Source organism: Ictidomys tridecemlineatus, chromosome 3 (genome assembly GCF_052094955.1).
Source record: "Ictidomys tridecemlineatus isolate mIctTri1 chromosome 3, mIctTri1.hap1, whole genome shotgun sequence".
Lineage (NCBI taxonomy): Eukaryota > Metazoa > Chordata > Mammalia > Rodentia > Sciuridae > Ictidomys > Ictidomys tridecemlineatus.
The window spans coordinates 165,947,608-167,101,040 of NC_135479.1; the positions used below are offsets into that span (position 1 = coordinate 165,947,608).

The 1,153,433-nt window shown below is 36.9% G+C and overlaps 12 protein-coding genes, 2 long non-coding RNA genes and 2 other non-coding genes across 44 annotated transcripts; 6 read left to right on the forward strand and 10 right to left on the reverse strand.

The window, feature by feature from the left end:
• Positions 1–291: 291 nt before the first annotated feature.
• Positions 292–65,624, reverse strand: Tmem45a (transmembrane protein 45A). Of its 2 annotated transcripts, XR_013436926.1 has the most exons (7): positions 65,088–65,624; positions 16,394–16,586; positions 14,952–15,158; positions 13,495–13,679; positions 6,979–7,124; positions 5,054–5,622; positions 292–788 (listed from the first exon to the last, which is right to left on the reverse strand). XR_013436926.1 is itself a non-coding variant. In XM_005335057.4 (6 exons), exons 2-6 carry the CDS (start codon positions 16,581–16,583, stop codon positions 695–697), a joined length of 822 nt encoding a protein of 273 aa, XP_005335114.1. In that variant the 5' UTR covers positions 16,584–16,586; positions 65,088–65,608; the 3' UTR covers positions 292–694. The 2 variants fall into 2 exon arrangements, 1 of the variants encoding a protein (XP_005335114.1); XM_005335057.4 differs by lacking the exon at positions 5,054–5,622 and having other exon boundaries at positions 65,088–65,608.
• Positions 65,625–86,857: 21,233 nt separating this feature from the next.
• On the forward strand, positions 86,858–86,958 carry LOC120884675 (small nucleolar RNA U13). The gene has a single exon (XR_005727097.2). It is a non-coding gene; the product is annotated as a small nucleolar RNA U13 (small nucleolar RNA).
• A 6,029-nt stretch (positions 86,959–92,987) lies between these two features.
• Lnp1 (leukemia NUP98 fusion partner 1) lies at positions 92,988–102,367 on the reverse strand. Its single transcript, XM_078044373.1, has 4 exons — positions 102,229–102,367; positions 101,897–102,097; positions 95,743–95,973; positions 92,988–93,373 (listed from the first exon to the last, which is right to left on the reverse strand). The coding sequence occupies exons 2-4, from the start codon at positions 102,056–102,058 to the stop codon at positions 93,224–93,226; spliced, it is 543 nt and encodes a 180-aa protein (XP_077900499.1). The 5' UTR covers positions 102,059–102,097; positions 102,229–102,367; the 3' UTR covers positions 92,988–93,223.
• Positions 102,368–116,736: 14,369 nt separating this feature from the next.
• LOC110599095 (uncharacterized) lies at positions 116,737–120,475 on the forward strand. The gene is made up of 2 exons (XR_002485024.3): positions 116,737–117,693; positions 117,847–120,475. It is a non-coding gene; the product is annotated as an uncharacterized LOC110599095 (long non-coding RNA).
• A 9,805-nt stretch (positions 120,476–130,280) lies between these two features.
• Positions 130,281–266,038, reverse strand: LOC101955320 (transmembrane protein 45A). Of its 17 annotated transcripts, none has more exons than XM_078044379.1 (11): positions 265,803–266,038; positions 263,573–263,686; positions 241,899–242,004; positions 240,669–240,754; positions 208,852–208,968; positions 171,216–171,361; positions 143,970–144,162; positions 142,440–142,646; positions 140,946–141,130; positions 135,332–135,477; positions 130,281–130,765 (listed from the first exon to the last, which is right to left on the reverse strand). In XM_078044379.1, exons 6-11 carry the CDS (start codon positions 171,255–171,257, stop codon positions 130,672–130,674), a joined length of 867 nt encoding a protein of 288 aa, XP_077900505.1. In that variant the 5' UTR covers positions 171,258–171,361; positions 208,852–208,968; positions 240,669–240,754; positions 241,899–242,004; positions 263,573–263,686; positions 265,803–266,038; the 3' UTR covers positions 130,281–130,671. The 17 variants fall into 17 exon arrangements, with proteins under 17 accessions (XP_077900505.1, XP_077900504.1, XP_077900513.1 ...); XM_078044378.1 differs by lacking the exon at positions 208,852–208,968 and adding an exon at positions 171,502–171,734 and having other exon boundaries at positions 265,803–266,037; XM_078044387.1 differs by lacking the exon at positions 241,899–242,004 and having other exon boundaries at positions 263,593–263,686.
• Positions 174,642–176,693, forward strand: LOC101973277 (cytochrome c, somatic). The gene has a single exon (XM_078044391.1). The coding sequence runs from the start codon at positions 176,231–176,233 to the stop codon at positions 176,546–176,548; it is 318 nt and encodes a 105-aa protein (XP_077900517.1). The 5' UTR covers positions 174,642–176,230; the 3' UTR covers positions 176,549–176,693.
• LOC120884495 (uncharacterized) lies at positions 189,212–204,187 on the reverse strand. The gene is made up of 2 exons (XM_040270474.2): positions 202,411–204,187; positions 189,212–192,768 (listed from the first exon to the last, which is right to left on the reverse strand). The coding sequence occupies exons 1-2, from the start codon at positions 202,985–202,987 to the stop codon at positions 192,584–192,586; spliced, it is 762 nt and encodes a 253-aa protein (XP_040126408.2). The 5' UTR covers positions 202,988–204,187; the 3' UTR covers positions 189,212–192,583.
• An 84-nt stretch (positions 266,039–266,122) lies between the features above and the next one.
• Positions 266,123–299,729, forward strand: Tomm70 (translocase of outer mitochondrial membrane 70). 2 transcript variants are annotated; one of them, XM_005335060.5, is made up of 12 exons: positions 266,126–266,596; positions 277,575–277,748; positions 279,406–279,532; positions 280,696–280,805; positions 283,227–283,375; positions 285,721–285,928; positions 289,063–289,197; positions 289,510–289,617; positions 290,510–290,626; positions 293,566–293,663; positions 294,718–294,840; positions 297,631–299,729. In XM_005335060.5, exons 1-12 carry the CDS (start codon positions 266,270–266,272, stop codon positions 297,782–297,784), a joined length of 1,830 nt encoding a protein of 609 aa, XP_005335117.1. In that variant the 5' UTR covers positions 266,126–266,269; the 3' UTR covers positions 297,785–299,729. The 2 variants fall into 2 exon arrangements, with proteins under 2 accessions (XP_077900503.1, XP_005335117.1); XM_078044377.1 differs by lacking the exon at positions 277,575–277,748 and having other exon boundaries at positions 266,123–266,596.
• A 3,958-nt stretch (positions 299,730–303,687) lies between these two features.
• On the reverse strand, positions 303,688–322,648 carry Nit2 (nitrilase family member 2). The gene is made up of 10 exons (XM_005335061.4): positions 322,491–322,648; positions 321,198–321,316; positions 318,734–318,854; positions 317,444–317,532; positions 313,522–313,615; positions 312,973–313,047; positions 311,782–311,860; positions 308,129–308,227; positions 306,100–306,155; positions 303,688–305,796 (listed from the first exon to the last, which is right to left on the reverse strand). Exons 1-10 carry the CDS (start codon positions 322,516–322,518, stop codon positions 305,705–305,707), a joined length of 852 nt encoding a protein of 283 aa, XP_005335118.1. The 5' UTR covers positions 322,519–322,648; the 3' UTR covers positions 303,688–305,704.
• Positions 322,649–336,051: 13,403 nt separating this feature from the next.
• On the reverse strand, positions 336,052–395,862 carry Tbc1d23 (TBC1 domain family member 23). Of its 4 annotated transcripts, XM_078044374.1 has the most exons (19): positions 395,656–395,862; positions 378,461–378,572; positions 374,944–375,049; positions 373,251–373,455; positions 367,190–367,313; positions 363,558–363,682; positions 363,419–363,465; positions 362,584–362,687; positions 360,210–360,332; positions 357,592–357,684; positions 355,172–355,342; positions 354,085–354,127; positions 352,269–352,378; positions 349,278–349,417; positions 347,981–348,025; positions 345,103–345,191; positions 342,940–343,075; positions 340,232–340,426; positions 336,052–337,706 (listed from the first exon to the last, which is right to left on the reverse strand). In XM_078044374.1, the coding sequence occupies exons 1-19, from the start codon at positions 395,706–395,708 to the stop codon at positions 337,625–337,627; spliced, it is 2,103 nt and encodes a 700-aa protein (XP_077900500.1). In that variant the 5' UTR covers positions 395,709–395,862; the 3' UTR covers positions 336,052–337,624. The 4 variants fall into 4 exon arrangements, with proteins under 4 accessions (XP_077900500.1, XP_077900501.1, XP_040126411.1 ...); XM_078044375.1 differs by lacking the exon at positions 347,981–348,025 and having other exon boundaries at positions 395,656–395,860; XM_040270477.2 differs by lacking the exons at positions 373,251–373,455; positions 378,461–378,572; positions 395,656–395,862.
• Positions 395,863–430,892: 35,030 nt separating this feature from the next.
• Positions 430,893–430,999, reverse strand: LOC120884709 (U6 spliceosomal RNA). Its single transcript, XR_005727120.2, has one exon. It is a non-coding gene; the product is annotated as a U6 spliceosomal RNA (small nuclear RNA).
• A 9,113-nt stretch (positions 431,000–440,112) lies between these two features.
• On the reverse strand, positions 440,113–467,765 carry LOC101955907 (cell cycle control protein 50C). The gene is made up of 7 exons (XM_078044398.1): positions 463,203–467,765; positions 461,355–461,465; positions 458,632–458,733; positions 457,827–457,914; positions 457,245–457,385; positions 444,537–444,746; positions 440,113–440,688 (listed from the first exon to the last, which is right to left on the reverse strand). The coding sequence occupies exons 1-7, from the start codon at positions 463,449–463,451 to the stop codon at positions 440,501–440,503; spliced, it is 1,089 nt and encodes a 362-aa protein (XP_077900524.1). The 5' UTR covers positions 463,452–467,765; the 3' UTR covers positions 440,113–440,500.
• A 144-nt stretch (positions 467,766–467,909) lies between these two features.
• On the reverse strand, positions 467,910–789,503 carry Cmss1 (cms1 ribosomal small subunit homolog). 5 transcript variants are annotated; one of them, XM_078044393.1, is made up of 11 exons: positions 789,286–789,481; positions 614,463–614,512; positions 494,611–494,696; positions 484,769–484,840; positions 482,807–482,936; positions 478,404–478,463; positions 477,278–477,380; positions 474,481–474,541; positions 473,966–474,053; positions 469,612–469,700; positions 467,910–468,195 (listed from the first exon to the last, which is right to left on the reverse strand). In XM_078044393.1, the coding sequence occupies exons 3-11, from the start codon at positions 494,662–494,664 to the stop codon at positions 468,112–468,114; spliced, it is 741 nt and encodes a 246-aa protein (XP_077900519.1). In that variant the 5' UTR covers positions 494,665–494,696; positions 614,463–614,512; positions 789,286–789,481; the 3' UTR covers positions 467,910–468,111. The 5 variants fall into 5 exon arrangements, with proteins under 5 accessions (XP_077900519.1, XP_005335122.2, XP_077900521.1 ...); XM_005335065.5 differs by lacking the exon at positions 614,463–614,512 and having other exon boundaries at positions 789,286–789,503; XM_078044395.1 differs by lacking the exons at positions 614,463–614,512; positions 789,286–789,481 and adding an exon at positions 774,728–774,874.
• On the forward strand, positions 489,846–491,804 carry LOC144376439 (uncharacterized). The gene is made up of 2 exons (XR_013436927.1): positions 489,846–489,978; positions 491,562–491,804. It is a non-coding gene; the product is annotated as an uncharacterized LOC144376439 (long non-coding RNA).
• Positions 682,569–785,834, forward strand: Filip1l (filamin A interacting protein 1 like). 3 transcript variants are annotated; one of them, XM_005335062.5, is made up of 5 exons: positions 682,569–682,821; positions 683,572–683,745; positions 691,107–691,285; positions 762,662–765,428; positions 781,590–785,834. In XM_005335062.5, exons 1-5 carry the CDS (start codon positions 682,579–682,581, stop codon positions 781,779–781,781), a joined length of 3,555 nt encoding a protein of 1,184 aa, XP_005335119.3. In that variant the 5' UTR covers positions 682,569–682,578; the 3' UTR covers positions 781,782–785,834. The 3 variants fall into 3 exon arrangements, with proteins under 3 accessions (XP_005335119.3, XP_077900518.1, XP_005335121.3); XM_078044392.1 differs by lacking the exon at positions 781,590–785,834 and having other exon boundaries at positions 762,662–766,544; XM_005335064.5 differs by lacking the exons at positions 682,569–682,821; positions 683,572–683,745; positions 691,107–691,285; positions 781,590–785,834 and adding an exon at positions 735,809–736,089 and having other exon boundaries at positions 762,662–766,544.
• Positions 789,504–802,764: 13,261 nt separating the features above from the next.
• Col8a1 (collagen type VIII alpha 1 chain) lies at positions 802,765–949,995 on the reverse strand. 2 transcript variants are annotated; one of them, XM_005335066.5, is made up of 4 exons: positions 949,804–949,995; positions 857,688–857,804; positions 811,412–811,742; positions 802,765–807,436 (listed from the first exon to the last, which is right to left on the reverse strand). In XM_005335066.5, exons 3-4 carry the CDS (start codon positions 811,737–811,739, stop codon positions 805,527–805,529), a joined length of 2,238 nt encoding a protein of 745 aa, XP_005335123.1. In that variant the 5' UTR covers positions 811,740–811,742; positions 857,688–857,804; positions 949,804–949,995; the 3' UTR covers positions 802,765–805,526. The 2 variants fall into 2 exon arrangements, with proteins under 2 accessions (XP_005335123.1, XP_013218231.1); XM_013362777.4 differs by having other exon boundaries at positions 802,765–807,433; positions 949,804–949,992.
• Positions 949,996–1,153,433: the final 203,438 nt, after the last annotated feature.

A 1,153,433-nucleotide genomic window follows, 5' to 3' on the forward strand; every position in this document is an offset into this window, starting at 1 on the left:
AACCCAGGGGGTGCAGGGTGGCCTTTCTATGGTGGAATGACTTTTTACTCTTACAGCCAACACCACAACTCTCCTTTCCCAGTCTCTGGTGGTCTTGCAACCACATGTACTGGGGACCATAGCTTTCATCTTGGGAAGATCACACAAGTCAACAGGACATCTGATCTACATTTCCCAGGGGAAGACTCAGGTACTCCAGAGAGAGCTGTGTCACCAAAAGGAATTTCTGTGTCATTCAGCTTCTTGTGCATCACCTAAGGGTGAGGTGTAGCTCAATAACAAAAACAAGGATTTGAGGTACATGCATTTATTTATCTCTCATTGCAGCAACAAGATAAACATTTATAATTCTGTGTTCAACAAGTTAGAAATGGTAGCAAGGCCAGGAACCTTGAGCCTGTCTATAAGGCACATAAAACAAATATGTTTCATAATATGGGCATCAAACGATACATGATGCGAGAAAATTCACTCTAGCCCCTGAATATCATTCTGTGCAAAATGAACTTATCACCCAAAGTATTCTCAAAGCTAAAATAAAACATTTAAACTCAAATACTTTAACTAAATTAGAAATACAAACAACAGTCATCCTCTGTTGATCTCCAACAAAAGGTCAAAAAAAACAAAACCATGAGCAAAGACAATGCAAAGGTGAATAGGTTTATCTAGATAGACTAGATGCCCATCAAAATCACATCTCCTCTTCTGATTCTTGTTCTCGTTCAACATTTTTCAGGAGTCCAACTTCTGAGGGGCAGAGCCTCCTAAGTCTAGATTTCACCAACCTGAGGAAACAGAAAATCCTCTCTGTTAGATGATGTTTAAAATGAAAACTGAGAGCAGTATTTACCTATAAACCTCCAGATTGTTTGTGTGAATAGGGGAAGCATCCCAAAAAGGAAAATTGTTTTCATTTGGCTTGGAGTTACATGAGCATGATTGTAGATTAAATCAGGTTATAAGTAAAAAGATAAAATGTGACTTTCAAATGTAGTATGCTATTATTTAATTGGGCATCAGAAGATAACTTTGATCATTTCTAAAACAAAAGAGAATCTGAAACAGAACAGTGGAGCTTCTCTATCAAAGCCACACCTATCAGTGAATGCAAAAAAAGATGTCCTCCCCTGTAAAGGAAAAGCAGGAAGTCACCTCCCTCCCTAGGGCTGGCACCCAAGGCAAGCCCCATGCCAAGTCTGGCTAGAATTCAGCCCTTACTTGTCCCTTCAGAGACTTGCTTGTATGTAGGGCACAGGCCACACTTAACTGCCTGAGATGGCCCTGTCCATGATGAATTAAGTTCAGAGAAGTTCTCTTTACCTTGTGACCCTGTTCATAGGTTAAGAGAATCTAAAATGTGGGTTTGTGGAGAGTAGCAGTTTCAATGCTTGACACTTGAAGATCTAAAGCTTCTTAGCGGCAAAAGCCCCCACAGGCTCTTCACTTCTCTAATGTAATCAAAAGACTATTAATAAGAACTGTGCAAAGCTTTTCCTGTGCATGATTATCATAAGAACATTGCACTGTGGCCACATCAATAAAACATAACTTCCAAAAATGCATAGCAATGTGCAAACAAATTTGATAAACCAAATCACCAAAATTATTCTATTGTGAAAAACTCCAACAGCCTATTTTTATCTTGAAACATTTTCTGCCTTCTTCTGATGAAGTTCTGGCCTATCTTATCAATATGTCATGCCTTTCCCTGTGCTCTGGATCCGAGTAAAGCTTCAGTTTACTTGTTTGCTCCCCTAATGCTAGCCAGAGTCTGAACCAATGTCTGTTATGTAATAGTGGCCCCATACACATTTGATAAATCAATGACCCTCATCTGTTTATAGAGGCTAATTATTCTGTCATTTCCAACTCATCAGACAACAATAACTAGGCAGTATTTGTAACATCTGTTGACTCAAGAATCAAGAGAACTGCTGCAAATCATTACCCTTGATTACTGACTATTGATATTGCTCCCACTCTCCTCAATCCTTCTCTTTCTTTTTTTTTTTAAAGAGAGAGAGAGAGAAGAGAGAGAATTTTTAATTTTTTTTTTTTTTTTTAGTTCTCGGCGGACACATCTTTGTTGGTATGTGGCGCTGAGGATCAAACCCGGGCCGCACGCATGCCAGGCAAGCGCACTACCGCTTGAGCCACATCCCCAGCCCCAATCCTTCTCTTTCAATTGGCCTTCTCATGAAAGACCAATTCCCTTTGACAAGTCAAAGGCTGAAGAAGATTTCTGTCATTTATTTTTTATTTTTTGAAAACTACATCTTATTTCCAGATGTACACTCCAGGCACATCTTCAATACATGGGAAATGAAATGGATTATTTGAGTAGTTTCATTCCTGAAGACTCTTGTGGAAAGTAAAACAATTCATGGCTTCTTCTTACACATTAATTGCATCATAATTTGACTCTTCTCTGGTTCTATCTGCAGTTACTCCATCACCAAGCTGAGACATAGTGAGACACCTTTATCAGGCTCTTTCTGCCAGCTGTAGTTCTAGATTTTGCACATGCAAAAATGCACCAGGGACACATTGAGAGGGTAATAAAAAAGAAGTATAAAAAATTGCTAGTTACTCAAATGGTGCAAAGCCCAGGAACTAAGATCAAGATACATATGCCATTTTCCTTTCATATATTTTCTTCAATTTATATATGAAACTGCCAAGCTGAGACAATGGGTGCATTTCCAGGAAGCTATCATAAGCATAATTCGGGTATCTCTATTTTGTTCATTCAAAATGGTTCACACGAATCATTGCTTGGAATACCAATCTGTAAATAGGAAATAGTCTCCTACTTATAGAAAGGGTCTCCTGAAACAGTTCTGTGCAACAGTAGTGTTTAAATGTGAGAAACAGTAATACCTGGAATAAGAATTCCAGATAGTTCCCACCTATAAACTATCATAATCAAGAGTGAAGGCACAGGATTGGATGAGGCAATATTTAAACTGTTGTTCTAAAGAGCTGGGAAGTATAGGTTCATCTTCCAGAGATTTGGGGATTCATAACCTAGTTGTGCTTTTGTAATGATCTCTGTGCAATATCAAACAAATTCTGATGTGTGTTCTAACACTTGATCATTTGTGGATAACTTTCGAATCACTCAGGCCCTGACCAGTGGATTTTCAAGGATCCTTACCTTGAAATTCAGGGGTAAATTAACCATTCATGTGACCTCACTGAAAGGTACTCATGAATCTTAATAATATATTTTTAGTTGTTGCTAAAGTTTAAATCCAAATAGTTCAGAAAAAAAAGAACTCTTGTTTTTATCTTACCAATAGAAATGAGAGCAAACTAAATAGCATATGAAACATGATTTACAAATATAGACTCCACTTAAGAAGTTCTGAATAAGAGATCACAGCAAATAAGTGTTTATTGAGTACCTACTATATATATATATATAATTTGTCAGTGTAAAAGAGGTATGGGAATATGAAAAGGGTCTTTGCCACAATACAATACAATATAGCTAGCAGATAAAACAAACACACGTGAATTATTATGGTTTGGATCTTTAAAATCCCCCAAGAACTCATATGGTAAAGACCTGGTCCCTAGCCATTCATGTTACGTTTTGGCAAAGGACTTGTCTACATTTCTCTGAGTTTCAAAGTGATGAACAAGTGTGTATAGCAGAGGAAATTTTAAGGCATCACAGACTTCAGACTGTGGTATAGGTACTGATGGAGGCTCTGAGCCAGATTTCTAGTGACAATTGGGAGCATATAAAGCTGAACAGAAAGTTTTGAAAAATTTGCAATTTGCCAGAAAAGTAGTGTATGTAAAGTTGTGGTCAAGGAGGGTGTAGTTGCTAAAGAGATTTGCACCATCAAAAAGAAGCCAAAAACTTTGCATTGAGACAATAGGAAAGGTGCCTTGAAAGCGCCTCAGGAATCAATGAGACTCTACCATTTGCAGGTTCAAAGGTTTAAAAGTGTAAGCCTTTCATTGGATGAGAGCATCTGGGTCCCATGAGTACACAGGGCCAAACAGCAGGTTGTTTCCTCGGGATTTGTTTTACTGTGCTCAGCCATCTGGGCATTTCGAGGACACTGCAGCTATGGTCCAAGTGGACCTAGCTACTGCTTGAGCTAGCAGAAGACTTTGGCATCATCCATGTGATGGTGGTTTTGTAGTCATGCAGAAGGAGCTGTGGGGTTCCACCAAAATTTCAAAGAAGACCTGGGAGTATAGATAGTGTGAGTCAGAATCCATACAGGCATCCCCTGAGAAGTATAAGCATGAAGCTGAAGCTGCATTGGAGACCCCAGGAAGTTAGAGATGCCAGGAATGTGAAGCACCTGCCAAGGGTGGCTGCAGGCAATAAGCAAAGCTACCCCCACAATAGTGTCATGTTGGCTGCAGCCACTAAAGCCATAGGGGTGCAACTATCCAAGTCTTTTAAAGCTCACGTCATGGTACCATTTGCTCCAGTTACTGGATATGGAACTACAGAATTTGATATTTGCCCTCTTGGGTTTCAGTCTTGATTTTGTCTCATCCCTTTGTTCTAGTCTCTATCTCTCCTATTTGGAATGGAAATGTTTACTTTGTACCATGATATATTGGATATATTTAACTTTATTTTGACATTTACAGGGACTCACAGCTAAGAGTTTGCCTGGCTTCTCAGAGGAGACTTTGGATTTAGACCTTTGAGCAATACTGGAACTGTTAAGACTCTGAAGACTCTTGCAATGGATGGATATTGCAATGTTGTGACTGTATATTGCATTGTGAGATGGACATGAACCTTAGGGGCCCAGGAGAAAAATGTTTTAATTTGGATCTTAAATGTCTCCCAAAAGCTCATATTAAAAGTTTTTCCCCAGCTGATAGTACTCTATTGGGAATTGGTAGAACATTTAGGAGGCAGGTCTAGTTGGAGGAAGTAGGTTTATTGGGGATGTGCCCTTTAAGGGTATATTGGGACTATTGACCCTTCCTCTCTCTTTGCTTCCTAGCTGCCCTGAGATTAGCAACTTTGCTCCCTCATCATGCTCCCCATCACGATGTGCTGTCTCACCTCAGGCCTAAAAGCAATAAAGCCAGCTGCCCGTGAACTGAAATCTCTGAAACCTTGAGCAGAAATAAATCTTTCTTCTGTTAAGTTGTTTGTTTCCGGTATTCTGTCACGGTGATGGAGAGCTGACTGATCAGCATCATGGTAGTCAACTTCACCAGATAGATCACAACTTTTAAAATGTCTGGTGGAGAATAAATTGATTAAAAAAAAAAAAAACCTTAGGAAAGGGAGACAAGCAAGGGCTAGAGGAATCACAGAGGCATCCATAGAAGAGATATGCATTTAATGTGGATATGCCAGGTGGAGGGAACTGTCTGTTTAAAAAGATTAGAACAGCATGTGGTGAGGGAAGGGAGAGGTTGAAAAATAAGAACGTAGTTTCTGGTTTATAGAAAATAGCAAGGGAATAAGAAGTTCATTAGGCGTCTGAAGATTTTTGAAACAGGAAGAGACAGTAGTCTTCTTTTGGCTCTGGAGAGGAGCTGACATGAGGTAGAGAATTTCCTTGAACTCTGGCACTGTTCCAGGAGGCTGCACAGCCCCTAAGGAGATGAGGCCCAGATGTCAGCCTAGAACAATAGAGGAAGAAGTCAAGTTTCACTCGGTGGCAGAGCCCGCCTTAACAAAGAGCTCATCGCATATTTAGGTGATTGAGAAAGCAGAATTACACAGTACCCAGGAAAGTACAGATCAAAGTGGTCTGACCCAAACCCTATGGGACATCTGGGAGCTAGGCAAGGGGATAGTTTCTTCAGAGCCACAGTGCCAGAGTGGCTTCAGCAGTAAAGCACAAAGAAGCACAGAGCAGGAGGGGTTACCTAGGATTCATGTCTAGATAGAGTGGAAAACTGGTTCCAGCACAGGCTGAGACACCACTGAGCCTATAAGCAGCCACTAGGCTAAATCTGATAGTAGGAATCTAGAGAAACTGATAGATGTGTTAGCCACTATCCACATAGATAATTGAATTAATTTTAAAAAGTTAAGATTTTTTTAGTTACACACGCACACAATATCTTTATGTTTATGTATTTATATGTGGTGCTGAGGATCAAACCCAGTGCCTCACACATGCAAGGCAAACACTCTGCCACTGAGCCACAACCCCAGGCAGAATTAACTAAAATTAATGTGGCACTAATCCCATTTTCATGTGACCAGTAGCTAGTGGCTACCATACCGAATACTAGATTTAGAACACTGCAGGCAGAGAACATTTTAATCAGTGCTCAAGTCCAAAGGATTAGGTGCTGAAGCTTTCATGCCTGGTAATTGGCATCCGCCAAGTCAATTGTGGCTTGGCACCAGCTGCCTTGGAGAGAAGAGCCATGACAACTACTTTTAATTCCTGCTCATCTTCCAGCTTCAGCTTAAGTTTTGATGGTGAGTAGCCTGCTCCAAGCTCTAACAGCACTTTATTCTTCTATTTCCGCTCATTGCACTGCATTTTCAATTTAGTGCTGTCCACAGGACTAAAATTCCTCAAAGACCAGGTCTAGAGCCATAAAAAAAAAATCTTTCCTCCTTTAAGTTGTTGGTATCAGCTATTTTGGTCACAGAGATGAAAAACTAACAAAAGGTGCTATAGTTAAAGTGTGTGAGCATGGTTAAATGGAGGATTCACTGCAGATGAGGTTACACCATTCAGAAGAGGGAACAGCATATGCAAAGATATGTAAGCACAGAAGAGTGCTGTCAGTGGCACAGCAGAGACACCACTGAGCTATTCCAACTTTAAAACAGCACATATGTATTCTTTAAGTGGCAATTTCTGTGTTTGATGATTTTTTGCTATGCTACCCTGTCTTATGGGATGGCACGGAGTAAAATCTTCTTTTGAATTTTAAGTTGAACACCGTGAAGTGTTGACCATCAGATAATACACCAAGAAAGGAAACATCCATGAACAAAATTCACTAACTTACCAGGTGACAAAAGCATAATTCACTCCAATGATGATATAGGCCAATGCATAATGCCAACAAAAGCATATGGTGAGAAACATACTGTTGTTATGATCCACCAGATCCCATGCAGGACCTCCACTGGGGGGATACAGGACAAAACCAATCTGCAATTTAAAACAAAATTGCCCATATTAAAATAACCAACCATATTCTCAAAAATGTACATTTCCAAATGCTTAACTAAGATAACTCACTGAGTTGTCACAGAAAAAAAAAACATCAAGCTCAGCTGCCTGTTTAGTAACAGTATCCACCAAGTCATATTTTTGGAAATAAAAATTAAAAGGACATTTACTAATTAATTTTCAAAATAAGAATAATAATTCTCTCGGGGGATGGGTGATCTTTCCAAATGTCTTAGGTTTGTACATTGTACAGTTCACTCTGTTATTTCAGAATTAGAGTCCAAAAAGGTTTTAAAAGAAATAAATTCCCATGGATAACATTATACTTAAGGGTGAAAGAAAGTTTTCCCTTTAAGACCAGGAACAACACACAGATGTCAGCTTTCATCACTTCTATTCAACATTGTACTAGAAATTCTAGCCAGAACAATATGCAAAGAAAATTAAAAATACTCATTAGAAAGGAAGAAGTAAAACTATATATATTTACAAATGATATGATCTTATATATAGAAAAATCCTTAAGAATCTGCTCCAAAAAGTTATTAAAGATAAGTGAGTTTAAAATGTTTGCCAATACAAAATCATTACATACTCTTTTAAATACAAAAATCACTCACTGCACATTTTTTAAGATTTTTTTGTAGTTGTAGACAGAATCATGCCTTTATTTTTAAACTAATTTTTTATTTATATATGACAGTGGAATGCATTACAATTCTTATTCACATATAGAGCACAATTTTTCATATCTCTGGTTGTATACAAAACATATTTACACCAATTCGTGTCTTTATACATGTACTTTGGATAATAATGTCCATCACATTCCACCATCATTTCTAACCCCATGTCCCCTCTCTCTTCCCCTCCCACCCCTCTGCCCTATCTAGAGTTCCTCTATTCCTCCCATGCTCCCCCCCCCCCGCCACTCCACTATGAATCAGCCTTCTTATATTGATTTTGGGGATTAGCTAACTTCATTATCTTTAGCATTATCTTTTCTAACACCATCCATTTACCTGCAAATACCATGATTTTATTCTCTTTTATTGCTGAGTAATATTCCATTGTGTATATGTGCCCCATTTTCTTAATTCATTAGTCTACTGAAGGGCATCTAGGTTGGTTCCACAATTTAGCTATTGTGGATTGTGCTGCTATAAACATTGATGTGGCTGTGTCCATGAAATATGCTTTTTTTAAAGTCCTTTGGGCATAGACTGAGGAAAGGGATAGCTTGGTCAAATGATGGGTCTATTCCCAGTTTTCCAAGAAATCTTCATACTGCTTTCCATATTGGCTGCACCAATTTGCAGTCCCACCAGCAGTGTATGAATGTACCTTTTTCCCCACATCCTCACCAACACTTATCGTTGTTTGTCTTCATAATAGCTGCCATTCCGACTGGAGTGACTCAAAATGGATCAAGGACTTAGGAATAAAACCAGAGACTCTGCATCTAATAGAAGAAAAACTAGGTCCTAATCTCCATCATGTGGGATTATGCCCCAACTTCCTTAATAAGACTCCTTTGGCACAAGAATTAAAATCAAGAATCAATAAATGGGATGGACTCAAACTAAAAAGTTTCTTCTCAGTGAAAGATGTGGCTCAAGCGGTAGCGGGCTCGCCTGGCATGCGTGCGGCCCGGGTTCGAGCCTCAGCACCACATACCAACAAAGATGTTGTGTCCGCCGAGAACTAAATAAAATAAATATTAAAAATTCAAAAAAAAAAAAAAAGAAAAGAAAAGAAACAGTCTGCGAGGTGAATAGAGAGCCTACCGAGAAAGGGAGCAAATACCCCTCACACATAAGATAAACCACTAATCTCTAGGGTATATAAAGAACTCAAGGGCTGGGTTTGTGGCTCAGTGGTAGAGCTCTCACCTAGCATGTGCGGGGCACTGGGTTCAATCCTCAGCACCACATAAATGTAAAATAAAGATATTGTGCCCACCTAAAACTAAAAAAGAAATAAATATTTTTTAAAAAAGAACTCAAAAAGCTAAGCACACCAAAAAAACAAATAACCCAATCAATAAATGGGCCAAGAACCTGAACAGACACTTCTCAGAAGATGATATATAATCAATCAAGAAATTTATGAAAAAATGTTCATCATCACTAGCAATTAGAGAAATGCAAAGCAAAACCACTCTGAGATTTCATCTCATGCCTTTATTTTTATTATTTATTTTTGTATCCGGTGCTGAGGATCAACCCCAGAGCCTCACACATGCTAGGCGAGCGCTCTGCCACTGAGTTACAGCCCCAGCCTCAACTCACTACACTTTTATCTGCTGCCCTAATTTGCTTTCTAACCTGAAATTCTAAGAAAAAAAAATGCCTGCAACTTTTTTTTGCTATATCTTATATGCCACTCCTGAACATCTGTTTTTGATTAGTTTAAGCTCATTAGTATCATATTTCAACCATAAATAACTATCTTCTCTACTAAGCAATAAGTCAGGGGCCAACATTCTATAGTTGAGTGTAAATTTCCTATTTTTTAAAAAATATTTTTAACCAATCATTTATTTCAACACTATAAGCCTATACAAGTGTTTGATCTGAAGTATCAGACCTCAGACAGCTACTGCTTAGTTGGGTCTTTTTGACATTATAGAATGAGTTTTCGTCTTAAAGACAAAACAAGGCTGGTTTTAGTTAGGGGAGAGGGTGGTATTGGAGCTGGAAGACATGGAGGGAACAACTATCCAAACTAACAAGAAGTGACAACAACAGGGACAGTTTCCACATCCTCTGCATGTACCTTGGCTTAAGGAGGATGAGAAGGAGATTGGGAGGGGCAAAGCACAAGGTGAGCTATTGAAATATTCTCCCATACAGAGCCATGAGGAAAACATGACTCATGGAATGCAGGGACTTGAAGAATTTTATTTTTGAAATTGCATAATGTGGTTAAGTTATTGAGAAAACATTTTGAATGTAAACTGGTTCAGGAAGAAAACCAGTTTTCACAGATTGGGAAGGAAATTCCCACTCATTTGCATATTATGCAATCACTTGATTGCATACTAGTTTATTCTTAGTATTAGCCACACATGGAGAAGTGGTAAGAAGAAATACATGATGAAAAGAAAATCACAACATAAAATTGTTAGTTTAAGACAGAGTCTTGGCCATAAACATCCTGGAAATTTTTTGTTTCAGAGGAATCTAAGAGTGGGAGAGTTACTATGGCTAAACCGACATTTTTATTGGTGTGTGTGTATTTACACTGGAATCTCATTTTTCTCTTTTCACAGTGTGTTTTCACTTTTCTCTAAGGCTCCAGAATTATTCAGATTGGCCACCAGGCCTAACAGGAAACTGGTGTAGACATATTGGTAGGTGAAAACACTTCCAAATAATCATAGATTTTTTTCCAGTCTTTTTAATCTCAAAGCTCTTCCTTAGAAAAGCTTTTGAAGAAATATGAAAACATTTCTCTGTCAAAAGGGGGAGATTAAGCCAACTTATTTTCAGTTGAGATATAGTACATCTTTCTCCATCAGACTTAATTAATCATTAATTATTAACTGAAATTGCATGATATGGTTAACTTATAAAGATAAGAGCAAAACTAAGTTCTATGCTCCTCATGAATCACTTATTAGTTCTACTCTTATTTTTATAATTCATTCCTTCAACTCTCTTTGGAGTTCCCTTTTGTTCTTACTATATTTATGTGAACATTAAGCTCTTTAACAAAATTGATCTAGTAAATATATGTGTACATTTGGATCCTAAATGTCCCTCAAAGGTCTGAGTGGTAATTATTTGCTCCCAGGGTGTGAAGCCTTTAGGATGTGAACTGTGGTGTGAGGTCCTTATACCACTGGAGGCATATATTCAATGTAGATTATGGGACTCTGGTCTCTTCTTCTTTTTCTCTTTCATTTCCAAATCATGAAGTGAGTAGCTTTGCTCCCCCACATGATATGCTGCCTTCCCACATGGACAAACCTGATCATGGACTTCAACTTCTGAAACTATGGGTCAAAATAAACCTTTTCTCTTTTTAGGTTTTCAGCTCAGTTTGTTACAGTAAAGGAAAGCTGATTAATTCAATGTAGAATCCGAACTCAACAAAGAAATGATATACTTTCTTTTCAAATACAGTGAGTTTTTTTTTTTTTTACAACCACTGACATCAGGCTATATCCCAAAGAAAGTCTCAACATGACTCAAAGAAAACATGTTATCTGACCACAGAGGAATTATATTAGAAATGAATAATATTAAGAAAAAGAATACATTTGGAAACTTTAAAGTATACTCCTCAGACTAAAGGTATAATTCAGTGGTCAGCATGTGTTTACTATGCATGAATGTCCTGGATTCAATCCCCAGCACCACACACACAAATGTACACATAAGGAACATAATAGGGAAGTAAATGGAAATGGCAACATTCAAAATAATCCAAAAGGGCAGCTATAGTAGTATCAAGAGGGAAATTTATAGCCTTAAATATATTTATCTTAAAACAAGAAAGATTGAGAATGAATGAGGATTTCATCATTCAACTGAAAAAAAGAGAAGCAAAAAATAGCCTGACAAGGAAGCAAACCTGAAAATGAGAAATTGACAAGATCGTAATTATCATATATATCTTTAATGGACTTCTAAGACAGTGAGAGATCAATCAGATGAAAAAAATAGGAAAATAAAATATACAAATGACAAAATTTAGGAGTTCCAAGAATCTGGTTCCATCCCACAACAACAATGCATAACTGTCTGCTCTGGACCTAGAACCAACATGCCGGTAGCTCAGCTCTATTTCTGCTGTGCATTTCTGTTGTGCATCTGGCCCCCAAGATTCTTTTCCTGTGTTTGTTTTGCTTAAGTGTAGTCTAATGTTTTTTTACTTTCTTATTTATTTTTCTTTCTTTTTAAAATTTTCTTTTCTTTTTTATTTTTTAGGATTTCAAAATATTTTATCTGTCATTGTTATATGTCTGGAGCAGATAAGATAAACTGGGTCATAAACTCATTGTGTCTTCTTAAGCAGAAGTTATTAAAAAATGTTTTACATAACATTCTATTTATTCAATGAGTGTTCCCACTAGAAAAATAATACACAGCTTATATTTAACAGCCTTAGTTCTTAAATAATCTAACACATAACTTCTGTATAAAGCTGGTTAAATTACCAGTTATCACCTTCATCACATTACAGGGTATTTGTCTTTTTTTTTGTAATACTTTTTCAAAATGACCCTTTAATATATCCCTTCCTTGATCCAATAACAGCCTTTCTACTCCCTGACATATTTATTTATTTTTAATTTTTTTTAGTTGTAAATGCACTCAATACCTTTATTTTATTTTTTTATTTATTTTAATATGGTGCTGAGGCTTGAATCTAGTGCCTCACATATGTTAGGTAGGCACTTTACCACTGAGCTACAGCCCCAGCCCCTCCCTGACATATTGAAATGCCACATCTTTCCTACCCTATTTTGACCATCATAATTCTCCTTTCCTCATCTCCCAATGCTGTCTTATTATTTGTCATATGACATACAAATCTCTGAAATAACTTCATCATGCCAAGTCTTCTGCTCTCTGGTAACTAAACATCTCTTCTAAGAAGGTTTCCCTACTTAAACCACATTCTTTTTCCATCCCAGACTTTCTTTACATCTACATTTGTGTATTAGATAATGATTTATGAGACTTTACAAAATATATATCCGCTGACCTGAATTTATACTTTCGACAACACACCATGATTATGGAGTTGATATCATAAAGTGGAAAAAGCCTGGTATTTGTTGTTGTCAGACAAATCCAGATTCAAATCCTCACTCCTTTATAGTGTGAGCTTGAGAAAGTAACTTAGTCTCTCTGAATCTTCCTGTCAGTAAATTAGAAATGATAATACCTAACTTCCAGATTATTGTAAAGACAGAATAAAATCACGTGTGCATAAAAATCCAGCACCATGGCCAACATATAGTTGTTTCTCAATAAATAAATATTAGTTTCCTCTTTCCTGCCTCCCATGTATTTCTCAAGCTTACTACCCATTAGGCTTTAAGTAGTTTTAGCATCATGATCTGCTTCTGACTAACAGCATCAGCGCAGAGTTTTCACACGTTCAGATGTGTGAGGAAGAATTACACACCTAGATTCCTGCTCAGTTGCTCTGACAATGACCCCAACAGAGACACTGAGTATTTGAAGAACATCACTTCTCAGAGGCCCACATTCTCCCTACAGACAACACACTGGAGGGAAATTTCTGGAGCCTAGAGCAAATTGCCCTATCAAATAAGAACAGAAACTACAGGTAGAGATGATGGGAAGATTAGCTGGAGACCCCTACTCACCTGCCAGAACCAGCTCCCCTGTAGCAGGATGAGGCTTGACCGCAGGAGCTCCAGAAGTACATTGTTCCGTATGAGGAACTCCATGAAGGCCACCAGGGCTGTCAAAAAGATGGCCAAGAACAGCAGCTGGTGCACAAAGATGTCCAGCATTTCCCGGCCATGAGTGTGGTTGTAGAAGATGAAAGCTAATTGAGGGAGGGGAACAGTTTGTCTTTGTCAGTGAAACCAAATGCTGCCCACTGCTTGTCTCACTCCCTCTCTCTGCCCACAGAAGTTTCTATACACATACAATTGTCCAAAAATCATGTCCCCACTGCTGCTCACCAGAATGCATTTTTGCATTTTTGGAGTCATCGCTGCTTCCTCAGAATCTAATATTTTCCCTTCTCCAACCTTTACTCTGTCTTCTAACACACCATGACATTCTCCAGTAACTATATTTTAAATCACCATCTATACAAGATGATGAATAATAAATATGACAGGGCAGAGAGCTGTAATTAAGGTGACTACAGAGAAGAGCAGGCTGAAGCTGACGCCTTGCTCTGAGCAACCAGTTCAGGGAAGAAAGAAACACATCCATAAGTCACAAGGGTGGACCTTCCAAGTATGACAAGTTTCCCTAACTGCATTTTCTTTTTATTCCATGGACAGATTCCAGCTCCATCCTAATCACTTTACTTTAGATAAAATGGAAAAGATGTTCCTTCAAAACATAGTAACACCTGGAGAGAACAAGAACCACGCTGCTTCTGGTTGTTGGCACCCATCTTTCATTCAGCTCTATTCTCAGAGGATTAGGCAGAAGTTCTTATCTTCAGATGTGGGAGGAAAGGGAAGCATTTGGGGCTTTTGTAGTTCCATAATCAATCTATTTCTTTTATATGTAATAAATGAAAATAAATCAGTAACCACTTGCTTTTACTCCCCACCCCCTCTCACACAAACAGGAAAACAATTGAACAAAGCCTATTATTTTTCATGAACCTCTCAAAATTAGGACCTCAAATTTTTATGTTACTGAATTTTTTCAACTCTACTTATCATATTAGAGCAGAGGTTTACTTTACCAGTATTTTAAAAGCTGATTAGTAGACAGTGGAAGCCTTTCTGCTTTGAGTGATTGACCTATTTTGGGATATTCATATACCATGACTCTGAATTCAGTTTTCAGAATTCAGTGGAAATAAAGATCTACAGGACAACCTGTAAGGAATCATTACAGGTGATTCTTTTAAGACAGATGTGAAATGTGAATAAAGCACACTTGAACGACTGTGCTTGCCCAATTCTACTAAACAGGTCAGGAGGGAAGGTCTTTGGCACCCTACCTAGGACACATCAAATATCCCATTACAGCTCCCCCAATCACAGGTGCAACAAGACAGCAAAGATACATCGTTATAAAGGGTCACACAAACACCCACTAACAGAGAAAAGGACAGGAAAATACTTACCCTCCACAAATAAGGCATTTGACAACATTAACTTGGTTAAGGAGACTGGAAGTGAACCGATGGTGAAACATAGGATGTTAGCCACACCAAGCATCCCAAAAAAGAAATACATAGTGAAGTGATGCCAGCTGAGGAGTTGGTTCCACTGGCCTTCTTTATATAAGGTCAGGTAGGGCCCTCCAGGAATAAATTGTTCTCCAGCCATGCCTGCAGAGAAATATAGCAGTTTTAGCAACCCTCTTCATAATTTCCCCCAGCAGGCATGAAGAGGCAAGAGGACATGTGCAATGACTATTCCAATCTACTGACTTCCTTACATCATTAATTCTTCTCTTGGAGCTATTTCCTAACAGCCTAGCACTGATGCTTTACCCTTATTTTACAGGTTCAAATGCTGATTTGGACCACTTTTCAATAAGAAAGCCATATGAATCAAACAGCTATTTCATATATTCAATGCTGATGATTTTAGTTCAACTACCTATTCCAATCTAATGACTAAAGTAAATTCTGAATGATTTGGGAGTTTATATTTTCAAGGCCAATATTATAAAGGCTAATTACTTCCTTCCTGGATACTGAATCTTTGAGTAGTTGCCACAAAGTAGGGAGTTGTCCTTGATTCCCAGTAAAAATGCTAAAGAATTCAGCTTTTCTCCTAATTAAGGATAACTGAGAAGGCCCAGACAGAGAGTATGATCTAAGTCAGTTATGTGTAAGTTAACTTTCTCAGTGATGCTGCTTTATTTGTTAATCTCTTTGGAAATAGTTACACTTCAATTTGATGGCCATAGCAAATACCTGGTGTCATGAATAAATCATGAAAAAAATCTAATGGGAAAATGGGAGGCTTTACCTTTTACAGAGGAGAGACTGCAGTGGAACTCTAGAAACATAGAATGCTTCACAGAATCCTCAAAGGCAATGGGAGGTCCTTAAGAAGCTACCTGCCTTAACCTTCTCCAATTCAGAAAAATAGAAAAAAGAATGAATGTGTGAAGCAAGGTCTTCCTCAACCCTGACCCCTTTCTACAGCCTATTGGCAACAATTTATTACTGAAAATTTCCCATGATCACTTGATTATTTTGGTATCATTTGTTAGGGTTTGGTATTATTTGGTATCATTCCTGTTAGGGTTTTTTTTTTTCAAGAATCTGAACGATTCATAACAATTATTTCAGAGGCTCCAATCCATTCTATAAGGGCAATTCACCTTGACCGGGTAAGAAAATTAACTACTAAGGCTAATTCATTAAGGACTAGGGCTTTGTGTGAACATGAAGTATTACCTATCTAACAAATTATATAAGATAGACACTATAATCAGAATATGTATTGAGATTTTTTAATACAAATTCATTTTAGCGATTTCATAATTTTGCTTCTCTTTGCATATGAAAATACTCAGGAGGAGAAAATAAAACAGAAATGGTCCACTCACCAGTAAAAGCCATGGCAACTATTACAACTCCCTCCAAAATTTCTACTCGATGGAATAATGCTTTGGAACTAAGGTAGCAGGTCCGCTTGTGCTTTTTGCAGACATACTTCAGAAGAGTCTTTGTACTCCACCAAAGGCCCATGACAAAGAAGAAGGTTCCAGGGAGGGCATGACCTCTGAAACTCCCCATGACCTACAAAGATAAGAACATCCAGAAGACAGACATTTCATTTCTGGAACCTGGCCAAAACATCTTTTGTCCCCAAAGAGTATACTGACTTCTGATGATCATGGGTGCATAGTAGAGCCACTACAATGACAGTAATACCAATAAAAGAAAACCAATGTCTGCATTCACGGAACAGTTATCATGCATCTTAGACACCATGTTAAGTATTTTACATGCCATCTCAAACTTACTTTTTGAGACATACTCACGAATGAGGAATTATACCATTTTCAGTTGAGATACAGGTTTAGAGAAGTTAAATGACTTATCTCACAACTATTAAGCAAATGTTTTGTTGTTTTTAACATAGAGTTCAAAAGGATTTCTTAAAACGTTAGTATGAACTTCATCATACAGTCGCCCTTTAAGCTTATTTAAAGGAAAGTAATATGAAACTATGATCTTTTTGTTTAAAATTTGAAATGATATGAAACTACCAACAAATTTTTTTGAAGATTCAAGGTTTCAAAATATCAAGAATCCAGTGTGTGAAGGAGACCACCAATGTCTATTAGAGATTGCTCCTCCCCACACTTTCTCAGCCTCTCCACCAGTTGGATTGGAACCATCATTTTAGTTCTGGCTTCTGAGGGTGGAATTGGTGCACATCACTTACAGGCTGTGTCAGTAAAGTGCATGTGATTTCTCTTTCTCTACTCTTGCCTTTGCACCTGGGCATGGCATTTGTACAACAGAGAGGACTGACAACCAACCTCCTCCAGATTTTGCAAAAAGCAATGTTCTATCTGTGCATAAGCTATTGAAATTTTGAGGTTTATTTTTAAAACAGCTTAGCTCTGCCTGGCCAGATGTATACTGAATTTTGTTTATAGTATTTTCACATCGTAATCACCTCTGACTGATAAACAGAAGTAGTCTCTGTATTTGATTAGTACTACAGAAAACCAGTCTTGAATTTTGTGCATTTTTAATTATGAAAGCAGTCCTTTGTTTAAAAAACATATTATACTATCAACAGAATCATGAAGAGACAACCCCTTGGGTCATTTCCATAATCCTCGAACATAACAGGAAGCTTTGAGGGAAACCATGAATCTGATCCTTATACTACAAATCTCAAATCTCCAACCAAGACTCCAGTTGGTCATTGCAGTGCACTCTTGAAACATCTAAGCCATCTAAGAGTCAGACTCTATACACCACACAGTGGTAAGAACAGATTTTTGTTCTGATACTTTTGTTGTGGTTTGAGGCATGTTACTTAACTTCCCTGAGCCTTAGTTCTTAATAAACGAAGGAGGAAGACCATAACGATATTTGGAGTTCCTGCTCTAACAGTATCTGATTCATTATCCTAACTACCATTTTATCATAGTATTACTGAATGCACCCGTTTGTTTTAGTCTAGGCAACCAAAAGAGGCTGAAAACTATTTCCCTGCAAATTGAAAAATGTCCTTTAACTTTTCTGGAATAGAATTTTAAATGATTGAAGAGCTTTAAACATTTTCCTTAGTACAGGAAACACTTGTAGGAATTTAGCCTGCAGATACATTTGGAACTACAACAACCAAATTAGAACAACATAAATGTCAAAAATTAGCATAAAAATTAAATAACTATTCAGTTCTTAAAATACCATTTTCAAATAACTTAAATGATGGGTGATAAAAAGGATAGTATAAAAAGAATAGTATAAAAAAATGAGGGGCAGAGGTTTTAGATTCAGACTGAGTAAATTCAAATATGAACTATCATTTATGAGATACATAGTTTTTTTTTATCAAATTACTTAACCTTTTTAGTGCCTCAGTTTCTTTTTCTGTTAAATGGGACAAATAGCTGAACCCAGCTCATAAAATTAAAATGAGCTACTCCAAAGCAAATTAAATACAAAACTAACAAATAAGCTTGTGCTATCCTCAGCCCACCTCAAACTACTAGAGTAAAACAAAGGAAATACAAAACGAACAAATCTACTTGGACACTAATACAGAAAAAGCAAGAGGCTTCCCAACATTTCTCTGACAATGATTCATGTGCTGCCTATAACATTTCATCTGCTATTGCCTTAGAGAGTTACTTGGCTATTCTATAGTGATCTTCTTTACTGTAATTAGAGAATAAACTCATTGAAAGCAGGGACTATAAATCTATTCTTTCTAGTTCCCATTGGACCTGGATAGTGTTGGATACTATAAAGTTCTAAATGAACAAGAGTAACTCTGTTTTTATAATACAAGATCAATTATTTACACGACATCTCTACTCTGATGTCCCAAAGGCCATCTCATACTCAGCATACTCTAGATTGAACTAATCGTCTTATCTACCCACCCATGCAAGAAAGCAACTTTTGGCCAGTTACTCCGGAAACAGTGTTTCCGGAGCTGAGGTTGTGGCTCAGTGGAAGAGCACTCGTCTACCATGTGCGAGGCCCTGGGTTTGATCCTCAGCACCACATATAAATAAATAAATGTCCAACTACAACTAAAAAAACACTGCTTCCATGCAGTTACCCAAAACCAAAATATGAAAGTCTTCCCAGAGTCAGTCTATTTCTCTAAAAACTAATTAATCATGAGACGTATTACCTTGGCCTAACTTTAATTCTTCCTTGCCCCAAACTCAGCCGACTTCTCATATGTTCAAGGAAATCCTCTCCAATGGCCCAAACAGAGTGGGCCCTGTTACACCTTCTCAGGAAACCAGTTCTGACTTTAATGGATTCTTTGTGTGATTAGTTATAGAAGATCAGTCCCCCCTCATTAGCCTCTTTGACTGTATTATGAGAGTCTGTATAACCAATAATTGGGGACCCTGTGAAGTTAGATGACTGAATCACATTTTTTCCCCTGAGGATCCCCAGTATATTAAAAAATGAAAGAAAATGCCAAACAGGGTTATAAAAATTGTTGCCTTTAAATGTTTAGAATTGCTTGGTAAATATTTTGAACATACAAGTAAAACATGCCACCTATGTCATAGAAAGCAGGAAACCAGGACTCTTGATGAATGTGCAGCTCTATGCCAAATAGACCTCCATACCCAACTCCATGACCATCTAAGATGTCTGCTGCCCTACAGACTGAAAGGACCAACATCTGTCAGCACACCCACTGGAATGTGACAAGGACGCCATGGGAAGTGGCTGACAGTTTTTAAAGAAAGCTGTGAAGTGATTCAGATGGGGCAAAAAAATGAGTCCTTCCTACTTCAGTTATAGAATTTTGTATCTTAGGCCTTTTAAACTAAAACAATATGGTGGTCCCAATCTTCCTATGTTTAAAAGACTGAAAGTCAAAAGTCCCAACAGGTTTGCTATATTCACCTGGCTAAGGGATCCAACACAGATCAAGTTATTCCTGGCAATGAAAATGGCATTCATTTTACTTCACATGCATTGTAGAAAGAAAAAAATGCCCACATCCTCAAACATCACTTCACTCCTATCTTTTAGAAACCACTGCCCATCAATCTTGTCCCTTGTTTACTATCAACTACAAGTCCATCTTAGTCCTTGTAAAAATTAAGTACAGTAGGAGAGTTTGACAAGATCTAAATCCACTGTAGGCACATTCTCTTTGGGGAAAAAAAAAAACAACACAATTTATTTACCCAAACCTGCCAAGCAGCCAGCAGAAACCCTGGGGAAAACAGTAAGGGTAGGAAACAGAAAGGAGTTTATTCAGGATCCTTCCTGTCTGATTCCACCTGAAAGATTCATTCAGTCACTACTGTGACTGAAGCAAAGTGTAAAATGAAGTTCAAGTTTGTTTATCATGACAATGTGTCTTAAAATATGAGTCACTGATTAAGGCTTAGATGTACTTTTTTGGGGACAGTATGATGAGCCTCTAGATGTGGCTCATCCTAAGAATCATACTCCTCCCCCATCAAAAGAAACCTGTCCCTCCTATAATACCAAACATCATCCTCTGGAATGAAGACAAGAAAAAAATTCCTAATATCCTCATTGGCCCCTTTGCTGACCACCCATGTCCCACTTCATTCCTCCCTCTCTCTCTCTCTCTCTCTCCCTCCCTTTTCTCTCTCTCTCTCTCTCTCTCTCTCTCTCTCTCTCTCTCACACACACACACACACACACACACACACACACACACACACACTCCCTACTTAAAAGAGAAAGATTTTAAACTCTAGCACTTAGAGATATAATATTGGGCAAATTCCAAGATCTAAATCAAGTGTTAGGTGTTAATTCCCAGGTGTTATAGCCACACAAATCACAGACCAGGCCTATATACAAAAAGAGGAGATAACTCAAAACAGTCCAGAGAAAGACATCAACAATTTTTTGGTAGACTCTTGATCAAATAGATACTTCAATATAAGATAAACACTATAATAAGAAAAAACTTAAATTAGAATTTCATATTAAGCCACTATCCCCCCAAAATATACCTAACTCTTAATCGGTGATTCATATTTTAAGATCCATTGTCATGATAAACAATCTTGAACTTCATTTTACACTTTGCTTCAGTCACAGTAAAGTGTATATAGGCACATGCAGCTTTAAAATTACTTGATTCTCCATTTTTCCACACCAGCACTTTCCCTAATTTGAACTGTCTTGAAGGAATTTTCTTAATTAAATCGTTCTTACCTTCATACTCTCCTCAATATCAAGTCCAACTCAATTCTCTTCTTTCAAGAATTTACAATGGTTTCGGACTCCAAAAGGAAAAACAGATGCTGACTGGCCCTAAATATGAAACTGTCACCTCCTCCTACTTTGAGGCTGAATCTTCAAACTATGTCACAATGCATTTAAATGCAGGGAACACGCCCTTTTGAACATGCTGCTTCCCTGTCCAATCATTGTGCCATAGACTAGTTGTAGATAAGACTCACCTTGCTATCCTACCTCCCAGGCCACAAGCCTCAGTCAGCTCTGAGAACCAAAGCCAATGGAACACACTGCCCCTCTTTCAGGCCATCAAGATAGACAGAACGCTGATGGAATGTTTATAGGAGCAGTAACAATTGATTGTGTTCCATGAGTCCTAAGAAGATAAACCAATTCCCAACATGCAGCACCTCAGGAAAGAAGTTGCCACAGGTGTCAAGGTCGAGTCATAATCAAAGCTGAAGTTATAGAAATAAGAAAACTCAAGGGAACAAAACTGCTGTAACTCTACAATATAGCTCAAAGTACTTGGAAACCATCCAATCAGTGCCTGCATTGCACAGTTAGCAACTCAGGGATCAAGTCAGCATTAGAGAATAAACATGATCCCTACTTATACACAAAGCTTGTAATATACTGAGGAAACCAGAAATAAATAAATAGATAATAAATAAAACTTTTAAAAAGGGAAATATGTCTCTTACTAACAAGTTAGTTACAAGTTTTATGAGAGTTGTGAAGGTGACTGGCACATCTAACATGGGGGAAAGTCTTCATCTGAGAAGGGCATTTGATAGATGAGGTAGTTCTAATACAGTATAGGGAATGAGGAACCCACAGTGACCAGGGGACAGTAGACAGGCAGTGCCATAACAGTGGAGAACGGCCTGAGTGAAGTAAGAAAGCAGGAGTGAGAGCTTTGCTCTTTGAGAGTTTCTCAATTACTCTCTGCTCGGCCCCACCCAGTACTCCAAAGGTAAAAGGATGGTGTCTCTTCAGTGTGATGCTGCCAAGATGCAGAAATCTTATTTGAATAATAACAGGTTTTGATTTGCATTTCCCTAATTAGTAGTGAAACTTGAGCAATATATATCTATATATCTATATATATACATATATATAACTGTTGGCTATTTCTATGTCTTCTATTGAGAAATGTCTATTGTCTAATTTTTAATCAGATTACTTAGCATTTTCTTCTATTGATCTGTTTGGGTTCCTTACATAATATGGATGTTAACCCCTTTTCAGATACATCACTTGCAAATATTTTCTCCCATTCTATAAGTTTTCTCTTCACTCTGTTATTTCCTTTGCTGTGTAGAAGTTTTTTTTTTTAACCTGTTATAATCCTATTTGTCTACTTTTTGTCCTCTAACTCCCTCTACTATTGTGTTCTTATGCAAAATATTGCTTTGCCCTAATTAGAATGTTTATTATCTAAAAAATGTTTAACAATAATAAATTCAAGCATGGATGTAGAGAAAGGGGATCTCCCATACACTGTTGGTGGGGATGTAAATGAATGTAGTAAGTAAGAAAAACCACATGGGGGGGTCCTCAAAAAAATTAAAAATAGAAATACCATATGACCCAGTAATCCCACTGCTTTTTAAAAAAATTTTAATTTGTTCTAATTAGTTACACATGACAGCAGAATGCCAGCAATCCCACTTCTAAGTATATATCCAAAGGAAGTGAAATCAGCATATCAAAAAGATATATGCACTTTCATTTTAATGGCAGCACTTTTCACAATAGTAAATACATGGAATCAACCGAAGTACCCATCAACAGATGACGGATAGAGAAAAATATATATATATTTGTATATATATATATATATCCATCCACAGTGAAATACTATTCCACTTGTAAATTGGAAGATCCTGACATTAGCAGCATGGATAAACTTGGAGAATATTATGATAAGTAAAATAAGCTAGACATAGAAAGAAAAATACCATATGATTTCACACATATGCAGAATCCAAAGAAGTTGATCTTATAGTATAAGTAGAGAGTACAATAGTGGTTACCAGTAGTGAGGAAGGGAAGGAAGAAGAGGGATAGGCACAAATTGATAATGAGTACAAAGTTGCAGTTAGGAAGAATAAATTCTGGTGTTCTACATAGTAGGGAGATTAAATTTCACAATATTGTATATTTCAAAATAGCTAGAAGAGAGGATTTTGGATGTTCTCATCATAAAGAATGACAAACGTATGAGGTGATGAATATATGCTACACCAGAATTTAATTATTACACAATGTATACCTATATCAGAACATCACACTGTACCCCATTAATGTGTCCAATTATTTGTCAATTAAAAACATTTTTAAAATAAACAAATATTATGGAATAAATTTTTAAAAGAGAATAGGAAGAATCAAACAGTAAGTTCTAACAGCAACCTTATTCCATCCTGGAATCAAATCCTGAGCTTTCCAAATGTTATTGAGCAATTATGTTTAGTCTGCTTAATCTTGCTATGACTCTTTGAGGGGAAACAAAGATAATATATACGTCTCTGAAGTATACACATATTAAATAACTTACTTTAAAATTTATCTTACTTTAAAATATTTAGTAGCTGAAAGGTTGGTGGGAAATTTCATGGCGCTAGACATAGTCTCGAAGGCTCAGTTCCTGATACTCTCAGTAAAATCTACTTCCCTGCTCCACCCTACTTTTTCCGTCTCAGAACTCTTACATGACTTTGAACCATTCACTCTTGTACATACACTAATTCAACATGTAATGAATACCAACTGTCTTGCAGGCACATACATGAAGAAATAAAAATAACTGACTTCAAGAAATATACAATAGAGAGAGGTATGAATATAATTTATTCTAGACTAATGTGAAACTTGTGCAGAGAGAAATGAGAATAAGGAAAAAGCAAGAACCTGACCCTAATCTGGAGAGCCAGAAACTGCTATTCTGTCTGCATAGCAAGCAAGGGCTATATTACCCACAATGCTTTGCACCTACTTACTACTCAGTAAATGGCTGACAAATGAGAAGCTGTTGCCTGAGCCTCCATGTCCCCAGAACACTGGCCTAGGGCACAACCAACATCAAAAATAGTTGGAGAGGTTAATAAAATGCACATTCTTGGGCCCCACCCCATCCTCAGCAATTTAGTATCAGTAGGGAAAAAACTACGAGTCTGTATTTTTACTAAGCACTTTCCAGTTAACTATTTTTAATACTTATTTTTTAGTTGTAGTTGGATACAATATCTTTATTCCATTCATTAATTTTTATGTGGTGCTGAGGAGCAAACCTAGAGCTGTATATGTGCTAGGCGAGTGCTCTACCACTGAGCCACAACCCTAGCCCCAACAATTGACTATTATTTTCTTGAGTTTTTAGGCTTATGGTATGTAGAGACAAGCAGAGTAGCACCAAGACATAGATTTAAATATGATTTCCCATCACCATACCCCAAACACCATTTGTCTCCTGTAAATTTCATGTTTACCAGAATGATAAACTAGCTCTGTTAGAAGAATAGCCATTGGAAGTGCTGCAGCTTTATTTTATTGTATCTATTTGTATCTCTTTTGTAGCTCTGCTTCTTGTTCCCATCACCAGCCTGTCTGTCTTTCAATAACCAAAACCATTCATGGCACAGTCTACTTTTAACCAAACATATAAAATGACAAACAGAACTCTAAACTTGAACATATAAAACAGGGTAAGACAATCTAAAGACTGTGTCTTAAGAAATAAAACCAACAAATAAAAAATGAGAACAAATGTCAAGTTGCATCACCTGCCTGTAACCAACTCTTCAAAGTAAATAGAAGCCTGAACTATTTCTGTTAGTAGCAATGCACCTGCAACATGAAGGAAGTTCGCATTCAATGAACGCCCACTTCCTACTAATAACTTCTCATTCATCTGTTTGCTTTATCTTTGAGATAACTCAAGAAAGCATTATTGGTCCCACAGACAAGTGCAGAGTGTGCCCTTGTGAGGAAACCCAAAAGGATCAAGGGATTTTGTGATTGCTATGGTTTAATGCCTCCTCCAAAACTCATGTTGAAATTTAATTATCACTGTAATGGTTAAGAGGCGATTAGGTCACGAGGACTCCACCCCCATGGTGGATTTAGGCTACAATCACAGGATTGGGTCACTTATAGAGAGAGGAGGTTGTTATAAAAGAAATTTTGGCTTGGTTGGATTCCTATTTCTCCTACTCTTCGGCCACAGAATGTTTTCATCATGTTGGCTTTTAAGAAGGCCCTCGCCAGATGCTGGCACATTTATGTTGGACTTGCCAACCTCCAGAACTGTGAGAAATAAATTTCTTTTTTTTTTTTTTGCATATAAATTACCAAGCTCTTGGTATTCTTGTATAGTAGCAGAGATATTAAGACAATAACTTGCTCTTGGCACAAAGACTGTAGAGATCAGGATCGGGATTTCAAAGTCCTCAGATATCTGATTTCAGAATCCCACTCTCTTCTCTCTCCCTCTACCAGAAGGCTGGAAAAGGTGTTCCAATAACCCGATCAAACAATCTCAATCAATTACCTTTGAATAGGTTACATACCATAGGAAAAAGATACCTCCTGGGCCTTTTACCATTGTGCTGTCTATACATGTAAAGTAGGTGAAGCTTTGCACATTAAGCTGTCAGCATTTGTAAAGGAGATGATACTTTGCATATAGCCAGTATTTATTTACCACCACTGTAGGAAAAGGCAGAGAGCACAAGGCTAACAACAAGGATTGCTGGGCTAAGTAGTCTACAATGACTTAATTTGCTATAGTTGACAAAGGTCTGCATACTAGCAATCTAACAATGAGCACCAGGCTAAACATTAGTAATGTGAAAAGAACCTAAAGAATTCATTCTGTATTTCCCAACTTCATGCTACTTTATAACTCAATTCAAGTCCATGAAAAATCACTGAGTACTTCGTATGTATTTGAAGATCTGCTTCAAGTAATAGGGGACTCTCTGATAACCAAATACACTAGTTTTCTATTGTTATTATAACTAATTACTACACATTTAGCAGATTAAAACAATACAGATTTATTATCTGACAGTTCCAGTAGGTCAGAAATTTGGCACCTCTCACTAGGCTATCAATATGATCACAAAAGCTGTTTGAAATTCCTGTCACTAAAATCAAGGTGTTGGCCCATCAAAGCTGCAACTATATTACTTTCAAGAGGCCTTAGAGGAGAATCCATTTCCTTCCCTTTGCCAGCTTCTAGAGGCCTTCTCCTTTCCTTGACTCATAGCCCCCCTTCCTCCATATCCAGTCAATAAAGTTCCATGTCTCTGACTATTCCTCTTTAGTCACATATTCCCCTGACTCTGAACTCAGTTGCTGAATGTTCTTTCCACTTTTTAAGGACCCCTGTGATCATACTGAGCCTGCTCAGATAATCCAGAATAATCCATCCATCTCAAACCCTTTAACTTAATCACACTGGGAAATTATTTTTGCCAGTTATTTGCCAGTTAAAGTAATATATTCATGAATTCCTGAAATGGAGACACGGGGAAAGGTGTAGAATCATTACTTTACATACCAAAGAAATATCTGAGGTTTATAATCTGGTAAGATAAAGAAGAAATTCACAGTAGGGACTAGGATACCAAAGAGATAAGCTAATATTTTTAGGAAGGGAATCAAATGTTATAGGTGTGCTAAGCCCCTTCATTTAATTCAAGGGAAGAAGACAGGCATATGACAGGAGGCTGAAAGACTTTATAGGCCTTTTGAGGCGAACCTTGAGTAGCAAATAGGATTTTGAAAGGCGGAGCTAAAAAGGGAACATTCCAGTTGTAAATAGCAGCATGAATAAACTCAAGTGACACTGCATTGACAAAAGCAAAGGACAGTAGAAAATACAATTAGAACCCATATACATAGAAGTTGGTAAGTTACATACAATACAAATCACTACTCAGTGATAATTGGGTTTCTACTCATGGATAAAAATTAAACTAGATCCATACTGACACCACTCTAAAAATTAAATTCCAGGCATATAAAAGTCCTAATGGTAAAAATCAAATTTTTTAAATATTATTATGACTTTGGGATAAGATTTTAAAACAAGATACAAAAAGCAAAGGAAAATAAAAGAGTGAGAAATTTGACCACATCAAAATTCAAAAATTTTATATACAAATGGCAAATAAGCACATGAAAAGATACTCAACATCATTGGTCATTTGGGAGACTCTAATTAAAATAATATTTACCAATACACACTCACTAGAATGACTAGATTTAAAAAGATGACTATACCAAGCATTGACAAGGATGTGGACCAACAAGAACTCTTGTACACTACAGTTGAGGACAGAAACAATTCAGCCTCATTGGAAAGCAGTTTCCTAATTATTAAAACCTTGTATTAGTATGGTATATTTGTTATGATTGATAAACCAAAACTGATACATAATTATTAATAACAATTATTTCAGGACATCCATAATTTACATTAGGGTTCATTCTTTGTGTTTTATAATTCTGTGAGTTTGGCAAATATGTAATGCCTTGTAAACATACTTATAGTATATCATGCATTAGAATCAGTGTTCCATCTATTTACCCCTCCCTCCCTTTGGACTCCTACTAACCACTGATTTTTAAAAAATATTCCTACAGTTTTGTCTTTTCCATATGTCATATTCAGAATCATACAGTGTAGTATTTTCAGACTAGCTCCTTTAACTTAGAAATATGCCTTTATCTCCTCCATGTTTTCTACTGACCTGAGATCTTATTTCCTTTTATTACTGAATAATATTTCTTTGCATGGATGTACCATAGTTTCTTTAACCACTCACCTACCAAAGTGAGTCTTTTCCAAATTTTGGCAATTGTGATAAAGCTGCTGTTAACATTAATGTGCAGGTTTTTGTACAAATGTAAGTTCTTGAATCATTTGATTAGGTATCTAGGAGCACAAACTTGGATCATATAGCAGGATTCTGCTTAGCTTTGTTAAGAAGTTGCCAAACTGTCTTCCAAACTAGCCATACCCTTTTGCATTCCCACTAGCAATGAATGAGAGTTCTTGTTGCTTCACATCTTCACTATCATTTCATATTGTTGGTATTTTTTGGATTGTAGCACTTTTAATAGGTATCTCATTGTTAACTAGTATCTCATTGTTGTTTTAATTTATAATTCCCTGATGACTTATAATGGTCAAACATCTTTTGATATATCATCTGTATATCCAATTTGGTGAAGTGTATTTTCAGGTCTTTTTCTCAATTTTTAATTGGAGTGTCTTCGTACTGTTGCATTTCAAGAGTTCTTAATATATTTTATATATAAGTCCTCTATTAGATTTATGTTTTACCAATACTCCTCCTTGTTCTTTTCACAAAGGTTTTTTTCTTTCTAAATGAAGATTTAATAAATATTATTTCTTTCATGAATGTTCTCTTTATATTTTAAAACTTACTGTCACACCCAAGGTCACCTAATTTTCTTTTGTTATCTTCTAGAAGTTTTATAGTTTTGCATTTTACATTTAGGTCTATGGTTAATTTTTTGTTAATTTTTATGAAATATGTAAGGTTTATGTCTAGATTTTTGCTCTTCACAGGAGGGTGATGGTTAATTTTATGTTTCAACATGACTGGGCTAAAGGATGTCCAGATAGCTGGTAAAACATATTTTGGTGGCTATCTATAAGAATATTTCCATAAAAGATTAGTATTTGAATTAATAACTAAGAAGATGGGATTATAGATATCATTCAATCCCTTCAGGGCCCAAATAGAACAAAAAGATGGAGACATCCAATTTCCATGCATGCTTTTGGACTGCTTCTCAAGCTTTTGGACTCTGAGGCTCACGCTAGCAGGTCCCTAGTTCTTAGGCTTTTTAGCTCAGACTGAATTATATCACCAACTTTCCTGATTCTCTAACTTGCAGACAGCATATCAGGGTACTCCTTGACCTCCATAATTACATACTAATTCCTATATTAAATCTTCTTCTGTATACCTACAAATATCCTATGGTTCCATTGCTCTGGAGAACCCTAACCAATGCACACAATGGTGTGCATCTATTCTAGTTCATCTCTTGAAACAAGTGTTCTTTGGCTACTGATTCACTTTTTTACAAATTTAAACTGTCTATGTTTGCATGGAACTATTTCTAGGCTCTCTATTCTATTCCATTAATATTCTTCACCTATACATTATGGACCATGGCAACTTTAAACTAATTTTTAAAGTTTGGTAGTGTCAATACCCTAATTCAGTTATTCTCCTTCAAAATTGAGCTGGCTATTCTGTGGTTTTTGCCTTTCAATATAAACTTTAGGATCAATTTCTCAACATTCACAGGGTAATTTGCTGGGACTTTGGTATTACATTGAATTCATACATCAAGTTGGGATGAACTGACATCTTAACAATATTGACTCTCTCTATCCATAAATATGCAATATTTCTCCACTTTAAATCTAATGTAAATGGCAAGTTTTTAATTTCAAGATATATTTGTTCATTGCTGTTACAGGGAAAACATTTGAGTTTTATATGTTAATATTCTGTCCAAAAACCTTGTGATAATCACTTATTAATTCTAAGGTTTTTTTGTTGTTGTTGATACTTTGGGATTTTCTAAATAGACAATATGTCATATATAATCAAAGTGAGTTTTATTTCTTCCTTTCTAGTTAGTATACTTTCTATTCCCTTTTCTTGTTTTGTTGCATAAATTAGTATTTTCAGTAAGATGTTCAATTGGAATGATGATCAGGGACATCTTTGCCTTGTTCCCAATCTTAAATGGGGAGTGTCTAGTTTCTGACCACTAAGTATGATATTATCTTTAGGTTTTGTGCAGCTGTCCTGCATCTAGTTGTGGAAGTTCCCTTCTATACCTAGTTCACATTTCATTTGTTTTGTTTTAAATTTCTCTGAAACAAACAAACCTGAAAAGGTAGTTTAGAGCCAGATAACAAAGGACTTTAAATGCCAGGTTAATAAGCTTTATTTTATGAACAATAAGAAGCAAATGAAGGTTTCTGAGCAAAAAAGGGATGTAACAAAACCCTTAAACCATTTTATAATATATATATATATATATATATATATACACACATATACATATATATATTTAAATATATATTATATGTTATATCCACTTTAGATCTAATGTAAATGGCAAGTATATATATACATATATTATATACATAATCACATATATTTATATATATATAATTAGAGACACAGAACATTCATCAGTCTTGATGAATTTCTTCTATAAAGACTTGACTCCCAAATGCAGTATTATGCCACTCACTCTCAACCCAGAAAAGAAAAAGTTCACTGTGATTCAGGGCACAGTCATAAGCACCCAGTGGCCCAATGTAGCTTACTTACACGTATCCAAAATGGAGTCATCACACCTGAATCAACAGTGTTGGCACATTCACTTGCATCACTCCTCACAGGAAGTTGCTGCTCTAACATCTCTGTTAACAATTAGACAGGGATAAACCTCTGACTATCCTTGCCCTATCTGTAGAGAATGTCCTATAGCCCTATTCTCATGGCTCGACTGCCTTGACTCTTCTTTACCCACCTCCCTGCCATCCTCCTTTTCTCTCCCCTTTCTCTTCTACCTGACACAATAAATTTCCAGAAGGGCAGCAGAGAGGTTAAGGGTTCTAAGCAAATTTCCTTCAAGAGCAACGGACCACCTAGGGAAGAAATAGCACTCCTAGATCAGATTTCAAAACTTGGCTTGGTTTGGATTTCTGTTGTGTGGAGAAGGGTGAATGACAGAGGGCAATCAAAGGAGCCTAGAAAGCCAAAAGTGAGACTGTAAATGATACTGCTGGCTGGATCAGATCAACCTTTGAGTTCCTGAACTTATAGGCATAAAAGCCACCCAAGCATCCGGTTCTCCCCTCCTCCTGCTTCCTGTTGCTTTCATTTTAATCTCATTTGTGATTTCTGGATCACAAGATCCCATGATCTGAAAAAGGCTTTTGGTAAATTTCTTGCCTTTGTTGAAAGGAAATTCCATTTCTCTTAGAAGTTCCTTTAAGGTTCTTCAGAGGTAAGTGTGGGAAATGTGCTCTTGTCTGGCCACTTTTCCATTTATTTCCCCATTCCTCTTATCTATCCATCTATGCTTTCAACAAATACTAATTAAACAACTACAATGGGCCAGTTACCATTCTAGCTATAAGACTTTAGATATCCCTGCTCTCACAGACCTTATCTTTTTGAATAAGAAGATAGACAACAAACAAGAATTCTAGAACATTGATACTCAAAGTGCACTCCTAGTTCTAGCAGATGGAACTTGTTGAAAATGCAGAATCTCATGCCCCACCCCAGACCTACCAAATCAATATCCTCCTATTGAAAGATTCCCAGATGATTCATAGACACATTAAACTTTGAAAAACACTGATCTAAGACAGAATTTCTCAAAAGCAGCACTATTGACATTTCAAACCAGATAATTCCTGGGGGCACTGTTCTGTGCATTATAGGACGTTTAGCAGTATCCCTGGCCTCTGCCTACTAGATGCTGTCAGCATCAACCCCCACTGACCCCCACCAGTTATGACAACCAAAAACATCAACAGCCATTAATAAAACTCTGGAAGGGGACAAAAATCACACTTCCTTCCCCAGTGAAAAAAATCACAGATCAGAATGTTTCTCTGAGAGCTCTTTGGTCAAATCTTTTTTTTCCCCCCCTTTGGTCAAATCTTAACATCAAAAGATTTTTTTTTCTTTTCTCCAAGGAAAAAGAAAAATGTAACAAATTTGTTTGTTAATTATTTTTTCAAATTAAGTCCAACCAAGATTATGTGCACTTTTTTCAGAAAGATGCTCACACAATTCTCATGAAAAACTTTTACACAAAAATCACTCAAGTTTTGGTTTAATGTTACTACTATAGATAAAAAGGACCTAGAATTTACTATAGCATCCAAGAGGCCAAGGATTTCGGACTGGATTTCATCACTGCCAATGATATTTGCCCTGGGGTTGAGAACACCTCCTGTTTTTAAACCAGCTGGAAGATAGGGCATCAAGCTCTGTGTCTACTCTCAAATAGTAGAAGTGTATTTACCTTCAAGTACAGCTTTTTAAAAATTAATAAGATAGATAGAATTGGAAGCTTGGGCCATTTTTTTTTTTTTGTACCAAGAATTGAACTCAGGGGTACCTGACCACTAAGCCACATCTCTAGTCCTATTTTATATTTATTTAGACACAGGGTCTCACTGAGTTGTTTAGCGCCTTGCTGCTGCTGAGGCTAGCTTTGAACTCACAATCCTCCTGTCTCAGGCCTCTGGAGCCATTGGGATTACAGGCATGGCTACCATGCCCAGCTATTTGGGTAATTTTGATTGAAGAACAGAGAAAAAAAAATCAACAGAATATCTCTAGACTCTCAGTCTCTTGGTGTCAGGAAATTTATGTTTCCTTGTTTGCTTTTTGTGTGTATTTTGTATTATTTTCTTTCTTTCTTTTTTTAATTTGCTTCTTATCTTTCTGAAGAGTTGTTCTCATAATGTGTAGGTATGATCTAAGATTCTCCATTTACCATTCCTCACAAGGCACTAGGAAAAATACACAAGAAGGTGGCTTCTCACATCCTGTGGTCTGATATGATGTCAGGGCTGGCAAGAGGCCCCTGAATACAGTGCTTTTTCTTTGAGTGTTCTGCATGGTGTTTCTAGGCACACACCATTAGACTCCAAATACCATGAGCAGGAAGCCGCTCCTTAACAAGACAAATTATTCTGAATGGGGCTGAGAGCCTACGACAGCAGGAATGGGATGAAGCAGCATTTCTTAAACTTGAGTCATGGGCAGAACTTTTTAAAAGGAGAAATAAATTCACAGCAGTATATTCACTTAAGTTGCCTTTGTTATATAAACTTCTTTAAGTAGTATAAATACTTATTTGGACAACATGAAAAAGTATACAAATTTACAGACTAAATATAAACAAAACTGCAAAACCAACACAAATCAAGTAAACTAACGCAAATCAACTGTAACAGAAGACAGATTTTGCTAAAATAAATTCCCTTTCACAGCATGATACTAACTTATCCATTTTGTGCTATTATAAGCGAATATGTAAGATTGGGTGGATTATAAGCATCAGAAGTTTGCTGGACTCATGGTTCTGGGCCACATAGTCCTAGAACAGGGGTGACATCTTGTGAGGACATAATGCTCTGTCATATGTGGCAGAAGGACAAACAGACGTTCACAAGAAGCCAGGGGGACTTATAACAAACCCACCCTCACAGTCCTAACCCCCTCACAATAACAGCATTAATCATTCATGAGAGAAAAGCCCAATTGCCTCTTAAAGGTTTGACCTCTCTGTACTGTTACAAAGGCAATTAAATTACAGTGTTTGGGAGCAGATATTTAAACCATATAAGGCACTGACCACTATAGTCTATGTTCTTTTTAGTCCAGAATATGTATATTATTGTGTGCCCCAAATTAACTCAAATTTTCTCTGTTCAAATTAAAACCTACTGAAAGATTATCTGGCATCTGAAGTTCATCTTCTTTATTCAAAAACTTGAAAATTAGATCACTGCGTCTTACCACCACCATGACCCCAACATGAATGCAAATTCCAGGATTGAGATAATTAGTTGAACTCCAAGAATACAAAAGGTCATCTAGATGATGTAGACATGCTTATAACGTTGCTTAATCATCATTGAGATGAAAATGTAGAGGTAGGTTATTACAATAGGAAGTTTTCAGACATCTCTCCTCACAACAGAACATATCAGCAGACTTCCAGGGGTTTGGGAAACTCTGGGGTAAATAATTAGGAAGAACTACTTTGAACTGTACCCAAATGACTGATGAGAAACTTCTCTTTCTAGGATTATTTCAACTAACAAATACAAGAAGAAATGATAGAATATGAGATTTTATAAACATAATCAAATAATAAATTCAGGCAATGTTAATTTAAAAAAACATACAAAAGAGAGACAATTCAAAAGAAGTAACTCAAGTGTTGTTATAGAGAAAATTGAATTGGTGTGTGACTTAACCTATTTATATAATTACCAATTTTCAGGAAATATAAGGGCAGAGAAACATATTAAATGACCTAATGGGAATGCAACCAGTAAACTCCAGATGATGATGAAAAGCTCTACAAGAGAAAATGATTTCTGCAACAGATAAATTTTAAGAAATACACAAAGAAAAAAGGAAGAAACTATAAACCAAAAGACGTCTTTTAGTTATATCTATGATTGCAAAGTGTGGGCTTTATTTGGATCTAAATTGAAACAAAAATAATTCAGGATTTTAAAATTTCTTACACATGATAATAGTATAAATCATGTTGAAGATTGTTTAAAGAATCTGTATTTTGAAGAGAAATATGTATTACTGAAATTACATAGTGGAAAATATGTGACGACTTAGAGTAACTTCAGAACTCTTCACAGTATCAATTTAATTTTAAAGTATCAATTTGGTTAAATCATGACTCAGTTTTTAGTCAAAAACAAGTCTATGAAATACTTTTTAGATGTGATTACCATAAAGCAGATCACCCTCCATATTGGTGGGGATAGTGGTATTAGCAGAAAGAATCATGAAGTCAGTTGGTGGTCTTAAAAGAAAAACCTGAGATCCCTAGAGAGAATGAACTTTCCCTCTAGACAGTCTTTAGACTTGAGACTACAACACTAACACTTTCCTGCATTCCAATCTGTAGGATATTTTAGCCTCCACAGCTGCATGAGAGAATTCTTTAAAATAAATATTTATATATTTATGTAGATAGATAGAGAGATAGACCAACAAATAGGCAGAAAAAAATATACATGTATATGTCAATAGATAGGCAGAAACATTTATACATATCTGTATACCTCTGTACACACACACACACACACACACACACACACACACACACATGTATGCACACCTACATTGCTTGAATCATAATAGGGTTATATTCCCACCCCAAAACCATCAGAATTTGAAAATACTGTTAAGTCAAAATGCAAGTTACTCACCTATATTAATCTGTTTCCCATTGCTATAGCAAAATAACTTAAGCCTGGATAATGTATAAGGAAAAATAGTTATTTATCACATAGATCTGGCAGCTGAAAATTCAAGATCTGGTAGACCTATTTGTTCACCCTCAGCTAAAGGCTGCATAAAAGATGGCATCATGATGGGAGTGCATACATACAATAGAAAGAGACCACATGAAGAGAAAGGAAGCCAGAGAGAGGAGAAGGGCCAGTCTCACTCTTTATAACAACCCTCTCTTGGGAACTGATCTAGGTCCTGTGAAAACGATGTTAATCTATTTCAAGGGCAGCTTCCTCAGTGACCTAAGGACCTTGTACCAGGTTTTTCCTCTTAAAAGTTCCACCAACCTTCCAATATATGAATAGTGGTACAGAAACCACATCCAAGTCACAAAATTCTTCTCCTACCCCTCAAGGTCAGTGTCATTCTCAAATGCAAAATACAATTATTCTATTCCCAGTACTTCCAAAATCTCAATTCATTCCAGCATCACTAAAAATCCAGAAACTCCACCCAACTGTGAACCCATAAAATCAAAACACAAGTTATCTACTTGCAAGATACAGTGATGGGATAAACATTCCTATTCCAAAAAGAAAAAAATACCAAAGTAGAAGGGAATAACCAGCTCCCAAAGACTTCAACCTGGCAGTGCAGACATTAAATCTCAAAGCTCCAAGTCCACCACCCTGTACATACTGCACACAAGGTGAGCCTGCAAGGCCTCAGGAAGCCCCTTCCACAGCTCTTCTGATCACAGCCCATTTGGTGGCTGTCTCAAGTAAATGCTAATGACTACCTCTTTCCAAGGCTGGCACTGCACACTGCTGGTGGCTCTACTTTCACAGGTCTCAGCTGCGGCTTCATTCCTGTGGCTCCACTAGGCTTTGCCACACTTGGGGCTCTGTCCCTTTACCAAATTTCTGCCTGGCACTCAAGTTCTCCTTTAAAATTTCAGTGGAAGCTGCCATGATCTCATAGCTCTTGCATTCTATACCTTTGCAAAATAAACACCACATGGATGCCACCAAGGTCTGCCCCAGCTTGAACTATGAATGCAGCCATAGAGTGTCTCACCACTGGAAAGCAGGGAACAGAATCTTGGATAAGACAGTCCATCATAATTAAATTCAGCCTTCCATAAAGCTCTAGGGCATCACAGTACAGCCAAGTTTTTTGATATGGTGCAGCAAACAAATTCAGAGTACCCAGGGCTCCAACTCCTGGGTCCATGAAACAAATATGTGACTCTGGCCTGTGAGGGAAGGGGTGGACTTGAATAGTTCTGAGATGCCCTCAAGTCCTCTTTCTTATTGTCCTGACAATGAGCATCTGTGTTCATATCTTTAGTAAGAAATTACTAAAACAAATAACTCAACAAATAAATGGGTGAAGCAACTGAACAGGCACTTCATAGAAGAAGAAAAAAGAATGGCCAACAAATACATGAAAAAAATGTTCAACATCTCGAGCAACTAAAGAAACGCAAACTAAAACTACAGTGAGATTCCATTTCATTCCAGGAATAATACAAGTAATGATGAATGTTAACAAGTATGTGGGGGAAAAGGTTCACTCATACCTTGCTGATGTGACTGCAAATTGGCACAACTGCTGTGTAAAGCAGTATGAGATTGCTTAGAAAATTTGGAATGAAACCACCATTTAACCCTTGACATACGCCCAAAGGACTTAAAATCAACATACTACAGTGACACAGCTACATAGGTGTTTATAGCAGTTCAATTCACAATAACTAAGCTATGGAATCAACTTTGGTGCACTTTAACAGATGAATAGATAAAGAATAAGTGGTATGTATGCCCGATGGAATATTACTCAACCATAAAGAATGACTTTATGACATTTGCTGGAAAATCAATGGATTTGGAGACTATTGTACTAATTGAAATAAGCCAGTTTCAAAAAAACCAAAGGTCAACTGTTTTCTCAGATATTCGGATGCTGACACAAAACAAGTGGGATGGGGACAGAGAACAGAAGTTCATTGGATTAGACAAAGGGGAATGAAGGGAAGAGAGAGGGGATAGCAATAGGAAAGACAGTGAAATGAATCTGACTTAACTTTCCGATGTACATATATAAATACACCACAGTGAAACTCCACATCTGATACAACCACAAGACTGGATCCTAATTAGAATAAGATATACTCCATATTTGTATAAATATGTCAAAATATACTCTACTGTCATGTATAACTAAAAAGAACACATAGAAAAAACAAAAAAACTACAAATTTAAATTAATTTTATAAAGTACTGAAAACAAGCTAAAATTGCATGCATAGGCATTTAATCAATAGTAAGAGGAATAGCAATGGAACTTAAATATGATAGAATTTATCAATAATAAATAAACACTTCTAGTGCAGATAGTGCAGAAAACTTTCTCAAAGCAAAGATATAGCAATCATTTTAATTTACACAAAATCAGTCTCAGTAGTGTATACAATCTATATATCTGTGAATTCAGACACTGTGGATGAAATGCCAATTGGCAAACCACAAATATAAAACAATATGGGGAAAAAAGAAATTACTTGGTCACACCTTTACATGATTTTTCTTTGTTTTTTTTTTTCCTTGTCAGTCTACAAATTTCCCCAAACTTTCCCCTCTAAGTCGTCTGGTAATTTTCACTAAAAGCAGCCAGTAATACACATCACAGTCTGAATGCTTGGCTGTTCATAAATTTCTTACACTGGATAAGCCAGTTCATCATACTTAAATTTAGCCTTCCATAAAGCTCTAGGGCATCACAGTACAGCCAAGTTTTTTGATATGGTGCAACAAGTGTGGCCTATATTCTAATTTCTAACAGAAACCATCTTGGGAGTCCTCACCAGGATTGCCTTTAATATTCCACTTACAGAATAGGCTTATTTCTAGGCTGCTCCTTCAAAGTCTTCTAACTTCTACCCATTACCTAGTTCCAAAGCTGCTTTCACATTTTTAGATATAGGTATAGCAACAATCCCACTCCTCAGTATGGTTTCTCTGTATAAGTCAGTTTTCAATTGCTATGGAAAGATACCTGAGACGGGTTAATATATGTTTTTTTAAAAAGATGGTTTTTAGCACACAATTTTGGAGGCTGAAAGTTCAAGATCTGGTATCCCTATTTGTTCATCCTCAGCTAAACACCGCATAAGAAATAGCATCATGGTGGGAGTGTGTGCAATAGGGAGAAATAACATGAGGAGAAAGGAAGCTGGAGAGTGGGGAGGGGCAGTCTCATGACAACCCTCTGAGAAACTAATTGGGATCCTATGAAAACTATGTCAATCTATCTCAAGGGCAGCATCCCTAGTGATCTAAGGACCTTGCACCAGGCTTCAATTCTCAAAGCTCCACTGTCTTCCAGTATTTCCACTCAGAAGACCAAGCTTCTAACACATAAATGCCTAGGAACAAACTACATCCAAATCATAGCAACCCCTAACCTACAGCACATCACAGGTTAGTAACCTAATACTCTACAGAGGATCAGCTGTTCACCTTTTGATCTCCTGGCAAATTGGGCACTGTGGCTCACTGTTACTGTCTAGCATGGTGAGAAAATATCATGCTACATATTGCTAAAACTGTGGAAAACATAAAAATTCAAAGTCTGAAATGCAGTTTCCACTGATTGCATATCACGTCAACAACACAATAAAGTAAAAAAATCACAAGTCATATTGTCCCATGTTGAGGAGTGTGTATGCAGGTCCCGCTCCCCTGCTTTTCTCAGGAAAGACTTGACTGTTTCAAAAACTACCTGGGGAAAAGAGAAGTGGATAGGAAGAGAGACAAAACAATATTGGTGGTGAGCTGGTAATTGTTGCTGAAATTGGATAACAGACACATCATTATTTCTCTATTTTTATCTCTATTTAAAATTGTCCTTGGAAAAGCTGAGAAGGATAAAAAGAGATGGAAGAGTCAAGAAGCAGAGATTTGGTGTTTCTGCATGGGGTCTGATGACAGAAAATCACTTCAGACTAAGGCTGGCCTGAGAAATCAAAGGCTATGACCCCAACACTCACACGGGAGTGGCTACAGCTGAAAGGCCTGGTCTTGGAGGTGACTCATCCCTTGGCCTTGAACTCTCAGTCTGCTTTAGATGGTACTCCCTCTGCCTCCACAGCACCTGCATATCCCTTTGCTGAAGTATTTCCTCACATTCCATGTTGAGATGACCTCTTTAACTCCCAGTCTCTTACCACTAGCCAGGAGCTCCTTACTCATCCAGCACCAAGCCTGCAGTCCAAAATGTTTGATGAATGAACTGAACAAAGCTGAGCTGTACTAGCTAACGCCTTGTATGCAGAAGCAAGAATGGGATTAACCAGTATCTCTGAAACTTATATGAAAATGTTTTCTAGCCCTTATTTTCTTCTCTTAATTGTTAAAGCCTGCAGCTAATTGCTCTGTTTTTAATTTCCCCTTCCTTATCCTCTGAGTCCAAATATCCACCACCATATTCAAACACCTGAGGTCATAAAGTGAGAAATGGGGCAACACTGGCAATCACTACCACAGAGTTTTATAAAATGAATCTTCAAAATCTCTACTCTGGGTGGAAGAGAAAATGCCATATAAAAATAGGAGCTTAATTTTCAGTGCTTTCATTTCAATCTCCTGTGAAGAAAATCTCTGACCCTTAGGACCTGTTATGACAGTCATTCTTTTAACATGGGTAACATAGAACTTTAATGTGAACATTCATTCAAATGAATGAGGTGGAATAGTCAAATTGGAGCTTTCTTTGGATTAAAGTAGAGACTCTCAGGGTCTAATTAGGGGGAAAAGTAGAAAGCAAGGAAACTTTAATTTACCAGATCCCTTGTTTTCTAGTACTGTAATCAGAGAATTTTCCATGGAGCATGGCAGGTTATAATATTCTCTACTTTTTGTTTGTTTGTTTGAACTTTAAGGTGATTGGTATTTAGATATCTCCCAAAGTGAATATTCATTCAAATAGGACATTTCTTTGAATTTCTTGTAGTACTCTGCCTGATTTGGAGGGGAAAACTTATTTATTTTAAATCAGAATACCATTTGGCCCAGCTATCCTACTCCTCAGTTTATACCCAAAGGACTTAAAAATAGCATACTATGGTGACACAGCCACATCAATGTTTATAGCAATTCAATTCACAGTAGCTAAACTATGGAACCAATCTAGATGCTTTTCAATAGATGAATGGATAAAGAAACTGTGGTATATATGCATAATGGAATATTACTCAGCAACAAAGGAGAATAAAATCATGGCATTTGCAGATAAATGGACAGAGCTAGAGAATATCATGCTAAGTGAAGTAAGCCAAGCCCAAAAAACCAAAGGCTGAATGTTTTCTCTGATATGTGGATGCTGGTCCATAATGGGGGGGGGGGAGCATGGGAGGAATGGAGGAACTTTGGATAGGGCAAAGGGGAGGGAGATGAAGGGAGGGGGCATGGTGGTAGGAAAGATGGTGGAATGAGATGGACATCAATACCTAAGTACATGTATGAAGAAACAAATAGTGTGACTCTACTCTGCGTACTACCAGAGAAATGAAAAATTGTACTCTATATGTGTACTATGAATTGAAACGCATTCTGCTGTCATGTATAACAAATTAGAATAAATAAATAATTTTTTAAAAAAACCCAAATCCTAGCATATTCTATTTATGAATTCAATAAATAAAAAAAATTAGTTCAATGCCAGCTTTGCATATGAAACTAACCTACAGAGGTAGAGAGAAACTGGAAAGGGAGAAAAACACCTAAACTTCAATCACCTTAAAGTTCAAGTTCAGACAAGAAAAAGTGGAATTCCATGTTCCATGGAAAATTCTCTGACTACAGGACTAGAAGACAAGGGTTCTGGTAAATTAAAGTTTCCTTGCCTTTCCTTCTACTTCCTCTTCTGATTGGACCCTCAAAGTGACTACTTCAGCCCAAAGAAATCTCCACCTTTGACTTCTGCCCCTACCTCAAAATCAGGTATATAAGTTTGTGGCTAAACTTCAAAGTTGATGAAAATGAACACAGGAAATAAAGGACATCAGTAATTGCCTCCTGGGTGGTCACTGTCCAAGTTGAGTTGTACATCCATGAAGAAGAACAAGATAACCAAACACAGAGCCTTAGAGCCTTTGACAGACAACTGAAAAATCCCCAGGAAATATGTCAATGCTCTATATTCACAAATGTACAGGAATGTCATCCATGTTTTCATTCCCTGCCCTGCAGCACTGTGGATATCTGAAAGTAGGGTGGTCACTTTAACAACAATAATAAATGCATAGGACACCTAGTGAAATTTAAGTTTCACATAAGCAACAAGTCATTTTTTTTTAGCACAAGTTTCTACCATATATTTCATGAGCTGTTTATTTCACATTTGAATTTCACTAAGCATTCTGTATTTTACCTGGCAACACATGAAAGGATTTCCATGGGGTAATGAATATTGCAATATCTCAGGTTACAGATTTCTCAAACAATACCCAGTATTCCTTATTCAGTGTCCTCAGTTGACTTGATTGTGACTTCTGGATATTTCCATATCTCTATTTGAACATCCTATGCTTTTGTGATTTCTAACCAAGCTACTTCTCAACTAATTAGGAATTTGGTCCAAAATGTGGTTGTTCCATTAGGTAAGCTGAGGATCCCTGGGCCACTGTTCCATTGCAACAAGTCATGTGAGTTGGCCCGTGAATGTGTTCCTAGTCCCTTTGTGATTGATGATTACTCAGCTACTTTGTCGCCGGGGAGGGGGAGTGGGGGTGGGGGGGGGAGACGTGGAATCAACACACACAGACTCCAGGAGCTGGTAGCTCAGTTTGTTTTTGGAATTCACACACCGGTTATAGGGTTTGAGTGGGGCGTGCCTGTCAATCATACATAAGCAAGACAATATCCATAAGCCAATCATCTTCTACCTAATGTAACCGCACCATGAGGAAACTCTAAATATTGCTGTCGTGGCAGAAAGCAATCTGGAAGGGTCTTTAGCCCTTACTGAGTCAGGGGTTTCATGCCCTGAAGCCCCTGACTCTCAGTTTCTTGGCTGGGCAGTTTGGCAATGCTAACCACAAGTGCTGAGGATGTGGTTTCACTCCATCCTGCAGGCGCTCCTGTCAGGCCTGAAGGAAGGTGGATATTTCAGGCACTTCCAAGCTGCTAGTAGCTGCTAGCTGAGACTGAAAGTTATTCCAACAGACCTGGATATGTCTGTTTTGCTCAATAAATAGATAATAAAAGTAGAGCCACAATCAAAGTTCAGAAGGGGATGAGAGGTGTCTAGAAATCTGATGTTAAAATGGGTCCATCTCACATTAATAATGTTGGTAACACTGGTCCAAGTTGATTTCCGATGCTTCTTCTAATATGTTCATGATTCCCAGCATATTAACTGAATCATTGATTCATTACTGGTTTAGAACTAAGAGTAAGAGACCAAGTCTTGGTGTTAGAGGATGGTCAAGGGGCTGGGGTTGTAGCTCAGCAGTAGAGCGCTTACTAGCATGTGCGAGGCCCTGGGTTCCATCCTCAGCATCACATAAAAATAAGTAAAATAAAGATATTGTGTCCAACAAAAATAAATAAATATTTTTTTAAAAAAAGGACGGTCAAGTGTGATGGGCACTGCATTTACCTTATTGCTCTTTACAACATATTTTTAAAATACACATTGAGGACTGAGTAGGCAAGACATCTGAATTTCTGTTGGTGTTTTGTTTCTTTTCCAGGCACCAAACACTACAGGATTCATTTGATTTCAATCTCCATAGAGGAGCTATTGAAACTTTAATTTTTATTGAGGTTAATTTGTTCTATTTTATAAATATTTAATATTCACTAACTTTCAACTAGGTATTCTATTCTACTTTTGTCAATTACATGCTACACACTACATCTTCCAAAGAGATAAGAACAAGAAGACAAAAGCCCTTACTCAGTGATTCCTGGAGTGAAATGTTGCCCCCCTCCCAAGCATATATAGCATAGTTTTAAATTGTCTTTTTTTAATATTGTCTTTATGTATTTAAAATGACTATTTTAAGATACTTCACATAAACAGATGATGTGAAGGTTTTATTTAATGGTCTAAAAAGTTGAGAAATACTATTCTATACACAACAACATGCTTTCTGCCTGTGACTGCATAGATAAAATTCAACCTTGAAATAAAGTTTTCCTTCCACCCAACTCTTCACAGTTTGAAAAAGACTGCATAATCACTTAGGGAACTCTGAAACAGTCTGATCTTTGTAGTTTAATCTGTAACCAGTCTGTTGCAATCAAAACTAAAAGAGTTTAAAAAATATTGATTTTTGGACAGGTTATGTTTTAATATTTTTACCATTTAAAATAACAGAGTTCTTTATACCTAAATTGTCTTAAGTTGACCTGCAGTACTGTACTATCTAAAAGAATATTCCCTAGGAGAAGAGCTCAAGTTGCCTCCTCCTTGTGAAAATGACCTGATACCACGTCCCAGCATAAAAGCTGAGTGAGGAAGAACACAGCTAATAATGCCATGGTATGCCTGTGTGAGACTTTTAACACTGCCAAGTCTAACACATTTAACTCTTTGATAAACCCTAGAGAAAAGATCTGAGGTGTGACCAGACTCCCAGTCTTTTGTATCTGCAGATTTAAGCTTCTTACTGTTCCTCATTGATAGAAGTAAAGCAAAAAAAAAAAAAAAAAAAATTCAATTAAGAGGGACCAAAGGTAAGTAAAAAACCAACAACTGCAGTACTTTGTGATGGACAGGAGAACCAACTAGAGACTGCTGTGCGAGAAAAGTAACAGATCCCACATGGAACAAGAGAAACATTTCAACTAACTCCTTTGGACCTGTTTGGACATCCTGAGGCACCTCAGGGATTCTACACAGGATGGTCTCTGGAGGTTCCAGCCAGGTCCAAGATAACACCATTCAGTGTCCCTATCCAGTGTTTATGGCCACCACCACCGCTGCACAAAAGCTGCACAACAGCCCATTTTCAGTTATAAGAAAACTGCTAACTGGTATTAGAGATACAAAAAGAAAGTAGGGCCAAAGTCCCCAGAGGCAACTCTTAATCATGGCTTACCATTGATTGAAACAAGGGATATAGATTAAGGACTCACTATGGACTCGGCACTTATGATTTACCTACAACATTTCACCTTATCCACCCAACTTCAAGGGTACAAATCATGATTAGCCTCGTGCTATTAACAAATAAGGAAATTAAACTCAAAAAAGATAACGTACTGAAAGAGTTTCCACAGCTAGTGTTCAAATCTGTTTTCACAACTCTAGAAACAGCTCTTGCCAATGTGCTCTTGCCCTTCCTTGGGAGACAGTGCTCAGTGTTCACAGGACAGCGGAAATTGCAGCATGCCTGGCCCAAGAGGCAATGCAGGGCAGGAGCAGAAATATGGCAAGATGGTTACTGGTAAAGCTTGAAAGACTCCTCAAATCACAGCTTACAGACCATGCTTCTCTGCAAAATGTAGTAAGAAAATGTGAAGGATGAAAAGTGACAGAGATCCAGCATCTCCCAGAAAACTGCTCTTCTGCCAGCAAAGCACTGTTAAATCTCAGGAGAAAGGAAGTCACATGATCTAAATGGTGTTCAATTACCATTAACTTGGCAGCCAGGCACAGATATATGACAGGGAGAAAGAGGCTGCAGGCAAGGAAACCAGTTAGAAGACAATCACAGACGCTCATTACCTAGATGATGAGCCTGAGTCAGAGCAGGCGGTGAGAACAGGGAATAGAGGGACAACAGTGCATCTTACTGGAAGGAAGAACAGACACGCCCTAGGGACCTGCTTGGTCAAGACTATGGTTGATGATGACTCTAAGATAGAAACAAGACAGGGCAAAGGGCACTCCAGGGCCAAGTACCAGCCACATCCCTGCACCCTCAGGTGCCTGTCTTCTCACCAGAGCACAAGCCCTGAGCAGTCAGGGGCGCTCCTTGGCTCTGTCACTCCACAGGTTTTTACTGCTGCTGACCACAGGCCTGATGTGAGATGGACTCAATGAGTATTCCCAGCAGGCTCTTTCCTCTGCCTGAAATGTCCTGTCCCCACTGTCACCTAGAAAGTCCACATAGAAAGAGCTCCGTCAAGGTTCAGCATCAGTCCCTTCCTCAGAGAGGACTTCCACGACCACATGGTCTAAATTACATATTCCTATTTTTTCTCCATAGAAACTTAATTTCACAGTATGTATTATAATGTGTAATTTTCTAATTACAATTTGTATTTTTTATTTATTTTTAAATTTTCTTCTGATTTTGTTTTTCTACCTACCCCTACTAGGCCATAAGCTCCAAAAGTCTGTGAATTCCTAGCAGCCAGCACTATGCTGTTCAATAGAAGTAAAATTCAAATTATACAAGAAATCTTAAATTTTCAGTAGCCACTTCTATAAAAGTGAGAAGAAACTGGTGAAATCTAGTTTTGTAATGTATTCTATTTCATCAAATATTGTCAATTGAGCATGCAATGAATAGAAAAAAAATTACTAAGAAAAATTTCATTCCTGTTCACAGCCCAGTATTAACTCAGTATTTCCAAACTGCTGAGGAAAATAAGAACACAGACTAGAAATTTAAAATCAAAGCTTTGTCATTCATAAGAATATCACTGCAGGAAGAAGAGCTCATCTGAAGACCACCTCAGAAAACAATCAAAGGTTGGCTTTCTATAGGAAAAACCTCCACAAACTCAAGAAGTCTCTGGCCTCCTGCCCTTGGAAGGCAAGCCCTGGAAACAATGGTGGTTTGGGGACAAGACAAAGTGTTAAATACATGACTTCTGTGTGTGTTTCACACTGATAGCGCATCTCAGTTGGGACCTGCCACACTTCAAGTGTTCCATGGCCACATATGGCTGGTGTCCACCACACTGGACAATGTAGATCTTGTGGGATGCCTGACATATATTACTTAGCTAATAAAGAGTTGGATGAAAAATGGAGAATAGGAAAAGAAGGCGACAAAGAATGAGAAAAGAAAGACAACAGAAAGCAAAAGAAGATAACATCTGTCGACTAGATACTGTGTTAGATTATTTCATGTATCAATAAGTTATATCATTTAATCTTCACATCACCTCTGATGAGGTAGGTATTATTAGAAAATTTTTGTCAATAGACACTGGTTTGTTATATAATTTGCCCAAAATCTCACTGTAGTCTGGGTGAAGAAGCAGGATTCAGAACACAATCTCCTCCTACTTCCTGTGCTCACAGAAGCCTCCGCTGCAAGTCTAGTCAAAACAACTGCAAATCTAGGTCTCTCTCTCCTCCAGATGACACATTCCAGGGCTCCTATAAGATACTGTTATGCATCCCACAGATGTACTTCTTCAAAAAGGATTGTCTGATCACAGCAGGATAATGGGGGGGAGGGGCAGTACCCTTGACCTCCTGGAGGGACCCTACTCTCATTTCTGTTGCCCCATTGATAGAACCAAATTAAATAGTGGCATTGAACATTACCCAAACATGCCAAGCTCTCTAGCATGCCTCCCTGGCTCTGTTCTGTTCCACACGGCCTGCAGCCCTTCCTTCCTTCACCCAATTAACACACATCCAACATAACTCAGTTACAAAGGAGGAGGAGGAGGAGGAGGCAGAAGAAGAGGAAGAGGAAGAAGAAGAAGAGAAGGAGGAAAAAGAGGGGTTAGAGGAAAAAAAATCTCAGTAAAGGGGTCATTTCCATCTCAGAGAACCTCCTCAAACCTACACTTCAAGTATGAGAGTTTCCCTTTTTCTGCGATCCCAAGGAACTGTTATGGAATTGCTCATGAATTCTGTCATTGTTTACATTTAGGGTCTGTCTCACTGCACTTTGAGTTCCTGGAAAGAAGGGACTAAGCCTTTTATCTTTACATTCCCAGTACCAGCATTTCTTAAATGGAGTTTCACAAACAAGGAAATGAATGAATGAACAGACTGATGAGCAACTCACATCCCTAAATAAATTCAGGAAAACCAAGTACCATGCTGTCCACTAAAAGCACTGAAAGAAAGTCAAAGTGTACTTTTGTAATATAGGCATCCCCCTCGGGCCACTTGTCCAGATGGGGGTCACAACATCAGAAAGCATCATCAGAATACCCCATGATACCTCCAACTATTTTATTTTAAAAAATACATGTTCTAAGCTATGAAATGAGTGTAGCAAATTTGGGAGGTTTGGAATATGTGGAAATAATGCGAAACACATCAGAAGTTTGTAGGGTAGAAAAAAGTAATGACAAATATTACAATGTGGCCCTAGAGTCAAGAGGGCTGGTTATACTGGAGTAAAGAGGACAGAAGATATGAAGTGCTAGTATCATTTTTCTCCTGGTCCCCAGGGTAGTTGGTAACTGTACCAAGAAGTAGGCACAACCACAAAAACTTAGTTTACCCTTGCTCACAGCATGATGGACATGTTGAGAGATGTTTAGGAACAGAACTATTAGTTCACTAAGACTAGTTCACTGAGCAAGCCTTCAGACAGGTTTTTGTTTGTGGATACTCATGTATCCAAAAGCCCTGGCAATAGCTAGACAAGGGTCAGGGGGTACCACCACCCCCAACATTAAGTTCCTGCTACTATTTGATTTTGTCTTCTCAAGCATAGATCTGAAATTGGTGTTGGACAAAGCTGGGTAGGTGCATCGCTGCAGAACCATATACTGCCTGAGCATGGCTTAGGAAAGAGTGACTTGAACAGACATCCTCTTCAACCCCAAACAACAAACAAACATGTACACACAAACACCTCTCATCACATTACTGAGTGGATCTGAAATATAATTTGTAATCACAGTAAATGGGTTCACAACTGTACCAGGTACAAGAAAAGTGTGAGAGTGGAATACAGCAAGGAGGCTCTGGCCACCTCAAACAGGCACCAGGCCAGCCCCACATGTCACAGCAGCTCTGGATGGCATTGTTCTCTTCCATTGCCTGAATGGACAGGAGGAGGCTAGACCCAGCTGGCACAGAGAAACATGGGGTGGGCAGCTGTGGGAACTGTGTACGTGCTGAAGCTGACTTGACACTTCCACTGTCCCAGCCCCAAGAGGCTGCCTCTGAGATCCAGATAAGACCTGCCCAGGCAGGGGCAGACACAGAAATTGAGTAACTAAAGCTCATCCGCAGCACATCCTGCCTCAATCAGAGTTGCAGACTTCACCTGGACTCCTTGCAATCACATTGCCAGGGGGGAGCGCACACATGGCAGAAAGAATTTAAACTCCACTAAATCTCAAATTAGAAAGCAGCCGTGGCAGAGCCAAACTTTGCCCTCAGTTACTAAAGTGGTTCTTTAAGGTATTAAAAAGGACTAGAAACCAGGTCTCTCCCTTCATGAAGCTAATGAAACGTTTACCCACTCGCATTCTACATGAGACCAAGGAAAACTAGGGTGTCACCTTGATGTAGCCTCCCTAGTACTGCAGAGGTTGCTTTCTCCTAGCCAGGCAGGGACTCCATGATGTCTGACTTCCTCGTGTCCCCTATCTTCCCACTACCTGTATTGAAACAGGGAAAGTGAGACACATTTGAGTGATAACACTCTGTGGGACGTGTGGGGTGGGTGAGGCAGTTATGTGAAAGTTGGCACTGCAGGTAGATAGACACCCAGTGCACAATGCTACATAGATAACAAAGTAGAAGGTTTGCTTTTCATAACCTGGTATGGGCAGCAAAGAAGGGATCCTACCAACTTATCCTTCCTCTAGCATCTCCTACCACCTTAACACAGCCCTAAAGGAATACCTACAGTCGGTATTTGGAGCTTCTAAACAATAATTGTTTTCACTGGCCAAAAATGGTGAGGCCTGATTAAACAAGAGGGACGAGAAGGAAGCAACAGGCCTGCTGGATGGCAATAACAAGATGGCACCGTCTGCAAATATTTCCAGACCACTGCAGGGGAGCTCTCCTGTTGCCCCAACAAAAGCCAGCTGTGTCTAAGCCAGCTGAGTCACCCATGGGCCTCAGCCCTGGGAACAGCCTTCCTAAAATACATGCCAAATTCCACAATCACTTTAAAAATGTAGGTCAGCCCTTGCATTCCTATCAGGATAAACACAGCCCAGAAGGACAGGGTTAAGCTGAGGAAACTTCCTCATTTGTCTTGATTTCTTTCTTCTTTTCCCCATGATTGCATTCACTCTCTTGTTTTCCTCTCAAAGCCTTCTAATTTTTCTTAATTTCAAGACTTCTATTTGTCATACTCTGGGCCTGCCTGTACCAAGACAAATGCTAAAACACAATTATTCTTGGGGCCTCATCAGGAGATGAGAACAAGCTCCACCTGTTACCATAATCACACCTGAGGGCCCTTCCTTGCAAGGTCTGTTGTTATTCCAGTTCTAAGGTTATATTCAGAGATTTGCTCGTAGCACCTCTCTCAGGACCAGGGTTTGGCTACGTCTCTGTCGCCAGACAGAATGCCAAATTGTCACAGTCCCTGAACCCAACAGACACTGGAGAAGAATTCATCTGTGAGAGCACCCCATCTGTCATACTCAAAAAGAATTTAAAAGTGCTTGCAAAGTTAAATTGAGGCGGCAACATAAAATAAAGATGAATGAGAAACTAAGGATCCTGGGTCTCCCAGAATGAGGACAGAGGAAAATTGGCAGCAATTTCACCTTGCCCCACCTCATTCTGTCCCTTCTTTACTGGTCATACATGATCCTCTCTCTGTCTCTCTTGAAAAAAAACCACCAAAGACTGCCCCCGCCCCATTGCTAGATTCAGTGGCCAATTCTGCCCTCATCTTACTTGAGCCACTGGCAGAATTCCACAGTGCTCCCCACAGCCTCCTCTCTGAAAAATATTCTTCCTTTTTTTTTTTCCCATTCATTGCACCCTCCTTTGTTTCCAGTGTCTCCTAAATTCCAAGCTCTTATGATTGGGAGTCCTGGGGACCTGTTTTTAAAACTCTTTTCTATCTACCCTCAGCTCTGGGGGATCTCATCCTGTTCACAGCTGGAATGCTGTGCCACATGCCTGTGTTTCCCAAATATTTATTTTTAGTACCAGATACTCCCCAAACTATAGAGTCCTGCAATCAACTGTATATTCAACTTCTCCACCCAGATGTCTAATACACCTCTCAAACTGTCCAAAACAGACTGTCCAAAACAGAGCTCCCAGCTAATATTAGCCTTTGTTTCTTAGTTAATGCTGAAAATATTCTGTAATATAGAAACTATAGTTTGAAAGTTGACACCATACGTTCAGTTTTATAAACACACACACGCCCACACATGCACAAACATCTGTGTGCGTGCAAAAAGCAACTAGTAAGAAAACACAGTGTCATACTAAAACTTACCTTATTTTGACCTTTGCCTAAGTCCCCCATGATTCCTGAGTGGATGTGTTGCTCAGAGGCTCCCAGTCCTACCAGGTGCAGCTCAGTGTTCAAGAAAAGACTATTTCACCAGCACCAGTCTTGCAACAACAGAAGAAAGAAATTGCTTTTCTTCCTCCTACTCACACGTTTCTCCTTGGGTGTTGTACTCACTGCCAATGACCTCCATCTCCACCCAACCTACAGAAACCTGGCCCATAGCACCCTGCAATTAATGTCGTCAGACACACAAGTATGACTGTCAACCTATCAGTCAAGCTCCCAGCTCACCAGAAGACACTAAAGAATCTCCATTAGTGGGGTTTCTCCCATAACTGTAACCATTCTCATTTACTTCCACTCTCACTATGTCTACTTCCTGATTAATCAATTCCATAAAACCATTCAGCCATCCAACTTCAGTGGTCAGGAAGTAAATATAAGTCTCCCACAAGGAATAACTCCTCCCTCCCCCATGACTTTGCTTCTCTTATCTGGACAAGCCTACCAAGCCAACCAGCTTACATTCATTCTAACACATGGGGAGCAGATAATACCCCAGATGGTACCCCTGACCTGGGCTGCACATGTGAAGACTGAGAAATCTCAGGAATAAATAGTTATAGAATTGCTGATCCTTTCAGCATTTGGACATACCAGCAAATAAGAAATGAGACCATAAGAAATTAAGGTGAGTGTGGACTGCAACTAATAAATGTGAAGTTGTGAGGTTATGCTGTCATGTTACCAAATAACAAACAAACAAACAAAAACCCCTGAAGATATTTAGAAAATGAAAACCCAAATGGGAAGCCAGTGGAGAAACTCATTTAAACCAGAGACTTTCCTATAAGGACGCCAAATAAGAATTGCTTTCTCCAAACACCAGGGTCATTCATGGTCTGTTTTATAACAGTAAGATACTCAACTAATGTAAGTTAACCTGCTTATCAATTTTCCACTTGGACATAGATCACCAGAAAAAAATATCCATTCATCCTTATTCTTGTTTTTAGTCACCCTAGTTTAGAATTGCCCTTTGTGAATTGCTTCTCAAGTCTCACTCCCCAAAATAAAAAAATATTAGTTTATACGTTCAAAAATAACCTGAACCATGGAGGAAAAATACAAAAGGCTGAACCTCAGTTTGGGGACAATAGAGGGAAGAATATTTGCAGGTGTCATTTGTTAACCTAGAGTCATAAAAGTAAGTGATGATGTTCCAAATAGCAAGGAAAGATAACACACTTCAAGTCCATGACTTTTCCTGAAAATGTACTCTTTCAGACCTAACCAAGTTCTTCATTAGTGAGTGATATTCCATCCCAAAATCTGGCAGTATACCTCATGATTCAGCACCATCTGTGATTGATAAAGCACTAAAAAATAATCAGAGACTTAACTAGTCTCAGTGTGAGTCAATGCTTGTTCTCTGAGAGCAATAGGTACCTCAACCTTTTGTTTTCCAAAGGATTAATATCATGCCCAGGTCAGGACACCTCAAAATCAAAATATCCCTTCAGTTGACCTCTTTCTATTTCTATTAACTTTTCATAAACTGCCTCTTCCTAAACTTTATGGGAAAAAAAATGGGGATTCTCTTAATTTCAGGAAAACCGAAGAATTCCCTAGGGTGGTATATAAATTCTATTTCCAAGGCAAATATAAGATCTACAGTAATGAGGAAAAGAAATAATCCATCAATATCTCTTCAGAATCTTGTGTAATTTCTATGTTATTAAGGACCTGTTGACAGAAGAGTGATCACAGGTTGGGGGGAGATGGTACAGAAAAGAAACAAAAGTGGGCAAGGGGAAAACGAAACTAGGACTGAGGTAAAGCAAAATGCTCTTGATTTTGCCTTCACTCACTGATTTCACATTGTCAGTCTCTCTCCTAAATAAATAAATAAATAAATAAATAAACACAACAACTCCCATCCTCCCACCTGAGAACCTGTTAGAATGCAGTACCAGTTAGAATTTTTCAGAACAGAGAAGCAATTTTATTTACTCACCCCACCCTCTTACTCATTACCATCACAAAACATGAATAAATATAAACTTAAAACCAGCAATACTCACCACAATTAACATAAAGTAGATTATATCAAGTTAGCACATTTCTTTCCACAAAGCATGAGCTATCCTCTCTTGAATCTTCTTTACAGAGTTAATGTCTGCAGACATTAACTAATTTTATCAGATAGACACAGAGAGCCTTTACCTTCTAGTCCTAATTTTATCAGATAGACACAGAGAGCCTGTACCTTCTAGTCTCTCCTATATCTATGTCTTTCCCATTGGGAAACATAGAGAATAGAATCTTTTTTGATCTTTGCTGACTTGAAAAAAAAATAAAGTAATAAACTTACTCTGTCTACTGTCTAGTGTTGGTGTTGTCATTATTAAATTCTGTAAGGGAATCATTCTGACCATGAAGACCATCATGGTGACCAGGAGAATACTGACTACCATCCAGCATACATCCCTACATCCCAGTTCAAGTTATCCATTCCATAGTAGTTATCATTTGCAATGGAAGTAATGTGTTCCAAGATTACCAATGGAAACACCCTCTTCTAGATGAAAAAGTGATTTTTAAGATATCCCTCCTTTAAAAGACAAATGGAATTCCAATTTTCTCAGAGACTATTCCTTTTAGTCCCAACCCCATCTCCCAAAGAAAATAAAATTTTAATTACATAATGATAGTGATATCTTGTCATCATCTTCAAGAAGAAACTCCTTGAGTTAAACATTTTTGAAAACTAATTATTTTTGCTTTGTCAAAAGATTGATAAATTGTATGAAGAAAAGCCACATTGTCTGTACAAGTCAAGTGGGAAAGAATGTTGTACTTAGCACCAGCCAATCTGAAGAAAACTTGTTTGTTCTGTGTATAAAGGTTCTAACTAAAAGTATTCAGAAGACACAGTGTCAGACTGGATCTCAGAATTGTAGAAGAGTGAATCAAAGAAATAGTCTTGTCAATCAAATTAAAAATTGCCCAAATCTCAGAGGGATAATAGATAGCAAGGTCCAAAGTATGGACATCAGCTATGGACCTCCAAAGCAGTCAGTTCGTAGGTGATCCTGGCACATTCTTCTGACCCAGTCACCAGCTTCTGATAATGAACAAGCCCTGATTATTCACCCTGGACACAGTCTTCCTGAGACTTTGCTTATTTCACTTTCTGTATGTTCTCTATTGGTTCTCAAAGTCTTCTGGTTCTGGATCTTGGCCTAACCAGTCCTATTAATACTATCAGAGACCTTGCCTCCCTGGCTTGGCCCTTACTGCCCTCTAAGACTCTTAATTTTGAGTCATCCACTTAATTGGCCTCAGTAAATCAATCACACTTCACCCACTACTTTCACTACCCCTTACCCTGAACTTCATTGAGATCCATGATGGACTTAGGCAATATCTTAGCTTGGGTTCACCTTGTTCTAATCCAATGGGAATGTATCAAACATGGAAAAACATATTTTTATGATAATAATAGATATAAAAGGGGAACTGGTGTCTCAGAAGCCAAGGTAAATATCAACACAGACCATGGTTTGGCCTTCTTGGACTTGTTATGTACAAGATGTTAAAACTGAAGGCACAAACTTTTTGACTTGTTAATGGTACAAAAATGTGCATGGAAGAACACCACCAGGACAGTCAGGGACAGTGTATTTCCAATTTAAACACAAACACTTGACTATTTTGAGGTGCCAGACATTGTGGAATTTACCTTGTTGGGTACTGAATCTTTTTTATTTCTATAAATATTATAGAGCTCTGTTCTGAAATGAGGTTAATGAGTTGGAAACAGTTTGATCCTCTGAGTTTCTTTTTATGATTTGTTAGGCACATTTGGAGCAGTGCTCAGTCTAGAGATGTTTCCCATTACTGAGGCAAGAACTTTCTGACTGTTCTACCCAACATCCCATGAATTATGGCTTTCCCAGTCTGGCTAGAAGGAAAAAGCAATATTCCCAGTCCTGTGAACACTGGGCTTTGTACTCTTCTCCCAATATCTCTATCCATTTTATATTGTTATAACTGAATATTTGAGACTAGGTAATTTATAAAGAAAAGAAATATATTTCTCACAGTTTAGAGGCTGAGAAGTCCAAGAGCAAAGCTCCAGCATCTGCTCAAGAAGCCAAGGGCCTTCTTGCTGCATCATTAACAGCAGAGGGCATCACATGGAAAGACAGTGCTGGCAGGCTAGCTCAGATCTCTCTTACTCTAATGCTTTTATGGAGGCCCTACCCTCGGGACCTCATCTAATCCTAGTTAATTCCCAAATGTTTTACCTCCAAATGTCATTAACATATAAAATTGGGATTAAGTTTCTACACATGAACTTTGGGGAGACATACTCAAATCACAACAGCACACACATAACACCACCCCACCCCACCCTGACGCCAGTCTCTCAGCTTCCAGTAGTTTCCTCATATGCATGTGCTGATCAGTACAATGCTGAATCCTCAAGGGACCACTCTGCAGGCCCCTTTAGGCAGAGTTTGTCAGAGAAGCAATAGGTTCCACTACAGAGTTGAACGACTCTTTTCTGAGACTTGGTTTTAGGCATCTTGCTCCTTCTGAAACTAGTGAGAAAGTTCTCACTGTTGGAAAGACAATGATGGAAGCACCTGTCCATGCTTGACCTAGTAGAAGAAAGGACATATTGTGTTTTCTGTGTGAACCTAATTTTATCAAAAGCCTAATTCCACTTTATTAGCACCAAGGAAGGCTAGTGGGAAAAGGAAATTGGTGGGTATATGGACAGGTCCAGCTGACTGAGGGCCTTTGGGGCCATGGTAAATGTCTGGTTTTATTTTAACTTCCAGGGGAAGCCATTGGACAGGCTGAGTCCAGGAATGGTGTGATTTTTATTTGTATTTTTAAAAGAATTCCTGTCACTGCTTTGTGGTCTTTGGTTTAGAGGAGGCAAGAGTGAAAGAAGGAAGATGCACAAGACAGTACCATTTATACCACAGTGTGTGGGCCAGGGCTATTCTGTAAACTGTTTACTACCATCTACGATGAGTGCCAAAATTGAGAGGAAATGTTCAGAAAATTTTGAACATTTTAAAGTAATTTGGCATCGAGGAAAAATCTAAGCAGGATTTTTTTTTAAGGCTAAAATAGACTGGAAGGGAAAACCCAAATTGTTCCTTCACCCTTTACTACAGATGGTTTGAGATACAACTGCAGTCATTCAGGCGAAGAGGGTGATGAATGCTAAATGAGAGTGAATCAGGCACAGAAATGACTGGGATCACAAAGGGCAGTAAGAAGAAACTAGAACTTCAGGATAAGGACGCTGGTACACCATGATACCTCTGCCTCTGTTTGTCTATCCTAGACTTGAGTACTTACCAACACTCCAAAGTAGCAACTATCAACACTGTTTCATTCCTAAGGAAAATACTACAGATGTCATAAATGTTGAGGTCAGACACTGTAGTGATGCTACCCTGTGTTTAAATTCTGATTTCAGTCTTGCATGACCTCGGATGAGTTGCTTAACCTCCTGGTCTTTGGTATATCTCATCCACAAAATGGGAAGACTAGTAGCCATTACCCTATAATGAATATGTAAGGGCAAAATGAGAACTCAGAGAAGAGGCCAACACCTAATAAAGTCACTCAGCCATTTTTTGTTCACACATCTTTCTGTAAAGAAAGGGCTTCGCAGTAAACATGCTCACATCGTGGCTGACCTCTGGGGACTACACTGCAGTTGGCAAAGCCCCATTGCATACATCACCTCATTAATCCTCCCAAAGTGATACTCAGAAGTAAGGAGAGACAGGCCCAACATCCTGAGAAGGAAAATGAGGCTTAATGTTTCCAGGGAGTTTCCTAAACTCACCTCAGTTGGATGAGGTATTGGTGCATTCCTCTGCTCCCCTATTGGAGACAGCCCTTCCCCAAAGTCATGGAGGCAGGAAGGAGAAAACAAAGTCATCCTGCTCTTTAGTGGTTCGTCCTCATGCCAAGTAGACACAGAGTAGCAGGACAATAACACTGGGGATGGACACACAGGGGTCCCTTCTCCCTGAGAGCTGCTTCCAAGTAAGATACCTCCATAACCTCTAACCCCAACTCCCCTCATTCTTCCTCCATATCATTTACCCTCATCACCCTGTTTGAACTCTGGCCTTTGTTGCCAAGGGTTAGCTATAATATGATTTTGGTGTTTTCTAAGTTTTTTTTTAACCACTTTTAATGTTTAAGTTTTCATTATTGATTAAAAACACAGGATCTTCAAACATGCCTTAAATGTACTTTGCACTACCAAGTAGCTCTCTATTTTGACTTTTGTTATCTGCCTTTAACAGTTTTTCATAATTGTTAGTCTAAACATACACCTGACATATAAGAAAAGGGGGAGGCGGAAAGCAAGTAATTGGCGAAAGACTCCTTGAACTGAAAAAAAAGGCTTAGGTCTTCATATTAAAAGAACACATCAGGAAAAGAACAAGATATTTAAAAACAAAACACTAGATCCATACTTAGACATATCAAAGTGATACCTGGAACTTTATTCTTATTTTATGTACAGTGTAAGGGTAGTAACTTAAAATGTAGGTCTATTAGGATATGAGGAACATCTTCTATATTACATAAGAGTAGTTAATATAGGTTAAGGATCCCTTATCTGAAATGCTTGGGATTAGAAATATTTCAGTTTTCTGAGTTTTTTCAGGTTTGGGAATATTTTCATAGACTTTGCAGGTTGAGCATCCCTAATCTGAAAGCCAAAAATCCCAAATGCCCTGAAATCTGAAACATTTTGAGTATTGTTTAAGCACTCAAAAAGTTTAAGATTTTGGATTTTCAAATTAGGGATGCTCAACCTATAATATCAATATTCTGATATTTTTAATATATTGTTTTAATTTTAAAAGAATCTTGTGGAACTAATATATCCTGTCTTAAAGAGATGTTCATCTGAAGTTGAAAAAAAAATCCTTATATGTCACTTTAGCTCCTGCTTTTTCCTACTAAATTGAATATAAATTAAGCATAATACTTTTTACTGAAATGTAAATTGGTGGTAGACTATGGTCTAGAGATAGACACAATCTCTGTACACACGGAATAAGGTCAATTTGGCAACTCATTGTTGACTCAAATCAGAAAATGGACTCATGATAGTTTTAAGTCATTAAAAGGCAATTCAGATGCCTCCTAAATGCCTAAGTTTTCTATCTAGAAATAACGATAGCACTGAGAGAAGCTTGGTTCTGAAAACAGTGAAGTCAATAGGAGCACCATATAAATTAGGGCTTAAACAAGTGAGTATTCATGGGGATGAGGCTGCAGGATGAAAAAATCATCTCTGTGAACATTCCAAGAGAAGAGGTTCCCATCCAATTTATTTGTTTCTTAATTAGAACCTTGGGTAGAGCTTTCCTTCAATAAGGACTACTTGAGGTCAGTTCTAAGCGCTGGGAATGAAGGCCACCAGCATACTCACAAGGGTAATCACCCTTGGCTGGGAAATTCCTCCCACTAGGCCAGTGACTCTCAGCCCAGGCTTCCCATCAAATTACCAGGGAGCTTTCCACAGATGTCTTGGCTTTACATCATACCTCTTGTGAGAGAATCTCTAGCGGCAGGGCAAGTGTGAGTGTGTTTTAAAAAGTGTGGGTGAGACCCTGCCTCTAAATAAAATGCAAAATATGGCTGGGGATGCAGCTCAGTGGTTGAGTGCCCCCGAGTTCAATCCCCAGTACCCCCCCCAAAAAAAAAGAGCTAAAATCAGAGACATTTTCATATTCCTTCTAATTAAATAAATAAGTAGCACAATTTACCTCCTGAGCATCAGCTTTCTTGGGCAATCACATATGACTTTTCTAAATATCCATTTTCTCTTTATTAAAAGGAATTAAATAAAATTATGTGTATCTGTTTTAGAACCTTATGAAATTTCAGGTACAATGGGGAATGTAAAGACATGCTCCTTACTTCTTCACCATGGAAAGAGCCACCTAGTTCTTGATGTTATTTTCATTTTTTTCTCTTGAGAGAGAAATAAAAGAAGGCATAGAGGACAGCAACCTCCGCTCATTTAAGCAAGGAAGAAAAGAAATATTTGCCTCCAGGCCTTTTTCACTTCAGGATTATTGATGGCACCAGAGGGACATAGTTTGCTCAGAAGTGGTGGTGGGTAGATGAAAGAAAGGACCTCTGTCTTCCAATGTTTTACTGAGACAGTGTTGGACTCCTTTATAGGAGCATTGAGAGCCAGAGGGGACTGGGAAGAGCCAATGGCTCACAGAGAAGAGCGGTGCTAGGGTTTGTGACTTGGTGATAGAGCACCTGTCTAGCATGTCCAAGGCCCTGGGTTGGATCCCAGAACAATAACAACAACAACAAAAATTAAAGAAAGGCAAAGTCAGAACAGTGTATGTAATGTGGTGTCATTTTCATTTTTAAATTATATTGACGTTTAGATGTTTCCCTGAGTGTAAACTTTTGGAGAGAGTCTGGAAAGACACACAACACAAAGGCTATGTGTTGATCAGCTTTCTATTACTGTCACAAATACCTGAGATAAATTAACTCAAGAAGAGGAAGATTTACTTTGGCTCACAGATTTAAAAGTTTCAGTCCATGATGGCTTGACCCTGTTTTATGGGGCCTGTTGTGGCACAATACAACATGGCAGGAGCATGTGGAGGACGAGACACATTCACCTCATGGTTGAGTGAGAGAAACAGAAGAGTGGCCAGGGTATTAATATCCCCTTCAAGGGCACGCCCCCAATGACCTAAGATCTTAAGCTCACCTGTTAAAGTCCCTACCACCTCCCAATAGTACCAAGCTGAGGACAAAGCCTTTAACACATGGGACTTATGGAAAATTCCAGATCCAAAGTATAGCAGGCTACCTCCAGGAAAGGCAGAAAAACAGGAAGGAGACAGATGTATAAAAGAGAAATTATTACTTTGACTCTGTACACTATTTTCATTATATATATATATATATTTTTTTTTTCAACTCTAGATGTCACCAAAAGGCAAGGATATTTTAAAAAAGAAAAGAGAGCTACCAGGAACCAATGCCCTTTCACTATAGGAATATTTTTTCTTCCTTGGAAATAGCTACAGAGAGTAGAAATTACAAGCAATTTTATGGGGGAAGAAAATCAATATTTTAGACATAATCAGAAAACATTAATCAAGAACAAATCAATGTTTTATACTATCATTATATACTATGGTACTGATTTCTATATAGAGATAAACATAATAATTCATAAAAATTATTAATGAATTGCTGAAATATCTACATGCAAAAACTAACTTAAAATGTATCAAAGACTGAAGCCAATTAGCTAAAACTATAAAATCCTTAAAAGAAAACACATGAGCTAGGGTTGTGGCTCAGCGGTAGAGCACTCGCCTAGCACGTGCAAGGCGATGAGTTCAATCCTCAGCACAACATAAAAATAAATAAATAAAATAAAGGTATTGTGTCCAATTACAACTAAAAAAAAATTTTTTTAAGAAAGAAAACACATGTGAAAAGTTTCATGACATTGAGTTTGGCGATAATACGTCATATATGGGACCAAACTCACAGGCAACAAAGGAAAAAAATTGGACCACATCAAAATGTGAAACTTTCATACATCAAAAGATTCTATGAAAAGAGTAAAAAGACAGTCCAAATAATGAGAAATAAAATAGTTGTCATCATATACTTGACAAGGTAATAGCAAGATATATAAAGAACTTCTACAATGCAACAACAGAAGAGCAACCTGATTCTAAATGGGCAAATATTTGAATACATAGTCATATGTCCAAAGAACACATATGAGTAGCCAATAAGCACAGGATAAGTTATTCAACATAACTTATTATTAGACAAATGTAAACAAAACCCATGGGATCCTACTTTAGACTCATTAGGACAGCTATTATAAAAAAATTAAAAATAAATCAGAAAATAACAAGGGTTGACAAGGGTGTGTATAAAATGGATCTCTGTGTATTTATGGTGGAATATAAAGTAAATTGTGTAGCCACTGTGTAAAACAGTGAAGAAGTTTGTTAAAAAAAATTAAAAGTAGAATTTTCATATGATCTGACAATTTTACTCTGAGTATGTATTCTATTGCATATATATAACATATATATACACAATATACACACATACATACATACATATAGAGTATTAGAGAGAGACTGATTTTAGGAATTCACTTGTGAAATTCTGGGGTAGGCCAGCAGCCCAGAGGTCCAGGACAGAGTTGATGTTGTATTCCCAAGTCCAAAGGCAGTCTGGAGGAAGAAGTATCTCATCTTCAATGGAGTCATTATTTTTCTTTTGATACCTTCAATTGATTGAATAAGTCTCACTCACATTATGGAGAGCATATTCCATACATTTGGAGTCCACTGATTTAAATCTTAATATCATCTAAAAATATACCTTCACAGAAGCACTTAGCATAATGTTCGGCCAAGTATGTGCATGCTGTGCCCTAGTCAAGTTGACACAGAAAATTAACCATCACAGGTGCAAACCACCCAAATCCATTCAGCAATAGATAAATAGAAAAACAAAAGGTGATAAGTATATGCAAAGGAATATTAATCAGCCCTAAAAGAAAAAAAAACTGAAAAAAAAAAGTGTGTCACATTAGATTGGATAGAGAGAAAGGATGGGAGAAGAGAGAAGGAGTAGGGAGGATAGGAAGGGCAGCAGAATAGAATAGACAATATGATTGATGTATGTACATTCCATGTATGTATTATATGTCAAAATACATCCTGCTGTCATGTATGACTAAAAAAATAAAAATAAATCATATGGTTATTAAATAAAGAAAGAAAAATCTGGCACGTGCTACTTAATGAATAAACCCTGAAGACATTATGCTAAATGTATTAAGTCAGACACAAAAGGACAAATCTATTGTATGATTCCACAAATATGAGGTACTAGAGTAGTCAAATGGATGGACAAAAAAGTAGAATGGAGGTTACGAGAAGATGACAGAGTAGGAGATATAGGGAATTACTGTTAATGGGTGTGGTCTTTCCAGTTTGAGAAGAAAAAAAAAGTTCAGGAGATGGATGGTGGCGATAGTTGCACAAGAATGTGCAAAATGCCATTCACCTGTCCTCTTAAAAATGGATAAAATAGTAAATTTCATGTTATCTATGTATATTTTAGCATAATAAAAAACGAATTGCTTACATGTATAGACTTTACTATGAGCCAGACACAATGTCAAATGCTCTACATGGACTTTCTTACTTAATGTCTTTTTGGTATTTACATTTTACAGATAATGAAGCCTTCTAGAGAAAGGACTTGCTCAAGGTCACTCTGGTAAGACTATGTGCTTGGTTAGACCCCATGCTATGATGAAAAGGAAATTAAGGAAATGAGATAACCAGCAAGTCAAAATATTTTTAAAATAATACATTTGAATCAATATATAAGTAATTTAAGGAGTGAATTCCCAAAATGATGTCATATCTAGATTATGACTAATAACTCCACACTTAAAATAGCCCTACATTGACCTTCACCATGAGAAATTCGTATCCCCAAACCACAGCATCTCAAGAAATAAGATGAGAAATGAGGGTGCCCAAGATAGAAGCACAATATCATATCTGCCCCATTTTCTACAAGTCTTAGGATACTTCATAGTTTCTCTGTTTGTTTGTTTTTTTTAATAAATTACTGTGGCCGCACTTCCTTTTTCAAATGAGGATAACCATTTAACTGATACTTATTTTATTAAGTGTCTACCATAATTCCAGGTACTTTTGTGGGTTCTCTTCAAACAAGATGAAAAGACAATGCACACGTTTGCAGTGAGATCCATCTAATAAAAAAATTAAATGTCTCTTAAGTGAAATGTCTGTTGCCTCAAATGGAACATACCTCAAAGATGAGACTCCTTTCGGTATTCTAGCTTCTTCAGGTAGTTGTCAGCTACATCCCTCCAAATGTATCCCTGCCTCCAGTGATCTACCTTCCATGAACTTCTTGACAATCATCACCAAAAATAAGAAGAGCAGTCATAGCTGCTCATACACCTAAGGCAGTATAGTCTAATGGTTAAGGCTTGGACTCTGGTGCTACACTGAATCTATACTTGCCATTGTTGACTGTATAATCTTGGGCAAGTATCTTAATCTGCCTGTGATTATGTCTCCTCAAATAGGCACTAACCCTCACAGGGTTGTTGTGAGGATGCCATGAGCTCAGAACAATGTCTACCGTGTATTAAGGGGTCAGAAAATATTAGTCATAGACAGATCAAATAGCCACTCATAAGCAACAGACTATTCCTGGGGTGGGGGGAGAAGAAGAGATGGTCATCCAAGAGAAAAGGGACCTTAGTGAACATTTCATGGATGGTGGCACAAAGGGCCATATGGCTTAATGTCTTGCCTGAGGTCAGGCAGGTGGTCAGCAGCAGCACGAGGGCATATCTTCCTGACACCGCCCATGCCTTCAAGGAAGAAAAGACAAGAGCCCTCCAAACCTACCATTTAGGTGTACATTATAAGTCTTATCTATTTCAGTAACTTTAAATTATAAAGTTATAGGTATGAATGTGAATACTTATAATGATTGCATCAGCAAGATGGGCAAGAGCAAGAATTTAGGGAATGGCCTGTTAAAAAGCAGCCTGAGTAATGGCCCAGAGCATCCTACCCCCTTAAGCAGGGCTTAAGGCAGCCACCAGAGAATAAATCCAAAACATGGGACCCTGACTCACTTCCCAGCCCTGCTGCCCATACTGCAGGTCCTAAATAGAGGTCACAGAAGCCACGCAGTAGATAAGGAGGGAATGCTGGGCAAACAGTAGAGACTGGACCTCAGAGATAAGTTGTTCAGAAATACCTATAACTGCCAATCCTTCCATGAAGCCATCCTTCCATAAGACAGTTTTTTTAATTCCCCACACTCCCAGATCCTTCTAGATCTAAAACACTTAATCAATTCTACCCCACTTCTCAATCAAGACCCTCCTTTACAGCCTCACTCAGTACCTGGCTTGCAAGTGGTGGGCACTAGGTAAATACTAATTTCTAATGCAGAGGTCAGAAATGGCAGCTGGGGGAACTGGGAAGGAAGGCAATGAAGAAAGAGCACGCTAGCAAATCCTTGCTAGGTGACAGTCTAATCTACGTGTCAACATACGTTAACTCACTCAGGCTCTAGACAACACTCTGCCATAGGTATTATTATTAGCATATTACAGAAAAAAACTGAGGTATAGATGGGCTGAATAATTTGTCCAAGATCACATTATAGAATTGTGAATTAACCAGACCAGTTTCCTCTGCAACAATGTATCTTCTTCTAACCCCAGTATCTGAATACCACTTCAACTGTTATACCCTCTGGTAAATGTTACCTTTCTGAATAAAAATACTCTGTAACTTAAAAAAAACTTATACCAAATCCCCATCTACTTCTATCTGAGCTGGAAATCAAAGCCAGTTCTGGCTGGAACACCCATGAGAGTAAACAGCATGTGACAAAAGTCTCAAATTCAAAACATTTCCGCAAACAGAGAAAATTTCAGAGGTTTCAGATGGAATGGGCCTTGGGTGGCTCACCTAGCTCAACATTTTCCATCACACAATATCTAAATCCTAAAATTAAGCCAGAACTATCTGTAAGTATGCAACTATAATAATCATTCTGAATATTTTAAGGTAGAATTAGAGTTTGATCACACAATTATAAGGTTATAGACACCACACAAAGTCACTTGTCACATATTTGGGTTTTGTTTGTTTTTAACAATCATAAAGGAATCTGGGTGTTGCAACATGGGTAGCCGATCATAGAAAAGACACATTTGAATTACAACTACATTTAAATTTCAATGAAAGATTAAGCAATTGCCTATATGATTCAGGTTCCAAACAATATTACATATATTAACGGAAACAAAAGCTACATTAATTCCAAATGAGCCAGATAATTTTCTTAATCTTCCATCAAAACAGGGAGTGTAGGATAGATTTTAAAATTTCGTCTTTACCAATGTACACAGAAATAAAATAGAAAAATTAATATATCAGTGCATTCAAAAACTTTGGAAAGGCTTACAACAAAAATGCCTAATATTTGCTCCCAGGAAATTTTATAATAGCATACCCCAAAAATCACAAAGAGCAAAGCAAAAAAACTTTAATGTTTGCAAAAATAAAAAAGAAGAAGAAGAGAAGTAAGGTGAACGGCTGTGCAGTTTGTGCCAGCAAGCGATATTTTTCTCTCCTTAATGAAGAGAGGGCTGGTGAAAACAGCATAAAGACAGGACAGAGATCACAGGAGGAGAAATACGATAACCAGCACATATTCAAAACTTACCCAGCTTGGTCTGTTTACTCAACACTTATTTTTTCCACTTTGCCAGTTTAAAATCAGATAGCGGCTGGGCTTTTGATGTTGCTGTTTCTGTTCTTTTGATCCCAGAGCCCCATGAAAATTAAACTATGTGTTGGATGGGATCTGGCCTGGTCTCGCATTAGTGGGGGAGAAAAAGTTTTAAGCTCAGGGTCCTGGCTGCTTCTTAAGGGAAATGAATAAATAATAAGTGGCTAGCAGGAGAGGACGTGGGGGACGTGCCTAGCTGACGTCCGGCCCGCACTGGGGCCACACAGCCTCTCAGCACAGCTGTACAGATGTGCTTCATCTGGTTCCCCGAAGGGACACCAGCCTGGGCTGCCGCGGCTGGCAAAGCCTCCGCTCATTGGTGGCCGCGGCTCCTCACTTGCCGCCGATTGGCGGAGAGGCCCGCCACTCCCGCTGGCCTGGGGCCGCCCCAGCCCGCCGCCCCAGCTCGCTGCATCCTTCAGAGGAACCTGGGAATGCCTCGCGGTCGCTGATGTGGCACTGGGCGGCAGCAGCGGCGGCAGCATTGGCGACTCGGGAGAGGCCGAGACAAGATCGCTAGACACCCAGAGCTTGCCCCTGCCCTAACCCCTCTCATACTCATCCTTTCAGGCAGTTAGGCTGGTTTGTTTAAACTCTGGGTCTGGAAGATGAAAAAGGCCCGCCCGGTGCTGGCCAAGGCCCCGGTTACTGGACGCGGATCCGGACTGCCCAAAACTCTACCAGACACTGAGGCCACGCCTCGGGGCTTCACTCTCCCTACTTTCTCTAAACAGCGAATGGGAGGGTTTGAGAAGTTACTCTTTGAGGATAGTATTCTTTTGATGAGGATCAAGGAATCCTTCATTGAAATGCTTATTAAATAGAAATTTAGTTGTTTCTTTAGTGAAGCCCAGGGGTGGGTGCAGGAGTGGTTTAAGAGATTTGGTTGGGTTTCTTTACTTTTCTCTTTTCTTTTCCTTCCTTTCTTCCTTCCTTTCTTTCTGTCTTTCTTTCTCGATTTTGTCTCTCTCTCTCCCTCCCCCCCCCCTCTCTCTTGTTGAGTTATAGTAGATGGGGGAAAATGAGAAATCTTGCTTTGTTCAGTGACAGTTTTGAAAGGACTACACCAGAGAATGAATGCTTCAATTTTAGGGAAATGGTTGAAGGAATACTGGGGGTAAGGGGAGAGAAGATAATGGCAAATCCCTTTCCTTAGTAGTTTGTGGAAGTTAACAGAAAGTGACCTCATTGATGTAGTAAAGCAAGAGCCACCTTGCTGGTCTACACACTTTTGTAGGTGCTGGGCCGTGTGTTGAATAGCTTTTACTTGCATGCCCTATTTAATTCTTACATCCCTCTTATTAAGTAATTATTATCTTCTCATTTTCGGATGAAGAAATCAAAACCCAGAGCCTATACCAGCATGCCTCAGATGTCTTTAAGTTGTTTACATTACTTTATTCTGGGAACATAATAAACTCATCTGCCACTTATCATCAGGGTGGGGTTCAGAATTTGTTGACAACATCTCTACCTTCTGATGTCAAAAACTTTCACTACAAAGATAATGTCTTGTTGTTGGTGTATTAATCATCTATTGCTATATAAGAGATCACCACAAACAGTACCTTGAAACACACACACACACACACACACACACACACACACACACACATATATATATATATATATATTATTGCACAGTTTCTAAAGGTCAGAAGTCCAGGCATGGCTTAACTGGATCCTCTGTTCAGGATCTCACAAAGCTGTAATCAAAGTGTCAGCTGAAAGGAAATCTCATCTGCAGGATTTTCTGGGGAAGAATCTGCTTCTAAGTTCAATCTGGTTGTGGACAAATTTATTTCTTTACAGATGTAGAGCTAAATACCTACCTTCTTTCTGGATGTCAGCTGCCCTGGTTCCCAGAGTCTGCTCTCAGGCTCTTCCTAAAAACCAGGAGGTAGAGATCATGGGAAGGCCACCTTAAGTCTTCCATGATTAAGTACTCAGACACTTCAGCTTCAATGAAACTGATTAAAATGTTATCATAACTCTACAAGCTACCACTCCCCCACCTCCTCAAAATCGGAGGGTGGGTGGGCTCAAACTGTGGAAGTGGATTCCAAGCATTTAATTCCTGTGACAATCAGGCAAACCCACAAAGGACCAACCTTTGACCAAAGTCCTTCCTTAGAAGTAATTTCTGTCCTATGCTCAGCTTTGTGAATCATTTATTATCTGACAATGGTGCACCTTTTTATCATAGAAGCTACTCAACAATAGCCTGATAGTCCAGTTATTGATCAAGCTTCCATACTTATTATCATCAATAGGCATCTGATATTATTGAGTATTAGAATATCCCCCTCAAATATCTGCTATATACAGATTCATTCAGCTTGCAGGAAGATGAGTAAATATAGTTACTCCATTTCTCCTGTTATGCACAACTAAAAATCTTGGAGATACACACACACACACATACACACACACACACACACACACACACACACACACACACCAATGTAAGAAGACTCTGAGAAGTTGTGGAAGAAGGTAGACCAGTTGGAAAACTTTGAATCCAAGAAACAGCATAATGACAAGTTCTTGGATTTATTTATATTTCATCATCCCAAACTTGAATGTAAAAATGCCAGCACTGTAGTTTTGTTTTGAAATGGACCCCAAAGTCCCATTGATGTTGATGGTTTGTTCCCCAGCCTCTTGCACTAATGAGATGTGGTGGAACCTTTAAGAGGTGGTACCTAGTGGAAGGAAGTTAGGTAATTAGGAGTATGGGCTTAAAAGAGATATTGGGAGAATCACAACCTCTGAGGCAGAAGTCCCCTGTATTTCTCCTTTATTAGCAAAGCAAAATCTTTTTATACTTTTTTTCTCAAAATTGTGTCCTTGTTATTGGATTGGCATCAGGGACAAGGACCAAGTTTTTAATATCAAATTTGTAACTAAGATGAGATCTGAGAGCAGTCCCAGCTCTGGTTTTCTTGGGCAAGTCTGACATGCCAGACCATCCCACTTCAATGCTGAGGATGCAAATGGCTGGCAAACTTGTGAGAGCCAACTGCTGGAGAATTAGGAGATGGGTGAGTTTACCTTGTGTCAAACTGGAAGAGCTATTCCTGTGAATAAAGGGAGGAGCCAAGGAACTTTCCCAGCAGATGTTGAAGCTCTTTTTGCTCTGGGGAATTCCCACCTTCTCTCCCGAAAAGGTACCAGCTGCTTCATCCTGGTTCACTTTGAGAAGAAGGAAACTGACTGCTGTAAAGTTGCAACACCCTTGCTGTCTGGTAAGTTCTCTGTTGTGCACACCAAAACCCTTTATTCCACATATCTGGTTCTTCTTTGTGGGAACATCTGGTCCTTTTTTGTGGGGACATCTGTGCTGCTAAACAGAGGTATGGTTAAGCAGGATTTGACAACCTAGGGATCTTTACTCCCTTATAGTCTGTTCTAGGTTCCTATTTGTTGGCCTTTAGTTCAGGAATTTCCTTTGGTTTTCTTGTCTCTGCTTCTTTTTTGTTTCTGTAATTGGCCCTATAAGACATGGGCAATGCTGTGTTAGGCTCTTAGGAAAGATCTTGGCTTAAAGGGCTTCCTATAGACAGGGTTATATAGCTATAACCCTGTCTAAAGAAAGATGATGTTTTACTATAATGATCTGGCCTTTGTATGGCCTTCCGAATTATTATACAATCTTGCAGTTGGAGTTGGTCTGTCGAGGTAAAGTGGAAGAAATTCTGTATGTGCAGTTCTGCCTGTTGAAAGGTTTCCATCTGTCAGCCACGGTTTTGTGGATCTTCTTTGGTTATCTATCTCTTGTTTGTATTTCTTACTGACCATTTAAGATGTGAGTCATGCTGCATTGATCCTGTAGGTAGTCCCTTTGGAAAGATCTTGGCAGAATAGACCACCTATAAGTATAAGCCTAAGAAAAAGATGTTTTACTGTAACACAATCTGGTCTTTGCAGTTAGAGTTGGTCTGTCAGAAGTAAAGTATATGGAAGAGATTCTGTATGTACAGGCATTTATGCAAATGCATGATAAGAGTCTGAAAAGTCAGAAACTAAGTTGAGGATTCAAAAAGGCACTGTCTTTGGTATGCAAGGATAGCAGAATAGAAGAAAGGGTTTTTAAAATGTTTAAATACTTTCAACCCAGTGTTGGCAGTCCCAACACTGTTTCTCATCCTGGCCTCAAGCAGCTACAGATCATCTCACTGTGGGTCAGAAACACTAGCCCTGGCCTGGGGAAAGAAAATCCCAGGAAAATTGTCTGAGCTATAGAAAAATGGACAAAGAAGACCTAGCCTCTCTTCTTCCCTCCAGCCCCTTTTACTCATGGAGGTGGAGGCTTCTGGCCACAGAAGTAGATTCCAGAACTGTTAGTTCATCACCTGGTGACAAGAATCGTCTCACCTTTTAAGATCTGATAGAATATCCTGTTTGACTAGGAGATATCCATTACTGGGACACATAAATTCTTTCTATTCCATCAAACCAAATACACGGAGATACTGACAGGATAAACAACTGCACCCAAAAATGGAGAAACCAGAAACTAAAGCCAATCTGTGTTTTTTGGCAAACCTTGCAAAAGGATCTTCAAGAATACCTAAAGTAAAGGATGGATAGCCCCCCCCCAATTGAATATCAATGCCTAGTGTAAGGAAATACCCCAAAGGAGACTCTGGATAAAATTGATATTGGGGAACTCACTTAAAATTGATAGTATTATGATAATGATAAAGAAGATAGATTAGGCCAAAAAATATCCTGTGCTCCAAATCCTTGAATGGAACCTGGGGAAAAAAAAGATTAAAGCACAGTTTTTTTATATGCCTGATTGCCTGGAATAAAATTTGTTGGGTAAATTAAATGCACAGATAACATTCAAGGATTGTTTCAGAATATGAATCTAAAAAAGAGGTTAGCCAGGTGCCGTGGTACATGTCTATAATCCCAGTGGCTCTGGAGGCTAAGGCACAGGATCACAAGTTCAAAGCCAGCCTCAGCAACAGTGAGGCACTTAGCAACTCAACTGTCTCTAAATAAAATACAAAATAGGACTGGGGATGTGGCTCTGTGGTTGAGTGCCCCTGAGTTCAATCCCTGATCCCCCTACACACACACACACACACACACACACACTCACACACACACACACACACACACACACACACAAAAGAATCTGAAGCCAGAAAAGAGAAATAAGAAAGTTATGTTTTAGTACAGAAAATTAGCATGTAAAAGAAATGTTTCTGTATGAGAAAGTGTTTTGTATAATAAAGTAATATTCCTGGCTAAAATCCAAAATGAAAGAAAGGACAAAACTAAGGATTTAAACAAGTTGCAAAATGTCTAAGTAAGTTGCAGAAGATTTGTGGAAGGTAAGTCTCAAAAAGTTTGTGTATATGATTAAATTGGTTATAATTAGCACAAAGTTATTCAAATTTTAATGTACCAATTATGAAGCAAAGTCTAAAACATCGATCTGCTCTTATCTATCAAGATCATTTTCTTTTTTCTGTTAGGTTTTATTACTTAGGGCAACGAAGTCTAAAAAGAATTAAGGTTTGTAACTGTTTTAAAGTCTGTTAAATAATTACTTCATAACTGGTTAAATAAATAACTGTTATTTTAAGTTATTACAATATAATTGACACCCTAAATACATGTGACTAAAGAGATGTATACATCTGAGAACTATGTTTGTCTGAGTCTTATCTGTTATGTAAAAGTTTGTAAAATGAGAGTTTATGTAGGCTTACCAGCAAAGTAACCAGTAAGTGTTCTCTTTTATACATTGTATCTGACATAGAAGGGTGACCCTGTTATTTGAAGAACTGTTCTTATATCCCTTTACTCTAATCAAATCTATTTTTGGTCATTAACGCTGTTTCCTAAATGTATAAGAGATTCAAGGCTACCTTTTGATTTTTTTTAGTACTACTAATCCATACAGACCTGTGATTATTGTTACCATACACTATGGATTCTATATTTTACTTTAAAGTTAAATTTCATTAACATAAGGACATATGTATAATTGTGACACAGATGTCTTAGATGTATTGGTGTACTAATGTTCTTTAAACATACAGACTTTTTAAAATGTAAAGCTTAAGAGAGCACTTTACCAAGTTGGTGTTCTCCAAACAAAAATTGTAGCAATAGTCTTCTTCAAATTTATATAGAAATAACAAATTTGACTTGGTGTTTATTTATGTCATTTAATGTTCTGTAACTGAATAAAGGTAACCTGCTGTCAATAAGTTATACATAAAATTTTGTGTTACTCTTTTTACTGTGATGGGAAATTAAATGAATTTTTAGAAGGTAATAAGGAGAGCCTGATTTGTTCAAAGGTTGACAGTGTGGAACATAAAAGCAGTTTGCCACTTTTTCCACATAAAGGAAGTTAAAAACTCTCTTAGTCTTTATATTTGATTCAAGTTTTAGATGTAATATTGTATTATGTTAACTGATATTCAGATACACTCAGGAAAAATCATATGACATTTTGTGAAATTATACATTTTTTTAAAAAGAGACAAAGATCAGATTCAGATATAAAACACTTTAAGATTTGTCATGAGGCCAGCCTCACCTTAAGGCTCTGCCTCTCATCCTTTTCCATGTTAGGATGGCTCCAAAATAGACTAGAACTAAGCTTATATAAAGTAGCATTCAAAAGACAGATTTTTGTTGTTGTTGTAAAAATTACTATGATCTCAAAATGGGACAAATACAAAACTTAAGTAAAGGTTTGGGTAAATTGTGAACAGTACTTATGTTTGTAAGAGTCTTTTTTTAAGTAAAACTTGTATGTAATTGAGCTGATAAATACACAGGTCTTTGTAGAGGCAAAATAGATACAAAAGATACGTTAGTGTTCATTTTTTTATTCCTTGTAAAACTTTTATAACTATTGCCTATTAGTGTTTTGCAGAAGTACTATTTCTAACAAAACAACCTGAACTGATTTAAGAAAAAAAATCATCACCTACGGGACAGACAGGCTATAATGCAGACTTCCAGTACTATTATTGACCCCAATTAAATGGAATGGGTAACTGTAAAATTATAGACATTGATGTTAAAACCCATTTCTCCCACTTTAAGACTGATGAAACTGATGCTGAATGTTTAAAATCAAAACTTAAAAACCAAAGTCAAGGAAGTAAAAAAAAAGGCCAAAGAAAAAGCAGCCAATATTTTTGACCCAGGTAGCACCCAGGGAACAATGGGACCTCTCTAAGAACCCTACAACTCTGGTGAGTCTCATGACCTCCTGATCAGGGGGATCCAGAGGACCCTAGAGGACAGGAAGCCAACCACTGCACATTTTGCAAAGAAGAGAGTCATTGGAGACAGAAATGTCTCTTTATGAGTTGTTTAATATCTTCAGTATTTTATCATAGTGACAAAAAGCTGACTACCACAACCAGTAAGTAACTCAGAAATGCCAAGGACACACATACACACACACATACACACACACACACACAGCTCTAACATAACCTGCTCTTTCTATAGCCAGGGACCACATAAAGGGCAGCCTAGTAAGACCAAATAAATAAATAAATATTTTTTTGTATACAATAACCACTCCAACCAAACTCCATAGTCAAAATCATGGCTTCACTCACTCCCACACCCCCCCCAAAAAAGCCAAGTGGAATTGTATCTTTAACTCTTTCCAGTCTATAACAAGGTAAAGATGCAAAGTCCTGGGTCCGAGGCTGTGGCTCAGCAATGGAGCGCTCGCCTTGCACAGCTAAGGCTCTGGGTTCGATCCTCCGCACCACATAAAAACATTAATGAATTAATTAACTATATTGTATCCAACTACAACTAAAAATAAATATTAAGAAGAGATGCAAAGTCCTTAACAAAACAATAACAAAGAGAATTCAGCAATATATAAAATTATCCATGATAACTAAATGGCATTGTCTCCAGAGATGCAAGGATTATTCCTATTCAGAACATAATCAATGCAATACATGATAGTAACAGCCTAAAGAGAAAAATCACTGGAATGCTTCAATTAATGTAAAATAAGCAGCTGACAAAATAAATCACCATAAAAAATGCTCAGAAAAATGAGAATAGAGAACTTCCAAACTTTGATAAACAGCACCCACAAAAGATCTACAGCTAATATTATATTTAACTTAAAAGTAAGGATGCTTTCCATACATACTTCACCATTTTCTTTATGTAATATCATAGAATGACAACATTATGAGTCGGAGAACAGATTATAAGTGTCTGCCAGGGGCTAGGAGGAGTTGGGTGGGAAGGAATTATGTGGGTCCACAAAAGGGAAACATCAAGAAATTTTGTGGTGATAGAAATGTTCTATGGTTTGGCTATATCCAAGGGATGTTGTTGGGATACTGTACTATAATGTTAACATTAGGGAAAACTGGGTAATTGATTCATGATATGTCTTTGTTTTATTTCTACAACTACATATGCATCTAACATGACCTCAAAATAATTAAATTAATTAATTGTTCTGACTCTGTCTCCCTCACCATCTCCCAGTCCACACAACTTAGTAAACTTTCATTACTGAGAAGAGCCCTCCCTAGGGAGAGATCATCTCTCCGCTGCTACCTGGATAGTTTTCTGGATGAAGGAGGTAAAGTATTATCCAGAAGTATTTTCAAAATCCGTGATTCTGTCCTGAGCATTCTTAGACGTGAGATCTCACTCATTTCCTTAAATGACATCACTGGCCAGCTAGGGTGGCACACCCTCTGGGTGGCAGCTTAACCTGATAGACTGACATGGTCCTAGATCACAAGGATAATTAATGAACACTTGGCTGAGTACTCTGCTCACTGAGTTCACCCACAGTAACCTGTGCCAGCTCAAGTGAAGGACACAAGGGATCTCTGTGGGCTTTATTAAGATGTGCTGTTCCTCTTGCACCTGACCTTCTGGACAAAAGGAATTAGTGTGAAGTGGGGATGACTGGAAAGAGGTGAAGTTATGGACACAGTGTTTTTCTAGACATGGAAGGACAGCAGCAATCTGGCACCTGAAGAGGGAAAAATCTTAGACACTGAGATAACAGAAAAGGGAGGAACGTTAATGATACGTTGTTCTTCATAGTCACCTGGAAACTTCCTCTAAAAGGAAAATGCCTCCATGCCACTTTCCCAAATTGTTTCAATCATCTTAACTGTAACTGACTATAGACATCCCCCTTAACCTTACCAAGAAGTCTACTGAAAGCAGAAAGGATGGCCCTGCTCCTGTCCTTCCAACAGAAAACTCCTGCTGTCACCTTTAGATGTCTTCTTCACTTTCTCAGTCACCACTTCACAAATACTATTTAGCTAGAAGAATGGACAAACAGAATGTGTTGGACTGTGCTGCAACACACAACTAAATCATTCAGGATCACTCTAGGTGAATTTGGGTTGTCACGACATAATTACACACAGACACAGGAAGTACCTTCTTCTGAGGGCCCAGTGATGGCTCTCAACCTTAGAGGTCCATTGGAAAGAGAGCGCTTGCACCTGGATTCTTTATTTTTATAGAGCGGGACACAGAGGAAGGTTCAATGGAATGTTCTTTTCAAATAAGGCAAAGAGTCAGGTTTCAGACAGTTGAGTCTAGCTTCATGATGCCTTGTGGTCAGTAGATTGATTCGTATCTTAGAAAGCCACACCCATCCCAGGTGCTGTGTGGGAATGCAGGCAGAGCAAGAGGAAAGTGCACATGTGTGTTGCACAGCCCAAAGAGCCCACAACATCAGACCAGTCCTCTCATGTGCTCAAATGCTCATAGTTCACACACACAGCCCATGGCTGGCCCGCAACAGGACTGGACACAACACAGGAAGTCTTTCCAAAACCAAGGATAAACTTCAATTATTCAAACTTAACTAGGAATCAGCAAACTAGCCAGAAGGCCAAATTAAAAATACTGTCATTTGCTTCCATATCCCCCACTGATGTAGGGGCCCCAACACTTATCAACAACCCTGGTCTTTCTTGGGGCGCCTGGTGCATCCCCAAGGCCTCACCTGTTGAATAGAAACAGGGCATTAACGTCCTTCTCTCCTAGAAACATGGTGAGTTGTCTCCTAGGAGTGGTCACGAGAGACCTGCAACTGTTTAAATAAACACAACCACAGATCATGTGTGAGATCTGTTTTAAAAAGGAGACTATCCTTGGTTACTTGGAGAAGCTTCCCAGAGGCATTAGTGTTTCAGTACTTAGATACACCCTGCTGGCAATTTTCCCTGCTGGCAGTTTTCCCTGCACTTACTCTATAAGAAAAGATGTTACAAGATTTACCCCTATTTTAAATTAAGTCATTAATGACACACCTGGGTTTTCAAAGGCATTCAGCTCTGATTCAGCTCACTGGCCAGAATTGTTATGGATGACAAACTTTCTCTTTTCAGACCATAGTAGAGTCTATGCAATCACTAATACCAAATCTAGGTTAACATCATGTGCCAAGTGGAAAGATGAACACAGAAACCTAAAAAGAGCATCATTTGACCTTTTGAGGTAAATCCTGATGGTTTGTGGTATTTGTGCAACTACTTTGAGCCAGGAACCTGGATAAGGAGGGAGATGGTTTTGAGGTCAGAAGTGCAAGATTCCTGTCGCTTGGAGTCCTGTTGGCGGTAGCCTAAATTCAGTGCTATGTGAGACTAATTAAACAGACCTGGTTCCAGCCCCTTTGGTCAGGTTAATCAGATTGGCTGATGGAATGGCATATTGGTGGGAAATTTTGCAAGGCATGGATTTGGTTAGGAAACAATTCTCCTCAGGTGTCACCATTATGCATGTATTGTAAGTAGAGACACCAACAGCCTTCACTCCATACTATCTTCTCAGGCACTTTTGTATAGCAAACAATTTTGCAAAATAGAGATAATATCTCCTTCCAGAGGAGAGGATCTTTCTGTTTAATAATAAAAATTAATCCTCCTTCCTGGGAAGAGATTGAAGCATTTTCTTGCAACCATTTTAAAATATTGGGGTTTTCTAAGCTCAGGAACACACAACATGTTCAGGCATCACTTGGCCCTATTGTGTCAACCTGTAGGATTTGGGCAAATTCTAATACTCTAGCTGCTGCTATTACTGTGGATAAAAAATTATGCTTCACCTATTCCTTAAGAGACTCGAATTCTTTGTTATTATCCATGACAAAGTGGCAGACTAACATTAATTTATATATATAAATGATATATATACAGACTAACATTAATTATATATATAATTAATTATATATAATATATGTGTGTGTGTGTGTGTATATATATATATATATATATATACATATATATATAAAATAAAATCTCAGGAACTTCACCTTGGTCTGTTGGCCATCCCCACACATCCTGTCCAGTCAGGGTACTGTGATACCTGCTCTGACCTTGTTTTCCACTATTTCTTCCCTGACTTTCATGACCTAGATTTTTTTTTTAAGGGCCCAGGCCAGATACTTTGTAGAATGTCTCTCAATTGAGGTTTTCCTGATGTTTCCTCATGATTTATGCTTTTGGGGCAGCAGTACCAGATAAGGGATGTTGTCCTTTGCTCAGTGCATCAGATCAGAACATGCACGACATTAACTGTTCCATTATTAACTGTTCCATTACTGGGAACGTCATCCTTTATCCCTCAGTAAGATGATGTCTGCCAGGTTTTCTACGGTGAAATAAATGACTCAGATTTCTTTAATTATACTTATATATATTTCTACTCAAGTAATTAATAAAAACTTTGTTAAAAAAGATTTTGAATCTATGTCTACATTTGTTAACAGGCATTCTACTGAAAGATTAGCTTTTCCTTCTCCCACAATTATTTGCTTATTTATTTATTTAATCTGTATGGATTCCTCCTACTTTATTATGGGTACCACTGTAAAATTGTATATGTTGATTCTCAAATTGTCCTAGATTTGGTGAGAGTCCTTTCAACATGCCTCATGTGTCCTTTCAATATGTACCTATCATTCTTTGTACACTGTCTTACTTGCTGGCACAAGAAGGTATTCCAGGCTCAACTGGCATTTCCCTTTCCCAGCCCTGGAGTCAGAAATTTCTACAAATATCCCTTGTTCCTTTTGGTGGAAAATAGTATTAAGAAACTGAGATCTGGGAGCACCATGAGCTCAATAATATTGAGATTTCATTGCTTCTAGTCCCTCTCCATGGATAAAGTGTGCATATGTGTATGGATAACATATTTCAACAATGTAAATTTATTGATCTTGATAGTTATATAATGTCTCTTCACAAAAGTATCATAATTTTTTTCACCATACAACAAAGTATCAAGGTATAATCAGGCATCTTGTCAGCAACTTACTCTTAAAACTACTAAAAAAGGCAATATATTAATTATATATAGATTAAAAGAAAATTTTAAAGATATATGCCATAATTAGTCTCATAGAGATATATATGTAAGTGCATTTGTATTCATTATTAATTTGCATATGTATTTATTTGTATATATTTAAAATGTCTTGTTTCACTTGGAATGAAACCATCATTTGACCCAGTTATCCCACAAATCCGTATGTACCCAAAACACTTAAAATCAGCATACTACAGTGATGAAGCCATATCAATGTTTAAGCTCAATTCACAACAGCTAAGCTATGGAACCAACCTATGCCCTTCAACATATGAATGGATAAAGAAAATGTGGCAAATATACAAAATGAAAGATTACTCGGCTATAAAGAAGAATGGCTTTATGATTCTGCTGGTAAATGAATGGAATTGGAGACTATCAAAGAAGCCAATCCTAAAAGACCAAAGGTCTGATACATGGTTGCTAACACACAATAAGGAGGAGCTCAGAGAATAGATGTTCATTGGACTAAACAAAAGATAATGAAGGGAAGTGAGGAGAGATGGAATTAGGAAGGCAGTAGAATGAATCAGACATAACTTTCCTATGTTCATATATGAATACACAACCAGTGTAACTCCACATCATGTTGAACCACAAGAACGGGAAGTTATACTTCTTCTGTGATGATATGTCAAAATACATTCTACTGTCATGCATATCTAAAAAGAACACGTAAATTGTTTTTTTTTAAAGAGAGAGTGAGAGAGGGGAGAGAGAGAGAGAGAGAGAGAGAGAGAGAGAGAGAGAGAGAGAGAGAATTTTTTTTATATATTTATTTTTTAGTTCTCGGCGGACACAACATCTTTGTTGGTATGTGGTGCTGAGGATCGAACCCGGGCCGCACGCATGCCAGGTGAGCACGCTACCGCTTGAGCCACATCCCCAGCCCACGTAAATTTTTTTTAAAACATCCTATTTCAATTCAACACTAAGGGGCAAATTCAAAGTCCATTCATATACACTCACAACTGGCCACTTTCCATTTATATAGCTCCTTTCTCTAACAGTAAGAAATCTGGCTCAAATTAACTTGGAGAGATTTTTGTATTGGTATTTTATATATATATATATATATATATATATATATATATATATATACATACGTATATGTGTATATCTTATACATATATTTATATATATTTTTATATTAGATATATTATGCATACAATACATTATATATGTGTATATATACATATATACTATATATATACACAAACACAATAGACCATATATACACATACACAAACATACATGCATAATCCATTAAATTCACAGATTTCCATAAAATATATATATCTACTATACTTTATATAATTTGATATGTGTTTACCAATATTTCCAAATTTAACCTATCTTCCAGCTGCATTAATCCCTAAGACATACAGACCAGTACACACACATTCTCTGTATCTATCTCACACATTCACACACACACACACACACACACACACACACTCTCTCTCTCTCTCTCTCTCTCACACACACTTTCATGGACACAAACCACCTACCATCTAACATGAAGAAGTGTCAAAAAGGGAGAGTAAGAAGATAGAAGGAGAAAGGAGAGAAGAGGAAAAATTGGTTACATAATGGACTTTTTACTAAAATATAAACCCACTATGATAGTCAGTTTTTGGTCACTGTGACCACAACACCTGACAAGTACAACATACAGGTGGAAAAGTTCACTTTGGCTTACAGTTTCAGCAGTTCAGTTCACGGTCTCCTGACATGGCTGCTCTGGGCTCTAGGCACAGCATCACAATGGAAGAAGGGCTTCTCCACTCATGGTGGCCCAAGAAGCACTGACCAGAAAGGGGAAGGGGAAGCAGGAAGAATGAATCCTTCCAGGGCACAACCCCAATGACCTATCTCCTCCAGCCACACCTCTCCTGCCCAGTTATCATCCAGTCAGTCTGTTCAAACTAGGATGGACTGATTAGGTCACAGTTCTCATAATCTAATCTCTGAAATTTCTGCATTAACAGGAAGTTGGGGGGGAGACACCTCATATCTAAACCATAATGCCGTGATAGACAGGAGGAAGGAAGGAAGGAAGTGAAGAAGAGAGCAAAGAAGAAAAGATGGTAGATTAGTACAGATAATTTCTCAAGGGATTTAAGACTACTTCTGAAAACAAAGATAAAAAAACACTTAGAAAAAGAAATAATGGAAAAATATTGAAAAAATATTAACCACATTTATGTATAAGTAGTTGTGTTTTGGGTGGTTTTGGGATGCCTTTCAAATTTTTCAATTACTGTATTATATTTTTTAGAAAACATTATATTTTAAAATAAAATAATGGAATAGATCAATAGAACACAATAGAAGGTCAAGAAATATTCACATGCAAGTTCCATGATCTTTAAGAAAGGTACAAAAAATGCAACAAAGAAAGGATAGTTTTAAATAAATTGTTGGTAGAATTAGGTATCCATGTACAAGAGAAAAAAAATTTTTAACCTCACCTCTATCCATAATATGAAATATATACAAAAAACAAACTCAAAATTGATCATAAACCTAAATATAAAACCTAAAACTACAAAAGTCATAGAATACAAAGAGAAAATCTTTTGTGACCTTAGGTTAGGGAAAGATTTCTTAAATATACCAAAAACACATCCACGAAATAACCAGAATAGAAAGAAGGATCAAATTGGACATTTAAAATATGTGTAGTATGGGCTGGGGTTGTGGCTCAGCAGTAGAGCGCTTGCCTAGCACGTGCGAGGCCCTTGGTTTGATCCTCAGCACCCATAAAAATAAATAAATAAAATAAAGGTATTGTGTCCAACTACAACTAAAAAACATTTTTTTAAATTAAAAGATATATGTGCAGTATATTGTATGCCATTTATACCTTAATAAGCTGTTTACAATAGGGGTTTTAAATTAAATAATTCTGTAAAAACATTGTTATGTGAAAATCTTTGATCTCATGGTTATTACTTCTTAGATCAATTTCTTTAAGAAACATCCTAATGATAATAATATTTTTAATGCTCATGAGACAAATGTTACTTTCAAAAATTATTGAGAAGAAATGTACTTTTAATATTTTACCTTACTCTCCCAAGTTCTAAGATTTAATTTTTTCAAAACATTTGCCAATATACTTATTTAAATTTCTCTCTTGTTTTTATTTGCTTTATTTATTTATTTGCTAAGGATGCCATACATTAAAGAGAAAACCCATAAAAGATTCAGATGAGGTTGAGGAACTCAGGCTTTGTGAGGAATGGTGGATGATATGGGGATATTAACCTGAGGAGATCCATAGGACCAGCAAGATAAAGGCATGAACAGACTCCTCCAGAAACTATAGTGACATCATTAGGAGAGGAGCTAGACATCTGCTCCAGGGCACCTGAGGCAAAGAAAATGAGTGCATGAAACACTGGAGATGCACATTTCAACTCAAGCTGAGAAAGAACCTTTTTTTTATGAGGGAAGAGGAGTGTAGCAGGATAGCAACAATGTCAACCACTAGAACCTGACCTCAGACAAGGGAGAAAAAGCTGGAACACACCAGGCAGACACACTGCAGAGGAGTTCCTGAAAGAGCCTTCACACTGAGCAGTCTTAAATCAAATGATCTTTAAAAGTTCTCTGATTTTTTTTTTTCTCTCATGCCCCTTCCTTCTCATGAATTTTTCTATTTGCTCCCGTACTTCTCTGGGAATCATGACTTACCATATTACTGTGTTTCTGAGGCAAGGGATAAAAAGAAAAGCCACTTGTTTATGAGAACACAGTGAGCAGTAAACACACATTAACTAATCACAGATGACAGAAGTGCTTCAGAGATGAAAGAGATTCCTGAAGAGTCCTGGTTGGCTCCTTCATCATGTAAAAGGGGCTCATCCACGTACACAGCATTATTATTACCCTGTAATGAGTGACTAGCCAGTGCCCATCCCAACTGGAGAGCCTAAACAAACAGACACAATAGTAATTTTGAAGTTTTCATTTGTTGTAGCTATCTGTCCACCAAAACACTTGAAGGCAATTTACACAAAAGTGATAAACATGCTGTGAAGGAAGGTAGACATCTCAAGAAGGAAGAAGGGTGGAAAGAAAGTAAGGAGTCTAGAGCAATGTCTTCCCCCTGAAGGGCTGAAAATCAGTTAGGGTATTCTATGCCATGCTAGAAGGAGTATTTAATTCTGTAACCAATAAGGAGCCCACCAAGGTCTTCACACTTGACAGATACACAATCTTTTTTTGTGGTGAGTTATCTCTGAGGATGTAATGTGTGGAGTGCAATGAGGTAGGAAACAACTAATGACAAAAAGCAGAGCTGACAGGTTTTGAAGTAGTTGAGACAGACAATAATATTAACTAGTGGCACTTGTGACAATCGCCAGAATGCTTTGAAACTGCAAGCTGGGATCATTTCATAATAGTTTATGTACTACCCTGGAGTCCCAAATCTCCCCTTAATACCTTTCCCACCTTGGTCCATGCTCTTCTCATTTAAAGTTATGTAAAATAAATTGCATCTACCAGACATACCCTTGGGGGATAAAATATATGAATCTGAAGGAAATATTTTAATAAACCACTCGATACAGAGAGTAATATCCCAAAGATTGTAAAAGTAGAAATTTACCAAAGTTCTTCTGTTCATTCATTCCATAAAATGTTGACTGATTTCTGGGTGTCAGATATTGGGGGTACAAAGATGAATAAGAAATATAAAATTCCCAATTCACATTCTTAATTTATATTAACATAAATTAATAGAGCCTTATGGAAAACATTATGGAGCTTCCTACAAAATTAAAATAGGACTACCATATGATCCAACAACCCCACTACGAGGTATATATTCAAAGGAAATTAAATCAGTATGTCAAAGAGATACCTGCATCCCTATGTTCATTGCAGCACTATTCACAATAACCAAGAAAAGGAAACAATCTCCGTTAATGGAAGACTGAGTAAAGAAAATGTGATACAGTTATATGCAGAATGGTGTAGTATTCGGTTATAATAAAGAATGAAGTCTTGTTATTTGGACAACATGGATAGAATTACAGATTTTCATACTAAGTGTAATAAGTGTAATAAGCCAAATACAAAAAAGACAAGTTCTGCATTATCTCACTTACATATGGAAGCTTAAAAAGGTGAATTAATAGAAGTTGAGATTAGAAGGGTGGTTACCATGGACTAGGTATGGGATGGGGAGATGTTGATCCAAGGATACAAAATTGCAGTTAGATTGAAAGAGTAAGTTCAAGAGATCTATTCTGTGGTGACTATAGTTAATGGCAATGTATCATATTCTTGAAAATTTCTAAGAGTAGGTTTTAAGCGTCCTCACCACAAAAACAGAGATATGTGAAGTCATACATATGTTAATTAGTTTAATTTAGCCATTCTAAAATTGACACATATTTCTAAGCATCATGTAAGCATGATAAATTCATAAAATTTTTGTTTATCAACTGAAACAATAAATTAATTTTAGAAGAAATACAAAGTTCCCGTTGAGATGGAACATACCTTACAATTAATTTTAGGACTTTTTATTTTGCTGACCACCAAGATAAATGGAGAGGACAAGCATAAGAATACAGAGAAATTGTTTTAAACAATATTGGAAAAGAAAATAGAGGTGGTAGGTTGAGTATAGACAAAGGCTTTAATAGAAGGAATGTTGTGGCAGAAATGTGGGAACCTAGTAACCTAGATGGGGAAAATGAACTTGGAAAGGAAAGTACTCCAAATGGGATTTTTAAAAAAATGTAATTTCCTTAAAGGTATGTGATCTAAACTATCTTTTATGTCTTCTCCAAAAAATTCTTAAGTAAAACTCATTGATGATCAATGCTTTGGTACACAAGTGAAATAGAAGAGCTGTCGAATTCTGCAGCTAGGTTAGCAATGAGGAGAGCAAGATGCTCCATGCACAGATGCAAAGATGGCACTGTTGGTAGAGGATTTGGTGACAGCTTTCCTGGGGATTTCATGTCCATAATAGTGGTGATCTGCATCTTTTATTTGACACTTACATATGATCATTGTTTTAGTCCATTTCTCATTGCTGTAATGAAATACCCGAGGTAGACTACTTTGTAAAGCTCACAGTTTGGGGAGTTGAAAGTCAAAAAAGGAGGGCACTGACTCTAACGAAAGCTGCATGGCAAGTGATAGGAGCACATGTGGGAAGAAACATCACATAGTCAATCTGGAAGACAAAGAGGAATTCAGTGGGTGGGCTCACTCATAACAGGAGAGAGAGCTTAAGGATCACATGAGAACTAAATGAATCCTGTCGGAGGGCAGTTTTTCTAATGACTTAAAGACATGCACCCTTAGGTCACCACACTTGGGATCAAGCTTCCAACCCATGAATCTTTGTGGGACTCACACATATCACATCCAAAACATAGCAACCATGTAGTAGGTCTTCCTAGGATCTTTCTTCCCCCTCCACATATCCCTTTACTATCAATTTAATTTAATTCATTAAATCTGCATCTTTTAAGGAAATCTTGAGTTTTGTTTCTTAATGAAAAAATAAACATTTTATCAATTTTTTTTTGCTCTGTTTCTTTCCTTTTCCTCCCTCCCTAGTTTTATGTGTCAGGGTAAGTTTCCTTCATAGAAAACTGCCTTCCTGTCTTCCATACTGAAACTCCTAATTTCTTAAAATAAATGTATTGTGTGTATTCAAGGTACACATTACGGTGTTATAAAACACAGATAGATAGCAAAGTGATTGTTACAGTGAAGCAAATCAGCATATCCATTATCTCACAGTTACTCATGATTTTTTGTTTGCTTTGTGGCAAAAGCAGCTAAAATTTAGCATTTAGAAAAAAAATCCCAAGCACAGCATGATTTTACTACCTGTAGTATTCAAGTTGTACATTACCTGTCTAAACTTAGTCATCCTACAAAATCTACCTTGTATCCTTGGACCTACCCCTCTCCATTTCCTCCACCACTCCCAACCCCTGGCGGCAAACATTTTATTCTCTATGTTACAGTTTGGATCTTAAATGTCCCCCAGGGTCCATGTATTAAAGTCTTCAGTCATCAGCTTGTGGAATTATCGGGAGGGCTAGAAACATTAAGAGGTAGGCCTGATAAAAGGAAATGATGTCATTGGGAGTGTGAACTTAAAGCAGCTCTTGGGTGGCCCCATCCTCTCTGTTTTGTTTCCTGGCCACCAGGAGGTGAACAGCCTTCTCCACCACAGCACTCCATTTGCCTCATCACAGGCCCAAAGCCACAGAGCCAAGTGACCACAGACTGAAAGAAAGCTCTGAAACAATGAGCCATAATAAATTTCTTCTCCTTTTAAGTTGTTTAGCTCAGGTGTTTTGTCACAGAGATGAAAATCTAACATACTCTGTATGTTATACTTTTCCTTTTTTAGATTCCACATATGCATGAGATCCTGCAAAAGTTTTTCCTTACTATGTCTCTGTTTTAGTCAGTTCTTTTTGCCACTATGGCTGAAAGACTTGATGAGAACAATTTTAGAGGAAGAAGTTTATTTGTGGGATCACAGATTCAGAGGTCTCATAGCCATTCCTCGGACTCAAGGTGAGGCTGAACACCATGGTGGAAGAGTATGGAAGAGGGAAGTGGCTCACATGATGATCATAAAGCAGAGAGGGTCCACTGGCCAGATACAAAACATATACCCCTCCATGCCTACCTCTTCCAGTCATACCCTACTTGCCTTCAGTTACCACTCAGTTAATCTCATCAGGGGACCAATTCACTAATTGAGTTGTCTCATATCCCAATCATTTCACCTCTCAATGTTCTTGCACTGTCTCACACATGAGCTTTTGGGGGATACCTCATATCTAACCCATTAACAGTCTTCTTTATTTCACTTAGCATAGTGTCTTCCAGTTTCATTCATATTGTGGTAAGCAGTAAAATCTTTTTTAAGTCCAAATAATATTCTATTGTATGTATTCCCCACAGTTTTCTGATCCATTTATCTGCCAGCAGATTATTTCTACACCTTGGCAATTGTGAATCATGTTTCAGTGAACATGGGAATGAATGTACATGTCTTTACAAGATGCTGATTTCATTTTCTTTGGATATGTACCCAGAGTAGGGATTTATGGGTCATAAATGGAAGCTTCATTTTTAATTTCCTTGGAAACCTTCATGTTTTCCATAGTGAGTACACCAATCTACATTCTCACCAATAATACCTAGGAAATGGCTTTACTGATCATCAGTCCCTAGGGGTGAGGGCACATGGGCTTCAGGTAGAGACAAAGCATCTGATTTTCTATTTCCCAACTCTTGATTCATGTATCCATTTTCACATTCATTCTATAACCTTATTCATGCACCATGCTGTTGAAAAGATGATATTCTCAACCTGGAAACAGTGCACTTGCATTTTCTTCCAACTTCAAGAAACTCTTCTTACCACCAGCCACAGCGCTAACATAATGGTGGCACATTAATGTGTCTGAAGTGGCATGGCAATGTTTCTTTCCATGAAATTGAGTGCATCTTTCCATGAAATTAAGTCAGACAATGTGACTTACCTGCTCAAAGCCTCCTTATACCTCCCATGGCACTTTACACCAACAGCCAACTACACCACAGATGATCTGGCCTTGGTACTTTTCAACCTCATTTCCCACCATACCACCATTGTTCACTCCAGCATAATCTTGTTACTTATAAATGGAGGCCATCTAGCTCTCACCACAGAGTCTTTGCCCTGCCCTCTGCCTGGCACTCTGTCCCACCATTTCATTCATACCTCAGCTCAAATGTCTTCTCATTAATTAGTGTTTTTTTTTAAAACCCATATATAAGACTATTCTCATCATCTCTATCCTCCTAAATGGTTTTTATTCTTCATGGCATTATGCAGTATGTTTCTGTAATTTGTATTTACTATTCTCTTGAAGACAGGGGTTTTTGACTATTTGCTCATTGCTGTATCCCTATCACATTGCAGGCAATCAAAACACATCCATCTTTGTTGAGAATAAATACATAAATCCTGGCAATTAGTGGTTAGGGGAGAAACTAAAAAATCATGAGACCAGGCAGATTCTATTCCAGCTAGGTGTGACTGGAACTGGAATCTAAGTCACCCAAGAGCTGCTGGACACACGTGTATGCACAATCTGTGGAAAATAGAGGGGGTTTTGCAGTTCACTCTTGGTTTTCTCTTTTAGTCTTTATACCTGAAGGTGGGGTAAAATTGTGTTCAGGCAATTATATGATCACTGGCTCCAAAGCTACAGCAGGAATTCAGCCAAAACAGAGTTATACAATCCAAAGTTATAACAGGATCTAGAAAAGTCCAAAGACAGATCCTTTTTGGTCATTAGCATGATGATTGGGTGTTCACACCATTGTGTGATATGTGCCTCCCTCTAAACTGTTATGATGTCAGCACATAACCCGTCTGAGTAAAAAGGAAAAAAAAAACCCCAAAACACAAACTGGGATCTTACAGTCCTTCCTTTTGCCAGTCTAAAATTACCCATATTCATAAAATGTCAACTATCTGCGCAGTATTTTAATCTTGTCTTTTTGTTCCCAATAGAGATAACCAGCTTGACATCTTCCTTCATGCATACCTTTAAATGCATTGATAAGTCATAAAAATTATCAAACTTTCATTTGCTTAATCTACCTCTAAAGATTTTGATATGAATTGCTACTTTCAATTTGAAAACAATGATAATGATTTTGTCTTTGGCAAGCCCTGAGGTTAGACCTGCATTACCTGTCCAAACAACAGCTCAAGACTGCCATCTAGGGTAACCAGACTGCTATGACAGTAATGCTGAACTGAATGAAGTTCATAATTCCCACGCTTGACTTTTCTGGGGGACTGTCATTTTTAATTTTTGCATGCTTCTCCACTATTTGAATATGGATTGAATACTTCTTTTATAAATAAGAACGGTTTGCATTTTAAGAAAAAATATTAACTAGATCCTAAGTAATATATGACAGTGTCTTGCCTAAAATAAAATGAATTCAAATTTTAGGGCTCTAGTTCTTTACAGTCACACCCTCAAACTATTGAGCTAGTACTATGCAATAACACCTTTTGAGTTGAGGGAACACAAACATAATTAATGTTTGGTCTCTGCCACTTAAGAATTCACAGCCTAGATGGGAAGACAGACATGTTAGAAAACTGTTGCATTATATGATGAAAACTGCATGAGTTAAACTGCATCACAGGAGAGAATATGAGCATGTGAACATTTGTGTGTGTGTGTGTGTGTGTGTGTGTGTGTGTGGTGCTGGGGACTGTGCAAGCCTTGTGCATGCTAGGCAAGCACTCTACCAACCAAGAACATTTTTATTTGGAGAAGGGTGGGAGGGAGGGCAAGAGAAGGACAAATTCAGGTATAATAAACTTTACTTAAAATTTGTAACCCCAAATAACACCTTGAATTAATTAAATTACAATACATTTTAAGGTAAATAAAACTTAAAAAGTAAAATTCAAGAGACCTAAAAAAAGAGGCTTAAGAGTTACCTAGCGTATAGATTACTGCTGCCTGGTTGAAATGAGATACATATGCAATTAATAATTTTATAATGGTCTCCTTCATCAAAGAAAAAAGATGAAATTAATTTTAATAATATATTTGAGTTATATAAAAATATTGTTTATTTTATCAAAACCAAAGTGAGATGTCAAGGACCTAAAATCACCTGGTAGCTATGAGAATGGATGGAACTGGGTAAATCTGAGTGACATTTAGATGCAAAGTAGGCAGGAGTGATGATTAATTGGATGTAAAATCAGAGGAGTGAGAGTGATTTTAAACCCAAATAGGTGCATATTTGAGATATCATTAAGTGATGCATTCATGAAAATAGGGAACATAGATAGAGAACAGGCCTGAGGCAAGTGTGAGACTTTGAATCTGGACTCATGAATTGAAGGTTTGATCCATAACTGTAGGCCCTATTGGAGGTGGTAGAAACTTTAAGAAGTGGGGTCAGTTGGAGTTAGTAGGTCACTGGAAACATGTGCATGAGGGTATATTAGGACACCCCACCCACCCACTCTGCTCCTTTCTCTCTCTACTCCACAGCTGCCATAGAGTGAGAAGTTTATTCTGCCATATGCTCCCCACTATAATGTCCTACCTCCCACAGGCCCAAAGTGACAGGGCCAAGCAACCATGGCCTGAAACCTCTGAAATGGTGAGTTTAAAATAATAGTTTCCTCCCTCTGTTGCAGACATTTTGTCACAGTGATAGAAATCTGACCAATACAGCAAGGAATAAAAGCTTGCTTTTAAAAAATGAGTTTGAAATTCCATGAAATCTGCAACTGATAATATGTTCAAGGGACAGTGAATTTATGAGCCTCATGCTCATGAGAGATTCTACATCAGAGGGGTAGATGGGAGTCATCAATTCATATGTAGCTTATCCCACGGGAAAATTTGAGATTGATGAGAGAAAATGAAGAGAGTAAGACAAGTGCTGAGGCAGAGACCAGAAGAAAATTACTACTTAAGGTATAAGGATCCTAACCAAAGACCAAGAGGGAACAGAGAGGCACAAGGAAACCAGAAGAATATAATTGTCAACAACCAAAGAAAGAACTTCAAGAAGAGGTCAACTAAGTCTGATGCTTCCAGAAAATCAAGCAAAAAAAAAAATACAGTGATGTTTTCATAAAATTTGACAGTAAGGAGGTCATGACTAGCTTTGAAAAGAACAATCTCTGCAGAGGGTAAGGACAGAAATCGTATTGCAGCAGACTTAAAATTGACAGGATGGGCTAGGTTGTACTTCAGTAATAGAATGTCTGCCGAGATAGAAATTTTCAATTCCCAGCACCAAAATGTAAAAAAAAAAAAAAAAAAAAAAAACAAAGAAAAGATGGGTTAATGTAGATAAACCCTTAAGAAGTTGTTTTTTGTTTTGTTTTTGTTTTTGTTTTGCTTTGTTGTGTTTTTTTTTCCCTGAGGGAAGATAGCTAAGGTGGTATCTAGCATGAAAAGGATAATATCTACTGGTATGAGGAAAGGTTTTTATGATGTCAGAAGCTATTGAAAAGGAGATATAGAAATTCTTCAATAAACAATTTCATTGATCTGAAAAGATGTTAATCGTGTATTAACTAAAAGGAGACATGATTGAAAAAAAAGAGACATGATTGAAAAAAGTGTTTTATGTAGAAGTATGTACATGTGAACACATAGATAACATTCAGGAAGAACATACACTAATATATTAACCACATTTATCTCTGAGTAGGTAGACTAACAGAAATTCTTTTTGTTTCTTATTATTTTTATTACTCTGTATTTTTTATTGCAAGAGGCTGTGTTTTATGATACAAAAATGAAAAAAAAACTAGAAATTTCATTTTCAGGGAGTCCATCACTTCCACATACTATGGTCTTGAACATGTGTTGAAAATGACTTCATTCCAGTTTGATGAAACATTTGTAAAATTCCTAATCATGATTTTTTCATGAGTCTACAAATGGGAAGAATCCAGGCATCCAGATACCCAGGCTGGAGTAGGAGGCAGCTACTGACTCAGGCAGCCATCCAATGGGCCAAAATGATTCATCTAGGCTTCTAACTTTCCCAATGTGTGGGTCATCTCTCCCCACATCTCTTCAGAAACAAAAGTAGATGAGCAAACTGTCCCCAGAATTGAAACTTGTTTGACAAGACTTCAAAGTACTCAAAGCCAGGGAAACTACTCTCCTATGCATGACTTATGCACAGAGAGGAACCCTCCTATCCTCCCAGTCAGTAGTGGCAATGGATAGGCAAAAGTCACTATATCATAGCCTTCACTCATCTTTCATTATATGTATGAAAAAGCATAATACTGTGTTAAGAAGGTCACATGGACATATCAGTCCAGAAAGGATGCAGGTATAGGCTATATAGAAATCAAAATTATTCCAATCAAGGTAGTTGCTATTTTAGTTTTATTGCACTATTTTCCCCTTAAGACTTTCCCTTTTCTCTCTTCCTTCTATTGTCTATATAAAGATATCTTACAGCAGTCAATTACAATACTAGTTTAAGTAGTATATGTGGGAGATTTTCTTCTTCACAAAATGGAAAACCTAGTTGCACATGGGCATTTGAAGATCCAAGATAGAGACAAAGAATAAACAGGCTAAGTATTAGAGTTCCAGTCCATTTTTTGTGAGGGGTGGGGAGAATGGTGATAGAATATTGGTGAAGGCGATCCCCCACTCACTGTCTTGACAGGGTGACAGTGAGGATGAATGCTGGCAAAGCCACGCTGGTTGGTGGGTAACCGAAACCATGAGACCCTTTTTTATGTAATTGGGACTTTGCATTTTCATGCTTATGTTTCTCACAGGAGGCATGAGTATGTTAAATGCCAAACAAATTAAATTTCAGATGGCTAGAACAGAACAGGCGGTTCATGCCTTGGAGGCCGTTCTACCATCCCTCAGCATATCAAGGACAAAGTAAAAGGCTATTCTTCTATCTTAGTACATTGTGGACAAACCTAATAACGGACAACAATCATCCTCTGAAAGGACATGAGAGCTAGTGCACCTTGACTGAAAAACAAACTCTTTGAGAACTAGTGTACCTTGACTGAGAAACAAAGAAACTCTTTGAGAAAGCAGCTCAACCAGTTTTATGAGAATAAATTTAGGAATCAATTAAAATAGCTTTATAAGACACAGTTTTAAAATAATGTTAGAAATATTATTAAATTTAGAAATTTAGAAATTCTTAAGTCTTTAGTTGTATAGGTTTCTGATATGTTTTAAGGATGATTCATAAACTTTAGGACATTTTAAATATAAGATTTAAAAGGACTTTTTTAGATGGGAATTTTAGATTAAAAATAAAGTACAAGTGTACTTTAAGTTAATGATTAGTTAGGAGACTTAGAGTCTGGTTACGTAGTTTGGCATTAGTTAATAAGAAAATAACATATCTTGGGAAAAATAGTAAATCTTGGGAAAATCTGAAGGGTGTAAATTGGTGACATGTTTTATTGATGATTCTGTACTTTGAAGATTGTATGGCTGGGGGTCATATCCTGGAAGGATGTAGATTGGTGTGCCCTCAATCATGGTTAAGGAAATGTCATGTCTTGGCAAAGTTTTAAATTATATAATTAATGACGTATTGTGAATTTATAATGATGAGAAAAATTATAATAAAAGGGGGACCCAGAGAAAGCAGCTTGATCTCTCTCTCTGAAGATTTCTCAAATGGAACGACTCCTGTCTCATCTTTTCGCCGACGTCACTCATCCTTCAGGACTCCCTGGACCCTGCCGGGGCAGGACCCTGGCAGAATATAGTCTTAAAAAGTTAAAATCTAGAGTATAAAGCTGACCTCAAGTACTCAGTCTTCACCCATGTATTCAAAATTGTAACATACTCACTAAGATCTCATCATTCACAGGCACATTACACACTAAGTCAGACCCACTTCTAAAGAGAAATGGAGGTCCTGTGTGAGGAGCATGAGTTCTGCCATCAAAGTAAATGAATCACTCAGGCCCTCACCTTGCCAACATAACTGGAAGCTACAGAACTTTTCTATACTGCAATTTCCTCAAGCAGAAAGTAAAGAGAAAATGTATCTGTGATAGTTAATATTTAGTGTCAAATTGACTGAATTGAAGAATACTCAAATCTGAGCAAAGCAGATACTTCTGGGAGTATCCATGCAGGTGTTTCTGAAAGACATTGGCATTTGAGCCACTGAAAGTGGGGAGGATCTACCCTCACTCAATCTGAGTGGACACCATCCAATTGTTTGAGGCTCAGATGAACAAAAAGGCAAATATCCTCTTCTCCCTCCCTCCCCCTATCTCACTGGGACAGTTCTCTTCTCAAGCCCTTGGACATCAAAACTCCATGTTCACCAGTCTTTGAACTCAAAGACCTACACCTGCACTGTCTTCAGCAGCCACAGATTCTCATGCCTTTTGGTCTTGGAGTAAGAAGTTAGACCAGCAGCTTCTTTAGTTCTGAGGCCTTTGGACTTGGCCTGAGCCACACTACTGACTTCCTTAGTTCTCTGGCTTACAGACAGTCCATCATGACATTTCTCAGCCTCTATAATCATGTGAGCCAATTCCCCAAATATATCTGTCTCACATAGTTCACTCTGTGTATCCTTTGGGTCTTGCCTCTCTGCAGAACCCTGAATAAAACAAGGTTCTACTTCAGGGTAGAAAGGATTATTATAGGTAATATATTAAAGCATTCAGGATAATACTTTGCATGGTAATTACCAGTTCTGTTAAATGATGGCCATTAGACATGCTTACATAATTACTTCTAAAAGGAAGTAAATCTAAAGAGTCACACCAATGACTTTTATTTAAGATGAATTGCAAGGTTGTCATGGAAGAAGAGTTGGTGAAGATGCGTGGGTAGCTCTTTAAAAATCTTCGTTTGCATTTTCAGAAATTACTTTACTCTATTAAAATACCTTTTATTCTTTTATTCCCATGAAAAGGCAAAAAAGCAGATTACACTCCAGCAAGATGCCAGAAGCAGTTGGAGGGTGACGCAAGTCATCTTGAAGAGCCCCATTCCAACCGCCCACCTCTGTCACTCAGCATCTGGGATGCCCTTTTGCAGCTGCCATCCTGCCCTCCTGGAATGGTGAACTGGGCCCAAAACGACCAGTGGTGCCTGTCATCACAACATAAAAATAAAGAACTATTCCGGCCCTTTTTCAACCAGGGAGGCCATGGATACCTCTCGGGGTTCTTCCTTGGCTGAGCTCCTTCTTTCTTCCACCTTCTTGCGGGATCTTACCTCCATCCTCAGACATTCTCTCTCATTTCTTTCCTTTCTGCTCTCAGGTCCCTGAAAGAGAAGGGTCAGGAAAGGGGAGAGATGCACCAGAAGCTCTGTGCCTCCCATTGCTCCCAACCACCAGACATGAGGAAAGCCCTGCCCTGTAGCCAATGTCCAGTTCTTAGTTTCTAGTAACAAATCAGCATAACCCCAAATCATCATATTGCCAAAGGTTTTAGTCATAAAGAGAAGGAATACAGGGTCCTGGGCATCACTGCTGGTCTGAGAAGAATGCCAACCTGCACATGACCATGACTCTTGTGCTCTCACATACCAAAGCTAAAGTATGTACAGTACAGTGAAATTAAGTCTCCTGGCGTTTTTTGATAAGGAAAACAAGATCACATATGGAATGATTCTAACTTCATTACCTTATATTATGTTAATATTAGAGTTTGCACTAAATTTTAATGTGAGAACTGTGTGAAAAAATGAAGTGTTGAGAAATAACTTCCAACCATGTTAGCATTCCCCAGTAAGTTGCCCAAGTGGGATAGTTGGAGGCCGGGGGTGGGTGGTCCACATTTATTCACTGATTTATTGAACACACAGTGTTGTTGTAAGATTAGGAGATGAAGTACTAAATGAAGAGATTTTACCTTCTAGATATTCCACCTGGGGGAGTGGGGGGAGATAGACCATCAGTAAATAAGGCTAAAAGGAAGTAAACAATGATGATAAATAAAATTGTAACTACAACAGGTGGCGGTGATATATAGTAGGGAACTATGAAGAAGGGGAGATTCTTTTTTTAAAAAGTTTTAGTTGTAGATAGACACAATACATTTTCTTCATTATTTTTATGTGGTGCTGAGGATTGAACCCAGTGCCCAACATGTGCTAGACAAGTGCTTTACCACTGAGCTACAACCCCAGCCCCAAGAAGGGGAGATTCTTCAGTGTTGATGGTCAGGGAGTTTCTTTGAAAGGAATTACTGTGCAAAAATAACATGCATAAACATGGTAATGGTAACTATGTATGCTTCTATTTTTAAAAAAATAAACAGAAAAAATCCCTTCTCTTCCCCCTTATTTGAACTGTAAACATTAGGGATCCAGTGATGAGTGGTGGTCATGTGGCAGAACTCAGCCCTACAAGCTGAACATTGTGGAGGTGTCTTATTACCACAATATTGTCTGCTACTCCATGGTGTAAACTGTTTCTTATACCTAGATTGTCTCATTCCATCCATAAACATTCATTGATTGAAGTCAGAAAGCAAAACAAAGATGCTTAGATAGAAGTTAAAAGAAACTTTAAATAAAAACTGTACTAGTTCTGTACATGTGGTGCCAGATGATTTTCATAGACCCATCACTTGTATTTATCTGATCAAAATTCATGTTTAGCAATTATAAATGTTTCTAATGCTGGTTAGAACAGCACAAAAACAGTATAGTGAATATTGTTTCAAATTTGGTCTTTACCTTATTAAGAATAAACACTATGCAAGATATACTTATTAATAATGATTTGAAATTTACTTCCTCATTTCATCACTTAGAAAATCAGAAAAGTAAGAAAAATAAGTCAATTGAATTTCTAAATACTGAGGTGAAAGTATTAATATTGTTTGTCATGATTAGGCCACAAAAGCAGTTTCTGGCTCTTTCAATGTTCAAATATGTGAAATTTAAACCAACACATTAGTATTCATTTGGTCCCCAAACAAAAAATGATATAGCCAATCTTCCCTACCTGTGGGGCTAATATCTGTGGATTCAACCAACTGAGGATGAAAAATAACCAGGAAACAAAACGGTGTCTGTACTGAATATATAATATACACCTTCTTTTTCTTGTCATTGTTCCCTAATCAATATACTATAATAACTATTTATCTATTGTTTACATTGTATAAAGTATTATAAGAAAATTAGAGATAATTTAAAAGTAAATGGGAAAATGTAAAATATATGAATGTAAAGAATACAGAGATTATTTGCAAATAATACTCCATGTTGCATAAGGAACTTTAACATTCATAAATTTTGGTATCCTTTATGTGGGATGCTAGAGAGAATACCTTAGGGAATACTTTATATACATTTTAAAATTTGCTGACAAACTCCACTGTTTATTGTAGCTAGCTTTAGAAAAGTGTGTAGATTGTTACAGTGGAAAATTTTTAAAAGAATTTATGTTTTGAATTTTTAATTTTACATTACAAAAATTTTATAATATGCTCCTTAAAATTGTCATAAAATAAAATATTTAATTTTAGATTAGTTGTAATAAACTCAGTGTTGTTTTCATTGATCTTATTACCAAGCTGTAAATGGAGAAGTTAAATTTGTGCTCCTCAAACTTGAGGATGACAAAACCTCTCGGTTTTCTTTCCCAAGGGGTTTAAATGTGTACTAGCTCAGTTACATACCAGAGAGACAGAGTGTTTGGTTTTAAAGCACAGTTGCTGTTCAAAGGACTCTGAAAACTCCTGAATTTTGGAATGAGAGCTTCCTTTTGATTCCAGTGACTCCTTGAGTGATCCATCCACTGAGGATTTCCTGTAATATCGCATGTGAGCACAGTTTCGGAATTCCTGATCTTCATGAGAATGCCTTCGAGGTTGGTGGTCACATGATGTCATTCTAGGAAGCATAGGAAACTGGGGATATAAAATTAAAATTTTTGTAACATAAAGAGAATGTACAATATTAGCACAGACACAAGATGCCCATAAACTACTAATAAACATTTCTAATACTTAACTGAAATTTTATCTTCTTGATCGCATTAGATGGCATTAGAGCAGATTATGCTAAGTGAAACTAGCCAATCCCTAAAAAACAAATGCCAAATGTCTTCTTTGATATAAGGAGGGCAACTAAGAACAGAGCAGGGAGGAAGAGCATGAGAAGAAGATTACCATTAAACAGGGATGAGAAGTGGGAGGGAAAGGGAGAGAGAAGGAAAATTGCATGGAAATAGAAGGAGACCCTCACTGTTATACAAAATTACATATAAGAGGAAGTGAGGGGAAAGGGAAAAAAACAAGAGAGAGAAATGAATTACAGTAGATGGGGTAGAGAGAGAAGAGGGAGGGAAGTGGGGTAGAGAGGATAGGAAAGGCAGCAGAATACAACAGACACTAGTATGGCAGTATGTAAAAACGTAGATATGTAACTGATGTGATTCTGCAATCTGTATACGGGGTATAAATGGGAGTTCATAACCCACTTGAATCAAATGTATATGATATGTCAAGAGCTTTGTAATGTTTTGAACAACTAATAATAAAAAAAGAGTTTCAGAAAAAAAGATTTTTCTCTACAATGAAGGAGCAGAATCCATTCATTAAAATATTAAATAGAACATCCAAGGACCAGTTTAATTGCTTGCTACTCTACCAATGATTTTTAAACATTTCTAGTTAAACCATAAACATTTGAGAAATAGCTTAAAGATTAATATTTATGTAATTTCTAAGTAAAAGTATAATGAGATAGTCATAAAAAATATAATTTATATTAAAAAGCTAATGTGCACCAAAAACAATATAAAATTAAGCTTTAGACAGAAACTAAAAAACAATGGCTACATATTATTGTTTAATAAATATCTTGCACGTAAGTACATCTCATTTACATACAGACATAGAGATAAAATAACACAATAACAACAATGTTAAAATCACAATTGGAAAAGCAGCAGAGCATTGAAAGTTCCTATGTAACTTTTGCACCAAGATATTGGTCTTCAAATTGCCAAATGCTGTGCACATTTTGGTCTTTATCTTAATTATTGACTGGTGTTCAACTTAGTTGCCTGCAGGGGTCGCTAGAAACACTTTTTCCTTGCTTTCTATCACTGCACCCTCTGGTTTTCCCTTTGATCTTTTTGCTACAGTGATTTAAACATTGTTGTTTACTCCTTCCTTCTCCAAGTATAAAAAAGTTATACATTCAGGAATGAGTAAAAGGCTTTTAATCTGGAATGCACAGCATGGCAAGCCAAACGTGTAACCAAAGAGGAAAAGGTAAGAAAATATTTTGCTGGCAAAAAGGGAAAAAATCATATAAGCTGCTCAGATACAAAGTCTATTGGTCTTCTTTCTAGACCAGTGGCAGGAGCTGAAGTCTTATTGGTAGAGGTGCCATTGCGGGGAAAGTATCTTGTCTGAATTGTTGTCTTAGAGAATGTTAAAGATAAACTCTGTTATAGAAATATGTGTCTGTGTGTGAGCTATGTCAAGCATGTTGTGTATGGAGGTTTTCTGGTTTTTTTTTTTTTTTTTCTGAAGAAGTCCTTGAAATAGTTAACAGTTCTTATCTCAGACAGGCTGATCGAGCATGAGCTCCCAGCTTTCCCAGCTCTGAATTTTGTCCAGGTGTGACAGAGGAACTTTGTCTTGGATCCACAATTTTCATAGAGATTAGAAAGGTGAGGGGGTGATGGTACATAAAGCTGCAGCAGGGAGGACTGCCCATGTTAGTGCCTGTGCTGTGCAGTAGGGTGGACGCACTGACTAAAGACCAGGGAGGCAATGCCATTGAAAGGGTGAGGTGGTGCAAAATGAGGTACAAAATGAAAAAGTGACCAGGTATGAGTCTGGGAGGATGGCAAGCCATGGGTGCATTGAGACAAAAATAAGGAGGAAGTAAACAAGCCATCCAGCCAGCTCTCTGGTCCTAGCTCTCTGGTGCTTCTTCTTACAAGACCACCAATCCCATCAGATCAGGACCCAACCCTCATAATTTCATTTAACCTTAATTATCTCCCAAAGGCCCCATCTCTAATACCATCCATTGAGGATTAAGCTTCAACATGTACCAAATGGCAGCCTTCAGTAGAAAATCACCAATTATCTTCCCATTGTAATATGAGAAACATTAAAGACAGTTAAGGCCATGAGGTTGGATAGGAGGAGTAACTTAAGAGTGTTTCAGTAGCACAGTAGGGTAACTATTTTTGACAACATTTAATTGTATATTTCAAAATAGCTGGTAGAGAGGATCTTTAATGTTCCTAACACAATGAAATTATAAATGTTTGAGGGACTGTGTATGCCAATTAATCTTATATGTTCATCATACATTGTATACATGTATTAAAATATCACACTCTACTCCATAAATTCATACAAATTTTTCTTCATGGTGCTACAAATTGAACCCAGGACCTCATACATGTTGATATACTCTACCACTGAACTATACTCCCAAATGGTACAATTATTAGGTCAATTAAAATTAAAAAAAATATTATAAAAACAATAATAAGGGAAAGGTGAAATTAAAAACTCTAGAACTTTTGGCAGTAATTAACTAAAAGCATCTAGAAAAAAAAACTTTCCAAATTTAAACATCACTGACTAATAATAATAATAGGTACCTTCTAGGTAGCAGGCACTGACCTAAGCACTGAACATACATTACTCATTGGATCTTCACAACAATCTAAGGAGGTGCTTGCTATTATCATCAATTCCACTTAAATATGGTATATTTGAGGCAGAGAGAAGTTAAGCAATTTGTTCAGAGTCAGGGTACTAATACATGAAAAATGCAGGAGGAAGCTCCAGAGTCCTGCTCTTAACTCCTTCATTGTTCTATGATAGCTCCTCCACATTAGCACCTTGTAAAAAAAAAAAAAAAAAAAAAAAAAGTACACAGAACATTAAGCTAAAAGTTCCCCCAGAGAAATATCACTGAAATCCTATTGTTAATTAAGGATTCCGGTAGTGCTTTGTTAAAATTAAACACAAATATCCAAGTGCAGTGGTGCATGCCTGTAGTCCCAGATACTCAGGAGGCTGAGGTGAGAAGAATACTTGAGCCAAGGAGTTCAAGGTTAGCCTAGGCAACATAGGAAGACTCTGTCTTTTAAAAGCAAAAAGTTAAATACAAGTCTAATCTGGAATACAAGAAGCCATTTACTATCAATTATAAAATGCTATAGTATACCTTTTCTCTCCAGGTTTGTGAGAAAACCTTTAAAGGAGCCAAGCCCCAATTCATCCCTATAGCAAACAACTGCAAGAGAACCACCCCTATGGTGACATACTGCTGTAGAAATGATAGTGTGTAGCTGGCTTAGGTCAATCAGGGATAAACATTAAAATTATCTTTCACAGCTTTAAATTTAAATAAATGATATGAAAATTTTTACTTCAGTTTTGTATTTCTGTGATAATGGACAGGGAAGGCAGACATATTCAATAGCCAAGAGAGATTTCACTTTTTTTTCCACCAAAGACAACAGGACAGAAAAAGCAAGATTTCTTTATTTGCTTTAAACGAACAATCACAGGTTATAATGGGTTTGGACAAAAAGCAATGTTCTATGAGAAGAACTAAACTTTAATTCCTTGTTATACTTCATCCTGCCAATCTGTATATTATACTAGACCAAAAATTTACACAGGCATGGGGATCATGTATCTTCTTTTACCCTGTCATCCGATTGTGTCTGGCACATAGTGAGGGCTCAATAAATATGTTATATGAATTAATACTAATCATAAGACTGATAAGATGCATTAGAAAGCACATGCAAAACAGGAAAGAAAGGAGAAGCTCTTTGTTTCCTATAAATGTGATATTAATAGGTAAATATCAATAGATTAATATTTAGAAAGGAAATGGCCTTAGATTGGAGTAATTGAGAGAGAAGAAAAATAAGGGTAAAAGTAACTCTTTTAAAGTTATTTTCATTGAGCTCAAAGTAAAATTCAAAAAATTGAAAAACTGATTTTTTTCAGATCTCCAAAATAAGAAAAATTTGAGTACATTTAGAGGTATGAAAAGTTAGTATCCAATACAGATTCAATTTACAAATGTATAGCATTATGTAGATAGGGAAAGAAGAATCAGATTCCCTGTTTTCCAGGACTTGGTGTATAACTCCTCCGCATCCTTTTATTTATGTTTATGCTTCTATGTTCTCTTTTCTATTTAGTCAGATTATAATTTTTATTCCATATTTTGTCTCCATAAGTAAATGCATGTGTGTTAGACTGATCATTATAAAATTCATTGTTGACTCAGATGCTCTAAACCTATTAATTCAGGTACTCTTAACCTATTGATTCAGATAAATAATATTTAATGGATGCTTCAGAAACATTATACAAATAAAATCTGCTATTTCCCAAGCAAATAATACTGCAAACTAAAAGTGAATTCTCTAAATAGGGTGTATTATCTAAGTTAAAATTTGAGAGGTGCTAAAGTTTATTCAAAAAACTATATTTTGTAAACCATATTTTTTCCTTTGTTTTCATTTTTCCTGTGGCTATAGGCACTGTTGTGATAGAGTAAATCATAATATTTCCCTTTACTTATGCCTGTTCTCACATCTAGAAACTGGAGTGTCTCCATACTCCTGTTATCATACATTATGGACACCTTGCTAGGTGTGGAACATTAATTATATTTAGATTAAATGAGAGCATGATAAGCAGGTCTATCTTTTTTTTTAATATTTGTTTAGTTGTAGATGAAGGTCTATTGTTTAAAACAGAATGAGGGAAAGTTAAAGCTGAAAGGTTTCTCTGAGCGCACCCTGTTAAATAAATCTTCACTTAAGGAAACAGAAGCACCAAGAAGAGCTGACAGCCCTTTGTCCTTTAATATGCATTTGGTAAGAGGCCTATTGTGAAATATTTGGTTTTAAAAAGGTCTCATTTTCCAAGTTGCTGACCAATGGCATTTAACAGAGGTTCCCATGCACCTATTAATATAATTCACAGTCATTATGCATCTTGGAACCCTAAAACTAAAAATTAAATCAAGTAAATTTACCCCTAAGCTTTCTGGTTTTGGACTTGGCAGAAACAGGGGTTAGAGAGCAGTGTCTGGAGCTGAAATTCTAAGTGACTTGGAAAGAGAGAAGCCATTTTACTGCTGTGTGACAGTGAAGTAGAGGACATGCATGTCTACTGTGGAGTCTTCCAGCACCACAGTAGGCAGACAGAAACACTCTGATACCTGTTTTGAGCCCACACCTGGCAAGGCCACCCACTTTCCTCACCACAGCTTTCTGCTAACCCTTCATTCACCAGACACCTGGTGCTCTGCCTAGCCCTGGGAAAACAGGGCTGAGGACTGTGGAGTTTGGGTTCCTGTTCTTGTCAGAAAACCAAATGGAAACCACTAGAAAAAAATATATCACATATATCAATGGTAGCGATTTGTTACATGGAATCCCTAACTCCTCAGAGGTCTTGGCACCAAATAGAGGAATTATTTTCAGTATTTCAAAGTGACTAGTAGAAATCACACATTGATTGACAGTGTTACACAGACTAATTATAACATCAAGTTTCTTTTTTTTTTTTTTTTTTTGCCTTGAATTCTGTCTTGCTGTGGGATTATGCCAGGCTTATAGGAGCTCTGAAGAGCAGTGAAAGATATTTTAGATTACTAAGATTAAGGAAATCATTACCAATAGATAAAAATCAGGTCACTTAAAGAACAAGATGAAATGATAAAAGGGAATTTTGTGGTATGAATAAAGATTCAAAAAATTCTCTAAGAGAAATCCCCTCCCCACTCCACCTCTCCCTTGGTTCTATGATAACAACTCACTGGGCAGGGCAGGGAGGTTTTCCTGTAACTGGCGTCTTGTGGTCGGTGGTATTCCCGGGGTCCTCTCTCATCCTCCTCTCTCCAGCTGTGACCCCAGAAGCTGCTCATCCATTTGGCAAAAGATACATCGTCATCATCATCATCATCATCTTTGTGCTCCATTTAAAGGTGATTCAAAACATTGAAGTCCTGTTCCTAAGACTAACAGAGAGAAATATCACCTAACAGGGCTGACTTGAAACCCAGGATTCTCCCCCAAAAAGACAAAACGAAGCTGGTATTTTTAAATGGTCTCTGATAATGGCATCTTTAAAGGAGAAAGGTTTACTAACAACCACTTCATCATCAGGCGGCCTTGGGCAATGTCTATTTATAAATTGTGCAGCCCACACTACCCTCCCCCTTTTTTTAATTGAGAGGTTTTTAATCCTCCCATTGCTGGGGCTTGTGTCTCACAGCCTAAGGGTAGAAAGCACAGTCCACTGCCTGGTTTTCCCTGTGCTTTGCTGCCAATGGCATGTGATGGCATCTCCAGCTGTCAATGATGATGAAGCATGACTCTCATAATATGTCAGGCCAGCACTGAAATAAGGCCACATTTAAAGGACAGACTGACAGCAGCTTGCAAGATAGCCAGCTGTTGGCAACCCATTTCTAGATCTGGATACTCTCCTAATAAATCAAATACATATTAACAGGAAATCTAGCTCTTGTGTCAAAGCAAGCAGTTTGTACTGAAGTATTATATACATGTGTGTACCAATATAAATAATATCCATGTAAAATGTACAAATCTGAAGTACACCACTTGGGTGAATTTTTACTATGAATACCCTGTATTACCAACAATGACACAGGTTAAGACAGAACATTCCCAGTTCTCCATCAGGCTCCCTTTGTCCCATTTCCAATGCACATTCCCTTTAAAAGGTTACTACTCCTGACTTCCACTCCCTTAGATTAATCTGCCTATACTTGAACTTTCTTTCAGTGGTACTGTACATTATTGTTTTTTATGTGTCATCCAACATTATATCTGTGAGATTTGTCCACATTTTTTCAGTAACAGTACTTCATGTGGCATAGTAATGAATTGCATGAATATCCCACAATTTTTTAAACTCAATAATGTATGGTCATTTAGGGCTGTAACATGGGTCATTTCCAGTAGGGGCTATTATTTTTAAAAAGCTTCTGTGAACTTTTCATCCCTGTTTTCAGTCATTTTTTTCAAGGTAAGGAGGATATTAAATTTATGGAGCCTCTACTGTGTTGCATATGGAGTAGATATCTTACAAATGCTGTGTTCTTTATAACAGCATTGGGAGATATTGAGGAGTAAACTGATTAAATTATGTTCTATGCATGTACAAATATGCCACAATGAAACCCACCATTCTATACAAGTATTTTGCACCAAAATAAAATTAAAAACCTGTCACTGGGAGATTTATGTCACATTTTATAGATGAAGAATTTGAGATTTAAGTAGTTTATCCCTTGCCTAAGGTGAAATTTTTGCTAAGCAGCACAGTCAGGTTTGAAGCAAGTCTCTCTACCATTCTGCCAGTATTCCACAGACTTTGGAGAAATCTTGAATTTTCATAAGGAGATTCTTGGTGATTTGTCAAATAAAAATACTTTCTGGAGCTGAAAAAAAAAGATAAGCTTGATAACTATGTACTAGTCCTAGAGCATGGTACCATAATTTATACTTACATAAAAAGTAAAATAATCAAAGCCTAAAATGGCTTGCAAAATTTTTACTTCTTGATTTTTTTTGTTCTTTTTTAATTGATTGTTCAAAACATTACAGAGCTCATGATATAACATCTTTCATACATTTGACTCAATTGGGTTTTGAACTCCCATTTTTACCCCAAATACAGATTGCAGAATCACATCTGTTACATACTCACATTTTTACATAATGGCATATTAGTGACTGTTGTATTCTGCTACCTTTCCTATCCCCTACTATCCCCCCTCTTACTTCTTGATTTAAAAGTGATTCATGCTTGCTGTTTTGTAATATTTTTATAATAATTGGAGGAAGGCTGCTTCTCAATGACCCAGGAAAAATTATAACTGTATGTCATCGCTGTTGGCTGTCTTTGTTACTAAAAAAAGACATAAGATAATTCCCCCTTGGATTTTATTCCCCAGTTCTTCCCCTCTCCCTCCTGCCCTCCTTCCCATTTTCTCCCCTACCTCTCCTCTACTGACCTTCAAAGGCATACTGTATTAGTCAAAGTCTTTCAGAAAAACAGACTCAATAGGAGTCAGGGTTCTCCAGAGAAACTGAATCAATATATTGATTCCCTTTGGGCATTCCTTCTAAAAGCAAGGATTCAAGTGAATTATTTGAACTGAAAAGTAAATTCTCTGGTCAGAGAGTTCCAACACACATACACATACACATACACATATGAGGGACAGGGAATGAGTAAGAGGAATTGATTCATGCAATTATGGAATTTGAGAAATCCCAAGATCTGCCACTTGCAACCTGAGGGACCAAAACAGGTGTTGGTATAGCTCAATCTGAATCCAAAGCTATGCCAACCAGGGGAGCCAATGGTGTAAATCCAAATCAAATAGCAGGAGAAAATGAGATTAAATGTCCCAACTCAAGCAATGAAGCAAATAATTTGTTCAATTCAAGTTCTCAGAGTAGGATGATGCTTACTCACACTGGGGACAGCAACCCATGTTACTGAGTTCACCAGTTCAACTGATGACCTCATCATCATCTTCCCAGACACACCCAGAAATGATGTTTAATTTAATCTGGACATCCCATGGCCACACTAACACATAACATTAACATCACAGCTACTAATCCATTCTTGAGAATTCTATCTCAATTTGTGTTTATCTCAAGTTGGAGGAGAGCACATCCCAAGGATGTGAGGTCACTCCAATCACTTCTGATAGATGAGTCTCTTGACTCCTTCTCAGGGTTGTCTCATGAGTTTTAATTTGTGTTCAGTTTTCCAGATTATTTGAAATTTTCAACATTAGATTGAAAGCCTGACCAATTTGCTCACTCTCTTTAGTTAGGCAGTCGATTATTAAATGCAGCTGTCCCCAGACAGAGATTAATCTTTTCCAGGCAGTTTTCTGGATAAAATGACCAGAAAAAAAAGATGTGGAGGTTTTCTAAGCACATTCTGAACATTTTTGAAAATTCAGAATTTGTTCTAACAAACTCCTGAACATGATGTGTATGTATGTATGTATGTATGTATGTGTGTGTGTATTATATATATTTATATATATATATGATATATACATGATATATATGTGTGTGTGTGTGTAAATTGCTTTGTTCCCCTTGTACCCAACCCATCCTAATAAAAGATCAAGATGAGAATAAAAAAATGATTAAGAAAAAAATGTAAAAGATTGATTTCAAAATGAAACACACTGATTTTATAATAATAGGAAAAACTAAACAAACAAACAAACAAAAAACAGTGCCTGGGGACATGCAGTGGAAGGAAGGCATTCATGATGTGCTTTTCTTTTTTAATATTTTTTTAGATGTATGGACCTTTATTTTATATATATGTGGTTCTAAGAATCGAACCCAGTGCCTCACACATGCTAGGCAAGTGCTCTACCACTGACCCACAGCCTCAGCCCATCATGATGTGCTTTTCATGACTATTCTTGAACACCAAGATGCTGTGAAGTCTGGTCTCTAAACTGATGGTTGTGTCTAAGATCATACCTAACAGAGCTGACTATGAGACAGCAGGGGTAGCCCTACACTTGCCCAGAATACTCCCAGATTTTGTTCACAGTCATGAGGCAAATAAAATGATGTCGTAGACAAGCAAAATTTATAATAACTGACAGCCTTTGGATAGTCCTTCTAAAACCAAGGACTCAACTGGACTGCATGAACCATACAGGAAGCCCTCAGACAAAACGCCCCACAGTGGGAAGCCACACTGGGACCCTATTAACTTGCATTGTTAGACTAACATAGGTCCTCACAGATGACATAACTGCAAAACTGTTTCTAAGTAAACTGGCTGGGATTGTATCCTTCAGTGTGCACTTAGATTATCATGGACTGCCATGGACCTAAAAGGCATGCAGGTCAGCTTTAACTCACTAAACACAGTTATGATAGGTTTGAATTGCTACCTTGTCAGGTTAAAAAAGGTTAATACAAAAACTTCAGGAGAAACCCAGATGACATTCTAAGATTGACCTTTACAGTTAATGGGACTTATTCTAATTGGCTAAATCCAGGACTCATAGATTTCAAATGAAGTTAATACTGCAGATAGTTTTCACCCTGTTAACATGGGGTCCTACTGATAATAATTTTGCTATAAAATGTCCTGGCCAAGAGAATAGACTATATAAAAAAAAAGTGGGGGGGATCTAAATCTTTTTTTTTTTCATTTAAAAAAATTAACTCAAAATAAACCAAAGGAAACTGTAAAACTATTTTAAAAAGTTAGGAAAAAAACATACAGAAAATCTTTGAGATCAAAAATTAAGGAAGAGGTCTAAAGCTTGAAATCAAAGTATAATCCATAAAAGGAAAAGTCAACAAATTGTGTCTCATTGAATTTAAAACTTTCTCTGTGAAATATCCTGATAAGGGGATGAAAAGACAAGATAAAGACTTGGAAAATATCTACAAACCATGTATACAACAGTTGACTAGAGTTTAGAATATATAAAAAAAACTCTCAAAGTTCAATATTAAAAGAACAAAAACAAACAATTCATTTAGAAAATGAGCAAAAGACCTGAAAGACATTTCTCTAAGAAAACTATACAAATGGAAGATAAGTACATGAACAGATTTTCAAAGTCATTAGTCATAAGGTAAAGGAAAGTTAAAACCATAGTATGATAACATTTCCAAAACTATCAAAATGATGTTTTTTAAAAAGTGTTAACACCAAGTGCTGAACAGGAAATAAGAATCTAGAGCACTCATATATTGTTAGTGGAAATGAAAAATTTTATAACCACTTTGGAAAATAGTTTTCCAATTTCTTCTAAAATTAAAAATACATCTACCATATGACCCAGAAACTGAACTTGGGCATTTATACTAGAGAAATGAAAACATACATTCATTAATAAAAACCTCCTTATAAATGTAGAGGCTTGCTGGTCACAGTGACACATGCCTGTAATCCCAGAAATTTGGGAGGCTGAAACAGGAGGATCACTAGCCAGGCTTGGCAATTTAGTAAGGCCCTAAGCAACTTAGCGAATCCCTTTCTAAAAATAAAAAAATAAGGGGATAGAGATGTGGCTAGTCCCTGGGTTCAATCCCTAGTACCAAATAATAGAGAGAGAGAGAGAGAGAGAGAGAGAGAGAGAGAGAGAGAGAGAATTATGCTAATGAAAGTTCATATCTCAAAAGAAATTTAATAATTATATAAATAAAAATATAATTTTATAACTATATAAATGAAAATTTTATAAAGCATCCCTTAAGTAACATAATTATAGAGATTTAGACGACTTTTGTGATTCCTCTAGGTTAGGGATTAGGGAAGAAGGACTCTGGCAATTAAAAATTTAGCTTTAAGAAATTTTATGTTATGAATCATCTTCATATTTTGATTGAGGCAGTAGTAAATTTAACCAATAAAAGACCTCTGTGATAAAAAATTTCTGTTATGTATAATTAAAATGCCCTAATTTTTTAAAAAGTCCAAGAACTTCACACCCAGAAAAATAGACAGTGACAGACATGAATCTGGACATGTCAAGATGCACCCATGAGATATTATTTATAACCTTACTCTTATTGATAGAAAATGACTAGAAACAATGATGAGCCAAAAGTCAATGAGCATCTCAATTGACCCAAATTGTAGTCTTGAAGTGCTATTTATCATTTAACAACAAAAGAACAAAAAAAAGTAGTAGTAAAAAAACAAAATGACTTATTGAAGAAAGGGATTAATCTCTTGTGGATCAAGAACAATCTTGGAAATTCTTGACTCAACAGAGCAAGAAAACTATAATGACTACTAAAGATAAGCCAGTTATAATTTCAATTTTCCATTATAAAAGTATTCCAACTAATAAATGAAAATGAGATGTTAAAAATAGAGTATCAGCATTTTGTGCCTCCATTACAGAGTCAATTCCATTGAAACAGTGGGCTGGTTGTCACAAAGAGACAACCACATGTCATCTACATTCTGTAATCTTGCAAAGGAATCAAACCTGAATCTAGTTGACTCTAGATCCAGCCACCAATGCAGATTAAGAGAGACTTAGAAAACACCATTTTTAAATAAATAACATAGATTTATTTCTTACAGTTCTGTAGGCTGAGAAGTACAAAATCAATGCATTGTAGATTTGGTGTCTGATAAGGATCCTCTTCCTGATTCATAGATGTGCTTTTTTACTGTGACCTCCCATGGTAGAAGGAACAAGCCAGCTCTCTGTAGACTCTTTTATATAGACACTAACTCATTCTTTTGGGGGGTTTTTTTTTGGTTCTTTTTAATTTAAAAATGTATATCATTTTTTAATGGGCAAGACTAAATCACAATATAGGGTTTCACATTTTTTTAATGTAAATAAACCATTACTGTGTAAGTGAAGATAATGGTTACTTATGAGAGGTTGAAGGTACATTATGAGTTGGATTGGAAACATGGAAGAAGCTTCTGGGACAGCAGCAAACTTTTTTTTTTTTTTTTGTCGGGGTGGATACCGGGGTGGATTGAATTCAGGGGGATGCAAACACTGAGTCACTTCCCCAGCCCTATTATGAATTTTATTTAGAGACAGGGTCTCACTGAATTGCTTTTGCTGAGGCTGGCTTTGAACTTGCAATCCTTCTGCTTAAGCAAAAGACCTGAAAGACATTAAGCCTCTTGAACCATAGGGTACGTACCACCACGCCCAGCTAGCAGCAAACTTTTATATCTTGCTGTGGATGATGGATTTAGCGTGTTATAATTAATTCTTATAATAATTAATCCATTCTTCTATTGGCAGATTTCTAATTTCCAATTTCTGCCAATAAAAGCAGCTGTGCTCTAAACCTTGTTTCTTTGGGCAGTGTTTTTCTAGAGCTTCCATTTACAGGTGAAATTTCTGGACTGGTGATAACTAATTTTTATCTTTTATTAAACACTGAGAGTTGGTCCCAAGAGGGCAGAAACCACCACACACACATACACAAATCATACTATTTACTCTCTAAAGTAGCTCAACCAATTTATAATTCCATTTCCTGACATCTGGCAAAACACGAGTTTTGCCACATTTAAAATTTATCACATTATAGGTGCAAAATAAAATCTCTTGTTTTTTTCATTTGTATTTCCCTAATTATTAATGAAGGTAAGGATATTTTATATGTTTATTGGCCATTTTCATTTCATTTCTTCTATGGATATCCTTTACTCATTTTTCTTCAGATCTTTTTAAAATTGATCTTTATTATTTTCCATATATTGTATATTAACCTTCTGTAAGATTTTTTTAGGGTAACTTTTTTTATTAGTTGCTCAAGACATATTCATCACAAATATCTTTTCCCAGTATAGGTCTCCTCTCAAATTATAGTATCACATGTTTTATGTAAGTTGAAATCTTTTAATATAGACAAACACATTCTTTATAAGCTTATGCTTTATCCTATCACAAAGTCATCAAGATATTCACTTACATTTTCTTCTGAAAGCTTTTCGTTTTCTACATATAGGTCTTCAAACTATGTGTAATTTTATTTGTGGTATCAGGTAGAATTCTCCTTTAATTTTTGTTATTTGGTAACTTTACTGGCTTTCTATTACTATGAATCAAATTATCACAGATTTATGATATAAGCTAGGATTATCCACTAGATGATCACAAATGTTAGCAGCTAAACAATACAAATTTATTATCTTACAGTTCTCATAACTTAGAAGTCTAAATACATGTTAGCTGGGTCCTCTGTTAACGGTCTAATCAGATGTAAACCAAAGTATTTGATGCTCATAGTCTTCTTCCAAGTTTACTAAAATAATTCAGTTTCTTGTAGGGTAGGACATTTTTCTTGCTGGTTGCTGGCTAGGGACCACTCTCAGCTCCGAGAGTTCCTTTCTATGTGGCCGGCCCTTCCAAAGCTTATTGCTTTTTCACTCCCATAAGATTGGGAGTGCTTTTTTCACTCCCAATAGCTTTAACCTCCCTTAAGGGCTCACTTGAATAGGTCAGATACACTAGGGTTGTTCTCCTTTTTGAGTAACCTTGATTAAGCCATTTTGAACCTTCCACACAAACTTGCCCACCAACTGAATATCATTGAGTAATCTCTGTTGATAGCAGCAGTCTATCAAGCTTTGTCAAAATTCAAAAGCAACAAAATTATGAAAGCTAATAAAATAATTGTTTAATCCATCCAGTTTTGGTGAAGTTCATGAAGCAGCAATATATATCTGGAACATATATACAGAAACTATTTTTTGTGGCTTTAAGTTTATTTTCATAATTTAATAAAATTGAGTCTCTATCTCATTGTTGGAGTTGAGGTTATTTTCTACTGGCTATGAAAAATAACAAAAGGTAAATCTAGGAAAGCACAGCCTAGAGGCTTTCAGGTTCCAGCCTAGACCAATGCAAAGGTCATGACTTCATAATCAGGGGTAACAGTCTAACAGGAGTGAATTTTAAAAGTGTCATTTTGTATGGATGCATCACTCTAGGCCCTTCATTTAGCAATGGACTAGTGTCTTCATGCAAATCATAAAACAGAGCACTGTTCTCCAGGAAGACTCAGTTAGACTTGGGTAAGCAAAGTTCAGACCTCAGGTCAGACCTCATGTCCCAGCATCATGCAGAGCACAATGAGCATAATCCATATGTGATATCTTTATAAATTAAAGTGCAAGAAAACATTTCTACATTGGAAAATGACACAAATTCTTGTGGATGGCAATGAATTAAACTGATGAGGATGGGAAGATTTTATAAATCTATGAGAGTGGGCAAAAAGACGGCATATGAGTAAGATAGATGATAGATTGATCAATCTCACAGAGAAAAAGAGGAAACTAGAATTACCATAGATTCCCTAAAGATAAATGCAGAGACATATTCTGACAGCAAAAAGAGCATCCACTTGATTGAAACATAACATGACATTTTCCCTGAGCAGAAAAGCAATACCTCCCACTCAGCTGATGCTATGACAGAACAACTTCTATAATAAGGCAGAAATAATCAGAATCAGGAAAAAAAACTAACAGTATGAGGAAAAAACATCCAGGATAACAGAGGATTCTATATAACATAAGTGTACAAAGTACAAACCAATCAAGTCCCTTTGGAAGCAGCTGCAATGGTGGAGATAGGAGCAGTGTCACAGCATGCTGTCGACTACAACTAGCAGCTATGATGGTGGGTGTAATGAAAGCAGGCTATTTCTGGTGCAGCAGTAGCAAATGAGTTTGTTTCCTAGCTGACACCAGTGGTTTTGGTCACATTGGTGGCAAGAGTAATGGAAATGCAGCAACAATTAGGAACTCATTCAATGAGTTCTTCATGCTGCATTGACCGTATTTCAGGTTTTGTGTTGGGTGGGAAAACAAGTTAACAAGCACCAACTATATGTCCAATCCTGTAACAGATGCAGGAGTACAAAGATGACTAGAACATGGACTCCACCCTTCACGGACTATGAATTAAGCATGGTAGTACACACAACAAAATGTAATTATGGCAATGTGTTGGTTGTCAGGAAGAAATATAAGCTGATGTCTGGTATCATAGTCTGAAAGTGTAGTTCCAACCTAAAAGCTAGCAGGCTTGAGAACCAAGAAAAGCCAATGTTTCCATTCAAGTCCAAAGCAGAAAAGATCAAATGTTATATCTCAAGACAGCCAGACTCAGGGAAAGGTCAGGCTTTGTCTTATTCAGGTCTTCAACTGATTGGATGAGAGCCAACTGCATTTGGGATGGTGATCTCCTTTACTCAAACCATCAACTGAAATATTAATTTCATCCAAAATACCCTGACAAGTACAATCAAAAGTATGTTTTACCAAATATCTAGGCACCCCATGACTCAGTAAAATGACACATAAAATTAGCCATCACACCAAATATTTGCTAGACTCTGGTAGGACAAGATGAACAAGTTTCTGACCTCATGGAGCTTATATTTTAACATAAGGAGTAACATAAGTACTTTTAAGCACATCTTACTATTAATAATATGAATCAAAAAGATTAAGGACATGGGTGAGGGGAGATATGGGAGAACAGAGACATTTAACATTATAGTGGAAATGCAAAGGTTATAAAAGTCTTTGAGCTTCAGAATGAAATTGTAGTTATGCTGTACGAAGAGTAATCTGGTATCTAAGTGCATGGGTGACACATAGAAGAGAGATGCTAGGGATAGGGAAGGCATCTGAGAAGCAAATATGTGGTTCAGAAAAGACAAGGGAACTAGATAAAAGAGAAAAAAGGAGGTGTTATTGATTAAATGTTTGTGCCCCTAACCCCAATTAATATGTTGAAATAATTATCCCATTGTGATGGTATTAAGATGTAGGGACCTTAGGAGGTGGTTAGATCTTCTAAAAGACACTGCATATAGCTCTCTTGCTTGTACCTACCATGTGACTGTACTATAAAAACTCAAGAGTCTGTACCTGGAAAAGGACCCTCACCAGAATGTGATCATACTGGCATTTTGATTGTAAATCCACACACTCCAGAAATGTGAAAAACAAATTTCTACTGCTTATAACCCAACAAATCTGTTTTGTTATAGCCACCTGAACTAAGACAATAAGAAATGTGTCGTGTTTCTAAGCATATGTTATGTGTTATAGACAATTAAGTATTTCATATTTCAACTAGGAAAGAAAAGGAAGAAAAACATAAAAATGTTATAATAAAGTTGATCTTGTTGAAGACTTCACAGATGATTTCCTGTTTCCATGTGAATATATGGGTATAATCACTTTTGCTTGGGTGGGTAGGATTATAAAAGTCCTAAAAAGGTTTAAGGCTTCAAGTGGGGTCACTAGCAATGTAATAAAGGTAATATAAGAACAAAAGGATTACACAAAATGAAATAATGGCGAGGGCAAATGATTTATCTATTGATGCTTCTTGTTGTTGACAAATGAAGCATCCAAGCAAAGCTTCTCTGTAAGTAGTAGAAAATATAAAGCTAGAAATCAGGGCAAGAAACATTTAGATAATTTGTATAGAAATGGCACCTGAAGCAATGAGATGTGCTTTGCTTACACATTGAAGAGATTACAAAACAAAAGAAGATAAATTCTTATGAATTCCTGTATTTCAGGAAGCTCTAGAGCTGTTTTGTCCAGTATAGTAGCCATTAGTCACATGCAACTATTTACATTGATTCTAGAGAATGGTTAGAGAATAGAATCAGGAAAATCTAGTCTGAATATCTTCTGTGAAACACAGAGAGAAAACATTTTAAGGACAATGGTATCATATAATACTGCATGATGTTCCAAACAAAAACAATTTTTTTAAATTTCCAAAGCAGATTCACAAAAATTATAAAATTAAAATAGGTTACAACAGATTGGAAATGGATGATAAATAAATAGAACTAACAGGTGGAGATAATTCTTTCTGGTAATTTTTCAGTAAAGAGAAATGGAGAGAATGAAAACCTAGGACGGAACTGAAAGAGAAGAGCCATGTATAGGTATGTGCTTAAAATAAGCACATTTATGAACCCATCAGAAGGTCTGGATACCCTTTGTAGTGGCACCCGCTTCTCCACAGAACATCATAACTTAGCTTCTCCAGAAATCTTCACCATAATTGATTTTAGGACTATCAGCATTAAGAGTCTCTACAAAAGAGTTTAATGTAGGTAAACTTCCTATTTTCCTGTTGCTCTATTTTATTTGGCCATTGGCCTATGAAAAGTCAGCACTCTAGGTGCTTAATGACCCTTTACTAGTTTTTCACAGACATTTATCCAGTATAGTAGTTTGTAAAAGTGTGTTTGCAAATGCAAAATGTGATAATAAAAAGACAAATCCTCTAACAAGGCCTTTGGCCTTGAGCTGGAGCTTCACAGAGATGTCTACATTTCTAAGATAAATTACCAATTGGGCTCCTTGGTAACGCTTGCAGGGAGAGGAAAGAAAGGGGCGGAAGAAGCTCTCCCCTTCTCATGTGTTGTTCTTGAAGGGTTTACTTGTCCAAAACAGTGAAAGAAAAAGCTGCTTTTAGGTGAACTTCTGCAGACTGTGAACTTCTGAGCCCCTCCCCTTATAAGCTGGGAATAAAGTTCTGAAACCAGCTGAACCTGGGGTGTTGGGGAGCAGCAGAATAATTGATTACAGCAAAATCTGAACCTGGCTGCAACCAAATAAAACTATTTCCTGCTATCTTTTGTGCCTTGCTTCATATGTCCCCTTCAACACCTTCAGTCAACCAGGCAAAACCATACCTTTTTTTTGGGGCGGGGGGGAATACCAGGGATTGAACTCAGGGGCGCTTGACCACTGAGCCATATGCCCAGACCTATTTTGTATTTTATTGAGAGACAAGGTCTCACTGAGTTGTTAAGCACCTCGCTTTTGCTGAGACTGGTTTTGAACTTGTAATCCTTCTGCCTCAGTCTCCTGAGCTACTGGGTTTACAGATATGTGCCACTGCACCCACCAAGAATCATACATTTTAAAAACAATTTAAGGAGACTTATAAATCGATCATCTAAGTCACTATTCACATTACATAGAAAGCAAAGTTTCTTAACAGTGACACAGTTCAGTGACATTGACATCTAGAATAAGAACTCAAGGCTTCCAAATGCCAATCGGTTATAGACTTTTCTGCCTCATTCAATTGCCTCCAAAGATACAGATCAAAGAGAGAGAAAACAGCTTCTTTTGAGTTCTGTTTATCTATCAAGAAAATGTTCACATATACAAAATTTCCATTTCTTTTCGAATCATGGGTTTGTTTTTGACTTTTATTCTTTAATATTTAGAAAAACAGAGAGCTAAGCATTGAATACTGGTATGGAACAAATCAAAAGGACTAAATATTATCTAATTAAATCCTTACCATAAGCTGAAAGGAGTGTGTTTTCACCATTTCGCAGCTTAGAAAAGCATGCATTCAGTCAGTAAGGTCAAAAAGCCTGTAATTGTGAATTCAGCTCTACACTACATGAAATAGGAAATGGAGAAAAAAAAGGGGGAAAAAAGAGATGAATAAGAAAGGAATGGAATTAAAATGTTTTATAAAAGTATAAAAGCAACAAGAATCAATTCATTTGCAAAAATGCCAATTCTAAAAATCAAGCCAATCCTTTAGATGAATATTAGTTGATTAAAAAATGGTTCAAGAAATTCTAACATTCATTCCCTTTTAAGAGGGGAATTGTGTGGCTGGGGGAAGGGAATGAGGCAGACTTTTTTCTTTTAATACTCTTTCTTAGTTGTTGATGCATCTTTATTTTCTTCATTTATTTATATATGGTGCCGAGAATTGAACCCAGTGCCTCACATGAGAGGCAAGCGCTCTACCACTTCATAACCCCAACCCCAAAGGAGATTTTTTTTATTCTAATTTGTTATATAGGACAACAGAATGTATTATAATTCATATTACACATATAGAGCACATTTTTTCATATCTCTGGTTGTACACAAAGTAGAGTAACACCATTAGTGTCTTCATACACGTACTTGGGGTAATGATGTCCATCTCATTCCACTGTCTTGTCTTTCCTACCCCCATGACCCCTCTCTTCCCCTTTCTCCCCTTCGTGCTATCTGGAGTTCATCTGATTCACCCATACTCCCCACCCAACCCCATTATGAATCAGCATTCTTATGTCAGTAAAAACATTCAGCATTTGATTTTTGAGGATTGGCGAACTTCACTTAGCATTATATTCTCCAACTCCATCCACTTACCTGCAAATGCCATGATTTTATTCTTTTTTAATGATGAATAGTACTCCATTGTGTGTGTGTGTGTGTATATATATATATATATACACATATATATCACATTTTCTTTATCCCTTCATTAACTGATGGGCATCTAGGTTGGTTCCACAGTTTAGCTACTGTGAATCATGTTGTTATAAACATTGATGTGGCTGTGTCCCTTTAGTCCCAAGGCAGATTTTTAACACTAAACCTTTATAACTTTTGGATCTTAACCATAACAATATATTATTGACTATTCCAATAAATAAGCAACCCTTTTTGAAATTTTTGAATTTCAATGTTTTAGTTCCAACCAACAGTTTATAAATACTAGCATTACACAATGCTCCAAGATGCCACAGAAAAAATGAAATTTCAGGAATATTTTCTTAAAAGAGACAAGAGATCTACCTTTTGGGTGATGAATCAGGAAGGGAGAAAGCAGATCACCTCTAACAATCACTATCTGATCAAATTGATTCCACTGCAATATGTTTAGCCCATTTTCTTAGTTTGTAGCTAAGAAAACCTATTGCTTAAAAGCAATGTCCTGGTAGAAATCTACATGAAGCAAGAGAAAAGCAAGGATCCTGAAACTCTTTCAGTTTAGGTCATTCTATTTTAAGTCAGTAAGGGTGCCACTTAATAATTTTCTTTCTCTTTCCTTTAGCACTTCTGTGATGTTGAAAATCCTCCTGTACTCAAAAGTCAAATGATCATTTATAAAGTTTCAATGTAACGGTCGGCAAACCAGTATACCTGAAATGGGGAGCCAGTTATGCATTCTCATTCTCTGTTCTACTTGTCTTTTTTTTTCCCCCTTGAAAATAGTGTTAACTCTAAATACCTTTCAACAGTTTCATATTTAAGTGATCACGTACACAGCAAAGGAAAAACACTTGACAAAGCTTTTGGAGATATAAAAGCTATGAATTGAAATCACATTTTGGGAATGAAGGGATAGCTGAAGACATTGCAAAACAAGCACGAGGGTGGGTGGATCAGAGCACTGGGGCAGGCCCATGACTTCAGGGAGCCTGGAGTGGGCTGGGTTGTCAGATGGGATCCAGCTCAAGATACCACTACACAAGGAAGACCGAAAGCAGGTGGGAAGCCTGGGGCCTCCCATTTCTACCTAGTCACTTGGAGACTCTCTTAACGATGTACGCATAATTGCTTTCCTAACTGGTTCAGACTAAGAGTCGCAGGAACCTCGATCAACCCCTTTGGACTGGAATCACCCTGCCTTTGTCAGTTTCAACCTAGTTTTTTTTTTTTTTTCCCCCTGCTATTGCCCCCATAACCTCAAATTAGTCTAAACTAAAATCTGGCTATGGGAGAGATTACAAGATGGGCGATACACTAAGCCATCTTCACCTCTTCTCTTGCTCACTTTTAAAGCCCTTCCAATCAGTTGGTTTCCTCTACACGTGGGCAGCTGGGCAGCTGAGTTAAAGGTTGCCCACGTTCAAGAAAAGCCAAGGACTGAAAGGGGAAAACGGGATCCAAAACCTACCAATCAGCTGAGCAGCTCAGCCTACGCCCCGCCCACCATCCCTGCCAGCCTATAATTTCCACACTTCTTCCGTCTGTCCCGCCCAATCAGAGTGCCTCCGCGGAGCGTCCTGGCGATCTAATTGCCCGCACACCCTTGTGAGCTGTGCGCCCTCCTCCGCCCCATTAGGCAGGAGGACCACTTGTCCTTCCATCCTAAAGGTGAACTGGAGGATATCTGCTACCACGGAAGGCCCAGGGCCCCAGAAGTGGTACTCCCAAACAGCAGCGAGGCGAAAGGAAAGAGAAAGGGCTTGTCCAGGAACGCCCACCGCACACGGTTTCCTCCAACCCCCGGTAGTGACCTCCCCTACTGCTGAGAGAGGAGGAAATCCAAGGCTGGGTCTTCGCGGCATGCCCTGGGCTTCCGCTGACCCTGGCCCTTTTCTGCCATCTGCTTTGGCTTCCTAACGTGCGCTATTGCTCGTTGCTTTTCTTTTCTTTTCTCAGTGGGGACTTCCTTTTCACAGTACCTAGCGTCTCTGAGGCGGTGACACAAGACACTCAACATGGCCGCTTCCAAAGTGGTAAAGGCAGCAATGGTCGCAGCTGCTGCTCCAGCCTCCGGGAGTGGAATGGGCCTTGGCAGTGGGACTCGGCTCAGGCACTAGGTTCTGGCGCGGCTAGTAGAGGCGTTCTTGCTTCTGGGCGCGCGTGCCCTGTACCTGTGAACTGGCAGCGGTGGGCTCAGTGGCGAACGGAAGACCCCGGAGGTCAGTCCTCCCCGGGGCATCAGAAGCCCCGAAGGTTCCGGTGCCCACTTGCAAATAGTGAGAAGCTGCCCCCGGCCGTAGAGGTAGAACCGAATGAATTCATCTTTACCTTCAAGGGCCCTCCGGGTGAGGGAGAAACAGCAAGGGGCTGCTCCTGAATTTAAAAACTCATTTCTGGCTGCCTCTGTATGGAATGGATTTACTCCAGGGTGCAGGTTACCGACCTTCTTTGACATTTTCCTTTGGCTTTCCAAAACAATCTCGCTTTCCCCAATGACTCCGCATTTATTCCTACTGTTATACAAAAGGGAAATATTTGCAATGTCATGATTGCGTTTAGCTAAGAATCTAAGGAAGCCAAATTTCACTAATGATTGGTACGTTATGATATGAATTGCTTTTGTGATTTCCAAAGTCTAGAACTTAATCGATAAGAACATTTTAATGAGAAAAAGCTAAATAACTTTATATATGTGTATACAATATAACTTTATATATGTTTAAAGAGTAAAATAGTAATAGCATTTTAAAATATTTTTTATATGTTGGAAGAATCTTAAATATTTGTTTCACTGGAAATATATATACCCTTATACACAAAGGAGCCATTGGCACTCTGTTCAAGGTTAAGATGCATTTTTAGTAAGTAGTTATATTAGCCTAACTACTATATATTACTGCCTACAACGTGTGAGGTATGATACTAACCCATGAAAGACCATTAAGATCTTGTGAGAGTAAAACATATATTTTGTTGTTGTTGTTGTTATTGTTGTTTGGTACCAGTGATAGCCGAGGCGGTTAGCCACTGAGCCACATACATCCCCTGCCTTTTTTTATATTTTATTTAGAAACTAGGTCTCGCTGAATTGCTTGGGCCCTCGCTAAGTTTCTGAGGCTGGCTTTGAACTCTGAGATCCTTCTGCCTCAGCCTCCAGGATTATAGGCTTATGCCACAGCTCCTAGTTATGGCTTATTTTTAATCAAAGAAAATGCATTACAATATGGAAGAGAACCCATGGACTGTGAGAACTAGAGAAATGTCACTTAATATTGAACACTCCACCACTGTTAGTTTGGGAAAGTCATTTTATCTCCCTGATGTAACTACTATCATCCCTGTAGAATAGGAGGATTAAAATATTGGATCTCTCAACATCCAGCACTAAAAATTGATGATCCATAGGGCTGCCAGTGGGAGGTGTTATCAAGAAGATTCTCTGAATTAGCTGTCACATGTTAGTTTCATATGTATGAAATTCCCTGCTTTGTTAATATAATTTAAGTCATAGAATAATAGATAAAAGAAATGTACATTAAAGTTTTCAGATTTATAATCATTAAAAATAAAGATATTTCTGTAAATAAAATTGTGTTTTTAACATTTTGTTGTAGCTTCAGCCACCACACTTTATCCTGGGGATTCCGTGCCATTGGTATTTGATAGAGTTTAGCAAATTCCCTTTTGGTGTTTAGATTTAAGTCTCCTTTTCCGTTTTTCATCACTGTGAATTAACCTTGATGATTTTTGAATTTTATGTTCTGTAGTTCTTTAAGTTTTACAAAGAATTTTTCCCCGACTGCTGTTAAAAATTAGACTTTTAAGATCAAATTCTTCATGTAACCTGTGCTACTTTAAAATGATTTATTATCTTTGATCCCCCCAAAAATGGAGCAAAACACTTAAATACCATTGTTCATCTTGTGGATCTATGTGAGCTCCTGCATGAAATCTTGCTTTGAATTTACTGAAGGAAGCAATACCCTCCATGGCAGATGTCTGTCAAATAAATTTATAAGTGTAGTCAGGAACTTATCCAAAAGAGGAAAACTTATGACTACTACAGTAAAGTCAAGTATTTAAAAGGAAGTGATTTGATAATGCCTATATACAATACTTGAACTAATTAATTTTTATTTTGCCTTTTAAAAAGAAGCCTATTGTGTTGGATTCGAATTGAATTCAACATAAACTCATAAGATTTGCTGAGGGCCATTGCCAAGTAGGAATGACGCATGGAAATTTCCTTGCCAGCGTACCCCATGTTAAATGGACTTGCCTTGGAATTTCGCTGTTGACATTGCATGTAAGGTGACCTTGCTCAAGGACCAGGGTGGATCCGGGTTTAGAGCGGATCAGGTTTGAGGAAGTATCCTGCTCCTTGAGTTTAAGGGGTTCCCGGTTTAAGACAATAGGGGTTTTAGGGAAGTTGGAGGTTGAAGATTATTGCTACTGGGTGTAGGGCGTTGCTGCTGCCTGAGTTCCCGCTGAGTTTGTGCAGGCAGATTTTGGATTTTCCCCAGAATGTGTTTGTACAGGGCTGGTGTGAGTTCGGGAATAAAGAATTGCTGTTTGAATCTACAAAGCTGTGAGTGGCTCGTGATTCAGTGCCAAGCCGAGACATTGGCAAAGATTCATATATATATTGAAATATATTTAAATTAAAGATTCAAGTGTATATAAATTTGTGTATGTTTATAATATATACCACACGTTCACACACATATTCCCTAGTTCTAGCTACTAAGCACATCTATTGATTTATAAACAGTTTTCCACTAAAAGGACCATGGATCCTTAGTCTAATTCCAGACTGCAGCAGAGAATGTCAAAGGTTGACCAGGAATATCTTACTCAGAAAGCAAAAGTTGGGTGGATAATAAAGGGACACAGAATCTAGGTCAGAGAGATTCCTTGTGACTAAATATATATATATATAAAAGCATCAAAATATTTGTAATAAAATTTTATTGAGTAACTGCAAAATAAGTATTACAAATGATACGAGAGATTTTAATTTACATAATCAGGAAACTACTGAATCTGCAATTCTAGGGCTGAGGACCACAGTCTGATCTAACAACTCTTCCAAGTGATTAAACTGCTGTTTTGGAGTAGTTAATCCAGAGGTAATCCAATCTGTAGCATATGGCAAGAGATTAACTGGGTTTTTTTTTTGTTAATAGGGCATTCCTATTTGATTATAGACATTTTCATTTCCTTAAAAATTACCAGTTGTAGGGCTGGAGTTGTACCTCAGCGGTAGCATGTGTTAGGCACTGAATTCCATTCTCAGCACCACATATAAATAAGTAAATAAAGATTTATCAACAACTAAAAAATATTTTTTAAAAAATCAGTTATTCAGATAAACCCGCTAAAATTTAGCAGAAGCCTGTTTTCTGTCATTTTTAAATCATTCATTCATTTAACAAAGTTTGTAATGATTGTATACTCATTAGAAATGTCAAGAATCTGTGAAATCACCTTTATTTCTCTACCACATGTGCTGTAACCTCAGTGGAGAATTAAGAACACACAAAACTACTCTCTGTGCTTCCTATAGCATTGACGAGACCAAGCTCAACTTCCCCACCTGTAACACCTTAGTCAAAAGTCTCTGAATTTCTCCATTAGAAATTGCCCAGAGACATTTGCAACCCTTTCACTGATAAAACTGAGCTGCTATTAACCATTAAAGTCACCTATTTGAATATCTAAACAACCCTACTACCCTGTGTTCCTATCTAATGGTCAAGGGAGGCAGAGGAGTAGGATTCAAAAAAACTTTTCTAGGCCAAAAAGTAGACCGGGTCACTGACTCCTCTTTTTTTTTTTTTTTTTTGTTTCAAGTTAACCTCCTAAGTTACCGTCTTTATTATTAATCTTTCCATTTTCACTTTTCTGTTTCTTCCCTTTTACGTTTCCAAAGTGTGAGCCGACTGGCACAGATGTACAGTCAAGATTTTTTTTTTTTTTTTTAGAAAGAGAGAATTTTTAATACTTATTTTTTTAGTTTTCGGCGGACACAATATCTTTGTATGTGGTGCTGAGGATCAAACCCAGGCTGCATGCATGCAAGGCAAGCACGATACCGCCTGAGCCACATCCCCAGCCCTACAGTCAAGATTTAAAAGTCAAGGAAATAAATAGCCATAGTTAGGTTGAGAAGAATAGTATAGGAAATAGTTGATTTTCTTCTTTTCCTTCTAGATGAAAAGCAAACCCGGAATTTATACTGAAACAAGATCTTTAGTAGTGAAGTTGTCCTATTTAAATACTAGTCCTTCTGAAAATAGTAGTAGCAAGTCCTAATCTAACCTAAAAAAAGATAAGTTGATATTTTCAATGTCCTGTGTAAACTAGCACTATTATTTGTACTTTGATGAGATGATATTCTGGATCCTAAACCTTTTTTTTGTAAAATATTTTAATGAAATCTCTGGCATAAATATCACTTAACTATTTCTGCATGACACATACCCCCAAAACTTAATGACTTAAAGACACCAGTGTTGATTTGTGACTAATTTGAGCAGGACTCCAGAGAGGGCCTCTCACCAATTTTTTTTAGCTGAGTCATCTGGAGTCCTCAGGAACTGGAGGATCTAAGCTGGTTTGTGTCTCAGCTAAGATGACTGAGAAAGCCAAAATGTCTGGATCTCTCTCTACTTCAGGGTTTTCTCCTTTCTGAAGTCTCTTCCTCTTTGAAGGAACAAAACTTGCTTCTTCAGATGGAAGCTGGTGTCCAAGACAGCAATAGTAGAAATTAAGACCTCCTAAGGTCTTAAGAGGTCTTATTTGTTCAGGTAACTTCTACCACATTCTGCTGCTCAAAGAAAGTTACAAGGCCACCCTGATTCAATGTTGGAGGAGGATGCAAAAAGGCATAAATTCAGGGAGGCAGAATTCATTTGGGACTGTGATGGCTACTCTTATGTGTCAGTTTGGTTAGGTTGTGGTACCCAGATATTTGGTCAAATATCTCTATGAAGTTATTTTTCAGATGAGAATACCATTACATATTTAAATCTGTATCCTTTCAGAAAGCAAATGACTGAAAATGAATGGACCTCTTTTGAGACTAGAAAGTCTCAAAAGAAAAAGAATGATTGCTCTCAAAAATGGGGAAATTTGGCCAGCAGACTACATTAGACTTTTATCATCAATTCTACCCAGCCTGCCAAACTACCTACCCTGCAGGTTTGTACTCGCCAGTCTCCAAAATTGTGTGAACAAAAATTGCTTAAAATCTCTCACTTGCTCTCCATAGATAAATAAAATAAATATGTATTTGTGTGTGTATATATATATATATATCTATTTTTAGCTCTGTTACTAAACTACCGTTGGGGCCATTTCACAAAAAACAGCATGCATTTTCCAAAACTGGAAAGCCCATAATCCCCAGAAATCTTAATAATTAGTGTATGACACTCAATAATACTTAAGGAAATGTTCTCTAGCTAGAGAACAAGTGTGCAAAACTTTAGAGGATGCAAAAAATAACAAGGCAGAAGTAACTCATTGACAAATTATTTATGCTAGGAGTGTGAGCCCTGCCTACCTCAGGAATGCAGGAGTGACAAAAAGACTTATTGAGAAAACTTGCCAATCTGATTAAACAGCATAAATGTATGACCAAGCCAAAGTTTCCAACCGGCTTTGCAACAAAGATAAAACAGTTTATGGTCAGTAATAAAATGTGGAAGGATAATCATTTCCTCCCTAACTTGCCAAAGTGCCTTAAGCAAACCATTTCCTAACTCAAGTAGATGCCTTATTTTGAAGTCTAAAACATTAAGCTCAAAATTAATATTAAAGTAATGGCATTGTATTAGTTTAATACAGCTGCTATAACAAAGTACCACAAATTTTGTGGCTTAACAGAATTATTTATCTTCTCACAGTTTTGAAGGTTAGGAATTCAAGACCGTATGTAGAGCTATATTCTCTCTGAAGGTTCTAGAGAAAAATCTGTGCCTGGTCTTCCAGTTTCTGGTGGTTTTCTGCCAAGGTTTGGTGTTTTTAGACTTGTAGACTCATCACATTGATTTTGGCCCTGATGTTGATATAGTGTATTCTGTATGTGTATGCATACAAACGTATGCCTGTGTGTCTCAATTTAAATTTCCCCTTTTAATAAAGACACATGAGGGGCTGGGGTTGTGGCTCAGTGGTAGAGTGCTGCCCTAGCACGTGACAGGCCCTAGGTTCGATCCTCAGACCTACATAAAAATAAATAAATAAAATCAAGGTATTGTGTCCAAGTCCAACTAAAAAATATTTTTTAAAAAAAATTTAATAAGGACACATGATATTGAATTGAGGTCTACCCCCTTCCAGTATGGCCTCAACCTTAACAGATTACACTGGTATGACCCTATTTCCAAATAAGCTCACATTCTGAGTTGCTGGGAGTCAGAAATGAATTTGGAGAGTGGGGGACACAATTGGACACATAAAAATGGACTATATTTCTAATAAAATATACTATTTTCTTTCAATAATCCAAACTCTATGCTTATTTGGGGGATCTGATTTGTCATTTGGGTTGAAAAAGCTTTTTTAGGAAAATGAGGGATTGCTTGTTTCTGAGTTGGGTTTTCACACTCTGCCACTAGAGGATAACATTGCTATTATCTTTCCTTTCATTAAGCTAATTTTATCCACCACGCGGCCTGTGCAATGGTTTCATTAATGAGGTTCTAGGCATAAAGTTAGTTAGAAGAGATCGAAATAAAACACACAGACTCAGTTACCTTATTTCTATTGCTAGGTCCGAGACGGCTCCCCTCTCTGGTTCCCACCTCTAACCGCCCGGCCGGGCAGCAAGGATTACTCAGGGCTAGCAGGAGAGAGAGAGAGTGAACACGCCAGGGAGTAGCCTTTTATTGGGGAACAAGAGATTCAGGGGAGAATTCCATCCAATGAAGGTTGAGGAGGGGCTGCACTCCAAAGTCAGGGTCAGTGATTGGGCCCCCGGGGTCAGTGGTCAGGCACATCCCCACACGGATGGGCTCTCTCATCAGGAAAGGGCCAGGAAAGCTCCGAAACAGCCAAAGCGCCTCAGACCCTTAATGGGAGCCACCCAATCATGTGTCAGAAATGGCTTCCCACAATTTTACATTGTTTTTAGTTAGTCAATTCATCCATATGTAGGCATATCCAATCTGGAATAAATTTAAGGCACATTTCTTGAGTGGTGGGAAGTGGAGAAGATGGCGTTTACTAAGACACACTCGTGTGTCCCAGATATTCCTCTCCTGGATTTCTGACCAGAATCAAATCACCAGAGAACTTTGCTCAAAACTGTTGTCTCTTTCTCCAAGCAAAACACTTTGTGTCAGGGGTTGAGTAGAGAATATTTAAAATACGGCAGGTCTATTTAGAAGAAACTGAGCCATTCACTATGCAGTAATAATCTCTGAAGTGGAAAGAGCCCTCACATCTGGCATCCTCAGCTTCATGGGCTTGACCCATTGCAGGATCTTGGACAAGCAGTAACTCTGGTCTCAGGTTCCTTTGCTGCAGACAACCTCTTAGGACTAATTTTATAAAAATAAACTCTTCCTTTGATTTCCCTGACTTCTTTCTATACCTACAGCTCACTCTTCAATACTGCGTTGAAAGAGATTCTTAAGTGTCACAACTGACGAAAGCAGTACAGTCCCCTAGGGGATTATATTGTATTTAGAAGGAAGAATTACTGTCTAAATATAATTAGAGGACTGAGAAGCATATGATCCATGCTGTCTTAGGCTCCCTATTATAGGAATGTATTGACAGAAGAGGGCTGTATGAAATGCTTGAAAAGAAATTTTCAACTGATCTCTAAAGGCTTCAGAGTTAAGCTGACAGGTCAGTGAGAAGGAGAATGGTTAATACAACATAGATATGTCAAAAAAATGTTCTGAGAAATAGAACAAGTCAAGGATTGTGTTAGAAGCATAATATGAAAGTATAACCACACTCTGAATTACAAATAGGAATTGTTTTGTTTAACAGTCAGAGTACTGGGTATAATATTAGTTAACTTGGACTTGATCTCAGAAGCAAAGGGAACCTGGATGTGCTCCTGAGCAGAAGATAAGTTATTCCATTCGAAATCGCTAAGACCCTCAATTACTCGGGTGAGCTCATTCCTGTGCATGTATTTTGGCTTCAGTCACTTATCTGCAAATGGGGGGTTATTTGGGCTCCACCTCCAGCTTCTTTCTTAAAACCTCTACCCACCCCCAACTCCCTTTAGGACATCTGACACCAGGCAAAAAAGCCCAAGTTTATGAGGACCCAGCCAGACAAGAGGTACTTTGTTACTTCCATTGTTAACAATACCCTAGTCACAGAATTACTTCCTCCCACAACTGAAACACACTTGACAAGCCTATGTGGTTCCTGCTTCAGGACAGTACAGATTGACAACTACTGTTGGGCAGTCTCAGAGCTCCTGGATGAATTACCTGTACAAGAGAGAGCCCTGAAATTCATTAGGATATCACCTTAATAGCTTAAAAATTAAATAATCCTGCAAGTTAGGAAATAAATGTGAAGAACGGCATGATTACTTCAGGTTCAGGCTTTTCACTTCAAAGGAGATATACTTAAATTTCTTAGGCACTGAATAAAACCATCAAGCAACACAATGTCCTGGTGTGAATTGCAGATTATCATGTGTAGGCAGAAAAGACAGGTAATTACAGGTAATTATAAGTATGACTCCATCTCCAGAAGGTGCAAGGAAGGCTGGGATGCAACCTATGTGGAGGAGGTAATGCATAACTGTCAATAGGATCTAGAAGTGTCCTTACTTAGGTCGGCCTTTCAGAATCCTGTCCTGTTCTTGTCTCTGAGTCTAAATCCCACAAGCACTATCAGCTTTGTGAACATATTTTAACATGAAAAGAATTTGAATTAAACACAGAAATGTTTAAGAGAATCAAAAACATAACATCAATATTTCATGGTAAGGAATGGTGTATGAATAGCATTTTAGAAATGTATAATTTTAACATGCTGTCTATTCAGATTAGTTTTAAAAGGTCTGTTTATAAATGTGTAATTGACCAATTTAGGGTGACTTTATGAAATCTCACTAAGTTGATGCAGTATTGGAATATTTAAGAGAATTTTAATTTCTGCAAATTTATGTTAAGTTTAATAATTAGGTTCATAAGACTAAATTAAGAATTTATGGAAACTTGGCCAGTTTGTTAAAATATTTAAGAAAAATCTTAAAAACATTAAACTCAAACACAATTGGAAATGTTTAAAGGGAAATCTAAATTTAAAATTGTGTTCCCAGAATTAAAGTCCCCTTAAAACTAAGCATTAATCATTTGACCCATTTTTCCCACTTCTCCGTATGTACCCAAAAGACTTAAAATCAGTATACTACAGTGACACAGCCACATCAGTCTTTATAGCTGCTCAATTCACAATAGCTAAGCTATGGAACCAAACTAAAGGCCCTTCAACAGATAAATAATAAAGAAAACGTGGTATATATACAGCCATAAAAAAAAAAGAAATGACTTTATGACTTTTGCAGATAAATGGATGATCTGGAGACTATCATGCTAAGTGAATTAAGCCAGTTCCATAACACCAAACTTCTGGATCTATTCTCTGTGTGTATTCCCTTTTCTTTCATTCTATTTATCAATCATTTCCTTATATTTGGGATGATTTTCTGACTTTTTGTCCTTGTCTGCATTGTTCCCATATCATCTGGCAATTCTTTCTTCACCTTATTAATCTACATTCAAGATAAAATCAGTACATCATCCTATAGTGATGAAATGACAAGGAAATGCCACTATGGTCACCTCCCATCGTCCCATCGTCCCATCATCCCATCATCCCATTTTAACAATGAGCTGCAATCAGAGCTGCCAAGCAAAGGAGATCAGAGACTAGAGAAAGCCCTGGGGAGTTATTATCATGACAACAGCCAAGGCTGATATTGCTGTATATCACCTCCACCCCTCATTGTCATGTGTCATGTCATCACAGTGACTTTCCATCTGCAGGGTTTCATCTGTCTTGTAAAATGTCCCCAGCTTGGCTGCACTGACAAAAGCACTAAAAATCATGCCCTTACTTGCAAGGCTTTATTCCTCTGGTTATGGCAATGAAGCATGAGAGTCCCCTGAAGGAAGTGTGGCAAAACCTCAGGAATGAGGCCCCTAGGAGATTGGAAGAGTTGAGACAAAATGCAAAGTACAGGAGGAAACCCCCACCTGCTCTCTGATGAGGGCTTCCCAGGCAAAGCCAAAGGCTCTGAAAATAGAATTTCATATAATGATGGGAAGTAGGCTAGGATGCTACTTTCCCCAGGGTAGTCAGAGAAATGCCTCTGAGAAAGGACCAGCCAAGGAAAAGTGTCATTACCCCACTCAATCATTCTTATTCCTCCTTCTCAACTTTATTGATCTAAAATTATTGCCTCAAATTATAGATTTTCTGACTTTATATTTTGTATTCCTCCAGTAGGAATATAAGTCTGATGAGGACAGTGATTCTGGCCTGAGTATCACTATGTCCCTAGCTTCTTGCACCCTGCTGGGCACATGGAAATGGCTTTGAATGATCCCATCATATATACGAGTTGATAAGCATTACCTGAAGATGATTTTCCTCATCCCATGATCTAAAGCTGAAGACCTCTTATATTTTTGTTATAAGATATTTGTCATGATTTCTGAAAATATGCTGAAATATAATTCTTTATAGATTAGAACCTTTACAGATTGTCTTTTTTGACCCATGACTTTATGGAATGATGTAAAGAAAATGCAGACTTTCCTATTTGGGCTCAATCACATTATTTGCTAATTTGTGTCATTCCATAAAAATGGTAGTTTTAAAATACAAAGTTGATAATACAATGATAAAGATATGATAGATTTTCCAATTTGTTGATCATTTCAAGGGCTAGAGACAGTGCCAGACTGTGACCTTTGAATTAAATCATAGAACTCACTGCATTACATCTTTCTTATATTCTCTGTGTGCAGAGACTTGAGAAATGGACAATTCTGCTCTATCATAAAGGCTCTAGAATATTTACACGTATCAATGATGAGATCCCAGGTGCTCACGCTCTCTCTCTCTCTCTCTCTCTCTCTCTCTCTCTCTCTCTCTCTCTCTCTCTCTCTCCCCCAGGGATTGAACCCAGGTGCTCTTAACCACTAAGCCACGTCCCAGACCTTTTTATTTTGAGACAGGATCTCTCTAAGTTGCTCAGGGCATCTCTAAATGGGTGAGGTTGGTTTTGAATTAGGGATCCTCCTGCCTCAGCCTCCCAAGCCATTGTGATTACAGGTGTGAACTACCATACCCACTTCATCTTAATCATTGTAGTTATTCCTAGAGTCTCTGCTCAGGCCTAGATACCAGTGATGCCAATTTTAAGTAACTGTGGCTGACTGCTCATTCATTCTTTTGCTGGACTAGAAGAGCACCCTGAGATCTAGGACACACGTGGGTCAGAACAGATGATCCCCAGAGAACTATGGCTTGTGGGCATTTTCAAATGCCAGAGTGAACTAAGAAAACCTTTAGGCACCTGTTCTTTTCGAACTTTGTGTAACAAATGAATGTGTCTAGCTCTTGGGCCTGAGGAATCTGCTCACTTCTGTCTTCAGCGCCACTGTGATATGTACCAGACAGGGCAGCTTCTGCACTTGCCATGCTCTGGAATGCCAGGGGAGGCCTCAAGATTCAGTTGCCCACGTTTAGCTCCAGCTGCCCACAAGGCTGCCTCCTTTCCTCCACATTTGGGTCAGTCCTCTCCTGGGGACTCCTGCAGTCCTCCTCTCTTCTCTCATGGCAGAGACTGGGCTTTCTGACTGACTCTGTGTTAAGTTAGCTGTCCACATGCTTCCACTTTGAGATTCACGCAATGTGACAGCCAGAAAAAGGCCCTTGATACAGTCAATTCCATTTCCTCACTTCAGAGAGGATATGGCGATTACTAGATACCTGGAAGCAGGTTAATGATTGAGAGGTATGAAGCCCACAACTGGGAAAGGACCCTGACTTCTGACCCAGGTATTCTATGAAACCTTTTCCTTGCTTTAGATCCTCATCTACTTTAACCCAGGGGGTGCAGGGTGGCCTTTCTATGGTGTAATGACTTTTTACTTTTACAGTCAACACCACAACTCTCCTTTCCCAGTCTCTGGTGGTCTTGCAACCACATGTAGTGGGGACCATAGCTTTCATCTTGGGAAGATCACACAAGTCAACAGGAATCTTATCTACATTTCCCAGGGGAAGACTCAGGTACTTCAGAGAAAGCTGTGTCACCAAAAGGAATTTCTGTGTCATTCAGCTTCTTGTGCATCACCTAAGAGTGAGGTGTAGCTCAATAACTAAAACAAGGATTTGAGGTACATGCATTTATTTATTTCTCATTGCAGAAACAAGATAAACATTTATAGTTCTTTGTTCAATGAGTTAGAAATGGTAGCAAGAAAGGAACCCTGAACATATCCACAAGCAAATAAAGCCAGTATGTTTCATATTATGGACATCAAATGATACATGATGTGAGAAAAGTCACTCTAGTCCCTGAATACCATCATGTGCATGATGTACAAATGAACTTACCACCCAAAGTATTTTCAAAGTTAAAGTATTAAAACTCCCAAACTTTAACTAAATTAAAATCCTCTGCCTGTTGATCTCCAATAAAAGGTCAAGAAACAAAACCATGAGCAAAGACAATGCAAAAGTGAATAGGTTTATCTAGATAGACTAAATTACCATCAAAAATCACATCTCCTCTTCTGATTCTTGTTCTTGTTCAACATTTTTTAGGAGTCCAACTTCTGAAGGGCACTGTTTTTTAAGTCTAGATTTCACCAACCTGAGGAAACAGAAAACCATCTCTGTTAGATAATGTTTAAAATAAAAACTGAGGGTAGCATATATCTGTAATGCAACAACCACCAGATTTTTTGTGTGTGTAAATAGGGGAAGCAACTCAAAAAGGAAGATTGTTTTTATTTGGCTTTAGAGTTACATGAACATGTTTGTAGATTAAATCAGCTTATAAGTAAAAAGGTAAAATGTGACTTTAAAATGTGGTATGTGATTGTTTAATTGGGCATCAGAAGATAACTTTGATCATTTCTAAAACAAACAAGAGAATCCCTGGCTTGCAGCAAACCCAGATGAAACTGAGATCAGTGGCACTTCTCCATCAGTGATTGTAAAAGCTATCAGTGATTGCAAACGAGATGTCCACTCCTGTAAAGGAAAAGCAGGAAGCCACTTCCTTCCCTAGGGCTGGCACCCAAGGCAAGCCCCATGCCACGTCTAGCCTAGATTTCAGCCCCCATGTCCCTCTTCAGAGACATATTTCTCTGTAGGGCACAGGCCACTCAACTGTGATGTGATGGCTCTGTCCATAATGAATTAAGTTCAGAGAAGTTCTCTTCACCCCGTGACCATGTTCATAGGTTAAGAGAATCTAAACTGGGTTTGGGGGAAGTATCGATGACAATGTTTGACACTTGAAGATCTGAAGCTTCTTAGTGGCAAAAGCCCCACAGGCTCTTCAGTATTCTGATGTTAAAGCAAAAGACTACTAATAAGAACTATGCGGAGCTTTTCAGGTGCATCAATAAAAGATAGCTTCCAAACACACACAGAATTATGCAAACAAATTTAACAAATCAAATCATCAAAATCATTTTCCTTTTATGAAAAACTTCACTAGCTTACTCACATCTTTATCCTTATTTTCTGCCTTTCTTCTTCTGATGAAATTCTGGTCTTTCCTGTCAATATGACATGGTTTTACCTGTGCTCTGGATCCCACTAAAGCTTTATAATAGAAGAAATGTTATCGTGTTTGCTCCCTAACTCCAGGCAGAGTCTGGACCACTGTCTGGTACATAAAAGTGCCTTGATACACATCTGGCAAGGTAATGCCCTTTGGGGTAATCTGCCAGGAGTTCACACTCCCACATATTCACAGTGGTTGATTTTTCAGTCACTTCCAACTTTGTAGTGACTCCTCCAGCAAATAACAATAACTGAGCAGTATCATAGCGTCTGTTTGTTGAATTGAGAGCTAAGAAGAAACCCTGCTCAAAATCACTTGCCTTGGTGGACTATTGATGTTGCTCCCACTGTCCTCAACCCTTTTAAGTCATGGCACTCATGAAAGGTTAATTGCTGTAACAAGTCAAAGGCATTATTTCCACATTGTACAACTTCAATACATGTGAAATGAAATGGATTAATCCAATAGTTTAGTTTCTGAAGACTCTCATAGAAAATAAAATAATTCATGGCTGCTTTTTACAAATTATGTCAAGGTACAGAGACTAATGGCTCCTCCTATTACCTATTCCTCCTCTTTGAGTTGTATAGGCTGTTGCTAAAAGCCAACTAGCTGAGGCTGTTAGACACCTTTATCAGGCTCTGTTGGTGCCTGTAGCTGTAGGTTTTACACATATATAAATAGCCACCTGGGGCAGATTGAGAGATATAGAATAAGGCTACTATAATGATGCAAATCCCAGGAACTCAGGTCAGTATATGTCTACATTTTTCCTCCCATATATTCTCTTTATTTAATATGAGAAAGATTAGAGCTGAGACAATGGGTGCATTTCCAGGAAACTCTCATATGAATACAATTCCAGCATCTCTATTTTCTTCTTCAAAAAGGCTCATGTGAATCACTGCTTTAAAACCTGTCTATAAATGCCAATACTTCCTTAGCCATAGAGAGGGACTCTTAATTGAGAGATGTTTAAATGTGAGATGCAGTTAAAGTACATAATAGGATTCCCAAACAGATAGGTGTCATCTCTGAGCTATGATAAAACTACAGGCATGGGATTGGGTCAGGCAACCTTTGAACTATTGCTCTGGAAAACTGGGAAGTACAAGTTCATCTTTCAGAAATTTTGAGGATCAGTTCCAAAACCTAGTCATGATTCTATGGCAATCTTGGTGCTGTGTCAAATAGATTTTGATAAAATGTTCTGACACTTCATCACTTGTGCACAAGTTCTAAATCACTCCATAGTCAATTCCACACCAGTAGACTTGCAAGACTCCTTAGCCTGAAATTTAGGACTGGATTATCCAACTACACTAAAAGGAAGCACTAAATATTCATGATATTTTAAGCAATTGTTTATTTTATATCAAAATAGTTTAGAAAACCTGAACTCCTGGTCTTATTTTTCCAGGAGCAATAAGAGAACAAAAACTGAAAAACATATAAAACATGATTTCTGAGAAAATGAAGCTTATATTTAAGTAGTTCTGAAACAGATCTATTAAAACAGTAACAAGTATTTATTGAGCACCTACTCTATGTTTGACAGTATGTCAAGAAGTGTGGGAATATGAAAATATTCTTTGTCACAAGGAGATACAATCTAGCTAGCTAATAAGACTAACACATTAGCTAGTAGTCAACATCACCAGATAGGTCACAACTGTTAAAATATCTGGTGGAGATTAAAGTGATATAAAAATTCAGGAAAGGGAGATGAACAAGGGCTAGAGGGATCCCAGAAGCATCCATAAAAGAGATGTGTGTTTAACGCGGATATGCCAGGTAGAGAGAACTGCCTGATCAAAAGGATTGGAATAGCATGCAGCAGGGAAAGGGAGAGGTGGAAAAGAATGGAGTTTATGGTTTCCTGAGAACATTAAGTGGATAAGAAGTTCATTAGACATCTGAAGGATTCTGAAAGAGACAATGGTCTTGCTCTGAAGGGGAACTGAATGAAGTAGAGAATTTCCTTGAATTCTGGCACAATTCCAGAAAAACTGCCCTGCCCCTAAGGAAATGAGATGCAGGTGTCAGCCTAGAATAACAATAATGGAAGAAGTCAAGTTTCACTCAGTGGCAGAGCCCACCTTAACAAAGAGCTCATCATATCTGGGGTAGTAAAATAGTAGCAGTAGAAAGCGGACAATGAGAAAGCAGAATCTCTGGGCACCCAAAGCATCTCAGATCTCTCATTGTAGGTGTCTTCTCCTGGAAGCCCATCAGAGACATCTTGGAGTTAGGCAAAGGAAGTTTCATGAATCAGAGCCCTAGTACTAGAGCCACTTCAGCAATAAAGCACAAAGAATCACAGAGCAGGAGGGGTGGCCTGGGATCCATGTCTAAAGAAAGTGAAAATCTGGTTCCAGCAGAGGCTGAGACCCCACCAAGCCTATAGGCAGCGACTGCATTCTAGAAATCTGGAGAAACTGCTAGATGTGTAGTATCCCATAAGGTAGCACTATCCACGTATGGATAATTGGATTAACTAAAATTAAATGTGGACCTAGCCCCAATTCACATGCTCAATAAGTAGTGGCTACCATATTGAACACTGTATATATAGAGCTCTGCAGGGATAGAACATTTCAATCAGCACTGAAGTCTGAAGGATGAGGTGCTGGAGCCTTCATAGCTGGTAACTGGGATAAACCAAGTCAACTGTGACTTGGCTCTAACTACCTTATAAAGAGGAACCTTAAACACCCCATCCTTATTCCTACCTATTTTCAAGCTGCAACTTAACTTTCAATGGTGAGGAGCCTTCCCTGAGCTCCAGCGGTGTTTTCTTCTTCCACTATTTCCATTTGTTGAATTGCATTTCAATTGTCTCTCTCTCATTAATTTAGTCCTAACTAGCACCTAAAAATTTCTCATAGGCATCATCTGTAATGATGATCTCATTTAGGTATTATCATTATCCCAATTTTGCAAACAAGATGACAGACATATTGTGATTAAATAATTGATCTGAAAGTTATATGGTTATATTGTATGCACATACAAATATGTAATAACAAATCCCACCATTATGTACAACTATAGAGCACCAATGAAAAAATATGGAAAAATAATTGGCCTGACTAATGAACTAATAGGCAGCAGAAATAGGAATATATATTCTGTTATATTGCTCCTTACCTGTTCATGGAGTGTTGTATCAGGATTCTTGTAAAATAAGTGTATCATTCATTGTTTAGAAATATTACAGTCAATGCCAAGTTAACCAGGCATTCAGATTTAATGGGACTCATATGAGTTGGTCAAAAAATGGCTCCAAGCTTAAGAAATTCTATAATTTAAGGGTGTATGCATAGGTAAATGGAGGAATCACTGCAGGTGGGAAAGAGGAAAGAGCATACACAAAGACATGGAGACTCAGAACAGTGGACATGACACTGGTGCATGGGTCAAAGGCACAGCATAGATACTCTTGAGCTATTCCAACTGTTAAACCAACACATATTCTTTCTATTGGCAATTTATGCTTACAGACAAATTTCTGCAATGCTACCCTGTCTTATGGGATTGTAAGGAATATAATACCTTTTGAATTTTAAGTTCAACACTATCAAGTCTTGATGTTCATATATCAAGGAATGGAACTTTCATAAACAAAATTCATTAACTTACCAGGTGATAAAAGCATAATTCGCTCCAATGACAATGAAGGCCAATGCGTAAAGCCAACAAATGCCTACGGCAAGAAGCATGATGTTGTTATGATCTAGCAGATCCCATGCAGTACGTCCACCAGGGGGAAACAGGACAAAACCAATCTGTAATTTAAAATAAAAAGCACACATTAAAATAATGAACCATATTCCCAAAGATTGTGCACTTCACAATGCCTGACAACTAAGATAACTCCCATTATCTCCTATGTCACAGAGAAACATTAGATGTTTCTGCCTGTCTTAATAATACTGACAATATCTACCAAGTCACAGTTTTGAAAAAAATTAAAAGGACATTTAATGATCAATTTTCAGAATATGAACAGAGATCATCTTTGAGGATGGGTGGTCTTTCAGAATGTCCTAGGCTTCTATATTGTACAGTTTCATAATGCTATTTCAAGATTAGAGTGCAAAAAGGCTTTAAAATAAATAAATGCCCACAGATTATACTCAATGGTGAAAAACCAAATACTTTCCACCTAAGATCAGGAATAATACAAAGTTGTCTGCTTTCATCACTTCTAGTCATCATTTTACTAAAAAATTCCAATCTGAGCAATTAGATAAGAAAAATAAACAGAAGATATTTTTTGGAAAGGAAGAAGTAAAACTATCCATATTTACAAATGACATACTATCATGTATAGGAAATCCCAAAGAACCTACCCCCCAAAAAAACTATTAAAGCTAATAAATGAGTTTTGCAAATACAAAATCAACATACAAAAATAGTTGTATTTTTACACACAATGAACAACCCCAAAATGAAATTAAGAAAACTATTACCCTTACAATAGCATTGAAAAAGAGTAGGATGCTTAGGAATAACTTTAATCAAGGAGTCACATGCCTGGGGAAGTAATTCGGTGGTAGAGCACTTGCCTAGCATGCAAGAGGCCTTGGGATCAATCCCATTACCTCAAAAAAAAAAAAAATCAAAGAGGTTTAGGACTTGAAGATCAAAAACTATACAACATCATTGAAAGAAATCAAAGATCTAAAGTAATGAAAGTTATCTCATATTCATGAACTGGAAGCTTCATATTATTGAGATTGAAATGCCACCTAAAGCAATCTACAGATTCAATGCAACCCCTATTAAAATTCCAATGGCCCTTTTTTGCATAAATAAAAAAAGTTGATCTGAAAATTCATAGGGAATTGCAAGGAATCCAGGATAACTGAAAACAAAAAGAAAAACCAATCAAAACAAAAACATTGAAAAAAAGAAAACCAAAGGGGGAAGACTCACCATTTTGATTTCAAAACTTCCTATAAAGCTATAGTAATCAAAACTCTGGTATTGCCATAATGATAGACTTAAAAATCAACGAAACTGAACTGAAAGTCCACAATGAAATCCATGTATGAATTGATTTTTTAAAAATATTTATCTTCTAGTTTTAGGTGGACACAATATATAGTTTTTTTAATGTGGTGCTGAGGATCGAACCCAGTGCCTCACACATGCCAGGCGAGCGCGCTATCACTTGAGCCACATCCCGAGCCCCTCAATTGGTTTTTGACAAGGTGTCAAAGCCATTCAACTTTTGTCTTTCTTAGAGGCAAGGCAAGTCTGAGTTTTAGTTTGGACTCGGAATCTGGGCAGTCATGGGAATAATCTCTGAGGGGAAGGGGGGTTAGTAGAGCTAAGAGAAGCAAAGGAAACCATTGTCCCAAGTAGAGAGAAGAGAGAAGTGAGAACAAGAGATGCAGCTTCCTCATCCCCTGATTGTCCCTCATGCTGTCAGGAGGATGAGAAGCTTGGAAGTGACAAAGTACTAAATGAGCTATTGATATATCCTCCCACACAGACACTGGGAAAATGTGATTCATGGAATTAAGGGTCATGAAAGATTTTCTTTTCAGTTTTGAAATTGCATGATATGACCAAGTTATTGAGAAAGCATTTTAAATGTAATGTGTGGTATGCGAAGGAAACCATTTTTTGTAGGCTGGGAAGAATATTCCCCTGTTTGCAGATTATGCAATCGTTTAAATATGAGTTATTAAAAAAACTAGCCACTCTGAACACTGGTCTCATGCAGTTCACATCTACTTATATAGGGTTCCAAGATTCCAGGTGGGCACTTTCTCTGATCTGTCTATATATAGTTTATGTTTTAGTATTGACCATACTTAGAGAAAAAATATGGTGAAAAGCAAATCACAACATAATATTGTTAGCTTAAGTCTTGCCCATAAATATATACCACACATACGAACAAGACATGAAAGCATAATAAATTCACCTACATTTATAGATATTTTTGTTTCAGAGGAATCCAAGAATGGGAGAGTTACATTACTTCTTATCATTGTGTGTGTTTGTGTTGTATTAAGTATTCACTCTTCTTTAAAGCTGCAAAATCATTTGGCTGGTCACCAAACAGGAAACTTGTCTAGACCTATTGGCAGGTGGGAAAACCTCCAAATAATCTAAAATTCATACCCAAAGACTTTAACATTGTAGCTCTTCCTTGGAAAAGCATTGGGGAAAATATGAAAATATTATTTCTCTATCAAAAGAGCCAAGATTAAGCTGACTTATTCTCAGTTGAGATATAACACAGCTTATTCCTTCAGATCCTAAACATAATTAATCATTAATTGTTAACTGAATATTAGTTACTTTTATTAATTCTACTATTATCTTTATAATTCTATTCTTCAAATCTCTGAGTTTTCTCTCTTGCTTTTACTATTTTTCTTATTTGAATATAAATATCTTTAAAGAAATTGATCTAGTAAATATATGTACCCTATAATTTGGATCTTAAATGCCCCCCAAAGGTCCCTGTGGTAAAGGCTTGCTTCCAGGGTGGGGCTATTGGGAGATGGTGGAAGCTTTAGGATGTAGAACCTAGTAGGAGGTCTCTAGGTCACCAAGGGGCTTACCCTCAAGGGGGGTTGTTGAACCCTAATCCCTTCATTTGTCTCTCTTCCACTTCCCAACCATGAGATAACTGATCTTGCTCCATTACATGCCTCCATCATGATGTACTGCCTCACCACAGCCCTAGAAGCAGCAGGGCCAAAACAAGTTGTAGACTTCAACTTCGGAAATCCCAGGTCAAAATAAACCTTTATCTTTACAGGTTGATCATCTCAGTCATTTGTTATAGCAATGTAAAATTGATTCATACAATATAGAATTCTGAACCCAACAAAGAATAGGTATATTTTCTTTTCAAATACATAGAGTATCTACTACCACTGACATCAGACTATGTCCCAAAGGAAGTCTTAATGAGACTCAAAATATAATTTCTGGTCCCGGAGAAATTAAATTAGAAATGAATAAAAAGAATGTGTTTGGAAACTTAAAAGTGCACTCCTCGGGCTGGGGGTATATCTTAGTGGTAAGGTGCATACCTAACAAACACAAAGCCCTGAGTTTGCTACACCACACACACACACACACACACACACACACACACGGCAATCCTGAATAACTCATAAGTTGTGAGGGAAAGTACGTGGAAATGGCGATATTCAAAATTGCCCAAACAGGAAGTTATAGTACTATACAGAGGGAAATTCATAGCTGTAATTGTGTTTTTTTTAATAGAAAAGATTAAAAATAAATGAGATGAGAAACATACTAAAAAAAACTAGGAAAAGAAAAGTAAAAGCTTAAAACAAAGCAAAAACTGAAAATAAGAAATTGACAAATTCACAATTATAATATAAAACTTTAACAGCCACATCAATGTTTATAGCAGCATAATTCACATTAACTGAACTATGGAGCCAACCTAGATGCCCTTCAGTAGATGAATGTATAAAAAAAAATATGGCATATATACACAATGGAATTTTACTCAGCAATAAGAGAGAATAAAATCATGGAATTTGCAGGTAAATGGATGGCATTGGAGAAGATAATGCTAAGTGAAGTAAGCCAATCCCCCCCCAAAAAATGCCAAATGTTTTCTCTGATATAAGGAGACTGATTCAGAGATAAATCCGAAGGAAAACAATTAAGAATATAGACTCTACAAACAACACAACTTAAAGAGTTCCAAGAGCCTGACTTCATCCCAGAACAACCACTCACAACTGTTTGCTCTGAACCTGAACCCGGCAGACCTGGAGCTCATCGCCGTTCCTGATGTGCGTTCCTATTCTAGGTCTGATCCACAAGGATTCTTGCCCTGTTTTTGTTCATTTGACTCACCCGTAGTTAGATTTTTTTGTTTTTGTTTTTGTTTTTTTAAATTTTCTTCTTCATTCATTATTTTTCTTTTTTTTATTTTCTAGAAGTTTTTTAAAAAATATTTTATCTGTCATTGTTGTTTCTGTGCAGCAGATCATATATTCTGAGTCATGAACTCACTGTGTCTTCTCAGGTTCAAGTTATCTCTTTCTAAAACATTTCTTTTTAATTTATTTTTGAAACTATTATGCATGTACATAATAAAACATTCCAATCAAGAGGTGTAGAGTACATAACAGTGTTTTATGTGCAATTCTATTCACTCAGTTTACGTTCCCAGTAAATGATAAGTAAACAAGACAATTTCTGTATGTTAGCTGGTTAAAGTTATCAGTTATCAATTTTATCACATTATAGGGCATTTGTCATTTTTTTGATAAAATTTTTCTTCAAAAAAACGCATGAATCTAGGCTCCTCCCTACCAGCCTCTGCTCTAATAACCCTTCTACTCCCTCAAATATTTAAATACCACAGCTGTCAGATCCTGTTTTGACCTTTTTTCTTCCCCTCACCTACCAATGCTTCTTTACTGTGAAGTGCAAATCCCTGAAACAACTTCATCATGTCATGTCCCTGCTCTCTGGCAACTTAACATCTCTTCTGAGAGGGCTTCCCTAATTAAAACACATTTTGCATCCATTCAAGACTTTCTTTACATATACATATGTATATTGGATTATGGTTTATTAGTCTCTACAAAATATATATGCACTAATTGGAAATGATAAATTTCAACAATGCACTGAGATTAAGGAGTGAACATCATAAAATAGAAAGAGCCTGGGATTTGGGGTCAGACAAAACCAGATTTATATCTTAGCTCCAATATTGTGTGAACCTGAGAAAGTAACCAGGTCTCTCTGAATCTTCCTATTGGTAAATTTGACACGATATCAGCTAACTTACAGATTGTTGTGCAAACAGAGTAAAATATAGTGTGTAAAAATTCAGTACAGTGGCCAATAGATAGTTGTTTCTCAATAAATAATAGTTTCCTGTTTCCTGCCTTCCATATGTTCCTAAGCTCACTAACCATTAGGCTGTAATTTGCTTTAGCATGGGGATCTGCTTTTGACTAACAGCATTTGCTCAGAGTTCCTACATAAAAGATATTTATGTATGTGAGGAAGCGGTGCATACCCTACTTTCTGCCCAGCTGCTCTGACAATAACTCTACCAGAGCTGCTGTGCCAACCAAATAACTTGCCTTCTCAGAGACCCACATTTTCACTAGAGACAGCAAAGTAGAGGGAAGTGTCTGGAGGTCTAGGAGAAAATGCCCCATTAAATGAGGACAGAAGTTATAGGCAGAGATGTCTGGTAGATTAGCTGGAGACCCTTACTTACCTGCCAGAACCAGCATCCCTGTAGCAGGACGAAGCTTGACCGCAGGAGCTCCAGAAGTATATTTTTCTGTGTGAGGAACTCGATAAAGGCCATCAGGCCTGTCAAAAAGCTGACGAGGACCAGCAGCTGGTGCACAAAGATGTCCAGCATTTCCCGGCCATGAGTGTGGTTGTAGAAGATAAAAGCTAATAGAGGGAGGGGAACAGTTTGTCTTTGTCAATGAAACCAAATGCTGCCCACTGCTTGTCTCACTCCCTCTCTCTGCCCATAGAAGTTTCTACACACACACAATTGTTCAAAATGGCATGTCCCCACTGCTTCCCACAGGAATGCATTCTTGCATTTTCAGAGTCATTGTTGCCTTCTCAGAATGGAATATTTGAAATCTAATACTTTCCCTTCCCCAACCTTTACTCTGTCCTCTAACATACCATGACATTCTCCACTAACTGTATTTCAAAGCACCATCTACACAAGATGATGATTAATAAATATGATAGGTGACTACAGAGAAGAGCAGGCTGAAGCTGAAGCCTTGCTCTGAGGAACCAGCTCAGGGAAGAAAGAAACACATCCATAAGTCACAATGGTGGACCTTCCAGGTATGACAAGTTCCCAAGACATAGTAACTAACTGCATTTTTCATTCCATGGACAAAGTCCAGCTTCATCTTAGTCATTTTCATCAGATGTTTGTTCCAAACATAGCAACACCTGGAAAGAACAAGAACCACGCTTCTGGGTGTTGGCACCTATCTTTCATCCAGTCCTGTTCTTACAGAAGATTAAGCAGAAGTCCTCATCTTCAGATGTGGGAGGCAAGGGCAGCAGTTAGGGTGTAACCAACTTCTAATCATTTGGGACTTTTGTTGTTCTGTAATCAATCTATTTCTTACATGTACAATAAAAAAATCTCTGAACATTTGCTTTCTCCTTTTTCCACATAGTCAACTGGGAAAACAACTGAATAAAACATATTGTTTTTCAATAACCACTCAAAATTAGGACTTCATGTTTTTATGTGACTGAATTTTTGGACCTACTTATCACATAATTGCAGAGTTTTATTTCATTAATATTTTTAAAGGTAGTTAGTAGACAGTGAAAGCTGTTCTGTGGTGAGTTGCTGCCCCATCTCAGGATATCTATGCTCCTCTATGCTGAGTTCAGTTTTCATTCATAAAAGTAGAAATAATAATTTCCAGGACAACCAAGAGATAATGAAACACTGTAGGTGGTTCTTTAAGACAGATGTGAAATATGAATAAAGCACATTTGAATGACTATGCTTGCCCAGTTCTAAGTGAGTCAGTAAGGAAGGTCTTTGGCAACCTATGTAGGACACCAAAATACATTACGAACAATCACATCAAGATACCCATCAATCACAGTTGCACCAAGACAGCAAAGATGTATTATTATAAAAAGTTACACTAATTATTACCATAAATGCCTAGTAATAGAGAAAGATTTAGAAAAAAATACTCATTCTTACACTCCACAAAGAAGGCATTTGACATCATTAACTTGATTAAGGAGACTGGAATTGAACTGACGGTGGAACATAAGATGCAGGCCACACCCAGCAGTCCAAAGAAGGAATATAGGGTCAAGTGTTGCAAACGCAGCACTCGTTTCCATGGGATTTCGTTGTGTATGATCAGGTGGGGCCCTTCAGCAAAAAACTGTAGACTAATTATACCTGTAGAGAAATATATTACAGTTTTAGAAACCCTCTCTGTAGCTTTGTCTAGCATGCATGAAGATACAGAAGGATTTTCCCATTGACTATTGCAATCTGATGTCCTGTTATGACAGTGATTCCTCTCTCTAGACTGTTGCCTAAAAGCTTAGCACTGGAGCTTTACCCTTGTTTTAAAACTTCAAATGCTGGTTTGGATCAATTTTAGTCACAGACAATTATAGGAATCAAACAACTATTTCAGTTCTACAATGCTGATGATTTGAGTTCAACTATCTATTCTTGTCTAACAACTAAAGTAAATCCTGAATGATTTAGGGTTTCGGATCTACCAGATCAGTCTTATAAAGGCTGATTACTTTCTTCCTAGATACTACATCTTTGGGTAGCTGCCACAAAGTAGGGAGTTATACTTGGTTTCCAATAAAAATGCTCAAGAGTTCAGCTTTTCTCCAACTAAGGATAACTGAGAAGGCCCAGACAGAGCATATAGTTAGTTCAGTTATTAAAACATTTACATTAGAGATGATACCTTATTTGTTAATCTATAGAATTTGACAAGGGAATCTCTCTATTTGGAAATAGTTACTCTGTAATTTGATAGTCATAGTAAAGCCTTGTATCATGAATAAACTGTGTAAATATTCTCTTGCACATGAAAATATCCAGAAGGAGAAACAGAACACAGAAATGATCCACTCACCAATCAATGTCATTTTCCCATTAGAAAATGGGAGGTTTTATCTTTTTATGGAGGAGAGACTGCAGTGAACTCCAGAAACACAGAACACTTCATGGAATCCTCATGGGCAATGGGAAGTTCTTAGAAGCTATCTGCCCTAACCTCCTCCAATTCAGGAAAAAAAAAAAAAAAAAAAGGACGAATGCATGAAGCAAGGTCTTCCTCAGCCTTGAACTCTCTCTACAGCTGATCAGCAACAATTTATCATTGAAACTTTCCCATGAATGCTTGATTATTTTGGTGTCGCATCCAAAATGGTTTCTGATTGGGCTTGTTCTTTCAAGGCTTATAACAATTGATTTAAAAGTATTTCAGAGGCTCCAATCCATTCTATAAAGGAGATTCACTTTGACTGAGTAGGCAAATGAACTACCATGATGAATTCATTAAGAAATACACTTTTGTATTAACACGAAATATCACCTAACAAATTATATCAGATAGAATACATTTAGAATATATATTGAGAGATGTTTTGAATACAAAATCCATTTTAGCAATTTCTTAACTTTTTATTGAATATTCTCTTGCACATGAAAATATCCAGAAGAAGAAACAGAACACAGAAATGATCCACTCACCAATCAATGTCACGGTAACTATTGCAATTCCCTCCAAAAATTCTAATCGCTGGAATAATGCTTTGGATCCAAGGTAGCAGGTCTGCTTATGCTTTTTGCAGACATACTTCAAAATACTCTTTGTACTCCACCAAAGACCGAAGACAAAGAAGAAGACTCCAGGGAGGGCATGACCTGGGAAATCCCCGAAGACCTATAAAGTGAAGAACAAACAGAAGAAGACATTTCATTTTGGAAACTTGGACCAAACATTTCCTTTTCCTGTAGAATATACTGACTTCTGATGATCATGGGTACATAGCAGATCCCACTGGAATATCCACAATACCAATAAAAGATAATAAAAATTTGCATTAACACACCATGTATTAGGCATTAGGTCAAGTATTTTTACATGCCATTTCTAATTTAATTTTTGAAACACTCTGACTGAGGAATTATTATTCCATTTTCAATTGAGATACAAGTTTAGAGAAGTTAAATGACTTGCCCAGATCTCACAACTATTAAGTAAATGCTTTGCTGTTTTTAACATAGAGTTCAAGAGGGTTTCTTAAAAAGTTAGTACAAACTTCACTATACAGTTGCCTTTGCGCATATTTAAAGAAAAGTAATATAAAACTATGCCCTTTTGTTTAAAATTTGAAATGTGAAATTGCCTACAAACTTTTTAAAGAATCCAGTGTGTGAAAGAGACCACCAATGTTCATCAGATATGTGTGTGCTTCTCCCTACACTTTCCCAGCCTCTTCTCCAATTGGATTAAAACTTTAGTTTTAGTTCTGGCTACAGCATTAAATGTGAAATTGGTGCACGTCACTTGGAGGCTGTGTCGATAAAGTCTATGTGATTCCTCCCCCCATCCCCCTCCCCTGTCCCTCACTCATCCCTTACCCTGGCAGCCTTGGGTACATAGCAGATCATACTAAAATATGCACCACAATACTAATAAAAGAAACAACCAGTCTATTTCCAGTTTTCCAAGAAACAATCCTTTATTACCATAAGTCATTGAAACGTTGAGGTTTATTTTTTAAGTAGCTTAGCTCCACTTAGCCAGATATATACCAACCCAAATCATATTGTAAATATTTGTTTACACTATTGTCACATGATAAAGTTATCTCTGACTAATAACCAGAAATATGCTCCATTTTTATCAGTGCTACAGAAAATCCAATCTTGATTTCTAAGCATTTTTAATTATGGAAATAGTAATTGATTCAAACAAACAAATGTATTATACCATCAACAAAATAATGAAGTGACAGGCCAGAACCATCCTTGTGGATCTAACACTAGGCTAGGCACAAGAAAACTCATGAAAGGAGGTGTTTAGGATTCCGCCTGGTCCAGTAGACTTCCTTATCTCCTTGAGTGAGAACTGAGCCTCTCAGTTCAGGGCATACCCCTGTAAGCTATTTCCATACCAGTTGATATAAAGGGAACCTTCTAGGGATACTGTGAAATTGACCCTAACACTACAAGTCTCAAATTTCCAACCGAGACCCCAGATACTCATTGCAGTGCACCCTTGAATCATCCAAGCCATCCAAGAGAGTCAGACTCTATACAACATGGTGCTAGGGACAGGTTCTTTTCCTAACTCTGACTCATGGTGTGGTTTGAAGCATGTTCCTTAACCTCTTATTAACCTTTCTTTTTATTGATTAAGAACCAAGTCTCAACCTCTCTGAGACTTGGTTCTTAATCAATAAAAAGAAAAAGAGCACTCATACACTATTAAGAGAAATGCAAATTTGCTTTGGCAAGCAATTTGACCGTAAGTAAGACTGTGGAGAGTACATATACCCAGCAACTCAGCAATCCAACTTGTAGTACATACCCCAGAAAACTCTTACAGGTGTTCTTTTGTATATGCCAAAAACTTTTTAAATTGCTGCATTAATTGTAGTAACACAAAATTGAAAATAATTTAAACATTAATTTATAGAGAAATTGATAAATAATGTGTTATACATTAGAATGTGGTACAACAGCTGAAACATTTTAAAATTTAAAGATTAGTTCTATGTTTAACAACATGAAGAGATATTTAAAGCATTAAACTGGGTGGATAATGCTTAATGTTAAATACTGCTGTATTTTGGTACAATCATATACTGTTGTTAAACACTTGAATGTGATTCATTGTTCATATACATATATAAATGTAAAAGTATAAAAGAGAAACTGAAATGACGCACACAAATAATAATGGTTTCCTTTGAGGAGAGAGTAGAGAAATAGAAATGGGAGGGGCAAGGGACACGTAACTGTAATATTTTATTTCTTTTACTTAAAAAAGTTATTCTTGCTCCACATTCTCTCCAGTATTTTATGTTGTATAATTGTTGTATAATTTTTAATATAATTTAGTATTTTATGTTGTATAATTGTTGTATAATTTTTAATATAATTTTTAATAGGTGTATGCTGATATCCCTTATAATTTTAACTTGTAATTCCCTTATGACATAAGATGTTCTTCCTATATGCTGATTTACCATAAGTACACCTGGAAGAAAATTATACAAAACACCATGTCTACATAGTTAAAATGAGTGTATGTCATATTTTTATTCAGTTTTCATAGTTCTTTGCACTATATTTTTAAAGCAATGGGCTTTATTTTTTCAGAGTAGTTTTATATTTGCAGAAAATTGAACAGATATTACACACTATTCCCACCCCTCAGTTTCCCATTTATTAATTCTTGCTAATAGTACAGTATATTTGTTATAATTGATGAACCAATATCGATACATTATTATTAACTGATGTTCATGATTTTTGTTATAATCACTCTGTGTTTAATATTTCTATGAGTTGGGTACACTGGTAATATCATATATCCAGAATGATAGTATTTCATAAATAATATCCTTTAAAATCTGTGCTTCACCTATTTATTCCTTCCTCCCTCATCCTGAGCTCCTGACAACCACTGATCTTTCTACTATCTGTATAGTTTTGCCTTTTCCAAAATGTCACATAATTAAAACCATATAGTATGTAACATTTTCAGACTGGCTCCTTTCACTTAGCCATATATATTTGTTTCCTGCATATCTTCTTGTGACTTGAGAGTGCTTTTCTTTTTAATCACTGAATAATATCCCATTATGTCAATGCACCAGTTTTTATTTTTAATCCATTTCTCTTTCAAAGGCCACACTTCCAAATTTTAGCAATCATGAATAAAACTATTAATAACATTCATGTGCAGGGTTCTGAATACATATAAGTTCTTAACTCATTTGAATACATATCAAGGAGTACAAATTTGTAAGAAACTGCCAAAATGTCTTCCAAACTAGCCATATCAGATTCCCCCAGCAATGAATGAGAGTTCTTGTTGCTCCACATTCTCACCACTATTTTATGTTGTATTTTGAGTCGTATCATTTTTAATAGGCATATGCTGGTATCCCTTATAATTTTAATTTGTAATTCCCTAATGACATAAAATGTTAAACCATGACGCAAAGAAAAGACCACCGACTCCAATTTAAATCAAATTAAAATCAGATTAAAGCAAGCTTGTTATTCCGACCAGTTGGGACTGTCCCTCTCCCAAAATCTATAGGAATAGAAGATAATACCCCAGCTCTCTAGGAGCACAGTTTTATAGAACAAAAAGTTGCAAAAGGGGGTTGTCTTGAGAATTTACAAATAACAAGATTTTGACAAGCATAATACAAAGGCAGGTAGTAGGTTAATGGTCTAAATGGTTCAGCACTTAGGGAGTAAATTTGGATTTCAACATCAGAATTTATGAGGTGCCACTAAGGTTTCAGAGAGAGTTGTTATCTGGTCAGGAAAAACCAGGCCTGAGTGAGTTCAAGGCATGGGCAGGCGTTCCAAGCAAGTTTAGAAATCGCAGAAATTTATAGTAAAGCATAAATTAACTTTTCATGCCTTTGTGACGAGATGGTTCCCGATCTGAAGAGGGAATTAGGCTGGGTTTGTCAAAGATGTTCTTCCTATATGCTGATTTAACATCAGCACACCTTGTTTGGAGAGGTGTCTTATCAGATCTTTTGCTCAATTTTTATCGGGTTGTTTTTCTTATTGGTGAGTTTTAGGAGTTGTACTTAATGTTCTAAATGTATATTTTTTTATTATATATATGTTTTGCAAATACTTTCCTCATCTTTTTGCTTTCTTTTTACTTGGCATGTCTTTTTGCTTTCTTGACACTGTCCTCCACAGAGAAAAAGGTTTTAATTTTGACAATGTTTAACGTATACATTTTTCTTCTATATTTTGTGCTCTTAATATTATATTTTAAAAACTCATTGCCATGCCCAAGATCACCTGGAACAGAAGACTCTGTTGTCTTATAGAAGTTTTATAGTTTTTCATTTAATATTCCGTTCAATAATAAATTTTGAGTTAATTTTATGAAATATATAAGGTCTGTGTAGATTTCTTTCTTTCTTTCTTTCTTTTTTTTTTTTACATGTGGGAGTGATTGTTAATTTTATCTGTCAGCTTGACTAAGCTAATAGATGCCCAGATTGCTGGTAAAACACTATTTGGGTCTTTATCAATGAGGGTTTTTCAATATAGATTAGCATTTGAAACAATAGACTAAAGAAGATAGGATTGATGGGCATCATTCTGTGATGAGACAGAAGTCTTGACTATAGTGACTCCATTTTGTGAAACAGCCATGTCAACTAGAAAGGTCATGACTGGGGCAAGTTGTTTCTCCTTTTGTTATGGAAACCCTTGAGAACACAGAACTGTCTACCTGGGCTCTGTTTCTGTACCTGGGGTAACTGGGCTTATAATTGGCTAAGCCTCCCGCCACCTGACTGCAATCTCCAGCTTCTGTAACTTGGCTTGCTTGCATTGACTAAACCCCCAAATGTCCCTTTTGTGGTTTTTTGGCTTAAATATGAGGCCAAACTGAAGGAGGTGCACCACTCTGACCATCTCGCTTTTAGAGAGTAGAGTGTCCGCCCTGCCAGCAATAAAGCCTTGGAATGGCAATGTGTGGGCTGAGAGTTATTTGAGGGTCTCAGTTTCGGTATAACAATTCAATCCCTTCTTTAAGGCCAAAATGGAACAGAAAGTTAAAGGAAGGATGAATTTGCTCTCTCTTTCTGAGATGGAACATCTATCTTCCCATGCCTTCAAAGACCAGAAGTCCTGCTTCTCAGGAGTTAGACTCTGAGGCTCACATCAGCAGGCCCCTAGTTCTCAGTCTTTCAGACTCAGGCTGAACTGAATCACCAGGTTTCCTGATTCTCTAGCTTGCAGACACCATATCAGGGAACTTCTTCCACTTCATAATTACATACAAGTTACCACATTAAATCTGCTCCTGTTGGTTTTGTTTCTCTAGAGAACATTAACTAATAGAGTGGGTGTACAATGTTCAAACTTCATCTGTTGAAAAGACTGTCTTTTCACTCAGGATTTGCTTTTGTACCTTTGTCAAAGATCAACTGACTGTATTCATGTGTGTCCATCTCTGGGCTCTCTATTCTGCTCCACTAATCTTTCATTACTTTTTCACCAATACCACATTGATCATGACAACTTTAAACTAAGCTTTAAACCTTGGTAATGTTAATGCTCTGACTCTGTTCTTTTTCAATCGATCAGGCTATTCTGTGTCTTTTGCCTTTCCATATAAGCTTACAATATCCACAGAGTAATTTGCTGGGATTTTGGGATTACATTAAATTCATAGATTGAGTTGTGAAGAATACATATCTTAATAATATAGATTCTTTCTATCCAAAAATATGGACTATCTCTTCATTTATTTAGATCTTTGATTTCTTGAAAAAGAGGTTTATAGTTTTGCTCATATTTATATATGTGTATTGTTTGTCTAAGTATTTCTTTTCTTTTTTGGTGTTAATGTAAATGGTGTGTGCTTTTAATTTCAAACTCTAATTTTTTATTCTATATTAGAAAACATTTGACTAATATATATTAATCTTGTATTCTGAAGCTTTGCTATAATAATTTATTAATTCCAGTTTTGTCGTTGTGGGTTCTTTGGGATTTTCCACACAGATAATTTTGTCACCTATAATCAAAGACAGTTTTAGCTTGTCCTTTCTAGTCTGTTTATTTTCTATTTCCTTGCCTTGTCTTTTTGCATAAACTAAGAATTCCAGTAAGGTGTTGAATTGGAATGATGATAGGGGGCATCCTTAAGTCTCTATCTTAAGGGAAAAGCATCTATTTTCTGACCATTAAGTACAATGTTATCCCAGGCTTTTGTGTGGATACCCTGCATTGAGAATGCTCCCCTCAGTACCTAGTCTGGTTTTCGTTAGTCTTGAATTGTTTTTTGATTTCTCTTTTTAAAAGTGGTGTACAGCCAGATAATGGAGGACCTCAAATGGCGTGTGCTTTTAATTTCAAACTCTAATTTTTTATTCTATATTAGAAAACATTTGACTAATATATATTAATCTTGTATTCTGAAGCTTTGCTATAATAATTTATTAATTCCAGTTTTGTCGTTGTGGGTTCTTTGGGATTTTCCACACAGATAATTTTGTCACCTATAATCAAAGACAGTTTTAGCTTGTCCTTTCTAGTCTGTTTATTTTCTATTTCCTTGCCTTGTCTTTTTGCATAAACTAAGAATTCCAGTAAGGTGTTGAATTGGAATGATGATAGGGGGCATCCTTAAGTCTCTATCTTAAGGGAAAAGCATCTATTTTCTGACCATTAAGTACAATGTTATCCCAGGCTTTTGTGTGGATACCCTGCATTGAGAATGCTCCCCTCAGTACCTAGTCTGGTTTTCGTTAGTCTTGAATTGTTTTTTGATTTCTCTTTTTAAAAGTGGTGTACAGCCAGATAATGGAGGACCTCAAATGGCATGTTAAGAAGTTTCAACTTAATTATATGAACAACAAGAAGTAACTGAATGTTTTTGAGCAAAGAATAGATATAAGAGAGATGTATGGGAGCCCTTAAACCATCCAAAAATTAAAAATAAAAAACAATCTATTAAAAAATATTTAAAGATATCCAGAAAGGAGTACTGCTCCAAGTGCTTCAGCAACCCATTCTAGGGACATACAAATCTCACTCTCAGTTAATATCATCTTATAGCCAACCTGAATCGGTTTTAGGTCCCAGTAAAAACACAAAACATTCATTAATCTTGATGAAATGTGGAGACATGATTCCTATATGCATTGTTAATCTACCCACTCCCAATCCAGTGAAGAAAGCTACTGCCTTCAGATTCAGGGCAGTCATAGGCACTCAGGAGTGTCAACTAGCTTATTTAAAAAATGTACCCAAAAACAACCACACCTGAATCAACAGTGTTGTCACATTCATTTGCACCACTTCTAACAAGGGAGTTGCTGCTCTCAACAGCTCTCTTAACAAGGACACCTGAATCAACATTTGGCTATCCTTGTCCTCCATCTGGTAGCCCGTTCTCAGGGCCTTACCTGCCTTGACACTTCTTTACCCACCTCCCCGTCATCCTGCTCTTCTCTCCCCTTTCTCTTCTGCCTGCCACAATGAATTTCCAGAAGGGCAGCAGAGAGGTTAAGGGTTCTAAGCAAATTCCCTTCAAGAGCAAGGGGCCACCTAAGGGAAGGAAAGGCACCCCTTGGTCAGATTTTAAAACTTGGCCTGGTTTGGATTTCTGTTGGTCTGTTGGATGGGGAATGACAGAGGGTAATCAATGGAGCCCAGAAAGCCAAAAGTGAGAAGTAAATGGTTCTGCCGGATAGGGCAGATCAAACTCTGAGTTCCTGAACTCACAGACTTAAAAGCCACCCAAGTGTCCAGTCCTCCTCTCCCCCTGCTTCCTGTTGGTTTCATTAAATTTCATTCATGACACTCAGCTTTGCAAACTCCCATGCTCTTGAAAAGCCTCTTGGCACATTTCTGGCTTTGTTGAAAGAATTCTGATTTCTTTAGAAGTGCCTTTAAGGTTTTTCAGAGGAATGTGTGGGAGTATTAGTGATCTTGCCTGTCTGCTTATGCATTCATTCATTCCTCATTCCTCCATCTACTCATCCAATAAAACGAATATTTATTAAACAACTATGATGTGCCAGGTTCAGTTCTAGCCACTGGGGCCATGAAACAATATTCCTGCTCTTATGCTATTTCTCTTGTAGAGTTAGAAGATAAACAAATAAGAATTCTAGAACACTGAAAATGTGGTCCTACCTCCACATCAAGTGAGGGCTTGTTGAAAATACGGCATCTCAGGCCCCACCTTAGACTTACTAAATTAGTATTCTTATTTTAACTGGCTCTCGAATGTGTGGTAGGATGTTTAGCAGCTTCTCAGGCATCTGCCTACTATATGCTAGCACCTCCACCTGGAGGGAAAAATCACATTCTCTTTCCCATTGAAGAAATCCTGGCCTAGGAGTTTTTTGGTTAAATCCCCTTAACATCAAAACACTATTTTTTTCTTCTTTCTGAGGAAAAAGAAAAATGCAACAAATTTGGTTATTAACTGTTACATTAAAGTCCAACCAAGATTATGTGCACTTTTTCAGAAAGTTTTTGCAACTAACAGAACAACCCAAAACTTGAAAAAGAAAAGTTTGTACAATTCTCATGCAAAAACTTTCACACAAAAAAATTACTCAAGTTTGTGATTTAATGTTACTACTAAGAATAAAGAGGGACCTGAAATTTACTATAGCTTCCATGAGACCAAGGATTTAGGACTGGATGTCATCACTACCAATGATACTTGCCATCATGTAAAGGTTTAGAACAACTCTTGTTTTGAAATAGCTGGCAAATAGGGCATCAAGCTCTGTATCTACCCTCAAATAGTGAAAGTGCATTTACCTTCAAATACTGACTTTAAAAAAAGTCATAAATAACATAAGCATAATCTGAAGCCAGTATGGTGATATCCGAGCATTGTGCAATTTTGATCAGAGAAAAGGAGAAAAAAAAATAGACGACATAATTCTGGTCTCTCAGTCTCTTTGTGTCAGGAAATTTATATTCCATTGTTTGTTTTTAGTTAATTAAAAAAAATAGACTCAGTCTAGGCATTAGGATTCCTGATTTTGGCAGACGTCTATGGCAAGTACACTTAAAAAAAGTATTCCAGTTAGTGACAAAATAATGTAATAGCTCAGGTTCAGCTGGACGGAGTAGAAACCACAGCACTGCTCTCTCAGTGCTGAGCTGAGTGGAAGAATGGAAGCCAGGCAGAGAGTGCAATTGTCAGGTGGAGGTCGCCTCCCATTCCTACTTTCAAGTGCTATGTATACACTTTTGCAGGCTCTATTTCCCAGAAGAGGCAGCTGAGCTTGAGACTTTTGATGATTTGCCTGAGAATGCACAGACCATAAATGGTAGAGGGAAAGAAATCTAACTTTCGAGGGTACTGGAGGACAGTGAACTTTCTACAGCACCAAAGATCCCTGGTTTCATTTCATGTTGCTGGCCTAACAAATTACAGCTCACATATTGCAGTTCTGGAAATCAGGAGTCTGAATGGGCCCCAGAGGCAGAATTCAGGATTGAAAAGATCAGCCTCCTCTAATGGATCTCAGGGAGAATTGTCTTTTCTCTGCTTCCAGAGGCCTCCTGCGTTCCTTGATTCCTGGGCCTTCCTACGTCTTTAAGAAAGTGACATAGCATCTTCAAACCTCTCTAATTCCCACTTTTCTGTGGCTACATCTTCTGATTGCAATCCTCTCACCTCTGCCTTATAAAGATCTTGTAATGATTGAGCCTACCTACATAATTCAAGTAGTCTCCTCATACCAAAATCCTTAATCACAAATGCAAATCTTTTTCTTACATAAAGTAACATATTTCTCATTTCCAAAAATTAGGACATGACATCTTTGTGACCTATTATTCAGCTCACCACAACTCCCTTAGGAATGTCACTCAAAGGGAGGAACTTTAACAATCATAATTTTTTAAAAAAATTTAAATAGTCAAAAGATAGGGGAGAACAGAACAGAAATAAAGGGAATTCTTCTTTTTTTTTTTTTAAAGAGAGAGTGAGAGAGGAGAGAAAGAGAGAAATTTTTAATATTTATTTTTCAGTTCTCGGTGGACACAACATCTTTGTTGGTATGTGGTGCTGAAGATCGAACCCGGGTCGCACGCATGCCAGGCGAGCGCGCTACCACTTGAGCCACATCCCCAGCCCATAAAGGGAATTCTTTAAAGGAGATTTGCGCTTAGAATCAGTGTGGCAGGAAGAGGCACAATGTTACCTGGTTCTTAAGACTAATACTCCTTGAGGATCCCTTGAGGAGCTCACTAAAAACTGCAGAAGAGCAGCATTAGGAGCAGAGTTGCAGGACTCCTCTTGATGGAATAAACAGATTAGTATGAAGAAACAAGAAAGGCTGGGGCTGTAAGCAGAAAAGATGTGATTTGCTAGGTGATCTGATAGCTATCAAGGCTTAGGTTTCTGCTAGAGCAGTGATTCTCGGCCTGTCGCCTATGTAAACATCTGGGTAGCCATAAAAAAATTATATGTGGTGTCTGATCTCCACCCTAGACCTATTCAATCAGAATCTCTGGGAAACATTTTCTTTTTTTAATTTTGAAAGTCTTCTAATTCTAACCAACTAGAACTGAAACTATCAGGCCTTTCTCTTATGCTTGGTACTTAAGCTTTGTTAGTTTAGTCGTGTAGCCAACTACACCATTCAGTGATGCAGGGAAGGGAATGGAATGAAGGGTGGATAATCACTGGGTTCTGGGACACTTCACATGCACCAATTGATTTAATCTTCATAATTATTATCTCCAAATGAAATATAATGATAAAGAGCTGTCTTTACAGGGATTACATACAAAGCAACTTGCAATAGTATTGTCACAGAACCAAGATTCAACCCCCAAGTCTATGTTCATAAGGAACAAGGAAGAAAAATGACATTTATTGAACACGCTTCTCTGCAGGAACAATACAGAAATCCTCTGGATTCCATGAGATGATGTTTTCCACATTTTACATCTGACGGTATAAATTTGACTTAAGCTAAATAACTAGCTCAAATCAAAGAGCTTGTAAATGACAAAGCTGGGATTCTAATTCAGAGCTGCCTATCTCTAAACCCTCAACTTTACCACCATTTCTACCCTTCTCCATGCCGCAAAAACAAATAGCAACAACCATAACAAAAACAATGAATAATGAGCAAATGCTGATTCTGCATCATTTTAGTCAGAACTTTCTATGTGTTACCTGAAGGGAAATCAAGTAAAATGATTGTGGCATAAAGACAAAGCAATGGGTTGTTTGGACTCAGGTCACTCAGTGTTATGTTGTGTGAGCCTGCAGTGTCACCTGAGAGAAACACAGATCCTCAAGAGACTCAAAAGCACAATAATGTTGAGGAAATCTACTGTACATGATTTTGTTTTATATATTTTTGTGGGAGGGAGTTGTTCATTAGTTTGGGGAAGGGGGTGGTTGTGCTTTTAGTTTTTATCTTTCCAAAGAGTTGGTTTGTTCATGTGTAGGATTCTCCATTTACCATACTCACAAGGCACTAGGGAGAAATACCAGAGGCAGCTCCTCACATTCTGTGGTCTGACAAGGTGAACTCAGGACAGGAGGCCCCTGAATACAACACTTTTTGAGTACTGTGGGAAGTGTCTCTAGGCACACACCATTAGACACAAAATGCCCTGAGCAGGAGGCCACTCCTCAACAAGACAAATGATGCTGAATGAGGCTGAGAGCCTATAACAGCAGGAACGGGATGAAGCAGCATTTCTCAAACTTAAGTCATGGGCAGACCTTTTAAAAAGGAGAAATAAATTCACACCAGTATATTCACTTAAGTTGCCTTTGTTATAAACTTCTTTAAATACAAAAACACTTATTTGGACAAATTTACAAGTTAAACAAAACTGCAAAACCAACATAAATCAATAAACTAATGTGAATCAAATTAACTAATATAAATCAATTATAACAATCTCACTCCAGTCAGAATGGCAGCTAATATGAAGACAAACAACAATAAGTGTTGGAGAGGATGTGGGGGAAAAGGCACACTCATATACTGCTGGTGAGACTGCAAATTGGTGCAGCCAATATGGAAAGCAGTATGGAGATTCCTTGGAAAACTGGGAATGGAATCATCATTTGACTCAGCCATCCCTCTGCTTGGTCTATACCCAAAGGACTTAAGAACAGCATACTACATGGACACAGCCACATCAATGTTTATAGCAGCACAATTCATAATAGCTAAACTGTGGAGCTAACCTAGATGTCCTTCAGTGGATGAATGGATAAAAAAAATGTGGCATATATACACAATGGAATTTTATTCAGCAATAAAAGAAAATAAAATCATGGCATTTGCAGGTAAATGAATGGCATTGGAGAAGATGGTGCTAAATGAAGTTAACCAATCCCCAAAAAACAAATGCTGAATGTTTTCTCTGATATAAGGAGGCTGACTCGTGGTAGGGTAGGGAGAGGAAGCATGGGAGGACTAGATGAACTCTAGAAAGGGAAGAGGGGTGGGAGGGAAAAGGAGAGGGCAGGGGATTGGCAAAGACAGTGGAATGCATAGGCATCATTATCCAAAGACACGTATGAGGACACGAATTGGTGACAACATACTTTACATACAACCAGAGATATGAAAAATTGTGCTGTATACGTGAAATAAGAATTGTAATACATTCCACTGTCATTTGCTTTTTTAATCAATAAAAAATAAATAATAAATCAATTATAACAAGATTTATAGAATTTGCTAAAATAAATCCCCTTTCATAACATGACTATGACATTAACTTAGTCCATTTTGTGTTTTTAAAACAAACTAGCTAATATTGAGTGAATCATAAGCAACAGAAGTTTATCGGACTCATGGTTCTGAGCTACACAGTCCTAAAACAGGGGTGGATTCTTGTGAGGGCATCATGCTGTGTCATATGTGGCAGAAGGGCAAATAGGCACTCACAAGAGGCCAGGGGGACTTATAACATATGGTGGGTATAACATACCCACCTTCACAGTTCTTAACCCTCTCCCACAATAACAACATTAATCATTCATGAAGGTATAGCCTAATTACCTATTAAAGGTTCAACCTCTCCATGCTGTTACACAGGCAATTAAATTTCAGTGTTTTGGAGCAGACATTCAAACCATAGCAGGCACTGACCTCTATGTCTATTTTCTTTCTGGTCCAGAATATGTATATTATGTGTGCCCCACTTGAGTTTTCTCTATTCAAACTAAAACCCACTGAAAGATTATCAGGCATCTGAAGTTCATCTTCTTTATTAAATAACCTTGAAAATTAAAGCACTGCCTCTTGCCACCATCATGATCCCAATAGGAACGCAAATTCCAGGATTGAGATAATTGGTTGAACTCCAAGAATATAAGAGGTCATCTAGATAATGTAGATGTGCTTATAATGTTGCTTAATCACCATTGAGATGAAAATACAGAGGTGGGTTATTATAAGTTTCCACTTGCAGACATCACTCCTCACAACAGAACATATCAGCAGACTCTCAGAGGTTTGGGAAACTGTGGGGTAAATAATTAGGAAGAACTACTTTGAAAAACTGTACCCAAATGACCAGTGAAGGGAAATTTCTTTTTAAAGAAATATTTAAACTTGGGGCTGAGATTTTGGCTCAGTGGTAAAGCACTTGCCTAGCATGTCTAAGGAACTGGGTTCAATTCTCAATACCACATAAAAATAAATAAATGAAGTAAAAGTATTATGTCTATTTATAACTAAAAATAAATTTTGAAAAAGAAATATGTAAACCAATAAATGCAAGAAGAAATGATAGAATTTATAATTTTACAAAATCATATGAATGAATAAATTCAGGCAATGTTAGTCAAAAACTGTTAACATATCAAAGAGAGACAGTCCAGAAAGATGTGCCTAAAGTATTCTTGCAAAAATAAAATGGAACCTGGGTTCCATCTAACCAACTTATATAATTACCAATTTATAGGAAATACAGAGGCAGAGAAACATGAAAAAAAATAATATCATGGGAATGCAACCAGTAAAATCCCAGTGATGTGAAAATTCTACAAGACATACTGAGTTCTGCAGCAGATAAATTACAATAAATACCAAAAAAAGAGATAAAGGGGTAAACTATAGACCCAAAGAGATGTCTAAGTTACATCTACAGTTGCAATGCCTGTGCTTTATTTGGATCCTAACTCAAAAATTTTAAATTTCATAGGATTTAAAATTTCATAGGAATTTTAATAATATGAACTTTGTTTAAGTTTTCTTAAGAATATCTATTTCATAGTGTTATATACATTACTGAAATATTGTAGAGGAAAAGATGAGATGACATGGATTAACTTCAAAATTGTGATGGTAAATTCAGTGTGTCAACTTGACTAAATCATGATCCAGTTCTTAGGTAAAGACCAGTCTAGGCATTGCTCTGAACGTATTTTTTAGATGTAATTAAATTTAAATCAGTAGATCTTAAGTAAAACAGATCACTCTCCATACTGGTAGGGAGAGTGGTGGTAGCAGGAGGAATCATCCAATCAGCTCAAGACCTTAGAAGAAAAAACTGAGGTCCCCTTGAGGATGATAAACTCTCCCTGTAGACTGCCTTTGTTCAAGCCTGCCACATCAACTTTTCCCTGGGTCCTGCCCTGCAGATTTCAGGCTTTCCAGCCTCCATAAAATAAATTAAAATAAATATCCCTATATAGATATTGATAGGTAATAGATAGATCCATACCTTCCCGCCTTGTGTGTGTGTGTGTATGTAAATAGATATTCTTTAACTCATTACTCCCCCAAAACATTGTAAGTTAAAACTATCAGAAGTCAAAAATGCATGTAACACATTTGTTTTAATCTGTTATCCATTGCTATGACAAACTACATGGAGCTAAGCAAAGTTAAAAAAAAAAAGTTAATTAGCTCACAGTTTTGGAAGCTAAAAGTCCAAGCTGGGGTAGTCCCCCCATTTGATCAGTCTCTGGTGAGTGCCACGTGGCAAATGGCATCATGGTGAGAGTGAATGAAATAGGGAAAGATCACATGGAGAAATAGGAAACCGGAGAGTGAGAGGAGTCAGTATTACTCTTTTATAATAACCCTGTCTCAGGAACTAACTGGAACCTCATGAGAATTATGTTAATCCCTTCCAAGGGACAGCATTCCCAGTGACCTGAGGACCTTGCACCGGGCTCCACTTCATGAAGGTCCCAACTTCACCATAAAGGACCAAGCTTCCAACATGCAGGATCCAAACTACATTCAAACCATGGAATTCTGCTTCTATCTCCCACTGTTCATGTCCTTGTCCCAGTGCACAATAAAATCATTCCATGCCCAATAGTTCCAAAGTTTTAGCTCATTGCAACTTCACCCAAAAGTCCAAGTTCAAAGTCTCAGACTTAAGAAAAATTCCATGCAAGTGTGAGCTTTTAAATATTTTTTAAAAAGTTATCTACTTATAAAATATATTGGTAGCACAGGGATGTGATAAACATTTATATTCCAAAAGAAAGAAATAAGGAAGTAGAAAGGAGTAAACCCCCCCATCCCTTCCCCAAAAAAAGCCAGCAATGCAGACATTAAATCTCAAAGCTCCAAGTCCAACACCCTGAACTTACTGCACTCTGAGCCCCCCCGAGCTTCAGGAAGCCCCCCCACACACACACCTCTGATGATCACAGCTCCTGTGGTGGCTGTCTCAGGCCAAGTGCTGATGTCTGTACCTTTCAGAAACTGGCACTGCACACTGCTGATGGCTCTACTTTCTGAGGTCCCAGCTGCAGCTCCACTCCCATGGTTCCCCTATGCTTTGCCACTTTGGGGCTCTCTCTGTCCGCTCTGCCCCTGCAGCAAACCTCTGCCTGGCCTCAGGCTTTCCTTTGAAATTTCAGTGAAAGTTGCCATGACCCCGTAACTCATTTCACACTCCTGCAACATCTGCACCACACAGATGCCACCAAGATCTGTCACCCATATAAGCCATACCTGGACGCACTTGAAGCATGGCAGCAGACACAGAGTGCTACTCCTCCTGAAATCAGGAAACAGAATCCTAAGGTGACCCTGAGCTGCAAACACATTCAGAATGCCCTAGGATTGGGCTTGCTCCCTGAAAAAATTTGCTATTCTGGGCCTTTGGGCCTGTGATGGGAGGGGTGGGTGACCTTGAAGATCTCTGAGGTGCCCTCAAGGCCTCTTACTGCCTTAACAAGTAGCATCTGCATTCTTCTCTGCAGTAAGAAACCAATACACTGAGAAATTGATGTGATTCTATTTTTGAAAACCCAGCTTCTACCTCAAGTCCTGTCCAAAGGGAGGGGGGGCGTGACCCTTGTCCTTGGAAAAACCCACAAAGCACTCCTAGGCACATAGCCACCCTGCTGAGTTGTTTGTCTGTAAATAACAGGAGAGATCTGAGGAGCCAGGTGTCCCTGACTCAGTTAAGCTAGGTGAGGACCCATAGCAGCCCCCTAGCAACCACCAATCAGCATGAGACAGGGAAAATACCTGGGATGCCAGATGACCCCCCAGTAGTCTCGATGATTGATAATATGTGAGGAAACCATGTAGTTTAGCACATACACCCATCACAGATTAAACCAATCAGTTCAAACGAATCCCCCTCTTGTACTAAGCAATCACCCTTAACCCAATTTGTTCCTGCCAGTGAATGTGCTAACCATGTTAAGAGTTGTTGTTTGATTTTCCCATGGTATGAAATGATTTGCTGTGTGGTGTTGTGACACATAGAGTATCCCAAAAACCTATAAAATCTCACAGAACAAAGGACCGGGGCTCACTCCCTGGGACCGCTACATCGGAAATGGTTGTGAGTCCAGGCTCAAGCTTGTAATAAAGACTCTTGTGTGATTGAATCAGATTCGGCTCCTGGATTTCTATTGGGGTCCCACAAATCTGGCATTACATCACCACACCAGCATTTGCTTTTTCTTTGTTCCTTCCCCAATCAGGCTATGCATTTTCTAAGTCTTTCCAGTTCCTTTCTTTGCAGTCTCATTGCAAATTTCACTAAAGATAGCCAGTAATAATCATGTCACAGCCTGAAAGCATTGCTGTTCAGAAATTTCTTTTACTAGATAAAATAGTCCATCATTTCTAAACTAAGCCTTCCCTAAAGCTCTAAGATGTGCACACTCTATAGACAAGTTCTTTGCTATGATGTAATTAATGCCACTTTTTTTCAAGTTTCCAATAGAATCTTCATTTCCATCTGAGACTACTTTCCTAGGCTCTTCATCCTCTGAGTGCTCCCCAGAATCACCCACAATGATCCACTTTCAGCATTCTAGGCTTTTTCTGGCCTGTTCCTCCAAATTCTTCCAACCTCTGCCTGCAATCCAGTTCCCAAGCTCCTTTTACATATTCAGGTATGTTTGTAGCAACAATCTCATTCCCCACTCCCAGTTTTCTGAATTAGTTTTCTATTGCTATGAGAAGCTACATGAGGCTATTAAAAAAGAGGTTTCTCCACTGTTGTGAAGGCTGAATATTCAAGATAATGCAGCCCCATTTATTTAGGCTCTGATGGGGAGTTTCATAACAGATGGCTTCATGGTAGGAATGCATGCAATAGAGAGAGATCTGATGGGGTGTGGTGGCCCACATCTGTAATCCCAGCAATTCTGGAGGCTGAGGCAGGAGGATGCAAATTTAAAGTCAGACCCAGCAACTCAGGTAGATCCTGTCTCAAAATAAAGAACATAAAAGGCTGGAGATGTAGCTCAGTGGCAAAGCACCCCTGGGTTCAACCCCTAGTACCAAGCAACCAACCAACAAATAATACAAGAATTAACTCTAAACCAGACACCAAGGAGAATGCTTGTAATCCCAGCAACACAGGAGGCTGAGGAAGGAGGATTGCAAGTTGGAGACTGGCCTCAGCAATTTAGCAATAGGAAGAGATCACATGGAGAGACAGGAAGCCCGTGAGAGGAGAGGCTAGTCTTATTCTTATTCACCCTCCCTCAAGAAATAATAGGATCCCTTGAGAACCATATTGATTTCTTTCAAAGGTGCATTCTCAATGAGCTAACATCTTCACACCAGGTTTCTCTTTTAAAACTTCCCACTCACTCCCAAGATTATGGCACTGAGCAAAAGACTTTCGACACATGAAGGCTTGGGAAACAAATCACATCCAAACCATAGTAATACCTAAATCACAGAACTACACCGATTAGCAACATAGTATTCAATAGAGTATCAATTGTTTACCCTTGCGATCTCCTGGCAGCCAGGGAAGTTGGCTCACTGTTGCTGGCCACCATAAAGAGAGATCATACTGCATGTTGCTAACCCGGGGGGTGGGGGGTGGGGGGAGGAGTCAAAATTCAAAGTATGGTTTTTACTGAATGCCTATCACTTTTGGAACCAGAATTAGACAGGCAGATAGACAAGGATCAGATCCAGAGAACGAACGAATTTGAAATGTTCATGCCTTCAGAGCCTTTCCTCTACCCTTATCAAGACATCCTGCCCCTGCTCCAACTTGTTGCTAAGGTAACCTGTCTCAGGGATTGTCCCTCCCTTCAGGGAGTTGTTAATTATGCCCCCTTCCTGTCCAGATCACTCCAACTTGGCCACTCCAGCCCATCTGCTTCTCATCTTTTGGTCATCCCACCTGAGCATCTCCTGGGCCTAGTCATGTAGACAGGAAGGAGAGAGATGAGGGGGAGAGAGCAGGAGAACAAAAGAAGCCTAGGACATAGAAAAAGGCAAAAACACCTTTGCTTCTTGGGATACCAGCTATCGCTCTGTTCTCCCTCCTGGGAGTGGTCTATGTGACCCCTTTTTAATAAACCCTGTTTTATATGCCTTGCCTCAGTGTGCTTCTCTAATGTTCAGACTTCAACTTGTGAGGGAGCAGAACTCAGCACCAATAACTGGCAGTATCACCGTCACACCATCAAAAAACCAAAAAATCATGGCAAACAATCATAAATTGAGGACCATCTGTATACATATTCTCTCTCTCTCTCTCTCTCTCTCTCTCTCCTCTCTCTATCTCTCTCTCTCTCTCTCACACACACACACACACACACACATACACACACACACACACACACACACAATTACTCTTGGTTATGTCTCTCATAAGAATCCTGACTTAAATAAAAATTATCTGGGGAGGAGAAATGAATGGGACAACAGATAAAACAAAATTGGTGGTGAGTTGGTGATTCTGCCTAAAACTGGACAATGGACACACTATAGCGTTCTATTTTTATAATCTGCTTGAAATAGTCCTTTGGAAAAGTGGGAAGGAGAAAACAGAGATGGAAGAACTAATAAACTGAGATTTTGTTTCTGCACAAAATCCCAGTTATTTGTATTTATTTTCATAACGGTGCCGAAACCAGATTGGTTATTTTTGCTTACACCAGTGACATCTGAATTTCACATAAGCAACAAGCAAGTTTTTAGCCTATATGTGTGTCATATATTGCATGTGTTGTTTGACATTCAAATTTCACTAAGTATTCTGTATTTTGTCTGGAAACTCAAGAAAGGATTTTCATGGAGTAATGAACATTGCAATAGCTCAGGGTGGAGACTGCTCAAACAGTACCCAGTGTCTCTTACTCAAGGTCCTGAGTGACTTGATTGTGACTTTTCCATATTTCCAAATCTCTTTTTGAAATCCTGTGCTTTGATGATTCATACCCAGGATATTTCTTAACCAAAGTATTGCTGTGCCTCATTTATGCAATTAGAAATTTAGTGTAAAACGCCATTGTCCCATCAAGTGAGTTGAGGATCCCTGGACCACTGTTTCATAACAATAGGCGTAGTGAATTGGTATGAATGTGTCTTTTTTGCTCAATCAATGCATACTAAAAGGATAGTCAGAATCAAATTTCAGGAGGGGATGGAAGGAATCTGGAGATCAGATGTTAAAATGGATCTATCTCATTTTTTAAAAAATGTTTATTTTTTAGTTTTAGGTGAACAAAATATCTTTATTTTATTTTTATGTGACGCTGAGGATCGAACCCAGTGACTCCCGCATGCCAGGCCAGCGTGCCATCACTTGAGCCACATCCCGAGCCCCTATCTCATATTTGATAAGGCTGGTACCATGATTTCCAATGCCTCTTCTAACATTCAGAGAGGCCTTCCTCAGCACCATGACAAACTTATTAGTTCATCACTGGTTAGAACAAATACAATAGACACCAAACTTTTGATGTGAGGAGTTAGGAGAACTGTCAAGAGAGTGATCAAGAGTGATGGGCACTGTATTTGCCTTGTTCTTTCCAGCAGATTTAAAAAATATAGATTGAGGACTGAGTATGCAAGATATCTTCTGAATTTCTGTTGATGTTTTATTTCTTTTCTAGGCACCAAAACTAGAGGAATTCAGACATGTCAGTTGTCACAAAGTAGTTTTTGGAATTAATTTTTATCAATCTTAATTTATTCTTACCTTACAAAAATATAGTTATTGTTCACTAACTATAGACCAGGGGTTATATTCTTATCTTGCCAAATAAGTGCTACATACTACCTCCTTCAAGAAGATACACGGAAAAGAAGATGAAGGCCCTTGTTCAGTTGTTTCTGATATAGATGATGCTTCCCAAGTGGAGTGTAGTTTTAAAGTATGTTTATGTACCTTAAGTATTTATTTTAAGATACTGACTTGAATAGATAATATACTATTCTATGTATTATCCTAAAGAAGTTGAGAACAGTTATTCTGACCACATTAACACACTTCCTGAATATAACTAAAGATATAAGTCAACCTTGAATTAAAGCTTTCCTTCCTCTAATGCTTCACAGTTTGAAAAAGACTCTGCACAATTACTTATGGGCTCAAGTAATTATGTAATTAATTAATTAAGTAAGTAAGTAATTTGTTGTGACACCTCTGTTGCCATCTAAAGCTAATGGATTTTTTTTAATTCTAGATTTTTTTTGGCAAATTATGTTTTTATATTTTTCCTGTTTAAAATAACAGAGTTCTTCATACCTCACTTGCCTTAAGTCTACCTGCAGTACTGTACTATCTAAAAGAATATTCCTTAGGAGAAGAGCAACAAAATAATCATAATAAGTCAGGAAAGACTGACTAATAATAGCATCTGAAATTGGTGTGAGCCTTTTAACATTTTCAAGTCTGTGCACATTTAATCCTATGATGGACTGTACAATGGAAAAGAAGCTGAGGTGTGACCAGACTCCCAGTCTCTTATATCTCCAGTTTCAAGCGTTTTACTGTTCCTCATTGATAGAAGTAAAGCAAAAGTGATATTTAATTAAGAGGGACCAAAGGCAAGTGAAAAACCAACTACAGGACTTTGCAAAGGACAGGCGAACCAACTAGAGATTGTTGTGTACATGAAATAACATGAAATAACAGAAGCTCTTCAACTAACTCCCTTAGACCTGTTTGGACATCCTGAGGGATTCTACACCAAACCTCAGGGATTCTACACAGGATGGTCTCTGGAAGTTCCAGCCTGATCCAAGACAATACCATTCAGTGTCCCTATCCAGTGTTTGCGGCTACCATCACAAAAACTACACAACAGCCCATTTCCTATTATAAGAAGATTGCTAACTGGTGGTAGAGATGCAAAAAGAAAGTAGGGTCAAAGTACCAGAGGCAGGGGTGCTAGGGTTGTGGCTCAGTGGTAGAGTGCTCCCCTAGCATGCACGAGGCACTGGGTTCGATCCTCAACACCACATAAATATAAAATAAAGATATTGTGTCCACCTAAAACTTAAAAATAAATATTAAAAAAATTCCCCAGAGGCAACTTTTTTAAATTGATTTTTTAAAAATAAATAATAAATAAATGACAGCAGAATGCGTTACAATTCTCATTATACATATATACCACAATTTTTCATATCTCTGTTTGCATTTAAAGTATGTTGACACCCAATTCGTGTTCATTCATGTACTTTAGATAATGATGTCTATCACATTCCACCATCTTTACTAATTCCCTGTCCCCTCCCTTTCCCTCCCACTTCACTTCCCTATCTAGACTTCATCTATTCCCCAGAGGCAACTCTTATTCATTGCTTGCCATTGATTTAAACAAGGGATATGGATTAAGAATTCACTATGGACTTGGCACTTATGAAATATTTACATACAGTGTCTCATCACTTTAAGGGTACAAATTATGATTAGCCTTCTGATATTAACAGATAGGAAAATTAAGAATCAGAAAAGATAAATAACTTACTGAAAAAGTTCCCACAGCTAATTTAATGGCAGAGCTGGGATTCAAATTTGATCTCTCAACACCAGAAACAGCTCTTGCCAATGTGATCTTGCCCTTCCCTGGGAGACAGCGCCCCTCGGTGTTGACAGGAGGTTGGGGGGCGGGGGATCGCAGCATGCCTGGCCCAAGAGGCAATGCAGAGCAGGAGCAGAAATATAGCAAGATGGTTACTGGTAAAGCTTGAAAGGCTCATCAATCTCAGCTAAAGAGGTTGACTGCCGGCCATGCTTCTATGAAAACTGTAGAAAGAAAATGTAAAGGATGAAAAGTGACATAGATCCAACATCTCCCAAAAAACTGATCTTCTGCCAGCACTGCACTAGTTAAATCTCAGGAGAACAAGGAAGTCACATGATCTAAATGGTGTTCAATTACCATTAACTTGGCAGCCAGGCACAGATTTATGACAGGGAGAAAGAGGCTGCAGGCAAGGAAACCAGTTAGAAGACAATCACAGACGCTCATTACCTAGATGATGAGCCTGAGTCAGAGCAGGCGGTGAGAACAGGGAATAGAGGGACAACAGTGCATCTTACTGGAAGGAAAAACAGACACGCCCTAGGGACCTGCTTGGTCAAGACTATGGTTGATGATGACTCTGAGATGGAAAAAAGACAGGGCAAAAGGCACTCCAGGGCCAAGTACCAGCCACATCCCTGCACCCTCAGGTGCCTGTCTTCTCACCAGAGCACAAGCCCTGAGCAGTCAGGGGCGCTCCTTGGCTCTGTCACTCCACAGGTTTTTACTGCTGCTGACCACAGGCCTGATGTGAGATGGACTCAATGAGTATTCCCAGCAGGCTCTTTCCTCTGCCTGAAATGTCCTGTCCCCACTGTCACCTAGAAATTCTACATAGAAAGAGCCCTGTCAAGGCTCAGCACCAATGTCTCTTCCTCAGAGAGAACTTCCTTGACCGACCAGATGGCCTAAATTACATATTCCTGTTTTCTCTCCATAGAAACTTATCTTCACAGTATGTATTTTAATGTGTAATTTTCTAATTACAATTTGTATTTTTTATTTATTTTTAAATTTTCTTATGTTTTTGTTTTTCTACCTACCCTCACTAGACTGACTACAAGCTCCAAAAGTCTGTTTTCCTTTTCATCAGTGAATTCCCGGCAACCAGCACTGTGCTGCCCAACAGAAATAAAATGTAAATTACATAAGTCATCTTAAATTTTCAGTAGTCACTTTTGTAAAACTGAGAAGAAATTGGTGAAATATGGCTTAATAATATATTCTATTTTACCAAATATATACAAATGCTATCATTGAAACGTAAACAATAGAAAAAGATATTTAAACATGTGATCAATTGAAAAATTATTAATAAGAAGGCTTCTGATTTTTTTGTTTGTTTGTATCAAGTCAAAATTTGCAAAATACTGGAAAAATAAGAACACAGGCTAGGAATTTAAAAGCAAGGCTTAGTCCTTCATAAGAATGTCACTGCAGGAAAGAGAGCTCACTTGAAGACCACCTCAGAAACTCATCAAAAGTTGGTATGTTGGGCTGGGGTTGTGGCTCAGAGGTAGAGCGCTCGTCTAGCATGCATGAGGCACTGGGTTCAATCCTCAGCACCACATAAAGTAAAATAAAGACATTGTCAAAAAAAAAAAAAAAAAAAGTAGGTGTGCACCGGGCATGGTGGCTCAAACCTGTAATCCCAAGAGTTTAAAGCCAGTCTCGGCAAAAATAAGGTACTAAACAACTCAGTGAGAACCTGTCTCTAAATAAAATACAAAATAGGGCTGGGGAATGTGGCTCAGTTGTTGAGTGCCCCTGAGTTCAATCCCTGGTGAACCTCCCCCCAAGAAAAAATTGCTGGTGTTCTACTGGGAAAACCTCCACAGGCTCCAAAGTCTCTGGCTTCCTGATCTCAGAAAGCAAGCCCTGGGAACAGTGGTTTGGGGACAAGGAATAGTGTTAACTACACAACTTCTGTGTGTGTTTCATGTAGATAGCACAACTCAGTTGAGACTTGCACACTTCAAGTGTTCCATAACCACATGTGGCTGGTGTCCAACATACAGGACAATGTAGATCTTGTGGGATGCCTGACATATATTACTTAGTTAATAAAGAGTTGGATAAAAAAGGGAGATGGGAAGAGAAGAAAGAATGAGAAAAGAAAGACAACAGAAAGGAAGCAAAACTTACATTTGTTGACTAGATACTATGTTAGATTGTTTCATATCAATAAATTATGTTAAAAAATATTGAAAGAACTGGGGAAGTAGCTAAGTGGTAAAGCACACCTGGACTCAATCTCTAGTACAAAAATAAATAAATAAATTCATTTAATGCTCACATCAACTCTTATGAAGTAGGTATTAGAACCACCTCAATCAATAGACACCCATTTGGAGATGTTATTGAACTTGCCTTAGATCATATTGTCTTTTGAACTAAAGAAAGAGGATTCAGAACATAATCTCCTCCTCCTTTCTCTTGCACTCCATTGCAAGTCTAGCCAAAACAACTGCAAATCTAGGCCTCTGTCTCCTCCAGATGACCCATTCCAGGGTTCCTTTAAGATACTGTTTTGAATGCCACAGATGCACTCCTTCAAAAAGTACAGTCTGATCACTGCAGGATAATGGGGGCAGGGGGATCTCTCCCCCCTTCTGGAGGGATCCTACTCTCATTTTCTGCTAACCCCTTGCAAAGACCAAATTAAATAGTGGCACTGGACATTACCCAAATATGCCAAGCTTAGCAGAATCATGGTCACACCAAAAGACAACCTCCTAGCAGGGTCTGTGCCTCTAAGGCCATAAACACAGATGTGCTGGGAGCATCTCCCTCAGGACAAGGGTTTGGTCACATTTCTATCATCAGACAGAAAGTCAAGTAGTCACCCTGGACCTGAGAGAAACTGAGGATAAACACATCTGTGAGAGCACCCCATATTGATTACTTGTTAGGCCATTCCAAGAAAATTTAAATTTGCTAACAAAGACAAATAGAGTTAGCAACATAAAATAAGGTAAATGAGAAGAATGGGAAACAAAGGCACATGAGTATTCTGGAGTAGGGACAGAAAAAAATCGGCAGAAAGTTAATGATCTCTGCCTTTACCTTGCCCCACCTCATTCTTTATTGGTCATACATGATCCTATCTCTCTTGGAAAAGCCACCAAAGTCCACCTTCATCCCATTGCTAGTTTCAGTGGCCAATTCTGCTCTCATCTTACTTGAGCCACTGGCAGAATTCCACAGTGCTCCCCACGCCTCCTCTCTGAAATATATTCTTCCCTTGTTTTTTTCCTATTCATGGCACTCTCCTTTGTTTCCGGTATATCCTAAACTCCAGGCTCTTATAATTGGGAGTCCTGGGGACCTGTTTTTAAAACTCTTTTCTATCTACCCTCAGCTCTGGGGGATCTTATCCTGTTCACAGCTTGGAATGCTGTGCCACGTGCCTGTGTTTCCCAAATATTTATCTTTAGTTTCAGCTACTCCCCAAATTATAGAGTTCTGCAATTAACTGTACATTTAGCTTGTCCATTCAGATGTCTACTACACTCTTCAGACTACAGACTGTCCAAAACAAAGCTCCCAACATCTCCAACTAGATACGCTCTACCATAGTCCTCCCCAACTGTGACAACTCCATCTTCCCTGTTACACCAAAAATTTGAATCATCCTTGACTCACACATCCAACCCATTAGAAAACTCCATTGGCACACCTCCAAACAATGTCACAAATATGCCACTTTACCACTTCTCCTGCTACCACTCTGAGCCAGACCTGAACTATTGTGACCATCCCCCAAGGGGACTCTGCCTCTGCCCTTGCCCCTTTCAGACTTTCTCAACACGGGAGCCAGGTTGTCCTGTTGAGGTGAGTTGGGCCCAAGTCCTCACAGGGCCCACATGGTCTGCAGGAGTTAGCCCCATCACTTCTCCCACCTCCCCTCTCAGATTCTCCTCTCTATTGGCTATCCTGGCCTTCCTGCTTCTTCTTCAACACACCAGCCTCACTCCCATCTGAGGGCCTCGGTACTTGCTGCTGCTTCTGCTTGAACACAGCCTTTCCTCTAAGGATATGTCTAATGATACTTTGTCAATGACGTCTTCTCACACCATCTTATTTTAAACTCCCTCAATGCCCCATTCCCTTTTCCTGCTTTATCTTCCCAATAGTACACCCCCTTTAATACCCGACATAACTCACTGACTGCTGTGTTCATTGCATCCTCCCACCCATGGCTAGTATGAATGTTCTATGATTTGTTTCTGTTTTTCCTTATCATTTAATTCCTAGCTTTTAGAACTACGTCTGGCATATAGTAAGTTTCCAGTACAAAAATATTGGATAAATAAATGAATGGATAGATGAGTAGATAGACAGATAGATGGGTGGTTGGATAAAATTCAGAATAAAGAGCAGGCCTTATGAATAAACTGCCAGATTCTTAATGGCCCCAGAAGAGGAAAATGTCACAGAAATCAATTGAAATAGATTCATCATTAAAGAAACATATTTGGAACATCTACTTTGCCTTTCCAACCACAATGCTGGGTTCCAGCATAAAATGAAGTGAAATGTGCAAAGAACAATTAGAATTGGGCTAGTCTTAAATGTGCCTCAACCAGTCACAACACCCAGTAAGCAGACTCGGGAGACACTGGTGGCGTGCATGAGTCAAGACTTGTAAGCCATGGCTCCAACACTGGGGAAGCAGGGTGGAAGAAGAGTTGACAACTTAAAGGAATAAACTTTTATAGTGTTCAGCCATGAGCCAATCACTGCACCAGACTCCTTGCTAACATTACCTCATAAAAAAAAAATTCTTACCACCCTGGCAAGCTGATATTACATCCATTTTACAAGAAAAGATACTGGAGATCAGAGAGATTAAGTTACTTGCACAATGTTACAAATATATAGGAGAGTTCAGATTCAAATTAGTTTTATGTGAATGGAAAGTTTTTTCTCTTTCTGTATTATTATACTGAAAGTTACTCCCCAAATGGCAAACTAACCTGTAAGTGTTTCCGTCCAATTTTACCTTCTGAGCCATTCATCCTGGTTGGTGTCAGTAGATCAAGCACTTTAGGATTGAGGTAGCAGGGATAACACAGAAGCAGCTAATGTTAGCCTTTGTTTCTTAGTTAATGCCGAAAATATTCTGTAATAAAAAAACAATAGTTTGAAAGTTGACAGCCTATGTTCAGTTTTACAAACACACAGGCACACACACATGCACAAATGTCTGTGTGTGTGCCAAAAGCAACTAGTAAGGAAACATAGTACTGCACTAAAACTTACCACACATTTATCTTTTTGCCCAAGTCCTCCACAGATCAAGAGTAGATGTGCAGCTCAGAGGCTCCCAATCCTGGCAAGTGCTGCTTAATGCTCAACAAAAGCCTATTTCACCAGCATCAGCATTGCCGCAGCCCAGGGAAAACCCTTTTCTTCCTCCAACTCACATGTTTTTCTTTGGGTGTTGTATTCAGTGCCAGTGGCCTGCACCTCCACCCAACCTACAGAAACCTGGCCTGTAGAACACTGCAATTAATATTTCAAGACACACAAGTCTATCAACCCACCAGTCAAGCTTCCAGCTCACTAGAAGACACTAAGAATTCTTTATGAGCAGGGTTTCTCACATAACTGTAGTAATTACACTCATTTATATCCACTCTCACCATGACTGTCTCCTAATTAATCATTTTTATAAAATTGTTCAATTATTCACCTTAAGTGTCCAGGGTGCAAACAGGAAGTAGAAGGCTCCCACATGGAATGGCGACCCCGCCCTCATGACTTTGCTTCTCTTACCTGCAACAATCTACCAAGCCAACCAGCTCACATTCATTTCAACACACAGGAGAGCACATAATACCCTGGACTGCAACCATTACCTGAGCTGCACGTATGAAGATCGAGAAATCTCAGGAATGAATATTCATAGAATTACTATTCCTTTCAGTGTTTGGATCTACCAGCCAATAAATTTCTTAACTAAGAAATGAGACCAATTAAGGTGAGTGTAGACTGCACCTATGAAACGTGAGGTTGTAACGTGTCTGTCACCTTACCAAAAAAAAAAAAAAAAAAAAAGTTAACCCAAAATATTTCAAAAACTTCTTTTATTCAAAGGACAGAAGTAATACATGTTTTCAAAACTGAGTCACACCTTCTTTTAAATTTTTTTTAGTTGTTGATTGACCTTTATTTATTTGCTTATATGTGGTGCTGAGAATCAAACCCAGTGCCTCACACATGCTAGGCAAACACTCTACCAACTGAGCCACAACCCCAGCTCCTGAATCACTTTTTTAACTCTAGGTTCTAAATCAGTATATAAATTATTTTGGGTAAGGAAGAAATCTCAAGAAAATATGCTATTAAAGGAAATTAAACATTAAATCAATTAAGATTTTTTTAAAGGGCATCAGTTTCATTAGAGGCTCATCTGGATACATAAACTTGGTGGAAAGTGATAAAATAGACCCTTAACCATATTTTCTCACTTAGGTTATACTTTAGAGACCTGAATGCCTAGGTGCAGAACCCACAACATAATTTTTGGGCCCAGAGCAAAATGAATCTTCTAGTATATTTCTAACAAGGTTTTCAAGAAGATTGGCATGATTGTTTCTTTCCTCTTCTGTTTCTTAACCTGCATTCATTCCCTTTCAAGTGGCTTATGCACTCAATGGATCCAACTAGCAGAACTGACCATCACCACTACCTATGTCAGTCAGTCAAAATCCACTTCTCTGGGGGGCATTCTTTTTTTTTTTTAAAATTTGTTTTACTTAGTTACACATGACAGTACAATGATCTTGACATATCATACATTTGAATCAGATGGGATATAATTTCTCATTTTTCTGATTATACAGGTTGCAGAATCTGGGCATTCTTAAGATGATGAAATAGACTTAAACAGCATTAATTTGCTCCTCCATGGAATGGAAACAAAGCCATTGGTATTTGACTGCTCCTGGATGGGAGGGGTTATGGATTAGAACTGGAAATTGACAATAAAGAAAATAAAACCTGGTGGATTCCAGAGTCTAGGGAGAAAAACAAGAGAAGTGGAGTATCCCAGTTTCAGGCACCCAGCACCTTAGCTGCAGGAAAGGGACTCTCCCCTCAGAGCAGGTAAAGGTGAAAGAGAAAGGGTCACAGCTTTGTGCAGAAGGCTACCAGGAACATCCAAATGCCTTAAATAAATAAGTGACATGGAGTCTACATTACAACCTAGCTTTAGAGAAGACCCACATTGCACCTGCTAACCAACCCTCAGAGTGCCATGGCCAGGAGCCATCTTCAGAAGGGTCCTCTTATTAGGACTAAACTGTTCTGGGGATAAAAAAAAAAAACCTAGCATAATCACATTTCAGAATCCCTTTAGACACCCTGCCACACTGAATGGGAAGGCAGCAGCCACACGATATAGCTGTGGTTTGGAAGAGTGTCTCTGTCACAAATTCCCACAGAAAGGTACATTCTGTGGGAAGCACAGGCTGCAATGGTGTGGGAAGTAGAGGGCCAGAAGTTCAGTGATCCTGCCTTCTGTGACATAAAGCAACATCAATTCTGTATTGTCTAGTTCGGGAGCAAGGTATGAAACGACTGCTAATTCTTCCCACAAGCCTCGTCCAGAATGGAATTTGATGATTCAACTGCTCCCCCAACCCTTGGAAGAATTTTGGTATCTACCACAGCTTGGATATGGGCCACATCCCTGGAGGCACAGTCTAAATCCTTCCAGAGAGAACACACCTCCAATATAGCCAAAAGTCCCTTAACATGTTTAGTGACAAAGACAGGAAACAGCCTGCTTTCGCCACAACTTTTTTGGCAAGACTTGAGAGGAATTTCAACATACTGCTGCTAGTAACAACTACCCCAACCCCATACCGGGCAGATTGTAATCATATCCAGAGAGGAGTATTTCCAAGCAACTTGGTTAGGAGAAATTTTTGACTCATAATTTTTAAAAATTTTGTTCTATTATTCTGTCATTTCCTTTTATTTCTCATTTTTTTCCTATTGTTATTCTATATTTTAATTCTTTAAATGGGTTTTTTCACTCTCTTTTCTTCTCTCTCAATCTCCCCCCCCCCCAATTTTTATTTCTGGGTTTCGGAGTGAGTCCTAAGAATTGAACACAGGGCCTCAAGCATGCTAGGCAAGTGCTCTTCCTCAGAATCACACCCCAGCCCTCCATTTTTATTTATATTTATACTGTTTGTTCCTTCTTCATTATGCTTTTTATTTTTTATTTGACTACTTTAATTCATTACTGTTGTTGTTGTTGTTGTTTCTATTATTATTCTCTCTCCCTCTTTTTTTGTAAGAGAGAGTGAGAGAGGGGAGAGAGAAAGAAAGAGAGAGAGAGAGAGAGAAGAGAGAGAGAGAGAATTTTAATTTTTTTTTTTTTTTTTTTTTTTAGTTTTTCTGCGGACACAACATCTTTGTTTGTATGTGGTGCTGAGGATCGAACCCGGCCACACAGGAGGCGAATGCCAGGCGAGCGTGCTACCGCTTGAGCCACATCCCCAGCCCCTCTCCCTCTCTCTTTTCTTGGTGCTTGGAATCAAATACAGGACCACACACACATTGGGCAGGTGCTGTGCCTCTGAGCTATACTCCCAGCACAGCTGAGAAGAATTCAGACCTACTTGACTCTGACAGATGCTTCTAAGACATTTGCATAAAGAAAACAAGGGACATAAACTCCTAGCTGTTTCAGACCATTCACTATGATTGAAACAGTCAATATCAGATCCCTTTCAAGTAACAGAATCAATTCTAATAGTGCCCGTGGAAATCCCCTTCACCTGATAGGGGCATCTACTCCTGTTGTTGGGATGACCTAGAGGGTGCACCCTATATACCCTTCAGTCTATACCACATCAAACTAAATTACCAGAGGGACACCATTCTGTCAAGACCTACATAGAAAGCAGATTGCTCACACTCTAATAAAGTACACATTGTGTCAAACCCTGCAAATCACAGTGAAAGAATAATCTCCACAGGGAGATTATATGACAAAGATCAATTGAAATTAAACTCAACACTACAGGAAACACTGATATCTCAAGAAACATTATAAGAGAAGGCTGCTTTTTTTCCCCTTAGTTGTAGATGGACACAAAATTTTTATTTTATTTATTTATTTTTATGTGGTTCTGAGGATCGAACCCAGTGCCTCACACATGCTGGGCAAGCTCTCTACCACTGAGCTACAACCCCAGCCTGAAGGCTGCTTATTAAGAGGCTCTCACATAAAAGTGGAAGAGTGCTAAGAGCCATAGCCAAGTAGTATAATGCATAGCATTTTTGGTTGAGGGGTGGCACCAGCAAGCCATTGAGATGATATGATTATGTTAAGATCTGTATTCATATGGATATTGGACTCCAGCTGTCCACCTTGGCCTGCTACGGGACTCCTGGAGAGTTCCCATTAGTTGGGGAGGTGCGGTAGGAGGGAATTCTGGAGGAGGGACTTCCTGTCGGGTCCGGGAGAACGGCACGTGTGTTGGTTGGCAATTTTCCTGGGAGCTTACGGGGCATTGGTGGCAGTTTCAAAAATAAAGTTTGTTCCTGCTTGAGTGGCTCGTGATTTTGTGCCCAGCCAACTGTGGCAGAAGAGATATCTGCTCCAACAGAGGCTCAAATTAGCATAGAAACACAGAAATATTTTTTAAAAGATGCTATCACACTTCCTAAACTTCATAATTCCATTGTAACAAATCTCAAATATATTGAAGTGGTTGAAATGACAGATACAGAATTCTAAATAATTATTTCTGAAATGATCAATGCCAAGACAACACAGAAAACAATTGGATGTATTAAGGAAGTTAATGCAGGATGTGAATAAGAAATTCAGTAAAGAGAGATTTTGAAAAAGAATCAAACAGAAACCTTGGAAATAAAAGCTTAATGAAACAGGTTTTTAAAAGTTTTTAAAAAAGAAATCCGGGATCGGGAACCTTCTTTGCACTAGCGATGAAAGAACAAATTAAAAATGGGTGATGTTGAGAAAGGCAAGAAGCTTTTTGTTCAGAAGTGTGCCCAGTGCCACACTGTGGAAAAGGGAGGCAAGCACAAGACTGGGCCAAATCTCCATGGACTGTTTGGGCGGACAACAGGTCAGGCTGCTAGATTCTCTTATACAGATGCCAACAAGAACAAAGGCATCACTGGGGGAGAGGATACACTGATACAATATTTGGGGAATCCCCAAAAGTACATCCCTGGAACAAAAATGATCTTCGCTGGCATTAAGAAGAAGCGAGAAAGGGCAGACCTAATAGCTTATCTCAAAAAAGCCACTAATGAGTAATAGCTATTGCCTTATTTATTACCAAACAGAAATGTCTCTTGGCTTTTCTATGTGCACCATAATTTAATTATGTGATACACCAGAAATCAGATCATGAATTACTGACAAAATTATTTTTGTTGGACAATCCTGATTTAGGTAAAACTGACTTGTAGTTAAATTAATATGTTTGTTATATTCCCACTTCAGTAAATTCTCTCACTGTTTCCCCTTTTTAAAGTTATGGTTGGACTTATTAGTAATGTTCAGTATTTCACAAAAATGGGTAATGACATTTGAAAACTGATTTTAGATTTAGTTTTACAGAACTGATTATGTGAATATGTTTAAATATGGGAGAAATCCCTTTAGTCTCTCAGAACCAAGCATGATTCACATTTATTTCAATTTGTGTTCATTAGCCTATTAAAGGCAGTGGTTGAAGATAAGGAAGCATTGTCTGTATTTTTGTTGACCATGCCAATTTAATTAGAATTCCCTGTATCTAAAATGCTGTTCTTTCCTTATGGAAAGGCATTTTAATGTGGTTTATGTATGATATTAAATAAATAATATTTAATACTTCTAAAAAAAAGAAATCCAGTTGAAAGCTTCACTGATAGACCAGATTAGGTAGAGAAAATTATAATGAGGCTGATGAATTATCACTGACAGTGATAAAGAAAATTAGAAAGAATGAAGCAGAACACAAAAGATACATGGAATACCATTAAAAGACCATACTTACAAATAATCAGACTATACTTACTAAAAGTATAGAAAAATCTATTCAGTGAAACAATAGCATCAAATTTTGCAAATCTTGAAAGACAAGAACCTTCAGGCATTTAGAGCCCCAAATAGATATGACAAGAAAAGAACCTCTTCACAAATATTATAGTTAAACTGCCCAAAGTACATAACAAAGAAAGAATATTAAAAAGTTGCAAAAAGGGCCAAATCATATTTAAAGGCAATTCCATCAGAATAATAGCAGATTTCTCAACAGAAACTCTAAAGGCCAGGAAAGCATGCAATGATGAATTTCAAGCTCTGAAAGAAAATAATTGTCAATCTAGTTTACTATACCAACTAAAGTTATTCTTCAAGATCAGAATTAAATAAAGACCTTCCATGATAAGCATAAAATAAGGAAATACATGATCACTAGACAAACATTACAGAAGATATTTAAGGGAATCCTAATCCTGGAAGAGGAAGTATAAGCACAATAATGAGAGCATGGAAGAGAATAAAATTCACTAGAGCAACAAATAAGAAAATGAGAATTGGGAAAAACAATCAAGCATAACAGAAAACCATCTAATTTCTAATATGAATAAGAATGGGGAAAAATGAACTTAAGATGATCAAAATAACCCAAGGAAAACTTGGAAAATGACAGGAATAAGAACATGCCTGTCAGTAATAACCCTGAATGAAAATGATTTTAATTCTCCAATTAAAATATGTAGAAAGATTAGTTGGATTAGAAAACCAGATACAGCAATCTGATGCCTGCAAGAAACTCATCTCAACAGCCAAGACATACACCACTGAAAGAGAAAGGATGGAGAATGATATGCCAAGCAAATAGAATACAAAAGCAATCCTGAGTATTTATGTTCATATCTGACAACAGAGTTTAAATCAGTTAAAAGAGACAAAGAAAATCACTACATACTAATAAAGAAAAAAAATATCAAGAAGTATAATGATTATAAATATATATGTACTCAAAATCAGGGAAACACTACTGAAAATAAAGGGAGAGAGGGTCCCCAATACAATAATAGTGGGAGATTTCAATATCACACATCTCAATAGATCACCCAGATCAAAAAAAATTTTTTTTAATTGGAGTTAAATTACATTATAGATCAAATGGACTTAATAAACATCTACAGAATACTATTCAAGAGTTGAAGAATACATATTCTTTTCTTCGGCAGATAAAATTTTTTTCAAAGTATTTTTCATTTATTAGGCCACATAGCAAGTCTTAACAAATTCCCCAAAATGAAATAATTTCTTGCATCTTATCAGAGCATAATGGAATAAAACTAGAAATCAACAACATGCAAAATTACAGAAATTCATACAAATACATGGAGATTGAACAATACATTTTTAAACAAATGGTGGGTCATTGGGGAAGTCATAAGACAAATTTTAAAATCCCTAGACTCAAAGGAAAATGAAGACACATTATGTGAGAACCTATGGGATACAGAAAAAGAATTATAAGAGGTAAGCTTAAACTGATAAATGCCAAAATTAAAAGAACAGAGATATCACAAATAAATAATCTAATAATACATCTCTAGGTATTAGAAAAACAAGAATTAACAAAACTCAACATCAGGGGAAGGAAAGAAATAACTAAGGGCAGGGCAAAAATAAATAAAATAAATACTAAAAGAACAGTACAAAGGATCGATGAGACCAAGACTTGATTCTTTTAAAAGATAAATAAAATTGAAAAGCTCTGTTACAGATTGGACCTGGAACATCCCCAAGAGGCTCTTTGTTGAAGGTTTGGTCCCCATCTACTGGCACTATTTGGAGGCAATAGAAACTTTAGGAGATGGGACCTAGCTGGAGGAAGGAGATCACTGAGGGTGTGTCCTTAAAGAGTGCCTCTCTTTCTCTCTCTCTCTCTCTCTCTCTCTCTCTTTCTCCTTCCCTTTTTCCCTCCCTCCCTCTCTATCTCTGCTTCCAGTTGCCATAAGGTGAGTAGTTTTTCTCCCCAGGCTCTCTCTACCATGATATTCTGCCTTACTGCAGGCCCAGAAACAACAGCGCCAAGTGACCATGAACTGAAATCTTTAAAAACTGTGAGTCAAAATAAACCTTTCTTCCTTTGAAATTGTTTTTCTCAGATATATTTCAATCTTAGTAAGATTGAAAGCTTACTAACATATAAAATTGGTATCAGAAGTGGAATTGTTGCTATGACTATACCTGACCATGTGGATCAGAATTCTTTGCTACTAGTCTGCAGAAGGAGCTTAGAATTATTTGCAAAATCAGGCTGGAAAAAAATCTGGAAATGCAGTAAGCAGAACTTACTGGGATGATTCTGGTGGGAGCTCAGAAACTCAGAATGCTGATATGAATGTGAATAGTAAAAGCTGTGCTCATAATGTTTCCTATGAAAATGAAGACTCTATTGGAAATTGGACCAGAAGCTATTCATTTTATATTCTTGCAAAGAACTTGTCCACATTTTTTCCATGCCTTGAGACTTTACATGAGGGCTAATTTTAAAGGTGATGGACCAAATAATCTGATGGAGGAAATGCAAGGTAGCACAGCATCTAGGTTATGGCACGGGTGTTGTTGGCTGCTTTTAACCAGATTTACAGATTTGCAGATTTGAAAAATTCACAATTTTGCCAGAAAAGGAGCATGTTTAAAGTTGCTGCCAAGGAGAGTATGGTTATTAAAGAGATTAAGATTAGTGCTACTAAAAAGAAGCCAACTACTTTGCACTAGGACAATAAGAAAGAAGCCTTGAGGACATCTCAGGAATCAGTGAGATCTACCCTCTTCCAAACTTAAAATTATAAAAGTATAAACCTTTCACTTGAGAAGAAAGCCCCTGACACCCTGTTGCACTGGATGACATAAAATGTCATTTCTCCAGGATTTGTTTCATATGTTCCATCATTGATATCCTCAGATGCTGTTGCAGCTGTGATCCAAATGGGCCTACCCACTGATGAATAGCATCATCCATAGGATGCTGGTTTCACAGGCATGCAAAATGTAATAATTGTGAGATCATGAAGGCTTCCACTTAAATTTTAAAAGAATGCTTGGGAGGCCTAGGAATGTGTGGCAAGGTCAAAATCCATACAGGAAGCCCCCAAAGGATAATGCATGAAGCTGAGAGTGAAGTCACAGCTACAATGGAGACCCCAGTAACTTAGACATGCCAGGAATATAGTCTATCTCCAAGGAAAATCACAAGAATTGATTGAAGCCAGCCCGAGAGAGTGTCCTTGTGCACTGCAGACAATAACAAGACTACAGCATCAGGGCTGCCCAATCCCTTTGGGGCCCTCATCCTGCCATCACATGCCTCAAATGCTGGACACGAGGCTCTTGGATTTAATGTTTTCTCTACTGGGTTTTGGTCTTGCTTTAGTTCAATTCTTCCTTAGTATTCACCTATTCCTTCCTTTTTGAATTGTAATATATCCCCTGTGCCATGGAATTTAAATATAACTTGCAAGTATATAACTTGCTTTTTATTTTTACAGGGACTTGTAGCTCAGAGTACACCTTGCTACTCAGAGGAGATTTGTATTTTGACTTTTGAGCTACGCTGAAACTGTTAAGGCTATGGAGACTCTTGGAGATAGACTGAAAGCATTTTGCATTATGAGATGGTCATAACTTTGAGGGGTCAGGAGCATAATATTATACTTTGTATCTGGAATGACCCCCAAAGGCTCATGTGTTGAAGCTTGATTTCCACTGGGAGGTGGTGGTGGTGGAAATTTTAGGAGGTAGGGCCTAGCAGGAGGAAGTAGGTCACTGAAGACATGTCTTTGAAAGGTATTTCTTATTCTCTTTCGCTCTCTCCCCCACCCTCCATTTCCAGCTGCCATGAGATGAGCAGCTTTCTTCCCCCATGCCCTTTCCTCTACACCATGATGCTTTGCCTCACTGCAAACCCAGAAAAAAAGGAGGCAAATGATCAGGGACTGAAACCTCTGAAAATGTTAGGCAAAGTAAATCTTTCCTCTTTTAAAATTGTTTTTTCAGGTATTTACTCTCTCTGCTCCCAGCTGCCATGAGGTGAGCAGCTTTCCTTCCCCATGCCCTCTCTACTGTGATGTTCTGTCTCATTGAAGGCTCAGAAACACTGAATCCACATGATCTTGGACTGATAATTCTGAAATTGTGAGCCAAAATAAATCTTTCCTTCTTTTAAATTTATGTCTCAGGTATATCATGGCAATGGCAGAAAGCTGACTAACACAAACCCTTAGTTAAAATAACTGAAGAAAGAGAGTAAAGGCCCATATAAATAAAACTAGAAATTTAAAAAGGGATATTACAATCAAGGCCCCTGAAATTCATAGGGTCATTAGGGAACATTTTGAAAAACTTTATTCCAATTAATTAGAAAATTTGGAAGAAATGGACAAATTTCTGGACGGATATGGCCTTCAAAAAATTGAACCAAGAGTATGTAAAAAACATAAGTAAATCAATAACAAGGAAACAAACAATTATAAAAAGTGTCCCCAAAATAATTCAGATCATCTCACTGCTGAATTTTATCATTTTTAAAGAACTGATATCAATACTTCTCAAATTATACCATAAATAAGAAGGGAGGAATTTCTTCCAAATCCTTTCTGTAAAGCCAGTATTGCTCTGCTACCAAAACCTAGTAAGGACACACACACACACTATCCTTGATGAACATAGATGTAAAAATCCTCAATAAAATACTAGCAAACCAAATTCAACACAATATTTAAAAGTCATACACCATTAACAAGTTGGTATAATTCCAGGGATGCAAGGATGGTTCAACATACACAAATCAATAAATATAATATGCCATGTAAGTAGAATCAAATATAAAAAATACATGATCATCTCAATAAATTTAGAAAAAAACTTCAACAAAATTCATCATTCCTTAATGATAAAAAGCCTTGAATAAATTAGGTACAAAATAATCAGACCTCAACATCCTATACTGTATTTGACAATCCATAAATATACTAAATGGAGGCGGAAGCAGCAAAAGCATTTCCTCTAAAATCAGAAATAAGACAAGGATGTCCTCTCTCACCACTTTTATTCAGTATTGTACTTGAAATTTTAGCCAAAGCAATTAGGCAAGAGAAGAAAAAAGTGATATAAATAGAAAAGGGGAAACTCAAATTATCCCTGTTTACAGATGATATTATTCTCTACTTAGAAAAATCTAATGACTCCACCAAAAGATTCTTAGAACTAATAAATTCAACAAACTAGTGGCATAAAATTGCATATGAAAATCACTAGTTTTTCTACATTCCAATAATGAACTTACAGAGAAGGAATTCAGGAAAGAAATACCATTCACAATATTCACTCAAAAAATTATCTAGGAATAAGCCTAACTAAAGATCTGACAGATCTCAATGATAAAAATTACAAAACACAGAGAAAATAAATTGAAAAAGACACTGTAAGGTGGGAAGATCCCCTCATTCTTAGATTAGGAAAATTAACATGGTTAAAATGTCCATACTGTCCAAAGAAATCTATGAACCCAAGGCAATTCCCATCAAAATACCAATGAAATTCTTCACAAAACTAGAAAAAATAATCCTAAAATTGAGAAAACTTCATGTGGAACCACAAAAGACCCTGAGCAGCTAAAGCAATCCTGAACTAAAAGAACAGTAGTACAGGAATTATAACAACTGATTTGAAAACATACTACACCACTATAGTAACAAAAACAGAATGGAATTGATATAAAAACACACAGAGAAACCAATGGAACAGAACAGACAACCCAGAAATAAACCCATGCTGCTAAGCCAACTGATTCTTGCCAAAGGTGCCCAAAAATATACATGAAAGAAAAGACATCTTATCAAAAAAAATCATCCCAAGAAAACTGGATATCCACATGAAGAATATGGAAAATAAACACCTATTTACATTCTGAACAAAAATAACTCAAAATGGACTGAATAGCATAATATAAGACTTGAACCTTGGCAATTACTTAAAGAAAACATAGGGGAATTGTTGAGAGTCACAGCCAAGTCAGAATGACGCCTGGCATATTGTCAGAGGGAATAGTTGAAAGGTGATGCCAGCGAACCATTGAGATGATGATTTGAGTTAAGCTGTATATAATTGCTGTGATGCTGGATTGATTGAGTTGTATATGGACCCTGCTCTGGGAATAGGGCAGCTCCGGGAATCTGCCTCGGGCACCCGATACTTTGGAGTTCCCGTGTAGTTCTCATGGGGGGTTTGGGAAAATTAGGCGCACAGAGCACGGTGGAAGGTGTGTGTTCCTGTGTAGTGTGTGTGCAGTGCCAGTGAGAGTTGGGGAATAAAGAGTTGCTGTTTGAAGCTACAAGCTTTGTGGCAGCTCGGTTATTTGTGCCCAGCCAGACTGCAGCATTTGGTGGCCCATGCGGGGAACGCCTGAAGCTTGGAGATAAGTGAAATTGCTTGTCCCTGAAGAAAAGCAAGAGAATGGGTGACCACTTCAAAAAACAATGCGTTCTTGTTTTGATTTATTTTGTTTTAAATTTCAAGTTGCCTGTCCCTAGAACTTTCTCAGGCAAACTGGGGAAAATGGTTGGCTCAAGGTTTGAAGTTGTTCGCCCCTGAGATAGAGATAGAAATAGACCACAAATATACATTTCAAGAAAATAGGAAATCTGATACAATGCATTTTTGTTCCGTTTTGGTTTCATTCTGTTTCGGTTGTTTTGTTTTGTGTTATCTTTATAGTAGAAATATGGGATCAGAAATTAGTAAAAAACAAACCGAAAGAGTGTTAAGTAAATTGTTAGAGATTCAGATTATGATAGAAAACATGTTAGATCAAGCAAAAGAGAAGGTCTCTTGAGCTATTCAGACAGAGGAAGAAAATTTAAAGGAAGAAAGCTTAGAGGAGAAACAGCTATCAGGGGGGAAGCTACAACAGGAGGCTGCTACTAACACCGTTCAATCACCAGAGGGAGTAATTCAACCAACAGCTCCATCTATGGAGATAGCCGAGTGGCCCTCAACCCCTGTAGTTGATAGATGGGATCCTGAGACAGGACCTCAAAGATTAGCATGCCCTTTACTTGAGCAGGCAGGAGGGCAGCGAATTCACCATGCTCTAGATTTCAAAACAGTGAAGAGTTAAAGGAAGCTGTAACAATCTATGGTCCCCAAGCACCCTTCACTGTAAGCATGGTCGAATCCATTACCAACTTGGACATGGCGCCAGCAGATTGGGCTAGTATGTGTAAAGCTGTGCTAAATGGAGGACAATATTTGTTATGGAAGGTTGCCAATGAGGAATTTTACATGGAGACGTCTAGGCGAAATGCAGCAGCCGGTTATCCTCAGAGAAATGTAGATCTGTTGTTAGGAAAAGGACCTTAAGAGAGTCAGATGCAACAAATAAATATGATCCTGCCATATATTCACAAATTGCTGCAGATGCAGTTAGGGCATGAAAGACTTTACAAGGACATGGAGATTTACAAGGTCAATTATCTAAAGTAATCCAAGGACCTAATGAACCTTACGCTGAATTTGTAGATAGGCTTATTCAAACAGCTACCAGAGTTTTTGGGGATACAGAACAAGCAATGCCATTAATAAAATAACTGGCTTATGAGCGAGCAAATCGTTTCTGCAAGCAGGCCATTAGACCATGGAAACATGAAGATTTAAACACATATATTAAATTATGTAGAGACATTAATGAACAAGGGCAAGTCTTGGCAGCTGCAGTACAACAGGCTTTAGATGCCAGGCCGAAAACATGCTACAATTGTGAACAAACAGGACATTTTAAAAGGAGTTGCCCCATAGGAGGAGGGTTTAACAAAACTAGGTATCAAAGGAGAAGAATACCGGGTATTTGCCCACGATGTCGTAGAAGGAGACATTAGGCTAATGAATGCCATTCTCAAACCACCATAGGGGGTAATCCGTTATCAAAAAACGGACAAGTACCAGGTGTTTACCCACGATATCGTGGAGAAAAGCATTGGGCTCCATTGTGAAAAAACGGACAGGGGGGCCCAATGCTCCAGGGCCCATGACCACAAATATACAGGGCACTAGAGGAACCCAGCAACACCATCAGGGTAGTGCCCAAGACACATTGTTCATTAGATCTCTCATCAGACAAACCAGAGGGAGCGCAGTGTTGGACATCTGCACCTCTGCCAGAGCAGTACTAACTCCAGAGATGGGAGTTCAAATCATTCCCACAGGGGTAAAAGGACCTCTTCCCAAAAAAACAGTAGGTTTATTATTGGGACATAGTTCTTCTACTCTAAAAAGACTTATGATAAGTCCTGGGGTAATTGATCCCGATTATGAAGGTGAAATAAAAATTATAGCTAGTACTCCAAGAGGTATATCAGTAATTTCACCAGGAGGTAGAGTAGCACAGTTATTAATAATACCCAGCCTTCATGATAAATTTTCCAGTAGTACTATAGAAAGAGGTTCCAGGGGATTAGGCTCCACAGGTGTAGATTGGGCTATGCTGTCTTTAAATTTAGATTCTTGCCCAATGTTAAAACTAAATATTCAAAGATATGAATTTAATGGGCTACTGGATACAGGTGCAGACCTTAGCATCATATCTCGTCAAGAATGGCCAAAACATTGGCCATTACAATAGGCCACTCAAACACTTTGAGGCCTAAGAGTGGCAAATAATCCCCATAGAAGTGCAATGGTGTTAGATTGGAGGGATCCTGAAGGATGTGAAGGAACTATATATCCATATGTATTGGATCATCTTCCTATAAATTTATGGGGATGAGATATCCTAGATCAATTAGGTTTGACATTAACAATTAACATCAATCCAAATGCATCCACTATTAGGGCTAGACAAGGTTTTAGGAAAGAAAAAAGATTAGGAAAACAAGAACAAGGTATAGCAGCACCAATTCAAATAGATCAAGGAATAAATAGACATGGATTGGGTTTGCAAAAGGGGTAACTGAGACAATAAAAATTACTTGGAAATCAGAAAGACCAGTATGAGTTCCTCAGTGGCCCCCGACTAAAGAAAAGATACAAGCAGCCCATGACCTGGTCAAACAACAATTAGCGGAGGGACATATACAAACTTCCGTATCTCCCCATAATACTCCCATTTTTGTCATTAAAAAGAAATCTAGTAAATAGAGATTATTGCAAGATTTAAGAGCCATTAATAATGAGATGGTTTTTATGGGACCTGCTCAATTGGGGATTCCCCAATTGTTTGTTTTGCCAAAAACCTGGTATGTTTTAGCTATAGATATTAAAGATTGTTTTTTTTTTTTTCAATTCCAATTCATCCTGAGGATAGTCCACGTTTTGCATTTACTATCCCTGCACTGAATCATGAAGGTCCCAATCAGAGATATGAATGGAAAGTACTCCCTCAAGGGATGGCTAACAGTCCAACTAAGTGTCAAATTTATGTTAACAAAGCAATCCAGCCACTTAGAAATCAAAATCCTGGGCTGGGGATGTGGCTCAGTGGTAGCGCACTTGCCTGGCATGCGTGCGGCCCGGGTTCGATCCTCAGCACCACATACCAACAAAAATGTTGTGTCCGCCGAGAACTAAAAAATAAATATTAAAAATTCTCTCTCTCTTCTCTCTCACTCTCTCTTAAAAAAAAAATCAAAATCCTGAACTACAAATATTTCACTATATGGATGATGAATTATTAGCACACAAAGCTAAAAACACATTGCTAGAATGTTATGCCACACTTACAAACTTATTAAAAAATTATAATCTAGAGATAGCAATAGATAAAGTACAATTAAATCTTCCAATTAATTATTTAGGAGTTCTATTATCCTCAACCATGGTCTGTCCACCAAAAATTCAAATACGAGTAGATCAACTCAAATCACTTAACGACTTTCAAAAGTTATTAGGAGACATAAATTGGATAAGGCCTTCTCTAGGCATACCAACAGGAGAGTTGGGACCTTTATTTGATATCCTAAAAGGTCCATCAGATCCAAATTCACCCCGAATGTTAACGCCTGAAGCAAGAAAGGCATTAAAAATTATTGAAACATATATGGAAAATATGCATTTGGATAGAATTTATATAAGTTTGCCTTTATTATTTATTGTACTACCAACAAAAAATATTCCTACAGGAGTATTTTGGCAAGAAGGTCCATTATTGTGGATACATTTATCTTATTCTCCTAACACTATTCTTACTAGGTATCGTGAGGCTGTAGGACAATTCATACTCAAAGGAATAAAAGCAGCAAAGGGAGTGTTTGGAATTTCTCCCAATAAAATTATTACTCCATATATTATGGATCAAATTGATGAGTTAGCTAATGAGTTAAATACTTGGGCAATAATCATGTGTAAATCTAATGTTTCATTTGATAATCACTTACCATCTAATCCTTTGCTGTCTTTTTGGTCTTCGCATCCTGTAATTTTTCCAAAAATGACAAGAAAAACACCTATCATGAATGCTCCAAATATATTCACTGATGGGTCAAATAATGGTACAGCAGCAGTAGTTACCCCTTATCAAACATTTACATTTTTAGTACCCAAAGAATCAGCTCAAAAGGTAGAGCTTAATGCAGTATTACAAGCTTTTTTGATGTTTAAAGATTCTGTATTTAATTTATTTTCTGATAGTCAGTATATAGTTAATGCTATAGTATCCCTTGAAGATGCTGGTAGGATTTCCCCTTCCTCTACTGTTTATCTTTGTTTTCCACTATACAAAGTCTAATCTGGGACAGAAAAGATCCATTCTTTATAGGACATATCAGAGCACATACAAAATTGCCTGGAGCCCTTAGTTTGGGCAATGATTTAGCAGATAAAACTACACATGACATACATATTTTTCTTCACTAGAAGAAGCTACAAATTTTCATAAAAGGTTCCATGTCAATGCTAATACTTTACAAAAGAACTTTAAAATAACTAAGGAACAATCTAGACAATAATAAAACAATGTCAAAATTGTGTGACCTTTTTACCACAAGTTAATCTTGGAGTCAATCCTAGAGGACTGATACCTAACCAAATTTGGCAGATGGACATCACACACTTGCCAGAATTTGGAAAATTAAAATATTTGCATGTTACAGTTGATACTTCTTCCGGATTTTTGATGGGCTCCCTTCATGCCAGAGAAAAAACTAAAGATATTATAGCTCATTGCTTACAAAATTTTGCCACTGTGGGCATTTCAAAACAGTTAAATCAGATAATGCCCCTGGCTATACCTCTATGTCTTTTAAACAATTTTGCTCATCATTTGGCATTACTCACATAACAGGAATTCTATACAATCCACAGGGACAAGGCATAGTTGAAAGAGCTCATCAAACTATTAAAATGTACTTATTAAAGCAAAAAGAGGGAATTGGAAAGGGGTATCTATCCCCCAAAGATAAACTTAAAATAACCCTTTTTACTCTAAACTTTTTAAATTTGATTCATCAGGGCTTAGTGCTGGGGAAAGGCATATGTATCAAAAAAAATGTACATAAGCCTAAGGTACTTTGGAAGGATATTCTAACAGGACAATGGAAAGGTTCTGACCCAGTGATTGTCTGGATTCGGGGTTCTGTTTGTGTGTTTCCACAGGGAGAACAGCAGCAGATTTGGATTCCAGAGACACTAACCAAAGCGATTTCTACAGACCAAAAAGAAGATGATTTGACTCAAATCCATAACAGCTGATATCCAGAACTCCAGCTTGGCTATTCTTACATCTGCAACAGTGATTCTCCCACACCTGGAGGCTAATGAATAATGAACACCATTAAGGCCTATTTCAAATGTAAAAGACCTTGGGGCTTGTTTGTGGGATTACCTTGAGACCCATATGCAAGTTACAGGAAGAAGGATGGGATAGCAAAAAAAAAAAAAAAAAAAAAAAAAGTCAAACCCAGGTGGTAACCAGGATGTTTTTTTCAATATCTATTTTATTATTGCCTTTTCCTACATCATAAAGTTCTATTTTATTTTTTGAGCTCATACAGACCTAGGTTAATGTTTACTGATCAGTTCTATTTTTTGACTGTGGAGTTTTAAACACTGTAATGGAGATTTCATCTGTAAAAAGCTACAAGGCCTTTATTATGTTATGTGTTGTATGTATTGTATCATGTGTGCACACTAGTGTTTTGTGTTGTATGTATGTGCGTATGTCCATATATCATATATGATGAGTGCTCATGAAAAAATGGATCCAATATTTTTTTATTCACGTCATTTAAATGGTTTAATTTAAATTAGGTAAATAGCTGTTGAGGATTGTTTTTAAAGGTGTTTAACAGATCTGTTTGTTTACTTTCACTTTTCCTTTTCATTATATTTAATAATTCTGTTCAGGATGATGTAAATTGTTCAGAAAATTGTTTTCTTAGTGCCTGCTGGAATGTTACATAATTTCTTTTTAGCCATCATTGCCAGAATTCCTATCTTCATCCCAGTGCCACTGAAGACAAAGATAAAACCAAACTATAGCTTCTTCGATAGCTATCACAGTAAACTGTATAAACTGATGCATCAATGAATAATAACTCAACAAGTGATGCTCAATCAAGGAGTCGATTTACTTTGGGAGGAAATGGACATATTGATGGATTCCTCTGCTTTTAACTGCTTGCAGAACTTGCCTAGACTATGTATCACTTGTATGCATTGTGAACTATCTGTTGGTGCACCAAATTGTGGTAGTGCTGGGGCATCTTTGCTGATGGTGTCATCGATGGTATAATTTTTCCAAAAAGAGCCATCATTTGGCTTGGTGTTGTGGCATTTTACATCCTCCTCCCTTCTGCTTGTGATGGTTTAAAATTAGGGGCCAACAGAGGTGAGGCAAAGAACCTCACCTCCCCACTGGCACCAAGGCCAAATTTTGGGGCCAACAGAGGTGAGGCAAAGAACCTCACCCTCCCATTGGTGCAAAGGCCAAATTTGGGGGCCAACAGAGGTGAGGCCACTGGTACAAAGGCCTATCCACAATTATGGCTATATGCTGGACCGGTAGTCAATGATGGGTAAGATCCAATTGCAATGGTACCAACCTAAGTCAGGAGGCTGACACCTTAAGGTCAGCTCATCCGATGATGGGTAAGGACCATATGTAGTATTGGACAACCTAAGACAGGCATGGTCCCTAAGCCACATGCTGTTGTTTAATTAAACATAAGGGGGGGGAGATGTTGAGAGCCACAGCCGAGTCAGAATGATGCCTGGCATATTGCCAGAGGGAATGGTTGAAAGGTGATGCCAGTGAACCATTGAGATGATGATTTGAGTTAAGCTATATATAATTGCTGTGATGCTGGATTGATTGAGTTGTATATGGAAATCCGGGAATGTGCCTCGGGCGCCTGATACTTTGGTGTTCTCATGCAGTGCAGTTCTCGTGGGGGGTTGGGGAAGATTAGGTGCGCGGAGCACACTGGAAGGTGTGTGGAGCACAGTGGAAGGTATGTATTCCCGTGTAGTGTGTGTGCAGTGCCAGTGAGAGTTGGGGAATAAAGAGTTGCTGTTTGAACCTACAAGGCTTTGTGGCAGCTCGGTTATTTGTGCCCAGCCAGACTGCGGCAGGAAATGCATTGAGATATTGGCACAGGCAACAACTTCCTGCATAGAACTCCAATAGCTCAGGAAACGAAAGCAAGAACTGACAAATGGAATCACGTCACATTAAAAATCTTCTTCACAGAAAAGGAAACAATCAACAGAGTGGAGAAACAACCTATATAATGAGAGAAAATCTTTGTCAGCTATTCATTTAACAGAGGATTAATATACAGAATATAAAAGGAACACAATAATCTTGATAAAAATACAAATAATTCAATTTAAAAATGGATCAATTATCTGAATACACCTTTCTCAAAAGAAGAAATACAAATAATAGGTACATAAAAAGGCTGAATATCATTGCAAATCAATACTACAATGAAAAGCTTTTACACTCCAATCAGAATGGCTATCAGCACCCCCTCCCCAAAAGCTGACAAGAATGTCAAGTAAAAGGAACTCTTCCTTGTATGCTGTTAGTGGAAATGTAAATTAGTATAGCCACTGTAATAAACAATATGAAGATTCCTCAAAAAATGGAAACTAGAATTACCATATGATATAGCTATTCTACTCCTGGGTATATATATACCCAGAGGAAATACAGTCTGCACACGAAAATGATACCTGTGGCCATGTTTATTGTGGCACTATTTGCAATAGCAATATTCTATTGTATATATATGCCCATCAACAGGTGACTGGATGAAGAAAATATGGCATATATACACAATAGAAATATTCTCAGCTGCAAAGAAGAATGAAATAAGCCAGAGACAAAAATAGAAGTATTGCATGTTCTCCCTCCTATGTGGAAACTAAAAAAAGATGACCTGAAAGTAGCAAAGGGATTACTAGGGACTTGGAACAGTGCCAAGAGGGAAGGGTGGAGGAGAGGAGGGAAAGAGTAGGAGGAAGAATAGATTGATGATTGATATATGAATGTATAAAAACATTACAGTGAATCCCCTTAACTTACACAATTAATATGTTTATAATAATAATAGCAATAACAACAACAACAATAATAATTAAAAAATAAATTCAGATTTCCCGACTATATAACTTAGGATAAGTTACTTAACCTTCTGGGCTTCAGTATACCTTATTTACAAAATGGGAAAAAACTAGTATCCATTACCCTATAAGGTGTCTGTGAGACAAAATGAGAAGAACCCAGAGAATAGGCTGACAGCTAATAAAGTCACTCAGTCATTTGTTGTTCATGCATTATCCTGCCAAGGAAGAACTTGGTAACAAGCTGGGCTCCAGCACATGCCCAGTCGGCTATTTCCTGTAGAATTTTTGCGTATCAGGCTAGTCATGGTGATCTGAGTTCATCTGTACTCAGTTATCAGGGGTTAAGGGAAGTCCTCATCCCCACCAACCCAGGAAGCTAGAAGGGAGTCACCTACTGGGTGCCACAGAGGCCTCTGGAGTGATTGGAGCTGAAGCCTCTGGAGCAGCAGTGACTGAAGCAGTGGTTGCCATGGCAACTAAAACAGGATGGTGTTTGCTGTGGCAGCAGATGTAATCACAGAGAAAGCAGAGTGTCCTGACAAGATTTTTTTTTGGGGGGGGGGTATTCTAGAGCATCTGTAGCTAAAGTGGTAATTGCCATGACAATTTATGAAGCTTCATCTCCTGGAGTGGTGGCTGGTGGCTGGAGTGGGCTTCTTGTGCAGGAATACTGAAGAGGAAGCCTCTAGCCAGAGTAGATGATGTGATAGTTGCCAATCACGACAGCCCTTCCAGTGCAGGGACAGCAACAGTGTACTGGATCACTTCTACACCTTGTTCCATGGCCCAGCATAGCCTCCTGGGGCAGTGGCTGTGGCTGATTGTCAGCCAAGGGAAGTGGCTGGGTACGATGGTGCCTGGTCCCACAGCTCCAGGCAGCTTCAGCCATCTGAAATAGCAACCTATGTACAAACACATACACAAAGCACATTTTTTTTAAAGGCAGAAAAACACATTTTGAGGAGGGTTGCTCCTTTCTAGTGTGTTTCATTCTCCTTGCTTACTTCCTCCAAAAGTTTCAAGTTTCTGTTCTAAATATCCTCCCAGTTGTTATCTGTCTCTAAGTATTTTCCTATCCTCCCAAAATTTCTAGAATGAATGATCTAAAATCATTAGCCACATGTCTTTTCTATCTTCTCATCACTCAATTTCATTAAATCTGGTTTTCATTACAATTTCATCTAAATACCACCTACCAAATTTAGTTGGAAGTCTCTGAAGGTTTTAACACCTTAATACTAATTTTCATACTGAAAAGTCTCCTCCTTACCTTTTAAACTGTGTCAATTTCTCAGTGCCCATGTTACTTTGATCACCTTTCATGCCTATTGGCTGTATATCCACTCTCTGCCCCCTTAAAAATAGATAATTTCTTAAGGTTTATCTCTAACATATTTTAATTCCTAAATTTTCCTTAGTGATCTAAACTCTGGATATCCTGTCATGTGGATAAATCATCTGTAACCTTTCTTAAATTTTAGACATTTTTTGTAACAATATGCTGGCAACTTGTACTTTAAGTGTTCATCCCAATAGAACTCATAGGTTTTTATGTCCCACATACTCAAAACTAACTTCACTCATTTCTTTAAACAGAACTATCACTCTCATTTACTCTTAATCCTAAAACCTTCATATTATTTTTAATTACTTCAATTCTTTCCTTCATCTCAAACCCACAAGTAAATAACTGCAAAGTCCTACAGATTTCCCAGCTGTAAAACTTCTTGCATTCATCCCTTCTTTTCATTTCTACAAACCCACATGCTATTTGAGGACCTTAATACCTCTAGCTTTCTTCTAAATTGGCTTACTTACCTTAATTTAAGCTATTTTTATCTCTTACAATTTCCCTACACATGCCTATAATCTCTAACTCAGAGGCTCTTGCCTGGTTGGGCTTTAAAAAGCATCAGGGACATTTCTGAAATGAAAAGGCTGGGACTTCTCCCAGAGATTCCAAACTAGCTGACTGGGGAAGTGGGGTCTAGGTACAAGCCTCTGTTCATTGTTGTTGGTGACACAACATACGGTGTAATTTAGGCTGATAAACACAGTTAAACTAGAACTGAGTTTTCTCAGACATACACCAAGGTTTCTTACATCATATTTCCTCAGCTCTTTTTGTCTGCTATATATGGGTCCACTGTGGACTACTATTAAGCCATTATGCTCCAGCAAATGTGTTCAATCTCTGCACTCTCCAGTTCTCACCCTTCTTCCTTCTAGCAATTTCCCACCTGTAATATCAAGTAATTACTTATAAGGTTTACTTTATTTTGGTGACTAAATCATGACTATAAATAAGTAACTTCTCTGAACCTGGATTTCTTTTTCTTTTTCTTTTCTTTTTTTTTTTTTTTGGCCATAAAATATAAAGAGTAGGTTACATAGCCTCTTGATTCATGGTTATTTTATCAAAATTAATTCTCAGACTACTGGTGAATGATGCTTCAATTATACTTTGCCTAGTTTAAAACAGTTCTAAACTGAGCACCATGGTGTATGCCTGTAATCCCAGCAACTTCGAAGGTTGAGGCAGGAGGATTGTAAATTCAAGACCAGCCTCAGCAACTTAGCAAGGCCATAAACAACTTAGCAAGACCCTGTCTCAAAAAAGGGCTGAGGATGTAGCTCAGTTGTAAAGTGCTCCTGGGTTCAATCCCCATTACCAAAAAACAAACAAACAATAAAAAACCGGTCTAAGTTCTTTGATAGTTTTTGAAACTAGAATTATTACCACATCTAGTGTATTACAACTCAACTGTGAAGGTATCCACATTCGCCAAAAGATAAGATCAGTATCTTTCTGCCTTATTATGCATGTATGGCTTCTATTTGATTTTTCCTCCACCTTCATCATAGCACATTTGTTTTGGTTATACTTCCCAGCCAGGTGTTCAATACTGAGAAAATGGCCCCTATTTTAGCCCCAAATCAACCTTTTTCCTTTCTATTCCAGTCAGGGCTCCTCCAGGGTTACTTTTTAGGGTCTTGAAAAGAGCCTGTGATTTCTTCAATCTCTAGGGTCCCCATAATCCCACTGCTCAGGAGGTTGAGTGACTCACCAGAGCCATTTTGTCTCCTAAGCATTGACTGACTTTAGAGGTGAAGGCCAACATATTTGCTGTCTTCTTAGTCTTTGTGTTCTCCCTGGCTTTGGCCTCCAAGTCTCTGTTGCTGAACACCAGGAAGACCAGTTCCACCAGTCTGAAGTCATTGTCAACTCAGTCCTATCTGTCCTATAGGTGATGGTTAGCATCTAATCCTTTGCAGTAACACCAGTTTCTAATTTTTACCAAAGATGTTCAAAGAAAACCAAATTTGTCTGTAAAATTAGTCTAGCTTTATCAAAAATCTGCATCTAAGAGTACTTGTTAGAATCCTTTCCAGGAAAAGAAAGATGGTGGTGGAGAGTAATCACATGAAAAGCAAAAGGAGATCAGTAGAATAAAGGAATGGAGCAGGGGGTAGGAGTGGAAGAGGGAGGGGGAAACACTGGGGAAGGATACTGGCCAAATTGTATTTTTATATTGGTGCATGTACTAATATATAACATTCTACCATTGTGTACTGCTATAATGCACCAATAAAAACAGGAAAAAAAAACTAAAAAAAAATAATTATTTTCAGGAATCTGATTACAAATGGAAAAAAAACAGGACTGTGGGTAACAAAAGACTTAGAAGAGACATAACTGAAATTATGATGGTAGTTTAGCAATTGACAAAACAATTTAGTTGTTTCAGTGTTTTAGGATAACAATTATCACTGAGAGCATCAAACCAGACCACCAGACTTTCAGTGGGTTAAATTTTTTGATTTTAGAATACCCTGTAGATGTTTTCTTAGTTATAGCCATCACACATATAAATTACACATATAAATTAATCACCCATATAAACTTCCTTTCATAAGACTTATTCTTCACAAACCTTCTGCAACTTGCTTAGACCCTCTAAATAACATTCTATTAATGGAGGCAAAAGTTATGTTAATTCTGAAAAGCCAGGTAATTTTCTAAAACTTTCATCAAAACAGAAAGTGGAGGATGGATAAAGATTTCAGGCTTTGCAAAGGAACATTATAATGTTCTCACAGAAAGAAACTGATATATCAATACATTCCAACTTCAGAGTTAAAAAAGGCCTACAACAAAATACCAGTCAATTTTTTGTTCCCAGGAAATTCTACAATAGCATACCCCAAAAACTACTTCAAAGAGCAAACCAAAAAAATTAAATATTAAGGGAAAAGAAGTGAATGACTGTGCAGTTTGTGCCAGCAAGCGATATTTTTTGTCTCCTTAATTAAGAGAGGGCTGGTGAGAATATAGCATAAAGACAGGACAGAGATGACAGGAGGAGAAATTTGATAACCAGCACATAGTCAAAACTTACCCAGCTTGGTCTGTTTACTCAACACTTTATTTTAACCACTTTGCCAGTTTAAAATCAAATAGCGGCTGGGCTTTTGATGTTGCTGTTTCTGTTCCTTTGATCCCAGAGCCCCATGAGAATTAAACTATGTGGATGGGATCTGGCCTGGTCTGGGGAGAGAAAGTTCTAATCTCAGGGCCCTGGTTGCTTCTTGAGGGGAATGAATAAATAATAAGTGGCTCCAGGAGGGGACGTCTGCACAGCCTCTCAACACAGCTGAGCAGATGCGCTTCTTCTGGTTTGCCCGCGGGGCATCAGCCTGGCTGATGCTACTGGCAAAGCCTCTGCTCATTGGTGGCCCGGGCTCCTCATTTGCCGCCTATTAGCTGAGCGGCTTGTCACTCCCATGGCCTTGGGCCGCCCCAGCCCGCCAACTCGCTGAATCCCAGTGTCTGTCACCTTAGAGTCTGTCACTTTAGAGTCTGTCTGCCACGACTGGGTAGTTTCTATGAAACTGGCTGCGATGTTATCATAATTCACAAGTCCCCCCCAAATTCAGGTGCCTGTTCAATAAGTAAAGCAGAACTTTGTAACTGGAATCCCAGCACTTAATCCCTCTGACGGCGAATCCACAAAACCATTGAGAGGGGCTTTTCAAATTAATCTGTGTCCTGTGCTCACCTTTTTAAAAGTGTAATCTCACAATGGTGCACCTTTTATCATATAAGCCACTCAACAATGAATTGACAGTTCAGGTATTTAATCAATCATTCACACTTATTACTATCAATAGACATCTGATATTTATTATTGACTACTGGAATGGCCTTCTCAATTATTTGCTAAAAGAAGAAGAAGAAGAGGAGGAGAAGGAGGAGGGGGAGGGGGAGGAGGAAGAGGAGGAGGAGGAGAAGGAGGAGGGGGAGGGGGGAGGAGGAAGAGGAGGAGGAGGAGGAAAAAAAGAAAAAAGAAGAAAGAAAAGATTTATTCTGCTTGCAGGAAGATGGAGTAGACATAAATTACCCCATTTCTCCTATTATGTACAACTAAAAATCCTGGACTTATATAAGAAGCAATGTAAGAAGAATCTGAAAGGTTGCCAGAAGAAAGTAGACCAATTAGAAATCTCAGAACTCAAGGACTGACATTATGGTGAGTTTCTGGGTTTGTTTTTGTTTCATAATCCAGACTTAAAGCTGAAGATACCAGCAACTTCAGCTATAGATTATTGTTTGAATACAGTACTATAATTCTACAAAATGTTAACAAAAGGAAGCATGATATCTCTTTATATTATTTCTACCAACTACTTGTGCTTTTTCTAAAATTACCTAAAAATAAAAATTTTTATTTAAAAATATGGTTCTAACCCTGTCTCCCTCACCTTCTTTCTCTCAGTCCACACAACTTAGTAAAGCAATTTTATCATTGAATGGAGCCCCCCTAGGGAGAGATCATCTCCTGCTGCTTCCTATATAATGTTCTGGATGAAGGAGGTGAAAGATTATCCAGAAGTATTTTCAAAATTCATGACTCTGTCCTGAGCATTCTTAGGCATGAGGTGTCACTCATTCCCTTAATGACAACACTGGCCAGCTGGGATGGCACACTTTTCAGGTGACAGCATGACCTGGTACATTGACATGGTCATAGATCACAGTGAGCACTTGAATGAACACTTGACAGAGTACTCTGCTCACCGATTCCACACACAGTAGCCTATGCTGACCCAACTGGGGGACACAAGGGATCTCTGTGTATTAAGATGTGCTGTCCCTCTTGCACCTGACCTTCTGGACAAAAGGGATTAGTGTGAAGAGGAGATGACTGGAATAAAGGTAAAGTTATGAAAACACTGGTTTTTTTTAAGTACTTTTCAGTTGTCAATGGACCTTTATTTTATTTATTTATGTGTGGTGCTAAGAATTGAACCCGGTGCCTCACACATTCTAGGCAAGAGCTCTACCACTAAGCTACCACCCCAGCTCCAACACACTGGTTTTCTAGAAGTGAAAGGAGAGCAGTAACTTGGCATCTGAAGAGAGAAAATCTTAGACCCTGAAGTGAGGCACATTAATGATACTTTGTTCTTCATAATCACCTGGAAATTTCCTCTGCAAGGAAAATGCCTCCACACCATTTTCCTAAATTGTTTCAAACATCTTAACTGTAACTGACTATAGTTCTGTCAGACAGCTCCAACCATGATTTGATAGCCATCCCCCTTAACCTTTCCAAGAAGTCTACTGGAAACAGCATGGGGCGGCCCTGCTCCTGTACTTCCAACAGAAGATTCCTGCTGTCACCTGTGATGACTTCTTCACTCCGTTTTTTTCAGTCACCTCTTGGAGTAAGACTGTCATTCAGCTAGTGGCATGGACAAACAGAACATGTTGGGCTGGATACACCACAGGAAGTCTTTCCAAAAATAAGAACTAGCCTCAATTACTCAAACTTAACTGGAAACCAACTAGCTAGCCAGAAGGCCACATTGAAAATACTGTCTTTTGCACCCATATCCCCCAAAGATGTAGGTTCCTTTGAGGGCCCCAACAATTATTGCCGCAGTCTGGCTGGGCACAATTCAGGAGCCACTTGTCAAAAGAAACTAACTTTATTTTTAGAACTACAAACGCCAAACAAAACAGCTCCTCAGGAAAAAACCCTCAGAGCCCAACTGCCACCACCAGCTTCCACAAGCCTCTCACCCACACCAACCTCTCCACCTCCCACAATCCTCCTGTTCTTGAGTCCGATTGGCTGGGTCGTGTGGGCGGAGCCAAAGAAGTCCCCCAATGAGCAGCTCCGTGGAGGAGCCAATCAGCTAGATGTTGCTGGGGCCTCTGTGAGCCAATCATCAGCTGGCAGTCTGAAGGGCAGGGAAACAGTCCAATGAACATCACCGGAGAGGAGCCAATCAGCTAGATGTTGCTGGGGCCGCTGTGAGCCAATCATCAGCTGGCAGCTGGAAGTTTGCTGGCAGCTGGAAGTTTGCTGGGGCCCCTTTGGCTGTAGCTCTCAACAAATTATCAACAACCCTGGTCTTTCTAGGGGTACCCTGTGCAATCCCAAGGCCGCACCAGTTAAGTAGAAGCAAGCATTAACGTACTTCTCGCCCAGAAACATGGTGAGTTATCTCCTAGGAGTGGTCATGAGAGATATGTAACTGTTCAAACAAACACAACGAGCAGATCATGTATGACTCAGACCATGGTGGAGATCTGTTTTAAAAAGGAGACTATCTTTGGTTACTTGGAGAAGCTTCCCAGAGACATAAGTGACTCATTACTTATATACACCCTGCCAAAAGTTTTTCCTACAGTGCCACTCATCCAATTAGAAAAGATGTTGCAAGATTTACCCCTACTTTAATAAAGTCATAAATGATACCTCCTTGGTCCTCAGAAGCATTCAGGTCAGACTTAGTTCACTGGCCATAATTGTTATGGATGAAGAACTTTCTCTTTTCAGATCAAGGAAGAGTCTGTACAATCACTAATAAATACATTCTGCCAAATCTAGATTAACATCATGTGCAAAGTGGAAAGGTGAATATAGAAACCCAAAGAGAAAGTCACTTGACTTTATAAGGTAGATCCTAATGGTTTGGGGCATTTGTGCAACTACTTTGAGCCAGGAGCCTGGACAGGGAGGCAGATGGTTTTGAGGCCAGTAGTGCAGGATTCCTGTTGCTTGAAGTCCTGTTGATGGTAGCCTCAATCAGATTGGTTGATGGAATATTATACTCAACAATAAAATTTGCCCCAAGTAAAGATGGTATGAAGAAAAAGGATGAAAGTTATTAGGAAGCAATTCTCCAGGGATGACTCAGTTTCTGCCTGTCTTATTAACAGAAGCACTGATGGCCTTTGTTTCATACTATCTTCTCATAATTGTTTGTAGAGCAAACATCCTTGGAAAATAGAAACAATGTCTATTTCCTGAGTAGAGGGACTTTTGTCTAATAATAAAGACAATGCCTCCTTCTAGAACAGAGGTTGAAAAGTTTTCTGGTAACCATTATGAAATATTGGGATTTTCTTAAACTTAACAGCCCACTTATATGTTAACGCATCATCTGGCCCTCACTATGACATCCTATAGGATTCAACATTTCCTGATTATCAGGAAATGCTGATATTATGGCTACTACTATTACTGTGAATGATAAATTTTCCTTCATCTCTAACCCAAGAGTCTTGTGCCCTTTTTTATATTTATTTTTTAGTTTTAGGTGGACACAATATCTTTATTTTATTTTTAAATCTTAGGACACTCACCCTGGTCTGTTAGCCATTCCCACATAGCCTTTCTTTCACAACCTAGATTTTTGTTTTCAAGTACCCAGGCCAGCTTCTTTGTATAATGTATAACATTAGACAAACCCAGTTGAGGTTTGTCTAATGTTTCCTTGTCATTTATACAAATGTTGTGTGCTTTCTTCAGTACATTATATCAGAAGACATACAACATAATTGGGAAAGTCAGCTTTTATCCCTCAGTAAGATATCTGCCAGGTTTTCTACAATGAGGTAAACTACACCAATATGTATAATCAATATATTTCTTAAGTAATTAATAAGTATTTTGTGAGAGAATACTTTTAAAATATGTCTATACTTGTTAATTAATATTCTATTAAAGATAAGCTTTTCCTTCACCACCATTCATTTGCTTATTTATTTATTTAATCTGTATTGATTCCTGCATTCCTATTTTATAATTGGTAGCATTGTGAAATTATATATGTTGACTCTCAAATCGTCCCAGACTTGGCAAGTAGGATCCCTTCAATATGGCTCATGTGTCCTTTTGATGTGTACCCATCATTCTTTGTTGCACTGTCTTACTTGCTGGCACAGGACGGTATTCCAGGTTCAACTGGCATTTCCCTTCCCCAGCCATAGTGTCAGACATTTCTACAAGTATCCCTGGTTCCTTTTGGTGGAAACTAATATTTAGAAACCAAGATCTGGGAGCTAGGTAAGCTCATTGCTATTGAGATGTCACCGCTTCTAGTCCCTTTCAGTAGAGAAAAAGAGAGCATATTTCATCAATGTTAATTTATTGATTTTGATAGATACACTATGGTTATGTCAGAAAAGTATCATAATTTTTTTCACTGTACAGTGAAATCTTGTGTATCAGGCATCCTGTCTGCAGCTTATTCTCAAATCAATTTTTAAAAATCAATGCTAATTTCACATAAAATAACCTTTAACCCTGATGGGGACCATCAGGGTTAAAGGTTATTTTAGCCCAGAGCTTGTTGAGTAGGTCCCTGCCCATTAATGGGGCTGGGCATTCTGAGATTACTAGAAAAGAGTGGTGGACTTTTCCCCTTCCTAGGTCCATTGTCCTCTTTGTTGTCCAAGCCCAATATTTACTGCCATTAGCCCCTTGAACTAAGGATCTTTTATTAGATAGAGGGCCCAGTGGGGCCTTGAGGGCTGAATATACTGCTCCTGTATCTACTTCAAAGTTCACTGGGGTCCCCTCCACTTCAAAAGTTACCCTGAGCTCAGGGAGGGGATCCGAGCCCCAACTTTCCTAGTCATCTTCTAGAGTCAGCATGGCAGGCCAGCGCGTCTGCTTCTTTTTGGGGGCACTCTTTAGCCCAGTGTCCCTTTCCTTTACAGTAGGCACATTGATCTGAGGCCAGGGGCAGCCTTTGGCGTGGGCCCAGGTATCCCTTCCTGTCTCCCTGCCTTCCAACTTCTGGCCTATCTGTGGCTGTGACCAGGACCTTAGCCAATGCTTTAGTCTGCCTTTTACTCCTTTCATCTTCCTTTTGTTCCCTTTCCTTCTCCCTCCTCTGTTCCCTCTCTTCCTCAGTTTCTCTCTTATAATATACTTTCTCAGCCTCTCTGACCAAATCTCTTAAGGTCATATTTTGTAGTCCATCTAAACGTTGTAACTTTTTCTTAATATCTAGGGCAGCCTGCCCAATAAAAGCCATTGCAACAGATGCCTTTTGATCCTCTGCCTGAGGATCAAAGGGAGTATATCTCCTATATGCTTCCATAATTCTCTCCAGAAACATGGAGGGAGATTCATTGGGTCCCTGAATAATCTCTCTTACCTTGGCCAAATTAGTTGGCTGCCTAGCGGCCGCTCAGAAACCCACTACAAAAGCCTGGCGATAGGTGGACAGATGCTCCCTACCTTCAAAGGTGTTAGGGTCCCAGTTGGGTTGGTTTAAGGGGAAGCCAGCTTTAATGATGTTAGGAAGTTGGGTTGGTCTCCCATCTGGTCCAAGAATTTTCTTTCTGGCTTCCAAGAGAATTCTCTCTTGTTCCTCTGTTGTGAAGAGAGTCCCCAAAAGCTGTTGGCAGTCATCCCAGGTGGGCTGGTGTGAGAACATCAGTGACTCGACTAAACCTGTAAGTCGGGTGGGGTCCTCAGAAAAAGGGGGATTGTTATTTTTCCAGTTGTAAAGGTCTGAGGAGAAGAAAGGCCGGTATTGGTAAGCCTGCATCTCTTCCCCGTGCCCATCATCTATTGTGGGCCCATAGGGACGAATGGGAAGCATCACCGGGGCTTCCAAGTTCTCCATTATCCGCCGCCTGCGGGTTCCTTTAGCCGGTCCAGGTTCCTCTGGTGGGGGAGGGGCTGCTGCTTCTGCTACTGTTGCCGCTGCTTCCCCTGGAGGGCTTGGGTCTGACCCAATTACCTCTAGCGGCGGGATGACCGAGTCAGCAGCAGGAGAGTCAGCTAAAATGGATTGGGGGTTTGGGAGCATGGGTAGAGGATAAGGAGGTGGGGGGGGAGTCCAGTAAAGTTAAATCCTGTGACTCAGGGAGAACGGAGGGACGAAGGGGAGGAGAGGAAGGTTTAAGTGATAGGATCGTAGGGGAAGAGATTGGAACAGGAGTGGGAACAAGGAAAGGCTTGACCCACATAGGAGGAAACTCGCAGAGGTCCTGCCAGGTTAAAACATATGGCTGTTGATCTAGATGGCCACGCGGCCCTGGCTGAAAGACAGAATCTCTGACTTTGCGGATTAAAGGGAGGTGGAAGGACCCTTCCGGGGGCCATTCAACTCCGAGGGTGGGCCATTCTGAGGTGCAGAGTGTCCGCCAGGTCCTGCGTTCCACTGAAAAAGAAAGATTCTGGGCCCTTTTGCGGACATCCGTCCAATGATCAAGGGTCAGGGACAGAGGTGTGGAATGGCTTTGTCCCATACTGGGAGTTACTTGAACAAGGACAGAGACAAGACAATACAAACGAAACACAACGAGACGCAATCCCAGACACACAGTAAAATGTTTAACACAAGTTCCGAAGCAAAAATTAAAGACACACAGTCGACTTAACCAGAGGAAAAAAGCCAGACGGGTTGGCAGCAAAATACACTGACAAGGGTTTGTCTGTCCCTCTACCTGATGGGGGGCACTTCCGTCTCCCCGAATCCTCCTGGGTGTCCCCTGGGGGGTGGCCTGTGGCTCCTGGACACGTCTGTCCACCACCGCCAGGGGGAGCTTACGTTCTCCGCTGGCAGCCACACACTGCTAACCCTCAAACCAGAGCTCTGAGAGCTTACGCTCTCTACTGAGCCAGAAACCAGACTTGAGTGCTCGCAAAGGAAGAACAAGAAGGAGGAGAAGGAGGAGAGAGAGAGAGAGAGAGAGAGAGAGAGAGAGAGAGAGAGAGAGAGAGAGAGAGAGAGAGAGAGAGGCGCCTTACTTACTCCCTAAAGCTGTCCATTGGGTCCCCCTGTCCGGCGATGCTCAGTTTCCCGGCCAACGCACCAAAAAATGTAAGGATCCAGAGAATCGTTGGAGAAAGAGACCACAAGAGACCAGCTTCATGCAATGGGCAGGAGGGAGTTTATTGAAGAGGATCCTAATTCAGCACGCTGAGGCTCAAGGCTCACTCAGGAAGGGAGAGCGGCCCAGAGCCCAGAGCAGAGGTCAAGCAGAGCTTAAGTACACTTTTTGGGGAGGGCGGGGGGGGGGGCTTTGCATACATCAGAACAAATCATCATGAGGCGCGGGAAAATTGAACAACAACTCTGAGACATGATTAGCACATTCATTGGCGGGAACAGGCTGGGCGGGGGTGATTGGTCACTCCTAAGCAGGGTACACATTCAAACTGATTGGTTCGGGCCCTGTGACAAACTGCACAGGGCCCTGGGCTAAATGGCCAGTAGGGCGTTGTTTTAACTATCTCAGGAATTTCAGGTTCTGGGTATAACAGAGGAACTTAATAATACCTAATCTTTTACATTTTAATTCAAGCTTTCCAGCTTAGAAACTTTACCCTTTCACTATAACCACTTTGGACCTGACATTCACCAAGTTCTTCCGTACTTGAGAGTGGCACAATCTTTTTTGCAGTGAGTTATCTCTGAGTTATTTCTGTGATGTGTGGAGTGCAATGAGGTAGGAAACAACAAATGACAAAAAAGAGAGCTGAGAGGCAATAGTTGTGACAGACAATAATATTAACACATGTGGCACTGGTTTTTGTTTTTGTTTTTGTTTTTGCGGGGGTGCCAGGGATTGAACTCAGGGCCACTCTACCACTGAGCCTCATTCCCAGCCTTCATTTTATTTTTATTTAGAGACAGGGTCTCACTGAGTTGCTTAGCACCCGATTTTTGCTGAGGTTGGCTTTGAATTCACTATCCTCATGCCTCAGCCTCCCAAGCCACTGGGATTACAGGCGTGGACCACCATGCCAGGCTTCATGTGACACTTGTGACAATCGCCAGAATACTTTGAAATTTCAAGCTTGAATCATTTCACAATTGTTAAAGCATTACCTTGGAGTCCCTCATCTTCCCTTAATACCTTTTCCACCCTGGTCCATACTGCTCTCATTTAAGGTTATATAGAAAGATGAATAAATTGCATCTACCAGAACTTCCCTTGGGGGATAAAATATTATATAAATTATATGCATTCCTCAAGTTGTACATTATCTCTCTAAACTTCTTCATCCTATAAATCTGCTACTTTATATCCTCTGACTTACTTCTCTCCATTGATTCCCAGATCTCCCCACCCCTGGTAACCAATATCTCTGATATTTCACTTCTCTCCCCACTTCACTACCACCACCCCAGATGTCCCACATAAATGAGATCCTTTCTTGGACTTATTTCACTTTGCATAGTGTCCTTCAGTTTCATCCACATTGTGGCAAATGGAAAGATCTTTTTGAGCCTGAACAATATTCCATTGTACATATTTGCTACAGTTTCTTGATTTGTTTATGTCAATGGACACTTAAGATTGTAACATACTTTGGTGATTGTGAATTATGCTGCAAGGAACATGGGAACCTACATATCTTTACAAGGTGCTGCTTTCATTTCCTTTGGCTGTGTGTCCAGAATAGGAATGTTATGACATAAGATAGTTCTATTTTTAATTTCTTTAGGAACATTCATCTGTTTTCCCTAATGCCTACAGCAATCTATATTCTCATCAGCAATGTACTAGGGTTCCCTCCTCTCCACGCCCCTTTTTATGGTGTTTGTTTGTTTTGGTACTGGGGATTGAACCTGGAGGTGGTTTACCACTGAGTCACATCCCCATCATCAGCTTCTTATAGCTCCCATGGCATTTTAGAATAATAGTCAACTACACCACAGATGATCTGGCCTTGGCTCTTTCCAACCTCATTTCCCACTATACAACTGTTGTTCACTCCTTTCCTGCCGCAGTCTTGTCTGGCCCAGAATCACGAGCCACCACACACCTTGTAGATTCAAACAGCAATTCTTTATTTCCGAACTCACACCGGCCTTTACAAACACGTTCTGGGGAAATCCCAGATCTGCCGCCAATTCACGTCCCAAAAACTTTCTCAATTCCACGAGAACTCAACGGGAACTCAGGCAGCAGGAAAGCCCTATTCCCAGCAGCAATAAACTTAAACCTGGAACTTCCCTAAAACCAGATTTTCTTAAACCGGGAACGCCTTAAACTTGTCTTAAACCGGGAATGCCCTAAACCCAAGGAGTGGGATACTTCCTCAAACCTGCAGGATACACCTTAAACCTGGATCCACCCTTATCCTTGAGCAGGGTCACCTTTTTCAAACACACTTGCAAGGTCACAGCAAATTTCCAAGGCAAGTCCATTTAACATGGGGTACACTGGCAAGGAAATTTCGATGCATAATTCCTACATGGCAATGGCCCTCAGCACTTTCCTACATGATCTTGCTATTTGTAAATGGAAGCCATATAGCTCTCATCACAGTGCCTTTACACTGCTGCACCTCTGCCTGGGACTCTCTCCCCTCCTTTCATTCATACTTCAGTTCAAAAGTCCTCTCGTCAAATAGGCTTCTTTTTAAACCCCATACAGAAGACCATTCCCATCATCTCTATTCTAAATGGTTTTTATTCTTTATGAAATTATGCAGTAAATTTCTTTACTTGTATGCTTCTTGAAGATGGGTTGCTTACTATATTGTTCATTGTTGTATTCATAGCATGTTGCCAGTAGTATAAAAAAAATCTATCTTTGTTGAGAATGAATAAAGAAATCCTGGCAATTAGTAAATCAAGGAAGAGACTCAGAAATCATATGCCAAGGCAGATTCTATTCCATCTAGGTGTGACTGACCCTGGGATCCAAGCCACCCAAGAGTTACTGGGTTCAGCACAAGCTGGGGGAAATAGAGGGGTTTGCAATTCACCATTAGTTCTTTCCTTACATTTTCATACCTGAAGATGGGTAATATCATGTGACCACAGTTATGAAGCTATGAAGAATTCAGTCAAAACAGATCACATAATCCAAGGTTAGGTTAGGGTCTTAAAAAGTCCAAACACAGGGCCAGGCAAGGTGACGCAGGCCTGTAATCCCAGCAGCTCAGGAGGCTGAGGCAGGAAGATTGCAAGTTCAAAGCCAGCCTCAGCAACTTAGCAAGGCACTTAGCAACTCAGCAAGACCCTCTCTCTAAATAAAATATATAAAAGGGCTGGGGATGTGGCTCAGTGGTTGAGCACCCCTGGGTTCAATCCTCAGTACCAAAAAAGAAAAAAAGTCCAAACACAGAAAATCAGAATTACTATCCCCTCCCTTTTTCAGTTTAAAATTTCCCACTATACCAAATATCACTCATTGACACACTATTTTAAGCTCTCTTTGTCCTTGTGTGCCTCATAGAGATAACCAGCTTGTCAGTTTCCTTCATGGGTACTTTTAAATGCATTGAAAAATCATAAAAATTACCAAACATTTCATTTGCTTAATATAACCTCTGAAGGTTTTGATAGGAAATGCTATAGTTCTCTTGTTTTTATGTGAAAGTAATGATAGTGATTTTTGCCATTGACCAAACTCAGATTGGTCCTGCATTACCTATAAAAATGTCAGCTCAAGATTGCCCCCTAGAGTACATTAACCAGAGTGCTGTGACAGTAATGCTGAACTATAAAGTTCACTATTTCTGCATTGGGCTTTTCTGGGGAAATGTCACTTTCTATATTATATGCTTCTGCATTATTTTAAAATTTGTGTCAAATCTCTCTCTCTCTCTCTCTCTCTCTCTCTCTCTCTCGCTCTCGCTCTCACTCTCTCGCTCTCTCTTTCACAGTACTGGGTATTGAACCCAGAGTCTCGTACATGTAAGGCAAGTGCTGTGTTATTGCGAGACAAGGTCTTAGATTCTGTTTTAGTTAACTTTTTCACCTCTGTGAACAAAAGGCCTGACAATAACAATTTTAGAGAAGGAATTTTATTTGGCACTCATGATTTTAGAGGTCTCAGATCATAATAACTGACTTGGTGGCTCTGGGCCTGAAGTGAGGCAGAACACCATGGCAGAAAGATGTGGAGGAAGAAAGCAAGTCAGGACATAGCCATCAAAGACCAGAGAGCTTTGCTCACCAGGGACAAAATATATACAAAAAATGCACACCCCCAATCACCTACTTCCTCGTCACACCCTAAAAACCTACAATTACCACCCAGCTAATCTTCATTAGTGCATTAATGCACTGATTAGGTTTAGGCTCTCATAACCCAATCATTTCACAACTGAACTTTCCTGCATTAAATCACATATGAGTTTTTGGAGAACACCTCCTATCTAAAACATAATGTTTGCCTATGTTCTCCTCATATTTGCAATCCTGTTTCAGCCTCCCAAGTAACTGGAATTACAGGCATGTGCCATGGTACCCAGCTAAGTACATCTTTTAAAACAAACAAACAAACAAAAAATACCATTTTGAAGTGGGAAATGATAACTGGAAATACAATTTTTCATTCAGAGAGTAAAATATGACAGCATCTTGCCTAAAATAGGCAGAATTAATTCAAGTTTTAGAGCTTGGTTTGTTTATAGTCACACCCTCAAACTATGTATCGATCCACTATTAATATAATTAGCACCTTTTGGGTTTGGTAAGTGCAAAATGATTAAGATTTGGTCCCTGCCACTAAGATTTCACAGCCTAGATGGGAAGACAGACATTTTAGGAAATCATTACACTATATGATAAAACCTACATGACGCACATTGTAATCCAGGAGAGAACTTAAACATACAAGAACATTTTTATTCAGATAAGAAAAGATGAAGGGAAGAAAGAAAGGCAAGAGGAGGAAAGTTTCAGGTAAAATAAACTTTACTTACAATGCTCTAACTAGGGCTAGGATTGTGGCTCAGCAGTAGAGCGCTCATCTAGCATGGGCAGGACCCGGTTCCATCCTCAGCACCACATAAAAATAAAGGCATTGTGTTTGTGTCCATCTACACCAAAAAATAAATATTAAAAAGTGCTCTAACTAGTGTTACACCAATTCACTCAAAATAACATCTTGGATTAATACCAATTAATTCCAATACCTTTTAGGCTGAACAAAACTTTTAAAAATTCAAGTAATTCAAGTAATACAAAAAGAAGCTTGAGAGTTACCCAGGGTATAAATCAGTGCTGCCTAGTAGAAATATAATATGAAGTACATACACCATTCTTAATCTTATACTAGCCACCTATATTTAAAAGACTAAAGTAATTTTAAAAATATGTTTGAGTTAACCAAATATACCTAAAATATCATTGTTTCTTTTGCCAGAAACAAGGTGGACTAGAAAGTGTCTAAAATTGCATAATAGCTATGAGAATGGAAGGAACTGGGTAGATCCAAGTGATAAAGACAAAATAGGCAGAAGTTGATGATTTATTGGTTAGAGAATGAGAGAGTACAAGTGGCTTCAAACTCAAGCAGGTGTTTGCTTAAGCAACTGGTAAATGAAGCTACCACCCATTGAAATAGGAAAAACAGGAGGAGGGGCAAACTGAAGGAAGACATAGCAAGGATTAATAGCTCACTTTTAAAAGATGAGTTCAAGATGCCATGAAACCTACAACTAATTACATATCCAAGGGAGATTTGAACCCATGTGTCTGCAACACAGGATAGATTTGGGAGCCATGGGAAAGTCTGAGATTGCCCAGAGTAAGACAAGGAGAATAAGACAAGTGCAGAGACAGAGACGAACATTTAAGATATAAGGATCCAACACTAAAGACTGGCCAGGAGTGATCAGAGAGGCACAAGGAAACCCAAAAAAATATAAGCCTCAATAGCCGAAGAAAGAGTTTCCAGGGGGACAAAGTGGCATCCTATGTCAGATGTGTCCAGAAAGTCAAGCAAAGTAAATAGAGATATTCTCTTTTTTTATTGGTTGTTCAAAACATTACAAAGCTCTTGACATATCATATTTCATACATTTGATTCAAGTGGGTTATGAACTCCCATTTTTACCCCGTATACAGATTACAGAATCACATTGGTTACACATCCACATTTTTACATACTGCCATACTAGTGTCTGTTGTATTGAGATATTCTCATTTCATTTGACAGTAAAGGAGGTCATGAGTGACTTTGAAGGAAACAGTTTCTACAGTGGGAGGCTAGAAGTCACATTGCACAGACTTAAAATTGAGGGGGTAATGTAGATAACTCTTCAAGAAATTTTCTATTAAAGGAATGTAGCTAAGGTGGTACCTATTCAATTTCAAGGATGGTATCTATTGATACCTTGAGGAAAGACTTTTATGATGCAAGAGACTTGACCCATTTAAGGGCTGTTGGAAAAGAACCATTAAAATTCTAAAATAAACTAATTTATTGATCTTAAAAGATGCTAATCAAATGTTATTAAATGAAAAGAGTAAAAAAAGTGTTTAATATAGAGGTAGATACACGTAAACACATAGATGACATTCTGGAAATGCATATACCATGGTATTTATTATGTTTATCTCTGAATAACTAGACTAACAAAATTTACATTTTATTCTTTTTCTTAAAGTTTTTGCTGCAGTCTGGCTGGTCACAATTCAGAAACCACTTGTCAAAAGAAACAAACTTTATTTTTAGAACCACACACCGCATCACACAGCTCCTCAGGAAAAACCCTCAGAGCCCAACTGCCACCACCGGCTTCTCATAAGCCTCTCAACCTCCCCCACTCCTCCTGCTCTTGAGGCCGATTGGCTGGGTCACGTGAGCGGAGCCAAAAAAAGTCCCCCAATGAGCAGCTCCGTGGTCTGAAAGGGTGGGGAAACAGCCCAATGAGCATCACCACAGAGAAGCCAATCAGCTAGAAGTTGCTGGGGCCACTGTGAGCCAATCATCAGCTGGCAGCTAGAAGTTTGCTGGCAGCTGGAAGTTTGCTGGGGCCCCTTCGGCTGTGGCTCTCAACAGGGTTTTTTTTATTCAAGAGGTATTGTTTTGTGATACAAAAAAAAATCATTTTCAGGAAGTCCTCTCACCTCTACATACTATGGTCTTGAACATGTGTTGAAAAATGACTTCATTCCAGTTTGATGAGACATAATTATAAAATTCCTGAGCATGATTGTTTTCATGTACTTCCATCAAGAGTCTACAAAAAGGAAAAGGCCACAGTATCCAGGCTGAAGTAGGAGGTGGCTACTGACTCAGTTGTCCACTAGACCAAACTAGGCTTCTAACTTTCCCAATGGGTGGGCCACCTCTCTAGGCCTTTATAAGGATCAAGTAGAAGAACAAACTGTCCCCATATTTCAGACTTGATTGGAAAGACTGGAAAGTACCCTGCAAGGCAGGAAAACAACTCTCCTACCCATGATTTCTGCACAGAGAGGGCAGGCAATTGATGGTGGCAATGGGCAAGCAAAAGTCACCATATCATAGCCTGCACTCATTTTTCATTATGTATATGAAAAAGAATAATACTGTGTTTAAAAAGTCACATGGAAATATCAGTTCAAAATGAATGCAGGTACAGGTTTTGTCAAAATAAAAATGATGCCAGTCAAGATGATTGATGTTTTACTTTTCTTGCACTGTTTATTCTCTTATGTTTTTTCTATTGTCTATGTAAAAGTTGGTATCTTTCAGTAGCAATCAGTTACAATACTAGTTTTGAGTAGTATTGAAGATTTTCTTCTTCACAAAATGGAGAACCTAGTTACCCATGGGCATTTGAAGATCCAAGACAGAGGTGAAGAGTAAATGGAAAAAGTATTAGAGTTTCAATCCCCATTCTTCTAGAGAAAAAGTAGTGATAGAATATGATCTCATATGATAGAATAAGAGATCAGCATAAAGCTGACCTCAAGTGATCAGTCTTCACCATGTATTCAAAATGGTAACCTACCTCACTTTGATTTCCTCACTAACATCCCACCATTCACATGAACATCATGCACTTACAGACTCATGGCCTGTTTATAATGAGAAAAGGAGGTTTTGCCTCAAGTGAGGAGCAAGAGCTCCAGCAACACAGTGAGTGGCTCTGGCCCTAACTTTGCCACATTCCCAGCAAGCTATAGAAATTTTCTAGATTGCAGTTTCCTCAAGCAGAAGAATAGGTCTGTGATGGTTAACATTCGGTGTCTACCTGACTAGATGAAGTGATACCCAGATAGCTGATAAAGCATCACTTCTGGGGGTACCTGTGCATGTGTTTCTGGAAGACATTTGAGTCACTGGACAGAGTGGGGAGGATCTGCCCTTACCTAATGTGAGTAGACACCACCCAATTGGCTGAAGGCCCAGAGAGAACAAAAGGCAAGCTCTCTCTCACTCTCTCTCTCTCTCTCTCTCTCTCTCTCTCTCTCTCTCTCTCTCTCTCTCTCTCGCGCGCGCGCGCGCGCGCACTCTGCGACATCCTCCTTCTCAAGCCCTTTGACATCAGAACTCTAAGTTCTCCAGCTCATGACATAAGGGACTTGCACCAATCCCCTGTGTTCAGGTTCTCATGACTTCAGCCTTGGAACAAAAAGTGAGAAGTTGCACTAGCAGCTTCCCAGGTTCTGAGGCCTTTGGACTTAGCCTGAGGTACACTACTGATTTCCTTGGTTCTCCAACTAGGAGACAGTCCTTCATGACACTTCTCAGCCACTATAGCCATGTGAGCCAATTCCCCAAAGATATCCATCTCATATAGTTCACTCTGTATATCCTTTTGGTCCTGGCTTTCTGGAGAACCCTGACTAACACAAGGTTCTACTTCAGGGTAGAAAGGATTATTTTAGGTAATACATTAAAGCATTAAGGATAATACTTGGCATGGTAATTACCAGTTCTCGTTAAATGATGGCCATTAGACATGCTTACATAATTACTTCTAAAAGGAAGCAAACCTAAAGAGTCACACCAATGACTTTTATTTAAGATGAATTGCAAGGTTGTCATGGAAGAAGAGTTGGTGAAGATGCGTGGGTAGCTCTTTAAAAATCTTCGTTTGCATTTTCAGAAATTATTTTACTCTATTAAAATACCTTTTATTCTTTTATTCCCATGAAAAGGCAAGAAAGCAGATTACACTCAAGCAAAATGCCAGAAGCAGTTGGAGGGTGACACAAGTCATCTTGAGGAGCCTCATTCCAACCGCCCACCTCTGTCACTCAGCATCTGGGATGCCCTTTTGCAGCTGCCATCCTGCCCTCCTGGAATGGTGAACTGGGCTCAAAACAACCAATGGCGCCTGTCATCATGACATAGAAATAAAGAACTATTCCGACCCTTTTTCAACCAAGGGGGCCATAGATGCCTCTCAAACTAGGCTTCTAACTTTCTTTTTTGGCTTAGCTCCTTCCCTCCTCCACCTTCTTGCAGGATCTTATCTCCATCCTCAGACACTCTCTCTCATTTCTCTCCTTTCTGCTCTCAGGTCGCTGGAAGAGAAGGGTCAGGAAAGGGAAAAGATACACCAGTTGCTCCCAACCACCAGACATGAGGAAAGCCCTGACCCTGTAGCCAATGTCCAGTTCTTAGTTTCTAGTAACAAATCAGCATAACCCCAAATCATCATATTGCCAAAGATTTCAGTCATAAAGAGAAGGAATAGAGGGTCCTGGGCATCACTGTTGGTCTGAGAAGAATGCCAACCTGCACATGACCATGACTCTTGTGCTCAGACATACCAAAGCTAAAGAATGTACAGTACAGTGAAATTAATAGTCTCCTGGACCTTTTCAATAAGGAAAATTAGATCACACATGGAATGATTCTAATCTCCCTGTGCTCACATTAATAGTAGAATTTGTACTATTTTTTTTTGTCGGGGGGGGGGGGAGTAGAGTACTAGGGATTAGATCCAGGAGCATTTTACCACTGAGCTATATCCCTAGTCATTTTTCATTTTTGTTTTGAGATAGGGTTTCACTAAGTTTCTGAGAGTTCTGTTAAATTTCCAAGGCTGGCATCAAATTTGCAATCCTCCTGACTTAGCCTCCGGTGTCACTAAGATTATAGGTTTTGTAATCTGGCTTCTACTAAATTTTAATGGGAGGACTGTGTAAAGATTGAAGTGTTGAGCTATGATACTCAAAAAGGGTTTCATTCTCCTACAAGTTGCCCGGGTACAGCAGACATAGAAGGTAGTGGTGAGGGGTCCACATTTACTCAATGATTGAAAATATGTTGTTTTTCTAGAATCAGAAGATACAGCACTAAATGAAGAAACTTTGCCTTCTAGATATTCTACCTAGATGGAGGGGAAAAGACTATCAATAAATAAGTCTAAAAGGAAATAAGAAAATAAATGATGGTGATATGTAAAATTTTATGTTATGATTTGAATGAGGTGTCCCTCAAAAGCTTATGAACAGATGATAAGAGCTATAACCTCATCAGTGAATTAATCCATTTGAAAGACTAATAATTTAAAAGAAACACTGTGATAACTATAGTAGGGTGATAACCAAGTAGGGTGTGGCTGGAAGCAGTAGGACACTGGGGGCACTTTTGTTCCTGGCACCTCTCTTTCTTTCTGCTTCATGGCAGTCTTGAGCTTTCCTCCTCCAGGCCCTTTCCCCATCATGTTTTACCTCACCACTTGAGCCCAGAAGAATATAGCTGGCCATCTACAAATGAAACCTCTAAAACCGTAAGTCCAAAATAAATTTTCATCCTGGAAGTTATTCTTGTCAGATATTTTTGTCACAGCATTATAATACACTATGATAAGATGATATGAAAGGGAACTATGAGGAGGGGGACTTCTTTAGTTTCAATGGTCAAGAAGTGTCTTTCAAAGGAATTACTGGGCAAAAATGACATAGATAAGTGGTAATAACATCTACATATGCTTCTATTTTTAAAAAATAAACAGGTAAGGGAGGCAAGGTAGAATATACCTATAACCCAAGCTACTCCAACAGCTGAGTTAGGAGGATCCCAAATTCAAGGTCAGCTTGAACAACTTCATAAGACCTTGTCTCAGAAAGTTAAAAAGGGCTGCAGATATGGCTCAGTGGTAGAGTGCCCCTGAGCATAATATACAATACTACAAAATAAATAAATAGGTAAAAGTTCAACTCCTCCCTGCTATTTGAACTGTAAACATTGGGGATCTTTGGATGCCTATGTGAACCTATGCAGTGGCAAGTGGCAGTCACATGGCAGGACTCAGCCCTGCAAATTGAACATTGTGGAGGTGTTCTTTTACCACGGTGGTGTCTACTACTCCATGGTATAAACTGTTTCTTATACTTATATTTTTCACTCCATCCTAAACCATTCATTGGCCAAAGATAGTAAACAAAACAAAGAAGCTTAGGTACAAGTTAAGAGAAACTTAAAAATTGTTCTAGCTCGCACATATGCTGCCAGATGACTTTCATAGACCCATCACTTGTATTAATCTGCTCAAAATTCATATTTAATGCTCATGAATGTCTCTAATATTGATCATAATAGTGTGAAAATAAAAATATTCTGATAATTATTTCCAATTTGGTTTTTCCCTTATTCAGAATAAAGATAATCCAAGAAACATTCATAATATACTGAAATATACTTCCCAATTTCATCATTTGGAGCAAAAATGTGAAAATTTTCAAAATATTATCAAAAATTGAGGTTTTAAATATCAAAGTGAAATAATTTAATATTGTTGGTCATGACCAGGTCACAAAAGTAGTTTCTGGCTACTTTTGATGCTCAAATATGTGAAATTTAAAATTACATATAAGTATGCATTTGGTCACCAAACAAAAGATAATACAATTAACCCTCCCTGACTGTAGGTTTAGTATCTGTGGATTCAACCAAGTGAGGATCAAAAATAGTCAGAAAACAAAATGGTGTCCTTACCAAAAAATGTACCATTTTTTTTCTTGTCATTTTTCTCTAATCAATACACTATAATACTACTTATTAATCACTTATATTGTATTAAGTACTATAAATATTCTAGGTATAATTTAAAGTACCAGGGAGGATGTGGTATAAAATATATGCAAATATAATACCATGTCACGTAAGGGACTTTAGTATCCACAGATTTTGGCGTTCTTGTCCTGGGGTACTAGACATAATACCTTGGGTATACTGTATGTACATTTTTTTAATATGCTAACAAATCCCACTGTTTATTTTAGCTAGCTTGAGAAATTCTATAGACTGTTAAACAGTAAAAAGTTTGAAGGAATTTGTCTATGTTCTAAATTTTTAATTTTGCATTAAGGTAAATTTTATAATATAACCTTTAAAAACTTATAAAATATTTATTTTCAAATTAGTTACCATAACAAACTGAGTGTGATTTCCAAAAATCTCATTGGTAAGCTATAAATGAAGGAGAAGTTCAATCTGTGCTCCTCAAACTTGAAGATGACAGAACCTCTGGGTTTCCTCTCCTGAAGTGGCTTAAATAAGCACTAGCTCTGTTACGTAACAAAGAGAAAGACTGTTTGGTTTTAAGTATAGTTGCTATTCAAAGGATTCTGAAAACTCTTGAATTTTAAAATGAGAGCATTCTTCTTATTCTACTGGCTCCCTCTATAAACTATCTACTGAGCATTTCCTATAATGTCACATGTGAGCATGGTTTTGGAACTTATGATCCTTATGAGAATGCCTTGGAGGGTGGCAGTCACATGGTGTAATTCTGGGAGGCACAGGAAACTGAGAATATAGAATTAAAAATTTGTATAATATAAAGAGAATATACAATATTAGCACAAAGGCAGAAAGTCAACAAACTATGAATTAAACAAATCTCATGTTTAACTGAAATTTTATCTTCTTATTCATTAAGAGCTTTCTCTGACAATGAGGCAACAAAAGTCAGTTGGTTAAAATATTAACTAGAACATCCAAAGACTAGCTTTATTGTTTACTATTCCATCAATATCACAGTAAAACAAAGCGCCCCAAACCTTAAACTTACATGTCCAAAGAAATACTAAAATTATTTTTAAATTTTCAGTAAAACCATAAATGTTTAAGAAATAATATAATAAAGAAAGAATATAAAGATAAATATGTAATTTCTAAGTAAAAGTGCATTGGAAGAGTCATAAGGAAAAAATTAACTATATAAAAATAAAGCTAATGTGTACCAAAAGCTACATAAAATTGAATAGTAGATAAAAACTTTTTAAATGACTCCATAGTACTGTGGATTCAACCAAGTGAGGATCAAAAATATTCAGAAAACAAAATGGTGTCCTTACCAAAAAAAATGTACCATTTTTTTTCTTGTCATTTTTCTCTAATCAATACACTATAATACTACTTATTATAGTAAGAAGATAAAATTTATAATAAGAAATAAAATTATAATAAGAAGATAAAATTATAATAAGAAGATAAAATTTCAGTTAAACATAAATAATCTCAACATACACATACATAGAGATCGAATAAAACAATGAAATCAATGTAAAAATCACAATTGGAAAATCAGCAAAGCACAGACAGTTCAGAGGAAGCAAACTTCTTGAAAGAATTATGATGTTCTTTCAATTTTTCTCATGTTCCAAGTTTGTCAGGTTTTTGTTGCTATGACAAAATACCTGAGAAAAACAACTTATGTAACACAGAGCATGAAGTCAGGTGGATTCTTTGTCTTGCGTATTCAAAGAATGAGATTCACAGACAGAAAAGGGTGAAAACAAAGTATAATAATTTATTAAAGCAAAAACAGGCACAGTGGCATACGCCTATAATCCCAGCAGCTCGGGAGGCCGAGACAGTAGGAATTACAAATTCAAGGCCAGCCTCAATAACTTTGCAAGGCCCTAAGCAACTTAGTGAGACCTTGTCTTAAAATAAAAATTTTAAATGGCTGGGGATATAGCTCAGAGTAAAGTGCCTCTGGATTAAATCCTCAGTATCCAAAAAAAAAAAAGGAATTTATTAAAGCAAAGTGAAGCAAAGTTCTCATGCTTGGGAAGGGACCTCAGAGGGTTTTCAGTCAATGGCTAGGGTATTGTCTAGGGTTGATAAGGATCTATATATTTAAGAAAGTAAGCTTCTTACCCAATCCTGGGTCAAATACTCTGTGTCCACGAGGCATTCATGCAGCCTCCAGTCCAATCAAAATATTGATCATGCATTTTTCCTTCTTTGGAGAGGTTGTGGACTCCAGGTCATGTATGTCCCAATTTTAAAATAACCTATTTCAAATTTCTCAGCAAAAGCCTGCAGCTGCTATTTGTGCTCTGCTTCTTAGGAAGTCATCCAGGGTTCATTTCCCTATTTGCCTAGCCTTATCTCTTCCTCTTGACCTCACTTTGAGGAGAAATAATTTATTTTAGTGCATTGTTTCAGACATTTCAGTTCAAGGACTATTGACTCCATTGCCCTGAGCCTGAGGTGAGGCAGAACAACATGGCAGAAGGATGTGGTAGAGGAAAGCTGTTCAGCTCATGGTAGCCCAGAAAGGGTGAATGGGGGGAGGAATATATATATGTTATATATATTATATATTTTTATTATATGTATATATTTGCCAAGGACAAAATATACTCTTCCAGGGATACCCCCAGTGACAAACATAATCCTACTAGGCCCCACCTTCTCTAGTTTGCACCACTTCCCATTAGTCCATTCAATTATGGCACCACCAGTGGGATTAATCCATTTATGAGATCAGAGTCCTTATGATCCAATCACTTATCAAAAGCTTCATTTCTGAACACTGCTGCACTGAGAACCAAGTCTTCAACATATCAACCTTTGGAGGATATTCAGATATAGACTATAAGGCTCCCTAACCCATTCCTATATAGCTTTTGCACTGGAACACTGGTCTTCATGTTGCCAAATGTTTTGTACTTTTGTTCTTAGTCTTAACATTGAGTGATCCTTTGGTTTCCTGGAGGGCCCTCTTGGAAACACTCTTTTCTCTCGCCTTCTACCACTATACCCTCTTGCTTTCTCTTTGTTCTTTCTGCCACTGTAATTTATATATTTTTGCTTACTTCTTCCAACAGCTCATAACTGTTAAAGTTACCACCAAGGTTCTACACTAAACTTCCTCCCCTTCCTTTCCTTTCTTAATTTATTTCCCTAAATATCTCATTCATGAGTTTTAATTTTTGGCTATAACCTAATTTTCTAATTTCTGTCATTAACATTAACCCAGACCTCTCCCCTGTATAAATGCTTATTCAACTTATCTTGGTACTCCAGAGATACTTAGCCAGACTTGCCCAAATCTGAACTGGTAAATAAAATGTACAAGAAGCTACTGTTTTGGACTAAGATCCTACACTGGGTCCTACCAGACCAGATTAAAAATCAAAATGTTGTTACCCATACTAAAGTTCCAAATCATCAAACAAAAACTATTTTTTTATCAGACCTCCAAAGATATGAGGAGCCATAAAAGATAGTCAAATCTCCCAAACAAGCTAGCTTCAGTTAGCCTGATAATAAAGTTCCCTAAGATTTAATCCTTACACAAGAGAAGTGATCAAAGTAACACTAAGTTACTTAGTGTTAAAAAAATCACTATTTTTCTATTGCTCTATCTTCCCATTCATGCTTTAAAAGAAAATTAACTTTGAAGTGACCAATCTTTATTTTGTTCTGATTCGGCTTTTTTCAGCTTTTCTGTCTTTAAAAATCAACCTCCTTGGCTCATCCCATGTGAATACCAATTCCATTTTATTGAATAGAAAAGTAGAGCAAGATGGTAGCTAAGATCCACCAGTGATCATCTCTCTAATTTGAACACTAATTTGAACAGCTTTTCACATATCAGACTACCTTAATAAGAGCTAAGGAAGTTAGGTGGGAGACCACAGTGCCTGGTTTAAGTATAATAATATGGAAATCAACATTAAAGAAGACAGGAAGAGAAGAGTTGCCTGCATCACCTCTAACCCAACTCCAAGCAACATGCAACATGGAGAGAAAGACACCTCTCACTTGGGGGTCTTAGATTTAAAACATAGTGCTAGGAAAAATCCCACAACACCTTTCCCCAGGCCAGTACTCAAGGGTTAAACCTCTGGGTCCATGTTAGCCAGGTAGCCACCCATCATGCAACAGAGGGTGAAGCAAGATTCTGCCCTCTGGGGAACAAGACATGAAAGTCAGTACAGGACTTTTCCCTGGAGCTCAGTGCCAGGTCCCATCACAGTAAGACTCAGCACCAGGCATAAACCAAAGGCTCCTATACCTAGGCCAGAGCTTGTAGAGTGGATCTTTAGACTTGTCCCAGCATCAGATGGAGACCTGAACCTAAGTAGGACAGATACCTGTTTTGAATCACCATTGTCAGCTGCAACATGGACAAGAAGCTCTGGTATACCCCTAAGACTGTACAGGGCCTTGTAGTTATGAGTCTTTTAGACAGCTGTTATATCACAGTGACCAAAACACCAGTCAAAAACAACATAGATGAGGAAAAGTTTATTTGGGGCTCACAGTTTCAAAGGTCTTAGTCCATATATGTCTGATATCATTGCTCTGGGCCCAAGGTGAGGCAGCACATCATGGGGGAAGGGCCCAGTGGAGAAAAGCTCTCATATATATATATATATATATATATATATATATATATATATATATATATATATAGAGAGAGAGAGAGAGAGAGAGAGAGAGAGAGAAGGGGGCTGCAGAGCAGATGCACCCTTCCAGAACTTGCCTCCAGTGACCTACCTCCTCTAGCCACACCCCACCTGCCTACAATTATCACCCAGTTGGTCCACTTGTACTAGGATGGGCTGATTAGTTTATAGCTATCACAATTTAATCCTTTTACTTCTGAATATTTATGCATTAACAGTGTTGGGGGGAACACCTCAAGTCCAAACCATACAATGAGATTCAGTACAATCCATCTTAGTGTCAAAATTGGAAGTCAATGGACCATCTTCACCAACCTTTCAGGTTAACCGATTCACTAGTAGTAGGAAGGGTAGTAACTACAGACTTTGACTTGGAAATCATTGCCAAGCTAGTAAAATCTTACAACAGGCTAATCATGATGGCCTCCAGGCCAGTGTCCATAGACAAGAGCCTCTGGAATAGTCCCAATCTACCAGACTTCAGTTTCAGTCAGTGTGACCTGTTGTTAGTTGCATCCATCCTGGGCCATGAGTCCAGCTCAGCAGTAAGCAGCCCTCAGTACTGTGAGCCTTGACCCCTCGATCATGCTACACTGGTTTCGGGGATTGAAGGCTCATGAGTTGACCCAGTATTATAGCTATGGTGGCCATGAGACTGCCTGCCTGATTTCTCCCCAAATTCTAGCAACACAACATAGAAAGACTAAATTTCCACTTGGGGAAAGAAAAGGGAGGCAAGCAACAAGTTGCAGCATAGGAGCCTGAGGCTGGTCCCTCCAAAGTACCTGACCTTAGACCAGTGCCTGTGGGTGAAAATTCTGGGTCTTCCCTCAGTCCAGGGAGGAGCTTGGAAAGATAGACCTTTTCACATGCTCCCTTGATTCATGCTTTACAATATGTCAACTGTGGATTAGGGGCACATCAAGGCTTGGATCACTCTCTAGTGCTGGAACAGTAATGATATACCAACACTGGACTGGTGGTAAACCTGGATTTAAGGTAAGGCCAAAATAATGAAAGTGATTATGGGTTCAGACAAAATAAGCAGTTTGCTTAGTTTCAAGAAAGAAAAGCACAAATAAAATGAACTTATAAAATTGAAATAAATACCTAATCCTTTAATGTGCAGAAAATGTTGCACACCAGTAAGAATCAAAACTGTCAGAGAACCATGACCTGGACTAGCAGTCAAAATGAAGTGCTAGAAATTGACCATATAGTAACCAATATGGACAGATGGAAAACTTAAAACAACTGTTTTAAAGAAACTCGATGAGTTTGAAGAGAACACAGTGGATAAAAATAGAGAGGTTTTAAGGTGGCAGAATAGAGGAGGTCACTTTCCTGGCTGCTCAGTTTCATTAAACCAAAAAAGCAGATAGGCAGCTTCTCAGCAAATTGGGTGGGGGAAAAAAAGGTGAGGAATACTTTACTGGGAGGGATACTTTATTGGGAATTAGTTCTGGAATTCAAAGCAGACCAAGAACTCAAGAGGTTGGATATAAAAAAATAAGTAAGAGTGCCTGCAAGGTAGGAGAATTGGCGACCCACGGGCAGGTCAGGCCCAGCAACCTGCAGAGAGACAGAGATGACACACGTGCCTGCAGGGAACGCGGTCCTGCGACCCACCAGCGGCCTTCTGTGGGGCAGGCCCGTCCCCTCCCCGAGTGCCTGCAAGGTAGGCGGGACTGTGACCACCGGCAGATCAGGCCCAGCGATTTGTTGTGGGCCGGAGCCGGCCCCACCCCCAGTGCCTGCAAGGTAGGCGTACCGGGGACCCATCGGGAGGTTAGACCCAGCAACCTGCGGAGAGACAGAGGTGCCCCTTGCGCCTGCTGGGTAGGCGGACCTTTGACCGGCCAGCAGAGCAAACCTAGGGCCCGCCAGCGTGGTAGACGGATCGCACCAATTGGTGGAGGATCAAGCCACCACCTGTCCTGCAAGGGAGACTTTTAAACTATACAAGAGCAATATAAATAAATAGAGGGAAAATTTCAAAAACACAACAGTTTCACCAAGCAGAAAGAAACGCCAGCAGTATGAAAAGACAAGGAAAGAAAGGACCACAGGCAATGCAGGTCAACTCAACTCTAGAAGAGGTAATAGCTGATACAGATGGAATGTCAGACAGAGAGGTCAGGATATACATGCTTCAGATGATCTGGAGTCTCAAGGAAGACATGAGACAGCAAAATCAGACAATGAAAGATCACATTGACAAGGAACTACATAAACAAATCCAGGAAGTAAAAGATCAATTTCACAGGGAGATAGAGGAAATAAAAAACAAACAAATAGAAATCCTAGAAATGCAGGAAGCAATAAACCAACTTAAAAACTAAATTGAGAATACTACCAGCAGAGTGGATCACTTAGAAGATAGAACATCAGACAATGAAGACAGAGTATTTCAACTTGAAAAGAACATAGACAGCTCAGCAAGTCCGCTAAGAAACCATGAGCAGAACATCCAAGAAATATGGGATAATATCAAAAGACCAAACATAAGAGTCATTGGGATACAGGAAGGCACAGAGCTCCAAACCAAAGGAATAAACAATTTATTCAGTGAAATAATACGAGAAAACTTCCCAGACTTGAAGAATGAGACAGAACCCCAAATCCTAGAAGCCTACAGGACGCCGAATGTGCAAAATCATAAGAGATCCACACCTAGACACATTATAATGAAGATGTCCAACATACAGAATAAGGAGAGAATTTTAAAAGCTACAAGAGAAAGGAAGCAGATTACATTTAGGGGTAAACCAATCAGGATAACAGCTGATCTCTCAACACAGACTCTAAAAGCTAGAAGATCCTGGAATAACATATTTCAAACGCTAAAAGAAAATGGGTTCCAACCAAGAATCGTATATCCGGCGAAATTAAGCTTCAGGATGAAAGATGAAATTAAAACATTCCATGATAAACAAAAGTTAAAAGAATTTGCAGCTAGAAAACCATCTCTTCAAAAAATCCTTGGCAAAACACTACAGAAAGAGGAAATGGAAAACAACAATGAAAACCAACAGTGGGAGGTAGGACAGTAAAGGGGGGAAAATAATCAAAGAGGAAAACAAATCAGGTTTAGCAGCATTAATAAACAAATATGGCTGGAAGAACAAACCATATCTCAATAATAACCCTAAATGTTAATGGCTTAAACTCACCAATTAAGAGACACAGGCTAGTTGAATGGATCACAAAACAAGACCCAACAATATGCTGCCTACAGGAGACGCATTTGATAGGAAAGGATATACATAGACTGAAGGTGAAAGGTTGGGAAAAATCATATCACTCATATGGACTGCGGAAACAAGCAGGAGTGTCCATACTCATATCAAATAAAATAGATTTCAAACCAAAGTTAATCAAAAGGGATAAAGAAGGACACTACATACTGCTCAAGGGAACCATACACCAACAAGACATAACAATCATAAATATATATGCCCCAAATAATGGTGCAGCTGTGTTCATCAAGCAAACTCTTCTCAAGTTCAAGAGTCTAATAGACCACCATACAATAATCATGGGAGACTTCAACACACCTCTCTCACCACTGGACAGATGTTCCAAACAAAAGTTGAATAAGGAAACTATAGAACTCAATAACACAATTAACAACCTAGACTTAATTGACATATATAGAATATACCACCCAACATCAAGCAGCTACACTTTTTTCTCAGCAGCACATGGATCCTTCTCAAAAATAGATCATATATTGTGTCACAGGGCAACTCTTAGACAATATAAAGGAGCGGAGATAATACCATGCATCTTATCTGATCATAATGGAATGAAACTAAAAATCAACGATAAAAGAAGCAAGGAAAAATCATGCATCACTTGGAGAATGAACAATAGGTTACTGAATGATCAATGGGTTTTAGAAGACATCAAGGAGGAAATTAAAAAATTCTTAGAGTTTAATGAAAACACAGACACAACATATTGGAATCTATGGGACACATTGAAAGCAGTTCTAAGAGGAAAATTCATTGCTTGGAGTTCATTCCTCAAAAAAAGAAAAAACCAACAAATAAATGATCTCATACTTCATCTCAAAATCCTAGAAAAAGAAGAGCAAAACAACAGCAGAAGAAGTAGAAGGCAAGAAATAATTAAAATCAGAGCTGAAATTAATGAAATCGAAACAAAAGAAACAATTGAAAAAATTGACAAAATGAAAAGTTGGTTCTTTGAAAAGATAAATAAAATTGACAGACCCTTAGCCATGCTAGCGAAGAGAAGAAGAGAGAGAACTCAAATTACTAGCATAAGGGATGAAAAAGGCAAGATCACGACAGACACTTCAGAAATACAGAAGATAATCAGAAATTATTTTGAATCCTTATATTCCAATAAAATAGAAGATAGTGAAGGCATCGATAAATTTCTTAAATCTTATAATCTGCCCAGATTGAGTCAGGAGGATATAGACAACATAAACAGACCAATATCAATTGAGGAAATAGAAGAAACCATCAAAAGATTACCATCTAAGAAAAGACCAGGACCGGATGGGTATACAGCAGAGTTTTACAAAACCTTTAAAGAGGAACTAATACCAATACTTTTCAAGCTATTTCAGGAAACAGAAAAAGAGGGAGAACTTCCAAATTCATTCTACGAGGCCAACATCACCGTGATTCCGAAACCAGACAAAGACACTTCAAAGAAAGAAAACTACAGACCAATATCTCTAATGAACCTAGATGCAAAAATCCTCAATAAAATTCTGGCAAATTGGATACAAAAACATATCAAAAAAATTGTGCACCATGATCAAGTAGGATTCATCCCTGGTATGCAAGGCTGGTTCAATATACGGAAATCAATAAATGTTATTCACCACATCAATAGACTTAAAAATAAGAACCATATGATCATCTCGATAGATGTGGAAAAAGCATTCGACAAAGTACAGCATCCGTTTATGTTCAAAACTCTCGAAAAACTAGGGATAACAGGAACATACCTCAACATTGTAAAAGCAATTTATGCTAAGCCTCAGGCTAGCATCATTCTGAATGGAGAAAAATTGAAGGCATTCCCTCTAAAATCTGGAACAAGACAGGGATGCCCTCTCTCACCACTTCTGTTCAACATAGTTCTCGAAACACTGGCCAGAGCAATTAGATAGACGAAAGAAATTAAAGGCATAAAAATAGGAAAAGAAGAACTTAAATTATCACTATTTGCAGATGACATGATTCTATACCTAGCAGACCCAATATGGTCTACAAAGAAACTGTTAGAGCTAATAAATGAATTCAGCAAAGTGGCAGGTTATAAAATCAACACGCATAAATCAAAGGCATTCCTGTATATCAGCGACAAATCCTCTGAAATGGAAACGAGGACAACCACTCCGTTCACAATATCCTCAAAAAGAATAAAATACTTGGGAATCAACCTAACAAAAGAGGTGAAAGACTTATACAATGAAAACTACAGAACCCTAAAGAGAGAAATTGAAGAAGACCTTAGAAGATGGAAAAATATACCCTGTTCATGGATAGGCAGAACTAACATCATCAAAATGGCGATATTACCAAAAGTTCTCTATAGGTTTAATGCAATGCCAATCAAAATCCCAATGGCATTTTTTGTAGAAATAGAGAAAGCAATCATGAAATTCATATGGAAGAATAAAAGACCCAGAATAGCAAAAACAATACTAAGCAGGAAGTGTGAATCAGGTGGTATAGCGATTCCAGATTTCAAACTATACTACAGAGCAATAGTAACAAAAACAGTATGGTACTGGTACCAAAACAGGCAGGTGGACCAATGGTACAGAATAGAGGACACAGAAACCAACCCACAAAACTACAACTTTCTTATATTTGATAAAGGGGCTAAAAGCATGCAATGGAGGAAGGATAGCATCTTCAACAAATGGTGCTGGGAAAGCTGGAAATCCATATGCAACAAAATGAAATTGATTCCCTTTCTCTCGCCATGCACAAAAGTTAACTCAAAATGGATCAAGGAGCTTGATATCAAATCAGAGACACGGCATCTGATAGAAGAGAAAGTTGGCTACGACCTACATGCCATGGGGTCGGGCTCCAAATTCCTCAATAGGACACCCATAGCACAAGAGTTAACATCTAGAATCAACAAATGGGACTTACTCAAACTAAAAAGTTTTTTCTCAGCAAAAGAAACAATAAGAGAGGTAAATAGGGAGCCTACATCATGGGAACAAATCTTTACTCCTCACACTTCAGATAGAGCCCTAATATCCAGAGTATATAAAGAACTCAGAAAATTAGACAATAAGATAACAAATAATCCCATCAACAAATGGGCCAAGGACTTGAACAGACACTTCTCAGAGGAGGACATACAATCAATCAACAAGTACATGAAAAAATGCTCACCATCTCTAGCAGTCAGAGAAATGCAAATCAAAACCACCCTAAGATACCATCTCACTCCAGTAATATTGGCAGCCATTACGAAGTCAAACAACAATAAGTGCTGGCGAGGATGTGGGGAAAAGGGTACACTTGTACATTGTTGGTGGGACTGCAAATTGGTGCAGCCAATTTGGAAAGCAGTATGGAGATTTCTTGGAAAGCTGGGAATGGAACCACCATTTGACCCAGCTATCCCCCTTCTCGGTCTATTCCCTAAAGACTTAAAAAGAGCATGCTACAGGGACACTGCTACATCGATGTTCATAGCAGCACAATTCACAATAGCAAGACTGTGGAACCAACCTAGATGCCCTTCAATAGACGAATGGATAAAAAAAAATGTGGCATTTATACACAATGGAGTATTACTCTGCATTAAGAAATGACAAAATCATAGAATTTGGAGGGAAATGGATGGCATTAGAGCAGATTATGCTAAGCGAAGCTAGCCAAGCCCTAAAAACCAAATGCCAAATGTCTTCTTTGATATAAGGAGAGTAATTAAGAACAGAGTAGGGAAGAAGAGCACGAGAAGAAGACCATCATTAAACAGGGTTGAGAGGTGGGAGGGAAAGGGAGAGAGAAGGGAAATTGCATGAAAATGGAACGAGACCCTCAGGGTTATACAAAATTACATACAAGAGGAAGTGAGGGGAAAGGGAAAAATAATACAAGGGGGAGGAATGAATTACAGTAGGGGGGTAGAGACAGAAGAGGGGAGGGGAGGGGAGGGGAGGGGGGATAGTAGAGGATAGGAAAGGCAGCAGAATACAACAGACACTAGGATGGCAATATGTAAAGCAATGGAAGTGTAACTGATGTGATTCTGCAAGCTGTATAAGGGGTAAAATGGGAGTGCATAACCCACTTGAATCAAAATGTGAAATATGATATATCAAGAACTATGTAATGGAGGGGTAAGACAAGATAATACAAATGGAAGAAATGATTTACAGTAGAAGGGGTAGAAAGAGAAAAGGGGAGGGGAGGGGAGGGGAGGGGGGATAGTAGAGAATAGGACTGACAGCAGAATACATCAGACACTAGAAAGGCAATATGTCAATCAATGGAAGGGTAACTGATGTGATACAGCAATCTGTATACAGGGTAAAGTTGGGAGTTCATAACCCGCTTGAATCAAACTGTGAAATATGATGTATTAAGAACTGTGTAAGGTTTTGAACGACCAACAATTAAAAAAATAAATAAATAAAATAAAAAAAATTTAAAAAAAGAAAGTACAAAAAAAAATAAAACAAAAAATAAAAAAATAAATAAGAAATCGCCCATGCCACCACTGATGCCACCACTGGCAGCACCAGCCAGAGGGGACCCCCATGAACAAAGTAGAGGGATGCAGGGTTTCGAGATGGCAGAATAGAGAAGGTAAGTTTCCTGGCTACTCTGTAGCATGAAACCAAGAAGGCAGGCAAGCAACTTTTTTTTTTAAAGAGAGAGTGAGAGAGGAGAGAGAGAGAGAGAGAGAGAGAGAGAGAGAGAGAGAGAGAGAGGGAGAATTTTTAATGTTTTATTGTTTAGTTCTCGGCGGACACAACATCTTTGTTGGTATGTGGTGCTGAGGATTGAACCCGGGCCGCACGCATGTCAGGCGAGCGCGCTACCGCTTGAGCCACATCCCCAGCCCGGGCAAGCAACTTTTAAGCAAGGTGAGTGAAAGAAAAAAAAGGAGGAGACTCTACTGGAATTTAATACTGGACACTTAAAGTGGACTAGGAACTCAGGAGGTTAGATGTAGTAAAGAAGAAATACCCAGGGCCATAGCAGCTGCCACAGCCAGAAGCACCAGCCAGAGCACAGTAGAGGGATAATGGAATTAATGCAACCCACATTTTGGGGAGGACTAAAGCCTATTTGATAAGGAGAAATTTAGAGATCAAAAACACTGCCTGACTAAACTGAAAAGTGCACTGCACAATATCCTTGTAGGGGAAAGAAACCACATCTCTCCTAGTGGAGTGTAGCTGAGGGAGCTGATTCCTGGCAAACCCAAATCTAGTCTGAAATACAGGCCTGGCAAAACCACAATGAATGACATAGTGTGTGCCTAAGTAACAGAAGAAAATTAAACATGGAATGAGGTTTACACAGGGATAACTGGTCATGGAAATCCACCCAGCTCTCCACTCCCCCTTTCCCTCTAATACGGTTACTTGAAGGACTGAGTAGAAGAGATATGCCTGACCAGAAATTCAAAAGGGTGGGAGTGGGAGAGATTGAGATTGGAGACTGAACCTGAAACCAGGAAATGTGCAGTTTTTTCCCACCCAGTTTGCCGAGAAGCTGCCTAAGAATTAGCTCCTCTATCATATAAGTGGAACCCAGGGGAGATCCCTGGGGTATAGTCTTTAAGCATGGACTGGTCATTGCTGGGCCCTGGAGGTATGTGGATTTTATATCTCCAGACCAATTGTCATTCAGCAAAGATCCTGGAGCCTACCTAAGTCTAAACCCTGCCTCCAAGACTTCCACCTACGGAATTACCTCTCTCACCATAGCAACCTCATCCTGAAGGCGGAACAAGCATCATACTCCAGATGACTCAAAATAACACTAATGAGAAGGGAAGCTGAGAATCTTTTAAACTTCATTGGAAACAATTCTTTAACTTTCATCCAGATCTTTTTTTCCTTTTCTCTACTTAATTGTGACCTTAATAGTTATGAACATTTATACATATTCATATTTGTTTTTGTTCTAATTTCTAGCACTTTTGAAACCAGTTATTTTTCATGGATCAGTTTTTTAAGGATTAATATTTGATTAGTATATTTCAGCTTTGTTTTGTATTCTTTTATTTTTTAAATTTTTACTTTACCTATTTTTTTCTCTCAATTACCTGTTTCCCTTTGTTCTCTTTCTTTCTTTGCTTCTGCTAACAGCCAACTCTATTGTTCTCTCTTTCACTCTTCCTTTAATTTTTTTACTTCAATCTTCTGTCCTCTTCTCTCATAATCATCACATCCTATATTATGTCTGTTCGTTCTCTCCCTATCCACCATTAAAAATTGTAAATACTTTTGCAAACTTACTGTTTTTATTGTAGATAATAATTGATCATATCATTTTTATTGTGACAACATTGTAGATATTTTAACAGGAACTATTTGGTTTAATGCTTTATGTTTAATTTTTACATTAGTTGTTATTATTTATCTCCCCCTAAACAGTGAGGTACTGAAAATCTTCAGGGACACTCTAAGTCCACAGGATAGAAATTTTACTGCCTCAGATCCATATTGTTAGATTGGTAGATGCACAAACAACATGAAAATCAAGGAAACAAATCATCCCAAACACACCAAGATACTTCAATAACACAATCCATCAACACCACAGTGAAAGAAATGCCAGAGAAACAGTTTAGAATGTACATAGTTGTAAAGGTTAATTTGAACTGTCAACTTGATTGGAATAAGAGATGTCAAGGATTAGGAGGATTGTGGGTGTGTCAATGATGGTGTTTCTAGGAATGATTGACATGTGGAATAGCCAACTTAAATGGAGACCCTCCCTAAGCATGGGCAGCACCGATCAATAGGATGATGGCTTGGATGGAATAAAAATTGGAAGAACAAAGAAGCCAGAGCAGATATAAGCTCCATTCTTCTTGAATGGATTCTTGATTACTGCTGTGATTGTCTGAGGACAGCATACTCTCACTTGTTCACTCTTCCAAAGTGGATTCCCCAGAAGCCTTTGGTCTTGGACTCAGGTAGCACCATTGATCCCTCTTGTTCTGGGGCTTCAGCTTCTTGGACTGTACATCTACTGGTTCTTCCAGCTTTCAAGTCTGCAGACAGCCATAGTGGACCATCCAGCTTCTGATCATGTAAGCTAACCTAATAAGTCCACCTTTTATAATTATACTTCCTGTTGATTCTGTTCCTCTAGAGAACCTTGACTAATACAATAGTTAAACTGATCTCTGAGGTAAAGGATGATGTAAGGAATGAAATAAGAGAAAATACAGGAAACAAGATGCCACTTAAATAAAGAGATAAGAGGTTCTGAAAAAATGATTAAGCAGAAATCCTCAAAATGAAGGAATCACTAAACCAACTTAAAATTTTAATGGAAAACATCACCAATAGACTAGACCACTTGGAAGACAGAGCTTCAGACAATGAAGACAAAATACAAAATCTTGAAAATAAACTTCACCATGGAGGAAAGATGTTACCTTGAACAGAACTTCTAAGAAATATGGGATAACCTGAAAAGAACAGATTTAAGATTTATTGGGATAGATGAAGGCTCAGAGATACAAACCAAAGGAATGCACACTCTTTTCAATGAAATAATATCAGAAAATTTCCAAAACCTAAAGAATGAAATAGAAAATCAGATACAGGGGGTTACAGGACCCCAAATATACATAATTACAACAGATCCCGACCAAGGCACATGCCCTACAGAATAATGATAGAATTTTGAAGGCTGTCATATAATAAAATGACAAGTTACATCTAGACGGAAACCAATCTGGATCTCATCTAATTTCTCAACTCAGACCCTCAAAACTAAGAGGTCTTGAAATAACATATATCAAGCTCTGAAATAAAATGGAGGCCAGCCAATGATACTATTCCTAGCAAAATTAAGCTTCAGAATTGATGTTGAAATAAAAATTTTCCATGATAAATAATAGAATTCACAACTAGATGGGCCAGGATTGTGACTCAGCAGTAGAGCACTTGCCTAGCATGCGTGAAACACTGGGATCAATATCCAGAACCACATAAAAATTAAAAAATTAAATATATAAAATAAAGATAAAAGTGAAAACCAACAAAGGGATGAAACTAGAAAAATAGTCAACCAAAGGAGAAACTAATTCAAATTAAAAACCAGGAATAAATCAAAATACCACAGAATAAAAAATCATTTCTTAATAATAACATTGAATGTAAATGGCCTAAACTCTTCAATCAAAAGACATAGACTTGCAGATTGGATTTAAAAACAAGATTCAAAAATACGATATCTCCAAAAGACTCACCTCAAAGGCAAAGATATTCAAAGATTAAAAGTAAAAGGATGGGGAAAAACATCATTCACATGGATCTCATAAATAAGCAGGATTTTTATCCTCATATCAGATAAAGTGGATTTAGCCAAAATTAATCAGAAGAGACAAAAAAGGACATTTCATATTGCTTGAGGGAATTATATATCAACAAGACATAACAATCATAAATATTTATGCCCCAAACAATGGAGCATTTACATACATCAAACAAACCCTTCTCAATTTCAAGAATCACATAGACCATAATACAATAATACTGGGTAATTTTAACACATATCTCTTATCATTGGATATATCCTGCAAACAAAAAATAAATAAAGAAGCTATAGAACTAAAAAATGCAACTAATAAATTAGATATAACAGACATATATAGAATATGTCATTCATCAATATCTAAATATACTTTCTTATCAGCAGCACATGAATCTTTCTCTAAAATAGACCATATCTTAAGCCACAAAGCAACTCTTAGCAAAAACAAAAAAAATAGAGATAATTTAATACATCTATTAATCATAATGCAATGAAATTAAAAACCAATGACAAAATAAAAATAGAGCCAGGTGCAGTGACACACACTTGTAATCCCAGTGGTCCAGGAGGCTAAGACAGAAGAATCCTAAATTCAAAGGCAGCCTCAGCAAAAGTGAGGTGCTAAGCAACTCAGTGAGACCCTGTCTCTAAATAAAATACAAAAAGGGCTAGGTTGTGGCTCAGTGGTTGAGTGCCCCTGAGTTCAATCTCCAGTACCAAAACTAAATAAATAAAATGGAAGTTACTCTAATGTTGAGGCCATGACCAAGTCAAGATGGCACCTGGCAGTTTGCCAGGAGGGGTGGTTTGTAAGGCAACGCCACCGAGCCATCAAGATGGTGGGGATTCCTTATTGGTTGATTGCTGTATCTGGATAATGCTAATTGAGTCAAGCTGTGTGTAATCAGTTAGATATATATATCTCTGCTGCTCCGCAATAAAGCAGTTCCCAGTTCAACCTTCAAGTTGCTTGTCACCTCCCGGTTATTTTGCCCAGCCATACTGCAGCACTCTAACATCTGGAGACTAAACAATAAGTTACTATATGACGAATGTATATCAGAATAAATCAGGATGAAATAAAAAAATACTTAGAGGTAAATGAGAATAGTAATACAACATATCTCTGGGACACTATGAGAGCAGTTCTAAAAGGAATGACCAATGCATTGGGCTCACTCATTAAAAGAACAGAAAGTTACCAAATAAATATCCTAACATTACATCTCAAAGCTATAGAAAAAAAGGAAAAAAAAACCACCAAAAGCAGTAGAAGAAAGGAAATAATTAAAATCAGAGCTAAAATCAATGAAAAACAAAAAAATAAAAAAATGACCAAAAGTTTGATTCTTTGAAAAAAAATAAATCCAATTGATAAACCCTTATCCAAGGTAATGAAGTGAAAGAGAGAAACTTCAAATAACTAAAATTTGTGATGAAATAGAAAGTATCATGATGGACACCATTGAAATACAGATGATAATCAGAAATTATTTTGAAAATTTATACTCTAATAATATAATAGAAAATCTTGAAGATCAACAAATTTTTAGAGACATATGACCTACCCAAATTGAATCCAGAGGATATAGAAAATTTAAACACATCAATTTCAAGCAAAATTAAAGCCTACCATCAAAAGCTACCAACAAAGAAAAGCCTAGGACCAAACAGATTCTCAGCCAAGTTCTACAAGACCTTCAAAGAAGAACTAACACCAATCCTCCTCAAATTATTCCATGAACTAAAAAAGGAACTGATTCTATGAATCCAGGATCACCCTGATACTAAAACCGGACAAAGAAACACTAAGGAAAGAAAACTTCAGACCAGTATCCCTGATGAACGTAGATGCAAAAGTTCTTAATGAAATACTAGCAAATCACATAAAAAGCATATTAAAATGATAGTGCACCATGATCAAGTCAGGGATTCAATGTTGGTTCAACATACAGAAATTAATAAATGTAAATTCATCACATCAATGGACTTAAAGACAAGAATCACATGATCATCTCAATAGATACAGAAAAAGTATTTGATAAAATTGAGCATCCATTCATGTTCAAACACTAGAAAAACTAGGGATAGTAGGAACATATCTCAACATTGTAAAAGCCATGTATGTTATACCCAAGGCCAACATCATTCTAAATGAAGGATAATTGAAAGCATTTCCTCTAAAAACTGAAACAAGACAAGGATGCCCTCTACAGTGTATTCAACACAGTTCTGGACACTATAGCTAGAACAATTTAACAGAAGAAAGAAATTAAAGGGACATGAATAGGAAAAGAAAAATTCACACTATCCCTATTTGCCAACAACATGATTCTATTTTTAGAAGACCCAACTAGAGAACTTCTAGAACACATAAATGAATTCAGGAAAGTTGCAGGATATAAAATTAATGTCCATAAATCAATTGTGTTTCTATACATCAGTGATAAACCAACTGAAAGAGAAATTAGGAAAATTATCCCATTCACCTAGCTCTAAAAACATATGTAGGACTCAATCTAACAAAAGAAGAGAAAGACCTCAACAATGAAAACTACAGAACTCTAAAGAAAGAAATGGAAGAAGACCTTAGAAAATGGAAAGAGGGGCTGGGGTTGTGACTCAGCAGTAAAGTGTTCACCCCGAACATGCGAGACCCTAGGTTCAATCCTCAGAACCACATAAAAAAAATAAGTGAAATATAGGTATTGTGTCTAACTATAACTAAAAAATTAAAGAAAAAAAAGAAAATGGAAAAATTTTCTTGGATAGGCAGAATTAATATAGTCAAAATAGCCATACTGCCTAGCATGTGTGAGGCCCTGGGTTTGAGCCTCAGCACCACAGAAAAATAAATAAATAAAGATTATTTTGAAAATTTATACTCTTATATAATAGAACTACAACTAAAAAAATAAATATTAAAAAAACAGCCATACTATCAAAAGTGCTATACAAATTCAATTCAATTCCTGTCAAGCTTCAGATGGTGTTCTTCATAGAAATAGAAAAAGAAGTTATTAAAATCATTTGGAAAAATAAGAGGCCCAGAATAGTCAAAGCAATCATCATCAAGAAAAGTGAAATAGGAGGAATCACAATACCAGACCTTAAATTACACTACAGAGCTATAGTAACAAAAACATCATGATATTGGCACAAAAGTAGACATGAAGACCAATGGAACAGAATAGAAGATACATAAATATAGTTATCTCATGCTAGACAAAGGTGGCATAACATACATTGGAAAAAAGATAGACCATTCAACAAATGGTGCATAGAAAACTAGAAATCTGTATGTAACAAAATGGAATTAGACCCCTATCTCTCACTCTTCACAAAACTCAACTCAAAGTGGATTAAGGACTTAGACATTAGACCAGAGACCCTGAGCCTACAAGAAGAAAATGTAGGCCCAACTTTCCATCATGTCAGCTTATGAATCAACTTGTTCACCAAGAGTCCTAAAGTGCAAGAAGTAAAATCAAGAATCAATAAATGGGCTGGTATCAAACTAAGAAGCTTCTTCACAGCAAAGGAAACAATCAAGAGCCTGAAGAAAGAACTTACAGAATGGGAGAAAATCTTTGCCACCTGCATCTCAGATGGAGCTTTAATCTCCATGATATACAAAGAACTCAAAAAACATAACACCAGAAAAAACAAATAATCCATCAATAAATGGACAAAGGAACTAGACAGGCACGTCACAGGAGAAGAAATACAATGAAAAATTGTTAAATACCTCTAGCAATTAGAGAACTATATATTAAAACTACACTGAGATTCCACCTCACTCCAGTTAGAATTACAATTATCAAGAATAAAGGTAATGATAAATGTTGGTGACGATGTGGGAGGAAAGTTCCACTCATACATTGCTGGTGGACTGCAAATTGGTGCAACCATCTGGAAAGCAGTATGGTTATTCCTCAGAAAACTTGGAATGGAACCACCATTTGACCCAGTTATTTCACTCCTCAGCACATACCCAAAGGACTTAAAATCAGCATTTTAAGTCCTTTGGGTATGCAGCCATACCAATGTTTATTGCTGCTCAAGTCACAATATCTAATCTATGGAACCAACCTAGGTGCCCTTCAACAGATGAATGAATAAAGAAAATGTGGTGCATATACACAATAGAATATTACTCAGTCAAAAAATAGAATGACTTTATGACTTTTGCCGGAAAAATGGATGGATCTGGAGGCTAACTTACTCAATGAAATAAGCCAGTTCCAAAAAACCAAAGGTCAAATGTTCTTCCTCATATGTGAATGCTAGCTAACACACAATGTGGGGAGGGGACAAAAATTTAAGTTCAGTAGATTAAATAAAGGGGAACAAAGGAAAGGTAGAGGAATGGGAATAGAAAAGACAGTAGATTGAATCAAACATAACTTTCCTATGTTCATATATGAATACACCCCCAATGAAACTCCACGTCATGTACAGCCACAAGAATTGGATTCTAAATAGATCCGACTATGTATGATAGTCAAAATATACTCTACTGTCATGTACATCTAAAAAGAATGAATAAAAAGAGAGAGAGCATAGAAGTGATTCAATTCTAATAATTAAGCTTAACAGAGAGATAGAAAGAATTTTTTAAAGTCAAGCAGGAATCCTTAGCTAAAAATTACACTAAGCAAATTTTTTTTTAAAGAGAGAGTGAGAGAGGAGAGAGAGAGAATTTTTAATATTTAATTTTTAGTTCTCGGCGGACACAACATCTTTGTTGGTATGTGGTGCTGAGGATCGAACCCGGGCCGCACGCATGCCAGGCGAGCGCGCTACAGCTTGAGCCACATCCCCAGCCCTACACTAAGCAAATTTTAAAATGCTGTAGGAGCCATCAATTTCAGAATAGATCTACCCCATGAAATAATAAGTGAGTTTGAAAACAGGCTGTTTGAAAATATACAGTTGAAGTATATTTTACTGAAGAAAAAAGAAAGAATGAAGAAAGCTTATGTGAATATTGGGACATTAACTGAGCAAATATTCAAGTTATCAGGTTCAAGAAGGACTTGAGAATGCCAAAAGGATGGCAAGCTTAATAATAGAAAACTTCCAAAATGCAGAGAATGATACAAATATCCAGGTATAGGAAGGTTAGAGGTCACCAATCAGATTCAACTCAATTCAGTCTACCCCATGACATAATTAAGCTCTCAAAGTTTAAAGAGAAAAAGAAAATTCTCAAGTAAGCAAGAGAAAATAAAAAATGACATATAAGGATATTCTAATTCACCCAAGAGCCGACTTCTTACAGGTTAGGATAGGTGGCATAAGATTTTCACAGTACCAAGAGAAAAATCCTGCCAACCCTAACCAGCAAAACATTCCTTTATAAATGAAAGAGAGACGAAGACATTTCCAGATAAACAAAAGCTGAGAGAATAAATCTCCTTAAAACCCAAAGAAAGAGGTCTTAATGAGTAAGAAGGAAACATTGGAAGGTATAAAACTCAGGAAAAAGTAACTATACAAATTCAGAATATTTTAATATTCTAAAGATTATGTGTATACCATTGATATCTTTAGTATGAAAATTTAAAGACAGAATTGACATAATAACAGCTATACCATGCTGAGAGATAAGCAATATAGAAAGATGTCAAATAGAACATCAAAAATTCAGAACTGGGGAGGGATGGAGTAAAAGTGTAGAGCTTTCATTAGTATATTTTCTCTTTCTTCTTTTGCTTCCTTTTCTTATCTTTACGATGATGTTAAATTGCTACCATTTCAAAATAGGTTTTTTTTTGTGGACTGAAGTGTTGTCAAATTCTAGAATTGAAAACAAAGCCAATTAAGATCTTTAAGCTGAACTCTGTAATTTTGTCTTTTGACAGATCTTAGATCTCCTCCCCAGTCCTGATCTACCAATCTCCCTCTAATTTGGAGTATAGAATCATCCAGTTGCTAAGTCAGTAATTTCACCTCTGAAAACTAGTTACTTCTTTATTCCAAGTCACCACTATCTTTTACTCATATTATATAATAGCCTCCTAATAATGGGCACCCATCTAAGAGTGGCTATCACAACTGTAATTAATAATTTGGATAATTTTGTTCAGTGTTTCTCTATTCCTTTAGACTATATGCTTCATAACATCAAGATCTGTGTTGACTCTGCTGGTTCCCAGCACCTTGCCTTGTTCACAGCATGAATGAATAAATATATACTGAATAAATTAATGTTAAAAATGAAAAAGATAAATAACAAATGGTACAAATGTTTATTCTTATTAGTAATCAAAGATTATATAAAATAAATTAACATACAATTTGACCTTTCGTGCTTCCCTTTTTAAAGTTGGTTTTTGTTTATTTTTATTTTGTTTTATGAGGGGTGTGTGTGTGTGTGAGTGTGTGTGTGTGTTGTTTCAGATGGGTCTTGCTATGTTGGTTGAGTTGGACTTGAACACCTGGACTTAAGTGATCCCCCTGCCTCAACCTCCTGAGTAGCTGGGACTACAAGTTGCCCGGTTTAAAGGTTTTTTAATGGTTCCAACACTGACAAGAGTACAGGGAGACAGAAACCATCATCCCTTACTAGTGGGATTATAAATGTACATATCCTTCCTAGAAAGCCTTTAGCAATGTATGTCAATCAGCTTAAATTATTCACCTGCTTGGAATCAGCCATTGGACATTATTATGGGCTAAATTGCAATCTCCCAAAATTCATATTCTGAAGTTGAGAATGTGATTGTGTTTGGCCTGTAAAGAGGTGTTTGAGTTAAAATGAGGCCCATTAGAATGAGTCTTAATCCAATCTAATTGATGTCTTGAAAGAAGCTAGAAAATGCAGATATATGGAAAGATACTAGGTGCTTGCTCACAAAGGAAAGACCATATGAAGACTCAGTAAGAGGCAGTTATGTGCAATCAAAATACAGAGGCCTCTATTTTGAAACCTTGATCTTAGATTTCCCAGCCTCCAGAACTCGAAGAAAATTTCTGTTAAATCACCCATTCTGTGATATTTTGTTATGGCAGCCCTAGTAAGCTAATTCACATGTCTAAAAACTTATTCTCAAACAATCTGATATGTGACTAGAGATTTGTAAAGCTGGTACTTACCTGAGGTAAATCTGTGTTAGTATACTTGCTATAATCAGTCATGGTACTAGGTGCTGTGGATAATGGGGAGAGCAAAATGGGCTCAGTGTCCCCCTCCTGGAGGTGGCATTCATTTGAGAGACTGGCATTTAACAAACAGGTCATATTCTTACAAAAACAAAAAGAGAGTTCAAGGTATCATAATAAGACAAAACATGTAAAATTATGTGCACTTGGATAGGTATTGGGAGTCTGGGAGGCTCAAGGGAGAATTCTGTGAATGTGTGATGATTGAATTATAATCTGCAGGATGAACAAGGGTTAACAGAGGAAATTCCTGACATGGAAGGAAGCTCTGGTAAGGCCAGGAGTTCAGTAGGTCTAAGAGGAGGAAAGAAGCCTGGAATAGAGAAACACTGAGGAATTTCAAGTAGTACAGTAAGATAAGATTGGCAATGTTAAAGCATACCAAACCATCAAAGGTTTTCTCTGTGATTTGGGATTGTTTCCTTCCATCTTTTTAGTTTTTCCTAGTTTTTTACAGTAATTTTTTATTATCAGGAAAAAAGTTACTTTCAGTATTTGATACTGGGAGTGAAATATAGATGTTTGTTTAAATATCTTCTTCCAATGAGAAGCCCAAAAAGAAAGCCAAGAGTTCTTCCTCACAATCTAAGATATACTTAATATCTCCTTACATCAGAAAGGCTTTTCAATCTATCTCTGCTTTGGTATGTGACTTCATGGAAAATGTGCTAAATAGAGAACTTTAATTGGTTACAGGGAGATGTTCCCATTTTTTTAAATATTTACTTGCTATGCAAGCACTTTTTTGCAATTTTCATGAATTTCAAATATAATTTCCCTCAGCAAGGCATAAAATGATGTCTTAAATAGCTTAAAATAGCCTCACCTATCTTTCCCCCATGCTACTGGGCTCCTAGGCTGCAGTATGCAATGGCCACTGCCTGTGGGCACAATGACTGCCAAGCACACCAAATCTCAAGTCAAAAAAGTGCTATAAGCAGCACTTTTTTGTTTCCTTTGTGTTCTCAGAACAACAATCACTATCAGAGAAAAGTTCTATGCACTACACAAAGTCACAGGTTCTCATGTAAATAGAAATCATCTTCCAGAAAGAGAATCTGTATGCTACTCTAATGGTAGATGTATGTTATACATTTGTCCAAACCCACAGAATGTACAAAACCAAGAGTGAATCCTAATGTGAAATATAAACTCTGGGTGATAATGATGTGTGGATGGTTCATCAATTATTATCAAATACACTACTATTGTGGGGGATATTGATAAAAGGGGAGGATGTACATGTGTGGAGTACAGGGTAAACAGGAAATCTCTGTATCTTCTACTTACTACTGCGGTGAAACTAAAACTGCTCTTCAAAAAAATTTCTTTTTAAAACATGTCAATAACATGAAAAGGAATGGGGGGAAATTGGTTATAAATATTACCATCTCAAGAGCTCAATTTCTCAGGCTGGGGATGTAGTCAAGCGGTAGCGCGCTCACCTGCCATGCGTGCGGCCCGGGTTCGATCCTTAGCACCACATACAAACAAAGACGTTGTGTCCGTCGTCATGTATGCCTAAAAAGAACTAACAAAATAAATAAAATAAATAATAATAATAGATAAATAAAGTAAAATTTATTAAAAAAAGAGCTCAATTTCTGGATGTACTTTATTCTGGTTTTAATTGTAATCACTCTTCAGTTGTCTCCCTCTTGTCCTTCAGTAAATAATTAAGAGTGAGGTGAGACACAATGATGGAAAAGATCCAAGTGCTGGGATCATAAGACTCATATTGAGTTTTGGTGCACAGGGATGTATCAGACACTCTGGGGATCATGTCCTTGACCTCTAACCTCAGAATAAATTCTACAAAAGAGTCTTTCTTCCCATTTGAAAATAAGAAAAATGAATCTTAGGGAGGCTGAGTAACAAATAACTTTTTAAAGTAAAAAATAACTTTTTAGAGAGATAAAGTGACATGCCTAAGCATATGACATTTTATTTCTGTAATAGCAATCCTAAATTTTTCATCTTTAAAAGCAACAACAATTTCATTCTATTTCTATGTTAAACTGCTGATGTGACTCTTAACAAGGTACCAATTTTAATAAAATTCCATTTTAAAAATATAATCATAATTTGTAGGTCTTTAAGAATTGGTCTTAAAAAGTTTATGTAAGGAGTACTTTATAGTTGAAAGCTATCATTAAATAAAGGACTATAAATGAGTCAACTAGCTATATATAGAAACAGCATTAGGGAAACAGATTCAAGTATCCAACTGGTTAGACAGCTGCTCTTTCAGATATAATAAAGAAAAGCTTAACACCAAGCAGTGAATATATCCTACTTAAAAACAAAAGGATGTCTGAAATTAATCAGTAAAATAATATTTTCTAACATGAGAAATGAAAAGACCCTGCTCAGACAACAATTCAATGTAAAACTGTCACCAAGATTCTATCATAAACAACAAGAACAACAACAACAACAACAACAAAAAAAAACAAGCTAAACAAAGGAGAGGAGAGCTATAAGAAGAAACTCCTTGGGGTTTCTGAGTACCATTCTTCAGGTACTTGGAATCTTCTCTTATCCATTATCCAGTGATCATCATTCTAAGGTACAGTTATAAAAAAATACTAGAACGTAAGCATGTAGTAGTCAGCTGAGGATGCCATAACATAATACCACACACTGATGGTCAACCAACAGAAATGTACTCTTACAGTTCTGAAGATAAGGAAGTCCAGGATCAGGGTTCTTGCTGACTGAGGTCCTGATGAGCACTCTTTACTTACAGATGGCTGCCTTCATACCGCATCCTCATGTATTCTAGTTGTATGTGTGGGAAGAAAAAGACAGATCTCTTGTGTCTCTTCTTATAAGGTCACTAATGCCATCAGACTAGGAACCCAACCCTCATGACTTCAAATAATCTTAATTATTTCCCAAAGGCTCCATGTCCAAAGACCATCATATTAAGGATTAAGGCTTCAACATACAAACTTGAAGAAGACACACACTTAGTCCATAACATATTGAATGAAAACCTTCAATATAAAATTTCCAACTACCTTCTCATCGTAATATGAAAGAAACATGGAGGATAGTGAAGGGTGAAGGGTAGTAGTTGGATAAGAATAATAACGTAATGTTTCATGATATAGTAGGGTAATTATGGTCACCCTATATAAACAATTAATTGTATATTTCAAAATAGCTAGTAGAGAGGATCCTAAACATTCCCAAAAAAAGGAAATAATAAATGTTTGAGGCAATGAATATGCCAATTATCCTGATATGATAATTATATATCATATAAATGGACTAAAATATCACATTGTACCATATAAATATATACAGTATTTTGTGTGAGTGTAGTGCTGGGGATCAAACCCAGAGCCTCAAAAATACTAAGCGTATCCTCTAACACTGAACTATACCACCAACCAGAACAATTATTATGTTGATTAAAAATGAAAAAAATATTTTTAAAAGATAATGAGGAAAAGGTACGGTTAGAAAAAAATACTAGAACATTAGGCAGTCATTAACTAAAAGCATTAAGAAAAAGGTTTTCTGAGTTTCAACATCTCTGATATTAATAATAAGTGCTTAATAAGTACTAGGCACTGTCCTAATCACTTATATGTATTACTCAATGAATTTTCACAACACCCTTTGGAGATACATACCATTATCACCCATTCCATTTACGCATGAGGAAATTGAGGCAGAGAGAGGCTAAGTAACTTGCTCAGTTATACTGCGAGCGAATGAAGGATATAGCTCCAGAGTGCTCCAGGGCTAGCTCCAGAGTGCTTGTTCTTAACAGCTTCACTCTGCTGCCCTACTACCAAGTCTTCCACCTTATCCTGTAGAAGACAGAAAAGTCTACACCTTATGCTAAATCTTCCTTTCAGAGATGTCATTGAAATGCTATCATTACTTTTATTCCCTTGGATTTAGGTACTGCTTCATTAAAATTAAATACAAATTTAATATAAAATTCAAGAAGCCACTCACTGCCAATTATAAAACATTATACTACTCCCTCACTCCTCAGATTTGTGAAAAATTTTTCTAAGGGGGCCAAGCCCCAGCCCATCCCTGAAACAACTACAGGAGACCACCACTGTAGTGCTATACTGTAAGAAAGAGAGTGTGTAATCACATCAGGTTAATCAGATGAAAACCAAAATTAAAAATTTTCACTACATTAAATTAGACTATGGATTAAAAATATAAAAGGGGAAATGTGATTTTAAGAAAAGAAAATCCTTGAGTTTAGATAGGTAGAGGCTTATTTTGTTTCCCCTTGAATTATTCTATGTGGGCAAGTACATGCCATGTCGACCTTGGAGCTCAAAGCAGCACTGACAGGATCTGTTTGGAGATGCCAAGCCTTAAGCAGTGAACTCAGCTCCTCCTCAAAGAGCTCATTCATTTGGCATAACCCTATCTTCCACCCGAACAATGTGTAGAACAATGCTCAGAGAACCAGTGGAAGGAGACAATATCTAGAAAGTTGAATTAACTAACTAACATATTAAGGTGAAGGAGACAATGATTAGAAAGCTGAATTAATGAAGGTATTAAACTATACTTCCAATAAGCAGAATGAATAAATGATATGGAAACTTTCACTTTAGTTTTATATTTTTGTGATAATGGAGAAGGAAGACAGATATATTCAATAGCAAGAGAGACTTCACATTATTCTTTTCATCAAGGACAACAGGACAATAAAATTCGTTTTAAAAAAATTCACTTTAAATCAGTAGTTACCGATTATAAAGAGTTTGTAAACTCCATAAGTAAACACATGCATGGTGGTCTGATAATTGTAAAATCTGTTGTTGATTAAACAGGTTAATTCAAGCAAAAGTTCAAAACTGGGACAAACAGAAAAATATGTGCATAGAGAAAGCACATCATTTACAAATATTATACAATACAAAAGCTGTTATCCCCTAAGAACATAAGGTACACAATAATGAAACCTAAAAGCGAATTTTCTAAGTAGGATTGATTATCTGAGTTTTAAAACCTTATAGATGCTAAAGTTAATTCAAAAAATTTCATTTTGTAGAGGAGCCACTATGGTGGAGTAGAGGGAAGCAGTACCTTCCACGCCTCAAAATCAAAGCAGTTGGAGAATAGCTACTCAGCAAAGTGGATAACCGAGGGAATTCCCTAAAGTTCAATATTGGACAGTACTGACTTGAAGAAACCCAGAAATTCTAGTCTTTGGAACAGAGAGAAAAAGTGCCCAGTTGCCACAGTGGCACCAGGGCATGGCAGAGATAAGGGGAAAAACAAGGGAAAGAGAGAGAGACATGGCAGACAAAAGCTGCTATGGACATGGCAATCAGGAAGCAGAGAGAGTGCTCAGCTTACCAGGGGAAAATATAAGCTCCAAATTACACCCCCTGTGACCTTCTTCCCATAGTCACACCCTACCTGCCTATAGATACCAGTTATTCCATATCAGTGTACTAATGCACTGATTAGGTTACACCTCTCTAATCATTTCTCCTCTGAAAATTATTGCATTGTCAAACACATGAGCTTTTAGGTGCTATCTCTTAATGAGGTTCTTGAGATCCATGATGGAGTGCAAGGAGAGTTCTGCTTCAGCTTGACCCTGGGGATGCATTAATCAATCTAATCTGTCCAGAGTAGACTCCAGCCAATGATACTTTCTATTCCATGCCACCTTGTGCTTGTGAACAGGGAAGCTGAGAGCTATTTTAACCAACTGAAGTCCCAGGTCACAGCAGCTGGCAGCCTGCTAAGCAACAAAGAGTGGGAGGGATTATTATCACCCAGCCCTCTGTAACAGGTGTTCATAGCCCAATAAGATATGGCAAGAAGTGGGTGTCATGTGAGGCCCAGGTAGGTGTGTAAGGGAAAGCCGTAAGGGGTGCGAGTGAAGCAAGGAGCAGAAAGACAATTCCTGGGAGATTCAGGAGTGCATGTGCACTTCCCTGCTTCTCTGAGATCCATCCTGCCTTGGTGGCCCACAGCCAGGTGACAGCTGGGCCCACCGCCAAGTGCACCTGGGGCGAGGAAGTATACTTTAATAGGATGCTTCTTTTTTCTTCACCTAGGGCCTAGGCTGACAGGGCATTTGCAGAAATGCCTATGTATGTTTACTTACAGGTTACTGCCCACTGTGGAAGACCCAAACTTAAAACAAACTTGTTCCTAGAGATATATATTCTGGCCTACACTGCAGTCTCTGGCATCCATTCATCTTTTTTTATAATTATTCTTCAATTCTTTATTTGGTATTTCATTACCTAACATTGTCTTTGGAGTCAGTTGCTAGTGACTTATGAACCTCAGGAGAAGTCATGTTGCCTTATTTTTTCATATTTCATGTATTTATCAATATTTACTTATCTATTGGGTTGAATTTTTGAAAAATTATGGGAACCACCTATGCTGAGGCCTACACCTCATAGGTGTAGTGTCCACAGTATTTGTGTTATTCCTCTCTGTTTATGATGTAGATGCACATGTCCAGGAATGGATCTTCAGGCCACCCCATTCATGCTTACTCGGGCTGATCATTGGCTGGGGATTTTTAATTTCCCCTATTATTAGTGTTAAAAGTTTTCACTGAAGTTTGAGTTGGGGTATGTGTGGAACAGGTGTGCTATCTCTTAGCTGAGCTGGGAGTGTAGCTCAGTGGCAGAACATCTACCCCCATCAACTTGAAGTGTCACATTCTATCCCCAGCACCTTGCAGAAAGGGAGAAATACACAAAAGCAACAATAATAAGCAGTAGTGAACCAGCATTAAACAGCAGTTGTCATCTATGACATCCACAATGCTAACAGCCATAGAAATAGGAGTGACAAGGGTGGAAATTATGTAAATTGATTAAAAAAAAACCATCAGCAGCATTTTATTTGGAAGTTCCTATTTATTACATAGGTTACTAACTTCCTCTCATCCCTACTCCTCCCCCAAATCCCAGAAAGGTGAAAGGTGTTTTGCTTGTTTGTTTTTTAATGTACAAAATTCTCTCATCTAATTTTTCTAAAGTCTTGGGTTAAGCAAACTTAAGCAGTGCTTCTCCTTGAGAGTACTGCTTTGAAGGAGAATGTAGTCTGTCCTTGTGCTCACTACAGACTTCTACCCTTCCTGGGGAAAAAATGGTCAATGCCTCTGATTCCTTTTAATAAATTCCTTTCTCAATTATTAAACATTATCATTCCACACTTGGCACCTTCTTAGAAACTTGATTTTTGGGTGCATTTTTCATTTGACAGTCCCTGGAAGCTGACAGCCAAAGAATTCAAACCAGGTAGTATCTATCAGCCTTGTTAACTCTGTGCACACCCTATTTAGTCTCCTACATTTGTTCCTCCAGAGAATGTATGCATCTCTCTATATTTTCCCTCTCAAAATCAGAAGATAAACACTGCTGTTTCTGATGCTTAAATATCCCACACAAAGCCACATTTAAAAGTGATCAGAGCCTTGTATGGTGACGCACACCTGTAATCCCCGCTGCTCGGGAGGCTGAGACAGGAAGATTGAAAGTTCAAAGCCAGCCTCAGCAACAGCAAGGCACTAAGCAACTCAGTGAGACCCTATCTCTAAATAAAATACAAAATACGCCGGGGATGTGGCTCAGTGGTAGTAAGAACAGAGTTTAATTCCCAGTACCAAAAAAAAAAAAGTGGTCATAATCACTTGGCTGATGAGCTGACAGTCATTGTGGGAACCAACTATAAGTGGCTGCAAGGCAGCAAGCAGAGTTGGGAAAGTGGGAACTCATAAAGGACACTGATAGCCTGATCCAGCAGGCATTTGTGGGGTTGAGCGTGCTTGGATCAGCAAGACTGAAACAGAAGCAGAGAAATTACCCAGACCGGGCATACCAAAGATTAAAAGAGTCACCTTTGTTTCTGGAGGCCCATAAAGGCAGCTGCTAAGAGGCCAGAAACCATTCAGGCAGATGCATCTGCACTCCAGGTCTGATCCTGGTGGAATACATGAGACCTGAGGAGGGTTAGAACCCCTACTCTGAGAGGAAATTTCAAGATGTCCCTGAGGCCTAGCTATCCAGCAGAGATCAGCATCTGTCCAGAAACAGGGTGGGGGTGGGGGCGTTGGGGGGGGTGGATCTAATCTCAAATACCTTTTGACAAAATTACAGAGAACAGCCAGAACTAAACCCCAGCTGTCAGAACTTCCCATTTAGAACTCCTCATCAGCTCTACTCTGAAAGTACATCAATTGTTAGTATTCTCCACTCTATTCTATTCTATACTGTGAGATGGGAAAGTGAGAGCTACTACAACCAGCTTTGGTTGTAGGTCACAATTACTGACAACTTGGTGAAAAACATAAAAGAAGTGGACTTAACAACCCCCATCCCTTGACCCAAGGGCTAAAGAATCCAAAATAAATGCAAGGATGGCACAATAGAATAAGCAATGAACATTCATAATTGCCAATAATTTTGACAACCTAAGCAGAAACTTTCTTTATCATTAAGAGTTTTTCATATTTTCCCTCTTTTTAATTTAAATTTTAATTATTTCATTTTAATTTTTTACATTTTGTGTGAAGACGTATTGTGTGTGTGTGTGTTCTCACTACACTGATAGGTTCAAGAATATATACATGCATATATGCATACATACAACTATATCATTTTTCTTTTATTTTACTTGCTTTTTTTCTCTACCAGTTTGTTATTCAGCCTTGTTTTAACTTTGGTGTGGTAAAATTTTATGTGGATATGATTGGGTTTGATTTTCTGTTTGTTTGTACCTTTTATATATTCCTTTTATTATTCCTTCTTTACTTTCTTCCCCCTCTAATTACCAAATTTTCTTGTTCCCTCCTCCTCTCATTTACTTTTAATTATTTTTTAACTTCTCTTTCTTTATAGCCACCAACTGTTACCTCTATCCTTATTCTCCTCATTCGCTTTTTAAATATTTTAAAATTTCTCTTCCTACCTTATTTTCTCTTCACTTAAGAAACTGTAATTTTGCTGATAGAACTATTTCATTTTTGTAATTTCTACCCCATTCATGATGTTGTGATTATTAATGCATTAGATGATGTAGTTGACATCTTCTGTTTAATATTTGATTTAGTTCACAGCTATTTATTGTTGGTGCTGATGTTAAATGCTGACCCAAAATTCCTCCTCAAATGGAAATTAGTGTTATAGATGTCTTAGTAGGCACCAGTCATTTATTTTAAGGTTGTACATTCATTGCTACCATTATTGCTATTCCTTGCTCCTCTGCCTCTAAGAGGGGCTTGAAAGTGATTGGGACACCACTAGTTCGTAGGGAAAAGATCCTGCTGCTGAACTATATTCACAACTCAGTCAGTAATAGTAAATCACTTCAAATGAACTAGGTCCGTCAGAGCACAAACAATATATCAAAACATAGAATAGGGCAGGAAAAAAATCCCAAACAAATGACCAGCCCCCAAGTAGGAACAGCAAGAGGGAGATCTCTGGTTGCATTCCTGGACATCTATTTACATAGGAAGAAGAAAAGAAAAATCTCTGAAAAGAGAAATCCATGACAAAGGACATACTCATAAAAGAAGAGGAATCTATCTCAATAGATGTGCAAGCCCAAGACCTCTGAAAACATGAGGAAACAGTCAAAAAATTCTTCCCCCAAAATTTACAATCCCCAAAGAAACCCACAGATATGAAAATAGATGAAATTCCAAAGAGACGAAAAACTAATTATTAAAATATTCACTGGGCTTAAAATATAACTAAGGTATGAATGAAGAAAGCAAATACAAAAGGTGAAAGGCCACTTTGAAAAAGAAATAGAGATAATGAAAAGAAACCAATCAGAACTCCTGGAAATGAAAGATAAAATGAACCATATTAAAGTCATTTGAAAGTATCACCAACTGATTATATATGAAATAGAAATTGAGGCTTCAAAAAGAACTTCAGGACTTTTAAGACAGGGTATATGAACTTGAATACTTAGTACTCAATAAAGGACAAAAATAAAAGATCATGATCATAATATAAAAAAAAACTGGGACAATATAAAGAGACCAACTTAGGATAGAAGAGAACATGGAGACAGACTAAAGGCATCAAGAAACTTTTCAGTACAATGATAGCATAAAATGTTCTTAATCTTAGAAATGAGGTGGACATCCACATACAGGTGTCATACAGAACCCCAAATATATGAGATCAAAAAGAACTTCTCCAAGACAGAGCATAATCAAAATGACTAACACAAAAATAAAGAAAGAATATTGAACATTGAGGGAAAAAAAGTGTCAAGTCACACATTTAGAGGCAAACTAAACAAGCTCATTTCTGACTTATCAACGCAGATGCTAAAATCAAAGAGGGCTTGGAATGATATTTTAAGCTCTGGAAAAAAATTGCAAGCTATGATGATACATTCCATAAAAGCAATCTTTCCAAGTTAAGCAGAAATAAAAACTTTCTATAAGAATAAGCTAAAAGAATTCATAACTTCTAAGCCAGCACTACAAAAATACTTATAATACTTTGTCTCAAACTCCCATATATAAAGACACAGAATGACAGAGTGAATTACAAAACGAGATCCAACAATATGGAATTTGCAAGAGACTTACCTCATAGGCAAAAACATCTACAGGTTGAAAGGTAAATAATGGAAAAGAAAATTCCATGCAAATCAAAAAACAAGTAAAAGCAGCTATTCTCATATTTGACAAAGCAGATATCAAGGAAAAGCTAATATGAAGAAACCAAGAAAGTCACTACATACTCCTAAAGGAAACAATTAGTCTCCAAATATCAATGAATTTAATTACATAAAAAATACTTAAAAACATTAAATTCCAGATTAACCCTCACATGATAATACTGGGTGTCTTCAACACACCCCTTTCACCAATAGACAGGTCATCCAGACACAAAAACCAATGAAGAGGGCTGGGCACGGTGGCCCACACCTGTAATCTCAGCAGCTTGGACAGCCTCAGCAACTTAGTGAAGCCCTAAGCAACTCAGCAAGACCCTGACACATTTGTGGAAAATTTCTCCCCAAAACAGATAATTCACTTTCATCTCAGCAGCTCTTTTCCAAAAGATACCATATTCTAGGTCACAATGTAAATCTTAGCAAACACAAAACAAAAAAATAACAACAACAAAAATACAATCCCATGCATCTTATCAGATCATAATGGAATAAAATTATAAATCAACACCAAGAAAAATTATAGAAACCACATAAACACAAGGAGATTGAACACTACTCTTTAAGATAAGAGATGTGTCATCAAAAAAAAGAAATAAAAAAATTCTTGATATAACATCTCAAAATCTATAACAGTATGAAGGCAATAATAAGAGGAAACACAACTGAGTGCCTATACTAAAATACAGAAACATCTGAAATATATAACCTTAGTTTACCTCATGACCCTAGAAAAAGGAAAAACAAACTAATTCCCAAATCAGTACAAGTCCGAAAATAATTAAGATCAGAGCTGAAATTAATGAAATTGAGAATTAAAAATACAAAGGATCAATGCAATAAAAAATTGGTTCTTTGAAAAGATAAAAAGATTGATAGATCCTTAGCCCAAATAACCAAAAGAGAGAGAAGACCCAAATAAACTAAATTAGAGATGAAAAAGGAACTATCACACAGTCACTTCTGAAATTCAGAGGGTCATTAGAAACAATTTTGAAAAGTTATACTCTAATAAATTAGAAAATATATAAGACATTGAGAAATTTCTAGATACATATGACCTGCCCAAATTGAAACAGAAAGATATAGAAAAATTAAACTGACCAATATCAAGCAATGAGATTGAAGCAACAATTAAAAGTCTACCAGAAAGAAAAATCTACAACCAGATGAAATATTAACTGAATTCTATCAGGCCTTTAAATAATAATTAATGGCAATCTTCCCCAAATTATTCCATAAAATAAAAAGGGAGGGAACATGCCCAAATTCATTCTATGAAGCCAGTATAACCCTGATACCAAAATCAAAGATACACCAACAAAAGAAAACTATAGACCAGATATATTCCATGTATATATGCCAAAATATGTATATACTTTTATGTATATCTAAGAAGAATATATAAAAAATTTAAAGAAGAAAACCATAGACCAATATCCCTAATGAATACAGATGCAAATATCCTTAATAAAATATTAGCAAACTGCATTCAAAACACATCAAGAAGATAGTACACCACAATGAAGGGGGTTTCATTCCAAGGATGCAAGTTGGCTTCTACCTATACAAATTAATAAATGTAATTTAATATGTAAATAGAATCAAGGACAAGATCCAAAAAAGGCCTTTAACAAAAATCAAGTAACCATTCATATTTACTATGCTGGAGGAACTAGAGATAGAAGGAATATACCTCAACATTATAAAGGATATATAGATATCAAGGATACAAGATCAATATTCAAGTTTTCCTATATTATAACAGTAGATCTGTTTAAAATCAGAAAAACTACCCCATTCACAATAACCCCCCAAAAAATCTGGGAATAAATCTAACCAAGGAGGTAAAAGACCTCTACAATGAATACTATAGAACACTGAAGAAAGAAATTGAAGATCTTAGATTTGGTGGGGAATCTGATACTTTGGTGGGGAATACATTGAATCTATATAACACTTTTGGTATGTAGACATGTTGGCAATATTATTTCTACTTATCTAAGAACATGTTCCCCACCAAAGTGTCAATACCATTCTTTACAGAACTAGAAAAATCAGTACTAAAATTCATTTGGAAGAATAAAAGATCCAGAATAGCCAAAGTAATCCTGAGCAAGAACAGTGATGCTAGAGATATCATGATACCTGATTTAAAATTATACCACAGAGCTACAGTAACAAAAACAGCATGGCACTGGCATCAAAAAAGACATGAAGACCAGTAGAAGAGAATAGAAGACAGAAACACAAACAACATAGTTACAGTGCCTAATAGGTGTTGGAGAAATCATGGCCCTTTCAACAAATGGTGCTGGCAAATTTGGATAACCATACATGGAATAATAAAACTAAATTCCTCTCATCTTGCACAAAAGTCAACTCTAAGTGGATAAAAGACCTAGGAATTAGACCAGAAACTTTGCAATTGCTATGGGGTCAATATTCCAACACATTGGCAGACGTATCAAGTTACTTTCCAAGACCCCTAAAGCTCAAGAAATAAAACCAAAAATCAGTAAGTGGGACACCATCAAATTTAAAAGCTTCTGCATAGCAAAGGAAATTATTAAGAGCATAAAGATAGTGCCTACAGAATAGGAGAAAATCTTTGTCAGCTACTCCTCTAATAGTGGATTAATATCCAGAAATATAAAGAACTCAAAATCTTAACACCAAAAACAAGCAAACAAACAAAAAACCTAAATAATTCAATTACTAAATGGACAAAAGAACTAAACAGACACTTTAAAGAAATACAAATAGACATCAAATATACAAAAAAAAATGTTCAGAATCCCTGGAAATCAGGGAAATTCAAATCTATCTCACTCCAGTTCGAATGGTAATCATTAAGAATATAAAAAATTAAAACTTTTAAAAAAGAATACAAATACTAAATGCTGGTGAAGATGTGGAGGAAAAGGTACATTCATGTTGTTGGTGGGTCTGAAAACTAGTATAACTACTTTGGAAAGTAGTATATAGATTCTTCAAAAGACCAGAAATATAAACACCATACAACCCAGCTATCCCACTCCTCAATTAACTAAAAGAACTAAAATCAGTAATGTTATGGGAATACAGCCACCTCAATGTTTATAGCCGTACAATTCACAATAGACAAGTTATGGACCCAGCCCAGGTGCCCCTCAACAGATGGATGAATTAAGAAAACATATACATACATAAAGGAGCTTTACTCATCGATAAAGAAGAATGAAATTTTGACATATGCCAATAACTGAATAGAACTGGAGAAACTCATGCTAAGTGAAAAAAAGCCATACTCATAAAATCAAAAGTCAAATGTATTCTCTCAACTGCAGGAGCTAGAATAAAGTAAGTGATGGGATGGGTAGGAGAAGAGATGGATCTCACTAAAATAACAGAAAGATCAGGTAGAATAGAGAAAGGAGACTGAAGGGGATAGAGGAGGGATAGGGAAAGGGAGAAAATGCAGCATGAATTTGACAAAATTGTGCTGTGTAAATATATGAACATCACAATGAATTCCACCTCTATGTATATCTATAAAGTACAAATTTTAAAATAAAAATAAAAATAAATAAATCAGGGCTGGGGCTATAGCTTAGTGGTATAATGCTTGCCTAGCATGAGTGAGGCACTGGGTTGGATCCTCAATACCACATAAAAATAAATAAATAAAGTGTCCATCTACATCTAAAAATATTTTTTAAAAATTAATTTTAAAAAATCCAACAAAGACTAGTGGAGTAGACAAAGACATGGGGAGGGAGCAGAGGAGAAAAAGTAGAATGGGGACTAAAATTGAGTGAATTAAATTCCATGCATGTATGATTATGGCAAAATGAACTTCTCTATTATGCATAACTATAATGTACTAATAAAAGAATTTGAAAAATATATTTAAAAGTAAAATTTTAAAAATAAAAATTTAAAAAGCTCAAGCTTGAAGAAGGAGTAAAATTACAGGCTAATAGCATGGAAAACTATTCAGTGAAATAATAACAAAAAATTTCCCAGCCAGGCATGGTGGGGTATGCCTATAATCCCAGGGGCTTGGAAGGCTAAGTCAGGAGGATCCTGAGTTCAAAGCCAGCCTCAGCAAAATCAAGGTGCTAAGCAATTCATTGAGACCCTGTCTCTAAATAAAATACAAAATAGGGCCGGAGACATGGCTCAGTGGTCGAGTGTCCCTGAGTTCACTCTCTGATACCCTCCATAAAAAAAAAAAAATCCCCAAATTTTGGAAATAAGAAGACTACTCAGATACTGGATTCATTTAGAACCCCAATAGAAACAACCAGAGAAGAACATCTTCATGACATCTTATAGTTAAAATGCCAAAAATTCAGTATCAAAAAAGAATATTACAAGTTGCAAGAGAGAAATGTCGTTGCTCATAAAGATGAATTCATCAAAATAACATTTGATTTCTCAGTAGAAACCTAAAATCCAGAAGGGCATGGAACAATGTATTTCAAGTCCTTAAGGAAAACAACTGTCAACCTCGATTGCTATACCAAGCAAAGTTATTCTTCAGAATCAAAGTAGAAATCCTTCCAATAAAAGCATAAACAAAAGCCATGCATTACTGACAACTAAGCCAGCAGTTCAGAAATATTCCACCATGTGACCTGTTCCAGGAGATTCCTGCTGGGTGCCATGACTAGGATGATTGTGAAGTGGGCTTTATTCTCAGCCCTGTTTTCCAAGAACTGAAGATTATTTCACATGGCTATTGAAAAAGTTCTTCTTTCAGAAGACTGACCAGAAATGACTTCAGAAATGAAAATCAACTAGCAAGAATACAAGAGTGAAAAAATACAATCAATAATGCCTTAAAAGAAATAGAAGATAAAAATATTTTTTAATGAAAAAGAAATGAAGGAGACAAGAAGAATTCAAAACAACTGGCAAATATGGAGACATATAAACAGATAATTAACTTTCTGAAAAAGAAAGCCAATAGAAGAGAACAGGACAAATACAAGTATTCAAGAAAAATTTCCTGAAAAAAGACCTGAAAATACCTATTGAAAAAGTATAGTGTATATTTTAGAATAGCAACCCCAAACAACTACCATCAGTACATGTTCTAGCATATTTACTGAAGTTTGAATTAAAAATTCCTTAAGGAAATATAGATGGACAAGTTATGGACCCAGCTCAGGTGTCCCTCAACAGATGGATTAATTAAGAAAATATAGATGGAGAAAATAGAGAAAATAAGCTGTAAAGGATATAGGTGATTAGATTATGATTTTGCAAAAAATGCTTTGTCAAACATACTAATTAAGATACCAAGAAAACATTGCTTTGGAAGTATCATTGTCATTAATCATACTGTCAGCACAATTATAATAAAAAGTATGCACATACACAAAAAGATAAACACAGAGAGAAAGAAAGTTTTATATCCTCATTCAATTGACTGAAAAGACCTAGAAACAATGATGTATCCAAATGCAATGAGCATCTCTAGCACCCAGATTATGGTCCCCAAATGCCATTTCTCACTAATCAACAATGAAAGACAAAAGTAAACAAAAACACAAAAACAAAAGAGGATTTCTTAAAGAAAGGTATTAGTTTTGGTGTGTTGTGGATCAGGAATGACCTTGGAAGCTCCTGACACAACAGAATGCAAGGAATCTATTAATGATTACTAGTATCTTTCCAAAAAAACTCAGGAACTAAAGTAAGACAGTTGGAATTTCAATTTCCCTTTGTCAAAGCATTCTAAGTAATAAATTAAAGCCAGATGATAGAATTAGAATACTATCATTTGGGGTGCTCCATTTACTTAGTAAACATTGTCAGTGACTCATTGACCTCCATTGAGTTAGTGGCTGGTTGTCATTAGAGACAACCAGATGTTATCTGCCTTCTACATTCTTGTGAAGGAATCAAACCTGAATCTATTCCAGACTCTAGATACAACCACCAATGCACATTAAAAGACTTAGAAAATGTATTTTTTTTTAAATATACAAGACTAAACCATGGTGTCCAGAGTTGTATATTTGTGAGATAACCTGATTAGGGTGAGGGTGAGGGTGAGGGTGAGGGTCAAGAATACAGGTAAAACATTATAGTATCTCAAAATTGTAGTGACTTATGAGGGAATTTGGACACTTGGAGTTCAATTTCTGGATGTGATGGTGACCTTAGGGAGTTATCCTTCTACTAGGAGGATGTAAAGATTAATTTGAATTATACACTTGACTTGTAAATTTGATTATTAATTGTAAACTTGAATTGTAAAATTGGATTAAGAGATAACAAGGATTAGGAGGTTTATGGGTATGTCAGTGAGGGTGTGTCTAGGAATGATTAGCATGTGAGAAAGCCAAATGAAACGGAGACCCTCGCTAAGCATGGGCAGCACCAATAAATAGGATGATGGCTTGGATGGCATAAAAGCTGGAAGAACAAGGAAGCAGCAGCAAATGTAAGCTCCATTCATCTTAAATAGGTTCTTGATTGCTGCTGCAATTAAGAATATCAGACTCTGGTTTGTTCACTCTTCCAAAGTGGATTCTCCAGAAGCATTCAGTATCAGCATCAATGATCTCTCTCTTGTTCTGGGGCTTCAGCCTCTTAGACTGCTTAGCTACTGGTTCTTCCAACTTTCCAGCCTGCAGACAGCCATTGTGGACTACCCAGCTTCTGGCTTAATAAGTCCACCTTTTAAAATTATACTTCCTGTTGATTCTGTTCTTCTAGAGAACTCTAATACAGAGGATTTCATGTAATTTTCACTTTTTGCTATTATAAACAATTATCCCTAAACATTGTTGTTTTGTGAAGGGTTTTTCTAGAATTTACACCTAGAAGTGTAAATTTCTGGATTGGAGGTATCTGAATTTTCAATTGTATTGAACACTAACAGTTGAGCAAAAGAGCCAGGTACATCAAAAAAAAAAAAAAAAAAAAAAACCCAGTTGCTCTAAGTAATTCAACCAATGTCCAATTCCATTTCCTGACATCCTTCTACCTGATACTGCCAGATTTTTAAATTGTTGCCAATATTATAGGTACAAAATGAAATCTCATTGTTGTTTTAATTTGTATTTTCCTATTTATTAGTAAGGTTAAAAATATTTTACATATGCATTTGCTGTTTGCATTTCTTCTATGGATAATTTATTTATATCTTCTTGCTCATTTTCTCCTTTTCTTATTGATCTATATCAGTTCTTCACATAGACTGTATATTAACCTGAAAGTTTTATTCATCACAAATATCTTTTCCCAGTGTCTTGCCTTTCAACTTTTTGTTTCATTTGTTTTAAGTTAAAAATTACAATGTAGCCAATTTTGTTTTTTTACAAGCTTGTGCTTTATCCTAACACAGTCCTTAAGATATTTATTTACATTTTCTTCTCAAAGTTTAAAGTTTTTGCTTTCTATATTTAGATTTTCAATCTATTTGCCATTTTGTTTACAGTATGAAGTAGGATTCCCCTTTCATTTTTGTTATTTAGATAGCTTTAATAGTTTCCCATTGCTACATATCAAGTTGTCACAAACATGATATTGGGTAGAATTCACCATTAATTTTTGCTGTGTATCTTTATTAATTTCATGTTGCTTTATATCAAATTGTTACAACCTTAGCATCTTAATACAAATTTAGTATCTTGATAGTCTTCATCACATAGAATTTAAACACAAGTTAATTGAGTCCTCTATTAAGAGTCTCAGATTGAAATGAAGGTATTTAAAGACCACAGCCTTAGTGCACTAGTTGGGAAAGTTTGATTTCCTGCAGTTGTAGGACATTTTTCTTGCTGACTATTGACAAGGGACCACTCTCAGCTCTGAGAGTTCCTTTCCATAGGCGGTTTGCTGTTTCACAACCATGAGGAAAAATTTTTCTCATTCCCAATCTCTTTGGCTTCTTTTAAAGACACTCTTGATTGGGTCACATACACTCATGATAATCTCCCTTTTTATTAACCTTGTTTAAACCATCTTGAAGCCTCCATATCAACCCATTCACCAGCTGAATATCACCGAATAATCTCTATTGCTACCAGTAGAGAAGAGTCTATCAAGCCCTCTCCAAATTCCTCAGCAACAAAATTATGAGATATAATAAAATAATTGTTTTAATCAAACAAATTTTGAGGAAGCTTGTGAAGCTGTATTAGATGAATACTACATAAGAACAGAAATTATTCTTTGTAGTTTTTTTTCATAATCAAACAAAATTGCATCTCCATCTCATTGTTGGAGTTGAAGCTATTTTCCACTAGTGAGGAAAACAGCAAAACATAAAAGATAGAAAAAAAGCACAGCCTAGGGGCTTTCGGTTTTAGGCCTAGACTAATGCAAAGATCAGGACTGCATAACCAGGGACTAGTCTATGAAGAATGAATTAGGGGATGCGGTTGTGGCTCAGTATTAGAGCATTTGCCTACCGTGTGTGAGCCCTGGGTTCTAACCCCAGCGCCACACACACAAAAAATAAATAGAATTAGAAGACCAGGTGCAATGGTGTATATCTGTAATCCCAGCAGCTCAGAGGCTGAAGCAGGAGGATCACAAGTTCAAAGCTAGCCTCAGCAACAGCAAGCTTCTAAGCAACAGTGAGACCCTGTCTCTAAAGAAATTACAAAAAAACCTGGGGACATGGCTTAGTGCCACTGAGTTCATTCCCTTTACCATACACACACACACACAAAAAAAAAAAAAAAAAAAAACAAATTAGAGGGCTGGTGTTGTGGCTCAATGGTAGAGACTTGCCTAGCATGTGCGAAGGACTGGGTTCAATTCTCATCACCACATATAAATAAATAAAGTTCCATCAATGACTAGACATCCATTTGGGGTGGATACACCACTTCTAGGCCCATCACTTGACCAGTATCTTCACGAAAATCAGAAAAAGGAGCATCATACTCCAGGTAGACCCAACCTGACACAAGACTATGAATAGCAAAGTGCAGGTTGGACCTCAACCCTCTCTTGTCCCAGCATAATGAGCATAATCCATATTTGGGGTAAAATTGGGAGTTCATAACCAACTTGATTCTAATGTATGAAATATGATATGCCAAGAGCTTTGTAATGTTTTGAACAACAAATAAAAAATGAGCATAATCCATATGTAATATTTTTATTAATTATAATACAAAGAAATATTTCTATATTTGTGAATGACGCAAATTCTTGTGAGTGGCAATGAGTTAAGTTAATAAGGATTGAAAGATCTTATAAATCTGTGTAAATAAGCAGAAAGGAGGCAAATGAATGTATAAAATATACATATGAGTTATGTCGCAGTGAAGGAAAGGGAACTATAGTTACTAAAGATTATCCCCTGAAAATAAATGCAGAAACTTCTAACACCAAAAAGATCAGCCACTTTATTGAATCATGACATAACATTCCCCCAGAGCAGTAAAGCAGTACTTCCCACTCAACTGATAGTTTGACAGAATTGAAAAAGGTAAAAACCATCAGGATAAGGAAAAAAGTAACAGTATGAGGAAAACTGCTCAGGAAAACAGAGAATTCTACATAGGACAAAGTAGGATACAAAGCACAAACCAATCAGGTCCCTTTGTAAACAGTTGCAGTTGTGGTAGTGGGAGCATTGACCACAGCATGCTAGGGACTGGAGCTAGCAGCTACAATGGTGGGTGTAATGGAAGCAGACTATTTCTGGTGCAGCAGTGGCAAATGAGTTTGTTTTTAACTGATACCAGTGGTGTTGGTCACAATGGTGGCACAAGTTTTAATACTGGCAAGAGTAATAGAAAAGCAGTAGCAGTTAAGAACTCTTTATGCTGCATTAACCATGTTTCAGGTTTTGCGATGGGTAGAAAAATAAGTTAATAAGCACTAATCATAAGTCCAATCCTGTAAAAGATGCAGGAGAACAAAGATGACTAGAATATGAATCCCATCCTTCAAGGACTCAGAATTGAAGACAGGTAGCATAAATGAGAACAAATAATTGCAGCAATGTGATAATTGTGGGGAAGAAATATATACTCATGTCTAATGCCATAATCTGTTTTCTGCTGCTATAACAGAAGATTACACACTCAGTAAGTTATAAAGAACCTTCCTAGTTTGGAGGCTGGGAAGTCCAAAATCAAGGTATAGGTGGCTGGTGAGGCTGTCTTCCTATACCATAATATGACAGGAATAGGTTCTTGCATCACATGGCAGAGCTCAGTCATTATTCCTCTTCTTATGAAGTCTCTAATCTCATGAGGGGGAGAGAGACACCCTCATTACCTCATCTAACTCTTACTTCTTAAAATCCCATTTCCAAATACTACCAAGATATGATTTTGGGGATTATATCTTTCAACATATGAATTTTGGTGGACACATTCAAACTACAGCAGATGGTCCAATGCAAAACAATATATACTTTTTCTCTGACATATAGGATTAGATAAGACTCTATATACACTATATAAAATGCAAGATAAATGAAATAAAGCATCTATCGCTGTTCAGCCATTCTCTTAGTATTCTCTTAAGAACAAGTGTTGTAGGGGTTTTTTCAATTTTTCGAATTTCCAAGTTCTTGCTCCTTTTGGATTAACGATTCCTTCTTCAATTTGCCTCTCTTATCCCACTTTTTCTATAAGCAGTAAGGAAGTTCCAAGCTTACCTACAATATTTCACTTAGACATCTCCTCTGCTGAATATCCAGTTTCTATAATAGTAGAACAAAATCTGGTCACTCTCTTCACTTTATAAGGATTGTAAGGATTGCCTTTCTTCCAGTTTCCAAAAACATATACCCTGTTTCTGAGACCTCACCAGAATGGCCTTTAACATCCATATCCCTACCAACATTCTTTTCAAAATTATTTATATATGTACTATTATTATTATGTACTGGGGATTGAACCCAGGGGCGCTTAACCACTGGGCAACATCCCAACGCTTTCCTTTTTTATTTTGAGATAGGGTCCCCCTAAGTTGTATCCGGGCCTTGCTAAATTGCTGAGGCTGGCTTTGAACTTGCAATCCCAAGGTTTTGGGATTATAGGCATGTACCACCACATCTGGCTATTTATCTATTCTCTAAGAATATGGAAGCTTTGTTTCTAGTTTCTTCATTTCTTTCTTAGCTGTCAACAGAACTGCCTTCAAGGTTCATAGTTCTACCAACAGTTCTTTCAATCTTGGCTTTTTCTAGCATACACCTTAAAACTCATTTAGCTTATATCCATCACCCAGTTCCAAAATCAATTCCAGATGTTCAATTATATATTACAATAGCATCTCATTGGTGATACCAAGATTTATATTAGGATTCTCCAGAGAAATAGAACAAGTTATAGATGGACAAGAGACATATATAGATTAGAGAGCTATAAACAGAATATAATTATTTTATACTGCATGTGTGTTGTATAAGGAATTTACTAGCATGCTTATGGAAGCTGAGAAGTCCCATATCTATAGTCAGCAAGCTGAAGAAATCCAGAAGAGTTGATAGTGTTGTTCAAATCTGAAAGCTAGCAGACTCAAAACCAAAGAAGAGCCAATGTTTCAGTTCAAGTCCAAAGCAGGAAAGATCTGTGTCCAAACTTAAGGTAGTCCAGCAAGAATCGATGTGTCTGGCTTTTTGTCCTGTTTTGGCCTTTAGCTGATTGGATCACAGCAACTACATTTGGGATGGCAAATTTCTTTACTCAGCTTGTCAACTGAAATGTTAATCTCATCCCAAAATATCCTGATAGATACAAATAGAATAATATTTATATACAAATATCAGGGGATCCTGTGGCCCAGTAAACTGACACATAAAATTAACCACCACACCAATTATCTACTGGACTGTGGAGTACAAGATGAACAAAGTTTCTGGTAACATGGGGCTTACATCCTACTGAAAGGTCATAAATAATTTCAAACATTGCTGAGTGGTAACAATGTGAATCAAGGAGAATAAGGAAGCATATGAAGGGAGATATGAGTGACTAGAAACATTTAGCCTTATCATAGAAGTAGAGAGGTTCTAAAAACCTTTGGATTCAAGGGTGCAATTGGAGTTATACTGTAGGAAAGGTATGTGAAATCAAAGTGCAGGGTGACACACAGAAGAGGGGTACTATAGACAGGAAGGGTATCTGGAAAACAAACACAGGGTTGAGGAAAGATAAAGGAAATAGGAAAAAGAAAAAATAAGATAAATGTATAGACTAAACGTTTGTGCCTCCCCATTGCAATCAATATGTCGAAATTCCAACCCCAGTGTAATATTATTAAAAGTTGGGATATTCAGGAGGTGATTAGTTGTTCTAAAAAATGCACATATTTATTAAACATGTTATGTGTCACATACATTTAGGTGTTTTTATATTTCAACTGAGGAAGTGGCAAGGATATGAAGAGAAGAAAAACATAAAAAATTATATTAGAGAAATTGATCTTGTTGAAGACTTCACAGTTGATTTTCTGTTTACATGTGCCTATATGTGCACTTGGGTGGGTAGGATTGAAAAAGAGGTTTTAAAAGGTTTAAGATTTCAAGCGTGGGTCACTAATAAGGTAAGAACGACCTTTCATATAATCCTCTTTTTTCCCCTCATGAGAAAATGGGAGGGAAAAAAAGGATTATATAAAAACAAAGAATGGGGAGGGAAGATGAAGAGCTATATTTCTGACAAAAACAAAGCATCCAAGCAATCTTCTCAGAAAGTTCTAGAAAACATAATGAGGTAAAGAGACAAGTTGCATCACAAGGTAATAGAGATTATCTGCAAAGAAATGGAACCTGAAGCAATGAGGTTTACTTTGATTACTAATGGAGACTGCAGACAAAATAACATTCTTATGAATTCCTATATAGAGTTGTGCTATCCAATACAATAGCCATTCGCCACATGAAACTATTTACATCAATTAAAACTAAATAAAATTAAAATATATTTAATCATAGTAACTGCAGTTTAGTGCTTAGTAACTACATGTGGGTAGTGATTAGCATATTGGACATCATACATTTAAAATACTTAAAACGTCACAAAAAGTTCTGTTGGGCAATATCAATCTAGATATTGGTTAGAGAAGGAGGAAATGACAGTGTATCAAGTACTGGGTTATGAAACAAAAAAACAAAAATGAATTTAGTGACTTTTAAAGTAGTAGCAGAGTAATTGTAAAGTTATAACAAATTTTGGATTCAAATGGATAATAAAAAAGTAGAAGTAACAGGTACAGGTAATTCTTCCAGTAACTTTTCAGTGAAGATAAAAAGAGAATAAAACCTAAGACAGAAAAAAGTATAGAGCTGTGTATAGATGTGCTCCATATAAGCATGTTTGTGGACTCAAAGGTCTGGGACACCTCCCCACCCCCCACCCCCCAATTCAGCTATCAATCTACCAACTGTACCAATCTGAAAGACTTTCATCAGCAATGAAAACTGTTGGGAAAGAATCATACCATTTTAAAAAATAAAGAGCCTTAAAACCCATCTGATCCACCCCTCACATTCTATAAAAAGCAAGGTTGCCCACAGTGATACTAAAAAGTTTCATGGTACTAAAATCTAGAATAAAAACTCACATCTTCCAAATCATCATCCATTAGAATTCCTTCTTTTAGGGGTGGGGGGAGGGGGTGTACTAGGAATTGAATTCAGGAGCACTTAAACACTGAGCCACATCCCCAGCCCTATTTTTATTTTATTTAGAGAGGGTCTTACTGAGTTGCTTAGCACCTCACTTTTGCTGGGGCTGGCTTTGATCCTCTGCTTCAGCCTCCCGATCTGCTGGGATTACAGGCATGCGCTACCACACTCAGCTAGAATTCCTTCTTCCTAAAATACAAACCAAAGGAGAAAGCTGTTTCTTTTGAGTTCTATTAACATACCAAAAAAAAAAAAAAGGTTAATATGCATAGAACTTCATTTTTTTAGAATAGTTTTACTTTTCTCCTTTAATAGTGAGAAAATTCAGTAACTAAACCTGTCAACTATTTTGCAACAAACCTCAAAAAAAATTTTTTTTAACTATTATCTAATTAAATTGTTACTGTAACCTTTTGGTACTGGGGATTGAACCCAAGAGAACTTTATTACTGAGCCACACTCAGTAATTTTTTTTTTTTTTTTTTTGAGACAATGTCTTGTGAAGCTGCTGAGGTTGGCCTTGAATTTGCAATCCTCTTCTCAGCCACCAGTCACTCAGGTGACATGTGCACCACTGAACCCAGCTGTTTTTACCATTTCAAAGCAGGGAAAGCATGCAACCAGTCAGCAAGGTTGCAAAGCCAATAACATTATTAATTCTGCTCTACACTGCAATGAGAAAATTGAAGAGAAAATGGGAGAAAAGAGATGAATATGGAAGAGAATGGAATGAGATGTTCTTTACAAACTATGAAAGGAACAAGAATAAACTAATTTACAAATGCCTTTAGTAAAAATAAAACCAAACAAGTAAACCCTTCAGATAAGTATTACTTAATATAAAAAATGTTTCAAGAAATTCTAACATTGATTGCCCTCTGCAAAGGGAAACTGTGTGAGGACAGGGACCAGAGGTAGGCTTTTCACAGTACACCTTTTGTAACTTCTGGAAGTCAAGCATTATAATGTATCGCCTTTTTCAATAACAAGCAAAAGATTTTTTAAATCTTCAACGATTTAGTTCCTGCCAATAGTTTATAATTACTAGCAACCTACAATCTCCCAAAATGACATAGAAAATTGAAATTTTAAGACAGAAAAACCCCAAAAAGGCCAATTTTATCTGAAGAGACAAGAGGATTGCCATTCGGAGTTAAAGGGGTTCAGGAAGGGAGAAAGTAGATCATCTCTAACAATTACTATTTTATCAAACCAATTCCACTGCTATTATTTTTAGCCCATTTTCTTACATTTGTTGCTAACAAATCCTGTTGCCTGAACCCAATTTATTTAGTAATGAAGTAAAAGAAAAGCAATGATCCTGAAATACTTCCAATTTAAGTATTTCTATTTTATCCAGTCCATTTTGGCACAACTTATTTATGTCCTTTCTGTCTTTGAATAACACTTCTTTTATGTTGGGAATCCTCTTGTATTTAAACGCAGAATGATTATAAATTTTTAATATAAGGCTTTGCAAGCCAGTATGCCTGAAACGGGAAGTCAGTTATGGATTCTCAATTCTCTATTCCTACTTGTCTTTTTTTCTTGAAAATACCGTTAACTGCAACAACCTTGCAACGGTTATTTTCATATGTAAGCTTTTAGAGATATAAAACCTATGAACTGAAATCACATTTTGGGAAGGAGATACTGAAGACAGTGCAAAACAAGCACGAGCACGAGGGTAGGCGGATCAGAGCGTTGGGGCAGGCGCGTGACTCCAGGCAGCCTGCGTGGGCTAGGGTGTCGGATGGAATCCTGCTCAAGATACAACCACATAAAGGAAGGCTGGAAGCAGGTGGAAAGCCTGGGGCCTCGCACTTCCGCCTACTCAGTTCCAGGATCTCTTAACGACACACACGTCATTGCTTTCGTAACTGGTTCGGATTGAGACTCAAGGAATCCCACTCAACCCCTTTTGGACTGGAATCAACCTGGCTTTGCCGGTTTCAACTCAGTTTTTCTGCCCTCTGCTATTGCCCCCATAACCTCAAATTCATCCAAACTAAAATCTCGCTATGGTATAGATTAGAAGATGGGCGACTCAGTAAGCTATTCAACCCTTCCCTCGCTCGTTTTTAATGTCCTTCCAAACAGTTGGTTTCCTCCACACGCGGACAGCAGAGCTAACGGCTGCGCAGGTCCAAGTAAAGCCAACGTGGCGGTAACGGGAAAACGGGATCCAAAACCTACCAATCAGCTGAACAGCTCGGCCTACGCCCCGCCCACTTCCCCTGCCAACCAATAACCTCCACATTTCTTCCGTCTCTCTCGCCCAATCAGAGTGCCCCGCGGCGCGTACCCAGTGCTCTGATCGTCCGCACACGGCAAGCCCGGTGTATGCGCGCTCTCCTCCTCTCCGCTAGGCGAGCGGGCCATCTGTCCTTCCACCCTGAAGGTGGACAGGATGATATCTGCTACTGCTGGAGGCCCAAGACCCCAGAAGTGATTCCCCTAAACAGCAGTGAGGCAAAAGGAAAGAGAAAGGGCTGCCCAGGAACGCCCACCACACACGGTTTCCCTCAACCCGGAAGTGATTCTCCCCTACGCCCCCCTCCACGGTTGAGAGGGAGGAGACCCAAAGCCCCGTCTGCCCGGCATGCCCTGGGCTTCCGGTGACCTCTGGCCCTTTCCTGCCGTCCGCTCTCGCTTCCTAGCGTGCTCTCTGGCTCATTGCTTTCCTTTGCTTGGTCGGGTCTTCCTTTTTACACTACCTAGTGACTGTGGCGCCCGCGACTGTCAGGGAGGCGGTGGCAGAGGACACTCGACATGGCCGCCTCTAAGCCGGTGGAGGCAGCAGTGGTCGCAGCTGCTGCGCCCGGCTCTGGGAGTGGAGTGGGCGGTGGCGGCGGGACTTCGGGCCCGGGCACTGGGGGTCTGCCGCGATGGCAGCTGGCGCTGGCTGTAGGAGCGCCCCTGCTGCTGGGCGCCGGTGCCATGTATCTGTGGACCCGGCAGCGGCGGCGCCGGGAGGCAGGAGGCCGGGGCGACGCTAGCGGCCTGAAGCGCAACAGCGAACGAAAGACCCCGGAGGGCAGGGCCAGTCCTGCCCTGGGAAGCGGACATCCCGAAGGTTCCGGTGCCCACCTGGAAATGGTGAGAAGCTGCCTCGGGCCATAGAGGTGGAACCGAGCGGATGCAACGTTTCCTTGAAGGGTTGTGCCGGTGAGGGGGCTTCCTTCCCATCAGTTGGTAACTGCTAAGCGGCAGCACATGAATTTAGAAAATCTCGTTTCTGGCTGTTTTGTAGGGAATGGAGTAGCCCGAGAAGACAGGTTTTCGATATTCTTTGACATTTTCCTTTAGGTTTCAGAGGTCTTTAGCTTCTCAGTGACACAGCAATTATCTCTGTTAGAGGTGGTACTGGGAACATTTGCAAATGTTTGTATAACAAGGAAGGAACCCAGATTCCAGTGATTGGTACGTTGTGACATGAATTGCTTTTGTTATTTCCAAGGCCTAGAACTAAGTTGAAAGAACCTTTTCAAACGAACCACTTTTCTCTTGAAGGTTTTTTTCTTTGGTGCGGAGGGTGGGGTGGGAGGGGGGTGTCATTGGCAACTACCCCGGTAAAGGCGAAAAAAATTGATTAGAAAGCTTTGTATATACAAAACAAACAAACAACAACAAAAAAAAACATCCAAAGACTAAAATAATGGTGCTATTTTCTTTTCGTGTTTTTTATTTTATTTTTTATTATATATTTTTTAAATCTACGGGAGTAAGTTCTTAAACTTTTTGGTTGCAAGCATCTTAGCCCCCCCCCTACCACCCCGGAAATGTGCATCACCAAGCCTAACATGCTTAATAAAGATTCTTTGATGTTGGGCCAAGCATTGTGAACTGCTTTGTATGATTTTGTGGAACTGACCATTAAATCCTTTTGGTATGTGATAGCTATGGGAGAATTGGCCTGGCTGCTTAACAATGCCTGGATTGGGTGAGGTGGAAGATTTTTTCTGAATCTGGAGTTGCACAGTGGTAGTACCTGACCAAATCAAATCAGAGGAACTTATGCTGAAACAATTCTCAGGTGTATACCCATGTAAAACTTTTTTTATACATACACAAGTTACACATATGTGAGTCATTTCCATTCCTTTCAGGCTGAAGGCATGTTTTTGCTAAGTAGTCAGCTTTAATGCAAGTTTTGATGTAGTAATGAATTACTACTATATGTTAGTGTTTTTTGGGAGGAGCATTGTGCTAGCCCATGCAAGAGCCATATGATCTTTCCTATGAAAGAATGAAACATGGCCTATTTTTAATCAGAAAAGATACAATCTAGGGAAGAACCCATGAGCTATGAAAACTAGAGAATGTCACTTAATATTGGGACCTCCACCACTGTTAGTTTGGAAAGTCATTTTATCTCCCTGACCTTACTATCATCCTAGTAGAACAAGAGAATTAAAATATTGAATCACTTATTTCGTTTAGCACTGAAAATTGATTCTCTGAATTAGTTATATGTCATTTTCATGTTAATGAAATTCCCTGGTCATTTCCTACTTCATTTAATTTTAATTATAGAAGAACTGTAGGTGAATGAAATGTACACAAAAGTACTCAATTCTCTAATAATCATTAAAAATAAAGATAGTTGTATACATAAAACTATGTTTTGACATTTTTTTTTTAATAGCTGCAACCACCCCATCTCATCCCAGGATTCTATACCATTAGTATTCGATAGAATTTAGCAAATTTCCTTTCAGTATTTAAATTTCTTGAAATCCCCTTTTCAGTTTTGCAGCATTGTCTTCATTTTTTAAATTTTATAAGTAATATAATTTTATATAACTTTGTAATGTTTTTATAAAGAATTTTTTATTAATCTACTAAAATTTAAACTTTAAGTTTGAATTCTGGGTAACTTGAACTGCTTTAAAATTATTATTTTTTTTAACTAAAATAAAACTGAGCAAAACACTTGCATATACCGTTGTTCACATGGTGGAATCTGGGCTTCTACATGAAATCTTGCTTTGGATTACTAGATTAGTAAAGCAACAAAAAGAATGTCATTTACCACAAATCTATGTTTTAAGTGTTGGTGATCAATAAATATTGAAAGGCTTTTTGACATTTTTTAAAGTAGTCTAGTGGTAGAATTAATATTAGATTATCTTAATATAACTGATAACTAATTACAATTTTTTATCTGTGGTTGGAGTAATGTTTGAATAATACCTTTAAATTGACAACCTCAGTGTATTTTGTAAATGGAAAGTATTTGCTTCCAGTGATCGAAAAACTGACAGAATCCTGATACCTTAAAGGGTATTTCTCCACCTGACCAAAACCTAGAATTTTTTAAGAGAAGGAAGAACAGATACTGTTAAGGGTCTAGTATCGGCAAATAGAATTGAAAAATCTCAGTTTTGTCTGTTGGCCTATGTTTGCTTTAATGTAAAATGAACAAATGATGTTTTGTCTTGAATTTGGGATTTTCATGTGCAGTGTAGGTTGTATTATCTTTTTTTTATGGGATAGCAAAAACTTGCAAAGCAAATGCAATAGCTTTTCATATTTGTTTTAACTAATGGGATTTTCAGGATATCATTAAAGAAAAGCATCTAATCACAGTTGATAATGTCTGAGATTAAGGTACTTAAAGTATTAAATTGAATATATTTATATTCCATTTTAAGACATTATAAAATTGGCCATTATGTGCAATTTTGCGTCAGTAAGTTTTTTAAAATTTGAATTATAGATTTTCATACCTGGACGAGTTTTCTTTGAAGATCATCTTATCCATGGCACTTTTCAATATGGATTTGAGTTATCCTAGGGACTACCAAATATATACCAAGCATGGCATACAATCTTATCCCTCACAAAATGCTTAGGAACTAGCCTTCCAGAATAGAAAGGAGAAGACATACCTAAACCTTTTAATAAAAGGATCATTGACTTTCCTAAATGATCTGTTTCTAGTCATTTTTTAAAAAATTAGTATGGATCACCAGTGAGACTTATAATTAATTTTTAGTGAACACCTTTCAATAATATCCTTTCTTTATCCTTAGCAGTATTTCACATTGTTTTCCTTAATAAATTTTGCTACTGAGACACTACATTTGCCTTATTTTTAAAATATTCTGACACCTCCCTCCCAAAGTCTTTGCTTTTCCCCTCTCTTTTCTTAAGACTCCTTTCCAGTGTCTTTGTCTGCTTTTTTCTGTTTAGTGACCATCATGGTTCTATCATAATCATCATTCTTTTATATTCCACGTATTCCCTGGATATTGCTAGCCCCCCAGCACCTTTGCCTATTTAGCCCTTACACATCAAGGGCTCCTTAATTTGTCTCTAGCTCAGACCTCTCATGAGGTCCAACTTTTCTGTCTTCATTTCATTACCTCACAATTATTTTACATCATCTCCTCTTTTTCCTGAAAGTACCCCTTGTAAACTGATGCACCTCATCTATCTAATTTTTCAAACCAGAAATGTCCTTCTTTTCTGTTCTCATGTTCTCCACATCCAGTCTATAAACATACTCAGAAAATTTTGCATCATAAATGTCTTAAAGAGCTGACTACTCCATTCCCACTGCTCTTATTTCTCAACTGAATAATTGCTCTTCTCTTTATTAAAGTAAACCTTCCCTATTAACAGTTGAATCCGTGGAGTCAACTAATTGAAGATGGAAAATATCCAGAAAACAAAGTGCACCTCTGCTGAACATGTACAGATTTTTAAATTGTATTTATTCCCAAAATGATACAATATAACAGCTACTTAAGTAAGACTTACATTTAAAGCACACAGGAGGAGGTTGGGTATGGTGGCACATGCTTATATTCCCAGCTACTGAGGTTAGACCATCCCTGAGCAGCACAGGGAGACAGAGGAATGCAAGAAGATGTGTGTTGGTTATATGCAAATACTATGCTATTTTATATAAGGGACTGGAACATCCACAGATATTGGTATGGGAAGTGGAGGTTATGGAACTGATCACCTGGGAATACCAAGAAACAACTGTATTGTCCTCTCATCTTTGATGTCTCCATCAGTCTCATACATAAAATGATTAAGAGGTTTTCCAGTGAAGATAAAATTCAAACTCTCTATCATGGTGTAAGACCATGATATTAATTCTGCTTTAATCTTAAATATCTCTTGCCACTTCCTCTGGATTCTGACCTTTGGATAGTTTATGAACACTGCCCACTACCCTTTCTGGTCATTCAAGTCCCAACATTGAGACTTTCTTTTAAATACCTCTTTACCTAAGCACACAACAGTGTGATTCCATCACATCCTCAATTTTTTTCTTCCCTCACACTTATCACATGATAACAGGGTTGCCTATTCTTGTCTTGAATACCATGCTCTTGAATCTGTGGAGGCTGAAACTGGCTGTCTTGTGTTCCATTGTATTCTTAGAACCTCATACAATGTCTGGCATGTGGCAGGTGTTCTGTGGAATGAATGAAGCTTTATTTTTTGAATAATATTTAAGGGCTTTATTGACATATTACATTCATCTGCATTTATCTACATGTATGTTTATATGTGTGTGATGTTTTGACTTAATTTTTTTTTTTTTACTTTATGATGATGTGAAAGCATCACACCTTGAATTTTGGCTTTTTATTTTTTTTTTCTAGTTTAGTGAGAGGCCCCACGATACTCTGTTGTGATGCTGGGCAGTGACGGTGAACTGCAATTCCCAGCCAGCCAAAGAATTACCAAAGTAAATAACTAGTACTTTATATTATACTCTATTATTAAGCTCTGACGTTTAGTAGCTTATATATATTAGCTGTAGATGGACACAATACCTTTATTTTGTTTTATTTTTATGTGGTGCCAGGGATCAAATCCAGTGCCTCACACATGCTAGGCAAGTGCTCTACCCATGAGCCACAACACCAGCCCTGTAGCTTAGATATAGTAAATGGTTTTTTTGTTTGTTGTTATTTGGTGGTGGTTGTTTTTGGTAGAACTGCATATTGAATCTTGAAGTATTCTGCCTCTGAACTACATCCCCAGCACTTTTTGTGTTTTATTTTGGGTAGGGTCTAAGTTGCTGAGGCTGGCATAGAATTTATGATCCTCTTGCCTTAGCCTCCTGAGTAGCTGGGATTAAAGGGTTCTGCCACCCTGACCCTTTAAATATATTTTCAAATTGATATTTTCAATTTATGATGGATTTATCAGGATATAACCCCATTGTAAGTCATATGGAGCATTTGTGGGTGGTAAGTTTTTTTTGTTTGTTTGTGTTTTTCAAGTTCTCGAGCTTTTGATTTTTATTCTCAGTTGATCCTGGATTCAGTATAACTGTCTTAAACTTCATTTAGGTATACTTTTTTTTTATTCATTTATTTATATGTGGTGCTGAGAATCGAACACAGTGCCTCACACATGTGAGGCAAGTGCTCTACCACTGAGCCACAATCCCAGCCTATCATTTAGGTATACTTTTTATGAATCACTTGATTTTTTTTTATATGACCTATAATCATAATGCTGCAAAAGAAGCATTCTTATAAGTAGATTCTTCTCAGGTAAAGAGTACTTTGTATTATGATTCAGTAGGTGAAGCTGGTTGTAGTTTTTAAAATTTCTGTACAGGAGATGAGGATGGACATTCTAACTTAGATTTGATCATGTAATATTATTTACTTATTAGCAGTAAGTATTGTTCATATAAAAGTAACTATTGGTCTGTAGATATTGAAAGATTGTTTCTTAATCTGTAAGCTTTCCAGAGTTGATTGATACTTCTGTAAAGCTGGGATTCAAATACAATATGCTTTATGAATTTGTAAATTAAGGGACTAAAAACCATTTAAGAGCAACATTATGAAACCACTTTATATATATTTTAACTAGATATAAATGATGAATATATATTACAAGTGATAACTATAAGTTAGTTAATACCCATTTTATTTTCCCACATGGATTAATGTGCCTAATTCTATCATTTTCTTTTACAATGACTATGTCATTAGCATAATTTGAACACATGCTAAGACTTTATAGTAGTTCCTTTTTGCCAGATATACATCACTGAAAGCTTTCTGTAATGTAGTCATGTTGCAGGACTTGTTTTTAGAGACAGGTCCTTTTCTGATCCAGATTTCCATATGTGGATCATTTTTCCTCCCTGTAGTACCTTCCTTACTATCAGTCATTTTTTTTGTTTTAAAGCAAATTCTTGTGACTTTCACTGACTCTTATTTAGTGAACTTTGATTGTTATTACTTTGTATCCCACCAAATTTGTATGATTTATACTTTGATAACTGTAGCTTTTATTTCAAAATTTGTTTTTCAGAGTTGAGTTGCCTCTTTTAAATTTTAAGAGGTAGGGACTAGGTGTTATCAACAAATATAAATATTTATTGAAAAGTGAAAAGACATTTAATGTTTTCCATTGTTTTCTTAGATATATTACCTGAGTTATTTTGCTTTTGATTCTATGTTTTACCCAAATAGTTTTGTATTTATGTGTAATTATATATGTAGTCTATTCCATGGGCCAGTAGTTTTCTGTTTGTCAGTGGTGCAATCACCTGATATGTGTTTTCTTAATGTGGATTGGGGTTTTAGTGTTTCGATGAGTGGTGGTTCATTTGAGAGCCTGCCAATTTACTTGTTTGTTTTCTGCACTGGTCTCTAGTATGCTCCTTTAAGATAAAAACTACCCTGTTGCTTGTTGTATAGTCAAGTCTCATCATCTGCAAGAGTCTGGTCCTGATACCATCCACAGATACCCATAGTTTAACTATAATGAATGATGACAAGGAAAAAAGTTTGTACATGTATAGTAGACTCAACCAATAGCTATCTTAGACTGAACTATATGTTATCAACATCATTGTGTTTTTCTAAATATTATCAATCCATGGTTAGTTGAATCCGTGAATGCAGAGGACCAACAGAAGAGTGGAGGCACACCAACAAAAATGAATTCAACTATACTTTTCACTCGTTGACTTTTTCCTTGGAGTAAATAATGAGCAAGATAATGATACCTGCGTTTGTTTCTTTTGTTGTACCAGATTGTGAATCTAAGCATTGTTGTGATGATTAAGATTCATATTTTTCATAGAATAAAACACAGTCATCCGTGCAGTGTGGAAGTAAAGTTTTTAGTCAATCTGAGCTCAGATTGGTGGAATTTGAATCCAGCCTTGGGCAGATTTCACAATCTCTCTAGGTTATATTTGCAACAGTGGAGGTTGTGATGACCCTTATCTCATATCTCTGTTACTGTATTCTTCTAAAGAATTTTTCAGAAGAGTCAGTTAATGATGTTTGCTTCTTCTGTTAATTTCAGGATCATCTGTAAAATTTGGCTTTGGATATTTGTTGAATTTAGTAAGCAGAATCATGAAGATAGCTCTGTTGGCAGTTCCTTATTATGAGGAGATAAAGCAATTCAAATCCTGTATGTCTAATTTTCTAGTAAATTATTTCAAATAATACTTTGTATAACATAGTGGGCAGAAGAGAACAGTTTTTCTTTTTCTAATTTGTTTATATTCTTACCAGTGTTCATAGGTTTTAAATTTATACCCATGTAGTATCTTTATGGATAATGAATACACAGAACTTAATCTTTTCAAACTATAGTTGTTTTGTTTTCTAAAAGGAGAATAGTTTTTGTTGTTGTCGTCGTCATTGTTTTAATGTTAAAAGATGAGGTCTACTGTATTGCACATGCTGGCCCTAAACTCCTGTCAAGCAATCCTCCTGCCTCAGAGTCCCAAGTACCTGGGTTTCTAAGCACACATCACAGCACCTGATGAGATTAGTGTCCTTTGAACCAACCAAAGTTATATGTAGGAGGCTCAAGTGGCTGTAGTATAATAACTGTATATGTAGAGTCTTGTATGCAGGCCATGTACTAGTTACTGGAGGTTTTGAAGGAGACAGGAAAAGGAAGACATGATCCAACTTAACATGTTAAAACAGTTCTTCAGATCAGTTAGAAACTAATTTCAAGTCTCCTTAGTAGCTTTTGAATGGGGAAAATAAAGCACATGAAAAATACTAGTATTTCAGGATGTTCCCATTACATTTTAGATCTTTCTGTCTTTGTTTTTCGTTTATAAAAATAAGCTTTCAAAATTTTCTTTGGGTTTGTTTATTTTCCAACTTTGGCCTCTAATTCTAAAAAGTTTTAGTGTAGCTTGAGAAGGTAGTAGGAAAAATGACTTTGAAAAGCAGTAACAAAGATTTCTCTGGGATGAAATTAAAATTTCTTCTATTGAAAAACTGGTAGTAGTATATTTTCTATTTTGACTTTTTCCTTCAGAATGTTTATTTTAATTTCTGCCTGATTTTGGCCCTAGCATTATGAAATAGGATCAAGTTCCTGACATAGCAGAAGGCTGATGTTGATTGCTAAATGATGATTGTGCTAACCAACTTTTTGCCCTTAATTCTATCAGATCCAGATCAGTAGCTTTTAGGTACAATCCCTGTTGTATTGCCTTTCTTTCTTTCTTTTCTGTTTTTTATTGCAGTACTGAAATTAAACCTGGGGGTGCTCTACCACTGAACTACACTCCTACCCTTTGGTCCCTTTTTAATATTTTACATTTCAATTTTTAAGCAGGGTCTTGCTCAGTTGCCCAGGCTGGCTTGAACTTGTGGTCCTCCTGCCTCAGCCTGCCCAGTAGCTGGGATTTCTAGGGTAAATGCACTTGTCTAGTTTTTAAGATTTTTTTGGGGAGGGCTGGGTAGAGCATGTGCTTTGCATAAGGCCCTAGGTTCAATCCTAGCATCCAGCCTCTAATTTTTTTTCTGTTTATTTGTTTTATCCTGCTTTCTCAGATGTTAGTTTTCTATCTGAGTTGGGTGCCTCTCTTTTATGTGTTGATTTTCCTTTATTGTTAGCTATTCCTTATTGTGTGGTCTCTTGTAAGAGAGAGGTAAGGTATGCATGTCACTTGTCCCTTGGTTAAAGGGGATCTTCACTCCATCTGGATGACACAAAGCTCTAATCTGACTTAACTCTCTCCAGTGAAATGAGGATTGCAGAGGTGTAGTAAATGCAAGTTTTCCAATAGTAACCATTATTGTTGCTCCTCAGGGCCTATACATAAGGGAGTCTACATAAGGGATTCTCAGTTGTCTTCTCTTGTATTCTGTGGTTGTGTCTCTGTCAGCTTAGTTCTAGCTTATTTTCATTGAAATGGGTGTCAAGGTTGCTAATTAACTTAAATTTCATAGCTTTGGGGAAATGCTTAAATTTATTGCAAATGGTAGATTTTGCATTTATTTAATTTGTGCTTTTCCTGGCTCCTTTCATGTTCCCATAATCAAGTTTTAAAATACACATATTTATTGTTGACATTAATTGACTTAAATTGCCGGTTATACTATGAACTTACATACTTTTGAGTTTCCTACATGTCCTTTTTTGTACACTGTACTTAAAAAAAATTACAGCTGTACTGTGATACTAAAGAAGGTAAACAAAAGGTAAATGGAGGGGAAAATCAGGAAAGAAAAATTAAGTAAGAATAGAGAAGAGTGAGTACAGTGGTACCTCCACCTCATCTATGTAACTTAAGAGATACCCTGAGCCCCAAGCAAGTTGGCTTTCACAGATTCTTTATATTATTTTTGAGGGGCAGTTGCTTTTGTTTCAGTATTTACCTATTAGAGGTATACATTCTTCTGTAGTCCCGTATTAAAGTTAGATGATGTTAACAATCAAGTTTTGCATAAAAACATATCATAAAACTTTTGAAATTATTGATTAGAACTGGAAAACTGGCTTTATCCACAGAGAAGTTTTCATAACTGTCCTCAGTAGGTATTAGCTACCCATTCTTCCACATTTTCCATGATGTGTATGTGTTTTGTTTTGGGTCCTACAGAAAGCAGATCTGAGACAGATTCGTATGTAGGAGGTCTGTTGATGGCAAATGATAGAATAACAGCAGTAGTGAAAATGCCAAGAGTGTTTTTATATACTAACTATTCTACACTGTTAACAAACAACCTAATGGAAAAAGAGCAGGAAAAAAAACTGAATAAGTTTTTGGAACAAGAAAACCAGATACCCAATAAACATGAATAGTGAAGAAAATGCAAATTAAAATAATATTGTAATATTATTTTGTACCAGTTTCTCAACCTTGGCAGTGCTGATATTTTGGATCTGATCATGTTAGGAGCATTTCCAGTTTCTATCTACTTGATGTTAGTAGCACCTCCCGTCCTCATTGTGGTAATCAAAAATGTTTCCAGGGTTGAGAATTTAGCTCAGTAGTAGAGCATTTGCATAGCATGTAGGATGCCTGGAGTTCCACCTCCAGTACTAAACAAAAACAAAAAATGAAGAAGAAATATTTACAGACATTGTCAAATATCCTGTAGGGCTCCAGCTTGACATGACCACAGCTGTCTTGGTCATAACTGATTTTGTCTTTTGGTTAACCTTGACACACATCTCAAACTCTACAGGACAAAAAGTTGTGAGATGGTCAGCCAAGTTTGTTGTATCAGGCTAGCCACATTTGCCTAGACTGTTTCTTAACTGAAGTTGGACCTGTTGATAGTTTTTGTTAACGGCCAGGTACATTGTGGTTGGCTACAGCCCACCAAAGCATATAACTCCCTTCTTTCTACCTTGGGGTATGGGTATCTTCCAGCCTTGCTGCCTCTTTCTTTAATCTTACGGTATATTCTACCTTTGGTGGCTGGTTCTGATATCCTGAAACTGGGTTTTTCTAAAACAAGGGGTTAAAATTACCCTTGGCTGAGAACCACTGTTTTAATTAATATTCATTATACTGAAAACAATTGAATGCTGTCATTGCTTCTAATTGCTGACAGGAATGATGGGACAGTGGTATTTAAAGCACTGAAAAAGTCTGAATTTTTTTAAATTAAAAAATATAAACCTTTTGGCTCAACCCTTCTAGTAAGATTCTATCAAATGTAGTTATTTATATGAAGCAACTCGCTCTGTAACAGTCATCCTGTTCTCCCATTATTCTTTTATCACTTTATCATTTAATCACTGGTCTGAGTCTATTCACAAATGTTGATTATCAGTTTTAGGTAATTGTTTCCTCTCATTTCAGAACTCTCTTGATAGAGCCCAAGCAGCCAAGAACAAAGGCAATAAATATTTTAAAGCAGGAAAATATGAACAAGCTATTCAGTGCTATACTGAGGCTATTAGTTTATGCCCTACAGAGAAGAATGTTGACCTTTCCACATTTTATCAAAACAGAGCTGCTGCCTTTGAACAGTTGGTATGTACTCTAGATTGTTTTCTCTGTTCCTTTTACTTTTCTATATTTTCTTAAAATTTCAGTTACTGCTACTCAAATCTAATACATTTTTTGAAGTTATTTTGAAATTTCAGGATTTTTGTTCTTAATTTCCTTTAATTAAAAAAATCTTTGGAAATTAAATTTAGTTTTGCTGGCTACAAATGTACTCCAAAGTTATATTTATTTCAGCTTTTATAAAATTGGTTTTTATAGAAAATTAAAGTTTTCTTGTGACCCTGTCTTCATCTATTTCTCAACCTGTATCTGAATAGTTGCATGTATATAAGAGGGAAAAATACCAAAGATGAATTCCTTTTAAGTATATTGGGTTTTTTTTCAGATGTCACAATATCTCTTACACCTTTTAACATCAGCATATGCAGATGTTTCATTCTTTTTAAAGGCTACATGTTAGGATCATTGTATATTTATATGGGTAGATTGATACGCAGAATAATGGAGAAGAAAATATTATAAATAAAAGCAGTATTATGTTATTTGCTTGGAGGCAAGAGAGAGTTTGTTGTTTTAAAGAGGCATGAAAGTTCCTATAGAGCATTAAGAGAGATGAAATTGGAAAAACCAGATCAGGAAAAACTTTATAGGTAATATTAAAGAGTTTGGATTTGATTCTGAGTATAATGGAAACATTTAAAGTTTTTAAGCAGGGCAAGAACATTATCCGAGATTGCTCGTACTGTTCTGTCAAAAAAAACCCAGAATGGTCATTGGGAAGACCCAGGTAAAGGTATTGCAGTAACCTCAGCGTGACATGAAGGAAACTGAAGACCAACGAAACTTGCCTCTTGAATTGGATGTGAAAGGCAAAAAGCAAGGGTTTTAATACCAGTGGGTGGAAAGGAATGAGACAGCTGAGTAGACAACTTGAGAAATGTCTGTATTTTAGGAAAGTGATCTGGGCTAGAGATAAATTTAAGAACCTTATTTTAGATATTATAGAAAGACAGTAGATATAATCGTATAGGGAAAGAGAAGTGATGAGGCCATGAAGATTCCAGCATGTAGATAGAGATCAAGTAGTGGGAGAGAATTCAAAAAGGAAACTGAGAAGGAACTGCCAGTGAGATAGGTGGAAATAAAGTGGCAACTCTGGAATATTGGCCCTTGGGGTTGGAGGGGGATAGCTATAGGGAGTTACAGAATCAAATAAGGAATTTTAAAAGATGGACTCTACTAGAGCAAGTGTTTTTATAGTTATAGAAATGGCTTAGAAGAGAAGCAGAGAAGAGATAGCTGAAAGAGTGAAGTACTTGATCCAGTTCATGAGAGAAGGGTTAGCTTTTGATGAAAATGGGTGTTTCCTCAGTTTTAATAGGAGCAAAGAAGGAAATGGTATGAAAAAGCTGCAGGTATTTTGGAGATTTGGAGGTAGAAAGATGTCCTAAGTATGTCCATTGCCTTATTAAAAAATATCTGGTTGCCTTAGCACAGATATTTGTATGAGCTTTTATAGTATATAGTAGATATTAATTCTTTGTACTGGGAATACATTTTTTATTATAGGACTCCAAATACTTGGCCTGCTAAGTCTGGAAAACTGATGTCTGTTGAACAGTACTTTTATTAATGTGATGACTCTGATCATTTCAATTCTTATCAATATTTTAAATTATAGCAAAAATGGAAAGAGGTGGCCGAAGATTGTACAAAGGCTGTTGAACTTAATCCCAAATATGTGAAAGCTCTCTTCAGACGTGCAAAAGCCCATGAAAAGTTAGACAATAAGAAGGAATGTTTAGAAGGTAAGAATGTTTTTGTTTTTACATATAAAAATTACTAGAGATGTTGTGGTCATTAGTAAATATTTATGAAACTTTATCTTGTGAGCAGATAAATCAGTTAATTCTCGTTAATAAAAAGTTAAATTTTTCCCCAATTGTTTTTTAGTTTAAATTGAAATTGCTGATATTTAAATATTATCTTTGTTCTCAACTATGGTGTTAAATGGGTATTAAAATTTGGAGCTTATACACCACACATTTTAAGTTTGGCATTTAGTAAGGATTGGTATAACTCCATGAGTAAGAAAACTAGAAAAAAGGTTTTAGCAAGTGATAGTGTTTCTAAGATTCTGCATATTTTCAGTTAATATCCTATATAAATATGAAATTACTTGAGTCTTAGAGAAAACACTTTTTTTGTCCTTCATATTTTCAGACATCTTATGCCCAATTGCAAATTATGTAACTGGTACAAAACATTCAAGTGAATTTGTTATTCTTAATAAATGCTATAAATGTTCTACTGCCTTTAATTGGCCTTTTCTGCTTCCAAAACTGCAATTAAAATAATAGAACACTGAAGTACATTTTTCTAGTTGACGTAAAGCTTGAAACCAGAGTGTAATATCTACAGCATAAAAGTGCTTTCTGCTACATGTTCAGATTTGCTTTTAAAACATCAATAACATTTAGCCATAATTAGTGTTGTTATAAATATCCCCTCCCCCACATATTGGGGATCCAACCCAGGATCTCACAAATGGAAAGCACACCTATCACTTTGTCATCAGACCAAAGTAACATTTTAAAAGGCTCATTTTTTTAAAAAAAAAAATCTGCATTATCAAATGCAAATGCTTTAGAGAACATTTTAGCAGAATTTGAGGTTTTCTTGTATTGTGACATTTGATAGGAGTGTTGGTTTAGAAAGGGGTAACCTAAATTGGAGTTTTAGAAGAAAAGGGATAAGAAAAAGAAAGACATTGTCACTAGCCAAAGTTATCAAGGGAATGTTAACAACAGACTGATTTGTTCAGAGAAGCAAAGATGTAGAATTGTGAGAAAATTGAGTTCAGAAAGAGAAGGGACAGCCATTGTTTTGAATATTTTGAATGGTTAAGGAATCACCAATCTTGTAAACTGCAGTAATTTCATACTAATACTTATGTTCCGATCACTTTTAGATGTCACTGCTGTATGTATATTAGAAGGGTTCCAAAATCAACAAAGCATGCTCTTAGCTGATAAAGTTCTTAAACTTCTTGGAAAAGAGAAAGCCAAAGAAAAATACAAAGTAAGTTAATCTGAGTTGGGTAGTGGTGGTGGTGGTGGGGGGGTAATACATTATAAAGGGTAATTTTTAATTTATGCTACTTGAATTTAGGCATGGTGATAAGGGTAACAACTGAAATTGTAACTGGATTATGTTTCTTTTTTTCCCTTGAGCTTGAGTTTATGGTATATCCTTTTTCAGTTGTACTATAGACTTTATTGAGTGCTATACTTGGAGAACATTGGAGTCCACCTCTATTTATTACTTGGCCTTTAAAGAAATAGTTTTATTTAATTCAACAAATAGTTATTAAAGTTCTATGCTGGAGGAATAGGGTCCCTTACCTTATAGAATTACAATTTAGTGAGAGAGACTGTTACTAAGTGTAAAAGACCTGTTGTAGCTAAGTGGCCAAGGGAAGAAGTAAGTAGAGTTCTAGGAGAGTAGCAAAAGATTCAGTACATATACGTGTGTGTGTGTTTGTGTGTGTATGTAATTTTCATCTCTAAATGTTAGTGGAATTACAGGTTTCTTCACCTTAGGACTTGAATATACTAAAATGTGTTGTGAAAGTATAAGAAGAATATAACTAATAGGTCTCAGTATCTTAAAACTATGGAACTTTTTTTCCTTGAGTATCTTATAAGGCTGGTATTCCTCAAAAACACTTTGTGAAACATCATATTAGGGTCTCATAATTGAGACTTGAAGGAATCTAGTTTATTTGTATATGTTTACAGAATGTCACTTTTGAGTAGACTAGTTGGTTTGCAAAAGTGCTAAGAAAATACGAATAACCTCTATTTGCATAGGTTACATATTGCTTTTCACATATTTTTTAATCACTTTATATGCTACTTTGTAAATCAGAATACTTTTCATATTATTTTGATTTTTTTAACAACCCTATAAAATAAATATGGGAAGTATTTCAATTGTGATTTTAGAGATGAGAACTAGAGGGTTAATGACATGAATGAGGTTGTGTAACTAATAAGTGGCAGAATTTTTATCCTTTTCCTGTGATAGTTAAGTCCATTGCTTATAGAATAGTATTTTTATTTTAAAATTTTAACCACGTGTGGAAAGCAGGGAGGTGGTAGCCTCATTTCTAAGCTAAAATGGGAAACTAAAAGACTTAGTAATTTACCCAATTTCCAGTAAATGCTATTTACATTTCTATTTAAGCTTTTCCCATAAAGTGATAAATGATTGCCACTATATATTTCTTCTCAGATCTGTCTTTAGTGAAATATTGAAGTGAGGCATATTTGTCACTTGATAAGTGATCCCTTTGATTCAAAATATTTTTTTGTTTTACTCTAAGACAAATTGAATCTCTTCCCAGGGAAAGCAGGAAGATAAATACAGGTGTTTTTGTAGTACTATAACGGACTACCACAGATTGGGTAATTAAGAAAGTAATTTGTTTCTTATAGTTCTGGAGGCTAGGAAGTTCAGTTCAGTATCAAGGTGCTGGCATCTGTAAGTGTCTTTGTGCTGTGTCATTCTATAGAGGTATAAGAGTTGATTTTTTTTTATAAGGAATCTGCTATTTTGATAACTAACCCACTTCTCAAATAATGATAATAATCCATTCTTGAGGATAGAAGCCTCATAACTTATTCACTTCTTATAAAGTCCATACTCCCAACAGTGTTGCACTGGGGACATATTCATAGCACAATTGTAGCAATGAGGTCCCCCTTAGATTTCTTTTTCAGTTTTCTTCTATCCTACACTTATCTGAGATTAGATAATTTACTTACAAAGCCAGATTCCTTTTTTCCTTTTTAAATACAAAGACATTAAAATCTACCAAGATAATAATGATGACATTTGTTATACATAAAAATTAAATATCATATTTTCATTTTAAACCTGTTGGGTTCAATTTTGAAAAAAGTCCAAAAAATATCTTATGGAGGGCTGGGTTCTGATGGCACACACCTGTAAGCCTAGCCATTTAGGAGACTTAATCAGGAAGAATGCAAGTTTGAGATCAGCATTGGCAACTTAGGGAGATCCTGTCTCAAAAATGTCTGGCAGACACCCCAGATTCAATCCCCAATACCACAAAACAAATATAATAAATCTTAATAGAGCTCTTTGGCTATGTTATAACTTTGTTATAACTATGTTAAAACTTTCAAAAATTATGCTTCATAAGGAGAAATAAGAACTCAAAAAATTATGAATCAAGTAGCTATGCCAAAAATAAATAATTAATATAGGAAATGTGCCCAGGAAATTACCATTTTTTTAGATGCAATATGACTTTCAGTGGTTTTTGCCAGTAATGGAAATCTTCAGAGGAAAGCCCATGGTAAATGGATTTTAACATTTTTTGTAACAGTTATGCTTAGTGTTATGCTGTGTGTATCCTTTTTCTTGATTAGTGTTTTCTCATTTCAATAAGTTTAAAACATGGTTAAATTTCAGAATCGTGAACCTCTGATGCCATCTCCACAGTTTATCAAATCTTACTTCAGTTCTTTCACTGATGATATCATTTCTCAGCCCATGCTGAAAGGAGAGAAATCTGATGAAGATAAAGACAAGGAAGGAGAAGCATTAGAAGTAAAAGAAAAGTAAGTATATTAAGCATGGTGTCTACTGAACAGATTTTTTGGTGCCATGTACTTATCCTTGAGCTTAAATGGGTTCAGTCACCTAAAAAAAAAAAATAGTATCCACAGATATGGATAGATAATTTAAAAAAATCTATATTATCATTATTATTGTAAAAATACTTCTCTTTCTACTGTGTGTTTGTTACTTTTCTGGTGGCTCAACTTTTTACTGCCACGACTAACCTGCTATTTTAAGTCCTTTGTGATATTCTCAAGTCAGCTGGTTTGAACAGAGGCACTAACTTGAAAATTATCGTGTAGCTCAACACCCAAATGTTAGAGCCATGTTATTTTCAATTTATATGTTGTGCGGTGCTTAGTAGGAGTGCTTAAGGAGTAAATTCTTCAAGGTTTTTTCTGCTTGCCCAGGAAATTACCATTTTTTAGACTTCTGATGATTGATCTTATAGAGAGCTAAAACCAAAGCACATGATGCTATGTTTACAACTGGAGATCTAGCCATACAAGGTAGCTTATGCCATCTAGCCTGCTTCCCATTCATTATTTATCACTTTTGTTTTGCAGTGAAATCTGACTCTCCTCTAAGAGAAGGCATAGTATTAGTACCAACATGACATTTTTAAATGATTTTGGATGGAAGAGCAATATTGTTCAAGTAGTAAAATATAACTGGATTTTTGCATCTAAAGCATTAGAGGGTTTGGAAAGCAGATTGTTTTTGATCTTTATCTCCCACTTTTTCTATTGTTGTTGCCACTTTTTAGATGTTCAAATATTAATTGATATTTTTAAAATTGTTCTTTTAAAAATCATAGTTGGGAAATAAATGTTTGAGATAACTGATATGATGTAAATTGATGTAAATAATTTCCTCTTCTGGTAAGGAAACAGTCTTTCATAAAAACTAAATGAAATTAATTATTTTAAGAGCTATATTGAGAGATGACAGGACATAGCTAGTTCTCATCAGAACACTAACTGGATTTGTCCTCAAATTTCTAAATTCTGTTTGACTCGTAGCCTTAGCTTCATCATCTTTTAAATGAAGCTAGTAGTAGTTATCTTGCATGGTTATTTAGGAGTTTTGTAATAGTTACCTTGCAGGGTTTTGGGGGGGTTTAGAGATCATGATTGTATTTACTTAGCACTTCAGTTCTCAACAAGGAGTAACTTTTTACTTTTGATTTGTTTCTGTTTGTTAGCCCAGTGACCTAAAGAATAAAAGAGAGTATAAGAACTATTAGAATATGATTATAGAAAATGTTAGTGCAAAGTTTAATTGATATAACTTTTAAGTTGCATGCCAGTTTTCTTTATACCTAATATAACAACTGCAATGAGAAAATATAATTTATACTGTCTTATACAGATGTTCCTTGACTTAATGGAGTTATATTCCAATAAACATGTCAAAGGTTGAAAATACCATAAGTCAAATGTATTTTAAGCTACTGTGTATTATAACTGAGCAACATAGTACGCTGTAGAGTATTGGTTTTGTCCTCATGATCCCATGGCTCACTGGAAACTGGCTTGCTGCCACTGCATAGAATCATACAAGAGTATTGTATCGCATATCACCAGCCCATGGTAAGATTAGAATTCAAAGTATGGTTTTTACTGAAATGTATCAAGTTAACACCTTAAAAGAATAATAAGCAATATTGTGCTCACTGCAGTTTTAAAAACAAGCATCTTTTAAAGTCCTATTTGATAGGAGAGTCTTCCTTTAAATTTTCTTCTTTAATAAGTCCAGTTAATAACTCTAGGTCTGTTCTTTTAGGTAACACGTGAATCTTCTTAAGAGGAGTCCATTAGTAATTACCTGTCTTCAATCTTGTTCCCTTTTTCAGTCTGTGCTCCACAAAACAGTGATCTTTACAAAGCCCGGCTCTGATAATACTTCTTACCTTGGCTTCTATGATAGTAAACTCATTTGATTATTTCCTATTTCTCTGTTCCTCTGTTAGGCATTAAACAACTGTTGAGTGTTATCAATGTGCCAGACAGGAAGGAAAATAAGCCAGGATCCTTACAGACCAGTCTGTGTCTTTGATTAGCTCATCTTTTGATGTATCTAAGCCAAGGTGTTAACTTCAGAATTCTGCCATTGACTCTGCAGGTTCTTTTTAACAGCCAACTAAGCCATCAGGAAAAACTCATTTTGCCTCATAAATCCTAATTCATTTAACTTCTACCTTCCAACTCCAGTTCCACACTGGTTGATTAACTTCTTAAGGCAACATAGATAATTACTTAAAATAGGTGTGATAAATGTGGCAAGATTTTAGCATTTGGTCCTTTCATAGTAAATCATTACCTCTGTTTGTTTTCATCTTCAGTTCTGGATATTTAAAAGCCAAACAGTACATGGAAGAAGAAAACTATGACAAAATCATAAGTGAATGCTCAAAAGAAATAGAAGCTCAAGGCAAATACATGGCAGAAGCATTATTACTCCGGGCTACCTTCTACCTGCTTATTGGCAATGCCAATGCAGCCAAACCTGATTTAGATAAGGTCATCAGTTTGAAAGAAGCTAATGTGAAGGTACATTTTGAACTGTATGTGCATGTGAAAAATTTAAAAAATAGAAATGATGCTTTTATAGATATTTTGCCAGCTATTTTAGCATTTTATTTGTCATTCTCCAAAAGGGTATTTTTGCTTCAGATGAAATTATACCTAATGCTGAGAAAATAGGAGTAGTGAATCTAAAAGATAAATATTAATAATATGTATCTTCAACTAGGAAAGTAATTTTTTTTGTAACATCTAGTAGTTTCAGCTTCCCAGTGTAGCTATTTCCTACTATATTGGACTATGTTTGGGTAATGATAAGGATAATGTAGCAATGTTATTGGTACTAGTATAAGTAGCTTGAGATCCATAATACCAGATTATAAACATGTTTAATGAGACTAAACAAATAAGAAGAAAGGTTTTGTTATAGGAAGAAAAAAAAACAGGTTCTAAAACTACAATATATTTTGTGTTATAGGAAGGAAATAATGATTCTAAAAATGTGATATATACCTATACTGAAATTTTTTGTAGTTGTGTGGTTGGGATAGCTTTTCATTTTCCAAGTGTTCTTAATGTGTTTGTGATAATTTTCATAATTAAGATGGGGATATCTTGAATTACATGATTCTTTTACTTAGTGCTACAAGACACAAGTTAGCCAACTGTTAACTACATTCCTTCTTAGTGTTATAATCTCTGTAGCCTGTTTCTTCATTGAATTAAGTGAACTCAGTAGTTTCTTTCACTTCCAAATGAATCATTCATATATTGGGGAAGATAAAAGTTAGCTTAAAATTTGTAAAAGTTTCAAAATTAGATTTTCTAGTTGACGATAACTTCCTAATGTATTTCCTGCTGATATTTGTGAAGACTTGTGATCTGTTATTTCTTTGGGTTTTGTTTATTTGTTTGTTTGTTTTTGGTACTGGAGATTGAACCCACGGGTGTTTTACCACTGACCTACATCCCCAGCCCCTTTTTATTTTTTTGAAACAGGGCATTAAACTTTTTTTTTTTTTTTAAGAATGTGGAGTCCATTCTCGTTTTATATATATATATATACATGTAATTGACCTACATAGTGTTGCTTTGAACAAAAATTTTTTTATTTTTTTAGTGCTGGGGATTGAACCCAGGGCCTTGAGCATGCGAGGCAAGCACTCTACCTTGATATAACTGAGCTATATCTCTAGCCCCTATTTATTTTTTTAATCAGAACTTTTAATTAACAGCAAGTAGTAAAGATATCTGCTATATGCCATGTATAAAATTAACCCAGAATGGATCAGATTTCCAAATGTAAGAGCTTAGAAGATAAAACTCTTAGAAGAAAACAGATGAGTAAATGCTTATTATAATACTATTAGGCAGGGGTTCCTGAGATATGACACTGAAAGCACAAATAGCCAAAAAAAGATAACTGGACTTCATCAAAATTAAAAACTTTTATGTTTGACAATAGAGTTTTACTCAGCCACAAAAAAGAATGAAATAATGGCATTTGCTGGTAAATGGATAGGAATGGAGATAACTATGCTAAGCAAAATAAGCCAGACTCAGAAAATCAAGGGTTGAATGTTTTCTTGATACATGGAAGCTAGAGCAAAATAAGGGAAAGAAGACAGTTGGAGATGAGATCGATATCAAGATATAGGGGGATATCAGTGGAATAGAAGGAAGAGAACAAGAGGGAAGGAGGAAGGAAGGGAAAGGGGAAGAAATTTGGAATGTATTTAACAAAATCATGTTATAGTCACATGTAAAGGTACCAAAGGAAATTTCACCTTTATGTTTAAGTAGAAAGCATTAGTAAAAAAATAAATAAAGGATTAAAAAGATTAGAGTTGAGGAGAGAAAATAGGGAGCGAGAGAAAGGGGAAAAGGGGGGAGTGGGAATTGAAACCAGATTCCTTGTATAAATAATTTTATCAATGAACCCAAATACTGTGTATAATTATACTGCTCTAATTAAAATTTTTAAAAAAACTTTTGTATAAAAAAGACACCATTAAAAAAGAGAAAAACACCTTCCATAGAATGGGAGAAAACACTCATAGTTTATTTATCTGGTAAGGGCTTGTAATGGCTAGTAATAACATGAAAATATATATGCTTGCCATCAGTAGTTATTAGGAAAATGTAAATCAAAAGCACAATGAGAGCTGGGCATATTGGCAAATAGCTGTAATCCTAGCTATTTGGGAGGCTAAGGCAGGGAAGTTCCAGGCTAACTTGAACAACTTATTGAGACCCTTTCTCAAATTAAGGGGCATGGGTAGGGGTTTAAAAAAAAAAAAAGGCTCAATGGTAGAGCACTTGCCTGTACGAAGTCCTGGGTTCAGTCTCCAGAATGGTGATGAGGGGACCACAATGAGATGTCACTTCATTCCTACTTGGATAGCTATATAGTAAAAACAGACAATAGGATGTAAATCAAAAAGATGGATAATAGCATTGGTAAGGATGTAGAAAAATTGAAACCTCCTGTTGCTGGTGAGAATGTAAAATGGTAGAATCTTTTTGCCAGTTTCTTAAAAAGTTAAATATATAGTTACCATGTAATCCAACAATTTCACTCCTCAGTATATACCAAATATATCCATGAATGTTCATAGCATTGTTATTCATGATAACTAAAGATAGAAGGAACCCCCGTGTCCATCAAGTGATGAATGGATAAATAAAACGTGATATATCTTTACAATGAAATGTTATTCAGCCATAAAAAAAGGATGGATAATATACGCTATGACACACATGAACTTTAAAAGCATTTGCTAAATGAAAGAAGCAGTACAAAAAAAAAAAAAAAAAGACCTCGTTATATATGAAACATCCAGAATATGCAAGTCCATAGAAATGAAAAGGTGATGAGTGGTTTTTTCAAGGGATAGAGAGTAGGAGAGAATGGAGTGGCTGTTAATGTGTATGGAGTTTTTTTGGTGGGGGGGGGGATGATGGAATATTCTGAATGGTCCATGCACAGTCTAGTGATAATGATACTAAAACAACTAAAGTGATACTAAAAACAACTGTTGACATGTACACTTTAAAGGGATGACCTTTATAGCATGTAAATTCCATCAGTTTGTTTTTTTAAAACAACTAAATTGTGTGGCGGGGGGAGTAATGATGAACCTTTTGTTTTGGGTCCATAGCTTCGAGCAAACGCCCTCATCAAAAGAGGCAGCATGTACATGCAACAGCAGCAGCCTTTGCTGTCTACTCAGGATTTTAACATGGCTGCTGACATTGATCCTCAGAATGCAGATGTTTATCACCACCGAGGACAGGTAAGTTTGTTTCTTACCTAGGGTTCTGATCTATAGATTGAGTTATTGGTAACCAGTTTTGAGAATTTCTTGATTTTCTTACATCATTTCCAATAGCTGTGAAAAAAAATTATAATAGTTTACAATTTGAATTGGCCTTTACTTAATTCATCTTGAACATTTTTCTTAATTATAGGTTAGTTTCTACAAATTAATTCGGTATTGAATAATTACTACATACTGAATATTAGCTATGATAACAGAAGAGACACTGGGTACCTATTGACATTTAGTTTTATTATTTTGAATTGCATTTATGTATTTTTTTCCTAGCTGAAAATACTGCTTGATCAAGTTGAAGAAGCAGTGGCAGATTTTGATGAATGTATTAGATTAAGACCTGAGTCTGCTCTGGCACAAGCTCAGAAATGTTTTGCATTGGTAAGTAGTACTTTGTTTTGTAATTCCTAATTATTTTATTTGCAGGGTCAACAGAAATGAGTATCTCATTGTCTTTCAGAAAAATCTGTTTTTCACCCAAAGGATGACTACAGGGGGTACATCTTGACAGATATTTGATCCTGGGTTTATGCTGTCCTAAACAGAACTGGTCTGCTTTTCTAGAATAGAACAGCATAGGAAAAAAAAGCATTTTGAGGAAATAGTTTATAATCATGACCACATAACTGTTGTCTTCGTTCTTCCTTTATGGAGCTGTTCCTTGACACTCGGAAACACAAAACTGAAAAGGTGAATTTATTAAAATTAAGTAGCCAGAGTCCTAAAAGAATTTTCCTTTTAAAAAAAGAAATTGCATTTACAACATAAACACACTCATAGATGAAAAATGAGACAAAAATTTATCAAGTTAAAAATTCCTCCATGTTGCGGGGCATGGTGGTGCACACATAATCCCAGCGGCTCAGGAGGCTGAGGCAGGAGGATCATGAGTTCAAAGCCTGCCTCAGCAAGAGTGAGGCACTAAGCAACTCAGTGAGACCCTACTCTAAATAAAATACAAAATAGGGCTGGGGGTGTGGCTCTGTGGTCAAGTGTTCCTGAGTTCAATCCCTGGTACTCCCCCACCCCCCCAAAAAAAAAAATTCCTCCATGTAGCTGGGCACACTGGCGCAAACCTATAATTGCCAAATTTGAGGCTAGCTCTTTGGTTCCCTGCTGCTGTGATATTTCCTTGAAACCCTCTGGACACAACAAATTATAACAAATCACCTGCTTTTCTGGAAAGAATTATGTAATTTTGTGTTTTCTATAATATGTTCTAGAAGTTGTTGAATTCTTGGTTTGACACCTATGTTTTGGTTTTTTTAAACAGTATCGCCAGGCATATACAGGAAACAATTCTTCACAAATCCAGGCAGCTATGAAAGGTTTTGAAGAGGTCATAAAGAAATTTCCAAGGTGTGCTGAAGGCTATGCACTGTATGCTCAGGTAAATGTGATTTTTCAACAACAAATTTTTGAAGAACTGCTTAATTACCTTAGGAAAATTTATTGTTTGTAATTGGATGGGGAAAATATTCATGGAGAGGTGTTTTATTTTTCCTTGACTTTTTTACCCAGGGTATTTTAAGGCAATTTTAAGGCTACCTTGAAGTTCTGAGCTCAAGTGATTCTCCTAAGTGCTGTGATTATGGGCACCTTCCACTGTACCCAACATAGGAAGAATTTTCTTGTTGTTTAATCATTGTCCTTTTAAATGGTTAGCTAGGCTTTTTAATTTAATTTAATGGCTTATTTTAATTTCTTTTTGGTTTGTCTAAAATTTTTGATGCTTTATTGTTATAGGACTGAAGCTATGAAAAGTAGAATTTAAACTTGAATTTAACCTTTTAGTTGAGTCTGAAATTAAAAAACTAATAATTTTTTTTCTTTTTTTTGCTGTTTTTTACAAATGTCTTTAATTTATGAGTCATTCAATGGAACATGACTTAAAAACAGGTTCTGAACTGACAAGAAAGAATAGAGCAAGCATATGAATTTGATGGCATATGGCTAGAGCAGTAAAACATAAATGCTACAAATGTTTCACAGCATATTTTTATGATATAAATCACTAAATATAAATTGCATTCAATACTTAGTAACTTGGAAATAGGCAGAATAGTTTGACAATTGGGAAAATTCGTATTACCCTTTTAGCAACATCTATTATCTTGGTTTAAGATGACTTGAAAATAAATAATAGTATTAACAGTATTTATTTATTGAAATAGATTTGTAACCAGGGTTCTGTGCATTATTATGTAATATGCTCACAATGATTGCTAAAACAAGAAGTTATGAGTGTCTTTCTTCTCTGAGTGAACATCATAAGGCTTATTAACCTGAAGTATACAAAATATGATGATTGTTTTATCTCTTTTAAAATAAATGCAGGGTAGTTTTGTTTTGTTTGAAAAATTAATTTTCAAATCACCTTTTTCAATAAAAATGATGAGCTTCTTAATGCTTCAGTTATACTTTGCCCCCTCTGAGTAAATTGATTTTGGTATCTGCATAAACTGGCAATCTCATCAGTGTATAGATTTTCTGACTCTTTTTATTACAAAAAAATGTTGGAGTTTATTTCCCCACAAACATCACAGAACTCAAAAAACATTTAAAAATTAATAACCCTGATAGATTCCTCTCCCTACACCATTCTTTTTTCTTTTTAAGTCCCCCCACACACACACACCAACCATTCTTAAGGTAGCCTATTTTAGTTTTAGTTTTCTTCATGCTGTCTTGAGGCAGGTTATAAGGAAATTTAGGGAGGGACCTTCACATTCCTGCATTATCAGGATTGAAATTATGGGATATGAAACAATCCAGAAGTCATTTAACCTCAGTTTGAAATAATGTTATTTCTTAGTCATAGTTCTTTATAGTTCCTGGGATAATAAAATATGAAACATTGGTTGCTAATTACATATAAAAATTTTATAGAATGTGTCAAAGTTCAAATAAGGCCATTGTACATTTTTATCAGATGACATTTGTATTAATTGGGTATACTGGGGGTTATACCTTAATTAGTAACAGACCAGAAAGTGTCACTACCATCATGGAATTTAGAAGGGCTTTTTTGGGTGCAGATTTCTATGAGGAGCTAAGAGGTAGCAAAGGCCATTGAGTAGCTTTAAAGAAACCAATACTATCAACTTTTCTGCAAAGTTTTTTTTTTTTTTTTTTAATATTTATCTATTTATTTTGTGGTTCTGGGGTTTGAACCCAGGGGTGTTCTACCAAGATACACACCCTCAACCATTTGTTACTTTGAGATAGGATCCCAATAAGTTACCAGTACTGTCCTCAAATTTGTGATCTTTCCTCAATCTCCTGAGTCACTGGGATTACAGTGTGTGCTACCATGCCCTGCTTCTGCAGAGCTTTTCTTACTTGCACATTCCTTTTCAGTGTTACACCTTCAAAATTGGTTTGACTTGACTTATATGAACTGTCTTATTAGTATACGCATTATGACAGTGTATTTGCACTGAAATTTTAAATTTTTTATTTACATAGTTAAATGTAATGTAACTTTTATACATATACACATATATTTAAATGTAAGTCCTACTTCAGTAGTTCCACAAATATAATTAAATAAATTAACTGTTTTTAATCCTCAAGACTTGGGCTTAAACACTAAGAACTCTGAAAGTTCTGAGCATGATCTGGTATCCATATAATCTATTTTTGCCTTGAAATTTTTGTAAAAGTACCTGATTACTGGTGCATTGGTGCTTGCCTATAATCCTAGCTACTTGGGAGGCTTAGATAAGGAGGATCAAAAAGTTCAAGGCCAATCTAGGCAATTTATTGAGACCAAATGTCAAAATAAAAAATATAAAGGACTGGGGTTGTAGCTCAGTGGTAGAGCATCCCTCTACCCATAGTGTCCCATCCCCCCCGCCCTCAAATTACTTGATGTCTGCTTTTATTATCAGTCATCTTTTAAGGAATGACTAACAGTTAACACATACAGGTTAACTTATTAACTTATCCTTCCAAGTGAGTATTGCCCTTAAGATATATATTATAATAAATTATGAGTAAGCAGACGAACATACTTGTGAGATTGTAATATTAGAACTGTCACTCAGAGTGGGATTTTCTTATTCCACAATTTCCCAAATTATCTGGTTATATATAGCTACTTTCAAAAATGAGAGGACAGTTAAGATTTCATATTTATACCAGTGCCACCTAGAAACTCCAGTAATTAAGGTGTAAAATTTAATTCAGTTTAAATAACAATTATTTAAAACATAATTTGGTAATGAATGGATAAATGAAGTAAATATTAATAATAATAAGCAATATACTCTTAACTGTTTAGGTTAACAGTTTTCTTTAATATAACTGAAGTATCTCCTCACATAGGCATTAACAGATCAACAGCAATTTGGTAAAGCTGATGAAATGTATGATAAATGTATTGATTTGGAACCAGATAATGCCACAACATATGTTCATAAAGGGTATGTATTTTTGTGGTTCTGTTTGTTCCAATAAGATACTAAATTTCTCCTTCATTGTAATAAAGTGGGTTTCTTTTGGCCTTTGAGGAATGGGACTGTGGTATCTATGAGTTCATCAACCAGTTTCCTAACACTTATAAATGCTGTTTCATTCTTATATAAAATTAATAAATGTCCTATTTTTTACCCTAGGTTAAGGGTTTCAATTTTACTTCAAAGCATCCTGTCAAACATTACTTATATCAAAATAGGAAAAATACAGAGTGTGCATTTCTATCCTTGTGTACTTAAATATAAGAAACTTCAGGCTGGGGTTGTGGTTCAGTGGTAGAGTGCTTGTCTAGCATGCATGAGGCACAGGGTTCTATCCTCAGTACCACATAAAAATAAAGATATTGTATCTACCTAAAACTAAAAAATAAATACTAAAAAGAAAAAAGAAACCTCGCTTAAAAATGTAAAAATTAAGGAATGCAAGGCAAGTCAATAATGGATCCCAAGCCAGGCGTGGTGGCACACATCTGTAATCCCAGCGACTTGGGAGGCTGAAGCAGGAGGAATGAAAGTTCAAGCCCAGCCTCAGCAATTTAGCAAGGCCCTAAGCAACTCAGTGAGACCCTGTCTCTAATGAAATATAGGAAAGGGCTGGGGATGTGGTTCAGTGGTTAAGCACCCCTGGATTCAATCCTTTTATACAAAATATTAATAATGGATCCCAGACCTTTGGATACTATTGTGTTGTATGTGTGTGTTGTTGTGATGGTGCTGGGAATTGAATCCAGGGCCTTACAACTCATGCTCTACTGCTGAGCTACACCCCTAGCCCAGATGTGTTTTGTTTTTGTTTTTTCTCTTTAATAAGCAACTTAGACTATAAAACCAGTAATAGGTTGGGAAAAAATCCACACACAATGTGATGCTGACTATGTACTGCTTTGAGTAGTTTTTATTTATAAGTCAAAATAAAATTTATTGAGGATGGAAATTGTGTAATACATTTGTGTTTCTGTTAATACTGAGCCATGGTCACATGACTGCTTTTTTGCATTTGCAGTTTACTTCAGCTTCAGTGGAAGCAAGATTTGGATAGAGGTTTGGAGCTTATCAGCAAAGCTATTGAAATTGATAACAAATGTGATTTTGCATATGAAACCATGGGAACTATTGAAGTGCAAAGGTAATTCTAGAGTCTGTTCTTAGCAAGTTTTTGGCAGCTCCATAGGATACCTTGTTGTTCTCATTACATACATGTAGTTATGCCTATTGATGCAAGCTTCCTTTGAAACTATGTAACTTTCAATTGCCTCATTTTATCATTTTTTAAAATTAAAAATCACACTTGTAAAAGTTGTATAAGTTAAATTTATGCATTAAAAACAGAAACTAAGTCTTCCTCTAATATCTGTCGGGTATTCTTTCCTCTTTTCACCTGATTCATGTTGGAAGGGAAAAAAAGAACACATGTAATGTGCTAATATTTTAGAGAGTATAGAACAAGAAAGATTGATAGCCAGATTGCCATGAGATCTGTATTCTACAAAGCAGCAGACAAGGAACAAGCAAGTAGGCAAGTTGCAACATCTTCTGAACCCCCATGAGTTTTCTTTCAAATTGGGGTTGTATCAAATTATTTTTTTCCAACTCTTGACTTCCCATAACTTCTTGTTTTATATCCAGAGTTGCTTTTAAAGGTCTACGTTTACAGGTATAATTGTTGAAGCATGGGACTTATTGTAGTACAGCATCTTAATGGTGGCATTGCCTTCCATTTGAGTCCCTATTTTATCAAAGTCAAGTACTGAACTTGAGGTGTTTTCCAAATATTACTTAAATTGATCTATACCCCGCTCTTTATAAAAGATGGAGAATATAAAATCCTGAGTTCAGGTGAACAGTGCAGAAACTAATGCCCTGACAGATAGGTTAACATGGTTACACAGTGAGTCAGGAACAAATACAAAATTCAAGTCCATATTTCACCGATGCCAGAATTGCTAATCCTGTCACTATCATTGGTTAGGAATTTGCACAATATCTCTTAATTCCCCATCATTCTGGCTTCCTGGGATCCTTTTCCTGCTACAGAGAGACAGAATAATGAATTGTGTGGTTCTTTTGAATCATTCTGTACTGACAGTTGCATGTAAATAGTTATAATTTGTTAATTTGAATAATATATTCTCTTACTAGAATAGGTTATTTGTTCTTAATTGTTTTTGAGCAAAGTTATGAATCTTTTTAGAAAGGTGAATCTATAAAAAGACTTTGCATTTAAGGTGTTTGTAAATCCTGCTGAGACCCCTTATTTAATCAAGTGGTTTGGTGAAATTTTAGTTAATTGTTCTTTTAAGAATTCCATTGTAAGGGCTGGGATTTTAGCTCAGGGATAGAGCACTTGCCTAGTATGTGTGAGGCCCTGGGTTCAATCCTCAGCACCACAAAAAAATAAATTAATTAAATAAAGGTCTTAAGTCCACCTACAATTAAAAAACAAGAATTCCATTGTAAATCTTACTTTACGTTTAAATAAAACTAATGTGAACGAATGAATAAAATCGCTGATTATGCTAGTATTTAGCATATCTACTAGCTGTTAATCTAATATCTGAACTCCTAAAAAAAGGGTTTTTTTGTGTTTTTTTTTTTAAGACTAGGGCTGGGATTGTAGCTCAGTGCTTGCCTAGCACATGTGAGGCATTGTATTCAATTCTCAGCACTACATATAAATAAATAAATAAGGTCTATCAACAACTTAGACTTTTTTTTTAATATTTTTTTATCAGGGTCTGGGACAGTGGCTCAGTAGTAGTGCACTTGCCTGGCATAGTGATGCGCTGGGTTTGATTCTCAGCACCACATATAAATAAATGAAATAAAGGTTTATCAACTAAACAAAAAAATTTTTTTTAAAAAAGACCCCTTTAAAAAAATAAATCACTCATATAGGCATACGTTGTAGTGAGTTAAATATGGTCACTCTAGAGGTTCCTCCTCTTAGAGTCTAACTGGAAGACTTAATAAATATAACTAGAGACTTTATAAGTATTTGTTTTTGGATTACGTACCTGTATGCACATTTACATAGTTAAAACAATAACAGTTGTTTCTCATTAACTGTATAAAGCCTAGCCACACTTAAGACTGTTAAGAGGTCAGTTTTATCTTGTTGCCCAAGCATATTCATCTGTTTACTCAAAAAACAGTAATTATCAGCCATAATACTAGGTTCTGGAACTTGAAAGTAAGATTATGATGTAAATAAATACACATTCATCTAACTATGCATGGAATTAAATAGAACTATGGGCCCATAGCTGTTAAAGCAGCTCATTCCCTGTTTTTGGAAGGGAAAATATTTTTCATGAGGATATGGTATTTGAACTAAGCCTTACAAAGGTGAGGATTTGACCAGAATCAGGCAAATGGGCAATAAATAATCTGAGTGTTGTAGCAGGAATGAGTGTGTGGCAGAGTCAAAGAATGGAGATTGTTTGTCTCTTTGTTACTGAAGTAGAAGTGCATGGGATTGGGTTTAGGGTGGTAAGAGAAGAGGTAGAAAGAAGGTGGGCTTGCATAAACCTTCAAAGTTAAGGCCCCTGAAGGAAAGGCTTCAGTTCTCTGAGGTGGTCCCTGCTTTCTAAAGGAGCCCGTGTTTCACCAGAAACATGAAAACTTGAGGAACCAAACAGAATTATGATTTTAAATAACCTATATGATTTAAGTGTAGCCCCTTATCTATAAACAATGTAAGAGGTATAATGGAAGCACACAGTATTCGTAAAAGTAGTTAACATTCCCTAAGTGTTTTCATTGTGCTAGACACTTTTATTTTATGAAAGAAGTTATCTTATTGGAATCATAGTTGAAACTTAGTTTGTCAGACTTCATGTAGCAGCACTTATAGACTTTATTAGATACTGTGAAATGCCTATTTAATATGAGAATTTTAAACATTTTGTTCTTTTAGAGGAAACATGGAGAAAGCCATTGACATGTTCAACAAAGCTATTAACCTGGCCAAATCAGAAATGGAGATGGCTCATCTGTATTCACTTTGCGATGCTGCCCATGCCCAGACAGAAGTTGCAAAGAAATATGGATTAAAACCACCAACATTATAAAACAAGGGGAAAGGAGACTGACGTTCTTTTTAAAAGAAGTTTACCCCCTCTTCAACTGAACCCTAAGGACACTCATGAACTGTGTTGAATGGTGGAACTTAGTATTCCCCTTTGTGGTGTTGTCATTCTTTACCTGTTTCATGTTTAGGTGTTGTGGGCGTGGCTGTTGAAGGAAGTTCACAGTCTTGCAGCTTTTATTCCCTGTGCAACAAAAGCTTAGAACCTGTGAAAGGGATATTAAAACAAAGTTGCATAGTAATAATTTGGCCATGCAAATAAAAACTTTGATTTGTTGATTCAGTTTTTTTTTTTTTTAATGGGGTGGGGGTGGATTATGTTCTGGGTGATTTTGTCTAAATATATAAATATATGTGTGTGTATAATGTGAGTTTTACAATATGTTGTTTTTAAATTAACAAGTGTATAAATAATTTCTTTTATATTCAATTAATCCTTTTTAGTTGATTTTTTTTTTTTTTAAGGATGGAAAGCTTAAATGGGGATTAAAATAAATCGAGCGATCCTTTAACCATTGCCAGCATGCACAATGCCTCTGATTCTGCAGAACTTTAGAAATTTAAAAGTCTACAACAGCTGGTTTTCATTCAGTAAATTTTGCAGGAGTCAAGATATTCTGATTGATAATCTGTACAAGAAGACTATAATGGAGAAGTGGACCAGGAAAAAAGGTAAGCTGAAATAGAAGGGTGTTCATAATTGCCAATAACTTTTTCTGCAATAAGTACTATTTTAAGCATACTTTTTAAAAAAAAAAAAAAAGTATAGGTTATGTGTATAGCCCAAGTAAACATGGAGTGTGTTTATGGGAGTGTTTAATTTGCTTAAATTTTCTAGTGAAGAAAATATGGCTAAGTTCAGAAAGGATGTTAAGTCTTGGAGCCAGAAGAGTTGTGGGGGTTTTGGGGATTTTTTGTTTGGTTTTTTCAAAACATAGTATTTTTTTGAAATGACAGGTATAGATAGTGCTTTAGCTATGGCTACATGTGCTTAAGGAATTTTGAGCCAGTATTTTCAAAGACATTGAATACATGCAGAGTGCTTTTTTGTATTGTGCTAACCTTAACCTCTAAGGACTAATGGCCCATTTCTAGGTCTTCACTAGGTATACTAACAGCAGATTTTTTGTTCTGTTGGTTTTATCTGTACTCCTCCCTACTTAGGAATCACTTTAGTGTATTTCCAGTTGTTACTTTTATAGACCATCCTTTGGCTTATATGCAAAAGGATCTTTCATGTGGGGGAAGGGCTGTGTTCTTAACAGGTCTTTTCTTTTAGACATCAGATAGGGAGGGATTTATTTAAGTCTGAATATAGTAAAAGAACAAGCCTTATGTTACACTTTTCTGGAAATGAAGTCTAATTATAGTTTACATTGTTGGAAATAAAGGAACATTTACCCTCTTTAAAAGGGTGCTTTATCCTGTTGAAACCAAAAAGATTTTGTCTATAAATGCTATCTTTTTAGAAACTATTAGAAATGATTCTTCTTCCAAAGTCAGTCTTTGGAAAATATTGAGGCCGCTAACAGATTTTAGTTGGGATTGTTAACATAATTTAAGATTGGGATAATGGAAAACTGGAGAGCTGTGCTTTTTTTTTTGTTGTTCTTAAATTATGTATCTATAGGAATGTTCTACATCTCTGAATGACCTCTGGCTTTAAAAAAAAAGTTTTTATTTGCATGGCTGCATTTACATTACCACTGACATTTTCTTCTACTCTTCTCCTTTCTTTCTCCTTTGGGTTGGGTAGAAAAAAAAAAAAGGAACTGAAGCATGTGCCATTCAATACTGTCATTCCAAATTCTCAGACTATTGCCTGTTGTGAAACTATTTGAAAACTGCACTGAAAGCTGCATCTGTCTGTATTTTTTTCTTTGTAAATGACCTCACCTGTAAATTCACGAAATAAATATTACGTTCAAGCTTTTTTATGTATTCTTTGAACAGTAAGATAGGTAGCTTTTTATTACAGTTTTAGATAATCATTCTTTTGAGCTCAAACTAACTTTGAAAATAGACACGTACAAGTTGGTTGGTGTGAATGGTGGTGTTTCCTGAAAGCATTCATCGTTTTTACTGTGAAACAAAGCTTTACAGAGAGCCAAGAGAGCCACATTCCTTCAGACAGTCTATAAACAAGAAGACCATATAGTTTAACCAAACCAAGAAACTTGGTTTGGTTAAAAAAATTTTTATAAAAGTAATAATTTCCCTAAACTGTCTTGGTAAATTCTGTTGTATGATCTCTGTTTATAACAAAATAACTTGGGAGTAGTTAGGGAAAGGGGTGGGTAATCATTCTGTCTCCAGTCCTCTACTAATTTGATTTGTAAACAAAGTGACAGAATTTTAAATTTAAAGTTTGTAAGTTTTAAAATACTGATAGGAAAAAAAAATGGTCCCCTAAAAAATATACACATCCTGTCCTTGGAACCTTACCTAAGATGGCAAAAGGGGATTTTGCAGATGTGATTTTATTGAGAGGAAATTACACATGGGAAGTGTAATGGCATACCTTCTTTAAAAAAAGAAAAAAAAAAATTTAAATGGTACTAGGGATTGAAACCAGTGGGTTCTACCATAGAGGTCCATCCCCAGCCCTTAGTTTTGAGACAGGGTCTTCTGTTCCCAAGGCTAATCTCAAACTTGTGGTCTCCTACCTCAGCCTCCTGGGTCACTGCGTTATTGGCATGCACCACTGCACCTGGCCAACTTTTGTCATTTTAAGCCACTGAGTTTATGATGGTTCCTTACAACAGCTATAGGAAGCTAATGATACTTTCACTGTATGTGTATAAGGAGAATTATAGTTCAAAGTTCTTTTTAGTATCCCAAAGTAGAACAACTTCATATGTACTGAAACTGGCCAAAGGTGGTTTAGGTAGTGAATGTACACTCAAGTGACAGACTGGCATTTAAGTCAAGAGCTGGAGGTATTTGTGATTTAAAATAAGTAGGATCTTGGTATAATCACCAAGCCAAAAAAGACTGCCCTTCAGGTATAAGGTAAAAATTGAGATCCCCTTGTCAGTATCCTAGAAGAGACATCAAAAGGAAAACACCATTTTCAAGTGTTTTGGAGCTCATAATTAGATACCATAAAAATAATGAGTGATTTAAGGTGACAGTACACAGATTATACTTGGAACTGTTACTTCTAGATGGTCTTCCTGCTGAATACCTGCTCATCACTGGGACAATAGCTGTGGTGTTTGACCCCATTCAAAGGGAGGGGAGGAGATTAAAGGTGCGAGTAGGCTTAAGGGACATGATTCCTGTCATTCAGAGCTCAGAAACACCTAGCTCAGTTCTTTTGTTAGTGACTGCAGAAGTGTTGTCCTGAAAGGGTATGGAGAGTTTTTCTAGAGCAATAGCAGGATGAAACTTTAATTCAAAGGGGAATAGGATGAATAATGCTGGGGTTCTCTGCAGAGATAACCCATACATGGTTTATCTCTGAATAACTTCTGTACTAAACAACTTTTACCTGCTTTTTTTCAATATCTGCAGTACAAGATTTTTACCCATATTTGCAACTACATTTTCCTGAATGCTGGCAGAAGACATGTGATTCCTAGGTCAGACAACAGACTTGATGATTTAGAGCACAGCATGCAAGTGCCCCAGATCCTAGGGGAGGAATGTGGTGGATCTAGGTGAATATAGCACATGCAGTGGATTTTCGTTGCTGCCAAACCTTTAATGAGCTGGTCACAGCAAGCTGCCTGACCAGAGACTTAAAAGAACAACTAAGGTTTAGGTAAGGAGTTTTCTACGAGACAGGGAAACAGCAATCGTGACAAAAGATCTAAGTGACATTAAGTGCCTGAGCTGAAAATGAGCCATCCAAATTGAGTCCAGCAAAATGAGTTGTTTTTAAACTGGGAGAAAGCAGTAGTGGAGCTGTATGTTATCAGAATTATGAGGACTGGGATTGTGGCTCGCATGTATGAGGCACTAGGTTTGATCCTCAGAACCACATAAAAATAAAGGTATTGCATCCATCTACAACTAAAAATATTTAGAAAAAAGAATTATAAACATATTTAAGACCATTTGTGTAGAGACTACTTCAGGGAAAATATATAATAGAGGGGCAAAAAGTAAAACTTAGAAATGCTAGTTTTTAGTGAGGCCGAACATGTCTGCAAATGAGTCACTGACAGTCTTTGTCAGAGAAATGTCATTGTAATGGTGAAGGCATATCCTGCCTTCAGGGGTCTGAAAAGCAACTGAAATATAAGAATTATCTGGTAAGCAGAAATGAATTTAAGAAAGTGAGTGGAAACCAAAAATTAGTCCACAAGATGGCAAGATTTAGGCTTTGTTTTGAAAGAGAAACTGAGAATGAATCTAAGGACAAGATTTAAAGGACAGAGCACAAACTAAAGTGGGGTGCTAAATCATTTCAGAAGAGCTGGTCATCACAACAGAATATTACTGCACCTTGCCCACCATGCTCCATGCTTGAAGATTCTTGTCCACTTAGTGGATTATGAACCAGTTAAATCACTGAACAAGAAGCATCCTTGTATGTATGTTTTAGTTATATGACTACATCGAGGGCTTCACTTTTTTATTGCTGATTTTTAACAAGAACATTTAATCTAAAAGTACATTTTCTTCCAATAACTAGCTTTCTCTTACCTTCCAAAATTCATTCAAGAAGAAACAAAACCAAATGAAGACAATTTGACAAGTAATATGAAACTGCAACATAAAAGCGGTTATGAGGCATAAATGAGAAGGAGCAATGTTAACTCCCTGCTGTAGTGGCAGTCAGTGCTGGTTATCTTTTCCCTTTCTGTCCCCTCACCTCATACCCACTCACCACCAAAACCTATCCAGCAGTGCTTAAAAAGGTTAGCCAGTAGAACAGAACATTCATCTTGAAACCTCAATTCTTATCTAAATCTTTTTTCACTTGGTGTACTTTACATGGACCTAACTTTTGGTAGCAACAAGGAGTTTCCCTAAATTTCACAACCAACAACTACAATAACAGGTTTAGAAACCGTTATTCATTCAGTTGCAACCAATGCAAAACCTACTACTACCTGTTAGTTCATCTTCTAGATCAAAATCATTCTGCTTACCTGCATGTCCTATTTCAGCAGATCATCGTGGCTGTGAAAGATTCACTTTAGATGGCTAAATGTGTTGCCTAAACTAGAGAGGTCCAAAAGGCCCCTAATAAGATATAGGTTCAACTTGTAATATAGCAGCCTTTAAAGTACTGTACAAAAATAATAATTGTGTAACTCGTTAGAAAGTTGGGGGCTGGGGTTGTGTCTTAGCTGTAGAACACTCACCTAGCATATGCGAGGCTCTAGGTTCAATCCTCAGCACCACGTATAAATAAAGTTTTTAATTTTAAAAAAAGAAAGTAAGTTGGGAGTTAAGGGAAATGGCAGTTAAAATTTTTCTCACAGCTTCAAACTGTAATATTCTCCCAATCCAAGTGGGAATCCAGGAATCATTTTGATTAAATAACTTTTTTTAAAAGTATTTTAAAAATATTTAATGCAAGAATATATTTGACTTGGCTTGTTCAAGATTTACATCAGTACATTTCCATACATTAATTGATAGAACTATATAGAAAGGAAAAAAAACATGTTACAGATAGGTTGTTTTCATTCTTTTTTGCTACTTGAGATCACTATGAATTCCAATCCTGGATCCTTTAGAAAAAGCAATAACATTTAATAAAAGAAGATTTAAAGCCACAGACAGCATTTAGAGTCTCTGCATACTTCTGCATGGGGAACACTTTCATACATACTCTTGGTAAACTAAAATAGTCAGCATTATCCATGATTCTGTTTTAACTCCCACTATAGGCTCATATCTGGAAAACACAATAAACCAGGCCAAAAATCTGTGTAGAGAAATTTAATGAAGTGACTCAAATGGTTTCAGCCATGACACAAGGATGTCAGAAGTTAATGAAACCCCTTCTTATGCAAAATTCCAAACTAATAATACCCCAAGTATTGAGTATCAGTAAATACCTTTGTTCCTGCACTTCTTTAAATGGATATTACCATTTTCATTTTGTGTGTAAACTCCCCTATATTCCACTAGTTATGAAAGCAAAGTATCTTTTGTACTCCATCCATAAAAACATTCATTAGATACCATTTTCTAAAAGGTAAAAACATTGACCAGGTACCACACACTTCCAAAAATAAAATGTTTCATACTCGTTATAGGAGATCCTTACTTCATTTGTTTCCTTTCATAGTCTTTGAATGCACCATAAGATCACCAGGTATAACACGACTGAAATACAAAACCAAGTTTTAGCAAGCATCTGCCTTGTCTGTTGTAGGAATGCTACATCAATATGAAGTATCTTTGTTTCTATAGCACCAGTGATAGCTATGATGGCTAACCATACCAAGTGTACGTGAGGATGTAGACCAACTGGCTAGCACCACTGTAAAATCATAAATCACTTTGGAGAACAGTTTGGCAGTGAAATACGTATATGAGATAAACAACTTGTATAAAATGTTCTAGCTCCTTTACTTGCAACAGCCAAAAACGGAAAGTAGCCCAAATGTTCACCAACATTTAAGTGGATAAACAATTCCTTTTAAAAAAGGAATAAATAACTGTTACAAACACAGATGAATCTCCAAATAATAAAGACCAAAAGAAAAAAGTACATATGGCATGATTCCATTTTTATATAATTCAAGAAAATGCAAACTAATCATTAGTGATAAAGTTTACCAGTGATTGTCCGAAGACAGAAGAGTAGCCAGAGGGATTATAAATGGGCACAGGGAAACTTGCAGGTGGTAAGTGCGTTCATTGTCTTGATTTGAGTTATTCCATGGTTCTTTATATATAAAATTTCACCAAATTATACACAATTTAAAAAGCTATTTGTCTTTTTCACTCTTGGTCTTATGAGTACACAGTGCTATTTTCCAGAGATTAAATGATATATAATGTCTTCACTCATAGCAAATAGAATATATATACTCATGTGTCTTTTGTTTATAATTTTTGCTTTATTTACCAGTATGGTAAGTATCATGTAAAACTAGTAGTGTGCTAGAGCAGTATTGTACCAGGTCACATATACACATAAATAAAAACACATTAGTCCAAGAAGATTCTGAGACCAAAAGTGGTTCAGAAGTTTTTTATCTATGGAGTTATAAAGTATTACTAGGGAAAAAAGCAAACTAAAAAGCAGAAAAAGATATTTTCAGACACTCAACCCTATCAGAAAAATCTTCTGCAGACACACTGAGTTGCTTTCACCAATGCCATTTTCCCATGAGGCTCACTGTTGACCTGGCCTTTCCTCCAAGATCAGGAAGGCCTAGTGTTAAGTCATTAGCTCCTTCTTGAATTTAAAGAGCCCAAAAGCTGCTAGGAAAGAAAAGGTTGCCATATCCTCTGTCAAACACCAAGGATCCATCATCTTGCTTCCCACAGCTATGCAGGGACTAACAATAACTTTAATATACTTTTGAAGACGAATAGCAGCAGACCAACTCAAGCAGGTGGGATAAGAGGCTTAATATACAAAAAGGTTTGTATTAGGTACATCAACCAACAGGATACCAAGATACTTTTTAACCTAAGGAAAGAAGCTTCATGGCCCCCACTTTCTGCTCTTTGATGCCAGTCTGTGTCCTTTCTAACTATTCAAGATGGCTTTATCATCTCAACAGACAGCTCTCCCAGGAGGAAAAGGCTGAAATTTATTTAAAAAACCATTAAAGAATTCAATAGGAGCCTATGCATGTAGCTCAGTGGTAATATGCATGAGTCTTGGTTCAATCTTCAGCACCCCTACAAAACAAGAATCAACAGAAGCTATGCTACAGAAACATTTGTATCTTCCTGTTTTGTGAGATGTTGGAAACAAACTTTAGGGCTTTTTCGTCTCCACTGCATAGAGGTCTGATCGCTTCTGTTTAAAAATGGGGATTTGCTGGCGTATTTCAGCCAACTTCTTCAGGTCTGCAAGAACAGGAAAGTGCGTGATTAATAATTTGCAAATCTTCCCCAAGCTGCAAAAACTAGAGTCTCAGCAAGTAACTCACCTAATATAAATGCACTTTATCTGAATGCACCCATAGCCCCGCAGTGGTTCCAAGATCATTGCCAAGCAAAGCTATAGCCCTATGCACCTGGCCTTAAAATAAGACCTAGAATACTCTGAATCCCAAAAAGGGGTATAAAGGAGTCATTTCAAATGACTGAGGCTTCATATTTCAGAGCAGTGGGGATACAAGGGAGCCAAATTCCCAGAGCCAATCTTACCTATGTCTGAATACAGGATCATTTCTTCAGTGCCAGCTTTGGCTAGGACCTCCCCCCTGGAAAAGATTCAGAGGAGAATGAGTGGACTTACTACCATCTGGTCATTTTCCAGGTCTCTGTTTTTCCTCCCTGTCTTACAAGCCAAAGGAAAGATTCTGAGACCTAAAATAAAATGGTATGTGTACAAATCCCTGCTTTATCATTTAGTTGCTGTGTGACCTTATGGCAAGTCATTTGGAATCACAAAGAGCTCTGTGAAGTTTAGTAAAATTATGATGTATGTTTCATAAAACTGCAGACTGCTAGGAAGTGGCAGCTATTCCACAATTATAAACATCTAGGAATAAAGTTAACTAGAAATAGCGCCACCCTATTTCTTCATGAGTGCCCTTCAACGAGGACCTTTCCAAAGGCAGTCTTGACCTTCTTACTCCTGCCCAGGCAACTACTCAACTTGAGGGTAGTGATTCTGGGCCTGAGAAGACCCCAGCTCTGCTGGAATCCCTGCAGGCTAAGGGGTTTTGGTTTCAGATTCAAGCAAAAGATTTAAAACTGTAGACTCTGGTGGGGTATCCACATGCTTAAGACTAATCTGAAAAATTAATTCCAGTGCTTAGTCTAAGCCCAGAGCAGATATTCAGAAACTTTTAGTGAAATAAATGTTTTTTAAAGTAATGTGTCATAACAAATAATCTGACATAATAACTGGTTCCACTTACTAGAGAGCCATAAACATTCCTGGCACAGATGGCATTTAACCAAAAATCCTTTTCTGTTCTTTTCTAATTCTTGTCCATTTGTCCTGGCACTCAAAAATCCCTCTTTGTGTAACCCAGGCACCCACCCCCATGTCAACATAAGCCAGAGGGCCCCCAGGCCCTGTGGAATGAAGAAGGTAGATCACAATCTATCCCAAGAACTAGCTATGGAGCAGCTACCCAAGAGGCAGGAAACCTATTAATAATATCCTGACAGAGGAACCTGATGCAAGTTCATGGAAACTGTTAAGCCAGCTTAACCCTTCCAGTCCAATATCCTCCAAGTTTAACCCTAACATGTAGAATGATCAGGGAGAATTTCACTAGTCATATTTTTCTCATATCTTCCAAGGCCTCCCTACCATACACATTGAGCTTTAGATGCTATAATGTCAGAAGAGTGAGCATCTACGGACTCCCATAGCAATGTTTAACCCTTCTCAGTCTTGTCTATTAACCCTGAAATTGTATAAGTACACATCTGTGTGTGTGCGTGCGTGTGTGTGTGTGTGTGTGTGTGTGTGTGAGAGAGAGAGAGAGAGAGAGAGAGAGCGCTGTGTGATTATTCGTATACAGAAACAGTGAAGAAGGCGGCCAATTTCCAATGTCCTGGATCCAGTTAAACTCTGAGAAGTACAGTTCTACCCTCAATAATCTGAGTTTAACAAGGATAAGCTCCTGAGTCCAAGTTAATCATGTTTGTGAAAGTACAATATAAACTCTACAAATGTGGACCACAAGGTCTGCATATTAAGGGATGAGTGTATGTTGTTATGTCTGAATGGACTTATATGCTGCTTTCACTGAGTAATAAAATATTTTACCCTTTCACAGGAGACAGGGTCATAGTTTCCCTTACTAAACCCAAACTCCCTGCTTCTCTAATCATTATGCTTCGAACAAAGTCCTTGCCCTGTAACTCATTCCTGTCCTAGAATCAGTTACTCAGCTTAAATTTTAACCAAAAGTTAAGAGTTCAGGAATCTCTTTTATTAAAACCATTCACCCTTCACTACTGCCTTGTTTACTCTAAGTGATTCAAGTGTGATTGACAGTGAAAGTTCACTTAGATACAAAGAAGAGGGCTAAGGTCAAGCACGTAGGTAATTTCTTTTCACATGGTTTTCAAGGGGAAGCTTCTCTTGTGCCTATCATGTGTGGAGAACTGGGAGTGGAAGATGAAGGAGGCTGGTCAGGGTTTAGACAAGCTAACTGCCCATGTGTCATCTCTCAAGCTCCCACTGAGCCCACCCTCACTTAGATACACTCACCAAGGGTTCACAACAGTGCTGTGTCCCCAGGCAACATAGGAGGCGTTATCATCCCGGGCAGGAGAGGCTGTAGCCACATATATCTGATTATCAACAGCCCTGTAGCCAGTGAACAGAAAAGAGGTAATGCACATTATACATCCACAACATTTCTCTATCCAAGTACACAGATTCTTTGTTTAAAAAAAAAAAAAAGAAAGAAAGAAAAGAAAACTACTAGAAGAAACACAGAGGCAATGTTTCAGGATATTGGAATGAGCAAGGATGGGGGGGGGCAAGACCCTAAAAATGAGTGGATCAGTTACTCAGCCTAAATTTTAACCAAAAGTTAAGAGTTCAGGAATTTCTTTTACTAATAAAACACTACTGCCTTGTTTACTCTAAGCAATCCAAGTGTGATTGACAGTGAAGGTTCACTTAGACACACAGAAGAGGACTAAGGTCAAGCACTTAGGTAATTTCTTCATCACATGGTTTTCAAGGGGAAGCTTGAAATAGATGAGATTATGTCAAACTAAAAAGCTTTTCCACAGCAAAGGAAAGAATCATGAGTGCAGAGACAAGGTAGAGAATGGGAGAAAATATTCACAAGTTATATATCTGACAATGTGCTAATATCCAGACTATAAGCCAGATGTGAACAGAACTACAGATAGTACCTGCCTATAATTCCAGCAACTTTGGGAGGGTGAAGCAAAAGAAGTACAAATTTAAGGTTAGCCTCAACAACTTAACAAGATTCTGTCTCAAAATTTTTAAAAAAAGGCTGGGATATATAGCTCAGTGGTAAAGTGCCACTGAGTTCAATTCCCAGTACCAAAAAAAAAAATCAGACTAAAAGCAACTCCAGAAACTCAACAGCTAAAAACCAAATAAACCTGATTTAAAAGTAGACATTTACCAAAAAAAAAAAAAAAAAAAAAAAACATATAAATGGTTCTACAGTCTAGATCCTGAATGTGCCCCAAAATCCCACACGTTGAAGAGTGGTCCCAGCTAAAAGCACTACCAGGAGGTGGTGGAACCTGTAGGTAGAGCCTAGTGGAAGGAACTTAGTGGGGGTTGACCCTGAAAAAGATATTAGGACTCTGGCCCCTCCTCTTTCATTCTTTGCTTCCTGGCCACCCTAAGGTGAACAGCTCTCTATCATTTGTTCCAGCTGTGATGAATCCACAAGTACTACTACAGGTCCAAAGCAAAGGGGCCATCAAGTCTATGGGCTTCCTAGTAAGTGAAGATTCACTGATGTCCCTCAGAGATTGCCCATGCACCAGCAACTTCAGAAAGAACTAGAAGAGGATCACAAACTAATAAGCCATGTGGGAAGTGCTCCTTCTATCTTTTAATGGACATTTGGGCAAGCATGAGAAATCAAATCAATTCCAAAAAGAGGTGGAGCAACTGGATGAATTAATGTTTGCAAATACAGAGGAAGAATTTTTCTATGAGAAGGCAGTCCTGAAGTTCAACTACTCAGGGCAAGAGGAAAGCAACACTTGCTCTTGTAAACTATGATGTTAATTCTAAACAACAAGATGAGTAAATTCATGGATAAACTAGAAGAACATCTATCTAGCCCATTTTCTGTGAACAGTGATAGGCTTGTTTATGTAAAATTACCAGAAAACCCAGTTAAGATTTACTGAACAACTCATAATTGTATTGAGATTCAAGTCCATTATGAAAAGTAGAGTTCTAGTCCATGTATTTGTGACACATTTACAAAACATCTTTTTGGTTAAATTACGAATGGTTGATTTAAAACTTCCAATAAAAAAACATTAAGTAGTAATTTTAAAAGAACTGAATAAAAACTCACATTTTTATTTTAAAAAAAATCTGTAAATGCTCAGTACCAATAAAAAATGGTTTCTGAATAAAAGAAAAAAGCATTTGGAGTTTAGCTCAATGGAAGAGCACTTGCTTAGCATGCACAAGGCCCTGGGTTCAATCCCTGGCATGGTAGGGGGAGTTAGAAAAAAAAGCAGTACAGGTTGATTCCACTGTACAGGCCGATGTTAAGGAAACTTCTCTTCAAAAAATAGTTAGTTGAGCTTGGACCTGCAGTCCAAGCCACTTGGGAGACTGAGAGAGGAGGATTACTTGAGCCCATGCATTCAAGACCAGCTTGTGCAAGATAGTGAGAGATCCCAGTCGAAAAAACAAAAATACATCTGTAATTTAGTGGCTCTCATTCAAGGGTGACTTTGCCCATCAGATTTGCCAATTTCTGGAGTCTTTTCTGATTATCACAACTAGGGAGTTGTTATTGGCATCTTGTAGGTATAGGCCAGGGATGTAATTAAACATCCTCCAATGTATAGGTCAGTGCCACAACAAAGAATTATCTAGTCCAAAATGGCAACAGTGCAGTGAGGAGTGTGGCAAAAGCCAACCTGTAATGCAACAAAAGAGCAAAGCTTCTCTGTTTAAAACAGGTCAAGCTTTCCAGAAAATGGAGTAGCCTTCCTGGGGCAATATACATTGGAGGGTGATCTGGCACTTCCTGCCAATGATGGCAGCCCCACCATCTCAAATTAGCAAAAACTTCAGGTGGGAGTCCAGGTATATCAACCCACTTCTCCTGGGAACCTTTAGATTCAGTCAATAGACCCATATTAGATCGTTCCAGTATGTCCCAAGCTTTCCTTGCTTTTGACAGAAAGGTACATTAATTAATATTTATGGCATCATATTCCAACTTCTACTCGACATCAGCCAAAACTTCTTGCCTTTCTATTCAAAATTATCATTATCTCTAGAAGTGAAAATAGAGTATTGACTGGGAAGGGGCACAAGAGAGCATTTCACAGATCAGAAATCTTCTATATGTTGATCTTGTTGGGTGAATACACATATAAAAATCCATTGACCTATATGCTTAAAATTAGCACAGTTTTCTGTAAGTATATTATACCTCAATTTTTTAAAAGATTAATGAAAAAACCATCACCTGTGACAACATTTCATGATTCATAGAGCACTTTACACACATAGTCACAATTTTTCTTTCCAGCGTACCCTTCACCCTTCCTCAGTCTTACAGAACTAGGGAAAAAGCAACTGTGACATACCAAAAAAGTATGCAAAGCCTATAATTTACACATTAGAAGAACAAGAGCTTAAAATGAGTTTCTAGTCAGAGTATCCCAAGGACTAGTAGTTGGTGTGGAGGATGGGGCAGGATAAGCACCCTAAACTGAATGGCAGAGTCAGCTGTGCAGAGACTACAAAACTCTCTCTAGGGCCAACAGGCTAAAATAACCCTGTTTTTTCTTTGGCTCCCGAGGTGCTGAGTGCATAAGCTCCATGGGTCTCAATTTCTCTGCAAAAGATGCTGGTAACTATCTTAGAAGAGACCAATTCGTATCTAATCACAGAAAAATGAAATCAGTGTCCAACTAATTCACTGAATGCTCTCAAAATGCAAAAACCACAGTCCTTGAAATCCTTGAGGTTGGTTCTATGGCTTCTGAGAAGGTGCCTAGCAGTAGAAGCCCTCCCTACAGATTCATCCTTTGAAACTTCATTTGGACGCCAGGGCATGTTAGCTCAGGGAAAGAATTACATTCCGCAGTAAGTGGTAATACTTCCACCAAACCAAAAATCTTTCCACAAAGAGGAAACACTGAGATGACTGGTTCCTTTCTTACCGCCCTCGCTGAAGCAATTCCCAGTGGGCTGGTCCAGTGGTCAAATTGAAAGCCCCAGGATACACCAACAGCTGGCAACCTTGGGGAGAGAAAAATCAAAGACAGTGGATGCAGATGAACATCAGTTCCTCCCTTTACTCCTACCAACAGGGATCAAACTCAAACTTTTACAAGCACAAAAAAGATGTCAGCCTAGTCAGGCAGAGTCAATATGAAGATATGGCTCTGAATTCTTCCAGAGATACACACATAAAAAACACAGCCATAAGAAAAGTGGGATTGATGACTGAAATCAGAACATATGCCTTTAAATAAAATAATAATAATAATAAAGTAGAGAACTTTCATTCAATTTTTTCTGAGCCATGTATGATTAGTACCACATGGCTAACAACCATGTTCTGTGATTCTTTTCAACTGAAATTAGAGGCACAGTAGTTGCTCTAGAGTTTACTGATAAGGTTCAACACAGACCATTAACCCCAAAGCCCAAGAACGTCTACCCTCTGCTGGGCAGGCAGTCAAACCACCTTTAACACTTCACTTTGCTCAGTGGCAAATGGCAAGTAGCTTTAGTCTAGTAAAATGCTAACATTTGTTGAGCACCCACACAGGGGCTTTACAAGTTCTCTATCCTTAATACTCAAACCACACTGCTCTAGATGTTAAACGATTTCCCGGAAGTACTATCCCATTTAAGAAGAAGATTTGGAACCAGAATCCAGCTCTGACTTGGTTCTTCATGCTTCCAGACACTACCATGCTTCTCCTAATTTGGAATGAAATGTCATTGGCTATATGTCTGAGTACTAAATTCATGGACATATAGGCCATTTCTTCATTTCTACTGTGTTCAAAGTTACTACAAACAGTAACAGGAGGGGCTTAAAAGATAGAGCAGACATTCAGGAGCATGGCTCCTGCTTTAGCTACATAGTAAATACGTTAAATTACAACCCCTCAAAAGTCCCATCATCCATATGCAGCAAGTCTGAGAAGCCAGATGGATTGAAAGAATTGATCAGGGGGAGATCACATTTTATCCCTGGCCCTTCTGTGCATTTGGGCATAATTTTTGTATTTTTTTTTTGTGCAAAGTTTATGCTTAGGGATCCCTCCACCCGAAAGCAACCCAGAACCAACTCTCTATGCAATTACGGATTAGAGAACATAATTGTAACACTATCTCACCTCTCTGTGCATACACTTGTGCAAGTTCTGCAAAGCGGATGTCATAGCAGATGCCCAGGCCCACTCTGCAATAAGCTGTTTCCAAACAGAAAATGCACAAATAAAAAAGTTAACCTCCTGTAGCATGATATGGCAGGGTAAAGCCTCTATAACTTAATGAGCCCAAAACTCTAACTGGAATAAATTAACACAAGGAAGGCCATGTATTAGCTCAATCTTACTCAGACTTCATCTCATAAAGACCTCATTTACATCATCAGAACAGAAATGAAAAATTCATTCCACATGAATGCTCACTAAGTGAGGGGTGTTCAATCATGGCCTAACAGGAACACTAGAGGTAGGCCATGACCAAAAGGAAGAATAAAACTGTGCCAAACCCTTAGTACCTTATTTGGCCTGGACTTTCCAGGGCTATGACTGTTCTTTGCCTTCCCACCTCTCAGTTTTCAGTCAGGTCATGTGAAAAAGTTGAAGAGAGACAAAAAAAGGAAAAGAACACCTCCTTCTCTGGGAAAAGTAAAAAAGGCAAATTTATCTAGTACGTACGAGTATCAAATGTGGAGAAATTATCACCAGGACTCAATGTTTTAGATTCTTGAAATGTAATTTTTCCAGGAACATCAATGTCAAACAGATGGATCTGCATCACAAATAATTGATCTGGTTATCTCCTTTTCAGCAGGGCTCATGGCAGTAACATCAGACTCTTTCCATGGGCAGATATGAAAGTGCTCTAAGATCAACTGTACAAACAGCACCTCCAACCTGCCCCATAACCCACCCACAAGCTGGCTGACATATGATCAAATGGAATTACACTACGGAAAACAATGCCATAGGTTTTACAACCCATTTTCTAGATGATGTGCAAGTCAGTGTTCAGGTTTCTTAATGGAAGTAATTAAGGTGTTGCTTCTTTACCCACTGTAAATGGTCAATGAAGACCTCTCAGAATCACAATCAGAATTAAACTGGCAAATTGGCAGCAGAGGTAGAGAATGAGTAGCATTTAACAACAGGAAAAATTCTGCAATCCTAATTCAGCAATGTGCAAAGAGAGTAATTCATCACTTCCAAATGAGATTTAAGGAAAGCAAATGTGATTTAACATTAGAAAGTCACTGTAATTGATCACACAAATAAAATAAAGAAGAAAATATCAAGTGATATATACAGAGTATCTGGTAATAAACTTTTCTTTTTTCAGTGCAGGGGATCCAACCCCGAGTCTCACACATGCTAGACAAGCATTCTAACACTAAGCTACATTCCCAACGCACATATGGAAACTTCTACAACCATTCATGATTCAAAAAGGGAAACAGAAAAACTCTTCTAGGAAGGGCACTTTTAAAATCAATGAAAGAGTATCCGCAAAAATCCTAAACAACCATCATATGTAAAGGTAAAATATTGAAAATGTTCTGCTGAGACTGGAAGAAAAGCAAGGACACCTATTATTCAAAATTACACCACAGATCCTACACAGAGCCCAAGGAAGGAGTCAAAAGTACAAGATTTGTAAAGAATAAAACCTATCATTATTTTTGGATTAAATTGGTACTCAAAAAAATCTACAAATAAATTTTAAAATTAATGAGTAAGTTTATCAAGGTTACTATACCCGAGATCAGTATTTTTAAAACTAGCTATACTTCTACCAAAGACTTTAATGCAACTATTGAAACAAAACACAAAGGCATAAATAAAAACACACTCTTTATGAATAAACAAACAGGAAATATCAGTAGAAATTTAAAAACATATCAAAGATCCAAATAGACATTTTAAAACTGAAAAATTTAGTGTATGAATTTGCTGTTATTGTTGTTATGGTGGTGGTGCTACTGCTGAGGATCAAATCCAGAGTCTAGCACAAGTAGGTAAGCGCTCTACCACTGAGCTCAAATACCAAATACCCCCAACTCAAATATCTCAATTCTTGAAAACTTTACTGGATTGGCTTATGGGATATTGGGAATGACAAAAGAGTCAGTGAACCTAGTAGATCAACAGAAATTGCCCAATGTTTAGAACTCAGAAAAAGATTAGAAAGCAAAAACAACCAGTGCTAGAGGTGTAGCTCAGGGAGTGCCTTCTAGCTTGTGTGCTTGTGCAAGACACTGGGTTTGATCACGAGCAATGCAAAGAGATATATATATACATACAGAGCCTTGGTGACTTTGGAACAATACCAAACAATACAACATATGCATACTAGAGTCCTAAGAATGGGACAGAAAAAATACTTAGCAAAAATATTCCAAAAACTTCCCAAATGTGGTGACAGACTTAAGTTTTAAGAAGCACCAAGCAGGACAAACCAAAGAAAACCACATGTAGGCACATCAGAATCAAACTATTGAGAAGTAAAGATTACAAAAAAGGTCTTGAAAGCAAAAAGAAAAGAACATCAAATTATATACTGGAGAACAACAATATAAATTACTACTGATGTCTAATCAAGGGGGCAGGGGGAGTTAGAAGATACCAGCTAGAGAAAAAAAAAAAAAAGTGAACCAAATTGTATTCTAGCAAAAACATTTTTCAAGAATGAAATAAAGATATGCTTACTAACAAAATTCATAGCTAACAGATGATCACTACAAAACTGCTAAAAGGACATCCTTCTGCTGAAAGAAAAGATACAGGATCTTCAAGAAGGAAAGGAAAACACCAGAAACAGTAAAGAATTGGGTTATCATTATGATTTTTACCTCTTAATTTCTTTAAAATACTTATAACTATTTAAATCAAAACCTGTTTTGTGATACTTATAACACATGTGTATGGAATACATATGACAACTGTAGCATAAAGAATGAGGAACAGGAGGGCTAGGGTTGTGGCTCAGTGGCAAAGTGTTTGCCTTGCACCTGTGAGGGACTGGGTTCAATCCTCAGCACTACATAAAAACAAATAAATAAAATAAAGGTACTGAGTCCTTCTACAACTAAAAATATTTTTTTAAAAAAAGAATGAGGGAACAGACCTTGCCATTGCAAGGGTCTTAAGGTGAAACAATACTAATTCTAAGTAAACTGTGACAAGTTAAGGATGCATATTATAATCCCCAGCACAACAACTGGAAAAAAAAAAAAAAAGGATCTCAGTAGTAGACTGTGTGCTTATTAGCAATTTCTAGCACCAAGACTGAAAAAAAAAAAAAAAGCAAAGAGGTATAATTAAAAAGCTGAAAGATAAATTAAAATGAAATTCTAAAACCTATTTAGTTAATTCAAAATAATGCAGAAAAGAAGATCAAAGGGAAAAATAATCTGTATGCCAAATCTAACCATATCAATATTCGCATTAAATATAAATGAGTGAACCACTCCAGTTAAAAGGTAGGAACTGTCGATTTGAAATAAAAAAGTAAGAGCCAACTATATACTGTGTTCAAGAGAACCATTTAAAATATAAGACACATACAGATTGAAAATAAGAGATAAGAGCTGGATGCCAATGGCACAAGTCTGTAATGCCAGCAACTGAGGCTGAGAAGGCTGAGGTAGAAGGATCTCAAGTTGGAGCCAGCCTCAGCAACTTAGTGATACCCTGTCCAAAACTTCACAAAAAGTTAAAAGTGTTAGGGATGTAATTCAATGGTAAAGTGCCCCTGGGTTCAATTCCTAGTACCCAAAACATTAAAAATAAATAAACATCGAGGGCTGGGGATGTGGCTCAAGTGGTAGCGTGCTCACCTGGCATGCATGAGACCCAGGTTCGATCCTCAGCACCACGTACAAACAAAGATGTTGTGTCCGCCAAAAACTAAAAAATAAATATTAAAATATTCTCTCTCTCTCTCTCTCTTTTTAAATAAACAAATAAAAATCGATAAACATTTATTAGGCAAACAATAAACTTTAAAAACTTGGAGTAACTAGTATTAGCAGAGATAAAGTTGACTTCAAGAGGAAAAAAAAGACTGGAAATAAGAGCCATCTCATAATGATAATTTTTTTTTTTATCATTTTCCTGATCAATTCTTCAGGAAAACTTAACAATCCTAAATGTACGTGCATTTAGTACTGCAAAGATGTCAACTCATCCCAAACCAATCTCTGTATATTCAATAAAATCCTAATAAAAATTCCTGCAGGTTGTTCCTTTGCAGAAATTGACATTTATTTAAAAAAGGTGTGTGGACAAGAATATCCACTTGTGCCAAAAAGTAAGTTGTGTGTATGATAAGAGGCACTAGGAAACTTTGAAGTAGATTCTTTTGCAGGGAGCGGGGGGTACTAGGGATTGAACTCAGTGGCACTTGACCACTGAGCCACCTCCCCAGCCTGAGTTTGTATTTTATATAGAGATAGGGTCTCAGTGAGTTGCTTACCACCTTGCTTTTGCTGAGGCTGGCTTTGAACTCACAATCCTCCTGCCAGAGCCATTGAGATTACAGGTGTGTGCCATTGCGCCCAGCTGAAGCAGAGGCAATGAGACTTGTACATTCCATACTTACTTTTCTGTGCTTTACTAGTAAAGTTCCATCAGGCCCAAAGACAGCACAGGTGTTATATAGCTTCCCAGCATCCTCTTCAGGGATGGAGCCTTTCATTGAGAGAAGAGACACATTGGCACACAAATCAATCAGAAGCTAAAAAGAATACAGCAATTATTTTGTGATAACTGGTGATAATTATTTTGTGATAAAGTCCTGATAAACTGTCACTTGGGTCCAATGATATAGTTTATTCCCTTCTAAACATTATTTAACTGTTTTTCCTTCTTGAATATGAGCTTTCAGAGATAAACTACAAAGTAGGTGAAATATAATCAGATCACATACCAAAGACAGATTTAAAACATAACCAAACTGCTTCTCAAATTCAGTCATGATCTTAAGCAACACTGTTACATATTGTAACAGAGCCAAACAATTTATTGTTGTTCATCTTAATTTCACTAGGTCCTGCAACAAGACTATCTCCCAAAAGGCCTCAAGATGAGAACGTTAAGTCATAGGACTCTTCATCACTGAATGCAGTTCCATCTCTATGCTTCTTGTTTTGCTACGTCTTACTCATTTTTATTTAATATTTATTTTTCAGTTGTAGTTAGATACAATACCTTTATTTTATTTATTTTTTTGTGTGTGGTGCTGAGGAACCCAGGGCCTCGCATGTGCTAGGCAAGCACTCTTACCATTGAGTCACAATCCCACCCCTGTCTTACTCATTTCTAACCCTTAATATAGCATAACACAAAGATAATTGTGTTTGCTGTATTTACTGAACAGAATTTTACTGTGTTTATTTTTAATTGTACCAAATAGAACAATTTACTTCAAAATCACAAAAATAAACCTACCATTATGCATGTGGCCTCTAAGGAAAAAAAAACCTTCTCAACCCTATGTTAGTATCATAAAAAACATAGATATGGTTTATCTTTCCACATTTCTATTTGCCTCTGCACCACTACTTTTTCTCCAGGGAAAATCATCAATATTAATGTGGTGTGTGTCTTTCTACAATATTTACTATGCCATCACATACATAACTACATATAAAAACATAGTATTATTTTGTATGAGGGATTAATCTGAATGGGAATACCCTATTCATAATCATGTTGAACTTGCTTTTTTCCTACTTTACAGTGTGTCTTGAAGCTTCTTCTACATTATTATTAGATATAAATCTACCTCATTCTTTTCAAGGGTTGAATTATGTTTCATAGTTTAAATGTAATAAAAATCATTTAAATGCTTTTAATGTTTAGGACATTATACCATGTTGAAGGAAGTTACCTCCAATGAGATATATTCTGCACTCCTTTGCTACTTCAGAAAGCTTCTGTGTGGATTCACCAGGAATTTTCTCCGCATATTCAGGAAAATATTTTGTGCCATATGGAGAATTAAAGCATTCCTAGATAAAGTTGTCAGAGAAAAGGAGAAGGAATAAACTTACCAAACATTCAATCCTTTCTTAAAGTTCTGCTTTAAAAAAAAAAAAAAAAAAAAAAAAAGACATGGCTGCGGCTTCCAACTCTGCTATCACTTGAAAGGGTAAAACACAGCTAAGAAAAATCCCCAGGACTAAAGAACCTATGGCTAGGGCTGGGGTTTGGCTCAGTGGTAGGGTGCTTTCCTAGCATGTATGAGGCACTGGGTCTGATTCTCAGCACTGCATATAAATAATAAAAGTCCATTGACAACTAAAAAATATTAAAACAAAAAGCAAAACAAAACAAAACAAAAAACCTATGACCAAAAACAGACTAGCCAATTATCCCAGGTAGGGCTACAGGAGGTAAGTCATGTGAGCTCTACCAGATCCTAGTCACCCTGGAAGAAGGCTAGACCTGCCTTTGCCTTGAGTGTACAAAACAACATGTTCTCAACACTGGACTCCCAGACCTTACTATAAATAAGGTTTACTCATTTGACTTTGAGTATTGGTATGAATTCTTAAGTTTAAAATTATATTATAAACTATGCAACAATAAAACCTGTCCTGAAAAAATAAATAAATAAAAGCTTTCAAAGTCAGAGGTTAAGACGTTTTTCCTCATCTGTAAATGAACTTTCAGCACTCCCATTCTGATCCTACAAAGTTTTTCATTCGGCAAGTGTATGTCTGTCTTCAACAGCTCTCTGACATGTCAAAAAACAACAAGTGGACTGGGTTTGTGGCTCTGTGGTGGAGCACTTGCCAGCATGTATGAGGCACTGGGTTCAATTCTCAGCAACACATATAAGTAAATAAATGAAATAAAGGTCCATCAACAACTAAAAAATATTTTTTTAAAAACAGGCAAAAATTATGAAAATTTCAACTCTAATTCCCTCATGCTGCATTTAATGACACTGCCTTGTACTAGGCAAGGTGCTGGGAAACTAAAGCCCAAAGATCACTATTTGTACAAGATGAATGTCAGTCAGTGAAGTTAGCACACACGGAATTCACTCTCAGCAACACAAACCAATAAAGAGACTATAAATACAGGAGAGTCCCATGACTGACAACATAAGGAAAACAGATTACCAGTGAGATCTCAAGAACTGGGAGACTAGCTCAGTGCCTACTTGCCTAGCATGTGGAAGCCATGGATAAAATTCCCAGAGGGAGGGAGGGAGGGAGGGAGGGAGGGAGGAAGGAAGGAAGGAAGGAAGGAAGGAAGGAAGGAAGGAAGGAAGGAAGGAAGGAAGGAAAGGAAAGAAAGAAAGGAAGGAAGGAAGGAAGGAAGGAAGGAAGGAAGAAAGAAAGAAAGAAAGAAAGAAAGAAAGAAAGAAAGAAAGAAAGACAAATAGTAAGATCTCAAACCTCTTGTGTTAAAAATTTCTGCTCACTGGCCACATTTGGGACAGTTTGGAGACTGACTAAAATACAAGGTGGACCTGAAAATTCTCTAATCTGATAGGGTTTGTAAAAAGCTACCTCATCTTCATAGCTGGAGGTTAGTGGAATAGTCTCAACTACTGACCATCTCACAACACCTTTAAAAAACATACCAGAAAATGCATGACCTGAAATCTGGGCCTGTCTGGGGAAAACCTGTACCTGCTGACAAACACATGTGGTGCAACCTTTAGCTGGTTCTATTTTTCAGGAAACCACCCACAAAAGAGATGCAGAGTTTTACTAGCTTTAAGAAGCCACAGGCTTCCTTGATGTCTCCAAAAAATTTTTTTAGTCTTTAAAAAATACATTGTCGGGCATGGTAGTACACACCTATAATCCCAGCAGCTCGAGAGGCTGAAGCAGGAGGATCATGGTTTAAAGTTAACCTCAGCAATGGAAGGCACTAATTAACTCAGTGAAACTCTCTCTCTAAATAAAATACAAAATAGTGCTGGGGATGTACCTCAGTTGAGTGAGTACCTCTGAGTACCCAAAAAATCCCCAGTACCATAAAAAAATACACACACTCACACACACACTCACACACATATAGGCAGCTTAGTGCTAAAACCAACATGTTGTGGTCCTACAGAGTCTTTTAAAAAAATCTTTAAGTAACTCCCTAAACATACTAGAATTTTAGATTCCTTATCTGAACAGAGTAGAAGACTTGGAAACATGTTAGTAAATTCTATGACAAAGATCCTTGCTAAGATCTTTTGTGATAGACAAAGATGACACAAACATATAACAATATTGAAGCTCCAAAAGACACTGCTGAACTTGGAACATAAAAGGATAATTAGACCTAGCAAACACTATTCTGCTGCATCTATAGCAGAAAGGAATGGGTGCCTCCATACTTACTGGCAGAGAAACTATTTTGGCTCCTTGCTTTGCTGCCTCCCTGACAAGGCTACAAGCTCGATTGACATTATCTGATTTGATGGAAGAAACTTGAAGCTGGATGAGGGCCAAGCGGAAAGCTGGGGACAAAGACAAAACATATGTCAGAAGATCTGACCACTAAATTCATATAGAACTGATGATTCTCAGAGAGCATCTTGCAATGTCTGGAGATATTTTTAATTGACACAACTGACAATCTAATGGATTAGATTATTAACACTGATGAAGGCCTATTTGCCTCAAGGTTAACCCTAAATGTAGGACAACTCTGATGTCACATTCCTTGATTTAATCTTTAATGTAAGAGAAAAGAGCTAAATTTAACCCTAAATGCAATTTGTTATTCAGTTTCAGAATCTGGATAAAAACAAAGTTTCTAAAACAGGAAGCAAAAGTTGACATTACTTCAGGGCAAAGAGATACTTTAAGCTGTTATCAAAACACCACACAAACCCAGTAAAGGTCTCCCCTAAAATCCAGAAGCTGAGTTTTGTCTCTGCCTCTGAGCGGAGGAAAACATGGCTATGTTGGTGGCTTCCTCTCTCTCCCATCTCACAATCAGGGCAAGGGTCTGCCTGACATTCTGCAAATCCTACTCTGCAGAGGGCTGCAGCAGTGGATCTCCACCACTGTCGAGATCCTCCACGCTGAGGACAAGATACGAATCACATCATCTGCTCTTCTGCAAAATGAAGGGGAAAATTACTTATAGGACCCTTGGTTGCCTAACATTCATTATAATCTGACAAATCAAGCAGGAAAAAATAACAGAATATCTTAATTGAAGGTATCAACATGCGAATAACACTTAAAGGAATATGCCAAGTCTTTTACACTTGTGAGGTAACAAGAAGCTTGCAGAGGGAAAGCTGCACAAATAAATGACTCTGTAAAGGACGATGGGGAGGAAGAATCACCTGGGCACCGTTTTGTGTCGGGGTAGGAGTGGGGCCACGAAACTTGAAACACTACACACTACCTACACCACCGAGAACTACAAGAGGGTCAGCCTCTGTCCGCCAGGAGGCGAGAGCGGCAGGAAGCGGAGCCCTCGGAATCCCAGGAAACGCACTAGCCGCTCCTCAGCAATGCCGCCGCCCACACCGACCTTCACCTGAGCTGACCAACACCTGCGACCCGAAGGCCGCAGGCGCAATGGGGTAAGGGACTGAGGTGGCTGATTCTCTCCAGTATCGCACCAAGCCTCTGCTCTGGCCCAGCGGTGGCTGTCAGCCCCGCAGCCTCACTTACTAGCCATGGCTCTCCCTGGCAGCACCATCTGCAGCGCGGGAAGAGCAAGGGTCGGGCGGACTGCGTCGGTGCGCGGGGGCGAAGGCACGTACGCGGGGGCGGAGCCACGGCGTCAAAGGCTCCGCCCCTTCCCCCCATCTGGGCCGGCAACGAGGGGGGTTTCTCTCAGTCTTCTTCAAACCGCTCAAGTTCTTTTGGTTGTTTGTCGTGTATTTTCGGGAGACCGGGGTACTGGGGTTCTAACGCTCTACCACTGAGCCGCATCCCCAGCGACTTTTATTATTTTGAGACAGGGTCTCGCTAAATTGCTTAGGGCCTCGCTAAGTTTCTGAGCCTGGCTTTGGACCGTGATCCTCCTGCCTCAGGGCCTTCGGCCTTTTGGATTACAGGCGTGGGCTACCACGCCACGACAGGCTCCTGGGTTTTTTTCGTTGTTCTTTTGTTGGTTTTCCTGTTTCTTTTTTCTTTGCCGGTTCTGGGGATGGAACGCAGTTCTTTGAGATTGCAAAGCAAGCGCGCAGGTACACACCTCAAACCCCTACTAATGGCTCGCTCTTTGCACTAGCCTGGACCTACAAGAAATGGTTAATTACCACACAGGCCGAAAGTTGAACGCCTCCTAAGGCAAAGGGCAAAGAGGGGCAACCTAAATCATGGCAGTGTGCTGGTAAATGTTTCTTGTAAGCGGACTTTCTGTGGTGGAAAAGCCTGATTTGGAATGTTTGCCAGTTCTTGGCCAGGGTCTGAACTCCTTGTAGTTGGAACCTCTGTGGCCCTGGGTAATTCCTTGTGCTGATTGATTTGAGTCACGTGAACAAATCTCTGTGGAAAGACATTGGGGTGGAAAGACATTGGTTGATTTAGAACTGAACTACCTAAAGAGGAATGGGAAAAGAGGTATTGAGGGTTCAGACTCATTATCCTGTGCAACATATAAGATCCCTAACATTCGGAAAACCGCTTGCTAAAATTCTGTTTTAGGATTAGAATTTATATTTGTTACGTTGCTTTTTTTTTTTTTAAGGAAATAAGGTGGGTTTTTTTTTTTACAACTTTATTATGTGGTGTGGAGGATCGAACCCAGTGCTTCACATGTGCTAGGCAGATGATCTACCACTGAGCCACAACCCCAGTCCTGCTACATTGCTTTTTAATTGTGTTTTCGTGACTTGTCAGATTTGCAAATCAAAATCAACCAATAAATTTTGAACTTTCTTTTCTAATGACTTGGACTCATTTAAATTATATTAAAACAGATCCTGAGTTTTCAAAGAACACTATAAAAACATTTTGGGAACAATTAGGAACACTTAAATGTGAACTGACATTTGATGCTATATTTGGGGGGTTTTATGTTTAATATGGTATGACAATCATGCCAGATAATGACACTACTCTTAGGTAAGGCATGCAGAAATAGTTAAGGGTGAAGTGTCAGAATATTAAGTGAAAATGGCCAGCTTTTAGGAAATATGTATAAGACAAAAATGGCAAAATGTTAGTTGCTAAATCTAGAAGGAGGATATATAGCTGTTCACAAAACTTAGTACTAAGTTTAAAATTTTTAAACTTTGATAATAAAAAGTTGAGGGGGAATACATAGCAATTATAGGTTTTCTGCAGCTTAAAGGGAAAATAATTTTTTTTTTAAAAAAAGTGTTTTTTAAAGTTTTCTTTCAAATTATCTGGGCATAATGGGAAAGTTAAGCATTGGGTTCTAGCTCTGCCTGTGATCCTGATTTGATGTTAATACCAAGGCCAATCATTTCACCTTGTGAACTTTTTCATCACCTGTACAGGAAAGGACTTATAAGCAAAGGAAGGAGAATGAGGCCAAAAGACTGTGAAACTCTCCTTGCCCCTGCTCTACTTCCTGAACCTTCAAGTGCAGCAGCTCTGCCTCCCTTTCCATGTTGTTTTATATTATCTTTGAAACAAGACAAAATATAAAACTACTAGACCAAATGTATTTCGAAGGTCCAGCTAAAACTCTGATGTTCCTTTTCAGTCCCTATTCCCACTGCCATTCATGTCTGTCTCAAAGTTTTAATGACCATTTCCAAGTTGGTAGCAGTCAGATTTCTATTTTCTACTCTGGAGGCGATAGTTCACAATCTCCAGCTGCCTGTAAGCCATCTCTGTTTACATGCCTTGACATTGGTTCAAACTCAGTTATTTGAAACTAAATGGGTCATCTCCAAAAAAGATTTTTCTCCTAGTCCTTGTACTCATTCTTGCCACCCTCTTGCCTCGTTTTTCAATTTCCGCTGGTCCCTACCCTCCCCCAAAATTTTAAGCCATTTCAACATCTTTCAAGTCTTTCATCACCCATCTGTGGTTAGGGATAGAATTCTCCCTCACTCAAAAAAATGTTCCTGCTACTTCCCTTCAGTTTCCATCACCATCCTCCACAGTTAGACCTTCCTCACTTTGGAGAGGCTGCTGCAGACATGTTATAACTGGTCTCCTATCCTCCAATCACTCCTTCATAATATTAGATACTTAGTTTGGGGAAATTGAGTTCATTTCAGGTGGGTCAGGAAGATATGTAAATGATAGTAAAGGATAGGTAATTCAGAGAAAAGGGGCTGAAAATCAGAAGGGTATTGGAGTCCTTTGCACAGAATAAAAGGAGAAACTAAGAATAAATCCTTGAAGGAGAGAATATGATACTACAGGATCAAACTTAGTAATTATATGGTTAGAACTTTGTACAGGGAGGAGTGTGTGTGTGCCTGTAAATACACATACATAGATAGATACTTTAAATCTCTAGTGAAATTGTCAACAAATCAGAAGATCAGAATTCAGAACTTTGCTGACAGCATGTGACTTTGGGCAGGTTATTCAGTGTAGGGAAGGCAATTTAATATACCTACTAGATAGGTAACTATGGAGTAAAGGTGCCAACTTTGAAGACAGAAAAGCAAACAAACAGTGAACTGAAAGCCACAAATTCTGGCCTCCTGTTTCCAGGCCAGCCTACCAAAAGGAGGCAGGTTAGAATTGCAGTATGAGCATAAATTTTGAAATTAGATCATCTGGATTTAAATTCTGACTCTGCCACTCATTAGCTATATAATCTTGGAAGTCACCTTCTTTGTTCCCAACCATAAAATAGAGATACTGGTGTAGAGAATAAGATGTAACTGCGCTACTATTACTATCCTTGATGGAGTCTGCCTGCAAACAGGACATTCTGTCAAAGTATAGATAGTAACAGCGGACATGCTTGAAAACGAGGTGTCTGCTGTCCTTGGGAGGACTTGCCTGCAAACGGGATGTTCTGCCAAGTGGGCTAGGAGAGTGCTGAGAAAAATTTTATTATCTGTTCTTAACAAAGAGCAGAGCTCAACATACTCCAGGCCGAGAATAGATTAGCCATGAGAAGCAGGTCACTTCTGATTAGAAAGTAAAACTTCTGTATGCTATGTTTAATTAGCTGAAAGACCTGATTTATTGAAGTTGGAAGGCTGCCTTCTTTGTTCACAATACTATAAAAAGATTGCTTGTACATAATAAAGGACTTTTTTTTTCTGCTGCTTCGCTTGCTCTGCTTCTTCTTTTCCCATGCTGACCTGCAAGTGAATTACTGCAACATACTGGCACATAAAGCAGTGATTAAGAATTATGAAACACTATAAGTGTTTTTAAAAGTAAAGTACTTGTTCATTAGAAACCAAATTGCCAAATTTTGGAAAAATCTTGTAAATTTCAAATGTTGTCAACTTCAAATTTCAAAAATTGTGTGGGCCACACAAAATGTCATATTCAGCTTTAAGCAGCCCGTTTATGATCTCTGCTATTCTTATTTTCTTCCTCTGTTCAATACTTGGCAGGCAATACTTAGGCCCTCAGATACAAGGATAGATGCCTCACACACTCAGAGAAATTAGGTTAGTCCGAATTTCTTTTTTTTTAATATTTTTTAGTTGTTGATGGACCTTTATTTATTTGTATGTGGTGCTCAGAATAGAACCCAGTGCTTCACGCATGCTAGCCAAGCACGCTACCACTGAGCCATAACCCCTGCTCCCCGAATTTCTTCACTGTTCTGCCTCTTCACAAATCAATGGAAAGAATCAAATAAGAAATGTGAAAATGCTATGAAAAAACATGCCATTGGATTTTGAAAATAGAATCTATTGAATTTACTTATGAGCTTTTAATTTAAAACATTTTTTAAATGTACATATAGTAAAACTTTTTCCATGCACATTCCTGAGTTTTAATACAATATAGATTTACATAACCACCATCATAATCAGGATGTAGAGCACTTCTAACAGCCTGAGTATTCCCTGAGTATTCTGCTCCTTCATGATCAATCATTTGTTCAACCCTAACCCGACTTGGTCCTGTCCTTGTTTGCCTTTTCCAGAAAGTAATATAAGTGGAATTATACAGTATATATTTTGATGACTTCTTCTTTCATGTGGCATCCTACCTTTGAGATCTGTCCATGTCATTACACATATCAATAGTTTATTTCTTTTTATTGCTAAGCAGTATTCCAATGGATGGATATATTAGTGTTTATATACTACCTGCTGAAAAACATTTTAGGTTGTTTCCAGGTTTTAGTAGTTATAAATAGACTGCTATGAACATTTTCATGACCAGGTTTGTTTGGTTTTTTTTTTTTTTTTTTTTTTTTTTGGTATTAGCTTCCAACACTTGATTCTTGGGCAACAGACTCAAACTATAGCACAAAGACTATCTTTTCTCAATTGAATTAGCGTTGAATCTTTGCAAAGAAAAATTTTGCCCATTATCTTTCTATTTCTGAACATATATTCTGTGCATTGATTTATCTATTCTGTCACTACCTTATTGTCTTGATTACTATTAGCTTTTATGTAAGTAATAAAATCGAATAGTGTTAAGTCTCCCTGACTTGGTTCTAACTTTCAAAATTGTCTTGGATATTCTGTTTCCTTTTCCTTTCCATACAAATTTTAGAATTGGCTTGTTTGTATTGAAAAAAAAAACTTCCTAGGATTTTAATTGGAATTAAATTAGATCTATAGTTCATTTAACCAACATCTTAATTACATCATCTGGCAATTTATAAACATGGTATGTTCTCTATTTATTTTGGTCTTTGATTTCTTTCACAAGTACTTCAAAGTTTTCAACATACAGATTCCAGATATTTTATTAGATTTATACATAGATATGTCATATTTTGGTTACAATAAATGTTTTTTTAAAAAAAGCTTTTGATTTCCAATTGTTTAGTGCTGGTATATACATATGTGTTGAACTTGTATCTTGCAATCTTATTAAAATTACTAACGTCATCTACAGACAGTGATAATTTTATTTCTTCCTTTCTAACCTTGTATGCTCTTTAGCTCTTTTCATTGCTTGTTGTACTGGGTAGGAATTCGACAACAATGTTGAAGAGTAATGGTGAGAATGGACAGCATTAAATGTTTCTAGACTTCAGAATAAAGCATTTAGTCTTTAATTGTTAAGCCTGATATTAGCATCTGTAGATTGTCTGCATCAGTTTAATGAAGTTCTCTTCTATTCCTAGTTTGCAAAGCATTTCTTTAAATTATGAATTAACACCTGCAAAAACTATTCCAAAAAATAAGAGGTGGGAACACTTTTTAATTCATTCTGTGAAGTATGCATTACCCTTATACCAAAACCAAAGGTGTCACAAGAAAACCAACCAGAGACCAATATTCCTTATGAATGCAGATGCAGAAATCCTCAGTAAAATAGCAAATGGATTTCAGCAACATAAAAAAGGATTATACAGCACAACCAAGTGGGACTTATCCCAGAAATTTAAAATTGGTTCAACATATGAAAACCCATCAATAATATTTATCAATATTATTTAATAAATAAAAAAACTTCACATGATCTCAATACATGCAATTATTTTTAAACAAAATCAGTACCCTTTCATGGTAGAAACATGATTATGTACTAAATGTCTGTGTTTCCAACCCCCTCAAATTCATATGTTGAAGCCTTCACCTTTAATATAATGGTATTGGAAGACAGGGCCTTTGGGAGGTAATTAGGTTTAGATGAGGTCAGAAAAGAGGGGCTTTCACGATAAGACAGAGCACACTATCCACAATACCACAGAGGAAAGCCCATGTGAGGATGTAGTGAAAAGGCAGCTAGCCAAAGCCAAGAAGAAACCTCTCACAGAACCCAAGCATGCTGGACCATAGATTTAAAGCTCCAGAACTATGAGAAAATGACTATTTCTTTTGTTTAAAGAAGGGTATTTTGTTATGATGGCCAAAGCTAATACATTCAACAAACTAGGAACAGAAGCAGAACTTCTTAAATCTGATAAAAACTATCTACAAAAAACCCTTAAAATTAGCATTATATTTAATGATGAAATTCTAGATGTTTTCCTGACCTTCTGTATCTCCCCATAATACTCCCATTTTTGTCATCAAAAAGAAATCTGGTAAATGGAGATTATTGCAAGATTTAAGAGCCATTAATAATGAAATGGTTATTATGGGACCTGCTCAGTTGGGGATTCCTCAATTGTCTGCTTTGCCAAAAACCTGGTATGTTTTAGTTATAGATATTAAAGATTGTTTTTTTTTTCAATTCCAGTTCATCCTGAGGATAGTTCACATTTCGCATTTACTATCCCTGCACTGAATCATGAAGGTCCTGATCAGAGATATGAATGGAAAGTACTCCCTCAAGGGACGGCTAACAGCCCAACTATGTGTCAAATTTATGTTAACAAAGTAATCCAGCCACTTAGAAATCAAAATCCTGAACTACAAATATTTCACTATATGGATGATGTATTATTAGCACACAAAGATAAAACACATTGCTAGAATGTTATGCCACACTTACAAACTTATTAAAAAATTATAATCTAGAGATAGCAATAGATAAAGTACAATTAAATTTTCCAATTAATTATTTAGGAGTTCTATTATCCTCAACCATGGTCTGTCCACCAAAAATTCAAATACGAGTAGATCAACTCAAATCACTTAATGACTTTCAAAAGTTATTAGGAGACATAAATTGGATAAGGCCTTATCTAGGTATACCAACAGGAGAGTTGGGACCTTTATTTGATATCCTAAAAGGTCCATCAGATCCAAATTCACCCCGAATGTTAACGCCTGAAGCAAGAAAGGCATTAAAAATCATTGAAATATATATGGAAAATATGCATTTGGATAGAATTGATATAAGTTTGCCTTTATTATTTATTGTACTACCAACAAAAAAATATTCCTACAGGAGTATTTTGGCAAGAAGGTCCATTATTATGGATACATTTATCTTATTCTAACACTATTCTTATTAGGTATCCTGAGGCTGTAGGACAATTAATACTCAAAGGAATGAAAGCAGCAAAGGGAGTGTTTGGAATTTCTCCCAATAAAATTATTACTCCATATACTATGAATCAAATTGATGAGTTAACTAATGAGTTAAATACTTGGGCAATAATCATGTGCAAATCTAGTGTTTCATTTGATAACCACTTACCATCTAATCCTTTATTGTCATTTTGGTCATTGCATCCTGTAATTTTTCCAAAAATGACAAGAAAAACACCTATCATGAATGCTCCAAATATATTCACTGATGGGTCAAATAATGGTACAGCAGCAATAGTTACACCTGATCAAACTTTTACATTTTTAGTACCCAAACAATCAGCTCAAATGGTAGAGCTTAATGCAGTATTACAAGCTTTTGTGATGTTTAAAGATTCTTTTTTTTTTTAAAGAGAGAGTGAGAGAGGAGAGAGAGAGAGAATTTTTTTTAATATTTATTTTTTTAGTTCTCGGCGGACACAACATCTTTGTTGGTATGTGGTGCTGAGGATCGAACCCGGGCCGCATGCATGCCAGGCGAGCGCGCTACCTCTGAGCCACATCCCCAGCCCCATGTTTAAAGATTCTGTATTTAATTTATTTTCTGATAGTCAGTATATAGTTAATGCTATAGTATCCCTTGAAGATGCTGGTAGGATTTCCCCTTCCTCTACTGTTTTCTCTTTGCTTTCCACTATACAAAGTCTAATCTGGGACAGAAAAGATCCATTCTTTATAGGACATATCAGGGCACATACAGGATTGCCTGGAGCCCTTAGTTTGGGCAATGATTTAGCAGATAAAACTACAGATGACATACATATTTTCTCTACACTAGAAGAAGCTACAAATTTTCATAAAAAGTTCCATGTCAATGCTAATACTTTACAAAAGCGTTTAAAAATAACTAAGGAACAAACTAGACAAATAATAAAACAATGTCAAAATTGTGTGACCTTTTTACCACAAGTTAATCTTGGAGTCAATCCTAGAGGACTGATACCTAACCATATTTGGCAGATGGACGTCACACACCAGAATTTGGAAAATTAAAATATTTGCATGTTACAGTTGATACTTCTTCTGGATTTTTGATGGGCTCCCTTCATGCCGGAGGAAAAAATAAAGATATTATAGCTCATTGCTTACAAAATTTTGCCACTGTGGGTGTTCCAAAACAGTTAAAAACAGATAATGCCCCTGGTTATACTTCTACCTCTTTTAAACAATTTTGCTCATCATTTGGCATAACTCATATAACAGGAATCCCATACAATCCACAGGGACAAGGCATAGTTGAAAGAGCTTGGTGCTGATAATGCCAAGGTCGTGGGTTCGTTCCCTGTAAGGGCCACCAAATGCCGCAGTCTGGCTGGGCACAATTCAGGAGCCACTTGTCAAAAGAAACGAACTTTATTTTTAGAACACACACACCAAACCACACAGCTCCTCAGGAAAAACCTTCAGAGCCCAACTGCCACCAACGGCTTCCCACAAGCCTCTCAACCTCCCCTACTCTTCCTGCTCTTGAGGCCGATTGGCTGGGTCACGTGAGCGGAGCCAAAAAAAGTCCCCCAATGAGCAGCTCCGAGGTCTGAAAGGATGGGGAAACAGCCCAATGAGCATCACCACAGAGGAGCCAATCAGTTGGCAGCTAGAAGTTTGCTGGGGCCGCTGTGAGCCAATCATCAGCTGGCAGCTGGAAGTTTGCTGGGGCCCCTTCAGCTGTGGCTCTCAACATTTTCCCTTTAAGGCTGGGGAAAAAGAGACAAGGATGTCTGCTCTCATCCCCTGTATTTAACCTTATACTGGAAGCTTTAGCCAGACCCATTAGGTAAGAAAATATAAGGCATCCGGATTGTAAAGGAAGAAGTAACAAACTATTACCATTCACAGATGCTAGGGTCTTGAATGTAGAAAATCCTAGTGGATGCCACACACACACACACACACACACACACACACACACACACACACACACACACAAAATCCTGTCCTGTTGGAGTAAAAAGCAAGGTTGGAGGATGTTAAGGTTTACGTGCAAAAATCAATTATATTTATATACACTAGCAATGAACAACTTAAAAATGAAATTAAGAAAACACTTCCATTTATAATAGCATAGATAATATAATATTTAGGAATAAATGTAAGAAAAGATGTGACTTTAGAAAAATATAAAAACTGCAAAACATGCACATATGGTTGAATGTAATGGAAAAGTCATAGGAATTGATCATATTAAAGAGCTAGTAGATGAATCAATAAATAATGTCAGAAAGGATGATTCAACACTTTTGAGTTCAGGGAGACTACAACTGGTTGTGGGAGATAGAAGAATGGTATGGGATATGCTGCAGAAGCCCCTTACGATGCAATTCATGTTGGAGTTGCAGCCCCAGTTGTGCCACAGGCACTAACAGACCAGTTAAAGCCTAGTGGAAGATTGATATTGCCAGTTGGTCCTGCAGGTGGAAATCAAATGTTGGAGCAGTACGACAAGCTACAAGTCACAGTGTCAAAATGAAACATTTTATGGGAGTGATATATGTGCCTTTAACAGATAAAGAGAAGCAGTGGTCCAAGTGGAAGTGATTTTCTCTTCTGCTCTTACTTCTTCCACACATGCAACGGATGAGCTGTAAAGCAACATCAGCTTGACCAGCCTATAATATTGCAGTGGATCGCTCATCTCAGTCCTTAAAGCTTTTTGAAAACCAATAACATCACAGCTTGTTTTGGACTTTGTTACACTGTTATTTTCAGCATGAAATTTGTGGTTTTGTAGGGTCTTCTAATTCTTCAAAGAAGCACAGAGCCAAATGGTAGAGGAAGGATACAAAGTATAAATCTGTGTTATTACTTTAACATGCCCACGTTTTACTTTAAAATATTAAAAGAAGGATTTCTGCAAAATGAAAAAAAACTGCAAAACATCATTGAAAGACTGAATAAATGGAAAGACATTTCCTATTCATGGATTGGAATATTCATGTATTGCCCAGATGGCAATACTCTCCAAACCTTTATTTTTCCCTTGCTAAATAAATACTCTACTATTGACCTATTCCCAGACCAACCGCCCTTTTATTGAGACAGGATCTCTGCTTAGTTGCTCAGCCTGGCCTTAAACTTTTGATATTCATGTTTCACTCTCAGGTAAATTACAGGTTTGCTGTATCCAGCTCCCAACTGTTTTTGTTGCAGAAACCTAAAAGCTGATCTTTCATACAAATATGGAGATGTAAGGGACTAAGAACAATAGGCATTCAGAAAATAATCTTGAAAACAAAATCAAAGTTGGAGAATTTACACTTCTCCATTTCAAAAAGTTAATTCAAAGCTAATCAAGAACGTTACTCCTGTCAGCACAGTGGTAATCCTGTAATCCCAGCAGCTCCAGAGGCTGAGACACTAAGCAACTCAGGGAGACCCTGTCTCTAAATAAAATACAAAATAGGGCTGGGGATGTGGCTCAGTGGTCAAGTGCCCTTGAGTTCAATTCCTGGTACCCCGCCCCCACAAAACAAAGAATGTTAGTCCTAGCAGTAAGGACAGACATACAGACCAATGCAATTTGAAAGCATAAAAATAAATTGATGAGGTCAAATTATTTCCAACAAAGCAACAAAATCACTTAATGTGGGAAAAAATTATCCTCTAACAGGTAGTACTAAGACAACTTGAGTTATTTGTATATAAAAAATGAATTAGACCTTTATATCACATAAAAGTAATTCAAAATGGGTGACAACTGTAAAAATTAAATGGTTCCATAGAAATACCAAAAAAAAAAAGGTCAAGTGACGAAAAATAGGCTTATCATTAAAATTTTACTTTTTATGGTTCAAATCATACCATCAGGATTGTTAAAGGAGCCAAATATGTCGGCACATATCTATAATCCCAACTATTCAGGAGGCTGAAGCAGAAGGATGTCAAATTCAAGGTCAGCCTGAGCAATTTAGGTGAGCAATTGAGCCTTCTCAAAATAAAATAAGCTGAGAATATAGCTTAGTGATGAAGTGTTTGCCTAACATGCTCAAGGCCCTGGATCCGATCCCTAGTCATCACAAAAAAAAAAATTCAAAAAGAACTGAAAAGACAACTCAGAGAATGGTAGAAAATATTAGTGAATAATATATCTATTGAGACTCGTTATCTAGAATATTTAAAAAATTCCTAGAACTTAACAATAAAAAGCCAGTTTCAAAATAGGCAAAAGAATTACAATTCTCCAAAAGATACATAAATGGCCAATAAGCACATGAAAGAGAGCTCCTTAGTAGTCATTAGGGAAACACAAATCAAAACCACACTGAGATTCACTGCACACCCAGTAGGATATCTATAAGAAAATAAAGATTTAATTCAAGTGTTGGTGGAGAAACTAGAAGGCTCAAGCCTTTTATAGAGAGAATGTAAAATGGTAAAGCCCCTTTGGAAAATAATTTGGAAGTTCCTCAAAAAGTCAAATGTAGAATTAAAATGACCCAGTAATTCTACTCTTAGGTAGATATTTAAAAGAACTAAAAACATATCAACACAAAAATTTATATGTTCATGTTTACAAAACATTATTTATAACAGCCAAAACAAAGAACCCAAATATCTACCAGCTGATGAATAAATAAAATGTGATATATCCATACCATAAAAATATTATTCAGCCACAAAAAAAGAATGTAACTTGGATACATGCCAGAACATGGATGAAGCTTGAAAATCATATGCTAGATGAAAAAAAGCCAGACACAAAACTCACATATTGTACAACTGCTTTATTAATGAAATGTCCAGATTAGGCAAATCAAAAGTGCACTAGTGGGCTGGGGTTGTGGCTCAGTGGTAGAGTGACTGCTAATAGTTTTTTTTCTTTCTGAGGGCATGGAATGTTCTGGAGTTGGTAATGCCTGCACAACTCTGTGGGAATATTAAAAAAAAAAGTTTAACTGTAGATTTTTAAATGATAAGATTTATGTTATGTGAATTATATCTTAAAAATTTTTTTGTCGCAATATCAGGGATTGAACTCAAAGTCTCCCACATGCTAGGCAAGCACTCTACCATGGAGCTGTATCCCCAACCTTTTTTATTTTTGAGACAAAAGTCTAAGTTGCCCAGGCTATCCTCAAACATGAGATCCTCTTGCCTCAGTTTCCTCAGTCAGGATTACAGGTATGCACCACCATACCTAGCTCCAAAATGATGTTTTTGTTCTTTTTAAGTTCAAAGTGTTAATAGTAATATTGAGATATTACTTTCATTACTCACTCAACCTACAGCATTGAGTTTTCCCCACTGTCAATTTTTTACTTATTTGTTTTGTGGTACTGGAGATTGAGCCTAGGACCTTGGGCATTCCAGGTAAGCACTCTACCCCTGAGTTATACCCCCAGCCCTTTTTGAGACAGGGTCTCACTAAATTGCCTACCCTGGCCTCAAACCTGTGATCCTTGTGTTTCAGCTTTCCAAGAACCTGGGAGAAAGACATGATGTGCCACCATGCTCAACTGGCAAAGATAATATTATACTTCAATAAGCAATAATTCTCAGGGAATGGGAAAAAAGAGGGAATGCTTTCCTTTTTTACTTAATTTCTTTGAATCTAATTTTTCTCATCCTGAAAGTAGATAAAGTAGCACCAAACCTCATAATGTTGCAATCCATGCAATCTAATGAGTGTAACTAATCTAACTGTGGTGTTATTTCGGATGAGGAAAATGAAGTTCATAGAGGTTAAATAGTTTAAGGCAGTAATTTACCACATGTGGAATTTGATATTATTAGGGGTTTTTGTTTGTTTTTAAGAGAGAGTATTCTCCCTATGTGCCCCTCACTCCTAAACTTAAGCATCTTCCTGTCTCAGCCTCCCAAGTAGCTGGAATATGGGTGTGAATCACAGTGCCTAGCTAATGCCATTTGTTTTTTAGTTTTAAATAAAACTACTCTTTTCTCTCATCTAAATCAATAGAAATGGGAGCTTAATATAAATGTGAAATCTGTTTGTTTTGTTTATAATAATGGAGATTGAACCCAGGGCCTCATATATGCTCAGAAGTGCTCTACCACTGAGGTACATCCCCAGTTAAATATGAAATCTGAACATTTAAATTCTAAAAAAAAAGAAAGAAATGTCTTCAAACTCCTAATTTTGTGGCAGGTACAGATTTACAATTAGGGGAAAAAAGAAAAGAGAGACATTGTATTTAAGAACAAAGTTTTCAGCAAATTGTACCAGTTTATTTACAATTGTAATTTATAAACAGTAACACAAACATCTTTCATTTATATTGTGAAAAAAGTCCCATGACTGAAATGGGCAAAACAATCAGACTTCAGGACATCTCTAGAAGGGGTGCCAAGAAAAGGGAAAAAGTGCAATACAACAGTTTTTGGGGAGATTATAAATATCAAGTATTGCACCAGGTGCAATTTCATGCAAATGTCTTCAATCACTCAAACTGTTTTTATTTAGATATCAGAATAAAATTTCTTGAATTATGTTGTTTTCTATTCACTTGATTTCCATTAAAATAACTGGTTATTAACAGGGTACATCTAGATACTTCTATCAACCCCTTAGAGATAATCTTACATTTTAGGACATGGCAGATTATATTTGCTATTTCCCAAATGGGTTTTACAAAAATCATCCCATGGCCCCAAAGATGTTTCAGGATCTCTTACTACATGTAATTAATATGGGCCACAGTAAATTAAGCTGATAAAGCTGTAAAATAAAGCATATCACTTCAGTTTTGTCTTATTAACAGAATAATAGGTTTCAAACTCCTGGAACTTTAATGAGAAGACAAAGCCAAATGAAGAAAAAGGAATTTCAGAAAGTGATATAAATTATGTGATTGAAAATTATACATCTCTCTGATTATTTGGCTTTTATTTAAGTGGATATTGAGTGTGGTCACAGATGGTCATCATCTCAAGGAGACTAAATCAATCTGTGCTCAACACTAGTTTTGAAATATCCTAAAAATTATCCACTTGTAATAAAGATCAATGATGTTTTTACAGATAAAATTCTGTCCCCCAAATGATAATTTTGATCTTAACATGCTACCTACTTATAATGTTTTAAATTGCTTTTCAGAAATCATCAAAATGAAGTTTGGTATTTCTGAAGAACTCAGAAATGCTTGGCATACTTTGGTATTTCAGTATATAATAATTATATAATGGAGCAAAGATGACTTAGAAACTGATGTTTCGATATTTCATTAGCTGGACTATATTTTGAATTGGTGGAATCTTCATACACTTAATTAAAAGATTTTATTCTTCTTAAGAACAGAAACAGTGAACTAATTATTAACCTGTTTTTAGTTTTTGATATTGCTCAGTGGGTAAAACTAAGTTTAACAGTTAAGGAAGTCTCTTTAACTAATTCTATCTCTAATTTTCAGTGAAGACATTGCAAATATATAAGTTTATGGTTGTTTGAAAACCTGAAAGTGATGTATGTTCCCTTAAAACAGCTCTTCAAAACAGAACTGCATTCTGTACCCTTGGTCCATAGGGGCACAATGGCAGTTACTTCAAAGTCATTTAATAACTGGCCTTTATAATAAATCATTTTATAAAACCGAAAACACAAAAGAAAAATTTTAAAAAATTTAACCATCCAGAAATCGATAATAATAATTTACACTTAGACCTGCTAGTCAAGCACCCCCATGAGTAAATGAAAGGTCTCTGGTTAGTATTCAGTCAGGAAATATATGTTCATGTTTCTCTTGGTTGCCTTAATTTCATTTAAATAATTTTCTTAATATATTAACTTTCCAAAGCATCCAAAACTTTCATGATCTGTTGTTTTATGGCTCTGGTAGCATCCCCTGCATTTGGAATCAAATACCTGTGGGGGGAAAATAGATATATATATAGAGAGAGATACATATAGATATAAATACAATGCTTTACCTTCAGCTGAGATTTCCCCTGATGGGAAGCTTTCCCTAACCCACAAAGCCAGCCAAGATGCTCTCCTGTGTAATCCCCATAATATATATTATATATAATATATATTATATATATAATATATATTATATATATTATATATATATATTAACAGATATCAACAGTTTATTTGTTTTTTTTAAAAAGAGAGAGAGAATTTTTTAATATTTATTTTTTGTAGTTATTGGCGGACACAACATCTTTGTTTGTATGTGGTGCTGAGGATCGAACCTGGGCCGCACGCATGCCAGGCGAGCGCGCTACCACTTGAGCCACATTCCCAGCCCAACAGTTTATTTTGAAAGGAAATTTAAATATAAAAGCCATGTGATTTTTCATATAGTGTAAAGCTAAAATTCTCTGAATTTATTTTTAAATATAAATAATATCTAGATAATCGAATACAAGGTAACCATTCTGCAGCCCAGCAGAGATATAATTCAGTCAACCACAAAGTCATAATTTGATGGTATCTAATTCCAAACTCGACAAGTCTAACACTTAATAATTTGAGCTTGAGCAAGAATTTAAGTTCCCTAAAACAGATTTACATTTATAACAGGGACAGTTATCCCAGTTATATATAATTCAGAGGGTTATATAAAATTAAATAATGTAAAATCTTTAAAACAATATTTAAATACTCCTATACATAAGTCAATTCAATATCCTTTGGTTGGGATTAATACATAAGTAGATATTAATCTGTGTAAACTCTGACTCACTGAATCTACATGTACAGATTTGTTCTGAGAAGATTAATTGGTAATTAACTGAGTACTATATTTGGTTCTATCACAAGTCAAGATTTGGGAAATCATTCAACCCTCTGAGCTTCACATTTTTCTACAGATTAAAGATAACTTAGTATCAAATTAGGAGTGGTCTGTAGTTCTTGTGTCTGTGAGCTGTTTGTTACTGGTCCACAATGAGATAAGGAGGAGCTTGTACTATACTATAATTAACTACAGACTGATTATCCCTAAATCCAAAATGCATGAACCCGAAATGTTTTGGATTTCAGATTTTTTTCAATTGTGTAATATTCACATATACATAATGAGATATTTTGGGGATGGGATCCAATTTTAAGCACAAAATTCATTTCATATAAACCTTAAAGACTGAAGGTAACTTTATGCAAAAATTTTAATAATTTAATTCATGAAACCAAGTTTCCTGATGTGCAATTTTCCACTTGTGGCATCATGTCAGCACTCGAAATGTTTTGGGTTTTGAAGCATTTCGAATTTTTGGATTAGGGATGCTCAATCTGTACTACATCTCTCAGTACACAGCCCAGCTTACTGGCAGTTTGTCAAAACAACAGTTTTTAATGAAGGAAAATAAAACATTGGCTTAGAATGTAGACAATTTTCTAATTTCATTGCTAATTGACATTTAGTGTTGCACTGGTATGGATAATTATTAAGCATCTTTTTGTCAAAAGTTTATTAGCCATGGCACTTACTAGAATCACATATTAATAGTTAAACTACATGACTAAGGATTGGGGAGAAAAAGATAGTAAAGAATACTTACAAAAATGACCCTCTACAATCAGTGTCTTGAAAAATTGTGTTCTATATGTGTAATATAAAATGAACTGTCTTCTGTCATTATGATCAGACTAAATAAAAAAATAAGAGCTGGGGTTGTGGCTCAGTGGTAGAGCACTTGCCTGGCATATGTGAGGCACTGGGTTCGATTTTCAGTACCATATATAAACAAATAAAGGCCCATTAGTAACTACTAAAAATAAAAAATAAATTATATAAAAAAAAGATCCCCAACAAAGCAAAGTGGACCTAAGGTTTCTTGATTTTTGTGTGCCAAAATTTAGTTATTTACCAGACAGGTTTATTGACAACTTGTGATTGAGAGTATATTAGGGACTACAGAAAAGCCCTGGTTCCTAATACCTTGGATCTTACAATCTAGCAATAATATTTTGGTTTTACTCACATGTTTACAATTTTCTTTTTTATTGATGTCTTCATTAGTGCATTATTAGTTTTACATAATAGTGGGCTTCATTTCATTCTAACATACTCATAAATGCACATAACAGTTTTCTCCATTTCAATCTCCAATATATCTTCTTTCCCTCTACTTCTCCGTTCCCTGATTGCCTTTATCTACTCTATTGGTTTTCCTTTTATTTATTTTTTAAACTGATAGTGTCATTATACATAAAATTGGAGTGCACTATGATATATTTATATATGCACATGATATATTTATATATGCACATAATTTGGCCAACTTCATTTTCTAGTTCTTCATTCTTTCTCCTCTTCCCACCCCCACCCCCCATGTACTCCACCTCTTTAAAAAAAAAAAAAGTATACTATTCCACCATCTCAGCAGAGAAACAAACTGTTCTTAACAATGTCTTGCAATAATTCATCTTCAAAATCTTACCTTTCAATAGCCAAGATTTCTATTCCTGAAGCACTGCTGTTTCCATATTTGAAGGTAATTAACTCAGGATGTTTTTTTTTGGACGTTATTTTAACTACAGAATTAAGTGCTTGTCGAGACTGAATATAAGCCAATCCTTTCCTTGAAAGAATCTCCCTTAAACAGTACATATGTGTTGCCGTAACCAACAGATGACTTGAGAGAAAAAAAAGAACATTAAAAGAATAAAGAACTTTAAATAAATAATTCAAGATGAACACTCCCAATTATAAAAAATGTTCAACTTTAAATGAAATTACTTTTTTTAAACATAAGACTTTTTAAAAACTGTCTTTTGTTTATTTATTTATTTTTTTTATATGGTACTGAGAATCAAACCCAGAGCCTCTCATATGCGAGGCAAGCACTCAACCACTGAGTTACAACTCCAGCCTGTGAAATTACTTTTGAGCTGAAAAATATAAACAAGATAATCTATAAATAAATAAGATATATAACAGCTTATCATTTTCCTTTAATTTTACGTAAAAATAATGTTTTATAACATAATTGTACAATTATTTAAAAAGAAAAAGTATATTTTAAAGCTCAAATCAATGTATAAATCATTAAAATAGTAAGTTTTGATTGAAGTGGAATATACTGCCCTTCTGACTTTTAAAAGGATTATCTATATTCAAAATTATTCAGTCAACACATCAGTCATATATATTATGGAATACAGTTATATTCTATAACTAGATCCTGAAAGCAAAATGAGCACAAAATATTTTTTCCAGAGCTTACCATTTTTTAATATATGGTTAAACAAAATACATCTTTTGTAAACAAACCCGGTACAAGGCCAGCAGAAAAAAAGGGGAATGAAAACAAGAAAAAGTCTAGGGTTGCTACTTTTTGAGCATCGGGGTCAAGTCTGCTTCCTTCCTTAAAGAAAATAGGGCAAAAGCAACTTTGCAAAATCCTGACTCTAAATAAATAAATAAAGTAAAACAGGGTAGGGATATGGCTCAGTGGGAAAGTTCCCCTGGGTTTAGTCCCAGGTTCTATAAACAAACAAATAAACAAATAAAAAAAGAAAGTGGGGCTTTTTGCCCTTGGGCATCATGGGTCCCTGTTCCTAAGCACCAGATAAAGATATGAACAGAGAAACCAGCCCTGAAATATTTAAGCAACTGTGAATATCCCATGGATTCATGGACTCCACAGATCTGAAACTCCTTTGTAGTGTCATTTGCACAGGCCCAGACTGGTGCAGTGCTTTTCCCCCTCTTCCCAGAAAATGGCTTATAATCACCAATTACCAAGGGGGCCCAACATACTGCTTGTGACCACAGGTAAGGCTAGTTTAAAGTTCTGGCTGGTGAATGGCTGGAATGTCACTGTGCAGGTGTTTGGAGTTCTCTGTGGGTCAAGCAGGACTTACTGGTAGAGAGAATGGTGAAGAGCCAGCAAGCAGCCAGTTGCTGAGAGGGCATAATATGTAGTAGATGCTTGGCCTCTTACACATGAGCATAGAATTAACCACCCCTTTTCACTTTTAATAATGATAATACTCTTGCATTTTTATTTAAAACAGTAAGACAAATATCAGACAGTCCAGAATATGGAATATTTTACAGGACAACTGTCTGGACTCAAAGGATTCATTCACTGTGAAGAGTAAGGGAAAGTGAAAGGCAAAGGGAAAGAACTGTTTATATTGAGTTATAAAAGATGTAACAGACAAATCCAATTATGAACTACAACTGAATCCTGGACACAGAAAAAAAAAAAAAAACCCTAAAAAAGATAATCTGGGGGCTGGGGATGTGGCTCAAGTGGTAGCGCGTTTGCCTGGCATGCGTGTGCCCCGGGTTCGATCCTCAGCACCACATACAAACAAAGATGTTGTGCCCGCCGAAAACTAAAAAATAAATATTAAAAAATTCTCTCTTTCTTTCTCTCTCTCTCACTCTCTCTTAAAAAAAAAAAAAAAAAAAAAAAAAAGATAATCTGGCACATCCATGTGGCTCAGTCCTGTAATCCAGGCCTGTAATCTAATTTGGGAGGCTGAGCCAGGACTGCAAGTTTGCGGCCAGCCTTAGCAACTTAGTGACATTCTGTCTCAAAAAAATTTAAAAAGGGATTAGGATGTCACTCAGTGGTAGAGTGTTCCTGGCTTCAAACCCTAATACTCCTCCCTCTCTCTCAAAAAAAAAAAAAAAAAAAAAAAGATACTCTGGGACACTCTGAAAATTCTGAGTATGATCTATGTGTTGGGTGATACTAATTTTTTAAAAAATTTAAGTGAAATAAAGGCTTGAAATTGTGTAGAAGAATGCTCTTATTTTTAGGATACTTACACTAATGCATTTAGGGGTGACATTACCACATCTATGGGCTTCTTTTTAATGGTCTGACAAAAATAAGTATAGATCTATGTGTGTTAGATGCATACAAACATGGGAGTGGTGTGAAAAAATGTTAACAGTTAGTACATCTAGGAAAATATTATAAAGGCATTCAATATACTTTTTAACATTTTTTGTTTAGAAAATTCAAAATAAATATTTTATAAATACCTCAAAAATCAAGACACATAATACAAGTTCACAGAAGAAAATTATATCTTTTGTACTTGGATAAATAAAAGTTCTTCTGCAGTTCCATTTTATATTAACTTCCCCAATCAATTTTACTTCTGAAGAAGACATTTTTAAAAGTACCTAGGGAACATGTGTCCACTTTCTTTCACTTCTTTACAAGGAAAATGATGCTTGATGTCTGGCTTGTTTATCCAAGTCTGAATGTTTACAATTTCTTTTCTATCGTCATCTGACATTGAAGAACTGTCAATTTCATCTATAAAGAATTAAAAATGTTAAAAGTGAATATTACCAACTTTAAATATGGTACATCTCTTAACAACCTGAAAGATTTTTTTGTACTATTTTCAATTCAAGGGTTTGAAGGGGAGAAAAAAATTCTAATCCTGCTACTCTATTTCCTTTTGCCACTGATACTAATACAGAAATATAATTATGAAACATCAATTTACAAGGTAAGAAAGTCAAATGAAAATACTAAGAACACAAGTTTTAATATTTTTTTACACAGATAAAGTAACTATGATCTGCATTGTCTGTAGAACAATGGCTGAACTGTCTAATAAAAAAGTAACTATCGGGAGGGTAAAGATGGCAGAGTTCTTTCGTTTTGTTTTTATGATTTTATGATAGAAAATAACAAAAAAAAATCAATCTCTATATAAATCAATAAAAATCTCTTTCCTTTTCCATGAAAGAAATATAAAATATTCTGATTTTGTTTTTCTTATTTGAAAATTACATCCCTAGTGCTAATAATTATAAATGTTCTTTCTTTTTTTCTTTTCTTTTTTTTTTTTTTTTTTTTGGTGCTGGGGATCTACAAAGGACCTTGTGCATGCAAGGCAAGCACTCTACCAACTGAGCTATATCCCCAGCCCTTCCCTTTGCTTTTTAATAAGTAGTTTAAAGTATAGAGTATAATGATAAAAGAAATCCATATACCAGCTTAAATGACAGTGAAACCCTCATGCATCTCTTCCTAATCATCTCTCTCTCACTTTCCCACCAAGTACTGATGATCTCTATTTGGTGTTATTAATCCCATACATGTCTTGTTGTTAACATACAACAGTGTTTTGCAGTTTAAATAAAACATTTATAAAAAGTAGACCACTTAAGTGTATTCTTCTGCAACTACTACCCTATTCCCAACATGGTTAATTTTATGCATGTTAATACAGATGGCTCTTGTTTTCTCATTTTAGTTACTATCCAATTTCTCATAGTATAAATATATGTGAGTTATATGTGATAAATGTAAATATACCACAATTTATTCATCCATTTATCTCTCCGTTTTGTTAATGGAGGAGTTTACATATTCAGGGAGAAGCAGACTATTCAGACAGAGATAACAGGAGATGCCAACAGAAAGGGGGAGGGGGCTAGAAAATGAAATAATTAGAAATAGTATGTTTTCCCCAATGCAAGTTTTCCACAGGGTGATTTTATTAATAACTCTTAAAAGGTCATATGTGGTAAGTTTTAATCTAGTAATCTTACTACTAAAAATTTACACTTATACTTTCAAAAGGTCATCTAGATTTATGTATAAAAATATCTGTGGCCATTTGAAATAGAAAAAAAAGAAAGAAAGAAAATCACCAGTGTAAATCAGAAGACTGTTTAAATAAATTATGATATATAATACAAAATGAGAAGATATACAGGCTGAAATGGAAATATGCAACATATACTACAAAGTAGAAAAGGCAAGATGAGATATATAAGTCTTTTTTCATTTTATACATTTATATGCTGGTATTTTTCCTAACTCAATACACAAATTAATTATTATTAATTAATCTGGATAATCTGGGTCATAGAATCATAAACTAAAGTAATAAATTATTTTTAAAAATATAAAGATACTTACAAGGAAAATAACTTTTCCTGTACAATATCCCCATCTTGTGGCACTTTAGGATATTATCTTTCAATTTCAAAAGGCAAAAAAATCTAGTCCCACAACTCAGTCTTCTAGTGGGTGATCAAAGGGATTTACATGCAAACATAGCACCTATACTGATAACTCCACAAGGTCATCAGAACTCTCCTCAGCTGAAGATTTCTACAGTCAAAAGCCTACTTCAACATTTCTGCTTGGATTTCTCCTAGGAACATTTATCTGAAACCAAACTCTCAACAGAAATCCACAGACTCTCCAACTCCACAGAATGTCACTGTTTTATAAAGCAAATGTCATTAGTCCCAGGATGACCCCGTTAGTGACTCCTGGTGACTGAGGAAAGTAGTCTGTACAAAAGTGTATTACTATACCTGTGTCGTATTCTTCTTCATCCCCAATGCTGAAAACAGGCTTTACACCACGGTAAGGCTTGCCCACTCTGTCACTGCTGCTGACATGCCTGTATTGAAAAATTTTTAAAACGGAAAATCATCATTTAAGAAATTGTCAAAATTTTCACCAAAATCATGTGAATATTTGAGCAAAACGTAAATATTCTTTGCCTCCCACATACCACACAGAGCTTTAGGATAGCTATGTTAAGGAAACTGAAAGAAGATAAAGAAATTATGCTGACAAAAGGGGGATAAGGACTTGACAGACTGAATGCTCTTAAATCTGCAAAAATTAAATTTTAAACAATTTGAATTTTAATATTAAAACCAATGTTTAGACTTGTTCAGCTTTAGGAAACTATAACTTCTTTGTACTTCTGCTTCCTCATCTGTAAAATGATAATAATGATATCTACCCTTCAGGGTTGTTGGGATACACGTTTATTAGGCAAAACAGGTTATGGTACGAAATAATCAAACTCCAAAAGTAATGCTCAAGACACTCTTTTTGTTGTTGTTGTTTTTGTACTGGGGATTAAACTCAGGGGCCTTTTACTATTTTACCATTGATGTATATCCCTAACCTTTTTTATTTTAAGACAGGGTCTAAGTTGCTGAGGCTGTCCTTGAACTTGCCATTCTCCTGCCTCAGTCTCCCAAGTTTCTGTAATTATAGGCATGTGCTAACCATGCCCAACTCAAAACTTCTCCCACATGTCCAAGAGTTTTTCTTCCCATTTTTTATTACTGCTATATTATTTCAATTAAAACTAAGATTCTACTTCTATTGCATAAATATAAATCACAAAAATTAATCTTCCTTTCTTTTTCAAATGGCAGAAGTATAAAGAACATATACACTCAAACTTGTTTACAGGAAGAGTGACCTCTCTTTTTAAAATAAAAATCAACACCTGATTACTTCTTTCCAGGTAAACCCAAATAAACCAAAAGGTAAAGTTAAAATATTTCAACAAAATGCTACATGTTTCTTGGAAAGAAAACATTGAATTATTTGCAGGATAGGGTTCAGTTATGATTATCCAATATAAAGCAAGACTCTAGCATTTTTCTTCTTTACCATATATGAAGACATTCAGCATCTTCTGTTTTTAAGAGATAGTCCAATGTGTGTGGGGGGGAGGGAATCAAGTCACATGTCTTTACTTAGTTTAGAATTCAGTTTTCCCAGAAGATAGAAATCAAATTTATATTTAAGTAATTTACACATATCATCAATAAACATCTTACTATAACCTAATTTTGTTGAAATTGGCCTAAGTCTTTACCAAAACAGAAAGAAGAAAATTCTAGAGGAATAAAAAAATTAGTGATAGTTTATAGTGTAACAGATAGTTTTTGGGAATTATAAATTAGGTTGAAAACAGTATGTAATCTCAAGGTTTGACTGAATTAAAAGTTATAAAATCATTTGATTTTATGTTAAAACATATCGATTGTAAAATTATCTCATAAATTATTAAACTGTTCATTCAAGTACTTTAGTTTGGATCTGGAATATCCTTCCAAAGGCTCACGTGGCAACACTTAGTAACTAACTCGGTGCTATTGTACAGTGTCGGAAACTTTTAAGAGATGGGACTGACTAGGAAGTCTTTGATCATTTAAGATATACCCTTTAAAAGGATGTGGGACCTCACTTCTCTCTCTTTTTTTTTTTTTTTTTTGGTATGGGGGTTTTAAACCCAGGGTCACTTAACCACCGAGCCACATCCCCAGCCCTTTTTAAATTTTTTATTTTGAGACAGGGTCTTGCTAAATTGTGTAGGGCCTCACTAAATTGCTGAGGCTCTCTCTGAACTTTTGATCCTCCTGTCTCAGTCACACTGGGATTACATGCATGAGCCACCATACTGGCACACTCCTTCCTCTTTATCTCTTTCATCCAAACCATGCGGTAAACAATTCTGTTTTGTTATGTGCTTTTAGCCTTACTATAGGCCTAAAAGCAATGGGAAACCTTCCAAATTGTGAGCTAAAATAAACTTTTTATCTTTTTTAAGTTGATTATCTTAGGTATTTTGTTATAGTAATGGAAAGTTGATGAACACAGAAAGAGAAAAAATGAAAAATAGTTCAAAGATCTTTGAAATTTAGCTTTCTATTAAAAGGCAAAGAAAAATGTAAGAGCTTTTTCTAAAAAAGCTTGAGTGTCATCTAAATGATAAAATTCTATAAGATTAAATCATAGGTTATTCTCCTGATATAAAAGCATAAACAAAAAGTAACAAAGATCATGCTTATAATGCTTGAACCAGAAAGCAAGTATAAATAAACTATCCTAAAAAATGTCACTCACTACTAATCTATAACACAATTAGGTTTTTATGAACAATAATGCTATAAATTACTAAGATATTTCTTATGTAAGACTGGCTAAAAATTAATGAAATGACAATGGTTGGACTTTTTGTTTAAAAAAAAAGTTCCATTTTTAGTGCTATAAAGTTTTCTGTTAGGGTGAAAGAAATGAGTAAATCATCTCCAAATCTAATACCCTGCTAATTCTTAACTACATATATCTTTTTGTTTGGTTCACTTTCCTCTACCTCAGAATAAAAACTGCAGTGTTTATTAAGTCCTTGGATTTGAATGAGTTCTATTTTCATCTGAGGAATGAAAGAGAGAAACATGCAAGCAAAAAACAAAAAACAACTACTACAAAAAAAAAGAGTTTCATCAGCATGACACACTCTTACAAGCAGAATGAGAAAAGTAGCTTTTCAGGTAGCTGCATGAAATTTTAGCCAAGACAGCACAAGGCTTACAGATGGCATGAGGCATGCTAAAGGAAAACAAAGGTTCAGTAAAGCTGCTCTACTCATTGGCTTACCGCTCTGTACATGATCTTTCTGGCCAAGGAAGATTGAAAGACATTCTACAGCAAATCAAGGCAGAGGACAGAACAAAATGATTATAAAAAAAAAATGCAATAGCTTTAAAACAAAAATATAATTAATCAATTTTTCTAAGCCAGAGGTGTATATTATTAAAAAAATACTTCAATCATCCCAAGCACAAAGAAAAATGAAGTCAGTTTCAAGTGATACTTTAACAAAGACAACTTATGATTATCACTAGTCTATACAACAAGCATTTTAAAATTAAATTTTAAATGTTCATGCTATTAAAAGTAGTAATAATAGTACTATAATTCAAAAGCACCAAAAGAGGCTTTACAGAGCAGATAAAACTTTATTAAGCAAATATCTGTCAGGACTGATAAAATGTTTTAACAATTATCAGTTATTAGATAAGGAACAATTTTTAGATTACAAAAAAATGTATTATTTGTCTTTGCTATTTACAAAAAGGGAATAAGTATACTTTTGTATGCATAAGTACTATACTTAATAAAGGGACAAAAATAAATTCCTGACATTCAGTTCTTAAAATCAAATATTTCAACTTTCCTAGGATATTACGAGACACAAGAATGAAATTAAATATTATAATACATTTCCACAATCATGCTTGCCTAGAAACAAATTCTGTGTTAGAAGGTTAGCTTTAGTATAGGAATAAGGAATGATCAATTAGACTAACACATGGAAAAATAAAAACTCACAGATATTAATAATGAGAAATAGTTTAACAAACATCCTAAAACTTGCTTGGCAATTGTTTGTCATGTTCCCAATCAGTAATTCACCGGAAAAATGGAGTTAGCTTATATTTGTGAACAAAATTAAACTTAAGAAAGTAGGATTCTGTTGTATTTAGTATGACCAAATTGTCTAGGTTTTAAATTCCTGGAACAAAGGAAGAAGTTCCTGCTATAGATTACTGCATTTCAGAGATGGTGTCCCATCATTTGATCAGTGGGAAGTGGCTACAATTTAAGTATAATACATACAGGGATGCTTAGCTTTTTAATGAATAGCAAAAGGGGCAGACTCATTATTTGCATCTTATTCTCTGCAGTGAAAAAGGAGAGAGGAATCTTTATAGCCAAAATTTTATAGCAATAAAGTATACTCCTGTAATTATAGTGAACATTATGAAATAATCTGACAAAAAATATACTTTTTGACTCTTTTCTAGAGACTTTCAATTCAACTAACATTAACTCACTGTAAGGCATATCTCTTTAGTTTTACTCATAAATTCACATTATTTAACAAACTCACCGGTCCACAGGAGTTGATGTATTCTCAATAAAACTGATAACTTTTTCCCTGACATTAACTGATTTTGTCTTCAAAGCCACAGTCATTTTATTTACTAGTGATTTCATTCCTCTATCATTTGAGCCATTAGAAGATTCACCCTGAAGAACAAGAACATAGAGAAATTAACTGTTCTCCAAACAATCAGCAGACATATTACTGCTAAAGGTTAGCCACACATTATGGACTCAATTATATCAAAACCAATTTATATGTTGAAGTCCTAAGTCCCAGCACACGTTAGAATGTGATTATATGTGAATATAGGGGACTTGGAATAAATCAAAACTGCCAACACCTCAATCAGCCTCCCAAACTACAACAAAATAAATTGTTGTGGTTTAAACTACCTAGTGTGTGCTATTTTGTTATGGTGACACCAACAAACTAATTTACTAGGTAAAACTATTTTTTAAAATGTAAATAATGAAGGAAAATTAGGATATAATGGCAATATATAAGTGCTTGGAGTCTGCAATTACCTCTTTTACTCAATAAGAAATAAAGTTACTAATCTTTAATTCAGACTAGTCTACAAAATAAGAAAATTATAATCAAACTAGTATTCATGTTACTAAATATTTAAATATTTATTCCTTGTATAGTTTTGCTTTTTAAAGCATTCTCATTTAGGCTTTTAATTTTGAAAGAAAGGTTATTCTGATATTCTTAAATGTAAATAAGAGTAAGTATAATTCTTATATCATTTCATGGAATATTCACATATATCCTAGAGGGCAATATGGTAATGGGTGTCAAACATTTAAGTGATTTTATCTTTTGTCCATTAATTCCTCTTTAGATTTTATAGAGAAGAAATAATTAGAAAGTGCCAAAAGATTTAGGTATTGTTTTATGATCATTTTAACACTTTTTAAAAAATATTTTTAGTTGTAGATGAACAGAATACCTTTTATTTTATTTTTGTATTTTTATGTGGTGCCAGGGATCAAACCCAGCCTCATGCATGCTAGGCAAGCACTCTACAACTGAGCCACAACCTCAGCTATTTTAAAACATTTTAAAACACTAGAAAATGTTTATATATTCAATGAAAAGAAAACAAAACGATATAAACTGTGATCACTACTTTAAAAATAGAATACTAAAATACACATATAGGGCTGGGGATGTGGCTCAAGCGGTAGCGCGCTTGCCTGGCATGCGTGCGGCCCGGGTTCGATCCTCAGCACCAAAAACTAAAAAATAAATATTAAAATTCTTAAAAAAATAAAATAAAATAAAATACACATATAAAAATAGGTAAATATACATATAGTAAACAAATTGATGGAATTATTTCAAAATATGAAAGGTGATTATCCTTGGCAATTACAGGTGATTTTGTTTTCTTTACACTTTTCTTAATTACATATGATGCTATAGTGAACATATTTTACTTCTATTTTTAAGATAATTAAATCATTAACTACACAAAAGATCATGTTTCTAACTTCATACCCTAAATTAAAACTAATTAAACTAACTGGAATTATTTGGTACTTTTGAATAGAATACAACTTCAGGGTAGTTTCTACAGTAGCCTCACAATCAGTGTTTTCAAATCTGAAGACAAAAGCTTCAAGAGAAATCCTATCCAAAGGAATGGATGGGAATATAAATTAGAATAATGTGGGGTTTTTTTTTGAGGGTCATTTGATAGTAAAGCAGAATTCTAAGGATTTTGATCAAATTATTTCACTTTTATGACTAAATAATCATGGCATATGCAAACATATCACTATAAAAATTAACTATTAATGTTTGTATTAGAAAAAGATTAAAAAGCAAAGTATTCAGCAACAGGATACCAACTGATTATTAATATATCCATACCATAGAATACTATTTAATTTTTCATACAAAGACCTCTCACATACCTAGAGAATCAAGGTAAAAACAAAATTCTTACAAAAGCCTTATCTGCTGAAGATGACAGTAAGTTTGCTTTGATTTGTATGGTTACAGATAAACTTCAATATATTTACTATTAAAAGTTTGGTCAAGATACTATATATGTATTTTTTCATTTAATCCCCAAATCATTTTTAAGTCATCCTTATAAAGAAGGTTCTGTTATTATCAACTTTATTGCACAGGTGGAAAAAATATAGCTGGAAGATCTTGCTGGAGATCATAAAGAAGGTTAAGTTATAGATTTGAAAACTGAACCCCAGTACAGCAGGACTTTAAGTCCAAATTAGTAATCACAATCCTGTACTACACTTTTCCATTTCTGTTTTAAAAAGTAAATGATAGGTGACTCTTATTTGTTAAGAACATGATTTATTGACATCTAATTCAAATGATGTGAGATATTAAAAAAGCACAAAACACTACCCAAATATTTCCAAATTAGAAGAGAAAAATACATTTACTACAGCAGAACTCCTGCAGTAATATATATCTCCATAACTAAATATCAAATACAACAGGATTGGCAATTATTTCCTATCTTCCTTTGGCTTGTCCAATATTACACATGAATTTAGACTAAAATCCTAATCATAGAATTTGTGGTGGGGAGGGTACAGACATAGTATGTTCAGAAAATATAAATAAGAGCCCTAATATACTGCTGGACCAAGCTAAAAGATTTCTGGAACCAGCTCACTTAACAGTTCTAGCTAGGTTAGTTGTGCAGGCTTAATCCATCATTTCACTAACCTTACAAAAATATGGTTCCATATTATTTATTTATTATTTATTTTTTAGTTCTAGGTGGACAAACATCTTTTTTTTTTTTTAATGTGGTGCTGAGAATCGAACCCAGTGCCTCACACATGCTAGGCGAGCACGCTACCACTTGAGCCACATCCCCAGCCCCAACTCCTCATTATTTCTATTTAGATATTTTTACATCATTTCTGTTATGGCAGGGGTTTTTAGCAGTTAATGAACTTTACTGCAAATTATTAAAAGTCTGATGACATATTCCACACACACACTTACATCAACAGAAGAATTGATACTGCTCCTTGACCCTGAGGTACTAGCAATCCAATGGCCATATCCATTTTCCGGCCCATCCACATTAATGTCTGCCAGGTGCTGCTGCAGTGCTTAAACAAGAAAAACAAAACACAACAAAACCTGATCTATGAAACCCTTCTGGAAAGATTCATTACCAGGTAAGTATAACAAACATATCAGAGCTGAGTTAAAAAATATTAAAGGACATAATCATAAGTATTTCTTTTTGGTACTTCCATAAAGAAATAAAGAACGTTGGACTAGAGCAAACCTCCAACTCCTCCTTTTTAAAGCTCCCTGTACAAAAATAACTTTTAACTGTCCCTAAGGGTGATAATAATTTTTTTTTGTATGGTTTTTGTTTTCCTCTTTGGAAACTAATCTCTCATGTACTAACAGATACCTCTTCAACAATTTTAGGACATAAAGGATTAACAGAAAACCTATGAAGGCTTTATTATGTAAAAGATGATGTCAATTTTTCCATAATGAAGAATAGTTATAGAAAGAAAGATTATTTTTAGTTAAAAAAATTAAAGTTTAAAAGTTTCTAAAATCTAGAGCTTACTATAAAATAATACTTTCCAAATACTTTTGTGAATTATCTGCCTAATAACCAAATTCTATATCATGTTATCAAGATATTTAATAAATACCACTGGGCATAAGGTCAACACTTGCTCAACACTACTAATTAATCCCTTTCTAGATACCTCTGGGTGTAAGCCTCACAAGGTAGTTATGAGGTCATGATATATAGAAGACAATCATAATCCTTTTTTGTATTTGTTTTTTAAATGTGTTCTAATAAGTTGTAGATGACAGTAGAATGCATCTTGACATATTATACACAAATGAAGGATAACCATAATCTTTTAATTCAACAAAGACCCAAGAGCAAACAGATCCTAATTTACCAAAAACTCCAAGTTATAGCATAAAACCATTTAGGTCAGAACTTACTTCTAGTAAGATTCTCATAACTAAAACCCAAGATTCTATTACCTTCAACATTTATTGATTTGATCCTATCATTAATTTGCCCAATATTTATAATTCCATACTTTTATGATACCTCTTTTCCAAATATAAGGCAGGCTCTTTTGAAACCTTATTTTACTGACCTACTCATAAATTCTCAAATATTTGCCTGCAAAGACTTTGAGATTTGGCAATTATTTTACTTTCTTAGATTGCCAGATATTAGTCTGCAGATTTGAAAACATCAATTTATTTATTTTATTCCTTCAGTAAACTTTTTAAACCAGCTAATACCTTCAAGTAATTCAAAAATAAAATGATAATAAAATACCTAAATACTATATAGGGCATACTGTGAAAAGCATTCCTCCAGCTCATTTCCCATTCCTATCAAATCCTTCTTCTTCTTCTTCACAGGGGCATGCATGTTATTGAAAACATATTTTGAAGGAACTGAGGACATAGCTCAGTGGTACAGTGCTTGCCTACCATGCATGAGGCCCTGAGTTTGATTCCCAGCACTACACACACATGTGTACATGTGTGTATGTGCATGTGTGTGTATAAATACATATATATATATATTTTAGAACACAAGCTAATTAAACACATTTTCCTAAACAGTCCTTCACCCAACATTCACTTATTTCAGTTGTTTGTTATCCAAATGTTCTTTTGGCTGTGTCTTTTTTTGAAAACACTGAATGACTGAAGAAAGAGCCTACCCATTAACTAACTTCAAATCAGCTTTGCTGACAATCACTATAATTTTCTCTGAAAACTGAAGATGAAGAAATTAATATTAAAACCTTACCCATAAATCCTCCACTGGCAATACTCACATATTCCTTATTTTTCTGTAATGATAAATGATAAAATTATTCCAAAATGCAATTTAATTAAAACAAAACTTCAGATAGTTATAAAATATTAACAAATGCAATATATGGACACTTTAGTTTTTCTTTGACATTCTGGACTTTAGCCTGGAGACATATACATTTACCTTGTGTATTATTATAAGGTCTGGTGGTTGGTAGGAAAAAGGGGACAACTTTATAGATATTAACAGGATTGTAATTTTATTCATAATATAGTCCCAACAGTGCAAGAGTCAAAGCAAATTTAATTAAATGGTATTTTAGGATGTAATGAAAGTGGTAAGATTTCAAAATATTTTGTCCTTAATAAAAATGTAACATAAAAAATACTGTCGTTAATTATGAAAAATAAATGACAGAGGGGCTGGGGTTGTGACTCAGTGGTAGAGTGCTTGCCTAGCATGCGTGAGGCACTGGGTTCAATCTCTCACACCACATAAAAGTAAACAAGGTAAAGGTATTGTGTCCATCTACAATTAAAAAAATATTTTAAAAAAAGAAGAAGAAGATGGCTAAATGCCATAAATAAATATACATATTTATTCAACTGAAAAGTGAAGATATAAAAATGAATTATACGGCTACAATAAAAAGAATTAAAACATAAGAAGTCATAAAGAATACAACAGAATAATCCAGAAATATATCCTGATGCACAGAAGAATTTGGTGTAATAATAAGGTGGTACTTCAAATTTCTAACAAAATTGTTTGCTATCTGTAAATATATATATATATATATATATGTATATATATATATATATATATATCTCATTCTTACCTCATTTCTTTTACAAAATAAATACCAGAGGGTTCAAGAATTAAAACATAAAAATAAACCATACAAACAGGTGAAAAAATCTAGAGAAGACAAACTTTCTTGGCAAGACACAAAACCAAAAAGCTATGAAGAAAAATACAGACAATCTGAACATATATATAATAGTTAAAAGTTATCTAGGCAAATTTCTTCAAGGTGAAGCAATAACTAAGCAAAATGAAATAATCTATGTCAGCATACCTGTAAAAAGTGTGCCAGGACCATGTTCATATACATGTCTTCTTCCTCCCTGCCACTACCCATAAAACAGAGATGCTCCCCACCAGCTATGGAGCCGGACTCAATGGACTGCTTCTGTGCTTCCAGCAAGGACTTTACTGACTGTGCAAACTCGGATGGATTCTGGAGCATCTAGACAATTTTTAAAAATCAAAAACTTGGCAAGTGTGTGTTTCACATATATTTACAAAACTTGAAGTATTTTTGCAGGAAAATAAAATCAACATTTAAAGATCCACCATGAAAACAATGTAAAAAGAAAAAGCTATTATAAGTAATCCCTGGGATAAGAGAAATGTCTGTAAATGCGCCTATAATACATTAGAACAAAATGCTGAAAGTTCACAGAAAGAGTGTCTCTCTTCCCCCCACTCCCCACAAATAAAACTCTACTAAAAAAAATTTGTTGTTTCTTATATAACAAACAACTAGCTACAGTATGCTTCCGTATCACAACAAAAAGAGTTTAAGATTGAGTAGAAGGGTCCATGACCAAAAAATAGATCAAAACAATTATATTTTTTGTTTACTGAACAAGTTGTGTTATTTCTTAGAGGACCATCAGAAATAGTAAAAACCATTTATTTATCAACACTACTTTAAGTACTAGAGACACAAGGATGAAAAATATTTTACCCTCAAGGAAACAAGTATGCCAATAACTATAAAATTTTTTTTAAAGTATTATAATTGACTACATAAAAGGTACAATAAAAGTCCAATAGAAAAAAAAGGACAGATCATATAAGAGGGAATCTTTTTTAAAAGATGCAGGGGTACTCCACTAGTAATTACCACTGTTTTTCACCCATCATTTTGGTAAAAAAAAAAAAAAACGATTAATAATTTCCAATAATGCTGATGACATGAAACAATCTTCAGTTTACAGTTGTGAAATATCAGGTAGGTCAGCTTTTTAAAAAGGCAATTAGGTACCAGGAATGGTAGCACATGCCTATAATTCCACTGACTCCAGAGGCTAAGGCAGCAAAAAGTTTGAGGCCAGCCTAGGAAAACAGACCAACATCCTGTCTCAAGATAAAAAGTAAAGAGGGCTGGGGATGTAGCTCAGTGGTAAAACACACCTTGGTTCCATTTCCAATAAATAAATAAATAAATGGTAATTAGATGGTCATTAGTAAAATTTATATGCCTATATCCCTCAACACAACAATTCTACTTTTGAGAATCTATTTTATAGAAATATTTGCCCAAGTTCACAGAATAAGCATAAGAATATTAACTGCAGCATTTTTTTTAACAAGAAAACTTAAAATAACCCAAATATACATATCAGGTAATAAATATATAGTAGTAATATTAATTATAAAAACAAATACAGTTAAATGGAAAGATCACCAAGAAATAGGTAAAAAGAAAAAGCAAGCGGCAAAAAATGAAATAGTTAAATACATATTAAAAGTCCAGAAGATTAAACAAGCTGATAATAGTGGTTAACTCAGGATATCCTTTGAAAAACTTTTAATTCAGTTATTAATGAATAAATAGAGTAAATTTTCAAAATAAGCATAAGAGAGAAATCAAGGAAGAGAAAGGTATAGAATTCACATAAAGGATATAAACAAGCGAGGATAGTCTTTTTGGTTTAGTCCAAAACTCTCTGAATTTGTCTACTTCATTTTCCATTAGTTTTCTTTCAACACCACCTAGGCCCTTCTACACTTCCTTTTAGCCTTAGAATCAACTTTTCTAGACAAGGTGAAAAGAAGAGTGGACTACATATTCAGCACGGGGTTTATTTCCCTACTCCTTTATTTTCATTATCTCTGAGGCTCTAATGACCCCAGAACAACTTAAATTATGTCAGTCTCAGTTCTACAAATGATACTAAACTTCACTGACAAGATTTAGTTTTTAGTTTACTCTTTCAATTGTTATGACTCTGGGGCAGTAATTTTAATAACTGAGTACTTCATATGCCAAATACTAACCTTACTAAATATGAGTCTGTTATATACATAAGTACATGTGTTTACGGTAAAAAAAAAATGGCTTATGGTAAAAGCTTTTATAAGTCTTATCCAATTATAATAAGAGCTGATCTTTACAGAGTACTTACCAGGTGCAAGGCACTATGCTAAATGCTCTACAGGTAATTCATAGTAAGTTTAGAATTTACTGACATAACAATGGTAAGCAACAGTAAGACATAGTTAACAGTTTTCATTTACCCTTTATGATGCTACAATAGTATACTGGGTAAAAAGTAAGTCTGAGAGCAACATTTCTTCTAAGGGCAGAGACTCCCTCTTTAAGCAAAAAGAAACATACTCAATCTGAAATATAAATATAAAGTTATGAACTAAAAAAAAAAAAGTTACTTTCTCTCTTACAAAAAATTTACCAGTATTTATACTAACCAGATCTGAATCTAAGTGGAAAGCAGTTGATAAATGCCCAGCATTATACTGTTCAGCAGGACGGCAATCCACCACAAAGAATCGGACTCCTTCCTAAAAGGAAAACAAACATTTGCCATACTGTAACTTGCCGTGAGGCTCATAATCCACAATATAACACTAACAAACAAAGAAGATGAAACAAGTTTACATTTAAAACAAATAAACAGATCTCACACAGAATTAAAGGACCCAATTTTTGCAGATATGAAAAAATAACCTAAAGGTCCTAAGTACCCTATTCATTTTTTAACAGTTAAAATATATATTTAATTTACTGAATTTATTGTTCTTGACTCAAAAGTCTTAAAATATTTACCAAGAGAATGTCAGTTTGAATTATAAAAGTAATTATATTGGAATCTGACAATTCTGAAATGTTTATCACTAGATAGTTACAAACACAATTATAGATACACTTATTTTTGCAAATAAGTTCACAAATTTATCAACAATTCAATTCACATAAGAACTAAATATCTTTTATTATGTGGGAGGGTTCTACAATATTAGTTTAAATTGAAGTTTATATGTGTCTCTTTAACCTGAAATACATGCTTCCTTTATAATATTAGTTCTAATAAGAAAAATATGTGATGCATATCCATGTTTACAGCAGCCCAATTCCTAACAATCAAACCATGGAACCAGCCTAGGTGAAACATCAATGGATGAATAGATAGGGAAAGCATGGTCTATATACACAATGGAGTTTTATTCAGTCATTAAAAAAAATTAAAAACCAAAATTATGTTATTAGCAGGAAAATGGATGGGATTTCAGAACATTATATTAAGCAAGGTCAAGGGCCATATGTTTTCTCTCATATGTGAAAGCTAGAGAGGTTAAAAAAAAAAAAAGAAAAAAGAAAGGTGGAGGAATCTCATGAAAACTGAAGGAACATCCATAGACTAGAGGAAAGGAACCAGGAGAGGAAGGGAGGGAAGAGAAAGGAGAAATACTGGGGAATGATATTGGGCAAACTATATTGTTATATGGTGTGCATGTATAAATATGAACAACGAATCCCACCATATGGGCAACTATAATGCAACAATTAAAAAAGCAGGAAAAATATTTGGGATGCTTATATTTTTAAAATTCTAAACCATAGTACAGTTATAATAAGAACTCCAACTGAGCTCTGCAAAAGGCCTGTCTTCCTGTATCTGTTCTCCACTGTTGAACCTTGGAAACATATCCCACCTTCCAAATACACATGCCCAAGGTTGACTGAGGAACTATGAGTAATTAATAGCATGTACTGAAAAATATCACTGGTCACCTGGCTCACTGGATTTTTATTAAGATTATATAAAAATCTTAATCTTTTATTAAGATTATAACGGACAAAAATTATCAGCAAATCATCATAAAATTTTCATTTGCTAGCTTTATGGCATTTAACCATGTAATTCAATTAGCTCTGTAACTACTCAGAATTTAATTGTTATGTGCTAAAGTCACCCTCATACAATGCCACAATCAGTTGCTTTGCTGAAATATGAAAACAGATAAGGCAATTTATAAAAATTGGTGTCAAGAGTGACAAAAAAATTACTGAAAATTATAATAGCAGATAAGCTGGCAGTTTAAAAACTTATCAGCTGGACATAAACTTCAACACACTATTAGAAATACTAAAAGAGCCATACTGTTGTAAATTATTTTATGGTAATCAATGAACAAGGAGGAAGTGTGGGTTCTTTCTTTCTTTCTTTATTTTTCGTGCTGTGAACTGAACCTGGGACTTCATGCATACTAAGCACATGCCCTATTGCTGAGCAATAGCCTCAATGCCAATTCCTCATATTTAAAAGGCATAGTTCATTGTTGGTGGGACTGAAAAATTGGTGCAACCACTACGGAAAGCAATGTGCAAATTACTCAGAAAACTTGGAATGGAACCACCTTTTGACCCAGTTACCCCACTCCTCAGTATATACTCAAAGGACTTAAAATCAACATACTACAGTGACACAGCCACATCAATATTTATAACAACTCAATTCACAATAGCCAGGCTATGGAACTAACCTTGGAACCCTTCAACAGACAAATGGATAAAGAAAATGTGATATATATATATATATATATATATATATATATATATATATATATATGAATATTACTCAGCTAAGAAGAAGAATGACCAGTAAATGGATGGGTCTGGAGACTACCATGCTAAGTGAAATAATCCAGTCCCAAAAAGGCAAAGGTCAAATGTTTTCTCTGTTATGTGGAGACAAACCCAAAATAAAGATGAGTCGAGTGGGTAGGAGGAAGAATAGTTCAGTAGATGAGGACAATAGTTCAGTAATTCAGACAATGGGAAATAGAGGAAAGGGAGTAGGGATAGGAAATGGAGTGAATGTGACATATTTTCCTGTGTACATATATAAAAACATCACAGTGAAAGTAAATTCCATCGTTCATAGACATCCATAAGAATGGGATCCTAACCAGAATGAGATAAAATATATCAAAATGGAGTCTGTCATATATAACTAAAAAGAACCAATAAATAAATTAAATAAAATAAAAGGCATAGTAAGCTGTCAAATGGGTTTTTTACTTACCCCCTGAAGCTGATTTGCTTGAAGGATCTCTGACACTGAAATGGCCATACAAAGAGCCTGACTCAGATCTGCATCATCATCCTTAATTCCCAACAAAGTACTACCAAAGAGATGATGATTATCCTATTTAGAGAGAAATTTTTAAACATTATCAAGAAAATCAAAATCAAAGTCTTCATAAAAATAGACTTGTTAAACTAAAATAAAATGTGAAATAATTATGGAACATCCTTGAGTCCTATGACTTTTAAAACTTAATATCATATATTTATCAAATATTATAGACTAAAAGATATGAAAGTCCACAAAGTCCCTGTCAGAAATCATATGAATCACAGACTTAAGAAAAAATAACATTCCACACAGCCATTTTTTATACTTTGACATAGTTAAATATTAAATTTTAGAGTAGGGAATATAGCTCAGGAGTAGAATGCTTGCCTAGCATGTATGAGGCCCTGAGTTCCATCCCTGGCATGGGGGCGGGGGGAGGGGGAGGGGGGATTTTAATGTTTGCTCATAACTTTTTCACATAATGTAACAAGAACAAAAAAATCTGAGAGAAATTGATTGCATAAGTTATGTAATACAATGATGTAGTCTGGTCTAATTTTCAACTACTAATTCAGATTATTTACTATGTTTACTCTCACAACAATGAAAATCAGTAAGATTTCTTTTTCACCCAGTATGTTATATCACTTTTCAATCACCTGACTTACCCAACACTGTTGAAAATTAAATGATCTACATAAGGAAATTATTAAAATAGCTTAAATTAGTTCCTAGAATTAGTTTTTTAATTGACTGAGTAAATGTTCTCAAAAGATTAATGGTTAACTATACCTGCCATCTGAGACACAATATACTGAACATAATTTAACCTCATTTTAGTGACATTGCTGACTAACTACTAGGAAGTATGTGGCAGAATGCTTAAAAGAACAAAACAAACAAACAAACAAAAAAAAACCCCGGCATCAATGATCTCACAAGCCACAGAGATCACTGACAAACCTGTGTGCTTCTAATCTGGTGTCCTTTATTTTATTTTAGTTTCCCCATCTTTTATTGAAACCACTTATTACTCTAAGGATCTAGGTCTCTTAAGGGCTAAGTGACTCTTGATTTGTTTACAAAAGAGCTCTGTACACTCATACATTGTACTATATATATATATATATACACACACACACACACACACACACACACACACACACTTTATATATATATATATGTACATTCATACATTGCTGGTGGGACTGCAAATTCGTGCAGCCAATTTGGAAAGCAGTATGGAGATTCCTTGGAAAGCTGGGAATGGAACCACCATTTGACCCAGCTATTCCCCTTCTCGGACTACACCCAAAAGACCTAAGAAGAGCATACTACAGGGACACAGCCACATCAATGTTTATAGCAGCACAATTCACAATAGCTAGATCGTGGAACCAACCTAGATGTCCTTCAATAGATGAATGGATTAGAAAAAGTGGTATTTATACACAATGGAATATTACTCAACACTAAAAAATAATAAAATCATGGCATTTGCAGGCAAATGGATGGTATTAGAGCAGATTATGCTAAGTGAAGTTAGCCAATCCCTAAAAACAAATGCCAAATGTCTTCTCTGATATAAGGGGGGTGACTCAAAATGGGATAGGGAGGAAGAGCATGAGAAGACTACCACTAAATAGGGAAGAGAGGTGGGAGGGAAAAAGAGGGAGAAGGGGAGTTACACAGAAGATGGAAGGAGAACCTCATTGTTATACAGAATACATATATGATGTTGTAATGAGGAAAATAAAAAAAAAAGTGTGTCACATTAGATTGGATAGAGAGAAAGGATGGGAGAGGAGGGGAGGAGTAGGGAGGATAGGAAGGGCAGCAGAATAGAAAAGACAATATGATTGATGTATGTACATTCCATGTATGTATTATATGTCAAAATACATTCTACTGTGATGTATGACTAAAAAATAAATAAATAAAAATTAAAAAAAAACAAACAAACAAACAAAAAAAAGAGCTCTGTATTGCTAAAGTTGTCCAAGGCTAAACTCCAGAGAAAGGCATAACTACATAACCTCCACTAGGTTTTTGTAATACAATATTTGAAGTCACAAAAGCACTAATTTAGGAAATATCTCAGTCAGTTTTCTCATGATCAGAAATAACTAATAATCACAGCAAAGGTAACATGGTTCCCACTTTTTAAATCTATTTCTGCATATTTATAGGAAAAATCACACAAAGTGCAACACCTAAAAACACAGAAAAAAATTTAGAGGATTTTAACTGATGGATACAAAATAAACAATAAGTACCCAAAATGTGAAAGCAAAAGAGTAGGTCATTTCTTATCTTTTACCTTCCTAAAAGAAGCTGGTGTTTTACTGCAATAATATTGTGCCAGAGAGAAAAGGTCTTCTATATCTTCTAGATTCAAACTGGATGGAGTATTTTCCAAGAACTCTGAAATGTGATTACAGATATGACAACATTTAATAAGCTGCAAAAAATACAACAATTAATAATATTTATGTTCAAAGCTAAAGCAGCATCAATATAATAAATACTACATCAATGGAATTTCAACAGTGATGCTTCTTAGAGCTGCTTGTGGAAAAATTAATTTCCCCAAGGATAAACTGTTGACATAATTCTATTAGTGAAGGATAGTAAGACAATGAAATCAAATTCATTAGCTTTAATAAGAATTTTCTGATTTATTCAACATCACATATAAAATCTCAGGGCCCTTAGAAATGAGTAAGAATAAGTCATGACTTCAACTTCTGTGAGTAAATAAAACTAAATCACAATGTAAGATAAACGTTATTATACATAGTAAAAAGTGCCAGGCAATATGCAGAAGTGACTATCTTTGTATGGGAGCTAAACTGAGGAGAACCCAAAAAAGAAAACAAGGTTTCACATTGGCGACTGTAAACTGAGCATTGAAAGGTACACTAAGGAAGGGTTGGGAAAGGAGAGACAAGGGCATTCTATTTTAAAACCAAAGAAATAGTATATGGAAAAAGAGTCAAAATACATTAAAGAATGACAAAACAAGGTGAAATAGTCTTTAAGGTCTCTAAATAGACAGTGCTCTATAGCCTAATCTCCCAAATTTATGGATGAGAAAACAGTGTTAGAGAGATTAAGTAACCACAAATATATTCTCCACATTAAGTAATACTTACGGATAACTTCTTCTTTGCTATCTGACTCTTGTGCCAAAATAACTTCTCTGTAAAAGGGAATCAAATGATTTAGAGTTAAACATTAACAGAGCACCATGAGAAAAGAGAGGGGAAAAAATCTAACCAATCTGATACTTACTTTGCATTCACAAGGATAATTAACATTAAGAAATAAATAAAAAATGGATCCGCTTGTTGTAGATATCCATCCCATATTGCCTGAGTGACTTCAATGGAACAGTAACATGCAAAAAGGCTTCCAAGCTGCAATCAGGAAATGCAATGAAAGACATAAACCACTGAAGCTGACTTATTCTTTTAAAAACATTAAAGCAAATGAATAAGTAATATTACATTGAATTATCTGCACCTGATAATTTAATGTGTGCCTTAATTTTACTGTATGAAATCCAAAGGCAGAACATGTATGTTCAAGGGACAATAGGTCACTTAATAGCTGTGTAATTTAGAGCACATCACTTAACCTCTTTAAAGCTTCCATTTCTACTTCTGTTTTAAAAAACAAACAAAAAAAGGAATACTATTATCCATCTCCTACCACTGTTGTGAAAAGAGAAATAATTAATCTAGAATACCCAAAGTAATTAATATTCCTTTGCCTTAGCATAAAAAAATAGTATAATTACCTATCAAGCTCTATAAGGGCACTAGCATAATTATTATTAATCACAGGACAGTATTAGTGAGGATCAAACATAGAACTTAAAAACACCTAATGTAATTTTAACAGCAATGTAAATGTGAATTATTTCCAAAATTTACTTGTAAATCATTTCAAATAAATGAGATAAAATTCATATCATTCAATAGATTTCAGCTCTGTGGTTGTGTATTTCAAATAAAAAGAGTCATTAATTTATAAGTATCTCTGCAACCCAACTGTGGGTTTTTTCTTTTTCTTTTCTTCTTTTTTTTTTTTTTTTTGGAAACAGGGATTAATCTCAAGGAAACTCAACCACTGAGCCACATTCCCAGCCCTATTTTATATTTTATTTAGAGACCGGGTCTCACTGAGTTGCTTAGCACCTTGCTGTTGCTGAGGCTAGCTTTGAACTTGTAATCCTCCTGTCTCAGCCTCTGGAGCCACTGCACCCGGCCCAATTGTTTTTTAAATTGCATGAATTCAGTGATATTTTTAGATTACTAAATGTTCATTAGATTCAAAAACAATTCCATCCAAAGGAATATATTTAAAACATCTTTAATAGCTAAAGGGAGCTAATGGGAACACACATGTTTAATGTATACTTTTTTGCTAGATACTAAACTACAGTCACGTTGTTACTTCTTAATTCTCATAACAGGATTGCAAAGTCATCATTTTCTTTCCATTTTACAGGTACTAGATTCAGATAAAACAACTTTCCTAAATTTACAGAGCTGGTGAGTGCTGGTGTGGGGACTAGGCAAAAGGACTAAGACTCCACAGCCCATGGAATTACATTTGACTACAGGGCTTTTAAAGTACAAAATGCTAATACTTTTTGTTGTTTGAAAAATTACTACTACAAATACAGATAAGAAGATATAAATACAAACAGAATAGTAATATATAGTCATCTTTAAATTCAGCTCAACTAAAACTACGATTGCATTGCTTAAATTATGGTTTCTCTGGATTTAGGAATTACTTTTAACTGCTTCCTTTCTTGATTTAAAGAAAGAAAGCTTCATTTCATCAATATGATACTACTAGCAACAATGAACTATTTGGACTGGGCATGGTGATGCATGCTATAATCTCAGCATCTCAGGAGGATTTAACAGCAACATGTGAAACCCAGAGAAACTACAATTTTTAAGAACTTTACTATTTTAACTAAAAGTGACAAGACTTTGGCCAAGAGAGAACTAAGGAATAGACATTGAGGCTTGAAATGTAATGAGTCCAGAAGAGAAAAGAGTAGATTCTATAATTCCCATTTCCTGGTTGCTAACTCATCCCATCATCCTCAGAGATAAAAAATACTATTATTATTATTATTATTATTAAGGAAATTGAAGTTCAGAAAGCTAAGTGTCATATCACACAGTTAATAGGTGGCAGAAATGGGATTCTTCCTAAAGTAAAGTTAATTAACATATGATCAAAGAATATGCTTAATTTTTTAATAGTTTGTAATACCCAATTATCGATTTAGAAATACCTTCATTTAACCCAGAAAAGCAGTTCTCATATTGTGGTTTGAGGACTTTAGAAATCCCCAGAATCTATATTTACTGGGGAGTCTACTAGATCAAAATTATTTTCATAACAATACTTAACTTTTATTGGCTTATTTCATACTTAATCCCTCAAAAATGAATAATAGAAGTCTCTGAAGGCTACAAATCATTACAGATTGAATAAAGAAACAGATAAATGAATTCACCTGTCTCTGACTTGGCCAAATATTGACGAGATTTGTAAAACTATAAAACAGTGCCAATATTCACACTAATTTTCATTTGGAAAACATAGTTGTTTTCCATTAAAAGTTGATAATCATGTTATGCAAGGAATTTGTCATTTCTCTTAAGTGTACTAACAAGTGAATACTTAAAATGCCTTAGTTTTACTTTCTAATCAACATAATCCATATAAACAATGGACTGTCAATAAATTTTAAGAGTTTAAGAGGTCCCGAGACCAAGATTTGAGAACCACTTACTTCCCTTTGAAAATATCAATAACCAAGAATGGAGCACTGAATTTACTATTGTTTGACACTAATCATTTGATAATCTTAAGTAATTTTCCTTGTGATTGTTTAACATCAACAGTTTAAATACATATAAGTTTGGGGTTTTTGTTGTTGTTGTTGTTACCAGGTAGTGAACCCATGGGTACTTAACCACTAAGCCACATCCTCAGCCCTTTAAAAAAAAAAAAAAATTTAGCTGTAGATGGACATAATTCCTTTATTTTATTTATTTATTTTTATGTGGTGCTGAGGCTCGAACCCAGTGCCTCACACATGCTAGACAAGCACTCTACCACTGAGCTACAACCCCGGCCCCACTCAGCCCTTTTTTTTCCTGTACTGGGATTGAACCCAGGGGCGCTTAACCATTGGGCCACATCTTCAGCCCTTTTTTGTATTTTATTTAGAGACAGGGTCTTGCTGAGTCGCTGAGGCTCGCTTTGGACCTGTGATTCTCCTGTCTCAGCCTTCTCAGCCACTGGGATTACAGGCATGCATCATCATGCCCAGCCCCACTCAGCCCTTTTTATATTTTATTTGAGTCAAGGTCTTGCTAAGTTGGTTAGGGTCTTGCTAAGTTGCTGAGGCTGATTTTGACCTTGCAATTCTGACCCAGGCTCTGGTGCTGCTGGGATTATAGGCATGCACCACAGTACCCAGATAAATACATACAGGTTTTAAATTGAACTGATGTAAATCATATGTTTACATATATTATAAGCATATATTTGTGAAAATATGTATTAAATATATTGCTATAATTAGTATGTGAGTATACAGATATACATTAATGCATGATATGCATTAATATGTACTAAATACATATTAGTTATACTTCTACATATGCATAAAACAAAAGGCTAAACTTCATATCAAATAATCTGAACTAACAAAAGTAAATAATAAAGAAAGTTATTATGAAGTGCTAATAATTTTATTTCTTTGGTTTAGGTAGTAATGATCTACAATTTAGAATTTTTCTTTTTTTTCCTCGAAAAAAATACTACCTCACTATAGTTTTATATAAACTATTTTTCATTAAGTGTTCCTACTTTCACTTTATTACCCAGTTGAGTGCATAGGAGTCTGGAGTAATTTTCTTAGTATCAAGAAAAGAACAAAGCTCAGGCTCATGGTACTGGATGAGTAATCGGAAGAGATGAAATGGTCTCCCCTTCAGGGAACAATCCCTAGAAGACAAAAGAAGCAATGTTTTTTACATTATAAATAATTACATTAGTAATAAATATTATTGCAAGACCTACCTCCTCTCCCCAACCCCAGAATATTTGAATACCACAGCATTTGCAGCAAGCAAGAACCAAACAGACTTCAGTTGCTAACACCTCAATATGCCTGACATGACAAAAGTTTACAACAGCTCAACAGCCACTTTAGGGAGATTCTCTCCAGGTGAACCCCCAGGCAGCACTCAAAGTGAGACGACTATAGGAATCACTGAAACAGCACTTAGGTTATTGTGATAAGGTTAGGATCCCAAAAGATCTGTAGAGTCCTGAAGAAGTCCTGCCCCTTGCTTTCCAATCAAGTCAAAAAGCAAACTCCTAGAGAGGTTTTAAGTTAGTTCCAAAAAAGCTCATATCCTCTGTTAGGAATGTCCTTTAGCAATGGCAAAGTCTGAAATGACCAAAGATAAACATTTCAGAATAATAAACTAAAGTCTTAGAAACTGTCAATGTAGCCTAGATACCAGGTACTCAGAATGAATTCCAGAAGACACCAAATATCATCTTATTGATAACTGTCCTTCAAGATGTTATTGTGAGAGTAAAATGGGAGAGTTGAACATGAACATTGTTTTAAAGGCTCCAAATACATATTCTATCATTATAATTATTAAAATGCCTTTTTCAAAAAACATCACATTCCAGTGAAAGATTCTTCAAAACTAGAAATTATTTCAAAAGTAGAAATAGTTACAAAAGGCCTTGATTCCATGCAGTTTTCTGGCATTATTTCAAGGAAGCATATCAGTCTACAGTTTTTAAGCAGGCTGCTCTGGCCAAGGTCATGACAACCAGATATGACATTTTTTTTATTGGAGGTTCTGGGGATTGAACCCTGTGTGCCTTGTGCATACTAGGTAAGTGCTCTACCACTTGAACTACATCCCCAGCCCTACAACTCTGATTCAAATAGTATCATCCTCTCACCCAGGTAACCAAGCATGTCAGCTCAAAGAAGACAACCCTCTGGAGCAGATCCAGATCAGGTCTGTGCACTGGGCTACCTTTCAGGAAGCACAGTTCTTCATTCTCCCAGACACAGCCCCTGACTCCAAACTTAGGAGCCTTAACTTCAATTCCCACATTTCTGTCTAGATTTATTAGATACTATCTTTACATTAGTTCATTCTAGCATTTAAGTTTTTAATACCTCAAAATTTAACTAAGCAGGGCATGATAACACATGCCTTGTAATCCCAGTGACTCAGGAGGTTTGCGCAGGAAGATCCAAAGTGCAAAGCCAGCCTCAGCAACTCAGAGAGGCCCTAAGCAACTCAGCAAGACCCTGTCACTAAGGCTGGGGATGTGGCTCAGTGGTTAAGTGCCCCTGGGTGGTTCAATTCCCAGTAACAACAACAACAACAACAACAACAAAAACCTAACTGAGTTACTTTATGGAAAAAGTGTACCTTGAAAGATTGCTTTGCTTTTCTGGTAGTATGATCTTACTGAATACAGGAGAGTAGTACTTTTAAAAACTAAGGTTAAAAACAAAAAACACTGCAAATACATTTATTTCCACACAGTCTTACTGGTTAAAGTGTGATATTATATGAACCATGTATAATTAATTTAATCTTCATCTGAACCAGTAGGCATCATCAATTCCTCTGCCACAAATTATAAGCTTTACTTCATCCAGTTTTTGCACCACATGCTATCTGACTAGTCACAAGGGAATGAAGCAAGAATGTTATCTAATGAAATAACAAAAATGTTTAAATAGTTTAAAATATGGATCGTCATAATAAAAAATCAGTATTTATCGAAGCACTATCTTATTCCAAACACTGTAGTAAGCATATTACAAAGTTATTTCATTTTATATTCACAAACAAATCTATGAAATCTATATTCATTTTACAGATGAGAATACTGAGATTTAAGAAGGCAAGTAAAAGGGCTGGGGATATAGCTCAGTTGGTAGAGTGCTTGCCTCTCAGCACAAAGCCCTAGTTTCAATCCCAGCATCACCAAAAAAAAAAAAAAAAATCAAGTAACAGACTACATGGCTAAGAAGTGATAGAGCTAAGACTTTAAGACTTATACACAGAGAAACTGTGCATTAAATTATTAAGTCATTCTGTCCCCTTCCCTATGTATGACATATCAACATGTGGTATGTGGTATTTTTGCAGGGGAACACTCTCTAAAAAAGCAAACTGTAAAGAAAACGAAACAAGGTTAAAAGGCTTCTTGTAAAAATATTAATTAAATTAATTCAGTTTCAACATTATAGTATTAATAGAGAATATTTTAAAATACAATTCAAGGGATAGAGTTCTTGTCTGGCATGCAAGGCACTGTGTTCAATCCTCAACACTATGAAAATAAAATAATCTTAAAAATTAAAAATTCTACAAGGGGGAATAAAAAAATATTTTGTACAAATCTAAGATCTGAGGTTACTACCAGATTCTGGCATGACTCTCAACATACAACTTTTTTTTAATATTTATTTTTTAATTTTAGGTGGACACAATATCTTTGTTTTATTTTTATGTGGTGCTGAAGATTAAACCCAGTGCCTCATGCATGCTAGGCAAGCGCTCTACCACTGAGCCGCAACCCCAGCCCTCAACATACAACTTTTTGATACTGCAGACAGTACATAGGTTTTACAGAGAAAGCTCTAGGTTGGCAATTCATTTGTCCAGAGACAGAACTGGATTCATATTGGTATGTCCTCCCTTATCCTTGCCATATAAATACAAAGCAACAGACTGCTAAGGTATAACAAACAGAAAGGGGCATAAACTAAAGCAACAATTGCAGAGCTCATGATCTCATCTTCTGAAAAAAGTAGGTCTCTGGGAGTATGCCATTATTAACAGCATCTATTCACTTAAAGGCTGTATACTGCAAGGCACTCTCTACCACAAGGCACTGTGCTTCATAGATTTCTACCCATCTTACATCTGAATCTACAGTAAAGGAATATACTACAATAGAGTTCTTCTGGCAGAGTCCTGTGGGGTTCAGTGTTCTTTCCAGGGACCTTAAGGTTGACAATGGCTGGAGTGCTGTGTTATAGTGAACTCACAGAAAAAGAAACCGGAGGGGGCTGGGGTTGTGGCTCAAGCGGTAGCGCGCTCGCCTGGCATGCGTGTGGCCCGGGTTCGATTCTCAGCACCACATACAAAGATGTTGTGTCCGCCGAAAACTAAAAAATAAATATTAAAATTTTCTCTCTCTCTCTTAAAAAAAAAAGAAAAAACGGAGGAACCTGATAAGACAGTGTTAACACAGTTCAATGTAAAAGCCCCTTTTACCTATTCCTACCACCACTAATATCACCACTCTAGAGACAAAGCTGGGACATCATGTCCTTTATTATTTCTAGCTCAGTTACACCAAAAGATGTCCATAAGAAGTACTAAAATATATGCAGTTGAGAGACCTAGTATGACAGAGTAAGTCCTATAAAGGAATCTCAGTTTTAGCTCTGCCATGATCTTGGCCTTGACTTTTGGCATCTTTAGTTCTGTCTTCCTTACATAAAGTAGTATAGCTTCAAGGTAGCACAGGGGTTCTCCATCCTGGTATGTATCATAATCACTAGAGGAGCTTTTAAAATATAACCTATACATAGGCTCTTCCTAATCTATTTTGATTTGAAACTACAGCAACCTTTGACTGAATAGGCATGTTTCTGTTCTACAGAGTTGTTCTTTGGTTAGACATTTCTCCAAAGAAAATAAAGAAATTGCCAATGAACACATGAAAAAAAGGCCCAACATCACTGACCATCAAGGAAATTCAAGTAAAATACCACAATGAGGGACTTGGTATGTAGCTCAGTGACAGAGCACTTGTCTAGCATGTGCAAGGCCCTGAGTTCAATCCTCAGCACCACAAAACAAAAACACTTAGTTATATATAATCCAGCAATTCCACTTCTAGGCACACATCCCAAAGAAATAAAAATAAATATGGCCACAGAAAAACTTGTACACAAATGTTCATAGCAGCATAGTAATAATAGACAAAAAGTAAAAACAACACGAATGTCCATCAATTGATGAATGGTAAATGTGTTATACGTGTACATGAAATATTATTTGAAAGCAGAAAAAAAGAGATGAAAGTGGTATAAAGAGGGAAGGCGGGGGGCTGGGGATGTGGCTCAAGTGGTAGCGCGCTCGCCTGGCATGTGCGCGGTCCTCAGCACCACATACAAATAAAGATGTTGTGTCCGCTGAAAACTAAAAATAAATATTAAATTCTCTCTCTCTCTTTAAAAAAAAAAAAGAGGGAAGGCGTAGGAGGATGGGAATGATGGTAGATTGAATTGGACATCATTACCCTATGTGTATGTATGATTAAACAACCTGTGTAACTCAAGAATAAGTTATACTCCATTTATGTATGATTTGTCAAATGCATTCTACTGTCATGTATATCTAATTAGAACAAATAAAGAAATTTCTTAGAAGTGTGATATCTACTACAAAATATGGATGAATCTTGAAAACATAAACGGAAGCAGACATATTGTGTGGTGGCATTTATATGAAATGCTCACAACAGGCAGATTCACAGAAACAAAACACAGGTTAGTGACTGCCTAGTACTAGGCGTATTATGTGGGAATTGAGAGCTGACTACTAAATGGGAATGGGGTTTGTTTCTGGGTGATGAAAAAGTTCCAAAATTAACCAGTTATAGCTGCAGAACTCTGTAATTATACTAAAAGACAGTAAACTATACAGATTAGAAGGTGAATTTTATAGTATGTGAATGATATAAAGTTGTTATTCAAAATAAAAAAAAGTTCTTCAGTTGATTTTAATACACAACCAAGGTGGAAAACCACACCAGTGAAGAAAAGGGTGTTCTTTCAAACTTGGATTCAAATCTTGACTCTGCCATATATCAGAAGTATAATCCTGAAAAAAGAAATTATCTCTTTGCTTCAGTTTCTATATTGTAAATCAGATACTCACCTTAAACAGCCACTGTTTAAATCAGGAAAAAAATATAAGACACTCCTAGAATAGCGTGCTAACACACAGAAGATAACAAATAATGGTAGTCAGTTACCTATCCAGGATCAGAACAGCACTCCACCTTGGCAACACACTAGAATTAACTGGGAAGCCTAAACAAACAATGATGTTTGAGTCCCATCACCAAGAAATTTTAATTTAGGTATGCAAATAGGCAATAGAATTTTTATGATTACCACCATTATTCTAATGTGCTTCCAAGGTCATGTAGCCAAGGCACTGGTCTGGAGTATATATAAAGTTTCTTTTTGCTCTATAATTCAGACTATCTGATCCACATTACTGGGAACTATTTTTTTTTTTTACTCCTTCAATGCCCCACTACCATGACTCCCACCACAACACCCCACACATTTGTTTGGTCTCAATATCACAAGTCCAGGGAAACCAGCCCTGACCACCAAAGTGAGTTAAGTTACCCCCACTATATATTCCCTTAGCAATCTCTATTTCAACTTCCCAGCACTCAGCACATTCCAATTTACTTGTTCAATGTCTGTTTCCAGGACTATAATTCATAGAATATAGGACTGTAATTCTAACTGTAATCCTAGCACCTCATAAGGCACATTCCAAAAATACTGTTTTTATCTTAGACACACTGTTATTTTTATTTCTGAAGTGAAGTAATTAAAATAGACATAACATCAAATAAACTTAAAGAGTTAGACTACAGATATAAACCTTAGAAGTGTAAATTCTTAAATAAAGAATCCTTTCAAAAATGGTTATAATGACAAAAATAAGCCAAATTAACAATTACAGTTCAATCTTAAAAATTACTTGAATCTTTATCAAAGTAAATCCAACATCTTTAGTTCAAAGCTAACTAGATATTTACTGACTTTTAAAACCATAAATCATATTTTACCTGGGGATGTACTTATTCATGATAGCATAAAAGCAGTTGTATAAATCGCTCCGTGGCAGTTGAAGATGCACCAATGGTTTCAGTAGATGTATCCAGCTAAGGGATGTGCTATATTTAATATTCCGTGATTTACAATAAAAGGTAATTACAGATTCAATATCCAGAAGTAACTGTGCTGCCTTTTCCTCTGGCACTGAAAGCTGGTCTAGAAAATAAGTGTCAAAATAAAGTTACCAAGGACCTGTTGGAGGCTCAGCAGCTAGTATTCCATTTGTTCACAAATGCACAGTATCATGTGAGGCAATTTAGAGCATGACAAAGGGAAAGTAAAATTATAGGAGAGTACTGTTCCTCATACTTATTTAATAACCATTGGTTCATGGATCGAAACTCCAAGCAGGGAAAAAAACAGGCAAAGCTCTTATAAACTTGAAAGCAAGACAGTTGTTCAAAGAAAAGAAAACTAAGAGAAACAATCAATTTCACTTTTGTGTTTTCTTATCTAGGGAAAAGAAGACTACTAGACATCAGTACTTACTGATACTTGACCTATATTTATAAGAACAGCCAATCTGAGCCACGCATGGTGGTGCACCCCTATAATCCTCGCAGCTCAGAAGGCTGAGGCAGGAGGATTGAAAGTTCAAAACCAGCCTCAGCAACTGAGCGAGACCCTAAGCAACTCAGAAAGACTTCGTCCCTAAATAAAATGTATTTTTTAAAAAGAGCTGCAGATGTGGCTCAGTGGTTAAGTGCCTATGGGTTTAATCCCCAGTACCAAAAAAAAAAAAAAAAAAAGAATGGCCAATCTGAAGCAGAGTGATAGGCAAAAATATGAATAACTCATGTTGCTGGAAGGCAAAAAAGTGTCTTCGAGACAACCAATTGTCATCTAACCCACAATCAGCAGCTGCCACTATAACTTTGGCAAGAGGAGTGAAAGGGATTCATTATCCACCACCAAATTCCCTTTCTTTTTGCCTGTTTTGTAGGTTTATACTCTAAACATGTATAAATATAAAACTGTCTATAAATTCCTTTTATTGACAGCTCCCACACAGGAGAAGCACAAATACTATTTCAAACTAAATATGAACAATCTATAACAGAATCAATAAAATCAAAGTCATTAATATGTGATACATCATGTGCTGCCCTCATATCATAGGTCCAAATTCCCTTTCTTTTGCCCATATCACCAATGACATTTCTGTATAGTTAGAACACAGAAGCCTATTTAACCAATAAGTAAACTAAAATATGATGGAAAGAGGAATGAAAGATTCTAGATGAATTAGAAAAGAGAAGTATAAACTAAATTAACAATCCATATTGTTTATTAAACAGGATTGAAAACTTATTCATCCATGATATATAACAGTTTTTGTACAGCAGACCATGATCTATGATTTATAGATAAACTTTAGAACATACTCCCTTTGGACTGTATACAATCATACAGAGCTTTAATTATACAAAAACCAAGTTCAAAACTGCAACATAAGTGTATATGAAAAATAGAACAAACAATGTAAAGAAACAGCAAAAAGTACGCTTTTTCTTAAAATTATTAAATAATATTTCATAAGAATTTAAAAAAACTAAAACTATTCATAAGACCTTTAAACACATAACATATCCCATATTATAACAAGATAAAAAATTCACTAATTGAAAATAATCTTAAACTTACCAATAAACTCTAAGCAATCTTTATGAATAGTGTTCTGTTCTGGAAGGTCTAAAATACCATCCCATGATGCCAAACTATCACCTTTTCCCGCGACATTCAAAGCAATCTGGAAAAAGATTTTAAAAAGCAACAACTAGCTTCATGTTATGAAAACACGCTCCAATCATAAAAGTCCTGAATTTAGAAATAATAACAAAGATTGAAAAATAAAGTTTCTGAACCCGCAGTCACATCACAACAAACCAACAATTACTTTAAATCCTCCTGCTTTAGATTTTACTACTTCATGTTCAGTCAGTAAATAGAATGAGTTACACACAATAAATATTTACATATGCGACAATTTTAAACAATCATCTATATCACTTCTTTAAAATGTAAAAACCAGAATGTAATACTGGCGAAGAAAAAGTATACCTGTGCAATATACAATAAAAATTATACAGAACAGCAGGGCATAACAGCACAAACCTATAATCCCAGCAGCTTGGGAGACTGATGCAGGAGGAACACAAGTTCAAAGTCAGCCTCAGCAACTTAGTGAGGCCCTGAGCACCTTAGCAAGACTCTGTCTCTAAATAAAATATAAAAAAGGGCTGGGGATGTGGCTCAGTGGTTAAGCACCCCAGGGTTCAGACTTTCATATTAAAAGCATTTAGTTGCTAATAAGGATTTGTTTTAAAATAATTCAGTAGGAAGTTCCTCAAAACACCAAAAATGGCCAGGAGCAGTGGTGCACACCTATAATCCCAGCGGCTCAAAGGCTGAGGCAGAAAGATCCCAAGTTTAAAGCCAACCTCAGCAAAGGCGAGGCGCTAAGCAACTCAATGAGACCCTGTCTCTAAATAATATAGAAAATAGGGCTGGGGATGTGCCTCAGTGGCAAAGTGCCCCTGAGTTTACTCCCCAGTACCAAAAAAAAGAAACCCACCAGGAATGCAACCACCATATGACCCAGTTATACCACTCCTCAATATTTGTCCTAAAGAATTAAAAGCACCATACTATAGTAATACCTGTATACCTATGATTATAGCAGTACAATTCACAATAGCCAAATCATAGAACCTGCCTAGATCATCCATTCAATGAATGAATGGATCAAAAAATGTGGTATATACACATAGTGAAGTATTCAGTCATAAAGAGGAAATTAGTCATTTGCAGGGAAATGGATAGAATCTGAGAGCATTATGTTATCCTGTTTTCTCTCATATGTGGAAGGTAGAGAGTAAAAAGGAAAAAAATGTTGGGGGATCTTTCATGAAAATCAAAGGGAGATTAGTAGAGAAAAAGGGATCATGGGGAGGGTGGTGTGTCAAGAAAAGGGAAATTATGGGGAACAATATTAACGAAATTATATTGTTATATCACATGCATGTATGAATATGTATAGTTATACTGCAACAATAAAAAAACATGAGAAAAAACGATCCAGTGGATGGGATGGGGAGGAAAGAATGGAGGTACTAATCAAACTAGACAGGTCAAATATTTGTAGCAGTGAAAGTTGAGTTATGGGTACATAGGGGTTCATTATACAAGTCTCCATACTTTTGAATGTGTCTAAATTTCTATAATAAAACATTCAGGGGGCTGGGGATGTGGCTCAAGCGGTAGCGTGCTCGCCTGGCATGCGTGCGGCCCAGGTTCGATCCTCAGCACCACATACCAACAAAGATGTTGTGTCCGCCGAGAACTAAAAAATAAATATTAAAAATTCTCTCTCTCTCCCCTCTCTCCTCTCTCTCCTCTCTCACTCTCTCTTTAAAAAAAAAACAAAAAAAACAAAACATTCAGGGGGCTGAAGTTGTGGCTCAGTGGTAGAGCGCTTGCCTAGCATGTGTGAGACACTGGATTTGATTCTCAGCACCGCATATAAACAAATAAAGGTCTATTGACAACTAAAAAATAAAAAATAAACATTCAAAAAATGCTTTGTAAAGTTAAAATTCCATTTCTGTTTAAGTATATATGTTCACAGGAGAAAAAAAGATAAAGGTATAAACTTAGACATTATTATGGGTTTTACCTGTAAGAAGTAGGTAAAAGATAATTTGTTTTTTAGTTTTTTCTCTTTTTTTTTTTAGTTTTTGATAGATCTTTATTTTATTTATTTATATGCAGTGCTGAGAATCGAACCTGTGCCTCACACATGCCAGGCAAGTGCACTACTGCTGGGCCAGAGCCCCAGCCCAAAAGAAGATTTATGTTTTATCTTTAGTTCTTATTGTTATGGTTCGGATATTAGGTGTCCTCCCAAAGCTCATGTATGAGAGAACACAAGAAAGTTAGAGGTGAAATGACTGGTTTATAAATCTTGACATAATCCATGCATTAATCCCCTGATAAGAGTTTAACTGAGTGATAACTGCAGGCAGTCAGGATGTGGCTAGAATAGGTGAGTCACTGTGAGCATGCCTTTGGGGTATACATTTTGTCTGTGGTAAGGGGAATGTCTGTCTGTCTGTCTGTCTGTCTGTCTGTCTCTCTCTCTCTCTCTCTCTCTCTCTCTCCCTCCCTGCTTCTTGGTGCCATGTTCCCAGCTGCCTTCCTCCTCCATAGCCCTCAACCATGATGTTCTGCCTTACCTAAGGCACAAAGCAATGGAATGGACTGTCTATGGACTGAAACCTCTAAAAAGGTGAGTGACAAACTTGAGAACTGTTCTTCTCAGGTCTTTTGGGCACAGTGGCAAAAAAGCTGATTGAGACTATTTCCACAAACATATAACAAATAATTAATTCAGAAATTGAAATAATTCAGAAATTATCAGTTGAAAAGCAAAGAAAAATCTATAACTCAACAATCAGAGGCATATTCCCTTTTTTAGAAAACACAGTTTGGATCATTCCATTTATGCTGTCATATTTCCTATATTATTCATCAGTTGTATCTCCCCATTTAATGTCTTCATATACACCCTTCCTAGTGGTTAAAAAAATACCTTCTAAAACCTAAATCACTATTATTTAAAAAAAAAAAAGCAAACATTATCGAAACACATTTTAACTACAGCCTGCTCATAAAACAAAGCCTTTTCAGAGAGACTTTATTTTTTCAAAATACTTTTTGTTGTGTACAATGAATCAAAATGCATCTGCTGTCATATATACCTAATTAAAATTAATTAATTAATTTTTAAAAATCAGAAAAAGAAAATAATTTTTGTTGTTGCTATTGTTGTGGTGGTACTGGGGATTGCATCCAGGGATACCCTACAACCGGTCTACATTTCCAGTAGCTTTTCTCTTTTTCTATTTCTTTAGTCAGGGTCTCACAAGGTTACCAAGGCTAACCTCAAACTTGCAATCCTCCTGCCACAGCCTGGGATTATAGGAATGTGCCACCATGCCTGGATTGAAAATAATTTTTTAAAAATATTATTTGTAAGATCTAGGAACATAGCTCAGCGCTAGAACATTTTCCATGAGGTCCTAGGTTTGATCAACAGCAATGCAAATATATATACATTTTTTAAAGTCATTACATTTTATACATTTTAGTTTCCCGTTACCTTCCAGACTTTGGCCCTTAGTTCAGCAGGCAGTGGTCTCCCCTGAATTATATTTCTCAAAGTTTCAAGATCACAGCCTCCTGCTTCCAGAGCTTCTTCAAGATCCCGTTCCCTAAAAAACAAGTCCTATTTATTAAGATAAATTTTAATTCATATTTTTCTTTTTCAATATTCATTTACAAACATGGCCTGTTAAAGAAAACAATATTCGGGCTGGGGATGTGGCTCAAGCGGTAGTGCGCTCGCCTGGCATGCGTGCGGCCCAGGTTCGATCCTCAGCACCACATACAAACAAAGATGTTGTGTCCACCGAAAACTAAAAAATAAAATATTAAAAGTTCTCTCTCTCTCTCTCTCTAAAAAAAAAAAAAAAGAAAGAAAACAATATTCTTAGCAGCCAAACTGTAATATCAAGGCATACACAGCATTCACACATTTTGTTTTCTTGAAGATGAATTTCAGATTTTATATAGTCAATCTGCTTTTATTTTGCACTTTGTTTTAGTAAGTTTAGTTATCTGTGTTACTATATTAGAGAAAATTTGAAACTGAATATGGTGCAAGCAGACTCACAGCATTGTGGAAACACAGTAATGTCTACTACTTACCAAAAATAATGGTAGTAGTAATGACTACTGCTTGATAAGATTTCACTATATGCCAGGGATGGCTCTAAACATTTTATATATGTCCCTTTTTTAATATATATATTTTTAGTTGTGGTTGGACAAAATACCTTTATTTTATATATTTATTTTTATGTGGTGCCGAGAATTGAACCCAGTGCTTCACACATGCTAGACAAGTGCTCTACCACTGAGCTATAACCCCAGCCCTATGTGTCCTTTTATAATCTTCACTATGAAGAGTTAGGAGATACATCATTGGCCCCAGTTACAAATGCAAAATTTGAGGCAAAGAAGGCTTATATACATTTATAAGAAAAATGAAGTAATCATCCTATGATATAAAAAAATCACTATTCTTTCAAGTGTTTAATGTATTATAGTTATAGTTACATGTCTAATTAGTAGTAGAGCCAAGATCTAGATTTTAATGATCAGGTTCCTGAATTCATGTTCTTGACATTATGCTAAATAGTGGTAAGGAGAAAACAAAATCTGTCAAGAATTAAAAACACTGCAATCTGAGACGATTTAGAACATAACTATATTGATGTCATTACTTGAACAGTGCCTGACCTATGATAAATAATAAATATCAGAGGAACAAAATGGGCTTTAGTGATATACATTAAAGCAAAACAACAGAACTGTATTATCATGTAAATTATGAAGCAAACTTCAAGTGATTATGTTCAGTCTACTACACTTAAGGAGAAACTATGAAATCAATTTTATTTCCACTTCTACATGGTTAAGATAATTTAAAAAGCTTTCACAAAGGTATGAATTATTATTTTTTAGCTAGAAAATAATCAATGAAATTAATTCCCTAGGCATTTTCAAAAGCTGAGGTTTCAGTCATTATTCACATTGTTTATTATACATTATATGTTAAAAATCTGTACAATTTTTTTAAAATTTCAAAACTCATCCAGATGATTTCTATCACTCTGTGAAGCAACCTAAAAGGCAGATCATACCACTGGGATCAGAAAATCAAGTTTATATTCTAATAACATAAATTTATATGTTTATATTCTAATAATATAATATAATATATATAATATAAGTTTATATTCTAATAACATAAATTTAAGAGTATAAACTTATAAAGTGTTATTCTCTCAAGGAATTAAATGAAAATGTTATGACTTAGGATCATAATTGACAGAAAACCACTGATGGAATGTGAAAGGTTCTTTAACAAAGTTACTACAAGTTCATATGAACAAGGTAACTAGTAATGACATAAGAAACATTTTGGTAATTATGGTCACCAAAATATTGGAAGGAAAAGGGAGGGAAAGAGATTTTAAGTCTACTGTTCAAAGTGCAGGCCTATGGTTGGTTTATAAATTCTGGGGTTTGTTAACCCAAATGTACAAGACAGCTTATTTAGACAAGCCAGGTGTAGTAGCATATGCCTGCAATCCAGGAGACTCAGCAGGTTGAGAAAAAAGGATCAAAAGTATGCCTGAATAACTTAGTGAGAACTTGTCTCAAAATAGAAAAAAAGGCAGGGTGGTGGGGGTTGGAGGGATGCACTGAGAATATAGCTCAGTGGTAAAGTATCCCTGGGTTCAATATTTGATACTGGAAAAAATAAAAAACCTGAAGGACAGTATAACTGTGAAAGAAAAACTTAATGGCATCTTTGGTGAACAAATACCATTTATTTAAATGGTAAAATGTGTAAATAAATGAAGAACTGAAAATACTACTTAATGAAATGAAATTATTTTACCAAATAAATGAACTAGAATGTTTCCAATTTTCAGTACAAAAACCTTCTTTTGGTGGGGGAGAGGGGGGTTTACTGGGGATTGAACTTGGGGCACTCAATCACTGTGCACATTTCCAGTCCTATTTTGAATTTTATTTAGCAACAGGTTCTCCCTGAGTTGTTTAGCACCAAGCCAGGCTCATTTTCTTTTTTAAGTACTCTGGCAAATCTCTTACTATTTCAAACAACAAAACTAGTATTTAGGGGCAAAATGCTTGATCCTGAAAGCTACTTTTAAAATCACAAAAAATGTACGTCTCTGTTCATACAGCTTTCACTGGAGTCTATGGTGTTGTCCCCCAAGAAAACAAACTGGTCTCCAACAGTACAACCATGAGCAAGAACTGTGGAGACCAGAAAATGCTACACTGAAAGTAATAAAAGACACTTCTGACAAACCTAAAAAATTAAAAAATAACTATCTTCTGAACAAAGTAAAGGTTCAGTTTTAAACCTTCAACATTATGAATGTGTTTGTAAAAGTAGTAAAGAGCTGAAATTATGAAGTTAAATAATTCATAGAAAGATAAAGCAGAGATACAAACCCACCTGAGTGAGACCTGTCTCAAAATAAAAACAAAAAGAAGCTGGGGATATAGCTCAGTGGTGAAGCACCTCTGGGTTCAATCCCCAAAACAAAACAAAACAAAAAACCAAACAAACAAAACTAATTATACATGTTGTATTCCTAAAATTAAAAACTAAAAAAGTTACAGAAAATCTCCCACTAGGAACCTTTTTCTAAATCATTTTCTAAAAACTTCTTTTAGAAAATAGTATTCTAAAAACTTATTTTTCCCATAATTTCAAAATTTACATAAATTGCTTGTTTGTACATACTCTCCCTGAACAGCAGATGAAAACAAGACACTGTCCACCTTATAGGATCAGTTAATGCTTAAATAAATAAATTTCTGAACACAAAACACTGAGTGCAGCACTTGACCACATAATAATTCTTGTTTACTCTTGTTATGACTAAACAATAGCCAACTTTTAAAACTCATTTTTATCATAATCATTCTAGAGAATTCTATATATAATATGAAATAAAAAACCAACTGTAATTCCACAACTGTAAGATAAACTGTTAATATTCTGCAAATTATTTTTTAGCTCTTCATATATAACTGTGTATGTGTGTGTGTGCGTACACAGACATATATAAGCTAAAACTTAATAATAGTGAAAATACTATTTTATACACTTCGGGTTTCACTTTTACCCATCAAAACAAAAACAAAATCATGAAAGATACTACCCAGAGAAACAAAATGGGAAGGAGACTTTCACTTCTCACAAGGCATCAGTCAGTATACCTTGTGTATACTTATTTATTATATCTGAATGATCTGAGTAATTTAAATATTGATGGATTTCTTTTAAACATTTATATACTTTAATTCAGCAATAACTGAGAATAAGTAAAATGATTTAGCTAGAACCATGTTCAAAGCAGTCATTTTGCTTTATTTATTTATTTATTGGGGGGGGGCATGTCAAGGATTGAACTCAAGGGTGCTCAACCGCTGAGCCGCATCCCCAGCCCTATTTTGTATTTTATTTAGAGACAGGGTCTCACTGAGTTGCTTAGCACCTCACAGTTGCTGAGGGCTGGTTTTTAACTCTCAATCCTCCTGCCTCAGCCTCCTGAGCCACTGGGATTACAGGTATGCTCCACTGCACCTGGCTCAAAGCAGTATTTTTAAAACCACAATATCGGGCTGGGGATGTGGCTCAAGCGGTAGCGCACTCGCCTGGCATGCGTGCCTCCTGGGTTTGATCCTCAGCACCACATACTAAGATGTTGTGTCCGCCGAAAAATTAAAAAATAAATATTAAAAAAATTTATCTTTCAAAAAACCACAATGTCTATCCATTAAAAATAATAATAATGATTTATTTTAATCAGATGGCATTTTAAGCAATAAATTGAAATACTGAGAAACAAGATATGGAAAAAAATTTAAAAATTAAAGACATATCAAACAAATAGAAAAAGTCCACTATTCCCAATCACTCTTTCCCACACACACTAGGAAGGAAATTTTTTAAGCATTTATTTATAGTGGTATTTTTATTTGAGAGTTTTGCCTTTTAGTAGTTGAGGAAGGTGGCTATCTGTACTCTCTAAACTGAACAAATGTAGTAAATTTGCAAGGAGTAAGAGCAAATTTGCAAGTAGTAAGAATTCTCACCCCAAACACGTATTTCTTTCCTTAAAGCATTAAGTAACTAGAACTTAGGAAAGGATACTATATATAATATTAAGATATTAAGGATAGTATACACATATAGGATACTATAAACATTAAGAAAGGATATTATATGCATATATTAAGAAGAAAACAATATACTATTTTATATATTTTCATTTTAATTCTCCAATAATGAATATTAAAAGTGTAAAGTGTAAACAAGATAAAAGAGTTCAATCAATAGTTAACAGCAAGCTGTCTTCTAAATATTTACAAACATGATAAACTTGGAAGTTTAAAAATGTACAAGTATTTGACTCAATTTTTGAGCAAGGAAAACTAATTCTGGATGAAGTTAAGGGTAAAGGTGCAGGGGTGGAATGGAATGGTTAGAAGAGCTCTTACAGGGCTTCATTTATGTCTTCAGTCTGTATCCCATGGCCTCACTAAGACTTTAGGCAGTCTTGACATATCCTCAGCTTCTTCATGCCTTGGTCTTTGTGTCACATTCAGGAAGCTGTAAATTCCTGGCATAAGGTTAATCTAACCAGTTCTGCCTTCTTTGTTCCTATACTTTATGAATGCAGACCTCCAGGAAATAAGAAAAAATTTATGATACTACCATGAATTCATCATCTTCTCTTCTCTTTTAGGTATCAATCCTGCCTGAAATATCTCTTGAATTCATCATTTTCTTTACACCCTTTACCCAGCCACTTTACCTCAGGTCACTTTATTTCTGACTTCCTTTATTTCAAGAACTGAGGATGTCCTTTTTCTGACTTCAAAGAGAAAATACAGGCCAGGAGACTTCTCTTTCCTTTGATCTCAAGCACCCCCCACCAAAAAAAAAAAAAAAAAACCATAAGCTCAGTCATTCAGACAACTGCTTTCCAATATTCACAGGAGCAAGGTGTCCTTTCCCTATTCTAAGACTAGTAACTTTAGCTGGCTCTTATCTTCCCCCCAAATTCCCTTGGAGTCATGTGCCATCAATTGTCACCTCTCTACTATTTTCCATTTCTCTTTCTCTGCAGGCTTTCCTCTGAACCAATATGTTCAAGTATCACCACTATGAACAAAATCAACAACTACAACCAAAAAAACTCCAAACTTTCCCTTTGCATCCAGCCACCAAACCTCTGACCATCTCTTACACAACAGAGCTTTTTGAAAGAATTTTTATGCCATCTTTTCTCCCTCATCTTATATCCACCTCCTCACTCTCCTGCCTACTCCATCATTTCTTATCCCTTTTTGACATCTACCACTCCATAGGAACCCCTCTCCCTATCATCCCCAATCTTCCGTCATAATAATCAATCTAAAACACTTAAGTAGGATGTTTTCTGAAATGGAAAACAAATGTTTAATTCATAGAGCCTCAGTCTATCAACTAAACTAAGAAAACTTCACTAGTTCTAAAATTCTTAAAATCAAATCTTTTTTCTGTAATTTAAAAAAAAAGAAACATTATAGTAATAGTTCAAAAGGACCACTTAGAACCTATAATATATATAATCACCCTAAACTTAAATTCAGAAATATAGAGAAAACAATTAGCTGGGGAAGGAGGTGCACATCTGTAATTCTAGCAACTTAGAAGGCTGAGGCAAGAGGATTGCAAGCCAGCCTTAGCAACTTAAAGAGATCCTGTCACAAAATAAAAAAATTAAAAAAAAAGAGGGGATATAGCACAGTGGTAAAACACATCTGGGTTCAATCTCTAATACTGAAGGAAGGAGAGAAGGAAGGGCAGACAGATGGATTCAACTGCCAATTTTTTTTTTATATAGTGTCTTACAAGTAGAGTAGAGGAAAGGGAGAAGAGGAGGAGAAGGAAAAAAAGACACAGGACTAAAATGAAGCAAACTGAATTCCATTCATGTATGCTTATGTCAAGGTGAACCCAACCATTATGTATGACTATAATATACTAATAAAAGTATTTAAAAGTACAGTGTCTTGGAGTGATCAGAATCCAAGATAGATTGTTTTCTTAAAATAGAAATACAAATGGGGCTGGGATTGTGGCTCAGTGGTAGAGTACTTGCCTCGCACGTGAGAGACCCTGGGTTCGATCCTCAGCACCACATAAATAAACAAAATAAAGATATTGTGTCAATGTATAACTAAAAAAATTTTAAAAAATAGAAATACAAAAAGTGCATTACTGGGATATCAGTAATCACCCAAAATCTGCTACGTAAACATCTTAAATATGTTATTTCTGTTTATATTGTTCAAACCTTAGTCTGCCAACAGTATTAAATACAGCCAAGTGGGGAAAAAAATGGACATAGAAATCTTCACTGAAACTATTTCTAGTGCTAAAAACATACAGAGTAATATAGCCTGTGATGATTATTCTCCTTGCCTGAAATATTTCTACCTTTATGTACTCAAGAGTTTTCTATACATGACCTACTCCCCTTAAAAAACTCATTTTTCTTTCCTTCCTTCTCTTTACAGTTCAACTCAATGAAAATAGTAATTTCCAAACATCTCCATTTGCTCTCTCCTCATTCACTGAAAATCTCCACCATTCTCCTAAATTGCTCCAAGAATTCATTAGACATCAATCAGAGTCTTCGTTCTCTTTACAAAACTCTACAAAGTTTTACTTTCTTCTTAAAACCTTTTCCTTCAAGTGCTTGGGTTGTGACTCAGTAGTAGAGCATCTGCCTAGCATGTGTGAGGCACTGGGTTCGATTCCCAGCATATAAATAAATATAATAAAGGTCCATCAACAACTAAAAAATTTAAAAAATTTAAAACCTTTTCCTTCAGATTCTCCTCTATCTTCCTAACCCATAATCCAAATTCTTTTCTTCCCTAACATAAACATTATTTTATTCAAATCTTCAGTAAATATGTATTGAGCACCTACTACATATACACTTGCCACTCTAAGAGGCATTGGGAATGTAGCAGTAAACAAAATGTTCACACTCTCATGTGGTTGGGATGCTAGCCAGTTATTCCAAGGTTCTAGCCCAAGTACTATTATTATATATATAATGTCACACAGAGGTGGGAGCAGGTCTTTCTGGAGTGCAGGTCACTCAGATTTGTTTAGAACATAAACCATTGTGAGCGTGGAGATATATATATATTAAAAAAAACCAGATACAAGTCTCTGACCAATTACTCAAAATTCTAAAAATGACCAATCAACTAGCTGCAAGCACTAGCAAAGTATGTGACAGTCAGTATGCAGTGGCAAGCTGCACATATAGAGTTGTCGTTTCATGGCTTAATTTGTGTCCCCCACATTTCAGGGTATTTTTTAATGCCCAGGTCATGAGACATCAAAGCTTTATCTGAACTTATTCTGCTACTACTGTTAGCACCCTGCTACAATTTACTACCATATCCAAACACCTTAATTAGTCCCTGAATATTTTGTGACATTCTTAGAACTGAAAATAGGACAACTTTGTCACAGATTTATTTGCACAGTAGATATGGGTAAACTCAAATCCCAGTACTATATAACTTGTTATTTTTATATTTTATTTTTTAAATATTTATTTTTTAGTTGGAGGTGGACACAATATCTTTATTTCATTTTTATGTGGTGCTGAGGATTGAACCCAGTGCCTCACGCATGCTAGGCGAGCACTCTACCACTGAGCCACAACCCCAGCCCCGTAATCTGTTATTTTTAAATACCAATCTCAAACCATTAAAACTTCCTAAGTATTTCAACAAATAGTATGATAGCACATTCAGAAAAGATCCTGACAACTTTTGAGAGTGTTATTTAATTGCAAAAACTTAACTCTTTTGAGAGTGTTATTACTGCAAAATACTAAACTTACCTGGATTTGTGTCAGAATCAGGTACAACTATTACAGGTATTTCATTAAGATATATTTGCCTACATGTTATTCTCCCTTTAAAGAGTTTCTAGCCTTTATTTATGAATTATAAAAGTGATATATAAATGTTATATCCCTCCCACTTCATCAGCTTTAAAAATTTAGTGAGCTTTTATTAAGATCAGATCTGCAAAAGCAGTTTGGGACATGCCCTTATCAAATAAGATAATCCTCTCCATAATTTGTGTTTTAACCAGGATATTGTGCCAAGTAAAGATGGTAAGAAATTTGGTCCTCTTAGTTTGGCAAACCAAATATGAGAGCTTCAGTACTTCATCACTGTGGCAAGATGACTATTGTACCATAACAATTGTAAATTAATAACAAAGGGTACAGATGCTTTAAGTTTTTTTCATAGACTTATATTTTTACCCAAAACCATATAGGTCAAACTGTGGGAATGGTATCAATAGTGTCCCTTCCTCTGCTAAGAAAAAAACTCAGGAGCTATTGTCTAAGTTAAAAAAAAAAAAAAAACAAAGAGCAAAATAAAAGGTTTGTCAAAACTACATGTACAATTGTACAGTGGATCTGCTGTAATACTTTGCCTACAAAATTGAAAAATAATTTCTCCACTAAGAAGCAGTTAACCTCAGAGTGCTCGAAATCCTTGCTTCTTTCATGCTTTCTCAGGATAAAATTTCTCAACACTGTGTATTCCCATATTATGAAGGGACTGTGCAGCACTTTCTTTTTTTTCTTCTCTTACACCAGGGATTGAACCAAGGGGCACTTAACCACTGAGCCACATCCCCAGCTCTATTTGTATTTTATTTTGAAACAAGGTCTTGCTAAATTGCTTAGGGCCTTGCTAAAGCTAGCCTCATACTTGTGACCCTCCTGTCTCAGCCTCCAGAGCCTCTGGGATTATAGGTGTGTGCCACTGAACCCGGCACATTGCAGCACTTTAAAAGCACAAAGAAATTTATCCATTTTTTTAAATGTTTTTCCACCATGACAGTTTATTTGGAAACTAAAAATGGAGTATATCCTTATATTCTAAAACAAAGAATGAGATAAAAACAGCAAAAATTGGACAGAAATATTACAAATTTCCACTTTGTTCAAAGTATAATGATACTAAAAAAACTCACCAATATTCCTCTTCTTGAAATCATCCTTTTGAAAAACAAAGGAACAAATGAAGTGACAATGCTTTACAATATCTGGGCAATTCTTTTCAAAAGTACTTTTCCAATGGGAATCGTAATTTGACAAAGAAATACATACTGGGTTTTTTAAAAAAACCTGGGCTCCAACCACCAATGAAAATTAATTTGATATAAAAGGACCTCATTGACTTTCTTATTGGTAGCTAAATCTAAAGTAATATAACAAAATAAAGCACAAGAGTTTCTGTTTCTCAATTATCCACTGATATATGAGATGGATACAACATTCTATATGTCACTTTTATAATTCAAAACAAAGGCTAGAAACTTTTTAAAGAGGAAAATAACACAGGAATTATTTTTTATACATTTTTTTTAGTTGTAGATGAACATAATACTTTTATTTTGCTTATTTATTTATTTATTTATTTATTTTTATGTGGTGCTGAGGATTGAACCCAGTGCCTCACATGTGTAAGGCAAGTACTCTACCACTGAGCCACAACCCTAGCCCCACAGGAATTATTTTTAAAGGAAATTTTAAATTTCTCCAATATCACTAGATAAAAAAAAAAAAACAGAAAAATTACTGAGCTAAAGTAATCTAAAAAGTATAATTGTTTACATGTTCTACATATTACTCTCAAGTCAAAATAAACTAATTTTATTTTAATATATAATAGTAACACACAACATAATAACATTGTTATATATTACATATTTATGCAACATAAATGTCTGTCAATATATTATATTAAATAATATATTTTCTAGATGAAGTATACAACCATCACATCTGAAGATTAAAAAAAACTAATTTATGTAATTCCTAGCAAGGATATAACATAGTATTATCAAAACAAAAGTGAGGGGCTGGGATTGTGGCTCAAGCGGTAGCGCGCTCGCCTGGCATGCGTGCGGCCCAGGTTCGATCCTCAGCACCACATACCAACAAAGATGTTGTGTCTGCCGAGAACTAAAAAATAAAAATATTAAAAATTCTCTCTCTCTCTCCTCTCTCACTCTCTTAAAAAAAAAAAACAAAAGTGAGAAAAAGGTATAGTATACAATGCTATTGTATCCCGCCATGAGTCATCAGTCATCCCTTCTCATGGATGCAAGAATGTCAATGAGCTACCAGCTCATACATATCCTTATAGCCTCTAGACACCACAGATACACTCAACAACGCAGTTTTTTTAAATATTTTTTTAGTTGTTGATAGACCTTTATTTATTTATATATGGTGCTGAGAATTGAACCCAATGCCTCACATATGCCAGGCAAGTGCGCTACTGGTGAGCCAAAGCCTCAGCCCCCAACATTTTTAATAGTGTTTTCCAAAACACATGATTGAACATATGATTAACATATTTTTACTTGGGCTTTCTCTAAGTGTCTGTTAATGTGAAATACACAAGATATATGAAATCAACTTTAGAAACAGTACAGGGCTTAGGGGAAGGAGACATAAACTTAAGCATCAAATTTTCCAATAATTAGATCTGTCATATGACCATTCTAAGTCTGATATTTAATTTTCCAATAAGGCACTAACCATAATTCCTAACTTAACTTTCTCATTGAGTGGCTGTAAAATTCAAATGAGATAATATATATAAGCATTATATATAAGGGTTAGGTTCTGTATAAAAGTACAGTGTTTGCTTATGTTTCCTTGCTAAAGTTATACTGTAACAACTGGTTTATGTAATAACTACTTTAAATAAGAAAAGAAATATACACGACAACATTTCCACCTAACCATAAAATGCTAAGTCAGCTAAAGGACATGAAAAAGCTAACCTTCAAGAAAAGGGATGAAGACCTGAAATAAATGATTTAATTAGTCAGTATTTTCTTTGTTTGGGTTAAAAGGCGAAGGCAGGCCCTTATAAACTAACATATAATCTATTTTTAGCAAAGAGTTTCTTTTTAAATTTTTTTTAGCTGTCAATGAACCTTTATTTTATTTATTTATATGCAGTGCTGAGAATGGATCCCAGTGCCTCACACATGCCACACAAGTGTTCTACCACTGAGCCAGAACCCCAGCCCCAAACACTTTTTAAGTGACTTTTATTTATTGCTTTTTTTTGCACAAGAAATAATTTGATCTTATAATCAAATTGCTTTCTATTTGTCTCAATATTAAATAAGTAATTCAAACACTGCCTCTTTACAAACTGTGTACTAAAATCCTATTCTATTTTGCTAGAGCATGTAATTTCCAAAAGCACTGGTATTTAGATATCTTCTGTAGCTACCTTCAAATATCATTCTCAGTGATAAAATGATGAAAAAAATCTAAGTGTACAAACAAAGCAATAAGATGCAGAGTTCTGGTTTTAAAACTGTTTCAATTTTTTTTCTAAAACCTTACACAGCAGTTTGAACATAACCATTCAGTGAATGTTTGCTGAGCTATGAATGCTTTGCAAACTATTTTGCTTTCCGATACATAAGAAAGGGCATTGTCTTAAAGTAAAATTCACACTTCAGCATTATACAGAAGTGCTCTGTCAAGCATATTTTATCAATTCTGTTCAGAAGACTCCTGGTCATAAATTGGATGTCTATTGCAGTGCTCTAGAATTATCTGAATTGCCTCACTAACTTATGTAGGAAATGCACTTGCCCCCTTTCTGCAGTAGGTACATAAAGATAAAAATGAATGAACTTAAATACATTTCTTTAATATTCAAAAATCAATGACTAATCCTAACTTTTGAACCATTAAAACATCAATATGAAACAAAATCAGAAGTGACTATTTAAGAAGCACCTCTAAAAACTGTAAAATCTGAATTTATTTAGAATTTAAAATAAATCATATAAACAAGTCATCTTCAATTCTCATCTCTGCACGCCCTCTAATTATATGTTACAAAGTCAAACAGCATCACTAACCCCTAATTTAATAAATAATAAGTATATTTTTTCTTCTTTTCCCTTTTTTTGGATTATTTTTCTTATTGTTTGTCTTCAGATCAGGTTCTGCCCCAGCTGCTGGCCTGGAAGTCCTGGGCTTAAGTGATCCTCCTTCCTCAGCCTCCCAAGTAGCCAGGATTATAGGCTTGCACCACTGCACCTTGCTTTCCTTCACTGTTTCCCTAAGATAATACCTAGCTTTAACAAGCTGTCAATGTTTTTAAACAAAGGATTCCTTTCTGTTTCATATTAAATGTATTTCTTTATTGACTATATTATGTCTAAAATTGCAATCACCCAGTCCTTAAGTGATATTTTAAATCTTTCCTCACATTTTAATACTTATAAGCAGGGAGCACTGAGAGTACCATTTACAGAGTGCACAAAACTTTAAAAGAAGTTATATTCTTAAAACAATCCTATTCACATCTCAAATTAACAACTGAAGCTTCTTTATAGAACTAATCCTTCAATTTTAAAAAAAGTTTAGCAATAATTTAACATTAAAACAGAACTATTAATTAAAAGTGAATATTGAGAAAAATGTTTAAGTTAAAGAAGTTCAGAATATCAAGTTATGTAATTAAAATCTCTATGCTATCAAACAGTTTACTCTTTGTTTTATTAAGTGTTTTTAACTGTCATATTTTTATTTTAGCTTTGTCAGATGGAAAGTTTTCTAAAATGTATCTTATCACCTAACTCAAACTCATCTTAATGATAGGGCTATTTAGCTACAAATATAAGTGTGTAATAATAATATCTATCAAAAATTTTCTAAATTATGGCTTAAGATTTTTTTTAATATTTATTTTTTAGGTGTAGATGGACACAACACAATGCCTTTATTTTTATGTGGTGCTGAGGATCAAACCCGGGTCCTGCCCATGCTAGACAAGCGCACTACCTCTGAGCCACAATCCCAGCCCCATGACTTAAGATTATTTTAAGGAAATATTTCAAGCTGACAGACTCAGGAAATGAGAACATATGTTCAAATCAAGGCTGGTCTCTTTAATACTAAGAAAAATATTACTAATCTTTGAATTGTAACAATTTTTACCAGTTTGGTTTCATAAATCTAGATTCTCTTAACTTATTTTAATTTTTAAAATTAAATTTAAATTTCAAACTAACTGTAAACCCTTTTAAAAGGATTTTACCATACTCTTGGAGTTTACATGGCTGGAGTTGCAGAAAGCTAAAGAGCTTAGGCAGTTTCTGATCACCTAGGCTTTCCACAGGAAATGAGCATTATACCAGTAGACAATCAGACAATTCACAAAACCACTGAAGTCAGGAAATTCATATCAAATGACAGCTTGATATGCTACTACATGAGTACACAAAAATCTGCATTCATTCATGATACATTCATTTAACATTTATTGAATCACCTGCCATCAGTCACTGCCTTGAAAGGTTCACATCTAAAGAGCAATCACAAGTCATGTATTTAGATAAATTACAGTATTACATGTCAGGTGATATAAATTCCTCTGACCTACTCATGCTGAAATACACATCATTCAGTACCTTGCTAAGTAACATGTGATATTTGAACTAGCAGAATTAGTATATCCAGAAGCTAGTCAGAAATACAGCATCTCAGGTCCCAGTCAAAATTTACTGAATCAGAATGTGCATTTTAATAATCCCCTCAGGTAATTCGTTGTACATTTAAATTTGGAGAAGCAGTAATTTAGAACATAACTGAAAAATCAGTAAATAAGTAATATCAGAGAGTTCATGTACTTTTAGGAACTTCAAGCCCCATCGTGAACCTCTTAAAAAACTATACACAATTTTAACAAGTTCCACTATCTAGTTTCATAGATTAGGAACAAATTGTAAGATACCAATGATAAGGAAGAAAACAGGGAAACCTTACAAAAAGAAGTTTCAAACGTAATGACTATGCTATGTGAAGGTCATTTAAATAGCAACAATCTGCCATATTTTCCTAAAAAGAGTACTGAAGGTCTTACTTTATTACAGTAGCCCAAGTGTAATTGATGTTCTCAAATGTGCCTTCTCTAACTAGATCGGAAATTCCTTGAGGACCAGAACCTAGTTTTATTATTATACACTAATATTTAAATAGCTGAATAGCCCTATCATTAAGATGAGTTTGGGTTAGGTGATAAGATACATTTTTTAAAAACTTTCCATCTGACAAAGTTAAAATAAAAACATGACAGTTAAAAACATTTACTCTTCATAAAACAAAGAGTAAACTGTTCCCACTCTATAACAACCCATTCACAATCACTCTAAAAGAAGAGGTTGTACGGAACTTTGACTCCCAATCCCAAGGTGTTTCCTGACTATTTAAGTCCACATCTGGGGGACTGGTAAAGGGAGAAAAAAAAAAGATTAGAGGGGAATGAAGGTAAAATAGAAATTATAGATTATCATCCCAAGGATCCCCCTTTCATGAAAATAAAACAAGTAAAAAGGAGAAACCACACAAAAAATACACTACCTCTAGAAGAATATAAATGCTACAGGTAGAAACCCATTCACTCCAGATCCCTTGTCTAGAACCAGACACATGCTCACAATTCTAACATAAGAACTTCCCTAAAAAGCTTTAACTCCAGAAACATTTCCTCTCATGACCCTCAACATGAAGCTCACTGAAGCCAATTTATCATATAATCCATTCTTCCAAAACAGCAAACTTCAGGCAATAACCAGCTAGGTCACTTTCTGAAAAAGTTTTGCAATATCTATATCACTGATTTGTTAAAGGTTCCTATACCTGGATAAAAACTTCCTCACTATTTTTCCAGACCTATTTTTCTATAATTTCTCTTCAGCCATTTGGTTTTAGATACTAATCTTGAAAAAAACGTCATTGTCCTGTCTATACCCTTGTTGTTGTTACTCCAGAGACCTTTCCCATCTTTCTTTTTAAAAAAATATTTTTTAGTTGTAAGATGGACACAATACCTTTATTTTACTTGCTTGTTTTTATGTGGTGCTGGGGATCAAACCAGTGCCTCACTCATGCTAAGCAAGCTCTCTACCACAACTCCAGCCCCTCCCATCTTAATCTGAATTTGTACTACCCAATATCTTAGCTACTAGCCACCTGTAAACTTTTATCATTTGAAGTGTAGCTAGACCAAATTGAGATGTAGACTAAATGCAAATTGTACATTGGATTTTGAAGGCTTAGATAAAAAATAAAAGATGCAAAAATTGTTTTTTAACAATGATTGTATGTTGAAATAACATGTTGATGTATTTGACTAAACAAAATAGATTATTAAAGCTAATTTCCACTGTTTGTTTTTAGTCTTTAATGAGACTAACAGAAAAATTCTAAATTACATGTGTGGTTCACATTATATTTCTTTTGGACAGAGTTCTTGTAAATCCCACTCATTCTCCAAAAACTGATTCAAAAACCACTGCTTCCATGAAGCTTTCCCCCATGACTCCAAGAAGTGGTTTTTGCCCCCTCTTTTATTAACACACGCAAAGAATGAGATTAATTTTACCTTGTTATTTAGTGTGCCTGTCACAGTTCCCCAACTCTAACATAAGCAAACTAAACAAAGAAGCTATATTTAGGTCAAGTTTTCCTCCTACACCTTGTAGAGAATACATGTACAAAGGGAATGCTTGATGTCTGCTAACGGAAAGTTGAATTTCTCAATTACCACATTGTTTATTTCTTTTAACTATTTCCATTTCTTCCCTGAGATTTAAGATGTCTGTCAATGTTTTCTATAGCTTTTAGGTACAGAAAATGTCAGTGGGATGTACAAATATAAACAAGAAAACCCAAAAATAATATGTGTGATCAACACATTTAAATCAACTGTAAAAATTACACAAGACTCTAAATGTTCCTTTAAAGATAATTATGCTAGGGAGCACTGTACTGAGAATAGCAACTATTTCAAAAGTAGGAGACTTTCCCAAAGATTAAGGACACTGGGTGAGTAATGCCTACCACGCATTACTGGAGGTCCTTCCCAAAGCCATAGCTATAAATCAGGTAAGCATGCAAAGGGTTGGGAGCAGCGAGAATAAAGTCCCATGGGGATCCAAAGATATGAAATCAATCAAGAAAAAAGAAGTTATGTTAAAAAAGACAGAGAGAGAAATGGCACAAACTGTTGGAAGACGAAATGAGATTTAAAAAAAAAACGGAAGATAAAAATTATCTCAAGTGTGGAGAAGAAATCTTCTCTGGGAGTCTCTCTCAACCTCTGAACCCCCAGGCAAAGGTCGTGTTGGTAATTTCAAAAGGGCTTTTCTCCAATTGGTATTGGACTACCTTAGATTTTATCCAAGAAACTTCCTTGTTAACCTGCCTACTCCAACTCCCGCAGCCAGAGACACTGGCCAAATCTAGCCTGAAGCCTCCCTCTCCAGCACATTTTGGAGGCCAGGGACTAAGTAGGGACCAGATTGAGGCCGAGCAACTGGACGACACACCTCCCGAGTCTGGCCCCAGCCCCTCGAGCAGGACCCGGCGGCGAGAGGGGAGCCGACAGGCAGAGGGGGCGGGGCAGGGCACCAGACTTCGCCAGAACAGGTCTTTTCTGTTCCATGCCGGCACCACCCGGTGCCTTAGGGACAAGCAGGTTGGTGAGAAGAAAGAATAAGGAGCCAGTGAGAAGCAGTCCTGAGCTCTCACTCACCAGCCGTCGCCGCTCAACGTAGGCAGTGGCTGGACCTCTTCTCCTTCCGCCATTGCTGTTGACGTCCACGTCACTTTGCCGAAAAGTGGACCTGGCGCAGAGACAGACTCTAAGACCCAACGTCGTAAAAGGTCTTAGGAAGTCCGGAACTGAGCTTCTCCGGAGCGAAAGAAAGAGGGAGGAGGCAAGGGGAAGATGGAACGTAACGTCAGGACGTCCCGAGGGCAAAACGCAGCGTCAAGTGCTGTAGGGTGGAGACTTGGTGAAGGCAGCTACACCAAAAACTACAGGTCCCAGCATGCCACGCGGCCGGACGAACAGAGTGGGCGGGGCCTGTAGGGACGCTCGTCGCGCTAGGCGGCCAGTAAGTGTCCAGCGTCCCTGCGTGGCGTCCAGTTAGCTTCTTCACTCCAACTTGGCATCGAACTTAAAGAGTTGGTAGTCCTGACTAGTGGAGAGAGGAAGGGAAGTGAGGATTCACACAGGGAATGTGGGCGTACAAGCAGACCCACGTTGCAGTAATTTACTCTATAACAACTACATTTGAGGAAAAAGTAGGATGTAAGAAAAAAGCACCCCATCCCTATTTGTGGGACCCGGTCAAAACTACAAACGGAGGTCTGCATACTTTAAATATTTAAAAGTTATTAAAACAAGCTAAATAGTAAGGAGAATACGTCCTGCCTTAAAAAATATCTTCTAACAGCTTGGAAGTTCCAAGTCCAACTTTAGGATTCTGGAACTGTAATTCCTTATAAGGACAGAGAAAAAGATCTTTCCTTTTCCACCCCAGGTCCGCTTTACTTGGGCTTCCACGTGTAAGCTCCGCCCACACTACCGGCCCTACCCAACCCGTGCTCCGCTACCTTCGACACTGTAGGGGGCCCTAAGAGGGGCGCACACACCAGTGGACGAACCATGAAATGTTTTTGTAAGCCCTGGAAACAATGATGAGTAAAACTGCATGGAACAATATGGATAAGTTGATTTGTCAATTCAGTAAATTTACTGACTGACTACCATACATTAATAAAACAACATAAATTAAATCCTAGTTTTCACTTTGAAAAAAAAATGGGCACAACAGGTTACAGAAGGATGGTGTCATTCATATTTGGTGCTAAAAACAAGACCATAGGGGCTGGGATTGTGGCTCAGTGGTAGAGTGCTCCCCTGACAAGTATGAGGCACTAGGTTCGCTCCTCAGCACCATATAAAAATAAATAAATAAAATGAAAGTATTGTGTCCTACAATATAAATATAAATATAAATATAAATAAATGTATATATTTTTTTACACACCCAAGACCATATATTATAGATGTATATGTGCTTTTAAAAATGAAGGGGATGATATATAGAAAAATGAGAATGTTAGTTATTTTTGAAGTGAGGAGGAAATAACTTTAAGTAATTTTTTTTTTTTTTTTTTAGAGATGGAGTCTGCCTATGTTACCCAGGCTGACCTTTACTCCAGGCAGGTATAAAATTCCTGGGCTCAAGTGACCCTCCTGCTTCTGCCTCCCAAGTACCTAGAATTATAGGTGCCCACCACCATGCTCAGCTTAAATTTTTAATGTATTTCTTAAAAGCTGAGAATTGACTACATAGATGTTCGGTATCCCTCGTATAATTTATATTTCACAATCTAAAATGTTTTATAATTTAAAAATCTATTTGATTTAAGTAAACAAAAAATAGTATAGCTAGTTCATTTATAACCAAAAATGTGTTCCCTCTGTTTCCAAAAGACACATCATACAGAGCTGCAAGTTATTGCATTCACTCCAAGCCCCAATCCCTGAGTGATCCTTCATTGGGGAAAATTCCTTTTAACACAAAAATGAGAATTTAGATGCATATTATCAAAAAAAAAATAAGAGGTATGAATCTAGGTCAAATTATATTAACATTCAGGACCTTTGCTGGGTCCCTTCAGTTGTGCCAGTAGGTTTTCAGAAGGTTTTCTAAAATGGGTTACAAGCTATTCAGACAGTGATGTGACAAGTAGTTGTTCACAGGTTAGGGTGATTTTAATCCTCAATTATAATTCATTTTGATTGTAATCAAATTAGTGACTGCTTTACAGTCTGGTAAAAATAAAATTATGCTACTGAAAATTTATCAGTTGATGTTTTCAAGCAGTTCTTCATTCTGTAAAAGTAAAGTCAAAAACTTCTGATTTTAGTGAATTAAAATGTTTTGAACAAAATTATAAAAAAGAAATTAAAATATTGTTCATCTATTATATGGTGTTTGGTGCCATAAAATTATGTAATTTATGCTGTTTATAAGTAATTAATTAACACTTAATTTACGCTATGTAGTCGATTATCAATAAATATTTGTTAAATGAACTAAGGGATTTCTTTTGAAATATTTTTGGAATGTATGAAGCCATTCACCAATATAGAAATGGCTGGTTGGGAACAGGGTTAAGATTGTTATATTAGTGTAATAGAGTTTTCTTCTTGCTGGCCCTCAAACTACTAGGTTCAACTGATTCTCTTGCCCAAATTTCCTAAATAGCTGGGATGACAAGCACACAACATTGTGCTTGACTTCCTCATTTTTCATCATATTATCATAGCATTTGTTAAAGGAGATGATCATAGCTCTGATCATTTATTCCATATTCATGCAAACTTTTCATGACTTTTGTGTATTGTTAATAATAAAGACCTAGTAAGATGTACTAATCTATTTCTGCATAACAAATTACCCCAAAACTTAATTACTTAAAGGAATGAACACTTATTATCTCAAAATTTCTGTGTACCAGGAATTTAGAAGCAGCTTAGCTGGATGGTCTGATTCAGAGTCATTTTAAGTCACAATCAAAATATTTGCCAATATTTCAGTCATGCGGTCAACTGAAGGCTTCACTGAGGCTAAAATATCCTCTTCCATGACCACTCACTCATATGCTTGACAAATTGGGATTAGCTGTTGGCAGATACCTCTGGTCCTCCCCCAATGAATCTATCAATGGACTTCTCAAATGTCCTTCTGACATAGTGACAATCTTCCCCCAGAGTAAGGATTCAACAGAAACCAAGGTAAGAACCACAATATTTTTTTATGACCTAGCCTCAGAAGTCACACCCCAGTCATTTCTGCAATATCCTATTGGTCAGCTCCATTCAATGTGGGAGGGAACTATACAAGGGTTTGAATCACGGAGGCCATCACAGAGGCTGGCTGTCACATGAGGCAGCATTAAATCCTTCACATTCTTCATTATTCAATCAAAGTCCCTCCCTAAGATCTCCACTCATATCATTTTTACCCTCTTGAGGTTCTACCTCCTCTGAACTTGTAAAGAACTATAAGCAAGTCCTCTCATCTGGGCACTGAATTATATACAGCATTTTCTATTCTTTAACTCTGAGAATGGTAGCCATTTTTAAGTTGTTTTATAGACTCCACTACAACAAATGCAGAGCTAAAAGTATTGATGGAGACCAAATTTTTTTGCTAAATAATAAAATACTGATTTTTGTTTCAACAGATATTATGTGAGAGTTTCAGAATTCTAAACTTTCCAGAAATTTTCCTTTTTATCTTGCAAGGATAAAGGTTTTCACAATTATCAAAGTTATTTCATTTATTTGTAACTTTAAAATTCCATCAGTAACTTCATTACAAGGCTCTTTAAACTATTGAAGTCTAACATTTAATTTAATGATGAACGAAACCACGTTAATTCCCATTCACAGATGACAAGTGAACAGTTGGCAGCAATTTCAACATCTGCTTTTAATTCATTTAAAAGTGTTGAGAAAACAGTGATAAAAAGAACTGGAAACCATAATATTTTTCCATTATCCTTCTAGTAGTTGTTTTTGCTAATCAAGGTTGAGTTTTAATAGGTTATGTAGATGAACCCAAAGTAAACATTTGGATAGCAATTAACCCATTATTGAGTTTGGAATGTGCTTTAATGTGGGAGCCTATTTTACCCTTTCCTGATTCCACATTTGTTCCCAAATGTTCCACACAAAAGGCTCTTACTTATGTTGAGTCATTCCCGGTTGGAAATGGGGTAATAAACAGTACAAAAAAATTAGATGGAACTAGACAGAGTTTTTATCCTTATTTATTTCTTTTTTCTTTGATACAGGATCTTGCTATGCTGCCCAGGCTGGCTTCAAACTCCTGGGATCAAGCAATCCTCCCTCCTCAGGCTGCCAAGTAGCTGAAAATAGAGACATGTGCCACCATGCCTACCTTCAGACATAGTTTTTAAAAACTTCTTTCTTTTTGTGAATTAATATCCTAAGAAGACACACATACTTACTCTGCAAACAGTATCCTTTAGACAATGACAGTGATGTATTTTCAGTATAATCTGTCTGCATTCGTCTCAGGCACTTGCACTTACTTCTCTTTTCAAATATATGTCCTTTTTTTTTAAGAGAGAGTGAGAGAGGAGAGAGAGAAAGAGAGAGAATTTTTAATATTTATTTTTTAGTTCTCGGCGGACACAACATCTTTGTCGGTATGTGGTGCTGAGGATCGAACCCGGGCCGCACGCATGCCAGACGACCGCGCTACCGCCTAAGCCACATTCCCAGCCCTCAAGTATATGTCTTGACAAATAAAATAGTTGGGAAGGAGCCATCTACAGTAACTGGATGGAATTATATAACACATTTTTAACAATATGTTTATAAAGTGTATTATAATTCCTATAAATATGTTATTTACAGACTGATTTCTACTAAATTTCTACTGATTTCATGCTAAACTATACAGCTTATCATTGTCATTTCAATATTCCAAATTCACATGGAAAGAATACAATTTTCTTAAAAAGAATTCTTAAGATATCATGAATATGAAAGTGACTAGAGATGCAAAAGTATCCAAAAGTTTAGATAAAGAATTTCTTCTCTATAATTTTGTTCTCACTTTTTTCTGGTAATTAACAACAAGTCCTATTGTTAATTCCCACCTATAAACTGAAAACCCCTATGTCTTTATTTCCAAACCTGGCCTTTTTTCTTGCCCTCTGCATCTGTAAATCCAGCCATCTACCTGGTGTTGACGCCAGGATGACCCACAAAAGCTAAGAACTCAACATTTCCAAAAACAAACTCCATAAATCAACCTACGCGCAGGCACTACCTGCCATTTCTTTAGAGTTGAAGCCTTACATTGTAATTCCAGTCACTTAGGCATTATTCTAACTTCTTTCCCTCTTCTTCCCATGAATTTTTGCCTCTCTAAATATTTGTCAAGATTTCTCTTTACCCTTGAAGATTTTCTCTAGGTTTTGCTCCTCATTATGTTTTGCATAAAGGGATTCCTTAATTACCCTCTACCTCCTTCCACTTCTCCCCAACATAGCCCGTACTCCAGGCATTGAAATATGCAGCCCTCAGTCTCAATTTACTTAGCAGGGTTGTTTGTTTGTTTGCTTGTTTACAGTGCTGGGGATCAAATGATGCAGGGCCTTGTACATACTAGGCAAGCACTCTACTACCAATGAGCTACATCCCAAGTCCTTGTTTTTAATCACTTGAATGTCTTTATTCATTTTTCAGTTGTCTCTTACAGTATTTCCCATTGCTTTAACTAGACCTCCATCTATACATTTGTTACTTGCTTGATCCTCAGAGGTATTTGAATTTGTGCCTCTTGGTATACTTCTTTCTTTCTTTCTTTCTTTCTTTCTTTCTTTCTTTCTTTCTTTCTTTCTTTCTTTCTTTCTTTCTTTCTTTCTTCTTTCTTTCTTTCTTTCTTCTCCTCCTCCTCCACTTCTTCCTCCTCCTTTTATTTTGTGATAGTGGGTCTTGCTGAATTGCCCAGGCTGGACTCTCTCCTCCTGCCTCAGCCTTCTGAGTAGCTGAGATTAGAGGTATGAGCCACCACTCCAGGCTTACATTTTTCTAAAATGAAAATCTACCTAAAACCCTTCAATGATTTTCCATGCCTATGAAAGACTGTCCATATTCCTTATCACTGATACAATACACTTATAACCTGGCTCATCAAGAACATTCCCATGTTTTCTTATAACCTTCCCTTTAGGTATTCTATATTTACAGCCCCAAACAAGTCCTGCTTTACCCTGACTTTATGTCTTTGCTGAAGCTATGTCCTTTTCTTTGTCACATTCTACTAACTTCCCTCTACTAGTTGCTCCTAGCCACGTGGATTAGTATGTTCCATGTAACCCTCTCTCCCAAGCAGATTTACTCATCTCTGCCTTTTGATATCTACCACTACCCCTTAAATATATCTCAATTATTGCATTTATAAACTTTATTTTCACTATGTGTTGCCGAAGTCTGGTGGGCACAATTCAGGAGCCACTTGTCAAAAGAAACCAACTTTATTTTTAGAACACACACACCACACCACACAGCTCCTCAGGAAAAACCCTCAGAGCCCAACTGCCACCACCGGCTTCCCACAAGCCTCTCAACCTCCCCCACTCCTCCTGCTCTTGAGGCCGATTGGCTGGGTCGCATGGGCGGAGCCAAAAAAAAGTCCCCCAGTGAGCAGCTCCGTGGTGTGAAAGGGTGGGGTAACAGCCCAATGAGCATCACCACAGAGGAGCCAATCAGTTGGCAGCTAGAAGTTTGCTGGGGCTGCTGTGAGCCAATCATCAGCTGGCAGCTGGAAGTTTGCTGGCAGCTGGAAGTTTGCTGGGGCCCCTTCGGCTGTGGCTCTCAACAATGTGTTTATATTTTTGTTTTTTCCACTAAGCTAGAGAACTTTGAGATCAGGTTAATATATCTTTACGTTCAAATGTTTGCATAGTACCTGATACAAAACAGTGGTTTGCTGTGTGAATGAGTGATGGAATATAACATTATACTAAAAACACTTATAGAGCATTTACTATATACCAGACATTATTTTAAGCACCTCCTCCTGATCCTTATAATTTAGCAATGAGTGAACATGAAATCTGCCTTCAAGTAAATGAAATAGGCAAGTAGTTTTCTATTTTCATGATTGTGATGAATCTCTTTAGAAATAGAAATGATTGCCATATTAGGGTTAAATAAGAAAAATAAGTTAATGAAGACATATGAATCTTCTTTTTTGGGGGGGTTACCAGGGATTGAACTCAGGGGCACTCAACGATCAGTGAGCCACATCCCAAGCCCTGTTTTTTTGTATTTTATTTAGAGACAGGGTCTCACTGAGTTGCTTAGCGCCTCACTTTTGCTGAGGCTGGCTTTGAACTTGTGATCCTCCTGCCTCAGCCTCCTGAGCTGCTGGGATTACAAGTGTGTACCACCGCACCCACTGAAGACTTATGAATCTTGAAGAAGAGGGAAGGCATTACTTTAGAGTCCTTATTTAATTATCACAAGTAGGTGCGATTGCTCAAGAATCCCAATCGGATGTTACTGCTCTGTTTAATGCAATCTTTATTGGCAAAGGCAGAATCTTGAGTCATCATTTTTAGCCTCAAGCAAAATAATTTGTTTCCACTATGAAAATGTGTCCTAAAATTTTTAGTTAGGCACAATGGTATATGTCTGTAACCCCGGCTACTTAAAGCAGGAGAATCACATGTTAAAGGCCAGCCTTAGCAACTTAGTGAGACTCTGTCTCAAAGTAAAATTTTAAAAGGCTGGGATGTATCTCAGATGTAGAACATTCTTAGATTCAATTCCCAGTATAGCAGTGTGTGTGTGTGTGTGTGTGGAGGGGTGGTTGTGTGTGTGTGTGTGTGTGTGTGTGTTTGTACAAAGTATTTGGTGATAATCTATTAGCAGAGAGAAAGCCTATCTTCATAAATAATGACGATGTGATAATGCTTAAGTTTTGCCTAGTCATAGTCTTTTCAATGTCCTACAAGGCCCTACATATTTTGTAATCATAATATGTCTTCTACTTGGAACCCTTTTCCAACATACCTTCATGTGTGACTGGAATAGATAGTGTTCAGGTAGGCAAAAATATGAGAAAGAACTTCAGAAAGAGATTGACACGATTGATGCAGAAAACTCAGGGTACGTTTGTGCATGGCAAAGGAGACTTGTCTATCAAGGTAGGGAAGAGACAACTCAGCCAAGATTTGGTAGGGAATGGACAGCAATTGAAAGGCTGAGCCATATGATCTCAGGAGAGTTTTACAAAGATGAATGTAGCCATGAGTTCATATAGATTGAAAGTGGAAGAGACTAGAGACAGGGAGGTCAGGCAGAAGGCAAGAAAATCCAAAACTAGGATAATGGTCACAGAGTTGAAAGAAAAGTAAAGAAAGTGAGATTATGAGAGATACAGTTCCTGATTAGATATAGAGACAAGTACGGATAGAAGTGTCATTTAGATACTAGACGTCAGGAAGAAGATCTGTTGGAAGCAGGGGTGTGGTGGAAGTGGAATGCATTAGGCAGTTGGAAGGCTCAGACAGTGGGTTAGATCTAAGATATGAATCCTGAAAAATTCCAATTCTAGTTATTTCTGTAAGATGATATGTAGATCATTAGGAGAAAGAAAATGGCAATAGGCACTCTCATATATTGTTTATGGGAGGTGAACTGTTACCACATTTATCAGGAACTCGGAAATATTTTCAAAATTTAAAATATGTATATGTTTAATTCATTCTTTTGTAAGAATTTGGTGGGGGTGATACCAGGGATTGAACTCAGGGGCACTCTACCACTGAGCCACATCCCCAGCTCTATTTTGTATTGTATTTAGAGACAGGGTCTCACCAAATTGCTTAGTGCCTTGCCTTTGCTGAGGCTGGATTTGAACTCGAAATCCTCCATCCTCATCCTCCCAAGCTGCTGAGATTACAGGTGTGCACCACCGCACCTGGCTCCTAAGAACCTAAGAATTTTTCTTATAAAAATATTCTTACAATGGAGGAGTAGATAAAAGAAAACACTGGAAAAACCAAAACAGAACAAAAAAGGATACATTGATATATTGCTTAGCTTGCAAAGGCAAAAAAAAAAAAGTTTCCTAAATGTTCATCAATGAATGACTCATCTAAACAATCAAATACCATGGGGATGCTAAAACAGAATGAGGTAAAGCTGTATATGTTGAAATAAAAAATTGTTTATAATATATTAAATTTAAAAAGCAAGTTGCATAATGGTGTGTATAATATAGTCTCATTTTTCCTTTAAAAATTGAACATGCATATAGAAAGGCCTAAAAGAATGTATGTAGTAGTTTTTGATGAGTAGTATCTGGGAGGACATTCATTTTATACATCTATAAGTTGTTTAAAATGGTTTCTTAATGAATAGTTGTTAGGTTTATAATGAGAATAAAACACTAGAAAACTCTCTTCAGAAAAAATAAGAATTTTAGAAAAACCATTTGCAAAATTTAAGGGTGTCATCACTGATACTAAAGTTGAAATAGTGAACACAGGTCAGAGCAAGGAAGAAAAGCATGCTATTGTGACTTAATTGTCTGTGAGAGAGTAGGATGTGGTGTGTATGCATGTGAAAGCAGATGGACAAGGCCCTGACTAGTTTGGCACCTCCTGAACATTCTGGTCCCTTCTCAAAGCACATCCCCTCTCCCCTCACACTGGCCTCTTCTGTATCACTTGAATAAGCCAGCTGTCTCCCAATACATGGCTTCACACATGCTCTCCCAACTGCAGACTCTAACATAACATGCATATAGCATCTGGTTAGCTTCTGTGCTACACTTAGTTGCTACTTCCTCCAAAAGGTGCTAGGGAAGCCTTTTTGGGACATGGAAGCTCCCTTTGTTATATGTGTCTCTAGAGACACTACATGTGATTTGAATGCAGGAATCAAGCAATTAAAAACGGGAAAGGAAAAGGAAAGCAGAGAGAGAGAGAGAGAGAGAGAGAGAGAGAGAGAGAGACTTAAATGATTTTCGTATTTTAAAACATTTCTTCTTGATCTAAGAGGACTTGTCTGCTTCCCCTACTTTTAATTTCACTTGTGGTTCTTTGTAGATGTTTCTCTTGTGAGATGGTAACAGAATCTTGAAATCATTTCTAGGTTGTGAACTCCTTCAGTATTGTCATATCATCTCATTTTGGACAAGTTTCTTTGAACAAGCATTTGTTGGACCCTTTAGTACAGACGAAGTTCTATTGGAGGCCTAAAGAAAATGATCTTGTCTACCTTCTGCCTCTTTGACTTTCTTATTTCTCTGCTTTCTTATTTAGCACAAGCTCAGCTCACCATTGTGTTTTTCAATCCTTTGAGCATCATAATAATCCAAGGAACTTTAAAATATATGCATGCATGCATGCGTGTATCCACCCCACCTCCCTGTCTCCTCCCTTCCACACTACAGAAATAACATCCCCAAGATTCTGACTCTGCTGAACTAGTGTCAGACCCCAACACAGGTATGTTTAAAAAGTTCCATAGGCAAAGCTAAAGTGTGGGCAGCATTGAGCATCACTGGCCTAGACCAACCTCAAAGCAGAAACTATATCTGGAGAATACTAGACTTCTGGAAACCACAGCTTGATTGGTTCTATTAGAATCAACTCTAAAACCAAATTTCTAAGATGCTGTTAGATTTGCCTCATTCACAAAGGTAGAAGCTGAAGGTAGAAATCCTTAGAAAGTCTGTAACTGAGGCATTTCTTGGAATTAAGGCTCATGATTTTGGACCAGGGTACCTGGTTTTAGGAATTAATTTGATTACTTGGAAAGCTGGTTTAGGAACAGTTGCTCATGGAAAGGAATAGACCAAATACCTTGGAGACCTAGACAGAATCTGTTCTCTGTCATTCATGTGTCTCAAAGACTTTAAGAACAAACAAATATTATTTCAGGAGTTTAATGTGCAGCAAACCTAAAGCCTGGAAAAGTGTAGGTTTTATTTTTTGGCATAATCCAGCTGTCAGGACTCCTGATTCCCAAACTCTAGAGGTCATCACTAATTGAAGAAGTTATCACCACTTGAGGAGATGCTGAAGCAGGACACCTGATCCCTAGTCCTCATTTGGGCATGAGCCAGATAGAGGTGTGGACGAGTTTAAATCACCTCTGCTCTCAGGGCTTTCCTTTCCTCAGATGAAGTAAATTGAACTAGATGTTCTATCTGGGATCCTTCAAGTTTAACAAGTGACACTAGGTGGCACTCATGTAACTCCAGTGGGGAGCAGTTGGAGCAAGTTGGCTGCCTGCCTCTCTTTGTCCTTCGAAAAAGGCCCAGGAAGCTGCCAGGGACACTTTGGGAAATAATGCAGTTTTAGGATTCCTTTTATGAAGAAGAGCTTTTGAATCTATGAATGCATGTTGTATTTTACAAGCTCCTTTCATTAATTATGTATTTCTCCCCTATTATCTCAAATTTTAAAATATTGAACAGAAAACTATTTCTATGACTTAGCTATCCATATGATGTTTGTGGGAGGTAAAAGCACATTCTAAGCTGTCCCAGTCACATGCCACGGCATGAGTAACTTTTGAAAGAAGTGAGATCCACTGTCTCAACACTGAACTCCAAGCAGATGGGATTCTCTCCCATGATGAGTTGTCTATTGTCCGCCACTAGGTGTGGTCAGCCAGACATGGTTCTCTTTCAAATCCTTGCTCCCCAAAGCTGTTTTGTCCTGGATCTGAAGTTCTCAGGGAAATTTTTTTCTGGCCCAGGTTCATTTCAGAAATTCGGTCTGGCTCACTCTGGCTTCAGAACTCAGCTCAGAGGTGAGAGAGTTGGAAGCCTCCATGGTCAGATGTAGTCCCAAAGATGACACTTTCTTCATCAACAGAAGTCATCCAAGTCTCCTGTCAGATTTTTCCTTCTATCAAGGACCATCAGACTGGCAGCTAAAGATTTAGCAACTAAAATAAACACAGAAGAACTGATTTTAAGGTTTAACTCTTTGACATCTTAAAAATAAGTTTTTATTGCTAATTCATTTTAAGAGTAAGAGGTGAGTATTGACTTCAGGACTTTGAGTGGCATGAGTTTCCTGGGTTGAAGCACTGTAGCAACTTCAGACCTATGGATGGGGTGTGATATGGCGTTAGGACTAGGATAAGTAATTGAATGTGAGTATAAACACACACACACACACACACACACACACACACCACATACACACATCTAGAAATATCTAAAGCTAAAATAATAACCTCAGTGGCATTTTTCTGTATTTTTCAAGTTTTATTTAATACCATGATTTTCACAATTGGACAAGGGGTCTGTGGATCAAAAACATATAAAGAATAAAAAAATAAACAACATGATTTTGTTTTGCGAATTATTATTTAAGAAGAAAAGTAAGTGATCCATAGGTTTTAACAAAGAGATAGTTATTTATAAATTACCTTGTTTGTGGTAAAATAGCTAGTGTGATTTGAAAAGAGCTTTGTAGTGCTTCTGTAGGATGTGCAGAGTATTTGATCTGATCCACAAAGGAACACCTAAAAGACTCCAATTAACATTATTAAGATTGTCCTCAATCTACTAGGAAGTATAAAATAAAAGTTAGATAAAAATTTTTAAATATAATATAGAATTATATTTTTAACCCAAACATAATAAATTCAGCCTACTATCTCTAGTATGATTTTTTTTTTGTTTAACTTTTCATCCTAATACCAACCCTATAAAGCTTGGCAGATACCCATTGTGGCTTCCTTTAGTGACTTTTGTTGTCATTCATCATTCCTTTTAACATCTCCAAGGAAAGAAAACTGAGTTCAGAAAAGATGTGGAAGAGGGTTCTAATCCAGCTTTGGCACAAATTAGTTTTGTAAGCACTGTGAAGTTATATAAGTGTTCTAGGTTTCTGTTTCAAAGAATGGGAGCTCTTACTAACTTCTGCTACCTGGATTATTATAAGGATAAAATAAGTTAATGCATGGGACAGGACATAAAATTCTATAGGCAGTTTCTTTGGGAAGCAGATGGTGGGATAGAGTTAGAAATGAAAAGGTTTTTGGTGAGCATAGGCAGGAATGAGCAGGGGAGCCACCGGACTGAAGTGCTTTGTCTGCTAGCCCAACGGGGAGCATCGCTGCAAAGGTAGCCAATCCCAGGGGTCTGTGGCTCTCTCCTGTAGACCTGTGTTGCTTAGTCCTTGACGGGGGGAGGTCCAATGAAGAATACAACCTTACCTCCAACACAGCAGATCTGCAAGGAGCTAACATCTGGAGGCTGAGTGGTGGCACAGCTCATATCCTCCATAATTGGCAGACCTGAGGCCACCTGAGATAAGACTACAAGGTGGCTACAAATGGCTGTACTAATTTACATTCCTGTGAATAACGCACAAGAGTTCCCTTTTCTCCACATCCTCACCAGCACTCATTATCTTTATCCTACTGGATAATAGCCATTCTTACTGGGGTGAGGTGATAATATCACATTGGGGTTTTGATTTGCATTTCCCTGATGATTGGTGATGTTGAATTGTTTTTCTTATTTATTTCTTTATTGGTTGCTTAAGACAATACAATGATCTTGACATATCATACATTTGATTCAAATGGGGTATGAATTCTTATTTTTCCACGTGTACAGATTTCAGGATCACATTGGTTATACAACCACATTTATACATACAATACCAGTGTCTGTTGTAGTCTGCTGCCCTTCCTATCACCCCCTCCCCTCCCCTTCCCTCCCATCACCTCTCTCTACCCAATCTACTGTGATACATTTCTCTCTCTCTCTCTCTCTCTCTCTCTCTCTCTCTCTCTCTCTCTCTCTCTCTCTCTCTCTTCAAGTACTCTCTCCCAATCTCGACAGACAGTCGGCGTCCTGATTTCTCTGTCTTCCCTGCAAGTTTCATCAGCTGGGACTCGGGTCTGGCATTTAATGTTGCCTTCTATTGTTCCTCTTGATCTCTCACGCCTGCCTGACTGTGTTGTAGTTCTAGGTTATCCCGCAGTCTACTTTCTTTCCTCTGAAACTTGAGTGAGCCTTATTGGAGAAATTCATGTAAACCTTCTGAATGGCATACTACACTTCTAAGACAGCCAATTTCATTAAGGTCTTTATCATGGCCATCCTTCTATCTAGTTCTTATTGCCTCCCTATTCCACTAACATGGCATTTAATTTGCTGGGGATCACTGACATCTATCCCATACTGCTTTGGGCTGAGATATCTGTGGACTTAAATATCTACTTGGACTCTTCTCCCTGCAGCTTGTATGGTGCAACTCTTGAGGGCTGGGCTATGACTTTTACTATTATTAGTCTCATTCTATACCCAGAACAATGCCAGGAACTTATTTAGTATTAAAAATATTTGTTAAAAGAATAAATAATTGAGTGAAGAAAACTAAATCTGTTGCGTGCCTATTGCCTATGTCAAGTAGTTTATGTATGTCGCATTCTTAATCTTTAGTCCTTATAGCTCTCTCATTGGGTAGATTTTAGAAGTCATTTTTGTATACATTTATCTGTTGCCCATCTCTTGCCACTAAATATAACTTCTTTGAAGGAAAATATCACATCCGACTCATTTCTATAGTTTCCTGTCTCTACTCCCCAGGCAGTGCCTGACACATAGATAATAATGTTCAGTAAAACCTAGTTGAGGGATCAAATAAGTGACAGAACCAACAATGAAGTTGTAGTGTCAAGACTCAAACCTTTGTTCAGCAACAAAGCCTGTCACTCTGCTGTGCCTGCAGCTCTGTTTAAAGTGTTGTGAACCACACTGGCCTCAAAACAATTTAATAATTAAATTTTGAATGAAAAGAATATGAGCCTTAATATCATGCTTCAGTCATAATAGTGACAGAAATTGAAGTTGTTACTTGCTTTTTTAACTTTAAAAAGAATGTACCTAATATGTTAGGGAAGATAATTAGCTCGTTTATGAATTTGTTTCCTCTTACAACATATGATCATATATGTCTTTATTTCTTTACTTAATTCAAGATCATTGGTAATTCAATAAATAATACTGGTATTTGGGTATCATTCAGAAGCCCTGCGAATTTTATAAGCCTTTTATTTCTTACCATGAGAACACTATTAGCAGATAGTTGTGTATATTAACACTGGAGACAAAACTATAAAGTGAGTTAAATAAAATGCCATTTCGCAGAAAATAATAATTAAGCACCTAATTAATCTCTCTTTCTGCCAATTTGACTTTTAGTCAACTGAAGCCATTTGATAATAGTGGAAACTATTATCAAAGCAAGCTTCTAGACAGCTTACAAGTCCCAATTGTATGCAAATCTTGGAAACATATGTTGAAAATTGAACAATACAGTTGAGATTCCAGAATTTCCACTCCCACTACTGTTTATAATGGAACAAAATAACCATGAATGCATTTAAGAGATTAATGCTACCTTCATTTATAAAGCCCTTTTAGTATAAATCCTAACTATTTTGGGGGGATGGTACTGGGTATTGAACCCAGGAGTACTTTACCACAGAGCTATATTCCCAGCCCTTTTTATTTTGATTTTTAGTTTTTTTTTTTTAAATTTGTTTTGTTTTGTGGTTTGAGACAGGGTTTTGCTAAGTTGTTTAGAACATTGCTAAGTTGCTGGACTGGCCTCAAACTTGTGATTCTCTTTCCTTAGTCTCCCGAGTCATCCAGCTATCTTTCCATTGCATAACTAAAGTATATATTCAAACAATTTGGACCACTCCATAATATTCTACTAGTTATCCTATTTTTATGCCTTTCAAAAATAGCCACACAAAGCCAGTGGCACATGCCTGTAATCCCAGTAGCTCAGGAAGCTGAGGCAAGGGGATCATGAATTCAAAGCCAGCCTCAGCAAAAGTGAGGTCCTAAGCAACTCAGTGAGACCCTGTCTCTAAATAAAATATAAAACAGGGCTGGAAACGTGGCTCAGTGGTTGAGTGCCCCTGAGTTCAATCCCTGTTACCAAAAACAAAAAACCATAAATGCAAATCATATATCCTGTTATTCATATCATGTAGGATAAATTCTTGCCAATTATAACTCAAATGGGGAGAGGAGTTAGCAACTGAGTGAATTCATCCATTGTTTTTCTTAACTCATCATTCCATCTGTATATCCAGTAAAATGATCATAATCTAATAACAACTTCTAGTTAAATGAAGAGGCATTTTTCAGAAATGCTTTTTCTTTCTTTCTTTCTTTTTTTTTTTTTGCAAGGACAGCGATGGAATTTCAAAACATGGCTTTATATTTCATGGTTATAATTTTGAACCATAAACTATATGAAAAAAACCCAACTGGTTCTTGTAGCACCTCTCCCAATTATAATAAATCTTAACAGGGTGCTTGATGTGTGCCTCCTGTTCCATCTATGGGAGGCTGAGGCAGGAAGATGACTTGAGCTCAGATGTTTGAGGCACACACATGGCCTTACTAAGTTGCTGAAGCTGGCCTTGAACTTGCAGTCCACCTGCCTCAGCCTCCTGAGTTGCTGGGGTTATAGGCATGCATCACAGTGCCTGGCCACAATGGGTCTTTCAAAACTTTGCAACACTTTTGAAGCACCTAGCCTCTTTGTCCCTTCATTCCCTATCTTTGATCTCCTCAATGGAGTAAATGAAGGAACCAGCTGGTAGAGTGACACTTCAGATTATAATTTAGATTGTATCTGTATAGTTAATTGGAAAAAAGATTCTGAGTGAAAAGGAATTAACTGCATAACTGAAAAAAGCCAAAATCGTTTTTAGAAAAGTGATAATTGAAAGCTCTGCATTAAGACCATACGCCCAACACAAGGAACCACAGTGACTATTTTTTTATTTTTTTGGTATCAGGGATTGAACTCAGGGGCACTTAATCACTGAGCCACATCTCCCATCCTTTTTATTGTTTGTTTTGAGATAGGGTCTTGCTAAGTTGCTTGGGGCCTCTCTAAATTGCTGAGGCTGGCTTTGAACTCATGATCTTCCTGCTTGAGCCTCCAGAGCCACTTAGATTACATGTATGCAATTATTTTAAAACATAATTTAACATTACTCTTCTTACTATGTATGACAAAGACAAATCACTTGTATTGGGTGACTTCCTAACGGTGATGTTTGGGTCAAAATAGTGTTTAGCAGATAGTAGTAGCTGAACGAGATTTGTTGAATTAAATAAATGGACTTTAAATTTTTAACAGGGTCTCATTTTCTAGCATCTATTTGTTTTTTGGCACAATTCTTTTGGAAAATGATAAGGGCAACATGCAGGAAGAATCACAAGATTGTGTGATGCTCTTGGATACAGGAATGGCACTACAAAATTTTCTTCCTGGGGCTGGGGATGTGGCTCAAGTGGTAGTGCGCTCGCCTGGCATGTGCAGGGTGCTGGGTTCGATCCTCAGCACCACATACAAATAAAATAAAGATGTGTGTCCACCGAAAACTAAAAAAAAAAAAAAAAATTAAAAAATTCTCTCTCTCTCTCTGTCTCTCTCTTTAAAATTTTTTTTCATAAGGAAATAATTCTATAAAAGTATGAGGTATATTATTTGAGACATGCCTAGCATTGTCAATCATTATTAAAATACTGAAACAATTTTAAGGTCCAGGATTTTTATCTGTAAAAGGTACTGCTCAGTGGTTTCTTCCCTACCACTTCCTTTACCTTCCCTAGATATAGAGGTAGGCACAGGACTCAGGGTGACCAATCAAACTGTCCCATCCCCACAGCCCACAGCGACTGGTATGGAAATGCACAGTAACAGTCCTCTCCTAAGTCTTTTCCTTTAAATTATTTAGGAAGACCACTTCTTGCCTCTAAGTTTTAGGACGGTAAAATTTTATAATTCTGCCATTGCCAGTCACATGGAAAAAGCTTAACTGCAATAAGACTAAGTTAAGGATTACAACACAAGTAGAGGCAAGATTGCGGTCAAAAGAGACTGAGCCTTGGCTGGCACATTCCTGAAAACATCTTTTGAACCCTGGATTCAGTAACTCCTAGCATCTTTTTATGTGCGCTCACCCTAGTTTCACAAATCATGAAATCTATTTTTCTTAAAGCTAGTTTGAGTTCTGTCACAATTAAGGGTCTTAATTACTACATTACATTTCACTCAACATTGTAAGATTCTGTTGTGTGCAGTTATGAACTGTTCCTTTTCCTTAGAGTCTTCAATTTTATGAAAAACACCACAGTTGATTTAACACTGTCTCTATTGATGGACACTTTGGATAGTTTTCCCTCCTGGTTTTTTGAATTTGAGAACAAATATACCCATTTCTGTTGGGTATGTGCACAGAAGTGGGATTGCTCAGTCATAGCCTGAATGCATGTTGGGCTTATAGTATACTGCCAAAAAGTGTTTTCAAATAGTTGACCTCCAACAACTAGTGTGTGAGGCATCTGATTGCTACACACCCTAACCAACACATAGCATTTTCTCTGTTGAGATTTAAGACACATAAAATAATTTCACAATCCACAATTCTTCAAATACAAGATGTCATCCAATATTATTTTGCTACTTTGTCTTGTTTCAAAGTAATTTCAGGTGACTGGAAGGTAACACTGTAAATGCCACTTTATTGCTCTCAGCTTTTCTGCAGACTACTGCAGCCCTCTGGGGCAGACTTTTTACGCATTCCTTTGTTAATCCAAATAAAAGTAAGTCCAATAGCCAGACCGAAGTAAAGTTTCCCAATTTCACTTAAGTGTTTTTCAGAAATGTTAATTGCACCCTTCAGTTCCACAGACAACAGACAAATTCTTCCCAATTTGTAGAATCTGGAGGCACTCAATTGTATACTACAGGCCAGGAAAATTTAGCACTCGACAAATACATTCACTTGAAATGCAAATCTAATTTTCTATGCAACATTTGTAATCCAAACACTAGAGACAGAAATCATCCTTTTTTTTTTTTTTTACATTGACTGCCTGATGTCTCTATATGTGCCTTTGTGATCTCTTTTGAGTATTTCTACTAAAGGAGGATATTTTTTAATTTATGTTTTTATTAGAGCATTATAGTTAGCCATGGTACTTGGGTTCATTCCAACAAAATCATACATGCATGAAATTCTATTTCAGTTAGTATCCCTCTCTCTCCTTTCCCTCCCTCTTTTTTTTGTTGTTGTTTGCTTGTGTGTGTGTGTGTGTGTGTGTGTGTGTGTTGTGTGTGTTAAGAATAAGAGAAATGTTGGATAGAAAATAGGAAGGGAACCCAGAATACTAACAATTGCTATGATTATTATCAGACCAACCACAGTTGTGGGTCCCTTTTGTGATCTGACAAAAATGATGACATGCTGGGAACTCTCATGCCCAACTGTCATCTTCCTCCCATTTCCCATAGTTACTGACCCTAACTTTCCTCACTACCTCAGCTCACTTTAAATTAACAGAGATTGCTCTATTACCTTCATCTATTCAACTCTGTTTAATTTGCAAATTGTGACTCTGAATACAGTTGAACCTTGAACAACTCAGGGGACAGGGGTGCCAATAACCCCTTTTGCAGTTGAAAATCTGAGTATAATATTTGCCTTCCCAGAAATTTAACTACTAACGTCCTGCTGTTGGATCAGAAGCTTTACCTATAATATAATCAATTAACACAATATATACATTGTATGTATTAAATACAGTGAAAAATATGTGAGAACTATAGATGCATAGTTTACTGGAGAAATGAATTAGTCCTAGTTAGTGTCACATGGTGGGTGCTTTAAGTGGATACTTGCAACACTTGATCTCACCACAAAAGCAAGAGGAGGTGACTACAAATAAATTATTACAGAACAGGATGTAATTTTAACTTTATGCAGTTATGAATTAATACTGCATCTTTACATTCATTTACATTTCTCTCAATTGGAATGGCACCATGTACAGTCTCTGATTATAACAGATTTGTGTATACTTTATAATAAATGATAAGATAGACTATTAACTACATGTATTTTGTGCATTCATGACATACCTCTTTCCATATATCTAGGTTACTCGATTTATCTATAAATTTTTCAAATTGTCACACACAAAAATCCATATAAAAATAAAACCATGCAGCTCAAAACATGTTGTTCAGGGGGCAGCTGTAACTTCTGTGTGCCCAGCAGTGAGAACCCAGAGGTAAATAAGAGCCAGAATCTGTCTTTAAATCACTCACAGATAAGGGGAAGAGACCCACTATACATAGCTGGCTTTAATGGGCTTAAGAGCAATAATAACTGAAGCATTATGTAAACATAAAAGTACATTATTTTGTTACATTAGTGGGTTCAGAAAATGAGGAGAAAGATATCGTACTCTCACTCCTACTGGCAGTTTCAGTTTATTTTGTTATTTCAGTCTCAGATTATAATTATAATAATTGATTCAAGTGGAAAGAAAACTACAATCTGGCAAATATACAAATGTAACGTCTGTGATGGAAAATGCTTACCTTTTAACTTTTATACTCTCGTTTCTTGTTTGAGGTATTTGTTTGGGTTTTTTAAGGGTGGGGTGTGGATTTGTTTATTTATTTTGGTTTGGTTTTGGCTGCTTGCACAAATTGTTTCTAGAAATCATTTATGGTTCCTTGACTCCAAGTTCCTAAACTATCTTTTACTTGGTCACTTCAATGTTCAATTTTTTTTTCCCCAAATCAGAAAATTACTTGGTCACTATTGATTGATACACATTTCCATCAAGCTCAGGTTTTGCCTCTTCAGGGTTTCTCCTTGAGTTCCTCCACTCAGTTTTCTTTTTACCCACCCCTCTTTTTCCTAGTGTTTTTTAAATTTTTTGTTTGGTTGTTTTGTTTTGCTTCAGCAGAGCAAAATGAACCCAGCCTCACTTGCTGTGGACAGTGAACCTCTCTCCTCTGGTTCTGTTTCCTTTTCTTCCTCCAGACACAGAAACTTCTTCAAACAGGCTGTTCATCAGCCTCACCTTCATGTATCCATTCCACTTTCTCCACCTCCAGCCCCCTGTTCAGAGGCTTATTCCTTATATTTAATAAAAATTTAATGGACATTTTCTCTTTATTCCTCTATCTATACAAAAAGAGAAGGCCAATAGTTTAGCAGATTGGTAGTGTACACAAGTGAATCCCAAAACTTAAAGGGCATAGGGATCATTTTGGGGTATTCTAAATGCAGATTTCCAGGCCCCACACCTGTAGACTTTTATTCAGCAGCTCTGGCCTGGAGCCTTGGAGTCTGCATTTAATAAGCAATCTTCATTGATTCTGATAGAGGCTGCTCCTGGGCCACATTTCAAAAAACCTCATTTTGGTATGATGTCTTTAATGTGTTCCATTTTCAGCCACACAAATCATCTACACAGCTGAGAGGTTGCAATCCCTGCTGGCCCCTGTCTTCATGCAGGTAGACATTCCTGGCTGGCTCTTTCACCAGCAGCCTTTACTTCCATTTTCTGTTTTTCTTTCTTTCTTTTTTTCCTTCTTTCTTAATTAATAGACATTATTTTGAAGGAAAGTTCTTAATTTACAGAAAAATTGAGTGGAAAGTACAGAGAGTTTCCAGAGAGCCACTATAAATCTCCTGTGTTCTACCTATTTACCCTTCCATTCCTCCCTGAAAGCCCTGGGAATGACTCATCTTTTTACTATCTCCATCGGTTCATCTTTTCCAAGTGCCATACAGTTGAAATCACACAGTATTCATTTTTAGAATGGCTTCCTTCATTTAGCAATATGCATTTAAAGTTATTTCATGTAATTTTATGGTTTTATAGCATTTTTAATTACTGAGTTGAAATGAATGGAATAAAAAGTCTATTTTATAAATATGCCAGTTTGTTTATTCATAGTCACCTATTGAAGAACATCTTGTTGGTTCCAAATGTCACTACTGTGTTAATTTTCCATTGCTATATAATAAATACTTCAGATAATCAACCTACTTAGGGAAAATGTTTAATTTGGCTCATGAGTTTGGAGGTTTCCATCCATTGCCTTGTGCCTGTGGCAAGGTAGTGTATCGTGGCAGGGAGCACAAGGTGGAACAAAGCCACTTGCCTCTCGACTAGAATGAACAAGAGTGAGGAAGAGATCGAGTCCCCACTGTCCCCTTCAAGGGCATGTGCCCTGTGATCAAAGCCTCCCATTAGGCCCTACCTTTAGGACACTTTATGAGGGCCTACCACCAGTCACACACTGGGGACCAAGTCTTTAAACCCCTTGGCCCTTGAGGGACATTCCAGATCCAAACTGTTGTGAATAAAGCTGCTATAAAGAGTGGTGGGCAGGTTATTTTGTGGATATAAGTTTTCAACTAACGTGGTTATTTACCAAGGATCACAATTGCCAGATGGTAAAATACAGTTAGTTTTTTTAAGGAACTGCCTGCCTTCCAGAGTGGTTATAGAGCTTGTACTCCCACCAAGTGAGGCTCCACAGCCTCACCAGCGTTTGGTGTTGTCAATGTCTTGGTTTAACCATTCTAAGAGATGTCTAGTAGCATCTCACTGCTTTAATTTGAAGTTCCCTAACCATATGCAATGTTGAACATCTTTCGTAGGCTTATTTTTCAATACATATATTTTCTTTGGTGAGGTGTTTATTTGTATCTTTTGCTCATCTTTTAATGGGGCTGTCTGTTTTCTTATTGTTGAGTTTTTAGAGTTCTATGTATATTTTGAATACCAGTTTTTTTTTCATCAGCTATATGTTCTGCCAAGATTTTCTGTGGTTGTCTTTGCATACTTCACAAGGAGGTTTTTACTTTAACAAACTCCAAATTACCAATTTTTTCTTTCATGGATCATGCCTCTGATGTTATTTCTAAAATGTGTTAGCACCATTAAACTCGGTTACCCAAGTTCTTTTCTGGAGTTTGTAGTTTTGCATTTCACACTTAGGCCTGTGACCCATTTTGAGTTAACTCTTGTGAAGTGGCTCTTTACAAAGTGAAACATTGACTCTAGCATAATTAGCATCCTCTCCTCCCTTTCCCTTTATTATTATTAATTTTTTTTGGTATCAAAAATTGAGCTCAGGAGCACTCTATCACCGAGCCACATCCCAGCCCTACTTAATATTTTATTAAGCAACAGAGTCTCACTGGGTCTTGCCCCGCTGTTGCTGAGGCTGGCTATGAACTCGCAATTCTCCTGTCTCAGCCTCCCACACTGCTGGGATCTCCTTACTTTTTATTATAGAATTTTAAAAATATATTTTATTTCATTACTGATTTTTATGTGGTGCTGAGGATCAAACCCAGTGCCTCACCTGTATGAGGCAAGCACTCTGCCACTGAGCCCCAACCCCAGCCCAAAATTTCAAAACATATGAGAAAACAGTATAACAAACATGCAGAAACTCCTAGATAGCTCTAGCCACCCTTAGCAAGTATCAACATTTTACCAATTTCATCTCACCTATCATCCTACCCCCATTTATATATGTATTTATTTTTCTGGAGTCCACCCCTCCAAAACTGGAGATTGAACCCAGGGGTGCTTTACCACTGAGGTACACCCTCAACCCTTTTTGTTTTTTATTTTTAGACAGGGTCTTGCTAAATTGCCCAGACTGGCCTCGACCTTTCTATCCTCCTGCCTCAGCATCACAAGTAGCTGGGATTACAGATGTGTGCCACTGTGCTTGGCTTGTAGTGTTTTTAAAAGCAAATCCTAGATGCCATCATTTCATTCATAAAACCTTAGTGTTTATCTCTAATTCAAAAACAAAAACAAAAACATGACCCTAACCACAATGTTATCATCATACCAAATTAATAATACTTGCTAATGTCATCTCTTGGTGTATTTAAATAGCTCCATGGATCTGATATTTCTCTCTTTTTTTCATTTATAGTTCTACATAATGGTGGAAATTGTTGTTACATACATGCGTACAATATAACTGTAACTTGGCCAATATCATTCCCCAGTATTTCCCCTTTCCATCCTCTCTTCCCTCCCCACTTGTCCCTTTTGGTCTGATATCTCTTAATCCTTTCTAGAACTCTGGGTGGTGTTGGCTTTAAGCTATCCCCAACAGACATTTTCCCTATGTTCACTTGGTTCCGATACTTCACTGGGACTGAGGAGCCAGGAGTTTTCAAACAATGGACCAGTTTCTCTAGAGACTGACTGAGGCTGCTGATAGAGAAATCATTATTAAATCCTTGGAAATTATATTACTCAAGAGACCCTCCCAAGGGAGATGAGTGATGAGAAGGGGAGGTGCTATTATGAAAGGAGCCCCAGGACATTAGGTTTATCACAAAATCCTTTCCATGAGTCAGTTAATCTTTTTCCACTTTAGTTTCAGGGAGGATATCTGACCCCATGGAATTAGGAGTCCTTTCCTACTTTTGCCAAACTGCCAAGGCCAATGAATATTCAAGCGAAACATTATCCAAATTTGGGGCTCTGCTAACCACAGAGGACCCTCTGTCTGAGTTATTAACTCTGAAACTTTCACACAGCTGTCTCTAGAGAGAGAATGGGGGCCAAGTTTCCTGGATGAGCTGTAGTCAGTTTTCTGAGGATGTGGTTGATCCCAGAAAATACACAGCTAATTTATAAGAGACTAGGAGGGAGGCAGCTGCCCTGAGGATAACATATCGAGGACTCGAGAGGTCAAGAAGTGACCTCAGTTCATATGAGAAACTTTCACTGGTCTGAACCAAAGAAGCCTGCTTTAAGCTGAAAGCCATCTAAAAGGCCCCCTATGATGCTAAATTATATTTTAGACAAAAGAGGCCAAGGACAAAAATCTTGAAATACAGAGTATGTGCATGGGCTGGGAAGAAGTTGGTGAGCTGGAAACTCCTTCCTTATGCTGGCACTAGTCCTGATCCAAGGATTTAACCATTATTTTCAGTTTAAAAGAGTCCAATAGAAATATATGTATTTTTATAGAAGAGAATTGTTTTCATGGTATTTGAGTCTCTAGAAGCCAATAAATCACATTAAACAGAGCCACAGATTATCTTCCTTCTTTTTAATGCCTCTGCAAGATCATGCATTATCTCATAAGATCGGAATGTGACAAATTCTATTTTGAGTCTTCTGACGATTCCTTCACTTAGCCTTTCTGAGAACCAGAGTTCAGAAAAATCTGTGCAACCGAGAGTCTTCTCCAGTTCACTGGATCTTGCAATCCTGGTTTCAAAGAGGTCAGTGTCTTCTTAAGGGCCATGTGGAGGCTCCAGTGTGTTCCCAGGAGAATGAACTCCTTGTGCTAAGAAGTTATCTACAGAGCATCCTTGACAGAGTTCTGTTCGGTGATGTAGTGACATGTCTATGGCCAAAGAACCTTTTGAGTACTTAAATAATAGAACTGTTTTAGTGAATCCAATAAACCCTAATTAATGAAATTCCCCATTGATATGGAGACTATTCATTTCCAGTGAAACCAGCAAGACAGGAATCTCACATAAAGTTATGCTGCCTTAACTTATTAGAACAGCTAGAGCTGACAGCTACTGCCATCTTTACTCTGTCCCCTCTACTGATATTTGGCTTGTTCTTTTGTTTAGTGGACACATAATGGCCCACTCAAAAAAAATTTTTTTTTGGTATCTGCCATTTCACATTTCAGACAAGACATGTTGATCTTGAGATCTGTGGTGTGTGTGTGTGTGTGTGTGTGTGTGTGTGTGTGTGTGTGTGTGTGTGAGAGAGAGAGAGAGAGAGAGAGAGAGAGAGAGAGAGAGAGAAATACTATAACATTTCACTCATTTAAGTGTACAGTTCAGTGGCATTAGGCATATTCACATTGTTGTCTAATGGTCACCATCAGCTGTCTCAAGAACTTTTCATGTTCCCACACTAAACTCTATGCCCATAAAAAACAACTTCCCATTCTTCTCTCCCCCAGCCCCTGGCAACCACCACTCCATCTCGATGAATCTGATCACTCCAGGTATCGCACGTGAGTGTAATCATATGATATTTCTCCTTTCTGTGACTGACTTATTTCACTTTGTATAATATCCTCAGAGTTCATCCACGTTGAAGTATGTGTCAGGATTTCCTTCTTTTTAAAGGCTGAATGGTATCCTGTTGGTGTGTATATTCCATTTCGTTTATTCAGTCATCCATCAAAGGATATTTAGATTGTTTCCACCTATTGGATATTATGAATAATGCTGGTATAAATATGGGCATACAAATAACTCTTTGAAACCCTCCTTGCAATTCCTTTTGGTATATTTCTGGAAGTGGAATTGCTGGGTTATATAGTAATTCTATTTTTAACTTTGGAGAAATCACTGTACAGTTTCCCACAGTGGCTCTGCCATTTTGTATTTCTACTAAGTGTACAAAAGGAGTCCAGTTTCTTCACATCCTTGCCAATAGTTGTTTTGTTTTAATAATAGTCATCTGAATGAAGAGTTGTCTATGTTTTTTTTTTGGTACTTATTACTCAACTGGATAATTCTTTATAGCCTTTGAACCCAGGGGCATTTTACCAATGACTGAGCAACATCTCTTGCCTTTTAAAAAAATTTTTAATTTAGAGACAGGGTCTTGCTCAGTTGCTGAGGCTGGCTTCAAAGAGGTAATCCTTCTGCCTTAGTCTTCTGAGTCACTGGAATTACGGGCATGTACCACTGTATCTGGCCTATTTGCCCATTCTTTAATTGGGTTGTTAATTTTTTTATTGTTGAACTGTAGGAATTTAAAAAAATGTATTCTGAATATGAATCTCTTTTCAGATATATGATTTGTGAATATTTTCTTGTTTTCTGTGGATTTACTCTTCCTCCTTTTTTTCCTTCTATTTCTAACAGTGGTCTTATTTCTGAAGCAAAGGGAATAGAAGTGGAAATGAAGTAGACCTGACCTTTACCATCGATGGGGGCTGGGTTTAAAATTTTTTCTATTTGATATTTATCTTAAAGGTCTCTTTTTTAGTCTTGCAGGGGTCAGCTGAAGTGTTGCTATAGTTATTGCTTTTATGATGAAGACTGAACATCTTACCTTTGAAAAAGTCTATGAAAATCTCTGGACTATAAAACTAGATGAAATGATATTTTTGTTATATTAATAGTTCTACTTTTATAAGGTGATTTGATTCAAAGAAAATAACTACATTTTTCATTACCAAATGAATATGGGGTTTGAATGACAACTCAAATGATACCAGGTAATGGGATGAAAGTCTCTAGAGCAATGTATAAGCAATATTGTTTACCAAAGGTTATGGAGAAATATCCAGCTAAGTAATAAGAATTACTAGTGTGTATTGGGCCCTTTTTATATGTCGTTTGACATTAAATGCTTATTTTTCCAACAATCTTGTGAGACAGGTACTATTTTTCCTTTTGAAACTATGATTTACAGAGTTACAAAAAATTGTGTTGTGAATGGATAATTATGATTGTAATGCAATCCACTATTGTAAAAAAAAAGAAAGAAATAACTTGTTGGAGGTCACATGGTTTGTAAATGGTGGGGCTGGGATTTAAATTCAAGTAGTTTAAATTCTCTACTCAGAATGCAAGAGCTTCATCTCCTACCTCACCCTGATTTCTCAACACTGCAGTGTTGTTAATTTTAATTTGAGGTTAGCACTTCTTGCCTCAGTCTGACATTAACTAATTGGTGTCTGAAAATGCAGAGTTGATGTTGACAAATGGACATATTCTAATTATGTCTTTAGAGAATGGCGAAACTTACCCAAGAACTCTGCTGCTTACCCAACCATTTCACAAAAAGATGATATTCTCTGAAAATGTAGAAAATGCAGATAACATACTTTGTATCCTTTAGACACTTATTTGTCTCAGTAGTTGAAAAGTACATAAAGTTTCTGTTTCTTATCTCTGTACAAAGAATTTGCCTAGTTGAACAGGAAACAATTTTTTAAAATTTATTTGTTGTTTTTAGTTATACATGACAGTAATAGTGCAGCAATTTTGAATTTAAATCTGCTTTTAAGAATATCAATTCTTACAAAAATAATCAGATTAGAAGGATTTTTTTTTTTGGTACCAGGGATTGAACTCAGGGGTACTTGGCCACTGAGTAATATCCCCAGCCCTATTTTGTATTTTATTTAGAGACAGGGTCTTACTGAGTTGCTTAGTTCCTTACTTTTGATGAGGCTGGCTTTGAACTCGTGATCCTCCTGCCTCAGCCTCCTGAACCACTGGGATTATAGGCCTGTACCACCATGGCCAGCTCCAGTGGATTATTAAAATTTTAAGTAGCAAAATTATTTTGTCCTCTGGTAAAAACTACACATTTCATGTGTTTTTTCATCCTTCTTAAAGTTGTTAAGAGTGTTGTTAGTTTGGGGATTGAGGCAATCTTTATTTTATATATCTAGCATTTTATATCAGAATGAAGAAGGGTTCTATAAATTTCACCCACAAGAGAATGACATAATTTTTAATGTTTATCAAAAGGAGTCAGGCTCGATATTCATCTTATTTCATTGAACCTGTACAGTGGAGCACTTTGTCAGGAGTGCTGATAGTGTCTTTCAATTTTTAAATCTTCATGAAGTCCCGATTTGCCTTTTTTTTGTGTGTGTGTGTGTGGACTGTGCATTTAATAGCATATCCGAGAAGTTACTGCCAAGTCCAATGTTGTGAAGCTTTTACTTTATGTTTTCTAGATTTTTAGGTCTCTAGTCTATTGTGAGGTACTTTTTATATGTGGTATAAAGTACAAGGGTCCAACTCTTTTTTTTTTTTTGTGAAGACTTTTTTCCAACACCCTTCATTGAAAAGAAATCTCTTTCCTAACTGAATAGTACTTTTGTTTGTTGTAAATCATATCTGATACATATAAGAGTTTATTTATGGCTTCCATATCCTATTTAATGATCTGTGTGCTTGTCTTTTTGCCAGTATCACAATTTTAATTCTCATAGGTTTATAGAAAGTTTTGAAATCAGGAATGTAGCACTTCCAACTCTGGTATCTTTTTCTAGATTGTTTTTGCTATTCAGGGTCCATGAGATGCCACGCAAATTTAGGATAGATTTCTCATTTCTGTCAAAAGTGTCATTGAGATTTTGATATGGATTGCATTGAATTTGTAGACCACTTTGGTATTCCTGACATTTTGAAAATATTAAACCTTTTAATCCACAAATATACATAAACATGGGATATCTTTCCATTTATTGGTGTCTTTAATTTTTTAGCAACATTTTATAGTTTTCAGTATAAAGGTATTTCACTTCCTTAAATTTATTCTCTTTTTATTTTATTGTAAATTGAATTTTTTTCTTAATTTCCTTTTGGGTTGTTCATTGTTAAGGACCTTTGTGTATTTATCTTATATCTTGCAACTTTGCTGAATTTATTAGTTCTAATATTTTTCGTTGAATGTCATTAAGCTTTTCTGCATACAAAATCTTGTCATCTGCAAAGAGAGATGATTTTTATTTTCTCCTCTCCAACTTGGTTTTCTTTTATTTCTTTTTCTTGTCAAATACTCTGGAATTATGTTAAATAGAAGTGATAAAAATGGGCATTCTTGTTTTGTTTCTGATCTTAGGAGTAAATGGTTTTATCTTTCATTGTTGAATATGATGTTAGCTATGGATTTTTCATATATGACCTTTTTTAATTTTTATTGTTGGTTGTTCAAAACATTACATAGTTCTTGATATATCATACTTCACACTTTGATTCAAGTGGGTTATGAACTCCCATTTTTACCCCATATACAGATTGCAGAATCACATCGGTTACACATCCATTGATTTACATATTGCCATACTAGTGTCTGTTGTATTCTGCTGCCTTTCCTATCCTCTACTATCCCCCTCCCCTCCCCTCCCCTCCCCTCTTCTCTCTCTACCCCCTCTACTGTAATTCATTTCTCCCCCTTGTATTTTTTCCCTTTCTCCTCACTTCCTCTTGTATGTAATTTTGTATAACCCTGAGGGTCTCCTTCCATTTCCATGCAATTTCCCTTCTCTCTCCCTTTCCCTCCCACCTCTCATCCTTGTTTAATGTTGGTCTTCTTCTCATGCTCTTCTTCCCTAGTCTGTTCTTAGTTACTCTCCTTATATCAAAGAAGACATTTGGCATTTGTTTTTTAGGGATTGGCTAGCTTCACTTAGCATAATCTGCTCTAATGCCATCCATTTCCCTGCAAATTCTATGATTTTGTCATTTTTTAATGCAGAGTAATACTCCATTGTGTATAAATGCCACATTTTTTTTTTTTACCCATTCGTCTATTGAAGGGCATCTGGGTTGGTTCCACAGTCTTCCTATTGTGAACTGTGCTGCTATGAACATCGATGTAGCAGTGTCCCTGTAGTATGTTCTTTTTAGGTCTTTAGGAAATAGACCAAGAAGGGGAATAGCTGGGTCAAATGGTGGTTCCATTCCCAGCTTTCCAAGAAATCTCCATACTGCTTTCCAAATTGGCTGCACCAACTTGCAGTCCCACTGGCAATGTATAAGTGTACCCTTTTCCCCACATCCTCGCCAGCACTTGTTGTTTGACTTCATAGTGGCTGCCAATCTTACTGGAGTGAGATGGTATCTTAGGATGGTTTTGATTTGCATTTCTCTGACTGCTAGCAAGGGTGAGCATTTTTTCATGTACTTGTTGATTGATTGTATGTCCTCCTCTGAGAAGTGTCTGTTCAGGTCCTTGGCCCATTTGTTGATTGGGTTATTTGTTATCTTATTGTCTAATTTTTTGAGTTCTTTGTATACTCTGAATATTAGGGCTCTATCTGAAGTGTGAGGAGTAAAGATTTGTTCCCAGGATGTAGGCTCCCTATTTATCTCTCTTATTGTTTCTTTTGCTGAGAAAAAAACTTTTTAGTTTGAGTAAGTCCCATTTGTTTATTCTAGTTATTAACTCTTGTGCTATTGGTGACCTATTGAGGAATTTGGAGCCCAACCCCACAGTATGTAGATGGTAGCCAACTTTTTCTTCTATCAGACGCCATGTCTCTGATTTGATATCAAGCTCCTTGATCCATTTTGAGTTAACTTTTGTGCATGGTGAGAGAAAGGGATTCAGTTTCATTTTGTTGCATATGGATTTCCAGTTTTCCCAACAACATTTGTTGAAGATGCTATCCTTCCTCAATTGCATGCTTTTAGCCCCTTTATCAAATATAAGATAGTTGTAGTTTTGTGGATTGGTTTCTGTGTCCTCTATTCTGTACCATTGGTCCACCCGCCTGTTTTGGTACCAGTACCATGCTATTTTTGTTTCTATTGCTCTGTAGTATAGTTTGAAGTCTGGTATCGCTATACCGCCTGATTCACACTTCCTGCCTAGCATTGTTTTTGCTATTCTGGGTCTTTTATTTTTCCATATGAATTTCATGATTGCTTTCTCTATTTCTACAAGAAATGCCGTTGGGATTTTGATTGGCATTGCAATAAACCTATAGAGAACTTTTGGTAATATCGCCATTTTGATGATGTTAGTTCTGCCTATCCATGAACAGGGTATATTTTTCCATCTTCTAAGATCTTATTCTATTTCTCTCTTTAGGGTTCTGTAGTTTTCATTGTATAAGTCTTTCACCTCTTTTGTTAGGTTGATTCCCAAGTATTTTATTTTTTTTTTTTGGAGGATATTGTGAATGGAGTGGTTGTCCTCATTTCCATTTCAGAAGATTTGTCGTTGAAATACAGAAATGCCTTTGATTTATGCGTGTTGATTTTATATCCTGCCACTTTGCTGAATTCATTTATTAGCTCTAATAGTTTCTTTGTAGACCCTTTTGGGTCTGCTAGGTATAGAATCATGTCACCTGTAAATAGTGATAATTTAAGTTCTTCTTTTCCTATTTTTATGCCTTTAATTTCTTTCATGTGTCTAATTTCTCTGGCCAGTGTTTCGAGAACTATGTTGAACAGAAGTGGTGAGAGAGGGCATCCCTGTCTTGTTCCAGATTTTAGAGGGAATGCCTTCAATTTTTCTCCATTCAGAATTATGCTAACCTGAGGTTTAGCATAGATTGCTTTTACAATGTTGAGGTATGTTCCTGTTATCCCTAGTTTTTCTAGAGTTTTGAACATAAAGGGATGCTGTACTTTGTCGAATGCTTTTTCTGCATCTAAGTCTATTGATGTGGTGAATAACATTTATTGATTTCTGTATATTGAACCAGGCTTGCATCCCAGGGATAAATCCTACTTGATCATGGTGCACAATTTTTTTTAAAAGAGAGAGAGAGAGAGAGAGAGAGAGAGAGAGAGAGAGAGAGAGAGAGAGAGAATTTTTTTAATATTTATTTTTTACTTTTTTCGGCGGACACAACATCTTTGTATGTGGTGCTGAGGATCGAACCCGGGCCGCATGCATGCCAGGTGAGCATGCTACCACTTGAGCCACATCCCCAGCCCGGTACACAATTTTTTTGATATGTTTTTGTATCCGATTTGCCAGAATTTTATTGGGGATTTTTGCATCTAGGTTCATTAGAGATATTGGTCTGTAGTTTTCTTTATTTGAAGTGTCTTTGTCAGGTTTAGGAATCAGGGTGATGTTGGCCTCGTAGAATGAATTTGGAAGTTCTCCCTCTTTTTCTATTTCCTGAAATAGCTTGAAAAGTATTGGTATTAGTTCTTCTTTAAAGGTTTTGTAGAACTCTGCTGTATACCCATCCAGTCCTGGGCTTTTCTTACTTGGTAGTCTTTTGATGGTTTCTTCTATTTCCTCAATTGATATTGGTTTTGTTTAGGTTGTCTATATCCTCCTGACTCAATCTGGGCAGATCATATGACTTAAGAAATTTATCGATGCCTTCACTATCTTCTATTTTATTGGAGTATAAGGATTCAAAATAATTTCTGATTATCTTCTGTATTTCTGAAGTGTCTGTTGTGATATTGCCTTTTCCATCCCGTATGCTAGTAACTTGAGTTCTCTCTCTTCTTCTCTTCGTTAGCATGGCTAAGGGTCTGTTGATTTTATTTATTTTTTCAAAGAACCAACTTTTAGTTTTGTCAATTTTTTCAATTGTTTCTTTTGTTTCGATTTCATTAATTTCAGCTCTGATTTTAATTATTTCTTGCCTTCTACTTCTTCTGCTGTTGTTTTGCTCTTCTTTTTCTAGGATTTTGAGATGAAGTATGAGATCATTTATTTGTTGTTTTTTTCTTTTTTTGAGGAATGAACTCCAAGTAATGAATTTTCCTCTTAGAACTGCTTTCAATGTGTCCCATAGATTCCGATATGTTGTGTCTGTGTTTTCATTTATCTCTAAGAATTTTTTAATTTCCTCCTTGATGTCTTCTATAACCCATTGATCATTCAGTAACCTATTGTTCATTCTCTAAGTGATGCATGATTTTTCTTCCTTCTTTTATCGTTGATTTTCAGTTTCATTCCATTATGATCAGATAAGATGCATGGTATTATCTCTACTCCTTTATATTATCTAAGAGTTGCCCTGTGACATAATATATGATCTATTTTTGAGAAGGATCCATGTGTTGCTGAGAAAAAAAATGTAACTGCTTGATGTTGGGTGGTATATTCTATATATGTCAATTAAGTCTAGGTTATTAATTGTGCTATTGAGTTCTATAGTTTCCTTATTCAACGTTTGTTTGGAAGATCTGTCCAGTGGTGAGAGAGGTGTGTTGAAATCTCCCATGATTATTGTATGGAGGTCTATTAGACTCTTGAACTTGAAAAGACTTTGTTTGATGAACATAGCTGCACCATTGTTTGGGGCATATATATTTATGATTGTTATGTCTTGTTGGTGTATGGTTCCCTTAAGCAGTATGTAGTGTCCCTTTTTATCCCTGTTGATTAACTTTGGCTTGAAATCTATTTTATTTGATATGAGTATGGACACTCCTGCTTGTTTCCGAAGTCCATATGAGTGATATGATTTTTCCCAACCTTTCACCTTCAGTCTATGTATGTCTTTTCCTATCAAATGCGTCTCCTATAGGCAGCATATTGTTGGGTCTTGTTTTGTGATCCATCCTACTAGCCTGTGTCTCTTAATTGGTGAGCTTAAGCCATTAACATTTAGGGTTATTATTGAGATATGGGTTGTTCTTCTAGCCATATTTGTTTATTTGTATTACTAAACATGGTTTGTTTTCCTCTTTGATTATTATTCCCCCCTTTACCTACTACTGCCCACAGTTGGTTTTCATTGTTATTTTCCATTTCCTCTTCCTGTAATGTTTTGCTGAGGATGTTTTGAAGAGGTGGTTTTCTAGCTGCAAATTCTTTTAACTTTTGTTTATCGAGGAAGGTTTTAATTTCATCTTCCATCCTGAAGCTTAATTTCGCTGGATACACAATTCTTGGTTGGATCTCATTTTCTTTCAGTGTTTGAAATATGTTATTCCAGGATCTTCTAGCTTTCAGAGTCTGTGTTGAAAGATCAGCTGTTATCCTGATTGATTTACCCCTAAATGTAATCTGCTTCCTTTCTCTTGTAGCTTTTAAAATTCTCTCCTTATTCTGTATGTTGGGCATCTTCATTATAATGTGTCTAGGTGTGGATCTCTTATGATTGTGCACCTTTGACATCATGTAGGCTTCTAGGATTTGGGATTCTGTCTCATTTTTCAAGTCTGGGAAGTTTTCTCATATTATTTCATTGAATAGATTGCTCATTCCTTTGGTTTGGATATCTATACCTTCCTGTATCCCAATGACTCTTAAGTTTGGTCTCTTTATGTTATCCCATATTTCTTGGATGTTCTGCTCATGGTTTCTTAACAGTCTTGCTGAGCTGTCTATGTTCTTTTCAAGTTGAAATACTTTGTCTTCATTGTCTGATGTTTTATCTTCTAAGTGTTCTACTCTGCTGGTAGTATTCTCAATTGAGTTTTTAAGTTGGTTTATTGCTTCCTGCATTTCTAGGATTTCTGTTTGTTTGTTTTTTATAACCTCTATCTCCCTGTATAGTTGATCTTTTGATTCTTGGATTTGTTTATGTAATTCATTATTGAAGTGATCTTTCATTGTCTGATTTTGCTGTCTAATGTCTTCCTTGAGACTCCAGATCATCTGAAGCATGTATATCCTGAATTCTTTATCTGACATTCCATCTGCTACAGCTATTACCTCTTCTAAAGTTGAGTTGACCTGCATTGCTTGTGGTCCTTTCTTTCCTTGTCTCTTCATACTGCTCGCGTTTCTTTCTGCTTGGTGAAACTGTTGTGTTATTGAATTTTCCCCCTATATATTTATATTGCTCTTGTATAGTTGAAAAGTCTTCCTTGCAGGGGCAGGTGGCGGCTGTGCTCCTCCTCCAATTGGGGTGATCTGTCTACCACGTTGGCGGGCCGCTGGGCCTGTTCTGCCAGTGGGTCACAGGTCTGCCTACCCTGCAGGCGCGGTTGGTGACTCTGCTCTGCCCTTACTCCAATTGGGGTGACATGACTACCACGCCGGCGGGTCGCTGGGCCTGTTCTGGGCACGGGCAGCGGCTCTTCTCTGCCCCTCGTCCAATTGGGGTGACGTGACTAAAAGTATGTAACACTTCACGAATTTGCGTTTCATCCTTGTGCAGGGGCTATGCTAATCTTCTCTGTATCATTCCAATTTTAGTATATGTGCTGCTGAAGCAAGCACCATATATGACCTTTTATGTTGAGGTAGTTTCCTTCTATTTCTAGTTTGTTGAGTGTACTTAACATTCAAGGAGTTGAATTCTGTTCAATGCTTTTTGTGCACTGATTGAGACAATCATGGATTTTGTAACTAGGGAAATGGCTCTGGTTCTTAGGCTGAAAATTTGAGAAGCCTCAGCAATTCAGAAACTACAATTTTGTTTCATGAAATCCTGTTCTTTTCCATACCTCTTGGTGAGATCAAACCTGCTGTCAGATATAGAATCAGACTTAGAATTTTTTTTCTTCCCCTACCTGTGTACTGTTTTCGTAAGTGCAGCAATAAGTTAACAATAACATTTCTTTCTTTTTTGCTGGAGGGGAAAACAAATCAATTTGGACCAATCAATGAATGATTAGCTAAGAACTTTTTTTGTTGTTGTTTCTTCCAGAATTGGTGATTGAACCCAAGAGTGCTTTACTACTGAGCTATATCCAGCCCTTTTTGAAACAGGGCCTCACTAAGTTGTCCAAGCTGGCCTCAAATTTTTGATCTACTGCCTCAGCCCCCCAAGTGGCTGGATTATATAGATTTGTGGCACCACATCTGGTTAGGAACCATTTTTAAAAATGGAACAAATTTGGGCTGAGGTTGTAAGTCAGTGGTAGAGTGCTTGCCTAGCATGCATGAGGCACTGGGTTCCATCCCCAGAACCACATAAAAATATAATAAAGATATTTTAAGAATGGAACAAACTTACTTTCACTTAAAAATTTTAAAGTGTTTTCTAGTAAAATTTAATTCATTTTGGTGTGTGGCTCAATGAATAAACACATGCATAGATTAAAGTAACTACCACTACAACCAGGACATTTCCTGTATACCATCCCCTTTTTGTCAAACCCCTACCTTGGACCCTTGGCAACAAATAACATCATCACTTCAGTGTTCTCTTTTTTTATCATTATAGATGGACACAATATCATTATTTTATTTATTTTTATCTTTATTGGTGCAGAGGGTCGAACCCAGCTAGGCAAGCACTCTACCACTGAGCTACAGCCCCAGCCCTCCAGTGTTCTTTTTGGGAATTTCATACAGAGCATAACATAATGATGTCTGGCTCTACAAGCATAAGTGTGACTGGTAACTTCACTATGAACCATTTTGAACAACATCTTTCTTGTTCTGAGGAATCGTCACAACCTGTGAACCTGGCATCATTATTATGGTAGAAGATCATAATCATAGATTCATTTGTTATGTTGGCCTCAGAACACCAGCTTTTGAACTTCCATCAGTCTCTTACTTCTAACAGAAAAGGGTGTTGGCCAAATTATACGGCCAGTGGTTGAGGATTAGAATCAACCTTTCAGCAGCTGGCCTATAAGGTATAATGTCAAATAAGGCTACTATCTGTGGTACAGGGTCATCTCAGAGACCACCGGGTGTTCTCATTAACACATGAAGGGCATCCAAGAGGAAGTGTATTAAGCTAGAAACTGAAATATTGCAGAAAAGATCATTTCAAACAGATTATATATAAAGAACTATGTTGTGTTTCCACTGCAGTGGTCAATGTATTAATTTTCTGGTCTGTTCAATGAAACATCTAATAGAATGAAGAAAGTCATATTGTTATCTATTAGAGTGCTTTTGGTTGCCAAGTAACAGAATAGCCAGCTAAAAGTGACTCAAATTATAAGGGAATTTATTACATCATATAAAATGATCTCTGGAGGTGGATGGTTCTAGGGATGAATCAGTGGTCTCAACAATGTCATGAGGAACCCAGATCTATTCGTCCTCCATTCCACTATCCTCAGTATGAACATTTTGGTCTTCATATTTTTCACTTCTTAATTGCAAGATGGCTGCTGCAGCTCCAGGAATCATGTCCTTGTGCACTTGCATTCATTTGTGGGAGGCACAGTGACAAGATAGCTCTTTGCATTCCTTCTCCTCCTTTTTTCTTTTGTTTTGGAGGAAAATGTTTACTACCCAAACTGCCCCAAATAGATTTAGTCTTATGCTCCTTAGAATTGAGTCCCTTAGTCATTTGCCAACATAAAGATAAAATAGGTACCTGCCATTTTAACATTCACAATGTGAAGTAGGCTTTGTGGGGGCTGGGGGGTGTGTTTTAGTCAGCTTTTTTTTTTTTTTTTTTTTTTTTTTTTTTTGCTGCTGTGAATTAAAGACCTAACCAGAACAACTGTAGAGGAGGAAAGAGTTACTTAGGGCTCACGATTTCAGGTCTCAATCCATAGATAGCAGGCTCCATTCCTTGGGCCTGAGGTGAGGCAGGATATCATGGAGGAAGAGTCGTAGCAGAAGGAAACAGCTCACATGACATCAGGAAGCAGAGAGAGTTTCCAAACTCCAGATACAAAATATATTCCCATATCCTACAACCAATGAACCACTTCCTCCAGCTACACCCCACCTACCTCCATTTACCACTCAGTTGATCCCATCAGGGGTTAACTCACTGATTAGGTGCAGGCTGTAACCCAATCATTTCTCCTCCAAACCTTCTTGCATTGTCTCACACGTGGGGTTTTTGGGGACACTTCACATCCAAACCATAACAGTGAGGGAGGTGACTACTGGAAGGTCATAGATCTTCCCGATTGTTGTGAGGATGAATAGAGCAGTGTGGATAAGGCAGCTCTAACTGCACTGGGCACCTAAAGGGCTCAATCTGCATCAGTTTTCTTTGTTTCAAATCTCCTTTTCTCCCCTTCCGTTTTTCTTCCTCATTTCTCAGCTTCCGAAGAAAGATGGAAATCCAAAAGTATTGTTAATCTTCCCTATGTAAAGACACTGCTGCTTCTTCCACCCCTGCTGATTCTTTGGAGTTCTGGTTTCCACAGACCCTTGGCATCTCCTTGACTCCCCCGCTCCCAAATAGTTCCTGACCTTAGATTGAAGAATACGTTTTTTATGGCTAAGACCAGAGATGTCAGTCATAAAAAACTGAGATATTCTTATAAATAAAAGAGAGATTTAATCAAAAGAGCCTGCCATTTGTACAATATGAGCTTACACCGAAAATCTATCTGTTTCCGCAGAGTGAAACTCTTTACACAGAGAAAAGAGGCACCCTGCCTGCGCCTGTCTGTACTGACTGCTGGCTCTGAGCGCCACAAGATGTGTTTCGCCATCAGAGCAATGACTTCAATTTTTCCATTCCAACTGTGGTGAAAATGAATAAGAAAACTGGATCCTGCCTTTGGAAGCAGGATACAGGCTCCCCGCTAATCAGAAAAGGAAGAATCATTGTTAAGACAATATTTCACTCCCCAGACTTTTTGAAGAGTTCCTACATTTGTCAGAGTAGCACTGAATTATTCTGTGGCTGCCACAGGATGAAAATGGGGATACTGTACAAGTCTGACTCTTTGCAGGAAATTTTTCCTTCCCCTCTTCTAAATGAGTGGCTCTGTTGCTCCCTGTATCACGGTAATCCAAATCTCATAATTTTATTCCCTTCTCTTCTAAGCATTTTAACAGATAACCATTTAAAGGGAAGGGGGATTGAGATTTTTTTTAAAAAGGATCATGACTTTAAATGCAATTAACTATGAAGTGTTCCTAGTAACCAGGTAAAGGAGAACAACATTTTTACAAATCTGGTTAATAAGAACTTGAAAGGGATACCCTCTGCTTGCCAAACCCAAACTGAGTTACCAATGGAATTGTGAGCCAGTCCTGTGCCCCTGAGTGACTCTTCCTGGCTCTGAGAAGGGGGATGGGCTTCCTTGTGTCTCACCCAGTTGAGAAGCCAGCAGAAATCTGCTCTGCAACATAATCATTTATGAACATCCAGAGACAAAAATGTTGACAACCACAGGCTGCAGCGCTAAGGGATTCTGTTGGACGCATTGCAAAGGAAAACCACGAGCAGCTGTCTAAAGCTGGTTTTATTAACATTTGGTTAATAAAGCCTGCAGCATGAAACACAGCAGATGGAATGCCAACCTCCATTAGGAAGGCCTTCACGCAGGGTGGGAGAGAGCTGCTTTGTCCAAGTCAGTGGGTGTTCTGACTCAGGTGTTCTGGGGCTATATGGAGGAAGTTGGAGGCCTGATACAGTCCTGGGGGAGCATTCCCTTTCCTCCTTTGGGGCGCCAGGCTGACATACAGAAAAATGAGAGAATCCTAGGTAAGGAGAGCATGGGAGGATTATCAAATCTAGGGTGAGTGCAAGCAGGTGTGAAGGAACAAAGACCTGGGTGGGATGAGTCCCTTCACAGCCGGCACCCCAGCATTGTGAACTCATTACACAAGGTAGGGATTTTGTTTTAAGGTAAAAGCACTTTAAAACCCTGAGTTTCTAAAGAGTCACACACTCATACAAACACTTATACACTCATACACAAACACATGCTCAAAAGCTCTCCCTGATTCTTATTTTTATTCTTTTTCTCTTGATGTCATGCTCACTTTTTCCTCCCTCTTTCCAGTATCCTTGCCAGGAGTTTGAGAAAGAAGAGTAGAAACCATTTTCCAGGCTTTCACCAACCAGTTCACAAAAACCCAGGGATGAGCCAGGCACAGTGGTGCACACCGTCAGTGGTCCCCAGCATTCAGGAGGTTGGGCCAGGAGGACCATCTGAGCCAGGAGTTTGAGGCCAACCTGTGCATCAGAGAGCCTGTCTTAAAAACAAAACATAGAACACACACACACACACACACACACACACATGGGGGGGGAGAGAGAGAGAGAGAGAGAGAGAGAGAGAGAGAGAGAGAAGGATGAAGAATTAGAAAAGTAGAGAAAGAAGACAAAAGCAAGGTGATGGAAATAGCCTCAAAAAATTAAAATACTTGGGAATCCATCTAACAGGACAGGGGAAAGACCTCTACAGTGAAAACTACAGGGAGACCAAAGAAACTGAAGAAGACCTTAGAAGATGGAAAGACCTCCCATGTTCTTGGATAGGCAGAATTAATATTGTCAAAATGAACATACTACCCAAAGTGTGATACAGATTTGATGTAATACCTATTAAAATTCCAATGATGTTCTTCATAGAAATAGAATAAGCAGTCATAAAATTCATTTGGAAAAATAAGAGGCCCAGAATAGCCAAGGCAATCCTTAGCGAGAAATGTGAAGCAGGAGGTATCACAATACCAGGACTTAAATTATATTCCAGAGCTATAGTAAGAGAAATAGCATGGTTGTGGCACCAAAACAGACATGAAGACCAATGGGATAGAAGACACAGAGACAAACCCACATAAATACAGTTATCTCATACTAGACAAAGGTGCCATAAACATCCATGGGAGAAACAAATGGTGTTGAGAAGACTGGAAATGAACATGTAGTAGAATGAAATTGAATACCTGTCTCTCACCCTGCACAAAGCTCAACTCAAAGTGGATCAAACACCTAGGCATTAGACCAGAAACCCTGCATCTACTAGAAGAAAATGGAGGACCAACTCTCTGTCATGTCAGCTTAGGAATCGACTTGCTCAGTAAGACTCAATAAGTATAAGAAGTAAAATCAAGAATTAATAACTAGGATGATATCAAAGTAAAAAGCTTCTTCACAGCAAAGGAAACAATCAAGAATATGAAGAGAGAGCCTATAGATGGGAGAAAATCTTTACCACCTGCACCTCTGATATGGCATTAATCTTCAGGATATGTAAAGAACTCAAAAAAACTTAAGACAACCAAACAAAAATCCAAATAACCCAATCAATAAATGGATAAAGGAACTGAACAGGCACTTCACAGAAGAAGGAATACTATTGGTCAATAAATACATGAAAAAATGTTCAACATCTCTAGCAGTTAAGAGAAATGCAAATTAAAACTACTCCAAAATTTTATCTCACTCTAGTCATGATGGCAATTATCAAGAATACAAGCAATAATAAATATTGATGAGGATATGGGGAAAAAGGCACACTCATACATTGCTGGTGGGACTGAAATTGGTGCAACCATTCTAGAAAGCAGTATGGAGATTCCTCAGAAAACTTGGAATGGAACCACCATTTGACCCAGTTACCCCACTCCTCTGCATCTACCCAAAGGACTTAAAATCGGCATCCTACAGTGACACAGCCATATCAATATCTATGCAGCTCAATTCACAATAGCTAAGATGTAGAACTAACCTAGGTACCCTTCAATAGATGAATGGATTAAGAAAATGTGTTGTATATACACAATGGAATATTACTTAGCCATAAAGAAGAATGAAATTATGTCATTTGCCCGAAAATAGATGGAACTGGACACTATCATGCTAAGTGAAATAAGCCAATCTCAAAAAAACCAAAGGTCCATTGTTCTTTCTGATATGCAGATGTTAACACACAATAAGGGGAGAGGGTGAGAAAAGAAGTTCATTGGATTAGACAAAGGGACATGAAGGGAAGGGAGGCAGGATGGAAAGAGAAAAGATAATAGAATGAACTGGACATAACTTTCCTATGTTCCTATATGAATACACAACCTGTGAAACCCCACATCATGTGCAACCACAAGAATGGGATCCTAATAAGCTATGCTTCACGTATGTATAGTGTCAAAATACACTCTACTGTCATGCATATCTAAAAAGAACAAATTTTTAAAGAGAGAGAGAGAGAGAGAGAGAGAGAGAGAGAGAGAGAGAGAGAGAGAGAAAGCAAAGTGATGGGAGTGGTGAGAGTAGAACAGAAGAGAAAGAAAATCAGTAAGGGCAATTGTCCACTGTGGGGAGGGCCGCGAGGGTGAGTGATGCTGCTCTTCTCTGACAGGGTCAAGGAGAAAGGCTCTGGATTTTGGAACAGGTAACAGTCCTGCAAGGACAAACTCCTTTGAAGGCATGGACTTTGGGTTAGAAAAACAGGACATTCAAACCAGAGTCTGCTCTGGCATAAATTCTGGTTATCTTTCTCAAGTGTTTTAGTTTCTCATGGACATGACTTGTGTTTTTGTATAGGTCCTTCCCAGTAAGCCAGCTCTAGACAAAATGAAACAAAGGGGTCTTCTTTGGAAAACTTCTTGACTACTTGTTGAACACAGATGCCTGTTTGGTTAATTTTACTTGCCAACTTGGCTGGGCCATGGGGTGCCAAGACATTTGGTCAAACCTTCCTCTGGATGTTTCTGTGAGGGTGTTCTTAGGTGAGATGGGCACCCAACCCAGTAAAGCAGACGGGGCTTCCCAACATGGAAACCTGAATACAAGGAAAGCCTGACCTTTCCAGAGTCAAAGGGAGCTTTCCAGTAGACTGCCTTTAGTCTTCATCTGCAACAGCAGCTCCTGTTTCCCAGAAAGATACCTTCAGACTTTGACTGCAAGTCTTTCCTGAGCTGGCCTCACCCATCAGACTCTGGACTTGCCAGCCTCTACAGTTACATGAGCCATTAAAAAAAAAAACAGGGGTTGAACAACCCAGGGGCACTTAACCACTGAGTCACACCCCCAGTGCTTTTTATTTTGTACTTTGAGACAGGGTCTCACTAAGTTGCTTACTTCTCACTGAGTTGCTGAGGCTGGCCTCAAACTTGTGATCCTCCTGAGTCCCTGGGATTATAGGACATGAAAAATACATTTAAAATTTAAAAATACATCTCTGTGTTTATCTACTCTACACACACACCTTTATGGATTCTGCTTCTCTGTAGAACCTTGGCTAATACAGCATCCTTTAAGTGGACAAGCAAGGTCGAGACGTAAGGAGAGTGTTTATGCCTTTCCTAATCAGCACCATGCTGAGGAGTGTGGGCTAAGGGCCAAGAGCCCAGGACCTTACCTCGGTGGGCCTGGTTCATTCATGAGCTCTGTCTCTTCCTAGCACTCTGCCTTAGCACTCTGCCCTGGATAGGTCACCTAAGACCAGCAAGCCATTGCTCTTGGCACGTTCTAGCATTTTACCACATGCTCTGTGCTTAAAACAACATAAATCTATTTACTATATATTTCTGGAGGTCAGATCAAAGTGTTGGCAGGGCTTCTGATGACTTTAGAGGAGAATCATTTCTTGCTTTTGCCAGCTTTTAGAGGCTGTCTGCCGTCTTTTGAGAGTGGCTCCTTCCTCTCAGGACTCCAACCTTCCGTTTTCTGTTGTCACATCCACTATTCCCCAGATCTCCTGTTTTCCTCTTTAAAGGACCCTTGTGATTACCCTGGACCCACCCAGAAAACCCAGGATAATCTCCTCATATCAGTATCCTTAACTGAATCACACACGTATGCAAAGTCTTCTTCGACAAGTAGAATAACATGTATATGCTGCAGGGATTTGGATGTGGATAGTTTTAGTGGCTGGCGGGAGATAGGGGGGCACCATGCAGCCTACCACACCTGCTCACCAGAGATAACTGGTGCAAACCTGGGAGGTGAGAAAGGACTGGAGTCTTAGATTTCTGAGTTGGGTGTTGAAACAATTCTAGCTGCATTTTTCAGTGAATGCAAAAAGTTGTAACAAAGAAAGACTTTCTTGGCTCCGAAAGAGACCTACATGTACTATATTTTTAACAATGGCAATTCTGTTCCTAGAATCATCACAGAGTATTAATACAAAAAATGTTTTAGAAAGCATAGTATTGTGGTCAGGACTGGGGATATGGCTCAGTGGTAAAGCTTAATGTGTGAGAGCCTGTGTTCAATCCCATCCCCCACCAAAAAAAAAAAAAAGTCTAATACTGTGGTCATTTAGATACCCAAATCTGTGGGGCTTTGTGATCTGGTAGCTTTGCCAGGCACTCCACTCCATCCAGTCTCCTGTAAATGAGTTTTGGCAGGAATTAAAACCTTTTAAAAATGAACCTTGAGAAGCTCCCTCCACACATGTAATTCAAATCATAAATCCATGTCACCATTTGTCATCCCAATATAAGTTCTAGAATTGTTTTTTTTTTTTTTTTTTTTTGTCCTCAACATTCTGAGTACAATTTTTGAGAATCAGTCACTTTCAGTGTTTCCCTCTTGGCCACATGGATAACTTTAAGGAAAATTCTGGCCCTTCTTTTCGTGTATTGGCTACACTCTGGGTGTCATAGCCTTTGTTTGGTCTATTCTTAGAAAAAAACTTAGTTTTTAAATATTTTAAATAATCAATTTTCAAAAATCATTCTGCTTCTCAATTCAGCAATTATTCTTGGGAAGTCTAGAATAATCTCAGCCAGTCAGTAGGCTGATCTGATAGTTGAAAGCAGGTTTGCATCATCTTGCAATGGCCTTCTTCTAGGCTGCTCCCTCATCGTCAGGCACGGAGGACTTCAAATAAATACTTGAGACTTGGTCTAGAGCGCAAGGATGATTTATTAACCTCATTCCAAGGACATTTTATTATACATAATTATGCCTTTCTCCCTCCCCCAACTCCTCCTCTCTCTCACCTCTGAAATTCCCATTATTTATCTGTCTGGAATGGTTTTGGTTCTGTCAATCCAGTTCCCCCTGTTGAAATGTCTCAGCCATCTCAAGCCTTGCCTGAGACCTTTGGCTCTATTACGTCACTCCTCATTTCTATTCGTTGCTTTCCTTTGTAAATCTTGACTTTAACGACGATGGGACAGTTTCTTTTTTCTCATCTTCCCTTGAATTGCCATCAGGGCAAAGGAAGACATCCACAGAAATACTCCTGTCACTGTGTAGGCAAGTCCCAAGAAAATGCTGCTACCTCCATTCCATGTCAGTGTGGAAAGGATGACAGCTTTTTCTCCTTGGAACTTGGTTACTGGAAAATCTAAGAAGACCCATTAAGGATCCTTCACAGTACCTTTCGTCTCTACCATTGCATACATAGAATATGTTAGGTTAAATCATATAGAATTGCTGTTTTGTAGGTAAAATAAATGGTTTAATATTCAGTTTCATATGATTCAACATGATCAAGAAGTATTCTGCGTCTCGTTGGAATAAAATTAAGTAAAAACAAGCCTAGCTTCGATATAGTCATAATCTGAATGACTTTTCAGACAGCTGAATAATGGCCAAACGTATTTCACTTACTCTGAGGAATCCAAGGAAGTTAAAGTCATATACAGCAAACCTAAATTTTTATTTATGAATCAAGAGATCCAGGGGAGGTTAAGGTTCCTTAATAGGCTAAACTTTGAATTCCTGCTTCAGGGGAAAGGATTTAAGGGGGAGGATTTAAGGGGGAAAAAAAGTAAGTAAGATAATAAGATAGATGGCAAAGCATTTTTGATGGGAAAATTAAAGATGGTGCATTTGTTTGGGGAGTGTAAAGGCCAGCATCCCCACTGCTGGGGAGAAAGTGTTTGAAGTGGGTTTGCTATCATTAGCATTTTAATGATGTCATTTTGATTATGTATGTGGCCTGAGGTTTTTAAACATCTGGTGCCTTTTGTAAATGAAACTAATAAACAAACAAAGATTTCTCATAGCAACAGCAGAGGACAGAGGTATTTCCCAGCAAAGCTCTTAAAAGGCCTCAAATCACTTGGCAACACGCTATTTAAAGGCACAAGGAAACATGTTAGGAAACTAGTTCTCTCTTTTCTTCTACATCAGACTTTCTCATTGTCACCAGGTTCCTGAGTGCCACCTAAACCCCTTTGCATGCCTGTCTTCTCACTCATTTCCATTTGGTGTGGGGAGGGGTCCCTCCCTCTCATAGAGAACATCATATTTTCTATTAGTAGTGGCTATTGTCTGCAGCCCAGGCTGGTTTTCTTGCCTTTCAGCCAGACCCCTGGGTTGCTTGGTTAATATTCACAGTAGGGCCACCCCAAGTAGTACAATGGTAGTCCTGAAGCTCAGGATTGAAGGTCTATGGGGAAGACTTGAGAATGATCAGCATTAAAACATGACTGAGAATGATGGAAACCAGAGAGAGAGAGGAGGAACAGTGGTGTCCCTTGTTTGGAACATGGCCTTCCTGCCTCATCTCCCAGCTCCAACTCGTCACAATGCATTACGCGGGCAGCAGTACCTCCCCCACCTCCAACTTCTTGAATGCAGTTATAACTACTTTACTGGTAAGGCAGTCACAAGTTAAGATCAGGGGTCCAACTTGAGAGGCAATTGTCAAGCAACTTCCTATCTCACTTAAATTTTTTGAGGCAGAAAGGGGTTTTGCTGACATTTCCCTTAAAAGGTAATTTTCTACGATTTACTCTTTTTAAAATTTATTTTTTGTTTGTTCTCATCAGTTATACATGACAGCATCTGTCCTATAACGCTCCACAAGAGAGGCCATTTGTGGCTTTTATGTACATAGAATAGAATTAGAGACCCTGCTAAAGGAACTGGCTAAAGGCAAATGACTACAAAAGGAGGCAAAAAGCTAGGAGGCAGAGATGTTGTCACATTAGCAGGGACATTTCTGAAGCCACCACTCCCCTGTCAGAGATATTCATATACTTGCTGTAGGAGAGAAGAAGAAAACATGTAGTAGGAAACTAGAGCCTGCACAGTCATTCATGGTTTATGTTTCCTCTAAAATTTCTCATTCACCCTCCTTGGGAGGTGAACAATTGTGTGCTAAGGAACTTCTAGTCTGCGTGGGGTCCCACCAAACAACTTGCTACTAACTCTGATATGCTACAAGATGTACCCATGCCTGTTTGGGCTGAAGCTTCAAAGCTGTGCACAAGCCCAGGAAAGATTCTACTTCCAAGAGAATTTTTTTTTCCCTCAGAGAGCGTCATAAAGAGAATTTAAAATTAACTCTGAAGATTAGAGTTAGTATAAATTATGTTTAAATATATAATCTCTTAAAGACAGTGTTTGGTGCCATTTTAAAGTTAAATCCTTTTTGTTTTTAAATTAAGAGTTATGCTGGGCGTGCACGTCTGTAATCCCAAAGAGAAGGCTGAGGCAGGAGGAGGATGGTGAGTTCAAAGCCGGCCTCAGCAACTTAGCAATGTCCTCAGCAATTTAGTGAGACCCTGACTTTAAAGATATATTTAAAAAGAGCTGTGGATGTGGCTCAGTGGTTAAGCAACTCTGGATTCAATCCACAGTACAGGAAAAAAAAAGAGTTACATTTGTATTTTTAAATTAAGTGGAAAATTCTTGATCTCTATTAAGGCATATGTCTCCTAACTTGGACCATATGTCTATTACAAAGGCACCAACTCCCACTTGCTGGCTCAGCACCTAAGGGAGGGACAAACACAGCATCTTCAGTGCAGAGCTCATAACCCGCCCAGTGTGGGCTGGATTAACTGGACTTGCTCCTTGAGTCCAGGGTGCCCTGGGGCTCTGATACTTTTGCCTAGAATAAAATACTCTCAGTCACTACTTTTTTTTTTTTTGTACCAGGGATTGAACTCAGGAACACTGAGCCACATCCCAAGCCCTATTTTATGTTTTTATTTAGAGACAGGGTCTTATGAGTTGCTTAGTGCCTCTTTTGCTGAGGCTGGCTTTGAATTTGAAATCCTCCTGTCTCAGCCTCCCAAGTCACTGTGATTACAGGTGTGTGCCACCGTTCTGGCTCTATTATTTTTAGTCTATATCTCAAATTTGATTCTTATCAAAACTGTATCTCTTTACTTTCAGAGTCCTCCATATCATCCCATCCTATAGGCACTGTTATTTAGTCTTTCTTTTCTTAGAGAACAAAATGCTTTGTCCCTAAGAACTTTTGTTATTCATGCTTATATGGACTTCTTTACCTGATACTGCTATTAGCTCTTAGTCCTTAAAAAAAAGTACAAAATTTAAGTTAACAGTTGAAGTTGGAGATATGCACCCCAAAATATGCCTCTTTAACCTATTATTTTGAAGACACTTGAAAAACAGCAAGTAAAAGAAGGGTACTCCAACCTCCAATTTCTTCCTGAAAACAGAGATAAAACTTCCATGTGAAAGATGCCCTCCCTGGGCTGGGGTTGTGGCTCAGAGGTAGAGCACTTGCCTACCATGCATGAGGCACTGGGTTCAATTCTCAGCACCACATAACAATAAATAAATAAATGAAAATATTGTGTCCACTTATAACTAAAAAGTAAATATTTAAAAAGATGCCCTTCCCTAATGTTATTTTGTAATATTTAAATGTTAATGTAACAATGTATAGGATAACTTCGTTATGCTTTACATTGGTCATATTAAATATTAATAAAATCAAGTGATTTTATGCTTGTTGGAAAACAAAACAGAAGAAGAAAGATGCTCTTCCTACAACAGGAGAGAAGAAATGTTTTTATCACTAAAGACTGGGAGCTGAGGGTAAGGGGCATCTGTATAAACAAACTTGGTTAAACTAACCCTTATTTTTCTAATTACTCCTCCACAATTGCCACTCTTTTCAACCTAGTACATACACACTTAGTCACTTCTTTGGGTCTTGTTTTACCTGAAAATGTTCCTACATCTGTGAAAATAAATTTTGGATGTTTTTTCTCCTGTTAATGTCTTATGTCAGTCCTAGATGAAGACTCTAGAGGAATAGGGGACAGTATTTCCTCCACTCCACACTATTATCTATAAGAGAGAAATGCACTTTTTTTCTTTTGGTGAATAAATTTGGAGAATACCAAAGTATAAAATGAAAGAATTCAACAACCAGTAGCCATATTTTCCTTCATCTTCAGAAAGAAAAGTGGTGTAAAAGGATACTATAGGATATGTCGAAAGTATAATTACCAGCAGGTAAGCCATCAGAAAAATATTTTACTCGATAGAGCCGACGGTATAGTTTCTTGAAGGTAGGAAAGGCAGCGGTCCGCATCCACACAATGAAGTCATCATTGAGGAAACCATTGTTTCCTGGATCACTTGTGTCCAGCTCATAGATGGGCTCCTGCCAGTATGGGGGCTTTTCAGTTCCTGAGGGAGGAAAACAAGGGGAATGATAGAGAAAAATCACCTATCTATCTCCTCACTTTTCCCTAGGATGCAGAGAATGAAAGAACTTCATTCATGAGAAAAGAGAAATAGAAATCAGACTTTTAAAAGAGAAGAGAAGAGAAGAGAAGAGAGAGAGAGAGAGAGAGAGAGAGAGAGAGAGAGAGAGAGAGAGAGAGAGAGAAAGTGTGTGTGTGTGTGTGTGTGTGTGTGTGTGTGAGAAAGCTATCTGAATATGCAACAATTAAAAGTAATGGCCTTAAGGATTTTAAGGAAATACTCATGATAATTTCATAGGGTTAAAAAAAGTGCAGAATATAAAAATATATACATATTATGCCTTAACTACATTACACAAGTATAAAACCTTGAAAAATAGGTAGAACAAAAAGATATTGTCTTCAGTAGTATCATCATGGAAAATATAATTTTTATGTTTTATTTTATTTATTTACTTATTTATTTTTGGAAATATAGTTTAAAACTTTTTTTTGGTTGTAGTTGGACACAACACTTCATTTTATCTATATATTTTTATGTGGTGCTGAGGATCCAACCCAGGGCCTTGCATGTACTAGGCGAGCGCTCTACTGCTGAGCCACAACCAAAGCCCAGGAAATATATTTTTAAAAAACATTTCACAAGTAATCTGAAGACAGCAAATTAAAACAAGACACCAAGCACACAAAATCACAAAAATTGGTTAATATTTAAAGAAAAAAGTGACAGGCATTGAGGAGGCTGTGGAAGGGAGACTCTTATTTGAAGCAGGCATGTGGATTACCATCTTTGATATTACAATCTAAAAATATACATGAAAAGCTTTATTATTTTGCATATTTTTTTTTTTTGGTGCAGAAATTCTGCTTCTAGAAATGTGTTCTAAGGAAATAGCCATGAAAGTGCAGGAAGATTGGTTCACATAAATGTTCACCCCAGCACTGCTCCTGAAAGCTCAAAGCTGATAAGGTGGAAGAATCAGAAAGTGGGTGGAGGTGGAGAGGCCAGGAATTGCAAGCCTCATCCCGCCAGGAAGCGAGGATGCTGGAGGAATGTTGGAAGCAGTGGGTGGAAGGCAGTGCCAGGAGACACTTTTGACTGCACTCTTATTCTCACACTTCCCACTCCACAACTGGGGGCATGTCTTTCTTCCACTCTGCAGAGAACTCTTGAGAACAGCCTCATCTTCCTCTGCTTTTCCATTACCAGTTAGGCCAGTGCCTGACACATATAGTAGAGTTCAAAAAATGCTTGAAAAAAAGGAGGAACGATTCCAACTAAATCTGACAGAAGTTGGTAATAAAAACCACACTGGATTTTAAAGAGTTAGTCAATTAGGGTAGATTTTTTTTTACTTCCATAAAACTGGCTCTACTTGTAGGATGTGCACATGGTAAAAAGGAGCCACTCTTTCTCAACTCTGACTTCTGACTAAAGTATTTCCTACTTAAAAAAAAAATCCAGAATTACTGTGGCGTATGCCTGTAATGTCAGTGGCTCAGGAGATTGAGGCAGGAGAATCCCAAAGCCAGCCTCAGCAACTTAGCAAAGCCTTAAGCAACTCAGTGAGACCCTGTCTCTAAATAAATTAATTAACAAACAAACAATAAAACCAAGAAAGAGCTAGGGATGTGGCTTAGTGGTTAAGCACCCTGGGTTAAATCCCTCCAAAAAGAAATCCAGACTTATTTTTGAAGCATGGGCTATGGTATTTATAAAAGCATATGCTAAATTTGGTTGGATTAATCTGCTGAAGTATGTTTGTATACAATTTTACTTCCTCTGGAAATAATCCTTTGCTGGAGAATCTTCCTTTGTAAACACCGTGGAGCCTGCCTATCTTGCCCCTTCCCAAGACTTCAATCACTTTTGCTAGAAAAAAATTTGTTCAAAGTTGAAATTGCCTTTGGTGCCTGCACTGTGGACCTCACCTTCTTTTTACTTTGGCTTGAGATTATGACCTAAGGTGGAATGTCCTGTGGGCTACTGATGTTAGAAGCACCCAGTTCAAAGGGCTGGACATGGTGGTACATGCCTGTAATCCTAGTAACTCTAGAAGCTGAGGCAAGAGGATTGAAAGTTTGAAGTGGCCTGAGCAATTTAGCGAGACCATATCACAATATTTTAAAAAGGGCTGGTGATGTAGCTCAGAGGTAGAATACCCCTGGGTTCAATTCCCAGGACCACTGAAAACACAAAAAGCAGATTCAAAGGTGCTTTCTCCTATAAACTCCCAATCCCAATCCCACATCATCCCATGCATCCAGAGTATAAGTAAGAAACACGGTTTAAGAGATACAAACATCCTTCTTTTTCAAGTTCCCTGGGTCATTTGTATTCATCTATTCATTCAACAATAAACATTTCTTGATTATTCACTGTGTATCAAGCACCAGAGATATAAACCTGCATAAAACCCATCTCCTCCCTCCAGGAATTCATAGACAGGTATGCAAAAAGAAGGGTACAATGTGGTGAGTGACTCTTACAATAAAAGCAAGAACAAAGTGCAGCAGGAGTTGAGAGAAAGCCAAGGACCCTTTGTGTTATAGGCCTATGGTTACGTGGTAAGACAAAACAACGAAATGTTGCCAAGTTCCTTTCAAAAACTAGTAACTGAATTATAGACACAGTGACCACACATGCTAGTTTGCTGAGGACAGTCTCAGTTTATGTCTGTTTTCCCAACTGATTTAGCATGTTCTACAGATAAACAGTGTACATACAATTTCATCCCACCAGCTCTCAGGCATGGTCTGTCTTTACTGTGTAAACTGCCCATATGCAATGAATGGTCTACTTACTAACTTGTGATTGTAAGTGAAAAATGAGCAGGAACACTTTCAGTCAAAATCTAATATAAGCTGTCCCTGTGACCTCTGCCAGCTGTTTCACATTCCAGCCAGCTAGCCCATAGTTTCTGTTTTGGCCTGTGAGTTGTGTGAAGCTGCCAGAGTGCAAATCAGTGGGGTCAGTGGAAAACGTGGGAAATTATAGGTTCAGTTATGTGCATATGATGTATGTGTGGGAAATAGATGGCAAGCACTCCTGCTGAGAGGAGTTTGAACTCTCTTGCAAAAGTGTTTTTTCTATTTATTTTATGGTGTAATTGTACAACTATTATATTGTTTGATGTCATTTTTTATTTGTTAATAAACCCTTTTAGCTGTGAAGAGCTAAAAAGTGGGATGTATGTCTTTAATGTGAAAATGAATAGTTTCTTAAGGAAGGTGATGAATATACCCATACCATATGAAAATCTAAAGAGATAAATCTGCTGAAGAACATCAAAATTTGCTTCAAAAGATTGTTGCTTTCTTTTAAAAGATTATATCCAAAGACAATGGTTTATTTATGTATCACTGTGAGCATGACTTTTTATTAACATCAGATGGATTTCTTTCAGTTTCATTTTTCTATTACAGATAGTTTTTGTAACCAAAGAAAAGCTTTTAATGTGTTGACTCCATTAGCACAAGAGGAACTTTGTAAAGAGTTAAATGAGGCCATTTTTATGTGAATGTCTTCACATAAAAATCAGGTAAATTACCTATAATAGTTTGATGGGGGAGTGGTTAATTCCTCATAGAATCAAAGCCAAGTTCTTAGAAGTTCAATCATTGAAGATGAAACCACCAACATTATTGTAAATGTTACTATAAACTCAGCTAAAAGCTTCAAGAGTCAAGTTTAAATTGGTTTGTAGTGACATAATAAAATGTAGTTTTGTAATGATGTAAGTAAAGATAACATTTTTGGTAAATTGAGAAATCTACATAGAAAAAAATGTACTTAAAATTGGTCATTGTGTATATATAATTAACAATTGTATCCTAGCAAGCTACAATATCTCATTAATCAAAACAAGAGCTGAAGTTGTGCAAATTTAATTATTTTGTATATTTACTAAGAAATTGAACTGCAAAATTTTTATATTGACACGTTAAATTAAACATATTTCAGCATGATACCACTTACAGTACCATGGATAAGAATTTTAGAAATATTTGAACTTTTAAGGAATGTTTTTGTATATTAGATAGTGTGTCCTACAATGATCTTGAATTTTTTCTGTAAATGAATCCTCTAATTTTGGTTGCATTTTGCTCAAAATAGTTAAAAAATTTTGAAGTGTCTGAAATATTAAATATCAAAAAGCTTAAATTTCTGAAGATTTAATGAACTATAATTATTAAAAACCAAGCTTGCAAGTAAGATTGAATTCTAACTTTGTTAAAGCAAACAAATAATTTTTAAATTCTATAACTATGCTTTAGAACATCTTGATTTATGTGAAGATTTCTTAAAATATATTTTTTTTAGTTGTAGATGGACATAGTATCTTTATTTATTTATTTTTATGTGGTGCTGAGTATCAAACCCAGTGCCCCATACATGCTAGGCAAGTGCTCTACTACTGAGCCACAACCACAGCCCCATGTGAAGACTTTTGATAGCCCTGGACTGGATAAAATTTTCTGTACTAGATAAAATGATCCTGAGAAGGTCTAAGATTTATAGCATTTAGATTTAGTAATACATTCAAAAGAATCAGAAGTAGAAAAAAAGACTATATGAAGTAAAAACAACAACCATTATTGATGAAAATATTTTGATTGAAATACTAGAATATTCTACTGAAAAGAAATTGAAATTGAGAATTTCCTCCATTTAGCCAAATTGTCTGTATCTTGTCACCTAAAAAGTATTTTGTCAATAAAACAGATTAGAGTCAAAAGAGAAGAATCAGTTAAAGGCATTAACAATTTCAAATTGATTAACTAAAAAATTCAAATTTAAAAATATTTGAAAATTTTTGTGAAAGAATTAAAACTAGAGGCTGGGGTTGTGGCTCAGGAGTAGAATGTTCACCTGGCATGAATGAGGCCTTGGGTTTGATCCTCAGCACCACATAAAAGTAAATTAAAAAAATGTATTATGTTCAACTTCAACTAAAAAAAATAAATATTAAAAAAGAATTAAAACTAAGGCTACAGTAAAAATAATAAGTTCATTAAAAATATATGGGCATATATAAAGACAGATATTGTTGGCCAAGAAATTGTGAAATTATATCCAGAATAAATAAGGTGAATGTGTATCCTGAATAAACATCCTACTTTTGTTATCTTGTAATATTTAGATAATAACTAAAGTAATTTTTCTAAAAGTTGTTTTATTGTACACTTGTATGTTATTTTGATTTTTGAAGCAACTGCATTTTTGAAAGTAGATTTTAGTACAATTATTTTATAGGGTCTATGAATGTTATGTCAATTTATTGATCAGTAAAGGAAAACTCCAAATAGGTATATAGCTAGTTATTCTAGTGCCCCCTTTTACTCTCAAAAGTGCATCAGTTTGGATGATAAATTATATGATCATCCTGAATACAGTTGAAGTAGCAAGTTTCTTAAAACATCGCCTTTGTCTTGATGGTAAATTGGGAGGAAATAGAACCAGTCATGGAGATCCAACATGGCAGGCGCGGAGAGATCAAGTCTCTGACCTCTTCAGCTGTGCGGGCATAGGGAGTCGTAAACAATCTACATTCTGTTTGCTCAGGATCACTAGGCAATGCTGAGCTGATGTGGATCTGGGGCGAACAGTCTGGGCCTCTCAGAACACACACTGAGCCCAGATCAGCTGAATTCAAGCTCCCGTTCGCCTGCTTCCCGCAGACAAACAGCTGTGACTCAGCACTAATCCATCCGGCTGAAACAACCGGTCAGCCCTTCTGATCCTATGGAGGTAAATGCCAACTGAGCCTTCATAGGTAGTGGGCACAGGTTTGAAACAGGGCTTGGGAGAGACAGTAAGAACCCACCCATTGCATTGGTCACCCGGCAAAGGGAAACGAACTGTCGCCATTTGCAAGAGATACCACCATGGCAGAGAACTGACGTCACCAGACTGCGGCGGAGGAGATAACTTCATTGAAACCTGAGGCTACAGGTGTGTAACCCCCTAGCCTTCCCTCTCCACACACCGGGGAAGCCTTAAGGGCCCCTCCCAGCTCTCCCGTGAGCACGATAGCCAGACCAAGGGAATCAGAAGTGGCATGGGACCTGCAGCGCGGAACTCCCAGCTACCGCTCCTATCAGTGCTGACAACTGAGGTCTCTTGCACCAGCTACCGGGGTCGTGGCTACAGGAGGGCAAGTAAAATTCGCTGAGGATTCTCAGCCCCAAGCTCTACAAACTTAGGGTCCGAGGGAATAGCAAACAGGGAGAGTTTTCCCAGTCATTTATGAAAACAGGGCTCCCGGGAGCAGCAGACCTGGCATGTAGCCAGTATTGTGGTGAGTGTCACTGGTGAGAGGCGCCTGGCTAGAGGAAAAGTGGGGAAGTGACCAGACACAAGAGGAGGCCCTAGGCACTCAGGATTGGAGACTCGCCCAGTCTGGGAGGAGGAACTGCTGCACAGTGATTGCTTCCCGCGTATTGACAGGAGAAGCTTGGCCTGGTGGGCACAGCTCCACCTACTGGAAGAGAAGTTAATCAAACTCTAAGACTGCATTTATTCGTTTTTTTTTCTTTTCTTTTTTTTTGATTTGGGTTTTTTCATTTTCATTTTTCTTTCTTGTTGTTTTTTAATTTTTTTAATTTTTTAATTTTTTTCCTCTAATTTCAATTTTTATTTTTATTATTTTTAGAAATTTTTTCTTTTTTTATTTCCTATTTTTTTCTTCTTCTTTTGTATTTTCATTTCTTTTCAATTTTCTTATTCCCCCTTCCTTGAATTCTATCTGCTTACTCTCATTCTCTTTAGTGACTTCTTCCCTTCCCTTCTAATACCTTTCCTCCCAAGCATCAAATAAATTTATAGGAGTAAGCAGTAACTCAGAAGTCAAACAGAACAAGAAGTAAAATGAGTAGCATGAAAAAGCAAGGAAGAAAAGGAGTACAAACAATGCAGGACAGCCTAAATATTCAGGAGGACCTAGAGTCATCAGAAAAATGGTCATATAAAGAACTCAAGGAACACCTTAGACAGATGGAATGGAACCTTAAAGAGGATACGAGACAGCAAATTCAAGCAGCGAAAGAACACATTGAGAATGTATTACACAAACAGATAAAAGAAGAAGTTAAGCACCTTTATCAGGAGATAGAGATTATAAAAAAGAATCAAACCATAATCTTAGAAATGAAGGAAACCATAAACCAAATTAAAAACTCAATTGAGAGTATCACTAACAGAGTGGAGCAAGTAGAAGCCAGAACGTCAGATAATGAAGACAAAATATATCATCTTGAAAAGAGTCTAGCCAACTCAGAAAGGCTGGTTAAAAATCACGAGAAAAACATCCAAGAGTTATGGGATAACATAAAAAACTAAACTTACAAGTCATCAGGATAGAGGAAGGTACAGAGATTCAAACCAAGGGAATGAGTAACCTGCTGAATGAAATAATTACAGAAAACTTTCCAGAAATAAAAAAGGAAACAGATATACAAATTGTAGATGCATACAGGACACCAAGCACACAAAATCACAGTAGACCAACGCCAAGACACATTGTTATGAAGATATCCAATATACAGAACAAAGAGAAAATATTAAAAGCTACAAGGGAAAGGAGGCAGATTACATTCAGGGGTAAACCAATAAGGTTAACAACGGATTTTTCATCACAGACTCTGAAAGCAAGAAGGTCATAGAACAATGTATTTCAAACACTGAAAGACAATGGATGCCAATCAAGAATTCTGTATCCAGCAAAATTAAGCTTCAGGTATGACAATGAAATAAAAATCTTTCATGATAAACAAAAGTTAAAAGAATTTGCAGCCAGAAAACCAGCATTGCAAAGCATCTTGAGCAAAACACTACACGAGGAAGAAATGAAAAACAATAACCAAAAACCATCAGTGGGAAGTGCCTCCGTAAAGACAGAGTGGGGGGAAAGATAATCATGGAGAAACAAACTAAATTTTTTAAAAAAAGGATAAATAATCAAACATGGCTGGAAGTACAAACCATATATCAATAGTAACTCTGAATGTTAATGGCTTAAACTCTCCAATAAAGCGACATAGGCTGGTATCATGGATTAAAAAAACAAATCCAACAATATGCTGCCTCCAGGAGACACATCTGATTGGAAAAGACATACACAGGCTGAAGGCAAAAGAATGGGAAAAAATATACCATGCACGCGGTCCTCGTAAGCAAGCAGGGGTGGCCATCCTCATATCGAATAAAATTGACTTCAAGATTAAGTTAATCAAAAGGGATAAGGAAGGACATTATATACTGTTAAAAGGAACCATTCACCAACAAGACATAACAATTATCAATATTTATGCACCAAATAATGGTGCTGCGACATTCATAAAACAAATTCTCCTCAAGTTCAAGAATCAAATAGACCACAACACAATAATTATGGGTGACTTCAACACACCTCTCTCACCATTGGACAGATCCTCCAAACAAAAGTTGAATAAAGAAACTATAGAACTCAATACCACAATCAATAACCTAGACTTAACTGACATATATAGAATATATCAACCATCATCAAATGGATATACTTTTTTTCTCAACAGCACATGGATCCTTCTAAAAAATAGACCATATATTATGCCATAGGGCAACCCTCAGTAAATATAAAGGGGTGGAGATAATACCATGCATTTTATCTCATCATAATGGAATGAAACTGGAAATCAATGATAAAAGAAGGAAGGAAAAATCCTGCATCACATGGAAAATGAACAATATGTTACTGAATTATCAATAGGTTACAGAAGACATAAAGGAGAAAATAAAAAAATTCTTAGAGATAAATGAAAATACAGACACAACATATTGGAATCTATGGGACACAATGAAAGCAGTTTTAAGAGGGAAATTCATTGCCTGGAGGTCATTCCTCAAAAAAAGAAAAAACCAACAAATAAATGAGCTCACACTTCATCTCAAAGCCCTAGAAAAGGAAGAGCAAAACAACAGCAAATGTAGCAGAAGGCAAGAAATAATTAAAATCAGAGTGGAAATCAATGAAATTGAAACAAAAGAAACTATTGAAAAAATTGATAAAACTTAAAGTTGGTTCTTTGAAAAAACAAATAAGATCGACAGAGCTTTAGCCATGCTAACGAAGAGAAGAAGAGAGAGAAATCAAATTAGTAACATACCGGATGAAAAAGGCAATATCACAACAGATGCTATAGAAATACAGAAGACAATTAGAAATTATTTTGAAAACCTATATTCCAATATAATTGAAGACAGTGAAGACATCGATAAATTTCTTAAGTCATATGATTTGCCCAGACTGAGTCAGGAGGATACACACAATTTGAAAGACCAATATCAATGGATGAAATTGAAGAAGCAATCAAAAGACTACCAACCAAGAAAAGCCCAGGACTGGATGGGTATACAGCGGAGTTTTACAAAACTTTTAAAGAAGAATTAATACCAATACTTTTCAAGTTATTTCAGGAAATAGAAAAAGAGGGAGCTCTGCCAAATTCATTCTATGAGGCCAACATCACCCTGATTCCGAAACCAAACAAAGACACCTCAAAGAAAGAAAACTACAGACCAATATCTCTAATGAACCTAGATGCAAAAATCCTCAATAAAATTCTGGCGAATCGAATACAAAAACACATCAAAAAAATTGTGCACCATGATCAAGTAGGATTCATCCCTGGGATGCAAGGATGGTTCAATATATGGAAATCAATAAATGTTATTCACCACATCAATAGACTTAAAGATAAGAACCATATGATCATCTTGATAGACGCAGAAAAAGCATTCAACAAAGTACAGCATCCCTTTATGTTCAAAACTCTAGAAAAACTAGGGATAACAGGAACTTACCTCGACAATGTAAAAGTTATCTATGCTAAGCCTCAGGCTACCATCATTCTGAATGGAGAAAAGTTGAAGGCATTCCCTCCAAAATCAGAACCAGACAGGGATGCCCTCTCTCACCACTTCTATTCAATATAGTTCTCGAAACACTGGCCAGAGAAATTAGACAGACAAAAGAAATTAAAGGCATAAAAATAGGAAAAGAAGAACTTAAATTATCACTATTTGCAAATGACATGATTCTATACCTAGCAGACCCAAAAGGGTCTACAAAGTAACTATTAGAGCTAATAAATGAATTCAGCAAAGTGGCAGGATATAAAATCAACACGCATAAATCAAAGGCATTCCTGTATATCAGCGACAAATCCTCTGAAATGGAAATGAGGACAACCACTCCATTCACAATATCCTCAAAAAAAAAAAATACTTGGGAATAAACCTAACAAAAGAGGTGAAAGATTTATACAATGAAAACTACAGAACCCTAAAGAGAGAAATAGAATAAGATCTTAGAAGATGGAAAAATATACCCTGTTCATGGATAGGCAGAACTAACATCATCAAAATGGCGATATTACCAAAAGTTCTCCATAGGTTTAATGCAATGCCAATCAAAATCCCAACAGCATTTCTTGTAGAAATAGAGAAAGGATCATCATGAAATTCATATGGAAAAATAAAAGACCCAGAATAGCAAAAGCAATTCTAAGCAGGAAGTGTGAATCAGGCGGTATAGCGATACCAGATTTCAAACTATATTACAGAGCAATAGTGACAAAAACAGCATGGTACTGGTACCAAAACAGGCAGGTGGACCAATGGTATAGAATAGAGGACACAGAGACTAATCCACAAAGTTACAACTATCTTATTTTTGATAAAGGGGCTAAAAGCATGCAATGGAGGAAGGATAGCATTTTCAACAAATGGTGCTGGGAAAACTGGAAATCCATATGCAACAAAATGAAACTGAATCCCTTTCTCTCGCCATGCACAAAAGTTAACTCAAAATGGATCAAGGAGCTTGATCTGCATCTGATAGAAGAAAAAGTTGGCTCTGATCTACATATTGTGGGGTCGGACTCCAAATTCCTTAATAGGACACCGATAGCACAAGAATTAATAACAAGAATCAACAAATGGGACTTACTTAAACTAAAAAGTTTTTTCTCAGCAAAAAAAAAAAAAACAATAAGAGAGGTAAATAGGGAGCCTACATCATGGGAACAAATTTTTACTTTTAATACTTCAGATAGAGCCCTAATATCCAGAATATACAAAGAACTCAAAAAATTAGACAATAAGATAACAAATAACCCAATCAACAAATGGGCCAAGGACCTGAACAGACACTTCTCAGAGGAGGATATACAATCAATCAACAGGTACATGAAAAAATGCTCACCATCTCTAGCAGTCAGAGAAATGCAAATCAAGACCACCCTAAGATACCATCTCACTTCAGTAAGATTGGCAGCCACTATGAAGTCAAACAACAACAAGTGCTGGCGAGGATATGGAGAAAAGGATACAGTTGTACATTGCTGGTGGGACTGCAAATTGGTGCGGCCAATTTGGAAAGCAGTATGGAGATTTTTTGGAAAGCTGGGAATGGAACCACCATTTGACCCAGTTATTGCCCTTCTCGGACTATTCCCTGAAGACCTTAAAAGAGCATACTACAGGAATACTGCCACATTGATGTTCATAGCAGCACAATTCACAATAGCTAGACTGTGGAACCAACCCAGATGCCCTTAAATAGATGAATGGATAAAAAAATGTGGTATCTATACACAATGGAGTACTATGCAGCAATAAAAAATGACAAAATCATAGAATTTGCAGGGAAATGGATGGCACTAGAGCAGATTATGCTTAGTGAAGTTAGCCAATCCCTAAAAAACAAATACCAAATGTCTTCTTTGATATAATAAGAGCAATTATGAACAGAGCAGGGAGGAAGAGCAGGAAGAAAAGATTAACATTAAACAGAGACATGAGATGGGAGGGAAAGGGAGAGAGAAGGGAAATTGCATGGAAATGAAGGGAGACCCTCATTGCTATACAAAATTACATATAAGAGGTTGTGAGGGGAATGGGAAAATAAACAAGGAGAAAAATGAATTACAGTAGATGGGGTAGAGAGAGAAGATGTGAGGGAAGGGGAGGGGGGATATTAGGGGATAGGAAAGGTAGCAGAATACAACAGTTACTAATAGGGCATTATGTAAAATTGTGAATGTGTAACCGACGTGATTCTGCAATCTGCATTTGGGGTAAAATTGGGAGTTCATAACCCACTTCAATCTAATGTATGAAATATGATGTCAAGAGATTTGTAATGTTGTGAACAACCAATAAAATAAAATAAAATAAAATAAAAAGAAGGATGGCAAGTTCAAAGCCAATCTCAGCAACATTGAGACACTAAGCAACTAGGTAAAAAAAAAAAAGAAATAGAACCAGTCATTTCATGTTTCTGGTAGGTACATGAAGGAGATGCACACAGTAGGGAGAGTTAAAGTGAAAAGGAGCCAACAAAGAAATAGATAAGAAGGACTCATAAACATCTCTCCACACATTCAAAACAAGTTTTTATAAAGAGGTTAGAATATTGAACTACTGTATAGATCTTACCTACAAAATGATCAGAAAGATTTCTGAAACTTGGATTCTGAAATTTGACGTACTTATCTGTCCACCATGTAAGTCCAGTCTTTAGCATTGGAACTTGGATATGTTCAGATGTTGAACGGATATATGAAAGGATTATGGTATCTGAAAGGAAATTGCAAGTTGTATCAGAGGTGCATGCTAGTAATTTTGCTACTTTTCAAAATGTAGAACCAAAATGCAGAATAGATGAAAAAAAGGGTTTTTTTGCAGTCTCAACACTCCTACATGCCACAGATGCTAGAATCACAAGACCATTCTTTTTCCTGCTGAAGTTGAGGCAATTATTGAAAAATACTCTTGAGCTCCATATAACTTGTATTCTCTGACCATTCCTTCAGATTTCTGGCAAGGAAGAATTTATTTGTAAATGAAATAGCATACGTCGGTGTTCTGGCTTAATCAAGATAATACATAAAGCATTAAAAAAAAAAAAACAAGAACAAAAAACCCCTGCCCCTCAGCTGCAAGAATTATGTCCTGGATATCTAGGAAGTCATACACTATGGAAAAGGAACATCACAGAGATAGAAAAAAGTCACCTACCATTGAACATGCTGTTGGCAATAGCACCGCAGGGAGCAATGGGGATCTTATTGGAGGTCACTTTGAATGGAGCACAGTCCTTAACATCCTGGATGCAAGATGACACAGCAGTGAGAAATGCTTTTGGCAAACTCTTAGAATACTGAAAGAGGGAACACTGGCAACATTGATCAACCTACCCTGTTTTATTGAAACAGACCAGTATTTTGGAATACTATCTGTTTTTCCCAGGCTTCTGGTTCACTTAGACAAGGACATTTTTGTGTTTTGGAGATATGCATGTACCTATGTGGGTATCCAAATGTGTTTCTTTTCTCATTATCAATACATAGCTTACCAAAAGTTCTGTAGGAAGAAACTTAACCTTGTGACTATGCTATCTATTACATTAAATGCTGGGATACATTTTTTTTTTTTAGGTGTAGATGGACACAACACAATGCCTTTATTTATTTATTTATTTATTGAGAGAGAGAGAGAATTTTTAAAAAATATTTATTTTTTAGTTTTTGGTGGACATAACATTTTTATCTTATTTGTATGTGGTGCTGAGGATCGAACCCAATGCCTCGCACATGCCTGGCGAGCGCGCTATCGCTTAAGCCATGTCCCCAGCCCCAGTACTCTTTCTCAGTAACAGTTATCCTGTATATCCAGCTCCTTAATTCATGCAAAAACAAAATAAGCATTACTGTTTTATTAAACCTTAACTTTTTAGTTTATTTTTCATCCCCTTTTAGACTAAAAAAATCCCCCTGGTTTAAAAAATAAAAAGAATATTACAAAAAATTAAATAAAGTCTTACCCTTACATCCTTACCCATCAGTTGGTTATGACTTCTGGATAGGACATAGCGATAGAGGTTCTGATAGAAGCCATACAATTTGTAGTACATATAAACATCACCCTGAATGGGAGAAAAGCAAGAAGAAATAGACAGTAGGAGAAATTAAGTGGAATGTTAATAAACTTGGACAGAAATTTTTAAGACAAAAAATACTGAAAAAAAATTAATGGGAATTGAAAGTTCCTTTTTGGAAAATAGAAACCCAAGAAATAATTCTTAACAATCACTACTGGGAAGTCCTGGCCTATAGACATTATTGTAATGACTAAATAACCTATTTGTAAAGTTTTCATAAGGCCTACTGTTCTCTTGCTTTGAATTTTTTTTTATAATCAGGCTTTGTATTTTCAATATATAAAATTTGTTTTTACAAATATTGTTATTTCCTAGATATACCAGGAGAAGCACTTCACTAGGGGTTGTGGTAGGCACCTAAAGTCATATAATTTCAAAGCAAATGTATGAAATATTATTCAACATTGGAGCTACTGAGCATATTTAGGTGTCTGTGCATACTGGGCACATAAAAGCCATGTGACTAGAAGCTTCTTCTTCTTTTTAAAAAAACTTTTTAGTTGTAGATGAACACAATACCTTTATTTTATTTATTTTTATGTGGTACTGAGGATTGAATCCAGTGCCTCACACATATAGGCAAGTGCTCTATCACTGAGCCACAACCCCAGCCCTGAGACTAGTTGCTTCTTGTGTCAGCCTCTGGATGTTTTGCCTTTTTATCCCTAGGATCTAGCACAGTACCTGGCATGTAAAAATTACTCAAGGACACAGATGGAATGACTCACTGATCCAAAAGAAGGCAATCTTTTTGGTACTGGGGATTGAACCCAGGGGTGCTTAACCACTGAGCAACATCCCCAGCCCTTTTTTATATTTTATTTAGAGATAGGGTCTTACTGAATTGCTTAGGGTTCACTAAGTTGCTTAGGCTGGCTTTGAACTCACAATCCTCCTGCCTCAGCCTTCTGAGCTGCTGGAATTACTGGCATGTGCCACTGTGCCCAGCTCCCTAGGGACACTTGACCACTGAGCTGCTTACCCAGCCGCTTTTTATTTTTCATTTTGAGATAGGGTCTCACAAAGTTGTGTAGGCTGGTCTTAAACTTGAAATCCTCCTTCCTCAGTCTCCTAAATTGCTGGGATTACAGGCATGTACCACCTTACCCAGCTAAGAAGGTGATTTTCATCCTAAAAATAAGTAGCCTTGTTGCCATGAGAGATACCTTTCCATGTGTGCTATTGTAAAAGGCTGTTCAGTCACAGGCTACCATTGTGATTTTACCTTTATGGTGACAAACCAAGCCTCTTGAAATCACCAGGCAGAAATAAGACAGATTTTCCTAACACCACACATGGAAATGTCCAATGTAGTTGTTTATAATTAATATATCACATACCTTCAAAATAATGAAGGCCTGTTATCTCAAAATAAAAAGGCTTACCTTTATTAAGTATATCTTCTTGATGATATATAGATATATAGATCTTCTCTCTTGGAAGAGCCTACCTCAGTATCCCTGCCGTGCTTAGCCCCTGATTTGTGGGACCCTGGGGAGCATGGCCTTCATGCAAACACTTGATTTCAGGGCACAGGAGTTGAGATCATCCCTATCACTCTCTGCAGTAGATCTGAGAAGAGCTTTCTTCATGTCCTCCTGACTTAATCAAATGAAAAATGCATTTCCTTCAACTCCTCAAAGGTATCTCTGGACTCTGTATCCCTCAACTGCACCAAGCTCCCATTGACCTGGTCCCCCTCCTCCTCTTCATTGATGGCTCTCTACGTGCGATGGATCTTACTCCTGACAGGTTTTCTCTTGAGTTTCCCGCTGAACATTCCACCCCAAGGAGGTGCTGTTCCTACCTCACACCCAGGTGGTTCCAAACCTAAACCATCATCATCTCCTCAAAATCCTCCTCACCTCTGCCCCTTCCCCCTTTCTCCTCTATTTCCTAACTTTTCTCCTTCCCTAGGGTCAGACCCATCTTGTGGTCTGGCAGCTTTCTCAGCCCCCAGCTCCCTTCTCATTTCCCTCTCAGGCATCCCTCCATTAAGTCTCTTGTGTGTCTCATTTTGTCTTGGTTTTTTCTTCTCACAGGACCTGGACTGACAAATATGACTTTACTCAGCAGGAACTTCTCAATATTTCTTTGCCATTTCTTACAGTGCCTGACAATCAGGCCAAGAGTCTCTTTGGGATTAGGCAGTTACTTATAGGGAATATCTCAGGGTGGGGAGCTCCCAAGGAAGTCTCACTGACATTAGCTTACCATGTGACCTTGGCCAAGTCACCTAACCTCCCAGCCCATTAATTTTCTCATTACAAAATGAGTGGTTGAATTCAATGATCTCTAGTTACCTCCTGTGCTGACATTTGAAATAAAAACTATTTGATTGATTTTAAGAATCAATGTTACAAAGTTGGGAAGGTAAAGAATCTTAAAACTTAAAAATGAAGAAACAAAGGTGAATAATAATACAAGGGATGGGGGAGGGGTGATAAACTCAAGATTTGTCACCCTCACCCTGCCTTATTTTCTTTTTTAAATACTTTTTTTTGTTTGTTTTGTTTAACCATTTGATGGAAATTGTCAACTTACGGAGGAGAGTTCAATAGAAGTATAACAGCACAACGTCAACTGAACTCTTCAATTTCACTAACCTTCATAGTCTTTTGAAGGTTGAAGGGAATGGAGCAGGTGCATTGTTTGTCAAAATTTAAGGCATTTTCCCGCATTTTAGCACAATCTTCACAAATGTTTGTGTAATTAATCTGTCAGGCAGGAAAAAGAACAATTATTAATTTAAAAATTACACGAATTCTGATCAAGTCCCAAGTACACCAAAGTCTTCAACTTGTCTGGGCATGGAGCCTTCAACTTGACTGATGGGCATCTCGTGCTGTGCAGGGCAAGTGTTCCAGGGTGTTTCACGGGGAGTGGGCCTTCGTGCAGCCTTTCATTTGAGAACCTGGCAGCATTTGGTCACTTGCCTGGAGTTCAGTATTTCTGTTGCATTCTCATGCGTCCTGTTGGGACGAAGCCTTGCCTCTTGATCATAAAGAAGTGTTAGTAGGAAGGTATTAGTCAGTGACACATGAAAACTGGGCTTATAGTCTGAGTCTAATCACCTTTATGAGGAAGTTGCTTCATTGTTTTGCCATTTTATTGTATGAAAAACATTCATATCTATACGTGTATGAAGATGTGAGAAAAAACAAAGAATAATGTTACCTTAGATTGGGTAGAGAGAAGTGCTGGGAGGGGAGAGGAGGGGATGGGGGGAAGGGAAAGGAATAAAATAGACATTATTATTGCTGTGTTTATATACGTGACTGTATGACCAATGTGATTCTGCAACCTGTACGCTAAGAAAAATGAGAAATTATATCCCATCTGATTCAAATGTATGATATGTCAAGGTCATTGTACTGTCATGTGTAACTAATTAAAACTAAAAATTAAAAAGAAACCACATTCATATCAATGGATTATTTAAAATGGCATACAGAGGAAATTACCCCAAATGACCAAACACAGAGAAAGAAGTGTTCCAAGTATGATAATTGATGTATGTGGAATAAATCTAGTTTAAAAATGGTATTGCATTCTGCTTGTTTCTTTATTTCTAAGTTTTATGAGTCAATATGTATTGTGTACATGTACTAAACTATCACATTGTATTCAATAAATATGTATAATATTTACATGTTAATAAAGAAACTAAAATAAAAATGCACTTTTTTTTTAAAGTTGAAGGCCCATATCTTTGGCTCTTGCTCTCTATCAGTGCAATTCATGGATCCTTGGTATTGGCACTCCTCTTGCCTCTATTAGTGGCATGCCTGCTCCTCTGCCAGTATAAAAAGCAACTGACTCTGCCAGGCCCTTGCACACAAATATGGCTGAGCTGACCAGCTTGAGGGCAACTGTCGTTAATAGGTAAAAGGGACAAATAAAGCAACCACATGGGCTCTATCGCTATCTGTACTGGTGAGCTGAAAGAGGGATGTTGCAATCTCATGTAGGTCCCTGTTGAGGCACCATGTTCTTTAACTAATCATTCCCATTTATAGTCCCAAAGCTGAAAATTCCTGGAAACTGCATTTAAAATGTGAGATGGAGGGGGCTGAGGTTGTAGTTCAGTACTAGAGCACTTGTCTAGCACATGAGAGGCACTGAATTCAAGCCTCAGCACCACATAAACTAACTAAATAAATAAAAGGTATTGTATCCACCTATAACTTGTGAGGAAAAAAAAAAGTAAGAGGGCCCAGGTGTGGTGGTGCACAGCTATAAGTCCAGGGGCTCAGGAGGTTGAGGCAGAAGGATTGTAAGTTCAAAGCCATCCTCATCAACTTAGCAAGGCCCCAAGCAACTTGATGAGACTCTGTCTCTAAATAAAATATAATAAAGGGATGGGGATGTGGCTCAGTGCTTAAATACTCCTAGTTCAATCCCCAGTATGTATAACTAACTAAATAAATAAATAAAAGTAAGCCAGGACAAACCTCTATTTCCTGAACTTTCCATGCAGACAATAAAAGGATGATACCTATGCAAAAGCAGAATGCTCCTGTGGCAAAAAATATAGTGAAGATTGCCTGGTTTGAGAAGTGGAGCCGGTGGGCAGGCAGCTTTTGTTGCTTTATGGCTGAGTTCTCTGGCATTCTGGAGAGGTGATGTTGGAATTCCTTCTCCATGTTGGTCCTGTAGGAGACTAGACACACTTCTGGTACATTTAGAACATTCCTACTCATAGTGATACCACATAGTGTTAATGTTACAGGAAGAATTACATGAACCCTTCCTTTGCAGTATCTTTTCTACTTCCTGGACTTATTCTTTAACCAGATCTGATATTCATCAGGAGCACAGCTCTCTTCATTCAGTTATTGCTAGGTATATTTTACCCAGGCTCAGAAAGACTTGTTGTGCTAAATGCCATACCTAGAAGGGATAATCCACAGCAAGGTCTATAGAAATCAACATCGGGCAACAAACACACAGATGTAGTCACTATAGGCTATTTCTGGAATTTGGTGACTAATTCAAGGCAAGCCCTTCCTGAAATGGGAAAAACAAATTTATCTTTAAGAACTTGCTCAGATCCTGGGATACATAAAGATAAATTAGGGCTGCCATTTTTTTTTTTTCAAATCTGGCTGTCACCTAATGTGAGTATAAACCGAGTTGGAAAAATGCTCTCAGATAGCTAGCTTTGCTATTTGTGACAATGAGGAAGGGAGAAACATACAAGGAATTGTAGAACACAGATGTTTAATTTCAGCAGATTCCTTTTTTTTTTTCATTCGTAAGAAAAAATCCCATAGAAAATGCAGATTAAAACATCTCTTTCTAATTTCTCCCAAGTGCATTATTTGGAGTAGCCCGGATAAGGTAAGGGAAAGATCATCAATTAAATGTTCAACAATGGTGTATGGTATTAGGCCTGGTTGGTTTTTGTTTTTTTCCCCCACTTAATAGAAATCCACTAACATTTTCATTAGGCTGTTAACAATAGTTAATTATTTAGAAACTGGCATTAAGAATGCAGAATTAGGATTTTTAAAATTAAGCAGTATGTACATTTCTAATCTTCCCTTTTTATTAATACTAGGCAGAGATGCCATGGTGGACTGTTTTTGTGTCAAAGAAGGCAATGATTTTGGCAAATGTGCATTTAAAATAATACAAAATAAATGCAAGTACTTATAATAGGAGGTTTCCAATTCAGAGTCAAATCTTCCTCTTTGCAAAATTGCAAAATACCAATGGGAAACTTTCTTGAGACATTTGAATCTGACTTGGAGGTGGTAACTAGCATGGCAGTCCTTGTCAGACAGTATGTGTGGGAAGATGGAAGCAAATACTTCTAGTTATCATATACTATTGTTTTACTGAGAGAACAGAGTTAAGAAGTCAAGTTTAAAAGGGAATAACAGGCTATGAGATTAGATTATATGTGCAGTGTTGACTTACAAAATATCAGGTTTGTTTGTGTTTAGGTACTTGTTTCTGCTTTGGGTGGGAGTATACTACATAGACAATGCTTAGTAACAGGGCCATCCTGTAATAAATCAATAAAAATTGTATTTCTTAGCCTTTTTATAAAACAAAAAGCTAACCAAGATCCCCAACTAAAAGAAGCTTCCCATGTTGTATATTAATTACAGTTCTCCCAAGATACAGAAAAAAATACATTGTATGATTAAATGTATATATACAAAGAATTGCTCACATGATTATAGAGAATCTGCAGAAACTGCAATGTCCCAGTTGAAGTCTGCAGGCCAAAGCCTTATAAGAGTTAGGAAGAGCCAGTGTTTCCGTTAGAAAGTGTCAGGCAGGAGAATTCTCAGACATGGGGGAGGGTCAGCCTTTGGTTCTATTCAGGTCTTCAACTGATGGCATGAGGCCCACTCACGACAGAGGGCAGTCCACCAATTTAAATGTTAATTTCATTCCAAAATATCCTCATAGAAATACTCAGAATAATATTTGATCAACTATCTGGGTACCCTGTGGCCTGGTCAAGTGGACACATGAAAATTAGTCATCATAGGCACTGCACACTTCTGGTGCAACATTCTGGAGCTATAATCAGATATATTATATTCACCTATTTCTTCTAAATAAATCTATTTTAAGTTTGCAAGTAAACTTCGTATGCCTTGTTTTCAATATCTCCAGAACAGGTCTCCTCAGCACTACTGACATTTTGAGTCAGGTATTTCTTTGTTGGAGCTATACTATAGCATTGCAGAATGTTTAACTGCATCCCTGGCATCTACCTGGTAATGTCAGTCACAATCCCCTCTAGATGCCAGTTGTAACGCCTCCCCCTACAGTTGTGGCAACCAAACATATTTCCAAATATTGGAAATGTCCCTTGTGGGACAAAATTGCCTGTCTGAGAATACTTCTAGACTGGTACTTATGTGACAGTTTGTTAGCAGCTGTTGTGCTATGGTGTCATTAGAAATTTGTTGAGTGATTTTATAAATTTTTGCCTTCATTTTTCTTTAACCCAATGTGTAGTCAGCCTTCTCAGGCGTTATAAGCCATATTTTATATTTGAAGTTGCCTTATATCTTATTGTCTTTTCCTATTAGCTGTAAATATACTACATATGAATACAGAATCTGGAAGTTTGGGGGACACTCACAAATATAATGTTCATAACGATCTCTTTTTTTTGGTTTTGGCAAGTCAGTAGCAGTTTGGTGGATTGGTCTGGATTCTAACAGAAATAGATTGCAATGTCTTAATTTGCAGATTTGTTAATTCAAAAAATCGTGCTTGATATACTTTTTTCCAGATTAGTCTAAGACATGTCACTTGACAGTTGAATGCTAGTATTTGAAAGATGTGATCCATTTTCTTTTTTACTTGTGACTGAGAACATCTCACTTGTTAGGGTTAAAGGAATAAAAATAGTAGGTAAGGTTAGGCATAGTTTGGATAAAATTTCATTCTATGATGGCTCTTTTTTCTCTTTCCTTTAACTTGCTGGGCTCTAGACAGGATCGTTGATAATGGCAAACTTTTCCCTCAGTTCTTCTGTGTGGCTTTCGGTCTGCGGAGGTGCATGAGCGGCAAGTTACTAGTGTGCCAGAGTGTGAGATTTGCTGGACTTCTATTTGCTAGGCTCTGAGGCTTGTTTGACACTTCACAAAATTTGAATGTGGAATTTCATGTGGGATCTGTTTGCTTTAATATCTCTTATTTGCTGTATATGCCTGAGTCTCCAAACAGACCAGTTGGTGTCTTGAAGTGAAACAGGAGACCTGGGTTTGACTTCCAATTCTTCTGTTTGAACTAGTGTATGTCCCTTCTGAGATTCAATTTTACTGTTGATAAAACGTGAATAGTAACATTCTTCCTTCAGGACTATTTCAATGGTTAAACAGACAAAGTGTGACAACTGTTACACTGTTTGGCACAAAGTAGATAACCAGTCAACACTATTTAAATGAGTAAGCCAATAAAAAGAATTTGATAAATAAAATAAAAACAGTACTGCACTTAATTCAAAGAATAAAATAAATATTCATGAACCCATACCCATATCAATAATTAAATAAATAAGTAAATGGGAATAAGGAATAGTTCTTTCTTACAGAGGAATTCCAATGAAAATATATTAAGAGAGTAAGATAAACAAAAAAATCCTTACAGTAATAATTGTAGCAGAAAAGAACTACAAATAGTTGTTATAAAAAATAGTGGGCAAAGTTTGAGGAAAACTAGATATTTTCAAAGCCTCAAAATATATTCCCCGAGAGAGAGAGAGAGAGAGAGAGAGAGAGAGAGAGAGAGAGAGAGAGAGAGAGATAAATTACAAAGGAAAAAAACAGCAACTTTATTGTGGAGAAAACTGGCAGATATCACCTTGATCAGGAGATCAAGGCTGACATGACATCACTGGTAAAAGCCACATTAACATTATGTATCCCCTGACATGACACATTGAGAAGCACATACCACTACTGTGGTTTTGGCCAAAAAATGCATGACTTCAATAAGATCATAAGAAAACAATAGACAAATCCAAACTGAGGGACATTCTGCAAAATGTCTGACAAACATCAAGAGTGTGCAAGTCATGAAAGAGAAGGAAAGAAAGAGAAACTGTCACCATCAGGAGATGTAAGGTCTAAATGCAATATGGGATCCTGGCTTAGAAAAAGGATATCAGTGGAAAAACTGGTGAAATCTGAACAAAGTTTTTGGGTTGTAGTTAACTGTATCATACTGATGTTGATTTCTTAGTTTGGCAACTGTATCATAGTTACTTATATAAGATATTAACATTGGGAGAAGCTGGGGGAAAGGGACATAGGAATTAACTATTATTTTTGCAACTATTCTGTATGTCTGAAATTATTTCAAAAAAAGTTAAAAAAAGTAAATGGATAAGACAGGCACAGTTATAATCTCTCATATGTTTACAAATGCTACATCCATCTGTGGCTCTTTCTAGCTACCACTGCCACCCTTCATGCTGGGACCATGCTTCACAGTTTACAGATATGCTCCATGTGTACCATCTCACAGAAATCCTGCAAAATATCATTCCCATTTCATAGCTGATGATACTGAGGTTTAGAGAGGAAAGGGGCTTGCCTCAGGTTACCCAGCTGCTCTTTCTTTTCTTCTGCATATTACAACAAAGGATAGTTGTAGAGAGAAAAACTCAATCTGTTCAATAAAGATCACACACAAGCTTGCGATTCTTTATTATACAAGGGAGTTGACAAAAGGGGAAATTCATATCGGTCAAAGAATTTCCACAGACATTCCCAATGATCTAATTAACATAATAAAACAATAGCTGATATCCACTGAGTGCTTGCAATGTGAAGCACCCTTAAATATGATGCAAATTCTACTGTGAAACTCTTCATTAGGACCAGGTTAGAAAAGGCCCAGCTTCAAGGATTCTGACTTGCATAGGCTGAGTACTCCCATTTCTAGAAGTTCAAAAACCTCCTTTCTTATCTAAATGAGAGAAAAGACAAAAAAAAAAATAAATAAATAAAAAAAGGTTTAAAATCAAGCAAAGATGGTGAAAACATTCAAACATCTGTACTTCTAGGTATTTACACAGTTGTTATGGCCAGTATCAGAGAGGCACAAGTCCTGATCAACCTGATTCAGAGTTGAAAGTCACACAAATAAAGGAGGAGGTATTATAGAACACATCAGTTTCATTAACATGCCCATTTGTTTGTACCCATTTAAAATAAAATGCCATACAAATGTGGCTCAAAAGGACTCTAAAGTGTGCTTTCAATAACCCAGATTATATGCACTATTCTACTATAGGATTTTATTGTCTTAGGATAAATGCTAATGATGTCAATATAATCAGTATAACTGTGATGACAAAAAATTTTGATATCATTTCTCATTATTATAACTAAACAATAGTAGGATATTCAGACTTAACATTATAACTGAAGTCACCAAATAGGGTCTCATATGTCTAATATAAAATTTGTTAAACTAGTTTTTAGAAGCTGCCTTGTTCAGAGGCAGAATGTATGATTCTATGTGTGTTTTGGGGGAGAGAATAAGGGGTGGGTTGTAATTGAATAGAAGTTGTCTTTTACCCCAAATCGGAGGTTGATAATAACTCACCAATCAATTAAAATCAGGTTTTGTCAATCTGGGGATAAGGCTTTATGTGGTAAATTATTCAGCATGTCTGGAGGAGCAATTCCAAGTCTATTCTATAGTTACTGCCCTGATTTATTTCTGGTTGGTGACTGGCAGCCATGTTTATTACTATGCAAACCCTAGATTGAAAAATTGGCCCCATGGTAACATGGTGGGTGGCAAAATCAATTTTTCACATTATGATTATAATGGATTACTTTCATAAATATATAATGAGCTAAAGCTCATTTATAAAGGCATTCAGTCATTCAATTCTAATCCATTAAGACATAAAAAAAACCCCTTCCCAACTCCATAAAACCAAAATATCTTTCTAAATTAAGTTACTGGTTTCTGGGGCTGAGGAGAAGCTGGCAAAGGTACAAGTTTGTGTCTCTCATTCTCCCACCTTGGCCCAAAGTGCACATATAAGAATGATAGGCAAAGATGATTGTGTGTATGAGGAAAGGCACAGGAAAAGTGCCAAGTCCTTCCGATCTTCCTGTATCTCAAAGGCAAAGTACAGTCGTTGTCCTACTAGGGCAGAGGCCCTTGGTCATTTAATAAGTGACAAAGTGGACTCCCATATAACATAAAGGATACAGTTCTAAGGAGTTGAGTGGCCTCCATAATTGTAGTTATCTCAGAGTTAAAAGATAAAAATCATGTCAAAAGCCAGAATGTATTGGCTCTCCATATCAAAGACTTTATTACCATAAAAAAAAGGATTAAAGGCTATTGCTGATTAAACAGTACCTCAGGAATATCCATCATTCTCCTCATCTTCTGATCTCTCCAGTTCCAGTCAAAAATCAGAAACTTTAAGGGGTTCAAAGTAAGGCCACCTGAAAGAGAAAGCAAGAGTTGCTGTAGTAAAAACCTCTGGACATAAGCTTATTAAGATGATTTTTTATTCTGGTTGCTTTTCACTGCATTTGCTGTCTTTTCCCCTAGCAACTAATCTCTGCCCATTAAGTGCTGTCCTTGCCTGATGGAAAGCAAAAAAGCCCGCTGGGACTTCTTTCCTTTCAATTTTATTATTGCTCCTGAAAAAAGCAGAGAAGCTGCTCTAGCTAAGCTTGTTGAATCTGGAAGGTGGAGTCTCCTTCCTGAAAGAACTGGATAAGGTGTATTCTGCAGTTAGGCACAGTGGCCCTTGGAATCTGCTTGATTTCCAAGGTAAGTGGGGAGGAGGAGGAGGAACACAGGGTTGGGTGGTTTGTTTTAGGCAAAAAAGGAAGTCCACATTAATTGTTCTATTCAGTCAGATATCCTCTAATGAGGCTGAAAAATCCTCCAAGGCCTCTTTCTCCTCTTTTCCTGTCTCTCTGGAAGACAATTATTGAATATGAGGGCTGGAGGAGACCCCTGGGATTGTCCAGTCCTCAGGTATGATTTTCCTACTGCTCCAAGCTGTTGCATGTTGCATGTGCAAACAGTACCTGAAGACCTCCTCAGCCTGAAGCACTTCCCCTAGCTTTTCCCTAGGCCACTTCAAAATTTCCCTCTCTGCTTCAAGTAGCTTCTCATAATTAAAATGCTTAGCAGGGGACAGTGGCAAACATTAGCTTATCCCAGTGATTCAGGATGAGGCAAGAGATTGACAAGTTCAAGGCTAGCCTTAGACCTTGTCTCAAAAACAAAATAAAAAGGGCTGGGGATGGAGCTCAGTGGTAAGAATGCCTCTGGTTTCAAACCCCAGTATCAAACCAAACCAAACTAAAATAAAACAAATAACAAAACTCCCACAAAAAAAACCAAAATGACAACAAGAAACAAACCAACAAAAACCCCCAACCAACAAATGAGCAAAAATACATTTTATTTAAATCTCTCTCTGCAAAAGAAAAATGCAAATGGAAAGCTGGGTAAGAATGGGTTGATGGCCAGTCTTCTCTTAAAAATAAGTGATGGAAGCAAATTCCTCTGTAGAAAAACTGGGCACTATGTAATAAGAGCTTTAAAACACTATTTGACAAGTAGTTTTCCTTCCATAATATCCCAGGGAAAACACAGAAACTTAAACATAGTCACTTGTAAAGATGATCACAAAAAATTAGAAAATAAACCCAAAAATCCTGTCATAAAAAAACTGAAAAAGGACCGGGGGTGGGGGGAGGAGGTTGTGGCTCAGTGGTGGAAAGCTTGCCTAGCATGTGTGAGGCACTGGGTTTGATCTTCAAAACAAAACAAAAACCTGAACAAAATCCACAACAGTATAGTTTTTCAATAGAATGCTATAGAGATATCACAAGTGAAAAACTAAATCTAGTCATGAAAGACCAGGAAAGTCTTCATGAAATATATAGTAAGTGAAAAAAGTAGGCTGCAAAGTTATAAGCTGTAGTACTAAATGCATAAATGTGTTGAAAAAAGACCGAAGGGAAATATATTCATTATAACTAACGAGATTATCTCTATAATGCCTTATTTTCTTCTCTGTCCCTTTTTGTATTTTTCATATACTCTTATAGTCAGGAAATCCCCTTCATTATTAAATTATAACAACAAAATTCAGTCTCTAATTGTACACATTCCACTGTCAGGAGATATGGTTCAATGTCTAAAAACTCTCCTCTATATCTAACACCATAAACATCTTGTTAAGTCATAAACAGCTATTTAAAATGCATTATGTGCCATTGGTCTTGCTTTGTTAGACTTCCAGTTTCTAGAGTGTGAGGGTGGCTGTTCTTTGCATGCAGCTCAACACCTGATGCTAATGAATATTAAATATCTTATCAGATTCAGAAGTAAGTTATTTTCATTAATATACAACATCAACAGCTCTTAAATGATTTTCCACATGAATTAACCTTCACATTTTCTCCCAACTCTGTGGAAATCTAATTTTAATAGTCTTTCTTTCCACATTTTTTATTGGTGCATTATAGTTGTACATAATGATGGGATTTGATGTTACATATTCATACATGCACACAATATCAGTTGACCAATATCACTCCCCAGCACTCCCACCCCTGCGTCCTTTTCATCTACTGATTTTTGACTTTCATGAGATCCATGCCCCACGCCCTCATTTCTTTTTTCCTCTCTAGCTTTCACATGAGCGAAAACATGCGACCTTTGACCTTCTGAATTTGGCCTCTAGTTCCATCCATTTTTCTTGCAAAGAACATAATTTCATTTTTCTTCAAGGCTGAATAAAACTCCATTGTGTATATAGACCATATTTTCTTTACCCATTCATCTGTTGATGGATATGTAGGGCTGGTTCCATAGTTTGGCTATTGTGAATTGTGCTGCTATAAACATGAGCATGCATGTATCACTGTAGTAGGATGACTATAATTCTTCAGGGTAAATACCAAGGAGTCATATGGTGGTTCCATGGCTAGTCTTTTAAGGATCCTCCACACTGATCTCCATAGTGGTTGTACTAATTTACAATCCCACCAGCAGTGGTTTGGGATTGTATATTAGCACAACCACTAATGACAGGAATAATAATAGTATCTACCTGAGGGATTGTTATGAAAAATGAAGTGCCAATAAAGAGCTCAGCACAGGAGAGTGTTAGCTAGTCAGGATGCTGTGAGCACTGAACGAGACAGCATACAAAAGTGGGAGTTCCTTTTTCTCCACATAGTCTCCTGTGCTGAGCTCTTTATTGGCACTTCATTTTTCATAACAATCCCTGAGGTAGATATTGTTATTATTCCTGTCATTCAGATAAAGAAATAGGCTTAAAAAGGTTAACTGGCCAAAATCACAGAGCTGGTAAACTGCTGGACCTGGGCTTTGAATTCCAAGGTCTGAAACCTTACTAGGGGCTCTTTATCTCAGCACTATATTGTTTACTCACTGTCTCCTCTTGGTGTACGGTGTGGATCTGCCTGTCCTTTTTTGAGTGGGCTCTTCTCCATAATTTCAAGATCAGTTAAAGATCCTTCCTTGCAGGGTCAGGCCTCTATAATAATCTCTCCCTCATTTCAAATCTTACAGAACTTAATGATCATTGGGCTCTTGGCATTGCCTGCCTCATGTTGTCAAACTCATTCTGTGAACATTTAGCTCTTGAACTGGGTCATGAGTTCCTTCAGGGAAAAAGGCTGTGGAACCAGGGAGGCCTGGACTGAAGGACCTCAGGGATTGCTTAAACCTTCTGAGGTTCAGTTTTCTCTCATAAAAAATAAGAGTGTTAGCCAGTCCCGATGCTGTGAGCACCGAATGAGACAGCATACAAAAGGATGTCTAGCATTAAACTAAGTACAAAGAGGAATTCAATAAATGTATGTTTCCCTTCCTTGTTGGAGGCTACTTAGTCTCTTTCTTCTTTGCATTTGCATAGAACTCTGCATACGGTTGGATTTAATTAACAATGGATGATTTTCATCTAGAGAGAAACCAGTCTTTGGGTTGTTTCTGAGTAAATGCCCATCTCTGTACTCAGTTACTATACTGATGAACATATACTTTAAGATATATACAATAATCTAGGAATAGCTCCAGACAGTTATAAAACAAAGTTCTATTACTACATTAAGTAAGTAACTTAGAAGTCTGGTTGGCAGAATAGATAAAAAGATCATCAACAGGTTAACAGGTTCTCAGGTTACTGGCTTCAAGAAAGTCAACAACATATAAAAATTCACTGGGAGCTGCTGTCTGGAATACTTTCTGAATAAAGTACTAAAAGAGAAATGCATTTGGGTAGGAATAATACAGAATATCTCTATTTTATCTATAGAAACTACATTTTTTTTTTGTCTCAAAGTTTTATATACCAGCCCTCAACCAGAATGGGAATCTCAGGGAACTAAGAATCAATTACCTGGGAGGCAAGTGGTCAATATATCCAGCTCTACAAATTCCAAAGATTGCAAACTGGTTGATGAAACCTGTTGGATCTACTAACCTGGAAGGATTTGAATGGTTTAGGTGGGCAAATGCAATTCAGTTTATCACAGAGCTTATCATTCCCCATTGCGTTATCCTCACTGGCTGGCTTCAGAGACTACAGGATGTTTCCCACTGGGGAATTAACTTAGAGGTCTGGTTTGTCTATATTCAAATGCAGTTTCCTAAACTCACATGGGGATAAGGCAATTCCTAGTTTTGGGTAAAAGTATCATTGCCTTTTTCCTACCTTGTTTAATGAGCTCTTTAATTCTGCCTGGTGTTCCCACACCCAGGTGCACCACACGCTTCTCCAGTAATTTTACCTGCTCTTGAACCTGCTCCAAGATGGAAGAGAAGAGAGAAAAAGAAGAAACATTAAGGAATTGCAATTATAGGCCAATTTAGAGTATTTTAAATCAAAGTTAAAAAAGAGAAGCGCAAATGAGGTTACTGGTGTTTAGGATCAAGTTCCAGGGCCAAGGAAAAAACTTCCCTAGAAAATTGGCAAACCCTCAAAGAATCCAGGAATCAAGCCTCAGTGGCTGTATAGGAATGGAACATGATAGAATAATGAGGGTGGGGGGAGGATATGCAGAGGCACGAAATTCAAAGAAAACCAGAATGGTTGCTAAACATGTCATATAAGCAAGCCACCAAAGAAAACACTAAAGACTTTAGGAGAAGAGTTTGAAGAAAAAAGCTGAGATCTGGCAGTAGCTCTTAGCAGTGACTTACATTTCTTATCAGGAACCATTAGCTTACCTTTATGTGTTTTGCAAATAATTTCATAACTTTGCTGTCTCCTCGGAATGCTGTCATTGATCTAATGAAAAGAAATAGATTAATATTTAAGAAAACTCACTCATTCTGGACTGTGTTGACTACTAAGTGTATTAAAAGAATGTGTATGTATATATGCACATACATACACATGTGTATATATCCACAAAGTTCTAGAATTTTCAGGTTAACCCTTTTGCAATGAAATTGAGGTGGCCTGCTGGACTCAATAGTGGTGCCTATAATCTCAGCTACTCTTGGGCTGAAGGAGAATTGAGAGTTCAAGGTCAGCCTGAGCGATAATGGCTCTGCCTGAAAGGAATCAGAAATCAGAGTGGCCTTTTATTCAGGCACATGTCTGTGGTGACTTCTAACTTTCATACACAAAGTTAACCTTACTAAGTCTTCCTTGATTACTGAAACACATAGATTTGCCCTTCTCTTATAATATAGACTTTCCACATTTCAGGTTCCTGGCAGAGAATTTATCTTCTAACTTCCTCTGCAGTGTAATTCTCACACAAATTTTGGTTGGACAAGAAATCTTGGAGCTGTGCTGTCAACCTGGGCTCTCTAGAGCACTTGAAATATAGTACCTGAAATTCTGTTTTGAGTGGGCATAAATGAACCATCTTTTAACTGATATTTGGGGATAGACCCAACATGGGAATATTGCTGTTCTTTATATATTATGATGTTTTGAGAAATATCATTGACCAAGAGGAATAGTGAATAGTGCTGTGCAAGTTCTATTGCATGTGAGTTTTTACACACACATAAACTTTCTTCATGTTAAGGTCAATTAGGAAGGCAGTTTAACATAATTCATGGCTCCCAAGAGAATAGATGTCATAAGAAAAGTTAGAGTTCAGCCTGCTCAAAAACAAATTTACAATTCATTTAAACTTGAAATGGATCGTAGTATTATCAGGGACACAGAAAAATAGTGAGAATTGGTACAGGACTTTTATGCCCCTTAGAAAAGAATTTATATACAGTAAAAGCTCAAATCAATTTGACAACTTGCTTTTAAGAGGTCACCTCTAAGTCAATGTCTTTGCCATTAACATTACAATCTGAAATAAGTTCTGAGATGGTAGTTTTTAAAGCAATAAAAAGTCAATGTGAACTGCTGTGATCTCAGGACCAGGAAATACAGATGCCCAGAATTCAGAGTTTAACATCAATTATGTCTGCATCAGAAAGAATTGAAAGGAATACTTTGCTTCACTGAGTGGGTAGGTGATACCATTTTATGTGTATGCATAAATGGGGGAAAGGAGAATTTAAAGGACTATAAAGTTTACTAACTATTTTTCTAACTCATGACTGTATTAGTTCATTTAGAAAAATAGATGCTAAGTATCTACTGAGTGCCTACATTTGCACCTTTGTCCTATGGCCAAGCTCATTTTTCTTCATGAGTTGGATTTTCTTTTGTCTCCTGTCAAAGTCTGGCTCAGAGCCTGGCTCCCAGAGAGAGCTGTTCCCAGTGCATCCTGTCTTATTCTGTTGACTCTTCTCTGAAAATTGAATGTTACCACTTACCCAGTGGAGACATTTGTGTTTATTCTACAAAAATACAGTAAGGTATGTGAGAGAACTTAGTAAAACGTTGACAAATTATTTTTAATATATAATTTTTATATTCAAATTTTTGGTACATTTGAGATTTATCTTGGTGTAAGAAGTGAGATATGAATCTAGCCTGCCTTTTCCAGATGGCTAGCCAGTTGTTCCAAACCAATTTATTAAATAATCCATCTTTCTCTGCTGATTTCTAGTTTGTCACCTTAGCTATATGTTATATTTCTATAAGCATTTGTCTGTTTCTGAACTTTCAATTCTGTTCCACTGTTCTGATCTGTAATACAGGTGACATGTTTTAATTATTGAGACTTTGTAATATATACATTTGTAATTGAAAGGGATAATATCTTCTTTAGTATTCTTTTTTTCAGAATTTCCTTGCTAATTTTGAGTTGCATACTTTCTTATATGAATTTAGAACAAGTTTATCTAGTTTAAAAAACAACTCTACTGAAGTTTAATGGGAAACTGAAATTTGTACATTATCCTAAGTAAAACAGACATCTTTACAACATTGAGTGTTCCTATTCAAGAATACAGTATAGCTTTTTCTTTGTTCAAGATCTTTTGTTGTATTTGATGTTTTCTTTATGTAGATTTTGGTAAGTTTATTCCTTTGATTCTATCTTCTCTTATTATTTTGAGTCAGATCCCTTCTAATTTTCCTTCTAACTGGATGTTGCTGGTATAATCTCATTGCTTCTATACACTATATCCCCACACAGCAGCTAAAGTAAAGTGATCCTTTAAAATGACAACTCAGATCACTAGAATACTCTGCTCAGAATCCTCCAATGGCATCCTACCTCAGGGTCTTTTGTGGATAATGTCTCTTCTACCTGGAATACTCCTCTCAGATAAGTGCTTGGCTTTTTCCTTTACTCCATTCAAAACTTTGCTAAAATGTCGTCTCCTTAGAAGGTTTCCATGACCAATCTTTTACAGAGTCCCCATTCATTTCTATCCCTTTGCTAAACTTTGCTTTTTCTTTATATAACTTATTAATATACCTGACATTATGATGTCTACTTATTTGTTTATTGTCTCTCTCCCCCACTGGAATGTAAATTTCATGAAGGCAAGGATTCTGTTTTATTACTACTTTAACTCCAGCACACAGAGCGTATCAGGTTGGCATCTATCAGTTAATCAGAAAGCATTTATGAAGTAGAATTGGAGAAACTTCTACCTCATGAGCTCCAGGGCTCGGATGGCAGAGCTGCAGATGATCAGCATCAGTACAGATTTCTTCTCACTATGGTTTTTCCGAAGTTTTACCCACTTAGGGCAGGCTAAAAAAAAAGAGCATGTAAAATTATTTTGAATATAGTAAATTAGAGACCCCAAATTTGCATATTCTCCAATTACCTCTTATTAGTGTTTAAGCAAAATGAAATATAATGTACACTAATCATTATAATTCTGTTTTCTGGTTATTCTAGGTATTAGATCAAAATGACATGTCATTAATTTACAACACAAAACCTATAATATGCCAAGCACCTAAATGTGATTAGTTTTAAAACTAAGTAAAAAAAAGTTTAGACTAACAAATTTTCAATATTTTATGATTGATAATTGAAAACAACATTGATTAAACAGGAGAATTCTGGCCCGATAATGTTAGGTTTAAAGAGGTGCCCAGTGTAAGACATAAAATAGAACTGACATTTAAATAACAGCCAACATTCCTTAAACATTGTGCTAAGCATTTTGTATGTTTTTTCTTTTTGTTAGTTCTTATAAAGCAGTGAATTTGAATATATTAATACCTAGATTTACATTGCTGAATTTGTTGCTGAGAAAAGTTTTTTCATCAGAAATGCTTACAATTTAAAAGAAAAATGTTAAATCTCTGTACCTAAACTAGTTCATTGCTGGCCATACATAAATGACAACTTGATATGAATAATCCATGGCTATGCCCAACAATACTGAAATGATCAAAACAGATTGACTTTGTAACTGCTATGGTCTGAATTATCAACACGTGAACAGACTTTCAGGATCTCACAGCTGGTATAGCATTCAACATAGTCCAATTTCCTTATCTTTCAGGTAACAAAATCAAGTTCAGGGAGTTCTCAATGACTCTTCCCTGGTCAAATAGCAAGTTACTGAGGACATGGGAATAGAACACTATTCTTTGATTTCTAGACCAATATTTCTAATGTGGACCTTTATTTATTTATTTGTTTATATATGGTACTGAGAACTGAATCCAGTGCCTCATACATGCTAGGCAAGCACTCTATCACTGAGTTACAAGCCCAGCCCCAGGTTAATAATTTTTTTAAAGACCAAAGGTAACTTACTCTCTTTTAGGTATGATGAAAGACTGTGAGTCAAATCATTGGCTTTGAGGAAACAGGAATCTAGAAATATGATGAACAAGCTTTGTAGAGAATTTTGCAAACACACAAACACGAGATTAAATATGAATGATATATATTTGAACAAGTTATAAAACATCAGTGAATTGTAGAATCATTATATATTTTAAAGCATCCTTTAATATTTAAAATAACAGTAGCACAGAAGTAAACTTTTAAAAAACCCTCTATGGAGCTGCTCATCATTTCTTAGAGTATTGAAACAGACACTTTGCGTATTATTCAGCAGAGAGATGAAGCACCTTTGTTTTCCAAATTCATAGAATAAGCAACATACAAAGGCAAAAGGAAATGGCCAAAAAATTTATGAGAGATGCTCAAACCCACTAACCATCAGAGAACTACAAATTAATACAATGATGAGACACCACACTCATTTAGAATGGCAAATGTTAGAAGATGCATAATACCAAGTGTTGTTGAGAATTCAGGGTGATTGGAATGTTTCCATGGAGGATGAAAGTGTAAACTGGTATACTTATTTTGAAAATTAATAATACAAGGATTATATACCCTATGATACCCTGATTTCATTTCTGGGTAAATAATGGAAATAAATCCTGTGTGGTCTATAAAGGGACATATACAGGGACATTCATCGTGGCAATATTTGTGATATGAAGAAGCAGGAATAACATAGTGTCCATATCTTGAAAAACGGATCTACAAATATGGTAGATGAAAACACTGGAATACTATGTAGCATTTGGAAGTGATAAATTAGATGTGCATGAAGCCATAAGGCATATCTGGAGAAGTGTGAAATGAAGAAAAAAAAAAAAAACCACAAAGAGAGGATCAATACAAAGTCATTTAGATAAGATTTAAAACATATACACACAACATGACATATTTTGTAAGAATACATACATATTTAAAATATATAGTAACACTGGAATGAATGTCTACGAAGAAAGAAAACTAGTGTGGATTTGGGAAGAATGGAAATAATGCATCAAAATACAATGTCACGATAAAAGACAATGTAATACATTAAAATAAAACAGAGCCCTTGTTGACCAATGGCTGTCATGGGCTATTAATTATGTAATACCTTTAACTTGTTTTCATTAGATGCATAAAAAGCTACATTATGCTTATTGTTATGGTTTAGATGTGAGATGTCCCCCAAAAGCTCATGCAAGACAATGCATGGCTTTGGGATAGACATTTGTGTCTGGCAAGTAGAGTCTCTTTTTCTGTTTCCTGATCATTGTGTGGGCTGCATTCCTCTGCCACACTCTTCTACCATGATGTTCATCCTCATCTGAGCCCCAAGGAATGGAGCCTGCTTTCTATGGATTGAGAACTCTGAAACCATGAGCCCCCAAATAAACTGTTTCTCCTCTAAGATTGTTCTCATTGAGTCTTTTAGTACCAGCAGTGAAAAAGCTGACTAAAACAGTTAAAAACCTGATTCTATAAAAAAGTTTCTCTGTAAATATAGCAAGTGTTAGGAAGCAAAATACTTCTAAATTTGTATTGTGACCCCAGCATATGTAACTCATAGTATATGAGTAACTAACTTCAAAGATGTTGCCTATTATATGTTCTAGAGCTTTTGTTGGTTTCTGCCACTGCCATTGCCACTGTATTTTTCTAAGCTTGGATACAATGAGACTCACTTGGGGAGCTTTACAAAAGATACAGATTCCTGGGATGGACTTTCCTTGGTACAGTATCTCAAAATTCCTTGAGAGTGGGCTTGGGCTGCATTTTAAAAAGTTCCTTGGAGATTCAGTTGCAGCTAGCCTTTAGGCATTTAGGATCATGGATGGAAACTACACTGCAGCTCTCAGGCAACAGCAGAGCTAATTAGCTCCTAGAAATTCTGGCCTCAAAACCCTAATTAAGTGCCATGTGTGTGATATTAACAATGCACAGTGCACAATACTAATTGAAAAGACATGTTCCCGCCCTGCAGACACAAACAACCTCAAATTAAAACCAAGTTAGATACATGACAAACTGAGTAGGAACAATATTTATTATTTATATCCACCTTATACTTATGCCCTTTCTTGTGCCTGTTCCAAATAACCCATGGCATCTCCCTGCCTTCACCTAGAATAAACTTCCTTTCTGTCCTTGGACTCATCTGTGCAGTGACCAGGGCCCTTTCTCCTAAACCTTCCAATGATGCCTTAGTTTACTGTGTCTCAGAATAGCCTAATTTCTTAACTGAAAATGAAAGCCTGTTTCTTGGGCTATATTTCTAAGATAGTTTTTCCTCTGTAAATAAACTCATGACTCCACATTCTTGTCTAATTTTGTTACTGAGCTCTAATAAAACAATAATATAACCCAAACTCAATACAGAACCTAGATGAGTTTTTAAAGGTTTTTTTTTTCTGATCTTTAGCTCTTAATTCTAGAGAGAATAGAGGTTTATGATATTCTATAAGGTTACAGAATAGCAGCAGTCCCATTAATTCATGAATCTTTCCTGAGTTTTAAAAGTATGTACTAACAAAGAACTAGCAGGGAAAACTGACTAGTGAGTCACATAAAAATAAAATTTTAGCTAAAGCTTGAGAGGTGATTTTGTTGTAGCACTTGGTTCCTGTGACAGAGCAGTCAGGACATAGCTCTCATGCCAGAGGAGCTGGAGTGGAGCTGTCTGGGTTCAGTAAGCCCCAAACTCCAAAGCTTGCTCATGTGCATATGCACTCCTTCAATTCCCTTCAGAGTAATTTTCTTGGAAAAGAAACAGGGCACTCATGTCTTCAAACCCTTATACAGTTCAAAAAAAGCATATCACAAAATAATTATAAAAATCCAGGGAACAGACTGTTTTTCAGCTTCTTAAGCTTCTAGAAAGCATAAAGTTGTAATGGAAAAAGAAAATCAAACTACTCTTGGCTTTTTCCAAAAGTAGTATTAGCTATTCCTCATAGTCTATAAATAACTCATCTGAATAGAGGTACCCAAACTTTCTATGGTTTGCTTTTATGACAACATCTATTTTCTGCCAGGTTTGTGCAAAAGTGTTGAATGTATCATAATTTTGAAATCAGTTATTTCAATAACTAAACATACATTTTAATTATAAATACTCAACAGCAGTAGATCTGAAACTATGGCAGACTTAAGAATCATCTGGAAGAGATGTTAACCTTACTAAAAATTCAGAATTTGGTTACGTCATTTAGACAGTTTATTTGAAAAAATCTGGAAAACTACTTGAAATACTACTCTTTTTTGTGTGTGTACTTGGGATTAAACCCAGGAATGCTCTATAACTGAGTTCCATCCTAGTCCATTTTATTTTTTATTTTGGCCCAGGTATCACCAAGTTGCTAAGCTAGCCTTGAACGTGTGATCCTCCTGTCCCAGCCTCCTAAGTTGCTGGAATTACAGGCATGAGCCACCATGCCAAGTCTAAAATACGACTCTCAAAAACAAAACCATGATTAGGAAATCCAGATAAACAAAATTTAAAAATTAAGATACTCATTAAGGCTAAAGTTCTTATAAAGGAGAAGTAAACCAAAGTTTCATATCTATACTTTTAAATGTATGCTTTATCTTAATTTAACTTTTATCCTCATTAAGGTCTCTTATTCCTTAAAAAGTGTGCTAAGAAAGATTCAACAATTAATCTTTTTGAGTAAAAAAAAGAAAAAAAAAGCAACAAAAAATTTTAGTTTTAGATTCAACAAATATTGCTTAGCATCCTAATAAAGAAATGTTCAGGAGTTAAAATTGTTAGATTGAGCCAGGCATGGTGGTGCATGCCTATGATCCCAGCTACTGGGAAGGCTGAAGCAGGAGGACTGTAAATTCAAGGCCAGCTTGGGCAAGTTAGTGAGACTTTGTTGCAAATAAACAAACAAAAAACCAAAAACAGCCACAACAACAACATAAAACAACAAAAATGTTTTGCAATGTAGTTGAGTGCTTGTGCTGAATATCCTGGTTTTAATCTGGGCATGGTGGTGCACACCTGTAATCCCAGCAGCTCAGGAGGTTGAGGCAGGAGGATCACTAAACAGCCTCAGCAAAAGCAAGATGCTAAGCATATCAGTGAAACCTTGTCTCTAAATAAAATACAAAATAGGGCTGGATATGTGGCTCAGTGGTTGAGTGCCCCCAAGTTCAATCCCAGGTACCCAAAAAAACCCAACCCCAAACCAAAACCAACCAAATAGACAAAAACCCCCAACAACAAAACAAACAAAAAACCTATTAGATTGAGGAAGAAGGAATTAGCAAATGGAAAATATATTACTTTATTGCCTGAGATAGCTAACCATAATGTATAGTAAAGAAACAATAAGCATGTTCTGCTCTTCATCCTTAGGAAAACAGAAGCCTGGCTGTACCTGGTAGGTTGAGTTCTTCTAGTTCAATCACTGAGCGATGACTGCTATAATAGTCCTTCATTAGCTTCTGTAGGTCTTCTGGTGTCCCTGGTTTGGGCTCTGATTTTGCAAGAACATCAGTAATTTTCTTCTAATATATGAAAGGAAAAACAAAATAGAAAGATTTCAGAATGAGATTTGGCTTAGGCTTGTTCCTCTGGCATTGAAACGGCACACACCTTTTGGTGATAGCCGAGTGTGAATGTAAGCTCTAATAAATACACTTAAGAACATTTCCTGAATACTTCCTGGACATAACTATTATTTTGAAAAAATGAAGAGGTGATCTGAAAGGCTTCTTGTGCCTCTTGGTCTATGATTTCTATGAGAACTGAAATTTCTGCATAAGATTCTACAATAGGGTCTTTTCTATTAAAAGTCAAGAGATTTTGTTGGTATGGAAACCTCTTAAAAGATAAACCTTAAAACCTCTTAAAAGAAACCCTTAAAAGATACCTATTCTTGGAAGAGTAGAATTTTGAGAATTTCTTGCCTAACCTGGTTTTTGAGGTGCCAAGTCTCAGTTTGGATTTCTGGCATTAGAGCTAAACCTGGGGGAGTAATCTGAGCATAGCAGCCTACTGAAAAGGGGACTTTACACCCCTGAGTTTTAAGTCCTGGGAAACTGACAATCTTCAAGTGGTCCTATGGAAAGGAGAAGTAATACTCTAACAGGAAGTGCTTTCCCACATCTATTTTGATTTGGATTCATTTGTGTACTTGTGTAGCAATTCTATTCAATGTCTGCAGTGTACTGGGAACACACAACTGTTTATTTCATTTTCATCATAATCTTTCCTTCTCTCTTCCTTCTAATGTTTCACCAAAGATCCAGAAGGAGCCATTCCCCATCCCCCACTCCAGTTCCTTTCCTTCCTTCCATAATATCCTCATTTCTACCCACTGCCAAGAATGATCAAGGTTCTGTCAAAGGACTTAACATTTAAAAATATGTCATCAGTAGGCATGTTTTAGCATGACCTCAGCCAAGGCTAAAATATCCAGCTAGAGTTCTGACCTTGAGCCACAGAACTTAACACTCCTCAAGGCCATTAGTGTACAAATTATCAAAAAGAAGTTAAAGTCACTTCTTTAAGAACTTGCCAAACCTCAGCCAATTTGGCACCTCCTGTCTTCCTATTTGGCCATTTGTAAGAAAAGAAAACATGCACACACACTCTCAGTTTTCTAAAAGCTTGCTGTTAAGTAACTGGTTTGAGTCCATCTTCTTTCCTCTAATCCCAATCATATTTCCTCTGCTGACTACAGCAATAGACCCTTCTTGGCAGGGAGAGAATTACGCTGCTGTTTTCACAACTGTGATGGAAAGGTGAAAGCTAACCATATTTTCTTAAAGGCTAAGCCATAAAAAAAGTTGTATAGGAGCAACAAAGTCTTTTTTATGTTCAGAGGCAAATATTAAAATGGAAGGGGAACTTTTGCCTTAAATTATGGTTCCAAATTTGAGTCAGAAATGCCTAATGCTACCTTCATTTATGTATTTTTAAAATTAATATTCTAAGGCATAGGGTCTCAAAATCTGGAATAAGTAGGAAAAGAAGGTCAGTTTTGGGGACAGAATCAGAGGGATCAGGGCAGTGTGGGCAGGAATAGCTCTAAGCTCCTTCTAAGTTAGAAATGCAGATCTGACACCTAACCACAATGAAAACACAGGGTGGATCACAAAGATGTTTGGTGCTCCACAGACTGAAATAGCAATCAGAAGAATTTATTTTTAGCCTCAACAGGAACACATTACTAGTGACCTTGGGGAAGTCACCAAACCTCACTATCTTAACGATCTTAATGATCTCTGTATTTTTCAAGTGGGGACTATAATAGTTATTTCATCAAAGTATGACACATAAACATGTGATGGAAACAACATGGGGCCATATCACCACAAGATATTATTAATATTACCTTTCTCCTCTTTCTGGTCTTTTTGGCGTCTTCTTTTATTTCCTTTGGTTTTATCAAGAAACATTCTTTAGGCTATAAAGAAACACAAATGAGGAGATGTTCAAGCTCTGCATGTATTCCTCAGAGTACCTTGGTAATATTCTGCAGACTGAGATGCTGGGAGACCAACTGGAGCTTATTATGCAGGAGCAGAGCTGAGAGAATTTGAGAAATTCAGGAAGTGTGAATGACTTAAGACTGGAAAATTTTTGAACAAATATCAAAATGCCTGAGTGAGTGTATATGTGTGCTGGATATGTGCAGAGCATTAAAGATGGAAGACAGTGGCCAGTTTGTAAAAAAGAGGCAAGAAATAGATGTGATTAAAATTATGATGTGGCAAGACAAGCCTTTGACTAGAGTGATTGGAGTTTTCCATGAACTGGCTGTGTATGAGCCTGCATTTCCAAGTCACTGGTTCATTATTTTGTATTATCAATTCCTTCCCTCTTTTCCATAAGCACAGAAAATCCAAAGTAGGATATATTTACTTATGGTTTCATAAAAACAGCTGTACCAAATACTTTTTATAGTGACTACAAAATTAATGTCTTTGCTAATGGTCTGATAACAGTCGCAACACCACAGCATACAAAGTAATTTATTTTGCCTGTTGCCTTGACCCCTGAGCACCCTATGTAGCTCAGTGCTATTTTTATCCTGAGGTTTTTTTTTTTTGAGGTTGAAAACAAGAAATTTAGACTAAGACCTTGATTTATAAAATAGAATGCCTCAGATTCCATATTTATTGATCATAAGCAAGAATATAAAATGTTTCCTATGCTGGATCTTCTATGCAACATTTTCCAACAGGTTGCCAAGTAAGGTATAAAATATAAGTAAAACATTCTGAATTTTCCCTTGAAAACTCAGTTTCCATTCCAACTAGAGTGTATTCTATTTAAGCTGGAAAACTACTAACAAAGCAATCTTGTCTCCACTGGCTCTGTTTAAAATGATCACAGATGAATCTTTCTATTATATGTTTGCAGACAGCCTGCAGATTAGGAAAGCCTATGGCCTCAAATCAGACAGAGAGATATAATGCTATATAATTTCTTCAAGACATTAGGCCAAGGACCAGAAGTTTCTAGACTGTTTCAGTTGGTAAAGAAGCAGATTTAAAAGGTTCAGGATTAAAATAACATGGGAGGGGCTGGGGTTGTGGCTCAGTGGTGGAGCACGTGCCTTGAATGAGTGAGGTACAGGGTTTGATCCTCAGCACCAAGTAAAAATAAATGAGAGTACTGTGTCCATCTACAACTAAAATTTTTTTTTTAAAAATAACATGGGAATCTTGAAATTTTAGCTGCTTCTCACTTAAAAGGAAAAACCTGCAAAGAGCAATTGCATCATAGCAAAAGAAAAGAAAGATATCATGGCCCTTTTAATGTAGAAAGTTAAGCTGTCTTGTGGATGATGTGGATTCATGTCAATTTGATGTTGGTACATGCTAGCAAGAAACTGGGTCAAGGCCACCAATATGTCACAGAAGCTGCCAGATGTTCAGAAGAGTCTAGTTACAGACCAGGGTAATGTTTAGCTCATGCTCCTCCAGCAGAGGCCTGGATATGATTAGCAAATCTCTTAAGGCATATATAATATTTCTTCACCAGTGACAAGGCTTTTGGGAAGCAGATTTAAAAACCTGTTACGTTTTCTTATTTAGTATATGGAGATATTCTCTAGGAATATGTTCAATGCGCACATTGAAATTATGCTAGAAAGATGATTAACTCAAACATGACATAAATTAAATTGAAAAATCAGCTCAGCTGTAAAGATATGGACTCATTTAATGATGTTTACTTTATGAGAGACTGGGGAAGAAGATGTGGCAGACTCAGGCCAAACCACTAACAATTTCATAAAATCAATTCCTATAGGATGTGACTTTGACAGTTGACACATAATGTCATTTTTTTATGGCAATGTCAATATGTAGTTTGAAGAATCATATGTCCCTCAAAGTGTATAAAAAACATGGCCTTGCCAGGCATGGTGACACATGCCTGTGTAATCCCAGTGGCTCAGGAAGCTGAGGCAGGAAGATCCCACGTTCAAAGCCAGCCTCAGTAATGGTGAGGCACTAAGCAACTCAGTGGGACCGTGTCTCTAAATAAAATACAAAATAAGGCTGGGGATGTGGCTTCGTAGTTGAGTGCCCCTGAGTTTAATCTCTAGTACACAAAACAAAAACAAACAAACAAACAACAACAATAGCCTCTAAGTGAAGCAATTGGGGCATATTCTCAATTCCTTAAAATATAAAAAAGGGGGGCAGGGGTTGTGGCTAAGCAGTAGAGCACTCACCTAGCTTGTGTAAGGCACTGGGTTTGATCCTCAGCACCACATAAAAATAAATAAAATAAAATATTGTGTCCAAGTGCAACTAAAAAAATATTAAAAAAATAAAATGGCATGTATATATGTGATACATTATACATACAATAAATGAAATCACTTGGAAAAAATATGTGTAAAAAGGTATATCCTTTAAGAATGACTCTTGATTTAACATGAAGAAGCCACCTCCAAATGCCAATGAACAATAAATGAATAAAGGGCACTAAAAAGGTATAAATTTATAAGAACCAAGAAACCAGGAGAAAGGACAGCAGTAGTGGAGAGATTTAAACATTTTGGAAAATGGAAAGTGGTTAGAGTTGATGGAGGTACTTAGTAGAGAGAGAAAGTTTGCACTGGGGCTTCTCAAGAGGTAGAAGCTAACAATAAGTGAGTCTGGCCTGTTGGACTGTGAAAAAATCCAGTACTTTGGATGCCAGGAACTATAGAGAGTGAAGATTGGAAAAGAAAGGGACTTGTTGAAAGTGGATGTTTAGAATATTTTGCAACCTCCATCCCTCAATCTCCTACTAGGTTGTACCTCCTACTCTAGCAGCCAAGCAACCATCCCATTGCTGCTGCCTTTCACTTAGTCCTTCCTGGAAGTACACTGGAGGTTTATTCTCTGGAGAGATGAAGGGGTCCAAGAAGTTTGGCAAGGGAAAAGAGGACAGAAGTTGAGGTTTACCTCCATTTCCTGAATCTGTTCCATGTTTATATACTGCAGGTAGAAGAGTACTTAATTCTTTTCTGGAAAAATGGAATAGCCTCAGAAAAATGATACAAGAAAGTGACATTTGGGTCCTACAGTAAAAATGCAGCTTTTCATTCTATCACACTATCATGGAGTACAATGATCAACAAACCCTAGTCATGTACAAAAACTTCTCACCAAGTATTTAGTGACTCTCTGTGCAATATGAATAGACCACTAAAGTTCATTAGTCATCTATGAAAAGTTTCCAATATGAGAGCAAGCAACCAAAGGACAAAACAACCTGGAGGAAAGATGAATGGTACAATGGTACACTTCAAAACAATTACAATTGCTATTCCCAGAGACAGAATATTTTGCAACCATGAAATAAGAACAAGATGCTATGAAAAATTAGAGAACATGTAAACACTAAAACAAATAAGAAAGTTGGAATAAAAAATGTAAGAGGAAGGCTTTTAGATAAAAGGGCAATCTCCCAAAAAAGATAAAAGTGGGAAGAAAAATATGATGAAAAAGTTAGAATTCACTCAAGAGATTCAACAATCCAATAAAAGATATTACTGAAAAATAAATAATATGAAATAAGGAAGAAGAGATCAAGAAATAATACAAGAAAAACTTTCCAGAACTGAAAGAAACTATCTAGAACATGAAATTCTATTCAAATCCCATTAAATATACAGTAAATGAATATGAAATTATTTCACATGTAGAGCATCAATGTGAAATTTAAGAAAATCATAGATAAAAAAGAATTCAAAAAAATTCCTGAAAGAAAAATAATATACAAAATACAAAGGATCAGGAAAAATAATGATGTTAAGACCGTTTAACTGTATGAATAGATGCTAGAGCTCAATGGAATGATGCCTTCAAAATTGTGATAAAGATTATTTGTAAAATAAAAGCTTTTATACCCAGCCAAACTATTAATCAAGCATAAGATTAAGACAGAGACATTTTCAAAAAAATAAGGTCTCAAAAATTTTATTTCCCACTCACAGATATCAAAGGCTTTATTCCAGGAAAAACAAAAGGGCTAAACCAATAAAAAAAAAAAAAGAGATGGGATTCACCAAAAAGGGTGTCCCACCCCAGAGAGTATTGAAATGGCATCCTAGAAAATAATTAAGTGGTCTCAATTGCTTAATGGACCTAGATAATAGTCAATTTAGAGTGGAAAAAATGACTGATCTATTTGGGTTATGGAAAATATTATTCATAGGCATGTGGAAGAGATGGTGGAACATAAGGAGTCAATTAACAATAGGAAAACACCAAGTCAGGCAAATAAAGAAATGAGAAATGAGCGCTATGAAAATAAATAATTGCATAAGAGAGATGATTATAGCTTCTTTTTGAAAATCAGCATTAAACAATATTTCCATGATGTGATAATAATGTAACAGTGACAACTGCTTTAACTAATATGTGTTGGATATTGTGTTGGCTAAGTCAGGCAGCAGATGGAGAGGAAATAGGAGGTGGATGGGTAAAAAAAGAAGATGGGTCAGATAGCTAAGGAGGTTTCCACATAGTGTTGAAGGAGTCACTTGATTATTTCTTGAGACTTATAGTAAAATGCAAAAGGAGAGAGTTAAATTGAGAGGACTGTTAGAGATGAGATCAAGGGTGTGACTGCAAAAACATTTGTTAAGACCTCAGAAAGAGCAAAGGTGGTGTCTCAAGTGTAGTAGTCCTCTTTCACCCAAGGAGGATGTTTCAAGACCCCTGGTGGATGCTTAAAACTACAGTTTTGTACAAACAGTTCAAATCCTAAAAACGCTTTGTTTCTTTCTTCTATATACCTACGAAAAAGTTTAATTTACAATTAGGCATAGTAAGGGATTAATTATAACAACTAATAAAATAGAATTGAGACAATATATTGTAATAGAATTTATGTGAATGTAGTCTTTCTCTCTCTCTTTTTGGTGGTGTGGATTTAACCTGGGGTGTTTAACCACTGAGCCACATCCATAGCCTTTTTTAATATTTTATTTAGAGACACAGTTTTGCTGGTTGCTAAGTGCCTGGCTAAGTTGCTGAGGCTGGCTTTGTACTTGTGATCCTCCTGCAAGAGCCTCCCAAGCTGCTGGGATTACAGGTATGTGCCTCTGCAACTGGTTCGTATCTTCCTATGTGGTATTTATGTTCTTCTCAGATGTGACATGATACAATGACTATGATGGAATGAAGTGAGGTGAGTGACAGAAGTCTTGTGATGTAGTGTTAGGCTATTTCCTAAGGGTTATTTGAATACAAGCAGTGTGATACCACCTGACAGTCTATCTGATAACCAAAGCAGCTACTAAGTGACTAAGGGGAAGGTAGTATGCACCTGCCCACAATGGGTTTGCCAAACAAAGGGATGATTCACATCTGGAGTAGACAATGATACAGCATGAGATTTCATCATGTTAGTCAGAATGGTACACAATTTAAAACTTATGAATGGTTTATTTCTGGGATTTTTCATTTAATTTTTTAAAACATTTATTTTTTAGTTGGACACAATATCATCTTTATTTATTTATTTATTTTTATGTGGTGCTGAGGATCAAACCCAGGGTCTTGCATGTGTCAGGTGAGCATTCTACTGCTGAGCCACAACCCCAGCCCATCATTTAATATTTTTATATTATAAAAATCAAAACTGTGGCTAAGTTTGGGGGGGGATACTATACTATTCAGCCGCATAAGAGCTCTTAAAAATATTATGTGTATACCTCAGATTTTCTCAAATAATATGCCTTTAGGAAGCTTAAGGGGTTTTATTTCTCAGTTGTCTCAGCAGGGCTCAAGAGAGAAGGGTTTATCTGCCAAGAATTTGTGGATTTGACTTCTGCTTAATGGAGTATGATCCAAGAAGACTGAGAGGTGACCCAAATAGATTTTAAAGGAGTTATGTATGCAGGAATACCACTAGTTTGGGCTGAGAGGGTCAGAAAATAAAATAAAGAGAGCCATTTGGATCCTCAGAATTATGTCAAGAAGCAGGCTGAAGGAGCTGCTCAGTTGCAAATATATGCTATTTTTCATTTTAAATAATGAGACTGAGGGCAGAACAAAGTACTCAAAGGACAGAACCAAGAGATACGAAAATTACCCTTGGCCTTAAGACTTAATGAAGAAACTCCTAACATATGCCTTGCTGGACCAATGACTCCTTGTGACTCCTATTTCTCCCTTTTGAAAGAGAGTTATCTATCAGTCAAGGGTATCCTGTATCTGCCCCACCACTGTGTGTTGTGTGAATGGGGAAAGAATTTTTCTCTTTAGTTTCATAGGTTGAGAAGAAACATACTAAAAGATCTAAGCTTAGGGAACTAAACAAACCCAAGGAACCTGCACCTGTACCTGACTTTAAGGATGAGATTATAAAATATAGTAATGGGATAAGACTTTTACAAGCCTTAGAGGGGGTGAATATATTCTGTATATTGGAGGAATATAAATCATTAGAGGTCTGAGGGAAGACTGTAGAAGCTAGAATACATGACAATTCCCAACTATCCAACTTTCCCTGTGTTCATGCCCCTTTACATTCCCTCCTCTTGAATCCAGTGGACTAGATTCACTGATTTGTTCCTAACAGAATATGTCAGAAGTGATGAGATGTCAACTGTGAGATTAGGTTATAAAAAGACTGTGGTTTCTGTCTTGACTACTTTTGCTTATTCCCTCTAGGATCAGTTGACCTGTGTGAAGCCAGCTGCAATGTTGTGAGACAACCATGTGGAGAGGCTCCCAGAGGGACTGAAGCAAGCCAACAACCACATGAGTAAGCTTCAGGGTGGACTCTCGGTTGATCCTTGCATTCAGCCCACAGCTTGACTGCACTTCATAAAAGATGTAAAGCCAGAAGCAATAAGCTAAACCATGACTGTGACATAACAGAAACTGTGAGATAATACATTTTTTTTGTTTTAAGCTGCTGACTTTTGGACTATTTGTTATGCAAGAATAGATCAATGCAAAGAATAGATCTGAGATGGTGTCATGGAAAGAAAAAAGGTGAATCAGAGAGTGGTTAGGTCATAGTCCCATGTTCTGTTATGAATCAAGAATGATTTTGGAAATAAAGAATGAAACAAATATGAAACGAGCAATGCTGAAGCGAATTGAAAATATACAGTAGAGAAAGATAAGGAGCAGAAGGGATAAGCTTTCTTGGTAAAGATTTCTCTATGGTCTTATTCGATCAACAAAATGCTAGTTGAAGAAAAAAATGTCCACTGTGGTTTTTGAGGGGGATGGGATGGGTCATGGAACCACTGAAAGGCTTCTGACATCAGGCAGGCATCAGTGAAAAGTCAGAAAATCCCTTGCAAAGGTTTATATTCTGGGAAACATAATTACAAAGTCACTAGGGCTGGCTCTGAAATGACTGATGTTGAGAAGGAAGAGGGTGATGCAATCTCTGGGAGTAGGGAATTCATCATTTATTTTGGAAGCAATACCTGGGGAAAAAAAAGAACTGCTGGCAAATCTTTATATTCACGTTATTAAGCAGGCCAAGGATACTTATTGAGATGTGAAATGGTTGCTAGAGATGATGTAGTTGTATGGATTTTAAAACTTTTATACAGTTACAAATCTGCTGCTTGAAATACTGGACAGATTATGGGCGTAGACTCAGTTACACATGTGAGGCCCAGTTAGGGCAAAGAAGGGAGCACCATTTATTTAAAAAGATGCTCCACCTTGTGCTATTAAAGCCTGAATGTATATTATAGTTAACAGTACAATGTCAGGTGATTCTTGTACATGCCAGAAGAAAAACTTAAAAAAAAGAATAGCAACTAACAAATCTGAAGAAAGTTAAAAATTTAAATATAGTATAAAATAATTTCTGTTTTTTTTCTATAATAGGAAACATATAGCTGGTCATGTCAGCCAAATAAATTCCCAACACTGTGTTAGATACTATACTGGACACAAAAGAAATCCTGGCCCCAGTGCACTTATGAACCAGCTGGAGACTCAAACTCTATGTGCATGAACAACTGGAGAAAGGCTCCAGAAAGGATGGTGTGCCTGATAAGAAACTTGGTGTTGTGGTGGGATAAGAACACAGGGGAGCTCACAGAGGAGACAGAAGGAATATGTGGGTACTCAGGGATGGAGTCAAGAACTCGAAGCTGGAGTTAGGACCCCTGCCCTAAAGGTCAAGGTGGGGGAGCCTTTCAAGGAGGGACCTATGTCGAGGAGGTCAAGAATGGGGCTAAAGAATGGATACTGAGTTACAAGGCTCCAAGAGACCTCTGTAAACAGCAATGTCAGAAAGCTGATGGTTTATCAGTTGGGGCACAAAGAGTGGAGATGGTATGAATGGTGAGAAAACTGGGGTACTGGTATAGTCATCCTTCATTATAATCATTTTGTCATTTCACAAAATTCTGTGGATGCACAGATAAAGTCTGTCTTTGGGGTGTACCAGGCTGGTGGGGGGATCCAGATGGATATCATTCATATGAAGTAGAGGAACACAGATTCCCATGTAAATTCAGAGAAAGGAGAATTCTCTGGCTAGGGAAATGAGGAGGGTTGCAAAAAGGGGTTAGAGGATTTTATATGGCTGACTTGGAGTCTTGAAAGGATTTGGTAGAGAAAGAAATAGAAGGAAGAAGAAGGTGATTAAAAGAGGCAGTAAAACTTTAAGCTTTTACATTTCTTTCTTTCTTTTTTTTTTGCTAAGCAGAATATTTACAAAGGTATGGGACCAACAAAGCACATGGAAAATCCAATTTTCCAAGCTAACAGAGAAAGGATAGGGAAAAAGGGCAGTGGAAGCAGCAGAATCCTCAGAATCTGCTCCCAGCTAGCTGAGAGAGGACACAATTCCCAGAGGTTGTTCTTTGTACAGTGGAGCACCACTGACCACATAGTGTCACTGTGAAGATGATTTGAGTGAGTTACAGTGTGCCTTGTAGAGTGACTATAGTAATTGCTCAATAAAAGGTCTTTAACACTGTCAAAATCTGAGTAGCCTAAGATGGGCAAATGCTCTTAGAACTGAGAAATATATTTAACTTTCTTTTTTCTCATTTTTCTTCTCATTCCTATAGCTACCTTCCACTTATCTCACTTGATAGATAAAGAAGCTATAAAACAGGTAGGAATTTAGCAATGCAGATGGTATAACCAGTAAAAAGCCAATAATGATTCAGGCTTGTATGAGTTTATTAATTCAAAGTTATTCTTTTGCCAAAAGACCAAAAGAAGTAAGGAGGAAGCAAGATGAAAATCAAGGGGGGAAAGTAAGGAAAAAGAAAGCCAATAGGGTACAAAGAGTATTTGGAAAAAAGTTCTGCAGATGGATACCAACTAGATCAAAGATCAAAGAAAACATGGTTGTGGTGTGCTTGGTGGGACTAATTAAGACAAAATTAACTCCACCTTGAGGAAGTGCCTTGAAAAGGTAAGGATTTAACTTATAGGTCTTTGAAAGAATGATTAAAACTAAAGCTGGTTTAGGGACTATGAATAAAACATTCAATGGTTGGAGAGAAAACCCAAATGAGTACATATTAAATATATACACCTTTTTATACTCAGTTCCAACAAAGAAAAATAACAAAATAAAAAAGATGAAGTGTATTTCATTATAATAGTGAATACTTTAGTGATTATTCTTTGACAACCATAGTTTGAAGTATTTAACAGGAAGTGCTGTAGAAGGGTGGAAGAGGTGATCTCAGAATCCAACAGTGGCAGTTGTCCCAGTGACCATCACCTGTTTGGCTTTCTTTGAGGGGGCAGGAACTGGAGCTGTCTCCTGCTGTGTCATTTTTGTATCTCCTTCTTCACCATCTGATGCATCTAGGAAATACAAAGTTTGAAAATTAGAAAAGTGTCTCTCTCTTTCATATCCTGGTACCTCCTTTCTAGGAAAGGAAATGACCTAAAATGAAGGCAATGATTTAAGCACTAAGATGTCAGTCTTATTTATAAACTAAAAAAATGAAGATTACCTACCTAGATGCCTAACATTAGAGAATGTTTATTTATGGAATACTCATACAAGGGAACTTTTTGCAGCCTTTGAAAAATGTTTACTAAGAGATTACAATGAAAAAAAGCCATCTTATGATGATAGTAATAGGTGAACAGAACCACCCTTATTAAGCATTGTTATATGTTTAACAATGGGCTTCATAAATAGAATCTTAGATATCTAATTATCTAATTCTTGTAACTATTGATTTAATAGACATGACCCCACCCTTTCAGATAAGAAAACTGCTATTTAAAGAAGTTGTTTTAGTTTTTTCCATTGCTATGACCAAAAGACCTGACAAGAACATGTAGAGGAGGAAAACATTTTGCATTGTTTTACACATAAGCTTTTGGGGGACACTTCATATATAAACTGTAATAGAAGTGTTTTGTTCCAGGTCACACACATTGGAGTCTAAAGTCAGATACTGCAAGCGACTGCTCCACTGAGCATCAGACAGTCCTTGATACCTAGGTGTTGGTTGCCAGGAAAATGTTAAGAGACTATGACAAATGATTATAGCTCATGATAAATTGCAATTTTGAACTCACTTATCTTTCCATAATGGAAAAAGACATTCTTATGATAAGAATCAGGAAAAATAAAAGTTTTCCTATAAAGCTCTGCTGAAAAAAACATGGTAACCAGAAGGTTCTTACTTCTTATGATGCCATTACTGCCTTTAAGGTTCTAGTGGTTTCTCCCTTTAGAAAAATTTTTGGTCTTTTTTTTCCTTTTTTTGAGTCCCAGGGATAGAACCCAGAGGCGCTTAACCACTACACCACATCCCCTGCCCTTTTAAATATTTTATTTAGAGACAGGTTCTCCCTAAGTTCCTTAGGGCCTCACAGAATTGCTGAGGCTGGCTTCTAACTCATGATTCTCCTGCCTCAGCCTCTGGAGCCACTGGGATTACAGGAATGTGCCTGCCACTGTGCCCGGCAAATTTTGGTCTTTAAAAGGCTTCATTCATTCTCTTTGGTATCTTCATATATCTCAAAGTGAGTCCAACGTGTAAATTTGTGATCAACTTGGTCAGAATTCATATTTAGGTCAAAATTAGTACATTTAGTTGGTCAGAGCTTATAAATAGTTGTATACTATGATGCTAGACATTTTGTGTCCAATTGAATGGGTCACAGGTTCAGATACTCACCAAAAGTTATTTTGGATATTTCTGAGGCTATTTTTAGAGACATTAACATTTAAGTGGATTGACTAAAAAAAATTACCCTCCATAATATAGGTAGGCATCATTAAATCAATTGAACAAAAAGGTTGACCCTTCCCTGAGCATCCCCCTCATCCCTGATGGGGATGAGTAAAAAATTTTCAAAATTCCTGCTTTAGCAGTACTTTTGTTCTTTCATATTTAAAATAACACCTTTTATACCTATTTGTGTATCTGTAATTCTGCATTCTTTTTCTTAGAGAGGGCCCCCCAAATTGTGTAAGGTTTGGGCCTCATAAAAACTTAGATTTTCCCTGGCTAACAACCTCGCTGAACTCACATTTGAGAACAGAATAAAACAAGCTATGGAAACACACAACAGCATGGATAAATTTTCAAAGCATGGTGCTCAGTAAAAGAAGTCAGACTCAATGAGCTATATAATGTATTATTCCATTTATTTAACATTCTGGGAGAGGCATAACTATAGTGACAAAAAACAGGTCTGTAGTTACAGGAGATTAGAGGTGGGGACTTCTTGGTTGCAATGAAAATGTTCTATATCTTGATTGTGGTGGTGGCTACACTACTGTATGCATTGATCATAACCAAAGAACTATACTGTAAATCTTAATATATGTAAATTATTCCTCAGAAAACATGATAGAAGCTAATTTATAACACTTGTTCAACATCGCACATCTATTGGCAGAGCTGGTATTTGAACCCCAGATATTCTAATCTGAGAGTTTATGATATTAATCCAACACTACTACCTTTCCATCAAAACATGCTGCTTGCAGTTTCATTAGGTTCCTGTATTCTTCTGCCAAGAGGTCTCTTGGTTGCTTTTATTTTTAAATAACGAATAAGAGTAGAATATAATGCCATGCTTTTTGTTTGCATTCATTGAGATGATCATATTTTTTTCCCCTTATAATCTGTTAACATGATGATGCAAGAATAGGTTGACAATAACCATCCTTGTTATTTCCAGGATAAACCCCAACTGGTTGTGTTATGTTTAATAGATTTTTTCCATCAATGTTTAAAAGTCAGAATGACGTAATTTTCTTTTTTAGTATTTCCCTTGTCTGCTTTAGGTTTTGAGGTTATAGAATATCTTTCATAAAAGATCTGGGAAATTTCTTCTTTTTAAAATTCTCTGAAATAGTTATATACAGTTGAAATTGTATGTTACTTGTTATTTGGTGAAATTTGTCAGTATAATCAGCAAAGTGTATTAGTATTCTTTGTGTGTATATTTTAAATTAATGCTTCAACGTCTAATGGTTATATGATTATTCATATTTTTCTATCTATTCTTAATTCAGCTTTGGTCAGCATTATTTTTTCTTGTTAATTGGCTATCTTATATAAATTTTCAAATTTACTGGGAAGAGTTCATCATTATATGTACCTATTTCTCCTTTTCCCTTCATTTTATTTGAATCTTTTAAAATTTTTTAAAAAATATATTTTTAGTTGTTGATAGAACTTTATTTTATTTATTTATATGCAGTGCTGAGAATCGAACCCAGTGCCTCACACATGCCAGGCAAATGCAGTAATGCTGAGCCACAGCCTCAGCCCTGCATATTCTTCTTGCTAGAGAGCTTTCTTTTTCAAAACCAGGTTCTTCATTTATTGATATTTTATATATCTATGATTTCATTTATAAGAGTAGAACTTATTTTCTGTATGTTTTCTTTATTGATTTTGTAATATTTTGTGGTTGGGCAATTATTTAGTCCATTAGTGTTTCTGATATAAGCATCAAAGCTATACACTACTTCTTGATATAATTTAAGCTAAATAGCATTTTTATTATCATTGAATTGTAAATGCGTTAAAGTTTCTGAAGTTTTCAGCTTGAGCTGCCCAGTAAAATACTACAGACTGGTTTAAATGAGAGATAATTATTTTCTTATGGTTCTGGAGGCTGGAAGTTGAGATAGGGGTACCAACATGGTCAGGTTCTGGTGAGGACTTTCTTCCTGGCTTGCTGACAGCTGCCTTCTCACTGTGTCCTCACATGGTAGACAGAGTGACCCAGCTCTCTGGTGTGTCCTCATAAATGTACATATTTTATCCTGGGGGCCACATCCTTATGACCTCATCTAACCTCATTACCTCCCCAAAGTCTTATCTCCAAATACCATCACACTGATTATTAGGGGAATACAAATATTTAGTTTATAATGTTTTCCCTTACAACTTTTCTTTGGTCCACTAGTTATTAAGAAATATATATATATATATATATATTTTGGTTTTGTTTATTTATTTTGTTAATTGTGCTGTATATGTGTAATAAGAATTGTAATGCATTCTACTGTCATTTACTTTTAAAAAATCAATAAAAAATAAATTTTCTGGGAAAACTGGATTATCTTCAAATTTGTATAATTGCCTGTTTATCTCCCAAGAAGTATATTTTTAGATTTCTAAACATATTTTTAAAAAGTCATCCTTTTGTTGCATTGTGGTTAGAAAACAATGAAAAAAGAAAAGTGGCCTATATATTCTTTAATTTTTTTTTTTAATTGTAGATGAATACAATGCCTTGCTGAGGATCGAACCCAGTGCCTTACATGTGCCAGGCAGGTGCTCTACCACTGAGCTACAAACCCAGGCCCTACATATGGATTCGCCCTACATATGGATTCTTTATCATTTGTCAAGACTTGCTTCATTGTCCAGCACAGGAATTTGGCAAACTTTTTGGGTAAAGGACCATATAATATGTAGATGTTGGGTTTGCAGAGCAATAAGGCCACTGTTGTTATGGTTGAACTCTGCTGTTGTGCTGTGAGGCAGCCTTGGGCAATGGATGTAGATGGTAATGGCTTTGTACTGATACATTTAATTTATAGAAACTCATCCTGGTTGGATTTGGCCCCTGTGCCATAGGACATAATGAATTTTTAAAAATGTCTCAGGGTTTTTGAAAACCCTGAGATTCCAAAGTATGATCATAGACAAACTTGTTATGTTTTTTGAAATCTGTTCTGTTTATGATTTTTTTTGTGCTTTATCAGTTAAAAGGTATGTATTAACATCTTCTCATTTTGAATTTGTCCATGTTTTCTAGTAATTCTACATATTTCATTATTATATCTGGCACATGCAAGTTCAAATGGTGAAGGCTTCCTGCTGAATTGTTCCTTTTATCATTTTGTTCTGACTGTTTTAAAAAATTTCATCTAGTTTAATTTAGTTCAATTTCACTTTGAGGGGGTCGTTCTTCTCTATTTTTAGAAGTGGTCATTTGTTTTCTGGGAAAGCAATGCTATACAATCTGAAAAAGTAATGCTGGATACACAGCTGTACTTAAACAGTCTAAAGTGTTTTGCTAAAATTACTCATCCCTAGGAGCCAGAATGTTTTATTTGGCTAGGAGAACCAGGACTGGGAACTACTCTTCAAGAACCCTGTTCCCAGCTCATTAAGAGACTCCCACCAGCATTACTGAGAAAGAACACAATTCCCACATCGAAAGAACAGGGCCCTGAGAGTGAACTCTGTGAAGGCCACAAGGCCATGCTAGTAACACAGAGCATAGGGGAGGACAGGCAGTGAGAGGCCTGGCCATGGAAGAAGTGGCTCATGATTGGACTCGACCTCTACTAACAGGTTGTGCAGTGGAGGAAGGAAGCTGTTTCTTCATTGTTCTGTTCACTTTGCAAAATAATTACTAGTTATAATCCATTCGGCCACCCCTGAAAAGAATCATAATGTCTTTAAGTGTATTTCTTACTCTAATTTTCAGAACACCCGCTCTCTATTCTTGTCGTCTCTCTGTTTTTATCAGAATTTTACCTCTAACCTCCAAAATTCAGCTCAAGTTTCACCTGTGAAGACTCCAAATGCAGAAACAAGATTGTCTGAGGGCTAAAATGCAGCAAGCAGTTGCAACTTTCAATGAGAAAGGAAAATGAAGAGAAAAGGTGATCAGGGCCTATGAAAATGAAGGATTCAAGGAAGGAAATGGCAGAAAGGAAAGCATATTCAACTCCAAGTTTATTGTGCCCAATATGGGGCATCTAGTTGCTGTGAGGGGCTTCTCAGAGAAGCTCAGGCAGGCAGGCCCTTTAGTCTCTGGGTCTTTGCTGGCTATGCAGGTCTAGGTCTAGGTGCTGGGATACTGGAACACTCAGTCTTTCTTAGGCTTGTGGTGGTTTATCAGGCTGTATGTTAGTTGAACTTGTGCTCTCCAGTTTTGTTTTGTTTTCCTGGCTATCAAGTTTTCCTCATTTGCCTTTTCACTCTCTTACATATAGCAAGAAACTGGGCATGATTTAACCTCTTCTATCTCTCAAAATCCTTAGGATCTCTTTTCCCTGTCTCCAAATTTTTTTAAAAAATCAAATGTTTCTGGTTAAGTCTCTGTGTGTTGGTTTTATCAGAAGTTTTAGAATCACTCTGAGCTGTAATGAGGAGTGGGGTGATCCTTTAATTTTGCCATTTCTAATGGGTACAATCTAATCTACATTCCAATAACACTCCTGTTTTCATAGCTGAGGATGTCCCTAGCAACACATCTTGAGTTTTGCTTACAAAATATGCTGCCAGTTCCCAGAGGCAACTTTAAAGTAAAAAAATTTGGAACAGGATGGCAAAACATGACCTGTGGACACTTTATGAGTCCTGACACTCTGATAAGGTAAAGCACTAAGATTATCAAGACCTCCTCAACAGCACTTGACTGAAGAAAAGTGTTTTCCCTTCTTTTTGTCAGGAGGTTGAATACTACAAAATTTCTCTTGCTACCTTCAAGCCAGAAGAACTAAATCTTAAAGGTTATTTTGTAGAAGTCTGACTACTCAATGTTAGCGTTACCACATTTACTTAAAATGCACACAGGAAAGTCTCCTCAGGAAGGGCCATTAACCTGACCCTTGATTGGAATGCTGGGACTTAGGCCTGGCAACAGTGACAGTGGGAAGGATCTCTTATGTCAAAAATTGGTGCCTTGGGACCTCCCCTACCATGTTACAAAAAAGACGCATGGGTTGTGTTGACATCAGGGAACAGCTTTGCAGATAGGAACACTACCTGCTTGCTGTCTGGTCTTGCAATAAGGTATTCCTTTCTCCCCTTTGATCTTATTTTATTTTTAGCTTAAAGAAAAAGCAAAGATAAGTTGGTTTAGGTGACATGAACACAATTTCAGTCTTGAGTGTTAAACCTTGACCCTTCTCCCTCTCTAGTTTTAAATTTTGGAACATTTACATATTTGGGGTCAGTTTTCAAACTATGAGTAATTTCGAATCAACCTTTTCTGGCCAATTTTGTAGTTAGGTGATAGAGCCACAGATGCTGGCAGGGGCATTTTTGGCCTTAATATATTTGTTACTTTATTGAATTAACATATTTGTTATGTTTGGATGTACTATTATATAAATTCTCCATTCCTGGACTAGAAGCTAATAATAAATAGCTTTTATATAGTCCTTACTTTGTGTAAGACACTATTCTGAATACGCCACAAAAATGAGCATAATTACACAAACATAACTACATAACTACATAAACAACCAAGAGGGCCTGAATTTAACTCTCATGTTAGACTTTCAAAATGTAGACTGCTAATACTATCTACTTTATAGAGTGGAAACCAAGACTTCTCACTGTTAATGAGAGAGAGCCAGGACTTAGACCCAGGCAGTCTTAATTCCAAGTCTGTTCTTAACTACTATGCAATATTTCCCCTCTAACTTGGAAAGGAAATTAAATAGTTCTCTGGTGGTATTAGAATCCATGGGCCTCTGAGGGGAGAGTCTATTTTAGTATAATAATGAACATTATCTTTGATTAACTCTCATCTAACTAAAGCAGAAGGTACTAAATATAGGCAATAGGAAGCACATCTCTTCCAAACAACCCAAAACTAATTGTATCGAATCTGTCAGGAACTTTCCCCAACTCCCCTGTCCCATTTTATATTTTAACTGGGGAGAAAATATATCCTGGTTTGTCTGGGCTAGTCTTGATTTATGCTTATCTCTACATCCCAACTGCTTTAGTACCTGTCTTCCTGCAGGGATTCTTTAGTACAGTAATATGCTTACTATCCTCAAGTGAGGGAATGGAGATGAGAACTTCCTTAGGCTTATTTGATTCCTAAATGCTGATCTTTGCAGAACACCTTTTAACAATTTCCAGAACAGAGCTCTGTGTGTTTATTTTGAGAAGTGTCAGTATAGAAGAGTGATGGGAGACAACCTAGAGGACCTAAATTTGAGTTCCAAATTTTGTGATCTTGGGCAAATCACTTACTCAGTGTTACAGTTTTCTCATTTGTAGACTGTTGAAGTCATACTTCTGTGATTTATGATTCTCTTATGATTTAGGCCAACTTCTTGTAGAATGCTATATACCCTGGACACGTTAAAGTTTCCACAGTGTAGTGGAACACTGAAGTACAGAGGGATAGGGTAACATATTAAAGAATATGGGTGAACATAACCCATTACGTGGGTGTGCAAGTTACATAATTTCCCCTGAACAGAAATTGCACAAGAAAAAAGCAGATGAGGTGGCAGCTAGCTCTGCTACCTACTCTTTATAAAGTATAATCCCTCGGAAGATGCATGTTACAATGGAAAGCACCTTGTTTCCATTAGGACAGCCCTTTACTCTCTAGAGACTTCAGCTACCTATTAGATTACTTACAATATGCCCTTGATGTCCATCTTGTAGATTGTTAAAGGTGAGTGTGATGTTCATGTGTCCTGCTTCAGAATGCTCAGCTATGTTACATAGCTTTTCAATGGAAAAAGCCCTTTCCTGACCACCTTTTCATGTAACTTAGGACAAAGCACTTTATTGCTTAATCCTTGAAGTTTCCTATTGGTAAATTGGACTTAAAGATATTAGTCTATCAACTAATTATCACTTACATGGCAAACATATTTGGGTTTGGAATGATCTTCAAGAACCATAACTCCAGGTGGGCGCATCGGTGCACACCTGTAATCCCAGTGGCTGGGGAGGCTGAGGCAGGAGGATCGGGAGTTCAAAGGCAGCCTCAGAAACAGCGAGGTGCTTAGTATAACTCAGTGAGACTGTCTCTAAACAAAATACATAATAGGGCTGGGGATGTGGCTCAGTGGTGTGGGAAAAGGCAGAGATGAAACAGTTTATGGACTCAATTTGCCAGTACTATTCTAACAATGAGATTACAGAAAAGCAAAACCAAACAAATTTGGTCCTACTATATAAAGATGTTCCTGCTATGGATACCCACTATTATAATTTGATGCATTTATTTCAATCTTTTGTTCTTTCTGAGTATATGAGTATATGTACATGTATATACATATACACAGAACTTTATACACCCAGAATTGCATCATACACAAATACTTTATACTTTAATATTATATCATGATATCATGTCATTAAATAATTAATATCATTAATTTAGCTATAACAAACCATTGTTTGCCTGTACTATATTAATTTGTTCTATCATTACTTAGATTATTTCTAATAGCCTTTATAAATATGGTATAGTAGACATCTTTATACATAACACTTTATGTATTTCTATTTAGGAAAGATTTCTAGAAGGAAAATTACATCATAAAAGGGTATGAATGACTTACAGAGTCTTAACTTGTATTTTTCCATAAGGTCTTGGGTTAACTTGTAAGTCATCTATACTGTATAAAAATACCTATCTTATACCCACCCCCAGCAATCATTGGATATTATCTTTTTAACATTGCTAATGAGTAAAACTGATATAGCATTTTAATTTGCATTCATTTGATTATGACTGAGACTAAATATTTTACTTTTTATTAATTATGTGAATCATATATGAATAGAGTATTCTTAACCTTTGTTCATTTGTCAAATGAGGGTTTTAATATTTTACCTATTATCTGCTTTGGTCTTTTAATATTAAGGCCAATTCTTTTAAAATTTGTTTTAATTAGATACACATGACAGTACAATGATCTTGACATATCATACATTTGAATCAGATGGGGTATAAGTTCTCATTTTTCTGAGTGTACAGGTTGCAGAATTACATTGGTCATGCCGTCACATATATACATACAGCAATAATAATGTCTATTTTATTCTGCTGTCCTTCCTTTCCCCCATCCCCTCCCATCACTTCTCTCTACCCAATCTAATGTGACACACTTCTTTTTTATTTTCTTTTTCCTTACTTGGTCATACATGTATTCTGTATAATGATGAGGGTCTCCTTCCATCTTCCATGCAATTCCCCTTCTCCCTCCCTTCCCCTCCCACCTCTCTTTAAGGCCAATTCTTAACATTGTTTTGTTTTTTAATTTTAAAAATCATTTCTGATCTTATGGATGTATCCAATTATGATGTGATCAAATTATCATATATTTTCATTGTAATTTTTCTTAGGAAAGTTCTCCAAAATATCCCAAAGTAGCTACTTTTATCAATTATTTTTTAGTTGAGTTAAATATTTTTTATTTTTTTAACATTTAACTGAAATCCATATGGAGAAGAATCTGTTGTATGGTATCAACTGAAGCTTTACATTTCAAATATTTAATCAATTGTCCTAATTTTGTGTTGAATAATTCTTCTCTTCATTATTGTCTTGTGATGGCACTTTAATTAAAACACCAATCATATATATTCTAGGGTATGGTTTCATTGATCTGTCCATGAGTCTTTTCTGTTGGTACCATATTTCAATCTTATTACAAAAAAACAACAACATACTGAACTCTCTTTTTTCTACTTTGATAAATGGCTACCACACTGGGGTGTAGGGAGTAAATAGTAAGAAAGAGAGCAAGACTTAGGCTAAAATCTCAGAGAATTGGGCAAAAGCCAAGGATGGATGGAGGTAAGCAGGTCATGCTAAATCAGGCACCAAGCTGTTTCCCTCCAGAACACACTGATACACATAACATCCCTGCCACCCAATAGCTATTGAGTTTTAGGTAAGTTGACTCATGTTTTTTTTTTCCTTTTTTTCTAATATATTAAATGAGGTAGCTGAGAGGATCATGTAAATTAGTGTAAAACACTTAGAACAGTGAATGGCCATGGTAAGCACCATTTTCTCTCAAATGAAGCTACCTCCCTACTCCCTAAGAAAGCTCAATGTTGGTTTTTTTGAAATAATATTGAGGATGGTACCAACAGAGAAGACTCATGGACAGATCAAGGAAAACATACCCTAGAATATATATGATTTACTCCTGAAAAGGACACCAATAATCCCCTAATTGTCATATGAATATATTGCAGGGGTTAAAATGACAAGGACTCCAGAATCAGGATGCCAAGATTGGAACCACACCTCTTTTGTTTACAAGATGTGAGGTCTTGGAAAAGTTACTGGCTCTTTTTGCAACTTAGTTTTCTCATCAATAAAATGGAGTATTAATCGTGCCTACCTTATTGGGTTGTTACAGAGTTCTATCATAATGAATAAACTGTTAACACAGCAGGGTACATAAATTCTCATGGCCATCAAAGTCATCATTTTACTTGACTGCCCTGGGGCACTCAACATTGATAGACCTCAACTTTTTGCCACTTTCTCCTTTGTTTTTTGAAGTAATGTAGTGATTTCATTCTCACACCTCACATACTTTTCTTTCACTATTTCCTAACATCCTCCAAGGTATCTTCAAACACTTACTTGGTTCCTTTCTCTAAGCCAACACATGACATTTTTTTTTTTTAATTCAAAGACCAGATAGTAATACTTCCAGCTCGTGGGCCATGTGTTCTCTATCAAAACTGCACAATGTGTTATTTGGAATCCATCGACACAATGTAAATGAGTGGGTATAGCTGTGCTATGACAAAATTTGATACACAAAAGCAGGCAGCCTGCCCATAGGCCAGAGTTTGCCAACTACTCCTGTAGGAATTGTTCCAGCTCAGGTATTCATCGATTAGAATACTCATCACATAACATCTGTCCTCCCTACTGGGCTGTGAGCCAGCTACCTGAGGGCAGGGTGTCCTTTCACCTTATATGTCCTGCATGTAGCAGAAATTCTGGTAAATCTAATCAATCAACATCTGCTGAAACAATGAATGAAATGATCATATAATATGAGTCTTAAAGCTTGTTGTGTTAGCTATAGGGAAGGGGGCATTATTCCATGTGAACCCTTCAGTAGCTACCAAAATAAGCTACAGAGAAGACCTCATGTCTTGCATAGTACACTGAAACATCTTGTAGAATTAATTATTCTTTCCTAAATGAGAGGAAAACTCAAGTCGAGGAAATTCACAATTGAAGGACCAAGTAATATTGCAGACATCAAAATAGAGCTATCCAGGGTGATCTATAAAACAGGGCACACTTTATAGGAATTGAGAAACAGCTGTTTCCCTATTTCTGTTTTAAAAGGGGAAATAGGCTACAGGGCTCAAGGGTATATGCTAAGCATATGGAGAAAATTTATTTGCTTAGAGAAATGTGACATAGAGCTGGCAAAGGGCTCGGGTTTTAAGAGATAATGTCCTGGTGGGTGAAATTAAGAGGATAAGAAGGATATATTCAGAGTCATTTCAGCATTGTGTTAATGGAAAAGGAAACACTAATAAATACTAGAAGGGTGGGGGAGAAAAGTAATGTTGGACTGAAGATAACTAAATATTCTCTAGGGAAGACACTAGCTATAAGAACCAAGCATCACTTGCAATAATAATAATGATTCTAGTAAAACGAATTTTAGATAAAGATGACATTGATTTAGAGAAAATATGGAAACTGAAACTTCAGTCAAAATTGACAATGTGAGTATTGAGTTTCTATAAAAAATACACAGAATAGAGGATTCTTACAGTGCTAAGAATATCTGGAAAATATATTAAAGGCCCTGGGAGAGAATTTTAGCCTTCTGGAATATACTTAGAAATAGGTAACAGACAAAGAAGCAAGTTTAATTTTTTTCCTTTTCATTTTCATGTTCAAACTTAACTAGCAGTAATATTTTGAGTATAATTAAACACTTGCTGAGCTGGACATTTTATGTGACTCAACATATTTTTTCAAGTGCCAATTATCAAATAGTATTCTTTAGAATTTCTTAAAAATCATAAAATTATTATTGCTGTTAAAAAAGGAAGTAGTTTTCCTAAAAAGAACAAGGTTATGTTAGTTTTATTCAATTTTCTATTTTCCTTTCCCTCCTATGGATTATAAAAGGATTCATTGTGTGGCCACATGGACATTAATTCATTCATCCTTCAAATATTTAATGGTCACCTGTTATGTACCTGGTATTGTGCTGTGTCCCAAGAAGGCGAGATAAAAATATATGGTCCTTACTTTGAGAAACTAACAATATAGAGGGAGAGATATACATGTGTATAAGCAATTAAAATGCAATGTGAGACAGTAGTGATGAAAAACAGATATGAGGTGGTCAGGGGCTTGGAGTGGGAGCACAGGACACTAACAGGAGCACCAGGGACTAATCTAAGATGACAGATTTGTCTGCATACTCATGGTGATGGTGTTCATACAAATCTAATCGTGTTAAAATTCAGAGACCTATATGTACAAAAGGAACAAGATTGATTTTACTCTATCATACTTTAAAAATTAAAATAAAAATACAATATTTGAGATGCTCATCAATAGGAAAATAGATGAATAAACACGGGTATTGTCATACAATAAAATGTTATCGAACAATAAAAGGAACGGACTACAGATAAATGTCACAACATAGATGAATCACAAAAGCATTTCCGCATGAAAGAAGCAGATACAAAAAAGTACATTCTATATAAGAACTTCTAGAGTAGGGCCCCATTAACAACATGACAGAAATCATGTTGGTGGTGGCATGTATTTGGGTGAGGTGGGTGAGAGATGGGGATGGACTGGGAAGGGCTCTCCATTATAACTTTCAGGTATAATGGAGATGTTCTAAGTCTTGGTTGAAATTGATTAGACAGTACACTTGTGGTCTGAGTTCTTTGATAAATGTAATATCTCAGTAAAAATGTGCATTTAGCTGTCTTGACTTATCTTTCATAGCACAGAATTTCTAATGCTGTCTAAAGTTGTAAAAAAAAATTTACAACTGCTCTACCATATGCTAACATTTCTTTTAAACATGAATTGAATTTTTGTTTCTTAATGAAATAAAATAATATTTAATGATACATTTTTTCTAACAATAAATCTTATGAGGAAAATAACTGAACTGCAATGTGTAGAGTACATAGCAGTAGAGGAACAAGGAGGTCAGAACTCCACATTCTACTGACTGTGGATGTAGGAAGGCATCCAGAAAGAGGTGAATTTCATCTGGATGTTGAAAAAGAGTAGATTTCAAAAGAGGAAGAACATCCCTAAATGACATATACAAAGTCATGGGTATAAGAAGGGCTGGCACGGTGCTTAGCACTTTAGTTTCATCCTCAATATCACCTTTATTTTTTTGAACTTAGGCTTGGCAAGGATCATGGCCTGGCCCAGGTTCCTTGGTGTCATGCAGGCGGGGCAAGCCTTCCCTTGCAGGTAGCCTGGGCTCTCACTCTGACTTTCATAGTGGGCTGCCTCCTATCTGCTATGCTGGGGAGTGTGGCCTTGAGCATGGCATTGATGAGACCTAAGGGAGGCTTTTAGAAGATAACTAGCCTCAGACAAGGATGGATCATTTAGGTTGTCTTTTCATCCTTTCCATCTCAATCCACCTGAGAACCTTTCCTAATAAGATCACTGGTAACAGTAAATAAGCAAAGGCAGACCACAAACACTCTACCTACCAGGAAGTTCTAATTTGGAGACTGGGTCAACAATGCAATGATGTCCCTATAGTTTCCAAGTAGGAGATGAGATATCCTTGGGGTCCCCAAGTCTAAATGGGAATGTGTAGGAGTAGCGGGGACCATACTGGCAAATTTGGTGCAAATGTCTCACCAGACACTAAGGTAATCAGTATTTGCTGACCAGTTCTTTTTCTAGGTCTTGGCAATCTAGACTTCCTAGGTTTTGGACCAGCTAAGGTATGGAACTCTGTTAGGGCAGGAGGTTTTAGAGTCATCCTTCAGGAAAAGACATTGCCTTTATGATGGTCTAAGGATTTTGGTTCTCAGAGGAAGAAAACTGTAAGAAGGCTATCAGAAGAGGTGGGGCCCTGATCTCAGAAAAAATTCCTAGGGAAGAGAGGAAGGAGGATTAGGCCAAAGGCCCAGTAATGGAGAATTGCCTCATTAATAATGACTTTTAAATAATTACAACAAAGTGGCACATGGTTCTGAAAGTGATAAAGTATGCTTATAATCATTATCTAAAAATGATTTTGAGCCCCATGATAAAGCTTGAGTCAGCACGTCTGAGATGAGGAAGCTAAGGCTTAGAGGAGTTAACGTGGCTGAGACTTGCATAGTTTGCTGCTTGCTTTCTTTCCTAATTCCCTCCCTCTCTGCCCAACTTTCATTTTCTTCCCAATATATAGCTATTAGTTAACTATGGGTTATCTTAATTTGAAAGGATTTATTTCAGTTTATAAAGTCACACAAAAACCTAAAACAAAGACAATATAAAAGTGGAAGTCCATATGAAAGAAAAATAAGGAATTAGAATAATCTAAGAGCTATGATAAAGATATTAAGTATATTGACCTATATATTTGCTACTGATGGGAAAATTTTGATTAGAAGTTTGTAGAAGCCACTATGATAAAGGCAACCTGGTCACTATTCATAATATCCATAGGCTAAACAACAATAATGACAACAAAACAATTCCTCAGAAGTGCAGATATTTTAGGTTATTAATAATTACAACTCCAGTAATGTACAGTAACTTCCTTTGATCATTTAATAGCTTTGAACTAGGTCTTCAAAGGTGATTTTGTTTTCCATACTGCTATTTTAGTGCACAGGAGAATTTATATATCATTTGTTGTTTCATTTTAATGAGTTAATGTATACATGTGTGTATGAATGTACATACGTTCTTTCTGGAATTTGAACACAGGCACTTTACCATTGAGCTATATCTAAAGCTCTTTGTATTTTTTATTTGGAGACAGGATCTCTCTAACTTGCTGAGGCTGGCCTTAAACTTGTAATCCTCCTGCCTCAGACCCCGGAGTTGCTGGGCTACAAGTGTTCACCACTGTGCCAAGTTCATCATGTTATATTTTAAAGAAGACGAAAAGGCATATCATCTCTAAATCACAGAAAACCCCATTTGTAGAAATCAAAGCATGTGCGACTATAATGAAACTCACTAATTGTTGAAATAGTTCTAGGACTTGGGGAGATGCCTAGTGTGACTATTTTCACACTTGCTACAGGGGAGGACAAAAACCCACCTGCCATGCCATGGGAATAAATACATACGCATGGAAATGTTGATCTTATTTTGTAAGTTGTTTTAACTTAGTGATTAGGACTTGATGGAAAATACTAACATGACCTTTTACTTCATGAGTTCCATAAGGTGACTGTTTTTAGTACAGAAAAGTATTATTCGTCAGTGCCATTTCCTATGTTGTACATCATGCTGCATTCAGGGCCTAGGGTTAGAATTTATTTATATTGGCTAGTTTAAACCTTCCTTACTCAATCCTCCAGTTTCCCTTACTTTAATGCCAAAAAACGGACACAGAGTTTTTCCTTTTCATAATTTACTACATAGAACATATGTCCAAGTCAGGATGCCCCTTTCATCCACAGGAAGAGTCTGGGGCCACCTGACTCATCAACACAAGCCCAGAAATAGAAAAAGCAATCTGGCCTGAAAGGGAGAGATGAGTGGAAACTTCTACGGCAGTTAAGGTGCTATGTCATATGAAATTAATTCTCTGTGGTCAGCAATTAGAGTCAGATTACAGCTCAAGCAAAATTCTGCCTGCTAATTATGTGACCCATTACAACATTTATTTCATTGAGAGATGCTCAGCCATGATTTCCAAGGGTGGGCTTGTGGCAGATGGAAAGAAGCAGATGGCCAGGGAAACAGCAACTTCTTCCTTTTACAAACAGACTTGCCTCCCAGGTCCCTAACTGAAATGATTATTTTTGCTTCTCTAACTGAGTGATCAGATGTGTCACGTTACTCCCTTTCCAGCAAAATGAGGCACCTGGGATCACAGAACTCTTAAGCAAATTGCAGAACATGGAAATTAATTCTGTTCCATCATGAAAAGAACTGAAGTGAGATGGTAACAAAAATCACCTTCCATATGGAGGAGAGGAAGCAGACAGGGTATAAACAGTGTAGGTATGTAGTTTTTGGACTTCAGGTGAACATGATAGCTAGTTCCTGACAATGTGACATTTATATACATCTAATGGATTTATAAGCCACTGCCACGAATAATAAAAAGCATAGCAGCAGCAGTAGCTGCTACTACATGGTGAGAAATTGCTTTGTACCAGGCACTGAACCGAGGGACTACCTCACTGAGGCACACTGTCCTCTTCCTTCCCATGCAGGTCCCAGATGGCTCATTTTCTATTGTTGTTTAAGCAAGCTACTGGCATCTGTATAGCAACTGTAGGTGATGAGGACTGTGGGGGGGGGTGATGAGGACTGTGGTTTGCTGCAGGCTCCAAATTACCTGAGGCTGCTAAGGTCAGGATCACCAGTTGTGACCTGGGGGCCACTGGAAAGACTGAACACCCCAGCTTCTTCCTTTCTTTTATCATTATCATTTCTGTCCCCAAATCTAGTCACTGTGAAAGAAAAGAAAGACTGATGCCTGTAGCTGAAGTGTGCAGTTTAATGGCTAGAAACCAGACTTGTCACATGTAATTGAGTCACTATAGTGTTGGTGACAGAGTTAAAAGTTGAAAAAGCAATTGCTATTCCAACTTCCAGTTTTCAAGTTATTGTTGGGTCTGAAATTTCTCTCACCTTAGAGCTTTTATTTTAGAAAATCTCCAAAGCACACTTTTAGCCATATTTGAGTAATTGAAACATGAAAATAATAATGATGTTTTCAGCCACATTAAATGCTAACCAGGTGCTCTTGAGACTTTTTGCATGTACATATCACCTTTTATTCTAGTAGAGAGTTCTTTTATTTCCTCCCAACTGTATCTACCATAGACTGAAAAATTAATACTTTAAGAGTCATCATAATCCACTGACACATTCCCCCCTCCAGAGAGGAAATAAAGAGAATCCCAATGTTCTCTCTAATTCTCCCTTTCTCCTCAGACTGCTGGGAATTCAAGTACTGTCAACATAACAAACATTTATAGAATGCCTTCTGTGTACCAGGAACAGAGCTGAAGAACAGTGGGAAGTTGGCATGAATCTGACCAACCTGCAAAGTGAAAATAACTTCAGGTCTAGGATTCTCATATTAAGTGCTTGGGTCAGGTCCCTACCAGAATGGCTCTCCCAAATGTCTAAAGTGCTTCTGGCACTTTTTTGTTTTGTTTTTCTTTTTCTGTTAACACCCAACAAAGAGAGAAATGCTTGAGGCATTTAGAGGGCAAGCAATGTGAAAAAAAATTAAGGACAGGTTGCCCACAGGTCATGAATTTCCAGGTCATATCTTTGGGAGAGTCCAAAGGCAGGACTTAGCAGAGCCTCCCTCAGGCAGTGTTTGGTCCCCCAGCAACCATTTTGACCTTTTGTATTCTCCACATGAAACCCCCAAATTGTGTGTGTGTGTGTGTGTGTGTGTGTGTGTGTGTGTGTGTGGCCAGCTCCAAGCTCTTTAAGAATGTAAATAGAATCACATATTGTCCAGATTAAAACTTTAAAACTCTACAACAGTTTGCTTTTATACTTAAGATAACATTCACACTCTGTGGTATGGACCACAAGGCTTCCCCTTCAATCTCTCACTACTCTGCTCTTACTCTACCACACCTCAGACAAGCTGACCTCCTGGGGCTCACAGAACATGCTATCTCCTTTCTTGCCCTAGGGATTTCATGCTTACTATTCTCAGGCTCTTGGTTCTTAGCTCCTCCACATTGCTCAAGTCTCAGCTTAAATGTCCCCTCTTCAGAGAGGTCTCCTGTAATATCTGAAGTGTGCCCCTCCCTTTATGACTTTCTCTTCCTATTATAGCACTATCTCAAAAGTTGCAATTATCTGATTTATTTGGTACCTTATTTTATCTCACTCCTCTCACAGACTTCAAATTTCAAAACTGCAAAGACCAATAACATGTTTTTTAAATATCACAATCCTAGTGCTCAGAATAGTGTATGGACATAGCAGATATGCAATAATAATTGTTGAATAGACTAGTAAAGTGAATATAATTGCAAATAGTAAATAAAAAAATGGGCATCTTTTTATTCTATTTTATGACCATAAATACTATTATATGATCATAAATCTTGGATTTCTACTAGAGGTTTTAATGTATTCATTTGAACCAGGACCACCCTGACTGCATGAGAGGCTGAGAGAATGGAGACCTGACGTCTGGCTACAATTAGAAAGTTTCAAAACCATTGCTTTACAACATCAGGTTTGGCACACAATGCATTTTGAATTGGGGCAGGGTAGTGCTTTCTCATTCAAAGACATTTGTGGTTGAAAGAAGAGTTGCTATTATGAATGTGTCATGGTGTTCACTTAACTTAGGAAGATTACAAAGAACCTTGAAATCCAGTACCAGAACAATAAGAATGGATAGCACAATGTATTCCTGGGAGCTATTGTGAAGCTGGTCCAAGGGGGAACACCATGCCTGCTTCTTCACTGTTTGGCTCTGGCTTGGGTTGTCAAATCATAGAGCTGCCTGGAAACTTAGTAGTACCCTGGGTGTCAGTCCCTGCTTCCGAACCCCACCCAGACGCTAAAATGGAAGATCTTAAGTCTTGAGAGACTATGAACAGTTTGGCTTTTATCCTGTGAAATCTGGCAGGCTACCAGGAACCAGAAACAACAGAGGAAGGTGTAGAATTGTCTTACTGCTTAGAGATGTGCTATGGAGGACTCCTTGGTGGGTCCTGGGTAGTTGCAAACTGAATGAAAAGTGGCCAAATCTCCTCCTAATTTCCTGAGCTCTTAGTACCAAACTTTTTTTTTTTGTTTCCTCAGTGTATTTAATTTATTTTTTAAGACTATAACCCTGTTCAATACCTAGTTTATTTGGATGGGTTCTATTCCCTTACATAGTTGTCTTTTTACATCTCTTGCTTCCCATTACTTAACTACTGCTTAATAATGGATTCAGGCCTTAACCCAGGCAACTCACCATAAATCGAGCAGTAGCCACCTGCTCAGTTTCTCCTTAAAATGTTGAAATACGCCACTTACAATGTATACTGCTGGTTCCTTTGTTGGGGACAGCTTGCCCCATTCCTCATCCTCTTTATGAGGCTGGTCTGAGGTCCCAGCATCTTTCATCAGTCAAGTGCAAAGCGACAGCTCTGACTGAATTCAGGGATCACTTTAGAGAGGCTGTGACATAAGTGGCCCCTTTAAGGCTTTATGTCAAATACAGGGCACCAAGTCATATGAAAGTCAAAGTTGAGTAACATCATTTTCATAAAGAAAAAAAGAGGTTAGTATTAGATGAACACTGAGTTCCTTTTCAGGTGAAATATTTCCAGAAAAAAAGAACTTTGGGGTCCAAATTTTATGTTTCCCATCATTGAAGGTCCCTAAAATGTCTCTAGTGCCTCTACACTGCCTGAAGAGCAGAGTTGAGGCTTATAGCATCAAAGCATCCAAGATCCTGAATGATCTGGGCCCACATAAAGATTCCACTTTATCTAATACAAAGCTTGACACAATGTCCTGACCTTGAGGCACAGAAGTAGCCATCCTGTGCTTTCCTGCCAGGGAGCCTGTGCCCACACTGTGACCTCTGCCTGGAACATCCTCCATCTTACCCTTTCCCTGGCAGAAACTTACTCCTCCTCCCTCGAGGTGTCCAGTTCAAATATTCACACCCCACTCTGTGAAGCCGCCCTGACCTCTACCTCAGGAGGACTCAAACAGCATTTACAGCCCCACATCAGAAACCCCAGTCTCATAAAATCAGAATTTTCATAAGTGCCTCTCCTGTTAAACTGAGTTCTTGAAGGACAGAGACAGGAAAACACTGTTTTGTTTTTATATAGCTCCAAGGCCTACCACAGTACATGGCATATTGTGGGCACTCAGTATATATCTGTTGTAGGAAATTGAAAATTTTGATTCTGTATGTGTACACCTGTCCTTATGCTATCAGAGACAAGAGATTACTAAGAGAGATCTGTACTGAAAAAATGAACAAGTTTGGCTAAGACAACACCTCTGTAACTAAAAAGGAACATAGTCTAGAATGAAATAACATTTTTAAAGAGAAGAAGTGCTGAGAAAGGAAAAAAAAAAACTCCTGTTCATAAAGGAACTTTCTAGCAAAGGATAAAACACTTTGACTAATTTGAGATGTTGCTGGGACTGTTCTTCCCTCCCTTTTTCTCTAGTTTTCAGAGAACCAGTGCACTTTGAAAAGTAACATGGATGCATAAGTGGAGAACTATGCTGTGAAACATGTCAACAAGGCTACTGAGGATGATAACTCAGCCAAGAGAAAAACATTACATAATGACATCAAAATAGGACACTTGAGGACTGCCTTAGTGCTGAAACAGCTGTCACCTGGTATTCTGGCATTCTAGAAGTCATGAAGAAATAGCCTCTGGAAATAGGAGAGTGCAGATTATCTGCAACAATTTGCAGAGGTCAAGAGCATGGTTTGCTCATTTAAAAAAGTTAACCTGTTATTATCATTTTCACTTTAGAAAAAAATGTGAAAGTAGAATACCAAAACACTGTTCCCCAGGTGAGTTTCGAAGGAAGAGAGGCTCCCATACACCCTAACAGACTTATTTACTTGGAGATATTTTTCTACTTTGTGAATTATCCCCACTTCTTATTTCTACATATAAGTCAGTGACTCCATCCTTGGGGTGTATTAAAGAAAGGATAATATATGAAATTTAAATCTTGTCACTTTTGCTGTTGGTAAAATCTGTTAGGACAAATGCATTTTAAAAAAATGTGATAAATGTTCAGAGGGTGCTCCTATTTTAACTCTTTTTGAGTGTGCAATTTAGTGGCCTTAAGTATGGTTACACTTGCATGCAACCATCACCAAATTTATCTCTAGAACGTTACCATCATCCCCAAAGAAACTCTGTACCCATTAACAAGACTCCTCACTGTTTGTCCCCACTCCCTTTCCTTGGTAAACCTACTTCACTTTTTGCTTCTGTGACTGACAATTCTAGGTGACTCCTGAAAGTCAAAGTATTTGTCCTTTGTGTGTCTAGCTTATTTCACTTTGCATAAGGTCTTCATGTAGTGCACAGGTTAATCTTTTAAAGTCCGAGTAATTCTCCTTTATTCATTACATTTTGCTTATTGAACCATGGAGGGACATTTGGGTGGTTTCCACATTTTGGCCATTATGAAGGCAATTTTTTATATTTTGGTACTGGAGATTGAATCTGGGAGCGCTTTACTACTGAGTTATATCTGGATACCAGCCCTTTTTATTTTTTATTTTGACAAAGGGTCTCACTAAGTTGATGAGGTTGGTCTTGAAGTTGAGATCCTCCTGCCTCAGCCTCCTAAGTCACACTACACTACAACTGATAGATTTTTTAAAAAATGTATTCTGTTTAACCCAATATATCCAAAGTTTTATCACTTCAACAGGTAATCAAGATAAAATTATTAATGAAATATTTTACACTCTTTTTTCTCTGTTTTTGAAATCTACTGTGCATTTCACAATTATAACATATCTCAATTTGAATTACTTAACAGCCTTATATAGTTAGCAGTTAATGTATTGGGTGGCACAATTCTTTAGAAGATTTTGTATTCAGAATTTGAGGATTCCTTCTGGAAGCCACTATGATGAATAATTACATCTTATTTGTTCTCATATAGTCCTAGAGTTTAGAGCTGAGGGAGTTAGACCAAACTAAATGCAAACCCAAGGTCTACTGAGCTCAGTGGTTTTGGAAATATTACTTAATCTTTCCAAACCTCAGTTCCTTAATTTGTAAAGTGGGAAAAATACTATTTCTCTCACTGGGTTTCTGTCTGAATTAGATAACAAAGTACTTAATGTAGTGCTGCCACAAATTATGAATTAATACATAGTAACTATAATAAAAATCCACTAGATTATATTCCCAAGTGCAATATCTTTCACATGCATGTCTTTCACAATGTGCCTAACAGATAGCATGATAATTTCTAAGTCTTATCTCACCATTAAGATATGGATAGCTCAAGGTATAAAAAGAGCATGGGACTCTCATCTTCATCCTATCTTTTTCTTTTCCTTTTATTAAAAAAAATTGATTATTTCCCCCTTCTCTTGCTTAAGGGATCAGGGCTGATGGGGCTGAAAAGACTGGTAGGGTCCAGGAAGGAGCCAGCAGGGTCAGAAGATTGGTTACACACATGGGCAGTGAGCAAAGTAGTAGTCTGAGACGAACAGAAACCAGGTTATGCTCACTGTTGGAGAATGGTGTTACAAACATGGGAAGGGCATAAGCAAGAATGCTGTTGTGGTGTTAGATTGTAACTGGAGTTGTCAGTATGATATCATGGTATTTAATGTAGAAACAGAGCAATAGCTATAACTGTGTGTGTGTGTGTGTTTGTGTATGTGCACACATGTGTGTATATGTATATTTTCTAGTGGAGAAATATTGCAGATAAATCTTAACTAAGTGGGATTGGTTATAAGATCAATTCCATTTGTGTGTCTCCTGATATGATTAAGAATACTACAGTGTTTCTGTGGTATTTCAGCCAAAAAATGCACTGATTTTGCAATGAGCAAACATCACAGGAATCTAAATTGTGAAATATTTTACAAAATGTAATCTTCAAATGTAAAGGTCACAAAAGACAAGACTGAAGAATTGTTCAAAACTAAAAAGAGTAGAGACATTATAACTAAATAAACCAAAAGAAAAAAACCTTTCTATAAAGATCATTATTGAGACATTTGGTGACAAATTGAATGGGATCAAAGGATTAGAAAGAAATTATGTTAGTCAGCTTTTCATTGCTGTGACCAAAATATCTGACAAAAACAACTTAGAAGAGAAAAAGTTTATTTTGGCTAAGTTTCAGAGGTCTCTGTGCAGGTCAGCCAGCTCCATAGCCCGGGCATGGGATGAAGCAAAAATATCATGGCAAAAACGTGTGCTGGAGGAAAGCTGCTTAGCTCATGGCAGGTGGGAAGCAGAGAGAGAGAAAAGAGTTGGAGAGAAGATAAACCCTTCCAGGACACACTGGCCAGTGACCTGCTTCCTCCAACTAAGTCCCTCTGCCCAATAGTTCATTCAGTCATCATGAGATTAATTCACTGACAAGGTCAGAGCCCTCATAATCTAACTACTTCCCTAAAGCCCCACCTCTAAACACATGAGACTTTGGGGGACACTCTAGATCCAAATCATAATAGAAATCACATTAATTTACTGATTTTGAGTATTATTATGTGGTTATATAGAGGATATACTTGTCTTTTAGAATAATCAGACTAAAGTATACAAGTTGATTCATGAAAAAATATACCTACACACAAACACACATAATATTCAACTTTTAGCTATCTAAAACATGAGGTTTTTCTAACACCGAATAATATAAAACAATAATGATTTCATGAATGGTGCATCTCTACACCATGTATAACCAGAGAATTGAAATGTTGTGCTCCATTTGTGTATGATGAATTGAAATTCATTCTGCTGTCATGTACAACTAAGTAGAACTAATAAAAAAAATATAAAACAAAACCTCAGATAATAATAACAACAATAATAACCACCGAATATTTTTGATGCTGCTCTAGAGTTTCCTTAGCACTTTGCATCCTGACTCTTATGACATTAAATGGAATAGGCAGGCATTCAAATTAAAGAGCAACATAGCATTAGTAATTGTGAATGTCGACATATAGTGCCTTGGGTTATGGCTGTCAAAGAAGGGGTCATGCCCTTGTTACTTAAATCTCCAACAAGGCCTGCATCAGTTCATGGCTGTAGGGAACAAATGAGGTGCAATTTAATGTCCATCTGGGCATCTGTTCCTAAGAGGCTGGCACTACTGTTTGTTTGTAGTTCACAGTGTATTTGGGGCAGTGACATGGCAGACAAGTGGGACTAGGTTGTGCCCGGGAGGTTTCTACTCTCAGCCAAGATGTGCGCATGAATTTGAAACAACCAAGAGGGTGTTTCAGAGTTGCCTGCCAAAGAGTGGTGTTTTCTAATCTGGAGAGCAGCTGTTAGGCACAGGCATGCAATACAACCACACACACACACACACACACACACACACACACACACACACACACAGAGACACGCTCACAGAGACTATACCTGCCTCTACTTGTCTGCTCTCAGCAGATGGCCTCTTGCTTTTGGGTCGCCTTATTTTGCAGCCCAGTCCAATTAGACCCTTTCTTCCCTGGAGACTGGAAAGCTGTGGGGTGAGGGTTTCAGCAAGGTCTCCTGTCTTCAGAGTATGAAGGACACTGTCCGGCAAGAGAAGAGGGTTACATTTAGAGTTCGGGCCCAGTTGGTGTTGGGCTCCCCGATACTTCTTTTTTGCAGAACTATCACTGGCCCCTGGTTGCAAACTCTCCGTGGCTTTGAAGTCCACAAAATAAAAACTGAGAGGGGGCCCAAAAAGAGAAGAAAACGTTGTTGGTCCCCAGACTCCACTATCGGATTTTGGCAGGGATGAGAAGAGAGAACTACCAAGAGTGATCAAGTACAGGTCCCTGCACGGTAAGTTAAGTGTCCTTAACCTTGCTGAGAAGGGGCTTTGAGGATTTCTGTGTTTTCCAGCAGCTGGGAATTGCCAACTCTGCTCTCCAGAAGTAGAATCTTCTGACTATTATGCAAGAGGATGCAGTAAATCTCAGGTATGATTAAGAGATTATGAAGATGACTTTTAGGCTAAAATGAATAAGAGCCACTTGCAAAACAGGAATTTTCTGACAGCAGGTTAAGTTTTGCTAAATTGGTAGGCATGAAAGAAAATCAAAATGAAATTTAAAATTACTATTCTCTTAAAAGTAAGATTAGTGGTGAAAATAAAAAAAAAGAAAAAAAAGGGAGGATAGGTTTGAGCAATTGAGTTTCCTTGTTAGTAGCATCAATTTGTACGCTGATGTGGATGATCAACACAAAATTTTAAAAATCATCACCATGTGATGAAATGGAGAGGAATACTGGATATGCTAGCTTGGAGAGGAAGAATTCTCTTTTCATGGAAAGATCAGTAGAAGAAGATACTAGCATCTTACAGGCAACCAGATAGTATTCTGTTTTTTCTTTGTTCACAGTTCTGTGATGTTAAGATTTGATGGAGTGAGAGTAGCTAGAGAACAGAAGAGGTAGAGTTTTTGGAAGGTCTTGAGAGATCATTATCAAGAGCTTTTGCTGTCATTTATCCCAAAGAAAATGATTGGATATCCACATTTCAATGTAAATGAGAAATGATGACAGACTGCCACCAATTAATACCAGAGTAAGCTTTGCTCACTGTACTCATTGGGTAGAAGTATTATTCAGTGTTTAGGGTGGCTGCATAGTTTTGTATATAGGAGTTCCTTTTAATAGAGATATATGTTCAGTAAAAATACTTGGTCCTACAACTGATGATCACATTTCTTTATGCAATATTGTATAAATCTATGAAAGCACTAGAAGAGTGCAGTACATATACTGTTTAACCACATGCAGCATATTTCATGTGTATTATATTTGCATAAAGGAGGGCATGGTGTAGTTTGTTACTGGAGAGAACTTATTCAAATTATGACAATGTTCCTCGAGCTGCAGCTAAAAATGCCATTCCTATGATGACACTTTCCAATTTATTAGTCCCTTAAAAAAATCCTATGTATCTTCCACAATTATCAGTTGACACTATTATGTAACTCCTATTATGCTTAATTAAAATTAGGATAAATACTGTAAGAGCTGTTTGTTATTGAAGTTTTCTGAAGGTAACAATAATTTGCATGAGCTATTTAGACTTCCTTAAAACAAATGTTTTAATTAAGGGTAAGGTCTACACAATGAGAGCTTTCCATGTAATATTCCCAAAGTGATAAGGGTTTGGGTTCTTATAAACAGAGCAAAAACACTCCATAAATATGCTGGGTCAGAAAAATACTGATTATTAAGAGGGGTATGAATTCATTTTTAGAGCTTAGTGTATATTACTGTTCATATATAATTGTCTTTTTGTTTAAACTTTATTGAAGTGAAGAATTTTAGTCAAAAATTGGTGTTACATAGTGGCACTGTCACTACAGATATTTTATTGTGGTTTCAATATGATGGTGCATTTGGTGAAACACTGTTGTAGGAGACTGATACTACAACTTGCCCTAAGTTGAACAGCTCCAACAAGGGGGAAAACCCCAAAGTAATGGACCCTAAATTCTCTTCATTCAGAATGCATTCCATACTATTATTTGTCTTAACTGAAAACAAAGTTAATTACATATTTGCCTCTCTAATGTGTTGCATTAAAAAACAGTTAAAGAAAAAGTATTAGTTGTTTTATTTCCTTAGGTGACAACTATTGACTACCAGCATTTATTAACCATTAATTCTGAGCCTGGAACAATGTTCTATTTCATTTATAACAGGGGGAACATTTTTATAGTGAAGAATTTGTTCACTTGTTCATTTGTTCAAAGATCACTATGGAGTGCCTACTCTGTGCCAGACCTCAGGCAGGTTAACAGGGATACAGTCAATGAAACAAATATGGTCTCCATATGCTCAGAGAGTAGGAATCTGCACAAAAAGGCCACTCATTCGTGTTTTGAATCTGCATGTTGTGCATGCTGTTTACCACAGAACTTCTCTCATTCCTGTTTAAAAGTTAAGAATCAGAAAAGTTTTTCTCTTCTTTGAACAGGATTATTTAGTATCTGCAAGATATGGGAACAATTCTAGAGACCAACTCAATGTAAAATAATTGAGTTGGAAGATATATTTTAGTATAAATACTTGAGCCTTACTTTGAGGAATGTTGATATTTCTGTCTAAGCTATAGATAGTGAAAGACTAAAATGACAGTTCTCCTTCAGAACTGGATCAGATAGGATGTCCCTTAGAAAGTCCCTGAATAGTATACCAAGGAAATGGTAATGAAAAATTTGCTTTCAGTTAGGAAATAATTGTATGGACTGTATTCCAAAGGAAATCCTTAAGGAAGATATTAGAACACAATTTATATTATAATCTCTTTAGCAATCAGGGGATCAAATCTGACATTCAAGATATTTCTGACATTGTCAATCACAGGGCCCACACTGAAAGAGTAGCAGTACTGTGCTTCTCACTTGGGTCAATGAGACTTCATAACAACCTTAATTGTAACAACAATGCCATTTATACCTACGAAATGTTTTACATTGTTTACAAATGTTGGTCACTCATTTGTTCCTGTGTGACAGGAAAAGCAGGTATTATCATTCTCTGCTTGGTAGATGGACAAACTAGGTTTTAGACATTTAAGAGACTAGCTCAGATATTTTTCTCTCTGATGCACAGCCTTATAGAGTAATTTCTTATATAAAACACAAGAAAAAAATCTAAATTTTCATCATACCTACTTTCAGCTTCTACCTACTGTTTGAAGATGGTGTGGACAAATGGGAAACTGTCTAATAAGGGAAAGTGTCAGGATTACCCTGCCATCCTTTCCCTGTTCTTCAAAGTCCTTACCCTTGAATTCTTTCCTCTGGCCCTTGAAAAATTTTCTTTTTGGATAGAACAATGAAGCAGAATATGGGAGAGTAAACTATTAGAGTAAGCTTTACTGCTAACACCATCCATTGTATGATATAAAAAACAATTCTGAGTGATAAGAATGGAAAACATTATTACCTTTCATAATTTAGAAAGTTTGGTGACTGTTAAGGATTAGAATAGTATGGTATGATAGCATATTTGCCAAAGCAAATGGAATTTTAAATTGCTGGTTAGTGCTACTAGCCTAACAACATAGGTTGTCACATCAGATCTGAGCAACTGCGCACGCAGTCCTGTTTCTTTCTGGTGGAAGCACAAGTGGGCCCTTGTGGAAAAGCAGTTTATCATGGGTAAGAGAGAAAACATCACAAGAAAAAATTCTTGGCGTGGGGAAATGTGGCTGAGAGGTGTACATAGCTGAGCAGAGCAGTCTTGAGTGAATGGAGGCCTTTCTGATGGAATTAGAGAGTAAACTGATCTGCTGCTGACTAACAGAAGGGTACCAGTATGTAGGGAACCAGACATAGTTCTATCTGTTATTAGTTATGACCAAACAAATGCAACAAGACCTCACTTCTTTTTATATTCTTCCTGGATTTTTTTCTATTTAAAATTTGTTGAAATTCTTTGCATGGAGACTTTTAGCTACTTTTCTTTTCTGTTCATGGTTTGGAATGGATGTCACAGATCTTTGGGATAGATCTAGGGACAATTCCTCGGCTAGAAAACTGGAATTCAGAGGAGGATAGCAAGTGGACAAAGCAAAGGCTGCCTCTGTGGCTCCCCTCAGAGCTGCTGTGCCTGGCCCTGAAACAGAAAGAAACAGAGGCAGCTGCCTCTGAGCCATGTAATTAAACTGCCAGGTTTTGACTGGGGACACCAAGGACTCCTTGTTTCAGCTGCTCCTAACAGCTCCACATGAAGCTATTTTAAGAACTTTTACATTTGATCAGGGAGCATGTGGGGTTAAGCCTTCTGTTTTCCACTTTGGTTTTAGATCCTTAGTAGGTATAGTTAGTTGAAATTTTTTAAAAAACGTATTATTGTATTTCCTTTTAATCAAAGCCTAACTAACTTCATATCACGGGTGATAAAAATGGAGATTTATTTTTTAAATACAATGAAAAGAATTTAGGATTTGGTTGGAAAAAGTCACTATTATTTTCCACTATAATTCGTGTTTGGCAAAATTTCAGTGAAAAATATGGATGAATAAATAAAGTCATTTGCTTTGTGTTAGGTATTTGTGTGCTAGTGTCCATTAATCTTCCTTATTATATTGGGCATTTGGCTGCCAAAGAGGCCATTGTATATTAAGGACATTTGGAATTATCTACCAATATCAATCTGTGATTAATTATTTGAACTTTTACAATTAGAGAAATGTCTTCTATAAGACTCACTTGACTTTCTGAAGGTACATAAAGTTGAAACAAAAGTAGAAGCAATAGTGATAAAAAAATTCCTTTAAATAATGTTTTAAACCAAGTATCTGAAAATTCCTCCAAAAGATATGTCTTCCCATGCTTGTTGAAACTCTGTATCCCTAGCCATCTATCACACACCCATGCATTTGAATCAGATTTGTCCTTTCAGTTCAAAAGATGTTTGCCCTCTTTAGGAGATTCAGCAAGCAGAGTGCTTGGATCCTACTCTAGAAAAATAAAGTAAGTAGGGTAATCAATTTTCCAGGCGTACCTGGGATTGAGAGGGTTCCTGGGATGTGGGACTCTTTCCGGAAAAAAATGGGAAAGTGGGTCATCCTAAAATGAGGAGGATAAAAATCTAAAATGATTCAATTACAGAGGTTTATTGCTGTAAAGGAATATGGTATAAGAAACTAGAGTACACAATATATAAGAAGCTAGATTCACTTGGCAGGCTTCTTGATAGGGAAATACAAGGAGAGGGATCTGGTCAGAGAGTTGTCTATTTATGGAGTTTCACCCTTCCTGACATAAGAGAAGATCTGGGGTCATAATAACAAATTGTCATCTTGAAGCCTGGGAAATAGCATGGATGATTTGCCCAGATTCTCACTGAAAATCCTGGATTATAGAGGTATTCTATTGTTATATCTTTTATTTAAAACTTTAACAAGGACAAGATGAGTACTTAAACCAATTAAAGAAAAAATAGGACATAAATTATACAAGTCCACTGTGTTCTTGCTCCTCAAAATTTGGCTGGCAGCAGGGATACTGGCATCACTTGGAAGTATGTTGAAATGCAGAATCTCAGGTTCTGCCCTAGAATCAAATCTGAATTTTGAGAGGCCCTCCTATATAAATTGGACTTTAGTAGCAACACATTTCCAACTATCTGTAGCACTGGACAAATTTGTTAATTCATCACTGACTGCAATAAAAATTAATCTCAAGAATAAAGATCACATGCTGAGATGTTGCAGCAACATGAAACTTTATAAAAATTACTAAATATTTGCTTCAATTTCTGTTATATCTTTCAGCAGATCAGTAGCAGTTTATAGACCAGCAGTCGCTGGGTGCAGTGGCCCATGCCTGTAATCCGGGACAATAGACCACAACCTGAGTAGCACTAAGTGATGTTGATTGCTTTAAGTGATATTAGCACCCTAAGAGAAAATAATTATACTAAGTGATATTAGCAGCCTCACATCTGTTGGGAAACACCTCAAGATCCCAAAGAATTCCCAGATGTCTTCACTTGATCAAGATGCCCTGTGAGTGCAGTACCACCAACCAATGTAAAATGAGTTACATTTAAGTCTGCAGCCAAAAGAAAACCACACTTCATAGAGAAGCCTTCTCTATAACAGCAAAAATCTCACTAAATATGGATCAAAGACATTGATATTGCAGCAGTAATTATTTATGTAACACTACCTTAGGAGAATGTTAACAGTAGAGCATTAAATTACTCCTTTTAAAACAAGGCACTTCCATAGTGTTTTATTTTGTTTTTTTTTTCTAATTTGGAAAGACAGCATTTGTACACACATTTGTACAAGACCATATCCGAGTTGTAAAAGTGAGGAAGGGCAAATTTTGTTAGTATAGACTAGATGGAAATTTTTAATTTTTTTTCTTCTTGAAGGGGAGGAAGGAAAAAATAGAAATACAGTGTATGAAATGTTGTAGTGCCAGTTTTCTAGTTCCCAAAGCTACCAGGCATCTGTTTGTGAACTGATTCTGGGGCCTGGAGCTATTTCAGATGATATTTCCTAGGCTTTCCTTTCCATACAAGGGCAAATATGGCTATTGGTACTTGAAAGGTGGTTCTGGTGGAGGAGTTCTGAAAACCAAAATCAAGACTCTGGATTTTAAAGGTTCTCAATTGTTGTATCTTTTATTTGAGATTATGTGATTTTCAGCCAGTAATTTAACCTGAATTTCTTAACTTCTTGAACCACAAAATGAAGATAGTAACAATTCTCATTTTGAGCAATAGGTGAGAAATGCAAGATATTAAGTATATAAGTACTTAGTAATCAGGAATTATTATCATCATTATTCATACAGAAAACCTTCACCATGATGCTATGAATTGGGTCTAAAAATATTCAGGCTTGAAAATGTGGTATGCCAGTTTTTTTGAGAAGCTGATAATATTACAGGACACAGAATACAAACACAAAACCTGGGATTCACTGGAACAAATTAAGAAGCTTTGGGCTAGAGACTTACCTAGAAGTTAAGGGAATTGCTATTTGAATGTTTTCTTTGGGACCCTATGTTATGAATCACTGATTGAGACACTGTACACCTACAGACAGGTATGAATTTAAAACACCAAATTTTATGTTAAATAAGTAGAAATACCCTTTAACCTTCTCTGAGATTCTTTGGTCCTTTGCAAGTCACTCCTATTACTATTACTTTTTTGCAATTCTCTTACTCTCTTCTACTATAAAATTCAAATCATGTAATGGAAGTTCCATACTCAAGAAAGTGATGATTTATGACTCCAAGGCCCAGAGGATTCTGAAGAGACAATAAAAATCATAAACGTGTTCAAATTATTCAGGAATGGGAAATGACTCTTCCTGTCTAGCAGTGATTATTTATGTAACACTACCTTGGGAGAATGTTAACAGTAGAGCATTAAATTACTCCTTTTAAAATAAGGCACTTCCATAGTGTTTTATTTTGTTCTTTTCTAATTTGGAAAGACAGCATTTGTACACACAAGATAGCAAGTTTTATTATTCTATCATTAAGTGGTTAGGTCGGGTTTCAGAAAGACTGTGCCGATGCATTAAATACCTGCCAAATGTGTGGAAGGAAAGTTCCGGTTCAAACCATAACACAGTTGTGGATCCACTGCTCTCTAAGTAAGCAAAGTGACCAGGAAATTCCTCTACCAACACAGTGTCAAGAGAGGCCAGCATGCCTACCGAAGGGAAGAAACTTCAGTTTACTTCAATCCATATGTACTTAGTCATTTTCCCAGATGGTATCATAAAACTGCAATCATGACCTAAATAATTCAGTTATTTCAGCACATAATTCTGTTATTATGTCCCCATCTACATCTGGATAGTTCATTTGTATAAGGCAATTTCAGTTGAAAAGAGAACTCAAAAGTCCAGGTAAGTCTAATGAAACTAATCTGCATATAAACCAGGATTTTTTTTTAAAGTATGGAAGAATACAAAGATTTTCACCTGTACTCACAGCATTAAAACAGTAATTCAGTTTCAATGGGTGGCTACAAACTTAAGTCTCTTCCCTGAGTCAGAAAATTTATAAGTGTTAGATCAGAGTTAGATCGAATACATGTTAGATGCAAAATGCCAGTCACTGTTTTAAAAGGACTCATAAATTTCTTTATTTTAATTATTTATTTCTTCTTTTTAGATATACATGACAGTAGAGTATATTTCAACATATTATACATACATGGCACATAACTTATTCTAATTAGAATCCTATTCTCATGGTTGTACATGATGCGGAGTTTCACTGGTGGTCTGTTCATAGATGAACAAAGGAAAGTTATGTCCAATTCATTCCACTATCTTTCCTATTTCCATCCCCCATCCTTTCCCTTCCCTTCATTCCCCTTTGTCTAATCCAATAAACTTCTATTCTTCCCTCCCCCTCCCTTATTATGTGTTAGCATCCACATATATGAGACAATCTTTGGCCTTTGGTTTTTTGGTACTGACTGGCTTATTTCATTCAGCATGATAGTCTCCAGATTCATATATTTACCAGCAGATGTCATAAAGTTAGTCTTTTTTATGCCTAATATTCCATTGTGTTATATGCCACAAATTCTTTATCCATTTATCTGATGAAGGACACCTAGGTTAGTTCTATAGTTTTGCTATTGTGAATTGAGCTGCTGTAAACACTGATGTGGATTTGTCAGTGTAGTATACTGATTTTAAGTCCTTTGGGTAAATACCAAAGAATGGGATAACTGGGTCAAATGGTGGTTCCATTCCAAGTTTTCTGAGGAATCTCCATATTGCTTTCCAGAATGGTTGTACCAATCTGCAGTCTCCCCAGCAATGTAGGAACGCATACATTTCTATCCTTTAGCCTACTAATCAGAATTTTTTTTTTCTTAGAGTTTCTTTAAATGTTCTCTATCTTCTTTTCAGCAGGTCTTTTTAAATTAGAGCAGCAAAAAAACTTCTGGCATCTTATATTTTCCCAACATATGAAAGCATACTTTAGGAATCAGACTATTAGGTTGGGATTAATAGAAAAACCAATCAGAAACTACCTTAACACATCAGATGGAGTCTAACTCATCTAAGAGATTCAAAAGGAAGCTGATATTCCCAGTAGGAAGGTGAGCAACAGCTGGCCCAGGTAAGGGTTCAGGCTTCTGGTTCTGAAACCCTCACTAGGGACAGTTACAGAAGATAATATCTATGCACACAGGCAGATTTTTTTTCCCCCAATGATTTCAAGATATCATTCTGCAGTCCTCAACCATTCTTTGGGTAAAAGAATTAATGTGGGGTTTCTAGTGAAGTTGTCTGACAGGTGGTTTCAGATTCTATGCTGCCATTTTCCCTGTTTCCACTGGGGTCCTTCTTGCCTAGAGGTCATATTGTATCTTACATAATCCTAAAATAAATAAATCTGGCCAGATGGGAGAATCCTCAGAACAGATCCAGATTAGCCTACATATAGAATTGGTCAATCCTAGGCTGCTCTGGAAAACAACGGAACTTCCACAAAGTCTGACATTATTACCTGCCAAGTATATATCTCTGGTAAGTTTGGCAATCCTGAAGCTTGCACTTCTGTTTATAAGGGTACTCTAAGTGTACTGATTAGTTCCTACGTCCTTCTGCTGAATCAAACTCTTCTGATTTACTGATGTGGTCTGTATCTGATTGTTTCATCAATTCTGTTACCCATTGATAGTAATTTCATAATTTATGTGTATCTTTTGCATAACACATATGGATATTTTATTTAATCATAATCCTTAGGAGGTCTACTCTGACTGCCTTAGTTTCTAGACTCTCAAGCAAAACTTTGTCCCACCACCTGATGGGGAGAAGCTACATGAAAATGAGTGACTTTCAAGATGATGTGTTTAGGTTTGCAGTGAGAACAGGAAGCTTTCTCTCTCTCTCTCTCTCTCTCTCTCTCTCTCTCTCTCTCTCTCACACACACACACACACACACACACACACACACATTTTATTTTATTTCTGATGAAAGGAAAGGTTATGAACTACTTTCCAAAAACTAATTGCATCCTAGAAGAGTGAAAATCCTGATGCTAATACAGGCCATGTAGAAAGGGAGAACAAGAACAGTAGTAAGGATGGGCTTCTGAAAAGCTAACTAATCTTCTAAAACATCTCCTGGGATTGAGTCCTCTTGACCTAGCAGTTGTTTTTCATTTTTACTTTCAGAAATACCTTTGTGTAAGGGATTAATGACCCTCCTGCTGCCCATTAACTCAGACTGTCATTAATCTCCAGGAAATACCTTGTCAGTACTACTTAAACAGTACATGAAAAATGCCAAGTTTTAGGTTAAAACTGGTTAATCTCACACCTCTTTAACTACTCTGTTCAATGAATACTAAACCTTCCTGAAGTTTCTTTTGCCCTGGAATTAGTTAACATTTCAAGCATACCCTTACTTGTAAGCCATAAAATTGTTAGATATGAACTCTAACCCATCCAAAGGAAATGGCTTCCTGGAAGGTAAAATGACTTTTTGAAACCATGCATCGAAAGGGCTATCACTAGTCTAAATTCCTATAAATCATGTGTGTTTCATGAACTTGGGAACTGAATCATGCCACTCTAACATCATAGCATTGGCCAGCTTCATAAAGGCTATTTCAATTTTAATCTCTATTGGAGAGATTACATTATCTACTAAACAGTCCTTGTAAATAGGTTAGAAAAACTGACATAGGCATGCACATCTGTATGCTCTTACAAGAATGTTTACAAAATTTTCATACCACTTGTTGACACTCTTTCCAAGACGAGGGTAAGAGAACAACAGAGCTATGAAAACAACTTGTAAGTGAAGAGTTCTATAAACATAAATTGTACCATGAGGAGAAAGTGAAATGGATGCTGATATTTTAACAAAAAGATTAGAACTAAAGCACAGATGAAGTTTTAGGTATTATAGACAATAAACCATAGAATTAGAAAAACATGGAACAAACAAGCATGGCAGCTGAAAGTGGTTCTTGACCCACTTCTGGAATAAGGGGAATAACAGAGAAGATTGTTCTCAGGTCTTTTCCTGCGTTTCTCTTTCATCTGATGAAAACGAACAAGCGGAGGGCATTGGTGCAAATCACCAAACAACAGTGCCAAATTCATTGCCTTTCCTGCACAATGGGAAATGCCCTCAACCCTAACATTTGGGTTCCTGGACCAAAGCAGGCCTTGGCTGGCTGGCTATGCACTAGATTCTTCTCTGCTTTGGTCACTGTCCTCCGGGTCTTGAGAACACAGGCCTGTGCTCCAAGTCATTGTTCTTTAAACAAAGTTGTGAACTGCTAACAGTTTCATTTAAAAGTTTATGAAATGCTAACCACATTGCTACATCTCTCTGGAGTATCTCAAACAAAATGTGGTTCAAATTTCTTGTTAAAGAAAGAGCAGCTCAGAGTTCTTGAACAAACAAATAAAGACAATTGATGCAGTTAACGGGCTTTGTGTGACCACAGCTATGTCATCTTGGCCCTGTTTCTTGCTTCGGGCAGAGGTCAGGGTGAAGCATTCAGTGAAGGAGCCTCCAGCCAGTCCATCTAATGCTTTTCTGAACAGGCTTCTTTGCAGCCCCAACATCACAACTTGTGTGACTGGTGGTGGGAGAGCAGAGAGGGGAGGCTCCTTTCATAGCCTGCTCTCTCCAACCTGAATGCTTGTGGGCAACAATTATCTTCATTTCAGGGAAATGAGAAGCCACATCTTCTCAGAGTTTGACTAGAATCACTAATTTAGTCATGTGGCCTCTGTGCCTATAAGGAAAGGGGTGTAAGTGGACGCTTCTATTAATTCAGAACCTTGCATTAATGCAGCTGATGAAATGTAGCTGGGAAGCATGTTGGAAACGTGCTCACGATCCTTTAGTTGAAAGGCTGATCTTTATATCAACATTAGCTGTTTATTGATAATGCTGCCAACACACTGGGTACAGACTCTTTTCTTTAGTATAACACAGACAAATTCATCTTAATAACAGTTTGTTCTTTGAACAAACATATTTATTGCAAGGCCAGTCATGCCAAACACAAATATTTTCCTGTTTGAAATCCCTAGGGGGCAATGTGTAACAGCCTCTAGAAGTGACCATTCTAAAGCTTCTACCCATAGCCATGCCATAAGAACTTCCCTATTCTAATTTTGGCCCTTTATGGCCCATTGCTCTTTTTTTTTTTGCTCAAAACTAAGAATTCTGAGCAACCAGTGAGCCAAGATTTGAGGAACAAACCCCTCAAGACTCTAGATCTTCTGTCATACAGAGGACCTCACACTTATGGGCTCCTCTTAAAGAGTACTGTTCTGCTACTCAGTGAGACTTCAAATCACCAGTTTCCTTTAAAAGACACCTGGCCTAGGATCACAGAGTGCACTGGAACATGTAAAATTCAAGGAAGGTATTTCACACAGTCAGATCTGTGTACTCACTGTCAGTTGGCCTGTTTTGTTTTTATAACACTCAGCATCCAAGCCTCAACCACACACATTTTCCTTCTCTACTGGCACCTGCAGGGCCACAAGAAGAGGGCAATACGTTGCTTTTTCCTTTAAACTGCTCTTGCCAATTGGCTCTGCCCTGGCAGAGTTTGGCAGTATATGGAAGGGCTGTTTTTGATGAGAGGGCTTGGCAACATTACCTAAACAGAAAATTCTTCTCCTACACATTCAAAGCATTACAAAACACTTTTAGTATAATTTAGTCCCTGATCTCTGGAAACAGAGAAGGTTGCCTTTGAAATTATCATCTTTGATAACTAAGTAAAGAGCTAACAAGTCTAGGATGATCAGTAAATGATTGGGTTCCTACATTCAAACACCAAGTGACTACTGAACACAAAGCAAGGTGGAGCACATAGAATGTATCCAGCACTGTCCTTGCCTTCAAGGAACTATCGGTTTAACAGAGGAAGCCATAAAAACATAAAAAGGTATCAAATAACGTGGAATGTGAAGCATCACAAGAGAGGTACAGATCAAGTGCTGGGTGATTCAAAGGTAAAAGAGTTATCTATGGAGAAGCAGAAAGCATATTTACAACAAGGGTCCAATTTCTTCTATGAGCAACTTATGCAAGTGAAGTCTTTTAAGAGGACTTCTACTTCTCTCTGCTTATTATGTCCTTTCTGAGAACATGTATTTATCCTCTTACTTCTAGCCCCTCCTGTGAAGGGTTTATTTTCACCATAATCAAGAATCCCAATGGAAGTACTTCACTGAAAGCAAGGATGTGAGAGTCATAACTTTTTTTTCCAGTGGCTCAACCTTTTTTTCCAGTGCCTTTTCTTACCTGACCTATCTGACCTAAGGCCACCCTTACCCGGTTGCAAAGCTGGACTTCTCTTCCTCTGAATTATCAAGGCTTCCTACCTGAAGAGTCTCTGGCCTGGCCTGTGCCATAGTCAAGGGGCTCCCTTCCTCCTCATGGGCAGGGAAGAGCTACTGTTTTAGCTGTAATATTAATTGTCCCAGTTAAAAGAAAGTAGGATACTAGCTGTGTGTGGCTGGTGAGGAAAAATAATGGGTTCCTTCCTAGTCTCTGTATAACATTCTCAGACAGGAGCAGGTAGCCACCACTCTCAAAAGGCTGATAAACATGTGTGCTTTTCATCATTGTCTAGAAAGAACTCCACTTGATATCACCCCACTAAAGATGTCCCAAGTACAAAGTGGCCAATGAACCCCAAATCCAATGGGCTTCCACCTTACATGCAAATGAGATGCCAGGGCCATTCCATACTTCTTCTCTGCTCTTCAGTACCCGGGCTACATGGCTTACGACTAATACCCAGCAAAGCGAAGCCTCAGCTGACCACAACAGCAAGAGGGAAAAGCCAGGAAAGGCTGATCTTCCTCACTAACTGCCTGGCAGATCCCTCTCAAAGGATTGTAGGTACTCGGATGCTTCTCCACAGAGCTCTGCATCTGAGCCTGCAACAAGACAATCATTACTTTTGAGGCCAGAGACTCCAAAGATCTCAGTGATGCTAGTTTTCAAAGCCTTGGCACTCACAGCCGTCAGCAAAACCCCATCACCTCAGGTCAGTAGTCCTCTTGCCTACTGAATTTTCAGTCTTGTATAAACTCTGCACTCCACTATGATTCATTCCTTTCTCTCTGACTCACTTCCAAGTCCTTCCCAGGATGCTCTCTGAAACCCTCTGAAGATAGGTAGAACAATGCAAAAGCACAACTCAGCAGCCAGGCAGATTTGGGTTCAATGATTCTAATGTGGACTTATTGTGTGACCCTGAATAATGCACACAGCCTGTCTGTACCCTTTGACCTTATCTGTAAAATCCAGATATCAGTAATTACTTTGTAAGTCTTGTGAGAATTAAATTTTTAAAACAGCTCAGTGTAGTACCTGGAACATTCTAGTTGGTCCACAAATGACAGATATTACTATTATTGAAACTTTTATGTTCTTACCCTTCCCAGACACCTCCTCTCATCCTCTGTTCCATCTTTGGTAAATCCTTCCTCCTGGATGAACAAAACTTCAGTCTTTTACAAGGAGGCAACCAATGTGCCCAGAGCCTACATACCAAGACCAGGTTGGCAGCATTCTCCCACCCCACTAGTTGCTTCTAGCCCCTTCCTTTCCATCCTTATATCAAAGCCTCTCCTCTCTCAAGGATCAGGCCTACTATCCATGCCACATTGTCCACTCCCCAATTCTGCCACCTACTGGCCTCTCCCATTATTGTACCTTATTTAATAACTGGCAACAGAATCACACTTTCTCCTCCTTAATTCTTTCCACATTGTAGGTGGTCTCAACTTGAACATAGATGGAAGATTGTGGCTTCAAAATTTCTTGATTCCAGAGCTCTCTGCCCATTCTACTTCAGCAACCCAGTTCCATAGCTACTTCTGAAAAGTTCTATATCTGCACAATTATGATATCTGACTGCACTTAAGTGGTTCACATGTCTGTCTCTCTTTGGTAAACAGTTATGTCTCTAGCTAGAGACTGTATCTTATTTGACTTTTTATCCTTATCCTGAGGACAGAGTTTGGTATAAAGTGGGTATTTAAAAAGAACTTGGTATTTTGTATAGCTTCATAGCATTTAAAATTTGCTCCTCTATTCATCATCTTATTAGAGCATCAATATAGGCAGGTAGAAACATTATTGCAATTCCCCTTATAAATATGAAAACAAGGCTCAGGAAAAGTTAAGTGACTTATTTAAAAGGTGACAGAGTACTCCAAGAAGCTATATGATAGATCACCTAGAAGCCCACTGGGCTTCTTCTATCATCCTAGCTACAAAAACAGCTCTCTTCTTCCTCTATCTTCCTTACTTTTGTATACTTGTCTCTTATGAAAACCTTACAACAAAAAATAGGTAGATAATTAGTTTACTCATCTTAAGCACCTATGAATAGTTCTAAGAGGATTATGCATCTCTATGCTCCCAAGGGTCTCCTGTTATCAGATTATACATTAAACTCTCAGGGTTTTCTCCTTGTTCTTTTTGAATTTTTGTTTTTATAGTTCTGGGGATTGAACCCAAGGCCTGCACTAGGCGAGTTCTCAGCCCTCTCAGTATTTTCTTAAAAAAACAATGTAATATTTGGCTGCCCCCAGTGTTAGCACTAGATGATAAGTATTCACTCTATTACCCACATTAAGCAGATTTCAAAACTGAAAATATAGAAACCCAATCTTGTGTTTTCTGATTAATTCAATCTTGGATTTAAGGTTTCTGATAAAGTCCACGGGATCAGAGTTTGAAATTCCTCTGGGTTACTAGTGAAAATGATCCCTGGCAGAAATCTGAAAAATCCCTTTAAATATATAGAGTTTTGCAATTGGCAAAGGAAAAAAAAAAAGACACTTCCTGCTTTACACTACTCTACATTCCATATGTGGCTGAATCCAGCACAGCCTAAACTAGAATCTCAAGTAGAATCCTAAACTGAAAAAAATCTATTTCAGGCAATGAAAAGTCTTTCTTATCATTTGAAATCTTTAAAGTGTTTTTCTACTTTAAGGAAGCCATTTTTAAAAAAGGATTCTAGCTAATGGTTTGTTTCATGGTAAGTATCCATCCATGTATGGTAATGGTTTTTGTAAAATTCAGCATCCTTTAGTCAGGCACTACTGTGTTAGACAATGAGGGACACAAAACTTCAGGGCTATAGGTGGTTGTACTGTAGTAGGGAAGAAAGGTATACTCATGAAAATATATTACAGGATACTTCCTACACCTGTATTTTTACCTGTTTTAGTCAGCTTTTTTTTTTTCTGACTAAAAAGACCCTGTGATCAAAATACCCGACAAGAATAATTTTAGAGGAAGAAAAGTTTATTTGGGACTCATGGTTTCAGAGGTCTCAGTCTATAGACAGCTGGCTCCATTGCCCTATCCTTCTGAGGTAGGGCATCATGGTGGAAAAGGGTAGAGGAGGAAAGCAGCTCAGGACATGGCCACCAGGAAACAGAGAAAGAGGCTTCTCTGCTTAGCAGGGACAAAACATTTACCTCAAAGGCATGCCCTGAGTGACCTACCTTCTCTAGCCAACCTGCCTACAGTTACTACCCAGTTAACCCATTCAAGTGGATTAATGCACTGATCAAGTAAATGCTCTCATAACTCAATTCAGTTAACCTCTGAAATTTCTTGTAATGTTTCACACATGAATTTTGGGGGGATACCTCATATCTAAACCATAACAACGTCTATTGACAGCAAGAGCCAAAGTTCAATTGTGAATAATAAAAATAAAATTATTAGAGTCAATAATGATGACACTTACTGATTGCTATATGCCAAGTAACTAGGCTGAATATTTTAATACACTAATTTACTTAATCCAAAGAATCCTATGAGGGATGGTACTGTAATAGCCATGTTACAGACATGGAAACTTAGCCCAAGAGCCACTTAGTAATGTGCCTAAAGTCAAGGAGGTAGTTAAGTGGTGGAACTGAGATTCAAATACAGACTTTGGCTCTAAAACACAGTGCTTCCTCCTTTCCAACTTATTATCTCTTTCTATATCACCTACACAAGTATTTCTTTATTTTTCTTACCTAATTCAGTATGAATCTGCTAACTTGGGGCGGGGGGACTCACTGGGGCATTTGGCTGGCTGTGCTCCAACCGACAGGGAGGAGGCCAGTGGCTTGGCAATAACTATAGCACAGCTAAAGAGTCAAGAAGTCAATCACTGCTGGGCATGGTAGTCCACACCAGTAATCCCAATGAGGCAGGTCCAGGGCAGTCTTGGCAATTAGGGGGTCCCTATCTCAAAATAAGAAACAAGGGGCTGGGGTTATGGCTCAAAGGTAGAGTCCTCACTTACCATACAAGAGGCACTGGGTTCAATCCTCAGCACCACATAAAAATAAAAAAATAAAGATATTGTTATAACTAAAATAAATATTTTAAAAAATAAGAAACAACAAGTACTGGGCATGTAGTGCCCCTGGGTTCAATCCCCAGTATCACAACAAAACAAAACTAGTCACTCATGTATGGTTTTATTGTTCTTCTGATTTTATTAGATTTTTCAAATAACAATGCAGAATGTACCATTCTTATGGCTGGCTAAACATTAAAAGTTACTGAAAGTCCATTGTTGATAAAATTTTAAAAAAATCAATGAATTCAATGATAAGTTCCTACTCAGTAAAAATATTATGCAAAGTTATTTAAAAAAAGTAGCAAAATAATTGTGACTTACAAGATAACAAGTACCCTGGCTATTTTCTTGAAATGTAGATAGACCCTGTGATAGTTTAGGAAAAATTTAAAAACCGAGTAAATCTTCATGATATTTGCTAATACCCAAGAATATGCAGATCCAGAACTAATTCTCAGAGTCAACTAAAAATGCTGTTGAAGGCTAGGATTGTGGCTCTGTGGTAGAATGCTTGCCTAGCACGGGTGAGGCACTGGGTTTTATCCCCAGCACCACATAAAAATGAATAAAAATAAAATAAAATAAAGGTATTAAAAAATGACACCATGTTTAAAAAAATGATGTTGAAAGTGGGCTGGGGTTGTGGCTCAGTGGTAGAGCACTTGCCTAGCATGTGTGAGGCGCTGGGTTCAATAAATAAATAAAAATAAAGGTTCATTCACAACCTAAAATACATATATAAATGATGTTGAAAGTAAATGATTTGGAAGAAGTTTATGACATATGTGTTCATAAAAAATAGGTTTGAAACTGAGTTTAATCTCACTTTCAGATGTAAAAACAAGCATGTACAGAACCAGTATGCTAAAAGCTACAAAATACTTAAGAAAGACATTGTAGATTAAAAAATGGACACATATACTGTGTTTGTGGATTGGAATACTTAACATACCAAATGTGCAGATTTATTTCAAATTGATATATAGGTTCAAGGCAATTCCAACCCCAAACTCAGGATTTTTGTTAGGTACAGACAGAATAATTCTAAAATTTATATGAAAATAAAAGGAATTAGAATTGCTAAACATGTAGAAAAAGAAGAAAACACTGAGAGGAATCAGGGTACCTGGTTCCAAGTAATCAGTAATCAAGACTGTTGGTACTGGCCTAGGCATATTCACACAGATCATCAGAACTGAACAGAGAACCACCAAACAGACCTGTGCAACTATGTCTGACTGTTTTTTGACAATGGTGCAAAAGTAATTCAGCTAAAAGAAGATAGCATTTCAACAGTGATGGAACAAGTGGATATTCACAGATTTAAAAAAAAAAAGAACCTCAACACAATCCTACACAAAAACAAACTCAAAATGAATCATGGATGTAAGTGTAAAGATTAAAACTGTAAAATTTATAGAAGAAAAAAAAATAAGAGAAAAACTTTGAGGATTAGGGATAGGCAGAGTTCCCATACTGACCACCAAGAGTATGATCAATAAAAAGAAAAATTGATCAGTTGGATTGTATCAGATAAAAAAATTTTTGCTTTGCATTAGTCTCTGATAAGAGAATGAAAAGAAATCTTGATATTGAAAGAAAATATTTCCAAAATTGACATCTGTTAAAGGACAACTATCTAGGATATATAAGGAACCCTCAAAACAATCAACCTAGGTACCCTTCAACAGATGAATGGATAAAGAAATGTGATACATACACACATGATGGAAGAATGAAATTATGGCATTTGCCAGTAAATTGGTAGAGCTGGATAATATCATGCTAAGCGAAATAAGCCAATCCCCCCAAACCAAAAAAACTAAAGGCTGAATGTTTTCTCTGATATGCAGATGTTAATTCACAATAAGAGGGGAGGCATCTAGGGAAGAACAGAGTTACTTTAGATTAGGTAGAGGGGAGTGAAGGAAGGGGAGGGAGTATGGAGGTATGAAGGATAATATTATTACCCTATATACATATATAACAATATGACTGGTGGGATTCTACATCATGTACAACCAGAAGAATGAGAAATTATACTCCATCTATGCTTAATGCATCAAAGTGCAGTCTACTGTTATGTGTAACTAATTAGAACAAAAAAATAGTAAAAATAAAAATCAAACAATCCAAATGGAAAGTGGACAAATGACATGAACAGACATTTGACCAAAGTGAATATAAACATAAAAATAAGCTCGTAAAAACATGTTTCACATCATTAACCATTAGAGCAATGAAAGTTAAAACCAAAATGAGATATTACTACAAATCAGAATGGCAAAAAATATATATTTTTTTTTTGCGTAAGAAAAAGAATAAGTAGATGTCAGAATTTTACTTCTAGCTGGTAATGAATGAGTGACTTTTACTTTCGTCATTTGGATTATCTGGCTCTTTCTAAAATGAACAGATATTGTTTTGGTAGTTAGATGTTAAGGAAGCCATGAGCTATAAACAGATCTAAACTCTATTGACGTAAGCTACCCAACTCAGAATACTTGGTAATATTTTTAGGCCAGTAATCCTTGTTTTGACTGTCATATTTATAAGGGTCCAAAGCATAATGCATAGAGTGTGTTTAAAATGAGCTATCTTTTTTTCTTAAACCTCATATTTTAATTTTTTTTCCATTTTTGTATTCTACTTCTTAAGTTATCCAGTAACCTCTAAACTCTCAAAGCACTTATGAAACAGATTCCCAATTTATGAGCTCTTTGGCATTGGGCTGGGTCCATATATAGAGAAAGTTAAGTATATCCAGGAGAATATCACATTTATGGAGAGCCAAATTGAGTGGGATTTGACCAGAAAGTTCCAGCAGTTACACTTGGAAAGACTGTGTCTCATGAGAAAAGTGGAACTGTGATTCTAATATAAATGTAAGAGATTTTTCTCATCCTTAGTCACTTAATTGTATACCATTGTTTTGGAGTACACAAATTTTCTGGAATACAAAATATGTTAGTTTTGGAAATACTACTGGTTTTAGGGACATAAGTAGACAATCTTCTTAGTTCTTTTGGAAGTATGTTGTTGAAGACCTACTTATTACAATCTTATCAGGCAGGCAGTAATATCTTTATTTTATAGATGTGGTACAAATAAGGTCCAGAGATGTCAAACAACTTGTCCTAGAACACAAAGCCAATAAAGTCAGGATTATTCTAACCTGAAAAATCTGGCTGTAGAACCTGCGCTCTAAACTACCATGTTATACTGTCTTTAAACTTTCCATTAATAATTACCTAGGCCTGTCATGGAGTCAGAGCAATGTGCAATGTGTGTCTGAATCAAGAGCGGAGATGCCCAGCAAAGAATTCTGACTTATGACAGAAATAGGAGTTTCAGATGCTTATGTGGGTTCAAATGCAAGGATTATCTAGAAAAATTGATGGGTGAATATGTTTATTAAACTTAAGTCAGGCTTTTCAGTTAGAACATGGCTGTATTTCTAGTGACAATAATTTATAATGCTTACTACTTGGGAATATGGTAGAAGCAAAACCTTAAATAGTCATCTTTAAAACTGGGTGTTCTTCCCTTGTTACATCATTTCTCATACCGCTTCTTTCCTTACAAAACATGAGGTCGTTCCAATAAGATTCCACAAAGTTCTTTTATTAAAGCATTTTGGTTTGGGGGAAGAGGGTGGATACACATGCTTAAAGAGAGGGTTCCAAGAATAACATTTTCAAAATGATCTTGGGTTAAAATTACTTATAAGGCCAAGCTTCTTTGCAAGTGTTTAACCTCTGCACTAAGTTCAAGTTTTCTTAAAATATATTTGAGACTACATGGGGTGGAACGAACCAGGCAAGCTGTGGCGAGGACAGAAGACACCACATTCCCAGAGGAGCCTCTCGTCAGCCCTGGCACACCTGTGCAGAGTTCCCGTGAGGGTGGTGGTGAATCACTGTGCAGTTCTACTATAGCTTCCACTGGGAATTGGATGGCTAATATGAGGCAAAGTGAGGCAAGGTCAAAGGCAACAGGAAGTCTCAGAGAACACATGACTGCAAGCCCAGGATGGTCTGCCTGGCTTTAGACAAAGAGCCCAGCAAGGGATCGACCATCCCGGAGGCCCTGGACAAGTTGCATATCTTTATGGCCTTGTCTTGCCCCAAAATCTAAGATTCACAAACTCTGAGGTGGAACTGCTTTTTCTAAATTTATTAGCAAATTTCAGAAGGTAGAGGAATAACCTCTACCCTGAAAAACCACCATCAGCCTGACTGATCCCCAAGTTTGCTTTCCCAGTTGCACTTTTCCAAAAGGTGTTTTTGATTATTTTCAGTGAGCTAATATTCCCTTGACTATCTTAAAGGCTTAGAAGAGCAAGACAATTAAATTTGAATCTTAAAAAAAAAAATACAATAGCAAACAGCTGCATCACAGACCCATGCAGACAAGGCCTGGGGACTTACTAGAAGTGGTACTCACTCATGGTATTTCACAGTCCAGAGAGCAACTGCCCTGGAGCAAGCCTTCCACAGAGGAGCTCAAAGTGGGCAGCCACAAAGACAGAACAGTGCAGCAGTGAGCTCAGAGAAAATGTGAATAAGGTTTTCTGTGGCTACATGTGCACCGACTTAGTAGAAAAACTGGCCAGTTTTGGGGTGGGGTGCAATAGGGAAGACAGTGATTAACTTTTACCCTCCTTGAATTTTGTTTAGAACTGGAGGAGACCTTAGAGATGATCTAATTCAATTCCCACATTTCACAGCCAAGGAAACATAAAATTACAAAATTAATTTAAGCCACTGAAAACAAGGGCTAGACACTGGAATGTGTTAGCAAGGTAGCTATGTCTAGGCACCTGATGTTAACTATATTAAAAAACCTTTTCATCTGTGATACTGTACGGCAGGCAAATGATGACATTATCCTCAATGATGCTTTCTCTTGATCCTTCATAGAGTTGAGGTGAGAAATTTCCTCATTTCGTCAATGTATACTTTCTTTCAGGACATGTAAACATGACTGATTGACAGACTTGTTAACAGTGACTTGAATAGTGCTTTTAAAATTGTTCTGTCAGAAGGCCTAAAAAATTAATGTTTACATCACAAGGGGGCTGGGAGACCTGCTTGAATAAATGCTATCTAGAGAAAAGAAATCTCTCATATTATAGTGAGCTAAGGGATTAAGAAAAAGAAGGGCAGAATTGACAAGAGAGAAATTAATTCTGGGCAAAAGACACAAGAACCCAAGTCAGAATTAGGAGGAGACATGAGAGACTAGGGAGTGATAAAGACAGAAAGAGGAGAGAGAAAACTATAGAGCAAGAGAGAAAGAAAAGCATAAGAATTTGATGCTTGCTTAAGACACTCAGAAAATGGCTATGTTCCAAATTTTGAAAATGTAACCATTTTCTTGGCATTTATTATGAATTATTAATGTGCACAATATATATTTTCCACAAATTTAAATATTTTGGATAGGTACAAGGGAATGATTTAAGTTTTAGAAATTTATTTTATAACCAGAAAGATGATCTGCCTATGTATTAGCTATGCTTTGATAAATTTTCTTTGGAAATAAGAACTTACTCCATTACTTATTTTTAATTTTGGGGGAACAAGGTGTCCTTGCTCCATAAAGTCTGAAAGTTACACTGGAAACCTACACTAATTTCAGACATGAAACTATTCTTTCCATATCAAATCAAGCTTTGATTTAGTTAAGGAATGTTCAGGAAACACACATACTGAGAACCTCTCCCCTTTGCTGCCTCCTTCATCCCAACAAGCTACCAAAATTCACTTTAAAAACCTGTAGGAATACTTGAATAAATTGGGAATTTTCACAAAGAAAATCTTTGTGACCTTGAGTTAGGTAATGATTTCTTATGATGAAGATGGACTTCACCAAAATTAAAAACTCTGTGAAAGACCCTTTTAAGAAAATGAAAAGACAAATCATAGACTGGGGAGAAAAAATCTTTCAAAGTCACATTATCTGAAAAAAAGACTTGTATTCAGAATATATAAATAGCAAGAAAATAATTCAACTTAAAAATGCAAAAGATTTGAATAAATGCTTAGCTAATGAATATATATGGACTCAATGATTACATGAAAAAAATGCTTAATATTATTATTAGTCCTTAGGAAAATGCAAATGAAAACTATGAGATACATTTTTTGAAAGGTGAAGAAGAAGACAAACAAACAAACAAAAAACCAAAACAAAAAAACCTTAGCACCACAACACCCCAAACCCAAACTAAGTGTTGAGGTTATATAACAAGTGGAATTCTCCTACACTGTTGGTGGGAATGCCTTAGAAAGTAGGCAGTTCATTGGATTAGACAAAGGGGAATGAAAGCAAGAGAGGGAAGATGGGAATAGGAAAGACAGCAGAAATATTTGAACAAAAGTTTCCTTTGCTCATATATGAATACACGACCAGTAACTCCACATTATGTTCAATCACAAGAATGGGATCCCAACTGGAATGGGTTGTACTCCATGTATAAATAATTCGTCAAAGTACATTCTACTGTCATGTATATCTAAAAACCAATAAAAAGATATAATATTTTTAAAACTACAATGACAACAAAAACAGCAGGCAGTTTCTCATATAATGTTAAACTTTCATTTATAATAAAACTCACTAATTCTGTTCCTACAGGAATACTCACAAGAAATAAAAAGTTATGTTCTCTTAAAACCTATACCTGAACACTCATAGATTTATTCATAAATTCCCCAAATAGGAAACAGTCCAAATATCCTTCAACTGGTGAGTATTTAAGCAAACTGGTAGACATTTAAGATGGAATATTATATAGTAGCAAAAGGGAATAAACTACTAATATACCACTGCTTGAATGTTATCTCAGGTACACTATGCTAAGTTAAAGAAATCATATTCAAAATGTTATGGTTCTATTTATATGACACCCAGGAAAAGCTGAAATGAAAGAAACAAAAAAAAAACCAGATTAGTGGTTACTAGGAGCTGAAAATGGGAAAGGGAGCTGATTAAAACAGCCAGCATGAAGACATTTTTAGGTCTGATGGAAGTGTTCTGCATTTTGATTGTTGTGGTTGTGGCTATCCCACTGTATGTATAGTCTAAATCACTATCAATAAAAAAGAGAGGTTTACATATATACATTTTTTAAAAAGTGAAAAAATGGTGTAGCCATTGCTCCCAACTCTACAGGGACATTTCCCTCCTTTTTTGGCAGTGCTGGGGATTGAACCCAGGGATACCCTTTTTATTTTTACTTTGAGATAACATCTCACTAGGTTGCTCAGGCTGGCCTTGAACTTGGAATCCTCCTGCCTCAGCCCCCTGAGTAGCTGAGATTACAGGTGTGTGCCACTGTGTTTGGTTCTCCAGTGATTCTCTTTAAAAAATTTAAGAGACTATCTACTAAAATGCTTGCAATGATCCACAGAAATAGCCATCATATTTTGAACTTTAGCCTAGGTGGTAATAAATATCACTATGATTTTAAGAAGTACTGAATGTCTCAACTAGGAGTTAGAAACTATTAAGAGTATAGATATGAAAGGGTCTCTCTCTTTCTCTCTCCCCTTATACACTGTTAGTACTAGAAGGACACACACACACACCCCTCACATTTATTTATTTATAGCAATCCTTGAAATAATATAATCAAGAATGCTGCTGTCTAAAAAAGTATAACTAATTTTGTGACATTCTGTTCCTTTCATCTGTGGTGCTGACAATGACTCTGAATTGTTCTGCTCATCAGCTCAATAGGTTAACTACTTGAGACTGAATGAAATAAAGCAGTCTGTGGCAGGTCAAAAATTCCCTACCAGTGCCAGAGGGGAAGGGTTAACTGCTATGCGCTTCATGAAGGTTGCTGCAGAAGATGTACCCATTTATTTCATTAAAAGTTATTTTATTACCTGGGGGAAACCAAATGTCAAGTTTAGCTCTCAAACATGAATCATATTTTATTTAAATGCAGATGTACTTTTGAACTACAGTAGCTCTTTGGTTAACTCAACCAGTGACTAAACCCTTGACCCAGTATATTAAAAGTTCTGACCTTTACCAAAGAATCTAACCCAGAGATAAGTTATCCATTAAAAACCAACTTGAGAGTATATTGCCCTTCATGAAAAGGTAACTACCTTCTTTTCAGCAACTGGAGGTCTTCAGAGAAACACTGAATGAACAAAAGATATATGTCACTTCTTTTATTTTGTCATTTAGGAAAGGGTCATCGACATGATAGCTCTGATTCCCAGGTGACAATCATGACAGAACACTGAGGTGAATGAGGAATACATTAGAAACATTTCAGCTGGAGGAAAGGCACTAAATTCCCTCACGAGAGTTGGAAAGCCTGTTGGAGGACATTTGCCCTTGTCTTGGGATGAAGAGTGAAAGAGGACCACACAGGGGCACAGTGATGAGAGAAGAAGAAATGGGAAAATTTGCTTTTAAGACAAAAGAGGAAAGAAACTTGGATTGACATACAGTTTTGAGAAATTGTAAGCACTCAGAAAAAGCATGGCCTCAAATGCACAACATATGTATAAAAAGACTCCACTACTATAGTAAAACTCAGTCATTTCCCCCTAAGTAACATAATAGTGAAAAAAAAAAAGGATTCTTAAAGGAGGAGAGAAAGTGCAAAATGCCAGCCATCTTGATGTGAAATATTTTCATTAATTTATAATCAAACCATGTTCTACAAGAAGCTGTTCTAAAATGGTAATGTTCTCTTCAGGTATAAATCAGGTTATCATTTCTGGCTGCACAGTAGAATCACCTTACAGACTTTTAAGAGAATTCCTTCTCCAGGGATTCTGAGTCAGAAGTGGTAAATTACTGCTTGAGGGATTATGTTTAGTTTAGGAGGATTGGCTGAGACCTTCATCATACACACATATTTTAAAGTGTGCCACATTTCTACAGATTTAATAGAAAAATCTGAAGATAGTAATATGGACAGGGAATGTGCCTCTGCATAAAATGAAATATTTTTGGATTTACCCTTTAAAAGAAGTCCAGCTAACAAAGAGTGGTTATTTTATAGCTATCTAATGTGTTTGTCAGCTTTCTGTCACTTTGACAAAATACCTAAAACAATCAACTTATAAAGAGGAAAGGTTTATTTTGGCTGATGGTTTCAGAGGTTTCAGTCCATGGTCATTTGGGTCTGCTGAGCTTCCACATTGACCTGTGGAAGGGCAAAATATCATGGCAGGGAGTATATGGTGGGGGTAGCTGCTCATCTCATGTACTCACTTCAAGATACCAGGAACTGAAGTGATGAGGGGAGGAGAGGAGATGGGATCTCAATATTCCCTTCATGGTCATATTTATATGATAATATTTATATTATCAGATTTCATATTTATAATATATTTTTTGTGATCAGATATCATATCATATAAATATGGCCATATTTATATTAATATATCATATTTATATAATCAGAATTCATATTTAGGCTTAAGTTAACTAGGGTGGCAGACTTGAGCTTAAAACATCTGCATAATTTTAAGTGTATCGTATGAAAGTAGATGTATACCCAATGAACAAGTGAAAAATAGCAGGAGACTAACATAGCCTTTTGAAATAAAGGCTTTGAAAGCAAAAGCCTTTGAAATCAAAAGGCTGGCACCCAAACTAATGAATTATACGTGTATAGTGTATATGAAATAACAACGTGGAACTTCTGGTTAACTGGGGTTCAAATGCAAAATCTAGAAGCTTAGACATGTAACAAATGAGGTGAGTCTCATGGACCAAAGCTTTCTTTTAAAGCTGAACTCTTTCTGCTGGTAGTAGGCTATAACTACAGTTTTAATATAAACATTATTATTACTGTTGTTATTGTTTTATAAAAGAAGGAGACAGCACAAAAAGGAAGAGCAGGGAGTATATGGTGGGGGTAGCTGCTCTTACTTGAAGAAATGTTCTTTGTAATTCAGTCGTCAATTTTAGGATACATAAGTTTTATTTTGATAATTATGCTCTTAATCGTAATACTTTCTGTGAAAAGCTACCATAGAACATCTATCGCAAGAATCAAAGAAATAGTGATATTGACTATTTCCTAAAGACCTTAAAAGAGCGTATTATAGGGATACTGCTACAACGATGTTCATAGCAGCACAATTCACAATAGCTAGACTGTGGAACCAACCCAGATGCCCTTCAATAGATGAATGGATAAAAAAAAATGTGGCATTTATATACAACGGAGTATCACTCTGCAATAAAAATGACAAAATCATGGAATTTGCAGGGAAATGGATGGCACTAGAGCAGATTATGCTAAGTGAAGCTAGCCAATCCCTAAAAAACAAATGCCAAATGTCATCTTTGATATAAGGAGAGCAACTAAGAACAGAATAGGGAGGAAAAGCATGAGAAGAAGATCACCATTAAACAGGGATGAGAGGGGGGAGGGAAAGAGAGAGAGAAGGGAAATTGCATGGTAAAGGAAGGAGACCCTCATTGTTATACAAAAATTACATATAAGAGGAAGTGAGGGGAAAGGGGGAAAAAAGAGAGAGAAATGAATTACAGTAGATGGGTTAGAGAGAGAAGATTGGAGTGGAGGGGAGGGGGGGAGAGAAGTTAGGAAAGGCAGCAGAATACAACATACTAGTATGGCAGTATGTAAAAAAGTGGATGTGTAACCAATGTGAATCTGCAATATGTATACGGGGTAAAAATGGGAGTTCATAATCTGCTTGAATCAAATGTATGAAATACGATATGTCAAGAACTTTGTAATGTTTTGAACAACTAATAAAAAAAAGAAATAGTGATATTAAAAAGTTTTTATACGTCAGGAACACAACTTAGTTAACTAAGACTGATTTTTAAATATTTTTTTATTGATTTTTAAATATATGACAGTAGAATGCATTACAATCCATATTACACATATAGAGCACAATTTTTCATATCTCTGGTTGTAAATAAAGTATGTTGAAACCAATTCATGTTTTCATACATGTATTTGGGATAATGATGTCCATCACATTCCACCATCATTTCTAACCCCCTGACTCTTCCCTTTCCCTCCCATCCCTCTGCCCTTTCTAGAATTTGTCTATTCCTCCCATCCTTCCCCCCAACCTACTATGAGTCAGTTTCCTTATATCAGAGAAAACATTCGGCATTTTTATTTTTTGGGGATTGGCTAACTTCACTTAGCATTATCTTCTCCAGCATCATCCGTTTACCTGCAAATGCCATGATTTTATTCTCTTTTATTGCTGAGTAATATCCCATTGTGTATAGATGCCACATGTTTTTATCCATTCATCTACTGAAGGGCATCTAGGTTGGTTCCACATTTAGCTATTGTGAATTGTGCTGCTATAAACATTGATGTGGCTGTGTCCCTGTAGTATGCTGTTTTTAAGTCCTTTGGGTATAGACTGAGGAGAGGGATAGCTGGGTCAAAAGGTGGTTTCATTCCCAGTTTTCCAAGGAATCTCCATACTGCTTTCCATAGTGGCTGGACCAATTTGCAGTCCCACCAGCAGTGTATGAGTGTACCTTTTCCCCAACATCCTCGCCAACACTTATTGTTGTTTGTCTTCATAATAGCTGCCATTCTGACTGGAGTGAGATGAAATCTAGAGTAGTTTTGATTTGCATTTCTCTAATTGCTAGAGATGATGAACATTTTTTCATATATTTGTTGATTAATTGTATATTATCTTCTGAGAAGTGTCTGTTCAGGTCCTTGGCCCATTTATTGATTGGGTTATTATTATTATTTTTTGGTGTTTAGCTTTTTGGGTTCTTTATATACTCTAGAGATTAGTGCTCTATCTGATGTGTGAGGGGTAAAGATTTGCTCCCAAGATGTAGGCTCTCTATTCACCTCACACATTGTTAACTGATTATTATAGTGCTTCTTAAAAAAATGTGAGAGCAAATGCCTTATATTTCAAAGAAGATAAAGTGTGCTTCTAACTAAATACTATTTGCTTCTTAAATCATCTTTGTTTTATAGCATCAGGGTCAACAGGGAAAAACATCCAATGATTATGGCCACATAAAATAAGGCCTCTCAAATCTTAGTGGGCATTACCTGGAGAGCTTGTTAAAATATAGACTCCTGGTGTATCGAGATTCCTTAAAAAATAACTTGGAATGGAACCACCATTTGATTCAGCTATCCCACTTCTCAATCTATAGTCAAAGGACTTAAAATCATCATATTGTAGTGATGCAGGCACATCAATGTTTATAGCAGCTCAATTCACAGTAGTTAAACTGTGGACTAACCTAAATGTCCTTCAGTAAATGAATGTATAAAGAAATTGTGGTATATATACACAATGAAATATTACTGAGGCTTAAAAGAGAATAAAATTATGGCATTTGCAGGTAAATGGATGGAGTTGGAGAATATCATGCTAAGCTAAGTAAGCCAATCCCCACCAAACCAAAGGTTGAATGTTCTCTCTGATAGGTGGATGCTGATTCATAATGGGGTGGGGAGTGTGGGGAATGGGAAGAATGGAGGAACTTTGGGCAAAGAAGAGGGAGGGGAAGGGATGGGGCTTCGAGGTAGGAAAGATGGTGTAATGCTTAGAAGGACATCATTATCCCAGGTACACATATGACTGCACATATAGTGCAACTCTACATTGTATACTACCAGGGAAATTAAAAGCTGTGCTCCATTTGTGTACAATGAACAGAAATGCATTTTGCTGTCATGTATAACTAATTAGAACAAATAAAAAAATATACAGACAGCTGGGTCTCTCAATGTCAGAGGGTTTTTTGTTTTCTTGTTTTGTAGTGCAAAACCTAGAACCTTTTGCAAGCTAGATAAGCACTCAACTACAGAGCCAATCCCTTAACCCTCCAGAGTTTCTGATTTAGTAGGTCTGGGGTTAGACCCAGGAATATTAATTTTTTAACAAGTTCCTAGGTGATGCTGATGCTCTGTTTCAAGCAATATACTGTGAGAAAACATACTCTGAGAGCTGGTCACTTAAAATCATCTTATGGCAATTAACTGGCTGGTCAAGATTAAAAGAACAAATAAAACAACAGCAAAAAAGGTAGCTACAGGTTCAAGCATCTCTGAGATGGAAGAAAAACTACTTAGTTAAATCTTATGTACACTATTCTGGGGAATCTTAGGTTAAATATCCTGAGGCATTATGTAAAAATTCTTGCCTTGACACTGTCAGGTGCTGACTGCCAACATGTCTGACCCTGAACATAAAACCCACACATAATTTTTGAGAGTTTAAACCTGCTGCTGAAGAACTGTAATTTCATAAATACAGCCAGTCAAATGTATATATTCCAGATCATGAGATTAAACTTGAAATTATCTCAACATTAAATAAAACCACAAGGGCAAAAGTCCTCAATTTTCTTTGACAACCACAGGCAAGCTAATTCTACAGATTGTTGAATGTACAATAGGTTATTCTCACAAAATAAATGCTGAAGGGTGAATTATATTTCTTCAAACTAGGTGGTGTCTTAAGTCAACAAGGGTAAGACTCTGAATATCATGCTGACAAGCAGATTTTGTGACATTTATGGACCTCACAGAAATAGAAACATGTAACAATAAATTTAAGCCAGGGTATAAAAATGGGCATGTTTGTATGATGCCTATAAAAGTTCCATAAAGAAAATTTGTTGGAGCTTGACTATAACCAAAAATATGGTTACCCTGTAGGATTCTTTTATCAAAGCTGCATTCTTCTGACCAGAAATATGAATGTCATGCTGCTGTGGAGGGCCTTCAAAGCTGGTTTATGTCTCCTTCAGATATTATGGGACATCTTCTCCAAGAGAAGATTCCTGGAAATCGACAACTTAACACTGATAGAAGAAAATAAATTACCAGTCTTGAGCTATAAAGTAGAATGACAGTGAGTTTTCTCACTCTTAACTAATCCCTGCCCAATAATAAAGAGGGGTTCTTGTCCTTTCTTTAAAAAATTTAATTTGTTATTCCTGTACGTTTTTGCCATATTTTATTTACAAATTCTTGCCTATGAGTTATATGAGTACTAAGTATTATTTACTTTTTACATGTGTAGCTTAAGGGCATAGGTTAAACAGAATAGATTCTATGAATTCTATGCAGTACACTTTATGATATGTGTGACCCCTTAGTATAGAAACAATATTTAGTATGTTATAAGCAACATAATGTAGAATGAAGAGGTGCTTATATTTCACAATTCCATTAATGATTCAATGGACCTAATGTCCAGAAGCATGCCAGGACTTTCAGAACCTTATGTAGCATCTTATGTCTTTTTCGAAGATAAGGAGGGAGTATCATAAGATATCGGCATAGTTCCTCTTCAGATAGCATAAAATCTAAATATGCCATGCACATTCTGTCAAGCAGGTATTCTCGCGGGAGATGATTTTTGTCTTGGGGGGACATTTGATAATGTCTGAAGACATTTTTGATTGCTACAATAAAGAGGGTGCTAATGACATCTAATATGTAGAGAAAAAGGGTAAACATTATCTTACAATGTACAGGATAACCCCTGCAGCTCATTTATCCAGTACAAAATGTCCATTGTGTGACTGCTGAGAAACCCTGCTCTAAAACTACTAAAAAAACATATTAATAACAATAATAAAAAGGTGCTGTTATATAGTACATGTCTTGACTATTTCTGTAAACATTCTATTATTTATTTATATTACTATGTATAAAAAATTCATATCCTAGAGAGCTTTTTGTGACTATCATACTAATAAAATCAAACTACATGGTATGCAGTCTTTAAGAAGACTACAAAATTAGGGTGCAGAAGCCAAGGTATGAGATCTCAGCTCCAAAGTAAGGACTTCATGAGCTGTTAATCCCTAAGCTATCCTAGGAGAAAAAAACCTCTTTCTACACAAATATACATGGAAGATCAGGGCTGCCAAGTACAATCGACAGTTCTAAGAGTGTAATGTTCAGAAACATGATTAATGTCTGTCCAAGAATATGACACCAGGTTTTCAAAGAATACTTTTCAGCTTTTTCAGACATTTATAGACATAATTTGACCATTAATATATCTGTTGAATAATAATAAACTGTGGTACATATAACCTAAGTTATATGAAAAGTGAACTACTGTTCTCATCTTTATTGTTAAAAAAAAGGTTAAAAGAATCTTTATCTCTTGAAAGTGTTAAGACTATCAAGATACTTTTGTGTGGCTTAGATGAAGCTCCATCTTGAGAGGATTATGGACCATGGAGGGGATCTGGATCAGGGACTTCTTTAGAATTAAAGAGCATCAAACGAGGTCTAGAAATAGCAGGAAAACTAATGGATATCATTGGCTATTGACAATATTAGAACACTGCCTTCCTCATATAAGATGCTACACAGATATTTCTTGAATAAAAAAATGAGAATGACAAATGTGATCCCTTTATCTTTTGTAAACACATACCAAAAACCAATTAAAATTCTAAACTCATCATCTAGGATGGCAATATGAGCTAGTTTCAAAGGAACTGTTCTGGTAACCATGGCAGGAAAGCATACACATCTAATCCCAAAATAGAACCAAGCAAGAAAAATCAGTTCAGGCCTTATTTGGGTAATAACTGACTGGTGAAACATTCCTCTGTATCTCTTCTCACAAGCTTCCAGCTCCAATGCAAATAAAGAATTAGCTGAGGGCTGCGGGTGGAGCTCAATGGTAGAGTGACTATCATACTAATAAAATCAAACTACATGGTATGTTTCGCATGTGTGAGGTCCTGAGTTTAATCCCCAGCAAAACACACACACACACACACACACACACACACACACACACACACACAGAAAATAGCCGACACTGCCTAAGAAATGACATCAATTCTAATTATTCAATGAACCCATATACTGTCTTCTGCCACCTGGACTGCCTTATGCTAATGGCAAAATAGAAGGTATGGTCTCTTCAGAGTTCACCAGCCTTTCTGGGACTGGGAGGAGGAGAAATAAGGTGGATTTTTCAAAATGTGGACCATAGAGCACCTTTATCTATATCACCTAGGATACTTAATTCAGATTCAGGGCTCCACATCTAACTATGAAATTGGAGTTGTCCAGGGGTACTCCCAGGAATTTTCATTTAATATTGCTTGGGTGATTTTCATGCTCACTAAGGTTCTAGAAACCCTTTGTAAAGGAATAGTCTGCTCAGGAAGCATCAAAATTCTAGAATTATTAATAAAAAACTTCTCCAACAAGCTAGCTTGTACAAACTTATTTCAGCATAGGGGTGAAGTAAATTATAAGAAGTGGTGGAAGACCTGACATTGAGACAGTTGTGATGAATTTAATTTCTTGCACAGTAGTCTCTGAGTTGCTTGATCCATCTTTTCTGAGCCACTCTTTCTGCATTTATCAATATGTCACAGGCACCTTTTCTACAGATTACATTACCCATGTGTGATGGTTTCAGTGTGCCCCCGAAAACAACAACAACAAAAAATAGATAAACTTTCTATATTTGCCCTGGGTTAATCAATTGGTGGCTAAAATACAAATAAGTTTATATTAAAGGCTGTATTTCTAGTGTTTCATTTCAATAAGAAAGTTACTTTTCTCCAATACATTTTGAGACTTTGAAAGTTAATTTATTTTCTTTTCCCTTAGTTGTTCCATCTGAGTGGGACTGAATATTTACAATCAATATAAAGTTTGTATTTGAAGAAGCTAGAATAAAATTGTAATGAAACCAGCATATGTTATCTTACAAAAAACCCCAATTCTTAAAATTATAACAAGAATAAAAAGTAATAATCTTAGCAGGCAATTTTACTATTGATAATCTATTTTAGAGTCCAATAAATATAAGTGGATATCCTCAGTCTTTAACAATTCCTTATTGTTTTTTAATGAAGTTCTCATTCTGGGTTACTTATTTCCTAAGTTAATTCTGTAATTCTTTTACCTGGAATGTTATTTTTTTCCCCCCAATTTGCTTAAATCCTCCCAATCTTAAAAACACTGATTTACAGTATTGTTTTTTTTTTTTTTTTGCTATAAACTCCTTGAAAGCTAAATCCAGCTATAGCCTACTAGCTAAATGCCTTCTTATTAATTACTTTTATTTCTCATCTGGCTGCTAAGATGCAAGTAAGGTGCAAACATTTCTGTTTCTCAGATGTAAGATAGGAAGATGGCTTTGGTCATTTCATTACAAGTCTGCTTCTTAAAATGTCATGTCTCACTGTGTAGGAGCTCACCTGGGTGCTGCATGATGGTGTGTAATCATGTCCTTAGCACCTATGAACATGTGAATGTCTGTTTTCCCTAAGATCTTGCAAGCCAAATAAGAGCTATTCAAGCATCTATTCTGTTAAAGGATGCAAAATTCAAAACACAGCTGTCTGTGACCTTGGGAGACCTAACCAGAATCTGCAAACAAGCTTATGTAAGCGTACCCTGGCCAGCCTTGTACCGAAAGTCCCAACTGAAAGAGTTTGGTTTCTCATGGGAAAGAGTAAAGAGTCTTCTGGGAAGAAGCACTTCCTAGCTAAGCTCTAATGTGAAAAATAACCTTTTTCTGAATTGTGATCTTAAGTTTATATGATACAATGCCAGGCAAGAAACCATAGTAGAGATATAAAACACTGACTAAACCTGAAGAATGTCAGGTTGCATAAAAAGTCTTAATAAACAACTTTATCAATGACCTGAAAAATCTGAGCAAACCTTGTATTAAAAAGTTCTTCAGATGGCACTACATGTGGAGATATTAGGAGAGACAGAGATGAGGCCAGATACTATAAATGGATCCATGAAGACTGGAAAAAATGGATAGTAAAGTACACAAAGTTCAGTCTGGCAAAACACAACAAAATACAAGCATCTAGGAAAAAATAATACAGAGACTGACATGAAGTGGGTGGAAGAAACCTCGAAAGCATGTCGAAAACAACTGGATGGACATTGCAACCCACATCAGACAGGATTTTTGCAGTATTCAGAGAAATAGAGCAAAGGTCTATGTCAAGCTGCCCATGAGAAGGCCTCAGAAAATGCTGTTAATGGTTCATATATATTTAACAACAACAACGACAACAACAACAACAACACACACACACACACACACACACACACACACACACGGATGAGTAAAACTACCCAGTTCTTGGGTCGAAGAGTGTGATCACTCAAACTTTAGCTTTGGTGGTAACTATTCTTTCAGAAAGATAGAAAGCACAAGAGAGACTTTATAGGAGAAAAAAATATTTAGAGACAGGCTATATGATGAGAGATTAAAGGAATGCAACAGATAAAACTGCCGAGCAACGATAAAAAGAAGTATTTAACTCTGCCCAGAATTACTGTTTACATTTTTAAGGGTTTCCCACACAAGATAACTAAAAAATATATTTCTTAGTTATACATATGGCAGATGAAACAGTGAAATTCCAGGAAGTATCAACTCTGCACAAAGCCATGGAGTTAAAAGAAGACTTAAGATCACAGAATTTAAGAGAGGTAGGGATCTTAGAGATGACATAGTTTCCTATCTTCAAAGTAAGATCTGAGGGCCACCTATTTCAGAATTGCCTGGAGAACTTGTTAGAAATGAAGATTTCTAGGCTCCAATTTAGGGCTCTTGGATCTTAATTCCAAGAGGGATTGCTCTAAGAAGCTTACAAAGTTTAAGGGCTTCTTTTTATAGATAAGGAAACCCCGGGGCCCAAAGAGGTAAGTTGTCCAAGGTCATGTACCAATAGGTCCTTGTTTCTGGTTCAAAACTATTACTTCTGTCGTATAAAATCTTTCAAATCTATAAGTTGCCTTTGTAGAGCAGTTATTACCATATTGTGTGATCTTTTTCTGAGAACTTAATTCATATTTTAGATGTTACTTCACTTAATTCTTGTGTAATAAGGAGAAAAGATGAAAGAAAATAGAGAAAAAATAAATGGGTAGGAAGTAAAATGAAATACAGACAAGCTAGGAACAAGAGTAAGAAATGAGTAACCTTTGGTTAGGTTGTGTAAGATCCACACACATGAAGTTAAAGCACAGCCTGAATAGAAAGCTCTTCAGTCCATTCCACTTTCTCTGCCAACATATATAGAGAAAAAAAAGGCCCTACAAGTAACTGTCCCTAAAAGTAACCTGAGGTTAATAAGCAGGTTTGGCTTGATGGGTCCTGCACAAGTTTATCTTGAAAGAAGAATTAAGCGGTTTTAGGCCCTCAGTTGCGACTAATTCTAAGCCTGCCATCTTATGAGCTGGTAAATGGAAATGTCCTTCCTAGAGTATCACATGAGGATGGCAGTGTAAAGATCCACTTTCCAAATACTAAATTATTTTTAAATACAAGTGCTATGTAAAACAGAAAGAACCACATATTAACCTATATTCAAAGAAATCTCTTATGATTTTTTAACTTTTACAGATTTATTGTTTCAATAATCCAAGAACTGCTGGCCAGAGAAATTAAGCCAAACCTCTCTTCTTCCTATCCCCATAATCTGTGTGCTAGTTTTAGAATTACATCCTCTTTTAAATACCTTGATTTATAATGGCTTTAACTTATGTCTTTAACTTTTGAATGTCAGGAAAAAGTATAATAAAGCTACTAAGAAAACAGCACTTTCAAAAGAAAGATAAATTCAAAGAACAAATTATGGTCCTTCTTAACATTGAAGCTTCCTCTCAAAATGCAAAATTTGTCTCATCATAAACCCTTCTCTCCCACAGGGTGAGAACCAGAGAGTCACTTGTCTCTGTGTCCATTTCTGTGGCAGTAACTGCATGTTTCAGATAGTTCTTTTGTCTCATTAAAAGTCTGTTATTTGAAAAGTAACCATGTTGCATCAATATAGCTTCTTTTAACAAAAGCTGGACAGGGAGTATTTCAAGTTGGCCACTTCTGGTTCTAATGGTCTCTATCAAATTTAATCCTTGTAAGGGGAATCTGGGCTTGCCCCCAAGGCAAACCAAAACAAGGAGAAACAACATACACCAATAAAATAAAACAAGAGAAATATAGTGATTGAAATAGCTACATAAGTACATATTTATAATAAAAAATCGTAAAAGAAAATTAAATGTTTGGCATGTATAAAAAATGAGATTTAAGGGCTGGGGATGTAGCTTGGTGGCAGAGGACTTTCCCAGCATGAGGGAGGCACTGGTTTCAAAGCATAAGAAAAGAAAAAACAAACAAACAAACAAAAACAATGGAGATTGAACTTCAAAAGAAAGATATATCCCCAAATCCTAGTTTTCAGAAAAAGAAAAAGGCTCATTTTCTTATAATTTGTCAAATATACTGGCTAAAAAATAAATTTGCAAAAGGATTCTGGAATATAAAAGAGTCACAGAGAAAACAGCAGGAGAAATATATATATATATATTCAAGTTACATTTTAGAGTGGAAAAGGCCTCTAGAAAACAGATCTCAAAGAACAAGATAATACAGAGGAAGAAAGCCCCTGATTTTTAATTAAGTCACAACATCTTGTTGTTTCCAGAGTCAGGGAGCAGTTTCAGTAGCAGAAATCTTGGTCTTGTATTTGCAGCAGCCTTGGGAAAGCAGCAAAGAGCTCTCCACAGGCTGCCTGGAGGGCCCAGGGGGGCTTTCAGATTTAGAGCTCTGGTACTCCACTGCTGAATAAACAGCTCCGGATTCTTTAATGACAAAACAGCATATCAGCTCCTTTTGAGGTTACAGCACACATAAACAGGATCTGCCTCATATTTTCCAGTTGTAGAGGAAGGAGGGAGGAAAAAGGGCCCACAAACTTTTTACTGCAGTTAACTGTGGAAGATAATTTGCTTTTACTTGCATGCAAGACTGAAAAAAAGGAAGGAGAACCAATGTGCAAATGTCCCCAGAAAGGAAACAGGAAAACCATCACTTCCTCTGTGAGAACATTGGTGTGCAATCAAAGGGGAGAATTAATGAATGCTGAACTCTAGGGTTTTAAAAGGAAAGAGACAGAAACTTAAAAAGAGTGAGTAGAAAGGTTCTTAATAATGTCTTCCTGGCTAGTACCCACAGAGGTATCAAATGGGAGGTTTTGGGAGCTGGGATTGTGGCTCAGTGGTAGAGCACTCACCTCGCATGCAGAGTCCTGGGTTCGATCCTCAGCACTACATAAAAATAAATGAATGGAATAAAGGTATTGTATCCAACTACCACTAAAAAAATAAAAAAAAAAAATGGGAGGTTTTGTCCAGCATGTGCCCTACTCTTTATTTAGATATTAAAATGAGCTGGCTATCAGGTTGGTAGGCAGACCAGTAGGGCTATCTTGTAGGATCCCTTGAAGTTCAGTACTGGCACTAAAAACTTTCTGGCCTTCTTTGAGAAGTTCTAACAGGGGGCTGGGGATATACCTCAGTGAGAAGATTTGACAAAATACAACAAATGAAGATATTTATAGATTTCCCTCTGTTACACTCTTGGCCCAAGTCCCTTACTTGGTTTGGGACTAAAGAGCTAAAGAAAAACCTTCCAGATTTGTGTTCTTGACCAAGTCCACCAGTGTCCTCAACCCCCCAATATTCCTACCACAATATTTTTCAGAAAGTTGCAGGCAAAAGGTACTTTGTACTTTGTCTGTATTTCAATGTACACCTTAACAATGCAAAAGCTTCATTTTGCTGCTATGGGCTGGGAAACTTTATCTGTAAAGGGCTTGATAGTAAATGTTTTAGTCTTTGCAGGCCATGTGCAGTCTCTATCACAAGAACTCAATTAACTTTGCTATTGTGGCACAAAGTAGTCACAGACAATCCATAAGTGAATAAATGTGAGGGAGTTCCAATAAAACTTTATTTAGAGTGGGCAGATCAGATTTGGCCCATAGGCTATAATTTGTGAGTCCTGGTATTAATTCTTCACTGTTCTATAACAGAGTTCTTAAAGAGTAGCAGGCAGGTGCAAGAAACAATGGTTTCCATTTTATTATAAACACATACTAATTATACGTTGCCTTTGATAGAAATGAAGATGTATTAATTAAATGAATGTAAATACTTTTGAAAGTGCTACTCAAACATATGCTATCATACCTTCAGACAAAAACAGCCTCAATGTTCATTTATTCTGGTGAGATTTATAGGGACAAGTTAAGAAGTTGGGTAAGGAGTTTATGGGGAAGAAGACAATCATTTCTTCAACTGAAGTGGCTCATGGGTCCCTAGAGGTTGACACCCTCTATTCTTTGGCAAGCTGTCAAACATAAATGACGATTCATTATCAAGTAAAGTCAAGAAATACAAATCTAACTACCTCTGTCTAGCACATTTTCTGTATTTCCCCTGTGCTACAGTTATTTCATTTCTGGAAGGCAAGACAGATTTCCTAATTGTTTCAAAGAAGACTATACTAGCTGGGGATAGGGTAAGGTGAGATGGTTGGTTAGCTGATAGTTGAGATGCTAGACCTGGATGACAGCATGTATGACAACTTTATAAAGCACTGCAAGGTATGTGCAATCACTGAAGACACTGAGTCCATGAAATTGGTCCTAAGAGGAAATCAGAAACCAGTTAGAATCAAAGGAAGGCGGGAAGCCAGGAAGCTGGCCAGAGGCAGCACTATCCTGAGAGCCATGCTTAAGTTATTCAGATATGCCCAGAAACAACTTGGGTAGGTGGCCATTGAGAAAATGATCTTCCATCAATTTTTGACACATTCCATTTTCAGCTGAATAATCCCTGGGTTTAAGGAGACAGAGCTGAAAGAATTATAGTGGTCCATTTCAATGGACCTTTAGTTTAGAGCCTAGTGCTTTGCACTTTGTCCTAACTGATCCATGCAACACTCAAGATGGTGATGAGTCCAATTTGCTCATCTAGAATCTAGATAGTCTAAGGCTAATTGGTTTGCCACAGGGATTAATGGTCCTGTAGACCTCTGCAGTAAGATTCCAGTTTCACTCTGTGGATCAAGATATAAAATTATAAAAATATAATTATTAGATAGAGCAGTCTTCCTAAGAACAACTGGTTAATGGGTCACTGGTTCACACCTGGGAAATAATGCAGCTGGGTGTCCCATGAGTGTGAACTTGGAGAGCTCTAATCACCCCTTCAGATTTAAAGGTGCACAGAGATTTCCTTCAAAGAGAAAGCCAAGAGCCACAGGCAGCTGACAGGAAGAGACCAGAGAAGGAAGAAGAGATGAAATCAGGAGGCAAAGCTAGACAAAGATCATTTAGGGAGAAACTGTCTTGGTCAGAAAAGGATACTTTTGGAGCAGAGTGAGAGAAAGACCTGAGGATGGACAGAGAAAGATCTATCAGGAGTTGGCTTCCAGCATGGGCCCTGGGACATCAAAGATGGGACTTAGCTCTGACTAGAATCAACAGTATGGAAGCCCCACACCCTTGGGCTTTTATGAAGTTCCTTTATCCCCTTTTCCTTGTAAGACCTGGTGAATGTTTTGAAACAATACCCACTCTGCCTTTTTTAGGTAGGAACTCAGCTACAGCAAGATGGAGAGGTTGCCTTAGCAGAGAACTGAGCCTTATTGAGGCAATTCTCTCAGGCTATCACTCTTGCCCTTTAGTTTCTTCTTGACCTACAAGTTTCTCCATCACACCCAACAAGTTGTATAGGAAATTCAGGCTCTTAATAGATAAGTAGGTAAGAGAAAATCAGGATAAAAGCTGTTTTTTTTTCCCCTCCACTTCCTTAGCATAAATAGATAGTGGATATGTCTGTAACAGGACAAAATTATAAAACTTTACATAAAATGGAAGTTTGGGCTATCTAATCCAATAAAAACAATAGCTTCTTTTAAAAGGCAAAACAAAACCCTCTCTTTTATAAGAAATTTATTTATTTCTATATAACTGAGAAGCTTCAAGGAAACACAGAAAAAGGCAATAAAGAAGAGAGAATTTAATTTGGAAAAATCACATAGGAAGAAAATCCCAATATTGCTGATATGGAGCCTTTACTCACAGGCAATTTTTGATGGGGTTGTATTAGCATCTTACTCCAACCTCACACATTCTCTAAAATTGGCACAAGGTTAATATCTAAGTTTGATACCTTGAAATGGACTTAGGTGAAACTTAAACTGATTAGGAAAGTAAAGCAACAATATTTAAAACTTTGGTCCTAAGAAAAAGCAGAGAACTCGCAATCAGTTTTGTAAAAATGCACATTAATTCATTAAAAGAATTCAAACAGTCATCTCTGATGTCTTCAACAATTTACTTTAAATTCTTCACACTTTTAAAATATTAAGGTTATCAACTTCCCACAAAAATTTCCAAATGAGAAACAACTGATACTCCATGCTCCCAGACCTAACTTCAATCACTATTCTAGGGGAAACATTCAGGTTTTCTAACATTAATAGGATTCAGTCACATGCTCTGGCCTTAGCAAGTGTGAGCAAAGAGCATTTACTATCTATCACCCATTTGGTAATAATTATCCAAATCTATGGCTTCTTTTCTGCATCCCTTATGGCAATGCCATGTGTGCATCCATAATAAAATGTTATTAATTTTTAATGAGTGACTTTTCTATTCAAGGATCAAAAGAATTAAGAATTATTTTTGAAATAAGAAGGAAACCGGATGTGGTAGTGCATGCTTGTAACCCCACGACTCAGGAGGCTGGGGCAAGAGAAACAGAAGTTTGAGGCCAGCTTTGGCAACTTAGTAAGACCTTGTCTCAAATTTAAAGAATAAAAAGTGCAGGGATATAGCTAGCTCAGTGGTAGAGTGCTAATGAGTTCAACCCCTAATTATCCAAAAAAGAAAAAAAAAATCTTCTAATGTACCATAGACTTGAATTGTCCAATCAGATTTTTTTTTTTAAAATTTACAGTTTTATCAAAATGAGCTGGGTAGCTTTAGAGTACTCTCTAGACTTCATATCCAGGGCAGATAGATGTCAAATCCCTCCCTATGACAAGTCCACAATTTCTGATTATGTCTGCACAAATGGACTGCTGGCTTTCTATTCTGTCTTCCACCCCAACCCCAAATTCTAAAATTTCTGGCAGAAAACAGATCTGTCAAAACAGGTTACTTGTATTTTTATTGGTTCCTCCAGACCATGACGACATTTCCTGAGAGGCAGTGCCAGGAAACTATTAATGTCTGTGAAAGAGCAGTGAAAGTTCTTATGAGCATAAACTTGTCTGGTGCCCCAGGAGACTGCAGCCTGAAGGAACCACTTGGTGTTTAGACTGTACCACTGATTCAACTGGCTGTTATATCAGAACTCCAAAAGGAAAAAAAAAAAAAAAACACTATCAGAGGAGAAGAGGAGAGACTTTCCAAAGACAAATGTCTGGAACACACAACAGGCAATTCTTTCCTTTCTCTTAACTATTTGCTTGTCTGGAGCAGAGTAGCTGAGCATTAGCTAGGCAGCTAATAGCTGGCTTAGTTGAGACTGTCACACAAACTAGGTAACTCACTCAAGTAGTTAATGGATCCTTTCCCAAGTAGTTAATGGATCCTTTCCCATGCAGGAAGGGCAATAAGACTTACATCTGGCTGAGGAGACTGTGGCCTTCCCCCAAAATGGAAGAAAGGGTCCATTCTAACATCCAGGTGCAGAAACAGAATTGCAACTTTTTAAAATGACCTCAGCAATTCTGCTAATGCTAAGAGAGCATTCTGCTAATGCTTACTGTATGAGTGCATGACACTACTGATCTTAAAGGAAGCAGCAGCTTTACAGAAGATGTGAAACTAAATTGGACAAAACCTGTTTGAGGCACTGGACTTAAGGAGACTTTAAAGTATGTCAACTGATATATTATTAAGTGCTAAAATCATATGGGTACTGGCTAATGTTGTAACTAGGTTTGTGGAGCAGAAAGGTAGCTTTCTGTACCTTCATATCCCTCTATTTCACAGCACCACCTGCTGGTTGAGGGGGAGAGTGAGTTAAGTTGGACTTATCTTTCTGGATACCTATGAATTCACAAAAAGAAGAAAAACCTTTGCTCTTTCAACTCCACACAGAATACTGACAGTGTTCTCTATGGCGGAATATTAAAAAAGAATGGCACAGTTCTCTTATCTTTGCTGCTGTCCTAGCCACCCACAGCCCAGTGATGAGTGTGTCCTTTGAGATGTCCAAACAGGAAATAGGAACATTAAAACCAAGACCATAATATATGGTCCTTGCATGCTCTTGTGGGTCATCTGAATAATGATCTCTAAAAACTAGTTTCATCAGTATCTTTAATCCCACTTCTGGATGAAGTTAATTCTAGTCTCATATTTAAATCTTTGCAGGAAAACTCTTAATATATAGTCCCAAAACAGTAAACACCCAAATTTTAATGCAGCTAGCAAATAATTCAATAAATCAAGGTTAAAGAATTTACTGTCATATAAAGCACTAGTTTCCATTCCTGGAATGTTAAGAAAATTAATCCATATACCTCATCAGAAACTCTTGGTTATGTGTTCAAATTTGTTGCAGATTTTAGAAAAGCAAAAGGGCACTTATGTATTATATGACACTCCCAGTGGGTTCTTGGGCAACACCCACTAAGCAAACATTAATATACCCACAGTAATATATAAGAATATTCACACTAAATGGTTAAAGACTCTAAATAGACAAATCAGTTCAGATCAGGTTTTGTAGTCAAGAGTGTCAGAGGTTCTAGTCCATGATTGGTTGGACCTTGACAGCACAGTACATTACAGTGGGAGCACATGGTGGAGGAGGCACCTTCACCTACAGGCAGTTATGAAGCAAAGAGAGACAGGAAGGGGCTGCCATTCCAATATCCCCTTTAAGGGCATATCCCCAATGACCTAACTTCCTTCTAGTAGGCTTCACTTCCTAAGGGTTCCACAGGCTGGGGACCAAGCCCTCAACACATGGGCCTTTGTGGCTCCACAAGATGCAAACTGTAGCAGTATTTGTTAGAACTTAACAAACTTGTGCTTTTGGGGGGGTGTTTTGGAATTCAGAATCAAGAATAAGTGATTTTGGGCCTATGCCAGCTAGTTTTGATTTAATGTGGAGAAAAAAAAAAAAAAGCCAAAGCAGTGACCAGCATAAAATTCTTTAAAATTCTTGTTTGTTTGATTTTGGGTAAGTTAGTTAATGGTTTGGGCCTTGGTTTTCTTCTTGGTTACAACTGGGTAAAGATGGTGGTGAGAATGACATGGAAGACTCCAGGGTGAATGGAAGGGAACTGGTCTTCATCCCATGCCTACAGAGATCCAGCCCTATGTTAAGTGCTTCCCATTTTTTAACATTGTAAATAAGAGTGTGATAAACAGTCTTACAGTTAAACTTTGCACGTAACCCTTATGATTTTTTTGGGGGGGGAAATAACTTAGAATGTAATTGCTGGGCTAAGCAACACTATATTTATAACTGTTCCTCTCTCACAGGCTATCTTCTTCATTTCCTATCTATCCATTCACACATCAGGGTTTGTACTGACATTGCAAAATTGCCTTAAAGGCAATTTTTACATTCCCAGTATCACCTATCCTTTATCTTTGTAAATGTCATATATGACTATCAACAGAATCTGGCAATTTACTATGGGAGAAAAGGTAGTTCTTTGATTAAATGTACATTTCACTGATTGCATGGAACATATGTAGAAATCCAAGACAATCTTACAAAATTGTAGGAAGTAGTTATTCCTAAATGGTCATTATTAGTTGGGACTCAGGTCTATTTGACTCTAGAGATATTCCATTTTCAGATCCCCTAACTCCTACTACCATGACATTTGAATTGTGTTGTGGAGAGAACTGAAAGGTCCTTGGAATGAGGGGTCTTTAGGATATGGTGTGTAACAAGAGCATGAATGAGCTTTGATTGCATCTTCACTATACTGTACTCTTTTCTTTTGTATACATATACTGTATTCTTCTCTACTGTACTATATACACAGAGCCCTCTTGGGTGGCTACCAAAACTCTTTGAAATGTTAGCCAAGACTTAAGGTTTGTACAGAGACCACAGTAACCATTTTAAACCACTGCAGTATATATTCATCACCTACTTGCTGTGCAGTTCATAGTTTTAAAACTACTTAACCATTAAACAGTTTATTACCCAAATCAGAATACTACCAAAATTTGGGTAACTTGATGGCCTGGGTAATCTTGTAAATTCTCCATGTGCTTCCCATTACCTAAAGTCTAAACTATAGGCATTAAATAAGCTTGTATTTGAATATCATATCTGCAAAATTCAGATGACCTGACAGCATTTTAGATGAACTAACTCTAGGTAAGATTTCACCGGAAAATCCATCATTGTTCCCAATTACACATAATTAATGGAAGAATGGTAGTAATTCCCTCATACCCAGAGATTCGATAGACATTTTAAAAGTCATCATCTTTCTTATAAATAAAACCCTCAACAGGGTGCTTAGTTACTTTCTTTCCAAGGTATAAGTTTCTATGACTCTTACCTGACTCACAGGCAAGGCCACAATAACTCGTGAACATGTTGAGAAAAGGCTAAGAAGACAGAAAGGGGGCTGGGAATGTACCACAGTAATAGAGTACTTGCCTAGAATGAGCGAGGCCCTACACCACACAGACACACAGGCACGTGTGCATGTGTGTGCGCACACACACGTCTGGGGGATCTTATAAAAAATAGAAGAGAGACCTGTAGAGTAGAAAAATGGGGTCAAGGGAGAGAGGAGGGGAGGAAAAGGAGGTACTGGGGAAGGAAATTGACCAAATTATGTTATATGCATGTATGAATATATTACTATGAATCCCAGTACTGTGTATAATTATAATGTGCCAATAAAAATAGATAAATAAGAGAAATAACAGAAAGGGTCAGGATAATTCAGTATAAATAGGAATTCCCTAATTTAGGTCAACTGTGAACATAGAAAACTTCCTTATTTCACAAGTACAGTTTGGAAACATGGGCAAAGCTCCTTATTCCATGTGATTCTCCCCTTGAGTGTATAGCTCAGTGGACCTGTGATGGTTAATCTAATCACAGTTCATGCTTGCTTCTTCTGTATACATTTGAGCAAGAAGTCTGTGTGAGACATACATTTTCAGGTATTTCTCTGAAGAAGAAAAACATTCTTTCCAAACAGAATATTGTGTGAGAAAACAAGGAACGACTAGCTATAGTCACACAAAAATCTTCAATTTGTGACCCAGGATTTCAGGACTTGATCTGGTCTCTGGGTGGTTTAAGAAGCACAGCCTTCTACATTATACTTGCTTTAATCATCACCATCCACGACATTACCAAACCATTTATTTAGTCTGTTTTTAAGCTCACCACATGGCAAATAACTACCTACATAAACAAAACATTTCAATTCTATAACAATTCTTTGCAACTGAGACCCCTGGAGAGAGAAAAAAGTATAATTGCTGTCTGAAACATATTGAATTTTCTGTAAGTGGTTCTATAAATGAGTGATTGATTCTCAAAGAGGAAGGGTTGGGGAGGAAACAACCCCACAAAGTGCTACAGGAGGCATTTCTGAATCCTATGTATGTAGTAAAGCAAAATCACGAAATCCCTGTCAGTTCTAAGCTAGCAGAAAGCCCAGTCTGAATGTAGATACTGACATGTGGGCAAGTAAAAATAGGCGCAAGTCTCTTTTTAAGAATAAAAAACATGTCTCTAACTCCTCATCTCCCTGCAGCAGTGGTTCTTAAAGTTCAGTGTGCATTAGAATCATCTGGAGGACTTTTAGAAACACAGATTGCTGGGCCTCCCCCCAGAGTTTCTGATTCAAAACTCCTGGTGGTATGGCTCAATAATCTCTCTATCTAACAAGTCCCCAGGGATACAGCTTGTCCAGGAAGCACAATGTGAGCAACACTGCCTTAAAACACAGAACACAGAATTACATAAATGGTAGCCAATCAATAAATACTTAATGATGGAACTGAATTCATATTGAAACATATTTTCTTCCCTACCTCAATGTGAATGGGATCTGACATGTTGGAGAAGTGATTAGATGTAATACAGCTGGTAGTTTCAAGTGACGTGTGTGTGTGTGTGTGTGTGTGTGTGTGTGTGTGTGTGTGAGAGAGAGAGAGAGAGAGAGAGAGAGAGAGAGAGAGAGAGAGAGAGATGAGTGTATGACTGAAAGAGTAGAATCAGATGTGAAGAACTGAGGAAAAATAATATTTGTACTCTCTGAGTATGACTTTGGAGAGGCCTTGTCAAGAGTCCCTGTCAATGCTCCCCCAGCTTGATGATCACAAAACAAGGAAAACGAGCCAAGAGTTTATCTGTACCTCAGTACCACAATGGTGATGGCTTTGGGGCACGATGACAGTGGTAAAATGACTACAGCGAGCACTTCTATAGTGAGATAGGAAGACAAAGATGATAAGTGAAAAACCAAGAGAGAAACCTCAGGAAAACAGTTTGCATGACTGATATAATACCTAGCATGAGACAGCAGGGGATAGGTGGAGGAGTGTAGATGACATGTGGCTCAACATAACTAGGACTGGCTGGAATGCCCTCAGGGAAGCAGTGTGGCTTTTGGTAAAGTTACTTCTTTCTCTGATCGTTACCTGTCCTACAGCTTGGATAATAGTGCCTGCCATGAAGACTGGGGGTGGGTGTGGGAACTGCACTTTAGAGCAGTGGTACTCAAACTGCAGTGGGCAAAAGAGTTACCTCTACATTCTTGTTAACGTACAGGTACAGCAGCTTATTAAGACGCAGGTTGCTGGGTCAGACCCCAGAGATTCAGATTCATTAGGTCTGGAATGGGGCCTGAAGAGATGTAATTCTGATGCCAACACACCCAGTCTTCAGACTATAGTTTGAGTAGCACGGGGGCAACAATCCACATCCAGTTGCCATTAAATCATCACACCAATTAGAATGCTCAATGTATATCTCAATTACATCACTTTCTATGCTCCATGTTAGGCTGTAGTCATTTTGGCTCACTGTTTTCAATCCTATCAGATTTTCCCTAAAGCAAGAACTGCATTGTGTTCTTCTTTATATCACATACAATGCCTAACACAGTGTTTTGGTATGCACATATGTGCTCTGTGTGTATGTAACACGTGTTGGCAGATAGATACATATTGCATAGGCAACATCAGTAATACAAGTTTGTTTATTTCTTTAGATTCTTTTTAAAATTCAAACCTGGCCTTCTACCAATCTGTTTACTGCTGATTTCTTAAAAAATTAGCTGTTTGGCAAAATGAGTCTTATATGGTAGATGGCAACATGGAACTCATTAGAAGTGTTCTTAGGTATGAGCACAATTTGCCAATATGCCCTCAATGAATTTGAGGCTAACGAAAATCAGCAAGTAGAAGTCACAAATTCCATTATGATTGTAAGCATTTTCCAAGCCCTTTGCCAGAGTCTCCCTTAACTCCAGGGTCTTCTAGCCCCTTGAGAACCAAGGGGTCTTTAACTAAATTCTCTGAATCTAATATTGGCCTTCATTTATAAAATCTAAAGAATGAAAACCAGTTATACCATAATATAGCCAACAAGTCATAGCACATTTAATCCAGCAGAGTGCTGGCAAACATGTATAAGTGTGTGTGTGTGGGTTCACTGGAAAAAGAAAGGCAGTGGGTCTGATGGGCTGGTGACACACTGGTCCTTTAAGATACACAGGAAATACTCAGAGGCTTTTTCTGTTTATTAAGTTAAACGGCAATGCAGAAGCTCATGAAATGTTTACTTTGATACATCCTCCTCCTTCCCAATCCACCACATCCTAAATACATTCCCAGAAGACAACTCAGTAGTCCTAAAAAGAAAGAGCCCTTGAAATTTACAGCAACATGAAACTCAGTTTCAAAATCTCCATTCTTCTGGGGTCCTTGAAATCAGAAGCAATGAAACACAAACAGAGCAAAAATGGGGCTCTTCCTCCTGCTTCTAGAGGCTCTAGAAAGTTGAGGTTTGAGAGAGAATTAGAAGCAATTTTTCCAACCTTGATGTAATCATTTAGTACTGTCAGCAATGGCTTGGGCTGAAAGTATTTATAGAGATAGTCTTGTGGGTAATATGTGCAGAGTTTTAACATTTAGTTAAATTTGTCTCTATTCTTCAAATAACAGAACAAATCAGTTTATTTCTTTTAATTTAATTATGTCCTCTGAGAGAGAGAAAAATATAAGAAGCTTTTGAAAATTAGTGTGCCCTGTTTCCTCTGTGTCCTGAAGCCCAGAGTTTTGATTAAGTTTTATGCAGGTTGACTTCTTTTCTTGCAACCTTGCAAACTGGAAACAAACAAGCAAACAAACAAAAAAGTAGTTTACCAGTTTTTAAAAAAATATATTTAATGAAAAATGAAGTCTCTAAGTTAGAATAATCTTTAAAATACCTTCCAAAAGTCTGTCAAACTCTGGACAAGAAAGTATTTAAATCTGCAAATTAGTTGCTAATTATTCAGAATGGGTTAGAAGATTAGAAGCCTTTAAATTTTGTTTATAAAGTTTCTTTAAAAAAATAAGGAAATTCACCCAAAATAAAGTCATCATGCTTTAAATTTTAATAAGTAATAAGCTATTCAGAAAATGTAATAATTAATGCAGTAATAATAATTACACTAATATAATAATAATACAACTATTCAGATATATAGTAATAAGGCATTCAAATCCTTACTGGTTAGCTAAGATGGTTATTACATTGAGAGTTGAAATCAACTTTAAATTCTCTATTAAATTTTTTTTAAACTGGGGTGCAAGGGGAAAATGAGAAGTATCAGGGGTCATTTGAGAACAGTGGTAGAGTCCTGGGGTAAAAGGATTCTGGATGTCCAACAAAGAGTGGGTGAGGGGATTGATACCTCAGAAGAAAAGAAAACAGGGTACTGGGTAGTAAAATAACAATAAAGAAATACTCAATGTAACATTTAATATAGTTCAAAGTTCTTTCAATGACCTCCAAATTCCATCTGAGGATACCCGAGAACACCTAGAAATAGTGTCAAAAACAGAACACCTAGAAATAGTGTCAAAACCAAATATATATTTTTGTGCTCCTTTTCTATAAATCCAAAGTTCAATTAAAAGAGATTAGATGAACTGCTCAAGGTTATAGCTAGATCCAGGTCTTGTGATCTCCAGTGTGTAGAAGCATCTGAGAATCGAGAGACCAGTATGACAGTGATCCAAGCTGTAGGGAAGGAGTTTTGGACCAGAGTGGTCGTAGGGTGAAGGCCAAAGAACTAGGACAGATTTTTTTTTTTTTCAGAATGACATTCCAGGCTGGAAGAAGACTGGATTTCTTTAAGCCTAAGACATATGACTTTTAAATTTTGAGACTTTTGAAATTAGGACACAGCTTATTATCAATGTCAAAAGAGAGGCAGAAGTGCTGATGATGTAGCTGTCATTGTCCATGCATATGTGTGTCAGTCTGCTTCCTGTCACTATAACAAATACCTGAGAATATCAACTAACACAGAGTAAATATTTATTTTGGCTCACAGTTTTAGAGGTTCCAGTTCATGTTCAGTTGGCCCCACTGCTTTGGGCCTTTAGCAGCATATCACGGCAAGAGTGCACTGTGGAAAAAAACCTTTCACCTTATGGCTAGGAAGTTCCACAAACCCCTTCCAGGGCACACTCCCAATGACCCAAGGATATCCCACTAGGCCCCACCTCTTACCGTTTCTACCACCTCCCAATAGTTTGGGGCCAAATGTTTACCACATGTACCTGTGGGGGACACTTAAGATCCAAATCATAGCCATGTCCCAACACACAAATCTTTCCAAAGAGATGATAGTACTCTGGAGCTTGGAGATGCTGGTGTGACTGACCCCGATGTAACGGGCTGGCTGTAATGCACACAGTAGCACAGAGGACAAATGGAGAAGTGATGTATGCTAAAGCTTCAAAGGTATTAAATCATCTGTGTTAAAAAGATAGAATCACCACACATAGTGGGCTTTCCAGATCTCCATGCATTGCTGGGCAAATAAGATATAGAGCAGTGGTTAAAAATGAAGGCTTTTAATTTAGAAAGATGAAAAAGTTTATGTAGTAGTGTTGGTTGCATGATATGAATATACTGAATGCTACTGAATTATACAGTTAAAAATTGTTAAGTGATGCATATTTTACCTTTCTAGAATCAGTCTTCTTGGGTTCAAATCTTGTTTTTTATATTTTCTAGCTAAAGCCTTTGGGTATTGTATTGTGCTATAGTTTTTGTCACCCTAAAATGTGAAGGATAATAGATTCCACCTCAGAGAGGTGGGGAGGAGTAAATGAATTAATATGTGTATTTCATGCAGGCACTGGCAAATTATAAAGGATCAGCGAGGCTAGTGGTTGTTATTGGTGTTGTAATTATTAGTGCACTTAATAGGATGGAAAACAATTGTCTAACAACAGTTCCAGCTTCTTTTCCTTCTTTGGTGGAGATACTAATATGAAATAAAATGGTGAAAGTGTGGGTAGAAAAGAAAGACTAAGTAAAACAAGGGCCTGGAAAGATTAATATCCTGCATAATCAGTCTGGAATAACTGAAACTTGCTTGTATCCACTGATTATTTAAATTCCAATCTACAAACTAAATTGTTTAAGGCTCTCTACCACTTGTGAAGAAATTCAAAAGTCTATATGCTTGGTCCCCACTTACACTGTCTCCGATTCTCCAGAGATGGGGCCAGTAACTGTCTACTGATGTCAACTGAAGTCTGTCATTACACACACACACACACACACACACACACACACACACACACATACCCAACACACACATAGACAATGTGTGTATACCTTTTGGTACTTCAGGTTCACTGGGTGGACTGCTATATATTCTAATATCTAAAAATATGTATCCTTTCTTCTTTTTTTCTAACAGCATCTTTCTGCTTTGTTGTAAAGAAAGGTCACTTTCAATGTGTACATCTACCTACCACTTCATAGATACTGTCGTAAAAATTGTGTTTTTTTCTGAGTATACCTATTGATCAGCGATTCCAGATCACTATGTGAATAAAGTTCTGCAACCTTCCAAACCCATTTTAGAGCCATACAGGCCATTGATAGATCTATATGGCTCAAAGAGATGTCTTATTAATTTTTGAAGTAGTAGTTTTTATTCAGTGAGAGGTGGTGGCTAAGCAATTTTCCCCTTTGGTGAGGCTGCCATCCTAATTTGGTCTGATTTCATTTTCTTGTTTTGGTTTAGGTCATTGTTATACTTTAAAACTATGCTGCTAGGCCAGGGTTCCCTCTCCTCTTAGAAGAGCACCAGGAGGAAGGTTTTTGGATGTGGTGTAAAGGGGCGAAACACAAAGTTGCATGGGAAGTAGGGGAAAGAGTTCTGGCAAGAGTCTCCTCCTGGCTTCTCCTTGCCTGCTGCCTTATTTCCCAACATATTTTATTTTCTAAAATTGCAGATCAAAACATCCTTATGCTGGGCATGATGGCGCATGCCTGTAATCCCAGTGCCTTGGGAGGCTGAGATAGAAGGATCGAGAGTTCAAAGCCAGCTTCATCAATGGCGAGGCACTAAGCAACTCAGTGAGACCCTGTCTCTAGATAAAATACAAAATCAGGCTGTGGCTTCGCTCAGTAGTCAAGTGCCCCTGAGTTCAATCCCTAGTACCCACCCTCTTCCCCCCAAAATCCTTAGTAGGTCGGGCATGATAGTACACGCCTGTAATCCCAGTGACTCAGGAGGCTGAGACAGGAGGATTGTGAGTTAAAACCAGCCTCAGCAATTTAGCAAGACCTAAGCAACTTTGTAACACACTGTCTCAAAAAATAAAAAGGCTGGGTGGTAAACTGTCTCTGGGTTCAATTCCCCATACCAAAAAAAAGAAAAAAAAAAAAGAAAAAAAATCCTTAGTAGCTCCCATGACAGAAAGTAAAGCCGGACCTCTTGAGTCTGGCACTGGAGCCTGCCCCCGCCAAACGTGCACCTCCAGTTTGCTCACATCTTCACCACGTGCCCAGTACAGCTGAGGCCTCAAGCACCTGGAGCCCATCTTCCTCATGGCCTCAGTCCCCCTCCTTCTTTCTCTGAACCCGTTGGCAGGAACTGCCTGTGCCACTCATTAGGGCTTTTAGTCATATGGGTCACATTTTCAATTAATAATTTCATACATGTGTGATTTGTCTCACTAACCAGACCAGAACTCACCAAATTGGAGGCTCATGGGTTGAATTCAGCCCACATACATGTTTTGTTTGGCTCACATAATGTTTTTGAAGAATTTTAATTAGTTGCCAGCATTTTTTAAAAATTAGGAGATGGCACACACACAGAGTCTGGGTTTCTGACTCCTTGACAAACTGGAAGCTCTGACAATGCTGGGCCAGCATTCCAAGATGGCTCAATCAGCTGGAACTGACCCCTCAGACACAGTGTGTCCTTGGCACTTCAGCACAGTCCTGATCACTCCACTTTCTAAATCTGTGACCTATGCCTTGTCCTTGGAGAACAGGGTCTTTGTCTTCACCTCCTAGAGCACAGTGTTATTCACATAACAGATGCTTAGAGAACTCTCCCTGAAAGGCCAGAATCAAGGAAGCAGATGGAAGAAGAGATGGATCAGGGAGATGAAGATAAAAGGAAGCCATGGGTAAGAACACTAGTGAAGGTTTTTCAGTGCCTCAAGAAGGATGTGAAATGGAAAACCTTGTTGGATTATAGCTTCAAATGACAGGAATTCATGAAGCCCTTTAAGAAAAAAAAATTAAAAGAAGTATTGCATTTTTAAAATGATGTCTTCCCAGAAGTTAGATGACAGAAACAACCTAGATTATCTCATGAGGTTCTTCAGTTCCAAGTATATTTCACTGTGTTAACAGTGAAGTGAGTCATTCTCTTCAGTTCTTTTAAGGAAAACCGTGAAGCTTCAAGTCTTACTTTGTAATGCTGACTAGGTAAAAGAGAAATTAAAGACAGCCTTAATATCATCTCTATCTAAAAAAATCTCAAAAGAAAAACACTGGAAAAGATGTATATTGCCAAGGAAGTTTCCTGAACTTGCACCAAATGCCTTCTCTGTGTTATCCAAGATGCCCCTCTGCCTTCAAATGGGAGTAAAGTTAGAAGGTCTGGAAGAACAAGGTTCTAGAATTCTACACATATCACTTAGTGATTAAAGTAAGTTAAACTTCATGGGTGACACTGTGGCTCAAGAAAAGTCTTGGCTTAACTCCATTTTCTCACAAAGCATGTTGTACAGCTTCCTCCTACTGAAAAGTCTCCGCAATTTTACTATCTGGTTTGAGGGTACAAAGTACACTGAGTTGCTGGTGAGCTGCTTGGGAATTTAGATGAGAAAAGAGGTGAAGAGAGATTTTTCAATTTGTCCACTTTGGGAATTTGTGTTTGAACTGGAAGTCTGAGGAACCAAAGCTGAATAAAGCTTTAGATCTGGGATGTATCTCTAGATGACAGACAGAGAAGAGGTCACCAATGGAAAGCTTGTGGAAGCATCCAACAACAGACATTTGCCTCACTTGACTTTTGGCAAATTTTCCCCATCTGCCTGAAGAGATGACCTAATTCTTCATTTCAAAGAAGTACAACTTAAAATCATACCCACTTGTAAGCATTGGGATTGCACAAAGTTTCATTCCCTAAGTTGGGGCTCTATCACAGTTTCCAAAATCCTCTAGTTTGTTTCAGAATCCTGTGCTGTGCCATGAGAGAAGCAACAGCATATGGTGTACTGATAACAGCCTAATCTCAAGGGTTATACGGACAGCAGTCCTGGTTTTGCTAGTCAGTGGATTTGGGACCCTAGGAAAGTCAGGCAACTTCCCAAGCCAGTTTCCTCACCTACAAAAAGGCCGTAAAAATTACACATTACTTGGATTGCTTTGAGGCATGATTAAGAGAATACACACAGAACACAGTCCAGCACTGTGCAGTCAGCTGCCAATAACTAACCATTTCATCAGAGTCTCTCATAATATTCAGAAAGATTTAGACGGTCAGGAAGGTGAAAAGCCATAAGGATCTTGGAAGAGTACATAGAAGTTGGCCTAGCATTTTGTTTACCATTGGTAATTCTAATTAAGGATGAGGTTAGTGACCTGGTCAAAATAATGTGGGGCTGAATGATTCTGCCCAGTAGCAAGGGAGATAGGTTAAGATGCAGCCATGCTCATACCTATGCCTTCTGATCAAATGCACACGTTTATGAAACAGTAGAGCAAGCAGGGGCTGCTCTGCATGAAACCAAACATCTCATATGGGGCCAGATCCTGTAGCCCTGGATTTCAACCAACTGAGCTAACTGGTAACAGATAACCGATGGCACATTCCCTGCTCACAGGCCAACAGACTTTCACAGGGACCTATCATGAGAACTTTAACAAGATGCAGAACACAAAATACATTTTATCATTCCCAAGAACATGTGATATTTCAGAGTTTGAAGAAACTGTAGCAACTCTGTCCAATCTCATTTATAAGTAGATTCTACAGCTGGAGAGGTCTGGGCATTAGTGGTCTTTTCTCTCGATGATGTAATGAGTATCCGAAACTGAAATGACTATGATTGAAGGAGCTCAGATCTAGAAATCAAGTCATCTTTCTTTAAGGAAACACCTCACTGCATTACTGGCTTCCTCTACAAACATTATACTCTCAGAGAACCTTGTCACAGAATATTAGAGCTATAAGAATCTTTAGAGCTACCAAGCCCCCTGGAGGGTCAAAGAAGCCTGGTGATGTGCAAAGCAAAATGTTGGCTCTGCCCGCACCAGAGCTTCTCTGGCTCCAGCTCTGGCTTTCTAGAACCATCTGCCACCCTAAGCTATCAATAATCTGTTCTCTTTATAAAGCTATCCCAAAGTCACTTGCCCATTTAATTTTATTTTTTAATGATCTGGAGCTGCCACACAGTTGAATGGTGGTCCAAAGCAATAAAACTTTTGTTTACAGCTACTTATTAACTCAATGTTCACTGTGTTGATTATATCATGACACACTTGTTAATAGTAAGCAGATAAAACCAGTAAATGCTAAAAGTACTTCTCACTTAGATGCTAAAATATTGATGATATCTCTATTTAACTTAACTAGAACAGGTTATGAACTTTTGTTTCCTTTGCATCAGCAGGTAGTAAGCATTCAGTAGCTGTGATTCATTTACTAAATTACTGGCACAGCACTGACTTTTTTGTAAGTATGTGAGTTTCAAAAAAAAGCCTTCCATATAAATCTAAAAAATAGATGTGAGGTCTGAAAAATTGACAATATTTATGGGAGGATGTACTGGAGATTTGTTGGTTCATCAGCTGGACATAAGGGAAAATCCTGGAGCTGAAGGTCCGTCTAGGTTCCTGTCTAGGTCTTGCAATAATCCAGAGGCAATAATGCTTGGTATCCTAAAACCTTTCTATTAAAGATCCTTGTATACCATCCTAGCATGCATAAAGAAATGAAACCTGTTTTTCAGTGTCTTACATCTTCAACTAAATCAATCAGGATCTCCTTGTTTGAATGCCTAAGACAAACCTAGGGTTTTACACACAGGGTGTCCAAGATATAATTGATCCCAGCAAAAAAATGTAGAGATAATCTTTAGAGTCCTTGAAGGTAGTTATGAAAAACCTAATATTCATAGAGTGGAAAGGTAAAGTCATTTAACATAAAACAATAAAGAATGTACAATATTTAAAACATCCTGAAATATTAAGGCTAGCATTTTGTTACATAACTCTCTTTTCTAAATTACTGGAATAATCACAAAAATTATCCTTTTCTCAAGAGTGTCTGAGGACTAAAGAATTGGGAAAGGAAGAGATTAAAAAGTAAATGTGAGGACTAGGGTTGTAGCTCAGTGGTAGAAGGCTTGCCTAGCATGTGTGAGGCACTGGGTTTGGTTCTCAGCACCATAAATAAATAAATAAATAAAACAAAAATTTCATTAACAACTAATAAAAATATTTAAAAATGTAAATGTGGAAATAAACACATCAAAATGTTGGCTGTAGTTATATCTAGGTGGCAAAGTTAAGGGTAATTTATATCTTTGAAGAACTTTTTTTCTTTTAAATATTTATTTTGTTTTAGTTGTATACAATATGTTTACTTTGTTTATTTATTTTTATGTGGTGGTGAGGATGAAACCCAGGGCCTCGAATGCTAGGTGAGTGCCCTACTGCTGAACCACAATCATAGCCCCCTAATTTATATCTTTTATCTTTGCATTTTATGTATTTTGTATATTCTCGCATTGAACGTGTTACTCTTATAATAAGAAAAAAACTCCAATAAACTTTAAAGGTGAAGATGGAGTCTTTAGTATTTACAAGTATGCGAGGGGAGACAAATTAGTCTTTTTCTAGCATCAGATGGTGACTGTTACAACATGATGATATGAAAAAAAAAACATGATGATATGTTCTGTGAATTCGCAAAAAGAGCATGTGGCCATATGGATCATCCAGTGAATACAATTTTCCATGGGCAGAATGGGCTCTGTGTGCCAATGATTTACAGGATAATGGAGAACTAAGAGGGTGTTTAATGATGCTGAAGATTCTGAGGAGAGCTAGAAAATTCTTGTTCATGATGTTGGGGTTAGTGCTTGAGATGATAGTTCTCTACTGAAACCCTGTAGGTACTAAAAGAAATCAATAAGAATAGGACGAGGAAATCTTGGAGACCCTGAATTGAAACAGGGGCTGGTCAGAGATGTTCTGAAGGGCCAATTCATGAGTACATTGGTAAGAATTTGAGGCAGGTCATGTCCAGAAAGACAGTTCTAACCTGAAGTCAAAAACTGAAAATGGAACCACCTTTTGACCCAGCTATCCCACTCCTCAGTCTATATCCAAAGGACTTAAAAATGGCATACTACAGAGACACAGCCACATTAATGTTTATTGCAGCACAATTCACAATTGCTAAACTGTGGATCCAACCTAGATGCCTTCAGTAGATGAATGGATAAAGAAAATGTGGTATATATACACAATGGAATATTATTCAGCAATAACAGAATAAAATCATGGTATTTGCAGGTAAATGAATGGAGTTGGAAAATATAATGCTAAGTGAAGTTATTCAATCCCAAAAAACCAAATGCTGAATGTTTTCTCTAATGTAAGGAGGCTAAATCATAGTGAGAATGGGAGGGGGAGCATGAGAAGATTAGAGGAACTCTAGCTAGGACAAAGGGGAGGGAGGGGGCAACGGGTATAAAAAAGATGGTGGAATGAGATGGACATCATTATCCTAAGTACATGTAGGGAGACACAAATGGTGTGAATATACTTTGTATACAACCAGAGATATGAAAAACTGTGTTCTATATGTGTAATATGAATTGTAATGCATTCTGCTGTCATATATAACAAATTAGTATATAAAAAAAATTGGGTACAGCATGGAAGCAAGAAGGGTACCTGGGGCAAAGGGTACAGCATGGAAGCAAGAAGGGCCAAAAGAGGTTTGTCACAGCTAGGAGAGGGCATTCCAAAGTTTCTAGAAGGGCTTGTGCAGTGATTAATGAAATCTGAGCTTAACAGAGTAATGTGAGACTATATTCAAAATTATGTCACACTTTTGAACACTTCTGTTCTTACATTTGAACTCAACTATTAACACAGAGATGGTGAGAGAAAGGGGATGAAGCTATGGACCCCAGAGGCACTGTATTCAAAAGATGTGCATCTTGACCTTGAGCTTAAGGATATTGGTGGAAATCTTCAAAGGAAGGGCAGTGCAGTGCAGTCTAGAGTAAGGGAGACCAGTGATCTGTGCTCATTTTCTGTAGGATATTGAGTATGGTTTTTCTGAGTCACACCAGCAAGAATGTTTAGGTTGACTTCCTAAGTCTTGGACCACGAGTAGACATGTCAATAGGAACCAGGCAGGTAATAACATAAATTAATTGGCCCATGGTGCAGGAAAGAGCATATGCTCTGAGAGGACAACCACTTTATAGCTCTGGCACGCTTCAGGATTGTGGGCTTCGAGTTGTTAAGAAAAGCTTTGTGAATTCTACTATTATTAGCAAGTTATTTAATTTCTTTTGAAAAACAAAAAACATCATGAAAGTCAAAGAAAACACATCTGGGAGGAATGTGGTACCTGGCTAGTCTGTGACATTTGAACCCCTTTCAGTAAAACTGCAACTTTGGTTAAGGAAGAGATTTAAACATCACTACGGACTATCTTGAAAGTGTTCAAGTGTTGGACCTTTGGCCAGCCTTTAGAATACTAGGGAAGCTCAAGTGATAAAAGAATCTGAGAAAATGTAGCTCTTCACAAATAGTGCCTTGGGGAGAATTTTGCACACATGTAAGTAAGCCTAATATCCAGATGTACAAAGAACAAAGTATAGAATTTGAGAAGTGTGGGCCAGAGTTAATGCTTGAAAACACTTGGATGTAATTTACTTTGATTCTAATAGGAAGTTGCACATAAAAACTGGAGAAGAAAACCTGGCCCCAAGGGGCAATTACATGAAATGATACATACTTAGCAAGTGCTATGGTTGTGACTAAAGAATTGATTAGTTAGGGTTTCTGTGGCTTTGGAAAGCCTTCCAGGTAAGAAAGATATTAACAGTGAAAACAAATATCCATACTCCAACTGGGTGGAAACTTCAAAGATGCTTTATTTGAGACAAGATGAACAGAATACTCAAGTGTAGACCCCTAAATGCTTAGGGAAGTGAGAGAACGGAGCAAGATTCATGTATCCACCTGCTTCCCATTTATGCACTGGAAATCTGTGAATGTGAATCTATTTGAAAAAAGGGTCTTTGCAGATGTGATCAAGTTAACATGAGGTGGGCCCCAATCCAATGATTGGTGTCCTTATAAGAAGACAGAGTTTTGGACACAGATACACACTGAAAGCAGACAACTACTTAAGAGAAAGACAGATTTTGGCATTATTTTGCCATAAGCCTAGACTGGCAACCACCACAGAAGACATTCCTCCAGCCTTTGGAGGAAGCATAGCCCTGACTGGCACTCTTGATTTCATACTTCTGGCCTCCAAAAAAAGTCAGGGAAAAAAATTATGTTGTTACAAGCCACCCAGTTTATAGTAATTTGTTAGAGAAGCCCTAGGAATCTGTCTTTTCAAGCCACGTCTGGGGTAGAAGACTTTCTATGACGATTATACAATGACTTACAATTATATCTTAAATTAGAGTAATATATAGGGTATAAGCTATAAAAGCACAGGAAGCATAATCATCAGAGCACGAAAAACTCTTGATTCCGGAAAGAAGAAAACTGTGGAATGCTATGGTTTGAATTTGTCTCTCAGAGTTAATGTGTTGGACACTTAATCCCCAGTGCAACAATTTTGGAAGGTATTTGCTTAATGACGTGCTGAGGTTATGAGGACTCTGTTCTCATGAATGGCTTGATGTCATCTTCTTATTCTTGCCCTTCTCCCTTTTGCCATGGGATGATACCACACAAAGGCCCTCACCAGATGCTGGCCCGTTGAGTCCAACCTCCACTGTAAGAAGTACATCTATCCTTTATAATCTACCCAGTTTCCAGATCTTTTAGAGAAACACAAACTAAAGCAAGGAGTAAAAAAGATGAGGTAACCAAATGGAGAGCAGGAAAACTCTAGTGATATTATATGCAGTATTTATCCCAGAGTGGACCTAGATTTCATTTTATTTAAGGGAAATTATACATCTCAGATTTTAAGAAATTTAATCATCCTACCCTTGCCCAGCTTAGTTTCCTTTTGAGAAAAAAAAAATAAGCCTTATAAAATAACTATAAGGCATTTTAGAATTTTTACATATCTAGATCAAATATGAATCGTCTCAACATATGCAGAAGGTTTTCCTCATATAATCTATACTCAACAGGTTTACCTGAGGGTTGTCCTTCCATTTTACTTTCATAAAAATTTAAAATAATTCTTTTTAAAACTACATTGTAGAAAGAAATATTGCATTTATTTAACCAGGGATTCTCACTGTTAATACCTTCTCCTCAGCTGGCTTCGCTCTTGCCTTCCTTCCTTTCTTTTTGGTAGGTGGAATTTGAAAGGGGGTTTCCCCTACTTTACCTTTTTAGCAGGAAGCAGCTGGGTGTGATATAGACGTTCAAATTCAAATGAAAACACATGGAAGGGAATACAAAAAGAAAAAGAAAATGGAGGTAGACCTCATGGACCATTGATGTTTTATTCAGCATTAGAGGGGCACATCTCAGGGACAAAATGGCTGTGGGTCACTATGAGCCTTAGGAGAGCCAGGACATGGGAGGAGTTTTGATGGAGGGATCATTTAGTGCAGGGTGGGAGGGCAGGTAGGTAACCATATCCAGTTCTGAACCCAGGGTCACTCTACATTTGAGCTACACCCTCAGCCCTTTTTATTTTTCATTTTGAGACAAGGTCTTACTAAGTTGCCAAAGCTGGCCTCAAACTTGCCATCCTCCTGATTCAGATTTCCAGTGACTCTATTCTTAGCCTCTTATCTTCATGTCTCAGACCCTCCTTCCTATACCAGTCTAGAATTTCTATTCTAAGAACAAAAGAGGACAGCCTTCATTAGTCTTACTTAGAAGTTCAGTTAATAAAGCCACAATTATAACACAAATGGTGCCATAATACTCATCCTCCAACTGAGTACACTCAGGGGACACACACACACACACACACACACACACACACACACACACACACACAATCACTATCAGCACCACCTAGATGTTGGAACAAAAGCTGACTTTGCAATTTTGATGCAAAGAAGTGATTCTCTCATAAATGTGCCATTCACTAGGAAGGAAATTGCTCTGATGGTGTATGTCTATTCATCTAAAACTCCAATAGAGTTTGTTACTACTGCTATAGCATGTGTATGTCATACTCAATTACATGCCAAGAAAAGCTTGGGCATATCTCCTTATGAAAAGTGGGTCTCATGGTGTCTTGGCCAGCTCTGAGGAAGATCAACTCTCAGACCACTAATTATGTCCACTTATAAAATAACTATAAGGCATTTTAGGATTGTCTAACTAACACATGATAACACATGTCATAACATGTTATGGATCACTTCAGGACAAAATGGAAAGTTGTATGTACTTTCTGTTTAACACATATAATACTTATTATTTATACTATATGTATAAAACATAGAATACATTTCACCCTATGAATACAAAATTAAACATTAATAAATATATGTATATAAAAGCATATGTTTTTACATAAGTTATATATTTATAATATATAAGATAAAATAGATTTTTTTTTTTAGAAATAAGCCACTTGTTTTTCTTATTAAACCTTAAAATAAAATTACTTACTATATACTATTCTTTTTTTTTCAAGCTTTTGGATTAGTTTAGTTGCCTAGCATATAATGAAGTATCAAAATGAATTTAACAAAGTGCAACAAAACAGTGAAAGGTACGGAAAATAACCTCCAGTGAGAAAAGGAGAATAATGGGCCCCAGGGAACTTCCCTATCTACAACTGTTCTCCTACCTGCCCTCCTGCCCTGCTCTAAATGAGCCCACCACCAGCTGAAGGACAAAATTCCTCCTATGACCTGGCCCTGCTAAACCTATAAAACTCAGACCCTTGTTGTTCCCCTTAAAAATGTGCCCTTCCATTGCTTAATAAAGCATCTCTGATCCCTTGAGGTCTGCCTCCTTTCTTTTTGTATTCTCTTTCATTTGCTTTCAAATAGAACATGGAAAAAAATGAAGAAGATGGGGAGAATGTCATCTATTCAAATTTCCCATTTATGGAAAGAGTTCTATTGATCTCAACAATTATCTTTATAATAAGAATAATATTCATGTGATGATTTAAAAGAAATTTACACTAATAAAACATTGCTTAAATGTGTTTTGTCTATTGAGGGTGGGCATAAAACAGTTTACAAGAAGAGACTTTGCTGCCTAAAACATGTGAAAACAACTAATTTGGTAGACAGCATTATAGAGCTACCAAATTCTTACCCTAAAGATTTTCATCAAAAGGAGCTACTTCTGTACTCCGAAAGATGTCTTAGAGGCATCTTCCAGAGTCAAAGGTGACAATTTGATAAGACTTGAAAAATTTTCAGACGTTTATAAAAAGGAAAATCATATAAATGTTTAATTTGGATCTTACCATAGTTAGATAAATGTTTCTTTTTAGAATTAAAACATTTAAGGGCTGGGGTTGTGGCTCAGTGGTAGAGCTATTGCCTAGCATGATGTGTGAGGCAATGTGTTCGATCCTCAGCACCATATAAAAATAAATCAATAAAATGAAGGTTAAAAAAAGAACACAGTTATTAAAAAAATTTTAAATCAATTTTAAGAGATTTCACAAATTTATACTGAGCATTTCACATAAATCTTAAAAAAGTATGTTTTACTTTGCTATTGCACAAGATCTCTGTAAGTTGCCCATGTATTGAAAGTTGCTCAAGAAATGTTGGTAGATGCATGAACAAATAAAAACCCATTTGCTCTTTAACAATATCCTTAATAAGTTCATTCCACAGGATAAGCCAAATAATTAAAAAAGCATGCTCCTTTGCATTCAGGACTTTGAAAGTTTATAGCTAAATAAGTGATTGACTTCTAACAACCATGAAAACATCTCTAGATTTACATTCCAATCACCATGAGTACCTCAACTAACTCTTTACTGTACTGTTTATATTTTGGAAATGAGGTATAAGTAGATTAGTAAAAAGAAGAATCCCTCCTAAAAATATGACACTTTAGTAACTTATTAATCTCCTCTACAGCACTGAGTGACTAAAAAAATAAAAAATAAAAAAGTCCTCCCCAAATTATCTGCCCTCTTTGGTAAGTTCTGGAAAATTGTAGGGTTTCATGGGAATGTTAGGAAAACAATAGTCTAATCTCTGATCTTTGTTGGGTCTGCTTGAATCTCAAAAGAGGCAATATATTGAGTGGAACAAGAAAATTGGTTGCTATCACAATTTATAGTTGTCACTTTTCTATAATATAAAAAAACCCATGTGTTCCTAAAGGTCTAACTTCAAACACTGAGAAAACAGAAACACACACACACACACACACACACACACACACACACACACACACACACACAGGAAAGAGAACTATCTATCAATGTCAGAGGCAAATTTCTACAGTTCTTTCCAGTTAAATTTAGATATTAACTTTTTTGGCATTAAAAAATCAATACTTTTAAAAATGTTATGCTCTTTTATTCTCTTGAAGATATAATCCATTTAGGTATGAAAATCGACTATGGTGTATGTGGTAACTTTCATTCCATGACATAAACAAAGTGCTTTTCAACAATTGTTCAACTCCATATTTAAGCAATTAGTGTAGATCATCATGTCAAGCCTTATACAATTCTGCACAACAGATTTTCTTTCAAGAGTAAAATATAATTTAAGAAGCTGAAAGTAAATTTAACTAAGAGAAAAACCTGGGCTAGACAAGAAATTCTGGAATCCCAGTCCTTGTCCATATATAGGAGCTGAGAGACAAAACCACCTGGACTTGATGGCTTCCTTCAGTTGAGGTGTCAATAAAGGAGAAAGGGTTCCTGATTTGTGTTTTGTTCTCTCCCTCTTCCTCCCTCCTCTATTTATTTATTTATTTATTCATTTGTTTATTTATGTTACTGAGGATTAAACCCAGGAGCACTCTGCCCTTGGGTCAAGCTAAGATGTTTTACACTTGTGATCCTCCTGCCTCAGCCTCCCAAGCAGCTGGGATTACAGGTAGGTACCACTATGCCTGACTTTGTTTTCATGCTATAAATGACAGTAAGAATCATCTGGCACCTCCATCACCATGTGCAGTTTCTCCCTTCACACCCCACAATGGCATGTGTCACAATAACTTTGCACCCACACTTAAGGCTTCAGGGTGGCCCCTGACTGAAGTGGAGTGAGCTGTCTGAGTCAGCAGCTTGTCCTGGTTAGTCTCAGCTGTAGGAAAGAGCTAGCTTTATTCTTATTTCCTGCTCTCCCCCATCCTTCCCCCAACAAAAGCTTCAGGCAGCTGGCACACTTGAGTGTCTGTAGTGCCCATGGCTCTGAGGGTTAGTGGGGAGTGGAGGGCTCTGGGATGAACAAGGGATCTGACTTCACTGATTGTTTTTCTGGTAAGATAGAGACAATGGCTGGGCCTGATCTCTCCTCTTCTGTGAGGGTAGTTTAGCAGTGCTTAGATCTTACATTTTGTGGAAAGCACTGGATAAGAATGTAGGAAGATGATGTAAGCAAAAGTGGATTTGGATGGTGGCTAGTTGGTCCATAGATCCCAGTTTACCTGAATCAGTCCCTTGTTAAATTGATTGAGATCCTTTTCATTCTCAAAAGCTGTGGCGACATGAAGCTAGATTTACATTGTAGGGGGGACATTTCTTCCTTTCATGAGTATGCTCTGCTCACTGTAGAAAACTTAGCAGATCTACCTCTACACACTAAATGCCTGCAGGACACATCTACCATATCATTTTGTGCCCACCCTGTCATTTTAACAACCCCAAATGCCCTCTCTCTTCTAAATGCCTTCTGAGGAGAGCAATAAGGCCTGATACAAAGCCACTGAAAGCTCTGTGAGTTAAGAAAAGAGGAAGCCAAGGCTGAGGGAGATTTGGACTCTAGGAAGGTAATAGCTAGACAGTGGCTGAGGCACTGTTTTTCACTACAGCACACTTTGCAGCAGGTCGAAACTCAGCTGTAGCCTCATGTCCAACACCTGCAGCTGAATCACTGTTGTAAAGGCACAAACTGCAGAGAAAGAATTTACATGTGGTAATTCCAGTGTCTTATTTGTACCACTTAATCATTCAAGTTGGTAGCTTTATAAACCTTGTTGCTTTTAGAGGTTGTTATTATTGTTGATGTTATTATTATTACTGATAATAATATAATAGTGGTATTTTAAAAGGAAGATCTGATGCTTTAGATTTTTAAACACATAAAAAGCTTAATGAGGGATTAACAATAACTAGCAACAATACTACAAATAAACATGCTTTCTTCAAAGAAATAAATTTTTTTTGTTTTTAAAAAGTGTTTAAAGGCAGTACTTTCAAACGAAGCCAATAACAACACCTTGCCTTCTATGATTCTTATTAGTTCACTTCTTTAACAGGATTTAATCCTGAAATAAGTCAGGGAGGTAGGCAGAGAAAATACTGTTATTCCTATTTATTGACAAGAAAATTAAATTAAAAAAAACATTTAGCATCTAAAAAATGTGGGTATATGGTCTTCCAAACTTCAGGACAATATCCTTTACATTATATCTTGAAAAACCAAGTCAGGAACACTGTTGAGAGTTAATTATTGTAACTTACTTAAATGACAGGTTTTCTCCAGCATTTACAGGACATGCCTTTTCCTCTACCTAATTCCTCATGGTCATTTGTTCTGGCTTTGGGCAGTAGACCTGGAACCCTGGAGAAGGGGATGGGGGTTCCTTACCAGTGCACTCACTGAGCACTGACTGTGTGGGCCCTGGCTGAGGCACTGGGGAGGCTAAGCTAACCAGACCTGGCCTTTTGCTTGAAGGGTTCAGGACATTTTGAGAGCACTCTTAGTACTGTCCTCCACGCTGTCAGTGGTGCTTCATTCTATTACCTAGAGCAGGGATGGTCAACTGTCTGAGTGTGGATGGTGGATTGTGCCCAGGCCAGGGTGTTCTTGCTGTAATACCCAAAGTGGCTGCACTTTTCCTAACTCTTCTCCCCGCAAAATCCTTAACAATCAATTTTTAACAACCCCAAACTTTGGGGACATACAGGGAATTCTAGATTTATAAATCTTTGTATATAAAAGCTCTAGGAAAAAAAAACTATGCTGTGCCAGTTACAGTACTATTAGTAAACTACAAAAAGACTGTTTTCAATAACAGCTTTCAGAATTAGATGAATGATCTGATACCTTTAACGACATTGCCAATTCCCCTGTTTTAGACACATTTGAGGCAGAAGGAATTGGCCATCTAGAATTAGGATCTTATACAACTCTGAAGTAGTTATCAGAGTCTAAATAGCTGGAATATCCTGCTCTGAGCAGTTTCAATATTCTAGAGATTAGACTGATTCAAAGGGTTATCAGTGCCTTGGGAGATGTGACTGTCCTGTTACTGTACAGCCTTGGGGGGAAAAAAAAATCAAGCCATTTTCATATTACAGTTCCTCATTATCCCCTTGTCTCTTCATTCCCTTTCCTTAAAAAATTAATGAATAAAGTAAGCATGTGGCGAATATGTTTTCATTTTTCTACCAAGAATGCAGACTTGACAGCTACTTCCCCTTCTCTCATCCTCCCCAGCTCCACCTCCTCCCCTCCCCCAATGACCTCATCCCTATGCAGAAAGGATACCAGCTGCAGGGAGGATCTGCCTCCACTGAGTGGGATCATTATCATCATTAGTAATGCCAAGAAGCCCAGGCGGCCTTGCCCACATGTGCTCTGCGTTACAGCTCTGTGGTCTCCCATATTCATAATAAAGCTGCTGTCTGGAAATGTAAAAGCTCTGCCTTACTAAAAATAAGGTTGTAGGAAGAACATTTAGATATTTCTTAATGAATTAATCTGCATTAGCAAGTGCAGCAGCAGTGAGAAGAACTGGCTAAGATGATGATGAACCTGAGGGTATCCTTACAAGTGATTCCAGTTTAATTGTTTTATTTAAGAAAAAATTGAAGACCTTTGATTTTTCAGGGGGAGAATAATAGGACTTTGATTGGAAGAGGAGAGCTACATGGAAAATAATAATTAGGGGAAAAAAAGTAACATAGTGCACAATGAAAGCTAATGACTCATTTTTATAGACATATTCTTAAAGATTCATGTTCATTCCTTAAGGCATTCATGATTCTCCACTCTCCTGTCAATCAGTGCCAACTTGTTTCAGAGAATTAGGCTGAGATTTTACTACAAATAGTGATAATAACATTTTCCATATCCTGAGTGCCTCTGCTGAGCTGAATATTGAGCTATGTGTTATACACATGGCTCTCAATCCCCAAGCACAGACAGATCAATATTTCTGTTTTAAAGATGTGACAACCGAGGCTCAGAGGTGTCCTGAGCCCTCTTCCAGAGTCATACTCTCTTCCTAGGCAATCTCATCCATATTCACAGCTTTAAATATCATCTACAAGCCATTACCCAACTTACTTCTCCAGCCTAGACATATATTCTGAGCTCCAGATCTATTTTTACAATAACCTGCATGACATCTCCACTTGGATAAATCACAGCATCTTAGACCAAACATGTCCCAAACTGAACTTGGGATCTCCTGCTCCCCACCCAAGGCTAGGCTCTTTTCCAAAAGTTCTCACCTCAGGAAACAGCACTGTGTTCAAAAAACTGAAATTCATCAATGACAATCTCCTATTCTGCAATGCCACCAATTCAGAGACCCAACAACTACTGTCAATCTGTATATATATCTGTCTTGGATCCATCCTCTTCTCCATTGATCATCAATCACCTGAAAATTAGCACTAACATTCTCATTGGTTTTCTGCTTGTTCTCATCTAATCTACTGGGTCACAAGTCACAACAATTGGAATAATTTAAACACTATATGGTCACACTTTTACCCCATAAAAGTGTCTTTTAGTCAAGCATGGTGCATGCCTATAGTACCAGCTATTTGGGAGGCTGAAGCTAAAGCAGGAGGATAACTTAAGCCAGTGATTTAAGAGACCAGCCTAGGCAACACAGCAACCCCATCTTAAAAACAACAAGAAGATCAAAATCCTTCCCATTTCCCACAAGGTTTGTATAAACTGGCTCCACTATCTCTGTATCTTTCCATTTTCCTCTTACTCACTGGGCTCCAGTCTAGATCATCATCTTCACTTGGTTCCTTTTTTTGTCCCAAGTTCCTTCCTTACTTTGGGTCTCTGAACAGGCTCTCCTTCAGCCTGTGAGGCTCTTATCCTTTCTGTTTGGTTAACTCCCACCCACTCTTTGAGTCACAATTTCACTATTTTACAGAATTGTTTTCCCTGCCCTTTTGACTCAGATTCCACCCATGTTTCCTCCTATTCTTGATACTACATTTGAAATACTCAAAGTCTTATTTTATTTTTTGTACTAGGGATTGACCCCAGGGGCACTTAACCACTGAGCCACATCCCAACCCCTTTATTTTTTATTTCGAGAGAGGGTCTCTGTAAGTTGCTTGAGGCTGTCTTTGAACTTGTGAGATCCTCCTTCCTCAGTCTCCCCAGTCACTGAGATTATAGGTTTGCACCATATAAGTTCAATGAGGGTGAAAACCATGTCTATTTTGTAAAAAACTATTTACTGTGCATAGCATAATGCCTAACTCATAGAAGATGTCCAATCAACATTTGTTAAATAAATACATGAGGCAAAAAGTCTGCTCAAGGTGACAGGATTGGAACACAAATCTAAGAAAGTTTTATTCAAAAACACATCTTCCAGAGCAGAATAGTTCTTTATGAATTCAACATATTCAATCAGCTTCACACATGTATATATTTCCCAAGTCTCAAAGTGCTTTCTAACTTGGATGAATGGATGAATAGATGAATGGATTGTTAGATGATTGAAAGGAATGGAGTCTGGGAGTACAGTGAGATTGGGGAGGAATCTGTCTCCTACAACTTATTTGACATGACAAACATCTACTGGCCCACACTAGTAAGCAAATAGGGAAATGAGAATGTGGATGGGAGAAGAGTTCTAAGAGACTGTTGTGCTGCTAAAATCCTGAACAAAATGAGATTCAAGAACCAAGGAAACATATCTTTAATGTAGCTGAAAAGAACAAATGTGGCAAGATTTTGGAAAGATGAAACAATCTTTCAAAGGGAAGAAAACTCACTGGTCATGGTTTTCTGCATACATCTCCCCTCTTTTCCTTCCATGTTTGTTGGGAGTGAATGTGGTGGGCAGATAAGGTCCAACTTATAGGGGAAATGATAGATTATTGGAAAGATCTGAAATAAGTTTCTCTGAGCTATGAGGATTGGGGAGTAATTACTCTCTCTCTCTCTTTAAAAAAAAAAAAAAGAATTCTCTGCTGGGTGGTCTGCTGCTGACCCTCAGACAGAGGGGTGCAGATATACACACAGCAGGGTTTGACCAGCACAGGTTATAACAGCACAGTCTCTATCTTTGTTCTGTTCCTATATTTAAGTTTTTTTTTTTTTTGCTATGAAAGTGCAAAACTTCACACTTTCCATGATGGATGAGGACTTGTTACATTTGCCCTAGTTGTCAAGATCTGGGAACTTTGGCTCTCTTCCTCTTCTTCAATCCATTTCTTTCCTTGAAACTGCCCTAGCTTTTCACAAGAAACACACACTTATTAGGGACTTTAAATTTATTTCTCATGTTGCAATTTCTGAGTGGATGAAATAGAAATAGCAATTGGGTTATCAGCTGTTTGGCAAAGTAATAAAAACCAGTTCTCTATTTCTCCCTCATGTTTTCCATAAAAGGCAGTAAAAATCCTCAGTAATTCAGTATCATTCAACATGGTTGGAATTGTTCTGATTAATTATGTATTCTGTTTAATATGGCCTGAACCATACATGAATTACCAATGAAAATAATAATAATAAAAAAAAAACTAAGTAGTAAGCTGAAACAAGACCTGAACATATCTCTTGTTCTCTCTCTTGTAATAAGGCTAGAACCCAGGTCTCAAAGACGTGAGGCAAGTGCCCTATCAATGGTCCATCTCCCCAGTCCCAACATCTTCTTTCTTTGAAGAGTCAGAAGGCGCAGAAGGATCTTGTAGCACTCTGAGTTAGTTTTGAACATTTTATTGCATGATGGTGCTTACTGACTAGCTAATGAAGCATCATGTAACATTGACTGGTCACAGAGCCTATTGTATTTGATACTGGCTGAGTTTCTTATGAGAATACAAAAAAAAGTCACTTTGAGTTTGATGTTAAGTTCTGTTTTTGCATAATTCTGTTTACTAGAGGAATGTTAGGAGTTTGTGGGATTTTTCTGATTTCAGTTGCTAGATTTTTTCCTCTAGTGTCATAATTTTTGAACTTTTTGACTTCTTTAATATGTAATAACTATATTTAAAGACAAAATTCTGGAATTTATATTAATCTGATATTGAGAGGGACCAAGATCCTGGACTCATGGCAAAAAAAAAAAAAAAAAAAAAAGAGGAAGTGGAAGTAGATCTACTATGAATGAAGAGGAAGTGACAGAGCCCACACCGCAGATGACAGAGAGAAAGGAAAGGCTGTTCTTCCTGTTGCTGAGTAGCAGGATCTGTTTGCATTGAGTATCTTTTAACTATCATTGTTTGTTTGGTTTTCCCAGGTTCTGGGGATGAAATCCAGGGCCTGTGCATGCTAGGCAAATGTTCTACCACTGAGCTACACCCCCAGCCCTTTATTTTGATTTTGAGACAGGGTCTTGCTAAATTGTTCAGGCTAGCTTTGAACTTGCAGTACTGCTCCCTCAGTCTCCCAAGTAGCTGAGATTACAGGCCTGTGCCACTGTGTCTGGCACTACTAAATTGTAGTTAGGGTCAGCATATGATGTACTTTCATCTTGAAAGGGGGAAAAATGTTGACAGAAATCAAGCTACAAAGTGAGTTTTATTTCCTCTAAATTTTACACTTTAAAATGTCCCTAGTAGGTCTAAGACCATATTATATATTAAAAAAATACTACCCTCCCCAATCCATAGCTGGGCTGGGGACACTCATCTCCCCTTCTAAAACCGAATATACACAACTAATTCTATTTTCTTGGTAAGGCAATTGTTGATTAATGAATCATCTTTCCTGTAACTTTTATTTTTTGTAGTCTTAGTTTGGCTAGGTTCCCTGGCATTCCTGTGGAGGTATGTAATGGAAAATTTGACCTCACACTTTTTGCTTTTTTGTAACATCACAAAACACTGATATAACAGGGCTACAAAAAAGTAGCTTGGAGATGAAGGGATGCACAGAAAGAAAAAGCTTAAGTGTGGAAAGGAACAAAGATACCCTAAATCATCTGTAAAGTAAATATTTAGCTTCACAGACATGAAGTTACATTTATCTTCAAGAACAGCTCATTTGTTACAGCTTAAGATGTCATAGCATTTCCATCGTAATTCTACTTTTCTAAAGATTGTAAACCAGCCATAAAAAGCCACTCTAAAAACTAACTTGGAACAGAGGCAGTCCATTTTGTAGATCTCATAACTTGTTTCAAAATGGTGAGTTGGGGTGGGGCAGGCAGCAGAAAGGTGTCAGGAAGTGATTTCTTACATTTAGCTATATCTGAACTGAAACAAAACTTTGGCAATCACCCTTCTGTGATCACGTCCAACTGTCTAAGGAAAATGTAACACGTCATACACAATCAACTTTGGTAACTGTGAAGCTTGGGACCTGGCAGTACAGACATGTTCTAGGACAGGCCTTTCAGCAAAAAAGTCACAGTGGAATGAACAAAATCAGTTATGAAAACTGTCTTTTCTTTTTGAAATGAGACTATATTTGCTTCCCTAAGGTAAAGAAATCATTTCTTTAAATGCATAATCCAGACTTGAAGGGACATCTACCCAGCTACTGACTCAGCTTCTCAGTGGCCTAATGAGAAATATCTATTTAGTTGTAATGGATAGAGTCCCACACTGCTTCCAGCACCAACCTTTCAAAACACCATAGCCCCCTGCTATAGGACATCCTGGTCAGCCCATAAAAGACATCCAAATGAGGTGTTCCCTGGCAAAAATACTGGTTTATGTGTGTACTGCCAACCCAGGCAGGACCCATGGCTGTCAGAATGCATATGTAAGGGAGTGTTCAGTTTATTAATCATCTAAATGTACTGAAAAATGCAAAGGGGGAAAGAGCAGATACAGAGAAGTCTGTATAAATCACTTCTTACTTAGTTATCTAGGCTGCTGGAAAAACATGTAGATGTTTCTTGATGCTACATAAACTGTTTCCAAAATAACTATCACATCTGAGTACTCTTCCATATTAAAGCAGAATGTAATTAACTGGAACTAAACAAATGATTCTCAGGGGAAAGAGCTTTAATATACTGTTTACATGGGCTGGATAAGCAGTGTTTATTTGAATAATTTATGATTTTTTTTTAAAAAAGAGAATAAATGTGAGAACCATGAGATATGCAAATAAGCCAAGGATGATGACAGATGATTATTTTGTTCTAGAGACTATCTTACATTGTTACTTCTCACTGGCTTTGGTGGAGACAGGTAGAACAAAAGAACATGGGCATAATTCTGTTTATCCAATTAAAAGAAGCAGGTAGACTGATAAAGCTGTTCACTACAGAGAGAACAACCAGGGGGGAAAATTTGCCAAGTGCTATTTAATATCCCATTTAAAGAAAACAGTGAGGGCTGGGGATGTGGCTCAAGCGGTAGTGCGCTCGCCTGCGCATGCGTGCGGCCTGGGTTCGATCCTCAGCACCACATAAAAAAAAGATGTTGTGTCTGCTGAAAACTAAAAAAAATAAATAAATATTTTTAAAAAAAGAAAAAGAAAACAGTGAGATCTTAGCTGAAAAATGACTTGGTGATATGTAAAAATATCATCTCTAGGGAGGATATGCTTTTAGATTCTATTTGGTTCCAAAAAATTTCCTAGGTTTCCTTTGATTTCTGGTCTTCCTGAGATACTCTCAGTAGTCTACATATTATAAGAATCTTACACTACCAGGTTTTATTCTTCTACTTTCCATAAGGCATTAAACCTAATTAATATTGTGGTAGAGCTCAGCTGAAAACAGATTTATGCTTTTGAGCTCTTTAATATTTCTATAATAGGTAAATTGTGCATTCATTAATAGGCTAAACCCAGTGACAGAGGACACTTAAAAAAAGTTGATGAGTTTTTTGAGGCCAAGTTAATAAGTAAACTGCACTTAACTGAATTAGATAAAATGCATAATGTTTTCATCATTACAGTGAAAATAACAGTGTCTATGATTTTCATGAACTATGACTTTAGGACAGCAATTTCCATAGCAATAAAAACACTTTCTTATTCTTTTCAATAAGCATTATGTTTAGGAGGTTTCAACAGCTATTTGTGCTGAAATTAATGAACTTGTCTCCTAACACCAAATTCTCATTTCTTTAGGCAAGCCATTTTGTGTGTATATTTTCAGAGATATTTTATATGTATGTAGGCAAATATATGTATTAATTTTTCCCTTTTATATTTATATTAAAATTGTAACATACAATAAAGACAATATACTGCACAGTTTGGATGTTATAATATGCCTGGGAGATCTTTTCATATCAACACATAAGGAGCTTTACAGTTTGTTTATAGAACTGTAGTATTCCATAGTGGATATATCCTATTTAAGTGGTCCCTATGAATGTACATTTAGGTTATTTCTAATCTTTTGCTATTAAAAATGTCTGATAATTTGAAAATTAAGCCAGTTAATAACAAACTACATCTGACTGACTACGTTGGCCTGTTCCATTTCTTAACTCCAAACTCTGTGAACATAAAAATAGAAAGGAAAAAAAAAAAAAAAGAGGCAAAACTGCAACTTGGCTAATCAGCTTTTGGATAATTGAATATCTTATCCTTCCTTGTCATTAATAAAGCAAAATTTTTTTGAATAAGCTCAAAATAATGGACTAATTTCTTCATTACTCTTTTTATTCCTATAAAGTTACATTTTAATGAGAGAAAAGAGATAAAAAGGAAAGCCTAAGAGATTCAAAGCCAGTTGAGTGGAAGGAATAGAATTCCTAAAACTAGCTTTACATAGCTGAAAAGCTACTCAAGTGAGAAACTGAGAAACAAATCTGAGTAGAACCTCAGTTCTTCAAATCCTAATCTGTGTGGCTGTTTATGAGGCAGGTGGTAGAGCACTTGCTTAAGTATGCATAAGGACCTGAGTTCAATCCCTAGAACGGGGTGGGAGGGGGTGGGGGGGTGGTGGAAAGGAAGGAAAAGACCAAGGCAAAATTTTCTTTTTTTTCTCAAGGCAGATCTTAATATATATTTTGGGACAAGTTATCATCACCATTGTTTTCTTCAAAAAAATACTTAAGCACACACTTATTCACAAGCCGGATGGATACAAAACTGTTACTAGTGGAAGAGATAAAATAAATGAAAGTGTGCCTCATTAGTTTACATAGGGGTGTGGGAAACTGTTTATATGTCTATCACATATATTTATCAATTTTATGATTTGAACATGTACATTGTTAAAAGGATTTCTATAGCTACTTTGTAAGAGGAAATGGTATATTTCTCAGTTTAACTTAGGGTATGATTTTCAAATTTCTATGCTAAATTAGTTTTATTTGTTTGTTTATTTTGGAGTACTGAAGATTGAATTCAGGAATGCTTTACCAGTGAGCTACATCCTCAGTCCTTTTGATTTTTTTATTTTGAGACACGGGTCTTGTTAAGTTGCTGAAGGTTTTCCTAAGTTGCTAAAGTTGGCCTCAAAACTGTGATCTTCCTGCCTCAGCCTCCCAAGTTGCCGGGATTTAAGGGGGCACCAACACACCTGGCATGAATTGGTTTTATTAAAATAAAGATAACTATTTTGTGTTTTAATCTTTGATAAAAACAACCATTTACTCGTTTGAATGTGTCCCTGGGAGTTCGTGTGTTGGAAAATTAGACCCAATAATCAGGGCTGAGGTGGTAGAACCTTTCAGAGGTGATTAGGTTGTTAAGAGGGATTAATAGGCTTGTCTAATGTTTATTTGCTATTAAATTAATTATGCATTTGGAGAATAAATGCCAAAGAAGTGATGTGCTTTCTCAGTACATAACATCTCATAGCACACAACACCAGTTTGTTCTATTGTTGGTAATGGTAACATGAACTATTTGGTGAAGGTTCCTCAATTCTAAAGCTACTTTTCCCCATAGTTATTGATAAGTAATATGTGGAGAGATTCTTTGAGATATGTAAATATCCCCCTTTCACTACTCTTTCTTTACTATTTTTGGTATTTATTGATACTTCTTGTCTGAATCATATAACTACGATGGCTGCAAAATGGTGATTTTCTGCTGAGCGCTGTGGCTCATGCCTATAATCCCAGCAGCTCAGGAGGTTGAGGCAGGAGGATTGTGAGTTCAAAGCCAGCCTCAGCAACGGGAAGGTGCTAGCAACTCAGTGAGACCTTGTCTACTGATTATCACAATGAACTCATTCATGGATTCTTATTTTATTCAATGAGTTACATTCTATTATTGTAATTAGTTATTTTGCTGCTCAAGTTATTCCAGATTTGGCCAGTGGGAGTCATTTCTAGATGGCTCCTGTGTTTTCTGGACATATCCCTATCATTCTTTTGGATTTCTTAACATCCTGGTATGAAAGACATCCCAGGTTCATCTTGTTTGTCCCTCATTGGCCCTGGGGTCAGCCTTTTCTCTAACATGCCCTGATTCCCTTTAGTGGGGAATAAGATTTAGGAGCCAAGATCTAGATGTTAAAAGGGCTCAAGGCTATAGAATGTCCCTGCTTCTAGGCCCTTTCAGCAGAAAGAGCTAAGAAACTTTTAATTCTTTAAAAAGGTCTTCATAAAGTTGCATTTATGGACTCATACTACTGAACATTGTCACACCAGATGGATCTGATAAGATGCCTGGAAACAAGGATCATAATTCATTTATCTTTTTATTCTCAAAGCCCCCCAAAGTTCAAATCACGTAATGAACAATACATAGAAATTATATGCTTGGGATTTGATTCCAAAGGATCTAGGGTGGGGGAAAGGAGTATAGATATAAAAAAGGTGGCTGTGAAGCGGTGACAGCTGTAAGTGTTGGTGGACACATAGGCTTTTTTTTCTCTCTAAAGTTGAAAGTTTCCATAATAACAAAATAATTTAAAGGCAATCAAGAACTACTCTGTTACCTGAATGACAAAAGTTTTTGATTTTGTTATGGTTTAGTTTTTTGGTTTGGTGGTGTGAAAAAACATCAAAGAATTTGGATTATTAGGAACCAGAGGGCAGTATAAGGTTCCTGTTACCACCTTCCTTTTTAAAATAACTTAAGAAAAAAGATTGCTCATTCACCTATGAATTTAATTTTTCAATACTTTTTATTTCATGTACTTGGAAATGTTCACAGCCTTCACCATCAAACCATTAGTCTAATTAATTAGCCCAGAAAGCACAAACTTGAAACACAATTTGGAAAATAATTTTGAATACACACACATTTATGACATCAGATCAACCCCTAAAAAGATAAAATACAGGTCTTTAAGCTATCTGGAAGAAGTCCCCACCATTTTTCAATTTTATGAAGATGGCTTTTCCTTCAAATCCCAAGACATTTTATCATATTTAAATTAAAATATTAAAGCAGAAAATTAGAAAACTGCAGAACTTGAGATAGCCTACTCTGTGAAAAAGAACACGTTAAGGAAGTACATTTATATGTTTATGCCACCCACTGATGAAAGTGGACATTCTCCTGACTCTGCACATTTAATGAAAGTCTTGGCTTATGAAGCATGCCCCTCTTCCCTTATGAAAACTAACGCTGATGTTCTTTATCAACATTATTTTTAGAAAGTCCATTTTGAATTATGAGGGTTTTTCCATCATAAATCTACTATTTAGCTCACTGCTGTACCTAAATAGTAGACATTTTCTGTCAAATTTTAAAAATATGTGTCTGCTGAGTTTTACTGATAAGGAAACAAGCTTAAGTGACCAAAAGCAATCAATTCAGATGGCAATTGAGGCCCCAAATAATTTCCTTTAGTATTCAGGAAACAGAAACAATCTTTCGGGGTTATTGGAACTAAACTACTACCTTTTACCCAACGTTGATTCAAAGGTACATTCCTTACTAAAGCCAGTGTGAAAATGCTAGTGAATTCTTTCCATTACATTTGGGCATAGTAAGAATGCCAACAATCTGCAGCCTGCACATTGTAAATAAATACAGACTAAGTAACTTCTTACTGCTGCCATGAGTGTACATTTTCTCCAGACAATAAGTGTGCATTACACATATCTGTCTCCTGGCTGCAGCTATCCCCCTCTCCCGCCCCACCTTCTAGAGTTCCTGAATACATTATTGGGACAGTCTAAAAAAACCAACATTGTGATACATACAGATCAGAAAATTATCTCTTGATGGGGGTCTTATGTCTACAATCATCAACATCCAATCTTGCCAATTTCAGTGGATGATAATGAAAATTTACTTTTTTCCTTAACTGTATTAGTGGGTCATTAATCTAACTAAAATAAAGCATGGTGAGGTGAATAATAGTAACCATGTTTCTTCAATCAAATATCCATACTGTGAGTCTGGTTGTGGTTTTAAAGAAATCTGGATTAAATAATATGCTTCACATATAAAAAGGCTGGCTAAAAGCTGGATTTTGTTACTACTCACTAAAAACAGTCACTTTTGTACTATGTATCCACATTTAGAAAAAAATGAAATTGTTTCCTCTGAGACAGGTATATTGGAAACTTAGCATTTTAATCCTAAAAATAATTCATAGAATAAAATTTAGAGAAATAAAACTAGGCTCCTTCACCTTCTATTCTCATATATTAGTTTTATTGTTTGTTGGTTTGGTTTTTTGATTCAATTCTGAGCTGTCAAAGAGGCGATTTATTAAATTCATTAAGCTCTCCAATTTTCATCCTATTTTAAAGCTCCCATCTTAATGTTGGCTTTCCAGGTTACTGGGTAAGAATTTGGGATACGGCAGTTGAGAGGCATTTAAAATGTCTTCATGTAAGCAAGTTAACACAGAGTCCAAGTTAAGGAATCCTTGTCTTGCAGACAGTGTTTGCTGTGGAAGTTTTACAATGTTACAAACATTAGTCATGACCTTCAAGAAGATAACAGCAAACTCCAGGAACAGTGATTTTCACAGGAGATCTGGGAATGAGGGTTTCAATGGAAACTTTCCAGAGCTGCAGCTGCCAAGCTTGTGGTTTTCTCATTGGCTGCCACTTGATAGAGGTAAGGCGGGAGGAAGGATTCTTTGAGGGCAAGTTCAGACAGTGAATAGTTCAAGGCTGCAACATGCCTACAAACTGCAAGCGGTGAATGGACACACAAACCACAAATGTTAAAGGGCACACTTGGTTTGATGATGTTTTTCAAGGTTTTGAGGGGCTGAAATCATTCTTTTACGGTACCATGCTTACAGAGAGTAAAATTAACATCTATAAAATAATGCTATCCTATAGTTGAGAATAGTTTTTCCAAACTGGTTTTTGTTTGTTTTTTTCTCATCAATGGCAATAGTGCAGTGGGAACAACATACATTTTCAGGTCAAGGGGCCAGTGAATCTGCATTTGGTCCTTTGCTACTTTGTGTTACCGGATCTCAGTTTCATCTTCCATAGGAGAGTAAGATCCATCTTGTAGCTTTCATTGTAAGCGATAAACAAGAAAACATATGTTAGGTGGCAGCAGATATTAACTGCTCAAAAAATGGTTAATTTTGATCATTGTCATTATTATTAATGTTCTTGTTATAAATAACTGTACTACCATTTATGTAATCATTATGGGTGAGCTGACCTACAAAGCAACAAAAGGTGTACTGATTTACTGCCTGTAAATTATTCATACTGTTTTTTCCCATATATATTTACTGGTGCATTATAATTATACAAAGTGCTGGGATTTATTGTTACCTATTCATACATGCACACAATATAACAATGCATACTATTTTTATAAGTGTTCCTTTATGGTGTTAAGTTTCCTGGTTCTTTTTAATTTAAAATATCAATATAGCCTTTATGCCATTAATTCTGTATGGCAGAAGACATTTTCCATGAGAGCTTTGTAGTATTATGAAGTAGTTTCTGCTGCTTCCTCCTTGCCTCAGACAGACTTCACAATGATTCACCGATATTGAAAATCACCAGCTGCCATTCCTAATAAAATGTTCTATTGGCCCTGCATACCTTATGACAGGCTCTGTGTTATATGTCCTCTTCTTGCTTCTTCTTTAAGGACAGCTAAAACCTGCCTTTCACAAATCTGAAGAGGGTTAAATCTAAATAACTGATCTGGAATTTGACTGAGTACAAACCAAGATTACCTAAAATAGAATTAAGGTTAAGTAGGCAATCATCTACTCTCCCTGAACATGCACCTGTACCAGAAATTCCTCCTACCACATTTAAAACATCCAGGTACCATGTTTTGTCTTTATGTGTCTTAACACCTACAGTCTTCCTCACATTTCATTATTTATTCTCCTAGGGGAGGGGTTAGCAAACTGTCCAGCAGGCTAAATCTGCTCTGCAGTTTGTTCGTGTACAGTGTGTAAGAATGACTTTTACATTTTTACATTTTCAATATTTTGAAAATATTAGAAAAAATTTCATGACTTGTGAAAAAAATGGAATTAAAATTCCCATGTTTATATATAAAGTTTTATTGGACCATAGCCAGGCTCATTCATTTAGCCTTTGTGAATGTTACAATGGCTGCTATGATGATAGAGTTGAGTAGTTGCTACAGAGACCATATGGCTGGCAAAGTCTTATACTCTCTGACCCTTTGGAGAGAAAGTTTGTTGACACTGTCCTAGAAGGTTTTTCTCTTGGGAGAAGTGACATAAGTACATGTAAGATACACTGTTTGCCCTACTATTGCCTTTCTGTCCCAGACCCTTAATTTTAGAAAGGAAATAGGCCTAGCCTGATGTTTCCTTGGCAGTGGAATGGGATAGTAAGAGAAATGACACAGGAAGCTAAGAGGTATGGGTCTTGGGTCTTGTTTTGATCTTAAGTTTTTGTAATGACTCTGGACAGTCAAGTAATTCTTTAGACCTATAGCATGACTTCTCCCAATTTGGGCTCTTAATCTCTTTTAAATTTGAATAAAGGAATCTTTCATTCACTTACTGGACCATCCAACTACCATCTCTTCTCTTACCCACCTCCCAAATCACTCCAGGATTTGTGGAAGCAAGGGGATAGGGAATTTTGGAGTCTTTCCAATGAATGGATGGATGGATGAAAATTTCAAATTCATTACTTTAAATTTACAAAGATGAACCCTCTAATGTGATTGCATAACTACTGTGATGAATAATTCATTCTGGACTCTACTGGAGATTGGCAAATAAAACTGAAGCACTTGTTTTCTGGAAATTCCCTATTATGAACATGCCATTTCTGTACAGTGAAAAGTTGCTGATGTTTGGGAAAATACCATCTAAGTTATAGTGGAAAAAAGGTAAGATCTAAAAGTTGAACAAAAGAATGGAGGCAGGATAGACAGACATCATTTTATATTCAGAAGAGAGTAACAAATGTTTATATGTGAATACATTTTGAATCGGACTTCTTATCTTATGGATTTTATATTGTAATTTGAGTCAGTACATTTTCAACTTAACCCAAGATTAGCTATATAGTTGCTCAGTAAAGAAAACAGCTTTAAAAATCATTTACACCTTAATGAGTTTCGAATTAACCAAGCTCCTACCATACCAATCCTTGCTGATGGAAAGGAAAGCTGACTTCATTATCACAAATCTTCCTTTTGCTAACTATATATCAATTTGTATTTGTAGAAGAAAAGCTATTAGATATTGGTCTAATGTAGAAGGTTTTATTAGCTAAGTCCAGTGATTACTCATCATTCCCAGGTTGTAGGCAGAGCCTGAAGTTTGGGCTTGTTATTTTGGTAATACTGTATTACTAGGAAACTTAGTAAACAGGTGCTCAGTGGGAAAGAAGGTTCTGAGAAAAGACTACAACAGATGACACGTGCATGAATGAGAATGCACAAAAATTTTTCTAAGTAGGGGCAAAAATAGTTACTCTGTCTCAAATATAATGAAAATTTTCCAAATTCATTAAAATTAGAGTTGGAAGCCAGGTGTGGTGGTACACGTCTATAATTCTAGATACTCTGAAGGCTGAGGCAGGAGGAACATGAGTTTGTGGTCAGCCTTGGAGCTGAACAAGACCCTGTCTTAAAAGGACTGGGGATGTAGCTCTGTAGTAAAGCACCCCTGGGTTTGAGCTCCAGTACTGGGGAGGCTTTTAATAAATATTGGGTCCAAGCTTCCTTCATGGAAAATTGACATGTACTTCAGGTAGTTATTGTATAGTCTTTGTCTTGTGCTGCTATAACAGAATTTCACATATTAGGGAATTTGTAAGCAATAGAAAATTATTTCTCATGGTTCTGTAGGCTGAGAAACCCAATATCAAGATGCTAGTATCTGGCAAGGGCCTCCTTACTGTATTCTCCCACACATTGGAAAGTAGAAGGGTAAGAGAACATGGGAATGGGGAAGGGTAGGAAGGGGACCAAACTCATTCTTTTACCAGGGACTGACTGCTATAAAATAGCATGTGTCAACTCAGGAGGGCAGAGCCTTCATGACCTAATACTTCTTAAAGGTCACACCTCTCAACAGTGCTGCACTGGGGATTAAGTTCCAACACATGAAATGTGTGGGGAAAATGCAAACCACAGCCCCCCAGATTGGGCCCAATCCCTCACTTCTGGTAGCAGGGAGACCCTTTTCTCATCAAGCCATTTTTTTTTTTCATTTTGGCCCAACTTCAATAAACTATAAGAGAAAAAAATGCCCAAGAAGAGTAGTCAAAAAAAAGCTTGAGCTAGAAAAGAGGAATTACAAGTTGCATTTTCAGTCCTACCAGTAACCCCAGTTGTGTAACTCAGAGTAAGTCCTTGGTGCTCTCTGGGCCTCAGTTTTCTTTGTGTAAAACTGGGTCTCTGGTCCTTTCCTGTCCTGTTTTTCTCTATTTCTCTATTTTCATTCCACACTACAGAAATGAAAAGCAGTTGTGAGAAAGCTACAAAGAGCTATTAAGTTTTTCTTCTTCTAGTTCTCACTTATGTCACACCTGGCTTCCCCTGCATGTGTCAAGGTTTTATAAATTTCATCCTAACACTTGGCCTTTATCTCAGCTTTTCACATCACCTCAGCTTGATTGTGCTTGATATACTGAATGATCCTATGACTCAGAATCTGCCCTCTGTTACTAGATAGCCTACTGACAGGGTAAGCCACAAAAGCCCTCTAAAATCAGTGTTCATCTTGCAGAATTTTGAAGTTAAGGAAAAAAAGAAAAAACATGAGAATGTTTTACTGTCCTCATATACTAAGCAAAGTCTGTTCTACCACCCATGGAATGTGAGTAAACTGCTTAGTATTGATTCATTTTTTTTATAATTAGAACACAGATGCTGAAATAAACCTTGAACTCAAGGAAAAGCTATGTCTTTTATAGACTCCAATTAAGCACATTTGGTATAGTCTATGAATAAACAGACTATTTTTAGAAGCAAACATTACACATTTTATTGTGACAGTGACTTGGCAAAGGTTGCAAATGCAATAGCAAAATGATTAATTATTTAGCATTTTACTTATGTAACTATAGTGAGTACAATTTAAAAAAACTTGAATGTGCCTGCAAGATCTTATTTTATAGAGTAATCATCATGACTAATATCAATAGTGTTATGTAACTAAAATAAAGCTTATTTTATGTTCAAAGAAATACACTTGTTTTTAAGGTATTTAAAAATTAATTTTAATATTTTACTTTTAAATGTGAAAATAAAACATTTTTCAGCCAAATAAGTCCAAAAATATTTTTTAAACCAAAAGAATTGTTGTTTAGGTGCTAAAATAACTGCTAACAATTGACTGACTTGCTTATAAAATATCATGGGTGTATCAGTCAGCTCATTGCTGTAACCAAAATTCCTGACATAAACAAAGGAAGGAAATTTATTTTGGTTCACGGTTTCAGAGGTTTTTGCTTATGATCACCTGTCCTCATTACTTTGAGCTTGAGGTGAGGCAGAACATCATGGCAGAAGAGCATGGTGAAAGAAAACTGCTCAGCTTAGGGCAGCCAGGAAGTTGGGTGGGTGGGTTAGGGGAAAGGGCCAGGGACAAGTACAGTCCTCAAAGGCATGTTTACAGTTACCTATTTCCCCAACCATGCCCCACCTGCCTATAGTTTGTACCACCTCCTGCTAGTCTGTTTAGCTATCAGCAGATTAATACGCTGTTTAGGAAGAGCCCTCAAGATCCAATCTCTTCTTTAAAGCCCCACCTCTGAATTTGCTACATTGGGGAATCAAGCCTCTATCACAAAAGTTTTTTTGGGGGGGAACATTCAAGATCTAAACCATAATAATGAGGATATATTTATGTTACATTTTGGTAAGAAGGTATCTTTAAAACAATCATTACTGTAAATAATTCACATTAAGAATTTTGAGTCTATTATAGCTGTTGTCACAGCTTATCAGAATCAATTCTTGAGAATTAAGAACTGACACTCAAGTTATCATTTTGCTATTATCATTGAAAAGAATCTAGAGATTTATTTTTTAACTAGATAAATTACCATAAATTCTTCGTCATTAGAAATGAATTCTATTGTATCATTGTATCTTTTAATCTTTGTTCTATAATTCAAAACTATTTATTGAGTGTTTCCTGGGTACATAGTATTTAAAAAAATTAAACATTCAGTAAGACTTTCTATGATTATTAATAAAATATATTACTTCAGTCTTTGCTAAGACCTATTCTCCAATATTAATGAAATTCTACTCTATTCATTAGAATGAACATTATATTTACAATGAGTAACAGGAAAACATCTTAACCCAAAGACCAAATAGCTACCACTTCTTACCTGGGATATAAAAATAACTTCTTAAATGCTTATCTTGAATAACTAAATGAATTGTTGGATGAGGAGTGAATGAAGTAAACTGTAGTGGCTAAGAGCCAGGCTGAAAATGATGGCCTGGGTTTATATAGTTTAGTCTTGTGACTTTAGCCAAATTACTTCAGTGTGTCTCAGTTTCCCCACCTGCAAAATGGGGATAATATAACTTGATATAGTGATTTAGGAATTAACTAAAATAATCAGTATAAAGCACTTGGCATTCCATCAGGTAATAGTGCTCAATAAATGCTAGCTGCTTTAGTTTTGTTATTCTTATTGGCTCTTGAATTTAGAAGTAGTCAATGTTAGATTTAATCAATATGAATGCTACCCCCAATGTTCCAGTACTCAAAAACTCTTTAACAGCTTCCCATTGAACTTAACAGTAACATCCAGACATCTCACCAGGGCCTTTGAGATTCGGTCCTGCCTCTAACCAATATCCTTTCTAATCACTTTCCCCCTCACTTTCCACTCTAGTTTCACTTTTCTCTTTCAAAACATCAAGGTTCTTTCTGCCTGAGTTCTTTACATAAATTTTTCCCTCTCCAGTGCTCTTCCTCTTACTCTGTTATAGAAAACAAGCCAAATTTTTCAGATGTGTCCTTCCTTTGTAGATTTATTAGTCCACTCAGGATACTTAAATAATTCACATAACATTTTCCATATTTGAAATACCAATACATTGGGAAAAACAATGTTGAGATATAAAACAATAAGTGTCCATTGAAGTTGAGCACAGTGGAAGTGGGATACCACGTGTGCAAGCAAAGTGCAAGAACTCTTCTGTAGTTTCTTGGGATGGGTAGGCATGATGAGACATTCATAAAGTCTGTCCCTGTGTAGCACTCACTCTTCTTTTTTGGCCTAAGCCAAAAAGGGATAGGCCAGGTTTGGCCCAAAGCTGAAAAATTGTTTTTAAAGATTAATTCATTTGGCAAACATTTATCGAGCACCTATAATATGCACCTAGAGGCATATTTCTAGGTGCTAAGTATACAGCAATGAACAAATATATAAAATCATACAAAGTCCTTGCCTTTGTGGAATCTACATGCTAATGCAGACGGACAGGTAATAAAGGAAAAAAATGTAGTGCATTAGATGAGGATATGTGATAGAAAAACAAAGCAGAGAAGAGGAAGAATGTGTGTGTGCAAGCCTCACTAAGATGACATTTGAAGTGGTGAAAGGGCATGGAGATCCTTGGAAAGAGGGGAGAACAACAGCAAAGGTCATGTGTGAACAGGCAGGAGGCCTCCTTGGCTGCAGAGATGAGGTCTGAGAGACTTATGGGACATCTGGGGGGACTTTAGTTTTTGGGCTGAGTGAGATGGGAAGACTTTGAGGGGCTGTAAGCAGAGGGGCAACATGATCTGATTTATGCTTCAATAAGATCTCTGACTGCAGGGAAGAAAGCATGGAAGCAAGGAGAATACTGAGGAGGCTCCTGCAGTAATCCTGGAATGAGCTGGCAGTACAGTCTCTGTAGTAGTGCAGTAAAGATCCGTAGAAGTGATCAGAGTCTGAATATATTTTGAGGGTAGAGCCAACAGGATTTCCTGATGGATTAGATGTGGGTTTTGAAAGGAAGAAAGGAGTCAAGGACAACTCCAAGGTTTCTGGCCTGAGCAAGTGGAAGAAAAGAGTTGCCAACATTTAAAATCAGGAGATTTAACTTAATAATCCAGACTTCCAGCTTCTCTCAAAAATACCGGAAGATCTAGTCCACTGCATAACTACATTTTTCACATGACAAAATTGAGCTAGAGCTAAGAAACAGCTGCTCCATGGACACAAAAGACAGTGGCCCTTTGGTTTATTAGAGTACCCCTGCTCCTTCTTGTCTCACATTTGGCCTTCTGGGTGACACACAGCTCTTTGTACCTGAGTGACTACTGCATGCAACTTGAGTTTAGGAACTCTGACCAATGTTCTCTCATATACTCATGGTAGCAAAAATACAACGTAAATTTGTCCAGAAGTTTGTCTCAAAAAAGGGAATTTTGACAAAGTATTTAAAAATAGAGCATCTACTACGAATTATCATCCTAGTTTACTTCCATAGCAATTTGAAAGTAACCTGGCGCAAAAGCCCAACCTCACAGTGAAAAGAGAGGGTCCTTGAAGAAACTCCACTTGCACATATTCCAACTTCCTCAAGTCTAAATCCCAAGGCTTAAATCATAGTTTGTGTCCCTAGTGCCCAGGAGTGAAGTAGATGCTGGACCACACTAGGTCCCGTACCACTTGGACTATATACAACTGGGAGAAGGAGCTATAAGGCCCAGGTTAGTATCAAGGGACACTAACTCCAGCCCTGTGCAATCACCAACAAGTCGGCTGACAAATTATTTTTGCTCTCTGTACTTTTGTTCCTTATCAACAAAAAACAGAGATGGTCTATGGTAGGACTTTTCAAACTCTAATGTGTATATGAATATCCTGCTATAGATGGTTGTTCAGCTTTATTACATATAAATCATTGGCTTAGAATAAAGTACCTGGTAACAGTGTCTTTATGGAAGAACTGATATGTTTTCCTTCAGCAAATAAAATTAATGTGAACCCAAATATCTTGTTTCATTTTGTCTATCAGGAAGCTCAGAGCTAAATGCACTGTTTAATAAGAGCAAAGCTATCTTATGTTAAGATATTTGAGTACAACATCTTTTTTCTACCTTCATATTTAAATGGTTTTGATTTTATTTTTAAGATGTTATAGGAACATTTTTGACTCTGGGCAACATCAAACCCTTGCTGAAAGTGGGTAGGGTAGGAAGAAAGCAATGAAAATAGGGAAGAAAGACAGTGATTAAAAAATTCTATCCAAATGGTATGAGGAAAGTTAGCATTTGTGATTTGTAAAACTGATCAATCATCCTGGTTGAATCCCAAAGCAGCTTTGTCTTAGAGGCCTATGCCCATTAAAAATTGCCTTTACATGGACAAAAGTAATCATAAAAAGTATGGGGCTGTGGACTGGCCAGGAGAACAGGCCATACATAGACCCAGGAAAAATCTTCGATATAGCCCTTCTCTTTTAAATAACTATGGTCATTTATGGATAGAAAGGACAAATCTCCTGACCTTTGCCAACTCTCCATGATAAAGAAGGATCAATTTTCATATCAGAATTCAAAGAAGATCATATTATTTGATATAGAAGCCCTCCTTATCTGTGAGGTATATGTTCCAAGTTGCCTCATGGATGCTTGAGTGCAGAATATTGAGCCCTATGTATACTATGTTTTTCCTTATACATACATACCTATGGTAAAGTTTAATGAATTAGGTATAGTAAGAGCTTACCAATGACTACTAATAAAATAGAAAAAATTATAACAATGTAATACAAGCTTTCTAAAATTTATAAATTATTCCTGGAATTTTGCATTTACTATCTTTGGACCATGGTTGATTGTGATAACAAATCTCGACGAGTGAAACCACAGATAAAAGAGACTACTGTAATACCAAAACTATGGGTAAAGCATATATCAAGACAGACAGTCATCAATCAAACTATACCCAGAAGCTTCCAGTACTGAATTACTGAACTACAATTCTGGCCTTATGTGTAACCCAGGAATGAGCCAATATGCTGAACACTGGAGGGTAGGAGGCCATTCTCAAATATGCCCCAGGTACTTTCTCAAACTATTCAGGAATTGTGTTTTGTTTCTAAACCTAAATGTGCTCATTGAACTAATTACTGTAACTACATAATTGAAATATTCTGTAAACAGATTAAATAAGACAATTCATAGAAACTATTTCTTATGAAAAGTACACTAAATAGTTTGAGGAAACCTCAAAAAGACAAATGATTTAAAATAGCTATAAAGGTAGATGTAGGTTAGATGATTATAAAAGACAGGAAGGAAAACAACTTGTATAAGTCTAGGAGGATTCTTTCTAGGTCTTGATCTATAAGAGCAAAAATTTAACAAAGTTGAAATGGGAAACCACAGAAAATGCAATCATTAAGGTATAATTAATCTAAGAAAAAATGTCAGTAATTGTAATCAGTAGACCAATAATAAAAGCGAGGGCCTTGGCCCTCCCAAGGCTTCTAGGGCAATGATAAAGGGAATAAGAACCATGGTAAAACGTTACAGAGGCCCTGTGCTTATTTAAAACCAAATGAAACAAGTAATAATGACACTGAATGAGCTTTCCAGAAAGTGGCTGAGGAGGGAGAGTAGATAATGAAGCTAGGATTACAGGAGAGAAGGGCAGACAGACACTACTTTTGACAATCTGGCATATACATATTTGTCAGCCAAAGAAAGAATGAATCCACTTCTGTGGAGAATCATAAGTTGGTCTCTACCAAGTTCCCAAGAAGTAAAGATTTCTTTAACTACTAGATTTTTCCCTTTGCCTCCCACCACTCCCCTTGCAGTTTTTCTTCCTTCCCCTTTTAAAATATGGTAAAATTACTTAATAAGTAATAGTGTATGTTGAATTTACCTGTACAAGGCACACTCTAAAAGAGAACACAGATTGCTTTGGTTTCCTGAGAGTAAGACATGCAGAGCATGAGTAGTTCTAGGTAGAAATAATAGTTTTCAACAGCGAGACCAGGCCTGTAATTTTCTGCAGCATACTATGACATCATGGTTTATATGAGGCCAACTCCATAAATCAAGCCTTACCTAATTAGAGATTCTTCTACAGATCTACATTATTAGAGCAAATAATTAAAACAGCCTAGGCAATAATGCAAGGCAGATCTGTTTACAAAAATGTTCTTTTTTCCCCCAAAACTTTTTAGTCTCAATACCACTTACAGATCTTTCACATTTAGTAAATTATAGACTCAGAGCATTTCTTTTAGTCTGACTTCACTTTCAAGGAATTCTTCAATTAACTTTACGTTGCTTTAAGCTGTTCATCCAACGAGAAAACAATCTGTGGTTTCTGACTCCTCTGCATGCCAATGGCTGCCATCCATGTTTGACTTTCAGACACACTGTCTCTTGAGAGCCAGGCTCTGTTTGCATAAAACCAACCAGTTGTCATAGCATTTTGACAAGCACTATAGAAAAACAAAGAACAATACTCTGTGGTGGCTAAACTGAGAGAATTACCACTGCAAGGGTGACTACATTGGGGACACACACAACATCCACACCCAACCACCTGGCCTGGCCCAGAAAGCAGCACAACTTTTATCCGTGAACTTTCCATTCTTAGGGATCATCTCTTTACCACCAATTACCTTTTTCCCCTTACCCTCTTCTTTCTAAATGGTTAAAAGATCTACAATTCATAGATAGGTATAGCTAATCAAACAATATGCAAAAGTGCCACAGAAATCTAAAAAAGCAAGAAATTGCACAGACGTTGCAATGGTTATGGTGCATCTAGTGTCAAATCTTCAGCCAAATACAGAGTAATAAAAAAGTATGAGCTCAGAGGTGGGACTTCAGTCCAAAACTTTGAATATTCTCAGTCTCTGGTATAGCACCTCAGTTAGAGAACTGAGCCTCTTGAGGCTCATTCACTGATGTTTTTAAATAAGTGCAAATAATAACTGGGCAGTGGAAAATAACCATGGGAACAAATGGTGGAAATAAATGATGATGGTTGAAGAAAAAGATCCTTAAGTTTTCTACCTATCCCATCGGAATCAGGAAGAACAGAATCCTCTCACTTTCCTTTCCCCTGTGCTTGACCTGTTTCTGAGTGTCTCTGACCTATGCTCATCCTATGGAAACACTTGAAAAGCTAAAGAATAATACACCAAGGATGATATTTGAAGCCCTCTTGAATACTCAAGCCCAATATAAGATACATGTACAATTTTCCCAAAATCATGCTCAATACTGTTTCTGTAATGGGATGTACAATTGTCGAAAGTGCAGGTCTTTCCAAAGCAATGGAATGAATCCTCTGGCAGAGTCATGCCATAACAAGCATGCAGGCAGAGCCAGAGGAATTAGAATGTACGCACAGGCCAGGTGAAGCCCAAGGGCTGATGGGGACTTGGCACTGGCTCAGCTGAGGTTATGGAAGGAGGGAACACCAACTGAAGCTCTGCTTGTCCTCTTTAGTACAGAACCATTCCTGACTTCCATTGCACCTGAGTACAAAGAGCTGTAGGATTACTAACTCACTTATAACTATTCCTTTCCCATGGTTTTCCCTGTTTTTATTTAAAATAATAAAAAAAACTATCTGAATTTTATTACGCATTTGGTTGGAAGCTACTGCAAATGCTTTGTGGAAAAAATGAGATGAGTATAATTATATCTCTGTGACTCCCCTTCCCTGCCCCATAAAAAGAAACAATGGGACCCACCATCTGGTCTATTCATTTTTCCTTCTCCACTAAGAAGGACAGAAATTCAGAATGTATCAGATATCCTTTAACCTACAAATCACTGTTTCAATGAATTACAATCTCCTCATTAATCACTTAAGGAATCCCCAGAACTCTCTGAAGTTCCTAGAATGCAAAAGGGTTGGCAGAGAAAGGGGGGGTTCACTTTAAATTGAGGCTTTCCCTGGATATTGATTTTAGATCTTCATGTCTCTTCTTAGATTTTTAAAAGAACCAGCAACAAGAACACTTGATAAAACATTTTCTGTGGAGCCACAGTGCAGCTCTGGCTTCAAATTCCAGAGCTCAGGATAACTCCCTTCCTGCCTCTTTGTTCTTTCTGACACTCAGCTTCTCTGAGTCAAACATAATGTGTTGAGAATTTTTTTTTCTCCTATGAGGCAATTCTCAAATTCTGAGAAGGATTCCTTTTCTTTAGAAGCTTCTTGTCCAATGCTTCATATCATAAGCTTTATTTTTTTGGAGTAAAAATGCTGAATTTGAACCAAAGGGGATGTGGTTGATGGTACAAAAACTGGAGTTTCCCTTTTTAACCAACTCTAAAGAATGAACTCACTATAGTATAAGGAGAGCCTACAGTGTTTGATACCTTAAAAGGCAGTAACATAAGGACAAACATATCCTCTAATGTTGTACGTGAAAGCAGTAAGCTGGGGAATTCTGCATTGGGATTTGAGGTGTAGGAAATCTACACACCTTGAAAAGTAAAGCACACTGGTACTAAGAAAACTTAAAATCAGTTACTATCTTCTAACAAAGTAGCTCTTACTAAGCAAATAATAACATGTATACTGGATGGGCAATTTTTAAATTAGACTACTAAAAATACACACCTTAAGAACCTGAAGACCATTTTTAAAATGTTGTCAATTATTTTTAACTTTCAACAGGATGCGATTCCTTTTGGCAAGAGTAGACTGAATGATGTTGCCTTTCTGCCAATTTATTCATGTCTTTTAGGCCTTGGCAAAAGAAACTACCTTTTCTGTGTCTTCAGAAGAGAATGTCCAAAGCTATGCTGAATCTTGCATGCCCTGAGCTATTTCAGATCTTCAAAGTACCCAGAGCCTTAAGAATCATTTCTGTTTCGAGGTGGTAGCATCTGTCCCCCCCGCCTTGGATTCAGTGATTGAAGAGAAAATATTTTTTGGTTATCTAGTGTAAACTTGTACAGGTTTGAACTTAGGGTATGTATAGCTTCTGGCTAATAAACTTGTCTTTTAAGAGGCCACAGTACTAGATTTTAAGTGAGATGCTCCAGGTTTAGGAATATCTACAAATGACTTATTGGAAGAATAGCAAAGATGAAATCAAAAGAGAGTATGAACAATAACATAAATGCAGATACAAGGCTTTTAAAAGGTTACATCAAGGAAACAAAAACATTAAATGTAACTGCATTTTAGAAAAGGAAATTACAAGGTACATGATATGCTAGAACAGTTCTCAATTACAGTAAGGCTTTCCAGGGAATAAGAAAACTTGTATGGCTAAACAGAGTGATTAATGAATCAGAAATTTTACTCAGAAAATAAAATTTCATATAATGTATAGCACTCAAGCCAGTTTCCTTGTGTCACACTCCTCTGCACTGAGAGTTTAAGAGAAATTTCTCTTCTGTAGGGACACTTTTGCTTCAATAATCTTAGCATCAAATTTCAAAGGCTGTAAGAATTCTAGAAGCCATATACTTGACACTGAATATTTTTTTCCTCTTTGTGGTATTGGGAATGAACTGAGTGCCTCACACATGGTAGGTAAGTAAGTCCTCTCCCACTGCTGCCTCAGCCCTAAAAATGTCTTAAAAATATTGTTCCACAAATGAATGGGAAGATCTTCATGCTTATTGATGAGAAGAATTAATATTGTTAAAACGTCTGTACTACTCATAGTGATTTGAAGATTCAATATAAGACTTGCCAAAAATTTAATAACATTTTTTGTAGAAATGAAAAAAAAAATCGTATGAAACCATGAAAGGCCTCAAATAACCAAAACACTCTTGAGCAAAAAGATGGAAGCATCACAACTACCTAACTTTAAAATATACTATAATGTTACACTAAGTAAAAGGGCGTAGTACTGCCATAAAATTAGACATAGACCAATGGAGAAAAATAGGGAGCCCCAAAATTATTCAACACATTTATAGCCAATTGATCTTTGCTTAAAATGCCAAGAACTCAAAATGAGGAAAGTCCAGACTCTTCAATAAATGGTATTGGAAAATCAATACATCCACATTTAGAATGAAGTTAAACCTTTATCTCATATCATATATAAAAAACAACTCATAATGCATCAAAGACCTGAAACTATATAAGTACTAGATGAAAACATAGGTAAAAAGCTTCTTGACACTAATCTAAGTAGTGATTTATTTTTAATATGACCATACAAACACAGCTAAGGAAAAAAGAAAAAGACAAATTTAAGTGATTGCATCACCTAAAAAAGCTTATGTATAGCAAAAGAAATACTCAATAAAATGATTAAGAGACAACATGGGAAAAAATATTTGTGAACCAAATATGTGATAAAGGTTTAATATCCAAAATAGCTAGAAAATTCAAATGCAACAGCAATAAAACCACCTGTTTACAATGGGCAAAGGAGCTGACTAAAAAGGCATTTCTCAAAAGAAGATGTTATGCGAAGGCTATAAAGTTTTAGAAAGGAATTCTGGAGATCATCATGCAGTATGGTAACTATAGCTCAAACCAGGGATTTTAGATTTTGGTTGCTTATTTCTCAGTAGGTCAATAGCTATTTAGTGCTATACAAAGAGAAGCAGTCCTCTAAGAGAGAAAAAAAAAAATTGCTAGGATTCAGCTAGTGAAACAATCTAGAACTACCAGGGAAAGTCATTTTGTTGTTATGATGTATCTATTTCTTTCACCCCCACAGAATCTTCAGTTTGTATTTCTGAAATTGTGTTTTTCTATTTCTTCTATCAAATAGCTGTGTTTTAAAATGAACAAATATTTTAAAACAACATATGATTCAAAAGAAAATCTTTCAAATGATAAAATGTCTACTTACCAAAAATTTAATAACATTTTTTATAGAAATGAAAAAAAAATTCATACGAAAGCATGAAAGGCCTCAAACATGTGTAGCAACATTTTGAGGAATATCAGATTTTCACCAAAGACAATCAGAAGTCATCACTTTAAATTTAATTGGATTCTCTGAAATAAACCCAATCTTTCCAATTACAAGGAAAGCTCCTGAAGTTCTAAATGGCAAAATTGATGAAAAATAGCTAAATAAGGTATGTTCCTTTCAATAGTGATATATATATATATATATATATATATATATATATGTGTGTGTGTGTGTGTGTGTGTATGTGTGTATATATATATACACACACACACATATAGTTGTAGATGGACAATTTATTTTATTTATTTATTTTTATGTGGTACTGAGGATCGAACTCAGTGCCTCACATATGCTAGGCAAGCACTCTGCCATTAAGCTACTGAGCTACAGAGCTCCAGCCCCTCAAAAGTGCTTTTTGACATGTAAATATACTCAGTATTATGTTTTTTCCTTTGTTTCCCATACTCCCCCTATTTTGGTCTTCCAGAGAGGGTACACTACTAAGGTCAATGTTGTTGGAAAACACAGATTAAGAAATAATAAAAATGACAGTTTACATTATTTGATAAAAATAGTAATACTTTACCAAATGGAAAATTCCATCAAATGAAACGTCACTTGAATCAGATGACTTACCTAAAAATAAGAAAGAGAAAGATGAGAACTTGGTATTGTATTCAACCCTTGATATATGAAAACATACGGTAGATGAATTATCCCCAAACAAACTATACCAGATCAGGAAACACCAACTCCTTTAAAAAGGAAATGGTAAACACAGAGCCAAAGAAATGATGAATGAAAGTGGTGTTTACATTCAAGTCACTTGGCTTTTATTTGTATTTTGGGAGGTCAGTTTTGACAATGTGGATATACATGCATTTAAGGCCGCAGTTGAACTGTGACAGAATATTCATGGCACTTTCTTTCTCAAGACCTCTGGCTACTGTCTTAAAGAGAGAGTGTCAAAAGTGCAAACTTTCAAAAACCTTCACCTTCTATGACTCAAGAAAAAGGTGCCAGTGTATCAAGTGCTACTGTAATTTCCTCTGTTGATTTTCTTTCCCCTTAACACTAGATGTTTTGACTGTTTGCTTTTTTATTTTCCAAAGTGTATAGTGATGTTCTTGAAAGGTGCCAGATTAACAACCTGGGGAAATTAAGAGCTTGCTCCGTTAAGAGAAAAGGCTCAATGTGGTGGAGGTGATGAAAGGCTTCCCTGTACTATGCTTGTCTATGTATGTTAGTCTCTGACCCACAGTTGCCCCAGCCCTCCAGTTTTCATGGTCCATTAGTGTCTTTTACTGCTCAGGTTGCTAACAGGGGCAGACAATCTAATTCCTGCTTTTAACGCTATCATTATTATTACTACTACTGCAAATTCTTAACTTCCTCGAAAAAATTATGTGGAAATTTTTATTAGCTGACATTGTATTTCAGGATAACAGGAAAATAAACTGAATGAAGAATCTTATATTCTTGATAGTGTTGTAGGTTTGGTTAAATCTATTAATTTCTACAAATAGGAGGCAAAACTTTTGAGTGTTAAGTAAAAACAGGCCTTAATAAACTCATTCACTGCATTCAATTTGAATTCTCATTCAGAGAATTTTTCCTTTTGATTCTACTGCAGATTGTTTAATTATATTATTTATTAGCAACTATGGTAAAAGTTTTGGGGATATTGAGGCTAAGACTATCATTTCATATGAAATTTAAAAATCAGCATTGGAGAAAAATATCTCTTTCCTATACTTATAGGTGTTCCAGGTTTCTAAACTTTCCAAGCACATTGTAATTATCGATTAATCTGTCTCATGCCCAGGAATCTATGAAAGGATTTTGCTTCAACTACATCAATGTTTAATTGTCAACACTATGCTAGTTCTCCAGGCAAAATACAAGGGCCATAGTAAGAACAATTCTCCTAGTCTGGAATTTCTAATAGCAAGGGAATCAAGGCTAGCAAACATATGCAAAACATTAATAGGAAAATTAAGTACAACCCTGAATGCTGATGACTAACTGACCAATAATTACTTAGGAATTATTTGGAAAGATCAGAGTATTAATCCCACAGTTGTTCTCAATCTTTGCCGTTGTCTTTCTTGTCAATGATCAAATTCTCAGCAGCTAGAGTAGATTTCCATCTTGACATAACCAGCATTTCCTGTAATTACTAATCTCCAGAAGCACTGGGGAAAGAGAATTGTAGGATATCAGCAACGACAGCAAACACATGGTAACACTTAGAGAAAGGGTGCCCTGGCTTCATCTCATATGGAAATTTTGGAAATTTCAGTTTGGGAACCTTTGGCTGTTTTTTTTCTTTGCCATGCATAGGTTTTATCAAGTTAGTCCTTATGGTATTAAAACATCTGGCACCAGCTCACATCTATGCTATTGCTGGCAGGGAATCTAATTGGGAAGGAGGGGTGGAGCAGTCACCTTTATCGGAAATGACCTTAATGTTATGGAAAGGCTCCTTCCTTCCCACTGTTTAAGCAGCCTTACTGAAAACCTTAAATCCTTTGATGTGAGAAGAGATTATCTCCAAGAGCAGTAGCAATTTATTATAATTATATTAGTATAAACATAAGAAGGTGGAAAATGTTATGCCAACTTAGAGGAGGGCAACACCCTATGTATAGGTCCCAGGCAAAGTTGTGCTGGGGGAAAGATAATACCCAACTTCTATATCCCAAAGGGAGGCCTCAGTTTCCCATAGTGCAATTGAAACCTAACTACTTCGAAAATGTATAGCCAGGTGCTATGCAATAAACAATGGGTGGCAGGTCACCAGAATTGGTTCTCTTCCCTAAGCGTCTAGTTTTGCCAATTTGCTTTTGGCTCTGGGTAACTAATATATCTTTCCCAACAATACCTGTCAAGTCTATATCATAATTCTCAATAGTAGGAAGTGAAAACAACAACACCTGTTTTGTGTATATAACACTCTAGCTTCTATCAGTGAAGCACTTGTTTGATTCAATGTACTTTAATGGTTGGCTATGAATTGCAATTGGGGAAATATCTTTATCTTTCTGGGCCAATTCTGGGTCTCTCTACTTCAGCCATCCAAGTGAGAGTGGATGCTTGTCTCTAACTTTCTTCTTCATGTTTAGTTTGTCTTATTGGTTTGTCTTTACTAGACATTGGCACCTTTCATGATTTGGCTTCTCTTATTACCTGTCTCTCTCTCTTTTCCTTCCTGCCTCCCTTCCTCCCTCTCTCTCTCCCTTTGTTTATGTGGTGGGAGATCTACAAACATGGATTTCTAGAATTTGATATTTTACATAAAATGGATCAATGAACCATAGCAAAAATAATTTTTTGTGGACATGTCAATTAGGCCTTGTGCTACATGGTCATCTAGTCAAATGAAAAATTCAGACAATAAGATATTTTCAATTTGACAAACAAAAGATTTTGTAAAGGGTAGATCTGAGAGACTCCTATCACTATTATGGTCATGAAGAAAACAGAAAAAAAATACAAGCCTTTAGAGCAAAAAAAATAAAAATAAAAAAATAAAAACGACAGGTGATTTCTCCTTTTCTTCCAAGTTCATACATCTGCCAATAGGCTAATAAATGCCAAGGACACAGAAACACAGCACATCAATGAAAATTACAGGCCACAAGATGGTGTAAACCTCATGTGGAAAATACCAGCTAAGGTACTAAGTAAGCCAGGAAATACTGAAAGAGTTATGAAGATGAATATGTTCATGTTTTGGACAAAAAGTACCTAAAATAAGACCAAAATAAAAATTCTTTTAAAACAAGTTTTTTTTTTATCCTTCACATGCATATTAAAGATGGTTCACTTTAAAAAAAGTTTGCAATGGCTAAGTAATCAAATAACTCAAGACAATGCAGGGTTCTACCCATCAAGAATGCTTGTTTAGTTTGGCTGACATGCTGTAATTATTAATTTGATTATCTGATTTAAAACATAGTCAGGAACATTTGCTCTTAGCTTTAATTTCTTAAATAGTAAATTCTAGGAGTCACATGGCAAGGGCCAAGTGCAACCCAAATTGGAATTTTCTTTCAGGAAGAAAAGACATAAGATAAACAAGCTAGATTCTCATTACTCTAAAGCTGAGTTTTAATAACATGCAATAAAAAGTGTTAAACTAAAATTTCTGGGATTTGAATGATGGCTTTCATGATTATACAGAAGAGATACTTTTTTTTTTTTTTTTGGTACTGGGGATTGAACTCAGGGACACTCAACTACTGGGCCACATCCCCAGCATTGTTTGTATTTTATTTAGAGACAGGGTCTCACTGAGTTGCTTAGCACCTTGCTTTTGCTGAGGCTGGCTTTGAACTCCCTATCCTACTGTCTCAGTTTCCCAAGCCACTGGGATTACAGGCGGGCGCCACTGGGCCTGGTGAGATACTTTTTTAAAAGAGACTTTTGAAGCAGAAAATTACAGATGAACTCCCATTTTTACCCCATATACATGTTGCTGATTCACATCGGTTCCACATCCACTTTTTTTACATACTGCCATACTAGTGTCTGTTCATAATCTGCTTGAATCAAATGTATGAAATATGATATGTCAAGAGCTTTTTAATGTTTTGAACAACTAATAATAAAAAAGAATCAAAAATAAAAAAATAAAAATCCATAAATAATCAATTATTTCCAATTAAAAAAAAGAAAATTACAGATGTTTACCTCACGAAAAGGGGTGAAAGACAGGCACAAATTTATCCTCCTGTGAGTAATGGTTATGATAATTGTGAGGAAGGAGGAAATACTGGGGCTGGCAAAAGTATTCGAAAGATGTAAAACTGGGCTTGGTGGCTTGGGAGGCTGAGGCAGGAGGATCATGAGTTCAAAGCCAGCCCCAGCAATTTAGTGAGAACCTAAGTACATCATTAAGATCCTGTTTCTTTTCTTTTCATTTTTTTTAAAGAGAGAGAGAGAGAGAGAGAGAGAGAGAGAGAGAGAGAGAGAGAGAGAGGGGGGGGAGGGAGGGAGGGAGAGAGAGAGAAAGAATTTTAATATTTATTCATTTTTTTTTTTTAGTTTTCAGTGGACACAACATCTTTGTATGTGGTGCTGAGGATCGAACCCGGGCTGCACGCATGCCAGGCGAGCGCGCTACCGCTGGAGCCACATTCCCAGCCCTAAGATCCTGTTTCTAAATAAAATATTTAAAAAAGGGCTGGGAGGGGAATGGGATAACAAACATGGAGGGAAATGAATTACAGTAGATGAGGTAGAGAGAGAAGATGTGAGGGAAGGGGAGGGGGGATAGTAGGGGATAGGAAAGGTAGCAGAATACAACAGTTACTAATAGGGCATTATGTAAAATTGTGGATGTGTAACTGATGTGATTCTGCAATCTGTATTTGGGGTAAAAATGGGAGTTCATAACCCACTTGATTCTAATGTATGAAATATGATATGTCAAGAGCTTTGTAATGTTGTGAACAACCAATTAAAAAAAAAAAAGGCTGGGATGTGGCACAGTGGTTAAGTACTCTTGAGTTCAATCCTCAGTCCAAAAACAAAAAAAAAAAGTACCAGTCATGAAGAACTTGTAGAAATTATTTAGGGCAATGACTTACATAGAGAGAAAAATCCAAAGATACAAAAACAAAATTTAAATAAGAGCTAAAGATCAGATGAGAGCTGGGGGAAACATGAGTTGAGGTTAGTATTTCTGCGGTTTTCTTATTAGAGGCAATAAAACTGGAGTCAGTCTCTATTACTGCCCTGACCTCTAGCAAAGTTTATCCAGACTTCTATGTCTAAGGACTTTCTGGCTAATGTTGGAGGGTTTCCTAGAATCATGTACCCCACTGGAATGCAGTGGCCACACCTGTAATCCCTGTAACTTGGGAGGCTGAGGCAGGAGGACTCCAAGTTCCAAGTCAGCTTTAGCAACAAAGTGAGGCCCTAAGCAACTTGGTGAGACCCTGTTTCAAAACAAAATACAAAGGGCTGGGATGTGGCTCAGTGGTTAAGTACCCCTGGGTTCAAGCCCCAGTACCATAAATAAATAAATAAACCCTATTTGTTTGTTCAATTCTATTACTTTGGGGATCTACCTTGATGATTGCTTCATTCTTCCCTCCTTTCTCTTTTTGGGAAATAATAGAAATTTTATAAGGCACAAAAACTTTTGGAATTTATAACAATCTCCTTTTCCTCATACTCAAAAGTTTTCATTACTACTGCTAACATTTTGCATGTACCTTGTATTTCAAATTTTTCATAGCTTTATAAGTTTTGTTAAAATACATATTCCTAACCTAATCATATTTTAAATAATAAAATTTAACTTTAGAATGATAAGAATTTGATCTGTCAAAAGCTTACTTCACTAGATTTTATATCAGATTCACATTTCCTAAGCCAGAGGCTTCATAAGAATTCCCATCAATGCTAATAATATGCATATTTCATCATGGACTCATATTTAGTAGGTCTAGGTTTGGGCCCTGGAATCTTACAGTTTTAATAAGAATCCAATGAGATTCTTATACACATATATTGGGGGCAGAGGAACCACTCTGAGATCCCATCCTAAATTGAGCTCCTGGCTTCCCAGCTTCAACCACAGATAGCCTGTCTCCTAGTGACAGTAGTAAAGCAGTCTCTTTAGTTCACACTGAATGTTGAGCCAAAAATACTAAGTGAGCAACATGAGAAAAAGAAAATAATTGCCAATAAGATTTCATTTCAACAATGAAATTGTTGTAAGTTGCTGTACAAATACAGGAAAGAAAGGGAGGTGACCTGGTTGCAACTCCACTTCCTTGAATGAGATGAGATTTGTTATTATGAATGGGCTGGTTTTCTATTCGTGAGACTGAATGTTTACTAGCCTTTTGGTTATGTTCTATATGCTATATTTTGTCAACCCCTCCTCTCCAGTCCAGTAACAGCCTTGCAGAGCTAGCTTCAATTCCCCAAATTGCAAGCAACTGAAAACCTAACTACTTAAAAAGGTAACTAAAGTGATATCCAACACTTAATGGGTGTGAGACTAAAAAGAATCTGCTAATAGATGCCAATAACTGTCCTGACAGTCTTCTCTCAATGGCCAAAACTTCCCTACCTGTGCCATAGAGATTCTTAGGCTTAGAAATTCAGAGTTCCTCCTGATGACATCAGTACTTCTGCTCTTAGATCTCCAAATCTTACCTTTTGGGTACTAAAACCACCCAATCCCAGACTTCAGACCTCAATTCCTGTGCCATCTCTTTCTCCAAGTCTTTTTTGAGTTTCATGAAATCCTGCTGATTACTCTTGTCCTGATGTTAGATGATGGTCAATAATTATTTGCATCTTACTTCTGACTTTGACTATGACTATTCTTTCAAAGGTTATCAGTGGGCTGGGGATGTGGCTCGACTGGTAGCACGCTCGCCTGGCATGTGTGCGGCCAGCGTTCGATCCTCAGCACCATATACAAACAAAGATGTTGTGTCTGCCGAAAAGTAAAAAAAAAAAAAAAAAAAAAAAATCTCTCTCTCTCTTAAAAAAAAAAAAGGTTATCAGTAACTAAATCCAATGGAGTTTTCTCACTTCACATCTCACTTTTGTTAATTTTTCTTCCCTTGGTTTCAGTGCTAACACAGTTCTCTTAAGGACACAATGAATACTTGATTTGCTCAGTATGAATACTTCTAGTCTTTCACAACATACAGAAAATGGAAGATATGCTTAGTTGCTAATATACAAAATATTCTGGAGCTGAAGACAGTTTTAGTATACCTAAACAAAAATCCCCTACTTGATTATATGCAACCCAATATCATCCTGCAGGAGCTAATTTTTACTGGGGCTTAAGTTTTTGATTTTTTTTTAGGGATTATGTAAGGAAAAAATAAAACTCCTCAATTTGTGTCAAAATTACCTTATCACTCCTCTAGGAAGGTCTCATGCAGGACTCTCTCAGAAAGCCCAACCCAGGTGGTTTTACCCTTGAGCCTTGGCACAGATTACTGACTTTGGGTGAATAAAAGAAAGAATGGTTATGTATAACTATAATGTACCAATAAAAAATGTAGAAAAAAAAAGATGGAGCATTTGGCTTGTGTTTAGTATACTTGTTGTACAAAATAATACCACTCTGAGCAAAGCAAGATGCTTACTCTGAGAGACACACAGGAACAGACATGAACTGAGAAAAATCAATATACATCTTCCTTCTCAGAACACTCCTAAGTACAGACTCACTGGATATAACGTGAGGAGACTTGTCTGCACAGGTAACATTTTGACTCTTTTCTCTTCTGACATTCATTTGTTGAGCAGGTGTAGATGAACATATACAAGTTTAGCATTTCTTTTTTTTTTTTAAAGAGAGAGAGAGAGGGAGAGAGAGAATTTTTAATATTTATTTCTTAGTTCTCGGCGGACACAACATCTTTGTTGGTATGTGGTGCTGAGGATCGAACCCGGGCCGCACGCATGCCAGGCTAGCGCGCTACCGCTTGAGCCATATCCCCAGCCCCACAAGTTTAGCATTTCTATGATGCAACTCCACTTGAGAACTTGAGTGGTTATTGTCCAGTAAACATGCTTAGTCCTATTCTCTTTGCTTTTGGCATCACAAGACATTAGATCAAGTGTGAAGATCATAAATCAAATATGAACATCACCCTAAGAGAACTTGCAAAAACTTCTTGAGTACATAGATTAAACACATTTGTGATAATGGAAAAAGCACTGTACTTGATATCAAGAGATAAGGATTGCAATCCCAATTCTGACATTAGCTAAGTGAGCCTCCTCTCAAATGTTACAGGCAGTAACTGCTTCACAGGGTTGCTTTGAGGTTTAAAAACACATGTGAAAACATCTATCATAATCATGGCCCACAGTAGGCATTTGCTGCAGGTTTATTTGGTGTGAATTTGTTGATCCTAAGTTGAGAGACAAAATAGCCATGGAAGTAAGAAAACACTGAAAGAGGAAGGCACATAGTGGGTGCTATGAAAGTATGTACTGACTGAACAACTTAAGTTGATAACCAGACATCAAGCTGCTCTGAGTCAATTTAAATTTGCTTGTCCTAACATTCTTTTATTTTTTTCACATGGTCATTGGTACAAAGTCCAGTTATGGCTTCATAAACATAAGCTTAATACAAAAGTGCTTCTAATCAGATCTGGCAAGAAAAGGAGAGAAACACAGGGTGAGGTAAGTGTGAGGCTATAGTGCTGAATAACAGGGATGGCAGTACCTCAGTGCATGAGTCACACAGACACCGAGTTGTACACAGCTAGAGATAATTCGCAGGTAAACGCCACATGAGCCATTACGTCATTCCTCCTCTGCCCTTTATTCATCAATCATGTCGCCTGGACTCTGATGCAATCCAGCAAGAATGTCTGATTTGCAGAAAGCAGAGAGTCTCAGAACACACACATACTCATCAGAGAAAGCAATATGAACCCCAACTGAAGTATCTGGTATTTCCTTTTGTTTAAATAACGCTGTAGAGGGGAAGTCTTATGGGTGGGATGTGCAACTATAGATTATGCCACCTGGTCTGAAGGACTAAAGGTCTATAAGACCCCTTTTCCACATCTGTACAATCCTAAGATCTTCAAGGTCCCTCTCAGCTCTGTAATTTAATCATTAAAAATCCAGGCCAATCACACCCATACGATGGGCAGATAAGCATTTAGTTGACACTTCAGGCACAAAATCAGCTTTATTTCTTCTTAGTTATCTAGGTCACTCAGATTTTAGGATCCCTTTATTTCACTCTGAATTACCAGGAGACTGTGTAGCTTGATACAAATCTTATAAAAGCAGGCAAGAAGTGGCAAGTAGGAACTGGTGGATCTAGAAATTGTGAATGTTAACATCTGAGGTTATAGGGATACTCTAGTCTAAACCACAGAAGCTTAAAAGCAAATGTTTATCAGGGAATATAATATATTAATACTTATTTTCTGTAGAGGAAGTATTTTGAACTAAAAGGAATTACAAAGATGCAAAAATAAATCATAGTAATTCATAGTTTAAAAGGGATGCTCTAAACTCTAATTCTAAAACAAACTCAGCAGCTTTTGCATGATTTACACAAAATATAGCAACTTGCGAGTACACACATTATTAGCTTGCCACACAAGGAAGAACTCTATTAAGATATAAGCCTGTATACAGCAAAGAAGAGGCGCTTAGTCCAGTGGGCCTCCCTCATAATGTTTTCCATCTGCAGTGGCACAGCACCTTTCCAGAGCTGGCCAACTCAAACAATCAGACACCCATCACTAGAAGATTTGTGATGGAATCTCCAGAGAGGGTGTTTCCAACAAAACTAGGGACTGGGGGAAAACAGACAAGCCCAGTGGAGATGAAAACCAAATGCCTCATGGTGCTTCCCTCATAGCTGACACTGTGTGGGGTCCCCTACCTTGCATGCTGAGCAGTTGGGGGTGGGGATTACCCCCATGCACCTGGAGCAGCATTCAAGAGGCACCCAGCCCTTTAATTGTTCAGCCAAATGATTTATGAAGCTTGGCAGCAAAGACAGGGCAGACCGGTTTAAATTCAAAGGCTTCAACCTTAGGTATTCTGAAAACTTTGGCCACATCTCCAACAAACACTGTTCCTTTTGGGAGGGGATAAGATAGAGAAAGGGAGAAGATGTGATCTGCCTGACAGAAAGACAGGACTCAACTAGATGGAACATGCCTCCCTATTCCCATCCCACTCCACCTTTTACCAATGTTGTGGGTGACTCTCTTCCTACCAAAAGTAATCAGATGTGTATAATTTTAAAGATGCAAAACCCCAGAATCACCATTCTTATATCCTAGGCTTAATTGGTTTGTTCTGATTGATTATTGATAGTATAATTTTTTTTCATCAATTAGGATAGGGGTCAAGCCAACTTTCCAGGTAAAAGGCCAGATAATAAGCATTTTAGATTTTGTAGGTTATGTGGGCTCTGCTGCAACTATTTACTTCTACCAACTGCAGCACAGAAAGAGCTATAGGCAACATGTAATTTAATGAGGATAATTGCATCCCAATAAAACTTTATTTATAAAAGCTGGAAAAGGCTATTACATATATGCCTAAATAGCTAAACTGTGATAAAGTGAGAGGTATTGAAGGTACTACAAAACTTATCACCAGTTAACACCATTTTTAAGTCTAAGCCACATTCCAGGGGGAGAACTAACCTAAAATTACAAACTTTCATTAAAAGGAGGTAAAATAAGACCCCATTTCAGGAGAGAGAGAGAGAGAGAGAGAGAGAGAGAGAGAGAGAGAGAGAGAGAGAGAGAGAGAGAGAATGGGTGTGGAGGAGGGAGAGGAGAGAGAGACAAATACAGGGTAATACTAAGGGAATTGAATACTTGGGAAAAACTAACATTCATGAACTAGATTATCTTATAAAAACATGGTTTGCACTAAATCAGTGAGCTACCCCTTACAGGTATCTTGTCCAAGACAACTACAGGCTTTAACTACATACTTATATATAACACAGTTACTGAGTAATATGCCTTCAGAAGCACTCAATTCCTTTTTAATCAACCTGTACCTTATTGCTGAATACCTTATAAGATGCTTCAAATGCTAAATACTAAACCGTAAACAATAATTACTCTCGAAAAAGAGGGTTAGAATTTTCACTCTTAGCAGTATTGTTTCAATTTTTTACAATAAATATTACTTTGTGAATTTCATTTTATATATTTTTTGTAAATTAGCAGTAAGGGTAGCCAATCGGTGACACTTCAGTTTATAACTATGTCTTGATTTGCATCATCTACCAAAGGCATTCTGTGAGCCTTTTTGAAGTATGGCTCTTCCTCCCTTCAAACTTCCATCTGCTTTGACTCTTCCTTTCAGCTCCTTCTTCCCTCCTATGCTGTAGCCTACCAGATACATATATTTAGCTCAGCGATAAATGCAAATAAATAGGATATGATGTTCCTGGTAGCAGTGATAATAAACAAGAAAACAAATAAACACATAGGCTATTTTCAGATTGTGGGAAATGCTCGGAGTGACAGAGTATGGGGGAAGCCCCTTTGGTCAAGTGTCTTCCTACTTAAATCAAGATCAACTGAGATTATCAACTGAGAAGGTGATAAACAGCCAGATGTGAAGGATAAGAGGGAGGCACACGAAGTAAAATTCTATGCTGAGTGTAACTTAAGTTTTCTGGTCCTGACTCCATGGCAGTGTTTTCAATCCTGATTACATATTAGGATCAACTGGAGCACTTTCAAAAAAATACTGATGCCTGGGTCTCCTTGAGGGCCAATAACACTCTGAAGGTAGAGTCTGGTATTTCTCTTTCTTTTCTAACCCAATAGGAATGACCACTGTTCTAGAGTCTAGAGACATCTTTATATTAGCATGAACAAAGGCCTTCAGAGAATAGAGGGAACTGGACTATGTGTAAAACTGAACTATAAAGTTTTAGCATGGTGTGCATGTTTTGTTTTAATCTAGCATATTAACTGGCTGCATTGTTCTGAGATGTGACAAAGCCCTGGGGAGTCTCCCCTTACCATTGAGCAAGAGACCACAGAAACAACACAGATCTTTTAATTGGGACCTTTCGCCTAAGCCTCTGGCAAACTGTAAAGCAAATGAACCATCAAGTGACAGACTTCTTTGATGTGTTTAGCAAAGGGCTGACTGAAAAGGGGAGGCCCTGAGCTCCTCCCTGAAGGCTAACAGATTCTCTGAACTACAAGGAGAAGTTCCCAAGGCAGCACACTGTAAGGATATACATGCTCACATATTCCTACATCTTTGCTCACCCAACTCTAAATAAAGTTATTAATAAAAGGAAAGAAGACAAGAATCACTGGAATTGCAGTGTGTGTGGGAGGAGAGTACTAGAGATTGAACCCAGAGGCGCTTTACCACTGGGCTATGTCCCCTGCTTTGGATCACTGGAATTTGCTGATAAATTTCTAAACAGTTTTAGGCGGTTGTTACAATTTCCTTCCATCCACCTATTCATTCAACCATCCACACATCCATCCACATACAGTTAATATTGCACATTTACTCTGTACTCCCCCTGTGGCACTGAGTATGTACATGGCTCCCATTCCTGTGGGAGAGACAAACTAGTGATAATCACAGGAGAATGTGATTTGTGCTGTAAATTAGAGTGCCTCTCTCCTTGCTGTTTTTGTATAACAGACTCTCTAGTGTTGTGGAGGTTATAACTCCATCTATAATTTTTAAAATATTTTCTCAACTACAGGTGAGGTCCTTAAAACTCATTGCCTTATTTTCTTTCCTCAAAACTCAGTGAAATTTGTGGCATAAAGCTGGTATTCAACAACTGTGAATGGAATCTATTATATGAAAGATATATGTACACAGCAGAAGTATCTCTGGAGCTGGGGAAGGCTTCATAGAATAAGGATAGGAAAGCTGAATCCTAAAGAATGAGACAAAAAATCTCATGGTGAAGGTTTTCTCTGGATGTGTGATTGGATTTTGTCCCACAGGCCTGGAAAACTACTGAAAGTTCCTAAGCCCAGGGGAAGATAGTGTGATAGAATTCAGTTTGTAATCATCTCTTTGGAAGCAGTATGGAAAATGAATGTGAGTATGAGACAGGGATAAGTGTGGGGGCAGAGAGCTATGATATTGAGTTGCCAGAAAAGATAGACTTAAAGCACTTTTGGGTGTTGAAGCAATCAGCAGCATGGGGCTGGCTGGACTTCATGGCATGTATTTTGTGTACCCATCTCACTTGTTAGTTCATCTGTCCTTCTGGTGCTTTTTTCTTCTTCACTCAGATTCTCTTCCTTTACTATCATTGTGAGAGAAAGTACTCTGTCCTGTCCCATTATATGTTTTGCTGAGCTAATTTAAATCGTTATGAAACAAGACAGAGACATACACATTCCAGTTAATTAGATATGGTGGACAAGGGAGAGGGAAGTTTTGGCTTTCTGCAAGGATGACAGGAGAACAGTGGGGCCATTGGCCAAACCATGGGCTAGAGGAGCACAGGGCTGCTTTGGGGGAAGATAATGAGTTCCATTTGGGCATTCAAGAGGAGCTGGCCTGAAATCAACTGGAAATAATGGTTGGAGCTCACAAAGTGTGAGACAAAGTTTTGGGAATTGGTGAAGTATACCTCAAGGCTGATGCCAGTTTTGTGTTGTCAAACTAGCTGTCAGAAACAAATTAATTAATACATAAACAAATCCCTAATCTGTAACTTTTGTGATATCTGTAGTGTAAATATACCTTGGCCAATTTTAAGTTACTGATTTGATGATCACTGAACAAAGAGGAGAGGAGATGTGCACAAGTGGTTTTTAGGAGCTGGCTGCAACACACCACTGGCTGAAGATGATCCAGAGATGTATGACAAGCAAGAGAGCTGGGACTAAACTAACCTTAGGTGTTGAGAGCCACAGCCAAAGGGGCCCCAGCAAACTTCCAGCTGCCAGCAAACTTTCAGACTGCCAGCTGATGATTGGCTCACAGCAGCCCCAGCAACATCTAGCTGATTGGCTCCTCTGCGGTGATGCTCATTGGGGGACTTCTTTGGATCCGCCCACGCGACCCAGCCAATCGGCCTCAAGAGCAGAAGGATTGTGGGAAGTGGTGAGGTGTGTTTGTGTGAGAGGCTTGTGGGAAGCCGGTGGTGGCAGTTGGGCTCTGAGGGTTTTTCCTGAGGAGCTGTTTTATTTGGCTGTGTGGTTCTAAAAATAAAGTTCGTTTCTTTTGACAAGTGGCTCCTGAATTGTGCCCAGCCAGACTGCGGCACTTAGGAACTATGTACATTTAAGAGATGAAGAGAGATAGGAGGCTACAGAAAAAACACTCGGAGGAATAGAGGAAACACAGTAGCATAAGGAAGCCCAGGAAGAAATAATTTCAAGACTGATAAAGTAACCTATGGTGTAAAATGTGTTGGTACATAAACATTTAAACACATGCCAAATGGGTTAAAAGTCATCTTAAAGATGTTTTCAAGGGCTACTCTATATGTAGAAGACATAAGAAAACACTTTTAGATCTAACATAGGATGTCTAGGACAGATTTATCCTTTACAAATAGTTGTTATTTTATAAAACTAAATTATTTTTCAGATGGAAAGATCTTGTTCAGATTAAATACTCTTCCTATAGTGCACTGTGATTCTGAATTTCCACCTAAGACTGTTTTTAACTTTATAGCCCAGCAAACGCCTGGAATGACCCTCCTGAAAAATCTTATTCAACTGCATCTTGATGCTATATTTGGAAATCCTGAGCACACATTTTTAAAGTGGATTATCTTCAGAATACATTATATTTTTACTTACATTTTAATAAGGTGTGTGAATAAGAGGGTGACTTATGAGTTAGGTCGTCAAATATTTGGTATTTAAGGGAAAGCAAGACTACATTACTTCATGCTATTCTTATCTCTTCATAAATATTCTCTAGTTTCATAGCTCCACGTACAAAGTTTTTTTTTTTTAAACTATGAACAAATCTATTATTACTTCAGAGGAGGTGACAGTAAGGATAACCAAAATATTCTTTTTTTCCCCGCTGGAAGCACTACTTCCCTACTGCCTCTTCCCCCATCTATGGGTGAAAATTACTGGTGAGTTAGGCCTGACCATTTTGAAAAAGTTCCCTTGGTACTTCAGTGAGAACCACTGGGGTATTAGAAAAACGAACTTGGAACACTTAAGCTCAAAACCTGCATTTGTCACTTTATAGTGACCTGTGACTCATTTTCTCAATAATACACTTCTGGGGATTAAAAAAGATAACATGTGAAATCACCTCATGTATTTCAAACAATAGGATTATTTCTTAGAACAATTTCTATTATTATTCCTAAAAATCCCTCAGGGGATATTCAGGAACTGTTCTAAAACCTTTGGAAAGCCTCACAATTAATAAATAGGTAGATCAGTCATTTGGAATGGGCATATTAATTCTAATGAGAATAATAAGTGATAGTCTGCTTATGTGTAAATGTGTGAGACTATTCTACCATGAAACTATTTTGTTCACTTATGAGGAAAGGTGTGGGGAGGAATTTTCTTGGTCTTGCATTAAGAAAAAGATCCTGATTTTCATTGACCTCTGTCTTCATAGTAACTCCTGGACCAGCTTAAGTCTGTCTTTATCATTGAGGAATATTTCTTGAGTATTCATATTTTTATTTATTATTATCCTCATTGCAGTACTAGGGATTTTGTCCAGTGGCAGTCTACCACTCAGCTACATTCCTAGCCTCCACTCCCTTTTTTTTTTTTAGACAAATTCTTGCTAAATTTGCTCAGCCTGGCCTTGAACTTGTGATGGAACTTCCTGCCTCAGCCTCTCAAGCAGCTGGGATTACCAGATACACCATTGTGTACAGCTAGCACTCATATTTTTATTTAATTCTCAAGATTCTCTGCCTTTTATTTCAAACTAAAGTTTAAGCTCCCTAAGCAAAGTGACTTTATACTTTTTGCATTTACTCTGTGTTGGTAGAGTAAACAAATATTTATTTGCTACATAAAAATATGAAGGGAAATTGTTTGCTTGGTTCATCTTTTTTGGTGAAATTCCAGAAAGGCACTGTCTTATACAAACTTTTATTTATTTTTTTCCTTTTCCCCAACTTTGGGCACCTGATGGGGAATGGGTTTTTAACTGTGGCTGTATACCAGGGAACTTTGGAACAATACTTATGCTAGGATATCATACTCAAAATTTTGTAGCCTTGCATGGTGGCTCTGGAGGCCGAGGTAGGAGGATTGAAATTGCAAGTTCAATCCTGGCATGGTGGTTAAGCACCCCTGGTTTAATCTCTGGAACAACAACAACAACAACAACAACAACTTCTGACATATTGATTTTAAGGAACATAGGCATTGGTATTTTTAAAGGCTCTCTGGTAATTTGGAGTGCACAAAAGACATTTTTTAAAAAATAAATATTTGATTTTAAAATTGAGAGGAGATATAACCAGAGCTAAAGGCTAAACATTTCACTACTCACTCTGTTATGTCTCTAGTACTTTACAATTACCCAGTGATACAGGGTTTTCTGTGTTCTGTGAGTGGATAGGTGAGCAGATCAATGCTAGGTTCTGATGACTGAGTGATGACGTGGGTTAGTCCATTAGTTGTGGTTGTTGGTTAAAGTCTGATGTGAAAATAGGATATCTCTTTTTGGTTTTGCCTTTTTCTCTTCTTTTGACTATGCTTGTGCAACTGATCTGAATAAGAAAAAGTGATCTGACTAAGGAATGAAGTCAACTGGGGAACCACCCAGAGTGCTGCAGCACTGATGCTTCAGAATAGATGGGGGCCATGGAAATTGGGTATTAAGTATCAGAACAGGAAGTGAGTGATGCTATTCTTGTTTGGGGGATTTTCTTATTTGTCCCTTTGTTCTAGCCCCCATCCCACATTCCATATCCACAGTCCTAGGAATATGGTGAGGAGTTCCTCAGAAAGTAGAACAGAACTTAGAACTAGAGTGTTTAAAGCAGAAATCAGAGTATCTGGCCGCTAATTTCCAGAGGTTCATTTTGTGAGCTTTAGAGTCCCAAGCTTCACTTAAAAATTTATACTTAATCTATCTTTAAGAAGAGTGTAATAGGGCTGGGGCTCAGTGGTAGAGCGCTTGCTTGGCACGCATGAGGCATCCAGTTCGATCCTCAGTACCACATAAAAATAAAATAAGGCATACAACTAAAAACAAAAACAAAAACAAAATTAAAAAAATAAAGTACTTTGTCCCTTTTAATTGTTTAAAAAAAAGAGAAGAGTGTAATAAAAATTCTCCCTTCATATAGCTCTTGCAAGGTCCAAACAAGACAATGTATGTGAACATACTCTATATATGATAAATCATGAAACCAATGACAAGATAGTTAACTCTTACTATTAGATAGAAGAATTTGTTGAGAAAAATCATTTCTAATTTTTCCTTTACAGTCTGTTAAAAAAAATCCACCATAAAGGTATAAACACAACTACACCACATTTCTAACAATTATATACCAAAATTTGGAAACATGAATAGTTCTCAATTGTTTAGAATTCTGAAACATGTTTTAATAGAAACCAAGGTAGAATAAGTCAGAATAAGTCAGGAGTATTAAGGTGTTTGACAGATTTAGGACAAAAATTACAAAGTGGAAGAACTAGTTCCAAGAACAGTAGACCAATGATGGCAGTTTAAGTGTCATATGCAGAAGCTAGAGAGAAATAAGAAATTTTTTTAAAAGGGGGGATATTGTGAAAATAGGAGGGAGAACAGTGTAGTATAAGAAGGAGACCCAGGAGGAGGGAGGAAGAATGAGAAAGGGGAAGAACCGTGAAATGCAATTGACCATGATATTCTATATGCTTATATGAATATATCACAATGAATTTTGCTTTCATGTATAACTAAAATGCACCAATTAAAAAAGATAAATCAACAGAAGGAGGATAAATAAAGTAGAGGAAGGGGGTCAGGAGAGGAAAGAGGAGAGAAGGAAGGGGGCAGTACTTAGGATTTAAATGAAGCATATTATGTTATATGCATTTATGCATATGTCAAAATGAACCCCACAATTATGTATAATTATAATGCACTAATAAAAATTTAAAGTTTATAGAAATTATAGAGGTAATCCACACAAATGCACTTATTCATGTTTAGAGAAAGCAAGTCAAAAGGGTTAATTTTTTTTGTCTGTACTACCAACTGCTATTCAAAATCAAAATAAAAATCAAAATTAAAAAATAGGAGTTTAGAAGTAAGACTAAAAAATCTTTAAAACAAAGGATTTCTTATACGAGACACAAAACTAGATAAAAATTTTAGACTTTCTTCTTTAAAATGTATGGTTTGGATTAAAATGAAAGATGCCTGAACAATTCTTTTAGTTTTTATTTATTTATTACAGAATTTAAAAACTTGTTGAGATAGAACAATAGTTAAAACGAGACTCTTCTGAAGCATGTATTGAAAGTAATGAAATTACAGTTCATCTTGCATTTTGGTGTATCAGAGTTTTGCCCCCATTTTTTATTAGGAAAATAGAGCTATTTCTCTGAAACAGAAATAATAGCCTGGAATAACACTACCCTCACTATCTTTTGAAAATCAGGATGAGAGATTGGCAGCTGTTTAAGAAGTATGTACATTTTTTTTTCATATCAAGTTAATGAAATGTTTACGCTAGAGTGTTATTTTTAAGTTAACAAAAGCATTTTTGCTGACTTGCTCACTGGACATATGCATGCAATTTAAAATGGAATTTCAAAATACTTTCATTACATGCATCCAGGAAGAAAACAGCTGAGATCTCAGGACTGCACTAAACTACTTTTGACTTTTAGTCCATAACAGAGTCTCATCAGACATGTGGCTTTCTAATTTAATCAGATCAAGGCCAGGGGTTTCAAGCTTCCTTAAAGGCTTAAATTTCTTGTACCTAAGTATTTTTTTGTATAGCCTCCCAATATTTCTTATCATCCTGATTAGATAAGTATTTCTTTACCCTGGCACTACAGATATTATGGACCTCATCATTCTGTGTGATGGAGGGCTGTTTAGCAATGTCCCTGTCTCTGCTTACTGAGTGCCATAATACCTTCCAACCAGAGTTGTGAGACCAAAAACATATCCAGACATTGCCAACTATCTCCTGGAGCAGCAAAAGTATCCTCAACTACTCAATAAGAACTATTCTGCTCCCACTACTTGAGACTTGAGTTCTTGGTCCCATATCCATCAGCACTTCCATTTAATCTTAGTTAATCTCTTGAAGTAATTGCTCTCATTTTGCAATTTATAACCTTGACAATCTAAATCTTAATTCTTTCTATAAAAAGACTCTCTCTCTATCTCTCTCTCTCTCTATATGTGTGTGTGTTATACACATAACACACACACACACACATACACTAACCACAGACTCTCACGTTATGTCCTGCAGTTCATCTAGCTACTGTGCTTTTTATTTTATTTCACTATGAATGTTTAGAAAGACTAACTTTTATTAGCAGTTCTCACACTGTGTGGTTAAAATAATCTAAGCTGGGCTGGGGATGTGGCTCAAGTGGTAGCGCGCTCGCCTGCCATGCGTGCGGCCCGGGTTCGTTCCTCAGCACCACATACCAACAAAGATGTTGTGTCCACCGAAAACTAAAAAATAAATATTAAAATTCTCTCTCTCTCTCCCACTCTCTCCCTCTCTCTCACTCTTTCTTAAAAAAAATAATCTAAGCTGGTGATATAATTTTTCTTTATTTTTAAAGCATATATATAAACATACATGTGTGTATAATAGTTTTTATATGTATATTACAATGATATGCTTTTATGACCATGGAATAGAAGGTTATACATATAATATAGCAAACTTTATAAAAGGGAACCCAATTCTGGAACACATCACATTCACTTTGCCACTCTGTTGATGAAAGCTACTTTTATATCTTATAATTACAACACATTTGGGATATCTGGTTAATATTAAAATAAAAATGATTCAAAATTTCAATTTGTCTTCCTATAAAACTTAAAACACATATGAAATAAATTTTAATAACTCAATAGCAATTTATTCTTCCATGAATACATTTCTTGCTGTTGATTTGGATTCATGTGTAATCAATCTCATGAAGTATTATTAGTATCAAAGTATTGTGATACAAATATGCTCAAGTAGCTTTAAGCTCCATTAAGAATTACTCCATTAAGTTCCAGTATTCTGTATGGATATATCTATTAGGATTTTAGAAACGATTCTTAGAACTAAGCTTTTTTTAGGAATGTAACAGAAAATAAGAAGACTTAAATTTCAGACTCTACTGAGACTTATTTATCTTATTAGCTAAACAGTCCGTTTTTATTTTCAAAATTTTTTTTTAATGAACTGTGAACTCCTGGGATGATTTTTCACTCACTTGACTATTTCAATTAACTCATGAGCTTTACTTTTGGTACTCTGTGTTATAAAGAAAAGACATATTAAATATGTAATTTATAACTACATAGGCTCTGTGTCCTATCCCTAATGCCTTCTATCATATAAATATTTATATTTAAAAAGAGCTATCTTCTTCCAACTGAATTTTTTATTCTAAGAACAATATTCACAGTTTATTTGGTCATGAAATTCCTTATTGCTGTGTTCATTTGTTGTATACTAATATCCTTCTTGGTATATATGGCACCCAGATCTGAATGTGTTATTTCATATGTACACATAATTATAAGATTATTTCAGCCTTTGTTGTGTATACTGTGTTTTTGGACTGGTGTTTGGCAACATGAAATGTACTCAACAATGATTGCTGAATATGATCCCTGATTTTGTAATACTCTAAAATTCTCAATCTTACAGAATTCCAAGTAAAAAAACAACAAAAGATCTTTTTATCCAATTACACAATTTTCTCCTTCTACACATCTGTGATCACCTCTTCCATGGTAGTTAAAGTGCATGGCTAGGGAGGAAGCTTGGTGTATTTGGCAAATGTGCTCGTTCTTTTTAAAAAGCACGTAGGGAAAATTAAGCATAGATCTTCTAAGAGAATTTCTTTGGCAGTATACAGAATGAATTGTAGTGACCAGGTATAGAGAACAAGTGACCATATCAGAGATTTATCAGAAAGTTAATGTGAGTGATAGAACTGCATGATATTTAGAGTTCACAAAAAAGATATACAGGGCTCATGAGCTAATGCAGACTAGCCGGTGCCTTCTGTTTCTCCTCTGTCATTATCTATCAGTAATAAAAGGTTTAATCCTAAAAATATATTATGTGGTTTTTCATTCCTGGCTCTGGATTACATGTGGAGAAGACAAAGTATAACCTTTAATTTGGTATGACAGGACACCCTACATAATAAATAAATGAATTGCTACTAGTAAAATTATACCAAAAGAATGCATCTTTGGCTCCCAAACAATCACATTCCAATCGCACTTAACAAAAAAAATCTGCTTAAGCCCTTTGCAATGTATTTCCAGAAATATGGATCAGTTATTTTGTATCTGAGCACTTGGTATTCTTTTATCTGGCACTTTATACATGAACACATACACGTACACACAATATTCACAAACATATATATGCATCCTTTTTCACTTTGATAAACCAATTGCAAAAGTTAAAGAGAGCAACCAATGTAACAGAACTATAAAAATCTATTAGGTAACTGATTCATATCATGTAGTATAAGGCTTTTTCCTCTCCTGGCCTTCTTCCAGTCTGTTTTCTGACCAAATCTGCTCTCTCGCTTGTTTTTCCAAGTTATTCAACATTCAGAAACCATTCCATTAGATGGTCCATTCTCTTCTGCTTTCATCCTTTGATTTTACTTTTCTTGGCAACAAAAATCGAGTTATACAGAATACTGGTTTGAACAGTTGGGAATGGAGATTATAGGTAAATAACATGGTGTTTCAATTTCTTTCCATCAATACCATGGATAGCTTTCTGGATTACTTCAACACTTCAGGGAAGTTAAGAGAACACTTTCTAAGAAATTCTGTCCAAATTGTAGTGAAGGTAAGTGAGATAATGGCTATAAAAAGGCTTTCAAGCTATCTGAAAAAAATGTCACTTTTGATTTGGCCATCATTGCATTTATTATTCCTGATGGACACAGAACAATGCTTTTCCTCATCCCCATACTGTGGGTACAGAAGCACAGTGAGTATGTGGGTACTTCAAAGATGTCTATCCCACACATTCCCACATAAAACTGTATGCATTACTTTGATGTAAGAGACAAAAAATTATGCTTAACACAGCTGTCTTCAGCTGCAAGCCCACATTACATGGATTTATTTATTTTTTATTGCTGCATAAATTACCATTTCATAAGGTTGGGCGGTTCAATTGTCATCAAATTTTATAAGCACATTCCTCATTTTTGAAAAATGAGAAAGGATCATTCTATGAAATGCTACATATGGCATTAACAGAGTCATACAAATGAATGGTGGTCTAGTTACTCCCATGATTAAACACTTCAATGACTCAAATAGTTTTAGAAGTTAGCTGAATGAAACTGTGTACTTCACTCATAAATACACAGCTCCCTCTTAAATTGGTGAATGAGATATGTGGAAGCATGTTAGGCATTGAAAAAAGATATCTTGGCATAAGGAGATTAAATGTATATTTAATGTGTATGTGTACACTTACATGTAATATTAATGAACATACTACAATATACATATCAAAATATATACTGTTTCTCTATTAAGTTTCTTAAATTTGTGATCATATTAGATTTACAGAAACCATAAGAATATAAACTGCTGTTTCAAAAGTATAAACTTCAATTGTATATTTATAAGGACTGAAAGAATATACAATATTTGTCAGAAAAATACCATACACAAATCATTATGCATGGCTTTGTAATGTCCTCTCAGGCACCTTCCCTTGTATTTACACCTGTATGCATGTGAATAAACACCTATATGCATTTCTTCCCCTTTGGCTGTAAAGGAGAAAATATAGATGCAATTTTGAATCAGGCATATCTGGTTTAAACCCCAATTCCAACTAAACTGTACAATGTTTGAGAAGTTATCAAAACTCTGAAATTTCCACTTGTAAAATGGGGATTTGTAAGTCCATGTATTGTTGTGATGCTGAGAATACTCATGAAGACTAGCTGGGGAGGTAGGAAGCTCAGACAAGAAACTATAGCAATGTCCTGAATGCTGTGACAGAAAATAGTGACACAAAAGCCTGAGAAAAGGAGGCTGAATTCTTCTTAAGTCATTTCAGGAAGGCTTCACTGAAGACGTGACATTTGAGTTTAGTCCTAAGGATGAGTAGGAACTTGTCAAGAGGCTAGGGTTAAGGTTAGAACTGGGACAGAGGAAGCTGCATGATTAAGCATCTGGAGATGTCAAAGAACTGGAGTCAGCTGTCAAAGAACAGCACCTCATCCCAGAACAGGGTGCTTGTGAGGCTCAGCGACATAATGCTTGAGACAATCCTCTGACAATGTAGGGAGTACATAACCTGCCCCCTGACACACGTGAGAGGTCGTTTGTCCCCCAAACCTTGGGGTCCTCTTTGCCTCCTTTCTCACCCCTGTATATTGTGAGCAAGCCCAGTATCTTTTCATTCTCATCAATCTACCAAAGTTCACATTTTTATTATGCCTCATTTGATTGAATGGATCCCAATGTCCAGCAAACATGGCATTGAGCCAGTACTGAAGGGTTTTAACTATCCAACTCAGACCTAGCATGATGGAAGAAAAGAATACTATCTTGGGTGGCCCAAGCTGTTTACCTGCTAAAGAGCCAGAGATCTTGGACATGTTATTCACCCTCTCAAGCTCTTTTAGATAAGTCACACTCATAACTAATAACAATATGGAAAGAATACAAAATGAGCACTTATCAAGTGCCAGTCAGTATGCCAGTCCTGCAAATATATTGTCCTATTTGATTCTCATAACAATCTCACAAGAATTGACATTTATCATGACAATATCACTCTAGTAGATCAATTACTTCTCGAGACATACATACCCTGTTTTCCAACTTCTAAGTAATCTTTGCTTAGAATTTCTTTCCCCTAATGCTGCTGTAACAATTTCTACCCACCCATTAAGACTCAGCTAAAGGTCTTCTTCTTCAAAATAATGTCCCTGACTCCCTCAACATCTATGTCATCCTTCACAGCACTTTCTCTTTTTACAGGGCATGAGACAAATTTGATCTCACATTATTATTTGTGAACTCATCTTGCTTCCCAACTAAATTGTGCCCTCTTTCAGGGCTGGGGGAGACTATGTCACACTCATCTTTATATCCCTACACTAGAGCAGTGCCATGAATATCATCACTATTCCATAAATGTTGGCAGTCAGGATAAAAAGCTGGAAGTATTTCAATTAATGATTTTCATGTTCATGTATAGAGGTACCATGTTTAACACCCATGTAATGACAAGTTTAATTTTTTTCCTTTTAAAAACATAATCATTTTCAAGTAGAATTCTCATAAAGAAAGGATTTGATCCTGTTTCTCATGAGACTCGCCTTAAGGAAAAAAGAATGGGAAAGAAAAATAAACCATTTCCACTTATGAACAGCCAGATTCCAATGCTGGTTCATCAACCTTAAAATTTAGTTCCCACAAAGTTCCCCATTAGAAAAGTGGACATGATAAAGTATCTTTGGAATATTTTCATTATGATTAATTTTGTATCTTCTAATTTTGAACCACATATTCAGCCCGGATGAGTTTTTTTTTTTTATCCTTTTAACATTGCCCAAGAGATGGCCATAAATTGAGAATATAATGTAATTCTAGGTAGTCTTTCTCATTTTTAAAAATTCTTAAATGGTTTCTTGGAAATAATTTAAGATTTTTTTTTTGTTTCCATGAGGGAATTACTGAAGATGACATTTTATTTTATGAACTATTTTTAGTCTATAAATTCTGAGTGCTTTATTATTATTAGGGAATTTATAATATTTTCCAGAGGTAAGCCTTAACAATGTTTTCTTTTGAAATGTCCATTTCTTGTTTTATGTAATGAATGATTTTAGGTGGAATTATGAGGAACTTCCACACAGAATATTAATCTTAAGGAGGACCAGCTGGCATAATAATTTGCACAGGAAAATCTGGTTTATTCCTATTTGTCTTGCAGTTTTTTTCTTTCAGGTTAATGATGCCTATATTCATGTTACGTACTTTTAACTGGCTCTCTAGTAATGATAATGGATTCCTCTTATTCCATCTATGTTTGTAAATGACTGGCTGGAATTAGGCCATAAAAATGAGTTAATTCATCCACAAAGGAATGCACCCAGCAATGCTGATCTCAGCAGTGTCAAACTCCTCCAAAAGATTCCATTCTCATATATTTTTCTGATAAAATCAGCAAATAAAATAAGCTTGGTTATGATATTATACTATCTGTGCTACACATTTTAGGGTCTCTATGTCCAAAATCAATTCTTTAATTGTTGAAGTTTATTTTATAAAGATATCAACGAAGAATTTTTATTCCTTTTATAGGCAAAATCCCATGTAAACAAATTATTTAGGAATATTTGCTATTTTTGTTAACACCTCTCATTTTCAGTCTATATGACTCTCCACTACTCTTCTCCATAGGCCCTCATTATATTTCGTGGAAGCACTGCAATGCCCTTAATTTGTTTCCTGGCCTCAGATCTCTGTACCCTCCTAATTTGTCCTACACCTAACTACTAGATGCTTTCTGAAATGTAAAGGCACCGGTGCTCTTTCCTTATTTGAATCTCTTTATTGGCTTCCTACTGTCCCTGGGAAGAGGTGTAAGTGCTGCTGCGTTGAAGATCTTCCTGTGCTATGCTGCCTGTCCATTTCTCTAGTCCTTACAATGCAGCTGAGTGCAGCACATGACAGGCTGCTTCATCTCTCATGCCAGTGCCCATGCTATTAAATCTAGAAGACAGGAAACAGAAACTCCAACATTTATTTATTTAAGGTGTAGAACTTCTGGCAAACATTTAATCTTAATTCTACAAGTCCAAGGTCTGGCTTCCCTGGACTCAGGTCATGTGGCAACTTCCTAGTGGTCCCCCACTTCACCTGCAAACTCATCAGGATGGCTTCATTAACACTTCTAAGACAGAATCTTAATAATAAAATTACTCTTAGGAGAAACTCACCAGAAATAAAAGATTCTATTAATTATTCCTATCTAGAACTGACATGGGTTTTAGTTAATTCTGAACTGCTCTTCATAACAAAGCACAATATTATAAAAATATTTTTTCATTCATTTACATGTAGATTTCCTTATTTTTGGAGGAAAAAACTTCAGCAAAAAATTTCTTATGAAAAATGGTAACCAAAAAGGAGGCACATTCTACAGAAGAAACTGTCAAATTATGAATGAAAAGCTGCTTAAATATGTGTAGAGAATGTCTTCAATTTATGCTACATATACTAAATGATAAGAGCAGTCTTAGAAAGAAATATGATATTTCTAAATATGTAGTCATGTTCAATATTACCATCTCATCTTAGTGAACTTCAAGATTATAAGTCCAGACCTGTAAAATGGGGACATTTCATATGCAAAACACTTCTAGGAAAGTGTCCGTTTTCTACTATTCTGTGATGTTTTCGGTCTAGGATAAACTATCAGTTAATTGTCCAAATGAAGATGTCTGAAACTACAGAGGGAATACATGACAATATTAGACACAACGTGGCTTTCCTACTTTTCCATTCTATCATGTTCCACAAAAATAAAACCAATAGACATATGCTATGGTTAGGATATGGCTTGTCCACACCAAAACTCATGTTGAAACTTCATTCTCAATGTAGTAGTAATGGGGGTGGGATCTTTAAAAGCATTTGGATCTTGAGGGGTCCACCTTCATTAAGGGATTGATACAGTTCCCTTGAGACTAGGTTAGGTATTGTCAAATCAGATTGTTATAAAGTGAGCCTGACACCTGCCCTTAGTCTCTCTTGCACATGTGCTCCTTGTGTACACACCCAGTTCCCCTTTCTACTTCCCTTCCATGATAAAAGTCAGCATGAGTTCCTCACGAGAAGCCAACTAGAGGTGGCATTATACTTTTGGGTTTCCAGAATCTTTAGCCAGAACAAATGTCTTTTCTTTATAAATTACCCAGTCTCAGGTATTTCTGTTATAACAACAGGAATCTGACTAAGACAGCCTACTACAGAAGTGCATGATTTTCAAGTTTTTCAAGTTCTCGTCATCCTGGGTTTGATTTAATATGATACTGAATGACTAGACTTTTTTGAAATGCTGCTTTCCTAAGAAAACAAAAATAAAAGCCCTTTCCTTAACTTCTTCATTCTATAAATATTTTTTTCCATAAAAATTCCAATCACAAAATCATAACCATTAAAGAGTAGAATTAAAATTAAAATATTATGATTTAGGGACTTCTATTCCATAGCAAAGATTCTGACTGTCACCTAATCAGCACAAACGTCTCAACTGTGAACTGCTAAACTTGTGAAGTGGATAGGGAACATGTAAGAGTAAGAAACCATGTCTTCTACTACTTAATCTTCTAGCCCTTGCTACTCAAGCCCCTTTGGCAGATGGTGAGTGTTCAATGAAGAACAAAAGAAAATGTTGACAGGAGGAAGTGAAGGTAGTGGATTGATTATAACCCTGTTAATAAACATAATATCTTCATTTACTCAAAAGAAAAAATAGGGGAAAACCCAAACCCAGTCACTTTTAACAAGCACCACGGGTGCCTGGCCTTTCTATTGGACCCCCAATGGACAATCCAAGTATTTAGCTTACTAAGTTTCACTAGGTCCCCCAGGGATAATGAACACATTTCCCACTTAATCTACAAGTGAAAAAAAAAAAAAAAAAAAAAAGAAGGACAGGGAGATAGAGAGAATCGAATTGTACAGTAAAAAAAAAAAAAAAAAAAAAAAATCAAATTTCACACAGAATTGAGTCTTCCATTATAACATTCTATCCACTAGTGTAATGCATAGTTCATGGCTAGAAACCCATACTATCTAGGTTTGAATCCTAGGTCAGCTACTTATCAGCTAAGTGATCTTACTTATACCATGTTTGGTTATAATAATATAGCTACTTTATAAGACTGAGATAAGGATAAAATAATACTTACATAAAATACATGAGAATATGATCCATTATAAGTTCTGTTTAAGTGTTTGTCATTATGGTTTCCACTAAATGAAAGAAAATTAATTTTTTTTTTTTTTTTTTTTTTTGCCGGGGCTGGGATTGGGGTGCATATTTTAATTCACACAGATAAGTAGTTAAAAAGTGTATTTTTAAAAATCTTCAATGAAACTAATCCAAAGGCTTGAATTAGGACTAGCAAATTTTGCTTCAATGTATAACTATTTGAAATGATAAACTATTTTACTCTACATGTTAAATGGAAATCAGGAAAAGATCTAAACATGTTAAGATTCCAATGTCATGATGTACCTGCTAGTCACGCCCCTGTTACTGCATAATCAACTGGTGAGCAGTAAAGGCAGGTATCACTGACACCACCTGAATTTAATTGACTTCTGTGCATATGTGTAATAGCCCCTGTTACTGCATAATCAACTGGTGAGCAGTAAAGGCAGGTATCACTGACACCACCTGAATTTAATTGACTTCTGTGCATATGTGTAATAGTGATCTCAGCTTTTGCCATTTTACATGTGTGGTACTCAAGGCTAAATGCAGACTACACTCTTTATAATCAATGCCATGAAAACAATTAAGTTAAAAGATAATGTCAAGCAATGGCAGGAGACTTTCAGGTCTGAAAAAAGGCAAGTCAAGAGAGTTACAATGACTTTAGTTGGTAATCTTGGTTGTAATTATTTTGGTATATAGGACAATTTAGTGTGACTTATTTTTTAGTACAATCTTGAAACAGTTAAAATATTTATAAAATAAATTTTGTATCACAGGTTTTTGGAACTCCTGAAATATATCTGTAGAATAACTTAAAAACCACAGGAGTAGAATTCTGATTCCACAGAAAGGTAGAGAGAGTGTGTCTGATTCACCCTAAAAAGAAGAAGAGCTGAAGACAATATGAGCCCAGACAGTTGATGTATAAGGTCAAACAAATAGACTGAAATCCAACGTTCCTCTCAGGAAACATGGAACCAAAAGACTGGAATGTCTGTGGCACAGCACATAGAAACAGATAGCAGTTAAGAAGGATTCTGCTATATATTTAAGGACTTGCTGAAGTATGACGGTAAACCAGAATGAGATTTTAGAGCTCCTGAGAGCTTCAGTCATAAAGGGAATTCAAAGCCTCTCACAAACTCTTCTCTGTGCACATACATGAGGTGCTCATGAGAGAGAATGAAAGCAGAGTGGGAAACTAGAGAAAAGTGCTGAGCAGGAGAGAACAGGACAGAAGAAATATTTAAGGGATAAAGGTAAGAAACCTTTTCTACAACAAAACAGACATCAAATCACAGGTCTGTGAAACCCAGGAAATCCTGCATAGGATAAATAGCAACAAAAATCATATCAAACTCTGAAACTAACAGTAAAGAAGAAATCTTGAAGGTAGCCAGGAAAAAATAAGACACAGTATATACAGAGGAACGGAGTAAGGAATTATAGCAAACTTCTTGCTGCATGCAAATTATGTAAGCCAGAAGACAACAGTGTGACATCTCTAAAATGATTAAAGAAGAACCATAGGGCAAGACTTCTGGTTATTGGAGTAAAGTTTGGGTCTAGCATAGGTCTTAGTTGTGGGTTGGGGGGCACTTCCCTTGCATGGTTACTATTCCTAAGCTCATAATTATCTATATATTTGTTCTGGATATGGCTTAATAATTTACCCATAACATCCAATAAATATGGACACCACTTCCCAATTCTATTCTTCATATATGGCTTCTGTGTGATTGCTTAGTTAAAGCAGGAATGAGTATATAGGTCACAGTATTCTTTTGCTGTCCTTAAATATACTAATAGTATGCATTTACACAGCCTTACCATGCTTTCCTAAGTGCTTTATATCTATTAAAAGAAATACTATATTACTGTTTAATCATTAGCCCAAAGAGAATATGCCATCATGGATGCTATTGTTTAAACTTTTTTGCTATAACTCATTACATATTTGATTTCCATATTTGAGTATCATTTTTGGAGTGACTCTAGCATGAATATATACTTAGGACTCTGCTGAATGTCCTTTTCCTAGTCCACTCTACTTAAAATAAAATCCTCCCATCTTCCATGTCTCTCCCAATACTGTGGTCAATTTTTACTGCTTTACTCTAGTGTCTTTTTTTTTATGGCACTTATTATCACATGAAATATCAAATAATTATTTGCCTGTTGTCAGTTTCCTGCACTGGAATGTATGATAGATGGAACTCTGTTGCTGTTGGTCACTGTTATATCTCATTGTGGATTTGTCCAATAGGGAAATTCCTTTTACCAGAGGAATCTGGTAGACTAGCGGGTGGGGAAGAGCAGCAGCAGCAGCAGCAGCAGGTAGAAGTTAATGCTTGCAATGAGAAAGGTACTCACTGGGTTCACCCTAGATCAGCTGCAAAGCTCAGCACAGTCCCTGGAGCATTAGCAGATACTCACATTATTGATTATAATTAATTATTATTGCTCTTATCTCACAAACTTGTCTGAATAAATCTATTAGTATGGCATTCTTTTCTGTTTTTGCAAATTCTAAAAGGTCAAATAACATGACCTTGTTTATAGAATTAGGAAGAGATGGAGCTGAATCCATCTGGGTGTGGAGGAAGACAACAGAGCCCAGGCCTGGGGTGGGAAAGAGAATACTGAAGTGTTCATTGTCTATTTCCCTGAAACTCACTTCTCACTCACTATTAGTTCATTCTACCTCTTGAGAGCCAAATTATGTTCAGTTGAATAAAATTGGGTGAATTTTAATTATGTCATAAAGTGATGAGATTTTCCCCTTCAAATCTAGGTATTTATGCTTGCTTTTTAACTTGTTTCACCCAATAGTGATAGCCTCAAAGCCAATAAGATTAAAAAGGGGAGGGAGACTTTACTAAAGTTACAAAGAAATATCCTGTTTTATGAGCCCTTCTAAAAACTGCAGGTCAAACCATAATAAATCAACCTGTGCCTGAAAGGATAAACTGTATATACTGGCACCAGATTCAGTTAAGATAAAAATGACAAGTCCTTCAGTGATAAATTGTACTCTCCATATTACCCAATGGAAATATTCATACTGTCCAATACCTACAAAGCAATTAGAAGGAATGAGTTTAACTTTCAAATTAAAAGACCATTAAAATGAAGTACACTTCCTCAACTTGTCTCTGAAAAATATTCAGAGAGAATTGTCTTAGTCTTAAACTTGGAAGGAATATAATACACAGTCTCAGATTTCCCTTCATCATAGAGCAACTCAGCCAGTTATGCTAGTTGGAACTGTAGACTGTAAGAAATAATGGTATAAAATAAAGTATAAAACTGTGCAAGATCTTTTAAAAGTCATTTATCAGTTATACATTATCTATCAAGAAGAGCTAAAATTTAGAACAACTTCCCTCCACTCATACTAAGCCCATGAAAAGTTGTATTTAACCTCTGATGTGATGCCTACATCCATCCCAGTTTCTGCCTTCATTATTCCTACCTAAACTGGGAAAAGAATGTGCACCTAAACAGGGATTTAAGTGCAAATCTTTTATCTCTCATTAAGTATAAAGTTTATTTAATTCTTATGGAAGTGTTCCCCCTTCTCTTGCCCCAGCCTATTAATAACTTGGATGTGAATCTCAAAAATGTAAGATCTGAAGGGAGAATGCTGATAAATTTCATGTAATAAAAGAAATATTGGATGTCTACTAATAAAACCTGGCCATACCACTTAAACTTTCAAATTAAGCAAGAAAAAAATGACATGAATTTCTATATGTATTTATAATTGTATATTTTTCTACTTTGTATGAATATATCATTTCATATCTAGAAGGTGACTGAATTAACAGTCATATGAGATGGCATTCACAGAATCAAGTTTTAGAAATTTTAAATCAGTTTTAGAAATTTTAAATCAGTTTTAGAAATTTGCATATATGTGTTTATTGATCATTTTAAGTAAGAGATCAGCAGATAAAGGCTGATGTTTGCATACTCACATATACAGATTATTGTTTACCTGTTGACCTATTATTAAAAATGTATTCTCAAACCAGTATTTAAAAAAAAATTAGAACCCCACTGATTCCGTAAGGGATCACAGGGGAGAAAGGGAAAAACCCCTTTCATTATCAGGTGGCCTCATTTTGCCCTTCATCTTTCTTAATAATTGTCATTCCATTCATTACTCATTCATAATTCGGCACCTAATTTTGTGAATAGATAAAAGGGAAGCTTTTAGTGGCTTCTGCCCCAAATTCTCTGTCCTATTTCCGCTCTCAGCTTTTATTGCCAAAGGCGTGAAGATCAAAAGACACTCTTTGCTGAAGTGTTTACTGCCTTGTAACATACCCTCTCACCGACAAGGAGTTCATTATTTACATCTAACATAAAAGAAAAAGTTCCAAAGTAAAAGGCCTGTATCAGACAGACTTAAGTGACAATGTTCTTGCCCCACACTCATAGAAGTTCACATCATTAACATCCAGTCAATCTAAATGTCTTAAGAGCAGAAGACATATCTTAGGAAGTGGGGAAGCTCTAACTTTCTCAGGCAGTTCACTGGCTTTACAGAACCTTCCATCTTTCCCAACAGAGTAGTGATATGGGCTCATTTCACAAGCATAGAAAGGTTCACAACAGACCATGGAAAAAATGAACCATTATTTACACTGGAAAGAATGACTGGGAGCAGCTGTGCCCATCACTAGAGGGTAGAAAATGGGGCTGTGTCTCCAATTTGTTATTATTGTAACTACTAATAGAGAAAAGTAAAATGGATTACCAGTATTTACCCAAACTGTGAAGTTTCCGATGCCACTCTAAGACATTGGCTTCCCGTGGTTTCTGATATCATCAGGCTTCCTGATAAATTTGCAGTCTAATAAAGTCCTGTCAGGGCATTAGTTTTCCACATATAAATCCCTGAAATCCAACTCAACTCTGCAAATGAACAAAACTAGAATACTCTAGTGGGGCAAGTTTATTTCAGCCTAGGGGAAAGCAATGACTAACTGTCTTCCCTTATTAAGTACATTAAGCTGATGAAAACACTTGTTTAAATAACATATTTCCCACACTTTGCATTTTAGTCTACACTTAAAGTCTCCGCAACATTACTGTATTGTTTCTGTCAGAACCACGTTCCTCTCAGTAGTAGTACCACTGATTCACTTATTGCTTAGCAAGATTATATTATTAATATAGCCCATTTTTTCCATTTGTTGAATATACTCCTGATCAGTAGTTAGTTCTACTACTAATCCCTATATTCCATCAAGACTACATGTATGGAGGTTAGGAACTGAGTCTACATAATTCCACCTGTACAAGGCCCACCTAAAAAGTGTACGTGGCTTTTTAAGATTACCTAAATTCAGAGGCCCAACGTGACCATTCATTCATTCATGCTAGGTTGCTTCCTTTTATGGGAATGGTGATGAGGGAGAAAACTGCTTTTAGCAATTGTTGAGTCAACAGGTGTCCTAGATCCTACCCAAGACTATTCTGTAATACCACAGGGTAAAACTGTGATAAAGGCACCTGGTCTAATGCCACAACCCACAATGTAGGGTCTCTGTCCCTACAATCTGGCACAAACTTAGATCAGAGAGGGGCAATTCTATGGCAAGTTCCACCAATGAGGGAGTAGCAGTTTTGGAAGTAAGGCAAGGAGAAGTTAAGGGTCACTGACATATTTTCAACTGCATTTTCTATGAAACCTCTTTCCTAAGTCCTACATTTTCTCCCAAGATTCCACAGTCACCTCACACCCCATATGTACTAAAGTGGATACCTCATCTCGCCTTCCAAACTTACTTCTTTCCTTGTGTGGCAATTTCAGTTACTGCTTCCAACGTCTCACTCTCTTAGACACTTAAGCCGACAATTCTTGCTGTTAAATGACTGATGAATGTACCCCTTCCTTTTTAATCACATAGCTAGAAGCTTTGCCAAGCCCTATTCCTTTATATGGGTGGTAGCAACAGCTTTCCTAATGTTTAGGAGCTGTTTAGCAACAGCTCCCTAATGTTTAGGCTTTTCTCCTTTAATTGCATCCTCACCAACATTCATCTATGATTTGCTTTGGCATTTTTGCTCTGAAAAACATTTCAGTGGCTGGCTATAGCAAAGATGATAATATTTAGGTCTTTAAAATGGTAAAAGGGCCTTCCCAACTTCTGACTCCATCTCTATTCTCTATCACTATCTCTTACATACTTTATCTTTCTCACCATCCTGATTCATTTCTCATATATAAATAGATTTATCCTTTAATGAATAGTGCACTTTGCTCTTTTTAAACTCATGTAAGCCTGTATGTGTAATACCAGAATTATCTTCCCGACTTATCCACTTGCAAACTCTCACAAGGAAATCAGGAACATGCTAGGCTTCAGTCAGATAAGGAGGGAGAGAAAGTACCCTGCAGTAAGGTGGAAGAAGTATGGAAGTGAAGGAGAACACGAATAGGCAGGGCTAAGAAAGCAGAGCTTGTGATGAGACTTCAAGACTGACTAGGGAGTTGCATTCATTTTCTTATAGCATTAATCTCAGTTTATTTTACACTCAAAGAGTTCAGCCCCACCTACCTCACAATACAAGCCCTGCATTCCTTACCCAGAAAGATGGCAGCCTCTGCAGCCAGACTGCCTCCACAACTTATCGGATGACTCTGGGCAAATTTTCTTACTTTTGGTCTTCTGCCTCCTTAGTACAAAATGGTAACTCACTTCAGAATGTAGTTGTGAAAAATGAGTGAGTTAATAAATGCAAAGTATAAGATTGAACCACATGAAATTACCTTTTTATGTGTTCTATATACACAATGGAGTTTTATTCAGCATAAAGAAAAACTATAGGAAAATGAAAGGAACTAAAGAATATTATGTTAAGCAAAGTAATCTAAACTCAGAAGGTCAAGGGTTCATGTTTTCTCTCATAAGCAGAAGCTAGAGAGAAAAAAGGAAAAGAAAGATGGGTGCAGATGTCATGCAAATCAAAGGAAGATCTGTAGAGGAAAGGGACCAGGACATAGGAGGCAGGGAGGGAGGTAGGAAGTGCTGGGGAGTGATATTGGTCAAATTATATTGTTATATTGTGTGCATGTATGAATATATAACAACAAAACCCATCATTATGTATAACTGCAATGCACCAATTAAAAAATGTGAAACAAAATTACCATTTCATAGATAAAAATGTTCAAATATAAGCAAATTCATATGATTCAACCAAATACTTAAAAAAATAAGTTTTAACTAATACCATGCCCTTAAAAAAATTCTTTCTCTGAGACGCTTCCAAACCATTAGTCCTAAACACCTTTGTACCCGTAATAGCTTCATTTTGAATTCTGTATTATCCAACTATCTTTTTTTCATGGACATCATCTTACTAATCTGGTTCTCCTACAACATTTTTCAAGAGTCACCATCCTAGGTGCTTCAGTATCCATCTAGACAACCCATCCAATAGTCCATAAATCCTCACCTCTTCAACTCTACACTCATTCATATCCAAGGTCATACCTTGGAACTGGTCAATAAGTGGGGCTGCTTCTGATTCAATATCCAAAGATGACCATATCTCTGATCTTTCCAGTCTTCCCATGCCTTTGGCTCTCACTACCTGTGCTCTTTAATTTCAGAAAAATCATAGCTCCTTGACTCCCTCTTGGCCTCACAACTTTACCTAGTTGAACAGAGCAGCTCATTGCTGAAATCATCTTTTCACAAATCTACACTGGACCTCAATCATCCCCCCCTTCCTCCCCTCTTCCTCCTCCTCCTCCTCCCCATCCTCCTTTTTTTTTTAAACAAAGCCCCAATATAAGACAAATTTTAAAATGTGCTTTTTATATTTCTGTGACCCATCTGTTGAGCACAGCTCAAATATAAAATATAAATATTTTGTGTAACAATGAGGGTCTCCTTCCATTTCCATACGGTTTCCCTTCCCTTCTCTCTCCCTTTCTCCCACCCCACTCGTCTTTGTTTAATGTTAATCTTTTCCTCATGCTCTTCTTCAGAATACAACAGTCATTAATATGGTATTATGTAAAAATGTGGATGTGTAACCGATGTGATTCTGCAACTTGTATTTGGGGTAAAAAATGGGAGTTCATAACCCACTTGAATCAAATGTATGGAAGATGATATGTCATGAGCTTTGTAATGTTTTGAACAACCAAAATAAATAAATAAATAAATAAATATTTTTAAAAACTCAGCTTTCAGACTGGACTGTAAATCTGCAGTCCTCAATCACAAGTAGGCCATCCATTCTGCATATTCATCCCTGCTTAGCTTACTCTTATTTACCTCAGTAATGCTCCCAAACTGTTATTGCGCAGAGGACCCAAAGCCACAGCTTTCTCAGCAGATGACATCATTTTTAACTTCAATGAGACAATTATATATACATTATGTCAACCTCTTTCCCTTCCCCTTCTTGGATAATTCTGGACTTATTCTTGTGCACTTTCTTCCAGTTCAGAGAATGAGGCACCCTCCTCCAGTTCAAGGTCCTCCTCAGCACACATGGCTCCAGTCTTCTCTTATCTCTCCCCAGACCATGCTCTATCAATTATTTCCCAAATTTTCAATGGCTCATTGCCTATTTACTCTTTCCTCTAAGCCCAGAAACCTATTAAAAATCTTTCATCATATTTTTTTATTTTTACCCTTTTTCCCCTTTTTCAACCTTCCTTCTTTTCTATCCTAAGTGACTTAAAAGAGTCTGTGCTCCCTCCTACACTCTGCCCTATGTAGAGTTCATCTATTCCTCCCATGCTCCCCCTCCCTACCCAACTATGAATCAGCCTCCTTATAATAGAAAACATTTGGCATTTGGTTTTTTTGGGATTGGCTAACTTCACTAAGCATTATCTTCTCTATCTCCATCCATTTCTGCAAATGCCCTGATTTTATTCTCTTTTATTGCTGAGTAATATTCCATTGCGTATATATGCCACTTTTTTTTTTAATCCATTCATCTATTGAAGGGCATCTAGGTTGGTTCCACAGTTTAGCTACTGTGAATTGTGCTATTATAAACATTGATTCACTCTAAACCTAAAATGCCATGTCGCTTTCCTGATGTTTCTAAGTACTGATGTACTTATCTGTTTGTAAATCCTACTTCTTGCTAATACTTTTAATTTTCTTTCATTGTCCACATCCCTCAAAAATTCGTATAATAAATTTTCAGGGAATATTGGTTGAAGTGAGCTGAAACAAACAGAGAAAAACCCTTATATCTACATCTTCTATTGGGTTCCTTTCATGTGATTCTGTTCTGCAGTTCAGAGCCAAGATTTTCCAGGTGTCTTTTTAGTCACTATCAGGGTCCAAGAGAGTGTAATTAAAAGATGCCCTCACTATTCTTCAAGCTCTGGATGTGACAAAGGAGAACAATTCTGATTGCATATGTGGGAGCTCCCATCCAGGTGTATGGACTTATATCTTCACAATTCTCAAAATAAGGAGGAAGGTTGGGACTTAATAGTGAAATAAAAAATTCATTTGACCCACTGGATCACTATGTGCCACATTTCTTTCTGCAGCACATTAAAATCTAGGCTCTTATAGTCTAAATTAATTTCTAAAAAGTAGATTCTCATATGCACTCCTCAGAAAAAGTTTCACTCTCAATGTATGTAAAGTGCTTTGAGCTCTCTGTAAAAGAAATGATGCAAACACAAGACATTATTGCCAACATTATCCTATAGATAATTTAATGAGGTAAGTATTAATGTCAGAGGGAATATTATTTTACAGGCAAAGAAGTCAGTTGATTTTCTCAAAGTCAAAGATGGAGGTAAGAGCCAAGAAAATACTCCAAGAGTCCTGTGCTTATATCATTTACAGACCTAATCCAAGCTTTTCAGAAAGTCATTCTTACTATGTGTATGGATAAACTCTAAGAACGTTATCTTTTTTGGATGGTTCTTTCCCCATCCCTCTTTCCATCTCCTATCATTGCCTTCTCAATAGGGAACTAAAGAGAATGCAAAGATCAACAGCAGTCATTTGATCCCACACTTGTGTAGCATCAGGGAAGCACTGACGCTCAGACAGGGGCACCTCAGAGCTCTGCCAGATTGGGTAAACTCAGTTTGAGTACATCACTGTGTTATCCAAGTGCAGCATGCTCCACTGAATGTGTTCTCTCTCTCTTTCTCTCTCTCTCTCTTTTTTTAGTGTTTTTTTTTTAGTTGCCAATGGATTTTTAACTTTATTTATATGTGGTGCTGAGGATCGAACCCAGGGCCTCATACATATTAGGCAAGCGCTCTACCACTGAGCCACAACACCAGTGCCCCCAAATGTGTACTCTTTAGCTTCATCTTACACAGGTGGCCCATATAATCTTACAGAGGGCTTGCTCTCCAAATAGTTTTTCGTATCTGACATACTTCATTTATTAGGACAACTCTGACTAAATCTGCAAACTATTTTGATGGGTCCCTGCATAATAGCAATCATTTGTGGAAAAGTCAAAATCTTCTAAACTGAATTATATAGCCATACACACACAATTTACAATATCTGGAAGGGTTCAGGCTTTAGGTTGAGAACAACAGGAAGGGAAGCAAATAAGAAATTGAAGAAGAGAAGGAAAGGGAGAGGTGGATAAAGCTTTTCTTTGTGAACGAATCCAGTAACTCGTTTCCTACATTTAAGGTGGAATGCAAAGGTGTGTTAAGGTGATATACTTGATTACTGACACATTTTGGGAGGGTCATAACATATCATCTCTTTACAACTGGTAAAGGCTGTTTGTATAGTAGGCACTGGCGATAGAAAACTGAATAGAAATATGAACAATCACAATCTATTGAGATACTAGCTTTATACGCTAGTATGTATACATGCCATGAAGACAGAGGACAAGGCACTTGAAAAGTCATTAGATCTGTATTTTCTTTTTTTATTAAATTTTAAAAACTTGTTCTAGTAAGTTATACGTGACAGTAGAATGCACTTTGATATATCATTTATAAATGGAGTGTAATTTCTCATTCTTCTGGTTGTACATGATGTAGAATCACACCAGTCTATTTTTTCTTTTAACTTCAGATTAGATAGGCAGCACAGTTTAGAATAAAGACTTACAACCTAGGGGTGACAGACTGTGTTTCACGGGCACAAAGACTGTACCCCTCCTTCCCACTGGTTGGCATACAATCATAACATCCAGTATTGTGCTGGTAAATGGTCAACAACTAGCTCTCTAGGGAAAACAAAAACAAAAACCCTCTGACTTGCAGCCTTTGCTTTTTCCATAGTGCAAATATTTCCTAAATGATGGATTTCAAGCTCCCAACACGAAATCAATAAACATAGAGATTGGAAGAAAACAGATGTAAATGATCTCAAGAGCATAGATAAACACAAAATGTAGTAAAATAATTAAGGAGTGGTGAGTTTTAAATACTTGTTATCTCTGCTTCAAAAATAATTTATTTAATTGTAAAATGAAATGTTACATTAACTGTTTTTACAGATAAGCTCTTGAAATTCATGAAAATTTATCAGTTGTGATCCAGTAGGTATCAATGGAATCACACCTCAGACATGCCAGGGAGCTGGGGGAGTAATCCAGATTCATACATCAAAGAGTTGTTTTTTGCATCATTCTCTGATGTTCTCTCCCTACCCCTGCCAAACCAAGATCAGAAACAACTATTCCAAGTTGATTGTGCTCTTTCTTTTGCCCTCTTCTCTGCCTCCAATTATTTTCAGTAACTTGCATTGCCCCTCCATCAAAAAAAAATTAGAGACCACATAGTGTTGTGCTGAGGTGTCCCTAGGGGACCTCTCGCTTTAGCTGTCCTCCAAATGTCTTCTCTTTACCCTAATGTCCTAGTCAAGTATCACCATCTTCTTTGTGAACCATATTGAGAAACACTAGTTTTAGGGAATCATTTCCTTTTGGAGCTTGACTTACACAGAGATCACTATAAGACCTTGCTTCAATGAGGTGTGTCAGCATGATTGGTACAAAGTGGAGCTAGAAATAAGACTTAGGTTCTGGCTCAAGCTTTCTCACTAAGAAGCTCTGAGCAGATCACTTACTGATCAGAACCTCACATGCCCCTGGGAAGTTACTGTATCTATGCACTATAGGACTGGTGTCCACGTGGTTACACAAGTGGACCAGCCTTGATCCTCTGTATGGGCCCAACCAACTTGAAATCCCCATGTCTCTAAATACCATATGACTTCTACTGGACTAGGAGCTGTGAGGGAAGCTGGAATAGTTACACACATTGTCCTTGTTTTCAAGGAACCTGTAAGCCACCTATAGATAAGATCATTAAAGATAAATAAAAATAAAATCTAACTTGAGCCAAAACCCAAAATCCAATAGGTTTGAAGAATAGAAAATTATCATTTATAATACCTCAAAGGCACTTCCCCCTGAACATATAAATCTATAGTGTAAATTTGTATCCTAGAACTAGTCTGTGACTTCTTTTTATCTAATCATTCAGCAGAATAATCATCATGTTAACATATTCAAGCATGGGCTTAAGGATGATAAATTCATGTGAAATTAATAGATCAGCTTCATCTTGGATGTACTCAGGAGTGCTGGTTGAATCTAGTGAACATTTTTATTAACAAACTGATGCATGTTCAGAAAACACTGAACAAGATGCAGAAGAGTGTGTCTACTCAGAAATGAAATTTAAATATCTTCCTCACTTAACATTATTAACATTCTTTGCTCTTTTCTCCTCTGTTAGATCTTATGCATCAGCCAGCCCACTCTTACTTTTGCTTCTTTTCCTAGACAGCACAGGCTCCGTGGATCATTACTTCAACTCAACTCTTACTCCTCTCTCATGTCCCAAGAAGTGCCTACCTGCACATACTCAAATGGATCAGTCAGAGGAAAAATCACATTTTCCTGAGGCAACTGTACATTTATGTTTGCAAGTTAACTAGTCTGGCCTGCAAAGTTTCCCTAGAAGTAAGAGTATTTCACACTTTATCTGGTGTATAGTTACTCTAATTATTTTACCCTCTTTTTGGCAGAAGGCAGGGAGAGCAACTGAGGGTGCAGGTAGCTACAACTTCTAGTTAAAATCCAAGCCAGTTCCTGAAAGGCATCAAGAGAGCCATCTCCACACAGCTAAGCCTGTGGGTTAGGTGTGAAATGTGGATAAATACTTGCTGTATTTATGTTGGACAAAACCACACTAGTGATTGTGTAGTTGTGACCATAAAAAGAAAGCAGGATCAATGTCTCTAGATAGCTTTAATTTTGCAGACACATTTTTTTTTTTTTTTTTTTTTGTCAGTAACTTGAGTTTCTCCCCATTTGTTCTTAGGGCCTGGATTCAAATTTTAGCTCTATACTTAGCCTTTTAATCTTTGGCAAATTATTTCAACTCTCTGTATTTGGGGATAACTCTTACTTCACAGAATTAATGAAGGCATTAAATTTCTTAGTATAAAAGGACTAGGTCCAGAGTGCTGTATGTATTTGTTGTTTATTATTATTAATAGAAGCTTGGGTGTAGAGGCCACCCAAAACTTTCTTTAGTCATAAGAAGTTTAAACAGTATTATCTCTTTCTCTTCTTTCTCTGAAATAGTCATGCTAATGAATGAGCCACATCTAGCTAGGACTGAACACATTCTCTAATGACAAAACATAATATGCAAAACATATTCAAACCCAAATTATCTTATATAGAAACTTACATTGTCCATAGTTACTGTGTAACCAAAAAATAATTAATATCCATGTGATCAGGACTCCTCAGTTTTTCTCCACTCTTTCATCACATCTGATCTCAACTCCCCCACATCAGCTCTACTTTGTGACCTAGCACTTCTGCTTCCCCCCACCTCCACTCCCTACCTCCAGTTCATACTGAACTTTCCTCTCTTCCTTGAACTCATCAAGTACACTGCTTTCATTGTCAGCCTTTCTAACAAGCTGGTCCCTCTTCTTGGAAGAATCTCCTTGCCTCATTTACCTTACTCCCTTGGGACAACTTGCAGTACTCTTTAAAACTCACTTATATGGGGCATTCTCCAGAAAAATTTCCTAGACATCCTCAATCCTCAAGGCTAAATCTGATGGCCTCATTATGGCCATTGCCACTCCACCAATAGTTCCCTGAAGGTAGGGACCACAGCTTGCTTTCTCCTCACTGCTACCTAGTTTCTAGCTGAATCTACAGTACAAAACAGGTTGACACACCTGGAGACTAAAAGGGGACAAGGCAAGGTCACAGTCATTGACTTTAAATATCTAGAAATATCATGGAACAGGAAAGATATTTATTTTACATAGCTTCAAAAAGAGGCACCATGACCAAGAGCTCAGGTTCTTGGGAGTCTTTTATTTTTTCAAAATAATACAACAAAGAACTTCCTAAAAGAAGCACATGAGATACTCTAGTTGATGTCTGGCTTCATGTCATGGAATTCTACAGGAGGTGGCAAAAATGACAGGGTGGTGCCTAGACTCTTTCTAGAATTAAGATTCTGTGACTAATTAAAATCTGAATTCTACTTCTGGACGTCTGATTATTCAGAAGAGTCTTTTTGGATGCATAAAAAGTGGATCAAGGGTTATATTTTAATGTATACATGGGGGTCTGCCAGACCATGGAGTACTGGGACAAAGAAATACTCAGAGGACTTTAAACAAAATAAACAAAATAATCCAACCCACAACCCAGCATTCCACAGCAGGGGACAACACCCACAAAAGGCATATCCGGATCCCCTGGAGCATTCTCCACACCACTTCTCTCATCCTGGAGGAGGCAATTTAGCTTTACAACTTTAAAGAAACTTCCCATTAGAAGTGGTTTCAACTTTAGATTTATTGCATTTTCCAAGGTTACGTCATCTGGGCTGTGCAGTCCAGAGGGATTCAAGGGGCCACACTATAAACTGTTATAATAAATATTAACGAATATCATGCCTGATAAAACCTGCAATCTGTACACATGCACGCACGAACCCACGCAAAAAGCGACTTTTCACCTTATATGGTTACTTTAAAAAATGGACTCTTTTTACATTCTACTTTGTTGGTCTGCCAAACACATAGAGTACATTTACTTTAAAAACACCAATTAAAAATATTAACAACATGAAAATATATAAACGATGGTTCAGAGCCAAGGGCACATAAACTGACATGGATTCAGACAGTAAGTAAACAGAAAATGAAAAACAGAAACTACTACATCATCTAAAAGGAAGCATGAACAATAGCCCTGAAAGTGAAAGCGACCTCCCCTCCATCCAGTACACTGACTCCCCCAGTTGAGAGGGCAAGCTAAGAACTAAGGAGGCAGCAACATGATGGCAGGAGGGAGGTCTAGACAAGGGCTAAAAAGTGATTGAGGCAAGAAGACCTGCAGGAGGTGAGGAGGAGAAGATTTCACTTCACACTGTAACCTGGGGCAGCCCCAGGGGATTTTATATTCTTGCTCAGGAATGTTGCTTCAAGTATTCAAAATCCTTGATTTTTCACCTTTGGGTAGTGACAAACTCCTGGGATACTTAACTGAGAAGCTGCTGTGGGAGGAGGGCTGGGCTGGAGTCACAGTCTTTGCATGGACATCCAAGTTCTTCCAGTTGACTTCTTAGAACCTTAGTCTTCTCATCTGTAAAATGGCGATCTTTAAAGCCTACCTCATAGCGTTGTTGAGAAGAAATAATTAAAACCAAGTGTACAAATATGACTAGCTAGAAAAACAGAAACCTTTATTGATTTTATTTGACTTCCTTGTGGTAATGGGAGGTGGAGTCACTACTTTTTTTTTTTTGGATGCTGAACTTAATGCCGGTCATGGTGGAGCCAATAATTAATAACACTGAGAGGTATGAGGCTGTGCATACTATAGACAACTAATTGATGAAGGAGGTAGGAAAAGAGGAAAGATGAGAAATACTAGGCATAGCCTCCATGTTTCTTTCTGTGAGAGCAACAGAGGTATGCCCACAATGTTATCTCAACTGCTCTCCTGGGAGCTAGTGATCTGAGTCTCATTCCTATCACACTAAATGAGCTTAGGGGCTGAGCCAGAGAACCACACCCAATTTTATTATTGGGTTACTGTAAAGAAATTACGTACAATCCTTTCCTTTAATTGTTCTCTATACAAATACCCAATACCTTCTGGGAGCTAATTTGATAACTGACTGGGAAGTCGCCATTGCTCTTTTGAAGTCTTTTAGAAAGTATCTTTATTATTTTGCCTCTAATGACTGTAGCAGTTTGATCTACAGATTGCTAAATTTATCAGATTGCAAAAGAAATTTTACATGTGGAAAACCAGGAAAGTCGAGAAAATTGATGATACTCATATAATGAATTAGAACTAGAAAAAATTAACTAACTTAATTCCTCTTTTTCTTTAATATTTATGTAGAACATAGACTATTTAAGGTTTGAGAGAAATGGAAAAATGCCTGAAAACTTATACAGTGATATTTTTTAAAATTACAATTGTATCCTAATATGCTTCTAATCCTGTTAGATTTATAATCTATTTTAAAAATTAACCAGATTTAAAAAGCACAGAAGTATTTATCAAGTCATAACAATTAGCTAGATTTTTACTCACAATAATATAATAATGCAGAGCTCATTATTTCTATTTTACAGATAAGAGTACTTGCTTAGAAATATATAATAGCTTTGGCTGACTAAGCATAAAGTTGAAACTCCTTAATATGCCATAAGATTCAGGTTGGTTCTGTCTCCAGTTCATTCTGATTCTCCCATGATCCCTCCTCTGCCTCCTCCACCACACCACTGGTCTCCCAAGCTCTAGCCCCATAATCTACTGTGAAGTTCCCTGACAAGCACTGCTGGCTCATGCTCCATGCCTCATACTGCTCACTGTGTCTTCAACTCTCTTCTTCTGCATGAGCACCAGAATTCAAATCAAACTTCACTGAAGTATTTTCTGAAATGCTATCTAATTCTAATTATTGTAGACCCCAGTGACCATTTCCCTCTTGGATACCTCCTTCTCTTCTGTGATACATAAAACACATCATAGTTCTTGTGGGCTCACTTTCTCTGCAAGTTCCTGTAGGACTGAGAGCTATGTCAGTCTTCTGCTGCCCTAGTTCTGTATCTACTTGGCTCTACTCAGAAAGGATAGATGGTAAAATCAGACTCTAGGTAGCCGCTTAGTTCCCTCTTTACTTTCTATTTATTCTTTTAATTTCAAACTAAACTTCCAGCCTACTTCAAAAAATGAAAATAAGAAATAAAAAAAGAAAAATCCAAACTCATAAAGTATTGAGACTAATGAGATTTAGGGGGCAGATGGCTCAGTTTTGTAGAAGGAAGAAGGAGCAACAAGAAAACTACAGGTAGCTTAGCTTCCAGTATGAGGGATGAACCACTGTGCAGAAATTTCTAGGAGGCCCTGGGGGGAAAAATTCCAATTATATATGGAATTGAAGAAGTGATTAAAAGCATTGTTTTTTTCCTTAAAAGACTTCTGATGATATAACCATACAGAAACATGAGAATTATATATACATATATATATATATATACATGTATATGAAAACACATAAAATTTATATTAACATTTCCAAAAAAAGTCACGTTATTTGTGAAAAACCAGAACATTCTGGCTCCAAATCTTGATTGGTGTGGCCTTTCTCAACTAGATACTTTCTGTTAGTGCTTAAAATGTGTGGAAATGGGAATTCTTAATAGGTTCCTCCACATACAATGCATGTGGTTCATTCATTTCTATTTTCCATACTTTTTTCACTGACTTGGTCCTTTGCTTGTACCAAAAATTCATTTGTAAATCAGAATGCACCAAGGAATATTTAAATCATTCCTCCACTTTAGACACCATTTTTGTTGTATACTAGATAAAAAATAAACTTACATAAACACAATATATTTATTCTTAAACAGAAGTATGTTAAATAAGAGAAAGGGAGGTAGAAAAAGTCACCCTGATTTCTGGCCTGTGATAGCTGGGAGAAAGAGGACACTATTGAACTGGGTTAGAGGCCTGGACAGAAATGTGAAGACTAAGAGGATTTTCTTGGATTGGCAATTATGACAGAAGCTGGACTATTAAGTAGCAGGTGGGAAGTTAGGAGATGGATATAATGAGCTGGGGCAATGTGAAGGTGGGCAACTGGCGGGGTGCTGTGAAAATGCAGATTTTTATTAGAAAATGGAATGATTGGGCATGTTATAGAGTTACAAAAAAAGAATCAGTAGTGAGAGAAGCTACAGCTGCAAGGGGAAAGGAAGTATTTGATGGGTCAAGATTCCAGAGAATGCCTATGATCCAAATCTCAGATACAGGGAATAGACTTAGACCCAAAGAGGGGCACTCTTCAAAGACCAGGGAGAGGAAAGAAATATGTAAAGAAGAAAAGAAGTGTTGGGGTAGAGAGTGGGAAGTACTGAAGAGGAATGGTTATTTGTACAGGGCAAAAGTAGTCAGGAATAGTGAAAGGGAGGGCGTGAGGTGGAGTGGAAAAGAAAACATAAGGAATGAATACAACTGTTTTTGATAATAAGGGCCCATCTGGAACTGGAAGCTTGAAAACATGCTCTTTCAGTCTATCAGTCAATGAAAATTTACTCTGATGTATAATGTATGCTGAGCAACTCTGAAGTAGGAGTGAAGTGGGTTAAAAATCCACAGCATATGGAGGTAAGCAGCATGTTAGAGGCCTGCATATGATTTATAGGAGGTCAGAGAAGAAACATTTCATCCAAGGGTTGGGTGGGATGGAGTTTCCTGGAGGGCAAGGTGCTGAAGTTTCCCATAAGTGGTGACAATGAAGACAGACCATTGGAAATAGTATCTTACTACTCTCTAACATACACTAGTGGGAAGGTACTTAACCATATCCTATGTGAAACTGAGCATTTCTACACAATTGTATCGAGGATCTTGACCATCAGGGCTTTAGGATGTGATTTTACAATCACCAGTGAGTCAGACAGACAAGACTAACAGAACTCTATGGCAATAGGATTTAAACAAAAATTTTCAGTCTTTAACAAGCATCTGGCTGTGGCTGTATATATTGTTAGACTCCTCAAGCATTGCTGGGAACTATTCTGTGGAACTGACTTCCTGATTCAACTCAGGGCACTATATTCCGGTTTAATAATTACTTGTATTCTATTATCCTCTGGCGCCAACCATAAAACAAATATTTTCTTAAATGCCTTTGCTGTAAAATCAATTAACTGGACTTTGTCTCCAACTTTTCAAATATTGTAGGTATCTTATTTTTCTATGAGATACAAATACTCCAAAGGTCTCACTGTTTATACTCCTTGTCATTTACAACTCTGAAAATCAAAGTCTTTGCTGAGTTTTGCTTATATACTCTGTTTCATCCTCTGTGACAGCACACCACTTCATTACACTGTAGAGCAGACTTGAGAGTTCTGCCCTAAGATTTCTTAATAGGAAAAACAGCACTCCATGGCTAGGATAACACAGTCATAGAATTGGAAGGGGACTTGAAACCACTTGTGTAATCACTTAGGTGATGAAGGACAAATTACCTAGCACTCGATCTAACTCTCTGTTTTAAGTGACAGAGATACCCTTTTGTTTGCCATTAATAACACAGAATCTTTTAAGAGTCCAATAGATGATAGTGGAATAGCAAGATTTTTCTATCTGAAATAACTTTACCTTTGCTGTACCGTAGTAACCATAGCTAACATTTATTGAGAGCTTATTATGTGCCAGGCATGGTGCTAAGCACTTTACAAGGATTATCTCATTTTGTCCTTACAATAATCTTAAGAGATTTGGTGCCATTATTATTCTTATTTTATGACGAGGAAATGGAGACATAGAGAAGCTGAGAGCTAACTAGAGGTTTGAGTTCCTACTGATGTGTGGCCATCATTAGGTGATCTAATGTCACTTGTCTGTGTGTGAACTGGGATACCTATCTCACAAGGTGGCTGGATTATTATGAGAAATATTGATTGGCCCCAAGTGTATCTGGCATGAATCTGTTTTTCCCTCTTAGAGGCCAAATGGAGTTCTGGAGAAAATCTGGGCTATGCAATTAGGTGACTTAGACTCAAAGTCCAGCTCTGCTACATGTGCTTTACTCTCTGAGCCTCAATTTCTTTACCTACAAAATAGAAGACCAATTTGTACCTCACAGTTACTAAATGGATAAGTGAGATCAGCCTTCATAATGAGCTTGTACAATAGGACAATATGCCCAATCCCCACCAATAAAATCATCTTAGAAAAGATTGGTTAGAGCCAGGCATAGTAGCTTACTGCCTGTAATACCAGCAGCTTGGGAGAGGGAGGCAGGAGAATCTTTAGCCTCAATGAGGGCCTAAGAAACTTAGTGAGACCCAGTTTTGAAATAAAAAATAAAAAGGGCTGGGGATGTGGCTCAGTGGTTAAGCACTCCTGGGTTCAATTCCTAGTACCAAAAAATAAAAAATAAATTAAAAAAAGACTGGTTAGATAAAAATGCAGATTTAGAATTCCATTCAAAGGTAAAATGCTCCATGTGTCATGAAATAGACACAGATTAACTGGTACCTTTCTGCGACACAATTTTCATACAACTCTAACCCAGATAAAAGGATGAAAAGGTATCTGTACATAAAATAGCTCCTTCAAAACTTCTGTTCTAAAACCTTTACTTCACACAATAGAACCTTGCTATTTACATGATTTCTTGGTCCATGGTATAGTAGAAGCTAAAACTAGAAATTGAGTAGTAGGTAGAGGCAGGTGAGAGGAGCAAATAGACAATGCCTAGTTATAACCTGGCACAGAGAAGGTAGAAAACAAAATATAAGATATTATTAATACTGAAAATGCTCTAAATAACACTGTCCTTAATATAAGATATTGATTATCTTAAAAATATTTTCAACAAAAAGGTTATTAAATGCATTGATAAAAAACTGAATAAAAATATTAAAAAATGATTATTTTAAAAAAACTGTTGGCACTTAAAAGAGGAAAGCAGTGGTCCTTGGAAAATTCACCACCACAGACCACTCAGTTTAGTGACAAAAAAACGAAACAATAAGATGCTATTCTGGATTCTTTCTATAATCTAAATCTTTCTAAAACTATCTATAATCTATTGCCCATTTTAAGGGAATAAAGCAATGGAATTCTCTTTTCTACTATAGATCAGAAAAATAATCGAAAATATGAAGATTAATAAAAGTGTCCTCAAACAATTCAAATATAATCCATATGACATACTGTCTTGTGCTTCCTTTTAGGAACATTCAAGAGCAACTTAATAGTAAACCTGAGGGTTTCTGGTTTTTCCCCTTCTCCACTCAAAACTTATAAGCCACAGATATTCTAAGGAAATCTGGAGTAGAAATAGGAAACCTACGCCCCCTCCATAGCTCTTTCCCTTTGTGTGAGTTTAAAAGCTGTACTATAAGAATTGTAGCTAAGTGTTTCCTAGCACCAAATGTTTTAATAAATGGAGAATGTAAATGATCCATTCCATGTGGCTTCTATTCCACAATGACTAAGCCAACCATGAATGAACTCCACACGGATCTGGAATTCTTTACACTGGTTCTAAGAGTTGGAAATTTCTGGGCTGGGGGTAGGATGAGCCAGAAAATTCTTTTGTTTCTTGGACTTTAAAAGACAAAATGACTGCTGAAGAACAGCTGAGGAAAATGTTTGAATTCTACAGTGTGTGTAATACTATAATTTGCTCATTATAAAACATTTTAGACATTTAGCTAAAGCCAAAATAACCCCACCAAAACTTCACTAGTTTGATTTAGGACACAACTTTGGGTTCAAATACTATGAGAGCTCAAATAGAAACTGACCCTTATTCTTCTTATTAAATCAAAGAAAAATTATATCTGGCCTGTGTAACATTAGGACTCTCCTAGCCCCTGGTGATATCTGTGCCAAACCAATATATTTAGTTAGCAGTTTCAAAGTTGGCCCTAGGTCACATTCATAGGTTGCCTCACTATTACTTTATAACATCACCTAAAGCAGGGGTCAGCAAAATACGGCTGTTTTTGTGGTACATAAAGTTTTTCTGGAACACAGCCACTGCTGCTCGCTTGTGTATCGTTATATGATTTCAAGCTGGCAAGACGGAGATGAGTAGCTGTGGCAGAAACTGTATAGCCTACAAAACCTAAAATATTTACTATTTGGCTCATTAAGAGAATGCCTGCTGAACCCTGATCTAAGGGCAACTGTTGGGCCGATTAGTCACTCAATGCATCAGGAAAAAGATCGCCATGTGGCCAAGTTCAACACTGTGGGGGCTGTGTATATGTTGAGGGGGAGATGGTGAGGCAGCAACAGTGCCAAATAAGCACTTGCTTCACTGCTACTTTCCATCTCTCTCAATTTGATAAGCAACGGCTCTGTAAATATATGACCTCTTTGGGGCCATGTTCATGTGATTTTGACCTAGGAGACTGAACTACAACAAAATAAGTTCATTAGATGGTATTCACGGCAAACTCATTTAATTTCATTCGTCAGAGTATGGATCATGTACAAAGCACCACAGACACACTCTGAACAAAGAGACTGTCCAATATACATGGAGCTAACAGTTTAGTGGAGGAAATAGTTCTTTAGGTAATAATATACACATAAGTAAAACTGCTAACGCAATTACCAGCATAAGGAAGTGTGGCACTGTTATGAGTGTACAATGGGGTTATGAAGTCAGAGAGGACTTCTTAAGATACTGTCACTAAAGCTGAGGGCTGGGGGCTGAGTGGGAGGTATTAACTGGGTGAAGAGCAGAGGGAAGAGGCCCAAGCAGAGTGCACAGCATGGGCAATGGGCTGGGGATGGGAGGGAGAATGATGGCTCTAAGAGACCAACAGAAGGCCAGCACATTTGGAGCTGAAAGAGAAGGAAGAGTACAAGGTGAAACTGTGGCCAAACCAAGCAGAGTCTTGGATCCCTACTAACAAGTTTTGAGTTATTCTAAGGTCAGAGTTAAACCCAGTAATCCCTGGGTGACAGTCCTTCTCCCTAGGGTCACTACTGTCTTTGTGATCAGTTCTTTTTCTTTCTTTTTAATCCTGAGCCAAATACACAGCTCTGTTTTGAATATTCAAGGAAGTCTTTATCAACATATTCAATAAGCAAGAAGCAAAAAGGAAAACATGAAAACAAAGAATTTACAATGCAGCTGTCTGCAAATGTACTGAATGATGTGAGTCTGCCCCAATTCTTCTTTCTGTCCCTGGAACTGAATATTGGGAATGATAAGCAGGGAGAAATATTCATATAGTCAGGTGCTCCTTCCTACTGAGAACAGCACATTTTAAGTTTCAATTGTACTATTCATGAATAGCATTTTGTAGCTAAAAGGTGAGAAAGGTCACCAAGACATAATAGTGAAAATAGAAGATAAGACAGAGAAGTTAAAAAAAAAAAAAATCTCAGTAGCTGGACAAGTGAGCCATGTCCTAGACACTTATTAACTTTGTGACCTTGGGCAAGTTACTTAACTTTTCTAATTCTGTTTTTCCCACCTGTAAAAATGAGAATAAGCAGGCATCCATCACAGAATTTTTATGAGGATTAAATGAGATACTGTAAAGGTTTCTAATATCCAAGAGAAACTCTGATATAACTTTTTTCCTTTTCTACTTCTAATGTAATGTCATGGGGCACAGGGAAACCTGAGCCAGTGGCAAAAGAAAATAGAGATAAGAACGTAAATGTGGAAAAAGTCTTATCTGCAGCTGGCTTATCTGTAGGTGGTTCCTTGCATGCTTTTGTTTTCTAACTTGATGGCTCAAAGTGACTAACACCTTAAAATGACCTTATCTACAATCTTCCTAACTAGCTAGCAAAAAAAAAAAAAAAAAAAATCAAAGGTAGAGATGTACTTTTAATTGGAAAATTAAAGGTTATTCTGGATATAATTAATGACATACTTGATAATATTTATAAACTAAAAAAATAGCAACATAACAACTCAGCCAAACATTCCCCTCTTAACACATACATACACATACACTGATGATTAGAAATGCCCTTAGTAATCCCTGTGACTGGTTTTAAGGGAAAGATTAGTAATACCAAAAGAATGAATTATTTTTACATATGAAATAAATCTTATTCCAAATCTCAAAACTTAAAATTACTAAAAGTTAAAATTATACTTTAGCCCTAGAAACACAAAGAATCACTATTAATATTTTATTGTGCAACTCTAATGACCTTTCAGGTTCTATTTCTTTTTGTTTAGGAAATTATGTAATAAGCACCATGAACTTCTTTGTATCTCTTAGGCAGACATTGAATCCTTTGAAATTCGGCCACGTTACTGCACTGAGAAGTCTAAGGTTGTTACAGGGCTGTTTTTTCTCTATCAACTGATCTTGATAAAAGGCACTGAGAGTGATGCAGCCTAACTAAGAAAGGAAGAGGTAGAAGTATAGACAATCATATATTCCTGGTTTCTTCAGGTGGAAAACTGAACTACGCTATGCGACTTACTTTTTATGGGCTGGAAATGGGACTCAGTTGTACAGCCTTCCTTGCCCAGCATGTGTGAGACTTTGTGTTCAATTCCTAGCACTACCAAAAACAAATGAATAAAAAGACTTACCTTTTAGACAGAGCTGAAGGACAAAACCTCAGTACATTTAAATATTTAAGCAAGAAGCCAGTTTCCCATTATGGAGGGTTCTATTTAAATTTAGCTTATTAAATTCAAATAGAGTGATACAAATACATCAACATAAAATTTTGGGAAATAGCCTAAAGTTTCTTTTTGGCCTAGCATCAGCATACTGTTTCTCACAATACTTTCGGTATGAGGATATAGGGTCCCCTTGTCAACTCTGAAAGCTCCCAGGGGTTCTGGGTTCACAGGCTGTGAACCATTATCACAAAGCTTAAATTATCTAACAGACCAAGACCATACTCTCAAGAACTGTCTTTTCATTGGTTATCTCTAGAAATACACCCACCAATCATCTATATGGACGTATTTACAGAAGATATACACACTTTCATAGTAAGCTGCTAGGCAGAGGATATGAAAACAGCCATGAGTGAGTCACATGCTATGGACACCAAAGTGTGTGTGGCACTTCTCAGCCTCTTGGCTCCATGACAAGAGGTTTAGCATAAGAAATAGGGACATGAGGGCCCCGACAGGGGGATTTCTTTTTAACAGAAACATGGGGATATAGTTTCCTTCTCTTTCCTTATAAAGCCTTCCTCTGTCAACAGGCTACCCGCGCCACCCCCAGCAAAAACAGGGGTGGCCCCTAAATGCCAAAAGAATAATTGTCTGTGTTTTGCATGCTGAAATTGACTTGGCAAGCTCTCTACCTTGCAAAAAACACAAAGAGCTTAGTTTAGTCTGTGTGTAAACCCTTCACAACCATTACCCAAAACATCCAAAGCAACAGGCTCAAGGGAGAGTAATGATTCTTTGTTTCCCCCCATAATTGTAAGCTTCTGACATTCATTTATTTACTTACAGCTCCTAGCAGCAGCCACCCTCTTTGGTCAACAGGCACTCTTGGCCACCCTGAGTGCTTTCTAACAAAGGCTATATGGAGACACACAGGATGGGCAGAAACCCTAAGCTTGATCTATCCCCAGTACCATGAACTCTGTCTGAGACCCAGGTCTCTTCAACAGAGTTGGGAAGGGGTCTGGGTAAACTCTATCCCCTCATTGAAGAACCCAGGGAGAGTTATCTTCCTGTAGAGTTGAATGGGACTTTGAAAAAGTCTTGGTTCCTTCCCTGAACCATTCTTAAAGGAGGACATGAGGAGAAGACTTGTATCCAAGTGTACAGAGTGCAGTTGGAGGCACGCTACCTACAGCAAGAGCTCATCCTGCTGCATGCCATTTCCTTGATCCTTCATGATTTTGTACCTAAGTAGACCTCCTACTTTATTAAAACTTGTTTCCTTGCCTAGAATGAGCTGGATATTGGAGAGCAGTGGAAGAGTTTGAATCTATTCACATCGTGCCTTAATTTCAGATAAACTGAGGCATTTTTCCCCCTCCTTGCTTCTTCTTCTCTGTTCTAGTATTATTACTTCACGATGCAGGTGATAAGATACTAGCTGCCTCAATTTTTGCTGATGTAGTCAAAACTTTAACAATGACTGAGGACATGTGTCTCCCAACTATACACTGAGCCTTCCTAAGGAGAAAGAATTCAGGCAATGGAAAGTAAACTTGGGTGGGCTCTGAAGCCAGTAAGAATTCCTACTCTGTCACTTACCAGGTCTATGGCTTGGGGCAGATGACTTAACCTCTTTAAGTTTAGGTTACTCTAGCCCATAAAGTATAGATTAATCATCGTATCTGTCTCATAGTGCTATTGTACCAACAGAAACAGTGATATAAAGTGTCTTAGCATGGTGCCTGCAGACAGTAAGTTTTGTGTTGTTGCTGTGTTAGAGGTGGAAGAGATAGACCAGTGAGAGCCTGGGTGAGCATATGGCTTTCAAGCCTTTCTCATGTTGTTTAGAATAGTTTTGGCAGTTTGGCCCCAAAGTTACTTCATGTCAAACTCTTCCAAATTGGCAGGATCATAGTTCTAACCACTTCTCTGTTGAACAACAGGCACCAGTTCTTGGCCAAAGCTAATTTCTTCAGTTTTCCAATCTTCATCTCTATTAAGCACAAAATAACACACACTCTTAAAATACATGTTTAGTATTGACTAAAAGAATTCCTTACTACTGGTGAGTAATGTACTCTTCTCATGATGCTAAAAGGCAAAAATCTATTAGTTATCTTCTTATCTCATTTGATGTCCTAGGAGGGAAGGCATGTCTGCTGAACCAACAGATAAAATTGTATCATTAGGGCATCTCTACCAGGATGAGCTGTGAGTTCCAGTCATGTGCCAGGCAGTGGGCACAGCATTTTAAACAGCTGATCTCTACCTAACACCCCCCTCCCTCCCAGGAAGGCTGTAAGACATTAAGCCCAAAAGAAATGAAGTGATTCACCCTGAACTTAACACCTTGTATCTAGTGAAGCAGGTCTGTAATGTAGCTAGGCTAGCTCCTGAGTCTGTACTCTTTCTCCTACCTAGATTCTGCTGTTTCTTACTGCTTTGCTTACATTTGGAGTCTAGAAAACAGATGAAAGCTTCAGGGCACCAAAGATTTGATATGTAATATTAAAAACAAAAGCCCTATGTGAGACACTGGGTTCCACCCTCAGCACCACATCACATAAAAATAAAGGTAGCATGTCCGTGTATAGCTAAAAATAAATTAAAATAAAATTTAAAAAACCAACAGACAAAAAAACCCCAAAGCCTGAATCATAAATCCAAGTATGTAATTTTGTCAGAGTTACCTTATACAACATATTCTGAAAGTTTCATGGATGAAATATTTTGGAAATATCTTTAAAACCCCTTCAAAAACAAAAGCTATCCCATTATTTTAGAATCACATTTGGTCTGTTTGACCAAAGATAGTATTAGTTGACCCAAACTCCAACTTGATTCATTAGATTTGGTTCCAAGGAACTTTTCCCTATTGTGAGAAATCAAATTTTCTTTCAAAGAACCAGACTTTGCCATGGCTAAGAAATATTTTAAAGCAGACAGCTCCAAAAGCAGAGTTCCAAAACTGTTCTAAGAAGTTGCGATATTGTTAAAATGAGGTCAATGCAGTTCTCTGCTCCTTGAAATCATTTTCTCTTGGCTCCTGCAACACAGCTCACTCTTATTGCTGTCTCTGCCTAACAACCAAACACTGGTGCCTTCTTTGTTTTGTGGTACTGGGGATTGAACCTAGGCCCTTGACATGCTAGTTAAGCGTTCTACCAACTCAGCTATATCCTCATCCCTGCACACTAACCCCACTCCACCCCACTTTTTTTTTTAAAGAGACTCATTCCTTGCTGTATGTATATATGTGACTGCATGACCAATGTGATTCTGCAACCTGTATGCTCAGAAAAATGAGAATTATACCTCATCTGATTCAAATGTATATGTCAAGATCATTGTACTGTCATGTGTAACTAATTAAAACAAAACAAACAAACAAAAAAAAGAAGTACTACAGTGTCTGACATATTAAAAAATATGAGAATCTGAATTTAACTGACTTGTCACTGTAAGGTTTCTATTTTCATGTCAGAGATGATCTTCATGAGAAATTGATAGTGTGCTTCCAATTTCTACTAGGCTAGATTAAATAAAGATCCAAAATTTAAAAAAAGAGACTCAGTCTTAAAATGTTTATGTATATAATACTAAATCCCTGGTTTTTCCTTTTAAATCTTTTATGATAAATATTTACAAATGTATAAAAAATAGAATATAACATAGTCAATCATCTTCAACAGCCCTCAATATTTTGCTATACTAATTTCACATCTATCCCTTTTATTTTTTTCTGGCATTTTTCAAAGTATGACCCAGGACAGCACTTCATTTCATACTTCATTTTGCATCTAAAGAAGTAAAAGGGGGATTCTTCCACATAAATACAATGCTATTAACACACCTAGAAAAATTTACAAATTCTTAATAGTATCATATATTATCCACATTGAAATTTCCTTGATCTTCTTTTCTCCTACTCCATGGACAATAACACCAGCTATACCAAGGTAACCTTTTCTTATCTTGTTGATGACTTTCAAGATTTTGTCTAATTCATCCTTTTTTCTTTTCTGAAAAAGGTCTCAAAAATATGAAAACAATGTAATAGATAAATCAGTGTGATTTTTCCAAATTCATACATTTTCATACATGTTATTAAATATTCTTTGAAATTTTGACTTTTAAAGTTGCCTAATCGATCCTAGAATATGTACAGATATTTGATCCATTTAATTTTTCCCAAGTATTTGTTGAACACTTAGTATTATTTCATCTTCTCTTATATTATAAAGGGCCAATGATGAGCGGTTCATCTGTGTTCATGGTTTCCTTTCTACTCTCATCTTTCACTACTGAACACTTCCTGCACTCTAGCTGTAGGGGGGATATGGTATTCCCCATATATTGTATTTTTCCTTCACCTTTTTCCTGGACATAGGATCTGGAAACTATTTTTCATCCTCTAAGAACCAGCTCACCTTTGAGATGGCTTCACCAGGTCCCGTTGGCAGACTTGATTATTTCCTCTCATATGCTCCCTAAGTACTTTGTACACTGGAAATTGTTTATAGTATTTTTCAGTATTTTTATTTAGACGTGAACCTGCATTTGTACCACTAAGCTGCTGAGTTTCTCAACACCTCAGGTTTACTCATTTTCCAAAAGGAAGAAAATAATCCAACTCTGTCTGAATTTAAAAAACACACAAGGAATAGAAACTATCAATCACATTATCTGGAACATAACAGAAACTTTACAAGAACTAGTTTCCTTCTCTTCCCCTAAAAAGAGAAAGTGTAAATATTTCAGACTAGAGGACTGGAAGGTAAGTTTTTAAAATTTCCCCCAGTTATAGGAAGATAATGGAGTACACCTGGGAGGCTAGGAAAGGAGAACAAATGGCTTAGAGGTCTAGTGTTGCCCAGGGGCTTTCTGAGTGGCAACATTTTCTCTGCAATAGGCAACCTGTAACATTTCTTTAAATAAAATAGGAGGAAGGAAAGATGTTGTGTTGTCATATTGGGATAAAATACCCTACCTCCTCCAAAACTGTTCACCTCTATGCTCCTATTACACTGGGTTGGATTATCCAAGAGAAGGTTTAAAGGCACACAGAGTGACCTACTATTACTGAAAAGGTGAGGAAGATCACTAGGAGACATCCAAAGTTTGTGGGAAACTTCAAGTATTTGGAATGATGCGTTTTTATCTTATAGGATTCATAACTGCCTAGAGTCTGTGAACAAGGAGCACTGCAATAGCAGTTGCAATGCAGCTGTGAGCAGAGACCCTGTTCTGGTGCTGGCTGTGGGTGTGACCATAGGTACATCAATTAACCTCATTTGACCTTGGTTATAGGCTGAGGGGAGTAGACAAAATTGGCCCCAAGGGACAAAAACAGGAGAACAGAAAGGTTAAATGACTGTCTCAATGTAACCATATTTCTAAGAAAAAACAGAGTTGGAAGAAATATGTAGAGTGATGTAGTTTGAAAACTGTTAAAAGAATCAGAGCTCTGAGCTAGGACTGAGAGTATTGCATTTAAAACTAACTGGGACTATACGAAAATAATTTTTGTTTTCTGCTCTATTCCACAACGATCTGGAAAACATTCTCAGCCCTGTTTCAACCTTAAATGAGAAAAGAATCTTTAAAGAGCCTCTGATTTGTAATGGAAAACTCAGATAAAGCAGCTATTTATACTCTGAGATTTTTATATTTCTTTTTGTCCTTGCTTCAGAACACACAGCTAAGAAAAGCCATGATGTAAGTCTGCTCTATTAGACCTAATCAGCAGGCTTTTCATTCAGCAAAGAATAAAAAGAGAAGCCCAGCATCTTCTTTGACCATATCAGTTTGTGAACAAGAAACCAAAGAACTTCCAGTTAAATGGACAAAGTCATTGTCAATTGGTATAGCATGAGCATGGAGGGGAAGAAGAGTCAGAATTCCTACGTTTCATCTCTGGTCCAAAATTTATTAGCTAAAGTTATATAAGTCTCCTGAATCCTAAATAGGGTGAATAATTACCTGTCTGCTGATTTTATCAGCAGGTTTTATTACAAGCAGTCATCTGATAAGGTAGACTGGAAAATGTCTTCATTAAGGTCCATGATTAAATTTCTGGGATAATACTTAAAATTCCAACTGACATTCAACATCAGAGGAGCTGCTAAGATCTTCCTTAAGTATATACTATCACCAATCTACTGCTTCAGCAGTGTTTAACATCTGGGAAATCATGCCCAACTCCGTGCATTTATTTAAGAAAGCACCGGCCTACAGAAGAATGAGTGGGTCTTGAGGGACATCATCAAATATTTGTGTTGGGGTGAGAGAGACTGAAACCAAGTGGTGTGAGAAATGGATGAAAAAAATTCATGTCTCATCTGGAATAAAGAATAGTCCTTTGCATTAAAGGACTACACTTGTAGCAACAGGAGCAGCTTTGCTTGATTCAGCTCTGAAGGCAAAATCAGGATAAATGAACTGAATTTACTAGGAGATGAAATTTAGCTCCCCCCTAAAAAACATTTTTAGACACTTAAGCTATATAACAACTGAGCAGGTGAAAATGGAAAACACCCAGCACCTGGTACCATGGGGGACTGTGCGGCCTTTTAAGTTTATATACGCTTCTTTTTACTCTATGACTTTTCCCTAAAACTCACAATCCTTGGGAATATGGACCTGAATCACACATCCCCATTTTCCATTTCCTTGTCTGAAGCTTTGTCCATGCTCTACAAGGAAAAATACCACAAAGGGAATGTTTTGAGAATTTTTACTGAAAATGGGATAAAAGATAGAAAGCCAGTTGCTAAATTAGGTTATCTGATTTTCAATTTGTCTTTTTTAGCCATCAGATAGGCTTACTGCAGTTGGCTGAGTTTAGTGTCTTCAAATGTTGGTGACTAGGGCAATAAAAGAAAACATTTTTTAATTTTTATTTTGAGAGTCCAATAAAATCTCACTAGGATTTTTTCCCCTAATCTGGCCATGCAAGCACAACCTGGCTGTTCTGCAACTGAGCACTGTTAACATCTATTTATAGCTAGTATTTTCATAGATGAATCATATTTACCATAAGTCAGTTAATATTAAAGGACCTAACCAGTTTTGCTGAGAACCCCGTAATCTTACTACATTTCTTTCCATTCCCCTCTGAGGGAACTAAATTTTAGCTTAATGATTCAATGCAGAAAATGCAAGTGGAAACATAAAACAAGCAGGAATGCTCCTTAAACTCAGCAAAATACAGAATGTTAAACACATTCAACTTAAAACCTTGGATCATGTCCATCTTTTCCCTTGGCAACAAGTGTCCTACAGTTATTGCAGGACAGATCTGTCATTAAAACAAAACATTCAAACCTAAAATGTCCCACTAAACCAAGTTTAAATGACATAACCTTAATAAAATGTGATATGCCTAAAACAAGACTAATGATGGCCAAATAAAAAGGAGGGGTACAGTGGATGTTCAGCTCGTTTTACATATTTGAAGGGGTGTGGGAGGGTGTGGGAGAGTGGGCTAGCAAATGGCCAGGGTATACATGATCAAAAGTTTTCCAAAACCAGTGAAATTAAATGGAGATTTCCAGTTAGCCTCAGGAATCTGACGTCATTTCTCCACCTAGCACATGAGAAAGGATGTGTGTATTTGCTCTCTCAACTTTTTGTAGGCAACCAGTGCTACCCTGAAATTGATATTAAGTTCTTAGTCCTTGATGTCTTTTATGAGAATCTCTACCCTTAAATTTACCTTTACCATACCTTTCTCTACAATTTTTTTTTCATTTCACTTCAGGCTAAATTCTTTAAGGTTAAAAATGATAATACACATGAAGCACTTAAAAGAGTACCTGGCTTGTGAAGAAGTCTATACACAGCTACTTTAGTAGATTCTTAGTTCTCTTTTCCTAAACTGCTAACCAGTGGTTCACAGATGAATCATCATAACCATGAGGCCACTTCTACTCAAATTCAAGCAGCTCTGCTGAGGAAAGACTGCACGATTCAGTCACCCAATAAATCCCTAATGAGATCTAAGTTGGTTGAACATGGGCACAGAGAGAAACAACAGGGACCCTGTGCTCATAGAGTGTGAACAACAAACCCATTATCAGGGGTCTTTATCTCCATTACATTTTGAAGGCTCAGAGAAGTCCAAGGCCAAAGACCTAATCATAAACACTGAGCTGTGATTTAAGATCAATTAGACTTGTCTCATCTCAGACTTTCTAGTCAGTCTCCTGACATTCCAAGATGCCAGAAAAGCAGATGAGAAAGCACATTAACATTTTGGAAAAACTGCATTCAAATATAGTTTCTACACATAAGCAATGGATGAAAACAAGATATCTTTACCAAATAGACCAACAGATCAAGGATTAGGAGTTCATGAATTTACTCAGATTTTTGTGTAATTTGGGGTACTCAGAGTTCAATATAGCTTGAATATGAAAATAAGGAAGCCAAATTGATATTGCTTAGTACAAAGCCTGACAGAGTAGGTGTTTCACAAATGAATACATTGGTATTAAACCAGGATTTTTCTTTTAATACAATGCTTTTTAAAAAAGAGACCTCAGTAGATATAATATGGTGATTAATGGGCTCTGAAGATAGACTGCCTAAAGTAGGATCTGGCTTTGCTGCTTTTTAGTGGTATAACCTTTATCATGTTATTTGATAGTCCCAAGTCTTAATTGCCTCTTCTATAGAGTGTGGGTATATGTGTGTAGAGGGGATCATAACAGTTTTGTGAGGATTAAATCAATTAATAAAAGGAAAGCATTTAGAGCAGGTTTGTATATGGTAAGTACTGAATAAATTATTATTTTTATTTTCTTCAAATTTGAGTTTTAATTGGCTACCATAATATCATATGAAATGATCAAGATCAAAAATTATTCCTTTGGAGGCTTTTCAAAGTTACTTTACACAAGCAAAATATCCCTTTATCATATCTCTTCCACAACTCAAACCTGAATACAAACAGGGATATAAAGGATAAAATGATCAAATTATATAGAATGAATTATTTTTTATATACAATATAAATAAATAAAGGTTTAAAAAATCTAACTTATCTGGCAAGGAGCTGGCTGGGGTGGTGTGTATGTTGGGGTAGATAGTGAGTAGAACAGGCCTCTATTTATATTTGGACATTTTCTGTAACTAAGGTAACTAAATAATTGCAAATTCTACTAAGGTGTCCTCTTACATGGGCACATTCTTCCCAAGACCCATCATGATTTCAACCAGCTCAAACCCAAGAAAAATTGATGGAGGTCACTACATAGGAAAACAAAGCATGATCTACTTCTTACCACCAACTCCATGGTTTTTGTATCCATAGATACAAGACAACAGAGAATCACAATATTCTAAAGCGGGAAGTCCCAGGACCTCAGAGATCATCTAGTCATAGGCCATAACCTTGCTGTCAGGGGGTCCATTAGGGAATAAGAGTATGGTACAGATCAAGAGAAACAACCCTGGTCTTCATTCTACCCTGAATGACCTTGGGTGGGGGGCAACCTAGCCCAAAACTCTCATTTTGTAAGTGACAACCCAGAGCCTGGCTGATTAAAGGCAGAGCTGGGATCATAAGCCAGATTTCCTGATCCATGGTCTATACTCTCAAAGGCTGACCTTCTATGGCTGTGATAGTTACAGATAATAATGCTTTAAGCATTGTTACATTGACAAGTATGCAGATGTTCTCCATGCAAACCTATCAGGTATTTATGCTCACAATTTATGAAAAGAAGAAATCACCTTTACTTGGTATTTTACTAAAAATAAAAGCAACTTTCCATTTCTTTCATTCTTTCTTTCTTTTTTTTTTTTTTTTTTGAGGCGGGTAACCTAAAAATCTCAAACCACTGTTTCTGTTACTATACTTTTCTACCCAGTCTGCACTCCTGTGCCAAGCACAGATGCATTAAAAATTTGCCAAGAGAAACAATGAAGTCACTGATAATACAAAGCAAGAGAGTATCATGAAATTCATGTCTTTGTTTTCTTCCTCTCCATACTTAATTACTTCTCATTACCGATTATTTTGTGGTTGTTGGCAGAAGGGCAAGGAAATTCCACCACCGTAAACATGTGGAGACACACACACTCAGCAGACCAGGAGTCTGCACACGATGGTTCTGTGTGAGAACCATCCAATGAGAGTGGTGCTTCATTAATCAGCAAGAATGTTGCTATTACCTCCAGTCCCCGAAGAGGTGGGCTCAGAGAAATTCTAATCACTTTACAGGCCATTCCTTTTTTACCATTTATAAATATCATCACTGGTAAATGACCTATGCTCTCTTGGCAGATTTCACCTAACCCATTTGAAGAGTGAAGTAAGAGAAGGTAGCATGTATGCAGAACTCTATTCAGTTTTCTGCAGCAGCTCAGGGCTGCTTACAAACTACCCTGCTAATAAAAGTTTACATTATCTTGGTATTGTGGAAGGCACACTTTGTAAAAAACTGATGGGGCTGGGCGATGAGGTGCATGCTTGTAATCCCAGGGGATCGGGAGGCTGAGGCAGGAGGATCATGAGTTCAAAGCCAGCCTCAGCAACATCGAGGTGCTAAGCAGCTCAGTGAGTCCCTGTCTCTAAATAATATACAAAACTGTGCTGGGGATGTGGCTCCTTGGTTGAGTGGCCCTGAGTTCAATCCCTAATACCAAAACAAAAGAAAACTGGTTGGGCAAGAGAATCCTTTCTGATTAGCAGCAGAATACAAGTTAATTCTTATCAGTAGGCTGTTGTTCTCCAAGGATATGTGATAAGAGAAAAACATAGGAGGGATCATAGAAGTCCTTTAAAGGAACAAACAAAAAACCTTGTATTTTCAGGAAACTAAAAGAAGTAAAGAACTAAATATATTTTATTACTCCTTATTTATTTTATTTTTTTCCTGTAGTACTGGGGATTAATTCAGGGGTGCTCTACCCGCCAAGCTATGTCCCTAGCCCTTTTTATTTTTTACTTTGATCAGGGTTTTGCTAAATTGCCCGGCTGACCTTGAATTTGGAATCCTCCTGCCTGGGTCTCAAAAATTGCTGGGATTACAGGTGTGTGCCACCACACCCAGCTATATGTTATCACTCTTTTTCACTTGACTTTTATTAGATTTTCAAAAAAATCTGAATCTGTAGGTGTGGTGGACTTTTTCAAAGATGGCTGCATTTAATTCCTTTCATTCCACTGCAATGTGACCTTGGAGCTCTTTCCATCTACAAGTAGAGTCTTTCCCCACCACTGTTGAATCTGCACTGGCTTAGTGATATTCTTTCACTATAAAATGAGACATTGTTGGAATGTCCCGAGACTTTTAGGTCTAGCTACTGGAGGATAAGAATCCACTGGGAGCACAGTTGAGATGCACAGCTGAGGCCCAAGTAGTGAACAAGTGTACAGGTCAGTATGACAAAGAGTGCATTTTAGGCCACCCCACCCAGTAGAGATGCAAGATGGTTGAAGCTGCAGTATGAGCCACAGAATTTTGAGTCAGTGTTGCCATTATCACCGTTTTAGAGTGGTTTGTTAAATGGAAATATATGTCTGAGACAGAAGGCCACATAGTAGAAGGAGCCAGTCACCCTACTGAACACCCATTATGAATGGGTCAGATACACCCCTGGAAAATAGAAATAAAAAATATTAGAGGGAGGGGTCTATCTCTGTGATAAGAGCACATAGCATACATGAAGCCATGGATTTAATTATTCACAGCTAAATAAATTTTTAAAAAGAAAGAAAGACAAAAGAAACAGATGGTCCTGTCCTTCATGTGCAAACACAAGAACAGATTCAATATTTACCTGTTTTTAGTATATCCAAATTAGGGAAGAGCCAGTGACTACTGCTCCAGGTCACTGTTCATTTGTATTACACTTATTTTTCTCTTCAGTAGGGTTATCACCATTTTTTCCCAGATGATATCTGCATGTCTTGGGCAATTTAGTATACTGGTTTTAGGGCATGATTTTTAAAGTATGGGTTCAGAAATTAGGTTACCTAGATTTGAATCATTCAAATCCCAGTTTTGCCACTTATTAGCTATGCAACACAACCTTCAGAAATTGCCTGTGTTTTTTTTTTTCCATTCAGTAAGTTATCTGTGCTTCTACTTCTTCACTGTAAAATGCAGATAATACTTTTCTGTACTTTGCTGTGAATCCTGAATGAGTTAATACATGTCAGATACTTAGAAGAGTACCTGGTACAGTAAATGCTAGCTATTGTTACAATTATCGCTGCTGCCACCACCATCTTTCAATTCCCAGTGCCTAAAAGAGTAAATAAATTAGTGTGATGGAGACAAATAAGAAAGAATATTAATTATGATGACAACACATTATGTGACTTGTCAAAATTTTGAAAAGTGAAAATTTTGGATGCTTTTAACAAATAAAACATGTAAATAATAAACATATAAGACAATAAACACCTTCAACTTCTAGTTTCATAGCCTGATTGTTAAGGTGAGGATATAAAGAATTCTCAGGGCAAAATTAATACTACGGTTATTTCCTTAAGAACTATCTTTTAGTTGTAATGTTTCCCCTGGTGAAAGTCATTAGAATATAGGCTTACTCCATATCCACTGGAAGCACAGAGATTTCTGTAGATTTCCAATAATATGCAGACTCACAAATCCATCCCATTTAAATATACTATTGGTAATCTATGCTAAAAGAAAGGCAGTGGCAAGAATCACATCTCACAGGGGAAAAGGAATCCTACAAATCACCTGCCAATCCCCTTCACTTCACAGATCAGGACCATGAGCCCAGGGATGGTCAGCCCTTCTGGCTGGCTATGAAGTCCTCTTTAGTACATTGTGCCTCAGTATCCCACTACTCAGTATCCCACTATTCAGGAGGTCTCAAGTGGTGCCAGTAAGCTAGGTGAGAATCAATTCTTAAACAGAACACCCAGGCAAAGGCAGTCTTTTTTATTTTTGTAATTTTTTTTTTCCTTGTAGCCATAGCTCACATAGATCAATGAGGTAATTTTTTCCCTTCTTGAAAAAAATTTTCTATTGCATAAAGATATAGTTAAGAAAAGCTTGATATAAAATCTTGGGATATTAAAATAAAGTTCATAATAATATTAATAATAAAATCGAATATTTATTGAAGTCTAATAATAATAATAAAAGCTAATGCTTATTATGTTCCAAGCACATTATAAGCACGTTAACTTACTGAATACTCATAGCAACTTTACCTTAGGTTATGAGCATACTAGCATTGTCACCCCCATTTTATAGATGAGAAAACTGAGGCACAGCGTACTAAATAAGTTTTCAAAGTTTTATATTTGGTAACAATGCAGGAATTTGACTTTGGCAGTGTGATTCTAATCTAGTGAGTTATACTGTTTTATATTACCACTGCATGTTCTCTCTCATGTGTGGAGGCTAAAAGAAAATTGAGCTGAATGTAGACTAGGAATTATAGTAGTTGTGCAAAGTGTTTGTGCAAAGCATGGAGAGTGGATCCAGGGAGGCTGTATTTGATCGTGCATGCTATATGAGTATGTGGAAATATCACATTGAACCCTATTAATATGTATAACTAATGTATGTTAGTCAAAAAGAGAAAAGAAAAAACGGATAACTTTTAATAAATTAAAACTTAAAATTTCTGTAAGTTTTAATAACATAAAAGATTTAAAGTAAAAATATAACCTACCTACTAGGAAAGACAAGAGCTGAACATAATCAACAAATTAGTAATTTGAGTATGTAATGGCTTCCCACAAATCCAAAAGAATAAAACAACACAGGAGAAAAATGGGTAAAGACCACTAACATACTATCAAAAATTATAAATTTATGAAGTGACAATGAAGACAATGGAGCATTGAGAACTCTCACACTTTGTCCCTTTGGGACAGCAACAATCTCTAGTTGTTGAGTGGGATTTTCCAGAGTTCAGAAATCCCATTGCTGTGCCCTAAACACTGTTTTCAGGATAAATGCTCGTACACAAGGTGAAAAATGTTTAAGAATGTCTTTTTCTAATACTGAGAAAAAGTAATGTATTTCAAGATCTATCAATAAAGATAAGTAAATGGTGGACTATTCATATAATGAAATACTACTAGCAATCAAAATATATGAACTACAGTAAAATGGAACAAGGAAGAATTTTTATAATACAGGATTTAAAAGGCAAGTTTCAGAAAGTATTTAAAAGCATTAAAAAGTATAAAACATGCTCAGGAATGATAAACACCAAGTTCAAGGTGGTGATTATTTCTGGAGTGGACGGGAAGAGAATGGTTCCAAAGAGCTATACAGGGGTCTTTGACTGCATTTATAATACATTACTTACAAAAATTATTTTATATATATATATGTGTGTGTGTGCACGCATGTGTGTGTGTGTGTACAGTAAATTAGTAAAATTTGATAAATTTGCATGGTAAGCAGCGGTTCATTCTATTTTATATAGTATTCTGTATGCTTGAGTTTTTCATATTTTTAAAGAAATATTATTACAAACTAAAAGTAAGCTACCAGTGATGATAAAAGATTCATGATTTGTGGGGGGGGGAAAGCAAAATTAATAAACTGCTTAGATATAGTTAGAGTCTACTCTAAGTTTAAATGATGTTTTCTTTATTAGTCAGAAACTTCAAAAGTAAAATGAAACAATTTTTCTATTATAAATTAACTTGGATAGTTATACAATATGAAACTGTTGTGGCCCTCAAATATTTATGGCTAAATACCATAAGCAGTAATGTCTCTGCTTTGGACATGAGATTCCTAAATTTGACTTACCCAAGGATAGATTTTGAATTTTATCAGAATATTAGGAACACTGCCAGGAACCAAGCCTTCATTCCTTTAATACTAAACTTTGCTTTTACAACAAAATAATCCGAGGTATTCTGTATTAATAATTGACACTTCTATCCTAATGCACCAAAGACTAAAATATTAACAAAACAAACAAAATGAACACACACACACATACATAACACCTCAAACCAAACCACTTTAAAAAGAAATACTATAATGTGAATCTGAAGGCAAAACAGCAAGTTTATCATTTTACGGTTATGTCAAGCATGTCTCCAAGTAAGCATTTAGGCCATGGTTGGAGATATGACCTGGGTCCTTGTGGTGGAATGTTTGGTGGATGAAGTTCAAACACAGTCTGTTTACCCCTGGACATAAGTGGCCTTAATCAAAGCAGAAGATGTTTTTAAAATGTTGACTTTAAAAGCAGAAGTGTAAATAAGACTGTGATTTATGATTCTGCTAATAACTCTCTGCTGCAGAGATCAGAAAGACCAACTTTTTGGCTGTGTAAATATAACAAGAATGCAGACTTGTTAAAACAGTAATAGGTACTCTTATAAAACTCTACTTCCATTAAGAGTTACAAATTATCTTCTCTCCTTCTAGGCCTTAAAGAATGCGTTCCAGAAGCACTAACCCTGAGGGCTCAGCCCCCAAACAATTTCCAAGACACAGTAAAGACCAGAATTTCCAGAACATGAAGCACAAACAGCAAGACAAAGACTCCACGATTGAGTTGGATGAAATCCTTCCATGTCCCAAGTCAGAGAAGCCACACAATGGCAATGGCCACCAAGCAGATGATCTTTCAAGAGATGACCTGTTATTTCTTCTCAGCATTCTAGAGGGAGAACTGCAGGTCAGCTGGCTAGGAGTGATCCCTGGCATGATTCCTGGGGAAAGCTGGTTGTGAATTTGGTCTGCATGTTGCCACAGAAATAGGTATCTGTGGTTAGTACTTGTGTGTACATGGAAGCAAAGCATAAATACACATACACAAAATTCTCTTCTGCCAACTCCAAGAGCAATTAATCACATCTAAAGGGGGTGTCATTATTACATATAATTGGCATACATGTTGTGAAAAGTTACATCCTCTGTCTGTTCTGCCCACTCACTTCATCACACAAGGGCAGTATTGGTAACCATGCTGCTAGATGACTTCTGGATTGGTTTAAATAATAATAGGAGTTTTGCATCTGATGTGAACTTGTTCCTAGACTTGCCATGGCATAATAATCTTTTTATTTATATAAAAATCGAAAAATAGCTAGCTACACATATTGGAGAATCTTATTTCCTACTCCCTGAAAACACTATCCCTCAAAGGACTGCCATTTAGGTTATCTGCTTGTCAAACACAATAAGAAAATATAGTTCCCCTATGTTAGATAGCAATGACTTTTTAAAATATTGTTAGCATGTAATTAGACAGTAAGAAGGATGAAGGGACATAGTTTTGTTACCTTTTCCAAAAGGTCTTATAACCAAATATTATTTATTTATATTTGAAACTGAAGAAAAATCACTATTAACTCTCACAAGGGATCATTTGCTGAGACTACTGGTAGATGAAGTAGGCTTTTTGAAATATTTTTTGTTCCTACAGGCTCGAGATGAAGTCATCGGTATTTTAAAGGCTGAAAAAATGGACTTGGCTTTGCTGGAAGCTCAGTATGGGTTTGTTACTCCGAAAAAGGTGTTGGAAGCTCTCCAGAGAGATGCTTTTCAAGCAAAATCAATTCCTTGGCAGGAGGACATCTATGAGAAACCAATGAATGAGGTATGCACCACATCAGGGTGGGTCCTGGGAGGAAGGCAAAGCTCAACAGTCAGTCAAGCACTGGGTGTGTAAGGAGGCAGCACCTGTAACTCCCTTCCAGTTCTTTGAGGTCAACCAGATTTCCAGCCAATCTTCCTTCTTTCCTTCCTTCCTTCCTGGTACTGGGGATTGAGGTACTTTACCACTGAACTACACCTCCAGTCCTTTATATTTTTTGAGACAGGGTTTTGCTAAATTGCTGAGGTTCTCTCTAAGTTGCTGAGTTGGCCTTGAACTAGGGATCCTCCCGCCTCAGCTTCCCAAGTTCCTGAGATTATAGGTGTACACTACCATGCCTAGCCTATAGTTTTACTTTCTAATGCATTGAAAATGTACATAAAGTAGGGAAATACTATTAATTTCTTGGGAGAAAGAGATGAATAATAGGATGCTTCTACTAGGTTGGTTTCTTGATATCAGACTGAAACATAATAAATGCAAGAATTCCTCTTTTTCTCATATGTATGTGTGTGGTGCATGCTCATGCACTCCCACCCTGTGCCCCAAAAGGAGGGCACAAGGAGGGGGAGGGGGGGGGAGGGGGAGGAGGAGGGGGGGAGGGGGAGGGGGAGGGAAGAACAAAGAGAGTCTAGAGCATTACAAAACTTATGATCACAAGAACTCTGAGTGCCAAGATAAGGAGACTGAATTCATCTTCCAGCTAGCAGAAAGCCAATTAAAGGTTTTGTTTTGTTTTGTTTTGTTCCCCTAACATTTGAGTAGCATCAATCGGGCAATACTATAAAAGAGGGATTGATTTTTTCAGAGGAGAATGTACTTTTTTTAGGTACTTGATGGCTACCAAAAATAAAATTTAAAAAATAGAAAAGTTCAGCCATGGGGGTTAATTTCTTTGAAAACACTGAAATTATGTCATAAAAATTTTGGGCAAGAAAATGATCTGAACTGCCCAAGAAACAGTTTTTAAAAGTATAGACATTAGATATATACCCTCTTTTTCCTTCAAAAGTTTAATGTTAGGGAAGACCTCTCCCCAGCCAAATGTGCTTAACTATTACAATGGCAAAGGTGAGCAGCCTCAATATGGCCATCACTGCACAAGATGAAGGACTTCTTGCTCTCTCCTTGTTGACATTTCTGAAACTCTTTGGCATCCTTGTTTTATTCTTCTATTTTTCCTCTGAGACATCAATGGAACATTTCATAATTTTTCATTTTTATAAAAAGGAAACAGCAAAGAGTATGAGTTAAGGCTGGAGTGACTGAAAGCAAGTTTTGGACAAATTTCTTCCACATAAGCTCTGGCATTCTACCTCAGGAGTGACCTCTAATGTCCTTCCTATTATTGTGTTGGGTGTCTCATGAGAGAAGACTACCATCTTGCCAAGTTGTAAAGGAGTTTGGTCATGTGAATCTGCTTCTCTGAGGGGTGAGGATAAGACCACCCAGAGTCTGTTGACTTGTGCCTTAATCCAAATTTTAAACAAAAGGAGCCGAGGCTGCATGCAAGTCAACAGTGTTAAAACTGTATCTTGGCGCTTCACATACTGACTGTGAAACAATATCAGGCACAAAGCCCTCAACCTGTATGAACTCAAGTGAAAATAAGTGACCAGTAAATGTGCCCCTAACGGAACTCCACAAAGGGTATAACCGTCAAGACTTCAGTGTAAAATGAAACTGACTGATTCAAATTTATGTCAACATCAGTAGGATATTGGAAATACTCTGTCTCAACACAAATGCTTGCAATCTTTAACTGCAATTTGTTCCCCAGTTTCTGTGCCTTCAATAAAAATACAACTATATATATTTTTTTATTTGCAGTTGGACACAATACCTTTATTTTATTTATTTATTTTTATGTGGTACTGAGGCTCGAACCCAGGGGCTCATTTGTGCTAGGCAAGGGCTCTACCACTGAGCCACAACTTCAGCCCCAAATACAACTCAGCAGATGATCAAACTGAACATGAGAGAAGATTATCACTATTCAGAGTGAGGATGAAACGACTAATGGCTTTCAGGAAGGTTTGCACTGGCAGCATGCAGCTGATAATTATACCTTCTCTTCTAGATATGGAGGAAATGAGAAACTATTTATTTTTCAGATTCCAGTGTTTACAAGGGAAATTAGGTTTCAGTACAGTCAAGGAAGAAGAAGAAGAGATATTTTGAAATTACCTTTAATAGACTAAAAAGGTCAAACAATTTCTCTGCTATCTTAGATTAGCTTTATCCCTACCCGTATATTCAGGGTTAATTTAAAACAACAAAAACAAAAACAAAACAAAACAAAAGGATAAGGACAATCTACAAAGAGACAAGAAAAAAGAACAAAGAGAACCAAAATCATAGCACAGAAAAAAGACCAAGCCCAAATCAGGGTGGTCTATGACTTGGGGTGTGTTTGAAAAAAAAAAAAAAAGCTCATCATTAATTTCTAAACAGATATTAAGTAGATAAGGGCAAAAAGACAGAAAACTTCTCTGTGTTTGATTCCCTATGGCCATAGAAGGATAACCAAAAATCCAACCTAATGGGATATACTATGCTTTCTTCATTCCAGGCAACTAGTTGGATTTTATCATGGGATGGGGGTAGGACATCATATCAGGAGGCTGAACTGATAAGCTGGGAGTTTGTCATTGCACAGGAAACACTAGGAAGCCATCTTTTCAATTTTTCTGTATCTGATCATCCCTGAAATGACTTATGAGTCTTCCTTTTTTCTTCCCAAGTTTCACTCAATCTCCACCTGGGAATATATAAAAAAGGGAGAATCATTCTCTGATTGTCCTTTTGTACTTAATGATATGCCACGTGTACTGCTCCTAATGATTGCATGTGTTTAGCTTATCTTCCTAGTGAGAGTGTATGCACTATAGGTTCAGTTTCTCTTGCATTCTCCATGGCAACTACCATAGTACCAGGAACTTATGTCAGAATAGGTATTTAAAATACTGGTTTCTCTGTAAAAATTGTGGTACTAGAACTGATCTTGTGAACAATCTACTTCCCACCACTCACATTGTATATGAAGATCCTGAAGTATGGAATAGTCATGTGGCTTGGCCAAGCTCACATCTACTCAGGGAGCATCAGGTCCATCATTTGATCTGTCAGGAATGAGGAACAGACTGAAGTGAAAACCATTGGCCTGTTTTCTGAGAGGCATTCTAAACATGAAGAAATGAAGTCAGAGAATAAAACTTCAAATACAGGCTAAAACATCTTCAGAATCAGTAACACTTTTATTTAGAAGCTTTCTCTCTGCAGCTGATACAATCGTGAGCTGCCTGGTGGTTCCACTGAACAGCATGTAGTAAATTCAAACCACTCTTTTGAGAATCATGGAATGTGACAGAAGCAAAACCCAGAGAACTAGGCATTGATACAAGGAGAAAACAATGCTACTTAAGGAGTGAACAGGACAGAAAAAGTTTTGGTGAAAATTGATGAAGGAGAAAAGGTTTCTAGGTTTCAGCACTGCGAAAAGCAGAGTGATTTCTAAGTCCAGGGTGGCTAAAAGTTGGGTGAAGAAAGTATGGGATGGAATGGAAATGGGCCTGAAATGGCAGTGGGTGCAGAAGGCCTTCGGTCTTCCATAGGAGAATAACTAATTCCACTGTTGCAAGATCATGTTGGTAATGAAAAGAAATGACTAGAAAGAGGCTGTAGGAAGGAACACCATTTATTTGGTCATATACTAAATAAAAGGAACTGATTCTTTCCAGCCTTTCTAGTGACAAATTAAATTAATTTTTTTTCTAAATCAGTTGGTAACTTCCCTAAATTGAACCTCATCTTTTCATTATTTACTTTCAAATTCTAAGAGCAATTGATTTGAATTTCCCTAACAATGCATTACAAAGTTTGGGCAACTGTAAGATAGGATTGAGAGGGCTGTAGTGCCTTGAGACCACAACAAATGAATATCATTTCCCTGTTCAAAAATGATCATCAGTTAACAGTGCCTCGCCAGCAGACAATACAACTTAGCAGTTCTAGCATCCACAAAAGGTCTGGCATTTAAAGGCATCAACAATTGCATAATAAAATATTTTTCAAAATCACAAAAACCCATATTAGAAAGTTAAACAACCAGCTTAAGCATTTAACGGTCCAAGAGAAATCAGTGGGAGGCTGAGGTTGTGGCTCAGATGTAGAGTGCTCACCTAGCATGTGTGAGGCACTGGGTTTGATCCTCAGCACCACATAAAAATATTGTATCCAAAACATAGGAAAAGAAGAACTCAAATTTACCCTATTTGCTGATGATATGATTCTATACCTTGAAGATCCTAAAAGTTCCACCAGAAAATGCCTAGAACTAGTAAATGAATTCAGAAAGTAGCAGGATATAAAATCAGCACCCATAAATCAAAGACATTTCAATATATCAGTGACAAATTCTCAGAAAGGGAAATGAGGAAAACTACCCCATTCTCAATAGCCTCAAACAAACAAACAAACCAAAAAACACTTTGGAATCAACTTAACGAAAGAGGTGAAAGATCCAAATAATAAAAATTATAGAACCCTAAAGAAAGAAATCAAAGAAAACCCTAGAAAATAGATCTACCTTGCTCTTGGATAAGGAGAATTAATATTATCAAAATGACCATACTTCCAAAAGCACTATACAGATTTCATGCAATTCTGATCAAATTCCAATGACATTCCTCATAGAAATAGAAAAGGCAATCATAAAATTCATATGGAAAAATAAGAGACCCAGAATAGCTAAAGCAATCCTTAGCAGGAAGAGTGAAGCAGGTGGCATCACTGTACCAGATCTTAAACTATACACCTGAGCAATAGTAACAAAAACAGCATGGTATTGGCACCAAAACAGACTGGTAGACCAACGGTACTGAATACAGGACACAGAGACTAACCCACAAAACTACAATTATCTTATATTAGACAAAGGTGCCAAGAACATGCATTGGAGAAAAGACAGCCTCTACAACAAATGGTGCTGGGAAAACTGGAAATCCACATGCAACAAAATGAGATTAAACCCCTATTTCTCACCATGCACAAAACTCAACTCAAAATGGATCAAGGACTTAGGAATACAACCAGAGACCCTACGTCTAACAGAAGAAAAAGGAGGCCCTAATCTCCATCATATGGGATTAGGCCCCAATTTCCTTAATAAGACTCCTGTGGCACAAGAATTAAAATCAAGAATCAATAAATGGGATGGACTCAAACTAAGACGTTTCTTCTCAGCAAAAGAAATAATCTGTGAGGTGAATAGAGAGCCTACATCTTAGGAGCAAATCTTTACTCCTCACACATAAGATAGAACAGTAATCACTAGGGTATATAAAGAACTCAAAAAGCTAAACACCAAAAAAACCAAATAAGTCAATCAATAAATGGGCCAAGGACCTGAACAGGCACTTCTCAGAAAATGATGTACAATCAATCACCAAATACATGAAAAAAATGTTCATCATCTCTAGCAATTAGAGAAATGCAAATCAAAACCACTCTAAGATTTCATCTCACTCCAGTCAGAATAGCAGCTATTATGAAGACAAACAACAATAAGTGTAGGCGAGGGTATGGGGAAAAAAGTACACTCATACTTGCTGGTGGGACTGCAAATTGGTGCAGCCAAAATGGAAAGCAATATGGAGATTTCTTGGAAAATTGGGAATGGAACCACCATTTGACCCAGATATCCCTCTCTTCAGTCTATATTCAAAGCTTAAAAACAGCATACTACAGGGACACAGCCACATCAATGTTTATAGCAGCACAATTCACAATAGGTAAATGTGGAACCAACCTAGATGCCCTTCAATAGATGAATGGAAAAAACATGTGGCATCTATACACAATGGAATATTACTCAGCAATAAAAGAGAATAAAATCATGGCATTTGCAGGTTAATGGATGGAGTTAGAGAAGATAATACTAAGTGAAGTTAGCCAATCCCAAAAAAACAAATGCCAAATGTTTTCTTTGATATAAGGAGGCTGATTCATAGTGGGATAGGGAGCGGGAGCATGAGAGGAATAGATGAACTCTAGATAGGGCAGAGGAATTGGAGGGGAAGGGAGGGGGAATGGGGTAATTAATGATGGTGGAATGTGATGATTTTTACTATCCAAAGAACATGTACGGAGACATAAATTGGTGTATACTATGTATACAACCAGAGATATAAAAAATTGTGCTCTAAATATGTAATAACAATTGTAATGCATTCTGCTGTCATATATAAATAAAAAATTTACTTAAAAATATTGTATCCACCTATAATTAAAAAATAAATTTTAAAAAAAATGCAAAAAAAAAAAAAAGAAGAAATCATTGGGTTCTACATGCTGGGACACACACTTTCATAATTCTATTCATTTGTATTTCTGGTCAAGTACATAGCTTTTGGGATGCCCACTTAATATCCTAAAAATGCTATATGGTTGTAAAGTCATGCTGAGTAACAAATTTTCAATCCTTTACAATAAAGGCAAAGGGCAAGTAACATGTCAGTTACAGCATCTAATGCTTAATCTAGAAAGTCCCATGCTTTGAAAACCATGATCTTAATCATTAAGATCCTGAGCCACTTTTGCTCTAGGTGTTCTCCTTCTTTTCTTCCTTTCTTTCTTGATTTCCTTACCCAATTATTTTGTTTTCACTCTGTAAACATATACTAAAGGGTGCTTATATGAAGCATGGTACTCTGGATGCTAAGATTTTAGGAAATAGTGGATGTAGACTGTATCCTTGGGGAGTTAATCATCTAGTAGGGAAGAGAAACATAAATCAGGTGCAGGGTGATCATTTTATAACAAAGACATAAGTATGGTGCTATGAAAACTAGAAAGGACTTGGCACTTAACATTTGGTCACACACATACTACACACCAACACAGATTAATTATCTATATATCTATTTTAATGAAAATACTTTGATGCATAATAAAAACAAAACAGACCAAAGGATCCAAGAGATATACACTGGCAGACAATATTGCAGGGTAGGCCAGGGAAGAAGAGCCAGGGCAACTGCAGAATCAAACAATGTACAAGGATTCTCTCTCAATCATTAAAATCTCTGGGGAGAGAAGCAAGGGTGTCAGAAAAGGGACATGAAGAAAGCATTCTGATATCCACAGAGATACAGATTATTCTCCCTGGAAAATTTTGGTGACATAAAAAGACATTTGTGTTAAAAAACATATCAACCAAAAAGTATCAATTAACATGAGTAATGATAAAAACTAAACCATGAGATCAAAAACTTACCACTGAATTAGTCAAAATAGACACTTATAAAAGAATGAAAGATGGCAGTATTGTAGTTAACAGGTTATAAATGCATTTTCTTTTGTAGTTGGACAAAGTCGTGGAAAAACATAAAGAATCTCACAGACGAATCTTGGAACAACTTTTAATGGTAGAAAAATCCCACAGGCAAACCATATTGCAGTTGGAGGAAGAAAAAAGAAAACATAAAGAATATATGGTGAAGAGTGATGAATTCATAAGCTTACTAGAACAGGAATGTGAAAGGTAAGGCTGTTTTGGATGAAACAATGACCCATTCTGCAAACTAGGACTAACTTGTTACTATAGGCTAGGTGTCGGGGATAGAAGCATGAATATGCCACAGCCTCTGTTCTCAAAGATCTCATGGTCCAATGCAAGGAAAAAAAAACATGGTTAAAGATATTATCAATGCAACACAAGAATCACCAGTCACTATCAAAACTAGGGAAGCAATAAATTGGGCACCTAACTATGCAAGGGATTACCCTGGTGAAGCTGTACAGAGAAAGCATAGGAGTCTAGTCCTTAGGCAAACAAAATAGGAAACTACATTCAAGGTAAGTGTAATGGCACAGAGGTGAGAAAAGAGCATGGATGCTGAGGGAACGCAGGCTTTCCATATGGCTACAGCATGGGTGGGAGTGCAGGATGAGAAAAGGAAGGGCTAGCCATAAGCAGTTGGACTACATATTGTTGGCAAGACAGAACCAGCGAAAACTTGAGAGGAGAACGAGACAATCAGCCATGCTTCTTAAATAACTATTATAGTAACATGGAAGAAAGACTGGAAAAGTTTTAGGTTGGAGGATGGAAGTCCACTTAGGAAGTAAAACCCAGATAAGGAAGATGAGGGAGTATAAATAAGATATATTATGATGTACAGTCAACAGGAATAAGTGACTGGAGAGAAGAGCAGGGACACAGGGAGTTATTTAGAAGGACTCTGGTTATTCACCAAGACATGAAATATGGGAAAGGGCAAAGCTTTTTGTTGTTAAAGGATTTTGACTGGGGCAAAGGTTTTATTTAGGGAGAGGCAGGCAAGAGGAGTCCTATTTTAGACCTCAGTGTATCCCAACATCTAGTGAAAAGAATAAAGGCAATCCATAGTCAGAAATACAGTTCTGGAAAAGGATGGGCTGTGATGTGGATTTGCAGTGGGTGACAGCTGAAGCTATGAGAGGTAATGCTGGGAAGGGAACCCTGGGATACATCAGTGCATGGCAGTTTTTCAGAGGAAAGGGGTCAAGAAAGGAAGCTGAGAAAGAATGGCAGACAGCTGAAAGAAATGATAAAGAAGGTAATAAAACATAGCCAAGGGAGACTTTCTCAAAATGGGGAACAACTGAATATTATCAAATCATACAAAAAGGGATGAGAAATGTCCTAGTTTTTGGCAACGAGATACTGAAAAGCTTAATGAGTCATTTTAAAACGCAGGAAGGGCAGAAGTCAAATTATAATTCTTTGAAGAATAAGTAAGAAATGAGAATTTAGAAGCTTAAATATGTAAACCAGTATTTATTTATTTGTTTATTTTTATGTGATGCTGGGGACCAAACCCAGTGCCTCACACATGCTAGGCAAGCATTCTATCACACGGAGTCACAACCCCAGCCATATAAGACAGTATTTTAAGAAGCTTGGTTACAAAACAGGGAGTTTGGTTGATAAACATTTTATAACCATGTGTAGAAAGAAGGTTATTTTGTTCTGATTTGATGCTCAATTCTGAATCAACTTTGAAAGTATGAGCATCTATTTTAAACTGAAAGGACAATTATCTCTCTCTCTCCTCTCTCTTACTCTTTGTTTGTTTTGTTTTTTTTTTTTTTTTTTGGTACCAGAGATTGAACCCAGGGGTGCTTAACCACTAAGCCATATCCCCAGCCCTTTTTAATATTTTGCTTAGAGACAGGGTCTCACTGAGTTGCTTAGTACCTTGCTAAGTTGCTGAGGCAATCCTTGCTCCTGACCCTTGGGATTACGGTTGTATGCACCATGCCTAGTTTATCTCTCTCTCTCTCTCTCTCTCTCTTTTTTTTTTTTTTTTGTTGGGGGTGGGGGGCAGGTACCAGGGATTGAATTCAGGGGTACTTAAGGAGGAAAAAAAAAAAAAAAACAAACACAACATACCTATGAGCTCTCCTTTCTGAAACATTAGTAATCAAAACTGCTTTATTCAAAAGCTTTCAATTCATATTTTAGCTAGGTAGCTGAAGATACAACAATATGTAGGCTATTGGCAAACTTTCATTTCTTTTCAGTGTATTTCATGGTAGACACTTGCTCAGAGTGCCAGAGAATATCCATAATCCAGTCCTTTTTTTTTTCTCTAGGAGTTTGTTTTTTGCTCATTACACACAAGGCAGGGGGTGAATGGGAAGGAAATCCTTGTTAACTTGTCCCTTATGAACTCTGTAGAAATATCTACAGAGGTAGATTAAAGGAGGATGAGAAATCTGGCACCAAGGGAAGATTATAGACTCAAAGATTATAATATGATTTGTTATTCAATGAGACAATATTATATTAAATATTATTTTGAACCCCTGTGGTTTGGCACTAGTGGCCTCATTTGGCCTCGATACTTATTTGGCATCAACTTGCTGAACATAGACACTTCTCTCATTATTGTGAACATTTACTGACCATAGTCAGAGTGTTGCCTGCCCCCTGGAATAAAGCAGCACAGGCTGTCTCTGCCAGGGGTTTTACCACACAAGAAAGCAAGAGGTACAGAGTTAGGGTGGTAATGTGAAGGGCTCTGGGTACAGTTCTGATATTCACTGCTGTATCTCTCCTATCTTTTGGAGGAAGGCTGGGAAGCATATCCAGAAGTAATACTGTAACCCTGGGAAGCAGATGGCAATGATTACATAAATCAAGAGACCAAAGAGAAATAATACCAAGAAACTGGAACCAAAGATCAGTGGGAATAAAGGCAATGGGAAGGAAGAATCGATATATTAAGAATGGTATTTCTAGATGTATCAAATCAGTTAAAGAATTTAAGAGATCCTTTTTTTTTGGTTTTATAGGATATAAATTTTTTCCTAAAGAATAATTAAACTGACTTGCCAATATCAAGAAATAGGAAAAAGTGAATAGAGACTGTTCAGCTGTTCCAGATGATAAAAGAATACTCACCTTTTTCCCTTTGCCAGGAACAGCTTCCAGATGGAACTCTTTGGGTGTGAGAATGTTAAACCTATTCTCAACTCACATGAAGCACCAATAGTTCTTCCTCTGCTTGTCCTTTACAATGTCACAATTTCCATATCTTGGCACTGTTGGCATATTCGTATCCACCCTCCCTGATCCCATTTTTTTCTGTAGGAAGCCTACAGGCATTGTGAGGCATAACTGGTTTTCACCTGCTTTAAGGTTTCCTGTATCAAAGCATGAATTACACACCACTTAATCAAATGGGCAGTGGAGGAAACTAATGATTTCAAGCAAATACATTCAGAGAAGGTGCTTACACATAACAGTGAAATATCAGTGATGTGTCTCATTTTCAGATGACAGGGCAGAAAACACTTTCAGTAAATACTCTGGTGGGAGTACTTCCTCTCTAACTCACAACCACCCCTCATAAAATCAGGACTAGCTCATCCTATAGGGTCAAAGAATAATGTTTACTTCCTTTTGAGCAAAGTCATATGAACCACTCCCAAATTAGGAGATACTTGTTTTACCTAGGCAAAATGAAAGATATTATAACTCCTATAAAGAAAGATCAAGTGAGGGTAGCTACAAAGAACTATTTGATTGAAGCTCTGAAAAAACACTGTGAATGAGGGGTTAGCACTCATATTTTAAGTGTTGGTTAATATCTACATGGAAGTAAAAAAAAATTAAGAAATACATGACTGAGGATAGTTAATGAGACCTTAAAGGATGTAATAATGGATTTCAAATTAAGGCTCAATTTCTGTTTTCTTTGGAGAATTCGTTTTATGTGGAAAACCCTAAAGGAGCCTGATGTCATATATTGAGTTCAGGCCAAAATGTTTGCCAAGTGATGTTGCTGTCGTAATCAGTAAGCAATTGGCTTTCCCACTGAGGGCGGTGGGGACAGGGATAGGCTTAGGAAAGTCTGTTCCAAGTCTGTTAATGTAAAGTTTCCTTAGCTGTAATCTGTGCAGTTTGGTTTGTCCATATGGTGATATCACAGCCATGTTTCATGGCAATACTTTGTTCACTGACCAGTTACACTACGTGGATATGTGTCACTGATGACCTGAATTATGTACTTGGCTAGATTACAAGTAGAGTCTATGAGAAAGGTTTTATACAAAAGCAATGCCAGTAATTTTTGGCCTTTCTCATTGGCTTCACAGGAAAGCCAAAATAAAAATCATTTTAGTCAGTATAATTTTGCAAACTTTTCCCATAAGTGAAATGCCAGTTTTGCCTCTACTTGAAAAAAAGCTTGCAGAATTTTTTTTCTTTTTTCTTTTAACTTCAATGGGCTAAAACCTGTGAAGGAACAGAAAGATCTTTCTTTTTGAAACCATACATTCTTTTTAGAATATTAAAACACACTATTTATACCAACTATATACATTACTGTATTTCTGGCCTTGGAATAATCACTAAGGTAGAAAACAACTCTGCATAAAAATGTGGCTTCAACTGTGAATTTTTAAAAAGTCTTAAGTTAGCTTTCATAATATCTTGGCCAAGTAGACTAACACTGATACTCAAGTTTTACAAATAAAGGAGTTTAAATGGTAGCCACATAGTGAGGAAGGAGTCATAGCAGAAGGAATTTCTTGCTCCTGTCCTGCCCAGATTGACTAGATAGACAATTATATAAGGAGCATAGGGATCTTTGGAGGAAAGTCAAGAGGGCCCAGCTTTAAGCCTGTTGCTTTGCCTACATCCTGAGCATGTTCTCTGTTGGTAGGTTTTGGAAAAGTCCTTTTGGCTGAAGCAACTTTAAAAAGATTTCCATCATGGATCCTTTTTTACTATGACAAGCCTATTTTACAGACTGGCATCAGGCAAGAGGACTAAAACATGGCTTGAGCCCCATTTAATCCTACTGTTTAGTGGGTGTGTTAAACTTCTTTCGAAGAATTCTCTCAAAAAAACCTCAAATATGTCCTCTAGAGGCTTTGGATATTCCCTTAAAATACATAAATGAATAAATGTATTGATTATCTGCTTTTTTTGTTTAACTAGTTAGTACTACTTTCCATTCATTGATTCAATGATTCATTTAAAAACAATAATTCATTAGGGCTACGATTTTGGCTCAGTGGTAGAGCACTTTCCTACCACATGTAAGGCACTGGGTTCAATCCTCAGCACCACATAAAAATAAATAAATAAAATAAAGGTATTGCCAGGCATGGTGATGCATGCCCATAATCAATCCCAGAGGCTCAGGAGGCTGAGGCAGGAGGATCGTGAGTTCAAAGCCAGCCTTACAAAAGCGAGGTGCTAAGCAACTCAGTAAGACCCTGTCTCTAAATAAAACAAAATAGGGCTGGGGGTGTGGCTCAGTGGTTAAGTACCCCTGAGTTCAATCCCTGGTACTAAAATAAAGATATTGTGTCCATCTACAGTAAAAAAAAAAAAATAATAATAATAAAATGCCTGCTATAAGCTAGGTCCTGCACTAGAGAGTGGGTAAAAAAAAGTATATATGATCTTCGCCTATATAAAACCCCAACTAATTTGTTTATTGAGTAAAACAGAGACACTACTGCAGGCTTCAAGACTTGAGAGTGATGCTTCTAAGGCTACTATGAGATCATAAGAGAACTACTATGGTAAACTAATGTTCATGAGGAGAAGCAATTCAGGAGAAATCAATAAACACAGTAAACTAGATAGAGTACTTTACTGGGGAATTCAGTAACTCAAAACTATTGTCATTAGGATTTCTAGTTTCTTTGGTTTTAAATCAGTTTTCAAGAATATTCCATAAAGCAAAACACATTGAGGACAATGCTTTAAAGTCTTCTTTTTAGAAATAATATGTGAAAAGCCAGCAGTTTTAAATTTCATGCACACTAAACTATTGTTGTAGAATACATTGTACTCAAATGCAATCATTTCCTTTCAGTATTCTGGCAAGGAGTTATTTGCATTACATATTCTTGAGACTACGTCTTGCAAAGAGTGAAATGGATGCCAGATCTCCATTTGACCTTTGTCATGAGGATTCAATTCTTGGTTAGGACAAAATGGAGACCCACCACAAACACATATTTTGGTAGTATATTCTATATAGAATTACAACACTATCAGACTGGTGTTTATGTACCACACCCTAGACCTAGCACAGGACCTAGGCAGGGATGAGAGATTAAGTACCTCACGTAAGGCCCAAAAAACCATTCAGGACTATAAACCATAATTTAACTTTCAAAAGATGCCACAAAACCATATCCCTGTAACTGCACAATTCAGTGGTTTCTATATAGTACCACTTAGTAACAGAGGTCAAATCTGGATACAGTGATGATGCTATTTGATTGCTTTTCCTTCCCAGAGAATTGAATTAACTTTTACAAATATTTTTGTATGTATTTGGTTATATTACAGTTAGTGAATTTATATTACCTTCAAAAATACTAGGAATGCTTAAAAACAGTCTATAAGAAATAGCTTAGTGAAGGATGAAACAGGAGCTTAGAGATGGGGAACTCAGATCTGCAAGTGTAGCTGTTAAGTAACTTTGGGAAAATTCCATTTCTTTTTTTTTTTTAGAGAGAGAGAGAGAGAGAGAGAGAGAGAGAGAGAGAGAGAGAGAGAGAGTTTTTTAATATTTATTTTTTAGTTTTCGGCGGACACAACATCTTTGTTTGTATGTGGTGCTGAGGATCGAACCTGGGCCGCACGCATGCCAGGGGAGCGCACTACGGCTTTGAGCCACATCCCCAGCCCAAAATTCCATTTCTTAATCTTGTTTCACTGTATGTAAAACAAGGCAGGCTATATGATTTGCATATCTCTTTCAGATCTAACAATCTGTGATTATGTGATTGCCATGACTAAGCCTGCATTATCTAAAGATATCAGTGAGAATGACAATGCTTCTAATTCAAATCAAAACCTGTATTCTTAAAGGACATCCTAGATAATGATATAACCTATTGTTCCTCAAATCCCACATATCCAAAATTGAACCTAATAGCATCTTTGCAAATCTAGGTCCATTCATAATCTTTCTATTTCTATTAATGCCACCAAAATAAATCAATATCAGATAATTGCCCAAAATATGAAATCTCACAATCCACAATTAAGCTACAAAAGACCTAGCAATCTAGAATGCTCTGATTTCTTAAATTGAGAAAAGTGAGGCCCACCAAGACGCAGACAAGAAATATCCAAATCTTGCTGCTAGTTGTAAAGCCAGACCAAAAGTCAGGTCTCCTTGTAACAGATTCAATGCCATTCCCCTAGTGTCATCATTAAGAGGCACTCAAACTTTGGGCTTGGTGTTCTGAGAGGTCCATAAGAAGTAAACAACTATAATACAGTTGAAAAGACCTTCATAAAATAATCTGCAGACAATTCAGGCAGAACTTGGGTGTTTATTCAATATAACATAAGTATATAGATACCAATGTTGCAACATTATGATAGGTCAGGTAAAAGGAGACTAAGATCTTTATTATCCAACAGCCTGTATAGCATTAAGCAAATAAAGGACATACGGGTAAGTACTGGATAAACATATCTACTAACTGGCTCATAGCCACTAGCTTAACAGCTCTATAAAACATGAAGCCAAAGACTCAATGTGGAAAGACAATCTCAAACTTCTGTTCCATGTGGACTATAAAATATAAAGAGGAAGAAGAGTCATTAAGCCATATCAAAATGGAAATTATTGTCTCATAAATGGAAATCAAGGTGGAACATTAGAATTAAACTGTATTCTGAATTTGCAACTATAAGGTAAACTTTCCTGGCAAGAGCAATAATCCCTAGTTAAAAAGATGAAGCCAAATAACTTTGGCCAGCCATGAGGATGGAAATGACTAGCATAAGTGATGAGCAAATATCACTGCACAGAAAGGCCTTATAGAAGGATATAGACTTCAGAGGTTGAAGTTTAGATTTGCGTTAGGACAATAAAGTTTAGAAGCATGGTACCATCCTCTCATCTGATCTTGCAAGCTACCTGACTTTAAATAAGGTACATTTAATCCCTTTAAGTCTCAAGTTTCCCCAAATATTAAAATATGATACAGACCATATAGGTCCTTGTGATTACTATATTATGTGATGCACAGAAAGTGCTAAGCATGGCAACTGGCACAAAGAAATACTCAGTAAGCATTACTATTGTATTGGTCAGGAATTTCTAGAGAAATATGGCTTACATGATAATAAAGGCTAAGCAGTCGCAAGATCTTCCAATTGCAAACCAAAGACCTAGGAAAGCAAGTGATGTAATTCAAACACATGAGAGCTAATAGTAGATTCTAGTCTAGGTCTGAAGGCCCAAGAACCAGTAGTCTAGAAGCAAGTGAAGATCAATGGCCCAGTTCAATCATTAAAATGGAGTTGATTCAATCTTCCTCCACCTTTTTGTTCCTTTATGGCCCTCAACAAGTTGGATGATGCCCACCCACCCTGGGGAGGGCCACAGGCTTTAAATGGTCTACCAATTCAAATACTTATCTCTTCCGGAAACACCTTCAAGGATACTCTCAGAAATTTGTTTAATTAGTTATCTGGGCATCCCAAGGCACAGCCAAGTTGATACATAAAATTAATCATCCCAAACATCTTTCTTCAAAGTAGTTCATTTATGTACTCTGTGCAATGTCCCTGAACATTTTGTAGACTATCAAGAAAACATTTAATTCTACTTCATACTAGACACTAGGATGTGAAAATATGAGTTTTCAAAGGGCATACCAAATACGTGAGACAAGGACAGAAAAACAAGTAAGTGCCATGGGGTCAATGACAACAAAGAATACAGAAGAAGTACAAATGAGAAATCATTCTCAAGTCATGGTTGTATTTTATTTTCTTCAGTGAATGTACTAATGATCTAACATGGCATAACACTGAGCTGGGTATGATGGTACTCAATGAACTTTCTTTTTGAAAATCACTGAGATTTATTTTCTCATTTTTAGAAGTCATCCTGTTAGATAAGCAGAAATGGAAGTGTGATGGTATTATGAAGAACATAGCTTATCACATGGGTAAAATCAAGACTTACCCAATGTGACAGTTTTCAGCCCCAACACAAATCCCATCTTAAGTCCCATCTTCTATTCTAAAATTATTACAAAGCAAATTTTTACCCCTTGCACATCAGATAGAGCACTAATCTCTAAGGTATATAAAGACTCAAAAAGCTAAGCACCAAAAAAACCAAATAACACAATCAACAAATGGGCCAAGGACCTGAACAGACACTTCTCAGAAGAGGATATACAGTCAATCAACAAATATATGAAAAAAATGTTCATCATCTCTAGCAATTAGAGAAATGCAAATCAAAACTACTCTAAGATTTCATTTCACTCCAGTCAGAATGGCAGCTATTATGAATACAAACAACAATAAGCATTGTCAAGGATATGGAGAAAAAGGTACACTCATACATTGCTGGTGAGATTTCAAAATGGTGCAGCTAATATGGAAAGCAGTATGGAGAATCCTCGAAAATCTGGGAACGGAATCACCATTTGACCCAGCTAGCCCGCTCCTCAGTCTATACCTAAAGGACTTAAAAACAGCATAATATAGGGACACAGCCACATGAATGTTTATAGCAGCACAATTCACAATAGCTAAACTGTGGAACCAACCTAGGTACCCTTTAGTAGATGAAAGGATAAAAAAAAATGTGGTATCTATACACAATGGAATATTACTCAGCAAATAAAAAAGAATAAAATCATGGCATTTGCAGGCAAATGGATGATGTTGGAGAAGACAGTGCCAAGTGAAGTCAGCCAATCCCTTCAAAAAAACAAATGCCAAATGTTTTCTCTTATATAAGGAGGCTGACTCATAGGGGAGTAGGGAGGGGGAGCATGGATGAGTTCTAGATAGGGCAGAGGGATGGAAGGGAAAGGAAGTGGACAGGGGATTAGCAAGGATGGTGGAATGTGATAGACATCATTATCCAAAGTACATGTATGAAGACACGAATTGGTGTCAACAGACTTTATATACAAAAGAGAGATGAAACATTGTGTTGTATAAGTTAAATAAGAATTATAATCCATTCCACTGTCATTTATTTTTTAAAAAAACAATAAAAAATAAAGTTATTGTAAAAAATTAAATATTTCCACTTTAAAGTAAATGGAATTAAACAAAATATCTTCATTTCATTTATTTATTTTTTTGTGGTGCGGAGGATTGAACCCTCATGCACCAGGCGAGTGCTCTACTGCTAAGCCACAACCACAACCCCAAATGGATTTTTTGTTTGTTTGTTTACTTATTTATTTTTGTTTTATTCATAGCTCCTCCCACAGGGCCAAGAACATAGGAGGAGTACAATAAGCAGGTTTTGGAATGAGTGAATTAAAAAATGTAGTCAAACTTGCTCCATCTTAATCTACTATTTTCTAATAACCTTTTATCATAAGTCAGCTCCTGGATTAGTTCCCTTTAACTAGCATGGCTGTGGGAGAATGGGATATAAGAAAAGTCAGTTTTGATGGGGAAAGGAGAATAAGTTTGAAGTCTAGGGACTGTCGCAGAGAAGGCAGCTGGATGAAGGGACTAAAGGAAAGGATAATCCTAAAAGGGGATTTTAAAGTTAAAAATATCGGAAACATTGACCACAAAAAACAAGAACAAACTAAAAGTAACTCTCAATTCATATTTTGTACAGTATTTGTAACCTTTCTTTTTTCACTAATAAAAATACAAAAGACATTTTCCTAAATCAACTACCCCTCTCCTCTAAAGAGTAATTTTTAAGTAGATGAATACTTCCATATCGTGTGCTATATTATAATTTATTTAACAGATTCCCTATTGTGGACATTTAGCTTCCTCCCAAATTTTCAATATTGTAAAGAACATTATGATAAATAACCTCATACTGTAGTTAACTTTAACATCTTCCTCATTGTTGCCTTAGAATAAATTCTTACATATGAAATTGCTGAGTCAAAAGTTATAAGCAATTTAAGATTTTGAAACCTGTAGCTAAACTGCCCCTGACCAAATAAACAAATATTTATACCATTATTAACAATAAAGGACACATTATCCTTCAAAGGAATCAGAGAAATCTCAAAATTGAATATTTACCAGTAGTGCCCTTAGTGGGGACCAAACATAAGGGGCAATTAAAAAGAAAGAACATGCCTCTATGGGCACAAATCTATCATTTACTTTCTGTCAAATTACTCCCCACTCTAAACAGATTTGTTGATTAATCAAAACTCCAGCTAATAAAAACTCTCTGGTCATTCTACAGCCATAATTTCAAACATGAGAGCCTTCAGTCATTGGGACAGCATTCTTGTCATGTGGTTATTTGTGGAGTTGCAGATGGAGAACACCAATAGCTTCTTCACCTAGGAAAATCCAGTTTCTTATTCTCACAATTCCTTTGAAGGCTAAGATATTTATGAATAAAGAAAGTGAGAAGAAAAGAATAACAAAAATGTTGAAGGGGACAAAATTAGTCCTTATTTTTGTCTATGATGAAGTCTAAGTGAGGCACGCCTTAGTAACAAAAACAATAAGTCAGATACAATCTCATCCTGAAGAACCTCTAGACAACAGGGACTGAATTCTGTTCCTCACTAGAAGGGTTTAATCTTGAAACATGCCTGTCTGTTCCTTTCAATAGCCTATTTCCCATAGGCCCCCACACTGATTAAATTTTGTTTGCTAAGGAAACATGTGGGACAGTCACTTGGTTCCCACTTCCAGTTTCAGAAAGAAATCTCAGTAATCTAAGTAGATTTGTGGTCTTATAACAAACTTTTCTTACAGCATAGCTGAGTCCTTGCAACCTGCCAAATCATGCAAAAGAATCCAAAGACTGCTAGTTAGTTCTTTGGACATCAGACATACCACACAAGGATTGGGGACTAAGTAGGGAGGCAGTGAAGGAACACACACACACACACACACACACACACACACACACACACACACAGTACAAACACAGAAATAATTCAGATGAAACTACATTATCAAATGCTTCAAAAACAATGTTCAAATACCTCTTTAATTAAATGATGATAGCTCACTAAAACTTTCTCACAAATGCTGCATTCATTATTTTTGTTGAAATTGTCTCCAGAACATAAAAGGGTATGAAGGGGGTATCTCAAACTCTCATGCTTTCAAAAACCAGAAAGGAAGTAAATAATGGGAGCAGACCGAATACATATAAAAGGAAATGGTAGAGACTATGATAAACTAATGCTCAAGCTCACCAGCCAGCCTTCTAGATGATTACTTCAGTTTCACCAATAAATAACAAACCAGTCACGTGATGCAGTCAATTAAAAAATGAAGTCAGGCTTAAGGAATCCAGCTTTGTAGAGCAGGTGTGTATGGTGAGAAATGAGGCAAATATTCTTTGGAATCTGTAACAGAAGATGTATGCTAAATAAGAAAGATAAGCACTAAGGGGCAGCCCATGCACAGGGTGAGAGAGCACAGACTATTACTAGGAACCCCCATGAAGGGATATCTCATTTTTAAATATATATCGATGTATACTCAAAGTGTTACATTTAATTAATAAATGTATGTCTTTCTGTAGACATAGTCTACTAACATGAACACTATAATTAGTAGCAGCAGTTATAAGGACTTCAAAGGAGTCATAGATTTTAATGGAGACTCTTCTTAGCAATTCTCTGCCCTTTGAAGGCAAGATGTGTTATTCTTTATCTGTGCTTCGACCTGTTTTCATATTGATCCATAGTGGTGAAACTCTACCTTTGTTATATTTTTCAATACATATATAAATATCAGGTTTCTTCAAATTGAACAGATACACACATAAAAATTACTCATAATCCCACTGTCTGGAATTGATGATAAAATGTCAACACAAGGTTGCAACCAGTAAAATCAATATTTTGAGAATCTATAAGACAAAACCCTGGTTCCTTTAACAAATAATGTACAAGGAAAAAATACAGAGGAAGGGGCTGGGGCTGTAGCTCAGAGGCAGAGCACTCTCCTAGCATGTGGTGAGGCACTGGCTTTCATCCTTAGCACCACATAAAAATGAAACAAATAAAATAAAGGCATGCTATCCAGGTACAACTACAAAATTGTTTTTTAAAAAAACAGAGGAAAAATCCATGTTAAAATAAATTTAGATATTTCCAAAAAATGTAATACATACTTTTATTTGAATCTTAATTCAAAGACAGTGTTGAGAGAGACAGAAGAAAAGAAATTTAAATGCTATCCAGGATATTTGATAGTAAGGAATTATTCCTAACATTCTGTATGTTAATAGTATTGTGGCTGTATATTTAAAAAGAGCCATTATCCTTTAATACATTCTGCAAATATTTTTAAATAAAATAATATGACATTTTGGATTTTCTTCAAAATTATCAGGAGTTAGGAGCACAGAATGGTACAGAACAAAGTTGATAACTATTGAAGATCATGAGGGGCACACGGAAATTTATTATACTATTATCTCTCCTTTATAAATAAATAATGAATACATACTAACACATAAAATAATTAGATTATTTAAGTGAACAGTATAAAATAAACATTAGCATCTCTTCTTACTCCCTAAAAGTAACTCATAGTGAGTGGTTTCTTCTATATTGTTCTAAAAAGTTATGTTGTATGCATATGCCAACAATTCATAAAGAAGGTCATACTATATTTTTCCTAGTCTTTTTTTTAAGTGGTTTTATATTATTCCATTTTATAAATGAAATTTGTTTATCCAAGCCCTTTCTGGACCTCATAGTGTATCCTGCCTTTCCCCTGTCCCTGCCATTAAACAGTGACTTTAATGTAACTTCAAAATACTTCTTGATTTCAACTTTCCTTCAAATAGGTTAATCATTGGTAACTTTGCATTTTTGTTTATTTTAAATAATAATTAAAATACTAGAAAAAAAGCCTATATTTTGAACCCTGAAAATATCATGTAAGACTGTACGGGCATTGCACAGGCATATAACTATGCCCTGTTGGAAAGAATCAAGCCTCTGAGAATCCCTGCAATAAACTGCTCTATTTAACTTTTGAGCCTAAGAATGTTTAAAAAAAAAAAAAAACTGCATAGGTACAAGGACAATAATACTGGGAGATACTTCCAGAATCAGGTCCACAACAATCTTCACCCATGCGCTTCTCAGGACCCTTCCCAGAGATATTCTGATCTAGCAAGTCAGGGCTTTAAAAGCAACAGAAGTAGAGATTTAATCCAAGAGTGGCAGTTTTTGTAGTTCAAATGAAATCAGAATCTTTCTATTGCAGTAACCTGATGAAGAAAAACAACAACAACAACAAAACCCCCAGAAGAACTACAGGTAACTGGGCCAATATACATTTTTCTCAGTTTCTCAAATACAAATACAAGGAATGCTGTTTATTTAAACAGGGCACTAGCAATGAGGTGAATAGATTCGTGAGCATGATTTGTCAACTCCATATTGTCCCTAATAGTCCCTGGAGAATTAGAAAAATAGCAAAATGAAAGGTAAAACTATTAAGGGCTTGTGAGTCATTGCCATCTATGAGGACTTTCTTCTTTCAGAGAAAACTATATGCTTTTTTCTTTCCTTAACTACCTGAAATTTTGTAATGAGACTATAAATCTTAACAGAGTAGTTTTAACATATGCTAACACAGCCTATAGGTGAAAAAAGGTTTCTCTTAATACAAAATTAAAATAGATGATGTATGCACACAAAATATACAAAATCAGAAAAACAAATTCCGACACAGATAAAATAGTGTCTATTTCTTTTAATAGTGACCTGAACTCTGTTAAGAAGACATACCAGTGTGTTCCTTTTTATCCTTGAAAAGAGCTATGCAGTTAACCTTTTTTAAAGAATACTGTCTTTGGTTGTCCTTTGAGTTTGGCTCCAAATTTGTTGGGCAACACTTAGGAAAAAAAAAATAACATGAGTTATATTTCATGTTTCCATCTGTGAAATGGGTATAAATATGCTTGATATTTACTGCGTTCCATGAGAGCTATTAGGGAAAAATATAGGGAACCAGTAGGGCAGAGAATTTGAGATCTATGGAGAGAGAGTGAAACATAAGCCCAGAAAAATGTTTACTTACATATGAAGATAATATTGGTAATAACAGAGTATTACATTTTATCACTTCAAGGGCTAACTACTAATTCTTTCCAGATTACCTTTAAAATCTATTTCCTTGAAAAATGGCAAGTGATATAAGATATAATAATATACATCTACCACCTCACTTAGCACCAAACTGAAGATATGTATTTGTTTACTTTGAAAGCTCTTAATGATAAGAAGATGCAATAGAGAAATGAAACCTTCACCTCTAAAAACTCATAGAACCCTGTTTTTGTTGCATTAGTCTTGCCAAGAGAATTCTGAATGTGTTTGAACTCTATGGGTTGACAGGATGAGTCAGTCTGTCTCAAACCGGTTTTCTAACCAGAAAACTGAGAAGCTTGATGACACATTTAGGTAAACATGCTAACTGGATGAAGTTATTTAAATTTTTTATAGCTATTTAATCCTCTCTAATCCTTTGAAATCCATACAGGTTTTTAGAACTAGATTTACATTCATATGAGTCAAAGAGTAGAAATTATATGTAAACCAACTCAATTGAGAATTCCATGGGTTCCAGATAACTATTACCTAATATTTGAAAGAGCAACGAGGGTAAACTAACCCAAACTAAAGCCTTCAACTATTAACTGATCAGCCTTATTTTTATTTAAAATTTCAACTCTAAATAAATGTTTCTTGTGCAAAGAACTGAAATTTATCATTCATTCAGGTCAAATGATGACAGCTCTTGTTGACAATGATAAATGAACTATATGTGTGAAGGGTTCACTCCAGTGAAAGAACAGGAAAGGGGCCACAGACCATGACTCTCATCACCTACTCTCCAGGCAATCTAAGAATTCAATAAGTAGCTGAATGCAAATGGAAAAAAATGTGGCAAAATATACACTAAAGTTATCTAAATTAACTAGAATTGATAGCAACTGTAAGAATTAACTCAAACTTGCAAGGTGATGGACTATTAACCTATACAAATGGAAGGCATGACTCATGGATTAAAAGGTTATGCATTTCTTTTTTAATACACTATTATTAGATTATTACTTCTTTATGCAAAGAGGGCTCTCTGGTGAATCTACCCATTCTCTTACCCTGAAGAGTTTCTGCTTCACCTAAAAGAAACCTTGCTCCTGCTATGAATAAATATTTCTGTTCCAAAATTTGATTTTTTATTATTCATTGTTACCCTATTAGAGAAAAATATAGGGAACCAGTAGGGCAGAGAATTTGAGATCTATGGAGTGAGAGTGAAACCTTATGGCACAAGCAAGTGGCTCTAAAATACTTTTGAAACCAGACTCTTTACCCACTATGCCCTTCCTCCTGCCCTAAAGGTTTCACCTCACTCTTCCATGAATATACAACTCACACACACACACACACACACACACACACACACACACACACATCAAGTCAGTTTTGTTTTGTAGGTGGCACCTATAAGGAATTAATTTTATGAGAAACAAGAACTAGGTGGCTGTCTGTATTTCTTTTACTTGGGGCCTCAACTACCAAATTATGATCTTTTAACAATCTACTTGTTAAAAATGCTATCTTTGAACATTTGGTTCTTAATTTTTTTAGTTCTCTCTTTATAATAAGTCTATTCACACACTCACAGTAACAGTTATCCAATAATTGTTTTTTATTTTAAGTATGGAATGGCTAACTGATAAATTATTTATGAAGAGTAACTAGGGTCAGGCTAATCTCACATAGAATTTTAAACCCTTGAGGCTAATTAAGAACCTCATTAAGAAAAAAAAAAAAAGACACAAATGGTCTTTTTGTGGGTAGAGATGGTAGATCCTAATTTGTATATTCTATACAAAATAACACAAATGGTCTTTTTGTGAGTAGAGATGGTAGATCTTAATTTGTATAGTCTATACAAAAATAACAACAACAACAAATACCTTATAAAGAACTTGATAATTACATTTTACTGAATGTTTAACATCAAACACTATGTTAGTGTCTGAGATGGATTACTTCATTTAAGCCCCAAAGTAAGCTTTTAAAGTAGGTATTATTATATTTATATAATATTCAAATAATACTGAAACTCAAAGACGCTAAATAACTTTTCCAAGGTCAAACTAAAGTAAATATAGAGGAAAATTAGAACTCAGATTCTGACTCCCAAATCTGAGCTTTTAACCCTCTTCTGCCAGGGGTACCCAAACCTAAGTGACCATCATAATTTGCCAAGGGAAATATTTAAAAGTGCAGATTTCTGGGGCCAAATTTAAACATAATGAATCAGATCTCTAATTGTGGCATTTGGAGGTAGGAACACAATGGCATCTCAAATATGGTTCAAATGTTCTTTTCAGATGCCAAGAGAACATGAGTGAAGCCAGTTGTCACATAGTTGTCTAAGTCAAATCATCTGCCTCGAATAGAAAATAGCAGCTCCTGTTCCACATCAACCTTTTCTTACCATATAGCAGTCAAAAAGGTCCTGTTTGCCGAAAAGTCAAATGAGGTCATGGTCACACTATGTCAGCAATTAGTATGGGCTGCATTGTAGAAGATGAAAGTGATACCGCACAACAAATTTGCTGATTCAGAACTGCTATGTCAGAACCTCACCAGTAGAGAAAGCACAGAACCAGAGTGGACAGAGCTCAAATTCTCTGCTATACTTACATGACCAGATCAATATTTGTTAATGTTTGATATAAAGTTTCTGCTCCTAAAAAATTCACATACTATCTAGTTCACTTGTTCATTCATTTCAAAATTGTGATTATCTCCCATGTGCAAGGCACTAGACCACACACAGGACTCCTGCCCTCAAAAGCAGAAAAGTATTCAGGTGGTAGAAAACAAAGTAATTACTGATCAGGGGATAAGTCAGGGTTCCATGGAAAAAGTAACATTTGAGCTGTACCTTGAAAGACAGGAACAAGTTCAAACAAGTTCAAAATAAAGAGAAAAGAAAACAGAAAGCATTACAAGTGGTCTTGATAGCATAAGGGAAGGAGATTAATACAAAAAGCAACATCAAACTCAAGAAGTAGATGGAGTGTGCTTTGGATTAAGTATAGGTAATGTGGAAAACCAGCATAAGTTATGGTTTCACTGTTGAGTTCAGAGAACTCAGAGTTGTGGGTATCAAATTAAAGGGGTAGTAGTAGGCAGTTAAGATACATTTCAGTGGTGCAAAGATAACATGACAAAGTACTAAGAGCACAAGATGTCGGAAGATCTGAGTTGAAGGAAAGCTGCGGCTATTTACTGTGTCTATATATTTGTTAGAGAAAAGTCTAAGGACTGAAACAAAGAGTTATCCAAATAGGTTTATTTAGCTTTGAATACATTCCAATTATATAAATAAGTCTTAAATGACCAAAATTTATTTAAATAAACTCAAATACTATTTAAATAAAGGAGTTCTTCTTCATGAGATCATTCACAGCTGTCTTCACCCACTTGACCAATGCTGAGGCTCTACTATTATCTCTGTTACAGTGCCTGGGCCGGGTTGAGAGGGTGAAGGGAAAGGGCAAAGTGCATAAAATGTGTCTTGCTTTCAAGTTGGAGATGATTATCTCTTCTCATATTTCACTGATCTAATCTAAATCCACAGCTACTTCTCATACAGGAAAAGCTAGAAATGTCTGGCTGGGCAGCCATATGCCCAGCAGGAAGGGGGATGTTTTAAGGATAACTTCATCTACTACCATCTTAGTGCAAACCACTCAACCTCAATCTTATCTTCAAGATCTTGAAGAAGGTTGAGATATTTTGAAAAGGACACAAAAATCATTTATCATAAGATTGAAAACATGAACTTTATTAAAATTAATAAGTTCTATTAATTAAAATACAACAATAACAAGATGAAAAAATGAGCCACCAATCTGGGAAGATATCTGTATAGATACAATGAACCAAAGATTCATATTCAGAATAAAGAATTTTTTTTTGCAAAGAAATAACAATAATAAGACCCATGACCTAATATTTAAACAGTAAAGACTTGAAAAGGCACTTCATGAAAGGATATCCAAATAAGCATGTGAAAAGGGATTGAACATTATTAATCATCACAGAAATGTAAATTAAAACTACAATGAAATACCACTACAGTCCTACTAGAAAAGCTAAATCCAAAGGACATTACTACATATAGATGAGGAAATGGAACAATTAGAACTTACATACATTTCTGAGAGCAATGTAAATTCCATTTATATTAAGTCACATTTCCATTATAAGGCTCTACTGACATTGAATCCAAACTAGACTAATTAATCTACAGTAACAGAGGTTAAAATGATGGTTACCTCTCTCCTAGAAGGAAAGTGGATATCACCTGGAAGTTGTCATAAAAAGGCCTGATGCAGAGCTGGAAATATTCTATATTTTGATCTGCATAGAAATTATATATGTATATACATACATAAAAATCCATCAATCTGTACTAAATATAAATCAGACCTCAATAAAAGAGAACCATCAAGAAATAATGATAATGTTGGAAGTTGTGGAATTCGGTATGTTTACATATTCTGAAGATGGAAGAAACAAAATTGACTGGACTCAGCAACTGTCGTGAGCACTGGTGACAAGACTGATCCAAAAAACAGAAAATTGGAAAGCCAGGCAAGGCAAAGGAGTGTGGCTTTGGATTGTTCTGCTTGAGGAACTGATGCAACACATCTTTGGAACAAGAATGTATGTGGCACTAGACAGAACATAGGCAAACAGTGGCTAAAGATAAAGATTCAGCATAGAGAGGGAAGATGAAACAGAAGTATCAAGAGGCAAGTAAAATAGAAAGCAAAGGGCTAGATACGGTCCTGGCAAATGCCTCCATCCGGAGGGTCAGAAGTAGAGGACAAACTATCAAGAAAGGTAGAATGTTTGGGAAGCCAAAGGGAGAATCTCAAGTAGTGGGCAGCCAACTGTGTTAGTTGGTATGGAGAAGGAACACAGGATAAAGCCAAAGTGAAGCCTGCTGGATCTGACAGTGATGTCACCAATTACCTGAGAGAACAGTTTCACCAGAATGGCAGGCACTTCAACACCAGACTTCAACCCAGAGAGGGTGGTGAGGATGTGGATACAGAGAATGTGGTAATGCTCTTTCAAGAGGTCTGCCAGGGGACTGGGGCTGGGGCTCAGCGGTAGTGCACTTGCCTGGCACGCATGAGGCACTGGGTTGATTCACAACACTGCATATAAATAAATAAAATAAAGGTCTATCAACAACTAATATATATGTATACACACACACACACACACACACACATACACATACACACACATATATTTATACACACACACACACACATACATATATATGAAAGAGGTCTGCCAGGATTTGGACGAAAAGATGGAGCCTGGTCACTTGTAGGAACAGTGAGATTGAGGGAAAAGAGCCAACTGAAACTGAAGATACTGGAATGAGACAAGACAAACAGAGCCAAGTTCTGGAGAAGACAAGAGGTGTGTGTGGGAGGCAAGGAGGAAGTAGTTGCTACAGACAGCATTAAAACAAGCATAGATCTAAAGTTGACTGAGAAGCAATAACCAGTCATAAAAAAAAAATTCTAAAAAGTACAAAAAAGAGAAAGAAAAATTAAAGCTTACTAGGGTTTGGAATAGGAAGATGTCAAACTAGTAAAAAATATTGTTTAGAAGGCTCTTTTACTTCCTATTCATGGAGTACCCTATTTTAAAGGAGCACATTAAACATAATTTTTAAAGGCCCTATTTTAATTTTATCATTCAAAAATGCCAGTGCTAATAACATTGCCTTGATGAAAACCAAATATACTTTTACCAGGCAGGTTCTACCACTTCAAGTGATTATAAATATTTGACTGGAAAGCAATGTTTTTCTCTCCCTACTGAAAGATCTATCCAAGATTAGGAACAAAAACACTAGCAAATGATGGAAATAACAAAATAAGCACCTTCTAATGGCAAAACAGTCTGGTGTTTGGCCCCAACAGCCCTTTGTTTATATTGAGAATAAAACCACACACTTATCATTAAAAGCAACAATAACAAAAACATTTGCCACATTCACTGCTGCCAGAAATGTAAAGTGCTTGTCTGAAAGCTGGGCAGCACAAAGCAGGTAAGCAGAATGTAGCACAATCAGATTCTGAAGTAGGAGTATTTGCTTGGAAAAACAAGATGTGTATCTCAATAGTTAGTTTCCTGGCCAAAGATCTTGCTTAATTCAATTAGCTTGGGCTTGTTTCTATTACTTGAAGCAACACTTTTCTATAACCAAATGAAGAATTTTTCATTTAGGACAAATTAGTACAAGTAAATGAAGCACCAGAAGTTGATAGCTTTATCATTTTTTTCAGCTTGAGAAACAAGAAAAGAGCATTGAGATTTTTTGTATGAAGCATCTTAATAAAATCAGAAACACTTTTTTTGGGTTAAGTCACTGATCCAACCAACCGGGGTCTCATCTTCCATAGTGGCTGGAAAGGACACTGTGTATAGGACCCTGTGAAGATGCAAGTATATTTTAGATTCATTTACAAACCAAAATTCTTCTAAACCTACTAATTTTTCATCCCAACCAACCAGTAAGGCTAATGCTTTAAATTATGCTCATGTGTATTCACATACACACTCATATGCACACACACATGAACACACACAATGCTTACTGTACGCCAACTGTTTTAAGTCCTTTTCTTAACAACCCTATGAAATAGGTATTTTTATTAGCAATGTTTTTAAGATAAAGAAACTGAGACCTGAGAAGATATCTAATCTGCTTAGGGACACAGGGCTAGAAATGGGTAGGAAAGGGAACTGAAACCAGCATTGTAACCATTTATTCATATCCTTACTCAAGAGGCAAAACTGTTCTTTCAGTAAAAGCACTTTGTTTAAGCCTCTGGTTCTAATTCTAGGTACAAGTGAACCACAGTGTGCTGCTTGCCACAATACTTGTGATTCTACAGATTTTAATAAGACCCATTTCCATTTCCATCTAAATTTGAGACTATCTGCCCATGGAAGTCACCTCTTTCCATTTTGTTTGTACTGTGTGAACCTCCAAGCACCATTAAACCTCTTCCAGGACACAAAACTAGAATGGAAAAAATATGTGGATATGACTTATTTTTAATCACAGGCTAGTGATTTGTTGTGAATCTCTTCCTGCAAGCATTTTGTTGACTCATTAACCCTTTTCATTGTCCAGTTTCTCCTGGTAACAAAGGATTATAATCTAAGTTTTTTTCCCTGAATCAAAATGATAATTTTCAGATATAGTTTTAATTACTACCAGTTTTCAACTTATAATGGGCTGTAAATTAAATACCTCTATGGATCAGGATAACTTCCTGACAGCTATAGGAGTATCCAAAGGTATTTCATTTTTGTCTACCTTTTCTATGTCCTCTCATGGAAATGCAGCTGAGAAACTGATGTGAATAAAAAAACGAGTAAATGACCATGAGGAGAATATCTGCTCAATTCAATTCAACAAATTTATGTTAAGAATCTATTTTATCTATTTTTTTCCTTGGTGCTGGTTATGATATAGTGTCATTAGTAACCTTGTACTTTGTTACTAATGCCACCAACTTCCTACACACACACACACACACACACACACACACACACACACACAAAGGCTACATGCTGTTAACAATATCTTGGATACTGATATTAAGAGTCAATTACACTGATAAATGTGTCTTTTTAAATGTCTAATCTAACATCAGAAATACCCCTGTTACTTGTGTCAGTGAACTCAAATCAATCATTTAAATATTTTGTTCTTTAAAAAATGTGTAAAAATAGTAGAGTGATTGTTGTTTGACCTCACATATCATAAAGTACTGGCAGACAAATCAAAGGAAATTAATGAAAAAGCCAATCTGTGTTTTCTTGTTTACTGGCATATTTACTTATTAGAAGCACATATTTTGTGTATCTACTTTGTTTAAAATATTATGTTGAGCTCACAAGATATGTGGTACTTGTTAAATAGAAACAAATATATGTATCGAGAGAGAGAGAGAGAGAGAGAGAGAGAGAGAGAGAGAGAGAGAGAGAGTATATGTGTGTGCATGTGTGTGCGTAAGACTGTTCTTAAGCTTTTTGGAATCCCTGCTATTTATCAACAAAACACTGTAGAGAAAAATACCTTATCCATTAGGTACATCCTGTCCAGAGTTTAACAAAGGAAAAAAATTACTTGGCTCAGAGTCTAGTTACACAAATTGTTTATGTAAAGAAACTGAGCTTTGTTTGACTGTTTACCTTCAGAATACACATTGCTGATATTTAAGCATCATAAACTGAACAGTTACCACTGTCAGTGCAAATCACAGGTTTTCATGTATGGTAAGTTTCCCCAGTGAACATTTGGCTAATAGCCAAACAAAAGCACATAATTTAAAACACTCAATCAAGTTTCATTCTGAGGCATTTTATTTAGTGTTTAATAGCTTCTCCAGGGACAGGAAAATTACAAAAGCGCATTGTTTTGACATGAGCTAAAATGAGTCATCACTCCTCACTACATTTTTGAGGATTTGGCATTAATCTTCAGAGACAATGAACCATAAACATTTGTAATAAATATCAATTTTCCTAAACTGTTTAGGAAAATCAGGCTACTCTTCTCATTGGAGCACCAAGAAGGTATCACTAAAGAAAGGCACTATCCTATTCCAACATGTAGATATTTGTTTTTCTAAACAACACCTTATTGAACATTTTTTATGACCATCTAATACCCAATTCTTAAAGCCTGCTAAAACTTACTGGATTGATTTGTTTTTAAAATACAAGTTAACAATATATAGAGTTCAATCCTTTGGTAAATTAGAAACCCAAGGTCATTCAGTATTTCTACCCAGTATTCTGTGTATATCTTCATAATTCCCCCCCAAAAGTACACAAGTTTCACTTCCTGAATGCACTAGGGTCTAGATCTTATTACCTCTACACCCACCACTTCAGAGCCTACCAAAGGCAATTTCATTTTCCTTAGGCTAGTGATAGTAAAACTTAGCTGCATATTAGAAATGCCATAGTAATCTTTAAAAAATCCTGATGTCCAGGGCTCACTGATCAAATTGAAATCTCTGAGACTTAAGAATTAATACTAACAAGAGCTTCCAGGCTAATTTCCATACATGGCACAGTTTGAATAATGGTGATTGTGTGTGTGTGTGTGTGTGTGTGTGTGAGAGAGAGAGAGAGAGAGAGAACAGAAAGAGGCAGGGTTGGACAATAATGAGAGAGAGAGAGAGAGAGAGAGAGAGAGAGAGAGAGAGAGAACAGAAAGAGGTAGGGTTGAACAATAATCAGTGCATTCAGTACTTTATAAAGTTCTGATGAGCAGGTGCATCAAGTAGAGGAAGAAAACCCTGCCTAAATAAGTGCTATGAAATTACAGCTTAATTATAATATAGAGTTAAAAGCATGGCTTCTGGAGTCAAATTTCCTGGGGTTAAATCCTGCTTTTTTATGACCACTCAGATACTCAGTTTATCTATTCAATGGGATAATAATAGCACTTATAGATTGCTGTAAAGATTAAATGAATGAAAATCACTATAAAGGGTTGAAAATAGTGTTTCACACAGTAAGACTAGGTATATGTTACTTATTACTATCCTCATCATCACCATCTTTATTATTCATCCCTCATTAACATAGATAAGAATTGAATGTACTAGCCCAAACTGAAGACAGTTGAATTGTTTTGATTTCCAGAATTTAGTTCATTATGAATTTTAGAATGTCATAACCATTATAACCTGGTGGTACTCACCAATGGTGTGAAACACAATTCTAGATGTACTGCATAACTTTTCAAAAAACTTTCATGTACTTTTCTATTTATTTCATCCTTAAATCCTGACAAGTTGGTTTTAATCTTAGGATATAGAGTTTCACAGATCCAATCAACCAGAACACCAGAAAGAGCACCTTAGGACATACAGTAACAACTAAGGAGTTGAAAACTTACTATGTGTCTGCACTACTCAAAGCACTTATCAGCTATAACTCATTAAGTACTTAATAATTATCTTATGAGGAAGGTACCTTGTTTACAGATAAGGAAATAAAGCACACAGAGATTATACAACTGATATGTGGAGAATTTGAGATGCAACTATAGGGAGTTTGGGTCATCACTCCAGGAGTTAAAGTACATTAAGTACAGATATCCTGAAGGTAGAGTAAAGTTGGATTACAAGCAAGGAGTTGGGAGTCCAAAGTGTCCATCATAACAGTTTTGGGAACAGTATATTTTATGTGTGAGTCCTCATACTTTGTCTTAGAGACAGTCTGTTGAAGGATGCAATAGGGTTAGAAAACTGCTCCAAAAAAATCAAAGTAAGGGGCTGGGGTTGTGGTTCAGAGGTAGAGGGTTTGCCTGGCATGCATGAGGAACTGGGTTTGATCCTCAGCACCACATAAATAAAATAAAGATATTGTGTCCACCTGTAACTAAAAAATAAAATGTTTTTTTAAATCAAAGCAATAATAGGAATCACACACTACCATAGGAATTTCATAAAAACTAAAACCCATACATATGGTAACATTTAATTATTAAAATATATAATCAATATAATTAATGGAAAACTTCTTTAAAAGAATTAGATAGAAAATTCCCAATGTGATCTTAAAACACATGATTTCAACTTTTAATTCTAGTGCATTAGTAACATTTATTGAGGTTGAAAGGATGCATCGCAATAAGAAATAACTGAAACACCCACGAAGAGTAATGACTTGACATTGGAAACTAGAAACTGCTTTTGACAACTACAGCCAAGGGGCTAGGGCTGTAGCTCAGTGGCAGAGAGTCTGCCTACATGTGTGAGGCACTGGGTTCGATCCTTAGCACCATATAAAAATAAATAAATAAACAAGTAAAATAAAGGCATGCTGTCCATTTACAACTACCAAAAATTAAAAAATAAAAATAAAAACAGTCATACACTCAAATGTTCTATTCTGTATAAAATTGAGCTAACTCTATATCATGTAAAATAAAGATCAACAAAAATCAGAAATAATTTTCTTCTAAAAGATATTTTTAGATAAAAAGAGTCCCAGTTTAAGCCTTTAAACACACACACACACACACACACACACACACACACACACACACACACATACATCCCTTTCTAATATATACAAAGCATATTCTATAGCTCTCTTTGAGGCCCTTAAGGCCTGAAGTAAAAAATGATGCTTTTTTTCAGTGTTATGTTCAGGCCTTCTGAGGTGCTGTGAAAGTACCTAAACTTTCATGAGAGTTTTGGATTCACTGCTCACAGAATCTATCTCATTTAATAATACTTTCTTTGATATCTTTGTGTGACAGTTCAAGTTACAGCAAAAGAAAGCAAAATGGAAGTACTAGGATGATGTTAAAAAATACATGCACACTTTAATGCATGTGTGCATGTAAAAAGTCAAGATGGAAATATGTCACTACAAAAGAATAATTTAAAGTAGCTTATCTTCTCAGGTTCCTATTTATAAAAGAAGAGATGGGCTAGGAAGACATTGGACATAAAGAATCAAGGAAAACACAGCCCTCCAAAACCATGTAATTCTATGTAGTACAGTTTGAAATATTTTGTTCCACATACCTACAATAAACCAAATTAAATAATGTTACATACAATATAGGAAGAAATTTATTTTCCCTAACAATCTTTAAAAATGTCAAAATATTCAAGAAAAAAATAACTAAAATATAATGAGTCATATTTAAGCTCTTAAGTGACTAAAAGTCTTTAAAAGTCTTCTTTTGAGTGCTTCCTTCTTTTTTTGAGTATGGGAACATGATAACTTAGATAAATCTATTAAACCTAACATTATAATATTAGATATTAACATTAATATGAGGCATCAACATTGGAGATCCCATCTTGGAAATACCGTTGAGTCAAGGTAAGACAAAAGAACGTGATATGACAAGAAATGGGAAAGTCTCCAGTTCAGAATCTCGCTGCTTCTCCTTAGTTTCAGAAACACAACATTTTTCTCCTTTCACTATTCTGGATTTCCCCTCAAATACACCACACCATATCACCTCAGTCCTCCGCCATAAGGAATCCCATTTTCTTGGCCACGGTAATTAATCGGTTACCAATATAGACTTCTCAAGATACAAAATAGAACTAGAACAGAAAAATTTAAATTTGGTGTCAGGTAAATAAACATAAATTAGTTGAGATATATAAGGTCAAACCTTTTAAATTGGTTTTCTTTATTTTGTTCTGAACTACATTTATTCAGGTTATGCATTGTAAGTATCATATCATGAACTGTATATACTTATTGTCCAAGCTATAGAAGAGGAGCACAAACATTTTCTGTAAAGGGCCAGGAAGTAAGGATTTTGGGCTTTGTGAGCTAGGTGGTTTGCTGCATCCCAACTCAGTGGTTACAGCAGGGAAAGCAGCCACAGCAGGGAAAGCAGCCACAGATAAAATGTAAACAAATGGGTGTGGCCCTCTTTCCAAAGAACTTTATCTCTGGACATTGAAATTTAAATTTCATGTATCTCTCACATATAATAAAATAATCTTCTTTTGATTTTTTTCCACCAATCTAAACTTGTGAAAACTATTCTTGGCTCCTATGCCACATAAATACAGGCAGTAGACTGGCTATATAATTCAGCTCTGCCTTCTCTCTGCCATGTCTCGAATAGGTAAATGTAAACAGAAATTTGTGAGTACAAATAAAGTATTTGTTATGGTTTGAATCTAGAAACGTATCCCCAAAAGAAACAAATGAAAACATGACTCTTAATGCAGGAAGGTTCAGAGGTGGGGCTTTTACATTATGATGAGTCTTGTAACCTCATCAATGGATTAATCCATTTGATAGATTAATAATCTGACTGGACTACTAGCTGGTAACCATAGGCAGTGGGGTTTGGCTGGAGGAAGTGGGTCACTGCGGATATGCCCTTAGGGATTGTATCTTGTACCTGGCTCCTTACTCTCTCTCTACTTCCCAGCTGTCATGAGCTGAGCAGCTTTTTTCTGCCATGTCCTTCCATCAAGATATTCTGCCTCACTTCAGGCCCCGAGATGACCATAGATCAAACCTCTGAAACTGTAAACGCAAAATAAATCTCTCATTCTCTTCACTGTTCTTGTCAGGTTTTTTTTTGTTTGTTTTGTTTTTGTTTTTTGTCACAGTGATGAAAAGCTGCCTAACACAATGTTCATTTTAAAAGCATGAGACAGGACATTAAAAAAAAAAAATCACACCATTTATGTCAATTATAATAAGCAGGGTATGGAAGAGAGCAGGTACAGAGTATTTGGGTTCTATAGCATTGATGTGCACTTAAATAATATTAATGCATATGTACATAACAAATAGACAAAATAGTAGCATGAATAAGTTCTTTATTCATAAACTTATTCACTGTGAAGATTCTAATCGGTAATAATACCAACTGATTTTTCCCTACAACCTGACAAGCCTTTAATAACCAGTTAAGTCTTATTAAAAGTAAAATAAAGTCTTATTAAATCTGAGAAACATAAAAGTTGTTAATATTCTTTATCAAAATAATTTCTGTTCAAAGCAAAAATTTTGTTTTCAAAAGCAAATCATGATTTTTTTTTTTTTTTTTTTTTTTAAGTACCAGGGTACCTAACCACCAAGTCACATCCCCAGCCCTTTTTCTGTTTCTTATTTTAAGCCAGGGTCTTGCTAAATTGCCTGAGGCTGGCTTTGAACTTGTGATCCTCTTGCCTCAGCCTCCCAAGTCACTGTGATTACAGGTGTGTACCACCACACCTGGCTGGAAAAAAAGGACAGCTCTCTTTTGTATATAATGAATTTTTTTGATCAAAAAATTATCTTTTTCACAGTAAAATATTGTGGTTTCAATTTGTTAGAAAGTGAACATTAATTAATGAATACCCTTGTCCTTATGTACCTTGTAGCAAAGGTTTGTTATGGCAACAAATGAATTGTCAACACTGTCATTTTAGAATTATCATTTCAATAAAAAGTGCTCCTGAAGATAGTAATCTATTCTCAGCTCATCAAAGCCATGGCTTTCAAGTGCTTCCTCACTTTTTATCTTCACTACTTTAATAAATGATCCTATTTATTGATGATAGTCCAGACCCTAGTCAATGAACCTTTATCTCAAGTACTGTGTATGGTACCTAAAGGGCTTAAAGTGACTGCCATTCATGAAGATCAACAAGAGAAAAAAAACCCAAAATACAAAACAAACAAACAACAACTCCCCCCCCCCAAAAAAAACAACCAAAAACCAAAACGAGAAAACACATTTTGTACACAGAAAACACTGTACTAAGGGGGAATGCAGACTTTTAAAAGTAAAACAGCTCATCTATGGAGGAGCATACCAATTAAGTGGCTACATTAGGGCAACAAATTTTCCCTTGCCTTCCTATTGCCATATGCCTGTCATCTTCCCCGTATAGTTTCCATTCACTGTTTCAAACATATGTTGCCACTTATTTGCCAGGAAAGGAATCTCTGACCTACCCTCTTTATGTATGATGAAATGGCAGACCGAATGGAGCCAGAGAGCGCACCATTAGCAGTTATTCACACTTCTGTTTTCTTTTAACTTCCTTTCCTCTAAAGTTTATTCCTCATATGCTAGGAGGGATGTGTAATCATAAAAACATCCGTGACTCATGTTTTAGAATATGGAACTGTAGCAATTCCCTGCACAAGAAATGCTTCCCTCCTCCAAAGAGCTGCATGCCTCCTCCTCAAAAAGACTATCTTTACAGCTCAGAGCTTGATCAGACATAGGTGAAGAGTTCCCTTCCCTCACCAAACGTCAACATAGTTTTCCTTTCTCACAATCTCTGCTAGAGTTCACCCAATACTTAACCACAATTTTTTAATGAGACACCTGTTCCTGGGTTCAGATTGCTAGGGGATTGCCCTAAATCAAGAGGAGAAAACACAACAAAGATTAGTGAAGAAGAAGGGGTTTTCCTCCAAAGATTAAGGGGATTTAAGGAGATAAATTGTGGATAAAATTATATGTACAGTAACAAAAAATGAATGTTTATTTCAGTCTGTATTGTGTATTGATTATCCTCTTCTGGCTTATTGAAACCAATCTATAGGTCACAAAACATTGCCATGGGTTAATAGTTTTATAATTAATTTTTGAACTAAATGTTCCTTAAACTATATCTAGCAAATACTACCAAGAATTTGACCATTTCTGGAAAAAGAGATTAGCCAAAAAAATAAGTATTGTCCATAAGCAGAAATAAAAACAGTACTTTGAAGAATCCACAAATATTACCATTTGTATGTCATGGGATATGGGAAAAATTTTTTTAAAGTCCTGTTAAGTGACAGCCCAAACGTATGAAACCAACTGCAAAGCAAGTTGGATTATGATTCATCCTTTAAAGGAGGATTTTCTTAGCTTTTCCACACAGGCAACTGCAAGTTGCCCCAAAGAACATGCCGTCATGCTTTAACCCAGGACAGCTAATAGTAAAATATAGCTATGTTTAGCCACACCGGCCACATAAAATATATACAAGCATTCTCAGGGTTATGAACACCTGACTTGTGAATGTCTCATTTATATAAAAAGCCAATCTACAATCTGCTCAAAGGGATGACACCTGGAAAGCAAGATTATTTCCAGAACTACTTAATTTTCTTCAGACCAGTTGGCCTGGGGCTGCCATGGAAATGACAGGGAGGTATTCACCTGGAATCTAAAGTGGGAACGTGGAACACATTTGCTAATAAATATCATATTTTATATAGCACATATGCTCTCAGCTAGTCCACAAAAAGCTAGCTGACTCAAAATATAACTTAAACTCAATACAACTGCAAGCAATATTGTTCTCTACTTCACGTTGCAATAACCATACTATGTATAAACCTTGTGAGCTATGTTATTACCATGCTACAAAATCATCATACTCTTTCAGATATCTAACTATAGGTTTATAGTTTTAATATGAGTTTAGTAAATCTCTTTCTGCTAGTATGGGAATCAATTCCCTGCTAACAATATTGTCTCTATGGGGAAATATCTTACAGGGGAGTCTTTGAAACCAGTCTTTTCAAGATGGGGAACGTTCTATAATTTGAAAATTAAAGTATTTACTTTGCTCTAAGGAAGCAAATTGCCTTAATATCTAAACTCAGAGTACGGGCTAGAAATACAGCTTAGTGTAGACTTTGCCTGACTTATATGAGGCACTTTTTCAATCCCCAGAACTGGAAAAAAAGAAAATAAAAAAAAGAAAAGAAACCCAGAGTAAATTCAGTATTATTCTATGTTTCTTAAAGAAACTGTAAGCAACATAAAATAATAGTAACAAAGATTTTTTTAAAAAGGCAATAATTATAAATAAAAGAAAGCAGCACATAAAAACTAACAGGTCAATGATGTGACAATGGCCTAAGTCCTTGATGGATGAACAACTGGGGTGAGACTTCACCTGAACTTCTAAGTGCCACCCTCTGACATGCCTTTTTAGATGCAGAACTTCTTCCTTTGCACAAAAAAGGGCACTTCATGTACCTATAATCTCCTTGTTCTTAACCAGTCTATCTCCTCTTCTATATTAATACCTTCCCATACAACTCATGGTTGTAAATTCTTTAAAGCAGAGATTTGTCTTACTTTCCACCACACACAAACACACACACACACACACACACCAAAAAACAAAAAAACACAACTGACTGTAATATTAGAGAGGAAAAGAACCAAGTTTATTGACGTCTGGTTCAATATTAACTGGTTTCTTTCTCTAAAATTTGTGTTACTTCATGTCAGATCAGGCTGGACAGGCAGCAACCAAAGTTGGCAGATTTAAAAGGGCCGCTGAACAGGCTTTATTGAGATATCACTCCTGAGTGGAACTCGATCAGACCCACAGAGGGGACAGGGGAAGGGTCTGAGGAGAAACTGAGTGGAAGCTCGACGGGACTGGACTTTTATGGGGCTTACAGCAGGAAGGGAAGGGCTTGGGACAGGAAAAGGTGTCTCTAGGGTCCCTTGCCCCCTTGGAGTTGGTCAGGGGAGTTGGCTGAACTCCAGGATTGGCCAGGGGGCCCTGTTGATTGACAGGCATTAGTCAGGAGATCTGGCTGATTGACAGACGTTTCCGCTGGCATCTGATTGATGTTCAAAGCAGCGCAGGCTGCTTTGTTCTAAGTTGCCACTAAGTCGCCACCAAGTCACTGCCACCAACCTAACATTTCACACAATAGGTGCTTAATAAATGAGTGCTGAATGTCTGGTCACTTATCCTCCATAGAAGAAAATTATAAAGCCGTTAATATTAACATTTGTGGATTCAGCAAAAAGGGAGCCAAATTTTTTAACCTCAAAATGACTTGATGGGGGGCAAAATTTATAATTATATTTTAAAATCTTATAATTTCATAAAGGGATGGTGGTTGACAAAAATAAATCTCAGCATAGAACTCTACTTCTATATTAAAAAGCAGTTATCTATACAGCATAAACAGTTGTAGAGATTAAAGCAACTAGAGGTCATTTTACCAAAGCAGTGAATTGTGATAATGTATACTAAAAAAATACGGTATCTGCTTCCACCACTAAAAACCATAACCTTTAGATGTCTACCTATGATAGAATTTCATACCTTAAAGTGTCTTTAATCTAGTCTTAGATCCATAAGATGTGGAATTCTATAAAATGGACAATAATATTTTTAGCTTATTGATTAAAAAAAAATGCCTATATGCCAATTTTATCAATGGTGATATAACTACCTAAAAGCAGAAGCATGTTTTCAAATAAACCCTAGGTTTCCACCCAGGAACATTCTGAGAGAACAAACTCAGAGTGTTTAGAAGATCTTAATCACCTCTAATTTAGTTCTCTTTGTGAAGATCTGCATTGTCAGGGGTCTTTGTATACTTTTCAAAGAAAATTAAGGTCAATAATGCACCCAGAATTTTTTTTTTCTTTTTTTAGCGGAGGTGGGGGGGATATTAGGGATTGAACTTGGGGGCACTTGACCACTCAGCCATATCCCCAGCCCTATTTTTTGTATTTTATTTAGAGACAGGGTCTCACTGAGTTGTTTAGCCCCTCACTTTTTGCTGAAGCTGGCTTTGAACTTGCTCGTGTCTCAGCTTCCCGAGCCACTGAGATTAGCACCATAATTTTTAAAACCCTGTTTTCTTTTGAATAAGTTTAATCATTAGAAAATTCTTTTTTGTTGCACCAACATCTGTGATCTCTAAGTTCCACCTATTGTTCCTGCCTCACAGAAGCTTCATATACTATCTGAGCTTTCTCCCACAAGGCAGCCTTTCAAATGCAGCATTTAAAGACAGATATCTCATTTTCCATGTTTTCTTATTTCCAGGATAAAGCTGCTAAATTGTTGGGATTATGCTATAATCCTCAGTTTATTTAAGAATGCTGACTAATCAAATATCCATTCTCAATTCCCTTTCTCCCCTACCTGCCTCCAAAATGAAATCTGAAAAATCTTTTCATTCATGTGACAGCCAAGGGTAGCCATGAGACAGTTCTGACCAATGACATGTATGAGAACTCAGAATAAAGACTTCCTGGGAAAGTATTTAGTTTTGTCATAAGAGTGGTAGTCCCAAATGCCTTTGTCCATTCTCCTTTTATGTCCTTTCTTCCTGTCTCCCTTGAGACCATAATCACACAGGCTGTAGTAGCCATATTGCCAGTTTGGAGGTAATGAGTTTGAAAGCAAAATAGTCAGCAAGGTAAGACTACAGGAGTGGAATAATAGCCTAGAACTTACTGACCATATGCAGCAGCTGAATGTGTGTTGCAAACAATTATCTCCATCATTTTTTGTAGGTTACATAACTATGTATCATTGAAATCAGTGATTCTCAAATTTGAGCATGCATCAGAATCCCATGCAGGAATTCTGCACAGATTGCTGGGCCCTCCCTCTAGAATTTTTCTGCTTCTGTAGGTCTGGAAGGGGACTTGAGAATTTGCATTTCTATTTCTAATATAGTGGTGTTATTGAACAACACTTGGAGAACTCCTGTTTTAAGCCATTATTAATCTAGTTTTTTTTTTTGCTTTGCAATTTGTGACCTTCCTTAATAAATACAAACAAAATTTTTAAAAAATTTAGAATAATCCACTGAGCTCACAAGATTCACATGGTCATTACCCAGTGGCCAGATCAGCAATAAACTCTGATTGACTATAATAAGTCATTCATGTTGCTCTCTTTCCCTTTGGCAGTTTGAGACAATAAGACATCAGAGCAAGTCTTTGGGTTAGGTGTATGAAAGTAAGGAATGGGGAACAGAGCTTATGGGGGAAGTTTTCCTGGCTCCTAAGGAGATACCAAAAGAGACTGTCCATTTTCTACCTCCCGGTTTTGCATGTTTGGATGAGATACCTGGAACTATGCAGGTCATCCTGCTACATATATGACAATGAAGCTATCAAGAAAAATAGTTCAGATCCAGAAGATCACAGACAATATACTATGTCTGAAGCCTGCACCAAATTTGGATGGTGATGATGATTACTATTGTAAGGTGATACATTTCACCACTGACTGAGCTGGCAGCAGTCCAAGTTTTCTCCAGATTGTAACTTGAAGCACACTCACCAATGTGTCACTTTCCTTTGGTTATTTATATTACGAACCCACCTGAAGAACCACGCACTATTTTCATGACAGTTCTCAGAGGAGTCAAAAATATTAAGTTTCCATATCCTGGGATACAGAACTATCTTCAATGATTGGAAACCTCTTATATTACATGCTACTGTAAGCAAAATTAGAGACTTGTGTGTTCCTTTGGTACTCTTCAAAGAGCTCCCTTATTTGAGATGCCTTCCACTCACATAACAGGTTTCCATCTGAAGCACCTGGAATGAGACTTCAATGACATCCCATGGCTCACAATGGTTCACTTAAGGCACGGGGCAAACTTCCTAAGCTCTCTTAGTTCATCTGTCTTTATACCAGATTCTGAATTATGTATGTTTGCCTGAACTAAAAAGTAACAATTGAAAAGTCAGGAAGATAGGTATATTTAATATGACTTAATAAGGGGTAGTAGATCATACCAATCTCAGAAGCAGACAGATTTTCCTAGTAATGTGTGAAACCACAGAAGACTAAAACATAAGCAGTTAAAGAGTAAAAGACTAAAAACTGTAAAGTTTTGCAAATTACTGAGCTCATATTTAAGATAATAGCTACATGACAAAGCAGATGGAATGGCCAAAAAGGTTAAGGGATGTGAAGGCAGAGTAAAAAAGTCTAACATGTATCTAATGTGTTTTAAAAGATTAAGAAGAGTAAAAGTTATTCAGAAGTCATATTTGAAAATTTAATATTGACTGAGAATTTCTTAGAGCTAAAGAAAGACACCACTCCGGGAGGGAAAGGGAGAGAAAAGGGAAATTGCATGGAAATGAAGGGAGAACCTCATTGCTATACAAAATTACATATAAGAGGTTGTGAGGGGAATGGGAAAATAAACAAGGAGAGAAATGAATTACAGTAGATGGGGTAGAGAGAGAAGATGTGAGGGAAGGGGAGGGGGGATAGGAAAGGTAGCAGAATACAACAGTTACTAAAAGGGCATTATGTAAAATTGTGGATGTGTATCCGACGTGATTCTGCAATCTGCATTTGGGGTAAAATTGGGAGTTCATAACCCACTTCAATATAATGTATGAAATATGATATGTCAAGAGCTTTGTAATGTTGTGAACAACCAATAAAAAAAATTTTAAAAAATTTAAAAAAAAAAGACACCACTCCAAAGACTCAAGACTCCTAAGAAAAACGAGGAAGAATAAAAGAAATCTGTACATAGTATGTCATGATGAAACTGTATAATATCAAAGACAAAGGAAAGATCGTAAAAATAGCCAGAGAAAAAAAGGATGACAATTAGATTAATAACTAACTTCCAACATAATATAGAAAGCCAGGAATCAGTTGGAATATATCCTTTATGAGCTGAGAGCAAACAAGAAATCTATACCCACTAAGAATCTTCCTAAGAAATAAAGACATGTTCAAATAATTTAAAAAAAGAAAGAATGTGTGAAGAACAGAATTACATAAAAGAAACTTCAAACGTCTGCATTTAGAGACAGGAAAGAACCCAGAAGCAAATCTGTAATTAAGAAGAAATGATAAACAAAGCAAGTGTAAGGGTGGTGGTATATCAAAATCAATAATGACTAAAACTACAATAATAGATGACAATATCCCGTGGAATGAAAAAAGAGAACTACAACATGTGACAACAATAATACATAAATTGGGGGGGTATGCTCAAAGTTAAGTGCTCTAAAGTCTTAAATTTTATGCAAGATTGAGTTTTACACTTTGAGAATTTAAAATGTGAGGAAGAATTATAAGGTAAGTAATCCCTAACAGAATAGAATACAATGTGTAATTTCCAAAGTTTACAGGGAGAAAATTAGTAAAGATAAAATTCAAATGAAGCCAAGAAATGAGAGAACAATAACCAAAAGGTGGTGTAAATTGAAAAAAATGGCAAGTACAAATATATCAACAATTACCATAAATAGAGATGAAGTGATTCTGTTAAAAAAAATCAATAAATAAAAACCAGATTAAACAGCAATATTAATTCCAACTAAGCGCTGTTCATGCGAAACCTTTCTAGCACATAAGAGTATAAAGATGAAAGTAAAAGGTCAGAAAAATGATATACCAGAGAATTATTAATCAAAAGAAAGGTTATATACATATATCAGCTAAAATGAACTTTAAGATAAAAAGCATCTGCAAAACAGAAATTATATGATTAGGAGATTCCATTTCCTAGATAGTGTGGATTTACATGCATCTAAAACTATGGTCTTAAAAGATGTAAAGCAAGGACTAACAGAAAGAAACTATTTCATGTATTTTTTGATTGTTTTTATATCTTCTTCTAAGAGTGTCTGTTCAGCTCTTTAGCCCATTTATTGATTGGGTTGCTTGTTTGGGGGATATTAAGTCTTTTGAGTTCTTTATATATCCTGGAGATTTAGTGCTCTATCTGAAATGCATGTGGTAAAAGCCTCCAATACTGCAGGCTCTCTCTTCGCCTCAATGATTGTTTCCTTTGCTGAGAAGAGGATTTTTAGTTTGAATTCATCCCATTTGTTGATTCTTGATTTTACTTCTTGTGCTTTAGGAATCTTGTTAAGGAAGTTGGGGCCTAATCCAACCTAATGAAGAATTGGGCCTACTTTTTCTTCTATTAGGTGCAGGGTCTCTGGTCTAATTCCTAGGTCCTTGATCCATCTTGAGTTGAGTTTTGTGTATGACAAGAGAAAGAGGTTTAATTTCATTTTGCTACATATGGATTTCGAGTTTTCCCAGCACCATTTGTTTTAGAAGCTATCCTTTCTCCAATGTATGTTTTTTGTGCTTTTGTCTAGTCCAAGATAACTGTATGCATGTGGGTTGGTCTGAGCCTTCTATTCTGTACCATTGGTCTACATGTCTATTTTGGTGCTGATACCATGCTGCTTATGTTACTATTGCTCCATAGTATGGTTTAAGGTCTGGTATTGTGACGCTTCCTGCTTCACTTTTTTTTTTTTTTTTTTTTTGCTAAGAATTGCTTTGGCTATACTGAGTCTCTCATTTTTCCAATTGAATTTCATGATTGCTTTTTCTAGTTCTATGAAAAAATGTCATTGGGATTTTAATAGGAATTGTGTCAAATCTGTATAAGAGTTTTGGTAGTATGGCCATTTTGACAATATAAATTCTGCCTATCCAAGAGCATGAGAGATCTTTCCATCTTGTAAAGTCTTCTTCAGTTTCCTTTTTTAGTGTTCTATAGTTTTCATTGTGGAATTATTCCACCTCTTTTGTTAGATTGATTCCCAAGTATTTTATATTTTTTGAGGCTATTTTGAATGAGGTGGTTTTCCTAATTTCTCTTTCAGTGGATTCATCCTTTATGTATAGAAATGCATTAGATTTATGGGTATTGATTTTATAATTAAAATTGTATTTCTAATCCTTAAGTTGATAACTAGCTCATTATATTATAAACTAGTTCTGCAGTAAGCATGACCTAGGTAAATTACTCTATTGGTTAGCACTTCAGATATATTCCTTTTGACAATTCTAATCACATTGCTTAATTATCCCACGTTTCATGTTTCCCAAAAGAAACATGCAGACTCATAAAACAGTGCTTCAGTTATCAATTTACTATATGACCTTGGGACAAGTCCCTTAACCTCTATAAGCTCCATTTATCCCATCTATTTAAAAAGAGGAAATGGGGAGTACAAATTAATAGATATTTTCTAAAGCCTTTACATTAACAAAAAAAGTGATTTTAGGAAGAGATCATCCTTCATATAAAACCCTAAGCATAATTCTTATTTCTTAATCTGTTGATTATTTTTTCCAGTGAAGACATTTTTAGTCGTAATATAGGAAAGCATCTCTTCCAATCCTATTTTTTATGTTGCAGACTAGTGACTGCTCCTATGAGCCAGTTTTGTTCTGGAAGAAACTGTCAGAGTGTTTTACAGTTAAAAACCACCTTCATATCAAGCAATTGACTACGTAAATAATGGATAAAAGGGAACTAGGGACAAAAAGAGATTATAAAATGTCTCCTGTATAAAAATAATATTGGGAAAAACTATTTAACTCTTCCCCCCCCTTTTTTTCTTTCTCTTTCTTTCTTTTCTTTTCTTTTTTTTTTTTTTTTTTAAGCACTGGAGATAGAACTAAGGGATTGTGTGTGCTGTGCAAGAACTCTGCCATTGAGCTACACTGCCAGCCCATTAAAAAAAAAATTATTTTGAGACAGGGTCTTGCCAAATTACCCAGGCTGGTCTCAAACTTGAGGTCCTCCTGCCTCAGCCTGAGTAGATGGGATTTTAGGCCTATGCCAAAGTGCCTAGCTACTTTCTTTTCTTTACTTTCTAAATTCTTTATCTTCTCAGATCTTCTAGACCCATCCAGGTGCATTTATTTGATAATAAATTTATTTTCATGCATTCCTGTGAATTTCATTCCAAATAAAAGAAAACATATGAATTCAACTTACCTATTTTACCCTTAATTATTCAACTATTCCACAGACATCCTAAACTACTTCAAAGACTAAAAGAAATTATTCCATCCAGAAAATTCTATTGAACAGTTTAATCTGTAGGTCTTTCTCCACACATATTTTTACCCTGACATCAAATTCCACATCTACATGGAAAAATCTGTCAAAGTAGTTTCTTTAAAAATGCATTACTTAAGATATGGGGTTCAAACAAATTGATGAGGTCCCTTTAAATAAACAGGACCAGATAAAGCATTAAGAACAATCTGTACTGGCAAGGGACAAGGAGATGATCTAATAATAGGTCTTTTCCGCCTTTAATTTCTGTGATTCGAGGGTTTTTTACTCCTACAGTAATACTTGTGAGTTCAACAATTTCTCAAAACTATTATTAGTTACCAAGGAAACACAAAATGTTTTCAGGAATAAATAAGCAAATGGACTGGACCTAAATAATAGGCTTTTCCTGCTTCCCATGTAATGGTGGCGTCATATTATTGGCTCTTCGTTCTCTCCAAGTCCTCCTGCTCACCTATTGGAATGCTTGTTCACTGAAATCCCATAGCCAACCCCAGAATCCATGTCAACCAAGACCAGATCTCCTGGATTGACATAAGATTCCTTCTTAAATACAGATTTCCTTTTGTTGTGAAGAACAAAACCATGGCAATATTAGGGTGCTATGGTTGGCTTTGTGACCTCTATTTCCAGGGAGAATATGTACATATGTGCTTTTAAATGACCTGGCAAATAGAAAAGCAGCTGACATGATTAAAATACATATAATAAAGGTACAAAGATACAGAATACACATATTCATTTTCTCTCTCTCTCTCTCATACACACACACACACACACACACACACACACACACACACCCCACAGTATGAAAACAATTGTTTTCAAATGCTTAGAAAACATAGTATGTTGAACTCTTAATAGTTGGCAGTATTCATGAAGTAATAGTATGTGTAAAATTTTTTGCTTACTTTTCTGCATTTGCAAACCATGAGAATATTACTTTTAGAGTAAAAACAAAAACAAACTATTTAAATTAATTTTAAAACCAAATAATATCATTCACTTCAATATTAATAGTTTCTTATTTTCTAGTTTTATTACTGACACTCTTGCTATTGTAATCAGACCCAGTTAGCTCTAGTTGCTGTCCTACAATCAAAGTCAGCTGAAGTATTGAGCAGAAATAGGTGTAGGGCTTCTGGAAACTTCAAGCACTGCCTTGCCCGAAGAATGATATTATTTTATGTGGGTATCTGTATTGTCAGAGCCAAGCAGATGGCACCTGGGAAACAGAAGGAAGTTGGAAATGAAAAAATTAGAAAAAGAAATGATCCAGGAATGCAGTGCAAGTGCTTTTACTTTAAGATATCCATCCCCATTTGCATCATAGTCTATAGTTGCCAATATGTGGTGCTCAGTCTCTTCAGCCTTCTTCCGAAGCTACTTAGCTTCAGAGCTGGAGGCACCAGCACTGAACACCAGCAGTTAACTGGATTTCAGTGGTAAAGCTGCTTTGAAAGAAGCTACCAGTAAGCTGTTAGGAGGTTAGCACCAGAGGCTCATATTCCAGCCAATCCAACTGTCACCTAAAGCAATGGCTTATGGAGTTCTGCCTCTCCTCAGGCCATCCTGGGGTTGATCTCCACTTGGTTCAGATTAGCATACAGACTCAGGTACATACAACATTTGCTGTTTTTCTTTGGGTGTTATAGTAGTCCTCCTTTATCCACAGAAGGTAATGTCCCAAGATGTTCTACAGATGCCTGAAACTGAGCACAGTACTAAACCTTATGTAAAGTATGCTTTTGCTATACCCACGTGACTATAATAAATTTTCATTTATATAATGGCATAAATTGATGTGAACATACTTTATATACAGAGATACAAAAAATTGTGCTCTATATGTGTAATAAGGATTGTAATGCATTCCACTGTTGTCGTGTATTTAAAAAAATAAGAAAATCAATAAAAAGAGAAAAAATAAATTTTCATTTATAAATTAGGCATAGCAACAGATTAATAAGTAATAATAAAATAAAACTATTATAAAATATACTATGATAAAGTTATTTAAAACTTATGAATTGTTTCCATTTACTGTTTTCTGAAAACAAGATTAAGGGGGGAGGGTTATTACATGGTTTCCACATATATTATCTCACTGAAGCAAAAGAACAAATGTGTCACCCTGAAAGTCATTAGCAGCATCTCATAGCCTGCAATAGAGCTCCTAGGGAACAGAACACACTACCCCTTCACCTATGAAAGAACCAGTGTGAAAGCTGAGGATTCAGTAAATTACAAATTCTCTGGCACTTTTTGGATAACAAAGAAGAAACAGAGACAAGAAGAGAAGAAATAAAAGAAAATAAGAGCATTCACTTCACAAAGAGGAACTGACTTGACATACTTAGTAGCACATTAATTGTATTTTAACACAGTTATATAATGATGGTTTAGTAGTGACTGACTTTACTAATGACATCAGTTGCTGTGCTAACTTCCTCCATTAGCTTAAACCAAGGGGAACTACTGATATTCAGCTATATATTTGACTGTATAAAAAAGTAATTTCCTAGAGTTAAGGCCAGATGACATTTCCAGTCTTATCACCTACAAACCTCTTTTCCCATATTAGAAACTAGCTCTGTAGACAAATTCCTTTGTACCATATCTAAATAACACTTTAAAGCTATTGCTGATTTTTTAGGCCACAAATTTAGATTACTAATTGTAGAAATGATCTTAATTTTTAGATATACATAAGAAATTCCTGATAATAAAATGAAATGAGTCATACAATAATTGAACAGAACTAGGCTAGGAAGTAAAATTTTCTCAGCCAATTTTAAGGTATGGTGGCCATAATTATACTACATAATACATCCGTATCAGATGCTAAAAGAAAAAAGAAATACATCTCAAATGAATTTCAGGTAGGCAAAGGGAAAAAAATGAAATGTCTACTCATCAACTCATGTGGCCAAAAAGAGTATAATGTATACTGCTGGCTGAAGACTGCAAGACAAACTCAAATAGCTCTTATGTCAGACAAATGTTCTGCTTTCTCAAAACTGTTGACTCATATAAGAAAATTATCATGATACTCTAATTTTATTAGAAGAATACACTTTGCTGCTACCTCAAAAAAAAATGTCTTAGTAAATACATAAATAAATGATGTCTTCGATGTGAATGACACCCTTTATGATTAGTGGCTCTGCTTATGTGGCCTGCAAAGAGGATGTGTCTTAGCTTTCGTCCTTCAACATATTCAGTCTGAAAAACAAAAACTTAAGTTTCTCCATTAAATCAGAATATTTCTTTATTACCAACAGAATCTCTGAGAGATTCTGAATAAAATAATTACGAGAAGTCTCAGACTGTATAAAACACTGACTTACATCCTTCTATCTATGAAAACTTGATCAAGCCATTTCACCCTGCCAAATGTGTTTCTTCATCTGAAAAACAAGGACAACATCATCTCAAAATGTGTTGTAAATATTCAGTGATGGAATGCATATAGAGCGTAAGCATGGTCACTAGCTTGATCTAAAAGCTCAATAAGAGAGGGTTATTATTGGTTACTGAAGAAAGTAGTCACATACCATGACCTTAGTTGGAAAGCTGAGTCATAGCTCATGAGAGACTCCAGGGAGCAACAGAGCACCTTTCAAGGCAGACAAAGAGTAAGAACCTTAGAGAAGTACTGTACCACTCAAAGTCTTTATTTTCAGAAAAGCATTAAAGAAAAGTAGAAAATATCAATATATTTCACAGGGAAACTAGGAAATCAAAAGAATGAAAATGAATGCAAAGCACAAGTACAAAAAAAATTAACTTTGGAGTATTAAAGTACTTATGCTATCATTTTGGGGCTGAGATTCAGCTGTTTGTGCTTCATGCAGCTTTCATGACCATCATTTTAATTAAATTGTAATAAAAACTTAGCACAATCAAAAAGCATGTTTAATAAGTACAAGGCAACCACAGAAGACAAAAACAATTACAATGCAATTCATGAATATAGGCAAAGTAATAAACCAAATCATCATCTAAAATGTTAATACAAAACTACAAATTTTAAATTCAGCTGAAGGATATGGTCATTCACTTCTCTTTAAACAGTAGATATGAAAAGCAACAACACGTTTAGTTTAGACTTCCCTATAGTAGAATGACCCAGAAGTATTGGCAAAACTGAGTGTCTACTTGAGCAGAGGACACAATCTTATTTTTGTGCCCTGCATCATTTCCACTAACTATATGACTCTTCTACCATCCTTTCTCCACCCCACACTAAGAAGAAACAAGCAGATTATTTTCATTATTCCTATTTGACAAAACATATGGGAACAATAATTCTACAGACATGTGTACATCATAATAGGAAGCAACCCTATTTTCATGTAATTTAAAAAGGGTTTTTAAATAGACTCAAGCTACTAAAACTACTTAACTCATCTGAGATTTGCAAATAAGGCTGTCACATTCCTAATTTATTTAGCAGATTCATATATTTGGGCTAGGAATTTAGAGATTACATCTCTTGTTTATACTCAAGATAATTAGGAGGCTTATTCTCATTTACAAGAACGGGATTACACAAGTAAATCTGCCCCATCCTAGAGGATACTAGGCTTAATTCAGTCATATTTGGCCAGTTTCTTTTTTCTTCTTTTATATTTTGTCTTATTTTGTTTGCTGGTATAAGAGAACAAATAAGTTAAAACTGGTTCTAAAATTCTATTTGTATACTTTTTCTTGCAAATAAGTACAGCACGAAACATTTAATTCCTTTTAAAATATTTTCCCTGCCAAATAATCTTATTCATTTTAACTGCTTTCGTTAAAACACAGGCATGCAGAAATGAGGAACGAGAAGGTTCTTTCAGTGAAAACATCGAAAAACTCAGATTTCATCTGGCCTTCCCATCATCACTTTAAGAATTGTTTGGTAGTTACATCATCAGGAAATAAAATACTATCCTCTGAGGACCCCAACTCTTTACAAAGAGGAAAAAGAGGGTTTGAAGTTTAAAATCACCCGATATGGCCAAAACCAACCTACCTACCTACCTCCCTCTCCCTCCCTCTCTCTCTCTCTCTCTCTCTCTCTCTCTCTCTCTCTTTCTCTCTCTCTCTCTCTCTCTCTCTCTCTCATCTTCCCCCAGCAACTAAAAAAACAAATATAACAAAAATGTATTTACAAAGGTTCACATAAAAATAACAAAACATGCATTTAAAAATGCAAACTCATTAAAGTTAGGGATCCAAAGGGAAAAAAGTTAGGAGCCTTTGATCGCCCTTGACCCCAATCACTGGGCTAGCCTGGAGGAAGGGCGCAGGCGTCCGGACCCACAGCCCAGTTCCGCCACCGGGCGCGGAGGACCCACTGTCCATTCACACCGCCTAGACGTCCGCAGAGCGGGGGCTCACCGCCGCGCCGCGCAGCAGCCGACGGTCTGGCTGTCACCGGCGCCCCCGCCGCCCGCGCCGCACATGCGGAGCGCCTTATAAGGCTGCGCAGTGACGTAACGCCCAAAGGCCGGGCGCGCTCGCCGTCCCGCTCGCATTGTTCGGGCGACTCCCGGAGCGCGCACAGCCCGCTCGCAGCGCGGCGCGACAGCGGCCCCGGCTCGGCCCGGCCCGGCCCCGCCCGGCCCGGCGCAGGCAGCTCAGGTAAGCCCGGAGAGCCGCTCCGCTCCTGTATGGGGCACTGCTGTCAGGGAGCTAGGGCGCGTGTCTGTAGGTGGCTTTTAACCTTGTCTCAGCATCACGAACTCCAGACAGGTTTCTCAAAGCGCATCCAATGAAGTCTAGCTTCAAAACCCTTTCGACTCAAAGGAGACCTAAGTAAAAAGTTTTCTGCAGCGGAGAAAAAAGGTTTGGGGTTTAAAATTTAATGTGGAGAAGTGAGGTTTGACTGTTACATACACTTTCCAAGTGGGCTGCACATTAAATCTTTTGTATGGAGAAATCTTTGGGGAAAGGGTGGGGTAATAACTCTACCTCCCTATCTTATCGCTCCTTGGAACTTTAACTTGCTCACGTCTTAACAAGAGCAGAGTGCAAAACATTAACACATGGTAGTGAATTTGTTAGTGCCGGTTTTCTTATTTTTCTTTGTAAATTTTACTATAAAACACTAGAAAAATACTGTTGGTAATACATCTTGGAATTAGGATGAAGCCAATTAAAAACTCAAAATCTTTAAGTTTCAAAAATCTTATACCGTTCTTTCTTAAAAAGCACATGTCGAATCTGTGCAAGAAAGTAAGTACCAACAGTTGTGAGTTCTTTCAGCTTCGACTCCAAACCCTGGTAAATGGCAAGCTGGACTTAAAGCTATCATCTCTAAAGTAATATTTTAGATAATATGTAAAATATACTAATTTACAGGTGAAGTCTATGAGAATAATTTTAATCACTGGCATATTGAACCATTAATAAACACATGAAGACTTTGAACAAGAAATTATAAATGAATCCTTACAGTGTGATCAAGTGTTCACTTGGCAGTGACTGAAAATCGACATATTTACTTTTCAAACTAAAAATCAGCACAGGAATTAAAAATAAAAGATTATGTTATGTCAAGTTTAGAACAGTGGAATAGGAAATGAAAAACTGACTTCTAGCTCAAAGTTTATCTAGTCTGAACATATATTGTAAAACAAAACTTTAAGAATGGTGTGCAGAATTATTTCCCTTTTTCATTAGTTTTTATGTTTTGTAAGCATACACAATACAAATTCATAATCCACAGGCTGTTATTATATTGGCTTACTCTGAAAACTGTATAATGCTTAATATTGTTGGCACTGAAAAGACCATATAAGATAACTGGATGTTTAGTAAAAGTTTAACAAAAAAAGTACTTTAATTATCTGAGGTGTATGGGTGTGTTGTGAATATACATTTTATTTATATTTGTCAAAAATGAGAAAAATGTGAGATTCATCATTTGAAACAACATTTTCTAAAAAAAGCTCAAAATTTGGGAATTATCAGTAATTCCTGTTGGGCTTTTTTTTTTTTTTAATGTATGCCATTGATGCCTACCATTTTTGTTTCTTCAGGGGTTTTTTTGTTTTGCTTTGCTTTTGCTAATTTTGTTTAGAGCAAAGCAAGACTTGGTTTTTGTATTCTAAAAGAAAAATTATATGTTATTTGGCCTGAAGATAGGCTATACAAACTGCAGGTTAGTACTGAGAAGTAAGTGTTCCTCAAAACTATTATTTCAAACCCAGGGAAGCCTACCATAATGAAAAGAAAAGGGCCAACACCCAGGTCACTGTGAAGTACCGAATATGCAATGGAAGAGTTGTTTATTTGATATAGAAAGTAATTGGAAACTGAAAAATTCCTGTTTTGGGAAAAAGGTATTCTGTACTTTTGAATCTAATAGAGGAGGAGGGAAACAGAAACCATCAATTATTGTTTCAGCTATATCCAAAGTACCATCTGTACCATCAACTATAGCTCAACTGTTGAAAATCATAGCTTTTATCAAAGCTCTAATAGCTATGTTTCCCAGAGTTTTGCCTTTTATTATGTTAAAGCAGACAAGCATCAACTTTTAAAATTTTTATATGATATACTTTAATATTCCACATTTTTCCATTGATTAACAGTAAAACATGGTTCAAGGAATAATTACATGTTAAAACCACTTTTAAAAAATGAAAGTTAAACAAGATTTATCATGGATACATTATCTCACAATGGGTTCTGTGGGTAAGCATTTCTTAGTCCTTAGGACACCCTATATGAAGGAAAAAAGTGTTTTGACAGAATGAACATGTATTTTTACACTTCCAAGTAAAGAACATAATAATGCTATACTTATCAATTTGTGCCTTTATAACAGATGTCTATTAATCGCAGGTATTGCCATGATATTTTCCTAAAGCTGTGATGGAATCTATAGTAACAGCCAAAGTGAAAACATGCATCAAAACTTGACTGTCTTATTTTTCCAGGAGTCTTGCAATTTCCATTCATTTGCCTTCTCAAAAAAGCTGTGGATTTCATTTTAGGGTTCTCTGCCCTTTTCCCTCCAAAAAAGTTCTTCTGGTAATAAATAAACTTTGGGGAGAAAAAAATTCCAATAACAATTCTTAGGTCATGTTCTGTTCATATCTTGTGTTTCAGGGAAAAGTGAACATTTTATAAGGTGAATAAAGGAAAAAAAGACCCTCTATTGAAAGGAAAAAGGAAAGGGAGAAGGAAGGGGACTATTCATAAAAGTCTGGATATTGTGGAATAATAATTAGCAGATGTAAAGCAATATTGGTCTCAACCTCCCTCAGGAACTGAAATGTCCCATCTGTTGTTCACATAGCCCTAGTCATTATCTTTGAAAAATTGAACACATCCTACCATATCCTCTTGGGTATATTATTAACTTAAAATGATTTTTAGGGTTTACTTAATTTGTATTTGGCAACTAAATTAGTCTTAATTTGAACTGATTGTTTATTTTCTATATAGTGTATTTAAATAAGGACTTAAAGAGACTCTGCATATTCAGCCAGCATCACAAATGTTCAAAGAAGTATTTCTGTGGCTGCTTCAGCTATCACCACAGTATTTCTGAGCCACAACCCAATCACTTAGGCTTAATGTGTGCAAAGACTTCTAGAGCTTCCTCTAGCTAGTCATGTGAAATAATGTGAGGCAGTGATGTCTTGAATCATTTTGTGAGATGCACTAATTCCTAGTAGATCCATCACCTAGAAAGGCATTCTGCATGTTACTTTTTCTTAAAAACATCAACTTGAGATTTTTTTTCTCCCTCACCTTCATCTACACTAACAGTGCCCTGTGAAAGCTTCACAAAGATGAGAAGTCTCTCCAAGGAAAGTCCTTTGCTTTTTTTTCAGATATGAGAAAAATATGTCTTTCCATGTTGCTTCTCTCAGATGCTTTAGCAGACTGATAGGACAGCACCAGTTTTAATTCTGACCTCAGGAACTGTGAATAACATATTGGCAGTGTTCCTTCTCTAATCTGACCTTCCTCACATTCTTATACTCTACTGTTCCCAAATAAAATTAACTATTAAGGATATATAATAATTATTTTTTAACAATAAGCTTGAAAAATTATGTATTTCTGGGGAAGAGATATACAAAGGAGATAGGGATACATACACATATCCAACTCTTTGTACTTATGATTATTAATTCTAGCCCAAATGACAGTTTTTAATCAGCAAAAGAATAAATATTAATTACATCAGAATAACAAATGTTCAATTCCACAGATATGAATTTGAAAAATGGACAATGGGCTACCCCAGGCTCAAGAGTATTTATGTACACACCAATCCACACCCACTTCTGGCATGGAATAGCTACAGAACTTTACAGCTAGAGAAGGTAGTGAAGGTTATCTGATCCAGATGCCTCACTTTACAGAAGAATTTGATGCCCACAGTGTGACTTGCTCCAGAGACCCAGAGCCTGTCAAAGGCAAAGCCAAGGCCCCCTGCATTCTTGGACTAGGGCCCATCAGTTGTTTCTCTTTTAATTAATGATAGAAAGGGAGGCAAACAGAAGCCTCAGAAGCAGCCATGGCACTGCAGGTGGTAATTCAGATATAAAACTGATTAAAAAAAGAAAGTGGAAAAGTTCAAGTTCTTGTTAATAAGTAGTAAGAAAGCAAAGGAGGGAGGTAAAGATCAATACAGTTCAATCAGGCTGCAATAATGGGAGAGAGGTAAAGAGAAAACAAAAAATTCAAATAATAATGCACTTGAAGGTCTGCTGGATGGCAAAGCCCACTCTACTTGGAAGGTGAGAGGTGCCCTGGAAAAGTGTGCTCTGTGGTCAAAGACATTTAGTTCTAAACTACTAACTTGAGAAGTGACCTTGTCTCATTATCTACCAACTAAGCATTCTGTACTCCCCACACTTCCCCAGCCAGCAAGTTCCCTTTAAAAATTCTGGCTCAATGCCTTCAAAACAACCTACCCCCAAAATGTACAGGAAATCACCTATGAAGGCTCTAAGTTCCTAGTAATGTCTTGCTTTATTTTCCTTCACACTAAGCACTGTGATATGCCTTTAAATTACATATTTACTACTTATTCATTGTCTATCTTCCAGATTATAAACTCCTCTGGGATGTTTTACAACTAGCTCTATCTGTGGCAACCAGGAAAGTACCTAGCTAGTTAGCATGTCAGTGGGATAAGTGTTAGATAAATACCCAAATTATAACCTAGAAGCTTCTTATATGATAAGAAAAGAATATTTCTGCCCATGATGGGCTAGCGAGGGCCCCTTCTTATAGATTTTGTTAAGGAGCCCCAAACAAACTTCTGCTAATGCTTGAATTAATGACATAGAATTGACTTACAGGCATTAAAAACTGGAAAACTTAGATTAAGTCAAGGTAGTGACATGTGCTTCGTACTGTACAGAATTTGCTGTGTAGGTAGACTAAATCAGATGCTTCTCTACTCTGCCCATCTCCATCCATCTTACTTTAACTCCCTCCCCAAATGAGATTGAAGGTGGTGAAAGAATACCAGGTGAACTGCCCTGGGGCATGGAATGTACTGGAAGTAAAATATGGACAAGCATCTTACAATGGTTTTGTCCTTAATGAAGGGTGGATTCCTCTGAATCTTTCTCATCTCTGTACTGCAGTTGAGGACCTAGAAGATATAATCACAGGACCCAAACAGCTTGTCCTCATAATAACTAGAAATCAGTGTACTGCCTTTTCCTAAGCACACATTTTGACTTCAAAAGGTCTGTGAGTACTTTCTATATCTGAATTAGCATATGCCAGATTTTACAGAACTGGAGTGATTTTTCTATAATTTCAAAGTTAGGTAACTCCAATGTCCACCTATGAAACCAACCTAGGGGATAATACCTCTCTTCTCTGCAGTCAGCTGTTTTAAACACAAGATAAGACAATAGTCCCAACAACTAAGTTCACTGCACACCATGCCATGTCAGTAACCTAGCTCTACCTATTGGTACTAACTAGCACATTAATGATAAGGACTGAGCTCCCTAAGCAGGTCATGCACAAAAAGGTGGATTCAGTCATGATCACATTCCTGCCATTTTTTAAAGGAATTATAAAACAATGTAGACGAGAAGTTAGCTGAAAATAAAAATTAGGTGAAAACATAGGAATGTTTTTAAAAATTACAACAAAATAGTTTCCAAACTTGTTTACTAGTGACAATTAATATAGACAAATAGTGTCATCTCAATGGTCAGACTAAAGACCAAGAATAATGAGTCAATAAATCTGAGTTCTGTTTTTCTTGGCTCTGCCATCTATTCATTGGTGAGCTTCCTGCATCTTCAATTCCCATAAACCTCAAAAAAGAGAACAAGGTCATCAACCCCAACCATCTGGGAAAGACTGAATGGTGAGCAAAAACCCCTAAGGGAACTCCAATCAAGTACAGTGACTATGTGAAAAGACAGGTTCCTGATCATGTCATTACAGAGACCAGTGTGTCTCTGTAATGACATGATCAGGAACCTAAGATAACAGATGCACTAACTGAGGAAAGAGTCCACATATAAGTGCAGGACAGCTTAACATAATTGTAGCACTTAAGCCTGCAAGAGCTCCAAATCATTGCTCCTAGAGCAGCCCCAAGGATGAGGTCAGCCCTCCAACATAGGCTGCTCTGACAGAAGCAAATCTGCCAGATTTATTGTGTCTCATGGCCCACCAGTCCTGGAACAAAAGTTTAAAGGTGAACTAACTTCCTCCCCCCTTTCTTTTCAAATTTCTTTTTTTTTTTTATGTGAATCAAAACAAATCTCTGAGTAGAGATCATAAGAGGAATGTAAAATATTCATCACATTTGGGCTGACAAGACTTAAGTGTCTGCTGTTATTAAATTTGAAGAAAAGGAAAGGGCAGCTTGGCCTAGGAGCCTAGGGAGAAAATGAGATAAAGTTCCCAGTTTCTTGCTGAAGACAAAGGAGTGCAGTGAAATGCTGTGGAAATCCCTTAGCCTGAACTTGCTGCCCTGCTAATTAGGAATAGCAGAAGAGGTGAATCATTCCACAGTTTTGTGAAATGTATCCATTACCGTTAAAGGGAAATTATCTTCCCTTTAAAAACAACATCAGGCTGAGGGTGTAACCCAGTGGTAGAGTGTGCTTGCCTAGCATGCATGGGGTTATAGGTTTGATCCCTAGCGCGCGCGCGCGCGCGCGCGCGCGCACACACACACGCGCGCACACACACACACACACACACACACACACACAGTAACACCAATCCGTTTATTATCAGGATAAACACATTATTTAAAAAAAAACATTATGTTTGAGGTTGTATATTATCCTTGAGGCTTTCATATAATGAGCAATATGAAGGCATTTCCAATAAAGATGACAATAGCTTCATCAAATGATTTGAAGTTCCACTTCCCCCCAGTAACATCATTCTTATAATTTCATAAAACTCATTTTACTGAGCAAATATGCAAAGAATCACAGGCAAAGTTAGGATTCTCCATCCAACTCTCCGTATCTGGATTTCATCTAAATTTGTCTCCAAGTGAGTTCCTTGGTTCACTGAATAGTTCCCCTTCTCAGAAATGACAGGAATAAGAGGAACTTGTTCTTCTGCTCTAATAACAAGAGGAAATTCTGACCACTTCAGCCAAAGATAGGAATATATTTCTCTAGGAAGATGGTTTTTCTCACTTCTCAACCATTTGGTCATTAACTATGTATGTAGCACAAACCCATGTCAAACGGTATAGAAGTATCCTTTGTATCATAAAACCCTGTTGAGAGCCACAGCCGAAGGGGCCCCAGCAAACTTCCAGCTGCCAGCAAACTTCCAGCTGCCGGATGGATATAGAAGTATCCTTTGTATCATAAAACCCTAAGGTCTATGAGACTCGGGGAAGAGAAATCAGCAAGGGTTAGATAATTTAAGAAACAGTTGTAGAAAAGATGGGATGGGAACTGAAATATACATGGGGCTACTGAATGGAGCATTCCACAAAGGATTTATTCCTTGGACATTTACTATTAAAAGAGAACCGCAGGTAAAGTGAGATAAAAGGCTTTGATTAAGATCAGAACACCCATTATTCAGCCTTCAGAGAAAGGAAGACATCTTAAAAGACTTAAATCTTTAAGGTGAAGGTTAAATGTGATGATTAAGTAGCTAGCACAGTGCCATACCTAGTGCAAATGCTCAACTATCTGTTTATTACTCTTTTAGTTATGCCCACAAGAATGATGCTTCTTCACCATCTGGTGTTACAGTAGAATTCTGCCAGGCTTAGGAGGAGGTGCTTTACAGGATACAGTCCTTCTGAAGAGCTTGGGTTCTCTTAGACCTAGCTGTAGAGCAAAGGATTAAACTTACTGAAGAAAACCCATGTCTCTAATGCCTAACCTGTCACTCTCAAAGAAGGTTATCCTGTTACCCGCCAGTTCCTCTGTTAGAAGGCTTATCCCTTCTGTGATAAACCCACATGAGCATTCCTAAAGATATCTTAGTCACCTAAATTAAGACACAAGTTACTGAGCATGTAAAGGACCAGAGAAAGCAGATGACTACAAAAGGCTTAAAAGCTAGCCTAGAATCTCCTTGTTGTACCTAGAAAGTTCTGCCATGCCTTAGAGGCACACACAAACTTTGCTAAGACAAATCATCCTTCTTGGGTGAAAGGGCGTAGGTCAGATCCTAGGCACAGAGGATTGAGATTCCATTTTGGAAACTAATAGTCTAAATGCTTCTCCCCAGGTGTGAATTTTTCAGTTCAACTGTACTTTCAAGTTAGCATAACATTTTATGTCAGAACAAAAAAAGATTTACTATTTTGTTTTTACAGCACAATTTGAACTACAGCAGATGCTTTCCACACAAAGAACCAAAAATGAATCTCATGAAATTCCAATTAAGGTTTTTCAATATAGTTATGAACCACAAAGAGTTGACAAGCCATAAAATCTCTTGACATGTGAATTTGTGTACAACATTATACAGGAAAGAAGGGAGGAAGTGACTCTAAAAGTTGCTGGAAGTTATTGTTTTGTGGAATTGAGATTTGAGGATCTCCAAAGACTTTCTAAATCTTAGAAATGAAAAAAAAAAATCTTAGAAATGAACTGTATTGCTTTCCCCAGGTTGCAGGCTGAGGTGACAGGCAGATGAGGCCAGGTCAAACAGTTGGAAACAGGTTTTGGTCTAGTAATTCCTGCCTACCAGATACCTGGTTTTTCTGAAAATGATTTTTTAATTAAGAACTAGTATTTTGTCTATTTCTTTTTGAGCTCTGCATGGGTAAACTTTAAGAGTGAGGGCTACTGAAATCAGTGCTTTTTCAGGAAATACTTTTTTCAACTTCTGAACACCTGAAATAGTTGCCCTCTCTGAAAATTTAAATCACAAGGTAAAATATGGTTAGGGCAAAAATGAATTGGGTATTCAAACAGCACATATATAGGGTATACTATATCCTTTTCTTTTACTGTGCCCCACACTGAACATTTCTCATAGAGATAAACAGAACTAAATGGGTGAAACTCATGCTTAGGGACAAACTGAGCAGCAGACCCAGGACCAATTAACTGCTCTCATCTTTGGCAGACCTGTGGTTGACCAGTGTAATATCTTGATAGAACTGCCCTCACCATAAAAGCTCACGTTCTGTAGAACACATTCATTTTAAGAGAACCCTTAGAGGACAGGCAGTAAGATCAAACTCTGTTTATGAACTCGGTCTTCTGAGTGCTCAGAAGTAGCCAAAAAGGAAAAGGTGACCCACATGGTTTAGACTGTTGGTCAAGGGAAAGATAAAAATGCTCAAATGACAAAACCATGCATGCAAGAGGGCACACAAAAGAAATCATCACAGATTTTAGAATAAAACATTTTCATACTTGTCTATCATAGACTTCATGTATGGCCCAAATTCTAGCTCTCCAAAAATCATAAAGAGACATAAACCAATCATCCTCAGGAACTGAGAAAAGTCAGGTAAGGGAGATGAAGGATGTTCATTGTGCCTTAGGACCAAACTATTTGTTCAGCAAGAAGTCAGTCTACACAGAAACCTTCATCATTCAATTAATTGTCTTATGCTCTAAATACTACTAGGTGTACTAAATTTTCCCATTTCTCTTGTCTCTTGTTTACTAATTTACTACAGCTAAGATGAAGGACAAAAAACAAACCAACAAAAAACAGAAGTCCTTTCTAAGGATCAAAATGTCTCATAATTACACCATCAGGGCTCCAGGCTACCCTGTTTCAATGGCAAACAATGTGACTTCAATATTCACAGTAGAACATAAGCCTCCGTTGTTGTGGTTTCTAAATTTCTAAAGCTTGAATTTCCTACTTACAAATTCGGAAATATTTGGTTTCCCAGGCATACCACGTTAGCCACTGCCTCTGCACAGAAAGCCAGATTACATGGAGGTGAAAGCCAATGAACACCCCCCACTCTAGCACATAGCTGACTCCTGCATTGGCTTCTTATGTTAAATCTGATGAACTGAACACTGACTAATTAATATAAGAAAACAAGTTTAAAAAAAAGTCTTTAGAAAAAAAAATAATACAGGAACCAGGTACTTAAAAAACACTTTGTATTTTGGTTTGAATAAGACCTTTACTCTTTGCAAAAAATAATTTTTTAAAAGGAGAAAATACTAGAAGAGCAACCCATAAGTATTAAAAGAAATTATACTAATCTTCCAAAGTACCTATTTGCAATACCTGAATGAAAATTACCTGTCATCTGAGGAGAGAAAAAAGGACAACTGAAAATTAAAAACAAAATTTAACAACTACATCAGCATGTTTTCTTGTTGTTGTTGGTTTACCTTTGTACTGGGGATTAAACCCAAGGCCTTATTAGGTAAGCCGTCAACTAATGACCTACATCCTTCAACTTAAATTTTAAGACAGGTTGGCCAGGGATTTGTAATTCTCCTGCCTCAGCCTCCCAAGTAGCTGGGATTATTGGCATGCACTACTACAATCCTTTCTTAAATAATCCATTTCTGCTTCCTCAATATACTAAGATACAAAAAGAACATCTAATAAAAGTGGATTTTGAGCGATAAAAGAAATGCATGTAAATATTCTTAATAAGATAAAATAATACACATTTCTAAGGGTATGTAATATTATGTTCCTGAAGTATGACTGAGAAAAGGCTGCCTGTTAAAAATATTTTCTGAGAACTTTAAGTTCCTTGAAAATGTTCTTCGGAAATGGTATTTATGACAAATTCACCTCCTCTGGGGAACATGAGATGTTATTACTGGCGAAGTCACAATTTTTAAACCACCCAAAAATAATCATGAATTTATGTCAAATGACCAATTGTGCTATATTATTGCAATGATTAAGAGAATATTTACTAATGTCTCATGATCAAGGCTCTGAGTAGCCTTGAATCTACAGAAAATACCGTGACAAAACAATGGATTGCTAGTGGTGGTGATTCTGTGTGTCTTTGAAAGGCAAAATACTGTAATATACAAACCACTGGTGGGATGGTGTTTGATATATGAGATAGGAAGTGTGGACTTATGTCTTGGTGGTGAGAAGCAGGATTTAGAGTCTAAACTACATCGGTATTCTGGTTCTGCCAATTATTACCAGGACCTCTGACAAATTATTTAACTCTTCTGAGTCTATTTTTATTTGTAAAATAAAGACATTAATACTTACCTCCTATGACTGTTTCCAAGACTAAAATGGTATATGGCATATAATAATTGCTCAACTCTGTTATTTCTAGAGTTGTAGAGGGATGGGACAACACTTACAACCTTACTTAAATAATTACCTGTCATCTGAGGAGAGAAAAAAGGACAATCTATATCAAACTAGTTCAAAATGAAAACAGATATTTTGTTCAAACACTTAGCAAACATTTCTTGAATACCAATTAAGTACCAGGTCCAGTTTTCAAACTGGAAATATAGGACTGAATATAATAAACACCAATTATCATCCAATAAGTGAATAATATGTGTGCAGACACAGGCACACATGTGTGCACACATAAATACCCCCTACACCTCCACACACACCCCCCAAATGCATAAAGTTTTCATTCTAGGAGACCCAGGCAGTAATCAAATAAATAAGTAAAATGTAGTATGCTAGAAGGTACTAGATGAGGTAAGAGAGTCCAGTGACCCCCTGGGAAGACAGCCAGCACAAAAGCACACAGTGCCTGTTGTATTTGAGGAACAGCAAGGAGGCTGGTGTGGTTATAGCATAGTGAGCAAAGGAGAGTAGAAGGAGGCAGGATGGGAAGAAGAAAGTCCTCTGAGGTCATCACTGTCTGGATTTTCTAGCTAGTGAAAAAAACACAGGCGTTGAAGGCAGTTATTTTTATTCTGGTCTGGTTACTTGTGCTGTTTGGTAAATTACTTAACCTCCCTAAATTTTGGTTTTTTGGATCCTTCCTCTATCTGTTAAATAGGTATAATACCTCATAAAGTTGTTAAAAGGATTGATATAAATGGCACAAAATAGGTCTTCAGTATGCTTGTTTCTTTCTCTCAATAAGACAAGTCTCACACTGGGAACTGGAGTCTACATTCCAATTGTCAGGCTATCAAAATGATGGCCTTGGATGGCATTTAACTGCCTTGGCCTCAGTTTCTCAACTAAGAAAATAAGTGCAGGTACTCATAGACATTGTAAAGACATATGTTTAACAATTAAGGTTCTGTTATAAATCAAGGAATTTTATTATTAGAATTTGTCTTAATATTAAAGGTTTTGAAACAGCAAAAAAGCATATGAACCCTGTACCTTTGTACACTATTCCAATTTTTTAAACTCCTACAGGTTTTCACTTTTTTTTAGCATGAAATTGTAAAGATTTCTTTCATAACATTTTATTTCCTTTTTCTGATCCTGCTTAAGAACAATAATCTAATGAAAAGATCTCCAAGAAATGTTTAACTGCAAAAAGCAAAGTGCTGAGAGTAGTGTTCATAAAAGTAAACTACTTTTCTATATAAAAGAGAGAGAAAATAAGAAATTTTATTTGTATTTGCTTGTTCACTCATTAAAAAAAAAACACCTATGAGTACATCTAAGAAGCTAGAATCAGCAGTCACAGTTGGGGAGATAAATATGAGGAGAAAGAAAAACTTCATAGTATCTCTTTTAATATACACATTTTGAAAAAATATTATATATTTAGGAATACTAATCTGAAATCCAAGAATGAAATTCAAATTGCTTAAGAGTTTAAACTTCACAAAATAAACTGAAAATTTAGTTATAAAACATCATGAAAACTGTAAATTCCCTGTTTCTCAGGGTTTTTAGTTTTTTTGCTCCTTCTGTGTGTTAAGTGGGTATCTCTCAATCTATTGGTTTGTATGTTTTTTCTGAGAGGCTCAAAAAAACATTATAAAACATCCTGCATCATTTACTATGGAAACCAAGCTCATCCCTACTATATGCAAAAAAAAAAAAAAAATATTGTTCCTTTCTGATCTGTCCTAAGTCAGTACGTCTAACCTGCTTTTGGGTTCTCAGGTACACCAAGTCTATGATTATGTGAATTCAAGGAACAAAGAAAGAGCAAGGGTGAGATGAACAGAACATCAGTGAGGCTTTGGGAAGGTCATTATTAGTATCCATTTGGATACAAGGCATTTCATTAGATAGTGTACATTCAAGGCATCATTTTTTTTTTCCAGGAAGGGAGAAGACCTGAGTAGTAGATCTGAGAATAAAACAGAAATGGAAAAAAGTAGCTAACCTCAAATACATTTAAGCAACAGCTAATGAAGACGAGTTATGAATGCCAGAGATAATACAAAGAGACCCACCAGAAGTTTTCCTAAAAATTAAGTATGTCTTAAAATGGTGATTGTCAGTCACAATTTTGCCCCCAATCCCTGTCCTGGGAACATCTATAATGTCAAGACATTTTTTGATTGTCACAACTGAGTTGGGGGTACTGGGTTACTTCTGGCATTTAGTAGGTCTTTACCTACTAAATCTTTTTTTTTTTTTTTTCCAGGAAGGGAGAAGACCTGAGTAGTAGATCTGAGAACAAAACAGAAATGGAAAAAAGTAGCTAAACATTCCATAATACACAGGACAGCCCACAACAATGACTCAACCCAAATGTCAGTAGTGCCAAGGCTGAGATCAAACTGTAACCTAAAATGATAGATATAGTATGGCTAACAATGAGCATAGCTGTAAAGACAAATGAACTGCTTAAATGTAGATCACATACACAGATTATGTCCTTTTAGTTTTTATTCCAAAGTGAATTTTTAATGTTTCTTCCACAGATGGCCCCTATTTTAGACCAGCCTATTATGGCTGAGCTGCTCTCTTATGCTGCCTTATCATTCTGTTGTTTCCCCCACCCCCAAGGGTGAACAATTAGCAGTTTTAATTACTTATAAAATTATTAATTGAAAAGAAAAAGCATATTTATAGTCTACAATAGGATGTCCTAGTGTGAGAGTTTACTGTGGAATGGTGAAAGCAAGCTAATTAACATACCCATCATCTCAAATACTTACTTTTTGTGTGTGTGTGGTGAGAACATTTAAAATCTATTCTGTCTTGGGGCCTGGGTGTAGCTCAGTGAAGCATGCTTTACATGCACGAGGCCCTGGGTTCTATCCCCAGCACCAAAAACAGAGGACCAAACAAATAAATAAATTTAAAAAATCTACTCTCTTAATGCTCCTCACTCTATTTCCAATGACAATGGACATATATTTATGCCAGGCAGTATGTTAAGTATGTTATGGATTGATTTGTACTTAATACTCAGAATAACTCTACTGTGAGGGAGGATCTAATATTGTCTCTAGTCTACAGGTGCAGAAAATAAGACCTGTAAAGTAAATTGCTTACTCAACTAACACTACACTGAAGTGGGGAAGCCAGGATTCAATTCTCCTCCTGTAGTATTCCACCACTTCTTCCCCATTGATGCTTTCATGTTGGCAAAGGTACATGCTCCCTGTCATCTCATCTGCCCTGCCTCTCAGACACCTGCACTGTTTACTGCCATTTACTACCAGGGCAATAGGGATCAGGCAGTAGAAAGAATATCAGCCTTATCCTAAAGAAGGCAAATGTATAAGATACAGAACAACAGAGATCAAACAAAGTACAAAGCAAACCTGTAGGAAGGGAGGAAGGAATGGAGAGTGTTAAGAACATGAGCAAAATCCCAACAGCACCATCACTAGCTCATACTTAAAAGTGGCTCTGCATGCTGTGTACCAGGAGGGGCTATCAGGAATATACACATAAGCACCTCATGCTGAGTAGCTCCCACCCCCACACTGGGGATTGAACTCAGGGCCTCACACAGGTTAAAGCAAGACCCCCTTTTCTGAGCTACATCCCCAACACTTTTTTATTTGGGGACGGGACTTGTTAAGTTGCCAAGGCTGGCCTTAACCTTGCAATCCTCCTGCCTTAGCCTCTTAAGTCTCTGGAATTACAGGTGTGTACCACTGCATCTGGCCTGAATGCTTTTTTTAATATTTTTTCCTAGAGCAGCCAGGGAAGCCCAGGGAAGGCATCAAAGGCCCAAGTAGATCTGAAGGACTGGGGAAACAGTTTGACAAAGACTTACAGTCTCAATCTGTTAAAAGATTTGTTTCTTTTGCGCGCGCGCAGAGTGTGTGTGTGTGTGTGTGTGTGTGTGTGTGTGTGTGTAGTGTAGTAGCAATCAAAATGTAAAGTTTGAGAACAAAACAACAGCAATTGTAGTAGAAGACAAGAAATAATTAAAATTAGAGCAGAAATAAACGAAATTGAAACAAAAAAAACCATTGAAAAAATTGATAAAACTAAAAGTTGGTTCTTTGAAAAAATAAATAAGATAGACAAGCCCTTAGCTATGCTAACAAAAAGAAGAAGAGAGAGAACTCAAATTACTAATATACGGGATGAAAAAGGCAATATCACAACCGACACTACAGAAATACAGAAGATAATTAGAAAGTATTTTGAAACCCTATATTCTAATAAAATAGAAGATAGCGAGGATATCGATAAATTTCTTAAGGCATATGATTTGCCCAGATTGAGACAGGAAGACACACACAGTTTAAACAGACCAATAACAAAGGAAGAAATAGAAGAAGCCATCAAAAGACTACCAACCAAGAAAAGCCCTGGACCTGATGGGTATACAGCGGAGTTCTACAAAACCTTCAAAGAAGAACTAATACCAATACTTTTCAAACTATTTCAAGAAATAGAAAAAGAAGGAGCTCTTCCAAATTCATTCTATGAGGCCAACATCACCCTGATCCCAAAACCAGACAAAGACACTTCAAAGAAAGAAAACTACAGACCAATATCTCTAATGAACTTGGATGCAAAAATTCTCAATAAAATTCTGGCGAATCGAATACAAAAACATATCAGAAAACTTGTGCACCATGATCAAGTAGGATTCATCCCTGGGATGCAAGGCTGGTTCAATATACGGAAATCAATACATGCTATTCACCACATCAATAGGCTTAAAGACAAGAACCATATGATCATCTCGATAGATGCAGAAAAAGCATTTGACAAAATACAACATCCCTTTATGTTCAAAACATTAGAAAAACTAGGGATATCAGGAACTTACCTCAACATTGTAAAAGCTATATATGCTAAACCTCAGGCTAGCATCATCCTAAACGGAGAAAAACTGAAGGCATTCCCTCTAAAATCTGGAACAAGACAGGGATGTCCTCTATCACCACTTCTATTCAATTTAGTTCTCGAAGTACTAGCCAGAGCAATTAGACAGACAAAAGAAATTAAAGGCATAAAAATAGGAAAAGAAGAAATTAAATTATCGCTATTTGCAGATGACATGATAATCTACTTAACAGACCCAAAAGGATCTACAAAGAAGCTGCTAGAGTTAATAAATGAATTCAGCAAAGTGGCAGGATATAAAATCAACACGCACAAATCAAAGGCATTCCTGTATATCAGCAACAAAACCTCTGAAATGGAAATAAGGAAAACCACTCCATTCACAATATCCTCAAAGAAAATAAGATACTTGGGAATCAACCTAACAAAAGAGGTGAAAGATTTATACAATGAAAACTACAGAACCTTAAAGAGAGAGATAGAAGAAGATCTCAGAAGATGGAAAAATGTACCCTGTTCATGGATAGGCAGAACTAACATCATCAAAATGGCGATATTACCCAAAGTTCTCTACAGGTTTAATGCGATGCCAATCAGAATCCCAAAGACATTTCTTGTAGACATAGATAAAGCAATCATGAAATTCATATGGAAAAACAAAAGACCCAGAATAGCAAAAGCAATTCTAAGCAGGAAGTGTGAATCTGGAGGTATAGCGATACCAGAGCTCAAACTGTACTACAAAGCAATAGTAACAAAAACAGCATGGTACTGGTACCAAAACAGGCAGGTGGACCAATGGTACAGAATAGAGGACACAGAGACTAATCCACAAAGTTACAACTATCTTATATTTGATAAAGGGGCTAAAAACATGCAATGGAGGAAGGATAGCATCTTCAACAAATGGTGCTGGGAAAATTGGAAATCCATATGCAACAAAATGAAATTGAATCCCTTTCTCTCGCCAGCCACAAAAGTTAACTCAAAATGGATCAAGGAGCTAGATATAAAAACAGAGACACTGCGTCTGATAGAAGGAAAAGTTGGCTACGATCTACATATTGTGGGGTCGGGCTCCAAATTCCTTAATAGAACGCCCGTAGCCCAAGAGTTAATGACAAGAATAAATAAATGGGACCTACTTAAACTAAAAAGTTTTTTCTCAGCAAGAGAAACAGTAAAAGAGGTAAATAGAGAGCCTACATCCTGGGAACAAATTTTTACCCCTCACACCTCAGATAGAGCCCTAATATCCAGAATGTACAAAGAACTCAAAAAATTAAACAATAAGATAACAAATAATCCAATCAACAAATGGGCCAAGGACCTGAACAGACACTTCTCAGAGGAGGACATACAATCAATCCACAAGCACATGAGAAAATGCTCACCATCTCTAGCAATCAGAGAAATGCAAATCAAAACCACCCTAAGATACCATTTCACTCCTGTAAGATTGGCAGCCATTATTAAGTCAAACAACAATAAGTGTTGGCGAGGATGTGGGGAAAAGGGCACACTTGTTCACTGCTGGTGGGACTGCAAAATGGTGAGGCCAATTTGGAAAGCAGTATGGAGATTCCTGGGAAAGCTGGGAATGGATCCACCATTTGACCCAGCTATTGCCCTTCTTGGACTATTCCCTGAGGACCTTAAAAGAGCACACTATACGGATACGGCCACATCAATGATTATAGCAGCACAATTCACAATAGCTAGACTGTGGAACCAACCTAGATGCCCTTCAATAGATGAGTGGATAAAAAAATTGTGGCAGCTATACACAATGGAGTATTATGCAGCACTAAGAAACGACAAAATCATAGAATTTGCAGGGAAATGGATGGCATTAGAGCAGATTATGCTAAGTGAAGCTAGCCAAGCCCTAAAAAACAAATGTCAAATGTCTTCTTTGATATAAAGAGAGCCACTAAGAATAGAACAGGAAGGAAGAGCATGAGGAAAAGACTAACAGTAAACTAAGACGAATGGGGGGAGAGAAAGCAAGAGAGAAGGGAAAACATATGGAAATGGTAGGAGACCTTCAGTGATACACAAAATTATAAGAGGTTATGAGGGGCAAGGGGGTGGGGGGAAAAAAAAAAAGGGGAAAGAATTGAACAACAGCAGAGGAGGTAGAGAGGGAAGATGGGAGGGGAGGGGAGGGGAGGGGGGATAGTAGGGGATAGGAAAGGTAGCAGAATACAACAGTCACTAATAAGCCATTATGTAAAAATGTGAGTATGTAACAGAAGTGAGTCTGTATTATGTATTTGGGGAGTACAAAACCCAATTGAGTCAAATGTATGAAAGATGATATGTCTTGAGCTCTGTAATGTTTTGAACAATCAATAAAAAAAAAAAAAAAAAAAAAAAAAAAAAAAAATGTAAAGTTTGGAAGAGAAAAAAAAACCTTATCTAAGGAATCTTTCCAAATAATTAAGAACTTAAATTCAGAGGGGGGTGAGGAGGAAAAAGAAAAATACAAAAATAAAAGTGAGTAGGATCTCATTCAGCACAGCAGTGTATTCTCGGTAATTGTTTTTTTTTAAAGTTCTTTCTTGTTTTAATATATTCAAAACAAGGTTAAAAATTCATCCAAGTAAATGGTAAAAAGAAAAATATGTATAGATCGTTTTAAATATGAAAAACTGAAATGGGATGGAGAAGGCATATTCCATTTTTACTTTATTTAGATTTTTCTGCAGTGCTGCAGATCAAACCCAGGGCTTCAGAGGCATGCTAAGCAAGCAGACTACCACACAACCACATCCCCAGCCCACAATAGTAGGATTAAGTGAACATCCATCATTCTAAATGGTTCCAACTAAAAAGCCCCCATCAGTACAACACATAGAAGTAGGCAACACATAGGTCAGGGTGTAATTACATCTCCTGGCACAGATTTACAAGTTGTCCTTATTGTCACTCCCCACTTAGTTCTTGTTTCCTGTCCCATACCTAGCCTGAGCACCTTTGCAAGTCCCTATCTGGCAGTGTACAGGGTGTCTTTCCTAGCTCAGATACAGGCACCTTGGTTAGTCTCAGAATGAAAATATTCTCCTTGTAGCTGTCTGACTCCCCAAGTTCTGTAACTGTGGGCTCTCAAGTTGGTATTTTTCTGGATCTATACCTTCACCTTTTCTACTAAGCAGTTCTTCTTAGAAGACCCTGTATCAGTCAGTTACTTTGATCTTTGCTTTAAGAGAGCAAGATTTGCCCCAATGCCAGTCCTCCACTCAATTTGAAGATTACATAAACTCTTCGCAGAATCCTGTTTATCTGCTAACAGCACCCAAGCTCTTTATAATAATTAATAGATCATTTGACGATTTACATCTTATTATTTCATTTCCCCTGCCCTCTAGGGAACCAAACAAGATTGTCCAGATGATGAAGAATCCTGACCCATTTTTAACATATAGTCCTCTGACACCAAATTAAAATCATCTCCATCACTTCACTCATGCCCTAAGTATTGTTTGACAATGAAGGAAAATAGTAACTCAGCTTGCTGAATCTGGGCCCAATTATGGTGTCTCTAAATGACTCAATGATGATGACAGGATCTTCAGTAATAAGGACATAGAACAGACACAAATGTATACTCATACTTGGCTAGCAGATGCAAAAAGTAAAAAAATAAAAAAGCATTACTGTTCTTCTAGATCTTGCTGACCAAGTCAAATGTAAGAAAACTGCATACATAGAATAAAGACTGATCATGGCTATTTTTATGAGTTCCCCTAAAAATTAGACTGAACAGTGAAAAGTCCCATTGAAAAAGCAAGAAAACATAAATTATAGGCCTAACTTGAGAGCCTATCTCAAGTTAAGGAAGCCTATCTAACTTGAGAGCCTATCTCAAGTTAAGGTAAGTTCCATCTAATTATTCTGCAAACTGCTGAAACTCTATAGTTATTTATCCATAAACATAGCTGATGTCAGTGTGGTGCAACAATTAAAATTACATATTAAACAAGAATTGCTAAAAGATAAGCAGGATAATATCCAAACCAAACTATTAGACTCTGGCCATGAAAGCAGATATAAAAATGAATAAAACAGTATGATATATGTAATTTTCTGCTTAGTAATCAACATCCTTAAACAAGCAAGTGCACACAGTTCTAACACAAGGATCTAAAGAAGGAAAAAAGGAGTTGTTCAAAAAGTCCTGACACTTTCCAGAGTTTTTGTAACTACAAAATAGAGGCAATAATGTACTTAAAGAACATTGATGGGAAACCCACTTACATCTCATTTTCTTAAATGCTTAAAAAGAACCCTCCTGGTAAACCCTAGAGAATCTTCTTAAAAAAAAAAAAATGACAAAACTTCTTAAGACAATGCTGCAGTTATTTTCTACAGAAGCGTACACTTGTTCATTTTCTTCATTCATTCAAAAAAATGCTCATTTTGGTTCCCACCAAAGGGTTTTGTAGTAGACTCTGTAGGAGACACAAATGAATCACTTAGCTACTCCTCCTGTTCTCAAGAAGTTTATATTTTAGTAGGGTTGATTATGATATATATAAATATACAAAATCAAAAGTGGCAAGAACTGTAATATAAATTCTTACGTGTGTGACTGGCATTATAGTATTTAGACATACCATCTGCTTCATATGTGTATTCTGTGATGTATATTACTAACACTCTGTCTCCCACAGAGGAGATAAAATATAGGCACATGTGTGCTGACATATGTGTGTGTAAATAAAAACTAAAAGACCCTTTGAATATATAATTTGTATCGAAAAGCCAGCATCATGGTTGGTACCAAAGAACACTCAGGATGACAGATGTGAAAATTTCAAAAAAAATAGTAAGTGTATTGCATATAATAATAGTGATAAACCACAGAAGTTATAACAGTTCTGAGCCGTAATAGAAACTCTAAAGAAAAGCTGTAATAAGACACTGCTTTAAGCCAGTTTGGATTTAATTACCTCACATTTGTGTCCATAAAACCAGCTTCCTCAACCTGTTTTTATTGGACAGGATTCTGTGAATGTTCCTATAATCCTGTAGTGTCAGTACTTGAACATGAATATGAGAATTCCAAGACAGTAGTCTTCAAACTGAGGAACATGTACCCCTGAGGGTACACAAAGACTTTGCAGAGGTATAGGCATGGAGAGCTTTAAGGGAATTAGTGTCTACATTGGCATTTGATACATATACTCTTTCCAAAACTGACCTGCCAGAAGTGTTTATGTTATTCTGTGAATTCTCCTTTTCCAATAACCCTCTAAAAATATCCATCATGCTTAGCTAACTCTTACCAAGTGCCTATTTCTGGGTTGGAAACCCCTCTGGGGCACCAGACAAAGGAATAACTACAGAAAGCCTTATTCCTGCCAGGGATGGTGGTGTATGCCTGTAATCCCAGCAACCTGGGAATTGAGACAGTAGGATCACAGGTTCAAGGCCAGCTTCAGCAGCTTATCCAGGTCCTAAGCAATTTAGTGACATCCTGCTTAAAAGTAAAAAAAACAAAAAGAAGGCTAGGGTTGTGACTCAGTGGTAGAGTGCTTGCCTTGCACATGTGAGGCATTGGGTTCAATTCTTAGCACCACCTAAAAAAATACATAAATTTATTTAAAAAAAAAAAAGAAACCAAAAAAGGATGGAGTTGTAGCTCAGTGGTAAAGCACCCTGGGTTCAACCCCCAATACCAAAAAATATATGAAAAAATAAAAAAGAAAGCAAGCCTTAACTCCTAGAGTTCCAGGAGAGCAGCAGCAGGGTTGCTCAGAACCAACACTGGATAGAATACTGCTTTGTCTTCAGAGTAGTTCAGGGCAAGTTCCTGTGTCTGGAAGTGAGATGGTTGCTAGAGGAATGTGTATTTACATATTTACTTAAGTTGAAGTCAGATTTTCTTCATGAAAGAATGACTGATTTGGCTGTTTGATTTGTTAATGAGGACATTTAGATCATGTCAGACATGAACATATCTTTTGTAACCAGTAAAACCTTGAATTAAAAACATGGAGATGGTAGTTTCAAAATGTGTAAAAACTTTCCTAGCTTCAAACAAACAAACAAACAAACAACAACAACAACAGCAACAACAACAAAAAAAACAGAAATAAATGAAATTTGTTCTTTAGATTGACAGTTTCTCTACTCTGAGAGTGTTCCTTGATAGACACCTTGTATGTGGGAACAGTCCCAGGCAATGGTTTACTTTTGGAGTTAGAGAGGCAATGTGATATGGGGAAACAACACAGGCTTTGCTCCTTCCTGACCTTTTTGAAACCAAAGGTCTCATTTTCAGGAAGTATCTAACAGGTAAATAGCAAATTTTTGCTATCTGTAGTCAGTCCAAAGGCCAGCAGACCTGGCATCATCTGGGACCCACCCCACACCTACTGAATTGGAATCTGTAGTTTAACAAAATTCCAGGTGATTCAAATTACATTGAAATGTGAGAAACACTGATAAAGAACATATCATTAGAAGGGCAGATAGAATCACAGTGTATATAACTCAGATGGGAACTTTATGTTACACCTGCTTAAGTAAAGCTGAATAAGGCAGGATGATGGATTGCAAATTTTAATGACAGGCTTATATATAAACATACATGCATGTAGTAAAGCACCACATGCGCGCGCACACGCGCGCACACACACACACACAAACACAAACAGATCAGTGGTTCTCAACTGAAGGCAAAATTGCTCCCAGAAGACTGGCAATTCTGGTTGTTATCATTGGAGGATGCTGCTAAACTTCTTAGAGTACCCAGGATGGCTCTCCACAATAAGAATTTATCTGGCTCCAAAGGTCAGTAGTGCTGAGGTTGGAAAAACCATGGCATAGATAAATATAACATTCCTGTATAATGGCATTTTAATCAGAACTATTAGTGGAAAAAGGAGTCATAATTTGCCTACACAGCTCTAAAGAAATGGATTTCAAGTCTGGAGAGTTCTGCATCTCAAGATTCCATGCTACTTTCAAGATTATGAGAACCCTGGTTAAAAGCTCTCAAAATCATTTATCTGTGTTTGCTAGAAAATCCAGAGGTCATGATAATCTGCCAGTCATATCAATGCTAAAACCCTATTAATTTGCTAAGAAAAATAATGGAGAGGGCTGGGTTGTGGCTCAGTGAAGAGCACTTGCCTAGCATGTGTGAGGCACTGGGTTCAATTATCAGCACCACATATAAATAAATAAAAATAAAGGTCCATCAACAACAAAAATAATTAATTAATTAAAAAGAATAATGGAGACAGATTAGTTACTATTTTATCTCAAATCATTTCTACTTAGAGAAGGAAGCTAGGCTTAGGAGCTTCAACTCAACATCCTACTCACCCTATATTTTCTTTAAGACCCTAAACTCACCTCAAACTTAACCTAACCCTAACCCTAACCCTAACCCTAAGTCTTAGCCCACTCACCAACTATCAGGAGTGGTTTCTTTCACCCGCTCTCACACATGTATCCAGCCATCACTACACACAGCCAAAAGTCTCTAAAAAGGTTGTCAGGTTTCCTGCCCTCAGTTCCCACTAGTTCCTGGCCCTAAACTCTGGAGTTGATTGCTGAGGGTATAGTTTTTTTGTTTTGTGTCCAAATCCCCACCCCCGCCCGCCTGCAAATAAACCCCTACTTCCTTTCCTGACAGGATTTAGTAGACTAGGCTGCTGACTGTCCCATGGGAAATAGTGAAGTTACTGGGAAACAAGGAATGAGAAAACAGTTGGAGCAAATGTACTCAAATTGTTAGTATTTTTGGATTAGGCAGAGGGGAGTGAAGGGAAGGGAGGGGAAGGGTATGGTGGTAGGAATGATAGTAGAATGAATCAGAAGTTATTACCCTATGTACATATATGACTGCCTGACCAGTGTGATTTTACGTCATGTACAACCAGAAAATGAGAAATTATACTCTATTTATATATGATGTGTCAATGCGAATTCCACTGTCATGTATAACTAATTGGAACAAATTAAAAAATCGTCAGTTTTATACGACAACCTTGTAAGATGGAACTTGGGGAGCAGATGGTGGTGGGAACCAATTTACAAAATCCAAGAAAAAGTTGCATCATTGGGGCTGGGGATGTGGCTCAAGCGGTAGCGCGCTCGCCTGGCATGTGTGCGGCCGGGTTCGATCCTCAGCATCACATACCAACAAAGATGTTGTGTCCGCCGAGAACTAAAAAATAAATATTAAAAATTCTCTCTCTCTCTCTCACTCTCTCTCCTCTCACACTCTCTCTTTAAAAAAAAAAAAAAAGAAAAAGTTGCATCACTTTCATCACGCTGAAAAAGATGCACTATGCCTGCTCCCCAAAACAATGCACACAACGGAAAAAAATGAAACATCTTCAAAACCTTTTCTCTGGCTACTGCATTGCCCAGATTTACTAATCACTATTCCATTAGTGCTCATTTTATTATACTGAAAATAATCTTCCTGCTCTTACATCTTAAGAAAACACATCCCCTTCTCATAAAAATGAAAAGTGGGGCTCAGGTGTACCTTGGTTGGAAGAGTTCTTGCATGAGCTCTTGCATGTAGCATGAGCAAGGTCCTGAGTGTGATTTCTAGCCCCATCCCACATGCACACACACATAAAATTAAAAAGAAAGAAAAAGCAGTACATGCTATTATTTAATAAATTTAAAAGAAATATATGAAACTATTCTGTAATAAAACTGTAAGCAACTGGGGTGTAGCAAGGGTAAACTATTTCAGTGAAGTTATGATCAATGCATTGTCAAGACCATTAAATCCAATGCTGATGCTAAGGCAGGAGGAAGAAGCTCTTTGCCAAAGTTTCTGTAATTATTTCATCACCAAAGCATTTTACCTGTGGACTCTGCCACTAGATCCCACAACCATTCAGGAAGAAGATACCATGTTTTTCTTCTCAGACTCCCAGGTTTCTCAAGTACATAGTGGGGAGCAGCCAGAAGCTATGAGCAAGCCTCTTACCAATACCCTAGATGAGATCATCAACCCCACCCCAGCATCCTGCCTAGTCTTCTGAAGTTCACAGGCCACAGCCCCTGGGCTAGTCTCTTGTCAGGTTCTCAAAACAGGAAAAACTAAAAGTGGGTCCTCCCCACAAAAGACTTTGGGAATTCTTACATTACACAGTAATTTTAAACATGTTCCTCCTGTGTAGCATAATTACAGAAAAGAGAAGACTCAGATCTCAAAAATGACTCTTTATTTCCAAGACTTCCCTAGATTAGTTTCTTTTTCAAATGTCCTCTCAAATTCTTACAAAAAGTTCTGTGACAAGGATAAAAGACATGCATTGGAATAATTAACTCATTCCTAATAAAAATGATTTATTAACATTATGAACACTTTAGTCTTGATCAGAAAGCAAGTACTGTTTTCATCCACGTCAAGCCCTTTAAATTCCTCAGGGATTCCATTCTATTTTAGCTTCTGTATAACAATACTGCAGAACCGTAATTACATCCTCTATAATCAGCCCATTCCCAGTGCAATTAACAGAGCCACAAATTTAAAACTACAATCTCCCTACTGAAATTACTAAACATATGGAAGAGACAGTTTATTCTGCATGTGAAATGCTTTCCTGTTATGCAGACAAATTTAAAAGAAAAAATAGCATGTAGTAATAGTCTTCATTTAAGAGGGAATCATTATGATCCTGATAATAGTTTCCTGTCCATCATTTCTAGTATTGGATTCTCATCAATAAGCTCTTTCCTTCCAAATTCCTTGCTCTTTCCATATGTTATGAAAACCCTCAAGCTTGGTTCAGATGCCTCAACTTCCCTCATTAAATTATCATTAACTAGGAGGAAAAAGGTATACGTGAAGTTGTTCTCAGGTAATGACATGCTAGTGCAAAACAAGCTTTAATTGGCAGAGCAGTCCATCAATAAAGTGCATAACTTCTAAGCAATGTGAATAAAATTTTATCTTAACTAAGAATCAGGGAGTGAACACTAAATATCACTATATCACACATTTTAATGATTCACACAAACCATTTAATAAATATAGGAATCATAATTAATAAAACAAGAACAACAGCAACATTTATCAAATGTGTACCTTGTTCCAGGACTGTAATAATCTTAGATGAATCACTTCATTTAATTTTCACAAAAAGCCCCTAAGGTAAATAAAGTGATTGTCCTCATTTTTCATATGAGAAAATTGACCCTCAGAGATATTATTATTTTTTTTCCTCAGAGATATTAAATAACTGCCCAAGTTCATTAAAGCAGCTGGCAAGAGTAGGGCCAATCTTGAAGCCAGGTCTAACTGAATCTCAAGCTCGTATCCATTTTCACAGCCATCAGGCTGGACTGCCCTCTCTGATTGTTACACGGCAATTTAAAACAAATATTCTTGTCTTTTCCATAAAGGCTCCTGGTAAGCTACAACTGTTACTAATCAATGGTAGTTAACCAGAAAGCAAGATATTTCTTTAACAAGATTCTCTTTCCCTCATCAAATTCAGGAACTCCTTCCCACATTCCATGTGAACTGATACAATCTTTTCAAATTACATAACTGTTTAATCATAGATGTGAGTTACTAAAGCGGCAATCACAAATTAGAATGCACTCTTGTATTTTTCAGATTAAAGAAGCTGATTGGTCAAGAAACCGAGTCCCAGCAGAAGAAGGAGCAAGAAAAGGAAAAGAGGGTCACCACCCTGAAAGAGGAGCTGACCAAGCTGAAGTCTTTTGCTTTGATGGTGGTGGACGAACAACAAAGGCTTACAGCACAGCTCACCCTTCAAAGACAGAAAATTCAAGACCTGACCACAAGTGCACAGGAAACACATGCTAAACTAACTCTTGCTGAAGCCAGAGTTCAGGAAGAAGAGCAGAAAGCAACCAGACTAGAGAAAGAACTGCAAACACAGACCACAAAGTTTCATCAGAACCAAGACGAAATTATGGCAAAGCTCACCAATGAGGACAGTCAAAATCGCCAGCTTCGACAAAAGCTGGCAGCACTCAGTCGGCAAATTGATGAGTTGGAAGAGACAAACAGATCTTTAAGAAAAGCAGAAGAGGAGCTGCAAGATATAAAAGAAAAAATCAACAAGGGAGAATATGGAAATGCTGGCATAATGGCTGAGGTAGAGGAGCTCAGGAAGCGAGTGATAGACATGGAAGGAAAAGATGAAGAGCTCATAAAGATGGAGGAACAGTGCAGAGATCTCAATAAGAGGCTTGAGAAGGAAACAGCACAGAGTAAAGACTTTAAACTAGAAGTTGAAAAGCTCAATAAAAGGATTATGGCTCTGGAAAAATTAGAAGATGCTTTCAACAAAAGCAAACAAGAATGCTACTCTCTTAAATGCAACTTAGAAAAAGAAAGGACAACCACAAAGCAGTTGTCTCAGGAACTAGAGAGTTTAAAAGTGAGGATCAAAGAGCTAGAAGCCATTGAAAGTAGGCTGGAAAAGACAGAATTCACTCTGAAGGAGGATTTGACTAAACTGAAAACACTAACTGTGATGCTTGTGGATGAACGGAAAACAATGAGCGAAAAATTAAAGCAAACGGAAGATAAATTACAAGCTGCTTCTTCCCAGCTTCAAGTGGAGCAGAACAAAGTAACAACAGTTACTGAGAAGTTAATTGAGGAAACTAAAAGGGCACTCAAGTCCAAAACTGATGTGGAAGAAAAGATGTTCAATGTAACCAAGGAAAGAGATGATCTAAAAAACAAACTGAAAGCAGAAGAGGAGAAAGGAAATGATCTCTTGTCAAAAGTCAATATGTTGAAAAACAGGCTTCAATCATTGGAAGCAAGTGAGAAAGATTTTCTAAAAAGCAAAGACTCTGGTAAGTCCACAACAGCTTTACACCAAGAAAACAATAAGATTAAAGAACTCTCCCAAGAAGTGGAAAGACTGAAACTAAAGCTAAAGGATATGAAAGCCATTGAGGATGACCTCATGAAAACAGAAGATGAATATGAGACTCTGGAACGAAAGTATGCTAATGAACGAGAAAAAGCTCAATTTTTATCTGAAGAGCTAGAGCATGTTAAAATGGAACTTGCCAAGTACAAGTTGGCAGAAAAGACAGAGTCCAGCCATGAACAATGGCTTTTCAAAAGGCTTCAAGAAGAAGAAACTAAATCAGGGCATCTATCAAGAGAAGTGGATGCATTAAAAGAGAAAATTCATGAATACATGGCAACTGAGGACCTAATATGTCACCTCCAGGGAGATCACTCCATTCTGCAAAAGAAACTAAATCAACAAGAAAACAGGAACAGAGATTTAGGAAGAGAGATCGAAAACCTCACTAAAGAGCTAGAGAGGTACCGGCATTGTAGTAAGAGTCTCCGTCCTAGTCTCAATGGAAGAAGAATCTCTGACCCTCAAGTATTTTCTAAAGAAGTTCAAACAGAAGCAGTAGACAATGAGCCACCAGATTACAAGAGTCTCATTCCTCTGGAAAGAGCAGTCATTAATGGTCAGTTGTATGAGGAGAGTGAGGAACAAGATGAGGACCATAATGAGGAGGAATCTGTGCTGTCCTTCAGATGCAACTCGTCCACTCCCCTTCCTATGAACAGGAAGCTATGGATTCCCTGGATGAAATCCAAGGAGAGCCATCCTCAGAATGGGAAAATACAAACTAAACCCAATGGCAACTTCATGCAACCTGGAGATCTAGTTCTAAGCCATACACCTGGACAGCCGCTTCATATAAAGGTTACGCCAGACCATGCCCAAAATACAGCCACTCTTGAAATCACAAGTCCAACCACAGAGAGCCCTCACTCTTACACAAGCACTGCAGTGATACCAAACTGTGGCACCCCAAAACAGAGGATAACCATTCTCCAAAATGCTTCCATAACACCAATGAAGTCCAAAACCTCTACTGAAGGCCTCCCGAATTTAGATCAAGGTATGTCCCCAATTGCCATGGCAACCTTTGCCAGAGCACAGACCCCAGAGTCTTGTGGTTCTATAACTCCAGAAAGGACAATGTCACCTATTCAGGTTTTGGCTATGACTGGTTCAGCTAGCTCTCCTGAGCAGGGACGCTCCCCAGAGCCAATAGAAATCAGTGCCAAGCACGCGATTTTCAGAGTCTCCCCAGACCGGCAGTCATCGTGGCAGTTTCAACGTGCAAACAGTAATAGTTCAAGTGTGATAACTACTGAGGATAATAAAATCCACATTCACTTAGGAAGTCCTTACATGCAAGCTGTGGCCAGCCCCATGAGACCTGCCAGCCCTTCAACACCACTGCAGGATAACCGAACTCAAGGTTTAACTAATGGGGCACTAAACAAAACAACCAATAAAGTCACCAGCAGTATTACTATCACACCAACAGCTACACCTCTTCCTCGACAATCACAAATTACAGTAAGTAATATATATAACTGACCACCCTCATCCTCATCCAGTCCATACTGATATTCTTTCAAGGAACTCAGTCCTTTTTTAATCATCCCTCCACATCCCCCAAAAGACTGACTGAACTTGTACTTTGGGAAGTTTGTGCATGAACTATACAAGAGTCTGAAACTAATTGTTGCCTGCATAGTCATTTCAAGTGTGCATTTACTGTATATCTTTTCATTTACATAACTGTATGGGAAATATTTAGTCTGCACTTGTATAAATACATTTTTATGTATTTCATTTTCCATAACTCACTTTAATTTGACTGCAACTTGTCGTGGTAAAATACTTTAACATTATAAAACAGTAAATAATTTGTTATTTTTACCATTGCTTGCTGAATTTTCTTTTGGTCATTTTGTGTTATACATTTGCATGTCCAATATTTTTATTTTCTGTTTATGTCTATTAATTCTTGCTAAAAAAAATCAAGCAGGACCTACTTCTAATTTACAGTCAACTTCTGATCACATATTAGAAGAGGAGAAATTAGTTGAAATACTCAAAAAAATTATCTCTGACTTCAAAGTGAATTAAATAAAAATTTCATTTGTGACTTAAAGTGAATTACATGAGCTCTCATATTAATTTAATATCATTCTTGGGATGCATCTCAATATCCCTGAAATCGAGCACAGTGCTTAGCATTTACTGGGAATACAGTAAATGTTTATTTATATGGGAATAAAATAATATTGAATAATTTGCTTTCAGTGAGCATACCCAAGATGGTGTGAAAATAAAACGTTTTAAATGTGATAGGAAGCCAGAAAGCACATTTGGAAACAAAAATTACTTTGACAATCAAAAGTTGACCGTATTTCTACCAAATGTATCTATCTAATTCCAAATCTGGATTAGCCACTATAACATAAGCTTTTCAACACTGTTTCAAAATGAAAATGTTATTGTTCCTTTTTACCATTTGGTTCTCAAAACAGTTTGGATTACTAAATGTAGGTGCAGCTATACCCTGTTTATAAGTAGGCTACAATCAGAAACTTACAATTTAATTATGTAGTTTTTTAAAAAACCTTGTGACAAGCAAATAAAGTCAAAGATAGTTGTAAATGTAAATTATAGGAGAATCTTATTTTTATAAATTCATATGATGTATCAGCAAAGGAAAGTAACTGGTTCTCAAAACAGTTTGGATTACTAAATGTAGGTGCAGCTATACCCTGTTTATAAGTAGGCTACAATCAGAAACTTACAATTTAATTATGTAGTTTTTTAAAAAACCTTGTGACAAGCAAATAAAGTCAAAGATAGTTGTAAATGTAAATTATAGGAGAATCTTATTTTTATAAATTCATATGATGTATCAGCAAAGGAAAGTAAATACACTGTCAATTTCCTCTGTGTTTATTGTTATGCCATTTACAAGGTTGGTGATAAAAACCGTTAAAGCATCCTTGAAATTCTGATATCTGACTCATTGGACTCCCTGATCATAATCTATACTTCTGAGCAGAACATAGCAGCTTTCAGAGGAACATTTTAAATTATAAACCTGGTTCCCAAGTCACATTCCATAAATATGGAATTTTTCCTTTTTCAACCTCTTAACTGTCAATTTAACGGTGTCAATTATATTGTCATTTATTGATTTTAAACAATTCATTTAGACATCCAGGCAAACTGTGAAGGTCTTTCAAAAAGTAAAAGGAATCTTTCATAATTATCTTCTTTTTCCCTGCAAAATCAATTTCATGATAGCAAACCGAGGATTTGTTGACAGAAACACTTCCATGGTGATGAACTGCAACACAACTGCTGTGGGCTTGCATCATCATTAAATAAATGTGGATGAAAGCTGAGGCTGATGATGAATGAGAAAGCTTCTGTTTAAACACATTTATCTTGGGAATCGGCAGTGACCCAACTGTATTACAAAATACATGATGGCCTAAATGTACTTCAAAACTATTTTTAAGTCAATATGGGCAAGAAATCCAGAGAGAATTACACAGTTCATGATTGCTTTTTCAAAGTAGACAATGGAAATACTGCTACATGAGAGGTTCTTCTAGTTAATAATCAAGAGAAGGTATAGGCAATGTTTTGAAGGGCACTGATCAACTGATCACAAAATTCCCAAAACCAGAAACTAGAAAGAATTCAAGAACAAAATCTTCCCAATTTTATCATGCAACAGCACAAACAGAAAACATGTTTGCATGGTGCAGGGGGAAACAGAAGCAGAGAGAACCAGTCAAGGGATTCCCATCACCCAGGTTCCTCCTGGATGCCCTAAGTGCAGAGAGGTGAGGGGAGGGGCATTCCTTGACAGTTTCATAACAGAGTTTGGAGCTCTGGCTATTCATCAGCCCATCTGTTTTGTTAGGATTCAATTATATAAGCCATAGCAATTCTCTACAACAAAGTTAACACAAGTTCTGTGTTCCATGATTATAATACACAAATTATCATTTTATCATCAGTTTCAATCTTAACTATAAATAAGCTTTCTAAGCAGCTAATCTAACATTACTGGAAATTTACTGAACCCTTGAGGATTACCAGTGTTAGAGGTTCCTCTTCTGGGAGGATTTTTTTTTTGCAGAGTAACAATTAATATAAGCATCAAAATAAACTTTAGGAGACTGTTAGATTAATAATTTATATGTAGACTGGTAAAAGAACCACTAAAGTTCATAGTAGAGACACTGTAAGTTCTGCAAAAGCATTTTTTTTGTTGTTGTTTTTACAAAATTACATTTTAAATGACACTCTGGATTTTTGGACCCTCAATTTTAAAAATAGTTTCTTATATCCTCGTGTGTGGTGAAAGAGATCACAGAACTTTGTTCTGTGGTGTGGAATTTTCCATTTGTGGTCCAATAACTGCTCAAAAAGTTCCAAATTTTGGAGCATTTTGAATTTTGAATACTCAACCTAAAATAATTGCTCAAAATGATAATAGGATTATATAAACTACTTAGAAGGTCCTCACAACCAGATCTTATAATGATAAGATATCAGGCATGGTGCCTTCATGATGCCCAAAGGATAAAATTAGGGGCACTGTGAGATGGTCCTAAAAGAGATATTTTATTAACAAATATTAGGAACTTGCTGCCTAAGGATCCTATGGTTTTTACTGATTAAAATATAACTCCACATAAAAAAACTTTTAGTAGCTTCTTTGATTCTTAATATTTACAAAGTATGTCTCCTTTGATTTAAAGGTCTTTCCCTGCCTTTGTCTGATGTGTTTCAAAGGCAGGGAAAGACCTTTAAATCAACCATCACTCTGGTTTCCCTATATGTTGGTTTCTGTTCATTGGTTTTTTCCTCCAAAATAATCATTTTTCTTAACCTCCTAAGAGAAAAGATAATCAGACAAAAACTCAGAGGTCAATGTTTCGCAAAGTAAAATCTTAAGTTCCACACAGCAAGGGAATCAGAAACTCACAGAGGGTAGGTCCCAGAAAGCTGCATTTTAAGCAGCTCCTTAGTTGATTAATTTGCATCATTGTTTTATAAATTTCTGTACTGATAAACATTGGCAAATGTGGTCTATCATGGCATTCTTAGAATGAATTATACCTGTACCAGGAAGTGTAACTTTCTGTCCTCTAGTGGCAACAATGACAAACAGAAGGCTTTTCTCCAGGTTTTCTTTTTATTAAAGAAGAAAGATTTAGGCTGGGGCTGTAGCTCAGTGGCAGAGCATGCGTGAGGCACTGGGTTCAACCCTCAGTACCACATACAAAGAAACAAACAAAATAATCGCATTCTATCCATCTACAACTACAAAAAGAAAATTTTTAAAATGTTATACAAAATTTTTTTAAAAAGAAGAAAGATCTACATTTTACTGGGTGGGAAGGTCCCTAGTTTTTAACTGTAGCAAAGCACAGATATCTGAATCTTTGGCTGAACTGTGTAGCAGGGTGACACCTACAACCTCTGATTCTATACCAGAACCCAGGCTCTGAACTTAACACTGTAGCACTTCTTGGGAATGGTCCAGAACACACATTAAAGAGAGCAGCTGGATAAATCAAAACAAAGTACTCCATTCACCTTAGGACACAGTGAAGCAAATGTAAGAAAGACGTGGTTTATTAAAAAGTTCCCAAAACTTAAATCACTTTAAATTTATTTGCATTCAAACTCCAAGACCTTTCCTTGGATGACTCTTCAAACTAAATCAAAAAGGGCTTTTGTATAATCAAATATATCTCCTAAGGACAACAATACAGCATAAAGAATCCTTAGGGAGTCCAGCAAATTAACTAGTCAACACCTCTAAATACTTTGATAAGGAATTAACACAGTTCACTGGGTAGCACTTACGAATCTGTCAACACTCCATCAGGACACCAGGTTTTATTCTTAGTATGCTGCCATAAAAAACATACTCCAGGCTAACCTCTGATATTGCAGCCAGCCATCCCAGGGACATCTTTACTTGTGTCTCATTTCAAAATTGTTATCAAAATTATTGGTCAAGAAAATAAAACTTGCCTGATTATTCAAAGAAAATTTTTTAAAGCCTGAAAGCAGTTTTCTTTTTTAGTGAATTCTTTTTTCTCCCCATAGCCAAATGGTCCCATATGATTATTCTGAGCAGTTAATTACCTGAGACTATTTTTTTGTTTTGTTTTATTTTTTGCCTGCTTTGTTTCATTTTTAAAAGGCTAGTTATGTTTTAATTTAAATAATTAGCAGTGTATAAATATAGGCCCTACAGACAAAGCTTCCCTCATTCTCTGACTAGATGAAAGTAGGTTTACTAATGGACCCGTCACTCATGGCCACTCAGTGACATGCACTGTGCCTCAATGTGAAATATCTTTTCTTCAAAGCATCACATGGATACATGATCGATCTACTGATCGTGACATACTAAACTGTGTACCTCCTTCCCAACAGTGGGGCAGGTATGACAGAGATAAAAGATTCACTGTTCTTGATAACCTGAGCAAGGAAATGAGACAAGAATATCAGTGGGGAAACTATACATTTCTACCCATCAACTGGAGATTCTGGAGGACAACAGTAGATTAACAAAGTTATATAAAGAAAGACTTAGATAAGTGAGGTGACAGAGAAGATACTAGAGGCAGGCAGACAAGACTAGATTCAGTTCATGTCTCTTCCAGTCAGTTGTGAGACCCTGAGCAAATCATTTAGCCTTTGCGAATAAGAGAACTGGACTTGGTGATCTCATGCGTAGTTCTAACTTCCAGTAATTTCTGGATTCTATCTAAGTCTTGCTACCTTTTTTGAAACATTTAAAATCTGACTGGGAATAAGGCTGGGACATAAACACACCAATAATTTACATCGATTTCTTTTCCTTTGGTAACTAGATTTCTTTTTTCTTATTTTCTCACTTGTAGGGGTCATAATGCTAAGTGTCTAAACATCTGTTTCCTTCTCTAAGATTACATGAATTAATTTCTTTTAACTCTCATTACATCAGCTCTTTTCCCATTGGAGCAGTTTCCTAATCTCAGGATTACTGATGGTTTGGGCCTGATAATTCTTGGTTTGGGAGAAGGGAGTTCTGTGCTTTGTAGGATACTTAGGAGCATCCTTGGCTTCTGTTCACTAAATGCCATGCAGCATCCCCCAACCATCACAAAAATGTGTGAGGGGCAAAATCACCTCCTGGTTGAAAACTGCTGCATTAGAAAAATGAACCAACTGACTCCATAAGCCAGATGAGCTTCTATACAGCAAAGATAAAGAACTGTGTAGACAGTAAGTACTGCGGGAGTTTGGAGGAGGAGCAGGCTACTCTAGGTTGGTACAGGGGGTCAGGCTTCAGAAACAGATGTGAGTAAGGGCTGGAAGATGAGGAGATCTGGAATAGAGAGAGCAACAGGGTGTCCCAAAGAGGTACACACAGGGTACTGGGGGAGGTAGGCAAAAGAGCAAACAACTAATGTTCAAGGACAATGATCAGTGCAGTGGGGCAGGGATAAGGCTCAAAAGACACAGTCCAGACAGACTGTGAGGGTCTTGAATACAGTGCTAGGTGGTGACTGATCTGTGTCCCCACAAAAGGATTCTGGTTAGTAAGATATTGTAACAGGAAAAAAGTGAATCCTTTATACAATATTATTTTCTTTTACAACAACCCTCTAAAAAGGGTATTATTGCAATTATAGAGATAAGTAAATTAACACTCAGCAACTTAATGGAAGCAGATCATTGTTAGTATGGGACAAACCTGAGATGCAGACACAGGTTGGACTTTGTTCCATTCTCTTTCCATGGCAACATACTCAGAAGCTACCTCAGTGCAAGGGGAAGCATTATAAGTTGCATTTGATCCTTTCCACAACCTATGGTGACAGACACAGCCTGCCTAATGTTACCTGTTTGTGCTGTCTTACCAATCTGCCAGTTCAACCAGAAAGCTCTGAATATCCCTAAACACATGCAAGCTTTCCCTGCTACCTCTCCACTGCTGTACATGGGTAAAATTCTCCCATCAGGTATAGTAAGACACATTGAAAAGTCTGACCACCTCTTCTGAAACCTTCCATGATCTCCATAGCCAACAGTGATTTGCCTTTCCTTCCAACCCTTCCTGCCTTCTGAAGCCAGTTAGAGTAACAAGAGAAAATGAATGTGAGAGGCCAAGCAGGCATGGGCAGACACAGGAAAGACTGAACTAGAGATGGCACTGATGACAGGAGATGGAGAAAGCAAGACCAAGGAAAAGCTCATGTTCTCATCAACAGGAGACCATACTCAAGGAACACTGGAGCTGCAGTTAGTATCCAATTTATCCTAATGCAGCATTCTATAAGGAACAAACAGAAAGGCCAAGTATAAAGAATGATCTTTGGAAAGGCCATCAATATGTACAGAACAATAGGCACCTAATCAGTTTCAGAGATGACTGGCAAGAAAAGCATCATAAGTGAGTGAAAATGATCCATGGAAGAAGCATCATGACCTTGGACATCAGAACTTATGTTATAAGCCAGAGGCTGCCTTGATAGTCATGATAATAACTCAAGACCCTCAGAAAGGGAACCAAGAGATCAAGGTCTAGTCACCATAAAGACACACACCATCAACTTAGCTCACAGTTAGTGGGGCATCTGCCTTTGAAGAAGCCTAGGAAATTTTCCTCAGTTGCATCCCTAATCTAGATTCCCACTTCTCAAGCAACATCATAACTTAATAAGGAAAAAATGGATGTTCACCAAATCATTTTTTAATGATGTAGTTTCCCAGATCAGAAAATGTTAGGGTTCAACTTTGTCAGTCTCCAATTTCCCTACATAGGCCAATCAGTTCCTAGATGCTTCTTATTCAAGAGTATAATAACTATAAAATGAAGAAGCATCCCAAATCAAAACTGCCATTTCAAGCTGTCCTCTTATGTCTCCTCTCATAACAATTAAAGGCATATAAAATCCTGCTTCAACACAGCCACTGTCACATAACTCAAAGCAATTTCTCAAGAATGCATTACCATCCTTCCCTATTAGTGGATTTGCTGGGGTTTCTTCTTAAGCAAATTCTTAAGGAATTCTCTTTTGAATTTCAATTTGGTTTTGCCTGAGCCCATCAATAGCAGTCACTACTAATGCCTCAGAAAACTAGTTTTACACAAAGAGGAGTTTACTAAAAACTGTAACAGGTCCTCAAAGGGTCTTTTTGGACATCAGGAAGGAAGTCAGAGAGCAGGGATCATGCTGAGAAGGACAATATCTCTCATAGTAACATATATAAGCAAGTTCTTTTATTTCATATAGAACTTTTCTCTCATTATAAGAATAATACAAATTTATTACAGAAACTTTAGAAAAGGTAAATGCTTTTGAGGCTGCTGATATTAGCTTTGAAAAATGGAAATGAGAGGAGAACAATGGACAATTATCACTGCTTTTTTCAGCCACACCTATCAACCATAGCCCTATTTCAGACTTTTCTCAGACTGCCAACAAGGAAGGAAATTTGCTTTAAAGGGGGTATCCTGCCCATACTACATGCCTTAGAGCCAAGAAGTGGTAAATCTCCCTGCAGAGTGCAAGTTTATGTAATCTGTCTGCTTGGTCCAGACACAATGGCTAAGGGGGGCAGCAAGGTCACTGGAAGAGAGGGGCAGGATTTCCTTTCCCTACATAGGCCAATCAGTACCTAGATAATGGTCAGTCACTGCACATTGTTCAAGTAATGGGACAAAATGCTTTTTTAGTGGGCTGTTCTCAAAAATAGTTATACTATCAGTAAGATTGGGGGGGCCTTATGCAAAGGATGTGGAAACATGGTTAAGGTCCAGAAAATTTATCTCTCAGCTTCTGGGAAAAGAATGTAGAAGTTCTATGGTGAGAGAAGAAGAGTGGCAGGTGAGTAGGAATTACATTTACTTCTTGGATTATCTCAACCACTGAAGGGTAGTAATTTCTCTATGATCCTCAAAGCAACATCTCCAAAGTTTCAATACACAGTTCCATAAGGAAGGCCCAACTACACTGCAGACTCAGCATGTGTCCACACATGCACTCTCTCTTGAATTGCTCCTTGTCTTACATCCGGTGATGGTATATCATCTTCTTCTTTGCCCTGGTTGAACACCTGGGAAACATTCTCCACATTTTTGCTCATCATCCAGATCCAATCAACCACTCTATTATTTCTTTCTCTGTCCTTCCCAGTTCCCATCTGAAGTACTATTCCCTAAATGCAAGCCTTAGTACAGATAGTATCTTAAAAAAGATAGTTGATCTACATTTAATCTCTTTCCTTTCTCATCCAACCTTCATCCCCAAAATCATCCTGATCACTGCACTTCTCTAGCCTCCTCCAAAAACCATATTTGTATTACTTAGGGCCAAAATAACAGTTGCTCGAACTTTTGACCATGACCTCCATCTTTCGCCTCATCTCCCTTTTAAACTCTGGACATGCCCTGCACCCTTGTCAGAACGTATTCCTAACAGCCTTCCCACATACCATTTGGCCTTCTTGCCCTACACCCTTTATCCATGCTGATTGTAGGGATGAAATGCTCTTTTCTCCCTTGTTCCTCCTTTTGAAATCCTACTCACTCCTCCAGTGCTCCTTGAAAACCTTCCTTACTTTTTAATCTTTCTCTGGGTTTCTAAAATGTTGCTGTTAATAGCTCTATTATGGCATTTCATTCTGCCTTGTGATTTAATTATGTGTCACCCTTCCTATACTACAATCTTGAGAATAAGAACCAGCTATTATTTAAACTTAGGACTTAAATACTGCTCATAGCCAATGCTCAACAAAGACTCACATGGCTAACAACGTACCTGGTGGCCACAGTTGGTGTATATCTGTTCTTCATACAGAATCACAGAATGTCAGGGCCAAAGGACTTCACCAGTGATTTGGAAGAACTGCTTCATTTTTTGATATGAAAAGATAGGAAAGATAGATAGTATGTTTTCAGGTGAACTCTGTAAAAGAAAGAAGTAGCATAAGGAAGGAAAATTATGTGTGGGGGTCATTTTCTATGCCAAATGTAACATCCTTTGAGATACAGCTGAGGAATCAGCACTGGTGATTCATCAATCTCAGCTCCTACACTAACAAAGAAATGGAGAGATGGAGAGAACAAGGGGGAAAAGCAGGAAGACAAAAAAAGACAAAATAGGCAAAGATAAATTAGGATTATGATTAGACACAGGCACTTTAACAACAAATATAAGGAAAAAGAGAAAAATAATAGTAATGATAATAATAGTAACAACTAACTCTTATCTGGCACAATGGATGTGTGAGAGACTTTCCTATACAATATCTTTACTCTCCAAAGAATATTTTAATCCCTAGATTAAATATGAAGAAACTGAGGTCTGCACAGGCAACAGATGGCTGCTGAGGGACCTACAGCTAGTTAGTGCCACAATCAGAACAGAGAGCTAAGCCTGTTTGCCTGATTCATAGTCTATGACCTAGTCATTATCCCAAGATGTAAACCTCAGAACAAGTGAAAAAAATTAAACCCGTCCAAATGAGAGAATGGGAAAGAAAAATAGAAAGTAAAAGGGTACCAAAAAGGAGAAAAGGCCATGATAAAAGAAAAACCTGACAGATGAACAAAAGAAAGGGGATAAATAAGGAAGACAGTTATTTAAGGCTATTTTAACATAATATTTCTACATGTGAAGAATGTGTTTGGCACATACTATAAGCAAATGGGTCAGAAAAGATTTTGAAAACTATATTTGAATGTTTATTCTTACTTTTCCCTAATACCCATGTTGTAATTATCATAGAAAGGGAGACTGGGAGGTGACTAGGTATAACCATAAATCACATTACATTATAGAACAAAGGTACCAATTTATTCTTAACCTCAGAACTGGACAACTCTTTAATATAAATTACAGCAGTGAAATGCTATTTAAAACCAAATGTTCTCTCAGAGGAGGTTAATGGGAATGAGCTAATTAAACTATAGGGTTTCCCTTTGAAGGTCCCCCTTGCCATATAAAACTAAAACTTTCAGTGATAAAGTTTTATTACACAATGGGAAGTTCTAAGAAAATCAAGAAGAAAAACAGCCAAAGTAGCATATGAAACTTTGGGCTACCTGCCAGATTCATTATCTGTTATTTCTACCCCCTCCACACACAAATTATCAGTGACTTGCCAAATAATATAAAAGACAAAAGAAATGAAAGCAATAGTATTTCAAGGATATTTCCCTCCAGTTTAGCATTTCCTCCTTTTCATCACTATATCCATCATAATTACTTATGCACTTTCCCACTAAACACAGATAAAAACAAAATTACAAAAACACTGTCATTCTGATAACACATGGCCTTGACCAAGTGTTCCACAGCTGGGTCCTTGGGGGAGTCAGGCAGCCCCAAATCCATTCGCCCACCAGACCTCAATGACCACAAGTCAGAATGACCCCAGGTCTCAGGGAATCTTGAACTTCTCAACATCTACAGTCAAGATACAAGGTGTGATGAGAGCCCTACAGTCCCTGGAATCGGGCCTGTTCCTAAAGGAACACTGCCTTCTTACACAATATGTTGCCAATATATCACCAAAAAGTTCAAAGCACTTAAAAAATTAATTTCCTTAAGAGAAAAGGAAACATCCTGACTCCAGCTGTCTAACTAGGATTTGATAGCTTCCTCATAAATGCAATTTTGTTCTGGTATATTTTCAGATGTTTGCCTTTTATGATAATATGAAAGAACACAAAGATCATGTAGAAACCAGGCTAAGAACTAAAACTTTGAGTAACACTGAAAATATTTCACCTTTCCAATCTTCTTTAGGTCAAAAAGACTCATCTAAAGACTTGCTACAACAGTGAACTGTATAGATTTCTGGGTTCTTTTTAGAACCTATGGTTCAAACAAGCCAACACTTTTAGAATTCAATGAATATATCCCACAAAGACATTGCTTTTCTTTCTACTGCCCCCTAGATAAAAGCCTCTGCCTCACTGGATTCATCATTCAGATTGTAGTCCATTCCAAATATCAAAATCCATGGCTGAGTTAAGCATTTTTTTAAAATATCTTTTTCTTCTATGAATGAGCTTTCCAAACTTGCTTAATCTTCTCCAAGACATCTGCTTTCTGATGAAACCCAGGAGCCTCCAACTCTGCGTAGAACATTCACTGTGTGGTCTTAAAAGAGCCATATGCATGTATTTCTCTTGCAATATGCACTCTAAATTGGGGTGGGGGGGTGGAGCTATTTGACATAATGCTCTACAAAAATGATCCAAGAGATGAGACATTTTAAATCTCCATACCTCATTTACTGAACAAGTCCAAGTATAAAATTCATAAAAGAAAAAGAATAGCATCATTTTTTTTTTAAGATTTAGAGAAATGACATTTAAAGTTGTCCTACGAAAATAACTAGTCTTTGCTGCCATCTAGAGGTAAAAACTATGTAGCAAAATCAGTGTTACCAAAAAAACACAGAATTTTGCAGCCTCAATGATGTGGAAACATTAGGAACCCAAAAATTGGGGGTGGGGGTCAGGGAGCTGGCCCTATCAGTTACCACCATCCCAAGCCACATTTTCTTCAACACATTATCAGTGTTGCTTAGAAGAAACAAGCTCCACCAATGGTATGTTTCAGGTCAACTGGTTTAATCAAACACATTTTCTTTGTTGTTTTGTTGTTGTTGTTTTGTAGTTCTAGGGATTGAACTGAGAACCCTGTGTATGCTAGGCAAGCACTCCACCACTAAAGTACATCCTCAGTCCTATTAAACAGATTTAATAAACTGTGCTGCTCATTTTAAATTCACAAGCCCTGACCCTGCTCCTAGATAGTCTAAGTGACAGGTTCTGACGAGGAGTCTGGGCATCTATAGTATTTTATAAGTCCCATGGATGATTATGATGAATACCATTGCAGGTAAACTCTGGGCCAGGATGCTTTGGCTTTTCATATTGCTGAACTGCCCATATCCAGGCAGATTAGAATGCCAAGGAAGGAAGTTCAACTATAGCAAGTTCTCAAAATGTAGTAGGTTGATCACTTGTATCAGAACAAATCACTCTTGAGAATCTGTTTAAAAATGTGGACTTATAGCCAGGCGTGGTGGCACAAGTTTCTAATTCCAGTAACAGAGGTGGTTAAGGCAGGAAGATTGCAAGTTCAAGTCCAGCCTCAACAATTTAGCAAGACCCTATTTCAAAATAAAAAAATAAAAGGGCTGAGGATGTGGCTAAGTGGTAGAGCACCCCTGGGTTTAATCCCTAGTATTGAAAAAAAAAGTTTATATGAGGATTTCCAGAAACAAATGAACTTAAAATTTAAATGGGATCCCAACATAGATTCTTTTTTTAAAAAAAAAAATTAGTTGTCAATGAATCTTTCATTTTATTTATTTATTTATATGCGGCGCTGAGGATCAAACCCAGGGTCTGGTGCATGCCAGAAAGCACTGTACCACTGATCCACAACTCCAGCCCCCAACATAGATTCTTATATAGTAAGTTGGAGAAATAATCTAAATCTTGACAAAGTTAAATGACATCAGAGAAACCTACCTTGGAAAGGCTATTATATAGGTTTGGTCATAATATCAGTCTATCACTGATTTCAACTGCAACTTCTACTGTTCATGATTTCAATAATAAGGTTGATGTTCATAGAAATGTCTTGATCACTAAGATATTGCCTTCTTTTTTTAAAATCTCAGTATAATTCAATATTTGCTATCTACAGAAAACACAGAGAAAAAGAGCACCCATAGCCCCTAATCAGAGTTAACCATTAATAGCATGGGTGCATTTTCATCTATAGGTTGAGAATTGCTAATGAAATCCAAAATGCTCTAAGATGCACAAGTATAAAATTCCACACCTGATTTCATGACACATTGTAGTTGAAACACAGGTGAACTATAAATGTTGTATAAAATTACCTTCAGTCAATGTGTAAGATATTTCATCATACATATTCAAATAGACCAAAATCTGAAAAAAATCCTAGATCCAAAATTCTACCTCTGGTCTTAAGTATTTCAGATAAGGGACACTCAATTTGTAGTATCTTTTCTTCATACATACACATTTAAAATATATAGAGAGTTTTAAATCCAACTGTTAACATTTCTGAGTAAACATTTCCTTTATCTTCCAAAGCACCATTATTTAAGGACAGCATAATATTTCATGTGATTATACTATAATTCACTTAGTACATCCTTACTGCTGGAGTTTTAAACTATGTCTATTTTTCATTTTAAATAATTTTAAAACAAATATCCTTGCCTGCCTCTTTAATTATTTCCTAGAAAAGATTCCTAGCAACAAAATGACTGAGTCACAGGGTGTGAATTTTAAAGTTCCTTTTTTTTAATTTTTATTTTTTTATTGGTTGTTCACAACATTACAAAGCTCTTGACATATCATATTTCATACATTAGAATCAAGTGGGTTATGAACTCCCAATTTTTACCCCAAATGCAGATTGCAGAATCACGTCGGTTACACATCCACAATTTTACATAATGCCCTATTAGTAACTGTTGTATTCTGATACCTTTCCTATCCTCTACTATCCCCCCTCCCCTTCAATTTTAAAGTTCTTGATGCACAGTATCAAATCACTCCCATAATCATAGTAGAAGCTGCCCATCTCATTAAACGCTGGCTGGGGCAATGAATTTTATTTTATTTTCAAAAAGTTTTGCCTATTTGAGAGGTAAAATGCTGACACAGCACATCAGCATTAAAGATGAGATGACAAAATCAAGTTGAAAGGCATGAAAAGCATTGAGATAAGGAGACAGATATCAGAGTATTAACATCTTATGCATGGGAATAATTGCAAAAAAAAAAAAAGCCAGTAAGAATACTAAAGCCAAAATATTCTTCTAGTACCTAGGCAAAGAGAAAACTGACTAAATATGCCGAAGAAAGTATATTCCCTATATGGTTTATCTTCATTGAAGGACTCTTATTTTTAGTCAAGTCTGGTGAAAATCTTATTTAGGTTGCTACAAAAATTTGAGGCACTTTAAATAAGTGAATTATGGCTATGAAGTTCTAATTGTTATTACATATATTTGTAATTTCTTACAAAAGAACATTTTGAAAATGCTTTATTATTTTTAGTTAGCTACCCCAACAATAAATGCCTAATTTTCTGCTTTACACCAAGCCCTTTCCTTCCTTCTAGTTCAGCAGATTTCAAACCTTTAACCATGATCCATGGCCCTCAATAAGAAATGTATGCTATAACATAAACTGGTACATGAGTGAGCATGTGTGTGCACATGCATACACACATACATGTAAACTGAATCAATATCCACAAAATAATACTTAGCCTTACTATAGGCAGTGCAATCTGATGTTTTTGATTCTAGTCTATTCTAATGTACCTTTTGACCAAATGCTCAATGACTGAAAATTAAAAAGCCCCAAAACATCAGACTGCATTTCTGGAATACTGAAATACAATTAAGCTTACATACTATATTTTAAAATCTGAATGTGTACATAAAGAGATAAAGGGACTTCGCTATACTATATCAGCATAATAAAAATATGGAAACAAATTTCTGCAGGCTGGAAAACAATTATGAGATGGGTTTTCATAAAAGCAGTATTAGAAATTTATGACAAAAAAAATAATAAAATTTAAAGATAAAAAAAGATTTATATTTATGAACTCAGAGTTATGAACTCACAGCAAGAATGATGTAAACACAGGGAAAAATAATAATCATCAAGTCTGGATTATAATGGAAGTTATCTGAATTCTTCTTCCCATCTCTCAGCAAGTATTCTTATCCAGGAGTAATTTTTTCCTTTAAAAAAAAATGAAAATAACAGTACATTTCTACAATCTTGCCACTGAGTAGAAATTTACTCTTAACCAATTTTGCTCCACTGAGCTACTCCTTCAGTCTACATCATTCAACCTGTGACACTTACCTCACTCCTTATGTAAACCAGTGAAAAAATAGTAAAACAATTTTGGAGCTCTCCCCCCAACCTTCTTTGTAACCCTCAACCATTCACCCCACTGCTATAGGAGCAGTTAAAATTTCCCCTACGTGGCCCCAATCTACATCCCAATCCCTCCTCTCAAGCACAATCTAATTTGAAGCCACTCCACTTCTCAACCAAATCTGATACTGTCCTGCTTCAGAGCAACTCCCCAAAGCATTTTCGCATCCTATTTTCTCACCAAAACAATTCCTTTATTCTGAAACTCCTTCCCCTTATTCCTGCTGCTAAAAATCCTAAAAGTTATTAAAGGTCCCAAACAAATGCTGCTTTCTTCATGAAGCACTCTTAAGACTCCTTAGTTGAAATCAACCTTTTCCTGGCAATCTCTTGGCTCTTTGTTGAGAATAATTTGGAAAACTACTCATATTTATCTTCCACTAAACTCTGATTGCCAAAAGCAAAAAACAATTCTCTGTATCTACCACTATCCACCCTCTAGGCCCTGGTACATAGCTCACATCCAAAACACAATGGCAGAACTGCTCTGCAGACATTTCTTTCTTCAACCAGATAATCTTGAATATGATGTGTTCCCAGAACCCAAAGCTTTCAAAGGCAATGCTGGCCAAACTAACTCCATGGCCTGAACAACATTTATTTTTCCACCAATGAACCATTAACTAACTACCTTTCATTCTTTTGTTTCATTCAAGATCAAGGAGGTGTGTAAGCAAAGAATTCCAACACGGATTCCTAAACCAAAATCTACAAGCATCACTAGGATTTCCACAAAAGCCCCTCTAGGGCCTACAGACAAACATATTCACCAAAATGGCTGTGGGAAGTTACACATCGTAACAACCATCACTTCTAACTCTTACCTCCACATGGGAGGGAAAAGGTAAGTTCTATGGACACACTGTCTGGATACCGTCTACAGAAATATCTGCAATGCTGAAAGTATGGCTGTAGAAAGCCAGAGAGGAACAGCTATCTCTTTGGGAAATGTGAAGCAGCAACTGGCAGACAGTTCATTCACAGGTTGGTGGACCTGGTGATCATCCTATCTTCTCAGCTCTATTTGTGCATAAGCACATACATACAATCACAGGCTCAGACTCGTACCTCAAAGCCCACTCGATTCCTCATGCTACTTGTATAATCGTCAGCCTCGTATAGGACTGAATTCATTATGACAATTCAAGAGTTTTCTGGTGAACAAAGTAGTAATCCTTCATTCTTCAGAACTTCAATGAATAATCATAATTTCTATGAAAATGTGGTATCAAGAATTCCTAATCAGCTTCAGGAAAGTCAAATTATTTCCATCAAAATGGCAGAACAATTAGAATCCAACTTAAGGTATTAAAAAGGGAGAAAGGTGGTAATTCTTAGTTACAAGGAGGTAAGAAACAACAAATAGATTAGTAGTTAATACTCCCTAGTGGCTTACCCAACAACCACTAAGGTTATATGTACATTTGATAGATAGCACTTTATCTCCTGCCCCATTTTTTTCAAGCTGTTTGCCCCTCCTGTGTATTTCAGACCATGGAATCATACTGCTAGGCTGTAAGACAACTCATTTAGATGAGTACTGTTGCCTTCTACAGCAATCAAGGGATGAGAATCAAAGGTCAATAATACTCCATCTTTTATGGAGATAAGCTTCACTGTTCTGGGTGTTAGAAAAAAAAAGAACAATTTATTATCTCAAAAGACTTTCTTTAGTCACACTTATTCCTGAATCAATATTATAAAAAAATCAGTTGATTCAGCAAAAGCCTGGAATCAGGAAACTCAAATTTCAATCTTAGCTTTTCACTCATGTGTCACTTAGTGTGGCATTCATCAATCTAAGCCTTGAGTTTCCCACATGTAAATCAGGTAAGTAGTTTCCTTCCAGCTGTGATAACCCATGAGTATGCCCAATGACATAATACTGAATTCAAACAACCTGTCTAGAAGGCTGAACACAGTTTCCTGGCAGTAAGCTAAAGTAATTCTTCTCATCACATGGAAAGCTCTCTCACTAAATCAAGAGAAAGGTACCTATAATTCAGTGTGGACAAAGTAACACAATAACGTTTCAAGACAAGGCATTTTGGGCCCAGAAGACAGTTATATTTCCCAAAGCCTAGGTCAGAGGGAAAAATAATTAATTGAACAGCATGACCCAACATTTTTTGTTATCCTTCACTACTAAAACTTGGAGTCATGGCCCAGGAAGAAATCCTTGTGGTTAAGAACTGTCAGGTGTGCTGGGATGGAGCCAACAAAGCAGTAGCAATTCCTCATGTTCACCTGGCTACGTCCCCTTCAATACACTGATGACAGTACACAAACAGCCATTTAATTTCAAGGAGGAAGAGCTGGAAAATGGGCAGCACCAAGCTATGGGAGCCAAAGAAATGGATGATGGGCAAAAGTCCCCACAGGCAAGAGGCAGAGGGAGAAGTAGATGGGGAGGGTAAGTGAATTAGAAGTCTGAAATGGAAAAGTGGAAGTTAAGGGAAAGCAGTAAGAGAACGATAGAAGGAAAGGGACTACAAAGATGAAGAAGCTCTGACATCCAAAATAATTCACATATGCAAAGAGTACTAGAGGTGTGCCTGATATGAAGCAAGTATTTGATAAATCTCAAGTGAATGCAGGATGGATGAAAGAGAGAAAGCCATTCAGTCAAAACATGTGTGAGCAATGTAGCTAAGAGATGGCAATGAAGTATGACAGGAAAAGCAGCTATGCCTCGGTGACATTCAAAATTGGGAGTTATGCTAATGGAAAGAATAAAGCACTGAAACCCTTAAGAGTGGAAACAGGAGAAATAGCATGTGCCAACAATAGTCCCAGAAAAACAAAATGCCCTGAGAAAGTTTCACCTGGAAGAGGAACAGAAAATATGTTGTATTGTTGAAGATTTCAAAATTGTTTGCTTCCATGTAAAGAGATTCTCTACAGTACATTTTTATGCCAAGCTGGCGTAAATTCAAGAGCAACCAAAAAAAGGAGGACAAGATACTGTAAAAGGTTAAGAAAATATGGACATTTTGAAGGCAACCAGCAGAAATCCGTCTTTAAATGATGATAAAGTTCTAGTCTCATTAAGGCAAATCTTGAAAATAATGTTCTATTTTAATAAAAGGATTACTAACAAAAACACAGGCCCATTTCAAGCAATATGTAATACAATAAAAATGCAAATACAATGAAGAACTGCATGTACTATTTGGAATTCAACAAAATGGTGTTGTGACATAACACAACTGAAACAAAGAATCCTGCCACCTGTGCATAATCCTATTTCTGCAAAAAGGTGGCCCTCCTGAAGAACAATGACAACAATAATAATACACATAAATAAACAAAAGACACTGTCCTCATCTAGAGTGACTACAGTTAATTAAAGTTTAAAAAGTAAGTAGATAAAATCCAAATGAAGAAAACAAATGTAATTTATAACAAAATTTTTAAAAACCTGACACTTTTATGGTGGAGTCTTTTCTCAACCCTTCATTTATTAAGCTTCAATGATCTTTGAACTACTCTTCTGTAACTTTTGGAATCAACTATCTGATTTTAACACAAATGACTGGTCTAACACATGTCTGATAATTATGGACTGAGTAATGGAGTACAAATGAAATACATAATTTTCTCTAGGGTATGTTTCAAAATCCCTTTATAGAAACAACAGAATTCAGTGTCTGAGATGAGCCTGGGGCGGGGTCTGAAAACTTTGGCCAACATCTGGTTTTGTGTGACCCTATAAGAGCTAAGAATAGTTTTACATTTTTTAATGTTGAAAGAAAATTAAAAGAAGACTATTTCATGACATAGGAAAATTACATAAACTTCAAACTTCACTATCCATGAAAAAAGTTTTACCGGAACTCAGCCACACTAATTTGTTTACATATTTATTGTCTACAACTGTCTTTGTACTGCAACAGCACAGTTCAGTAGTTCCAACAGTTGGTTAACGGATCTGCAAAGCCTAAAGTTTTTACAAAAGGCAACTTTACCAAAATGTTTGCTGACCCCATGACCTAGTGTGAACTACACTAACGAAGAACTCAGGAATAAGAATTAAGTAGAGCTCATTGACTATATTTCTTTATTTTTTTTAATATTTATTTTTTAGTTATAGGTGGACACAACATCTTTATTTTTATGTGGTGCTGAGGATCGAACCCAGTGCCTCACACATGGTAGGAGAGTGCTCTACTTCTGAGCCACAATCCCAGCCCCACTGATTATAATTCTTAAAAATAATACTTAAGCAATTTAAAAGAATTCAATTAAGAATTCTGTGAAAACTGAAATAAAGAAAAACTATATTTCAGCTATTTGTTATTCTTAGTAAAATGTATAATTCTATGAATGCATCTAAAGTTTTCAACCAAAGAACATTAAGACAGATCAAAGGATTTTGCCAATAATGTATTTTTGTATTTGCTGTTGAATCTGAGAGGGGAATACCACATTTATGAGTGGTATTTTTCAAATCCTCATGGACACTTAGCAAAATTATAGCAGGAACTGTATTTGATTTGAAGAAAGACATGTATATCTGTACCTTTTAAACTTTCACAATTGTTGTCAAGAACCACTCATTCTATTATTTGCAAGAATCATGAAAATTACTTATACTAAAGTAAAAACTAGCCAATGAAGGTTATCTGTTAAAAGTTTTCAGGTACAGAACAATGACAAATAATGTAGCCATCTTTTTCTCTTCTCTTTCCTTTACCTTGCTTTTTAAAATTCATCCTGCCTCTGTTTTTTGCTCTGAATGTCTGTCTCAATGTCATGTGCATTTTGACTGAACAACATCAATGTGTAAATCCTACAACACAAGCTTATTTAATTTAATTTAAGCTGATTTAAGTTTTCCCCCCTCTAATTCTAGTTCTGTTGGTGTTAGTGCTAAGCTCAATAAACAATTTTGAGAATGATGCACCCTGAAGTTGATTCTCTGTTGAATGTTGTCATCATCAACTGTAAATATTCCAAGTCTGAATTTTATATGTACAGGGAATGCCTTACAACATCTACAATGCAAAGCTGTACATAAAATTAATGCTGCAAAAGTCTTACTTTGGTGTAAAAAAGAGTAAACCGAATAAAACCAACCCACTTATTCAGCTAAAGGAAAGGGCCAAGTGTTCCCCTAAGCCATCATTTCCAGAAGAAATTCAGCAAAAAGGAATTGAAAAAAGAATCACAAATATTTTATTCAGTTGTGAAACATTAACAAATTAGTTAACAAATACTGAATGAGTAGTGTTGTTTTGTTGTTGTTGTTGTTGTTGTTGTTTATACCAGGGATTGAATCCAGGTGCACTTTACCACTGAGCAACATCTCCAGCCCTTTTTATTTTTTATTTTGAGACAGTGTGTCATTAAATTGCTGAGGAGGGCTTTGAACTTTTGATCCTCCTGCCTCAGCCTCCTGAGTTGCTGGGATTATAGGTGTGCATCATTGAGCTCCACTACAGAATGAGTGCTTTCCATGTGTCCATATACTACTCTAGGCCCTGAGAATAAAGAGTAAAAAATGAGAAAAACAAAATCCCTGCTCACCTGGAGCCTACATTCTAGTGTTGAGAGAGAGTAATAATTTAACAAGAAAAATAACAGTTGGTGCTCAATGCTTTGTGGAAAATCATAATACAATGGGAATGTCACAGAACCACTGGATGGCTATTCTAGACTAGCTGACCAGGAAGTGCCTTTTTAAGTAGATTATGTCTGCACTGATTTTTTTTTTTAAAGAGAGAGAGAGAGAGAGAGAGAGAGAGAGAGAATTTTTTAATATTTATTTTTTAGTATTCAGTGGACACAACATCTTTGTTTGTATGTGGTGCTGAGGATCAAACCCGGGCCGCAAGCATGCCAGGCAAGCGCGCTACCGCTTGAGCCACATCCCCAGCCCTGAACTGATTTCTTAATGCTAAGAAAGAGCCAGTCATTTGAAAACAGAACAGCTATTACAAAGGGCTGAATCAGAATAAGCATGGCCTGTTGAGGAACAGAATGAAGGCCAATGTGCTAAGGCAGTGTAAACTAGTGGACAATAAGTTATAATTCTAGCAAGTAGGCAGCTACACTGGAGTTACACTGTGTGGCAGGGAAAAGCCACTGAAGAAGGTGAACAGGTTTCTGAGTGAGAAACAAAGTTTAACTGGAAACTGTTAAATTATTGCAGTGGTAAAGACAAACAAGGATAGCTGGTGTGGTAGCATACACCTGCAATCCCAGTGGTTCAGGAAGCTGACACAGAAGGATCTGGAGTTCAAAGCCAGCCTCGGCAACAGTGAGGCACGAAGCAACTCAGCGAGACCCTGTCTCTAAATAAAATACAAAAATAGGGCTGAGGATGTGATTAGGTGATTGAGTACCCCTGAGTTCAATCCCCAGTACCCACTCCTCAAAAAAAGACTAACAAGGATAATAGTGTGTACTCCAATGGAGAAAAAGGCAAAGACTCAGGCTGTCTTTTGGAGATAACAGGACTCCATATATAAAATGTGAGGGAGAAAGGGAAGAAATGAACAAATCAAGATGTTACTAAGCCTTGTGAAGTTGGATAGGTGGTGGCAAAATTTACTGAAATAGGTAAGTATGGAGAAAAAGAAGGTTTGGGGAGGAGCTGGGGTTGCGGCTTAGTGGGAGAATGCTTGCCTAACACACATGGGTCGCTGGGTTTGATCCCCAGCACCACATTAAAAAACTAAATAAGTGAAATAAAGGTATTGTGTCCATCTACAAATAAAAATTTTTTTAAAAAAAAGAAGGATTGAGGAATAATGCAGCACTTGGGTCTTGTTTACATTTGACATCCCTATTAAATAACTAAAAAAAGACTTCAAAAAGGCAGTAGTTGAGCCTTGAGTTCCAGGTTCACATCTGAATTATAAGCAAAGAGGTGGCATTCAAAGCTTAGTAGCAGCTGGGCATGGTGACATATGCCTGTAATCCCAGAGGCTAAGGAGGCTGAGGCAGGAGGATCTCAAATTTAAGGCCAACCTCAGCAGCAAGGCCTTGAGCAACTTAGCAAGAGACCCTGCCTGAAAAAAAAAAAAAAAAAAAAAGGCTGGGGTGTGGCTCGGTTGTTAAGTGCCCCTGGGTTAGATCCCTGATTCCAAAAAAAAAAAAAAAAAAAACAGGCTTAATAGAAATGCTGCTTATCTACCTTGAGCAAACTATGGGAGTCTGAAGGTTCTCAAATACACTTCCATAACAATGATGTGTAGAAAAGGGTTTACAAATGTCTCTTGAAATCAATAAGGAGTTATTGTTTTAGATGAGATTCTTACTTTTGATAAGTAGAATAATTATGAGAAACAAAAGCGTGCAGACTCTGGGTTCAAATGGCCTACAAGTGAATTCCAGCTCCTCACTCACCAACACTGGACAAATTACTTTTCAGTGCAACTTCCTCACTTCTAGAATGAGTATAACAGCAGTGACTACCCAATGGTGCATTGATGAAGATTAAATGAGATCATGCATGCAAAGCTTTCAAAAACAGTATCTGGCACACAGTAAGCACTCAACAAATGCCAAGCTGCTATTATCACCTACCATCTCCAGGCACAGTACACAGAAGTGTCTTAACACTGCAGTTTTCTAGTTAGATGCTTGGTAAGAAGGGGCATCACACACTTAAAAGTGAGTTATTTAACGTTACTCAGGAGTAATATGTCCACAGCATCTGGAATAAGTATACAGTAGCACAGCAGGGTAAAAACAGTTCAAACTGTGTTACTTGAATTCTACTCTTGTTTCTGACACAAACTTGCTATGTGAACTTGTCAAGTTACTTAACATCTTTAGGGCAGGTTTCCTATCTGTAGAATAGGTGAGTTTAAAGGAATGATCTCTATTTAAACCCATTTCCAGGTCGAATATCCTAGATTACATGAAGAAAGCAAGAAAAACAATAGCTTATATTTACTATGCCTATATGTGTGCCGAGTGCTGTATCAAAGCGCACAACTTGTAGTATCTTCATTTAATCTTCACAACTTGATGAAATAGACATTATTATTACTCTGACTTTACAGATGAGGAAAAGGAGCCCAAAGTATTAGAATATCAGAGTCACGATTTGAATTGAAGCCAGCTGAACCTAGTGCAGGGATTTTCTTTAACCACGAGGCAAAAACTGCCTCTCCTCATGAAAACTGTCGTCTAGCCTCAAAGGGAAAAAAAAAAGAAAAAAAAAAGAAACACAGGGCTTGGAAAAGGTTCTTGAATGACAGACGGGCAGATCTGCGTTGAGGGCACGCATGTGGCACCCACCCCTTCCCTGGCCGGATCTGCCTCCTAGAAGCGGCGCGGCTTAGGTACTCGGCAAGGCTCGCAGGAGGAGGCCCCGCGGGAGCGCGGGCAGAGTGGTACCTGGGCTGCTGTCTGCTCCTGCCGGCTGCATCTCCCACCACTCGTCTCCAAGGTCGTCTGCCATCTCCGCGCGGGACTCGACGCGAACAGACCACGCGAAGGGGGACCAGGGACACAGGATCGCTCTCGGGAGCCGGCAGCCGGCGTCACTGCACTCGCAGCTCTTTGCGACCCCGCCGGCCCCGCCCCGCGGCGATGACGTCACAACCCCGCCCCGCCTCTCCAGCTGCGGTCAGAGTGTCAAGGCAGTTTCCACGCCCGCGCTGCTGCACCGGAACCACCCGAAAACGCAAAGTAAATCCCGCCAGAGCATGAAGAAGCGTAAAAGACGAAAGTTGATTATCAGTTGTCATGACTTCTTTCAAATTTCTTGGTTTAAGTTTTACTTTTGTCTAAAAGATCGTGTTGAAAGTGTGAGACGCGACACTAAGACAACTTCTCTCTGATTCGTTTCAAAGAACTTGTGGCCGCGGGAGGAGATCGGAGCACGTGGGTGTGTTTTCACTTGTGTCAGTCTGGGGCGTTTGTGTGCTTGTGCAGTTTGCTCTTGGAAAACGTGAGGGAAACGGGCGTGGTAGCGAACGCCTGTAATCCCAGCAACTCGGGAGGCTGAGAGGCTGAGGCCGGAGGATCTCAAATTCAAAGCCAGCCTCGGCAACTTAGTGAGACCTTGTCACAAATAAGATAATTATATGAAAGGGGTTGAGTCTAGTGGAAGAGCGCCCCTGGGTTCAATGCCCTGGGACGGGGGCTAGGGGGACGGGGAAAGAAAGGAGAGAGAGCAGAGTGCACAGGAAAGTGATGTGAGCACTGCTCTTTTTATATAGAACTAAGAAAAATGTGAGGAGTCAGGAAAGGCTCTCCCACAGAAAGAAGTGACCCCACAGATTTGGAAATCACCTTCCACCTTTCGGTTGTGTTCCCCCTCCTCACCTCCGCACCCTCTTGCTTGCATCCCACCCCCACCCCTCGTTTTGGGTAAGGAAGGAAGAAGGAAGTTGCTCACTTATAGGTGAGAGATATCATGCTGCTTTTCTGACACCCAGTGTGAAATGGCAGGGATGAAAGGAAAACCTGCAGGGCACCAAATGCTGAGGCCAGCTGCATAATAATTGTGGACAATATTTTTCAGGACAGTCTTCCTACACACAGGTAGAAATCATACAAAATAAATTAAGTGTAGTCAATGTGCCTAACCACTTGCAATAGTGATTTAAAGATGAGTAGAATATGTTCCACCTTCCAGATGTTACAAAGTAGAAGAAAGAGAAATTGTAAGAATAAAGTTCTAGACTCCTAAAATGATACACCTTTGGAAATTACAAAACAGGGAAACTAAACTGCTGAGGGTAGGAATAGCCATATGCAGAAAATTACCCCAAATCCACCCAATAGGAGATATATTAATGTGTTACTTTAACAATATATTACAGATACCCTAAAAGGAGGGTTCTTGGTATAAATGTGGCAAATGTCAAATAATCTGTAATCATCAAAAATAATGTGTCTTTCATGAGAAAATGCAGATGACAGGAGGTCTTGGCAGTTAATAGATTACTGAAAAGCAAAGTCAGATTTAAAAAATATGACTTTGGAAAAGGAGGTGGCATGGCCAATGTTACTGTGCAGTATGGATAATAGATTTGATCAGAGCTTCCTATATGGCATGGGTAAGCTAAGATTCTGATCCACAGTCTTTGGGGTCAGCACAATCCCAGGGCCAATTGCCCCGGGTTTAGCACCACCTCATCTCTTCCCTCTGGTGTTATACAAATGTTTTCTGTGGATGCCATGATGTGAAACAGTAAGAACTTAACAGAAAGAACTTCATGAAGGCACACCATAAAATGAACAAGGTTTAATCAGGGCACAGTTCCTTAAATGAATTTCAGGAAGCCCCTGATTTGAACTTTTGCATCATGTAGACAATGATAATGGTAGCAATAAAAATGAGAGCATATTCCACATACCTCTCTAAGTACTTTATATGTTAATTCATCTAAACATCATGTGTTGGATTTGATGTTTCCATTTGTCACCCTCTACCTTTTTAATCAGATTTGGATTTTGCAAATTGGAGGCCGTAGTAAGAAATCAAAGTATGAGAGAACAATGATGCCCCAACCTGTCCTGTTTTCAATGCTAGGACTAGAGTGAGGCAAGCAGAGGCCTGTGACATCACATTTAAGAAGATGTTTTCTCAGGGTAACACTGGCACAAAATGAGAGAGAAGAACTTCAATTCTGTGCCTGCCTCACCTTGTTCCTCATCCTGGTCCCTTTACTGAAGGCCACAGCTCCAATATTGCTTTAGCCCTTAAGGGTGGTAATGATTCCCCACCATTACTCAACTTGAGATTCTATACCATCACTCATTTCTTTAACCCTACCTTATATTCATAAATACTCCCATTACTAAATTCTTTTCATTATTGTTTATGTTGTACAGAAAATGGAACCCAAGGCCTCACACATATGAGGCAAACATATAACCACTGAGCTACATCCTCAGGCTTTTTAAGTATTGAGATAAGTTCTCACTAAGTTGCCGAGGCTGGCCTCAAATTTAAGATTCTCCTGCTTCAGCCTCCAGAGTCACTGGGATTACAGGCATATGCCCCCATACCTGGTCTATATTTATAATCACCAATCCAAAATCCACACCATGCTCCATCAATATCCTGATGCGGTCAACACCTATTTTAGATTCCACTCAAAGCAGAGCCTGACAAAGTCATGGGTGCAAGTAATTTATTTGGCAGGTGATATCAGGAGGCAGGAATAAAGGCAGGGAGAATGGGACTGGGAAGGAAGGATTATCAGTATGGGTAATACCTGGCTTTTTATCTTGCTGCAACCCTCTGGAAAAAAAAAATGTAGGCTGTTCTTCCGAGTTATCCTAATGCAGAACAGGAGGGTAGCTAGGGCTATTCATGAGGTGAGGATTGTTGCCAGGATAGGAGTTTCCAGAGAGTCTCAGATTGTGCTGCCTTCGGAGAGAGTCCTGAGGCATCCGGGTGACATGCCTTGATGTGCTTGAGGTGGGAGGATGGCAACAGGTACATAACTTTCCTCCATAGCTGGGCTGATTTTGAAGTGGGGTAAGGGGCATAAAAAGCATCTACTCCAGATTTGCAAAGATGGTGACACTAAAGTAACCTGCTCTAGTTACCCATCTAGGAAGTGATTTCCCATCTTCTTTAAGTCCTTCAAAGCATCCTCAAAATGATCTGTGACCCAAGAATGATTCATACCCACTGAATTGAGGCAAAAAGATAAGAAAAAAAACTAAAGTAAGGAACATTGCCATACATTTATGGAAATTATTTGAAAATAAATGATGAGGAAAACTGAGGTCAATAAAACCTAAAGTTTCAAGTTTTAAGAGCTAAAAACATGATAACCTCTCTGGGACTAGTAAAACAAGGAGGGAACCATTTTTGGATGGAAAAAAATTTAAAAATAATTTCAGATAATAAAAGATCCACTTGAGAAATAATTGGCAGTTGCAACCTAGAGAGGAGATTTGCTGGAGACAGAGATGAAAAGGGAGAGGGAGGCTGAGGCCATACCCAGGACAGCTTCTTACCATCCTAGGGGTTTAAAGAGGGGGAAACCACTGGGGAACTTTTAGGCGATAGGGGTCATTTTACATTTTCAAAGCTGGCTGTTGTGTGGTAACAAAAGCAGGGAGACTGGTTTAGAGGCTGCTGCAGTCAAGTGAGACAGCAGTGGCTTGGAATATGGTGGTAGAAATGGAAATGAAGAGAAGCGGGATTGGCTGAGATCATTTACAGAGACAGAGAAGAGCAAAGAATTCCTGAGCTTTCACTATTTAGAAATCAGATGGAAGAGCAGAGGCCCAGGAGCCAGGAGAACATGGCCACAGAGGAAGACCAGAGCCAGGCAAATGTGATTTTGCCAAAGCAAGAAAGAAGAGGGGTTCCCCCAAAAAAGGGTGTGCAGTTGAGAGTAAAGGAACAAAGGAAAGAATTACAGGAGTCAGATACTTGCAGAGGGCAAACAAATGGAGGTCCAGAGCCAAGTGGAGGAGATACCATCTGATGAGAACAGGCATTTAAATGGGCTTTCCTTTCACTAGTGATCTAGTGACAGCTCTGTCATAAGCAAGCATCCATGTGTCTGTAGGGAAATGTTGGGACCCTCTATTCTGCTCTAATGGTCCTTGTCCATCTCTATTTCAATATCACAGTAGTTAATTAGCCTTTACATATTTTCCATTTCTTTATATTTTTGTGTTATGTTCAGAATGATTTTGTCGGTAGTAGTAGTTTCCTGGTAGTTGTCTCTTTAGTTATGCCAAAATGCCAAAATGCAATGTCAAGTTTTATATATATACACACACATACCTCTCTCTCTCTCTCTCTCTCTCTCTCTCTCTCTCTCTCTCTATATATATATATATATATATATATATATATATATATATATATATATATATATATATATACACACACACACACATACATATATGTCTATATGTGTGTGCATATATATACATGTGCTGAGGATTGAACTCAGGGCCTTCCACAGACTAAACAAGCACTCTATCCTATTAGCTTCATCTGCCCCCATTATTAAAAAATTATTTCTCATAAAACAGTTTGCCATGTTACACTGGCAATAGCTTCCTACATCTCATGTTTGCTGTTTCTTGATAGCATCAAAAGGCCACATTGAATGATTAAACCATAGAATCTAGGCTTGTGTAAGTACACTCTATGATGTCTGTACCATGATGAAATTGAATGTGCTCCTGTCATTAAGCAATGCATGGATGCCTGTGTGTGAGACTGAGTTTATGTACGTATAAACTTGGTTCTTTTAAAATCCTCCTACCTTTCTTTTCACACCACTCTCTTTTTTCATCATACTACTCTTTTTCTTTCATTTTATTGTTCATTCCCTGTTAATTTCTCCTTAATCTGTGTCCAAACTTCCCTGGAGGTTTGGTAGACCATTTTCATCATGCTGATTGCTTCCTTCTCTGAGCACTCCATATATATGATTGTACCATTGTAGGATCTCCTTTCCCATCCCTTCATTTTTTTCTAATAAGTGGAGTAGGATTTCAGCAAAAACAGAGTGAGAAGGGTGATCCCTATGAAGCAGATCCAAAGGTGCTAGATGATATATGATGGAACTATGTGGAATTTCTGGAAGATACCAAGGGGAGAATCACAGTGCAAACTACTAGGATTTTAGAGTAAGGCATGCCTTCTAGAACTGGACCATTGGAAAAGCAGCTTTGAGCCCTAATTGAAACTAAGCACTTTGATTATGGAACATCAAATGAATATATCACCAGAGCTGCCCTTCAGGACCTGAGTATTATAAGGTTGGATGCTCACAGCAACATCCCACTGGGTGATAGAAATGGTACACATGGAAGCACATCTAGGCAAGTCCTAAGTCACAAATAAGTTACATGACACATGGCCCTGATGTATCCACCTGTTGTTATTGTTTTTCTCACACTATGTCCTCATGACATGTTCTTTTGACTAGTTGATGTTGGAGGAAAATTCTCAAGACTGGGTCAATTTGGAATGTTGGCAGAGATGAAATGAATTAATAATATGCTACAGTCCCATTTTGAGAGTGGCTATAAAGGACCACAATGAGAAGAATACTCCTGGTAGGAAGAAATTTCTAGATATACTTTTAGTCATCTTTGAACAGAGAGACAAATTGAGATACAGATAAATGTTGGGTTTTGAGCAATGGTAAATGGTGTGTTGATTGAATCAAAATCCTGGGAGATAGAATATTGGAATTCCAATAACAAAGAGATCTGGGGAAGAGGAATTTGGAGGAACATATAGGAAGGGGGCACAAAGATCACTGTGTTCCATGTATATGTCTACCAGAGAGTATCCACCACAGACAAGCACCAAACAATGTGATAGATTATATGTTTTTCAAAGATGGCTGGTGTTTTAATTATCTTTTCACTGCTGTGACCAGCAGACCCAACAAGAACAATGTAGAAAAGGAAAAGTTTATTTGGTGCTCTTGGTTTCAGAGGTCTCAGTCCATAAATGGCCAATTCTGTTGTCCTGGGACTGAAGTGAGGTAGAACATCAAGGCAGAAGGGCGTGATGGAGGAGAGCAGCTCAGGACTTGAGAATCAGGAAGCTGAGAGAATACTCTGCTCACCAGGGATGAAATATATACCCCGAAGGCACATCCCCAAAGACCCACCCACCTCCTCCAACCACACCCTAGCTGCCTACAGTTACCACCCAGTTAATCCCTATCAGCAGATTAACGTACAGATGAGTTTTAAACTCTCATAACCCAGCCATTTGACCTCTGAACTTTTTTTTCCAAAGCTCATACATGAGCTTTTGGGGGAACACCTCGTATCTAAACCATAACAGATGGCCAAATCTTCCATCTACACACTTTACTTATGATATGACCTTGACAGTCCTTTTATTGGTGGTGAGGGTCTGTGTTCTCTTTCCTTGAACCTAGGCTGATAATTATCTCAACTGTTAGAACATGGAAGAGATGATCTGTGGCTTGTGAGGCTAGATCTTTCAAATTCTATGCCTTTTCACTTTGCTCCCTTGGTATGCTCACTTGGAAACCAGGTGTCATACTGTTCAGAAGTTCACAAGAGACCAACAGAGAAACCACATGGAAAAATACACAGGTAGGTATTTTGGCCCACAGTTCAGTTGAGGTCCCTGCTGGCAGCCAACATCTACTGCTAGACCTATAAATAAAGATGCCTCCAAATGATTCCAGGAGTTGACTTTAGATAGACCTCAAGCTGTGGCCCCAGACATGGAGCAAAGACAAACCATCCCTACCATATTCTCTCTGAAATCCTTACAGCAAAATTCATTTGAGAAAAAGTCCAATGAAAAGGAGCTTGTTGAACTGCTATTTCTTCTCCAGCCACAAGAGAGAGACCTTGTTCCTTGGGGGACAGGAAAGTTTCTGAAACTATGCTTGCTTTTCTCTTTGGTTCTGCCTACCAAGAATGGCTGTTTTTCCTCTCTCCCCACAGGGTCTGGTAAGGTCATGTGGTTGAATTAAAACTTTCTTTCATCTTACATCTTGAGTGTGTATAGGCTCCATAAATATCCCCTCATTTGGAGGGGAAAAACATGAGCTGTAACTTTATCTTTAGAAAAAAATTTTGGAAATTGCATAATTGGGGTGAAGAGTAAAAAAGAAACTTAGTCCTTTTAGTTTTTATTTTGGGGTCTCTGGGTGAAGATGGAGTGGCTGCCTACAGCAGTTAAGTCTTAAGGTCTAAGAATGTAGCATCCACTCAAGGAGAGGAGACAGATTAAGTGGCAGTCACCATGATCTGCAGAAACTTTCCTGGAGAAGCTGGGACTCATGGTTTCTGGACCACAATAATGCTCAGAACCCTTTACCCACTGGGTGAATGCTGTGGTGAATGTGGAGGTAAGGAAGGCTGCTGTAAGTCATTTCCAACTACCTCCTGAGATGAGTTAGTTATTCTTATCAACAAGTAGTTTTCCCTTTAGCTTTTTTTTCTTATCAACTTTCAAAATTAGTTTCAAAATTTTGGTACAATACACATAATATGAAACTTACCATCTTAACCTTTTTAAAGTCTTCTGTTCAAGGGTGTGAAGTACATTCACATTGTTTTGTTTTACAACCATCACCACCACCCACCTCCAGTACTCTTTTCATCTTGAAAAGCTGAAGCTCATTATATAAAACCTCTCCATTTTCCCTTCCTCCAGACCCTGGAGACCACCATTCTGCTTTCTATGTCTATGAATTGACTACTCTAGGTACCTCAAATAAGTTTGATCATACAGTATTTGCCTTCGAAACTGGCTTTTTATCTTAGCACAATGCCCTTAAAATTCATCCATGGTGAAGCATGAGCCAGAAATTTTTACTTTGTAAGACTGAATAATATTTTATTATATGTATTTTTAATGGAAAAACACTGTGGATTTCTCTCACTTTTTATATTTTGTGAGTAATGCTATAAGTATGAATATATTCAAATCTTCTCAACTCTCTGCTTTCAGTTCTTTTGATTGTATACCTTCTTTTGATTATATACCTAGAAGTGGAAATGCTAGATCACATGGTGGTTATATTTAACTTTTTTTTTTGAGGAACCACCATATTGTTTTTTATAATGGTCCAATTTACCATCTCACCAGTTGGTTGATGGTATACATTGATGGTGCACAAATGTTCTGATCTCTCCACATCTTTGCCAACACTTCTTTTTTTTTTTTTTGCTAATTTATTTGTTGTGATAGTAGCCCTTCTGTTAAGTTTATGGTGGTGCCTTCCATTTTTTTTAATATTTATTTTTTAGTTATCGGCGGACACAACATCTTTGTTTTTTTGTATGTGGTGCTGAGGATCGAATCCGGGCCGCACGCATGCCAGGCGAACGCGCTACCACTTGAGCCACATCCCCAGCCCCGTGACTTCCATTTTTAAAATCAGCTGTCCCCATATCACTTAAGGGATGGGGCAGTTACCATGATATCTGCTAATATCGTCTTGTATCTAGTTATACACACACACACACACACACACACACACACACACACACACTTAGTTGTTGATGGACCTTTATTTTATTAATTTATTTATATGCAGTGCTGAGAATCAAACCCAGTACCTCACACATGCTAGGCAAGTGCTCTACAACTGAGCAACAACCCCAGCCCTGTTGGTAGTTATTTTATTTGATTCTGGTAAGGACAGTGACCATAAAACAACTGAGCTCTGTCATCTTTCAAACACTCATTACAGTTGTTTGCTTCTAAGACAGCTGAGGACTTTTGTCTCCTTCCTTGAGGCCATAGGGTGTGATAGCTAAGACCATAGACCATAAAGCCAGGCACCTGTGTTAAAATCCTGGCATTGTCATTTATTAGATCTCAGACAAGTTACTATACCTCACTTCTCTAACCCTAACCCTGTTAGTAAAGTGGACTAATATTAGAGGTATTACAGGAGTAACTAAGGTAATGTAGGAAACCTGTTAAAGCAATTTCTGGTTGATGGTGTACATTCAGTAAATGTACTGCAAAAATCTACCTGCAAACCACACCCTACTATTTCAGCTGTCCAACAACTGTGGAAGATAGTTACTATTATCATTTACTAGTTTACAGTTGCAAAAAGTGAAATTTAGAGAGGTTAAGTAATTGACTGAGGGTATCACAGCTGGTAAATAGAGGACTAAGATTTATTCTTGGATAGTCTGATCCCAGACTATACATTTTCTGTATTGGTGACTCTTGTTTGACAGAGTAATGAAAAGGACATTATCATCTTTGTTGAGGAAAGACGTATTATTTGAAGCAGGCAAGGAGAGAGCTGTAAATGTTCCGTCAGTTTTTCCCATTGTGTCTCTTGTCCCACGAATGAAGAGCAGATGTGAACATTGCTGCCAGCCACTCACTTGTCAAAGGAGAACTGACTCAGCTATGTTCATTATAAAATTAATTTTTAGGTCTTGATGGTTTTAACAAGGCATATGAAACATAGCTCTCCATGGGATTTAGAAACTTTAATTTAGAAGTGCTTTTGATTTTAATAAAAAATCTATTTTTACTTATAGTAAGATAGTAAAGAAAAAAAATCTTTCGAAAGCTTGTGAGTGCCTCAAAGGAAACTTTGATGAAATGGTCCTGCGTTTCAGCATCACACAAGAAGCTTACTTGTTAACAAGTATTACTTGTTACTTTTTTATTTTTATTACTTTATTATTTATTATTATTTTTTATTACTTGTTAAAGTGGGATAATGTGTCCTGCTTTAATGTAAATTTTATTATACTTTTCTGAGGTATTAATAGTTTTCCCCCTGATAATAAAACTCATGAATAGATTTTCCCCTTTATAAAAAACAACATGAGAATAAAATTTATCCTGGCAAAAGGATTGGTTTTGAAAATGAAGCAACAACAGAAATGATGTACAACTCTTTGCTAAAAGAAAAAGACTACTCTGGGGGATGTTTTTGTTATTCATGATATGAAACAAGCATGAAAACTTGCATTTTAAGAGTCCATTGAACCATTTGAGGGAAAAACTTCCAAATTGTGGTAAAACGTATTGCTACCTTTTTCTACCTCTTACCACAAGAGGCCACTAGGTCACTCTCCCTTTCTCTTCCAACCAGAGGCACATCTGGAGCATAGACATGTTGTGGGCTAAATTGTACCCTTCAAAATGCATATATTGAATCCTGAACTCCCAGTATTTCAAAATGTGACTGTATTTGGAACTATGGCTTTTAAAAAGGCCATTTTCTGGGCATGGTGGCTCACACCTTCAGTCTCAGCAGCTGGGGAGGCTGAGGCAGCGGGATTGTGAGTTCAAAGCCAGCCTTGCAAAAGTGAGGCACTAAGCAACTCAGTGAGACCCTGTCTCTAAATACAAAATAGGACTGGGGATATGGCTCAGAGTTGAGTGCCCCTGAGTTCAATCCCTGAAACAGCCTCCCCAAAAATGGTCATTAAATTAAAATGAGGTCACAAGGGTGGACCCTAATCCAGTATGACTAGTATCCTTATAATGGTGATTGGGACCCTGTGAAGGAGCTGATAGCCATCCCCAAACCAAGAGGAGACACCTTGGAAGAAACCAACCCTATGGATACCTTGCTCTTGCCTTCAGGTCTTCTAGCTTCCAGACTGAGGAAGTGAATTTCTGTTATTTAAGCCCTAGGTAACAGAATACTCACCATCAGGTCAAATTCAACACTTTTTATAAGAAACCAGGTATCTTCCCTTTGTTTCATCTGGATGGGCTCTACTCGTTGTGGAGTACCCAATTGCATTGATGACCCGCTCCTGCCTTCCAAGTTTATAAATGGGAGGAAATTGCTTTGGGGCCAAGCTTCCTTCCCCCTTATCAGGTTGTCCAGTATTGCCCCCAAGTGCAGTCTTTCATCTTTTCCATTCTTCTTTATTCCAATTCTCAGTCTTTGGCATTAGACTGGGAATTGAAACGGAATCTGTCTGACTCTCCTCCCTCCAGACGCTCCTTTAGGGCTCACTTTGCCACAACCCGTCATTGCCTTCCTGAAGGAAAGCTGCTCTGCTCTCCTAAGTGGCTTTACAATGTGTACCTTCCCTTTTCTGATGTTGTCGTCATACAATCATCAACATTTTTTAAAAATAAAATACTGATTTTTACACCACTTTCTCACTTAAGGACCTACAATATCATCTGATTTCATACTAGATAAGATGGAAACATCTCTTGCCTATGTGTAAAGTGTTGGATCACCTGACCTTCCTTCGGTTATTCAACTTCCTTCACTAGTCCTTGGATGGAGGCTCTAATCTAATTGAGACATTTCCCCTGATCTTCCCTTCCCAACACCTGACTTAGCACTGCCCCAGCCCTCCCCACACCAATTTCCTCCTTGGAGAAGGAAAGGCTATTTCTCCTTTCCTCTTGGAATACCTTCATGTTCCCTCTATTCAAATTCTTCATTTCTTTAAGCAACCACCTCCAATAAATTATTTGAAATTACATTTTTTTTTTGATACCGGGGATTGAACCCAGGGGTGCTTAACCACTGAGCCATATCCCCGGCCCTTTTAAAATGTTTTATTTAGAGACAGGGTCTCAGTGAGGTTGCATAGGGCATCTCTAAGTTGCTGATGGCTTTGAACTCACAATCCTTCCTTCTGCCTCAGCTTCTTGATTGAGATTACAGGCATGTGCCACAGTGCCCAGCTGAAATTAAGTTTTATCCCATAGTTAGCCTCTGTAAAATCATGGAATGCCAGAGATGGAAGGGAGTTTCCTACCATTCAGTCTAACCTCGCCTTCACTGAGGACCCTTTCCCATAGCATCCTTGTGAAATTCATTATTTCCTCAACCTTAGTGTTGGGGCCATTACTCTGAGATGGGTGTGGATCCAAAGATGAATGAAGTACCTGTCCCCAGTGAATCATGTTTTTTAATTATAGCCATGGACAGAGCAGAAAAATAAATAGTTAAGGGATAGAACATACAAAGCAGGGTGGTGATGTGGGGAGAAGTTGCCTCAATCTAGGCAATAGGGACAGTGCAAAGGGAAGGAAGAGCTTCCTCTGTGTCCAGAGTGGCGAGGAAGAGTTTATACAGCAGGAAGACAGAGTGGTCCTCCCAGGAAAGGCAGCATGGATCAGTCTTTCTCTTTCTGGATTTATCTAGTTTGTATGCATTCAGTCACCTTCACATTACTCTGCTCTTTTGACTTTTAAAACAAACATCTTGAGATCCTCCAAGCAGAGGATAATATTTTTAAGGAGAAGGGTTATGTTTTCTGTTGCTTTTTATGCCCCAGATCATGTAGTGTACCAGGCACACGATAGGGCCTACTTTGTGTTTAAGGTAAAGGGCTACTACACACATACTGTAAATATGATGTCGATTTTGAGTTTCTTTATTTTGTCACAGTGATGATGGTTTGGCCCCATTGGTCCAGCATTCTGAATTCTAACCATTAATCCTCCCTGCTGTGTCTCCTGTACTCAACCTTCTACCTACCTACATAAGCCAACAAGATGTAATGGTTGTGTTTTCCGAATGACAGACCTTCCAAAATAGTTCTGGAATAAAATAGAGCCACTGGGCTATATAGGAATGGAAGCTGTGGTCTTGAGCTTGCACACTGAAGGCGTAAAGAAGTTACCTGGTGGTACATATCTGCCCGCTCAATGATTTAAACAGTCCCTTTCTCATATTATAGATGTGATAAGTTACAGTCACTCAGGGCTTTATAAATCATCACAAAGGAGTTATTTCCTTATTGGTGATACTTACTGAGGCCTTTAGATTCTTGAAACAGGTCTGATTTCTGCTCTGTGACTATATGCAGCACCATCTCCCTTTCCAATATGTGGCTCTGATGTGGCAGAAGAGAGGGAGAAGAGAGGACTGTGGCAGTCCTTTCTTAGCTGATGTATGTTGCACAAGCAGCAGTTAACTGTGTCCTATTATCTGTTTTTCCTTCTTAATAGTACCCTCCTGGGTATGAGCTGGGCATGGAGTTACCCAGAATAAATCTTCAGTTTCCCACACTATCTGGAAGCTTGCTGGCAAGGTGACTACATTCTGGGCAATGCATGTGGGAGGGAGTGCTCTATGCAGTGGTTGGTTTGAGTTTTTCCAGACAAAAAAACACCTTCCCCTTCTGTTTTCTCCACCTTCCCATTAACTGGGCTGTGTCTGATGTTAGCCATCCTAGACTGCAGAGAGGAGGGCAACATATCTGGGTGGAAGAGAAACACGATAGAAGGAAACTGGGCCCCTGCTTGGGTTACCATTGAGCCCTGGACTGCTTAAATCCAGAGCTGTTATGTCAAAGAGGAATAAATTGTCCTGTTCAGTCTCTAGCTCAGCTGCTAATTGCTACAATGTATATGTGAGGGGACTTAAGAGGTTCATACAGCGTCAAAGAGCAACATGAACAAGATGAGAAATATACTTTTAAAGATATTTAATGACTTTTTTCAAATCAGTACAAAATTTTAAATAAAAAATGATTTGCCATTAAATCTCAAATCTATCATGGAAACTCAAACAAGTTACCAGTCTGTTCACCATTCATTGTATTTTGTAAAATATGTGAGGACAGTCACCCACTACAGACACTCTTTTCCCCTGGAGGATGTCATGCTGTATTAAAACTCTGTAATTAAATAAGAAAATGCAAGTTTGGTACATTTCACATGGAAAAGTTTTAGATATTTTTGAATGAAATAGAGATCATACTATTATCCCTAGACTTTAGAACATGCAGTTGTTTTATCTGCTTTTACATTAATGTGTTAACATGATGTGCAACACTCAAAAGGGAAACACAGGTACATAGATAATTATTTAAAACTCTGTTTTAAATTAAATGAAGTATCATTTAGCTTTAGATTAGCACCATTGTAGAATACACAGTATCTGGCATAAATTTTGCTCCTCCTCCATCTAAAAGTTAGAAGCATATGCCTGATAATAAACATACACACATACATATATCTATCTATCTATATATATATAGGCAATTGCGTAACAACCAATAAATAAGTTGGAAGATATTTTGAAAAGTGAATTTGTTTTTAAAGAGATAATTTCTCTCTTGCTTGATGGAAATTAAGAGTCCATACATGTACAGATAAATACAATTTTACAGATCAGCTGGTCTGACTTGCCTCCAAGCCATGTCAGTGTACCTATTAGCAGAAGGAACCCAGTGAATCTGTTACTTCCAAAGTCACCAGCCCCAAACCAGCATCCTCAAGACCAACTCAAAGGACATATGACCACATATATGCTGTCCACTTTGAAAATGAAGGTTGGGTAGGAAATCTTTTTAATGGGAAAAGTGTGTTATCTAATTAGCAGTGAATAAGAAATTTTGGGATAATGAACTAATTTCTCTTCTTAAAAAAATGAGAAGAAATGATGCTTGTATACTTCATAGGGAAAAGATACATATTTGACCAAGAGAAGAACTTTTGTGATGGTAAAAATAATTTATATTATTATTATTATTTTGTGGTACTGGGATTAATCCCAGGGCCTTGTGTATTGAGTTACATCTCCAGTCCAAAAATGATTGAAATTTTACATAGACACATTTCCTTGTGCTTTTTGTGTATTTTCCCATCTATAACTATGTACTCAATTAATTTTTGAGAAACAAAATATGATTTCATTATCACAGCTCCATATCATTTCCCCAAGTGTCTAACAGCATCCACAGCTAATAGCAGATTTGAAGTGATTTGTCTGTTTTAAGCAATGCTTAAATCAGCTAATATGTGCCTAAATGAAAACCTGGACAACTACTTATGTCTCCCTTTCAAATTTGTTTTATTTGTTGACTTGTGCTAAGTAAAGGGCCACGTAGATGGCCTGGGCCATTGTTACCCTATGACATTCTGGATATCTCTTCTACAGATTGCTGCTGAAGAGACAGTTATTTTCCTTTTTTGTATCTACAACTAGAAACATCACCTCTTTTAAAATATCAAACTGCCTAATTACCTTTTTAAAATAGAAATTTATTTTCCTATGAAATTTGAATTTTTTCCCCCAATAAAAAATAATGTGGATTTTGGAAATTGATTTGAAACCTCAGATGACACATGAATTTGCTTACATACTACACAGGGAGATATTCTTCAGCTACTAAATAATATCAATATCTCTATGGTTAAAACCTCACTGTGATTGTGTGTACGGGAAAAGAAGGCAATTTTTTAATGCATGTAAACACAATTGATAATTCCTATCAATAATAAATATTCCATAAAGCTAAAAAGTTTACTGAAGGGTTCCTTTTTTTTTTCTTATGGCTTCCAGGTATTTATGTTGGTTAGGCCATGGTAGAAATTACACAGAGGGAAGAAAAAACAAAATAAGTCACAGAACAACTCTAAAAGAACTCCTTGAGGAATAAATGAGTTAATCACTGCTTATGTCTCCCCACTGGTTTGTTAGCTCCTGTGGGGCTCTGTCTTGGCCTCACATTGGCATCCTACCCCAGTGCTCAGCACAGATAGACAATGGTACTCTTCCTTAATTTTTTTTCCAGACTCCAGACATACAATTCTGACTAGAACTTCTCATTGATAAAAAACAAAACAAACAAACAAACAACAACAACAACAAAACCCCCAGCCTCTATCACTAGAGAAATATCCCTAGTACTACAAAGGACTAAAGTTTCCATGGCCCTCTCTGACTCCCACTGAGACAGGAACACTACAGAACTCCCCAGAACATTCCATGGCTATGTATCTGCACAGATGGAGAGGAAATTCTGAAAGTAAATATGGTATGTAACTGTTATCACTGACATTTCCCTAAGGCATATTTATAAATACTTTAAAGGAAACAATATGAGTGAGTGACTTTGGTTAGCTATGATCTTTTGTACTGACATGTTGACTGATCTGAATAAGCAGGTTATTGTGAGAGCAAATAACATATGACAACTAATGTGATTCCAGTGGGTACAACACAAGTGTCAGTACTTGATACATAAACCTATCCCATTGTTTTCAACGACAAGCTGCTGTGCAGAGTATTAAACATGCATCTTAGTTTTTATTTGTACATGATGGTCTGAATTTCACTTAAATATAACTTTCCAACTATATAAATGTTCTGAAGCAATTATGTTTTTCATCTGAATTTTTTGTTGCATCATTTTCTTGTCTTCTATTAAATCTCTCTTTTTCTTTTTTACATGGGATATAATAAATATCCTGAAAACGAGGAATGGACATACTGCCCGGCGTACAGTCCCGCAGCCTGTTCTGAGGGCATCTGGAGGAACACGCGGTCCCCGGGCCTGAGCAGCAGCACGGCACTCCCAGATGCCTGGTCCAGAAAGCCCTTCTTGTACTCGTCGTATGTGTACATCATGGGCTCGTTGTTTTTGAACAGAGCAACCCACACGTTGCCTCCCTTGCAGTGAACATGGTATACAAAGTAGTAGACGCCGGGGACCTCACAGGTGAAGATGCCCGTCTGCGGGTTGTAGTTCTGTCTGCCATTATAGAGTAGCTTGTCAAACTTCACTGGGGCTCCCACCGGCGGGAAAGGTGCGGTCAGCTCAGCAGTAAACGCGGGCATCTCATAGGTTGGGCCTCCGTTCTTGCCTTTCTTAGCCCCATAGGCATGGGGGGGTTTCACACCATCAATTCCCAGCCCCATATCTGGCAGATACTCTCCCTGGGGTGGTTGTGTAGGGGGCATCACAGCTGGCGGGCCAGGGGGCCCTGGAGGACCTGGGGGCCCTGGAAGGCCAGGCTGGCCTTGAGGACCCAGGGCACCTGGTTTCCCTGGGGGGCCATGAAGGCCTGCCACTCCAGGCTTGCCTACACCAGGGAACCCAGGAGGCCCTGGAAGGCCTGGTTCCCCTTTGGGGCCTGGAATCCCAGGTGGTCCAATGGGGCCACTAGGGCCTGCAATGCCTGGGATACCTGGGGGGCCCTGTAGCCCTTGATCCCCTGGAATGCCTGGTTCTCCCTTGGGTCCAAGCAGCCCGGGAACACCAGGGAGCCCAGGCAATCCTTTATGCCCAGCTTCCCCCTTGGGCCCTATAGGACCTGGCAAACCTCTCATGCCAGGGGGTCCTACTTCACCAAGAAAACCTGGCTTTCCTGGGAAGCCTTGAAGCCCTGGCTCGCCTTTGGGACCTGGTGGCCCCTGTGGCCCCACAACCCCACCTTCTCCTTTGGGCCCAGGGAAACCAATAGCACCTGGAGGGCCCATGGGACCTGGGATTCCAGGCAGGCCTGGCTCTCCTGGGGGTCCTCCCATTCCAGGGGCACCTACTGGTCCTTTCTCTCCTCTTGGTCCAAGAGCCCCAGGAACACCCCCCACACCCCGGTCACCTTTAGGTCCTGGGAAGCCTGGTTTCCCAATTCCTGGAAGACCTGGGGGTCCTGGCAGCCCTGGTAGTCCTTGCTCCCCCTTGCCACCTGGAAATCCTGGTTGGCCAGGGAGCCCATCCTGGCCTGGCTTTCCAACTCCAGGTATTCCAGGAGGTCCTTGAACCCCTGGCACCCCGATAGGACCTTGTGGGCCAGGTTCCCCTGGAGGTCCTGGCTTCCCCAGAGGGCCCTGGGGCCCAGGGAAGCCTGTCACACCTGGTTTTCCCACTCCTGGCAGTCCGACAGGCCCAGGAGGGCCATGCATACCTGGAGGACCCTTCAGGCCAGGTAAACCTGGCATCCCGAAGCCTTTCTCTCCTTTAGGACCCTGAAGTCCTGGAGGTCCTGGTGGTCCTTTGGGTCCTCTTTCACCCTTTGCTCCTGGTTGACCTGGTAACCCTGGGCCACCTGGCTTCCCTATGCCAGGAAGTCCATGAGGCCCTGGAGGTCCTTGTGGTCCTGGGATCCCCATTGGCCCAATTTCCCCTTTGGGTCCGATTTCGCCCTTGGCCCCAGGCATTCCCATGGCTCCTGGCTTTCCAGGCATTCCAGGCATACCTGGCTTTCCAATTCCTGGATATCCCTGTGGCCCTGGTTTTCCTTTGATCCCAGGAATCCCATGACCTGGCAAGCCAGGGGGCCCAGGTGGTCCTCTTGGGCCAGGTTCTCCACGGGGACCTTGTTCTCCTCGTAAACTGGCTAATGGTATTTCTGCTGATAAAGAAGATGGAAAAGTAGAGGGCAGGAGAGAGGAAGAGAGAGAAAGAGAAGGAGAGAGGGAGGTTAGTTATCTTTTATTTCAACAAAGTCATGGTGATCTTTGTTTAGACATCTTACTATGGAGAGGAAAGACTAGAACTAATGCGCTCATCTTCCAGGACTGTGTAATATAAATATTTAAAGGAGACCTAGGAGCTGGGGTTGTGACTCATGTGGTAGAGTGCTCGTCTAGCACTTGTGAGGCATAGGGTTTGATCCTCAGCACCACATAAAAAATAAAATAAAATAAAGATATTGTATCCACCTAAAACTAAAAAATAAATATTAAAAAAGAAACCAAACTGATAATTTCTGTTTTCTTTTTAATTTTTAAAAATTTATTTAAAAAATTTTAAATTTGTTCTAATTAGTTATACATGACAGTAAAATACTTTTTATACATTGTACACAAATGGAATACAACTTCCTCTGGCTGTACATGGTGCAGGGTGGTAATTTCTTTTTTCTATTTGAGGTATTGTTCTGAAAACTGATATGTGCAGCTGCTTATATCAGCATTGGTTAAGTTAAAAAAGCTAAAAAGTAATGAAGCAACATTTTTCTAAGTACAAAACTTGAAGATATTATGATGTGTTCATCATAGAGAAATTGGAAACTTCAAAGATGTACAAGGAAAATTCAGAGTTGCCCCAAAACTCAGAACTTAGACACTTGACATTTATATGCATTTTCATCTTATTTGTTCTAGATATGTGTATGTATATCTTAGTGTTGGAGTCATTCTCTGTTTTTTTTTTCTATTTTTCCTACTTGAAGTGATATTTTATTTTTCCATAATCTTTTGGTTTTAATTTTATTTAAAAAATTTAAATAAACCAACAAGTTATAATTGTATATATTAATGAGTTGCAATCCATGTTATGATTTATGGTTATAATGTGGAATAATTAAATCAAGATAATTAGCATCTCCATCTTCTTAAATGCTTATTTTTATGGTGACATTTGAAATTTACTCTTAGCAGTTTTGAAATGTATAATACATTACTATTAACTAGAGTCACCAAACTGTGTAGTAGATCTTAAAACAAACAAACAAACCCCAAAATCCCACCATTTGAAACCATATTCCCCCTGCCTGTGGCCTAGACTCCTTCAACCATCATATTCTCATTCCCCATCCTTTGGTAACCACCATTCTATTATCTGCTTCAGTGCATTTGATTGTTTTAGATTCTAGATGTAGAATGAGAACATGTGGTATTTATCTTTTTTATGCCTGGATAATATTTTAACAAAATATTTTAGAACCAAATGATATTTCCTCATGTGTTGAAATACAGTATGATGTGATGATAGAAGTCATCATGTGAATTCAGGAAGGAATGAAAATATTTTATTTTGTACGTAGTTCAATAACGTCTTTCTATATCTGTTCTCAAGAGCCAGTGGATTTGTGTAAATTATCTAATGTGCTGTAGGATTTACCAAGCCTCTAATATTAATTCTTTAGCTTCCCAAATTATTTGTTGTATACAAATTTGATTTTTAAACAGGAGGGATAAAGAAGATATTTTTGGATGACAAGCAGTCTGGATAAAGAAGAGATCTTGGTTAGGAGCACGAAGCTCTGCTTATCTTTCTAGTCTTAGTGTGAGATATCTACAGGAGAGCTTTTGCTATCAGCACCTCTCCTTGCCTGTCTGTACAGCAAGGATAATACAGCACATTTCATGATTAGAGGATATATAGGAAAGGTATTACGCCTTCTTGAATCAGTCCTGAAACACAAAGTGCATGCTGTTATATTGTTCTGTATGTGCCCTGCAGATAAACAGAACTCTGAATCTCCCCTGCTAGGAATAATAGGTTGCATGAAGAAATGAAATATTTCACTAATAATAACATCTTAATCCTGACCTTTATACTTTTACAGAGCTACTGTCAGGGAACAAAATAGAACCATAGAACTCTATATTTTTTCAAATAGGAGAAAAGGTATAAGAGGTACCAAAACTCTCAGGCAAGCTATTTAAGAAAGGAAGTGGGGAGAAGAAGCTGAAATAATCCCCTAAGTGGTATACTAGCTCCTAAGAGAAGAAAATTGGGAATACTTCTCTTATGCTGAGACACTATCACAGAACTATTAAGGAATGTTATTCCCAAACAATGAGCTGTGTAGTTACCATTCAAGGAAGTCTTTAGGGGAAGGTCACATCTTTTCTGTCAGAAGTCCCTGCCATGCAGCACAATGCCTGGGACATACTCTGTTGTGACTGAGGATCTATTGAATTACCAGCTACAGCAACTAAAAATTCCTGTGATGCTTTAGCGTTTACTCAGCACTGCTTACCTTAGGTCAGTGATTCTCTCAACAACCTTATTTTAAAGATAAAGACAATTAAGCTCAGGGAAGTCAAATGACTAGGTGTCTCTCTCTGGGACTGAGGCCCCAAGGTCTCAGAACACCAAATCCAGCAGTTCTCTAGAGTGAATCTTCCCATGATTATAGGGTCTTACGGGGTGACCTCTACTTCCTCAAAAGCCATTGCTATTATGATGCAGCAGTTTTTCCTACCAGTACTGCATTTCTTTCTTATTTTATTTTTTAATTTGTTCCAATTAGTTATACATGACAGTAGAATGCATTTGACACATGGAGTATAACTTCTTCTTCTGGTTGTACATGATGTAGAGTTACACAGGTTGTGTAATCATATATGTACATGAGGTGATAATGTCCAATCCATTCTACTATCATTCCTACCCCCAAACCCCTCCCCTCCCTTCACTTCTCTCTGTCAAATCCAAAGTACTTCTATTCTTCCCTAGCCCACCACACCCTTATTATGAATTAGCATCTGCATATCACAGGAAATATTTGGACTTTGGTTCTTTGGGATTGGCTTACTGTACTTAGCATGATATTCTCTAGTTCTGTCCATTTACTGGCAAATGCCATAATTTCACTCTTCTTTAAGGGTTATATATACCATATATATCATTGTGTATATATACCACAATTTCTTTATCCATTCATCTGTTGAAGAACACCTAGGTTGATTCCATAGTTTAGACCAATACTGCATTTCTGAGATCTCTAGATAAACTGACCAAACATGAGAAAACATCTGTCATAGTGATAGGCATTTTTAGATGTTCAACAACTAATAAATATGCCCAGAAAGTAATGGGGACAAATCTTCAGATGTCATCTAGATGCAGTCTGCACTCTTTAATCCCCTTTTGCTGATTTATTGATTGACATTCATAGCTTTATTAAAGCAGTATTAAAGCCACTTGCATTTATCTAACACCTAGTTTGGAAGATGCTTTCATGTGTTTTTTCTCTTAACATATTTGGTCCTTACAACACTGTTCCCCTAGTTCAGAAGAGTGACTTGTTTCCTTTCTTTTTATTTTCTTTCTTTCTTTTTTTCCTCTACTGCTTTATCCTGTAACATCAGGCCCAGAGCCTGACACAAAAATGGATTCTCCCTGGATAGTTGCTGGATTTTTTTTGTTTGTTTTAAATTATTTTTAATTTTGGAGGGTGCTAAGTATTGAATCCAGGGCTTCATGCATGCCAGGTAAGCGCTCTACCTGAGCCACATTCCCAGTCCTAATTGATGAATGTTTGAATAAATAAAAAAATAAATAAATAAGGGGATAGAGTATTTGTGATTAAATATATTTTGATTCATCTAATGCTAGTTAAAATAACAAAATCAAACATAAAATTGTAATTTTATCTTTTTTTTTAAGTTGTGTGTGTGTGGTGCTGGTGATCAAACCCATGAATCTTTCTTTAAGACTTGAATTTTTCAAGAATAGAGTTTGGAACAAAGCAAGAATTTAATAAATGTCAATTCCTAAAATAAAAGTTTTAAAAATTCATCTTCTATCCCCCTCCATCATTTAAGAAGTTGGAAAGCTGTGGTTTGATGACAGCATACCAATGTGAGATTACCTTTGCCTTTCTTGGGTACTGCTTCCTTGCCCATTCTTGGCACCGGTTGAATCTCCTTCATATACTGGGGTAGGTGTGGATACTCTTTGCCATATTGCAAATGGGGCATCTCCTTGCCCATGCCAAGGCCATCTTTGCCCAAAGGCATGTGAGGTACTTGCTGGCCCAGGGGCTGGTATTGTGGAATTTGTGGTGGCATCTGAGGAGGAATTTGAGGTGGCAGTGGCTTGATCCCATAGTAGGCACCAGCCTGAATGAGCCTGATGGAGCTTAGGGAAATGGTGAGCAGCACTCCCAGTAGCTGCAGAGGCCCAGGTGGCACAGCCATCACCTGTGGAAGGAATGCACCAACATGGTGAAAACCCGAAGGCCAAGGCACTGCCATTTGCCTAGAGAAAGAATGGGGAAGAGTCAGGGGAAGTAAAGTCTTTAATATCAGAGCTTAATGAATGGAAGGCAGGTGGAATAAAGATCTACTTTTTAACAGAAAAAAAAAAAACCCAAACAAATCAAAATAAAAACCGGAAGTGTGAGTTCTGTCAAAAGAAGATAACTGGTGAGAACAGAGGCTATGGCAGAGACTTCTGGTCTCCAAATATCAATTCTGCCCCCACTTTTTACCTAGTATTGAAAGCCCTGGTTTTCAGCTGGGAATAGAGCAGCAGTCCTTAATGAAGACATTTCAGTTAGGTGTATGTTCTTGTGACAAAGTCCTGGCGGACTGGGAGTAGTTACAATCAGTGCAACTTCCAAGAAGAATCCTAATAGGAAATGAGCATGTTCTTCCCTTTCTTCCTTTTGTTGTTGGAATGCTGATATGTTGCCTGGTGTGGATCAGGCACCTTGGACAAGAGGTTGGTTGGTATGCACTGAGCTTGGTAAAGCAACAAGTTTGAAGCAACTTTAGCTCTGGATGAATGTGGAGGCACCATGCCAATCCCTGAATTTACAATTTATTTACCCAATAGAGAAATAATGTTTTATCTTCTTCATTCCACTTGTATTGGGGTGTTCTTCAGTTGCCCAAAACCTAATCCTAAGAGGCTAGATTCTGCAAATTTGGTGGCATTTATACTCTGTTAATGAGTGCCAGAATTCTTTCCTAACTGGAAATAGTTAAGAATTTATAGGCTTTATGCCAGGGACAGAGATTTTTCACCTGCTAGATGCTTTTTGTATGCTTTTATTTAGTCACAAATAAATATAACTATGAATGTAAATGTAAAATAAATGTAAAAGCAAACACTACCAAAACCTGCAGAGGTCTTCTGAGTTGGAGAAAAGATGTTCCATGTAATAGCTCTGAAATGTCATTTAAAAAAAAATCACAATTACGACTATGAACATTTCTATTTTAGATTTAAATACTATGAAGTCATTAGTTTAGAATTTGCTTAATTGGATTTAGAGTCCATTAAATTTTATCTTTGCACTTTTATGAAATAAAGGAGTTTGCAAAGCAAATCCATTACATAAATAAGAGGGAGATGTTTGACTATTAACAAGACAAACTCTTTCTAAGTTCTTTAACAGCACTCTTTACTAATTAGCAGTTAACAAGAAAAATACAAACGAAGTTTGACTGTTTATAAAAACCATCTTGAGAAGACCTCGGTTTAGATTCACTCTAGGTTGAAGAACAAACAGCCCAGGGAGATGCAGTACGAGGAAATGCACACTAGGGGGCAAGCGCGACGCACCCTGGGATCTGCTCCGTTATCCCCCCCACCCCCAACCCGTGGTACCCTCATGGTCCTACACCCGCGGTATTCTCGTACTTTTATATTAAGAGACTTTCTGAAAATTGGAATCCTAGTGGAGTCTCATCATAATGCTGTGGGGCAGGAGAGAGAGAGCGAGCGAGCATATTTTTTACAATCTTCCGGAACACTTTGAAAAAACTTCTCTCTATATGTAATTTAATTTCCATTTTCATGGGAGTTTGTTTTCTTTACTTCTGCCTTACTTAATTCTGGATCATAGTTTCCCACTTCTTAGAAAATGTGCGTTGAATTTGCGACATCCTATTCAAGGGTAATGCCAAGAGTGTGAACAAGCTGCAGAAGGATTGGTTAATAAAAAGCACCTAAGAAAATATTCAATATGAATCCCTACCACAAAATTCACTGCTTTCCAGTTTTTCTAAATATACTAACTAATCATTTTTTTCTCCTTCGGGGAAAAAAATGAAAAAACATTTGTCAGCAGTATGATTTATAAAACTTTCTTAATTTCATAAATTAGAGTATTTTTAAGAACTGTTTTATTTCAAGCATACTCTGAATAATATGTGTGTGTGTGTGTGTGTGTGTGTGTGTGTGTGTATACACACCGGTAAAATGAGAGCAGATAGAAAACTGTTATTTTCTCTTCCTCTAAGAATGATTGTTATAAAACATTTGAGGAAAAAAGCACAAACTAATATTGATTTATACTCATTAATAGCCAAATTTATTTTAGGTGGAAAGAGAAAATCTGCCCTTAAGTACTCAACAATAATTTGTTGAATTCTTACCAGAAACAATGCTAGGCCCACCCAGGGATTGTAAAAATGAATATAATATGCCCAGTGAGCCCTACTCTCATGGAATTTATATTATTTTAGCAGGGGTGTCAGGTGTGTTCAATATTAGTGATTATTCAAAGAACCATTCTCGGAAAAAGAAAATTCCCTTCTACTTCTGTTCTTTCAAATCCCTTCTCTTCGAAGCAATAGTTTTTCTTATTATTTCCACATAGTTTTTCATAGATAATCTATGAATAAGCAATATAATATACATCCATTTAAAACACAAATTAGAGAGTATTATACATACATCTGTTTCTTTTCCACTCAATTCAGTACTGAGACCTTATTTCTTGTCTAGTTATGTGTATCTAAACAAAAATCTCTTCAAGTTCTCCATTTACTAAAAGTAGAGCTTAGTTTTTCTTTTGGATCCTGTCTAGCTTTAACATTCAGTTTCTCTAAGGTATTCTTTAGAGAGCTGAAAGTGTTATTCCACACCGGAAATGTGTGGTAATACCTGGTAATGTATGAGCAGGGACCTAATTCTGCCTTTGGGGATGCATGAATTCAATTATCAAATCTTAAACTTGTGGTGATTTTTTTTAATAATAAGCTGGCACACTTGGCCCTTCACTCTTCCCTCAATTCAGTGAACGTGTTGGATTATAGTTAATAATCTTCAAACCAGGACAATCTAGTGAAGTACTAGAAAACTGGAAGGAGGCAGAATGCCTGGAAGACCAGTTGAATACCAAAGACCCAGTAGGATCCTGCTTTCCTTCCATTACTTCCTGTTAGAGGCTTGGCTTTTCTCTCCCTGAAACCAACTCCTTAGGTCTGCCATCTGCCATTTCTCTGGCTCTTTATTTAAATAAACTTTGTTCAGTTTTAACTTGAATATTTATATGGGGGCCCTGGTTAGAATTTACTGCTTGACTTATCCCTACTAATTTCCCTCCTGTCCCTGAGGATGTTTTCGGTGGTCAAAGCTGTGTGGTGGCTCTCTCAAATCACTCAAAGAATATCAGATTTGTGTAATACTATACAAACACCTGGTGGAAGAAGGGACCTCAGAATTCTTGCTGGGAGGAAATGGTGGTAGTGGGTGTTCTTGCTTCTTTTTTTCCTGAGAATGCAGCACACAACACTATTGTGAGTTCTCCTTGATTTTCCCCCCTTAATTTCTATTTGACAACTGGGGAGTATGTGTACACATGAAGATAAAAATACATCTAATATGTGTAGACACTGGACGTTTGCCATACAGGCTGGCTTAGTGGTGGCTGCCATGTTATATGGGAAACGCATTGTAGAAATCAAAAGACTTGCATTTTATAGTTTTAGCTCTGCCATTCTTCATGCCTGTAGCCTTGGGCAAGTCCTTTATATTTACTGTGCCTCAGTTTTCTCACTTATAAGGCAGAAATAATATCTGCCTATCTCTCAGAGCTGCTTAAGGGTAAAAATTTTAACATAAATTCTTTATAAGATAAAAAGCACTATTAAAATTTAAGTTATTAATGGAGCACAACCAAAAAAGACAAATCCAAACCAACTGAAATGTCAGATTTTCAAAGAGGGATACTAGCCAAAGTAAACGTGAGGTTAACTGCAATAATGATAAACCTAACATGAGTAAATCAATAATGGCCATCAAACTCTACTTTTTTAAAATGGCAAAAGAAGAATAAGAAAAAAAAGAAAAAGTGACTGGTCTAACCATTTATTCTGGTGTCAGAGTTGCCAATCCTAATCATTTTGAATAGCCCTAAATCGTTCCCTATATTTGGGGAGGGCCACAGTGAGTTTCAGTTCCCTCTTGTGACTCATAATGTACATAGCAGGATAACATGATATATATTATTTCAGACACTCCTAAGCATTCTATTCGTACATTTATCCTCATGAGATTTTGGCTTGCTATCCAAAAGAATGTTAAAGCATTTCAACCTTCAATCCTTGCTCTCATTCCAACTTTCTCTTTCACATAGTGCTAACAATACATCTGCATCTGTGCTATGTGGTGTGGACAAGCCTCTCTCATCTGCTCCTGAGCCAGTCTTCTGTGCCCCACTCTTGCCCTTATACAAAATTTTTAGCTTTTCAAGAGCCTAATATTTGCCCCCTGAAGACAGGGACAGTCAGGCAGAATCCTCTTCCATTGTTCACCAGAATTGCCTTCTGGGTTTTTCCATGCCTCTCAAAGAAAATTCTCTCTTTTTTTCATTTCTCAGAGAAATTAATTTGTTACGTATAGATATTTATTGAGCAGATTCCAATTGTTAATAATTTCCTGGATACAAGAGAAACAAACTGAAGTCAATTAAAAAGGTGAAGTCTTACTGAACTCTCATTCTAGTATGGGGAGACAGGTGATAGGTTAAAAATAAATTTTATAATTTCAGATTTGAGTGCTCTATAATGAAAATACCATAAACTAGCTATTAGTTTGCCAAGACTACTATAACCAAGTACCCTCACAGGGTGGCTTGGTTAGAGAAATTTATTGCTCACTGTTCTGGAAACTGGGAAGTCCAAATTTGAGATGCCAGCAGATTGGGTGTTTGGTGAGGGCACATTCTTGGTTCACAGATGATGATCATCTTCTCACTGCATCCTCACATGGTACAAGGGGCAAGAGAGCTGTTTGGGGTCTCTTTTATAAGGGTACTTATCTCTTTTATAAGGGCACTCCCTGATCATCTTCCCCAAGTGCCACCTTCTCAATTCTCATTTTTCTGCACATTCTACTAAAAGTTCAATACAAAATTGAATGCTGTTTTAACTGATCTATCTATCTTTCTTTCTTTCTTTCTTTCTTTCTTTCTTTCTTTCTTTCTTTCTTTCTTTCTTTCTTTCTTTCTTTTCTATTAGACTGAACATGACTATGAGGTTCCTGAGGACAAGGAAAAGATATGATATTCTTTAGACTTTCTAGATGATTGTTGATGGACCTTCACAATTACTACTCTTAGGATGGTTAGGGTCTTTTGAAAATATTTGAACCGCACTCTCTGTTTAAAATCCTGCCTATGACAGTTGTTAACAGAAAGCCCTCCTATTTTTGATTTGATTATTAAAAATGATGAGAACACTCATATGGCAATCTGTTGTCTTGTCATATCACTTTGCTGCTTTTTAAAGATTATCGGAACAACTTGTAAGACTTACCTTTTTTGGTTCATATATGGCTGTGCACATGTAGCTTTCTTATGGTGGGTGGGGTTGGGAAGGGAATGTTAAGAAACCATATCCCCAAATTGCTTATAAAGCTAAGACAAAGGATGATCGTGTGATTTTTTATTGTCATGCTAAGAATATTTAGATAAGCTATGCTGGTGTCAACTAACTAGGTGTTTAGCTTTGTTGCATAATCAATTAGTATCACAGATATTAATAACTCTACAAACTATTAACCACTGTCAGGATCAAGTGGGTTTTTTTTTATCATATTAACTAGTTGTATCTTATTTCACATATTCTTAACATTCTTTTTATCTACTGGTTATCAAAAACTAAAGGTTTTAATATTTTGTTTTAAATCAACTTTGTCATCATGTTAAATACAACTTGACTTATGTTCTCACACACACACATATGTGAAAATTGTGTTTTTAATAGTTTGAGGATGATATTTTGGTGGAGGCATAAGAAGTAAAAAATGTAAATATGTGGTGTTTCACATGTTTTGGAGAAAAAGTGGGAGAGGGTGACACAGGTGAGGGGTGGTGACCATTTTCTGAGATGAAGCTTTTTGAGACCCATTTTTGTAGTGGGAATTGAGACTTCTATGCCTAGATAAGCTGGCACCTGGCTTTTCAGGAAAGATAGAAGCAACTCTAAATAAGAGAGAATGGAAAAATTCGTCCCCCTTAGGTGAATCCTGAGGACATAAAGTGTGAGCAGCATTCATTGCCCCCCATGGAGACGCAGATCAAAGTAGATCTCCAGGGGAGAGGTAGTGTGGGTGGGGAGAAGACATTTTGGATATTTGTTACAGGACATTTATTTAAAATTCTCTCCTTTTTCTCCCCTAGGTTGAAATCTTCTGAAAATCTGATCCTTTGGTGGGAACAGATTATTTTTGGGTATTGAGAAGAACCATTCACTGCTGTGCCCAGATTGGCACTGGGCAAAACCAGTGACTATAAGAGAAACAGGTCATTCTCCAAGAATGGCTGGGGAATGGAGGAGCAGTGAATATCTACATTATAGTCTTCTTAGCTACATTTGTGAGCACTTACTTTGTGTTGGCACCATGGACATACTTCAAATATGCCATATCATTAATTCTATATCCATTTGTTGGGTATTTTTGTTGTATTTGTTGTACATGGACATAGTGCCTTTATTTTATTTATTTATTTTTATGTGGTGCTGAGGATTGAACCCAGTGCCTCACACGTGTAGGCAAGAGCTCTATCACTGCGCTACAACCCCAGGCACCATTTGTTAGGTCTTTTTCTGACATTTGAAATTGTTTTAATTGATATCTCCCCAACCTGTACTTATGATTGATTATTTCACTGAAATACTGCTTATCTCTATTGTATTCCAAATTAGAAGTCTAAAATTCCTGTATGGTTACTTCTAGAGGCCACCATCTAATACATTAGCTAATAAGCTTTCTACTTTGTTTTATTAGGTAGAGATTTGTCAAACTGCACTCATCTTTCTCTATCTTGTTCTCCAAATATCAAGGCTTTATTTTTGGTTGAAAGAAATAATTTGTCCATTATATATGGTACAAGATCTTGGCCAGGATCCCACACTCTGCTTTTTGGACTAGTTATTCATGATGTCTAAAAGCTACTGCTGAGTAAATATGCTGAGATGGAGCCCAAATTAATAAGGCTGTCAGATGCTGATCAATGGAGATAGTGAGCAAGTCCATCTAATAGGCATTTGTTGACTGTAGTCCATCTGCCCATTTATACCTATCAGAACTTATATAAATGTACAACTGAGTTTGAATAATAAACTTCACTGATGAATCCTGAATTCTACTATAATTAAGAGCAGTCATCTACCCCACCTACTAGCTATAGGCACAACATGACCTCATGGAACCTGCTGAACTTGAGAAGTCAAGTAGGGTTTGCCCCTAGCTCTAGAAATGGGCCACCCACATCACCCCCTTGAAATGAATGGCCAACCACCACATTCCAAAATCTCTCCAGAGGAGGAGATTTCACAACATTCCCAGTAACCAATTGCAGTTTTTCACAGTAGATTTCCTAATATCTAATCTGAATCTCTTCTGCTGAACTTTAAGCTCATTTCCTCTTTTTTCCATTCTCAGAGGAGGTGGGAAACATCTGGAGAATATTTTTTCTTAAAATAATAGCTCACATATTTGAAGCCTGAAATTAACTCCTTTTGTTTCTCTAACTGGAATAGTGTCAGCTGCTAAACAGTTTATAAAACACTTGAGAGAACTCTTACAAGAGAAAATTCTAAAGTGGAATTTTTTTCTTCCCATAATATGAAAGCATCATTGTTTCCAAAGCACAGAGTACCTAATATCTAGCTGTGACCTAAGCAAGTCACCTATCCCAACTGGGTGTCATTTCCTTCATTTGCAGAATGAGGACATTGGCTAGATGACTTCAAGTTCCCTCTGGTTCTTAAGTTTTCTGGTAACTGTGAATGTGAAGAACACATACATATTTCACAGTTAAATGAATTTATGAGTTTCAGTGTTAAAGCTTTTGGATGCCCAAAAGTTAGATCAATCTCATAATTTGTTACTTTTCACTATTCCAGTTGGGGATGGAATAGGGAGAGTTTGAACAACCTCTCTGTAAATATTCCTATAATGAGAAAACTGTACCTGACTAGAAAAAAAAAGAAATTAAATAAAAAACAAAGTTTAGGGACAAAAAAAAGGGTATGTGACTTAAAAATCAAGAAAAAAAAAATCAAAACGATATTCAAAGACTGAAGAAAAATGTGAGGCTTACTAAGAACATTTTAAAAAGTGCTGGTAAATTATAATGTATTCCTACAATGTGTAGGCTCAAAAATTCTTGCAAAGTCATTTAGCAAGTATTGACTATGCCTCCTGATGTAAGAATAACAAATGAATACAAAATATGTACCTGGGGAAGGGGAAGCGGGTAGTGATGAGTTGTGACATCGTCACATTTCAGAAGCTGTGGTTTTTCATTTTATAAGAATTGAAGCTATGAAACCTAGAGGTAGCTCTACAGTAAAGTAAGCAATGGTGAGGGCTTCCTAAGACCAAGGGTTGCACAGCAAAGAAAATTTTTTCCTGGTATCCCAGGGAGGACTATAGAACACTCTGGTATTCTTGTGAGCATCTTTCTTCTCCGCCCTTGTATCGTTTGTGTAAAGAACACAGTGTAAAATCATAATGTTTTCAGGTCTTTGCAAGGGAAAAATATGTAGGGAAATTTCATCCAGCGGAATCCACTAAACAAATCATTGTACAGATATTTATTGAAGCCAGAAATCACAATGTGTTATGCAAAATATAAGTTTCATAGGATATTTCTTCACCACAGTCACTTCACACTCCTCCTGAACTCTTGTTGAGACCTATGGAATTACAAGTGAACTTCAACCAAACCTAACTCAGGCGTGTTTTTGTGACAGGCAGTGAAAGGTTGGTAGCTGAGGTTGAAGTGATCCTTTGTAACAAGGATTAATTCAATAAAGTAAAATGATAATATTAGGCTTATTCTCAAAGTGTGTCAGGTCATAGAAACTAGGAAGTTTAAACCATATGAGATAAAAAGACAAAATAGCTGATGATTTGTTTCCTGAATGGCCTTCTTCTGGGTCCTTTAAGTTTTAAGGAGTAGAGAGTCCTGGGGCAGCCTTAGGATGTGGAAAGGAGGGAGGGAGGGACTCCCTCTTTGCATATGGACTCCAACTTTTCTCCTTTTTTTTTTTTTTTTTTTTTTTTTTGCAATTCAGTATGTCTTCTTAGGTACTTCACTATTGCACAATATCTCAGTCAAGAAGGTTGAGAACTTAGGGGAAACTTGAATTAAAGTTGTAGAAGTTCTGATGAGAGCTTGGAAATTGAGAATGTTGTAAGTTGAAGTACAGTAAGCTCAGTTCCCAGTGAGCAAAGGTACTTCCTGGAAGCAGGAGGGAGAGGCTTTGAGAACAGGGGTGTTTCAGTGATTTCTGAGGATGGTGACTCTTTTCTCTGTCTCATTCTGTGAACATCCTCTATTAGTGTACTCAGAAGATAAGAGAGCAAGCTGACCTCCTATTAGCATTCTCTTTAATGAGCAGGCTATTATGACAATAGATTGTTCATTCTGGTATTTTCATAAGAAACTGTGAAACTCACAAAATCCCCCAAACCAAGGAACAAAATGTAGTCTAATTCATCTCTCCAGAGAGATGTTTAATAATGAAATAACTGTGTGGGTATATATGTGTCTGTGGGTTTAGAGGCACGAGATAGAGGGCATAAAATGGCCAGTTGTTGACTTTTGTTTTTCTTCTTCACATCTGGGCTCATTATTTTTGTGTGTATGATTGTTGACATTTTATTTAGCAAAGATTATTTGAGTCATTTAACCTTGAGTGATGTGATATTAAAAGTCAAGCTCTAGGATTTTTATCACACATGGACAAAAGATTAGATCAAATCAACAGCACATGGAAAATAATAACAATTAATCAATTTCTTCCCAAATTGGCTTCTCTTACCCCTTTACCCACCTCCACACAGATCTAATCTCTGGTCAGAATAGCAGTCCTGCTGAAGTTGCACTGTTGAGCCCTGGCAATTTCTGAATTATGAAAGAACTAAAACAATTCAATAATTTCTTGGTCAGTGAAAATGTGGATTTGTTTTTTTTCTCTGTTGTGTAGTTCAAGAGTAACAGAAATCATTTCACAAGACTGTTCCCAACAATGAATTTAAATTTAAAAAATTAAGTTCTCAAGCTGGGACTAAGCCTAAAACACCAAATTGTGATAAATTGTCAGCCACGGAGAGGGCAGTCTCTAAAATCCACCGCTTTTCAACCGCAGCTCCGTCTAGATAATTAGCCTACGTGGTAACATCCTGCCCTTTGAACAGGCAAAACACAAAGTGCTACCAAGCCACAGCTATCTTGGTCTTGGAAGTTCCATTTATTTAAAGGGTGGAATTTATTTTGAGGGAGAGAGAGATGGATGTGCTGTCTGAGAGGAAAAATCATAAGGGTTTCACAGTTAATCCACTGAACATTTTTCAGAAAAAATGGAAGTGGAGAAAAGAAAGGAGAGAGAATTATGTGAAAGATGCCAAGTCTTAAGGATACATTTACTATGGAGGCTGGAAATATGTAAGGAACTTTGTTTTTTATAAGCAAAACCTCTCATGAGGCACTAGAATTCACAAAAAAGTGGAGTTTCATTGACAAACATGCTTCATCAATGTCGTTTCTTGGAGAGTGTGAACAGGGCACCGAATGTTGTGGTCTTCTCTGTAACCTTCTCTGGGATGATGTCCTCATATTCTTTTTAAGGCCTCCTTTTACTAAATTATAAAATCAGGGAATGAATTAGATGGAATGGGCACCCCATGCTGGAGGAAGTAGTGAGGGGCACAGGAAAGTGGAGGGGGCTGGTCAGTTGGTGGCAGTGGAGAGCAATGGTCACTCCCAAGCCAGCGTGGCTAACTTTAAACATCTTGCTGGCCTTGGGCATGTGCCCTTAGTTTGAGAAGTTCTTCCAACTTCATCAAGAGAAGCCAGAAATCAGGACACACACTGTGAATCTCTTTAAAATTTTTAGCTTTTTAAAAAAAACATTACCTGGCAGAAAAACAGCACCCTCTCCCCCCCTCCCCAAACATAATATGCTCCTTGGGGCAGGGTCCAGCCTCGGGCTACCCTTTGTACCAGGTGGTCTCAACATTTCTCATTCTAAAGGGCCATTTGGGAGATTTCTTATGCCTTAATTTGCTTAAAATTTTAAGTCCTGGCATTGATTGCCTCCGCTGTGTTAGTTGGTTACTTCAATTACTTAATTCAGCATTCTTCTGTTCAGTTTTTAGACAGTATGTTAGTAGGCCAGAAATAAAAATAAATGAAGGTGAACCAATGATCTACTCTCAGAAGTTTCTAGATGATTTAAATTAAAATAAAGACAAAATAGATGTAGAGTTGGTCAGGTACAAAGTCCTAGGGGGAACTGCATCAGAACTAAGAGATGAAGAATAAGCAGGAATTGCTCAGTAGAGGAAAGAGGGGAGTGGAAGGTACTTTTTACTTTCATCACAAACATATAAAAGTGGACATTGGGCAGCTTAGATGGTTAAAGAACTGTTTTTTTTTGGGGGGGGAGGGGGTACTGGTTAAGAACATTAACTTTGAGCTAAACAGCCTGTGTTAAATTCTGATTCTGTCACTTACTGACTATAAGATCTTCGGCAAGTTACTTAACCTATCTGATCTGTCTCAGGACGTTGTTAAGGGGATTCAGGGAATTGATGCAAGTACAGTGCATCACATGTTATGTGTTAGCTACTATTTAAGTAAAGAAGAAGAAGGGAAAGGTAGAAGAAGAGGAGAAGGTGAAGAGGGAGGAGGGAGAGGGGATCTTGAGCACAAATTCCATGACTCTCTATTGCAGTCTTATTTTGGAGAATTTGAAAGGTAATGATTTTCGTTCTTGCTCTGCTCCAGACAGATTATGAAAATTAGGCAGACCAAATGCCTCCTTGGCTGAGATTCCAAAGACATGGTCATGAGTATTCTTAATAAGTAGGTAGCAAAGACAGGGTCTGCTTCCCCACCTGCCAGCCCTGTGCAAACACTATTTCAAAGACTGGATCTCCTCCCACGTCCCTTCCCTCCCAGAACTGGCCCTTTCACAGCCTTCTTTGTGCTTTGGGAATTTGGCTTCAGCTTTGAAATCCAGAGAACAGAAGACATTTCTATGAGGTGATAGCAGCACATTGGCCTTGTGAAAGTGACTGCAGAATTTAGGCTGTATTTTACTGCTGAAGGAACTAAAATCCACAAGTAATAATAGTTATAAACTTTTAGGTCAGGACAATAATCAGCTTACAACTCTTTTAGAAGCTTGATCTTTCCATGCTATTTTCAGGTACATGCATAATAGACTGCTTTCACGAATGTTTATCTAGTCTTTACCATATTTCAAGAGTTATATATCTGAAAGAGTCACTCCCCACCCTTAAACTTCTGCTTCAAAATCATATTGAGTTTTGTGTCTGAAAAAAAAAAAACCCCACAGTTCAATATTTGTTTCTTTTATAGATAGGAAAAGTAGGAACCTCAAATTCAAAATGCCAAATAAATTTCAAACTGTATTTAGACATGAGCATTTGTTTAAATAAAAAAGTTCATTTTCCCCACAGTTTAAGCAAATCTATAATTTATTTTGAAAAATGAATTCTTAGTCAAAAGCTCTAGGAATTAGATATAGATAGGGAGAGACCCTCCATATAAGAGCTCACTCAAGTGCCTAGTACTCAAGTGCATGTACTTTTGGGAAATTTCTTTGCACATAGTTCATGACTTAGCCACTGTGCTTGTTAAATGCTTGTCAAACAAAACATATAAATGGCAACATTTTCATGCTGTCCTCTGACTTTTCTAGATTTTTAAAAAAATATTTTTATTTTATTTTTTAATTCTTTTATGTGGTTCTGATATTGAACCCAGTGCCTCATACATGCTAGGCAAGTGCTCTAGCACTGAGCTACAACCCCAGCCCATCTAAATGTTTTAAAAACTAATTTAGTAAAAAACCTTTTTTTTTGTTGCAGTACTATGGATTTTACCAAGGGGCGCTCTACTACTGAGCAACATTCCCAACCTTTATTTATTTATTTATTTTTGAATTATGGTTTCACTAAATTGCCAAGCTGGCCTCAAACTTGCAATCCTCCTGCCTCAGTCTCCCAAGTTGCTGGGATTACAAATGTGCACCACTGTACTTGGCTTTTAATATTACAATAAGACCTCTGTGGGGTGATGGTTAGAACAGCACTGTAGCTACTGAATCAAACTTACATTTCTCTCTTCTTACTACTTTCATTGTCATTCTTTTAAGTGTGTATTCTGGTGTCTGCCTCCTGTTCACAAGAATGGAAAATCCTGTATAAGAGCTATTTTTCCTTAGAAATTAATACAGAGTGCTATTTTTGACTTTACAAACCCTGTAAAGAATGGAGAAGGGTTGGATGATTGTAAAATAATCTTGAGATTGGTGATAATTTTCATTCATTTTCAGGATGTTTGTAAGAGTCTTTTTAGATGAACATAAAGATCTCAGTCTTGGCTTGAGCTGAATGATAGTATCTCAGAGGCATTTTTCTAAATTCCTTGTCTGAATTTCATGTTTCAGGTGACAATCTCTGAAGTTCTCTCCTTCTACAAAGGTAACATCTGAGATGCCATCTCCTTGTTTGTAAAACCGAAAGTGTTAGACTGACTGATACCTAAGGTCACTTGCAAGTCTAAAGACTCAGTGTCCTGGTTCATAGCTACCCCAATCCTATCCATTATCTTTCAATTATGCCAAGTATTGGAAAGAGTTAGGCAATAGGTCATGGAGTCAAGTATTAACATGAAATTGAATAAGTGTTCAGAGGAGGAGGAGACATGAATATTTTATTGTTTCATATTCATGTGAACTCTTCAACATCACTTTGCAAAATTCTATAATCGTCCCATCCCGTTCCCCCATATTCACCACAGATTTCTGTCTCCTTGCTGGGGAAACTAGCCAAGGATACATTATTGACCACCTGCTCACTTTCTTACACAAGAGGACTCCCCAGACTTATTTTCTTTGCTTTCTCTTCCCGCTGGTTTATGGCTTTCCCTTATGTAGCAATAAAACTCTTGGAGAGTGCTCTTAGGGATGAATTAATGCCACTTAAGTATATTTCCGTTAGCTGCCCTTTGATGGTTCTGTTTAAAAATAAAGGGAGAGTTGGGGCAGCTTGGTTCTTATTGAAATTTTCCTTTCCTTCACTTTAAAGTTACCACTCCTCAGACACACTTAGTTACACTCCAAGAGAGCTTTGTTAAGACTGAAAAAATGTCTGGGAAATATTGTCGGAAGACAAACTCACCATCTTTTAGTAATTTTTTTCCCATTGGAAAGGTATTTACATTACAAGGAGACAGCTCAGCCTGTGTGAGCTTTCCTTGTATTCCTTTAAATACCAGAAAGTGTGCTGAATTCCAGAAGAGCAGAATGCAACCTTGTTCTCCCCGCTAATAGCAAACAGATTAGGGATCTTGTTGTCATGATTCCATTTCAACTGTGTGTAGCCTACAATGTATTTATAGTATCCCTGCATTTTATATTTTATTAATCCATTGGAATCTTATATATAATCCGTGTCTCCTCAGGGACATAACATTTTACAGGATTCTTCTTCTCAGACTCCTAGCCCTGAAGTTGGAAAATAAGAGTGTTGATACTAAGTTTGCCATTGGTATCTTGTGTGGCCATCGGTCAGTCATTCTGCTTCCTATGGCTGCTGGCTTCTCTGCTGGAACACAGTAATAGAATCTGGGTCTTTAGAATAAAAATTCCCCAAGAGAGGCACTACTGTCATGGACAGTGTCACTAGAATGAACTATTTTCATTTATTCTCTATTTTGTTTGCTTATAAAGTGAAGCTAACCAGATGGTATGCAGCGAGGACTGGGTTAGTGCTGATGACACATTCCACGGAGCTCATTACCACATGCTGCTTTAGTTATCTATTGTCCCATTCAACAAACATTTTTTGAACTACCATGCAAGGAACTGTGAAGGATTCAAGCATGACTACGATGTCACTTTTGCTTCCATGGAAATCTGAGGGAAACAGATACATGTGAAAAAGATGCCAAAACAAAACAAAACAAAACAAAAAAACCCCCACAAACCCAGTACTGTTTCTTATCAGGCTTTCTCTTTCCTGGCTTTTCCCTTCTACCTGCCTTTTCTCTTTTACATGTCCTTTTCCCGTCTCTATTATTGATTTCTTTGCTTCTTCCCAGATTTCCGATTCCCACTTGATGTTTACAATCTTATCAGCCCATTTTGAACCTGAGCCAGAATAAAGACTAATGTCCTTCAAAGGTCACAGTGAGACACACAAATCAAAACATCTTTCCTCTTTGCTGAATTGAAGGACAGGCTTCTTGTAAGCAAGGAGGAGATGCCAATGTGGTATGATTAGGGTAGCACTCAAGAACAACCATGCCTACCTGGAACCCAAATACCTTTTCTGTAGGTCTGCCATATGCCTGAAATTTCTATTAAAATTCCAGAATTTGGGAAAGCTAATATAGAACGAAATTTGTATAAGAGGTGACCTATAATATAGAACAGGGCCCAAGGCACTGGCATCTAGGAGCATTGGATCTGGGGCAGTCTGAAAGGTCTGGGTGGGTTGTCCTGCCTGGGAACTGGAAGAGAGTAATGTAGAGGTACAAGGTACCAGTCAACTTGGGGAGGTGAGAGCATAAAATTGAAGCATGAAGGCTAACGCAGCAGGTCCTGGGGAGAATGACCAGTTGTTGTGGTGGCTTGATTAATGTGTGTCTACTACTTTACCATTAAGAGGAAGGAGTTAATGTATTCAGGAGAGATTCCCCTGTAAGCTAGTCTCCCAAGAAAGGCGCTCACCTCCACCAAAGTTCCATGGAGACTGGTTATAGCTTAGCCCTAAATTCCAACTTAAGATGAACAATCTGGTTGTTTGCAAGTCTTGGATTTTAGCCTTCTCTTGTCACATCCTGTCATGGAAAGGGCTGTTGCTTTTCTAACATGCACATGGATGTGGCAAATCCTGACATTAGCTTACCACATCATATAGCTAGAATTGCAAGACTTGGACCCCATCCTCTAGGAAGGAGAGAGGCGGATTCTCCCTTCAGTCCTGATTGATGAGTGGCCAGGGAAGCCTGGAGCCAAGCTTCTGCCACAGTTGTATTTCTATTTTATCTTAGTCTCTGATCACACCAGGAGCAGGGCTGATGCTTCTCTAATCAGACAGTTTAAACGCCTGATAGTCCTCAGGGGCAGTCCTGCTCTCGCCTGGAGTTTGATTTCCAGGCCTGCTGGATCTTTGTGTACAACCTTAGTCTGGAATGTGCCAAGAATAAGGAGGACCCACACACCACAGCTACTTCTCTCTTTATAAATTTTCCCTAATGAATACTGCTTGGCTATTTGCCTTTGATTGTATAACAAATTGCAGATCCTCCCTCAGTGCTCGACTTAGAAATTGGAATTCTAAAGTGAGAAGAGTATAAAGAAATGTGTTTGCCCATTAATTAATTCATTCATTAATCCATCCATTCGGCATTATGCGGTACTTTGCAAATGCCAGGTGCTGGAGACAAAATAATGAGTGGAGAATGAGGTCCCTGTCCTGGAATGACTCACAGCTCAGAGTTGGCTAGCTAGGGAGTTGAACTCTCAGATCCTTTTTCTGCGTCAGTTTCCATCTCTGTGAAATTAGTAACAGGGAAATATTCAACTCCTGATGGTGTGTGTTGGGCTGACTAACTCACTTGGACGATAATTGCCAGCATTTTTACAATCTCATGCTGGCTTCTCTCCACCTCTCAGCATGTGATTAGGCTTCCTCTGCTCTCCAGTCCTTGATGTGTATCCATAAAAAACAAACTTATTTTAATATTGGTCTGAAGGAGACTTGCAAGAAATGCAAATATAGGACATTGCATAGCAAACATAAATAACTTTTGAATTGTCTCTGTGAGTATCTGGCCTTATATACACACACATTGAAAAAACTAATGAGTTATTCATAAGAAGAATTATTAAACCTATATGCTATTTAATATATAATGACATTCTGAATTTTAAAAAGAACCAAAGCAGATTCTTACTGCTGAACTCCACTTGTTCTAGCATCTTAGAAAAATCAAATGACATCTTAACCTATAAAAAAGTTTTCTTTTTATGAAATTCACACATGTGTATCATCTGCTCATGGATTTATTTTCCAAGCTGTCATTTCTGTCCCTCTCTACCTCTTGTTACTAATGCAGGCATAGTGGCATAGAGACACAGAGGTTAGCTACTACTTAGTTCTGAGTTCTGATTTGGCATAGAAATGGCCATTTTCAGTATTTGTTAAAGGACCTTTGATCGAACACATAAAATGCTATTACCCACTATAATTTGAAGCTTTTCTTTCAAAGGGCTGAGGTTACTATAAAGTTACTTTTTTTTTTTTTAAAAAAAAAGACCTTCAAAATAAAGATGAACTGATATGAATAGAAATGGCAGTCACCAGAATTTTAATTTACTTTGTGTCTTGTCTGATTCATGAAACAGGTAGGTGTGGATAACAATCAGAGGAGAAATGTTATTTGCAATGTTGGTGATATATTGTTAGATATATATCTGGCTTACTCCTGGCTACCATTTCCTTAAAATATGGAAGTGCCTGTTAATTGTGCCATGGAAGCCAGGCTCAGTACCGGCACTACCAAGGCTTACTTGAAGTTCTATTATTATTAAACACTCATTGAATATGTATTTTGTGAGGGCTTAGGATGCTGTAAGCACTGTTAGTCTCTTTGTAATGAAAATATAAAGAGCCAAAAACTTTTGAGAGTTTACCAAGTTCCAGACACTGCTAGGTGCTTTGACATAAACCATCCCATTTAATAAAATCCGAGTGACCCAGGTGCTGTTAATTTCAGTTTGTAGATAAGGAAATGAAGATGAAGACCCAGAGGTTATCATACAGCAAGTAGGTAACATAGCAGGATTTCTATCTGCTGGTCCACATCCAGTGGTCTTACTCTATAGCACACTCTGGATTGAAGTCACTAGAAGAGTACCTGGCCTCAATGCCTAAATCGGGAAATCTGACTGAGTGAAAAAGTACCCCTATGTTTGGGTTGTTTTTCCTAGTAGAAGTATTGGCAGGAAGGCTGACAACAGTATTCTCTGCATGCCCAAGTCCTGCTCACAGTGATGGCTGGGAGAAATCATGATGCGTTCATTGGTCTTTCTTTCAGTGACCCTGGATCCTCTTGGCAGCCCATCTATGTGACTCAGGATTGCTCATTGAGTCCCTGAACATAAACCTGCACTCTCTTCTTATCTATAACATGATTTTATTTTTCTACCTTGTACTACTGTTTAAAAATAGAATTTGTTAGAGCAGTTTTAGGTTTATAGCAAAATACAGTGAAAGGTACAGAGTTCTTGCATAATCTCTCTTCTAAATACTAACCTTCCTAAACATTAGCATCCTGTATTAGAATGGTACATTTGTTACAGGTGGTGAACTTTCACTGGCACATCATAAATACCTGAAGTCCACATTTGCAGGAAAATTCTCTCTTGGTATTGTACATTCTATGGGTTTTGACAAATGGATACTGACATGTATCCACCATTGTAGTATCACACAGAATAGTTTAACTGCCCTAAGAATCCTTTGTGCTGTGCCTGTTAATCCTTCCCCATACCTTTACCCTGCCAAGTTCTACACATTGGGTCCACTGGAATCTACAAAGTTAGCTTGCTTAGATCTTCATGAATGGAAACCATAGAAGAGGCCCTGACTTGTTTTCAGCTGCATTGAATTAACACAAATCATGAACTCAGCTTGATGAGATAGAAAGGTTCCAGTTCAAATATGCCTGTTTTATAGAAACCCACTGGGCTTGAGGCATATCAATTTAAAATTCAGTTTATCTTGCATGGCATTTTGTTGGTCAGAATTTACTAAAGGTTATTTTCTCACCTGTGTAAAGATGGACATTAGGGACCCCTGAGTCACTGAAGAATCCCCAAATGACTTTGAATATCATTACATGTAACCTAATGTTGCTGAAATTATATTTCTAGTTCAAATTAGTAATTTTATATTATAGTTACTTGAAAATTGGACATCAGTGTATATTCTATGTGTTAAAGTAACTATTCATAAATTCATTTACTTTGTTAAATTATGATTATGTAGTTGGGTACAGTGGCACATGCCTGTAATCCCAGTGGCTCAGAAGGCTGAGGCAGGAGGATCACAAGTTTAAAGTTAGTTTCGACAACTTAGCAAAGGCTCTAAGCAACTTATCAAGACCTTGTCTCAGAAAAAGGGCTGGGGATGTGGTTCAATGGTTAAGTGCCTCGGAGTTCAATCCCTAGTACCAAATATTATGTAAATATCTTTATGCATTCTTCTGCTGAAAACACTTCAATATCTTCTACTATTCTTGAATTCAATCCAAACTTACTCTAAGGGCTTACAAGATTCCTGTCTTGTTTGGTCTCTGCCTGTCCTTCATTTTGCCTCTACCTCTTGACTATGCACCAGCCCCACTGACCCTCTCTCTATTCTTCAAAGTTTCTGATTTGGTCCTGCCAAGACCTTTTTGCATCCTATAAGAATGGTCTCATTGCAGCTCTAACCATGGCTGGCTCCTTTTTATGTCAGTGGGGCCTCAGTTAACTACCAGCTCCACAGAGAAAACTTCCCTGATCCTGCTGGCCAAGACAGTGTCCAGACCCAGTAACTCTCTGTCATGTTGCCTCATTTGTAGAATTTTCCAGCAGCTCCAATAGATAAAGTTATCCTACTTGTTGAATTTACTCACTGTCCAATTTCCCTGGCTATGCCTGCAAACTCTGTGGGGAGGAACTTGACCTGTCTTATTCAATGGGCTATTTCCCCAGCATTGGCATTATGGTACGTGCTCAGCAAAAATGTGAAATATAAATGGTAGCATGGCACCATGGATGGTAAGCATTATTCCCTGAGCATGATTCTGTGTCCTGTGAGTGAGTACCGCACTTTCCTGACCTCTCTTATATTTTTATCTCAGCAACCAGACAGTAGTTTGATGACTTCCATTGATTTCTGCATACCTCAAGGCTTACTATAACATTTGATACATAGTCCTTGGTGAATACATATCATTCAGTGAATAGACAATTTTGTAGGCAATGCCGAAGAATCTCTTTAAAAAAGGGGATATGCCATTTGGCATTGACAGGGTGTAGGACATCAACTCCCTCATTCCAACAGATGATACCTTGACATACTCAATATTATCTTAAACTGGAGGAAACTGAGAAAACCTCAGAATTATGAAGGTCACTTTGTGATCTTATCCTGTCTTACTCCTCTGAAATAGGCCATAAACCAATTCTATGACCCACCACCTACCATTTCTGAAAGTAAACCATAAAACCCTCATTCTAGAAGTGCTTTTCCCTATACCTGACAGTCAAGCAAAACCTGAGTAAATGGGCCTTTGCTAAGTCCTCCTTTTACTCCAGCCATGGTCAGGAAAAGACATTACTTTTTCCTCCCTCTAGCATATAATACAGCCTAATGCCAATATCATGAGCACTGGTTTCTTGTGAAGCTATAGTGACAGCACTAGTTGCACCAGCCTCCAAAGTCCCTGCAGATTCATTTTCATTGTCTAAGGAGACCGTGAATAGATGGCAGGCTGCTGAGGAGGAAGAGGGCAGAAAGTTTGTCCTCATTAATCATAAGAAACCTTGTCAATCTAGTTTCCTTAGTCAAATGATGACAGTCTGTGTCAGGGGTTAATTCCATGGTTTCAGTGTTCATGGAAATACTGGGGAAATAGGATATAGACTGATGTTTATTGAATGCCCATCATGTCCAGGCAATATGTTAAATGCTAGACATACATCACTGCTTTTAATTTAAAAATCAGATAAGGAATCAGAGACTCACATTGCACGGTTTTTAATAGCTGATATTGTCAGAGATAGGATTTCAACTTCTTTCAGGATGCAAGTACTATTCTGTTTATAACAAGGATACCACCAAAACAGCCAAATAACAACCAACTCTTCTGTATGATTCAGGTAGGGTAAGAGAAAAGTATTATTTTCTGAAGAGAAAGTATTCTCTCATAGGGATAGCCTAACGAGTCATTCAGACAGCTGTTTAATAACAGATAAGATTAACTTTTTCTTGTTCTCTAATGGAGATTATTATCCTGGTGGGATGGTACAAGCTGGGCATTGGAAAGTCATGGTCCTCAGGAAGAAGACCTGGGGTGGAGTGAGAGACCAAGAGTGACGAGAAGGAACAGAGTGGTGTCTGAAGGCTTGTCTACACTAATATCTGCCAAGAACCTTGCTATTCACTGGAATTCTGGTTGGTGTGATGGAAACAGCATAGCAGGGCAGTTATGCATATGGGGTCTAAACTAGACACTTAAGTTTACTTGCTGCCTCTGACCTCTATGGTCTATGTAACTGTGGGAAAGTTATTTACCTCTCTGTGCCTCCCACTCTTCACTTATGGAATGGTGATAGCTAATAAAACATATTACACTTGGGTGCCATAAGGAGTAAATAAGATTTTTCCATAGATAGTGCTCTGAACCTGGTAGATATCAATTCATAAATGTCAGTCCTTAGTGTGCAAATGCACACAGCACCTGAAGGTCTTACTGTGCCCTTGGTATATTACAAGCTGTGAGTCTCATGTAGTCATTCTGGTAGGTATTAATTCACACTGCTCTATTGTGAGAACAATTGCACAGAGGGGAAAATGTCTCCTTTGGCATCCCTTAACTTTCAAGAGTTTGGGTTTATAGGTTCCCATATTCAGGAATGTGGGACCATTTTGGCTAAAAGGAATATTTATTTTGCTCTTACGTTTCTGCTATTAATTCATCTTAATTATAACCAATTATGTTTTATTTTGTGTTTGAAATGGGATTGATTACATGCCAGTCAAACAAATTTTAGTTATGTGGAGACAAACTTCCTTTGTATTTTCTAATATTCTTACTTCACAATCAAAAGAAAAATGGGGCAATATTCTTTCCCCAGGTCCAGGATTTTGAAATAATTCCTCTAATGTTGGTTTTTCATGCTACTTATTCTGATAAATACAGCTTATTATTATCCTTAGTATCATCTTTACTTCTCACCCCTGTACTTTGGAGAATCTTCTCTTTCCTTTATGATATCATGCACCTGCACACTTTGTCTGAGCCTTGTGATTCAGAGGCTCAGTAGCAGGATAAATTATATGTTGAGTTGCTTTTTGGTAATCAACTGAAACAGTGATGATGGGCTACAATGTATTTGGGTTGGAACAAAGGGTTCATTTAATGAAATGTGACTTTATGAAACACTTGTAATCCTCTTAAGGATGGAGCCAGGTCATCATGGGTAAATGGGAGGTATCTGAGGTTTCTCTCTCTCTCTTTTTTTCTTTTTCCAAAAAAACATATTGGGTCCACCAGGTGTTACCAAGAACACTAATAAAAATCTTGTCAGCTTAGAGTTATTGCTGTTCCTGAAGAAAAGATAAATGTATATACTTTAAACTCTGAACATATGAAATTTTAAAAAATATTGTTTTAGAGTTCTCCTGGCTACATTTCTTTAGCTGTTTTCCAAGCTTTGGGCTGGAGAAATTTAAAAATGTTTCTTTGCCAAAGCTAAATATTAAATGAAAACCTTGTGTCTGAGGAGCTCTAGGATTAATAAGTAGTGGCAAAAAGGTGAAATCCCAAGTCACTAGAGGAAGAAAGCTCTAAAGGGAACCACACTGTATTGTTAGCAATGTCACCTTTTGAACTGTGGGATCAAACCCATAGGGTAAAGGTGGACTGAGTGATTTTTCTATCCTGAAAGAGGAACCATCTCTTTGAAGGAATCATGGTAGTACACTACATGAAAAGAAGAAGTCAAAGGGTTAATAGTTCACATGCATAGTGATTTTATATCTTAAGAGAATTGCCCTTCTCTGTAGAACATCATCTTTAACTGTTAGTAATTCTGGATTTTGAAAGTTAGGTCCAATTACTATAGTGAATATTACTTTTAATAGTACCAATTCTTCACTCCCCTGATATTTATTATCTTCTTTCTCAAGGAAAACACTATGGGAAAATGAGGTATCAGTGAAGGATTATACAAGGAACCAGGAATATAAAGGTTTAGGTTTCATTTCCCAGGGAATTGTAGTGACCATTTGTTTCCCAATCTTAAATGCATGGACTGGATGAGCTGTTTGACTTTCAGGTCTTCCTTCCCAAGTGTTCTGCAGTGATTAGGGACTATACACCAGGAGATGGCCTGCAATGTAAAAAGAGCATAGGTGTTGGAGAATCCAGACCACTTGGACTTGGATCCTGGCTCTGCTTCTTGCCACATATGTAACCTTGGGAACCTCCATTTCTTAGCCTAGAAAGTGGGAATACGAATCTTTATGGGGAACATATTTGGTAACAAATGTCTGCATGTTGCCTAGCAACTCAACAGAAGTGGCTATTATAATGCATTATGTAGTTTTGTATTCATTCCATTTCTGTGGTTCCAGGGTCCAATAAGATATTGATATAATTCTTACCAATCAATTTTGATAACTTATGTAAGTTTATTAACAAAAACTATTCATAAAAATAACATTTACTGCTTTTTTAAAGCTCGCATCTGATATAGAAATACTATATTAGCCAGGTGTGGTGGTACATGCCTATAATCCCAGTGGCTTGGGAGGCTGAGTCAGGAGGACAGAAATTTCAAAGCCAGTCTCAGCAACTTAGCAAGGCCCTAAGAAACATTGAGAATTTGTCTCAAAATAAAAAATAAAAATGGCTGGGAATGTGGTTCAGTGGTTAATTGATCCTGGGTATAATTCCTGGTACCAAAAAAGAAGAAATGTTCCTGTGGCAATAGTAACTGGAACAAGACAAGGATACCCTCTTTCACCACTTCTATTCAACACTATCCTTAAAACTCTAACCAGAGCAATTTTGCAAATACAAACAAACAAACAAACAAACAAAACAACAACAACAAAAAAGAAATTAAAAGGATATGAACAGGAAAAAAAGAACACAAACTATCCTTGTTTGCCAAGGACATAATTATATATTTTGAAACCCCCCCACACACAAAAACTCTACCAGAAAACTTCTAGAACTTTTAAATGAATTCAGCAGAGTAGCAGGATATAAAATTAACACCCATAAATCAATTGCATTTCTATATACCAATGATGAATCAGCTAAAAGAGAAATTAGGAAAACTATCCTATTCACAATAGCCACAAACAAACAAACAAACAAACAAACAAACAAACTTGGGAATCAATATAACAAAAGAGGTGAAAGACCTCTACAATGAAAACTACAGAACACTAAAGAAAGAAATGAAGGAGGCCTTAGAAGATGGAAAGATCTCTCACGTTCTTGGATAGGCAGAATTAATATTCTCAAAATGGCCATACTACCAACTGTGCTATACAAATTTAATGCAATTCCTACTAAAATTCCCAGTGACATTCTTCATAAAAATAGAAAAAGCAATCATGAAATTCATTTGGAAAAATAAAGGCCCAGAATAGCTAAAGCAATTCTTAGCGAGAAAAGCAAAACAGGAAGCATCACAGTACCAGACCTTAAATTATACAATAGAACTATAATAACAAAAACAGCATGGTATTGGCACCAAAATAGACATGAAGACCAATGGAACAGAATAGAAGACACAAAGACAAACCCACAAAAATACAGTTACTAGACAAAGGTGCCATAAACACACACTGGAGAAAATAGAGCCTCATCAACAAATGGTGCTGGAAAAACTGGAAACCCTTATGTAGCAGAATGAAATTTAACCCCTATTTCTCTCCTACATAAACTTAAAGTGAAACAAGTACTTAGGAATTAGACCTGTAGTAATAGTCACTTTACCTTGTATTGAATGATGTTTAGTATGTTTTCATGAAATAAAAGTATAATTTTAATATTTTTGAGAAAGCATCAGAAATCCATTGGGTTGGAGAAGAGAGAGGTATTGAGGATATCTAGTAAAGATAAAATGAGATTTTAATAAATTTAGAGCGTATTGTAACAGAAAGTCGAGACTATATGGGAAAAACACAATAGATATAGGAGCGACTATGATATATCAACATTCTTAGACTGGGTCCCAAGAGCACAGATATGACCAAAAGGAATTAAAGGACCAACTGAGACTTATTCTGGCTACCCTATCTCTGCCTAATACTAATAATATTGAGAAACGCCTAGAGAGCAGTTTGGGAAAAGTTTGTGGAGCAAAGGTTAAGTATATTAGGGAAGAATTTTGATCTTTCAGAAGGACTTAAAGTGGAGTGTATGCTTTGACACATTTGAATACAGCTATCCTGCAGTAATTTCCTATCTCCATTGTGGAGAGTATAAGCACACAAACAAACTTCATGCTGTGGGTTCTCATTGTATTATCTGTTCTACTAGATGTGTTTTTCTGAATGGACGGGATGTTGGCTGGGAACTGTGGATTTTGGTTGGTGTGAGTTTGAGTAACTGCAGCAATTGTAGCACACTAGAGCAAAGTCTGAAGTCTCTGCTCCCTGTTGTTCTCAGGAGGGTGAAGCTGCTCAGAGAGGATATTGAATTAGCTGATACCCTGATAACCAAGAGCCTGTTTTTGAGACACTTCCATGATACAGCTTGTTGTCACCTACACTTGGTGGCTAATACAGCACATATTATATTCTATTGTTCCTGGTTATATGATAAATAATTTTATTTAACTATTATTATTCCTATTTTCTTAATGACCATTCATAGAAAATATGATTACCTACTTTATCAATACCTTAAAAATTTAATTATTTTATATGATAAAAGATAACCATATTAGTGCTTCAATTATGGAATGGTTTAGCATGTCAATAAACATTCATGGAGGGATTATTATTTGTCAGACACTGAAAAAGACATTTCACACTGATTACTTAATTTAACCACCTAATTGATTAACTCATTTAATTCTCAGAAAAGTCCACTGGAGGTGGAAGCTATCATAATAATCATTCCTAATTACCTGTGAGGAAAAAGCTATAGAAATAGTGTCCTGAATCTCATAATCATTAAGTAGCAGCACTAGAATTTGAACTCATGAAGTCTGTCTCCAGGTACTCATCTATTATCATAAATCACTTATCCGAATGGGAACTTTGAATAGAGAACACACACACATACACACACTTTCCATATTCATGTCCAATTACAACTGAATTTGGAACTTATACAAATTTGGAACTTATACATATGTTGTTCTGCCTTTTGTATTCAAATTGAGCTACCAGATTTAAAATCAGTTTTGAAGAATACAAAGGAACTACATTCATTTGAAAGTTTCTGAATACCTCTTCTGTGCAAAGAGCTCTAAGGGATTGGAAATAAAGAAAAATAAGGCACAAACTCTAATGTTTCACAAACCCTAAGGACAAGAAAATAAGAAAATTCTCATGCACAAAGTTCCTTTTAAGAAAATTCAATTAGGTGTTGAAAGAATTTTGGGTGATTGTGGTTTCTTTGGCTTCTGGTAGGTGGGGCTATTGGGCCTGAGAAGGAGGAGGCTGTTTTTATCTCCCCAAAGTAGAAAATCCTGGGTCAGCCAAAGACACAACTCTTCTAGGTCAAGCTTCCAACTACCAGGGTCAAATGCATAGTTATGTGGGGAACAGGGCAGAGTGGAGGGTAACCATTGGATGAATCGGCTACTCCTTGAGTGACAGATCACCTCAAGAAGCAGGAGAATATGTTGCTGGGTGCACAGACCCTGCAGCCATACTGCCTGGGCTCAAATCCTACTTTGGATTCTTTATTATCAATGAGACTTGGGCAAGTGTTGTTTCTTTCAAAATTCAATTTCCTTTTCCTGTTTTTTGGCAGGGAGAAGCTCTCAAATTCATCCTCAATAAAGCAAGAGTAATAGGAGTGCATACCTCCTAGAACTTTTGGGAAAATTAAGTAAGTAAATGCATGTGAAAATGCGCAGAATGGTGTGTAACATAGAGTCAGAGCAATGTAAGTATTAGCTGTTATTATTATCATTACTGAAGGGAGCAGGAATGGGTCCAGAAGACTGGACAGTCAGGGAAACCCAGCCTGTCTCACTTGGAACAAATGTAAACCCAAAGAATCAATCCCTCCCTCTCATCTCCCAGAGTATATTTCTCTGTCTTCTGCTTGTTTTATCTCCTAAAGAAATTTATGACAATGAAATATGTGTACTCTCTTCTCTCAATTACAGTTATTTCCATGTTAGAGAATAATTCATTGTTAATGATGTCTCTTTTGAACACTCTGCTTCTTCACTGGCTTTTGACTATTGGAAACTGGGGCAGGAGATCAGAAGAATGCACTTGTAATTCAAAGAGCAAATTGCATAATCCTCAGTGTTGTTGAGGTACAGAAGGCTTGATTTAGGTGAAGCTATTGATCTTGAACCTCTAGTTCTAAACCTTCTTTTGAGATACCCTTTATTGTTACCTAGAGACTATGGATGAAAGGTGTGTAGTGAATGTGATCAATTCCCACTTAGCCATCGCAACGGGGGAACATTAACTCTAAGCACTATCCAGATGGAGCTTCTTTTCTGGCTTTCCTCCAGCCAGGCATCCTCCAACTTCTACAGGGTGAGAAATCAAGGAATTATGTTTGAACAGCTCACACCCTTCTAGAATATGCTCTGTATATACAGAACCCTAGAATTTACTGTCTTGATAATCTTGAGAACTTTCTAGTACCTACACAGGCTTTTCTCAGGGTCCAGTCTCTTGAGATGGACAGCATCATATGGGTACATTGTTGGGACCAACCTAGGGTCAGGAAGCAGTTGTTTGCTGAGAGTAGTGGAATAGAGCTTGGCTGTGCAGCTGGGTGTTGAGTGCATGGTTATGAAACCTGCTGTGGTCCTTGGCAGAGCTGAGAGCAGGAACAAAATACATTAGGGGCAGATTGAGCTCCATGTACCTCTGCATTCTGAGGCATAACTCCAAGAATCTGAGAATTTAAAATTTAAACTTGGCCTTCTAGGTTTTTATGAAGATTTATTTGCCAAAATAGAGAGAAAATTACATATAAGAGGTTGTGAAGGGAATGGGAAAAAAACAAGGAGAGAAATGAATTACAGTAGATGGGGTAGAGAGAGAAGGGGAGGGGGGATAGTAGAGGATAGGAAAGGTAGCAGAATACAACAGTTACTAATATGGCATTATGTAAAAATGTGGATGTGTAACCCATGTGATTCTGCAATCTGTATTTGGGGTAAAAATGGGAGTTCATAACCCACTTGAATCTAATGTATGAAATATGATATGTGAAGAGCTTTTTAATGTTTTGAACAACCAATAAAAAAAACCAAACAACAACAACAAAAAAAAAAAAACCAAAATAGAGAGATAGAACATAAGTTATTTAAGGGCTTATTGACTCAATTCATAACTTAAACATTAAAATATATGGTAGGAGGGCTTCCTTTTGAACTCTTGCCCAAGCATCACGAGTTTTAGGGGCAGTTCTAAATAACATAGATATGTACAAAAAGCCCTCACACTAAAATATCATGATTTTCTTTGCCAATATAGCAATACCCAAGAAATATATCAGTCCATTCCAATGCAAAAGCAGAGGAGAACTAACATAAGACTAGGGAAGACTATTTATTACCATTTTTATCCTTTCCTTATCTTCCAAATTTGATTTCTGGGAAGAGAAATATGATCACATTAAAAAATCTAAACCAACAATGGGACAGTTTCTCTAGAAGAAAAAGCAGAAGAAAGCAGAGGGCAAATCCCTAGAGGATGGTTATATCAAATATGGTATGTATCTACTCTCTCTCAAGCCAAAGTTGTGGTGTCTGAAAATTATTGCTGGAATATCTGGAATTCTTAATAAAAATTCCAGAAAACCTGGGGGCTTCTGGGCAGCATATGTGAAATTAAAATGAAAAGAACATTTCATCTAAAAAAAAAAGAATATTTCATCTTTTGTGAAAGTCACAAGAACAAAGAACAAGTTGTTCACAAGGTAGCATGCAGGTACTGCTAAGTGACAGTGTCAGTTTTTGCTAAAGATAGAGAGAGGGAAGAAACCTTTCCTTCCTGCTTAGGGTCCCTGGGGGAAGCTGCATGTAGGCTGTTCCTGCCTGGTGAAGTGGTGCTCCTGACGAATCCCTTCACTTCCCCTCCTCTCTCCCTCCATTCCTCCCTCTTTCCCTTCTTTCCTTTCCTTTGACCCTCCCTCCTCCCCACCATTCCTTTCTTTCTTTCTTGGTACTGGGAGTTGAACCCAAGATCAGTCTACCACTGAGCTACATCCTCAGTCTTTTCTAATTTTTATTTTGAGACAGGGGCTTACTGAGTTGTCTCCAACTTGTGATCCTCCTGCCTCAGTCTCCCAAGTCAGTGGGATTAAGGGTGTGTGCCACTGTGCCTAGATCCTTATTGTTTATTTATGTTTGGAAACTTCAGGCTTCCCTTTTCCAGTTCTTTGTCAAAAGTATGATAGGTTATTGTAACCTGTTGTCCCCTGTGCTGTAGAACAGCAGAACCTATTCCTCCTACCTAACTGTATTTTGAGACTTGGCTGGGGACTTCTTTGATGAGTCAATCTTATTTTCTCCATTTATAATCATGTAGCCTCTGGCAAGTCAATGTATCTATGAGCCTTGGTTTCTTTAGGTGCACAGTAAGAGCAATTACCTCCCTCTGAGGGCTTGTCAAAATACCAATACTATGCCTGCTTCACAATTGATGCTTCTTCCTAAGCATTTAGAGTCCTTTCCAAATCAATGAAGTATTTTAAAAGAAATTGCTACATATCAGACACATGCTATTTCCTTGGTTATTTGAATAAGAAAATCTCTACCCTTACCAAGTTTATTTAATGACTGTCTCTATATACACATTATATGGGTACAGTTCTGGAGCATAAGTCTATCAGGAGAGCCAAAATGAAACTAAAGGATGTGGTGTGACTAGTTTCTACTATCATCCTGGGTTAAAAATGCATCTGGCTCCCATTTCCTGTAGAATTTTGCTTATTTGAAATGTTCAAGAAATCAACTGATCCGACTTCAAACAGACTAGGTTTTGCTGGCCATGTAAAAGCCCAAACCTTCTTTTGTGTCACTCCCAAGTCTGGACTCCCCAAGCAGCCAGTTGCCTTCATACCTTAGTAAAGGACTTCTTTTTGGCTGCTTACCCTCTGTGCTGAGCCAAGTGTCAGGCTGGGAATGGAGGCCATAAATCTCAGTGATTCTTCATATTTGGAATTTCTCCTGTTGCTTCTGATAAGGAAATGACAGAGGTTCTCAGCAGTATGCATGGGCCTCAGAAAAATTTGTTATCCAAATCATGTTTTGCTCATAAAATGGAAAACAAAACGTGCTAAATCTGGCATTGAGTTAATCCAGATGTTTTTGAGGGCTTGGGCAGTGAACATAGAAATTATCTTTGTTCTTGCCTAGATTGCACTTGGAAATTTTTAGAATGAAAACCAATTATTCACTATCATTTAAAATATTTTAATTAAATATTTCTCAATGGGAGGAAGGGCAACTAAGTTCTTTCTAGGCGGAGTTTTTTTGCAAAGGAAGAATTTTTGCCTTTTTGTAGTAAGAGCGACCTCACTACTGTTTGCACGCCTTCCTCTGTTCCTTCCTCCATGTATTTTGGTACTTCCAAGTTTCAGCTTCAGTGACTGAATGAAACGGATGTGATTGGAGACCAGCAGTTCCTCAAAAATGGAAAAATTTTTCCATGATCTATGCACATGCTCTGAGATGATTAATGAAGCCAACCCAGGTCTGGCCAAGTCCCTGCATGATCATAGCATTCTCAAAATAAAACAAGGAAAACAGCTTTCTTTGAAGTTCCCAGTTGATTTTGAATATTTTCTATCCAACAACATCACCGATAACATTTACTGTCTGGCATAACATCGACAAGAGTCGATCTCAGGAATCACTGGGAACATAAAAGTTTCATTTAGCAGCATTTCCTAGGATTGACTCTTGTTTGCCTGAGACCCACATCATAAATAAAGAGAAGAAAGAGTGCAATGTACTCATCCACGGTAGGAATACTGCAGGGCTTTGGTTAACATTGACATTACCTCAACTAGCAAATGGCCCCATTCAAACGAACCATGGTTTTGAGCTATATTGTATGAGAAGCTCATTTAAAACTCATCTAGAATTTAAAAATTTCTCTCCTGTGCCTAATGTCAGGTCCTAATTATGATTTTGTTGGCTTAGGACCACACAATCAATGATTGTGATACATTCATTCTTTGGACTGAATTGGTCTATTCATTCTTCTGACTGATAAAGCATCTGGCTTTAGTTTCAGTGTTATAACTTGCTCTTTTATTGTCAGGTAGATACAGCTTTATGGACTAGTAAGGCAATCATTGTGTGGTTAATCAAAATATGGGTTAATCTAAAAGTCATGTACATTTGATCCTGGAATGTGCTTTTCACTTATGTTTGAACATGGGTATGTCTGATGTCCTGAAAGTTTATTGCAAACAAACTATTGAAGCCCCAGAGTGAGAAATCTATCCATACTTTACATTTTAAAACCTTTGCTTAGTTCTCCTTTTTTCTCATGTCCAAGCTATCACTTGGGACAGGATAGATTATGAAATAATTTTTAGGACTATTTCTGGGTTAAAAGCCTTTCGCTTGGTATACATATAAAATGTGGAAGTTCTAATAATTTATATAGCAAATACGTCTCCTTTATATTGTATTTGTCATGTATTTGTTAATGCATTCATCTAACAAGCACTTCCTTGGTGCTGATTGTGAGTTAGACACTGTGCCTCCAGACAGTGAAAAACACAACTCCTCTTCTCATGAAGCTTATGTTTTAGTGGAGGGAGCAACACAAAAAATAAAACAAGGTGATTTTATATGGAATTAAGTGCTACAAAGAAAAGGAAGAGGATTTTGTGATGGGATGGGAGTGAGATTGATCGAATGTTAGGTAGGTAGTCAAGAACTTCTTGAAGAGGTAGCAGCTGAACAGAAGCCAGCCATGTGACTTTCTCTGCACAGTATGCAGGCAGAGTGCCCAGCTGGTGTAAAGGCTAATAAGAGTGCTTTCCTGGGAGGATTAAGTGAGTTAATGCATTAGAGTGCTTAGAATGATGCCCTGGAGTCTATAAATGCTAATTGGTTTTCATCCACCAAATAGTCATTGTCTCTACCAAGTTCAAGCCTCACTACAGGTGCAGGGAATTAAGTTTCATTAATAGACTCCTGACTGCTGGGAGCTCATTTCATACCGGGGTGCAGTGCTTCTTTGTGTGTTGTTTCCTAACCATTTGCATCTCACTCACTGGCCTTCCTTGCTGCCTATCATGTCCTCATGGAGTCTTATTAGAGAGGCTTGGGGAGGGGGCCAGAAATGTGCATTTTCTACAAGCTTGTTCTAGTTGATTCTTATGTCTACTACTTTCACAGTCCTAGTGAAAAACTGATCTGTGATTCTTTTGAATACAATATCTGTTATAACATCAAAGATAAATAATTGCACCCACTGTGAGGGATACCTCATAATACTCAAGAAGAGCTCTGTCCAGTTTATGGAGCCATACATGAAATTGTGTTTCACAATTAACCTCCTGAAGTCCTCAGGTCTAACTTTGTCACTAATCTTGAGCTGGCTGGGGATATTGTGTGTTTGGGGTTAACCTGCTTTAGGCTGTGGTGTTGGAGGTTTGCCTGACACTTTTCAGTGTCCTTTAAAACCTGTCAAAGAAAAAGAATGCTGTTATCGCTCAGCCTCTGGTAGATCAGCATAAATCTGTTCTTATAGCCTGTGTTCTTTAGGATCTTTGAAACTAAGACCTTTTTAAAAATGTGTATAAGTCATTCTGAAGTGAGAAAATGGAAAAGGATAAATTGTAGCAGAAATCCAAGGAGAAATAATGAAATAAATCTTCTCCATCTTCCCCTTTGATGACATCACACTTTAAAAATAGGTGTAGGGAGGAACTCCAGGGAGGAATTTCAAGGTAGGCTGAAATCCTTCCTAAAAGGTAAAAGCATTCTTTTTCTAGAATCCAGAATAGTTTTTGTGCAGAGACTTCTGTTTTCCCATCAAACACTTTCCTAAGAGGGCTTAGTCTGGGAACAGATATGTCACCTCCACATCCTTTTATCATTTTTCATTTTTCTCTTTTTATACATTACTACTCTGGTGGCTGCTATGGTCAAAGATAGTGGCTGCTAATGGTGTTGGAAAAAAGACCAGCCCTGAGCACGAGGTCAGAACTGATAAGGGAAAGTGTACTCAAGTAAATTAAAGTCAAATTAGAATCTTAGACATGGATCTTATAAGCTTTAGACTGAGTTGAGAAGGTGATCAAAGGAAGCCAAAATTTGGGGCTGCCAACTTGTCAACTATTCAGTTTTTTAACTTAACTGTTTAGGTCGACAAGAAAGAGCATGAAAATGAATGAGAAATGTAGACTACTTAAAATTGAAGTACCTAAGATAAAGATTTGTTAATTCTTAGTCAACATCAATGAATTATATCTGACAACAAGAATTTGATACCAGGGAAAAAACCATATGTTAGATAAGAGCTGCTTTATCAGGGGAAAAGCTTTCTCTTGATATATTTTCATTTAAGTTTCATCTGAAAATTTAGTTTTTTTTGTATAAAAACAAAATAGTAAAGATTCTTTTCTACTTTCTTTTTTTCCTCTTCAACTTAGCTTTTCTTTACTCAACAAAGATTTGCTGAATATAAAGTTTGTGCCGGACACAAATCTACTTGTTGGGGACCCAGCGATACAGAAGACAGAAAGATTCTTATCTTTATGGTGTTTGTAGGCCATGAGAATTTCATTGTTTCTTCCTGTGTAGAAACGATCAGAGCTAATTAGTACTTATCAGAGAAGCTAAAATGAAAAGGAGCCATTCTCTATAAAGTGGGAACCAAGAAAGGAACCCTGTTTCATTGGGATGTGTTGGCCCTTCAAGTTTTCTTTGTGTATGAATAAAATACTTTCCATGCCTATCTTTAAACTTCTGTTTATATAGTTTTGGCTCTATCCCTTATTGACTGGTGATTTGGGGTAAGCCTTTTTGCCCCAAGTATTTTCTTGCTTTTATTGACCATGTATGGGTGGTGTGATGGCACTGTCCCAGATCTCTCAGGCCAAGCCCAGCACAACATAACTGCCCGGAAGTTCAAGACTCTGGTTCCCACAAAAGTGCCCCTGGATCATAGACCAAGCATGTTTCTCCCCCATTTCCACTGTAACATTTCTTTCTCAAGAGTCTAATAAATCTCAGGCCAATACTTAACATTCCTTTGAACTGAACCATGAAATTCTACCTTGTACTTCTTGAAAGAATAGAGAGCTAATCTTTCATTATTCCTATTTATAAAAGTATTCTAAGCAGAAATTATGATTTAAAAAAAATTCTCTGGGCACGAGTCTTTGAAACTTTTTACAAAAGAACATTTAGAACTTTTATACTATTTCAGGCTCATGGTCTGGTTCTTGACTCTTCTAGAGTGGGAAGCTATGCAGCAGAATATCACTGTTGCTCTACAAGGTTTCTCCTTAAAAAGGGGGTGACATTTCTGAAAGAGTCTTGAATTAAAATTTCTTAAAATTAAAAGTTAACATTTTTGCACTTTCAAAAATTAATTTTGAAATCAAGTTAACTGGTACTATTAAAGGGTTATAGTTTTCAAAAAATAAAATGGCATCAGTAAATGGTACTTGACTACTTCTTCAGTTTCAAAGTCCAGGAGACATTGCTGATATCTCCTTTTCTCACATATCCTATGCATCAGTATGTTTTATGGTCTCTCTCATAAAAATACATTCTAAGTCACTATTATAAGACACTGATTGTGTTTTGCTTGGACCACTGAACAGATCCTTAATTCCTTGCCTCTGCTCTTGACCCTGTCGAAAAAAGAAATTAGAGCAATGATTTAAAGAAACAGATCAGCTTCTGAGGTGCCTGTGTTCAAAACCCTTCCTTGGCTCCCTACTTCTGTTCACATGGGCTCTGAGCTCCGTTCCACAATTGTCGAGGCCTGCATGATCCAACTCTGCCTTCCTGTTAGTCACTAGGCTTGGCTGGGGGGTCTCTTTGCTATCCTGAAACAAACCAAGCTGGCACCCAGTGTTGGGACTTCTTCCTTGCTATATCCTCTGCTCAAACTACCTTCCAAATCTTCCTTCACATGACCTTGCTTCCTGCAGATATTGGATCTGATATTCTCTCTCAGAGGCACTTGGTCTGACTGTCCAATTTACGGCATCACTGCCACTACATTGTTCTCTGTCCTTCTACCATACTTGGGTTTTCTTTGTTATCAGACACTGTAGAACATAATTGTTTATATTCTCATTTATTATCTTCCCTTCAACTACGCACAGTGGAGCACTGAGGGTGGAGTGGCATTTTTGGCTTCATTCACTGCAAAATCCCTACACTTACAATAGTTCTAGGCATGTACTAAATTCTCAGCATACTTATTGAGTGAATTTATAGTTTTTATTATCTTTTAATTAATCCTTTAATTCTAGTATATTTGTATAAAGAACTTCTTTTTTTCTAATTCATGTATCAGAGGGCAGTCATCCTATATCAAGATTTGATTATTAAACCATGATTGCAGGACAAGTACAGGCTTAATAATTAGGATAAGTGGACCCTCAGCCATTCATTTATTTTTTTCAAGTTGTTTAAAATTTCTATCATTTTCTTTCACATTTCTGTGCTTAGATTTTTTTCACTTCTCAAGCACAGAAGCCTAATTAGGTGATGAGACACATGCAAATACTTGAAAGTATACAGAGAAATTTATTAAAATGTGGTGCTAATATTTTATCTTCCTCTATTTTAATGATAGAGAGAGAGAGAGAGAGAGAGAGAGAAAGAGAGAGAGAGAGAGAGAGAGAGAGAGAGAGAGAAACTGCTAGTATTTGCCTTGATAAACATCTTATAGTAATGGGTCTATTGAAATAATAAATAGTTTGGTAACTGAGGTGTTTTAGATGAGGAGCTAAAAGGATTATTAAGAACAGGTTTTTAAATCCAAGATCTCTGATACAGGAGAGCTGGAACCAGGAGGAATGGACCTCAATCCACCTGCAAATACATGATTTTTCTGCATGAGTCCTTTGGAGAGGATTCTCAGAAGGTTCAGAACGGGTAGAGGCACAGAGTTCAGCACACAGACCAAGTACCACATCCAGGAAGAGAAATGGAATGTGGATCTCTCTGATTGAGCTTTTCACTTAGCAAGCATGAGTGTTATTATTTACTGCTGGCACTTCCGGACAATAACTCAGGAGATCAAATCTGATCTCTTTCACATGTGCAAGATAATTTGAGCAAGACCAATACTGTTACTTCCCATGACCTTCCTGTTTGCTTTTGTGATCACATTCACTGGAAAAATTGAGCAGTTTAGAATTTAAATCTGGCTTTACAGAACTCCCAAAGTATATTTTTGGGACTATGTAAACTAATTTTTATTTTTCTATTTTACAGATGAAAAAAAGTGGAGCCCAGAAAGTTTAAGGGACTTTTGAAGTCCACGATTGCATAGCAAGTTTTGGAAATTGATTCCAAGACTGATGCCAAGTCAGTGCTCTTTTTGTTATATGACCTTGGCTTTGTGAAGGTGGAAGCATTTCTTTTATTATGGCACATGAGCTGATTTCACTGGGAATAATCAGCAAAATCATTGCTTCAATGTGCAGATCCATGTCTGGGAGCTGATAACTATTTATATATGCCAATTATTTTAGCAATGGCTTTATTTTTTCAAGTTTATTTATTTATATCGATGGATAAAATTGTATGGATGTGTCATGAATAACATATTTTGAAGCATATAAACATTTTGAATTACCTAAATCTAGCTAATTAACATATCCATTACCTCATGTAGCTATCATTTTTGGGGTAAGAACATTCAACATCTAGTCAGTATTTTTCAAGAATACAATATATCATTGCTATATGTCACAATACTATATAATTAATCTTTTGAATTAATTCCTCCTGTCTAGCTATACTTTTGTATCCTTTGACCAACATCTCAACTTCTCTCTCCACCTTACATGACTCCCTCAGCCTCTGGTAACCACCATTCTATTTTTATGAGATCAGCTCTTTTAGACTCCATACTAGTGAGATCACCAGGTTTATTTTTTTAAATTATTATTATTTTTCTTTTGTGCCTGGCTTACTGCACTTAACATAATGTCCTCTGGGTTCATCCATGTTGTGAATGACAGGATTTCCTTTTTTTTATTGGTGAATAGTCTTTTATTAGGTATACACACCACATTTTCTTTATCCATTAATGTATTGGTGAACACTTAGATTGATTTAATATCTTTGGGCAACTGTGTTTTAAATTGATAGTATGAGAGGCGAATTAGTGTAGTATTTTCTGAGAAACTGTCTAGGTTCAATCTCAGATTTATCCTTCTTCTGGACATTTGTACATTTGTGGTTACATTTCCTGTCTCAATAATGAGGAAAAGAGCTGTAGGTATTTCATTGTGTAGATATGAATAATTGAGCATATATGTAAAATAGTGCATAGCACATAGTAAGTGTTGTATATGTGTTTATAAATGTGAGATATAAAGGCAAACAAGACAAGAACACATTAGAATTTATTCTTAAGGGTTCTCTTCTTGAACGTGGTTTTGCAAAAACAAGCAGTTTGCAAACGGGAGCATTATTTCCTCCTGTAGTCCCTCAATGTAGTTATTAAAAATTGTCACTAGATGGCAATTGTGATCCATAAAATAAGCTGCAGCAGGTTGAAACCAATGGGTGAAAAACTCAGGCATATGTGCTTTCTTTGCCCTGTAGCCTTGAACTCTGGCTGTTCTTTCCCCACAAGGTGAGTCTTTAACAAAACTGTAGTTGGCAAAGTTTGCCTTCTGTAGTTACTCTTGGGATTCACCCATAGGCATCAGTCCTTATGAAGGCAGCTGCCTTCACACCTGGAAATTCACACACCCTAGTGTGAATTTCCAGGTGATAATCAGACAGCATTAGGATCCTGTGTTAAGAAGATCAATCAGAAGTTTTATAAATGTGTTCCCCTTACCAGCAGCCTCAGTGTTCTTGGGCTTCATCAGATCCGCTGACCAGGAAATCGGCATTTTAATAAGTCTTATGGAAGATTCTGATGCTTGCTAATAATATTTGAGAATCACTGAGATAAACCAGTGTTTAGCATCACGTAAATGTTGATACTGAAAAGGTTCTCAGAGAACAATTTGCCCAGCACTCACATTTTCTCCAGAGGGACACTGAGAAGTTAAACGAAGTTAAATGAAATACTGGAAGAAGTAAGGCAGATGCCATTGTATATGATTAAAAGTCTCAGTCTTGGCTTGTGGTGGATCTGGATTCCTGGGCAGCTAGATTGCATGTCTCAGCTCCTCTCACTATGTCCTTTTCCCTCCTCCTTCCTCCTCTAAACTGAGACCTTTTGGTACACATCTCATTCTGATGGCAGAAAAAAAAACATTTTAATATTTATTTATACAAATGTTTGTTCATTTATTTCAATAAGCATATCATGGGAAAATAAAACTAATTATGATGTATTCTCTGAGGTCCAGTGTGTACACATGCTTGTGTGTGCATATGTGTGTGTATATATGTGTGAGCACGCCCATGTGTGCATGAACCTGTATATACGTGTGTGCATATGCTATGTCCATACATGGGTGTGTGTGCATGCATTTGTGTGTGTGCAAATGTGTGTGGTGGGAGTGAGGGGGAATCAAGTAAAGAAAGTCATCTCAAGTTTGTAAGAGGGGTATATGCAGAGAGCCTTGGGATTAGGAAAGACAGGTGAGAGCAGGAAATTTCATAACTGAAACTTGGGTGTGACTAGGAGTTCATCAGCTGGAGAAGCAAGGAAAGAACATTTGGAATGAAGGACCAGCATGTATTTGGAGCCATGAAACACACTTGTGGGGAATCACAAGTTTTGTTTCAGAAGGATGTCACGGAGAAATTATGTTGTAAATACTTTTACTGATATTACTAGTTGGCAGTTATTGAATGTTTACTATGTATTCAAGCACCATTCTGAACATTTTACATGTATTATTAAATGATTTAATTCTTAAATAATTTCGCAAGAGTCTATGCTTATGCTCATTTTACAGAGGACAATGGGCATACAAATGCTGTTCTGTTTTCCTTAAAATCAAGTGTTACCACTTCCATTGCTTAGACTGACATTGAACCTAGAAAACCAGTTTTAATATTTACTTCTTGCTGGATGTGGTGGCATACGCCTGTAGTGGCTCAGGAGGCTGAGGTGGGAGTTCAAACCCAGCCTCAGCAACTTAGCAATGTCCTAAGCAATTCAGCAAGGCCCTAAGAAACTCAGTGAGACCCTCTCTCTAATAAAATATATAAAAGGGCTGGGGTTGTGGCTCAGTAGTTAATCACTCATTGGTTCAATCCCTGGTACCAAAAAAAAAATTATTTCTTTCATGATGATATCTGTAATGTGAAGTGGGTATGTGTTTGTGGAGGACAAGAAATATGTTCTTAATAAAAAATTTTATTAGAAGTATATTTTTCATCAGTACTTAAATTCATGAGATTTTTGGTGTCCTTATTATAAACTCAAGGAATAGAATGTTCTATTATTCTTCTGTCTATTGGCAACATTGGAAGTAGCCAATTTCTCGTAATAGGTGACTTTGTTTGAAAAGTGGCAAAGAAAGTACATTTCAATTATTTGACTCACTGTGGAAAGGAAGCTGAGTAATGGGTGAGTGAACTGGTCAGAAATCGAAGGCTTTGTTATACTTTTGGTTTTTACTTTCCAATGTTCAGTATGACTGTACTTTTCATTGTCAACATTAGCAACTTCCATTCATTGCACAGGAGTGCCCACAAACAAACTGAAAATTAAAGTTGTAATTAAAGTTCTGATAGGATTCGAAATACTGTGCCTAGTTCTTCCTAAATAAGCTTCCAGATGTTCCCAGATTCTTTGGGATATTTTTGAGTGATTTTACTTTTTCCTGAGAAAATCATTTTTCTGCTCCAACAGTTTTGCATCTGCAAAATATTGGTACTGGATAATATAATCTAGAAGGCCCCTTTCATCTCTAATGGTCTATGGATTGATGATTTAATAAGATTAAATGGTACAAAGAACTCATTTCTGAGTTTTCTTTGTAGTGAAATTTTAATGTTTTCATAAGAGAAGTTATCAGACCAAATATTCCTCCATGAATTTTTCAGTACAATTTCTAAAATAACTTTATATTTTACTTTTCAGGGTCGTTAATACCTTATCCACCCCAAAGGTGTAGAATATATTTCCACATTTTACACATCTCAGGGACTAAAACTAAGGCATGTTATAAGCAGATGACATTAGAAATGAATGAGAGCCAGCTTGTTTTAAGACGGGAGAGGCTTCTTTACACACTCTGTTTTCTGATTGCTACAATAACAACTTTCAGCTTCATGAGCTCATGTTACAACCTTGATCTTTACACTTTGCTGGTAGCTGAGAGTCACACTGCTTTCTCAAGAAAATCTGAAACTCAAAGCAATTTTCACCTTCCTTATTTAGAGAAGTTGAATCAAAGGAAGGGCAATACTTCCTGAAAGAAGAATCTACAAAACATATTGCTACTACTATAAAAATTTTTGTGATTGAAAACAAAATTTGCATTTATTGTTTTTCTCCCCCAATTATTGTGTTTCTCATTTACAATCATTGTTGAAGTCAATTGCAATGATTTTTCAATTTATCTATTATAAGAACAATGTATGTCCATTTTGAAAATTTCATAGAAAAGATAAATAAGAACATAGAACTACCTAAAATTCTGCCCCTCAGAGTTGGATATTGTTAATATTTTTCTTCTTATTTGGTTTTAGGTAAGCTTTATCACTAAGAAATTGGAAACATACACTATTTTGAAATCTTCTTTTAAACATTAATATATAACATTTACAGGTCATTTTAGATTTCCATCTTCAAAGATGAAGACACTGAGGGAATGGTGAGCATAAGATTTGAGCTCTGCCAATTCATTATTGTATAAAAATTTGTAAAGCTTTTTAAGTTTCATTATTTTGAAATTTTTAGTGCCACGTTGATATATGCTCCCATTGTTTCACACTTACTCTTTCCAGAAAATATTTAGGGTAGTTTCAGTCTACTTTCTTCCAAATGGGTATAACAGAGAGGAAAGCAAAGTACTGAAATTCATGTTATGTATTCGTTTTATTTATACCAGACCTTTGCTTTATAAACAATACGTAAGTTTTAACACATTAGGAAATCGTACCAGAAAGATTTCTATTGTAACAAAAAAAAGCCCTTTAGAATGCAACCCACCCTTAATTAACTGTTGTCAGTACACATTTTTCAAAAAACGTGTTCACAAGTCTACCAACTTATGTATTCTTGGGCAGAGTTCAGATCTTATTACTTAATCGTCCCTCAGTGTCTAAAACTGTCCCTGATCCATTGTATGTGCTCTGTAAATACTTGTGGAGCTGAAATGAATAAAAGGGAATCAATTCCAAATATTCTAATATTATTAAGGTATGTTGCATTGTGATTTCAAATAGCATTGGAGTAAGAAGCAGTAATGGTTAAGAGTTTTTGTTTCAGATCCATGGGGCTAATTTTCAAAGTCCAATGAAGGTTATGTGACATAATTTTAGTCTAATTTTTACCACAGTGCTTGAACTCATAGTAAATGTTAGATCAATGTTAGCTTTTTAGTACTTTGGGCTGTTTCTTACTATCTATCTGTATATTATTTTTAAAATAAGAACATATTTTTTTTCTAAGATTTTTCAAACAGGAATAAGCTATTCTGGGATTACATATAAAATAATAGCTTGGTAGGGAGAATAAAATTTGTTAGATAACAATTATGTATAATCATTATTTTACATTTCCAATATTAACCTAATAGTCCAATATCTTATTCACTCGAAATGTTTATTAGGATCATATTTTAAAATAAGCAGTGCTATACAATCATAAATATAATTTATAATTCTTTTCCTGGCATTTTTACTTCTGAGCCCTTCAAGCATTCAGCAAGTATAAAATGAACCTTTTTAATGAATGAGCAATTTGAGGCATGAAAGGATGAAGCCTGACTTTTTCTCTGCATGTGGAAGATGAATTAAAATGGCTGAATCACTGTGGCTAGTTTATATCCCACTCTGATAGCATCTCAGAAAATTTTTATCAGCTGCATCAAGACAGGTGCATAAACAAGTCCAATAATGTGAACTCAGTATCACGAGCACTGAACAATGGAATTCTCTACTCCAGCACTACCCCATAAGAACATAACAGGAGTCACGTATAACAGGAGTCACATATATAACTTTGTATTTTCTTATAGCTGCATTAAAAAAATGAAAAGAGAGGTGAAATTAATCTTCCTTAGTTATGTTTATTAATATATTAATTTATATTTATTAATTTTATTTAACTCAGGATATTGAGACTATTATCATTTAATATACAATCAATATGAAAAGTATTAACAAGGTATTTTACATTTTTCTTTCATTCCAAGTCTCAGAAGTTTGGCATATAGTTTATATTCATAGCACATTTCAATGGGGACTGGTCACATTTCAAGTACTTCATAAGGTTGTGTGGCCAGTGACCACCATACTGAAGAGTGCCACTGTACTCATTTCTATTTTGCCAAGGTAAGAGGCACCAGAGAGGGACAATGTGTTGGAGGAAAGACAAAGATCAGGCTGGAGTCTTAGAATGTTCTGCGCCTGGCTCTGTGACATTTGATATTGATAAAACAATGAAAGAGTGATTGAGTTTTTCTGGGTCTAAATTTCTAGTCTTTATATTGAGAATGGTTAATAACTACCACACTCCTCTCAGGAGGCTGGGGGTGGGGAGAATAAATAAGAAATTGTATATGAAAGTGCTCCATTAGATCATACAGCACCATACACATGTAAGACATTATTACCTCTTTTATTGTAGATTTGCCATAATGTCTTGCCCAAGGCCACATTCCAAGTTGGTGGGAGAATCAAGGATAGAATCTAGGATTCTGACTTCTAGCCATCTGCTTCAGTTAAAGGCTATTCATACCAAATGACTTATATAGTTTTTAACTTTGAAAAAAAGTCGTTTTATTAAAAAAGAAGAAAAAAAAGAGAATGGCAGTAAGAAGTCAATTCCATATTGAACAGTTAGGGTCTTTTTTTTGGCAAATGTCATGTTCTATAGTAAAATTATACATACAGGATATTTATATACTTATATACTCAGAATTACAGCCATCAAGGATTGGACTTTATTGCTGTCATATAATATAAAAATTCATGTTCTTCAAAGCTTCAAACAACTTTTAAATTGAACTGTGGTTTTCCTACTCTATTTATCTCCAAAATATAGTACAGCCACAAGAAAGCCCTTCCGTAGTGGGCTTGATTAATAACACAGATATGGATCAATTCAGCAAGTTTTCCATAGATATTTTTGGCTACAGATGTAGCTCATTAATTCCCATGTGTGAGACACTACCTCTCTAGTGTGAATCCAAGAGACACATTAGTGTTGAATACAAGTGGGAACAAGTCAGTTCAACCCATATATAGTGCTTCCTGTGTGTATGGTACATTAGATATTTTAATGATCAAAGGAAGTTTGTTTCTATGATAATTGTTACACATATATGTGATTTAACTTGAGGACAATATGAAATCTGTCTACCAAAATGTCTATGCTAGGTGCATGAGGGATCTATATTTTAGGAAGGTAGAAAGATGATCAGAAAGGAAATTCTAGATTACTCAATTCTAGATTACTTAACATTACATTCTGTACTTTTAGAGGTTACATGGAGGATTTGTTGGGATTTGTTTTCATTTCCTTAACTGGATGCCTATTATGCTATTCATATTTGAGTTTTTTGATCATTGTGTACATTTGTGTCAAGTGAACTTCATAGAACTTAAAAATGAAATAAAATATTTAAAGTCTTATACCACATGAGATTAAACATAAGCCATGTTTATTGTCACAGAGAAAAAGGTACATTTAAAAATTTAATTATTCTTTTTTTCAATAAAAATTCTTTAAAATAATTTTCAGCAGGTTATTTTAATCAGACAACTATCACATACAAACTTCAAGCCTGTCAGAATTGATGACCAGGTTGAAGGAACATAATTTTTATTTTCACTTGCTGAATCATTGCTGTTGACTGTTGAATAAAATCATTTATTGAGAAATATTTACATTTTATTGCTTTTGCACCTTAGTTTAAAAACAAAGAGCTTAATTTTTTAAAAGTCCAATAAAATGCATTTTTGATATTTCCACCATAACTTTACAAGCAATTCTTCTCCTCTGCCCTGTAATAACCACCTTCTGCATTTTTATGATTTAGTTTAACATTATTATAGTCATTTTTTACTGGGTGAGCCCATCAATGCCCTTGGCAGCAAGATTTTGTTAGAAGAAATCCAGAAGCTGAGCCTGTCATGGTTGCAACAATTACAATAGTTTCTTTGGATTGAGTTCAGAGCCTTACCCTGACATTAAGAAAGTAATCCATGTCCTGTATCTTTCACCAGCTTCTTCAAAATCCTAGATCAGCTTGAGTTCTATGACCTGTTGCTTAAATAAGCATGTATTTTTTTAATTTAATGGTCCTGTATTATAAATATTTCATTTGGAGAACATCTGGCTCTGATGGAATCCTGCCAAGATAATTAGTGGTACCTATATTAAAAATGTAATGCCTTTATAAAATCATTAATATATTCACATTTCTCTAGGAGCTCTGAGTGGATTCACTCTAGACAGGATGTGGCCATGTGGCATTAGTTGGGCTAGATGCTATGCTTGTCTTGTTGTTCAGGTGCACTCTCAGCAAGAACACAAGAATCTGAGGAATCTTAGCAATTCATTCCTTCAATAATGAAATAAGATTAAATGGACTATAAAAGCCATTGTACTATTATATATTAGGAAATATTGAGCCATGTGTCCAAAAGTCACACTTAGGAGCAGGCAATAGTAATAAGCGTAGGATGGCTGTGGATACTATGAGATAATGTCTACTTGTCAGAAATGGATGGTATGTTGTGTTTTTTTTTTCCATCAAAGTTCAAAAGTTAATGATGTACTTTATATTTTTATTGCTTTTACTGAGACATCAATTAAGGCATAAAAGAGATTCTGGCATGCTCTTATTATTTTTCACTTGGATATATTCAATATCACATGTGAATAAAACCATACTTGTTATATCATCTCTGTTTCATACATCCTAGATTGTCTCTAGGAAAATTTAGTACATATCACTTCAATCATCTGAAAGGAATCATTTGTTCATTATAGCTCATAACTTAAAACTATAAAATATCAGCTGGAAAAAAATTGGCCCAATTAAGAGAAATATGATAATGGTAGAAAAATACATATAGACATGTCTGGGAGATGATAAGATTATTTTAATTTTCCCATTTGCACTGGAATTATTTATTTTACAAATCTCCAGATCTTTTATTACTTAAAATCCTCTGCTGAATCATGAAAAGAAGCTTAAGTTAGCAATTTTCCTTTGCAAATTCTAGCTGCTAGCATCTGGTGAACACTTGGATACCTAGTCAGGTCCTATGGAAATGATTATTTTAAGACTCAATTTCAACATGCCTGGACTTAAAAATCAGCGAGGATCACACTCTGCACAGAATTTTACTATAGGGGATTAAAAAACCTGATATTCGTAGCCATGGTCTGAGGCTTTTGTAGAGGTGTAGATAGGATGGGAGATAGAATGTCTAGGAAGGCTGGACACCTGTCTGTCAAATGCCAGTATGCTCCTGGACAGAGATTGGCTGCTTCACCCGTGGACCACCCCAAGGCTGGGCTCCAGCCCCCACACTTACATTTAGACTTGGCTGGCCTGTGGAATCGAGGACCAAATTCCCTGCTTATGCCTTGCTGTGGCACCCCTGAGGCTGGGTTCTGTCTCTTCGAATGCTCCTCTACTTCTAGAACAGCTTCTAAAGTAGAAAAGAGAGGACTCTTTTTACTCAATTGGAAAGACAATAAAAAGCAGAATTACTATTAAAGTTTCTGGATCATAGGAAAAATTACATGATAAGAATGTATAAATACGTACTTTATTAAAAATGCTATTATATATCAAAAATTTAAGTGCATGTTTAGGATATAAGAGAGATACTTTTATGTTGAATAGGAGTGTATATTTTTCATTTCTGTGTAACCAAGTATGCATTTATTTATTTTCTGTACATATATTGCTATAGTTTGGATCCAGAATGTACCCTAGTTGAGTCAAGGCTTGGTTACCAGCTGTGGGGCTATTGGGAAGTGGAACATTTAGCAGGTAAGGCCTAGTGGAAGGAAGTGAGGTCATTGTGGGGCATGCTCTTAAAGGGGATATTGGAACCCAGGCTCCTCCTTTCTCTCTCTCTAGCTTCCTTGCTGCCATGAGGTTGATGAGCAGCCTCCTCTGCCACTCACTTCTGCCATGATGCACTGTGCTGCCACTGGCCCAAAATAACAAGGTCAAATGACCATGGACGGAAAGCTCTGAAGCCATGAACTAAGATAAAATCTTTCCTCTTTTTAAGTTGATTATTACTGTTTTTTTGATACAGTATAGCAAGCTGATTGATGCCTAGGTTATATATATAGTTTTTGTCCAAATAGACAATGTATTGCATATCTTTTTATGTACTAAAGCTTCACTAATTCAGTTCTCATTAATATAGACTTGAGATAATTTTATAAAATATTTGGACTTTTGTTAAAGAGGAAGTACATGTTTGAGGAAGTAATACTTCAGGAAGAAAAGCTAGGTTTGTGTAAAAAAAGTGAGCTTTTTTGAGCAATACATTTTCTACCAAATTTTTAAACAACAGTATTTGAGTTACACATTATTCTTAGTTATTTACCAAGTCAGAATTGATAGAACTTTAATTTGGCAACATTTTTAGGTTTTAGTTTGAATTTTGATACCGTTTAACTGCTTGAATATACTTTATAAATTCTTTATCATCTTGAGTTTTTAAGAAACATTATGTGATTTCTCTCTACTTGAACTGAATTTCAGAAATTTACACATATATTGTTATAGTTACTTGTGTGTGAAGTAACAGACATTTCCTATTTTTATTTTTATTTTTTGGTGTATTTCACAGAACCTTGCTTAGGAAATGTTCATATTTATTATTTAAAACAGATTTAAGCAGGAACAACCTTAGACATTGAGGTAAGTAAAAAGATTTGAAAGAAAGTGTTTGTTAAATTAAGAAATGAGTGCAGAATTGAGTATCCAATTTAGAGTTTTAGTAGTGTGATATAAGTGACATATTCTAGAGTAGTACTGTCCAATAAAACTTTCTGGAATAATGCAAATGTTCTATATTTATACTGTTCAATATGGTAGTCACTTGTCACATATTGCTTTTGATCTCTTGAAATGTGGCTACTGTGACTGAAGAACTAAAATTTCACTTCTTTAAATTTAATTAATTCTAACTAAACTATAGAACTAGTGGCTAGTGTCTATCACATTGGAGAGAAATGTTCTAGAGTTTTCTGTATTTGGTACTCAACACAAAAATGTCTTCTATCTGCTCTATCTGCTAAATATCTATAAAATAGAAGTGTCCCCAAAGTCAAGTCCCACCCTTGTATTCTGACATATGGCCTTCACTATGGAGCCTGCATGATGTTTGTTCAGGCCCAAAGGGTAGATCCAGCAGCATTCTGAACTTTAGCTCAACTTGTGGATATTCACACATCAGTAAAGTTTGGGTGAGCCATAGGTGATTTGAGACTCTTCCATTTCTGGAAAGCCATGGGATCTCAGATTATATGTAGTAATGAAGTTTGATAACTAAAGGGATTCAAAAGCTTGGCTTTTCCCATTCACTGCTCATGTAGTATGATTCTGCAATCAGAAATAGATATGAAAATGATACCAATGAAAAAGTAACCCTCCAAATTCTGATTGGATATCAGGAATGGGCTGATAAATATTTTTGTGGCTCTTGATGTATCATTCTTCAATGAATCTTTCTTGAGAACCCACCAGGTATAAGGTACAATGCTTAGTACTTGTACTAAAGCTTCACTAATAGAATGTATGAAAGAAATTGGACACAGCTCCTACCCTCATTGTGACCAACTGCATTAGATCATAATATTTTTTTTCAAAGTTCTCTTCTGATATTTATTATTTCCTTTTGGTTATGGTAAAAAGACAAGAGGAGAAATATATCCAGGAAAAAGAAGTTTTAAAGATTATTATTTTGTGTATGCTATACACCTAATGCAATTTACTTCTCTCTGAACAACTTTCAGAGATACACACAGAGGTAGATTGTTTTTAAAATGCAATATTGGAAGCACAGGAAATCAGAGAGACCTCAGCTGCCATTTTTAAACCTCGAGACTAGCAATATCGTTTAACATTTATTAAGTGTTTGCCACATATGTTTAAAAGGTGTTCTTTCCTCTCTATCATCCAGAAAAATGTCCTTTAAAATAATTATGAATAAAAGATTTTTTTGGTTGCTATTAATGTAATGATGCTCTTTTTTTTTAACTAGACCATTCATAACTCTGTAGGAAAAAGTGCTACAATCACTGTTTATGAAATGAATCAAATTATTCAACATTTAAGCATCACTGCAAGACTTGAAGGACACTACTGGCTGCACAGGCAATATGCAATTCAGTATTTTTCAAAGGATGATCCAGAAATGTGGCAAAGTACTAAGCAAGAACTAGTTAGTTAGATTTCCTCCTCTTCACACAGCAATTGCATAATTAAATGTATGGTCTAATCTTCATTTATTAGATGAATTTTCAAATGTATCACTAATAAAAAAATTAGAGATGAAAAAAATTAAAATTTAAGTTAAATGAATGAAGCCACAATATCTAGGATCTAAAGTCAGAAGAATTTAAATATATTAGTTGAAGGAATCATGTCCTTGATTTTTGTGGACACTTTGCAAATGAAAGCTTAACACCAAAACCCAAATAACCCAGTCAATAAATGGACTAAGGAACTGAATAGAAACTTCACAGAAGAAGAAATATAATCTGTCCACATGTTCAACATCTCTAGCAATTAGAGAAATGCAAATCAAAACTATTCTAAGATTTCATCTCACTCCAGCCAGAATGCCCATTATCAAGAATACAAGCAATAGTAAGTGTCAACAAAGAAGTGGGGAAAAAGATACACTCATACATTGCTGGTGGGACTGCCAATTGGTGCAACTGCTCTGGAAAGCAGTATAGAGATTCCTCAGAAAACTGGGAATGGAACTCTCTTTTGACCCAGCTATCCTACTCCTTGGTTTATACCCAAGGGACTTAAAACAGCATACTACAGTGGCACAGCCACATCATTGTTTATAGCAGCTCAATTCACAATAGCTAAATTATAGAACCAACCTAGATGCCCTTCAACAGATGAATGGATAAAGAAACTGTGGTATATATACACAAGGGAATATTACTCAGCCTTAAAGAAGAATAAAATTATGGCATTTACAGGTAAATGGATGGAGCTGGAGAATATCATGCTAAGTGAAATAAGCCAAACCCAAGAAACCAAAGGCTGAATATTTTCTCTGGTAAGTGGATGCTGATCCATAATGGCGGAGGGGTAGGGAAAAATGGAGGAACTTTGGATTGGGCAGTGGGGAGAAAGGGGAGGGGAGGACAGTGAAATGATACAGACATTATTAGTCTCTATATATGTATGATTACATGACTGGTGTGACTTTGCACCATGTATGTCCACAAAAATCAAGGAATGAGCAGTGTGCTCCATTTGTGTACAGTGTGCCAAAATGCATTCTACTGTCATGTATAACTAATTAGAACAAATTGAAAAAAAAGAAGTACAAAGCAATGAAAGAAACTACAAAGAAAAAAAAGAAATAAATTTGTATAAATACTTAAAAACAATTTCATATAAAAATCATCATAAACAAAATTGAAAGGTGAAGGGGAATTGTTTCTTCCCTTGAAACCCTCTGCAGGTTTTAAAGATGGCCAAGAGTTCTTTGACTCTCCTCTGTGTTCCTTACCATTGAATCTGGGAGAGCTTACAACTGCTTTGACCAATGCAGCCCAGTGGAGGAGGCAGTGTAACTTCTGAAGCTGAGTGAGAAATGCCCGTTAAGCTGCTTCCTTGTTGTAATGCTGTTTTTTGAGCCCTTACTTCTTACTCAAGTAAGAAGTCTGACTACCTTAAGACCATCATCCAGGAGAAGTCACATGTAAGTGCTCCCATTGACAATACCAGCAAAGCTCAGGTTTTCTTCTATCCTTGTTAGGATGGTAAATATATCAGTGAAACCATTTGGGGCCCTAGAGATCAGCCATTTTGCCAGGTGAGTAAGCCATGAGAGCAGAAAAAAGCTCCTAGATCTTCCTGAATTCTCAATCATAAAATTGTGAGGTAAAGTAAGCTTTTGTTGTTTTAAACTACTAAACTTAGATGTGGTTTGTTATATAGAAAAGATAACTAAAGCATACCCTCTTATATGTATATTTTTATAAAAATTAAAAACTTGAGGGCTGGGGATGTGGCTCAAGCCGTAGCGTGCTCTCCTGGCATGCGTGCGGTCAGGGTTCGATCCTCAGCACCACATACCAACAAAGATGTTGTGCCCGCTGAAAACTAAAAAATAAATATTAAAATTCTCTCTCTCTCTCTACCTCTCTCTCTTTAAAGAAAAAACTTGAATGTAAAAGACATCCTGAGAAATTATTGGCAAAAATTAAAACAGTGTTAATATCCTTTCCATAAAAGAGAAAAATATCAATACTATATAGTAAAGTTGAAATTTAAGTGAACAGATAATTTAAAAAAGGAGAAATAAATAAAGGCTAATAAGCATTTAACCTCAGTAGTAATGAAGACAATGAAAATTTAATGATGAAGTTAAGATTTTGGTCATCAGATTGGCAAAGAAGAAAAAAATTATTTAATGTTGGTTTGGGTTAAGTGAGAGTATAAATTGCACAAATTTTCTGTAAAATAAATAATGTTATATATTCAGAGCTTTAAAAATATCTATTTTCCCTGATGATTCTAGGGATTTAGAAATTCAGGTCATGAAGTCACCAGAAATAAGGTAAAATAGTAAGGTGTTTATCACAGTGTTACTTATGGGAGCGAAATACAAAAACAAACTTACTGTCTGTCAATCAAGACAGTTAAATAGACTATGTACTTTATATTGTAGAATATTATTTTATTATTTTAGAATTAGAATTTGAAAATATTTTATTTGTTAATTCTGACCTGGGGACACCACAGCAAAGTAGAAAAATCGAAGGCTTTATGGTCATATAGACTGAGCATTGAATTTTGGATTTGTCATTTACTTTTGTTAAGTATTTGGAAAGTTGATTTTCCAAATTTAATTAACATCATAAGACTTTCCAGTTTTCATACAAGAAAAATGGGTCTAAGTACCTATTTCATTTGTTATAGTGATTATTAAATGAAGTTATATATTTATGAATAATAATGCATAATAGTTTTATATGGATGTATTTATAAATAATAAACACAATAGTTTTCCAATAATTTTGTCTCTTTTCTTTCCACCCAAGGACACCATTTGAGCTACATATCCAAATTCACATTACTTTCCAAATTCACTCAAAGTTTTTCCACCTGGCTTCCTCTCTCCATGTATCCCTTTCTATCATTATTTAGTCCCTATATCACAGTCAGAAATTTTGAAAACAAAAACTAAAATAAATGAGTTTGCTTACAATTCTTCAGTGGTTCCAATTATAATAAATATACATTCATTCTTGTTCTCTATACAGCAGATAAAGGTAAGCTTTGAAAAATGTAAACCAGATCATGTTATTCTCCAGTTTATATATCCCTGCTCTTACATCCAGTGGCTACTGGCAGCACATAGAATGACTCTGAACTTCTCTCCTCACAGGATTCTTACTTCGTCTACCTGCCAACCTTGTCTTCCCCTTCTTGTCCTGTTTCCTCTAGCCATACTGGCCCTCTTATGAAAATGGTGTTGGTCCTCACTTTTAGGCCTTTGATCTTCCTCTGTCTGGAATGCTTTTTCCCCAGAACACTGCATGGCTGGGATTTTTGCCTTTTAAATCTTTCCTTAAATGTCACTTCCACAAGAAGTTCTTTCTTGATTATCCAACCTAGAGTCAATCACTCATCTTCATATTTCTTTAATATAATTCTCTTTACTTCTATAGTAGAAGTTATATTTTTCTTACTTAAGTATGTGTCTTATTTATGTGTTAGGCTTTCATTATTGTGACTAAAATATCTTAATAAGTTTTATTTTGGGCTCACGTTTTCACAGTTCAGTTCATGGTCAGCAGACTCCATTGCTCTGGGCTCAAAGTGGGACAGAATATCACAGAAGAATGGCATGAGAAGGAAAGCTACTCAGCTATTGCAGCCAAGAAGCAGAGAGAGAAAGGGGAAGGTTCACCCTTCCAGAGCACGCCCCAGTGACGCGCCTCCTTCAGTCCCACTTCACTTGGGTATATTTACCGTCCAGCTAATCCATTCAAACTACAATGGACGGGCTTTTTTATAGCTCTCACAATCCAATCATTTTACCACTAAATATTCCTGAAATAATGCGGGAACATTTGGCGGGGGCATCTCATATCCAAACCATAACACTTATATTCTTCCTCAACATGAACTCTTCCTCCTTCAACTCCTTCTTGAACTCTGGGAACTTGCTTGTTTTGCAACCAGAACCCGGCCTGGCACATGGTAGGTGTTTCATAAATACTTATTGGACTCCTTATAAAGAAACACTTTTTGTACTTCTGAAACACAGAACTTAGCAGGGCAAAAGCAATAGCACTTGAGATTTTTTTAAGACAGAAATTATAAACTACATGAGCCTTTTGAAAGATTTTGATGGCTCTGATTAGAGTTAAGTACATTGCTTTGATTTTAAAAGAGAAAAAAAAACACACAAACAAAATCACAACAGCATAACAATTTTTTTTTTCAGAAGGATGAAGAGAATTCCCCTGTCAAATCAGATACTTTTAAACTATGTCACCACTTAACAGGCTTCTTGCTTTGAAATGAAGAATGTTTACCTCCTATCAATATTTGTATTGCTGCTGAATGCATGATTTATTTACTGGACAAGGAACAAGTTTTACTAAAAAGACTTCTCTTTCATCACTGAAAGGGTTGAAAAAAGGGTTTAATTTTTTGAGATTGGCAAAATACAAGCCTCTAGAATGAGATGTCCTCATGATTCCATTGAGTAGACTGGGTGGATGGAAATCAAACCTTCTACTCTTGGATGCAAGAAGCTTATGGGGTGGACTTCAATAACCAGGTATAATCACAAGACTCTGCAGTAATGAGTTCTATTTTTATAAAGCCCATGAGAAAAAAATCTGAACTGTTATTCTGAATTGCTATCTACAGACATGCCATAACATTTCGGAAAGTATATAGCACTCTCTCAGACATTTAGGCAAAAGTTTCAGTATGTGGCTCAACATCTTCCATCTCCAAAAGTTTTGAATTTCCTCCAGGATGATCACATTCTTAAGCTGCTTAAAGGAAAGGAAACACAAGTTTGCTAAACAAGTCTCTTCAGCCATTCTCCTTGCTAATTGTGTTATCTGTTGAGTCTCAATCCTGAGACTTGTGCAATAAATGAAGATAGGCAGTGAGATGAAAGTTTCTGTTATTTCACACAATATTGAAGGGGAAGATTGTTGAATCAGGAATTAGCAAAGCAAAGGAAATGCCTTTTGCCCCACTGACATCATCCTAGGTTTAATTTCAAGTGTTTCAGGGGATACTATATTTTACTTTACTGATTTGTGACAGTTGCCTGACAAATGTTAATTAATCAACAATGCCATTAAATTGAATGCAAGATTTCCACAGGAATTGTCCATCCTGTGGAATTAGAGAAAGACAACTGGCACTTGAGTTTTCCTGAAAGCTGATCTTATGTTCCAATAGAGCATTGCAGTTGATTTGGTTTCATGACTCCTTGTAATGTTTGGAAGGATGGAGAGAACCCATTTTCTCACAAAGACTCCAGGTTTTACACTATCAGATAAAACTCTGATTGTCAAGTTCATTTCTACTTGAAAGGATTTGTTCTTAATTAAGAAATACGTGTTGATAAATTAAAATAAGGGAAATTTATCCTAAGGTTGTACTAAGCCATCACTGTGGGTCTGAATTGATAGATCACTGGCTTTCTTTTAAGTACCTTATGATTTGAAAGACATTAATTTTTATTTGTTTATTAAAACCCACATAATGGTCTCAGGACTGCATTTCATCATTACAAAGTCCAAAGAAGCAAAGTCTAGATGACTTTGTTCAAGAAAAAACTGAGAATATCTCAATACCTAAAGCATATGTGAAATCTTTGGGTATTACTATTTTAGAACAAGGAAGGTAGGAATGAGAAATTAACACTTCAATATGTGAATAAATTGGATAAATGGTGCCTTTAGTTTAGAGAGCTGAAGAACAGAAGCTTCCATGATTGGAATCTAAAACTAGGCCCTTATTACAATTTAAATGGTGATATTTGAAGAAAATATCTCTGAAATTTTTATTCTAGGTGTATATACCTGACACTTTTGCAATAGCAGAAATATATCAAATGTTTCCCAGATGTTTCTTATCCCCAATGAAGCAATGTGAAAGGTAAAATTCTAGCCCTTTTAAAATAAAACCATTGATGAATAATCAGAATAAGATACTGAGAATATAATGGTTTTCTAAGACATGGCCAGAGGTCTTCCAAATAACATAGTATGAGAAAAAGGGAGACTATGGCAAATGATGAATAATCAAAAAGAATCTGGCATGAAGTTTACCTTTATCTAGATATTTGGTATTATGGAGCAAATCTTAAGTTGAACCAAAACCAACAAGGTAAGTATATCATGAAATTCTTGAAATTATATCATGAAATTCTTGCATTTAATCATCTTGTAATTTGCGTTATAATAAATTATTGTAATGTGCATTATAATAAATTTATATATTCATCTGTGCAATTGATTTAGTAATTGATTAATTAAATATTACATCTCACCTAAGGTGACCTGAGAAGCAATTTGGGAAAATTAAAAAAAAATCCTTGGTAGAATAAAATTGGATTTAGTTTTATCTTTATTTAAAAGTATATTTATGCCCAGCATAGTAGTGCATGCCTGTAATCCCAGTGGCTTAAGAGGCTGAGACAGGAGGATAAAGAGTTCAAAGCCTTAGCAAAAGTGAGGTGCTAAGCAACTCACCAAGACTCTGTTTCTAAATAAAATACAAAATAGGGCTCCTCTATTACAAAATGTGGCTCAGTTGTTGGGTGTCCCTGAGTTCAATCCTGGTACACCCCCCCCTCAAAAAAACCTAGATTTTTCCAGTTTAAGAACCAATCTTTCAAATCATTGTGACAAAACTTCAACACAGTTTTTGTAGTCATTTTTTTTTAGTGAAGTAACCATGAGCCAGGCCATAGTAGAAGGAACAAGAAGTAGAGAAAAATGCGCTGTGTGTTGGGATAGGAACAATGTTCTGACACACCCTGGTAGGTACCTTGGTAGGAAGAACAGGATGAGAATCACACTTTGGGCATTAGGATATGATCAAGATCTACTTTTGGTGAGAAGATATTGACTTCAATATTCTAGATGACAGTACTTTTTAAAAAAATCCGAGTGTAATGGTTTTCCCCTCTCCCCACAAAAAATGAAATCATACTACCTATAGTCCAAGTTGAAATTTCTGATTTACAGAGAAAGTCCTCTTTTAAAAAATGCCATAAATGAAGCTATAACTCAGCAGTAATAGTAACAGCCATTACTTATCGAGGATGTCTTCTGTGCCAGGGTCTATGCTTTAAGTATATATCAGTTAATCCTCACCAAAACCTACAATAAAGCAACTTTCTTATATTTAAGATCATTTAATGTGATCAAGCGATCTTAAATTAACTCTCAGAGACACATTCATTCTCTCTCTCTCTCTCTCTCTCTCTCTCTCTCTCTCTCTCTCTGACTATGTTTTTTCCCTCTCTTTCTCCAGCACACACTGGATGGCTCATTATTGGTTCCCAGAAAATACTTGTTGAATTAAATAAAATGTCATTTACTGTTTTTTTTTCCTTGAGGGAAGGATTTTCATCCATCATTTTATCCTTTGAACACCTAACTTTGAAGACTTCTAGGAATAAATAGGCATTAGGAATTTTTAATTCAAAGAAATGTGGATTGACTCGTCTCTGTTGTCTTGGGTCAGTGAACAAGACTGATAATCAAGGGAGGTTGAAGGGTGTTTGTGTAGAAATTGGTGGGAAGAAAGAAATATGAATTCTGGTAAAAATAAATTTGCTCCCTATAGGCTATAAACATAAAGAAATAAGAAAGCCAAGATACTGGGAATTTGATAGTCTTCTGTGGAGTATTTGAGACTTGGTCATCTTCTGTGGAGTGTCTGTGGCAATGGTGTCAATTGATGATGCTCTGAACTGAAAAAAACAGCAAGATCCAATGTATACATAAGAGAAAGGAGGATCATGATGGAGGACAAACTCCCAGACAAATAAAGTCTTGTTTTCTGTGCATTTTTTTTTTTTTTCAGAACCAGTGATTGATCTCCGGGGCACTTGACCACTGAGCCACATTCTCAGCCCTTTTGTGTATTTTATTTAGACACAGGGTCTCACTGAGTTGCTTAGTGCCTCACTTTTGCTGAGGCTGGCTTTGAACTCATGATCCTCCTGCTTCAGCCTCCTTAGCCACTGGGATTACAGGCCTGTGCCACAGTGCCCATTGTTTTCTGTGCATTTTTGTTCCTGGTTTATTAGCCCTTCTAGTTGCTGACCAGATCTTTGTCCACACTGCTCAATGCTTTGATGATCCCTGGCAGTATTTATGGCTTTTGTGTACTCTGTGTTGGAGGACCAGAGGAAGACACAGACTCAGCAGACTGAGTCCCTTATCTCCCGACTTGGTTAATACAGGGTAATATTTTCATGTTGAGCATCTTGTCGTGCCTGAACAATTACTACCAAGCCCAATCTCGCAGGATCCTTCTGCATGTGCACACGCAGCGTTGTGCAAAGTAAATTAAACAGATTCCAGAACTTGCCTCTAGGAGCCCACGATAAAAAGCAGACAATTGATGCAGTGAAGACAATGGGGGCAAACAGATGCACAGCTGTATAAACAGAGAAGTACAACAAATTAGGGGACTTTTGTATGAACTGTAGTGCATGTGCTGTTTGTATGCTGGGAATGAGAGGAAATCCTGCAGGTTGCATAGAACTTGTTGGAGTCTGGGTGAAGGCAAGGAAGAAGAAGGGTGATGGTGGTGGTGGATTCATTCCTCTCCTTTCAATGGGGAGGGAAAGAAATTTCTCTTTGGAGTGAGGGGACAGGGTATTTCCTTCATGGATTTAGACTCTGGGGGCACAAATATTACTACTTAGATTGAGGTTATTTTCTAAGGGATTTGGTTGTAACCAGCTCAGAGAAGGAAAATAAAAATGTATTAAGCAGGGCATAGCCTGCCAGAGGGATTTCATAAGACTTCTTTCCAGTGGAAAGCAGGCTAAAAAGAAAATAAAAACCAGAATGAATTATAATTGTACATTCCACTTATAGCCAACTAGCAAACGCCAATTGATTTTCCAAGGAAATGGTTGCTTTGGGTGAGGTGGTGTGTGTGTGTGTGTGTGTGTGTGTGTGTGTGTGTGTGTGTGTGTGTGTGTGTTTGAGTTTTAAGGACAACATTGCTTGCCATTGTGTGGCATTTTCTGTCTTTGACATCCTGAACATTGTCAGAAACTAATCTGGAGTCACAGAATTCAGCTGAAAGCAAATTCCAGGCAGGTCTCTACTTCATCCACCCTGGGCTGATAGATATCTCTCTTCTTTTAAATACATCCAGATAGGGAATTTGAAAACTTCCCCACGAATATTTTCCAGGGTTTATAAAACCTTCACTGCCAATAAGATCTTTCCATCTAACTTAAATTCCTTTGGTTGTAATTTAAATTCATTTCCTCTTTTTTCTTCATTAGAGAAGAGACGACTACCCCCCTACCCCATAGCCATTTCTCTAGATGCAGCTGTGAAACACACACCTCAGGCTTTGCTTCTTTCCTGGACACACATGACTTCTATTTCAGATGTCATCTATTTATGTATATATATATATATATATATATTTCTTTTTAAAAGCCTCTGGCTTTTTCCTCAAGATCAGATAACTTGCTAAAGACTCCTTAAAATTGTGTTTCCATAATTGATTTCAAGAGGTTAATTCTACAAATATTGACACGTCAATATGTCCCATTTCTCTAATTCCAACCAGACTTTATTGGTTAGGTCATAACAATCTAAAAGACCACTGGAGTTCATACTCTATGCTTTCTTGAAACAGGTGAAGTTAGTCTCAAGATACAGATGGGCACTCTCTAACTCTTAACATCTTGGACAAGTAATTTGCCTTTAGATATCATGATGGAAGGAATGCTTTCTGCCATAATGGAGAGAAGGGCAAAATAATTTTAGGATTTTATTCACCCTTAATACTCAACAATTCTATAAATACGTTCTAAGTATCCTAGCCAAAAGAAAAAAAAAAGCAATTTTCCCTTAACTACCTTAACTACTTCCTTTAACTACTTCTATCCACAATGGTCAATGTATGTCATCATATTGCTGACTTCTCAAGGAAGAACATATAAATTACATTTTAAAATTCTCTATTGAGCTATAAATTACATATTTTAAAATAACTCCTCTCAGGTATATATCCAGGTTTATATGATACATTAATGTCAAAGGGTGTAAGTTTACACTTAATGAGTTTTTGCATATGTTGAATCATTTTTCAGTTTATTATTTCCTGAATGTTTTTGCAAGACCACTGATGTCATATATGCTTTAATTAAGTGACTTTTAGGCCAACCTGGAAAGGAGGCTGTCATTCTCAGTGTACTCTGTCCACATGGATTTGTTTCCTGTCTTTCATGTCCTGGTATCTTTCATACTAATAAAAGGAGCCTTTTGAGACTTTGATGACACACAAAGTTCCCTTTAAAAGATAATTCCTTATTCCAAAAACTTAAGTACTATGGAATTCAAAAATATTATTGAAAGGCTCCTCAAAAGTAGGGCATTCAAAAAAAGACTGCAGCAGCAATATTTTGGGGGAGGATCTTTTTCTCCTGTGATTACCTGTCAAGTGTCAATTTTCTCTTCATTTCCCTTTAAACTTTTGCTGCACTTTGAATTAAGCCTCAAAGGGCACATTGGGGCTAACCATATCACTTCCCTCTTAAATACCCAGGGCTGGTGCAATATTCTCTGAGGTCTTCTGCTAAAGGCAGCCATTTCTGATGCTCTTTTGCCTTTCCCCACACCAGCTTGACTTTCCCTTGTCTTGTACACAAGTCTTTCATAAGTCATCTGCTTCCTGGCCTGAAAAATGTACTTGAATTAATAGCTAATTCAACAAGGGAAGTCTGAATTTAGTGATACTCCAAATATCAAAGTGGAAAGGACACTTGTTATAAATTTAAGCCCCTCTTCTATTATGAGGTTGTCCGCAGTTTACTTTCTTGTCTTGGCAACAAATCTACCTGGCTTTCAGCATCCTTTGCTCTCCTCTGAGCACCACTATGCCTCTCTTCCCTTCAGTCTTAGCCCTGACCATCTGGGTTGCTCTGATGGCTTCTTGTGCCATCTGAGCACAAAGCAAGGGCTCTGGACTCACTGGTTCAGTGACTGATCTGCTGAGAAGTCAGCTGACTTTTTTAAATGCTCCCGTTAATCTTTTTGTTCTATCTTATGCTACATACTTCACATTACATGTCCCTGAGTAACATTTGCACTTTTTGACTAGTAGGCGCGCCGCCTGGCAGTCACCCAGCTTGGTGCTGGGGCTAGTGGTGAGCAAGAGGCCTGGCAAGCTCGCAATTCACCGTCTTTGGTGTTAATCCCTGTGTTCTGGATGGTTTAGAGAATGTGCTCCCCACCTCTTTCACCTTTTAATCCCCTTCTTTCTTACTTTCTTTTTTTAAATTTTTTTTCGGTCTGCCTGTCCTCTTCTGTCCAGTTCTTTCTCTTCTCAATTTTCTCACCATGTGGAAATCACCACCAACACAGAGAGGTTAAAGGAAGGGTAAGAGAACCCTATGAGAGTCTTTCTTCCTGTTGTCTCTTTTCAGAAACCCTTCATCATCAAAATTCTTAATCTAGATGATCTTTCCCCCATTTTGATTCCTGAAATAAACTTTGCCTTTTCTTAGTGCATAGTTCAGTGCTAAGTCCCATCTTTTGAACATCAGGTATGTTCTTTCGATTTTCTCCACACAATAACCACTAAGCAGCTCCTTCTGCTATCATGAACCAATTCACATATGGCTCAGTGACAGGAAAGTTTGTTTTAATTTAGGTTGTCTCATTAACTTAGATTTTAATTTATGTCAGTTTGCATGATATGTTTATAGAAAGGCAACTTTTTGGTGAATAAGTTCCTGATAAAGACTTATATATTGTGATTATACTTAAATAATGCTATTACCTTGAATTCTGGGAAAGAAAAATTCAGGTTATCAGGGAGCCCATACAGAGGTCACCCAAGGGAATAGAGTACAATGTGCATTAAGATCAACATCAAGAACGAGTTAGAAAGTCTTCAAGGATCTGGATCTTTTTTGCTACCCACTTCTTTCCCTGAAAATTCTCCACTTGCCATTTATTTTAGAAAATAATAAAAATTAAACTCATTCTGAGGCTTGTTTACCCTGTACAAAAGGTTAATCGCCTCCTTTGCTATTTTTATGGTGGAGAAATATTTATTGGCTCAATTATAATATGATATTGGGAAGGTAGCTAGAGATAAATTTTAAGAAATTCTATGACACAACGATTCTAAGTGGATCTACTCTTAGTAGGAACCATCTACTCATAGGATTTGGGTCCACAAGCTTTAGGATAGTTTTGGTCATAGAGACCACTGTCACTAAGATGTTCAAATGTAGGCTTGGGTCTGATAATAATAAACAATTATAATTCTGACAACGTGGACTCACAAATATGCAAATATGCAAACAAAGAGCAAAGGTGACCTAGCTTAATGCAAATATTAGAACTCTGAGCATTCAGAGGGAGGATGGAGGGAGTTACCAAAACCTATTTCACTCACCTGTGTAAGTAATTTAAGGGTCCCTATGCTATTAGGTTCAAGTCTGGGTTCACAGTATGACACTCACTGCCCTGTTGATCTCTAAGTGTCCTTTCTCCTCTCTTCACTTCACACTTCAGCAATATGGATTAGGTGTTCCTCATATCCAAAATGCCCTATGCTACTTTTCTTTTTTTGGGGGGGGGGGCGGGGGCAGGGATTGAACTCAGGAGCACTCAATCACTGAGCCATATCCCCAGCCCTATTTCGTGTTTTATTTAGAGACAGAGTCTCACTGTGTTGCTTAGTGCCTCGCTTTTGCTGAGGCTGGCTTTGAATTTGCAATCCTCCTACCTCAGCCTTCCGAGGTACTGGGATTACAGATGCGCGCCACCAGGCTTGGCCCCTATGCCATAACCCTGGGGTAGGAGTTGCCGGTTGACTTGTCTGTTCGCCTTGCCCGTCCTGTCCTACTTCCCCACCCTACCCACCAGGCCTGAAAGTGAGAATACTCTTTGACTTACTGATATATTCAGAGTGCTTGCCACACTGTAAGGCTGATGTGGGAAAGTAAATAAAACCCTTCACTCATGCAATAATTATTTCCTGAATGTCTACCCTGGGTTAAGCATTCCTTTTGATGTTTGAAATATATCAGTTAACACAAAAACAAAATTTTAAAAAATTTGTATCTGCTAAAATATATAAAATTGCCCAACACACAAAGCCTGGCATATGGTAAGTCTAAATCTTTGATTAATGATAAAAAGATCATATTTACCGAGAGCTTACTGTAAGTCAAACTCTTATTTAGGTGCTTTATCATGTATTATCTCATTTTAATCCTTACAACAAATCTCTGAGTTATTACTATTTTTGACCCTATTAAATAGGTAAGGAAAGTGAGGCACAGAAATACTAAGTACCTTGCCCATTCAAGTAAAGAGAATGGACTCAGAATTCAAACCCACACTGACTGTCACTTGAACCTGGACCCTTTGCCTTTTTCTTATTTTTATTTAGGATTCAATAGCCTATCATCATCATCATCATCATCATCATCATCATCATCATCATTGTCATGAAGCACTCAATAAATACATACTGATTAAAAAGAAGCTAGAATTAGAAATCCTTTTCTAAGGTGTTCCCAGTGTCACTTCCCAATATAATGACATGGTAACATTCTAATATAAGTATGCAGATTGATTTTTTTTTTTTACTAATTATCAAATTCTCTCAAATTATCTATTTTTCATCACATAGATTCAGAAAAGTTTTTCTTAGGGGAAATATTCACATCTAAGGGTGGGACACATAACAAGAATTAATACTACAGATAGGTAGAAATCTCATATTGTAACAGTATCAGTCATCCTATAATCTTAAGTGGATTTTCTCTACATTTCAAAGAAGGATTTTAGAGTAGGATTGGAAGCAGCCTATCTGCTGTCCTGTTCTCTCTGATTAGTTGTAATTAGTTCAAAACCTAAATCAAACTTGCCTGTTATCAGTTTTTGTGTTAATATTTGTGGATTCCTAGAACTTAACTAAGAATGGTTGGAGAAATAAGAAAATATTTATTCTCTTTTCTGCTCTGCTGCCTGATGAACTATTAAAGGAAATTCTACCCTGAGCTTGTTCATCACAAAAAATTAGAAAACTAAGCCCTGGTACTTGTCCTTAAAGAGCTGACAATGTGACTGGGAAGATAAGATGCATATGAGAAATGATCAAGATAATATCATACACAGTGGATAACAGGAATTGTAAGGACGCTAGTCTGGTAAAAAGAAAAGTCTGTGAAGATCTATGAACATCCCATGTCCCTTCAATGAAGGACATCCTAAGTGGCAAGTAGAACAACTGTCAAATATTTAGAGCTGGAGGAACTTCAGAGAGCATCTGAACTGGGCAATTCTACTGACAACAAGTAATCTAGTTCCATCTTTATCTAGTCCTAGTTTATAATACTGGGTAGGTCAAGCTGTCTGAAAAATCACCATTAGTTAAAAGTATAAGAAACATCACGGGAGTCAGAGGTTTTAAGTTATAAACCTAATTTGGACTTGGTCTTCTTCTAATATTAACTCATTACTTAAAAAACATGATCTTGTAAGTTACTTAAATGACTTAGGCTTCAGTTTTCACATCTATTAATAGGGTTCATTCATTTAATTTCTAATAACATTTGAGCACTAAGATGAGTGACGATCTTTTCCTTTTGCATGTTCAAACCTATGTGAACTCTTATGATGGATGATGTAGGATAGATTTTCAGACTAAACTAACAGCCTAGGTATCTCTTCAGTGAATTATTTTAAATAGTATGTTGGATGTTTCAGGACTTTGTGGGGACATGTAAGTGAAATCATCAGTGTAAAGATTTTAAGGCTAAAATAAGCCTTACCAGACATAAGCTGAAATGAAAAAATAATGCTCAGTTAGTTCCTACCTTTACATAAATGAGTGATGTTGATGATGATAATAAATAATGTTTGCTACTTACTGAATGCTTATTTTGCCAGAAATTTCATAAATAATACACATCATTTATATAATAACTCCCTACACAAATGTCTTCTGTGTATAGTACAAAATAGATTTTTTATTTTTGGTACCAGGAATTGGTACCAGGAACATTGTACCCAGGGGCACTTAACTATGGAGCCAAATCCCCAGACCTCTTTATTTTTTATCTTGAGATAAGGTCTTGCTAAGTTGCTTAGGGCCTCGCTTAGTTGCTGAGGCTGTCCTTGAACTTGTGATTCTTCTGCCTTAGTCTCTGGAGTCTCTGGGATTACAGACATGGGCTATCATGCCCTGTACAAAATAGAGGTTTGAGTCTCATAAAGTCACTTACCAGTGGCCAGACTGAGATTCCAGGGCTATCCACACACAAAGTTAGATACTTTCCCCTAGGAAATGTTATTTTCTTTCTCAGTGGAGGACACAAGGGCACAACATTTACTATAGGTCTTGGTTTCAAATAGAGGTAGGAAAAAGCAAAATAAATGCTGAAGAATTAGATCTTTTGTAAATAATTAGGATTTTAAATTCCCTAATATGTTGAGGGCAGAGAGTCAAATACCATGGTTGGAATTTCAAAGGAACTGAACAATCTTATGACTAATAATAGCATTTGTAGTCATGAGGACTGAGACAAAAAAGGAGCAAACAGCAAGCTTTAAGGTCAAACATTCAGCACCAAGGGGTTAGAGAAATACTCACCCACTCTTCCCCCAAGTTCAAATGTCATGCAAAGAAATGCTGAGGACTTAACTGCTATTTCGCCTTGTGCAACTAATTTATCTTCTGAAGAGAGGAGTCAAGAGTCATCTGATATGACAGGAAGGCCACCTGCTATATTTCTAGTCTGGATTTCTATTTTGTCCAGCATTGTTTAAAAGTGTGCTGACTGAAATTCTGATTTAATAAGCTTTCTTTATGTAGAGGACTTTAAAATACGTGTATAAAAATACTATTGTCAGTACTATTAAATAATCTATGTATTATCTTCAGGGATTCAATGAATTTGCATTTTGGTTCTAATCTTTCCAATATATACGTCTTAGAAGTAATTTTCCCTAATGCAACTCCCTGGATTCTTGTTAAAGATGTGGGTCTGACAATTATGAGCTTTCCCAGACTGTAGGAATCTAGACAGACTGAGTGCTTCCAAACCAACATAAAAATCAGAATGATCAGAGAAGTCTTTTGCTTATATTCTTGCTCTAATCAGTTACTAAGTCTAGTGAAAGAACTATTGCCCTATCCTACCAGATTACTTCTGATCCTATTACCACCAAACTGTATGACAGAGCACGGCAAGCTGAGATGGTAGTATACTAGGGTTAAATTTGGACTCAAATGATGTACATAGCAAGCAGTATGCCAATTGCACATTTTTACACTTTTAGATGAAAAGGGTTATACCAGTATAAAATACAATTATTTTAACAAAAGGCAATCTGAGAAATGTCCCAGTATAAATGCATAAGACCTTTTAATTCTCTCTTACAGACTCCATGAAATATGAAAAAAATAATAGACTTTTCAGAGATGTAATCTCTAGGAGGCCACTAGTCTTGCAGATTGGTCTAGAGACTAAACATTTCAGAGCCCCACCCAAACACCACTTTTAGCATTCCCACTTACAAGTGACTCAAATTGTTCCTTTTAAGGGGAGGACTGCAAAATTAAAAGGCATATCTTTGCTTATTGTCTTACTTCCTTTGAGCCTAGGGAGAATTATTTATCTTTGCAGTGTGTTTAGCTCTGACTCCAATAAATTTTTGCTGGTCTTGAGATGCATTCAGAAAAAAAAAATATATCAGAGGCTGAAGACTGTGATTACAAATGAAAATCCTGGAGGCATAATTTATGCTTTGACATTTGTCATCTGAAAATATTTTGTTCTCTTATTTATTTTCTGTCTTCCTATTAGGGTGAGAGCCCCTTTAGAGAAGGAAATTTCTTTGCTGTACTCTGGATCCTAAAATCATGGTTCACATATTTGTTGATTGAATGAAGGATGGGTGGACATATGATTGATGGATGGATGAATGCAAACAGATCCCTAGGATTATTGCCAAAGAACATGAAGGGAGCTGCTCACAGGTGGCCAGGAGGTTGCAGAGGGTATTGAAGTTGTAACTGCCCCAGAACAAAGGTCAGTTCCTCAGGATAGATTCTATTTCATCATTACTTCTTTTGAAATTATGGGAAGCACTAGACACCTAAATCAAGAGTTCCCTGAGTCCTTTGTTTCCTTAGGAATTGGAAACTTGATGGGATAGGCTTTAGAAATTGCTTTCTTTAGCAGCTGGTTCAAGTGCTTATGCTTTGCTCTCACAGTGAAGGGTACGCTTGGGGGGAAATAGAGTGTAATACCATGGTGGTGGCATTGAGGTGGGTCAAATTTGAGGAAGTCCAGTAGAGCACGAAGTCAAAAACAGATGGTGTGGATTCAAAACAAAGATAGAACTACTTGCCTTACTGCCGCAATTGTGTGGTGGTGGTCTCTGGCCCACTCATCATAAATACATGTGTTTTAGACATGTCCAGGGAGAGGTATGTCAGAGGCTCTCATGTAAAATGTGAAAGACTGACTTTGTCATCCAAGTGCATTTGTGGTCAGATTCCCAGTTGGATATGTTTTCCATTTGCCCCGATTTTAAGTGTTAATCTGGAGATACAGCCTGACTGCCTTTTTCTCCTCCCCTCTCGTCAGATCCACAAGTTCCCAGCATTCTGTTTTTATATAAAAAAAACAGATTAAGTAAAACAGCTTCCCCTAATAAGATAAACCCTCCAGTGGCAAGTTGTTTTCTCTTGTGCAAATACATACTCAATAGAACACTGTTAAAATTTTAAAAATTGTCTTTTCTTCACAAATCCACTCCTAGAGCCTGTAATACTCTTAAATGGTAAACCAAGCAATTATAGTGGCAACTTTATTCAAACAATACCACTGCTCCTTGAAAGGAGGATTAAACAGAGCTCACAGCAGCCGTCTGGCAGGGTGCTTAACTCACAAGAGGTTGCCCAGTGCTCAGGATCAACGACTGAAAGAATGCTTTAGAGAGAAGGCACTGCAGGTCTTACTGATGCAGGTCTCAAGTAACCTTGCTGTTAAGAGTTTATAACATTATTCCATAGAAGCTCATGGATTCTGTTTTAGGAGGTGCTAAACCAATTGCCATTTAACAAGCGGGAGCTTTACTGGTTTCTCTCTCCCTTAGTCTGTTTCTTCAGGGAGCATCTGGCATCTAGCAAATTCCTGGGGTAGCAAAAAAGAGAAAGGATATGCCCTGTTCTAATTCCATCCTAAAACTTAAAGAAGTTGCACATGGGGCATGAGGAGTCTTTAAGTGGTGGAAAGTGGAAAGGAAGAGGCTATTCTTAGTAAAGTTCAACATACTTCATGATATTCATTCTGTCTTTACTTTTTGTGCAAATTGGGCATGTTACTTGAATTTCTCTGTGACTCGGACTCCTCATCTGCAAAATGGGGACAATAGTAAGTAGCTCTCAAGACTGCAATCAGGTTTAACTGAGGTGATGTTCATAAAGCACAGGACAGAGGTCTGCCTCAAAACAAGGACTCTAGCTACTATTTGCAGAGTTTTTATTGCTTTTTTTTTTTGGTCTTGCTCAATTGTACGAATTATTCTCAGTGTTGGTAGGACTTTTAATTTCTCTACTTTAGAGCCAGAAAGGAATTCTAAGACTCCTAGTTGAGTGATCCACCATCCCAGTTTGCCTGGGACTGAGGGGATTTCCAGGGATGAGGGACCTTCTGCAATAAAACCAGGGGAGACCTGGGCAAGCCAGGGGTGGGGGTGGTAAATCATAGCTTTGGAAAAGTTTTGTACCTGATTCCCTTCTGGGAGCTCCTCTTTAGACTAGGTAATCCTTCAAAAAACAGCTATTGCTGAAGCTTTTTGAAATTCACTTTATTTCTGGAAAATGTTTAGATGTTTCCCCTCATGCTATCTGCAGATAGGGGCCAAAAGGGCAGGGCTGTGTTTCATAGGCCAAGAGAAAGTTGCATTCTTTGGGCATCCTTAGCTGCTTGGTTTTCAGTTCAGGGCTTATAAATCATGTGCCCGGATGTCCGGCAGGCTGGGAGGTGGACCATGGAAAGGAATCAGGGTAAACTGAAATGACTTTTGCTATTGGCTTGGCCAGTATACCTTGCCAAGTGGTTTTCCCCTCAATTTTAAACAAATCAGTGTTCAACGGGGAAATGTGCTCCATATGTTCCTTATGCCTTTATTCTCAATTCACAAAAATGCCATCTTCTTAGAGAGGTAGGGTTTCCAGGAATTGTTCGGAATTTTCTTTCTTTCTTTCTTTCTTTTTTCCTTCCCCCTCAAAGAAAGTGACACTTGAATAGCCATAAATAACTCAGTTTTTTTTCATAGTTATTGGTGGGATAATAGGATCTGATTTTTGGTTTCTTCTCCAAATGGCCCTAAATGCCTTCTCTTCTAACCTTTTAAAATCTCCCGTTCTGAAATATGGCTTTATCCCTCTCCAACACCTACAGGTTTTCTGTTTTGTTCACTTCCAAGTTTACCTGAATTTAATAGAGGTCAACGAAACCCTGAAAGGCTCAACTATTTTTATTAGTGGAAAGAAAGTCACATACTGGAGCATTGCTTCTATTCATTGATAGTATCAAAATGCACCCTCACCCCCTTTTTTCCTTTACCAGCCTCAGTTTGAAGACCTAAACCATCATTAAAGTGTGAGAGAGTTAGAAAATATCAACCTTACTTTGATGATTATTTTCCTAAAAGCATTCTGTTAAAAAAGAATCATCCTGCTTAGTTTGATCCTATAATTCTATCACCGTCTTCTTCCTTTACTCTGAAAGTTAAATTCACCTGTTTTTTCACAACCTTGTCAGTTTGCCACAGACCTCTGACATAGTTCCGTTTGTCAGTGGTCTGAGGACCAGACAGGCCTGAAATCCTTTGCCATTTATCAGTGTCCCTCAAGTATTAGGTCACCTCTATTTGTTTGTCTGGTGAGAACTGGTTTCCTTTTCCAAGGCTGGAAGCCAGATTGGTTCAATGCTAGAAGAGGAACCTGGAACTGACATGGGTTTTGCAGATGTGCAAAAGAATCCCAGGAGTTTTGAAAAAAAGAAAGCAGGGGGTGGGGGAGAGAGCTTTGAGAAGCGAAGAGAAAGTGTTTTTAGAAGGCTGAAAACAAAACAATTAATCATATGGTTGACTATGACACTTGTTTCTGTTAAAGTGACTCACTTTCCCTGCATTTTCAGACCTTAATTCAATCTTTTTTATGCAACCCTGAATAACTATCACACAGTTTTTTCCTTTTCTTTCTCTTATTTCTTGTTGTTGCTCTAAGTCAGAAGTGTTTCAAATTGTCTCCTCACTTCCAAACCAGAAAAAGAGGTGACTTCATATGTGAGATAATGAGGGAAAAAAGCAGAATCTGACCACTGCAAAGATTAGCAACTGGGGGGGAGGGGGGAATCTAGAAACATCTTGGAATTGTAATAATAAATTGCCTAGGGTAGTCAGACTCTCTTAGACCCCCTCTCTTTCATCATGCATAGTTTGAGGACATATTTGCCCTTTGCTACCTAGGGAAAGTTAAAGTGGTGAATTTCTCCTATAGGCAAGGCCCTGGAGTGGGATCAGTAATTACACCAAAAAAATTACACGTTTTTCTGATTCATTAAGAGATTATGACTTAACGCAGAAGTTTTCAGAGTCTTAATAGTGCTTGAAGTATATGCCTGAACTAATGTAGCCTGAGTTTTAATAATAAATTTATCACTATTTGTGTGCATGCAACTAGCTACTTAATGCCTCTGAAACTATCATCTTACCTGTTAAATAGGAATAATAATATAACACCTGTTCTTGGCACAAAGATCATTCTTAAAAGTCAACAGACTGGCTGTTTCTCCTGACAGTAGCTGACCCAGTGGATTCAACTTGTAGAAGGTCAGTGGAAATCTCTTCCTTTATGCTTGAATTTCCTCAGCTTCAGTGTACTTGGAATTTTGTTTATGGGGCACTGGAAACAGCTTAGCTTAACAATGTCCCTTTTATTCAGACATAACTGGCATTCCTTAAAATAAACAATTTTATTATTTTTTTCTATGCCTTAAATTCTTCTATTAGTGCTTCGTGGGGATGGGCATGATGGAGTGGGTTTATTTTATTTGCCCTGAGGCTTTCACTCTGTCACAGCTTGGTCCTCCCCCTGGATGCCACCTCTTTTGTGCATGAAGTAAGAAGAGAGAATATTTGGTGAGTAGCCCAGTCTGAAATCTGGGAAATGTCCCAGTTCCACTGATGACAGCATTGCTCCTTTGCTCGGGGATTCCCAGGTCATCTTTTCTAGTTTAACACATAACCCAGCATTCTATTCCTGTGACACTATGGTTTTAGTGAGTTAAATGTGTATGCATGTGCACACCTACACACACATTTGACAAAATGCAGAGGTAAATGGCATTTTGATAAATGGATGGATTTATAAAAAATTATACTCTCTATTAAAGTAGCACATATTGTCCTGAAATCTCTCCCATTCTCACACCAACATAATTCTAAGAGTCAGGCCCTCTTTAGGCATGAGAAAATTGAGTTGTGAGTAAAAAGGATTTCCTTATGTGCCACTCCCTTTAAGTGAATTTTTATGTGAAAGTTCTTTGTGTTTTAAGCTTTGCTTTTAAGTCTTTCAACAAACATTATACAAAAAGGCTCATCTTCTGGGTAAAAATTAACTTTTAGTTATTGATAATGTCTGTGTCCTATCCAGAACATTGCTAGTGTTCATAAAGGTCAAATGGAATAGATAAAAGGTGAGATCAATACTGAAAGATGTATGATAATTCTGTGGGTTTTTTTTGTACCAGGGATTGAATCCAAGGGTGCTTTACCACTGAGTCACATCCCCAACACCTTTAAGATTATCATTTTTTTTTTAAATTTTGAGACAGGGTCTTGCTAAGTTGCTTAAGGCCTTGCTAAGTTGCTGAGGCTGGCTTTGAACTTGTGATCCTCCTGCCTTAGCCTCCTGAGCCACTGGGATTACAGGTGTGCACTTCTGCACCTGACTGGGTACTGGACTTTTACTAAATTCCTCATATACATGTCTTTTAATTGCTGTACTGTTATCTCTAAAAAGTGAAATTAGATTAATTCCTGAAATTGAGGATTCCTTCCTTAAGAAAGAAAAACAGCTCTGAAAAATTAATTTACTTCAATGTAGGTCAGCAAATATTTATTGAGCAACTATTGCAAGTCAGAGAGTGTCAAGCTCTGCAACTATGTCCCTGTACTGACAGCTTCATGATCCATTAGAGATAGACATTCAACAGGTCAGGTCCATTACCATAATGATGAGATTTAACTCAGGTTAGAGCAGAGGTTCTCAAACGTTTGTGTGCATAAGAATCTTCTGAAAGTTTGGTAACATTCAGGCCTCTGGATTGAGGGTCGTTCTGATGCAGGTGATCCACAGGCCAGAGTTGGGGAATACTGGTATAATGGATCAGAGGAGGGTCCTACACACACACACACACACACACACACACACACACACACACACACCTCACACCCCCCCACACACATTGACACATAGTACATATTTATAGGTAAAGTGTGTCTTTTCAATTCATGTATACAATGTGTAATAATTAGATCAGGGCAATTGGCATATTATCATGTCAGGAACATATCATTCCTCTGTGTTGGGAGCACCAAAAATCAAATTAATTGTTGTCAACCATAGTTATTCTGCTGTGCTATAGACCATGAGAGTAAGTCCTTCTGTCCAGCTGCACGTGATACTCATTAACCATCCTCTCTCTATCTCCTTTTTCTCACTTTTCCCAATCTCTGGTAACCATTGAATTCTCCCTTGTTTGAGATCAGCTTATCATGGAAGGTTGTTTTGAAAGGGAAGCTTAACCACATGTTGAAGGCTGAGAGGGGGCTGCCTTTCTAACTGGTGGCTGGAGAAAGAGCTGTCCAGAAAGTGAAGGAACAGAACAAGGAGGCCAAAAGTAACAGGCAATATTCCTCTGGGGTTCTATTATAGCTGGGCCAGGGGATAAGCCCTGGTTCCATTGCTTCCAGGTGTGAGTCTGAAAAAAAAACAATATTTCTTTAAAGTTGCATTCTCAGGTAAGCCTTTGGAAAGCAAGCCTCATTTTCTAGGTAATACTTCCTAATACCAAAAAGAAAAAAAAATGAATTGGACTTGGAGAAAGGAAAAGAAAGTATGCACCCTAGGATAACTTCACTCTCAGACTCTTCCCACCACTGGAAATGGAGTGGTCGGAAAATGCTTTCATAAGCAGAATTTGGTGTTATAATTAGAAAATTATCTCTTCCTAGAACATTTTGTGAAATTCTGCTGTGAGGTGTCAACAGGTCCTTGTGGGGCCCCATCCAGCAGAGATCGACTGACATGTAAAATACAACAGAGTTCCAAAAAAGCCACTGTAAAATCTCAAGTATGTGGAAGGAGTTTGGTGTGCTTGCCAGTATGGTTTTTCCAAAAAAGAAAAATTCTGCAGAGATCAAAGAAGGGTGGAGGAAGTGGGCTCTAGCCTCAAGCGGAAGGTTTTATCATCAGAATAATTCAAGCTGGTGATTTTCTGGCAAGGCAAGTCAATGGGCCAAGTTAGAGAAGTGAGCATCTTAGCTTTTGATGTGGGCAAAAAGGAACCGAGACCCAGTAATGAAGGAAAAATAAGGAATTAGGGACAGACACTCCTCTTGAGTTATATCTCTGACCACAGACTGTCTTGAGGCATTTGGCATCTTCGGTCGTCTCCAGTTTTAAGTCAGAACTTGCCCAGTGCATCCTCAGATGCCTGCTCACTATTTAAGCAGCAATGTCTTTGAGAAGAGGACTGGGGACAGTTAGGGTTTGTGCAGGTAATACTCTGGGATTTTCATTTTAACCTTTTTTTTTTTTTAAATGGACAAGAAGTCAAGTGTTAGGGAATGCAGCAATACTCAGAGGTAAAAAGACTGGATTATGAGGGCTCTGATAGTCAAATGGACTACTGGGAGGTGGGAACTAGTTGGAGAAGGTAGATCATTGGGGAAATGCCCTGGAAGGCCTGATCTTCTCTCTGGACCCTCCAATCTCAGTTTCTCTATTTCCCAGCTGCCATGAACTAAATAGCTTTCCTCCATCATGCACTTCTACCATGATATTCTGCCCCATCTCAGGCAAGAGAAATGGAGTGGGTCAAACATAAACTAAGACCCATGAATCATGAGTCATAATAAGTACTCCTGTTGGTTATTCTGGTCACAGTGACACAAAGCTGACTAATGCAGGGTTCAAATCCCAATCATGCCACTTACTGGCTATGTGTTGTTGAGCAGGTCACTTAACCTCTCGGAGGTTCAGTATTAATAGTCTCTATCTCAGAGGTTTGTTGGGAGTATTGAATTAATGAAATGAAACAATCTTAGACTAGTATCTGTGCTTAGTATAAGTTTTATTTTTCTTGTGTTTTTTTTCTTGATTGATGGTGCTTTCTCCAATTTTCTTTTTTGAAATGCCCCAATTAGGTAGTGCTCTGGCCCAATCATGTAGATATTCTGACTTCCTTAAACCCTAACAAATCAAGACCAAAATAAAAAGAAAGCAAGGCACAGCTCAGCGACCTTTTCCTAAAGGCATCTGCCAATCTGGGAGACAGTTAAGCACATGCATGCCCTGAGGAGTGAGGGATAGTTACAGTCAAAGGTAATGTATAGCTCATGAAGGTGTGAAGCTCCCTGGTTTCAGCACTAACAGAAAGCAGACTGTGCCCTCCAGCTGGAAGTGACATTGAACCAATGCCTGGTGCTATCTGTAGGTAGGCTTGAGGGCTTGGTGATTCTGCCCAGAAAGTGCTGTGATATAAATCTCCTTGGAGTGCAGCTTCACCCTCCCACTGTGTTAGCATTGGTCATGACCAGGAGGTTAATTTTGTCTGTGATTGTAACTGATTACATTTCCCATTCACAAGATCTGCTAGGAAGGCCAGGCCCTGGTCTATGGCCTGCCTCCCGCAATTGTGCAGCCTGTCTTGATGCATGCTGGGTGTGTCCCTTCCTCCAGCTCCTTTGCTATGCTATTTCCCATTTAACTCCTCTTTACTTTTTAATTTTTTTTAAAAAGAGAGAGGAGAGAGAGAGAGAGAGAGAGAGAGAGAGAGAGAGAGAGAGAGAGAGAGAGAATATTTTTTAATATTTATTTTTCAGTTTTCGGCACACACAACATCTTTATTTTATTTTATGTGGTATTGAGGATCGAACCCAGCGCCCCGTGCATGCCAGGCGAGCGTGCTACCACTTGAGCCACATCCCTAGCCCAAACTTCTCTTTACTATAAAAATCTGTTTTATCTTACCACCCTGTCTGTCATTGTATGCTGACCTCAATGCTTTTGGAACAAGGACAATTAAACATTTAAAAAATACATTAGAAAATCAATCCAAGGCATTGATCATCCAACAAGATTGGTGCAGCTCCCTCACTTCCTTACACTTAGCTGTCTTCTTTGATACTCGATATGAGAATGTTCCTGTTGCAGTGATTCCAAAAAAAGCCGATTTTTCCACAAATAGCAAGTTTATGTATCTTAAATAGTTACTAAGTCTATAATTGCAGATGTGAAAAGATCAGGTGGAAAGATGAGTTAAGTATTTATGCACACCAGAGTGACCCAATTGGAGTCATTTTGTTCTACTGTGAAGGTAAATGAGAAACAACATACTTAAGAGTCCTAACCACCAAGGAGGCAGAACTGTTTACCATGCTCAAACACATAGGACATTTGATAAGGACACCAGGCAACTACCCTGAAAATGTGTTTAAAGTTTTAGAATTCTAATGCTGAACAATTCTGTTCAGGGCTGGGCAACTTTTCTCTATTTTTCCTTAAGTATGGTTGAGTACCTTCTGTTTGGGAAAATGACTTTGAGCTTCCAGTTCACCTTAGCTGGGACCTACATAAGAAAATAAAGAGAGAGAGAAAAAAACAATCCACCCTGGAAACAAAGCTGGTTTTCATTGAGAAAATTCCTTGTTTTTTCAAATAAGATTATGTTAGGAAATTTGAAGTCCTGAACTGCAGATTAACATGCTTTCTGACTGTGAAAAGTTCACACTGTCACTATTTTTCCAGTGCTGAAGAGGGCAAGTGCAAACACAAACCTGTGTGGGTTTTCTTTTGTTGGGAGAGTGGGGAGAGTTCGTGGGAAGGGCAAGACTATATTACCCTTTTCTTTTCCAGAGTGTGTGTAGAGGCTACATATTCTTCCTGACCTTGCAGCAATTATTGAACTTGCAAATTATTGTTGCTTGGTTTACTATATTTATGATTAGGAACCATACAATTTGTATCTTTTTTTTAAATGCCCAATATATTTGTGAAAAAATAATAAAGAAAGAGATACAAAAGTACAGAACATGTTGAGAAAAAAAATGTCTTGACATTTCAAAACAGGCATTATTGATTATTTTGCATCATATTTATTCTATCATGGGAAAGTGATAAAATTGATTTGAATAAATAAAACTTTTTTCATTTTCTTACTGTGTCCACTATTCAGCTAAAAGGATCATACTTGGGACAGGAGTTTATTTATTCCATGAATAGAAACACCATCTCTTGGCTTCTTGTGAATAAGTAACTTTTGACATCTCAATTTAGGAACATTAACCATGTTGGTTTTTTTTGGTGTGTAGACTATATAAATCAAGTGATCTGTCCTGTATTATGTTTTCTTAACCAGTACTGTGATAGATAGCTCTCTTAGGACATTCATAAAAATGCCATAGCATAAATTTTTCCTAGCATGCAAATAATTAAAGCATAATAAAAGAGAGAAATAAATAAAATCAAGTTGTCTGCAATCCTTTCTTCTAGACTCAAATTCTGCAATTAAGGAGAAGGCACCATGCAAATTCTGATAGAGAAAGAATATTAAAAATCCTCTATTTACCACTGTGAGAGTTCCCAAAAAGCATAAATCAGTAGTTGAGAATTCATAGCATAGATTCCTACAAAATGATGGAAGCTGGGTCCTCAGAGGCCTCCTCAATCCATAACAGGGGCTCCATGAATTTGTTAAATGAATAAATAAACTCTTTGCAATGATTCCCCAATGTGACTTTGCAGCAGAACTACTTGAGGACTCTATCGGGAATCTGGGCTTTTGAATCAAATTACTCTCTTTTTACCTTGTTTTGTGGGGACTGTAAGCAATACAGTATATATGCCAGAAGAAAAAGGTATGAAGTTGTCACCTATTTGTGAGATATAAAGCCCTGCCTGTCAACGTTGAAGGATACCTTCCTTGCTGGGTTCTTATTCCAAGTTTTAATATCTAATTTCCCAAAACCCCAGGCATCTAGTACCTTCTTGCTGTTGGAGGCTGACCACTGGGTACATGGCCTTGAACTGCCATCCTGTTCATGAGATCCACATTTAAATTTGCCTGACCCAGGCTCTCTTTTCTCAAGGCAATCAAAATCCCTACTTCATCAGTTAGCGGCTCCAGCTGGATAAGAGAAGGAACACCCTTAGAGGTGTATGAATGAATTTTACAAGACACAGATTGGCAGTTCAGAAGTTTAATAATATAAAGTAAAATAACCCAAGCTGCTCAGAGTCTGGAAGGCTCAGAAAACGGCAGAGATCTGACTGGTAGGATTAAGTGAGTGCTAAGGAAGTCTAGGTCTTCAAAGAGCTGCTTCCAGAGCAAGGGCTGCTGCCACACATAATTCAGCCTTGTTATTAACTATTGTCTTTATAGAACTTTTTCTTTTTGTTATAATATATTTAAATCTTGTCTTCTCAACAAGGATGTCAATTTTTTATAGAAGATCCTATACATAACACTTACCTAGCTTTCCTTTAAAGTGGTAAGTCACATAATAAATTTTTTTTTGAGCTGAGATGGGTATTTGGTTGTTTGATGGGATTCATTCAATTCATTAAAATTTTAGACAATCTTTAAAAAAGTAAGAAAAAACATTATGCTTGCAGTACAACTTTTGTTACATAACTATTTGTGTATATGTAGTTACAATTCCACAAACTATTTTTCCTATTTATGTAAAAATATAGCTTTTTACTAGTATTTTACATCACAATTTTGATAATTCTAAAACTGTGGCACATCATAAAAGAAGGTAATCTAGTGATTTTTCATTTTGTTCAAACATGGTGTTGAAAGAATTTAGTGAAAAATTTCTTTTAGAACTTTCAGCAACCAGGTATTGTTATGGTTTACATGTTAGGTGTCCCTCAAAAGCTCATTTGTGAGGCATTACAAGAAGGTTTAGAGTTGAAATGTTTGGGTTTTGAGAACCTGAACCCAAACAGAGTGCTAATCCCTTGATAGGCACATAGAGTGGTGACTGTAGGCAGGGTAGGTGTGGTTGGAGGAGGTGGAGGAGGTGGTTCATTGGGGGCATGCCTTTGGGATATATATTTTTCCCTGGTGAGTGCAGTCTCTCTCTAGTTTCTAGTGTCATGTCTTGAACTTCTTCCCTCCACCACATTCTTCTACCATGTTGTTCACTCTCACAGGAATCCTGAGGAATGAAGTTGGCCATCTATGGACTAAGACCTCTGAAACTGTGGGCCCCAAAGTAAACCTTTCCTCCTCTAATTGTTCTAATTGGTCTTTTGGTTATAGCAACAAAAGAGCTGAATAAACCAGGCATTTAATTTTTTAAAAATTATAAAGAAGAATTGAAGTGAATAAAAAACACATATTATAGAGAACTTCTTTACCAGCTTTAAATAACTGGAGACAATTCACAATAGCCTCAAAAAAAAAGAATACTTGGGAATCAATCTAACAGTGGAGGTGAAAGACCTCTACAATGAAAACTACCGAAACCTAAAGAAAGAAATTGAAGAAGACCTTAGAAGATGGAAAGATCTCCTATGTTTTTGGATAGGCAGAATTAATATTGTCAAAATGGCCAGACTACCAACTGTGCTATACAGATTTAATGCAATTCCTATTAAAATTCCAATGATATTCTTAATAGAACTAGAAAAAGCAATCATTAAATTCATTTGGAAAAATAAGAGACCCAGAATAGCCAAAGCAATCCTTAGCAAGAAGAGTGAAGCAAGAGGCATCACAATTACAGACCTTAAACTATACTACAGAGCTATAGTAACAAAAATGGCATGGGATTGCTACCAAAATAGACATGTATACCAGTGGTACAGAATAGAAGAAACATAAATATAGTTATCTCATACTAGACAAAAGTGCCAAAAACACACATTGGAGACAAGATAGCTTCTTCAACAAATGGTGCTGGGAAAACTGGAAATTCATATGTAGCAAAGTGAAATTACACCTCCATATCTCACCCTGCACAAACCTCAACTCAAAGTGCATCAAAGACTTAGGCATTAGAACAGAGAACCTGCACCTAACAGAAGAAAAAGTAGGCACCTAATAGGAGAAAAGTTGGCTTAGGACCTGACTTCCTTAACAAGACTCCTAAAGCACAAGAAGTAAAATCAAGAATCAATAAACAGGATGGATTCAAATTAAAAAAGCTTCTTATCAGCAAAGGAAACAATCAACAATGTGAAGAGAGAACCTATAGAATGGGAGAAAATCTTTACCACATGCACCTCAGAATCAGCACTAATCTCCAGGTTATATAAAGAACTCAAAAAAACTTAACACACAAACCCAAATAACCCAATCAATAAGTGGGCTAAAGAACTGAACAGAAACTTCACAGAAGAAAAAAAATACAATCAGTCAACAAACATGGAAAAATGTTCAACATCTCTGGAAATTAGAGAAATGCAATTCAAACTTCTCTTAAGATTTACGAATGACAATTATCAAGAATACAAGCAATAATAAGTGTTGGCAAATTGGTGCAACCACTATGGAAAGCACTATGGAGATTCCTCAGAAGACTTTAAATGGAACCACCATTTGATTAACTATCCCACTCCTAGGTTTCTACCCATAAGCTAACATGTAAACCATAATAATGCCTGGTTGCTGAAAGTTCTAAAAATTTTTTTCACTAAATCCTTTCAACACCATGTTTGAACAAAATGAAAAATCACTAGATTACCTTCTTTTATGATGTGCCACAGTTTTAGAATTATCAAAATTGTGATGTAAAATACTAGTAAAAAGCTATATTTTTACATAAATAAGATAAAATTAGTATATTGCAGTGATATAGCCACATCAACATTTATAGCAGCTCAATTCACAATAGCTAAACTATGGAACCAATAGATAAATGGGTAAAGAAAATGTGGTATATATACCCAATGGAATATTACTCAGCCTCAAAGAAGAATGAAATTATGGCATTTGCAAGAAAATGGATGGAGCTGGAGAATATCATACTAAGTGAAATAAGCTAATCCCCAAAACAAAGGCCAAATGTTTTCTCTGATAAGCGAATGCTGATCCATAATGGGGGATGTGTAGGTTGGGAAGAATGAACAAACTTTGGATTAGGCAGAGGGGAGTGGAGTAAGGGGAGGGGTGGGGGTATAGGAGTAGGAAGGACAGTGGAATGAGACAGATATTATTACCCTATATACACGTATGATTACATTATTGGTATGACTGCATCATGTATAGCCAGTGAAGTTGTGCTCCATTTGAGTACAATGTGTCAAAATTCATTCAACTGTCATGCATAATTAATTAGAACAAAATTTTTTAAAAAGTACAAACAAAACAAAACAAAACAAAAAAACCCAATAACCCTGGAGAAACCTAGGTTGTCTAGGAATGAGTTGAGAACCACTAAAGATTAATATTGACAGAGTGACTCAGTCCTTTCCATGCTGTTTTGAACTCAGTGCAGGGCAGGCTGGGCAAAGAAGTGCACAAGGCCCTTTTCCAGTGTTGCTAATGACAGTTATGGTACTTGGGACATTAGTAGGTTTTGCTAGTAACTAATACTCTTGAACCTAAAATAGACTTTTCTTTTTAGCATGTGACAAAGCCTGGTGTTTCTGACTCATTGTCTGCAAAGTACAAAATAGTTTGTGCAATAAAGAAAACAGAATGAAGGAAAATTATGTTTCTTTCCCCAATTAGAATAACACCTAGTGGTCTCTGTCCAATAATAATTCCATCAATTTTCCTTGCTTCAGAATTTGGCTTCATTCTTGAGGAGGCATAGAGTATAGAGGGCAAAAAGCATGACCTCTGGAGCCAGCTGTAACCTGGCTCTGCTACTCACCATCTGTGTAACTTCTCTGCTTCAGTATGTCATCTGTTAAATGGGAAAGAGTACAAGTCTCATAACCTATGAGACTTAAATAACTTAATATAGCACCTGTTCAAACTTCCATTTTAAAGGCCCATCTAAACAAAGTAATTGGAATAAATTTTCTTCTAGTTTTGGTTGGTTCTGGGGATAGAATCCAGGGCCTCACACATGCTGAGCACTTGCTCTACCACTTAGCCATTTCCCCAGCTCCAGAAGAATTCTTTTAAAGCATGATTCAGATCATAACACTTTTTACTCAGCACCTTCGGTGGCTTCCCATCTCCCATTTGTGAATGCCAAGGCCTGATGATAGTTTACAAGGTCCTGCAATATTGAGAATACCAGGACTCTCTCTGACTTTAGCTTCTACCATTCTTCTTGTCCACCAGGCTCTGCCCCCATTAGCTTTTCTGCTGTTCTTCAAACACACCAACTGTGCTCCCTGTTCAGGAGGTTTTCATGGGTTGTTCTCTCTGTTGAATGTTCTTCCCCAGAAATCCTCATAGCTTACTCCCTAATTTCTTTTAGGTCATTGTTAGATGTCATTTCTACACTGTGGCCTTCCTGGATTATGTCTATAAAAAAGCTACTCCACCCAACAATACCTGTTTTCTTTACCTTGCTTTACTTTTCTCCATAGACCTTTGCATCTGACATATTGTGCATCTACTTGTTTCCTTGCTATATTCCTGCATCCTCACTAGAATGCATGGTTCATGAAGGCAATAGATTTTTTTTAACATGCTGAATCTCCAGTGCCTTAACCCAGAGGAGGCAATGAATAAGTGTTGAATAAATGAAAGGATGGATAAATGAATGATAGCACTTAGAAAAGAACCTAGCATACCTGTCATTGTTGTCACCATCACCACCACCACCACCACCACCACCACCATCATCATCATCATCATCATCATCATCATCCTTGTTGTTATTTTACATGAACTGAAATCCCCACTGCATTTCCTCTGGAACCAGAAAAAGGTCTTGGTTCAATTGAGATTGACAGCTTTTGTTTATTTATAATCTTTTTGGGCACTGGTCATTTGTAGCTATAGTTACTAGAAGCAGCTAGGCTCTACATGCTTTGTTGCTTCTCTATTATGGCATCTCAATGACGTTTAAAATATGGTTGAAGACTGGCTTAAGTCAAACTGTGAAGCAAGTTAAGTTTGGCATACTACTTTTCTGCTTTGAACACTTTTTATTCTCTTTTTGGAGATTTCTGATACTCACAATAGGGCCCTATTTCACCCATGGTGGAGAGAAGTTGTCTTCCTAACAAATACCGAGTTATATGTTAATGACTTAAAAGTTTCATTTCTTTCGGGGATATTTGCATTTTATGACAGAGATAGAGAGAGGGCAATGCCTAACTTGAAGTTCAGAATCTCTGATAGTGGACACTATTGATGTGGGGTAGGGCTGGGAGAGTAAGTGGAGGACTTTGAAATGACATGATGAGGGAGACAACTTCTCAGTTTAAACAGTTAGTGGCTTGGACCCTTCCCTTTCCATAATAGACTTCTTTTGAACAATAAAAGGAGGAGAGTGTGGAGAACAGTAATGGGTCTTAGTAATATCAGAGTACTTTCCAAGTTGTTCTTTCATACTGTAAAACTGCTATAGTAAAAAGAGTATGAGATTGTGGATAAAGGTCTTGGCCCTGTCTGTTATTAAGTAATATTAATACTTCACTGCAGCCAGACATGCTTGGGAGATGCTTTCTAATGATCTCCCAGATCTAAACATAAGGATTTCTAGGGTTTCAAAATTAGGAGGAAGTTGGCAACTGAGAGGATTTTTTTACAAAACAGGGTAGAAGAGTATACAGATAAGATTTTAAGTGCCACAGGTTACAGTGCCATGGGATTCACAGACAGAGAAAGGACCCCTCCTACTTGTAGGAGGACAAAATTAGGAGGATAACATCCTCACCGAGTGACCACTCTGCTTACTCCAATTGCCCCCTTTTGTCCTACAGAGTCTGGGGTTCCAAAAAGTGAAAGAATCCAGGTCCTCCTGGGCACATATTGTGTCCATTTGACAGCAAATGCTCTACTGCTGGAGGACAAGCTCTCTTTTTCTATTGAGGAAAAAATCTCACTCATTATGTCTAGGGGTAGAGTTTTTTAAGGGAAACTTTGTACTGTGTCCACCCATATTATGTTTGGCTCTAGTTAGCACCATTATTTTTCTCTTTTCATGTTTTCAATGGGGTAAAATTTGCAAGTAGAAAGGAAAACACAAACCCAAGATCTTTCACTGTGTATGTGTTTTGTGAAAAGTAAATTGAAACCAAATTGAATTCACGGCTGATATTTTTCTTAATAGACTAAACTGGAAACAAGGGCTCTGTTTCCCAGTTTCCTAAGCCAGGAACTTTGGTATGGTTATAGATACTTTCTCAGGAGCTGAGTGACCTCTGGTTATTACCAGAGGAAAAGAAATCCATTCCATTGCTTCAGTAATTCTCTTGCTTTGCCTTTCTTCTTATAAATTAGTTCTTCTGATCATCTGAGCCTTACACAAAATCATAATGCTACAAGGGAAAGACCAGACAGGCCTATACATGGGAAGCTACTAGAATTTTCTAAGTGCAAGTCAGACAGCCTGCATGTTTGTAGACATGAAACTTTTATGAAGTAAGCAGAATGTGGTCCAATGCCCAGCACACATACCACCTGGAGTATGTGTGCGTGTGTATGTGTGTGTGTGGTGTGCAAAGGATACCTCAGCAATGTTCTGATAGTACAGTTGTTTTAAGAAAATTAGAACACAGTTGTCTTTTCTTTCAAGGTTTTGGTAAATTTGTGGTAAAATGAAAAAAAAAAAAAGCAGTTTAAACAGAGTTAGCAACATTCCTCCTGAATTGTTCCTTGGTGGGTTGGAGGTAAGCCAAATGGGAAAGGTGGCATTTGAGGATTAACCTCCTCCTGTGATAGAAGGTGATGAGAAACTTGCTGCTCTTCTAAAAAATGTGGCTCTTCCTGCCATGTGGGCTGCAGCAGAGTGAGCGTACACATCTATACCCCTGGGGCAGCTGGGATTCCCAGCTGGGTGGTTATATGTGTCTGTGTTGCTTCTGTGAGTGTTACTGTGGGACCCAGGGCATACCCCTTCCTCCACAAGTCTGGGCCTCAGCTTCCTTCACCTGTGAACACAGGGTGTTTGACACAGTGGTCTCTGAGGCTCCCTTGTGTATGTGCTCCTTCATTCCCAGGGTAGCAGCTTCAATGTCACTTGGGAGTTCATTAGAAATGCAGTCTCAGCCCTTGTTCCTGATTCACTGCAGCAGAATCTGCCTTTTCATGGCACCCCCAGGTGGTTCAGGTACATATTAGTATTTGGGAAGCACTGCTCTATTATTTTTTAAATTCATATAATTATTTCATTGATGTTCAAAAATTTGAACACACATTTTAAGCATGACTCTGTAGTCACAATGGCTGGATTGTTTACACTTCAAATGTATAAGATAAATGTGTGTGTGTGTGTGTGTGTGTGTGTGTGTGTGTGTGAGAGAGAGAGAGAGAGAGAGAGAGAGAGAGAGAGAGAGAGAGGATATATTTGCTTAGAATGATAGTTAACTCCATTTTCAATAACTTGATTTAAAAACTATTTGAAATAGATGTTTTCCTTACAATGGAAAGCGAACCATTATACTTTTGGTTGGAGAGAGAAGAGAAATTGTATGGAAATGGAAGGAGACTCTCATTGTTACACAAAATTACATATAAGAGTTTGTGAAGGGAAAGGGGGAAAAAAAACAAGGGAGAGAATTAAACAACAGCAGATGAGGTAGAGAGGGAAGATGAGAGGGAAGGGGAGGGGGGATAGTAGGGGATAGGAAAGGTAGCAGAATACAACAGTCATTAATATGGTATTATGTAAAAATGTGGATGTGTAACCGATGTGATTCTGCAACTTGTATTTGGGGTAAAAAATGGGAGTTCATAACCCACTTGAATCAAATGTATGGAAGATGATATGTCATGAGCTTTGTAATGTTTTGAACAACCAAAGGGAAAAAAAAAGAATGGAAAAAATCTTGTGCTGAGAGTGTCAATGTGTTTGAAAAGGCAAAACCTAGAAAGAAATATCTACAAAAAAAGAATTCTAAGAAAGAATATGTACAAAGAATTTTTGTAGAAAAATTTTCAATAGGATTATCTGAAAAGTGCAACTCAACTTACATTATTAGGAAGTGCCTTTGATCATCCTTCAGTCTAAAGTATAGTGCTGGGTTTTGCAGAGGACAGAAATGTCATAGGTTCCATGACATGAGAGTAGGAAGGGACAGTGGAGATAATTTTAGCCAATCTAGTTCCTCACTGTAGAGGTGAGACTAAGGCAGGGTGAAGTTGTGATTTATCGGTTCAGGGTCACATGGATCAACTAGAGGCAGAACTGGGACTAGAAATCAAGGGTTGAAGGTAGTTAGGGGCATTGAAGACAGAGACAGTTGCAATGGTTGAAGTAAATGTTAATGACAGCTTGGTTAAGTCATTGTTGGTGTAAGTAGAGGAGAGGGAACAGAAGAAGGAGTGATATAGAAACTTCAGGATGTGGACACTGGCTCTCAGGTAGTAGTGAAGGGGAAGAGGATTCTTTTATGACTGTAGTCTTTGAATATATGTGACACAATGATTGGTATTATTAATGCAGTTGCGGTTTTGTGTAGGAGAATTTTAGTTTTTATCATTTATCACATGGAGCTAGCTATAACTATTCTACCAGTACTTGTTTCTGCTTTCCCCATTCCATCTCACTTTGGCAAAGGTACGTCCCCACTTCTTCAAATCTGACTTATCTTTAATGACTTCCTTCTTCAATGGAAACTACCTTAACCACAGAACCTCATGCTCTTACTGTACTCCCCTCCGAATGTGTGGAGCTCATATTATCTGCATCTCAGTACTCAGTGATATACAACTGGGGGTGAGACATCTTATTCATCATTAACCTTGATGTTTATCATTCAACTAATGTTCTTTCTTGGGCACTGGGAGCACATGGAATTCCCCCACCTAGAACATATACCCTGGCAGGAGAGACATAAACAATGAATAAACATACAATAAACAAATACACAAGGTGATTTCAGATGGTGACAAGTACTATAGAGAAAATTAAACAGAGTGATATGATAGAAGTTGGAGGATTGGTGTTTTCTTTTCTTTCTTTTTTTGTGATGCTAGGGATTGAACCTAAGGCCTCAACATGCTAAGCAAATGACCTGCCACTGAGCTACATACATGTCCAGCCCTATTGTACTGTGTTTTATGGAAAGGTTTAGCTTCTAATTGTGAATTCATTCTCTCTCTCTCTCTCTCTCTCTCTCTCTCTCTCCAGTTTGACTGCCAGTTCCAATGAGCAAAGTGATTTTTGTTCCTTCATCTTTTTTTTTTTTTTTTTTTACATCAGAGTGTATACTGACAGTGGAGTGAGAGCTTATGACATTCCTTTTTCAATCAATAAGTGTCTTGAGTACTTACTCTAGATCCTTTTCTGATATCTGGTATTTCTCTTACTTAGATGTTTGTATTTAGAGCTGGCCAAGTAGCCCTAGTGCTGTCAGTAAGAGGGGAAATACAGTTGGGCATGAAGAGGAATATAAATTCAGAGTAAAGAAGAAACGCTTAGGTGTGTATCTGAGAGAATTGGCCTTCTGGATGAAAGTGGCTGCACGTATCTCAGGTTTTTGGATTATCTTTTTTTTTTGTAGTGAGAATTTATAACCTTCATTGTTAGACTTGTATATTTCTCAAGCTAGAGTTGCTCCTAGGTGCTGAAAGATTCTTAAGCCACCTCTTTAGTGCCAAAGCATTTTCAGTTAACTTCCTAAAACATACTTTTATCTCAGCTTCCCCCATCTCTTTAGGGTAATGCCAGAATTTTAAACAATTTGGTTGTTTGCTTTTTAACTTCCTAATCTGACTAATTCAACTCTGAGTCATAAACATATAACATTTATTAGCAGATTTTATCATCTTCAAAGTTTCTTTATAGCAGCTACTCCTTTAAGGTCTTTTGTTGTTAACAGGGACTATTTTATAGCTCAGGTCACTATGGTCTTTTGGGAATTATTTAAATTTTTGTATATTTTAGGTGGGGATTATAGAAAACCAACTAATTTATGACAGATGATCCTTTTTAAAATGTAAAAACTCAAGGAAAACATGGGTTTGAGGGCAGATGATGAAAGTATGAAAAGATAGATCTGAATCAGTTATGCCTACATCTGTCACATGAATTCTAAAATACCCCATTTCTGAAGCCTTTGTTGGGACCTTGAGGTCTGGTGGTCAGAATCTTGTGTGAGTCTGGCTGGTTTTAGTTTTTGTTATGATGGTGCATTCACTGCACAGTCCTGGGAGCTGATGAAGGGTTGCTCTGTCTCTGTGCAGGAACCTGGCAGTCAAGTCTCGGTCACTGACAGTCACTGGTCAAATACAGACAGGGCTTCAGTGTGCTGGGCCCTCTGCTGTCCCCTCAGAGAGTTGTTCCTATACCCCTGATCTTCCATCTTTGCTTTCTATCCCTCCTTGACCTGCTTCAAGCTCTCCTGTGGACTCAGCTGTCTGTTGCTCCTGCTGAAAACACCCCGACTCTCAGACCACTTCTCCCTGGTCCAGGCTGCTCGTGGTAGGAGCCCCCAGCAGATCCTCCCTAGCCCTGAAGGTAGAACCTGGAAAAGTTCTAAGTCGTGTTCATCTTGAGAACATCTGGAAGAAAAAGTTATTTTTAAACATGCAGGAATGGAAAGTATCGGAGAAGCAAAACTTCTGATGTGTTTACTCTCTTGGTTTATTCTACTTATTAGGACAAATAATATTTAGAAACTAGAGTGCATTATTAATAACAAAGCCCATTATCTTTATACTGTCCTAGTTTATTCCTTACTCCCTCCCCACCCTTTTCACAAATATTCAGCGATTCTTGTATCCTAGACAGGGGACAGGCATTCTGGGTATAACAGGTCTGGACCTTTTGGTCTAGTCCTGTGGAATTTATATTTTGTGGGATGCACGTGAAAAAGGAGATCAACTACATAAAGGAATAATTTACAAATTATGGGCGTGCTATGATAGAAATAAAAATAGGAGGGAGGATAGAGGAATGGGAGGGAGGGTGAGAGAGTGAGAGCATGCACAGCTAGGTGTTTTCTCTGGTCTTCTGATTTTTAAGCTTTTTTTTTTTTTTTTTTTTTTTTTTGAGAAACCTGATCATGAGCTGTAAATCTCATCCATAGAATAAGGTTCTGTTGATAAGAAAAATCTTTAGTTTTCTCTGGGGATTTATTGATAGAAAAATAAAAGAAGCCATGCTGATTCAATTATCTTAAGACTTATGCTGGTTTATCATTGAAAATGGCTTTTTTAATAGTTTAAAAACTTAAGTCTTTTTTCTAAATTTTAGCCATCTTCTCCCGTTCTTTTAATATTAACATACTTTGTGGAGACTAATGTAAAATATCAATTTTTATTTTGACTACATTGAAATGATAATATTTCAGACATATTGTATTAAACAACATAGATTATTAAAATTAATTTTGCCTGTTTAATTTTACTTTTTAAATGTGACTATCAGAAAATTCATAATTACATATATGGATTTCATATTTCTATTGAATAGCACTGCTATAGAATCTTGATATGAAAATCTATTAATTACTTGGATGGCCCATGGTTTAAGATGAGTGGTTTGTAGTAGCCCTTGCTTGTAATCCCAGTGGTTTGAGAGGCTGAGACAAGAGGATCTCCAGTTCAAAGCCAGCCTCAGCAACAGCCAGGCACTAAGCAAATCAGTGAGACCTTTTCTCTAAATAAAATACATAAAAGGGTTGGGGATGTGGTTGGGTGGTCGAGTGCCTCTGAGTTCAATCCCCAGTACCAAAAAAAAAAATTAAAATAAAATAAAAAAGATCAGTGGGGGCTGGGATTGTAACGTAGTGGTACAGAGCTTGCCTAGCATGTGTGAGGAACTGGGTTCAATCCTCAGCACTGCATAAAAATAAATAAATAAAAAGATATTGTTTCATCAATAATTGAAAAAAAAACCAGATGAGTGGTTTAAGATGAGTGTTCTTAACAACTGTTACTGGGGGGGAGAGGATGTTAATCATATTCCCTACACCTTTTATAAAGATCCATGGCAGTTTCTATTTCTGCCAATCATCACAAGTTCCTTGAGAAGAGGGAGGATGCATTTCACTCAATTCTTAGCTTCCTATTTACATACTATATATTTTTATTATTTGGGTAAACTTTGTAAACCACCCAATCTCATCACACTGAAGAATACTGATCTATCAAAAAAAGTCCTGCAATTTTGTATAAGACAAAGAGATTAAAAACAAAGAATCCCTCAAAGTTACAAAGATTTACAGGAAGCAGAGAGTCAAAGAGTGATCAAAGTAATTTAAGTTTTTCAAGTATCAAAAAAATACTAAAGTCAACTTTTGATTTGTATGTTTAGTTTGATGATTCTCTGATGATATTCATGTGAAATTCTACAAGGGAGGAGCAAATCATTTTCAAAGAGTCAATATGGCATTATGCAATTTTTTTCCTTATTTTTTAATACAGCACCTAAAACTTTTTTTCTCACACAAAACTTGAATAGTCTTGAGGTAAACTGAGGCACACAACTTGCTAAGCTACATGGAGTATGCTCAGTTGTTAGTCCAAATGATTTTGTTACTCTTCCTAACTCTGGTAGGACCAGCTTCCCTTGTTTTTGGTCACCATCAATGACAATAGTGAAAAGAGAAGTGGGAACAAAATGAAAGAGTGTCTCAAGGTGACAAGAGACAGTTGTCACTGGGGAAATATACACAGTCCCTTTCACCAGATTTTATGAGTACTGGTGAAAGTGTTTATATATGGCCATGACATTATTCTCCTACCCACTGGTTCCTCTGTGGCTGTCTGATCTATTTGGGCTAAATTAGGGAAAGTTCTGAAATTAGACAAGGTAAATGCTGGTGGTTAATGGGGTCATTGATTAAAGCTGGGCTTGTGATCATCCTACACGATGGACCCATAAGGTTTCTGCTGTTATTCATAATTGAGCCTCATGTGGTGGCAGTGGTGTGTGTGGGGGTGCAGGGGCCAGTGGTAAGAGAGGGAGGAAAGGGGGAGCTAGCATTTGGCCGGAGTAGAGAGGCTTTCCCACTGCCTGCAAGAGGAATGAGAGGCTCTGTAACTTGATCCTTCTAAGGACCTCCAGGAAAAACATAATTTCATTAAAGAGCAGTCATTTTTAAACTTAAAAATTTTTTTAAAAAAGGCTTTTCCATGAGAAGAAAGTCATTGCTATTCATCTGTTGTAACATTTATACTTGACAATCTTAGTCTACCACTGTGGTAATGTTCTCTTGAAGCAGTACAATCAACCATATTGGAAAACTAATAGTGAAATCTGGGCTCTGTTCTTTCTTATCTGTGTGTTTTTAGAGAGAGTTTGCTTTCCTTCTCTGTTTCCTTCTCTCTCAAAAGAGAAGGTTTGGATTAGTATTGCTTTTCCAGAAATTAATTTGAACTACTAATTCTGCCCTTAGGATGAGGCACCATGAAAGGTGGTTGGAGGACAGTGGAGGTAGTTGGCAGAATGGTCTGAGGTGCTGGAAACATAGTTAGAAAATGTGCTCTGGTTCACAAGGAGCTCTTGAAAAGAGGCAGATTCTGATTCAGTAGGACTGAGATTAGGCCTGAATTTCTACATTTTTAACATGATTCCAGGTGCTGCTGCTGCTGATGATTCATGTACAATGCTGGATGATTTCCACCTGCAATGTTCTTATTCTGTAGATGACCCTAGGTAGGTCCTAGAGCAAAGCGATTTGCCCAAGCTCACACAACAATGGAATAGTACACTGTGTAAGACTTCCTGGTATCACAACTCTCAGTCTGAGGATATTGTCACTTGCTACCTCTTTCATGTCCCTTCCAATGCTGGAACTCTCTTTGATAACATTTTGTGGCTTCACTTGTCTTAGGAGGCCCTCTGGGCTCAGTGTTTTGGCCACACTATCTCATTCATTTTCATAATTTTAGCTCTAAACATGTTTATTTTAATTAATATGTAATTTAAAGAAAGATGGAAAGGCAAGTATGTGAACAGTGGCCTGAGGTCTTCTCCCTGGTTGTGAGAGTTTCCAGCATCTCTCTAAGAGCAATGTGATTCTCTGTGCTGTACATTCCCTCATCTGTGAGGAAGCTAAATAGATGACAGGGACATTTTTAAAAATTAAAAATCAAAAAGTTGAGTTTTTGCTGATGTTGGTTTCCTCCAAGGCAGTGTTTTTCAAAGGATTGTGTGAGCATCTGGTGGTGAAATATATTTAAATGGCACATGGACACCAGTTAAGCATTTTATCGTTCTGCATTTAATTTAATGCATTTTAGAAGAATTACAATAGCATTCTAAAACACATGATTCCATGTATATTATTGCTGAAGAAGTATCTATGTTTAAAAAAGCATGTCAATTTTAAGACAAATACCTAGTAAATAATGGCACAAAGATTATGAAAGGAGTGAACAGTATATTAAATTAGGGAATTAAGCAACAAATGAGTTCTAGGGCCTGGACTGTGAGTTTTTAGAAACACTGTCACCCTTTGTTTGAAACCTATCATAGTATAATGGAAAGGAAGCTGGAAGACCATAATGGGGAGATTATGGTCTGTGAAAACAGACAGTGAGACATGGTTCCTGTCCCTGAGGGGCTCAGTCTTTGGAGATGCTGCCTACTAAAGCATCACTCAACTTGATGCTCAAAGAATAGGCAGCTTTCTCTGTCATCCCACACTTGAACGGGTCCTGGAACTGAGTGCCAGAGGTGATGATTTAACTCTGACTCTCTTATCTTTTGGATAAATAAAACTACTCATAAATTTAGCCTACAATGCTCAGATAAATGACTTCCATCTGCATACTTAAGATTAGCCATTGATTAATATTGCTGGATCTTCTGTCTTCTCAGAGTTATTGCCCTTTACGAGGTCATTATAGTAATTGGGCTTTCTGTTTAGAATGGTGGTTTTCTACTGAGGGTGATTGTTTTGCACACCAAGGGCTTTGTTTGGTGGCATTTTTTGGTTGTCAGTCTGTGGGGAAGGCATGCTATTGGTATCCAGTGAAAGGCTAAGTAATATTTCTAAATCTCCTACAATGTACAGTATAAATTTCTACAACAAAGAAATATCTGGTCCAAAATATCCATAGTGACAGTGATGAGAGATTTATACAAACTTATGTAGAATTGGACATCATGATTGCAGAGTTCAATGCCATGGCTCACTGGGTGTACTTGAACAAAATTTTTAGGCTCCTAATGCATTATTTTCTTCAGAGAAGAAGTAATGATAGCATAAAAAACTGTTGAATACTGGACCCTCTCTAAATACTCATATCCCAATACCCAGAATTGATGAATATGCTATTTTAAATGGCAAATGAGACTTTGAAGATATAGTTAAGTGAAGGATCTTGTGATGGAGAGACAATCCAGGATTGTTTGGGTGGGACTAATCTAATCATAAGGGTGCTTCGGAGAGGGAGGCAAGGGGATCAGAGGCAGAAAAAGAGATGTGATGATGAAAGCCAAGATTGTAGAAATGCACTGTGAAGGTGGAGAAAGTTGTCTATAGAAGCTGGGAAGGGGAAGGAATTGAATTTTTCCCAGGAAACTACAGGAAGAATGTAGCCCTACTGATACCAAAATGTTAACCTGTAAGAATGTTTTGGAATTCCAAATTCCAGAACTGTAAAATATTAAATTTCTGTTGTTTGGTGCCTCTAAATTTGTGTTCATTTGTTACAGCAGCAGTGAGAAACAGATACACAATCATTTTGAAAAGTTTGAGAGTGGGTAAGCATTTCTATACCCAACAAAAATAGATCTTTTTACCATATAGAAGACAACATACAGTTATAGCTATAAATTTTCTACAGCTTTTTGGAACATTTTTTTTCCTTTTAGGGTTTGGGAGGCACTTTCTGGGATTTTGAATATTCATGATCATATTGGTGAGCTGCTGGTGTGTGTAACAGCTGGTTGATAAAATCTTAAGCAAATCAAATTCTGCTGTTCTGTCTTAAGAAACAAATTATGGGTAAAATAAATAATCAAGTCTAGAAGATGCAGAGAGTAAAGAACTATTTTGATAGTGGCTGCACAATTATTTGCAAATTATCAAAATCCAACATTTGCTATGCTTTCACTTACATGGTTTCATTTATTTTTATGACCACTGTATTGTTAGTTGTTATTAAAAGATTATTATATTTCTCACCAAAGCCTCACTGAAATGCAGATGTTCAACTTAAACCCTGAATAAAGATAGTATGAGGTTTTTCCTGGTTCATACAAGGTATATCTGTAAGCAGTTGATTGGCATTATAAGCACTAGTATGTGAATTCATTGGTGCTCTGTGTGCACATCTGCTGCTGGCCACCCAGCCACAGCCACCCACACCTACCTTATCTACAGAGTGCAATCCTCTCATGAAGTCTCTCCATTTGTGAAATGTAAAAGTTTTAGAATATTCTAGTCCTCAATATTAGTAAATGCGAACACACACACATACACACAGACACACACACACATCCACGAACAAAGAGAAACAGCAAAAATTTGCAGAATGCTTAACAGTGCATAAAGTGGCTATTATTTCTGTTGCCTTACAATTCTTTACAATTCTATGTAATTGTTATCAATATTTTATAGATTAGGAGATGGGAGCTAAAAGAATTGAAATTCAGTGACTTTTCTAATATTGAAAGGCTGTAAGCAGTGGAGGCATAGCTCAAATTCCATTTATTTCACTTGGAAACTACGGATCTGTTTGCTGCTAGGTGGTTCCACATTGCCTGTGGACTTTCAGAGATTATAGTTATAGAGGTCAGCCAATGTCATTTGGGGGGTCACACTGAACTCATGGAGCAGGAGTCCCTCACTGTTTTGTTCAGTTCACTTGCTCCTAATGTTCTCTTCTGGAGACCTTGTTTCCCTTCCTGCAGGCCTATGGATATTGGCATCATAATATAGACTGAAGAGAAGGGTAAGTCTCATTTAACTTCACATTGACACATTTTTAATTTGGCAGATTTGTAAGATCATAAAGGCATCTGAGAAAGAAGATTAGCAAGGATGTAAAATTATATATGAATTTTTTATCCAGTAGAATGTGACTAAATTAATATTGTGTCATGGTTTTGCACATAACATTCAAATTAGAGTTTAAAGTATGTGACATTTGGAAGATTCCCACATGTGAGGCACACCATGAGCATATACATTCTTATTCCTATTCTCAACATTTGATGACAGTAAAAGAGAATTAGGCAGTGTTTTGAATTGGTTTTGAATGTCATATTTTGCATCATTTGCATTTATTTGTTTTCTTACTATCTCAGTTTTCATTTTAGTTGTTTGATGTCATTTTTTTTCTAAGTATCACATGAAGAATAAATTTTCTGTATTCCTCAGAGTGAGGCACTAAAGTAATATATTAATGTTTTTAAAAGATGCTAAAATCTACAAAATACTCAGATTATCTTTATGAATAGAGTAATTCAGTTTCAAGTATCACTGGAGAAAGTAGGGAGAAAAGCAGTGGCTTTCATTCTTTCCTTTTAACTGCAATCACACCAATAAATAGGATGATAATATGGTCACAGTAACCCAACCCTCAAAATGTTTCCATTTCTTTTAAGAGTGAGACCTAGGGGTCTGTTTGAATTCTTGCACTGCCTCCCCTTCCCAATGCCTTTTTTAAAATTTGGCAACTCTTTGCAATTAGGTAATGGAAGCACAATTCCTGTTCAGAAAATCACTCTACATGGTGCCAGACTTAGACATTTATATATATATATATATATTTTTTTTTTCTACCTAAAGAAATGATTCACTTATTAATACAAATACTGACAATTTGCAAATTGCAATGAGAAATGGGTTATTAAGATCTAAAAACTCTCCATCTCAATAGAACAAAGAGGGACCACTGGACTGAACTGAGTGATAAGCTCTTACTAAAGGTTGTCAATTGCTCATTTGGTATGCTTTATGTCCCCTGGGATGTCTTTTCACAGCTTTCAGACTCTGTGTGTGTAAACAAACCAACAGCACCCTGGTCCTCCTACTTTAGAAGGGCAAACGGAGGTACACTTGAATCTGAATACTGACTCTATTTTGGTAGCTAGATGTCCATGGGCAGTTCACCCTAATTCTACACATTTAAAATGGGAATAGTGAGCCCTACCTTACAAAATGGTTTTTAGGGTTACACAGAATGTATATGAAATGTCTAGTACTGTTTCATGCACAGTTTCTCGTAGTTTCATGAATAGCTTCATACACAGAGAGTTAATTTAGCTTTCTACTGCTGTGATAAAATACCTGAGAAAAACAACTTAAAAGGAGGGAAGATTTATTTTGACTAATGCTTTCAGAGGTTGCAGTCCATGATTGCTTGGCCCCATTGCTATAGGTATGTGGTGAGGCCAAACATCATGGTGGGAATCTGGTGAAACAAAGCTGCTCACCTCACGGTGGCCAAGAAGCAATTAGAAAGCAGAGTGGTAGGGTCCCAATATATACTTCAAAGGTGTGCCCCCAATGCTTACTGCCTCCAAGTAGGCTCCACCTCCTAGAGCCTCCAGGACCTCCTAATAGTATTGTCAGCTGGGTTCCAAGCCTTCATACAAGAGATTTTGGGGGAACATTTAGGATCCAAACCATAGCAGTATCCCTTCTTGTAAATTCATGCTCCAAATGCAGTTTCAGTGCATGTTATATCATCTGTTAGGTGACAGGCTTGAAGGAGTGCAGAATGCTATGAAATTTCAGGGCCCACTGAAGCACAGGGCCCATGAACCTGGTTCTATTTAGCTTCTCTGAAAAGTTTAGTCTATTTGCTTAAGAAAAAAACTCATTTCAGTTCTGGATCTTTAAACCTGGTTTTGTGAAATGTTCCATTTCAGCCTATTAGTTTGGCCTTACAGAGACCATGTCTACTTGTCCATAATCACATCACTTCTGTTGGCTGAAAGTATGTGCTTATGTAAAAGATGGAATGCTTGCAATATCACAATAGTGGGTGAAGTGTTCAAACTCTTCTTTTAATGAGAACTTGTTGATGGCACAGAAGAGTAACTGGAAAGAATAATTTGGGAAGAGTTTAAGTGTTCATTTGGAACCACCAAGTCACTGAAGCACAGGCTGGAAGAAATCATGTGGTCCTTTCCACTTGTTTCCCAGAAGGCCTGCACACTTCCTTTCTAAAGCTAGAATTTGTTTTGCTTCTCAAGAACTGACAAGAAGAGAGTTCTGGAAGTTTTAAATAATCATGAGTGATGCTTACATATTGTGCCTAATTATAGCTCTTCCCACATCTAAATCAAACAAAAATTACTTCCACTTCCAATGAATGGTTTATCAGTCTTTATATGTAAAGTAAATTCCAACTTGCTTTTTCTATTATGTGATTCTCTTCTTTTTTTCCAATCAAGAACTTTCAGTCATTTATTCTTTATTCATTCATTCAACAAATATTTTATGAGTGGCCACTATGTACCAGGTCCTGGCTTGGAATGAAATTGAAAAATACAAAGAGGAGCAAAGGATAGATGTTGTCTTCTAGAATCCAGAGTCTCATGGGAGAGAGAAAAGGTCAAAGAATAATTAAAATGTGGTAAGTCTATAATAAATGTATGAAAAATGCTAAGGGTGCCAAAGAGAAAATAAATAATAATTTTCTGGTGATTTCTTTCTGAACATCCATAAAAGCATCTTTTGTTCAGAAAATAATAATTTTCTAGTCTTCCATTTTACACCAAGGAACATATTTCATATGAGATTGGGCACATTCAGGGTTGTATGTCCATAGACTCAAGGAGCATAGTTCACAACACTCAAAGTTATGAAGTTCTTTCTGCAGCCTGAATCCCTTGTGCAGATGGGAAAGTGTCAAGAGAACTCAGGTTCAATGAGTACAAAACCCAACAATACCATGCATTAGTTAATATTTTTCTCAATTTTCAAATTTTAATCATCATTGAATTACTGATGTAAGTGGGTACTCGTTCTATAATGCTGAAAGGGTAAAAGAGAAAACAGCATCAGAGAAGTTAATTCAGATGCCCAAGGTTACCAAGCTGGTAAGTTCTTATATGGTCTACTTCTTCATACAACTCCAAACCACGTATGCCATGTCCAATTATTTCAGAGTTGGTAGAGATGGAAAACTTCAGATTGTATTTCTTTGTATAAAAAGGCCTTTCTACATTTGAAGGTCAAATCCAATAACTTCCCTTCCGATTCCAAATAAAATTGCAACTAACTACGTAAGGATCAACCCACCACAGAAAGCAGTACAGCCGCATGGTGAAGAGAGTCAGCTCTGGAATCCAACTCTCTGGGTTCATAAGACATTCCTCTGCTTGTTAGACTTCTCTTCTCTAAAATGAGAATAATGATAACACCCCATGAATAGGACTGTTACAAAGATGAAAGAAAATAATGAAGGTAATGTATTTCACACAAACTTGAATATAGATGTCTTTCATACACATGAGCCAATATTAGCTCAGATCTGTCCTAAGTGTTCTGCACCCTCGGGAGGTGGTGAAAATCTCCTTCAGTGCCTTGTTTCAGGGACCCAACCAGGAAATTCTTCTTTGGCTTGAACCCAAAGTGCCACCTGCTGCTATAATTGAAGGCGGTTTCCTTGGGTTCTAGTCTTTGAGGAAATAGAGAACAGCTGGTCTTTCATATTCGTGATGTCTTTTATGAAGCCACACTTCAAAGTTTTTGTTTCTAGACTAAATACACTCTCCAGTCAGAAACTCTTCCTACCTCCTTTAAACTTTTATTTTTTTTTTTATGTCTCTTTTTTTTCCCCTCCCTTGAATCTTTCAGTCTCCTTTGGATCCTAAGAAACAAGGCCACCGGTGTGAAAATTTCACAGATGGAAAACACAAGGGATCTTTCTTAGATAATAAATAGGGCCTATAATTGCTGACCTAAAGTTACTGGAATTTCTCAGCCAGGGATGGGTGAAGTAACAGTTGTTAAGGAAGTAATCCAGGAATGGAAATTTATGTGCATATTCAAAATATATCCCAATTCATATTTATATATCTTTTAGCCCCACAGTAATTAATCTTGTAAATGCGTTGGCCTGTTTTTCTCACTATCCCAAATAGAGATTCTGACTTCACCATTGCCATGGTGAAGAACATATCGAACCTTTTCTACAAACATAAACCAACTTGTGAAAAAGAGAAGAATATTCTGAAAAGACATGTGGAAAGAACTTATCTTCTCCCATCAGACAGATGAGGCAAGCATGGCTTAGAGAGGTTAAGTGACTTTCTTAAGGTCACACACCAAGTTCATGAAAGAGCGAAGTAGTCTGATTTCCATTTCAAAGCTCTTTATTCAGTGTTAAGAACTGCCTTTCAGGCTGTTGATTGCAGCAGGTTGCTATGACATATCAAATGCAATCGCCAAAGAAAGATTGAAACCTATATCCCAGAAACACACAGAAAGATTTTCCATAATTTAGTAAACATAATTTACTTCTTGCGCTTTCTGGGGACGACAGAAAGCAAATAGTAACAGATTCTGGAAAGAAAACATGGGGGCAAGGTTGTTGCTCCCTGGGGTCTCCATTTCTTTGGTGTTATAAAAATGTCACTTCCCATGTGTCTAGTTTCTAACTGGATTAAACACAGAAAAGGGAAGTCAAAGTTTCATATTTTCAAGCTGATCTTCCTGGGTTTTAGCAATTACCTAATGACTGTTTCCAAGCACATCTTGGACTAAGAAGATTGCAACCTTGGCTCAGAATGGAACAATTTTATTCTTCAGGCTATTTTTCTCAGGCTCTGAAAGCTTTGGTAAAATAATGCATTATTTTGCCCCATGTGGTGCTCATCTCAGATGACTGAAGAAGCTGTTGAGTTCCCATCCTAAAGAGATAGCCATGTGGGTAGAGTGAGTATGTATGTCAACATTTATATGGAGAATAATCTGCTTTTTTGTCTCTACATATTTCAGAAGGCCTTATTTCTAGTAAAATAATGAAAAATCAAACCATATTTTTAAGTATAGGATAATCAAATGAGTCCTAGGAAGTTGGTCTTTGAATAATTATCTTGTATTTCTCAATATGGATTAAAAAAAGCCTGTTAAAAAAGCCCATTTTATTATTATACTGTTATCTGATGATGTCTTCTCAACATTCTAATCACTAGTAGTTGTTTTGATGGAGAATTTAAACAGTTCTGCCACAGATTTTTTTAAAAAAGCATACAAAAGAAAGAAGTGAAATATATCTTGAGAGGCAATGGAGGTTTAAGAGAAAAAAAAATCTTGGAAAATTAGAGATCTCCTTTACTGTCTAGGAAAACTTCTGGACAGCCAATGTACTTACTTTTACTGGTCTCAAACCTTCTCTGTAGCTGAGTGTCTAGTGCAAAAGTGCAAATGCTTCCCCTTCCATATTCATGATTGTCTTCCCTTTCTAGTCTCTCCTGGGCTGGCAAGGAACATAACAGCCCAGGCACTTTGATTATGTATCATTGTGTTGTGTCCACGTCAGCATGGCCAGGCAATGGCTGAGAAACAAACCAGCAGTTGTTTGAGAATTATCACTGGCCAGTGACTCAGTCTCCAACAGTTCAGACAAGTAGTTTTGGGAATTGTGTGGCCTCAAGCAAGGGAAAGGCAAACTTGCTCACCCACACTGAGGGGTCAGAAAACAGGGAAGATGGTAATTTGTTCCCCTGTTTAAATTTGTTCCACTCACTTCTAGCCACAAGTGGGAGTGAAGGATAGGGCTTTGGCCTCAAGGGTGGAGTCATACTTGTCCCCCTCATTTCCTTGTAGGGATGTTGGGGAGACCAGTGAGATCATGTCTATGAAGTGGATTGACTGGAATGTGCTCATGTTGTCCTGTGGATTATGCTAGTAAGATTAAAAACAAAACAAAACTCTTCTCTTTTCTCACAATTTTCACAAACCATTGGCAACCTGTGCAGATTTTCCCATGTCCTTGCATTCAAGTCCTCTGCCAGCACACTCTGGGTAATTCATTTGTGGTCTGTGTGTACATGGCCAAATCCTAGCCCTTTGTCTTGTGGAACCTTCCCATAGACAGCTGGAACTGTTCTGAGTGAGAAACTGTATGGAAAATCTGGAGGAGTAAAAAGAAGATTTGAAGTTGGCCCTGGGGTCTAGCAAATTCTTCATCAAGTCACACAGCGTATGAATGCTCTAAACTTTGCCTGAGATAGGGTCCAGAAGTTCTGTATTAGTTTGAAATAGCTTGTTTTAGTATCTCATGTATTTTCATGTGACATGCTATAAGATGTTCTACATGAAGAAGCTATCTGATTTCGTATAGGATTGTGCTTCTAAGATACTTTTGATTTTCTGCATTAACTATTCTCATTTTATACCTTTCCCTTAAGACATAAAACCAACTTAAGACCAAAAGCTTCCAAAGAAAGTTTCCTAAAGGCCATTCCTGTTTCTCAAATAGCCGTGTTAGCTTACCTGTGAGAAACAAAGCAGCCAACAATCAACAGGAAAAAGAAAAAGATTTGAAAATTGCTTTTAGAAAATGATTATTAAAAAGGAGTTAAAGCTGGACATGGTAGCACATTCCTGTAATCCTAGTGACTAAGGAGACTGGGGCAGGAGGATTGCAAGTTCAAAGGCAGCCTCAGCAAAATTAGTGAGTTCCTAAGCCACTAAGCAAGACTTTGTCTCAAAATAAAAAATAAAAGGGCTGGGGAGGAGGATCAGTGATTAAGCATCCCTGGGTTCAATCCCTAGTACCAAAAGAAAAGAATTATATTTATATAGATTTTGAATCTATTTTTAGGTACTTGTCCCATAAATTTTTTTAACACTCGAAGCAATCATTTCTTGATGTTCATTCTTTAAATTGTTGTGAACATATCTCTTTAAACTGATGTTTTAGTGCTATTGGAAATGATATCTTCTAAAATTTTTTTAATAGTTTGTAGTGAATAGTTTAATTTTTTGAATATTGATGTTGTGGCCAATGGGCTTGATAAATGCATTTATTAATTTAAGAATGAATAATGAAATTTGTATTTTTTCTGTCTAATTCTCATGGCTTTTATTTCTGTTTCTTGCCCTATTGCATTGACTAGGATTTTGCAATCATTTGAATAAAAGCGGGCATCTTTGTCTTATTTTGACAGACACAAATGAGCACAATGTTTGCTGCAAATCTCCTATATGTACTTTGTCGAATTAAGGAAGTCGTGAGGTTTGTATGGCACTTTTATCATGAATATGTATTGAATTTTATCAAATGTTTTTTTTCTGAATATATTAAAATTATTGGTGAATTACACTGATTTTTAAAAAATATTTCTTAGTTGTCAATGGACCTTTATTTTACTTATTTATATGTGGTGCTGAGGATCAAACCCAGTGCCTCACACATGCTAGGCAAACACTCTACCACTGAGCAACCCAGCAGCACTGATTGGTTTTTGAATTTGAATCATAAACGACCCTTGCATTTCTGGAAAAAAAACAAAAACCCTTGGTCATATTAATGCTGTTTATGATTTTTGTATCCATGTTCTTGCTCTTTTCCTTTCCTCTAATATCTTAATCAGGTTTTGGTATCAAGATTATAGTGAGTTGTTAAATAGTAGGAATGTATCCGCTATCTCTTCTTTTCTATACTCTGTATGTATAAGATTAATGCTACTTCCTCTGTAAATTTGGAAATAATTCACTGGTGAGGCTATCTGGATATGTATTTTTCCTATGGGTAAATTCATAAAAACAAAAATTTATTTAAAATATAGTATTATTCAGATGTTTCCATTTCTTTTGTGACAGTTTGGTAATAACTTCATAAAAATGATCATGTTTTTAGCATAAATTATTTTATAAAATATATGCTAATGATCCTTTTAATGTATACTTATAGTTTGCAATGCCATGATTCCCACAATCAATAATAATACCAAATAAGAGTATCAGTTTTTTGAAGTTTTCCAAGGCATTTCAATATTGATTATCACATTTATTCATGCCATTAAATAGATGACTTACTATGGGTTGAATCATACCCTCTTTTTTCTTTTTATCTCTGTGGCTTCAAATGCTTACACTAATGTGGAAGTTATTTATTTGGTCCCAGAAGGGGTCAAAATATGACTCATGTTTGTGTTTGGAGGCTTGTGGCACAGGATAGCTGAGCCACATCACCATTACCTCATTAATATCTGAGGTATCACCTTTCAGCTGCATTTTTTTTCTTTTAGGTTGTTTCTCATTTTTTAATTGTTGCATTATACTTGTATGCAGTGATGGGATTTGTTGTTACATATTCATACATGAACACAGTATAACAAAATAATTTGGCCAATATTCAGCTGCCTTTTGTTCTTGAGATATGCCAGGGGTGAGCTGGTGAAGACATGGACTCCCTAGTGAAGAGTGTGACATTTGGTGGAGATGATAAGAAAGCTAACTAAAATTTTTCTGGTATCAGGCATTTCAACCTCAAACAGTGAAGCCTAGTAATTCTATCAGAAAATTGAGCATCTTTGGCCTCTCTAATGCCTGCTGGATGACTTTAGTGAGTAACTAAATTAACTTGTGGTATTCTTTTCCATCCAGCATGTGAAGTGGAGTGAATATGGGTTTCACTTTATTGCATCACTGCCACTAACAGCAAACAACAAAATATTGTATGTAGTGTCTTATGTTCAAGGGAACATATGGGCAGAAGGTTCTAATATATGAAGTTTTAGAGGCACGCTCAATATTTTAAAATAATTTTTTACATGGAAAAAAATAAAGCAGAAAAGGTAGCCACAGAAAGAAAGCTCTGAAGGTCCTTCAAAATGTGTTTTTGTGACTCTAGCTCTCTTTGTCATGTCCACCAAGGTTGGCAGGGCAGCTCCAGGTGACGTATCCAAAGGAGGCAGGCAAAAAACTCTTAGTAGAAGCACATCCTTCCCAAACAATGGAGAGGAAGAGAAAATCAGAAATAAGCAAGCCAGAGGCCACTGCCTTTGGAAGATAGCAAATTTTGAGCTGGAAGGAGCTTCAGAGATCATTGAACCTTAATAATATCCATAAGAAAACTGAGCATTAGATGCCTTGAGTAGTGAAGAAACTAATGCCATAGGTGTGTTTTGCTTTGAGGAGAACCAGGTTCCAAACTTTTAAATGTGAAAAACACATAAGCAAAAGGAAGGTTCATTGTTACTTTTTAAAAGAGTTTTATTCTTAATTAAATAGCAAATCACCAAAGCATTTAAGAAGTGACTCAACTTGCAAACATTTGATTTTTTTTTACCCAGTTTCAGTAACACAGTAACGTGTTTGTTGAAGAAAGCAAGGTGTGTTGGTATTCTTTCTGTGACTGGCCATTGTGAACTAACTCAATCACATACCTGGGTGTTTGCCAGGGACAATTTCTGGCATTTTCCCAGGTGGTGGGGTATGTGAATATTGTTGCATTCAATGAAAAAAAAAAAAAAAAGTGGAACCTGAGCTGAACAGCCAGAATTGAGAGGGTGGGTCATGAGCTGGGGCTAGAGGACCTTTCATGTCTGAGGCAGTGGCAGGATATTGCTTTCCTTCTTGTCAGCCACACCTTCAAGGATTTTTTTTTTTAATGGATACAATACACTTTATCACAAAGGTATATTAAAAATGGAACAGAAGCTGGGTGGAGTAGCAATACCACAGTCTAAACCCTTCACCTCCTCGTTGACAGGGTGGAGTAAGCAAGGCATTTCTTGCCAAGCATGCTTATTTTGGCCCATAGGACCAGCAGGGAAGTGAGGGCCACAGAGCTAAAGGGTTCCTAGTTTGCCCTAACTCCCTCCATTCCTGAGACCTATAAACAGTCTCAATAAGAGTTTTGATTGAAAAAAGGAAAGGTTATTTTGATTCATTATTTTCAAGGCATACATTCATGAAAGAAGTAAGAGACCATGGAAGATGATAGCACAGGATGATTTCTTTCTGTATGCCTTAAGATATTGTGCCTCAAGATTTCCCCATAAAACCATGAGGTTTTATTTAGGTTCTAGAAATGTCTGTGTAAAAAGCTTCCTGGAAATTTGAAATATATTAACTGACGTATACTGAGGGCTATTCCAAGGATAGCTTTCTGTGTATTAACTCATTTAGTTCTTAGAACAGAACAATTGATGATGTTGGTCATAGTGCCTATCACCAACATCATCAATTGTTATTGTTCAGATGTGGAAACTGAGGCACAGAGAGGGCAAAAAGCTTGTCCATGGTCACACAGACAGCAGTGAGTCATAGAGGCTGAATTTAAACCCAGGAAATCTTAATATCTATGCTTTGTTGCTTCTTTAAAAAGTGACACATAAAATGATTTTTTAAAAGAAATATTCTCACACCAAACCTTGTCTCAGAATAAGAGCAAAAGAAAGGCAGGAAGGTAAAATAATAATTAAAAAAACAAGAAAAAGGATTTCCTCCACAAAATGTTGTTCTTCAAGATTTACTTTCATATAAATGCTAAGGACTAATACTGTTTGGCATGATGACTAATAGACTCATATTATTTACACCAAAGATAAGAAACTATTTTAATATATAGAGATGTAAAATGACTTAGGCAAACTCATGGGTGGTAGTCTCACAACATATTTTGAAGGGAAGCAGGATGTTCCTAATATATGTGTCTGAAATATCATTCAAAACACTTTTGGCTAGAAAATTCAAGGACTTTCAGTTGAGAGTAATCAAGCCCTTCTCTCTTGTATTTGGTGCCAAAGTAAGTAACACTGAGCTGTGTTGCCTATTCACTAACCACATGTAGTAATTTTGATGGATTTATGTTCTTATATTATTTTTTCACTACAAAGAATTTCTTAAAATTCCACAAAAAGTGGAGAGTCAACAGAAATGGAAGTTTGATAATTCATAGAGTGAGTCTATTTCTTTCTTGCAAAACACTATTTCAATATAGTATCTAATTAAAAAATCATCAAATTTATTATTTTTTTTAAGTTTCAAAATCGATTCCTGGGAATACTGGCTGACTAAGCAGATGTGGTAAGAATAACTTCTAACTCAAAATACATAATAATGCCAGCTACAAAATACATTTTTAAAAAATGCTATAAAGCTGAGTTCAAAAGCCAGAAAAGGAAATCACTAAGTAGCAGGAAATAGAGGAGAACTTAAGTTATTGTAGAGAGTGATGGCTGATGCCCAATAGGCCAATAGTATTAGCAGGGATATATGCCTTAGAAGCTAATGTCTAAAGGTCTTTGTACAATGGGAAATAGATCTGAAAACAGTCTACACAACTCATGAAAGAAGCTAGAAAAGTCTAGTCTAGTCTACAGACAGTCCTGGAATATAGCATGTGTTTGTGCTACGCAAACAATCTGTATTCTCTGGGCCATGGGTGGAAAGACCCTTGTGGAAACTGCAAGCCCAAATCTGGGCTGCTCATTAGACCTGAATTTGCAAAACCAAGCAATTTATGAACACAAGTCTAAGGTAAAACACATCTAGAACCAGTGAAACTTGAAACACTCCAGCAAAATAAAATAAAAATAAAATACTCCAAAAGGGATCTCCATTGATCAGGAAATCATCAGTAGATACATAGGAAGTTATTTTCTCTGAAAATGACCTGTAAAACAAATCACAAAGCACAAACAAAAACTCACTGCTTAAGAGTTAGATGATGCAAAAAATGGAAGAATTTTATTAGCTGAACTATCAATAATATAATTGTCTAAAAGATTTAAAAATAAATGTATTGAAAATGATCAGTGACAACAGAACAAGTAAAAATTATAAGAAAAGTCATGAGCATACTGAAAAGAAAAACAGGCATATTTTTTAAAAGAAAGAACCAAATCTAAATTCTAGAAATGACCTGGGTGCAGTGGCACATGCCTATAATCACAGCGATTGGGAGGCTGTGGCAGGAGGAATCATAAGTTCAAATCTGACCTCAGCAATTTCGTCAGGCACTAAGCAACTCAGGAGACCCTCTCTCTAAATAAAATTCAAAAAAAAAAAAAAAAAAGTCTGGGGATTTGACTCCATGATTAATGCCCCTAGGTTCAATGTGCCTGGTACCTAAATACATAAATAAATAAATAAATAAATTTAAAAAAAGAAATTCTAGAAAGAAATGTTAATTAAAAAAGATTTTATTTAAGTAAGAAAATTCAAGCTATGACTTAAAGAGCTAAATAAACTGAAGACATAAGAAAAGCATTCAGAATATGATCCTAAGAGTTAAAGAAAGGAAATGCTTTTGTTATGTCTTCAGCTTATTTAGATATTGAAATAGAGAAAAGATTTTATATCTCTTTTCAATAGCACTTCGAAAATGAGGAAGTTACTAATTGATGTTTACTTCTCTGCACTGTAGAGAATCACTATGAATTAGTTCCTCTATGGAGCACTTCAGGTTTCACCAGTTCTGGATTAGCTGTGTTTATTTTCTCAAATTCTGAAGTGGTTAACTCAACATAATCCAACCAGTGTGTTCTATAGAAGATAATTAAATTGATTAAGTTCACAAACTATTGTCTTTTTATTTTGTAGCAATATGGGTGTATTCTAGATAACTCAATATGTACTTCTGTCAAAATCTGATGTACATATTTCGGCTACTGTGAGGTATGCTGCAATGAACATAAGAGTACAGGTATCTCTTTGACTTACTGATTTCATTTCCATTGTGTGTGTGTGTGTGTGTGTGTGTGTGTGTGTATATATATATATATACATACACAAACACAGACATATACATACATACCTAGGAGTGGATTGGTAGGTCACATTGTAGTTCTATTCTTACTTTTTTATGCATTTTATTATTTTACAAAATAACTGCACTAATTTACATTCTCACCAACAATATGCAAATGGTTTTTTTTTCTCCACATCTTTGTTATGTGTACTATAAAAATGTTGAACATAGTAAAATGGTGATTAGCAGAGGCTGGGGTCTGGGCATCTTGGGCAGATGTTGGTTGAAGGACACAAAATTTCAATGAGACAGGAGGAATAAATTCAAGGGCTCTATTGTACATCATGGTGAATTCAAACAAAAATACTTGAATATTGCCAAGAGTAATTTTTTAATGTTCTTACAACAAAAAATAAGTGTATCAGATAATTAATATATTAAACACCTTGATTTAACCAGTCCACAATACATATCTATATCAAAACATCATGTTGGACACATAAATATATACAATTTTACCTATCAATTAAAAATGATGTATGAAATCAAGATATTTAAGTTTCCTACCTTAGAACAGCCTCCCATTGAAGATATAAAAAAAAAAGTTTCTAACCTTAATACATCTGGAGAATTGTTTTCTTGTTCTCTCAAAGTATGTTTTGAAATCACATCTTATTACCCTTATTTTTTCATATTTCTTTTCATAATTTTGTTCCAATTTTTAAAAAAATCATCTTCCTTCCACTAGTTCATGTTCCATATTCTTTCAAAAATGTTTTCCTTAAAGATTTTGATTCTGTTTCAGATTTATAGAGAATTTGGCAGAGAAAGGAATTATACTTTTAAATACTATATCCCAATCCCAGTCTTTCTCTCTCTCTCTCTCTCTCTCTCTCTCTCTCTCTCTCTCTCTTTCTCTCTGTGCAAAGTTCTTCAGTTGAAGTTCTTCAGCTGAAAATCAAAAATATATTTCACACTGAGGTAAAACTGCTAAGTCAGATGAAATGTAAACACTTCTTGCCTTGGGTTCTAGAGATGATGCATTTCATATGTTTTTGAGTCAAAAATTGGAATTTGGTGAGCTCAAGAATAAGGCTCTGGAAAACCCGCTCTCCCTGTGTGAGAACCAGCAAATATTTCATTATTTCTCTATATATCTGCAAAAGTATCACCTCCAAAGAGCAGAAATCACACCACAGCAATTATATACTAGAACTGAAATCTAAACTTCCTTTAGATTTCCTTTCCAATCAGGTTATGTCTGTCTTCAGAATTCTTCTATAAAACATCTCTGTGTCTACCTCTTCACACTTGTAACCTTATCTCGTCTATCTTTCTTAAACAGAAAAATGTTGACTTGTATGATCGTTACGTGGGATATGTACATGGAATTTCACTTCTTTGGCCATTAAGGCATTTTATTTGTTCATTCATTCACTCATTTGTCACTTATTGAATATCTATCATGTACTAGGCTTGCTGTCTTTGAGCCCTAGTTTTTCCATTGAGTTTACAACTCTAAAAGTTATCAATCCTAAATAAAGAGCATTCTTCTTAATTATCTGATATTTGTGCTATTCCAACTCAAGCACAAAGATATTAAAAATGTTGTGCTTTGTAGTGTTCCCATGCATTTATAAATTCTGATCCTGTCTGGAATGACCTTGTTTCCTTCATCATTGACCTAATGACTCCTTATCCTTTCAATTCAACTCAGATGACAGCTCATCTTTCTTAGTCTGATTTAGTGCCTGTCCCTCTGATCTCCCCATGCTCCCCATCTTGCCCTTTCCCAATGCTTATCATGTTCGACTATAAAATTTTGTGATGGATAAACTTTAGTCCTCAATTATCTCTGCCTCCATCAGTTTAGCTGATTCTGTGGCCTCTTGACTAGCAAACTTTGATAAAAGAAGTAGTAACGCTGAGGGTCATCCCTGTGGCAAGGAATTAAGGGTGTCTTCAGATAACTGCTAGCAAGATACTGAAGACCTCAGTCTCACAGGCCATGAAGAACTAAATCCTGACAACAGCAACATGTACTTGCAGGTAAATCCTTCTGTTCTTGAACTTCAGATGAGACTTCAGCTCTCAGTGACACTTTGATTATAGTCTTGTGAGAGATCCTTAGGTAGAGGGCCTAGAGAAGCTATGCTTTTGTCCTGACCCAGTGAAGCTGTGAGATAATAAATAAGTATCATTTTAAACTGATAAGTTTCTAAGTCATTTGTTATTTGAAAATTTACTTTTTAATTCATTTATTTAATTCTGTTTTAGATGGTCACCTCTTCAGACTTGACACCTTTTTTGTGTCACCAGAAGCTGATAATGCATCTGGCATATAGTAACTGCTTAACATACATTTGTGAACAGTGTGGTGGTAAAGTAACTTCACTGGTTTTATAGAAAGGGAATCAGCTGCTACCAACTTTATGACCTTTATTTCATTCAAGTTCTAAGTCTCAGGTGTTTTGATATGAAAAACTAAAGGGTAAGACTTAATATAGTGCAACTCGGCTTCAGAAGTTTCTGTATCTCAGTTTTTCTCCTTAAGCATATTAATGATATGTGTGAGACTGTACTATATTTTAGTAGATGACTTGATCTTCAATATATTTCCATGTTCTGTTATCTTTTTAAGTCTAAAGTGTGAAAAGGAGTTATTGCAAAAATCATGTGTTTTCCACTTTTAGAAATGATATCTACTTAAAAGAAGTCTCTAAATGATTAAGTAGCAAGAACACAAAAGTTGGAATGAACTTATGCAAAATTGAAATCAGTTTTAAAAAAGGGCATTTGATGACATGTAGCATGACATTTAACAGCTTTCTTAATTGAGTGGACTAAAAACCAGATAACACAATTTTAGACAGGAATTTCTTTTTCCATGCTGACAGGAAACATTTGTTTTGTTTTAGCCAGACGGTTTAAAAAAATGCTATTTATAATAGCTTTGCCAAAGTGGGGCGAGGGAGGGGGAGGTCTACAAATTCTCATTCATTTCCATTTTTTAAAAAATTTGCTGCGTTATCTTTTCAAATGTTTCTTTCCTTTCACTGAGTGTTTAGATGATAGGAAAATCATGATTCACTATCTCAAAAACTGATGGTAAAGACATTTTTCAGTTTCTGGGCCAACACATGTGGAGAAGATAATTCTTATTAAGCATATTAGATAATTCTGATGAAATCTGTCTCTTTTTCAGCTGGAACTACCTTTCCTTCCTCTCCACCCTCTTCCTTATGTGATATTTCTCTAAAAAAGGGGGAGGAAAAACAGACAGCAATAATACTGAATCTTTGCTACTTAAAAGAAAAGCAGAGGATGACGTACACTTTTCTTGTTCCTTTGAGCTCCTCAATTGTCCATCTGTGAACATTTCATTCCTTCTATTTTTAATCCATGCAAACAGACAATCCTGGACACCAACTGCAGAAAGGAATCAACATTCCTTGTGGTGTCTCAATATGATATTTGTGTATCTTCCCTTAAGCACATTCTGTCCTCTTTTTCCCATCATGAGAAAGAGGATAGGAAGCAATAATCAAATTCACTCTAAAGTACTGACATTAAGACAACATATTAGAATAGAAGGGAGCCACATCCGACAGAAAAATTCTTCCTCTCAATAGTAAGCAATAGATAATCTTCTGAGGAAAGTTGTACAATATCTACTTGGGATATTTAAAATAAAAATAAAACTATTTCTTTAGATAGAGTATTTTTAGAAAAGCCAAGGAAGATGAATCTGTTATTTCTTTTATCTCCACTATTCACAACATAAAAGTAGCCATGAAAAATTAAGGTAGACTTATTTTTATTATGTTCAGAAGTAGGAATAATAGTTTCCCAATAATCTCTTTTGCAATGAAAAATGAAAAAAATGATTTTGGACATGGAACTCAAAAAAATAGTTGAGGAAGCTCAGAGTTCATTTAGGATAGTAGCAGATTGTAGCAGTTATGAATTAGGGCTTTGGAATTAAATGTATGAAAGTTTGGATTCAGGTTCCATCATTGACTATCCCAGGTACATACTGTACAAGAATCTTTTTCTTTATCTACAAAATGTAGATTATTTCTCTTTTCATATAGAGATATTATGAATGTAAAATAAAATAATAATGCATGACAAAATTTTCCACAGAACCTGCTATAGAATTAAATAATAAATAGGTGTTCAATCCCCCTGATCCTAAATTAAAAAATCAGAAAAATGATGACTAGAGATTAAGACTTGTTAAGGAATGCATATTTAATTACAGAATTTATGGTAGAATAGTAGGAATTTCTTCTAGAAACTCAAATTTTTGTTATACAAATATTTTACCTAATTTCCATAGTCTTTTTTTTAAAGAGAGAGAGAGAGAGAGAGAGAGAGAGAGAGAGAATTTTTTAAAATATTTATTTTTTAGTTTTCGGCGGACACAACATCTTTGTTTCTACGTGGTGCTGAGGATCAAACCCGGGCCGCAAGCATGACTGGCGAGCGCGCTACCACTTGAGCCACATCCCCAGCCCCAATTTCCATAGTCTTTGAGAAAACTAAGTGGTATTCTTTATTACTAACATAGAGGACAATTGGCTTGTATTAAGAACATGAAACAAGTGCTGGAGTCATAGCTCAGTGGTAGAATGCTTGCCTAGCACATGTGAGGCACTGAACTTGATCCTTAGCACCACATTAAAAAAAATTAAAAAATAAAGGTAGTGTGTTCATCTACAACTAAAACAACAGCAACAGCAACAACAACAAATAACACGAGACAAATTTCAATGGAACGTTGAAGCAAACAAAATTAAAATAATTCTTCCTTGCCCAATAACTTCTCATGCTAATCTGAATTTTTATTCCCTGAGTATGCATTAGGGACTACTAAAAGAACCCAATGATAAGACCAACAATATAAATCAAGTCCTAGGAAGGAGGGAATTAAATATCTGAGAATTATGTTCAAATATTTTAGTTTTTAGACTCTGATGACATTAGATTCCAGCACTTCATGAGGCATTTTGAAGCCAAGGAGCTTGTAGCAAGTAGAGATGGAAGACTATTTCATTTCAAAAGTGGCTGTCTTTAATTCCCCCTATGCATGGGTGTAATTTTAAAAATTTGTCCCTGTTATTTCCTCACATGGGAGATTCTCTGATGATTGGAGTACCTGGGGAGTCACCATCTCTGAATTTTATGATGGTTCAGAGGGGGGCTTTGAAATTCCTGCAGGGGTGGGAATTCTCCATGATTTTATTAGGGTGAAGGACAAGGACAAGAAACACACAAGTTTCTTCCAGTAGGCTTCCGCTCAAAGTCTGTAACTATGGGTCAACATCTAAATTATCTAATTCTGCATCAAGAATGCAATTGAAAAATTACTGAGTGTCTTCACCATTGCTTGCAGAACCAGGTACTCTGTTAGTCCCTGAGAAAGAAGTGAGTATAAAAAGAAATATTTTATGTACCATAAGTAACAGAATGCTGATAGAACTTTTCCTGTTGCACTGAAATTGGTGTATAGGGTGCCAGTTGAAAAGGTAACTCTACAAAGATCCATCAGTTGTTCTTGCACCCCAATGAATGTTTACTAAGAGGCCCCAGAAGAACTACTTTGCAGTGACCAAACCTTTACAGGTATATTCCCCTCCACTCCACATCCATCTTTGAAGGGGCAACAAGATGGAGCATAGTTGGGGCTGAGAAGGTCCACCTCTGGAGAAGTCAGAGATCATACAGAGAAGTTTTTCCTATGGAAAGGAAGGAGATGGTCTTGCTTTATACTCCATGAAGCCAAGTGAGAGGCTGGGATGTCAAGGTGGGAGCTCCAAGAAATTCTCTGGTGAAAGTTGAAAATGCCTACAAGAAGCAGAACCTTCCCTTTCTGGTCTGAGAAATGGCAGTACCTAGGAGAATAAGGGGGCATGGAACAGCTCACATTTCCACTTTTGGAAGTGGTGAGGATGTGTGTTTCTTGGGAGTCAGGTGGGTTTCCTCAAAGGTAGCTGGGGTGGAATTTCTAGGAGGGAGTAAGAGGCTCCTGGTGTCTGAGGGAGGGTGGAAGCTGTTTTTCTGATTCAAGGACGTGTATAGCGGTCAGGTGAATGCTTCCTGTTCACTCTTCTGAGAATCTTCCAAAAAATTTCTACATATCTCCCATGAGAGAGGTAGCTTTGCAGCTGGAGGGTTATACATGGAATTTGGGCAACCAGACACTATTATCCAATGAATAAGCTACTCAACAGAAAAAGCACTTCAACTCCTGCAAATGAAGTAAAGCAAAACAAAACCAAACCCCCCAAAATCTCATCCATTTCTTCTCCCCCTTCTTACCTCCTACAAAACTTGAGTAACTAGGCCACTTATCACCAAAGGGAATAAGAAGAATGGTGTTAGGACTAGAGTCAGGACATGTCTAGCATCCACAACAGCATATTGAGCTAGGAGGAGGGGTAAAAGATCAGAGTTCAAATCTGGCCATTGGTGGGAAAGTAAAAAGATTTCCACTGGATTTGACATTTCAGTTTTAAATTGAATTGAACATTCAATCTTTTTTGATGTTCATCTTTCTTTGGATATTGATCTGCAGTGGCGAGCTGTCCTTTCCACAGCATTCATGGAGGGCAAAGCAGAGTGAAGAACTCAGCTGCCTGATCATATAATATCGATATGTTGGCCTTCAAATACACAGTTCAGGCTAATGGTTTATGTATTCAGATCTTTGTTTAAGAGAAGTGACGATTGCCAATTTTTTGCTCAAATTTTGTTGTGATGCACAACATTCATATATGAGGCAGATCTGAATACACATGAACCAAGGGGCTATACCCCTGAAATCTACAGAAACATCTAAAAATAAAAATGCACATGTCAGTGCAGCGAAGAACCTAAGGTCACATGCCAGCTTCTGTAAAAAAATGGGACTCCATTTGGCTCTCCAAACTACAAGTTCAGTGCTAATTCCTCTGCCTTTGACTCAAAAGCATTTCCTTCGGGAGCATATAAAATATTACTTCTTAGAACATTGATATCTGAAAAGTGTTCTAATTTTGGAACACTTAATTGTGGTTCCCATTGTTTCTGAGGCAGACTTATATTTACCTTGATTGCTACCTTTTAAACTGCTTGCTTAAATTTACAATAGTTATGTATGCTTGCTGGACATTGTTCAACCAATTCAAAAGAGTTAAGTACTGCTTACCTACCCTCCTCACTCCTTACCCTTTTTCATGGGGTGCAGCCAATTATCATCTTGGTGTCTACCATTCAGTCCTTTATGTATTCATATATGTATACACCCACATATATTCACATGTGTGTGTGTGTGTGTGTGTGTGTGTATTTAGCTTCTCTAATTATAAGAATTGTTATGGTTTGAATTGTGTCCTCCCAAATGTATATGTTGAAGTCCTAACCACCAGTAAATTAGCATGTGATCTTATTTGAAAATACAGTTTCTGCAGATGTAATGAGTTAAGACAAGGTCATTGGAGTAGAGTGGATTCCTAAAATGACTAAGAAATCTAAATTTCTATGGGGAAATTTGGGACCAGAGATAATTATGCATACAGGGAAAACACCATGTGAAGATAAAGACAGAGATTAGAGAAATGCATCATCTACAAGCAAAGGAAGGCTAAAAATTGCTAGCAAATCCTCAGAAGCTGGTAGAGGCATGGAACAGATATTTCCTCACAGTCTTTCAAGGAAACTCTTTCTTCCTGAAACTTGGTCTTGGACTTCTAGAATCCAGAGCATTTTATAAGTTACCCAGTGTGTGGTACTTTGTTATATTGGCCTTAGCAAAGTAATATAGTCATTATAACCATGTTATTTTAAGTTGCTTTTCACGTCCAAACAAATTCACTTTATCCTTCTAATGAATGCATATAGATAGCATCTTTTAAAGGGATGCATGCAATTCTTTACAGTTTTTTTCCTATTTGAAAAACTTGCATGTCTTCTCTACCCTTTTATCATTAATGTAATTAACAGCATTCTCCTTTAAAAATTGTAGTAAAATATATATAACGTAAAAGTTTCCAATGGTGAACTCTTATGTGAACCATGGACTTTGTGTAATAATGATGTGACAATGTAGGTTTATCAATTGTAACAAATGCAGCACTGTAGTGGGAGGTGATAACAGGGGAGGCTATGCATGGGTCAGGTCAGGGTGTGTGTGGGAAATCCCTGTACTTTCTGTGAACTTCATTTTGCCATGAACTTCTCTAAAAAAATAAAGTCTACTAAATGCAAGAGTTTAATGAAAAACATATATCACTGAATGAAATACTTAAAGACAAAAAATTACTCTTATCCATTTTAAGTGTATAATAGTGATGAATATATTCACATAATTGTGCAACCAATATCCATAATATTTTTAGTCTTCTAAAACCAAAACTCTACATCCATTAAACAGCAGTTCCTTCTTCCTTCTTCCTAGCAGCCCCTGAAACCACCATTTACTTCCTTTTATATGAATTGAACTATTCTAGATACATCATATAAACGCAATCATATAGAATTGGTCCTTTTGTGACTTATTTTACCAGCATGATGTTCTCAAGCTTCATCTGGGTTATAGAATGTGTTAGAATTTCCTTCCTTTTTAAGGCTGAATAATATTTAATTGTATATATAGACAACATTTGGTTTGCCTGTTCTTTTGCTGACAAATATTTGGGTCGCTTCCACCACTTGGCTTTGAATTGAATAATGCTGCTATGGACATGGGTATCCAAATGTTTCCTTGAAAACTTGCATTCAGTTTTTTTTTTTTTTGCATTTATGCTTAAAAGTGGAATTGTTGGGTCATGTTGTAATCCTATTTTTAAGGAACTGTCATACTATATTCCATAGCAGTTGTACTATTTTACATCCCACTCACATCACACAGGGTACCAGTTTTTCTACATCCTGCTCGTGTTTGTGTTTCCTCTTTATTTCTGTCTCATTATTTTATTTTTTTCTCTTTTCCTCTCTCCTCCCTCCCTCCCTCCCTCCCTCCCTCCCTCCCTCCCTTCCTTCCTTCCTTCCTTCCTTCCTTCCTTCTTCCCTCCCTCCCTTCCTTCCCTCTCTTTCTGTTTGGATATTAGCTCTCCTAATAAGTGAGATGTGGTATTTCACTGTGGTTTTGGTTTGCATTTCCCTTATGATTAATGATGGTAAGCATCTTTTCATGGATGTTGGCTATTTTTACATCTTTTTTGGAGAAATGTCTAAGTACTTTGTTTATTTTTGAATGGGGTTTGCTATTGTTATATTAAGAGTTCTTTTTATTTGATGAATATAAATCCCTTATAAGACATGTTTTGTAAGCATTTTTCCCCACTCTGTAGGCTGTCTTTTTGCTCATTGTGCCCTTTGATGAACACCTTTATTCTTGTATACTAAAGCATAGATATACATAGACTACATGTACATCTATGTACATCTAAGCTACACATGAGAGGAAAAATCCTTGGAGTGGAATTACTACTTCAACCTACAAAAGTTGTTTCAACTTAGACTCTTAACAGTTTATGACCATTCCTCCCATCTTCGTTTCCATGCCAGTCCACAGAAGAGATTTTTCAAAAAATTGCCAAGGACGTTGAAAAGGATATTTTAATACATAACTACTCTGTTCTATACAATAAGAGCCTGTTATATCATGGTTAAACTATTAAACAAATTTTAGTCAAATCATGTTCCCTGGAACTTAACATGTATATTTGAAAAAAAAAAAAAGTCCTACAACTTAGAAGTTGGATTTACCACCAGCCCTAGGGTAAAGGCTTTTACTTTATTTTTTATTAAAAGCTCTATAATTAGTTCTTTTACCTCAAGTGATTTACTTAATGAATGGTGCCATTTTATAAATTGAGTAAACAAATCTGCTCTAATTCATAGCTAAAGAAATAGGAGAAGCAGTTTGCCAGAATGAGCCAGTGTATGCCAAGGATTCAATCTCATGGCCCAGAACTCTCTTCCCATTGCCAGGACCACTGTGCCGCCATATGTTTCCAGTTTCAGGGACTGAAAAGGTGGGGATGACAGCATGAATGACATAGGGACAGTGGGAAATGATGGGCCATGTTTTCTGGGAATTATATCACTGCAGTTAAGCAAAGGACCTGGCCCCCGAGGATATTGCCTCTGTGATTATATTTTAAAACAATAATAATAACAGAAGAAAATCGGACTTTTAGATCTTGAGACCAGAGGGAAAAATGGTAATGTTCTATTCCCACTTTGATCAAACCACCTGTGATAAAGAAAGGTCCGTGGGGTCTCCACACAAACATCAAGGAGGTTTCACAAAGCCATGGTGCTCCTGTGCATTTTATCTTCTTTTGTTGCTGGAACTTTCTGCACAGAGCATTGGTGACACACCACATTTACTTGTCCTACATGATTCCGGGTTGGAACATAAACGTCTTACTGCTCCTAAGGTCCTCTACTGCAGTTTATTAAAAAACCAGAGAAGTTGGGCCTGGTGCTTCCATATGGCTTTTCTAGTTTATTGGCTCTATTTGCTTGTAAAAATATGTTTTCAATTACACTTAAAACATTTGATTCAAACTACTTTGGGAAAGTTAAGATGTATTGTTTTCCTTGCTCACATCACATACATTCTGCTTTACCAGGAACTAATGGTGCAGTGCACTGATGTCGGGTGGCCAGTGATATAACAGGGTCTGGGGAAGAAGGTGAAGGATAGTCTTAAGCTATCAATAAGAGAAGAACAACAGAAATTGAGTGTTTATTTTGGACTCACTGTGAGCATGACAGATTATGGGCATGACCATAAACGACAAAAATATATGTAAAACTCAGAGGAAAAAATGAGACTACTTGGAACACAAGATCAAAACAGGAAATTTTGGTTTGAAATGAGCCTCTTTCCTCACATAGAACTTTCTAGATGTTTTTGTCAGTCAGCCGTATCTAATTATTTTTCTTTGACAGTGATGCAAAATTGGAAAGGGCTTTAAAACCACAGTTGTCAGTGGGGCTAAAGGGGGCATTTTTTGTTTTTCTCAGAGGAGCAATCACTTACAATGAATTAATAGTTATTATTATTAGCACTTTGTCCAGATCCTGGACAACAGATTATTGTTTTATTGAATGTTGGTTAAATATTCATCTCTTCAGACAGAAGGCACAGATGGATTATACTGGGCCATGACCCAAACAGGAAAAGAGAGGCAGCAGTGAGAAATTACGTGGGGGTAGTGACTAAAGTGCCATGAAAACATCGTCCACCCCCCCCCCACACACACACCCATGACCTGTGTTGGAACATCTAAGGACCAACCATGAGTCAGCTACGCATTAGCTCATCACTGAAGAGCAGGCAAAGGTGGCCTAATCCAGGAGCCATACACTGCTCAGCATGTGGACCCACTGGGGGCCTGCTGAGCTGAGCTCACCAATCAGGGAAAGGCATTTGCTTTTTTATTTTTGTTTTCTTTTCTCAGCCAATTATTCTCATGGTTCCCACTTCCAACCACAGGACCTTAAGGTACATAGAATCACCTAGAATGCTGGTTAAAAATGCACATTTCTGGCCCCACCCATGAGATAAGATTCAGTAAGTCTAAGGAATGTGCAGTCACTATGCAGGTAGACCCTGGACCCACTTTAACTCATTCAGAGAAACTACCCACAAGGAGGATGAGAGAGACAGGATGAGTACTGTGATTATAGTTTTTTGTTTTGTTTTGTTTTGTTTTTTTACATTATTGCTAAGGGTCTGCCTTAGACCTTTTCATCTTTCCTTGAAATTATGGTTGCTATAGATATCTTGATTTCTGAAGAATTCTTTGATCAGACTGTTGACCACTCACTTTTCCTTTTCTCTCTTTTTTAGAAGGGAACTTATTTAATCTGAAAAGTTTATCAAAAGTCTACTGCAACTTTAGTTTTTAAAGGAATATCACCGCATGCATCCAAAAAAATAAATTGTTTTACTCTCATCTCTTGGCCCTTTGCTGCATTTGTTACCACTCACTTTTTCTAAACCTCTGGCTGAACTTTGAATCAGATACTTTGTCTCTAATATCTGTGCTTCTCTGATTTTCATTTTCATTTCTGTACTCTTTATTTATTCTCTCATTCAGCCATACCAAGGATCTGCACTTGGTTCTTGTACCTAAGACACACTGCTTGGTAACGCAGACTCAGTTCAAGCCATAGTGAGGTAATAGACCAGCAGTGGAGACAGCCAGATAGTTAAACCAAAACAGTGGGAGTGTGGGGTGCCACAGAGGGGTGTTGACAATGTGAGAGCACATAGCAGGGCCACCTAATTTAGTCTAGCATGTCAAAAAGGCTGCTGGGAATGCTGAGGGAACTGGGAAGGGATGAGAAGGCAGAAATGGAATGGAAACTAAAAGGTAAGAGCTATGGCACTTTGAAAAAGAACGGTTGCTTTTATGTGGAGAAAGTAGGTGATGTGGCAGAGAACAGGGCTAGAAAGATGGGCAGGCCCTGATGGGGAAAGGCCTGGTAAATCCCAAGACAGAGTTTGGATGCTGAGTCCTCTGAAATACTTCTGAAAGCTTCAAAACAGGTGAATCACATTTTGGTCTTCACGGAAAGTATGGTGCATGTGACACATGGTGCAAATAATTCAGAGTAAAGTCTCCAAGGAGGTGGGCAGGGATAGGAAGCTCAGAGCATAGGCAAGGGAGGGCATGTGGGAAGAGAGGCATCTCTCCCACTCTGACAAGAGGGTACGGGCAAAGGATAGAATGGCTGGCAGGTTAGACAGGTGTTTGGTCAAAGAATGCTGAAGGTGTTTTTCCCTCCCAGAAAAAAAGAGTGAAGATACCTTTGAGATGTCTTTTAGAGCATTTCAGTAATGATACTTTACTAGTGTCACCAATTCCTCCATTGAGTGGTATGTAGGATAAGACAGCTGCTCAATCTTATCAAAGAATGGCATTAGCTATTTAGAATTATACCAGCAGTATTAGTTTTCAGACTGTCAGTGTCTTTAAAAATTAAAACAGAAAATCAAGAAACAACTAGAAACAAGGGCATCTACCAAGTTAACGTGTATGAATGCCTCTTGTACATTGTAGAGTCATATGATTAGGTTAGAATGTGACAGACTTTCCAAAAGCAACATCTAAGAAACCAGAGGCAATGACATATGATTAACCTGGGGATGTAATAACCAATTTTAGGATTAGAAGTTTCTTAGTGAAGACTCTCAGTGCCTCTTTCATTTTCTGAAGCATGTACGATTTTTTTCTCCCAAAGGATGTAGGCAGATTTCCAGGTACAAAGCTATGCCATTCTTCTATTTGTCCTAAAAGCAAGTTGAAGCTGAAAAACCATCTTGAAACTGGAATTAGTAAAGTCTTAAACAAACAAACAAACAAACAACGCAAGATTTCATTGAAAGGCAAAGTTCAACCATTTCTTGTTCAAAAAGTCTGACAATATAAAAGGGCTTCCTTGGGGGACAGCAAAACCAAGTGGACTTTTCTCCCAAATCCATAACAATGGACAGTTTTGGACAGATTTGGAATGTGCCTTTCTTTTTTGCTAAAGACATTTTTCCACCCTTGGCCTTCCAAAACTCAGAGTTCAAAGCTTCACTACTACTTTTTTATGCAGAAGCAAATTGACCACAACACTATTAGAAAAAGACGTGAGTCAGTATTTGGCTCTTAATTTCTTTGTTGTGTTCTTTGGAAAAGAAAGATTGTAAGGAAAGAGAAGCAGGGAAAGAAAGGCTGACTTCTTTTGCATCTTTTCCTTGTAGGGTGTTTGTTTAAAAAATAATAACCCAAACCAGGCTATTATTGGGATTTATATTAAGCATTTCCAAGTTTGAAAGAGGAACAAAGTCCACCAGACCCTTTTGAGGCCTTTTGTTTTTCTCATTATACAAATAGATAAATTGAGTCACTGAGAGTGAGGTAATTTCTCTGGTTTCAGCTGTATTAGATGAAAAGAAAGCAGGAACTCAAGCTTTTGGATTCTAGGTAACCACTTTGATCATGATTTTACTGGAAGCTGACAATCAAGAAGTTAATAATCTGTTATGCTACATATTAGGGAGATGAGATTTTTTCTAGTCATTAGAATAACCCTCACTTTCTAGATTCTTCAGGGAATGAGACATTTTGGAAATTAAAATTTTCCTAATAGCTGACGTTTTACATCTATCTTTAAGGGCCAAAATGTGCTTGCTTTGATACCTTTAAAATACATAATCTCCTTAACTCTTTGAAGATGTGATCAAACAAATGTCAACAAATTCATACCTGTTGTGATTCAGTGACTTTAGGCGCTTCCTGAGGTTGCATGAATATATGTTCCCATAATGATAGGTATCGTGCTTTTAAAATCCTTATCTTTTGAAAGCTTTTTCTCTTCCTTTATTTCTGGGCCTCCACATTTCTGATTCTTCCTGCTGAAAGTACACTTATTATCTCCTTTCCCTTTCGAGTTATGTGCTTCAGTTCTCCTATGTTCTTAGAAGTTGAAGAATCATGTTTGTCAGAATTATATGTAAAGCAAACCAAACAGGCTTGAAGTGAGGATCTTAATGACCTCTACCTTCAATTCTCTGAGCACTTTTGACTTCAACTTTTTGTTCTCCCTTGTGTACTGCTAGACTTGAAATTTTCAGAAATTAGAACTTGAGATAAATTAAATGGTATCTTGGATATATGTGGCTTCTAAAATTCAATTTGCAATAATTTAATTTTTTTTCTCCAGTGATTTTATTATTCATTCCATCAAAACTGAATGCTAAATGTCTGACTCTATCCAGGATCTCGGGAATCTCTCAGTGTTTCAGGATTATCCCTGGGGCCAACAGTATTGATGCTACTATCTTGGTAGTAAATGGAAGAAGATCTCATAATTTTTGTTGAAAGAATACCAAATAAAAGGTGTCTACTGTTTTGTGCATTTTTAGGTAAGTGTGCTAAACATCTGAAAAAAACACTTATTAAACTGCTGACTCGTTATCTTTTTGGCACTTAGGGAGGGGAATGGCGTTCAGATTTATCATCTTTAGAAATTGAGATAAATTAAAAATTCTTGACTGACAGCCTTCTGTTGGGTGGGGATGGGTGTGTTCTGAGAAGACACTGGCCCCAGAAAAGGCTCAAAACACTTTGATTAGCATGGAAACAAACAAACAAAACACAAAATGTGGCTTTCTTTTTGAGGAAAGAGAGGGGTTTTCACATTCCTTATGCATTTATGCCCCAAGTGGCTTTTCAAGTTTCTACACGTTTTAGCTGAAAACCCTGGGTGCAGGTGAAATACACTTGGATGGTGTCAGTGGGGCTCATCACATGGTAGGTTCCCACTAGCTATTGGCTGAAGGACTCAATGAGTTTGAGTTTGAAATCCTAACCAAACAAAGCTGGGATCATTGAAATCGAGGGGGGAACTCTGGTGGTTCTTCTTTCTTTGTCTTTATGGACTAAAATACCTTCCACTACAGTTTGCAAATATTTTCCTTATTCCAAATATGGGCAGCTTAGATCCATTTTCTTGAGGAAAATTTAATTGAAGACTTCTTGATGATCAAGGCACAGCAAAAATATTAGGACCTTTTTAGCAGAAGAATGGAATTCTTTTAAGGTAGGATTCTGATGTACTGACATTAAAGGTTGTTGGGCATATGCACATGGCTTGAGGAGGTCTATTTTTGCACCAAAATGCAGGGTTGGATGCATTTGAGATGCTGGCAACCTCAATAGGAGTGGCAGTTGGAGCATAGCAACGTGAACTCCAGAAGCCCGTGGGAGTTAAGATCTTAGCTGAAATACCAGGACCATAGCTGTATGTGTGTTAGTGTTTGTGTGTGTTCAAGCACATGTGCACATACATAATATGTACTGACACGGTTAAGAGAAGGAGGTACCCTTGAACTTGGAAGGGACTATGAATCCATGACAATTTCTTCCTTCGGAGGAGCTAGTAGGAAGATTGAAATCTTGCCATTCAGTGAAGCAAAGAACAACAAAACAAAAACCCCCAAGCAACCATCCTTGAGCCAAAATGAAACAAAAATTCCCAAAGGACCAGAAACACATATCAGTTCATATTACTACCATAACCAGCTCACAGCAGGACCCTGGAAGGAGAACCTAGAGTTCACAAGAAGCTGTGAGGCAAAGAGATCCTTAGTGCTTCTTTTTTGCAATATACAGAAAGCAAGACTTCAAGGCCATTCTCTCCCAGATGTTCACTCTGCTGGCACTGAAATAGCATTCAATAACTGTTTGTCATTAAGTAACTAACTGAGCACCTTCAGAGTACCAGACACTTCCTGTATGTTATCTCAGGATGACAATCTTGAGAGGCAGACTTAGTTTAGAACACAGGGGAAAAAAGACTCAGTGAGATTCTGTCTTGTTAAGGGTGGCTGCATTGTTAGGCGACAGAAGTAGAACTCAATCCCAGAACCTTTTTTGGGGGGGGTACTAGGGAGTTGAACTCAGGGGCAGTCAACCACTGAGCTACATCCCTAGCCTAATCTTGTATCTATTTTATTTAGATACAAGGTCTCACTGAGTTGCTTAGCGCCTCACCATTACTGAGGCTGGCTTTGAACTCACTATCATCCTGCCTCCAGCCACTGGGTTGCTGTGCCCAGCACAGAACTTCTTATACTAAATTCAGTGCTTTTTATTCACAATGTGGGATGGGGGATGGGGGTACTGGCTTCCCACAGATAATGCATAGTATTTTCTTTTTAATTCATGAATGGCATGTATTTGGACATTAAATAGAAAAGGGATTTTAGAATGTCATTAAAATAATTAACAAAGTTTAAGTGGATTGGATATCCTTTGAGATCATAAACAGTATGGAAGACAACCTCCAAAACCATTTCTGCGGGCAGAATCCTTGATGCAAGTTAACTGCTCTGTGATTGAAGGAAGTTTGGATTCTCCTCTTTTTAGAAATTTCAATCACCATACAGTTTTTTTTTTAAATTAATACTTTAATTGTACATGTTAAGGGGATTCACTGTAATATTTCCAGACATGCATATAGAGTGCATTGGTCACATCCATCTACCCTTCTTTTTCCCTTGCCCTCCCCCTACCTCCAGCACCCTTCCCAGTTCCAAGTAATCACTATTCTAATTTCAGGTGTTTTTTTTTTTTTTTTTTTTTTTCAGTTTCAAGTTCCACATGTGGTACTTGTTTTCTGCTTCTGACTTGTTTGGCTTGACATGATGTCCTCCACTTGGAAATGACATGATTTCATTCTTCTTCGTGGCTAAATAATCCTCCATTGTGCATATATACTTTGTCTTCTCTGATTCCATACCTTAGCTATTGTGAATTTCAGCACAATAAATAGGGTTATGCAAATATCTCTTTGGTATGCTGCCTCCACCAAAACTACTAGAACTGATAAATGAATTTAGTAAAAGGCAGGATACAAAATGAACATACAAAAATCAGTAGCTTTTCTACACATCAATAACAAATTTGTTGATAAAGAAATATTGAAAGCAATGCCATTTGGAATAGTCACACATAAAATAATATATAAAATTGGTCTGGGGCTGTGGCTCAGTGGTAGAGCACCCGCCTCACATGTGTGAGGCACTGGATTTGATCCTCAGCACCACATAAAAATAAATAAAGATACTGTGTCCAACTATAGCTAAATTTTTTTAAATATATAAAATAACTTAGGAATAAAATTAATCAAGGAAGTAAAAGATCTCTACAACGACAATCACAAAACACTGGTGAAAGAAGTTGAAGACACTAAAAGATGGAAAGACCTACTATGTTCATGGATTGGAAAAATTAATATGGTTAAAATGTCCATATCCAAAGTGATCTATTCTTCTTGAAAAGCGCCTTCTCCATCATGGAATCTGGTTCCCTAGGTAGTTTTGGTTTCCTAAGTAGTTGTTTGAAATTTCCATTTTATGCTACTGGGATGCTCTGGATCACTTCTGTATATAATACTGTTAAAGATCAGCCTGAATCTGTACAAAGAAGGGGACTTTAGGAACAGGGTAATATAGGTTCATATTCTAGCTCCAACACTCACTCTCATAATGATATTGAGAAATTTACTTAATATTTTTGAGCACTGAAATACATATTATGGTAAGGAGGTGGGGTAGGGAGGAAGAACATGGGAGGATTGAATGAATTCTAGATAGGGAAGAGGGGTGGGAGGGAAAGGGAGGAGGAAGGGGATTAGTAAGGATGGTGGAATGTGATGGTCATCATTATACAAAGTACATATATGAAGACTTGAAAGTACATATACAGAGACATGAAAAATTATGGTATATATGTGTATTAAGAATTGTAATGCAAAAATGTACATGTATAATGGTTAGAAAAAGAATTCATAAGTACTAAAAAAATACATATTATGGGCTGGGGCTGTAGCTCAGTAGTAGAGCACTTGCCTAGCATGTGTGAATCATTGGGTTCGATCTTTTGCACCACATAAAAATAAATAAATAAAATGAATGCATTCTGTTTATCTATAGCTACAAAATTTAAAAATAAAATAAAATACATATTGTAAACTGTAAGTTTCTCTGCAAAGGTTAATTGTTACTATCATCATCACTATTTATAAACTATCTTCAGGTTGAAAATTTCCCACATTAAGATCCTTCTAACTCTCTTTTGCTGAAATGGTGATAGTACATTCTATTTCATGAATACAAGATACCAAACATCTCCAGTGCATTTTTTTTTTTTGAGGAAAAAGACTCAGGGATTCTTTCTTTGGCCACTGGCTCATGTCTGTAGATGAGAATTTTATTTATATGTATTCAAATGTGATTTAAACACATGGTGATTGTTTTATAGCTAAATATAAAAATTTTACAAGTTAAATGTTATTGCTATCTTTACCATTGACTCTAAAGCTTGCTTATGCTATAATTTGTATATACTTTACAAGGCAGGGGAAAATACACACCCATAATTATTTCTTGATGTTGTCTGGCTCATGATAGCAGGATAAATTCTTTTATTTTATTATTTTAGAAAAAGTTTTCATTGAAGTTTTTTTTTTTTTCCCAGTCATTCCAAATAAACTTAGATCTGAATGGAAAAGAGACAGCTGATTGCCTGGCTTTTCAAGTGGTTCTTTTGCCCTTATCGTGCTCTTTGCTGAGTCAGAAGGAAGGCATGTGGTGCGGTCGACCTCTGAAATCATTAAACATCACTGTAAACTGTTGCTGCTAGAGACTCACTCGGGTTTATTTTCTGAAGTCTTATTAATAAGTCAGAATCTAATCTGCAGCCAGGCTGTTTGATCACCGTGCCCTTGGCTTTGCCAGGCACAGGATTTTACTGCATGGTTGGTCTGCTGGCATGATGATTCCTGAAGGGCCATCCATAAGCCAGCAAGTGCCAGGGGCACATCATTGTCAAATTCCAAAGACATGCTACCTCCCCTGACCTGTTGGTGGAGCGGCAGCTTTTCATAGTGCCTCGGGTTGTCCACTATGGAATGCAGAAGGAGAGACAAAAAGTTCTGGGAAAATCTATGATAAAGAGTTACTTTTCCTCAGAAACTGGTGAGGTTTCCTGGGGAAGATGCAATAATCTGCTAATGGTACTGTTTCGGATACCCAGGGACAGCCTTCCTCTGTAGAAATGATCAAATGAAGATTAAAGCAATTGTATGGGTATTTTTTTGGGTGCGGGTTCTGAGGATTGAATTTAGCAGCACTTCTCCAATGAGCTATATCCCAGATATTTTTAATTTTTAAGACAGGGTCTCACTAAGTTGCTTAAGGGCTCACTAAGTTGCTGAAGCTGACTTAGAACTCGCAATCCTCCTGCCTTAGCCTCCTGAGTTGCTGGGAGGACAGCCATGCACCACTGCTCCCTGCTTCAGTGGTATTTAAATCATGCTTTTCCCCCAGTGGCAAAAGAGAAGAGACAACAATGAATAATGGTTCTTAGGAGTTCAGCTCAAATTATTTCATACCATTTGGTTTATATAGTGATAAAGGGTCCAAGGAAAATTATAGTACAATTCTGAGGGAGTTAGAGCCATTAAAATTAAGAAAAAAATAAGGCAAATACCATACATACAATATTATTAAAGTTATAGGTTACGGAAGAAGACTTCTTTAAGAAAATGTAATAGGTAAGAGGCACACCCAGGAGTCAAACAATGCACCGAACACATTTAGCAAACAATAAAAAAAAAGCACATCTAATTTATTTTATTCAGTAGTTTGTATTCTCACCCAGGAATTTAAGCTGTAGCACATATAAAGCTAAACATTCTATATTGTCCAGTACAGTAGCTTCTAGTCACATGTGGTAAGTAATTTTAAATTTAAAGAAATTAAAATGTAATTTTAAAATTCAACACCTCAGTTGCAGTATCCACATTGCAAGTATTTAGTAGCCATAGGTGGCTGGTGGTCATCATATTGAATTCTCTCACTACAGAGAGTTCTAAAGGACATGACCATCGACAGGCATGTTACTAACACTTAGAGTAACTTGTAACTTGTCGGTCACAAATAAGAAAGGATCAATGCAGGCTGTAATATTTAAGAAGGGTTAGGAGAACCTAAGAATTATGGCTATTTTGAAAGGTAAAAAGGAGAGTGGGGGAAAAAGGCATGTCTGGAAGAAAGATAGCCTATCTGGCTTAGATCAAATTCTTGTTATAAACTCGAGGGGGATGAAGATAGAATGATAGGGCTGGGGTTGTGGCTCAGTGGTAGAGCACTTGCCTAGCATGTGTGAGGCCCTGGGTTCGATCCTCAGTACCACATATAAATAAATTAAATAAAGGTATTGTGTCCACCTACAACTGAAAAAAATATATTTTTTAAAAAAGATGGAATAACAGGTTGCAATGAGATAAGTTGAGAGACTTGAATGTCAAGCTAAGGAGTTTGATCTAAATATATTTCAAAATGTTATTTAATATGTGTATGTGTGCATTAGTATATATGTGTATGTACTTTTTTTACATGTGTGTATATATCATATAAATATGTATATACATATAAAATATATATATATATATATCCTTTTTTTCTTTGTAGCAGTAGTAGTACTGGGGATCAAACCCAGAGCCTCGAACATGCTAGGTAAGTGCTCTAACACTAAGCTACTCCCCAGTCCTTTTCATTTTATTTTGAGAGAGGGTCTCCTTAGGTTGCTGTCTTCAAACTTTTGATCCTCCTGCCTCAGCCTCCTAAGTAGCTGAGATTATAGGTGTCTATGAAGATTTTTGACCAGGATACTGATTGCCCTGCAACAATAGCACCACCCAGAAAATAATTTTCCTTTGTACAATTTGATAAATAGGGGTCTAATATTTAATATTAGTGTGCCAATAAAGAGTTCATCTTGCGCTCTATGGTTAGCTTCAACATTGAATCAAAGCCTAGTAATACTGTATGTGTGTGTATCTTTGTATTATGTGCAAACACACATAGAGGGAGGGAGAATGCACGATCATGTTACAGACTGGCAAGAAGGGGAGATATGGAGGCTCAGTTCTTGGTCCTCTTAGAAAACCACAGGAAAGCCAGTGGAGCAGTTATGGTCATTTCATGAAGGCCCAGAGAATTGGAGTGTTACAAATTTTATTCAGTACTTTCATTCTTTCTAGGGTATTCATTTTGGTTAAAGTTAAGGTTTGGCTAAGGAACTTTACAGAATGGGAAGCAACTCACTATGTCTGGAAATGCTGATTATATCAAGGCTTCAAAAATGGACTTAGACTAAATTATGCCTTCTTAGAGAACACTCTATGAGGATTGAGAAGCATATTAGAGACTTCTAATTCACCATCCATCTACTTTATTCTCCCATCCTGCTTTTTTCGTTCTCTCCTTTTTACGTGTGTTAAGCTTCCATCATGTGTCAAGCATTGAGGGTTCTGAGAAAAAAACAGCACTCTTATGCAAGAAGCTAGACATGTAAATAGGAATAGAGACACAAATCAGGTCAAAGCCATTACAGGACAGAGACGACCATGACAAGGCTGTGCACAGAATCCTAGGAGCATGAAGGAGGGGCACAGGGCAGCTTGGGCAGCCATATCTCCACAGAGGAGAAGATAGTTGACCTGAATCTTGGGACAAGAGTAGAGATTACTCCAACAGATGAAGTGGGGTTAATGTTACATTAGAGAAGAAGATCAAGTGCAAAAGCAAAGGAAAGCATGGCAGAATGTGACTGAAAGAGAAACAGGTAGACTTTGTTTCCATTTTTTGTCTTTAGCTTATCACAAAGCCCAGGGCTTGAGGTATGCCTTTCCATATATACACTAACTTCAGGCTAAGCAGCCAGTGTAGACAACAGAGTTGTCCTGACTCTCATCATCAGACTTCAGGTTATAGTAAAAATAACACCAAAGCAAATGATCTGGGGAGCTAAATTTAAGTTTGTTTTTTTTTTAAATGTTTCAAAGTGTCTTTTTCTAATCAGCTTCACATATTATCATGGGACTTCCTAATTCACTAAAAACCACATGCTAGAGTGTCACTCTGGTTACCAGATTGACGCCAAGGAACTTGTAATCATTTGAGGAGTTTATGGAGAAAACTTAGCCCTTCAGAATTACCCAAGGGACAATAATAGTTTTTTCTTTCTTTTTTAATTATAAAATTCTTACTCTAGAATGACAAAGTGCTTTTCAAAATAAAAAATATGCAAAAGAAATAGAAATTAAAATAACACTATTAAGCAAGAAACAGAGCCAGTCAGCAGTGTCTAGGAACAGAGCCACTGGAACTCTGTCACTTTATGAGTCAGAGGCATTGTCACGGGAGTAAATGTTTTTTTTCTTCCCTTTATAATAGGACCATACATGATGAGAGGCAGCACTGAGATGCAGGAAGATGATGGGCTTTGGACAGACTTGGATGAACATACTGGCTGTATTGCTTCATAGCTCTGTGGCTCTGGACAAGCTGCTTGACAGAGTAGAGGCTCAGTTTCCTCATGGTTAAGTTTTTGGGTTGATATAAGGAATAGAGAAAATGGGACTAGTACGATGTCTAGTTTTGTTAGACAATGAATATTTTCTATTATTATAACTATTAATGACAAGTTTGAATTTTTCTCTCTTGAATGACTATGAGACTCTTATTTTTGTAAAGGAGAGGATACTTGACTCTTGTCACTTTTCAGATACTGGCTTCTAGGTACTAACTTTGTGAAAGGGAAAGAGAATTCCCAAAGTAAGAGACCTAAGAGAAATTGGGAATCTTAAGGGGTGGAAGGCCTGAGTGTCATAGATAAATCAAATAATCCCAGGTAGAGTAAATTATAATAGACTATTAGTATTTTCCTATTATTGAGATTAGGCTCCCTAATGATAGTGAGGGGGCAAATGTTCAAAGAAGATATTTGGCTAATGATCTCAGTTAATTAATGATGGGTAAAGTCAAAACAGAATTGTCAGCTCAGAAATTGATGAGACAGTTCATAGAATTATCTAAGCTTCTTGTTTATTGAATTTATTGCTCATTTTTGGCCACTTCTCTATAACAAAATATCCAGAGAATGAGAACAAAGGGAGAAGAAAGAGACAATTTTAATCTGTCTACTGCCAGGAAGAGTTTTTTTTTTTCTTTTTTAAAAGTGGAGGTTGAAGAAGAGAGGAGAGCATTTCCGCCATTGTTATTATCGTTACTATGATAAAGAACTGAGCCATAGAACAAGGCATGTCCATTTGCTCTTGTTGTTCTTTTCCCACATAGATTTAGAAATTTATCACACTGGGATTGTTTGTTATTTTATGGCCTGTCAAAGCACATATCTTATATTGATGTTCAGTATGTAGTACATAATAAATAACAACACTGAAAATACCATATCACAGGACATTTTGAAATAATGAAGTAGGAAGTGATTTCCAAGCTGTTTGCAAACTGTTCCATAAAATACCAATCCCAAGACATGCTCTTGGGTAGGGGAGATCTGCTATCAAATGTTAATATAGATACCAATTAGTATCCCAGTTAGTAGTGCTTTGAAAAACACTTTAGAAAATGTTGAAGAGGGGATAAAGAGATTTTATGCAACATAATAATTATTTTTAAAATAGCATCTTTCCCTAGTTAAAGTAGAATTTTAGATCACAAATTCTTTGTGTGTGTGTGTGTGTGTGTGTGTGTGTGTGTGTGTGTATGTGTGTGAGGGAGAAATTCCCCTTTGATGTCAAAATATGGATTGGTAAACATAGGCCTTTTGAGGCTTTTTAAGCCATAATTTTTGTTTCTTTCCCCCTTTCCACTTGCCCTTGATCTTTTCTGGCTTTTTGAGACATGTGGGATTATCCTCTGTATTCTAAGAAGCAAGAATGCTCTTGCTATATCTTGGAAGGTAATGTGCCTATTTGAAACTTTATCTCATTTTGACTGGCTCTGTAGAAATACCACAGCCATTCCCAGGTGTTATGAGTATAATCCATTTCCTATACTAAATAAATAACTGTACAGCCATGCTGAAGTGGCCTCATTCACCTGGCAAGAAAGACTCTACAAGTGTTTAAGTGATAAAGAGAGTGGTTATTTGAGAACTGTTCTTTATATATATATATATATATATATATATATATATATATATATATATATATATATATATATATATGCACAGAGGTGATTAGTGACTTTCCCCAGGCCCCAGCGAGACAGAGAGAGTCTAGGTGTTTTTGAGATTAAAATACTGAAGATTTTTCTGGAATGGAGGATTCCTGAGCCACATGCATACCAACTCCATAGCTTCATCTTCATTGATATCAGAAATAGAAGTAGAGAGGATTACTCTGTTTTGCTGCAAATGTCATAGTTTTTTTTTTAAACAAAGAAAGCAGCCCTTCTCTGGTGTGCCAAGGATTTATTTTTATGGTTCTAATTGATCTCTATCCCCCAAAGGGTACTGAATTATGCAAGTGTCTCAAGTCTTAACAAGTTATCCCCACACAGCTGTGCAATGGAAATGTTCAACAGAAAGGTATTCACTTCAGTCTAGGCAAGGCCCTGGCTAGTCCCTGGAGACCCACATGCAGGGAAGCAGGGTTCTGGGCCATATTGGTGGGAGAAGCTTGTCTGGCCCATTTCTATCTTCTCCTCTCTCCTATCTCCTTCCCCTTATCCTGCTGACAAGGGAGGGTCTAGTTATGGCAGATCTTTTGCCCTCTTTGTGCTTGTCTCTCATTGACCTCCAGCTGCCAGAGTTTGTTTATTACTGAAATGAGCATTTAGATTCAGTCTTGGCTGGTGGTAGCCTTGGAAAGAATATTTTCTAAGATTGCTTTGGTTTTCTTTCAAATAAACTTCTGCAAGCCCGGACATTTCTGGCATTGCTAAAATGCGGGTGATTTATTCTTAGAGGCTTAAATTAGGAATTTTTTGAAAATGAAAACTAACAATGTTAGGAACACTCTAGCCACCGGTTGTAATAGACACCTTACTCTGCTTTTTATCAGAAAAATTCAAATCTGAAGGCTCCCCGCTGGCAACAGGTTCCATTCTGAAACCCTCAGCCCCGTGGCTCCCTCTACTGGTGAGCAACCTCCCTTCCACTCTTGCGGGCAGCTGGAGATTGGAATAAACTGGGAGGGAGACTAGATGTGTCATTTTAAAACTAGGAATTGTGGATCCAATAGCATATTTTGCAGCAGATCCCTTTTCTTCCCTCATTCTTCCAACCTCAACAATCTTGGCTACCTAAGTCACAAATTCTTAGCTCCACCTAGTGTCTCCCTCCATGTACTTCTTGGCTTTATCTTATGTCCGCCTTTTGTAAGAGGTCGCTGTTTGGATGGATTGCATTGATGAGTGTTATGACTCCTCATGGTTCAGACTGGGCAATCAATAAGTAGAGACTTTTCAATAAATATAATAATGTACAGTTATCACTTTGGATTTATGAGTCAAGTTTAGACTTAGCTTTATCGTGTACATGGCATGCCAGTTGGAAGCATATATTAAATGGGATGATTACTGCTGGTAAAATGCATCCCAGTTTCTCCATCCACATTCTTTCAGGCACCTTTTAGATCTGAAGTCACCCTACTAAGCTGAAGGCGGCTATGATTTAACCCTTCTGCTGCCTGGTAGTGAAAGTTCTATATTAATTGCTTTTCTTGCCTTAGTATATGGAGGGCAAATTTCTAGAAAAATAGCAGTTTTATCTTGTTAACAGAAGGGACTGGAGATGCTCCACAACAGGCTGGATACATGCTATTGCCTGGGGAAGCCAACAGCTGACACCCACACCCAGGCCTATTCAGTTAGTTGGAAAGTAGCACATGGAGTGATTAATTGCTTTAGTATCAGCACATCAAATGATCCAAAGCCTAGATCCATGTGATGTAAACATGTCAATGGAGAGTTCAGTAGAGACAGCCCTCTCAAGAAAGACTTAAGAGGTCGTTTTCACAATAACGCTTAAATTTAGTGATAGATTATGTACATTTTAACATATAATAAATCAATTTCAAAATCAAATTACTCTTTCAAAGATATGCAAACAATTGTCAGGCATGCTTTAGAGGAAAGTGAAGAAGCATCTGGGGTAACATCTGTCTACTCATTCAGGGTAAATTGCTTCCAGAAATGATATAAGAATATTCTTTTCTACCTTCATCACTTTCTGTAGTGGAGGAACTTTGTGTGTTACCAGTAATTGTGTAATTGTGTCGTTATCTCAGCAGAGAATATTTTGAAATCTTGACATCTATAGTTATTATCTGGGTCAGAGTCAAGTCTGAATGTGGTCAAATGAGGCTCTTTTTCCAGTTGAAGTCCAGTCAAGGGTAAAGAAGAATTTGAATAGATACAAAGCCTATACTTTTTTTTTTTTTTTTTACCAGTGTGATCCCATCTTTTAATGGTGCAGTGCTTAAAGAATACTGACCCAGATGGGCGTTCATCTCTCACATAGAGGGTCTGGGTTCAAACCATCATAAAAACCCTTTCTCCAGCACCTGGGATTTCTCAGGAACCTCTCCTCTGTTTCAGAGGTATGGACTCTCATGGCTGCACCTTCCTGTCTTTGTATTGGTGTCTCCTGATCACCCCTCCTTGCCCCCATTACACCTCAAGTCTACAGCCTCCAATCAGCATGCTCCTCATATTTTGTCTGATGGTCTATCATGTGTATTTTGCTCTTTCTCTCTTTAAAGACTCAGGAAGGTACGAGGTGGTTAGATTGGCAACACATTGTCTGTTGGGTGGAAGAGGAGGAAGATTATACTGTAAATCATCATACATTAATATATTAACATTTATGTTCTGTCACATAAATATTAGAACGAGACCTTAGTCCTCATCATATTTCAGAAAATAATCTAACTTTTAGAACTCAGGTAAAGGTGGGAAGGAATAGAAAGAATACTGCAGCCACTGATGAAGTTTAATGAACTCTTCTATGTTTCCTAAAGCATGAGGAAATCTTTTAAACATTTGAGATTTGAGTCCTTATCTGTCCCTACAGACTTCTTATAGAGATTATTATGGAAGGAGATAAGAAAGATGGATTTTTTATACTCAGCCATTTTCTTAAATTTGAAAAAAAAATTCATAATTTCTCACACTGAACACAGATTTACCCAGCAGCTATTAGGTACCCATTTCTGGAACAAGGAAACACATACAATGATTGGTGTTGATCAGTGACTCTACTCCTCACGTGTTTGTATCAATGTTTCCTAGACATTCTGTGGCAGAGGTATAGCTGTAGTCTACACCTCTACAGCTGTGAATTCCTACAGGATGCTCAGCATCGTCACAGACACCTTAGCTTCATGTTGTGTGGGGAGGCACATCATAGTTACTCAAGACAGAGCGCTGACTACAGGGTTCGGGGGTTCGGCTACTTGATCTTGGTTCTGCTACACCCATCTAAGTGATCTTGGGAAAGACATCAACCTTTCTGACTTTTCCCATCTGTAAAATGAACTTTTAGTTAAGATTAGCTCCAAAGTTTCTTCTAGCATTTATATTTTGGATACTCTAAGTTCTTGTAATTATCAAGAAGTTAGAAACTGGAATTTTTTTTTTTTTAAAAAAGTTGCTTCTATAGAAATCTCAGAGAATTTATTGGAGGCAAGGAAAAATTCTAAATTATCTTTTTTTCTAGGAATAAAGGTTTAGAAAAAAATGTGACATTTTTTATTTGATGGAGTGAAAATTTATATCCTATTTAAGAGAAGTCTGCGGAGACTTTGGGTAATGAGAAAAGCCACAAGTATGAGTGGTACTCCAAAAACTTGGTCTATAAGAATTGAAGAGATTTCTTCCACTGAAAAAACAAAGGCTGTGGTGTAGAGGCACTGTGACTACATCTGCAAATCCTGAGAAGGTTTTGCTAAAGGACAGAAGGGCCAGTTTTTGTTTTCCAGGAAGGGAAATGGAAGCGAGCTCCAAATAAAGGACACAGAGGGTGAATCATCAGGCATCTTTTAATACATCACGTAATCAGCTTCAATTGTCACTTTAGCTCCTACTGGACGTTGAGAAATCAGAATTCATTATTTTAGATGATTATGGTTAGTTCTGGAGAACTTTTTATTTTATTTACTTTAGTTTCCTCCAATGCAATATCACCGTCTTGATGGATCTGTGTACGTAGGGATTCCAGGTTGTGGGTATTGTCACCTTGTGTGACTCCCTTTAACTTCATTCCTGTAAATCTATTTGCTTGGGGAAAGATGGCAAAGAACCTCCTTCCTCAAACAGCAAATTGTTACTGATGTGATATTGGAATCTCTGACTAGCCTGTTGGTGCTGAAATGTGGTTAACTCTCTCTCACTCTTTATGCTTCCTCGGTTCTCTAGAAAAGGGGAGTTAGCAAAGCTATAATTTAGTACTGTGGGGTGTGAACAGCTGTTAATGACTGCCAGGCCATTGGGAGATCTTTCTTATTATATCCTTAGCATTTGGGAACAAGTTGTAAACTTGCTCCTTTCTCTCCACTGTCCCCCGCTTTTCCTAGACGAATTAGGTAGTGAAAGATCTTTTTCACAAGATGCTAAAGAGAAAGATTCTCTAGATTCCACAGGCATCCTTTGTCTCCTTAACCTCTTCATCTGCTTTTTTTTCTTAGCAATTAGAACAGTGCACCTGTCTCTCACAAGTCTCAAGACCAGTTGCTCTCTTTACATTATGCACATACATGTTTACGGGGAGCAAGTGAAGAAAAGGAAGTTTACACATGCAGAAAGACCTGTTTCTCAGTGGTTTCTTGGAGGAGCAGGGATTGGGAATGTGTTTATGTCTTAATCACTCTGTAGTTACCCATACCACGGTGGGTGACACTGGAGAAGAAGAAGTAAATTGCTGTTTCTAACCTGCAAATAAATAATCACCCAACACTGTACCCTCCAGGAGAGTTAGATTAATGACCTACTCATTATTTAAAAATATGTTTGGAGGTTTTATGCCCATAATTGAGCTTTTAAAATTATAACTGGCAGATTCCTGTGGGTTTTAATATAGGGCTGAACTGAAATCATTTTTGTCTCTAGGACTCAGCTATTCTCTTTGGTCAGAGAAGGAGAACTAAGGAGAAGAACAAGTTAAGAGATGGATCTTAACTTCATCAGTGGTAATACTCTCCTTGGTGGAAAACAAAAATCAAAGAAACAAACAATTAAGAGCAGACATGAATTTTGCTCTTCTTCATCCCCCTCAGACCGCAAGAGTTATATTTTTATGAGAGATCCTGATCATTTTTCTGTGATTTCTCCAACTTCACTCTTAATTCCTTTTTTATTCCCATCCTCCTATCTTTGATTTTTTCCTTTCAAATGGAAATATAGGAGCATATGCTTTTTGATCATGGAGAAGACATATTTTGCGATTTTAACAATAATAGAATATTTAAAATGTTTGTTTCCATAAGTACGGCAGGCCCTGGAAGTCAACAAAGCACCCTTCTGTGTCTCTCCTGAAAGGGGCAGCCACTTCTCTTCTCTTTTTTTGAGAAATGTTAAGAAGTCAATTAAAGCCTGCTGCACTGGTATTGGGTAAGTATAGCCAAGAATCTGACTCAGGGGCAGTTTAGAAAGGCAAAAAACAGGAGACTCATATTACTACATCCTGGGCAGAAGGGGCAATACTGGGGTTTTCGGTGTGAAACCTCACCACTGAGTTTTCTAAAAACTTAAGAAGGGAAGTGCCAACTTGCTTGATATGTGCCCTATGGAAGGAATCATTTTGGTAAAGCCCCCTTGGGAGGGTTAGATCACCAACAATCTAAGATGATCTCACCCAGTTAGTTATTTAGGGGGTTGAACCTGATGGCACATAGGGAAGGCAGTTACTGTTAAATGGTTCATAGCTGATCCAGTGGACTAACTGCCAGGAAAAGCAGAAGCAAACCCCCAGAGAACGCTTTTCATCCCCAAATTTAGGAATAACAGGGAGCTCTTTGGCACTGGGAACATTTCCCCCTACCACGGGAAAGACAACTTCACATAAGGAATCTAGTGAATGAAGCGGTGTATGTTCATCCTTGGGATGATGGGCAGGAGTCAGACACTATTATAAAGGAAGAAAGAACTTGGACATATCAGGCACTTGGTTTGGCCTTGTTTCATACCTGTGCTCAGTCATGGTTGATTAGCCAGTTACATCAGATATAAAGCAAGACATCTGCACTGTGGCTTGAGATAAAAGGTCTTTTAATATGTTCAGGTCACATATAATCTTGGTCAATAGCAATCTTTTATCATTTTCTTAAAGGAAACCACACGCCTTTGCAATAATTTTTTTTCCAATGGAAAAAAAATTGAACATGACAGAAAGCTTTACATATAACTCTTTCATTGAGTAATACTAGTGAATCCCTTCATTCTATCTCAAACAGAATTTTAAAATATCTTTTGCATTAAAAAGACCTTCAGTGGGATATCTAACAATGATTTCTAGTTTCTTTAACAGAGGAAAATTTTGTACAGCTTTGGTGAGTTTTTCCTTCTCCTATGAAACAATATAAACCAACAACCAAACAAGAAAAGGGAATGGGTTTCTCTTACTTTAAGAACCTTAAGGGCCAAAATAGTGGTTTGGTTTCCTGACTGGCAGCTTCAGTTTGCCTTCTCTAAGCGGTCTTGTGCAATTCCCCAGAGGAAACATTTGAAGAGGTTTTTTTCTCCCACATGAGAGAGAGTTTCATCCCACACAACCCACAGAAGTTAATGGCAAACTGCATGGACCAAGAGTCTTGCTTTTACTGAAGTAGCAGTGGACGGTGGTTTGCTCTCACAGGTGCACACACTCTTTCCACCTTAGGGAGAACAGATTCGTTTTTTTCCCAGAGGGTAGCTTAAACACCTATTAGTTGTGTGAGAATCCCCTGCCAATCAGGTAGGTTTTGTTAGATGAAGGAAGAAGGGGTGGTGAGGAGGATTAAAACTTTCAAATCCACTCTAGCTGATTTTTCTTTATAGCAGGCTGGTGTACACAGAAGTATTGTATAATCTGGCCTGTATTTTTCTCTTACTGTGAAACATATTGAATCACTTTATGTTTAGGTGTGTGTATAGAAATTCATAAAGTTCTTTTATATACTTTCCTCGTCCCAATACAATTCTCATTTTAAAACCTGGTGAAAAGATAGCTTTGTAAGAGCTCTTCCTGCCCCAGCTTGTAAATTTGGATTTGTTCTTTCCTATCTACCAGCCACCTGATTACTGTCCCTGTGCAAAGGGCACCCGTTCACATCATTTTTTCCAAGCACTTAAACCTGGAAAGATATTTTTTTTTTTTTAAGGACTCACAGAAGCTGTCTTGGGGGGTTTGGAAAACATGGCAAAATTGTTAGCAGACCTTTTGACTGTGCTATTTTTAGGAAGCTAATTGTGTTCTTTTAAAGTACATTTTTGACAATGGGACAATGTTTTTCTTGCCCCTGCTGATATGTGAAATATTTACAATGAAAAACGTCAGTATTAACACCCCAAAACAGATACAGTTTAACCTCAGCAACAGTTAGCAAGAGGGGAAAAGGGATTTAAAAAGAGAAAAGGGTTTTGTAATATTTATGCTGCTGTTTCTACCGAAAAGGAGTTTTATTTCACTGTTCAAACAGAAGTTTGTTTTCAAACCAGTTGCTGTAACTAGCAACCAGCAGCTGATCGGGCATCCATACAAATTAACTCTAACCAAACAGTGAGCGCATTGCCCAGACCTGACTAATGCCCCCGCAGGAACCCCTAGTAGGTCCACTGCCTGCAGAAGTGTCTTACCTTGTACACGTATGATCAGGGAGACAGGCTCGCGGGCTCCCACGGAGAGGACCAGGGAAGTGCTCTGATCCGCTGCTGGTAACATGCACTAGGCTTTTATGGGCAGGTGGGAGGAGCTGCTCCTCATAGTAGGTGGGCAGGGAAGGAGCGGCGGGCGGGCAGCCCCGGGAGGAGCTGGACACTTCTCTGGGGAGGGGCCGAGAGGGCGGAGAGGGCAGAGCCGATTGCCTGCGAGAGGGAGGAGAGACAGGGATGGGTGGGGGGAGGAAGAAGGAGTGGAGAAGGGCATGAGAGAGAGGGAGAAAATAGAGAAGGAGATCTAGACCACAGATGGGGAAAAGTTGGGGAGGAAATGAATGGGGGGCAGGTGGAGGGGGAGAGCGGGGAGGGAGAAAGGGAGAGAGACACTGAGAGACCGAGAGGCAAGATTTGGAAGAAAATGGGAATTGGATTATTTTCCGGTTTTGATTGACATTTGGTGAGGGAAGTTGTGTGTGACAGTTAATACTAAAGGTGCTAAATAACGGTTCGGGCACACGGAAGGGTTCTTAAGCTGAGCAAAGGAGTAGGGAGCTAGTCGTCTGAGCCGCACAAAGTGCCAGGTGGACCTGGACCAGGACCTGGAGCGCAAGGGGACCCACTCCGCCTAGAGCCTGCAGAGTCCCTGCAGCCTCCGCAGCCGCGGTGCTACCGGCCCCAGCAACACCCAGCCCCATCCCTCACCAATCCAGCCAACGCTGATTTGACAGGGAAGTGCTCCTTGCTCCTGTGGTGTTCAGCACCCAGGGCTCCTATTGAGACTTGTACCGCATTAAGGTGTATCAATGGAGAGGAACCAGCCCGTTCCTCCAATCCTCCAACGTCTGCTTATGTAACCTAGGATTTCAGGGCTTGCTGCCCTCTGGTTATTTTCGATATTTAAAAAACTCTCCTTCCCAATGATTGGCAAACATCTTGGTGTCACAGTCTTAAACATTCAGGGAGGATTCAACCAACAAGCGCTGAAGGATCAGGCTGAAATTATTAAGAAATGCGCTCAGAGAAAGAAAAACAAGCTCCTTTCGCTGCTGAGTGGTGACTCACTTCCTAGCCCAAACCTGATTTTTGCCACCGAAGGAATCAAAGCATTTTAAGGGAAAAAAAAAACTTGAGACTAGGGGAAGGGGGGTGGGGGTGCTGAGAGGCGGAAGGGAGAAACAGAGGGAAGAATGGGCAAGCCAATAAGAATAAGGGATAAGTTTTAAATGAGTATTTATGTATGCACATATACTCAATCAGTACTCACTACAACTGAGTTAGTTATGGTCCATATTATGCAGATTTTTTTAAATGAAAGGGATCTCAAAGAGGTTAAGCAATTAGCTCAAGCTAACAATAGGTAGAAAGCCACACAACTAGTGAGCTTGAAGACCTTCTGCACTCTTCAGTGCACAAGAGTTGCTATACAGAACACCTAATTTGATCTCCAGTTAGGCGTGGATGTCTTTGGGTGGTACCAGGTGCCAGGCAAAGGAAAACTGATGGTTAAAGGGCAGGGCTTGTCAAACTCTGTAATACTTGCATTTTGGGCCAACCAGTTCTTTGTTGTGTGAACCTCTCCTGTGAATTCTAAAATGTTGAGCAGCATCCCTGGCCTCTACCCATCAGATGCCACTACCACTACTCACTCTGTGGCCTCCCACTAGATATGAAAATAAAAAATATCTTGACTTAGCTAAATGACTCAGAAGGGCAATTTCCTTTCCTCTCCTTAAGAACATCGGTCAAGAAAATATCCACAATTATAAAAACGATTTTTAAGAATCTATTAAGAAAATACTCAGTAGTGCCATTCAAATAATAATCATACTTGCCACCATATGTGCTAAATTTACACTGGACTTAGTTTTTGTAGACATATTCTCAACTGTATGCCTCTCCAGTCCCAAACCAATTGATTAATTTGTAACAAAGCTCAAATTCTCAATTGAATATACCTGGAAGTCAACAAAGTAAAATCCTATGTGCTGAGGATATAGAGAAAGATTTAATGATTCGTGTAATTAAAACTTTGAGATTTTTATCATAAACAGAAATTTGACATTAAGGCAGTTATTCAGATTTGCTCATGATGTTTTTTTGACATTCTTATTGGGTTTAATAATGGTAACTTTTTGTTTTTGTGTTTTTTATTCAACTTACATTCAATAAAATTTTTGGCTATAACAAGTTCTAACTAGAGGTTTACTAGCTAGCAGTATATAAGTTCTCAATAAATATGTGTAGTCTGACTAACTGAATAAATGAATAAGTGACATCTGTGAGTTTTGACACAAAGACTAGACAGTAGTTATTCACTTAATGAATGAATAAAAAAATTAATGAGTACTAAGCTAAAACTTTAACCTTAGCTTTTCTGCCCAATTGCTATTTGATTTGATGCTTTCTATATTTGGTTTTCCTCTTTTCAAATAGTATGCCTTTTGAGGATGTATTCAAGTCTATTAAGTGAAGTCTATGACATGAAGAACACATGTTACTGGACCTGGAAACAGGGCCAGTCTATTCCTGAACTGAACTCTGAAACCAAACATGACTTTACAGGTAGGATTCCAATTCTGGTACTTTAAAGTTTAGCAAATAAATGTGTTCTGGGCAACAAAAGAAGACCTAGGTAGAGGAGGGTCTGGGTGATAAAGTATGTTAGTGAACACCTCCATTAGGTAAGAGCAAATCTTCTTTTCAATCCTGATTTAATTTAATGTCTCCCAAACATTCCAGTTCCATCACATAGTTGTGAAAAGTAGGAAAAAAGGAGGGGGGGTGGGTAAAAAGAAAGTACATTGAAAGAGAAGGCAATTGACAGCTGTAGGCTGTTTTTCTTCTCCCTTTCCCTCCTTCACTCCCTTATTTCAAACCTGAATATACAGCCAACATAACAAAAGCCCTCCTTTCATTTTGTTTGGAAGGAGCTAATGATTAGTTCATTTCTCCAGTTCACACTTGCCTGAATCTGATTCGGTAGCAGATCTGGACTATGAGTTGGGAATCCAGGAATGTGATCTCTGAGCTGACTCTAGTGTGCCCTTCCTAGGGTCTCTCCAAAGGTGACTAAGAGTTGAAAGTCCTAGATTGGTGAAAAGAAATGAATCCAATGACAGCATACTAGATGCTCTGAAGTTTCCACTGTGTGGATGTACTGCCAGCTATAGATGAACACCTTACTTTCAAGTCCTTTGCAAAAGTAAAAATTTTTTTTTTGAATCAATCAATTAACAAATATTTATTAAGAATGGATACTAATCTGTGTGGAAGTATTTAACAGAAAAAAATGTGGCTTTGTTCTTGTGGAGGTGGAAAAAAAAGCATGAAATTCTGCTAATTAGGTAGTTAAGAGACTTCAGGTAGGAAGGGGCATTTGAGCTGGGTCATGGAAGGTAGCATTTGGATGCAGGGTGATGAACTCCAGTGCATGGCAGGCTAGGGAGGAAATGTGTGCACCTGGGGAAAGTACAGGAATGTTCAGAAGCTGGTGAATTAGCCAGGCTAGCTAATTCACCAGCTTCTGAACATACTATGAAGTAGAAAAGAGAGGTGACATCAGCCTGTGGAAGGCCTTAATGTCACTTCCATAGTCTGACTGTATTCTAGGTCATAAAGACTTTCAAGCAGTAGAATAACATGATGGAAGTGGCATATTACCAACACCTCAACTTTTTCAATATAATATCTTTATTGTAACTTTGCAGATAAATGCTTACCTGAATGTCCCCAAGGCATTAGCATACTTATAAACAGAAGTAAGTGTCTTGATTTCTGCAGATTTGGGGCCTGAACAAGGTGAAATGCAGGAGGCTCTAATTCAGTTTCCCCTAACAGGGTCCTGTGTGGTTACAAGAAGGAAATCAGAAGGCAGGACACTCCCAGGGTGTGATCAGGTTGACAAATGAGATTAGTATGAAGGGTGGTGGTTACTCTGTGTCAGAAAAAGTCCAGTCTTTTAGATACTTGAGATTTTAAGGGATCTGGGCTTGGAAAACAGTGGAATCTGGCTCTAAAAGCTGGATATTCACATCCGTGTTCTCAAATAGCTAACTTCCAATTATTTGTATGTGTTGCCCTTGGCAAATTTCAAGTTTTGGTTCTTCCTGTTCCTCCTAAGTGCTTCAAGATGCAAATGAGGTTGGCTTTTGGTCTAAGCAAGAATCATAGACAGGTGTGTTTGCTTCAAGCAAATCTGACAATTTGAAATGTAGTATAAAGAAGTTAACTTTCCATCAGTCAAATGACCAATCAGTTAGTCAGCCTCAGCCTGAACTAAGCATCATCAAATATGACCTGGCTTTGTAAGGCCCTTAAAATTGCCAACTTATCCTAGGGCATTTAAAATAGGGTTTTATTTATAAAAATCACAAACACTTTACAGCACAGAAGGAAAGTATACCTCTCATATGTTCCAAAAGACCATAGGATTTTGTAAGCCACTGTTTTCCTGTTGGTCTAGTTATTTCACAGATGACTGCTGCCCAACTTCCGCTGGTTTTGTAAAAAGCACTGGACACTAGTTGAAATATCTGGGGTTTAGTCTCAGCTCCACCATCAACTTTCCAAGAAAACACCAGGCAGATATTTTATGCTTTTTGGATTCAGTGCCTATATTTGTAAAACAAGGAAGCTTAACAGACATTCCATGCTTGGTGCCAGTCAGTTGGTGCTTATGAAGTCAACCCAACACTCAATGACAATACTCAGTGACAGCACATGCTTAATTTTAGGCATGGAAGGAAGAGCTCATAATGCAATTCAGTGTTTGCTACAAGGGAGTGCATCCTAAAACTAAACCTTATCTGTATTCTAGGTACAGATTCCTAAAAGATAGAGTGTACCATTGGCACTTAACTTTCACCACTGCCTAAATTTCATAACATGGTAGAAATCTCCCAGACTAAACCATTAGCTTTTAAACTTTCTTCTCAGAATCAAGTAGTAATTTTCCTATGAGTGATGGAAATGTACCCACACCACACAGATCCTGATTTCTGAAAATTCTCTCCAATGCCTCAGATTTACTTGACAAACAAATAAATTAGTTTGATTACCTAAGAAGTTTCCTATTCCCACTGTAAACTGCTCCCTCTCCCTAGTGTTATACCCCTGTATTTATCTAATTTGGAAAATTTGATTGACCTTTTGCTGCAGATTTAACCCAGGGGTGCTTTACCACTGAAATACATCCCAACCTTTTAAAATGTTTTTAATTCTGAGACAGGGTATTACTAAGTTACTTAAGGCCTGGCTGAATGGGTGAGGATGGCCTTGAACTTGTGATCCTCCTGTCTCAGTCTCTGGAGCACTGGAATTACAGGTGCATGCCACCATGCCCAGATGATTGCACTTTTGGCCATGGACTAAATTATTATAACTCTTCTTAGTTTAACCAAACAATTAGGCTTTTATTAAGGATTCCAAACTATTTTCTAGCTTTTATTTTCATTATTACCAATGTCCATCTAAAGTCACTCAAATCTTTTTCCTGTTCCAATTTCATTGTGCAAATTCTCTGATATGGTGTTAGTGCAATAAGGAAGAGCAAGATAGCCCAGGAATTTTTTCTTCTGGCTCAGGAGTGGAAAATGAAAGCCTCCTGGGATAGTAAAGAACTATAGTTTACTCCTGCTATGTGCTATCTTAGAACTTACTTACAATATGGGAATTGTCTTAATCCTAGCCTTTGCTTGGTGAGTAATTCTTTATCTCTGCTTTATCTTTTATTCTCCATCCCTTCTACTCATGGTTTATTCTCTTCAACTCTTTCTATTATTTATTTCATGTTCCATTTTAAGAAATTCAATATTTTCTGCTCAGAATTATACAATCTAATATTTTCATGAGGAACTCGGATTTGTGGTGAGCAATCTCACAGAGACCCTGGCCTCATGCTGGCATGTCCTATCTCCAGATCACCCTGCAGGTTCATACTATCTCACGGTAACTAGTTCCCATTCACTTCCTTTAAAGTGAAAATATTTTCCATGATATCCTTAGAGATATCTGGGGTTCCATGACTTAAGGGGGATAATTTAGAGCCCCACACATCTTTGCTTCTATATTATTCATGAATTTATTTCCTAAATGTGACCTAGAATGGTTGGCCCTTGTCATTTCTGCTTAGATTCACCATATGGTTTTGTGAGCACACTCAGTGTCTCGGTGTTCCAATAGCACATCTCTTAATTTCTGGCAGCCTGCATATTTTCCTAGAAGTAAAGTCACACCCTTGGAATTTCATTCTGTTCATAAGGGAATAGGTAAGTCTCTTTGCCAGATAATCTTAAACACATAATTACTATGCACATAATTAATTGGACATTACCTTATTAAAGGAACAGACATGAACTACTAAGAAATGAGACTTAAATTCTTGTGCAAAAATGTGGTCAGATTCTATAAAACTCTCTATGCCCAGACTCATTGTTTTTGTCCCATTGGATTCTACAGGAGTCTGTATCACTCTGTCTTAGTTTCACCAATTTTTCTTATCTTCATTTATTTTGTGTTATAATTTTCTTATTCTAAGTTTTCAACTTAATTGATCTTTAGGCATGTTGTATACTTTCTTGAATTTTTAAATTAGATTTTCTGGATTATATTTATTATCATAGAAGGAATGCATCTGGTCAGGTAGCAATAGAAGAACACTCTTCAAGATGGGATGGACTTCTCCATTCCCCACTTTCGGTGGGTCTGGACCAGGGGGGTTTATTACTGTTGGTGACCTTTCTGAAGAGAACTCATGTTTATGTTTGCATAAAGGCATGTTAATTATTATTTTAATTTGTGCTATTTTATCCTTACTTCTACCTTGCAGATCACAAGTTTCTCAAATTAAGAAATCAAAAAGGCAAAAGTCCTTGAAAGCAGAAAACTCTTGTGTTACTTAATTCACTAGCCTAGAGCTAACGACAGTAATAGTCATTTGCTGATTTATTTCCATTTTGAGTCTCTGTGATTCACCTGTCACTAAATCCATAAATATATTTTTATCTGATTATTATTATTCATGGCAAAGTATAGGCATATGTGTAAAAAATGGTAAATTGTAGGATTTAAAAAGGAGGTTCCAAATATTGGTCTTAATTTTTGAAGGGGATGTTAATGTCAGTGGTTTTACTTATAAATGAAGAATCTCACCTTTCATGCTGTTAGTCTAAGGAGGAATTTGGGATCTTATGAAGGGAAGAAGTTGGCCAGTTATAATGATCATTTGGTTGAGGTAAGCACCCAATTCCCTGTTTCCTCTAAATAACAATGATTCTCTGTGGGACTCTAGAATCTTGGAATATTATTATGTATTATGTAGAAAAATATTTCATATCAATTCACATTTCATACATTCTGCATTATTAAAATTCAGTAAATTTCTTTATAGTAGAGCTGTGCCAAGTCTTGAATGGCTAATGTGCTTCTTCAAATTCTAAAGGGTATATATTATAATTACATGGTTTCTAAGGTTATTTGAAAACAAAACCAACTCTTTCTCTGATCACTCCCCAAGAGCCTTCTCCTAGGAGAGGTGCTCTGCAGGCCCTAAACTGAGAAACTCTGTGAGAAAAATTGCCATACCTCCATTCACGAGGATTAGCACAACTACCAACATCAATGCTTTCTCTTAAATATAGATAGTACTTAAGAATTTTCAGTGCATTTCCATGTATATTATCTCATTTGATTTTTATTAGCTATGGTTAGTGTTGAGAAAGAATTATTTTTCAACTTAATAGATGAAGAAGAAACATACTATTCCAATAGTTCCTGGCTTACTGTGTCAGAAAATCACTGAGCTCCATGGCTGGAGAATCCTCATAATTATAAAAAGCGACATTTTCCTTCATTTTTAGTTTTGTGGACTATTTTCTCTCTTTCAGCAAACTGCCAAGAGGAGATTTTTCTAGTGTGTGTGGTGATATCTTCATGCTTGTAGATACTGTAACCACGTGGAAGGAGTTATACTTCAGATGGCTTGACTCAGTGTCAATGTGCTATTACATTTGCCTGAATAAATCAGATTGACTTAATATTAGATCATAACGGAATGGGTATGGGGGAAAAGGAATGAATCATAGGAAAGAATTTTGTACATATTGGTTAGAAATTCTGGTATAGAGAGCTCATTAGGGGATCATTTGGAATCTTCCCTTTGTCCTCAATTTGTATATGGAAAGGAAATGAGTGGTACCAAAGAGAGTGATTTCATGATGCTCCTGAATGGCACAGGTTTCTATAGTCATTAGTATTAGACACAAAAATAACAAAAGTAAAAATAGAAGGGAAATATATTCCTTTGATATCAGTTTAATCATTGACCTCTAGACAATGGCATTAAGTAATTACCACTGCATTATATCAGCTGCTCTGACACCAAGAAGAGGTAGTTCACCGTTGTGGGATTCTGAAGTGCCAAACTAGGTGTGAGGCACTAGTGTTGAATGGATCTTCTCTATGTCCTGAATTGAGAATCAGGGTCAGCTTGTCTGGGATGCTTACCTAACCATCCATGCCAGATCATGGGCCAAGGCTACTGGGGTACTGAAATATTCGACTCAAGGGTTATAGCTAGAGGAATTAGGTTGAAACTGGATCTATTAGGTAAAGTTGAGAAACATCTACATCTTTTCTCCAATTCATCATCATTGCCTACCATGGTGCCTGGAACATATATCATGTTTGGTAAATATTTATGGAAAATGTGTTTGGATGAATAAAAATAAGAGAGGAACCAAGTTTGATGGGGACTAGCAGGATAGAAATCAGAGTATGGTGCTAAGAGTCAGGGAGGACCTCAAGATTGAAGAGGTAAACATCGCTGCACCAGGTTGTGTCTAGATTATAGATGACAGTGATTGGAAACAGAAGAAAACCTAGAGATAGTAGTATGTGACTCTAGGAATCACATACTAAAAAGGATAGTTGGATTGGTGGTAAACTTCAGATGAACACTCTCATGGTTGTGTGTTAGAGGTATTATATATTAACATATTCTTGTTTACTTTGCCCCAGTATGGAATCAGTTTATTTCAACTGCTCTTTATAAAATCCCCAGTTACATATTAGCAAAGATATAAGAAGACCCCTTAAAGATTTCAAATTCCATTTCATCTCCCATCTGATTGGATCCACAGTAAACAGATGTATTGGGTGGCCGGCAAAGCCAGTGTTAAATTTTCTGTTTAACTAGAGACAACCTATATAAGTAGGATAATCAATGTGGCGATCTGGAAGAACCCATAATTCAAGTGGCAGGCCAAATTGATTCTTTCTGGTCCTTGTTTATTATTGTTTGTCAAGTCCCTCAAGTAAGCTTCAAGAAACAAGGAGTTTAAGACTTGTGTCATTCCCAACAACTCTCACGTTGCATTAGCAGTGGTTAAATCTCTGGTTTCTTTGATGCCCTGGGACTGTTTTTAGCAAATTCAACTTATGGCAGTGTGCCCATTATTTACATGTTGTTTTAGAGCATATTGGTAATGGAGAACAAGTGGCTTGCATTTCTGGAGATGAGAATATAAATATCTGGGTTAGCATCGAACTGACTATGCACACACTTCACTTGTCACCATCTCATTAAATCAATTTCCAAAAAGGAATTTCCAAGCTTCTTGGCATGTGCATCTATCATCCATATATGGGAATCATTAGACTATGTAAATGCTGCCTTTTTTGGTCCTCACATGTGATTTGTATTCGCTGGGTGGAGTTACTCAGAAATATAAATAAGTCACAACGTCCTAGACAAAAAGTTCTTTGGACTGGGGAATAATATAAGTTTTATTTTAAATGTGTTTGTTGCTTCCATATGAGTTTTGTTTATGTTCTGGATTACAGCCATTGCCACCATTGTGCAAAAGCCAGAAAGAAATTTAATCGGGTGTTGCTCATAGGGGCTTTGATTTATTATACTTTTCAGTTCTTACTATATTTTACTGAGTCAGTGGACCCAGATGCAGTATGCCTCCCCTGCAGAGATCATTTTATAATTAAAACATGGTCTTATCCACTTATATTTTTTTACAGATAAAAACTCATTAAAAATGATCCTACTTTCCTAATTACAAGGTTCTGCAATCCTTTTTTACAAAAGCTATGTATAGTTTTTGGTTTCCTGAAGAACATTTGGCCAATAATCCTTTTCTAAACATACCATTAATATAATTTCTTATATTTCTCTGGCTTACATCTATTTGCCAATGCATTCACTCTTTTGTCTTTGTAAAAAGAAAAAAGAATGACACTTTGGAGCACATTTAGAAGAAATTCCTTCCAACCTTCTTCCATGTTTTTTTTTTCCCCCCCAGGGTCTAGCCTTATACCTCTCTGAGCTGCTCTGTTGGCCTTTTTAAAAAAAATTATTTTCTCTTCTCTGCCTTCTGTATCCAGATGTGGTCAAGGCCTGTTTATTTATTTGGCATTTCTCTCACTTATCCATTCATTACCTGCATGTTATTGATGCCAAGGAATAATCACAAAGCATTGTGGACACTGCTGTCTGCAGAAGTCTACTCCTGTTCACAGATGAAGTTCAAATCTAATCACTCCTTGTTGAGACCATCTTGTTGCCCTTGACATGCCTCAAGACAAGAAGCAGTGTACAAAGGACTCGCCTTCTATAGTTCAGAATACATTAGAATACAGCCATTCTCTTGTCTAGTACCAAACTTATTTCTTGATACATGGACTGTCTTCCTTATTCTTAGTACTTGGCCATGATAGTGGGAAGAGTAATGATCTTCCAAGGATGTCCATGTCCCCATCTTGAATCCTGTGTATATGTTACTTTATGTGGCAAAAGAGACTTTATGGATGTGATTGACTTATAGATCTTAAAATGGGGATATTGTTCTGAATTATCTATATGGGCACCATCTAATCACCAAGAGTCCTTAAAAGTAGAACAGCTTTTCTAGTTGTTTTCAGAGAAAGAGATCTGAGAACTGAAGATTCAGGGAGAAAGATGCTTCCTTGCTCACTTTGAAGATGGAGAAATGGCTGCATGAGCCTAGTAGCCACCCTCTAGAAGCTAGAAAGGAAATGGGCCACCTTCTGGAGACTCCAGAAAGGCATCACACTTACTGATGCCTTAATTTTAAACAATCAGCTGCATGTTGGACTGCCAATCTACAGATCTGATGATACTGTATTCATGTTGTTTTAACACACTAAGTTTGTGATGATTTGATGCAGCAGCAGCAATAGAAAACTAATACAACTCCCCATGCAGCCATGGGTTTTTGGCCCTTCTCTGATCAGCTTTTGTCATCTCCCGCCTTGTGGCCCCTTTGTTTTGACCTTGGTTATCTATTTATCTTCATTCCTATCATGATCCATGACTTGTCGTCTAATACTGACTGAGCAAAGCCCTACTTTTTGTTTCTTCTCTGGGATGAACAAGCTAACTATTTTTCCCATCTGTTGTACTTTCCTCCTTCAATATATCTTTTAGAGTAGTTTGGATTAGGAATTTATATTATTCAACCTTAAATTATGTATCAGCTTCAGTTCCTTGTGGTCAAGCATATTCCAGTAAAATTATACTTTTCATATATAACCTGTACTTTAGAAACCTGAATCAGTCAGGGAAGGCTAGGCTATGCTGCAGAAACAAAATCAACCTCAAAATTTTAGTGGCTTATGAAATGTCCATGTGGATCAGTTGAGGGCTCCATGCCACACAGAGTTCCTCACGTGCCTGATGGAGCAGTCACCATCTCAGTAGTCATCTATCACTGTGCAGCAGAAAGGAGATGTAAATAAGATCAACAATTATGCTTGATCCAGAAGTAACATCTGTCTCTTGGGTCCTTAACACATTTTTCAAAACTGTTCACATGGTCCTACCCAATGGGACCATGGAATATTAAGTGTGTCATTTTTTGGAAGGCTGCCATTGCTGTTGTCTATAACCCTCTGAAGAATGCATTAGGGAATAGCTTCCCGTCTACCAAGTCCATCCACAGATCTGCTCTCCTGTGTCCTCATTTTATCTCTCCAATGGATGATGAGGTTCTGAGGGAAAGAGCAGGTTTGTTTTCTATGTCACCATGTTCATCCATTGAACTTCTACTGAATGCAAAGTTCAGTGCTTTGTGGATTATAATGAGGACTCAGACACCTTTGTGTATGTATTCACTGTCCTCTAGGTGTAGGCAGAGACTTGGGGATGAACAGTTCTCTTCAACTGAGGCAGTCATGAAAAAGGTAGTCAGGAGGCAGATTGGAAAACGAAGAGTTATGTTAGCTTATCAGTTTTAACTAGTGTTTGTGTAAGCTTTGAAGGTAAGTGTGTCTAACTACCTTCACAACTTCTGAGGAACTTTCAAGAGGTCAAATTTTATAGTATTTGAAGCTCTACAAGATCATATCGTACTTGAGTGAAATTAGACTCATTTGAACTGGGTTTCCAGATATGTCCTATGTTAGTCTGTGATCTTGGAAGTTACTTAACCTCTCTGACATTTGGTTCCCTCATCTGGAAAATGATGGATTCCTCAAAATATTAATGAGAAAATATAGAAAAATGAACTTATCCTGAGATAGAGACACAATATTTTCCTTCATGGGACACAATAGGTACTAATAGTCCGTTTTACTTTTTCCAGCTTCTACATAGCATCAGTTAAAAAATTGTCTATTACTGTTATATTGTGTGCACATATGAATGTGTAACAACGAGTCCAAGGTTCATCCAAGTTGTTTCATGTATCAATATTTCATGCCTTTTGGTTGCTAAGTAATATTCCATTCTCTAAATAAATCATGATTTTGTTTATCCACTCATCAGTTCCTGGACATTTGAGTTGTTTTAACTTTTTGGCTATTATGAATAATGACACACATTCATGCTCAGTGAAAGTTATGTATGGCCATATGTTTCAATTTATCTTGGGTATATCCTAGAGGTGAAATTTCTGGTCCATATGGTAGCTCTGTTTTTTGAGAAACTGCTCTACAGTTTCCCAAAGTGACTGCATTATTTTATACTCCTACTAGTAATGCAAGAAGATTCCAATTTCCTCAAATTTTTATCTACACAGATTGTTGCCCATATGTTTTAATTTTGGTTTCATTGTCTCATCGGTCTGATCACAGCCATTCTGGTGGGTTTGAGGTATCTCACTGTGGGTTTGAGGTATCTCACTGTGGCTTTAATTTGCTTTTCTCTAATGACTGATGATGTTGAAAATATTTTCTTGTGCTATTGGGTTATTTTGTATTTTCTTTTCTTTGAAGAAATGGCTATCCATACCAGTTTCCTTTTATTTTTACATCTTGTTTTAAATTTTGCTTTTTTTCTTATTAACGCTAGACTTTCTGATTACTTCCCAGGGGACACACAATTGGGGATTGGGGAGATGTCGGTTCCTTAATCACAAGCTGTTAAAGCCAGAAGATCTAGGGTTCTAGCTGTCTCACACCTGGATCACCTGCAAGTCCTTGAACAAGTAGTTACAGACCTCAGCCTCCTCTTCCAGTTCAATTAAGATTCTCCTCCCTGGTCTACAAGACCTAGTACTGAGCACTAGCTGTAGGTCAGAGGCAGCGCCAGGTCCTAGGAAACAGATGAGTGTCTTGGTTCTCAGCCTGATGCCCCTTGGTGTCTACTCACATTTAAATGTGTGCTACAATATAATAAGATGCAATCACAGAAAGAGAAACAAAGGCTGTGGAAGCACCAACAAGGAAGAAGCTTGCTGTCCCTGAAGGCATCTGAAGAGGCTTCAGGGAAGAGAGTCTCTGAAGCCACTTTTCACATTATAATTTCCTAAATCTCTGATCTGCTTCCTTTTCTATGAGTACGTTTTGTTGCTTTTCAAGATGTGAAGTTACTTATATTCACAGGGCTCATTATAGACTCTAATAAAGTGCTCTCCAGCTCCAAGAGGCATGAATAGGGTTCATTTTTTTTCTTTGTCCATAGTCCTATATATTGGATGAATGAATAATTTTAGACAGAAGGGAAAGTTACAGACTACAGTTTGGAGACCTCAATTATAATCTTTTTTTCCCCTCACACTTGAGCCCCCAATAAACCATTTTTAGGACACCTTATTCTTAATAGAAAAAATTAAGCTTCCTTATAGAGATGTCTAGGACTCCCATGGTTAGAAGGTAGTTATGACTCCTTTTACACATTAAATTGGTTACATATCTGTTATTTTTCTTCCTATACTATGTGGTCCTTTAGATTTCAGAGTTGGAGAATTATAAACATAGAAAAGAGGTTTAGACCACTTAAGATTATAGCCCTTCTTCTTATAGAAGAGGAAATAAGGAGCAGAGATGTTAAACAATATCCATAAGTTCAAATCCAGTATCTGAGCATTTGGTCACCCTCTTAGGAGATTCTGTCTTCCTCCACATCTTGTCTGCTCTCTTCAAAAAATTAATAAGTTAAAACTAAATAAGTGATGTGAACAAAAACGAAAACATCTTTTAAATTCTGAGTGTTAAATTAAGGTAGGCAAGAAACTATTTTCAACTTTGATAGATTCCTTGACAGATTTTAAAAATCAAAGAGTACTAAGGTACAGTTAGGTAAGAGTAAGCTCTGGTGTGCTATTGCACAGTGGGGTGACTGTAGATGACAATAATATACATATATTTTAAAAATGTAAAAGAAAGTATCTCAAATGTTTTCATCATGAAGAAAGGATGCATGTTTGAAGAGAGAGAGATTCAACCTGATTCAAGCATTGCATAATGTGTACATGTACTGAAACATCACATGGTGCCCTATAAATATGTATAATTTTAAATGTGTCATTTAAAAAGTCAATTTACTTAAAATAATTCTTTCTAAGACTAATTGTATAAATCTTCTTGGATTGCCATAACAAAATATCACAACTAGGTGGTTTGAGCAATGGAAATTTATTTCCAGAGTTTAGAAGTCTGAGATGGGTGTGCCAGTGTGGCTGGGTTCTGGTAAAGGCCCACGTCCTGGTTTGCAGATGGTTACCTTCTTGCTGTGTCTTCACATGGTGGATGGTGAAGGGGTAGGAGCAGAAGAGGGGTGATAAGCTACTAAAGGATTCATTCTTCATTTTGATATTTTCTTTCCTCCTTTTCCTTCTCTCAGTCCTTTCTGCTGGACCCCAAAGGAATATTGGGGGTGAGATATTGCTAACAAAATATTTTGCAAGCATTTCCTTCCTTCCTTTTTGCTTGAGGAATATTATGTGTGTGTGTTTTGGGTGTGGGGGAGAATCAAAATAAATACAATGTATTACTATTCCCAACGCAAGTTTAAATATTGCTTCCACCCGTTCCTAAGAGCTTCTATTTGAGCTGCTAACATGGAAAAGACTGCAAAATTAGAGAAACTGAACACTGAATCTGTTACTATCCAAAGTGCTCAAGCACAATCTGGTTCTGGTTAATATCTGTTAGAGATAGGGTAGAGGAAATTTCAGGATTGATTGGAAAAGATTACTTTGGGGATTATTTCCAACTTTAAGATTTTATGATTCTCAACAGAATATTACATGAGTCTAAGTTTTGCTTCTTCCCTCCCACTTAGCACTCTTGATGGAGGTACTAACAAGCAATGAAATTCCTCTAAATTCAAGTAGCAAGAGAATATAAGTGTCAAATTCAGGTTTCTGAAAAATCCACTATGAAAAATGAGAGTTGTTTGCATTACTAGGGATGATCAATGAGTAAAGATGATTTTGGTGTGTTAATAGACTAAAGTTGAAAAGGGAAGATACTACTGCCACCCAAAGAACAGATGGTTAACAAAGTGAGAATAACAGAGAAAGAGGGATTTATATAAATAAGGATTGCTAACATCATTTATTTATTTATTATTATATTTATTCTGAAATTTTGATGCAAAGGAAACATGAGGAACGTCAATTACTATCTTGGAAATGAATGTCATAGCTTACCTTCCCAAGTATAATTCTAGGATGTGAGGGCAATCTGGTTATGAAATCTGTCATCCCATTGATCACCAGGGTTAATTCAGCTAATCTGGTTGGCTAGGGGATCTCTTTTTTTCCCTCATACTCCATGTACTTTTCTCCCAAAGCTGTAGGTTCTGTTGAAGAGGATGACCTTTCAGATAGAAGAAGATAGTTCTTTGGTCAAGGGCATAAAAGTAGCTGCCCTCCTCTGCTAGAAACTCCAAATAGGCTCTCAAGGTCCAAATACAATTCTAGTTCTTTTATATATGAATTTTCTTCTTGGGTACTTCTGCCCTCTTTTTCCTTGGTGCTTTTAGATATTTGTTGTGATATATGCTTTTGAGGTCTTTTCTTTGTGTACATGTTTAGTGGATTCTCTAATTGGAGGTATGTCTAACTGGGGAAATTTTCTTGAATATTATACTAATAATTTCCCCCCATTTCTTCTGTCATGTTTCTGGAACTCCTGTTGAATTTTAGAGTATACTGAACTTATATTTTTACTTCTCTTCTATTTTTTAGATCTTTTTATGTACTTTTGAGAGATATTCTTGACTTCTAATCGCTCATTGATTTTTTTATTATATAATATATATTTCTACATTCTAAGAGTGATTTATTTCTTCTGGATTGTTTCTTTTTCCAAGCACCCTTTCTAATTCAGTGCCATTTCTTTCTTACCTATTTGAAAATCTAAACTTTTTTGATTATTTATTTATTTTTTTGCTTATATTACCTCTGTTCCTCAAAGTCCTCAGCCATTTGGGGCTTTTGAAATATGAATCAGCTCCATTTTCAATTCTTGTTGATCTTCCTATAGCAGGACCTCTTAATGCACTGCCAAATATTCTCTTTACTAGGTTGGTGCACAGATTTCCTGGCATGAGGGTGTGTTGCTTGCTAATAGCTTACGCCTGCAGCCTTTTCTAACACAATTTGCCTGATAGAACATTGGAAAGAGCTTTTGATAGTGCAGTTGGGGGATTTACTGACATCCCCCAAAGGTGGGCATTCTTCTTCAGAATACAGCATTTTCCTGAAATCAACGATCATACATGTTGCATTGTTCCCAGTAGGTAGTCTGCATGAATTTAATCGGTAAATAATACATAGTGTATCTCAACAGTGTGGCAGTAGCTCATCCTACTAACTCTCCTTCTATAAATTTTACTGGAAATTGTATCCAACTAGATCCCCAAAGAAGCAGTGACCTGATGTATTAAAGTGTATGTGAAAAGCAGATGGACTAAGGTGTAAAAGGGCAGACTAGAGAAGATGCTGTGGGTGCCCTGTGTAGATCACCTTTATGGCAGGTGTACATCCAGCCACCTGCTGCTTGAGATTCTGGTTGCTAGTGGCTCACTCCTGCTCCTTTGTCTGAAAGACTGTCATTGGTTCAGGAGAACCTCTTGGCCCAGATATACATGGGACATTACACTTCTCTCCCTCTGCCTGGAGCAGCCCTGTGACCACTGGAGGATTGATGCCTAAATCTCTTCCATCTGGAAGGGATATCTTTTGGAGCACTTTATTCTCCAGAACTTTCTGTGAGATTAGAGTTTCTCTGAAATAACAGTTTTGTTTTGCCTAATTTTCTCTGCTGTACCCCTCATTTTCCTACAAGTTTTTCTGAGAGCACTTCATCATTACCTTATTTATGCATGGATTTCCATTTTGGCTTCTGCTTCTAAAGAACCTGATCTAGAACAACTCTTTTCAGCCACTTGAGATTGTAATCCTCCATAAACTAAATTATTTACCACTGCTGTGTCAGTTTTTCAAAAAGTTGTTGCAATCTCTCATGCTTTGTGGCTTGCTTTCTCGTTTTTATTTGTTTTCTAGGATCCTCACGTTTATATTTTACTACTTGTATTTTAGTGCATTTAGGAGAGAGAATAGTTATATGCATGTGGTCAACCTTGTAAGGAAGCTTAAACTTCATATGGAAACTCAGGTTTAGGCTGTATTTTGTACTAAGTATGTCATTTTTACTTAAGATACTAGGGACTCTACTAAAAGCTATTTAGATGAAAATCAGAAAGTATTAAACAAGATTGTTAAAAATCCCAAGCACAGTATATTGGGGAAGTCAATCATCTTGCCTTTATTTAGTGTTTTCAAGAAATAATCTACTCAATAGGATGATGCATATGAAATGTCTACCTACTTTGACTAGATTTACTCATCTCTGCTAGAACACCAAATGTCAACATTTTCTTTAATGGCATAAAATAAGTTCACTAGTTATTATTATACTCCCCACTAAATTATAACCAAGTTTGTTCAGTTCATTATTCTTTTCTTACAATATTTAGTTACCAGAGTCATATTTCCTGGCCTACAACAAGTGTGTGTGTGTGTGTGTGTGTGTGTGTGTGTGTGTATGCGTGTGCACATAGGTGCATGCTGTGCACATACATATGTTTGTGTGATACATGTTACAGTGACTTGTATGGACTACTATTTGCTTGAAATTCTTGGAGAATGTTGTTATCAGTTACTGTAGGTCAACCCATATCACATTGTACTACATCTATTAGTGTATATCTAATCTCTTCAACAGAGCTGAAGGTAAATATTATGCTTTCTATATCCTTTTACCCCAAGAGTCTATTACTGTTTGATACATGCTAGATGCCCAACAGGCTGTTGATTTAAAATTAAAAAGCAAATAAACAAACAAACAAAATCCAGAAAATCTGGCAAATATTTATGTTCGTGGAAATTTCCTATAGCTACCACTGACTTGCAAATTAGTTCTGGTATCTCTGTCTTTAATCTCCTTCAGGCAAATAAATATCCCCCCTGAGCCTCTAAACACATTCTCGTTGCAAATAAAATTGGATCAAGGATGGTGGCATAGCTGGTGTGAGTGCCAGGTATCAACTCAAGCTCAAGTGAAGTCACTCTGGGTGCAGCTGGCTGGTTCACAGTGGTTCATTTTCACTTTGCAGAGGTGCACACTATTTATGTTCTTCCTCCCACATCTGCAGAACTCCTTTTAGAGTCGATGAGAAACACAGGCTTTTAGAACACTGGAGAAGTCACATAAGATTTTATTTTGTGCTTATTTTTTTTAATTGTCAGAGAACAGGATTAATATTTAAGTGATACACAAACAATGTTATAGAAACCACATAAGGCAAATAATCTTTCACACTTGGAAGGGAATTTGATTCATTTTGTTGGCCACCTGCCACCCATATTGTATGAATAAGAGGACTTGGGCTTAAAGACTTTAATTACTTTGTCAAGTGCAGTTACTGATACATGTAGGCTTAATTATGTTATTTCAATGTAGGTGTGTAAGGTCAGACCCTGGTGAGCAAAAGGAGGCAGATTAAAAACAACTGAACAAGGCTTTATTGAGATTTGCTCCCAGGCGAGACCTGCTCCAACAGAGGGGGTCCAGCTCAGCTGGTTTGGAATTTTATTGGGTTTAGGGCAGGAAGGGAGGGCTTGGTACAGAAAAGGGAGGTTTTTAGAGTCCCTTGTTCCTCCAGGGGTTGGTGGGGGGATCTTACTGAAATCCGTGTCCTTCCAGGATTGGTCAGGAGACCCTGCTGATTGACAGGTGGTTATGAGGCACCATCACTGCTTGTCTGTCTGCGCCTGATTGGTTGTTCTTTCGCGGCCCCAAGTTGCCTGGTGCCTTGTTCCCTTAGCCACCTCAAACCGACCTAACATTGTATATTTTAAGGAACTGATGCTCAGTTCCTGGACATATAAAAGTCATTTGACAAATAACTTTTATAATGGATTTCTATTGTTTTTGATGTTCTAAAATCTCAGGTAACTGTAACATAAGAAATTAGTGTTTTCTCAATCAGTTTTTGCTGAAAATTAAGAGATAATCTGTAGTATTAATAATTATCTGAAAATTATTATACAAATGACTGCTGTTTAGTCTGCAGGAGACTATGGGGGTATTTTAATCTTTAATCAATGATTAAAAGGCTGTCATTGATCCAGGATTTTAGTGCAAGATTCTGGAATTGAACAAAGAGAATGCAAGAGATTATGTGTATGTGAATAATCAGACATACAAACAGAAAGATATTTTTAGATTAAATTCCTTAGGTAAGTTTGTTTTAATGAAATTTAATTGTTCTGACGTAGTTTCACAAGTTAAAAAAAAGTTCTTTGAAAGGCAGAATTAAGTAGGTTCTGCTAATTTAAGAGTCTTAATGAATTATTCTTGATCATGGTGGTGTCTCGGGGAACTTTCTCCATAGTCTGATATTATTTCAGACTCCATATGCATGTCTTCTGTTTATCAAGATGACTCACTTTCTCAAACATCAAGAATAGAAGATTTGACTGGAAAGTCAAAAAGATACTAGCAGTACTGCGTCACTGGTAACTTAGGTCAGGTCAAAGAAGAGTAGGTATGTTTTGGGTTAAAGCCATTAAGAAACTGGACTGCAGGACTGGTTGTGGTAGCTCACACATGTAATCTCAGCTACTTGGGAGGCTAACGTAGGTGGATCTCAAGTTTGAGCCCAGCTTCAGCAACTTGGTGAGACTCTTTCTCAAAATAATAATTAAAAAAAAATTAAAAAGGGCTGGGGACATAGCTCAGTGGTAAAGCACTTCTAAGTTCAAGTATGTTTTCTTTCCAATATCTGGGGTCCAGTTCAAGCCAATAGATGGAATGTTTAGATGAAGCAGGCTCAGCAAGATGGCGGCTCTTGTGTTATCAGCTTTGAGTTGCTGTGACTGAAATACCTGACAAGAACAACACAGAGGTGAAACAGTTAATTTTGGGCTCAGTCTCAGAGCTTCAGTTCATGGTTTATAGACTTCATTGCCCTGAGCCTGAGTGAGGCAGAACATCATGGCTAAATGGCAAGGTGGAGGAAAGCTGCTTAGGCAGGGTGTGTGTGTGGGGGGGGGGGGCGTGGGCAGGGAGAAACCAGGGACAAGATAGCAGTACAAGGTCATACCCCCAGTGACCTTTCTTTTTCAGCCATTTCAGCCATGCTTCACCTGCTTACGATTACCACCCAGTAGTCCATTAAAATCATTACTCTATCAAATGGATTAAAACCCTGAAGAGGTTAACTATGTCACCTCTAAACATTCCCATATTGATTAACACATGAGCTTTTCAGAGGACATTAAAGTTTCAAACCAAAACAACCTCTAATACAGGGACTATGCTTCTCATTCCTTCTCTAAATCTCTTTATTCTGCACATTATAGTTAGTTTACAAATTCTAAGTGAAAGTTGTATGGGTGAAATGTTCACACACATTCACACACACACTTTGGAGGTACTCTGGATCATGCTTGAGGCATGTATTTGGTAGTGAATGGATTAATTTCCATAAAAGATTTGGACAAAACTACATGCTTTTTTAAGCCTAACCTACCAACATTGTTACTGGTCAGAACGAGTGAGCTCATCTCAGTTCTTACCTATAGATCTAAGGCTTTTTCTTCATAGATTTCCAGACAAATGTAGTTTTGTACTTGCGGAGGCTACCACTGAATTGTCTGTTACTTTGTAACACCTGCAAGACTATTGATAGGGAAGATTTTCTATCACCTATGAAGTCAGTGAGAATTTGAACAATGGAAAGAATAAAAGAACCCATTAGCATTCTCTCCAGACTTTGTTTTTTATGGAAAATCTTAAGAAGATAAAGCATCCATAAGCATTTTCAAATAATTTTCTAACTACAGAGGAGCATGAAAGTTCATATGGAAATGTTTTTGAGTTATGATATGCAATTCAAGTTGTCATTGCAACTAAATTGGAAACCCCACTAACATGTGAAAGCCCAGCAGTTGTGATGAGAACTGATTTTTTTATTCTAGTCTCACCATTATATTGTAGGGTGCCTTGAAAAAATTATTTTATTTCTCTGGTCCTCAATTTTGTTGTCTAAGACATGAAATTATTAGACTAAAGCTGTAAGGTCCTTTCCAGTTCTGTTCATCATTTAGGTTTTGTTTCTGGCTGATGGTTTTGGCACATAATGGGTATTCATCCAAGAAATACTGACTGATCCTGGCCCTCACAAAACCATGTGGTTTTAAGGGAGAGAAGTGGTCCCATGGGTTGAGCAAACAAGCAGAGAAGGATATGGATGAATAAACCTACAAATTGAGCGTCTGACTGAAGTGTATCATAAAGATGATCTGCTGGGCTTCGGATATTTGATAGCACACGTAACTGTTTTTGACAGAAAGAACTGCTGGTGAGAAAAGTTATGTCAACATCTGAGGGAGGTGTCGGATAGCAATACCTAACTTCCTAGGGAAAATAGGGCCAACAGGAAGGGCTTCCAAGGAAATCGGAATAAAGGCCAGTCTACAGAATGTTCTCAGCCGAGGTGTATAAATTCCATTGTAATTGGCAGAGGAAGTATTTGCTCTCTACATGAGAAGAGCCAGCAAGAACAATGGAAGGGACTCCACCACAGAAAGGAGACATTCCAAAGGAGTGCAAGACTGACATGGTCATGTAGTTCAAACAGACTCACCCCTTTTACTTTTTATATTCTTTTACTTCTTAAAAAAAAATTAACTTTTCCTCCTCCTTTTGTCTTCCTGTCATCTCTGAAAGACTGGCAGTTTTGATTACAGCCTCTCTATACCAATGAAAACTTTTACTTGAACCATCAAATTGAAAGATTCTTACTCAAAGGCCCCTAAGAGATTCTCACAACAGAACTGCTTTTGGAGACTTGGGAAATGACCAGTCTCTTTGATTTCCTAGGGAAGGCCACCACAACAAAGTCCTCAAGGTCAAAGCTCAGTTTTACACTGAACAAGAAATTGCAAATTTTGACTTTTGGATGGGTTCACAGGGCGGTCAACAGGACTAGTTCCTACACACATTGCCAGTAACAACAGACTTGTCCACAATACCAAAAAAAAAAAAAATCTTTGGAATATTGTTGTAAAATATCTGTGGATGAATAAAAACTTGATAAAATGATTGATTAGCTGGCTATAAATTTGATTCAATAGATCAAAGAGAAAATAGTGCCTTAAAGTACAACAATAAACTCATAAACTTAGGTGCAATAAATAAGATCACTCATTCTGAGACTTTTGCAACATGAATCCCTTAGTCTTCTTGTTTTCCAAGTAGAGGCACAATTGTTTCAGGCTTCTTCCTGTATCCCATCCATCCCCAAATGTGATTTGATGCCTTTCTGCTCTCTTGACTCTCCATTCACACTTTTGTGCTATTTTAGGCGATAGTTTCAATGAACCTTGGAAACCAAGTCTTAGCCTGCATAGACAGACTATCTGCAAAGCTCATAATCTTACTCAAACTCCAGGTCATCCTTGTTAAACACAGGACTCTTTCTTGACCTGGCAAAGCAGCACAGATCTGTGTGTTTGGAAAACTCAGGTATTTTGAAAAGAAATGTTGTTGATTTACACCACTTTATCTGATGTGTCCTACTTGGGAAGTTAGTACGAAGGGTCTCCAGGGGTCTTTTCCAACAACAGCCCTTGAATGGGACAGTGGGAGTTTATAGTCCATGCAATAGTTTATATTTCAACCAAGAAGAAATACTTTACCTTCTAAAAATGGGCAAGGTGTCACATCTGAAACAAACTTTTAATTCAGAGACAACTGATAAATATTTTAGAGCAGGGGGAGTATCTATCAAGACAAAAATCAGGCAAAAGATCTGTCTTGAATTGGAAAATGAACTAATAATGAAAAAGAGCTTGGGATTTTTTTTTTTTTTTGAAAGTACTGATCTTCAATGGGTGAAAATCCTCCACACCACTCAGTCACTTTAACGTAAATTACAGGGAGAGAAAGTCTTTGCATTAGATCTTAGTTTTTGGGTGTGGTGTTTTAATATAGCATTGTTTTTAATGCATACATTTCCAGAGCTTATACTCTATTTCAGTTCCTGGAGCTATAAGCTCCTTTTGTTTTGATTAGGGACTGCAGACTGTGAGCCCTTGGTTTTGTCTTTCCTCTTGAGGAGTTGTACAATAATCTACTTTGTCCTGTGGACTTCGGGAATGGCCTGTGGAGCTGGGGCTGTGTTCCCCTGGCTTCTTCAGGACAGTAGAGAGCAGTGCTTTTGGAATGCTGAGGACTCCAGGCAGCCTGCTGAGAAAGCCTGCTGAGGGTCAGTTTGGAAGGAGTCACAAGAAAAAAGGGTGAGGGTTAATGACTCCCTTCGAGAGGCTTGCTGGCAGCGGTACTTCACCTCAAATGGAAATTTCAGAAGTTTCTGTATGGCTCACAAGAGCATTCCTGGAGTTGAGTAGTGGAAAGCTAGGCCAAGCATAATGGAGTGACTCTGCTGAACACAATCCTGTCTCCAGGAACTCATCATCATCCTCAAATAGCATTTATTAAAAGCCCACACACATATGGCGCAGAACAAACCACATTAAACAAGCACAGTTGGGTTGCTGGTCCTCTGGAGGGCCACAATTTTTGAAACACTAAGAAACCAACTTTTGCTTCTGTTAGGCTGTATTCTCACAACCCAAGAACACTGAGAAGGGAGTTTGCTTCCAGAATATTAATACATACAATAATTATTACACAGAAAATGTTAATTGGTATAGACAAAATTTATTGAGGACTTTCTCAGTATGAGGTATAATTTTCTAACTACATGTTTGCTCATGTAATTGCAAAGTTATTCTTATTACAGCTCTGGGATGTAGGTAGCATTAATATATTAACTTATGCAAGAGGTAAATGAAGTTTAGAGAAGTTAAATAATTTGCCCATGAAAACAAATCTACTATAAATATACCACAGGGAATTTTGCTTTTATGTATAAAATAAAAAGAACCAATCAGGGCTGGGGTTGTGGCTCAGTGATGGAGCACTAGCCTAGCACGTGTGAGGCCCTGGGCTCGATCCTCAGCACTACATAAAAATAAATAAATAAAATGAAAGTATTGTGTACATCTACCACTAAAAAAATTAAATATTAAAAAAATAACCAATCATTAAAGATATTGGGTCCATTTACACCTAAAAAATAAATATCAAAAAAATAACCAATCAAATATAAATAAATGGATGAGCTCAAGGAAGTGTAGCAGAATAGAGAAAGGAGAACAGGGAGGAAAGGGAGGGTGGGAGGAAAAATGGGAAGGAAAAAAGGTGGGGATTATGAACTGAAATAGAATTTCATGCATGTATGATTTTGTAAGAATGAACTCAACTACTATGTATAACTATAAAATTTAAAAAAAAAGAAAGGAAAGAAAACAAAGCTACTAGTTAACAGAACTAAGTGATTTGTTAAAATCCAAAGACCATGGTAAGGCCAGATTGCCAGTTCTCATTAGAGTTGACGGTTGGCCCTGGGTGGGTTAGTAGGATATTTATAATATGATATTTTATACTCTTTTATAGCATGATAATAATTTATCTATGACTTTAATAAAGTTCAAAACTCATCTCACTTTGCTTTCCTTCTTTTCTTAAAAATTATTCTTTGCTTTACTTTTTATACCTTTATTCTATTTATTTGTTTTTATATGGTGCTGAGGATTGAACCCAGGGCCTCACACATGCTTAGGCGAGTGCTATACTGCTGAGCTACAACCCCAGCCCCAGCTTTTCTTCTTTTAAATGGTAGTGTTTCTTCCATTAATAGGGTTAAGAATTTTCCTTAGCATCACAAACAAAAGTGGTGGGAATGGCAGGTCTCCAGAATCTCTAACTAGAGTAGTTTATGAATGAGAAAGTTGAATGAGGAAGACTAACCTAGATAACTAGTCAGATCACCTATACCACAGAAATATGATACTCATGCTTCGTATAATAACTCATGCCAATTAATAACTTTCTGATTGGAGGGAGGAATCAAGTGGTTCTAATCTATTCTCTTCCCTACTTTCTTCTAGTTAAGGCAGAGAGCTAACTGAGCAGTTGATGGAACTGTATGAAGCGGTATCTATTTGGGAAATGATGTCTGGCCGCATCTTGAGGCTGGGAACAGTGAGTGGCGATGCGGAAGTTAGGCAGTTAAAGATTTGTGTAGACATTTCATAGACAGCACAGAACCTTAAAGGTGGGACAAGCTCAGGGGTGGAAAGGATGTGCAGCTGATGTGACACATCTTATGCATAAAGAAGTTTATCCTTAGCTAAAGTACTTTTTTGGCCCCTCCCTCTTTTATTTACTGGTGGCTATGTGGAGATATTTTCTCCATGTGTATTATACATCTACATTTAATGATGTGTCTGTTCATTATGATGACATTTATGAGCATCTTTCCTGATAACTTTAATATTCAAACTACATTTTTGCTTGAGCATGTCACTTTTCTCATTTGTTACATCATTTATTTTCTTGCTTGATCGTTATCCAGCTTTTTATAAACATCTTTTCCAACCACTGGGTTAAATTATATTCGAAATAGTTTGCTGTTGCTAAAGTATGTAGTGGGTGCTGCGTGCTGCAGTGTGTCATGCATCCTGATGCCCCTTCAGGTCGGAGGCACCTGTTTCCATATCTGTGAGAAATTTTGGCTGTAGACGTACCTCAACACTTAGTGCCTTTCTGGAGACTGCTGTAGGATAAGGGAAGCTACTTTGCTCAAGATTATACCCTCTACCTAGAGTCATCAAATAATTGGTCTATGTGGGTCTACAAAGACCTGGCCTCCTTGCCTCCATTCTGGAAAAATTTGAAGAGTCATTCTAGCTCCAGGGCTTCTTGAAGGACAGGCCAAGTCCCTTGTTACAACTGAAGATTGTAGTTCAATTTCTTTCTCTTCCCAATCTTCATTCTTTATTCCTTTGCAAAGGGTATTATTCTATTTTAGAATCTATTTTACAGGGAACTCAATTGAAATATCAGAGTGGTCTAAGGAACCAAAATGGAATTTTGGTTTGGAGGGGGGACTTGAGGGTAGAAGGGCACTGATAATTCCTAGCATGCCATAGCAGTGCAGTTGTTTGAATTTTCACAAATTGGGAAGTGCACTGAATGGGAGTGCACTGTCAGGGGCAATATCTAAGGCACTGAGGGATTCTAAGGAAGTAGGAATTACCAGCCCCATGGATGCTAACTTGTCTTTATGAGGTGCTAGCAATGCACCGGAGAAATACAAGGCAAGGTTTAAGGTGATCAGTAACTATTCAAGGTGAAATGTGGAGGCTGGAGGGGTCTCTTGGCAACATACAAAGAGAAGGAAGAAAAAGTTGGGGATCAATTCCAGGACTTAATTATTGGAATAGTGAAATTGCAGAGAAGGTTAAATTTTCACTCTCAGCCAAAATACAACCAAGATCAGAGTCCTAAGTAGAAAGCAGAAGGAGCCTGATACTTGTAGTGAGAAGGTCAGGGTTAATGTCCTCAAAAATCTTGAATCTTCATATTTCCTTGAATCCTCTGGAACCACAGAAGTGGCCACTCCACACTAAATGTGAGTCCCTCCTGCTGTTGGAGGATGATACAGAGGCTTTTAAAGACAGCATACACTTCCTTCATGAACTATTCTTATCTCCACTGCTGGACACCAGACAAATTATTAGAATTGTTCCACAGAATAACCCAGGCAGGAAAATATTCCAAACATTAAATTAACAGAGGTTTACACAAGGTAATATTAAAATCTGGTTAAGACCTGTTTTGTGGAGCTGTAAGTTAGTGTAATTTTTTCCTCCCCCCAACCCCCGCCCTGTGGGTGTGGTTATGGTGCCAGAGATGGAACCCATGGCTTCACACATGCTAGGCAAGCACTCTATTTCCCTTTATTGCTGTTGCTTTAATAAATATGTACACACTAGAGGGTGACAGGAAACTGTATCCAGCTGAATCAAGCTGTCTGGTGAACAAAACACAGATAACTTAAATATTTCCAGATATCTGTTTACTTTCTGCCTCATCCATGTTTGCTGTTACAGTGCTTCATTTGATTTCAAATGACCCGCCTTTCACCACTTCACAGCAACTCACAAGATGCGACCTCCTGATACCTACTTCTTTAAGCAAATTTCAGATCTTCTTCAAGGTCAAGTGCCATATTTAATATAGTCTTTATGTATTGTTTAATACACAGCATTCAAAAAACTCAAAAAGAAAAGCAACATGAATATATAAAAAAGAGAAATTTTTGAATTATACAATATATAACATGTAAAATATGTATTAAATGACATGTAAATACCATATTTTATATATATGTTGCTTTTCTTCTTTGAGTTTCTGAATGCTGTTGGGGGCTGCAATCAAGTCAAGATGGCGCCTGGAAGTTTGCCAGGAGGAGTGGTTTGTGAGGCAATGCCACCAAGCCATTAAATGGTGGGGATTCCTTATTGGCTGATTGCTGTATCTAGATGATGCTAATTGAGTCAAGCTGTGTAATCAGTTAGGTATATATACCTCTGCTATTATGCAATAAGGCAGTTCCCGCTACCTTGGGTTCCCACTACCTTGAGTTCCCGCTCAGTTCTCATTGAGTTCCTCTGCAATAAAGCAGCTCTCACTTCCACCTTCAAGTTGCTTGTCACCTCCCGGTTATTTTGCCCAGCCGGACTGTGGCAGAATGCTATTTTCCCTAACCCCATTTCCCCCAGAAGCTCTGTTTTTTATTGCACAATTTTGCTTAGCATGTTGATTTTTAGAGATGCATATATTGTGTTCAAGCAGAATTGAGAGTATAAGACTATTTTTGCAACTTTGTTTGTAGTGGCAAAACCTGAAAGAAGGGTAAATATCTTTGATAGGGATATCATTAATAAAGTGGGTTTATTTATGTCATGAAATAGCACACAGCTTTTAAAAAGGATGCATTAGTGTTATAATAGCTCTTTAAAGACATTTTCATGATGCAGTGTAGCTATATATTTTTTTGCATACCATCTATAAGCCAGACATGAGGTTAAGCACTCTTAGTATGTAATTTTCATAGAAATTATATTTGTGGCTACAAATATAAATATACACAATAAAAGTTTTTAAAGCAAACAAACAGACAAACAAAATCCCAGACAATCAGGACTTAATTTGTTGCAGGATCCATTTCCATAAAATAATTCACTGTAGGTCAGACTGTGACCTCCACCACCAAAAGTACTAATGGGATTTCCCAAAAGCCAAGTGTTGCCCTTTCAGAAGTGTAGTGAGGGGAGAGATGCTGTTCTGACTTAAAATCTAGGTGTTTTTAGATGTGGTGAGGTGGGTAAAAGCCATGTGTAAATAACATCAGTGCACAGAAATATTTCAACAAATGCTGAATCAGAGGGAGAGATGAAATCCACTAAAGTCTTAGAAAACTCCCTTTATGGCTGAAGCCTGAGGAAGCTAACATGGAGGAGATGACACTTAATGTCTGGCTTTAATATATGAGACTTTTATTTTAAGAGCAAGGCTTCAGAGTTTGAGGGAACAAACATGTGTTTTATGAAGTAATAGTCTAGAGAGTTTGGAATTTAGGTTTATAAAATAAACCAGGAATCATAGGTGGAAAAAGAATTTTGAATAAACATCTGAGCTATATTCCAATTTCAGGAAGGACCATAATAAACCACCCTTCTTAATGCCCTACCATTGAATTCACTCAGTCAGAAGAACCACTAGAGAACTCTAGGAAACTGTCATCAAAGTTCTAGTCACTCTGTACTCCATCATCTGTGACAAAGAGTAAACCACTTCAAGTCCCTGGGCCTCATGTTATCTCAGACATGAAGATGTTGAATAAGGTGGTTCTGAGTTTTAAGGTTCTACAGTTTCTTAACAGATAACCTTTCATTGGGCTCCAAAGATTTTCAGGACTCATGCTATATTTGTTTTTCAACTTTACTGAAATATGTACCTTTATAATCTGTATTTACTTGGCATAAGGGATTAGTTATCAAAGGTAATCTCTTCTTGGGGTGAAGAAAAATCCATGAGCTGGCACATTCTAGTGTATTGGCCCATGCTCATAAATTCTGTACTCTCTCTCTGTAAGAAGAAAGCACAACCATCTGGTGTCATTTCTATTACATTCACTCTCACCATTGAGAAAACTTGGGACTTTTCAAGTGAAAACTCATCACATGTACCTGCAAATACTGATTCTTATTCTCTTCAAATGCCACAAAGAGGCATTTAGTTGTGTTTCCTCTGTGCCCATGATAGTTCTTTAACATGTGTGCATGCGCGCGCGTGCACACACACACACACACACACACACACACCCACACACACCCCACACACATTTCCCACATACAACTTAAAAACACATCTTAAGGAATAATAAAATAGAAAAAATATGTACAGAAATCATAAGGAATTTGCTATGGGTACACATGGCTCCTGATATTTAGGGAACAAGTTGCAGAATGTCAAATATGATTTCTTTTTTTTTCTTTTGGACTTAGCAAGAAAGGGTTGGAACATGCCTTTAATAGAAGAACAAGATTCTGCAATATAGTTTTTAAAAGTCATTAGCAACTTGCTAATAGATTTATTTTCTATTTGAGAATCCCGTGTTGAAGGTTAGGATTTGGCTCACTGGCCCAGTTTCATTTTGTATAGAAAGGTGAATAGGTGATCTCCAGAGTCCTTTAGCTTATAAGTTTATGATTCTGTGACCTTTATGGACAGTTTCCTTTCAAAAGCCATGCAGATTTCACAGATGGAATATAAGTATACATATGAACAGACAATTTTTTTGTATATTCTGGATATTAATACCTTATTTAAGGAGCAGGTGGCAAATAATTTCTCCATTCTGTAGGCTCTATCTTCATACTCATAATTGTTTCCTTTGATGTGCAGAAGCTTTTAAAATTTAATGTCATTCCACTTATTGATTTTTACTTTATTTCTTGTGCTTTAGGAGTCTTGTTAAGGAAGTTGGTTCCTGTGTCAACATGTTAAAGAGTAGGGCCTACATTTTCTTCTAGCAGTTGCATGGTTTCTGGTCTAATTCTTAGGTCTTTGATCCATTTCAAGGAGACTTTCATTCAGGATGAGAGATAAGGATTAAATTTTATTCTTCTACATATGGATTCCAATTTTCCCAGCACCATTTGTTAAAAAAGCCGTCATTTCTCTAGTGTATGTTCTGGGCAACTTTGTCTAGTATGAGATAACCCTATTTATGTGGTTTGTCTCTGTATCTTCTATTCTATTCTATTCTATTCTATTCTATTCTATTCTATTCTATTCTATTCTATTCTATTCGTTTTCATTCCTGTTTGGGTGCTAATACCATGTTGGTTTTGTTACCATAACTCTGTAGTATAATTAGAAGTCCAGTATTGAGATGCCTTCTGCTTCACTTTTCTTGTTAAAAACTACTTTGGCTATTCTGGGTCTCTTTATTTTTCCAAATTAATTCCTAGCTTTCCTAGTTCTTTGAAACTGCTTTTCCTAGTTCTTTGAAAATGTCATTGAAATTTTGATGGGGACTGAATTGAATTTGTATAGTGCTTTTGGTAGTATGGCCATTTCAACAATATTAATTTTGCCTGTCCAAGAATGTGGGAGGTCGTTCCATCTTCTAAGGTCTTTAATTAATTTTTTTAGTGTTCTATAGTTTTTATTGTAGGATTCCTTTATCTCTTCTGTTAGATTGATTCCCAAATTTTTATTTTTTTAAGGCTATTGAGAATGGGATAGTTTTCCTAATTTCTTTTTCAACAGATTCATCATTGGAGTACAGGAATGCAATAAAAATGACAATTCTTGAGAACACATTCTACCAATGTGGCAGTAAGAATTAATCAATAAATTTTGAATAAAGAATCTAAGGATCTTTAGCAGTAGCCACAAATCAAAGAATCCTCAAAATTCAATCTTTTCTGGGTTTTGTTCCAACTGCTCATTCTAAGGCAGAAGAACACTGGGAAATCCTACTTTCTGCCTCTGATTTCTGCATTCCTTTAAAAAATATATTGTGGTGCTTTTTCTCAGTATAGAAAATGTCTGGTTAAATACTTTGTTGACTTCTTGTCATTTTAAAGGAGTTTGGGGGTAGGCTGTAATTTCCCTGTGGACTCTGTGCATTTCAGATTAGTCAGGTAACTACACTCCTGGTGGGAAAGCTAGAAGGGAAAGCACATGTTATCTGAGGTTCTTTGCCCACTTGCAAAGAGAGGGCTTCTCTTCAATTATTTTATATTGCAGCTTAGTGGTTTGCTTCATCCTGGCCAATTTGGAAGCATCTTATGACTCTATTATTATTTATTTTGATTTATATTGGATTGAGAGACATGATGAAGTTTTAAATTTTTTTTTTCTGCTGAACAGTTGAATGTTTGTATTTTAGAGTTTTACTGTCAGAATTGTCATGCATCCTGAGCCAAGGGTATTTAGTCCTATTGCCTTTTGATTTCACTCGTGCCAATTAGAGCAAGTTCCAGCAGTCAATTTCTTGTTTTTAAAAGCAGTTAGTTGTTTGTCAGAACTGATCATGCCCAGAGCAAGGGCTTCTGAGGCAGCTCCAGAAAACTATTATAAGAAAAAGAATTTGGAAACATGTGTTTTTTAATCACTAAATATTCTCAAACTTTTTTTTCTGTCTCAATTTCTCTATCTGGAATATGGGACTGTGTGACAACGTAGGGATAGAATTGAAATAGGCTATAAAATTCATTAATTATAAGGCCTCACCAAATTCCTCAAGCCTCCTTTAAAAAGATGCACATTTAAAGATATATATAATAAGCAAAAATTATTTAGGAGGTCCATTTTGAAAAAGCACCATAGAAATATATTAATCAATAACCATGTCTGAAATAATTGTAAAAAAGAAAAACATAGAAACAAACTATAGAAAGCATATTCAAGTATCATGGGCCCAGAGAAATCTCATCAGACTAGCTGAATTAAATGGAAGATGGACATACAATATCTTACTATGTGTGCAGATTTAAGATCTAGGTGTTCACATTTGTTAATTCTAATAAAGGAATTTTGAATAAATACAAAATATATAAATATAAAAATAAATATAAAAATAAAATTTCTGGGCTGGGGATGTGGCTCAAGCGGTAGCACGCTCACCTGGCATGCGTGCGGCCCGGGTTCGATCCTCAGCACCACATACAAAGATGTTGTGTCCGCCGATAACTAGAAAAACAAAAAAATAAATAAATAAATATTAAAAGTTCTCTCTCTCTCTCCCTCTCTCTCTCTCTCACTCTCTCTTTAAAAAAAAATAAAATTTCTGCTGATTTAAATTAGTGTAACACACAATACCTGTATTATTTTGATTTTTCTGATATTTCTAATGAAACTATTTTGACTCTGATAAACAGAGGTATATTAAATTTAAGGCTAGAAATTTGGGCCTTGGTTATATAGAACTCTTATGTTATATAGAGTTCCTCATGAAATAGTCATGGTACTCTTTCAGCTCTTTCTTTTGCATGTGCTTTGGTTTCATGAGCCTTCCTGTTTCTTGATCTGATCTTTTCAATGCTGCATGAAACTGTCATTTTCTAGTGCTTATTTGGAACATTTTTAGAGAGAGCATATGGATTTTATAGTAAGTCTTTATAACACCAATTTGACTCCTTGGTAACTTTTTCTCATAATATTATTTGCACTATATTGAACCATGTATATTTTGCTGGGCCAGGATGAGATTAGGGTGTAATATAGAGAATGTGTTTTAAAACCATTTATGTAAAAATGAGAATCTGGATGAATGCCAATGTAGTCTAGCTATTGACTGGCAGGATATATAAGGCATAGAATATTCACTTGAAATGATTTAGTAGGAAGAATAAAATATGCTGCCGAAATCCAAGGAGCCAAGTTTCTAGAACTTAAGCAAGGAACATTAATGTTTATGTATATTCTTACAAGATATGTAAACCTTTGTTATATCATTTAATAAGGGCTCTCCAAAAATGTAGTTTAAGGATCTAAACCAATGCAATTATAATTTCTCTTCCATTTTTTACCCTTGAAAACAACTCTGGAATGCTAATTACCAGGAGATCTGTCAGGAGTGAGGTAAACACAGTTTTGATTTGGATTCAGTTTATTTATACTTCACCCCATACTGTATTCAGGCAATAGAAGGTCTGCCCTAGGACTGTATGATGGTCAGGACTCCCCAACTGTTGGTATGGTTACTGGAACTCAGGCAAGTATCATCAATCAGTTCATCCATTTAGCATAATCTCTTACAAAGCAATTTATAATTTATAAAATGCTATCACATGCATTTGCCCCTTCTAGCTTCACAGAACCCTTGGTTTTAGGTAATGTAGATACAAATATTCCTGTTTTATAGGTGGGAGAATTCAGGTTTAGAGGTAAAGAAATTTGTTCAAAGTTACAAAGTAGTAAGTGGAAACAGGTCCAGCTGCAGTTCTTGGGACTGCTAGAAGCTACAAGTACAACAAGCAGGGAAGGAATCTACATATTGTGGAAGTCATTTCTTTGTTGGGTTGTTTAATAGCAGATTGAAGTGCTCTGAGACATTTTAATTATTAAAATATTCATATACTAAAAATTCTCTTTAATGTTGATATGGCAATTTGTGTTTTTGTCTTGGGATTGAAAAATTCTTCAATATTTTAGGCCACTAGTAACACCAAATATGCCAGCAAATGCATTTGGTCACTTTAAGTTATAGAGGACATTCTTCTTAGATGCAAATGCCTTGTGTATTTATTTTTAATGAGGATTAGGGTTGTCTTAATCAAGGGAATGTATAAGGAAGAAAAAAGTGGTTGGCAGAGAAAGATTTCTATGAGCACCTTTCTCTTCCCTCTCCACATCTCCTCTTGTCATTCTTCTTCAAATATTCTGGGCATGAAACAAAATAAGTGGCAGCAAATTCTTCTTGTGGAATAAGAATCACTTCTGTACATTTTGATCAGTGCTGCCTCAGCTTTTGAATGATTTAAACCTCCTGTTGTAAAGTTGATTCCTTTCAATGACAACTGTCACTTAACCACCTTGAAATGCCTTTGCACATAGTCTTTGGGAATATCTCCTTAAAGCTTAACTACAAACAATCAACAAATATATGAAAAAAATGTTCACCATCTTTGGTAATTAGATAAATGCAAATTAAAACTACACCAATATTTCATCTCACTCCAGTCAGAATGGCAATTGTCAAAATTACAAGTAACAATACATTTTGGTGAGGATGTGGGGAAACGTGTACACTCACGTTGTTGGTGGGTCAGAAAATTGATGCAAACACTTTGGAATGCGGTATGGAGATTCCTCAGAAAACTAGGAATGGAACCACCATTTGACCCAGAAATCCCACTCCTTGGAATATATCCAAAGGACTTAAAATTGACATATTACAGTGATACAGTCACATCAATGTTTATAGCAGCTCAATTCACAATAGTAAACTTTGGAAGGAACCTAGGTGCTCTATAACAGATGAATGAATAAAGAAAATATACACATACATACACACAATGGAGTACTACTAGCCATAAAGAAGAATGACTTTTTAATATTTTGATGGTAAATGGATGAATCTAGAGACTATCATGTTAAATGAAATAAGACATTCCTAAAAAGTGGGGTGGGTTGGAGGGAATAGAAATTCAGTGGATTAGACAAAGGGGAATGAAGGGAAGGGAGGGGGATAGGGAAAGGAAAGATAGTGGAATGAATCTGACATAACTTTCTTATGACACATGTGAATATACCACAGTGAATCTCACCATTGTGTATACCCACAAGAAATTAATTAAAAATAAATAAAAAATAATTATAGATAAATGGCAGAATGATCAATACAAGGAAGGGAATAGGGATGGGGAAAGGGAAGGAGAAGGAGAGGTACTGCAATTCTGATTAGAATAAGATATTTGAGGTATATATAATTATATCTAAATGGATTAAATTGTCATGCATAACTAAAAAGGAACCAATAAAATAAACTAAAATAAATCTTTTTAAAAATCTTAACTATTTCCTCAGAAGAATCTCATCTTCATTCATCCTGGTTGCTATGGTTTAGATGTGAGGTATTCCCCCCAAAACTCATGTGTGAAACAATGCAACAAAGTTTAGAGTGAAATGATTGGGTTATGAGAGCCTTAACCTAATCAGTGCATTAATCCTCTGTTAGGGATTAACTGGGTGATAACTGTAGGCAATTGATGTGGTTGGAGGAGGTAGGTCACTGAGGACATGTCTTTGGGGGTATATATTTTGTCTATGATGAGGGGAGTTCTCTGTCTGCTACGTGGTGCCATGTCCCCAGTTGCTCTTCTCTAACCACAGTTCCACTATGATCTCCTGCCTCATCTCAGACGCTGAGGAATGGAGAAAGCCATCTTCCCATTGTTCTTGTCAGGTCTTTTAAGTTCACAGCAGCAAAAAAGCTGACTAAAACACTGGTCAACTTGTGTGTGTGTGTGTGTGTGTGTAGGGGGGTTTTCATTGTTTGTCTCACGGAAATGCCTTTTGACTCAGACTGAAAGGGAAATATTTGGGAAGGCTTCATAAAGGAAAGCGAGCTATGAAAGAAAAAGAAGTGAAAAAAAAAAACAAAAGCAAAAACAAAAACAAAAAGCAGAAAACCACCCAAAACCTCTAAATATCCTCAGAGCAAAAGTAAACAGTTAACAGTTCTGTGGTTACATATGTACTTTTCTTCTTTTTCATTTTTCACACATTTATTAAGATATAATGTATATGCCATAAAACACACCCATTTAATATGTACAATTCCGTGTTTTTAAATAAATTAAGAGTTGTGCAAAAATCACTACAATCTAATTTTAGAAAATTTTCTTCCTCCCTCCAAAATCTCATTTTTTAAATTAATTTATCTATTTTAATTATATATATATATATATATATGACAGCAGAATATATTTTGATTCATTGTACACAATTGCAGCATAATCTTTCATTTCCCTGGTTGTATATGATGTAGCGTCTCACCATATGTGCAGTCATATATGTACCTAGGGTAATGGTGTCCATCTCATTCCACCATCTTTCCTGCCCCCTGCACCCTTCCCCACTTCTCCCTTCCCTTGGCCCAATCAAAATTCCTCCATTTTTTCCATGCCTCCCTCCCCTGTTATGGATCATCATCCACTTACAGAGAGAACATTCAGTCTTTGGTCCTTTGGGAATGGCTTACTTTGCTTAGTATGATATTCTCCAACTCCATCCATTTATCTGCAAATGTCATAGTTTTATTCTCTTTTAATGCTGAGTAAGATTGCATTGTGTATATTTACCACAGTTTCTTTATCCTTTCATCTATTGAAGGACATCTAGGTTGCTTCCACAGGTTAGCTATTGTGAACTGAACTGCTATCAACATTGCATTTCTATAGTATGCTGATTTTAAGTCCTTTGAGTACAGACCAAGGAGTGGGATAGCTGGGTCAAATGGTGGTTCCCTTCCACGTTTTTCAAGGAATCTCCATACTGCTTTCCAGATTGGTTGCACTAATTTGCAGTCTCACTGGCAATGTATGACTTTGCCTTTTCCTCTGTGTCCTCACTAACACTTATTGTTGTTTGTATTCTTGATGACTGCTATTCTGACTGGTATGAGATGAAATCTTAGAGTAGTTTTGATTTGCATTTCTCTAATTAGTAGAGATGTTGAATATTTTTTCATATAATTGTTGATAGAATGTATATCTTCTTTTGAAAAGTATCTGTTTAGCTCCTTAGCCCATTCATTGATTGGGTTGTTCGCTTTTTTGGTGATAAGTGTTTTGAGTTCTTTATATATCCTGGAAATTAGTGCTCTATCTGACGTGCATGTGGCAAAAATTTGCTCCTAAAATGTAGGCTCACTGTTCACCTTATTGATTATTTCTTTTGATGAGAAGAAGCTTTTTAGTTTGAGTCCATCCCATTTATTAATTCTTTATTTTATTTCTTGTGCTTTAGGAATCTTGTTAAGGAAGTTGGGGCCTAATCTGACATGATGAAGATTTGGGCCTACTTTTTCTTCTGTTATGTATAGTGTCTCTGAACTAATTCCTAGGTTCTTGGTCAACTTTGATTGAGTTTTGTACATGGTGAGAGATAGGGGTTTATTTCATTTTTCTGCATATGGATTTCCAATTGTCCCAGCACCATTTGTTGGAGAGGTTATCTTTTCTCTAACGTATGTTTTGATGTCTTTGTCTAATATGAGATAATTGCATTTATGTGGGTTTGTCTCTGTGTCTTCTTCTGTACCTTTTTTATATCCTGCTACTTTGCTGAATTCATTAATTAATTCTAGAAGTTTTCTGGCGGAATTTTTTGGATCCTCGAAGTATAGAATAATGTCGTCAGCAAATAATGATAGTTTGAGTTCTTCTTTTCCTATATGTATCCTCTTAATTTCTTTTGTATAATTGCTCTGGCTAGAGTTTCAGGGTCTGTGTTGAATAGAAGTGGTAAAAGAGGGCATCCCTATCTTGTTCCAGTTTTTAGAGGGAATGCTTCCAATTTTTCTCTGTTTAGAATGATATTGGCCTTGGGTTTAGCAAAGATATACAATATTGAGTATGTTCCTACTATCCTTAGTTTTTTCTAGTGTTTTGAATATGAAAGGGTGCTGTATTTTGTCCAATGCTTTCTTTGCATCAATTGATATAATCATGTGATTATTATCTTTAAGTCTATTGATGTGATGAATTACATTTATTGATTTCCGTATATTGAACCAAACTTGTATCCCTGGAATGAACCCCACTTGATCTTGGTGCACTATTTTTATAATATGTTTTTGTATGCAATTTGCCAGAATTTTATTAAGAATTTTTTCATCAATGTTTATCAGGAATATTGGTCTGAAATTTTCTTTACTTGATGTGTCTCTGCCTGGTTTTGGTATCAGGATGACACTAACTTCGTAGAATGAGTTTGGAAGGATTCCTTTCTTTTCTATTCCATGGAATAATTTGAGGAGTATTGGTATTAATTCTTCTTTGTAGGTTTTGTAGAACTCAGTTGTGAATCCGTCTGGTCCTGGGCTTTTCTTGGTTGATAGTTTTTTGGTGGTATCTTCTATTTTCTTGCTTGAAATTGATCTGTTTAAATTATATATATCCTCTTGACTCAATTTAGGTTGATCATAAGCCTCTAGAAATTTGTTGGTGTCTTCAAGGTTTTCTATTTTACTGGAGTATAAATTTTAAAAATAGTTTCTAATTGTCTTCTGTATTTCAATAGTGTCTGTCATGATATTTCCTTTTTCATTACAAATTTTAATAATTTGAGTTTTTTCCCTCCTTCTTTTCATTAGAGTGCCTAAGGGTTTATCAATTTTATTTGTTTTCTCAAAGAACCAGCTTTTTGTTTTGTCAATTTTTTGAATTGTTTCTTTAGTTTTAATTTCATTAATTTCTGCCTGATTAAAATTATTTCCTGTCTTCTACTTTTGGTTTTGGTTTGTTTTTCTTTTTCTAGGGCTTTGAGATGTAATATCAGGTCATTTATTTGTTGACTTTTTCTTCTTTTAATGAATGAACTCCATGCAATGAACTTTTCTCTTAGCACTGCCTTCATAGTGTCCCAGAGATTTTGTTAAGTTGTATTGGATTTCTCATTTACCCCTAAGAATTGTTTTTATCTTCTCTTGGATGTCTTCTGTTATCCATGCATCATGCAATAGCATATTGTTTAGTCTCCAGGTATTGAAGTAGCTTCTCTTTTTAATTTTATTATTTTCTAATTTCACTTCATTATAGTCTGATAGAATGCAGGATAGTATCTCTATATTTTTGTAATTGCTAAGATTTGCTTTGTGGCATAACATATGGTGTATTCTGGAGAGTGATCTATGTGCTGCTGAGAAGAAAGTGTTTTCGTTCATTGATGGGTGGATTATTCTATAAATGTCTGTTAAGTTCAAAGTATCAATTGTATTATTAAGTTCTACAGTTTCTTTGTTTAGTTTTTGGAAGATCTATCCAGTGGTGAGAGAGGTGTATTAAAGTCACCCAGCATTATTGTGTTGTGGTCTATTTGGTTCTTATATTTGAGAAGGGTCTGTTTGACATACATAGATGCCCCATTGTTTGGGGCATAGACATTTATGATTGTTATGTCTTGTTGACGTATGAATCCCTTAAGCAGTATGAAATGTCTTTCTTTATCCCTTTTCACTAGCTTTGGTTTGAAGTCCACTTTACCTGATATGCTTATTTACAAGATCCATGTGAGTGTTACTTTTTTCCCACCCTTTCACCTTCAGCCTGTGGATGTTTATCATGAAAGGTTTTTATTTTGTCATCAAATCTGAAGTTTAATTTTGCTGGATGTACGATTCTTGGTTGGCAGCCATTTTCTCTCAGAGCTTGCTATATGTTGTTCCAGGATCTCCTGGCCTTGAGGGTCTGGATTGAAAAATCTGCTGAGATACAAATTGGTGTCCCCCTAAATATGATCTGATTCCTCTCTCTTGCAGCCTTTAAGATTCTATCCTTATTCTCTTTGCTAGACATTTTCATTATAATGTACGTTGGTGAAGATCTGTTGTAATTTTGTACACTTGGTGTCCTGTAAGCCTCTTGTATTTGATTTTCCAATTCATTCTTCATGTTTGGGAAATTTTTTGATATTATCTCATTGAAGAGATTGTGCATTCTTTTGGTTTGAATCGCTGTGCCTTCCTCAATGCCAATAACTCTTAGATTGGGTCTTTTGATGCTGTCCCATAACTCTTGGGTGTTCTGTTCATGGTTTCTTACAGTCTTCACTCTGTGGTCAACTTTATTTTTCAGATTGTATACTTTGTCCTCATTATTTGATGTTCTGTCTTCCAAGTGATCTAGTCTGTTGGTGATGCTTTTTATTGAGCTTTTTATTTGGTTTATTGTTTCCTTCATTTCAAGAATTTCTGATTTTTTTTCAGTATCTATATTCTTTCTTGTTACCTATATTTGCTCTCTTATCTCTTTGTTGGGTGTGACCAATGTTTGCCTGGATTTGCTGATTTAGGTCATTTTTTAACTCATAGATCATTTTAATCATGAACCTTCTAAACTCCTTCTCTGATATTTCATCAACTTCACTTTCCATGGGTTCTGTTATTGTAGTATCCTGGTTTGTTTGGGGCACTTTCTTCCCTTTTGTTTTCATGATGTCTATATGTCTTCCTTTCTTGCAGTATGGATCTGAATTTCTACCCTATAATCTTGTAACATCTGTGCATATTATCTGTACCTCACCTTGGTGTTGGGCTTCCATACCCTGCCAGTGTCCCAGGATGCTATTGCGACTAAAGATGGTGGCAGCAATAGTGGAGGTAACTTGAGATAGCAGTGGAGGTCCCCCAAGATGGATGCAATATCTTTCAGAGATGGGGCCGAAAAGATGGGTCTTACACTGGCTTTGGGATGCCTGTTCTGAGATGCAGCTGCTTCTAGGCCCTTTCTGTGTTTCAAGGTGCAGGCTACTGCCTGGAGGGGGCTATGGCAATTGCTGCAGTGTCCCAAGATGGAGGTGGGTTAGGCCTGGGCTCCTAGGTGGGCTGGGGGTGAGGTGCAGACCTGGGCCTCATCTGGGCCTAGACTCCCCCATGGGTGGCAAGAGCTATCCTGGGCCAGGACCTGGGTTCCGCCATCGGTCTATCTGTCAGGGGACAGACCTGCATATTTACTTTTAATCCCAGAAACTGAAAGTAAAATATCATGCAGTCTATTGTTCTGCTTATATTTTTAGAGAAAATGCCTTCATGAGATATTGAAAATTCTCCTCTTTTAATAATTTGGTCATCAATCAGAGGTCTAAAAAATTAAAATGCACCTGAAGGTGAAAGTAACCGATTTATTTTTCTGGGACACCCTATTTTCCTTATTTATTTATGGGTCTTCTATGAAGTACAAACTGGTGTGCATGACTCTGGGGGGATGCCTGACAGACAGGAAGGAAGTATTCTGAGTCTTCTCAGGGAGCTGCCTCAAAAGATGACAAAAACATCCATTTTAAAATAAATTAGGAAAATGTAAAGTGGACTATCATAAAAAATAAAATAAAATATATTCAGTGATATTTATATCACTGAAATTCTAAAGACTACTGAAAAGGACATAAGGTTCTGTGAAAAGACTCTTCTGGAGTCCTAATAAAGTTCATAAAGTTGATCAGACATGCTCTCATTTTCCTTCTACTTTCTATTAAGAATGATTTTCAAGTACAGGTAATTATTTGTGGCATCTGAAATATAAGGTAGAGGAGGTGCTGCCCCTCAGCTGAATCCATGCCCTGGATGATTTCTGGAGGGGATTCCTGCCAGGCAGCTGACGGAGGCCCCTGGTAGGCCAAGCGTGGTGCTGTGGTGCTATACCACTTGTGGCAATAGTTGAGGAGATATGGCTTGGAACCGATATTTGATTTCTTTCCAGAATTCATACTGGGATTCTTGGAATCAGCTAGATGCCAGCCAGAGGAATAATAACTGAAGACATCTGGCCACATAATTTAGAGACCCCCTAGAAAAGCAGACTTTCTCCATTAATCTCTTGCTTAAATTTTACAAGCTGTTTTCAGTACAAGCAGAGGCATCCTGCCATTTGGGAAGGCATCTTAAAGATTTGGAGGGTCCCTGTTCCCTTCAGGTAGTAGTTTGACAAGTTTTAATTTGAATTGTCCTTTATTTCTTAAATCTTTAGTTTGTGTAATATATGTTTCAGCCCTGACAATAACTAGAATTAGCTTTCTCTGCACTGTGTGTGTCTGTCTCTTTGTATATTTCATGTACAGCCTAAACTCCATTATGAATGAATGAAAAGAAAACTGGTTCAATATCTACATAAGAAAATTTCAGGAAAAGTTTCTTCTGTTTTTCTTTGAGTTGTGGGGAAGCATTATATAAATAAAAAGGATGTTTTAGGCCAATGGCTTTTTTCCTACCCTCATATATTTCAGAGGGGAGAAGGACTTCCCAAGTGCAAATGTATTTTGTGGAAAGGAGTGGGGTCTTTGTTGAAAATATAAAAAAGTAGTGGAAAGAATGGGATGCTTGGAAAATACATATTTTAAACCGTTGGACAAAGAGAGCTGGTTCAATTTTTTTCTTTCTGCCAAACCATTTCCACTTAGGATTCAAAAAACCCCACAGTTTGATATTGGATTTAGAACTAAATTTTCTTTTTTTTTTTTTTAAAGAGAGAGAGAGAGAGAGAGAGAGAGAATTTTAACATTTTAACATTTATTTATTTTTTTCTTAGTTCTCGGCGGACACAACATCTTTGTTGGTATGTGGTGCTGCTGAGGATCGAACCCGGGCCGCACGCATGCCAGGCGAGCGCGCTACCGCTTGAGCCACATCCCAGCCCCAGAACTAAATTTTCAAAGAAATACTCTGCCAGGGAACATGCATGGAATTCCCACTGATAATAGCTTAAAACACAAAAGCATTGTCTAACCTCTCAGCGTGGTCTCTCCTTCTGGTATATCAGGTAACCAGAAGAGAGAATATCTTCGTACATACAAAATGTGTTGCTAAATTATAAATGACTTGAGGATAGATACTTGATTGACTTGTTTTCTCATTTTTACAGCAACTTAGTAAACAGCAGAGACTCAATAATTGTCAGTAGCACTATATTTGAGATTCCAATTTCAGAGAGATTCCTAGGGTGTGTATTAGTGGGGTCTGCCAAAAAGGCAGACACCAAGACAAGATTAAACTTGCAAGAAAGTTTTAGGGGAAATGCCTGTGAGCAAAAGTGGAGAAGGAGCTGTGAAAGTCTCTGAGGTCTGACAGCCAGTGAAGAAGAGAAGGGAGGGAACAAATTGGTGCAAACATCTTAGACTGAAGAGCAGTTCCCAGAACAGTTTGGTCATGCCACTGGGGAGCCCTCGAGCCAAAGTTGCCTATCACAGGAATCCCATAGCTTGCTGGAAAAGGCCTGACTTAGTGTTCCTGCTGCATTTAGTCTCTGGTTGGGAGTAACTGGGGCAAAGCATGATCTAGGAACAAAGGCAGTGATGAGATTTGAGTGTGGTCCCTGGAGTTTGTTAGTCAATTACACTCCTTGCAGAGGGAGATCCAAGAGACATATTCTCACGGCTATCACAGAGTCCTTGGCCAAAGTTTGTGCATCTGTCCAACAATGAGGCAAGTTTTCTTTCTTGGAAACATTGGTGGCTGTGAAAATTCACTGGGGTAATACATATGCAGGGATTAGCATGACACATAGCACACAGGGGTTGTATAGTAAGAGATATCTCTTTTTTTATCATCATCACTACTATCACCTGCCTAGGTATAATTTATTGAACCTGATTATGCACTAAAGCCTAATGATGAGCACTTTACATGCAGTGGAATATACCAGGAACTCTTGCTGTAGTGGCAGTCAGACACAAAGGTTGAAACAATATGTGGCAATTACTAGCTGTGCAACCCCATTGGATATGTCACTCAAAGTCTCTGAAACCCAGTTTCCATATTTGTAAGACAAAGTTAAAATACTCACCATAGAGGGGATTAGAGGAATGGAAAGAATAATCTATTCATGTCTTACACATATCATGAATTATTTTGTTGTTATCATTTCTAGGAATCACAAGAATCTATCAGTCCTGAAAGGCTGACCTGTCTGGGATACATTGACAGGGCTCTCAAGTCTTCAGGTTTTCTTTGGGTTTGGCCAAAGGGAAGACCTTGAAGGAAGCTGGAATAAGGGAAGACTGAGAGGTCTGGAAGTTAGGGAAGGAGCCAAGTGAATAAATCCCTATCGCTCTACCAAAAGTCATTGTTCTTCACAAGATAGCAGACTCCACCCGAGCCTCTCTCCTTCTGGATTCTAATAAATGCTTCCTCACTGTCTGTTTGGCCCACTCGTGGTAAAACTCAACTGTCACTATTAGGATATGGCACTAGCATTTGTAGTTACCCCAAACCTACATGTTTTTGAATGATCCCCCATAAATACAGTACTCCTCTGATTTTACCTACTCTCAGTATGCCTTTACTTTCCTATTCAGACAACTCATCTTCAACCTTATATTCTCCTTTGTGGAATGAATGAGCATTGGATGTCAAAAATAATGAAACTGTAAACGGGGCACTTGAAAGACAAAAATGATGGTGAAATTGCCCTGTATTTAGAATCTAGCACCAAGATAATTTAAAAATAGATTACAAGCTCTTTCAAAGAAAATTGTATCTGAAAACAACTGTGATAAAACCTAGGGATAGGGATACAGATAAAAAAACCCTCCACCTTTGACTCCTGAACCTCTCAATGATTTGGAATACATCCTTTAACCTCTCTGACTCTTAAATCAGAACATAGGCAAATGTGTGACCGAGACTATTTTGGCTATAACCATATTGGCCAACAAAACATTATTTATGGAGGGATATTTAATTTTTTGCTTCTTGGAAAGGTACTTTATTAAAATACTTGGGCAAAGTACAAATGTATCAGGGCAGATGATTTTTGTCTTCTCTGTGTGTGGGATTCTACTTGGAAGAATCTTCTACCTAAAATTGAGGATAGTGCCAGGCAAGATCAGAGTGATTTCTGTTGAGCCCTCAGGGGATGGTGGGCAGGCAGAGGCAGCCTGATACCTGGGGAGGTTCTCCTGTTTTCCCAGCTGGTAAGCACTCTAACATCACTGTAGTAAAAATACCTTGAAATCAATCGCCCCAGGTAGAAAAATGTTATTAAAGAATGGAAAATCAGTCACTGTTGGTGTGAATGTGAATGCTCTAGCCAGGAGACAATTCCAAATAGATTTGCAGAGGATTTTTCAAGAGCTACTCAGATGGGATTCTGTGCATTTTTGGATCTCAAAGGCCAGACTTGGGACCCAGATGATACCTGTAGATTTGATACAGATGACCTTCACTTGCTCTCTGATTTTTTTTTTTTTTGGCATTCAGAACAATCAAGGAGGGTGCTCTCTTTGGGTGGGAGATGTTTTGCTAATGGTTAAAGGAAAAGTTTTGGCTCCTGGTTTGGACGTGGCCACATACTACCCTGATTAATCATGTTTTAAAAGATGTGACTGAAACTACACATGAAGAGAAATTGGATGTGCATTGCTTTCTTCTTCAGGAAGAAACTCAAAGTGCTCTGCAGCTGAAACAATAGATGCTAGGAATTAGAGAATCACAACACAGAGCCTTCGGATGCTGAGGGTTCTGAATGGGATAGGCCTTCCTCATGTCTTAGGTGCCTGCGTGCTTTACCCCCTGCTATCTTTTACAGGTCATTTAGGCATCCCCTTTGGCTTTCCTTCTTGACACCATTAATCTCTTTTTGGTAATATCTGTCAGGCTGCAGAGTGCACACTTTCTGATCCCCACAGACTAGCTGCTCTCTTTAATCTTAGGTGCCAAGAACACTGAGCACAAGGTCCTTCTTGGGTAGACCCAAGGCCAAGTTGGGAGTAGTGGTTGGAAAGTGACTCCTTTAGCCTGGGAGGTCATACTGAGTACAAATAGGAAGAGAAGATTTGCATCAGATGACTAGAGGCTCTTGTTCATGGTACTCTATCTCTCTGAGGCTCATTTGTAAAATGGGTCTGCTTTTAAAACTCACCTTTCGCTATTGCTACAGGGAGCAAATGAAATGTTTGTAGATGTGTTTTGTAGTTGTGTTTGTAAACTGCAATTACTTGTGTAATATGACCTATGTAAAAAAAGCATTTTAATACCTTTTTAATTTGTCTGTTTCCATGTTGTCTTTCAGTAGATGGCAATCACAATCTGGGGAACTGACCTCTGTGCACTGGATCTATTCATATTTATTGAGCACCTGCTTTATGGAAGGACTCGTGGGACCTGCTATAGAAGGTGTTCAAGTGGATGGTAAACAGCACATGGTTCTGGCTCTCATAAATCATACAAACTAGTCAAAGATTTAAAACTCTCCAAAATAACTACTAGTGAAGTAGACTGTCCCTACTATTTTTTCTCCTACTTTCCCCAACACCAACTTCTCTATTTCATGTGATTCTTCTCAGGTTGTAACTCTGGAGCACATTTCCCATTCCTTCCTTTTTCTGGATTCTCAGAGTATTAGAATACTTTGGTTATAAGCAACAGAAATAGAAACATAGTTCTGACTGAATTGAGCAAAAATGGGACATTAGGTAGTTAGCAGGAAGTGTCTCAGGTAGAGCCCATAAAAGCAGAGCCTGAGACAAGGATTGAGGGGCCCATGGTTTATGGAGTGCTTGATCTTTAGGAAAACTTGTGAGTCAGGAAGCAGTATAGGTAAGAGAAAGGAGCCCAGCAATGATGTGATCTCCGGTAGAGTATGTCCTTGGCTTGGACATGTGTGTCTTAAGGCAAGGTGGCCAGGCTCTTTGTAAAAAAATTCAATTTATTTTAAACTGATACATAAAACATACAAATTATACATATTAACATATGGGTTGGCTATGTGGTATCCCCCAAAAGTTCATGTGTGAGACAATGCAAGAATGTTCAGAGGTGAAATGATTATGAGAGCTGTAACTTAATCAATGGATTTACTGGGTAGTAACTGTAGGCAGATAGGTGATACTAGAGGAAGCAGGTCACTGGAGGCATGCCTTTCAGTGTTGATACTTTTATCTCTGGTGAGCAAAGCTCTCTATGCTTCCTGTTGCCACCTCCTGAACTATTTTTCTCTGTCACTTCCTTCCACCATGATGGTCTACCTTACCTTGGGCCTAGAGCTATGGAATTGGCCAACCATGGACTGAACCTCTGAAACCATGAACAAAATAAAATTTTCCTCCTTTATGTTATTCTTGTCAGATATTTTGGTCATAGTGACAAATAGGTAACTAAAACAGTTACCATGTGATATCTCAATACATGTATGTATCATATAATGTTTAAATGAGGTTAAACCTATCTCTCTACTCAAACATTTATCATTTTTTTATAGTGAAAACATCAAAAGTCCTTACCTCTAGCTTTTGGAATTACACAGCACATACTTGTTATCTACAGTCATCCTACTATGCGCACCGGAACTCCTTGTTCCTATTACCATAACTCAGTACCCATTGATCAACATTTTCCCATCCTTTCCTCCCTGCCTCTCTCACCAGACTCTGATAACCACCATTCTACTCTCAACTTCTATAAGATCAACTCTTTTTAATCTTCCATCTGTGATTGAGGTTATGCAGTACTTGTCTTTCTGTGCCTGCATTATTTCTCTTAGCATAATGATCTCTAGTTCTATCCACGTTGACACAAATGACAGGATTTCATTCCTTTTTTATGGTTGAATAATATTTCATTCTATTTTGTACCACACTTTTCTTATCCATTCATCAATTGATGGTCACTTAGGTTATTTTCATTTCTTGGCTATTGTGAATTCTGCTGCAGTATACATGGGAGTAAGATGTTTCTTTGACACGTTGATTTCATTTCCTTTGTATATACACCCAGTAATGTCATGTGGCAATTCTATTTTTTAATTTTTTGAGGAAACTCCAAACTGTTTATAATGCTTATCTTTTTTTTTTTACATTCCCATTAACAGTATGCAAGGGTTGACTTTTCTCTACATCCTTGCTATCACTTATTATCTTTTTGATAATAACCATTCTCACTGGAGTGAGATAATAACTCATTGCGATTTTGATTTGCATTTCCCTGAGGATTAATGACACCGAACATTTTTCATGTACTTTTTGGATATATATATATATATATATATATATATATATATATATATATATATATCTTCCTTTGAGAAATATCTATTTAGATTCATTGTCAATTTTTAAATTGGATTTTTATGCTATTGAGTTCCTTAATATTTTAGAAATTAATCCCTTGTGAGATGTGCAGTGTGCAAATGTTTTCTTTCACTCTGTGGGTTGTTTCTTTACCATGATGATTGTTTACTTTGCTGTGTAGGAGTTCTTTAATCTGATGTAATCCTATTTGTCTATTTTTGCTTTTGTTTCCCATATTGTGTTCAAATATTCCCTACTGGTTACAATATCCTGCAGCATTTCCTCTACATTTTCATCTAGTAATTTCATTGTTGCAGGTTTTACATTAAGTGTTTCATCCATTTTGAGTTGATTTTTGGAACTGGTAAGAGAGAGGGGTCTAGTTTCATTCTGAATGTCCAATTTTCCCAGCACCATTTATTGAAGAGGTTATCCTTTCTCTAATGCATGTTCTTAACATCTTTTTTTGAAAATATATTAGTTTGTTGATGTGTGGTTTTACTTCTAAGGTCTCTTTCTGTTCCCTGGTTCTGTGTATCTGTTTTTATGCCATCACCATGCTGTTTTTATTACTATAGGTGGGTAGAATATTTGAAGTCATGTAGTGTAATGGCTTCTACTTTATTCTTTTTTGCTCAAGATAGTTTTGGCTATTTGGGGTTTTTATTTTTGATAGTTCCATAAAAATATTAGGATTTTTTTTAGTTATTTGAAGAATGTCATTGGCATTTTGAGAGAACTGCACTAAATTCACAGACTACTTTGGGTAATATGGGCATTTTATCTGTTGGGTTATTATATATGGTCTTCATTATTTTGAAAGTTATTATTTTCTACATCTAATTCTTACATAGTTTTTATCATAAAGAAATGTTAGGTTTTATCAAATGCCTTTTCTGCATCTGTTAAGATTATCATATTTTTTTGACTTTTATTCTCTTGATGTAGACCACATTTATTGATTTGTGCACATTGAACAGTCCTTGTAACCCTGAAATAAATCACACTTGATCATGGTGAATAACCTTTTTAAGCACTGTTACATTTGATTTTTTAGTATTTTGTTAAGGATTTTGGCATCTATGTTCATCATGTATATTGGCTGCAATTTTGTTTCTCTCTCTCTCTCTCTCTCTCTCTCTTTCTTTTTTTTTCTTTCTTTTTTTTTTTTGTGTGTGTCCTTGTCTAGTTTTGGGTAATGATGGCCTCATAGAATGTGTTTGGAAGAATTTCCTCCTCTTTACTTTTATTTCCTTTGAATTTATTTGAGGAGAATTGATATTAGTTCTTTAAATGTTTGGTGGAACCCAGTAGTGAGGCCATGTGGTCCTAGGCTTTTCTTTGATGAAATACTTTTTATTTTATTATTTATTCAAACTTTTTATTATTAATCAATTGTGTTCAGATTTTCTATTTTTTCACTATCAATCTTGCTGTATTTCTAGGATTTTTTCCATTTCTGCTAGGTTATCAAATTTGTTGGCATATGCTGTTTTTAATATCTACTAATAGTTCTTTGAATGTTTTTGGTGACATTTATAACATCTTTATCTCATATTTTATTTATTTGACTTTTCTCTCTTTTTCTTGTTCTGACTACCGATTTGTAACTTTGTTTATCTTTTTGAGGAACCAACTCTTCATTTCAATTTTTTTGTATCTATGGTGGGTGGAGCTGGGCTCTTGTACCTCTTCATCAGTGAGTCATGGGTCACCTTGGGCTGAGGGATGGCAAACCCTTCCATATATCTCTGAATGAGATGAGTGAGGTGTTTTCAGTCATCAAAGGGTAATGCTCTAAAGAAAGTTGCAACTGTGATCTAGGTGTAGTATACCCAACATACCCTATAGTGGGTTAATGTGTGCACTAGATGTAAGGGAGAATGGTGTTGGCACACAGCATATACTAAAGGAGGGCAAGAAAATTAGGCTCAGAAAAAGTGAAAACTCAGAGTCCTCTGCAGGATTTAGTTGGTTTCATTATAAGAGTAAATTGTCATGGTATTGGAATAAGGGAGCACCATCCATGTTCTCATCACTGTACTTAACTTCCAAGTCCAGACCAAGGGCTCTAAGTGAACACTGGAATAGAGAAGTTCCTTTTTGTGTGTGTGGTTTGCTGATCTTGAAATATATGTATTTGGGGTTGAAGGAAATCACTCTGCAGTAAGAGAGAATGAGACTATATACAGAAGGGAGCAAAGCTAAGAGATTGAAGAAAGAGAATGAAATCTGATGATACATATTCAGGTGTGATTCTATCCATGATGATGTTGTTCCCATTAATATGTTATGGTTTATGATACATGGGGACTTTGCAGTTGTAATTAATCAACTGAACTTAAAATAGGTATATTATCATGAATTATCTGGGCAGGCCTAATATAATTGCATAAATACTGAAAAGTAGATTATTTTCTCTGGTTGGCAACAAAGGGGAAAGCTGGGATTTTGAGGTGCTGCTGTTGGCTTGAAGATGATGAGGCTACCTGGTGAAGAAATGGAAGCTTCAGTCCCACAACCATAAAGAACTGACTTTTACTTGGAAATAGAATCTCCCCCAGAGCTTTCAGATAACACCCCACCCTGACAACATCCTATTTGCTGCCTTATGATCCCCAAGTAGAGGACCCAGCCAAAGCATGCTGTGCCTACACTTCTGACTCAAAGAACTGGGAGATAATAAGTGGGTGTTGTTGATTTACTATGAAAGCAATCAAAAAACAATACTTGGGCCAAACAAGTGCTACCTTTTCATTTGATAAGGTTTATTGGTCTTCTGCCTTTTGTCCAATATCTTGAGCAGTATGGGTATAGACACTAAATAAATATTAAAAATAATTACAAAAGGTTCCTCTCAGACTTCATGGTCTCTTCCTAAAGAACATTTGGTACAGTGTCGAGGATGTTGTCTTATTTATCTCTGTCTCCTGGAATCTTCCTGGTGTGTAATAGGCACCCAACTCTACAAAACAGGGTGACTACAGCTGGCTTAACAATGCACAGTGTTAGGGAGTATAGAGCCAAAGACTTTAGTGTGGGTTGGAAGTTAGGCTCTCAGGAATGCTTTCTGGTGTTCTGGTATGGCCTTCAATTTACATTATATGTGAAGAAAGACAAAAAATCTTTTTAACAATTAATTTTTTTCCATTTCCTCCTCCTCTCAAAATATAGAAATGCTTGTTCTTCACAAGGATCCTTAGTTTGGTTTGTAACTAAGAGTAACTGTGAGTCTTTATGGTTGATGATTTGAAGTCCCAATCATCAGCATATTCAATGCCTAATGCCCGAAGCAGATTCTAGAATCAGCAAATCAGCAATTATCTTCTGAAAATTTCATGTGATTTTACTTGATTAATGTTTTTCCCCCTTGGTGACTAACATCAGTGTCCAATCTAATTACCAACATTTGTTCCCCTGTTACCATTCTGGATTGTGCAGGGTCTCCTGACTCTTCCTTTGCATTTTGATACTCTAGGGTAGAGCTCCTTTGCATGCCAGCCAGGTGTATGAAATATGTCTCTTTCATTCCTTTGATCTCTATCAGTGCCAATCATTCATTCCTCTCCTAGGACTTGTTCTGGGGACTTGGAAACAACTTGTTCTTTGTATTTTCTACTGACTGCACACAATCTCCTGATTAGATTTCTTATTTTGGGTAGGAATGGGATGCACCTCAGGTGATCTCAGGTTCATTTTCTTTATGATTCTTGTACCTGCAGGAAATATCCAAGAACTCTTAGATTTTGATATCTTTCTGTAATATGGCTAACTACTTTGCATTTTAGAACTAGGAGAAGGTTGGATTCCAGTAATTTTGATTCATATAAAATGTCTGGTCAAAATCAAATGAACAAATAAAATAACTATTCTATCATGATTGATTCTTTTTTTACAGATAGGCCCTTGGAGTACTGCTGTCCTTGGAATCATGTCTTCTCATCTGTGAGGGGCAGTGGTATTAAGTAATAGTTTGGGTCTCTAGCAGACATCTTTTCTTGAGAAGTGTTAAATGTTATCATTATCTTGATAGTTCAAAAGCTAGTCATATGAAAATAAAGCTAGTCATATGGTTGAGATTTTAGCAATGAGATGAATGTGGAGAATGTCACCTCTAATTAATTCTGTCAGTACAAACTTGGCAAGAGATAACAGTAAAGAGATACTGGCGTTTAGGCATGTTCATATTTACTTTCGTGATTTAGGATCATGATGATTTTCATGGGCAGTATCCTTACAGTGACCCTGTCTGGTTTAGATGTTCTGAAATGACAATGTTATACATCTTTCCCATTCCCTTCGACAGAAGGAGCAACTCTAATCAAACACTGGAGTTTTGATCACATGCAGCCACACAGCCATGAAAAGATTTTATTTTACATTAACCAACTGATATTTAGAATTTGTGTGGAAAAACAGGTCTTTCGTTTTCATTCTCTGGCAAGTCTATAGAATTTGATCTGTGTTTGTTCTTTTTATTCAACTCCTCACTGTGTTTACATGATCAAAGTTACTGTTTTAAAAACTGAAAATAAAGGAGCTGTTTCTCTTCTCCCGTCTTATTATTAGGGAGCCTTGGAACAAATGTATGAGCCTAGTTTTTTATTTTTCTGGTTCAAGTTACTAGAATTCAGAACTTAGCCTTGACATTCTATTAACAGAAAAACTAGTAAAGAATCATCTCCCTACCAGTTTCTTGTCATTTTTTCCATGTATCACATTTTCATGAAGGAGAGAAGGGAACAGAGAGATAAAGTGGTTAGGCTAGGAGAATAAATTAGAATCATAATTACTACAACAGTATTGAATGTCTAGCCTGTGCCTGATAATTCACAAATACAATATCATCTTCTGTTTATAATATGGTGTGTTAGTTACCCAAACAAACCTTCTCACTGAAAACTAGTAAAAATGTTATTTAGTGGTACTTCAAAGGATGAATGAGAGGCAATTATCAGAATACTTTATAGGTAGATGAAGACAGAAATCCAGAGAGCTAAGCTATTTATAAATTTTAATTTCATCCAGAAGATATTTACTGAATTAGTAACTGTCCAATTCCATTTCCTTATTGAGTTATGAGACAGGAAATAAAACCTACACTGTGCTGAGATAAAGTCATTTTGCCCTCACTATAAGGGGTAACTATAAATGCCAGCAATAGGTGGAAAATATCTATCTATCTATCTATCTATCTATCTTAAACTAGGAATACATTTAATAAAAGACACGAAAGACCTTTTCAGAAGAAATCATATGCTATCTCTAATCTTTATAGCAGCTCTTCAAGTATATTAGTCTCATCTATTAAAGAGACAAAACAATTTACATAGATGTCTCAGAGCTGAGGAGTGGAAGACATAGGATTTGAACATGGCCTGTTCAGCTCTGAGATCTGTGTATTTCCCAATACAGTGGCCCTGATTTTTGGGCCACCTCAGATATATTCTACTTTACACGACTCCTGGACCTTGGATGCTTGTTTCATTCTCTTGCTAGAGAACGGTGATAACTTGTGTCATTTCTGTGGTAATGAGGGACTATGGTATGACCATTCCCTTATCTCACATTGTCTCAAGCTCCCCTGAGGTGAAATCTGGGCATCTCTTCCATAGCAGGTCTTGGTGTCGGTGTGAGATTCCTGGAGGACACTGCCCAGAAGAAGTAGGTGATGTAATCCAGACATAAGTAGAAAAATGTAATAGGATTAATTTTGATTAGTGAGAGAATGTGGATGGAAGAGTTAGCAGTCAATAGGTTGTCTACCTCCTCATCCTCTACAAAATACTCCTCTCAAGTGTAATGGTTTCATGTGGCCACCTAGACATGTCCCTTACTTATAACTGAGCAGCAGGTTGTGTTTCCTTGTGAATGTGTGGCTAGCTCAGCAATGTTCCTTTCTTATGTGCCCTCTTCCTTTCCCTGATTCCTTTTTCTTCCATACTTACTCTCTGGAGACAAAACCCCCAAGGCACCAAAATTTTGCCTTGGGATATGACTTCTGGGGAAACTGGACTTTGACATCTGCTAAAGTTCTACTTTCTAATTTGAACATTGTGTCACAACTGTTAGCAGTCTGTGCAATCATTTTCAGTGCATTTCCATCAACATTTGAAAGCATGATTAAACAAAAGAGTAGTAAAGCATCAGAGTACATCTTCTCTAGCAAGGATAAGCTCCATTTCCTGAAACTTATTTTACTTTGTGTGTGTAGGCATGCTGAATTGTGGTATGAAAAGTGTATTTTACTGTGTATCATGGTTAAAACTGTTTGGAAGCCATTGATCTAGGCAATAGCTGTTTGGAAAGATGAATTCAGTCATTTTGTGACTTCTGATCGGACATTTACAATGTCCTATTTGTGGAAATTTTGGTGGCCAAATTTCCTATTTTAAGAAATATTAAAATGTTGGAAGAGCACTCATAAGACTTTCCTATTTAGGAACAGTTCACATTTGTCTTGTTGCTATGTTAAGGGAAGAGTCTTTTGAAACATTACTTCTATACCTGGAAGCTAGATGAGTATGGAGAAAAACACAGGAGATTATCTAGTGAATGAAGTTTTATTTAATGATATCTAGATATGTTTATTTATTTATATGACATTATGAAACTGGTTGTTTATAGACATATTTTATAGTAATAATCATTTATAATTCAGGTAACCATCAAAATATGCTTCCTAATTTTCCTTAATTATGTTCTTATTTTGAAAAATATGTCCACTTTCCCAAGTGCATTGATTGATTTGATCTCCTTGGAACATCCTGCTTTGGAGAATGCTGGGGATTGGGGGGCAGGGGTAGGATACAAGTCTCAAAGCTGTGCATGCATTTGCTGACTTTAAAAACAAGCATTAAGAATAGGTTTTAGTTTGCAGTGTGTGTACTGATTTAACCTGAAGATATTAACTAAGAACAGCTGCTGAGTTGCACTTGGTTAAATATTCTGAGATAAAATACTCTGGCAAAACATTTGAAAGAGAAAAACAAGTAAGAAAATTTGTGAAGACACATGACAATCTTGAAAATGTGATCCAAAAATCAAAGAAAGGGCAAGTATCTTAATTCCTCTGGTTCTAAAATATATTTTTACTATCACTAGGTAAAGACAATTGAACAGACTCATATCCTATTCAAAATTCAAAGATGTGGTTGTCAAGACCATATTGAATTCCTTTTAATCTTATAGAAATTCTTAAGTATCTAACAGATAGACCTAGATTTCTCACTTGGTAGTCATAACACAATTCTTTCTACAATAACTGCCAAGCCTACTGAGAATTGTTATGCATTTGGAAATCTCTGAAGAGAAATTATGAAGTTCTTGCTATCCACACCCAGATGGTCAGATCATTAAACTTTGGCAGAGACTGAGAGAGGTTGTTATTCCTTCCCCCAAGTAATTATTGTACAGTAACTAGAGAGCACCACACTGTGTTCAAATAATAAATGATTTTAAAGTACTTTGACCATTTTTAATGATTCACAATTATTACTAATATGCTAAGTGAATTTAAAAACAATGTTTAATAGGAAGGATGAACTTTAATTTCATTCTTGTAGAGCTATTTCGGAAGGTGTGCATTGACTAGAGGAGATTTAATTTGATATTCACTCTTCTAGCTTTTAATAGTAACAAAAGCCAGGTATCATATGAATGGGGCACACTTTGCAGAAACACCCTTGTCCTAGGATGTTTGTTGGTCATTTTTATATCTGTGTAGAAGACCCAATGTGGTCTGTTGGTCATTTGGTCTCTTTGTTGAGTACTTTTTTGGAAGATTACAATTTCCTTCCCCATATTCATATTCTTTGCCATATGATGATTCAACTTCTCCCATTAAATGATAACAGTTAATCTCCCTACCCTTGAATTTGGGATTAGTCATGGGGCTCCTTTTAGACAATAGAATCAAGTTCAAGTCTAGTGTGCCAGTATTGAACTTAGACCTTAGAGACTTTTTGTGTATCCACTTGCTCTTTTATGCTTCTAAAAAGTCAGTGACAGTAACATTCCGAGGATAGTCTGCCAGTCTCAAAAGAAGGCTGAGAGACATTTGGAAGAGAACTATCCAGCCAAGTCCCATCTGGATTAGCTAACCTCCAACCTACCTGTATTGCATGAACTAAATAAGTGTGTATTCTTATATGTCACTGATGTTTTGTGAATATTTGTTATGTAGCATTATTGTTGCAACAGTTAACTGTCAGGCCTTCCAAATCCATCTCTGATTTTCAGGAAATTCCTTATCTCTGTCAGATTTTAAAAGCTGATCTTCATTTTGTGGGTAAATAAGAAATTAAATTGAAGCTCTGGCTTTATTCTTGAGCTGTAGATCTACTTTCTGGAGCTTGCAGGAAAGTCAAACAGAGGTCAAGTTTTATAGAGCATTATCTGACCTTATACACTAAATATCTACTTTCAGTCACTCTGGCAAAGACCTTCTCTACAGTTAGTCAATTTTCACTGCTCATACCTCCACTAATAATTCTTTTCCTTTTTTGGTCATGTTCAAGGTTATAGGAGATTTTGCATTAGAATCAAATGGAGTTACAAAAGCATTCAAAGACACCATTCCACAAGTAATTTTGACATGAAAAGGAATTATTTGGTACGTGGAAGATGTTACAATGACTAATATAATTTCTTCAGGAGAAACTTTGTTTTCAAAATTTTCTTACTGGAATAATCTAGAGGTTTTCTGAATAAAGCTTAGGATCACAAGCATGGTGCTACGCATGGTGCTACCTGTAATAAGTTAGAGACTCCTCATAGAAGAAACACACATGTGAATATGCCATATCTTGTCCAGCTACAGATATGATGCTTCAATAAAAATGCCCAGAAACAGAGGTACCCCTCTTCCTCTACTGAGATCTTTATAGCTGATAAAATCTCCTGACATTTCAAGAACATCTTTCACCTCTGCTTTTCCATCAAGTAGAAGTGGGTGAGTTTAGTGGTGGGTTGAAAGTGTCCTCTGGTATAGCCAGTCACAGTGATACCTCTTCAATGTGAGTGAAACAGTAACCTTTTAATTTGACTTAATATAGACTAAACTAAGCTTTCATCATGAAGATAGATGTATAGATATGAAACTAGCACAATTTTGTTACTATATATACCTTGAAATTCTTAAAGTCTCTGAGACTCAGAATGGAATAAACCGCCATCCTACCCAGCATCCTGATGACTTCCTTGAGAATGACATGTTCAGGAAAAACTTACATTCCCTACTTATATATGAAGCACTTCCTTCAACATAGGGCCTCTGAGGTATTTGTGTCTAGACAGGCATCTGGATATTCTCAGAGGATAAATCTATTTCGGGGATGGTCCAGAGAGACCTAATTCAGCATTCTGTACTCATCTCCCATGGAAACAAATTCAACTGTGGTTCTAGTTTCAGGATTAGAGACAACTCAATTCTGTCTTTGGAGGAGTTAGTTCATTTGTTCTCAAACTACAAACCTCTGTAGACTCATCTCATAGGGTGCTTGATAAAAAGAAGTTCTAAGATTCCACTCTAGGAGATGTGTTAAATCAGAATCTTTGGTCAAATTCAGCAAAATATTCGTTTTAGTAAGACTAACTCATCTTGAAAGCCAGAAAATACCCTGAGAAAGAGGTCATATCTAGCACTCCTGAAATCTTAAGTCTCCTTTGGCCATATCTATCAATCTTATGGGGTTCTTAAATTGTTTTCTGGGTTGCCACATTAATCGGTAATGTATATTCCTGAGCATTTATAATGTCCCAGGCAGGTTCTAGGATCCAAAGATTAAATACTGAACAACTTATTTAAACTTCTTCCTTAAAGAAGTTTATAGTCCCTTCAAAATTTCTTGGCCCACCAGCAACTGTAACTCTTTCTAAATAGAAATTTACTGTGGTCAAGAGAATCCAGGTCTGGAGTTTCCTTAGAGTTGCAATGTTTGACAAAATATATCCCCCTTAAACTGAAACTGGCCAAACAAGTCCATCTTAAAGCTAGATTTATCCGACTGGCAGCTCTGAGTCCTTGAGTCTGTATCACAAAATCATTTAACTCTCTCGAGTTTATGGACCTAGATTCTCATTTTCTGAATTCTGCTAAAGATGTTCACTTAACTGAATCCTCTAGTACTTGAGGGAAAGTGTCAAGTCTCAACTGAACATTGAATCTGAGAAAGGTATTAGTTGTAGAAAGTTTTTTTAGTCTTAGAAATCCATACAAGCTGTGTTCTTGCCTATTTTCCCCTAAAAATATATACACGAGATACTATGTCTCAAAATGAGAAATCTGGAAAGGCTCCTCCAGTGATTTATTACTATAATAATATACAAAAAATATATACCTGGAATTTCATTGAAATACATCATAAATTTCTCTGTGAATTACAACAAGTAGGTTGGACAATTTAATGACTACTCCGTAATAATTCAATATTCTATGTTAGATATGGATAAATTACCATTTCCAAATCAGAGCACCTTTAGAACTATCTAAAGAGATTTACTGGGTCCCTAAATCTCCCCACTGACTACCAAAAATGTAACAGTTCTGGCTTCAAAACCACATTCCAACTGAGACCCCTGTGGATGCCTATGAAGGTCATATAAGCCTAATATGGAAATCCCAGATACTCTTTAAAATATCTTAAAAAACATGAGCTATGTCATGACACATGCTCAAATAAAGTTAGAATTGCCAGCTCATACTAAGTTCTGTCTGAACAATGTAACTGTGTTCAAACAATCTTTCTGTCCTCTTTAAAGTTAGTGGGAGTGTCAACAGAACTTGCTGGGTCCTAGAGGGAGTGGAATATTCTAGGAACCTGGCAACTTTAACTCAGACCAGACAGACCCTGAAATGCTGATGCATTTCCTTATCTACCACTTCATGATTTCCAGCATCCATCGAAGACTTATAAGATTAAAAAATACCAGTTAAGAGTCTCTTAGATATGTGAATGCTGACTTAAGACTGGACTTGATAAAATATGCTTTCCACCAGTCTTTATTTATCTCAATTTTTTTTCTATTTTTAGACCTTGAAAGCACTGAAAATAGTATAGCAGAGAAATATAATTGTTCAGTCCAAGTCTGATATTAAAAGACAGTATGAGAGTGGGAAGTTGGGGAAGCTCCTATCTACTTCCCCTAGCTACTAATGTCAGCTCTACAACTGGGAACCAGGCTGGGAAGCCCCAGGGAAAGGAGCTGTCCCTAGTTTTGGTGCTGACTGCCTACAGCTTGTTTGCCCTACAGGGAAGAGGGATGAGTGTGTGTAAATAGGCTGGTGGTCTTAATAGTTTCATTTAGAGACATCTAAGGAAAACAGAGAAGAGGGGAAGAGGAGGACAGAAAAGAGGGGAGGAGAGGAAGTTTATATATAAGTATAAATTGGTAAAGATGTTCAGTTTGACTGACTTCTGTTTTACTAACCCCTTTGCAAATAATCAAAGAAGTACTTGCATACCTAATGATTTTAGAATTATTTTGCCATAGCTATAGGAAGCCTATTGAAGGAAATAACCTGTTGAGAGGTCAGAACCATGATAAAAGCAAGCTTCTTTATAACTCCCAAACTTTAACCTATTATTCAGTTTAAGAGGGTGGGTGGATGCTGTGAAAAAGGGCAGGCACTCAGAGGTTTAGGAAAAAGAAAGAAGCCTCAGCCCAGTGTAATCTCTTGTGTCCCATCTGGAGTCATGAGTCATGCTTCTTTTAAGCAAAATCAACCACCCAAGCATATCCAGACTAATATCCTAAGTGTGTAAGCATCATCAAGTTCTCATCAGTGAAAAGAAAGTATAAAATCTTCCATTGATGATAGAAGGCAGTCTCAACAAAGCCTGCCATCCCATGAATGAGACCCTGCAAATGATGGAGCTAGTCCTTGCCTTAATTTCTCTTTCCTTGAGGTCTGTGACTATCTTATGGAAATGAAGTACTTTTCAATTAGACTTAGAATTCAGGGTAATAAGGGGAGACCTGGTGTCCCATATCCTGTAGTGGAAGCATTACCTGCATCTCTATACCCTGCTTTGAAGCTTCACTCTATGAGCTCCAGACAGGCTGGTCTTCCCTAGATTCTTAAAGTATTCTTGGATATTGGTCTACTGTCTTAATCTGCTTTGGATTGAAATATAACAAAATACCTGTGACTGGGTAATGTGTTAAGAATGGAGATTTATTTTTTAGGTTTTTCAAGGTCTGGAAGTCCAAAGTTGAAGGGCTCACATCTAGCAAGGGCCTTCTTGTGGCATCATTCAATAGTGGAAATCAGGAAGGTATAAGAGCATGAGGTGAGGGACCTAGAAGGGGGATGAAGAGGTGTTAACACATCTTTTTATCAGGATCCCACTCCCTTGATAATGGCATAATCCATTCATGAGAGTGGAGCCTGAGGAGCCCTCATAGTCTAATCATCTTTTAAAGGTCCCACCTCTCAACACTATCACATTGAGGATTAAGTTTCCAACACATAAACTCTGGGAGGACACAAACCATAACTGCTTGATGTCTATCTTTATATTATAGCAAATATTGCCTGTTTGAGTCCTAATGTTGACTGTTCCCTGGCATTGTTGTTACCATGTCCTCCACTTCCCCATCCACTGACTAATTCTAACCATGACTGTAACTTCCCTTTCAACAGAACTTTTACAATAAAGAACTATGAACATCAGCATCATGTGGTAGTTATGTGGATGGTTTTCAGAGCCAGAATGCAGAGATTTTTCTCTCTGCCCTGGCTAGCTGTGTCCTTGAATAAGTTACTCAATCCCCTGTGTGCTTCAATTTCTTTGTCTATGAGGCAGAGATCGTTATAATAGAGCCTATCCCATAGTGTTATGGGGCACCAACTTGCTGCCAAGCTGAGGCACCCACGGAGGTCCCCTCCACACCCTGATTCTTGCAATCACATCAGAAAGATTTCAGACATGTCACTCAGAGTAAAAGGCATGAGTTCATTAGAAAGGATAGGAAAAGGGAAAGGAAGAAAGTGGGTCCTTTCAGAGAGGAGAAGGATCACACACACTTCCTGCCCTCCAAATTTATTGGAAGTCCCAGGAAATTTCCATAGAGTTCCCATAGGTCCAACTTTTGACTTTGGATTAACAGCGTAGGAACAGCATGAACAACCCTGAAGAAAGGATGGCAGAGTGCATAGAGATTTAATTTTTTTTTTAGTTGTAGATGGACATAATTCTTTTATTTTATTTAGTTTTTATGTGGTTCTGAGGATTAAACCCATAATTCTCACACATTCTAGGTGTTAAGTGCTCAACCACTGAGCTGTAGCCGTCCCCAGCAGTCCCCACCAACCACCCATAGAGCTTTGTAAGGAAATTTAGTCCCCTGCTTTTGCTTCAATTTCCTTTATTTATTATCATCTGAACAGCCCTTAGCAAGCTTTCTTTGTGAGGATCTAGATAGTTTGATTACCAAGGTGTTTGGGAGTTGTGCTGGTTTTGGTGATAATGAAGGGTCCAGGCCACCTGGTAAGGTGTGACCTGGTTTTGAAACAATAGTTTTCTTAAGAAGATGTAATTTTGTCTGCAGGAGGTTTTAACATTCTTGGCCCCATCTTCCAGGTGCTTGCCTGTCAGACTAAGTCTCCCCATAGATTTCAGTCACCCTCATTGTCCTTCTTGCTTGCTCATTCCTGGCCAACTAGCTACTAAACATTAGAACTCTTTGAAGTATTAACTGAGATGCAGTCTCATTTATAAATGGTCAATGAAAGCATAGTACATCTTTATAGGCTTGTTGCCTTATTGCAGTCTCTCTTGTGCTACTGTAAAAAAATACCATGTACTGAGTAATTTGTAATGAGCAGAGGCTTATTTTCTCACAGTTCTGTAGTTTGGGAAATCTGAGACTGGGGCCAGCATCAAGTAAGGACCTGTCATGATGGAAGGAGGAAGGGCAACTGAGGGCAAGAAGGGACTGAACTCCCCTTTAGTAACAGCACTCATTCCACCCATCAGGGAGAAAAACTCATGCTCTAATCATCTCTTAAATTTCTCACCTCTAAATACCATCACAAGGCAGTTAAATTTCAATATGAGTCTTAGAGGGCACAAGCATTCCAACTACAACACCTTAAATACACCATTTCTTTTGAGCCTCACAATTCTTTGAGGTAGGGCTATTATTATCCTCAGTTTTACACTTTATATCAGAGGAATGAAGCAATATTTAAAGATTAAACATTCACTGAATTGTGTGGCTAGGACTTGAACAGAGGCAAGACTCCAAAGTCTAAACTTGTAAGAAACTATTATCTGAACTTGGATTGGCAAATTGTTCCAACCCAGGGTATTTCTGCAATTTGGTGGGCTTCCAATTCTTTGTTTCACCTAGACCTGGATCTCACAGATTCCAGGTCAGCACTCAGCTTATGCAATTTACTTTGATATTGCAGCACAGATAGAGAACATTGATTACACAGAAATTAATAGTAACACTTTATTCTTTCTTTTCTGTTGAGTTCAACTCCTTGAATAAAAGTAGTCACCTAGCTATGGTCTTGACTGATTGGGGCAAGAGGGCTTCTACTTCACCCAAAGAAATCCAAACAGGTGTGTGCAGGTATCAGCTCTGTTTGCAGTGATGTTCCTCCAGAAGCTCCCAGTGTGACTCAGCCAAAAAATGCGAGGGGCTTACAGGAAAATGAAGAAGACACTTTGACACTGTCATTTCAGAATCAGAGAAGAGTTTTAATCTCATAGAATAATTTGAATTACTTTTAAAAACATTTTTTTTTAAGACTGGAGTTAACAAAATGCAAGATACTCCAAATAGAAAGTTCATTTTTAATTCAGAATAAAAACAAAAGAACATTCATTATGAGGAAATTTCCTGATTATTAAGTACAAAGGCCAGGCAGACTAAATCCATTTGAGATTTTTTTTTTAAAAATGCTGCAATATTTGTGTATGTGTGTGTTTATGAACATATGAGTATTTTATACATCTTCCTCCTCTACAAAGTGATGTGGGAAAGCAGTTGGAAAACTATGATGCTATGGTTCCTTTAATTTAAGGAAGTTCCAAGCTTGCTAAGTCATGTCTTCATATTGCTGCTTTTTTTCTTACATTGGAACTTTTGTGCTTTACAAGTGGTAAAGGAAAGGGAAACCCTTAAACTACTCAAAGATTCGAATCTCATTCTTATCTAAAACTGTAGTTAAGAAAAAGATTTATAAAATAGTAAAAAGACTTAATTAAAACCTTTCATAAAAAGAACCAAGCAGCTAAAAATAAAAACTACTGTAGAGTATAAACAATGGAACCCTTCAGATTAATGTTTTTCTGATTCCTATAATCTCGAGCACTCAGAAGAAATATATAATTCTGTCGTTTTTACTGTTTTTATTGTTCCCTGATTGCTTCCACTTTATAAACTATTAATCTTTTGACCTATACAGGATGTATTATTGTATAATGAAATGTCATAATATTCATGGGACCTACATTTTCTGATTGCTGAGTCAGAGTGTGACTGTTTTTTTTTCCATTTTGAGTTATTTAAATAAAAAACCCTATGATTTTAGATGACAGATTTCTTCCTCTACTCTTCAGAAAAATGTTTTATTACTTATTAACATTTGCATCTCCATGAAGAGCAACACTGACCTCTTCCATCTTGAGGCTCTCTTTCAAATTGTCTAAGTAGGTGTCCATTGTCTAAAACGACCCAGTCTTGTCTTTCTGTACCTTTCACTCCTCTTTCGTATCTGGAGCCACCTCTTTCCCTTACCTGCCCACATCTGGCTCTGCTGAGGGTCCTTTGCTTTCTGGCAACTGGATGACTGCATTTGATGTTCTCTGATGCAATTCCACTGTATATTAGTGCAACATAGAGAGTCTTTCAGGGAATCAATCTCCTATAGCTGTTTCCTCATCTGCTCTCTCTCTCTCTTTTTAAAATATCAGTCACTCCCTTCTTCCCACTGTTCTTAGCTGATGACCTTGTTATTTCATTGGAGGAAAAAGGAAGAAGCAATCAGGATAGGAAATCCTCTGTTTCCTACCACCAAATCCTATCTATATCAGTATATTTTGCCTTCTTCCTTCTAGGTTATCTGTATGTGCTGCTTTCTAAAGCTAAAACCCTCATTTGTGCTTTGGATCCCATTTGCTTTGTCCTAACTCAGTCTTTTTCTTGTGATTATCCTATTTCTCTCCAACATGAATTCTGCCTTTTCTACTGGATCTTCCTGTCAGCATATGAATATGCTGTGATGTGTCTTATCTGAAACAGCACACACACACACACACACACACACACACACACACTGCTTTTGTCCCCTTTTCTTCCAGCTTTCCCCATTTTTGACTCCTTTTATAAAAAGCAAATTTCCTGGAAAGACTGTTCCTGTGGCCACCTTTTGTTCCTCTCTTATTTGCTCTTGGACTCACTCTAGAGGTGGTTTTGTCCTCATCACATCACTGAAACCACTTGTTAGTGACACTGATGACCTTGGTTTTGTTGAATCCTTGGTCCTCATCTTGGACCTTTCAGGAGCAATTGAAACTATTTGCCACTCCTTTCTTTTGAAATACACTTTCATCACTTGGCTTCTAAGATACATTCCTGCTGTCCCTTTTTTCAGACTTCTTTGCTTTTATTACTTTGTGTTGGGCAAAATTCCTTTCTTGGTTCTTTTTCCCACTAATGACCTGCAAACCCTGGAATGCTTCAGGGCTACTTGGCCCTCATCAATTCCCAATCTACGTTTCCTCTGTGTGTGATCTTTATTGTGTTCAACAATTTTCAACACTGTCCACTTATATCTCTTCCTTGAACTCCAGATACTTCTATATAACTGCTTACCCAACGTCGCCATTGGAAAGACCAATATACAGATTAAACATAACATGATCAAGACAGAATTCTTGATTCAGCCCCACTAATTCTGTTTCTTCCCGAGTAGGCAAGTCATCCTTATTCACAGAAGAAGGCTTAGGTAAAAAATTTAGGAGTTTTTTTTTTCTTACATATCCATGTCCACTCTTGGATCTGTTCTTGTAACTTTTACTTTCAAAACATCCATTCAGTCCAAACATTCCTCTCAATCTTAATGCTATTATCCTAGTTCAAGCCAGTATCAACTTCCTCCTTAGCCCCTTTCTCAGACATCCATTCATCTAGCAAACATCCATGAGGCACCTACAATGAGCTTGGCACTCTTCTTGGGATGATTTTTGCAGCAATGAACAAGCCAAGCCAATCCCTGCCCTTAGGGACTTGAGTTCTGCTTTAGAGAGAATACCTTCTTACTAGCCTCAGAGATTTCTTTTCTCCTCACCCTCGCCCTCCATCTACTCTTCACATAACAGCCAGAATAATCTTTTGAAAAACCCAAGTAAGACCAAGTCAGTTCCTTGTTGAAAGCCCTTTAGTGGCCTCTGACCCCAGTCTCACTGCTGCCTTGCTTCACTCCACCGACACTCACAGCATATTAAGCTCATTCCAGCTTCCTGGACTTTGTAGGTATTGTTCCCTTTGTTCAGAAAGTTCTTCCCACAGCTATTTGTGCCACTTGCATCCTCATCGCATTCGAACTCTGCTTAAATATCTCCTCAGAGTCCCCCTGATCACTTTCTCCTAGAGCTGCCATCACTTCCTATCCTTGACCTTCACTTACACTAGTCTTCCCTCATCCCCAGGAGATATGTTCCAAGACCCCAGCAAATGCCCAGAAAAGCAGACTGTACCAGACTCTATAGACACTATATTTTTTTCCAATGCATATGTACTTACAATAAAGCTTAATTTATAAATTAGGCACAGTAAAGGTTAAACATAATTAATAATAGAACAATTATAACAATATACCCTAATAAAAATAGCAAATTGTTTTGCCTCTTTATGTTTCAGTTTTTGTACAATGAGAAGTAGACCTCAAGGCCCGATTCTAACCTTCTCAAAATCTGTATGTGTGGTGTCTTCACTCTAGAGACCAATTTAGTCATGCCTCATCTGACCCAAACAGGACTGATGACATTTTCTCTATTATTGCTGGGAAGTAGACACCGGATTTTTCCTTTCTCTATATCCTGTCAAGGTTGAGATCCCTGCCAGGAAGGAAGTCACAACATTTGCATCTGCACAAACATTTCAGTCAGGAACCTCCCCAAGTTGCCTACTGAAGGGAAGAAGCCAGAGTGGGAAATACCACATGGGAAGGGATTCAATGCAGCTTTGATCAAAAAGTTCATTTCATTTGCTTCAGATCTTAATGCATACTCACTCAGGCCTGCAATCACTTATGCTGTGTTAGGCAAAAATCCTAGTGAGGAAAAAAAATAGCATGTGTGCACCACTCCATCTGTGTGAGCCATTGCCAGAAACATTTATGAATCACTTGTCTCCTGATAGACAACTTGCTTTCTTAGTTGCAATCATATTTCCCACAGATGTTGCCTTTGAATTAGCCATTGTCTTATTTAGTTTTGAATGTTTTCTTGATTTGAGACTCTAATATGGGCAAATCCCACCTACCTTCAAAGTTGGTAATATTTGCACAATGTTGAAGGAAGGAGACATTTGGGGCAAGCCAAGGACCTGGGATCCAGGATCAAGAATAGATGTTTTTCCACAAGTTTGGAGTTTGGTATTTCTCAAATTTTGGAATTAGGGTTATTTATTCTCAGGTTATGCAAAGTCTCTGCTTGGGTTCTGGAAAAAATGAGCTAAAATCTTTGCCTAGAAGGAGTTTCTTGCTAATTACCAAGGACATCTTGCTTTTATTAGAACATAGTTGTTGTCAGGCAGTCTGTCTTGGGCAATGAAGATATCACTTACTGTACAGAACTCACCTATGATGGTTTTTATTGTCTGGCAATTTATATCCTGTTATTCATCAAACCCACTTTTAGCCATATTGTCTGGATCTCAGATGTTACTGAGAAATGTTGGAAGGTAAAGAGATTTTCTTCTGGGTGTATTTGGAAGTTAGCACAGTGTATTTACAGAAATACTCTTACTGCCTGATCTTTTGAGTACCTTTTTCTCTGCCTTTTAATCTTGGTTGATTGTGCATCAACTTCAATTACATTTCTATTTTTTAGCGATAAAATAGATATTAAAGAATGCTAAACCAAATTTTATTCCTATATGAATACCACATCTAATTGTACCAATGGTGTGTCCAAATCTCAGATACATGAGCTTGAAATGAAATGCAAATTTTAATTTCCTTTATAAAAGAGGTGGTGAAACTCCATTGTGAAAAGGTTATGAGAAAAACCTTATCTTGTAACTGCAGCCAAGACTCAAGTCATTATTTAAGACGTGAAGCATTTGGCAACAAAAAGATTGTTGTCATTAAAAAGGAAGCCCAACACATTACCCCTGGGCTGAGAAAAAAATAATTTAGCTGTCGTTGTTACTTAAGGAGCAACACAGGAAGATTGTAGAAATTCAAATGAGCAGCTTTAACTTATATAGTATGATATATAGTTTTCTTAATATATATTTGATAATTGATTTAAGCATATCATATTCACTTAGTGCTCACCATTTAGCTAAATTTTAGCATTTATTTAATGCACATAACTGAGATGAAACCAATAGAACATTATTATAGTGGTATCAAAGAGATAAGAAATTGTTCTCTTACTATACCTTTAGCAAACTGAGGCCTGGAACTTAATGAAATCATTACCAAATTGGCAATATTTAATTTTGGAAAGAAGAATCAGCATAAGGTCACTGAGCTCATTGTGGCGGGGCTTACATAACCCTGGGAAGAGGGGAAAAAATGGCACTGGAGACTTATATATTAAGTACTTACAGGGCTCTATTGTTTTTGGATGTTAAAGAAAAATACTGTGTGCTTATTATCAACTCCTCCCAAATAATTCTTCCAGATCCTCCGTCTCTCAGTGGTCATCATGAATCACTGGCAAAATGGTTCTGGCTGTTTCTTTTCTTACCTCTTCTCAGGGTAGTGCTCGCTCGCTCTCTTCTTGGGTGAGAGAAAACTCCAAAGCTCAGAGATGCTTTCAGATGGATTTCTTACTGTAACAGATTATCTCATAAACTTCCTTGTCCTTGTCTATCATGCTTGCTCTAATGTTACATTGCAATTACGTTTGATTAGACTATCTTTTTCCACTTTGAGGGTGAGGAAAGAGATGAAACATCCCAATTAGGCCACTAAGGAGAAATTAACGAAGGACTATTTGCAAAGTTGTGGACAGGGCTGGTGGAAACCAACCTGAAGTGATGAAGGACATCAATCTCATGGTCCCTATCTCCTTATTGCTGATGCTTACTACTTTCCACACCCAGTTGAAATCCATGGTTGTTCCTTGGTAGCAGGCCAAGCTGTGGTGCACAGAGGAGGGCAGAAAAGATTGACATGTATCTCCAGATGGGCAAATAGAGAATATTCAGCATATAGTGAAAAACTCCCACTTTCCTCTTTTTATTGCTACTTTCTTATCCTATCAGTTTGGTGGCCTTAGTAGTCCAAAACTAATGCTCATGTAATAATAAAGTGAATTAGGAATTGACACTAAAATAAAAAGGAAGGAATCAAGGATTCTAGTATCTTTACTTCTCATTACTGTGCTAAACCTAAGTAGAACATAGGAAAATAAATCTGCTGAACTTTAATCTTCCCTTGAGATCTCAAGTGCAGTTTAAATGAATGTGGAATAGAATGCTGTAAATTCTTCAGGTGAAACACAGGTAGTAGAGAGCTCATCATAATAAAATTATTCATTTTGTTAATGGGATTCTATTTCACTTAGAATATTGCTCCCTGTTCTCTATTTATATCCCTTCTCCAATCATCTTTCTTTCTTGATTCCTACCTTCTTCTCTCATGTCCTTTTGAGTGACTACACCATGCTTTTCTTGATGGAGAGGAAACCCCTATTTTAATTATCTGAGTCACTACCAGTGTTTCCTTTACCTGCTTCCAGATCAGGGAGTTTTAAGTTAGTTTCTTATAACTGTGGGAATTTTGGTTAAGTAAGGGAAATGTTAAGGATGACCTTCCTATATAATAATCTGCTCTCCTCCAAAATCTTATGGAAACCTTCTTCATTTCATGTGGATGTTGATTTCTCCCAAGTTTGTTAATGTCTTTAAAGCCACCTCCTTATCAGACTAACTGTTGGCATTTTCCCAGGTTTCATTTAAATACAATTTTTTTTAATGTAATCATCTTCTAATTTCCAAGTCCAGGATAATATTCTGTTTTAAAAATTTATTATCATCTCTCATATCTGTTCTGACCTCTGTATCATAATAAGCTCTAGAAAGGCAGGAGTAGTAAGTGTTCTTTTTGCTTCTGTATTTCTCAACACCAAACATGCAGTAGATGCACATTAAATATTTCCTGAGTGGAAATTAAATTTGATATAGTCAAAGACCAACAAGGTTGCAATCAGGGCGACAATGTAAGTCACCCTACACTGTCTGCTTTCAAACAAAGTCTTTAAGAAGAAAAGAATGGCTTTGCTTGAGTTTTTATTTTGTCAGTAGCCCATTAAAAAGTAGAATTTGCATTTAGCTGCAAATGTAGTGAAATTTTAACCTTAATGAAATTTGTAAAACTCCAAAAGATTTGGAAATATTTTTGTCTATTGAATTTTTGTTAGTGTTTATTTTAGGAAGATACTGTGAATTTAACTTTTTTTTAATATTTAAATTTTAGTTGTAGTTGGATACAATACCTTTATTTGTTTATTTATTTTTATGTGGTGCTGAGGATCAAACCCAGGGCCTTGCATGTGGTAGGCGAGCGCTCTACTGTTGAGCCACCAACCCAGCCCAATTTAACTTTATTTTCATGGTCCCTTTCTTGCCTTATTTCTGACTAAAGGAAACTTATATAAAATAACTGGAAACAAATTAACATTTTCTTTGCTCTGTTTAAAGTCTATTATTAAAACAACGTGGAAAGAATACTGAGCATAGACTCATAAGCCCCTGAATCCAATCCCCAATCAATTGTGTTTTCTCATCTGTACCACAAAAGGTTATTATGAGGATTAAATGTGATGATTCTATAAAACACCTAGTACAGGACCTGGTACACAGTAAAGTGCCCATTAAATGAAGATGATAGTTAGGAAGATGGTAAGGATGAGGAATACTTACTGTTTTATCTATATCACAGTGTTGGGAATTTTATGTAAATAAGAAAAGCTATTTGGAAGCACTTAGCAAACTGCTTAACTCTAAAGCATTAATACTAGTAATGATGGTAGTGAAATAGGGAAAGCATAAATGCTAAATGGAATTTAACCCCTAATCCAAGCTACACTCTATTTTGTTGTGAACATATTATGTTCGCTTTAATCTGTTTCCTTGCTTGGGAAATCAAGTGTTAGGATTGGGAAGTTTAAATGAGCCAGCAAAACACTCATCACATGGGTTATTTTTTTAACCTTGGAGCTTCAATTTCAAAACTTGAAAATTTCATTCCAAAAAAAAAAAAAAAAAAAAAAGAAAATTTCATTCCACATTTCACAGGCTGTTTTACCTACCATGTCACGAATGCCAAAAACATTGTTGACTTAACTTTATTTTGTGAAAAAGTAACGCTTAGTGGGCAAACAAGTGCTCCTGAACCAAAGGAGATAAGATTGCTAGGAACTTGCAAGTCACTGACTCTGGTTTTCCTTTGTTTCAAAAAACAACAAGTCTTTTGGTTGCCTTCCTTCTTATCACTAACAGCTTGAGTTTCCAGATTCCCAGATGCTGGTGGGGTCTCTAGAAGGAGCTGTCATTGCTTTCTTGCCTGTCATTTTCCTTCAGAGGAGCTTTTTGCAATGAATCTTGCTAGGCTTGCTAGAGTTCAAATCACAGCTCACTCTTTCTATTCAAAACCTCCGGAGAAAGATATTTCAGAGAATTTATAATGGGGGAAAATTTAGTCAATAATCTCAGAACTTCAAATTTTGATCCCATCAAAATTGACTTAATAAAAATTTTTCTTTCCTCTTTGATTGGCAATGCTAGTGAGAAATAAGCACAAGGTAAGGGATAGGAGGAATAAAGGTAAAAACAATGTGGAGTACTTAGGATTATCATCTGTCTTCGAAGGATTTTCAACCTCACATCATTCAGTAGGTGTCTTGTAAAAATTTGTCTGCTAATCAGTTATAAAATGTTAGCTCTAGAAGGTGCCTTGAAGACCATGAGTTAACTTCCTTCCTTTGCCAAAGAGGAAACAGATACTTCAGTTACCAGTGGTACCCCTCCTATGTAAGTGTCCTTCTTCGAGTGCTTTTCTGCATCTCTCTTGTCAGGTCTTGGTTAGCACATAAACACTTGCCAGCAATCAGTGTAACCAGTGTTGGCAAAACACATATGTTAATATTTTTTAATCAGCTAGGCTTTTAGAAAACTTGGCCTGAAGGTCTGGAATAATCCTACTAAGCTCTACAGATGAATGGTGTAGCAAGTTTTAAGAATTTTTATTCTAATTAATGATGGTGATAGAAATGGCAGTTGTGTTCACAATGATAGAAGAAACCACAGAGTCATGTGTTGGGTGGGCATGTGGGAGTGTGTCCTGACCTTACCACATGTTTCACATTCTCAACTTTCTATTGCATTTCCTTCTAGCTTCTGTATTATTTAGCAATAAGCCTGGGGCATGACAATGCCTCTGCTACCAAATGTGAATGGAGCAAATAAATCATACCACTATAAAAGTGGACTATTAATATTTTCTTGGAACATGGGGGAAATGGGGCATCTGTGCAGCCTACACTTTCTAGATACCCTTGTATGGACCAAAATTGACCAATTTCCTCTCATAGCACAGGCAACCTTGGCTACAGACCTAGCCCTGTCCCTTTTCTTTCCTTCATTGTTTCCTGATATATGGGATCTGATGCCCTGAGCCAGAGGGTTAGGATACTTCTACTGCTAGCATATCTAGGTCAACGTAGTTGGAACCTGGAACCAGTAAAAAAAAGAAATTCTGCCTTTTGGCTTTGGCTTGAATTTGTGATGAGTAATCAAGGTGAATGATATAATGTACTTTATTAAGTTTAAAAAGGGACTTCAAGAACTATGTTCATCTAAAACAATCCATAAAGAGTGCATTTGGGATTTTAAGGTCTCACTGGAGAATGTGTTGGTGATTGTCCTAAAAACCTTTCTGTGGACAGGTATAAAGTGCCATTTCCGTGATCACATGAACACTGCAGGGATTGTGCTGTTTAGTTTCACTTCTTCTGGGCCTTTTTTTTTTTTTCACACCAACACAGCTTCTGTGCATGTTAGGAACTCTACACTCTTCAAGGGGAGCTTAAAGTATCCCAGGCCACAGAACACAACAAGGGGTCTAGGTAGGGCCTTTGGGTGGGGGAGGCAGCAAACTCCAGGCCTGGGTGAACTTCATTTTGCTGGCATTTCCATCCTGGCCTGGAATCTGTTGTTGATAAATGGAGTTTTCCGAGAGACAAGAGCATGTAATGTGACCCTTCAGCTTTTGCAGATTAGGGACTCACTCTTGACCTTGAGGTGGGAGAGAAGGTAGGGGCTGGGCTACAAAAAGTGATTCACCGACTGCTAAGGGTCCCTTATACTAGACAGAGAGGTTCAGCTATTCTCATGAACTCATCATGAATCATTCTCCCACATTAAGTCTCCCCACAGAGATTGCATAATTGCTGCCTTCTGAGAAACACATTTATTTATTTAGATCATGGTCTTTCCCCATTTTTAGTTTTAATATATCTTTCATAGAATGATTGTGATGTTCAATTTTCTTGTTTTTGATGACCCAATTTAGTGAAATTGGCACTTGGTAGACTTTTACAAATTCTTCATTTTTATAAAACATTTACTTGTTGCTGAATCCCCCAGAATCAGGAAAACAGGATATGCATGTCCTCAGTATCAAGAGTGTCCAGAAAATATTGGGGAGAAGGAAGATCTTGCAGACACTATAGATAAAGCAGACAAGGGCATGGAGTGCCAGGGGAGGGGAAGAACAAACAAGTACTAGGCAGGAAATGAGTTAATTCAGAGAGCATCAGGTTAGGTAGAAAGGTACAGGCCTTACAAGAGCCGTAACACTGAAGTGGAAAACAGTGACCATAGGGGCAGGTGCATGCTGACAAAACAGAGGGACTCTTCTGTGCATGTGGGTGGTCCTGGAAATTGAATGGAATAAGAAGCCTGAAACTGCTTTTGTTTTGTCAAGGTGGCAGAGAAGTAAGCATTGCTAGAGGTTCCTGATTCACTTGAAAAGGAATGAAGTTTCAATATCTTCCTTCAATTCACAGAAGAGCTGGCCATGGAATTCAATGTTAACAGAATGAGGGAAATGTGACAACAGCATCTCCGATAGCCAAGACAAGGCAAAGAAGGTACCTCTGCCAAGTCTCCTGAAAATAACAGAAAACAGAAGGATTAAAGAATATTATAGGTAAGAAGCAGCCACAATTTCAGCTGAAGCTTTATGATCTACTTTTTATGTAAATGTTTTAAATTACATAGGGTAATATAACTATATTCTTATTATAAAATATTAAAATAATGGGAAATAGTAAAAATATTGAAGAAAATGGGTAAGCAATTTAAAAATATTACCTTCCACATACATTTATTTTTTTTTTAAATTTCTATCCAAAATGTCAATTTCTTTTTTTAAACTTTACCTACCTACTTATCTATTCTGAGAGGTTAAGATCTTGGCTTTGGATTCAGAAGTCTGAGTTCAACGCTTGGGTTTACTATTTACTGTGCATCCTACCTCTTAGAGATTCAAGCATATATCGTCAATAAAATGGGAATAATATCAGAAGCTATACACCACAGAGTGATTGTGAAAATCAAGTAAGGAATTTCATTTATACAAGATTTAGCATATTGCATGAATGGCAGTGATTATACTTAATAAGAGGATTTTTAGATCATTGTTGATAAAGATCAATCTACTCTTCGACCTGTCATTATGATTGAATCTCTTCAACCTCAAACTCAGCTCAGGGTGAGCACCAGGTACAGATACTCAGTTAACTTGGTCCTATTTTGAGTAGGACCAAGTTAACTGAAGTCCTTCTGGAGTGTCCTGCAGCTTATCTACTCATCTTATCATTTATGGGCCACAATTTCCAACAGTTTAGATATATGAAAACAAATTACTGATTTAAATTTTTGAGGGTTGTTACTATGTGGGATCATGACTGTGATAAAGTACAGAATATATCAGAATTGCAACAGTTATTCTGGTTTGTAAATTCTTGGAGAAATAACTAAAGTGAGTTAAGATCTAAATATACTAGAAAGAGTAGGGCTCCACAGTTTCCTGCTAGACTATTTTGGAGTAATATTGGCCACAACTTTCAGTAATTACAACAATAGGAAAATTATAATTAAATATTAAGGTATAATAATACCTTTATAGAATGGAAATATGACTCAAGTCATATTATGAAAAGGGAAATTGGTAATCTCTCCAAATTTTTTTTTAAAGTACATACATTTTAATGGTGTAATCCAGCAAATTTTCCCAAATCAAACACATGTAAGTAACCCAAATAGAAATGGAAAATTTCTAAAATTCCTAAAAATTTGATAAAGAAAACAGACTGTGATTAATTACAATATAAAATCTGTACTGCTTCTTCTTGGTTTTTTTATTGCTGAATTTTAATAAATAAAACTGTAAAAGAATTTTCAAATTTTATCCCCATTTTTCTTACAAATAATTTTTATTTTATGAATCTGGATTTTCTATTAAAATGTAATAGGTAGAAATAGGAACTTGTAATAATAATCTTGATAACTCCATGCTTCACATACTTTTTTCCATTGATCTCTCTCTACTTGAATAGAACTTTTGAGAGCAAGCAGTTGTTATATCCTCTTGAGTTCAAATGCACATGACTGTGAAGGGGTCTGTGGAATGAAAGCATGAAAAAATCAGGTTGTTATCATAATCTGTGTTCCCAGAATTTGACCCTGGGGCTCAAACAAAGCCAAAGGTTGAGACAAGGCATTGGCGGTTACCTTGGTTGACTTGCTTTTTACATCTCTAAATGGTGTGTCAATCAACTTTAGAAAAATGAGCAATTATAGAACAGTTTTGGGATTAACTTCTAATTCTTAGAGCTCTTTCTTCATTATAATCACATATGCTGTGGTGAATTGTTTAATCTCTATTTATCTTTAGGTTATTGAAGAATAAGGGAGATGAAATAGATGGACATTCTTCTTTATTCTAGAAGGAGTTTGTTTTCTAAATGGGAGTGTGAATGGAATCATACACAATAATAGGAACCTACCTAGTGTCAGACTGTCACTGAGAACAACCAGTCTTCTGTTGTTAGACTACAGGGGGAAAAACTTCAACTATATAGACAGGAACATCAGCAAAGATGAAGTTGTTCTTGGTGGCCTGACACCACGAGGATTGCCCCTTCTGGCTTGGGGACTGATGGCTCAGTGTGTATCATAGGATGGTGCAACACAGAAATCAACTCAACCTTCACAGGTCCCTTGTTACAGCAGACTTTTGTCTTTCCAACTCTCAAATGTGCTGTTTTATCATGGAATTTATAAACTCCATGAATAAGCAGATGGACTATTATTAAAAAAATAAGAGAAAAGATAAAAAGGATGTTTTTTTAAGATAATAGCAAAAGTAGTGGATTTGAGTACTTAGAAAAACCTCACAAATAATTGCAATGATTTTAATTGACAAGTGGCCATTAGGTAAGTTTCTTGGAGCTCTCTCAGTTATATAACAGCACAAAATAAACATGGTCATGACGTGTGTCTATCCAGGCCTTCACAACTGTAAGGAAGCAAACACTCATACACTCATAAGGTCCAGGTACAGTAAACATATCCCAGATCATCCCCAGGGGGCTGTACTGTATTTTCAGGTTTAAGCCAGCCCCAGAATTATCACCAGAGGCTGGAACAATGCAGCCTTGCAGCCAGATAGCATGGGGCAATAGAAAATGTCTGGATTATGCCCAGAAGACCTGGGTCAAAGTTTTGGCTTTGTGCTTCAGTGACTGTGAGACTATGAATAAATCATTGCACCTTTTCCTATCCCAGTTTCTTTACATGTAAATCCAGTTTTGGAACTAGATTACTTTTAAGGTCCCCTTTTAGCTCTAGTAATTTGCTAGTTTTGACAGGCAGAATCATCTATGTTTTTAATTTGAAAGTGAAGGATTTAAATATATAATATTTTCTCTTAGTTTCTGCATATGTGCTTTTATTTTTTTAATGAAACACACTTGCCAATTAAATTAAGTCCTACTGCTGATATGGTATCCATCTTTCTGGAAGATATAGTTATAGGAATAAAGAATATTTGAATCTGGGACATGACCAAAATTCCACAGAAATAGGATAAAAAGTGCTAACCTATTTGCCAGAAGATTGGCTTTCATTAAATGCATGAATATTCTGGTGATTTTGATCTCAAACTCCACCCTCCAACAGAAATGCAATTTAGGCCAAATACCATATCCAGAGATGAGGTAAATTTAATCACTTTACTCTGAATGAAATACAATTGATATATATATATTTACTATTTTAGTGCAGTCTTCAATAGGGATCATTATCCTATTTAACAGACTACATTTTTCAAAGCTTTGTTGGCAATAAAGTTGGTATCATAAAAATTATATTCACTAAAATAAATCTTTCTAACAAAGAGTTGGCAGATATAAATTATAATGAAAGCCTCTAATTTATTTGAGCCCTAATTTATTAAAAATTCTTTAAAGAAACATCATCTGTATTTTCTTTGATCATTTTCCATTATGTCTACAGTGTATGTCAGGCTTATTTCAGTTAGATTTAAGCAGAAATTACTTTTTCTTTTAAAAATATAGCGTTCATAGTCTTTCCTGCTGTCATTTGTGTATTTCATCAAGTATACTTTTTGTTTTCTATGAACTTGCAACCATTGAAAACCCTGTCCATAATAAAATAAAGGTATTTACACGTGATATAGTAGTCACAGTAATCATAAATGGCATATGCAAACATAGCTGAGTTTATTCACTCAGAAAATAGTGTCTGTAATAGGCAGGGACTGTTTTAGACAATGGAGACACAACAGTGAGCCAGACAGACACAATTCCTAATGCGTGTAGTTTATTATCAACAGAAGAACAATTGCTCTAGCTATATATTCATTCGCTTTTTCTTTCTCACTCATCCACGTGTAGTGAGCACAGAGAGCACTGCTGAAGCCCACTGTGGCACAGCAATGTTGAATCTGAAGCGAAGGATCCCAAAGATGCCTTTTGTACCTATGCCCCCACCTACAGAGCTCCGAAAAAGAAATTGGATTTTTACAGATTCTTATGGAACCAATTATTAGGGCTTAAAATTCAAAAGAATTTTTAACTTCTGAATTTGATTTTCATTTGTCTGCTTAACTCTCTATCCTTAGGTAAGCATGAGAAACATGACCTACCAGCTAAGAATCCAAGGCTGAAATCAGTCTATATGGGTTCAAGTCCCACTTTTTCTATTTTCAAGTTCTAGGACCCAAAACATGTGACATACCTCATTTCTTTCAATGTGAAATAGAGATGATACTGATGTTGACCCAGCCAATTTATTGTGGCTTATTGGAGGGATTATATTGAATAAATGCATGTAAAATAGTAGAGTACTGCTTGGCATGTATCAGATACTCAATAAATGCTAAATATTATGATACATAATAAAGAAATCCTTCCCCAACAGATATGCATTGGGGAAAATTTTTATTATTTTTATTTATATTTATGTTATTGTAAATTATTCCAGATTCTTTTCAAATTTTTTTTTCTTTTGGTGTTGAGAAGCATCTTTGTCAAAAGTGAAAACCATGACCTAATTTTGGTAAATAGATAAAAGCTGCATTTTAGGTGTTTCTCTCTCTGAAGACGTTTCATGGCTTGACATGGGACTTGCCAATTTTGTCAGGTTCCCTGTGCAGCAAAAGCACAGAATAGATATTGTGAGGCTGAGCTGAGGGTGGCCCCTAACACTAAGTGCCCTGATGGATGGTTTGCAAGGTTTCCCCCAGCAATTCAAGAATGCCAGGAAGGAGTGGGCCAAGAAGGAGAATTATGGCTCTTTTCAAACCCAGAAGGAGCTGTTCTCAGTCTGCACTTGACATGTCTGAGGGTTTAGAGGACTGTACTGTGTGGTGCAGCTGAATCCCCAGTGTGCTGTGTTCCCAGGGAAGAAAACCAACAACAACAGATCCAACAACTCAGACCATTTGCTAAATGGGCTTCCTTGCAAGTGGGGCTCTGGGAGGAATCTCACAATTTCCTGCCACTTTGTCTCTGAAGGGTAAGCAAGGAGAGCTGTTCCCATTTCAGCTGCTTTCATTTCTTGAGACTGTATGGCTGTCTTTGCTTTTCATTTTTGCTTCCATTCCAATACTTGCTTTCATCAGCTTCATCTTCTGTGCTGCCTGACAACACTCAAACTTGAGATCAAGTTCAAGTCAGACCTCTGAATTTCACGTCTTGGGGGTTTGGGCATGGAATATTTTTCATATGTGTTTTAGCCTTAAAGAAGACAGAATATGGAGGGAGGGAGCCTGATGACCCCAGCCCAAACAAAACAAGACATCCAACCCAGCTGATGTCTCACAGAAACACTCTACTCACAAGGTTCACACCCAAGTTTCCAAAGAACCATTTGTTGTCTGAATGTACTAACATTATTAATTATTATTATTATTATTTATACTAGTTACATGAGATACGCTTTCATGTAACTAGTATAAATAAAGTTTAATAATTCTCTAGAGACCAGATTCCAGTTTCTGGCACAGGATTTTGTAATCAAGTCTTTGAAACAAATTCTGTCTGATAAACACTGCTGTTCTCTTTAGAACCTAACACCACATTTTAAACTTCAAAATGGCCTGGTTTCATCATCTAAAATACAGCAATTCATATTCAGTAAGACCTCCCCTAGCTACAGCCCTAACTAGCTGATCTTTGATGTTTGCTTTAATATTTTTGGGTCCCATTCATCATTTGAATGGATCTCTGTGGCTTGTTGGCTTACCCAGCAGGGAAAGGGCCTGGAGTCTGAAAGACTTGAGCTAATGATTATCTTGGCCCAGACAGTATAATATCGTGATTTGAATGTCCTCACCTCTCAAGTACCTAATGTTCTCTCTTCCACAGTTCTTGAAGAAGTGATGCATCTGACACTTTTAAGAAATCAGAACTGTAATGTGTCAATAACTGAGTTTAAGGGGAATTCTTATTCATCATCAAATACCTGGAAAAAAGTACAGAAATGATTCAGAAAACTTCTCCTTTTGATAGTTGAGGAAACTGAAGAGAAGAGCTTTTCATAATAGTGGCAAAGATCTTTTAAATTTCCTTAATTAAAAAAAATATATATATATATATAAAATCTATATCTATATCTTTATCTATGAGATGTCCAAGGGAAAGCCTGGTTTTGGTAAGAAATAGTATGTGAGGAGAAGACTTTGATGAATAAAATAAGGAACATAAAGATTTTAATAAATGCAGTAAAGACATAGTGGAAGGGGTAAGGGGAGTAAGGGGTCAGGGTTATACAAGACTATAGTGAGTGGAGAGAAAAGCGAAATGTATTTGGTCTGGACCCACAAACACTGGTAATACAGTTAATTAATTATTGAAAACTAAACATAGTGATTGATATATTAGATGTTCCATATGTATTTGCTCCATTTTTTTATTCTACCACCACTATGTAACCAAATTTATTTCTTGCTTCTTGTACATGCTTGGTAATGCTTGACTCAGGAAGAGAAGACAGACATGGGTAGAAGCTGATCAGACAGATGGTATGAAGAGGGAATTGCATATGGCATGAATTTGGCAAAGACCATGGTATGTATGTATGAGCAAACATGGGCTAGTATGGTAGGGAAAGGGAGGGATACAGCTAAGGAAAATACAGTTACTTCTCACAGGTTCTAAAAGAAGTAAAATCTTCCTTTGGTTTCAGAAGCTCAGAAGCACAGGAAAGATGAGACCCCTGTGGTTTCACCAGTACCCTGCTATCTACATATTTCCTGGATGCACTTCCATTAACGAGTTAAAGATTGTAAAAATATAGAACCCTCTGAGAAGTGGATTTAACTCCATCACTTCTATTTCATTAGTTTTTATCTTAGTGTCTTTAAAATGCTGGAATGGCTGGGCTTCTGCTTATTTTAATATGATGTAAAGAAAGTATAACTCTCCAGTGTCATCTTGCACGCTGGTACTCTGAAGACTGAAATAGAAAGAGAATGTTTGAGTCATTGCCATGGCCGATGGTTATTTTCCAGTTTCCTCCCTGTTAACATGTGGTCATTAATGTGCTGTGATAAAACATATGGCTCTACAGCTTTGCGTGGTTTCTTGCTATTAAAGAGGCCATGGTGTTTGGGCATACCTCAAACTCCACAGCACATTTGGTCCCACCCTACATGTCTAGCTGATTTCCTTCCACTACATGTACATACTTTGCTCCAAAAATCATTCTAGACTTTTCGCTTTTCTCTCCAAACATGCTTCAATATCTTCAAGCTTGCTCTTCTTTCTTACCGGATTGCCCTTCCCTTCTTCCATGACTGGGGATCTGCATCTCATTCTTCAACTTTATTTAAACTTTGGCTTTTTTATGTAGAACCTTTAAGGACTTCCTGGGATGAATTAATCCCAATTATATGTCGTCACATATTTTTAGCTCAGTAAAATCTACTGGAACATATCTCAGCTAATTGTCTTATTTTCTCAATGCAACTATTTATCTAATGTCTTCTTTCCAAAATACTATATTTGACATAAAGATAATTTTTAAAACCAAGAGTAGCTCATTGTTAAAGCAGATCTGTCACTATTTTCCTCTAATTGCCTAAAGTTGAGCCTGTGCATTTTTTAACACAGCTAGTCAAGATTCTGCAGGATGACCTTTGGTCTTGGGCAGTTGTGTTTGAGGACATGAGGGCTCATTGTTTTTCTGTACTTACTACTGAGCAATTTTGGCAGTTTCGCCTTTTGAATTAAGAGAACAATTTTCAATGTGTTGAAGAACACTAGAGTTTTATGTTCATTTCTTACTTGATTAAACTTTTTTGGCGGGAGGTGTACTAGAGGTTGCTCAGGGGTGCTTTACTACTGAGCTACATCAGTCCTTTTTATTTTTTTTATTTTGAGGCAGGATGTTACTAAGTTACTGAGGCTGTCTTCAAACTTGTGTTCCTCTTGCCTTGGCCTCCTGAGTCACTGGGATAACAGTCACATGCCACTATCCCCAATTTGATTAAACTTTTGATTTTGCCTTTTCCTTAACTGAATTACATGTAACTCAAAATTAAACAGATTCCTTCAGAAATTGTCTGAAAGTTTTTATGGTCAGCTATTCAGAATTTGCCTGATAGTCCATCAAGGCCTGTGTATTCCCTTTGAACTCTTTGAGCTTTGAACATTCCATGAACATTTCCAAAATTTGGCAACTTTTATGGTCTTAATTGCATGCTTTCTCATGTGACAGCAATTGATGGCCTAATAGAACTTTTATTTTAAGGACACATCATAATTTATTCTTTTTGAAGACTATAAAAACTATAGCAGTATAAATTTAATGTAATGTTTAACAGTTTCATTCTCATGCTCACTCTTCAATATCTTATTCTTTTTGATTTTCTTCCTGGGAGGAGACTTGAGGAACTTCGATTGCTTCACAAGAATCAAGGAGAGAATACAAGAATTACAGGGAGAAGTCAGTATGAAAATCTCCAATATTAGTGAATGGGTTTTCAAGGTATCTTCCACCTAATTCTGAAACTTATTTGAAAAAAGGCAGGGCTTGAATTTGACCTTGAAAATGTAACAACAAGAGCTGAAAAGAGTAGAAGTGTTGAAATTTAAGAGGGTAGATGAATGTGACACTTCATTTTAATAAGAAACCGAGGGCTGTCAATATTAAGATCCTTTCCAAGATCATACAACTAAGTAATCTCAGAAAGCTTAAACTTTTCAGACGCAAGTGAGCTGGCCTGGCTAAAACAGAGAGAGGATCAGGTTTTATTTATTTTTGGAAGCATAAGAACATTGGTATGTGCAACTGCCTTGGGGTAAAGATGCACATATTGGCTACATCTGCACATCCTTCCAAACATTCCCATACATATGGGTATGAATCATAAATAACATTGATTGTAAGATATGAGTGAAATGAGCTCCATATTTCTGTGACTTAATTTTAAATCCCATCTCCCACTTAGGCTCTGCTTGTAGCGGTATTGCCCCTGGCCCAACACATGCTAAGTGAATTGTTTCAGATACCAGACATATAAAGACAATAGCCTGACAGTTTTAGAAGTATTGTCTTTGTCACATATTGTCTGTAACAACAAAAACCTGGAAACCACCTGCATATTAAAAAAGTAGAATCTTTAAAAAAATAAATCATCACCAGTCTCCAGTATACGCATATCCATAAGTGAAAGAGAATCCAGAGACAGAATAATATATATTTTTATGCTTATGAGCATTTAAAAATATTCATGTTTATATATGAAAAATTTCCAGGTGCAAACAAAATAATTAACAGCAGTCACTCTGTGGAGAGGCATTGGGGATATGGAGGAGAGAGAAGCTCATCTTCTACTACATATTATTTATATACAATATTCCTGCCTCCCCCCATATTTTACAATAATTAAATAAACACATACCTTACATAGGACACATTTCCCTTAAAGGCCTTTAGGTAAAGTATGAAAAATTGAGCTAAATTTCTATTTCTTTATTAATTTTTGGTTTTCTTTTCTGGTTGCTGTGCTAATAATAGTGTCTGTTTCCTTTCAGATCCAAGCCTCTCCCCCTGTAGTTTGCATGGTAGATAATGAACCCATGTAAACTACCTTCCCAGATTCTCTATCCAGTGGCTTCTGTTTGGCCAGTGGGAGGTACTGGAACAATATGAAGGGCAGATGGTGGGGTGGTTCTAGAGTGTTCCCCACCCCTTTGCAGCTGGTGGCAGCTCTGGTTGGTCTCCTCAGTGGCTCCAGGTCTCTCCATACTCCCAGCTTCCAACAGGCAGTTCTGTCTGAGTTTTTGCTCCCTCTTGGGTCTAGTTTATAAACTACTCTAGGGGTACATATCGTCCCTTCCTTTATTATTCCAGTTTAAGGATATTAGCAGCTTTTTGCTGTTACTAATTTTTAGGGTAATATCTTTTTCCAAACCTTGCTTGCTGTTTTGACTCTTCTCATATATTCATAACTATCTCTGATATTATATTATTTATTTAATTATATGTCAGGAATCTGTTTTGCTAGATAGGCCCTTACTCATAAATTTGCTATTGAAAATGAGATATTGTCACCTCTCTCTTGTTCTCTTTCAAAAAAATAAGTTATTATTTGTATGTAGGATAAAAATTATCTTTAAATATGAATTTTGTTATTCATAACCTTATTCATTTTCATATTTTAATTTTGAAGATATTTCTAAAGACTCCACCTGGGACACTTAAGGCCCAGTCTTCTGATTTGGCTATTTCAGTGTGGATTTCCTGTTTGACTCAGGAGTTGTTTGAGAATGTTTCAGTTCTCAATGTGTTGGCCTTAATTTTTATTGTAAAGTCAAGTGTAATAGCAATCTAGTTATAAAACATGATAAATAAAATATACTATTTCATATTAGAGAATTTATTGAGATTTTCTTTAGGAGGTATAATATTGATAACAATACATTTTTCATATGCTTTTATTTTTTATTGTTTAGATATATATGAAAGTATTCTGTGTGCCTTTAAAAGTTGCTTCACTGAATTTTATATATGTATATAACATCCAAATTAATATTTATGTTACTTAACTTTTTTCTATATTGGTACATATTTTTAGTCTATATCGTCTTTCAGAGACTGTGTATATGTTTTCTGTTACTATTCATTTATGTCTGTTTCTTTTTGCATTTTTTCCAGTTTTGCTTTATGTATTTTAATAATGTATTGTTTGTGCTTAGAATCAGGATAATTAGATCATTACAGAGTTTATAACTCATCACTAACAAATCTTTGTCATCCTTTGAACAATATAGTACTTTTTACTTTGAATTTTAACTTTTTAATTATTAATTAACCTTAACTGGAAATTTTTTTTCCTACTATAACTTTTTTAAAATTTTTTATAATTGGTGTTCTTCTCTTCATGAATGTGCATGTTGGGCCTTATTTGTCTTTTATATACATTTTCATTTTTCTTTAATTATTCTGTCTAGTGATTTCTTTATTTTTATTCTATTCATTTTACTCAGTGTTCTCAAATCTAACCTCCATAATTAATTCTGTAGCTTTGATGGTATTCATTAAAAAGCTTCTGCTTCTTAAAGCAGATTTTCTTTCTGAATGGATCGTATTTATTTCTTCTGTTCTTTTTCTAAGTTCTGCCAGCTCAGTTTTAATATCCGCCTATTGGCTTGCCTTTTGGTCTTTGAGCCATTCTCTTTTGTTCTAAATGCTTTTATTTTTTTTAAGGCTCTATTTCTTTGATTTAAAAAGTATCACTGAAAAGTATTTGACTAAATCCTGTATTTTTTAAATAATTGTAGCATGTGATTTTTGTGTCTCTTTTACGTTATTTTTTTCAGTTTTCTTTTTCTTGTAGTATCTATACAAAGTTGGTGTTTTGCCAGCTGCTTTCTGATATTTTTTCCCATCTTTAAATGGGGCCATTCTTTGAGGACTTGCTGTTTGTTGAAACATAGTCTGAGAAAGGGCTGGGGAGCAAGCTGGGGCAGCAGATAGCTTTATTACGGTTATGCTGTTTCAATTCTATTTCCAAAATTTCTGCCTGGGACAACAGAGTTTCATTCACTTCCCACATAGATATGCTCTTTCAGTTTACTTGCAATGGAGCTATGTCCTGGGAATTAGTGTTTATTCATTGTACTTTACCAATTTTTAACAGTAGCTGTGAGACATCTCTCCTTGCCACATACCAGCCTACTACTTTTAAAGATGGCGTGTTGGCCTCATTCCTCATTTGGCTCCACCTTGCCTGTCACTCTCTACCACTTGCTGTTTCAAATAAGAAATCACTGGTCAGGCGCCTCAGGGCTGTGTCTCCTTCCGTTTTTAGGATTCCACGCTCCGCCTGAGGTCTGTTAAGGTATGCATCTATTATGCTCAATTGAATCCAAATCTCACTATATTCCTCATAGTTTTTGATTTGGTATTGTAGTAGCTAATATCATTTAAAATGGAATTTCCTTGTTTTTCTTCCTTTTTGTTCTTTTCAGACAGTTTCAGAGAAGAGAATAAGAGGTAGGTAGGAGCACTTTTACATTGCAACCTCTAAGTCTGTAGGCCAGTGGTTGTAAAACTTGTAATACAAATGTCTGGGATCACTCCCAAGAGTTTCCCATTTAGCAGTCTGAATCAGTGAGGCCTTAAAGTTTGTACTGATTCGAGTTCCTAGACAATACTGATGATACTTCACTACAAACAACACTTTCAGAACCCCAGCAAGAGGCTAGATATTTAATAGTAAAGCCATCCCTGGACTTCCCTAGTAGGAGATAGATTTGAATCCCAAGTCATGAATGTCAGTTAAAATTTTGCTTCGTTCTTCACATAAAAAGGGAAACTGGCAGATGTTTGTGATATTGCTGTGTTAAAGACTTTCCAAAAGTCCAGTGAAAATGTTTATAGCCATTGACTCAGTGGGAAGTTTTGTTCACTTTTTCCCTCAAATAAGCAATTTCACTCAAGATTGAGTTAGATCTTTTTCTGGTTGGCCTTACATTTTTCTAAATGTAATTAATTTATAGCCTTCTAGTTCACAGTATACATAAATGGGCACTTCTTTGCCTGAATTCCTATTCACATTTTTAGCCTTAAACCATTCAGTAGATTTCTGGCATATTGAACTGAGCCTTGCCATTTGGCTAAGAATAGCCCACCTGAATGCTTTTCATGCTGAACAATATATTTTCAGGTTCAACAATTTGATAGCTTTCTCATCCCTATCTTAATTTCCCCAATTTAGGACAGAGATTTCCCCCAATAAATTCCATGTTTAATCTGGCAGGAAGCCCCCAAACACTTGAAACTCAACGATTCAGTTTCATCTATAGGAAACTAAATATTTTAAAGAAGTAATGAACTTTAAAAAAAATCGTGCTGGGAATTGAACCCAGGGCTTCACGCATGTTAGGCAAGGGCTGCTGTACAATTGAACTACACCCTCAGTCAAGATAATGAATTGTAATTACAGATTAATTATGAAACCTCTGCCTTTGTAATAAACTTCAGTTGGGTAAATGACACTTCAAACTTGAAAATTCAGGAGCTGCATCTGGGGAAATAATTTAATCTTTTGTTTATAGACCATGGTCACTTTTTTCCCCCCGTATGATTTCTGCTGCTTAAAAATTGTAAACTACTGTACATGGAGTTCATACCTGAATCTATGCTGGAGGCTGGAGCATAATCTCTGAATTGTTAATCTATATCAGAAGTGCTTATTTATAATAGTGAAAAGTATTATATTCCCTTTCAAAAAAATGTAATGCTGTCAATTAGAGGAGGGCAGAATGGGTCTTTAGTTTCAACAAAGGTTCCAGAAGCATTTATTGAGTTTAAACTGAGTTCAGAGCTGTGTGCCTGGGAAAACTATCTGAAGATATGCACAGTTTTTGGAAGAGCCAACTAGTGAGGATGTCATGGCATTTTCAATTCTTTTATGCTGTTTTATTTTTTTTTTTAGTAATCTTTGTTTAATAGACTTGGCCTATGACTACATAGATAGCTACAAATAATTTATAGAAATACTCATTAAAATCAAGAAGAAGAAGAATTAGGAACCAGTGAGGAAGTTTACTTTAAAAATTAGCTGGAACAGATGAAAAAAGATGTTAATAAATAACAAGGTGACAACTCTCAGGCCTTCCAAAATACTTTTGTTCTTGTGCCACCTGACCCCATGGTTTTGGATAGAACCTGGAGTGTTTGTTACCCTGAGATCAGCCGTCACACTCTCTGTCACTCACTTAGCAAAGGCCCTTTTTTTCTCATAGTTCGAGGCTACTGTGAGACACACTTAATTAAACCAAAGGCACAAGATGTATAGTTAGGTGATAGTCACACTTCCCTCAAATAAATAACTTTCTTGGTATGTCATTTCCACAGTGTGTCCTTAGCATTTCAGGGAGAGCTATAGACCTCTCAATTCACAGCCATAGAATTTCTGCTGGTAATGGGGTGCTTTCCCCGGGCACTGAGATCTGTCTGCTTTACCTTCCTACCTGCATGCTTTCTCTTCTTACTAGTGTGGTTATTTAATGGAATTCTCTTTATTTTTCTCTCTCAAAACACAATACTGTTAGTAATAATAGCAACTGCTGCACTTATGTATATTTTTCTAAATTTCACAGCAATTTTAGTATACTGGTCTTAATATTTCCATTTCACAATAAGAAATAGACAAGATCCTCCAGCTAGTGTGTGACAGTACTAGGATTTAAAAGTGCTTTTGTCTAAATCCAAAAGCCATCCTCTATTCCCTATACCACTTTATGATATTGCTGTGCTTTATTTTTTTTTTGTTCTAATTAGTTATATATGCCAGTAGAATGCATTTTGACATATCATACCTAAATGGAGTATAACTTCTCATTATTCTGGTTGTATATGATGTAGAATTATACCAGCCATGTAATCATATATGTATGTAGGGTAATAATGTCTGATTCATCCTACTGTCCTTCCTAAACCTGAAAAGTAGACACAGAAATTGCTCTCCTTTGCTTTTATGATACAGTACTGTGGTCTGTGACTAGAGCTTTGGTGTCCCAGACAGAATTACTAATTTTCAGGGACTAAAGTAGACAAACAATGGACTCAATAAGATTTCCAAAGTGATACAGGATCGCTGTTTGTCAAACTCCCCAATTCAAGCTGAATTATGGAAATTAAGCCCTCATAAACCCAGTTGACAGAAAGCTGCACAGTTTAGGTGGCTGGTTTTATACAAGGGATCTTTCTTAGAGCTTAGAATAGGAACATCTGACTCCGCATAGGGGCTGACCAGTTGAAAATGTCCACTGTCCTTAACAAATCTCAGAGATTTGACCAGGGAAGTAGAAAGCGGATTTAGCTTGGCATGTGAAGCCGCTGATTGAAAGCATTTCAAGTATGCAACCTAGACTTGTTTTTCCCCCCAAAAAAGGACTAATATGGAAATCATGGCTCATAGAGACCCCTCCGGAAGTTCTTCAAATTACTATGAATATCATTCTTTCTCATAAGCTAAATGTACATGCAGCTCAGGAATAAAGCATTCTAGCTATGTATTTGTTAAAGACTAGGCCTGTACTGGAATTTTGTAGCATCAATGGGAGCAAAAAAAAAAAAAAGAATTCATTGAATCATAGTGCAAGTACTAGCCGTGAGTGTTAAATCTCAAGATCAGCTATCTACTCAAAAACTAGAACCAAAAGGCTTTACAAGGGCTGAATATCCGTGTTAATGCATTTAATCAACACAATCAGTAATTAGTTATAAATATTGATGTCTTCATTTAAGAAGGAGTGGGAAAATCCATTGAGAAAAAGGAAATCAGAGCATTTTATGAAGCTTTGCAAAATAAAAATATAAAAAATAATCATCAGGCAGGCCTGCGAACTCAGAATAAATGCTCATCTTCTAGATCCTTTTGTACTGCGTAGTACTTCTCACAGCAGTAAGTGTTGGCAGGAAGAGCATTTATTCACAGTGAACATACTTGGAACTTTTCTGTAGAGCTCAGATTTTTAGGACAAATGAACAGAAACAAGAACAACAACCAAGGCCTAAAGAGGGATTGAAAAAAAATGGAAGAATTTTTGAGTTTCCTTAATCCCTATGTGCAGTGGACTGAATGTTTGTGTCCTCCCCAATTCTGTGTTGGATTCCTAACTTCCAAGGTGATAACATGAGGAAGTGTGATGTGGGTAAGTAATGAGGTCATGAGGCTGGCTGTTCACAAGAGGGATTAGTGACTTTATAAAAGAGACCCGAGAGAGCTCTCTTGCCCTTTTCTACTGTGTAAGGACATATGTGAAGTCAGCCATCTGCCAGCTGGGAGAAGTCCTTTATCAGAATTGACCATGCTGTCCCCCTGATCTCAGACTTCCTGCCTCCAGAACTATTAGACACATTTTATTGTTTGTAAGTCACTGGGTCTATGGTATTTTGTAATAACAGCCCAAACTGACTGATAGTGTGGCTGAAATTTATGTGATGTTTCAGTGAACATCAGACACACTGATATTCTCTGAACTTTTGTGCTCATGACCTGTTTGCTGGGGCCAGGGCTGGACAAACGACCATCCTTCTTACCTCCCCAGATGGACTGACTTCTCTCTTTTTTCTTGTGCCTTGGCACTTTGTACATAGAGCTGAAGTTGTATTTACACATTCACCTCTCTCAGGGAGCAGGAATATATGATGTTAAGAGGCTGAATCTTGTATCAATTCCCACAATGTCCCCCTTATCCCTAGTTGTCTAACTCATTACTGTTAAGGCACTTTTAAATCTCTTGATATCTTTGGTCATTTTTTGTTTTGTTTTGGGGTTGGGGAAGAAGAAATGAGAATGGTTGACTCACATTCAGTTCAGGGGACTATTTTTAATTCACATGGTTAAAGAAGTGAGTTTCAAAAAACTGACTATTCATGAGTTTTAGAGATGGTTATGATTTATGTACGAGGTGTCCCCCAAAAGCTCATGTGTGAGACAATGTAAGAATGTTCTGAGGTGAAATGAGTGGGCTATCTAACTAGTGGATTAATCCATCAATGTGAATTAACTGGGTGGTAACTGTAGGCAGTTAGGGTATGGCTGCAGGAAGGAGGTCATGGGATATGACTCTGGGTTAATATTTTGTCCTTGGTCAATGGAACTCTCTTTCTCTCTGCTTCCTGGTTGCTGTGTCCTGAGCTGCTTTCCTCTGTTGTGCCCTCTGCCGTGATGTTCTGCTTCACTTTGAGCTTGAAGATATGGAGTCAGCTGACTATGGACTGAACCTATTAAACTGTGAGCCAAAATAAATCTTTCCTCCTTTCCAAAGTTGTTCTTGTCAGGTATTTTGTCAATGTGATGAAAAAGCTGACAAAAACAGAGATTTGAGGGGCAGCACTTCCTTGGAGCCCAGGTGGAAAGTGAGGTGCAGAGTTGGCTGAGTCATTCTTTTGCAATCTACAGACTGGAAACACGGAAGCTTCTGGAGGTAGGTCTTTTTGCTGGCATGCTGGACTTCTGAGGGCCAATGCTGGCCCACAATGTCAGATGTGAGGCTTCTCAGGCCTAAAGATATGCTTTCCAGAAAATTGTAACTGAACTTCCCAATGAAGTTCCTGGGAAGTCCTTGGCCATTCAACTCTTTCTGTGAGTCAGGAGAGAGCCGAGAGAGCTTATGATCCAGAACTTCAGATGAACCAGCCAGCCATGAACTATCCCAATCTAAGTTGTGAGAAGTAACATCCTGATGGGGACAGCGTTGGGATATTTGGGGATGTTATGACTGACATTAGACAGAACTACTTTCATTCTGGAGTAAAGGATGAAGAAGCAAAAAGACCCAGATAGTAATCTCTACAGAGAACAACCTTCTGGAGGCACATGAGACAAGAGATCTCTCCCCACCCTCTTCTCTTTTCTTTTTGTTTTCTGTCATGGTTTTTGTTTCTACTGTCAATGTCAGTGTGAAGGGTGATAGAAAATAGTGAGTTATTATCCTTATGAGCATTGATGGAAACTATCCGTATTAGTCAGTTTCCCACCAGGAAAACAGAAACCACCCAGATTATTTAATAGATGGACTTGGTTATACACATATGATGGGAGACCTTAGAAACCAAATAGGAAATAACCCAGATATTAGCAACAAGGGAAGCCTTATCAAGGGACACAAAAGGGATGGACATTTTTATGGGATCCCAAGGGTTTCTGGGGTCATCCTGTGGAATTTGGAACTACAGAGCATCTTTCTTGCCATGTATTTCTGCCATGGAGCAGAAATAGAGGTAGAAATTCCCAGACTGGTCCTTTTCTCTTGCTCTCGAATGTCCTTACAAGTTGCATCTCATTAGCTAAAGCCAGAAGCTTGCTGGGGACCTGGGGAATACAGCCTGCAGGGGTCAGTGCCTCCTCCTTGATACATAGGAGAAGGAGAGCAATGTGGAGCAGTCTATTCTTTATAGTAGTATTCTGGGTAAAACGATAGAGAAAAATGGTGTGTGTGTGTGTGTGTGTGTGTCTGGTGGGGTGGTGATTGGGAGAGTATCTGAAATTGAGAGAAATTCTTAACTTTACTGCCAGAAAAGTTGAAGTTTATGCTGGCTTGATTCTCAACTTTCAGACCAAGGGATCATATTCAATGTGAATTCATTTCACAGACTTTAATAAACATTAGAATCTGCCACTAGTTCAAATGAGCTTATCTAAGACTGTATTCCAAATGAATAGTAGCAGGTAGATTTTTATTCTAAAATGTAGAAACACCAAACAATTGAATTAAGTGGTGTTCGGTCTTTATACTGAAACATTAATGCTCATTTCTCATTATAGTAATCAGAGAAGAATGAAACTTAGAGGAAGCAAATGTATTTATTTCAGTTTATTTGTGATGTTGTCACCAGGAAAGGCAAACTTGTTTGTATAAAATACAAGTCGTCTTAAAGATTTCACATAGAAACCAAATATTGAAGGGTTGAAAACATTTAATTAACCTTTTGTTTTCTTTTTTTCTTCATTCTTATGTGTCTCTTGCTTTTGCTTTTTTTCAGCCAAGAGAGACAGTACTGAAATGTCATTAAAAAAATGTTGATTTTGCAGTATTTCTCTGCCCTTGAGAACAGGAAATACCTAGAATTCTGCTAGTAAGATGGTTCTTATGAAATTTCTCGTGTAATTTTATAATGAAGGGAATTAAATATGTTTGGATGAGTATCCAGTATTGGGAACTTTGTCACTCTGATGCTTTAGATCCATCAACGTTTCCCCCAAATATTCCCTCTTCTATATGTTAGGGAATACATTTAAGATCAAGTAATGAGGATAATTGAGTCTGTGCTGGTTTTGGATTTCATACTCTTTATGAATGTGAAATAGATTAAATAGAGGACACTTGAGAAGTAATGAATTCCAACAATAATATCAATTGTTGTAAGAAAAAAGCCGAGCAAGTGACTTTTCAACAGCTTTAAAGTGGTATCCGCGACACTTTCTTCTCTTCAGAAGGAGAGATGTTTAGGCAGGTGGGTAGTTACAGTCAGCTCTCTGAAGACCTAAACAGGCTACCCTAAACGGATTTTTGGCTTGCATGGTGAACTCCTGGTTGTCTGAATCATGAAACTGCTTTAGCAATAAATTCACAAAGCAATGTCACATAAAGGCCAAAGTTAAAAAGTCATGCTATTCCCATGCCTTCCTTATATCCTAGGAAAGAATGACTTTTCTTCTTTGTATTTAGTTTCTAGCTACAGATAATTAGATTGGCTTAGTCCACATTTTGGGGGTGGGGTGGGGAAGCAGACTAGTATTCACTGAGTGTCCATTGTGTTCTGTTCACTGTGCGAGGTGCACAGCAATGCTCAGGAGGAAGAACAGGCATTATTCAATGCATAAGTGGGTGGCTGACTCTGTTGCGGCCATAGGCTGCAATCAGTTGACAGTACTGGACGTGGATGATGCATGGCAGGAGTCACGGCTTAGCAAATCAGCTTGGGCTTTGGTGTCAAGTGGGCCTTTGCATGTTTATTCTTCAATCCACTCCTTGTCCTTACCTTCTTTCTTTGCAAATTACTTCTAAGTTTTCCTTACCAATCAGATTTTTTCCTAGGAGTAGCATTGGAAGGCAATGGCAGTGGGCAGGAGGGTGGGAGGGAGAGAAAAGCCCAGGTACTTACCTTTTTACCTCTCTTTACTTTAGGGGTGTCTAGTGACTGTGTCTTCTCTGGAAATCCAGCTCCTGACAGCTTCTTCTTCATTGTCCTAACTCCCTCAGTCTGAGCCTGCTGGTAGTAGCTTTGACCTTGCCTCTACCTCTTGAGTGCTAATTACATCATTTCTTTCTTTAGTTCATCAGATCTGGGGATCTCGGGAGTCTCCTGCAGTTAGAAATTCCCCAATTGGTTGCCTCACTTTCCAATATTTTTTCTTTGGGCTCTTCTAACACTGTTTTGACTAACATCTAATGGTAAACCCCTTCTGTTGAATTACTAGATACAGAAATAGTGCTCCTTGTTGCACTGTGAATGGTAGAGTCTGATGAATGTAAGTGAAAGTTTATATGTTTGACCCATCACCAGCAAAGTGTTTGGGCAAATCCTTCCAAATGTCCAACGCTGTTTCTTTGTACACGTGGTAGGGTTAACACTGACCTCTAAATATTGCAATGTGGTTTAAATGAGATTCTTATCATTTGCCTGACACACTTCAAGCATACAATAAATCTTAGCTCTTAAGTCTATGATTAAAAAACTGATGCACCAGTCTCTAAACATTTTAATACAGAGAATCCTAGGGCAACAAGAAAAGCATCATGACTATATGAGTAAAACATCCATTTAGGAGGGTGTGTGGGTTGTTGGAAAGGTCATGGAATACAAATTGGAGTTGTTTGGACATACTGTCTATGAAGAGCAGATCGTCTGGGAGAAAAAGATGAGACGAGGGTGTATTCCAGGGAAAGGGTCAACTAGGAGACGCAAGTTAATGTTGGCTGAAAGACCTTAAGGCGTGTCTGTGGAACAAGAAGAGTGGGCAGCACGTGGTTACAAAAGCTGAGGGCACGTAAGGATAGCTTCTGTCTGTGGGAATCATCAGAAGATTAATACAAACACAAATATCAGGGGAGAATACTCCCTTGTGTAAAAGGAAGCAGAGTGGCTTATCCCTTGCTGCTTTATAGTTTGGTTGATGTACTTCCACATGATGTGGGTCCTCTTCCATGACATATCTGGTGACTGGAAATGGGCACCTGCTTTAACAGAAAAAGCCTGCAAACTTACCCAGGTTTATAGAATCACAAAGCCAAGGACAATCTTTGGTAATTGTCCTAGTTTTCATTGATATAGATGTTTGTAACCTGCTTTCATTTACTAAAAATATTGTGTAGAGAAGGATAGTATATTACTGTGATAGACATGAGATTTATGATCTAATCGATATTTGTATAAGGTTGTGATGGAAAAATACCTTGGTTCACTTTGGTAAATATGTTTACAGTGTGATATAAGCTTGGAAGGTAGAAGGTGCAAAATTGAGGCTTGTGGAATTAAATGTGTATTATCAAAACATTGGCAATGTGAAATAACACATTTTCCAAAAATCTGGTAAGACAACCACACATAAATAACACACCATATTATGAAATAATAAATTTGAAACTATAAAATGTAATATATATATAATATTGATGTTTTCCTTAAAGTACCAAACAAGAATTTTGGGCATTAAATCATGAATCATAATTTTAATTTTATAAAGAAAGAAGTGTCAGGTATCTGTATCTTAGTAAATTGTGGTGTACTACAGTGGGCCTGAAATACATATCCGAAGCAAACCTGAGTCTGCTTTGAATGATATTGTATTTGGGTGGATTGCAAGCATCCCAGTTTAAGGGTATTATAACATATCTCAGTTTCTTTTTTTACTGCTTTATTTGTTCTAATTAGTTACACATAACAGTAGAATGCATTTTGACATGTCATTCGTAAATGGAGTATAACTTCTTATTCTTCTTTACATGCTGTAGAACCACACCAGTCATCATATACATACATAGAGTATTAATGTCCAATTCATGCTATTGTCCTTCCTACTCATATACCCCTTCCCCTCCTTTCACTCCTCTCTACCTAATCCAAAGTACCTCTATTTGTCACTAGCCTCCCCTTATTGTGAATTAGCATTTGCACATCAGAGAAAACATTTGGCCTTTGATTCTTTGGGATTGGATTATTTTGCTTAGCAGTGGGCTAAGGAACTGAACAGACACTTCACAGAATAAATAAATTTATCAACGAGTATATGAAAAAAATGTTCAACATTTCTAGAAATTAGAGAAATGCAAATAAAAACTACTCTAAGATTTATATCACTTCAATCAGAATGGCAATTATCAAGAATACAAGCAACAATAAATGTTGGCGAAGATGTGGGAAAAAAGGTACATTCATTTGTTACTAGTGGGACTGCAAATTGGTGCAACCATTATGGAAAGCAGTATAGAAATTCCTCAGAAAACTTGGAATGGAACCACCATTTGACCCAGCTATCCCACTCCTTGGTTTATAACCAAAGGACTTAAAAACAGCATAGTACAGTCATGCAGCCACATCAATGTTTATAGCAGCTCAACTCACAATAGCCAAAGTATGGAATCAACCTAGATGCCCTTCAACAGAACAATGGATAAAGGAAATGTGGTATATATACTCAGTGGAATATTACTCAGCCTTAAAGAAGAATACAATCATGACATCTCATTCTCTATACAATAAAAAAAAAATATAGGTTGAGTCTGCTTTCCAGAGGACCTGATCTTTCCTAGTTGCGGAGAGCAAGAGGATCATCCTGGACCTCCCCAATGAAACTTGCATTATCTTCATCCTTAGGATAAACCTGCTACAAAGGGGACTTTATATACAGTTGTTTGAATTCAGTGCATGGCAACGGAAATCTCATTTGTGTGTGTGTGTGTGTGTGTGTGTGTGTGTGTGTGTGTGTGTAGACAGTACTTACTTCTGAAAGCTATTATTAGGGACACCTGCTCTTTTGCTATTAGGGGATACTAGAAGAAACATTCTTCCAGAATATTGAGAATATTTGGGAACATAGATTTGGGGATAAATACATGAAAACTTCAAGTCAGAGAAAAATCCCAATTCTTCAGTCTTATTTGCACAAAGGTTAATGTTAATGACATTTTGTTAACCACTTCTTCATGAAATCTTCCTTTAAATGAACTTATATTATTTCATAGGACTCTATCACTAATTTTCTCTACCTCACCTTTTCCAATATTCAAATAAACTTTCTCTAAGAAAGGGGGATAATTTAATATGCTGCCTAGACAAAGCTGTTTTATGCTGGGTAAACAACACAGAAAGTCCTAAATGAAAACTGAATGGGGCTCCTTTCAAATATCCCAATATGTTGGGATTTTAATTTTCAATAAGATTACCATGAAAAGTAAATACAATTTCAAATAGCAACTCTGAGTATCCTAAAATGCTCAAAGACATCTTGGCATTGCCCATAGAAAATTAATTTTGTGGTTTATTCAAATTACTGTACATGAGGAGAAAATAGCTCAGCAAATGAGTGGAAACCAATTTCCTAACATTTCTCATTTGCCTAATTGCTTTCCCAAGGAATAAATATAAACAATCCAATAGAAAGTTCATGAAAGACACAAAACATGTCATGGCTACAGTGCTTCCTCCAGTCTTCCATAACCTTACAGTTTCTATTTTGAACGTCTCACATACACTGCTCCATCATTATTGAAACACAGTAGTTACCATTCCCAATCATTTTCTCCTTCTCCTACTCTTTCTTCTATATCTTCCTCCTCCTCTTCCTCCTTTTCCTCCTTCTTCTACTCTCCTCCACTGCCTTCCTTTTTCAACAACACAATATTAAGCATTTTCTGGGCATAGGATACTGTGGGTTCAAAGGTACCTTGTAAACAGTGCACTGAAAGAATAATTTCAGCTTTAGAAATTAGAATGGATTGCAGAGAGTCTGAGAGGAGGATGGATAGTGAAGGAATGTTCAAGAAACAATGATTGCATCAGTGTGGTGGTGTGAAAAGAAGCAGTGGAAATGAAGAGCCAGAGGTAGGTACTGTCCACATTGTGAGATCCCATATGTCCTGGGTTTGGAATGCATTTTGTATGCAATGGAGAGCTATCAACCATGTGCAAATGACTAATTTGAGTTATGAAATCACAGCATGTGCAAATGAATAATTTGAGTTATCAAATCACAACATGTGCAAATGAATAATTTGGGAAGACAAGTATATTTATTAAATTATAGGTTCAGGTGGTCTAACAGAGACCAAAAATGAAAGTGACTAAAATAAGGTTAGTTTATTCCTCAGGCTATTAACACTCAAGGCTTTAGCAGTTCAGACTGGTAAGTTGGCTCCACATAGTTGGGGCTCCAGGATCCTTCTATTTTGTTGCTTCACTATCACTAGGGCTTGTCCTTGTCCACATAGTTCATGACAGCTTTCCTGTTTCCCCATGTCTGCTACAGGAAAGGTGAAGGGGGAGAGCAGGGGCTCGGCTAAAATACTGGGGTTCTTTTATCATAAAAAGAATTCTGGGGAATGAGTATGTTATGCTTTAGGTAGAAGGTGTCCCCCAAAACTCACAAGTGAGACAATGTAAGACTGCACAGAGGTGAAGTGATTAGATGCTGAGAGGTGTAACCTGAACAGTGGGCTGGTCCACTGATGTGAACTAACTGGGTGGTAATTTCAGGCAAGTAGAGTAATTGCAGGAAGGAAGTAGGTCACTGGGAGGTATGTTTCAGCTTTTATATTTTGTCCCTGATGAACAGAGCTCTCTCTCTGCTTCCTGGCTATCATGTCCTGCATTGCTGTCCTCTGCCACGCCCTTCTGCCATGATGTTCTGCCTCACCTTGGGCTCAGAGCTGAGTCAGCTAACCATGAACTGAACCCCTGAAATCATGAACCAAAATGAACCTTCCCTTCCCTAAATTGTTCTTGTCAGGTATTTTGGTCACCGCAACAAAAGCTGATTAAGACAAATGTCAACATGATTGACCTGGAGGCAGCAGTGTGCAGTGTGTATGTATAGAATAGGGTATCTGACTTTGTCCCTTTATGTCCCCTAACTATTCTAACACTGCCGTACCCATATAGGATCTGATCTGCATGTTCCTTGGCCCCATTAGTGGAAACTAGACAATATCTCAGAGAGATTCTGGCTACAAGGAACTAGATGATGGTGCCAAGGGGGTTGGGTTTTAGTAACAACTGTCCATCTTGTGTGACTTTGCACAGGCTACCTTTACTTATGATATCTTAGTTTTATTGCTATTTTGAGGTTAGAAGTACTTTCTCTTCTTGTCACAGTGTAAACCATAAGACTTAAAAGACAAAAGTCATTCTTATTGCTTTGCTGTTAGTATAGGATATAGATATACATATATTTCTCCATATATCTCTGAATATACGTAGAGGTCTTTGTGTGTATGTGTTAGGTAAAAAGACAGATAAAAATAGAAGCATCATATAACCAGAGAGGTCCAATGCATCTTGGTCAAGTTTTTTTTTTAATTGGTAAGTTTTGCTTTAAAACATCACACCCCAATGGTTTTAAAGAAATTATTTCTGTTTTTTTTAATGGAGGTTGTCAATATTTTCTCCATCTCATTATTCTTTATTAACTCTTTATAGTAGACTACACAGCTGTGAGTGAAAGTGTGGTTTAATATAAAACTTGCATTGCTTCTCATGTTATCAGTAAGAAATATAAGTGTATCTATTTTGAGAAATGCTTAACAGTTGTATCTTTATTCTCTCTTAAATCATATTTTTCTGAAATTCTCCTCTCATATAGACAAAACCATGGAGGTTTTTGCCTCGGGAATGAGTCTTATGTAACAGATGTGATTCTGCAATCTGTATTTGGGGTAGAAATGGGAGTTCAAAACCCAATGGAGTCAAATGTATGAAAGATGATTTATCAAGAGCTCTGTAATGTTTTGAACAATCAATAAAAAAAATTAAAAAAAAGAAATTTTAAGAGCAAAAAAAATGAAATTTTGAGTCAATAGTAATACAATGGTCTTGAAATATAGTTCCCTTGAAAAGGAAAAATGATATATTTCTTACTATGAATGTCAAAACATAAGTCTGGACAATTTCCTTCAGAGTTTTATTGTAAGTCATTGTATAAAGTATTAGAGTCTGTTTTAAAGAAAGTTCTTATTAAGGTACTAAGATATTTGTTTTTGTTTGTTTTCCCATTGAGAAAGTAAGGTAGGGGGAAGAGAAGCAAGAAGTCAGATGTTATTGTCCTAGTTTTGGTTCAAAATGAAAGTTCTTTTGGCCAAAGCTCCAAGAAGTAGGACTGGGAGGCAGAAATACCCACATAGTTTTGGAAAATTCTCAGTGCTCTTCACTTTGCAGACAGGGAATCCAGACTCCAGATCATCAGAGAATTTGTTTCTTTCGGCATGTGTTGGGGCAACTTGGTGCCAAATAGCTGAGTATATTCAAAAGCTCCGCGTCGAGGTGGATGGGATAGATCTGATCTGCTGGTAACCTGAAGGCTGAATGTGGCTTTTAGGAGACTAACATACTACTGTACATTTTGGGAGAAACCTAAATATTAAATTTGGACAAGGAATAAGCAGAAGTTGTTAAGTTGGCCCCATGCCAAGGACCAGTTTCTCCTCCACAGATACATGAAAGAAGTCCAAAGGGCAAGACCAGATCAACTGTCCTGTGGTAGAGAGGAAACAAAACAGCAAAGGAAGACAGGAAATTCATCACACCAGTCACCATCTTTGGAAGGTGGAGCAGTAGGGGATACTCTAGAGAAGAGAGAACCTATAAACTATAGTTGACAGAATTGACTGGAAGGAAGTAATGAAGTAGTGAATTGGGAGAAGAGGATTTATTCCCCCCCCCGCCCCAACCTTTGCCCTTTTGTAATAGGGATTCCTGGTTCAATCCCAGTACAAAAAACAAAAACGAAAATAGACAAACAAACAAACATTGTTATAGACAATGATAAAAGGAATAGAATATGTCTGGATTGAAATGTAAACATTTCAGTCTTACTACAAGTACTCAAAAATATTTACTACTCTCCCAGAATTAATAGTGATATTTATTAATGCTTAAAGTGAATTCTATTTTGGTCAGAAGATGCATAATAAGATATTCTATTTTATAAAAATGAAACCATTGATTCCAGAGCTTTCATTGCTTTTGAATTTCCCCATGATGAGGTGAAATTCCTCCTACCAAGAGAAGGGTGGAGAAATTTAAGCCCTCCAAGAGAAATCCAAGTGGGCTTCATGAGCACTTGTCAAAGAACTTGGAAGCTCCACAGGAGGTCAGTGGGCTTCCTGTGGAAGGAACAGGATGGAGGTAGAAAACGCCTATTGCCAACCAAGAGTAGGGCCTGGAGCCAGAGCCAGGGCACCCGCTTCATTGGCTTTTGTGCCTGCTGTTTGGCTTGGCAGACGCAGGCTCCTTTGCAGGAGGGAAAAGGTTTCTACACTGGTCTGCAGACCAAGAGGATGTGGAGTCAAAAGAAAGGAGGATTGAGTTGCTCTAACTAAACAGGTTTGGTTCATTTCCCTGGGACCTCCCCAAACACACTGATATTTTTATGAGAATGAAACGAAGGCAGCGATGACAAAGAAGACACTATAGCCATTGCCTGAATCACCACTTTGTGTGGTATTCACTCGTCAAGACTTCCGACAGGAGGAAGAAAAATTCTAAATATGTCATCTAATCTATCAGGACCACCACTTACTATTAAATGTCAGGGTACAGACTTCACATTTTCTAAGTTAGGAGAGAAAAATAACTCCAGGTGACTCAAAGGAGACATTTCAGAGGGAAGTGTCACTGCTGGCTGACCTTGTCCTATAAATTTCATGTCCACGTGAAGGAGCTCATAGTCTAAAGAGATGGTCAGGGAACATCCATTTATAATGTGATAAGTATTTTGGCATTTTATGTATTACACAGTGGTTCCAAACGCCATCATTGTGACAAGTACTAAGTAGTAGGTGCTGGGTTCATCTAAGAGATCGCTGGGGTGATGAATTTGAATGACTCATTTCTGTGAAAGAAGTGTCAAGGGAAGGGCTAACTGAACCGTAAAGAGGTGAAGTGTAATGGAGGAGATTATGGGTTGGGGAATCAGAAAAGTCTTCATGAAGGAGGTGGTATTTGTAAGAATCTCTTATACCATGCCACATGAAATCACCCATGACATAGCAGGCGTTTGATACATAGGCCATCTTGGGTTTGTTGTTAAAAAGTTCAAAAACAAAAACAAAAACAAAAAAAACAAACAAGTGAATTGAATAACAGGGGGAAGTTTCATCAAGAATAGTTTCTGGGCTAGGGATATAGCTCAGTTGGTACAGTTCTTGCCTCACATGTACAAAGCCCTGGGTTCAATCCCCACCACCACACACAAAAAAAAAAAAAAAAAGAAAGAAAAGAAAAAAAAGGAGTAGTTTTCCCTTATATGTGGTTTCACTTTACATTGTTTTAGTTACCTTGTAGTCCAGAAATATTAAAAGCAAAATTCCAGAAATAATTAATAAGTTTTAAATTGCACACTGTTCTGAGTAGCATGATGAATCACTTTGCTCTGTTTGCCTAGGACATGAATTATCCTTTGATGGGCATATCTACATTGTATACACCACCTGCCCATTAGTCATTTACTAATCATCTCTGTTATCGGATTGACTGTTGTGATATTGAGATGCCCCTTTATATTCAAGTACCCCTTATTTTACTGAGCAATGGCCCTGAAGTGTCATTATAAGGTAACATATATGTGGGGTCTGTAATAGCTATGGTATTTTGGTTAGGATTTGAAATATCCCCACCCCCACAAAAAAAAAAAGCTAATTTTTTGAAAGCCTGGTCCCCAACACAGCCAGGTTCATGAGGACTTTAACTTCATTAGTGGATTAATGATAACTGAATGGACTACTGGCAAGTTGGTTCTAGTTGGAGGAAGTAGGTTCCTAAGGGTGTGTCCTGGAAGGGTTTATGGTTTCCCTGCCTCCCCAATCCCACTTTCCAGCTGCCCTGAGATAATTATCCTCCATCATGCCCTTCGCCATGTTCTGCCTTGGGGCTGGCCAAACTTGGACTGCATCCTCTGAAACCATGAGCTGAAATGAGTCTTTCCTCCTTTAAGTTTTTCTTGTCAAGAATTTTGGTCACAGCAATGAGAAGTTGACTCACACATGTGGTTTCAGGAATTCACTGAAGTTCTTGGAATTATGCACTGAAGATAAGGTGAGACTACTGTATGTTCCTTAAGACAGTCTAAAATGAGGAAATCAAACCAAATTTTAGTGGCTTATTTGATCACTGAGATGAAATCAGCTATACCATGTTTTAATGTGCTTTTTGACTTGGGGATGATCATTCTCAAAGTCAGGTCCTATTGGAACAAAGGTAGAAAGGAAAGTAGAGTTCACCAGAGATGTTTTCCAACTACTTAATCTTTTTGTACCCTTTATCTCTTGGGTCCTTCTTCTCTTTTCTTTGACCATTGGGATATATATATGGTGCACACCCATTATCTCTCCTTCCTGAGTATGGTAGAAAATAATTGTCAGTTAACTTTAAAAATTGTGGTTCCTCTTTTGTCTTTTAAAAAATTATGGAAGAAAGATGATGCTTAACCAAAACAAATGATAAAATTTCTGATATGAAGACACTTGGATGGTAGAGATACATATAGTTTTTTAAATTATCCTTCCAAACCATTTAAGGATATGCCATTGTGCCAACTATCTTTCTTGCCTGGGCAACTAACTTTGATTATAGCCTTCCCAGAAATGTTCCCCTGAAGAAGTGCTAGGAGATTTAGTTGAAGATAGAGTCCATATGCCTACAGACCCCTAGCTTAGTCATGGTATTATGTATAATTTAAAAACTCTTTTCCAGAGGGCTGGGGTTGTGTGGCTCAGGGGCAGAGTGCTCGCCCCACACACGTGAGGCAGTGGGTCCAATCCTCAGCACCACATAAAAATGAAAAACAAAATAAAGATATTGTGTCTATATATAATTAAACAACAACAACAACAACTCTTTTCCAGAGCTGGTGGTAGGCATATGTAGGCTGGGGCAACATAGGGAGTAGACTCTCTTACAAGAAAGAAACAAACAGATAAGCAAACAAACACTCCTGAAGGGATTCTATTACTTGAGACATACTGATGTACACCTTTCACAATTTCATTCCCAGTGTGGTCTTGAGATGTGAGGGAAAGGAAAAGCAAGTGATAGGAAAAAAGCTTATGTATGTTTACATATACATATGTATGTTACATATATTATATGAATGTTTACATACATATAAAAGGATATGTATGTAAGTATGGATATGTATATACATGTGTGTTGTATCCTATAATGTACTAAATGATGCTGATTGTGTTGTTCAGAACCACGGAGAATGTCTGAAAAATGTGAATTCATTTCATCCTTATCTTCTCTGTGTCTGGTACTGTTGTTTCCCACCCTCGGGGCATATGAACTTCTCAGCTTCTGAATTGTTCATTTATTTTTAGCCATTTAATCAGTTGGGCTCTATGAACCTAGAGTAATCTGATATTGGGATGATTTCCTGGCAGGACTTAGTGTAGATTCTTTTGTGAGAGGGCACATAATTAATTTTTATTTGCAAGATTTTGTTAGTTTTTAATTTCCCTATCATGTACTTGTGTACTTGTTCTTGCTTAGTTGTAGCCCTGAACATTTTTTTTGTTATTTCTGTTAATTATCTTGTATTATGCACACTATTACACTATGTCAGAAAATTCTTACCCATTTAATTCTCCACTGATTATTCAGGAAAATTATTACTAAGCTGATCAATATTGAGTTTAGCTATCCAGTACGCTTTTCCTATTTCCACATATTAATTTGTTTTCTTTTAAAAAATTTCACCAATGCCCTAGACAGCTTCTACTATAGCTAATAAAAAAATTCTTGCCTTAAATTTAATATTGCTTATTACTTTCACTTCAATTGCTTATGGTTTTTTAAAAATGTCAAGTGGAAGAAACAATGTAAAAAATGTTAATATCTGCAACTCATAAAGTCATAAAATCTAATTTTCACTTTGACACAAAATTCAAAAACAACTCTAACTGTCCAAATGCAACTTCTTGGAAACATTTCTAAATTGATTCCAAATATTCTTTTGTAGCTATGGGTTCCATTTCCTTCCACATATTTTTCAATTTCACTCACCCCCCCACAAGTTTCAGAGAAGTGAGAGTTCAAATGAGAACTGTATCATCATAGAACCTCATACTCATTGGTTGGATGAGACTGTCAAAACTGTTTTATTCATCTAGCCTTTGAATTTTAAAATATCCTCTATATACATACTTTCCAAGAGATAATCTGGCTTATACTTGATTTCCTCTTAAGAGAGGAGAACTGGTCAATTCAAAATAATACATTCTATTTTAGAAGTTTTCTCCTCCTAGGACCTTTTCCTCTTGATTTTAGTTCTGGGGTATCTTGGAGTTATAATGCCTTGACATTATCTGGAACAAGTCTGTGTAATCAATTTACAGACAAACTCTTCACTGCTTTATCTCAGCCTCTGTGGCCCCCAATGTCATCTTAGCTTTCCTCGCAGATTAATCATTTCTCATTTCTTTGGTAATTGCCTACACTATATAGCCAACAACTGCTCTCAGAGGATGCTCAGTTTGCAAACTTCCTAGAATCCTGTGCCCCAAATTGAACACATATCTCCAGGTAAAGCCAAATAGAGCTATCATCTTCCTTCAATCTATTTTGATACTCTGTCACTAACATATCCCAAGACTGCATACTAAGAGTTTTGTACATTGTGTTTCATGGTTAACTTCTATCAGGTTTATTGTTGACTTAAAACATGTCATGGTTTTACCTCTTTATGCCCTGTGTCCTTTACTACCCAGAACTCAAAATGTTTTTGAACTTCAGTTCTGGACTTTAAATTATCTCCTTAAAAATCTCCTCTTACTGTTCAGCCTGGTTTGGCAAGATGTTTTTAGTCTTTATTGTGTCTTAAATCATTCATGATCATTTCCAGCTTTCCATCATTTATAATCATTTTGGTATAACTCTTGTATTTTTATGTGAATCATTGATAAAATTATTTGGTGTGAAAGAAGTAAGGCATCTTCTATCTAGCTACCACCAATTCACAAATAAGTACTTATTGCATATCAAATATATTTTTTTGAAAATTAAAAATGCAACTATTTGGTTGTTTCACTCTATTTCTCTATATAATCAACTAAGCTATTGAGAGAGACTTTGTAAAATGCAGAAGTCACATGTTTTGAATCTGCTACTTTTTTTGGCCTGCCAAAAGTAGGAAAAATAGGTTTGTATGATGTAACCTATTAATGAACTCCTGCTAACTCCTAGTAGAAACATTAACTGTCTGTGTTCTCACTCGTCCCTCTCCTGGAGTCTTCCTGGCATTACTGTCCTTTGGTGTATGTTATTTCCGTCTCCTCTGCTTTGGAACAAGACAGATATTTGGGGATCTGTAATGCTCTGGCTCTTCTATGTTTCCCATTTTCTCACTTTCATATTTCTCTCAGCCACAGGAGATGTACTTCTCCCTGACGGAATAATGGAGCTTGTTTAGAGAACACAAATGTTCTCTGAACACTCATTCAAATTTTAATAAATTTAATAAATTCAGTCCTCTCTTGTTAGAATGAATACTCTAACAATATTTATTCTGGGGTAAAATGTTTGGCAGAGAAGAAGGAGTCAAATAAGAGGTGTGGGCTTTTCACCATTTTTCTATCATCCATCATTTGTGGGCTTCAAAAGTGGCCCTAAGGCTCTTTCACATTCACTGCTACGAGAATGAGAAGACCAACTGGGAGGAAATATTTTTGAAATCACATATATAATAAAAAATATATCCAGAAGATAAAAAACAAGGGAAAGGTAATAATAAACAACCTAACTTTAAAAATAGGCAAAATATCTGAACAGACACTGCCAAAGAAAGACAAATAAGCCTATGAAATGAGGCTTAATATCATGAGTCATTAAGAAAAGGCAAATTAGAGCTACATAAGATAATCAGTGCACACTCATTAGAAGTACTTAAAGAAAGAACGGACTGTTCCAAATGTTGGTAAGGATGTAGAAACACCTGAATTCTCATACATTGCTAGTGACAGTGTCAAATGGTTTGGGCACACTGGAAAGAAATTGGCAATTTCTTATAAGGTAAACACATACTCTGCACACCAAACCAGCAATCTTACTTTATAAGCATTTACCCTACAAAAATGAAAATGTACATTCACATAAAAAGCCTGAACAGGGATGTTCATAGTAGCTTTATTTGTAATTTCAACAACTGAAAACAGCCCTAAATGTCTCTCACCCGTGGAATGGCCATATAGAATACAACACAGCTATAACAAAGAACAAACTAAGGATAGATGCAGCAGCATGAATGACTCTCAGAGGAACTATGCTATTGAAAGAAACCAGGTTTAAGAGGCAGAATACTATGTAATTTAGTGTATGTGATATTTGTTCAAAGAAAACCTATAGGTACAGAGAATAGGTAGGTGGTTGCCAGGGCCTGAGCAGAGAGGGATGGATTGGCTAAAGAGGTCATGAGGAAATCATTTTTTTTCCCTGATGATGAAACTGTTCTATACCTTGATTGTGGTAGTAGCTATGCATGATCACTATCATGACTATTTGGTTATTGTCAAATCATAACTGTATACTAACAAGAGTGAATTAAATTGAATATACATTAAATCTTTTTTTTTTTTTTTGGTACTGGGGATTGAACTCAGGGGAACTCAACCATTGAGCCACATCCCTAGCCCTATTTTGTATTTTATTTAGACACAGGGTCTTACTGAGTTGCTTAGAACCTCACTTTTGCTGAGGCTGGCTTTGAACTTGCAATCCTCTTATCTGGGCCTTTGCAATTTCTGGGATTATAGGCATATACCACTGCCCCTGGCTATTAAATCTTAATTTAAAAAGGATGTAGCTTATTTATATTTTTGTTGTTTTCCAAATGTATTTTTTTAAAACAAAACCATTTTAACTTTTTGGTCTCAGCCAAAAAGATTTCTAATAATAACTGGATGAAATTTCCAGACAGCTTAGTTTGTTCAGGCTGCTGTAACAAAACTCTCATAGCCTACATGACTTAGAAACAACAGACATCTATTTCTCACAGTGCTGAAGGGTGGGATATCCAAGCAAAAGGTCTGGTTTCTGGTGAGGGCCTTCTTCAAAGAGGGCCACCTTCTCTGTATTTTCACATCTTAGGAAGAGTGAGGGATTGATATCTTTGAGGTCTATAGTATAAGAGGACTAATTGCATTCATGGGGTCTCTGTCCTCATGACCTAATAACCACCAAGGGTCCTACCTCCTCATACCGGCCCCATGGGAGTTATGATTTCAGTGTATGAGTTTTCTGGGAGACATACACATCCAGTCCTTTTCACAGACTATTCTTTCTGATCTCTTTCTCCTAGCTTCTCTCTCAAGGACTTTTCTCTCTTCATAGAGTAGAGCTGATTGTAACCTTCAGGATGACAGTCACCTATTTAGTATGTCTCAGAGTCTTTATTGGTTTTTCCATACATTAATGTAGCACAAATCCAATGGCTAGAAACTTTTTGTGATCTCTCTTTTTTTAAATCACATATCCTTGAACCCTAGCCTCAGTTTAAAGTTTGGAGAGGGCTTAGTAATGATGAAATGCACACAAATTAAATATGTCTGGTATGACCACATTTTCCTGGTACTTTATAGAATCGTGAGGTTTTAAAAACCACCAGTCCAGATCAGATTTTCCTTGTTTGTTGATGAATATGGAATGTGGGGTGGAATCACAGGATCACAGAATGTTCAAGCTGGAAGACTCTTAGAGTTCATCTAGTCCAATTCTTTATTTTACAGAATCAAAAGCTCCGTTGCCTGTTGGCCATTATCTGGTAACTTCAGGCACTCTCTGATCTTACATTCCTTGGGCTCCATCCAGACCCAGGTCTAAGATATGCTGTGCTCCTAGAGAAATGCATTCCACTTGGATAAAGCAAAACAAAACAAAAGCCCAGCCACCTATTCTACTCACAGACAGGAGTATAAATATGCAGTTCCAAGGGTGCATCAGCAATCAGCTATGCTGTGGTTCAGTAAAATGAGACTTATTTAAACAGCCCTTGGGTTTTCCTCTAAGGTCATGCAGTATTTGGGTTCCCTCAAGGTTTCTGGCAGTCTAGTAGTAAGGACTTTTGATGATCTATTTTATTTTATTTATTTATGGACATTTAACTGTAGTTCAGGCTGAAGTCTTATTCTTTTAAAACACACCTCCCTTCAAGGCCGCTTTACCCCATTTGTCCTTAGAACATTGCTGTGAGGGAAGTTCAGGGCTTTCTTGAAAAGGAAAACGTGAGTTTAGGTTTTCTGCTGCCACTGGCTTCTCAAGAATAAAATCACAAGAATAAAGTTTGTGGCAAAACTGAAGAACTGCAGGACTGGCATTCTCACTCCTGAGGGTGGGTGGGGATACTTGAAATTCAGTCTCTGCTGGAGGAAAACAAGGCTACCTGGCTTAGCTGTTCATTTCCCTTCCTTTCAATGAGGCTAACGGTAGAAGTTTCTGGGCTCTCAGTTTATTTGTCCTTTTGATTAATTTCATTGCAATGGAATCTCTTAAGCATGAAATGTTCACTTTTTATTTACACATATCTCTTAAAAGAGTCAAATATGGAATTTGGTCCTGTTTGTCTCCCTCCCTGCACCCTCCCCCCGCCCCCGACTTTGGGGACCAGTGAAGTCACTGTCTCTGTGGCACAGATCTCTCTTTGAATTGGACAAAGCTCAGGGGCTTGGGACCTCTCTGGTTCTTGAGAAAATATTGTGTTTTGTGTCACTTTCTCTAAAATCTTTGTCTCCAGGGTATATAGGGAAGAGCTAAATTATAAAGGGATTGAGGTTCACAGTTCCCTTTCCTCCCTCCCTGCCTTCCCACCCCCTCCTTGCCTTCTTTTAAAAGTGTGAATGTACTCCTTGTTTGGACTAGGAAAGTTCTCATTAGAACATGGATGCTGGGAGAAATACAAATCCTGTTCCTAGTTCTTCCAAAGGAACTATTTAATCTGATAAGTAAATGTGAGGAGAGGGACTCCTGTAGATTTTAACATCATCCGTCTAGAGACAGCAAATCTACAATTGCTCTTTAACCCAACAGAGGGTCTCCAAGGACAAATCCAGGGAACCTCCTTTGCCTAGCCTGGCTCTGAGCCTGTTTGTATCTTGTTCCAGACCAGTGAAACTTATACCTGATTTTGGGCTCCTGTGGCTTTTTGGGCTCACTCAGGCCTCTAATGTCTGTATTCCACATCCCATTATCCTGGGCCTCACTCGGCAACAGCAGTTCTGGTTAACATTGCTTGGGAATAAGCCTCCCAAGTCACAAAACGGGATGCACTTCCATTAAGGGAACAGGCTTTTGCAATATTAGGCCAATTCCCAAAACCACTTGGAAGATATGTTGATTCATCCTTAGGAAAAACAAAAGTAGAACAAGAATTTGTTTATTAAACATTGAAATTATTAGAATGTTAAAGAGTAGCTAGTCATTAATAATATTCACCTCCCTCTCAACCTCTTCAAAAAGAGTGATATTTATACCCCGGCAGGATTTGCTTGGGTGTAAGGAACTCTACCTAATGAAAATCCCATGCTGCAGGCTGAGCTGGAGGATCATTGTGAGTGGCTCTGACCCAGCCCTTCAAGGCAGGGGACGGACACCATGGTGCTTGGTTTGCGGTGGAATATCTGGAAAAAGCATTGGTTACATTTTTGTAACCCTTGGCTAATGAGTCCCAGTCGGCAGGGCCTGAATTGAACACCACACAGGCAGCAGACCATCAGCTTGCTTCTTGTGAGTGCAAAGATGTCATGGAATCAGGTCTTGTCTTTTCATGTAACCTGGCAGCTAATTTCCCCCTTAATTAGTTACAACACTGCTTACGCAAAACAAAGGATTTGGTTATTTTCTTAAGCAAAATTGTACTGGAATCCTAAGTATGCGATTATTTTCTAAGTATGTAATATTTTCTTTAGAAAACAAGCTTGAAGGTCAGGGATTTTTTGGGTGGACTTTTACCTGTGTTCTCAGCATTCCTTGATGGAAAGTGTGATGACGCAAGGATGTTCTTTGTGTCCGGTCCTGCCCTTATTTTTGAATAATTAACAATTATTTGGTATTTTGAAGTTTGCAGAGTTTGGAAATGGAAGTCCTTACTAGGATTAGAGAATAAAGAAGAATCATAAAGAGAATTTCTGGAAATGTCTGTTTGAAAGGGTTTTGGGGAGTCCAGCATTTCTCAAATTGAGTAGAATAGAATACTGGTTCTAGAAAAATAGGATTCCAAAATCCAATAAGTGTGGGAAACACAGAATGTGATTTCTCCTCCTAGATATTCACATTCATATTAGCATTTCATTATGGTTTGCACATAAAGTGTTTCTCCAAAGCTCCTGTGTTAATGCAGGAATGTTCAAAGGTGAAGGTGTGATTATGAGAGCTGTGATCTAATTAATCCATCCTAATTTGAAAGGACTACCATGCCAGGTAGTAACTTTAGGTCAGTAGGGCATGGCTGGAGGAGGCAAGCCCTGGAGGGGTTCATCTTCCTTGTGTTTTCTGGCTGCCTTGAGGTAAGCAGCACTCTTTTGCCACACCCTTCCGCCATGTTGTTCTGCCTCACCTCAGGCTCAGAGGAATGGAGTCAGCAGAGCGTGGACTGAACTCGGAAGCTGTGAGCCTCAAATAAGGTTGTCCTCCTCTACATTGTTCTTCTCAGGTATTTGTTCAGAGAAATGAAAAGCTAACACATATATCGGAAGTTCTGAGAAGTCCAAAAATGGAAAGAAAAAGGTTTGTTTTAATTTAGCATTTTCCCTTTTTTATTTATGCAATATTATACCTCCTCTTTTAAAAAAATGTTATCCTTTTTTACTTACACTTTTTTTTTTTAAGCTACAGTTGACTGGTGGCAAATCCTCCGTCTCCTAATTCTTGAGCTCTGGGTCAATACATAACTTGCTAAGGTTTGTGAAGTGCTTCCTCTGTGACTCATAAGTGGGGACTTGCAGAGCTGTGGCCAGGCCATGGTTTTGGTGAGTTAAATCATTCTCTTGAATCTAGAGATCTTTCCCCAGACCTAGAAGGAAGCAACAACAGCCTGTGTTTGGCTCACAGAAGGACCTGTTGAAGACTTCAGTGTGTTTGAGCTCCTGCATCTGAGGGAGGCTTGTTCTGCTGCCACAGGTGAGTAGCCATCAGGTTTCATTCAAGGCCAATTCAGGGCAGCTCAGGTAAGAGGTAAAACATGCCTTCAGAACACTGCAACACTTTTTCATTTTATTTTTAAATCCATGATATAATTATATCTTCTCCTTCAGACCCCTAGTACTTTTAAAATACATTTTATGCTCTGAGAGCATTTACAATAAAGTGTAAATGACTGATGACTATAATTAAGGTGTTTTTGTATTGCATAGGGATTTACTTTTTACCCCAAACTCTATGCTAAAACCATCAAACTTCAAGAGTACATCTTAAGGTAAATGAGGTGAGAAGAGGAGAATTTATAGAAGTGTATGTAGAATCTGAAACCATATCAGACTGATTGATACACATCCATTTCATGTTTGAATAAGAATAGTCTGGGGTCCCCAAATACACATGTCTAGTCCAATCCAATGTAGTACACATGTCTTGACACCTTAAGATTTCTTTTAAGGCATCTCTTTTTACAGGATGGGTCAGCTTGGTGAATCTCTAGAGAGCCATATGATTTGCTTCTTCATAAAGCATCTCTGCTTTCACTGCTCAAGGAAATGGGAGGGCATGCTCAGTGCCACTCAGTCCTACACTCACTAATTCCTTCATAGGGATCAGCTGTCATGTACCAGATCCAGGAAAACAGAGATACCTAAGTAATGACTTTTAATCTCAAACAATTTCCTTACAAGAGGGTACATTCATAGACTCATGTAAATAAATAGTGATGGCTTGATAATTTCTTCAATGAATATAAATGCCAGCAATAGGGGAGTAGATTTTTTCCATCAAAGTGTCTTTGAATTGCTTTTACAAAGTCAGTTCTACCTGATAAGTATCTTTCTAGAACTCAAATTTTGTGCTGTTCTTCAGACCCTACATTGAGGCAAAAGTCCCAGTGGCCTGCATGGTATGGTGTACCCCTTTGCCACCCACCTGCTCCATTCTTGCTCCTGCCAGCATATGTGGAGTAAGCTTTTAAGGCTATGTTTGTAATTAGGTTGGTTTGAAGTCTTTTGTTGTTGGATAGAGGTGACACATTAACTTAGGAAAGACTAGATTTAAAAGATATTACAAATTCTTTGGATAACCAGAAAGTTCCGTGTAACATGCACTTAGGAAAGAGAAGTTTATTTGGCTTTTAAACAAAAAGATAGCACTTGATGAGAACATTAGACCCTGACATCTCATTTATCTTCTTTTAAGCTAATTATGCTACTAAGTTTCCAACATATTGGTCAAGCACATCATTGGGAATGAAGATCGAAGGATCATCTTGACTTGCTCCAAGGGGCCTTGTGAAGTATCTCAGCTCTGTAAAACTCTTGATGGGAGAAGCTGGTGACCCCAGGAGTTGTGCAATATGGAGACAGCACCCTGTTCACAGATGGCTTGGTTCACTCTGTCCCCCTTTCCTTATATCTGCCATCAGTTGAACTCATAGGACAGAAGGTTAAACAGTGGATTTCCAGAGCTATAAGGGACCTGGATTCCTCTTAGAGTCAGGGGTGGAACAGTTTATTGCTCAGCTCGTGAAGCAGACATATTTGAGTTTGAACCATGTCTCTGTGCTTCATGGGAGATCCATAAAATGAATAAAATAATGATATAATATTTCATGAAATCATGTAGCCTAAATACTTGGAATCTGATGCAGTTGAATATACAAATAAATGTTAATTCCTATTATAATCTTACCGCCTATGCCTCCTTTTAAAAATTTACTTTGGGACTCAGTGATATGAAATGACTCATCTGAAGTCTTATAGCTGACTAATAACAGTCAAACTTAATTTAGTGTTGCCTTACCAGCATCCTAGGATTTGCCCAGTAGAATTTTGTTTTTAGCCACCTTTGAATGTCCATAGTATGAGACTCCATATTGTCCTTCTTCTGCAACTGATTTTCACACTTAAACCATGACATACTTTCCCTCCCACCATGTATTTCAATAGTTTTGGTATTGATCTTTGAGCTGTTAGCCTTAACATTCTGCTTTTCAAAGTCTGTTGTCTGGAGAGCTAAACTCACAGTGGACTGTGTCCCTAACTCAGCCCAGATCTCCTTTGATCCCTTTTTACCATTTATGTCTATGAGATTATTCTCTTCTGTTTGTTTGATTTTCTTCTAACAGTATTCTCTTGAAATCCTTCTGGAGTCCAAGATGTGCAGATAGGCAGCAGGATGTAGGATTTTATGTTCTTTAAAACATAAAATCCAAGCCCTTAGCCCAAGAGGGTCTGGGCAGGAATACAAAACCCCCGTCTCCATGCCCGTGATCAGGACAAACTCCGAAACGTAGTTTATATAACAGACCTCCCTCTGGGGATCTAGGCTGAAGCAAGCAGTTTGTCTGAAATTCCACCTTTTCTTGGATGCTTCTCCTTCTGTGTCTTGCCTCTGTGGTTGGCAGTGAGTCCTTATCTCAGGGTCTGGTTCTGGAACCTCCAGCCAAGCAGAGCATTATTTATGAACAAGCGACCCTCTGTTTTACATATATACTTCCTCATACCAGAAATTATTCAGGGGGTGGAATTTCTTGCTATTTCAGTGAAATCACATATGCAAAGTCTCTTTGTACATGGTGCGTGCTATAGAAATGTGAATATGATTCTTCAAATTTTATTCCCTTTGCTGTTATTTTGAATAAATCCAGTCGGTAGTGTGCATATCAGAATTTCCATGTCTCACTTTTCAACTGCATTGGAGTGTATTTTCCCATTTATGACACTTCAGTTCCTCTGAAGACCCCTCGCACTGATTGTCTCAGGTCAGAAAGTATAGTTCTTAAAGGATGTAGAGCCAGGATGCTTCGTGCATCCAAGGCTTACTACATGAATGTAATAGGTTATATTTTCTCCATAATATCTGATATGCCCTTATTCTCTAATTTATAACAGGTTTCAGAATATAAAAGTATTTAAAGGTATATACTTCACTATAATTGTCAATTATGTTTCTTAGGCATTCCCCCTCATATTTTTTTTGGGGGGGGGGTTAGCCTTTCATTTGCAAACAAATGTCCAAGGAATAAACAAGCTTACTGCAACCAAGAATGTTGGTTGACACAAATCAACTGATAGAAATCTTCAGTTCTTCCTCCTGATGCTCACTTTCATGATTTCAATAGCAAATACTTGTCTACTAAAAAGTCCAGAAAAAGTTAAGATGCTTATTTTTTTTCCTATGGTTCTCTATGGTTTCTGCTAAAACCATACCTTCTGTGGCTGCATTTGTAATGGCTTCATCAGGATTTGTCCACCAAGGGGAAGGCTGAAGTTTCCCACCTGCAATTGGTGCTGGGCCAGCATCTGTTCCCTAGTCCCACAACCCACCATGGTTTTTTGAATACCAAAGGTGCTTTTAAAAGCCCATGCAGAAGTAGATGCTGAAACCCCCACATAGTCATTTTGCTTCAATGTGATGTACATTCTATAGTTTGCAACCAGTGACAGATATCATGGGAGGGCTTTTAACCCTCAGTCTGCCACAGCCAAGACCTCCAGCTTCAAGAGATTGTGAGAAGTGAATTTGAGGTTAACCACTTCATCTCCCAGATGGTCCAATTCAGACTTACCTCTGGTTTAGTTAGTTAAGAATGTTATGCAAGCCAGCAACAAAGCTGGGAAACCATGACCAGATGCCATTGCTGTGAGGTCCTGGGTATGGTCCCAGCAGTGCCCTTCTATGTAGACTTGGAGCTGAGATCACTGGGCATATGACAACAGTCTTCAGCACATGAGAGATCCCTGGCCCAGTGCAAAGGGTTTTTTGTTTGTTTTTGATTCCTTGATGATTGTTTATAAATTGTAAATTCTGTATTTTAACTTGAACAATTGTTATACTTGTTTGCAAATAAATCAAAATGAGAAGTTCCAAGTAATCAGTTTGATTCTAATAAAAAAAATCTCTAGCCATTAGAAAAATACAAATTAAAACTACACTGACATTTCATCTTACTCCAGTCAGAATGGCAATTATCAAGAATATAAGTAACAATAAATGTTGGTGAGGATGTGGGGAAAAGGATACAATCACATATTGCTGGTGGGACTGCAAATTGGTGCAACCACTCTGGAAAACAGCATAGTTCCCTCAAAAAAAAAAAAAAACTAGGAATGGAACTACCATTTGGCCTAACTATCCCATTCCTCAATTTTTATCCAAAAGATTTAAAATCAGAATACCACAGTGATGCAGCAACATCAATGGTTATAGCAGCTAAATTCACAATAGCTAAGCTATGAAACCAACTTAGATACCCTTTAACAGATGAATGGATAAAGAAATTGTGGTATATATACACAATGGAGTTTTACTCAGCCATTATGAAGAATGACTTTAAGACATTTGCAAGTAAATGGATGAACCTGAAGACTATCATACTAAGTGAAATAATCCAGTTCTCCCAAACCAAAAGTTGAATGTGTTTGCTGATACATGGAAGCTAATCCACAATAAGGGTAGAGAAGAGAGGAAAAGATATTCAGTCGATTAGACAAAGGGGAATGAAGGGAAGGGAGGCGGGATAGGAAAAAGAAAGGAAGTGGAATGAATCTGAAATAATTTTACCAGGTATATGAATACACCATAGTGAATCCCACCATCATGTAACAATGGGACTCTAACTAGAATAAGATATATTTCACACTTGTGCAACTATATCAAAATGAATTCTGCTGTCATGTATAACTAAAAAGAACCTTTTTTTTAAAAAAAAACACCTGGAAAAAATTCAATGTTGAAAATCATAATGATAATTTTTGTGAAAATGTAAAGAATAAAATTCTTCTTTTTCTGACAAACTGAATTGTCTTTTCTTTCATTTTGAGCTTGGAACTTGTAATCCAGCCTTTAACTTTCAGCCAGTGTATCCTGCCAAAATGTACAGTCTCTGCCTGAACAACTCAGTATAGTGTATGTGTTTGTGGGATGTGTGTGTGTGTGTGTGTGTGTGTGTGTGTGTATGAATGTATGAATTGCCTTGTTCTATCCAAAGGATTATAAGGCCTCAGCGTGTATCTTGATGCTAAGCTCAAGATCCTTAACAGCCAATTTGAGTTTGCGGTGACTTATCTAAGGTTTTTCACTACATCCAGCTACACCCTAACTCACTCTGTACATATTATCAGAAGCAAATGTTTTAGGAGAGTGCAAATGCCACGGACCCTGCTTGGATGGCTTGTCTCTTAGCCCTTAGGCATCCTGCAATCCTCAGAAAAAAAACTGCTTTTGAACTGCACAAGCAGATTTTATTGAATTAGGTTCTGGTTTCTAGATGAAGAACCTCATCTGTATTGCATTTGCCATAAGCAGTGCAACCAATACTCTTTAGACATATTCACTGACTATAGGCCATGTGCTCTTGGCTGTTAGGTAAGTCAGGGTTGAAATATCACATTTCCATGCTGCTTTATTAGATAAGTGTTCCTCGTAGATTTATATATGAGATAGGCTTGGTCTATAGATAAGGTCTATATGTAAGAGGTAGGGCTAGTGAGAGGTCCTTAGGTCACTGGGCCTGTGAAATTGTGGGCCCCTGGTCTTTTCTTATCTGTCAGTCTTTCTCTGAGTGGGTTTCTCTGACATATGCTCCCTGCCACTATCATCCAGGACCCTCACCAAATCCCCAAAGTGATGGGTCTACCCAATCTTAGATCAGAAGTCCCAGAACTGTGAACCAAAAAAATATTTTCTCTTTATAAGTCAGTCACCTCAGATATTTTGTTGTCGTATCATCAAGCTGGCTAATATACTGACTGAGGCATGCCTGACTCCAAGTTCTTGGCACAGAGTGACTAATTAATTAGAGAGCATGTTGATTGTCAGGGTGCTACTACCATTTTTGCACTGTTGTGGGCAACCCGAAGCCATAGCCCAAATGCAGCCACTTATTCTTCTCTCTTTTCATTCATGTTTGTAGGAAATTTATTAAAAGCTTCATTAAAAGTCAAAATCACATGCACTTTCCTCATCTATTCTCCATGTTCAACCTCATTGTGTCAGGAAACTGCTTGAAAGACAAGTCAGTGGAACAAATGTTTGCTCTTATATGTGAGTCTAAATTTGGCACATCATGCTTTATAGGGTGGGTTTCAAAGAAGGGACTCTCTGTCCTCTGAATCCAGGAAAGATGAGTCCTGGAAAGAAAGTTGGCTGTCAATATGCCTTTATTCATACTCAGCAACATCACCATGTCTTCAACATAAAGCCCTTTGTCATTTTAGCTTAGTAAGGCATTGAGGATGCAGAGTATAAAGAAAGAAGAGTGTCCTTAAAGATAGGAAAACTAATAACTAATATCTAGTTTGACTTTTTTACATGACCTTGCAGCTCAGAGTTTCTCTTGAGTAAAACAAAGGAGCTGGAAACCCTTATACAGGATGCAGGTAGAATAGTAGAGAAAGATGAATTCACTTAGGTTCACATCCTGTCTTCAACATTTGTAACTCTTAACCTTGGGCCACTTTCTTAGCATCTCTAAAATGAAGCAAATGAAACCTGTGAAGATATTAGGATTGTGTATACAGAAAGCATCAACTTTTTCATAGGCTCTTGAAAAGAAGTACCTATTATCATTACCAATTCCATTTTATGCTTATTAGAGAATCTGTGCATTCAGATGATATTATCTACCCATTCCTCAGAGTGCCTGTGTTTTTGATAATGAATGCTTCTTTCACGTGAATACTCCTGTTATCTTTAAAGAGAAGTGCATGTAAAAATGAATTTAAATTCAGTTCTTTTGCCTCTCCATTCTTTGGAGTGTAGGACAGCCAATATTTTTTGAACTCAAGTTGTGTTTATTAAGTCTATTTTGTGCCAGGCAGTGTGTCACGTGCTGGGAATACAAAGATGATTGAGTGCCTCTGTCTGCCAAGTGCTCTTAATTCTGATGGGAAGGGAGACAGAGACAGAGACAGAACATTTCAATGCAATTTGGTGAGTGATATGTACAGGGTGTGGTGGATACTGTTGGTTGCCTCCCCAGTAACAGTTCGTTCTTTATAGTTGATAGGACCCTGATTTTGTTCAGGCTGGTAAGGTATCCAGATAAAACCTCACCTTCCAGTGCTCCCTTCATGCCACGTGTGGCTGTGTGACAGAGCACTGGCCAGTTAGGGCATCCACAGAGGCTTGATGGGAATTCCCACAGAATTACAACTCTTGATAAATAGGGATTATCACAAGGGACACTGTCTCTCTCCATTTTTCCTGTTTTGAACATAAGCACAATGCCCAGTTATTAGCAGACACCTTATGATCGTGAATGGGATAAACACGAGAGAAAAAGTAAAAGAATTTCGGAGATGTTCCCATGATGCTGCTGACCTACTGAATTGATGCCAGCTTCTGAGTAGGTTCAAAATCTTGTAATGTGAGAAAACTACACTTGCATTTGTTTCAGCTGTTGTAAGACATATTTCCTGCTACTTACAGCCAAAGACATCCCTAAATGATGCAGCTTCTCTAAGCATAAAGAAGAGAAATCATTTTTCTCATGTAATTTTAAATAGCTGAGAGGAGACACTGTCATTCTTGTCAGAAAATCTGCCCTCTGGTGGATGAGAGGAGTGCTGGGCAAACAGCCTGACATTTGTCAACGAGGAATTTCTCATCCATCACCTATGGTTCCTAACACTACTTAGGCTGCAATAGAAAGAGAAAGAAAAAAAGAAAAAAGAAAAAAAAAAAACTTGGATGAACTTGCCTCCTGGGACATTCCAGTTCACTTGAAGACATGTTCCCGTAAAGTCTTCCATGCAATTAGTCATATTCACCTGAGTGACCCTGTGTGTTAAGGGACCTCAGTCAGGAATTTGAGGGTTCCCTCTGACTTAGGTCACACCAGAGCCCTCCATAGTCCACGTTTCAGGTTAAACCCTTGCTGCATTTTCCAGAAGCAAGGCCTTGGAAACCTTGACTGTGGCCAGATTCACAGATATACAGCTGCCAAGACTAACAGACTGGTAGACAGTCTTTGTGCTTCCCTCCCAAGCTCCCAAAGAGATACCTGCTTTTTCCAGTAATTCACTTTTCTCTTTCCCTCTGTCTTGCCCTTTTCTTTTTCAGGCACAAGTTGAGTCTCACACATGACTTTGGGGAAAATAACTGCTTGTTCTCAAACATGTTACTGGGAGACACATTCCTGCTCCCTCCCTTCCTCTTGCGCAGTGCCTGGCCTGCCTTGCCCTGTCTCCAGGAGATCATGACGCTGCAGCCTCACTCTGCAAGTCCCCATACCTTCCAGCAGTCATGCCAGCAGCCTGGGCTGCTGGAGTTTGCATTCTTCTTCTAAGTAGCTTGGCAAATAAGCCCTTTTGCCTCTCTGTCTTCTGAAGCCTGCCTGGCTTTTAATGGCTGGGCTGAAGGGAGCATTCAGTTTTGTGCTGATGAACCCACACCTCTTTGGGAGCCTTTCGCCCTTTCCTACCAATGCCCATCTATAATCACTGAGGAGGCGTGGCTCAGGGCACCAAACAAACAGCCACACAGCAAGCTGCTTTGAACTAGAGCCCTGTTCCTGGTGAGGTGAAGCAGGATTAGTTGGACACCCATTGGGCATGAGTTGGCATTGACAGCTGGAAAAAAGAAACTTAGGGCACCCATGGAAATGCTGTGTCTATGATCCAAAATAAGGACAAATGCAGTTTAAGCTCCCAAGTTTAGTTTTGGTGGATTCAAGGAAGGTGAAGAGACCAGGGACTGTCAGTAAATACTTAGGGAAAGTCAATCCAGATGTTCTCAGTAACAAAGTAGCCATTGCAATAAAAAGCAAGTGACATCTAACATTCAGAAAAGACAGTTTAGACTGTCAGCTTCTTTAGGAGTTTTCAGGACCCTGAAGTAAGTGGAAACTGCCCCTGACTAACACTCTCACCTCTGCCCTAATCTTGCTTTATGTATTCTTTTAAGTCTAAGTTTCTTCACTGATAACTTATAAGTTCTCACAAGGTTGTTTTGAAACATGTGAATTGATACCTTAAAAAATCTGTATTCCTCACAAATAATTTTTCCTTTTCTTTCTTCTTAAATTTCTATTTGTTTTTATTAAGGCATAGTTGGCAAAGTGATATATCTTTATAGAATATAGTCTGGCATTTTAATATAGGAGTACATAGTGCATAGTAAAAGTGATAATAATAAGGTAATTAATATATTCATTATTTTAAGTGTTTATATTTTTTTTTGTTGTGAGAACTTTGAAGATCTAGTTCCTTAGCAATTTTCAGGTATATAATACATTAGCAACTGTAACCACCGTATTACAAAATGGATTTCCAGAACTTATACAACCTAACTGAAAGTTTGTATCTTTTGGCTCACATCTCCCCATCCTTATACCTCATCCCCAGTCCCTGGCAATCACACCATCCTACTCTCTGCCTCTATGAGTGTTATGATTTAGATTTGAGGCGACCCCCAAAAGCTCATGTGTGAGACAAGGCAAGAAAGTTTAGAGGTGAATGATTGGGTTATGATAGCCTTAGCCTATTAGTGCATTAATCTACTGATAGGGGTTAACTGGAGGGTAACAGTAGGCAGGTAGTGTGTGGCTATAGGAGATGGGTCACTGGAGATGTGCCTTTGGAGGTATATGTTTTGTCCCTGGAAAGAGGAGCTCTCTCTCTGCTTCCTGGTGCCATGCTCCCAGCTGGCTCCCTCTGCCATGCTCTTCTGCCAGACGTGATATAATGCCTCATTAGGGTACAGGTATCATGATGTCATCATTTCACTCTCTGCATTAACACAAGACCGTTTGGAGGATACCTCATATCTAACCCATAACACCATTGTGTTGCAGTTTCCTTCTGTATCCAGCTGCCAGTAAACATGTATGCTGTGTTGATTTCATATCTTGGCTATTGTTTAGCTTCAGAATTTCTGTTTAATTTTATTCTGTTCTTTCTGATTTCATTTAGTTGTTTGTTTGTGTCCTCTGCAGCTCTCTGAGTTTTATAAGATCATTATTTCAAATTCTTTGTTAGGTAGTTCATAAAAATTTCATTAGGGTTGGCTACTGGTGCTTTATTTTGAAGGTGTCAAGTTTCCTTGATCAAGATTATGCATTGGTTTGTCTATGAATTTGAAGAAGTAGCCACTTATTCTGGTCTTCACAGACTGACTTTGGAAGGGTAAGTCCTTCTCCAATCAGTCTATCAGAAATTCAGGGCAGTAGGACTGGCAGTAGGACTTTTAACTAGAGTATTGGGCAGGCTGTCCTGTGCCTACATAATCAGGTCAGCAATCTTGACCCCTGGATTCATGTATTGGAGTGTGTATCCCAGGTTCACAGAGGCCAGCCTATGTGCTAGTGTCCATGGGAGTAGGCCTGTTACATGTGTCTCTACTGGTGTTCCTAGATCCTTGATCTATAAGCATAGGCCCAGAGCCTGCATCTTCAGGGTTTGACTTGGTGCTGTGGTGTGTCTTGAGTCTGTGTTTGCAGGGGCTAGCCTGGCAATAGGATTGTCATGAAACCTGTGATATGGGGGTAATCCTGGAGTCTTAGTCTGTAGAGGTAGGCCTGGTGGTGGGCCATGCATGAAGCCTATAGGCAGGCATGAATTCTGGGCCTCAGGAATGATCCTGGAGCCTGGATCTTCAGAGGCCAGCCTATGCTAGGGTCTATGGGGGAAGACCTGGACCCTGAGACTTCCGGAACAACCTGGGGCTACTGAAGCCTGAAGATGCAGGGACCACCCTGAAACCAGGGACCATGGAATACAACCTAGGGGTTGGGTGCATGAAGGCTACTCCAGAGTCTAGGGTGAAAGGGGCTGACTTGACTCAGAATTGATACCTGGAACCTGGATCCCTGGTGACTGGTTTGGTATTGGGATCTACTGGGGACAGACCTGAAATTTGACTCTGTTAGAGCTTTGAGCTATAGGGTTCAGCTTAGAGAGTGGCCTGGCACAAGGGTCAATTAACTGTGTCAGGGACTGATATGGGGGAGTCTATGGGTCCAGACTAGAGTCTGGAGTTATGAGGGTAGGCTGATGCTGGGGAAGAATTAAAGATGGATCCACAGGAGCATCCCTGAGCTCTGGGACTTCAGTTGTTCCCTTGGGCCAAGGGGGGCTTGTCTGAGACAGCAGGGACAGCTTGGAGCTGAGTCCATGGAGGCTGACCTGAGACTTCTGGGGTTGATTGGCAGTGGAACAGGCCTAGAACCCTAAGAAGCTGTAGAGCTTTAGGTTTTAAGAGATGGCCTGATATTGTCCATTTTTATGGGGGATTGGTGAACAGTGGGACTAAAGACTATGGCCTTGGAGGCTGGTCTGGCATTCAGAGGTTTGGTCTGAGAGTGGCAATCTGGAGTCTGGATCTGAGGGGTCTTTCCTAGCACTGGGTTTTAGTGTATATGTGTGAGGGGTGGGAGGCAAGCTGGACTCTGAGGGAAAGTCTCATTCTCACTTCAACTTCTCACCCTTCACAAAGGGTACCTCTCTCTACACTGCTGCCTAGAGTTGGGAATTTTTACAAGTAATGTGAAACTGTCCTTCTAACTCTTTTGATGTTTTAAAAATTTCTGTACTATTCCCATGTGCTATAATCTCTCACCTGATGTCCTTAGGTCTTAGAAAATGCTTTCATGAATGGATAGCTTGATGTTCCTGTGAGGCGTTAAGTCCTATTCTGCCATCTTACTAATGTTCCCTTCTTTCTTTTCATTTAGTAAAGCACTAAATCTCCACCAGAAATCCCCCCCCCAAATGAAAAAGCAAATGAACAAATAGATAAAAGCATCATTTATAAAACAAGAGGCCGAAAAGCAAAGCCTGGAGAGGTGTGATTCAATACCTCTTTCCAAGCTGCTGTGTGGTAAGGTGACGACAGGCCTGCTTCACGCTGCCAACCTGCAATCTGGGATGTGTTTTTGGTTACCTTTACCTTTATAGACAACTACCTTTGTTTAAAATTTGTTTAGAGAACCAACTCTGTCGAGTTTTCGGGGTGGATGAAATCTCTATTTCCTCTCCTCTCTCTCTCTTTCCTTTGGAAAGAAGATTATAACCCAGAAGTAGGAAGAGATGACTGAAAGTCAGAGGATGGGCAGGTGTATCATAGAACTAGAACTTGATTTAAGGGCTTAAGAGAATAAGGGCACCTGACTCTAATGTTCATCAATACTTATTCCCCTCCATTTACTTAGACACAGGGACAGTGATCTCCTTTTCCTTGAAGTCAGACATTGTCTAGAAGTGAGTAGAGGTGGCCAATGGAATGTAAACAGGAATGACATCTATGTCTTAGTGTTCCCATCCCCTGTGTGTGATCTCCTGCTTTCTGCCAGCCTGTATTGCAGTAACCACAGGATGGACAGCTGCCTGACGTATCTGGCTGCAGAGGATTTTAGTTTGAAAGAGTAGTGACCTTTGTGGTGTTGGGTGCTTAGTACAGAAGCATAACCTAGCGTGTACTGAATAGTACATGGGGTACATGAAGATAGGACTTCTGCTCTTCTCATGGTGGCTTTCCTTAAATTTTGTCCACTTCTAAGCAGTGAAAGTATTGCAGAGTTTCCCACTTCTCTCTCTCTTTATTCCAAACATCTACTAAGATGCACAATGCACAGAGGGCTGTAGCTGTTGGAGTTGAAGGGAGGAAATTATTGTTCTTTTGCTTTTCATAATTAGTGTGTTCTCAGGTATTTTCCCATTCCACTCACACATGTCCCATCCCAGCCTTCTTCTGACTTTCTGAGTAGAGCAGAGAAAGGAAAAAAAAGTGGCCTTCCAGGAACCTTAGCCCTCCTGAGAGCTGGGAGGCATGCAGAGATTCAGGAGGTCCAGGTTCCTCTTGGGAAACTAGCAGACCTGGTGTGTGTGCCGCCCACACACCCAGTCTTTATAGAACTGAAGTAGCCACAAACAATCTGCAGAGCTATTTCCTGGCAATGGATAATTAATGTGGCTTGGTACCCCCTCTCTCAGACCTGAAAGTACCATATCTCAAGTGATTTAGAAAGGAAGGATGCCTGAAGCTAACTTAAATTATTTCTGTGGGTTTGTGTACCATCATGTCCTCATTCCACCATTTTCATAAGGATACTGTAACTCAAAGGCTTTTAGAATTATATCACAATCTTGATATACATATCATTTTGGTTTTCATTTAATTAGGGTAATCATGGATTAATGTATTTTTCCATAATGGTCATTTAAAAATCTATTGACATATCTTAAAAAATACATAGTGTAGGGCGGGGGTGGTGGCTCAGTGGTAGAGTGCTTGCCTAGCATATGCAAGGGACTGGGTTCAATTCTCAGCACCACATATAAATAAATGAATAAAATAAAGATCCATCAATATCCAAAAAATTTAAAAAAAACAGAGTGTGATAATTAAAACAATTAATTAAATTAATTAAAGATGCTAGCATTGAAAAAAAATCCAAATCTAAAAATGGAACTTTTTAAATATGTTTACAAAGCATATGTCCCCAAGAAAATTTTCCCCCTTATATTTGTCTTTAACTGTACATCAGGGCTGGTGATAAGAAGTGTTATAGTATGCCAATGTATCTAAGCCACTGGCTATTAAGAATTATTGATGTTCATTAGTCAAATATATATAGAAACTTAATAGAAACTATGAAAATTACCTTCAGTTTTCTACTCTAATACAAAAGAGGAAAATTTTGTCAAGTTTACTTTATTTGAACTTACTCCTCTTAATAAATGTTGACTATTTTTGTTCTCTTCTGCTATATAAATTGTATGCCTTGATTTCTAGTACAAAAACCTAGTTCCACATTTTTGACCCAGAAAGGGGAGGGGAGAGAACTAACTGAAGTCAAAAGATAGGGAACATTATGAACTAAAATTGAATATAATTAATTAAATTTTCTATTAGGTTCAAGAGCCAATATTGATTTTGGTGATAAGTGCAACCACTGTGGTAGGGTTTGGATCAGTCTTGGTTTATGTTGAATTGGGAGAAATACATGTATGTCTCTGTGTCCAGTCTTTATTTACTCAAATTTCTGGAATTCAATCCTGAATCTTTAGAGTAAATTCCAGATGAAAATTGTCGTACAGATATTAAGTTAAAACATAGATTTTGGCCAAATTCTGTCCTCAGCTGTACTTTGATGGAAAATCTTGCAGATATTCATCAAGACATAATTTGGCTTGGGGTAGCTGGATTTGAGTATTTGTCATGCACAAAACTAGAAATTGATTGTGAATTCTGAAATTATTCACTGCAGGCAACTTTTTGAGAGTTGAGACTAAGAAAGCCCAAAGGGCCTCTGAAATCTGTGAAATGGAGCACCCAACTCTTTAAGCAGATTGGGAGTCAAAATGCATAGAGTAGTCTAAACCTTTCTCTGCTCTAGAGTTTGCCAAGATTAGTACTCTTCTGACAGGTCTAATGCAAGGATTGTCCAGCTTGTCTCAATAGGAACAATTGGTTTTGAAACTGTGGTCTCTAGAGGAAATTGAGGCTGCAGGAAATTAGAAAGTTCTCATAAATGCAGCCATTCCTTTCCCTTCTCTTAGATTCCCTTACATAGATTGCTGTCCACGAAATTGTTTCCTCCACTGGTTTATTTTTCAGTGTCATAAATGAAATTGCTTGTTTGAAAAGCTTATTAGCAATGAGCTGACAATGTGCCTTTAAATGTTTCAATAATATTGGAGGGGAGACAACACAATATCTTTTCCTCATCTCTCACAAAGTTCATGCTTATGGCACCTTATAAAACAAAGGTTAGCAAAACAAAATATGCAAATTGATTTAATGTGAGGTTTTTTTGGGGACACAGAAGCCTTCAGAAATAAAAACCCTAAGAAACAGAGAAAATTGTACATCTTTATATTCGGATTTGATGAAAGACAGTTGTGGGGAAGTGTGAATGGACAAATGGGATGAGTTCAAGGTACTAAACAAGGTACTTTGAAGACACAGAAACACAAAGAATTTGAACAAAGAGACCCTACTAAATATATATATATATATATTTGAAGTTCAAAGGAACAGGTGAGTAAAACAGTGGGGAGCAGACACAGAGAGGGGACCAAGGAATAAGAAGGTATAAAAAGACACTCAGGTATGCAAAAAAAGAAGATAGGATTAGAAGTCAAAAGACCAGTTTTTGCCTGGAAGATAAGGAATTAAAAAGCTATTTCATATAAAGTACTTCGTGACTCATAAGTACTATATAGCTTACATAGAAAGAAAGAATCTGTCATTGTAAGCCCTGGGCATGATTGAACTAGGCTCAGATTTTAATGAATCCTTGATTTCATCTTAGAAAACAGAATTGGTATTTGGCATAGTTCCAAAACATAATCATTTTTACAAAAGTCAGCAATTCTAGTTTTAGACTGAGAAAATGTGATAATAATAAAAATGATGTTTTATTACACTTCACAGAATTATTTCACACTGTAACACCCAAAGCCCACATCATTTATCATCACTAAATAGAGAAAAGGACCCTACGTGACCAGGTGAGTACTAAGTAAAATGACAGAACAGAAAATGAGTCTGGAATAGGAACAGAAGAAAAAATGAAGTCTCATTGGAGGAAAGCAAAATAAAACGAAAAAAGAAAGTAAAAAGATGTTCTATCTTTATACCTGATTTTATAACATTATGTGCCAACTTCCCACCTTTATTATATCATTGCATTCTGAATATTTAGAGCCTTTTGCTCACTCAAGAAATATTATTGTTGGCTTATTTATTTTGAATTAAGGCTCTGGAAAAGTTGTTGATTATACTTAAATATTCCAGTCTTCCTTTCCTTCCTGCTTTCTGTTGCCTCCTCTCTACGTCTGCCACGTCTTGAATATTGCTATGGTTTGGATGTGGTTTGAGTGTGTCCCCTGAGATTTGTGATGGGAACTTGGTTGTCAGTGTGGTGATGCTTAGAGGTGGTGGAGGACTAGGTCTAGTGAAAGGAAGAAGGTCATTGAGGACACTGCCCTTGGAAGGAACTGATGTAGTTCTCCTGGGACACTGGTTTGTTCACATGGAAAGGTTGTTATAAAAGAGCAAGCCTGGCCTCGCTCTAATCTGTCTCTGGCTTTTTCTCTTACCATGTGTTTGCTTCCTCTTACCTGGGTTTCCACCGTGATGCCATCTGCCATGTGGACTTTCAGCCTCCAAAACAGTGGCTAAATAAATCTCCTTTCTATACATTACCAACCTCAGATATTTCATTAGCGCAATAGAAAATGAACTAATACAAATGTCAAGTGATTTAAAGCAACTCATATACAGGATACTTATGGCAAGGTGAAATTATAGACATAAATAGGTACGTGACCAGGGTAGTTTTGTAGGCAACAGCCAAGAAATTTGGGAGGTATGGGGTACTGTACATGTACTTTAAATAGGCTGATTTAAACAAAAAACAAAAAATGAGCATCACTATTTTCTACATGCCATTGTTCAGAAATAGAAAAATACTGTTTATTCTCTAAGTTTATTGTGAATTACTAATCTATATACTGTTAACTACAATTGCCCCTCCCCACATTTTAGCTCAACCAGATGATCAAGATTATCTTCAGCAAGCATCAATTTTTTTTCTCTTGATCATCAAGTAATCGTATAATATATGAGTCTTTATTAGGGAGCCTGGTCCACATACCCAGCATTTTAACTCTGCAGCATTTGAGTACAATTCATTTGTTGGATTTGTGCTTGACTTTCTTGTAATCATTACAAACGTGCAGACATACGGAATGTCCTTGAGATTTTTCCATTGTGTATCCCAGTGCTGAAAGCTTCCAAAATGAATGGAGCTGTCATGCAATTTATTCCCCTTTCCCATGCAATCTCAGTGTTACCAACAGCTCTAAGTGCTGGACAAGCTAATTTTTGATAGTCAAAGAGCCAAAGGTAATGGTTCTATAATCTTGGGATTTTAGAATGAGTTAAATTTCATTTCATGCTATGATAATAAAGAGCTTTGGAAAAAAGCAAGCACGGAGTAATGACCATTATCCAAAATGCATTAACAAGCTGGAAACATTTTGGTCTTAGTAGCTGGAGGCTTTAAAAGAATATCAGGTAATATATATATATATTTTTTGTAAGTGTAGCACACATACACTTATGCAGGCTTTATAGACTATAAATATATTTATGCTATATTTACATTTATATGTTATAGTTTGGGGTATTTTTTATTATCCAATCATAATCTTAATTACATAAATGATTAAAATTATAATATATTCTGTATTTTTCATTAGAAATAGATAAAACTAATAGAATGAGCACTGCCTTCTAAGTGAAATATCTAATAATTGTCCTTAGATCCTGATGTCTTTAGGACACTACACTGAATAGAGAAGAAACACTTGAGAGTGAAGTTTTAGTTGAATATAGGCAAGAATCAGATCACATTGCTCTAGGATAAGGAGAAAAGATTAACCTTACTTTTTCTTATCTCTGTAAGCCTTTTGTTTACTTCACCCTTGCTCTGTTCATATGAAAATTTTGGTCTCTGCTGGTTACAGATGAAATGCAAAAAGTTCTTTCTTAACATTGGAATTTCTAAGGGTTTGGATGCATAATAGATTTGGAAAAATATTTGTCTAGTCAGTCCATTAATTGTGCCCGCCAACTCCAGCCATGAGGAAAACAGAAAAAGACTCAAGGATGAGGGAGAAAACTTCTGATGTAAGCTGATTTCCCTCCTGGGGATATTTGCTGAATCCTGGAAAATTTTCTCCTTGGGAAATCTGACTGAGGGCATTGTCTGCAGGTTGAGCTATTTCCCTGGAGACAGAGAAAACAGCAACTTGTTTTGTTTGTTTGTTTGTTTGTTTGTTTGAGCTGCATAGGAGTTTGGTGAGGCAAATTGGAAATCTTAGGGGCTTCTTTAAATGCAGGGCTAATTTACTTCATGTGACATTGGCTCAGTTCTAGACAGCTGCAGCAGCACCAGAGATTGGGAAGGTAGTCTAGAAACTTCAAAAAGGCAAGTGAAATCTAAGACAAACCATGGGGAATGGGCCTTCTTTAGGAACTCCATTAACCTCTAAATCAAGACATTTGCTAGGTGATTAAGATGTCTGGAGTGGCAGGCTAAGGCCTGGGCTGGAATCTTATGAATGACGGAGTTGGAAATTTAGAAGACTTTCAGGGCTGAGGAGAAAGACCAATTAGGCTTTCAATCAAAAATTGAGAGGGTTTTTTCCAAGAAGAAGACTGAAACAGATGTAGACTGAGGTTTCATTGGCAATCCAGCTCTGACTCAGGTCAATTCCTGATTGGAGGGAGCCCTCTACCTCTTGCTTGAACTGCATAAGAGAAAGGAGGTAGGGGGGCAGTTCTCCAGGGAAAGATAACATCATTCAGACCCTTTTCCTTTCTTTTATACTTATTGTCTAATAAAATATTATTATAGATACAAAAGACAGGGGAATATTATGAATGATTAAGAGAAAAAGATGGAAAAGAATAGCAAAAAATAAAAAAAAAGGAATGATCTGGGTATCAGAGTACCAACCAAGGTATTTAAAATAACTATGATAAATGTATCAAGTGAAAACAAAATAATAATAGAAAGAGTCAATAGGTATGTGTAAATGATCCAGAGGCCTAATGTACATATAACAGGAATCAAAGAAGGAAAAAGAGGGAAAAAATGGAGGAAATCACAATATTTTGCTGATACAAGTGAAAGGAGATTAAAAAAATTCTGGAAAACTCAAGTTGAAGATCATACTTGTATGACAAAATCTTCTGAAAACCAAATAGAAAGAGAAAAACTTAAAATCAATGCCTTGATTAAAAAAAAATCACTACGATGCAAACCTAATTTTCAACAGAAATGACAGAAACTTAAGACAATGAAGAGGCTGCTTTAAATTGTTGAAAGAAAATAACTGCCAACCTATAATTTCATACACAAAATTATTATATATTGTACAAACGAAGATAAAGATAGTTTTAGTCAAAGGGAAAAAAAGACAATAGCAGGTGAATCTCTATGAAACAAAATTCCTTCAGGCAAAAAATGATTCCAGATGGAGAATAAAAACATAGGAGAAAATTCTGAACTCCAGGAGAGTAAATACATGAGTAAATAAACACAACTGTTTACACGAGTGGTTTTTTTTTTTTTTTTTTTTTTTTTTTTTTTTTTTTGGTGGTGCTAGAGATTGAACCCAGGGCTTTGTGCATGTGAGGCAAGCACTCTACCAACTGAGCTATATCCCCAGTCCAACTATTCACTGTGTAAAGTGGGAGTTGTAATGCCATATCAACTACAGATATTACATAGACAAAACAGCTGAATTTGTTATTTTACACATTTGACTATCTCAAACATGCTATTGCTGAAGCTAATGCAATATTTAGGGAGAAATTGCAGCACAACAATCTCCAAATGTTTTCCTTTTAATTCACTTTAACATGGTATTCAATGTCTAGCTTAATTCCATATGCTATATATATTAGGAAAGAAGAAATACTGAAAGTAATTACCTAAAATTACAACCCAAGAAATTAGAGAACAAAAGACCACCCCCAAATTAAGGAAAACATAAGGAAAGAAGTAAAAACAACAGAAATAAAAATAGAATGCAAAAGTCAATAATATTAAGGGTTAATACTTTGATAAAGCTAATAAAATTGATGATAGAGTTCTAACAAGATTGATAAAAAATTACATTTCTTTCCTAACTGAAAATGTACACATCATAAAACATCAAATGAGATAATATTATGCATACTCTTATAAATTTGATGACTTGGATGAAGTGGATCAGACACTCAAAAAACTCAAGAACTTATTCAGTTTTCCTTGAGAAGAAATAAGAAATGCAAACAATCAGACATATATTTTAAAAGTTGCATTCTTAATTAAGACCTTCTCATGAACAAATTCCTAACCACAGGTAGTTTTACTTGGTCAGTTTTCAAACATTTAAGAAAGAGCTAACAGCAATATTGTATAAATTGTTCTAGAATAGAAAAAGAGAAAATATTTGCTAAATCATTTTAAAAGGCACCGTAATATGTATTGTAAAATAGACAAAGACATAATAGTAAAGAAAATTATAAGCTGTTTTCTCATTGAAAACACTGATGCAAAATCCTTAAGATGATATTAACAAATTCATCTCTGCAACACATAGAAAGGATGATAAATTACTACCAAAAAGTTTATTTCAGGAACACAAGGGTAGTTTAACAGTATAAAATCACTCAATGTAATTCATCACATCAACTGAATACAGGAAACAATAAATTCTAGTAATTCATTAGTAGATTTATCAACATCAATGAATATAAGTGCATAAATTTATATCATTATTCATTATAGCCTGCACAATTTGATAAGAATTTTTATATATCAGAACCAAGTAAAAATGAAATTTAAACATTATAATTTACAATGGCATTATAAATAATTATATACCTAGGAATTAAAGAAATTCAACATATGCAAACTAAATTACAAAACATTATTGAGAGAAATTAAACAGAACCTAGATAAATGAAGAGATATTCTAAATTCCTAGTTGGAAGACTCAATGTTATTAAGATACAAATTATGCCCAAATTAGTCTACATATTTACTATGATTCTAATTTAAAATACCAGTATACTATTTTATTAAATAAAAATTGGAAGTACATAGGCCAAGTATATCCAAGGCTTTCTTGGAGAAGAAAATAGTGAGAAAAGATACTTTATGAAATATCAAAAATGATTATAAAATTATAGTAAGCAAACCTACTGAGAAAGAAAAGAGTCCAGACTAGACTCTCATATATAGTCACCCAATTTATGACAAAATAGGAAAGAAGTGGTATTACATTACAGTGCAGTGAAGAAAGAACAGTCATTTCAATAAATGGCTAGGTCTATGGGATGGTCATGTGCAGAAAATACACTTGGCCTTCCTCTCATACTCCCAGAAAATAACTAAGTTCAGATGGATTTATAGACCTAATTGTAAAAGGCAAAATAATAAATCTTTATCAGGAAAAGACGGGCAATCATCTTTACGATCTCAGAGCAGGCAAAGACTTTAAACCTGGATACAAAAAGGAGTTTTTGAAATAAAAATAATCATCACTTTACATCAAAATTAAGAACTTTTCCAAGAACTTCAAAATATGTGTATCCAGAAACTGTGAGCTAAAATAAATTTTTTTTCTTCAAAATTGCTCTTGTCAGGTCTTTTGGTCATAGTGACAAAAGCAAACTAACACAATAATTCAAAATAAGTCAAGTAAATAGTCACTAAAGAAGATATTTAAATGGCTAATAAACATGAAAAGTTTTCAATGCCATTAGTTACTAGGAAAATGCAAGTATGATTAGAATCTCATATATTCCATGCTTGTGTAATTATGTAAAAATAAATTCTACTGTTATGTAACTAAAAGGAACCAATTAAAAAAAAAAAACAGTATATGGCAGTACTTCACATCCCTGGAATGGTTAAACTGAAAACGCAGAGAACACTGAGCCCTCGTAAGGATGTTATGTGATGGGAATTGTTGACTGTGAGGCTCTGCTGGTGAGCATATATACTAAGCAATACCACACCTAGATATGTAACAATGGAAATACATACATAGCTTTAACAGTAGACATGTACCAGATGATCCCAGTGGCACTATTCATAACAATAAAAAACTGAAACCCACACTGACTGTCGACAGTAGAATGGATTAGTAACCCAAGCTCATCATTCAGAAATCTGTGGTTGCTTCCTGAGTGCATCTATACTGTCGGAGCATGCATTTCAGAAAGAAATGAGAGGACAAGTAGGGATAACTCCACTGAGGGCACTAAGTGCCTCTGGCGAGGGGTGTGGCTTGTGAGAGGCCACATTTCCATCATGTGCCAATTCTGCCTATAGTATTCTCACATGGGTTATGCAGCTTGGCCTTGTGTCATGCACAGGCTTGGGTAACATGTCCCTTCAGGATGCAGATAAAAGGTGACTAAAAGTGCCTAGTCCTTTCAACCAAGTTAATGGTATTTATCCAATGAAGTAAAATTAAAGTGTTCTTAGATCCTGAAAATCATCTTTTCTTTTTCTTTCTTTCTTTCTTTTTTTTTTTTTTTGAATGGGTAGAGAGAGCTGGAAAATGTACTCCTGATGTTTAAGAAAGCAATCTAGTGTGAGGTGTCTTGAATTAAAAATCTGTCCCTGAGGCTGAACTTGCTATTTTTTAAAATATTTATTTTTTAGTTATAGATGGACACAGTTTCTTGATTTTATTTTTATGTGGTGCTGAGGATGGAACCTGGTGCCTCACACATGGTAGGTGAGCGCTTTACCTCTGAGCCACAACCCCAGCCCCTGAACTTGCTATTTTGATAAGCTTGAATGTGGCATCTAACATGAAACAATAAGGAAAAAAATGTGAGAGGACTAATTTTTTTTTTCATGACTATGAATGAGACACAAGACCTTGATAGTTAACATCATCTGCAAACTAAGTTTTGTAGTGTCTTTTTAAGAGCCAGAAAATTCTACTACCAAATAAAATATTTTGCTTTTATCCATATTACCATACTACTGACAAGTCTTCACCTCAGAACTCATCATTCAAAAATGTGTTGTTTCTTCCAGAGGGTTTCTAACACTGTTGGAACATGCATCACAGAAAGAAACCAGAGGCCCTGTCTCGGCAACTTGGTAGAGGGTGCCATGTGCCTCTGGTGAGGGGTTTGGCCTTTGAGAGGCAATGTTCCTGCCATTTGCCAAGGTGGCCTTCATTATCTCCAGGTGACTGTGGCTTTTCAGTACCTGAGCAAGTTTGGCCTCCTGTCAGCTGCATGGAAAGTTTGTCCCTTTAGCCCCAGAGCTACCAAAAGTGATCAGTCCCCCAACCACTTTAATAGTGTCTTGATACTATAAAAAGTTCATTTTTCAGGAACATTAATCATATTGACTCTTTGGTATTTTTAAAGCATATTTTTCACAGTTCCTGGCCTAGAATGGAAATGTCACTACTGGGCATCAGCAATCACAGACTTGGCTGTTATAGCAAAGTTGGGAGAAAACAGTGTTAGTGGCCAAGTGAGTTGCCCCAGTCATTAATAGTTGGAGTGAGTCCTGATACAGTCAGGGTTCAGCTTCTGCTACTTATCACTATTGTTCCTGGCAACACCAGTCAGTGTGGCTGAACTAGGGGGTCTCTGGGACTTAGGAATATGAGACTGTGACAGAGAAAGGAAGTTTAAGTCTTCTCAGAAGGGAGATACCTCAAAATAACCTCATGTGGCCTATATGCTCCTGGCTGCTGTGCCAGTCTGCACCGGGCCAGACAGAGTACCACTTAATCCTTCCAGTGTCTGTGTGGAGTTCCTTGGCCTCCATGGGGAAGGCACATGCAGGACTTGGGGGCTATTTATCATGTTTTTAAATCAGGCTCAGCTGTCTTCACTTCCCACTTATAATGAAACTCCTACAGAAGCAACCAGATAGCTTCTCTCCACAGAGGTCCAGAGAGATAGGAAGACAGCAAAAATAAATAGTTTTAACCCTAGGTAGAACACACTTGAAGTGAATCACAGGAGACCAAACAATTTTAGAGATGAAAAGACATTGGGTATAAAATCATCTAAATCTTTGGGTTTACATGTGAAGAAACAGAGACTCTAAAATAAGTTCTATGTCTTAGAGTTAGTAATGTTAGGACTATAATTTTTTTTCCCCAAATGTTGAGATTTCTGTTTTCCTCTATACCTATTTGAAATCTCAATCTCTCTCTCTCTCTCTCTCTCTCTCTCTCTCTCTCTCTCTCTCTCTCTCTCTCTCTGTCTCTTTCTCTCTCTTTCACACATGCACATACACACACGCTTCTTCAGATTTTAGTTAAGAAAATCATAATATTCTGAAAATCTGTAGTATGTTCTCGTACTACTGAAATTATATAATATTGAGTGACCTTTTATTCCATGCTTATTTGCTAGGTCCAAGGATTGTTTCCTCTTGGCAACAGCGAATCCATCATTCTCTAGTTTCCCCACCTTAAAAATTAAGGAATTTTCTTTTCCTTCCCTCTGTTTGCCTGGCAGCATCCTCAATTGAAAACAAACAAGCTGTTAATCGGTAAAAAAAGAAGGAGGGAGAAAAATCTTCAAAAATTGTTTTTAGCCCCATCTGGCCTTAGAAAAACATGAGAATTGGTGATCAAGTGTATTCAGCAGGATGGCTGCCTTTCAAGGGAAACAATATCTGGATATTTCTATGTCTAGACCACAGAGGAAAAATGCTTCCTTGGTAATTAACCCATTAAAAGCAGAACAGGCCTATGTGGCTCTGAGAAACCCACAGAAGAATTAGAGAGAAGCAGTCCCTGATGACATTGTTGGTGATACATTTGTAAAAGCTGATTTACTAGTCTCTGTTGCAACATTTAAATCCTGAGTCTCTATAGAGTGAAGGATGAATAGGGAATGGTAAGAAGTTACTTATTTTCTTAACCCATCAATGGCATTTTTTTTTCATTTGACTCTACCCTTTTTATCCCATTTGTATACCACTCAGAAGGATCTTGTGAAAAAACCCTTTCTCCCTACAGTATGAAGATGGACACCATAGTAAGGCCTTAAAGGGATTTTCACTAAGAATTAATATACTAAAATGTTACTTAAACAAGTGTCTGATTCCTAGAGAGGAAATTTATGTGAATTCTGGTGGATTATGTATGCATCATGACTTAATTTCATAATCTCCATATTTGAATCCTGCTTTATCATTTGAAAAAGTTAAATATGAGTTGATCTGCATCATTATCTAACTTGGTAATTTATTAAAAATTATTTTTAGGCATAGGTCATGGACTAACACAGATGGCAGTGAAACATTTTGAACCTCTTACTTGGATATTACACATTAATAATCACAGAAAAAAAAGGTTCTTTATATGTTCAAATTTCCCAACTGTGATCTTGTATATTTCTTCTACAATCTTGTATGAGATGTTATTATATTCTGATTGCAGTTTTGAGATTATTGGCATCTGAACAGACATAATACCTAGTGCCTACTTGAGAAATGTTGTCTTTATGGAGAAATAAAATAGGTACAAAAGCAATTACACATTTGAATTTCTCCTCTTTTTGTTAATAGAATTAAATATCTGAGGCTGAGAAACTTATAAAGAATAGAGGTTTGTTTTGCCTTAGAGTCCTAGTCAAAGGTGAAAGATCCTTATCTGGTGATGGCCTTCTTGCTAGCAGAGTCCCAAGATAGCAAGAGTCTCACATGGCAAAAGGCAGGGAGCAAATATGCATGTCTTCCAGTCCATCTCCCTTTTGTTATAGAGCCTTCAGTATTCAATCATGGAGGCTCCATCTGATGACCTTCTCTAATTCTAATCACCTCCTAAAGGTTCCATTTCTAAAAACCTTAGATGGATAAAGTATCCACCTTTTCAATACTTTATAATGGTATTTCAAAGCGTGAACCCTGAGGTTCACTTGAGCCATAACAAACCATAGCAGCATATTGCAATTAATATCACATATGTGACATAATAGAACTGAGAAATATACACTAGACCCAAGGCCAGTGTGGTGAATTGGAATAACTGGAAAAGATTTTCATGGACTTTAGTGAGTTGATGAAACAACAGTAGAAGTAGTGTTTGAGTAGCCATGAGGAAACAAAAATAATATCACTCAAACTAATCTCTTAGTTTGATGTTATTTTCACATTCCATCCCAAACATTTTCCATATGTAGGCATAATTTTAGGAATCTCCTAAGGAGAGGAGCAGGAGTCCACACTTATCTTCCTGTCTAAACTTTCCCAACTTTGCTACTTCCCTAGTGTTTCCCTCTTGAGAAAGTAGCCCCTCTCTCCATTATTCTAGTCTTCACCATGAGACCATTTGCCTTTGCCTAGAATTCTCTTTCCCAGCACTGTCTCCCTTCTATATTCCTTTCACCAAGCTTCTGCTCTTAAAATGTTAGTTTAAGTGTTTACATTGCATTTGCTAAGAATTCTTCCTTGATTTTCCTTATTCCTCCCTTCTTCTGTTTTTCAGCTTCTCTTTAGCTTCATCTCTTCCCTTTCTCCACAGACTGCATTGGATGCCTCTCCTCGGTAAGTATCTAAGAACCCTTGACTTTTCTTTTATCAGTGCAAATACCATATTAGGTTTTAGTGATCTGCTTTTTGTCTTGATGTGAGCACTTTAAGAAGAAATTGTGCCTTATTGATGCTGTATTCTTAATGCTTGTGTCAGTATTGGCCACACAAAAAGGATTCCATAAAATTTATTGAATGAATGAACAAGGGTCATATTATTCAGTGACAAATGAAAAGAACAAATAGCCTGCTCCTTTAGAGTATAGAATCTTGGAAAGAAGACAGAGCACATGTGTATATATGCACAAATGTGCATGCGTGCACACAAACACACACACACACACACACATTCAAGATGTGCTAATGCAATGAAGAAAACAAAACTTAAGACTGAGAATTACAGAATAAATGTGTGTTAGACAGGAGATTATAAATGTTAGAATTTAATTACAAAAAAATGGAATCCACTGTGGTTGGTTCTAATAGAAAGTGAATTGGTCAACTCTTCTTAGTAATATCAACAACCACAACTCTGGGTGACTGCTCCAGCAAAGGGGCCTAGCCACCACTTCTTGACTCCAAATTTACAACTTTCATAAACACCACCCCTCCAATGGAGCTCAGGATATTTTACAGGATCTCTACCATTACTACCCAGATAAGATAGCTTTTCACCTTGTCATCTGCTTTCTAAAAGGTGAGTAACACTGAGACTAGTTTTTCATGTTGGTTCTTCTCAGTGAAAGGTTAACTCTGGTACAACTGACTGGCAGAACCTGTATCTCAGACCTTTAGTCCAGCTGCGATAGAGCTAGAGCACTGAATTCTAACATGTTAGGAAGGCATGATACATAGGTTGGTATTACCACATTATGGGAACTTGTATTACTACAAAAGAAAATTCAAGAGATGTTAAACCAGCACAAAGGAGTCACTGCATGTTACCTAGAGGAAGAGAAATAACTCTCTAGGCAAAAGTCAGTGGTTAGAAAAAAATGGAGAATGTTTCATTTATGGCAAGGAAATGCTTAGCAGCTTCCAGGAACTGAAAGAATTTTACCTTGGCTAGGAATGGTGAGTGAGAGAGGGGCTTGCGATGAGATTGGAAAGGGTAGTCATCATTCAAAGCCTGAGGGAGATGTGAAAGAGTTTATATTTGGTTCTAAATTCAAAAGGAAGCCAGGGTGTTGAGAAGATCCAATTCATACTTCACAAAGTTTATACTGGCTTGTAAGGTGAATATTAATTGGAAAAATCATAAGAAGGAACAGAGAGACTAGCAAGGAGGTTCTAGGGTTTCTTCAGATAAAGGATGTTTGCGTCTTAGAAACATAGATGGTGCAATGACTATGGAGACAAGTAGTTTGAATGTGAGCAATAATTTGGAGATAAAAGTGTTTGTACTTAATACTAATGTATATTGTGGGTTTCTGGGGGGGGGAGGAGGCATTAGAACTCCTAGGTTCCTGAATTTAGTGGTGGGTGGGTAGATACCTGAAATGGTGAAGGTTGTAAAAGGATTTATTTTGGAGAGGAGGGTGTTGGTTGATTTCAAGAGTTTAGTTTGGGACATTGTAGTGGATACTGAGATTCACCACCCAGATGTACAGATATTACCGAGATATCAGAGATGTAGAAAGAACTTATGTTCTGAATCTTGATTCTCCAAAGCAGATATCAGAAGTGAAGAGCTTGTTGCTCCAGGTGTGAGAGTGCTATCAGGAGACAGACTGTCACTGTCAGCCCCTTAAAGGAAGCCATGAGAAAGCCACTTCACATGATGTCCCACTGCCTCTGGGGTAGGAAGTGGGCCCATGTAATGAATGATAAGGATCTGGCCATCTTGTTCCAATAGGAGCAATTGTAAAGATGCATCTAGTTCCAGAGCTCCTCATGACTTAGTACTGTTGTTGGTACTATTTATTCCTCTTTTTACTCAGTTTGGAGAGCTTCTGGGTTGATAAATACTTGAAGGTGTTGGGAGGTACACCAAGGAGGGCACAGAAGCTCTGCATGCCCTTTCCATATACCTTGCCTTATGCATCTTTTCATTTGCTGTTTCTGAACAGTATTTTAAAACAGAAAACCAGTAAAAGTAAGTAAGCTGGTTTCCTGAGTTCTTGGAGCCATTCCAGAAAATTATTGAACCTGAGGGTGTATAACAAGCCCCTTGAATTTATAGTTGGTCAGCCAGAAGTGGTTTGGGCTTGGAAATGGCATCTGAAAAGGTTGTAGTCTTGTAATACTGAACCTCTAGTTTGTGGGATCTGATGCTAACTCCAGGAAGTTAGTGTTAGAGTTGAATTACATTTTAAGACAAGCAGCTATTTTTCAGAGAGTTGAAGAACTCTCTGAAGAGGTTGTTGGTGTGAGGGAAAATCTCACATATTTGATGTTGGAAGTGTTTTATGATTAGAGATGGATCCTAGTAAATATGTTTGGCACAGAAGCAAACTACTTGGTAGGAGCTCCCTTGACTAATTTTGAAGGTGATTGGATGAGTGGAGAAGACTTTTCTTAGACAGGCATGGAGACCATAGACACAGATCTTACAGGTCTTGAAGGTCTGGATCATGTTGTGAGGCAAAGCATCAAGTGGTGCGAGCTAAAGATAAGGGGACCTAGAATTGATAGTATAGTAGGGAGACAATGAGTATATTTGCAATCTTGCACAAGTAGCAGGGATAGAGCTGTCATTCATTTCAGTAACTCCTCTTCTATGTTTTTTTCCCCCCAGCACGAGAGACAACTGACTCTTCCCACCAGAATCCTGGAAAATCTGTTCTAAGAATATATATAAGGAAGTAGGTCTGAGAAGCTCAGAGGGTAGACTATGGTGACCTAGTTCATGTGTCATATAGGTCCTCCTTCAGGAAATTTCTTGTTGTCCTAGCTGCTGACAGTGATTTCAGCAAACATCCTTTCTCTGTTAGCCCCATTAGTGGTAATTTATCTGCCAAGAATACATGCTAAATTTCATACCTCTTTCTGGAGTGATCCAGATCCAAGGACTGATGGTTATAGTACAAAGTTCTGGTTTTCTCAGTCCAAGGAGGACAACTCTGAAGTATGTTCTAGCTCTAGTTTTTCCTATGAGTGTCATTAAGCCATTGTTGAGACTGTACCATGGTTTGACTTCTCCTGTCCTCTTCTGCTTCCTTCCTTTTCCTTTTATAGGTATTAATCCCAAAGGAAATTATATCTTGAACACTGAACTCCATTTCAGTGTCTGCTTACATGGTAATCCGACTGGTGATAGAAGTGTTAAGTTTATATTCCCTTGAGATATTCAAACAGAGATCTCAAATATAAAATTGGATCATACAAATGAATCACACAAGTATGTAATTTAGTGGAAACTTCTGGTATCTAGATATTAATTTATGGTTTGGTAGCATTTAAAATTATGGGAATGAATATCATCATTTTGTTGAGAGGGTAACTAGAAAAGAAATGGGTTTAGGATTGATCTCTAGAGACAAACTGAAAAAGTTTAGTAAACAAAGAGGATCTTTCAAAAATGACTGCAAATAATTATCAAAGTGATGAAAGAAAAACTGGAAGAAAAATCATGGAAACCAAGAACAGAGAGAAGTAAAAAAAAATTTTAAAAGAAAGCAAAGTATGCTGCTAAAAAGTGAGTAAATCCCAGTTACACTTAGCGACGTGAAAGAAACCATGTTCAAAAGACTCCCTAGTGTGTTATTTCATTTATATGACATTCATTCTAAAACAAAACTAAACTACAGGCCTAGAAAACAGATCAGTGATTGCTGTGTGTTGGACATAGGAGTGAGTTCAATACAAATTGGTATGGAATATCTGGGTGGGGGTAATAGAATTATTTTGTATCATAATAATTTTATTTTTTCTCAAAACTTGGCAAGCTCTATGCTAAACCTGCCCAAGTTGTATGTTTCTTATGACACTCTTCAACTATGTAGTATTTCATTGTGTGGCTTTATCATAGCTTGTTTATGCAGTTTCCGGTTGAGGGACATTGGGTTGTTTCGAGTTGTTGATGATTATTCATAAAATTATAAAGGGAATATAAAGTTTTGTGTCATGTAGTAATTGTACATTTAAATTTATAAGAAATTCCCAAAGTGCTTTTCAAAGTGACTAAACTACTTTGCATTCCCACTAATAAGATCCTTGTTAACTCTTGCTATTGCCAAATTTAAAAAAGATAAGGTGTTCTAAGAATTGTGTAGTGATATCTCAGTGTAATTTATATTTTCCAAGTGACCATGGGCGTGGTTTCTTGTGCTTATTTGCCAAAATGTACTAAACATGAGTGGGTCTTCTTTGCCATTGTTTTGGATTATTTTAATATTGAATTTTGAATACTTTATATAATATAGTCACAGATCTTTATCAGATATGTAATTCATGAATATTTTATCCCATCTATTGTTAGATGTTTCATACTCTGAGCTATATTTCTTGAGGACTAGACATCTGTAACTTTGGTGATATTTTTCCTGGGTATAAAATTTGTTAACAGTTTTTCTCTTTTTCAAATTTAAGATGTTGCTCCATTGTTTCTGGCTTTTATAACTTTTTATGAGAAATCTGTTGTAATTTGAGTTCCTTTTTTTCTATATGTAATATGTCTTTGTTTTTTTTTTGTCTTCCATCAGGTTTTTCTTTGGTCTTTGGCCATAATTATGTTGTACCAATTCCTTTTTAAAACTTCTCTGGTGTTTTGTAAGGTTCTCAGATATGTAGGATAGTTGTTATCAATAATTTTGAAAACATTTTAGCATAACATATTTGTTTTGTCTTTCCTCTCCTGGCATTTTAAATTACACTTATTTCAACTTTTTAAATTTGTGTTACAATTCTGGGAATATTCTGTCTGACGCTTCTTCTTTTGGTTTTTGCTTTCTCTTTTTAGTGATGTAGTTTGAATAGTTTCTATTGATCTATCTTCTTCAGGGTCCCTTATTCTTTCTTGAATGTGTCAAGTTGATTTATCAACCTTTTAAAGATATTCTTATAGTCATGACACAGGTTTTTAATAAGCTGCTACATTGAATGTAATATTCTCTTCTTTATTGATCCATTAAAAATGAGATTAGTCTATAATGTTCTTTGTTATTAAGGTTTTCCTAACCTCATAAAATAAATTGGCAGGTTCCCAAGGATGAAGAATAGTGATTACTAGAGGCTGGGAAGGGGGAATGGGGATAGGCTGGTTGGCTGGGTAGCAGGCACCAAAGCACAATTAGCTAGAAGTATATCTCAGATACTTTTAGAATTTCTCTAATTCACAATAATGAGGTAGACAGGGAAGAATCGAAGGACTTTGGATTAGACAAAAGGGAATGAAGGGAAGGGAGGGAGAATGGGAATAGGAAAGACAATAGAATGAATGGGACATTACTCTTCTATATGCATATATAATATCTATATCATGTACAAACAGAGAATAAGAAGTTATATTCCATGTATGTATAATATGCCAATACATTCCACTATCATGTATAACTAGAAAATTAAAAAACAACAACAACAAGCTCTCGTTCCACAGCACCACGGGGTGACTAGCTTATGGAACCTATTATATATATTGTAGTGAAGCCTAGTAGAGTTTGAAGGATTCAAATGCAAAGTAATAAAAAAGAAATGGAAAGGTCAATTAACCTGATTTGATCAGCACATCTTGTGTACGTGTATTGAAACATCACACTGTACCTCATAAATATGGTAAATTATTACAAATCAATAAAAAAACTAATGTTTAAGAAAAAAAAATAAAATGAGTTTAAAGCTCTATTTCTCCAAAGATAAAAATTGGCAAAATGTCGAGATCATTGAGTATGATTATAATTATACATGTCTGGGTGTTCTGATGATGAGCTGGTGATTTAAGGGTGTGCAATAAAATAAATGCACACATATTATGTTAAAAAAACAGGAAATATATAGAGATAATATAACAGAAATCTGTCAGAATTTTGCAGCTGATGTTTGTGTCCCTATGGTTATTACCAAGAATAGATATATCAGATGCTCAAATATCTTGTGTATTTTAGTGTTGGCCACAGAATGAGTTGCTGATAGCGTTTTGGTTAGTTTTAGTCAAAAATATTTATTTTAGGGCTGGAGCTGTAGCTCAGAAGTAGAACATTTTCCTAGTATTCACAAGACCCTGAGTTTAATGCAGCACTTCAAAATAAATATTTTATATTGTGTTTCATGATCATATAGCCTTTTTGTTCCTCAGATATATCTGTTATACATATATTTGATTATTTCAGAAGAAAGATACTTCAGAAAGGACTATGATTATTAAAAATATAAATATTCATAATTTGTTGTGTTAGATCACAGAAATTCAGAAATGGACCCTTTTGTAATGTTGACAAAATTGTCAGATTTCACCAAATATAATTACTGCAAATATATGGTAATGTAAATTTCAAATTTTAGTATTGATATCTTAAGAATTCCAGTTATGATGATCTTAATCTCAAAGAGATTTGATGATTAAAAACCTTAATTAAGATAAGAGATGCCTCTGATGTTTATACTCATTTCAGCCTAGTCATGTTTTGCTTCCTCCCTCTTCACCCCTTTCTGCCTACAAGAAAATAAATAAATAAATAAATAAATTGGCAGCCTTTCTTCCTTATTCAAGGAAGCAGGTTATCATATAGGTTTACTTGTTCCATGAAGTTTTTCAGATTTTTCTGATAAAATTACCTTATTCTGATGTTACTGTGGCGAAGACTTTTTCTTTTTCTTCTTCTTCTTCTTTTTTTTTTTTTGAGGTGAGAGTCACATAATGTACAATCAACCATTGTAAAGCATACAATTCAGTGGTATTTAGGTTAAAATTCAGTGGTATTTAGGTAACAACTCAGTGATGTTAAGTGTATTCACAATATTGTGCAACTATTAGTTCTCTTTAATTTTAAAACTTTTTCATTGACCCAAAAAACATTCATTATCCATTAAGTAATCATTTCATTCTCTCCCCACAACCCCTGGTAACCTTTAATTTGCTTTCTTTCTTTATGGATTTGCCTATTCTGGACATACCACATAAAATGGACCATATAATATGTGACCTTTTGTGTATGGTTTATCTCACTTAGCATAATGTTTAGAGGTTTATCCAAATTGAAGCATGTAGAGCACTACATTTTTTTTTGATGATTAAATAATACTTCATTGTTTGTATGTATCACAACTCATTTACCTATTTATCCATGATGGAAATTTGGGTTGTTTCTACCATTTCAAACACTAATATGTTCCTAGAATTAAAGTTTATCTATATGTTCTATTTAGCAACACCTTGAAATTTTTATATGTAGTGCTTTTATAGCCAGTCTGAATATTTTGTCACTTCCAATGTGATTTCCCCTTTATCATGAGTTACTTAGGGATGTATTTCTTAGTGCACAAACATGAGTTTAACATTATTTTTAAACTACTCTTTATGAAATTCTTTTAAATTAGGTTTAGAGACTGTAGTCTATATAACATCAGTTCTTCTATAGTTGTTAACATATTTTGTGATCTATTTTATAGTTTTGGGAAACATTGTGTTAAAGACTGTATATTCTCCATTGATGGAATGCAGAGTTTTTTAGTCGCTCAATTATCTGTTTCTCTCTCTTGCTCTACACACACACACACACACACACACACACACACACACACACACACTCACATATATCCTCCCCACCCCCTTACTGAGGATTTAACTCTGGGATAATTTGCTACTGAGCTACACCTCCAGCCCTTTTTATTTTATTTTTTTTTCAAATTTTGAGACAGAGTATCACTAAGTTACATAGGGTCTTGCTAAGTTGCTGAGACCTTGAACTTGCAATCCTGCCTCAGCCTCCCAAGTCGCTGGAATGACAAGTGTAAGTCACCGTGCCTGGCTAGATCAAATATATTTTGACATGGAAAAATTCTGTAATTCTGCTAGTATTTATGTGCTTGGTGTATCAGTGTTTGATAGTTTAAAAATAATGTCTTACTATGATTTTGGATTTGTAAAATTCACCTTTAATTCTGACAGTTTTTTTTTAATGAAATTTCAAGCAATTTTTTTGGTTAATATTTGTAATTTTTAATTCTTAATTTTTCATTGTTCATTTTATTATTATGTATTATTTGTCTTAATATGCAGTAAATGTTTGTGTATTTAATCTACTTTATTTGATATTACATTGTTACATCAGTTTTATTTTGATGTATTAATAAATGCTTAAAATATCATCTTTATACCTTTATTTTATGTATTTCTATATTAATATATAATATAATATGTGGTTATATAATATTATATGTAATTATATAATAATATAGCAATTACAATAACTAATATTAATTATAAAATAATTGTATATAAGCTCCGGATTATGATCTCCAACCTTTTTAAATGTATCCATGTGGTCACAGAATTGAAAACTTTAATTTTAATTGGTTAATGAAAGTTTTTCATTCCCCTACTCTTTGTTTTCAAGTAATATAATTATATTTCTTTTCTTTTAAGATAAGTCTTTCTGTATAAGAATTCATGTTTAAATAAGAATTTTTCATATTTTTTTTAATGTAGGAGATCAAACACAGGGCCTTGCACATGCTAGACCAGTGCTCTACAACTGTGCTACACAATCAAACCCAGGAAGTATATATTTTTCTTTTTAATTTAGTCATTTATATCCTCTTAATGACTATGGCAAACTTTATTTATCCTTTAATTATATGTTTTATACTGCTCTCCAGAACTTGTCATTTTTCTTAAGGATGTACGTTTTAAAATTTATTTTAAATGAAAAGCCTCCTAACTTCATGGTTTATTAAATTTATTAATACATTTCACCATTGTCTATACTTTCCAATGATAATTTTAACCTTTTATTTCCTTGTGGATTTATTTTTTATTGCTTTTTTCCCTTTGCATTGCTTAAATATATGCTAATGTAATATTTTATTTCAGTGATATTTCAGAGTGGGATAGAATTCACTACTGCAATCCTTTTTACTTCTGAAGTTGTCTTTTCTTTTTCCCTTACAAGTGAAGGTACAAGTGACGCTAATCAATATTTTTTGGAAGTCTATCTAGAAATATATTCAAGTCTCTAAATCTCTCCTTCACATATTTGATCATCTCTTTCCTATTTTTTTAAAGTCTTCCTATTGTTCTATGGTACATTCCACAAGAATTCCTCAGTTTAAGACACCATTTTACTTTGATTATGTTCAGTACAGAAACTACCTTGCTTACTGAGATTAAAAACTAAATTACCCGCCCCCTCTATTTTAAAGGTGTCTAAATGCATTCTTTTTCAAACTCATTTATTTTAGTCAGATTATTTTGTAACATTATTTCATGTAGAGTGAGTGAATTCAGGTTGACTTTTTGCCTATCTTTCTTTATATTAAAATTTTTTAAGGGTTTTACAATTTTGCTTTGTAGTTTTTTTATTTTTTAGTTGTAGATGGACACAATATCTTTATTTTATTTTACTTATTTTTATGTGGTGCTGAGGATTGAATCCAGTGCCTCATGCCTGTGAAGCAAGCACTCTACTACTGAGCTACAACCCCAGCCCCTGTAGGTTTATTTTAATGAGTCTTTCCTTTTCTCTCTTTATAACAGGTTGCATTTTTCTCCACCTGGTTTCATGGACATTTATCTCAGAACTAGGCCTTATAATGGCATTTGGCATTCATTTTCTGTGGTTAGGAATGCAATATAATTTCCCATTTTGTTGTTGTGTCTATGACCCTAGCAGTCCATAGATCTGCAACTTCGTTTAAGCTGTAGCCCTAGGCTGCCTTTGAACAATGTTATTTTCAGCCTCCTTTTACAAATGGAGAACTCCTCCCTAGTTCTTGGCTTAAGCTAGTAAACCTGGCTCATATCTTGTATAATTTTGTGTGGAACACATTTTGTTCCTGTACCTTGCAGGGCCAAATGTCTCATTCTCAGTGTTTGCTTCCAATCACAGAATCCAGCAGGGATCTGGCTTGAACCCCTCTCAGTGCTTTGCAGGTAAGTTTTGTTTCTGATCACAAGAGATGTTTATTTTTTATTTTGTCTGTGTATACACATACACAGACAATTTTAAAGATATAAATATATCCAATATCATGTATAATACATACATGTATATAAGCACACATGGTGTGTGTATATATATATATATGTATATATATACATATATATATATATAAATGTTTTAAATTTTTTATTTGACGTTTGGAATAAAAGAATTCTGCAAATCATTAGCTTACATTTTAAATTGTTTCATTTTTTAGAAATTTATTTATTTATTTATTTAGGTATATATGACAGCAGAATGCAGTTTGATTCATTGTTCACAATTGTAACACAACTTTCCATTTCTATGGTTGTACACTATGTAGTGTCATGCCATGTGTGCAGTCATACATGTACCTAGGGTAATGATGTCTATCTCATTCGACCATTTTTCCTACTTCCATGCAAGTTTAAATATAAAAAAGTTGACACTCATGACTTTACCCTATATATTATCATATTTCTGTTCCAAATTTTTAAAGTAAGTATTACAGATAAAGTTAATGCTTGCTTAAACCATGACTCCAGGTTGCTTTTTTTTTCTCTCTCTCTCTTTATAGACAGTTGCTATCATAGGTTTTGCATGTGTTAATCCAAACCACATATATGTATTTATGATGAAATGTAATAGTTTTTTCTTTTTAAACAAACTTAAATGATATCACATTCTATTGATTTGCTTCTTTCCTTTCCACCATTTTTTTTTTGTTGTTGTTGTTGTTGTGGGATTCATCCTTACTGATTTTTATTAGAATAACTGCCTTTAAGTTCTTTTATAAAAATTCTTTATACTATTCTAGTATATGTTTTTTCTTTTTTGGGGGGGGATACTGGAAATTTAACTCAGGGGCATTCAACGGACTGAGCCATTTCCAAAGCCCTTTTTTTGTATTTTATTTAGAAACAGGGTCTCACTGAGTTGCTTACTGCCTCACCATTACTGAAGCTGGCTTTGAACTCTATCTTCCTGTCTCAGCCTCCCAAGCCGCTGGGATTACAGGTGTGGGCCACTGTGCCTGGCTCTATTTTTTCTTTTAACTTACATTGTTTTAAATTTTTATCTTTAAAATATAGCTTCAATTTACATTGTAGTTATTGTCTTCTTGCATAGATATTTGTAGCTTTCTAGGGTATATGCCTTGAAGTAGAATGTCTTGACTATGGAATATTCACGCTTATAAATATTATGATCAACTGTTTTCTCTAAAATAGTAATTAAAATTTACCCTTTTATCAGTGTATGTGAGTGCCTCAGATTCAGAATATTTCCTTTAATAGAATACTGCAAAATTGTTGAGATTTTGAAAGTACTATTATGAAATATCACTGATTAGTTTGCATTATCCTAATTATAATTTTTTCAAATGTTTAACGACTCTTTGGATAGTGGAAATAATGAAAAGAAGGAAGGAAGGAAAGGAGAAAGGGTTAACATTGTTATATTCCTTTCTTTAATTTTTGTATTTGGTTTAGTGCCTTCACTGAGAAAGAATTTAGCATAGCGCCCAGGCAAATATTAGGATGGAAAAGAGGATGAAAAAGGAGGAACAATAAAAAGACTATAATCTTCTGGGTTTTTTGTTTGTTTAGTACCAGGGATTGAACCCAGGCATGCTTAACCACTGAGCCACATTCCTTTTTATATTTTATTTAGAGACAGGATCTCACTGAGTTGCTTAGTGCCTTGCTAAATTGCTGAGGCTGGCTTTAAAATTGAGATCCTCCTGTCTTAGCCTCCTGAGCTGCTGGGATTACAGGCATGTGCCACAGCACCTGGGTAAGACTATAATCCTTTATAGATCATGAATCAGGTAAAAGTTTTGGTTTTAAGCAGGTAGTTTATAAAATAAAAATAAATATGCAATAAATACACAATCTTTGTAAGAAATGTATTTATGGAAACAATTGCTTTTTTTTTTTAAAATAAAATGCCACCACCATGAATAAGAAATACTCTATGAAGATCCAAAAGATTTAGATTTTGTTTTGGAGTTTATCACAAACTGTACTCTGGAATAAGTCCCTTAGCTCTTCTGGTAATGAAATATGGAGTGTTGAGTGCAGAATTTTGAAGATTCTTTCTTGCTACAAAACTTTTATGATTCTAAATGCGTTAATGGACAGTTTTAGAGTCTGATTACAGCAAATGATCTTTGGAACTTTTTCTTTTTAAATAATTTATCTAAATAGCAAAGTCAATGTCATCTGGTGACAAAGGTTTTCCACCAGTCTTTTTATGGATACTGAAGCTATGCCACTTACTTGCTCAGTTTTCTTCTCTTTCCCTCTCCTGATACTTTCCCACTTTTAACTACCTCTTTGCAACAATACTTCTTGAAAGATTTATTTTAAGGACCTCAATGTCTCCAATTCTCCACCTCCTATTGTCTCTTAACTTCTTTCCAATTAAGCTAACCCTACCACCATTTCTCTAAAATGGTTTTTATCAGGGTCATCAATGATGTCCACACTGCTAAATGAAAGGGTCAATTCCCAGGCCTCATCTTCTGTGATCTACCACAATGGCATTCCCTCCTTCTTAGTGCACCTTCTTCACTTGGTTTTCAGTTTCAAATAATTGTGCATTTTTCTTTTTCACCAGTTGTTTCTTCTTAGAGTCCCTCACTCGTTCCCTCTCATCTCCCAATCTGTTAATACTAGAGTACTTCAGCATGTATCCTTGGTCCTCTTCTCCATTTAGTTCACTTTGTATGTAATCTCATCCAATCTCCAATCTCATATTTTTAAGTACTATCTAGAGAGCAAAAACCTAAGTGTTTATCACCAGACCATACTTCATTCTAGAACCCCAGATTCTGTCTCTCACACCACACACACACACACACACACACACACACACACACACACACACACACCACACACACACACACATAGCTGTCTACCTGCTATCTCTGGTTGTATCTCTAATGGACATTCTTAAACTCAACATGTTATTGCAGAAATGCATCTTTTTTCCCCATTTTCATTATTTTTTTTGTAATCTTATCATTTTGGTTAACAGAATATTTCAGATTTCTTAGATTAGTACCTTAGAGTCATTCTTTATTTTTTGAAGGAAGTTGTAATAATTTATTAAGATTTAAAACAAGTTTCTCAAAACAGAGAGCCATTCCATGTGTTTGTATACAGTATTCTAAAAATGTCAATACATCCCAAATTTCCTCCACAAATGTAACTAAAGAAAAATAATCCCTTCCCTGCTTTTCTCATACTTTATAGCAATCTTTTATAAAATCCTGGTGGCATAAGCCTCAAAACAAATGCAGGATGACTACTTTTTAACCACGTGGATTTTTACCTCTATGGTCTCAGCTATCATAATTTCTCACTTGGACAATTACAACGACTTCCTGTTTTCCTGCTTCTAACTTTGTCCCTCCACAGTTCATTACCAACATTGAGTCCCAGGATATCCTTTGAAAGTATAAGACGGGGCATGGTGGTCTTTGCTCAAATTCCTCTCTTGAATCCCCTTTTCACATAGTCAAAGCCAAAGTTATTAAAATTCCTATAAAGTGCCTACAAAAGCCACCCTTCCCATTACTTTTCTAACCTCATCTTCTGCTCTTGCACTGATCTCTCTCCTACGGGCTACTTTACTCCAATGAGCCAGCATGTTTTCTGGAACTTTGGAACCTTTGGAACTTTGCCTTAGTCATTTCCTACCCTATAATACTTTCTTCCCCAAAGCTTCCCAGCTAACATTCTCTTTTAGTGTCATCTTCACCTAATGAGGTCTGCCTTCATGATTCTGTTTGAAATTTTAGTCTACCTTCTCATCATGGTACTCCTGATACCTTTAAACCTGATTTGATTTTTCTTTCCTGTACATTATTTACCACCTTATATCTAGTACAGAATTTGCTCATTGCCTTCTAACATACTGTATAATTTATACACTATATATTGGTCATGTTTATTTTTTTGTTTTCTGCCTCTAGAAAAAGCCTGGTGAATTATAAACAATGAATAAAAATTGGTTGAATAAATGAATGATGCATAAAATGAATATTGATTATTTAAAATGTCTAAAGTTTTGTTAAGACAAAATAAAACCTTCAGAAGGATCCTACGATCTCCTTTTCAACAGTTACTTGAAATTTACTATGAGACTATCTGTCTTTTAATTTATAATAATCAATTTCACTTGTTATATGAATATGCTGTATACTCTAAATTTTCAGTATCCTAATGGGCCATATGATTGAATTTTCCTTAGGTTATTTAGTGGATTTTTAAAAAATGCCTATCACTTAAAGACACAAAATGAAAATTGCTTAATTTTCTAACATTGAATTTGATGAAATCATAATATTTAAAGTTTGAAATCTGGGTCTTCCTAAGTTAAAGACTGTGTCTTTGTAGATGCACACATACACATGTTTATATATAAATTCATATGCTTGTGTGAGTGTTTAGGATAGATGCATAATACTTTTTTAAATGGTTAACTAAGAACAAAAATAATGCCAAATGTGAAATCAGAGAGGGGAAAGGAAGAGGATGAAGTTTAGACTGGTACCTGAATTTGAAAGACAAATGTAGTGCTGAACCAGAGAAGCAATGCAAAAGGAATAGGATCAGAATAGATTTGACTCTGTAGACCCAGTACAAATCAGAAAGGATTGATGCAAAATGAATTGAAAGAGCTGGGTCCTTATTTATCATTTCCTGACATGCACACAAGGTTACTTGTGTGCAATATAACATATGTAGTATGTATATATTACTAAGGGAATGAAAGATGTTTGTAGCCATGCTTAGCAAATTTTTGATATATTAACTATTATACTCATTTAATTTATTCTTTTGAAATTTGACATTAACATAAATACCACTCTGTAAAGAAAACAATAGATGATGAGGCCAATACTCAATCTTTAATAAGCAATCATCTAATTTTCCAAGATGGTGGTTTTATGATTTCAGATGAAAAGTTTGGCTCCAATTTATTTTTACACTTAAGTGAGATTTAGCATGTCAGAAAATTAAACTACAGCTGAACAAAATTGCCCAAATATGATAATGTAAAGTATCTGACCTAAAAGAGAGCAAGCTAAGAACAGAACTTATAGCCAGTCAACACACACATGCTATGTAAGAGTAACAAGTCTTACCATTTTCAAAGCAATGATATCTTAGTAGAAAATCTGCTGTATGACCCCTTCGGAATGTTTAATGTTATAAATAAGGCATATTATCTCAGCCTCAAGCTCCCTGGAAAACAAGGGAGCTTCTTGTTCTCTGGCTACTTCTTTTGTGAATCAACTCCCAAAACTTCTAGAAGTGAGACAGTGGGCAGAACAGACAAAGATGACCTTGTTTCAGTGACCTTATGAATTTAGTTTTGATAGAGCTTTCATGGGAAGGCTTTTTTGTTAAAAATATTGATTTTTCTCCCCATTATGTATTTTAGGACAGAGGTTTAGTGATTGCATTTGTGGCTTTGGCATTTCCCCAATTAGCTGGTTCTTCTGTGATCTCTGCTATCCTGATGGTCTCTGATCAAAATGAGGAATTAGATTTTCTTGAGTACAGAGGAAGCTATCTCATGTTACACTTCTCTTTTCAGAAATATATTATTTATAAAAACATATCTCTTGGGCTGGGGTTATGGCTCAAAGGTAGAGTGCTCACCTGGCATGCATGGGGGGCAGGATTTGAGCCTCAGCACCATATAAAAATAAAACAAAGATATTGGGTCCATGTTTAACTAAAAATTACACACATACACACACACGTATGTATTTAAAAGTTTGAGATGTAGGGAAAATGAGTGGAGGGAAGAAAACAGTAGCAGGAAGAGTTAGAGTGGTTTGTTTGGCTGGAAAAATGTTAATATTCAAAGAATGAGACTACACACATTCCCTCTGTGAGGCCATTTTGTTGATGTTATGATACTAAGCTCTGGGGAACTTTGTCTTTCTAATCATCACACCTCTGAAAATATTATGGCATTTCCTTATGGATTGTTTTTCTTTGAAATTTTCTGACATACCATGCTCTATTATTAATATTCCATACTTACTTCCTTTTCACTGAGTAAACTTGGGCTTCACTTCTCCAAGAAATGAGCTTCCATTTTCTCAGTTATAAAATGGGCTAGAAAAAATTCCTTGTATCTTTTCTATCTCTGTGAGAATTTTTTCTAATTATAATCCTGATAACTGAGCTCTTTATATATCAAAATAATTCTTAAGAGATCAAATTTCATACTAACCTTCCTTCCTTCCTTCCTTCTTTCCTTCCTTCCTTCTTCCTTTCTTCCTTTCTGCCTGCCTGCCTTCTTTGAACTTGTCAAGTATATAGTAGGTGTCAGACACCTTTCCTTTTTCTGCTTTAAAATTTGTGCAACATGTATTCATTTGCTAGGGCTATGACAATAAAGCACTATAGATAGACTGGGTGGCTTAAACAACAGAAGTTTATTTTCTTATACTGATCTAGAGGCTAGAATTCTGAGATGAAGGTCGCACTTGTTTCTTCTGAGGTCTCTCTCCTAGACTTGCAGGGGACTGACTTCTCCTGAAGTCTTCACACTGCCTTTTCTCTGCACTGTACATACCCATGTCCTAATTTCCTCTTTTTTTTTAAAAAAATTATTCTTTTTAGATATACATGACAGTAGAGTGCATTTTGACATATTATACATATATGGAGTATAACTTATTCTAATTAGGATCTTATTTTTCTGGTTATACATGAGGTGAAGTTTCACTGGGGTATATTCATATATGAACATAGGAAAGTTATGTCAGATTTATTCCACTGTCTTTCCTATTCCTATCCCCTCTCCCTTCCCTTCATTCCCACTTGTCCAACCCACTGAACTCCTATTCTTCTCTTCCTCCCTTGTTGTGTGTTAGCATCCCCATATCAGAGAGAATATTCACCTAATTTCCTCTTGAAGAAACCAGCTATATTGCCTTAAGAGACCATTCTAATGATATTACTTAAGTTAAATACCTCTTTAAAGACATTATCTCTAAGTACAGTCACATTCTGAGGTACTAGGAGTCAAAACCTCAACATATGAATAAAACCACATGTTTATTCTATTCTTTGTTTCCTTTTGTGCTTGTCAAAGTATGGTAGCTGAGTCCAAACTGAAGATGATGATTAAGTTGTGCTCTCCTGAGGACATTTTCTTGCACAGGATATACATAGGGACTTTTGTAGATGGTACTGTAATATAAAGTGTGTTTGGGGGGGAGTGGGGGGGCGCGTGTGCATGTGCCTACAGCAGTATAGGAGAAAGATATATATATATAAAGGGAACAAATAGGGAAAAGATAAAATTTGTCCTTACCCTATCCTTACTTCTGATCAAGTGTTTTTGAGACCATAATAAGAGAAAAATTCAGGCTAACACTGCAAGTCTCAGAGAAATTCATCTTTTGAATCTGCAGAGACAAAAGTGCCTCATATTTTTGTACAAATAGTATTTCTTCTTTTTAATATCCCTCAAATTCTAACTAGACACCTCTGACTCAGTTCACAGGACAGCCTTGATAGAGTTGGGGGCATAGTATTGCCACCAACAGCCGATAGCCATGCAATGTTGGGTAGAGGAAGGCAATTGGACTGGAGGCAGTATTGAGGCTGTTGGATGGGGAGACCACTGTGAAAAAAAAATGGAAACAGTCTGAAATGCAGGTGGTGTATAAGGGGATAGGATTCCATTAAAAAGTTGGAATTTACTAAGAAGCATGGAGTGTTGGGAATTTAATGAAGTATATAAGTGAAACATTATTTATATTTACTAATTAGTAAAGTTATAATTGTTTGAGTCACATTTGTCAACAATCTTCTGCCTAAGAAGATTTCCACTCTCCTCCAACCCCACAGTGACTAGAGGATCTGTCACCTCCAAATTCTAAGGAGCTATAAACAATTAGACAATGCTATTACATGGTAATCTTTGTGCTTCCTAATTTTCAAAACTTAAGTATACTTCCGATGGTAACAGTATCTTTTAAAATGGAAACAGATATTTATGTATTTGATAATTTCTACAAACTGTTTTTTATTTGCATCAAAGGAAAAGTCTAAGTTCTTTAATTTCTAGTCACTTAAATATAGGTGGGGAGAGATATAAACCACAACATTTTTTTTTCCTGACAATTTAAACCTCCATTTTGAGTTAAATATCTTGAATGCCTTCAAATAAATCATCAGATGAAGTATATCTTTTCTTTGTTCTTTAGCAGGTAGCGTTTTCATGTGTACCTGATACTAATAAAAAGTAAATGCAAGTAACTAAGTTTGAAATAAATAAGTCTTGATGTGAGGTTTTCCATGCTAGTTATGCATTATTGAGTAGTATAACTTTAAAAATATGATGGGGAATATTTTCCACGAATGACAATAGGTCTCTGTAATTGAGGATGTCAATGAAAGTCCTGTTTTCTGAATAGTAAGGAAAAAAAGGGGAATCAATTCTTTTGTCACCTTCTTTTTCCTAGTAATCTGTATATACCATTCATACAAAAATATCAGATCCTTCTAAAGAAATGAGAATTTTAAGGAAGCCAGTAATTTCAGAAGTCAAAATCTGATGAGGTTGGGAATGGTAAGAACTTTTCAAGAACATTGAATATCAGACCATAGAATCAGGACATCATAAAACTTGACAACTAATTTATATTAATCGATTACAAATTCTAGACCTAAATAAGTGGGCTAAATAATAATGTTTGTTCTGGGAAAAATTCAGCACATTGGACAGGGAGGCCAATATTATCTGAAATTCCTTATTATGGAATAGATATCAGCAGTGTTAGAACCATTAGAATAGATTTAAAAATTATAATCAATGAGCAAGATTATTTCATATAATAGGGGTTGCAGAAAAGAGCTCCAGTTTCACCAGGAACAATAGTTTTGACTAGCATGTACTCTAACAGCTGACGCTTTCATTAGGACAGAATGGAGTACTACAGATACTAGATTTCTTTTCCAAGTGGTTTTTTTTTTTTAAGTTTGTCCGCCCCCCAACAATATTCATTGTGCTAAGTACAGTTATGTCTTTTAGTCTGTAAAAGTTTTATGTTCTTCAATTTGGGATTTTTCTATTATTTCTTTGATAAATTACTCTTCATGTTTTCTTTCTCTCAATTCCTTTTAGTTGGATGATTACCATCCAATTTCCATATCTTTTTTATTCTAATAATCCTTCTCTTTTAAAAATCATATTTGCTGGGTGATCCTCTCAACCTTCTTTTCTAAATACTTTACTATTTTTTCCTCAAAATTTCAGTTGTTTTGACTTCTTTATTCTTTTACTTTTCTTAATTTTAATGCTACAACATCTTCTGGGCTATCTCAAAGTATTAAATAATAACTCGTTTAAGTATGTTTTCCTTGGATTGTCTCTATTTTCTCTGAGTTCCTTTTATTAGATTGGTCTCTTTGCTCTGTCCTTTCTCTTCCACATTGGTGGCTTTCCTTGAAAGTGTATTATTGATCTTGTCTTCTACGGACTAAGAAATTAACACTCTAAGTGAGCCTGTCTGTGGTATGCCAACTAAGGAGCTTCTTTGAAAGCACCTAAAAGGAAAACTGGTATTTTCCTTTCAGATGCTGCAAATATCAAAGTCTTTGAATCAATTTTATGACTCCTCTATCCTTCCTCCCAGAGGTTGTGGACTATACTGCTAATGGTCAGATGATAGGTTTGAGAAGAAGAGAACTGGATCTCACTGGTTTCTCAGCAGATTTACACTTAGTCTCTTGTCTTCAAACCTCATGCCTGCCTCTCTGAAACAAATTTATCCTGACTGCCTGGGTTGAGAAGGGAGGTAGCCACCCAATGCTGCAGGTTGGGGTGGGCACGTGATGCCCAATAACTCCACAAACAGGTAAAAACCTTTATTTTCAGCCATCTCCTAAACTCTACCTTTTACAGTTGTCCAGACTCCCAATTGTTGAGCCTTTCTTGAAATTCTATAAATTTCTATAAAATTCTATGAAAACTGATTTACTTTTTATTTGTTATTTTCTATGAAGTGTGGATATTTGAATTTGACCTTTCTTCCTTCTGCTAAGATTTTCATAATTCCTCTGTTTTCTTCCTTCATCTACCATAATTTAGTATTGTATATGACTTTCAGTTTGATTAAACATGTGGTTTGTATTATTATTTCTTTAACTTGTTCTGTTGTGATTTTCATCAGAAGAAGGGGATGGAAAGGTAGCTCTGCTCCACCTTCTTGAAACTGAAAATCTATTGCAATAGTTTATAAAAGAAATAATATAAATTTGGGGAGGGTAATTCATACTTTTCTCAGTTCCTTGACTTTATATTAAAATAACAACATAATGAATCCTAATAACAACTTCCATATTTCACTTGTCAGATTGCATATCACAAATGTGTTTCATTTCTCATAAATGTCTACTCTCCTCAAACTTTGGGACTTGCTATCTCATCCTCAGTAGGTAAAGTCACCTTGGACTGTCCCACCATCCAGTCACCACTTTTTCCAATTTCTGTCACCAGACCTTTGTTCCTCCCTTGGTTATCACGGTGAAGAAAAAGTCCTTTCTTTTTATAGCATTGATGCCTCTGTCTGGGCCCCAAATTTCATCCTTTTATCTATCCTCAGGGTTTCTGTTTTTTTTTTTTTTTAAATTTGGTCTTTTTCCTCCCCTTATTCCTTATCACCCTTTTCTTTTCTTATCAACATTTTAAATTCAAGTCTTCAAGTTTCTCTCTTGAAGAAAAATAAACTTTCTGATGTTAACATTTCCCTCCAATTATCCCCTTGATTATCTCCTTATCTTCACAAACTTCTTGAGTATTCTGCAGGCACTCTTTGTGCTTCCTCATCTCTCTCTCCTCAGCTGATAGCAGTCTGCTTTCACACTTACCACTCTGTAGAAACTATTCTCATTGAAACTGGAAATTTCCCAAAATGAAAGTCATAAAAACAATTTCTTTATAGCCAAATAAAATGAATATTCTTTTTTAGTTTTTTAGGGTAGCTATGTATTCTTTTTAACTCTATTGATCAATCCTTTATTCCAGAAGCACTCTCTTCCTTTGGTTTTCATAGTAACACAGTTTCAGTCAGGATGGATTAGCACATGCTACAATTAAACAAACAAAACAAAATGAAAAAAAAAAAACACCCTTTGTCCGTAGTAGATTGACTTGGAGCTCCAATGATCATACCTGGATACAGGCTGATAAAACAGCTGTTATTTGAAACATAGCCAAATATTAAGGCAAAGGAAAAAAAAACATAGGAATTCAGACACTAGATACTATACTCTCATAATAAACACATGACATTTCTGTCTGTGTTCCATAGACCAAAGCACTCTATTTCCCTAGGAGCAGTGAAATACATATTTACCAGTTGCTTAGGAGAACTGGAAGTAATTTTGGAAAAGCATTAAAGACAACCATAATCCCTTTTACCACAAACCTCCTACAACTTTCAACACTAATCAAGGAATATGAACCTAAATATGTTTGGAAATTTTATTTCATTGATTAGTAACTGAGTCAATTAATTCTGACTGAATAGATAACTACATATATCAGGAATAAACATGGTTGAAGAGGTAACATAGATTTTACTTAAAACTAAATATTTAAATCCGCTCTATATTACTCTGTGACTTTGTCTGTTTGTATTTCTATAACAAAATACCTGAAACTGGGTAATTTATAAATATAGAGATGTATTTTTCACTGTTCTCAAGAGAGGGAAGTTCAGGATCAAAGGCTTGTCCGGATCAATGTCTTGTGAAGGTCCAATTCTCATGTAAGTGATTCCTTCTAGTTGTTTGCAATTGGCATAAGGAAGGGAAGGCAAAAAAGAGAATAAATACTGTGTACACACATGGCAGCAGAAGGGAAGAAAGTAAACACATTCCCTTAAGCCCTTTTATAAAAGCCCTAATTTCATCCATGAAGACTTTGCCTTCATGACGTAATTATCTTGTAAAGGCCCCACGTCTTAACACTATCACAATGAGCATTAAGTTTTAACATATTTTGGAAGCACAGTCAGATCATGGCAGTCTGTTTGGATAGCTATAGCAAAAACACCATAAACTTAATGGATTATGAACAATACACATTTATTTCTCACTGTTATGTAGGCTGGGAAATACAAAATCAAGGTACCAGCAGATTTGCTGTCTGGCGTAAGACTGTTCTTTATAAACAGCAACTTCTTGCTGTGTCTGTACTTGGTAGAAGTAGCAAACAAGCTCTCTTGGGCATTTTTTATAAGGACATGAATTCCACTCATGAATGGTTTTGCCTTCAAGGCCTAATAACCTTCCAAAGGCTCCAACTCCTAGAATCATCATGTCAAAGGTTAAGATTTCAACATGAAATTTGGGGAGACATAAACATTTAGGTCATAGCACATTTATCTATTTCATAATGCTAAGCATTTACTCTATCTTTCCTAAGTACTTATTATTATAAACTTAGCACAGTACTAAATGATGAAGTTTAAACAAAACATAACCACTGTCAGGAAATACCATATAAATCTAGCAATTCTCAATTCTGCCTCCCATTTGTCAATGAATTGCCTTACACTTTTGAAAACTGAAACTAAATATGTAGTTATTATTGCCTATCAGATAAAAATGTAGATATTTGCAAACCTGAAATGACTATTAAGAAAAGGAAGCAGATAGAACTCTTTTAGATCAACTGTTTCATATATTATACTAAATATTAACTTAATTAAGGCTTTAGAGATAGCTTTAGGATATGTCTCCCAAACATCACCTAGATAAAAATCTGGCTTTGAATTAGCAATTCTCAAAGAAAGTGGTTGGCAATTTCCAGAGGGATTAGAATTTTCATTCGGAAAGAACATTCTGGTGATGTCATTAACATTTATTAACTCTTTTTTAAAAAAGAACGTCACTAGGTAAACATTTACAAGAGAGAAGTTTCAGAATGATCAGATTTCCATCCGACTAATTGGCATTTACAGTGACCATCTGAAGTTCTAGACTGATTTGAAAGTAATACGTAAGGAACTGTAACCATAAATTCTGAAATATCACTCCACTTTTTTATATTTGCTCTTTTTTCTTACAAGAAAAGGCATATGGACAAATGAGATAATAACTGGAAACATAAGCAGGGAGGCACCAAGAGCAGAGAGCACTCCAGTTGTAAGAATTCTTCAACGTTTCTGTTAAAAAAAAAATAACACAAGATTTTTTAAGTGCTTCTTGAGAACATACTAAGGTGGAAAGAAAGTTAGATGGAAGACAGTGACTGAGAGAAGACAGTAATGCCGAAGTCTAGTTATAAAATATTTTTAAGGTGGAAAAATCATGCTAGCACTTCCCAAATCAGGCCAAATTCATGTTAGCTGATGCAGTTGTTTCCTACTGAGTCAGTGCACTATAGAAGGCAAGACATCCAACACTTCGGTAATAGGTCAAAGAAAAGAATGTGTGACTGAGGGAGCCCATGAGGCTCACTGTCGCATGTAAGTGCTGCTCAGGGATCCCTGTACCTGGGGACTGTGGAAGGTGATTTTTTTTAAAAAATAAAAAGTGTAGAAAAAATATGTATGAATCAATTACATAGATGTCAATTCATTTGAACAACAGGTCTGTATTTGATTACTTTCTGAAGGTTCCTGATTATTTTATTTGGATCTTTAGGGCTACAGATGTCTTTTAGGACTACAGATATAGAGCATTTTAATGAGTGAAACCTTGATGTTTATTGAATAAAGAGGGTAAAAAATTGAGTTAAGGACACATATATGTCCAGGGAAAACCCAATTGTCATCAATTTCATATTAAACTAAGGGTTGTTCATCATCATGCCCCATGCTTTTCTTTTTATGAGATTCTCTTGAAGGCTGACATAGGATTGAAGGCACAAAGGACACAGGCAAAAAGTTTAGGTTACTGAAAAGATAAGGAGAGCTCTGGCTAATGCCCCCTGCAAAGATCAATCTATAGTCTCACACCTAACCTTTATTCAGGGGTATCCTTGGCTCTGCTCTTGTACAGTGCTTTATAGACCATCACAGTTCACTCAAGGGAGTCAGAGGAACATGGTCAAATTTCCCCTGAGACCTACTTCTTTGGGCTATTCAATTTTGGGAGGGAAAGAGCAAAGGCATGACCTCCTGTTGAGGCTTGGCCTATGCTAAATAGAAAAAAATATCCATATTAGGAAAGGGAGAGTTGTTGCAAAGTCCAAGTTAAATATGACACTCTTTCCTCTTTGGGTTCCCACGTGTGGGTATGCATGCTTGATTAACATTGAGACATCCTGGTTTCATTTGGCTTAACTTGGCATATATAAACACAATTTCTCTTCTCTATATGGTTGCATTCTGGCCAAATGCCAATGATCTCACACTGGAAATTTTCAATGTTAAACTTTGTGTGTGTGAAATATTTTAGAGATTTGTGAGAAAAAAATTGATACATTTTAAGGGGAAAATCAACACAAAACAGAACACTATAAAATCTATTAATAACTCAAAATGAAACACATGCAATGTAGATGATATTGAATTTCAGCAAATACAGGCTGTTATCACATTGTTGGCATTCAAATTTTTCTTTGTATATGCAAGATGGCATTTAGGTACAGTAGACACTTCAAATGCGACCAGCCATTCATTTTGTTTATAAATTGAACTTTCAAATGAAGTAACATAAAAATGTATTTTCAATGGTTCAAATAAAAAATATTTGGTTAAAATATTATTTGAATTGGTTCAATTCAATAAGCACATCCTTTAAGAAGATGTATAGCTTAGTGGTTAAAACAGATTACTACTATAATTACTGTTGTGGCTTAGGCAAATTTTCTTACCATCTAGGCCTCATCCCCTCCTCTGCAAACAGAGATGCTGTATCTACATAGAGTTGTTGTGAGTATAAATGTTAATATATATTAGGAGTGCTGTCAAGTCCTGGCACAGGGTTAGGGCTCCATGAGTGTTGGTTATTGTTGCTATTGGCCTATTGGAAGCTAAAGAGCAAAAACAAGCAAAGGTGAATTGGAAGTCCTTTCACCTTCAAGAAACCTGAGAGTTAGGCAGTGAATTATAATTTAACTCAGACCACTATAAGAATACAGTAGACAAAAAAGTGCAGTTGGTAGTACACAGGAAGTCCAGGTTAATGCCAAGAGATTTGTTTGATTTGAGTTTTAAATTGTGGGTGAGCTTTAACAGATAAAAGGAGAACTGAGAACAATCCAATATTCTAGGTAGAGAAAGCAAAGAGGTAGGAGTTACAAGGGATAGTAAGTACCTCTTCCAAGCTGACAATAACATACCAAGTAATAGCAATGCAGCTAATACTCTTTCCAGTAACCAATATTAGAAGTGGTAATGAAGCTCAACATTCTTTCTTGCTGAACTTAATTGGCCTTAGACTCTTTAAAATAGGGTTCAGGTAGCAACTAGTTCTTTACCGGTTTGGCTTATATAATTAAACCTTTGGTACCTGAGGTATAGTTGCCTAGAGATAGTGGTAAGAGTAATAGTAGATAATAGTTATTATATACTGGGTGATCATTTTGTATATTCATATAGTTTATCTTATTTAATTCTCACAACAAATATATAAGATAGGCATTTTTAAAAATTTTATATATAAATAAACTGAGCCTGAGAAAGATTAAGAACTATTTCCAAAGTCATTTAGCTAGAAAATGTTGAAATTGGAGTTTAAACCAAACACTTTAAAAACTTAAATTTTATGATTACACTACAGATACTCCACCATGTACAGCCAGAGGAAGGAGAAGTTGTGCTCCATTTGTGTACAATGTGTCAAAATGTATTCTATTGTCATGTATAATTAATTAGAACAAATTAAAAATAATTTAAAAGAAATAAAAAATCTAAAAACTTAAATTTTGTATTCTTAATCATATTACAGATGATTGTTTTAAATAGACTTCATTTTAAACCAGAGATAAGTCAAAGTTAATTATGAACTAGCCCTTAATTTAATGTTAAGAATGTAAAAAAGCTGGGGCTGAGGTTGTGGCTCAGTGGTAGAGTGCTTGCCTTGCACACGTGAGGCACTGGGTTCAGCACCACATAAAATAAATAAATTAGTAAAACAAAGGTAATGTGTTCATATTCAACTAAAAAATAACAAAATTTAAAAGTAAAGAATGTGAAAAAATTATTCTACATGCTTAGGGAAATTACTGAAGACTTTTGAACAGAAGAGTTTGATTGGAATTTTACTTTAGGAGCAAAACTTGCAGCAGTATGAAAGATATTTTGGAAGGAAGGAGACTGGAAATGAAATGATCTATGAAATGATGAAATGTTGGGAAAATAATGGGTATCTGAGGTGGAAAGAAGACAATGGCATCAAATTATAGCATCAAAGTGAAATTTGGAGGAATTAACTGCATGGAAGATATGCATTTCTGAAGTTTCAAGTTTGGGAATTTCATATAGGCAAGAAGAGAGTGAGTTAAGGATTCTGATGGACAATATAGATGGAGATTATGTATCAAGATCCATTAAGAAAACAAAAAAGTATACCTTTAAATTCATAAGGTTTAACCTGGCTTTCTTTTTTTTCCAAGTTAAAAAAAAAAAAACACCAGAGAATAATGAACTAATAAAACTCTAAACAGATCCAGGCTATTTGAAGAATGAGCATCTTTCTCCATAACACAAAAATGTGTATGTGTATGTTCAGGTGAAAATGGGAAAGATAGAAAAAGGAAAGGAGAAAGAGAGAAAGAGAAAAGAATCATAGGACTTAAGTTCAAGGAACTGTTTGATATTATCAGAAAAATATTTCAAGTTTCTCATTAAATCACTTCTTTATAAGCAACAAGGTAGATTTATTATGCCATTTTCATTCTTCCATGGTAGAGAATGCTTGCCCAGTCAGAAATAAATTCAGAGCCAAGGCTCTCAGCAGTCTGACCTACTTAGCTAATATTTCTTTTTTAAAAAAATCAAGTTTGTGGTTTAATTCTGCTGAGAAGGTGTCAGAATGATAGCTCTTGAGGTTGATAAATTTTAGAATGCTCAATGTTATTCATGTAGATTAGCAAATTTCAATTTCTCTTTACCTTTACCTATTTTAAAATCCCCAAACATAACAAGGTGTGGAAGTTATATTTTTATTCTATCTTTAATCACTAATTAAGATTTATGTTATAGGAATCCTCAGTAATCATTCTCTCTCTCAAGACTTTCTGTGAAGTTGGCAGGTGATACTTGGATATCCTTGTAGGACTTTACATAGTGAAGTAGCCAACACAGATTACGAGACTTAAGAAAAAGAGTGATCAGACATTAAAACCAAAAGTGGCCTATAGACATGAAAATAACAGCAAGAAAACAACTAATCCTTGAAATTCTTATACTTATATATTCTTAAGTTAATTATTCTTATAAGAAGTTTGAGCTGTTGTCATTAGTAAGTGTAATCTTTATATTACAAATACTAGACTTCTTAATAATTAAAGATAACTTTTTGTTTGAAAATAATTATAATCTTTCATAATTCATTAAGAAAAAAGTGATGTGTCTTTCTTAGAGATGACTGTTCAACTGCTAATGGACTACAAGGTAAATTATTTATAAAGTATGTAAATATTCCTTGTATCTATGGCTTATGGCTACAATAAGGAACATGTTCACTAGTCTTAAGGAATTTAGAAAGTAATAAAGTCATAGGATGTATCTAATAATCATGCATGTATTCTTATGGACTGTTATTAAAGGAAGTTGGAGATAGCAAAGGCAAATTGCAAATTTAGAGATGATACAAATGTTCATTAGAGAGAAAAGGATCCCCTGAAATTAATGGGTTTTGATCTTCATTCTGAAATAATAATTAAAGAAAGCGTCATTCACCTCCTAAAGGATCAAGGCTTGTAAATTAATCAGTGTACTTAGTTAGTGCTACTGAAATTTGGTGTGTGTGTGTGTGTGTGTGTGTGTGTGTGTGTGTGTCTGTGTAGCATCAACAGAATTTTAACTGAAATATCCATAGTGTAAAATGTTTAAGTAAATTAGTGACTAAAGGTTGAGTAAAATGTGGTTGGCAATAATTTTGTGAACATCTGCCTTCAGAGAAATATGATTACTGCTTCAAAATTGCAGGGAATAAGTGACAATCAGGGTCTTGGCTATAATTTTCATATTTGGGTTGGGAGGCAGCTTCCTCAGAAATCAGCTTGGTAGTTCCCTCTCGCTTCATGTCCTTGGCAAACAGAGCAGCTGCTTATGTCCAGAGTCTAGCTGTGAAGAATTTAAGGGAGCCCTCTCCCAGGGGTGCCAGCTGAAGGAATGTTCTCCATGCAGATTTCTCCCAGAATCCCAATATAGCAAAGCTCACAATGTGACCATCTTTTAATTTAGATTTTCCAACAAATGTGAAAAATATTTGGCATGCTCTTTCTACCTTTGCTTCTACTCATTTAGTCTTTGCCTCTGAAAAGTAGTGCCAAGAGGAAAGTTTCCTGCATTTATTTCCTTTCTAGTGTGACATCTTGCTTTGAAAACTTTGAGTCTGTATATAGACAGAGATAGAAAAAAAGGGGGGGGGCTTCACTTTAGTTTCTTTTCTTTGCATTAACACACAGTCTTCAGAGGAATTTCCAAATAAATGAGGAAACCAATGCCCTTCTAAGATCTAGAGAACTTATATACCATCTCGATTGTGGAGTATAAGTATTGTCCTTGCACTTCCAGTGACATCTCGATAGCAAATACCCCTTGGGAGAGCTTTAGTAAATCATTAAACAAACACCCAAACTTGAATTTAAGTTATTTATTCAGAAATTGTAAAAAGAAAATCTAAAAGTGTGTGCATCATGTTTTCATCATTATTTCATCATCAATGTTTTCATCATTATTTTGGGGACAGGGGGATGTGGTAAGAGACTATTGCTTGTTTGTAATTTTGGCACCCAACAGAGTAAAGTTGAATTATGGATAACAAAAGACAGCATCAGGTTTCAGGTTAAATAATCTCTTGGGAATGAAGTACCTAGAAAACTTGGGGATAGAATAAGCTGAGGATACTATTATGGGCTGACTTTTCCCTAAGGTTTAACATAAGTATATCAGAAATAGTCATTAAAATGGTTGACAAATTTAAACTTGGTGAGGAAAAGATAATAAGTTTTCCAAATATCCCTTAAAATTGTCCCAAGATGACAAGAAGCTCTTTATAAAAGAAATTCTATGATCTCACTAATTATAAAACCTATACTTTTAGAGAACTAAAGGATTTTAGTGAGTGGAAACTCAGAGCTTAAGAATGTGACAATCATGATAAGGTTTTGAACAGTCAATTTCCCTGAGGCAGTTAGCATGGACTCTATAATGAACTAAATACTGGGAAATTTAATTTGAATTTTCCAAACTGTGTGCCCAGATATGTATAACTGAAACATATTCTCAGAAAGCTATAAAGGAACCATATTTCTTGACAAGAACTAACAGACTGCTTGTGCAAGGATTTCTTTTTCTTTCTAATTCTAAGGACTAAAGAGAATAAGTATATAGTTAACTCTCATGCCACCATTTATAATTAGAATGGATCGATAGTGGAGATTGTGAAATGATGAATCTGAAATTTATATTGAGCCACAGCTCACATTTTTCCCATTTTAAATCTAAGATTACTGTATTTTTCTTTGCATTTTTTTTGAATTAGAAAAAGCTAGAATAGCTTTGATAATATCACTCAAAGAGTATGCCTGATGTTTAAAGATTGATATTTTATTTCAAATCATGAAAATATTTCCAAGTTATTTTGAAAAATACCTAAAACAGTAAAATTCCAAGACAGAAAAAATAACTATGCATTTTCTGGACGCAAAGGCTATGATCCCTTGTTACTGAAAAAATCATGTGACAGAATAAGGAAAGAGAACTTAACTTAGTTCAGAGGACTGTGCTGGAGAGGTATTTGATATCTTCAAAGAGAATCTAGGAAAATAGAATATAGGTTTGTCAGAAGAGAAGACCAAGATAGGGTTGTCTGGGACATACGACACAAAACCCCAGAACTTATAAAGACTGTGTGGGTCAAAAAGCTAATTTGGGAAGGAGCAGGAAAGCTCCATACTGAAGACAAGCATTGTCTACTTTAGAGCTTTGTCTAGATCTGTGGTTCATGGTGTGCTATGTTAACATGGAATAGACTGAACATCACAGCCTTCATTTTTGCTCCATGAAGAGATCCAAAAGAAAGGCTCTCTGCCCTTCCTCAGGGGCTGACCCTGTGGCCAGCCTCATGTCCTGGGTTCTGACCACTGTCAGACATGGTGATAAACCCTGAAGACAAGGTCTCATTTAATCCTCCTAAGAGGCAACTAATATCATCTGCTACTGAACAGTTTTTAAAAAGAAGATACTGAAACTGAGAGCTTAAATGACTTCAAGGTCAAACTAAAAATAACTGTGAAACTGGCACTTAACTCTACAAATCTACATTTTATTCCACTTTATTTCTAAAGCATAGAAACTAGCACCAAAAATGTCTCAAACTGGAGGCTGTTTGGTCCCCTGTACTTAGCCCAGAGAAGCTGCACTAGGAATTGAAAAAAAACTCCTAGGATTTTTGGGCTTCCTGCAGCCAGTTTCAGGTCCTTCTCTTCTACAGATTCTAAGATGTAAATATCCCACTTCTGTTCAAAAGGGAGAATATAAGTCTGAAAGAGGCAAAAGAATGACTCCTCTTCTACTAACTTTTGTGCTTCTTAGTCCCCTTTAATTCCTGATTCCCAGCATCAAAGAGCATGTAGGGAAGGACAGAATTTGAAAGACAAGGGCCCATCTTCAGCTCTGCTCTGTTCTATTCTGTGAGCCCCACTTCCCTTTGAAATTCATTGTCCTTTCTCCAGCTGACACAAACAAACCTTTAAAATCAGAATCTTTCTTAGGGTTGGCAAGGAAGAAGGCAGGACTTCAGTTTCAGGTGAATTAATTGTGTTATCCTGTAAGGATGTCTAACACAGCACTGATGGTGACACTCGCTGCTTATTAAGTAAGGTTTTTTTTTTATCAGTAGTTCCTGAAATCCTCTGCACTGAGGTAGTTTATAACTGACACTAATTGGAATAAAGCTACTTCTAAAACATCTCTCAACACAGAAGAATTTTCATTCCAGATCGATAAGATGGTTAATTCCCTTAGCCCCTTATTCCCCTCACACCTTGTCTATGAACACAGTGACTAACCTTTCCCTGGGGCCTTGGCACATTCCCGCAGCAGAGGAGGTGATGTGGAAGGATAAAAACATTACTCAGGCACACTTTACGAAAGTCTCTAGCAGTTGGCAATACTCAATCTGACCTTTATGTTGGATTTTGCCATATTTTTAATCACTTTACCATCACTTGCAGGAGAGAAGGCGTCTTTAAAAGTGCCCTATTTAGCAAAAGCTTCAGAGCCAAAACTAAGTGCATGTTCTCATTATTTCACATGTTGTCAAATTAACCAGTACAGAGAAATGATAGCATTTTTTTTTAAGAGCTCTGAATTAAGGTAGGAGAGTATTTTGTTGCAATTATTTATATTTTATGTTGATCTTTTTGCTGGCATTTTCATGTTTATGCAGCAATGAATAATATATAGATGAATTTATTGAATTCAAAGCTTTACTTTTAATTTCCTACAGCTATGCCAAAGCCCTTGTAAATTTCTATGTCTTTTGTAAGAGTTTTGGGTTTCTCTACTGTATTCTTTCTGTTTCTGCATAGTTGGCTGATTGTTTTACTATAAATGATGTATGATTTGCAAAAAAAAAAAAAAGTAATCACATATACTGGGTTAAAAGATTCTTCCATTTATTTATTAGTCGATGAAAGGCAAGGTTAACTTTTTAAAAAAATATTTTAGACAGACACAATACCTTTATTTTATGTATTTATTTTTATGTGGTGCTAAGGATCGAACCCAGTGCCTCACACGTGCTAGGTAAGTGCTCTACTACTGAGCCACAACCCCAGCCCCAAGATTAACTTTGTCTCTGAAATAATGCCTAGCACCCATTATTATTATTTGCTTTAACAACTTGATTTTATAGAGACTTTTAGTACTCTCATTAATTTTATTTACTTTCTCATTTTCTTATTTTGGAAACATCAAGCCGGTAGTAAAGTTGCAATAAAGAGCCTTCAATTAGATTCATTAATTGTTAACATTCTGCTGTTTGATAGTTAATAGCAGACCTCAAGCCACTAATTGCAAAATGCTATAACATTTCTCTTCTAAAATGAGGACATTGTTCCACCTCAATGTTATTATCACTAAGAAATTTAACAGTGATATAATGCCAATATCTAAACATAGTACATATTCAAATTTCCAAAGTACCCCAATGAAATCCCTTATTTGTGCCCCTTTTTTCAGGATCCAATGAAGATACTGCATTGTATCTGGTTTTCAAATCCCTTTATTCTACTTTTAAAGTAGTTTTCAGCTATTTTTCCTTTCTTAAAGAGAGAGAGAGGAGAGAGAGAGGGAGAGAGAGAGAGAGAGAGAGAATTTTTTAATATTTATTTTTTACTTTTTTCGGTGGACACAACATCTTTATTTTATTTTTATATGGTGCTGAGGATCAAACCCAGCACCCTGTGCATGCCAGGCGAGCACGCTACGGCTTGATCCACATCCGCAATCCATATTTTTCCTTTCTTGACATTAATATTTTTAGCTACACACTATCCCTGGGATGAGTACTTTTTCATAATAAGATTCAGGCAAAACATTTTTTGGCAGGAGTAGTATGTGATTCTGCATCCTATCAGGAAGTAATTGATATTGGCATATAAATTAACCTTGATCATTTGGTTAGAGTGTGTCTGTGGGAGTTCTTTCTTGTAAAGACTCTTGTTTCCTTTTGTGATTAAGAGTATTCTGTGGGCTGATACTCTGACCTTGTTCTCCAGTGATCCTAATCCCGTGGTTTTGGTATCCACTAATTCATAGTGCTTGAATTTATCATTACTATGATGTTATCAACTGATGTCTTTCCAGTTTTATCATTTCCTTCACATTAGGTTTTTTTGTGTTTTTGTTTTTCAAAGAGTTTCTCATTCTTTCTTTCTTTCCTCAACCCTTGAAATTATTATTTTTGGGGATCATTATGAACAAATAGGTTATTTTCTTATTTAATATATTATAATTTCATAATTTGTCCCATTCTTTTTTTGTCACATTGATGCACAAATTGTCCCAAGTTTGACCAGTGAAAGCCACACTAGGTAGATTCTGCTCTCTATTTCAGTCATTCCTATTTTCTTAAGTTTGTCACTAGAAATAAGCTTTGATTCAAGCTTATCTAGTTATAAAACAATCTTTAGCCCAATTATTTGTAGCAATATTTCATTCAACCTCCTTATCAAATTTATTTTAGTCTATAAAAATCATGTAATTGTTCAGTTCCAATATGAAAGAACTTGGAAGTTGTTATCCTTATAAAAGCTGCACATACTGAAAGTTAATGACTATTCATGGATCCAAGAGAAAGCTGAGGGCAAAGGTCTTATTGCCATCTCCTAAACAGCAAATTCAGAATCAGTGCTAAGATCTGCAGTGGAAAATCTCCTGAGGCCATAATTTACAGCAACACTTATAAGGTAATTGTGATGAATTGTGAATGCTGAGTGTGGACTAACATGAGAATGAGAAACTCCTGGGGAATAAATGCTGCGGGACCTTTACAACTTGGTGGGGCTACCTTCAGGAACCCCATCATATTCTCATGGTAAAGGGCCAGGAAAAGTTCCCTTGTGGCTTTGGCTCCAGGAGGGGAAATGTAACTCACTGAGAGCTCTCAGCATATTAAAGACCCAAAGACTTTACCAGTGCCTTACCTCACCAGGGAGAAAGGGCACCTATTCAGCCCTTATTTTTTTCTTGATGTCTGATGTCACTAAGTTGGGAATAAAACTCAGAAATACTTGTTAAGGCCACAGACCATGGACATCAGCCCATGAAAAGATCAAACACTAAATGATTAGATTATAGAACACTTTCCCCCTCCACATACCCTTCCCAACACATCAACAGACTCCAGCGTAATGGTAGAGGTTTACAATTTTGAGAAATAAAAGGCACAGACTCTCTCTCAGGGATTCTTAGGGAAGCCTCAAAACAACAGAGGAGACAAAAACAAGGGTCACAGAAGCATTTGAAAACTCTGGCACACAGGTAGATGCAGCTACCCAAACCATTAGACACACCCCATAACCTTGTCAGATAGCATAAAACCTCACGCAAAAGACCTGTTGACCTAAGTTCTATTATCTAATACCTCATATCTAACTTTCAACAGAAAATTACAAGGCATGCTAAATGTAAGAAAAACAATAAATGACAGCATGTAATTCAAAGAGTCTTCTCTTAATGAAGATATTGTCTACCTGTGGTTGCAAAGAAAAATCCTTGTGTGTGTGTGTGTGTGTGTGTGTGTGTGTGAGATGAAATTTCATATAAAATATCTGATTGATAACTACAAAAATGAATACAGTGACTCATAAAACAAGAAGGGAAATTTAATTTTTAATTCAGTACCATCGCAAATAAGTACAATTAAGGGAATATAATAAAAAGAATTCTGAATAGAACATAAAAGAAAAAAATCTATTTTCCTTAGTAACAGAGAAACTAAAGTGAAATATTTGCATTGAAGGGACCTGCTGGTTTTATGGTCACATCTGCTAACCAGTCTGCCTCCTTGGCTCACAGAGATCCCCATGACTGCTGAAAAAAAGTGATGCTTTGGGAAACATTTCCCCTTCGTGTAGCCCAGCATATTTCAGCAGCGTGTGTTCCCAAAACTCGCGGTTGAAAAACACTCAACCTCATGCCTACATTTCCTGAAAAGAAGATCAGCCCGGAGGTGATTCAGTAACATATGAAGCTTGCTCTCCAGACACAAAAATGAAATACAAAATCAGAATGAACACTGGCATGAAGAAGACGGAAACCTCATCACATTGAGTTGAGAAGGCAATGCTATTATTAGTTACCAGAGATTGAGTGTTGTTTGGCATTGGGTGGTGCCAACAATGGGCTAGGTGCTGTAGAGAACATAGAATTAGAGAATGTTCTTGCCTAGAGGCCTCATAATCAAATCAGACAAACCAGACAGTAGCACAGTCCAGCAGACAGAATGAGGAAAGTTGGGTTCACATGGGGTACCTAAGGTCACTTTTATCCTTGAGAATACTCGATTTCCCTGCAATGAACCTGCCCTCTTGTGTTATATAAGTTCAGGGAAAGAGACTTGACATACTTTCTTATGATTTCCATTTGTATGTCACCCAGGAAGCCTGTTTTGCAAAGGAGTGTAGTTAGGTTTTCACTTGTAACATGGTGCGGAAACATTTCTATAAAACCACTGGCCTGCTTTATTGGGGACTGAAGGAGGAACTCACAGGGCAGAGTCACTAGGTAGACATGTGATATTATATGGATGAACATCCCAGAGAAAGACCTGTGGGGCTAGATTTCTTCTGGGCCTTGTTACACATCATTCCTTTTGTGGTGCACATGTTCTCACCCCCACTCTGTCTTGCATAGTGAAGGTTGCATGAGCAATCTAGATGAATTGAGATTCTTGGCACCAGACCGTCTGGTTTTGAGTTATCTGCTATTTACAGAAGATTTCTTGGTATGCCAATAACCCAGCAACTGGAAACCTTTGGACCTATGTAAGGAAGTGAATGTCCCCATTCACAAGGGATTCAGCTTTAAAAGGAATACCGTGCATGGGAAAACTCAACTTGGATGCGTTAGATAATTTGTTTTGTCCCCCTATAGCTTTTAGTATTTACTTCTGCATAGAACTCAGCACTCCTGGTTAAGGTCATTGTCTGTCTGGCTCTATCTCTTCTTAGCATCTAGCCTGTATGTGGCTAGTGGAAGACACCAATGAAACTTTGTAATGAATAAATGTCACAGAGGATGTAAATTAGCTCTAACTCTGCATGTTCTTTCCACTTTCAAGGAGAACTCAAGTGTGACAACTTTTACAAATCTTCATACTGTCCTCCAACCTCTTAACTATTTTTAAGACAGCTTATAGGCTCAGTTTTTACAGTTTTTAAATTTTTTAAATCTTATTTGTTCTTTTTAGATATACATGACAGTAGAATGCATTTGTGCACATTTTATATACATGGAGTATAACTTATTCTAAGTAGGATCCAATTCTTGTGGTTGTACATATGCAGAGGAGTTACCCTGCTCATGCATTCAAATACAAGGATAGGAAAGTTATGTCTGATTAATTCAACTGTCCTTCCTATTCCCCTCTCCCCTCCCTCCCCTTCCTTTTATTTTTCCCCTATCAGTATGTTGTGGGTTACCATCCACATATCAGAGAGAATATTTGGCCTTTGGTTTTTTTGGGATTGGCTTATTTCACTTAACATGATATTCTTCAGTTCCATCTACTTACCAGCAAATACCATCATTTCATTCTTCTTTATGGCCAAATGATATTCCACTGTGTATATATAGCACATTTTCTTTATCCATTCATCTGTTGAAGGATACCTAGGTTGGTTCCATAGCTTGACTATGTGAATCAAGCTGTTATTTGATGTGGCTGCATTACAGTAGTATGCTGATTTTTAGTCCTTTGTGTATAGAACAGGAGTGGGAAAACTGGATCAAATGGTGGTTCCATTTCAAGTTTTCTAAAGAATCTCCGTACTACTTTCCATAGTGGTTGCCCAAATTTATAGTCCCATAAACAATGTATAAGTGAACCTTTCTCCCCACATCCTCACCAACATTTATTGTTACTAGTATTCTTTTTTTTTTAAGAGAGAGTGAGAGAGGAGAGAGAATGAGAGAGAGAATTTTTAATATTTATTTTTTAGTTCTCAGCGGACACAACATCTTTGTCGGTATGTGGTGCTGAGGATCGAACCCGGGCTGCACGCATGCCAGGCGAGTGCGCTACCGCTTGAGCTACATCCCCAGCCCCGTTACTAGTATTCTTGATAATTGCCATTTTGACTAGAGTTGATATGGAATCTCAGTGTAGTTTTAATGTGCATTTCTCTAATTGATAGAGATGTTGAACATTTTTTCACATATTTTTTGACCATTGTTATTTCTTCTTTTGTGAAGTGTCTGATCAGTTCCTTTGCTCATTTATTGATTAGGTTATTTGGTTTTTGGTTTTAAGTTTTTTGAGTTCTTCTTATATCCTTGAGATTAATGTTCTGAGGTTCAGGTGGTAAAGATTTTCTCTCATTCTTTAGGTCTCTGTTCACATTCTTGATTGTTTCCTTTGCAGTGAAGAAGCTTTTTAGTTTGATACCATCCAATTAATTAATTCTTGATTTTACTTCTTGTGCTTTAGGAATCTTATTGAGGAAGTTGGTTCTTAAGCCAGCATGATGGCGAGTTGGGACTACTTTTTCTTCTGGTAGGTGCAGGGTCTTTGGTTTAATTCCTAGATCCTTGATCCATTTTGAGTTGAGTTTTGTGCAGAGTGAGAGACAGGGGTTCAGTTTCATTCTACTACATGTGGATTTCCTTTTTTCTCAGCACCACACATATAAGATGGCTTTGTTTAGATTCTTAAGAGTAGCCACTTCCAAACCCTCATTTATGTCTTTATGCACATATATCACAAGATGTGTGATATATATATATATATATATGTCTACTGTTTTGTGAATAGATCTCTATCTATGTAATTTGAACTCAGAAGAATAGTTTAACTGTAATTTAAAGACCGTGTGGTATTTAAGTAACAATTTTGCTTCTTTAAATGTACTTCAAGACCTTGTAGATTTTTAATAGAGGAAATGACTTTTAAGAAACCATTTTGTAAATATAATATATTATAGTCTAGCTTCCAGAAAGAGCAACCGATTCATATCCAGTCTGTCTTGGAGCCCATCAGCTGGTGAAAGACAGAAGTACCAGAAGAAACGTGCCCCAAATGTCATGGAAACATGTTAGTTCTAACAACTATGCCAAACCTAACATTGCAGGAGCTAAAGTGAATTAAAGGATCTGCCACACATGTGGGTTATTCCCCTCTCAGTGAAATGGACTTGGGAAAAGTTTGTCTTTCTGAAAACATCAAAAATAGCTAGAAAGAAAATATTTCTTTGGCACTTTTATAGGCTGAGAAGGTTATAATTTAATCTTAAATCCTCATCTCTAACATTTTACAGAAATGTTTTCATGGTCTGGGTGGTGGAAACATTTTAGAGATCTGAATGTTAATGATAAAACATTGATCTTGATCAAGTGCAAGAGCTCCAAACTTGAATTTGACTACTTTTCTAGATTCAAAATAAACTCCATGCACTCTATTTCAGTGGAATAGATAAAGATGTATTTTATGTAGATACTATTTTCTAGGAAATAAAAAAACATAAAATAATGATATAATATGAACTTGATTTCAGGAGCCAATATATCTAATCTGCACATTTTAAAAATTAGAAAACTTGGGCTTTAAACATTGAAATGACTTATCCAAGGTCCTGTAGCTTCTGATGAGATAGTAGAGAAGATCATAGGTCTTCTGAATTCAATGCTATATGTCTTCCTTTAAAAAAAAATGCAATGTTGGGCTGGGGATGTAGCTCAAGCAGTAGTGCGCTCGCCTGGCATGTGTGCGGCCTGGGTTCGATCCTCAGCACCACATACAACAAAGATGTTGTGTCTGCTGAAAACTAAAAAATAAATATTAAAAATTTCTCTCTCTCTCTTTCAAAAAATGCAATGTTAACTTTCACTTTTAACACAATTGTCAATTTTTATATTGCTATAAGAAATAATAAAAAAAAAATCTCATGTACCTTTACCCAGTTTCCTCTAATGGTAACATATTGCAAAACTGAGTATTATCATAATATCATATCCAGAATATCATAATCAGAATACTGAAAGTGATACAATCAACATAGCAGATATTCACAACATGGCCTGGATTCCTCTCGTTGCCCTTTTATAGTCACATTTACTTCCTCCTTATCCTACCCCTTCTGTAAGCCCTGACAAATAATTGGCCCCTGCCATTTTGTAATTTCAAAAATGTTGAAATGGTGTCCTGTAGTATATGATGGTTAATCTGCTATCAACTTGATTGAATTGAGTTGCCTAGGATTGAGAGACTTATGGATGTATCTATGAAGATGTTTCCAGGGAGATGGAACAGAAGACTGAGGAGAGACCCACCCTGAGTGTGAAGGGCACTGTCTAATACTGGGAAACCAGATGAAACGAAGAAGGAGGAAACCAAGGCAGGTGTAAATTCAATTCTTGTTGAGTGGGTGCGTCTATTGCTACTGACATAACCCATGGACACTGGGCCCCAGCTCTTTCACTCTCTTCTCAAGTGGATTGTCACTATGATTCTCCAGGGAGTTTCTAGGCCTTCAGTCTTGGACTGGGACTCATTGATCCCTTTTGTTCTGAGACTTCAGCTTCTTGAACTAAGCAGTTGCTGATTCTACCAGGTCTCTGGCATGTAGATGGCCATTATAGGACTGTCCAGCTTCTGAGTTTGTAAGCCAATTTCATAAATTCCCTTTTATAATCATAAATATACATATCCTGCTGGTTCTGTTCCTCTAGAGAATCCTGACTAATACAGATTTTGGTATCAGGCATGGTTCTAGAGAAACAGAATTGTGAGGATGAATTTCCTTAGTTGGTTTTGTGGTTTCTGGGGTTGGCTCTCTAAATTGGTCAGGCCCAAAGTTGCTAAAAACTCTCCTGATGGTAGCAATGAGAAAATTGATAATCCATGGATTGAACTGTTTAAAGAGATATGTGAAGTGAACACACTTTAGGCTCCTAATTCGCCACTTGTGAGAGGTAAGGAGTTTAGAGGCTCTACACTTTTTGAATGTTTATGGAAAACTATGAAATATGATGTTGGCTGCTTGTTCCTGCCTGGCTTCACTGGACAAAGTAACAAAGGAGAAGTTTGAGCTCACATATTGAATTTCTCAGCTCCAGATGCACGCAACCAATCTAAATGCTTTTCAGTATGCTTTGAAGATGATTCTTCTCTCTTAAAGTCATGGGGCCAAGGTTACCAAAAAACAAACAGAAACCTTCATCCTGAACTTGGCTTAATTACAATGAATGTTTCAAGTCTTGAAGGGTGTCTGCAGTTAAAGTTAGGCAGCGCTTGGAAAGGAATGGAATCCTCTAAATTGGGATGGAGACACGTGGGAGGACCCTGATGAAGCTGGAGACACTGGACTCCCATATTCTTCGTTGTGCCAATACTTGAAGAAAGAGAAACTTTTGTGAGGGGGACACCAAGCATTCTGGAAGAGCTCTCTCCTTGCTCTTCTCTGATGTTGGAACTTATAGTGGGAACCACTGTCTCTCAATTGGAGAACTTAAATGCAATAAGTCTAATTGGATTCTAGGATGGCAGGGGCCAAGTGGTGGCACTCAACCTCCAAGGAAAAGGTGATTGTATTTACTATAATGGGCAATAAAGGAGAAGCCATGAACCAAATGTTTGACTCATGTAGATCTATGGTGTTGGCTAATAAATTATGGTATTCCTGGAAGCAAAACAAACAGGAAACCCACCAAATTCTTACTCTATTTATATAAGCAGAAAATTCCAGGCCAAATGTACGAAAGTCTGCCTTGAATCATAACAGCAGAGAATCATGTCTCCTCAACCAATTTGAGCCAGTTTGCATATCAGAACCCCTTGAATGAAGTGGAGACAAGATCCCCTTGAGGATGGACTCAGGTAAAATACCAGATGTTTTACTGCTGATCTTTCTCCCATCCCTTCCCAAAGCGACATAAGCCTTTTACCTTTAGGGAAAATGAAATAATCAGACTAAACTACTAGGCACTGGCTCTAAACTGGTATTGATTCCAAGAGATCCAAAATGTCATTGTGGCCCTCCTGTCAAAGTAGGGGCTTATGGAGGCCAGGTGATCAATGTGATTTTAGCTAATAGCTGACTCAAAGTAGATCTATTGCACCTCTAAAACATCTTGCGGTTATTTTTCCAATTTCAGAATGCACAATTGAGACAGATATACCTAGCACTTGGCAGAACCCCTATATTTGTTCCTACCTGTGGAGTGAGAGCTATTATGGTATGAAAGGAAGTCATTAGAGCTGCTTCTTCCTGGGAAATTAGTAAGTTCAAATATCACATCCCTGAGGAAATCAAAATGCCACCATCAAGGACTTGAAAGATTAAAAAAAATTAAAAATTAAAAAAAAAGGACTTGAAAGATGTATGGGTAGTGGTTCCCATCACATTCCCATGTAAATATTCTGTTTGGCCTGTGCAGCAGATTGATGGGTCTTGGAAAATGAGAGTTGATTATCATAAGCTTAATCAGCTGTTGTCTTCAATTGTAGATGCCATACCAGATGTAGCTTTTTGAGCAGATTAGTAGATCTCCTGGTATTTAGTATGTAACTATTCATCTGGAAAATGCCTTTTTCTCCATATATTTTCATAAGGCCCAAGCAGTTTTATTTCAGTTGTCAAGGTAAGAAATTCACTTTTACTGTCCTACCTCAGCAGTATATCCACTCTCCAACCACGTGTCATGACTTAATTTGCATAGATCTTGATTGCCTTCTCTTCCACAAGATATCATGCCAGTCCATTACATTGATGACATTATGTTAACTGAACCAAAGGAGTGATAGGTAGCATCCACTCTGGACTTGTTTGTGAAGCTTTTGTGTGTCAGGGAATGGGAAATAAATTCAACTAAAATTCACAAGACTTCTACCTCAGTAAAATTCCATTGTTGTGGAGATACTGAGATATACCTTCTAAGGTAAAAGTTAAGTTGTTCCATCTGGCCCCCCTGCGACCAATAAAGAAGCAAAATGCCTAGGGGCCTATTTGTATTTTGGAGGTAGTGCATTCCTTGTTTGGGTATATTGCTCTGGTTCATCTATCAAGTGATACTAAAAGACACTAGTTTTGATGGAGACCCAGAACAGGAGAAGACTCTGCAACAGGTCCAGGCTTGTGTGTAGGCTGCACTGCCATTTGACCTATATGATACAATGGTACTTGTGGGACAGTGGCAAATAGAGATGCTGTCTGGAGTCTTTCACAGGCCCCAAAGGTGAATCACAAAGGAGGACCTTGGATTTTGAAACAAGGTCCTGCTCCCATCTGCAAACTATTCTCCCTTTGAGAAATAGCTCTTGGTCAGCTACTGTGCCTTGATGGAAGCTGAATGCTTGACCATGGGTCACCAAGGTACCAGGCAATCTGAGCTGCCCATCATGAATTGGGTGTTTTCTTTACCACCAAGACATAAATTTGGACGTGCACAGCAGCGATCCATCATCAAACGGAAGTAATATGTATGTGATAAGTCCCCAGTGGGTCTTTGTTATGGTTTTGATATCATGTGTGCCCCAAAAACTCATGTGTGAGAAAATGCAAGTAAGTTTAGAGGTGAAATGATTGAACTATGAGATTCTTTTTTAAATTTTTTTTAATTTTTTAATTTTTTAATTTATTGGTTGTTCAAAACATTACAAAGCTCTTGACATATCATATTTCATACATTAGATTCAAGTGGGTTATGAACTCCCATTTTTACCCCAAATACAGATTGCAGAATCACATCGGCTACACATCCACATTTTTACATAATGTCATATTAGTAACTATTTTATTCTGCTACCTTTCCTGTTCTCTACTAACTTAATCAGTGCATTAATTCTCTGATAGGGATTAACTGGGTGGAATTAATGTACCTAATTTTATGTAGGTAATGTGTGGATGGAAGAGGTAGGTCACTGGGGGCATACCTTTGGGATATATAGTTTGTCTCTTGTCTGCACAGTCTCTCTTTTTCTCTTTCTCTCTTTCCCTCCCTCACTCTCTCTTTCTTTCTGCTTCCTGTTGCAATTTCCTGAGCTGCTTTTCTCCTCCACACCTGTCCACCACCAAGATGTTCTGCTTCACCTTGGGTCTAGAGCAATGGAGTTGGCCATCTATGGAATGAGACCTCTAAAACCAGAAAACTTGAATAAAATTTTCCTCCTCTAAAATTATGTTTGTCAGGATTTTTGGTCACAAGAGCAAAAAAGCTCACTAAAACAGTCCTTAAAGCAAAAGTAAGTTACATAAAAAGCAATTCAAATGTCCATGGTTCCTATTCTGTCCTCCAATGTGAACCTATGGCCTTGTGGCATGATCAATTGACAGAGGAAAAAAAGATGAAGTTTAAATTTTTCTGCATGGTATGCAAGTACCACCCAAAAGAGGGCTGCTGTACTACAGCCTCTTTTGGGGGACATCCCTGAAGGACAATGGGGAAGAGAAATCTTCGCAGTGGGCAAAAATTTGGGCAGTACTCCTAATTGTACATTTGGCTTGGAAGGAAAAATGACCAGATGTGTGATGATTCATGGGTTATAGCCAATGGTTTGGCTGGATGGTCAGGGACTTGGAAGAAACATTATTGGAAAATTGGCAACAAAAACATTTGGGGAAGAGGTATGTAAATAGACCTCTCCAAATGGGCAAAGGATATGAAGATATTTGTGTCCCATGTAATTGCTTACCAAAATGTGACCTCAACAGAGGAGGACATTCATAATTAAATGATAGGATGACCCATTCCATGAATAGCAGTCCACTTCTTTACCTAGACACCCCTGTCATTGCCCAATGGGCTCATGAAAAAGAGTGACTGTGGTGGCAGACATGAAGGTTTGCATGGCCTCAGGTACAGGGACTTCCACTCACCAATGCTGATCTGGTTATGGCCACTCTGAGTGCTCAATTTGCCAGCAGCAAAGATGGATATTGAGCCCCAAATATGGCATCATTCCTTGGAGTGATGAACTAGCAACCTGGTGACAGGTTGTTTAGTTGGGACTACTTCCAATATAGAAGGGGCAGTGCTTTGTTCTTACTGGAATAGACACTTATTCTAGGCATAAACTTGCCATATCTACATATAATGCTTCTGCCAAAACTACCATCTGTGAACTTAATGCTTTATCTACTATCATAGTATTTCACACAGCATTGAGTCTGACCAAAGAACACACTTCTCAGCCAAAGAAATGTGAAAACTGGCTCACATTCTTGGGATTTGCTGATTTTACCATGTTCCCTACTATCCTGAGCAGCTAATTTGATCCAATGGTGGAATGGTTTTTTGAAGACATAGTTATAGCACCACCTAAGTGGCAATGCTTTGCAGGATGGGACAAGGTTCTCTGGAAGACTATATATTCTCTAGGCATCCAATATACTGTATTGTTTCTCCTGTAGCTAGGATTCACAGGACCAGGAATCAAGGAGTGATTACTTCTAATTCACTAGCAAAATTTTTACTTCTTGTTCCTACCTTCTTTTGTTCTGCTGGCCTAGATGTCTTAGTTCTGTAGTGGGGAATGCTTCATCAATGAGGTACAACAATGATTCCATTGATGTGGAAATTAAGATTTCCCCAGGCCTTCTGCCTCTGAGTCCTCAGGCTCAGAAAGGGAGTGTTGGTGTTGGCAAGGGTGATTGAACTAGATTACCAAGGGAAATTGGACCATTATTCCACAGTGGAGGTAAGGAAGGGTGCAGGAGATACCTTAGGGTGTCTCTTAGTATTGCCCTATCTTGTTATTAAGGTCAGTGGGGAACTAAAACACAATTCAGGTAAGATGACAAATGGCCCATACGCTTCAGGAATGAGGATGTGAATCACCCCTTCAGACAAAGAACCAAGACCTGCTGAGGTGCTTGCTGAAGGCAGAGGGAATACAGAATGAGTAGTATAAAAACGTGCTTGTGAATCCCAGGTATGGCCATGTGAAGAGCTATGGAGTAGAAGGTTGTAATTGTCATAAATATTTTTTTTCTATTTTATTAAGAATATATTTGTGCATATATACACATATATTAAATAAACATTTTTGCTTTCTCTTCTCTCACAATCCTTTATTATGTAACATTATTGATTGACTTAATATCAATACTTAAGTGTTTTAAAATATACATTATAGTATTTAAGTTGTGGCATGTCAGGAGAAGAATAAGCATCATTGAAAAAATATGTCTCTTATTCTGGGGAATAAATTAGTTTATTTTCAGTTATACAGAGGACAGTTTATCATTTCAGGAAGAGTTATTGTGTTTATTTGTAGCTTAACTGTGATTTAAAGATATATGGTTAGGTGTCAAGGTGACAAAGGTGGTCTTGGGAGAGTTGAAGTAGGTTGTCTGTTTGATTGGTCTGAGAAATATTTAGGATTAAGAGATTTCTGAGTATGTTTATGATGGTGTTTCCAGAGAGATTAGCTTGCAGGAGAGCAAACTGTGGAGAGAGACTAGTTCAGAATAGTCCATTAGGTTGGGGGCCTAGATGGACCAAAGGCAGGAGGAAGCCAAAATGCATGCAAGCTCAGTTTTTCTTAAGGGTGTTCCTCTATTGCTATTGCCATCATCAGTGGACATCAGACTCCAGGTCCCTGACTCTTCCAGTGTGGATTCTCACCAGCAGTTCTCCATGAAATTTCCAGGCTTTCAGTCTTGGACTAGGGTTGCATGATTGGTCTCTCTTGTTCTGAGGCTCCAGTTTCTTGCACTGAGCGGTTTCCAGTTCTTCTGGTTCTCTGGTATGCAGACAGCCATTATGAGACTGTCCAGATTCTGACTGAGTAAGCCTATCTAATATTATAATTATACATATACCTATTCTGCTGCTTCTGCTCCTCTATAGAACCTTAATAAATCATGTGTAAATTTTTGGAGCTGTTTTTTTTTTTTCACCTAGTAATTCACTGGAGATTCATCAAGATTGTGTTCTCTGTTTTGTTCTGAATATTCCAAGCTATAATTGTACTGTAGTTTGTCAAACAATTCACCTGTTGAGGGACATCCATGCTATTACCAAGTTTTGCTGGATACAAATAAATTGCCTACATATTCATTTAGAGGTAATTCTCTGGATGAAATGCAATTACTGGATCAAACGGCAAGTGCATTTGTAGTTTCAGAAGAATTGTCAGACTTTTTCACAGTGGTTGTACCATTTTATATTCCTCCCAGTAATATAGGAGTAATTCACTTTCTCTGCATCCTTGTCTGCATTTGGTGTTGTCACTATTCTTTTTGTAATCATAATAGGCATATAGTGATAGTTTAATAGCTCCAAATTGTATTATTAATGGTGAATGATAATGAATATCTTAATGTGATTATTTTCCATCAGTGTTTCTATGCTCTTTGTCCATGTTCTACCTGAATCATAGTCATCCTTCAGTATCCTGGGAGATAGGTTCTAGTACCCCCTGTGAATATCAAAATGTTCAGATGCTCAAGTCTCTTGTTTAAAATGACAATACAGTTCTTCATATTTCCTATGCATATCTTCCTGTATACTTTAATTTACCCTAAATTACTTACAATATCTAATATTAATGCAAATACTGTGTGACATTATTATAGTGTATTATTTAGAAAATGATGAGAAAAAACATTAAGCACAGATGTTCTTCAACTATCCCCCCTTTTTTTCTTTTAGCAATGGTGAAATAGTTTTTTTAAAAAAAAACTTTTTATGTTGGGTGTGGTTCCACATGCCTATAATCCTAAGGCTGAGGCAAGAGGATTGCAAAGTCAAAGCCATTCTCAGCAACTTAGTGAGGGCCTAAGCAACTTAGTGAGACCCTGTTTCAAAATAAAAAAATAAAAAGTGCTTAGGATGTGGCTCAGTGGTTAAGCACCCCCAAGTTCAATCCCTGGTACAAAAAAAAAAAAAAAGAAAGAAAGAAAAAGAAAAAGAAAGAAAGAAAGAAAAAGGAAAAAAGAGAGATTTTTAAAATAAATTTAGGTGTTGGAGGTATAGCTTAGTGGTAGAGTAGTTGCCTGAGTTCAACCCCCAGCACCACAGAACTAGAATGTTCTTTCCCCACTGCCCCACTTGGTAGATTTCTAATCCTGTCAGGCTATTCTCAGCCACTCTCTCCTCAGTCAAAACTCTCAAACTCTCAACTTCTGAAGAGCTAGGCTGTGTCTCTGCAACATCACATGTCTGTCATTAGTTGGGTAAATATATATTGAAGACTTATTAGTCTTTTGTTTTTATTGGTTCTAACAAAAAGTTGAAAAAATTCTTATACCACTCACATTTGTTTTTGTAGCACTGGGAAATTGAACTCAGGCATATGCTAGGCAAACATTCTATACTTCAGCAATCTACTTTTTTTTTTGAGTCAGGGTGGCACCAACTTTCTGAGGCTAGCCTCGATTTTATGATCCTCTTGCTTCAGCCTCCGGAGTCACTAGGATTATAGGCATGTACTACCTTGCCCAGTGAAATTATTTTGACTTTCAAAACCAAATTTGTTCCATACCCAACTTGTTCCTTGGATCATGAATTAATATGCAAAGTGTAAGAAACAAAACAAACAACCCCCACTCAAATTGTAAAGAAAACATAGACATTTCCCTTCAGAGAAAATCATAGCTAAGATGTTTAGCTATTAGAGGGGTCTCCACCAAGCCTTAGGTTGAGTGAAGTCACTGCATTGGCTCAGGAAGGGACATACTCTCTTCTTCCAAATCAACCTATCACAGAACACCTGTTACGATGTAGAGAACCAGCTGTTTGGACTGGACTTAAAAGTGTTCAGACCTGTAAGTCTGGTCTATGAAAGAAAATATTATTTTATATGTACTGTGCTGGGGATGGAACTCAGGGCCTTTCACATGCTAAGTGAAAGCTCTACCTCTGAGCTACATCCCTAGTTTCCTAGTTTCTCTTGAGATGAGGTCTGGCTATGTTGCCTAGGCTGGTTTGGAACTCCTGCACTTAAGAAATCCTCCTGGGGCTGGGGATGTGGCTCAAGCGGTAGCGCGCTCGCCTGGCATGCGTGCGGCCTGGGTTCGATCCTCAGCACCACATACCAACAAAGATGTTGTGTCCGCCGAGAACTAAAAAATAAATATTAAAAATTCTCTCTCTCTCTCCTCTCTCACTCTCTCTTAAAAAAAAAAAAAAGAAATCCTCCTGCCTCTGCCTCCCAAGTGGCTTGAATTACAGGTGTTCATCACTGTGCCTAGCTGAAGAAAAAACTGTTAAATTGAGGGTGAAACAATAAATACTTTGGGGTCACTACGTGTCCATGTTCTGCAACACACCCCAAGGGGGAAAAAGGCAAAATATCTACTTCAATGCTAAGAGGACGTCTCACAGCCCCATCATACCCAGGTATAACTGCTTCCCCTGGCATGCTTCCTTCTTGTCTTCTGGGTTAGGCACCAGATGTCAAGGCTTTCAGTTATCAGCACTTTCACTTTCTCTTTAATAATTTGGAACAATAACATTGGCCTGGTTTAATTTCTCCTTTTCCATCTAGGTAAGACTTCTTTGACTACACAAGTTCTCTGTGTTCTACTTTAGTTTTAAAAACTACAAACATATTGAAATCATAATATGAATAAAAAATAATGTGGGGTTCAAAAATCACAGTATGAGATAGTCAACCGCGTGCGTGGCTTATCTGCCACTCCTCTTCCCAGCAGCAGGCTTATATCTAAGCACTGTATCACTACAATGCTGCTCCAGGATTACATAGTCATTATGCTCTCAGAGTCATTTGAACAACCAACACCAAGAGGGGATGCCCTCTCCAAAGGAAGCCCGATTGTCTTCTGCAATAGAGTTGTTGTGCAACTCTGGGAGGGTGGTGGTGTACTGGGGACATGGTAACCCCAAGTGGCTGAGTGAAATTTGGAGATTAATATTGAAAACTGCACTTTGGATATCATCAAGAATCTGCTGTGATTTCTCATCGTCAAACCGCCCCTCCTCTCTAGGCAAGGTTGGCCAAACAGGCCAACTCAAACTTATGCAGCTTTTTCTGGAGCATCAAGCAATGGACACTAGCAATGATCTACTTTTCAAAAGACTCAAATGGGAAGTGTATGTAGTTTAAAGTTTTCATGACCAGAGAGAATGAGAGTTGCTGCTCATCATTCGCACTTAAGTTTTGCTGCTTTCGATGGAACAGAAACACACGAACTGCTGAATTTAGAACTGTCTCTGCTGTTTCAAACTCTTGGGAAAGAGGCCTGAGGCATCCTCTTCTGAGCCGCCGCTGTGCATCACTGCCACCAGCTGCCAGCACCTCACAGTGCAGAACCACAGACACTGCTCAAGGGAAGTCTTTTCAAAGGAAAGTCTTTTCAAAGTTTCCCATCCCTGGTTGGTTGAAGACGTGGATACTGAATCTATGGATATGGAGGACTAAACTATTTGATTATTTTAAATTTACTGTTACATTTTGAGGGTTCTTTATTATAGATGTTAATCAAATACAGGTTTACAAATATTTTCTTCCAGTCTGTCATTTTTCTTCTGATACTGTAAAGGTCTTTTACAGAACAAAAGTTTTTAACCTTGGTGAGGAACTATTTATCAATCTTTCCTTTTATGATTATGATTTTAGTGTCAAGTCTAAGAACTATTTGTCTAGATCTAGATCCAAAAATTTTTCTCTTATGTTTTTATACAATCTAGAAGTTCTATGTGTTCAGTTATATCCGTGATCTATTTTGAGTTATATTTTATAAGGTATAAAACTTAGGTTTACTTTATTTTATTTATTTATTTTTGCCTATGCACGTCCAACCTCTCCAGCATCATTTTCTGAACACAATCGTTCCTCCAGGGAAATTTATTTGCACATTTCCCAAATTCAATTGGACATTTTTTTTATGGATCTACTTCTGGGTTCTCCATTCTGCTCCATTTATTTATCCATCTTCCACCAGTACTGCATGTTATAATTACTGTAGGTATAAATACATCTTGAAATTGGGTAGACTAATTCCTCTCATTTTTTTAATTTTTTCAACATTGTTATAGCTATTCTAGTTCTTTTATCTTCCCATATTCATTCTATATCTATATTCTATATCTAGTCTATATCTACAAAAATATTTCTTGAAGTTTTAAACATTATTGAGTTAAAACTGTACAACAGATTGGGAGATCTGACTTCCCTATGATGTTGAGTCTTTCAATTAATAAAAACGCTAAATCGATTTATTTAAATCTTTTATGTATTTCATCAGAATTTTGTAGTTTTCAGCATGTACACCATGTGTATGTTTTGTTAATTGTTTACTTAAGTATATAATTTTCATTGGAATAAAATGTAAAGATGATATTGTTTAACTTCAATGTCCATTGGTAGTATATAGAAACATACTTGATTTTTAGGAAACTTTATTCTGTAACCTTGAACTCACTATTAGAATTATGAGTTTCTTTTAAGGAGATTACTTGGGATTTTCTGTCATTAAACACCTGACTTCAGGAACTGAAGTTTCTCTCAAGGTGGACTCTCTCAGCTCATTCTTTCTAGGCAGTTGCTTTATTCTAAAAGGAAATTCCATGGACTTAGAATCATGTCTTTTACTTCTTGGTGCCTACTATTGCTAGCAATTATAGTGTAATGGTTAAAAACAAGGATCTGGAGGCAGACTGCATGGAATTGAATTCTGACTTTCTTATATACTAGACTATATGATCCCCTGAAAGACTTTAACTTTTCTATTTATTCAGTTATAAATAGATAAAGATTTCTCTCACCAGATTATGTGGGATTAAGTTTGTTAAAGCACTCAGCATAAGGCTTGACCTGAAATATGTTGTACGGCTTAGCTTTTTACTAATACATGTCTATTACATACAAAAATGCTATGTATGATTAATACTGATACACTAATAAATGCAGACTAGATCTTAACTATTTTCCACCATTCCTTGGTTCTAAGCATTGCTTGAAATGCATTTAACACCCCCCTTTCTTTTTTCTATCAAGAAGTATAGAATTTACATAGTCTTGGTGGTAAAGATTCTTCCACTATATTCTCTATATTCTCAATACTATATTCTCCAAGTCTTTTTTTTTGGGGGGGGTGGTGGTACTGGATGGTGAGTGGATAGTGAAAACAAATTCACTTGTTTCCTGAAATACAAAGACTTTGTCAGAGGAAACCCATTTTTCCATGCAAATGAAAAATTTCTGATAAACCAGGTAATTCTAGACAGACAAGGCAGCCTTTCATGCTCAGAAATTTCCAAAGGAGCTGTCTGTATTACTCAAATTTATTCAGCTTTCTTCTTCAGTTTGGCAGTATAGACCCAATTCTAAACATACCATGAAATAAGCTGTACATTTGGCTCCAAGATCATTCTATTTGGTCCAAAGGGCATCAAAATCATTAAACAAATACACATTGACTTGGGAGGAAAAAGAAAAGAATTCAATTGAAAATGATTTTTACTACCAAATTTGAATTCTCTGACAGCAGCTGCTGCAACCTCATTAATACCCAAGGCAGGCAAAAGGCAGGTGTGTCTTTTACACTCTGGGTGTTAGTGATGACATGAGTTTAATGGGAAACAATACAGTGCTTTTTAAAGTTCTGTCTTAAAAAAATAGATAGTCAATGTTGGTTCTTACAATATTCATTTATGAGTATTCCTCTTGTTTCTTGTTCCTTTTGTTTCGAATTGTGTCTTGTAGTAATAGTTGTAGGTTTTGAAAGAGTTCTCACTGCCATCATGATTTCTCCTTGTCTGCTTCTTGTATGTTGGCTTCTCTTTTTGTCATTTATGAGGTGAGAAATGATCCCAGAAGATTAGGTAAAACAAACATACTGAAAACAAGGAGAATAGTTCCCAGTCAGCTCTGAGTCCATATACTTTTTACTATGCTAGTTTGGTCAAACCAATGTTTTGGGCAAATAATAATGAATAAAAAATGGGGCTGGGGTTGTGGCTCAGTGGTGTAGTGCTTGCCTAGTACACATGAGGCACTGGGTTCGATCCTCAGCACCACATAAAAATAAGTGAATAAAATAAAGGTATTGTGTCCATATACAACTAAAAATATTTTTAAAAAATGGATAAAAAATGAATTTTATAGTATACCATTGATCTGCTTCAAAAGACAAACCAAGAAACACATATGGACTTGATTAAGCAAATAAATATTGAAAACTACTTAAATAGATAAGCAACAAAAATCCTACTACTTTAGGATGGTAAGTTTTAATGTCACCATATGCCTTTCATCTCCTCTTTAATCTATTTTTTATTCTGTGATATAGAGAAAGAACTTCTATACTGCGTTTCTAAATTTAGAAAAATATTAGCTTATACATAGATCCCTGACAAGGGACTCAATATAATTTGAAGGGGTTTGTTATAAACATTAGATCCTAGATCCTACTATTAAATATTAATATTACAATGTTAATGTTAAAAAATTAGTTCCCATATAATACTTATTCATAAAATATCATAATCTATAAAATAAAATATTTTGATAAACTTATTTACATAAAATATTGTTATTGTTCATATAAAATAATTGAACATTATGAAGATGACTTGAGAATACAGAAACAGAAAGAAAATAAAGGTAGAATATAATCCTATAACTAAAAGATAATCAAAGTTAATATGTCTTAACATCTTTCCAAGCATTTTCGCATTTATATTCATGAAAATATTGTTAATTAATATCTTAATTTTTAAGTGAATTACCTATGATGATCAATTTAATGACAGTCAATATATATCTATACTATAATTTTTAGTGGATATAAAATATGGTGAACAATGAAGTTTTTTGTGAGGAAAGGTATTGTTAGAAATAATTCTAAAATGAGAGTCTATGCATATGTGTTTGTGGAACTCCTCTGTTTTTAAAGCATTTTTAGTGTATTTGGCATATGAGAAATTGTCCGCCAGATAGTTAGTATTATTTTTAGTAAGAGTTTTTTGTATTAGAACTTAAAATATTTCTATGCTGCCAATAACAGTGCATGAGGGAACTCATTTCTATACAAAATTATTATTCAAAACTGTTATTAAAGCTTTTAATTCTTTGCCAGCCTGGCTAGTAGAAAATAACAGTACTAAGTTGCATGGGAATACATTTTCTATTTTAATGCTAAAATTATATTTATTCTTTCTTTTTTTTGTTTACTACTCTTAATGATTAGATACTATTGTTTGTGCTTGATGTTTGGTTCCTTAGCATAAAAACATATTTTCAATGTAGGATAATTGCTTTCATAAATTCCTCTGTTTTTTTTTCAAATTTAAAATATCAGACTCTTTATGGAGAAAATTTAATTTTTTATACTAACTTATTTTGTCCTTTGAGAGGAAAAAAACTGACTAAATAATAAAATGAAAATTGTATTTATTTACATATATTTTATTATATATAATATATTTTGCATATATATTTTGTCATTGCTTATTGAGAGCTATATAATACCAGTGCTAATTATATGAATTACCTGTTTTCCTCATACAATCTTATGTAGTAGTAATGAAATATCTCCATTGTAAAGATGTCATAGTCCTAGATGATAAAATCCATAATTTGAGTTCAGGCCCACATGGAATTTAGAGTTTGAACTACTAATTACTTGCAACATACTTCTTTCTCTGAAGTGATCTCATACTAATGATGATACAAATTGATTCTCTCTTGATGATGGAAGAATGAGATAATTAATGCCATCATGTGATACATCTGGTAGCAGCATTTTATTCCCTCCTCAGAAAATTAAACAGTGAGAGGGGTGGGGATTGCCTGCTTCCCTCCTCCCCTTCCTTCAGAGCCCTTTCTTGCTGCCAGATTTCTGTTTAAGCCAGTCACGCAGGGCATGATGGTTTGTGTGAGAGCTGATACCCTTCTTTTCCCACAGGCACTCATCCATCCCTGCTCTGTTTTTCTTCATCTTGAGGGCAATGTGTAATCTGCCAGGCCTAACTCATTACTCACCCTAGAGCCTGCAAATTCTCCAGAAGTCAGAGCACTGGCTTTGGTGGTTATGTGGTCCTTGGTCTCTTCCCTTTGGGAGCTGAGGGTAAGAGAGGCTGTCATACTGGGAAACATTGACCTTGCTGTCTCTCAAGCCACCAAGCTGCTGTAATAGACCACAAGCTGGCTTTTTTCCCCATTCTATAGAAAACAGCAGCCAGGGTGTGGCCTGTGTTGCTTCTGATTGTTTACAGGCTCACAGAGCTCATGGAATGGGTGCATAGCTGTCCACAAAGATCTCCAAGTATTTCTTACAATTTAATCTTCATTTGTTTTTCTTTATGGTAATAAAGTTTTCCATTGTGAGGAGGGAACCCTGGCTGTCTAGCAATCCTTGCAGAAAAATGTACATTTCCTCTCATATTTTCCCATCCTCGAGCCTAGTACAGAATGGGAAATTTTTAGAGCCAGAATTATATTGACTTATATAAGAGGGACTTTGTTTGCTCATTTAACAAATATTTAATAAGGACTGACTCTATGCCAGATATTACTGAAGGCATAGAGTGATAAATTAGACAGATGATATCCCCTTACAAGGAATGGCACTGGGAAAGGGGTAGCAATTAACAAATAACCTAACAAAGGAGACCAGTGATGTATGCTGTGAAATAAATAAAATTAGAATGTCATTGTAGAAAGTGATGGGGTGGGGTGTGAAGCAAGGCGACTTACAAGTGAATGTCAGTGACAAGGTGGCCACCGAGCTAAAACCAAGTGGCTAGAAAGCATTGTCTATGCAGAGATCTGGAGGCAGAGAACTTCAGCACAGAGAATAACAGCACCAAAGGCCCCAAGAAGGAAAATATCTTAGCCCAATCTAAAAGGCAGTATTGCAAGAATTAGGGGATGAAGGAGAAAGGAAGGAGAAGGAAAAAGTTTGACCATATAGAATTTGAGGAGCTAGAATAAGGAATTTGGATTGTATTTTTCATGCAATAGGAGGCTGCTGAAGAGTTTGATGCAGAGGGATTGAAATAGTCTGTTGCAAGCTGTTTATGGCTTTTGTGTAGATTTTAGAGGAACACAAGGAGAAGGAAAACAACCAACTGAGAGATCTTTGCAATAATTAAGGCTGTAGATAACACTGATGTGGACCAGGGTGAAAATGGTAGAAATGAAGAGAAATAAACAGATGTGAAATATATTTTTAAGGTGCAGCTAAAAGAATTTGTTGATGTGTCAAAGGGTATAAAGCTGGGAACCGGGCTGGAAGTGAGGGAACTAGAAGAATCCACTATGACTCTAGATTATATACCTGCACAATTAGGCAGATAATGACAGCAATTACTGACACGGCAAAGAAGCAGGAAAGAACAAGTGGCATGTGGTGGCAGTAAAGTCCTATTAGGCAAAATTAAAATTGATGTGTCTTTGAAACATCCAAATGAGAACATGGGGCACATAATTGGGTTAAGTGGGACTTCGTTAAGCTCCATTGGGAAGCAACTTTAAGTTAATTGAATCTATAATGAAGGGAGCCTGAAATGAAAACATGTATAGTTTGGTATAGGGGGAAATCTTTTGAATCTAACATCTCTATTCTGATAAGGATGCTGTTTTCTTATTATGTCGATTCAAAAACAAACTCGTTAATTCTTTCTCTTCCCTCTATTGCCCCATTTGGACATCAGTATTTTCTCAAATATTATTAGGATTCTTTGATCATAGTATTTATTTGTTCCAAGATCTTTAATGACTCCCCATTGGAAAAATTCTTTGGCCCTCTAGGCAGCATCTTCTTCTCTGTTCCTGATTTCTTTCTTCTACCCACTCTCATAAACTCTTCACTTCAACCAGGAGACAAGAGTCTCCTTCTGTATTCTCTGCTGTCCTTGTGTGGACTGTCTTTCCCATTGCTTGGAGCCAACTCCTTTCTATTCTTTGAGGCTAAAATTCTACTTCCTCTAAGAAGTGCTTCTTGGCCTCTCTTTGGCCTATGGATAGTTCTTTGTCTCATCATTTGAGCCACTCATCATGCTAACATAAACCGCATGTATTAATATCAAGTCTATTGAGAAAATGATAATCTTTCAGGTTATAAATTGGACATATCTCAGTTTAATTAAGAATTGCTTCCTGAATGAAATGAGTTTTAAGTGTGACCACATAGGTTCCTTTAAAATACATTATGTGATAACATATTTAAAGTACTTTCCTAAAGAACAAACTCAAATAAAATTCAGGTGGGTTTTGAAGGAAAGAAAGAGCAAGGTCTTTGAAAATAGAAGGCTAATAGGAATCTTGTGAGCTTCCACTAAGAGAAAATGTGTATAAAAAAAGGAAAAAGAAAATAAAAGAGAAAATGTGTGTATAGGAATCTTAATATTCTATAGGTTATTGTGGTCAAATTATTCTTAGCACCAGAGATTTATGAAATGAAATGCTTAGGCATCCATAGAGTGAATTTTAAGGGCTTGTCGCAGGCCATACAAGACATGTTCCTTATACTCTGAAATCCTTCCATTTCTAATAAAAATGTTGCTGGGTATGGGAACACATGTCTGTAATCCCAGTGACTCAGGCGTCTGAGGCAGGAGGAGAGAAAATTCAAAGCCAGCCTTAGCAAATTAATGAGAACCTAAAACAACTTAGTGAAATCCTCTCTTTCTTAAAGAAAAGAAAAAAGAGCTGGGGATGTAGTTTAGTAGCAGAGTGTTCCTGGGTTTGATCCTGAGTGCCTCCAAAAAAGAAAAAAATATATTTAAAATTAAAGACCAGAAGTTATAACCCTTGAATTAATGTTTTATAATGCCCCCTTGTATTGTTTTGGTCCCCCTTTTTGAAGAGAACAAAGACATACAACTGGGAATTAGTGGCAAATGTGTTCAACCCACTCTGAAGTATGTATCCTCAGACTCTTCTGAATCACTTCACCAAACTCTGTTAACTACCTCTGAAGAATCTAGATTGAAAAATGCCAACATTGGCACCCCTTGAGTTGTGACAACTCACACATCGGCTCAACCTCTTTGATATTTTCAGCAGAAACCAGAGAAAGAAAAAAATCATCCCATTTCATACTTTATTGTTTATCTACAAGTAATGAAACACTTAAGAATTTAAATAAGATCTATACATGCCGCCTTGAGCTTCTGCTGACAATTTATGTAGAAGGAAAGCAAAATATACAGCATCTGTATGAAGAATGCAGGCAGGTCCTCAGGCAATGTGAAGCCAGCCAGAGCTCTACAGAGTGGCCAGCAGAGCTGTTTCCTTTGGGAAGCCCCAACAATGCCCACCCCTCCAACGGCATTTCTTGTTCACCCTGCTGCCGCTGGGCTAAATAATTTCTTAAATGTTGATGGCTTTCTCCGGAGCTGGCAGAGATTATTGGTATAGAGAAGGGTAATTAAAAGAAATCATTATCACACACACCAATTAAGTCTATTTTAAGGTTTTGGTCCTGTGATGAGATACAAAAGGAGCTTTCAACAAAATGAAATCACAAGTACAAATAAACCATGGTTGTCAATTTACAGATTTTCTTTTGAGTGCATTAAGTAAAATACTTCCATATATTTTGGTAAAGAATATTGTTTCTTCCCTTGTTGCTCTGACCTCCAGACCCACTCCAGAGGCAGGAGTCAGCCTTGCTGTCATCAAACTGAAGAGGAGAGTTAAATTCTTCATTATTGAGTTAACTGGCTCCAGGTATAAAATTATCTTCTAATTAGTATCTCAAATGTTCTGTTCTTAAGAGAGGGCCTACATAGATACCAACTGAATTTGCAATTTATCTACAATTATTTTAAATCTAAAAGAAAACAGTTATCATGAGACTAAATAGTAATGAGGAGCTGACATGGTAGCACATGCCTGTAATCCCAGCAATTCTGAAGGCCGAGGCAGGGGGATTGCAAATTGGAGACCAGCTTTGGCGATTTAGAGAGGTCTCAAGCAACGCTGTGTCAAATTTAATAATATAAAGATCTGGAAATGTGGCTCAATTGTTAAGTACCACTTCCATCCCTGGTACAAGAAAATAAAAAAAAAGAAAAAGAGGAAACATTTATTTTTATGGAAGTAATTCAGTTACTTAAGAAGGAATAAAAGCTATTATATCACTATTTTTAAACCTCTATCAAATTAATATATCAAAGTCCTGAGCACCAAAGACTAGTCACAGATAAAAACAGAGAAAGAGTTTTATATTGCTAAATCTATGATGTATATTGCCAAAAATTTTAATATAAATCTACTTAATTATACCTAAATAATAATGTAATAATGTATGAAAAATACAAAGAGCAGAGAAATACATTTAAATAATACCTTGAGGATATAATCAGTAATAACAACTTGCAAAAGCTATCCAAGAGAATAACCCATTTTTTCAATAAATAAACTTGAAAGAAAAACAATGGAGGGGGAACTTACACATTAAAATGGACCTGCATGTCTCTCATAAAGATCTTATTTGTATTCTGATATCAGCAAAGCAATCAACAAATTGTAAAAAGAAATTAGTAATTATAAAATGAAGGATATGAATACTAACTAGAATATCTAATGACATGAGGAGATTATTGTTAGTCTTACTAGTGAAAGTGGTTATGATAACTTTGGATTTTTAAAGTACTTAAATATGTCTCAATCTCTTAATCTGAGTTATTTGATAACTATTTAAAGTTTGATAATATTTAAAAATTAATACAAAATATTTATTAATTTATTCAAAATAATAAGAATGATTTAATTATATGCTAATGTGTTTTTATTAAAATAACTTTTTCTAAAGCAATAAAATAGTGATAAATGAAGCATTGTTTCCAAATCTTATGTTGCCAAATCTTCAAGATACTTTTCTTAGTAGAAAATAGATGGATTCTCATATCTACTTTTGTATTCAGTCCTTTGTGATATTGAGTGAGGATAAAATAGAATAGATAGTAAAATGACCTGGCTTTCAGAATAATGGGTCCCATTCAATCACACCAGGAGTCTAACTGGTAGACATATTAATGAGCACCATCAAGGCCTATTTAAAAAGTGTAAGACCTTGAACCTTATCTGTGGGATCATCTTCAGCCAACTATTTTGTTGCAGAGGTGGAAAACAGAAGGTGGGGGTGAACCCAGATGGAAATGACAGGAAGGAGAATGGGTTACAGAAAAGAGGATGGATGTGAACCCAGATGGTAGCCAATCTGCTTTTTTCAGTATCTATTTCACATAGTTTTGCTCCATGCTCTGCTCAAAATCATATATAAGCTCCTACACTGGCACACCAAATGAGTTTTTCTGCTATTAGGCCCCCGCCTGCATGATGGGTGTTCTATCTCTTCTCACTTAAATAAATCCTATGGTTTACTCTTCCCTTCCATGATTTTATTCTTCAAAATTTTTGCAAGACAAGAACCCAGAGGAAACTGGCGAAGCTGGAAATTTAGTCTTATCTCAAAACTCTGGATTCTCATATCTAATTTTGCATTCAGTCCTTTTTGATATCACATGTCCCGTAGCCTTTTAAAAAGAGGGAGAGAAAATGGCAACTAGCATTTTAGAATTATTATGGAAAGGTCATGGGGACCACCAGATGCCAACTGGATTATTCCATAAGAACCACTATTCTAGAAATACATTCCAGTAAGTTGAAAAATCAAATAAAATGATTTTAGTATTAATGTCACTGTAACTTTGGTTTGCAGAAGTGATTGAGTATGTGTTTGAAGCAATATTTTCCTTAATTTGATAATGGTTCAAACTGGATGAGGAGTACAAGGGGTTCATTATCTTAATCTCTTTCTGATGTTTGAATTTTCCATAACAAAAAGTGAAAAAAAAAGTTGAATAGAAGGGAAAACTCAAGTAAATAACAAGTATTTTGCAAATGGAGCAAATATTTGACTGTAATACAACTCCGAAAGCAGTATTGAAAATTTGGGGCAAAGGAAATAATAATCGTGGTCTGCTAACATTGTCTTCAGGAAAACATGAATGAATACACTACAGGCAAGATTATATTAAATTTTAGACTTTTGGAAAGATACACAGTTTTAATCCTTTAATTGAAATTGTTCTATAAGTTTTTCCATGTGATAGTCAATATAAGTTATTATAAGTTTTTAAAATTGGATGAAATGGAATTAAGTAATGGTTTGTGAGTTTAAATTATTTTGGCTGTGTTTCTTAAAGTAGTAATAAACAGTTAACTATTGGCAAGAAGTTTTTCTCCAGAGAGAACATCATTCCTGAATTGTTTTTTATATTTATTTCTTAGTTGTAGTTGACCTTTATTTTATTTATTTATTTTTATGTGGCACTAAGGGTCAAACCCAGGGTCTTGCATATGCTAGGCAAGCACTCTACTGCTGAGCTACAACTCCAGCCTCCTGAAATTTTTTTAGAGGTAACTTGTAATAATTTTTCAAGTGGACAGATTATCTGATATAAAACTTTCAGAGTATCAAGGACTACCATAATTCATTCTGCATGGCTGCTATAACCAAGTACCTAAATCAAACAGGGTCAAAGGAAAGAATGGAAAGTATTGGACCATTACACCTAGAAATAGGTGCAAAAATCCTGAACAAAAAATCATCAAACTATATGTAATAGTGTTTAAAACACTGAATATACACATAATGAAGTTAGGGTTTAGCCCCAGAATTCAAGGTAAATTTAATTTTGCAAAAAATTGTTAAATATCATTCACCATATCAGTAGATTAAATGAGAAAATCTGGAAGACCATCTCAATAGATATAGGGAGAAAAACACAGTAAACTCCTTAGTAATCTAAAATTGAAAGATAATTTTAAAAATTGTCTTTAAAAAACTAAATTGAAATAATCCAAAATTGGGAACTATTACAACAAATATAACCAGACACCATATAAAATACTTGTCCTACCACTTCTATAAAAAATTATATTTGTGGTCTTATTTAATTCAAAAAATAAAGCAAGCATAAGGATCAAAAAAAGAGGAAATAAAATTGTCATTATTTGAAAATGATATGAGTGTCTATATAAAACCTGATAAAATTCTCATGGAAAAACTCATAAGAGTTTTTGATATATATATATAAATATAAAATATATAAAAGTTTTTGATATAAATTGATATAAATTCAATATTCAAAAGTCAATTTCACTTTTATATGTTACAAATGAGACTTAGGAGATGAAAGTTTAAACAGGCAATATTTATGATAGCAACAAGAACTATAAAAACAGTGATAAACTCAACACAAAATTTTAAGACTCATATATAGAAACTAATAATACTTTATACAACTGAGGAAGATAAAATAAATTGGAAGCTACTCTAATTAGATAAGTAGAAATTGATAGAAATATCTAATATTTTCAGCATTTTGTCTATCACATAAATAATATTCCTTGAATGTAAATCCAATTAAACTTCCAACAAAATTTTCTATGGAACATAAGCCTATTCTAAAATTGATATGGAATAATATATACCTATATATTTGTATATTATAATATGTAAATGGCTAATATATATCCAAATAAGAAAAATAAGAAATTGTGTATCTAAGCAAGGAAAATAAAGTGTGGGGAGTAGCCAGATATCAATATTTTTTGTAGATATATACCAATTCAAGATGTGGAATGTTAAATGGAAATTGACAGATTAAATAGCAGAACAGCACATAGATCCTACTACACCCACGTATGAACTTCTATGTATGGCACAAGTGGAATGGCAAGTCATTCAGAAAAAGAGGAACTGTTCAATAACAAGTAGATTTTGAAAACTCAGTTTTCCAGAGTTGATAAAAGGGCTTCTTGATTTTTATCTACACCCACACACCAACTCAAAGTAGAATTAGCAATAACATGTTTTTTTTAAAAAAATCCTCAATATTTTAGTTGAAAATTTAAGTGACAATGAAGAGATTTTTTCTTTTGTTTTTTTCTTTCTACCTTTCTACCTTTCCTTTTTTTTTTTTTTTGTACAAGGCCACTTAACCACTAAGACACATCCTTAGCCCAGTTTTTAAAATTTTTTAATTTTGATACAGAGTCTTCCTAAATTGCTTAGGGCCTTGCTAAATTGATGAGGCTGAGCTTGAATTTGTAATCTTGCTGTGTCAGCCTCCTGAACTGCTGGGATTACAGACATGCACCATTGGGCCGGCTCCAGGAGAAGAGATTTCTAAAGAAAGTAAACATATCAACCATGAAAGAGCAGTGAGTTCATTGTATTAAAATTTACCAATTATGATCACCAAAGTTGTCTTAAGGCATTAAAAAAAAGAGTACTCAGAGTAGATTTTGACACACATAAAAGGGTCAAAATTTTACCCTCAAAAACATTAAAAAATTCTTATAATAAGAAAGAAACAAAGCCCAATAGAAAAATAGGTAAGAGACACGAAAAGACTATCATAGAGGAGGAAACACAGGATCACACGTTAAGAAATGTTCAACTTACTTAGGAAAAAGATCCAGGTGAGATATGCTTTATACAAACTTGGCAGATAAAAGTTATACAACAAGTGTTTATGGAATAAGTAAACAATTCTAGAAGCATTCGAGTATAAATTTTAAGCCTAATCACACTATTTTGACAATGTGTTTTCTGTAATTTTATCAAAATTTAGTAAAGAATGTTACATATTAAGAAATCTTCATAAAATCTTCACAATTACAAAGGATATTATTTTGTTTGTGAAAATAATTTTAATTATCCACAGATTAATGTGTGCATTTGCATATAAATCAATATATTTATATGTAAATTTGTATAGATAAAACTATATGTACATAAACATATACAAATACATGTATCTATAAATATTTCTTTATCACATAAGTATTTTTTGTGACTGACATTCATGTGCCACTTACTCCAAGGTACTGGCAATACAATGGATAATGGATTTGTTGCTGACTTAACTGAGCTTATTGTATAGGGAAGAAGATAACTATTTATTAAATATACAAAATGTATAGTTACAAATTGTGACTATTTCTGTGAATGTAGTGTATATGATCATGAGCCACAGAATAAGAATTAGAATTCTGAACATCAGAGAACCCAAGAACCTCCGCCGGAAGAGTTTTAGAGCTGACAGTAAGCAAAGTAGCCGGAAAAAAAATAAACATACAAACATCAATAGCTTAGCTGTACACTGATAATAAACTTGTTGAGAAATAAAATCAGGAAAACGATTTTATTCACATTGATCTCAACAAAGATAAAATTTTTGGGAATAACTCTTATCACAACATGAAAACTCTACAATGAAAACTATAGAACAATGAAGAATGAAATAAAAGAAAACATTAACAGATGGAAAGACCTCCCAAGTTCTTGGATAGACAGAATTAATTTTGTTAAAACAATCATATTACTAAATGTGATCTACAGATTCAATGCAATTACCATTAAAATAACAATGACATTCTTTGCAGAACTCAGGAAAGAGCAGTTCTAAAATTTATACAGGAGAATATAAGATCCAGAATGGCCAAAGCAATTTTGAGTAATAAGAATGGGCTAGAGGCATCATAATACTTGATCTCCAGTTATTCTGCAGAGGTATAGTAATAAAAACTGCATGGTATTAGATGGAAGAGGATAAGCCCTGCCCTGGGGAAGTACTTGGGGATGAAAGCTATCAAAGTGTGTTATAACCGTGTATTAATATACCACAATGAATCCGACTTTCACATATCACTATAATGCACTATTCATCATTATCATCATGGAAGGAAGATCAGCAGAGTAGAATAAGTGGATCTGGGGAGGAAGGGAGGAAGGAAAGAAAAGATAATGGGAATGACACTGATCAAATTATGTTACATGAATTTTGGAATATAGCATAATGAATTCCACTTTTATGTATAATTTTGATTTTGATTCATCAATGAAAAAAATAATTAAAAGAATACCATTTCATTTTGTTTTCAATTGCATAGATTTCACTATTAACTATTATACTTTAAACGTACCCTGATTTTAAAGTCAGAAAAAGACAAGCTATAATGATATAATTTAGTTTTTACATTGCTATTGAGAAAAATAAAGTCAAGAAAAATCAATTAAAGAAGCTTGGGAATCGCATCTGATAGATATGCATGTGCAATTCATTTGGTAGGTTAGCTGGCAAAGCAAGTATGTCACTGGAATAATTCAGAGTCTTGAATGGAATGATCTGGACAACAATATTTTCAACACCACCAGGATGGTCAATTATGTATTTCAAGTTGACTTAACGAAGAGATGCTCAGATACTGGAACAACATTATTTCTGATTGTGTCCCTGTGGGTATTTCTGGAAGGGAGTATCATTTATATTAGTAGACTAAGTAAATCAGATGGCTGCCATCAGTGTGGGTGGGCATCACTCAATCTGTTGAGAGTCCTGATAGAACAAAAAGGTGGAGGAAGTGGGCATTTTAACTGGGATCCATCTTATCCTGTCCTGGGCCATCTATACTTCTGGTTCTCAGACCTCTGGACTCAGACAGAATTACACCATTTGCTTTCCTGATTCCCCAACTTGCAGACAGCAACAGATTGTGGAACTACTCATCCTCTGTAATCACGAGAGCAATTCCTGTAATAAGCATTCCTTTATGTATCTATGTCTTTGGAGAATTCTGACTAATAGGACCATCAAAAATGAAGCTATTCATTCAGTCTGAAATATTTGTTGATACATTGAGAGACATGATTCTTGTGAAGATTTGCAAATCAAATGCAGATGCCTGACTGAGTAACAAGCCAGATCAAATGAAGTATTCTGCTTCATTTTTATGATTTATATATTTTTCATTCCTGTTTGTCATTCTCAAATAATCCTGGTTCTATGAATATTGTTAAGAAATAATGTGAGCACACGTTAGCATTGGCAAATAATTTAAGCCACAAGTTCTCCAAGCAAACTGTCCATTCTTATTAAATATCTTGGAGCAAGTTATTTAACATTTCTATGTCTCAAAATCTTCACCTATAAAATAGAGTTAATAGTAGCACCTTCCTAGGATATTAACAGGAGTGGTATGTCTTGCATAGTGATGTGAACATGTTCCTATGGTCTGGAGAGTTCTCAGTGCATCTTCTGTATGGAAAGAGGCCAGAAAGTTCCACTTCTCAGTTGCTTTGCATCCAAGAAAGGTTGAAGCTTCTGTGTATTCTCAAACGTTTCCTAGGAACGTGGGATATAGAAGAAAAGTCTGGAGCATTGGCGTAAATCGGCTCACTGACTTTCCAGCTGTAATACATTTTCATTTTCCCAAACACACTGTAAGCACCAAGGCAAGAATGCACTGTATATAAAACTAGTCTCCCTTAGCTGATCATTATTTATAAACAAGTTAACATGGATCAACATACTTATACTTATTTATTTCCTTATGTGTGTTTTATGTTAATTGTATTACTTAGATAACATTTCGGTTAAGTCTTCAAATTTAGCCATTCTGAAAAGTATTTCCACATTTTTGACAGCTAAAAAGTTTAATTATGTGCTCAATCTGTGATTTAAAGATCGACAGCAATGCATGATTGTTTTATTCTTTCACAGGTAAAGTTGCACCACAAGTATTGTCAGGAATTTGTGTAGAGTAGAATGTGTTGCTTCCAGGTGTCAGAGGCTCATTAGTTATTTTTGAGGACTTCAAGGATTTAGATCTATGTTGAACTAAATTTGGATGTTAGACCAAGGAATTTGCTTCTGGATCTTGTTAATTCTTTAGTTATAAGAGGTTAGTGTGTCAATGATTATTAACTTCTAGAGTTCTTACCAATTTTAAAAGTATGCAGAATGAAAAATCAGAAAAGTTATTTTCTGATTGTGTCCCTGTGAGAATTTCTGGACGAGATTATCATTTAAATTAGTAGACTAAATAAAGCAGATGGCTGCCATCAGTGTGGGTGGGCATCACTCAATCTGTTCAGTGCCCCAACAGAACAAAAGGTGAAGGAAGTGGGCATTTTATCTGGGATCCATCCTCTCCTGCACTGGGCCATCTATACTTCTGGTTCTCAGACCTTTTCAACATATTAAATGTTGATAAAAAGAA

What these genes read in the sequence shown, in the direction of transcription:
- Tmem45a (XM_005335057.4), bottom strand. Translation starts at nt 16,583, where the DNA reads ATGGGGAGTTTCAGAGGTCATGCCCTCCCTGGAACCTTCTTCTTTGTC. An exon ending in AAATGCCTTATTTGTGGAGG is followed by an intron (nt 13,680 to 14,951) that starts GTAAGTATTTTC and finishes TCCCTCAATTAG; the next exon opens with CTTTCATCTTCTACAACCAC. An exon ending in AATTATGCTTTTGTCACCTG is followed by an intron (nt 789 to 6,978) that starts GTAAGTTAGTGA and finishes CTGTTTCCTCAG; the next exon opens with GTTGGTGAAATCTAGACTTA.
- Lnp1 (XM_078044373.1), bottom strand. Translation starts at nt 102,058, where the DNA reads ATGGAGCACAAAGATGATGATGATGATGATGACGATGTATCTTTTGCC. An exon ending in AAACCTCCCTGCCCTGCCCA is followed by an intron (nt 95,974 to 101,896) that starts GTGAGTTGTTAT and finishes TTATATCCCCAG; the next exon opens with TTTCCTATGCTTCCTAGAAT. An exon ending in CCAAACACTCTGTCTCTCTG is followed by an intron (nt 93,374 to 95,742) that starts GTATGTAACTGA and finishes CTTCTCTTTCAG; the next exon opens with GGACCTGAGAGCAGAAAGGA.
- LOC101955320 (XM_078044390.1), bottom strand. Translation starts at nt 171,257, where the DNA reads ATGAATGGCTCAGAAGGTAAAATTGGACGGAAACACTTACAG. An exon ending in TTGGACGGAAACACTTACAG is followed by an intron (nt 144,163 to 171,215) that starts GTTAGTTTGCCA and finishes TTCACTTTATAG; the next exon opens with GTCTTCGGGGATTTCCCAGG. An exon ending in AGGGATGCTGGTTCTGGCAG is followed by an intron (nt 135,478 to 140,945) that starts GTAAGTAAGGGT and finishes TTTAAATTACAG; the next exon opens with ATTGGTTTTGTCCTGTTTCC.
- LOC101973277 (XM_078044391.1), top strand. Translation starts at nt 176,231, where the DNA reads ATGGGTGATGTTGAGAAAGGCAAGAAGCTTTTTGTTCAGAAGTGTGCC.
- LOC120884495 (XM_040270474.2), bottom strand. Translation starts at nt 202,987, where the DNA reads ATGCTCCCAAACCCCCAATCCATTTTAGCTGACTCTCCTGCTGCTGAC. An exon ending in GGACCCTAACACCTTTGAAG is followed by an intron (nt 192,769 to 202,410) that starts GTAGGGAGCATC and finishes GTTTGTACATAG; the next exon opens with GTTGCTATTTCAGATGGCTG.
- Tomm70 (XM_005335060.5), top strand. Translation starts at nt 266,270, where the DNA reads ATGGCCGCCTCTAAGCCGGTGGAGGCAGCAGTGGTCGCAGCTGCTGCG. An exon ending in CTGCTGCCTTTGAACAGTTG is followed by an intron (nt 277,749 to 279,405) that starts GTATGTACTCTA and finishes TTTAAATTATAG; the next exon opens with CAAAAATGGAAAGAGGTGGC. An exon ending in TGAAAGAAGCTAATGTGAAG is followed by an intron (nt 285,929 to 289,062) that starts GTACATTTTGAA and finishes TTGGGTCCATAG; the next exon opens with CTTCGAGCAAACGCCCTCAT.
- Nit2 (XM_005335061.4), bottom strand. Translation starts at nt 322,518, where the DNA reads ATGGTGCTGCCAGGGAGAGCCATGGCTA. An exon ending in CAGAATATATCTCATTGGAG is followed by an intron (nt 317,533 to 318,733) that starts GTAACTTCCTTC and finishes TCTCAATGAAAG; the next exon opens with GCTCCATCCCTGAAGAGGAT. An exon ending in AGCACTGTTGTGAACCCTTG is followed by an intron (nt 306,156 to 308,128) that starts GTGAGTGTATCT and finishes AATCTTTTCCAG; the next exon opens with GGGGGAGGTCCTAGCCAAAG.
- Tbc1d23 (XM_078044374.1), bottom strand. Translation starts at nt 395,708, where the DNA reads ATGGCGGAAGGAGAAGAGGTCCAGCCACTGCCTACGTTGAGCGGCGAC. An exon ending in TAAGGGCCAAAGTCTGGAAG is followed by an intron (nt 375,050 to 378,460) that starts GTAACGGGAAAC and finishes ATCTTTTTCCAG; the next exon opens with ATTGCTTTGAATGTCGCGGG. An exon ending in TGAAGAAGAATACGACACAG is followed by an intron (nt 343,076 to 345,102) that starts GTATAGTAATAC and finishes AATTCTTTATAG; the next exon opens with ATGAAATTGACAGTTCTTCA.
- LOC101955907 (XM_078044398.1), bottom strand. Translation starts at nt 463,451, where the DNA reads ATGAGTAGGAATGTTCTAAATGTACCAGAAGTGTGTCTAGTCTCCTAC. An exon ending in TCTTTCTGATCATTTTGTAG is followed by an intron (nt 444,747 to 457,244) that starts GTAAGATCTATA and finishes TTCCTCCCTCAG; the next exon opens with GAACTGAAAAGCCCCCATAC. An exon ending in TACTTTCGACATATCCTATA is followed by an intron (nt 440,689 to 444,536) that starts GTATCCTTTTAC and finishes GGGTCTTCTTAG; the next exon opens with ATTTTCCAGTAACCAAGTTC.
- Filip1l (XM_005335062.5), top strand. Translation starts at nt 682,579, where the DNA reads ATGCGTTCCAGAAGCACTAACCCTGAGGGCTCAGCCCCCAAACAATTT. An exon ending in TTCTAGAGGGAGAACTGCAG is followed by an intron (nt 682,822 to 683,571) that starts GTCAGCTGGCTA and finishes TTGTTCCTACAG; the next exon opens with GCTCGAGATGAAGTCATCGG. An exon ending in CTCGACAATCACAAATTACA is followed by an intron (nt 765,429 to 781,589) that starts GTAAGTAATATA and finishes GTTTCATTCAAG; the next exon opens with ATCAAGGAGGTGTGTAAGCA.
- Cmss1 (XM_005335065.5), bottom strand. Translation starts at nt 789,349, where the DNA reads ATGGCAGACGACCTTGGAGACGAGTGGTGGGAGATGCAGCCGGCAGGA. An exon ending in AGGAGCAGACAGCAGCCCAG is followed by an intron (nt 494,697 to 789,285) that starts GTACCACTCTGC and finishes TGTATTTCCTAG; the next exon opens with ATGCATCAGATGGTGAAGAA. An exon ending in CGAGCCCTGGAGCTCATGAG is followed by an intron (nt 474,542 to 477,277) that starts GTAGAAGTTTCT and finishes TCTTTTCATTAG; the next exon opens with ATCAATGACAGCATTCCGAG.
- Col8a1 (XM_005335066.5), bottom strand. Translation starts at nt 811,739, where the DNA reads ATGGCTGTGCCACCTGGGCCTCTGCAGCTACTGGGAGTGCTGCTCACC. An exon ending in AGTACCCAAGAAAGGCAAAG is followed by an intron (nt 807,437 to 811,411) that starts GTAATCTCACAT and finishes CTTCTTTATCAG; the next exon opens with CAGAAATACCATTAGCCAGT.